Here is a 973,203-nt window from a genome sequence, read left to right as displayed (position 1 = left end):
AATGCTACAAAGAATGAGGTATACTGTTTGGAACTTCATTTCCAAGAATTGCAAAACTGGTCAGGGGAATCACTGGATAATTAAAGTAACTTTTAAAATAGCTCTGTGTTTTTTTTATATACGGTATCTTTGGATGTTTTGAACAATTATTCAAATAAAATATGATTCACATTATGAATCCTGCTCAAAAGAAACGAATGTTGTGTTTACCATATTGGAAAGTTCAAAACTACATACTAATAATTATTATATTGAATTATTCCAGATTCTTTTCGATTTTTATTTATTTTATGTAGTCGAATAGTATTGTTATCCATATACAGGGTATGTTCTATATACAATTTTACAACATGTCTAATAGGATATTAATTATGTACTTTAAAAAGGAACTAGGTACAACGTTAAAGAAGTTTTATTGTTTCATGTGGTCAATGGACGGCCAAATATGAGAAAACCACAGAGTGCTGTCATTTAAAGGGGTGCGCTTTGAGAAAGGGGTGAATTTATCCTCATAGACTAGAGTGCATTTGGGTGAATTCTATGCACTTTTTGTACATATATGTACATCTACAGAAAAGTTGTTCAAAATTCAATTTCCTGTCGAAATTTCACTTTTTAAAAATAATTTCTTTTGACAAAAATATATTCAAAGACGGAAACAAAAAAAAACATTAACACACGCGATTTTTCTTTTATGCTTATAACTTTTTTCAATAAGTGTATAGGCACTGCTTTACAGAAAAAAACTTTTATTCTTTCTCTTCAAAATAACATTTGGTAGAAGTCTTGAGGATTTACAGTTTACGGTATCCAAGATACAATTTTTCAAAATTTGCTACTCTCACCATTTTTGAGCCATGTTCCCTAGTGTTTCGCAAACATTGGTCTGTAACTCTTTTCTACGCAGGTTTATGTATATGCAATGGTATATTAAATTGAAAGAAAAAATAATTATCTTTAAAATAATCTACTACAGAAGGCTCTAGGACTAATTTTAAGCAAGATACGGTTCTTTAAAGTTTTCTATTTTTAACGATGTTTGCTATTTCCGGCAAAATGCAAAAATTGCGTACGAAAGCTTCAGTCTTCATCTTTAAAAGCTATATTAATTTTCGGCGATAGGACACTCTGATCAAAATTTATCGACTACTTTGCTACCTTTTAACAACCGTTGATCTATTTCTCTCTCTTTGCCCCCTCTATTTGTAACTGTTACTCTAAGGTACTCAAATTCTGTTACCTTCACAAATTTTTACTCCGTCTCATTCGTTCTTAGAGTGAACCATTTATTTTCTTCTACATTTTCCCCTCTCATTTCGATATGCTTGGTTTTTTCTTGATTTATAGTCAGGCCATATGTTCTAGCTTCTTCTTCAAATTTTGTAAACATTTTTCGAAGTTCTGTTCTTGAACGTGTCAGAAATAGGAAGTTATCTGCGAAATCTATGCATTTTGGTCTTTTGTTAAGAATTGTGCCGCTTGTCTGCATCTTGGCTCTAATTATTTTTTCTAGTACTAGGTTGAATAGGTCTGTTGATAGGAGATCTCCCTGTTTTAATCCTCTATTGACGTTACACCGATTTGAAAGACTTCCTTCTATCATGGCTTTATTGACTGTATTAGTCAAATTTGTTTTTGAATTTTTAGAAAAGTTATTAATAATTTTCAAAAAATGAACTTTTGAAGCTATTTTTGTCACAAATTGACAAAGATAACTTTACAAACCCTCATGTCAGGATATGCTTTTTCAGCAAAATTGTGTCACTTTTCTATAAAGTTTACCGATCTTCACCTTTATTCATTGTTTATAAGTAAAAAATGAAGTTTAATATTTTGCATATTTTGTTTCATACATATTGCTATCGCCAAATTTATCAAAAGCAGATGTTAGATACCTGTATCAACAACTGTCACAGGAATTAGTTCTCTGGTCTACTGTAATTTTCACTGACAGTTTTATCACCTTTCTTGTGAATTGGGCAGATGAGTGCTGTGTTCCATTCTCTGGCATTTGTTCGTTTTCCCAAATTTTTACAACAAGTCGAGCTATCTTTTGCTGCAGTATATCTCCCCCTACTTTTAATATTTCTGCTTTCACTCCGCTTTCTCCTATAACTTGCTTTAATAAAATATTGATATTAATATCAACATTTTATATGGTGGATAACCTGATTGGCAACACCAATCAGGTTAGCTTATCAAAACATACAAAATTTTGCTGCTGGATTTTTCTAAAAACAAGTTTTGAAGGGATATTAAAAATAATATTGTGGTCGGTTATTGCTTTTTATATTTCATAAATAATAGACCGCAAAAAGCCGACGATTACTGAAATATTTTAAGATAAAATTTTGAGGTTATAATGACTGAGAATGATAATAATTGTAGCGCTTGTTCCCAAGATCTTTTTACTGATGAAAAGCAAATAATAGCATGCGATAGTTGCCGTTCAAGGATACACATTGCAGAAAAATGCTCTGGCTTGTCCACATCCGAGATACGGGCAATTATTTTGTCGCATTGTCACAATGGTCTTTCTTTGTGGGTTGGATGTTTTCTCGTTCTATGATTTCTTGTCCTGTTTTAGGGTTTTCACCTCTTCAGGACGTGGTTTGTTTTTTCTTTGGTTGTTGGCTTTTTTTTGTTGTGTACTGCACTGGTGGTTGGCTTCGCGGGTCTGTCGGTGGAGGAGGATCCTGGACATCCAGAGGTGAAAGGGTTGTTGAGCTAAAACGGTCCTTTTCAGAATTTTATTAGTAAAACATATGTTTATGAATTGACTGAATTTATATTGTTATATTTTTATTAATCTAATTTATTGTTTTTATTTATTATCAAAGGTTCTACACTTATAACACTTACAAGTTTATTTAATGTCTTTATTTGTACAATATAACTAATTTATTAATCGACTGAACTTCCTTCAAAATACGGATGCCAACCCTGGTGCGTCTTTGATACTGGCCGGGATGGTAAGGGCCAGCGAGTAGTCATCGGGAAGCACGAGTAGATCTTGCTTTTCTTCAGTGGTAACACCATGTCTTGCTTTACCGGTACCTCCATAGGCACCCATGAATTCCTTAAACGTGAGGTCAGACACATCTTGCACTTGGTTTACTTCCACTTCTTCATCTACGTCGTGGTCACCTTCGAAAGACGCCAGCCGGTTATGGTGTACTATCATCGGCTTTCCCCTCGGAATCTTGCTTATTCGGTAGATGACATCGTTGATCTTCTCCATAATGAGGTATGGACCTTCCCAAAACTGCTGCAATTTGGGAGAACAACCTTTTCGCTTCTTGGGATTATAGTCAGACTTTTTCGTTCTTCTTAAAGCAACCCTTTTCGGCTTGTGTATCGTACCGTTTCTTCGATCACATAATCTTCACCTGCTACATCTTCTCCAGGTCGACACCCAAACTCTAGATCACAAGTTGTCGCATTTAGCGTCCGAATAGGACTCTGGCTCGTGTCTGGCCTGTTGATTCGTTAACAGCAGATCTATAGGCCATTGTGAAGAACGGAAGATATTGGTCCCAGTCTCGCTGATGATCGGACACCATCTTTGTCAAATACTTGCCGACTGTCCTATTCATCCGTTCTACCATACCATCCGATTGCGAATGATACGCGGTAGTTCTTGTTATCTTCATGCCTAGTCTATCACATATTCCTTGGAATATATCGTTTCGAAGTTCCTGCCTTGGTCACTATGGATCTCCAAAGGCACTCCAAATCGGCTGTTATATTCTTGGATCAACTTATCTGCAATGGTGGCGGCTTTCTGGTCTGGAAGTGCGTAAATCTCAACCCACTTAGTGAAGTAATCTATTACTACCAACATGTACTTACCTCCATTTTCAATTTCTGGAAATGGCCCAGCGATGTCCAAAGCTATTCTTTCAAACGGGCTTCCAACATTATATTGTGTCATAGGAGCTCTTCTCTTTCGGTAAGGCCCGTTACTCGTAGCACAAATAGTACATTTCTTACACCAGTCTTTTACGTCGTCGGAACTGTTCATCCAATAAAACCGTTCCCGAATTCGCTGAAGGGTCTTCTTTACACCAAAATGCCCTCCTGATGGACTGTCGTGTAACTGACGAAGTACTTCGGCTATTCTGCTCTTTGGGATCACCAACTCGTTTGAGCAAGCTATCTTCCATGATAAATGAGACCCACTGGGCCCAATACGTCATAACTACTGAGCATAGGTTTGATATTTCTTGCCAAGTTGGTCGACGGTTTTCCTCTTTCCATTTTCGAATTTTCTGTACAACTGGATCACTCTCTTGTTCTTCCCTTATCTTGGTAGGCGTCCAGTCGTCGTTGACCATCGCTGTTCTTAGCACTGCTGCTTCCTTGGATTCCGTTTTGTTGCAGTGGGAATGGGAACACTCTGCTGGGCATGGCCTTCTGGAAAGAGAATCAGCGTTTCTGTGGCTAACTCCGGCCCGGTGCTCAATCTTGAAATCGTATTCTTGGAGTCGTTCGATCCACCTGGCTATCTGACCCTCTGGATTCTTAAACTGCATCAACCACTTAAGGGCGGCATGGTCGGTTCGGATTAAAAACTTTCTTTCATAGAGGTATTGATAGAAGTGCTGTACTGATTTCACTACTGCTAGAAGTTCTCTTCTCGTGACGCAATAATTCCGCTCAAGTTTTGAAAGAACTTTACTAAAATATCCGAGGACTCATTCCTGTCCTCCTTGAATCTGAGACAGCACTCGTCCAATTCCCACATTACTTGCATCTGTATCTAAGATGAACTCTCCTACTGGCAGTGGATACCCTAAAATTGGTACTGTTATTAAATGCTTTTTCAAGGTCTCAAAGGCATTTTGGCAGTCTGTATCCCAGCGGTAATCTCTTGCTTTCTCTGTAAGTCGCGTTAATGGCTTAGTGATATCTGCAAACTTCTTAATAAACCTCCGGTAGTAAGTACATAGTCCAAGAAATCCTCTTACTTGATGTTTGTCAGTTGCTTCTGGCCATTCCTTAATGGAATCGATTTTCCCCTTATCCACGGCCACTCCTTCTTTACTGACTATATGACCCAGATAATTTGTTTTTAATGATGTTTACCTTGAAATAGCTGGCACTTCTTGGGGTTTAACATCAATAGGGCAGCTTTAAGTCGATTAAAAACGTTTTCTAAATTCTTCAGATGGTCTTCAAATGTCCCCCCAAGACGATTATGTCATCCAGGTAAACCAGGCATGTTTTCCAAGATAACCCTCTCAACACAGTTTCCATAAGCCTCTCAAATGTCGCAGGAGCATTACAGAGTCCAAATGGCATAACATTGAATTGCTACAATCCAGATCCTGTGGTGAAGGCTGTCTTCTCTTTATCTACTGGGTCCATTTCTACCTGCCAGTATCCAGACTTCAAATCCAAAGTAGAAAACAATTTACTTCCAGCCAATTTGTCCAATGTATCGTCGATCCGAGGCAGAGGTTAACTATCTTTCTTGGTAACGTTGTTCAGCAAACGATAATCCACACAGAACCTCGTCGGTCCGTCTTTCTTCTTAACCAGGACCACCGGAGAGACCCATGGGCTCGTAGAAGGTTGTGTCACCCCGTCTTTCTTCATTTCCTGAACAATCGTTTCAGCTTCCTCTCTTTTCGTCTATGGTAATCGTCGAGCTGTTTGACCAATTGGCTTAGCATTACCAGTATCAATTTTATGCTTAAAAACGGTTGTTCTTCCCGTCTTTCCTCCTTTCGGTACGAAAATATCACGATACTGCCGAAGAAATTCCCTTAATTTCCTTTTCTCCATCTGATTTAGAGACTGTCCCGCAACTGCAACCATTTGGTCGAATTTGTCGTTGAAATTATCAGATGTCGTCGCCTGACGGATGTCACAGGTACACAAGTTCCTACTTTTGTCTCTTTCTTGATGGTCACTGGGTAGTCATGACGATAAGTCTCACAGGAATTTCTTTAGCCGAAGTCACCAATTCCTTTCCAATTATGATTCCACGGCTAACCTCGTCGTCATGGTTCCAAGGTTCCATCATAACAGGTCTCCCTTCGTCCACAATTCCCTGTAGCCGCGCTACTATGATCGTTTCGCTTCTCGCAGGGTCTCGTTTCGGGTCGAAGCTGATCCCCTAAGGCCGACCCGTTCTAGTTTTCCTGATGGTGAGTTTCTTGATTTGCGTCGTACCTAGGGTGCTTACAGGAGCTTCGTACGTGTCCTATTTGGCCACAATTCCAGCATCTGATGGTCTTCGTTTTCTTGTATGTCATGCTTTTCATCATATTAACGAGCTGGTCAAGTTTATCTTCATCTCCTTCCTCTTTTACAGTCCTAACTTTACTGTACCCGCCAGAGGCGTGCGTAGCTGACTCGTATTCGAGGGCGGCGCATAAGACATCAACCAGCGTCTTGTGACGAGCTAATCGCAGTGTTCTCTGCATTTCATGATCACGAAGACCATCAATAAACGTTTGAACGGCCAATTTTTCCATTATGTCTTCGGGAGCTGTTGGATAAGCATATCGTACTAATCTGGCAATATCTACCTCATATTCTTGAAGAGCCTCATCTTTCTTCTGTCTACGATTTTTAAGCTGCGACTGATATATAGGCAGCTGATATACACTGATATACATGTTCCAAATGTTCATGGCCATATCGCATATTTAACCTCTTCTTCAGTTGTTCGAAATCATCCGTCTCCTCTACGGCTATGGTCTGAAGCACATCTAAGGCATCTCCTCGAAAAGCGATAGTTAGGTTTACAGCCTTTTCTTTTTCAGACCATCCATTCGCTCTTGCAGCTGATTCTAACTGTTTCATGTAGTTGTTCCATGACGATTTTCCGTCGAAAGTTGGGACTTTCACATGAACAGAACCTCCACTTCCTTCAAATTTCGGCCGTATTTCCAACTTACATTTCGTCTCGTCTTCTTCTGTCTCTACTGTAATTGGATTGTTTCCTCTCTCTGCTGTCCCTGTTTCATCCATCTTCCTCTCCATCTCTTTCCATATCTTTTCTTCGAAGGCCAACATATCGGCAGCTTTGCTTTAACTTGATCTTTTAACGAAGACATTCTATCGTCGAGGGCAGACATCTCAGAAGTGACTTTAGAGATGTTAGCCAGAAACTTTACTCTCCAGAGAAAAAATCTCGTTAGAAACTTTGTTTTCTAATGAAGCGATGTCGCCGGAAACTTTCGAAATATCACCAGAAACTTTGCGAAAAGACTGGAAGGTCACGCCATACTGTTTTTTTTTTTAGCCGAGGGAGACCCGTTGATCTTCTTACTAGAAAATACTCGAATGAATAAGGATATGAGTAATATATATGTTTACAGTTTTGAGTCATATGATGCGTCATTATCTATCGTAATAATATGTATACAATTTAATTTAATTAGTGAATGTAGTAACTCGCGTGAGGGCAGCTGTGGCTGTATCCTCTGCAATAGAGAGGTATTATTGTGCAATGGGATCGGGAAACCACAGTGAGCATTTATCGATTGATACGATGGTAAAAAAGAGGAGTTGCCTCCGGGATGTCAATGTGTTCATCAGGTTGTCTTTTGAATACATTGCCGATGGATGAGCAGGCAGTTTTCAAGATATTTTGGGCTCTGAAGTTTTGAGAGAGAGCCTCTCATTGATGGGCTGGTATTCGACAGTTGATGAATAAGGGCGGAGGGGTAGTCGCGTCGTTTTTTGTTTACTCTACGCAGGATTCCCCGTTCCAATCCCAGCAGTCTTTGTGTGAGGTAACGGTGGATCGAAATACCGATCATCGGCCTGATGAATGTTTTGTAAGTATAGTATTTTTCATATAAAATTGCGTGCCCGTCACAATTTATATAAAGTGACGTCACTTATATTTAAAATTTCCAGAACGTCAACCTTAGAGTTCAAATTTTCCTAACACAGCTAATAATACGAAACCCATACGGAACTGATCGATCTTTCATAGGCGTGAACATGGTATAATAATCAGAAAAATACAATCATCATTATATTGCGAATTTTAGAATTATATTGATTAAATAACCAAAAACATTTGTTATTATTACTAATATAAATTTTATGAAATAACTCTTTAAATCAAATATTCTACAAAATAATAATTTTAATTAAATATATTAGACAGATGTACGCAACTGATATGGGAATACTTCAAATTTTTTGACAGTTCAGCGTGTGGTAAAATTATTTAAAGTGTTGCCGTTTTTTTAGAGTAACAATTTTGTTTATGTTTTGATTTCTTAAGTAGACTTTACACTACATGATTTTATCATATGACAATATCATATGAGATTTGTTATGATTCCTCGTTTCTATGATGTTTTAAAAAATCGTGTTTACACTGCATGATAAGTTATGACTTATGATATGAGTGACAATGAGTGAGGTTTTCTTGATTTTTCTTTCTGTTTATGGTCATAGAGATATTGGACACAGTATAGGTATCAACTATTAGATTTTGAAACCATTATAATGGAAAATAAATCGTTGATTGCATTGACTTCCCGACTTTTAATAATAACACGCCGGCAACAACTGCGTACAGATTACAGCAGTAAGAAGAAAAAGATCAGACACCTTTGGGCTTGCAGGTGGCTCTTACGAAGAAATCGTGGACAGGGTATATCAAATTTATTGTTGATATTATACCAAATTAAAAATAATTAATAAAAAAACTAAACTAAAAGTATGACTAAGAAGACTATAAAACACTAAACTAAGAATAAAATAAACTAAATAAATAATAAAAGAAAAATACGATACAATAGCACACATTAGATAATAGGTTTAATATCAATGCAATAAACAAAAAATAAATAAATAAATAAAGAATGTTGTCTCTTGGTAAGGGAATGTCGCTGAATTGACATAAGAATAAGGCGCGATATTCAAATATGATTTTATCATGCGGAATAGGCACCGTCCTATTCTCCTGTGACAAGCTATGACGAGCCGCATGACAGTGCTTATGACAAAATCATATGACAAATCACGCAGTCTAAACATGTAAATTTCACTTTATGACCAAATCATATGACAAATCACATGATAAATCATGTAGTATAAAGTGTGTATTACACAAGTTGATCATAATATATTAATATATTGTATTTATAAATACATATTAAATTTAGATTAATAGCTTTAAAAACTAATTATTGTTGTGTATTGTGATTATGCTATGCCAAAACAACTAAATAGTCTGTAGAAAGCTAATAAGCTTTCATATAACATAGATTATTTTAAACAAGAAATAATGGCAGGACGTTTTTATTATTATAATGCTCTAAAGTGGTAAGTTTCAAATTTAGAATATATAATTTTGTATTAAAATGTTTTCTTATGTATTTTAGTGTGTTGCAATAATTTTAAAACTAAGTGTATTTACTGTTAATATAATAGTTCGACAAATAGTTAACATTTTAAAAATTCCTCACTTACTAACTATTCTGATGTTTTGGCAACGTTGTGGGGTTCTGACGTCGTAAATCTTGAATGACGTGACGCATTTTTATATGAAAAATACTATGTGTATGAGTGTACGTGGATGTGTCCTTCCGAACTTACCACAAAGAGCATTGAGTAGAGCGACTCTGCTCCTAGCCTTGTTACAGGCTATGTCCAGAGCGGTCATCCAGTTTAGTGTTTGTGTAAACACACCGAGGTACTCAATCCGGTCGCGGAGTTATAGTCGGTCGCTCCAGAGTCTCAGGTTGTTTCTTCCGGCTATGTTGAGTGTGGTGAATCTGCTGCGACTGGAGTATCTGAAGAGAATCATTTGAGTTTTATTTGGGTTAGGTGTTACTCTCCATCTCTTGCACCACCTGTCGAGTGATTTTGAGTATTTTCCTCTTCCCTAGGTTCAATGGACCGGCCAGTCCCTAGACTTTAAAACGTGGAAAACTATGAATCGGATAAGAACGGGGGTCGCTCCAGTAAAATCAAACATGGCAAAATGGGGAAAATCGACCAAGATTATGTGAACTGTGACTGTGGAGAAACACAGAATATGGAACATCTTACATACAGAAACTGTCCTCATCGATGTACCCTCGAAGATTTGTGTCTCGCGAACAAAGATGGAACCGACGTAGCCCGATACTGGGCCGCAATTTTATGAATGACATATCCGGACATGATAAAGTAAAGTAAGTACTAAAGTAAATAGTTTCTAATACATATTAAATGAAATGACAATACGCTTATACTTTTTTACATACATCAGTAGAATAAATAATAAAGTGTTTGACATCAAACAATTTACGTTTTATATCAAATTATCAAAATAAAATAAATTTTACTTAGAAACCAAATTACAAAATAGTTAAACTGAACTAGCTAAACTTTTTGTCAAAGTAAGTGTTGGTCAGGTACACCATTTTCTTTAATGGCATTTATTAATATGTTCCATAAAAGATCCTCTCATATTAAATTGGTGCGAAAAAACTGCTGCAGTATTTATTTCTTCCCAAAGTTAGTTTCCAGTGTTTATGGGATTTTTGTAGATATGTTGTTTCATTGCGTTCTATACACCAAAATCAAGCTGATTAAATTCTAGGCTACGTGGTGGTCAAGGAAAATGACTACCACGACCAATCCAGCGTTCAGGAAAGTTGGTATTTAAGTATGTTCTGACTGTCCTTAAATGTCAGTATAAGTTTTAATGACAATTCTTCCAACAAATCAATAAAATTATTTTGTAAAAAATGTAAATAGTTCTCACCATTCAAATTATAAGGTAACTCACATGTCCCTAAAAAATGATTACCTTAATTCCACACAATACAGTCCAATATGATCCAATCAGTTTATTTGAAATTCATATTGGAAATGCCTTTCTCTCTTAACATGAGGATTTTCAGTGCCCCAGAAATGATTGTTTCTTAAATTAAAAACACCACGACATGTAAATGTAGCTTCGTCCGTAAATCAAGAGTAATCAAGATTTTGGCTGCTTCGGATATTATAGGAAAATACTCGCGGTGTAGAATTTTTAAAACTAAAGTTTTGCTGATTCCTAACGCTAAATATAAACGTCGTCTACTTGGGAATCATCGTCTTGATCAGGCGTAATGATTTTCGGTCGGACTTAGTTACGTTTAGGATGAAATGAACCATTTTCACTTAAATTCTGAAATATATGTTAAAGTTTTGGTGATTATATTGCAGACAATAAAAATAGAAATTATACCTCTCATTAGAAAAATTATTATGCCTCGACATTTGCTGTTCTTTAATAAACCAAAATAAACTAGATATTACAAGTCACTGATTAATCGAAATAAGACTTATTTTTACTTGTCACAAACATTCGTTACATCAACCTACTATGTTAAGATTTCCCACATTGCATTAAATAAGAGGTTGTCTAATCACGACATCAAAACTGGCTTCTCATAAAACATTTAGCAGCAATAAGAAAGCATTTTGTGATATTACACCGGTGTTTTTATAAGAATAAACTATTCATATAAAATACGCACAAATATCAAAACTAAGAATTATTATGCAGCTGATTTGTAAAATGCTATTATCTCAAAAACTGTTGAGTTTTGAAGTTATTTAAGCTTATTAGTTTTATTATAAGTCTGTTATCCTTAGTGGCACACCTTTTATACTCATAGGTTACACTCAACTATATAAAAAGCAATTTCAGTAAAAATTTCAGAACGATCTGTTGAATGTTGAAAAAGTTATGTAGAGAAATGTAACTTATTCTTTAAAATATACACGTAAATCCAGCGTTGTTTCTTGCAATTAACAATTCATCGCCTTACAAACTATTAATTATTTAAAAAAAAATAGCCCGAGGACATTCTAATATACTGAAAAATAGTAGGTATATTTATTGAAAACAACTTCAAAAGATTATTTAGAAGTCATCTGAAGGATAATAAGTCGAAGCGTCTACGAAGTCAAAAATAATGGGGATTTGCCCATATACTTATAGAGAAATCAACACGTAACTTTTTAAACATCTTTTTAAATAAAAGACAAGAGAATACAATATTTTTTTATTAAAAAAACATTTTTCACTTACATATATATACACTTAAAAAATTAAAACTAAAATAACTATTACCATCTCTTGCCCCCACCGCCTCTTCCAAATCCGCCACCACCTCCAGAGTTTCTGTTAAAACCTCCTCCGCCTCCACTATTCCTATTGAATCCGCCACCTCCAAAGCCACCGCGACCACCTCCTCGTCGATCGCCACCAAATCCACCTCTACCACCGCCTCCTCTTCCACCACCTCCGAAACCTCCTCCACCACCGAAACCGCCACCTCCTCGACCTCCTCTAAAACCGCCACCGCGTCCTCCACGACCACCACCGCCTCCACGTTTTTTCACAGAACCAGGAGGTTGTGGAAGAAACCTTTGAAGGGGAAGAAGTTTGGCTGGATCGATGAATAGCTAAAAAAAACAATAGATACAATAATTACTAAGTAGTAGGGCCGCAGATAAGATACATAAAAATATAAGGAAACTAATTACATTTATAGAAACTATATCTTAAAGCAAGTTTTGATTACAAGAAGGGAGAACCCGTGGATACTTTATTATCCACATTAGATATTAGGAACGAAAATAAAAAAGGGTATATATATATATATATATATATATATATATATATATATATATATATATATATATATATAATTAAACCTAGAGCTAAGATTAATACTATCACAGGAATTAATATTAAACTGAAAAGTCTTTCGGGTTGAACCGCGTCGATTATCATTGCGCCGAGCTTTCGACATCCTCTTCGATGTCTTCTTCAGCGCTTCCGAGGTCGCAGTCTCCAGAGCTCCCATACACTACTACACTGATTGTTACGGTTCTGTAACGATAACATTTTTAAATAAAATATAATATGTATTAATAAAAAAAAAAAATAAATAAATAAAGCACGCCGCTGTTCAAATGTTAATAAACGAATTATTTCTGTGGTCATATCAACGGGTTCTTTTCCTAAAGTGTAAGAATAGCTATCTATTGCGTATGATACGAATTAAAGCGAGATGGACATGTCTCGCCCAAATATCAGAACTAGTTTTGCAGCCTATACAAAAATATGGATGGGTTCGTCCAAGGTTACTTAATAGCAAGAAATGAAAAACAAAAAGGGATTCGAGAGAAGACTGGGGAAGTGAAATGTTGTCATGTTGATGAAATGGATTATGCCGCAATTCCGGCAGTTAAAATTTACTTCTAATAATCGTTAATATTAGTTCTAGTGTAACGAACTTAGTATGTACGTTCTGTGTAAAAAGTTAAAGTGCTGAAGGTGAAATGGTAGATGGTTTTTCAACAACTTTTGGAAAAGCAAGGTAGAACATCCATAAGTAGACTATTGTGCTTTCTTTTTCTTTAAAAACCTAGGTTTCGGTAACGCGCTAAGGCCTTTAAGAAAATAAAAAATATACAATAGGACTGAACAAATTTCTCATTAATCCGCAGTTTTTAGTAGTTTTATTCAATCATTTTTGCAATAAATCGTTTATACAGATTGGATTTTACTAAGTTCTACTATTGCATTTAAAAATAGTATTCAGTAAATAAATTAGTATTAACATTAAAATTTAACTATAACTAACCTAACCAAAACCTTTAGGGTTTAAGGATAGGATAGAATTGTCCAGTCCTATCGTATAAATAGGTTGGTACCAATCCTTAGGGTATATAAATGTTTATTTCTTTATGTAGGTATTTAATGATTGAAATACATTATGTCATTTTACCTAATCTACACAAGAATTTGTTATATTATTTTATATTAAACCGACTTTCATAACTTATTGGATTTTATTTCTAGACATAGTTTGTTGTTGGATTTACAGGTTGTCCTATTAGAATATAAAAATTTATATTCAATAATACAGGGTTTCTCAGGGTACCTAGTGATCCGTTAACATTATCAGTTGGTCGTAATTACTGAAACTCTGGGTGGTCCACTAAATCGAAGGGTCTTCAAGCGAAGAAGTAAAAATCGCAAGGAACTGTGGGACAGTGAAGTTTTCTCTGGGTTTAGAATTATACTAATCACCGGGGTTGGCTTGGTATCACTATTCTCCCACACTGATCACTAAACAATGCATTACTGGTGCTGGGAATAGAGGACAGGTCATTACCGTCGATAGTGACGTGGCTTGAGTGGTGGTTGGCGCGAACATTTCTGACAGTGGGATTTTGATTGACGGGTAGAGCGGACGGTATTTTCTTTACGAGAGGTCTCCAAGTCGAAGGTAACTGTATGCCGTTATCTCTTTTATTGAGACAATTTGGCCTTCTTCTTAATTACTACGGCTTCTAGAATAATTCTTGGTTTATAGAAGCGGATGATGGGGGCTGTGATTCCGGAGTTTTCAAAATCAATTTTGTGACCTGTATGAAGATGGTATTGACCTAGACCTGAAATTGAGTCGAAATTGCGAACAGAAATGGAATGTTCATAAATCCTATTTTGGATTCTACGATTTGTTTGGCCTATGTAGGATCAGGGGCAGGTTGCACAAGGAATTTCATAAATTCCGTGTTCATTTGGAATGTTGCCTTTAATTGAGCGGACAAGAGATGAAAGTTTTTGTTGGGTTGTAAATATTGTCTTTATTCCTCTTGATTTTAGAATTTTTTCGATTTTCATAACCTCAACTTTGTCAGTGACACTTTTGATGTAAGGAAGAAAAGCTGTCGTATGATGAGAGTCTTGGGTTGAGATTCATGTCTGTGGATGCTCCTATTGATGTGATTTTCGCGGTAATCGTTTTGGATGAGGGCTTGTTTTAAACTAGAGAGTTCGGCGGGTCTACTTGCATCATCGTAAAGGAATATTGATCTGGAGACAAAAGTATTAATGACTGAATTAATTTGTGAAGGAGGAGGAGGATGAGAGATGGCATGCAGGTAATGATTGGTATGGGTGGGTTTTCGATAAACAAACTGATGAAAACCTTGGGATTGGTTTTTCTTTATGATAACGTCGAGAAATGGCAGGGATGAATCGGTTTCCACATCCATCGTGAACTGGATACTAGGATATACCATTCAGATGGGGATAAACTGGAGATGGCTTCTTCAGTTTGACAGATGGTTGTCTCAATTGGAATGTGACTTGGTGTAACAGAGTAATTGAATTGTAATTCTATACTGTTTCAAAAATAATTTTTAAAAGATAGGTAAAGTCGCGAAGATTCGATAATAAATAATGTGTTACATAATAATTTTTTATTTGTTTAAAATACTATTTGACTTATTTTTTTATTTATACTTTAATATATTTATTGTTCCACATAATATATTGTTGTTTATAATTTCAAATTTAATCGTGTGTATATGATATGTGTATACGTCATTGTATATGATCTACCGAAATCTACTACTCTCCTGATTTTGGAACAGCTCCACAGAACATCACTGAGTACCAGTAATGCATTGGTTAGTCATCAGTGTAGTAATGTCTGGGGGCTCGGGAGACTGAGACCTCGGAAGCCCTGAAGACTGAGACCTCGGAAGCCCTGAAGAAAACATCATAGAGGATGTCGAAAGCTCGGCGCAATGATAATCGACGCGGTTCAATCCGGAAAGACTGTTGAGTTTAATATATATATATATATATATATATATATATATATATATATATATATATATATATATATATTATTACGATTACACACATACGTATATATGTGTGTGTGTCACGATGTTCGTTTACGCTTTGAAAATTATTGTAGCTAACAAATTGAAAATTTTCATTACAAAAAAAAATAAACACGAACAATTAAAATCAAAGTATCTAGAAAAATTTCTTTAACTTCTAACTATATTTTTTTATTACAACAAAATTATGTAAGAAGAAAAGGTTGGCAAAGATTGACATTTGCCTAGAAAGTTGTATATATTAAATTTAAATAAATTTTATAATTATTCTGAAATTCATAATATAATGTTCATTTATGAGATAACGATAATGGCTTTTTAACTTATCAAATTAAAAGATAATCTATATACAGAGTGTCCCATAATTAATTGGACATTAGCTAATGGGTGATAGCTGTGATGGGTGATAGTAAATTTGTTATCTTGCTATTATTTAGTGTGCTTAATATGTAAATGATATTATTTTTACCATTGACACTAGGTGGCGCCACCTACTATAACATTGGTTCATTAATGTGGCCATAATTTTTTTGTCCGCCCTGTATAAACATTCCAGGAAAAAAACCATGAAATAACATTCAATTCTACACAAAAAAGGTATTCTTGTTTCAAATAAAAAAAGTACACTAGGTATGCTGTGAACTTAATGGCAAAGTCAAGGAGTAAGTACGAATTTGTTTACTATTTGTTGTCAAAGTGCAGTGCGAGTCTATTATTAAAAAAGAATATGTGTGTACTTTGTACACAGGTAAGAAGTTATACTTCTATTATATGACTTCAACGAAATTAATATATTTTAAACAGTTTATTTGTGTTTTATTTAAATATTAAACTAATTTTAATACTTACAAGTTTCCTAAAAAAAATCTTAAATAATACCGAAAATAAAAAAAAAGTAAGCAAGGCAATAACATGACATGTTCCTAAGCAGTCACCCATCCAAAGCTCGACCCCGGTCGACACTCCTTGACCCCTGTTTTCGAGCGACAACTGGTGTAAACCAGTGTGTTATGGCTACAGAATAAATAACAATCAGAATGCTCACTCTCAGATGCCGCCTTTCAAGTTTGTCAGCACGCGATCGCCATATTGTAAACCAAAACATAGACTCGAATTGAGAAATTTGTGACAAGCTACGACAGAACTGTAATTTAAATTTTCAGAGATAATTAATTTTGTAAATTTGAAATAATTGAATCTATTCTTCAACTAAAAGTACGAATAGAATAGTGCATATTATGTCTATGGTTGCCGCAAATAAATTAAACCGGGTTAATTTTTCTATGCACAACAGATAAAATTTCACTGAACAGCACTAGTTCCGTTTAAAACATGGCTGATTCCGTCTGCGCGAACGAGATGCGCGTATTTATCTTGACAAGCAGAGTGAGTATTCTTATTGTTATTTATTCTGTCCCTATACGTTTATTATTCTGTGCTATGGCCGTAAAATTCATACTAAAATGAATTATTTTGACAGATTATATCTACAAATAATATTAAGATAATCGTCTTTTCATCATATTTTAATATCTATTATCCTATTTCCAACGAAGACAAATTCAAAGACACAAAAATTATAAAATAAATTTTTTCACACTTTATTTGCACTGATACATACGTTATTTCTAAGATTTAACAACGAACTTTATACTACCGGTGAGCGCGTAGGTACTTCATACTGTCATTTTTATAAAAATTCACTCTCAATATTTTTCCTAATTGAACCTAAAGAAGTATCACTTCAAAAACAAGAACTAACATTCAATTCTACACAAAACAGGTACATAGTCTTCCTTTCACATCAAAAAAGTACACCGTGTTCGAAATAAACGTATTTTGTTCATGATGCATGTCTCTATTTAATTTTTTGCAAAACAAGTAGGCTTTGAACTTAATGGCAACGTCAAGACGTAACTACGAATTTATTTATTATTAGTTGTCAAAGTGCAGTGCGAGTCATTATTTGTCAAAGTGCTATTAAGTTTTTTATAAACCACTTAAGATAAAGGGAAAATGCCACATCATAGTGAATTTTCTAATGTAGAAATGCGCGATATGATCTGTTTGTATGCCCAGAAAAATTTTTGTTCTCGTAAAGCATCTCAACGCTATTTCGAACTTTCTCCCAATAGAAGGCAACCATACATAAAACTATTAGATCATTGTTCGACATATTAGGCGAAACGGGGATATTTCATCCCAAAAACAGGAATGCTGGAAGACCGAGAGTAATTGATGCGGATATGGAGGATGAAATTGTTGTGCGTGTTGCGGAAGATCCAGAAACCAGTACAAGGCTTGTTTACCTTGCGGCCACTGGTATAAGCAAATCTACGGTGTCAAGAATAATACGGACAGAAAATCTGTATCCGTATCATTTTACTCCAGTACAGAATCTTTTACCACAGGATTTTCTAGGAAGGCTCCGATTTAGTCAGTTTATGATAGGGCGGCATTTAGACGATCCAATGTTTTATAATAAAATTTTATTTACGTTCATTTACTAGAAGAGGAGTGTTTAACTGGCTCAATAGCCAATAACAGAAAATCCTCATGCATTCCAAGAACATCATTTTCAACATGAGTTTTCCATAAATATCTGGTGTGGCATATTTGGGGATTGTATTGTAGGACCATTCGAATTACCAACTAGGCTTGACGTAGTAACGTATCTAAATTTTTTGAGAAACATTTACCAACTCTTTTAGAAGACATACCTCTAAATTTGAGACGTAACTCTTGGTACAGGCATGATGGTGCACCTCCACATTATAGACTAGAAGTTAGAAATTATCTAGATGAAATTTATCCTCAAAGGTGGATTGGTAGAGGTAGTGTATACCCATGGCCAGCACGCAGTCCCGAACTAAATCCCCTAGACTTGTGGGGCTACCTAAAGTCACTTGTTTATAAAAAAAAATAAATAACTGTCAAGAGTTATGGCAAAATATTGTAGAGGGAGTTAACGTAATTAGGGCCCAAAGAAACTCATTATTTAAAATAAGACAAAACTTACACAAAAGATTTAGATTATATAGTTTATCTAATGGTGAACATTTTGAACACTTATTGTAATTTTTTTTAGTTTCGTTTTGAATTATTCACTTAGTCAATTGTTTTATATTCACTTCATTGTTTAATTTAATTTCTGATTTTTTTTTAATTTGTTATTATGTAAAAGGTTTAATAAAAATAATTGTTTCAATCATATGCATGTTTGCAAAAGTTATCTACTACTAATACATTTAATGTACTGGTATTTAAGATCTTTTGAATAATGTTTGAATTTACATAAGTTTTTGTAAAATTTTTTCATTTTATGCACGTCTCTAAAAAATACGTTTATTTTGAAAACGGTGTACTTTTTTTATTTGAAACAAGAATACCTTTTTAGTGTAGAATTAAATGTTATTTCATGTTTTTTTTACTAGAATGTTTATAGAAGGCGGACAAAAAAATTATGGCCACATTAATGAACCAATGTTATAGTAGGTGGCGCCACCTAGTGTCAATGGTAAAACTAATATTATTTTTATATTAATCATACTAAATAATAGCAAGATACCAAATTTCACTTAAATCGGTTGAATAGTTTTCAATATATCCCTAAAAATAATATAAAAAAAATACTAATGAATCACCGTATAGAATGAAAACTAGCAACATTTTGCCTAAGCAATTTGAGCTCAAACGCTTTATTTTGATGACAGCTATCACCCAGTAGCTAATGTCCAATTAGTTATGGGACACCCTGTATAGATAGATATCTAGTTAAAATTAATTTTATCTAGAAACAAATTAAATATTAAATGCTTGGGTTTACTTTTTTATGGGATTATAGAAAACCTTATTGTCTTAAATAATTTGTATTTACAAGGAAATTTAATCCTAGTGGAAACGTGATTAATGTAGACTTTGAATTGTAATACTTTCTAGTATGTAATCAAAAGTAAAGATTATGTTTACAAAAGTGCTAGATTGTCTTAATATAAATGGAATTTGCAACTCCTCAGTATTTTGTTGTATTTATTATTTTATAATTATGTATAATCATGAAATGACTAAATGAAATCTGACAATAAAAACCCTATCATCAAATCAGAAAGTCTATGAAAAGATCAACAGAGACTGTAAAATCTTGAAGAAAAAACTAGAGAATAAGTTAGATCTACTTAATCTTGTATGACTAACCTTTTGATTTGCTTGAAAACTACCAGCTTTCATGTCATCCCCCAGTCTAATGCTCACCCAGTAATTTCTAATATTACCAAAGATTTCATCAATTTTTCCAATTTGCTGTTTATTTTCTAAATAAATAGGAGCATTAAAGTAAGGCACATCCTCAATTTCAACTTTGCATACTAGATCATCCTGTACAGACTTCTCATAATATCCTAATGGAATTACTTGATCAGGTGGTCCTTGGTCAAAATTTCTTCCTCCACCACCAAAACCACCACGGCCACCTCTACCTCCTCCTCCTCGACCACCTCCACCGCGACCTCTGCCTCCTCCACCACCGCCGCCAAATCTGTTGCCACCCCGAAATGACATCCTAAAAATAAAATATTTGCACTTTGTCCAAATATTGTAATATGATGAAAAAAATATATACAATATTCATTATAATGAATATAGTGTTAAATTTCTACAACTAGGCGCAGTAAAATAAACTTAATGCCAAAAAAATTAAAAATATTATTTTCGTATCATCGACAAAATTGATTACCTTGTTAGGGGTCGCTATTAGCATTTATTGGTGCATTATTTTACGAAAAATCGTCACCTGTATGGTACGTGTCGGTTCAATTTAATATTTATTTATCTATCAACGGGCAATCGCCCAATTAAAATAAAATGTAAACATTATTGATAAATTACAGAAGATTCTTAACGTAACCTACTTAAATTAAATTTAAAAATTGCATCATACAAAAAATAAAAGTAGGAACAGTAAATAACAAACGTTAACAAAGAATGTACAAAACACAAGGACATCAAGCTATCACACACAGTTCTTAAGCTGAGCTTTAAATTCTTTTGGAATACTATAACAATCCAACCTTTGGGAATATTGATTAAAACCTTGGTGTTCTAGACGTGAACGAATTGTGTCCGTAGTTTGTGCGGTGGGGTCTAACATAAAAGGGTTGATTTAGCCTTGTTTGTCTACTGGGAACATGGAGATTAATTTTTTCCAATAGTTGAGGACCAAAAATAATAGAGTGCAGTATACTATAAAACATAGTGAGATCTTTGTGCATGCATCGGATTAGGAGAGAAGTTATGTTGAGGGACCTTTCCATATTTGAATAGTTAATTCCTCAATCCTCTGGTTTTGTTTAATGCAACAAATCTTAAGAATTTGTGTTGAACTCTCTCAATAGCTTGAATATGGGTGTTATAGTGAAGAGACCAAACACATGAACAGTAATCTAGGTGGGGTCTCACAAGTGAACAATACAAAATCTTTATGGATGGGATATTTAGAAAGTCTTTATCACAACGTTTGATAAACCCTAAAATTTGAGTCTAAAGGGCAACTATTAATAGTATAGATATGACTTGTAGGAGTTTTATTTCCATCAAAAACCATTAAATGACACTTTTTAACATTAAGTTCCATTCCGTTGCTGTCACACCAATAGCTCAACCGATCCAAATCTGACTGTAATTTTTGATAGTCACCATCATTCTCAATTTTCAAATATAATTTTAAATCGTCAGCAAACATTAGGAAAGAAGAAAAGAGGAAACAGGACGCAATGTCAGTAACATAGTTATTGAATAGAAGAGGTCCTAGGTGTGATCCTTGTGGTACTCCTAAAAGTACCTCAATCTCAAATGATTGAAATCCCTGAACACATACTATTTGTATTCTTTCAGTTATGTAGTTAAAATCTTGTGATTTACCCGGTCAAACGCCTCTGTAAAGTCTGTGTATACAGCATGAACCTGGAAGCCATCTTCAAGAGATTCTATAAGAAAATCAGTAAATGTCAATAAATTAAGTTCAGTGGAGCGGCTGGAGAGAAATCCAAATTGCTGGTCGATAAAACAGACTTTTTAAACTTTTTGAATACAACTTAGAATACTAATAGGACGATAATTGTTCACTTGAGAATTATCTCCAGATTTTAGTATTGGAGTAATAAAGCTAGTTTTCCAGTAGACAGGTAACATCCATGTCTTTAATAACAGGTTAAAAATGTAAAAAAGAGGTCTAGAAAGTAAAAAAGCTAAAGTGTTTAAGAGAAGAAGGTGGAAGACCATCTGGACCGTGCCCCTTGTTGCTATCCAAAATGGAAAGTTTTTCATATATAGACGAAATAGAAATGCTAAATTGTGATAGGTTGATGTCTCCTGTTAAAATGGTTTCGCCCTACAAATCAAAATCTTTATCACTATAAGTTTTGGAAAAGTATTCAGCAAATAAATTGACAATCTCCATGCCAGAAGAGCCTAAAATATTATTATAGTGCAGAACAGAAGGAATATTGTTACTGTTTTTTTACTGTTAATTAATTTCCAGAAATTTTTAACATTATCTTTCAGAGAGGATTCAGTTAAAGCAACATAATCATTGGTTACAGTTAGCTCGTAATAAAGAAAACTCATTATAGTCAGCAAGTAATTGAGATTTTAGATATTTTTTATGCATTTTCTTTTTTTTTGATTATTGTTTTTTAAGCTCTGGAGAAAACCAGACAGGAAACTTTTTTGCTGTTCAGGAAACAAAAATATTAATTGCAAGGTAAATAACATCATAAAACATGTTGATCATATCATCAAGACTTTTATCTTTAAACAAATCATCCCAGTTAAATTGAGGGGTATAGTTTCAAAGTTTACAATCTCCATATTTCAGAAAAAATGAGTTAGATGTCGCATTACGTTGAGTTTCTAGTCCTGAATCGAACAAATAAAAAAACTCTTTTCAAAATAGTCATTGTCCAATAAATTTTGAGGGCAGAAAATTAGACTTTAATTCAAAACGTACAATCTCCAATGACATTTAATTTTCAAACCGTACAATCTTCTATCCAATATTTAAAATCAAAGAGTACAATATCCAATGGGTTTTTCTTGTTTATAGTGGCGAATATTTCAAAGCGTGCAGTATCCTGTTCGGACTTGTCAACAAATCTCGCGCTAAAAACGTTGTGTTTTTACATTATAATATGTTAGTGTTAGTTGCATGTGATTTGTGAAGGAGCACAGTTTGTTTATTAAAGTAGTATCATATTTTTTCGAATTCTTAAAATAATAAATCATGTAATGGAGGTAAATGTTACTCCTGTAGCTAGTAATAAAGCACGAAAAAGACAACGTATTACCACATCATGGAAAAGAATTCAGCAAAAAAAATTGAGGTAAGTTGCATCAAAGGATTTTGTATATCTTTGTATAAACATGGATTTTATTTTAGGTATAGTCCACATTCGCTCCCAATTTATCCGAAATGTGGACACAAAAGTGGTGCTTTTCAATGTACGTTACTACAAATGAACGAAATAATACGTTTCCACTCTAAATTTTACAGGACGAAGGAGAAAACATTTCAAGATAATTTTCTGTTGAAATATTGCAAAACAGTTCCAATACAGCGTAAACGCCCAAAAAATTCGCAACATGTAGCAAAAACATTTCAAACACGATTTTATATTCTGACTAACGAAAACAGAATGTTGGCTGTGTGTAAGAAAGCTTTCATGGAAGTTTTGGGTATAACAAGGAGACGAATTGATACAGTTACAAAAAATTTCTATAGAACTTCCCTTGCTGCAATGGAAAATCGAGGTGGCGGTAGAAAGCTGGAAAAGTACATGTTGAAAAAAAGTGCTGTTATGGATTTTATTAACAAATTCCGCGTAATTGAATCTCATTATTGCCGGGGACAAAGCCAACGGTTATATCTGGATTCTTCTTTGAATATAAAGTCGATGTGGAAAATGTACTTAAAAGAAAATGAAAACCTTCCAGTAAAAGAAAGCTATTTCAGGAAATTTTTAATACACAATATAACCTTGGTTTTGGTTCTCCTAGAACCGATGCATGTTCGACATGCTTACAATTGACTGAGAAAATAAAAGCGTGCCATGATAACGACATGAAAGCCAACTTAATCATCCAAAAAAGGGTTTATACGTTGAGGTCCAAAGCATTTTATACCCTTTTAAAAGAACGGGATGAAGGTGTAGAAACGTTTTCTTTTGACTGTTAGAAAAATCAAGTTTTGCCTAAGATTGCGGATCAACAGGCGTATTATTTACGTCAATTTTATATGTACAATTTTACCGTTGTCAGAGGAACTTCCAAAAGTAATTTAAATCCATCTAATGTCACTTCTTTCTGTTGGACCGAAAACGAGTACAAGAAGAGTTGGAATGAGGTTGCCTCCTGCATTTATTACATTCTTGAATCAGCCAATTTTGGAGACGATATTCATACTATCAGGCTCATGTGTGATGGATGCGGAGGCCAAAACAAAAACACGACACTCATATCCATGTGTTGTTATTGGTTTTCTAGACAAGATAAAATTAGAAAAATTGAAGTAATTTTTCCAGTGAGAGAACATTCTTTCATGCCTCCAGACCGGGTTTTTGGGAATATCGAAAGGGGTATAAAAAAAAGGAGATAATTTTAAAACCACATGAATATCTGGAGATGTTTTCAAAGTATAGTACTGTTCATTGGGTTGGAGAATTAGTCGAAATATATGACGTGAAAAATGAAACAAGCAAGCACATTAAGGATCCAGGACAATGGCATTTTGCTTTCTCAAAAATGAAGAGGATTATTTTAACTAAAAGCTCTCAAGGCACAGTGTAAGTCCGCGGTGAGTTAGCTTATAAGACAGATGTTGGTGTGGGAAAATCAATAACAAAAAAAACTAAAAACATTGAAAGAATGAAACCTGCCAAAATTCCGAAACATAATGTCGTGGTCAATAACAACAAAAAGGTTGATGTTAATAATTTATTATGTTGTCATTTTGGAGAGGACTGGAAAAGTGATTCCCGTTTAAGTTTTTACAAATTCATCATCATCGAAGACAATCGAGAAGACAATGCAGCACCAGAAAATGGAACTGTCGATGATGAAACGTTGTGTGAGAACGTCGAAGAAGATGATGGATTTTCCATTTAATTAACTATTTTTGAATAATTAAATGTGTATTATCTCAATAAAATAAATAAGTTTAATAAATGATGTTCGTAAGTTATTTTCAATGTGGACAAACTCCATTAGTTATTTTCATAATGTACAATGTCCAAATATTTTTCTAGAATTACTTAGTTATTTTTGAATAGTTTAAAGAAAAAATTTGTATATTAACTCGTAGTTGTCATATAAATGTAATAGAAAAGAAAAATTAGTTTAATTGTTCATATGAAATAGGTTATCCGTTTTTTTCGATTACTGAAAATTTAGGAAACATGGAGATTGTACACTTTGAAACTATACCCCTCAATTGTGAAAGAAAGTTTGTTACTTCCCATACACTCATTGAGCGAAAGTCTCTATAAAAGCCATCTCCAATCAATCCTGGCTCATTGAAATATTGAGATTCACATTTAAACCTAAATGAGAGTGGAGGATGATGCCTATCCTCTGGGAGTAGGGCACCCTCAGCTCTAGATACCTAAACCTCTTCATCTTGAACCATGACTAGATCTAATAAGGAGTTGTTTTCATTTTTAACAGTGTTTACTTGATACAGATTATGAAAGGAACATAAAAATGAGAGGAATTGAATGGAATCAACTTCAATTGGTGAGGTTCCTGGTAATGGAGTAGTCACAGAAGACAATTAATCAATGGACCACTGACAATTGAAAAGATTAAAATCTCCCAGGATACATAACATATTCTGGATACTTTTCAGATAGATTATCTACATTTTCTGCAAATTCGACATACTTCTCAATGATACTACATGGTGGAAAGTAGGCAGTTGCAAAGGAAAACTTGTCGATGTGGATAATCTCAATCTTGTTTCTGAGGATCTATGTCTTATATATGTATATATGTATGTATATATATATATATATATATATAAAATGTTCGGAAAGATTTCCGCGGTTAGTACAATTAAACTTAGAGCTAAGATTAATATTATTATAAAAATTAATATTAAACTCACCAGTCTTCCGGGTTGAACCGCGTCGATATCCATTTTGCCGAGCTTTCGACATCCTCTCTGATGTCTTCTTCAGGGCTTCCGAGGTCTCAGTCTCCCGAGCCCCCAGACACTACTACACTCACAAGTCACTTCTAGTTCACTCACTAGTTCACTACTGGTAGTGAACTGACTACAGTAGTGAACTAGTGAGTGAACTAGAAGTGACTTGTGAGTGTAGTAGTGTCTGGGGGCTCGGGAGACTGAGACCTCGGAAGCCCTGAAGAAGACATCAGAGAGGATGTCGAAAGCTCGGCAAAATGGATATCGACGCGGTTCAACCCGGAAGACTGGTGAGTTTAATATTAATTTTTATAATAATATTAATCTTAGCTCTAAGTTTAATATATATATATATATATATATATATATATATATATATATATATATTATATATACATTCATGGACAAAAATATCGAATAATTCTTTTTTGTAGTTGCAGTTGTGTAGTGTATACACAAAATTGCTCATTGTCATCGATGTACCTCAGAAATGAACTACTAAATCTTAGACAAGTTAATGTAAGTTCAGAAACAGTTAGACGAAGATTAAAAGAAGCAAACTAAAAGCCTAGACGCCCTGCCAAAGTTCCACATCTTCTCCAAAATCATAAAGTTTGTTGTTTAGAATTTGCAAGAACACATATTTAGTGGAATATCGATAACTGAAAAAATGTTCTTTTTACTGATGAGACCAGAATGCAATTTCCTAAAGATATATCCAAAACTTATTTGCAAGCATGCCGAGAAGGATGCAAGCAGTAATAAGAGCTAGAGGAGGAAATACTCATTACTGATCATGCACTTGTTTCAGTTAAAAAGACTTGTTCAAGCAATTTAAATTAGCATTTAGGTTTAGAGTAAAATAATCTTTTAATCTTATTTACCTAACATAAAGCATTATTTTTTTTTGCAATTTTCTCTGCATAAAAACTTAAAATTGTTTATTAAATCATCATTCATCAGAATTTAATTCCAAAAAACAAAAATTTAGAAATTCTAAAATATTCGATAATTTTGTCCATGAGTGTCAACTACAACATATATATATATATATATATATATATATATATATATATATATATATATATATATATATATATATATATATATATATAGATACATCTTTAGCACAAAGTCAGGCCAAGAATAGTAAACTGAATGCACAAATCCAGGCCAGTGCCGCAATCCCAGACCATATAAGCGGCCTGGAATTGTTTCGGTTTATAACTCGCTTGTTAGTAACGTTCAGGCCACCAAATTTGGTCAGATTAAATCTGCCGCGCCACAGAATCTGACGAATCCACAGCAAGGTTGATCTAACCTGTCTCAGTATAGTTATTTCAAATTTTACTGTGGTCTGTATATGTATCAATAGTCATTTTGTAATGTTTAAAATGACCGCTTGGGGCGCTGATTTTAACGAATTTGTATATGTATTTCAATTGACAAATCCGGGCCAGTAAAATTGGCAACACTGCTATTCTGTTATTCCCGATCGAGTTTTCAATGTTTTACCAGGCAACTGAAACTGAACGCATTACGTCAGTGTAAGTGCGGTGCAAATCCTAGCCATGTCGCAGAGAGCAAATAATGTATTGAGGTTATCCCTTATGAAACAAAATAACGGTAAGTATAAAATTAGTTATATTTCATCTGACGTAGTATAATTATAATTTTTTAGCCCATGCTTTAGAAATATCTCGAGAATGGAATATTACTTATTTTTACAAAATTTGCTAATGGACCTTATTTGTTAAAATTCTTTTTAAAATTATTATTCTTCTGGAAATACCTGAAGTAGATTCCATTTTCAATATATCAAATAAAATGCTACCCTTTTTACTTATTTTTTAAATTTTTCCTTTATTAAGGTATTTTGTTCAAGGTTCCCCATATCTAAATTCAATATTTTGCCAGATATTTTTTTAAAGGTTGAAAAGTGGTATTACATAAATAATATTAATTGCTCCGTAAACAGGTGCATTTAGAATTTGAAATTTTTAAACAGAGTGAGGGACGAAGCACAGCCTTGTAGAAGTCATTTTGTAGTCTTAAATGGATTAGACACTTTATTTCCACATTTAATAGCTACTTTGTTTTCTTTGTATAGTGCTTTAACTGCTTCTATTAGTATTTGAGAGATTCCGAGATCATTCATTGCTTCCCATAATTTGATTCTAGGTATTGAGTCACACGCTTTCTTTAGATCGACAAAAATCAGATGGACTGGTCTACGTTTTGCCATTTTTTTCTTTATTAGTTGTTCCAATGTGTAAGTATGCTCTAGGCATGATTTTACTGTGAACCATGCTTGGTCTTCTCCAATTTTTCCTCTTATTTTAGTTTCTAACTTTTCCTTAATAATTTTTCCGTAAAGTCTACGGTTATGTGTACTACTATACTACTGTTATATGTATATGAAAAAGAAACGATTATTTATTTGGCTATTTTTTATTTTTTGCACTATGTCAAATAAAAAATTAAGAGTGGATCCATTGTAGTTGAAAACCCTGTACATATTAATCTTGCAAACTATTTCTTTATTTATATAATTATACTATATTATATAATTTATTTTATTATAAAGAGTTCAATACCGAACCGAAAATATATTTCTATTAATTTTTATCTGTTTAATCTAGGCCATTTTTGGGCGAAAAAGGAAACATGATGATGATGATAACTTTGGAAAGGATTTTATTTCTTCTTTTCTTTCTTCTTAGCCTTCTGTCGTCCATGTTTGGACATAGGCCTCTCCCAACTCCTTCCATCGGTCTCTATCCTGAGCAACATATTTCCAATTTGTTCCGGCTATTCTTTTAATATCATCAATCCATCTCATCTGTGGTCTTCCTCTTGGCCGTTTACTTTCGTAAGGTCTCCAATGTTGTATTGTAGTATTCCAACGTTGGTCTTTTTGTCTAGCAGTGTGGCCCGCGAAGCTCCATTTAAGTTTGCTCCATTATAGTTATACGTCTGGGGTCATCTGTGTTTGTCATTATTTTTTCATATTCATTTTTAGCCCGACGTATTGGGAGCTGGCTGCTAGTTCCCCATCATAATTTGCAGTTCCTCGAATGTTCTCGCTATAATCACTATGTCGTCAGCGAATCTGAGGTGGTTTAACTTGTTGCCATTAACGTTAATGCCATAGGTTGACCAATTTGTAGTTTTGAAGACGTCTTCTAGGGCTAGGTTGAAAAGCTTTGGCGATATTACGTCTCTTTGTTTCACTCCTCTCTTAATGGGGATGGGATTTGTATTTTCGTCTAGTTGTACTATCATAGTTGCATTTTCATATATATTATGTATTAATTGCCTATATCTCGAATCTATTCTACAATTATTAATAGCTTGTTCTATGGCCCACCTCTCGATACTATCAAACGCCTTTTCATAGTCGACGAAGGCAAGAAATACGGGTAGTTGGTATTCATTTGCCTTCTCTATCAATGTTCTCGTTGTCAGCAGATGGTCTGATGTACTATATCCTTTGCGGAAGCCATCCTGTTCAACCGATTGGTAATTGTCCATTTTGTAGGTTAACCGGTTGTTAATAATTATAAATAGTTTGTACACTTTACTGAGCAACGATATAGGTCTATAATTCTGTAGATCACATTTGTCCCCTTTTTTGTGTAAGAGTATTACTAGACTCTCGTTCCAGTCTTTAGAGATCTTTCTATTATGGAGACATCTATTAAATAGCTCTGTTAGTACAGGGATTGTTAATGTCTTGCTTGTTTTTGGAAAGGATTTAGATAATACAATATGTAGCCCTTCAATATGTTCAGAGGTATTCTTAATTTATCAATATATTTTTTACAGTCTGTTTTAAATATTTTCCTTTTAGGACACCAAGTTGGATACAGAATTTTCTAAAACAAATTATTCAGCGTCATCTGCGATTATACAAATTCAACCAAATATATTTACATTAAAAAATATGGTAATTTGAAATTATTTTAAAATTATTTAGCAGATTTGCCTAAGTTTTTATGTTTTATAACGAAGAATCAGGCAAAAATGAACATTTAATTAAATTCCAATTAAATAATAATATAATTTCCAATCCATTAGTTTCAAACAAAAAGGTGAGGCACCTCTCTTTTCACAATCAAGGAAACATTTCAACCTAACCATATCTTTTGGTATTCAATAATCGTGATTTTTTGTTTATTATAGGGAAGTATTACGAAAGTAGATGCAGGAAATAATACTATCTATGACAAAGTAAGTTTCAAACTAAATTTGTTTAATTTGTAATTTTAAAATAAAAAGACAGTGTCAACATAACTTTTTTTTAGGAAAATGAAGAGGCTGATGGAGTCGAAAAAGTTACGGATGCAAGTTATTATGACAATTTCACATTTTGTTTCTATTGCGAAAAAGACGTGGACCATTTTTCTAGACCTATTTTCACTGGCATTTTAATGAAATTGATGTTAAAAAAATTATGGAGGCTTCGCTTAAGTCAAAAAGAAGTCAAAAAAAGAGAGCTAATTACGTAATTACGTAAAAAAGGAGACTTCTTAAGAAATAGAATAACTAATGTTGTAAGACCCGTAAAACGATTGGTACAAAGTGACATGTGTCTAAGAGACAGCTTCCTGCCCTGCACCTATTGCTTCGGTTTTTATAAACGAAAATCTCTCTTTAAACACACAAAGAAATGTCCAGAAAATAGGGAAATAAGTACTAAACAAAAGAGACAAACATCACAAAGTGATGGCCAAAGTGCACTACTGGTGAGTACGTTGTTTAAGCATGACAAGTTATTAGTTAAAGAACTATTTCCTCGAATGCGTGCAGACAAAACGAACTTAACCGCACAGCGTGACTTTTTAATTTGTCAATATGCATATTCTAATATGAAAGGCAGAAAAACTAAGGGAAATTTAGACTTACTCTGTCAAAACATGCGTCGCTTGTCAACCATATTGATCGATACAATGCTGATCTTGACAAACATGAATCTCCCACAGTTGCAATGACTTTAGGTACCCTGTTTAAGAAAATTTGCGATTTAGCCTACAACCATCATATTCAAATAAAAAATACCAACGATCAGAGAAAAGATTTAAAAATACTAAAAAAAATAATTGAATCGCAATGGTCTGACGAAATTTCCGCTCAAGCAGGATTAAATCTGAATGAGAACAAGTGGAATAAAAATGGTTTAATACCATTAACAAACGATATAAAAAATATTAACCAATTTTTGAAAGAATGGACTGATCGGGCTTTTCTTGATTTACAGAATGAAAATACAAATATAAGATCATATAATTTACTTAAAGAAATAGTATATGCGCAAATTATACTATTGAACAGGCGCCGACATGCAGAGGTAGCTCAAATGAATGTTGACAAGTACCTTGCAATTAATCTTAGGATAATCTTTCAACACCGAGTTTGAAAATTGCCTAACAGAGTCTGAAAGAATTTTGTTGAATTCTTATTATCGCATTGTTATACGAGGAAAGCGAGGTAGGGGTGTACCAATATTGTTGTCCCCAGAGATGAAAAAGCATTTCGACTACTTTACTTCTCTACGAGACCAATTTGCAAACCAGAATAAATATATTTTTTATTCGGCTGGGCAAGGATTTTTAGATGGCACCAAAATTTTATACAAATATGCTGAAAAATGTGGCACAGATAACCCGAAATCAATTAGTGCAACTAAATTAAGAAAATACCTAGCAACTATAACCCAACTACTACATTTTGATGAGAAAGAACTGGAACAGCTGTCTCAGTTTATGGGGCATACATTAAAAACACAATTACATTAGAAACGATGACAGTGATGATATTACTAGCACGACAATACAGGTACCCAGTACAAGTAGTAAAATGAATTGTAGAAAAATCCCAATTGTCAGACATAAATGGAGCATTGAACAAAAAAGACTGATTGCACAACATTTTAAAAATAATATTAAGGAAAAAAGACCCCCTAAAAATTTTGAAGTTGAAGCATTTCAAGAGCAGCAATCCGAAGAATTTCGAAAAATGGAATGGACCACCATTAAGGCCTTTGTTTTCAACATGTATAAGGGTCATTTAAATCAACCCACATAAATATTATATATTTTATGTGGACAGTATGCATTATATAATATGACTTAAATATCTTTAAATATTCTAAAAGTTAACATTTATTTGAAAATTATAATTTTAATTTAGTTATGTTTCTGACTTTTGAAATAAATACATAATTTTGGTTTTAATTCCTACTGACCTTTTAAATGTACCCACTTTAAATAATATTTTAGTATTAGAATAGGAAACTGAAAGCAATTTTTGGAAATTTAGGAAATTGAAGTTAAAAAAAACCTAAAATATATTAAAATCAGAAATTGAGGCGGCAATAAAAAAGCTAAAATTTAAAAAAAGCAGAAGGGGAAGATGGAATAAAAGCTGAAACACTCACAGAAATGGGAGAATTAGGGACGGAAGTAATGCTTAGAATTTGCAGTGAGATCTGGAATACCGGAAAGTGGTCAAATGACTGGAGTAAACTCACGTTTATTCCCATATATAAAAAGGTTCTCCGACAGACTACAGTAATTACCGTACAGTAGCATTTATGTCTCATGCGAACAAAGTACTTCTAACCGTCATCAATAAATGACTAAAATCAATTCTTTTACCACATATTCCCCAAGAACAATGCGGATTCGTCCAAGGTAGAGGAACAAGAGAACACACTCTTAATATTCGTTAAATTATCGGAAAATCTCGAGAGTTTAACATAGAAACATATTTGTGCTTTATTGACTACTCCAAGGCCTTCGATAACGTAAAATGAGATAAAATGTGGCATGTACTTAGAGAAATGCATGTACGTAAAGAAACTTAATATATTTATTACACAAACTTAATTTAAATAACACCGCTGATGTAAGAGTCAATAATATGGTTTATTATATTATATTTATTATAATTCAAGTGGAGGATGCGAAGACGAGATCCGTAGACGCATCACAATGGCCAGATCGGCAAGAACCAAACTCACAAAGATACGGAAGAACACTGACATTATAAAAAACACAAAATTACGCCTTTCTCGAGCATTAATATTTCCTATCGCCACCTACGCTTCAGATACTTGGACCATCAAAAAAGCAGATTCAAAGCATATAATGACGTTTGCAATGTGGGTCTACCGTAGAATGTTGCGCATACTATGTACCGCGCATCGCACAAATAATTAAATACTAGCAGAACTTAATATAAAAACTAGACTACCACTATCAACCAAAATATACTGAGATATTTTGGATTTATATGTAACTAGAAAAAGAGAAGGCATGGAACGAATGATAGTTGAATAAGGCAAAATATCCAGAGGAAGATCTCCAGTACGATGGTCGGACCAAATAAAGGACATGACTGATTACTCACCCTCCGAAGCAGAACAACACCCAGAGAAGAGAGATAATTGGACAGAAATAGACAAACAAATTACATGACGCCACTACATCCTTACGAAGGAGAAAAGATAGAGAAGGAGGACATACCAAAACTCTATAAATTCTCTTATGAACATTTACACTCATCATATTCTTATTTATATTAACACAGTAATCAATACACAGGTTTTTTGTTATACGAAGTCGATAAAATAAGTTTGGCAACACAGCCGTGGCCTGGGTTTATACTATTGGATACAAAATTTTGTATACCCTGGTCTGACTTTGTAAGGAAAGTCAATTGGACTGGGATGGTCTCTATTTTTAGGTCGATATACAAAACTTTTATGGATGAAAAAATTAATTGTATATTGTGATTTCCATGTGCAACATACCTCATTTGAATATTTATACACCGCAATTTTTTGTCTATCTATATTAGAAAGTGGTGGCCCGGGATGATACGTAGGACCGATTGGCCTGGTTTTGTACTAGAGATGTATATATATATATATATATATATATATATATATATATATATATATATATATATATATATATATATATATATATATATATATATATATATATATATATATATATATATATATATATATATATATATATATATATATATATATATATATATATATATATATATATATATATATATATATATATATATATATATATATATATATATATATATATATATATATATATATATATATATATATATATATATATATATATATATATATATATATATATATATATATATATATATATATATATATATATATATATATATATATATATATATATATATATATATATATATATATATATATATATATATATATATATATATATATAGATACATCTTTAGCACAAAGTCAGGCCAAGAATAGTAAACTGAATGCACAAATCCAGGCCAGTGCCGCAATCCCAGACCATATAAGCGGCCTGGAATTGTTTCGGTTTATAACTCGCTTGTTAGTAACGTTCAGGTCACCAAATTTGGTCAGATTAAATCTGCCGCGCCACAGAATCTGGCGAATCCACAGCAAGGTTGATCTAACCTGTCTCAGTATAGTTATTTCAAATTTTACTGTGGTCTGTATATGTATCAATAGTCATTTTGTAATGTTCAAAATGACCGCTTGGAACGCTGATTTTAACGAATTTGTATAGGTATTTCAATTGACAAATCCGGGCCAGTAAAATTGGCAACACTGCTATTCTGTTATTCCCGATCGAGTTTTCAATGTTTTACCAGGCAACTGAAACTGAACGCATTACGTCAGTGTAAGTGCGGTGCAAATCCTAGCCATGTCGCAGAGAGCAAATAATGTATTGAGGTTATCCCTTATGAAACAAAATAACGGTAAGTATAAAATTAGTTATATTTCATCTGACGTAGTATAATTATAATTTTTTAGCCCGTGCTTTAGAAATATCTCGAGAATGGAATATTACTTATTTTTACAAAATTTGCTAATGGACCTTATTTGTTAAAATTATTTTTAAAATTATTATTCTTCTGGAAATACCTGAAGTAGATTCCATTTTCACTATATCAAATAAAATGCTACCCTTTTTACTTATTTTTTAAATTTTTCCTTTATTAAGGTATTTTGTTCAAGGTTCCCCATATCTAAATTCAATATTTTGCCAGATATTTTTTTAAAGGTTGAAAAGTGGTATTACATAAATAATAATAATTGCTCCGTAAACAGGTGCATTTAGAACTTGAAATTTTTAAACAGAGTGAGGGACGAAGCACAGCCTTGTAGAAGTCATTTTGTAGTCTTAAATGGATTAGACACTTTAATTCCACATTTAATAGCTACTTTGTTTTCTTTGTATAGTGCTTTAACTGCTTCTATTAGTATTTGAGAGATTCCGAGATCATTCATTGCTTCCCCTAATTTGATTCTAGGTATTGAGTCACACGCTTTCTTTAGATCGACCAAAACCAAATGGACTGGTCTACCTTTCGCCATTTTTTTCTTTATTAGTTGTTCCAATGTGTAAGTATGCTCTAGGCATGATTTTACTGTGAACCATGCTTGGTCTTCTCCAATTTTTCCTCTTATTTCAGTTTCTAACTTTTCCTTAATAATTTTTCCGTAAAGTCTACGGTTATGTGTACTACTATACTACTATTATATGTATATGAAAAAGAAACGATTATTTATTTGGCTATTTGGCTATTTTTTATTTTTTGCACTATGTCAAATAAAAAATTAAGAGGGGATCCATTATAGTTGAAAACCCTGTACATATTAATCTTGCAAACTATTTCTTTATTTGTATAATTATACTATATTATATAATTTATTTTTTTATAAAGAGTTCAATAACGAACCGAAAATATATTTCTATTAATTTTTATCTGTTTAATCTAGGCCATTTTTGGGCGAAAAAGGAAACATGATGATGATGATAACTTTGGAAAGGATTTCTTTCTTCTTTTCTTTCTTCTTAGCCTTCTGTCGTCCATGTTTGGACATAGGCCTCTCCCAACTACTTCCACCGGTCTCTATCCTGAGCAACATATTTCCAATTTGTTCCGGCTATTCTTTTAATATCATCAATCCATCTCATCTGTGGTCTTCCTCTTGGTCGTTTACTTTCGTAAGGTCTCCAATGTTGTATTGTAGTATTCCAACGTCGGTCTTTTTGTCTAGCAGTGTGGCCCGCGAAGCTCCATTTAAGTTTGGCAATTTTTGTTGCTATGTCCTCGACTTTTGTTTTAGATCTTACCCAGTCGTTCCTCTTTTTATCTGACAGTCGTATACCTAACATTGCTCTTTCCATTGTTCTTTTTGTTGTGGCTAGTTTATTCATGTTTGCCTTGGTTAGGGTCCAGGTTTGACATCCATATGTCATGATAGGAAGGATGCATTGGTTGAACACTTTGCTCCTCAAGTATTGGGGTATTTTGCGGTTCTTAAGTATCCAACTAAGTTTTCCAAATCCTGCCCATGCTAGTCGTGCTCTTCTAGTAATTTCCGTACTTTGGTTCTCTTTGTCAAGCCTCAGGATTTGGCCTAGGTAGATATATTCCTGGATTTGTTCTATCTCACTGCCATTTATAGTTATACGTCTGGGGTCATCTGTGTTTGACATTATTTTTGTTTTTTCATATTCATTTTTAGGCCGACGTATTGGGAGCTGGCTGCTAGTTCCCCCATCATAATTTGCAGTTCCTCGAATGTTCTCGCTATAATCACTATGTCGTCAGCGAATCTGAGGTGGTTTAACTTGTTGCCATTAACGTTAATGCCATAGGTTGACCAATTTGTAGTTTTGAAGACGTCTTCTAGGGCTAGGTTGAAAAGCTTTGGCGATATTACGTCTCCTTGTCTCACTCCTCTCTTAATGGGGATCGGATTTGTATTTTCGTCTAGTTGTACTATCATAGTTGCATTTCCATATATATTATGTATTAGTTGCCTATATCTTGAATCTATTCTACAATTATTAATAGCTTGTTCTATGGCCCACATCTCGATACTATCAAACGCCTTTTCATAGTCGACGAAGGCAAGAAATACGGGTAGTTGGTATTCATTTGCCTTCTCTATCAATGTTCTCGTTGTCAGCAGATGGTCTGATGTACTATATCCTTTGCGGAAGCCAGCCTATTCAACCGATTGGTAATTGTCCATTTTGTAGGTTAACCGGTTGTTAATAATTTTCATAAATAGTTTGTACACTTTACTGAGCAACGATATAGGTCTATAATTCTGTAGATCACATTTGTCCCCTTTTTTGTGTAAGAGTATTACTAGACTCTCGTTCCAGTCTTTAGGGATCTTTCTATTATGGAGACATCTATTAAATAGCTCTGTTAGTACCGGGATTTGTACTGTCTTGCTTGTTTTTGGAAAGGATTTAGATAATACAATATGTAGCCCTTCAATATGTTCAGAGGTATTCTTAATTTATCAATAAATTTTTTACAGTCTGCTTTAAATATTTTCCTTTTAGGACACCCAGTTGGATACAGAATTTTCTAAAACAAATTATTCAGCGTCATCTGTGATTATACAAATTCAACCAAATATATTTACATTAAAAAATATGGTAATTTGAAATTATTTTAAAATTATTTAGCAGATTTGCCTAAGTTTTTATGTTTTATAACGAAGAATCAGGCAAAAATGAACATTTGCATCAAGATCCCATTGAGACTGTTCCATGTCAATCTAATATAATTTCCAATTCATTAGTTTCAAACAAAAAGGTGAGGCATCTCTCTTTTCAGAATCAAGGAAACATTTCAACCTAACCATATTTTTTGGTATTCAATAATCGTGATTTTTTGTTTATTACAAGGAGTTATTACGAAAGTAAATGCAGGAAATAATCAAAGTGACAAAGCAGAGACAAACATCACAAAGTGATGGCCAAAGTGCACTACTGGTGAGTACGTTGTTTAAGCATGACAAGTTATTAGTTAAAGAACTATTTCCTCGAATGCGTGCAGACAAAACGAACTTAACCGCACAGCGTGACTTTTTAATTTGTCAATATGCATATTCTAATATGAAAGGCAGAAAAACTTAGGGAAATTTAGACTTAGTCTGTCAAAACATGCGTCGCTTGTCAACCATATTGCTCGATACAATGCTGATCTTGACAAACATGAATCTCCCACAGTTGCAATGACTTTTGGTACCCTGCTTAAGAAAATTTGTGATTTAGCCTACATCCATCATATTCAAATAGAAAATACCAACGATCAGAGAAAAGATTTAAAAATACTAAAAAAAATAATTGAATCGCAATGGTCTGACGAAATTTCCGCTCAAGCAGGATTAAATCTGAATGAGAACAAGTGGAATAAAAATGGTTTAATACCATTAACGAACGATATAAAAAATATTAACCAATTTTTGAAAGAATGGACTGATCGGGCTTTTCTTGATTTACAGAATGACAATACAAATATAATCATCTTAATTGATCATATAATTTACTTAAAGAAATAGTATATGCGCAAATTATACTATTGAACAGGCGCCGACATGCAGAGGTAGCTCAAATGAATGTTGACAAGTACCTTGCAATTAATCTTAGGATAATCTTTCAACACTTTTTGTTGAATTTTGTTGAATTCTTATTATCGCATTGTTATACGAGGAAAGCGAGGTAGGGGTGTACCAATATTGTTGTCCCCAGAGATGAAAAAGCATTTCGACTACTTTACTTCCCTACGAGACCAATTTGCAAACCAGAATAAATATATTTTTTATTCGGCTGGGCAAGGATTTTTAGATGGCACCAAAATTTTATACAAATATGCTGAAAAATGTGGCACAGATAACCCGAAATCAATTAGTGCAACTAAATTAAGAAAATACCTAGTAACTATAACCCAACTACTACATTTTGATGAGAAAGAACTGGAACAGCTGTCTCAGTTTATGGGGCATACATTAAAAACACACTTACATTAGAAACGATGACAGTGATGATATTACTAGCACGACAATACAGGTACCCAGTACAAGTAGTAAAATGAATTGTAGAAAAATCCCAATTGTCAGACATAAATGGAGCATTGAACAAAAAAGACTGATTGCACAACATTTTAAAAATAATATTAAGGAAAAAGACCCCCTAAAAAATTTGAAGTTGAAGCATTTCAAGAGCAGCAATCCGAAGAATTTCGAAAAATGGAATGGACCACCATTAAGGCCGTTGTTTTCAACATGTATAAGGGTAATTTAAATCAACCCACATAAATATTATATATTTTATGTGGACAGTATGCATTATACAATATGACTTAAATATCTTTAAATATTCTAAAAGTTAACATTTATTTGAGAATTATAATTTTAATTTAGTTATGTTTCTGACTTTTGAAATAAATACATAATTTTGGTTTTAATTCCTACTGACCTTTTAAATGTACCCACTTTAAATAATATTTTAGTATTAGAATAGGAAACTGAAAGCAATTTTTGGAAATTTAGGAAATTGAAGTTAAAAAAAACCTAAAATATATTAAAATCAGAAATTGAGGCGGCAATAAATAAGCTAAAATTTAAAAAAAGCAGAAGGGGAAGATGGAATAAAAGCTGAAACACTCACAGAAATGGGAGAATTAGGGACGGAAGTAATGCTTAGAATTTGCAGTGAGATCTGGAATACCGGAAAGTGGTCAAATGACTGGAGTAAACTCACGTTTATTCCCATATATAAAAAGGTTCTCCGACAGACTACAGTAATTACCGTACAGTAGCATTGATGTCTCATGCGAACAAAGTACTTCTAACCGTCATCAATAAATGACTAAAATCAATTCTTTTACCACATATTCCCCAAGAACAATGCGGATTCGTCCAAGGTAGAGGAACAAGAGAACACACTCTTAATATTCGTTAAATTATCGGAAAATCTCGAGAGTTTAACATAGAAACATATTTGTGCTTTATTGACTACTCCAAGGCCTTCGATAACGTAAAATGAGATAAAATGTGGCATGTACTTAGAGAAATGCATGTACGTAAAGAAACTTAATATATTTATTACACAAACTTAATCTAAATAACACCGCTGATGTAAGAGTCAATAATATGGTTTATTATATTATATTTATTATAATTCAAGTGGAGGATGCGAAGACGAGATCCGTAGACGCATCACAATGGCCAGATCGGCAAGAACCAAACTCACAAAGATACGGAAGAACACTGACATTATAAAAAACACAAAATTACGCCTTTCTCGAGCATTAATATTTCCTATCGCCACCTACGCTTCAGATACTTGGACCATCAAAAAAGCAGATTCAAAGCATATAATGACGTTTGCAATGTGGGTCTACCGTAGAATGTTGCGCATACTATGTACCGCGCATCGCACAAATAATTAAATACTAGCAGAACTTAATATAAAAACTAGACTACCACTATCAACCAAAATATACTGAGATATTTTGGATTTATATGTAACTAGAAAAAGAGAAGGCATGGAACGAATGATAGTTGAATAAGGCAAAATATCCAGAGGAAGATCTCCAGTACGATGGTCGGACCAAATAAAGGACATGACTGATTACTCACCCTCCGAAGCAGAACAACACGCAGAGAAGAGAGATAATTGGACAGAAATAGACAAACAAATTACATTACGCCACTACATCCTTACGAAGGAGAAAAGATAGAGAAGGAGGGCATACCAAAACTCTATAAATTCTCTTATGAACATTTACACTCATCATATTCTTTTTTATATTAACACAGTAATCAATACACAGGTTTTTTGTTATACGAAGTCGATAAAATAAGTTTGGCAACACAGCCGTGGCCTGGGTTTATACTATTGGATACAAAATTTTGTATACCCTGGTCTGACTTTGTAAGGAAAGTCAATTGGACTGGGATGGTCTCTATTTTTAGGTCGATATACAAAACTTTTATGGATGAAAAAATTAATTGTATATTGTGATTTCCATGTGCAACATACCTCATTTGAATATTTATACACCGCAATTTTTTGTCTATCTATATTAGAAAGTGGTGGCCGGGATGATACGTAGGACCGATTGGCCTGGTTTTGTACTAGAGATGTATATATATATATATATATATATATATATATATATATATATATATATATATATATATATATATATATATATATATATATATATATATATATATATATATATATATATATATATATATATATATATGTTGTAGTCAAAGATTTGCAGTTTGGCGCTCTTTATGTCATCTGTTAAGCATGTTTCATTAAAAACTAAAATTTTCAAACAGTAGCTGAAGTTTTGTATGTAACCCTCTGACATTCTGAAAATACACCAGCGCTTTTGAAGTCGACTGAGGGGGCTTTGAATCTGGTAGATATGTTTAGTTTTTTCGTATTAACTTTGGCACACCATTAACATATTTCAAAATGGGATCAGATTCACCCTTAGGCTGTCTTTCTTTTAACTCATTTTTCAGTGCATTGACCTCAGCTCGTTGTTCAGTAGTTAAATCAGCTTCCAGGAATACTTTTAAACCTCTATCCAACTCCCTCTTGTTATTCAATATCAACCGAACCATTTCAGATGACTCTAGAGTTAGTCGCAGTGAATGATACCCATTTTTATTTCGTTTACCAATTCTAGTTGAACTGACTATTTTTATATCAGAACTAACTAAGTCCGACAGCATTTCCTTAGATTTAGATGTGTCATCTTCCTCACCATCTTAAAGATCATAAGATTGCAAGATCTCTTTTGTCTCTCAGACACTTCATACAAAATACTGCCGTGCACCAATGTGGAACTGTAATTATTGTTGTTTTTTGTATTTGATGTAGAGGTGGTATTTTCTATGAAGATGAGATCCTTCTTAATGTCTTCAAATGAGATAGTAGAACTGGTTTTCAAACTCTTGACTTCTTTCCATTTTTTGACAGTTTGCAATCTTGATTTCACTTAGTGTATCTTCTAATGCTTTTACACAGTTGTTTAGTGTAACTGCCTTTTTGATTCCTGGCACGCAGTCACCACACAAATGTGGCATAATTCGGGTGACCAGAAGTAGACATCTCTGTCGAGCTAATTCCAGTGCAGTTTTTGCATAAAACATTTTTGCAAATATCACAAGGGTAACCAAAAACTTCCCCTGTACCTTTATGAGGTTTTTTAAATTCTTTATACTTTAAGTTCTTTATATACTATACAATTTATTCATCATTTACATTTTCATTACCATCTTTATGTTTATTTACTTCATTTTGATTGTCATTATATTTCATTAAATAATTTAAAAAAAAACAAATAACAGTATGTGGCACTCCACGAGTGACTGAGAAGGGGAAACATAGCTTTCTTATCTTCTACACACAGAGGGTGGTTTTTAATTTAATTTATTTATTCTATTGTATTGTATTTAATTTTATTTATTTTATGTCATTTTATTTTAATATATTCAATTCGATTTAGTTCAATTTGATCATATTTTACAAAAATATTTCATAATCAAAATTGGCCAAATCCATCCAGTTCTCAAATTGTTATAAAAACATTAAATTACATTTTTGTTATTTTATTGTTATTTTGTTACATCTCAATATTTCGCATCGCGCTAAATATTATTTCAGGTCCATGCAAAAACAACATACTGAGTGATAAACAGTCGCAAAAATAGTGTATCTAATTATCGTCCGATCTCCCTATTAGCAATTTTATCAAAGATCATTGAAAATATGTCTCATATAATATACATGATTCCTAGTGGCAGGATACAAGCAATAGTACAGGGCAATCCTTACAGTAGCGATCCTGGCCTGTATCGAAAAATGTGAGCTGGTGTGGATTAATATGGCATTCAAAATTTTTTCAACTCATAATAATGAAAAGAACTTCTCAAACATAACAAATAAGGATGGCATCTTTCTTCAAATGTTCTGGAAGCAAATAGAGCCTCCATTATTACCACGTGAGGACTATTTCTGGGGGAACACCATTACAGGTTAGAAAAATCAGGATATGGTCTTAGAATTTTGGTAGTTTTGCAGGTGAAAGTATAGGCACAGAATAAATAACAATCAGAATGCCCACTCTGCTTGCCAAGATAAGTACGTGCATCTCATTCGCACAGACGGAATCAGCCATGTTTTATATGGAACCAGTGCTGTTCAGTGAAATTTTATCTGGTGTGCATAGAAAAATTAACCCGGTTTAATTGATTTATGGCAACCATAGACATAATGTGCAATATTTTATGTCATACTTTTAGTTGAAGCATAGATTAAATTATTTCAAATTTACTAAATTATTAATCTCTAAAAATTTTAATTATGGTTCCATTTAAACTATGGCGATTGCGTGCTGACACACCTCAAAAGTGGCATCTGAAAGTGGGCATTCTGATTGTTATTTATGCTGTGGTATAGGGTTAATATAAACACTTAGAAGAAGGGGAGTATACTAGGTGAAAGATACAAATTATGGTATGTAGGTAAAAGTAACACAAGGAATAAATATAGTATAATTGCTGATAATTGAGAAATGGATGGAGAATGAAGTGAATTGTTGTTTACTTTTCTTGATGAGTTAATCACAAAAGAGGATGCAGAATATGCAACCAAAGTTTACAGAAAACCAACCCACAAAACAGGTATTTAAAGTACCACTAAAACCACAATGTAAAAATCAAAAAAGAAATTATTAAATCTTTAATGATTGAGCCCAAAATAACTGTTCTAGTGGAAAAGCATTTCAGTAAGAAAAAACCTGCTAACAAAGGTTTTGACAGAAAATGATTACCCATTGTCATTTATAAACAATGAATTTCACAAGATTGAAGAAAGGAAACAACAAAACACAACACAAAATCCAGAAACACTCACAAGATTACAAGAAGGAATTCCAAGATAATAACAATACCATATGAAGGGTAAAATCAAAAAAACGATCATAGCCACAACTTCCTAAATTTTCAGAATTTGAAATATTGTGTTCAAGGTCTAATACAACTATACAACAATAAGTTGGAGAAGTAATAGCTTATGGAGGTAAGAACTTATTAATAAAATTATGGAGGTTTTAATCATAAAAATAACATGATTATAATCATTGTAGTATATGAAATACTGGACTGTGATCATCCAAAGGTGGGTCATCATACTTAACATCATTTTCATCACCTGTTTGGGTGCTGCTTACTAAGCCTACTAATTAGGACACTCAAATATTGATTCTGTGCATTGTAGTCCCCCAGTAAGTTATAATTTCTAATTATGCATTTTCTTTCCTCTAAAGAAACAATGACAAAACACATAACTGGTACATTTACAGTCTTTTCCAGTACAGCGTGACGAGGCATGTAGTATTTTTTCACATCAGTCATTTTAGCTGTTTTTTTTATTTCCAGTTTTTAAGTTTTTGTTTTATTTCCATAAACAATATGTGAAATACACTACATTTTGAAACTAGTTATAACAAAATTCCTATTATATAATTGTTATTGGTATAGGTTTATATAAAATTTGGAGAAGTTTTAACAACTTCACTACTCAATGAATCATATGTGACCTAAGTGTATATCTAATACTTAGTACATGAAATCAAATGTTTGTTAAAATTCGATTTAAGTATGTATGGGAACAGCATAATTGTAGATAAATAATACTACATTAGTATTAGTACATTTTAATTAAAAGAATCAGTAAAACGACAATAACTGTGTAGAGAAATTTTATTAGTGTTTAGTTTATAAATTTTGACCCTAAACACGTGCTTATTTAAAACATAACCTTATTTTTTAACTTAATATTAATATGAACTTAAAGTATGACTTACCTCAATATATGCTCTTATTACGTACAAGATTACTTATACTAATTTTCTTGAAATTGGTCCCAGCTATTTTATATATTTGTTTTTCTATTTTCTAAATTTGCTCCAATAAATTCAAATTTTGTTCTCAGAAAGCTTGTCAACGTCAAAGTTTATTTTCTTCTTTTTTTAAGATACTTCAGAAGCTGTACCACGCTACCATGGAACAAGGTGAATGAATGACGTGCAGTCGTATAAAGAAAAAACAGAGCAAGCGATGCAAGCGAAAAGAAAAAGAAGATTTCTTTGTCAGAAATTATTGCCACCCTATAAAAAGGGATTACAAAGGGAATTTGTAAAATATACTCGATGAATGGCCTTAGGTCAACTTTACATTCTGCAATTTTTATGCTATGTAAGACAGATTATGCAACTGCCACGGGATATTTCCAAGCATAAATTAGAAAGTGTTCTGATTTTCATGCTATTTTGATGCAATATATCATCAAAATTCTTGTTGCCAATATAACAAATTTTATAATTTAGAATAAAACTTGAGCTGGATTTATAGTTTGACGGACTGTAGACGTAGACGCATTGGAAACGTAACAAACGGACTGTAAATATTTAAATTTATAAATCGACGGAGTGGAATTTTTGCGCATGAGTAGAAACAGTGGCTAGAGTTGGTGACCATGATACTATAATATCATTTTATTATTTATTATTATTATTTTATAAGGGCCTGCGTAGCGCAAGCGGTAGGATGCTTGCCTCGCATGCCGGCGGTCCGGAGTTCGAATCCTACCGCCGGCAAGAATAACTAGACACTTTTAAAATGTCTATAGGCCCCAGGTCGACTCAGCCTGAATAAAATGAGTACCTTGGGTAAAACCAGGGGTAATAATAGGCGGTTGAAGCGTAGCACTGGCCATGTTACCTTCTTTGTATACCGTAGGCCCTAGATATAGCAGACTACCCTGCTACGCTCCCAAAGCCACGAAGCGGTATAAAACGGGAGACTATTATTATTATTATTTTATAAATCCTTAACGTCCATCGTAACAAATAATCAACAAAATCAAAATTCGAATATGTTGATAAGCAACTTTACAAAATGGTGGGCGGGCCAGACAGTTCACTTTGGTTGACAGCATAAAATTCTTCCTTTTGATTGCCCAGACGCAAGTAACGCACTGTAAAAGCTGGATTTATAGTTTGACGGACTGTTAACGTAGACGCACTGAAAAAATATCAAAATAGAATTTTGTGTACTCTTATTTATAAATGAACGTAAACGCATGACGGAACGTAAGTGAAACGCACTGCAACGGAAGAGTTGGCCAACTTTCATCTTTTACTGTGCGTTACTTGCATCTGGCCAATCAAAAGGAAGAATTTTGTTCTGTCAACCAAAGTGAACTGTCTGGCCCGCCCACGATTTTGTAAAGTTGTTTATCAACATATTAGAATTCTGATTTTGTTGATTATTTTTTACAATGGACGTTAAGAATTTATAAAATAATAAAAATAAATAATAAAAGGATATTATAGTATCATGGTCACCAACTCTAGCCACTGTTTTTATTCATGCACAAAAATTTCACTCCGTCGATTTATAAATTGAAATAATATTTACAGTCCGTTTGTTACGTCTCCAGTGCGTCTACGTCTACAGTCCGTCAAACTATAAATCCAGCTTTAAAGTCCACACAAATTGTTTTTTTAATCTTTTTTTTATGTCACACATGAGTACCATGAGAATGCAGCCAAAAATGTATTATCAAAGAATATTAAGCGTCTATATTCTTTGGTATTATGCAGTGCGCACTGTCACTCATGTGTAACTTTAACGTGATATTTTTATTAGGGATTTTATTAGATAAAGTTTACACATGTTATCTAAGCAAGAGATGAAAGATTCTTACAAAACAGTACCCAGATGTTTTCAAGAAAACGAGACTGTATTTGCAAGGTCATTTGCTCCAGGTGGTCAAAAGTGGCTTCCTTCCAAAATAATTGAAACCACTGGACCGTTAAGCTACAAAGTTCAAACCCCTGATGGTAAAATTTTACGTCGTCATTCTGCCCAAATCAAAACCCGTGTGTGTGACCAAGAAACAACAGACGAAGTTATACCGTCAACCTCGATGGAAACAAAATTACTCATAACTCCGCAACCGCTGTTTCTACATCCAAACGAATTTGTGGACACAAAACCAGAAATTGTAGAGCAGGCTGCTGAATTTATAAAGCCACCTGCTCGAATACGAAAACCTCCAAGGTATTTGGAGGACTATGATGAGTAGATTCATCCAGGAGGAAGGAGTGTGATGTATTAGCAACCATGGAGTGCGGTTACGTCACAATTAGTTGAGGAGAAACTCAGGAAGACAGACGCGACGAGGGTTTAATTAATGTATATTGTTATTTTGCATTACGTTTGGAGTGGTAATTAAAGTCGGTAATATTTCCTATACTGTTGTTATTATTTACAACCCGGTCCGATACTTATTAAAATCGTAAAGGTGCAAAATCTAAATCCTATATCAAAATCACCCTCAAGAACCATGACCCCCCCCCCCCCCCGACAAAAATTTCGGGGTAGAAATTTAATTCTGCACATCAAACGAACTAAGGATAACCAACACATTTTTTGATCATAAAATTCAACACAAATACACGTTTGAAAATACAAGAGGATATAGATCAATGATAGATTATGTGGTCACAAACAGAAATATTCACCATAAACAGATAGTGGATGTGAGAAGTTTGACCTCACACAATGTGGGAAGCGATCACTATTTGGTTTTGGTACTTGGTAAAATTAGATTCAGTGAAAGATGGAAAGAGAAGCTTAAACAAACCAATGCAGAGATAATATTAAAAATAGAAAATTTAAGAGATGACTCCATAAAATCATTATATCAAGATAGCCTAGAACAGAAAATACAAATGGAGAATATCGAAAATGAAAGCAATGTAGAGACTAGCTGGAGAAAACTTAAGAAAAATATTCTGGATGCTGCCCGAGAAACTCTTGAAACGAAAATAATAAACAAAAAGTGGTCAACGAAAACACCATGGTTTACACTAGAGGTTAAACAAAAATGTCACCAAAAAAAGAAAGCTTTCCTAAAATATAAGTCAGAAAAAACGAATGAATCATATGAAGAGTATAAAAGAATAAGAACCGGAACTCATCAATTGGTAAGAAAAACAAAAACAGATTACTGGGAAAGATTCACAAAAGGACTAGAGATGGATTTCTATGGACAACAGAAACAAGTATGACGCTTCATAAGACAACAAAGAAGCGAAATGAAAGAACTAGCTGAAATAGAACACATACAAGAGGATACATGGGTGGCCTACCTGACAGAAATGTTTAAAAACAAAACGAAGAACCTTTACCAGAAACGCCAAATATAATAACTGAGTAAAATACCGAAATATCCCAAAACGATGAGAAAGAAGGAATAAACAAATTAAAAAACAAAAAGTCACCAGAAGATCAAATACCAAATGAACTCTTAAAATATGGAGGTGATCACCTTGTACAACAACTGCAACTTCTTGTTAATAAAATAATCACCAAGAACAGAATACCAGATGAATGGAGGAGAGCGATCATGGTGATGTTCTTCAAAAAAGGAGATAAGAAAGACCCCAATAATTATCTAGCAATAAATCTATTAAATACAACACTCAAATTGACAACAAGAATAATAGCAACAAAAATAAACGAACGAATATCTCTGCAAGAGGAACAGCAAGGATTTCGGACAGGAAGATCATACACGGATGCAGTTTTTGTAATAAGATAAATAAAAGAAAAGTCGCTGGAATACAACAAGCCAGCATATATGTGTCTGATAGATTTGAAGAAAGCGTTTGATAGAGTGAGAATTCGGGACGCGATACATTTATTATATGAACAGGGAATATCACTGGATTTAGTAAAAACCATTGAGAATATATATAAAGATAACATAGCTATGGTAAGATGTAAAGGAAAACTATCGCAACCTATCAAATATGAAACTGGCTTTAGACAAGGAGATTCGCTGAGCCCATTAATATTTAATCTGATAATGGATGAAATCATAAAAAAAGTTAAAAAAGAAGAGGATATAGAATGGGAGAAAAGGAAATAAGGATAATATGCTACGCTGACGACGCCATAATAACAGCCGAAAACGAAGATGACCTACAAAGATTAATTAAAGAATTCGAAGATACGGCGCTCATATACAACATGAAGATCTCAACAGAGAAAACTAAAACGATAGTGATGTCAGCGGAACCGAGACGATGTAAACTAGTCGTAAATAACAAAATAATAGAACAAGTGATGGAAACTGAATAAATCAACAATAAGACCGATAATGACGTACACAGCGGAAACAATAGCAGATACGGCGAAAACACAAAGACTACTGGAAACAACACAAAAGAAAGTTTTACGAAAAATAACAAACCAAACTCTAAGAGACAGAGTAAGAAGTGAGGAAATACGAGCGAGATGTGGTATAGAGGAAATAAACACGTGGACCAGAAGAAGAAAAGTCGAATGGAATCAACACATTGAAAGAATGACAGAAAATAGAATAGTACGAATAGCAAGAGACAAATCACCAAATGGAAGAAGATCATTGGGACGACCGAGGAAAAGATGGTCAGACAACGTCAATTGAGGCTAAAAACCGAAGTAAAACAGGCATTAAGCCTATTTATAAAGTAGGAAGAAGAAATTTAAACTCTAGAGGAAACGGCGAAGGGCCATTAGAATCTTAAATTGGAAATAAGAGGAGAAAGAAATAAAGTAAAAGGCCTAACTAAAGAGATAGCAAAACGGGACTGGAAGTAAATTCTAGACTTGCGGATAAAACTTAGATCATTTATGACGATCATTATAGAGACAACTATGAATGACGAAAAGGTAATTGGAGCGTTGAAAGAACACTTGCAAGAAAAGCAAACATTCCAAGAAGCATGGAAAACGGCAAACCTCTTACTTATTCCCAAACCCGGGAAGGATCTTAAGGAACCGGGAATTTTTAGACTGATCTGTCTATTAAACACAATGGGCAAGATCTTCGAAATAGTTATAAAGACGAGACTAGAGAAAGAAGTCATAGAGTAAGGGAGCTTGTCTAAAAGCCAATATGGGTTTAGGAAAGGGAAATCTGCAATAAACGCAGTGAGTAGAATCATGGAATTACCTGCCATATGTAGAAGCGAGTGGTTGGTGGCCTTCTTTCTAGACATAAAAAATGCCTTCAACTGCGCGAGCTGGGGAGTAATAACTGGAATACTAAGGAAATTAAAAGTATACCCATACCTACAAAACATAGTGAAGGAATACTTTTCAAGTAGACAGATTAACATAGTGAGATGTTATCGAGATATCGGCAGGAGGACCACAGGGCTTGGTCCTAATACCGTTGGTCTGGAACATCTTCTAAAATGATATTTTGGAGATTTAGAAGAAGGGACACAGGCTATAGCTTACGCGGAGAACAGGCTTATAATGAACACAGCCAATACGGCAGTGGAAAGGATGAAAATGTGGTTGGAAGTCCGAGAGTTGACAGTCACTACCCAAGATAACGGAAGCTCCGATACTAAAAGGACCTAGAGATCACATCTCTTTTACCTACAAGAGAGAAAGAATAATGCTGGCCAAAAAGTTAAATATTTTGAAGTGATGCTGGGCAGTAAGTAAAGACAAAGTAAACGTCTCAAAGATAATAATAATGTATTCTTAATTAAAATTGTAGGTTATTCCTATATACAGTATATATTCCTATATACAGTATATATTTTATTGTTTATTTGGGTTTCTAAATAGATAGTATCATAGAGATATTGAAAGATAATAGATAAACATCTGATATAATGAACTCATAGATCTATTGGATATTGATGTACAATGTTGAAGGTGCTCGGAATATAAGTTTTATAGTTAATTTCTTTACGTTTTTAATTCTTTAACGGGTGCAGACTGATAACCATATATGTATTAGAAATTGAAAAAATCTTTCCTTCTTGTTTGGCTTTTCCCATTATGAGTTCGCTGTGTTCGTCCTCAGACGAACACGTCCGAATTTAATTTATTGTCTTTATTATTTAATTAATATATCGACTATATAGAGGAGAAGAGACTATCCTGGTACGGCCACGTCAGAAGAGCGGACAGAGGACGCTGGATAAACAAAATCACAGAATTGAGCCCGATTGGAAGAAGAAAGAGAGGAAGACCCCGAAGGTCATTCAGAGATGAAATCGACGAGGCTATGGAGAAAAGAACCCTGCGTGATGGAGACTGGAATGACATAGAAAATTGGAGAAAACGGTTGAGTGAAGGAAGACAGTGAAAACTGTGGAAATCCTTAGTAGTAGTATTATTTAATTAATGTACACTTATTTACTAACACTTATCACTAAACTGAAAAACAACTTCTTTAATTTATATTATTTATTTACAACTTGCTTGGTACAATAATTTATTTGGGACTTATAATAAAGAATTTATAACACCGATTACATGAATTATTTCTGTATTTATATTAAGTTCCGTTAACCTAGAGTTCCCCCAATTTTGCTAGAAGAATGTGGACCGGTTATTTACCTTAAACAGTCGTTTCTCGATTCATCCGAACCAGTTTTGAAGCCTTTACGGTGAAAGGTTTGGAAATATTCCTGTCGACGCTCGAATCTTCGGGAAGGTCACAGGTCGGTGACCGGCGGCTAACATAACACTATCATAGCATTTCTTATGTATGTTTTCGATCTTGTAGCAGGTCTTCTTCCCGGCGGGTTTCATTCCAATATTCTTTTCGACCACCTGTGCTCTTGCATATGCCCGTACCACTGCAGGGCTCTGTTTTCCAACTTTTTTTGTAATTGAGCATTCTACTTCTATTCTGTTCCACATTTCCTCTGTTCTTATTCTATCTGCCCTGGTAATTTGTAGACATCTTCTCATAAAGTCCAGTTCAACTGTTCTTATTTTATTTCGTATTGATGTTGTCATTGGCCTTACTTCCGCTCCATATAGGATAATAGTCATCGCTATGTCTGAAAGATCCTTTTTCCTTTTTTTTTTTGTTTTCTTTGGTTTAAGTGTTCTTTCATGGCTTGTTTTCTGCGTGCTATTTTCATTTCTATATCTTTCATACAAGTACCATCTCGGTGTATCACTGACCCTAAATACTTAAAGTCTTACAACTTTTAGTAGTCTCTTCTTCGAAACTTAAGTTGTTTAAATCTGCTACCTCGGATCCAATACATAAGTATTCGGTCTTACACATATTTATCTCAAGGCCCTCTAGCTCATATTCTTTCTTTAATGTCCTTATCATATATTCCATATATCCTTCCTGTGTTGACAAAGCGTAATTGCAAAAGTTTAAAAATGCTCAAACTAATTAAGTCATGATGTCGGGTTAGAAGTGGTCTAATTGGACCTTTTGATGGCAGGATTACCTAGTATTGAAATAAATAAACTGGCAAGTTGATTTTGAGAAAATTACAATGACTACAGTTTTTTTTTAGGAAAATAAAAGGGTCAACCGCATACCCTATAGACTTTTGTATATAGTAAATATTGCTTATGGGTTATTTACTAACTCCAATTTTGATTCAGGAATTAATTCTCCAGTGTAAACAATTTCTAAATCTCAGTCTCAAAAAACAATATATTAATACTCATGTATTTAACTATAAAAATGTATTTAAATATCATCTCTTATATTTCAAATTGATAACCCCTAATTATTAAATCAACGTTAAAACTATATGCAGAATCAGTAATTTTAAATTTCTTTTGCAGATTTATTACAATAACAAGAAAAAAATATGCACTTCAGAAACAACACTAGACTAGAAATGTTAAAAACATTTATTATTCAGTAAAATCTAGATTCACATAAGTTACATATATTAGATACTCATAATCACTAACATATAAAAAAAAATAAACAAAATCACTTAAGCTTTTTCGGTTACAAGAGAGTCTACATGTTCTACATAACTTCTTGCAATTTTGATCAGTGCAATACCAGATCCAATACCGCAGACTGTCCCCAAAGCTACATTTTGGGGGACCACACTTCTGAAGATTGCCCACACCAAAACGGATCCTAAAGAGAAGGTAACAGCGCCAAATGAGCTAAAAAAATAATTATTTTTTTTAGAATTGAACTTATAATATACCGATTCGGCAAGATTTCAACTACCGTATACGTTATTCAGTATGTGGAACAAAGATAACACTTAATTGTTTGAATACGAGTGAGACACAATCCACGCATGTTGGAGTAGCGAGTCTAATTTTTAAACAGTGTTGTGAAATTTCTGTAACATAACTCCTTCTAAAACATTAGTCGGATACATGAGTGTAACATAATGTTTAAATCCACTACAGTTCATTGTAGAATGAAAATTAATATTGCCCCAACAAACCTTACATGAAGTAATCATGTAAGTGTTATTTTTTAAACGATTATATCATTACTTGATTAATTAACAAAGAACACTGAATTGAGAAATTGAGATGCGACAACAGCGTGAGCTAAATAAATAACGCACTTCAGTAGACAGACAAATAGTATAAACCATTTGCCTCTCTACGACTTCCCCTCAAAAGAATAGGCGGTGCTTATCGGTACAACAGGTTTAAAGTCAATAAGGTAAGGTCTATTTCTTTGATTTTTAGCTGTCGTGGTAAAAGGTTGAAAACAAATAATTAAGATGCCAAGCGTATACAGTAGAACCTCGGTAAGTTAAATTCCAAGGGAAAAACCAAATATTTTAAGTTATAGAGGTTTTAAGTTATCAAGGGTCTATGTTGTGATGGATTAATATAGGTCAGAAGCTCATTAAAATATAGGCATTTATTATACACTACATTACTACAGACACTACATTCATTTATTATACACGTTACAAAAAGTTAAAGCAATAATTAAAGGTATAGTCTACTAAAAAAAGTCTGTGATTTTTTTTTGTTTTAAACAATTCATATTGTTCTGAAGCTATTTTCCTGTGGCATTTTAAATTAATTACTATTTAAATGGGAATAAGCCACAATTAAAGGTTAAAATACGTTTATTTATTGACGTTTCAATTTCCACTTCGGAAATCGTTCTCTATTTTTAACTATTTTAATCTTTAATTGTGGCTTATTCCCATTTAAATAGTAATTAAACAATTCATAGATTCTAAATCGATTTGATTTTCAATAACATAGAGAAGAGAATACGTTATCTTTTATGTTGCTACACTGCTCTATAAATGATCGTACAGTCGTTATAGCACTCTTGCTTCGTTAATTGATATGCTCTTAGATGAAGTTTGTGGGTCATCATTAAATTCATCGTCTTTATCACTTTCAATACAGTTGTTAACTGATTCGAATATTTCTTCATCTGTTAACGTCCCTGCTGTGACTACTTTATCATCACAAGTAACGAAGTCGTCAAAAGTAATCTTTAACGCAGACATGTGGTTATTCCATTCTTCAGGATCATTATTATCTTCCTCTTCAAAATGATTTCTTGAGGTTCTGAAGAAAAACCACAGGTTCTAAAGCAGTTTTTCACTGTGAGGAGTGTTACGGTTTGCCATGTTTTGTCCACCATCCTCATTGCTTGAAGAACATTGATAGAAGAAATCGTATTTTGCTCCATATCAGCTATCATTCTTCTAACAACTTCTTTTCTGTATAATGTTTTAAAATTTTTAATTATACCCTGATCCAAAGGTTGAAGTTGTGATGTTGTGTTTGGTGGAAGAAATTGTATTTTGATTGCCTTTAATGGTGGTATGTCCCCGTGTGCTGTTCAGTTGTCGATGAACAGGATAATTTTTCTATTTCAAGTTGCCCTTTGCTAATCTATATTAACCAGCCATTTTTAAAAAGTTCTGCTGTCATCCATGCTTTTTTATTGGTTTCATAATCCATGGGCAGTGATTTTAAACCTGCAAAACACCGAGGTTTTTTTGACTTAGGTACCTATATAATTAAAGGTTTGAGTTTTTCTGTGCCCGTAGAATTTGCACAAAGCAGAATCGTAAGTCGTTCCTTGCTGTGTTTTTCTCCATGACATTTTTCATTTTTGAATGTTAATGTTTTTTCGGGAAGACATTTGAAAAACAGACCAGTTTCATCAGCATTAAGAACATCATTGGGATCATAATTATTCACTAAATTATGCAAGTCAGATTTCCATTCTTGGCAGACTGATTTGCTTACGCTCGCACTTTCGCCGCACATTTTTTTAAGGCTAAATCATTCGTTTATTGAAATTCTCTAACCAGCCATTGCTGGCTTTAAAATTATCGGTTTTTAGTGAATTAGCGAACTCTACAGCCTTTTCTTTCAGTATGGGTCCACTGAGACGGATGTTTTTGTTTCGATACTGTTTTAACCACGTAAACAAACACTGTTCCAAATTAGGGAATTCGGCAATTTTTGTCTCCTGATTCTTGTTTTTTCAATAGTTCGGTTTCTTTTTTCATGATGATTGATAATGTACTCTCGTGTATTCCAAACTGAGCCGCAACTTCTTTTCTTTTGAATCAATTTTTCACTGCTTCTATAGCTTTTAATTTATCAGCATATGTTAGCGTTGTTAATTTTCTTTTTGAACTCATTTTAAGCAAGGTATCACACAGTACCTAAATCGATGTTTCTAGAACAGTGATCAAAACTTATGATACAGTAAGCTGTTCAGCTGTCATTGGTAAACAATTTTATGTTATAGAGATTGTGGAAACATTTCTTTAAGTTACTGAGGGCCAATATTGATATTATTTATTTAAGTTATCGAGATTGTGTATTTTAAGTTGTAGAGGTTTTGGGCTCCGATAGGAAGGGAACATATAATTTTTTGAAGTTATAGAGGTTTTTAAGTTATTGACGTTTGACCTATCGAGGTTCTACTGTATTTTCCAGAAGAAAAGATTCAAATGGTGAAATGGTATTATGGGAACCATTCTATTGTAGAAATAATACAGTTATTTATTGCTGCTTTTTAAAAACAATAACTTTTTAAAAAATGTTTTGTTTTCCGATGAATCTTCATTCACAATCCATAAACGTCATAATCCATCTGTCGTCCGCTATTGGTCTAGGGAAAATAAACATTTGAGTATTGCAGTGAAAACACAATTCCCAAAGAAATTAAATGTTTGGACTGTCATTTATAACGATAATATAATTGGTCCATTTTTTAATAAGGGAAATATGAATGGACGAAACTATCTAGATTTATTACGCAATCAGATTATTCCAGCAGTTCGAAACCTTGCGGTCAACTTCGATGATGTTTGGTTTCAACAGGATGGTTGCCCAGCACATAATGCAATCGAAGTTACAAATTATTTGGAACAAACATTTCCTGGACGAATAATTTCTACACGAGGAACAATAAAATGGCCCCCTAGATCACCAGATTTAGCACCTTTGGATTTTTATTTCTGGGGAATGCTAAAATCAAATTTATATCGGCATGAATTCAAACGAGCCACCAATTTAGCAGAATTGCAAGTAAAAATCGTTCAACTTTGTAGTCGAGTACAACCAAATCAGCTAAATGCAATGAGACTTACTTTAATTGATAGATTCGAATTTTGTTTAGCTTAAAATGGTGGTTTGTTTGAACATTTAATTGGTTAGAGATTTTTTAAAAATGCCTTTAATTTTAATTATTTAGAATAATTTTTTTAGTTGTTTTTTTTTCTTATAAAAATAATATTTATATTTAGTTAATGTTTGTTAAGTTAATTATTGTTTTCTTTCCTAGCTACCACAGCTAAAAATCTACAAAAATTACATTTAAAACTCGAATACCTATGGCGACAAAATAATTTTATGCAAAGAACTGCACTCCCCATCAGTGTCCGATAATTACTGTCGGTCATCGGATCGGTGTATTTTTATGCCGCTTCGCACTGTGAAAGAAGGCGTTGCTTAAAATTTTAGAACTCTTTAGGGGAATAATGCTTTGTTGCCACACATAAATTATTTAAATCAATGTTCTTTGTTAACTAATTAAGTAATTGATAAAATCGATTAGAAAATAACAATTACGTGGCTACTTTAGTTGAATTTTTTTGGGACAATATTAATTTTCATTCTACAATGAACTGTAGTGGATTTAAATATTATTTTAGACTAATGTATCGGACTAAAATTTTAGAAGGAAAGATGTAACAGAAATAATAGCAACACTGTTTAAAAGTCATACCTACTCCATCGAGATGGTGACTGCCTCTCACTTCTATTCAAACAATTAAGTGTTATCTTTGTTCCACATACTGAATAACGTATACGGTAGTTGAAAATTTGCCGAATCGGTATATATATATATATATATATATATATATATATATAAACTTATTCATTGACAGGTTGATAACCTGGCACATATAGCAATATGACACTAATATACTCTGCCAGTATGCAGAGTTCTTTTCCTTATTTTATAGTAATCATAATAGATCTTCCCATCATTATTTGAATGCTAGCCAAAAGTCCTTTTCTTCTTCATATCTTTTGATCAGTTATACTTATAATAGTAAAATTTAGAGGAAGGATATAAATGAATGTAGGTTTCTCAACTAGTCATAACAGGTGACGTAATAGTCATAGATGATGTTACAGAGCCACTGTGACCGATAATTTTAAATGGGACCTTATGGGAAGTGATCTTGTTTGAAAGGTATTGAAAATACCTATTCAATCACACTAATTGTTTGTGTTTAAGGTGATTTTGATGAATAAATTAAATAAATATTAAAATTCTAGTTTCACATTTAATTAATAAAGATTTAGTGCTTCTTTTACTTCCTAATAGTAATGCATCCTCTTGCTAAACTCTTGTAGTTCTCGTTCAAATGTGTCTGGAGGAATTATCCTAAATTCTTAAACAATTCGTTGTTTCAAAATGTCAACACTGTCGGGTGCTGTAGCGTAAACCTGAATATGCCACCATAATAGCGTGCAGGAGTACCATCTTGTTGAAATGTTATTTCCAAGTTGCTTGATTATCTTGCACTTAACGGCTCAATTGCTATTTGTAATATCTCCAGATACACTTCACCAGTTAAATTAGCATTGAGAAAAACAGAACCAGTTGTGTGTGAATAACAATTGTATTTAATGAGAATTAAGAATTGTCCAAATATAACATAATGACGGTATTGAATTCATTTTCGCCAGGTAGGAAATCATATGATTTCTCTTGTTGTTAATTGTCCAAATGTTTATTTAGGTGCTGGTATTATTTTTATATAAAAATAGGTTAAATGTAAAATTTATCAATTAATTTCAATATTGTGTGTGTATGCAAATCAAATTACAGTACCTATGATGTTGAATTAACACTTCTGCTTTTTCCACAGTACATTGGGTTGGTCGGGCGTCTTCTTAAAGTTAGGTGGATGATTTTACACAAAACTGGAGTGTTTATTGCGGTGATTTATACAAGACTGTGTGTAGTCCGAAATAGATTCGCCTTGCTTAAGTATCATAAGGGCGATGCGTACAGGACCGAATTAGTTCACGTATATACACAGAAGACATACACACACGTTAATTAAATATAAAAAAAAATAATAAAAAAATACTTAATAAAAAATATAAGAATGTGTGGAGACGTAACAATGTAATTTCACAAAATACCTGCCTAAACATTTACATACTTTTTCTGGAAATTGACTATGTGTTTGATTAAAGATGTTAGGATTTGTGTCAATCAAATACCTCACATTGTGTGTGTTAATATCTCCTTTGAGGGAAAAAGTACTTTTATCACGAAAACTTTTATGTAATCTGGTTGTTGATTAATTTGATTATACATATTTTCACAGAATTCTAGTCTTCAGTCGGGGCCATTATCTGAAAGTTGGTGCACAATTTTAGATTCAACAGAATGATGCAACTTAGGCTATAGAAGAAGTAGGGTTCACTACCATTTCTGCAATTATGTCAATTTTTTTGTCATCACTAAGTGTTGGTCAACCAGATCGTTAGGCATCTTGAAAGCTACCTGTTTCATCAAATTTCTGAAGAAAGTGTTTGAAAGAAATTGTTTCAGCATTCACCAATTATTAAGACAGTTACTAAAATGTTGGCTTAATTATGTACCATTCTGTCTATGTTAACATTTAAATATCTTGTTAACTAATAATTAAACTAAATATTCAAGATATAAACACTTTTTCAAAAATTTAGCAAAGTAAAAACAACTAGAGAATTAAAAACTTCTACTTTTTTGACAAATTACAAGAATCAGACATTAGAATCTTTATTAATTAAATGTGAAACTATAATTGTAGTCGTCAGTTAATGCTACAGCCATTAGTGAGCACTGGCATGCCTCAAAAAGTTCTTCAATCCTTCTCTATTGAGTGTGTATCTTCTCCATTCCCTTACTTTAATCTCCGTTATCCGAGTTTAGGTCGCCCCCACCTTCTTCTTCTGACTGGCTTATTTAGCATGGCTATTTCAGAAACACCACTTTCATCCATCCACACAACGTGGCCCACCCATCTTAGGTGGTTTTACGTTAACGTCATCTATCTCTATTGTCACCTGATATGACTAATTGAGAAGCTTACCTCTGTTTATTTCCTCCCTACAAAGTTCACTATTATAAGTATAACAGTTCAAAAGATAAGAGAAGGAGGGGGCTTTTGGCTAGCACTGTATATATACAGGGTGGCCCATCGTAAATGGGCCAGTCTCTGTAGGGAAAATGACTGAATGCTGAATGAGATCTCTGGCTCCCATTTAGAGGATTGGTTTTCAAACATTTTTTCAGATAAATCAAGTAAATGATACATCCTGTATATTTATCTATTATAAGTACCTATTTATAGTATTTAAGATAGTGTTCTTCCAACCATAAGAAAAAATGTAATAGCTGACTTTAACTTGCCAAATCTTTATTATATGTATATGAATGGTAATCTGTTGGTGCTCAGCAAAACAATGAATAAAGTATACTGAAATAACCTTTAAGAATATATCAAACAATTTCATATCAGCTTTTGTTTACAATAAATAAACCAAACAATTAATTAGATTATGTAAGACTAACCTGTATAGTATTTTCTCTTTTGTGGGTAAAGCTTTTAAATGTGGTCGGTTATATAAATATAGACCAGAACCTAAAAGTGTTTGTCCCAATAGTATATTAGTAACATCTCTTTTTGAAAATATTCTGAAACACAAATTTTACTATTTTCAGATTTTAACACAAAACCAATTCTTACCTGAAAACCAAGGATGGGTTCATTACATTTATTGAAAGTGCGGTGTAACTTATTACCCCCTGGGCGGGTAAATAATAATATAAAATATTTCGGCAATTTAATGGTCTAATACCAAACCTTTCGCATAAGGAAACGGTACTTCTAGAAGGTGAAGAAGACATTTTTAAAAATGATTGACGATTTTTGGTATAGTTTCACGGGAATTTTGGATAATATCCAAATATATCATACAAACTATGAATGATACTGTGATGTGAAGATTGCCGGAGATATTTTTGCCTTTCCAAGAAATATTTGACATTAGTTTCTATCATACGTTTCTTCTTTTTCTCTTTTTGGAATAGTTGAAGTTGAAGTACGTTCATCCGCGGTAAATAAACCATTATTAACACTGATTAAAAAGATTATCAAAGACATTATTTCAATTCTATTTAGAAGAAGAAAAAGGTTATGATTTATGATTTTCAAAAACTATACTGTTATCATAGATAAATTACACCTAGATTGGTAACAGGGATAGCCAAGGTCAAATCATGTTCGGATTAGGCGCCCATTCGCTTGGTGGCGCTGCTAGTCTCGTTCCTGCACGGAGTGAGTGTGCTGTGATCAAGTCAAAGTTGAGTTTAGACAAATACGGCGCCATATTTGTATTTGTTTTATTTTTTATAATTTAAAATTTTTTGTATAAATAGTGCAAAATCGTACAATTTTCGACGATTTTTTATTATGGAATCGAACACATTACATGGAATAACAATGTAGAGACGAAGAACTGAACAAAAAAGATGTGTTCCAGATTGCATGGATACTACCAAAGAATATAGACGCTTAAGCGTCTATATTCTTTGATACTACTTTTTTAAGTCCAGCACATTATACGGATATGTTTGATAAATGGGTGAATGCTGTTAAGAGCCCTAATTAGAGAATGCTGCAAAAGAAACTATAACAATTTTCGTGTATGCGCTAGTCATTTTAAAGAGGAAGATATAGTCAATGTTGGAAATAGCGGTATTACGAGAACAGCCGTTCCGAGTTTGTTTTTACCAGGACCAGGTAAGAACTATTATACCACTGACCTATATTCTTATTCACATTATATCTGACCTTTTACTATAAAATTAGTTTATAAATTTAACCTAAAATTATATATTATAAAACCAGTCTTACTTAGCTTAGTATTTGAATTATTTGTAGGTGGTGGTTCAACAACTATCTTAAAAAGCATCACCTTAGAGAGGGGTCGGCATAAATTTCTACAGGTGTGCGCCTTTCAAACTTGGATTAGATTAGCAGACCATGACTACACTATCATGGAGAGGTCTATGAGCTTGCCTGCTTTAAGTATGAGGAGGGATCTGTCCCTCTCTTGTGAGTGAGATTGGTCTTAGAGTACCATATTATAATACCATGGTTTGCCTCATCTATGTACTTTTAATGTTCCATTTTGTAAAACAACCTATGGTGCTAATAGCCCACTGAATAGATACTTATCTTTGTTAAACAACCTAAATGTAAATGTATTTATTATGTCCCTCAATAAATATATAAATATTAGTAGAAGAGTTACTGGTACCATAGAGTTTGGAAACTTAACTGTGTAAAATACTTCATGTTTTTATTGTAACTAGGTAATACTTTACATATTTTTTTATTTTTGTTATGTTATTTTTCCATCTTTATTGTTTGTGCTGGATTTTAGAATCATAGAACTAACTGTTGGGTTTATAGGTTTTAAAATGTCATTACATCTTTAATTATATATATATATATATATATATATATATATATATATATATATATATATATATATATATATATATATATATATATATATATATATATATATATATATATATGTATGTGTACATGCATGTGTCTGTGTACATAATATATTTTTATTTCACATTATTTAATTTTATTATCTTAAAATACTGTGTACTTAACCACTAAGTTGTAACACTTAATCGGCTTGTCCCGTATATTAGCCTGCATCCACATAGACAGCGGTAAGGCGTTCAGAGTTATGAATAAATAAATTTGAATGTGTTGACAGGGATCTTTCCTATTCTGTTGATGACAGGGATGGGATGTCTGATCTTAAGATGACATACTGGTGAAAAAATCTGTTGATTGTAATTGTGTTTGTCATTTCAGGCATAAAAACATTATTATCCTCTGTTGTTTGGAGTTTATACTGAGCAAATAAAGTTACTATATCAGGTTTTAGCAAAGCTTACATTCTGGGTGAAAACTTTAAGCATACCTTAGAAATAAATTATTTACCTTATCCATTGTTCTTTTTTTTTTTTGTTCGTTTTTTCTATTTGCTATCATTCGGTTATTCCTCATTCTTGGGTTTTCTTTTTGCAAGAAGCAATATTTTGCTAATCTAATCAAAATCATAATTTTGTTGATAACCAGAATATTTTTCTGGAACTCATATTATGATTCTGATTATAAGAATAAAAGTATTATCATATAAATATATAACATATAGTATGAGTATAAATGTATATAAACTTCTTTCTAGAACTAAATCATTTAATTGTTCTGTTTCCAACTTAGCAGGGTCCTTGAGTTCTCTCTTTCTGTGAGTAGAACGCCAGACTGTAAGAGATTTCACTGACCACTGATAGTGTGTGTTATTGCATTAGGATGAAAGTACTACAAAAAACTCAGAATGTCTGATGGCTGTCTGTTGCTTATTAGGCTTTAATTTGACATTAGAATTACAAAAAAAATATTTAAATACTGACAAGTTCCTGTCACAACATTTAGAACACTAAATTATACTACATTCACCCGTCCCTATTTTTGAACAAAATATTGCAACTATTTTGGTTTATTTTTAGCTCCAGTTGATTTACAGCTAGAATGAAAATCTGAATTTTCCAATCTTGGTTCATCATTATCATCAGGTTTTTGAACAGGTAAATTTTCTGTCTCATCTGGTATTTATTTAGTAGTGGAATTCTCTAGTGTGTTATTTGGACCTTCATCATTATCTTGATTCAATAATATAACAATTCAACAGTAAACTTCTTATATAGTGCCGAGCACATGGTAAAGCAGTTTTCCATTAAGTGAATTCTAAATTTTTGGTTTTCTATGCTAGATTCACCAATTTCCATATAACTCATTGTATTTTTCGACTTAACCATTTTCTTCATGATTATATGGTGTTGTTCTACTTGAATATATTCCTTTAGAGTGTAGATAATTAATAAATTCTTGTGAAGTAAAGCTAGTTCTCCTTGTTAGATTTGATATATACCGTCATTCTATATAAACCAAATAGTGATTTAATCTGTAATTGGTTAGAATTGCTTTTCTACCAGATAATGTCTGCATTTTTTTAAATACTTCAACTCATTTGCTTTTTTTTCAATTGCATAATGTTTTTATTCAGAATCTGTGAGGGTATGTGTGAAAAAAGCAATTGGTTTTCCAGATTGATTGCTTCGCTTATGTAATCGTAGATTAATTTTTTAAAAGCATGTACTTATCTTTATCTTCTAGGGATTTATCTTTAGATTCATTGCTTTCTAAAAAATTCTTGAATGTTATATACTTACTAATGTTTGAATTCTTTGGTGGAAGTTTGACAGTTTGGACCAGCCTCTAGTTTATCTGGTCTAAAGTACTTCCCCATTGTAAATTTATGCGAATAAAATTGTAGTAAAATGTCTTTTGCAGAATTAGGCTTTTATTCACATAAAACTTGATAAGAATGACAAAACAATTATTTAAATACTGACCCGTTCTTGTCACAACATTAAGAAAACTAAATTATACTACACATGGCTTGTATTATTAATATTTCTTGTAACACATATAACATTTCTTGTAACATTTTTATAAATAAAGATTTTATTCTATATTTTATTCTGTAATTTTTTTAACCACTTTGGCATTTTAATGTAATGGAAAATAAATATAGTCCCAACATAACAAGAAAACCCAAAAAGTATACGAAAAATATTTATTATCGTATAGGATAAGGATTTTTCTTGTTATTTTAGGATTATATCGATTTTCCTTTACTTTAAAATGAGTTCACAATCCTAGGTAATATTACTAAACTTTTGAATTTAGCGCCATGTATATATAGTTATGCGCCCGATCACTAGGTGATGCGCCAATCATTGTTTTATTCCTTAACACGGAAGTTTCAATGCTAGGTGGTAGTGTGCTATGACTGTTATCTTGTTGTGATCTTGTATTGTGTTATGTATATTATTACATAAAAATGAGTATTATAAAAATTTCAACTATATTTAACTTGATGTTTAAAACAAAATATCAGTCAACATTACTTACTAGATCGTGTTCAACAAATGTTAAATCAGAAACGCCAGTTACAAGTACATCGGGGGGTTATGCCCAAGCTTTCCAGAAATTTGAAACTATTAAAAATCCTGAAGATAAAACACCACAAGCATTTGCTTCTTTATTAAGAAATTCAAGACTTATTGATGTAAGTTTAAAATAAATAAATTGTTACGCCTTTTATACTTTAAGGTATATTTTGGTTTTTTTTATTGTATAATGGCTTTGGCATAGCCAATTAGCCAGACTATTTGTGGTAATTACAATTTTTGATTTTATTACCTAAGCCTATTTATAATATAAATTTACAGGAAGTAATATGTTGGTATACACGTTCAATTTTTGACATATTTACAATTTTTGATTTGAATACCTAAAACTACTTATAATTTAAATTTACAGGATGTTATGTATTCGTAGATACATTTTAATATCTGCTTATTATTTGAAAAAATAATTGTATTTAAATTGACAGGCAATGAACAATTTAGCTCAATTATATTTTGGTTATCAGCATTATATTTTTTATTAATTCGACTAGTTCTTTATGAAATCGTGTCATTGTCGGTCTGTGATGTGATAACTCTTGAAGGAAACATTCTAGAATCAAAACTTTGTAATTAGGCTCCTCTTGATGGAAGCAAAAACACTGTTGAATTTGTGGTCTCATATTCTGTTGTCTCTCATATATTATTATGCCTTTTCATTGAGGAAAAAGTACTAGTCTTGAAACTTAATAGAGATTTCTCTTGAACTAAGAAAGAAGTTAAAATTTTGTGTCAGTAGGTCTCCTATTTCTTCTATTATTCTTTTTCTTTTTCTTTAAATAAAAATCTAAGTGCCTTGAAGCTTGGTTAAGTTTATTTACAATTATATTTACTAACTTGTGCAAAATTTAAGAGTACTTGCTAATAATGTCAATGCCATGAAGGAATTTACCAACTCCAGGTAGCTAGAACAAGGGTTGGCTTAAGAAATTTATTTAAGTTGTCTGCTGACTTGATCTATGAGACAGAAAAAAATTCTGTATCTGCCAATGAGATCTATTTAACCAAGACACTAACAGATGGGATGCAATAAATCATTACATAGACTGAGATAACACCACAGCCACATTAAAATTCTTGGTTAAATATTATCATTAGCATGTAGAGCAACTTTTTTGTCAGTCATCTAGACAGAGATGGCAGACACTATTAAGGAATTAATTATTTATTTAAGGAATTTTACATAATTCCTTTTGTGTTTACATGGCATGGTATTTATTTTAAATGAATTGATAATTACCAGAAAAATAAATAAAGTAACTCATAGAGTATTAGAATTCATTAATTATTATAATTTTCTGCCTAAATTATTTAATGAAAGATAAAATTAGATATTAAAATAAAATTGTGTTGTCAAGGTAATCAAAACATGAATTACTGAGGTTTATTTAGGGAAATAGGGAAAAATTTATTTACAACAAAATGTTGCATAAGAGCTACCATTTTCCAGTTATTATTCTGCCCTGTACAACGATCTGACCATATGAGTAAGTTACAGGTCATGTTATCTTCTAAGGGGGCAAAATGATGGGTGACATATGCAAGCATGCATGAGGCAATTTCTGCAGAGCCTCATTTTCCTTTAGTTTCGTCCCAAAGAAACATCATTGCTTTGTTGTTGCCCTGGTCATGGACACATAGGTTGTAGCACGATAGCTGTCTTTGGTAAAAGACATCTCCATGATTTCGAGTTGGGCAATACAGCACCTGTTGTAAGTCAACACAAAGTACAATGGTGTCTTTGTTAAGTTCACCTGTCTTTTTGTCATTTGCTAGAGTCTTGTATGCACCGTCAGCTCTAGTATGATGCAATTGACTCTCTATCTCTATTTGATTAAACAAAGCATTGTTAGCTGTTGTTGACTTCATTTTTATGAAAAAAGAGTCGCATTGTTTACAAATATCTGTGCGGGACACCAAATCTTAAATTAAATTTTGTTTTAAATATGTTCCAATAGTAGTGTAAATTAACTCTTGTACCTGGATATTTTTCCTTAAAAAGGTTCCACATTTTATATACACTTAAATCAGGTGACAAACACTGTTTGCTACTTTGATGTCTAGAATAATGATTCTCTTGTAAAGGAAATGAAGCTACATGGCTCATAACAAGATCCCTATTTTCATCGGAAATGCTGTTTAGTCGATTACCATGGGTCCCACGACCATCATTCAGTGGTTTCCTGAACTTAACTTTTTCTACCAACATCTGAACTCTACAAGGAGTAATTTGAAAAATGTGACAGAGTTTTTCTACAAATTCTAACTGAAGACCCATTAGTTTTTAATGTAATACTCTACTACACTGTCTCTTAGTAACATCTTCACTCACCTGTCGCAGCTTCACTTCACCATTCTTAATGCAAACCTCATTTAGATACGATGATTGGCCGTTGTAGTCGAGTGTGTAAAATTTCTGGAACAAAACTACTTTGTCTTCATCCTGAATTTCCCCACAATGGTTTTGGCAGCTGTAGTACCCTAAAACCCAAACAAATTATGACACATTGGTCCCAAAAAAGGTTATTTATTGGTTAAAATTGAAAATGCCTATAATTGTTTCAGTGTTTTGACTTGAGTTGTAAAGCTTAAGTTAAATAACACTGTTTTAAAAGTGAAAACTGAAAACTTAAAAAATGCACAATATTATGAAACATTGCGCTTATAACGTTAGTACACTCACCTCATGTGGAGGAAGTTTTCCTGGCTTAGGCTTCCATTTCTCAGTTAAATAAGGTTCCCCTGCAGTTCTAAAAACCTTACGCACATTTCTAGACCAGTGAGCTATGTTAAGTTTCCTGCTTTTACTTCGGTTTAACCGATATATATATATATATATATATATATATATATATATATATATATATATATATATATATATATATATATATATATATATATATATATATATATATATATATATATATATATATCGGTTAAACCATCAGATGGTGTTAAACTGGCACACGGCGATGTAGACATCTTCAGGCGCTTGGAACGTTACTGTGCGACAAGGTCCGAAAAGTGGCGGGCAACGCTAGTCACAGTGCTGACAACCTCTATGATAACAACATGAAAACACCTTTGCCATGTCTGGGATATCGTATAGAACGTTTCTGAACAGAAAACCCGATTTTAAACATTATGTCGCTTAGAACGTTACTGGCGGGAGCCATTCAACTGTACTTGTACTGTTTAAAAAAAAAAGTATTTTTTGAACTATGCCACAATTTGTGAAAATCTATAATCATTTATCCAAGAATATATCGATAACATCAGGGATTCCTCGGGAAATCATTAACACTGTAAAGAACAGAAAATTGGCTTACTTCAGCCACATTATACAGTTGATTCTACAAGGCAAGATTGAGGGCAAGAGAGGCCCTGGATGCAGACATATATCCTCTCTGGTCAATCTTAAGAAATGGACTGGTCTAATGTCAACTGATCTAATTCGAGCTTCAAGCTGCTGTGAATAGAATAAGATGGGTCAATGTGGTTGTCAACATCACAAGAAGATATTATAAGATTTCCCAGGGATTTCATTTGGGGCCTCTCCTTTTTATCTGCTTTATTATTAACCTATCTGATAATTTTAAATTCTGCAGTCAGATTGGTCACAAGCTAATATTATGTCTTTAAATATTATTAAGTAAATGCAAATGTATAACTTTCACAAGAAAAAAATTGATAATGTTAGTCTGTTTAGAGTTCCTGAGGTGACTAAGGTATTATTGTTTTTTATACTAAAATGTCTTTTGTTTCTGACCTAACCACACTGGTAGATAGAGCAATATGTAGATTGGTTTTATTTTACATAATTCTATGGATTTCTGTTCTGTTTCCACTATTGGACTGCTATTTATCACTTTTACACCAGGGAAGTAAACAAAAAAGGCTCTGTTCGAGACTGATAAATCCAAGAATCTGATTTTTTTTAGTAATTATAGGCCCATATAAAGAAAACCTTTACGTTTTCTGCAGAAATTTCGGCATCTTTTTTTAATTATTAACAATTTAGTGTAAAAAATGCTTTTTTTTTTATTTTGTTGCATACCATAAAAAGATTAATATTTGAGGTAAAATTACAAAACTTTATCTGTTGAAACATAAAAAAGCTTTAAAATGGCGGTTGTCAAAATTTGTAACATTAGTTTGTTGCTTCGAAAACTGCAAAATAAGGCAAAATCGTTAATTGTTTATAACTATTGTAAAAATGAATCTAGATATATTGTACGCAAAGTTGAGTATTGCGGTCATTAACAAATCTTCAAAATTTCAGATCAATCCATTAATAAGTTAAAAGTTATTATATTTGTTTATCCCAGAGACCCTTTTGTTCCAATAACATTAGTCAGAACATGAAACTTATAAGTATACCAATTGAAAGTTTAACAGTTCTATCAATATTTATCAAAGAAGATTAAAAACATCATTTTTATAACCAAAAATCGTTTTGCAAAATTACTGTTATTTTTAATGTATAAACAATTAGAATAACTTTTAAGCTATTACTTGTAGACGAAATATTTGTCCATATTTAAAAAGCTGACTGTTTTATACGAATTTAAACAAAAAACAAAGTTATTCTAGAATGGTTAGGTGAAAAGTAGGGATACGATTAAACTTAGACAGCATTGTATGTGAGTGTTAAAAATGAGGCTCAAATGAAGATGAGTTGGTCCATGTTAAGGGAGAACTGATAATTCAAAGTTTCAAAAGTGTTAATAAACTTTAAAATACTGTAAGTTTGATTATTTCCTTCTAGTTGATAGATAGTTGATTCTTATGTACTTTTTGTGTACATTACAAATCTGCAATGTTTTAATAATATTATTAATAAACAAACGATGCAATTTGTTTAAACAGTTAAAAAAATATATTTTCCCAACAAATTCAAATTTTTTATTCTATTCTAATTAATTGTCTACTGTGTAATAAAACTGTAAGTCTTTACCTTTAAAATGAAACGAATTACTTTTTTTTTAATTATTATAAACAAATTAGCTGGGAATTAAAAAAATAATTCATACTTTTTATCTAATCATCCCAGAATAACTTTCTCTTTATTTCAAATTTGTGTAGAAATTATCAGCTTTTTGAATATGAGAAAGATGTTATTTACCAGCAATAGTTTATAAGATATTCTATTTGTTTATAAATCAAAAGTAACCATAATTTTTGCAGGATTTTGCGTTGTAAAAATTTTTTTTCAACAACTTTTTTTATGTTGATAGTTTAACTCTTTGAATTTCATTTGGTGCATGCAAAGAATTACCGTGTCTTTATTATTTTCTGACTATTGTTATTGCAAAAAAAGAATTATACATAAAGAATTGACTGAACAATGTCGTTAATTGGGAATTATTGAAACGTTAAGAAAAGAAAGAAAATTGCGACTAGATTATTTACTTAAAATTAAAAGATACCGAGTCGAAAACAGAACAATCGTCTTCAACGATTAAACTTATTTGTATCCTAGTTATGCTAAACAATATAATTGGAGTGATGCAAGTGAAGAAGGACCTTGAAAGCTCGTTTGTAGGGGATAAAGGCTTATAATAATTATTTATGTTGGTAATGAGCAATGATAATTGTTTTGTGAAAGGTTTCGACTTAAGGAAATCACAAACAAAAAAGGAGGCTATCACGACGAAATAAATTCTGAAAACTATACTAAGTGATTGATGGAAAAATTCCTTGTAAATTTACAACCCAATAATGTTATTTTGTTGTTGGCAATACCATACCATATCACAATAAACAGGTGGACAAAACTCCTAATTTAAGTAGTAAAAAAGAAGACATGAAGACATCGTTAAGAGATAGTAATATTTCATTTGATGATAACATGCTGCAACCTGACCTTTACGATTTGATCAAACTCAATAAGCCCGGGTTTGTAAAACACGTGATTGATCCTATCACAAGAGAATATGGCCATAATGTAATAAGCATTAACATCACTGTCATCTTATCATCCTAATCTCAGTCCAATGGAATTGGTTTGGGCTGCATTAAAAAATTATGTGGGATCAAGAAGCGTACCCTTTAAATTAAACGATTTGATGGGAATGCAATGAATTTTTAGTAAAGAGTTAATTCAGTTAAAGAGTACCAGTCAAAACAAGTTAAACAGTAGCAAAGAAGCAGTAAGTTAAAGAGACAATAATTGGAATAAGATACAATTTTTATTGTCTCTGAGTATATCCTTTTCTTCAATGTATTTTGTTAATTTAAAGTTAAAAGTCCATAACAAACAATGTTGAGTAATCAGAACTTGCATTCAAATTATACATAAAATAGTTATAACAAATTGTTGGACAAGACAATGTTCCAAATACGTGAATCTCCTACTTGTCCTTCATTTTCTATCATCTGCACACATTGCATCTCTTCGTTATCTTGGGCTAGTGTACATTATTAGTACTAAGACAAGTACTTATTGGTACTTGAGTAGACTGCAATATTTATGGAAATAAAAATTTATAATGGTATGAAAATTACAAATTTTTATATTTTTAGTTGGGAGATCCAGAAGGCAAAGTAGTAACAGGAAAAATTTTTCACATTGTAGACGATGATTTATATATAGATTTTGGATGGAAATTTCACTGTGTGTGCCCTAGGCCTAAAAAGAATGGCAGGTAAATGTTTTTTTATTAAAATTAATGATTCTTAAGCCACACGAATTACTTGGTAATTGTATGTACTACTAAATTATTGGTAGTCTTTTATAGCCATGTCTATAAGTTTTTTTTATATTTAAAATATTTTTACCTAGTCTAAAATTTAAGAGAATGCGATGTAATTTTGTAATACTCATTAGGTTTTTTATATTTTGAATAATTAATGTATGGAATACATTCATAGTCAATCTTTCTGCTTTAAAGCTACATTAATATGTTTTTCTTTGTACTTGTTAATTTGTGTCTTGTTATCTTTGTCATTACTTTATAAATCAGACAACTTCGTACCGTCTTAGAATTAAATAATATGTCAAAGTTCAATAAGCTCCTCTTTCGAGTCTGTTAAGTAACAGCACTCTCTGAGTAATGAAATAAATCCGGTCGAGGTGTCAATAGCGACTTTACCATTTCCAATATGTAACAACAGAACTGCTTCGATAACACAATTGCACTTTGATCTTATTGCAAAAACACTTCCATATCAGTTTTCAATTGGAGCATATTTACGTTCCACCACAAATTGGATAATGTTAGACATGCGTTTAGGTCGTCCGTAGTAGTTAATTGGGGAATAATTATTAAATAAGGAACAGTTTGACAATACAATCATGGCTCTACCAAAATGTTTTTGAATGCCACGAATATCTTTTAAATTTCTGTCCAGTTCCTGTAATGACCTCTTGTGGGTCAATTTACATTCGTCCTAATCGATTAAGTTGCATATAGCGCCTCGTATTTTGGCGGGACTGTGCAAAAATTCACCCAGTTGGAAGTTATCATCGAATTGTTGATCAGTCCACATGGACCAAGAGCCAATGAAAACATCGGATATCGCTATTATGACAAATCACAATGCGTTGTCTTGTATCGGCAAACTTATGCATTCTTCAGGTAAGATATAACAATATTTGCCTGAGCGACCGAAACCACAAAGTAGTTTATCCGAAAAAAATTCGTTTCGACGGTGTGTTCTGCGGTGTGATAATAATTCTGCAGCTGAAGAGCCAGTGTAACTCTCTAATCAATTGGAAGATTTACAAAGTTGTGTAATGACATGTTCAATACCTTTTTGATGATGCCAAACGTATGTTGAAACATGTGTATGAATGACTTTGTTCTGAACTGTCTAAATCAGAGGCAATTGAAGAAACATGTTTTTTAACCAGAGTGATCAAAGCAACCTGCTACAAGAATATAGGAGAAACATCTTCTGGACAGAGGAGAAAGGATGGTAGCAAATTCAGACAAATAGAACCGCACATAGCTACAAAAATATAGACAAGCAACAGACACTAATGGAAAGTACTAGAATAATTTCTTTAAGAAACAATTATATCAGATAGATAACGTAGTATCGAAAAATGAAACGAAATATTGTTTATTTGGATTAGACCTGGTATGATACTCATGACACCATGAAAAAAAGTTGGACGAATAATAACAAAAAGTGTTCTAATTTAGTACCGCCCAATAAAAGACAGAGAATTATAATTTTACATTGCGGTGCAGAAAATGAATGCATCGACGATGTATTATTAAATATCTGCAAAAAAAAATTAAGTGAATCATGGTTTGAAAAATCTCTTCTTCCAGAATTTTATATATATATATATATATATATATATATATATATATATATATATATATATATATATATATATATATATGTATGACCGTCAATTGAAATACAAAATGTAGTTCACAAGGATATCTGCTTATGGGAGGGATATCGATCACAAAATTGGAGAAGAAAACAAAGAGATCTTGTTACTCATTCCTTTCAATCAATACATCGGCATTATGACAAATCATAACGCGTTATCTTTTATCGGCAGACTTATGCATCCTTCGGGTAAGATATAACAATATACCATAACTACATATACATAACATATATATACTACAAGTATAACCCATAACTACTACAGCGTTCAGTTAAATTTAAGTAGTGAACTGCAATTGGCAGAGTTGTGAAACTGAGCGGTGAAAAAGTGGTAAAACTTGAATTTTACGAAGATACTTTTTAAATGTGGCACGCGTGGTGTGATAATAATTCTGCAGCTGAAGAGCAAGTGGAACCCTCTAATCAATTGGAATATTTACAAAGCTGTGTAGTAAAACGTAAGCAACATTTTCAATACCTCTCTGATGATTCCAAACATATGCTGAAACATGTTTATGAAGGATTGTGTTCTGAATTGTCTAAATCAGAGGCAATTGCAGGAACATGTTTTTTATCAGAACAATATACAGGAGGACATTCTCTCATGTTCAGCAACAACACTTTCATGATTTCTTAGAACCCATAATTTTAAGTAAAAACTATAGACAAGCGCCAAACACTAATGGAAAGTACTAGAATAATTATTTCTTTAAGAAACAATTATATCAGACAGATAACTGAGTATCAAAAAATGAAACGAAATGTTGTTTATTTAGATGAGACCTGGTGTGATACTCATGACAGGACAGAGAATTATAATTTTATACTGCGGTGGAGAAAATAGATGGATCGACGATGTATTAATAATATCTGCAAAAAAAAAAATTAAAGACGCGTCTCTGGATTCTAATACAACGTATTTTGGTGAACGTATTTTTCGGTATTACTTGAAACAAATTACAAATTCAAGAATTTTTATTTGAGAAAGATTTGTGCTTTGAGGCATCATATAGTAAAAAGCAATTGTTGGAGGTTGTTTATAGTAGACAGTACCAGAAGGAATATGTTGTTGATAACTGTACTCGCAGTAATGGGCATACCGTGCTTAGACTTCCTACTTATTACTGTACATTGAACCCAATAAAGTTAATATGGATTCAACTTGAAGGAAATATAAGTAGAAGAAACGTGGCTTCTAAATTTTCGTCTACTGTTCTCCAGTTAATTAGAAGAGAACTCACAAAGATCACAGCAACCAACTGGAAAAATGTAATCGAAACATGTAATCGCAGTGGAAAATGACTTTGTTAAATATTTACCAGCATTAACCAAATTAACTATAAATTTAGAAGATACGAGTGTTACTAGTGATATCAATGATTCTGAGTAGATTAGTAAGTACTTACTTCGGACTAGGTGTTACTTGAAACCTTTATTTTTATTGTAATTGTAGATATTCTCGTTTTGCTTATATATCTTTGAAAATAGGGTACAAACACACTTCATAATAGAACAAAAACGTACAATTTGATTTAAAATAGTCAAAGTACAGGTTAGGTTATTATAAAATACCTGCTAGATATATAAAAAAGATATTCATAAAAGTTTTAGAGCTCTTACCCATTTTAAAATTATTGAGGTACTAAGTCTTCTCTCACACGGTGTCAAACCAAAGTTGTGGTTCTTTAATAGAACACCCTGTATATAATTTAAAAAATGAATTCTCTATTTTTTCCTGAATACAATAACTAAGTTATCAGGGATAAAATGTGCTCATAAGTTTTAAAACTTAAGAGCAATTGTGTTAATAAAACGTTTGTATACTTAAATACTTGTACATAAAAAAATGGTTTAATTGTGTGATAATTACTTTTATTAACAATTTTGTGTAGGTATTATTATTTTACAACAAGTTCTGTTCAGTCGAGTCGATTAGTGTTATCACTCCCTAGATATATCACAAAAGTTAACAACACTGATATTTTTTATTTAAACTTTATAGAAAATGAAACTTTTTGGTAAATAAAATTAAATAAAAATAAAAACTTTTATTTAATTTAAAATTAGATATCTTCGCTACTGTTCAGTAGAGAACTGGTCACTCTAACATTGTTGCCAATTTGCTAGTATCTTACTCCCTCTTGTTCCTATAAATTTTCCAACGAAATTACGTGCCGACTATACCTGTATTTTATTTTATTTTATTTCATTCTATTTTATTGATTTTATTCTATTTGATTCGATTTTCTCCTTATTTTATTCTACTTTATTCCATTTTATTCTACTTCATTCTATTTTATTTTAATAAATACTCTCTGACTTATCGCTAAACTTAAAATATACCTAACAATATATATATATATATATATATATATATATATATATATATATATATATATATATATATATATATATATATATATATATTGTGACAATTAGGGTTTATAGAAAATAATTTATAAGTTATATACTACATAATATTAGATATAAAAAAGTATTTGATTATTTTAAATAAGTTATATACTAGAGAAATTTACAAAAATATATTTATGTGAGGGCATTTTAAGAAATTAGCATATAATAATTGTAAAAAGTTGTATTTTAGTAATTTTAATGTTGTAAATAGATGTAAGTGAGCCATGTGCATAGGCAACCAAAAATACTCTCGGAGTGATTGACAGATAGAAATTAATCATAATTGGGAATATAAAGTGGGGTTATAATAATATATTGTTTGAATTGTGTATTTTATTAAATTAGAGTGTTAGTTACTAATTTGAATGTTTATTCTGATCTGAAAAGCCTAAATGTCAACAAAATTATCAATGGAACATTAACGAATTCTCCAGAGTGGAGAGTGTGACCATTGTTTAGAGTCGAACATTCTCGAAATAATGATTATGGCGGTGGATCGAACAGATATTTTTTTCGAGAACATCTATATGAAAGTAATGGAACAAATTAGAACATGATCTCTTACCAGATGGTTCTGGAATATCCAAAAGGATATAAATACCCGTGATTTGGATTCAAGATGGCAGTTTTTAGTCAGAAGTCAGGCCAGTTTATTATAAAAGTTAGTAGAAGCATAGTATAAAAAAGAAATTTGTGGTTAAACTGTGGTAGAAGATAGACACAATTAGTTAGTTCTAGTAAGTCAGTCAAGCAGTTTAGTAAGAAATATGAAAGTTAGTTGGAGATAGTCCAATTGTTTAATATAGTGAGTTAAATGAAGATTAAAAATTATGCATATATTTAATGCACATTTATAATTATACACAAATAATTATTGAAGATTATAAAAGTATATTAGAAGAATATTGGATGGACATTGGAAGGAATTAAAATTATATTATGATTGGAGATTAGTATAAATCAACTTATAATAATTGGATATTGGTATATTGAAAAGAAGAATAAATATAAATGCTGTTTGCTGGTGGTGTATAAATGCTGGTGAAGAAAACTATATCTTAAATTGGTAGAAGCTGATAATTGGAAAAAGTAATTTCACAAAAACAAGGATAACCGAAGTACGAAGACATTCAGTGGTGATTAGAATCTATATAGTGGAAAACTGTTCATTTAGGCATTCAGTGAAAGAAAGGTACAAAATTTTGTTAATATAATTTAGTTAGTGTCATAACAATTTCAATTTTGAAGATAGTTTTGTTTAAATTTTAGATTGTCTATAGAATTTAATTAGTTTTATAAGAATATCAATTTAAAGATAGTTTATTTTAAATTTACATTGGCTAGGTTAGATATATATATGTGTGTTTCATAATAGTTATAATAAAGATAATTTAAAAAAAGTACTTACAAGCTAATTCTTTGAGAACCGCGATAAAAACCCTATATTATATTATTAAAAATACTCATTGCTCATCATTCAAACAAAAAACACATCATAACAATATATATATATATATATATATATATATATATATATATATATATATATATATATATATATATATATATATATATATATATATATAAACTCCTGGACAAAATTAACGCACCACTTTTATTAATCTAAATATTTACAATATGAACACAAAATAGAACTAAGTTACATTGAAATAATAATAAACACCTATAAATAAGTTCAAAATGACTTGAATAAGTCCATCATGACCTTAATTTGCCTTATTGTTTCTTTAAAAATTTGTTTTTGCCGGAAATGCGTAAATAACTCCAAATTACAAAAAGAAAAAAAAAATTGTAAAGTAACACTATAAAATGCATCTGGATCTACACTAATACCGTGTAGGCCCTCCTCTACTTCTTATGACTGCATTTATGCGTCGAGGCATGCTTGATATCAAATGTTCAACAAAAGCTTGCGGAATATTATCCCATTCTTCAATAACGGCCTCAATGAGTTGGTTGCGATTGGCAATAGGGGGTCTACGACTTCGAATCTTTTTTTTGAGATAGTCCCATAGATGCTCTACAGGATTCATGTCCGGACTGTTAGGTGGCCACTCTAATAATGGAATATCAACATCATTTAGGTTGCCAATAACCTGTCGAGCCACATGAGGACGAGCGTTGTCTTGCATGAATAAAAAATTAGGTCCAAGAAACGGAGCAAAAGGCAATACATGTTCGATAATAATGTTGTCTAAGTAATAATGGGCATTCATAGACCTCGTACGTATGGAGACCAACTCCGTATGAGCTTTAAAGCAAATTCCCCCCCAAAACATTTTAGGGCCACAACCAAAAGGTACTTTAGGAGATATATTGCAGCTGGCAAACCTTTCTCCTCGCCTTCGCCAGACACGCTCACGGCCATCTGGAGCTTTTAGGCTTACTCTAGTCTCATCAGAGAAAAGAACTCGTTTCCAATCATCGATGGTCCAATTTTGATGCAATCTTGCAAAATTCATTCTCTGAACCCTGTGTTCTCTGGTAAGCAAGGGTTTTTTGGCCGGTTTCCTGTTGCTCAATTCTGCTTCATGTAAACGTCTTCTAACTGTTCGAGATGATATCGCGACATTTCGAACATCTGCTAGTTCATTTTTTAGCAAATTGCTGGTGACTCTCCTATCTCTGAGAGCACTTTGTCTCAAAAAACGATCATCAATTTGATTAGTGCAACGTTTTCGCCCTTGCCCTGGTCTTCGATGGTACGACCCTCTTTTATTATATCGCCTTACCTTGCGACTGGTGCTGGAATGATGTCTTCCTAACAAACCTGCAACGTATCGCATTGAATATCCTTCATCTAGGAGAGTCGATGCTCGCACTGCCTCCTCCATTGACAAATTTCTTTGGCAGTTCACTTTTTAATTTGATTTTTATGCAAATGAACTTCAAAACATGCGTATGATGAAAAATATCACAATAAAAAGCTTGTTTGTCACAAGAACTTTGCTTTAATCGGCACTTTTAATGAAAAATTTAACTCACTTTTAGTCTAAAACGAAGTTTAATACAAATTATTGTTAAAACAAGACTATTATTAGCTTACATAACAACTGTCACTGTCAAACAAGGTCCATAGGCAACTTGTCGTACAATAAATTATCAATAAATAAAAATTATTGAGAAAAATATGAGTGGTGCGTTAATTTTGTCCAGGAGTTTATATATATATATATATATATATATATATATATATATATATATATATATATATATATATATATATTCCTTTACGAAAAGGTAACTTTTCAACGTTGTAGTTGGTAGTCGTTCAGCTCTTTGCGTTGCGTTTTATCTCGTGAAATAAATTCGCTGTACATTCACCAAGGAACAGCCAAATTAACTACAGTGGGATGACGTTTGACCATCTGAATTAACCAAGATCTGAAAATAATTAGAGATCTCTACTGGAATCAGACAGCAAATCTCAGAGTTGAAGGTGAACACACTGACTATGTGAAAATCATGCGTGGAGTGAGGCAAGGCTGTGTTTTGTCTCCTCTAATCTTCAATCTGTACTCTGAAAGAATATTTATCGAAGCTTTGCACGAAACTGAAAAAGGTATTCTACTAAATGGTTGCCGGCTAAACAACATCAGATATGCAGATGACACCATAGTATTTGCGGACAACTTAGAAGACCTACAAGTTCTTATGAACAAAATCACGTATTACAGTTAACAATATGGACTCAATATAAACGTTAAGAAGGCAAAGCTTATGATAATTAGCAAGAAAAGAATAACAGAAGGTCAACTCTACGTCAACCAATCCCCTGTAGAAAGAGTGACGCACTACAACTACCTCGGCACCATAATAAATGAAGAATGGACCAACAACCAGGAGATTAGAGCACGCATCGGAAAAGCTAGATCCACCTTCAATCGGATGGGGGCCCTCTTCAAGAGTCACAACCTCTCTCTTGATACAAAAGTAAGAATGCTGCGATGCTACGTCTTCTCTGTCCTTTTTTATGGTGTTGAATCGTGGACCTTAAACGAAGATATGTGCAGAAAACTGGAAGCATTTGAGATGTGGCTATATCGGAGAATGCTTAAGATCCCGTGGACTGACCGAGTCACAAATGAGGAGGTCCCCAAAAGAATTAATAAGAATCGAGAAGTACTGACCACCATCAAATCTCGAAAGTTACAGTTCTTCGGACATATTATGCGAAATGAATCCAGATATACTCTCCTTCAAGCCATCCTGCAAGGAAAAATATTTGGAAAACGAGGTCCAGGAAGAAGAAGAACATCTTGGTTAAAGAACCTCAGAATCTGGTTCAATACAACATCTGTGCAGCTTTTCCGCCCTGCTGCAGATAAGATAAAGATTGCCATGATGATCGCCAACATTCGTAACGGATAGGCACATCAAGAAGAAGAAGAGATGACGTTTGCGTATGGAAAATGAAGAGATTCTCAAAATCGCCTCATTGACATATCTTTCCATCTGATATGTTGAAACTTCATCGTTATTATTTGGAGCCGCAATACCAAATACAGCTATGTCGTTATGTCAATCTACCAATACTGACATTTATTTTGTCAATCTTAGCTTCCTTTGTTAATCATAATATGGCGCCATCTCTTAGTTATATTGCGATTTAAAATGACGAAAAACAAAAAAAAATGTTTTTACGTTTTTCCGTACAATTTTTTGAAAATTATCTTTTACACAAACTTTGTAATGATAATGACAAACACAACAAAAAAGAATTATCTAATTTGGCGAAGTCGTTCTGAAGTTATGCGCGTACAAACATTTGTATGATTCATTTTTATTTATATAGATATCTGTGAATGGTAAACAATAATTATTATTAATATAATTGAAATTTGTGATATTAGTAATTTAGTGAGGGTTTGGAGTTAAAATAATGTTAGTTAAACCATGTTTGATTCCCTTAATCTCTAAACCCGCAGAAATACGTAGGTAACCTTCTTCGAAAACATACAATGTAGTTATAGTAACTATTCTAATTCATAGTAATTATTAATTTACCCGTTATATGAGCAACGTTTTATATTGTTTTTATTGTGGATCAGTTTCTTAGCACAATTGTTTACAATATTTCATCCATTTCGTTCTTTCATTTTGTTAGTTTTTCTGATCCTGAACTGTTTCTTTCATTACAACCAGTGGCTGATGGAGCATTGTTAAGCCTCACACCAGTTTGCTAATAAGGTGAGTCAAGTATTTAGGTACACCCATTGTCATCAATATGTTCCATAGTTTATCCCATCTATCATTATCAAATACCCTTGTATAATAAAATAAAACATAATATCGGGATCTGATATTCTCTGTCTTTTTCTATGATATTTCTTAAATTAAGGATTTGTTCTCTAGTACCTCTGCACTTCACAAATCCAGTGCTAGGGCAGGCTCCAGTGCTATTTGCCAACTTAAGAAATGTTCTAGACGACGTTGCAGGATGTAGAGGATCACCTTCTGGCGTGTGATATTAGAGCTAGTAGTCTATAGTTGTTACAATATATTTGATGGACCTTTTTTATGTAGAGATATTATTATGGTCTTTCTCCAATTCTCAGACCTATGTGCAAAATTTCATTACACAATCGATGTAATATTCTCACTCCACATACCGGAAGAGGCTTCAAGACATCAGCAGTAATGAGATCATGGCCTGCTACTTTGTTTAATTTAAGTCTTTTCAGAGCAAAGTCCAGTTTGGAAAAAGTATGTCAGGTTCAGATTCAAAGCTAGTGTGGTGTGTCTCTGTTGAAGGAGAGTGAAAAGTGGAGGCCTGACATTCAGGTACATACGGGGTGTCCGCGGGCATCTGGTCCATATCGGCGTATAAAGACTTACAATATGCCCTCCAAACATCTATAACCTTGTTGAAATCCGTCTGTACATTGCCTTCATTATCTTTGATAGATCAAGGTTTCTGGTTGAATTTACGTGTGAGTAGTTTGACTTTGGTGTTATTAGTGGCATATGTTGTTGAATCTCATTATTTTCTCTATATGCGTGTTCTTGTCCCGTCTACAAGCAGCCTGAATAGCTTTATATACAGTAGAACCCCGATTATCCGTGCTCCACGGGACCGGACGTGGCACAGATAATTGAAAAGCACGGATAATCGAAATATTATGTATATTTCAAAATAATCTAGTAGAACATTGGCAACTTCCTCAACCACCTGGTTAGTTCTTTTAATTGATAACGTCCTATCATTTTCTTCGTCGGGACCTGATTTTTGGATGAATCAGTTTTTGACGCACCGGGCTAATTTAAAATTAGATCGACAATATCGTCCTTGCTGAGGAGATAATAACGTGTTATGCCCTAAAGAGAACCTTATGCCCTGAGAGGCATAAGGTTATCTTTTTCGAGATGGGAAATTGTACGTTTCTTTAAAAAGTGCAATCCTTTATCATCGACCCAGTGACTTAATAGTTATAATGTTAGTTATTCGTCGATCGGATTAGCCAAGCGGGCTGGGCGGCTGGCTTCTCCTTCGCTTCAATGCGAGAGATGTCAGTTCAATCCCCGGGCTCGGTGTACAGAAAACAAAAAGGCTAACGCAGCAGTTTAAAATTCTAAAATGAATCTGCGGCTTAGTCTAGAATATGCTGGTATCTGATCGGCCTATGGTGGAGCAGTACGGCAAGAGATAAGGGCTTGCGGCTAGGTGATACTCCTCCATAGATCCCTACCGGAAGGGCGTCGAACGCCTAAATACCGGGTATATATATATATATATATATATATATATATATATATATATATATATATATATATATATATATATATATATATATATGTTAGTTATTCAAATTATGTAATTTAAGGGTCATCTGACCTCATTATGTGGCTAGTTCCAACAACTATATAGACGTTTTTCACTGATGATGATCTGATAGGATCGAAAACGATCATTTATAAATCCATTTTAAATAATTTTAAAAAGTTTAATAATAAAATTGTATACCATTTTACAAAAACAAGTTTTTACTTCATTGTAAGTTTGATCTAATAACTTCAGACTTTCCCATACACTTAACCTTTACCAAATGCTTTTTCCGTATCTAAGAAAGCTAGTTATATCTTCTGTCGTCTCGATTGGCTTTTGTTGATAATAGTTAGAAAAATAATTTTAATATATTGTGCAATAAATGCTATTCTTATTGTTTTTTTTTTATTTTTAGTAATTACATTAGAGGATCTAAAGTACGGCTGCTGATTAAAGATTTGGAGTTATCTTCAAAGTTCTTAGGATTTGAAAAGGATTTAACGTTATTAGAGGCTGATTGTCATATACTAGGACTAATACAAGAAAGAAGCTTAAATCTACAAGATAACAAAAACTAACAGTAGATATTCGTTTTAATAATTTATTTAATAAAATAATGTTTTTTTATTGATGTTTCATTACCATTTTATTATATTCTAAAGCAGTTTCTATACGAAGATGTATTGATATAATAGTTAGTCTGTATAAAGAAAATATTGCATTACCAAATTGCATGTTGCTATTCAAAAAATTTGGAATTTAAGATTTGAATTACTTGAACACCTCCCTTATTCACCAGATCAGGCTCCGCCCGACTATCACGTCTTTCTTCAACTGAAAAACAAGTCTAAAAGATTAAGGTTTCTTCCAAAGAAGAGATGACAGAAGCTGTGGAAGCTTGGTTTACACAGCAAGATAATTTTTTAGAGCTGTAAAGGCGTTGCAGGTTAGTTGTAATAAATGTATCCAATTAAGAGGAGAGTATTTGGAATGCTAAAATAGTATTACTTTAAAATTTTGTTTGCTTCTATAACAGGCTAATAATGTTTCAATACATCCTCGTATATATTTTTTTCTTAATTAAAATTAAGGTGTCTCGGGAACAAAAGCTATTGCTACGGTTAGAAAATTACAAAAATTTCACCATAAAATAAACAGAAATCAGTGGTTTATTTTTCTACAAGTACCATCTCCGTTATGGTGGTTTGCAAGCATCATGATGACTATAACTTTCGAAACGATTCCTCTAAAAAGTTTCTATTGTCTCTTTCTCTTAACTCAAGTCTCTCTTCTTTCAAGTCTCAACTGTCTAATATAGTCAGTAATTATTTTTTGCTACGTTAAATAATATTCAAATACAGTAAGGTTCGAATGCAGTTTATATATACACTCCTGTTTTTCATGATTATTCTTCTTTTTTCAATGAAAGTTGTCTGCAGCAGTAAGTTTATTTGAGATGTTAATACTGAGAGGTAGGAATTTTTGTACTTTATGTTTCCGACAATGAATCTGTTAATTTATTCCATAGCCGAGCTAAGAGACAATAGCTATCCGCTAGATTTTTTATAATTTTTGTGTTTTGTGGTGCCTACATTCAGCACATGCAAATTAAGATGATTATTTCATTATTGCGATTAAGTTCCAACCTTATCTTTTCTCTACAGGTCCACTCTGTCTACAGGTTCTCTACTATTCATGAGGGAGCAAACAAAGAAGTTAAATACCACTAGTTAAAGAACCACGCCAACTATTTTTTCTTTTCTTTTTGTTATACTTATTGTAATTCTTGGTAGGTATCGGATCTTCTAGTTCTTGAATCTTGTTGTTGTAAGCGATCTTTTACTTGTCTTCATAATCGCCGTTTTAAATCTAAATGTACTTTGCCACCTTGTTTCAGTTGCCCTGCAACTGAATCTATTCTATACTCAGCTTTTCATTATTTATTTGTATCTTTTTAATTAAAGTTTAAATCTAGTTATAAGGAGGTTCTGATCAGCAACTGGGGACACTCTTATTGCTTTTCGGTATCGTTACATGTTTTATTAAGACGTAATCAATCTGATTTCTGGCGATATTGCTATTCGCTGATACTTCCATGTATAAAGGCGTCTTTTAGGTAGTTTATAAAAGTTATTAGTTACTACAAGGTTATGTTCTCGCAGAATTCTATGAGACGATCTCTTTTATCGTTTCGAACACCGAGTTCCTATGCTTTATTAGAGACCCACATTTACCTTACCAAAACCTAGTACCAAGATTATCGTTATGTCTCTAGATTTTGTGAGGTAATATAGGTAATTCTTTCGGATATTGGAATGAAACCTGTTATTGATTTTGTTATCTTTTCGTATATATCTATGTTACGTGCCTCTGTTTTCGGGAATAGTAGATTCTTTCTTTCCTTTTAATTGTATTTTCCGCAGTTCATTCCTCTTCTGTCGCCTATTCCAAGTATATAGAACCAGTGGCACATAATAGATCTGATCTTACACACTAGTTAATAAATTAACAAGACAAACAACACTGATACCTAGCAACATTCCAGCATACCAGATTACCAAAGGCACAATAAATGCAAAATGTTCTCCTAGATCTTAATCCTTTTGATACCGGTGGTCTGGTATGAGCGAAGGAGTTACTCCTTCCTCTTAGAAGGAGTAAGAATCTTATGGGTTAAATCTGGATAATAATAGGGAGAGGGATAATAATAATGTAGAGGGTTTTTTAGTTCTTATATGTATCTACTGTCTTCTATGTATCAGAAAGGGTCCCTGATGGAAAATATTGTGCGCTGCTAGGAATGTGACAAACCCCGGTAAAAATATGATCGACTATCAGCAATATCTGCATGTCAAAAGCGGCGCCACACACGTACAACACGAGGCAAATAACAACATGGCTCAACAGTGCCTGGAAACAGCTAAAACAAAAAGGCTCCGTTTATTCGAGACGCCTGAGGTAAAAAGTTAATAGTAGCCGAAAATTCGATAATAAACTACTTGAACTCAAAAATGCTTTTTCCTCTTTAGTCATCTAACCAGATCTGCGTTGTTAAGGTACAGATCTGCGTGTTGAAGAAGTCGTTCTTGACTTTTGACAAAGTTTTCGATGACTTATTAACAATAGCAGCTTCCAAATGTAAAACGATGGTACACATATAAATTATTGTTACTAGAACAACCCACAACTGAATTCCATACAGGTTTTATAGTCTGTTTATACAAGAGTATTTTATTGTAAATTTACTTGTGGGTGGAATGTCTTCCGAATAGCCAATACACTTTTTTATACTTGATGTTGAGTCGTTTTATTTTATTTTTGACATGGGCCTCGTGTCAGATGGTATCGAGTATTATTTAAACGAACAAGAATGTATCATCAAGTAATATATTGGTTTACTACAAATTTATCAAAGTTTTATTAAAATAAACGTTGAATGACAGTAAAATGCATCGAGTTATTCTAACTCGATGGTAAAATGATATCCATGTTACGAAAATTATCGTGTGGTAGTTTTATTATTTTAAGTCTTATTGCAAAACTATACTATGATAGTTTGTGATTTTTGTTTAACGAATTTGATTATATCTTTCCAAAATTAAAATAAATTAATTTGAGAAGCTAAATAAGTAACTGCGTTTGACTAATACTTATTTTATAGGGAGTAAATATGACACAAAGAAACATGATAGGCAAGAGCAAGTAAATAGGATTGGAACTAGCATAGAATGCAAAAATAGAAGTAAAGAAGGAGAAGGAAACAGAAGACTGGTTAAACCTCCAAAAAATTTCAGAATATTAGCATCCCAATGAAAGATGAACTTGCCTGCCTTGGTTTTGGAGTGAACTGAGCAGCTCTACGCCCGATGTATCTGGTCCTAAGTCCGGATAAAAAAGGAGGGATAGAGGAGTAACATCTCTCCAAAAACTAGGGTTGGCTGATAGCCCCCTAAAAGAACCCCTTGTCTAGGGTTACAGATAAAGACCACATCGGCGATGAAGATGAATGAGAAGAGGATTTTTTTTCTTTCTCTTTAGAAGCAATTCTGCTTGTTCATTGGCGGATTAATACCTCTATAGCAGATTGTCATTCCATCTTTTGCGCGGTCGATACTTCTTCTGCCGATTAGTGATTTATCTCTTGCTATTTTGACGATACGGGTCTCCCCTCATTCTGCTTATGTGGTTATTCCATTCTTATTTTTTTCATTTAGTGTCCATTGGTTTATACACTTTACGTTACATTTTCTTCTAATGTATTCACGTCTCTTTTGATCTCTCAGCGTATTTCCTGTTATTCTTCTCAGTACTCTCATCTCTGCCGTTTTCAGTAGCCTTTGTGTTTTGGCTGTATCGGGTCTTGTTTCTGAGGCATATGTCATTAGTGGTCTTACACTGGCTTTATAAATTCTTGACTTGATCTCAGTGTTAATGTGTTTGTTTGGTTTTATTTGTTTTCAAGGTATTTTATTTTCATTACTTGTTCAATACTGATGACATCAATTTCTATTTTACATCTGATTGGTTCTTTGCTATTTACCGTTGTTTTAGTTTTCTGAGATGAGATTGTCATATTAAATTCTTTTGCTATTATGTTAAATCTGTGGACCACTCTTTACAGACTATCGTCATCTTAAGCTATCAATATTGCGTCGTCTGCGTAACAGAGTATTTTTACTTCTGTTTTCTATTCTGTATCCTCTTCCTTTGTTAACGCTTTAATACCTTCCAATTGAGGTGGCTAACCCTGAGCGGTAGTCTCTATGTGGGCCCTAGGTAGCAACTGAGTTGTTTTTGAATGTGCTGGCCCAGAGATGCATGGACACGAATCAGGACATGTACTTATGTTTTGTAGAATTTGAAAAGGCATTTGATATGGTTCAACGTAAAAAGCTTGTAGATACTCATATATTAAAAAGCAGAACACCCGAGATATCAAAATACAGAAACGAGTCCGCCAGGGTTGCGTGCTGTCCCCGCTACAGTGAAGCGGTAGTTAAAGAAGCGCTCTCAAATTCAATAGAGGATCAATCAACGGAGAAATTTTTAATAACTTAAGTTTTGCAGACGATACAGTAATAATGGCGGAATGATTTACAGAACGTAATACAATGCCTTAACGAATGCTGTCATGAATACGGGCTGAATATGAATGTGAAGAAAACTAAATGCATGATCATGACTAAATCAGCAGATGCAAACATCTATTTGATTAGGTATTGAAGATACTGTGAGAGTGTGGACACTTACAAATACTTGGGAACATGGATAACATCAACAAATAAAGAAATTAAGATACATGTTGAAATAGCACTTAGGTGTTACGTGCTCTCTACTCCTCTTTATGGCTTGAAAGTATGGACACTAAAACAAGTGTATATAAATAAGTTGGTCGCATTTTGAATTTTGGTATTACATAAGAATCCTACGAATATCATGCATTTAATGAGTATCAAACGTGGAAATAATTAGAAGGATAGGAAATGAAGCGGAAATAATATTAAAACGTTATTAAGATTACTAAAACTTAAGGTAAGATTCAAAGAAAGCTTACTTACTTTATCGTGTCCGGACATGACATTCATACAATTTCGGCCCAGTATCGGGCTACGTCGGTTCCGTCTTTGTTAGCGAGCCACAAATCTTCGAGGGTACATCGATAAAGACAGCTTCTGCATGTAAGAAGATGTTCCATATTCTGTGTTTCTACACAGTCATAGTTCACATCATCTTGGTCGATTTTTCCCCAATTTGCCATGTTTGATTTTACTGGAGCGACCCCCGTTCTTATCCTATTCATAGTTTTCCATGTTTTAAAGTCTAGGGACTGGCAGGTCCATTGAACCTGGTGAAGAGGAAAATACTCAGGCGGTTCATCCTGCACTGTTCCAAGGAAGCTTTTCCTAAATTTTAGTTGCTTTCGTGGTGTTCGAGCTTTGTATAGGGCATGCCGCTCTTCCGCGATCTGTTTAAGTTTTTCTATATGCTCTGCAACGCCTCTGCGTGTTGAGGGTTCTGCAAAACCCGCTGCTTTATGTAGATTTGAGAGTGGCGTTGGTTTTATGCACCCCGTTACTATCCTGCATGTCTCATTTAGCGCAGTATCAACTTGTTTGGTGTGGGCAGATCTGCCCACGGGCAACGGGCCACGCATATTCAGCACTTGAGAAACACAGTGCCTGTGCCGTTGTTCTTAAAATGCCAGGACGTGCGCGCCATTTACTTCCCGTTAGTTTTTAAGTATGCTGTTCCTAGTTGTTACTTTCCCTCTCGTTTTTATGCAATGTTGTCTGTAGGTGAGCGACCGGTCCAGAGTTACTCCAAGATATATAGGTTGGTTTGTGTGTTCTAATATATTACCATTCCACGCAATTTGGAGTTTTCGTTTGGCTTCCTCTGCGCGAAAGTGGAAAGCGCACACTTGGGTTTTAGAGGGATTGAGTCTCAGGGAATTCTGCAGGTAGTACGCTGTCATTGTTTTTAAGGCAGTTTCGAGTTTCTCCTCCACTTCTTCAAAACTATTTCCTTGAGCACATATTGCAAAATCGTCAGCATAGAGGAAGTGCTTGGTTTCGGTTGGCGTAGGTTGGTCGTTTGTGTATATATTGAAGAGCATTGGTGCTAAAACACGTCCCTGTGGGAGGCCATTTTTTTGAACTCTCCACCTACTTACTTTACCCTCCAGCATAACGAAAAAACGTCTGTTTTGCAGTAAGGAATATACGACCTTACCCAGATGGTGGTCATTGATAGTGTCGTATAATTTGCGGAGCAATGTTTTGTACCTTACTGTGTCATAGGCTGCTGTCAAATCTACGACAGCAGCCCCTGTTATAAGCTTTTCTTCAAAACCCTCTTCAACGTGTTCTGTTAGTGCGAGGACTTGACCGGTGCAAGATTTGCCGGGTCTGAATCCTCCTTGTTGTGGGATGATGTGCTTGTCGGTATTTTTTTCTATTCTGGCGAGTATGAGTCTCTCGTATAGTTTGAAAAGTGACACAACATCGAGATAGTTCTGTAGCTACTGGGATTTTCTGGGTCCTTTCCTGGTTTTAACAAGGCTATTACTTTAGATTTCCTCCATGATTTCGCAGGTTTTGCAACACGTGTTATAAAATTGCAAGATCCAGTTTTTTGCTCACTGGCATAGATGCTTTATTTGTTCACTGCATATATCATCCACACCTGCAGCTTTCCCGTTTTTTAACGTGTTCATACCGCCGTGGAGTTCTTTTAGTGTAAAAGGAGTTCATAGGTGGTTTGTCCCCGAATCCAATCTTCTTCTAGTGTTTGGGTCCTTATTATTATTGGGCGTAGTTCTTCCATTCATAAGGAGTTGAGCAGCGACTTGGTTTGCTGTAATCTTGCGAGGTGGTTTATGTTCTTTTGGATCACCGCTAAGTTTTTTTTACAAGGTTCCATGCTATTTTGCTACTATTTGTCATGTCCATTTTTTCCAGGGTCTCAATCCACTTTTCCTGTCTGGCTTGACTTAGCTGTTGGAGTAGTACTGCTCCGCAGTCAACCGTTGATGATGAACCGTGAACTCTTGGCTAAAAGGGTCAGTGGAAAAGAGGGTTTCGTATGTTCTCATTAATTCTTCGGACTCGCTTGACATCCCGGGAACATATTGTTGTCTACATCCTCTGGGGATAGCTTTTCTAGGCACATTTTTGAGTACCTCTACAAATTTTTCATAGTTCTCTACTTTTGGTTCAAGACGTAGCAGCTCAGAATCTAGCATGTCTGCATATTTTTGCCAGTTTGCCTTTTTGAAGTTAAATCTCCTTCTGAATGGAATAGCTTGTGGTCTGACAATTGGAAAGATATTTATACCAATTGGTATATGCTGAGTTTTTGGTATGGGGCCATATACTACTTTGGTACATCGGTCTTCGAGGTTGTTACTTGAAAAACATATCCGGGTTATATCCTCTTTTCCAAACTTTACTCTGAAAAGATGGTGGAAGTTTAGGATCATGGATTAACGTGAGGCCACTCGTTACGGCCCATGCTTCTACTGCGTCTCCATTTGCGTCCGAATCTGCATAACCCCAGAGTAAACTGTGACTGTTAAAGTCTCCCAGTACAAGCTGATTGGGTTGTGATTGGAAGATAGTTGGGGGTGAAAATATAAAAGGCTGGTTTGGGGGCTTGTATACCGAGGTTATTGTGCATTTTCCGATCTCAGTGGTTATTATCTCTATACGGCGTACATTTCTTGTTCCCACAGATGAGACTATGGTTGGAGTTCTCACAAATACCGCGCTCCCATGCTTATTGTGTGATATCTCCACAATCAGTTTCATACCGGAGACTTTCGGTCTCGCTGCAGTTAGGTCTCTGTGGGTTTCCTGGATGCACAATACCTCACATTTCGTGTTATTGCAAAATTCTGATATGATGTCTTGTTTGGCTGTAGTAACCCTCGATATTTATGCTCGCTTCTATCAGTGTTGGCTCTGAGAAGAACCGTTGCGGCTTGATGTTTGCCATCTGATTTGGTTTGGTCCGGTGTTGGAAGGATTATCCGTCTACTAGTAGACGTTTTCAGGGGACGCCATCAATAGTGTTTACTTTCTAGTTGATGTGACACTATTGATCTCGTGAAGGCTCCTTCCTTGTCCCCCTCAAAGAAAACGAAATGTGGGAACACGAAGAATATGTTGGCTTAAGAACTCGAGGAATGGTGTGAATGCAGTAGTGCAGAACTATTTAGAGTGGCGGTCAACAGAGTCCGCATAGCCATGATGATTTCCAGCCTTCTATAGAAGATGGAATTTGAAGCAGAAGAAGAATGAAAGATGAACAAAAGGATAATCACCTAACCTTTTCGATCCTACTGGTCGAAATTACCAACCCGTATTTTACTACAAAAAATGCTTTGGAGAACTATGATATTAAATCCTATTGTGAATATGGTCATCGCGATGATGTATCTACTGGCTATTCTCTCTTTTGTGAAGAGAGCTGAAAAGAACAGAAACAGCTGCAACTAAAATCACTAAAAACAGAAAAAGGTTAATAAGAAATGAAGAGCAACAACTGTCCTACAAGCACGAATATAATTGTAAATAATATGATGCTTCGAAAATTAAGAGTTCGTTAGATTATTTTCTGGATTTAGAATTATGTGGCTATTGAATCAAATGATTTTTCTATGTTAACAATGATATTTCATAAATAGTTATCTCTACTCATTAATGTTTCAACCAACGCTGTAGGTATCGTTGGATTTAACCATAGACATATTATAATACAAGATAGACTGATTGTTGCAATACCGAAGCCCGTTCACCCAGTTCGACAGAGAAAACTGACGCAAAGCAGTCCGTGCATCTCTTGTTAATTTGCCAGGTTTATCGACCACGTGACCTAAATGACCAATGAGAAGGACACGTGGTCGATAAACCCGGCCCATTAGACAGAAATGAAGGGGTCTGTGGTTTTAACTTATAAATTCGAAAAAGCCCCTATACATGTACCTAAGTATTTTGTGTTGCCTACATTCGGCACATTCGACCAGCTATAATTAGATTTGATAATAAAAAAATGGGAGTTGTCGATAAAACGATTCTTTGATTCATCATCATCATCCTCGACCCTACAAAATGTGGTGGGTTTTAACCTCTTTCACAATTCGACTCCAGTCTCATGTCTTCTTCGACGCATCTCTTCGCCTTCTGGCTTGCAGCACTCTCACATCTTCTTCTACGTCCTTTAGCTATTACTACATTGTTCTATCTCTCCTTCTAATCTCTTCTGCTCTTTAGTACAAAATTTTCCTCTGGGGTATCTCCGGGAACATTTTTTCTACGAGTCAAAACCTTGGATCTAACTATGTCCTTCCCCCCTATCAACTGTTAAAGTTTAGAATTAAGTACTTCTAATTATCCACGAGATACCTTTCACCACCGTAAATCCCTCGAAGTATTATCCTTCGTTATTTATTCTTGCTGCATTCGTGACTGAAATATAAAAGAGATAGAGAAAACAACAAATTACTGGTTAAGGAGTAGCTCGACCTCTTACATTTTACTCCGCATTATAGCGTTTCTTCATTTCAAGAAACTATTTCAAAATATTTTACACAAAATTAAAATAAACGCATTTTTCAGCATAAATCAGGCGTTATTGGGAACCACTGGCACGTATTATTTTTTAATTACAAAATTTGTGTGGTTTTATAACATTAAAAGACTTGTGAAAACTAGAATATAACAAATATTATTAAATAAATTTAAAGTCCCTTTCTGGAAGGGCTAATGCAAAGAAAAGAAACTTTAAATTCGGTCGGCTTGACTTTATTTAAGAATTTAGGCATTTATGAATACAGGATGATTAAAATATCACGCAGAGATTGAGTGTATGAGAGAATCATAGTTTTTTATTGTCACCGAATCACAAATAATTTTTATTTTAAATCTTATGTTTGATCTGAGAAACCTTGAGCGTTTCATAAGTAAACATTGTTTTTTGTTGTCGATTGTCATTGCATTGTTGAGTTAGGTCGCGGTACTTAGAGATTTTCTGATAATCGAATATAATGGTAATGATGCTAGTACGAGTCAAAAATATGTTTTATCATTGATTCGTGCTTGTTTACTTTATGATAACGCTAATCACCCGTAGACTTTTGTTTGCTTTACGTTTTACCTCGCAGATATTTAGAAAGAACCGCATTGGCTGTTGTTAATTGTTCATTTAATTGTTATCACTTTATTTCACAATATTCAGAACAGTAATTTAATAATTGAATCAGTTATTTCGAAAATCCCACGACTCACAAAAAGTAAACCTTATAGGAGTAGCAAAAAACACACTAGATTTTATTAAGAGTAGTAATGTCACGGAATCCATTTTTAATGCTTACAAATGAGACATTAAATGGTGATTATTTTAACACTGTTTTCAATATTTTGGGTTAGACAGTGAATTAATTTTTTTCATGTTGAATTAGTGAGTTCTTTTGTACTAAACTACGTTCGATATTCGATATTTAACGCTTTTTTTTTCAAGAACAACGATAAGCACAATTACTTTACTTGAAAATCGTGTACTTTCGCAAAAGGAAAGATTAAACGTCATTTACTACAAAAAAGGAAAATATATTCCGAATAGTCTTAACAATATAAAAGAAAATATTTAAAAATCATCGAACTTGGTCCATTCTCCATCTAATTCTATCTGCATCTCATTTTGTTCGTCATCTGTAGATCACCGGAATATCTCCTCATAGCTGAGTTTATATTCTTCTGAAACATTTGCCGAAACCTGTTTTATATTCTCAATTTTTTTAAGGTCATTAAAGGGCATCAAGGATTCGTGACCTTTCAAATTGTATATAGAACAATTACTTCATGCTACAGCAGTGATAGTTAGATATTAGCAAGTAGTTCAGTCGTCAGAGATTTGATCTCTAAAAAAAACGGAACAAGCTTAATTTTGCCGATAATGGACCCCAAAAAAGATGCAAAAGAGTTTGCACTCCCACTCCCAGGCTTCCTCTAAAACCCCCCTCGTAGGAGGAGGGGGAAACGGAAAATATCGAATTCCAAGAACCTGTACGTCGTAGAAAAAAATGTTTTAATCAAGAAATGTAGCTGAGATAATTTTGAACAAAAATGTTTATTAGCACTTTTTGTGTAGAATGAACCATTCTCTCAGAAACAACGCTTGAAGCGACCGGTGATTTTAAATGTCAGTTACACACGCGCGAAATCAATTTTTTAAATAAAGTTTGTGTCAACTTGACGGTAAAAATTCGATATCTAGAGTCCTATCGACAAAAATCAATTTTTTCATCTTGTCGTAAGTGAAGTAAATTTTTATAAAGGTGTTAAAGAAATAAACGGTGCGCAATTTTTGTCATTTTTTACGATTTTCATGAAATAAATAAAATTTATCACTTCCATTGACCGGTCCTAGTCGAGTTTCCATGCAATTTCGGTTTTGAGCTTTGGCAACAAATATGAGACATTTGAAATATGCCTATAGAACGCTGAATTTAAACTTCCAAATTAGGTACAAACAAAATCGTACGTTACGGGAAATGCTTCCATGAAGACGGTATGTATTGGGTGGAATGGACAGCCGGAGTGTGACGTCACGGCGGCCATAATGTTATTATTACTTTCCAAACAAAAGTTGAAATGCCCAATCTCAAGACTTTTTAATTTCTATAAAGTTGATTTATTTCTATAAAATATAGTTTAAGAGTTTAAATTAAAGAAATTCTAACCTTACTTTATTGATACATGCATTTTATTGCTATTTTTATAAAACAACATGCTTTATTATTTACACAACCTTGTAAAATTGTTGTAGTAACTATTAGAATACTTAGATATTGCAAAAAGCGGAAAGATTCTGTAAAAAAATGAAAAAATAACGAAAAATACAAATTATCCACACTAAACAAGGTTTGTTTGGAGCTTGGAAAGTGAAACTGACAGATGTCAATAAAATCTACGTCATCACTCCGGTAGTTCTTCTTTTTATATAGACATGACTGTTTTTCAATGTGCCTCCAGTAAGTTGTCGTTCCATCGTGTTCGTGGTCTTCCTACTGATCATCTTCCTATTGGGGAACCGTCTCTTACCGTCTTTACTACTCTATTTGTTGTCATTTCGTTCATATGATCTTTCCATCCTAATCTTCTATTGCTTACCCAGTTCTTGATGTTCTCCACCTTGCATCTACGTCTTATACGTGTATTTGTATTTGTAATGTGAAAGTTTAAATTCAGCGTTTTTAGGTAGATATATTTCAATTTCAAAAAATTGTATCATATTTTTTTCTTTATTACAACAAAGTTTTCTACTAATTGGGAATTGGAACAAACGAATGTTGATACGAGCAAGTAAAAATTTGATTAAGATATAATGTAACGATGTCATTGCCAGCGATCCTCATCCGCTTACCTCCGCTCTGTGCGTACGCACTCCCACCGCTAAGTTCCACTTCCATCGATGAGCGCTGGAAATGGAAGACAGGCAACGGTATAAAACAATAGCCTCCGCAATAGAGCATGGAGTTCTTTCTATCAGAGTATCGATCTAGGAACAAGTCCACTGTCTCTAAGGTGTTGACTGAAGGCCAACAGACTCTGCTAGAGTGTTGACCCAGTCTTAGAATTTGTGATTTGAGACGGAACCGTTTCGTGACTAAGCGTTGATTAGTCACTTTCCGCTCCTTGTCGGATCGAGTGTTGATCCACGCGTTTATCTCTAACCCAGATTATTCTTTCTTTAGCGCGCGTGTCTGTGTATGTGTGTGTTTGTGTTAACACATCGTATTTTCTTTTCGTTTTTTATGACATTGACTGCATCTACTTTTCGCAGGTATAAACAGCGGTTCATAGCAACGTTGATGCCGTCGCCAGGAGTGATATTTAATTTTTTATTGTACATATTATCTAGGATCTAATTTTATTTTGTTATTTATTTATTTCATACAATATTTATCATTTATCATCATATCATAGAACATTTTTTTATTTAAATTAAACGAGTATGCTGTTTTACATAGGTATCCGTTACAAATTGGCACCTGAGCAGAAGTACAGCACTACAATATAGCGTCCGAGCAAGAATAAAAATTCCGCTTCATCTAGTAATGACAGCCACAGACTCAGTAACAGGGGTCACGACAGGTACGTCGTGGATATACCGCCTATCCAAAGAGAAATTACAGTGCGATGTTGCAAAAGTTGGCTTAGATTCCAAATGAACCGCCGAAAATCTGAGATTAAGGCTAAAGACTTTTTTAAAGATCGCGGAGAACCGTCATGCAGGGATGCAAAAGTCAAGCCTTCCAAAGAATCTGACCCCGACCTACTAACCCAAAAACAAATATCAATTATCAGAAGGCAATTACGGGACCTAACAATATCGAGGTAATTGTCGCAAGCCGAGTTATTAAAATAAGTACGGAAGAGGAACACACACTTCGATAAAAAAACATTCAGACGCAGTAAACTTTATAGAAAAGATAGACGAGTTAAGCCTGTCCTACGAGATCGATAAATAATATCTTCTAAGAGCATTACCAGAATTACTAGGAGACCATGCGTTACTACAGTACTGAAAAACAGCAAAAATTGGAAATCATGGACAGACTTCAGCGAAGAGTTTAAGTAATCTTTCTATCCCAGAGGATATTTGCTGCAACTGGAAGAGCAAATCACAAATAGAAAGCAAAAGCAAAACTAGTCAGCGGATGAATATACCACGATTAGATGACAAGAATCTTTTACCAAAGATCAATAACTGGAACTAATATATAGGAATATGCTACTGGAATATAAGCTTTATGTTCGCCGTCGAGATTTTAAAGATTTAACAGAATTACATGACTTAGTCCAAATGAATTATAATAAAACGAAAATTATGACCAACCAACCAGAAGAATTAATAATTACAATTGCACAAACAACTATAGAACAAGTAAAAGAATATGTATTTTTGGGACTAGTTAAATTAAATAAAGAAAATCAGACCGGAGAAATGAAGACAAGGATAAAGTTGGCTTGGGTATCCTTCGGAAAACTTTGCTATATACTAAAAAATAGAAAATACCCCCAATATTTAAAAACAAGAGTCTTTAACCAATGTATACTTCCTGTTCCTACGGTTCTCAAACTTGGAAGTTTACAAAGGAAAACATGGAAAAAATAGCAAAGACCCAAAGAGCCATGGAAAGGCAAATGCTGAACATCAGGCTATCAGACAAGAAAAGAAATACTTCGATCCGCAACAAAACAAAAGTGAGCGATGTATTAACGTAGATAGCAAAACTTAAGTGGAAGTTCGCTGAACATACCATAAGACAGAAAGACGACAGATGGAATAAGATGATTATACACTGGAGACCATATAGTTACAAACGAAAAAGAGGAAGGCCACAAATGAGATGGTCAGATGACTTGAAGAAACACGCAGACCCGAAGTGGATACACACTGCCTAAAATAGAGAGACGTGGAAGAAGGAAGAGGAGGCCTATGTCCAAAATTGGACAGCAAGGGCTGTATAGATAGATAGATAGAGTCCAGGAATACGAATCCATTCTTCTTCTTCTTAAGGTGCCATGCATTTCTGCGTAGGCGTCCACCGTACATCGTCTTGTCAGGTGAGATGTTAAATATTCTGGATTAAATAATTCTGTTTTTAGCAGCATTGCGAAGCATTTCATAGCTGTGGATTCCTGTCCATTGTCGAATATTGCGCAGCCATGACATTTTTTTACGTCCGAGACCTACGAATCCATAGAAGACGAAAAGACACGATCAAATCAAAATCTTAAAAGACACCGGGAATGTACCGGGAACGTATGTACACATACGTATGCACGTGTTTTAGATGCAAGATGCCAGGTCACATCCGTAAAAATTGCAAAAACCCATGGAAAAAATTCTGTTCACGTTGCGGCAAAGATGGAGTTTACAGTCACTGCTGTATAAATAATATTAATAATAAATTGCCATTATTACATGAGGCGAAGTCTAGCTAGAGTTTACAAAGTTAGTTTGAAATAAGTAGAAAATGAAAAAAGTGATTTATAATTTAACATAAATATTAATATAAGATTGAAATGATAGAAATAGACATGTGGCTATTAGAAAAATAATATAAAGGAAATAATTTGTGATGTTATGTGATAAATGATATGAATGATAAATAAAAACAAAAATATCTAATGTTAACAATAACTACAAAAATATACTATATAATAATAATAACGTTACTGCGATTGTAGTAAAAATTTCTTATAATGCTGCTTCATGCAATCAAGAGATTTACCTCTTAAATTTATTGTTAAACTATTAAACACTAAAACAGCATTGTAAGTAAACGATCGTTGGAAAATAGCTAGTCTATATCTTGGCAGCATAAGACTATGAGGATATCTCAGATCCAGAGCATCTTCACGAAATACATACTAATTTGTTCCTTAAATAAATAGGATTTGACGATAAAATAATTCGATATATCAATGAGGCGAGGTGATATTTGTATAAATTATCTATGGTTAACCATTGAAGTTCTTTTATTTTGCATGATACACGGTCATATTTTCTCATGCCAAAGACAAATCTGGAACAATTATTTTGAATTTTTTGCAACCTTAATTTCGTAACTTGATCTAAGTAAGGATAAAATACCAAGAGCCCATAATTAAGAATTGACATTACCATAGTTTCACAAAGTAACTTAAAGTTACAGTTTTAAAGTTTAAAATGCCTTTACTTCTATATAGCTTCTATAAGCCGCTAGGGAAAGGAATAACAGACTGGAGAAATAAGGAGTCGCCCCAGTCTGTGGAGCAAGATTCGACTCAATTCCTTCTCCCCTTTACTCAACCAGTAATCAGCAATGGAAGACATCCTAGACATTTCCGATGAAATTAGGCCACTGGGAACACCAGACAGACCTGGGCTGCCTGCAACATGAGTGAAGGAAGCGGGCGCATCCTCAACAGATTTCCCCAGCTGTTCGGTATTCCACCATCGCCACCAAGGAAGCTCCACGTGTCAGACACATCGACAGGGACTGAAGCCGCAGTATTGACGACCCCGCGGGAACCAAAGCCTGGAAACGATTCCGACTTGGCGAAAATCGTCCGACAGAATTGGTGGAAAAGGGAATAAAAAAATTCTGATGACCTGCAACAAGGGCAGAAGACTTAAAATCAAATTATCAATAAGGGTGAATGGGATCACGCCGTTGTATACTCCACGCCACAAAAAGTTACGCTATATATTTTTTTTTCTCAAAGAGAAAGGGGTTTCTGTTATTATTTTTCCAGGAGAGTTGTCCAGGGCAGTTTTTGGAAAGCAATAAAAGTTCTTTTGTTTCATTTGGCAAAAAGTTTACAAAGTAATGAAGTAATATCGACCAAACCTCGTTGGCTTCTTTGTTTACTAGATATTTATGATAAATGTAGAGTATTAAAAGAATAGTTGAGTTTATGTAATGTCAAAGCAGTTCCTTCAAAATTGCTGTAAATAGAACATATATTGTACAGGTAGGCAATGTAATAACAAATTTTGCATGGTCAAAAGAACGTGTTGTTACTTTGTTTTGATCCTGATGAATTTTTTTCACCATTGAGAATTTGTCCCTTTCTTTGCCCTTGATACAAGTATCAACTTGCGAATTATCCAAAACGTAAAGATTTTTTTAAATTCTCTTAAAAAACTTACTTAAAATAAACTTTTGGAAATTTTAATTTAAATAGCTTCTAGATTGTCTTGATATCTAGTCGTGCATGTACGAAGATACTTCAGCTATTTACCAAAATAATGGTTCTATTTTTCTGAAAATGATAGTTATGTATATGATCCAAGATTAATTATTGTACTACGGGTGGTGTATTCCCTTTCGGATGTTGATCATGCTTATCTTGTGAAGTTGTGCATTTAAGTAACTCTCGAGGTCTCTTATCACGGTCATCTGTCAAACCGTATTTGAAATACATACGTTTTTACCTACTTTTTCTTTTTTTGTTGAAGTTTCAACATAATAGCTATGGAGAAAATCTTTTAAAGTAACTTCTTGCTTCGAAGATCGATGTCTTTGCAATGTACTTTGTCTATAAGTTGTACTTACATAAAAAATATGCTGTTCATTTTTGCAGTTGAATTGTCTCTTAACTATTATTACTCGCTCATCCGTTTGGATTAACAGAGATGCGGACCCATCAATTCTAGTCTCAGAAGTGAAAAAGGCCATCGAACAAGCGACCTGAAGGAAGGCTCCTGTCCTGACGAGATACCTACAGAATTATTACAACTATTAGATAATAAGAGTGTTGTGATTATCACCTTCTTTAACAAGATATACAGTAGCGGCAAATTACCAGACAACTGGTTGAAATCAATTTTAGTAACAATTCCCAAAAAAGTAACGCTAAAGAATGTATAAAATTATTCTCATTGTCCTTCGGGACAGAACAAGTGAGTCTAGAATAATTACCGATAAGATGGAGAGATATTTTCACGACAATTACAAAAGTCAGCAATCCTAATAAATTAGGGACTACCAATTTTTTCTACTACACTTTCGTGGCGGTACGTACTACATTAAATATAAAAGCATTCACAATAATTTTAATGTTTATATGGTTCAAATAAGTGGTGGTTGATTTAATAGTGGCCACTGAAATTCTTTTCACGCTTCAGTTATTTTAGTAGTTGCTTGGAATTACACTTTATAATATCGAACTAAGAACAGTAAATAATTAATGAATGACTTTAAATAAATTAACGTATGTACTGATTTGCTTTTCTCTAATCGACACTAATTGTATCAGTTAATTATTTTAGATACATACCTATAGGTTATTTATGACACACATTTATAAAAACATTTTTAGATTGATGTGCTGAAATTCCAGATAATTAACAAGTCTTGACAAATTTATACATAAGATTTCTTAAAGGTATAATATCTAATGATGATCTATGTTAAGAGCTGGAAGAAGAGAACAACACGAAAGCTTCAAAAAATATATAACATTTTTTTTATCATAGCTTACAGCCATGGTCATGGCTGTAAGTTATCACGATAAATTCAAGTAGACTTAGGTAAGCGAAATATTTAAATAAGTATAATGTTTCCTATTCATACCGAAAAGGACGCACTACCAGTCCAACAAAATAATGCGATGTTCACAGATAATACACAACGTTCACAAAATGAGCTTCTTCCTCTTCTTCTAATGGCGCTACAACCCTTTGTGAGTACAATTACGATTGCCTGCTTAACAATGTTCTTCCATTCTGCCCTGTCGGATACTTTCCTTCGCCACTGCCTGACGTGGCGAAGGAAATGAGCAGTCGCTTTATAATGCATGGTGTCAGTCAGAAGAAAATGTTAAGAGACTTGATATAATCAACGGTTGAGTCAAATAATCACCAATATGGAAAAGAGATTAGCACAGCTGGAAAAAGCCGAACATCATACAGGGTTAGCCGCAAGTGCTGATGAATCACAAAAGAAATTAAAAGCAGATAAACTTGAATACTGCACAGATGGAGAAGATTTAGCGTATGAAACGGGCTGGATAAGAAAACTAACAAAAACCATAAAATGGATACCTCATTATCTCCTCCCTCTCCGAAAAAATCAGGTGAAGAAACACAAATTGAAAAACCAATCAAAAAACCAAAACCATCATCTCCGATTGTAGTAGAAGGTGTTCAAAGTGCTATTGACCTGAGCAAGCTCCTGACTGAGGCTGGTATTACCTTCACTATGAAAATCATTAACAGTGAAGTTATAAAAATTAATACAGCCAATAGCGATCATTACAGAGCTTTAATAGAGAAATTAAATACGAGTAACCTTTCGTACCATACTTATGAAAATAAGCAAGATAGGCCAATTAGAGTTGTTAAGAAATTACATCACACATGGCTACCAGAGGAAATAGTAAAAGACCTACAAAAATGACAATATAAAGCCATTAAAGCTGGCAAGAAATTCAAATGGAAAACTAAAAAAACAACTAGATATGTTCATCCTAACATTTAGACAGAATGAAGATATAAATATAATTTACGGCATAACAGACATACTTAGTATGAGAGTTGAAATGGAGCCATTAAGGAGTTCCAGATTAGTCCCACAATATAAAAGATGCCAGGATTACGGATACATGTGGAAATACCGTAAAAAGGAGTAAAGATGTGTAAATTTTATTGGTAAACTCCTTACTAAAGATTGCCAAAAATTACCGGAAGATAAACCTCTTTCTCTTTCTGCTCGTGAAATGTGACTGAAATCAAGCTTGCAAAGACGACTGTTTTAACATGTCGTCCTTCATTTTGTTTTTAACTTTTAACGTATTTATTAATTTTTAAAGTGTGTTTTTAACAGTAAAATTTTTAAGTTTAGTTGCAATTTCAGTATTATCATGTTATTTAACGTTGTTGTTTATGCCACGAATCTTACATTCGAGTAAGTTTTTTATAGTTTTTTATAGCCTTTTTTTTGCATCATTCAAATTGTTACAACATAGTAATTTTCTTTGTAGACCTTGATAAAGATGGCAAAAAGCCACCGAAAGCTTGGATTCAGAATAAATAGTACGCCGTAGCAAAGCTCTATTTTTTATTGACTACCACACCCAAAAAGAAAAAAGTATTTACATATATTTTTTCCAAACTAGTCAAAAAACTTTGGACTACTATATATATATATATATATATATATATATATATATATATATATATATATATATATATATATATGTTCACTGTACATATAGTAAGTACGGCAAGCCGCGGCATCCTAAAAAACAAGTGGAGTAGCATTATTAAAAAACAACGGTTTAGAAGTCTCGATTAGTCTTCAGAATCTTGAAATTGAATGTTTAAACTTTAATTCAGATACTTGGCAACCTCAAAAATAATAACTCATTATAAATTTTCAAGTCTCGAAGAGTATTTTCGCTTTTTTCAAATTTTATATCAGCTATAACTCAAAAACTGTCAACTTTAGATAAAAATGACAGAAGACCTGTTTTGTTTAAAGTGACCAAGAACCTAAAAAAATATTTTCCGGAGCAAAAAAGGTGATTTTTGAAATTAAAAAAAAATGTTTTAACAATATCTGCCCAAAAATTTCGGTCGGCACCCTTCAGATTTGTTTAAAGGGGACATTTTTGGACAGGAATCCACAAGGAAATCGAACCACATTTTCCTACGGGAGCGGCCTCACAACCTAGCATTTTACTGTATCAGTTCCTAGCATTTTACGATATCGCATAATCTGACAGTAAAATTAAAAGACAATTAAAACGTTCCTTATTATCTTTTCTCTTCTCAATAAAACCATCACAAACAATTCTTTCCGTTGAAAGGAAGGGAACAATAAATTAGGTCCTCGTTTTTAGTGAGAGCCACAGTGTAGGGTAACTAGGGATTACTACTTTTTTTAGACACATTAAATAACACAGGAAAGACTATGGTTTGTTTTTTAACCAGAAGAAGTAATTCAAATTTATCGCACCGTAATGCTTGTTGGTCCAACCGCAAGCAAGTTTACTCCACTAAATTATGACATTTTGACACTAATGACATTTATGAAAATTTAAAATTCAAAATTTATATCGACAATTTTTTGTATTTTCTGCGTTATTCCTTAAATTTTTAGATTTTTCCTTTGCATTTATATAAAAAACAGTTCTTTTCAGAAATATTTAGGGACATATTAGTGTTATTAAGATAACAATATGGATTCAATGCCAAGTACTAGTGGTAATTATCCTTCTCCACCTAAAAAACGCCGAGTAGATTTGGGTCATTTATCATCAAATGAATAACAATGCATTATAAACATGTGCAAACAAATAAAAATTGATAATCCTGCAATGAAAATAAGAGTCATGGTACCAAAATAAAACAGGCAACAGGTTAGTTTTGCAGAATAGTTATTGTTAAAATTAAGATTTACTAAAGTACTGTGCTAATTTTAGGTGTTGCGAATTCAACTATTTACAGAACAATAATACGGAATATAAGCAGACTGGAACAGTAAGATGTCCTAAAAATATTGGCGGTCGACCTTCTATCCTTGCAACATACGATGAAAGAGTTAAAACAAAAAATATATATTGGAAGTGAATTGGGAAAAATTATTATTCAAACATAAACAAAGTTAGGTTAGAATCGACATGTGAGGTTGTCCGATGCTGATTATTGGATTACCGCAAGGCCGAGATAATCAACTAAAAAAAAAGATTTATTTGGTGACTTTTCTAGTAACTTTCTTGGGTGTGAATCTGTCTTTTTAGTTTACTCCTCCTGGTTAAAAAACAAACCATAGTAGCTTATTAACAAAAAAAGGATAAAAGTCAGATATTTAAGTGAATCAAGTTGAGATCATTCAAGGGAGCCATTTGTTATATGCACAAATAAATAATTATAAAAAAACGAAGAAAGATTAAACTGTTAAAATAAAAATACAAAAAGTTCACTTAAAATGGAGTAAATTACACAGAAGCAATATATTGAATAAAGGAAAAACACGAACAAACGACTAGAAGAGCTATAAAGTAAACTAGCCATTGAGATATATATTGAAAGGTAAAAGGATAAAAAAATGAGGAGATATTTGTGAAATAATCATTATCCTTGGATCTGCAGCCTATTGTCGATTTTGGCCTGTTCCAGGATCAGTTTTTATTCCTTCCTATTATTTACCTTTGTTTTCTAGTTTCACAGTCCTAATGTTCTTTTCTAAATCTTGCTCTGGGCCTACTCCCTATTTTAGCCGTTTTTGGTTATTATGTGTTTTATGGTTTCCATCTCATCAATCGTCTCTACATGAGGTAGTTATCTTAGTTTGTTTATTTTGCTGAATCGGATAATAAGGTTCACTGTAGAGGTAGTAGCACTTTTTGTTTCAATATTCTGGTAGTGTAACATGCTTCAAAATTAGTTCGACTAGCTTAAATATAGGTTACATCAGTTTTTCTGCATCATAATTTAGAATTATAGGAGGAATGTCATTTGCCCCAAACGATTTGTAGCCTTTCATGGTTTTATTCGTCTTGTCCACTCCTTCCTCCGTTATGTATGTCTATTTAGGTTCCGTTTCATCTGGTACCATTTCCAACTCTAGGTGATTTGTAATTATTTCTCCAGATTTGATTCAGGTAATCTTCTGCCTTACTTTCTGGTATCTTATTCGCCTTCTTCTACATCCATGTATGTAATGAAGGGAGGTCAAGCATGACCTCTGGAGGCTGTGAAGGTTGTAGACATCGGTCCTGTTATGATTAACCATGCTTGTCGTTGAAGCTTACTTAGCTTCCCTTTGGTGTTTTTTGTTGACATTTAGATCACCTTATTAGTGAACCATACTTAATCATAGGTCTGACTGTAGGGGATGTAAGTTAAATCTTATTGGAATTTCACGTAATACAAAAAAAAACAAATCACTAAAACTAAACTGTATTGAAGTTATAAAAAAAAAGGCACATGTAAAATATTTTGTAACTATAAATTAAAAACTACTAGCGTCCTTATTGTAAGGATGTTGTGAAGAGAGTGTTATCTGTCTGCAACCACCTGCAGCCCCTCTCTCGGGGTGTAAGCCAGATGTCGGGTAAAATTTCAACTAAAAGTATATTTTACAGGGTTGCTCGAAAGTTTTAACATTTAAGCCGCCTCCCTTGAACGCCTGCAGGGGTTCAACAAGTAATCGAGTTGAGTTAAAAGTTTGTTTCACTGAAGCTTAAGTCACTGATCTGTGGGTAGGACGCACACCCTTGTCACTGGTCGCTTGAAACAACCTCTATTATTTTTAATTGTCACTGCACGAACTATTCCGTCACTACCCGCATGTAAATGAGTCACTCTACCCAGGCACCATCTTAAGGGTTCAGTCCCATCTTCCTTCACCGTCACTAGACTTCCAATTCTAAGAAGACTGTTGAAATGTTTTTTCCACTTAACTCGCTGCTGGAGGGATGAAATGTATTCCTTGGACCACCTAGTCCAATAACCTTGGATCATTTTTTGAAGCCTTTGGAATCTGCTAAGGCTGTTTTCCTTGACATCTAAGAAATTCCGTTCAGGTATTGCGGTCAATGTGGATCCAATTAAAAAGTGCGCAGGAGTAAGAGGAAGTAAGTCGGAAGGGTCGTTAGACATTGGTGAGAGTGGTCGTGAGTTTAGGCAAGCTTCAATTTGACATAAAACAGTGGAAAATTCTTCATATGAAAGAATTGTATTGCCAATGACACGCTTTAGGTGAAATTTGACAGATTTTACTCCCGCCTCCCAAACTCCTCCAAAGTGAGGTGATCGTGGCGGAATAAACTGCCAATTGATACCTTCGGTAGTTAAACTGTCCCTAATAGTTGAACTAGAGGTGTCAAAAAATTTGACAAGCTCATTTTTTGCGCCAACGAAGGTACTACGAAAGGATGGAAGCGCATTTTCCGCGTCGAGAAATAAAGCGTTTTAGCGTTGCTAGAAAACTTTCCGTGGTCAAGCTGCTCACGACTTCTAAATGTATGGCCTTAGTTGCTAAACAGATAAATAGAGCTATGTAACCCTTGATAGTTTTATAATTTCGGGTGTGTCGATCCTTTAGCAAAAAAGGTCCTGCATAGTCAAGTCCACAGTTGTAGAATGGCCTAGAGGGAACAAGACGTGACGAGGGTAAATTACCCATAAGATAGGTTTCTAATTTAGGAGCCACCCTACAACAGATAATACAATCGCGAACGATTTTGCGAACCACTTGACGTCCATTAATGGGCCAAAATTTTTCACGAATGGAAGCTAATAGTAATTGAGGACCGCAATGATTTAAGGTAAGATGCTCATTTCGTACAAGAATAGTAGTAAAGTGGTGTTTAGAATCAAGCACAATGGGATGTTTTTTATCGTAACAAAAATCAGAAATATGCAGTCTTCCACCAACGCGGAGTATGTTATCCTTATCGATAAACGGATTGAGGGTAAGTAGTTTACTTTTAGAGTCAACGTTACCATGTCTCTTAAGGTGTGTCAAGTCGTCATAAAATGTTTCATTTTGTACTAGTCGAATTATATATTTTAAAGCATTATCTATTTCATCACAAGAAAGGTTGTCGAAGTTCCTTCGTTTAGGAGAAAATTTACAATTATTTATAAAGCGTAATACATAAGCGATAATGCGCTGTAGTTTTACAAATGAGGATATTTTAGTGATGATGTCCAATTTCATGTGAACTCTTGCGATAAGGGCTGATGCTGGTCGAAGCTCAGGGAGTTGACAAGGTTCGAATGTTCTATTAGGCCAATGAGTTTCTGGTTTAGCTAGCCATGATGGGCCATGAAACCACATGTCGGAAGTGATGAGTGATGTAGGAGAAATTCCCCTTGATAGAAGATCTGCGGGATTCTCAAGTGTATTCACGTAACGCCATGTTTGAGATTCGGTCAAAGTTTGAATTTGAGAAACTCTATTTGCCACAAACGTCTTTAATAAACTCGGAGAAGTCTTTATCCATCCTAGAACAATAGTGGAGTCGCACCAGTAAGTGATTTCTTCGAAATCTAATTGCATGTGTTGTTTTACCTTGTCTATCAACTCAGCTAGCAAGTAAGCTGCACAAAGTTCTAGGCGCGGTACCGTGAGGATGTGTTTTAAAGGAGCTACTCTGGTTTTGGAGCAAAGAAGATGACAACGAAAATTTTCGAAGTTTTCAGATGAACGAATATAAATGCAAGCACCATATGCAGCGGTGGATGCATCTGAAAAACCGTGTAGTTGAATTGACCTGTAGTTTCTACAAATTACATGCCTAGGAATTTGTAACTGATTAAGTTTAACCAGTTGAGTCTGATATGTAACCCATTTCGTAAAGATATCCATGGGAACGACTTCGTCCCAGGAAATTTTTAATTTCCCTAAATCTTGGAGAATAATTTTAGCTGTTATAGTTACAGCCGAAAGCAAACCTAGTGGATCAAATATTTTTGATATAGTGGAAAGAATAAGTCTCTTTGTAACTTTACACTTGTGCTCTATAGGTTGAACATTGAAATGAAAAGTGTCAGATTTTGGACTCCACAATAAGCCCAAAGTTTTGATAGTATCGTCAGCTCCAATTTCCAAGGAAACATTATTTTGATTGTCAAAGTTTAAAATAGGAGCGTTTGACTTCCATTTTCTTAATTGGAAACCATGACGAGACAATAATTCGGAAGTAAGTGATTGAATGCGTTTGATATCTTCTATTGTAGAACCACCTGTGTGAAGATCGTCGACATAAAAGTCCCGTAAAATTATAGAAGATATGTCAGGAAAATCGGTTGCATACATATGTGCCACTTCTTGAAGACATCTCGTGGCAAGAAAACTAGCAGAAGCAGTACCGTAAGTTACTGTGTTTAAAGTATAAGTTTCGAGAGAGTTTGTATGATCAGATCGCCATAAGATCTTTTGCAAGGAGCGTTCTTCCTCCTTTATCAGTATTTGTCGATACATCTTTTCTATATCGGCTGTTAGTACAAAACTATGTTTACGAAAACGTGAGATGATAGTGAAAAGATCATCTTGCAAATTAGGTCCAACCATAAGAATGTCGTTCAGGGAAACACCTGAATCTGTATTGGCAGAGCCGTCAAAAACAACACGAATTTTATTGCCTTTATAGACACAATGATGAGGAAGAAAGAACTCAGATCCTATGGTTTCAAAGGGTGAAACGGACATATGGTTTAAGGATAAATATTCATCGATAAATCGAATGTAATCATCTTTTAATTCAAAGTTCGCATTAAGCTTCTTTTCGAGAGAATAAAATCTTTTTGTTGCTGTAGTCTTAGAGTCGCCTAGATTGTCGACGGAAGATTTTAAGGGAAGTGATACTACAAACCTACCAGAAGAATCAAGAGAGGTCGTTTTTAAGAAGTGATCTTCACAAGAAAGTTCTTCGTTAGACAAAAATTTTGTTTTTGGGCATTCTTCAATTTCCCAAAATTTTTGAAGTTGGTCTTCAATGCTTAAATTGTTTATGGTCGACAAATGGCATGTAGTTCTGGCTGCAAGGGTATTGGTTGGAAATAATGGACCTGAGATAATCCATCCGAGTTTAGTTTTTTGAAGAATCGGTTGTCCAGGTGATAATTTAATTTGACCAATACAAATTAAACTCCAGAAGATGTCTGCACCGATAAGAATATCAATAGGAGATGAAATATTGAAGTCTGGATCGGCCAGAGTAATATTAGAAGGAATATTAAGTGTTTTCTTATCAAATGTGACAGAAGGTAAATTTCCTGCAATTTCCGGAAGTACTAAGCAAGAAATTACTTGAGAAAAGTTTAAAGTTTTGGATTTAAATTTTACTGATGTTCTATAGCTTACAATAGAATTTGTTTGGTTTATACCAGAAATAGAAAAATGTGTTTTGTTTGTAGGCAACCTTAGAAGATTTAATAGGCGCTGGGAAATGAAATTACTTTCCGAGCCGTTATCTAGAAGCGCACGAGCCTCGTATTCGTTACCTGAGATGTCAAAGACTCTTATTTTTACAGTTGACAGCAAAGTAGTAGAGTTGTGCTCAAACGAAACGTTACGTGCTGTCAGTGCATTAGAGCCTTCTGATGTACCTGAACTTGAGCAAGGTAAACTGCTGCTGGTTTGATTACTGGTTTCAATAAGCTTTTGTGAGTTACCTTGAAAGTGTAAAAGTGTGTGGTGTATTTTCCCACATTTACGACACCCGGAAGATTTGCATTCCTTAGTGAAATGACCACTACGCAGACAATTTATGCAAAGTCGTAAGCGTTTCGCTTCATTATGTCTTAATGACGTTTCTAATTTGAGAAATTCAGGACAAGTGTAAATTAGATGTTTTTGTTTGCATAAAGAACAGTTAGAAGAATTATTAGTAGACAAGAAATTTTTGGACTTGGGATTGCCTGTAGATGGGAATTTGGGACGAGATTTTTCTTCTTGATGATTAATAGATTCTAAGACTCTACATTTGCCTTTTAGAAATTCAGTTAAGTTACTCAAAGTGGGTAATGTGATCTTATCGTCTTTAATTGACAGTTCCCATTCTTTGTGTGTAGCATTGTCTAGTTTTGTGGTGATTAGGTATATGATAAGGGCATCCCAAGATGTTGTGTCTAAGTCTAAGGACTCAAGAGAGCGTAAATGTCTTTGGAAACCATCAAGTAAAGTGCGTAAATCATGATGTGAATTTTTTGAAACATGTGGTAAATTAAATAATTTTTTAATATGATTATTAACAAGAAGAGATTTGTTTTCGAATCTGTCTTTTAGTAATTCCCATGCAGTTTCATATGTTGCTTCAGAAATGTCCAGATTACGTATTGTTTCTGCGGCAATACCTTGTAAGGATAATCTTAGATAATGGAATTTCTGAATGTTGGAAAGTTCCGTGTTGGTATGTATGATAGAATTAAATGTATCTCTAAAGAACAACCAATTATCATAATCACCCTCAAAGGAGGGCAAGTTGATAGTGGGTAACCTAATGTTAATAGACCTTTGTGAACTGTTTTCGGACGAAAGTGTCGAATTTGAAGCTTGAGCAGCTTGATCACGGGGTTTTGAAAGATTGGTGTCAATAAAGTCTCGCACAGCGCTAGTAATATGAAAAAACGGCGTTTCGAAAGACGACCTTTCTATACCATGGATAGTATCTGCGTTGGCAGTATAGTCCTCATCAGAGGCCTCAATAAGTGATTGAGCGTTGTCAAAATCATCAAAAAGTTTCTCAATTCTATCAAGTCTAAGTTGTAAATCTCTAAAGTTAATTTGTTCTAAAGGTTTGTTTTTGATAGAATTAAAATGTGTACTAAAACGAGTTACAGAACCTTTGATTGAGGAGCGTTTAATTTTTGCTGTAGCGATGTCAGCCATATTGACAATATAATTTTATATGATAAATTCACAAAAATAAAAATATATGTATGTATACGCAAAAAAATTGAAAGCAAATTATGTAATGTTATGTGTATAAAAGTTTTGCAAGTGAATAAAAAACGTTAAAGATAATATTTCAACTTTGTAATAATTTATAAATGAAAATGAATAAATTGAAATAAATGTAAGGACGCTAAGTACTATATTCGTGTATTAATGTATAAATGAAAATATTGAAATCTCTAAATGTGTTATAAATAACAGTAAAATACGTGATTTCAAAGATAAATATTTTCCACTAAATTAAATCAAATACAAAATGTACCCTTTTACGACCATAGGATTAAAATGGGTAATAGGAAACTATTTATGCACTAACCTTGACTTTGGCGATACCTGCCTTCTTCCGATGCTGTGTGGATGGGACGATGAAAATTCGTCGAAAAAATACAGCTTCGAATGGAATGTATTTTGATAACTGGTTAATCCGGCTCGAAGGACCATTAATGTAGGGGATGTAAGTTAAATCTTATTGGAATTTCACGTAATACAAAAAAAAACAAATCACTAAAACTAAACTGTATTGAAGTTATAAAAAAAAGGCACATGTAAAATATTTTGTAACTATAAATTAAAAACTACTAGCGTCCTTATTGTAAGGATGTTGTGAAGAGAGTGTTATCTGTCTGCAACCACCTGCAGCCCCTCTCTCGGGGTGTAAGCCAGATGTCGGGTAAAATTTCAACTAAAAGTATATTTTACAGGGTTGCTCGAAAGTTTTAACACTGACTATAGTTATATATTACCAGTACATATGTGATTTCAAACCCCATGTTTTCCGATATATCCTTCAACATGTCCAAAGGGAAAGCTTTGCTTTGTTGCTTATTCTTACCAAATGGGCGTTCCATGTAAGCCGCTTATCTAAAATGACTTCTAGATATTTGACCTTATTCGCGTCTTTGACAGTTTCTCCATACAGGGGCATCTAGATGTTATCTACGTTCCGTCTCCTTGCGAAAATATCAATCCTACTAAATCAGTAGTAGTCATACTACTGATTTAGTAGGATTGATATTTTTTTCTCTTACCATATTCAATAAATCATCCGCATAGGCCTGCACTTCTACGCCCTGTGCGTCAAAGAGCGAGTAATCAAGTCATGCACCAGGAGTGACCACAAGTTCCTGTGGCTACAGGCACCGCTAAGCTGTTTTGGCTAAAATCTCCTCTTCTTTTAGATCGGTTGGAATCAACCCAGTTGAATACGGTAGCGGATATCTCTTTTGATGATGCTGCATCGTAAAAGGAATTTGGTAGTACATTATTAAATACTCCTTCTATATCTACAAAGGCGGTTAATGCAATCCATTATTAATGGAGTGACTAATTTTGAATTAGGCTGAATTCGATTTAAGGGAGTAGTACTTCAGCAGAAACTTTCTCAAATGTTAGCTTAAAGGTAAAGATAACAGAAGGTCAACTCTACGTCAACCAATCCTCTGTAGAAAGAGTGACTCACTACAACTACCTCGGCACCATAATAAATGAAGAATGGAAAAACGACCAGAAGATTAGAGCACGCATCAGAAAAGCTAGATTTACCTTCAATCGGATGGGGGTCTTCTTCAAGAGTCACAACCTCTCTCTTGATACAAAAGTAAGAATGCTGCGATGCTACGTCTTCTCTGTCCTTTTTTATGGCGTTGAATCGTCGATCTTGAACGAAGATATGTGCAGAAAACTGGAAGCATTTGAGATGTGGCTATATCGGAGAATACTTAAGATCCCGTGGACCTCAGAAGAATGAATAAGAATCGAGAAGTTCTGACCACTATCAAATCTCGAAAGTTACAATTCTTTGGACATATTATGCGAAATGAATCCAGATATGCTCTCCTTTAAGCCATCCTACAAGAAAAAATATTTGGAAAACTAGGTCCAAGAAGAAGAAGAACATCTTGGTTAAAGAACCTCAGAATCTGGTTCAATACAACATCTGTGCAGCTTTTCCGCGCTGTTGCAGATAAGATAAAGATTCCCATGATGATCGCCAACATTCGTAACGGATAGGCACATCAAGAAGAAGAAGAAGGCATAGTTGAGCAAAGGTTGCTCAATTATGGACAGGGTGTCGGTTCATCGGCATATTAGAAATGATATGGGTGTTTGTTGGCATATACGTATATATTAAAGAAGATACGAGCGATGACGCTACCCAAAGCCAGGTAATATTTTCTTTTCTTAAAAATGGGTAGAATAGGTTTTCTTGGTGAATTTGGAAGTTTTTAGGAATTGTAAGTCTTATGATATATTTGAGAGGGAAGAATTAGTATGTAAGAAATAAAATAGAGATTATTTAGGAATTCGTGTCGAGAAATATTAGAAATAATGGGTTTGGCGGTATTTTAAAGTCCATCTTCAAATGAGTATTCTAAATATTATTTTTTAATTCTACTAAGTTCTAACTCACTTTCTTTAAGAGGTTACCTCCACATGGGCAGTATTTTTTCTAATTCTTGTTTAGTATTGCCTATTAAGATTTAAATGTCTCAATTATCTAATCCGACACCAATGAAAATAAATGTAGAGTAAGTATGGATATATTATTTTTACATAAAATTTATCAATTTCCTTTACACCTTACTCTATCATATATATTTCCAATATCAATCTTTATATCATCATTATCACTGCCTCGATAACTCTTTTTGGGTCTTGGTCTCTTCCAGAATTCTTTTCCATTCTGATCTATTTCCTGCTTTTTTCTCCAGTTTTTTATTTAAAAAGGTTGTTTCCTATTTTTAGGAATTAGTTTAAGGTATTTATGTGTCTCAGCGTCGGTCTTCCTCTTGTTCTTTTATCTACTGACAGTTATTTAAATATTTTGTTTGGTATTTGGCATTCTTACATTCTTTCCACATGTCCCATCCAATGCAGCCGTCCCATTTTAAATCAATGAATCTTTATATACTTCTTTCTTATTTAGAGGGAATCTGTGGTGGGCACTAAGTAAGGAAAAAGTATTTGTAGAAAAGAATTCGAATATAAAATAATAACCTATAAAGATAAGGATAACTCTACCAATAGTGACAAAGAGTAGATAATAAAAAGATGGGCAAATCATTTTAAAGACGTGCTAAGTAGCCATTATGAGGAAGAATCGGTAGAGGTTACCCTTTCGACTTTCGACTCATGAAGAAATAATAGTTCTGCTAGTTAGTCTGTCTACCGAACTCATTCAAAACAATGGCGGCACAATCTTAAAACACATAAAATAATAATTGAAATTTGTCCTAATGGTGTGTGACAACTATACTGTGCTCAACGTACAATATAAAATATTGCCCAATGTATTGTTCAGTAAAATACTTCTATAGGCCGAACATAATATAGTGGACCCCATTGTCCTAAGTGGCATAATAGTGGGCCCTAAGTAGTATCAAAATCAATCCCAAATAGTATCACAATTGTCCAAAAACATTAAACTGACCGTCTACAGAACAATAATAAGGTCAAAGTTAAATATGAAGCAGAAACGTGGCCATTTGGCATTTGGAACGTAGTTATAGCAGACATTTGTTCCACTTTCATATTTCTGTTCTTCTTCTTATTCGCAAACCTGATATAGGTATCATGATATCATGAGTTATCATAAGTTGGTCCTGCGGATATTATTCTATTTTTTTTTGTTTTTCGCCAATCTTGTACATTCTGCTAGTAAAACTTAAAGCTTCTTAAATCCATTTACTCGAAAAACGTGTCCAAAGACTATTATTATTTGGTATGTTATATATGTCCTTAACCTTTTCTTGATGGTTTTTGTTCTGAGGACTGTACAAAGGATCCTTAGCATGTCTCCAGCAGAACATCTGGAATACATCTATGCTCTTTTTGTCGATTTCCTTAAGGTTAAAATAAGATTTTTTTCCTACACAGATTTCATGACTTCCACAGATTTTAGTCTTCTTTTATCTTATTTCTTTAGTGCATCGTCCGGTGTTAGTTATTATGGACCCCAAGTACACTATATATATATATATATATATATATATATATATATATATATATATATATATATATATACAAGAAATACTGGATATTATTGACTGTCGATATAAACAAACAACACAGTTTATTAGGGCTGCAGTCAGTAGGTTTGGCCGGGATGTTATAGAAACACTCTTTTGACTTTTGGTCGAGCTTTCGGAATTCTTTTATTCCTTCTTCAAGACACTGTAATTAGAAGAAAGTGTAAATATTTACAACATATCTTAAATTGTCAATGTGATTTTTTTATATTTTTTTATGTGACAGTTTAGTCGGTTTCTTATGATTGTGCTCAGAATCTTATACGTTGTGCTTAGTAACTTAATAGCTCTATAGTTGTTGCAATTAGTTGGATCCCCCTTTTTAAAAATTGGTGTGATGTGTCCGGTTTTCCATTCTGCAGGCATGTTTTCGTCCTTCCAAATTTTGACCATTAGTTTTAGCAGCTCCTCTCCTCCGTGTATGATTAGTTCGTTGTTAATTTCATCTGACCCCGGAGTTTTGTTTAGTCTAAGTTGCTTTACGATATATATGAATTCCAGATAGGATGTAGGTGCGTCGTCCTCTGCATCTATATTATCTTTTGTATCTATTATCACTTCTATCTCTATTATCTACATTCTATTTTATTTTCTATGCCAAGAGACATATGCAGAAGACATATCTTCTGCATATGTCTCTTGGCTGGTTTTGTATAGATCCTTAAGATGGTTTTCCCAATTTTTTTATATATTCGAACAGTCTCTTGTTGTCCTTATTATTTATTTCTAACTTTTGCATTTGTTCAGAGATTCATGTTTCTTTTATAGAGTTTCGTGGCTTCTTGTTTTTCTGTTCGGTATTGTTCTAGTTGTTCCTGTCTTCCATTCTCTAGCTATTCATTTCTCGCGAGGTTTTTAATTTCACTTTTTTTTTGACATTCTTCATCAAACCATGCTTTCGATTTTTTGTTTTGTTGTGGTCCTATTATTTGTTCTGCAGTTTTTATTATGCTGTTTTTTATGTTTTTCTCTACCTTTTCTATATATTTATTGTTGTATCTTCTTAGTTTATGTTCTATTTCTTCTCTATACTTTTGTTTTGTTTCTTGTGTTTTTAATTTATCTATGTTCCATTTTTTTCTTTTTCTTTCCTTGTTAATATTTATTTTGATTATTTTCATCTTTAATTTTGCTATTAGTAATATGTGATCAGTGGCCGTGTTTGCTCCTCTATAAGATCTCACATCTTGTACTCTCACATTTGTGTTCACTTTTTGGAAATCAATACATGGTCTATTTGATTGCCATCTGTTTTTCCCGGTGTCATCCACGTTTATTTTGTGTTCTCTTTTGTGTATATGTTTTGTACTGCCTATATATGCGTTTGTTGCAGATGCTAGGTTGCACATCTTTGCCCCGTTATCGTTTGTAACTTCATGTATCGTTTCTTTGCCCGCGACATTTCGGTTATAATCTTCCCTTTCCACCTTTGCATTAAAGTCGCCCATTTACATTAAGATGTCATTTCTGATGATATTTTCACAGCTTTCTTCTAGGATGTCATAAAATGCTACTTTATCTTTTTGGGTAGCTTCTTCTGTAGGGGCGTAGCAGTTAAGTATTGATTTGTTTGCTTGTTTGTTCTCTATTCTGATATAGGATATCTTTCCATTAACTGCTTTGAATTGTATTACTTTTTCTTTCATCCTTTTATTCACCATAAATGCTGTCCGATTTTCTTCCTGTTTGTGTTCTCCCGAATAGTATATAGTAAAATCTTTTTCCTGATTTTTCCTTGACTTTTCTATCGTATTTCCTGCAGAGCTAAAATTTCTAGTTTATTATTTTTTCATTTTTCAGATTATTTCTTGCATCTTACCTATTGCTGGCATGGTTTTGATATCCCAGGATCCGATTTTAATGGGCTATACTCTAATTTGTCTTGTTTTGTTATTTTCTTTAGCCTTTTCTATTGCCAGGTCTGTTATCTTGGTCGTCATAGTTTTAGGTATAGTCTCTGCATTCTGTATTAGTTTTTTGAGCATCGTCCTTCAGTTGTTTGTGGTCTTTCGGTCAGTTTACCATTATCTTTGTCCTACTTCAATTCGTTTCCGTTAATATTAAGCTTCATGTTTTTTGTTGTATTTCCTTTATTTTTTTCTTCTTTTGCTATTTTATTATTTTCTTATTTCTTTATTGCATTGTCTGGTGTTAATTATTATGGATCCCAAGTACACTATTTAGTTTAAAATCTTGGTGTTATTTATTTGTGTTAGTTTTGAAACCACTATTTCATCCATCAGTGGCCTTCCAGATAAACGATTCCCCATATACGTTAAATAGGATTGGACTTAGGTTTGGAGTATGCAGGCTTATCCTACATCCCTAGTGACGTGGAAGATTCCTGATCATTGAAATTAGATAATGCGGTACTCTTATTTCGGTGAGAATCTGCCACAATTTTTTTCGACTCATTAAAATCGAAGACCTTGTTATAATCAATGAAATACATGTGATGTTTGATTTCCTTGATTTTCAATGATCTTTTCTAGATAGCACTCCGATGTCATCTACGGCCCATACGATTTATTGGTATTGGCAGTATTTATAGGTATATTATCTATCCCAGCAGCCTTTCTATTCTATTAAACAAACTAAAATCTCTATCATAAAAAATCTATTATCCAATTTTCGCATAATTCTTCTATTGCCTTCCACACTTCATAGGGTTATAATCTAGTTCAACTGAATTACTTTTCTTTGTTTTTTGTAGTGTTTGAGCAACTTTGTTTATCATTTTGGTCCCTATTGATGTACTGTCTTCATTGGTTCTACTAACTGCCTGTAAAATTTGTCGCTTAATAAGCTACCATGCCATCCTATTTCACTAGTATTTTATTATTTTCATAATATCGAAGACATCTAATCTGATTAACAGCTTTTGCGATCTCTGCTCTGTTTGGCACTTTGTTATTTATTTCGTCGTTTCGTCCTTTTTGTTGTCAAGTTCGTCGTTTAAATTTTATGCACAAAACACTAGTTTTGCTTCTGATTTAGCAAACTTCTAATTTCTAAGATCACTGTGAGACTTGCCACTCTTGGCTTAAAGAAAAAAAGCTTTAAAACAACACTTTGAAGACATATATTTGATCCCAAATTTGTAGATAAAATTTATCAAATCTCTAAATCTGATTAAAAACTGTCATTAACCTATAAAGAGTTTCCCCTCTATAAAAATTTCATGCAACGCCTGTCAGTGAGAGTAGTACGAACATCTTAAATGGAAAATGGAGAGAACTCTCTTCAAGATTAACGTAAGAGTCAAGTGGCGATTCACACGATGTATTAACCCTCAGAGCATGGTGTGAAAAGCTATTAGTAGCCTCTTTTCCTTTTCTGCACGTACACCTACTACATCATGATCCGAAGGGTTGATTTTAGTAGGGCCGATTGTAGAGAAAATTAAAAATTTAATCTAATAATTTCTTATGGAAATAGATTCACAAAAATTAAAAAGTATAAAATATTAAAATACTTATAAGGAAAGCTCATTGAAACAAATTAAACTATCTTTTAGAGTCGCCTTTCTTCGACTTATTTAAATATATTGTCCCTATTCATAGAAAACATATAACATAGGAAACATATATATATATATATATATATATATATATATATATATATATATAATATATATATATATATATATATATATATATATATATAAATAAGATTATAAGACAAAGATAACATTCAAGTGAACGACACAGAGTTTATGAAATTTCTTGTGCAGACTGCTCCCGAATCTTTATAGGCCAAACACATCGTAGAATCCAAAATAGGATTTATGAACATTCCATTTCCGTTTGTGTTTAGAGTTATCCGAGAAGACATACAAAATGAAGAAAGTCCAAATTGTCTCAATTAAAAAAATGACGGCATAAGGTTACCTTCGACATGGAGACCTCTCATAAAGAAAATATTGTCCTCTCCACCCGCCAATCAAAATCCTACTGTCAGAAATGTTCGCGCCAACCCTTGCCCTACTCTAACACAATCGCCAACCTCCACCCAAACTACGTCACCATCGACTGTATAAATGAACCGTCCGCTGTTCCCAGTAGCAGTAATGCAAGTGTAGTAGTATCTGGGCTATCGGGAGACTCTCAGAAGCACTGAAGAAGACACCAAAGAGGATATCGAAAGCTCGGCGCAATGATAATCAACGCGGTTCAACCCGGAAGACTGTTGAGTGTTGAGTTTGAGTTTAACATTAATTCTTGTAATAGTATTAATCTTAGCTCCAGGTTTAATATATATATATATATATATATATATATATATATATATATATATATATATATATGTCGAACAGGTGGTTCATTGAGTTAACAGCTGAATATCAAAAGCCAAAGTGCCCTCTTATCAAGGATATCATTATATTTTGTTAGATTTCTCTAACATCTTCCCACGAAATCTACAATAGTGTTACAAAATGGTGAAATTGTATAATTTGCAAAATAAAATAAAGCTAAAATTTGTCTAAAATTGATCCTAACATAAATTTCATATTTTAATATGAAGAGGAAGTTAAACTACTGGTTAAACTACGAAGAGGAAGTGTTGGTAATAAGTTTATATTTATGGACGATAATGCTAGTCTCGTCGTACAAGAGTTGTGGATGCATATCTGCAAAGTCACTAAATCAACCATTTAGAATGGCCTATCTTGTCCTCTGATATAAACGCTATAGAGCATATTTGAAATAGGATTTCCAGAATAATTTTTGCTCAAAGATATCGTTTTCAGAGCTTGCCATTGCTTCTAGAGAAGAATTGCAGAATAATCCACAAAAACTGAGAAACCTTGTGAGTAGCATGCCGAGAAATCTTTAGCCTTGTGTCGAAGCCTGAGGTGAAAATACACACTATGACATTTTGTTTGGCATTTAGACGGAGATAAACCCCAACCAGCTTTTTATATTTGATTTCTCAACCTGCAACAGCTGATCATATTTTCGTTTATAGATAAGACACGTTTAGTTTTACGTTATTTGGAATAAACTCAGAAAGACTTGTCATTTTTACAGTCCCAAATGAGTTATGTTATATTTGACGTTTCTATTTTCACTTTGGAAAAAGTATTTTGTAAAATTAGACTGTTTTATAAAATGTTCTCGGGTGTTCTGCTTATCAATTATGTTGAGAAAAGCAAATTGCCATAATAACTTTGTTCGTCTTAAGATTTGTTTTCCAAAACTTATTTTGAATAATGAATAATAGTTTCCTATCTGACGGTTTTAATCTCCTATTATCATCTATTCATCTAGCAAATGAGAATACTAGTCAGTTTATTACACTATCTTCAGATGATTGTACAGAATTTGTAGGTAATTTCGCTGACTTTCTGAATATTTTTTTAAGAAAAATTATATTATGGTCCTTTTAGATATAAATAGCTAGTCTATTATTTATTCTTGAAGTTATAGTGAATAATATTCGTAAAAATTTAATGTAATAGACTGTACGGCTATTAACACGTACGCCTAAAAAATGACCTCTAGACACTGATTTATTACTCTCTGAATACCCAATAAAGTCTATATGGTTTTCTTATTATTTTTAGTTAAAAACTGTTATACTTTATTTGTTTGCAACTGGCAGCTCATTATAAATGCAAATATTCACTAATCAGCAAGTAAAGTGGCCAAACTAAAATTACTCTAAATAATATCCTCTCCTGTTGGTTATTTCTCTAAGAGTCTACCCTGTTCACATAGAAATAACAATACAAACAGGTATGAAAATCATGGATCAGTGTTGGAGAATAAAAAAAAAACAGATTTATATTGTAGCGTGTTTAATCATAAAACGAGTGGTTCTATTTTATGTAAATATATTTATTTATAAGTTTGCAGTACGATAATATCTTAACAATTAAGCTAACTAATAAGCGCTGCTTAAATATACAAGTTGTTATTTACTAGAATAATCTGGAATAGTTCACATCTATGACCAACTACAAGTAGAATGTGAAAACGCACAGAAGAGAGATAAAGTTATAGTCCTGGGTGATATGAACGAGAAGCTGGGAAAGAGCCAATATATGCAGAATCCTTTGGTAAGCATAGTTTACATGATATTACCAGCAACAACGGTATAAGAGTGGCACAGTTGGCAAAGACAAACAAACTAAGAGTTGTTAGTACGTGTTTCCCTTATAAAAATATTCATAAAGGAACCTGAATGATACCTCGTACTAATAAATTTAATCAAATTGATCACAAATTAATATTTAAGTGGTGGGCAACCTCCGTAACGGATGTTAGAACTCATAGAGGTGCAAATTGCGATTCGGACTATTTCTTGGTTATATCGAAGATAAAACAAAGAATATCAATGGTAAGAAAGGAGAAAGGCATCAAACAAAGAAAATGGAACACATATATGTTTAAAAATCCTAAAAAAAAGGAATGAGTACTAGCAGAAAATAAAAGTAATATTATATGAAAGAGGAGAACAAAACGACATTGAAGAAGAATGGAATGTCATCCAAACGACAATTACAAATATGGCAAAGGAAACATTAGGTAAAACCTCAAGCAAAGGAAACGAGGAATGGTTTGACCAAAATTGCCAACAAGTAATAAATAGCAAAAATATAGCTAGACAGAAATGTCTACAAATGAATTCTCGATTGATTAGAAGGACATATGAAGAACTCAGAAAAGATGCAAAGAAAATATATAGAAGGGAAAAGAGAGAAATGTTGAATAGAAAAATACAACAAATTACAGATTATAATAACAAAAGAGAGACTAAAAATTTTTACAAGAAAACCAAGCAATACACCCAAGGATGCATGACAAGATCAACGGTTTACAAGGACAAAAATGGGGCAATTATCAGCGAAAAAGAGGAAATAATGAAAAGGTGGAAGGAGCATTTTCAAGAGCTGTAAACCCAGAAAAATAACAAAATGAAGTTGAAGAAATAATTCACCACACAGCAGAACAACTAGTTGAGCAACCAACATTGGAAGAAACGATAAACGTCATAAAACATCTAAAAAATAACAAAGCACCTGGCACATATGGAATAACTGCAGAACTGATAAAGAATGGTGGAGATGCGCTATGGAGGCGTATCCATAAACTAATCGACCGCATATGGACACTAGAAGTCATCCCAGAAGATTGGAAAGTAGGAATCATACTTCTGTACAAAGGGGGAGACAAACGACTCTGCAAAAATTATAGGGGCATAACAGTTTTAAATGTCGTCTACAAGATATTATCAGGAATTATATACAGCCGCCTGGAATCGTTTTCGGAGGAGATGATTGGTGAATACCAATGTGGCTTCAGACCAAAGAGGTCTACTATAGACCAAATACATATGTTAAGAGGTATACATGAAAAATGTATTGAATGTAACATACCTATTTACAACTTGTATATAGATTTCAAACAGGTGTTTGATGGAATAGATCGACAAAAGATGTTAAAGCAACTATCTATGTTAGGGATACTCAATAAGTTGCTTAAACTTATAAGACTGGAGGGTTCCAAAGCTATGGTGAGAATAGATGAAGATATGACGCAGGCCTTTGATATTGAAAATGGAGTTAGACAAGGTGATGTCTTATCAATAACACTTTTTAATCTATATTTAGAAGCTGTTGTTAGAAAACTGGATATAAATGGCTGTATTAATACAAGAGCAATGCAAATATGCACATATGCGGATTATGTTGCCATAATAAGCCGCAACAAAAGGGTATTAAGCGAAAAAAAAGTTATAGAACTGAAACGAGAAGCTGCTACGTTTGGTCTATATATAAATGAAAGTAAAACAAAATATATGGAGTGCACAAAATCGAATCAACATGAGAATCTGAAGGTAGACCATACCTACAAATATGCCTCCACTTTTCCCTACCTAGCCTCAATAAATGACAACAAGAACATCAGTCAAGAAATACAAGCACGGATTCTTAACGGTAATAAGTGCTTTTATGCATACAAAGACAAATGAAAAGTAAGTTACTGAATCGTGAATCTAAGCTTAGAACCTACAAAACAGTAATTAGACCAGTGGTCACATATGGATGTGAAACGTGGACCCTCTCAACCACTGATGAAAATTGGACCAATCCAATGCAGCAATGGTTCGTGGAGAATTAAAATGAACCACGAACTCGATGAACTAATGCAGAGCGCAGATTTTGTTAGATTTGTAAAGTCACAAAGACTAAACCGGCCTGGTCACCTAGAAAGAATGCTAGATAATCGAGCTGTAAAAGTAGTCCAGAGATGGAAGCCCCAAGGAAACAGAACAAGAGGATGACCCCGTAAAAGATGGATAGACGACGTAGAGAGGGATCTTAAAACCATGAACATCAGGCAGTAGTGAAGGAAAGTATCCGACAGAGCAGAATGGAAGAACATTGTTAAGCAGGCCAAGACTCACATAGGGTTGTAGAAGAAGAAGAAGTTAACATCTATTTCGCTTGCATAAGCGCCTCGGATCGGTCCGCCGATCATGAACATTCTACAACACAGATCATCATCTCGAGATGCAACCGTTACATGGGGTACGTCGAAATAAGCTAGTTTGTTACACTGCTTCCCTCTTAGTATCTGAGCGTCCCGATCAGCAACTCTATATGTACGCCCAGGGTGGTGGAATCTACAGCACTCTCCAGCTCTGTATGAACCACTTACGAAGAAATAACAGTCTACTGACTTTGAAGGACACGATCTCTTCGGGTTAATGCAACACATATTAATTCGTACGCCGGTTTCTCGGAAGATCACTTCAAGCATGCTTCTGACAATCTTCCAATCCAGATTTTTTAGTGCATGACCTATCTTGGGCAAGGACAGATTCTTGATGTCATAATTGCACACGATTTTTTTGAAATTAGTTAGAGCACGCAGTTAGTTATACCTTGTCTGTATATGACTTCCTGGTCACCATATATAGCAAGCATCGAGGACCATCTTCTAATCTGAGTACTCTTCCAACTTTAGGCTGCTGATTTTTTAACTCTTCCAAACGATCGAACTTCTTATAGAATACGGACGAGATTCCTTTAGTCATTTGGTCTTTGGACACACAGTGGGCTAGAGCGACGTTATGCGGAACACTAAAAAGATCCTGCTGAACTTCTGTGGTTACGCACTCTTTCGCTCTGCGTAATTTGACATAAATTCATTAAAGCTTGGTCGCCGGTCATCTTTGATCTTATGTTAAAGAGTTCGTGCTTCTCCTGTTTCATTTGAGCCAGCATAAGGTGCAAGACGATTTATGTGAACTACTTTTGGTTTACCTTTCGGCAACTTATTAATTCGGTATATTACGCCATTTATTCTCTTTTTAATTTCATACGGACCTTCCCATTGTCTTTGCAGTTTAGAAGACAAGCCTCGACGACGTTGTGGATTATAAAGCCAAACAAGATCACCTACGTCATAGCTTTCATTCTTGCATCGAGAATCATATTGATCTTTCATTCTGTCTCTGGCTAACTGGATGTGTTGTCGGGCAAGTTCATGAATGTTGTTCATTTTTAACTTCAGGCGATCGACATATTCTTCGCTTGCAACATGTTCTTCGGAAGGTCTCTAGCCAAACTCTAAGTCGTAGGCAAACGAACTTCACGACCTAACATCAGGCAGGTTGGAGTCTGACCTGTAGTTTCATTCACGGCCGAGCGAGCAGTAGGCAATAGGAATAAATGAATGTGCTGGTCCCAATTTCTTTGATGCTCTGATAAAATTTTGGAAGGTGTTTACCCATTGTTCGTTTCATCCTCTCGACCATTTTATCTGATTGAGGATGCAGGATGCAGGGGTGTCGTTTTGGCCTTATTGACTAAAATCGGCTAAATAATTGTTTAAAAAGTACCTCAGTCCATTTCATAAAATAATCCATGTTTACCAGGATATATTTATTTCCATCATTCGTTTCTAGAAATGGACCTGCAATGTCGTTTGCTACTCTTTCCATAGGACTACCAACATTGTACTGTTTCATGGGTGCCCTCTTTTTACCAACTAATGAACCATTACTGGTTGCACACAGTTCACATTTCCGTCAATATCTTCTTACATCATCTTTACAGTTCACCCCATAGAACCGTTCTGGAACCCTTTACAGAGTCTTCGTAATACCAAAGTGTCCACTTGATGCACCGTCATGCAATTGACGTAATACTTCTGACACTTTACTTTTAGCTACAATCAACTGAAGCTTAGATTCTGTACCATCATCATTCTCAAAGTTTCTATGCAGAAGATCTTCTTTGAGTACTAGGCCGTTCCATTGGCTCCAGTATGACTTGACTTCTGGACTACACGCACTAATGTCTTACCAAGTAGGTCTCTCACTTCGATACATCCAATCCAACACTCTATTTATACATGGATCATCTGCTTGGGCGTCTTGTAGCTGTTAAGGCTGCCATTGATAATTAATGACGGTGATTCATCTCACGGGACAAAATCGTTCTTCTAATTTAAGGCAGTGATTACAATTTGCACTGCACGGTCGTCTCGAAAGAGCATCAACATTTAAGTGAACTCTTCCAGCTCTATATTTGATCTGTTCTAGCTTGCTAACTGTTGTATTATTTTCTTGCAATTTACAGCGAATGTGACCTACGTCTCCACCATTCCAATATCTGGTTTCGCGTCTCTTAGGCATCGTATTACGAACTACTTTCCGTACGATTTTCTCCACACGTTTCTCGTTTTGTTCGTCGCTCTCTTCAGAGGTTCGTACTCGATAGCTCCGTGAAGCTTGACTAGCTGTTTCGTGTTCCAAAGCAATGGAGAGCGCTTCATCTAAAACTTTCGGTCAGCTAGTCGTAAAGCTTTTTGTAGTTTATCGTCTCTCAACCCATTGATGCAGGTATCTACAGCAATTTCTTCCAATATGTTGTCTGGTGCCTCCGGATAAGCCAACAGCGCTAGACGAGAAACATCTGCTTCAAATTCTTGCAAATTCTCACTTGCTCGTTGAATTCTACTTCTTATTTGTACTGTGTAGACTTGTTGTAGATGGGCATCTCCGTAACGTTTGTCTAGTCGAGTGAACAAGGTCTAGTAATATTTTTCTTGACACTTAGGAATCGATCTTAGGTTATCCGCAGCATCACCTCAGAAAGCAGCAGTTAAGGCAACAGCCTTTTCTTGTTCCGTCCAATGATTGGCTGTCGCAATAGCTTCAAATTGTCTAAGGAAGAAGACTTCCCATTAAATGGTGGCAATTTGAATCTCATATGATGTGTCGTTTCGTCTCTCGGTGAATATTCTTTTACTACAGGATCTAAAACTACTGCATTAACTGGTGGTAGCACTTTCGTATTAGTTATCATGCTCTCTAGCTATTTGATCTTCTGTTCTACCTTATCGAATGTTCTAGAAACTTCTTCAAATTTCTCATTGTTCTGACTACATACTTTGTCGAATCTTGTAGAAACATTTTCTAATTTCTTGTCGTTTTGTCTAGTTGCTTCTTTATTAATTTGAGGCATTTCAGAATCTGTCATCATTTTTCTAGAAGTTTCTTCAATCATTTTAGATACATTTTCGAATTTTTCGTCGTTTTTTCTAGAACTTTCTTCGATCTTCGTTAAAACTGCTTCTTCTGCTGATTGAAAATGAAACCCGGATGTTCCCGATAAACAATACTTTTCAAAAGTCACTGCTGAATTTATTTTTAAATAAATCAATTACCCCATACCTGACACCAACTGTAGCGTGTTTAATAATAAAACGAGCGGTTCTAATGTATGTAAATATATTTATTTATTAGTTTGCAGTACGATAATATCTTAACAACTTAACTAACTAATAGCAGCGCTGCTTATATATACTAGTTATTATGTACTAGAATAATCTGGAATAGTCCACCTCTATTTCGCTTGCATTAGCGCTTCGGATCTGTCCGCCGGTTGATAAATCATTAATATTCTGGAACACCGATCATTATCTCGAGATGCAACCGTTACATGGGGTACGTCGAAATAAGCTCGTTCGTTGCAATATGTTAAATAAAATTAATGTTAACCCAGATACATCCTATTGATATCTAACTGATTAACTTACAAATTACGGATTTTCATCTCTTCCTCTTTTTCTATGTCAGATTCGTTGCCGATTAGAATGATTATAGATTGACAAAGTTCTTCAATATTATTATCAACAGTCACAATCTTTCCTCTTTTTTACATAGTTCACGGCATGGCATTGGTAAAGTTATCTTTCGTTACGTTTTTTATGGAATTTAATAACAGTTATTTGACATCTTTCAATTTAAAAGTTATAATTTGTCTGGCTATTCATCTTTTACTTGAGCCCATATTAACTCTATTGGATTTAGTTGTCAATGATAAGGTGACAAACTTAATACCGTTATTTCTTTTGTTTTTGCCATTTCGTCAATGACATATTTTTTATAGTATGATTTATGTTGCCTTGTAATATCATCGAATGCCATAGTCTGTGGACTAGTGCGCATTTCGATGCGCATCGCCCCGCCTCGAATTTTCCCATTGGCTCTTGACCTGGAAATCCCTATTTATCGCTCGAATAGCGCATATAAATATTGGCGATTTTCAGGTCAGCCAAGTCAGTCCTTCACGGGCTCTCCGAGAGCTTAGTGCTCTCGGGGCTCTGCTTCCTGCATTTATTTTCTATACTCTGTGGCTGAGAATTGTTTCAACTTATCTTGGTGTTTTTATTTCGACGAAGAAATTGTCATGTAAGAAATATCTTGCCTTTTTCAAGGCAAGACACCGAAGATAAATATTTTCCAAGTCCATAACCCGAAAATGGACTTAATTAGAGGAGCTCTCGACAGTATATTCGAAGCCCTCTACAGAGCACCCGGGGATATCAGAAGGTGGTTAGACCCTTAATTGTTCCCCCGAGGTGACATGGCGCCCGACAACGTGGTTAAAATCCGAACCCACGACCCAGCTCGAATTCACAGAAGGCAACACACCATTGACTTCAACATAGGTTGAAGTCAAGAGAAGAATGGGGAGAACCACGTAGTGTTAGAAAGCAATAGTCTAACACTCCGACATCGAGGCCTTCTGCAGACCTGACGCCTTCGACGTGCAGACACCTTTGACGAGCCAGGCTTATTCGAAGTTAGAAGCCCCAGATGCCGATGGAAGTCCCGGAGTAGACCCAGTCATCGCCCCCCTGCCGAAAGTGGTTGGACGACCACGTAGGCTTCGGCACACTGGTACTCTACGAAACCCCGTTGGATATGGCAGATGGGATCCGGAGAAGAAGACGAGCCCGTTGGAGGAGTTGGCACACCGACCGAGGATGGACCTGTAGGAGCTTGAGATGCCGTCACCACCAGCGATCTCCCCCTGTAAGTAGTGCAGTGTTGTGTGAATTTCTTTTTGAACATTTCATGAACATTTTACTTGTTTTTTTATGTATATTTTCTTGTGTAATTTTCACATTTGTATTTTTTAATCAATAAATATTTTTTCCCAGCCACAGAGTCTCCAGAGGAGGGGGGATGTCATTGAATGCCATAGTCTGTGGACTAATGCGCATTTCGATGCGCATCGCCCCGCCGCGAATTTTCCCCTTGGCTCTTGACCTGGAAATCCCTATTTATCGCTCGAATAGCGTATATAAATATTGGCGATTTTCAGGTCAGCCAAGTCAGTCTCTCACGGGCTCTCCGAGAGCTTAGTGCTCTCGGGGCTCTGCTTCCTGCATTTATTTTCCATACTCTGTGGCTGAGAATTGTTTCAACTTAACTTGGTGTTTTTATTTCGACGAAGAAATTGTCATATAAGAAATATCTTGCCTTTTTCAAGGCAAGACACCGAAGATAAATATTTTCCAAGTCCATAACCCGAAAATGGACTTAAGTGGAGGAGCTCCCGACAGTATATTTGAAGCCCTCTACAGAGCACCCGGGGATATCAGAAGGTGGTTAGACCCTTAATTGTTCCCCCGAGGTGACAGTAACTCGTAGTAATTCCCTTTTAAGCATAGGCTGATCATATAGTGTTGTTTGCGTTGGAGCCAGTCAATTATATCTTTTTTTTCATGACACCGATGGTATCTTTTCCATTAATTTTGGGTGATAGCTGGAGTTATCGAAAATAACGACAGCATTATGTAGTAATACTCAAAAATATCTTAATTCACGTCTCATGTTCACTAGAAATGTGCGACTCTTTCCTTCGGGAGCATTTAAACGAGTAGAATATCTTTCTAGAAAGTTCCTCTTCCCATATCAGTTGGCCCACCTTTGGAATTTGCAGTTTAAGTCAATTATCATAAACAAATTATACTCTGCATGTTTTTCTGCAAATAATAAGTTATTTGATTGATTACATAGCGTGTAGGAGTCTCTTCTACTGGAGAGTTTCTTTCTTTTATTTAACAACTGTAAATGTTACTAATTTATTGTGTATAGTTTAATTAAAAAGTATGTAAGTTAAAAGCAATAAAATAATAAAACACAATCACAACTATATATCACATAATTAACGCAGAATTTAAAATACAGTTGGTTTTGCTTAAACATTAAATCTGTTTGGTAGATCATTTGGTTTAAAACGTTTCATCCTACGCACTTCATTATTGTCATCGAATAACGGCTTCGCGAGTACATTGGGATGCACTTTTCTCCGTTCATCATATTTGACACTGTATCTTGTTACAACTTCTTTTACCGACGGTACTTCCAGATCTTTTTCTATAGAGGAGGATGTAACATACCATGGTGCATTTACTATAGACCTTAACACTTTATGCTGGAAGCATTGGAGGATTGCAAGATTAGAATTGCTAGCGGTGCCCCATAGCTGAATACCATACGTCCATATGGCCGTGAGGATCGCCATGTATATAAGCAGTTTGTTATCCAATGTTAATTTAGAGTTTCGACCAATCGCCCAGTACATATGTCTAAATTTAATGCCCAGTTGTTTTCTTTTGGTAAAGATGTACTTCTGCTAGGTAAGTCGTTTGTCAAGATGGATACCTAAGTATTTTGGGTCGTTTGCCTTAATTGCTTTCTATTGAGTGTGACTGGATTCATCTCGTTTCATTGTGAAGGTTACATGTGTTGACTTGATCTCATTTACTCTAATTCGCCATTTTTCAGTCAAGTTTTTCTTTTGTTTAGGTTTTTTTGTAAATTTTCTGATGCTTTTGTCCATGGCCAGTATTGCGGTGTCGTCTGCAAAAGTATCAACTTATGTGTTACTGCTGGATGGGAGGTCTGCAGTGAACATCAGGAATAAAATAGGTTCTAGTACGCTTTCTTGTGGAACACCTGCTTTGATAGGATGGAGCTGAGTGTATTCATCGTGCTGCTTTTTCAGAAAGTATTTATCTGATAAGTAGGATTTTTGGAGTGGAAAGAAAGGATATAACGATTATTTATTTATCTTATAAAGTAGGTCTTTATGCCAAAGGATTGACTGACGTCTCGGAAGGCTGCTGAGAGGTAGGATTTACTTTTCAGCAAGTAGGAGATTTTGTTTTACTATTCTGTGGACCTGTTCGATTGTCACATGCTTTAACCTGAAACCGAATTGGTGGTCCGGAATAAGTTTAGTTTTTTCTAAGATTGGAATCAATCTTATCAATAGAAGCTTTTCGAATATCTTTGATAGAATCAGCAGCAAACTTATAGGTCTATAGGATTTTAGGTCTTCTGTTTTTTTTCCATGTTTTGGTGTCAGGATAACCTGTGAAATTTGTCATTAATACGAAAAGTAGCCTGTTCTAATGATGGCGTTGACAATGCGTTGCAGATATTTGTATCCTTTTATTGTACATTCTTGCAATAACTTGACTGTTATCAGATCCAACGCTGGAGCTTTTTTGGTTTTATATTTATCATAATTGTATTTCTCATTTCGTTAAGCGCGAAGTTTTTAATTGGTAAGTCCAGTTGAAGCGGGGCTTCTAAGAAGTATCGATCTCGCTATAATTGTCGTTGGGATCTGGTTCGTTTGGTTCAAAAACTTCTACTAGGTGTTCAGCAAAGGGTGCAGGTTTTACTTTGTTATCTCTGGTCCATCTATCCTGCCTGTCTCTTATTGGACGACAACAATGTTGTGGTTGTTTTTGCTTTTTTGTTGCCTTCCAACCTACTCTTATCTTTTCCTGTATTATTAATATTAGCATTTCATATCGCTCTCTCCTATTGTAACTTTTCCAATACTGTAACTTCTTTATTTTTATTTTGTTTATTATTTCGTATTCTTTGCCCATTGGCAAACGGAACATGACGGACGAATACGAAAGCAATACTTGGTGTTCGTTTTGTTCTGTGTCCATGCTACATATAACACCAATTACCACAATCACTTAATCACTAGGAAAACGAAAGGTTCAATTATGAAGAGAAGTAGAAATATCACAGAATATTGATAGTTAATAAAAAATGAATACTTATACTTTGCTATGAATACGGTACTAATATAATAATAATTGTGTGTTCTGAGGCTATTTCCTCGTGGCACGTTGTGTATTGATATTTTTTTAGATATAATTGATCTATATTTAATATTTAATTGTGTATTGATAATTACATTTTCTTTTTGAAAACTTTTGTTTAGCAATGGGTTCTTCATTATCTTCATTATTAGCAGATATATTCATGAAAGAATTTGAAACAAATTTTGTGTACAAGCAGGATCAAAAATCCCACAGAATGATGACGATATGTTAGCTAATGTATTTTTCATATGATCTCATCGACTAAATGTATTAGATAAATTTCTTGAACGGAAAACGACAACGCACTACAATTTCTGGATATGTTAATCACAAAGAAAGAAGTAGGATATGTACCTAAGGTCTACAGAAAACGAACAGATATTTAAATTATCATTTAAATCACATGACTATTAGAAAGGGGTTCATCAAATCAATATACGACAGAACACAAAATAGCTGCTTTTGACTTGTTAACATGGATGCTAATAAAGATTGTTAGATATAAATAAGGAATTACATAAGATGGAAGATTGAATGAACATCGGGAATAACGAGGGATGAAGATGTTAAGGCGTTAAAAAGGACAAAGAACGGTAATGCAGCAGGACCTGACGGAATACCTGTGGATGTCCAATACATGGAGAGAGAGTGTGATAGTATCTTTGTATAAAGATAAACGGGACATTCAGGACTGTAAGAACTATAGAGGGATAAAGTTAATGTCGCACACAATGAAAATTTGGTAAAGAACTGTAGAGCAAAGGTTAAGGAGAGAGACATCGATAGAAGAACAGTTTGGGTTTATACCAGGAAGGAGGACAACGGATGCCTTGTTTGCGTTGAGACAGTTGATAGAGAAATACAGCGGAAAGAAAAGAGAACTACATTTGATATTTACAGATTTTGAGAAGGTGTACGACACACTTCCTAGACAAAAGCTATGGAGATGTATGAGAGAGAAATGGGTTCTACAGAAGCTCGTGAAGGATATGTATGAGGGAGCGTACAACAAAGTAAGAACTGCTGTCGGATTGACAGAAAGTTTTCCAATGTCATTTGGTTTGCATTAAGACTCTTTACTGAGTTCTCACATGTTTAATCATGTTATGGATGTACTGACAGGGAAAGTCCTTGGTCAATGGTCTTTGCTGATGATATCGTGTTAGTAGAGGAGAACAAAGAAATGTTGGAAGAGAAGTTAAGGTGTTGAAGAAGAGCTATTGAAGAGGGAGGATTTAAGGTTAGCAGGTTGAAAACGAAGTATATGTGGTTGGGAGGAAGAGAAATGGTTTGAGACAAAAAGCTAGGACAAGTAGGAGAATTTAAATACCTTGGATCCCACATAACGGAAAATGGGACACGAGATCGAGAAATTTCCCACAGTATACGGGCTGGTTGGTTTAACTCTAAGCAAATGAGCGTGGTACTTTGTGATCGAAAATCGGGACAGGGTTGAAAGAAACGATATACAAGAGTGTGGTGAGACCTGCGTTGGTGTACGGCGGTGAACTGTGGCCTGTAAAGAAGATTCAGGAAAAGAAGATGATGGTAGCTGAAATGAAAATGTTACGGTGGCTGTTGGATAAGACAGAAGGGACAGGATTAGAAACTACTTGATTTCGGGGTGACTACATTCTCAAAAAATATTAAAGAACAAAGTCTGTAATGGCTTGGTCATATCAGACGTAGAGATGAAAACTATGTGGGACAAAGAATAAGAGCTGTTAGAGGTTGATGGAAGAAGAAGAAGAGGAAAACTGAGGAGAAGGTGACAGGACTGTGTGGCAAAGAACTTGAGAGAGAAAGGTTTAGGTAAAGAAGACCCGATGGACAGAAATAAGTGGCAACGAAGAGTAAGAAACAGCGACCCCTGAAAAGGGAAAAGCTGAGGAAGACGAAAAAGAAGAAAAATATTGAATGAGCATGATTTTTACATTAACAAAAGGGACATTGACAGATCTCAGATATTCAAACATGCTTGGGACAATAAACAAAGGAAAAGATGTATGAATAGTTATGGACTGAAACTTTATGAATACTAAAAGAAGAAGTTGCCAGTAAGAATATACCAACACTAATGAGTTAACAATAGGTTAGAGACAGATAATCTATAGTCAACTGTAATATAATACACAATCACAGTAAGATCAGAATTCACAGAGGGTATAGTAACACCTTGCAAAACTGTCAGCTGTAAAAGTGTAAACATAGCTGGTGTCTCTAAGGCCGAGGCAAAGTAAGTCAACTGTAAAATTTATATTCTTTCCTGTCGCCAATTATAAATAATATTTATAGGTTACAGATAATTTCCACAAGTTTTATTAAAGAATATTTTGAAAACGATTTCCGGATTTGAAATTAAAACGCCAAAAAGAAAATAACAAAATATAATTATCATCACAATTAATTATGGTCCAATTCAATCTAAAAAATATATCAAATATTTGTGTGGTATTACATACTTTGCAAAACTAAGATAAACTAGATTTAGAAGTCTGGTTTAAAATTTCAACTGTTCAACTGTAGTTGTTAATTTTATTTGGTTTATATGTGTCAATTCAGAAAGGTAGATAGGTATAAACGAAAATAATCAAATTATAACTCTTTTCTAATTGGTTAAGTAATCACTCACTTAACAATTTCATTAGCGAAAGCTCTGTATCCATAAAACGTGATGAAGCACTTTTGCCATAATTTAGCTCACTCTAACGGCCATCGAGTGCGTTACAATTCGGGAACGCTGATTTATTGTATCCGGTATTGAATTTACGGCCCAATTTGTGTCGAGAGAATTTAGCGACGAGCCAATAGTTCGGATGTTTCCGCGTTAAAACACCATTTCGAGCCTTTTTGATGCTCTATGTGCAGACTTTTTTTGTTGGAAACGCAAACGTCCATCAAAGTTCGGGCCGTTTGAGGTTCAATTGCTAGAAACATAGAATTTGAGGAAATTAAGCTTAGATTAGCGAATGTCAGTTGAAGCTGTTAACTTTGGATGTGATTTTATTGTCATTATAAAAAATGAGCCAGAAGTACAAGAATGATTATACATTCATAACACTCAAATTTTATGGACGAAAAAAAGAAAGGCTATATTTTGTCAAACACTAATAATATAAGAGGCTTTGTATACAATAAGAGAATAGAGTTCGCATCCAAGTTTCAATTAATTTACTACTGGATAGCAACCAATCTTAATCATAAGCTTGAAAGACGACCGCGACTAGAAAATGTCAAACCAGTCATTCAACTAATGATAACAACCCTTCCCAAACTGAACTTTATAACTGGATGTTATATATTCTTCTTCTTCCTCTTTATAAGCAATTCTGCTTGTTCATTGGCGGATTAATACCTCTATGAAAGGTTGTCACTGCATCTTTTGCGCGGTCGTCCCATACTTCTTCTGCCGATTGGTGACTTATCACTTGGTATTTTGACGACACGGGTCTCCTCTATTCTGCTTGTGGGGTATTAACAAACAAATGTACTATTACAAATTAATAGTACTTAATTAACAGAACTATTCCTTCGATAACTCTGGCGAGAAAAATGGACTTTTCCTCATTGGTGCAAATAATTATTAAAATTTAAATGGTTGCAATAAACAATCAAAAACAATTTATAGGTTTAGGTAAAACTAGGTAAAAACTTACCGCTGGGTCTAATTACCAGGGTTTGCACTACAAAACAACGAACGAAATCAATTCAATATGCGTGCATGGGTTCACGTGCCGGGTTGCGTCTTTTCTTTTCAACGACTGGTGCTCTTCTCTTTCAAAGGGACGCATTCCACGAGCCCGATGGCGGTACTTATAGGGATCGTAGGAATACAGGGAGGACAAATGTATTGATTAATTTATACAACCATATTTGAATTTAAACATTCTCCCCCCTTTAAAGGCCATAAGGCCTTTAAAAAACAAAACGAATTCTAAATACTATCATTACTTAAACGACTAAAACGATAATTAATACAAACAATTCCTATACAAATCTTAAACAAATATTCAAAACTTAAACTACAATAAAAAAAAATTAAATTAAAATGGTGGTTTCGTCGCGGTTATATTGACAAAAGTCGAACAAAACAAAATTAATAAAAACTTTGTAAAGCGGCCAAAAAAGCTTCCGCGGTCAAATCACTAGCTAATTCAAGATTTAAAGCCTTAGTACCGCAACATACAAATAGACACAAATAGGCCTTTTGAGTTCTAACTCCCCTGTAACGAGACATGGTTATCGAAAAAGGTCCACCATAATCTAACCCACAAATCGAAAAGGGTTTAATGGCACCGAGACGAAATCTAGGCAAATTACCCATAGGGGGTTGTAAGTTTGTAGGAGATTGTTTCCAACATCTAATACATTTGGACAATACCAAATTAACGGCTTGTTTAGAAGACATTATCCAAAACCTTTGACTAACCAAAAACTGAGTACTCTTAAATCCAGCATGTAAATACTTCTCATGATAATGACGAACTAGAAGAGTAGTAAGGCGAGATTTTTTTGGTAACAAAAACGGGTGTTTTGCTTCATACGATAACGAAGACTGAGATAGACGACCACCTACTCTTAAACACTGAGTACTATCATCTAAAAATACTCCCAACTTACGAAATGGTTTTGGAAAAGAATTTGATTGAAGATGTTCTTCAAAATACTTTTCTTGTGTAAATCTGACAAGAATAATCAACGAGTCTTCTAATTCTACGAAAGTCAAGGGTCCTGACCGTTTCGACCTTTTATAACGAGAGTTGTGCGCGAATCGCAACATAAAAGCCAAAATTCTTTGGATCGAGGTAAAAGACGATTTATTTTTCAGCAAACAAGACAGAAAATGTTCCTCACGAGTGGAAACAAACACTAAAGCTTTCTTTATCTCTTCCAAAGAGGATTTTTCCTGCAATGAGGGAGGAACCTCTGGAAAAATTAATGGAATATTATACAAAAACGAAGGACCTGTTAACCAGTCTAATTTTGATAGAAAAGCGGCCGGTAGCATGCCTCGCGAAGGCGCATCGGCTGCATTATTTCGAGATTCGATATAATGCCAAGAATAATTTTGACTATGGGACTGGATATACGAAATGCGATTTGCGACGAAAGTTTTGAATCTCGAGTGGGAGCTTTTAATCCAGTGCAATACGATTTGAGAATCTAACCAAGCATACACATTTTGAAATATTATATGCTTCCACGACTCTAACACAAACGACATAAGTTTTACCAAATGAACAGCAGCTAACAATTCTAATCGAGGTATAGTAATCTGTTTTATAGGAGCTACTTTCGATTTGGCACACAGTAAATTAACTTGAACTAGGTTACGAGTATCAATACTACGAATATAAACGACACAAGCATATCCCTTTTCACTAACATCGGCAAATCCATGAAGCTCTAAGATGGGACATGAGGAAATATTCAAAAAACGAGGAATTTTGAACTGTGAAATAAGAGATAGTTCGCTCTTATATTGTTCCCATACCCGAATTATTTCCGAAGGAGGGCGATCATCCCATTTAAGACCGGTTGCCCAAAGTTGTTGGATTAAATGTTTAATGAAAAAGGTAATAGGTGTTAAGTAATCACAAGGATCATAAATTCGAGCTAATTCGGACAAAAACGATCTTTTGGTACAAGGGACGTCTTGCAATTTGACTGAAAATTGAAAGACGTCGGACTGTGCAATCCACTTCAAACCAAGGATTTTTAATGAAGGACCATTTGCTTCTGGATCAAAATTAATGGAGTGAGGATTAATATGGGATTCAGGAAACTGCGACAACAATTTGGGTTCATTCGAACACCATTTCCGTAACTCAAAGCCTCCTAACTTTAACAAAGCGACTAATTCGTCAACTAAAGTTTGTGCTTCTTCGAGAGTCGAAGCACCAAAAACAAAATCATCAATATACGAAGCATGACGAATAAGCGAGACGGCTTTAGGAAAACGAGAGCCTTCGTTTAATGCTAATTGTTGGAGAGTTCTTAAAGCGAGATACGGCGAAGATACTATTCCAAAAGTAACGGTTAATAAACGATATTCCTGAATTTCCTCAGCGCTAGAAAATCTCCATAACACGCGTTGATAATCCGTGTGTTCAGGAGCGACTAAAATATTACGATACATCTGACGAATGTCCGCACACAGCGCAAAACGATTAAGTCTAAAATTCAACAACAGCGAGACTATGTTCTGTTGCAGCTTAGGACCGACCAGTAAATAGTCGTTTAAAGATTTACCGCGACTGGGACTTTTCTGAGACGCATTATATACAACTCGAATTTTACTTGAAACACTATCTGGTTTCACAACGCAATGATGTGGAATATAATACTTTCCCCTTTTATTTTCGGCATTAGAGACTAACTGCATATGACCTAAATCAAGATACTCCTGCATATGAAAAGAATATTCTTTTTTCAAACTTGGTTGACGAGATAAGCGTCGTTCTAATGATAGCAATCTATTTAAAGCAATATCATAGCTATCTTGCAAACCAGGCGGCGATTCACGAAAAGGCAAAGATACAACATATTTACCCGAGACGTCCCGATTATGCGTTTCCAGATAAATGTTCTCACACAGAACGTCTTCTGGTTCTGAAACTGGCTTTTCCGGTACGTTTTCCAGTTCCCAAAATTTCGTTAACGAAGAATTTAGTGGGTCTTCAATATTTGAAAGACAAACAAGCGAAGTCGACGAAAGGTTAGGTGTGCTAGTAGGTCCTAACAAAATATAACCAAAAACGGTATTTAGGGCATCTGGTTGTCCCGCTTTACCTTCAATTTTACCTTCTAACAACACCTTCGAAAATATGCTACAACCAATTAACAAATCTATAGATTGACTACAGTTAAATTCGGGATCGGCTAACTTCAAATTTTTAATACAATTCCACGTCGATATGTCAATTTTGGTGCTCGGCAAATCCGAGCAAACCCGATCTGTAATAATAGCCTCCAAACGAAACACCGGTGACTCCTGATGACGAGGTTGGATAGAAAAACTTATTTGACCTTGATTCAGTTTCGTTTGCATCGAATTGAGTCCGTTAACTTCAAATGAACAAGGAGTTTTGGGCCAACCTAATCTACTGGCAGCTTTACGACTAATGAACGAACTCATTGAACCTGAATCTAGCAGACATCTCAAGGGCTGTTTACACCCCTTACTATCAATCGCGTGAACTAAAACGGTACCGAGCAAAATTTCCTTTTTTGTCTCGTTTTTCTTCCCTATAAAACTAGCAGCACAATGTGATATTTCAGGCGAATTTTGTTCGACTCCCGATGCCCCTGGATTATTAGTATTTTCTATGGACGACTGACTATTGGAACGATTTCTATCAAAGTGCAACAAACTATTATGAAGGTGACTATTACATTTACTACATTTAAAGGCCTTTGGACACGACTTGACAGAATGATTAGCCTGATTAAGATACCTAAAACACGAGGAAGATTCTTTACAAAATTGGTATCTTTCTTTTGGAGATTTTTTCAAAAACAACGAGCAATGGTTAAGAAAATGACTTTGTTTACATAAAGCACAACATATTGACGACGAATTTGTAACAAAGGATGAACTACTATTATGCCTTGACTCATTGGAATGTTTATAATTACACTTTGGCTCCGTATAAGTTGGAGCCCTCGACAATTTCTTAGATTCACTTAAGCTACTATTCAAATTATCGTAAGCAATGTACTGAGTTTCAATAAACTCTACCAATTTTTGAAATGACGGGATTTTATTCGATTTATTTTCTAACTCAAATAACTTTACTGAATCCGCGTCTAATTTCGACAAAAGTAAATTAAACATAATAAAATCCCAATGTTCTGTCGGAAGACCTAATGTTTTCAATGCGGCTAAATTTTCTAAAAACGTATCTACTAATTTAGCCAGATTTTTCGAATTAACTACCGATATTTTCTGTACGCCCAAGATCGCATCCCAATGCGCGGTCGCACAACGACGAACATTTGTGTAGCGTTTAACAATTAGATCGTAAGCAATTTGATAATTATCGCTATTTATTGACAAATTACGAATCAAACTAAGTGGAGTCCCTTCTAAACATCCTTTCAAATACTTAAACTTTTCTACGTCTGCTAGGCCTGCGTTATTATGTACAACCGAATTATATAAATCTAAAAATGAACTAAACTCCTTAAAATCACCCTTAAATTTCGGCAGCTCTATTTTAGGCAAGCGAATATTTGATTGTGGAACTACTACCGATCTAAATGGTTCTGGAGTTTCAAATTGTGGCTCAAATAATTCCGCACTAAATAGTTTTATTTTATAAAATTGTTCCAAAAATAATTCCCGAACATTTTCTTCAACCCTCGTATCCGCGTCTGGTACAGAAAGAATATTACTAATAATATTAGTGTGATGTTTTAAGAACTCTTCGCGAATCGAATCTAATTCTTCCAGTCTAATTTTAAATAAAGGGCGAATAGAAACGTCTGAAAGGGCCTTAAAACCTAAATCGAAAATTAACTGAATATCATTTAACGCAGTTTTTCTTAAAAATTTGAGTTTCCTATTCTTTTCTTCAAGTTTTTCCATTTTAAATTTTTAACAAGTTTCAATAATATTATACAAACGAAAATGTATAAAAATGTGGTCTAAAACCCCGAAATTACCGATTTGTAATTCGATACTTTATTAAAACGACGATAATTCCCTTCTAAAAAGTCCCATATGGTCGACTTTACAAAAAGGTCATAAATTATTCTCGAGCCACGACAAGAGACGCAAACTTAAGATAAGAACCCTCAAAACGATAAAAAATACGACGAGACGAAACCAACCATTCAAATTTAAATATAACAATAAATATTTTTTCAATAAATGAGTTCAAATCCGGCTAGATAGGCCAATTGTGGGGTATTAACAAACAAACGTACTATTACAAATTAATAGTACTTAATTAACAGAACTATTCCTTCGATAACTCTGGCGAGAATAATGGACTTTTCCTCATTGGTGCAAATAATTATTAAAATTTAAATGGTTGCAATAAACAATCAAAAACAATTTATAGGTTTAGGTAAAACTAGGTAAAAACTTACCGCTGGGTCTAATTACCAGGGTTTGCACTACAAAACAACGAACGAAATCAATTCAATATGCGTGCATGGGTTCACGTGCCGGGTTGCGTCTTTTCTTTTCAACGACTGGTGCTCTTCTCTTTCAAAGGGACGCATTCCACGAGCCCGATGGCGGTACTTATAGGGATCGTAGGAATACAGGGAGGACAAATGTATTGATTAATTTATACAACCATATTTGAATTTAAACACTGCTTATGTGGTTATTCCATTCTTTTTTCTATTTTGTGTCTATTACACTGTACGTTACATTTTTTTCTAATGTCTTAACTTCCCTTTCGATCTCTCAGCGTACTTCCTGTAATTCTTCTCAGTACTCTCATCTCTGCCGTTTCCAGTAGCCTTTGCGTTGAAGCTGTGTCGGGTCTTGTTTCTGAGGCATATGTCATTATTGGTCCTACACTGGCTAAATTCTTGATTTCATCTCATTGTTTCGCCATATATGGGCCATATATACACTATAGTGTTATTAGGGCATCCTGCCAGTCTATTTGCTTTTTGTACTGGATCTCTCACTTCTTTGTCTAGGTCTCCATAGCTAGACAGTGTAATTCCCAAGTATTTTATTCCCATTACTTGTTCGATACTGATGCAATCAATTTCTGTTTTACATCTGGTTGGTTTTTTGCTGACTACTATTGTTTTAGTTTTCTGAGATAAGATTGTCATATTAAATTCTTTTGTTCTTATGTAAAATCTGTGGACCAGTCTTTGCAGACTATCTTCATCTTGTTCTATCAATATTGTGTCGTCTGAGTAACAGAGTATTTTGATTTCTTTGTTTCCCATTCTGTATCATCTTCATTTGTTAACGGTTTTGATGCTTTCATCCATGATCAAATTGAAGAGCATGGGGCTCAATGAATCCCCTTGTCTTATTCCGCTGCCTATTTCTATAAGTTCTGTAAGTTGTCCATCTATTTTGACTTCCATTTTGTTGTTTTGGTAGATGTTTTCGGTAGTTTTTATAATATTTAGGGGAACTTGTCTATTATATTATATTATATTCGATTGTGTCACACATAGTATTTTGCCTAGAAAACTTCCTTATTATAATTTTCATAGTGATGCTATTCAACTAATTGATTCATATCTATCAAATCATGATCAATATGTTCACTTCAACCAGTGTGATTCTCAACAACAATCTCTGTTGTTTGGTGTCCCTCAAGGCTCGGTTTTGGGTCCAGTATTATTTCTTATCTATATTAATGATCTAGTGTACTCTCAAAATGAAACAGTTGACACTGTTTTATTTGCTGATGACACTACTTTCTATACAAGCTATCACTTATTCAATTGGTTTTTAACTAACCGTCTTTCTTCGAACAACTCTAAATCACAAAGTGTTAATTTTACTCTAAGAAATAACACTTGCGTTGAAAACGCTGCTCTACCACAATGTGTAACCGGAGCGAAGTTTCTGGGAATATATATGTGGATGCAGGATTAACCTGGGAACAACATATAGTTATTCTATCGAAAAAGCTTTCCCGACAACTTTTCCTCTTTAGGAACCTTGTACAGGTGACTTCCAGGGAAACTATTTTAACAGCCTATCATAGTAATTTTCATTCTCATTTGACATAATATGCTATTCTCTCCTGGGGTCACTCTTGTCACATTGATAAAGTGTTTGCATAACAAAGAAAGTGTGTTCGTATTATCTTGGGGCTCTGTTATAGAGCAGATTGTAGAAACTCCTTTAGAGCTTTACAAATTTAGACTTTACCTTGTGTATATATTATGCAGTGTCTGTTGCACATTAAACAAAATCTTAGTCAATACAATGCTCATGTAGATTTTCACAAGTATCCCACCAGATTTAATAATAATCTTATACCAGAATTTAGCCGTCTTGAGAGATCCAGAAATGGTTCAAGGTATTTAGCCATAAAATTCTATAACTTAGTGCCAGCTAGAATAAAAGCTCTTAATTTTCATCAGTTTAAGGCGAAAATTAAGAGTTACCTTATACTGAATGCCTTTTTTACGTATGAGGAGTATTTCACCTCCAATTTTAATTTGTTGCAATTGTTGTAAGTATATTTTAAAACACTGTATTTATGTTTTGTGTTTATATTTATGTGTTTATTAACTATATTGACATATTTTATCTTTGACTTGTAAAAAATACTTTTGTATTGATGTATTACCAATAAACCATCTATCTATCTATCTATCTATCTATCTATACAGAAGATGGATTACATCTTTGAGTTTTACTCTGTCAAACATTTTCTTTAGGTCAATCAGACATAGAAATGATGGTCTATTATACTCTAGTGATTTCTCAGTAATTTGCTTTATAACGAATATTGCATCTGTACACCATCTGCTAAACTTATCCTCTGATTTATTAGCACTTTTTACATTTTTTATTAGCTCAAAATTTTAGTTGGAAGTTTTAGCGTAGTATTTAACAAGTTTATACCTCTGTAGTTTTGTGGCTGTTTTTTATCTCCTTTTTTGAATAGTAGAATTAGTATTTTATTTTATTTTTTTATAAATGTAATAATTAATGTTGTTAATTGTTTTGTCATTGCTGCTCCACAAAATTTCAGTCACTCGTTTGGTATCTTGTCTTCACCTGCTGCTTTTCTGTTCTTCAGGTTTTCAAGTATTTTCCGAACTTCCGAACTGAATTTTATTGTGTTTTATAATTTTATTAATTAATGTTGTTAATTGTTCTGTCATTGCTGTTCTACAATATTTCAGTCACTCGTTTGGTATCCCGTCTTTACCTGCTGCTTTTCTGTTCTTCAGGTTTTCAAGTATTCCGGTTCTAACGTCGTTTGTTCTTCCTCTGCATATAGCTTTCTTAGGTAGTCAATCCACGTATCCTTTTCTATGTGTTTTGGTTCTATTAGCTCCTTTACTTCCGTTCTTTGACCTCTTATGAAGCTCCATATTTTCTTTTGCAGACCGTACAAATCATGTTCTATTTCTTTCGAAAAGCATTCTCAGTGATCATTTTTTATTTTTCTTACAAGTGCATGTGTTTCGTTTCTAATTGTCTTGTAATGATGTTATGGCTCTTTTGTTTTGGTTGACATGTATTTCAGGTAAGCTTTTTTATTTTCTTTACATTTTTTCTTCACTTCTAAACCATGGAGTTCTACGCCTTGGGAACGATTTATTTTTATTTATATTTCTTTCACCAACTTCCTTGGGCGAGGCTAAGATATTAGACTTAATTTTTGCCCAGCTTTCTTTGACTCCATCACTTTCTGTGATATATGTATTTCTGCTTTTTTTCGGTTATTCTTTTTTGGAATAGGTATCGTGTGGAGTCATCCTGTAAGCTTTCGACTTTTATCTTTGTGGTATATTCTGGTGTTTTGTTATCACATATTTATATGTGTTTTCATTCGGATTTTGCACAATACCAATTTATGATCGCTTCCTATTTCTGCTTATGTTAGTGCTCTTACATCCAAGATTTGAGAGGGCTGTAATTCTCTATTCGACAGAATATAGTCTATCATAGATCTTTGTCCTCTACTGTTTTCAAAAGTCTATTTGTATTATTCTTTGTGAGGGAAAATGTATTATTAATACGTATCTCGTTTATGCTGCAGAGGTCCGTTAGAAGATCTCCGTTTTCATTTCTGATATTTTGGTTATATCGCTGTTTTATTCCTGGAACTATGGATGTTAAATATGACGTAGGTATTTGCATTTGATTGTATTTTGGTATTTGATTTACGTTTCTAGAACAATGAAAATATTTCGACCTTCATGAAATTTTTATTTTTTTTTAATTCCTAGCATTTTGATATGAATAAGTATGTTTTGACGTTGGTTTTAGTCTTCGTGGGCATTTTTTAAATCATAAAAAAGAGACAGAACATTAGAAAGCCTGTGATTTAAATCTCAAAGTTACCTGCTCTAGCGGTAACTTGTAACATACTTATTCTGAGCTCATACTAAGCTCATTCTTCTCAGTTTGATGTTGTTATCTTGGTGGATAGTTCCCTCGAGTTTAGCCAATAGAGTACGTGTTCAAGGGTAACTTTCACTTGCTCTGGCTAGATGTGCTGCTCACTGAAGATATCTTATTTTTATTGCATTAACTATATCTCCGTATTTGGTTCTTTTCTTATATTTATTGTATAACACAAAAGTAAATCGATGATATTAAGTTTCATTATAATTGATTGGGAGTAACATTTTTTTAATAAACAAACTATTCAAAAATTCAATAGCATGGGTAAAAACCTACCCTGGTGCAGATAATAATTTGGACCATAATCCACGATAGATCCACAATATGATACAAACACATTGAGATTTATTTTGTCTAAAACCAAACCTAACAATGAACAAGAAAGAACAACGAATTGTATTTATAAAATACCTTGTGAATGCGATCAGTTTTATTTAGGCGAAACATCAAGACCATTAAATGTTAGAATAAGTGATCATCAATCTTATATTAAAAATAGAGAATTTGATAGATCTTAAATATGTAAACACGCATGTAATAATGAACATAGGATTCAATGGAATGATTCAAATATAGTCCTAAAAGAAACGGATGGTAAAATGAGAAAAATCAAAGAAGCGGCTATAATTATGCGAAATAAGACCAATTGTGTCGCAAATTCCTCGGCAGAATGTAGTAGGATATGGTTACCCATATTGAAAGAGGAAGTTATTAAAAGGAATATACCATTATTAGTAAGTCAGTAACATATAGAGCATACATCATTTATGTTTTTTAAATAACAAACATAAAATTAGAATTTGGTGTTTATTGAAGGTAAACTAAATGCACGACCAAATACTTACCATGTCGGGATAGTATTATGAGGTTTTTTTCCTGGTTTTTTCCTCATATTTTACTATGGAATCACTAACAGGATAATTTTATTGTCATCATGGCATGTATTTGTCTTTTTAAAGACGAATTACATGCTATGATCTTTTCTGATGGATATTCTCAAGTTAAAGTTGATTTCATGTAATCGAATGAACTATCTTATAAGTAAAGTCGTCCCAGGGGCGCAACTCAAAAATATTGGCAATATCATTTTAAAGTCGTCTACTTTAAAATGTGTAATGTATGGGTGAATTGTCAATATAAATGAGTCAGATAAAATTAAATTATTAGAAGAATTTTTCACTAAGTAACAGAAAAACAAAAATTTGTTTAATTTACTAATGTTTTTATTTTAATAACGATTTCCGAAGTGGAAATTGAAACGTCAATTAATGTACTTTAACCTTTAATTGTGGCTTATTTTCATTTAAATAGTAATTACTTTTTCTGATTCTTTATATCAAATATATAATATGCGGGTAGATTTATTAAATATTTTACCTTGGTTGTTCAGTTCCGCATCCCTTATAACTTTCTCTAGCGTAATGTTAAAAAGGGAGATAGGCCAGCTAACCCCCTATCTAGTCCGCGGTGTTAAATTCTTCATAATAATTATTTTGGATTTCTAGTTTATACAGGACATTTGACATTATCATCGGTATTAACTGTATCAGTTTAACAGGAATTCTGAAGAACAGGCATTGTTTCATATATGTACCTTGTTATCGTATTACGCTAGAATAAGCTGTTTTGAAATCTAGGAACGGATGGAAGGTATGGATATCAAATTCACTGGTTTTTTCAAGGATCTGCCTTAATACGAATTACACGAGGAATTAAGAAGATGAAATTACCATTATGTCTTATAAACACGCACTGGCCAGCATCTTAGCTATATGACTGAAATATCCTAAGTGTAGAAGGGAAAGACAGAAGGCAAAACGGTCCTCAATATCCAGCAGTTTAGAGATCTCTGCTAAAAATGGCTTCTTAAAACGTATGAAATTTATTATTCAAACACAAACTAATCGAAAGATGATATGCAAAAAAAAATAAAAAAACATTTAAATATAATCCCCACATCAAGCTCTTGTGACGAAAAACCCGAATTTTTGTATGACAATATAATTAAAGCCCTGTATGAAAATCCAACTCATAATTCTAGTTGGCGATTTCAACGCAAAAATAGGTTAACAAGATGAGTATGAAACTTCAGTTGGTAGACATGGGTATAGAGAACGAAATGAAAGGGGAGATATGTTATTGAACTATTTACAGCAACATGTTATCTGCGCAATAAATAGGTTTTTCAATAAAAGTCACATAGAAAATGGACCTGTTAAAACTGAGATATATTTCATTATCTTTTTATTCTTCTTCTTCCTCTTTATAAGCAATTCTGCTAGTTTATTGGCGGATTGATACCACTATGGAAGGTTGTCACTCCATCTTTTGCGTGGTCGTCCGATACTTCTTCTTCCGATTGGTGATTTATTTCTTGTTATTTTGACCACACGGGTCTCCCCCATTCTGCTTATATCGTTGTTCCATTCTTTTTTCTGTTTAGTGCTCATTCGTTTATACACTGTAAGTTACATTTTCTTTTTATGTCTTCACTCCTCTTTCGATCTCTCAGCGTATTTCCTATAATTCTTCTCAGTACTCTTATCTCTGCCATTTCCAATAGTCTTTGTGTTGTGGCTGTGTCGAGTCTTGTTTCTGATGCATATTTTATTATTGGTCTTCCACTGGCTTATTAAATTCTTAACTTCATCTCAGTGTTAATGTGTCTGTTTCGACATATAGTATTATTAAGCCATCCTGCCAGTCTATTGGCTTTTTGTATTTGATCTTTCACTTCTTTGTCCAGGTCTCGCAATGATAATTGACGCGGTTCAACCCATATGACAGTTGAGTTTAATATTAATTATTGTAATAGTATTAATCTTAGGTCTAAATGCCAAACGCCAAACGAGCAATCAGAATTGCAAAGCAGGAGAAGACATTCAAGCTTCGAAAGCCAGCAAAAAAGATGATCTTACTAGAAGAAGAATTGCCATCATCATCTGAAGGCAAGTGGGACGAAAAATCCTCCGATGATGAAATTGTAGATGAGGAAGATTTCCTCCAATGTGTAGAAAGTGTTAACGTCGACTACTACGTATTGGTTGAGTTTCCAGGAAAGAGCAAGCCATTATATTATGTGGGCGTAGTCATTAGCATCAATAATGATGGCGTGGAAGTTAACTTTATGAAGAAAGGAAAGGTTCAGTTCGTCTTTCCATTAGCTGAAGACATCGGCATTGTTAAAATGGAACAAATTAAGAAAATACTGCCAAAACCTAATGTTCGTCGCGGACACTTCAATTATGTTGTTAAATTTCCTAACACCATGTCAGTTGTGTAGACAGTTTTATTTCACCTCATTTCATTAAAATTTGCAAAGTTAATCACTCGGAGTTTTTATTTTTGGTAAATTTGTAATGTAATTTCCCATAAGTCATATCCCCAACACCTAGTGCGCCATATCACCCCCGCCCCTGTCGGGAATATGACGCAAAAGTTGACTTTTTTGTTTTTTAAATTATAGTAATTCTTATTGTAGGATTTAGCTGAAATTTATGCTGTGAGTAACTGATAGTACTTCTTCTTCTTCTTAGCCTTCTGTCGTCCATGTTTGGACATAGGCCTCTCCCAACTCCTTCCATCGGTCTCTATCCTGAGCAACATATTTCCAATTTGTTCCGGCTATTCTTTTAATATCAACCCATCTCATCTGTGGTCTTCCTCTTGGTCGTTTACTTTCGTAAAGTCTCCAATGTTGTATTGTAGTATTCCAACGTTAGTCTTTTTGTCTAGCAGTGTGGCCCGCGAAGCTCCATTTAAGTTTGGCAATTTTTGTTGCTATGTCCTCGACTTTTGTTTTGGATCTTACCCAGTCGTTCCTCTTTTTATCTGACAGTCGATACCTAACATTGCTCTTTCCATTGTTCTTTCTGTTGTGGCTAGTTTATTCATGTTTGCCTTGGTTAGGATCCAGGTTTGACATCCATATGTCATGATAGGAAGGATGCATTGGTTGAACACTTTGCTCCTCAAGTATTGGGGTATTTTGCGGTTCTTAAGTATCCAACTAAGGTTTCCAAATCCTGCCCATGCTAGTCTTGCTCTTCTAGTAATTTCCGCACTTTGGTTCTCTTTGTCAAGTCTCAGGATTTGGCCTATACAGCGTTCCACGTTAAGAAAATAACATTAGGCTTATGGAGATCAGTGTTGCCAAAACTCTCAGGCATGCGGTTTACTAGATTGTCGATATATTTTTCGAATTTCCATTTTCAATTAACATTTAACTGTAAAGTCAGAATAACAACTGAAGAACCACAAAGCCTTATTATCATTATGTAGTCTCAGAGAATGACATAAAATTGCTGACATACGTACTAAGTTGCAATTAGTAATTAGATATATGCATTCCAAGCGGTCCGTTTATTTGCTTTTAAATCTTTAATAGCTGGCAAAGTGCATGGATTTAAATAAGCAATATTTTCTACTGATTTCTATGATTCATGGTATATGCTATTCTTACCGAAAAACAAATAAACTATCGTTACTATAATTAAAATAAGATAAAATAAAATTATCTTTTGTAAATACTATTTATTTAATTAAAATCATTTTCCCTACTTTTCATCTCTTGTTTCGAATGGGCACTTTTGGTCAATTACGTTAAAAAACATTAATTTAATTCATGTCTGTGAAAACGAAAATACAAATTATGCAAGCATGAATCGCGCTTGTGTTCATCGTGGCATCGCTGCGCTTCTATCGTCCATAAGAAATACATGGCCCTATCTCCGCAATGTTATTCTCTTAACTTGGAACGCTCTATAGGTAGATATTGTTACGTAAAAATATGAGTCATAGTTTTAACCTTTAAAACATGTTTTTAATCTAATATGTTGTAGAATTTACGAGAGGCCTCGATTTACCTGAGCGACCTTCCAGAAGCGATGCGAGGGAAATCCAGTTTGCTTTTACCGTTTCGCCATCGAAGGTTTTAGACTATTCGAGATAACGGCACTGGTATATAATAACGGAACTTTATTTGGAAGGGACAGTTAATTCGGACGACGCGCTCGCGATAAAATGTTACGTTCGCTTTTTAATAAATTATGTATGTTTAGTGAAAATAAATAAATATCAGTCATTGTGCTTTTTAATGAATTAAGATAAGAACAAGACATTATAAATTAAAGACTTAACAATTAATAAATTCACAACAAATGGTGTCAGAGTGAGATCGAACATAAATTAGACTTATAATAATAATACAAGTGAATATAAAATAAATTGTGAAAATGACGACGATTTATGAGCTGACAGTGACTAATTTAAGAAGACATCTCGAAGACAGAGAATTAGCTTCTACCGGAAAAAAGGCTGAGTTAGTCCAACGACTAAAGAACGCTTTGCTAGAAGAAGGACTAGATCCAGAGACTTATATATTTGAAGATGCTGTTATCTCGTCGATTTCGAAATTAGAGAACAAAGTTTCTGGCGATATTTCGAAAGTTTCCGGCGACATCGCCTCATTAGAAAACAAAGTTTCTAACGAGATTTCTTCCCTGGAAAGCAAAGTTTCTGCTAACATCTCTTCAGAAATCTCTAAAGTCACTTCTGAGATGTCTGCCCTGGACGATAGAATATCTTCGTTAAAAAACCAAGTTGCTGCCGATAAGTTGGCCTTCGAAGAAAAGATTAAAGAGATGGAAAGGAAGATGGAAGAAACAGGGACAGCAGAGAGAGGTAACAATCCGATTACAGTGGAGATAAAAGAAGACGAGACGAAATTTAAGTTGGAGACACGGCCGAAATTTGAAGGAAGTGGAGGTTCTATTCATGTTAAAGTCCCAACTTTCGACGGAAAATCATCATGGAACAACTACATGAAACAGTTCGAATCAGCCGCAAGAGCAAATGGATGGTCTGAAAAAGAAAAGGCTGTAAACCTGACTATCGCTCTTCGAGGAGATGCCTTAGATGTGCTTCAGACCATAGCCGTAGAGGAGACCGATGATTTCGAACAACTGAAGAAGAGGTTAAATATGCGATATGGCCACGAACATTTGGAGCATGTATATCAGTCACAGCTTAAAAATCGTAGACAGAAGAAAGATGAGGCTCTTCAAGAATATGAGGTAGATATTGCCAGATTAGTACGATATGCTTATCCAACAGCTCCCGAAGACATGATGGAAAAATTGGCCGTTCAAACGTTTATTGATGGTCTTCGTGATCATGAAATGCAGAGAACACTGCGATTAGCTCGTCACAAGACGCTGGTTGATGTCCTATCCGCCGCCCTCGAATACGAGTCAGCTACGCAGGCCTCTGGCGGGTACAGTAAAGTTAGGACTGTAAAAGAGGAAGGAGATGAAGATAAACTTGACCAGCTCGTTAATATGATGAAAAGCATGACATATAAGAAAACGAAGACCATCAGATGCTGGAATTGTGGCGAAATAGGACACGTACGAAGCTCCTGTAAACACCCTAGGTACGACGCAAATCAAGAAACTCACCATCAGGAAAACTAGAACGGGTCAGCCTTAGGGGGGCAGCTTCGACCCAAAACTTTTCCAAAGACCCTCTCATACTAATAGCTTCTTTGAAATGTCGTGAAGATAGTGTATATGTAGATGGAGACATAAATGGTAAAAAGCATACGTTGTTGGTGGATACCGGAGCGACCAGAACCATTATACGCCCGACAGTTATAAACAGCCGAAAGAAACTGTTACCAACGAGGTTACGACTTCGGACCGCTACAGGTGAAAATGCCAACATTCATGGAGAAATCCAGGTACAATTGGGAATTGGGGCAGAAAAGTTTGTCCATACTGTTATAGTTGCTGACATCGAAGAGGATGTTATATTAGGAATGGACGTAATGAATATGCATGGATTCCAATTGGATTTTAAGAATAAGGTAATCAAAGTTGGCAACGAGGAGGTATTTCTCCATCCACATAATGACAACACTGTGCAAGCAGCCATTACAGAAGATACAGTCGTGCCTGCGAGAAGCGAAACGATCATAGTAGCGCGACTACAGGGAATGGTGGACGAAGGGAGACCTGTTATGATGGAGCCTTGGAACCACGACGATGAGGTTGGCCGTGGAATCATAATTGGAAAAGAATTGGTGACTTCGGCTAAGGAAATTCCTGTGAGACTTATCAATGTCAACGACTACCCAGTGACCATCAAGAAAGAGACAAAGGTAGGAACTTGTGTACCTGTGACATCCATAATCCGTCAGGCGACAACATCTGATAATTCCAACGACAAATTCGACCAAATGGTTGCAGTTGCAGGACAGTCTCTAAATCAGATGGAGAAAAGGAAATTAAGGGAATTTCTTCGGCAGTATCGTGATATTTTCGTACCGAAAGGAGGAAAGACGGGAAGAACTACCGTTGTCAAGCATAAAATTGATACTGGTAATGCTAAGCCAATTCGTCAAACAGCTCGACGATTACCACAGGCGAAGAGAGAGGAAGCTGAAACGATTGTTCAGGAAATGAAGAAAGACGGGGTGATAGAACCTTCTACGAGCCCATGGGTCTCTCCGGTGGTCCTGGTTAAGAAGAAAGACGGAACGACGAGGTTCTGTGTGGATTACCGTTTGCTGAACAACGTTACCAAGAAAGATAGTTATCCTCTGCCTCGGATCGATGACACATTGGACACATTGGCTGGAAGTAAATTGTTTTCTACTTTAGATTTGAAGTCTGGATACTGGCAGGTAGAAATGGACCCAGTAGATAAAGAAAAGACAGCCTTCACCACAGGATCTGGATTGTGGCAATTCAACGTTATGCCATTTGGACTTTGTAATGCTCCTGCGACATTTGAGAGGCTTATGGAAAATGTGTTGAGAGGGTTATCTTGGAAAACATGCCTGGTTTATTTAGATGACATAATCGTCTTGGGGGAGACATTCGAAGATCATTTGAGGAATTTAGAAAACGTTTTTAATCGACTTAAAGCTGCCCAATTGATGCTAAACCCCAAGAAGTGCCAGCTATTTCAAGGTAAAGTCAATTATCTGGGTCATATAGTCAGTAAAGAAGGAGTGGCCGTGGATAAGGGAAAAATCGATTCCATTAAGACATGGCCAAAACCAACTGACAAACATCAAGTGAGAAGTTTTCTTGGACTATGTACTTACTACCGGAGGTTTATTAAGAAGTTTGCAGATATCGCTAAGCCATTAACGCGACTTACGGAGGAAGCAAGAGATTACCGCTGGGATACAGACTGCCAAAATGCCTTTGAGACCTTGAAAAAGCATTTAATAACAGCACCAATTTTAGGGTATCCACTGCCAGAAGGAGAGTTCATCTTAGATACAGATGCAAGTAATGTGGGAATTGGAGGAGTGCTGTCTCAGATTCAAGGAGGACAGGAACGAGTCCTCGGATATTTTAGTAAAGTTCTTTCAAAACCTGAGCGGAATTATTGCGTCACGAGAAGAGAACTTCTGGCAGTAGTGAAATCAGTAGAGCACTTCTATCAATACCTCTATGGAAGGAAGTTTTTAATCCGAACCGACCATGCCGCCCTTAAGTGGTTGATGCAGTTTAAGAATCCAGAGGGTCAGATAGCCAGGTGGATCGAACGACTCCAAGAATACGATTTTAAGATTGAGCACCGAGCCGGAGTTAGCCACAGAAACGCTGATTCTCTTTCCAGACGGCCATGCCCAGCAGAGTGTCCCCACTGCAACAAAACGGAATCCAAGGAAGCAGCAGTGCTAAGAACGACGATTGTCAACGACGACTGGACGCCTACTAAGATAAGGGAAGAACAAGAGAGAGATCCAGTTATACAGAAAATCCGGAAATGGAAAGAGGAAAACCGTCGACCACCTTGGCAGGAAATATCAAACCTATGCTCAGTAGTTAAGACGTATTGGGCCCAGTGGGACTCATTTATCATCGAAGATGGCTTGCTTAAACGAGTCCTGGAAAATGATGACGGTTCAGAGAAGAGAAGACAGTTGGTGATCCCAAAGAGCAGAATAGCCGAAGTACTTCGTCAGTTACACGACAGTCCATCGGGAGGGCATTTTGGTGTAAGGAAAACCCTTCAGCGAATTCGGGAACGGTTTTATTGGATGAACAGTTCCGACGACGTAAAAGACTGGTGTAAGAAATGTACTATTTGTGCTACGAGTAACGGGCCTCACCGGAAAAGGAGAGCTCCTATGAGACAATATAATGTTGGAAGCCCGTTTGAAAGAATAGCTTTGGACATTGCAGGGCCATTTCCAGAAAGTGAAAATGGGGGCAAGTACATGTTGGTAGTAATGGATTACTTCACTAAGTGGGTCGAGATTTACGCACTTCCAGACCAGAAGGCCGCCACCGTTGCAGATAAGTTGATCCAAGAATATATCAGCCGATTTGGAGTGCCTTTGGAGATCCATAGTGACCAAGGCAGGAACTTCGAAAGTGATCTATTCCAAGGAATATGTGATAGACTAGGCATGAAGAAAACAAGAACTACCGCGTATCATCCGCAATCGGATGGTATGGTAGAACGAATGAATAGGACAGTTGGCAAGTATTTGACAAAGATGGTGTCCGATCATCAGCGAGATTGGGACCAATACCTTCCGTTCTTCACAATGGCCTACAGATCTGCTGTTAACGAATCAACGGGCCAGACACCAGCCAGAGTCCTATTCGGACGCGAAATGCGACTACCTTGTGATCTAGAATTTGGGTGTCGACCTGGAGAAGATGTAGCAGGTGAAGATTATGTGATCGAATTACGAAGAAGAATGGACGATGTACATGAGTTGGTCCGTTCCCACCTTCAGATCGCTAGCGACCGAATGAAGAAACGGTACGATACACAAGCCGAAAAGGGTTGCTTTAAGAAGAACGACAAAGTATGGCTGTATAATCCCAAGAAGCGAAAAGGTTGTTCTCCCAAATTGCAGCAGTTTTGGGAAGGTCCATACCTCATCATGGAGAAGATCAACGATGTCATCTACCGAATAAGCAAGATTCCGAGGGGAAAGCCGATGATAGTACACCATAACCGGTTGGCATCTTTCGAAGGTGACCACGACGTAGATGAAGAAGTGGAAGTAAACCAAGTCCAAGATGTGTTTGACCTCACGTTTGAGGAATTCATGGGTGCCTATGGAGGTACCGGTAAAGCGAGACATGGTGTTACCACTGAAGAAAAGCAAGATCTACTCGCGCTCCCCGATGACTACTCGCTGGCCCTTACCATCCCGGCCAGTATCAAAGACGCACCAGGGTTGGCATCTGTCTTTCGAAGGAAGTTTGGTCGAGTTGCAGAACTTCAATGCCAAGTGCCAGCTCCCGGTAAAACCTTGAAACTCCAAGATGCATCACGTTACCTTTTCTACCTGGTAACAAAAGACACTGCCCGTGACCAACCTACCTACCGAGATGTATGGGAAGCCTTACTTCAATTGAGAGGGCACGTACTAGAGTCCGACGTGCAAAAGTTAGCCATGCCAAAGTTGGAGTGCCGCCAATTAGATTGGAGGGTTATCCGAAATATGGTGGAGGAGATCTTTAAAGACACCGAAGTCCAGGTGTTAGTCTGTTGCAATCCGCATAGTTACTGGTGCGGAGAGAAAACCGTCCCTTGTCATTTTTATACAACTGGAAGTTGTAAAAGAGGGTCCAGTTGCCGATACCAGCATACCGTTCCAGTTCTAGTCCCAACAAGGTTCCAGGAGGAACCATCTTTTGAGAGGGGGGCAATGTTACGTAAAAATATGAGTCATAGTTTTAACCTTTAAAACATGTTTTTAATCTAATATGTTGTAGAATTTACGAGAGGCCTCGATTTACCTGAGCGACCTTCCAGAAGCGATGCGAGGGAAATCCAGTTTGCTTTTACCGTTTCGCCATCGAAGGTTTTAGACTATTCGAGATAACGGCACTGGTATATAATAACGGAACTTTATTTGGAAGGGACAGTTAATTCGGACGACGCGCTCGCGATAAAATGTTACGTTCGCTTTTTAATAAATTATGTATGTTTAGTGAAAATAAATAAATATCAGTCATTGTGCTTTTTAATGAATTAAGATAAGAACAAGACATTATAAATTAAAGACTTAACAATTAATAAATTCACAACAATATATTCCTGGATTTGTCCTATCTCACTGCCATTTATAGTTATACATCTGGGATCATCTGTGTTTGTCATTATTTTTGTTTTTTTCATATTCATTTTTAGACCGACGTATTGGGAGCTGGCTGCTAGTTCCCCATCATAATTTGCAGTTCCTCGAATGTGCTCGCTATAATCACTGCGTCGTCAGCGAATCTGAGGTGGTTTAACTTGTTGCCATTAACGTTAATGCCATCTTCTTCTTCAAGTGCCGTCTCCATCAATGGAGGTTAGCGGTTATGGTGGCAAACGTTTGTCTATCTTCAGCTGTTCTTAAGAGTTCCTCAAATCCAAGTCCTGTCCAGTTTCTGATATTACGTAACCAGGACAATTTTTTTCTTCCAATTCCTCGCTTTCCTTCTATTTTGCCTTTTATTATCAACTGAGGGATGTAGTATTTCTCGTTGCGCAACAAATGCCCTAGGTTGATAATGCCATAGGTTGACCAATTTGTAGTTTTGAAGACGTCTTCTAGGGCTAGGTTGAAAAGCTTTGGCGATATTACGTCTGTACGATCATAGTTGCATTTTCATATATATTATGTATTAGTTGCCTATATCTCGAATCTATTCTACAATTATTAATAGTATATTGTTATTATATGGCCCACATCTCGATACTATCAAACGCCTTTTCATAGTCGACGAAGGCAAGAAATTCGGGTAGTTGGTATTCATTTGCCTTGTCTATCAATGTTCTTATTGTCAGCAGATAGTCTGATGTACTATATCCTTTGCGGAAGCCAGCCTGTTCAACCGGTTGGTAATTGTCCATTTTGTAGGTTAACCGGTTGTTAATAATTCTCATAAATAGTTTGTATACTTGACTGACAACGATATAGGTCTATAGTTCTGTAGATCACATTTGTCCCCTTTTTTGTGTAAGAGTATTACTAGACTCTCGTTCCAGTCTTTAGGGATCTTGCTATTATGGAGACATCTATTAAATAGCTCTGTAATACAGGGATTGTATCAGTACCTGATAGTACTAGGTGTCATAAATACTAATCAACATGTTATTATTGGTATTACCGTTTGAGATCTGCCAAAAACCCGAATTGTGCGTCATATCCCCGACGTTTACAAACTCGTCTATTGTCTCAAGTGCAGTTTTGTTTATTATTACCTCTTGGTCATCCACTAGTACATGGTCTTTGTTTTTGTCAAATTCAGTTTTAGACCAACTTCAATGCTAGCTGCATTTAGTTTGCTTATACGTTCTTGTAGTTCTGTAGGATTACTAGCTCAAAATCAGAACTATGTCGTCTGCAAATCTTAGTTGGCTATATATCAGAAAGGGTTGTAGCAAAGATAAAAATAAAGAAGGAAACCTGAACATCATCGGAGTATACGGCGTAGAAAATAACAAGCCCCAAACAACAAGGAAAAGGTTTTTTGACGAACTACAACAAGTAGTAGATTAAGTCAGAGGGATGATGATAATAATGGGTAATTTTAACGCTCATATAGGCAATCAAGTAATACCCGGAATTAATCAAGAACGTAATTAGATTGATTAAAACGAAAGTAGAGAACTGATGATAAACTTCTGTACGAATAACGAACTTAAAATAAACAACATATTTTTTTACCACAAAGACCAACACAAATATACATTAAATAACACCCATGGATAAAGATCTATGATAGATTATGTTGTAACCCATAACGATATATATCCATCAAAAATAATCGACGTAAGATGCCTTAACTCAGCAGATGTAGATAGCGACCATAGCCTAATATTATTTAAAATAAGAGTCATCATGGAATACTACACACCCAAGAGATAAACGCCAACAAAAATAAAAATCAGGGTCGAGAGGCTAAATACGGAATACACGAAATATTTATACAGAAAAAGAATATCAGAGAAGATAGCTGGGAATAAAATATTACAAACTATTGAGAAAAGCTGGGAAAAACTCAAAAATAACATTATTAACGCAGCAACAGAATCACTGGGAGAGGAAAGTAACGAACACTAACATATCAAAAAAGGAAACCTCATGGTTAAGAGAGGAGGTGAAAAAAAAATGAGAATAAGAGAAGAAAGACTTTTTATAATATAGAATATAACAGAATGATTAGATGACAAGGAAAAGAGATGAAAGTACTAATAGAAACGAAACACATTCAGAAGGAAACATGGGCAGACTATTTTCGATCCCTATTTGCTAAAGGTGAAAATATATACCAAAACAACACAATAAAAGTAAAAGTAGAAGAAGAACTAACTGACCCAATTGAAGCTGGCAATAGAATAAAATAGGGAGATAATAAAAGGACAGAAATAATAAAAAACGTAAGAACTAAAAAAGATACCAAATGGGGGAAAACAACTTAAAATAATCTTCTATGCAGACCACGCAATAATAATCTCTCAAAGTGAAGATTATTTCCAACGTACGCTGCACCAATTTAATAAGACCGCCAGAAGATTGAACATGAAGACAAAATGCATGGTTATAACAGCAAATTTACTAAGATGTAAATTGGAGCTGGAAGGTCAGAAAATAGAACAAATGATGGAGTTTAAATATCTAGGCATCACACTATCTTGCTACGGAGAGCTCGAAGCAGAAGTGGAAGATCAAGTGAATAAAGAAAAGCAGGTTGTCCAAATGAAATAGTATGGAGAAAGAAATGAAAGGCAGAATTTACAAAATAGTCATCAAACCAATAATGATACAAGCGGTAAAAACACGACCTGACACAGACAGGACAAAAATAATGTTAGGAACAGCAGAGATGAAAACTTTTAGAATCAATGGCAAGACAATATGGGACAGAGCTAGAAGTACAGCTATACGTAGATACAAGGTGGAGAACATCAAGAACTGGGTAAAAAACAGAAGAGTAGAATGGAACGATCATTTAAGCCGAATTACAACAAATAGAGTAGTACAGACGGCGGGAGACGGTTCCCCAATAGGAAGACGAACAGTAGGAAGACTAAGAAAACGATGGAACGACAACTTACTGGAGGTACATTGAAAAACAGATCTACGTAGGGCATACAGCAATAACGTTATAACTTTATAACAGTCTATTGATACCAATTCATACACAGAACAACAAATTGTAGTGGAATCTCAGGTACGCGGTCCGCTATTTGGAAATAAAACTATGTCTTAATTGGTTAATATTTCGCTAATTTTTTGTTAGTACCCTTACGAGAAAACAGGACTGTTATCAATTCAAAAAATGTTAAAAGTTTATATGACACAGATTTAGAGTACAACGTCTTCAAACATTTGCATGTTGGTATGACTACTTTTTTGTTGTATCCTATAACTTGCCAATCGTCGGTATTGATTATAATATAGTGATATTCTTAAGATGGGATTAAACTACAAGTAATTGCAATTACAATTATATTTTTTATTTAGTTTTGACGTTTAATTTCTAATCCGAAAATCGTTTTCTAAAAATTCTGAAATAAAATTTATGGAAATCTTTAACCTATGGTTACTTTTCATACAATATTATTAATTATATGAAAATCAAAATCAGGTTTTTCCTAAAATAAATATTACCTGGTAATATTCACACAATAATTATTTACTCACATTCCATTTCCTTATTCATAATTATTTAAATAAATTTCGAAGAATAAATTCGAATAAAAAGAAAATTTTCGGCGAACCCTGTATACAGATCATGAATTACCAGTCACATGTTGAAGCGATAACTCAACTGTCCCGTTTACATTGTAACCGAAACGGTTCAAAGTCCAAAATGAGGATTAAATAAAATATCGTGGATTTAGAATAAAGTGAGCGAATAGATTCGCGATAACTGCTAAAAAAAGACAGGCTGGTCCATATGAGAGGGCCCTTTTTGCTAATTAGATATTCAGGTGGGATCACGTGTATCGCTCACTGTGCGTGTGCCACAATTATACAATCAAGTGTGCGTGCGTGGCGCCAGCTAATACGCACGCGCAAGTGGGCATGTCCTCCAACGCGATCGCAACTAAAAATCTACTGTTCAGACGCAGTCGAATCGCTTGATGGGGTGTAGTACTAGCTCGAGCAATTCTCTCGGCCAAATATCGCGTAACTGCGTCGCAGGTAACATCGCACTAAACCAGTAGTTCTTAATTCGAATCAGTTTAAGCGCGAAACTAGTGAGTGAAAGATAATGTTTTATGACTAGTGGCTTTTTATTCATAGAGTTAGTGAATAACTTGTGTGCCTGTTGTTACGATTATATTTTCAACTAGTGCGATTTGAGCTCTCAGTTTCTATGAACGGGCAGTACGGAAATTGGGTCCAGAAAATGGACATGAGCATGATGGAACCCTTGCCGGAGCTTGACGGTTTTGAGCCTCAAACCCGCGCGCGTTCAAACACGTGGCCCTTGCCCCGGCCCGATAACTATGTGGATCCCGCCGATGAGGCGACAGGCAACAAGTGTGTGGTAGCAGGACAGCAAGGACAAGGGCCCGTTCCGTCTTCGGTGACGTCTGCGGTGCCTACGAAAAAGAATTCCAGCAGGAGAAACGCTTGGGGAAATCTTAGTTATGCTGATTTAATTACGCAAGCCATCAAAACCTCTCCAGATCAACGGCTCACTCTCAGCCAAATCTACGAGTGGATGGTGCAGAACGTGCCCTATTTCAAAGACAAGGGGGATAGTAACAGCTCTGCAGGATGGAAGGTAAGTTCTTCAATTCTACATTTATATCAGTTACATTTCTATACCTTTCTTTCATAGCCTGGAAACAGTGTTTCTACCTCAGTTGAAACACTGGGGCCTAATTTTGTTGGAAATAAACACACGACATTACAGTTGTTTATTGTTTCTTTCAAATGTAAACATACACATGCGGCGTGTAAAGTGGTCTTGTTGTCTCGCCAAAGCGATGACGAACACGTGACTTAGTATTTTCACGTAGGTCTTAGTTGATTATTACTTTTCCTTAATTCTAGCCTATTTCGTAATTGTTGGTTATGTTAAAAAATGTACATTTGAAATGTTAACAGTAATTAATTGATCAGTTTTTTAAACGTCTGCAGTTTAACACTATAAAAACAATAATTTATGTACAAATATGTATAAATAACTCGTAACATTTTTCAATGAATTTGTTATTCTTATTTTACTCATTTCTATTTCAACCCTTTATTTTAATTTCACTATAATGTAAATACTTTTTACTTTTTATTTTACTGTTCTTTGCTCTTGTAAAAAGCCCGTTATTGTTTGTTTATATAAATACCATTACTCGTACATGGAATATAGTGTCACTAGATTAATGTGTAATAGTAATTATATATAAAATATAGAGTATTTAATTTTTTTTTCTCCATCAGTATGAGAAATGAAAAGTATTGTACTATTCGAAACTGTCGTATTGTCAAGAGGGTATAAAGTAAACAGAAAAAATCTAATTTTGTATCATTGAATTAAAATCGAAAGAAATTAAATTCGCACCACAAGTTATGAAACCCACGGTTTGATGTTTTTATACTGCGTTGAGCTTTTGGGATTCCACAACAAACTCTTGAATGCCGTACTTAATTAGATCTTTATTTATAGTCAAAGGTGTCCACTGTCACAGTGGTATTTCATTTCTATTCTAGATCCCACATATATTTTCAAGTTTATCGTAGTAGGTATTATTATTGTTTTAATATTCTTGCCATATTACGTATCGAATCATCTGCGTCTGTTTGTTCTTGTTTATTACGTTCTTGTCTCAATTTCAGTCGCAGTTTGTCAATTCATCATCGGTCGTTCACTTCATTATTTTTGTCCTATTGAAGTTATAAATTAGTAGCCTTCTAGGTTTTTATTTGTCCTCATGCTTATAGTCCAGTTTGAATTTGCATGGTATATTGTTGCCCAAATACCCCATTTTATTGTATGTTACCCCAAATATATTCCTTCATACTTTCCTTTGCCATATTTTCACCAAATACGTTTTTTAGGGTTATGTAACTATCGGCCGTATCAGAGTTTCACATATAGGTACCATTGCCTAAAGGATCTATTTGCAGCTATTTTGTATTATATTTTGCAACTATATATTTTTATTTTCTTCACTACAAGTTTTTTCTGCTTTCTCCTCGGTGGTTTTAGTTGTTAAACCACCTATATTATATAAATAGGAGTAAATATTATTGTTTAAATATATGTGATATGTTTTTATTTCCTTATTCTTGATTTCTTCTTCTTTTTCCAAATCTCACCAATAATGTTTATACCTATTATATGCTTCCAATACAACAAAACAGGATAATTTGCTTAAAACAAAATGGTTCCCGGTCTAGAAGTCGAAATTTCAGATAAAGATTTTATTTTATAATTTGGGAGATAAAAATATATAATATATATATATATATATATATATATATATATATATATATATATATATATATATATATATATATATATATGTATATTAGATCGGGGTCTTACAACTTCTCTGCCGCATTCTCGATTGATTGTTCAAAGATATTTAAAAAAACCTCAGTCTCTATTTTTTGTGTAACGTTTGCCGTCGTAAAATTTCTATATTTCTACATTTATCTTCTGAAGAAAGATACGACTTTTGATATTGTTTTGTTTATTTTGTTTTGATTTTAAATACTCAAAAATGCAGCCTTTATCTTTGGTAAACAATATCGACTGATAAAAATATATTTATATTTGGTGTTTGCATCACGTTTTGACCAAAGAATATAGAGTTTATTTTAATTTTCTTACATCTAAGACTTTTAACTTCTTATAAAATTGGTTTAATATTATTAGAATTGAAGGAAGTGTAGCAATACACTATCATATCTCTTTGTATTATAATAGTACGCATCAGCTACAAAGAAAAACGCAGATTTTAATTTAATAAATGTTTCAACCTAGATATGGACATCGGTCACGACACGACATTATAATTCTCTTTGTCTTTATATCTATGCCGGATCAGCTTCTCTAACTGCATTTCTCTATAAGTTTTATGTTGGGTCATACCCTCAAGTCCCCTTTGGGTGTCCTGCCTAAGTGTCCCCAGGTCTTTTTTGCCCTTTCTCTCCTACTCCTCCCAAGAAATTGCAAATCTCCACGTTGAACATGCTCGAGCCATCTTAATCTAAGCTCTCTCATTCATCTATCTAAGCTGATCTATCTAAGCATTCTCATTTGCGCCACATGTATTCCTTATTCGTCTTTCTTTTTAACTGCCTTTTATCTGTGTTTGTCCCTTGACCACCACCAAGTCTTTTTATTCTTAAAACTTCTTTCCTGAAATTTTCCAAGCATTTCAATAGCAGTATCTCTAATATAGGGTTTCACGGGGGACAGGCTTTTGTCCCGTCCCATGACTCGCGCTTTTCTATTTGTCTCGACCCGTCCAGTCCCGCATCTATTTTCGCTGTCCCGCGCGTGTCCCAATTGACGCATCGCTATAATTTGCATGTCGCGATCACTCCATAGTTGGCAATTTAAAAAAAAATGTTGAATTTACTTTTTCTCGATGATTTTGTAGAGGGACAGAAGAGCATGATGGAACACTTAAGTAATTGTACATGACCCTCAACTTCAGGTATAAAATTAGGGTCCGCTACGCTGCCGTCACTGCTTAAATCCTATTGATCTTAAGTTTTTCAATCTGTAACAATAGTCATAAAAATATGACTTTTGTTTATGGTGAGGATCTCGTTACTTTACTTGTCACTCAGTTTAAACGATTGTATTTATTATTCTTAATAAATATGGGTAATTCTTCGCTAAATGGAAAATTCCTGTCCTAAGCTATTTTTATGAAATAAATCTTAATATTTTAAGTTTTTTGTACTAATAACGATATATGATTAAGTATTCTGGAAAAGGGACATACCAGTCCTCTGGAACGTCCCTTTTCCAGAATTACAAACCCTGTTATAAGTATTTCTTTTTTTGTTGTTAATAATTGAACAAAAAATATCTAAATACGTAATAAAAAATCACCATCACAATTATACTCTTAAAATAAAATTTTACTCAAAATATCTATGTGCAAATACTGTCCTCAAATTATTCAAACAGTCCCCTGTTAAAATTTGAAAACCACTCTGAGTAAAATTTTGTTTTGGTGCGGGACATTTATAACGTGAAACGAAACTAAGCAGGCAACCGATTTTTTGTTTAGTGCTACTGCTGCTTCTGCTCTTGAACCTGCGTCTCAACCGTTAGTGAAAACAGTCCCCTGGTAAGCCTTTTTTATAAAGAAGCAACTGTGGCTACATACTAGATTACTATTTTAAACAATAATTGTTTAAACAATTATTTTAAACAAATTTTCGTTATTAAAACTTTGAAAATAGTAAAAAAAGCGGGGTTCACTAGCAGACGCAGTAGTAGCAGTAAACAAAATAGCGGTTGCCCACTTGGCGCCACAACAGATTCCTGATGTCAGTTTTGACCAAATATTGCAAAAGTTAATAGATCCAGATACATGCCTAAAAGGAAGAAGATTATTTTATTATTTTCCTATATCTGTACCGGTTTTGAAGAAATAAGTTAATTTATAGCTTTTTACTGAAGTACAATGACAACACTGATTTTTTTATATCGTATAATTAATATTAATTACTTCAGTTACTTCAAAAGTACCAATTTTTCAAAGTATTGTGTCAACCTAAAATATCGGTTGTGATAATTAATTAGCGGAAGTAATGTTTTTTGTTTTTATATTTAATTAAGTGTCATAAAAATAATGTAAAATAATCTTAACAAACATTCGCTGGATGGCTGGAAGAGGCCCCTGTCACATTTTTGTATAGAATTGTCCAACCAACTCTAAAACCAAGAGGAAAATGTGTGGGTTTTTAAAGATATATATTTAATTTACTATTGCCCTTCATTTTATTAACAAACATTCGCAATATTTAATAAAATTTGCATAGGGACAGTTTTGTATAGAAAATTTTCAAATAGCAGAGAAACCCATATATATTGCTACCAGTTTGTTGGTCCATGGTATGTTTAAGTTAATTATTTCTTTAATAATTTTATTTAAGTACGTAGTTATCATTTCTCTTGGGTGATAAGAATTTCACTGTTTTTTTGGTGATGTCAGCTGAACAGTACGTATATTTCTCTCCCCGCTACAGAAAGGTTACAAGAGGTTACTGACGATAGCAGATAAGTCCAAACTTACTTGGTTTTCAGTATAAACAGTCGAAAAATATATGTTTATATTAATCATTAACCTTGTGATATTTATTTTCTATATATAGAGACGAATTAGGAAATAACATAGTATATCGGGTTTAAATGTTCGATATCTTCCAATCTTAGTCTTTGTATGTCTGTTTTTCCAGAGATACTTTTCCATATCCCTTTGTCCAACGATTTTGTCTACAGATTCGTTCCGGTTTATATCTAGGCCTTTCTTTTGTCTTATAATTTGATTTATTTTTGGACTAGAAGCTTTATGCTATTTGATATCATCTGTTTGCCACTCAATTTTGATTTTAAAATTGATTGTTTAAAAGATTTTTGTTTCATCATAATTTTCCTTCGCCTCTTTCATTTCTATTGTGTATCTATGTAGATGCAATTTTCTGTTTTTAGCTTGATGAATGTTCTTGTATTGTCTCGTGTCTCATGGCCGTTGGTTGCTCTGCTGTCATGTGTTGTGTTGTCATTACATTTTCAGTCTACCTAACTTGTCTTTTATTAAATTAAAATTTATTATTGTATGTCTTAAATTATGTTTACTACTCTTTCGAAATTTGATATTGAATTTTTACGCTTTTCATTGACTATTTTCGATTATTACAAAAACTATTCATCTGAAAATTTAATACCTATTTTTTTCTTGACGGCCTTATTATTTTTTAAAACCGACTTCAATTTCTCATTTATATAAATAAATTCTGTTCCGTTAACACTTATACTATGATACATTTTTGCACATGCCGTTTACATATTTGTATTAAATTAAGTATTAAAAAGTTACTAAAGCTGCAAAAATGTTGAAATAAGCTACAACATATTTCTTTTCTATTTTCTAAAATATTTTTTAAAAGAATGTATTTTTAAAAACACATTCGGTTCATCAGTCTTCGAAATCGTCAGACACTGATCTAGGATGTCGACATTTTGACCAATTAAAATTTCAAATACTTTCCTGCTTCCCAGCAATTTCACAATTCGGTTTTTCGTCGCACCATGAATATTTATCGAGGTCATATCTTTACATATTTCGTCAGGTCGACTGCCGACTACTGAGTCGAATGGATCTTTATTATAGAAAAAAAATTATACTTGCAAGTTTAAAAGATACAGCGGGTATGAATTTGTTTGACATACAATTGAACGATTGATGACTTCTTAACGTTTTTATCTACAAAATTTTTGTTCATTTTCTATGTGGTCTTGTAGTAAATCCGTTTTAATTTTGTTAGATGTTCGACATTTTTGTGCAATAGATATTAATGCATAATGACGGTATTATTTCGATGCAGGGCAGCGGCAAGCCGCGTATACGTATTTCAACCTCTTTAGGTCTCATCAGAGCGGCATATGCTGCTGCTCTGCATCGAAATAAAAATCTAATACCGTCATTATGTTTTATTTCTTTACTCTGTTTGGACTACCAGAAACTGAATTCACTACGAATTTTGACCATGATGAACGCCACGTGGAATGCATATTTTATATTCCCTTTCCGATTAATTCATCATTCTGTCTGCTTTGCAATTTGTAGAAAGCACAGTGGTAAAGATTTGAATTCAGTTTCGCCAAGTAGGAAATCTTATGATTTCTCATGTTGTAGATATTAATACATTGAGATAGGAAGGAAGAACATAAAAATTTTACAGTTAAGATATTTTTGCAATTGCAACATATTAAATAATCGCGGGGAGCACGCAGAAGGCCGGTGATAGATTCTCAGTGCTGGTGGACATTATTGGATATTTTTAAATATCTACAGGCCCAAGGTTACCTCAGCCTGAATAAAATGAGTACCTTGGGTAAAACCAGGGTACATACAAGATTTTCGTTTTCACTTCACATAATATAAAAACTAAAATTGAGACGTTTTTACTTTTTGTTAAACTGCACATACAAAAAATATATTCATATTTGATATGTATTTAGTATTACTGGATAGTTACGCTCATCGAGCAACAATCATACTTCGGCCCAGAAGCCCTTTGGCTGGATTAATTTGCTCTTCGGGCGTAATCATCTAAATAACACCCTTGGTGCATAAATAACTATTAATTCATTGCTTTTTAATAGACAATGTAGCGCGTATGGCAGGCCGGGCGCTCATTTGTACAATGAAAATTTAAACCAGCAAAAATGTGTGCCCTATATCTTGTTTCTCTCTCTTATATATGCCACAGTCTGAGCGCCCGTCCTGTCATAAGAGCTTTATTAACAATTAAAACGTTTTAAAATGAATTAGGCCCAAAATACTAATCGGGAAATGATAGAATGAGGTTTGAACTTGAACTAAGATCTTTGGTGAATTCAAAAATAATGTTTTTTACTATGTTTTTAGCCTTGAAAATCGTAATTTTGCATTTTTCTGTTTTAAATTACTTATAACTCGAAAACGATCAAGTTTACAGAAAAACTACAAGATATTTTGCATATTTTGTTCAGAATTATCAAAAAAATTCAAAAAAAAATTGTCCGATCAAAAAACTTGATTGATTATGAAAATGATTATGCAAAAAAATCTCAAGGGAATATTTTTCTGATCGAACTCGAGCTTTTCGCCTTGTTAATTGTAAAGTACTGCTTCTTCTTCCGAAATCAGGTAAGGCACTTTTTGTCTCTGGCACTTAAATGTGGGACTTTTCTACCAAACCCTCTCCTTTCATTATAATTCACTAAAAATGTATCTGCATATTTATTTGCTGTTGTCCTTATGACTTTGTCATTATTTTTTTTCCAGTCACTTTTGAATTTCCTTTCTAATGTAATTTGTTATTAGAGCTTTGCATTTATCAATGACTGTGCTAGTTTGTTCACTTGTACTTCTTCATTTATGATCCACAACCCACGACCACAATATTTTCTTCCTGGAGAAGTAATTTGAGGTTTCTGTGTCATAACGACCTTCATATTCTCGAGCTTACTTTTTTGAGGTCTGGAAAAGCATTGTTGAGGTATTGTTTCGGTGTTTTGAAAGTACTCGAATCGTCCTCTAATGTTTGGTTCTGTTACTAGGTTGTAGGAACTCTTCCTTAGTCTAATAGACACCATTTTGGACGTAGTCTTGTTAGTTTTTGGATCCTTCTTATAGTCATCTGCTTTTTTATTACTTTGAATGTTGCTATTCCCTTTTTGTTCTGGTAGCAGTATGTCCGACTCAAGCCCAATCACTACGTCAAGTTGGAAAAACATCGTGGGTAACAGGGTTATATATCTATTATCTCTATCTTCTTAGTTTCGCTTAGTATCTCTAAATAGTTATATTATATTCTAAAAACTGTTTTATTTAATTATATAATGTCGATCTTCTTCATTAATGAATTTAATGTGTATACTTAGTATCTCTAAATATTTTCGTTCTGTTATATTTACTCTATTCAATATTCTCCCTATATATTGTTTATATCTTACACTGCACCGTGTTTCTTTTGATTCCTTTTTTGTTTTGCGAGAGGATATGTTTAAATATATTTTAGATACTTATATACACTTATAACTCTCTATTATTGTTAACTGCAGAGTTTAATGTATTTTATTGCAAAAAGGCGGATTTTAGAAAATTCTTCACATACTATTAAGGAAAAAGATATATAAGGAGAGGATTTCATGATTTCCAATGTCCAATCGTTTCTTCGAATGAATTGCATAAATTCTAGTGTAGAACGAGAATACGCGGCTGTCTCAGTAATTACTTTTTAGGTTAATAACGGTGTCTCCAATCATACAAATAAATTACTGAAAATAATAGCCAGCCGACTTTAACCATCGTTCGCTTATAATTATTATGAGATGATACGAAAGCACATATTCGTGGTATATAAACGAATATATCTAGATTTAACCGAGTTTATAAGATAAGATAAGGAGGCTTTTAGATTTTGATATAATGTAAATAAACCTACAATTGCATACGGAGAAAACATCAATATATCTTTGAAAACTATCTAAATCTCGACTCAGCCTGAATAAGACTAGTACCTAGCTCTAGCCGTGTTACCTTCTTTAAACACCTTACGACTAAGAACAAGCATGTTATCTATTATACTCCTAACCTGTTCTGGTTTTGTTAAATGAATTTGTCTTCTTCTGGTACCTTCTGTAAAAGAAGACGTACAAAAGACGGTTTTAGTCATTCTAGATTCTGTTCTTATTGGGAATCGAAGCCACACCATTCGACACTATAGGGGCATACACTCTTATGAGCTAAAAGGAGTAGAAGGGGAGCTAATGTATATGTGTATATAGTGAGTTGATCCTAGGAAGTTTCTGCTCTCATTGCTGACGCAGATTAGCAGAATATTGAAGAATTCTACCATTAAATAGAAGAAGTGATAAAAATAACAAAGAAACACTAAACAACAATACTTATGAGAGACTTTAACGCTAAAGTTGGGCAGAAGATAACTCAAAATATTACCGGAAACTTTGGCTTGGGAGAGAGAAATCAAAGAGGTCCAAAGTCTAATCGAATTTTGCCAAGAAAATGACTTCGTCATTACAAATACCTGGTTTTAATTTCCAGAAAGATAGACAACAAGGTAGAATAATACGGAATCAAATATATTACAGCTTAATAAACCACCGATTTCGAAACAATAATAAAGATGTAAAAACATAGCCTGGCATTGATATAAACTCAAATCCTAATCTACTCTGCACGAAAATACAAATTAAATTAAAGAAATTAAAAAAGCCAACTATTACATTAACGAAATTAACAAAGCCAACTAAGCCTAGTAAGATATATCTCGAATCCCTTAGAAACCTCCAAACATGTGCACACATATCACAACAGATAAATAGAAAAATACACAAAATAACCAATATAAAAAACGAAAACAGAACCATCAACGGATGTTGGTACGACATACAAAACTCGATTTTAGAGGAAGTAAGAGAGTCTTTGAAACCACCCAAAATATTGGTAAAAATGAGTGGATGATACAGGAAATCTTATACCTGATGAAAGTTCGACGGAAACATAAAAATAGAAATATTATCAAATACCCTGAAATCAATAAACTCATAAAAAGAAAAATTAAGTAAGCCAAAAAAGTCTTGGCTCGAGAATTTATGTATAGAAATAGAAGTCCTAAAAAAAACAGTTTCAACCTCCACAAGAAACTTAAATATACCTCCGGAATTGGGAAACTGAAAAATGCTCACGTACTTAAAAACGCAGACGGAAAAATTTGTGATCACCAATAAGAGTGCAAAGGATGGGAGAGATACATCAGTGATCTTTTTGAGGATGCTTCTCAAGAAAATGATACACGTACACACGTACTACCTGTGACAACCAGTTAACCAGTATACTGAAATTAGAAGTCAGAAAAGCGATATAGCAAGCCAATAATAATAAAGCACCTGGACCAGATCAGGTCCCTGCTGAGCTACTTAAACTTTTGGTCGAGCAACACATTACCTACTTAACTATGTACCTTATTTAACAACATTTACAACGAGGGAATAATACCAGATGATTGGTTGGAGTAACTGTTTATAACATTACCAAAGAAAACCAGGCCCACCAAATGCAGTGATTTTAGACTAATCAGTTTGATGAGCCTCACACTTAAGATACTTTTACGAATTAAACAAAACCGAGTATTCCTCCTGTACGAAAGTAGAATGGGTAATAAACAGTTAAGACTTAGAAATGGTCTAGGAACTAGAGAGTCACTATTTTGTATGAGCGTTCTCTTTGAACTGTGAGTTCCGAAAAAACGGCTATGTTTGTTTCATCGACTTCGAGAAGGCATTCGACCGACTACAACACGATACTTGTTTTCAAGCGTTGTCTATGTCGTATTAACAAGCTGATGAAATGTTTCTCGGTCGGCAGCTACATGAAACAATTCCTCGACCGTTCAACCTATCCATTGTCTCGATTTTGCCCCGAATGATCAACCGGAGTAAGCGATATTTAGGTCCTCTCATTATATGGCCGAAGTATTGGACCTTTCTCATTTTGATGATATTGATCAATTCTCGGTCTTTGTGCATGACCTCTAGCACACGTTCGTTAGATATGTGTGATATCCACGGGATTCTGAGCATGCGACGGTAACACCACAACTCGAAAGCTTCTAATTTCCAAGATTTTGTTTTCTTTGTGTTGATTTTTAAGCCCCTATCAGTGCATTCGTTGTTTACAGCGTACAACAGGGTTTGAAGGTCTTCTAGGTTCTCTGCCATTATGGCGATGTCATCTGCGTATTTGATGTTATTAATGATTTCACCACCGATTTGAACACTTTGTGACGATTATTTAACGCTTTCTGAAAAACTGGTTCACTGTAGGCATTCAACAATATCGGTGACATAACACATCCCTGACACCACGTTTAATAGAAACTTTAGTTGAATCCTCTTGATCCACCTGAATACAAGCTGTCTGATTGTAGTAAAGATTTTTGAGCAATCTTATGTCATACGTGTCCAGACCAACTGAGTCCAAGCATTGAAATAGTGTATGTGGTACTCCATCAAAGGCTTTTTCGAAATCTATAAAACATATGTAAATATTTTTCCTAAACTCAATGCTCTTTTGGAAGAGTATTCGCTTGCAAAAAAGAGCCTCTTGTTTACCCATACCGTTTCGGATACCAAACTGCTCGTTACCAGTTATCCGCTCACAAAGTTTATATATCCGACAATGCAATACAGATAAGTCGATAGTCGCTACACTGTCTGGCATTATTTCTTGGGAATAGTTCTAAAAATTGATACTAACCAGTTGTATGGTAATTTACCGCCGCTGTATATCTTGTTAAAAAAGGAGGTGATAATCTACTACGATATTAAGACTGCAAATATTTGGATAGTAGCCTCTATCCAAATTGGAGATAGTCGTACTAAAAAGTAACCCATCAGACGTGGAGTACAACAGGGTTGTGTTTTGTCACCCAGTTTTTTAATCTGTACACTGAAGAATGCTTTAGGGAGGCTTTGGATGGTAGACAAGAGGGAGTAAGAGTAGGCGGAGAAGTAATCAACAACATCAGATACGCTGACGATCGTTCTTGTACAAAATTTACAAGATCTCAAAACATTAGGAAATCTAGTCAGTAAAGCAAGTTATCGGAGAGGCCTTAAAATTAACATTTCAAAGACAAAGTGGACGGTGGTTGGAAAGATTAATATAGATCAAGATTTGCTTTCGCTTAATGGGGAGGAGATAGAATGAGTAAACCATTTTAAATAACTCGCAGCTAGTTAAATGTAAATTGTGACTGAAGAGATAATAACCAGGATCGAAATATCACATTCGCAAGGTCCTGAAATGTTATGTGTGGTCTATCCTATTATATGGATGTGAGACATGGACAATAAAAACCACAATGCTTAACAAATTGGAAGCATTCGAATTGTGGTGCTATCGACGGATCCTAAAAATATCATAGGTTTCTCACACTCTAGTGAAGATATTCTTAAAATAATGAATTCAGAACGCTTAGAGAACGCAAATACATTTACTTCGCCTTATAATAAAAGTGGAAGGAAAAAAATGGATTGGTCCAAAGAAACTTTCATGACTGCGTAATATTAGACAATGGTGTGGTACCAGAATAGAAGGATTATTTCACGCAGCAGCCGATAGAGAACAGTTTCAGGAATTTGTAAACATGATGACGGCCAACGTCTGAATACGTACACGTTACCTAAAGAAGAAGAAGTCTTGACAAAGTAAGAAATTAAAAAAAAAATGAGCGGCAATCTAGATAATACAAAAACGCGCTGTCATTAAAAAGACGTAAATATTACTTAATAAAGTTCTTTAAATAGACAAAATGCGCATAAACAAGTTATTTTACAATATTCCCCTAATATAAAAGTAATGAATTCCATATCAATTTAATTACTTTGAGTTCAATTTGATTCTCATTTAGAATTGTACCACCAGAGGCAATTCAATTAGTAACCAAAAATCAAGATTTAGAATTATACAAACGTTACTACCAGTTAAAACATTTTTAAGCGAAATATTCGTTTATCAACAAGTTTATCTTTTCCAATCGAAGTCTAAAATTTTTAATATAACGATAAGGAAATAAATATGAATCAGATACAAACAAACGTGCTGTATGTTTGAACATAAAAATTTAAAATAAATACATTGTTGTATATACAAGGTTGATCATTCAAAAGAGTCCATCCTAATGTTTTGGCAATATGCATTGGATTTTGTGAAATGTTTCACATAAATTTCATAACATAATGAAATGTTTAGTAATACAGTTATATTTGATTAAAGTGAATTTAGGGGACAAATAGACACCATTAGAACTTTTTTAAATTTCGTGGGGTATATAGGTCACCACAGTACCAAAAGAATTAATAGCACAGCAGTAATCTCCAAATAGGGTAGTTTGCCGTGTAGCGTTACAAGATCAAGTATTAATTTCTCAAAATTTCAATTTTGTATACGATATTGTGGTTCTTGCAACTATAATTAATAATCGAGTACACCCAAATCACTATATTCATAAAGATATGAACGACAAATTCTAACGAGACTAACCCATTTACTGTCAGAATTTCTACTGATATAGGTTGAGTCCTCGATATTGAAAAAGATCAACTTATAATTGAATCGCTTAGAACCAGAATGGGATAATCCATACTAAACTTATTATGAGAGATTTGATATTCGCGTTATATTCTTCCAAAAATTTGCTTATTGTTGAAGTTATACTTCTATACGCGCGCTGGACGTTGGAAATTTGTACGGGAGTGAATCGGTGAAATCATTACATATGTAAGATATGAGTAAGAGAGAGACAGAAAATATATTTTCTCTCTTTCTCTCTCGAGAATAAAAATGTTCCTTTTATATATATATATATATATATATATATATATATATATATATATTTAATATTATATATTATATATATATTATATATATTAATATTATTATTTATGTGATATGTTTTGTATTATTTATTAAATGTTCATAATTATTTTATTATTAGATTTCAAAATAATAATTACAATAAATCACTGTATGATCGAGAACTGTCAATTTTGAAATACGTTAGTGTCATGTCTAATTGGCAAATTTTTTACGTGTTTGGTTCATACGCTGGTACATGTGAGTTCGAATCCCACTATGAATTTCCTTTTTTATTTTTGAAATATTTAAAAACCTCACGTTAATCTTATTAAATATATGCAATATACGCAAAAATGCTAGATTTTAAAATAAAATGAAAATTTACAACATAATCCGAGTTGTTGATTTTTTACAAATCTTGTTGATCTTTTACACCTTCCACAAACATTTTTTGAAGTTATACTTCTATATGCGCGTTCGACGTTGGAAATTTGTACGGGAGGGAATCGGCAAAATCATTATATATGTAAGATATAGGTAAGAGAGAGACAGAAGATATATTTTCTCTCTCGAGAATAAAAATATTCCTTTTGTAAATATATTTAATATTTATTATTATTTTTTTTTATTATTATTATCACGGTGAATTAAACATATGCATAAGTAAGTTATATATATTATCATTTGTAAATACTTATAAATATTGCATTTTAATTTGTATTGTATTATTATATTGAATTATGTTGCAGTGTATTGTATTTTTATATTAATAAGAAAATAAACAATGAATTTTACTGCAGAGTATGTGTAAAAAAATGTTTTTGCATTCAACTCCTCTTATACATATATGAAAATAAAAATATATATTTTTATTAAAATATTGATTTAATCCTTCATTTACCATACTCCTATTACAGGTCAAATGTTTATATACAGCAAACGATGCACCATATACCTATATACCTAATTCTTTTTCTCTTTCTGCTCTCTCTTACCTATAGCATTACATGTGTAATGATTGTGCAGATTTACTCCCATATAAATTTGTATCGGCGAACGCGTGTATAGAAGTATAACTTCTACCGGCAGTCACACCCGTTTTTTTTTCAAAATTTTGACGTTTTTGAGAAGTAAACTCACCGAACTTTCATGACTAATAAAAATAATTAAATTTTTTTTTGCCCAAAGAGTTGTATTAAGTCGAATTTTAAAATGCGAGATCTATCTTCCACTTGACATATTCAACACATAAGTACAAAAGTGGTAGACTTACTTTCAACAAGATTTTAAACAATCAAGACCACTTGGTTGACTGATTTTTTTTATTCTTGTCAACCCAACTGACATCGCTTATTCGTCTTCTGTCAGCTAGGTAATAAGCTCTTCGCTAAGCACTCAACTGAGGACTGTAGACTGATTAGGTGGTATCTATGTAAGAAGTTCCATCATATCTTTCTTTTTTAATTACAATATCTTCTTCTTCTTCCTCTTTATAAGCAATTCTGCTTGTTCATTGGCGGATTAATACCTCTATGAAAGGTTGTCACTGCATCTTTTGCGCGGTCGTCCCATACTTCTTCTGCCGATTGGTGACTTACCACTTGGTATTTTGACGACACGGATCTCCTCCATTCTGTTTATGTGGTTATTCCATTCGTTTTTCTATTTTGTGATCTCTCAGCGTATTTCCTGTAATTCTTCTCAGTACTCTCAGGTCTGCCGTTTGCAATAGCCTTTGCATTGTGGCTGTGTCGGGTCTTGTTTCTGAGGCATATGTCATTATTAATCTTACATTGGCTTTATAAATTCTTGACTTCATCTTAGTGTTAATGTGTCTGTTTCGCCATATATTGCTATTAAGGCATCCTGCCAGTCTATTTGCTTTTTGTATCTGATTAATTACAATATCGTAACAGTAATTATTTAAAAGTGGTTAAACTTTAATGTAAACTCATATTAGCCGAACTAGATTCAATAAATTCAATAAAATCAAAAAGGTTATCAAAAAAACTTTGAAATTTCTACAATCGGCACGCTCACTTGATGCGCAACAAAACAGCAAAATTACAGAAATTGATCTTAGTAAGAGAAATGAAAATGAAATCGACTTATTATTTACTACGTTTAAAAATCACCTCGTCGAGTCCAGGCGTTCAACCGTCTCTCTCTCCGAATACTTCTTCTGTCTGCTCTCTGTACCGACAAACAAAATTTTAAAATTCATTTCTAGTCTTAACGAGTAATACAAGAAGTATTCATTTAAGTATTTTATTTCATAAATATATGACATAATTTATATTCATGTATATCAAATAATATCAAGCAATCAATAGAAATGAAGTATCATTATAAATAAAGAATGACACCTAAAATTATTAGAAATAGAAGAAAACAAATTTTATGATAAAATATAGAAACTGAGAGATTATGTATTTATTATATTATGACATTTGTTATAATCAAAAAAGGGTTTAATTAATAACAGTGGCGGGGATGACTTGTATCGAAGCACATTGCAATTCACGCCTAATTATGTTTAGAAAAACTACCAACACAGTTGCATAACCTTGATTTCATGATCCGCCCCATATTATTTTACACAATGGCTGATCTGCACACACTTACACAGACCACACAAACACACCGAAGAGCTAATTCCCTTACATTTACATAATCCACACAAATTCATAATCTTATTCGATAACGACCGAACGGTGAGAGAGAATACAAATTTGGCCTTGACTATTTACTCTTGAGTTCTCAGAGCGCGGCAACCTTGACGTCCACGTGTAATCTTTCCATTTTTTTTTCACGGTTGTATCTGCATAAAACCACAGAGCGAACAAATTGCATTTCTCTCCCACAATAATATTAATAAACGACAGAATGACTGGCTTTCTGGGCATGCCGATGATGATTACGCTTTTCACGGCTGGCTGTATGTAACAATTCGATGCCTGGAAAGAGGATGATCGATGGCATGTGTCAGTATATTAATATGAGTATGCTCGTGGCTGATTTGTGTATTGTTTTATAGCAAATCTATGGAACCGTGTAGGTAAATTTTTTTATTGCTTTTGAAATTTTGCATGCCGCTCCCAAGGATCACGAACGACGTAATTCATTTATGCAACTGACATAAGAGATAATAAAAATCGTATATATCTGATTTCCTTGAGGTTCATTACAAAATTAAATTAAGAAATGAAATATTTTGTAGGTATTAATTGAATTTGACTACTTCTTTTATAAAAAAAAAAATTATATGCAATGAGGTGAAGAAGTATGAAAGTTTCATTCGGGGTAAAATATTAAAAAGTTATTAAAATAAAACAAAAATTAAAAAACGAAACGAAGAAGAAGATATACAGATATACTTGTAACAAAAACCATAAAACACCTAAACAACAATGATATAAAATAAAAATAAATAAGAACTTGATAAATAGCCAAATAATCAGATAATAATAGTGCAATATATAAATCAAACTTTTGATACATCTACCTGTTATGTTTTTGTTTAAGTCTGTTCTCCTAAGCCGTTTTTATTTCCTACCAATTTTCTGGGACTGTGTCTTATCTTAATCTTTTTACTTATCTTAATAGTATGTATTTCCCAATTTGTTGGTTACCATTTTGGTACATATCTTAACACGTTGAACGCTGTAAATTATATAATATTAAAGTTTCACTGGGCCGAAGATTTTTTTTATTCAAAACATATTTATTTATCATGAATATTCCGTACACAAATATGTTACAATCCAAGATTTTTTCCAAATCGTACTTCGAACCGCGAAGCAAGTATGCCCCAGAACCAAATCCCTATTCAAGGCCGCGGCGCGATCTATCCATGATTCACGCCAACAGGAATCAACCTGTCTATCTTGTCAATAGTCAATTAGCGCTCTATATTGCAAGCGCTTAGTCTATTTCGCGTCGTTGTCTAAGTAACTGCATTAAATTGTGCATCTAAAATGCCTGAACAAAACAACCAACTTAAAAAAAATTAACGAAATTTTGTCAGATGAAGAAATATTCGGATATTTATCGAAAATGCATGTAACCTCTTCTTTTAACTGTTGCTCGCCTGTAAGAAAAAAAAGTACGTCGTACAAAGGAAGACATTTGTTTGACCTTGAAAATAGGTGACCAACAGCGGTTGGCAAGTGCAAATAGCAAGCAAGACAACGAGTTAAGTCTAAGTACAAGCCATTCCTCTCACATTGATAAAACCTTTGGGCACGTTATAAAAAACTTAGTTTTATTACTTGCAGAGCTGCGCTAATCAGTAATACGTGTTGAGGGGACAACTAACTTCAAACTCTCATATTATACTTGTCATTGCAGTGTGAACCAATACTGAGCGGCGGTCCGCAGAGTTCAACGTGTTAAAATTAAATTAAGATTATATTGTTATACTTTTTGGAAGAACATGCGTGGGTAGGTACTACAATTTGCTGCACTTCGTATATAATTTTTAAGTAATATATTCAAGTAATTTTTAAATATGTCCTTTCGATAAATCCACTTCTTTTTAAATTTGAAATGCGATTTGATATATTTACCGTAAATGGAACAAAAATGCAGTAAGTTATTTTGGCTGCGATATGAACATTCTGGTCTCGTAAAACGAAGTTCATGAGTCAATCCCACACTTAGCCAATTTTTTCATTTTTTTAATATTTTATAGAAAAAACGCAGTACAAAATTCGGGTAGTGAGCATATTATGCACTTTTTTAATTACATCATTATTACATAGTAGGTTCTCTTTGTCCACTCAAGTAAGGTACTAGTACTTCTCACTATTCGTCTTCGACTTCTTCTATTCGACTTCCATGTCGATATACTTTTAAATCAAGAAATTGTATATTTTTAATAGTCTGATCAGTTGATTAATTACAACTCATGCTGACCAAAGCGTTTGTGTAGGTTGATAATTATTTAAGAAATGCATTACAGTTTCTGCTAGGTGAGATAATTAAATGGACATCAATTCATTACATTAAAACGTCGTTAGAAAGGAAAAGTGTACCCGACATTAATAGATTGGTTATTTTAACTAATAAACATATACAGTCGTAAATTGGATAAATTTCTACAGGTAACAGTAACGATTTTTAGCACTTAGTACAGTTATATGTACAGTGCGAACCATTCTGATTGCAAATATCCTTATAAAAATTTGAAGTTATTAACCAATTTCAATAATTTATTGTTAAATTAAAGTAATAAAAAATGTATTTCGGGAGAAAATTTAACATGTTTATTAAAATTTTTAGGGCACGACTTTTTGTTAGTCAAAAATAGCGATCTTATTAACTATTTTTTTATTAAAAAATTGAATCAGTGAGTTGAAAAAGGTACACATTCCAAAATAGCTATTTTTCAGAACCAAAAAAAACTGTTTATCTGCAAAACTAAGTATTATGTTAAAGAAAATGTTTTAATTATGAACTTTCACAACTAAATGAAAGACATTCAACTGTTATGGTTATTTTGGTTTTTTTAATACTTTGTGTAAGTTATTAAGAATTTTAGATAATGGAATGTGTCCATATTTACACACAATAACTTGCAAATGAGATTTTGAGGCAACATAAAACAAAATAGTTTGAAATATAGCATTGTAATATGGAAATACCTACATGATTCTTAAAAAAAGTATACATCACAATAATGTAATTTTAGTTTTCATCAGGAGTTTCAGCTTCTCTCGTTGGCCAAGTGCGACGTTCCTCATAAAAGGGCAAGTATTCCTCTGGAATGTATTTGATGAGTTTCATGGCATCATTGATCTTGCTTGCCAATAGTTACGTTTCCATCCTCGTATGCCTTGCTTGAAGGAACTACATCATTGGATTTTATGAGTTTAAAGGTGTGTGAGAGAAAACCACCAATGAATGATGACGCTACCACGTATCATTTCCGGTCACTTCTGTGAATCAGATAACTGTATTTGCGTATGGCAAAATATATTGTTTTATCTTCAAGGCTTTTTGGTAGTTTAACAAAATAAAGAGACCACTACTTCTTACAGGCTAGTACATCCTCATTTTTTACTTCTTTTACTTTGTAAGTTGGTTAACCCTTTTACGCGTTTTTTATGATGGCCTTGTACAGGTCTGGAGAATAAATGCGATCATATTTTCGTACTGCTCTCTTAATAACTGCAAAGATTTTATCGCATGGCAAAAAGATATGTCCTCGTACCGGGTAATGTTGATGTATTGATGCAAATCGACCGTTTATAGTGAAGGCTGAAAGTACCCTCACCATTGTGTGGTTGCGATTTTGACTACCACATGCATCACTGAAAATGTGGAGTTCTGTAATCTCTACAGGTATTTTATTTTGAATAAAATCTAATACAAAAGAAGTGACCTCATCTTTGTTTGCAACTCCTTCGGGGTATGTGTAGAATACTTCCCTGTCATTTTTAAAATCATACATTAAAACATTAAATACATAGTACCATAACTTTCTCAGGAAAAACATTTCTTGTACGGCAAACTGGGTAGCGGTAAGTTTTGCATATAGTCGAAAACTATCCCCATCACATTAGGTCTAGTTTTACTCAACTCTTTCACCTCATTGAGATTTGCAATTGAGTATAAAATTTCTTTGCACGTCTTTTATGCACTATTGACTCTGCATCAGCAAAACGCTTAGCATTATCATTCAATGTAGCTCATTTTAGCTTAGTTTGAAGGTTTTTGCAAGTTGAACATACGTCAAGTTGTGGCTTCCCAAATCTATATCCGAAATTATCATGTAAGTATTTTATAAAAAACTCGTCCTTTACTTTTTTTCGTACGTCAGGATGTTTTTGAACAAACATCATACATTTTCAATACATCTAGCTCTACATGTTCATGTATTTTGGTAGTTATAGTGGTTGGAATAGTATTAACACGATTTAAATGCTTGCCTCTCATGTCAACAGGAGACATTCTCTTAGCAAAGAGATTTGTAAGTCTGATAATTATCTTCTGTTTTCCATCTCTTTAACATGTAATTCTTTATTTAACTTCCCCTTCTTCCGGCGTAGCTCTGCATCTTCACTCTCTGAACTCGACATCACAAAAGAACAGTCACAAATAACACACTATAACTATTCACTGTTAACTGTTTACGTTATAATACAGCTCCATGCTAACTAAATAACAACACATACATGACTGGCAGTTGATGTATAGAAGCCGGATATGCGCAGGCAGATAGCTGTGCGGACTCTCACTACACTAGCGCTGGCCGACATGTCTCGAGTTAAAGAAGGTTCAATTCTACCATTTCTTTCCGTTGGTTTCTTATGAATCTCCATATTTATTTTTGTGTACCGTAGAAGTCGCTTTCCATCCTTTTTGTAGACTCTTCCCAGCGTTCATTTTTTGTTCTTCTTACCAAATGCTTTGTTTCGTTTATTATTCTTCTAAAGTGTCTCGGGATTCTGGAGTATTTAATGTTTTGTACTTCGTGTAGGCCTCCCGTTTCTCTTTACATTTCTCTTTTATTTCTTTTCTGAACCATGGTGTATTGTTGTTGTTTCTTTTGTTCAGTATGACTTTGCGTTTTCCTAAAGCTTCTTTTGCTGCTCCTTCAATGTTGTTTTTAATTTTCTCCCAGCTCACGTTTATATCTTCGATGTCGTCTATTTGTTTCAGCTGTTCTGTGCTAGCCTCCTTTGGTACATTTCGTCAGTTGCGCGATTATAATTGTTTCCAAGGCTAACCTGATCAAAGATATGTTTCATTGAACAAGCGTATACATGCAGATAGTCCTTCTATTCCATTTATGTTTATACCAAATGGTTGATCTCCTGCCCTTGTTTGAATACTTGATCTAAGTATAAATTTAATATTGTTGTACATAAGATAATCTTGTCAGACTGTCCGTTCGTCGAATATTTCTGCTTTTCTTAGCAACTCTATTTAAGTTTGAATTCATCACATTGTTTCAAGATTTTATTCGCATTTTTATTTAGTCTGCTACGAACTACTCTTAGTAAAATCTTAAAGGTGTGGTTCATTAGGCCAATTGTTCGATATTCTAAGCATATTCCTCTTTTTGTTATTTTAGTGATTGCGATAAATATAGATTTGAAGCAAACTAATACAATCTTTACAAGTACACATTAGTAAAAATTCTTAGCAAATCGATGTTTTCGGTTTTTTCTGCCCCACGAGGGAGGTTTTAGGGGTAAGCCAGGTGGTAGGAGTTTCGTCTTTTTTTGGGGTAAGATTGACATTTTCAGCAAAATTCAGCATGTTCGTAGATTTTTAGGGGATTAGTGGCATTTTCGTCTCCGACGACTGGAGTATATACATATAGTACGGAGGAAGCTAATACCTTACTTATTTGACTTTTTTATGCATGTTATATCAATTATATTTAGCTATTGTATTTTCCACTTTTTATTCATCCATTTTTTATTTTTATTAAAAACTATGATTGAGATAAATATGGAGGTAATTCACGTTTTAAACACGTGTTCAATAAAATTCATGCTATTATTTTGATATTGTTGGCCACAGTGTAGAATTTTATATTCAGCGGACTTTATTAAGAAAATGAGACAAAGTTAATAACTTCATCTAATGTCTTGCATTTCTGATATACATATCATTAAAAAGAAATACATTTTGAAGAACGAATATGAAGACGAGGATTGGAATAATTGAAATCACCGTTTATTTCCGCAACTGCGTTTAGTGCATGGTTCGATCCAATGTTTTATTTTCTATATAACAAAAGGTTAAAGTCAAATAATATATTAATTAATATTATTAAATAAAATAGTAACTCATTATAACGACGACCTTAAACTAATATGGACATGACTTTAGATAACGAAAATAAGACTAATAGCTCATTTAGCGAAAAGTTTATTAGACTTTCCATCAAGCCGACCAGAGGGAAATTTTCTGGCCAAAGGAAATTATGGTACTTTTCCTCACTTATTAGTGAGAAGCGATAAAAGTTATTAACTATTAGTTTCACGTTTTACAATTGCTTGTGGCACTATAATTGGAATTTTTGGAGGTTACTTAAAAGGCAATTAACATTTTTTATACGTTTCATAAAACGTGTTAGCGAGAATGATCGTTATGATTAAACGATTTCTCAAATTATGGCAAATGGAACTTTTGACTAGGTCTATGTCTGTAATGTTGATTTTAGACTGACATGACAGTATGGACCTAATGAATTTTGCGAAATTTTTTGTATAACACATGATATATTTGTTTACCACGGTTTGTTTTCATAAAAAAATATGGGTCATATTGTGAATAAGTTCAATATGGTTACTAGTTACTAGTTATTATTTTGTTGTTTCTTAAACTTTAGAATATCTTTGAATTAGTTATTGCGTATATTCAAGACATAGTTAGCATATTCCTATAAATCTACAGTCCATCTTATTTACTTACCGTTGCACGTCATTATCATTTACCGAGATCAAAGTTGACATAGTTGCCAAAGTATAAAAAAATCCTGAATCCATTTTAAATCAAATAAGTCACATAATTATTGCAAACGTGGATTATACAACAAAACAAATTAATATTTAATGTAAATAAATAGAAACAAAACAAGAGTTAAAAAATAATCTTGTTAAAAACAATTTGAGCCGCTTGTATGCGTCGTATAAAGATGTAAAATAAAATACAAAAACATCACTTTTTTCATTACTGAACATTAGTCAACACCGCAACTGTCAAATAAGTGTTACCAATTTATGAAAAAATATCACCTATGTTCGATTAGAACATAGGCCGTCAATTCTAGAAAGCGAGGTAAAGGCTGCTTTACAACAGTCTAAGAATGGTAAGGCTACAGGTCCGGACGAAATACCCGTTGAACTTATTAAGGTGATGAGTGAAGTGAGCACGAAGGAGTTAACTGAACTGTTCAACGCCATATACGATTCAGGTAATATCCCAGAGGAATGGCTATTGTCAACATTTGTAACGCTACCAAAAAAACGATCTGCGAAAACGTGCGAAGATTTCCGAACTATCAGTCTTATGAGTCATGCACTTAAAATTTTTCTTAAAATCATACATGCCAGAATTTACAAGAAATGCGAAGAAAATGTCGGTGAAATGCAATTCGGATTCCGCAATTCTATGGGTACACGTGAAGCACTTTTCACCTTACAAGTCCTACTTCAGAGATGCCGCGATGTCAGTTGTGATGTCTATATTTGTTTTATTGACTACGCCAAGGCATTTGACCGTTGTCAGCACCAGAAGATGGTCACCGCACTACAAAGAGTTGGATTGGATGAGAAGGACATTCGGATCATCATGAATTTATACTGGAACCAACGTGCTCAAGTCAAGGTCGAAGACCAGCTGACCGACCAAGTGAAGATCATGCGAGGAGTAAGACAAGGATGTGTGAACGGTGAATACATCAATAATATCCGCTACGCCGATGACACTGTGTTACTAGCAACCAGCCTAAACGATCTGCAGGCCTTACTAGACCGAGTGCGAACTGTGAGCGTAACATACGGACTGAACCTTAATATTAAGAAAACTAAATTCATGGTTGTCAGCCGTACAAATTTAGATCCCGGGACACTAATGGCAGGTAGCGAAGAGATCCAGAGAGTCGACAGATTCACTTACCTCGGAACTACCCTCAACGTACAATGGGACTACGCTCAAGAGATTCGATCCAGAATTGAAACGGCACGGTCTACATTTATTAAGTTGAGATCCTTGCTGTGCTGCAGTGATCTCAGTTTGGGAACCAAGATGCGAATAGTGAGGTGCTACGTTCTTCCAGTGTTACTGTATGGAGTTGAAGCCTGGACACTGACGCAAGCCACTGAAAAACGAATCGAAGCCTTCGAGATGTGGATATACAGAAGGATACTAAAAATATCTTATGTGGACCATGTCACCAACGTTGAGGTCCTACAGCGCATGACAAAAGAAAAAGAAGTGCTTAATTTAATTAAACAACGCAAGCTTGAGTACCTCGGCCACGTGATGCGGAACGAAGAAAAATATCGAATTCTTCAACTTGTTATGCAGGGTAAAGTATTTGGCAGAAGAGGACCGGGACGCCGTCGTATCTCGTGGTTGAAAAATCTCCGACAATGGTTTGGGATGACCTCAGCGGAGCTGTTTCGCAGAGCAGTCAACAAAACCATGATAGCCTTGATGATCGCCAACATCCGGACCGGATAAGGCACTGAAGAAGAAGAAATGTTCGATTACAGTTACAGTATGTTCCGAACAAACGTTCTTCATAAAAACGCTTTATAATGCATTAATACAAATTAAATGAAACATATTATTGTGTATTTCTTTAAGTTAACATTAATAGAAATCTTAAAATATGTCTAGTGGCTGTAATGCCATTGTACTCGGCAAAGTGAATCTAAAAAAGAACCCACCTACCGCCTAAATATTTCGTGTTTGTATCATGTGACCTCACGGCCCATGACGCGGATGACGTGCAACGGTATGTAAATTAGATGAAGTATAAGCATTAATGCTTCTGTACTTATACAACATTAAAGAGATTGTGACTATTACATATAGCGAATATAATGACTAATAAAGTAATACTTAAATAAAGTCTAAGCATAAGAAAAAAATGCTGGAAAATATACAGGATGAACAATTTGACAGAAAAGATACACACCCGCAATAAGCAAGATACGTAAAATCGAAGTTCAAATAAATGGAAAAAAACAAACAAAAAAAAACAAAAAGTTGCTGGCAACTGCAAACTTTAATATGTTTTGTAAAAGGAAATAAAAATAAATAACTTATAGTTAAAATAGACATAATCGTTACCCAAGGTCAAGGTATGTGTTAAATGAAAGCCCTCAATTAGTGGACTAACGTAGGCGTATTATCTAATTTTGCTAGTGAGCATTACTCTAGATAATCGAAAAACCACTTCGGTGAATCTAAATAAATATAATGCATACATATTTGCAATCATTTCCTGTTTACTTGCCAATTCCATAATAGGGGAATTATTTTAGCAACAGTCTTAGTCAACTTTTTATTAAATAAAAATAGAAAATGTTGCTTTTTATATAATCACCTTGTATTTAATGGGTGTTTCGATAACTTAACATTTAGTTTCATTTTAAAAGCGAGATGATTATTTCAAACGATTCTTATAACTAGACTTGGAGAAATATGCAAAAAAGTGAAAAATATGCGCGTAAATATGCACTAATTTACCAAAAATATGCAATAAATATGCACTGTTTTAGAAAATATGCATACTGTCAATGGAAATGTATTTAATAATAGTATATTAATTAATGTTTATTTTAATAATTAGAAAACAATATAAATCAATTTAAAAACTAAGTATGTAATTGTAATGAAAGTAGTAAAAAAGTAAAATACTGTTCCTCAGAATTATGGAAACACTAAATGACCAAATGATTTTCAAAATTTTCCAGGAAAAAATTATGGCTTCTATCTGTGTACATATATTTGTAAATGAAGAAACTTCTTTCCACATCAACGGATGTAGTGGGAGCATATTTTAAATTCTCAAAAATATTTGGTTCGAAATCTATTCTTCCCAAAATTACCAACAAGAATGTCAGCTACCTCAGTAAGATTCTGAAAACCATTGTTTTTTTGAATTATTGTTTAAAATTTTTGAAAAATATCTTTTTTAATCTCACCTTTAACATTTTGACAAGCTGATCTAATTTCTTTTATTCAGGCTATGCATTCTACCAAGGACATCTTTGATGATTCTGATAGAGTGATAGTTTTTTAAATCAAACTAAAATTTGATTTAATGAATGAAAGTTGCTGCTGAAGAACGTTGTTTTTATAACTTTGTTTAGCATCTAGCAGAGATTGGGAGCTTTCATCCGTTAAAGCGTCAATTATGTTTTTTAAATCTACGAAATAGTCTGAATAGAAAAAAAGAGTTTCCAACCATGTTCCTCATCGTGTTAGAAGTTGAATTCTTATAGGAGATTTGAGGAATACATTTTTATGCTTGATATTAGGGAGTTTACAAAAGGAAACTTTGTTCTAATTGCTTCTGCAACTCTGGCAATTCCATGTGCTAAACAAGTATCGTGTATTAAGTTACTATATTATTATAAAATACTTCTAAATTTTGTCCTGTCATGACCATATATGGTGCAGCATCGGATACAAAAGCAGTAATTTGTGGCTAGGAACAGCTGCAGGAAGAAAACATTTTGATATTTCTTCTTGTGCACAACGGGATATTTTTGCAGAGTTGGTTTTTTTAAATTGCTTGCATGAAATTCTTGCATGTTTTGTAGTTCTTCTATTTCTCCTAATGTTCTTATATTCCACGTTCCAATTAAAATTTTTCCACTTTTCTTATTTTTCTTTCCACCAGTGTGGTCCCTTTCTGTTTCAGCGGTATTTGTTGTTCTTTGCTTTCTAGCGTTAATTTGACTAAAGCTTGGAAAATTCTCCGATGTGCTTTCAGCGGTCAACCGATGATGACGGTCATGTTCAATATTCTTAATTCTGTTATTGCCCTGATTTTTCCTGACATTACAATTATGAGGAATTATGCATTGATTTATTATTGCAGTTTGATCGTTTTTCTGGCCTACCTTTATAATTCTATTATCTTTACCCTTATTCTTAAGATCAATGCGGACGCCGTCGCCGTAATTCTTAATCACGTTAACATTATTTTTATATTCGTTACTGTTACTATTAAGTATCCATTTTCTTATTTCTCCGTCCAACTTACTTTCATTACTTGTTTTCTGAGTGCGTTTTTTTCGTTATTTTCGTTGTTCTTTCTGTAGTAATGTTCATTGATAACTCTTCCTCCACGACTAACTAACACGACTACCACTAAGCTATTCCGGGCTGCAACAAACAAAGCAGCTATAATAGCCATGGTGATCGCCAACATTCAGAACAGATATTCATTATAAACAGAAGAAGAATAAGAGGTTATTCACAGGTATTCTAAAATTGAGTTAATAATAATTTTAATCAGTTATATTTTTATAATTTCATTCACTATTAAATGTTTTTGAAACTCCTACGGAGAAATGGAATCAGAGGCACGTGAGTTTATACAAGTTAATATATATTAATAGTGGATCTGAAATAGTTCCAACAATTTTCAGCTGAGTTAGTTAGATATAAATAAAATGTTGCTGCATTCAGGTCACACAAACATATGGTATTTATTTATTTATAATTTTCAATATATTTTTACAAGAATTGGAGACAGGTTTTGGATTAAATCGAAATAATAATTTTGAATGGACATTAATATGGATTTTTAATAGAAACACAATCATAATCACAAATTATTTATTACATAAAATCTCAAGAAGTTTGATGCACTCAATCTTTCAAGTGGTGTGGTTTGTAATGAATGGCATTTTATACGAGGAAGATTTTTCTTCTAGTAACTGGTTTAGCGTAAAAATCAATAGAGATACAATTAGAAAAGGCTCTTTAATAAGCCTTATGCGGGTCGGCTTCCCTAATTACAATTTATTCATGTTTCCATTTTGGGTCATACCAATATTAATCCCCTTTATCGACATGCCCTGTCCGGGTGTTCTTTGGTGCTCGTCTCCTACTCCTCAGGAACTTGCAAATGAGCAATTTTGTGTATTGAGTGATTACCATCTTGTCGTTGAACAAGTCCGAACCTTCTTAACCTATGCTCGCTCATTTTGGCATCAATGAGTGCCACCACTAGTATACTCATTCTTAATGTTAAACTCCTTTTACCCTATGAAGGCCGATATGTAATTAAGATATGATCAGTGGGCCTCAAACAGTGGGACGTTAATATTTAATTCCGATCACTTGAAAAGTAAAAATATGTAATTTCCTGTATTTTATGTTCAGTAATAATATTGGATTTTACAATATGTATAATATTGTAATATTATATACACAATATGTATATACAGGGCGGTTAAAAGAAGTGGGACGGAATATTTCGAATAATCGAAATTATTTGTCGACATCAAATAATGTTCATCAAGGTCTCTATAAATAAGTCCCTATTTTACGTAGAGCGAAAATTATACGAATGGTTTTACATGCAGTTAAATTGGAAAAAACTTGCCAAGTTGCTGGTATGTCCAAATTTGAATAAAATACATCCAAGACTTTCCTTTCTGCAGACACTGTATTGAATATAACCTTGAAACAAATTGGCACTAAATCACTTCCGAATTTCAGCAAAACAAAAGGTTTAAACATGTTTAGTCCAGTAATTAATACAAAAGCTATTGAGAGTGTGTAGTCCAGTAATTAGACCGAAGGTACTTTATCGTTTAACTTAAACACACCACAAAGTCCGAATTGAATTCCCGAAACACTTTTTTGTTTCTTCTTTTTAGCAAACGATTTGTCTGATATTTCACTAGCAGAGTCGTCACTATCTAAATTGTCTATCCGAATAATTAGAGGCCGGACATCATCTATAACTCGTTCGGTTTGAAAAGACTGAACGATTATGTCTTCCGTATGTCTAATACAATTTTGCCATTGTTCTGTCTTTATTTGTTCTAGCGATTCTTTCCATAAACCAAGAACGCTAGCGTCATCTTTTGTTTTAGATGCATGTTTATCTCTCTTCTACTCTTGAGTGGTAGGATGCATTATCCACACTATTATGGATGGTCGCTCTAATTTTTTTAACAAATTTTCTTCAAACCATTCTTCAAAAATACTTGCATCCATATTTCCATGGTAATCACCTGTATTCTTTGTGGACGAAAAAATTAAACCAGCGTCAGGAATAAAACCCTCATCATAAGTATAATGTAGCGCTTACCATTACCGGAACGACTAGAAGAATAACATTTCGTGGTGCCATCTTGCCAAGATGATTTTGACATATTTCCTTTAGCGAAAATCCAAGTTTCATCTAAAAATACAACTTGCCTCGGACTATCAGACATTTTATTGTTCATGAATTTTCTTAAAAAATGCCTCCGTTTTGAAACACCATTAAAGAGTTAGTTTACACAATACTTGTCTATTATTTGTCTTTTTATATCGAAAACCTAAATGTTTCAACACTCTCCACAAACTTGTTAAACTAATATCACACAGTTCCTTGTCTTTTATTTTTTGCAACACAGCACTAACTGTTACATGTTCTTTGACTTTATACATATTATATATAATATTTTTAATTGCAAGTTTAATTGACTGGTGCAAATCTAAAGTTTTTGCATGTTGACGATTTCTCTTGCTTACTTTATTTATTTCATCCTCACTCATGTTATTAATTCTTCGGAATGTCCTCTCTGAGATACCGCAAGCATCGCATGTGCGTTTCTGAACTGCCATAACAAATATCAATGGACCCATATTACGTATTTTTTTCCAAATTGAAATAACTTTCGACTTTTAGAACTAAACGTCGTTCTTCTGGAGATAACGCTCTACGTTTCGACTGTATTTTATTTTCTTCCAAGTTACTCATTTTGCTTTAAAGTACCGCTTCACTACACTACTATAACAAATAAGTACTTATATAGAACTACTACACCCTAAAAAGGACGAGGGTTGTACAACAGACGAAACATTCGAACACGAATTATTTAACAGCCAATGCTAAACAAGCATAAACACTGTATTGATTGTGAGTATTGATTGTGATTTATGATTGCAAAACCGTTCGCATGTTTTAAATAAGGTTTTTGCTGATTATGTATTTTGGTAAATTATTAAAACACAAAAATACAACCCACGACCATCAATTAATTTTTAACGATAAACAGAAGAGAAATATGATGACGTTTGAATTTGATCTACTTTTTCGATGACAGTGTCGTTAACAGAAAGATATTTTAAACAGTATGAATCATTTTTTAATGCTTGTCTGGATTTAAGAAATACATTACTAAACAAATTTTTTAAATGTGTATAAAATCTTAACTGTCTTTTTTCCTGAGATTACAATTCTTATGGTATGGTATTTACTCCTTATTTTTTAAATATTATGTTCTTGTAAATGCATAATTTTAATTATTGGATAAACCTACATTATACGATACGTCAGAAAAAATTTAAAAAAATTAACATTGCAATAAAATTATAAACCAATAAACGATAACTTGTTGAGCAGTGCTGATTGAAACAACAGAGCAGTAAAATGTTATTCATAGAGGTAGTGTAAAATATATCACCGCTTATCTGGTCCGCTAGTAATAAAGTTACCAGCATTTAATGGCAAAGCGGTCTTCTTAGGTGAAAAATCCTTTTCCTTTTTTATCACTCCACTCATAAATCTAAGCATTATCATTTCCACTGCATGCATTCGTTGTTCCTCTATTTTTAACTGACTAATATTGAGTTCAGTACATTATAGCTGGTCTTATAGAGTTTTCCTTTATTTCATCCATGTCACCCTAATTCTACTTCATGCATCTTTTTTCATCGAAGATTTAATGAGAGAGCATTTGTAGTATTACCCCAGTCAAGAAGAAAAAAAGCTGAAAAAATTGAATACAGATATTTGAAGGTTCAAAAAGGTATATGAGGGGTAGCTGATAAAAAATTCGTGAAGACGTACAGCTGATTTTGCTTTGTTTTTTTTTTTAAACAATCTTAAAAAGTGAAAAAAAATTTTTGCCTATCAAACGTTTCTTATACATTCTAAAAAAAAGATTCAAAAAAATGTTGTAGATCATAAAAAGTTTTTTATTTTGAGAATTTCCAAGTTATAATAGCAAAACAATTGACCGAGATAATTGCAAAAAAATTCTTTGTTTTTTTGATAACGACATCTATTAACGACATAATTATGAGTTATTTAAGTGTGCCAAATTTCAAACAGATCGACCAAATAGTTATTCAATGTATTTATACCGAAGTGCGATTATTTAAACAACTGTACTTGCCCAAACAGTCACTCTAGAGGTATTTTGTAAATCGCAATCGATTCTTTCAGGCTCGTTTGTAAGATACATTAAAAAAACTTTTATCACATTTTATTAAATTTCTTATTAAAAAACAGTTTGAAAAAGGGCTGACTTTTAGCTTCTAAACATTTATAATAACTTTAATGCCTATGCTTTGATTTTTTATATAACACGGTTGAAAGTAGTCAGAATGAAAATTTGGTGAAAAAACACACTTTCCGAGAAAAAACGGCCTTCTATGGTGAATAACAAGAAATAAGCCGAAATATTGGGCAGACAGTTCTCCCCTCCACATTTCCTTGGCGGTATTTTACGACGTACGATCACTTTAATGGGTTATAATTTTCTACTTTTGCACTGTGTATGCCATCTATAAGTTGGATCATACAATTTAGATCTTATTTTACAATTTTTTCAAATTTCAGTTCTTAATCTTAATAAACAATGGAAACACGCTTTTAAGAAAAAAAAATATATGGTTTTCTATTGGTAATAGAGAGTTGTGTTTTTTTTTTTGAAAATTGTGTTTTGTCACCAGCTTCTCATTGAGTATACCTACAAGAGTACGCCATAGAAAATGTCAGTTGTTATAAATGTTTATAAGCTAAAAAGTCAGCCCCTTTTCAAACTGTTTTTTAATAAAAAATTTAACAAAATGTTGAAGTTTTTCAATTTACTCTAAAACTGAAGCTTCAAAAGCTTTTGTCACCAGCTTCTCATTGAGTATACCTACAAGAGTACGCCATAGAAAATGTCAAAGTTGTTATAAATGTTTATAAGCTAAAAAGTCAGCCCCTTTTCAAACTGTTTTTTAATAAAAAATTTAACAAAATGTTGAAGTTTTTCAATTTACTCTAAAACTGAAGCTTCAAAAATAATCGATTGCAATATACAAATTTAGAAAAATTTAGATTTTCATTTAAAATCCGTTCAATTTTCAGCTCAAACAATGGAAATATGATTTTAAGACAAAAATGCTATTTTGTTTCATATTGATCATAGGTTTTATTTTTTTAGAAAGTGTGTTTTTTTCACCAGTGTTTCATTGAGCCTACTAACAAGCCTGTGACACAAAAAATTTCAAAGTTATTATAAATTTTTATAAAGTAAAAAGTTCAAACTGTTTTTTAATAACAAATTTAACAATTTTTTTTAAAATACCTTAAAAATTAACCCTTATAGAATCGATTTTGATTTACAAAATACTTCTAGAACAACTTCAAGTATAGTTGTTTAAATAATCGTTCTCCGGGAAAAACAAAATGAATAACTTAATAAGCTATTTGTTCGATCTGTTCGAAATTTGGAACACTTTAATAACTGATTAACTGCCACAATTTTGAGTAGTTATACTACATGTCATTAGCAAAAAACAAAGTTATTAACATTTATAAATTACTGCAAAATTAAGGGTTTTTTTGCAACTATCTTGGTGAATTGTTTATGTATTTTAATTTAGAAACTCGCAAAATGAAGAACTTGTTACGATATTCAATTTTTATTTGAACTATTTTTTCTAAACTGTTCAAGAAACTTATATAGACAAAAAATGATTTTTTCCCTTTCCTTTCCCAAAAATTTTTCATCAGCTAACCCTCATATAGGTAACTTTTAGAACCTTCAAATATTTGTATAAGATTTTTACGTGAAATCAATGATTTTTCCCAGAGATTGGTGTATATAGATACATACAAATAAACATACATACTTGACACTTTTTCCAGTGTACAAAACACCTGCATTAATAAGTCGGTACTTCACCATAATGATAAGATTTTAAAATCAGTTCTTTACATTTTCTAAATATGAACCTGCGTACAAAGACATCGACAGAAAACCTTGTAAAGTAGCATACTGTGTAATAATAACGATAATATGAATGTATGTGTGTAGGAAATAGTTTTTTTACGTTTGTTACGCAACTGTGCGGAGCTATTAAAACGCTATTCAATGTCATTTTCGTCGTCATAGTCGACACCATTCGGTTCGGGAATAAGACCTTGAGGTACGCATGCTTGGGTTTTGGCGATCGCCACCAGTTTTGTAATACTTCAACTTAGATTATTTTTTAAATTTCCTCCGAAACAGAAACATAGATAGCAAAATAATTTAAGTTTAATAAAAAAAACTATAGGAAGCGATCATTACTTACATGATTAAAATAAATAATATAGCCAACACAAATAAAAACAAAAACATTTAGTAGAATAGAATATCAAACAGTAAGGTCTAAAAAATAAAAAATCAGAGAAATGTAAAACGACAATAAAGCGAAAGGAAAAAAATACTGCACATATGGTGCAAAATAAAACTTATTACAGTTATGAAGAGTTATGAAGAAGAAAGAGAAGTTATGAGAACAGTTATGAAATGAAAACTACAGCTATAAATTAAAAAAAAACAAGTTAGCTAGACAGAAAAGAAAAATTAATGACTTAGTAGTCCAGGATATGAGGGTTTTCTTCTCAGAATTCTTTTTATCTACATGGATTTGCTTGAATTTTTGACAGTAGGTAGGTTTTTTCATTGGATTCGGGAGAGTGTCAGGAAAGTTTTTGAACAAAATTCATAGTGGTAAAATGAAAATTTTATTTTGTACACGAGAAAAATTCATTTTCAAAGTGCATAGAAAATAAACAATTTGCAACTAAGAAAATATCGACAGGAATGAGTTTAATCTCGTTCTTCGCGAGTTTTCGAGGACGCTGAGCACGAATATAATTACGACGGCGATGATTTCCAAAGTATCTGGTGTCCAGCGTGGACCTCGTCCCCTGAAGTTTTTTTATAATTTTTTTATTTAAGATTTTTATGAAAGTGTGGTATTAAAAAAAGTTAAAATATGATTTCTTGATTATAAATAGAAATTTTTTTTACTAAGTAAAAAAGATGATGTACAAATAATAGTATCATTCAAATTATGTCCTCCTCATCTTTTTCTGTATCAGATAATTGATTTTCTTCATGGTTCTCCATATTCGTGGAATTTTTACCCAGCACAATTTTTACGTGTCAAATTGTAAACCAAAACATTCTCTCTACATCCACATTTTTATATAAAAAACAGTGATTTTTAGAATAATTTGAAATAGAACGAGGAGAAAAAAACGCACTTCAACTATGTAACTTAGAGCATATCTGTGTATTAGTATGTATGAGAGACTAAGTATAAGAGCACATGTAAAAGTAAAAGGCGGGAGCTACTAGAGGGGAGATTATAATATGAATTACCTGGCACTTCATCAGTGCTAAAAACTGCTTAAAAGCGCGAAATTAAAAAAAAAATGTTTGGAATACTTTTTTGAAGTTGTATATAAAAATTACATAAAATTTCAGGAGACTAGGTACACACTTAGCACCAGGTAGCTCGAAAACCATCGTCAATATCATATTCGTGTTCAGCGACCTTGAAAACCCCCGAGGAACAAAATTGAACTCATTCCTGTCGAAATTTTCTGAGTTTCAAATTTTTCATTTTCTGTACAGTTGGTTCCTAAAAAGACTGATACGATATTTGAGTGATCTGACATTATATTATATTTATTATGACAGACAAATAATAAAATAAACAAACAAACAAACAACAAACAATTGATTACATATGTTAATTCATAAATTTTAATAATTATTAAGGTCTAAATTTTGATATTATTTTGAATTCCTGCATATTATAAAAAATATATAAATGATAGATAGTTTTTACATAAAATAGGGTTATTATTTTTATTATTATTAAGGAATAAAACAAACTCAACAATATATTAAAGCAAGAATTGTAACCAAGATAACTGGGCACTATCAGAGGCAGCAAAACATTTTAACATAAGCAGAACCACAGCTTTTCTATTTATAAAAATGGAGCAAACAAGAAACTCTCGAAAGAAAGCGAGGGTCTGGAAGACCTAAACTATACTAAATTTAGGTATGCAAAAATAAAATTAATATTTTGTAATATCTCCATCTACATTGATAACAGCTTGTAGTCTTTAGTCCATCTGCGTGAAAGGAACTATGAAATTGTCTTCTTCAGATAGCTCTTCCCAAACCTGTTGTATTCCGTGCCACAGCTTTTTAGCATTTTGAGGTATAAATTTGTATCGGCGTAATTTTTTTACCGTCACCCTTTTATAATAACCCCCCTCATATTCTCGTTGAGTTTAAATCTGAACTGTAGCTGGGCCATGGTAAGGTTTCGATGTTGTTATTGTGGAGCCACTGGTTTATTATATTTACAGTGTGAACAGGACAATTGTCTTGTTAGAGGATAAAATTATTTTCTGGATACAACTTTTTTACACTGGGAAACATGATGTTTTCTGGAATATTCAGTTAAATCTGCCCAACAAACCTGCCATCAATAAGCCATACCATTCCCATTCCTCTAGATGAAATCCATCCCCATACATTGGCGCTAAAATGACCATCTGCTCGATATCTATCAAGATATAGAGGATTAAATCTATTATTATCTGGTCTATATACCCCAATTTTGCCCTTTTTTGAAGATTGAAATATTTTCTCATCTGTAAATATTACCCTGTGTAAAAATTCTTGATTTTGTAGCTAATGGTTTAAAGCAAATATAAGTCTTGATTACTTCTGTTAGAGCTTGGTTTTTTGCTGCAGCTTGCATCTAAGACGCGATGCCTTAATTCTGCGCCAAGTTGTTGTCTTTCTTCCTGGAAACTGTGACCCTGCGTCACTTTTTTCTTTCGAGAGTTTCTTGTTCTCTCCATCTGTTATTGATATTAAAAACTATTGTTCTGCTTACGTTAAAATGGTTCGTTACGGCAGATAGTAACCAACCATCTTCTAATTTTGTTACAATTCTTGCTTGTAGTTCTTTGCTAGCATGTGGAGCCATTTTTTAAGGTTGAACAGAATAAGTTATCTGACAAATTTTAAGATTTGGCAGTGACAGTAACAGTAGGTATGTAAATAATACACTGCTCAATTTTCTACAACATACGCTATAAGAGTCGTATCAGTTTTTTAGGAACGAGCTGTACTTTGGAAATGCATTTTCTTTATGCACAAAATGCAATTTTTATTTTACCACCATGATTTTTGTTTACAAACTTTCCTGACACTTTCCGGAATTGAAGTCAAAAAGTTGCACAGCGATTAATCTTGCTGCGGAAAATTGGTAGCTTTAGTGCTTTTTAGTACTTCATTTCATCATCGCCTACTGAAAATCTAGATATAGATATTCTGTTATAACCGTTTCTTTGGATGTAAGTATTTATAATCTGGCACATACAAGTCAATTAGGTGCAACCATTTTGTTTTTAAAATTCTATTTATCTTTACATTTATTAATTAATAAATAAAAGTATAGTATCCCAAATCTAGTTTTTGTGTAATTAATTATCCATGATGATTATTATAATTTAGATTTTATCTTTAAAACAATTGTAAATATACTTATGCCTTTTATTCAGGCCGAATTTAGGTTCACATTAAAATATATTCTTTTTCCTAGAAACTACAAAAAAAGTAAGTAAAAAGCTAAAAATACCAGTCATCGTATTCGCTCGTTCCAATGCCATTTTTGCTACTATCGATATTATCAATTGGTTTAAATAAAGCAATTAATTATCCACAAGTTGAACTAAATGTCTACACAAACAACTTAAATGGTTATTAACACATTTTTTGCAAGTTTCTAGCCTGATAATTATGATCATTTTAAAAATAATTACTGTTTATATGTAAAAAATAACGAAACTATGCCTCTCTAATGTGTGATTTTTAAATTAATTTTAGTAACTGTAATATTCTTTTTGACAAGCTTTTGATTTAATACCAGATTCTAAATTCTATTCCCACACAGGTTCAAGTTGCGAAATTCGGGAGTGTATATAAAACAGCGTGGCGTGAAATCCATTCTATTATTTTTATTATTGACATTGGAGGTACAACAAGAGTTTTTTATCTTAAGTGATTCTATAGGGTGTTCTAATAGGGAATATATTTTTGTGTAATAGGCCATATTGTTCAAGCTACATCTGTCAAATTGACTGTCGTTTATAGTCTATCACTGTGGATAGATATAGCGTATATTATAGACACGTGCAAATAACAAAAGTATATTATCAAGCAAGATCACTACGTTCATAACGTAGTTAATCAAACTCCACAGAAAAAGTCAAACGGATGATAATTATAACGAACAAGTGTTAAGTGCGCTGAGTAGCAAACCAAAAAGCATGAAATTAAGCGACACAACAAAAATAGGGATATACGAAACCCTTATTTTACCAGTTCTTATATACAGATCCGAAACTATTCGTCTCCAAACAGGAGAACATCTCTTGCAGGAGTACTCGCTTTAAAACTAAGAAAATTGTGCAGTTACAGTTTTCTATCGTAATCCTTATAAATCGATAAGCAAAGATATTACATTTGCGAGCAAACTTAACTTGACTAAACTTGAAAATGAATTCCTGTAGCTGGCTTTATACCATGACTCACAAAAAATTTTATTTAAAAAAATCCTTGATAAAAGTTATATTAGTACAAAAACGTTTTCAGAACGACTATTACATCATCAGTGCTTTCCTAACGTAAGTATCGCCACTTTAATTAAAGCAAACGTGAAAGTTAAAATTTAACAAAAATGTGGTTTAATACTTACTAGGTTTACACGTTTGAAACCACTAAATACATGGGTAAAAGCACCTTGAATATAGTTAAATTAAAACATAATGACGGGATTGATATTGACGGTAATGATGAACGGCAGGTGGACTGCAATTTTTAGATTCCCTTGCCGAGTAATTTATCAAGCTGTTTGCTTTGCAAGTTTTAGAAGGCACAGTGGTAAAAATTTGAATTCGGTTTCGCCAGGTAGAAATCGTTTGATTTCTCTTTTTGTTTTATAGTTAAATTAATTTTAAATTAAATTTTTGATGCTAAAATATTAGGATGTTTAATTTATAAACATAATTAACTTCATGGCAACGTAGGGCTCCACTGGAGTTGCTAGCTCTTAGAGGTATCTCTCTTGCGTACAACACGCGGATAATGTCCTTTAATTGGACCCTGTCAAATGCCTTCTTACGTCCACAAAACATAATTATGCCGGTTTGTTGTAGTCTAGTGATTTTTCTTGCACTTGCCTCATTATAAATATAGCGTCGGTTCATGATCTCCCCGGCCTAAAACGTTCTTGTTTTAAAGGCGCCTGTGGCTGCTCCTATGGCTCTGTTAATTATGTTATTTTTGAGTTTTTTCCAACTTTCCTCGATGTTATCGTTTTCTAATATTTCATTTTCGGCAATTTTATGTGATATTCTTTTTCTGTATAAGTATTCTGTGCATTCGACTCTGATTTCTGTTTGTGTTGGTGCCGCTCTCTTAGGTGTGATATATTTCATGAAGATTCTTATTTTACATAATACTAGGCTCGCTACCTAGATCTGCTGAATTGAGACGGGTTACCTCGATTATTTTTGATGAATGTATATCTCTGTTAGTTATAATATAATCTTGTGTTAGTCTTTGTGGTCAAAAAATGTGTTTTTTATTCTAAGTTTGTTATTCGTGCAGAAGTTTATTATGAGTCCTCCATATTCGTTTTTTAGCATTCTCGTTACGCTTGTGCTAATAATTTGTATATTGATTTAATAAACAAATTAAAGCATATAAAAAAAAAGAATACAACAAACCGAAGGAGCAGATTACGACTAGACTAGAAGTGGATAAAAGAGACACAAATCCATAATCCAACGCTGAATCACAATGATTTATGATATAAACAAAAAGAAGAAGACGACAATATAAAAACAAATCCATACTTTAATATGCTTTGTTTATTTTATTTTTAAGATGTAATTTAGAGACATTGTTTTTAAACATACTCTATAAAATTTGATAAATTCTAACGTGTTTCACTGATATAATAAAAACATTAGAAAATTGATTATATCTACCAATTGAGATCGAAGTAATGCCTTTTGATAAGAGATATGCAAAATATGTAGAATTATTTCAGTATTCTTGTTACTGTGCACTGTTGTAACTGATAAGGCAGTTATCTATATCCGTTTTATCAGAAAAATGTCAAACGTTACACTTTCATATACGATATATAAGCTTACTGGGTGATCAATAAGTTAATGAACTTTTAGATATTTGGTGGTAATATAAATATGTCGACAGCTATCTTTATACGAGAGAGAGAGAATATAATGTAGTAATAGCTATAATGCTATTTTGTTCTAAAGCTATCTTTATACGAGGGAGAGAATATAATTTCTGAACATAACATTCTAATTACATTTTTTTCCTCCAGACGATTTTCTCAGCTAGGTATTTATTCTCAAATTCAATGTTATCCTTCATCTGTCATATTTTGACAACTTTAATGTTCTCCTTAAATCCTGCTTTCGGTAAAGATATTATCCAAGACTCTGGAAAATGACAGAAATTATTATTTCTAGGATTGATCTCCAATACTAGAAAAGCTCTTAATAAGATGTCATTCTATACACTTTAAACATACTATAATATACTATACATTTTAAACACAAATCATCATTTTGTGTTTAAAATAAGTATTCTACAGTCGATCATGAGACAGGTTAGGCTCCACATGTACCACATGGTGGGGCCATCCAAAAGTCTTACAGCGCAACTTCTCCTAGACCGCAGAAGATGCTCTGTGGTGGTCAGTATGCTTTAGCCGGTAAGCAGACTGTAAACCCAGTCGGTACCTTCATCTGCCTGAATTGACGGATGGCCAACGGTGCCGTCTTTGTGATGAGGACGTGCTCGGCACTGCCTATCAGAGGTGGCAGATCCCGGGTTCGGCCTTTATGCAACCGAGCTAAATAAGGGAGTTATCCTTAAAGAGACTTATGGCTTTCTGTGACGCCACAACGTTTCTAAAAGATTAGACGTTCGGAACGGTAGGAAGAGCTCAAATTTGGAGCCCCCGCTGCCTATAGCAGATATGGGAGCCCGGAGCAGCCTGGGCCCGGGAAACTCAGAAGACCAGTTTCTATGGGCCTAGTCCGTATGATTGGGGTGATACAATGGACCTGCCTTTGGCGGTCTAAGTTTGTGAAGGGCTTACAAATTGGCCCTGCCCCGATCTACCATAACCATAACAGTCGACCATGTTAAGAATAATCAGTGTATTTAAACAATAAGTAAGGAAGAAAGGAATAGTCTTCTGAGATACAGGTTAAGTTTTGAGCAGAGCTTGAACGTTAAATAAAAAGAACTGATGGGATGATTGGTAAAACTCATTGGTCATTTATAATAAATTACTAGCCTATTAATAAATGCTAATGTGGGTATATGGTAGTCAGCACTGAGACCACTAAGACTGCCCCAAGGTAGTAATATTTTCAGGACAAAGTGCTAAGAAATATCGAGTTTGCCTTGATATGTACGTAATAGTATTCGTTGATGCTAAAATAATCAAGAAAAAAGCTGCAAGTCATTCCGTACTCATGTGGATGTTAAGACAACCGAGCTCTTTGAAACAATTACAATAAAAGAAATCAGAGTACAAAATCCTATAAGTTGGTATGTTGGGTGTAAAATTATGTGTTTATAACAATATGGTGTATAGGATCGGCATTTAATTTTAGGAAATCGAAAGTGTTTTTATTAAAAAAAATTCTCTCATTTCTGTTTATATTTTCAGATAGGTACGTACAATGGCTTTCTCGTATTCCGTTTTCGCAATTGAAGATTTCGCAGATTTCTTTTTGCTTTAAATTTATTATCGAACATGCTACTTAATAAATATTCGACTTATTTTTGGTAATTATTATTCTTTTAAATAGATAGGTATATTGATTGGTCTTTTACACTGGAGATTGTTTATACCCACAACAATAAAAATGTTGAAAAAGCAGATTAAGATTTAAATGATAAATACTATTGATATCATTATAAAGAATATATTTTTTGCTAAATATGTGTATTGTTCTTGACTATTACGTACGTACTATTGAATAATTGATTGAGAACCTTTGTTTTATATTTCTAGAGACGGTTTAAGACAAGTATTTTTTCAATTGAGATCTATAAAAAAATTTAAAAGTAAATCAAAGTGATCAGATGTTTTTCAAGTTTACGTTTGTATTCTAAAAGTAAATTTGACGTTCTGGCAGGTCTTGAAAGAAATAAATTTCATCTATTTTTATAACCAACATATTCGCATATAAAATTGTTGGTTTATTTACGTTATCCGAAATTTGTCATTGACCGTGACATTGGCGAAAAAATTGTTTATACTATAATCTACTGTATTTACGATAGGACAGATACGCGTTTCTGTAAAGCAGGTATCAAGTTTTTGCATTTTTTAATGTTTTTTCACCGTTATATTCTCCAATATAAACAAAATATTTAATCCATGTTCTAAAATGGCGCTTATAAAATTCATAACTATTTTCTAAAGCCAGAATTCTGTGCGATTCACATTTGCTAAACAATATTGATGTTTGTGTACGTCTTGGTGAATAAAATCTATTAAAACATAAAAAAGAAAATTCAAAAATGTAACACGTTCAAGATTTTACATAAATTAATATTATCAACCATATAATTTTTGTTTGGCAATTCTTACAAATTCGTACTTCGTCCCTATTCCTGTTCTTCTATCTTAAATTTCCAATGTTTATTTTGTAAATCACTTAATAGTGGGGACGAAATTGCACTAGAAAATATACAACGAGAAGATATCAGATAGAGGGTAAGACACTAGCAAATTTGGCAACAATGTTAGAAAGAGAAGATATCAGATAGATAATGTCCATTGTCATAAGAATATGATATTATTCAAGAATTATTTTCACTATATCACATATCGGCGGATCGACTGTACTTCTGAAGGGTGGCGTAAACTGGAAAGAGAAGTTGAATTTTCTGATGATTTTCGCCATCTGAACGATGGCGTAGGTATTATACCTAATTTATAAAATTATTGAAATATGCTTTATTGTCACTGAAAATTGTACAATTTTATGGACAAACCTTATATAAGTTAAAAAAAAGTAATAATAACAATAACAATTAAAATTTACTAAAATTACATAAATCGTCAATATCACAGAATAAAACATAATAAAGTATACAATCTATTGCAAAATTTCACTGTATTGCAAATTGCATAATAAAACCTTACGAACTAGTTTACGAATAGATTTAAGCTGCTGCATGTGATATCCAAATATATATAAAAATACTTTGTTCCTTGTACCTAAACGAACTGTACTTTCTGAATTATTCGTTGAGAAACTCTTCCACTGAATAATAGGGTCTTTCAGATAGATAGGCTTTTGTCAATTTACGGAACTTAAGGAAAGAAGTTGTAGATTTAAGTTGCAAAGGGAGATGGTTTTATAATATTTTTGCCGAATATAATATAGATTTCTTTACTAACTCAGATGATTGGATCGGTAAATACACATCAAAGCTTGAATTTCTAGTATAGTAGTCATGACTAGGTCTTGCTGGAAAAACATGATGGTGTTTACGAATTAAGCAAACAGTTTCTAGAATATATAGAGAGGGAGGAGTTAAAATCCCGTGATTTTTGAAGTACCTTTTGCAATGTGTTATTGTACTGAGACCAAAAAGATACCGTATTGCACTTTTTTGCAATTTAAAAATAACATCAGACTGGGCAGCTGTACTAGAACCCCAAAAAGGAAGGCCATATCGAAAATGAGACTCGAACAAAGAAAAGTATCTTATTGCATAGCAGGCTGAGGCTAGTTTCTTACTTAACAAATCGATATGAAGGGACTATTTAAGGTTGCTGTCTGTAAAGATACCAAGAAATTTTACAGAATCAATTATACTGATCTGGCTGTCATTAAGAAGCAAGGGTTGAAGAGCTCCTTTATACGATAATGTTTATGTCTTATCCACGTTAAAAGAGAGTAAATTAGAGTGGGACAAGGTTTTTATTTTAAGTAGATCAGAAGTTATAATTGCATGATCTGGCTGTCATTAAGAAGCAAGGGTTGAAGAGCTCCTTTATACGATAATGTTTATGTCTTATCCACGTTAAAAGAGAGTAAATTAGAGTCGGACAAGGTTTTTATTTTAAGTAAATCAGAAGTTATAATTGCATGAAGCGTTGCAATATTAGAATTCTTCCAGGTAATACTGGTATCATCAGCAAAAAGAAAAATTTTTCCATCGATTTTCAAGTTAATGATATCATTTATAAAGATAAGGAAAAGTAGAGGACCCAGTACTGAACGTTGTCGTACTCCACATACAATGCTTTTGTGACTAGAGTCAGTATCATTTGCTCGATCTAGTTGTTTCCTATTCCTCAAGTAAGATTGGAACCAATTCAAAGAAATACCCCGAATTCCGTAGAAATTTAGTTTTTTTATCAAAATGTCATGATTTACACAATCAAAAGCTTTGGCATAGTCACAAAAAACACTGGCAGTATAAAGATGTTTAGTGCTTGATAGACCTCATGTAGTACAGAAAACATGACTTTGTGATAAAATGTTGTTTTCAAGTCGGGCTTTTATAAGTCTCTCAATAATTTTGGATAGGACAGGTAGTAAGGCAATAGGTCTATAGTTGCAGACATTAGATTTATCACCACCCTTATGAAGAGGAACAATAATGGCTGTCTTTAGGCACTCTGGAAATATACCTTTTTCAAAGGAATCGTTAATTAGTGAGACCAGGACTTCCAAAACATTATTTGTGAGATTTAAGAAATTTTTTAAGAATAGTCCATCAGTACTACAGGAAGATTTGCTTTTGATACTACTGATTGTTCGGATCAGTTCAGATTTATCAACTGGTCTTATAAAGAATGAATTCGAGACCTTTTTTGAATTGGGAATATATGAAATAGGATCTTGTTGTTGCAAAATAGCTCATGTTATATTTTTACTCACATTAACGAAATATTCATTTAGATTTTTAGGGTTTGGAGGAGAAAATGTTTGATCTGTGTTAGTTTTATTTCGAAGATCGTTTATTATGGACTAAGTTTCCCTTGCAACATTTTTAGAGCTTCCCAGACGATTCTCATAGTACATTTTTTTAGCTGTTTTGATAAGTTTTAGATAGTTTCCTCTGTACTTGGAGATATATTCAGTGACAAAGACATTGGTAGTAAATTTCTTGATGTACAGTTAGTAGTGAACGCAGATTCTTGGCTGATATGCGGTTACCCTTGGTAGTCCAGGGTTTGTGATGTTTTGACTTAATTTTAATTAAAGGAAATGCCTTATTGAAAATACAGACAAGCTTATCTAAAAAATTACTGAAATTATAGTCCACGTCCACAGAGGGAAAGTGCCATCCAGAAGTCAAGCACAAATTTTGGAATTTACGAAAGTTCTGGACTGAAAAAATCCTACCTAAACGTTGGGTTTTCGAGGATTATTTGTTAAGAATGTTAAACTTGGTATATACTGCTTCATGGTCAGAGAGTCCTGCATTAATAATCGTAGAACGTACATCAAGGGTCGAGAAATCTGAGACAATATAGTCAATTATGGTAGATGTTGTTTTAGTAATTCTTGTAGGAGAATTAACGTGCATTGTGAAACCATACGATTCGAATATATTGACCAAGGATAATTGGGTAGCACAAGGAACAGCGTAATTAATATTCAAGTCACCGCATAGAATCTTTCTGCTATGTATAGATTAAGATTCTTGTTATAAACCAATGAAAACTCAAAAAAGGATTCATTCAACATAAAGTCATATTTTGTTTTTTGTTTCCAAAGCTAACCTGGCCAAAGATTGAGTTTTAATTGAACGAGGTATAGTTTTGTTATTATTTTCAATTTAAGTTTTTTGCAACTGTCTTGCCAGACGTTAATAAAAACTTAATAAAACAGTAACAATGCAGTTACCTCTAAATTTCTGATTACCTTGATTATATGTATGTATTTTTTAAATATGAGCTTTAGCCAAGTGATATCTATCCATACACTAGAGATCGGTTTGTTTTTCTATTAGCAATATAGATGCAATATGTAGGAAGTCTTTTTATCAAAATTGAAAATTTATCCTGGTGGTGAATTTTTTGTTTTCATATGAACGTACCCTTCCAATAAAGCCCTCCTTCATCTCATCACTTTAGATTCATTTGGGCCCTCTAGAAATTTGTTATTTTTGTCGTGAATGCCAAAGTTGTGTCACCCTTCCTATACGGATTACACCAATATGTCATCTTGGATATGTAGACATTCCCTTTTCTTGCATTTCGAATATTGGATCTTCGGTGGCTTATATTATTACTGCAGGTTAGGTTATGAGATGACTTATTTTTCTTACCTCCGGAAAGAATTTCCTATAGCGCGATTTAATGAAAATTTCTATACGAAGAAGTAGGTTGATTTGTTTTATATAAGGAGGTGTAATATGCCAAGGAAGCACAATTTTGTAAATATTTATAAAATTATGGTCCTCTTAAACCACTTGTATTGGCTTCCAGCGATATCAAGATTCCAAGAAAAAATACTTGTTATACGATTTTTAAAAGAGAAATTTTTTGACTTTTAATTAGATATTTTGGAAGTTTTTGTTAAAACATATTTCTCTGCTATATTTTTTTATTTGTGTGTAGAATTATATTACATATCGGTTAATATCATTCACAGATAAATCTAACATTATCACAACAAACTACTATCTTGAAAGACTATCAAAATGTTGATAATAATTAACTGCATTTGATATTTGATTTATTGGATACATTTAACTATCGATTTCTGATAATTATTGCTCTTCTTAATTTCTTATTATTGATTACGGTTTCATGGTAATTATGATTAGACTACTATTAGACTATATTACAATAGTAATTTCTTCATTGTTTTTGGTATTACATACTTCACCTTTACAGATCTCTATGTAGACGTATCGCCCGATACATTTTCCTGTTTTTCCAAGTTTCTCTCTCACTCTTTCTTTTTCTATATCCTCTAGGTTTTTGATATTATGATTTGTTTAGATATTCTTCTCTTTATCATTTTTTGGACAGGTCAGACCTCTTGTTTTTCTACTTTAGTAATTATTACAGGGTAAATTCTACTTTATCATCTTTTAATAATTTTTGAGAATATTCATTTCGTTGTTATATTTATAGGTATTATTTATAACTTTCTCGCTTTCTTGACTTAATGTTTTGAGCCTCCTTTATCTTTCCGAGTTTTTTTAATCACCCATATTATAGATTCGTCACATTTTGTTCTCATGATTAATTCTTTTTTGTTTTGTTTATTTTATGCCGTACTTTGGCCGATGAATAATCTTTGGATTATCTATTTAAATATCTGATATTTTTTCATTCCTCATATTCTTTATATCTTTTTCTATTTCCATGTCCCGCAAATAGGGGTTTATATCTTTTATTATTATCGTACCCGTCAATAGCTTCAAAGGCTGCATATTTCATTAATGCATTTCTTAATTTGTACATGGATTTATTTAGCGATTATTTTAGTATATTCTTTTTCTAATCCTTTTCGGATAAATGAAAAAGATAAACATTTAGTCAACTAGTGTTTTAGCTCACTAGGTCTATTAAGTATTCAGTCTTTTTGCCCTTTAGTCCGCCAATATTTTTATTCCTTTAGTTGCTTAGTCGCTCTTTATCAATTAGTTTTAGTTCATTAATCTATTATAGTCTATTTGTTTGCAATTGCCAGCTCATTACAAATGCAAATCTTCAAAGAGCTCGTTATAAGTGTAAATCTTCAAACATAGCTCTATGCAAACACTTGTTCTGTCCTCGCTGGTTAATGCAAAGTTGAGATTCACATTAATGATAAAGTTGTTTTTTTTAATCCTTATTCACTTTATAGATGTCAACTTACACTAACTTTTGCAACACAACTAACTTTCCAACTGGCGGCTCATTACAAATGAAAATCTTCAAATAGAGGCTAAAGGTTACCGTCAAGGCCATAAACCATTGCCGTACAGACGTAGTTGAAACCAATAAGGTTTTTTTTTAATTACGAGTTATGCATTAATTTTTTTAGTTACATATACTAAAAAAAAAGACCCCATGAAGTTAAAAACTTTTAACATAAATAGAAATCACGAATTTTGTAAAACTTGTATCTTAGGCAGATAATTGCCTTTATTTCCTTTCCGTTCTTCATTTTTTCACGAAGCAACTTCTCTCTAGCAGTATTGTTTTTGGATTTATAAAGCATATCTATAAAATGACATATATATATATATATATATATATATATATATATATATATATATATATAATATTCGTATGAACTTTACACATTGCAGTTTTACATTAAAAAGATAATGATAATAACACTAATAAGTAAGAAAACACAAATATAGAACATATAAAATAAAAATTATTAAAGTCAAAGGTTACAGCCTCGAAACCAATCTCTTGCTTTGGGAGTGAGTTGGTGGATTTCTTGAAGACTGCCAACGAACTTGGTGGCTGGGCACTCAAAGACGATGTGGTTAATTGTTTGTTCAACAGCGCTGCATTTGTCACATCCCGGACTGGCATTTATACCCCACTGGTTACAAACTCCATGACCAACTCGTATTCTATTAAGGTTGCACCATTCACGACGAGGAAGAGAAAAGCCGTCTGGTTTAATTGTAGGGTTTTTTATGAGATTAGCATTTCTGATTCCATTCTGACTTCCATTCCATTCCATCCAGTGCTCCTTAGTAGTGAAATCAGCCAATCTTGTAGCAGTTCTAGTAGATAAATGTCTGGATTTCAGTCTTAACTCTCTGTGGTCTAGCTCAGCGATGTCTGTATTTATCGGTAGTGTTGGGTTTTGTTCGCATTTTTGAACTAGGGTGTTGAGTGCGGCTAGTCGTCTTGTTGCTGGTGGAACGATGTTGCTTAAAACTGGAAGCCATTGGGTTGGTGTGGGCTTTATAGTTCCCGTTATGTGCCTCATTGTTTGGTTTAACTGGGTATCTATGACGTTTGTGTGATGATTGTTTAGCCAGACAGGAGCGCAATATTCTGCAGTAGGATATACTAAGGACAGCGCGCTCGTTCTGATGACCTCTGCATTAGACCCCCTTGATGTATTTGCTAATTTCTGAATAATGTTATTGCAGTCTTTATTTTTGCTGAAGTGTTTTCCAAATGCTGTTTAAATGTTAGGGTACGATCTAGAGTTACACCGGGGTATTTTGGGTTCAAACTGTGCTTTAGAATGGTTCCATCGCATTATATGTTTAGTTTGTAATTTGCCTTGTGGTATCTATACTATTACATTCATAAGATACTTTGTTTCATTAGGGGATAATCCTTCATTAATGACTTTGACGAATTTGACACATCATCTTTGATGACCTGCCGACCCAGTAAAGGAAAGTTGTGACGAATTTGATACCGTCCTTGGTATCAGTTTAGTCAGTTGCTGCTTAAAACGGCACGTATTCTCTGAGAGAAAAACCCATGTCATTGTGTTAAATGTTCATGACTCCCTTGTTCATCAACAACCTTTAACAACCGTTAATAATGTAGTGTTCCGGTATGACAGGTGTTAGGGAAAGAACCATCTACAGATTTTTAAGTGAAAGAAAACAAGTGAACATTATTGAGCCAAAAAAGACATTAAGGAAACAACCAGTGGAAATTAATGACTTTCATAGAAACGTCTTTCGGAGAAAAATTTCTATTTAAACAAGGAGATTCCTACATGGCATGCGATATTAAAGGCAATAAGAAATAATAATTTTCCTCACTTAGGCCGAGATAAGTTATGGAAATTAGTTAAAGAAATCGGTTCTTGCTATAAAAATCAAAGAAAAACACCTATATTGAATGATACAGAAGAGATTGTTTGTTGGAGAAAGCAATATATGAGAACGATAAAAGGATTTAGATTAGAAGGAAGATGCATTTTCCATTTAGATTTAGATGAAACTTGGCTAAACAAAAATCATACTGTTTCAAAAGTATAGATAGATTAAAATATTACAAGTTCTTGACAATCCTTTCAAGAAGGATATTCTACTGGTTTCAATGCTCCCGCGGGAAAGGATCGGATATTAATGATCACGCACATTGGTAGCGAAACTCGTTTTGTGGAGAATGGTGTATTTGAGTTCGTTTCACAATCCATTAAACATTTCTACGAAGAAATGAACTTCGATGTTTTTGAGGATTACTTTTTTCAGGTATTGCATTTTCTACCAAATAATGCTGTCGTTCCAACACGCGATGGAAAGAGCAATGCTAGGTATATCACTTAAGGACAAGAAAACAAACACATGGATAAGACAGAAAATCAAAGTCACTGATGTGGTGCAAAAATCATTAAAGTTGAAATGGGAATACGCTGGACGTGTAGCTAGGAGCGATCTAAACAAATGGCACAGATCAATTTTAACCTGGAGACCATACCAACACAAAAGACCCAGAAGCAGACCTCCTATGAGATGGACAGATGATCTGAAAAGGACTGCCAGGAAAAATTGGCTACAAGTAGCGTACAATAAAAAACAATGGAAAGGAAGACTTGAAGAGGCTTATGTTCAGATGTGGACGTGAATGGCTAGACGAAGAAGAAGAAGAATGCTGTCGTTGTTTTCGATAACGCCAGCTATCACTCAAAATTAGTAAAAATGTTACCGACGGTCTCATGGAAAAAAGTAGGTAGATATAATTGACTGGCTTCAACGCAAAACAATACCGTATGATCAGACTATGCTTAAAACGAAATTATTACGAATTGCAAGGCTACATAAATCATACTATAAAAAGTATGTCATTGACGAAATGGCAAAACAAAAGGAATAACGGTATTACGTTTTCCATCTTATCATTATCAACTAAAACCAATAGAGTTAATATGAGTTCAAGTAAGTAAGGTGAAGTGTCCAGACAAAATACAGCTGGGATGTCAAAACAACTTTTATTAAATTGTACCACCAATTCTAATCCATGTAAAAAATGAGGAAGAAAGATTGTGGACTGTTGATAATAACATTCAAGAACTTTGTCAATCTCTAATCATTCCAATCGGGCCAGACAACGAATCTAACACAGAAGAGGAAGAGATGGAAATCCATAATTTATAAGTGAATCAGTAAGTTTTTAATTTAAGCGCATTGCTTAAATTTCGGATATTAATAAGATGTATCCGCTTTAACATTAATTTTATTTAACATATAAATCTGTCCCTTTTTGATTCTCCAACACTGACCTATGATTTCATATGTTAGGTATAGAATCCATGGGTTTGTATTGTTGTTTCTATGTGAACTGGGTGTGCTCTTTGAAAAATAATATTTAAGGCTACATTTCACTAGTAGAAGATATTATTTTGAGTAATTTTAGTTTGACCACGTTACCTGCTATTTGCAGATTAGTGAAGATTTGATGGAAAAACTGCTAGTCGAGGGTAGAGTTGAAGGAAAGAGACCTAGGGGAAGATCTCCAAGCCGTTGGGTAGATCAAATAAAAATACTGATTAAACAAGGGTTACATGAAGCCAAACAACTAGGGCAGAGAAGGATGAAGAGAAATTGTGCAAAAACTGTAAAGGCCTGATGGTGTCATCACATCCCAAAAGGGATTAGGACTAAGGAGGAGGAAGATTTGCATTTGTAATGAGCTGCCAGTTGCAAACAAATAAACTATATTCATTTAGTCTTTAATTTGCCTGGCATGTTTTTTTTTATATAAAATACAAACTATCTATAATTTTATCAAAATCCATGAAGATAAAAGAAGAATAAAAATAGTTGTATAACTACATCATTAAATACTAAGTTGGCATGCAGACAGGTCTTTAATTTGGAGTTCTTAGTATGCTTTATTACTGGGAATACCCATAGCTGTATGTCGTAATAATTTGCAATGCAGAAAAGCAATGTTCCCTGAATAATAAATAAACATTAAACCAGAAACGCCAGAAGAGATATAAAAATTGTTAATAATTTCATATTTTTTCTTATGAACCAGCGTCAAATATCAGATTTTTTCATTTTACAATATTTATATTAGTATTAGGTTGAATCCTTGACTATTAATCGGTAAGTATATCTGCTAATTTTTTTTCTTTACTTTTAACAATTTCTTTCATCTTATATAGGACATCGTCCTATACACTTTTTTAATTGCCGACTTTTTTAATTGTCTTTTGTATTTTAAACAATGTCGAATACAGTAAATATTGTAAAGTTTGGGAATTATCTTCAAGACCATCATGACAAAATATGTAATTTTAAATAACTGTAGGTGTGATGGTCGTTCATTTTTAGATATTAGAATCATCAATTAGACAACTAAAAAACAATAAATCTTCGGGTCGCGACTTAATTTTATGAAGAAATACTCGTAATTAAACTTGAGATGAAAAACATACTAAATTATTGCTCTTCCTCGTCAATGAAATCCACAACATAGACATCTTACCAGCAAACTTGTCCAGATTTAGGCTATACTCTCTCCAAATATTCTCCAAATCTCTCTACGAATCTTCTCCAAAAATTTTTTTGGACGACGCCACATCTGGATGTCGAGGGTAGTACTACTTTCTTCATGACCTTCACTTAGACTCATCCTTTTTATATTTTCCAGGAGGTTCTTCGAAATGACTCCTGTAGTAAAGAAAGTAGAGAGAATAATAAGTATCGCTTGCGTACTTTCCAGATATCTGTACTTGGCGATCTTTTCTTTTTTGCGAATTTAACTCGCAGATTATTGTTGTTAGGTATCACTACATCAATTAGTGTTGTTTGTCTAGTTACTTTAATAACTAGTATGGGATCTGGACGAAGTGATAATAAGGGAAATAGTTGGATTGGAGGATAGTTCTTAGTTTTCAGCTATCTCTTGACGAAGCTACCTACTGAGTCATGCCGTTTCTTATATTCAGTAGCAGCAAGTGCCTGGCAGCCCTCGGTAAGGTGGTGGACAGTTTCTTGGGTTTGACATCCAGATCAACATTTTTGTTTTGAACCATGAGTGTTAGAAGATATATTTCAGGTTAATTTTGGTTGATATAATGGGTCCGATCCTCAATGGCGAGTAAGGAACATCTTTCGGGCAACATTTTTCCTGATGTCAATCAATAGTTCGAGGCTATATTGTTATGATAGTCTTGGCTGGCTTAATTGGAATGGTTCCCATGTGGAGGTTTAACCATCCAAGTGCGCATTTTTTCTTCCTTAGAAAGAAAGATGATTTGTGCGTATTTCCGGTTCCCATCCCAAGATTTGTTATATCCATTTTAGTCCACTTAACAAATGAACGCGGAACGTAGATACTATGTAGGTGTTAAGTGCCTGAAACAAACTTTTATTTTATATGTGAACGAAGCAACTATTTTACCCTTCGCTTCGTATGAACTCTGAAGTTAACTCTATTTTCATTTGTCTATACTTGCTTTATTTTCACACATACTATATTTAAACTTTTTTATTTTCACACAACACTTGTATAGTTCGAAATACATATTTATATTATTAGAGAAAGTTTCTACAGTTTTAAGCGTTTGATCTAGATGGTTTCGTGTGGAAGCTACTAATTTCAAATAATCCATATACAACAGATGATTAAGCTTCGCCACTACAGTATTGTTATTTTTGATATTAAAACCTGAGTCAGTTGCTTGGATAGGAGGTTCATCGCTAGAGAAAACCACAGTGGACTCAACGAGTCCCCTTTGAATAGGAACCGCTTGATTGCGATACTCGATACGTTTCGATATTGTTTTCACTGGGTATTTGGAGGTGAATTTTAATCTTCCAATAGTCACTATATGCTTTAAAAAGGTCACTATTTTATCATCGACTTTATATATTGTTAATGTATATATAAGCCATTCATGCATATTTGAGTCAAAGGTTTTATTGTAGTCAATAAAAGCTGTAAAGTGGTTCTTTGAAGTTGCTACCAGCAGACTTGTTGTAAATAACTTTTCTTCCAATAAAAAATGTAGAAATTCTAAATCAGGTGATGAATACAGACTAATAAGCCCTATGAGCTACATCTTTGAAAATACTCATCAAAAAAAATTGTTTAATTTACTACTGTTTGTATTTTGAGAAAGATTTTCGAAGTGGAAATTGAAACGTCAATAAACGTACTGTAACCTTTAATTGTGGCTTATTCCCATTTAAATAGTAATTACTTTAAAATACCATAAGAAAATAGCTTCAGAACAATACTTATCACAACTATACAGAATCTATAAAAAATGCGACGAAATTTTAGAAGATCAGCCATTTGGATTCAGTTAAGATATTATGGTACCTAGCAAAGATATTTCATGGCTTTAAATATTAACACAAACATAGTAGGACCAACAAAAAGACATTTTTGTTTGTTTTGTGGATTTTGAAAGAGCTTTCGATTGAGTGAGATTCTAAGGAAAATATTGAATAACTTAAATAAAGATGAACGAGATTTATAGAAAATTTCTACTGGAAATTAAAAGCTAATATATGAATAGAAGGTGTTTGGTTTGAGGATACGACAATACAAAAATGAGCGCGACAAGGTTGCATCCTTTCTCCTATCTTATTTAACGTATTTTCTGAAATTATATTCTCGTCGGCGTTAAAGAAAATACGAGAAAGACAACATGTGAACAACAACAGAAGTGAACATAAATAATACTCATTATGCTTATGATATAGTTCTTGTCGCAGACTCAGATATAGGGCTTCAAAATCTCATTGAAAAGTTGCATAATCGCTATGAAAAGCCCATTAAGAAAAAGTATAACTCCTAGTACTGGGGTGAAAAGGAGAGGCAGACCCAGAGCACGATTTAAGGATCAGGTGGAGAAAGACTTGTGAATGTTGGGAGTACGAGACTGGAAAGCCAAGGCGAAGAATAGGAGAGAATTGAGACTTATCCTTGAGCAGGCCAAGACCCACCATGGGTTGTGGGGCCAATGATGATGATGATGACAACGGAATCAATCAAGACTGGGAAGTTATGTTTAGAACGATTTCCGTATCGGATATGGAAATTGTTGTCATTTCCCTTTAAAAATATCAAATAATAGCGTTTATGAAGTAGTCATTATTAAAATCATAAACCAGGGAAAATGTAAGTTACTAAAAGAAAACTTTCTACTTTCTCATATATCTTGAGTGTTAAATTCTAAATAATTATCTAAATATTTTAATTATTTTATCAGTGGTATCTTTAACGTCTAATCCTTTAGGATTTCTGATAAGGCTTAATGATATTTAAGAAACATCTCTTAATGAATATGTAGTGCAGCAAAATATTACGTTTGGTTTTTCACTAATTTAATTAATGTTTAATGTACTAATTTAATTTGAAAACAGTCCAAATATATTTATTTAGGTGCAGTTTGTTGGTTAGGTCATATCAAGGTCAGACTTTTTTGTCTTTCCTTGATAAAACTTTAACGTTCCCCGATATTGTATCTTGAAAAAAAATCGATAAGAGCTGTATTTAAAATAAATGCGGCTAAAAATAATTATTCGTAGCTGGTTCAATACTGTTTAATAGTGTATTTATATCATAAATGTCACTTTTTCTTTTTCTTTCTATTTTCTTTTATTATGTATCATATGGGTGCTGTACGAAGAAAGCGAATCCAATTTTTATAGAAGAATTCAAAATCTCCGGATCAATGCTATGAAAATGAGAAAAAATATAAAACAAACAAGGCGGACAGAAAAGCAAGAATGTAATCAGTTAATTTCATTATTGGTCTCATGATCCAAATAAAATATCAGATCTTTTTGACTTCTGCTTAACCAATGGCATGCCCCGTAGGAAGGGATACTACTCATAATCAAACAATAATTGTTCTCCATATGCAAAGACTTTCAAAGAAGAGGAAAGAAAACAAAGAAGGAAATGACAAAACATATAGGCACCTATTGACAAAACAAACTTATATTTGTTAAATAATAACAATTACTAATGAACTAAAAAAATTGATAAACGATGAAAATAGTCTCTATGTTCCAATTAAAATAAAATAAAAAGTTCCAGAAGAATCTTTGCCTGCCATAAAATATTCTGAAGAAAAATGGTTTGGATTCTTTAATTTATATATAGATATGGCTAACGTACCAACACGAGAATTTAACACTTAACGTAATATCTACAGACGATATTGCGTTCTCAAAATCGAGTAAGATAAATGTCTTAAAGCAAGAAGAATTAATGTAATATCTTGAAAATTGACCGTTTTATACAAAAAGAGATTTGTGATCACAAACGTAAATGATAAACACAAAAAGGGAGTGGCAATACTGCTAGTCCAAAAGGAAAGATAGGCTCTAATAGAGTGCAATCGAAGAGTAGAAATCAATTAATCGAATTTTGCGAACAAAATAAACTTACAATAGGTGAAAGCTTCTTTAAACATAAGAAGATACATAAGGAAACATTGAAATGAAGAAGCTGGTTGCGAGATGTCAGGAGCTGATGTGGAGTCAGACCACATGCTAGTCAGAGCGAAACTAAGAATGAAATTAGCCAAAGTTAAAAAACAAAAAACCAACAGAAGGAACAAATACCAACCTTGATGCCCTAAAACAAGAAAGTATAAGAAATAAATTCAGTGAGAAACTGGCAATTAAGAGAACTGTATAACAACAAATTTGACACTTAATCGAAAAAACATGAAAGCGAAAAAGAGAAAATAAAAAATGAATAACTAAAAATAATCTAACACTGATATAAGAAAGGAGGTAAATCAAAGAAGAAATTTTACTTTAGGAAGGATGGATCGGAAGACGACAGGGCACTTGAAAGGAAATATAAGGCAAAAAACGCAAAAGTAAAAAAACAAGCCAGAAAAGATAAAAGGAACTGTAAAAGAAATGCTGAATGTATAAGAGAAAGAAGAACAAGAAAACCACCTACAAATGCATATAAAATCATACGAAACGTAACAGGAAAAGCACAAATAAATATACGAGAAGAAAAGGATAAATAAAGAAACAGAATAAAAAATAAAAAAGAAATAATACTAATATGAAAGGAATAATTCGAAGAAATATATGCTAAACATAAATTAAGATGAAGTAGAACCACCATAGCAGAACTGAATATTGGAGAAATTACAAAGGAAAAAATTGAAAACACGCTAAAACTTCTGAAAATGGTAAAGCCGCAGGAATCCACAATATACCCATTGACGTAATAAAAGCGGATACTGAGCAATCATTAGAAATGTTACACAAACTTTTGAATAAGATATGGACAGACCAAGAATTACCAAGGAAGTGAAAGGGGGATTGATAATAAAGATAGCCAAAGAAGATACCTGAGTAGATGCAATAATTTGCATGTAATAAAACTACTACTAAGCGCCACATCCAAAGTATTGACCGAAATCATATTAGAAAAATTGAAGCCCTAACTAGATAAGAAACCGAGAAGTAACCAAGCAAGTTTCCGTGCCAAACGCTCGAACAAACAAATTAATGAAATAAAGATATATATCTGAGTTTTATCGACTTTGAAAAGGCCTTCGACCGTATAAATAGGGTACAGATGGGAACAATTTTAAGGCTATATGGAATGCCGCTAAAAATCACTAACTATACTAAACTTTTCTATGAAGGATGCAAAGCTAAATCGGAACACTTAGGTGAAGTAACAGAAGAAATAGCCCTAGAAAGTGTAGTCAAACAGGGTTATGTACTATTCCCTACTTTATTCCTTATTATGATAGACTGGATATCAGATGCAACTTATTCAAAAAATTAGAAGATCTTGAATTTGCGGATGAAATCTGCCTGTTAACTGAACACCGGAATCATATGCAAACAAAAATTAATAAGTTCTCAGAGTACTCCGACACGATCGGGCTCCAAATAAACGCAGTGAAGACCAAACTCTTAAAAAATATTGGCGGTATAAATAATAACCCAAATAATAAAATAATGGTAAACGGTAAAGAAGTCGACAAGTTCACATATTTGGAATCAATTGCATCTTTAGCCCCGTTTCAGGTAACCGTTTATCCCCCGAAGCATGGTCACGGCTCGTTATCATTTTTAGAAATTAAATGCCGTTGTTGGTGCCAAGAATCGAACTCGAGCGCTCCAGTATCTTAGCAGCTGAGCTACGACCGCCACTGGATCTTTAATAAAACTAATACATACTAAAAAGAAGTATACTACATTTAAAAGGGGGTTTATAAAAGAACAGCTGAAATATTTTTCAGACACTACTTCTAATGGCTATTAATGTTAGACGCCACTGGTTCTGAACAAATTAACCACTTTTTCAGAGTTCGCGTTCCTGCCAATCCACCCATCCATTTTACACGTTACCATCTATCATTTTTTTCAAGATCGATGTGTGATAAGGGAAGCCAATTCGGAATATTTCGAAGTAATTATACATTAGTTGTTCAGAGTACAACTCCGATCATTTTTTATTGTCAGTTGTAGTCAATTAGGTAGTCTCTACAGGGCAGTCAAAAGTTTTTGATGGTCACAAATACGGATTTATTAACGAATGTAACCGTTAAAAGGTCTAGCTAAAAAGAAAAACACCAAAACATAAATGACTTGTAAGGAATCTTTTATTAAAATTGGGTAAAAAAAATTGAAGAATTACTAATTTTTATATTATGTTTGAGAAAAAAGCTTAGCATGTATTATTAATATTTTAATAAACTCAAATAAAGAGAAATAAATTAGTTTTAACGCATATGGGAAGTGTATATATTATTTGTGCTACTGTTAAAATTAAATTGATAGCGTTTTGCTTTTTACATCTTTCTACTTATCCATTTGTTGTTTGCTTTATATTTATATTTTGCTTTTTTGTGGAGTGTTTTGCATGGAATCCTGCTTGGTTACTTCTCAGTTTCTTAACTAGTTTCGGCTTCAATCTTTCCAATATGATTTTGGCCGACACTTTAAATATGGTGCTTAGTAGTATTATTGCACGCCAATTATTGTATCTACTTATGTCTTCTTTTTGGGGTATTTTTATTATCAATCCCTCCTTCCACTCCTTTGGTAAATCTTCGTCAGTCCATATCTTGTTCAAAAGCTTATGTAATATTTCTATTGATTACTCAGTATCTACTTTTATTAGGTAAATGGGTATATTGTCTATTTCCGCGGCTAATGTATTTAAGGAATTTAATAAAATCAAAACAAAATTGACAATTATTGTCATATTATGTAACTCATTTCTATTTGCGTTGATTTAACTGTCCCTACACATAGCTAATATGTAGAAGTAAATTGTTTGTGATGCTTGTATTACCTTCGAATGTTATTAAAAGTACCTCATATTATATCTTTTAGTTCTTAGTCTAATATTTTGTGCGTTTTATTGTAAAAGCTGTAGTTTCTAAGATAACGCTCGTCTTGGTTGCTCGTTCTACCGCTAAGTTGAAGAGTAGTTTACTCGTCTTTTACTTGTTTCACTCCCATTTTCATACTTCCATTGTGTTTTTGAGGCCATCTGTTGCTATGATTTTTGTTTGAAATTTGCTTCATTGTTTTTTTTGTTGATTGAATTAGCTTTGCTCGAATGTCTTGATTTTTCAGCCCCTCTAACAATTTATTTCACCCGATGCGGTCAGTCAAAGGCCTACTTGAAATATACGAAATACTGAAATAGTTTCGTATTGTGCTCTACGTTCTGTGTAATTATATGTGTCGCATCTGTTGAGTTGATTTCCTTAAATCCTTATTGATAATCTTCCGTTTTCTTCGTTGTATAAGATATTAAGAGAGTAGTCTGATAAGCGATGTTAGGATATGTGGTATTCAGTAATGGTATTTCTCTATAGTTGTTGCAGTTTGCTGGTTGCTCCTTCTTTAATATTGGCAACTTACTGCCCTCTTTCTGGTATTTTGTTGTTTGCTGTATTTTAAGATATAAAAAGCATTGTCATTGCTCTTATATATATATATATATATATATATATATATATATATATATATATATATATATATATATAATATCTTTTTATTATTTTTAAATTTTTTTTGTAGAAAACTTAGATTAAAACCTTTTATTGTTGTTAACTGAATCTTCAAACAACTAAACTCCTAATCAAATATTTGTCACGTCACCCTGTAGGATTTTATTAAATAAAAAATACATTGGCGACAAAACACCTGCTCAAAAAGGATAAGCATCTGAAAACAAATTTAAATACTGTTTACGATTTAAGTATTTTATCAGCAAAATGCAATAGAGACAGAACATATTTTTAAAATGATGGTATACTTTGACTGACGGCAGAAAATGACTCTACAACCATACAAAAAGAGTTTAACTATTAATTTTATATATTTACATCCTATTGTTAGGCTATGGAAGCAACTGATTTATTAAATCAGATTAGGATAATATTTGTACGAAAATAAACGTGTATAAAAACAATGTATTATAGACAATTAGTGTTAATTTGTTATTTATGGACGACTACTAGGTGATTTTAAACAAAAAATGATATGTGGAAAAAGGCGTTCTTTTATATATAAATCAGTAAATAACAGAATCTTATGTTCGAAGATATGAAATGTAAAAGTATATAATTGAAAAATATTTAAAAAACATGAAATTTCTGGGTTTTCAAAATTTTTCAAAAATAGTTCCAAGTATTAATTTTTATAGAATTATTTTTGAAACTAGTCGTTTTTTATTTTGTAGAATAGAAACGGAATGATGGACTAATTAAAATATTTAAAAAATATTGCAAAATAATAAAATCAAAATGATTGTACTCCAGTAAAAATGACCGTTTTGACGTGTAATTTTCCTCGTCACGACGGATTTGCTTGAAAATTTGGATTAAGGTTCCTCTTACCCTCTACTTCACTTTTGAACTTGAGCCCAGGGTTGTTTTTACTTGGGAGTAAAAGCCACCTCTTCTCCGGGTGAAAAAACATACGATATGAATAAATTGACTATTTCTAAGCAACTTTTATTCTACAGAATTTTTTAACCAACTCAATACTTTTTGAGTTATTTGCGAGTAAAAATGTTAATTTTTCAAAATAAAAACCACGTTTTCAGACGGTTTTTTACAAATATATCAAAAAGTAAGTATTTATCGAAAAAAATATTCTTGGCAAAAATGTAGCTTATAAAAAACAAAAAATGGTTTACTTATGAAGTCTGTAGACCCAGTAGAAGCCGAGTTGTAGCTCATGAAAAGTAGGTTCTTATTTGTCAAATTCCAAATCGAATATTTTAACTCAAATAATCAAATAATTAAGGACTGTTTAAGGAACACTAATCAAAACTTTTTGAAAGTGTTTAAAGTAAGCTTTATATTTGTTTTTTTTTTAAGTCTTTAGCATAAAAACTAAGCGAGTTACTCTCAAAATAAAGTTGGTCCCTTTTTTTCGTAAAAACATCGTGAAAATCACCCCCTAATTACAAGTAAAAAAATATAGATTTGCTTTTCTGAACATTTTGATTACTTTTGTTTTTCTGGAAGACAAAAATTGGTTAAGATTTGGCTGTTCAAAGTTTGCATACACTCGTGATTGGTGACTCGTTCAAGCCCTTTCAACTACAACCCTTTGAAAAATAAGGTTTATAAAGGCTATTAAGACCTTGATATACTTTCACCCATCCTTACAATCTAATAAAGGTTTCAATAAAAAAATACTACAAATATTCGAATTTCTTTGCAAAGTGTGGTTTTTATAAGGGTCGAAAGTATGTGGTAAAAAAGTAAAACAGTAAAAAAAATCTAAATTTAATGTTAGTGTATAATTAAATAATTCCAAATTGCTTGAATTTACAATTTTATGTTTTTTTCTAATTGATGTGGTTTTCACTTTTAAAAAGTAAAAAGCAACCAACGGCACAAGTTCAGTGGAGGGTAAGTATAACCTAAATCGAAATTTCCATGCAAATCAGTGGAGACAAGGTATTCAATGACATTGTTTTAATTATAACTAATCTAGGAGGTGAGATTTAGGGATTAAACTGTGATAAAATCTTGTTTAATGTTAATTTACATTCATTCACTTCATTAAAAGACGATTTGAATCAATTAACAGCTCTAATTTACAATTATACGATTTTTTTTAATAGAGGTAGTTTAAAAGCAACCAACTGCATAAGGCCAAAAGTGAAGTGGAGGGCAAGTAGAACCTAAATCCAAATTTTCATGCATTTCGGTGGTGACACGGAAAATTACCGGATATTTCACGATCATTTGCCGGTCTATTGAAACATTAGAGAAGACACAAGAAGAAAATGGAAAATGTAATTGATATTTAAACTATCCAAGATATAAACATTTGCTATCTTCTATTCTACTAAGAAAAGATCAAAATACAGAAGGGTTTTTTTCTTTCGATCATAACTTATGCACATTTAAGTAGTTAGAATCTGTTTATTATAGTATTGTTTATATTACAGTAACGTTAACGATATGCGTTTTATAGGCATATAACTGTTTCTAGTGTCAAATTTTTTTACATCTCACAGCTGAACTATTATTAGTATTGTTGGCAATTTCGTCATGAATCGAAGGACTCCCAAACAACGCTTCCAAATTGGGTAAATTTGCAGTAGGCCATTTTATGTACAACAAAATTGTTTCATTAGAGCAATTAATTCGATTAACGATTATTGTACCGTTTTCACTATAGCATGATACTCATGCTCCAAGGTTGGTTCACGTTGGAGACGTTTTATTGGCGTTAGTACAGAGACGTTGGAGTACCGATGAACCGATTGTTTTAAAACGTAGCATTGAGGAAGAGCCGACTGAGTCCATCCGCCATGGTGCACAGAAATTGGACGTGTGCCCATCCACAAAATCCAACTCTTGACATAATTGCAATCTCACGATTAGCGAGCACGGTCAACATTCGGTGAATGTACCAAAATGGGGTTGTTGTTGATCCGGATGTTTTGGTTGAATAACTAGACCACTAAGAAAAATTGTCAAATTTAGAGCGAACATAATCCTCAATCAATTCTTAAGACGCTGTAACACCCGAAAAAGCTAACTGGGGCTGGTGGACTAATTGATCCTTACTTTTTTAAAAACGATTTCGACTATGACGTTACAGTCAATGCGATGACCATTGCCTTTTTTATTCCTGAATTAGACAATTAGACTAACAAGATGGTGCAACACGTACTTGATTTATTGAACGAAACTTTATTGGTGATCAGATCGTTTCGCCTTTTGGATCTATGAATTGATCTACAAGCCGCATTGATCTCTAAAACACCGCTGCACTATTTTCTGTGGGTTTATGTGAAATCGTTAGTCTACGCCGTTAAACCAGAGATGATTTACGACTTTAAAGATAACATTCGTCGGGTAATTATAATATACGGTCCGAAATGCTGGAAAAAATTATTAAAAATTCGAACTCCCGATTGAATTACATCTGAGCTAACCGGGTGGATATATGACAGAAATCATATTCAAACAAAAGGTAAATCAACATAGCAAAAAATTATCTTCCAATTAAAGCCAATTCCATGCCAATCGACCTTCTCGCACAGCGGTGCCCAAACAGTCGATCGCGATCGACCGGTCGATCGCGACAGTTTCTGGAGAAGATCGCAAAAGAATTCAAAATTATTCAGGTCTTCATCGAAATATTCCAGGCTTCTAAGGCAATGTGACCACGCCACATTTGGCGAATGTTACCGATTGTTCCATTGTTCTCGAATGTCTGTTTCATATAATATAACAGGCTGCGGTGACGGAGCATTATGTCAGTCTTTATTAAATTACGACAAGTAGAAATTGAATAAGTAAAATAGCAATATTTAAATCATGATATGAGTACTAACGAATATCTCACATCAGGCTTGCGGTTGGCACTCAGTAATTACGCAACGTCTTACAAAGAATTTGAGGATGATACGCAGTGCTATGCAAAATTTTTGCTTTACGACTATTAGTATTAGATGTTTGATTTAATTAATGCCTTAATTATATTTTGTATTTATAAGCATTTACAATACCAGCATTTTCAGAAATATACGTATTTTGGTATCTGGGCACCAGTCTAGTTGTAGTAGCCGGTAGTCGATCGTTTGTCTTTTAAATATTTTGTGATAGATCTACAAGTCTGAGCATCCCTGTTTTATCACAAATCTACCTTCAAAAAACACGCTTCATTGCCTAGTTTCTTAAAAATAAGAAATAAACATTGATGATCTCTTTAGTTCGTACTATTTATTCTATTTATAGTATTTAACTAATAACTTGTATTTGTACTACTCTATTTGTCTGGAAGTACACACAAAGCCCGATGTCAAATATTGCGAGTTTTCTCGTTTTGCTGATGAAAAGTCTGGTAGCGGTTGGTCCCGGGTGACCCTCGAAATCCACACGGAACGAAAATAATCGGCTGCATAATTGAAGAGGGTCCATGGAATGCACAATGGACACCGTACTCCCAACTAACTCAACTGACGGACTCGATTTTATTTAGCTGAAGTTTAAAATTAGGCGGGTCCGCCGACGATGAATCGGGGGCACCTACTTCGGCGTGTTGTTCTCTTTTCAATTTTACGAATATGTACGACGCACTGCAGAGCAGAGATTATTTAATCAAGTAGTATTAGACTGCTAAAATGTTACAAATTACTAAGTAATTATATACAACGTCAACGAGCCATTCAAAAAACTTATTAGGGAAGTAAAATTACTTATAAAAATATACTTAAGTAAGACGTGTTAAAAAAGTAAAAAAATGGTATTCAACACAGCAAAATAAAAACATCGAAATAAATATATAAAAGTAAATGGCAATTGGCAGTATTCATTTCCAAAAGGCATAGTTTTCCAGTATAGTGTGAATTAGTCGTTGACTAAATTAAATATACATAAAAAGTGACAATTGTATATAAATATACAAATTCTGTGCAGTTTTTAAAGAAATACTGGAGAATAGACAACAGAGTGTCATGACATTATGTTGGCTTCCCCTGGTTTCATCAGACAGTCGGGCTGAATACAAAATTATCAAACACATAAGGCCAACGAATATCTTCTAATTCTTTCCCACTCAAGTGTTTAGCGTACAAAGATACCATCTACTTTAATGGTCAAGAACGAATACAATTTAATAATATCGTTTTCTATCCATTGTGCTATACGAAATATGCAAAATTTTACATCTTTTAGCAAAAGCTTGTTATCGCTTTGATGTATAGGACAATTCGTCAATCTCTCGTGTTTGAATTGATAATCAACAGAGTGTTATGACGTCATTTCGGCTTCCTATGGTCTCATCGAACACTCGGGCTGAATACAAAATCACTGGCTTTTAATACATCATGTTTATTGATGAAAATATTGTTTATTGCCATCATGTAAGCAAAGTATGTCAGTGGTCTTTCCAAAATATTTTTCTTTCTTATTTCTTTGAAAATATTAAGCTTAAACCTGAGCTTAAGTTTCTGAAAAGTCGCTGAGTTGTATCTATGGCTGCGTTACACGTGAAGTCAATGCTTGATTTGTGTGATAATTTTTTTGATATTTGTATATTATGAGCCAGAAACCGATCAGTAACTCGCGAACTTGTCACTGTAATTTATTTTGAGAAGCGTGTGTTACTAGTGGTCTGTAGTAATTTTTAGTTATCTTATATTAAATACTATCAGATAAACAAAACAGTGTTGAGGTAGCCATTTTTTCGTATAATAACCTGTTTACGGTGCGCATAATTAGAACAATGCTTTCACAGAATAAACTAAGCGATAACTTGTTTTCTGGGTAATACCTTCTGTTATCGTCTGACAACGACGAACTTGAAATCAAAATTATGATTCTATGAATATATGAATATGCAACTTAGATGTATATTAGAATGTAATAGTACAAGTATCAGCAAAACAAAAATGAATTTTAAAGTTTTCGTGATTTTTTCAACCTAGACACTTCTTATCTTGTATATGTTTGCATTACATTGCGGACATGTATTCTTGTCTTCGAAGTCACAGAAAACTGTAAAGTATGTTCAATATCAGAATGTATCAATTTAAGTACTTACATTAACTGCATAAATTGTGCATTATTATAGTTGTATTCTAGATTACTTATAAAATTCAATCAAGGCAATCTAAATTGTGTCCATATTTTACTGAACAGTTTTTTTTATTTAAGAGTTTAAGCTTTAAAACGTTTTTCCGTTATATATTTTGTTTGCCGTTTTCACCCGAACTTGAAATCTTTATGTATATTTTATTCTTATGTTACTAATTTTTTTATTACCATATATAGCATACCGCCGGTATAGCCAGAGGGTTTTGGGAGTTAACACCCCCGCCCCCCACTTAAAATTCATAAAATTAAAATAACGATAGGCATGGGGCATATCTCTATCATTATAATCATCATCACGGTGCTACAGCACTTAACACATCTCGACCTTTTCAATCTTTCTGCGCCATTCTCTTCTGTGATGTTAACTCATCTATCCACCTCAGTTTTGGTCTGCCTGTTTTCCACCAAAATTATGCTGGAAGATATTCTGCAGGTGGTTTTTATGCGCATCAGGAAATTATCGAGGATGAATATCTAAAGCCCCAAATTTTAAAACAGCATTGTACTCCACATCAAGATTATAGTTTCCCATTTCTATAACACGAAATATGTGCTTTCAAAAGAAGTTAATGCAAAAGATTTCCAGGTTGTCATATTGTGAATATAAAAGTAGAGCATACTGTAGAATTTGCGCCGTATTGAGGCATTTGCTTAATGAAGGTAAAAGTAAAGTAAGTAGCCCTTTTTGCAAGTTGAAAATGCATTAGAAATATTTGAATTTCATTCAAAATCGGGATATCACAAAAGAAAATTCGGAACTCGCAGTAACTTCCTACAAGTACTGTCTTCTCAGGCTTGTTCACCCGATGGGCAATTGCTTTCGGAAAGCAAGAGACAGCAACACGAAAACCGAAAGAAACTAATCCCTACAGTAAAACGAATCATTTTTTGCAGCAGACAAGGGTACCTCTTTAAAAGGTCAAACTGATTAGGTCACAAAAATTGCATATATTAAGTCTCGATTGCTTGCAATATGTTGATTTAAAAGATGTTAAACAATATAGAATGACGAAGATATTCTTAGAATATATTCCAACTGTTGACGTGACAGGATCCAGTCTTGCAAATCTCATAGTTATAGCTCTGAAAAAGCATGGACTTAAAATGTTCTTATGTGGTTGGTCAAGGTTACGACGGAGTTGCAGCTATAAGTGGGTATTTGCAAGGTGTCCAAGTTTATATTCGTCTAGAATGTCCTTTTGATCTTTATGGACGCAAACGTGAGAAATTGCGTTGGAATCGTGCAGTCTGTTGGTTCCTATTTTATACATTCGGTTGAACATACTGCTGTTCTAAAAAAATCGGGATGTGTTAGATCGTCAAAAAGTCTGCTGGCGATGTTCGAAACACAGTGGGTTCACAAGCATGAAGCCATTATGAGATTCAAGGAAATTTATTCAGCGATTGTGCATCCTCTCGAAGAACTCCAATCTAGCCACAACAAAAAAATCGCAATAAGCCGTCTAATTGCTGAACATACTTCGGTCTTCGAATTTTTTATGTATCTAGTGGTTCTCTAAAAAGTCATGAGCTTTACATTGTTGCTATCAAAGCAGCTGCATGCAATTAACACACCATTTACCCATTCAGCCATTTTTGAGATATAAAGTTGACGAAGAGTACCTCCATCTCTATGAAGAACCAAACGTGTTGCTTGGTCAATGCCTCATATCGTCGGAAGGCACTATTTGGTGTGTTACCGTTAAATTTTGCAGACGGTTGTGAACTTGAAGAGACGTTTTGTAAGTATTCGACAGAGCTGCACGAAAAAGTACATTTGACGTCAAAGTAGAACTTAGATAAGTGCGACCAAAAACTTTATCCAAATTGTCGCAAATATTGGCTACCTTACCTGTTTCCACTAATAAGTGCTTTTATGCATACAAAGACTTAATAAAAAGTAAGTTACTGAATCGTGAGTCTAAGCTGAGAATCTACAAAACAGTAATTAGACCAGTGGTCACATACCCTCTCAACCACTGATGAAAATCAACTGAGAATATTTGAGCGCAAAATACTAAGGAAGATATTTGGACCAACCCAATGCAGCGATGGTTCGTGGAGAATTAAAATGAATCACGAGCTGGATGAACTAATGCAGAGCGCAGATATTGTCAGATTTGTAAAGTCACAAAGACTAAACTGGCTTGGTCACCTAGAAAGAATGCCAGATAATCGAGCTGTAAAAGTAGTCCAGAGATGGAAGCCCCAAGGAAACAGAACAAGAGGAAGGCCCCGTAAAAGATGGATAGACGACGTAGAGAGGGATCGTAAAACCATGAACATCAGGCAGTGGCGAAGGAAAGTATCCGACAGGACAGAATGGAAGAACATTGTTAAGCAGGCCAAGACTCACAAAGGGTTGTAGCGCCATTAGAAGAAGAAGAAGAAGAAGACCTGTTTCCACTGCTACTTCAGAAAGGACTTTTATAAGCCTAAGAAAATTTAAATCCTACTTGTGCAACACAACGAATGAAAACAGACTGAACGGCTTGGCTCTCATGTACATTCACTATGGGATAGAAATGCAAATGAAGTCGAGGATATATTTAAAAAGACAAACAGAAGATTAGTTCTGTAATGCCTACCTATATTAACAGAACGTTATTGTTTTTTTAGATAAAAAAAGACCTCCTTCAATTCCTCCTAGGGACTTTTTTCTGTATATATTTTTACATCCTTAATATTTTCTTATGACTATAAGGATTATTTTATGTACTTTTAGTCATTTTATTTTCTTAAACACGCAGCCCCTGGTTACGCCCGTGTAGCGTACCCTATATAGCATTACGTGGGTATTTTCTTCATTTGTTTCTTGTTTTTAATGTTATTTGTCGGTTTAGTTCTTTTCGTTCATCCGTAGTTCTTACAGGTCTTTCGTTTTTATTTTTTAATGTTAATTTCGCATGTATCAGTGTATATAAACATTGGGTTCAGATTTCTTTTTAATATGTCTCTCCGTTTCAACCAAACATACCCATAGTCGCATAAATAATTCACACACACTTACACTTATTTAGTTGTGAGTTTGAATAGAAAATGTGACCCAGAAGCCATTGTCGTTTATTCACGGGCCAAGTTCATTCTTATTGTGTCATTAATTCAATGATGAATTCATGATGTTCCATGTATTATTTATAACTTGAAGTAATTAGTGACAAGTGCTGATGCACGGCACGCAATTGCTGAACTCTACAGTATAATATGATGAGAGTGAAGACCGTATTTGATTTATTAATGTTGAAATCATATTTAGTATATTGGCACCAAACAAACAATAAACCAGATTTTTTACTTCTTACTCAGGAACAAACTGAGGTAGTCTGATATATGAGAATCCGACTCAAATACTATTTTTAAAAACATAGTTCACGGCAGTAGAAATTGGGTGAAACTAATCCATGTTTTTAAATAACCCAAAGAAACTAGCCATTTTTATTTTTTCGTAAGAACGTTAATTCTTCTTTAAAAAGATTCGAACGAATCTTTATGTGAGGAAATCGTTATGGAATAAATTTGTTTGTCTTCTTATTGTACAAAATTTAAAAACCGTTGAGACCTATCCACTTCTAAAAATATACATGTGCGCTTTTTAAACATAAATCTAAATGTACAGCGTGCTTCAAGCAAGTCTAGCATAGTCTTTAATCTTTATTTTTAATGAAACACCCTGTATATTTTTAACAGCTCCTCAACCACTCGATCTCAAAGAACTATATTTTGTAGGGTCTATTATGAACAGTACAGTGTGAAATTATGAAGCAATACAGTGTGGAAACCACTTATGAAATAAAATTGTTTGTGTCCTTATTTTAAAAAATTATAAAAAAACACTGGGATCTAGTTAATAAAAATAAATATTTATATTTCGTAGGTACGATATGAATCTTCTGAACAATTGAAATAAAAATAAAGATGAGGAATTAATTTAGTCAGTGTCATTTCATGAGATTTATTTAAGTGAAAAAGAAACGTCTTGGCAATAATGAAGATTAGCGTGGAGATTTCATACAATACGACGCTGTGCGTTAATACAAGCTTGTTATTTATAGATCACGTCGATCTGTGTAAATCGGAGCATTCATACAACTAGTCTGCCAAGAATCCAGCAACTAACCAACGAGTAACTACGCGCTGTACTATTCAGAATACTAATAGTAGACTCAACGCAAAGTTCACTCCAACCGATGTCGATGTTTACAAACAAAACAGCCGATACGAAATAGCTTTTGCTTTTAATGTTTTGTAAGTACGTATATAAAAGAAGAAACAAACGAATGACCTCCACAATAGGAAATTCAAGGTCGCGCTAGAAAAACCGTACGGTATTTTGTTCAGCAAGTCGGAAGGCCTGAAGAAGGTCGTTAGTTTTTTATGACCCAATTGAGATACAGGTAATTGACGGGTCGCTGTAGTTTGATGGTAGACTGTCATGTTATATATTATATAACATAGTTATTGGAATATTTCGACAAATATTATTGGAGATACGAAGAGCGAATATATAAGTCATAAGTGTGAAATGTGATCAACAAGTACAAAGTTCTTGATTCTAAACAAACGAATACATCATTTTAACATGTTTTAATTTAATATAAGGATTATAATGTAACTTTGGAGTTTTCAACCCATGTTTTAAGTGATTTGATAGGACCGAAAGCGTTTTAAATCCATTTTGGATAATTTTACTTAAACATACTTTTACAAAAGAAGTTTTTGACGTGACAACGTCTTAAATTAGGTTGTGGCTCGGAGTCATTCATGAAAAAGTGTAACGCCCGCTCACGTCTGTTACAGTGAGTCACCGAACGAGAGAGAGGCCCGCCGGACCGGCGAATGCCTTGCGTCTCTCTCCCACTCAAACATGATCGGTCCGCTGCGCGCGCAGCACTAGAGAATTAGGCGCGTTGAATCGGTGCGTGCTTCCGTGCTTGTGTCTCTGTCTTTCTCGAGCGTTCTTGGCGTTCAAGACACATTACAGCAGAAACACTTCCTTTCATTTCATATTTCTCCTATCATCGTCCTATCCTCAACAAAATCACTCAAATAGAAATTAGTTAAGTTTAAGTTTACATGTACAATGTTTTAGTAAACAAAATATATTTCTATAGTTAAAATTTGTGCAATTCTTATTTTCATTCAATTCCTTGTTCCTATTGTGCAATTTAATAATATTCATATCAATAAATATTCTACCGAGAAAAAGACGTTGTCACGTAAAATCTTCGCCCGTAAAACCGACTTTACAGGCAACCGATTTTTTTACTACTTTTTTATTTAATACATGACATAATAATGATGTTCGCTTTGGGAACTTTGGGTACCGCTTCATTATTCCGAGTCTGACACGATTTCCCACTGCGACCTTTTTGGTTCTTGAGCGTTTTCGTCTAATTTTCCAGAAAATTTTCACCGGTCAGGCAGGAAAACCGGAAAACAAGTTCCGTCAGACAATATGAAAAGTTATTTTTGCTGCTGTTAATGAAAGTAACCTTGAAAAATTTGCTGATTATCTATAAATATCGTCACAGTAGTTTTTCCGACATGTTTCGAGTTGTCATACGCGTTGAATGGGCTATATTTATCATCAGACAATTTTATTTTTGTGTTTTCTTATAATTTTTAAGCTATTTAATTAAAAAATTTATTGTCTGACAGAACCTGTTTTCCTATTTTCATATCTGGCGGGTGAAAATTTTCGGAGATCGAGATCGGGGGCGGGAGAATCAAAGGAAAAACGCATAAAAACCAAAAAAGTCGCAGAAGGAAATCTTGTCAAACTCGCCTAATGAAGCGATACCAAAAGTTTGGAGAGAGTATCTACCATAAACTTTTTTTGTCTATAGACGGGCACTCTAAAACAAGGCATCATAAAAGAATATGGTCATAAAATTTAAACAGCCGGTGTTAAAAAAGAAACAACTTTCCACAATAAATAGGCATTAAAATAAAAACAACGTTATACGTTTAACTTTATAAATATAGTATTTCTGTTATCTCATTAAAAAACTGACTCAGTGTAGGTTGAATCATAAATCTGAATAACTTTTTGCTGTCGTTTGATATTTCTCTAGGTGAATACACCCAATGCAAACGCTCAAAACAATCGTAAAACGATACTGATTACTGACCTAATAAAAATACACACGTAGACTGAGTTGCGATGGTCGGACGTTTCCTTACCTAATAGATTAAATTCCTTTTCTGGAATGTAAGGTGATTGATAACAGCCATGCTAACCTTTGAAACTTGTTACTTATATACAGTGGCATTACAAAGTTATGAACTCACATACCAATGAATCTTCTACAATTCTTTCCAATCTTCGCGCTGTAAGCTCTTTGGCATTAGTTAACTTTTAATTGATTAATTCCACACTTTTAAATATCTTTATTATAATAGATAATTTCAGTTTTATTTTCAAATTTAAGTTATTCTCTTACTTAAGATATATTAATCTCTTGCGACTTTAATTATTTTCATTTAAATAAAGATTATTGTTTAAATCTAGGCTCAGAAGGACATCCCAGATATCACAACAGAGGAAATAAAAAGAGCTCTCTCGGAGATGAAAAACAATAAATCACCTGGAGAAGGTGAGATAGTCATAGAATAAATCAAAAAAGGAGGAAAAACGTTTATAAATTTGTTAAATAAGATGTTCAATGTTTGTTTGACAAAAGGCGCAATGGCATAATGCAATGATAATCATAATGCATACTGTTCAATTTTTTCACATGCGAAAAATCATGTCATTTTTCGCTGTATTACTAGCTACCATTCTACCACAATTTTATAATTATTTCCCGTTCTCCAACCCTTCCTACTCACATTTTAACCCCACTCCATTAGAAATACAGACAGTTGTAAGATAGCAAAGAAAGTCTCGCTCTCTTGCCTGTTGTCTCTCGATGATAACGGACATTCTCTCTTGACTGCTGACTGTTGCTAGAGACAGTCGTCCTCTCTTTCGTCTGCTGAGTCCTACTAGGCAGACGTATTATCTCTCTATCGCTACCTATCGCTTGGTACAGACTTACCACGCTTTTTCTCTACTCTAATTATCTCTCTCGCTTATAGTTACGCGAAAAATACCGCAAGTACTATTTTAAATCGTGTACAGACGCAAATGTGCTATATCTCGTGTGATCTAAGTGTTAGTACCGCGAAACACGTCTTCAGAAACCGGTAACCGGACAGTTTCCCCGTATGAAGAACAACCGCGACTGAAAGCCTCTAAATACCGCGAGTGTGTGTATGTGCAGCAGAAGAATTGGTAAGACTTTATATAAACTTAATTTGCTATAATCTGTATAACCTTTTACCACATATCCTAATTTATTTGAACCAGCCCTATGTAATACAGTCCTCATTTACTGAAATTATATTTATAATTTCACATATGTACACCCTTTTTGTACACATACAAGAAGTGACATTTCAGACCTAAAGAACTACAGACCTATTAGTTTACTCTCTCATACATACAAACTATTCATAAAGATAATCAAAACGGGTTGTGAACAAACTGGATAGTTACCAACCTTGCGAACAGACTAGGTTGCGCTCCAGATACGTAATAAATGATCATCTACAAGTTATTACAACGCCTAGCTTTCTTATATTCGTAGACTATGAAAAGGCGTTTGATACTACAGATCATTAAAAAATACTTTGAGAATTGGCTAACTGCCGCATCGTCTACCGATATATTGCCTTGATTAAGAGTATCTACGAAACTGGTACAGCTTGTGTCTGTTCCAATAACAAAAAGTTCCAAATAGAACGTGAAATTAGACTACTATCTCTCCGAAATTTTTTACAGCTGTACTTCAATATATGTTCAAGCAAATGGCACGAGAGGATAATATGGAAATTAATATAAATGAAAAGGATCTGTAAGATTTGCCAATGACATTGTTATAATATCTGATATCTGAGAATTATTAAAGCTACAAAAATGCTGGAAACGCTCTATGAAGCATAAGAAACAATTGGTCTTATAATTAACACTTCAAAGACAAAATTTATGACCAACTTTGTAGTCAGCGATAAAATTCAGATTGAAAGCCATAGCATCGACCAAGTAATGCCAGATATGCCGAGGATACTATACTAATTGCAGAAAATATACAAGATCTACAGACACTTTTAGATAATGTAGTAAATGCTAGTGAGGAAAGCGGACTAACGCTTAGTGCTAATAAAACAAAATTTATGACAATTTTCAAAACACAACAACAAGACTTTTTAAACATATGAGGGGTTCCAATAGAAAAAGTAAAAAAATACAGATATCTTGGTACAATTATTATTAATAAAAATGAAAAGTATTATAAAAGATGAGAAAAGTATTATGCAGTAGAGACCGTAGTTTACAACTCAAAATAAGAATATTACGTTCATATGTGTTTTCGGTGCTGCTGTATGGGGTGGAGGCTTGGACGTTAAAGAAAGAGGTGAGCGATCGACTTGAAGCATTCGAGATGTGGACCTACCTAAGAATATTAAAAATAAGTTGGGTAGACCGAATAACAAATATTGAAGTCCTCAGAAAGATGACAAAGGAAATGGAAATCATGAATACGATTAAGATAAGAAAGTTACAATATCTCGGCCACGTTATGAGAGGGGATAAATATGTGTTGCTACAAACCATAATGCAAGAAAAAATACAGGGAAAACGAAGTATTGGGAGAAGACGCATCTATTGGCTCAACAATCTGAGAAAGTGGTATAATTGCAGTTCCGTAGACTTGTTCAGAGCTGCAATCTCTAAAGTGAAAATAGCTGTGATGATTACCAACCTCCTTAGAGGAGACGGTACCTAAAGAAGAAGATGACAAAGAACGATAGGTATCTAAGGAGATAAAATAAAACAGAAATATGTATGTGTGCTTTAAATTTATATCAGATATTAAGATTCCAGAGACTAGCTTCATCCTGATGTTAACTGTATGAGTCATTTTTAATAAAATAAAATAATGTGATCTAAATGAATGAAAATACTTACATACCAGTACAATTCTAATCTATACATCCAATGTAACGTGATCATGTAATAGTTGTTATAGATTCTACTTAGTTGTTTTAGCATAACCTCTGCCTTTCTGGTACTCTCGGGACAAAAACAAAAAACATATACAAACATACAACACAAATATGAAAATTAATATAAGTTTCACAATAAAATACACGCCGTTACCCCTTATATGGTCTGACAGTGTTAAAATTAAAAGATGTAAAGTGAGATTTTTTTAACCCCCATTACCATACATAATTACCATTAGAGATAAAGTACCAAACCTAGAAATAAGAACGACAGGAGTCACGGATATAGAAAAAATAGCTATGGCTAAATGGGTTTGGCCCGGACATGTTGCTAGATTGATGGACGATAAATGGACCAGAAAGATTCTCTAATGGTGACCAAGACAAGAGGCGTATCGAAATAGAGAATGACCATCGAATATATGGATGAATGATACTAAACGAATCACCACAAATTGGATGCAAGAAGCTCAAGATAGAAATAGGCGGAAAATTTTACGGGAGGCTTACGTTCAGCAGTGGACAAATATAGACTAGTTGATATTGTTTAAATGATAAAACTTAAATTAATAAATTGTTGAATAATTGAACTAAGACGATTGTTCATTGTTTTTTTTTTTTCAACGACGTAATCATTATAAATGGAGAACAGACGCTATTTTGTTAGATAATTATAAATGAGATCGTATGTCAAGTAATGCATAATTTAATAGCTTTTGTCTCAATCAGATCCTAGACTTTTTTGCGAGTTGTTTTGCTGTTTCAAAATGTCGACGTCCATGTTCAATCGCAACGAAATATTTTAAATATCAATTAATATGTCTACAGAATTTTGGTATTTGATAGTTTCGCTTATCCCCATAGTTCAATACAGTAGATTCATAATGATTTTAAAATAATATTGTATATTAGATATTGTTTTGTGTAAAACTAGAAGTCGCTTGTTAACTGAAATTAGAATAATAACGAAGAAAAAATGTAATATTTTGCCGTATTTTTTTTGCAATAAATTAGCGAAAATAGCAAATATTAATTGTGAATAAATTACGAAAATTACTGGCTTTTGTAGAAAGTGTTGAAAATTGTAGCCAGTGGAGTAGCGTTGTATCTGCCGTCGCGACCGACGTCCGGCGCCGAGGCATAAAAAAGGACGATACCGATTAGCTGGATGCGTTTCGTTCGCTGTCTCAATAGAAAGGGTCTTGAGATGGTCAGAAAAACCCTTTGACTGTTCTTATTCTTAGGTGGTATATGGACAAGTGCTCAGCATGATAAATCAGCGCTATTGTATGGCGCTTTTGAATGGCGATAATCTAACTTAATGATCACTGAAATATGATACTTTACAGCGGTTTGTGTGCTGGCGACATAATTTCCAAAAATAACAAAAGAAAATCAAATTCTTTGAACTTAAAAACAGACAAGTGTTTAATATCTTTTAAAGTAACTAACTAGTTAGTTAGACCATTAAATAAGACCATATTATAATACGGTAAAAAGAAAAATTATAATGTAAAATATGAAACTAACGACTAAATGCTTTCCCAAACAAATATTGATAATTTAATTATGTATAATATTTAGATTTATTTGAGTTAACTATTGAATTTTTATCGAGTGTATTATCTTAAAAGGTAGCAATAGTTATTTCTATTCTGAAAATTTTCTTGTCTGAAATCAGTACACTAGTGATGTCGATTAAGTACAAGAATAGTCCAAAGACACTGCTTTGCCTTTATTGTGTATAAGATGATAAAATCTTCATACATTGTTACATAAACATCTTCAAGAACATACCAAATGTATAGGGTCGACAAGATCAAGAGAAGCATGGAAAATGGTAAAAAACCTGCGTGCAAACAGAAAATAATGAGTAGAATAGATTAAATAAAAGAAAGATCTTAGATTGAACATTACACGCAACTTGTGACTGAAACACGACCGCAGTGTACGAACATCATCACAATAACATATGAAGTGGAATACGATGAAGACGACGAAATAACAGTACATGACGTATGCAATAAGAACTCGAAAAGCATGCGGAACACAAAGTATTCCGAACGAATTACTAAAACACAGCCCAAGTATTACGGAAAGTACTGGCGTATAATAATATTTTCACCTTATTCTATAAAGTACATGACTTACTACCGCAGTGGACAAAAGCACATATTAACAACATTTACAAAAAAGGAGATAGATATTTAGATCATATACATTTCAAACAGAAAACCTCAAGAAAACGTAAAATACATTCATTAGGACATAAAATAGAACAACATACCTCCAACCACATAGAAACAAAACTTCGAAGACCCAAGAAATGGGGATCAGAAGATTTACGGGATATAAAGGAAAACCGGCGCTTGCCGGCAACACCTAGGATGAGATAATAATACTATTTTATAAAGTAAGATTGTATTTTGTGTTGCTAGACAACAGAAAATAAACAAAAAGGAGGGATTCTATGTATTTTTATACTGTTAATATTCTGTAGTGTGTACAATAATCACCTACCCTTCTTCTATATAATATGACGCATAAAATCTCTTTTTTAAAGAAAGATGGTTCAATAATCAACACGTAGATAGCAATTTCAAAATAAACTAAATGTTTATAAGTGACATCCGAACTGATAATATCCAAAAAAAAGTAAACATAACAACACGTTCAACAAGCGTCATATCGTGTCCCACATTTTCCATTTAAAAAGCAATAGAAATTGCAGAAACTAGCCTTTGATTTATAATAAAAACTATTCAAGAAAGATTAAACGTAGTTTAACTTATTACACACAGAGCTAATGATCAACACGGTCAACTTGACAACAGGGGGCATGCGATCCACTGATAACCCTCCCGTTCTAACCTTTCAGATAAGATAAAAGTGTTCAGACTGGCCTGCATATCTTTATGTTACCATGTGGACCAAAATCTTTATATTATTAAAATGTGTGAGGAAGGCGAATATGTGATTTTATCAAAAAATTGAGTAGTAATAATAAGATGTAGTTTTCTGAATCTATTGAAAAGTGCCTAGTATTAAATTATTTATTATAATAAAGATCCACAGACACCAAATAAACTGATATGAATGGTAAATATGGTGATTCCAGTTCCTACTGGAAATATTCGATTATCTACCAATCTGGCCCTACCAATCCGATTTCATCATCAGTTTTTCTGTATCTTTTGTTTCTTCAATTTTGGTTGCACTAATCCCAGTTGGGACGGGCAGCAAAAACTAAATGATCGATTTTTTTTTAAAATATTTAAGTATTTTGATATAAAGTTGAACTGGATCTTTTGCCAAATCTTAATTTAAAATGAGTTATAACTAAGTGAGGCTTTTACAATATTTTTATTCATTGTAATCTTAAAAATGATAATACGAAGTCATTAGAAATATAAAAAAAATCAAGAATTATCTACTAACGAATAATGACGAGCATAAGGTTATATACAAATACGTATAAAGGGGAATAAATGGTAACATACTATTCAAGCTAAAGAAACAAACAGTTGAGTAGGCAAAAAAATTCAAAATCTTGGTAAGGCCTATCTATTAAACCCATCTATTTAGGTAAATGAAATAAATAGTATACTTACTCACAATCAATTTATTGTACCTTAGACGACCGGTTTAGCATACCACAATTTGCTATGCATCGTCAGGTATCAGGAAAGGTAACTTAAATGCTAAAATATAAATGACCACTATTAGGGTACTGTCAGGTAAAAAATAATAAATTATCCCAATATTTATAAATGTTATTCACATGCCGATACAATGAATGTATTTATATCTACGTGAAAGCATACTTTAAACTCTGTTATGGTTGGATGTTGTCTGACGTTCATCGGCTTTACTGCAACTGGACAAGTATGGGAATGTTCTTGAGCTGAACGTTAGGATAACAACCAGAAAGAAAGTGAATACTATTGATATGTTTGTCAAAATTTTTAGTGATGTTATATTATACAAAGTTATTCTTATTTATTGTAGAGATATATTTTCATTCAAATATTATGTGTTATTTATTTAATTTCTTAAAAGTATTGAAAAATTACGCCATTGTAATGAGACTAGATAAGAAAGAAATTTATTTACCGGATGTGCAAGATATCCAAGGTGGATACTACAATAGAAAACAAACAAAAATTGGAGCTCAAAAATTAGGTTTTGTTGGAAAATTGGAATTGTGAGGTACAAATATATATATATATATATATATATATATATATATATATATATATATATATATATATATATATATACAAACAACACAGTTTATTAGGGCTGCAGTCAGTTATATTGACAGTTACATACTAATATCCAGTATTTCTTGTATTATTTGTATTATATATATATATATATATATATATATATATATATATATATATATATATATATATTGTACTGAGCCTCTCTAGTACCAACAGCATTTGTGACTTTCACAACAGAAATTTGAGTTTCGCACAGCTTGTAGATTCGCTTATGAATTATCTTTAGGAACAATTTTAGGAGATGACTCATGAGGCTTCTCTTCGCATTTTTTGGCTTCTGGTTTCTTTGGTAGTGCAATAAACTCAGATTTCAGCCATTCTGTTGGTATTTCTCCAGAGTTGTATATGTATAATAGAACAGGTAACTTCCATAAAATATTTTAGAGCAAATATGAACAGCCAATGTAACCCAAAAAAAAAGAAATCCTGCCAAGAATCGAACAAGCGCAGAAAACACTCATGAACATTAAAACATTTTTTACAAGATCAGTCTAGAGCTCAGAATTCGAATGATCAGATGTTACATTTTCTCTGTTTTGCTGTATGGCTGTGAAAGCTGGACAATGGATTCTGAAACAGAAAAAAGACTAGATGCCTTTCAAATGTATATGTACAGACGGATGCTGAGAATTCCATGGATACAAAAAGTTACCAATGGTAAGGTACTTCGGCGCATAAGTAAACAAAAAGAATTACTTAGCATAATTAAAGAGAGAAAAATACAATACTTGGGTCATGTGTTGAGAGGTGAAAGATATGATTACGCCAGAACTCGTGGCTGAAAGACCTGAGGATAAGATTTGACCGCTCATCCACAGAAATCTTTCGTGCAGCAGTTTTCAAAGCTACAATTGCCATTTGGATCGCCAACCTTCGAAAGGAGACGGCGCAATAAGAATAAGAAGATTGATTTTTACTATTTTTGTTTTCTCTGTGTTTAACTCCATTGGAGGATCGCGTTATTACATTACTGGTTAACAAGGCTTCTAAAATAGTACTAAAACTTATACTAGGAGAATTTAACTCATAAATTCTTAAAAATAGTTAAGCACTAAAAATACTTGATCCAGAGACGCAGTAAACAATCAATTCCAAAAATTCAAATCATAATAAATACACTAACAATCTATCTAAAACACATAAACATTAAATAAGATACATAATATACATACATTAAAATAAAGATATATAGATAATACCACATGTATGAAATATTGACGTTACAGAAAATCTATATTACTGTTTCGAATGTACTTTCTAGGAATTTATCAAGTTTCTTCTATATCTATAGAAATATTAAACTTTAATGGTATTCAATTTAAATGGGTTAATTTATTTGAACTTGTTCCATAAAATAAAATTCTCCTGATCTTTTCTACATAGTATATGCATATTACACGAACAAAATTACTAGCCATGGAAAATTACTAACAAGAAATTTTACGTACAATTCATTTATATTGTGAAGGTAAAAAAGATCATTTTTACCAACGATTGAAATATTTTCTCGGTTTGCCTTATACTGTAAATTTTGATAAATTATTATTTTTATAGTGTAATGTATACACAATTCAATTTTTATAGTAAAATTGGATTGTGATTCATAAGTTATTCCAATGCAAAGTACACATTTAAATTACAAATAAACCAGTTTAAAATAGGTTCTTCATTTTAACACACCCGCGAGTACTTAAATATCCAGTTAGTATTATTGTATATGCACTTATTATAACTTGGTTTTTTAAGGACCGACAGGTCCTTCTTGAAATTGTGGCGTTGTCTGTCGGTCTATGCCATACCTCCATAGCTTTAAATCTCTGGTTCTTTGAGTCCAAAAAACTATTGAATTTGAGGTCAATAGGTTAAAGATTATCGAAGTTACCTGTAACTCCGGGAAGAGATGACGTGGAAAGTTGAAACTTGGTATACAGTTGGTACAGTATTAATCCAAATGCACGTCATTATCTACGTCAGAGATCTAAGTTGACATTGTTGCCAAATTACAAAAAAATCCTGAATTCATTTTAAATCAAATATATCGCATAATTATTCTATCTATTATTATATCACATCTCTCGAGAATCGTAAAAAATTGCAAAAATCGAGCCACGTTAATTTATTTAACACCTTTATAAAAACTGAGTTTAATCTCGCCAAAATACCAACACTTTATACGAAAGCTGCACTCTTTACCTTTAAAACGCATCTTGATTTTTGTCGATAGGACATTGGGATCAAAAGATATCGAATTTTTACCGTAGAGCTGATACAAACTTTATTGAACATTGATTTCGCGCGCAGAACTGACATACAAAATCGACGGTCGCTTCATGCGTTGTTTCTAAGAGAACGGGTCATTCTACACAAAAAATGCTTATAAACATATTTGTTTAAAATTATCTCAGCTACATGTTTTATTTAAAATATTCTTTTCTATGGTATACAAATTCTGGGTAAATCGATTTTTTTGCGTGTTTGCCCCCCTACAAGGGAGGTTTTAGGGGGAAGCCCGGGGTTAAAAGTGGTAAACTTTTTTGCATATTTTTTGGGGTCCCAAAATTAATATTCTCTACAAAATTCAGTTTCTTCGTATGATTTTTAGGGGTCAACTATCTGACGACTGGACTATTACTGCGAAACGAATCTGCAAAATCTCGTTTTCAACATTGTCTCATCAAAAGGCAGTTTATTGTTAGTTAACCAATCTTTTATTTCAGTCTTGGTTGAAGACATGTTTGGTGCTTTCTCTAACAACATGCTATGTTATGGAGCGTTATCCATTAGAATTAGGGATAGTTCAGACAAACATTTTAATAGTTGATTTTCAAACTACGATAAAAAATTTGCTTGATTCATTTCCTCATGGTAGTCCCATAGTAGTTTTCCATCAATTTTAATAGATTTCACACTTCTTTTATTCTCGTCTTGCCATGAGCGACATAGAACCATTCTGAAAAAGTTTTATCTATAAAAACAAACTTTTATATATAGTTCTTCATGTTTATATTTTTAATATTATCTCAAAAATTCTGCTCTCTTCACAGCGATATGAGACTGTTCCATCAGTTCTCACCTTTGACCATCTTTTAGACATTTTTTTTTATTGTATAATGGCTTTGGCATAGCCAATTAGCCATTTTAGACATTTAAAACCAATGTATTTCATTATATTTCAGAGTGACATACGACAACCACCAAATAGTTCTTTTTCCTTCAATTAAATCTATAAAGAAGTCAAAGTTACATGTGGTTCTGAAAAGAATTAAATTTGATTTAATGTTAAACAAGTCTGTTTAACTTATACACTTTGTGATATCTAACGAAAAGTATACTTACTTCGTTCATACACACTGTAAATTATATTACGAATTTCGTTTGTATTTATTATTTCAGTATTGGTAACTTTCTTGGGCTGAGTACGTTTTTTTGGTGGTGATGTTAGAGGTGTATTAGTTTTTACGGCCTGAGAGATAGAACTCACAGTTGAAGTATGTAAATTTAACTTCACACTAAAACAAGAGTGTTTATTTTAAGCATCTATATAAATATATAAAAAATACAATACATGCTTTCTTAACAGCAGTCAACGGTAGAATGGAGCCGTTATTAGCACGTTCATGTTCAAAATAATGAATCAAATCATCTCTTTACAATGACTATTTATCTTCTTATGTGACATTTTGGAATTAAATCACACTAATTTTGTTCTACAGCGAACAGAGTTTAATTAATAGTTCCTAAATAATCAACAAATCTGAAGTGTCAACACTGCCACTATCAAATAAATGTTACCAATTTATGCCAAAATGTCACTTTCGTTCTATCGCAGTTAAAAAGAGATCCAGACAATTGTACTTCATAAAAATGCTTTATAATCCACTTATGCAAATTAAGTGAAACAAGTTATGATGTATTTCTTTAAGTGTATATTAATAGAAATCTTCAAATAACATTTTTATGCGTATACAATAAAATATGTTTAATAACTGTAATTCCAGTGTACTTTCCTAAAAGATTCTAAGAAAGAACAGACCTACGACTTAAATATTGTGTATTGCTATCATGTGACGTCACTATGACGCGGATGACGTACATGGGGATTTATACTGTACAACCTCTAGTTCATTTAGGACAAAAATACATGGTGTGTCAAATTTGGAGTCAAAAGGTAAAATGTGTATTTGCAAAATACACGTCCGATACGTAGACTCAGATGAGATTTACAGGCATGTAAATTGCTAGTGTTTTGGTTCGGGCTTCATTCTGTCCGGTCCTTTGATACTCCTCTGACTGAGTTTATTGTCAATATGAATCAAAACTCCTCATACATGATCCAAGAAATTTAAAAAATTTAATAGTATGTAACCAGTTTGATTGTGTAAATAAAAAAAAAACATAAAAACAAAACGCATCGCTATTATGTCAATTACCAACAAATTTGTCTTTAATGTTACTCTATTATCATAAATTAGTTTGTTTTCATCGGGTTTTTCACAATGAAAGCAAAATTAGTTCTATATTTTGCTCTGAATATTGAGTGAGCGTCAAAATTTCGTTTATTTCTGGAAAATACATATACTAAGCCGGGATTTATTTCTGTTCCGCGAATATATGATATGCATGCACAAATATGGGCTTATGATCTAGTGACCCATTTATTCGATCTAGTCTCCTCGATTTTCATTTGTTTATTTAAATGAAACAAATGATCATCTGTATTCTCACGGGCGTCAGCGAACCGTTGAATTCAGGGTTGGAATAAGCTAGAACAGTCAAACACAAACGCGCGCGCTCCCCCCTCTCTCACCCACTCACTCACATAAACTATATAGGAATTATCCCGTTAAGAAACTGCTTGCAATTTATTTTTCTTAATAAAATTTCACTTAATTATTCTTAAAGGAGTGAAAAAAATAATTTTGTCATTTCAGTCAACTTTAAATTTTAATAGTAAAAATTTTATCATTGCTAAATATACAATGATTGACTACTTACTTTCGATTATTGGACAATTAAATATTACTATTTGGTTTAGGAATAGGTATTACACAATTAGTTTGGTGTTGAATATGAGTAATTTAGTGGATAAAAATGATTTTTTTAAATTATATTATGTTTATTGTCTTTTGTATTTATCCAAATTATGATTAAAGGTTATAACACATGTATTATTATTATGCCAATAAAAAAAGAACAATTCCAAGAGTATTTTAATACTCTAGGGAACAAGTTTATTGCCGGTGGAGATTATAATTCAAAACACCCGATATGGGATCTAGACTAACAACATCAAAAGAATATAAGATGAAAGAAAATAACCTACAACAAAATCTCTACTGATAAACCAACCTACTGATCGTCTGATAAAATTAAAATACCTGATGTCATAGACTTCTGCATCACGAAAGGCATCGTTACCAAAAAATGTAAAGCCGAATCATTCTTTGACTTATCATCAGACCACCTACCGATATTAGTAACAATTTTCGTAAAAATCTTAGACAAAGAGCAACAACCCACTTTGCATAACAGTAAGAATAATTTCTCTCAATTTAGAGAAAAACTAGACAGCCGGATCTCGGTTAAGCTGCCCTAAAAAAATGACCTTCAAATAGAACCAGCGGTTGTGAATCTAACAAAAAACAGAAATTGCAGCTTGGCATGCCACTCCTGACTATGTGTCACTTCCAAAAGTAAACAATGAAGAACGGAAGAAAATATGAAAAAATTTAATAAACCAACAAAGAAGAATAATTCTATAGAGAAGAAAACCTTGGAATTCAAGAATACGAAGAAAATATATCTCCAACCGAAGCTACAGATTATTCACTATAAAAGCCACAAGAAAACACAATCAAACGGCCCCAACAGCATAACTCACCCATGAAAGATGATGAGAATAACTTAGCTAGGAACGATGAGGACAATGCTGATGCCAAATCCTTCTATGCTCTCCATAGAGGAAGAAACGGAATTAAACAAATTTCTAACAGCACCGTTTCAAATGAAGCTGCCTTACACGAATTTTACAACAAACCAAGTAAAACAAACAATAATGAAGAAACTCAACATCATAAAGGCCCCCGGTTTAACCTAATCTCTGACCATATTGCCGATGGAAGTAGATTCCTGTACTCAATACAGAATTAAAAAAATGTTTTATATGTTGTACTGCACGTGTAGCATCTGATTGTATTTGTAATATTTTTGGTACAAATAAACCAGAGGTTCCCGATAAATATAAAATTTATAAGAAAGTCAATTTGTTGGGGTTTCTCACCGCTTTTAAAACTGCCAAAAACCAATAAACCAGAGGTTCCCGATAAATATAAAATTTATAAGAAAGTCAATTTGTTGGGGTTTCTCACCGCTTTTAAAACTGCCAAAAACCAATAAACCAGAGGTTCCCGATAAATATAAAATTTATAAGAAAGTCAATTTGTTGGGGTTTCTCACCGCTTTTAAAACTGCCAAAACCTCTTTCTGTATGATGTTGGTTTATTTTTTGTATTTATTAATCCACTTCCAGTTCCATTATGGTTGTTTCTGGTTTTCTTTATATTAACTGTTTTAAGTTGAATCTCACTTTGGTTTCTTTTTTCCTTGTCATCTTCGTGCTTTCTGGTGTTGTTGTCTGTTTTCTCTATTTTTTATAAAGTATTACACGCTTTTTTCGGCCTCTCGAGAAGCAATAACTTTTTTGGACCGCATTAAACATTCTATTCTTGTGGGGTATTGCAGTATGTAATCTAAATTTTAAGTTATTGAATATAGCTGTACTATTTACGAAAAAATATTCTTGTACTATTAAAACAAAACTGAACGCGCTGATTTATCTACTTCTGGTATTAGATGAGTTAAAACTGCATGAAATTTAAGGAAAGGACATAGTTGATACCAATCATCTCCAGAAAAATTGTTCTTAAATGAATTTGCTCACTTAAATATCTCACTTTCTTTTGGCGTGATACACACATCCCCGAACGTAGAATTATTATCAATATTACGTAATTTTACAATAACTGGCGAATAACTATATTTTAGCGTTTGTCACAAACTTCTATACAATATATATATATATATATATATATATATATATATATATATATATATATATATATATATATATATATATATATATATATATATTACAGGATCCAACTTGTAAATACAATACATTTTGGAGATGGCTGTCGCCGCATTCACGTTCTCCTCTGCCAATCCTCCCGGTCTAAGTAATGCTCCGTCTCCAAACCTCTCGATTCCATCGCTCTTCTAATTCCTTCATTCCATAAGCGTCGAGGTCTACCTCTTTTTCTTCTACCAGGGGGCTTGCATCTGTGAAGTTTTTGGGGCCATCGTTCGTCAGGCATTCTCAATAGGTGTCCAAACCATTTTAAATATCTTCTTTCTCTTCTGTCAATGACCGTTTCTGTAGCATTGCTGTTATTTCTTATAGATTCGTTGGTCTTCCTTTACAGCCTTGAAATTCTAGCACTTAAATAATCCATTTCAACTGCCAACAATCTTCTCTTCAGGTCTGCATTAATTGTCCATACTTCAGAGCCATAACAAAGAACTGATTCAACTATGGTTTGCCCTATTCTTTTTTTGTTCTTTTTGAAAATGTTGCGATCCCACCATAAGGAGTTCAGACATCCTACATTTTTACGTCCCTGATTAATTCGGTTGTTGTAAAAACAACCTGTATAATATTGTAGTCGTATAGTTGTTTTATCAAATTGTGCGCTCGGGTCGTCAGCTATCGTGTTAACGTGTGTGCGACTGATTCCCTACATCATAAACCCTCTCTTCCCCGCTTTATATAACTTAGGACTAGGACAGACTGTGTCAATTTGCCTCTCGGCAAGTGAAGGCCGGGTGTGTGTGATCCCGAAAAGTACGTAAGCCGCGTATGCGCTATCGTGAGCCGGTGTTTTCAGTGTTTTGTGTTAAAACGCATATAGTTGGTCTCTCTTAATTTTATCATTTCATGTATATCTGTTACTGCCTCCCCGCACTCACTGTAAAGCTAATATTTGTATAACTCTTTATGTAACTATCAGAATTGCGATAATTGTCAATGTTTGAACCCTGTATACTTCTGTGATTATTCCTAAAAGGTATGGACTAATGCTGAGTTGTTGTAGAGCTTGTCACAATTTAAGTCTTGGAACTGTATCAGACGCATTTTCTAGGTTGATGAAGGCTAGATGTACTTCGGTACCAACCGCTATTCCTTTTTCTATTAATTGTTGGAGTATAAACAAGTTATCAGTGCAAGATCTAGCAGGCATAAATCCACTTTGGTCTTCGCTAATTAGATGTCCTACATCACCTTGTATTTTTTCATTTATTATCTTTCCAAATAATCTCCCGAAAGTAGGTAGGGCACTTAATCCTCTGTAGCAGTTAGGATCTTTTCGATTACCCTTTTTAAAGATGGACACTTGGTGAGCGATTTTCAATTCAGATGGTACTTTAATTTGTTGGCAGCATTGATTCATTAGAAAAGTTATTCGTTCTATTAGGAGTGGACCTCCTGCTTTAAATAACTCTACAGCTATATTGCCAGGTCCTGGCAATAATAAAATACGATAATAAAAAAAATTGCTTATGAAATATTAGGAACAGAGAACAACGACAAAAAACACCACGAACCACCATGGATGACAGAAAACGTAAAAGAAATGATACAAGAAAAAATCAAAATATATAAGAAATCTCTAACAAATAAAACATCTAGCAATAGAGTAACATATCAAAGGAAAAACGGAGAAGTACGCAATCAAATAAAAGAAGCAAAAAACAATTGGTGTGAACAAAAATGTTGAAAATTTAATTGGTTGTTCTCAGACTACGGAGGCATGGAGAACTATCACTAATCTAAAGAAAAACACCCATAACTCTTTAAGCAACTTAATTTCTATAGAAACGTGGGAAAATCACTATAAAAATTTACTCCAAGAGTCCAGATTGGAATATATGGGAGAGGAATACAGTATGGAGAGACAAACAATATTAAATTAAAATGAAAAACGGGCGATCTCCAGGACCTTAAGGATATCATCAGGACCTAAATATCACCAATAATTCCACCTATCATTGGTCTTCCTGGTAGAGAAAGTTTCAATAATATTGCTAACATTATAATAACCAACGTCTGAACATGACAGATTCAGTAATACGAGATGAAGATTCCACCTACCAGTTGAACTATGAATTATAAATCTATCGGAAAAGTTACTACTAGTAACGAGTTTACCCACGCTTCACTGTAATTCGTAATAAAATATACAGTGTTACTTAAATTAAAAACATATTATGTAAAATATAGATTTATGCGCTTGCCTAGATTTGCTCATAGAGCAACGACATGTTATCGTCATAGTCAGACTAAGGAGACCTATTAAAAAAAATGAGTTTATTTTATCTGTATAGATGTAATATAGATGTACTCGAGAGTTCCTGACATACAAACTAACTTCACTTAGGACTTAAAGAAAATTTTCAATTGTATCTATAATTTAAAATTAATCTCTCACTAACACAGAATTACTAGTCCAATTTTACATAAAATCATAAAATTATTTAAAAATATTAACATCAAGGATACAAGATCGATGTCTTCGTCTCCACAATTATTCAGATTTATCTTCGTGAGAAAGCTCCCTGGCTTTGATTGAAATTTATTCCTTTTGTCATAACTTAAATGGATAGTTTAATTAGATAAGTGTAGTTCCGAAGGTTCAATTGCATCAAATGATCTAGTAGCGACCGGCGAAATCCGTGCTACGCGACCACTGTTGCCATTTATTTCAATATATGAGAAAACTGGAATTTTTAGTCAGTCAAAAAAGCGTTAACATTAGAATAAGTTTATTTTGAATTACTGTTTGTCAGACAAATGTAGTTAAAGGCAAGTTTAGCGAAGACTGACAAAAATTCAAAACTTTTTACAAAATAAAAAGCTGATAGTTACAAGATTGAAATTGTTTGATAAGAGCAAATGTGGAATGCTTGAAATGATTATGTAATAACCATGATAAACGGAATATAGGAAAAAACAAATATTTGTTCTGCATGATTTAGTTAGAGAATAGTTCAATTACTATCAAATTTGGTGATAGTAAGCTAAAAGTTTAAATTATAATAAGTAACTTTTTAAAAAATGTAATATAACTTAAACACATTTTTAAATTTTAGTTATTGTTATTGTTAAATAACTTAAATGCTGGTTACAATGTTATTCTTTGCGGGGGATAAATATTACAAAAATTACATGATTTTTGCAGAAGAAAATATTAGTATATTTGCCATTCAAATAACGAAATATTAACATAAAGCTAAAGGAACACTACTTGCGAACTTTTTGATACATAAAATGCAGCTTAAATAGAAAAATAATGTAATGTGTGTGTGTGACCTATGTAGGTACCAAGAATATTAAAACCTGCTACATGTAAAAATTGTTACATTATCTTCCTTTTTTAGGGATAAAAACAACATAAAAAATATAAAAGCGATCCCCACACCTCTAACACTCTTGACATATTTTTTAACTCGATTATAAAACTTTTTATTAGCCTCAAATTCTTATATAATTGAAGTTCTTTATACAAAGCAATACCACCGGTGGCTGTTATTGGATATCGAATTTATTCGTATTTCCCTTTTTATATTTTTTCCACACAGAGATTTCTTTTATCGATAGGCACCTTTTATCGGCACTGGCGAAGCTTTACACAACAGGTTGCTACGACAACTTGATTCTGTTTCAAAATTATTGAGAGTTTTACGCCGAAGAACGATCATATATACAACTTGGAAAATTAGATGAAGCGACAAAAAATATATAATTCGTGCCCACACACATTTTTTATATAATTATTATGCGCAAAAAACGGAATGTTGATAAAATGTTTTTATTTATATTTTGTAATAGATGAGACCAAGTATGAAATTGATACTTTTACAATAAACAAATAATTCGACACATAAAAAGGCATAAGGATATGAGAAAAAGAACAAGAAGAAGAATAAATATGTTTTCGTATTTAATGTGTACTCAGTAGTAATCTAATCTAGTTTTATTTATCTATTATCCTAAATTTATTTTCTTTTAATTTAAAGACAAGCAATTTGAATTCTTCTGCAGAATGCAGTATGATCTGGTTAGTCATATTAAAAAAGGAAACCAATAGAAAGAAAATACCACTAATAGTAAGTCAATAGCATATCGAGGATACATCAATTATATTTTAAAATAGAATACATATAAAATCAGAGTTTGATGCTAATATTGAGAGTAAAAATAAATGTAAGACCAAATACTTACCATGTCGGGTTGGTATCAGGAGGTTTTTCCTGATTTTTTTCTCATGAGTTACTATGGGATCACTAACAGTAGATTTTTACTGCCATCATTGCATGTGCTTGTCTTTTTAAAGACAAATCACATGCTGTGGTTTTTCTGATGGATATTCTTAAGTTAAAGTTGAATTTTGGCAATATCGTTTTAAAGTAATCTACTTTAAAATGTGTAATATTTGTCTGAATTCTCAATATGAATGAGTCAGATAAAATTAAATTATTAGAAGAATTTTTACCAAATAACAAAATCAAAATTTGTTTAATTTATTAATGTTTTTGATTTTGAGGAAGTGGAAATCGAATCAAATACACTTAATTTTAAAACAAAATTGTGGCTATTCCCAACAAAAATGGTAATTTAGTATAGTTCAAAAAATTATATTCGTTTGGTTTATACGACTTATTTTTGTTTTTATTATAAACAGACTTATCGGTTTTCAACTCTGGGCGGTAATTTTATATTTTAAAATTTAGTTTAGGTAGTTTAAATGTTTTAGTTCAAAATGTATATATATATATATATATATATATATATATACATTTTAAACGATTCTTTGTTGTAGTGTGTATTTTCGGGAACTGTAAGCATTTGCAATAATGTGAAGCTTCGAGCGATTCATCCACTGAATGTCGAGGAATGATTGTAATCCAGAATTTTTAACATGGCCTAGTTGTTTTTGTAAACCTCTGGTAGCTCTCATTTTTGAACTTTCGGCAGTTCAAATTTAAAATTAATATAAAAATTTAATAAAAAAAACGACAAAATTACAGCTACTTGATTCTTTAATATTAACTAATAAAGTGTTTCAAACTTTATGTGTTTTAATGATAGATTGTTTTTAGGGTTTATAGGCCATGTTCTAGAATTATTTTTTCAGAATCTTCCTCATGTTTTCTGTGCAACTGTGGCAGACCATACCAAAGTCAGTTCAATAACGGTCGTAAACTTATGTCTCTCACTAATCATATTACTCGATTATCTGCGCTATTTACAGCCTTTGTGTGTAATTTGAGCTCCGAATCGGTATTGGAATTTTCGGAGCGTCTGATGATAGGCCTTGCATTTCGTAGCTCTAAGATCAACATCCTCTTTGTATGCAGACTTTTTCTTTACGATTATTAATTGAGTGGTTTTGGGTTTGCATTTGGGATATACCGGATAGCCTCTTTTAATATCTAGTAAGCCCCTGTGTTTCGTCGAATAAAATGTGGTTGAACTGTGGTGTGGTTTGCAACAGTTAATCTTTTCAAGAGACCAAACTGTCCGTTCCTATCGTGTTAAGTCCAACGGGTATTTATACAACTACAGGGAATTCGGTAAATTCCTGGAGTAAACAACGATTCTTCTCGATCTTAGATAAGACGATTTAGCACTACTGCTATAAATGGCATAGCTATTCTCAAGGAAGATTATCAGTGGATAAAAAGGTAACGGGCATTGCTGTTCCTCTTTTTAAATTATCTGCTGCAGTTGCAGATAAAAAAAATTCCATACTTCGCCTTATAAATCACCGACTGTGAAAAGATAATTATAATTGTCAATAAAAACTTTTATTCTTATTAAGTTTTATTTACCAGCTACTACTTTTTCTCGCAATTATTTTCATGTTTTCCTCTTTAATACAGACAAGAAAAAAAACTATTTATTCACTGTTTACTTCCTTGAATGAAAATAGAAATATTTAAAATAGTACAAACGTAATGAAATTTTTCTGTTGTAAATTTTATTATTTTACTTTCAAAATATTGAAATTAACAGCTAGAACCGTTTGCTACTCAGGATATTCTACAGGTTTATTGCCATTCTACTGCAAATAAAACTACGGTTAGTCCGGGCAATTTTACCTTTTTTCTATAAAATCGTTACCTTTAAGTACAATCATTTCTCGCTAATCAATTATTATAGAAGCCAAGCTTAGTTAGAAGCATTTGAAAGTTGGTGCTATCGACGTCTATTAAAGGTCTCATATTACACTACACAACAAACATAACTGTTCTCCAGAGGCTAAGAAGAGACGAAGAAATTATTAATATCGTAAAGAACATAAATTTGGTTTACTTCGGCCACATTATGCATAATAAAAAATACCGACATCTACCGTTTATTCTACAAGGCAAGATTGACGGCAAGAGAGTCCATGGACACAGACGGATATACTGTCTAGCAAATCTTAGGAAATGGACTGGTACGATAGGCACCATTAGAGGAAGAAGTTTGTGCATTTCAATATGTGAACTGTACCAATATCCTAATGTTTTTAAATGTGTTTACAATTAGTTACAGTTTCAAATTGAATGAATGGTTTTGAATGTATAGCAAAGAGTTTACTCTTTCTTTTACCGTTTTTGTGTACAATAATTCGTCTATGTAAATACTGATCCGTCTGTCCAATATATGTCGAATTACAATCTTTCTATTATGCAGTTTATAAAGTAAATTGTAAATACCAATTCGACACGTATTCGACAAAATACAATAAAACTTAAAATAACAGAGCCATGAACTAAATTAATGATTTATGATAGATAACACATTCTGGTTCAAAACAAGACGGTAAATTGGCAAAATATAAAGGAAAAAGGCTAAAAAAGGAAATAAAAGGGAATAGCGATATCAGAAGAATGAAAAACCAAGCAAAATAAAAAGCAAAAGGTTTACTTACTTACTTACTTAGTCCTAAGCCTTTCTACCGTTAGGTGTAAGGCTGGTGGGGTTAAGTTTTGCACTGTTGTCTCCATGCTATCCGGTCTTGTGTTAGATTTCGTGCACTTTCCCATGTCAATCCTTTCTTCTCAACTTCTTTTCTGATTTCGTCTACCCACCTAACTCTTGGTCTTCCTCGTTTGTTTTTCCCTTGCATTCTCGTTTCAAACACTCGTTTTGTTAATCTTTAATTCGACATTCTACACACGTGCCCGAACCATCTTAGTTGCCCCTCTACTATTTTTTCGTTTATTGGTTCTAGTTTTAGGTTTTGTCTGATTGTTTCGTTTCGTATTTTGTCTGTCCTCTTTCTGTTTGCTATTTTCCTCAGGAACCTCATTTCCATAGCATTGACTCGAGATTTTTGTCTCCCAGTCAATGTTCATGACTCGCTTTTATACATGATTGTAGGTCTAACTACTGATTTAACGACTGCTGTTTTTACCTTCTCCGGTATTTCTTTTTTCCCCAAAAATGTTGTTTTCATAGTGTTAAATAAGCTTCCTGTTCGTCCCATTCTCTCATTTATTTCCATGTCTTGTTTACCGTTTGATTCAATTATTGCTCCTAGGTATTTAAAATGTTCCACTTGTTCTAGTTGTTTTCCGTTTAATTGTATTGCGTGTGTCTTTCTCTTATTTGAAATTATCATTGTTTTTGTTTTCTCTGTATTTATTTTCATATTTATGTTTGACAGTTCTTCTTCTAGGATTTCAATGTTGTTCTGTAGGTCTTTTCTGTTTTCTGCTATCAAAACCATGTCGTCTGCAAATAGAAGCTCTGATAGTTGAGTCTGTTTCATTTGCCAGTATCCTAATGTTAGTTTTCTCATTCTTCTCTTGGCTTTCTTTATTGCTTCATCCAGTACCACTGAGAACAGCAGTGGGCTCAACACGCATCCCTGTTTGACGCCTTGACTTGTAGTAATTTCTTCGGATTCCTCGTTGTTGGTTCTCACCGTATTTGTATTATTATTGTACATATCCTTTATTAAATCAATTGTTATCCTGTCAACTCCTCTTTCCTGCAAAAGGTTTAATGTTAAAAAAAAATACCCACAGATTAGTTAGAAATCTAATGAAAACTTTATTTGTATATTAGTAATATTGCTGCTGATTGTCGGAATATCGCATTTTTTCAGCTTTTTTTGTTTCCGTGTTTCGTAACGCAACAAACATAAAGCTGTGTTCAGTAGGGCCAGTATATTTTTTGCTATGTGATTCGATTTCGTACAGGAAAATACGAAAATTCACCGAGTAGATATTCTAAGCAATTTCGTTCTGTTCCAATGTTTCGATTCATTTTCCAGCGATACACAGTGGTGTCCGGACTCTAATTAGTAAATATGCTATATAAACTTTTCGTTCCCTTCCGTTCCGCGATTAATGTATTTTGCTTTGTTGTCCGCATTTATTGTACAATAATTTCAAAGACTTAATACTGTCCATTAGAAAGAATATAGACTTTAAAAATATGAGTATTTCTCAAGAAGTAAAGATGAACCTCCAAAGTAGATTAAAATGTTTTGTTGAATCTTTCTTTTATGCAATTGTATAAACTTGTACCGGACTATGCATTAAGAATTCGTATTTTCTTCCCTCCCTCTTTTTCTGTCGTAAATAAACACAGTTTAATAGCTAATTATTTACCAACAATAAAACGCTGGCTGTTTTGTTTGTTACCATCTCTCTCGCACACAACAAGTAGCTAAACGTAGTTGTAGTAGTATTTTGATCATTCATATATTTTATAAAGGATATTTATTTACAACTGCTCGGTCGAGGGGTCCAGGATAGGATCCAGTGACTTTATTATTCACACATAATTTTTTTATTTCAAAATTTATTCATTTATAATTTCATTTTTGTCCGTTTCATTATTCTTGCTAAATTACTTTTTTAGTTGTTTCTCTCAGTATTTCTGTTGGATAAATCCAATATTCCAAAACCTCGATAATTTTGAACAAAGTTGGAATTATTTTATGAAAACCATTTCTGGGTCCATTTATTTCAACAGTACCATTAATTACAATATCTAATTTTAAATGTTCTTCTGCCCCTGAACTCCTGTTAACTGAGCAATATTTATATAAGGAAGGATTAATAAAGCTGAGTTTATCAAATTGTGTTATCTGGTTATTTTTGTGCGATTGCGATCGGGTCGTGTTTCAATATAAAATGGAAAACAATTAAGTATCCCATCAATGGAGAAACCGGAACAATACTTTTTGACAATACATACTCTTTATTCAATAGATATTACTATTTTTAATCCAGGGCGTATTCTGTTGTTCTGAACTGAACGACAAAATTCGAACGGTTTGGGCTCAACTGGTAAACTCGGTGGGACTTTGTCACCGTCTCTCCTAAGGAGGTAACGTAGGATAAAATCTCTCTTTGTATCCCATTTGAAAGCAAAACATACAACACCATGATAAATCTTATATCTTAGTTCTTAGAGTTCCTACGATTTATACATTATAATTTTAACGATTATCGAAGGAGTCTAATTGTAGATTACGATATTTATATCTTCTTCTTGACTGGCTTTACAACTCGGGGTGTAATAGTCATCCATCTTCTACGATCTTGCGCTTTCATTTCTCATTGTTGTACCCCAATCCTAGATAAATCAACTTCAACATCATTCTTCTATCTTTTTCTGGGATTGCCTACTGATCTACCGTCTGGTCTCTCAAAAAACACTGTCCTTAGCACTCTGTCTTTCTGTATAGTTCATTTTTGCAAAAACTGTTCTATTTTCCGTTAATCACACTTAGTGGTATTCTTTTTTGTATAAACGAGGTATAAAGTTTTTGATTTTTAGGCAATCATGATTATCATCACATGGCGTTACAGCTTTTTATGAGCCTTGACCTGCCTCAAAACATCCCTTCATCCTTCCCTATCGAGTGCTTGTCTTTTCTTAAATCTGCTTCTGGGACCCTTACTCCAATCCCTCTTAAATATTACTCTACATCGTCGAGATATCTGAGCTTAGGTCATCCCCTCCGGCTCCTTCTGAATGACTTGTTTACTACAGTTGTTTTAGCAGGTTATTTCCATCGATTTGCATCACATGGCCCACCCATCTCATGCGATTTACTTTAATGGTTTTAACCATGTCTGTATACCATTTAATGTCTGCATCACCAAAATGTATAGAGTTCAACAGTATACCGCCTTCTCCATCTTGTTCGGTAATTCCGCTATATATGATTCTCAGTTCTTTTCTTTCAAAAATTCGCAGCAACCCCTTCTCAGAAAACCCAGGAGGAAATAGAACTAGAGGTTTTAGACTAAGATATCTGGACAACGAGGAAGAGAATCTCAAAAGAGTTGGTATTAAAGGATGGAGAAAAAAGGCATTTGATAGGGACGAATGGCAGGACGTCCTGAAACAGACCGAAGCCCACGACAGGCTGTAGATGCATGATGATGGTGTCATTCCATGTTTCTGGTCCGGAAGTGAGCACTAGGCGCATTATCGTTTTATAAAGTTTACATTTTGTTGCTCTTGTTGACATATTTCTCGCTTTTAGCTGAGGGCCTCGGCCAAAGTAGCAGCGATTAGCCACGCATATTCGCTTTCCTAGTTCCTTTAACGTATTGTTTTAGCAGTCCACCCTTGACCCCAAGTAATCGAATTCTTCGACTGTTTTAAAGTTTTCATGTTGTACCTCATGAGTTGTTTGTTTTCTATCTATTCACCAGAAGTCCGGTGTTTTCTGCGGTATTTTGATTCGTGTGAAAGCTAACTGTTTCATCTCGGGTTCTTTCAAATATCATAATATCATCAGCATTTGTAGACTTTATAGACTTCGGGTGTATATCGTACAATTTAAGTTTATTTCCAAGTCTCTTATAACTTTCTCCAACGTCAGGTTGTAAAGCGTACATGACAGAACATCTTCCTCGCGCAGTTTTCTGTTAGTTTTAAATGGTCCAGAGAGATATTCTTGGTCCCGCACTTTACATTCGTTTTTAATCATTGACAAATATTTTGGAATTTTACTGGGAATACACCAAAATTTTAGTTTAAATATGTCTATTGTAACGTTTCGATTTCCGAAGTGGAAATCAAAATAAACTTATTTTAAACTAAACTTTTGGTTTATCTGCAATTATAATAGTATCTTTTACATCGATACCTATCAACATTCTTACGAATTCAGCGAAACATATTGCTACTCCGAACCTGACAAATCATAGACTATAGATTTGTTCTCAGAGATATTACTCTTATTTAATTATTAGGTCGACTTGACGTAAGGAGTCACGTTTTTAGAAGGCGAAAATAAAATATGGATAATCAACAAGTTTGTTTATTGTTTTCATGTTATAAAGAATTTTACAATAATGGAATTTCTTTCCGTTTCATTTATTGCTGTTAGAGTAAGTGTAAAAATTCTTACTTTACTGATTTTATTTACTTAAATTTCATACTTTCAAAATAAAAGTTAAAAAAAGACGAAAAAATTAAAATAAGAACGATCTAGGAAATAAAGGATACTTTTTGACGCGCATGTGCAATTTATATAAAACATATATAATATAGAAGGCAGCAACAGCAACCAATTTATACTTGCATATTTGAGAAGCAATTAAAGCGTAGATAATGTAAATGCAGAAATAAGCTCCCACAACCATCATTTCGCTTCTATAATACTATACTGGCTAACTATCAAAACACTGGATGAGGATGAGGAGAACAGGGTTGAGATAAAGTATGGAACCAAGTACCTAAATATCTTTGAAATGCAAAAGACGATATTCATGAAACTTTGCTTGCAGGTACAATAATACATAATGCATCTTATGCCTTATTTTTTGTTACTACTGCATTTCCGGCTTCACTGGTAATACCCTCAGTTTATTTAATATAAATGCGCCACCTTGTATATTTTTACAGATAAAAAAATGTTATTTCGAATTCAGATCGGAATCCTTAAAGTCGAATCGATTACAAATGAAATTAAGAAAGTCGCCAGGAGACATGAAGAGAGGCTACATAAGTATCCCAACCATGAAGTACTTCAGCTTCTTGTCAACCCCAGATGCGAAGGCTCAAGAGGACTAAACTGTTCGAGCATGTGTAATGTGTGAAGTTGTGCAAGGCTTAGTTAGTGTTGCGCATTGTAGCCACAACACGGACGTGAGCAGTTAGTGAAAAGCAGAGTCAGTGCTGTGCTGTGTAACCACAACAAAGAAGTGGGTATTCATGTCAAAAAAAAGCTATGATGGACCAGGTGACATCTAGCTTAGGAAATATTTTAGGAAAATTAGGTTAAGAAAAAATGCTGATTAATCTTGAAGATTAGGTGTATGCTGATTAATCTTGAAGATTAGGTGTATTCTTCTTCTTCTCATGGCGCCGTCTCCTTTCGAGGTTGGCGATCCAAGTGGCAATTGTAGTTTTGGAAAGATTTCCGCGGATGAGCGGTTGAACCATCTCCTCAGGTCTTTCAGCCACGAGTTTTGGCGTCTTCCTACTGATCTTTTGCCCTGTACTTTTCCTTCCTTATTGTTTAAAATAAAAAAAATCCTAATTCAAAATTTCTAAACGAGAAACAAATCACTTTACAATTAAAAAATAGGAACATTGGTCATGGGAATTTCCCATGACCAATGAGAATAGTAATTTAATCAAAAAAAAAATGTCAACCCGCAGAAAAATTTGAAAATACCTCTATCTTCCAGAAAAAAATGTCTGTATTTTATTTTATATAGAGACTTTTAAAGACAAACGACAGATATCCATGCTTTCTAGTGCATAATATGCCGCCCTCTATAAAATTAATTACAGAAATTTGTTTGTGGGGGCTAGGAGTGTTTTTAAATATTTCAATGGCTCTAAATTAGATGGTGCTATGTAGCGATGTCAAGTGCGAAATTTTGCTTAAGTATCTGCCTTTATCACAGTCTATCTTCGGTTTTTCTCAATAAAGACGAAACGTGATGTCGTAATATGAAGAAGGAAAGACAGGTATTTATGCTTTCTAGTGCATAATCTGCCACTCCCTATAAACAGAAAGGATACTTGCTACTTCATCTTTTTATTCAAGACGTTTCGTATATGAGTCCATACACATCATCAGTTCATCTAAAATTAGTGAAATGAACATACATCCATAAAGAAAAAGCTATATATATATATATATATATATATATATATATATATATATATATATATATATATATATATATAAGGAATTATATAGGAAAATATCACAGCGAAGGACTACAATTGCAGAAGACCAACAAGACCATGAATATTATATTTATTTAGAGTTTTAACGTAAAGAAAATAATTTAAAAACTAAGCATTCTACTCCAACATCTTAAATATAGTAAAACATAATAAAGTATATCAGATAAATACTGTTTAGTTATAATTGTTATACACGTATATCGATATAAAAACCCACCGTAAAATTCTAGAAAATCATTCTGGACGTGATCCAAGCTTCCAAATTTATTTCAATTCAATTGCATTTGAAATACAAACTAAATTCGCGTAATGTCCTACACAGCAAATAATTAGTGCCTTCATTGTATTCGAATGTTCGTTTTCGACCAAATCAGTTCGTTTATACAAATTTCATCCTGTTTCCCTTCTACAAAACTATAAAATGTTTTATTTTTATTTATTGGTTACGCAAACGTTTGGGAATTTTAAGCCCTTGTATTCCTGATTTAACATGATATAAATATACGAAGCAATAAAAAAGTTAAAAGAGCTCAATAAGATGGTAAAAATGTTAAGTTCCTTTAACCTTCTAGCTCAGGTCTAATATTAGAATTTTTACGTCACGCACACTTTACGCAACATGACCTAACGATTACTTACGTAGCATGCACACACATGCGATACTCAGATATACAGGCTCTTCCCAAACCGATGGTAGGAAGCCCAAGTTATTATGATTCCAAAGCCAAGAAAAAACCACACGTTTCCGCAAAACTACAGGCCAATAATCTTACTTCCAGCAGTCAGCAAGATTTTAGAAAGAGTCATACTAAGCAGACTTTAATCAGAAACAAACAGGTTAGGAAGCTCAGTTTGATTCAGCTCAGATTCCGAGCAGAACACTCCACCGAACTACAAGTACTCAGACTAACAGAGTACATAACAGCTGTATTTAACGACAACCAGCATACAGAAGCAGCCATTCTGGACTTAAGCAAAGCCTTCGACAGAGTCTGGCATGAAGGACTGACATACAAAATGAGAAGCTATGGATACAGCGGAGGCATGACAAGACTTATCCAATCGTACTTTTGCGACCGGATGTTTAGAGTACGGAGGTCCGTAGCACGTAGCTCCGAAGGCCGGAGAGACACAGGGAGTGGTCCTGTCACCTCTACTGTATACCATATACAGCGCCGATATTCCAAGAATACCAGGAACACTTCTCAGTCTTTACGCAGATGACACAGCAATTGCAGCTTAACACAGAAACATTGATGAATCTGTAAACAATTTACAGACATCATTGGATAACATAGAAAAATTGAGTATCCAATGGAAAATAGCCATGAACTCAAGCAGTCATGTTTAAAAAGAAAAATGAAACCCCAGACGAACAGCTTACAGTACAAAACAATTCCTTCGAATGGAAAAGAGAAGCAAAGTACCTAGGAGTCACAATGGATCAAGGACTAACCTTCGGGCAACATGAAGACCAAACCATCCAAAAAAACCACCACAGCCAGAGCAGCAATAAGAGGACTCATAGGTAGAAAAAGCAAATTAAGACTAAAAACGAAAATAAGACTGATTAACAACATCACACTTCAAATAATAATATATGCATCTCTCGCATGACACATAAGTAAATCAAACAAAAAGAAGAGAAGAAGAAAAGAAGCAGCACATAATAACAGCCCCAGAGAAGCGGTAAATATACACCGATACATTTCTGAACGTTTCCTGTTCAGAGAACTGAAACAATTAATAGTGACAGACACGATGGAAGAAAAAGTCAGAACAAAGTTTGCTGAGCTAGAGAACCACCCAAGCCCGATACTTCGAAAGATAGTAAGATATGATGCGTTCCATCGATGGAAGCACAAAATACCAAAACAGATAATCCTCGCCAACATATAAAGTCTAGAAAATCGTAGCTCTATCAACAGAAGACAACCCAGCACATAGCACTGGCAATTTTTATAATGCCTAATGATATTACTTTACAGACATCTCTCAACAAAAAAATACAACAAACTTATAAAAAACGGCTTCGGCCACCACAAAAAATTACGAAACTACTAACAAAAAGGCGGAAACCACCAAAAAAATTAACAAAAAACCCTAAACCCTGGCAGGAGAGGCCCACATCCTCCAGCGCCAAGTCGCCAAACTGGGCGTAGCCCGGAGCGGAGACTTGGGGCCCGAGCAATCAATTTCAGATTTGGTGATAAGTCACCAGAGATAGCAGGTAAAGGTCGCCTTACACTAGCTTGCTTTGATGGGGATAGGATATCGTGTTGGAGTTCTTGCTCCCAGGACTTCCACACGACAAGCACTTTGCTGATAGTTGTGCCCCTATCGCGCATCAGAGTGCTATAGGAGGGAAAGGGATGGTCTGGAGCATTGGGGCGCGGTGGAGTGACTCCTAAGTACAAAAGTTAGTCCTCCTCGCCCCAATGAATTGTAACACCCGAGTATCATTCTTAAGGGGTATACAAGTCTGACAGGCTGGATTAAATTAAATTGCTTGCTTGCTTGCTGAAGGCTTTTCGTGCTTTTCGGAGCACGGTGGCGGTTTAGTTAAATTAGAAATTGAAAAATTTCTGGTTCAGTGCCGAGGATTGATCCCGGGTCCTCCAGTTTGGTTAGTCCGTGTCATAGTTCCAGAGTTTTTACCTTGTTTAAGCCTAATGCTTCTTCAAGGAAGGGGTACTCCTTTTTTTGTGGAGTAGTGGTGGTGAGAAACGTGATGAATGATGTTTGTGTGGAGAAGTAGTGGACTACTAAGGAGGTGGGGTTTAGAAGATGGCGTGTTTGCGATGTGTTAGGAGCGCGCAGGAGGAATAGGGATGAATGTGCCAAGCATGCCAAAGGAGGTACTTTCAGGGGTTACCAGCCACACAATGGAACGGCTCTTGATCAGCGTTTTTGGTGTGCAGTAGTTAACTGCGATATTTGATGGGGGTTGATTCTAAAATTTCAAAATAATCATCAGGGAGTTCATGTCCAGTGTTGTGAAGAAGTTTAGCTGGAGGGAACGGAACTTTTCTTTGAGGGAGCCTGGTGAGTATTTGTGCTCGGCGATTGCATGGACAGAATCCTATCCGTCAGCAGGAGGTATGTCCTTAGAACCATTGCTGGCTCAAACAACAGAGCCACTGAGCTATGACCGTCAATAAGATGGTTATTCTGACCATTAATATCTACTGAGCACTAAATATGCACAATAAGATAATTATCCTACGCATTGATATTTGTTACGGCACTATCTTCTCAGAAGATCTTTGATCTTTGATGGATCTAAAATGAAAATAAATTAAAATACTGCATTTACTAGTCTTTGCAAGCAATTATAAAAAAGGCTGACAATCTGACACTACTACTTAGCGTAATACTTGTCGCCTTTTAACTTGGACTATTTTTCTCACCGCGGACTAAAGTACAAGGAGCATGTCGAGTTTCATGTCATTTTTATATACACTACTTAATACTTGTTGAGTACAAAACATCAAGTAGTGTGTATGAAGATGACTTGACGTGCTGCTTGACTTGCCGACAGCAATTGGTAAACTACTTTAAGTCAAAAGCGACAAGTATTACGCCACGTACTAGTGTCACATTTACTCGACCAATGGCCGCGTAGTCGAATATACATACTTGAACTTGTTCATGTGCTTTGACCAAGTACCAGTACTTGGATGCTGGTACTAATACTTTGTTAAGTGTCGCGTAAGAGTAGTTTTCTTAACAATACAATATCTGACAATATCCGTTGTAAATATTTACGCCTCGCTCTAGTTCTAACTAAAAATTTCAAAAATGTTTTTCCGCAATATTTGTATAAACATCTATTCTAATTGATTCTTCTTTTTTGTTACAGGTACGTATTTGTTACACTGGGAAATATTTCTGTGAAAATTTTGGTGAGTCGCACAATATTTTTGTTACGAATAACACAAATGCCTGGGATTCGTGAGAATTACGTGAATCACGGATGTCTAGTTTTTCGCTATTTTTAGTCGATAGGAAATAATGTTTTGTATCTAAATATAAAACTATATTGTTAAATATAGTGCGTTTAATATAATTACATTACAAATAATATTTAATTGATAGTCACTTTCGTTAGCATTTAGAAAAAAAAAACACATTTGGTACACTACAATCTTATTTCGAAGTTTTTTCAGGTGCATAACGATATATATTTCTATTCAGTAGTGGTCAGAATGAAATTATTGATCACTAAATGAGTTAACTGCTTAACTTAGAGAAAAATAGTTTTTTCCTATGGATCTTAGGCTCATGAAACCTAGATTGAATTTTACGTGTTTCCATTTATGGCTGCTCTTTGCCTTGCTTGGGAATTAGATAACGTTTTTTTTTTTTTTAATTTTTGGGTAAATTGGCTTGTGATCAAGTTGTGGTTACTTGTATTAGTTGACCTACAGCAATTTCCAGACGCTTCGGTTCTGAAATCTTTTTACTATTTAAATGGGAATAAGCCACAATTAAAGGTTAAAGTACGTTTATTGACATTTCAATTTCCACTTCGGAAATCGTTCACAAAATACAAACATTAGTAATTAATTATTAATTAATATTTGTATTTTGAGAACGATTTCCGAAGTGGAAATTGAAACGTCAATAAACGTCCTTTAACCTTTAATTGGGGCTTATTCCCATTTAAATAGTAATTACTTTAAAATGCCACAAGAAAATAGCTTCAGAACAATATGAAATCTTTTTCTATAAACTAGAATAATAAAATCGCAAAACGATGCACGTCTCAAATCGTTTGGAAAAATCCGAACATCTCAACATTGGTCTAGAGCTGTTCTAGTAAAACGTTATCCTCGTAATTATATCTCAGTAAATTGCATATTTTTATTTGAAACGCTGTTTTCACTGCAGGTATATTTAACTAACAATGTATTTTTCAATTGTTAACACTGCGGTTGATTCAGTGATGAATGATTTAGATCTGTAGATATTTTTAAGAAAAATAAACTAAAAATGATGTAGAGAGAAATATAGAATAGAATGAATAAACGAGTATCTACGCCTCTGCCAGAACGTATTTGCAAATGTCTGGAATCTGGCAGAAAGGTGGCCGAGTTTATTTTCATATCTATTAATAAAACTTTGTATAAGCTAAGCACATGGCACCACCTTCTATCATCTGTAACGTTGCCAACAAACTTTAGCCAGTTAAAATACCTCGCTAATGACGAAATCCGACGGTTTTCTCTTGAAAATTTACATCTTGTGCATATTTCTTGCTAGATTTTAATAACGGCGAATCATACGTTCATTAAATTCGACGATTGATGGTTTCGAAACATAAATTCAGTCTCTCTCACGGACGATCATCAAGGATGTAGATCGGAAAGGAACTGCTAGTGTCCTATCTTTGTAATAAGAATTTTATTATAAACAAACTAAATGAGAATAATACGCAGAATAACTACTTGGTATTCTACGGAAAAGTTGAATAATTGACTGCACCGGCAGTCAATTTGAAAAATATAATTTGCAATGAGAACGGAAGCCAAATGCACTAACAATAAAAAATAGGCAAAGTTTAAGAATTTTTTGCATAAATCTCAACGTATTGCTATTTCGCCGAATCAAATTAGAACTTTATTATTCCCTTTGCTTGTCAGACATGTCTTGTCTTACATTCTCCTACTGTGTGATGCTCCTACTTCTTCCTTAACTTGACTATTAGCAATTCCTCGTTCATTATAGTTGGTCTTACGATGGTCTTATAAAATGTATCTATAATTTCATTGGTTTTATTTGTTACACAACACACTACTCGCATATTTTTCTATGTAATACCGATCATAGATACCGTCACCATAAGATTAAAAATTATTTTATCATAATAAACATTCTAAATTTTCTTCTGTTTTTGTTCCACTAAGTTCTAAATTATGTCAATGAACTAAGATTGGAACAGTGAAGAGTCTGTCTTCACTGTCTATCTTCAACATTCTTCGAAAAACCCACATCTCAAATGCTTCTATCCGCATCATACTTGCAATTCCAAGAGTCCGTGTTTCCATTCCGTAGAATAGTGTGGAATAAATGCATGTCTACAAACCTTTATCGGATATCCAACGATTTATCAAGTAAATAAATTTATATAAAAAATGTTTATAACGAAACTGATGTATTATATAAAAAACATTTATAATTTAAATTATTTTCGATTGTACAGGATCAATTGGAACCACAGTTGTGTTTTTTTTAAATGGAACAGCCTATATATTACAATATTTTTGAATATATTTTTTAAAAATATGAAGAGTTTGTATAAGGTTTTATAGGTCTAAAGTAAAGAAATATTTTTTACACTTTTATTGAGAAGAAGGGTAACATTTAAAGCACTGCGAATTAGTTTTCGAAAGTAATAAATAGTGTAATTTTTAAATAATTTAATATCTTTAACATGTACAATACACATAGTGTGATCACATTCAAGTAAAAAATTTTCTTTTTTCATTTTTCATTGTCAGTTTTTTTTTAAACGGAACACCCTGTATGTAGCTATTGTATTTTGTAGAAAATATTTCATTTGATATAAGGTTGTGTATTCGCTTCGTGCGTGACTGACGCGACATCTACCGCCTTCATCTGACAGTTTTGGACCTACCAATTTTCAGGTTAAACATATGACATATTTGACATTGTTAAATACATGCGAAATTGACAATTATTAATAATTAACTTTTTAATTACCTATATTTTTTCAGTTTATGTACAACATAAATGTAGTATTAAAAACTGGGTTTCTCAAAATTCATCATAATATATCTTTTTAACAACAAACGGAAAAGAAAGGAAAAAATCTAGTACTGGCAAATCAAGTTTTTCACGTGAAAGAGCACATATTTAAAAACAGTAGGTAATAGTAAAAGTTATGATATAAAAACTAAAGTCATCAGGCACTCTGCAGTTAGCTTGAAGCCTTATAAAACATCATTTAAGGTAAATTATTTAAATTTTTCCTATTTCAATTGCATAAAAATGAAGTTATGTGATATTAACTTTTTCATATTAATAGCACGGATCCATCTTTTTCTTTTCTCTAATTTATATGTAATCTTTGGGAACCTATAAAAACTACACTTACTATTTTTGCTATTATTAGCACAATTAAATACGCAATATGTATTTGCACACATTTTTGATCAAATTTATGCGTAAAAAGGTAGGTCCAATTGTGTCATATTTCGCCGATACGCACACTGGCATCGTTTCAAAGTACCCCTACCATGGTCACGCACGGAGCGAATACCTAGCGTGCGTATTTGTAGATATTTAGAGGAACTATAGATTTTACGTTTTTACAGATTTTTTATTAATAAATTTATATCCACCAACTAATAGGTACAACAAATTAATATACCAACATACCAACTAATATATAACAAACAAAAATTATAAAAATTATAACCTAATTTTATAAACCTAACCTATCATAAATCAAAATATTAAAGATTAAATAAAACGTGTGCTAGTGAAAATTAGTTACAAAATAATATTTATCTAACTGATAACCTATATTTATAAATGCATTATTAACTATGCTAAGAAATGTTCAAAATGTTGTCCATTATATTCAAGACATGGTCGTATATGGTTAATAAAGGTATATATGGTTAAATTTTCATATTATCCTGTGTTCTGGGTTTGACGCTGCATACTAAAAAAATAGTCCATTGTAGTTAGTCCTGGAGATCTTGGGGGGCCATTCCACAGTACCACCGTATCCAATCTAACTGTCGCTTTGGTTATTATTTAGCACACGTCTGATATTTTTTGTACGATGCGGTGTTGCTCCATCATGTTGAAATCACATGTTTTGTCTAACTCTCAAGGGAATATCCTTTAACAAGCCAGGTAACTCGTTTGTTAAAAAACTTGTCTTTTTTTTTACCTTGAAAACCTAATCTACATCCCTTTAAATATTAGCAAAATAAAAAATAAATATTACGAAAATTATTGTTAACTTTAGACTGATAAAACCTTATACAAACTCTTCATATTTTTGTATGTACGGACAGAACTTTCTGCAGCAACAACAAATGCATGCGAATCATTCATGTTCATATTAGAAGTAATTTTTATTGCAAACATTTATAAAATTAGGTTTTTATTAAACCTAATTTTTAGTAAACCACCATGCCTATATATTCAAACATTTAAAATGTTAATAATGATTGAAAAAATCTACGTGCATATATAAGGCGACATAAAGAATTTTAATTGACTTTGATTCGAAGATATACAAGTACGAGATTAAAATTGAAATGATGAGAAGTACGAGATTGTACTTCCCATAATTTCAATCGAATTAATTTTTGTTACATCGATATCCTGTTTTATTTTCCCAAAATAATAAAATTTATGTTTGTTAAATGTTGCTATTGCCTTGAAAATAATTCAAAGATACTAGTGGATTTTAATCATTTGCTCTGTACGAATAAAAATCTAGGCATTAAAAAATATAAGAAGTTAATAATAGTGACCACCAAGAGAAACTCGGCTACGTCCATAATTTTCTATTTTCTTCCACGATTTGCCGTTTATATCAATATAAGTTCTTTGTAGTGCAGAACTTAATCAGTACATTTTGTATTTCTACTCCATTTCTTTTTTCAATTTAATTGTAATATTTGCAAAAATATGTTCGATTTACAGAACAATACTACGTAGCAAACATTTCCATAAACTCCAACATTCATTGAGAAAGGCTAACACGTGGAACGGTTAAATACCACTTAAAAAGACATGTTCATTATTTAATAGAAATAATTGCTTTACGTCGATAAGTCAATGTCATGTTACATAAGTAACTACATATTTGTATTTTTTTAAAATGTGTAATAATTGCCATTCTGTTTCATGCAAGATGAGTCACGATCCAAAAATAATACAACAAGTGTATTGAAATCAGATTGGAGTACTATGTAATGTATGCAAGTCACTCAGACATTGATCTGTACTTCTTTTAATTTACCGACATGAACTCTGCCTAATTGAGTGATTTAGATATGTACAAAAACACATGGAAAAATGTGTGGAGAGAGACACAAACTAACATTTTGTCCTGAATTATCCTGTTAATAGTGTCATAATACTGTTAGATTGCTTAAAATTTTCGAGACAAGCTCCAATAGAATGTTCTAGAAAAATATCATCATAACAAATAAGCATACAACGCAATGTAACGGTATCTTATTTACGTCAAAACAATAATTATTGTAGTGTCATACTACCAATTAAGTTTGTATTCATTCTCTCAACAAAAACATAATGTTAGATAGTATTAGTTTCTGATACAAAATCATGTATAACAATTTTATAACCGAAAATAGATGGATGCGTATGATTAAGACATTAAGTGCCACGTTTCTAATAAGTTAAATGTTTCTTTTTTCTAACTAATCAGCCAAGAACATCCATCTTTGGACATAGTTCTTCCCCTTTATTCTCTATCATGGGCTGTCTGCATACATCTCGGTTAACGTGTTGTTTTATATCTGTGACTTTTTCAGTTCTGGTTTTCTTCTTTGTTGTTTCTACTCCAGTCTGTCTAGTGTAGTTCCACGGTCTCCAATGTATAATTATTTTATTCCTTTTGTTGTCCTTGTGTCTGAGCAAGTCTATGCCAGCAAATTTCTATTTAAGAGTTGCTACTTGAGTTAAAACATCGTTTCGCTTGGTTTTACTATAAATCTATTTTTTTTTCTCTCTGTTAGTTTATTATTTAGCATTTACCTTTCCATAAATGGTTGTGTTTTCACTATATTTTTTATGCTGTCCTTGATATACGTCCATGCTGAAGGAGTTGTACGTGAGAATAGATAAAGCATAGACTAAAGTCTCTTATTTTTAGATATTAGAGGTTTCATCGATGACTTTATACCAAGAATTTAAATCTTCTTCACTTGCCTCCAACCCTTTATCTGATAAATTTCTAAACCACTTGGATGAATATTCCTATCACTTGATCTAAGTTCTTGTTTATTTGGGTAGCGTGGAGCATTGTCAAGTACGAGTAAAGATTTTATGAGTAAGTTGGATCTTTTCATAAACTTGTTCATTACTGGGAAAAAGTCTTTATGGAACCATTCACTAAATACATCTCTCGTGATTTAACGTTTAAATTGGTTATTATAGTAGTATATAAAGTTGTCATATAATCGAATGAACTATCTTACAATAAAGTCGTCCCAGGAACGCAACAATATTTGCAATATAATTTTAAAGTCATTTACTTGAAAATGTATATATCTGAATTGCCAATACGAATGAGTCAGATAAAATTAAATTAGAATAAATTTTCGCCAAGTAACAAAAACCGAAATTTGTCTAATTTAATAATGTTTTGTATTTTGAGAACGATTTCCGAAGTGGAAATTGAAACGTCAAAAATAAACTTATGTTAAACTTAAATTGTGGCTTATTCCCAACAAAAATACTAACTATGCTCCTTTAAAATGTCGATATTATCTTTGTTTTTATTTTTAGGAAGGAGCTGGAGTTATTTTAAAGTCTTCTTCTTGGGTTGTCATAACCTTAGGTGCATCACATGTTATTTTCAAATAATTTTTTGTAATATTTTCTTCTTAATGTATACAAATATAATGTCTTCAGCATCTCAGTTTGTTCTATGTGTCTTGCAGATATTGTTGTCGTTTCGTATATATTCGATATTAAGTATATATATATATATATATATATATATATATATATATATATATATATATATATATATATATATATATATATATGTCGATACTAGCTTAGTGTTCTCAAATGTCACATGCTTTTTCAGAGTCCAGGAATACAATATGCAAGGTTGTGTGATATTTATTTACTTTTTAGATTGATAGTTTCATCGTTAACAGCTTATTAGTATTAATAGTTAGTAGTTAACATAACATTCAGTGGATTTTTTAATAAAACTAATACACATTGAAAAAAAAATATAATGCTATATAATAAACAGTCTGACACTGTCTTTTTTTGGCCTTTCTCTGTTATAAAAATTGAAATAAAAATGAAGAAAAATTATATTCATAAATTGCAGAAATGCATCTAAAAAATACCAGAGTCGTACCATAATTATTACAAGACAATTAGAAACGAAACACATGCATTTGTAAGAAAAATAAAAAATGATCACTGGGAACGCTTTTCGAAAGAAATGGAACATAATTTTTACGGTCTCCAAAAGAAAATATGCCGCTTTAAAAAGATGTCAAAGAACGAAGGTAAAGGAACTAATAGAACCAAAACATATAGAACAGGATACGTTGATTCACTATCTAAAAAAGCTCTATGCAGAGGAAGAACAAACGACGCTAGAACCGGAAACACCAGAAATTACCTCAAATGAAGAACTTAATATAAATGTACAGGAATTAATAAAATTATAAAACACAATAAAATACCGGAAGAATGGAGAACTAGCGAACTAATTCTATAATTCAAAAAATGAGATAAAAAACAGCCAGACAACTACAGAGGTATAAACTTGTTAAATACTACGCTAAATCTAATAAATAGTGCTAATAAATCAGAGGATAAGTTTAGTAGATGAACAACAGGAGACTTACAGAACCTATAGAAATAGACAGCGGAATAAGACAAGGGGATTCATTGAGCCCCATGCTCTTCAATTTGATCATGGATGAAATCATCAAAAGCGTTAACAAAGGAAGAGGGTACAGAATGGGAAACAAAGAAATAAAAATACTTTGTTACGCAGACGACGCAATACTGATAGCCCAAGATGAAGATAGTCTACAAAGACTGATCCACAGATTTAACACAAGAGCAAAAGAATTTAATATGACAATCTCATCTCAGAAAACTAAAACAATAGTAGTCAGCAAAGAACCAACCAGATGTAAAATAGAAACTGGCATCAGTATTGAACAAGTAATGGAAATAAAATACCTGGGATTTACACTGTCTAGCTATGGAGTGTTGGACAAAGAAGTGAGAGATCAAGTACAAAAAGCAAATAGACTGACAGGATGCCTTAATAACACTATATGGCAAAATAGACGCATTAACACTGAGATAAAGTCAAGAATTTATAAAGCCAGTATAAGACCAATAATGACATATGTCTCAGAAACAAGACCCGACACAGCCACAACGCAAAGGCTACTGGAAACTGCAGAGATCAGAGTACTGAGAAAAGATAAGTGAAGACATTAGAAGAAAATATAACGTACAGTGTATAAATGAATGGACACAAAATAGAAAAAAAAGAATGGAATAACCACACAAGCAGAATGGAGGAGACCCGTGTCGTCAACATAGCAAGAGATAAGTCACCAATCGACAGAAGAAGTATCCGACGACCGCGCAAAATATTGTGTGACATAGAGGTATTAACTCGCCAATAAACAAGCAGAATTGCTTATAAAGAGGAAGAAGAAGAAGACAAGTCTAATAGAAAAGTTGGAGCTGAGCACAAAATCAATGAAGTCTGCTGAAAAAAATATTAAGTAGAAATATTAACAAATAATTTATTTTCTCATTTATTATTACTGTTAAATGATGAAAGCATTAAGTATCTTATTTTCCACAAAATTACTGAATAATCTACTTATACCCGATAACGCGATAACATCGATGATTGTTTCAATTATACCATTCGAAAACAGTATATATTACGTACAGTCTTCTTAAATAAAGTGTGAATTCTGCACAATGCAAAGACATTTGCAATCGGTATTAGGCAACGAAACATAAAAACCAGTCGGCGTGTCTAATAATTAATGCAAATATATTTCGGCAAATTGCCAAGGTCGACTTTGATATTAGTTTGTACATCCATTAGCACATTTGTCGGGTATACAGTGATACGAAGACAACCGTATATATATCCTAAAATAACTTATTTCAAAAATGGAAACAAAATCAAATCAAATAGGTGCACGGCATGTTGAATGTTGTTTACATGTATTGTATTTGGCGAAACGGAATTAATTAAATCATTTCGTAAATTATAAATAGTCATATACCCTTCTCTTACTGTACATAATTCTCGAAATATGTTTCTTTAATGATCCTAAAATGTCATTAATGTATATTTGTGCTCTCAGTGCTTAATTTCCAACAAAAAATAGTAATACTAGCCCCGTAATATTTTACTAGTGTCATTTTTCATTTATATTCTGGCCATACCATTCTAAAAATAGGGATGTGCTAAAAGTGCACTTTTTGAGCATCAATCCAATTAAGATGTTGACGAGCAAGGTCCAGTCTTACCATTAGAGACGTCAACGTTGGACCACTAGCTCTTCTGCAAATATTATTAAGCAAGCTTCGCTTAACCGGCGTTTTCATTGATTGAACTTATGTTAAGTGTCGATTTCGTAAAGCAGTCAAAACGATAAACTAATATGTTATCAGCATCAAAAGTCCTACATTTTCGCCTATTTCCTGACATTCGTTAATTGTCAGTTTCTGTAAATCGCTGCTTCATACGATAGAACAACCAACATTTAATTCTCTCGCGACATATTGATAGTTTCGTCTCCCTTCTAATAGAGCTATTGTTTCAACTTTTTTATATATTCTTAAAAAATTGATCAAAATGTTTTATTTGTGTCTTTTTAAATACAATACATATATTTTCCGTCGTAAAAACTATTTTGTGCAGTACGCCGCTTAAAGATTTAGGAGAAGGTGTGTAATTTCGAGCACACAAGGACAAAAACCCTTTTCAGCGTCCTAAATCACGTAAAGGACCCTCCTAACCTGTTCCTATCGCACGAATTGGAAGTGGCCACGGGCAGGAACGCGGAGAGCCAAAGGAACGACTGCCGCCTCCAGGGCAACAGGTGGGTGGCTCCACCTCCCCCGGCGGTCCACCAACACCAACGTCGCACCGCATGTCAGGACCTTCGCCAGTAACAGGATTGTAGAATGTTTCAGATTTCTTGTCATATTCAAGTTGTAAGCGAACCAATTCGAGTTATTAAAAAAACACACACATAATGAAGGTGTTTATAGTGCATTTATATTGCACTATGAAGGAAGAATATATTGAAAATTGGAATGCTAGTTTTCTAATACATTGATTCTAATATAAACAATGTCTTATTTTGTTTTGTAACCCAAATTCTTTGTCAATAGATTTTACTAATAATAATTACAGTTCAATTATTTTCCTGAGAAGCATACTTTTTTCAATCTACGAGATTCCTTAAATTAGATATTATTATAATCATCAATTTTAGTTCGAAAACGTTCTGTTGTGATGTGGCCTGAGAGGGTCTTTTTAATTATATACCTTTTATAAATGATGTTTAAATAAAAGTTTTGTGATTTATGGTATACACTTTACTACAGGATTTTTATCTTCCTTGTGGAGATATTATCATATATTATCTGCTTTAAGCTCCATCTTCTATCGAAGGTTGGATATGCAGACCCTGTTGACCGCCGCTGTAAATAGTTCTGCACTACTACATTCATACCATTCCCTTAAGTTATTTAAATATATTTTATGTGGGATTAAACCTCAATTGACTGTAATGAGAAATATATTGTACATATGCTTTGATCTTTCGATTTCCAATGTGGAAATCGTTTTCAAAAAATTCTGAAATAAAAATTATGATTGATCTTTACCTGCAAATGTTTATAATAGGCAGGGGGTGATAACACCAATTTGAGAGTTGACTTACTTGGCATCATTCTTATACTCATTAGCCATGTTGTGCGCAAAAATCTGAGAGGTGTTGTTCTACCGTCGGATTGATATCAAATTCTAATCTTTCTATGCTTCTTGTTTTTAATGTACCATGCCCTTTTAGAACCATCATAGCTATCTTAATTTTATTCACTGCCACCCTAAATAGCGTGCTTTTGGCAATACCATACCAATCTCGCAAGTTCTTCAACCACGAAGTCTTTCTTCGTCCTAGACTGCGTTCGCTGCCATTTTTCCTTGCATAATATTTTGTAGCAATTGTTTGGAGCCTCTCGTTACATGTCTGAAGTACTCCAGTACGTTTATAATCTCAGTAGTCTTGCTGAGACGTTCTAGCATTGTGGAATTTCGAATTTTCTCCACCTAAGAAAATTCTTCTAAGAACCACATTTCGAAAGCCTCAAGGCGATCCTCTTCCTCATTCTTGTCCTTGTCTGGATTTGGTGAGACTCTTAATATTATTAGCTTGCTGTCTCCATTGGCTGCGATTGTGTGCCATATAGATGGTTTCATGTAGAGATTTTCCCACCAGAGTCTTCATTTGGCCTGCCTTTCAAGTTGGAGATCTTCCTCTTGGTCTTCGGCCTTCTACCTTTCCTTCTACTACCAATAGTTCCATAGTCCCCGTTCTTCTAGCTCAAGGCGATAGATCACTTTTATTCAGAGTCCAAGACTCGACACCATAAAGTAAGAAAGAGAACACATAGCAGCGAAGTAGGCGGATCCGCAATGCCAATTTTAGGTCGTTTACATAATGACTTGGACATCCTTGTAAAAGCGGCTCTGGCCTGCTCAATTCTAGATCTAATTTCACCGTGACTCTCTGCGATACAATTTTACTGATATCCAAGGTCAACAATATAAGTAACTTGCTCGAATTTGGTACTATTTATATACATAGACGGTTTTGTTGCGTTCTGCACATACGATGACCTCAATATAACAATTGGGGTCATCCTGAAGGGGGAGAGAAGATATTTTGTTCAATCTAGAACACGCTGGTTGCCCCCTTTCGGATTGGGTATGTATATTAAAATAAAAGAAATGAAAACAAGTGGACTGTATAAAACTCTATTTTAACACGAAGTAAAAGCAATCATAAATATACATAACCCAATATACCTACAATTATAAATAAAGAAGAATATAAACTTAAAAGAAGAAGAATATATGTAGTACAAACTTACACACAAAAAGAGAACCATAAACAAACCATAGCTGTCGATTGTATATATACCACGTTATAGAAAGAAATAATATACAAAAAATAAAAAAAATATGAATATATATGTCATATAAAAACAAATTATTAAACTCAATTCAAAAGTATACTCATAATACACATTATGAGTTAATATTAGGTAATAAAATACACAACCCTGTGATATACATACAAAAAGAAAAGAATGAAATTATTACAATATGAAAAATATACAAATCTACGTAAAAGTAATAACGTTAAATGTTCTGAATAAAGTTCAAAAGCGATCGCGGCACAACTGATAAAAAGTTCGAAGCAAATATGACATCTATATATCAAGTAAACGTACTTGATATATGCAGCAACAAAATTATGGTGTATTGTAGCTTACCCCATAAATCATAGCATCAATCGCTATTACCAACGACGTCTTCATCGACGTACACCAGGAACCACAAAATTCATAATTGCAACTTTTTTTACATCAAACCGACTTCCTCGGTTAAAGGACCGATGGCAAGTGTCGTAAGGTACTCTTAACCCAAACGCACACACATGTGTGTGGTTTGAGAGATAAAACTCGACTCTGATTGTGTAGATGCATCGCTTATCTCAAATACACATCTGTTTCATTTTGCAGATTGCCTGTCTCGTAGCATGTAGTTTTTAACCCAGATGCACCCTTATACATGAAATCTTGATATACGGGGAGAATCAAAACTACCATAAAGTCTTAATATTTAATAAATGTTTATTAACAGTTGCGAAACTGCAACATTTTCCCCGCGTTGGCATACGTGCCAATAAAACATAACTGTACTTTGTACTCCCGACGCACTGTACAAATTAGGAAACCGTAAACACTTCTTCGGTTACGAAACGAACGCCACACTTACAATCCTACAAAGCTATACATTTACAAAAGAGCACAAAGAACAATAACTTATACATACAACAATAAACTTATACAACAAACGATAATAGGTTACAAATACATAACTACATACTAAATATACATCACTACAATTATACAATTATCAGTACTATACATAAAACAGATTTCCTCTCTTATAGGAAGTGCATTCCTCTATTATCCTAGGATACAATACACGAACTTGAAGCCATCGAGATGTACCTATACAAGCGAATCCTCAGGATATCATGGATGGACCAGTTAACCAACGGGACCGTATGAAAAAGAAAGAGGAAAGAAAGAAAAGTGATGTATATCGTTAGAAGGCAACAATCAGGATGTCTCGGACACATGATGAGAGACGTCACTCAATACAAATCCTACAAATAACCTTCTTATAGTTCTCGAAAAGCAAGGAAATGGGAGAAGACAAATATCCTGGTTAACAAACCTAAGGAAATGGTTCTCCGCAACAACAACTAAGTTAAGGACAAACAAACAGAATAGTTATAGCCCGAATGGCCATTACAATATTCGAAACGAATAAGCAGCAAAGGCAAAAGAAAATAACGTATGAATTATAACACTGTCCCTAGATATTAGCAATCTACCTGGACAGACATAATCACGACAAAAATGTAAAATGAAGAAACTATATTCTTCCATAAGCTTTATTCATAAAAGAAAATTATGATAATTTAAACAACAATAAGCAAATTATCCCAGGTTGAGACTCAGCTCCATCTCATAAAAAGGCAGTGAATAAGCTAGTAGTAGACTTAGTCAATTAGAATAAATCAAAATTACGATAAATAAGAAATAAAGAGAATAGATAAAATACGAACATTTATGCTATTCAATAAACAAGGCTTTTATACATAGTAATGCAATTTTGAAATGAACAAAAACAAAAATGGCGCGACTCCTAAGAATTCTTTGTACCTTAAAGAATTCGTACAATGTCACTATAAAATGTCATAACTATCCAAACGTTAAAACCGTTAGTTTAATATAACGTGGCGCAAATATATAATCAGATAAAGCTATGTAAGCTTTAAGCAAAAAATATATTCCATAATCTATGGCAATAAAAAGAAATCTCGAACAGGTAACACAATGATAGATGGGACTCTCAACATTATAAAATGTGCAACAACTAAGTCCGAAATGATGTCTACAATTGGACGTACCTTGGGGCCTTACTTGTCCCAACCATACGTGTGTTTCGAACATCTTTAAAACAACTAGATTGTTCGAAGAAAGAAGAAAATGATGCTTTTGAGCATAAGGAATGGTAGTATTCCTCAACATACCGCTAACTTTCGCACGCTGAATAATTTCCTCTGGAAATAAATTCGGAATATCCAACTGATTATCCGGATGGGCAATACCGGATGGCAACGATTCCAATATACGAGGAAACGAGAGACTTTTTAAGTCTTGAACAATAAGCAATTCAGCTTGCTTTTTACGAACGTTTCTGATGAAACAAAACACAAATGCCTTTACTCGGCGTAAACTAGAAAGATAGGAGTACGTTTTAAACATATGTACTCCGAATGCTAAATCTAGAGATGGGTGTAATGCCACTCTAGGAACTTTTGACCCAATTATGGTCGCAATATCTAAGTTATTAGATTCTTTAAAATTGTCTCTGTCACGAGACGACAAGAATTTTGGCTCACAATGCCAAGATTTCGATCGAGCAAGTGTATCGGGGTTAGCTCCCCGCGAAGCTGTATCGGCAGCGTCATCACCAGATACCCCATCATGGAAATCATGCAAAGAAAAATCCTTGGGCAAGGATTGAATATTAGAATGGGCCTGAGGCCCAGAGAGATGTAAATCATTAAAGGATAGCCCCGTAGAAGAACTCGCGTTTGTATGAGCGTCACGAGTCTTATAGGACTCACTATCATTTACCACTGCAACAGGTGAAAGGGAATATGCAATACTGCTTGGGCCCGTAGGTAACGCCTTAGGGACAGTATCTACATGAGCTAAAGTCGAGGATAGCTGACCTGACGAACTAGGCGCCATCACACGAGGTATTTGAGACGTGGATGTCTCGAAAGAAGGTTGAGGTTGTGAAAAAGATGAGTCTTTTGACATATGATTTTGAGAAGATTTAACTACATTGAGTAGATGGCATAAATCTGAAATAAGTGTGGGAGGTCTTTCCCCCACATGTAACCTAGAAGAACAATGGGATGCACTACCTACTTTATAATCCGTAAAGGATGAGAGGACGGGCTCCCATATTATAAGTCCCATTGCCTTACAAAACAAATCATCTACAACATTTCGATCCTCGCTATCTTCAGCGGAACTTACCAATAAGTTCTCGATGGCATCCTGTGCGCATTCATATTTATCATACTCAACCTGTAAATACTCACGACGAACTTTCAAAAGATAATCAATATCGACCAATGAAACATTTTCTGCAATCCAATTACAGTGACGAATAATTGCATTCTTTGCAGACCGTCTCTTGAATTTGAGGGTGTCCATTGTTTAGCCAAAAATGGAGCAGCTAATATTTAAAACTGACAAGACAAAAAGAAAAAGATTGTGAATGAGTAAGAGTAATTGTAAATCCCTGGATTTTTTACAGAAACAAACCAAAGAGATACTTGTAATAGTCGAAAGCAGGTCTCTATAATAAGACAACTACAAACAAAATAAAAAAGAACAGTCTCCACAGACCAGGTATCTTATCATGGAAAAGAAATATCCCAACATAAAACTATTACAATCTGTTACTGATGTCCAAACAATCAGGAAAAAATTAAACAAAGAAATGGTTGCAATAACCGAAAATACTTTTTCCACCCTCACAAACACTAACGAATACAAAAGAAGAAATGTCTCTCTAGACTGGGTATCTTTTTTTCATAAAATAAATACCCCAATGTAAATGGTTATACTAACCGTAATAAGGTCTCTAGCATAAGAAAACCCTAAACAAGTAAAAGTAAGAATGTCTTTTGGCAGACTGAGTATATGCTTAGACAAAAGAAATACTCCACTGTAATAAGTACGAAAAAATCAGCAAAAAATGTGTATAAAAACACCGGAAAAGGTCTCTGTCAGAAGAGCACCTTGAATAAAGGATATGAAAAAGAAATAGTCTTTCGGCAGACTAGTTGTCTTTTAGTATAAGAGAAGTCTCAATGTAAAATGGTTATAAAAACCGTAAAAAGGTCTCTGTAAAAAGAGCACCTTCAAAATTAATGTAAAGAAGAAAATCGTCTTTCTGCAGACAACTGGATATCTTTTAGTATGAAAGATATACCGTAATGTAAAAATGGGTATAACAACCGCAAAAAGAAGGTCTCTGTCAGAAGAGCACCTGGAACAAAGAATGTATAGAAGAAATAGTCTTTCGGCAGACTAGGTATCGTCTTTCGGCAGACGAGTAGGTATCTTTTTACATAAAACAAATACCTGACTATATAGTTATGATAACCGCAAAAAGGTATACAGTAAATAAACCTTGTACAACGTAAAAAAGTAAAATGTCTTTCGGCAGACTGGGCAACTTTTCAGATAAAAGAAAACCCGACTATACTATGGTTGTGATAACCGCAATAAGGTCTCTAGCATAAGAGAACCTCGACAACGAAATAGTCTTTCGGCAGACTAGGTATCGTCTTTCGGCAGACGACTGGGTATCTTTTCCAGCTAAAAGAAATACCCGACTATACTATGGTTGTGATAACCGCAATAAGGTCTCTAGCATAAGAGAACCTCGACAACGAAATAGTCTTTCGGCAGACTAGGTATCGTCTTTCGGCAGACGACTGGGTATCTTTTTCAGCTAAAAGAAATACCCGACTATACTATGGTTGTGATAACCGCAATAAGGTCTCTAGCATAAGAGAACCTCGACAAAGAAATAGTCTTTCAGCAGACTAGGTATCGTCTTTCGGCAGACGACTGGGTAACTTTTTAGATAAAAGAAATACCCCAACAAATAGTTATCACAACCAACTAGGCTCCTACCATAAGGAACCCGTGAGCAAGTCAAATAAAATGGTTATCATAATTGATAAGGTCCCTACCATAAGGAAACCATAAACACTGACATATTAACTGGTTATCATAACCGACAAGGCTCCTACCACAAGGAAACCGCAACTACACATGGAAAAGAACATGGAAAAAAGGTACCTACTATCATAGAACCCTAAACAAACAAAAAAAAAACAGAAAAAAAAAGAAGAAGAAGATCCGGCTCGAAGGACCATTATGTTGCGTTCTGCACATACGATGACCTCAATATAACAATTGGGGTCATCCTGAAGGGGGAGAGAAGATATTTTGTTCAATCTAGAACACGCTGGTTGCCCCCTTTCGGATTGGGTATGTATATTAAAATAAAAGAAATGAAAACAAGTGGACTGTATAAAACTCTATTTTAACACGAAGTAAAAGCAATCATAAATATACATAACCCAATATACCTACAATTATAAATAAAGAAGAATATAAACTTAAAAGAAGAAGAATATATGTAGTACAAACTTACACACAAAAAGAGAACCATAAACAAACCATAGCTGTCGATTGTATATATACCACGTTATAGAAAGAAATAATATACAAAAAATAAAAAAAATATGAATATATATGTCATATAAAAACAAATTATTAAACTCACTTCAAAAGTATACTCATAATACACATTATGAGTTAATATTAGGTAATAAAATACACAACCCTGTGATATACATACAAAAAGAAAAGAATGAAATTATTACAATATGAAAAATATACAAATCTACGTAAAAGTAATAACGTTAAATGTTCTGAATAAAGTTCAAAAGCGATCGCGGCACAACTGATAAAAAGTTCGAAGCAAATATGACATCTATATATCAAGTAAACGTACTTGATATATGCAGCAACAAAATTATGGTGTATTGTAGCTTACCCCATAAATCATAGCATCAATCGCTATTACCAACGACGTCTTCATCGACGTACACCAGGAACCACAAAATTCATAATTGCAACTTTTTTACATCAAACCGACTTCCTCGGTTAAAGGACCGATGGCAAGTGTCGTAAGGTACTCTTAACCCAAACGCACACACATGTGTGTGGTTTGAGAGATAAAACTCGACTCTGATTGTGTAGATGCATCGCTTATCTCAAATACACATCTGTTTCATTTTGCAGATTGCCTGTCTCGTAGCATGTAGTTTTTAACCCAGATGCACCCTTATACATGAAATCTTGATATACGGGGAGAATCAAAACTACCATAAAGTCTTAATATTTAATAAATGTTTATTAACAGTTGCGAAACTGCAACAGGTTTTATATTCTGTTTTGACTTATTACGAGTATTTTGGTTTTCCGTATGTTCAGATCCAAACGTGCTTCCTTACAGCTTTCAACGACACTGTCAAGTATTTGCGTAAAAATCTGAGGTGTCTGAAAACTGATGTTGTTTGATTCAATACAAATTTGCAACAATGCTAACGTCTCTGCCATCCAAGCCAATGTCTCTAAGAACGACGATCAATGTAGAGTCCTTAACACGATTAAATACCTTTTGACGGTCAATAAAGCAACAGTACATATCTACAGATAGATCACAACATCTTTGAGCAAGTACGTTCATCCTGAACAATGCCTTTCGTTCCAAACCCGTGACAAAAACCAAACTGCGTCACTTAGGTATTCCTCGCATTTATTATAGATACGGCCATGATATTACCTTTAGAAAAATTTTTAATAAATTGATGCTTAACATGACATGGCTTAACAAACTGATGGCTCTATAATCAGCACAGGTTTTTGTTGTTGTCTTCTTAGGTAGAGCTATGAACAATGAATTGGACCAACCATTAGGTAGGTGTCTGCTGGTATAAATGCTATTGCAAAACAAAGTATAGCCTCTAAAACATTGCTATCATTTATAACCTTACTACTATATGTCACTACGAATTTCATCATTACCTGTCGCTTTGCCATTTTTTTACGATTGTATCGTTTGTATTACCTCAGAGCGTGTTATTAGGGGTCCGTCGCAATTAGTAATATCCGAAGGTGAAATAATCCTATCGTTTTCGAATAGGTCCGTAATGTAATTTTCCCATTCTCTAAGTTTATCCTCTACTTCAAATATTACTTTACAATGTTCATCATGAAGCAGTGCAGTTTGTCTCTTATTGAAGATATCATCTGCTTCTTTCACTTTTTTATACATGTTAAATGTTGTGCTTGTTGTTTGTAATTAATTATAGATTATGTGATCTGCTATTAACTAGTTAGTGTTGGTAAGTATATTTTTATTACTAACTTCTTTTAGTATTGGCAACCAAAGCCTCCTAAATTCTGCTGATGGGTTTGCTACATATTTTTCTTCATTATGTAGGACTTCTTTGATTTTATTTCTTTCAAGATTACAAGCGCATTGGTCTGGTGCTTCGTTTCCATCAATACCAATATAAGACGGGATCCATATAAAAGTAATGCGTCTGGAAATTTTTGGATTCTGTTTTAGTTCAGATTTTACCATTTTCTCTAGGCGGCTTTTAGGATACACATGATTTAAGGTTTGTAAAACAACAAGGGAATCGCTTAGGATCAAGTATTTTGGTATTTTTTTACATGTTCAATAGCTTTGATTATTGGCAAATATTGCTCTTGTCTTTTAGTTGTCTTAAGTATCTGATCTACTTAATGTGATTAGATATGCAGACGATACAGTAATTCTTTCAGATAATATTGAAGGTCTCCAAATTCTGCTTGATCGTAACCACGAGGTAGGAGAGGAAATGGACATAAAAATAAACTCAAACAAAACCAAATTTTTAGTGTTTAGTCGTGGCCCACATCCCGATGCAAAGCTTCAATTAAACGGAGTCCAAGTTGAGAAAGTCCACAAAATGACATATTTGGGAACTGTGATAAAGGACCAACTAGATCCAGACATAGAAATAAAACGTAGAATAGCAATGACTAAAACTACTTTTTAAACCTCTTCTTTCTATTCTGTCAATGACCGTTTCTGTAGCATTCATGTTATTTCTTATAGACTCGTTGGTCTTCCTTTCCAGCCCTGATGTTCTAGCACTCCTTCTCAAATAATCCATTTCAACTGCCAGCAATATTTTCTTCAGGTTTGCATTAATTGTCCATACTTCAGAGCCATAACAAAGAACTGATTCAACCATGGTTTGCTTTTTTTGTTCCTTTTGGAAATAATGCGATCCCACCATAAGGAGTTCAGACATCCTACAATTTCACGTCCCTGATACACTTCAAACCTTGCATCTGAATTGATGAATTGATAACTAAATATTCTGTTTTTTTTTCATGCTGATTTGTAACCCCCACTTTACATATTCTCTGTATAGACGCTTTATCATAATTTCTAGATCATAAGAATCTCGAGCTAGGACAACTTGGTCATCCGCAAAGTTCAGGGAAAACAGTCCGTCATTTCCTATGGGGATTCCCATTCACTGGTAGTAGTTTTTCCAATTTTGGAGGGCTGCCTCAATATATTAATTAAACAGTAAGGGTGACATACTTTATTTTTGTCTTAGTCCTTTAGTTACTTTTATTGGCTCTGATAGTCTATTTCCGATTTTTAGGTAAGTAGTGTTATCCTTGTATACTTCTGTGATTATTCCTAAATGGTATGGACTAATGCCGAGTTGTTGTACATCTTGCCACAATTTAAGTCTTGGAACCGTATCATACGCCTTTTCTAGGTCGATGAAGGCTAGATGTACTTCGGTACCAACCGCTATTCTTTTTTCTATTAATTGTTTGAGTATAAACAAGTTATCAGTGTAAGATCAAAGATCAAATATTCAAACGTCAAAAAACTTATTTTAACCTTCAATTGCAGCTTATTTCCATTAAAATAGTAATTAGATCTTGTCCCCGTCGTTGGTCCGGCTGGTGTTTCTCTTCATCTTCTTTCTTTTTAATTAATGCTCGGATGTAATTGTGAACACTATTCCATCCATCCTTTCTTCCCGTTATCTTCACGATCATTTCTCTTAGAGTCACGGGTTCTTACCTATTTCTTTATACATTCTGTTTTTCTCCACTGTATATCTATTACACTCCAGCATTGGGTGAGTACCAATGTCGGAATAAATAGTCGCAGTATAGGCATTTATCTGTATCTGTCTTTCTGAACCTATGAAGATACGCCCTAAAACAGACAATCTACCAATTCCTTAGGCTCGGGATCAGCATCTTGGTCCACTGGGCAACATATTTCTTGTTGTTCTACTCTTCTTGCCATCTTTCCATTGATTTTTTCCTTTCTTCTTTTTTTTATAGCTGTTCTCAGATGCTTTTTATCTCATAGATATGTCTTTGACTTTGTTTTCAAAACTTCCACAAAATTTATTATTTTGCATAGATTCTAATAAAGATAACTTAAGGCCTTTATTTTTCAAACATTTACCTTTATTATTTCAGTGTTTTATTGTTATATAAAATGAATTTCCATCAAGTAACGGTCGAATTCATCACGTATATACTTTAATTTGTCGCATGTGCTTGTCCCTTTTTTATACTTATTACTTCAGTACTGTTTGCTTTCATTGATTGCAAATATAAAATTACCTGTGAATCCATAACAACACTTTTCTTTACGCCTTTGTTTAGAAAATTTGCTTTACTTTAAATAATTAACTAAGCATATTAAAAAGAACCTGAAATAGGCATTGATATCATCCAAAATTAACAAAAAGAAGCACAATTGGGTTGGGCAAATCAATAAAATGGGTGAAGGAACGACACCAAAGCAGGTGATGGAGTCTAAAAGATAGGGTAAAAGAAGAAGGGAAGATGGAAAAAAAGGATAAAATAGATTACAGGTATGGGGGTCGAACAAGGAAAAATATTAACAGATGAAATAATTGTCGAAAGATTGGAAGAACTGAAAAAAACGGGTAGAAGACAAATAAGTATAAGAACTCTGACTCCAACTCATTGGAAAAATTCGTAAGAGTAGTTTCGGAAAAGAAGAAGATTATTTGTAAATTCAGATTCAGGAGAAATAAAGATTATAATTTAACTCCATAAAGGACCGTGTTTAAACATAAACTATCATATAGAGATTTTTTACAATAAATCCAAAACTGTATACACATTCCTGCCATAATAATATAAAAACACTCAATATTATCTACGTGGACAGCCTGTTTATGTTTATACGTCAATGTATGAGCGATTATCAACTTTCACCACAAAAAGCGGAAACGCAGGAAAATTCTTTTCCAAACGTAAATATTATTAAAGCCTTGTTCAAGTTGTAAAACAAGCCCTAACAGCGCATATAGAATCTATTAAATAATTAATGAAACTTATTTCAGTAAATAAACACGGGGGGTGTTCGTTGGCAGTGCTGGATTTTAATGGTCATTTGAGAAAATAACGGCTTTTAGATAAACTGGTTCAAAATCAGTTTATTAAAAAGTGTATTAAAAATGTTTCTACAGGTCATTTAAGACCCATTGTGGAAATTACCACAAATCTGAAATATATTTAATCATCCGGAAAATCTGAATTTAAAAAACATCTTTTAAAGTCAGATTTTTATGTCGGTTTCATATTATGCGGCGTTGATAAAGACGAAAGATCTAGAGCAGGAGTGGGAATACTCGTCCATTAAACAATAAATACTACATAGGGGAATGTCACTATATCTCTGAAAGAATACTGCACATGAAACTAATTACAAAAGAAAGTCCATATAGTGTTTATATACAGCCCTGAAAACTGTAAACCAAAAGCAGAAAGAGGGGATTTCTATGACGAACTGCTACATACCGTAGACCATTTTTTGGTCTATATTTTATTCTTTGTTAACGTGTATGTATCTCTTTGCGTACGGTATATCTTATGGTCCTGTAGATATCTTCCCTCATTAAGGGAGGCGAAGAAGATTAGGCGTGCGCACACATAGTTCAGTATAACCGCTGTGCGATAAACACTCCAGTTTGTGTAAACATCCAACCCTAGTGTAAACAGACGCTGTTCAACCAGTCCACAGATCCTACATAGTCCAGTGCACTGGAAAGAAGAAGATTAATTCATCCTCACAGGTATTTTTTATAAAATATTAATTCTCAGAATTATTTAATACAATTATACATAGGTAAAACTATCAGAATAGCAGGATGTCTTAAATATACAATCTGGCACACAGACATCTACAAACAGACACAAAGTCCAAGATTTATTAGCGGCAGTCTTATGCATGACCTTTAGTACAAAAGCAAGACATGGCACCAAGAAACAAGAATATTGGTTTTAATTCCGCTTGAAATGAAGATAGAGATATTACAGGAAATACTACATGTGGCAGACAACCCCATAGATATCTCAGGCAAAGGTCTAACATAGAAAATATAAACGACTTGATATTAGAGAGAAAAAAGGAATGGAACAGCTACATAAGCAGACTAGGAGAACACCTACTGGTAAAAAGATCACGAGATAAATCACCAAATGGACGAAGAACAATATGAAGGTCATGAAAAAGATGGAGTGTTATTGTGGACACCCAATAAGATAGATATCCGAATGTAGAGAAATAGGAAGAAAAAGAAGACTAATGTTTTTTCTAAAAATTCATATCTCGAAACAAGTTTTCTTTAAGATTGAATAATAAGTTGAACATTTCTCATTGACTGAGGTTTTCTTGGCATTCATTGATACATAAGGTAAAAATCTTCATCTCTTCTTCATCTCTTCTTCATTCATCTGTCTTGCCTTCATGGAGTCTTCATCTGTATTATCAAGAAACCTGGTTCTGGGTCTTCCTTTTCTTCTCTGACCAATGGGTCTATGAAGACCCATGTGTGACACCCTAGTTATAATGGTTATTCATCTACTCTCTCCTCTTTTATGGATAAAACAATGTGCTAGCTTTAATAAGATTTAAAGATAATTTTTCAATTTTTATTATGATCCAGAGGTTTGGATTACAAAACGTGTGTCATAGGGAACTTAAATGGTTTATTATTAATGAGACATACTTAATAATGATGAATCGCGGGCAACTCTGGTCAAAGCTCCGAAAATAATACAAGCTTTTTGGTTTTAGTTATTTCCAAGTTCAGTTCGGTAATTTGTTAATTACATATTTGATTAATTATAGCATCTACATATTATAGATAATTTCAAATTTATCATCTAATTTAACAAATAGTAAATCAAATATATGTACAAGTAAACACTGTGTAGAAATGGGTATTGGCATGGACTTTATAGTTTTTTTCTTGGAGTTTTTTAGCGGTTATGTGCGATATGATTGATGGCAGACAAGTAAAATAAAGTTTTATGTAATACTAGAAAAACTGATTACAAAAGCCGTATCGGCGATTGACTACGGGGGACCGAATACAAACATTGAGTGGTCGAAGCAAGAGATTAGAGTAGAGTGGATTTGATCGTAGAGTAGTTGATGAATATTTTATAAATTGTAATTAGCATGTTTGATTCTATAAGCAGTATTAATGTGGTTAGGATGGCGTTATATAGAAGTATCTTCTAAAATTAAAATGTGCAAAAGTTATATTTAGGTATTTAAAATATACATAACATGTTCGTAATTCGGTTATACAAAAATCAATTCTTTAGTTTGGTGTTGTCCGTCTGTTTATCCGAATATTATCATGAAACAGGAAACAGAAATACTAGATACAAAAACTGGATGAAGTTTTAGATTGTAGATTTCAAAGTGGTCACCTGTCCTTTTAGACCTTTCCGTACTGCAACCTGAAAAATCTTGTTTCTATTCTACAGGTACGATCGGTTCAAAAGATGCTTCAAAATGTCTAGGTTTTTTTATGGCTTTGGCTTGAAACCTTTAGCCACGTAATTACAATATAGATATTAGTATTCATTCATATACAGGATTGTACAAGGAGGACACTTTTCACGCTCAGGGATTCATCAGAGCGGCTTTATTGTAACAAACAAGACATAAACCACGGTTAGGTAGGTGGGTAACATATATGGTAAACATACAAAGGAAATGTTCACGCCTACGATCAATGTTACACTCATACTTTTAATTTAATTTTTACAAGAAATATTAATTATTTTAAAGATTTTTATATTGTCTTCACTTAATAGAAGATTTACGTTTAATGGTGTACTTAAACCCTCTTTTATCAATTTTTTTAGCAGCCACGTACTTGTATTGCGATGTAGATTTAAATCAGCTATACTAGTTCCACACTCACATCGGTCTGTTGGGAGAACTCCTATTTTGTGTAGATGTTTCGGAAAACATCCATGATTTACTTTTAACCTTAAGACAGTTGACACTGTGTTTCTGCTTAGTGTGACATCTTTGTAAAATTGTTTTACATCTACTGTTGGTTGTAATTTGTATAAATTAGTGCCCCTGCTTTCACCAAACTGAATCCATTGTCTGTCCCATTTAAATTTAATATGTTGTTTGATATAGGCAAGTAGGTCACATGTGTTAAATTCTTCTATCACCATATGTGGGTGCTGTAATGGATTTTTAGCTATAGAATTAGCAATCGTGCTTCCAAAGAATAAAGAAAAATTTCTAATGACACGTATCATCCGTTTTGGAGATACGTTTGTTACCTGAAAAGTTCTAAAAAGGCCTGTTCCAGGAGTTTATGGTGTTGGCCAGCAATTGCCTTGCAGTTTCAGACCTGTTTGGCCGTTTGCCTTGCATTTTTGTAGAATCTTCATGTTGATCTGTCAACTTCGCTAATTTTAAAGAGATGCCTGAGTGAGCAGTATTCAGTGAGGACACCTGCGATTATTCAGAAGAAACAATAGTTTCTAACGACACCTATCATCCGGTTCGGATGTTTGGTACCTGAAAAACTTCTAAAAGTTCCAAGAGTTTATGAACTGTACGAACACACTACTGGAACAGTTAAAGTGCTTGACACATTCTCGAAACGAATTCCATGCAGAACAAGGTGTCAGACAAGGATGTATATTGTCTCCACAATTATTTAATGTATATGAGGAGCATATTATGAGAAGAGTGCTTGAATGATGGGAAAAGGGTACCTTAATAAATGACCGAACAATAAACAACCTACGTTTTGCAGACTACACGGTTCTTCTTGCAAATAGTCAAGAAGAGTTAATTGATCTCATACGACTGGTTTAAAATAGAAGTCAAATATTTGGTCTGCAGTTAAATATATCAAAGACAAAGATCATGATAGTTTATAGACTACATAACAATCATTCACATATAACCACCGATTGACCGATTTGAGGTTGTGAGCTCATATTTATATGTGGGATCATTGATCACAAACACAGGGTCACTACAGGAAGAAATAAAACGTAGATGTGATCTAGCAAAAGTCGCCGTAGGAAAAGAAGAATCTTACGCATTCCGTGGACTGACCACAGGACAAATATTTCAATTTTAAATGAGCTAAAAGTCAGTAAACAGCTATCCAGCAAAGTCCATCTTCAACAATTAAAATGCTTTGGACATGTTATGAGAGCAGACACAGAAAACATGGAAAGACTTATTATCTAAGGAAAGGTAGAAGGCCGAAGATCACGAGAAAGATCTTCAACAACATGGATAGATCAAATTACAGGCATATGCAAGAGACCTATGCATGAGTTAAAAGAAATGACCAGATACACGACATCACGATAACTAATACACTCCCCCCGGGGGACACGATTGAATAGAGAGTATAGCTGGCGAGATTCTGAGATCAATTATTAAGCATGCCATCGAGTTCTCCGTTGTGGATGGTGTAGTTGTCCTTGGATGACCTTAATCGGTGAAGAAGTACAAGATTTGGTGTTCAATGCTCAGAAGATTGTGAGAAGTAGTCGCTTATCGCTAGATCTCTTCTCTCCCGAAGAAGTGAACGACATAGACCAGAGAGTAGATAAAGAAGTGGTTGTTAATAACCAAAGAATTGTAAGAATTATCCGCTTATCGCTAAATCTCTTCTTCTTTTCGGTTAATTATACGGGAAAACTGTGTGTATATTAATTATGGGTTAATAACTAAATACTAAATTTTATGTTTTTAAGTGAAGAAACTTTGTATGTGCAAAAAGTTTTGAGCTTTGTTTATGCCATTTCTCCTAGCTTCATTTTTAGTGTTGAAACTTTTTTGTTCTAACACATGGTTAAGGTGAAACATAAATAAAAATCGGATTGTATGAACTACTGCATTGATGTTTACATATTTGATGGAAATATGCAGATAGGGATATTCCCTTAGTGTACTTTTTATATTTGAATACAAAACCACTTTCATCTTTTAACTGTTTTGTATTTTGGAGATCACGATAAAAGCAGACTTCTAATAATACCTAAATACCTGTGTAAGCCGGTCCTGTGAAAGGCGTGTTGAATTGTCACTCGTTAATCTTGGAATTATTGACAGATTAACATAAATTTCAAATTAAATTATGACTAGGAATCATACAGAAAGGAAAAGTAATTATCGATAGGCTATCAATAAACCGAATAAATACAGGCCATTAGATAGATAGAACCAGTCCGTCCAGAACATAATTTTAAAAATGTCTTCGAGCAACAATAACTCATAGAGAGGACCAGGATGTTTAATTAAAAAAAAAATATTGCGACTTTTTATTTTTCAGAAGGCTAGTTATAAATCAGTTATGACCAAAATAGCACTTCTAGTGACTGTTTTTATATCAAAATTTCACTTATTCAATAACATAATTAATAAATTCTTCATCGGCTTGATGCTTCAGTGATCTGTCAGACACACATTTCGAAGTGTGTAGATTACAAAGTTCGTCGTTCCAGCCTGACTCTTGTCAGAAAGATTATTTCAAACGCAGTAGTTTAAACTCCAAAAGGCTTTGAATGGTGAGTCACAAGTGTAATCAAGTGTGCCGATGGATGAGTTGTACGGTGAAAAAATAGTGACTCAGGGATCGGTGAATATAAAAAATAAAAATATAATAAAAATAACATAATAAATCCTTAACGGTATTAATTACAACAATTTATTCTAAAAAATAACAATTTTATAGTTTTAATTAAAACTATTTTAAATTAAATTTTCAAAAAGTCCACTACGTTCAGCCAAGCAGTAGCCTAATCGATTGTATAATTAATTGCCTTTGGTTGCTCCACAACATTTCGGGTATTATGCTTTCAAAGGCCTGAATGATTTTTTGAATTAATTCGTCTAAAGTTACGGCACGTTTATGTTTATGTCGGTAAATTTATTACTTCAAATAACCCCATACGAAAAAATCCAAGGGTGTAAGATCAGGAGAGCGAGGTGGCATTTTTGTGATACCTTTTGTACTAATAACCCTATCTGGAAATGTTATGTTTAAAAAATCTAACACCTCCCGTGCATTGTGATCTGGACAGCCGTCTTGATGCAACCAAACTTCATCCATATTAATAAGTAATGCTCGAATTGCTGGAATTATGTGATTTCTCAGGAGATCTAGGTATTTACGTCGATAGAAAGTGCCCACATTGAAAAAAGGAACAATTATGTTGTCAACTAAAAGATCAGCCCAGACGTTGACTTTTTGACGGTATTGTGTTTTGTAAGGAACACTTATGTGAATATTTTCTGTAGAGTACTCTATCGTAACAGATGGATTCTGATAGCTAGTGAAAGAAAAAGAAGACTCATCTGTAAACAAGATTTTTTTCATGAAATTTTCGTTACGATTAGTGCGTTCCATCATGTCCTCACAAAACACCATCCATCGTTCATAATCAGCAGGGAAAATTTCCTGAGTTTTTTGCAATTTGTAGCAGTGGTACTTGTTTCTTTTTAAAATATTTTGTACTGTTCTAGAACTAATACCAGTTTCTCTTGAAATTAGAGTGCTGTTACAAAGAAAATTGATTTCAGCTAGACTACATAGGGCAGTTTCCGCTGTTCCCGTTCTTCATTAATTGCACGAGCTGCTTGATTTTTATTTTCATCACTATCCGTGCATTTTCTAGAATTATTAGCACAATCAGTTTTTTAAAATTTAAAAATAATGTTGTGATTTGTAGATTTTGAAGATACAGACCCTTCGAATGAAAACGAAAACCTACCGAATATATCGTCGGCACTATTTACAAAATAATGCCATTTAATAATTTGAATTTTATGTTCAGTTGTAAAGGTTACTATTTTCCTAACTTGAAATATCAATTTCTTTATTGATTACTAATTAATTATAAACTAATATTGATTATTGATAATTATCAACACCCATACGTCGAGGAAACGCAAGGTCTTCCGAAATTACTTCCACTGTCCGTGAGAGTGTGCAGCAGAATTAGAGGCAGTCGATTTCAGGCTCAAGATTCGGCCTTTTACAATTTACAACTTAGTAAATTTTGGGCCATGCCTTGGGCGCTCAACCGTGAAAAATTTAACTGATCCGTGAGTTGAAGCTTAACGACCATAGACAATTACGTGTATTCGCTGAATGAGCTCTGGAATGATATCAATCCAGATGTGATTCAGGAACATTCAATACATCCTGAAATAGTCACTGTTTGGTGTAGATTTTGGGATGGTGTCATCATCACTCTATATTTCTTTGAGAACGACTTTGGCCAGGTTATCACCCTCAACCTCAGGCGCCAAAAGTCGAAGATTTTCAACTTCTTTCGGTCTAAATTGGATAATACGCACACCAACGACGTGTGGTTTCAACAGAACGGTGCTGTTGCCACATCGCAAAGATTCTACACAGCCCATGCCACATTTGACGTTCTGTACGAGCGATTTGAGGGAATGGTAATCTGACGTGAAGATGATGGCAACCGAGATCGTGCGACTTGATCCCGTTAGACTCGTTTCTTATGGGGTTTTCTTGAGTTAAACGCAAACCACAGCGCGGCCTTCAAAGCTAACCTAACCCATGCCATCGGTCAACTTTACGCTGATTTCAGCACGTCATGGTTCAGATGCACGCCACCAGCGTACTGCACGCCATCAGCGAAGCTGCAAGGAACATTTGAACTATATTTTACCCCAAATAGTGTGGCATCGAGAGTACTTTCAAGCTAATAAATAAAAATCAAAACGTGACGTGACAGCGTCACTCGACACTGATGAGTAGGCAAATTGAGACCTCAGTACCGTTTAACAGTTCTCGTATTTCTGGAGAACAAGATAATGGTATGTCAGAAGTGAGGGAGGGAGGCAGGTTGACACACCGAACTCGAATGGAACCATATCCCTCTTAATAATGGCTTCAAAATGGATGCCGAAACGTCGAGATTTAAATTCTCAACGCGGTTCTTTTCTTCCCGAGAAACTTTCGTTCTCTTTCCGAAGCTATATATATACATATATATATATATATATATATATATATATATATATATATATATATATATATATATATATATATATATATATATATATTAACAGAATATATCAAGAATTAGTCAATGTCCTCTTAACAATTTATATTTCTTTTCCGCCTTTCTTTGCCGTCATTAAATTTTTCAGTTTTTGCAGATTTTAGTATTTTTTTCACCTTTAGATTTAGAAGTGGCCTATTTCTTTTATAGGTCTATTCAAATTTTAATTGTTATTTGGAAAGAAAGTGTATATACGGATCTGCCTCTCGCATAACCAGGCAGGCGCCCGCATATCCTTTCTTTTATGTGCTTAACTCCAATCGAGTTACTTTTAATTTTGATGAAGAGTCAATCGCCTTAATGCTTCTTAGGTAAGTATTTTATTAAGCCGCTCGGTCTCGTGCTTAATTCGATCCTAAATTAAGATTAAGAGAGAAGGACAATGCGAAACTGATTTAAGGGAAATCCCGAGGCTAACTTGACTTGAAAGTGATTAAGTACAGGAGAATTTACCCCCTGCAGGGCGATCAGTGTTAATTGAAAGAACGAGGACAGGGTGTTTTGTATAAATATATTAAATTTCTCTTTCATTCCAAAAAATAGTCTAGTTTTCTTTTATATAACAGGACAAATTCTTATTTAGTTTACAATTGAAAAAGATGATCAATTGTTTGAAGGTCTTTTTTGATGCCTTTACTATTTTTTATCGTGTATATTGTATATGTTATAGGTAAAATATGAGAAATATGAAAATACATACACTTATTGTATTGTCATATATTATAATGTGTTTATAAACGAAAACGTATGAATGAAGTCAAATTATTTTTCTCGTTAAAATATGCACATAATTGTGTTAAACTTAAATGGAACAGATTTTCTTGTACTTAAACAAAAATATTAAATTTGAAACCATATTGGGATATCAAGATAAAGCATCTTCATTATCATGAAATTATAGAATTAAAAAAGCAAACAACTTTCACATACCTTGCAAAATATTTGATAGTAGTAAATGAAGCTACTAAGACTACTAAAACTAATCCATCTAAGAAGAAAAATCCTCATAATAACGTTTACGACAATATTATGTGTTATTTAAATAAGAGTTTCTATAGCATTCCATTTTAAAAAATTCAACGTTATCCATAAAAATTATTTGGAAGTCACAAATTTTCGTCACTGGAGAAAATCATGACAATGAATGAGAATTTTAAAAATAACTTCCCTAGTTTAGGAGTAAATATTTTCTTGTAGTTTTCTCGTAACCAGAAGTAAAACCTTTATAACACTTGAGAACCTTGTAAGTTTTCTCACATATTTTTTAATGCTGAATCCGAATCCGTCATCAGTTTTTCCGTATCTGCATTATTAATTCGCGAACGAATACATGGACAGACGGACCTCAAAAAATTAAAGAATTGTTTGTTCCATCTCTCCACACATATTTTTCTTATTATTTCTTGTTAAGAATTTTGTCTTTACGTCTTTACGTACGTACTCTAATATGTCGTGTAGACGCCGCCTTTAAAAAATCAATTCGGTACTGTACTGTACTTCTTAAGTGACAGGAAGAGTGTTGTTAAGATGAAAGAATCAAGCTCAGAACCATACACGACAAATAAAGGAGTACCACAGGGATCCGTGCTGGGACCATTATTATTCCTAATTTTTATTAATGACCTACCAGATCACATAAGGGCACTTATAATATCAATGTTTGCTGATGATACCTCGTTAATAGTCTCTGCACGTACACTAGAGGAATTAAAAATGACAATGACGACTGTTGTTGACTGCTTTATACGCTGGTGTAATACCAACAGACTAATATTAAACATTGACAAGACGCAAATTATTTATTTTCATTCATACAACTCATCTAAATATGACTATATCTTAACCATCCACGATAGAAACAATATGTTATCTTCCACTCACTCTACAAAGTTTTTGGGTGTATTCATTGATTGTAATCTCAAATGGTCAGAGCAAGTGAATTCAGTGAACATGAAATTGAATAAAGCTTTTTATGCTATATCTAGAATTAAAAACACACTACCCATCTCGGCATTAATGAACGTTTATTATAGCCTTGCTTACAGCCACATGTGCTACAATGTAATTTTGTGGGGAAACTCAGTAGATAGTAACAAAGTGTTCATTAACCAAAAAAAAAATTATCCGTAAAATTTTTAATTTGGATTATCAACAGTCTTGTAAACCAGTTTTTATTAAACATCAAATTTTAACTTTCTACTGCCTATATATCTATAAATGTTTACTTTATGTCAAAGAGGAAATCAATTCATTTCCAGTAAATTCAGACAATCACTACTACAATACAAGAAGTGCTGAATCTTTACGAGTTCCTAAACACAGAACATCCAAATTTCAAAATTGCTTCAGATATATGGGACTGACCTTATACAATCATTTGCCAAAAACTGTGAAAGAAATACCACTTATCTCTAAATTTAAAAAAAATGTTAAAGATTTACTCTTAAGAAAAGCATATTATTCTATAAATGAATATCTGGAGGACAAACTGCAATAGCTTCATATTTTACTTGTAAAAATGTTATTTTATATATTTTATGTTTTGTCAATCTTTTTTACACTGTGAATATTGTATTATACACATTAATGTTTTTTATACCAAATTCTGTAGTGACGTATCCTATACATTTATTTTGAATGTCTTAAAGGATCAATAAAGATGACTATGACTATGACTATGACTATGACTATGGAGAAAGGGCTCTCAGTATTCGTAAATTTACTGTGCGGGAAACACGTCAGTTTTATGTAACCATTCACCGCCAGTGTCATTCGACGCATTCCAGTCCGAAATTCTACAGCCCAGCTCGTTGGACACAGAAAAGAACATTCATGAAAGGTATCGTGATAAATTTGCATTTAAGTTATTTCTTCGTAAAAAATAACACCAACACCCTTTAAATAAACATTACGATAGATTTAACTCTTACGGTTAATTAAAACACCTATTTACTGTTTTTTTTTTATTTCAAATTAGACCGTTCTGGGGCAGGTTAGTTTTATCCTACTAATGACTCGTTTTTGAGATACTAATGCTTCTCATAACGAAAGAAACCACAGGTTCAAACATTTAGTTGACACATTTACTAAAATTTTAAATTAGTACATTTTAGAGCCGGAACGCCTCTAAGGCCGTTTCTAGTTAAATGTGGCAAAGATATTTTTCTTGAAGTTCCGAGAGTCGACAGGGTCATAACAATGTGACTTAGCTAGGTAAGCCTAGTTCGTTACGGTTGTCGCACGAGTCCTTTTAAGGTAAGCGTACAAAGGTCCGCATCTGATTTTAGTTTGCCTTGTATAAAAACTTATGTAACTGCGTCCACTGATCCGCAACGTACGGATCGCATCATCGGCAATGCCGAAGCGAAGCGTTGCTTCCAGAGACAACTTTTGTAATGCGTGCCGATGACGTCATACGGAATTCCGATCAGTGCCGATCAGTGGACGCACTCCGCACACTCTGTTTGCAATTTCGCATGGTCGCAAGGTCGAGTGGGAGCTAATCTACGACTATTGTCGTCTTGTCAACCTGTTTTTGCATCACGCATCATCGTATGTAGTATTCTGTCTCAGTAAATATGGTTTCAGGATATCAACAAGAACAGTGAATTTAGCTTGAGACATACGAAAATATTGGAAGAACTTGATGTCATCCTTTAACAAATCAGGAAATAGTGTGTGATATCTCCATGTACCGATCTCTTCTTGAATATGTTGTGTATCCAAAAATTATGATTCCTTTTTCTAGATTTTCTTTCTTCTTCTTCCTCTTCTGCTAACAAACAAACAATAATGACTTGTTCTTTATCGCTTTCCTCCATTCTCAGACACACTTTCCGCAGGTACCTACAATCACTACAAAAATCCATCACTACAGTATGAAAAATTAATCCGATGGGTACGATGCGGAACTATGGACGCTTTAGTCGGACGAACATGGTTATTATAATCTTTTCGATGTTCGAACTCCGAATTGTCTGTAGACTACTTACACTTTCCACGCTGCAATCTATGAGACTGAGTCCTCCGCTTGGAGTTTCATCTTGTCCATTTGACGAAACCTTTGAAAAAATAATTATGTTTGTTTCGTTTCGAATATTCTGTTGAATATTGAAAATAAACGAAAATTGAAAATAAACAAATAAAAACGAGATTTTTAAACGAATAATGTTTTAGATACATTATGCAACATAATATAGAATCGGCTTCCGTTATTATACAAAATAACTCTTATTAAACAAAATAAAACACCGAATAACCCAAGGGAAAAAATGCATCCGAATACTGAATTCATTACTGTGGTCTAATAAAATAAAGATGCATACCAAACTTCGCGTATACAGAGCAATTGTAGAACCAATTACCACATATGGTGCCGAATGTTGGACGATGACAAATAATGAACGAGATAAAGTAGACGTTGTGGAAATGGATTATCTTAGAAGGTCATGTCGAGTATCGAGAATGGAAAGAATCAGGAATGAGGAAATACGAAACCGTACAGGAATTAGAGATACTCTTTCAGATAGAATACAAGGAAGGCAATTACAATGGTATGGTCACGTGATGAGAATGGAGGAGGAGCGGTGGCCAAAGAAAGCCTTAATGTATGTTCCGCCAGAAAGAAGGAAAAGGGGAAGACCACCAAATTCCTGGAGAAGAGAAATTACAAAAACAATGCAATCTAGAGGCTTAGAAGAGGGAGATTGGAGAGATAGGAAAAGATGGAGGCTGAAATGCGGGAAGCGGCAATCGCCGTAGGACCCCCGTTATATGATGATGATAAAACAGCAAAGCAATTTGATTTGTCCTTTGCATATTTTTTTATTTTAAATTTTTTTAACTGTACTGACATGCCCGTGTCGGCTACTGTGTTTAAAGATTCATATTAAGTGAGAAAATTAGTCATTTGCAATGTGTGATTGGCAATAACAGAAGCTTATCTTTGGGGTCGTGTACAAACTCATCACTTTATAGCCCCCACAAAACTATTAGACCCTCCGAGATATAGCAAACTGATCACCGGCATCCTTTGGAGATTCGTAAACTTATCACCGCAGATAGGTGAACTTATCACCAGCATTTTTGCCACAAGACGATGGTTCCTAATGCGGAAGAGTGCCTGTTACCTGTTACACTTCTTGTTTACGTGGTAATCTATTAAATTCAGAATTATTTTAGGCAAATTGCTTGAAAATTAAGCTGATATCTTTATATCGAATGTCTCACAGTGAGTGGCCTATTAGACGTAGAGACGTAATCAATGAACAATTCACTATCCATGTTGAATTAACAAAGACAGATAAAAAGAAATTTTTCTTTTCGCTTAGTTTTAGGTTAGGTTAGCTAGCAAATTTAGTGGAATTCCCAAATACTAGCCATTGCATGCATTTCCATTTAATGCATTCGGACTTGGATTATAAATATTATAAAATCTTAGCAGTTTGCAAGCATTTTATGGTCTTTACCTGCCACAGGGTGCCGGTGGGCCATTGTTCCGTTTGCAAATCTCGCTGGGTCCATTTTAAAATCCCTGTTTTAATTTCGGAGATGATTTTGTACTATCTACGAGTGCATTTATGCTAATTGGTGATGAGTTTACGTGTACTGAGATATTTTGGAAAATATTAGAGTTTCAATTAATATAAAAATGAATTTATTGCTAAGTAAATGTATAAATTTGGTAGAATCCTTCTGTATTATTGCTAAAATTTCATTTAAATATATACATTTACTAGCATAAGGATATATTAACTATGGTTTAAGCTCTAACCATAATATATGTGATTACTTGATAACAAAAAGGCCAATTTTTGAAAACCCAATCAGAGAGTAGTCGAACAAAGCATTAATTTAAAATCCAGTTCATAAATTTTAACAATTGCAATCCTCAACAAAGTTGTGGGCAGTTGTATTATCATGAAAAAAAAAATATATTCGTATCAGTTTTATACCTCAGTTCTATTACACTTATACGAAGTTACGTTTTTTATGTCATGTTTTCGGCAAGTTGGCTATAACTGGAGCAAATTCTGACATGGAAAATTTGTGGAAAAATCACGAAAAACGTTAAAATATTATTAATAATATGAAATAAAAAATCGATGTCCTATTTTTAAAAATAAAATTAAAAAAAAAATAGTTAAATAATGAGGTTCTTTAACGTCGATTTTTTATTCTTAATTCTTTTCTAGTTTTTCTACTAACTGTTTAGATGAAACATATCGAAATTCTACTTAACAACTTTCTGGAGATATTTCCTCAAAAATATTTACAGCACATTACAGAAAACCATAAGCGGATCCTTTCTGGGCTAATATTTCAATTTTTTTCCAACGCATACACGTGATTTTTTAAAAGATAACTACATACGGAATTACATGCATCGGTATCGATTTCCTCGCGAAATAAAAATTCAAGACCTGAAAAATATACATCGAGAGACAAGCGAATATAAAAGAGAAGAAGCAGCAACATAAAGTAAAAGCAGGAACATTTAATAGGCTCTTACATTTTATCCAAAATAAATTATGTATACCTCTTAGAAGTGGTAAAATCAAAAGAAATGCTTTTATATAGCATCTTTCTTCTTTGTAGGTTCATCGAAACATACCCAGTAAATGAAAAAGTTGGGTTTATACACTCCACTTGGAATGGCATTAAATTGCTTTTTGAATAATTTATTTTATAGTTTTTAACTAAAGTTGCTGAATTTTAATTTTAAAATGTAAGAGATTATATAATATTATATATATATATATATATATATATATATATATATATATATATATATATATATATATATATATACACAGTGGTGTAAAAAATCCTGCATCACCTTACCAAATACATAAAAATAAAAGTTTAAGGCATTTACCTTAAATATTTTTTTAACCATTTACTATCTACATCAAACAAGCACTTAAACACAATATTATAAAATGGAAACACAGCAAAAATTTTGATTAATAAAAAAATGTAGTTCGGAAATTTTTTATTACATTTAAAAAAATTAGGCTATTTACATCAAGACGATATTGTACATCACATTGAAGTAATTTAAACTAATTTTAGTATTTTGGCCAGCTCTTGTTTTTAATAACTAGTTCACATCTTTTGATTTGTGGGTTTGCTTTTGGAAATGATGTTTGATACCCTTTGCTACAAATTCTCGATGGGATTGAGGTCCGGGCATTGCGCTGGCCAGTCCATCCTATCAATTTCATTACTCTCCATCCAAGCTTTAACCAATTGTGCTCTATGGCAAGGAGCATTATCATCATGAAAAATAAATTTTTCTTCGCCAAACAGGTCTTTTCCACTACGCAGTATCTTAATCTGTAGTACCTCAATGTATTTGGTGGCATTCATCATCCCAGCGGCAACGTGTAGGCGACCAACTCCTCGAGCGAACATGCAACCCCATATCATAACGGAGGTTGGATGTTTAATTGTGGGAAGAACACATTTTGGAGGAAATTATTCACCAGGAAATCTTCTAACGTAGGCATTTCCAGCATGATTATTAATATTGAAAGTGGATTCATCACTAAACAGTACACTCTGCCACTGCTCTGCTGTCCAGATTCGATGTTCCTTGGCCCATTTCAAACGGTGCAATCTTTGCTTTTCTGAAAGCAGTGGTTTCTTCCGTGCCTTACATCCTCTAAGTCTAAAACTAAGCAGTCGTTTTCTCATAGTGGAAGTGCACACGCTTACACCTGTAGATTCAGATCACAGCTTCGTCAACCACAATGATTTTGCCGATTCACTCCTTTACAAATTTCCAACGTCGAACGCGCGTATAGAAGTATAACTTCAATAATTATATATTAATGACAGTAAATCATGAGATATCAGATATCAACATTTATTTGTCAATTCATTAATGTCAGTGTCCCGTTTTACGTTTTGATAAGTTATATATATTTTACAATAACTGTTTGTTCTTAATATTGTACATTTTAGAATCTTGACAAAGGAAAGGGTTTCCTGCCGAAACGTTAATTTCTATGTAAAATAAAATCTAGCTCCACATGTAATATAATTTATTGAACTAAACCCAAGAAATACTAATTTTATATTATATATAATATATATATATATATATATATATATATATATATATATATATATATATATATATATATATATATATATATATATATATATATATATAAACTTGCGTGCATAGAAATCGGCCCACTGTAAACTTTTGACTTTAACTATATTTTTTTCAAGAAATATTCATCAGATCACAAAAACAAATATACTGTTTGAAAGACAATTTAATATGCTTTAATGTGAGTATAAATTTATGAAAACTTATTTCGGCTTCCTATGTTTAACATAGTGAAATGAATTCATTAAGCAAATTAAGCTTTTTTATTATTAACATAAATAGGGTTATTGACAATTTAAAACTTAACACTTATTTTTTTAATAATGGGTATGACCTCCTCTTGCCCTAATAACATCTCTCATTCGATTAGGCATAGATCTAATCAAGTTTGCTATTGTTGCTTGTGGGATGTTAAGCCACTCTTCTTCTGCTGCAAGAATAAGCTCTGGGATCGAGTCTGGGGTATGAAGTCTAGCTCGAATTCTTCGTTTTAGCTCATCCCATAAATGTTCGATCGGATTTAGGTCAGGACTGTTTACTGGCCAGTCTATAACCTGAAAACCGACTTCTGCAATGTAATCTTGCACGATTCTTGCGGTGTGTGCCCTTGCATTGTCATGCATAAAGATAAATTCGTCTCCATTGTAGTCGACGTAAGATACCACATGCATTGCTAAAATCTCCTCGATATATCTGGCAGCCGTTAAACCTCTTCTTCCGTGAACACGGTCGTCCCTACGAATGAACTCAAGATCGGTTCGTGCTCCTATAGAAATTGCACCCCAGATCATGCAGGAACCACCCCCATAAGCACTCCGCTCTTCAAAGCAGCATTCTGCAAATCTCTCCCTTCCGGTACACTTTCTTTCTTCGATCGCTACCATAGAGGCATATTTTGGTCTCATCTGAAAACAGAGCAGATCCCCATTGTTCCAACGTCCAATTCCGATAATCCTGTGCAAAACGCAAGCGTGCTTGCCGATGAGCTGGAGTAAGTTTTGGACCAATCGCAGGTGTTTTAGGCGTCAGGTTATTTTCCCGCAGTCTTCGTCTTACTGTCCACTGACTAACAGCCACTCTTCGCACCTCACGGAGCTGTCGTTGCACCTGAATGGCATTAAGGTGATGATTTCTTAATGTTGTTGACACAATAAAGCGGTCATCACGAGCGGTTGTAAATCGCCGTCTGCCTGTTCCAGGTCGCCTATGAAAGGATCCAGTCTCCTCATAACGTTGGTACACTCTTCGAACCGCTGCGCGTGTCATATCCAATTGTCTAGCAACAGCTCGCTGACTAAGTCCATTTTAGATTAGAGCAATAACTTGGGCGGCTTTTTGTGGTGTAGTATGCATTAAACTAACACACTTGAACACTGCTGAGATTATGAAAAACGAATAATATGCAAATTTCACTTGCAAAGGCAATACTTTTACAATTAGACAAATTTGTTATTTTCGTGACAATCACCACATAAACACGTTTCATTTGTTTACCGGTTACTACGCATGTAAACGATAAGCCTTCTTGATAAATTTATACTCACATTAAAGCATATTAAATTGTCTTTCAAACAGTAAATTTGTTTTTGTGATCTGATGAATATTTCTTGAAAAAAATATAGTTAAAGTCAAAAGTTTACAGTGGGCCGATTTCTATGCACGCAAGTGTATATACATATACCTAAACCCAAGAAATACTAATTTTATATTATATATATGTATATATATATATATATATATATATATATATATATATATATATATATATATACAAACACCCAAGTTATTTACCATTTTTTTGGAAGATCCCTTTCGAAAAATATTACCATCAGTCTCCCTCATAGGAACAGTTTTTAGTAGAATATTTTTATCCAACAAAAAATATGATGTACGTACAATATGTGAGCATAATTAACTTACGACATGATTAATCAATTCATAAATGAAAGTTCCAAGCACAATTTTTCATGTCACTCTTAGTGATTAATATTACATTATTATTTTTATACCAATCTCATAAAAAGTTATACGGCAGCAAGTGATGAATTTGCATAGACAAAGTTGGGGAAACATCAACTGGAACAATGAGCGATTATGCGAAACACATGTTTCGATACAAAATTGGAGTTGGGTGGTCCATTTACCACATTTACGCGGTTTCGTCTTTTTTATTCGTCTCTCAATACATCGTAATATTTAAAAAGATTCTGAAACTTTTTCCTTGTGCCATGCCTTATTTAAATATTAAGTATGTTTTTATGGAATTAGCCACGATTGATTGTATTACATTTATGACATTGATTTAAAACAAACATTTGGATTTGGAAACAATTTCCTCTCCGGAAATTCCTTCCTGTCCAAAAAAAATATTTTGAAAATAAGACGCAGAAAAAGACGCGCCAATGGTCATGGCTATAGAACATTCTGGAACTGCTATCACAACATAAGCATATGCACTAAAATCAAAGTTACTAGTTATGGAGATTGAAGGTAGCGACAATGCCAGTGTGTTGTTTGGAAAAATATGATAGTGGTTTGTGGAGAAAGCAGAAATAAAACTGTGGTATTGGTAGCATGGTGGACTGTCAAACGCCAATGTTACAATGGCGAGAAATGACAAAAAATTCTACAGATGTAAACAAACAGGTCATTTTAAAACTGAATGTCTAGAAAATAATAAACACTCAGGTAACTTGAATTATATCTTCTTCTTTAGGTACCGTCTCCTCTAAGGAGGTCGGTAATCATCACAGCTATTTTTACTTTTGAGATTGCAGCTCTGAACAAGTCTACGGAACTGCAATTATACCACTTTCTCAGATTGTTGAGCCAGGAGATGCGTCTTCTTCCAATACATCGTTTTTCCTGTATTTTTCCCTGCATTATGGTTTGTAGCAACACATATTTATCCCCTTTCATAACGTGGCCGAGATATTGTAACTTTCTTATCTTAATCGTATTCATGATTTCCATTTCCTTTGTCATCTTTCTGAGGACCTCAACATTTGTTATTGGGTCTACCAAACTTATTTTTAATATTCTTCGGTAGGTCCACATCTCGAATGCTTCAAGTCGATCGCTCACCTCTTTCTTTAACGTCCAGGCCTCCACCCCATACAGCAGCACCGAAAACACATATGAACGTAATATTCTTATTTTGAGTTGTAAACTACGGTCTCTATTGCATAATACTTTTCTGACTCGACTGCTTCAAGTCGATCGCTCACCTCTTTCTTTAAGGTCCAGGCCTCCACCCCATACAGCAGCACCGAAAACACATATGAACGTAATATCCTTATTTTGAGTTGCAAACTACTGCAACTACTGGTCGCTACTGCATAATACTTTTCTCATCTTATTAAATGTTGCTCTAGCTTGTCCAATTCTCATTTTTATTTCTTCTGTATACTCGTTATTTTCATTAATAATTGTACCAAGATATCTGTATTTTTTTACTTTTTCTATTGTAACCCCTCTTATGTTTAAAATGTCTTGTTGTTGTGTTTTGGAAATTGTCATAAATTTTGTTTTATTAGCATTAAGCGTTAGTTCGCTTTCCTCGCTAGCATTTACTGCATTATCTAAAAGTGTCTGTAGATCTTGTATATTCTCTGCAATTAGTATAGTATCATCGGCATATCTGATATTGTTGATGGGTCTGCCGTTGACTTTTATTCCAATTGTTACATTTTCGAGTGATTTTTTAATTATTTCTTTCTTGAGGAAGTTAAATCCAAATAATGCCTCTCGTGTACCCATTGCATTCCTAAATCCAAATTGGGTTTCAGTGATTCCACTTTTCTGAAAATTCTTAAATGGATAATTTTTAAGAATATTTTTAGTGTGTGACTCATTATACTAATTATACGGTGGTCATTACGTTCCCTTGCATTAGGTTTTTTTTGGTAATGTAATAAATGTTGATTTGAGCCAATCTCTCGGAATAATACCCGTATTATATATAGTATTATATAAGTCTACTAATACATTGATCTGATCTTCTGATATTAATTTAATTATTTCAGGTGGAATTGTGTCAGGCCCCGCAGTTTTATTAGATTTTGCCAGATTTATTGCATGTATTATTTCATTCGTATCAACCAGGGTGTTACCAGGGAATTATATAACGCAATGTCAATCAGAGTGCACAGAAGCTGTCTGTTAATAGTGCATATCATAAGCGATCAAAGCATATAGATGTACGTCATTGTTTTATGGGAGAAATAGTAGCTAAGAATTTAATAAAAATTGAATATTTACAGACAGCTGATATGCTTGCTGATGATTTAACGGAATGTTTAAATACCACTAAATATACATTTTTAGATAAGTTGGGTGTTGTAATATTTTGTGATAGTAGGTGTGTTGAAATATCCCAAAATAGTTTATAGTAACATGTAACTATTGTTACCAATTATAAACATTATGTTCTGTGTCTTACAACCATACAACCTTGAAATAAAGTTCAATCTGTGCTGAGAACTCAACGAAGCGTGTTTCATTCAACTGTCATCTCATTACAATTACTGTGTTAAAACATTCTATTTTCTTTATAGCTTCTTTACTTCATGGCCCCATTAGTATTTTTTTTGTATTATGTTTGAGTCTTGATATGAACTTATGGCCACATCGAGGAAGAATCCGAAAATGTGATAAGGAACTTAGTAACATATACATTACATGGCTTTACATCCAGAAGAACATTATTTATTAAAAGAAATAACATCATCTGAACTGGAATATGCTATCAAGATATCCAAAAACACAGCTCCAGGTCCAGATCAGATTTCTTACATTATGTTACAAAAAATGGGTGTACTGGCTAAAAGACTACTACTACATATTTATAACTGTATTTTGCAAACTGGAATACCCCCTTACAAATTTAATGATTGCTTTGTTATATTAATTCTAAAACCGGGAAAAGACAAAGATAATCCGGAATCATATAGACCAATAACATTATTGTCATGCATTTTTAAAACATTTGAAAGAATTCTAAAATTGAGAATGGAAATTTGGTTAAGGCGGCATAATATTCTACCAGCAACACAATATGGTTATAAACAAGGCTATGGAACCACGGATGCAGTAGTTCGTCTGACTACAGATGTACAAATTGGTTTTTCTAATTCCATGACAACAGGTGCATTGTTTATTGACATAAAAAGTGCATATGACAATATTGATTTAAATATACTCTGTGATAAACTTGTGTTTCTTGGCATTCCAAAATCGATAGCACATTTACTATCAAATCTATACAAAGACAGAAGTGTATCGATAAGAGTAGGTCACAATATTATTGGACCCAAGATCACATCAAAAGGTATTCCACAGGGAGCTGTTTTAAGTCCACTTCTTTTTAATTTGTACACATACGATTTGCACAATTTATGGTCTCCCAATATTGTTTGCTTACAATATGCTGATGATATTGTCATCTACTCACATAAGAAAACATACAGTGAAAGCACCACTGAACTCAAACACAATGGACAGACAATGGATTCAGTTTGGTGAAAGCATGGGCACTAATTTATACAAATTACAACCAACAGTAGATGTAAAACAATTTTACAAAGATGTCACACTAAGCAGAAACACAGTGTCAACTGTCTTAAGATTAAAAGTAAATCATGGATGTTTTCCGAAACATCTACACAAAATAGGAGTTCTCCCAACAGACCGATGTGAGTGTGGAACTAGTATAGCTGATTTAAATCACATATTTTTCAACTGCCCACTACATCGTAATTCAAGTACGTGGCTGCTAAAAGAATTGATTAAAGAGGGTTTAAGTACACCATTAAACGTAAATCTTCTATTAAGTGAAGACAATATAAAAATCTTTAAAATAATTATGATATTTCTTGTAAAAATTAAATTAAAGGTATGAGTGTAAAATTGATCGTATGCGTGAATATTTCCTTTGTATGTTTACCATATGTTGCCCACCTACCTAACCGTGGTTTATGTCTTGTTTGTTACAATAAAGCCGCTCTGATGAATCCCTGAGCGTGAAAAGCTCCTTGTACAATCCTGTATGAATGAATACTAATATCTATATGTAATTACGTGGCTAAAGGTTTCAAGCCAAAGCCATTAAAAAAAAAAAAAACTTAGTGCACCCTACTGGAAAATGGATATTTCATTTCAAACGCAACCAAAAATGATTTTTAATATTAGTAAGCAGATTCTAATATATACTACTGAAAAATTTTACACAGTTTTAATTTAGTCAAATCAGACAAGCTTCTTTAATTTTTCATTATCGTTATTATCATTAATTATTAACATTAATGTTTATATTTTGAGAACGATTTCCGAAGTGGAAATTGAAACGTCAATAAACTTATTTTAAACTTCAATTGTGGCTTGTTCCCATTAAAATAGTAACTACTTTAAGATACCACAAGAAAATAGCTTCAAAACAATACAAAATATTGGTCTAAGTGCCTTATAAGGGCGTTGGGTTATAACCATAGACGCCGGCCTGTCGACATTTTTAGATAAAAATTGGCTCAAACAAAAATAATTATTCACAGATGAGTGTGGATTCTTAAGTTGCTAGCCGAATGTGCAGTACGCTCTCTCCCCGTCTCTAAAATGCACTGAAAAGTGCATCAGTTTTCGCTAAATTTGCACTCCATTTAAACACCGGTATAAATAATGAACAATGTTGTAAAGCAAACTCTTTTATTTGTAATAGTTGTTGTGTAAATATTCTGTTGATATTAAATGTGTAGTATCGATCGATTACTCTTTATTTTTCTCTAAGCACAACCTGGTAAAACCATACACCTAAGGAATCATCGCCGTGAAGTCTGCTTACTTAGATCGCAGGAATATCTTTAACAGTTCCATGGTCCTAAAATATTTGGTACTGTGACCTCTGGGGACAGTAATTCAATAGGCTTTCCCCCCAACAACTGGTGGAGATTACGGAAAAGTTCCACCAGGTGTTATCACCCGTATCTCACATCCATAACTCCATAACACACTATTGATCTAACGATCTAAACTGTGTTAGTGTTCTTTTTTTATTTTTAATTCTGGTCCAATCTCATTGGCCTTCATTGTAAATATGGTTTTGTCACATTCTCTTTACTCTACAGAACATGATGTTAATGTTATCAGCGTAGGCGATAAGTTGTACTAATTTGTTTTTTAGGAGATTATCTCTTCCAACATTCAGCTGTCTTATAATATATTTAAGAGCCAGATTGAATATCTATTTGTAGATCTTGAACTGTTTCTAAGCTTTCAGTAAGTTCATCCTTTGTGCAAACCCATCATTACTTTTCCAGTCGGATATATTTCTAGTGATTGTTGCATCTATCATCCCAAGATGTTATATAACTGGCTTATTAAGTCATATGTATCTTTGAACTCAACTAGTATAGTATGAACGTTCTATATAATATATTATAAATATATTATATATAGGAGGAGCTTAATTAAAGACCCTATATGATATGAATTATGTATCAGATCCATCAACTAATGTGTCTTTCTTATTTCCACTATCACTCTTTTGAAGTCGATGTATCTTTCCCATCTTGTAAACATTCTGCGATTTCAAGTGAAACATTTGAATACACCCATCCACTGAGAAGTTGCATGTTGAAGATAGCGTCGTATGAAGTACGCTAAATGGTTTTGTTAAATGTGAAATGATCGATTTTTTTAGAGTAAAATTAAAATATCTTGGTTCTAAGAATCCACACTCATCTGTGATTAATTCTTTTTGTAAATGTGAAATGATCGATTTTTTTTAGATTAAAATTAAAATATCTTGGTTTGCTCTCTCAATAGATACCTGGCTTTATAAAAACGGCATGGTTTACTATGAATAAGTTTTATTGAAACATATCTAAAACCCTAATTTTTTATTTAAAAAGCCTAGAACCACTAGCACTTAAGTACTTTACAGAAACAATATTAGATTAGGCTATTGTGTTCAGACTTCGATGGGCAATGACTAATTACGATATGTTCAAAAGTATACTAAAATCAGTCGAAATTCGGCATCTGGCATTTCTAGTACGGGCATGATCGCGATATTTCCGATTATATATATATATATATATATATATATATATATATATATATATATATATATATATATATATATATATATATATTCAGATCAGTCACGTAGGGTTTTTGATTCAATAATCTGATACACGGTCGGTGTTCGGTATCAGACGGTCGTCTGAGATTCCATTATATTCTCCTGTTTTCTTCATAGTACTGGCAGTCAATCGGAATATGCTTCACCGTCAACGGAAGAGAACACAGTTTGTGGCGAGTATTCTTTTTTTATTAAGAAGATATGGGTTGGTGCAGTATGTCCAATTCTTGGGCGGTTAATTATTGCTTGGTCTCTTTTATTTAATGGCTTGTTTAAGATGGTGTTCACATAAGGGGAGATATAATTTAATTCGGTTTCTGTATCTTGAAATAAACATTGTTGGTTATATTATGGTAAAATTTCCTAATCCTTTCAGTTGAGTACAAAGGTGGTATTTCATGTTGTTTAATTTATTGAATTCGGGGTGTTATTGCGTTCATTTTTTTTAATTTGCAGAAATCAATTATCTTATGATGTTCTTCATGTTCAATTATCTGTTCACGTCTTTTTATTACGTCACATGTTTTTTGTTTATTTTAAATATATGATGCACATATTTGAAATTGTCGGATTTGGATTTTTATTCGTATAAAATATAAAATGGGAAACTTCCAATATGTATTCAGATCTATCTTTTAAAGTGATAATCTAATTTTTATCATTATTAATATTTGCTTAGTGATAAGAAGTATATAACTGTGATGACTTTGATCTGTATTTTCCATTCTTCAAAATATAAATTAAGTAGTAAGTGAACGTTAATTGATTCAAACGTTATTAATAGATGCATAGTTTTGTTTCTGTTTTTATAATTATTTTACACTACTATCAGCAAAATGATATAATTAGAAAATCATGTAAAATATGTATGAATTGAAGTAGCAAATAAGAATAAATATTAAAATATTATATATATATATATATGTATATAATATATATATATATATATATATATATATATATATATATATATATATATATACATTTATATATATCTTTATATAAATAGAAACTTTTTTATTTCCTGGGTTTGTCGGTCTGATGTAAATAAAACTATTTAAATTTTGCTTAAACGTTTCGGTAAATTTGCCATTTTCAATAAGCACTTTATTAAACTTTAAACATTACATTTTACATTTAAATTTCATGTTTACACTTTTTTAAAAAGTTTAACATTTATTAAAAATTGGTATCTAACATTGACAGATGACATCTGGCAGATATCTTAATGAGTGGTTCAGGGTCGTATCTTAAAAATCTGCCATAGTGCATTTAAAATCAACTCAATTTATTAAATTATGATACATATTGGAAGGATCTTTAATGTCAGTCTTATTATTGATGGAATTTGGATCTTTTTTTATGTGAATCATCTCCAATATGCATCTTTTGTTGTAATTTTGTTCTTTTTCCAAAAACTGTACATTTTCAAAATCAAAAGAATGGCTATTTTCTAGAGAATGTTTGGTTAGGGCTGTTGTGTTTAATGCCTTGGTTTGTATACTATGTTTGTGTGCAACCATTCTTCTATATATGTATTGGTGTGTTTGTCCAATATATGTTGAATTGCAGTCTTTACAATTTATTTTATAAATAAAGTTTGATTGATGGTCTTTATTAACTTTAGGTTTAAATTTTGAAAAATATTTTCCAGATGTTTTTGATGATTTATGTCCAACATAAATAAAATTGTGAAAATCAGCCTGTAAATCAGTATCTCCGTCCCACTTTGCATTAAAGTCACTAATTAAATTCTTGAATTGACTTTTATTAAAAAAAAATGTATTTGCAATAAATAAGTTTTGGTAGTTATGCTATTTTTTATAGTTATCTTTTGTATTTATTCCGCTTAGGGATAAGAGAATGATGATGTTTTGGTAGTGTGTAAAATACTGTTCCTTGCCGTTTCTCTTTCCCACTTTGGCATTAAAGTCACCAATTAAATACTCGAAGTGACTTTTATTGTTATTTAATGCTTCAGTTGCGTTACTGTAGAGTTCCTCTATTTCTTCGCCAGTGTGAGTAATCGTTGGGGCGTATATTTGTATAATTTGTATATTGTATTTCTTTGATAGTTGTAAGGTTAAGCTAGGTACTCTATCCAAGAGACTAGTTATTTCGACCACTCTTCGTTTCCATTTCTTGTTAATTAGGAATCCAATACCGCCTATTCTGTCCCGTTGATACTCATCGGTAGTAGAATGTGTTTCCTGGCACTAATTCTAATAGCCCTTCATCTTTCCGTCTTACTTCGCTGAGTCCTGGGACGTCCCATTCTATATTTTCAGTTTCTTTTTTCAGTTCTACAAGTATGGATTGATTTGATAGCGAGCGGCAGTTATATGTCGCTATATAAAACGTTGTTTTATTTGGGTAGCGGTTTATACTCCGCAGATTCTTGGCACCCTCTTCCCTCCTGGGTTGATCCCGAAGGCTACCCAGTTCAGAGCCATTTGGGCCTACGGAGAATGAGGGCCATGATTTAAATGTGTCTTTGACGTTAGTGGTTGTGAGGCGTACCCTACCACGCTGTCTCAGTGCAGGTTGCTAACGGCTCGCTGGTGTTTTCCGATTATAAGGCGGATTCAAGATAAAAAAATACTTTTTTATTCATTTTCTTTGCTTCATAATGAGTTGAAATAAAACAAAAGTAAGAGTCTACTACAGACCTATTAGTTTGCTCTCCCATACATACAAACTAGATAATTACCAACCTTGCGAATATGGTGGGTTCCTCTCCAGGTAAATTGCACAGAATACAACAAGCCTATCGTTCTTATATTCGTAGACTATGAAAAGGCGTTTGATACTATTGATCATCATAAAATTCGTCGAGCATTGGCTGACTGCCGCATCGACTGCAGATAAAAATAGCCAATAGTCAATTAGCCCATTAAGCACATTATGTTAAGCTATATCAGATAACTTTTTGAAAATCTATAAGAAATCAATAATTTTATTTATTTTATTCCATTTTCTAAACGTATGTCACAGAAAAATTATTTTATTTTCCGATAATAAGATTGACTCGATAACATTTAATTAAAGACCGATTTTGCATGTCAGTTTGCCTAAATGCGACGTTAACAATTATCAGAACGTTAAAAATGATTAAACTGTTTAAAACAATAACCCAGTTATACGTATGTGTAGAATTTAATATATCCAAAATTCTGTTTTTCAAAATTTTATTTAAAAATCTTTATAAAAACACTTGTCAATAACGGACGTTTTACTTCTGTGGTTAGAAAGGTGATATGATAAGATGGTCGCGGTGGAACGATGGCCTTCTTACAAATCCCACACATTACCACAACCACAACGATATTGGAAGTATGCAAAACGATAAATAACTTATTTACCAACCACGAGAAACCGAGATATCTACTATTTGGTCGCAAATATGGTGAATTATTAGAATTGTTTGAACTAATAATTTAAATTTATCTGATTTGATATCTTGGTGTTCATAGAAAGAACTAAACTACCTTTATGAAGTAACACAAAAAAATGTACAAATTAAGTAGAAACATCGAGGCGAACTAGTATGTCAATTTATTTAAAATAGAAATAAAATATTATATTAAAGAGCTTTAAAATAATAATAAAAAAACAAATTGAGTTTGTGATTGATTACAAATAATCTGAATCAAGCGCCAAATAGCAGTTCATATAAGAAAAGTAAAATAAGGTCATGCAATCGGAAAAAGAAAGAGGATAAATAGATTTAAGTTCTTAAACCGCAAGAAAAATACAATATTGTTCTTACTGTTTTTTTAGTGTCATCAATTCTTCTTCTTAGGGTACCTGTCCGTTCCGAACGTTGGCGATCATTCTGGCTATGATGACTTTGTTGGTTGCTATACGAAATAGCTGTGTTGAGGTCTTTCTATACCATGCTCTCAGGTTAGCAAGCCAGGATATTCTTCTTCGTCCTGGGGCCCTTTTTCCTTCAATTTTACCTTGCAAAATGCATTGAAGTAGCTGGTATCTTCCTTGATTTCTCATTATATGTCCCAAGTACTGCAGCTTACGGCTCTTCACGATGTTGACCAAATACGCAGTTGTGTTCATCCTCCGCAGTACTTCTTCATTGATAACTTTGTCTGTCCATGGTATCTTCAGGATCCTTCTGTATGACCATAGCTCAAAAGCCTGAAGTTTTGATAGAGTTTCCGCCTTCAATGTCCACGTTTCTACATTACAGAAGCACTGAGTACACATAACATTTAAGGTGCCTTATTTTTGTTTCTAGGTTGAGGTCATGGCATCAATTGCGTGTGTATAACGTAATACCTCTCTGTTGGCATATTGCAGCAAATGTGGCTCTAATATGAACAAAATTAGATGATATAAGTACATCATTACTAAAGTTTAATATCCAAAGAAGATATTAATGAAAAATCCTAAGATTAAAGATAGAAAAAAAGGTAATGGACCCTAGAGTGAACTTGTAAAAAATATAAATAAGCTCAATAGATTTCGCTAAACTTTGTTCTGATCTGCTGTCAATACTATATTTTATATCCGTTTTGGTGCAATATATGCTCCGCAACTATTTTAAAAGCTATTGCAGTAGACTGCATCAACGATTTTTAATCATACTGCAGACTTCAGGGACGAAAATGCTACTGAATCTCTAAAAATCGTACAAACAAGGTAAATTTTGCTAATAATATCAATTCTGTGATCCTAAAAATATGCAAAAATGTTTTCCACTCCTATCCTTCGGCTTCTTTCTAAAACCACCCTTTTTCCTAAGAGAAAAAACGGAAAAAATCGATTTGCCGGGAATCTTTTATTCAAAAATTGATTTACCGTGAATATTTTAAATAAAGAATGTAGCTAAGATAATTTTGAACAAAAATGTTTGTAAGCAATTTTTATGTAGAATGAACTGTTCTCTTAGAAACAACGCTTAAAGCGACCGGTGATTTTGAATGTCAGGTACACCCGCAAAATTAATTTTAAATAAAATTTGTATCAACGCGACGGTAAAAACTTGATATCTTTTGATCAGAGTGCTCTATTATATATTATCTATATATAATGCTCTATTATATATATCTAACTAAAATCAAAATCTATTTTTTATGATTCTCATGAGAAAAATAAAATTAATCACTTTTTTATTAAGCGGTCACTATAAAATTTTCATTCTTGGAATCTATGCTTCAAAACAAATGTAAGGCATTTGAAATATGCCTAAAAACGTTGATTTTAAATTTTCACATTACAAACAATCTAAAACGGTTAAAACTGCTTCTTTTTTATTACACAAGTACGGTTTTCGAAATTAAACCACGTCAGCTACAAATTCCATCCAATTGAAGATATTTCCCATGCCATGCGATTGTTTGTAATGAAAAAGTTTAAATTCTGCGTTTTTAGGCTTCTTTTAAATTCCTCATATTTGTTGCCAAAACTTAAAATCGACATTTCATGTTATAGGTTTTGAAGACTAGGGTCTAGAAATGGATATTTCACTACCACCAGTCAATGAAAGTGATTAATTTTATTTGATCTCTGAGAATGGTAAAAAACGGCAAAAATCGCGCATCGTTTATTTAATAGAGCTAAGAATAATAATATTACAAGAATTAATGTTAAACTCAACAGTCTTCTGGGTTGAACTGCGTCGATTATCATTGCGCTGAGCTTTCGACATCCTGTGATGTCGTCTTCAGAGCTTCCGAGGTCTCAGTCTCCCGAGCCCCCAGACACCACCACACTGATCATTAACCTGATGTCATAATATTATGACATTTAGACATAGACAGAAGAGTAAGACCAAAAGAAACTTAAGATTAATCAGTTCTTAAAATAGGAATGACTATATAGGAATGAATATATATATATATATATATATATATATATATATATATATATATATATATATATATATATATATATATATATATATATTAATATGCGACATGAAAATATTTGTACATTTACATGTTTTGTAAGTGTAGGAACAAGTATATCCATTATTTTTATGCGTGTTACAAACCAGAAAGACTTTTGGCATCCGATTGAAAGTTAAAAATAACCAGAGAGACCCAATTCCGTTGTACATTTTTTATTTTGTGGCGTACATCAATGAAAATCTAGGCATTTGTGAGTTTCGGGTGCTCGCAATGAAATTCCTATTGGATTTAGCGATGCAAAAGGGAACGTAAAGTGTAGGTGTCATTTCGAACAAATGGGGTATTGTAGGGGTGGGTGCGGCACTGACGTGTTGATATGCTGAATGTAATTAAACATGCTGCCTGTCTAATTGACAGTTTGATTACATCACACCTAACCGCACCGATCTCGGTCTCTAATCACCATAAGCTCTTGATTGGCTTACGCTCTGGCTATTTTTATTTTGTTTCGCCAAATCTGACGGGCCTAGCAGCATTTACCATTTTTTCAAAAGTTTTTTACGTTTTCCAAAGATTATTAGTTTTTCCATAATATAACTTTACTTGACAAATAATTTGATTACATTTTTAGAGACGCAACAGACTAAAATCAATATCCTGTTTAGAGTTCTCAAACTTAACTACATGCCTATTGGCCATAAATATAATTTCAAGAGTTTACTAAATGTATAATATCTAAATTTATCTTAACACTGAAACACTATAAAAAGTAAGGCTCCTACTAGAAAAATTACAAATACTTCAATATAGCTTTAATAGTAAAATATATATAAATTTATGACTTTAGCTTCGGCAGCTGCAAATATGCAGGACACACTAACTGGCGACTCTCTAGAAAGGAGATGAGCATAAATCAAATCTAATACTAGAAAGAAATATTTGCAAACGACGGCCTATAAACCGCGAAAACAATATACCAATCAAAAGAATATTATTATTAACTATTCTGTAATTAATTAGTGATCTAGACATATTCGAAATGTACAAAGAAAAATATATACTCGTACCGCAGAAATATGGCTTGCGATATGCGAATTAAACTAACTAAATATAAATTAATTTACTGTTGAAGTCAGAGGTTGAAACCGCAGTATATCTTAATATATAATTTATAATTGTGGTAAACCCAGGAGTAAATCATGCTTGATTCATTCAATGTTCCACAACATACATACTCTTCTATAAATATATAATTAAATCCAAAAACTGAGTAGTTTATTGGGCCTGCAACGGTGTTTTAAGACATGTTCTACAAATTTATGAGGTGCGCGTTTTACCTTGTTTTTTTTTGTTCCTTTATCTAACCTAGAACACCAGTATTTACTATTCAAAACTCTACAAATTCGGAGTATACAAATTATCGCGTTTGTTACATACTTAACAGATTCCACTGCATATAAGGTAATTTGTAAAAAATATTTACGTTTCCACATAAATATGTCGTTCAAAAGACACAGACGATATTATGAGCATTATTTCCATGCTTTATTTCCAATAAAGCATGGAATGCAACACTATTAACAAATATACGGGGTCTGCTCCGAAGATAAACACAAGTCCGACTTCATAACTCCACAATGCTTCTTACTACATTATCCAGTTAGTGCCCTTTTTATATATGGCACAGTTTTTATAGTAGCCCTTTATGGTAGTATGTTTTTTATACATTTTAGAGATGATGTACATTTGATTTATGTCTTATGAGATAATTGCAAAAAACTCTTATTTTTGGAGTAATTTGTAAATGTTAATAACTTTGTTTTTTGCATAATTTCATGTAATATAACTAGTCAGAATTGTAGCAGCTACAGGGCTATTAAAACGTGCCAAATTTCAAACAGATCGACTAATAGATAGTTTATAAGTTATTCAATTTGTTTATCCCGGAGAGCGATTATTTAAACAACTACTTGCTCAAACCTCACTAGAGGTATTTTTTAAATCGCAGTCGCGGAAGGTGTATTAAAAAACCTTTTATTTTAAAAGGGGCTGACTTTTTAGCTCATAAACATTTATAATAACTTTGACATTTTTTCTGTCACATACTTGTAGGTAGACTCAATGAAAAGCTGGTGAAAAACGCACTTTACAAAAAGACAGAACCTTCTGTGACGAATAGGAACCAAGATAGCATTTTATTCTTAAAATCATATTTCTGTTAATTATAAATTAAAAACATACATTTAATTCTTTTATTTATTTTTTTAGTTTTTTTTTTTTTTCAACAAAATAATTTATTTTCTTATAATTGCATTTAACGAAAATAAGTAGCTAATAAGTATTAATTATGTTTTTGTAGTTCACTCCTTCACTTTTCAGTGGCGAAATTTTACGAGCACCATCACTTTAACGGGTTGTAACTTTTTACTCCTTCTAAATATATACCATCTATAAAATCGATCGTAAAATTTAGATCTTCTTAATGGAAATATGATTTTTAAAAAATGCTATCTTCTTTCCCATTGATCATAGAATATTTATCAAATTTATACTTATTTTAAACTTCAAGTGTGGTTTATTCTAATTAAAATAGTGATAGAATAATAGAATAGAAATATGCTTTGTTGGCAGTGAAAATTGTACAATTTTATGGACAAAGCTTAAAGTAATTAAGTAATAAAGTAAAAAAAAAATAACAATAACAATTAAAATTTACTAAAATTACATAACTCGTCAATATCACAGAATCACAAAACAAAAGATAATAAAATATACAATCCATTGCAAAATTGAACTAAATTGCAAATTGTATAATAAAACCTTACGAAAAATATATATAAAAATACTTTAATTGCTTGTACCTAAACGTATTGTAATTTCTTAGTTATTCGTTAAGAAACTCTTCCACCGAATAACATGGTCTTTCAGATAGATAGGATAGGAAGAGTTAAAATCCCGTGATTTTTGAAGTAGCTTCTGAAATTTTTATTTCTACTGAGGCCAAAAAGATATCGTATTTATTGCTCTTTTTTGTAATTTAAAAATAACATCAGATTGGGCAGCTCTACTAGAACCAAAGCTGGCCAAAAAGGAAGGCCATATCGAAGATAAGACTCGAACAAAGAAAAATTTGTTATTTTGGAAGATGCTAAATTGATTTCCTTCGAAACAGATCTTATTGCATAGCGGGCTAAGGCTAGTTTCTTACTTAACAAATCGATATGAAGGGACCATTTAAGGTTGCTATCTATAAAAATACCAAGAAATTTTACAGAATCAACGATACTGATCTGGTTGTCATTAAGAGTTAAGGGTTGAAGAGCTCCTTTAGGATAATGTTACTATCTTATACACGTTAAAAGAGAGTAAATTAGAGTCGGACCAGGTTTTTATTTTAAGTAGATCAGAAGTTATAATTGCATGAAGAGTTGCAATATTAGTGGAGTTCCTTTAGGTAATACTGGTAAGTATCGATTTTTAAGTTAGTGATGTCATTTATAAAGAGAGGGAAAAGTAGAGAACCCAGTACTGAACCCTGAGACACTCCACATACAATGCTTTTGTGACTAGAGTCAGTATATCATTTGCTCTAATTAGTTGTTTCCTATTCATCAAGTAAGATTAGAACCAATTCAAAGAAATACCTCGAACTCCGTAGAAATTTAGTTTTTGTTATCAAAATGTCATGATTTTCACAATCAAAAGCTTTGGCATAGTCACAAAAAAACAGTGGCAGTATAAAGATTATTGTTTAGTGCTTGATAGACCTCATGTAGTACAGAAACATAAAATAGCAGGGCTGGTACATTTATTAGATAAAAAGCCGAACTGACTTTGTGATAAAATGTTGTTGTCAACGAGAAAGGAGGTCGGGCTTTTATAAGTCTCTCAATAATTTTGGATAGGACCGGTAGTAAGGCAATAGGTCTATGGTTGTAGACATTAGATTTTTCACCACCCTTATGAAGAGGAATAATAATGCACTTTAGGCACTCTGGAAATATCGTTAATTAGTGAGACCAGGACTTCCAACACATTTTTTGTGAGATTTAAGAAATTTTTTTTTGATAGTTCATCAGTACTACAGGAAGATTTGCTTTTGATACTACTGATTGTTTGGATCAGTTCAGATTTATCAACTGGTCTCATAAATAATCAATTCGAGACCTTTTTTGAATTGGGTAGATAGGAAATAGGATCTTGTTATGGCCAAATAGTGGATGTTATATTTTTACTCACATTAACGAAGTATTCATTTAGACTTTCAGGGTTTGGAAGAGAAAATGTTTGAGCTGTGTTAGTTTTATTTCGAAGATCGTTTATTATGGACCAAGTTTGTCTTGCAACATTTTCAGAGCTTCCCAGAAGATTCTCATAGTACATTTTTTTAGCTGTTTTGATAAGTTTTAGATAGGTTCCTCTGTACTTGGAGATATATTCAGTGACAAAGACGTTGGTAGTAAATTTCTTGATTTCTTGGTGAACGCATATTCTTGGCTGATATGCGTATACCTTTGGTAGTCCAGGGTTTGTGATGTTTTGACTTAATTGTAATTAAAGGAAATGTCTTGTTGAAAATATAGACAAGCCTATCTAAAAAATCACTGAAATTATAGTCCACGTTCACAGAGGGAAAGTGCCACTCAGAAGTCAAGCACAAATTTTGGAATTTACGAAAGTTCTGAGCGGAAAAAATCCTACCTAAACATTGGGTTTCCGAGGATTGTTTGTTAAGAGTGTAAACTTGGTATATACTGCTTCATGATCAAATAGTCCTGCATTAATAATTGTACAACGTACATCAAGGGGTGAGAGATCATAGAAGTTTCTGTTTTTCTTTTGGGAAGTATGTTTTGTACCAGCTTTTCATTGAGCCTATTTATAAGCGTATCACATAAAACATGTCCAAGTCATTATCAATATTTATAAGCTAAAAAGTCAGCTATTTTTAAAACTGTTTCTTAATAAATTTAATAAAATGTTGCAGTTTTTTTAATATACCTTAAATTCCTTCAAGAATCTATTACGATTTACAGAATATTTCTAGAGTGGGCTAGTTTGGTCAAGTACAGGTGTTTAAATGTTAAAATAATCGCTCTCCAGGATAAAGATAGTGAATAATTTATAAACTATTTAGTCAATTTGTTGGAAATTTAGCACACTTTAATAACTCATTAACTGCCACAATGTTAAGCAGTTAGTATCAGTCTTATATCGCATTCGTGTGCATCGTATATTATGTCGCAACTTTTGCAAATACGAAGAAGTAGCAGAATACTATGTCGTGACTGCTTGGAGTTGTGTGACTTTATGTTCCAACAAAAACTGTTGCACACGGTTGGATGAGTGTTCTGACACGAGTCGTAACTTTTTAAGAATATTCCAATTATTTCCATACAAGGACTTGTAAGCCAATTTTTTTCTAATCTGTCGTGAAACATTTCGGAATTAATTTCACACGTTCGCTTTTTCTGTTGTTGTTCTGCTGAAAGATCGACCAGAACGTAGGTCACCGCGTGTCTAATTTTGAGGTTAAAGCAAAACTTTTTGCAAATTTGCTGGTCGCATCTCGCGACATAGTCCAACATCTTCAACGATAATGATATTGTAAACATAAACATACTTAGAGTTAAACACTTTCCATTGGAAACTGTAGTATACAGCAAGGTAAGTAAAGATACAATCAATAGAGTGTGCTGAATTTTTGGCGGGAAGTTATAATCGAAAATCGGATACTTTTAGGATGTATATCGTTTACACTAATAACTAATTCCGCCTTATTAAAACAAATATCGTTCAAAGTTATATCCCCACAACTAACAAAGTGAAGTCAAATCACAAATTCAACGCAATTCTGATAACATAAACAGAATCTGACTAAAACACTCACTAATCTGTGATTAAGAAAACGATAAAACAGTAAAGAACATTGAGTGAAAAAGTATACCAAAAGAGGAGTTGAGACAGATAAAATTAGCTTAATTGACGAAATAAACATAGAGAAAAAAAAAAAACAAGAAAAAAGGAAGCTAATTTATCATTCGCAAATTTATGTAACATTTTTAAAAGTCAGCAACTGTTTTATACCAGACAAGAATTTTTTATTAGATGTTACATATTGACTATTCTGTGCAGTTTAATCCTTGTGAACATTCTACTGAGAGACATATACCGATAAGTAAATGAGTGTATGAATTCAAAACTGGACTATACTATCATGCTAATTTTTTTATTGTAAACAATATTCACAAACTTTGATACTTGCAACGTGCTCGAACATTTGCCTGGGCACAATTTGTAAAAAGATATTTCACTCAACTACACGACAAAGTTATATATACTCGGTTCGCTATTTCCAGTCCGAACTCTCTAGTGAATTTAGTAATTATTTTTTTGCGAAGTTAGTTACTAATTACTATTTAAATGGGAATCAGCCACAATTAAAGGTTAAAATACGTTTATTGACTTTTCAATTTCCACTTCGGAAATCGTTCTCAAAATACAAACATTAGTAAATTAAACAAATTTTGTTTTTTGTTACTTAGTGAAAAATTCTTCTAATAATTTAATTTTATCTGACTCATCTATATTGACAACTAAGACATACCTTATACATTTTAAAGTAGACGACTTTAAAATGATATTTCCAATATTGTTGAGTTGCGTTCCTGGGACCACTTTACTTATAAGATAGTTCATTCGATTACATGAAATCAACTTTAACTTGAGAATATTCGTCAGAAAAGATCATAACATGTAATTCGTCTTTAAAAAGACAAATACATGCCATGATGATAGTAAAATTCTCCTGTTAGTGATTCCATAGTAAATTATGAGGGAAAAACCAGGAAAAAAACCTCATAATACTATCCCGACATGGTAAGTATTTGATCGTGCATTTAGTTTACCTTCAATAAACACCAAATTCCGATTTTATATGTTTGTTATTTAAAAAATATAAATGATGTATGCTCTATATGTTACTGACTTACCAATACTAGTATTTTCCTTTTAATAACTTCCTCTTTCAATATGGGTAACCAGATCCTACTACATTCTGCCGAGGAATTCGCGACACAATTGGTCTCATTTAGCATAATTAGAGCCGCTTCTTTGATTTTTCTCTTTTTACCATCCGTTTCTTTTAGGACTATATTTATAAGCTAAAAAGTCAGCTATTTTTAAAACTGTTTCTTAATAAATTTAATAAAATGTTGCAGTTTTTTTAATATACCTTAAATTCCTTCAAGAATCTATTACGATTTACAGAATATTTAGAGTGGGCTAGTTTGGCCAAGTACAGGTGTTTAGGTGTTTAAATAATCGCTCTCCAGGATCAACATAGTGAATAATTTATAAACTATTTAGTCAATTTGTTGGAAATTTAGCACACTTTAATATTTTCTGACGGATATTCTCAAGTTAAAGTTGATTTCATGTAATCGAATGAACTATCTTATAAGTAAAGTCGTCCCAGGAACGCAACTCAACAATATTGGCAATATCATTTTAAAGTCGTCTACTTTAAAATGTATAAGGTATGTCTGAATTGTCAATATAGATGAGTCAGATAAAATTAAATTATTAGAAGAATTTTTCACTAAGTAACAAAAAACAAAATTTGTTTAATTTACTAATGTTTGTATTTTGAGAACGATTTCCGAAGTGGAAATTGAAACGTCAATAAACGTATTTTAACCTTTAATTGTGGCTTATTCCCATTTACATAGTAATTAATTTAAAATGCCACAAGACAATAGCTTCAGAGCAATATTAAGTTAGTTACTTTTTGACAGACTAAAAGTGGCTGGAAATTACTCTACAACCAAGCACACGTACTCATAGCCAATATTATTCATAGACAATCAATATTTATTTATCTGCACCATATAATAAATAGTTATATCAAATTATAACAACTAAAATATATTTTTTAAATATATACTACCCAAAATTTGATGGGTTTAGTATACACTTCCACTATTTAGAGTAATTCTTCTTTTTTTAAAGAAAGAAATCTGCAATAGTAGGATACTTGAGCTATTAATACTAAGAAGTAGGAATTGTTGTGTTGTAGGTTTCCGACAATGAATCTGTCAAAATATGCCAGAGCTAAGCGAATGGAGTATACCACAATACATTTATTGTAAAGTGTCTAAAATCGTTTCGTAAAATACAATAATTGAAAATTTCTATTGACGATATTGCTCTTAATAATTATAAATCTCTTATGAACTTATTGGTATTTTAATCATATTCTCATTGTCAAGGTTTCCAGGAACGGGTGGCAAAACCTGATAGCTAAACACAACTTTCCGCCCACTTTACTACGTAATAATCTCCATAATAACATGTTAAAGTCCTATTTATACAGCACTATCACAAAAACTCCTACGTGGACCATTTTAGTTTACACGAAACGCAAAATTTAGCGGAACCAAAGGTTAACAAACGACAAACTTTTTTGAGATTAGAATTAGTTAGCACGTGTTTTTTATCAGATCTCTTAATTTAAAACATCCAATGTTTTGTTTAGTTTCTAAACTAAATGTTTATAATCAAATTAAAGTAGTATACTTGTTTTCACTATTGAGTAACATTCTATTACGTAATGTTTGTTTTAAAAATTGAATTTGTTCAAACTGTTTAAATTTTTGTCTAACATTTTAGATTAAAATGTGTCTGCGTAGAGAGAGAGATGGCATTAGGCAAATAATCTTTTTGTCACAGAACTTTCTTATAAAGGTGTTTAAATTTTTATCTTGAATCCTTTATAAACTTAATTAAAATATTATAAATAGAGATTTGTCAGAATAAGATACCAGATTGCTGATGTTAACTGGTAGGTTACTGTTGAGATTGATTTAAGCTAAATATAGGTTCCGAGTCTGTTCCCTATTATTAAGACAATCAAAAAATACATGGTTAAAATTATCGATAGATTCATTATTACATGGACAGAAGGAAGTTTCCCATCCAACCCTAGATAATCGTTTTGTCTCCACTAATAATAAATACCTAGATTCCCATTTCTTTGCAAAAATTTTTCTTGAACATTGTGTTTTTTTCTGACTAGATTTTATTTCATTTTCTCGAGCTTTTCTGTATTATGGTTTCATTTCCACTATACATTGTTTATACATATTTTCTGATATCTAACCTTCGTTTCATTACCTTTTTCCTTTTGAACTCTCGCCATGTCCCTTAGAAAGACGACCCGACACAGCCACGACACAAAGGCTACTGGAAACGGCAGAGATGAGACTACTGAGAATAATTACAGTACAGTGTATAAATGAATGGACACTAAATAGAAAAAAGAATTAAATAACCACATAAACAGAATAGGGGAGACTTGTTTGCGCGTATCTCAGAGTGTCACCAATGGGCAGAAGAAGTATCGGACGACTGCGCATAAGATGTAGTGACAACCTTCCATAGAGGTATTAATCCGCCAATGAACACGCAGAATTGGTTATAAAGAGGAAGAAGAAGAAGCCATGTCTCTTAGTTACTTCCGTAATATTGCTTCAGTGTGTGTTCAATCATTTTCAATAAAATACTGCATTCTTTATAGTGTATTATTTGTAATAAACTACTTCGATTGGAATGTACTGTATATTATGCTGGTTCAGAACTTTTCTTGTAGTGTAGAATAACGAGATTTCCATTTAGTCTAAAGATTACTCTACACTGCAAGAAAAGATCTTAATCAACATAATATACAGTCCATTCCAATCGAAGTAGTTTGTTACAAGTTTTCTGATCCTTCGAGCCGGATTTGAACCATTCTTATTCGTCATAATAAGCTCTTCTGAAGGTTCCCCATGCGCAATTTTTATTATCTCCAAATCCTTTATTTTCACACACAATAAAGTTGGTAGCATCTTTAATTTCTTCATTATTCTTCAAATCGTGTCCTGTGATTACAATATTTTGTTTTCTCTCTAATTAAACTAAATTATCACTAATTGTTTGTTACTACAAAATTCACAAAAACTTGTACTGTTTCGTACTATTCGTACTTATATCATGAATGTGTTGCTTGTGTGAGTCCATTTCAAAAGGTAAAAGAAATAATAAGTTAGACTTACTCACAATCAATTTAATTTAACTAATCGGACGACCGGTTTCGCTTTCTATAATATGCAAAGCATCTTCAGGTCACGATACAAAGTTAAAATGCTGAAAATAATAATCCCATATTAGGGTGTTGTCTAATAAAGATAAAACCAAGATAAAAACATAGTAGGTGATATAAATTATATAAATTACAGTAATTATGCCAATATTACATGTCTGTGGTTTTATAAATGAATAAAAAGTTTAAGCAGACAAGGTACGACCCACAAATTGGTAACATAGTCTATTAAACTGTAATGAATTAATAAATAAACCAATAAATAAACATTACTTACATGCCGGTACTCTATTAGTTGATGGTTGAAAGAACATGGTTCAAACTATCTTGGATTGTAGATTGGAGAGCTCAGGTCAACTATTGTAATTATTTAACAATAAACGGGGAAGTTCTTGAGGAGACAGATTGTATGATCTTCAATGGATGTACCGATTGTGTGGGTGTGCAATAGTATAATCTTGTAGTTATCAAAATTTCTTTGATAAAGTATCGCCTCTTTGCTTCAATAACGTGACAAGTGCAAAAACTCAATTTTTTTTTTATTTGATAATTAAAACCCGCGTGTCAAACTTTATTTTCTCCGAAAACGCGGTATCTATTCAGTGAGTAATGGCAAATATATAAGGAAAAGAGACAGCGGAAAGGTGCTACTTTGCGATGTCACGCTATCTCTTTCTTCAGAGTGCTTTGTTTCAACAACGAGACAAGACAGTTGTCACTCCGCGCGCGAAGAAGAAGGTGCACTAGTTTTTCGACAAGAACGTGATATCACCACAATATTACATTGTGATTGCAAAGGTATGTATTCATTCAATATTATTTTTTTATTCTATAGTGTGATATGTCTATTTTAAAACAGTGTTGTTGAAAAATGTCCTTGGAGTGTGAATTGGTATATATCTTCGTGTCACACTATTGCTGAAAATATATAAACTTTGCTTTGTGTTATCTACGGATACCACGTTGTATATGATAAAAGTTTTCCCAGTACAAAAAACAAGATCAAGATACATACTGATGTTTCGTTCTTCCAGAAAAAAACAATATTTTATGAGGATTATTTTTAAATATTACATTGTTCATACTAAAATAAATAACTAGTATGTACTTATTTTTTCAGATGGAATCGCGATCTAAGAGGATCCTTGAACTTGCAATGACAACCGAGAAATCGAACAATTCCGTTCTAATGAGTAGTACAGGTATGTAAGTTTTAGTTATCTACGAATTATTTAGGCACCCATTAGACGATAGGTTTTGCTGTCATTTATCGCCGATTCTGGCTACGATTGACCGAAAACTTGTGTAAAATTTAAATATCTGTGTCAGGTACGGTATGCCTAACAGGTTCGCGTATATGACTTTTATTACTATTATCTTCTGATTTATTCTTATCTTCTATTATATAATATTATTAAATTTGACGTACCGTTTTTTAGATAATGACCAACATTAAACATACAGAATGGAACTTCAAACATAGAGGACTCAATGTTAACAGAAGAAAAAGTTGATTTAACAGTTCCGAATCGTACTCGTTGTAATTCGACTAGCAGTAGCTCGTCTAGTGACTCGTCAACCAGCTCATCAAGTAGTAGTTCTTTCAGTGAAGGTAATTTTATGTATTCAATTAATGTTCATTTTAATGTAATCAAAAGCATTTAATTTTTTTACCTAATTCTAGTAATATTCTATTTAATGTAATCAAAAGCATGTTATGTTTTTATCTAATTCTGATAATATTCTAATCATAATTTTCTTTAGAGATACCGACGACTCCGTAAAAGACCCAGACTATGAAGATGTAGAACTAAGACATCGTAATCGAAGAAATGCTTCATGTTCTGATGAACAAAATTTACCTTTCAGCACAGTAAATCAAGACGATATTTTATGTGAAAGTGTGAATCTGCTACCTAGGGAAGACTATGAAATGATACCTAATAACCTTACACCAATACAAAGTGACCCATCTGATAAAGAAAATATAAGTGCCTCTCAACAGAAGTTAACAAATACAAATTGTAGTCCAAATAAAGTAGGAAAAAAAAGAGGAGACAAGAGATAATTGGCAAAAAAATGTAGTAAAGAAACTGAGAAATAGTGGAAAATCTTATCAAACACTAAAGGCAAAGAAAAACATTCCAGAACGAACATTGAAACCATCTTGCAGAGAAAAATGTGCTTTTAAATGTCGGTTAAATATCACAGAGGAGCGACGTTTGCAATTATTTAAAGAATACTGGGATTTAGGAAACATCGAAAAACAGTGGTCATTTATCGCAAACAGTGTTGAAGCAGTCATCCCAAAATATAGACACGTTAAAATAGATGCCGATGGGAATATTGCACCTTCTCGTGGCAATAACAACGCTTTCTTTTTAACTGTTGCTGGTGTAAAGACTAGAGTGTGTAAACTATTTTTTAAAAATACTCTAGCAATTAATAACCGTCCTATTGAAACGGCCTTAAAGAAGAAAAATAGAGAGAGCAACATTTCAGCAATGAAAGATAATCGAGGACGTCATGAAAATAGATATAAGGTAGATGAAAGCGTTAAAAATGGCGTTAAAACATTTATAGAATCAATACCAAAAATTGAATCTCATTACATAAGAGCTAACTCAAAAAGATATTACATTGATGGCAGCAAAGCGATTACCGACCTACACAGAGACTATGTTACAAAGTGTAAATCACTAAATGTACCTTTTGCCACATATTTGATGTTCTACCGTATATTTACTCAAGACTTCAACATATCATTTTTTGTTCCTAAAAAAGACTTGTGTGATGTGTGTGAAGGTTATAAAAATAGCACCGAGGAAGAGAAACAACAAATAAAAGAGAAATACGAAACACATCAAAGTGAAAAAGTTCTCTCACGTATAGAGAAAGAAAATGATAAAAAAGACAATAAAATTCTGGTCGCAGTGTATGACTTGCAAGCAGTATTCCAGTGCCCCAAAGGGGAAATCTCGGTCTTCTACTATAAATCGAAATTGAATATTTTTAATTTAACCATATACAACATTCAGAATAACTGTGTTGAAAGCTATGTTTGGGATGAGTCAAACGCCCATAGAGGTGTGAATGAAATCGGTACATGTGTTTACAAGTACCTTAAGAAAGTTTCAGAAACATCCAACAATTTGGACGTTGTGTTTTACTCGGATAATTGTGCAGGCCAGCAAAAAAATAAATTTATGATCTGTATGTATCTATACGCAGTAAAAACAATTGAAAATCTTAACTCAGTAACGCATAAATATTTGATAAAAGGGCACACCCAAAACGAGGGAGATTCTGCTCATTCTCAAATTGAGAGAGAAATTAAACGCCAATTAAGATCCGGCCCTATGTATACACCTGACGCATTCATTGGTGCCGTAAAGGCTGCAAGGAAGAAAAGCGAGCCCTTTCATGTTAATGAAATGTGTTTCGCCGATTTTTTTGACTTGAAGAGTTTATGCAATCAAATGAACTTTTCTTTGCTGAAAGATGAAAATAATGAGACAGTAAAACTAGCCGGTTTAAAGGTGATTCAACTTAAAAAAAGCGAACCCGATGCTATATTTTTTAAAAATTCATACGCTGACAAACAATTTCAGAAAGCTGTAGTTATTAATAAAAAGAAAAAGAGCAACAATTTGGAATTGAGAGATGCATACAGCGCAAAACCAGGTATGCCTGAAAAGAAAAAAGCGGATCTCATGGATTTGGTTAATAAAAACCTAATTCCAAGATATCACAGGCCATTTTATGAATCATTGTAATTTTAAAAGTCACGTGTTATTGCTTATTTTGACAAAGACAATATTTTCAGTGTTACATTTTCGTAATTTAATAAAATTATTTCGTTTAGAATTTAAGCTTTTACACATTATTAAGTACCTTTAAGAAATAATTTTAATTTAAGAATTATTGCACTTTAATTTTGCCTTGTAGTTCTGTTATTGGTTGTTATAGTTACACTTTTTCAATAAAGAACATATTCTCAAATCTAAAATATTTTATTTCGACAACGTTTGTTTATTGTATAACCCAGTAACATAACAAAAATAATATCATCAACAACGTGATAAGTCAGTTTGTAACATTCGTCTTATTACATTTTTGCAGGAAAAGTGTGACATATTATCACCTTTTTCGTAAATATGCAAATTTTTAGCTAAATTTATTACATCATCAGGCCTATCTAATATTTTCAGAGACGTAATTAGTTAACACTTATAGTTAATATTACACTCGCGATCATAAAATCCGGGGTCACCTTGAAAATCACCGATATTTCATTTTTAACGAGCTTTATCGTAAATAATAATAATACAAATACAAACCAATGCATGTTTCTGAGAATTGTTGCGGTTTCCTTTGTAACAAAGAATTCCAATAGTGCCAATTTCGCGGTAAAGTGCACACTTCCCAAAATGGACATTACCTGTAACTCCGCTTGTTTTAAATGTCTCGTTTGTGCTTCGACTTTCTGTTCAAATGCAACGGACAAACGTTTATTATTGCCACCATTAGTGTTTATTAGTGCCATTATTAGTGTTTATTCTTTGACAAAAATGCCTTTGACTGTTGAAATGGCACAAATTGTTGCACTTGTGGAAGACGGTCACACTCAACGGCAAGTCGCAAGAACTGTTGGCGTAAGCCTTTCTATGGTTCAACGAGTGCTTCAACGCTTTCAGGAGGCAAGTTTGCTAACCAAGCGACCTGGCTCTGGACGAAGAACAACGACCACGGCACTAGATGACCGTTTCCTTGTGTTTCAGTCTTTACGAAACCGGACCTCAACAGCGGTTATGCATCAAAATCGTCTAGAGGAAGTACGAAATCGCAATTTTAGTGTTGCAACAGTCAGAAGAAGACTCCGTTCTTCTTGACTATCTTCTCGGGTAATGGCTAGAAGATCGCCACTTCGCCGGGTGCCTCGAGTTGCATGACTAGCTTTTGCTCGACAATACGCGCGTTGGGGAATTAACGATTGTAGCAAAGTGTTATTCTCAGATGAATCCCGTTTTTACCTAACTGGATCCGACAGACGTGTAAGAGTTTGGAGGAGAATCGGTGAACGATTTTCACAAGCTTGCATTGCTCCTAGAATGCCATTTGGTGGAGGCTCGGTCATGGCTTGGGGAGGTATATCTTCCGACTTCCACACAGAATTACCCTTCATCGAAAATGGGTCAATAAGGTACATTACGGAGATTCCGGAAGAACATGTTATGCCCAACATGGCAAAGCTTGGAGAAAACGCCGTTTTTATGCAGGACAAACGTGCGATCGCACGTTGCCAGGATCAGTATGTAATGCTTGGACGAAGTAGGAATTACGAGGGTAGCCTGGCCAGCAAGGTCTCCGGACCTGAATCCCATCGAACATCTCTGGGACCATTTGAAAAAAACCTATTCAAACCCATACACCTCCTCCTAACAACGCACAGGAGCTTAAGGATCTGTTAGTGAGTGAGTGGAATAACATACCACAACATGTAATCCGGAGAAAAATTGAGAGTATGCCCCGTCGTCTGCAAGAGGTTATTAGAGCAAGGGGAGGCAATACACGATATTGGTCATTGAAATTTCACTGATTTTTTACCACGTTCTGTATTTTCCATATTTTTTCGTATGTCTGTTTTATTAATAATTTGATTTGTTTTCTGTTTTTTTGAATAAAAACCATAAAAAACCTTTTTTTTTTCTTTCAAAACAAACATTGATGACAAATAAAAAATACATTAGCCAAAAAAAGGTTATTACTGCACCAGAGGCAAAAATATTGAAGAAACTTGAAATTTTCAAGATGACCCGGATTTTATGATCGCGAGTGTAGATGGACTATAAAAATGCATTCCTTTCGAGACAATAATTTTTTTAAGTTAAAAATGACGCTCCTGTAAAATTGTACTTTTTAACTTAATACATTATTGAAGCAAAGAGGCGGTATATGGATTTTGGTGTGGAAAGCAGAAATGGAGTGAGATCAGGTAAAATTGTTTATATTAAGTTTTATGCTTTCCACACCAAAATCCATATACTTATATAATTGATTACCCAATATCTTCTTTTATATGAGGTTTTCCATACAGTATCCATTATCTTCATGCAAATTTTCTGGAATTAACTTCAACATCATGGTCAAACTTTTTATTCCAGTATCCCATATACATTCAAATACATTTGATATACTCCTCAGATTATTTGAATTTCTACATAAAGTTTAAGGTATGGTCCCCATGGATTAAGTTTTGTTCACTGGATTCATTAACATGTTACTATAAACTACATTTTCCTAAAACTATATAAAACATCAGTATTGAACTGGTATGGTGCCTCAACTTATTTAACCCAAAATTATTATTACACCCCATCCGGTTGCGACATACACTCATTTTACAAAATATTTAATTTCAAATTAACACGTGGTTTGATTGTTCCCAACACAACATGGTAAAGTCGTTCAGACTAGCAGTATTAATTAAATATAATTTTGTTAATCCTAATAAGTAGCTAATCTACATTTTCAAATAGAAATATTATATTTTAACTATAAACTGTTTTAAATTTAAAATTGTTTAAAGTGTCACAGAAATTATTGTACAAACTCACCATTGTTCGGGTCGGTGTGATGATACTTCTTCATGGTATTAGAAAATTGAAATAAGAATAATTTTACTTTACACCGGTTTAAATAGAGAACCTTTTACTGTTGGTATAACCAATTTCCGGTCCCAACTGTCAGATATTAAAATTACCAACTAATTTTTGAATACTTAATTATTCAGTCAATTTCTTTAATTTTCTTTAATTTATCAATAATTTTATCAACAATGGTTTATTTACTTATTATTTAAGTTCCATATTAATATATCAGAATTGGAATAAATATTTAAAAATACTTATACACACCATGACAGATGACTCACACCAACAATTATTTCAAAGAAAGTTTGTAATTTTGTTATACATTATACATTTTCATTACAAATGTACATATTTAATTTAATTAACAAATAATCACTTAAGTTTGTTCTTTAACTTTGACTAAGCTGAGTTTGTTATCATAGAATAAGTATTACAATTATTTATATTGTTACATTGAAATCAATTATTTAAAGTTTGTTAAAGTATGCCAATATTAACACATCAAATAACTTTAATATCTAAAATTAAAAAAATTTTAGATTTTTATTAATATCAGCTTATTTCATAAACTGGATAACTTAATTTACAGCATTTAAAATAGAAGAAGAACTGTCACACTTTAACCTACATTTGTCAAGTTTACCTCTAAAATCTGATATACAGCACATAAAAAACTCATTGTCTCCTATTAAGAAATGTAGTTCTTTTGGAAATCCACTCCTTTTAAATTAAATGTCTGTTTCTTCCCCCGTTTTTTAAGTGTCTTCTGTGTGTTTCTGTGTGTGTAATTGTGTCTTAATTTAATTTTAACATAAAAATTTTTTGGACTTTACAATAATTTGCCAGATATTGCAACAACTTTATCAAAGAAATTTTGATAACTACAAGATTATACTATTGCACACCCACACAATCGGTACATCCATTGAAGATCATACAATCTGTCTCCTCAAGAACTTCCCCGTTTATTGTTAAATAATTACAATAGTTGACCTGAGCTCTCCAATCTACAATCCAAGATAGTTTGAACCATGTTCTTTCAACCATCAACTAATAGAGTACCGGCATGTAAGTAATGTTTATTTATTGGTTTATTTATTAATTCATTACAGTTTAATAGACTATGTTACCAATTTGTGGGTCGTACCTTGTCTGCTTAAACTTTTTATTCATTTATAAAACCACAGACATGTAATATTGGCATAATTACTGTAATTTATATAATTTATATCACCTACCTATGTTTTTATCTTGGTTTTATCTTTATTAGACAACACCCTAATATGGGATTATTATTTTCAGCATTTTAACTTTGTATCGTGACTGAAGATGCTTTGCATATTATAGAAAGCGAAACCGGTCGTCCGATTAGTTAAATTAAATTGATTGTGAGTAAGTCTAACTTATTATTTCTTTTACCATTCGTACTTATATTCACAATTTATCATAAATGATAAATTCGCACTCTCACTAATCACCCAAAAACTTGTGGAAAAATCAACTCGATACTGTCCGAAATTTCCGTTGAAATATCGAAGCCGGTTTCCACACGTCTATCACGTTAGCGTACCAGTGATATCAATTTCGTTAAGGAATACTAGATAAGGTAAGCTTTGGTTTAGATTTAAGTGTTAAAAACTGTTAGAACTATTCAAAAATTGTTAGTCAATTATTTGTTTATCAAACATAAAGTTTTATAAGTTACAACAGAAGAAATGACTGCGACATGTGTATTTGGGATCATATATATAATGTTAACAATAATGCCATCTTTGAATATCTCCCGTTTGCAACATTGTACGCTTATGTTCTATAGCAGAGAGAATTGTGTGTCCTTTTCCGTAGCAGTGCAAATGCTGTTCCAATGTCGTAACATTGTGACAAATAGCTGTGATTTTGAGTAGCAGTTTAGTTTATTGCTTGATTGTATCTTTGAATGTATTTAATGAACGATAGCCTAGGGTGTAGTAGTATTTGTACCACTTGTTTATTTAACAAATAGCTAATTTATTATTAGAAAACTGTCGAGCATCACACAATCCCGAAATGTTGCCTCGATAAGTATGGTGGAGACAAAAAATTTTTAGTTTTAACACAAAGTTTAAGCGGGACGTATCGAAAATTATGAAAAAGATTTCGTCGATACGAACATTTTCTTTCAATAGGAAAACTTTATGGTAAATGCACTAGTATGCACGCCAAAAGTGAAGACATAAGAAGGAAAACTTTTTCCGAATGGATGAAAACCAGGAAATATATGAAAACATATAACAGAAAACAATTGAAAGCAAAATAATTATTAAATAAATATACGTAGACGGTCTACCCGTCATCAGAAAGAAACTCTCAAACCAAATCAAAACTCACCGACTGGTATCGCAAAAGATTATTATTTAAGCGAAATCAATGCATCAATCAACAATGAACGCATTTAAATATAATTTGGCAGTAGCTACAACAAAACATTAAAACGTAAAATATAGTGTTGCCCAAAATCGGTCTTGGTCTTGCAATCTTGGTCTTGTTCTTGCGGTTTTGCAAGATCAAGATCAAGACTGGCCGTGCAAGATTTAAGCAAGAACAAGACTAAGCCTGCGAGACCCTTGCGTCTTGCAGTTAGGACTGAGTGTGGTTTTAGCGAGTATAGTAGTTCAGGTATATGCTTAATGACTCTATGAGACGCAAAAAAATTGTAATAAAAATTTGAAAAACTGGACTTATGATCATTACAAACAATACCATAAACATACATACCGAATCAAAATATTCATTAAAAAACACATTTGACACACGCTCAGAGGTCATAATTCAATGTAAAAATAAAATATTTTGTACATTCTTTTCCAACAGACGACTTCTTCACTCTGAAATTAATTGTCCATATTTTGAGAATAGCCGCCCTCTAATTATAAAAATAATCTTCTTGCATTGCGACGCCGACAGTAATATCGTATCGGTATTTTTTAAAATATGTCACACTAGCTTAATAAAGAATATAATTATTACGGACATTAGTCAGGAGGAATCTAAATAAACAAATCTTATCGGCCTAAGACTATAAATTGTTTCTGCTGAGAGTGCGATGAGATCATTCGGTTAAACAAAATTTGCTGACAGAATGCGGCTAATATTCAAAAGTAACGAGACAAATTAATAACAGATAATGTCGCCTACCGTGTAAAAAAAATGCCAAGTATTTAAATTAGACTAGCGAAGTAACGATATATAATTCTCGGTTTGTTATTAGATACTTAGGGTATTTGATAGTAACTTATAGTAAGTAACTAGTAGTATAGTCGTTACTTTTTCGACATCACTTAACTTCATTCCCAATTAATTGAGCTTTCCTTTGAGTCTAATCTAATGTAATAATTGTTTTTCATCTAATCCTTGTTGTTCCCGGAGTGACAAGTTTACAATTTAACATGAGGAACAAAGATTAAAATTTATAGTCGGGAGTAGTGAGCGTTGGAGTTATAGATCTAAAAGACCTAAAAGAAAATTTGATGAGATTTTCGAAATAATTCATGCATCCCAAATTGCTTCGTGTAAATTGTGACTATATAGAAAGGTTGAAATGAAAATGAATAGCAGAAACACGTCAGGTTTAAGGAAGCATGTAATATCTTTTCACAAAAAGCAATTACAAATATTTCTTCTTGAAAAACCAACATTCGGTGGAGATATCACAAGCTTTTTAATCATCATCATCATCATCACTGGCTCGACAACCCTTTTTGGGTCTTGGCCTGTTCTAGGATTCTTCTCCATTCCGATCTGTTTCGTGCTTTTTTTCTCCAGTTTTTTTTATTTTTAAGGTTGTTATATCATTTTCTATTTGTTCTAAGTATCTCAGTTTCGTCTTCCTCTTGTTCTTTTTCCTACTGGCATCTGTTTGAATATTTTGTTTGTATTTCGCCTTCTTCCATTCTTTCTACATGTCCTATCCAACGCAGCCGTCCTATTTTGATGAATGTTATACTATCCGGATCCTGGTATATTTTGTATAGTTCAGAGTTGTATCGTCTTCGCCATATTCCGTTTTCTTTTGTGCCCTTATTTTTAAGCTTTTTAATAACCGCTGGAAAAGTGGACATGTAAAAAAATATACTTATTACCTTATTACCAATTACATACCTATATTATGTACCTACTACTTTATTTTGGTAAATTAATGTATTTATTAAGTAGGTATCTCCTTAATTTAAAATAACTTCTTTTGATTATCATTGCTGTTTTACCTATTCCTTATTTTTTTAAATTAGTTTTTATATAAAAGTAGAGATAAAATTGGTAAAAAGATTTATTTTGCTTAATAAGTGGATTATAGTTTGTTATCTTATCACCTAAAAAATCTGTGCCCTTGATACATGTATGTGGATTTTTTGCCCATCATGTCCATCAATCCTTTCTAGCCAGATAATGTTCTTTAAAATACAGGCATGCTTATGTCATTGATTTGTTTTTTTTTTGTGTTTTAACCATGTTTTAGCACATGTATGCTTAGTAAATGCAAACGTTTATTAAGAAACAGATTGACTTCCGTGGGGCATGGTAGATAGCTGAGTTAGTTAGAGCACAGGCAAGGATCGCTTAGATCGTGGCTTCAACCCCACTCGGTGTCAGTTGTTTAGACATTTATTAATTTGGTTGGTCTTTATTATAGCTATGTTAATTCAAGCTTAAAATGTACTAACTCTGTTACGTTGAGATCTAAAGTAACGTTTAATAAATAGCAATAGGCTAATGGTAACTGCAAGACTCTTGCTGCAAGATCAAGACAAGACCGGGAGTGCAATACTAAGACCAAGACCAGGTGTATTGGGGCAAGACCAAGACCAAGACTGTCTAAGTCTCGTCTTGTTCTTGCATTTGGACAACACTAGTAAAATATGACTCTTGAATTTTTTGTGGTTTTCTTTTCTTCAAACATCCCTCTTAAGAATGGAATGTATAAAGGATTGAAAAGAATTTGTGATATTTTAATATAATATAATAATATTTAGTATAATGTGTGACACTGTTGACAATACATAAATATTCATAGTTTCTGTGTTATTTTAAGAATTTTATTTTCAAAAAGGTGCTGTAAATAATTTTCTAAAGTTTTTGTTTTATTTTTACGTTTTAGTTATTATATTTGTTGAGAACAAAATGCAAATAATATATTTACACAAGTTTATTTCATATTTCCACTTTTCGGTTCTGAAATGTGGTGGTATCTCAACTAGTTTTAGTGTTTTAACGTTGTTTCTCATTCGGCATAGGTTTGTGGATATTTCCGTTATTACAGTGATTTTCAATTCCAATTTATTGTCAATTACATCCTTCGGATATACTGTTAGTTTTTTCTAGTGTTATGGTTTGCAGTTTTTCAACTGCATATTGGTTATTTTATTAGCTAGGAAGCAAAAAAGGCATTTTAGTATTTAATACCTTTTACAAAAATACGTTTTCATGTGATAGTCAGCTTGAATTCTTGGTAAACACGTTAATTTTTTAGTTTGATCGACTAGAAGCGCATTGGAATATCTGTCATATTGGCGATAATTTGGTCTATTGATTCCGTTGCCAGATGGCTACAGTGCGTTCTACAGCCTTAACGATTGACTGATTAACATGTGTTAATAAATAATAGCCACTAATATAGGGAATTAATTCGGGAGCGCGTATAAATGGTTATTAAATCTACTCTCCAGATCCATTAATGTTGGTTAATTAACCGAGAGTTACATTACGAATATCATCGTTTAGGGCGTCGATGGACTTTGTACCGCATATCGCTTTATCACCCTACCTATCTATTTCACCAATATTCGCTTATTATTATTAATTCAGATAGTAGTGATACGATGTATTTACGTGTTTCCTGATAATACCATGTTTAAAAGTTAATTTGTCAAAAAATATTTTTAAATAATGGGTAAAAACAGCTTAAAGTAGTTTTAATACATATTTGAGTTTTTCTACCTAAGGCATCTCCTGGATTGCTGAAAAAGGTTCGGTTTGCTCTATAGCCATGCTGTCTTCTTCTAGTTCCATGACCGTTATCGATCGTTGGATATCATGTTGGCTACCATATTCGCTATCGTGACTTTATTGACAGCAGCTCTAAATAACGATGTAGTTGATTTTCTATACCATTGCCTTAGATTTTTCAGCCATGATGTTCTTCTTCTACCAGGACCACGATTACCTTGGATCTTTCCCTGAATGATCAGATGTAAAAGATCATATTTTTCAGTGTGTCTCATAATGTGACCGAAGTATGCTGTCATAGCCAATCTATATCCATATTCTATGTTCTGTATCAAGAAAAACGTATTGGCGGGTAAAATTTTTATGATTGGAAAAACTGAAACTGGGACGTTTTTCTTTGAACCACTTATGCTTAACAGCGTTAATGATAAAAGCAGTGTAGTTTTCTCCGGGATGCATCATAAAAATATTAAAATGTTATACTATGCTTGACGAACAAAATATACAGGAGACATGCTCCAGAGAGAATCATCCACAAATGGAACAAGCAGTGGATAAGGCTCCTATCTAATTAACTTCTGCAGTTCCACAACACATGTGACGATGTGGGTAAACTGCGATAAGGAATATACGGAAAAATAAATTGCTAAGGTGGTGAGGACTATGAAGGGTCCATGAGACGAGGCAGACTTAAATCTCGATCTCAACAATATAGCCAAGCCCTCCATGGTCCTCACCCACGTCCTCTAGAAAGAGATCGATGAAGCAGCTATCAGGACCTGTCTAAGGAAACAAAATGTAAGACCATAAGATGGAATATGGTTGTTGAAAAATTAGAGAAGAACGCACAAATCCTAGTCTACACGATCCACGAGGTCTCCTACAAAGCATTGAGGGGCTCCTCATTTTAAGGCGTATTACAGACTTGTAAAGGTATACGTCAAAACTATCAAAGGCCTCGGTAGCTCCAGTCAATGTCCTGAAAGCGAACCTCCAGCATAGTAAAGCAGCTTCGGCAGAAATTACTGTTGCTATGGGAAGGTTCAATGTAGCTTTAATACAAAAGCCCTGGGGTTACCAGCCAAAATAAGAGGTCTATCGGACATTGGAGAAAAGCTAGTATATAGCCGATGTCTTGAAGTTTCGAAGCTTTGTTCTAGGGATTTAACGACGCTAAATATGAAGACCATAGAGTGAGAAATTAGGAAGGCGATAATTCTCGGATCATATAATGATCTCGAATAACCACCACCCTGAGAGTTGGAACAGCCATAGTCTAATCAATTGAACAGAGTAATTTATTGTCAAAACTCAAATTTTAGACCGTCAACCTTTTCAATAATGCTTTTCCATGAATTTACTTCTTAAATCCTCACATATCATTGAACAATGACTCAAAACTGTAATGTCATGTTACGTCTTTACCATCTCATAGACACAATAATCAGCTAATCTGTACTATAAATTCTTTCTTGTCTTCATATTAATTTTTTTTTGATTGTTGATTTTGTTGATTGGCAGTATATATTCTATCTGCTTTTGGCAAGTACGGGAAAGTACATAATATTCCACGGTGCAGACCCGTCAGACTGAAGGGAAAACAAATTATTTGGCAGGTATATGATGGGCTAAAAAAAATATCTTCAACGGAAACTGTTAATTACTATTCTTTTTAAGATTCTTCCAGTTGCTACAGCTGAACATATTGTGCGAAAAAAAAAAATGAAAAATGTTTTAAAACCTCCAAATTATTACAAATCAACGAGCACGAAAACCTATTAAGTTAAATGAGCTCCAAAAAAAAACCTCCGTAGAACTGTACATTCGTTTTTCTTTAAAAATGGGTTAGAACTCTCAAATCTGGTTTAAGTAAAATAGGCCAAGTCGATAATTTTCATCAAATGAGCCGTGGATCCTTGTGAAAGACATGTGATCTTAACTTTCGATATATAAAACGATGCCTGAATTCCATTTTAACGAATAAGAAGAAAATAATTATCGTGGCGATTTAATTATCTTTGCTTCACTTCACTATCAAAGTTTGATGATGATTTCTGATACAACTTCTACAGAATCTAGAAAGAACTAGGAAAATGATCAAATGATAACGAAAAGCGATAAGAGAAATAATAAAAATAAAACACATTCAGAAGAAGACATAAATGGATTATTTTTAACTCTGATTTGCTAAAAACGAATAGGAACATGAACCAACCATAACAAAAATAGTAACATACGAAGAACTACATTACTATGCAACTTTTGAAACTTATTCAGAAAATCATAGACCGAAGTTCTTACTCTGATCAAGTATCAAGTATTTTAATAGTAGATCAAGTATTTTAATTCCCTTTTTTAAAAAGGAGAAAGAGGAGATTTAAGGATGAATAGGTTCATTAAATTACTAAATACAAAACTAAAGCTAACAACAGAGGTGGTTACCAAATAAACTGAGTTAACGTGCAATATTTTCGGAATGAAAACGAGGCCAATAAAAATCAACCGAGGAGTAAGACAGGGAGACACCATATCTCCAAAACTATTTACTGCCGCACTTGAAGACATCTTTAAATCACTAAATTGGGAAACGAAGGGACTGTCGATAAACGGAAAGTATTTAAACCATCTAAGATATGCAGATGACGTAGTACTAATAGCCGACAGCTGGAAAGAACTGAAGACGATGATCGATGAGCTTCCTACGGAATCCATAAAAAAAGGACTGAAAATGAATCTGAGTAAAACTAAGCTAATGTCGAATAAAGATGATCAACCGACGATAACCATCCAAGGAACAAAAGTGGAACATGTAGAAGAATACATATATCTGGGTCAGAATATCAAGGTAAACAAAGAAAACCAAAGTACCGAAATAAGCAGACGAGTAAGAATGGGATGAGCCGCATTTGGAAAACTCTCATACATACTGAAAGACAAAAAGATACCCCAAAACCTTCGAACCAAAGTGTTCGATTCTTGTATCCTTCCCGTTCTCACTTACGGAGCTCAAACCTGGACATTCACAAAAAAGAACATGGACAAGATTCGAAAAACTCAGCGAGCCATGGAACGACAGATGCTTGGTATCTCACTAATAGATCGGCAAACGAACGAAGCAATCAGGAACAAAACAAAAATAAAGGACGCCGCGAAACAAGCAGCTAAATTAAAATGGAAATGGGCTGGACACAACGAACGTCTCGAAGATGGTAGATGGAACAAAGAAGTCGGAAACTGGCGACCGTACGATGCGAAGAGACTAAGAGGAAGACCTCAAATGCGCTGGAGCGACGATATCAAAAGAGTCGCAGGACCAATGTGGAAACGCCTAGCACACAACAGGGATGAATGGCGAGAAATGGGAGAGGCATTTATTCGACAATTTGGATAGAAAAAGGGCTAAAAAAAAACGTGCAATATTACCAGAAGACCCAAAAGGCTTTACATTTGAAATATCACGTGCCGACAACGTCTTCTCAGCCAGGCAATTGAAAGAAAAAGAACCTGAAGTACAATACTCCATCATACATTTTTATCATGTTTTTTTCTTACACGTTTAATTTTATTCTTGCGTTATTTCTGCTTCTTGTCTTCATTACCTTTGTACCGAATGACAAATTATAAATTTTAAATATGACGAAAATGAAATGGTTAACTACTTTCGTTTGTATTTTATAAGGAAATTACTTCTAAACTTACTTCCTCTATACCTGAAACTTTAAATTAATATACTGGTTTTAATATATGCAATTAAAACATACTCATACAAGGAAGAATTACAATTTTTTAAACGTCTAATTTATCTTTCCTCTCGCTGTATTTAACGTTATGTCTGAACGTTTAATTAATAGTTTCTCAAGCCGTTAATTGATATCCAACTTCGGAATTGTGGAATTAAAATGTGCACTCTTTCGTCATACGAGTGTTCATCGGAATGTGCAGTCCTTTTCAGACACTCGTACAACCGATATACGTGTTGATTGCAGGTTAAATAATTGCTTTTCTTTCTTGATACTCCGTTTTCTAAATAAAGAATACCTGTTAAGAACCAGGATGTCAATGATTTGACACATTAAGTTAATAAACACTTATTTTAAGGCTTCTTCTGCCATCTATATTTCCCGTATAAACTTGACTAAAATTTTCTGAAAATGCTCTAAAAACATGTACCTATATCATTCTTCCTACAGTGCTGTTGTCATCCACCTTGTTCCAGGTCTTATTCTTCTCTGATATATCCATGATAGCCAGTATTGTCTGTTCATACCATCTCTTATGATTTTGTCTAATGGTATAACCTGTAAGTTGTCATTTATGACGACTATTTCCTCGGTTTCACCGTTTAATGTGCTGTTTTAGATCAACAATAAAACACGTCTAGAATGTAAAGACGCAAAGGAATCGGTATTCGATATGGTGACCAAGTGGAACACCGTGTATTATCCTTTGTTTCTCTTTCATGGCATACGCACGTGCATGTCACGTTCGGCCTCTATATGTTTGATAAACAAAATATGTAATTAGAACTCACTAGCAGATTTGTGCAAATTAATATTGAATCTCTATTTACTTAGTCAACTCACCATAAGGGGTGTCAAAAACTAAAAAAAATTCTGAAAGAAATAAGATAAACTTAATTAATTTGAAAGCATAACAATAGCTGATATCAAAAAAGTAAACACAAACCAGACGCTTTTTTTATTTTACACTAAGCCCGTTTTAAAAAGTATTACGAATAATGTTGTCGGTATGCAGAAGTACTTACGGAGGGCTATTGTCTAGCTGATATTGGAAATACCAATATACTTTAGTGAGTATTCTTAAATACACATATAATATAGTGAGATAAGTAACAGAGTAAAAATTGTATCTCATATTCGTATAACGCCATAGTACTTTTCGCTCGAACCTGGTAATAGCATTGCATGAGCACGCCTACTAAATTAACTTGTTGAATCGGTAATTTGTACGGTTGGCTTTTTAGTTCATTTTTCTAATGCAAATTCCTCAAATAAATTAGATGAAATTATATGGAACAGAAGTGCAAAGGCGGTAAATTGATCCGGAATGCAGCCGGAACACCGCTTTTTTCAGATAGATACGGCAATGGCAGTGAGATTTATGTTATCGTTGAATGGTTTTCAATTCGTAATTCGCAACTGCAACTACTAAGCCGCACTCTGCTGTCAACAGGACCGGTATATGTTCGAATATCTTCATGCTTTCATTAAAATGCTAATCCGTTTGCTAAGAAACTACATATTAATTAGAACTACATACTACTCATTTTAAATTCGGTGTTTTAAGAAATATCTCAGAAGATACAAAGATGGAGAAGCTGTCTATAGTACACCCCTGTTTAAATGTTAGCACGATTTCTACGAAAGAAGATACTAATGAAGTAATTAAAATCAATTAAATTGTTCAGGTATATCTGGCATTCTAAGGAAACCATGAAAAATATACCATTGGAAATATACTTTAAACTAGTAAATAAATGTAATAACTGAGGAATTAAAAAAATAAACATATAAGATTTTTTTCAACATCTTAGATTTTTTACAATCTGTTTCACAATAAAAACAATAAGTGTAATTGTTTATCTTTACAATGTCAGAGAGATCTAAGGTTCAGTGACCAAATCGTCATAACCCAAATCTTGTCTTGTTTGCCGATGGGATGCCCACATACGCGAACACGAGTACTAAAAGCGGCACAGATCACATGGCTGGGCGCTGTTATAGGCGTAGCTTCCAGTACTGTAGGCACTGTTAGGAACGGTTTGGTAGGTCCAATCTATCATATCGCTTTAATCCCTTCGCTTGTTGGTCGTGGAGAAGATTGTATGCCAGGGATGGACGCTTAACCTGTTTTGGAAATTCTTTTGCACTCTTTAGCGACTGTTAGTACCTGCAGATGTCTATGTAAGGCATCATTCGATATACCAGGGGGCATTAGCGATTGTTCTTAAAGTTTTAGATTGAAATCTTTGTATTTTCATAACATTAGATTTGCTAGCTGATCCCCAGAGCTGCGAACCATAATAGCAAACGAGGTTTATTATAACTTTGTATATCAGCAGCTTGTTGTCGATCGATAGGTATGAGTTTTTTCCCAGCATCCAGTAAAGTTTTCTGTATAAAATTCCTAGTTGTAGTCTTTTTATCCATATATGTTTGATCCACGTTAATCGTTTGTCCAGATGAATGCCTAAATATTTTACGTTATCCTTTTGCAGTAAAGTATGTCCATCGAGGTTAACTTGTGGACATATACCTCTTCTTAGAGTAAATGTAATATGTGTGGATTTTGAGAGATTTACTTTAATTCTCCAGAGCTTAAACCGTTCATTAGTTTTGCTTAGATGTAGTTGCAGTATCTCTGATGCTAATACTGGATTACTATCAGATGTTAGGAAAGCAGTATCATCTGCAAATGTTGCACGCGTAAGGGTATTGTTTGTTGGTAAGTCAGCCGTATATATCAGGAACAAGATCGGTCCAAGCTCACTACCCTGAAGTACACCAGATATGATGGGTTAGAGTTTTGTATAGGCTTCACTATACCTTACTAGATATCTTCTTTCTGTAAGGTATGATTTAAGCAGTTTGAAGTAAGGTAGATTTTTCTTTAACTTGTACATAAGTCCTGTGAGCCACATCTTGTCAAAAACTTGAGAGGCATCTAAAAAGGCTGCAGTAGAATATTGCTTGTTTTCAAGACTAGCTCTTATTGTTGTGTATAATCTGTGAACTTGTTCTATTGTAGCGTGTTGGTTACGAAATCCATACATTTTGTAATAAAATTAAAAATTATTATTAAGCCGTATCTCATAGACTATTTCACTCATCTTAAAATTTTCACATAATCTGACCAATCACAAACCAAAGACAGCTTGTGTTACCGCGAAAACACCAACTGTCTTTCAATTCTGATTGGTCTATCAGCTTCGTGTTTTCAACGACGTAACCATGGATACCGATCGCAAATCAAAGTTTGACGTTTGCCAAAAAAATTATTGTAGCTGTATACGTCAAAATGAGTCATTTCGGTGGTACTTCAAACGAAGTTATAAACCAAAACATTGAAGAAAATATACCGAGTAACACAAGACCATCTAAATCTTATATATGGAGACAATTTATGATGTTCTGTGTGGATCGCAACTACAAATTAGATGCAGAAAATAACAACGAAAGACTAACTGAATTCCTTCCTCTCATTCTACTGAATTTTTGACCTATCACTTTGTTCATGAAATAGTCTAATAAAATACCACTCGTGATTTAATTTAGCTTATAAGTCTGTCTTTTATTTCTAAACTCAACTTAAGTTTCTTAAAGAGTTTCTTAAAGAAAACACCACTCGTCCTACGGACTCGTGGTGTTTTCAAGCAACTCAGTTTCGTTTAGAAGTAAATCGACAGACTTATCGCGAAAATTGAATCACTAGTGGTATTACTATTGAAAATTTAATTGTCATTAAATTGTCATTGTCATTTAATTTTATTTCATTACGACTTTTCTCCAAAATGAATTATTTTAAAGTTAATAGCAAGGAAAGTAGAAAAAAAATCGATGTTTTTAGTAATTTTTAAATATTTTAATTTTTTTTATTAATGTACCCGACCTACTTAGGAGGAAAGAAGTCAATTATTATTACTGAAGTTATCACCTAAATATTTCTGCAAAAGTCTGAATGCTATCCGCCCTGGTCTATACAACGTATGCTTTATCTAACGGTCCCATGACCTATCTAGTTCATCAATAATTATTACAAACGTATAGGAAAAAATATTAGATGTATGGACCCTTGAACCACTCCTGCTAAGTAACTAATAAATGTTGGAAAGTGGGTGTGAAAAAGTTATATTCGATGCATTCATTCCACTATTATAATACACCCTGACTTATTTATATTGCAGATCTTGATTGTGTGAAATATTAGACAAGCGGTAGCATAAATCGTTAGCATTATTATTCGCAGAAAATGTGCTCGCCTTACAAATCGTGTCTAAGAATAGAAGTAGCAGTAAGATCACATAATATGAAAAAGGCAAATAAAGAATACAAGTTGTCCCAATTTCTCCTAGAGTATTGGGGAAGTTTACAGATTTGATTTGGCTTATTATGAAGCATAAATCGCGAAATTCCATTGCATACATATGCATAACCAATATACCATATCCATATCATCCATCAATGATCAACAAATTTCGACAGGGGAGGAGAGAATTACACGCAGCATTCACAGATATACCTAATCGAGTGGACCATTATGTATAAAACTTTGTACGAGACAAGGAAATTCGTCAAACACTAAGATTGTTAATACATATTTTAAAAATTTTACATCGAGTCTTGAAAATTTAGAATTGCCTGCTGCTGCAGTGATATGTATTCTCTATGTTGCTATTATTGCAAGTATTGTCTGCAAGTGTTGGCAGGTAGGTATATGAAAGAGATTTTTACGATAATAAAGCGAAAATTAAAGTCTAAAACAGAAAATAGAACAGAAAAAGAAGACAAAATATATGGAACTCGATAACATTGCAGAAAGTGTTTAAAGAATATCAAATTAGTTATATTCACGAGAAGAAATAGAAAAGAACAAAAGGCGAAAAAATACGTACAAGGAAATTTAAGGACTAAAAACTAATAGTAACGGACAAAAACATAAGTTGCTTTTATTGGACATTAGAGTGAGATGCAAAACAACACCAAAATATGGAAGAGAAACTCATCAACTTCAAAATTCAAATAATACTTATATTAAACTGTCGACTTCCTATATTTATATACATTTTCTGACGTTCCAGACATTACTAGACATTTCGGAATTTTTCGATGACATCTCAAATATTCTAGATTTTTTAATACTTCTTTTTGTCAAGGGACTTTTTCTATTTTGAATAAATCTTATGAAACTGTCGAAACAGTACAAAGATACACAAAATACCTAAACATAGAGCAAAAATGTAAATGTAAACGATCACATTATCACATTAGCTATATCCGAGATGAAAACAATAAAATGTAATGTGTTTGAGTACGTTTGTTGTAATGAGTTTGATATATAACTAGTATAACCAAAAGAGGCAGTAACTACAATGCTATCCAAGTGGCAAGTTGCTCAAGCACTAAGCAACAGAAAAGTAAAGCGGTTGGACTAGATGAACGTCAAGAACAAACAAGTGGAACAGAAACTACATTAAAACTAATTCTGCAACAGCAAATGGAAACTCTATTTATTACGGTTTCCTTACTGGGAATTGTATTTATAGGATAATATTTAAGAAGCATACTGATTAACATTCTTCACCCTGTAGAAGTCATGAGCAGAAGCTGACACGAAACCATCCATTGCAACTGCGAACACTAATTATAATCCGCTGGCATCGCCGTTGAGTGAAAATACAGCTTCTGAATTACGGTAATTTCAAGGAGGAAAATTGGGTTAGTGTAAAATTCAGCATATTATTTATATAAAAAACCGTGAACAGAGCAGAGAGCAGTAGCCAAACGGTATAATTACTCTTTAATTTGATATTTGTGTTCACGTGATGAAAGCTCATTCATTTGTGAAGAGTGGACCTGGGTGTATCGTGTCTGTCTATTTAGTGGTCACTCGGCAATATGTTCCATTTACACCTTTTACATGTATTCACTCTTATCTTCAATTAACATTTTTAATTATCATTACAAACTGTCTGTTTATTGTTCTAGTCTCAAATGCATGTGAACACGTCGCGCAAAGGTTGTAAACTTTACTTATAGGTATAGGCTATATATATGTATATATATATATATATATATATATATATATATATATATATATATATATATACGGACCCTAACCATCCGATATGTGTTAGATAAACAATGGCTTTAATTGGGAGATACTTTATTTACAGCCCTGTTTATTATATCGTCCAGTCCAGGTGCTGTTTTTTTGGTGAGCGTTTTGTTGGTGATTAACTCGCTTATTTCCCTCGGTGATGTTGGGTGATTATGCCCTTTTGGTCTTCGGGTATTTCTGCTTGTGGTTCTTTAACCTCTATAAAGTCAGTATCTTCATATTAGTTATAACTTAATGTACACCCTCTCGAGAGTCCTCCTCAAATAAACTTTGCTTTTTCTTCTACGCAGTCACGATTTCGTTTTCTCCGTGAAGCGGTGGAATTGGTTTTCTATCACTCCTTAAACTCTTTGTAGCCTCCATATTCCTTTTATGTTCTGTCCACATTTTTGACTTCTGTGTTCTATTAGTGCCTGTTTGACTTGTAATTTTAGTCGATTTGCCCTGTTTCTGTCTTCCTGTATTCTTATCGTACTGACTCTTTTTCTGGCTTTGTTCTTTTCTCTTAGTTCAGAATTTATTTCTCTAAATCTACCCATATGTATCATATGTTCCTGTTCTCTGGTTTGTTTCTTAAAGTTTCTTTTATACTATTTTTAAACTCTTGGACTTTTTCTTCTAATTTTCGTGGTTTTCTAATATTGGCATATTTCCAATTCCTTCACTCACTAGTCTCTTGTAGTTTGCTCAATTAGTTTTTTTCTTTTTCCTTATTCTTGGGTGTTTCACTTCCCAAATTCCTATTTTTAGGAGTATGGGATTGTTGTTTCCTGTTCCTGCCTATAAGGAGTATATTTCTGTTTGTAGTGCTAGATTTTAGGCAACCCTACCCAGATAACTGGGTAGGGTATTTCCTGGTAGTGTGTTGTTCCGATTTGCCCAATGACCACGATATCTTCTCTATACTCAATATAGATGTTTAGTATTCTTCCCTTTATGTTTGTAGCTCTGTCATTCCAATTTGAGAATCTGTCGTTTAGATCTTCTATGATTATAGATTATTATTCTGTGTTATGGAACGCATCCAGGTCGTCGTTATTTAGTGTGTCTCTTGACCTCACATATATGCTAGAGGGATCCTTATCTCTCCTTGTTTCATTTGGACTTTTATTGTCATTACTTCCGTAGTATTTAGTACTGGTGTTTGTTGGATGCTATGGTTTATTCCCTTTTTAACTAGGATGACTATTCCTCCTGAGTTTGCTCTGTTACCGTTCGTGTAGATATCATATGCTGGAAATTTTATGTTCGTATTTTGTGTGACTTTTGTTTCTTGATCGCTTTGATGTCCATTTCTAGTTTGTTGATGATCTCGTCCAATCAATTTGCATTTCTTTGTAGTCCTCCCCGATTCCAGAATCCTATCCTTAGGTATTCCCTTATTTCTCTATTTAGTTTAGTGAAAACTCTTCATCGTTGAATCTAAGTAGTTTATCTAGAATCGCCTAGTCTTTTAAAAGTATTAAGACTTTTATGTAAATAATATCTAGACGTGTACCTTATATATATTTTCCTGATTTGCATTATAGAGTGTTTTCTAAGCCACCCCTTGATATATCGTATCCTTTAGTTCACGGCACCTTAAAAGTAGTTGTTGTAATGAAGACACAAAAGATTTTATTAAATTGAAATGCGAACTTGCACAAAAGTGACTTTATTGATATTTCTTGTTACTATTAATAAATACAAACAAAAATATGTCTATTAATTTTTTTTTTCTTTTTCCAGGTAAGAGTTCGTTCAATTGTGAGACATTTATTAATAGGTAAGTAGGTAATAGGTAAAATATGTATTAATATTGATTATTAATTAACGCTTACGCAACAACTTTTCAATATAATGATTTATACAGAATTCGTTAATGAAAGTCTCCAGGAGACCATAGATCATAGCTGTGGAAGTTATTCATTATCTATTTTCTTTAGTCCCTTGAGGACCTATCAGTTCCGAAGTATTTTTTCTTACACAAACTTTTAATCAATTGATGTTCACTTAGGGCTAATAACACTTTTTGTAAGATTTTCCTGTAAGGGGAAACTCTTGTATCACTTATTTAACAATTGATGAACTTTCCTTATTTTCCTGTTCTTTTACTTATATTTGTATTGCTGATGTAAATTTACTTCTAAATTGGTATGTTGTATATCCAACAAAACTAAAAAACATTTAACCTAAAATGGTCCATGCACAACTTAACTGTTTTAAAGGCTTTTATGGTTTTTTGCGTTGAAAATACTGCATTGTAATTATATATATTTCTCATATTTGTATATTTTAAATTTTTAATTTGGTTAAAACAATAATCCTTTTACAGATGTTTTGTGTTTAGACTTTTTCTTTTATATTCACGAGGAGTCAAGATTTCAATTCCGTGTATTATATACATCTATTTTTATTGCACTATGTTATTTTCGTTCCTAAACTTCAAAACTCAGCAACTCTTCATATTGAGTAATTCTTGTTTTGGTTACCCTCTCTATAGGTGTTGTACTGCTATTGTCCCCCTACCTCACGAGCACGATTTTGCCAACAAACTAATAATGCAAACAAATTACTTAATAATATTAATTTTAACGTCAAATTTGTTTGCGTGTTTCAAAATACTTACATAATATACCTATGTTCAATACTGAAAATACAAAATTATGAGCATAACTGATTAGTTGAATTACCTAGATAGATACATTGAACAAGAACAAGAAAATTGGGTGATCAGATTCTTCACACAAGTTTGTTGCAAGAAAATCAAGTATCCTGAATGCCTGCTAGTATTATCTTAATTTCCGTGAACACCTCCCATGCGACGTTGTCAATTTCTAAATGAAAAAAAAAATTAAATTCTCTTGAAATGTTTTTATCGCTCTTTATATGATCTTTTTTATTTTTACATCTGTTTTTAATGCAAGATAATTCTTAGTTAAACACAAAAATAAAATCTTTTTTATCCAATTACCTTCGTATCAAAATTATGTATATATATATATATATATATATATATATATATATATATATATATATATATATATATATATATACGACCTAAGAGGACAAATTCGTTAAACCTCCCGTGCTCGAATCAGTATCAATAGAGTGTTATGACTCATTTCAGCATCCCTGCTACATAAGACACTCGGGATGATAAAAATTCAAACTCGGAAAGTCCAATAAATAAAATAAAAACGTTTATTGCCATTCTAAGATATTTACATTTCAAAACTTAAGATATTTTAGCCTTCTTTCTTCCTCGACGTCCCGCTCGTGCACCGCCAGCTCTTGAAGATTTCTCCTTTCGGTTCCTGGATTTTCCTGGGTGGTGTCCTCGTCTGCTTCTGTAGGTACTAAAATCGGCAAACGTACCTACTTCCCTGCACACGCCTGGTTAGACCCTGATCAGGTGGTCGATCAGTCTATGGGTGGATCTGTGTATCCTCTGGATCCTGTTCTTCTCGAGGATATCCCTGGTCTTTCGCAGTCTTCGAGTGGCCTGGTTGAAGAACCACCTGGTTCTGTTCTCGGCCACTTCCCTTAGTGGCGTGTATCCTAACCTGTTCTTGATTGTAGCATTCGTAACTCTATCCTCCCATGCTGTTCCGTCGATGATTCGGTAGCATGAGTTTTCAGTTGCTTCCAACTTTTTCCAGTGTGATTCCGCAATGGAGCTCCACACTGGAATAGCATACAGAATCACCGACCTAACATATGCTTGGTAGAGCTGAATTTTCTTCGCCTTCGAGAGTGGACTGGACCTAAAAATGAAAGGAAGTATTAGTTTTTTAGCTGCATTAGCTTTTACCTTAGTTTTTTGTGTATGCACCCGGAAGTTGAGTTTTCTGTCGAGGTGGACTCCTAGGTATTTGACCGTCTCTGTTTCCTGAATTCTGTTGTCTCCTACTGTGATCTGGTTCCGTAGTTGTCGTCTATCCTGGCCGAAAATGATGAACTGCGTTTTTTCGGCGTTGATCTTGATTTTCCATTTTTCGGTGTAGTCCGTGATTCTTTCCAGGTGGCTCTCCATGTTATCTATGATTCTTCTTTCGTCTTTTCCGGATGCATACACTGCTGTGTCGTCTGCATACAGGGCTGTAGAAGTCCTTGGATCTGTAGGGAGGTCTGAAACAAAAATGTTATATAAAATGGGTGATAAAATGCTGCCCTGTGGCATTCCTTCCTGGATTTCTTGAATCGTCGACATCTTTTGGTCAGCTGAAACTTGGAATGTTCTATTAGATAGATACATGTCGCAGATGTTGATGAGGTAGTGTGGAAGTCTAGCCTTGTCCATCTTGTAGATTAGTGCCTTCTTCCAAACCGTATCGTAGGCTTTCTCTATGTCCAGTATGGCTAATCCTGTCTTCTGTTTCCTGTTGAATTTTATCTTCGTGTCGCTGATGATCCTTGCTAATTGGAGTTCGCAGTTTCTTCCTTTTCTGAAACCAAACTGGTCTTCTTGGATGACTCCTCTTCTTTCTGTATGCTTCACCAGTCTCTTGTAGATGATTTTTTCTAAGATCTTTCCCATCGTTTCCAGGAGTGATATGGGCCTGTAGCTTTCCGGTCTTCTTCCATCTTTCCTTGGTTTCAGAAGAGGTATAATCTTGGCGTGTTTCCAGTTGTTTGGAAAATGTCCTTTTTCCAGGCAGTATTTGAAGATATAGTACAGTTGTACTATGATCTTCTTCGGAAGTTCCTTGAGGGTGATGTTGTGGATTCCTTCTTGTCCTGGTGCTCTGCTTCCTTTCAGTTTCCTGATGATTTTTGCAACTTCACTTGGGCTGATGTGGTCTTCTTCGTCTATTTGGAACTCGTTCCTTCTTCTGATCCTGTTGTATTCTTGCTCGACTTTCCTCTTTGTTCTTGCATCTGACATATCCTGGTTTTGTCTGTGTGTGGCTGCCATCTTCCTTGATATTGCATCAACTTTTCCTTGGGTGTCGTAGTGTGTTCCCTCGTTGTCCATGATTTGTGGCATCTTTTGTTTTCCTCTTCTTCTTGCCTTCAGCATTTTCCAAACGTTTCCATGGTTTTCTTCAGCTCTTCTGATGTTGTTGTGCCACTGGTTTTCAGTAAGACTTCTCAGTCTTACTCTTATTTCTTCGGATAGGATGTCTCCGTAGTCCTTGAATTCCTGTCTTCTGGTTCTTTGGAATGCTCGTCTGGCCTTGTTTCTATCCTTGATGATGTCCTGTAGTTCTGTTGGGATGATCAGTCCTCTGTTGTTCGTCATGGATTTTGGGATGTTGGCTTCCATTGCTCGTTGGATTCTTCTTGTGATTTCTTCGATCTTTTCTTCCACTTCTTCTGTTGATTGGAATTCTCTCTTCATTTCCATTTGGTTTAGCTGTCTTCTGTAGTTAGGCCAGTTAGCATCTTTCCATCTCCATCTTTCTACTGGTTCTATCCTTGGCAAGTCGACTCTCGATGTCATCCTTCCTATTACTGGTTTGTGGTCCGAACTGCATTCGAAGTATGTTCTGACGTCTTCCATTATTACATCCTTGGTGATGAACAGGTCCAGTGTTGAGTTGTTGTGTTCTCTTATTGGATTGATCCTTGTTGGTTCGTCTGGAGCGAATAACATCCTATCTCTGTCCTCGCAGTATCTTAGTAGAGTTGTTCCTGGTGCTGTGTCCGTCATACATCCCCATGCTGTGTGTTTGGCGTTGAAATCTCCTGCTACGACTACGGTTGGTGCAGAGTTAAGTAAGGCATCCAGTTCTTCTATGGCTAGATCTTCCGAGTGTTTCCTGTAAATTGAGAAAATATTAGCTATACCTACTTTGATTCCAACACTTTCGAAGTGGTGTGTGTCTATCAAAACTTGATTCCATTCTATGTTGTTCTTAACATAGATGGCTACTCCTCTGTCGTTTGGTTCGTCTCTTCTTCCGAATCCATCGTAGTTTGTTATTCTTGGAAGTTGGGATTCCGTCATGTATCTTGTTTCAGACAGGCATATGACATCTGGGTTATGTCTTACCACTGTCTCTCGAAGTTCGCTGATCCTTAGCCTCAGTGATGCTATGTTGAACTGGAGAATCTTCAGGTGTTTATGGTTCATTGTAGATCTCTTCATACTTCATGAAAACCATTGCTTTTTCGGCAAATGATTTTGCTTGTAATAGTTCTCTCTTCATATCCTGAAGAATTGCCATCATTTTTTGGACATTAACTACTTCGTTAATTTCCGCCCAGGTGCTTTTGATTCCGTCATTCCTTGGTGTCTGTTGTTCTCCTTTGCTTGCTTGTGCATATGATATGCCACTAGAGATCTTCCTGAATGTTGAAGGATGGGGCGCTGGTGGAGCTGTCTTCTGAGGCTGGTTCCTCGCTCTTCTTGCTGCCTGTCTATCGAGATATTCAATGTGCTTGCTGCACATGGGATAATTGGAAGTGTGTGCCTCCTGGCAGTTGCAACACTTTACTTTATTTATCTGTCCTTTCGGTAGAGGGCAGTGTCTTGTTTGATGTCCATTAGCACACTTCATGCATCTGGGCTGCTTGAAGCAATTTCTGGCTGAGTGTCCGAACTCCTGGCAGTTGTAACACTGCGTTGCCCTGGAAGGTTTGGAGTAGGCGTCCCATTTCACTCTGATGTTTTGCACTCCATTAATTTTCTTAATCTCCTTTAAATCTTGCTGTTTGTCGACTTGCAGTAAGTAGGAGCTGCTTTGTGCTCCTGGCTTCCTGGTTTTAAGTTCGGTAACCTTTCCGATTATGCCTTGCTCTCGTAGATCGGCTTCGACCTCGTCGAGGTCCATTCCTGGAGCCGCCTTCATGACAATTTTCTTCGTAACCTCAGACTTCTTTGTGAAGGTATGGAAGGCCGTAGATGTTGAGATGAAGTCCTGTTTTAATTTTTCGTAGTCTTCGTTGGTCCTAAGGTACACCCTTGTACCTGCTTTTCCGGACGGTGATATCTGAAAGTTATTGTGCCCCAATAACTTCGTGATTTCTTTGATGAAAGTTGAGTAACTCCCTATTTGTCCTGCTATGACAAGGGGAGGTACCCTTTCTTTCCTGTTGTTGGCTGTTGGAGTGGCTTCTTCCGTGTCGACTGTAGTTAAAACTTGATAACGGTTTTTAGTTGTAACCGTTCCGCTGGTAGTTGGTCGTTGTCTTGCACCTGCGATGTTTTCGTGGGAATTTCTTCTTTGGCATTTAACTGCTTGGAAGGGTTCCTCCTCCATGATTTCAATATTGTTGGAAGCCATTGTTGCTGTGGTTTCTTCTACTGAATTTTCGACTTGTCCTATTTCGGTATCTTGTAACTGTTCCTTATCCTGGGCGGGTCCACCTCTCCTTGAGGTGGGCCTGAAGCTTCTGTTCTTGAATAGTTTCCTGTGAAGTGGGAATTCTCGTCTTATTGGACTGGAAGCTGAAATTAGATCTGCAATTTTATTAGTAATAACAGTTTTATCGTCTTTTTTAGTCTTGAAAAAGACTAAATCAGAGATATCCTGATTTTTCTTACATGAAAACAATTCAGTCAACGTAAACCGTTCAGTTTACCGCCGACTGGATTGGGTTGGGGTAGCTGTTTGACGTCAGTCGCTCGGACCTAAGCCAAGAAGCAGGAAAATAGACTGTGATACTATGGTCAACCTTCCAGTTGCGAGTCTCACCGTCTACTGAAAGTCCAACGAATGTCTCCTAAATCTTTACCGCTGCGTACAGTGGTACAGTGGTTAGCGTACAGACGTGCCATCTACTTTGGTGGCCATGAACGAAAGCGATTTAATAATATCGTTTTCTGTCCTCTGGGCTATACGAAATGTGTAAAAGATTAAATCTTTGAATTTAATGGCCAAATATATGGCGTAGGAGGAAAAATTCGTTAAACTTCTTGTGCTCGATATCAATAGAGTGTTACGAATCATTTTATATATATATATATATATATATATATATATATATATATATATTAATGTGATATCTAGAATTTTAATTTTAAAACTTTGCAAAAAATATATATAAAGTATTATTAAAATTTTTGATTGATGATTTATATCACACCTTTCAATTTTGTTATCTCAGGTTTTACTCATGCTTCAATATCTTTACTTTACAGCTGATGGGTTAGATCCAGAGAATAACGGAATAAAACAACATAATATGATATGAAAATAATGTAATAAAATAAACTGATTAAAATACCTCCAAAAATTATTAGCATACGATGTTTATCAAACAAAATTCGTTTTACGTACGTGAACCTTCAAAATGCATGGATAATATAATACAACTACAATCTAAGATACAGCTTATTATTCTACATTTACACATCAAATTATATTCAGTGTCCTTCCTAATGCAATTTTGATATAACGATTGTACCAAGAAAAATTTGTATGAATTATCCAATTCTCTCCATAGCTCCGTGTCCCCTCTCAGAACAAATTTGATCTCCTTCGACTATCTTATTCACACGTTACTAATATGATATAATATTTTTTAACCCAAAATTCTCAAATTTAATATATTATGAATGTTTCTCCCGTTGAAACGCTTCCTCTGCCTTAAGTGTCCAATTCCTTGTTCTATGCAAAATGAACTATCAGTTCTCAGCAGCCTCCTATGTAATTGGCAATATTAAACAAGATATTGCAATTTAGTGTCTTCAATGCTCTCCTTCGAATGCACGTAACTTTTGAATGATGCCAGCCTCTTTTCCTCTCGCCAAACTTAATCTCTCGTTCCGAAATAAACAGCAATACGTAGAATACAAGTAGGAAAAGTTTACTTACAAATTTGTACCAGATCAGCTACCGTCGGACACAATTACTTCACCAACTCACAACTTATTCTTTATCACTTACTACCCTTGGATACCACCTCGAAAACCAACCATTCACTTTAAGAAACTGGAACTAACTGACTCTCTCATCTCCTCTATCCATTCATCCAACCTCTCATTATACACACTCATCACCACTTTCCAAATTCTCGGCCAATCAGAAATTTGCATACCACTCCCATATAAAATCAGAAATACCTACAAACTTTCCTAATTCATATTATTTTTACAAGGACACTTAATTTCTACTGGGTTTTTACATATTCCGAACAATCATTTATTTATTAACTATTTTTATTGTCCTTTTCATGGCGCAAATCCGGCTTACGGAACACTTTATGGCTTATGGGGAAAAACCATCGTTAACTTCTATTCATTGTTATATTTATACAAAAGATTATTTATGACTAAGATTACCTTTGGTTAATTCCAGGCAACTCACAGGCAACTCCAGGCATACAGGAGTATTTTTTTAATTTTCTATAATCTCTGAAATATTGATATGATCTGAAATATATATATATATATATATATATATATATATATATATATATATATATATAAATATATATATATATAAATATATATATGTGAAAGCTATTGAACGAAAATATCTACACCTACAGTTCAATGTTGAAAACACTATCTTCTGCACTCTTTACGTAGAGAAAATATGTTTAAACGAAATAGACAATTGCATTTTCTTTCAATTCGAACGTCACTATTGTTTTACACATGTTTCGAGGTATCTAACTCTCATCAGGAACACTTGTAGCTGTTCTGACTGAAATAAACTGCAATCTAGTTTGGTTGTTATAGTAGAATAACATGCCTGCGTACGCTAGCAGTGATCTTTATACGAAGTAACAATAAGTCAGGAGACTTCTCTTCGATAGCCAAAAAGGTGAACCGCAAATCCAAAACTTACTCAAAGCTATTGGGCGACGCTAGGAATACAATATAAGAAAGCGGTGTTACTCTTAATATTCAGATGCATAAGAAAATTTTGGGAGATACTCAGACGTACCAAGTCACCTAGGACTCGATAACACGGAAAGAGTTCCACTAGAGCTTTTAATACCGTAGATATCTGAGATAAGTGAATTTTCCCTTATAGCGAATGTGAGCCTGTATGGCTAAAATATGGATAATAATAATAATAATAAGCTCAGATAAGATAATAAAAATTAAATCACATTAATCTTCAATTCGGCTTTTAATTATCTTAAATTTTATCTTTAAATTTAATTAAATTGGTTACACTAAGCATTCGGTAATTCTAACAATCCTTTCTGTTGCCTTTATCTTGTATATATTGCTGATATGTGCGGTTTCCCTTCTGGAGGTAACTCTTCGCCGCTCAAGAATCAATTAATTAGGTATCTAAACCAATATCTGAATATTTTTTGTAGTCAATGCCTTGAAATTATGCTCGATCTTCTTTCAGCATATTTCCATAATATTTTACTCATATTTCCGAGGAAATTAAATTAAGCCTAGAGCGTTCAGTGATCTTGTTCTACGAAAACTGTTGTTGATATGTAAATTTTCTATCACTCTTTTTTAATGTGTTAAGATTACTTCGCTACTATAGAAATGGAAATAATTATAATCTAAGAAGAAACTTTCAATAATAAGAAATAGTATCGTTTCGGCATCAATACATAAAATGTAGCAATTTCAAACTTTACGGAAATCTTCCACAATGTGGCAACTTCGTTAGCGAAGACAAGCTTCCAGTTGAGGTCGAATTTCTCGGTCTGGTAAGCGATGAAGGTCGCCTCGAAGATGGACATCGAAAATAAAAGAAGTTGCCCCACTGAACAGTTATCTTATTACCGGCGGCATTGAGTTACGGTATATCGCGGACTCGCTGGAGTGCTTGTTCGCGACATCGAACAGCCTCTTCTTCTCGTTCTTCTTTGCCTTTTCGTACACATCGTGCCAATTCGATTTTAGAAACGCACTTTCTGTACCGGTTCCAATGGTCATACAGGGCGAAAGAATACATTATTAATTTTAGGTAAGCAGTAAGATCAAGTATTTTTCAAGGGGCGCTGAAGCTAAGAACGAAGATGTACGAATAGGAGGAGAGGTCATAAACATAAGATACGCAAATATAAGATACGCTGATGACAGGGGCGTTATTGCGGAAAATATCGAGGATTACAGTTTCTACTGGAAAGAAAACACGTAGCCACTCGAACGTATGGCATAGATATAAACATCAAAAAGACAAAATGGCTGGCTGTAGGTAAAATTTATCTTGCAATAACAATGATAACGATTAGCAGACATACTTCGAATTGATATCGCGCTTTACATATTTGGGAAGTTGGCTAAACAATAAAATAACAACGCGACGAAGAAGTAAAGGCTGGAATCATAATGACACGCAAAGTATTCAGAAACCTAACTACTAACTAAACATAACTAACTAATATTATGTGTGGTCTATGTTCCTTTAAGGTTGCTAAACATGGATGCTAAAGTGGTCACAATGAATCAAATAGAGGCGTTTGAGACATGGTGCTCTTCTCAGATGATACTAAAAATTTCCATCAAAACAATAAAGAATTCCTCAAATTGTTAAATAAATATTGAAAGTTTCTAAAGTTATAAATATCGTCAAATTGAGAAAAGTTAGATACTTTGGACATGTAATGAGGGTGAGTAAATGTTACTCGCTTGGGAATATCAAAGGTTGAACCAAGTTAGGTGTAGAGCAACTTTTCCGTGTAGCAAACAATCAAGAAATGTTTAATGACATAGTCATGGAGACACCAAACGCTTGAACACAGGCACTGCATCGAAAGAAGAAGTAGAATCCAAAACTCTGTTTTTCATTTATAAGAAAAAAAAGTGTTTAAACGAATAAAAAGAAGTTACTCATACATTTATATAAGTGTGTTGACGAAGAATAGAATAACTATTATAATTATGTGTCCTGTTCTAGTTCCACAAGTAACTACAAAGGGATCATGTGGGAAATAAGTATATGAACTAAAATATATTTTTAAATGATCATTATAATGGAGGAAAAGATGCTAAGAAAATCTGCAAGGTGGGTGTACAATAACTAGAAATAAAACATTAACAACTGTAACCTTATGGTTTCCAGTAAAAAATGACTCGTCTTAAAAAATAAATTTGGTATAACGGTAACGTCTTACCAGAAATATAACGAAAAAGGAAAAAATAATAAATATTTACTGAAGAAAATATGGCGGTTAATAAGACAACATAATTGTCACAACAAAAAGCAGAATAATGCAACATACTGGTAAACACTTCTCCACTGCTGAACATACGCCTTCTCCCCTTGTTTCCAATCCCATCTATTCTGCGCCACTCGCAACCAGTTTTTATTCGTTTTCTTCAAGTCCTCATTCCATCGTGCTGGTAGTAGCCCGATGTTTCTTTTTTGTCCTCACGTGATCTTCATTTTAATAGCTTCTTTGTTCCAACTATTCTTTCTTCTTCTTGCAGTACCGTCTCCTATCGGAGGTTGGCTACCATCACAGCAATCTTTACTTTGTTGGCTGCAGCTCTGAACAACTGTATTGAACAGCACCCATACCACTCCCTTAAATTTCGCAACCAAGAAATCCTCCTACGTCCCACATTTCTCTTTCCCGAGATTTTTCCTTGGATTATGAGTCTAAGCAGAGAGTACTTTTCTCCTCTCATTATGTGGCCCAGATATTCCAGTTTTTTCGTTTGTATGGTTTTTGGTAACTATTCTTTCAATGATGTCAATAATCTTAGTTATTTTTTTATATCCTCGTTTTTAATTCTGTCTCTTAGAGTAATTCCCAGCATGGATCGTTCCGTTTTCCTTCTGTGCTACTGTCAGTTTAGTGGTTGCAGCTTTTGTTAGGGTAAGTTAGATTGTGTCATATGCTGCAAATCCAAGACATATTCGTCATTTTAATTTATGTGTTTGGTTATATTTGGTGTTATGGTTAGGCAAATCCTAATTTCATATCCCAAATATTTATATGTATTCACCCTTTTAATTTCTTTTCCATTGATGATAATGTGTTGGTTGGGTACCAAAATTGTGATTATTTTATTTAGATATGTTTATATCTGAACCTACCCTTTTAGTTATCTCAGTATGTTCATGTACCATCTCTTATATTGTTCCAAAATAAGTTATTTAGATATTAACTCCCTATTTTTTTCAAAGTATGTAAATTATTAAAAGAAGATTATTAATCAATATTAAAAATTTAGGTGACATTGGATCCCCTTTAACTGTGATGGTTGCTAGCTTACATCGTCGTCTTATATCCAAAGAATCTTGTCGCGTTAGGCCACTGCTTGCCACTGATTTATCGACATATCTTTTCCAGGAGTGTTTCTGCTTCCCTCTTTTTCTTTTTTAGGTGACGTCCATTCTCAAACTTTTTTTGGCCATATCTCTCCGGTCATTCATTATTGCTTTCCCCAGCAGATGTACATTTTACTCCTAGATATTTAAAAGTTTCTGTTCCTTTTATTACGTTTACCTTCACGTAAAGATCATTTGCATTATTTCCAACTACCAGATATTCAATTTTTAAAGTGTTTATAATGAAGCCTCATTTTTAATATTCTTCATTTAGTTTTTGAAGACCAACCACCACCCAAAGTGGTGGAAAACAACTTAAGAGGTGGCTTAAAAGACTAATCAGACGATCATTTTCTAAATTTTTTCTCCCTTTTTATGAAGTAAAATCATTAGAAAGGACTGATGGAGGCCCTCAAAATTAGGTGGATCTGTATAATTATAAACCTAAAGGCAAGAAATACTAACAATTAGAACTTTTAATCTTACGTAAGCGATTTATATCATGTAATAAATACATAATAATTCCAGAATGCCAATGTAATCATTTTGTATCACTGAGTCACTGAGAGGTGTCGTGACAAAAGAAATGGTGTCAGAGATTTAATGTTTTTAGCCGTCTGGAAATAATCGCAAATTCGAGCTGTCTACGACGCAATATAATAATTGTTTTGCAGAATATACTCACATATTCATAGGATTGTATATGCATGAAAATTACCACCGTCCTGCTGATATCTAGTTGTTGCGACCGACTGGGGTCTGGCCGATGAATCCTCACGCGATTTGGTTCATCATTTTTACCGATATTGCCAATTGGATTTCCAGGACCGGGAGTCACACATAATTTCTTGTATTGATATCAATTTATCTGACAAAACTGCCTATATTGGAGAATGTATGTTTAGTGATAAAACAAATGTGAAGGTAACCAAATTCAATAAAAATGTTGACATCTTTGAAGAGCATTCCGATATTTAAAAAATCTAATGTGTTTCAAAATTTAGTTAAGTGTACATACTTAAAAGCGGAAAACAGATTTGCAAGTCTCTTGATTTTACATTGACTTATTATTATCATCTTGTTACCATTCTATCCATCAAAGATGGAAATGATCCTAGACCAGATGAGGTATGCTCAGATATTATCAAAATCTTTGATGAAGATTGCAAGAAAAAAATATTTACTTTATTCAGGGAGCTACAACAATGGACAAATTATTATATATTAGCTGAGATGACTTGATGAAAATATTTTTAAAAATCACACGTTGGAAACACTACAATATCTGCGAAGAACAATTATCAAGACAATTTATTTTTATGAATGGATTTAGAAATATTCAGTATTTTATATTTTTAACGTTAACGTAACGTTCAACGTTATTTTTCAACGTTGTCTTAATATGAATTTTAATGTACATAGCTGCTTTATAATAAAATCAAAGGCATTTGCCAAAAAAATGATTATCATACAAGATGGCCAATACTTGCGTTTGATAATAAAATTCGTACACTTAAAAGCTAAAAAAATTGAGACGTAATGTCCAGAAACTGAAAATAAAACTCCTTCGATGCTGTATATAATTATATTCCTTATTCTGTTATATGAAGTACATAGAGCCTTAGATCTTAGAACAACAAAGACTGAAAGCATTCAGATGTGGTCTAAAAGAATAATTGTTAAAAATACTATCAAACAGCAAAGTCAAATGATAGCGTAAAAATGTCAAAATATAAATTACTCAACTACGTTCTGTACGCAAAAGTGCATATAAGAGAAGCGTTAGGAGCAGACGAATATCCTGGCTAACTGGCTCTTGAGGAAATGGTTTGTAACACCCATCCCAAGATTCTTTAAAGTACCAAAAAAAATTATACTCAAACGTGATAAAGTAATCACCTAGATTAGGTAAGAAATACACCTTCCTTCTTTCGTGGCGCTACTCACTCTATTTCAATTTTTGTCCCTATTTATTCTTCTTAAAATGTCACACCATTGGATATAAAGCCGTATTAAAAAGTTACAATAATTTGCATAGTTTAGAATGTAACAATAACTGGCACTATTAATAGTTCCATCGGCCTTACAGAGAGATGTACCACCAAATAAGATATTGTTTCTCAAACCTGTAGTTTAGTGGGAAACCAAATCCGCCGTTGTGTTCATCGTTCGTAGTACTTCTTCATTGGAGACTTTGTCCACGGTATCTTCTGGATCTTTCTGTATAACCATAGCTCAAAAGCCTGAAGTTTTGATAGAGTTTCCGCCTTCAATGTCCATGTTTCTACTCCGCACAGAAAGACTGAGTACACGTAACATTTAAGAGGCCTTATTTTTGTTTCTATGGTGAGTGAATAAAGTTTTTATTTCTGAGCCTTCAGAAGTATTGTGGACTGTATTCCTTGTATAAAAAATATTTATTCTGACTTTAACACCTTTATTATAATAATTTTATAAAAACTTAAAATTAACAAAACCAAAAAAAAAACGAATGTCTTATTTCTGCTTGACAGCTACGCGTGGCGTCGTTGTCGCTAGTGTTCGATGCATGCGCCCTGTGGTCCGTGCAGGGACGGCTCTTGCACTGTTGACTGCTGAACATTCCGCCCCCCTTGAAAGGCTTAAGTGATGCCTTTCAAACAACGCTTCTTGTAAACCATAACCATTATTGTTCATCCATTGACAGGACGGCTAACTTTACACAAGGCCTTTTGAATTCACCTTTAGAAGTACGCACAGTCACAACCCGCACAACATTATCTGTACCCGCATGTAGTTGCAATATTCTACCCAATTCCCATTTAGTAGGAGGAAGACCATCCCCTTGAATAATAACCAATGATCCAATTTTCACGTTGTCAGCTGCTGTTCTCCATTTGGTTCGCTGCTGAAGTGAAGAGAGGTACTCACGTGACCAGCGTACCCAAAAACTCTGAATTATCTGAGTCAGGTGATGATACCGTTTCAACTTATTCGGATTTATTTCAGTTAGCTTCTTGTGGCAGTGCTACAAGTGGTGCTCCAATTAGAAAATGTCCAGGGGTGAGTACACCAAGGTCTTCTGGACTTTCCGACAGAGGTAATAAAGGACGGGAATTTAGGAGAGACTCAATTTGCGTCAACAAAGTATACATTTCGTCATATGTAAATTTATTATTACACATTACCCTTCGTATATGAAACTTTACCGATTTTACAGTTGATTCCCAGATGCCACCAAAATGTGGTGAGTGAGCTGGAATAAAATGCCAATGAATCTTATGTTCCGAAAAATAATCTAAAAAATTTGATTTTACCGTTGCATCATTCATAAATGAATATAACTCCTGCAAATGATTATTTGCCCCAACGAAGTTAGTTCCATTATCAGAATACATATTTTTACATAGACCTCTTCTAGCAATGAAACGTTTAAATGAATTTAAGAATGAATTAGTACTTAAATCATATACAAGTTCAATATGTGTCGCCCTTGTTGTAAAACATGTAAAAATACATATATAGCATTTAACTACTTTACAATTCCGTAAATAGCTTGTTTTCAATTCAAAGGGACCCCCATAATCTACACCACAATTATAAAATGGCCCTGTAGGCAGAAGTCTAGATTTAGGTAAATCTCCCATAAGAGGTACAAGCAATGTAGGTTTGACACGAAAGCAAGTAACACATTTATGCAGAATGTCCCTAACCGTGCTACGTCCAGATAATAACCAAAATTTTAAACGAATTATTGATAGCAATGCTTGTGGACCTGCATGCAAGTATTTATGATGATACGATATCACTATAAGTTTAGTTAATACATGGCCGTTCGGGAGTATGATTGGATGCTTCTGGTCAAAAGACAATTCTGACTTTTAAAGACGTCCACCCTTTTTCATCTACAGTAAAAGGACCCGTTGTCTTATTATTAGATGATTTACAATTGGTAACAAACCGAAGTATATATGCAAAAACACGCTGCAATTTAGCTAAGCTGGAAAATCGGTTCCAAATTTCAGCAAATTGCACAGCTGATGTAAATGTTTGAATTACCTTCTGGTCAGGTATAATAGAAATGTGTGAATTTGACAAAGCCTTAGTAGGCCAAGACAATTTATGAGAAGCTAACCATGGTGGCCCATTCCACCACAATTTTGAAGTGTTTAATAACTTTGGTTCATATCCGCGCGTAATTATGTCGGCTGGGTTATCATGCGAGTCAACATGATGCCAGCTATATCCATTAGAAAGCCTTTGTATTTCCGACACCCTATTTCCAACGAAGGTTTTCCGTTGTGACGGTTCACCCAAAATCCAATAAAGAGTTATCATTGAATCAGACCAAAAATGTACCTCATCAAAGCTAACACCTATTGTTGCGATAACCTCCGATGCCAATTTGGCAGCTAGTAAAGCACCACACAATTCCAATTTAGGCAAAGATATTGTTTTTAAGGGTGCTACCCTTGATTTCGCACATAATAAATGAACTAAGCAAGAACCACCTTGATCCAGTGACCGAATGTAGAGTGCTGCGCCATAAGCAGACTCTGAAGCGTCACTGAAACAATGTAATTGTCTATTAATTGCATTAGAACACAAAACTTGCCTGCTAATGTGAGTTTTCTCCAAATCTGCAATTGATTCCCTAAACTGGTTCCAAGCTGTGTGTAAATCTAAAGGTAAAGACTCATCCCAATTTAATTTTAATTGCCATAGTGATTGCATTATTAATTTAGCTTTAATTATAACTGGCCCTACTAGTCCAAGAGGATCAAATATCTGTGAAACTAAAGACAGAACTGTTCTTTTGCTAACCTTTGTGTCATTAGAAAAATTGATTTTATATTGAAGCGAATCTATCTTTGAGTTCCAATAAAGCCCTAATGTTTTTGTTGTAACATCATCTGCAAGATAATGTTCAATGTCTCCCTTTATTTGAATATCCTCATCAAAAATTTCAGTTTTGTTTGATACCCATTTTCTAAGTGAAAATCCTGCTGTGCACAAAATATTATTTAATTCATCCTTTAATGATTTTACTTCTTCAATTGAACTCCCTCCTGTAAGCAAATCATCAACATAAAAATCCTTTAAAATCACCTGGGAAGCTAGAGGCAGGTTCAATTGATTCTCATGAGCTAATTGTTGTAAGCTTCTTATAGCCAAAAATGCTGCTGGAGCGGTCCCATATGTTAGCGTTTTCAGCTTTTATGTCTCAATTGGTTGCTCATCCGAAAACCTCCATAATATTTGTTGTAGATGTACCTTCCATTGAATTATTATGGAATGCACCTTGTCCCTGAATATGTACTTCCTTTCTCTGATTAGATATGCCATTTCCCTGTGTTTGTGTTTCTTTCTGGGTAGATATACCACAAATTTGTGATTCAACCTTTGATCCGTTGAGTTGAGTTGCATTTGTTTGTAAATGAGAATTGTTTATAAATTTACCATCCATATGTAAAAGAGTATTGTGTCATTTTCCACAAAGTTTACGACCTCCCCATGTACAATGTTGTACTAAGTGTCCATCCTTTAGACAGTTCCAACATGCTTTTGATTTTGTTACCTCTTGTCTTCTAGCTGACACTGATAAATTATGAAATTTTTTACATTAATAAAAATAGTGCGGTAAATTACAAAGTGCACATTGTTTGGACGTTGCAATGAATGACTTTGATAATGTCATTTTTTGCACCCTTTTTTTTTTGTTTCCTTTGATATTTGCTCTATATCTTGTTTATCCCTTTCTGAATTTTGTAAGTGTTGTACTTTATGATCTATAAATGCTAAGAATTCCTGTATCGTAGAAAATTCGTTAACTGGACCCTTTTCTTGCCATTCCTTATTTGTGTAATAATCAAGCTTTTTCTCTATGATACAAAGTAAAAGAACATCCCAATGTTCAATGTGGAATGTCTTATTTCTGCTTGACAGCTACGCGTGGCGTCGTTGTCGCTAGTGTTCGATGCATGCGCCCTGTGGTCCGTGCAGGGACGGCTCTTGCACTGTTGACTGCTAAACAGTGAGGTTATGGCTCTTGAACACAGAGCTCATAGACAAGAATGCACTTTTTGCCTTTCCGATGCGACATTTAATCCCTTGTGTGGGTATTGACCCACGACTCATTGATTATAGTTCCCAAGTAGTTGTACTGTGAGACACGTTCAATTCTCATTTGATTCATATACAGATTTGCTCCAGATATGTTTTCCTTGCTGATGATCATTAGCTTGCTTATTTTGTTCATTAAGTTTTGCAGCACTTCTATGGTATTGAAAAACACTATTGTATCATCTGCATACCACAGGTTATTGAGCTTGACTCCATTTATTAAAATGCCTTCATCAATATCTTTTAGAGCCTCTTCTTTATTACTGGAGGCACATTGAAAAATAGAAAGAGTCATGTCTACACGTAAAGAAGAATATATATATATATATATATACATATGTATATATTATATTTGTGTAAAAAATACGTTCAAACTACGGCTCTGGTAAAATAGAGCAATTAGTAGCATTTACTAAATTCCTGGAAAACAGTCGCCAACAGAGCTTTTGATAGGTGCAGTTAAAAAATCCTAAAACATGTCAAACACTGTAATTGCAATTTATAAGTGATTAATTCGCTATCGATTCCGAGAAATCTTCGTGACTAACAATGAATTCTGCTTAGAATTCCAGGAACTTGTTCTGAAATGATAGGCGAAATATTCGATATGCATGTCGATGACCAATATTTGTCACAGCGTTAATCTTAGTGGTCAAAGAGCACAATTCGCTATATTATTTAATGATACAGTCTATTTTTTGCGGTATATGAAATAAATTATGTTATACCATCGACAAAATCATTTTAGGGATTAAATGATTTATTAATATCTGATTCTAAATCAAAAAATTAAATGATAAACATAACTATCAGAAAAAAATCTATATACATAGAGAACACTTTTAATAAACTTTCGTTTTTGGGTTTTCATTTTATGGATTATTTGGCTCGAAAGTTTTCTCGTAATTTATTCTATATTATAGATTTCAAAGGGGTCGTTTGAGCACACCTGGTCACAACGGTAAACCTTGGGCCCTAGAAGATCTTTTGTATATACAATACAACAGTGTTTATACCTTTCGGGTAGGCTTTGGCGTCTGCAGTTCTATAATTTCCCGATGACTGAGACTGTTGTTTCCCTTCCGTATTTGCTGTGTTTCTTTTGTTCCTGGTTTGTTCTTGTCCCCACGGCAAAACCACTCATTTCAGAAGAAGGCTAATGAACCGGCTTCCTTCTGATATCCACGTAATAATCTCCACGCTATCAGTTCCAGTATTAGTCATAGATAGTTTCGTTTGCCAACATCAAGGTAAGAGACCTAGGTCAACGTCCAAGCTACACCATCTGTTTCAGTCACGCACACACCATCTGTTTTTCTTGGTTACGGAAATTTCGTTTTATATTTTTATCTTTGGTTCGGTTTCCCCTTAGAAAATAAAAAGAAAAAAGCGAAAGGTTTTATAATTTTAACTTGATGTAGCAGTATTAGTACATATTAATTTTGACAAATTTCTGATATCCATGTTCAATTCATATATTAGGCCAAAGAAGTATAATTCACACGAAGAACTAATTAATTAACTCTTCTAGTTCAACACAAGTTTTATTGTCTCAACGAGAGATTAAAAGGTCCCACATCAGTGCATTTTATTCACCCTTCCATCTAAGTCGCAATTTAGAAAGAGATAATCGCCCGAAGGATACCCCAGGCGAAGTAAAAGCGTTAATTAACCCAGTCGGGGCGATTGCAAGGGATTAGCCATGTCTCGTTTTAACTTGTTAATTGGAAAGATCTCTGCACCGTGCAGTTTGTACAAATTTATTGTGTAGGAGTCGCGGCCGTTCCAGTGGCAGAAAATAAGGGGGTTATCTCAATTAAGGGAAAAACAATTTTACTTGTGCTATAAAATATACTTGTTTATTCACAATTATATATATTTGTCCTGCAAACAATTTTCATTGTACATCAGTACATCAAAAGTAACCTATTAAATTATTCACCCAACTTTTAAGATGTAACTGTATCCATAGATTCTATTCATAAATATATTTCCGGAAAGGGTTTATTAGAAAAATTTTAATATTTATTAGAAAAATTTTAATGAAAGTGTAGGCCATCAAAGAATCCAAACAACTATTGTTTAGAATATCAGCTCATCATCAGTTGGCGCTACAGCCCTTCGTGAGCCTTGGCCTGCTTCAAAACATTCTTCCATCCTTCCCTATCGAGTGTCTGTCTTCTCCAGCCCCTCACTCCAATCTCCCTCAGATCTTCCTGTACATCGTCCAGATATCTGAGTTTAGGTCGCCCCCTTCTTCTTCTTCCGACCGGCCTGTTTACCATAGTTATTTTAGTGGGATACCTCTCATCCATCCGCATAACGTGGCCCACCCACCTTAGGCTGTTTATTTTGATGGTCTTCGCAATATCTGCATCACCCAAAAAGTCTATAGAGTTCAAAGTTATATCGCCTTCTCCACAGACCCTATTCGTTTACTCCGCCATATATGGTCCTCAATACTTTTCTTTCAAAGACTCGCAGTAACTCTTCATCTCGGGTCGTCATTGTCCATGTTTCCGATCCGTATGTGAGCACTGGCCGTATTATTGTTTTATAAAGTTTGCACTTTGTTGCTATTGACATTACTTCTCGCTCTTAGTTGAGGGCCCAGGCCAAAATAACAGCGGTTAGCCACGCATATCCTTTTTTTTATCTCGTTGGATGTGTTATTTTTGTAGTATACCAGTGATCCTAAGTAGCAGAATTCTTCTACCATTTCTATCGTTTCGTGTTGCACCTCTAAGTTATTTTGTTGAATTCTTGATATGGCCGGCATATATTTAGTTTTATGGATGTTAATCAGAAGTCCGATGTTTTCTGCGGCATTTTTGATACGTGTGAAAGCCTCCACTGCCTCATTTTGGGTTCTTCCAATTATGACGATATCATCAGCATAGGATAATAACAGCTCACTATTTTAAAATAACCTTTTTTGAGAACGATTTCCGCAGTGGAAATCGAAACGTCAAATGACAATAATTATTAAATGTAATTTTTATTTCAATTAATTGTGGCTTAGTATCATATAAACATAATATTTAACTTATATATGCCACAAGAAAACAGTTTCAGAACCTTTTTACAATTATTTTCTTTTCATTGATTTGTGCTGATTCCACTGAAAGAGGTAACTTTCTCCATTGTCTGGCATTTGAATAATTTATTCAGCTGAACATTTTGTCGTTAAATAATCGAATTCACATGCTTGCTATGCTTGTAGATATATACTGTCACATCGTATGTTTTTCTTAACATTAATGTGTGTATGTGTGTGTATGTTTAATGATAATTTATACTTTTATCATTATTGCCACTGTATATATCTATATTTTTAAAGTAACTACTATATTAATATTAGATGTGTTAAGTTGATTTATTATCCCCTCATACCTAATATTTCACCGATATTTCTATTATCTTGAATCCTTTTTCCTCACTTTATCTTTTGCCTCCGGCATCAGGTGTGTCAAGTACTTAACGTTGAGTTGTTTGTTCCTTTTTATTATGTCGTGTCATAAAAATTTCTTATTTACGATGTCTTGTGCATCTTGTATTCAATGAGTGACCAGATATGACCAATTATTTAATATACTCCGCACTTGGACCCCTCCATTACAAAGCAATAACCGTAATACGTAAAATAATATGCTGTAATATATGCTCAAAAATAGTAAAATTAATCAAATAAAATGGCAGTTGTTGACTCACTTAGGCACGTTAGTACAGGACACGCAGGCAATCTTTATAAAACAATATACAACAATATATCTATATATATATATATATATATATATATATATATATATATATATATATATATATATATATATATATATATATATATATATTGTTATGATATGTGAATTCGATGCAAGAAAACTACAAGTTGCTCTTATTTACCGGCTAGCTTTATGAAGATAAAAATAATTTTTTTTTAAGTTGATTAATTTGTAATATTGTTAAATTTAGAAATGCTTTTAATAAAAATTATTGAACGCCTGAAAATAAAAAAAAATTTGACAAACATTTATTCTACTCACCTTGTATTCTCTAAATCTGTATTTTGAATTTAATTTTTTTTTACTTATTTGTCTTAGAACATGCAGACTCTTAACTCAAGCGAGTTCTGTGACCTGTACTGCTTGATAAAGCTATATAAAATTATATAAAGCAAAAATCACCACACAAGAAGTTTTATTTTTAATGTACTGTGCAATTATTCACAAGTGATCAATTAAATATTACACAACGATATCTTGTATAATATATAAAAAAAATTATTTAAGATTCTTCCAATAAATAAGCCAATACTTAACCGTTTAATACTAATATGAATGGATTTAGATTTATGACGTAATACAATATTGAAGTAAGTATATGAAATTAGTGTTTTGTGAAGTTGCAACAAGAAATACTTGATCTAAGATCTAATACGTGTTTGTTTGTCAAAGTATTTATAACCTCACTTACTATCTTTTTAGAGCGAAAACAAAGGTTTATAATCCTTCAATTTTTTTAGTTTAACTGTTTTGTTTAATGATTTTAGTAAGCAAAAGAAACGGTGAATTATATTTGGTTAATATTACAAAAGCGATAATAAAATTTTTGTGAACTTGACTTCAAATTATTTTGTTTTTTAACACAAAGATGATTTAGAATGATATAGGCTGTTTAAAAAAAAAGGTAAGATTATTTCTAAAGAAATTTCAAAACTTGCGTTTAACTTTATTAAAGTTCACTTTCGTCTTTCAGATAATCCCTTCTCTAAAAATTTTATGGAAATCTTCAATAACAAAGATTGCATCTTTCAGTGACGTCTTCTAATGGATTAGGGCCGCAAAACTATCAGAATTATCTCTCCAATGGTTGAGAAATATTTATAAGTACCCAAAATGAATTTTAAATGATCTTCAGTCAAAAATAAACACCAAACGGTCTCTTTATTCAGCGAGAATTCAAATGAGTGGAAAAACTCACCTTTCTGGTAGCTGTGGACCTCTTTATGATGACTGCTAACAATTCCCTTATCGGAAAATATACTGTTAATCTGCAGGCTTTGCTAAAATTTAATCAGAAACGATGGTTTCTTATCGGCAAGGTAATTTGAATATACTTTGTTATAATTCAGGACTTTTTTAAGGTTTTTTAAAATACTTTTGAAAAATTGTGACTGCTGAAAAAATAATCAAAAATTTTCTTCCTTCTTCGTAACTATTGATTTTCTATCTTTTATTTTTCATTGCTTACCAGATCTCCAAGCATTTTGACAATGTTTTTTAAGATCTGACAGGATTTTTGTATATTTTTGACATTTATGATTAAAATAAAAAATATTTTAAATTTTCATAAATTGTTAAATCTTGAGAACTATATTGACTTTTGAAATGAATTGAAACAAATACTAGAGAATTTAAGCATTCTTTTGACATATAATTTCTACAACAAATTATAATTTAAATATTAAAATTTTTACTAACAAATTTGACATACACCAATTTTAACATGAATTAGTTGCTTTTATTTTGCTTTTATTTAATTTTAAAGCTATCTGAAAGCATTTTTGATATTGAATCACTGAGAATTGTCTTCAGATTACCTGTCCATTAAAGATTATATCATTCTGAACTCTTATTTATGAGATATATCCTATTTCACCTCCTAACACGTTTTATTTTCCGAGCTCTATCCATGTTAACTGTATGTTTACTAACAAATTGAAACTTCTTACTTTGTGAATAAATGACTTAAATATTTTATCTGTTTTAGGACTGTTGAAGATTCTATTGACTTGTATATATTAGAATTTGGATTATAATAAAAATTGTAATTAATTAATAAATACAAATTTATGGTTTTTATTTCCACTCGATCCGAAGTGGTTTGATATTTGCTTTTTGTATCTTTATGTTGTGGCTATATTGGCTTATTCTGTAAGTATCTCTTACATAAATAATATAATATATATATAACGAACAATAACTTAAGTTTAAATCATAATCAATTTCATGATCAACAATTGTTTTTGGTTTAATTTTTTTTTTTTATATATTTTTTTTTAATTGAAAAGTGTTTATCAACCAACTATAACTCAGTGGCTATAATAACTCACATATTAAAAGAATCTTATTTCTATTATGCTGAATTTGTTTATAATAAACCAACTGGTTTTAATTATAATAATAATAAAATTATTTTGAAAACATTAATTAAATCTGGTGATACAATATAGTCCTTATTGGTTTGTTACATGTCTGTGAATTCTGCTTATTTTTGCTTTTAGTTTCTTTCTTATTGTTGAATCTAGTTTCAACTATTAAATTAACAACAATAATACAATTGTTTGAGTTAAATATATATGTGGTATATTCAATATTGTCATTTTGTTTTATGTTCATACTATTCATAAAAAAAACTGTTTAGGAGCTTTAATTTCATAACAATATATATATATATATATATATATATATATATATATATATATATATATATATATATATATATATATATATATATATATATATATATATATATATATATATATATATATATATATATATATATATATATATATATATATATATATAGTGATGGCCAAAAAAAGCAATACCTAGAACAAATATTTTTTCATATATTTACGAGTATGTATGGAAGTATACATTATATTCTTATTATTTGATAATGTAAACACATTTGCAGCGTCATTTTCGTCAAAAAATTAATAATGAGTGGCTCCTCCTTAATTTTCTATACACTCAGTTATGGGGCATTGATTGAATTAAGTGGTCTATATCATATTGCAGAATACTCATTCAGATTCTTCTTATGCCACAGGTCTTCTAAGCTTGCTAGAGGACGTGGCAATCTATTTAGGTTTCGACCTACCGTATCCCAAACATGTTCTATGGGTGAGAAATTAGCTGATCTTCACGGCCACTCCAAAGTCTCTATACCAGATTCTTGTATAAACTCCATGGTTTCACGGGGAATATGAGGTCTTGCGGTATCCTATTGAAAGATCACATTTTCAATGGTTTGTAGGTAGTAATGTAAAACCGGTTGCAGTACTTCAACAAATATATCGTCGAGCTGTCGACTGCCTGTCAGAGAACTAGAGGTAATTTGCTTCCTAAACATTTACCATAATGCTAGGCTGTCTTGAAGCAGACAAAATTTCATTGACCATTCTAGTTTTGCCGATCTCTACACCATTCTAGGCGCCGAGCCTTATGGTTTGGTGTCAAAGGTAACACCAAACGCAGACGGTAAGCTCTCAGTCCCATTACAAGTAATCTTTTATTAACTTTTCTTCTTCAGACTACCTGCAACTTAATCATCTCTAACGGCCGCGAACTCTTGGTATTTTAAATTTTTTGATTAAATCAAAAACAATCCAAAATGATTAAAAATTATAAATAAACTAAAGATAAATACACAGAAATAAACTTTCTTTTTAAACATACATATCGCCAACAAAAGGAGTTTAAATCACAACTAAATAAAGACGGACATCATGTATAAATCATATGTTATTAGTAACTAAACAAAAGAAAATAGAATCTAGCTCACATCAATAGAAATCTGTTTGAAATACGTCATTTATCAACAAAACATTAATACTGAACTTAAATTATAAGTATCTACAATCTCGTACCAATTTAATTTAATTGTGTTTAGGTTTTTATTAATTGCAAAATGCATGGTAATATCTACGCCTATGGAGTTCTGGGTGTATGTTAAAGTTGAGTTGAAATTTAAATTAACTACATCAATTTCAGGCGCACTTTCAGGTGGTGTCTAGTTTTCACGGTAATTGAACGACAATAATAATTGTGCTTCAGTGCTTGTTCATTACATAGCCTAGCTTTATTTACGAAGAAAAATCCTAGTAGAATCGACTAAGATGGATATTTCTCTCGATTTATTATATTTAAATTGCTAGTTCTACTACTAGTAGAATAATTTTATGACTTTTTTGTTTATCTCAGGATTAAATGAATACGAAAGAAATAAAAATAAAAAATATGAAAAAGAACATTTAGCGTCTCGAAATAAAGTAATATTCAAAATGTACCTTTTATATTTTTATTTAAATAGTTAACAGTTAACAGACCTGGAAGATAGAAAAATATTTTTTTAGTTTTAGTAGGTACTTTTATATGTTGTTTTAGTGTTTTATTATGAATTTCTTATAGACCATTTCCAGAAAATATATATTTAATACATGTCGTCCATTTTCAAAAAAGGTGACAAAAGGTCACCAAATAACTACAGAGGGATCAGTGTAATGCCTCAATAGCAAGAATCTTTTCATCAGTTATAAAAGAAAAACTAGAACAACACATGGACCATTATAGAGAAGAACAAGCCGGATTCCGAAAAGCCAGATCATGTTTAGATAATATATTCATTATGAGACAGGTGATTGAAAAGAACAAAGAAAAAAACATTGAAACACATATTATGACCTTTATCGACTTAGAGAAAGCATACGATGGCGTGCCCAGGAAACAACTATGGGAAGCAATGAGAAGAATGCGCGTTAGAGAGAAATGGGTGAATATAACACAAAGACTGTATAAAGAAACACAAGTGCAAATAAAGTTAGGTAATGAAATAACAAAAACAATCACCGCAACAAAAGGCCTCAAACAGGGATGTGGTCTCTCACCTCCACTTTTTAACATATATATAGATCAGGCTTTGAAAAGATCAAGTCATTTTTGCACAAGACAGGGAGGATATGGAATATATGATAAGGAAATTAAAGGAAGAATATGAACTTTGGGGACTCAAGATAAATATGTGCAAGACCGAATACTTATGTATTGGACCCGAGGTTGCAGATTTGAACTTAAGTTTAGAAGAAGAGACTATTAAGAGTTGTAAGGCTTTTAAGTATTCAGGGTCAATGATTAGCCGAGATGGTACTTGTATGAAAGATATAGAAATGAAAATAGCACGGGGAAAACAAGCCACAAGAGCACTTCATGGAGTGATATGGAACAACACTCTAACCAAAGAAAACAAAAAGAGGATCTTTCAAAGCATAGTGATGAATATTACCCTATATGGAGCGGAAGTATGACCAATGACAACAACAATACGAAATAAAATAAGAACAGTTGAACTGGACTTTATGAGAAGATGTCTACAAATCACAAGAGCGGCTAGAATAAGAACGGAGGAAATATGGAACAGAATGGAAGTAAAATGCTCAATTACAAAAAAGTTGGAAAAGAGAGCCCTGCAGTAGTACGAGCATGTACAAAGAATGCCAGAGCATAGGTGGCCGAAAGAATATTAAACTGGAACCCGCCGGGAAGAAGACGGAGAGGAAGACCTGCTACAAGATGGAAAACATACTTCGGAAATGCTATGATAGATAGAGACCTCATAATGGGAAAAGCCGAAGAAGAAGTAGATATATTTAATACTCTTATGTGCTAATGAGTGGACAAGCGCTATGGACGTCAAAAAAGACCTGTGGATATAATATATCTAGACTTTGCAGAAGCATTTGATCCAATACTAAAAAGAAATTTGATTTCAAAGAACTACATTGACGATTTTTTAATAGAGGAATCTTGTATCACCTTTAGCAAGGCTCTTTCACCGAGAAGACTAGTGTTAAGTGGTGTACAGCTTAGAGACCAATAATTTGTATTGTTGCACGTTAGTCATATTTGATAGGCAGTCATTTAATATATATTGTGCCCTCATTTAATGACTTTAGTGGGACAATTAGAGCACGTTTTAAACATTGTTAAAAAGTCAAATATTAGAATGTACGTTCTTAATGAGAATCTATTCCTTTATATAACCTACCTAACTGGAGTACTGTTGGACTGTTTGTTGTCGAGAATTAGTGCGTGATAGAACTATTATCAAAAATGTTCATCGGAAAGCCTCCACACCATTTTCCATACCAAGAAAGGCCGAATGCTAATAGCGAGTCTCGTTGGCAGGATTACCAACATTAGTAAGTTGCCATCGTTTTCGTGGTCTTCCCATTGATCGTCTTCCTATCGGGGTAGCGTCTCTCGCCATCTTTACTACTCTATTTGTTGTCATTTGGCTTATATAATGGTTACATTCTACTCTTTTATTTCTTACCCAGTCTGTGATGTTCTCCATCTTGTATCTACTTCGTATACCTGTACTTCTAGCTCTGCCCCATAGTGTCTTACCATCAATTTTTCTAAGAGTTTTCATCTCTGCTGTTTCTAGCATTATTTTTGTCCTGTCTGTGTCAAGTCATGTTTCTGCTGCGTATGTCATTATTATATCCCTGCATAAGACAGGGGATCTCCGTGGTGACCATGTTAATTATTATGGATATAATAACTGTACACCCCGATGTGGGATTAAGTGGAAAAAGCTCTCTAGATCCGATTTCTTGAGACGATCAGATTTTTGGGTATTGACTAAAGATCTTCCTTTGTCCTACCCATTCGAACACCGCTAACAATTATTTTCCGTTCACGGGCATCAACGTCTAGGAACGAAGCCATTTTACGTAAGAGGATTTGTCTTTTTATTTACGGATTGTGCGGAAGTAAGTTTTTTTTGTTTGTAATTATTCTTTAAGAACTAAAAAAGGATACCAATTGGAAGAAAAACCACTTAAAATAATCTGATATGCGGACGACGCAATACTAGTCTCTCAAAATGAAGATGATTTACAACGTATGTTACACCAATTTAATATAACTGCCAGAAAATTTAATATGTTAATTTCCCCAAAAAAGACAAAATGCATGGTTATACTAGTAAATCTACTAAGATGTAAATTAGAGCTGGAGAGTTAGATAGAACAAGGAAGAGCTGTAGGTTGCCTCAATAAAAAGAAATGGAGAAATAAAAATATGTATAATAAAAAATTAAATTAAATTCAGAATTATTTAAAAACAGTCATCATTCCAATAATGTCATATGCAGCAGAAACACGGCCTGGCACATAAGGGACAAAAATAATGCTAGAAACAGCAGAGGATGAAAACAATTAGAAAAATCGATGGTAAGACACTATAGGACAGAGCTAAAGTACAGATATACGACAGATATGCAAGGTGGAGAACATCAAGAATTGGGTAAGAAATAGAAAAGTAGAATGGAATGATCATATCAGCCGAATGACAACAAATAGAGTAGTAAAGACGGCGAGAGACGGTTCCCCAATACGAAGATGATAGGAGAACCACGACAACGATGGAACAACAACTGGAGGCACATTGAAAAAAAGACATGCCTAAACGAAAGAAGAAGAAAAAAAAGTTATTTATTTAAATATCTATATTGAAATTAAAATTGTGTTTTACTGGGTCTGGTGTCTGATAGAGTTAACCGTGACAAAATTGACATTTTGACATGGTAGCACCAAAATTTAAACACCAAATAATAGCTTTTTCATTTGCTTCAATTTCTAAATCCAAATTCTCTATTACTTATCTCTTTCTCTTTTTTTATAAATTTTGCCATGAATTTCTGAGAGAACTCTCATTGCTTAGCTCATTAGACTTCATTATTATATTTTCCTTTTTTTTGTTTTTGACTATTGGATATTGCCCTTTTTCCTGCCCTGCCTAATCACCATAATGAATATGACTATAAATTCTGCCATTTATTTTTCTTGGTGCAATTTTACTCTACCTTTTTTTCTCGTTTTTGACATTTTTAGTGTACTCGTATTTTAGATATTGGTGAAATATTTAAATAGGTAATGTTTATAATCCTTGTTTCTTGTCCTCTGCAGTTGAATTGTTATATACAGAGGATTCTTGTTAACTGTTTGTCATTAACATTTATAATTTTTACGTGATAGACTTTTAAGCCAAACCCCTAATCTTGCAGTTTTTAACTTAATTGCTATAATTAATATTCGTTGTTAAACCGATCTATTGGTAATATATCAAAAGATAAAGTTAAAAATGTGGGAGCATTAAAATAAAGAATCTAACTTCAGGTATATATTGCCTCTTTGTGAAGACTCTACTTTACGTCCAAGTGACATATTTTGCATCTACTCCACAAACATTTTCTATGTATATCAAAGTTTTTTGCCCTTTTTTCACAGTTCTTCATTCTGTCTTCGCGTACCGGTGTTGTTCTACTTCCGAACTTAATGGAAGTAATTGTTTGAAAGCGCCGAAAATAGGAAAGACGAAGCGGTTAAAGTGCCGCCCAACAGTCATACATCAAGTCAAGCGAAATATAACGTTAGAGGCATTAGCCATTTACAACACGAAACAGATTCGAAATCGGTGAACGAGAGACAATTTTCAAATCCGATTAAGAGTTGTTGCTATCCCCAAACAATCCATTACAGGAGTTTCTGAGCTCAGAGATCTGCTGGCGCCGACGTCCGGACAGGAAATGTGATAAGCGAGCGATGATGCTACTACTTTTAGACCAGGCAATCATATTTCTAAATGTTTTTGTCTGTAACTAAGGCTGATTGATGTAGATTTTAATTTTACATTTATTTTTGAAAAATTGTTTTTATTATAATTTATAACAATTTTTATAATAGTTTTGTTGTCGTTTGCAATCTTCTTCGTCTGCTCCTTTTTTATATATTTTAGTAATTGCATTGATCACTTCCGCCTCAGTCTATGTTTTTCTATCGTATTTTTTTTTATTCATTTCACTATAATGCCTTCATTGTAGTCTTCATTTTTTAACTACCTTACTACTATGACTTTTAGTAGCTTTTGAATGTTAACATATTTAATTTTATAAATTTTTCCTCCGTCTAGCAGGTTCCGTAAAAAATGATGTTTCTATAATTAATTCTGAATTAATATTATTTCTTTGTTTAACGTTTCAGTTTATGTGAACTAACGTTTATGTGACAAATATTTGTACATATAGGTAATACAATAATATACTATAGTAAATAGTATCTTTCGAATAAACCTTTTTTCAGATCTTTAATTTTCAGCATGCTATATAGAATCTATGCCTATTTCTTATTCTTTACTATTTTTAAATGTGTTTAATTAATAGTTGTTGCCAACTTCTGTGGTGGATTCGGCGTCTATGAAACGGCCATAAAGTGATTTTAGGCGAAAATAAACCGGTCGTAACACAAAAAGAGTAAAGTCGGCCACTCACGATACTGCGGTGTCGTTCGGCAAAATCGTCAGTGATATCAATTCTGCAGTACTGCATCATAGAAACCAGTTTCTCTGTGGTAAAATTGTAACGATTTTGTTGGATGCACGGTCACAGACGATCAAAATGTTTGTCAAATAGTCGAATTCGATAAAATTGAACGACGTCGCAGTGTCGACGAGTGGCCGGCTTAAAGGCACTATTTGCTCTATATCGGAAGCATCTAGGGTGGGTATGAATATGAATGAAAAAAGCAAGAAATGCTGAATGCTACGAAACTGCATTAAAAGGGGCCAATATAGAACGATAAGTGGCGCCAATAAATCTTAACCGGAATAGGACTCAAATTACATAATTACATAAACCAAACTATTAAGATTAACATGTTTACCTATATAATGCAGAAAAAAATAGTCAATAGAATAAAATCAGAAAAGAATAATAAACTAAAAAAAACTGTATTTATTAATTACTGTTAAAAGTGGGTATATAAAGTCAACAATAACCTAATATTTAAAGAAATTGTTATGGTAATTAAAAAATGAGAAATGAGGGTTATGTACCTAGATTTTTCGATCGAAAGCGCTTTTTGGTTCATAAATTATATACGTACTAATACTCAATAAATACATGAATTATATGATAAACTATAAATTATTTGTAGTGGACTAAATGTAACTTCATAATTTACGAAATAAATGAAAATTTATTCATAAAATGTCGTTTCGCACTTAACTCGAAATTGCCAGGCCATTGTTCTCAAACTCGTTCACCGTCAGAGACCATGCGTCTTGAATCAAGTCTCTCACAAAAAAGGTAGTTACGATGCCTTAAACGCAAGTCGAAAACTAATCTGATCTGATCGACCCACATAAAATAATGAAATAGGAGAGGTACGAATAGCACGATATAAGTCACCAAATGGACGAAGAAGTATTGGCAGACCAAGAAAAAGTTGGTGCGACAATTTAAACAATTTAGGAGGCTAATATTGAAGAAGAAATAGGCTTTAAAGCCTACATACAAGAAGGAAGAAGAAAAAGAAGAGAGGTGATGACTTGGTAATAAGGGCAGCTTCTGATTGCAGTCCTACAAGATCCCTTTCATGGTCAAACAAAGAAAGGCAAAATTAAAAGAACTTACCGCTAATATGAGGATATCAACACAAAACTGTACTTAACAGACTGTTTACTTAACATCTGCCACCATTGTACACCAAAAATATGCCTAAATGCCTCAAAATATTGGCATCTGCTTAGATACGTTAGAGCCTACTTTGAACTCAATGTTAATTTAAACACTTTTTGATAGGTATTCGAGAAAGAAAATGCGTCGGTGTTTATAATACAAAATTGGTTGCACGGCAGAAGTAATACATACTTTTTAGCTAGACTAAACGCAGGCGAAATTAATTATGTGGGAACTCAAAAATACAGCGTAGTTAAAATAAAAACAGTCTACGAGATAGTATATGCATATCGTGGAACAGTACAATCAAAATTTAAAGGCAGCTATGAATAGAAAAATGAAAACGCTACATCTAAAAAAGAGGTTTAATTAATATTTTGGTATAAGGACAAAAAATTGATTCAGTAAATCAGAAAGTGCCAATAAAAAGTGAATCTTCACTTCTATACAAAATTCATATTTTGATACTTTACATTTAATAAAAATCTAGATTCAATAAATTTTTGGGTATTGTAAAGCTTAAAATATATTATTATCTTTGTTCACATTTTCTTTACTTTTTATGATGCTTAGTTTTCAGATAATTACTGGTCTATAAAGTAACAACACTGCCACTACCTGCTTACCTTTCGTTTGTCTTTTTGTATTTCAAGTCTTTGTTTTTTTTCCTTCTGCCCTTGTGCACTGCTTAGGCGATACGGGAATTGGGGAATCCATTAACGACGTTTTGGTATTAGTTATCTGGGTAAATTGAAACTCTGAGGTCACAGATTTATATATTTTAGTAACACAGTTGAACAGAAAATTGATTGATCGGTGATCGGTCATAACAAGTTTCTCGATAAATATGGATATGTACAGGATTCTTCAGGCTTCGAAATAATAAAGTATATGAACTACAAATAATCCTATAACCAAGTGTGAAATAAACAAATAAAATATACAAGATTCTGACTATTGAATTTAATTATAAGCGGTTTGTATACTGAGTGACCAAACACTAATTATAAATTATATTATTTTAATAAACTTTGGTATTTATACTTATCTTACTTATCTTGGCAAAAACAATAGATGATTTTCGTTTTTTATTCATTTTTTGTCTAAATTTGCTAACAACTAAAATTTTAATTAAATAAATAAAAATAAACTTATTTTAAATTAAAACTGTGGTTTATTCTCAGTAAAATACTAAACTAAAAATTTTAACTATTAAGTTTAGTATCGATCAAAATTTAGCGGTGTGCTCTTCTTAGTCTCGTTTTAAAACGTTTACAATGCCTAGAGTACGAAGACTCACAAATTTCATTTAACTGAGCCAGTCAGAATAGATTGACAACTTACAAAACCTATAGAAATAGGCAGCGGAATAAGACAAGGGGATTCATTGAGCCTCATGCTCTTCAATTTGATCATGGATGAAATCATCAAAAGCGTTAACAAAGGAAGAGGATACACAATGGGAAACAAAGAAATCAAAATACTCTGTTACGCAGACGACGCAAGATTGATAGCCCAAGATGAAGATAGTCTGCACAGGCTGATCCAAAGATTTAGCAATATAGCATATAAGAGCAAAAGAATTGAATATGACAATCTCATCTCAGAGAAATCTATAACAATAGTAGTCAGCAAAGAATCAACCAGATATAAAATAGAAATTAATGTCATCAGTATTGAATAAGTAATGGAAATAAAATACGTGGGAATTACACAGTCTAGCTATGGAGACCTGAACAAAGAAGTGAGAAATCAAGTGCAAAAAGCAAATAGACTGGCAGGATGCCTTAATAACACTATATTGCGAAACAGACACATTAACACTGACATGAAATCAAGAATTTATAAAGCCAGTGTAAGACCAATAATGACATATGCCTGAGAAACAAGACCCGACACAGCCACAACGCAAAGGCTACTGGAAACGGCAGAGATAAGAGTACTGAGAAGAATTACAGGAAATAAGCTGAGTGATCGAAAGATAAGTGAAGACATTAGAAGAAAATGAACCATACAGTGTATAAATGAATGGATACAAAATAGAAATATAGAATGGAATAACCACATAAGCAGAATGGAGGAGACCCGTGTCGTCAAAATAGCAAGAGATAAGTCACCGATCGGCAGAAGAAGTATCGGACGACCGAGCAAAAGATGGAGTGACAACCTTCCATACAGGTATTAATCTGCCAATGAACAAGCAGCATTGCTTATAAAGAAGAAGAAGATGAAGAAGAGCGAGTTGGATAGGGGGTCGATAGTTGACCTAAGAGAAGCTAGACTTTCTTTTAGAGAAATTACGAATATGATACGCAGAAGTTTAGATACTGTATTAAGATGTTATCGAATATAGTGTCAAAAAGGTCGAACGCGATGATAGAACAATGGAAAAACAAGATCGTCGCCTAAGCTTGATGGATCTAGAGATAGCTTCTCCACTACCAGGTATACTGCAATCAGTGGTTTGCAGAAGATAGAAGACCAATTGAGATGCGAGCAAATTATCGTCGAATTCCATACTCGACAGAATCAAAGGACGAAATCCATAGTTTTTTGACGAAACGGTACGTGCACCATACTCTTGGGGATATGGTGTGGGGTTCCATTGCTTATAGTTTAAGCTCAGGTCTAATCTTCGTCAGAGGAAACGTAACAGCTCAGCGATACGTAGATAAACGACCTCATCTCATACCCTACCTTCAGACGCTCCAACATCTTATTCTTTAGCAGGATAATGCATAGTCACACAATATGGGAGTCACCGTGGACTTCTTTGAACAGGCTTTAGTCAATATTTTCCCTGCTCCCCCGAGATCCCCAGATTTATTTCCAATTCAAAACATGTGGGACGTGATGAGTCAGATACTTCTTAATATAGAGCATCCTCCTTAAACTTTGGGTGCTCTTCGGGAAGAGTTAATTAGGATATGGAGCGAGAAACCCCAGGAGGATATTGACCACCTAATCAGAAGCGAACCCAGGCGCATTCAAGTGCATGTTTTCCCAAGCTCGCGCCAAGTTACTAAAAAGTGTGATCTGTTGCTTGTTACCATTTATTGGACCACGTCCATTTTTCTAGTGGGGATCTGTATGTTCCTTAAAAATGAAATCCTTTTACATCAACCTAGTGTCATAATAATTATAAAATTTATTTCTTTAATTATGTAATTTAAGGGTCATCTGACCTCGTTATGTGGCTAGTTTCAACTACTACAGGACTACAAATGATTTGAAAATTTATAAATCCATTTCGGATATTTATAAAATTTTTAATAAATTTATAAAATTTATTTTTCATTTTAAATTAAAAAAGGGATTTTTCATTTTAAATTAAAAAAGCTATCTTAAATGGAACTGAGTTATATCTATGAATTAACTATAAGAATTATTTGGAACTATAATGAGACAAAATGATAACGAAAACACAAATCATACATAAATCAACATAAAACATAACGAAAAACAAATCTAGAACAAGCTCAGCATGGAGTAAAACAAAAAAAAAACACAGAAACTAATACGAATTAAATGGGTACCTATATAAAGATTGTCAGTTATTAGGAAAATATATTGTGTGAATTGTGCTCTCCACACCTTTCAAGTAAATCGACTTTTAAAAATATGACACTGTGATAAATTTTCTTTTCTGTCAACCACAACTTTATTTCTTCTTTTGTCCAGCTACTTGAAGGAAATCTCTCTTCTACTCTTGAGTGGTAGGATGCATTATCCAACACTATTATGGATGGTCGCTCCAATTTTTTAAAAAAATTTTCTTCAAACCATTTTTCAAAATATTTGCATCCATATTTCCGTGGTAATCACCTGTATTCTTTGTGGACGAAAAAATTAAACTAGCGTCAGGGATAAAACCCTCATCATTTAAAGCATGAAGTATAATGTTGCGTTTACCTGTACCGGAACGACTAGAAGAATAACATTTCGTGGTGCCATCTTGCCAAGATGATTTTGACTTATTTCCTTTAGCGAAAATCCAAGTTTCAGCACTCTCCACAAACTTGTTAAACTAATATCACACAGTTCCTTGTCTTTTATTTTTTTTGTAACAGCACTAACTGTTACATGTTGTTTGGTTTTGTTCATATTATATATAATATTTTTAATTGCAAGCTTAATTGACTGGTGCAAATCTAAGTTTTTGGATATCGACGATTTCTCTTGCTTACTTTATTTATTTCATCCTCACTCGTGTTATTAATTCTTCGGAATGTCCTCTCTGAGATACCGCAAGCATCGCATGTGCGTTTCTGAACTGCCATAACAGATGCCAATGGACCCATATTATTTTTTTCCAAATTGAAATAACTTTCGACTTTTAGAACGACGTTCTTCTGGAGATAACAGTCTACGTTTCGACTGTATTTTATTTTCTTCCAAATTACTCATTTTGCTTTACAGTACCGCTTCACTACACTGCTATAAAAAATAGGTACTTATATACAACTACTACACCCTCAAAAGGACGAGGGTTATACAACAGACGAAACAATTGAACACAAATTATTTAACAGCCAATGCTAAACAAACATAAACACTGCATTGATTGTGATTGCAAAAACCGTTCGCATGTTTTAAATAAGATTTTTGCTGATTATGTATTTTGTTAAATTATTAAATAACACCAATACAACCCATGACCATCAATTAATTTTTAACGATAAACAGAAGAGAAATAGGATGACGTTTGAATTTGATCTACTTTGTCGATGACAGTGCCGTTAAGAGAAAGATATTTTTATACAGCATGAATCATTTTTAAATGATTGTGTGGATTTAAGAAATATTTTACTAAACAAATTTTTAAAGTGTGTATAAAGGAGATTACAATTATTATAACACATGGTATTTACTCCTTATTTTTCAAATAATATGTTCTTGTAAAGGCATAACTTTGATTATTGGGTAAACCTACATTATACGATACGTCAGAAGAAATTAAAAAAAAATTAACATGTAATAAATTCACTGTTTAAATAAATATTCCGTACTCGTACTATTGCAATAAAATATTAAAACCAATAAACGATAACTTGTTGAGCAGTGCTGATTGAAACAACAGAGCAGTAAAATGTTATTCATAAACGTAGTGTAAAATATATCGCCGCTTATCTGGTCCGCTAGTAAAAAAGTTACCAGCATTTAATTGCAAAGCGGTCTTCTTAGGTGAAAAATATATATACAGACCTTGGTCTGTTTAAAAAAAGGTCTATCTTGGACACTTGGACATTATAACAGGTATAAACAAATCACTTAGAAATGTCAAAGTTGCCTATCTTGAAAAACTAAACTGCGTAGCCTAAATTAAATTAGCTTCAACAAATATCAGGTAGTACTTTATACAAAATTAAAATACGGGAAATTAACTACTGCAACTTCTCACCAACCGATATACATTCTTCTCGACTTTCAAAATCAATCAAACATCCAACTTTCTCCTTCCACACTCATTTCTTCAGTCAATTTTCTTTCAGTACTTCAACTTTTCCAGTTTTGTGTTTGATAAACAAAATAATAATGGATTCAATAATTAGCTTTCTAAAATTTCTCAAATACAAGGCATAGTAGAAAAATACAAAACCGTTAATCGCTTATATTCTGTTTATCCAAACCGTTGAGAAACAACTAGGCGGTTTCCCAATGTACAATGTATAAAATCTCTCATAAGTCCATATAAATGTTAACACACATGAAAAAGAGTAATATAATTATAATTAATTTCTCTATTTTTATCTACATCTAGAAATAACAATTTTTTTATACATTTTACATTTGGGTTATTCTTCCTTTTCTCTGTCTTTTTAACTTTTCTACATTTTCAGATTATCAAAAATTAGTTTATCAAAATTTTAAAATATTACAAAATATATCTCTTAACTTGCGAGTGTCTGTCTTATTATTAATTGACTTTTTTTTCTTCTTATGTGGTACATTTTAAGAAACGGTCTTTTTTTAGTTGTTTTCTATATCCAAGATCTTAATATCTAATAAATTAAATGTGCTTACTGTGTTGGAATGGTGTGCTACTGCACAAGAATTTTTCTCTGTTTTGCAATCACATTTGTACTCAGTTATTTTTTTTAACCGCTGCGATGTTTGCTCTATATAGTGCTCATCATATTCGAGACAATAAAGTTGGTAACTGAGATGACTCAGATTTAGAAGCGGTATCTGGTCTTTAAGCTTCAAAAACAGTATGTAATTGGATACACTGTTTTATTTAGGTATTTTGATGTTGGGAATTCCACTCAGCATAATATTATATTGTTAGTTAAGCCAATAACGTAGGGTAACTTTTTGTAAATATCGGGTTGTGTTAATATGTTATCACATAGCCCGTCCTATAAGACTGAGTTGATACGGGGGGTTGTATCGGAGGATTTAAGGGATTGACAAGCCCTCAAACTTACGTACTTATCTCTCTATCAGTAAAATTTTAGAACAAAATTGGCACTTACTAGAACTAAATACCACACTAAGGAAAAATAACTTGTTTCTGCGATCCCCAAGGACAGTATTCAAACTACACTGGATATCCTTAATGGATATCACAAACACCTACAATTTATCGTTGAGATCGAGCAAGAGCCAAGTGTTCTTTTTTTAGACATTAAGGTGGTAAGAACAGATAATAAGATCATTTTGGATTGACCAACCACCTGACTCTTGAAGATTTATAAATTATTTTTGTCAGCACTGAAAACGCCAAGAACATAACACTGTTGATGCGATGAAAAACAGAATTTTACAAATTAGCAATGATATTTTCTTACAAAAAGATTTAACAATATCATACAACGTAATTTTAAATAACTGCAATCCGAGTAAAATTCTCAAGAAACTAATCGACAACTCAAAATGTACCAAATAAACAAAAACAAAAAGTCAATTAATAAGAAGACAGACACTTGCAAGTTAAGCGACATGTATTGTAATGTTTTAAAATTCTGATAAACCAAAAATATCTTCAAAAATATCGGCAATATCACAATATTTAGGGTGGTTTATATTGACTACGTTTATTATAATATGTATCTTCTACTACAGGTGACGAAAGCTTTTATCGCTTATATTAAAATTAGTTATATAATCAAAAATTTAATACAGTTACGGTTGCATATTGTATTAAAATCTGAATAAAGGTTATCGTCAAGGTAGCCTGTGGGTAACACATGATCCAAAACATAATATATATGCAAAATAATGCATACTTTATTAATTCTTATAACAATTAAAAATGATTACGTCATATTCGGCGAGGCATGTGATTAAATAAATCCGTCGAAATATTTTTTTTTTGTTTTTTTTTGTATAATATTGTTTTTATCGCTGTATAACTCGACAAACAATGCAAATATAAGTTGTAGATCTTTATAGTGATTTAGGTTTTACCCTTTTAGTTTAAGTATGTACTTAAGTAGAAAAGAAATGCGGGACTAAACTAAATAAACGAATAATTTGAAGTAGAACACAAACTGTAGCCATATACAATCCAAAAAACTTAATTCACTATCGATAAGAATATTGAAAATTTGACAATCTTCCTTTTTTATATTCTTCTCTATTATATTTATTTTTGTTCATATTCGCTCTCTTCTTTACGTGCCATCTCCGCGACGGAGGTTGGCAATCATCATGGCTATTCTAATCTTAGATGCTGCCACTATAAAAAGTTTGATTGATGTGCATTGTGCATCTCTACCATTCCCTCAAGTGACGCAACCTTGAGATTCTTCTCCTTCCTACACTTCTCTTGATTTGGATTTTCCTTTTCTATAATTAATTGAAGTATGTTGTATCTTTCATTACACATAACATGTCCCAGGCATTGTAGCTTTCGTGTCTTGATGGTTTCCAATATTTCCATTCTTTTGTTAAGTCTTTTTATGACTTCGTTGTTTATTACATGCTCGATCCATGATATCTTTATAGTTTATTTTTATGAACGAGAGAGTAATTAGCACAATTTTAACTGGTAGCTCCGACCACTCCATGGGCGTGCTCAAGATTAATTGAAAAATTACTTTGAATAATTGTAAAAAATAAATGAATTATTTCAGTGTTATAAAGTGTATGTAAACAAAAGTGTCCTCTTTTATCACACACTATATTAGAACTGACTGGCCTACATTAAAAAGGGTTTTAAAAAATTCACATTTTTTTTAATTTTTAAAAATTACAAAAGAGAAAAAGAATTTTTAAAACCGTCTAAGGTATGTTAAATAGATGAATAAAAATATTAATATAAAACTTACAGCTACTTGTTACAAATCCAAATCAGATTCAGAAGATGAACTTTCAGAACCAAGATTTATAATAACTGGCTCGATCATTTTATCAGTAATATTGTCCAGCTTCCACATTTTTTCCTCTTCTTTAATAGTGTGATTTACTGCCTTTTCCCAGTTTTCAGGTTTTACATTATTTACGGCCTCGGTTACATTAGTTACGGTTTAACATCATGAATTTTAAAAGTGGTATTTTTTCTTGAAACTTCACTCTTTATCTGTGCCCATACCAGTTCAATCGGGTTTAATTCACAATGATATGGTGGGGATCTAAGTACTGTCATTCCACGATTTTTGGCAATTTCATCAATTTCGTATTTTTTAAATTTTTCTTTATGAAGGGCACACAACGAATAAAGTTCCTTTCTTATAGATCCGGGATGGTACGTAATATTTTTTGAACTCAGCCAATTCTGCAAGTCTTTTTTTAACCACTTGGTTGTGGGCAGTCCTTCTATAAGTCTGGAGTGATAACTTGCATTATCCATTACTATTACACAGTTCTTAGGAAGAAGATCTATCATTTGTTCGAACCATTCTTGAAAGACATCAACGTTCATGTCTTCATGGTAGTCACCGGTACGAGTTGATTCAAAAGTTAATAAACCACCTTCAACAAAACCGTCTGAACTGCCAATGTGTACTATTATCAGCCTGCGTCCCTTTCCTGATGGTGGGTTTAAACCAGTAGATAAGTTATTTACAAAAGCGTGCCTTTAACTTGTAACAGTTTCATCCTGCCAAAATTTATTTGGTGTATGACCCTCGTTGATCCATGTTTCATCAAGATAAAATATTTTTCTTTTTTGGTTTCTCATTTCCTTTATGGTTCTTAGAAAATGTCTTCTCCATATGACAATATCGCTTCTTTCTAATAAAATAGACTTTCTGGGATTCTTTTTCTAGCGGAAGCCTATTTCTTTTAAAAGTTTCCATAACGTACTTCGACTCATTTCTGGGTAATCCTTATCATCTCGAACTGAGACAAGAACTTTATCCAATGTTGGAAATTCTTGTCTAAAGAAGAATTCATGCACTTTCCGTCGAAGTCTTCTTTAAAATGATATTCTATTTGAAATTTTGGTTTCCGTAGAGCATTACGTGGCATTTGAAAACTACCACATTTCTCTTCTTTAATAACTCTGTAAATCGTAGATTTCCCAACACCAAGTGTAATGCTAACTAACTCAACGGTCTCATCAACACTTTCACATAAACGTTTGTCTGTAAATGATTTAAAACAATTAAATATTAATGTTTTTTCATTAACTGTTAGAGGACCAATTTTTCGGCGTTTACACGGCACTTCCAAATTTTCCATAACACTAGTATACACAATAAACTGCACCTTGCAACTGAAGTACCTACTTTTAGTGAACTGTTAAGAATTTTGAATACGCCACTTGGACCTTCCTATATACAAAATGGAAAAACCCACTATCACATTTTCTGTGGAATAAGTTTAGAAGGTAATTATCTAGTCAATTACTGTCGTAGATTCCTGGAATTAAAGAATTAAATGTTTGATTGTTGAAACCCTTACTTCGTGGAATGCACTCATTTCAGATAAAATAAAACGTTTTATTTTATCTAAAGAATTAAACTTTATTTTGCAAATAGGCAAAGAATTAAACTTCATTTTGCAAATAGATAAAATAAAACGTTTTATTTTATCTAAAGAATTAAACTTTATTTTGCAAATAGGTAGGTACTTATTAAACTTTTATTGGTTATATATAACCAATAAAATAAACATCTTACATTTCTTGCAAATTCATTAGTACCTGTTAACCTCCATCACTCCGACACTGGCAACCTTATTTAGGGATTAGTAATCCTCACAACTATTGTATTCTATTCTTCTCCAACCTTTATACCTGGTGGTCATACTCAATTTAAAATTGTTTTCCTATATACTTCTGTAAACTTGTTGACAAATATCTGTTTTTCATTGAGTCACCCGTATCAACAGTTTAGGGATTTGCATACATAATTTATTGTTTTATTACTCTCTCATACATAAAAATACACTATAGGATTCTTGGGTGCTACTCAGGTGCTATCTCTATAACACAATTCTAGACCCATATTCGCTCTAGTACAGCCTATTTTGTAATCTGCAATTTCATGATAGTTTGAAAAAAGCCTTATCCGTTTAAAAATACTCACAAATATATTTCAGCTTGTATGCTTTTGGTGAAGTACTTTTTTTAGGATACGTTGATCTGTGGTATAATACAAATTTGTTTGTTGGGTTACTACTGTTAAATGTTCTTGAATTTTCATAAATAATTTTGATTGTTGAACGGCTTCAATATTTTCGCTACAGAACTCACAAGTAACTGTCAGAATAACTATGCTTCTCTTTGGTGATCCTTTCTGTTTGCTTATGTAAAATGTCTAAATAAGGATTACAGTGTAAAAAAATTCTAGCATTTATCAAAATAATCACCATTTTTTAGTGACCTATATTTCTTCCCTCCTTTTACATACAGAGAAACCATTTTCTTAAAGTATCATTTCCTTCTATTAACTTGTTAGGGTTTCCTCAGTATCGACCTTTTTTCCTTTTTATTCCACCCACGATTCTTCTACTAACCTAAATATAAACTAATATAACCGCGGGTGAGGGATGCGAATCCCTACAACTTCCCTCTTTGATAATTTACTAGACATTGCAACGCTTTCACGCTCCCCAGATTCCCCCTCATATACCGAAACCGACAACTCTGTCAACGGACATAATTTCTTTTATATTCGATAAAAATTTTTCGAATAAAACATTCATTAGAGACATCGATTTATTGAGGGTTTTTTCTTCTGGTAAAGTATTTATATGATAGCGAATGATGATTGATAGTTTTGAAGATATAACTAGTGTAATAATTCTTCACGATCGCGTTTTTCTAATATTGCTATCTCATTTTTATATGTATTAGATCTAATAAGCACTGACATCTACTTTATTCTAAAAACACATTGTAAAACTATAATTTGTATGTTGAATATAAAGGCTCTCAACCAAAAAAAAACACATATACATGTATATAAGAAAAAAAATTAAAAATACATTATTTATAATATCTATTTACTGAATAATAACAAAATAGCGTAACCGAATATAAAGAAGTGAATGACAGTATTTAAAAAAATTGAAATATTGTCAATCGAAAATGAGTAAACGTGCAATAAGAAAGATATAAAAAGAATTGGAAACCCAATCCAAAAAATGGTATTAATGATCAACTATAACTTATTACTGTTGTTACTGTTGTTGTTATTGTTCTATTACTTAGAACAAACTGTAAAACCTAAACAAAGCTAAAGAATAAGAGTTTTAAGAATTTTGAGGAATAAGATTTAATTTCGAAAATTTCAGAATACCTTATTGAAACCGAGTTCTTAGAATTAAAATGTGTGAGCAATGGGTTGTGCACGTTGTTCAAAGACGTTGCCCAACAAAAAATGGGGACATCTCTTCTAGTTATATTACAAATAAGTCCAAGAATAAATAGAAAACACGATATAAAAAACGAATACTGGTAAGCAGTAAAAAATGAAATCCGAGAACCAAAAAGGTATATTAATAGGTATATGCCAAAGAGTATAGTATAACCACTGTTATTAATCTTTTTTAATACCTATTAATATTTCATAAATTATGGACCAAAATTTTATAACTTGTTTATATGAAGTCAAAAGTTTGTTTAAATTTTTGTCTATGTGAATCTTATATGAATTGCAAACTATATTTGCGGAGATCGCGTCTTTTCCCGCATATCCAGGTAAGTAAGTCGAAGCAAGAAGGTTTCCTTTCCTCTCGGAACACTGTGAGCGTCGACAGCTTAACGACGATGCTTCGGTTGCGTCGCTAGGAGACGGCGTCGTCGTTGGTGCCGTGACATCGGCGTCGGACGTCTCCACGGCGACGCGGCGCCGTCAGTCGAACCAATTTGCTGCTCCTGCTTTCGGGACACTTTCGGGATTCTCCTGGAACGCGCTCCCGCACACATATCTACCTAAGCTAAGCTGCCGGGACGAGAGACGAGTGTATAAGAGATGTATTTCTGCTTTTTCTTTACATCTTCTATTCACGTATGCTAATTTTGAGGATGTGAAACTTGTTTTATGACTTACTGTTAAAAATAACAGTTTTTAATTGAAAATGAAAAAGAATTCGTAGTTCTATAAATACATAAATAATGTATTTTTTGAAATTAAAATTTACGAGGTATATGATTTAATAAATCTATACTTATACATATAATAGTTACTTTAGTAGGTATTTATGCCTGAGGGAGACTATTTTACAAACACGAGTTGTTACGAAGCCTCTGGCCAGAGCGTTTGTAAGTTGCCTGAGGGTATACACATCTATTAATGCCCATAGTGTATACAAACTTTTATGGCATACTAGTTTGTTATCGTAATCACAATATAAATATTTTTTAAATTTTTTTAAATTTATTATAATAGTGTAGACAATACCATGGTTATGGTAATGATGTCACACATAAATAAATAATATCTGCTTCTGTAAAATCTAAAAAGTGAAAATACAGGAAAGTTTTGAAATTCCTGACGAAATCCCAAAAAAAACGGAAACAAAACTTGCATTCAAACAATTCGAGAGACGCATACGACAGAGAGTACGACAAATTATTAAACTGGTTGTCAGAAAATGTGTAGAGCATATTAATGAAACTATGCTGCTTGGATACTTCGGCGATCTCACTGAAACGTTTTCTCCGAGTTCCTTATGGTCCAAATATTTAATGGTAAAGAAGACTTTAATGGCAAATAAGAATATCAACATCACTTATTACCATAACTTAAGCAAATATTTAAAGCAAGAGTCAAAAGGATACCAACCAAAAATGTTTAAAGTTCTGTCTAGAGAAGATGTTTTAAAATGTATCCGTGAAGCACCGAATGAGACGCTTTTAATGAACACAGTTGCATTAGTATTTGAAGTATTTGGTGGCTGTCTACAGTAAGAACTGGTGAATATGCTAAAAAGGTAATACTGGTGACAAAAGGCGCGTTTTTACCATTATTGACGAAGACAAAGTGAATAGTTTGAAGCTAATAAGACATAACCTCTCTTTACCGCCACGTGATTGTTCAGAAAAAAGGTTTATTCTGAACTATAGACAAGGTCCTGTATTGTACAACCAGTTGCAAAAATACATTTGGAAAAACTTCTTCATCATTGCAAAATATCGGGGATTGAGCGATCCTGGCAAGTATACAGGTCGAAGATCGGTAACTCTTCTAACAGACGCTGGAGCCAGTGTGACAACGTTGAAGCGGCATGGTGGATGGAAGAGTACGTCAGTTACAAAAGGATGTATAGAGGTTAGTATATGTTCAAAAACTGAGGTTTCAGTGATGCTGACAGGCATACTTTCTGGATCTAGCAGTTCCCTATATAAACTTGATACGCAGACAATGAAACAGGAATCAACATCTGCTACTGGCAATCTATCTAGCACCGGATCTTTGCAGATTTGCCAGTTTTATGTATATTCCACTAAATAATGTTATGTAGTTATAATAATTTAATTAAATATTTTGTAACTAAAGTTATCGAAATGATTTTTTGGCTTTATGTGTGTGCATTAAGTATACTATTATGTAGTTGGTAATTAAGCAATAAAAACACAATAATGAACTAGTATGGCATAAAATATATAGACAGCTTGTACAAAAATGTATTCGAAGAAAAACTATTTTGACAAAGAAGTGTAGGTTTTTTTGTTTTCGGAGTTTGCAGGCCGTAGTCTGCAACTATTTTTTATTGACGTTTCATCTGCAACTGCTGTAGATATTATAAACGTTCTACAAAACTGCTGTTTTGTTAAACGACAAATTAAGAACAATATTCGAAAGACAGAAGCTAAACCACCGGTACTGTGCAGTCTTCCCAAACTTCACTAGGCAAATGTTCTATTAAGACTCTCCTATATGCCATATCTCAAAATAATAATGAGTTTTCCAATACATGACCATCTATTGGTTAATCTGCAATTTACGTCAGGGAATCTTCATATTTTATTGAGAAAATAAAAGGATATCACACAAAGACGGAATGATACAGTAGATGTAGTTTAACGGACAGACTGACGGGATAGAAATGGATAGTATGTTGAGTCCATATATTGCAAAACTTTTTATTTAAAAATTCGAATAATACGGCCTGCAATAAGCTGATGTTACTTCCATTATGTGAATGAACTTTTTGTGATCTGAAGCCACAGGGGATGTTTTAATTTTTTTCTATTTTGATAAATTTTCTAAACTCTTATGAAAACAACAATCGTATTTCTTGTTTAGATGTTGTAGTACAATGAAAACTCAACGGGAAACTTGGGCACAGAGTATAACGAAAAACAATACGAACCGTACGTGAAGAACAACTCCAGTCACCACGCTAAACAAAAAAAATGTCATACAAACCTAAACTGGGAATACCTGAATGTGTCAACATTTGGACGCCAAATTACATCATATACAAAAACTTTTGGACCAAACCCATATGCTCCAAGGTACATCAAGTGATCAAAAGGTCTGAAAGCAGATCGACCAACAACGGGAAATAAGAGGTAAAGTTCCTTGCAGTCTATAAGTCCATCCTCACACTAACGGAGGGAATAAAAGAAAAATCTAAAATCGGCAAATATTACATCAAAAGCGTTGTTTCACTATAATCTTTTGAAAACCTGATGCATGGATATTCAGAGATTTAAATTTGTTAAGCGATCAATTTTTAAACGTTCAAAGTATTCAAAACGATCAAGCATCTTGCACCTCTTTGTTTTCAAGATAGCATCTTGCATCTCTTTGTTTTCAAGATCTATTATTTGTCAATACAAATATCATCGGAACATGTTATGTTTTAATAAACCATTATAAATAATTCCCTTTGGGATTCAGCCAGTGCTTCTGTGAATGTTTTGTCTATATACAGAGTAGTAAATTACAAAAAAATGCATTTGTAAACAACGCAGATTATCCTGTTCCATAATCTGCGAGTTGAAAGCTTGATTATATTTTCTACTTTATAGGTAACTAAAATCTGAATAACTATTTTAACTGCACGAAACTGCAGACACAACATAGCAAATTGTTTGTAAACAGACTTTAACCCAATTTCTCAACAAACCCCATATTTTCACGCCCCACTTCTACACTCAAACCCAATTATAATTTTAGAGCCAGAAACACGATCAAAACAAAACACAATGAATAATTTGGGGCTAACATTTAAAACATTCAAAAGGAACATCTTAGCTTGAACTAGGCAACAAGTAAATGGGAAATTAGTATATTTATATTATATATATATATATATATATATATATATATATATATATATATATATATATATATATATATATATATATATATATATATATATATATATATATATATATATATATATATATATATATATATATATATAGTAAACTCTTAAATATTGGGGAAATCTGCAAGAAAGACTCTAATGTGTATCAATTGTTTCGCCGAACGTTTTCGCCAAAGAGAATTAATTTGGCTTCTTCAGGGCTGAAAGAGAAAAAGAGAATAAATTATAATTAGCTACCATATATTATCTATTAAAACATTATTGATCTTACCGTAACTTAGAATTGTAGAGTTAGAATATTAAAAAACTTTGCTAGTAACATAGTGGTGTTTTTTGTTACTATGTGCAAAAAAAGTTTTTTATAAGGTTCGAAATGTATGGTAGCTTTGAACTTGACACGTAAAGGATTACCTAAGGTTAATCGAAAAACCCAATGTAACTACATTTAAAAGGAGGTAATTCTTTGAATTGTCGGCAATAACTAAATTTTTGATTTTCAGACAGTTAAAAGTGAGGTTCTGTTTGAGCCAGAACGCAAGCGCTGACAACTTCATTAGTTCGTATGAATCTTTATGTCGTTAAGGTTCATTGGTAAGAAACGAATGAATTTAAATCCCAGTAAAGGGAAATATTATTTTGATTTTCTTTATTTAATTATATTATATTGTTCATGTACTATTGAATCTTATTGAGATGTATCTAAGAAAAGCAAGGGAATGTTATATATTTTTTGTTAATGAAAATTAATTATAAAGGTATGTTAGTTGTTAATGGATATATCAGTCAAGTTAGTTATCTGTGATATAGTATTGTTCTTGGTATCTGATTTAAGTAACAGGTGGTATATATCGCTTAGATTCTTGATGTCACTCTTAACATTAATGGAGAAATCGTTAAGGAAAATATAAGACATTTCAATGAACTCTCTTTTAGATTTATTGTTCTCACGGTGGAGAATTGTGGTGTTGGTATAGTCCATGAGATGACCAGTGGAATGGACATGTTTGGCTAATGCACAGCGGTCAGGGTGAAGTCGAGAATCACTTTTGTGTAGTGTAATACGTGATTTCAATAATTGAGATGTTTGACCGATGTAGGAATTGTTGCAAGAGAGACATGGAATGTTGTAGACAATATTACTAAGCCTATCTATGGGAGTCTTATCTTTTATCTTAGAATAAAGATTATTAATTGTTAGGGCTGATCTACAAGCCACATTAAGTTTAATGTTGTTATTATTATTGCCAAAGCTATTTTCAACACTTTTCAGAATCCTTGTTAACCCCGGAGTGATATCTCTGAAATATGGTAATGAAAAATATTTGTTTATAGGAGTATCCGAGACTGGGTTCCCACTTAAGACATCAGGATCAGCATTGTTAGTCGCGAAGGAAGGTGAAATATCTTCGTCATGGATAGTATTAAACAAAATCTTATTAACTAATGGTGTTGGATAAGCGTTTGAAATAAAAAGTTTCTGTAGGATTTGTAGGTTTTTTGTATGAAATGAAGGATCTGATAGTTTTGTTACTCTATTTTTCATCTGTTTGATTAAGTTGACTTTGGTAGAATTATTATGGTATGAGTGGACGAGGTCGGTTTTTGATACCAATCTATTTTGATGTTGTTGGTGTTGTTGTTGGTCTATATATATATATATATATATATATATATATATATATATATATATATATATATATATATATATATATATATATATATATATATATATATATATATATATATATATATATATATATTATATATATATATATATATATATATATATATATATATATATATATATATATATATATATATATAGATATATATATATATATATATATATATATATATAGATATATATATATATATATATATATATATATATATATATATATATATATATATATATATATATATATATATATATATATATATATATATATATATATATATATATATATATATATATATATATATATATATATATATATATATATATATATATATATATATATATATATATATATATATATATATATATATATATATATATATATATATATATATATATATATATATATATATATATATATATATATATATATATATATATATATATATATATATATATATATATATATATATATATATATATATATATATATATATATATATATATATATATATATATATATATATATATATATATATATATATATATATATATATATATATATATATATATATATATATATATATATATATATATATATATATATATATATATATATATATATATATATATATATATATATATATATATATATATATATATATATATATATATATATATATATATATATATATATATATATATATATATATATATATATATATATATATATATATATATATATATATATATATATATATATATATATATAGAAAAGGAAAAAAAGAAGTCTTCGCTGACTACGTTAGAAAACGGAGCTTTGAGGATTATTGGGATACGCAGCGGTGAAATAAGTGTACTCTTTTAACTGAGTTTCAAGCTTTCGAAAATGTTTATTTTTATCGTCAGGAAAAAACTGAAATAAAGTGCTAATGTTAGTAAAACATCCTCGAAAAAATTTTTTTATTAAAAGATGTAAAAGTTGTTTTTTAAATTACGTTATTGAGATTAGTATTTCTTGGATGTTACACTAACATGTGACATAACAGGAGTTCTTGTTCTGTACAGATCATCATCTTTTGAAATATTTAGCAATTATTTATGTATTTGCTGGATAAAAATTAAAAAAAAACTTACTGCGAATTCTTTGCTTTACTTAACTTGCTTCCAATGTAGGTAGGTGGAAGAATACCAGCACTACCATTTGAAAACTTATATGACGTACAAATAAACTATTATCTCTTCCTTGAGAGTTAATTGATAAAAAAAAACTATTCTAATTTATAAGCAGACGACGCCTTAAGTGTGGAACAAAAGTATGTAAATAGATTACGGGAATTAAACTCTAGATTTTTGAACCGTTACAAACGTTATCGCCACTCATTCGTAATAAAAGAATCCTTAAGTGTACTTCCATATCATTTTTTATCTAGGCTATTCATAACGTTTGATGATCATGCCACATCTTGCATCAGGCTGGCATTATTGAACAACTGATATTGCCAGCCTCTTTAACATATAAGATTTTAAACAGGACAATAGCCAAAGGTAAAATAAGAAACGCCTTGACAACATTTTTATAGACCAAATTAAACTATTTGGAATAAAAACTAAAAAATGGCTGCTATCCATCTCTCCATAAACTTCTGCAGAAAAGTCAATGATATTGCTATTTTAAAACCGATAAAACCACCAAAGGATCCAAAAGGCTTTTGTTCTCCTCGAATCTCCTCTCCCACATCTTAAAATCTATTTAGACTGATTCAACATCGCCTATCAGCTGTAAGCATCTCTGGCTTAACTCGGCCCATTCCAAACCAATATAAGTAGCAATTAATGAAACGTGTAGGCTCATTACAGATTGCCTAAAATCAATCTCTGTTGACAGAATCTACCACTTAGCCGGAATCGCTCCATCGAAAGTTGGTTATCCTATGATATATTGGTCATGATGAATTATCGGAATTCTGGAAATCCCTTAACAGACTGGGACTACCAAACGTAAAAACAACCTCCAGATATGAGGATACCTCGTGTTATCTTATCTGAATGATTACTCAGGAGAGGTCCAATCGACAGTACATATGTATTAATGTCCAGAGTTTTCATCCAATTTAGCCTTGAAGATCTAATGGATGCAACCCGTAATGGAATTGACGTTGCTCGCTATTGGTTCAACCACACATAACAAAGCCTGTATAGAGATATATATTTAATGTACATAATGTGTATATAATGTTTATGTACTATTTTATGGTTAATTGAATATAATTTGATGCTTTGACACGAATAAAAAATGAATTTTATTATTCCACCAAGAGCCACCCAATCAAATACTATTTCTTAGGTAAGAATCTTTTAATCGCACAAACTATGTATGCTTTTAAAGGTTTTTCTTCAAATGCTTTTTTGATGGCAAAAACCTATAACTTGTCAAAAAACTAACAAAGTACTAGAAAACGAGGAAACGGGAACACTATTAAATGATGAGCAAATAAACAATTTTAGATATGCCGATGACGCCGACATTTTTGCTTAAAATACACAAGGAGTACAGATTTTAATAAAAAAGTAGTTGAAATTAGTGAGACATATTGCTTACAATTTAACAAAAAAAAACAAACAAAAATCATGATAAATTAGCAAAGATAGAATTGGCGGGGTACAGTTTACCATCAATGAAAAAATGATAGAACATATCTTAACATGAACCAGTCCCTGGAATAAAAATCAAGGAAATAAAACCATCATCTTGTTATACGGAGGTCTTGGACCTTGACTGGAGCTACAGCAAAGCGACTAGAAGCATTCGAGATGTGGACTTTTAAATTTTTCATATTATGAGAACTGAAACCAAACATAAATGAGTGAAAAGCATTCTTCGTGCACAAAGTTCAGAAAAGAAGAAAGTTGACAGAACTCCACCACAAGACTATTGAGAACAGCAGAGAAGAAAATTATCACAGCAAGAATGGTTGCCATTGTCCGGTGCGGGATAGGTACTGAAAGAATAATAGGAATTGGTTTTCCCTCGAGTCACGAAACTAGCTAATCTTCTATCAAACAATTTAGACTTTTATCTTATCCTAAAAAAATCTAGACTTTTGTTTATAATTATGTTTTTATTTTTAATGTAATTTTTTTTCTGTGTATTTTGATAGATTGTAATTTGAAAAATGAGTTGAAATGGTCTAAATAAACAAAATATATGTTTTATCTTCAAAACGTGGTTTTTTTTGGCGTCCTTGTAGATCCTTTTTCTAATGTTTGTTCTCTTCTTCTTCTTCTTTAAGTGCCATCTCCGCGACGAAGGTTGGCAATCATCATGGCTATTCTGACCTTCAAGGCAGCTGCTCTGAACAATTGCCTTGAGCTGCAACCAAACCACTCTCTCAGGTTTTTCAACCAGGAAACGCGTCTTCTTCCTACGCTTCTCCTATCCTCTACTTTTCTTTGAATTATGAGTCTCAAGATGTTGTATCTTTCGAATCTCCTCACATGTCCCAGATATTGCAATTTCCTTTCTTTTATTGTATTGTCAATTTCCCTCTCTCTGCCTATTCTCCTTAATACCTCTGTATTCGTGACTCTATCCACCCATGGAGTCCTTAACAATCTTCTAAATGTCCACATTTTAAACGCGTTAAGTCGATTTATTGTATTCCGGTTTAATATCCATGATTCAGTTCCATAGTAGTAGTAGATTCAGCTCCTACTGTGTACATAGCATTTAATTAGCCTTATTCTGAGGGCCGATGTCAGATCTTTGCTGCATAAAATCTTTTTCATTTTCACGAAGTTGGCACGTGCTATTTCAATTCTGACTCTTATTTCTGCAGTATAATCGATATTTTTTGTGATTATCGTTTCCAAGTAAGTATATCTTTTTATTCTCTCAATCTACTGGCCGCCTACCGTTAATATTTCGTTTGTATTGTTGTTCTTGCTAATTTGTTCTCTTATTCTTCATTTTATCAATTATTTGGCATAATATTTTCCTGGTCTTTATTTTTTATAACAGAGTATCTTTGTTTATTCAATATTTACAATTTTTTTCATATTGACATGGCATATGTTCTCTAGTCTAGTCTAGTATTTTTTCCATATATCTTTTAATCTACTATTATAATATAACACTACTTTATTAATATGCTTTTTTCCTGGAAAGTTCAATACGTTTTTCATATAATACCAGCATTATTGCTAAAAACAACAAGCGCAATGCTTTCACTAACATCCACATCACATTCCTTGGTCTATTATAAGGAAATATTCAGGAGCAATAATCCTTAAAAGTTGTTCAAAGCTTCTCGTTCGGCTTTTGTGCAGCTATGCATTTCTCGTTGTGGAAGGGGCACCCTAAGGATTCGTGCAATTTCAACCCCGCAGAGGTTTGAAAACACTTGTTGCTTGATACATGGGCGGGTATCGAAACATGTACTGAAAGTTATATAGAATGTTTAAAAACAAAACTGAAAATTTGATAGGGACAACACTGAAAAGTAATAAACAAATCAAAGATAAACGAGAAAATATAATGAAAACATAACATGAAAAAATAATACAAAGATGGAAAGGACACTTCTGGGAGATATACTCCAAACACGAGGCAATACTAGATGTAGACGAAGAAAATAAAATACAGAAGTTAAATTAATGTTGGCACACATGAAATTACTAAAGAAGAAATACAAAACACACTGAAATAACCTACCGATATAGTTAATAAAGGTCGACGCAAACGAATTAGAAGAAATGTTACACACAATCTTTAACAACATATGGGCTGACGAGGAGCTACCAAAGGAATGGAATTAGGGATGGAATGGAACCGAGGATATTATAATTAAAATACCAAAAAAAGGGCGATCTAAGTAGATGTGAGAATTTGTGAGCCTTAACACTGCTGAACGCCACATCCAAAATAATGCCCAAGATCGTATTACAGAGTAAAGTCAGAGCTAGACAAGAAACTAATAAGCAACCAAGCAGGCTTTCGAGCTAAACGCTCCATAATCAACCATGTTTTGTACTCTAAGAATTATCTTGAAACAAGCTAGCGTATGACAAAGAAATATAAATGTAATACAAAGTAAAAGGGGATAGTTTCATTTATAATCGCACTGATATATGATAAGAAAAGGTGTACTGATCATGGTCCTCTGAGATCAAAATCCGGCAGGAGAAGACAAGCACACGGGGCTTCCCAGGCCGTTATCCAGCTAAATCCCTGTGGCGATAGGAAAGAAATAAGAATACAATCAGGTATGACAATAGGCACATGGAACGTGAGAAGTCTCTACGAGGCCCGGAACACACAAAATACCATACGTGAAATGATAAGGCTCAATATACTAGTTCTTGATGCGACATGCGCTGGCCGGGAACTGGTAAATGTAGCATAAGCGACCATGACGTATTCTACTGTAGAGAAGAAGGCAATATCCACCGGACTGATATGGCATTCACTGTACATAAAGAAGTGTCTAGTTGTATTAAATCTGTAAGTTACATTTCGGACAGAACCATCATGATGCAATTAAACTCAAAGCCAGTGGAAATGGCTCCGAAATTTCCAATTGGAGATCATCGCCGTTGTAATCTTCGTCTTCGATCTCATAAACCCTCCGAGTAATGACTTTTGACTGATTTCAATTTAAAATAACATAAAACTCCAGGAGACGAGGTCCACCCTCCACCAGGTAGCTCGAGAACCATCGCCGTCATAATATTCGTATTCATCGACCTCAAAAACCTCCCGAGTAGTGGCATTCGACTGATTTCAAATAAAAATATCATAAAACTCCAGGAGATGACGCCCACACTGGGCACCAGGTAGCTCGAGGACCATCGTTGTTATCATATTCGCATGAAGTGAACTCGAAAACCCCCCGAATAATGACTATCGACTGATTTCGAATGAAATTAACATACTTCAGAAGACGAGGACCATCTTCGTTATGATATTCGTATTCGGTGACCTCCAAAACCCCCCACGTAAAAAAATTAACCCGTTCCTGTCGATATATTCTAAGTTGCAAATTTTTCGTTTTCTTTGTACTTGCAATTTGAAAATGCAATTTCCTTATGCAGAAAATACAGTTTTCATTTTACCACCATGAATTTTGTTCACAAACTTTCCTGACGCTTTCTCGAATCGAGTGCAAAATGTTGCATATCGATTTATCTTGCTGCGGAAAATTGGTAGGTTTAGTGCTTTTTAGTGCTTCATTTCCTCACCCAAAAGGTAATTTACATCTTCTCTGCTCGAAAGAAGAACGACTTTGTTCACCAGTTAGTGCCAACCAACTGACTTGGCTGGCTATTATTTTATCGGTAAATAATTACGACTAAAATTTAGAAACAATAAAATTTGTAAGTTTCTTCTATTTTGGCACTAATAGTTGTATATTTCTCTAAATGAATGTAAAATTAATTATCAAATAAAACCCTATTTTTACTTGTTTTCGACAGTGCTTCTAATATTGGGCGAATTTGATATTAAATTTTTAAGCACAGCGGACCGTTTAAGTCAAAGCTTTTATCCCTAATCCAAAACAGCCGTGAAATATACGTAACTTTCCTGGGTGCCCTAAAGCACAATGTATACCAGTTTACTTCTTATTACGAATCAAATGCCTATGAAAATCTATGATGTAACAACATGTGCAGGTCTACATCGTATTTCAAGGACGTTTATATTACTTGACTTATACAATATCCAAACTGGTACTCTTGTAATATGTTTTAATATACACATATACACATATATAATATACACATATACGTGTACCGTTCTTTGTGCTAGACTATCATCATCATTATCATCAGCAATCTGTATGCTTATGCGTCCACTGCTGGACATAGGTCTTCCTCAGCTCTTTCCATTCAGTCTGGCATCCAGTTATTGGTCGTCAGTCCATCTAGTTGGTGGGCATCCTCTGCTTCATATTGCTTCTTGCCTTGCTCTCCACTGTAAAATACGTTTTGTCCATCGGTTGTCTGTTAATCTAGCGACGTGTCCTGCCCAATTCCATTTTAACGACGCGATTTTTTCGATAGCGTCTGTTTGGGATTAGGTCTAGACTATAGATGACTTTATATGCAAGATTGAGTAGTGTAACTCTCTGTACACGTTAGTTTATCGCCTAATGTATTGAAAAAATAAGATTTACTCCCAGTAATCAATTCTGACATTGCACAGAAACTTATGAAATGCCATAACTAAATCTTGACCATCTAATTTATAAAGCTTGACTACCAGTTGATCCCTTTCAGGAGCTTTACCGTTTCTCAGCCGTATGATTGCTTTCTGTGTCTCCTCCGAGCTGCGCTGTTCGATCTGTCATTCTACTATTTCTCTGTAATTGTTATCTGCTCTGCAGCTTATCCCACAACGTTCATTAGGCCTTCGAAATACTTTACCCATCTGGGTACGCTAAAAGTCAAAAAGTGCAATAAATTAAAAACGTAGAAACATAATAATATTTTTTTATATTATGTATATATATATGTTTATATATATTATATATATATATATATATATATATATATATATATATATTTTATATAAAAATATTATATATATTTTTTCTAGCCTTATTCCTCAATTTGATCCTATATAAAACAAATTCTCGAGTTTACCTAACTCATTCGCCTTTGGCACAGTTGTATCCAATATCGTTGAGAATTCTAGGAAAACCAGTATGAATTCCATTTTGATGAGGCATGTACTTAATTATATGTTTAAGGAAGGGTTTCATGACTTCCACGTACTAATTATCTTCTATTGACTCTATTGTTAGGTTAATTCGGTTTTAGCTAAATTCGGAGCTTATTTCAAAAATTAGTGCAATTCAAGATAAAATAATATGATATATTGGTATATATTAACAGATCAAGAGAAGATCGCGGATAAGCCGTAACTGGAAGTCAAATATATAAATCCAAAAAATAAAAATGTGGTTTCACTTAAAGCTTTAATTTACAATTTTCAATATGCACTTACATTTTTTCACTTGTTTCTGCTTCCTTAAGCGGAAAATGTGTTTATTTATTCTACATTTTACGTCCTGGTCCTCTAGGTATTTAAGAATTCATTCACGTGACAAGGCATACGAATTTTAGGGTCGGTAGCGTCGCAGTCTAACCACTCTTGACGGTTTGCTGCGTTCACATTCTCTTCCAAAGCAACTTAGTTCATTAAATTTGTAAGGACAGGCAGTTCATTTTTATCTCCTCCAACTGCTAGTTCGACACAATTTCCGATATTTGGTAACAGTTTTCTCCATGACTTCACAGTTGTTTTTACATACAACTTTACAGACTGCCACGCAGATGCGACTTCGCTAATAGAGACGTGAACAGTGAATGACTTTCAATACTCATTGAGTCATATCCTTCTTCAAGTTTTGAGCGAAGTAACTTTGCTCTGTAGTTTCTTTTCATAGACGCAATGACGTCTTGGTCCATAGGTTGAACTAACGCAGTCGTGTTTGGGGGCCAAAATTTGAAAAATATTTTTATATATAAAAATATTTAGGTTTTTTTGCCTTGCCAATTACCGCCAACTTCAGTTTGTGACTTCCTGTACCGTTGCTTTTAGACATAATTATGATGCGTTCTTTGCTGGATTTATGGCCCCCTACTTTACCTTCACTTGCAAAAGTTTGCGTCCGTGCTGGAAGGCATTTCTACAAGAGGCCCGATTCGTCTGCGTTATAAATTTGTTACGCATTTGCTCAGATCATTTGAAGAAAGGAACATTTGAAACTCACTTTTAAATTTCTCAGCTTCCTGTTGGTCACCGCCGAGCTACTCTCCATAAAGTCCTACCTCCTGTATCCCATGGCGCTGCTTAAAGCGAGTTAACCAACCAGATGTTGTTTAAAAACCCCTTCTTAGCCCAAAACGTTAAAAAACTGTTAGGCTTTTACATCCATTATTGGACCTGATATGGGTGTACCCATGTTACGAACTTGGGTTACCCATTTTACCAAGCCTTCGCATTTGTGATCGCCAACGTCGGCTAATTCTGATTTGGCACGTGAAGAAGAAGAAGATTAAGATAGTTAGGGCACTTTCTACACCATCATGTAATACGAAGAATGGTTGAGTGTACAGCACCTTATAGGAAACCTTGTAGAAATAAGGCCAAACAAGATTGTTCGATAAAGCCGTGATATATCTGTGAAAACCATGGACGTATAAATACGTCCATGGTGATAACGATTAATATCTGTATGCCATAAGATAAAAACATATGGAAAGATGTAATTACTCTGTGTGTAACAACTCTGTCAATATAGTTTTATCTGAACAGAGTATGTATGTATAAAATGTATGGAATACTGACGTTAAAGCAATGATATACGTTTTCAGCAAAGACAAATGATCAGTTAGTAAAAAAAGTGGAGTCGATACGATGAATGTTCGACGAAAGCCAAAAAAAGACAAATGTAAGACAATAAAGCTGATATGCCGAAGAAACAGCTGATAATGTATACAAGCCGCCATTGCACAAGAAAAAAGACATAATGATGATTAGATTGTTTTATCTTAATTATAAGCAAATAAATGCAAATTTAAAAAATGAATAATGTCGACCAAATTCCCCCGATATAAAGTAATTCATTTTATCAAAATTTTCCATACATTACACCTCATTATTAATCGTGATAATTCATAAATGTTTACAACTCAGCTGTTACGGATTAATTTATTTATTGTTGACGTTTAATTCACAGAACGTATGATAGTGATAATATAGGGGACAACAATAATTATTACTGATTTTATTCGCTTTAGATCCTATGTTTGTTTATTCCAAATATAAAAAAACTATTTATTAGATTTTATTCTCAAAATTTTCTCTTATAAAGTTTATTTACTAAGTTTTCAACTAAAGTTGTTGTTAAAGGTGCAAACTGTTTCTGTTTTTTTTTTAATTTCGTTCATATATTTCGATCTGATTTACTTAAATATCTCCTATAGTCGCCAGATTATTCAGTTCATTAGCTTAATAGAACTTATAGCTGCAGAGCAATACTTCCTAAAGATTTCTTTCATCTGCCTTGCAAAAGCGCCTAACAAACAAATTTGACCTTTCTACGTCCCAATTGATAGCAATAGACAAACGACGGAGGCACACTAATTGGTATGATGAAGACTGTAGCAAAACAAGAGAAGAACGAAATAGAGGCAGAAATATTAAAATTATAATAAATATTATTAATAGCAAAATGTTATATTATGACCATAAAAGAATAGGGGCAAACGACACATCCGAAACGGTGGGTACCTATGGGTAACAATATAACTCACAACTTTCTTTGGAAGCCAATTGCTAGGCCTCGTATAAATAGGCTAGGCTAAATAAAAAAAAATATATAAAATTTAAATTTTAATATTAAATTAAAATCAAAGCTAATCTTGCCTACAGCTTTACAATAAAGATTTTTAAATGATACCTCATGTGGTTGACTTCCTGATGGCTTCTGATGTTGGCTTCACAGGATAACTTGCTGATGAGTATCTTTCAGGTTGGTGGAGATGCCGGTATTGAGCTGTTGTGCAAGCAAGGGGGGACAGCAAAAATTTATTCAGGCTAAAAAAACTAAAATAATAAATCTTGAGTTAGCGACTGCATATGTTTTAAAATATTTCCTTGCTATATGAAGATTGAAAATATTTATAATATTAAATAGAAAATAGGAAATTGTTAAAGATAAAATGAATATAATAATTATTAACTGAATTAGTTAAATTTTATTAAATATATTAAATGCATATGGTTTGAAAAGAAGCAAGCACATGGATTGGAGGTCATATGTATAAAAAGTCAAATAGGAAATTGTAAAAGACATATGTAAAAAAAATGATCAACTAGAAATATACTCACCTCAGAAAATATTGTTTATTTTTCTATTACAATTACTATTTGCATTTATTCATATAAAATACATTTAAAATTTCTTATAGTCTTTCCATACATGTCTTGACCACTTCCTTCCATTAATTTCTGTCCAATGCTTTTTCTTGGCAATTTATAGAGAGAAAAACTCACAAAAGTAAATAATAAAAAGCTTCTCCTTCAACAATACTTAACGAAGACCACGTTGCTCAAGTCAGCAGCTTGGTTGGGTGAAGATGTAGATAATAGAAAAGTGCAGATCAAAGACAGATAGGTAAGCGATAGATAATAATTAGATAAAAAATGTAAGTTTGACAAAGAAAAACAAGAAACACTAAATACAGCTAAACTGTAAACAAAATGGGCGCCAATGACTTTTAACCTGAAACTCATGAAGAAACTCAAGATTAAAGAAATTAAACAAAAATTTCTTTCAAATACATCAGAAAAACATACATCAGAAAACATAACAAAAAATTATCTAATAAAATCATAAAAATAGACATATTTAACTATATGCTGTTAAAAGCTTATATTTTCAATAAGATACTTCAAAAGATTTATATCGTCTCTACCAAAATAAAATAATAAACCTCGAAAAATTGTTCTTGTTAATACTCAACAAATATTGTCCCGACATAAAATATATATCTTAAAAGAGAACAACTTTGATATTGTTGATCACTTTAACTATAACTCTAAATTTGATTTGATTACAAACTTTCGATGGTTTCTTGCTTATTAATTTTCGTAAAGAACTTCAAAAATATTTTGAAAATCTTTATATTGTAGAATTTTTAAAAAATTTATATAACGATGAGTTTTATACGATCTACTTCTACGTCATTTCCAAGCTTAAACCTATTACACAAAGGAACATACGATAACCGATAATATATTTCAGACGTCTACATCGACATGATCGAACGATGAAGCTGTTCCGATACCTGTAGAGTATATTAGTAGGCAGATATACCGGGATAGCTCAATTCAATCTTATTATAGTTAAATTCTACATGTAAAAATTAGATTTTATTGAACACTAAAAATGGTGAAATGCAATGGATCGTGTGGCTTTATAGGATGAAAAGGACAAAGTTTCATTATCAAATACATCTTTAATTATATTTTCTTTTGTAAATACTTTGACACATACTTTATTTCTTTTATATGTTCCAAGAATCTTTGTTTGTAGTGTTTATCAGCATACATTTCTTTGGATCTTAATATAGTTTTGGTTCTGTTCGTGGTTCCTCTAGTTTCGAAAATATATGAAAGAATTTAAAGGAATAAATCGCGAAAGTTGGCTGTATACCATATATTTTATGAAGTATAATTAAAATTAAATTTAAGAATTCAAATGGATTAAAAGTCCAGAACGTATTCGGACTGGTAAGTCCATCTTCAGTGAACCTAAAAGCAAGTAATCCCGCTAAATTAATAAAAACGTAAGGTAAAATTTGGACTATTTTATACAGATATGGTTTAGAATACCTACTTTTGTAGTATTTGCGTAAATAACCGCAAAACCATACAGTAGTTGGTTTTACATTAATGAAACCATACTTGAAAGTATTAAATTATACGGCAGTATGCTGATGGAATTGGATTATTAACCGGGAACCGTATTTCTACATCCAAACTGTCGGAATGGAAAATGCCAACTAACCTGAGATGCCGGAATTAATATTTCCTTCTATTTTCATCATTACTCCTTTTCCACATTAACTACAATTAATTTACCCAGCTCATATTAATTTTAACCTGTTACTACACCGACCCTCTTCTTCTCCTTCTTCTTAATTTCTTGAATATCAAATAAATAGTTATTCATATCCGTATTTATTCCTTCCTTATAATTATTCCTTCCTACATTAACGAAAACTAACTACGCACCTCATATTAATTATAACCAAATTTACTCATCCAGTCTTTTCCGTCCTTTATAAATGATCTCTATTTCTTGAACAGTTTAACTTAATTTTCAACATTCATTAGCCATTACAATTCTCATAAATTCTTCTCATTACATAATCATAACATTTCACAAAACAATAGATAATTTCTTTTCCGTTCAGTCAGAGTCTCTTAGACAAGTAATGATTTATATCCAATAATGTAATATGTTTTTACATTCATAAATTAAACTGACACATCTTCACTTCAGGAATCATTCCCCCTTTTTCTTTAATAATTGTTCATCTAATTTTACAATTTACATTATCAACTTATGACATTGATTATAATTCATTCTATTGCTATCACTACCACATGTTATCTTAAGACCCTTACAATTATTAACTTTCTCTTAGCATCAATAATCTCAGAACATCCCCATCACATTTTCAATTTTTGTCTTTTTCTAATGTCATCTTCCACTTGGACTGATCAATTTAATTTTATAGTCAGATCATAAAATATAAAAAAATAAATAAAAATAAAAATAATAATATTTACTATCTTAATTTTAATAAATTATTTTAATAAAAAAAATTATGTAGAGTTCAACATTTGGGTCCTTGTCCTGGTTTACTTTTTAAACACGAATTATCATTCTTGTTCCGAATGACATTGTCATTGTAAACAGTCATTTATTACTTCCGGCATCTTAGATTAGTTGGCAGTTTTCATTCTGACAGTTTGGATGTAGAAGTAATTTTTTCGAGTAGGACTTATGTTCGAGGTTAGTAATCCAGTTTCGTCGGCTTACTGCCGTATAATATAATTTCAAGTATGGTTTCATCAATGTACACCCAACCACTGTTTGGTTTTGCCAACAGTCAAAATTTTGCGTTACGTTTTTATCAATTACATGGGATTACTTGCTTTTAAGTTCACTGAAGGTCGACTGAAAAGTCCGAAAACGTTCTAAACTTTTAATCCGTTTCCTACTTTTCCGTTAACAATAAAAAATATTTCTTAACATGATTAATCAAATCGACCGAAAGTTTTTTTATGTCCTCAAGAAGAAATTCAAAATTTAAGCTTATGTGTGCTAGATTCTGAGGTAAATTAGATAATTTAACAATGTGTTTGCATCTCTTCAAAGTTGCCGGAATCTGTTAGTTCTGTAATAAATATTTTTATACCTTGAAAATACATCGCATTAAAAATGCTGCTTGTAAGCAGGTGCTACATCTTGAGATAACAGGTAAAGAGGGAATGGAATATTACAGAATCGTTCTTTGTAAAATTGATATCCTAATGGCGATTTTATAAAACTTTTTTGAGATTATTTATCAAACCATTAACTTGTGGAAAACTTCGTCTTATTTCTTTCGCGACAAGGTTAAGCTCATGAGCTAGACATGTTACATAAAGTAAATTGCAATAGAATATCTTTAGGTTCTGTGATGCCTTTACCACATGGCTTATATTGTCGCTTAACATTAATAAAACTTTACCGCATGGTATATTTACCGGTAGAAAAAAAAAACGGGACGACTATCTTGAACAAAACGTGTTATGGTCAAATTGTTGGTTTTCTTCAATTATTTTGATGCAATAAAGTAAAATTAATTTTTTATATCTTCGTGTAAAATTCCTATCAGTAAATGCACCATATAGGTCCCCGATCAGAAACAAGGTACTTTCATTGGGAATGTTAAATTTACTTTTGAAATTTAAATTCTCGAAGATAACAACTCATCGCAAAGGTCCTGGTTAAAACGTTGCTGCTGGGTTTTTTGAGTCCATAAGCACTGTGCCATTGTCAATTGCCCTTTTAAATTGGATCCTTAAAGAGTTTTTTCACACTATTTAAGGTAAGAAGGTGTCTTTGCATGCTTATAGATTAAAAATTTTGTATCAGAAGAACTTGTTTTTACTTGTTTTTTTTACCGCAACATGCGTAGACAATGGCTTGCACTTGTTTTAAAATGAACATAGTTACTTACAATTTTATAGCAAGCTAGACAACATACTTTTCCATCCAGCTTTAATTTAGCATATTGTTAAATCCAAGCACATAGTTTGGAAATCGCGATATATAAAAAAATTAACGAAGTCACGGGTTACGTAATAAAATTCTACATACACTTTTAAAGTTTACCTCAATGATACACTTTTATACTTTTTGACAAGAAAACCCTAAATGAGATTCATAGAGCATATTCCTAAAAGCTTGATATTTTCGCCATTTTGGATTTTGGAAAACCCGTCCCACTAAAGGTGTTTCGTTTTGCTTATATATTAGGGTTGTTAATTGTTTTCCAGTTCATCTAAAACCTTTTATTACAATAGCAGGTACGTTCTAAATGATTAAAAGAAACAAAGGTTTAATTACTCTGGGAATTTGAATGACCAATTTCGAGAAAAAGTCAACATATTCAGAAAATATTGGCTTTATACAGTTTTTTATAAAACTATGCAGATATATGCAATTTCTTGTAAAAATATGAAACTTATGCAAAATATGCCAGATATGCAAAAATGCCTTTTGCGTATATTCCTGTCTAGTAATAATGTTAGAGTACAATTTGTGTGTTTTTTACAAACTTGCTACAAACTATTTAGTGCCATATGAAGATGTTCCTTTATTTTAATAAGTTCTTTGTTACATTCTATGTAATAAGATATTTCATACTATTATGAAGTCACCTGGTACGAATAAACGGCTACGACGCTTTTAATTTAGCACATCTCAGATGCAGTCTCAGTGACGTCACTCCGTTTTTGTTCCTGACAGTTTTCCAAAACGAGCGAAACTAATTCTACGTGGATAATGGATATATAGATATAGAATGGATGGACGCTTATATATTTTCTATTTTTATCTCGGCTACGCTGGATGTGTACGTTGTACGTCTAGCCAGAATGATAGACTGAGAAAAATGTCGCTCTAAACAACATTTACAAGTAGATATTAATATATTGTGATAAACAGATGCAAACATAAAATTACACGGAACGTCCAAGAATGCAGGAAACTGCCTTTCCCCACCTTTTGCTTTCCACTATATCTTCTTGCCTTCCTATCATCGAGTTTGTGACAATTACCGCGAAACTAGCAATAGTATAGACTGAATGCAAATCCTTAGACATAAATGACTGGACATTATATCGTTTAGCTGTATTATAACTCTCTTAGTTATAGTCATCAAATATCTAATTAGAATAGTATGTGCAATAAAAATGACTTTGTTTGATATTTTGGCTACTTCCACAGATATAAGATAGATAGATGTTATCTAAAATTAATTCTAGAACCTATAAAAAAATACGATTTTTCTCGACGACCCTGTACAAATTTTACTGGTTTATACCTAGATCTCAGAAAAGAAGGTATTTCTATCTATCATTCAAGGATGATGTTATACTATATCCAGAAATTTAGTGTCTCATTATAAAAGTTATTTTAATAACAGCTGTAAAACTGAATAATCCCTTGTAAATACTCTATTGTTGTATAATTATCACAGCTACCAAAGCTGCCAGGAGCGGCATAATAGCCAAGCATAGCACGACTGTATATAGGTATATATAATCAGATCAAATATTATCAATAAAGCATAATGTCAAAAAACTCTTTTTATAAACATACAAATTTCCCATAATTATTGTTATTAATCATTATTTTAAGTCTCAACGAAGAAAATGTTTTGTGTGTGTTTTGTGTTTTATTGGCACTAGTTTTCACACTGGCCAGTCAATTTCATAATGATTTTTTTAGACTATAACTTCTCACTAACTCAGGGGAGTACTGAGTAGTGTCTGTGTTAAGTAAATGTTGTTACTTAAGTAAAGTCGACTTCATTGTCTTTACAAAGAGACGCTAATTGTATCTGAACGTCTGAGGTCCCTTCGGTGAGTACCGATTTACTCGTTTTAAAAGGTTCATATTTATTCATGTTGACTTGTTATGTTTAAGTTTTCCGTTTCATGTCTGAAAAAGTTGGCAAAAAATGGGAAATATTCTTTATTAATAATTTTACGAAAAAAAATTATTCTTCATTAAAGGCATCACATAGAAATCATTAACAGATAATCTTATAAAATATTAAGTGGTAGATAGGAAAAATCAAAATTATTAATTAATACTGAAGAGGAAAGTGATTTTAAATTTAGATATGCAAGAACATGTAATTTTAAAATGTTTGTAGCTATTAAAAATTATGTCCAAGTTTAGATTCATGGCCTTCTAATAATTAAATAATACATTTAAAGTAAAAAGTAAATAAAAAAATACTTTTACATTTGTTGATTTTGTATATTGAATAAGGTAAATTAGAAATAAAATTAAAAATTAATGCACCTACTGATACATCATTAAAAGGCCATGAATCTAAATTTAAAAATAATTTTTAAATCCTACAAGCAAATTAAAATAACATTTTATGCTGCACCTAAATTTAAAAGCACTTCACTTTTAAGCATAAATCAATATTTTTGATTTTCGGTGTATACCACTTAAACTTTTATAAATTTGATTATTGATTATTGATTTCTATGAAATGCAGAAATGTTCATGAAGAATAGTTGTTTTTCATGAAATTAATAATAAAGAAATTTCCCATTTGTTGCCAAGTTTTTCAGACATACTTTATACCTTACTAACAATTAAAACACTTCTTTCCTTACATGGAGTATAAAATATAATCATATTTAGCTATATGTATATATCTACATTAATTCATTTTAATTTTCACTTCACCATTTTTTTATTATTTCACTTGCAATTTTTTTAACAAAACAAAAATTGTTTATGGCTTTCAAAATTTGGATATATTTAATAAAGAATCGAGACAGAAAATATAATAATTAATTAATTCTAATACTCCATCAGTTTATGTATTTTTTCCCTTAATTATCTAGATATTTATTTAAATTAAATATGTAATGTAAATGACAAATAAAATATAAAATTCGTTAAGCCGGCCCTTTTTACTATTTACCTGAAGAGGCAAATAGCTTTATGGCTTCGACTTTATCAGCGGGATACTTTTAAATTATGCATAAGTCAGTTCTTATAATTGTGAATGAAGTTTACCTACTATTTGTGACCATTCTGTAGTTGAAAACCTGTATAGGTTCACTGCAATTCTGTCTTTCAGTATATATATATATATATATTTCATTTTTGCGTTAAAATCAGTTCTCTACACAAACGATATCTTGTAGATCTCGTATAAATGAAATTAGATACAGCAATTAAGTAATAATCACTTTATCTCGCCAATTAAGAATGACGTAAGAGTTAATAAAAATTACAATCGGTTTTTTACACTGCCTGTTCAAATTAACTTACATAAGTAGATAACAAATTCATTTGGGCCGGTGTTAATCAGAGTTATTAACAAGGAGAAAATGTACTAATTGAAATTGAAAGTTGGAATTTTTGTTTTTTTTCCTAGCGATTACTAGCTAGGTAGATGGGATTAATTACTGGTCAGATTATAGCCGCTGCTAATGATATATGTTTGGTTTCTTACATTAATAACTACTCTATCACTACTTTAAGTACGATAACTATATAGTATATCATAAATGGCTTATATCATATTGTTATTAACATCTTTTTTTTTGTTTCAGGTAAGAATATAATTTACATCAGTTTGTATCGTCTATACACTGTGGTAAGTTATTTTCATTAATTTGATTAAAAAGCAAAAGGGATGCGCTAAACATACGTATTTTGTTATATCGAATATCATTTTTATAATATCTACTCCAGTAAATTGAATTTAGGTTCCTCTTACCCCCTATTTTACTTTTGCGCCTAAGCCCAGGGTTGCTTTTACTTAAAGGGTTAAAGGCACCCCTTCTCGGGGGTGAAAAATATGGATAAATTGACTAATTCTAAGCAACTTTCGTTCTATAGCGTTTTTTCAAAGTCAATACTTTTTGAATTTTTTGCGAGTGATAACTAATCAATAACTCAAAAAGTAAGTATTTTATCAAAAAATATTCTTACAAAAGATGTAGTTTATAAAAATAAAAAAAAATGGTGTACTGAAGTGTATGAAGTCTGTGGACCCAGTAGAAGCAGAGTTGTAGCTCATGAAAAGTAGGTTCTTATGTGTCAAATTCCAAATTCAATATTTCAGGTTAACACTCATCAAAACTTTTTGAAAGTGTTTAAAAAAAGCATTATTTTTTTTTGTTAAGTTTCTAGCATCAAAACTAAGCGAGTTACGCTCAAAATAAAATTTTTTCCATTTTTTGGTACAAACATCGTGAACACCCCCCAATTAGCACCCTAAACGAAATTAATTATTACCGCTTCACAATTTACTTTACAACAAGAGAAAAGAACCATTCAAAACGTGTTTTCTTGGAAATGTGTTCCATAAAATCTAGTACATCTTGCATCAATAAAAAGTCAGACATCGATAAACTGAGCAACATTTATTGTTACTTACTGGAAAAACATCCAAAATAAAATTAATATCTACCTGTACCCACACAAATTACACTTATATGCATAACATGTTGCATACCATTAAGACAGGTTTAAAAATTAAAATTACCTAAGATGGGCCTCTAGTATTTCTTAAAAAGAAATATAATATTAAGTACACCTAATTACTTTTTAATCATAGGATTTTTTCTTTTTGTTCTCTATGTGTAAGAGTTAAAACACACCAGTAAAAGATGACAAACTAAATTTTTACTATCTGTACCTAAATTTAAAAGAATTTTAAAATGTATTTTGTCCACTATTTTATATTTTATATGTGTGTTAATAATGTTGAGTGTCTATGCTTTTATAAATAATCTCAACGACTAGTAAGTTGCACTGAAGATTTGTGATATTTTATAAATATTACATTTTTTTCTTATTACAGTGTCTTGAAAAAGGGATAAAACCATTCCGAAAGCTAGACAAAAAGTCATAAGAGTGTTTCATTAACATCCCGGCCAATTTTCTGACTGCAACCCTAATAAACTGTGTTGTCTGTATATATATATATATATATATATATATATATATATATATATATATATATATATAGCTGTGAAAAAATAATGTACATATATACTTAGAATGTATTAGACTACATTTTTAACTTATTGTATAACTTCAAAATGTCAGTCTGCATTAATGTTTTTCCTTTATTTCAATTATTTAGTTTCCTATATATTTTTATTTTATTTTATATTTCACAATACCTATCAATTTTCGCCGGGTTGAAAATATTTCGTAACAAATTATTCTTTATTTTTAAAAAACTGATGTAAACAGTAGACATTCCAAAAATATTGTGTCTATTAATAAATTTTAATTTAATGCATTACGAATATTAAATTACTTTGGACGATACGGCCTTTCTCGGATCTGCAGCATCTAAATCTATAGAAAATCCTTTGCCGTCATCGTCCATGCCCGTATTCAAAAGGAATAATCAGATATACATACCAAAAGGCAATGGACCAAAGAAACTTTTGCATACAAAAGGCCGCCATCCGTTTTTCATGTAAAATTCAACATCTGCACCATATGCAAGCTTTCTCTTCTTGTATTAACCCTTGCGCAAAATTTCGAAAGAAAATAACTTTAGCACGGGGGTGGAACAATAACGAATGTCAAATGGGACACGAGCTTAGTACTGATTGTAACTATTCATCTCTAAAGGGTTACGGACGTGTTGTATAAATTATACAATGGAATATTTAGTAACACTACAATTTTTGAGAAAAATTAGGTAATTTATTTTGCTCTAACTACTAAACGAAATAAAGAATCACAATATACGAGCGATAGAATTAGTAAAACAGCGAATAATATTAAATATAAGTCTCCTTCGTCTTCAAGATAGGTATTCCATGCATGCAAAAAGGTGGTAAATAGATATAATAACCATTTGTAAAATGATTTATGACTAAAGACAATTATTTGGATTTAAATCTTATGAGTCGTCAATATAAATTTATAGACAAGACTAACGGATCACTTATAATGAATGACAAAATTTCTAAAAAAAAACCTTGCCTGGATAGGAGCAGTTCTCGATTATCTACTTGAACGCATGGAATTGCCTGTTTGTTTAAATGGTGCTGATTATTTACATTTCCTGCAAAATGTTTTACCTTATTTGTTAAATGATGTGAAATATTCGGCAAAACTTATGGTTTCTGTCCGGCCAACTTTAGCAGGAATGTACGAGATTTTTGATAATAACTATTAAGACCATTGGATTGGAAGAGATGGTCCAGTTGCTTCGCGAGCAAAGTCGCCGGATTGACTTGTGATTATTGTCTTTGAGGATATATAAAAGCATTATTTGTTTATTCCATTTCGATACAAAATTGAAAATTGTGAACAACTCTCGCTAAGGATACAAGATGCTTGCAGCATATTTAGAAATAACTTTGGAATTTTGGCAAGAATTCGGCGTTCTCTAAACAAAATGAAAAATTTATGGATAGGGACTAATGGTCATCACATTGAGCATCTTTTGTTACTATTTACCTTTGACACTTGTTCTTTTGGTGTTACTCGTAGTTTCGTTCCATCGTTTTTGTTTCAAATTGATTTTTTCAAGTTTCAAATTTTGTTTTAAATTGATTTTTGCTTTTTTTCCCAACCTCTTTACGAATTGTGTACTGCTTTTATTAAAACAAAAAGTAATTTATAAAAGTAATTATAAGGTACCTAATAATTTATCTTTTCTGACGAAAAAACGAAAAATTTTTAAATCGATTTTTCTAGAAAATGGTGTATCCTACAGACTTAAAGTAACAATACCTTTTAGTACTAGAATACCTGAAAATTTAATATTCTAGTATAACGAACGCTTAAAACTTAAAGACAAAAAGTTATGCGTTAAAATAACCGTTGATCTACTCAAACCTGACGCCTATGAACGGTACTAGAAATTCGCAATTAATTAAATGGATTCGACTCTAAAAGATAAATAATCGTACCAGTTTTCGATTTTCTAAGAAATAGCGCTCTGGAGCTATTAAAAAAACTACTTGCCAGACGCCATCTTCAAAGAGCTCTAGGTCTCTTAGGAAGCACTTTCGGACTAGGTGAATTATCTGAGGAATCTCCAGTTTTCGTTTGCCAGGAGAGTTTCTGGACGCTCTAATACGATTGAATAATAAAAAAGTAAAATGTAATGGCATGTCTCGCAAAACAGGAAAAAAAAGGTAAAAGGTAAAAGGCAACCGTATATACGTATTTCTGACTATTGGTCTTCTTCAGAGTGCCATTAGCATTGAGCAGTGTGGAACAATCGAAAGCAGACAGGATCGGCAGCGCCGCATTGGTGAATACCTGCTTCTAGAAGGTCTGGTTCATTGAACGCAAACCTGCGATTTGATCATAGGCAAAGGGCCTATGTATGTACACCTGCAACTTGTTTCATTTATTAGACGAATCATCCTAGTGATTGCTTCATAAGAGATATTAACGAATGCTTCCTTTGTATTGAGAAATACACCCAGCATCACTTATTCGTTTTTCAGAACATAATTCACCCTCTGTACGAGATGGTGCAGTGTCGTTTCCGTAGGAAATTCTGCTCTATAGGCATACTGTCCCCGATGTGTCGAACTTACAATTAATACACCATTCCTAATGTGCCTATCGAGAAGTTTTTCTAGAGTCTTAAGTAAAAATGACAGAGTTATCGGCCTGAAAAATTTATTCTTTTTAGATTTTGCCAGGTTTGGATAAAATCTACCTTTATGAGCCTTCTTGTTATTGTATGTACTCCAGTCCTAAGCTAATCTCTTATATGATACATAATTTTTATACATTAGGTCATTTCGTTTCTGTAGAAATATTGAACCATGGCTGTTGTTTACGCTGCTTCAGGCTTCGTTCAATGTAACTGACGATGCTTATGTTTAACTCTATCTAGACTAAACAGTGATGTTACGAAATGATAGTATCAAATTTTAGTTTAAAATATTTTTACAGATGAATAATAATAATAATAACAAAATAAACTAAAAATGATCTAAAACTAACTGCAAAAGATAAATTTGATATGATTTTTTTTGTTAATTATGAACAGTTTAGCTGTTTTTATACATAGCACATTGAAGCCAATGAGCAATATAATCTATTATTCTGTCAATAAAGTGATCTACGATTGTTTTTTAGATTAAATTAACATAGAATGGCATTTATTATAAAATATTCCCACCGCATACCATTTACTCGAAGTTACTAAGGTCAGTTACTAAATCGGTAAAAGGAAATGTTAAAAAGAATCATGGATACATATACACACATACATACACACATATATAAATATATATATATATATATATATATATATATATATATATATATATATATATATAAAGTAGTTAGGTATTATTGACTGACATGTTATGTAAAATAAAGTTTTATTTTGAGGTTGCAGTCATTAATAGGGCAGGAAAGTAAAACTCTTTGTTCTTTAATCAAGCTTTCGCAAAATTTATTTGCTTCTTCAGGATATGCTAAAATATGGTATCAGTAAATACAACGAAATTAGAACTAAATAGCATTGTATAAAACTAGTAAAAAAAAACTTACAACATGAGGTTAATCCATTAAATTTTCAAATTTGCAAAACATTAAAACTTAACTTATTTTAAAAATTATACAGTTATGTAAGTACAACATTCCAATTTAATTTAATTTTGTAAAAATTCATTTTGACATTATATATATATATATATATATATATATATATATATATATATATTCACAATTTACATAAAGTATGAGTAATTTATAATTGGATTTTTATTTGTTTCGAAATATTTTAATTTATGAGCACTCTTACTCAATGTAAATAAATTTTATTAAACCGACCTTTAATAGTGAGAAAGAATTAACTATAATACCTAATAAGTAGAAAGGGAAAGACACACGACTGGTAGCAATAACGATCAACATCCAATAATACTTCTCTTATTTACCAACAAATCAAATTGAACTCGAAAACCATAAAGAAGAAAAAACGGTTACAACAATCCAATGCCATATAACAGAAATAGCCACACACATACTATAAGCTAAGATTTATGATAGGCCTTTTTATCTATAAATAAGTAATAAAGAATATAATTATCATAATTATGAATTGCAGAGAAGCAATTACGCGTTTTTCTCAACGCAGGGACATTCAGTCCGTTAGCATTTCATTAGAAAGTTAAAATATGTTCTTGAAACGTTGGTATTCTTTAATTTCCTATTGTTACCTATCCCCGGGGCTATTTATCTGTAAAAATTATAATATGACTTTGTTTCGTAATTATTACTGGAGCAAGTGTGGTATGCAATATTTATCGAATTAAAACAAAATTTTCCTTTACGTGGATAGTTTTCTCGAATAGTTCTCAAAAGTACACTGAGTAGTGTAAAAGTGACATCAAGTGACACATAATTTGTATCCTTCATAGTCTTTAGCGGAACTTGGCTGTCACAAGCAGTAAATATTTAGGCTGAAGCGTTTTTCCAAGTAATTGTGACAAAATTCTATTGCTAACTGTTGATAGTCGACTGTTACTATACCTTAATGTGTTTATCATTCATCAGTGTAATAAGTTTCGGCATCTCTTGTGATTTGAGTATTTTGTGTTTCTACACAACCATTTGCGATAATATTTAGTGAGATTTCATAATCTCAATGACAATCTCATCTCAGAAAACTAAAACAATCGTTGTCAGCAAAGAACCAACCCCATGTAAAATAGAAATTGATGGCATCAGTATTGAATAAGTAATGGAAATAAAATACCTGGGAATTACACTGTCTATAATAGCTATGAAGACCTGGACAAAGAAGTGAGAGATCAAGTACAAAAAGCAAATCGACTGGCAGGATGCCTTAATAACACTATATGGCGAAACAGACACATTAACAGTGAGATGAAATCAAGAATTTATAAAGCTAGTGTAAGACCAACAATGACATATGCCTCAGAAACAAGACCCGACACAGCCACAACGCAAAGGCTACTGGAAACGGCAGAGAGGAGAGTACTGAGAAGAATTACAGGAAATACGCTGAGTGATCGAAAGATAAGTGAAGACATTAGAAGAAAATGTAACGTACAGTGTATAAATGAATGGAAACGAAATAGAAAAAATAATGGAATAACCACATAAGCAGAATGGAGGACACAAGTGTCGTCAAAATAGCAAGAGATAGGTTACCAATCGGCAGAAGAAGTATCAAACGACCGCGCAAAAGATGGAGTGACAACCTTCCATAGAGGTATTAATCCGCCAATGAACAAACAGAATTGCTTATAAAGAGGAAGAAGAAGATTTCGAAATATTGTCGTATTGCAGGAATATTTGTGGGAATCTTTGCGGATATGTTTTTTCAATCTCTTCTGTATTATAGAAATAAAAAAACCTCATCAGGTATTTAGTCAGATCGGCATGTTTTAGATACTGAGCAAATATTAACGTAAAGGTTCCCAGTTTGGTGCAGCCGTGATTACAAGAGGCAACTCTTTGCAAACTTTTGCAACCTTACGCATCAGTACTGCATAAGTAACTATTGGTCTGAAAACCGTTATGCATGAACAATAAATCATTTTAGATTTCAGATCTTATGTTTTGCAAAAAAGCATACGGCAGTCCCAAAGTTCCGTAAGGGGTAATATTTACGAGGTGCACATTCCACATAAGCTTCATATCAAGGATAATCTGATATACTGAACGTCTTTTGAGAGAGATAGTGGTCGGGGGCAGAATTGTTAATTTCCTCCTAGTAATAAATAAAACAATTGTATTTTTAGAAAGTTTTACTGAAACTCCTTTTCCCGAACACTAAGGTTTAAGGCGATAATACTGTCATAATTATCTCTAACCTCCGTAACTAGATTATCAGGATAGCCTAATAGGCGATGAAATCAAGCACTAAAAAGCACTAAACCTACCAATTTTCCGCAGCAAGATGATTCGATGTGCAACTTTTTGAATTCGATTCGGGAAAATGTCAGGAAAGTTTGTGTACAAAATTCATGGTGATAAAATGAAAATTCCATTTTGTGCATAAGGAACATGAATTTCCAAAGTACATACAAAGTGAAAAATTTGCAACTCAGAAAATATCGGCAGGAATGAGCTTAATTTTGTTACTGTGGAGTTTTTAAGGTCGCTGAGTAGGAACATGATAACAACGATGGTCCCCGAGCTACCTGGTGCCCATGATGGACCTCGTCTCCTGGAGTATGTTAATTTTATTTGAAATCAGTCGACAGTCATTTATCGGGGATTTTTGAGGTCACTGATCACGAATATGATAACGACGATGTTTCACGAGCTATCTGATGCCCAGTGTGGACCACGTTCCTGGAGGTTTAGGTTATTGTCATTCGAAATCAATCTAAAGACATTACTCGGGGGGTTTTCGAGGTCGCTGAATACGTATATTATGACGGCGATTATTTTCGAGCTACCTGGTGGAGGGTGGATATCATCTCCTGGAGTTTTATGTTATTTTCATTCGAAATCAGTAAAAAGTCATTACTTAGGGGTTTTTGGGGTTGTTGAACATGAATATTACAACGGATATGGTGTCCAAGGTATCTGGTACCCAAGGTGACGTCGTCTTTTGGTGTTTCATGATAATTTTATTCTAAATCAGTCGACACTCACTAATCGGGTTTTTTTATGTCGCTGTTAACATGACTATTTCGTTGATAAATGACCTCAGAATAACTCATGCAACTTTAATTAATTCTTCAAAACATAATGTTTAAACTTTTTTAAATTGAAAACTGATAAAGTTAGAGGTGATACATATTTTAATCAACCCTGTAGCAGCTCCCGTCTTTTACTTTCACATGTGCTCTTATATTATTCTCTCACAAGTACTAGTACCCCGATATCCCCCAAGTTATATAGTTAAAGTGCGTTTTTTTCTCCTGGGTCTATTTCAAATTATTGTGAAATTTACTGTTTTTTCTATAAAAATTTTGATGTAGAAAGAATCCCTTGGTTTGCATTTTGACATGTAAACATTATGCTGGCTGAAAATTGCACGACTATGGAAACTATGAAGAAAAACAATTATCTGATACAGAAATATATAAGGAAGAAATAAATTTGAATGATACGATTATTTGTTAATCATCTTTTTTACTTAGTAATAAAATTTTGTGTGTATTTATATTCAAGAAATCATATTTTAATTCTTATTTAAAACCACACTTTCATATAACAAATTCAAAACACTTCAGGAGACGATGTTCACACTGGGCTCCAGGTAGGTCGATCAGCATCGTTGTCATAACATTCGTGTTCAGCGACCCTGAAACTCCCGAGTAACCGAATTAAACTCATTCCTGTCGATATTTTTTTAGTTGCAAAATTTTCATTTTCTATGCACTTCAGAAATGCACCGGAAAACACACCCGAAAATGCAATTTTCCCCAATCGAATGCAAGTTTTACAGCGATTCATCTTGCTGCGAAAAATTAGAGTAGGTTTAGTTACTTACTTCGTTTCCTCTCCTAAAAACAGGAAATATTTTTCTTATGAGCTTTACCAGACACTGTCAGACGTATGCTGTCATTGAATTGGTTGTTGTGGTGCAAAATGTACCACTAATTTATGTACATATTAACCAATAGTATTGTCCATTATAAGTATCCATTATTTTTTCAATTATTTTTGTTCTCTATTGCTTTATTTATTACCCATACTTAATGTATAATCGGACAAGTGACACCGCTGCAAATGTATCATAAGTAATCGATTTCCACGTCGTTTTTCATATGTACTTCAAAATAAACGTATTCCTATTAAAACTAGTTAATTTCCATGCAATATACTAGATAACATAAAAATGCCACAAGAAAATAATTTCAGAACCATATCAAGATAAATTACTTTTAAATAGTTAAGATTTAATATTTAAACATTTTGTAATCGATAAATTAGGTCACAATCACTTCACAATGAATAAAGTATAGAATAAACTATGGATAAAATGTAGTCATCAAACTTGTAGTTTTTTTTTCGCGCTCATTATGAAGGCTGATTGAGTAATTTTCTATTTGCATAAAAACTACAGTATGCGTGTGCACGTGGAGTAGTTGGGTATAGTATATTTGAAGAATAAGCTGGAGTAAACTCTCAGAAAAAAAAACTAAATTGTTAAGCATATTTTAGTACGTGTGCTTTTCGTACAACGTCAATATTTTAGCTTATTTTACGTTAGGATTGACTATTTAAATAGAAATTTTTCCATGTCACATGGACTATCATAAAATTTAAATACCTGCTATTGTTAGAACCGTGTAGGCTAGAGATGATTCAGCTGTGGGGGCGTACTTTAAGGGTATTACATTATTCGTTTCGGTTTGTTAGATATTTAAACCATTTTGAAAGCATATTATATTTATATAAATCTGTTTATTTTAGTTACGTTATTTAGGGTTATTTTTGTCGGTATGATAATGACCCATTAAATAACAAGAAATAAAGAAACTCTTAAAATACATAAGTATTTAGTTAATGGTCTTCTGATAGTTTAGATAGAAAAAGTCGATTAGCGAAAGATAGTTTCTGATAAATGTGAACGGTATCTTAAATAATATAAATTTCGATTTTGTTTGGGAAACCAATGATTAATAAAATGGTTAAATTGTGGTCATTAATATCAGAAAATTTTTGTTCAGTCGATTATAAGCGAGTGAAGAGATCTAACACAGTTGTTTTTTGCAAGAGTTTTTGCACCGTTGTTTTTTATAGAATATGGAATTAACGTGTGATTATACACCAGTTAAAAAAAAAGTTGAATCATTTATCACTTAACGAAGAGAGTGTTATCCTTAATGTTAACAATTATTTTAAGCAACACAATCCTTCCAATACTGTTGATAGTATAGTTGAAATTTCGTCTAAAGTAATGGGATATTCAAAATCAACTGTATATAACATTTTAAAAGAGGAAAAATCAACTGGTATAACGCCACCCAAACCGAGACCAGGAAGACCAAAATTGTTGAAAGTGAATGTGGATGACTTTTTCAAAAATGTTATTCGTAGAATGGTCCACTCATTTTTGTTAACAAACAAATACTTGATACTTGACCAACCTTAGATAAAGTGTTACAAGCCATTAGCGACGATCTCGATTTACCCACAATGGGTAGAGACAAACTTTGGAAAGTTTTGCATTTGTAGGAAAAGGGTTTTAAAGACAAAACTATAAAAACATGTCGACAAGCATTTCTGGAAGGATATTCAACTGGTTTCAAGGAACCAACAGGTAAAGGTCGACGGTTAATTGTTACCCATATAGGTAGTATGAATGGATTTCTTAAGGAGGGTTTACTTTTGTTTGAATCAAAAAAGACCTGTTATTATCACGAAGAGATGACGGGGACGTGTTTGAAGAATATTTCGAACAGATGATTAAATTCATACCTAAAAATTCAGTTATTGTGATGGACAATGCAAGTTACCACTCTAGATTAGTTGAACGTTTACCAACTACTCAATGGAGGAAAGATGAAATTGCAATGTGGTTAACTTCTAAGAATTTAATCTTTGACGATACAATGACAAAAGCAAAATTATTAGAGCTTGCTAAAATTAATAAACAAAATTATAAAAAATATGTCATTGAGGAGATAGCCAAAAAACCAGGAATTGAAATACTTCGCCTACCACAGTATCATTGCGAGCTAAATCCAATTGAATTAGTATGGGCCGAAGTTAAAGGTAATGTTGCTCGAAATAATACAACTTTTAAATTGTCAGATGTTACTATTCTTTTTTATAAATCAATATCCGAAGTAACGACTGAACATTGGCAAAAATGTATTAATCACGTTATAAATATTGAGAAAAATATGTGGGAGCTTGATCATATAATAGATAGCAGTATAGAACCTATAATAATTCATCCGGGATCGGATAACACTTCGTCTGAAACGGAATATGAGGAAGCTTAACTTTAAACTGTAGCTCAGAAGTTTATTTTACATTTGAACTAATTACCGTCAACTTCATTGTTTATTATTTATTTATTTTTTATTGCTAATATAATTTTCATTCTTATTTCCAATATTATTAGTATTAAGAATATTATTATTTATTAATAGGAATATAAAAAAAACTTACATTTTTTGTGTATGTATTTTACGTTCCAGTATAATTTATTGTATTTTATTCTTTTATATTATCTGTATGTTTCACAAATTATATAATTTTTATTTTTTTTTATGTGTATCTTTTTATTTTAAACCAGTATTGGATTGGATTAATTACTTTGTTCTAAATATCCAAATAAATTTAACGCAAACTTTTCTTTTAAGATTACGTTTTAGTTAGAAGATGTGCACGCCTATGTATTTCGAGGTTCGAAGATGAGTATTCTGAGAATTTACTCCAGCTTATTCTTCAAATATACTATAGTTTATTTGCGTAGTAATATAAAGTACATATAAATGGACCGGATAAAAAGTTGCCTTGAATGAATTCTACGAAAACAAAATCGTCGAAACGTTAAGCAAAATCGTCAGAATTTTCCCCAATATTTTTCAACAGTTTATCAAGTTAACATTAACATTTAAGTATCAAACAAAATAGTAAATACAAAATAAACATAATCAAATCAGGAGAGAACATTATTTATTTATTTATTTATCGTATGGCAATTACAACACATTTAGAACAAATACACAAACACTAGTAATATAGGTATTTGACAAACTTTAAATAGTTACAAACAAACATCAAGTGTATTGATATAATCAATTGACTATGAAGTTGCAAACGGGAAGTCTTCAGGGCTACCATTGTAGGATCTTGAGGGACACTCTTCAATAATGTGGTCGATGGTTTGATTCTCCCCACAGTCACATTGAGGAGACGGGTTCTTTCCCCATTTATGTAGCATGTATGCACATCTGCCATGTCTGGTTCGGATCCTATTTAGAGTGGAACATGTTTTGCGTGGAAGATCAAAACCTGGTGGCTTGTGGGTAATGCGGCGCATGTTATTTTTCCATTCGTTCCATTCTTGGGACCATGCATTCGTGATGTTGAACTCCTCATGTATCATTCTTGCCGTTTTCATTGGTGGTTTTCTAGAACGGAGACGGGTATTTCGTGCATCCTCGGTATCTTGGTGGATCGGCAGGTTTATATTGTTCATGATCTTTTTGTATTCACGTGTAAGTGCGTCGACTCGTCGTAAATGTGGAGGTGGGATGTGGAATAATAATACTGGAAGCCATTGGGTTGGAGTTGATTTAATTGTACCAGCTATCATCCTCATAGTGCTGTGCAGCTGATTGTCGACCTTTTTTACGTGTGGACTATGTAGCCAGACTGGAGCACAATATTCGGCGGTCGAGAAAATAAGGGCTAAGGCAGTAGAGCGGAGAGTGGAAGCCGATGCTCCCCAGGTGGTACCGCAGAGCTTCTGTATAATGTTATTTCTTGTACTCAACTTTTGGGCAGTTTTTTGTTAAATGCTCTTTAAATGATATCGTTTTGTCTAGTGTTACGCCCAGGTACTTCGGTGTTTTGTTGTGGATAAGTGTGGTATTTTCAAACCGTATGTTGAGTTCCTTTCAACCAAGTTTATTGTTCAGGTGAAAGCAACTAACTTCTGTTTTGGATGCATTTGCACAAGCGACATAAATTTGTCCAACAGGGCCGTCAAGCTGAGTTGATAAGTACGTCGAGTACAATAAACACTTTTTGTACGAGATGCATACAATATTTTTTTCTACGTTCATGCAAAAACTAAAATATGTTTAGATAGCACTAAGTGTAGGGAAATAAAAGGCATAATAACTGAACCACCACCATACCGTATAGTCCCTACATACTGTGCGTAGCGTTCTCCAGGTCTTCTTTATTCTTAATTTCGTGTGCCATTGGTGAATAATATTCTTCTCCAATCTTCATTATTTCAAGGAACATGTTTACGAGCGAAATTCAATCTTTGCCTTCTATGCTCTCCGATTAATACTGGACCAGTGGGTCCCCTTCCCGGGAGCAAGTTATTTTCGGTAAGTGTTTTACTTCTTGTATTTTGGTTAATTCTAAAATTGTAACGGTCCAAAAATTTGTTTTATTCCACAAATTCACATTTACAAACATTAAAAGAAGAATAAACTTTAACATTCATTTGTATAAGAGAAAGTTACTGTCGACAACTTTATACAAATGAACGTCGCCGGTTATTCCGAGATCAATACAGGGAATTTTAATCCCTCGTATTGTTTCTAATAAGTCTTATATAATCGTTCTTCATTTCTGCCCACGATTGTCTAATATTCGCTTCTCTGTACCCGCTTGTTTCTTTATGTCATAGTCCCATCTTAAGTTTGAACGTCGTCTTGGGTCTCTTCAGACCTCTTGGATACCACAATTGTAGTGGACTATCTATTGGCAGTTTTTCTCGCTCAATGTCCCGCCCACTGCCATTTTAAAGATTCGATTCTGTGGATTACATCAGTGACCTGGGATTTCTGTCGCAGCCGTATATCTTGATTGACACTGATCGAATGCTTTTTTCTTCATGTGGAGTGGCATTCTGGATTTGAATATTACAGCATTTTTGCCAAAAAATACAAAAGATAATTCTCCTATTGATTTCTGGGCGTAAAGTGCCAGATTTATGTAATAATTGTCTCAGGTATAATATATACTCGAAGTCGATGAGGATGCCAGGAACTGCCTGGGAACGCGTTCATGGAAAAGAACAGCGGTAAATAGAGATGGTTGGAGAAGCCTGTTGAAGGAGGCCAAGGCCCGATTTGGGCTGTAGCGCCATTGGATGGATGGATAATATATACTCGCTTAATGTCTCAATTGCAGTGTTGTTTATTATTACATCTTGGACATCCACTAGCTTATTGTACATGGTTTTGGTTTTTGCCAAGTTAATTTTTAGGCCAACGTCATTGCTAGCTGCATTTAAGTCTCTTATAATTTCTTGTAGGATTATTAGCGATCACAACGATGTATCTTTGATAACTGAGGTAGTTTCCTTGAATGGATATATATATATATATATATATATATATATATATATATATATATATATATATATATATATATTGTTATGTTTCTTCTTTCCCAACCAAAGGAAAATAAATAAAAAGATCCATCGAAATAAAATTTCAAGATATCGATATAGACAAATTGTATATAGTAATTTAAGATAAGATTTAGTGTAGATAAGAATAGAAATTTAGAGAAATAGAAAAAAACGACCGTTTTTTTTCGTTGCAAACAAAATTATAAAAAAACCTTTGTTTAGAATTAGAAGACATTTTACCTGAAGTTAATCTTTTCATTGTTTGTATAGTCGAGTATTAAATGACCATATTCTAATCTTTTGAAATAGGTATAAATGATGTATTGAAAAAACCAATTTTAAAGTAAGCTATTTAGTTTTCTCTGAAACCGAAATTAGGCTTTTCCAAAATCATAGTAAACACAATTTAAGCTTTTTGATTGGACGGTCGTTTTTAAATGGGAATTTGGGAGTCGATGATGAGACAGGAGAAGTCAGTCATATTTTGGTCATCGAAAGGAAACAGTCGTGTGTCTCAAGATAGGGTGTAGTTCGTGAGTTTGGATACCGGCGTAACGAAAAGAAGTGAATAGTTTGAAGAAGGAGATAATAAGTAAATTAAAAGAGGTCCTTGTATCTACCGTGGGCATTTTATAAAGGATATGTGAAAATATTCTTACGGCATCAAGTTGACAAAAGGAGGTCCTAGTGTCATAAATAAGTAGCGGAGTTTGGAGAAGTGAATCAGGTGTTTTTTGTGTAGTCTGAAGGAGGTTTGCAGAGACGTAAAGAAGGAGCCGAGGTGACAAAGAGGGGAGATCACATCTTTGAGGAGACTGGACTTTTCTGGGTATGTTCTAACATACAACTCAAGAAGAAAATAAACTGTAAGTGTTTGTACCATTGAATTTTATATCTGTGAAGGATCGTTTCGACATCATGGTCATTAGCATTAAAATTTAAGAACTGAGGTTTTGTTAGGCTAATCAAAAGTTTAAAGTTTTGTGGTTTCTTTTTTTCAAGTAAAGAAAATTTTAAGTAAAATTGGTTTTTCACGTAATATAAATGTATGTAGCTTTTTAATCTTATTATCATAATAATTTGATTTATTTTCTTGTATGCTGATTGATAAGATAACGACAGAATTTAATAATTGTTTTATTCGTTCATATAAAATAAAGAAACGTAAATCTTTGTAATATAATATATTTGTATTATTATCCTTTTTTTCTCCTCCCGATAAAAGACAACTAGAAAATCTTTTGAATCCATCGAACACAGGTAATATAAGGATTATTTTACCTTTGATAACAAATAAGTTATAATTCTTTTTTATTGGCTCAATAAACTAAGTTTGAACTCAAAATAAACAATCATAACAATATATATATATATATATATATATATATATATATATATATATATATATATATATATATATATATATATATATATATAGTGTGTTCCCAGATGTTTTTAACAGCGACCTACAACGCTATTAATTGATGTGTGAGATCTGTGACGTCATTACAATGAAAAAAATTAAATAGATCAGGGGGTAAAGGTTAGGTGAACGAGTGTTTTATCCCAAATTTAACGGTGTACCACAATAATGGTATTAATTTAAATAACTAAAGCTAACTTTTCAATTTAATGTTTATTTTCAACAATAATCAATAACATTCAGAATGTAAAATATTTTTATAGATGTTCAAAGTGACCTCCTTCTGCTCCAACGCGCTTGTCTAATTTTAGTTTTTAAATCGTCTACATCTGTAGGTTTATAAACTATTCCTTTTAAATAGTCCCATACCAGAAAATCTAAGCGTGATAGCACTAAGGGCGATCTCGAAGGCCATGGGACGGTTCCGTTAGTTTCAATCCATCTATGTGACAGGTAATTGATTACATTACCGCTGTTATGTGGGGGGTGCGCCATATTGTTGCCATACTATGCCTCTTTCGCGTAACGGAATATTCTCCTTCAACAAAGGTTTCTCATTCAAATGAGCATTTTTCAGAAAATTCAGATATTCCTGACCATTTAAATATTCTTAAAAAAATATCGACTTACGCTCGACCAACGCCCCTTAAATAACCCACACCCAACAGTAATTCCCCATCTAATTTCAAAGCGAGTTTAAGTTCGAATTTTCCACTGCCCAATAATGAGAGTTATGGTGATTTACAATCCCATTATTATTGAAACGAGCTTCATCGCTCCACTAAATTCTGGTTAAAAAGTCGTGAGTGTCTTGCATCATCATTTGCATTATAGCGATGAAGGTTAGTCTTCGATACAAATCGGTGGGTCGCGATTCATAGACAAAACACAGCTTAAATGCCTGCTAACAATGGTTTTTTAAAATTCTGTGAACTGTAGTTGAAGATACTCCAGTTTATAAGGTAATGAAGCTTATGGACACGTGTGGATTAATCGTTACATAAGTATGCTAAAATTCACTAAGTTTTGTTCGGTCTGTATTGATTTGACATGATTTCTATATTTACCGTTCGGAAATTAACCTTGCCGCATCTTCTTCTCAACCATAGCAAAAGTTACATAAGATAGTGTTCTTCTTACGGAAAAGCATTCCTTGTATAAGGCTTGAACATTTCGAGCATTTTCTTCGATTCGCCATAAATCAACAACATATCTGAGTATTCATTAGGTGTGAATAGGACAGGCATTTTTATATATGAACTCACGATATTTCAACATTCTGTTTTATATATACGGAGCTACCGATATTTTTGCAGACAGAATTCAGTGTCACCCGTATAATACAGGATTTTAAAGAACTCGGTTTCAACAGTAAAAGAGAGAATGAGACAGAACAGTGAACAAGAAGTTCAATAGTGTCTATATCACGAGTTGGCACGTAATTTTAAGAAGAAGATGACCAGCATACAAATTTGTGTTAGTACATCGTGATCGTGATAGTAAAAGTTAAGAAGTCTTCATAGTACACCAGACAAGGAAGATAAGAAGAAAGAACGAAGGAAATTTTTATAAACTTTATTTTCATTTTCACTCTTTTTTTGGCGTTTCACTTTTAAAATTAGATGTTTTCTAAATTACCGACTATTGTTGGATTTAACATTTTTCAATCAATGTTGACAATATGATATTTAAGTTCATACTTTTAATAAATTGTGTAATTTATTTTCCACCGTCTTATCCACATGAGACATACGGTGGATAACAGGACCATATCCATATCCATAACCATATCCAGTGAGTACAGGACAATGGGGATACCGCTCACCAATACTATGGTATATACGCTTAACTTTGCAGACGATCAAGTAATAATGGCTCAAGATTATGACGATTTAAACTATATGGCACGAAAATTAATTGAAGAGTATGATATATGGGGTCTAGAAGTAAATAAAAAGAAAACCGAATACCTGTGCATTGGAGCAGAACAAATAGATCTCATATTAGACGATAACACTACGATAAAGCACTGCTGTGACTACAAATACCTAGGTATCACTATTTCACACGATGGAACATTAGACAAAGCCATAAGAGAGAGAAATACGTCAGGGAGAAAAGCCATCACAATGTTAAACACCATTTTATGGGACCAATCCATCAGCAAAGAAAATAAAAAGAGGATATATGAGACTATAGTAAAAAGTATCACTTTATACAGCTGTGAGGTATGGCCACTGAAAGAAAGAACACTGTCAACGCTGAAAGCGACGGAAATGGATTTTTGGAGAAGAGCCGCAGGAAGATCTAGAAGAGAAAGGATTACCAACGAACGCATTAGAGAAATAATGGGAATCAAACGAACAATCACAGATGACCTAACAACAAAACAACTTATCTGGTTCGGACACTTACAAAGAATGGACGAACAACGAATGCCAAAAGAAATACTAAAGTGGCAACCAGAAGGAAAGAGAAAACGAGGTAGACCGAGAAAAAGTTGGAGCGAAGGAATAAATAAAGAACTGAGAGAGAGGGCCATAGAAGAAGATCTATGGAACAACCGGTCTAAGTGGCGATTGGAAGTCGGAAAACGGCGGAGAACGTTATAAACCGACAAGTAGTAGTAGTAGTAGTAGACATACAGTCTGTATGTGTATGATACAGCCACATATTTGTACGTTTAATTGTTTACGCAATGTAGTAAGTAAATTCGTACCCTAGCTAACTTTGGGTCCTTTAGCTTGTTTTGTTTACTTTGTTTTTCTCTTTCTGTTTTATTCAATATTTCTTCTTTTTATTGTTTTATTTAATAGTTAATGTTCTCAAATGAAATATGTATCATTTGTTATATTACAAAATGATTAACAGCAATGTAAACCATTATGTGAATATCAACAATGATAACGGTAGAACTTTTTTCTGGTAGAACCGAAATTTTTTCTAGGAATTTCAAAAACTGCTTAGTAACATTTATCTGGCCAATCTGACCAGTTGTAAGGGATTATATAAAAAGAAACATCCGACCACGTTTGTACACTATTGTGACCGTATTTATCGAAAAGAGAGGTTTTCGTACAATAATAATTGTGAAGGACCGCGTGGGAGTGGAAAGGGTTGCTGACTCGTCGCTCCCTGAAGACTCTTTGTGTCTAACCCTTCGGCAGATGGCTGACCGAAGGTCTTTTGTGTTGCGTGGGACAGTCGGTTTTTACAGAAATGTGAATATTTCGCGGTTAATCGATTTCTGCATATTGAGTTTTTCAAATATGGAGCATGGAATTCATAGATGTACAAAGTGATTTCTTTGAGGAGGGTGGAAATAATTTTTGGATTTTAAATAATTTTAGACTAAATTGGTATCTTCGATTCTTTGTGTAATTTTATTGCATTGGTTTTGGTTATATTTCTCTATTTAAAAACGCAAACAGCAGTATAAGATTATCGATAGATAGATCTTAGAAGTAGAGTTGGTATGATCCACTATAATTAATAACAGGCACGCCTTGAATTTTTGTCGAAATTGTCGAAACGCACTTTATTTTTTATTGTAAATTTTACCGACAATTGGCATGCTCTGATAGAGGGTTTTAAGATATGTTAGACAGAAAATTCGCACAAAAAACTTATTTAAAGATTATACAAATTTACAATTTAATAAAAAGAAAAATAAAATAAATTATTGGTACCTATTTTGAAGATAATTTAATTATCTTCAAAAACAATAAAAATTACCAGGAAACATATAGAAATTACTTTCCGATTTAACTAATACCTCGTATTACCCCAACGAGCCTGTATTCATTTTTCTGGGCATACTGTTAATTAAGTTTAAAATTTTATTCTGTAAAATTGCTTCCCATTCCTGTAAAAGAGCCACCCACTTTGAGCTGACCTAAGGTAAGAAGAGCAGGTACTCGGTTTAAAATATTTCTACCAAGCCTATCCCAAACATGCTCGATGGGATTTAAATCGGGACTGCGCGCTGGCCATGCCATACGGGTAATATCAACTTTTAAATATTCTCTGACAATGCGGGCGGCATGAAGTCGTGTATTTTTATGCATCATTGTGAAGTTTTCTCCAATAAATGATGCATACGGGACAACATAATTTTACAGTATCTGATTTATGTGCCTATCAGTGGTCAGAGATCCCCAAGGGACAACGTACACTTCGGTACACGCCTCTGAAGATATAGAAGCCCACGTTGTGGGCTTCTGTTCTGGCTACACGATGTTCCCTGGACAGTTCGGGTTCTGCAGTGGGTCTTCGAGCATTCAGATTAGCCTTATTTAACCGTCTTCTAACAGTTCGTTCACTAACATCTACGTTTCTGACATGTTGAAAACTGTTTCTAACCTCTATAGCAGTAATGATTTCTTCGTACCTAAAACACTATAAAAAGGTCTTCCCGATGAATAATTCTTCCCTGGGGTCTTCTTCCAGGACGCCGAGTCTAACCTTCTGTTTCTATAAATCGAACAGAGACACATTACACTGTATTGCGTGACACTCAGTATCTGTTATATACGCAACAATAGATGTAACAATTTCTGCACACAAGACATTGTTACTTGAAATTGCTAAGAATTTACACAAGCACGATAAAAATAAATATTTTTGACATCAGTAAACAGAAATGTCATAGTAAAAACAATTGAAATTGCGTAGCTCTTTGTAAGACTGAAGTAAGGGTAAGATGATAACTTGAGATTTTCTACCAATATGGAATATTTCAATTTAAAGTACATTTCTGGTTAAAAGTATCTTTAGGGATTTCTGCTCAACCGTGTTCATTGTTTATCAAATTTGTAAAAAGAACCAAAAAAAAATCAAAACATCAGGGCAATTTCGTCAGAAATTATAAAAGTGCCCGTTTTTTGTGCCGGTGACTGTAGGTTATATCAATTTTAAGATAAACACAAGAAAAATCTATTTGTGTACTTCTATTTTGCTTTTATACTGTTAAATAAAAAATAAAGTCGTGAATATTGCCACACTAGAGCCAGTAGATGTGTAGTCCCCACCCATATCAGCTTCTTATAATTCACTCAGATTGACTGGTGTCGGTACTTTTTCCTCATTTTTATCGACGAAAAAGGTCAGAACTAATAGTCGAAAGGTAGGTAGGTTCGAGATTGATTCAAATGGTTGCAGAACTCATGAATCTCGTAGGTGTTAGTCGTGATCTTGATGTCTGACAAAGCGATATTATGATATAAGCCGTTCCTCTGGGTCTTATTTATAGATAATAGAACTACTTGCTGTCCACGTGGACGCGAGAGAGATAGAGTTCTTTAGATTTATCGACAAGCTTATGATTTGTATTAGCATTTATAATTGTTCATTGTAATTGGAAATATGTTAAAATAATTCTATATACTAAGTTCACTTTCTTCATAAAGACTATATTACTTATGCATTGTGGTAGTAGGAACATTGTCTTATAGTCCTTGTTCATTATTTCATCAAGCTTATGCTTGTGTATTTATAATTACTTTACTTTATAGTTATTGTATTTTAATCTTATTGTGTTCAAGGGTTCATATTATCAGTCCACAATTTGCTCTAATACCAATGCGCATCTGCGGATAAAAAACCTGACTAAACCAAAGTGCTCGGCATATTCTTAATGTATATCAGAACAATAATACAAAGCAAGAAAGAAAGGAACTGCTAAAGAGAGAAGACTCGAGCGAGCTTTGTTATTGTTTAAATCAGTTATTTCGTTCAGCTGCCGCAAATTTTTGAAATTCACCAATTTCGCAGTGTAGATTTATTTATTTAGCGTAAGAGGCCTTCAAGTCATTAGGTTTAAAAGTTTCAATCCTAAAGCCTATTCTATAAACTCCGTATATTACATATAAAAACAAAATACAAATTACAAAATTACAAATTATTGGACTATATTTTTACATATTTTTCTGTTCAAAGCTACTACTTACATTTCTGTGTTACTTATTTTCATTTTCTTCTACTCTTGGGACTTTATAAATTATTTTTGTCTTTTTTGAGACGTACTTAGACTTCATTAACATTCTTAGTGTCATAAGCGCTTTTACCGTAGCACCCACACGCGATGTAGAAGGGGTATTAACAGGAGGTATTACTCTTCTAAAAATATAAAAAAAAAATTAATAAAATTAGTTTTCACGAATGGCTATGGCGCAAGTCCCACCCAAAATTTTGGGAGTCCAAAAACAGTGAATAGTAAAAAAATTTATTTAAAAATCCTTTATAAAAGGTATATAATTAAAACACCCAATCGGGCTACATTACAGAACGTTTTCGAAATCTATATTCCATCATCAGTGTGTCTAAGTGTACATGTTTTGAGCCACTAAATATTTGGGTAAAAACCCGTTAAATGTTATTAATTTGAATTTAAGTTACATTATTGGATTTTATATACTCCAACTATACCATACTTTTATATCCAATAATGTAACTTAAATTCAAATTAATAACATATAACCAATTTCTCAATACATTACACTTAGACACACTGATGATGGAATATAGATTTCGAAAACATTCTGTGATGTAACCCGATTGGGTTTTAATTATATACCTATTATAAAGGATTTTTAAATAATTTTTTTGTGATACATATACATAATAATTTTTTTGTATACAGCCAGCTACAGGAACTTAGTTTCCTTGTGGAAGTGAATAGTAAATCCACATACTCTATGGCTGCAAATTTGGTGAGTCCAAAATCAGCTTGAAGCTATAATAGAATCTAGGTCAAATTGGTAACATGTGTATGTTCTCAAAAAAACTTAATTATGTGTAAATTTTTTTATTAAAACCGAGTATCTCATGGAAGAGTGATTGTCGACACAAAACACACTAAAAACATTAGAAGGCCAACGCATTTTTTATAAGGGTCGTTGGTAACAGAGCCTTAAGTTAGGTCCTTATAACAGAGGCATTGGTCTTCTAATGTTTTTTAATGTGTTTTGTGTCGACAATCACTCTTCCATGAGGTATTTGTAACCTATAAGACGAAGCTTTGAAGATGGCATGTTACATGCCGAAAGTACTAAGCTGATTTTAATAAAAAAAATTTACACACTATCAAGTTTTTTTTGAGAACATACACCTGTTGGCAGTTTGATCCATATTTTAGAAGTGTGTAAAAGTCATACAGCCAATTTCCAATTTATATCGGAATCGATTGAAAAATGTATTGAAAGTGCATCTGATCCAAAAGCAAGAGTAAAAGGAAAAGCAATTTTATTCCAAAAAGAGTCTTTTGATTTTATTATAGCTTTAGAGATCATGCATCTTATTCTACGGCTCATCCTAGTGGTGAGGAAAACGCCTCGGTGCCAGAAAATCGACTTGTGGATGAAGTTCAAAGTTTAGCCCTTACTTTGAAAGAGTTAAGAATAGAGAAAACTGTCGATAATCCATACTACAGAGCAAACATCGCTTTAGATCGTCTTGGTATAGAAATTCCAGAACCAAGAAAACTTCCTCGAAGGCTGGACGATAATCCTGATACTGCCTTTATGGTTAAAGATGAAAAAGTAGAGAGAATTTTTTATGTGATAGACAAGATTATTCAAACTTTAAACGATAGGTTTAGCCAAGAAACAGAGAACATTATTTATGCTGTATGAGTGTAGGTAAATTAATGACTTTAAGATTTATAAATTTTCGTTAATTTAAAATGATTCTACATGTATCTAAGATTAAGCTCATCAGAACTGGATGTTCGACTTTTAAAAACGAAAAAACCTCCTTCAACAGCTCCTTAATGGTTAAATTGTTAATTTTATAATAATTTTAAACAATTGATGATAAAATTCATCACGATTCCAGCTAGTAGAAGCTGCACTAGATCTTGATTTAGTTATAGATGAATTCAAAAAAATGGTGCCTTTTAACAGAAGAATGTCGTAGTTTTATTATTCCGCATTATGATTTTGTTTTATTGTCATGTTTGAAGATACTTTAATTCCTATGAATAAAATAAAATTTTAACACTTTTATGAATTTATTTTACACGAATTTTTCATTTTGACTAATACTCCTTCACTTGTTCCTACAATAAAATTTTAAAATATTAGTCAGACATAGAAAATTATGAATGATAGCGTTGTTTTATGAAAATAATAAAAAAAACGAATTACCAAGTTAATGACTGAATAATAAAAACAATCATTAACAGAAAAAGGTCTAGAGGACTAAACTAGGGGAGGCTCACTTACGTTCATCGCATCCACACGAAAAAATTCTAAACATGTGTCTGCTTAGCGTTCCATGTTTCCTATTTTTTTGTTCAATGTCTTACCTTTATTTATAGTCCAGTTCTCTTCTTTGTTCACTCCCAAATGGGTAAATACCTTCACATTTTTAATATGTAGTTAGTACATTCATTCAGAGTTACTTTTACATAATATTTTACCGTTTGTTGTGTGTATAGCACAACATAATAGGTATATCTTGTGTATGATAAATCTGATAAACGTCAAGATGCGGCATCCGGGTGGTTAAAGAGGAGAACTTAAAATAAATTGAGGTCTGCAGGTACGTATTATATTAGCATCCTATTCAGACCGTATTTTCTTTTATTTTTATATAAAATTAAACCTAAAAGATAATCTATGATATCTAGAGCAATTCTATTATTAGATTATTTTTTTTAAATAGGTTAAAGATGATACAATTAAAAGAGGAACTACAATGATTTAGAAATCCTGATAAAATATTTAAAAAGACGCAAGGATTGTATTAACCTTTCAATCCACCAGGTAGAAGGTTTCTGGTTTTTGTTTAACATAGTTCTCAATTGAAATATAAGCATTTTTCTCAGTGGTGTAAGCTCATTTGAATATTATCAATGACAATGGAGCCATTATGTCTATAAATTGTGTTTAATACAGATCACAACATTCGATATTATATCTCATTACTACATTTTTCGTCGTAATAAGACTAATAAAATGTAAAAGATTTATTTTATAATAACTAACGCATGTGGTTACCTTCGTCAGTTTATTAATATTATAAACGTAGTATGTATATGTAACTATATACCAAGGCTATATTGTATACTGGATGAATGCTATGAAACAATGGTCTACCTAGACATTTAAATTATTTCGGGGAAAGATTAGAATTAAACTGAATATGTTACTACTACATTCTCCAAACCTCCAAAGTAAAACATTCCAATAGCGACCATCTTCGTGGGATCAAACGCTGGTATCTAAGGAGGAGTGGTCGTTTAAGGGAGAACATTTGAAATTTAAAGTAACTGATTTTACGTTGTTCATTTACATTAGAAATATAATTTTAATTAATTGTAATTTTGATTTATCAGAAACAAATGAACACAATAACATCAATTTAACAATAGGTTGCATACTTTTTTTGACACACTGTATAGCAATTTTTTTATTTTTTAAAATAATCGGAAATTAATGATTGTTTCATACTATTTAATTTATTTTTAAAAAATTCCGGTTCACATTTTATTAAAAGCCTAATTTTATCTTATTTTATTTTATATTATTTTATTTTGTTTTAATTTATTTTATTTTGTTTTATTTTATTTTATTAAGAAACACGCATAGAACTGCGTTTACTACTTCACGCAATATTTAGTCGCGCGATCTTTTGTTTCATTGCGTTTCAGTTAGTCGTTTTTATTTTATCATATCTCTGCGCGATCTACTGCGCCGATAAATGTTTTTTTTACGTAGCCCGCGATAAGAAAGCTAAGTTTCCACAAAAGTCCTGTCTTTTATTCTTAAATGAAGCGTCTTGGACGGTTGAATTTGCGGTCAATATGTTTTCTTCTTATTCTTCTGGCACTTATGTTTGAAAGGCTTGTTTCAATCTCTGTTTTTATCAGAAGCTTTATGGTCTAACCTTTAGATGTTTAGCTTTTCCTGATCGTTTTTAGGTATATTATCCAATTTTTATCCGTTTTTAGATATCTCCACTTTCATTGAAAAGTTCTATTGGAATTTGTTTGTAATTGGTTTCCTATTTTAATGTATATGTTACGGGTAAACCCCGAAATTGGGTAAAACTAGTTTTACCCGGATACTTTGCGTATTATCCAAATTGGCTGGATAAAAGGCAAGGAGATTTGGTATAAAATAACACTACTTACGCTTAAAGTTTATTTGCTTTCTTTTCTTAATTAAGAATCTGCTGCAGAAATTGTTGTCCGAAAGATATAACTAAGCATTGAGAACTTGATATTATTAACAGCAATAAAAACTATATTCATTTTTTATTTTTATATTCATCCAAATTAGAAACGGTTATTTATTTGAAAAGGATAATATAGATATAACCGGATAAATCCAGAATACAACGAAATATTCACAAATATGTAGCTTTATCCACTATGCTTGGATAATTTTAACTCTATAAATAACCCTTTGTCTCCTCTCAATATAACGTTAGAAAAGATTGTCTGAGATTCGAGTTACACGATAGGGAAATAATTTTTATTAAGTCAACGCAGAATATGGCTAACGATTTGGATTTGATCGCATGCTTAACGAGATAGTTTCGGCATTTGCAACCGCCGCACAAAATATGAGCCTCGAAATAAACGAGGAAAAAACCAAAGTGATGGCATCGATCCCGCACAATAGAGCTAAAAACGTCGAACAAAACTTCTGCATGGATCATGATACTTTTAAGATAGTAAACAAGTTTACCTACCGGGGTTCCTCATAACAACCAATGACGACACACCAGAAGTAAAATGAAGGATGCTGCTAATGGGAAAATGGAAAAGCTAAACTAATCAAACTAATAAGATATAAGACACTGATTCTACGAGTGCTGACATATGAGTCATAAACCTGGACAATTTCCAAAACAGCTGCAAACCATCTACTCTTCGTCGAAAGAAAGATACTAAGAATAACAGGTGCGCAATCTTTGACAATTGTACTCGGAAAAAGCGATACAACGTCGAGCTGTACGAGAAGTATAAAGAAATAGTAAACTGTAGGGATATAATAACTTTTATAAAAATAGGTAGGTTTAGGTGAGCTGGACCTATGTCAAAAGCAAATGAGAACTTTCTACCCAGATGAACCTTATTAGCGCTACCAATAGAAAAAAAGAGTAGAAGTTAGTAGAAGAAGACTGAGAGGGAGAAATAGTGTGGTAAAATCCGCCAGGAGGGTCAGCGCAGCAAACTGACAACGGTTGGTGAACTGAAACGACTAGCGAAATATACTGGAGAATGTCGAGGCTCAACTAGGGCTGTAGTACCAGTGATGATGATGATTTTAGTTTATAACGCTTTCCCATTACTAGCAAATTTTCCCCGAATTGATTTTCGAGATACTGAAGTAAGGCCCTCAGTCTCCGATAGTTCCGAGGCCCTCCAGATATTTTGGTAGTAATCGGATATGACTATGAAAGGAGGATGCTAAAAATCTCCAAAGTGGATCATGTTCAAAGCAGATGACCACAGCAGGACTATATCGTCAGAACTATATAGGTGCTGACGATAATACAGTAGTCGGAATTGGCTTCCTTATACATAGAAAATTTACTAAAAGCATTGTGGATATAAAAAACAACAGAGTAGCTAGTGATATTATAAAACTTAACAAGAGTAATAACCTTCAAATAATTCAATTCTTTGCTCCAACATGTTCACATAGCAATGAAGAAGTGTACATGTTTGTATACTCCTGGGCAGTAAACAAAATTCGTTCCAATCCAGTTCAGCACATCGTCCTTCCGAGTGTTTCAACAAAAATTTTAATCGTCTAGTAATGATTTCGTGACGATCATTTCAGTAATGAGGCAAATGCAAGTACTCGTTTTGTTGACCTGCGTACTAGGTTCTGTTTTCGAATAACCGTCATCGGACGATGCAAATGATTAACATATGCGTAAACAAACGGAACAAGCATTTTCCTGACGATTTCTGAGACGTACAAAAATTGCATGTTGGAACAAACCTGTTGCAAGTGAAATAATTGGTGATTTAAACGTGAAAATAGAAGTAAAAGAAGAGTAACAAGAATTACCAATGAGTTGCTACGGAATAGCTCCAAGGGACAAAAGACCACTCGACTGCTGCAGTTGACAATGGAACATAACCTTTACATAATGAATACCTACAAAAAAAGCTCTCTGTAGAAAATGGACATAGGCAAGTCCAGATGGTGTCACTAAAAATAAAAGTGGATTACATCTAATCGAAAAGAAATATTCCAAGACGTGAACTGTGTTTGAGTAGAATGAGTTTTCAGTTGGTAGAGAATGCGGGCTGTGAGAGGAAAAATATTAATAAATTAAAGAGGTAATTAACAAAACTTGTAACAAGGAAGAAGCTAACGAAGTGAGTATTCCCAGAAAACACTTTTATATACGCAGAATATGTGAAGGACAGTGTAGTAAATGCTCTGATAGACGCTGGAAAAATATCATTTCGTAAAACAACAGAAATCAGATCAGATAAATCAGCACATAAAAAAACTTATTGAAAAATGAAAACGAATCGAACAGAAAGGCACAGCAGATGACATATACAAATAACAGGCCACCAGTAGATACGTGGTAATTTATTTATTAAGAAAAAATTCAAATTAAAAATGTGCCATAAAATTTATTTAACAATCATGAATATCTTGAAGAATATTTGTTTCATGTCCGTTCTGTAAAACAGTTAAAAGCAAAAATAAAAAATATTAATTATCACATCATTATTATGAAATAAGGCCCAAAGGTTATTCTTTTGTACAGAAATAAATAGATAGTGGTCTAAACGATGATAAATAACACGGTTAGTCTTAACGTTGTCAAAGCCCAATACAGATCGCAAAGTTTACGATCTTACATGAAAGTATGCGTGTCCGCGACAGATAATAAACTCTAACTCCGACCAGTGCGGTGGTACTGAAAGTAGGTCGAAAATAGTTATTGTTTTATTGGCGCTATAAATATAAGGGGATTTAATCACTTAAATGCTTAAGTTGGACTGTTAATTAAATTAAGAGTAAAAGGCGCCGGTAATGGTACATAATTACTTTGTGGGCAATAATTCCCATTCCACACGGGAGCAATAAACAAACAAATCAGTCATGTGGAAATTCTTGAAATTCTTTTATGACATAAAAAATAGCAGTATTTATAAAAAGTATATGTAGTTTTTTCTGTTTCATTTTGTAAAATGGCCACATTTTCCCTCGTGTCTCTAAGTATTTTACACAATCGTCAGCTCTTCTTCTTTTTTTTTTCACTGATTGAACCAGTACCATTTCTGCTATTGGTTCTCTTTTAAAACGGATGTCTAAGTTTGCACCACTGCTTAGGTAGTTGGTCTCTAGTCCTACTATATTTTATATGGTCTTTGTTCACTTTGCAATTGGATCTGGATTCACTATTCCTAAGTCTTCTATCCATGCAACGTTCACCTTCATGATATTGCCGACCATCTACAAGTCCCTCTCTTTCAGCTTCTTCAGCTCATTATTTTATTCTCCTTAGCAATTTGACTTTAGCGTTATTCATCTGTTATTTGTTTCTAGATGTTACACTTAAGTTTTTTTTTAATGTTTTATGGCTCTATTATCCGTTAAAATTTAATTATTGTCCCATAAATATATTCTTGATTTGTTCATTACTTTTCTTCAGATTTCTTCAGCGAGCCTTATGCTTCGGGATTATTTTTTTTATTTGACTTAACGTTTCTCGAAGATGAGGTCATTGACACGATGACTGTGTAGTACAATATAAGGACATTACAAATACAATTTTACATTTCATAATACATAACAGAATATTTAATTTTTCCCCCTATCTCAACCTCTTACTATTATAGAACTAAATAACTCCTTACAAGATATGAAAAACTCAAGTCCAGGACCCGACAATATTCCTGTTGTATTCCTAAAGCATTTATCAATCTTAGCAAAACAACATCTACTTCAAATTTTCAATCAAATTTGGCAACAACGACAATATCCTTCTATATGGGCAAAAGCCACAATTTTGCCTTTTTTAAAATCCAGAAAGCCTCGACTTGATCCAGAATCATACAGACCAATCTCTCTAACATGTGCCATGGCTAAATTAATGGAGAAAATAGTCAATGCCCGGCTTATGTGGACACTGGAAAAATCTCATTTCTTCTTACCAGAGCAAAACGGCTTCAGACGTAATCGGTCAGCAATGGACAATATCGTAGACTTACAAAGTGATGTCCAAGAAGCGTTAGCAATGAACCAATTGTGCATAGCTATTTTCTTCGATATAAAAAAAAAGCCTTCAATACGTGTTGGAGATTCAACATCATTAAAAAATTGCACGCATCCAAGTAAGAGTTAATAACGTTTATACTGATTTTTATACTGCAGAAAACGGTACCCCACAAGGCTCAGTACTTAGTCCTACCCTATTCCTAGTTGCCATAAACAACATATTAAACAAATTACAGAAACCTCTTAAAGCTCGCCTCTATGCCGACGATTTAGTGGTGTACATTAAAGGAACACAAAAAGAATCTATGTGCAGAATAGTACAGACATTTTTAACCCAACTAGATGAATGGACAGCTAGTACAGGCTTCGAATTCTCCGTTACAAAGACAACTGATATGGTGTTTACGAAAAAATCATGCATTACACCAGTCCTTTATCTTCACAACAGCATCATTCCCTTCCAAAATTCCGTAAAATTCCTTGGTATGTGGCTGGATCAAAAACTTTCCTGGAAAAAGCACATACAACACTTGGCGCTAACATGCAACAAAAGACTCAACTTGCTTAAAACCGTATCAAATCGTTGCTGGGGTTCCGACTTCTTTACACTACTCCTTCTGTATAAAACACTAATTAGTACCCACAAGAGTACCCTAAAACCATTAGATACAATCCACAATGCTGCACTTCGGATCGTTCTAGGAGCTTTTCACACTTCACCAATAGAAAGCTTACATTCCGAAACTGGAGAACCATCATTGCAGTATAGGCGGGCACTTTTAACACTTTCACACGCTTCTTTTGTTTCACACTGCTAATAAGAATCATCCACTCTTCGAAAATACTTTTTCTAAAAATAATCTTGACTTTCTCTTTAATAAAGCTCGTACTGGAAAACCTTATTACACACGAGTAAGATCAATTCTGCATAATTTTGACACAACAATCCCAGATGTATTTCACTGTAACATCCAACATCCGACTCCATGGTTGATAAGCATCCCAAATTGCAACACATCTTTAATAGAGTTCTCCAAAAAATGCAATAACAACATACTAATCAAAAACAAACTAAATGAGATTCTTGAACGAGACTACCTTAACTGCACAAACATCTTTACCGATGCATCTAAATCTACTGATGGCATTGGTTGTGCATTTGTTACTCCAACGTCTACTTTCAAATTTAAACTACCGCCTAGCTCAAGTGTTTTCACCGCTGAACTGTTTGCTTTGTACCGTGCCCTAAAACATGCAAACCTCTTAAGAATTTCAAAACCTCTGTTTCTCACCGACTCGCCCAGCTCTCTTCTTGCAATACAGCATCTGTATCCTAAACAGCCATTGGAGCAACTAATAAAAACTGAACTACAAGTTTTTTAAACAAAAAGTGATGGGTCAGTGGCAGCGCGAATGGTTTCTATCGCAATCTAAATTAAGATCGCTAAAACCAGATACACGACAGTGGAAAACTAGTGCTAGTACACGGTTTATTCAAACGGTTCTAACGCGCCTACGTATAGGACACACTAAGATAACACACTCGTATTTACTTTCGGCCAGTGAACGCCGGCTGTGCGACTTATGTGTTACGCTTCTTACCGTCGTCCATTTGTTAATTGAGTGTCCAAAATACCATAGAGAACTTTCAATAAACAATATACCAAATACTCTACCAGATTTGTTAGGAGAAAACTGTCAAGTAAAAAACTTATTAAATTACCTAAGGGCAATTAATATTTTGTATCAGTTTTAAAGTTTTGTTTACTGAGTAATGCCGCTAATAACCATTTGGTGGATGCGGCAATGTTTCTTCATAATAAAAAAAAAATATTTAATTTTTACAAATTTGACCGCTATACAATATTTAGAGTTTATAAAGCACTTGAATGTCTATTAAATATTTAAATGGATTTCTCAGTTTCATTGAACATTTCTTGTATATTATGTTCCAACTGATTGTTTTCTTTTAGTAGAAAGATATTGACATTATTTAAGGAAATGCTTCACGGAAATAGTCCGTTGTTTGTCAAAGGTGGAGTATTTTTTGTTGTTTTTCTAATAAATTTCATAATTTTAGTTTTTTTAGTTGAAAAGGAAAGCCCGATATGTCTCGACTACCTTTCTATATTATCAATGGCTGTTTAAATTAGTCAACAGATTGTTTCGATAGTCTTTTCTCTACAAAAGAGTATAAGGTCATCAGCATATAAAAGGTATTTTACAGGAAGATGAATGCTTTGGTTCAGGATTATTATGGCTAGTGGAACCAACTGCTTTTATTATCTTACCTTAGTTACATCAAACAGCCTCTTTTTATATTACTATAAAATTAACTTACCGCGTACAGTATATTACTAAGTTAGCCTCCTATTCTTATAAATCTTAATAGTCTTCCTGAAAATCACGTTCTGTTATCATAGAAATAGAACTAAAATGTTAATTTGTCGTTCGATATGCTTTTCAATATGTATAAATAACGTAATCTTTCCTATAGACGCTTTAGGCAACTTGGACAATTGGAAATTTAGAAAAATTTGACAAAAAGTATCTTTTTAAATATTAAATTTGTTTTCGAATACCACAGCTCAAAAACCTCAAATATTAACCATTAAAGTCATTGGCAGCTATTTATTCAAGGAAGCCAAACTATTTTCTTACTTTTATTTGAAATATTTCAAAAAAAATAGCAGACAGTTGTCCAATTTTTGACCCAAATTCATTTATAATAGTAAAAACGTCAAATTAAATTAACAATGTAAATTTAGCAATGCTCAATTTGCACTTAACTTGGTAATTTCGTGTTACAATAATAGCGTCTCAAGTTTTCAGTTTCTATTTCGCTATTTATGCAGATCCAAATCGAATTAAATAATATTTATATGTAACATTTGTAATTTTTAAACAAGTGTTACTTAAAACTACATTCGTCAACGAACATATGAGATACCCGTTCCAACTGGTTCTTTTATTTCTCCTTACTCTTCAGTTCAGTTTAAATTTTTAAACAAATCCGATGACTTTCTCACTGCAAAACAAAAAATGTTGTAATTGAATCATATCATCAATAGCAAATTTGCAAATTCCTGAAATTGACACCACTTTACAACCGATTCGAATTCTGTAAAATTAAATTTTGCAATTCCGTGTTTAAAACAGAATTAGTCGATTAGAGGGAGTCATAATTGATCACTCATTAGATAATCTAATACAGCTTCTATTTACATACAGATAAAATCATTATTCTATTGTTAGATACAAATAATTGGAACACAAATTAAGCATTTTTTGAATATTGATTAAATTTTGACATATGCCATAGGTGTAGTATATATAACTTAAAAAAAATAAAGGGTAATATTTACAAGATCTTCATAATAACCATTATATGGGCGGTACAACTTCTCCAAGTGAACCGGAAATTGTAATTAACAAATAACAAATAAACAATGAACCGAATCGCTACGAGTAAAATTTTTTTAGACGTATTTCATCGAATACTTTTTCTCTATTTTTAATTTTTTGAAAAATGCTTTCTTTTCGAGTTATTTGAAATTTTTTGTTGAAGTATTTCCTTAATTAGTGACTTTTGAGATTTTTTTCTAAAAAACTGTTAAATGAATTATAATTCTACAAAAAGCTTTATACCTATTCTTCAACACTATACGTATAAGTAAGAATATTTTCACAAAGATAAGTGGTTTTTTATCTTGCTAACAAGACAGTCTCAAATTTAAACAAAGATTTCTAAGTGCGCCTTTATCGTAGCAACATTATTATCGTATACAGCAATAGATTGCTCCAAATGCATATTCGAAATATTTGGTTCCATGTTTTGAGCAATTATTAATTTAAACTGAATTTTCTAAATAATACATCTGCTCACCTCATTTTTAGTATTCGTTTATACCCCAGTTGGTGAAACCAACAAGAAATTAAGGAACCCAGGCACTTTTATTCGTATTCTGGAAATCCTTTGATAGGAGGCTTAAGAAATCGACTAGTAATTTGAAAGCTTTAAAGATGTACAATTATGTAAATGTTTTATAATAATAGGTTTTGAAATAAATGATATCTTTTGTTTTCAAAAGCTAACATCCGCTAAGAGAATACTAAAAGAAAATCATTTAAATAGTTTCAAAGTAAATTCCATCCCGAACAAGTGAAATATTAGATACTATAATAAACAGACAAGAAATTTCCTATTGATATTATATTTATCTTGGGTGGACTCGGTAAAAAATTTTAAAACGAAGATTTTACAATAATCAATATCATCAATAAAGAAGAATCAATCAAATTCACCACGCAAAAAGAAAACAATAATTTACTTCCTTTTCTGGATGTGTTAATCAGAAAAGACAATACAGAACCCACACCAACAGATATTTAAATTACCATTCAAAACACAACATAAAAATCAAAAACGGAATCATCAAATTTTTATGTGATAGAGTCCAAAACTGCTCTAGTGCTATGAAAATGCATTTCAGGAAGAAATATACCTGCTAACAAAGGTTTTAAACCAAGATGGCTACCCATTGTTATTGATAAACATTGCACAAGATAAATCAGAAACAATCCAGAAACACTCACAAGAAGGGATTTAAAGATGACAACAATACCATATGTAAAGGGCTTATCAGAAAAACTGAAAAGGATAGAAAATAAGTGCAACGTCACAGAATATTCAAAACAACCAATACACTCAGATCTATCCTGTCCAAAACCGATCCTAGCAACACACAAGAGAGGTCTAAGAACTGCATCTGTAAAATACCATGTGAATGCAACAATTTGTATGTGGGAGAAACCGTAAGACCACTTAGGGTCAGCATAAATGAACATAAAACATACATCAAAAACAGGGACCTCGACAAGTCACAAATATGCAATCTTGCCTGAGACAATAAGCACAGAATACAATACAAAAAGGGAAAAATTAAAGAAACAGTTTTCATACTAATTAATCAACAAAATGTAGCAAACCCATCAGCAGAATTTAGCAGGCTTTGGTTGCCAATACTAAAAGGAGAAGTCAACAGCAAGAATATACCAATAGTAGTGAATTAAGTAAGTCGGAGACATATCGTCTACAAATATCATCGAGTTTTCAGTAGGTGTGGCTAACGATCATACCAATATGGCGGTGGGATTAGGGCCGGACTCAATAATATTAAAACTACTATACAAATATGACTAGTTATTCAGAAGATTTAATCATAATTTAAAAAAGTGTAAACATTTTTAATAAACTATGATTTAATTAAGTATCCCGCGGTAAACACTAAAAACACGACATATTATACATAAAGATAAATTAATACAGTCAAATAACAAGTTGTATCTGAAAGAGATAATAATATAAATAATATTTTAAAGGGTAAACTGAATATACGGCATGAAATAAAAGAAATACGTTCGTTTTACAACTTATATATTTGATAACTACAAATTAACTGAAAATTTAGTTCAATTAACAAAGTTAGAAAAGTTATTATTAAAAAAACAAAATTGAATATCTGCCGAATATCAGAATGGAAATACTGTGTAGAAATAAAAATAATTATGTTGCAGTACCTAGTTAATAAGAAATTTTAAGATATTTAGGATGAAGATATTTGAGTATTCTCAAGAATAGCACGATCTACCTTATTTATAAGATTTTTTATAAATACTATTAATTTATTCTCTGAAGTACGGGCCATTACTTTGTTTACATATTTGTATACTAACCTGTGGAACGTTATTCCTGAAGATTTTTTATTAACATTGCTTCTGCTACTGCAACCACGTTGAGAACAAGAAACCATTATTATGGACTATCACAATATAATATTATAGTTTTTATAAAAGTATTATAAAACTAAAAATATTCGAAAAACAACAAACGTAAACAATCATAAAGATCTGTGAAAATGATCATAACAATATGGCCGAAGTAGGTCGTTTTTAGTCACGTGATGCCCTCTCTATAGATTCTAACTCGATGACAAATATACACGATACATATATGCAACACACAACACACAAACGCATAATGCACATACAGATTTTTTCAGTTAAAAGCATGGCTGTTGTCTACAAGACCGTGGTTAAGTAAATCAACCGTCAATTTAAAAAGACAACCACCTCAACAACGGTGGCGGTTATACTCTTTTCACACAAATAATCTTTTTTGACAACGATTTCCGAAAAGTCAAATATTAGATAAAAATGTAATTTTGATTGAAATCAGTTGTGGCTGATAAAGAATAATAAATGTGAAAAGATAAAATAGATAGCGATACCTGCATTGTCGTTAAGTGTGTTTGTTTGTCGCCGTTTTAGAACGTGCTGATTACACGTGGGTTCACATTTTCTTTCCTGCACATGATCAGGACGTCCTAGAACGTCCCAGAATACAAAGTTCGGCGATAAATGAACATAACTAATTTTTTTTCTAAGATATATACAAAGCAATCACCAAGACCCAAATTATTAAGCTCTGACCAAAAACGATTTAATTACCATTCATATAAATTGAAGTTATCACAATGAGAAATTAGTTTAATCCGTAGTTACAGAATGTGAAACACAACTCTATTAGAGAACTACACTGTAGCAAGCTTGTAGCTATTTGCAAACACATGTGCGTGGTATATTAATAAAATTATTCAGGTAAATTATATAGAACTGCTCAAAAGTAACAAATATATCCACATTGCAACTTTCTAATCAGATTGACCCCATTTTAGTGGCACAAAATATGAAATTTAAGCTGAAATACGACGCATTTCTCAAGAAATCTTGTGCAAACAGAGGTAGTTACCTCGTGTCGAATATTAAATATATTTATTTATGACTAACGTCGTTACTTTTAAATAATGACACACTTGGTATGAAACTTCAATTGATATTTTCAAATCTATCGAGGTTAGCTTTAAGTTCTCGCTCAATATTATCAATGACCTTATGTCATTTACAGTTTGAATGTTCAAATTAGTATTTAATGAATGGTTCATACTAGTGTAATGGCAAAACTTTCTCATTTTATGGCAATGATTTGGTTTTACGATTTCATATACTTCCAGATGAGCTTATTAACAATAGTTACTTCCAGAAAATGTTAGTCAAACGTTTTTTAGACTTTATTTACTCTTTATTTTTAAATTTTGAATGTTCTTCATCTGTCAGTGTTAGACAAATCAACAGAAAAACGACTTTGTAAATATTGTGTAGGCAACATATTTTTTCTTCCTAGTTTGCCCCTCTCTAACAATCCATATTTTATAACATAACAAACATTATCTGGATACAGCTTATATAATAAAAGACCCTCTTCGAAACAAAAAAAGTCTATAATTTCTACTCCGACAGTCGAAAGACGAAATACGATCCCGTAATGTGAGTCCTTGTGTTAAAATCCCTCCAATTGACATGTCCCTAAGCTCCTATTGATGTGAAGGAGAGTCAAAGTTCCAGATACATAAAATCAAGGAAGATCAACAGGTCTGCTGCGAGATAACCGCGACTATACGGGCTCTGAACATCATCACCAGCACGAAACAGGAGTATACACCTGTTTTACGACCTCGCCACCACGCGAATTGGTATCTACGTTGTTGTCGGATTGCCCAGAGAATAGACAGTATACAATTTTCGTTATGTATTCCACCATATTGTTAATTATATCAGAATAAGTGGTATTATTCTAAAATACACAGGCATATTTATTATGGTTTTACTTCTTTATATCTTGTTTGAACCAAGATTTGAACCTTGCTTTAATACATTTCATATTTCATAACATATCACTCGTTCAAAAGTCTATTAGATCGTTAGTTAGATGGTTAGATTTAGGAATAAGATAATTTGATATATTTTAACCATCGCTACCAAACAATAATATAAACAAAACCATGTTATTATAAAAGAAAAAGGTTGAATTCGAACATTGAAACTCGACTTTGAAAATGTGAAACTAATCTTCTCTTTGCAGCTATTTTTAAGAATACATACAAAATCGAATAATGAATCGAAATAATTATGAATTGTCAATAGTTCTTTGTTTATTAGCCAAAAACCGATATCTGGTAAAAATTAGACAATGATTTTTGAGAACTACTGACCTCATCATTTGCGTTGAGTATTTTTATACCCTAGCCTCTAGAGAATGTCCAAGATGAACACTGGTTTTCGGAGTCAGACAGTGGGAGCCGATCGTCGAAGAGTTGGTGTGCGAATAATCCTTCCTATTTAGGGTAGCCTGGCCAAAATGCACCTGCGAACTGATAACCTGTGCGCTGATAGTCTGACTCAGACGTTTACCAGAATGAACCTTCCATTCTGGTTTCAGGTACCTTACGTCGATAAGTGTTGATTTTTATTCGTTTAAAGTGTTATTCATGATGAATATCACGAGGAATTAATAACAAGGTCCAGGTTAATCCTCCTATATGGAATAAGAGAGTAAAAGATCATTCCTGGGTTCAATTTTTGACAAAATAAAATAAAAGGTGAGCAGGATCATTCTGAAAAATGTGAAAAATCGGTTATCGTCGGAAACGTCGTAATTGCCGAAAACGGTGTTTGTACTCCCCTTAAATATGTCTTAACTTGAAATTGAATGTGTTTCCCTTCTGATTAGTTTTAACTTTGTTAAAACGTTGTCGCAAAGCAGCAATAGTGCTTCAGCCTGTTCTCTTGAAAGTATCATGCTATACTGATCAGTCCTCTACACTGTCGGCGCGGAAAACCAGCAATCGTAATAGCCATATCTTACCTGCCGCTCGGAGGCAGACAGTCGTCCCGAGAATATGGATCAGACTACCAGCTTCTACCAGTCTTCATGTTGGACGTACCTTTAAATTGTAGAATTCAAAGTGGTAATTTGGCCTCCTAGGTCTCTCCAAACTCTAACCTGACAGGCTTGAGGTTATATCTGGTTGCCGACAATATTGTGGGTTCTTTCCACTGCATTTTCTCAGAATTTGTCTGTTAACTTTATCCAATTACAGGAATGATATCTCAGTGAACACAGTCCAGTGGAAGCATCTGTGGTTACTCTGCTCATATAACAAAGTTACTTTACCTTCACTGTTTACAAGTTGCGAATTGTTCGAACTCATGAGTTGTAGTTGTAGACTTCGAAGTCTTCAATGGAGCTTTTTTTTGCTTGGTTGAGGCAATGCATATTTTCGCCGAATTAAGAAATTTTTTCAACTCCTGAACTCTCTATCCTTTATCTATGAACACTCGTAATGAAACTTCTTTTGACGAGATCGCTTTTTTAAGATCTTTAACAAGACAATACTTTAACAATAGACTTATGATGGATTTGCCTGGTTGATAGGCAAATTGTTAATAAATATTCACTCTCATGTACGTGATTAGTACTTTTCCATTCTTTTTAGAAGAAATAAGGTTAGTGTAATAGGCCTATTACTCGACTTTTGTTTTTCTAAAGTACTCTGCCACTAATAAAGTAGAACCTAGCCTATTGCCATTCTTTTTAATGCAACCTGAATAAATATTATCCTAGCATCTTGAATACATTTTTGATAAGTGAGACAATAGGATATAAATGCAGCCTTTGCTTACTCAGTCAATATTACACCAGGAAAGTAAGCATTTCAAAGGCTTCTTATGTTTTCCTCTTAGATTTCTGCAAACTTACTGTTGGTATTTTTAACTATTTTAATGCCGTTGTGGTGTAGCTAAATTTGTTATTCCTTCGCAGAACTACCCCATGTTCTCCTTCTAGACGTTCTTAACTCATTTTTATATTTTGTTACCGCATTTAAAATAGCAAACTAAATAGCAAAATAAATTAACTTAAAGATAAGACGATCAGATTCTTAGAAAATTGAGTTAGTGATTCAAAACAAAGAAATGCCGCTTTGAGTTAATAAATTTCACAAAAACATACGATTGAAGAGATCTGATACAGTTAAGATGTTGATGTAAATAACAGGTAAGTTATATGACGACATTTTTGTATTTAATGAGACCTTGAATTAGAACGCAGACTTGGACAGTAGAGACAGACTCGCGGCGAAAATGATTTCAAACGTGTTGGAGCTACTAATTCAAACTGAGTGTCAATTTTGGATAGTGAAATTTTTATAAAAATTAATAGTTTCTGGTATCTGGAATTAGCATTAATGAATAAAATGGAAGGAAGTGATCCTATTAGAACGTCCGAAGTCCAGCTGCGATTGAGATATACATAGTCTAGTTGTAGAAGCCGTCAATGCCAGAATAAGACAACCTAGGTTCAGGATGTTAGATCACTGTGATTAGATGAGAATAATTTGAGAAAATAAGTACCTAAGTCTTACGTAGAGTCAAGTTTTTTAATGAGGAGTATGAAGAACATGAACAATGTGGCGAGAGATTTTAGACGGATATTAGTAGTTAATATTGGTATGACCCAATATAGAAACATATATAGTGAACATTAATAAACAATAAACCTATTTTAACCTTCAATTGTGGCTTATTCCCAATAAAATCGTATATGTAGTGAAATATAATGGGGCTAATGAAATCCATACAAGTAAGGAAACTAAATTTATTACTTATATACTTATTATCATACAATTATATTGCCGTCCAGTGATAAATAATAATTAAAATATTCGAGAAATCCTAAACGGCACAAGCAATCGTTACATTTGGCAACAGCGCTGTTAAAGGGCTGTAAAACATTTTAGTGTGTTAAGGCAAAGGCTCCGGTTGATTGTTACGTAATAAGTTGTAGGCGCGTGCCGTGTGGCGATGATGGCATTGTTGGCTGCCTCCGGAATTGGGGTAGTAGCGTATCTACCGATGTTGTTTTGTTTACGTTGTTTGTTTACATGCCGTTACGGCCACATGGAAAGATAGAGCGCTATGGCGTTCTGGTGAAAAAAATTATGCGGTTTTGCGATGTTTCGTTTCATGGGGTAATTAGATTGTAGTAGGAGGATGATTTGATCAGCGCGTGGACGGTGACAATAAATACTGTTATGACATTTTTTTGTGTGATGTGTGGGTTTGACGTATCAGATGAATAACACCCACGAAAAGAAAGAAGAACAGTAAATGTTTTCAATCAATACCTTTCCAGTATCTTTAATACAGGCATACATTATTTTTCAAGGGATACTTGCTATAATTATTTTGATTATTCTACAGGAATAATGATATCCTGAGTTTGATTATTTAATTTGCTGACTAAAAATTTACTCGTCACCTATATACATATCATAACATATACTCGTATATTATACATAAGTACATTCATAAAATAATTTTAGGAACGTTGGTAATGCGTCTCATGCCTAGTAGTTAATTTAGCAACAGTTAAATTTAATTTTCTAAATACATGTCATTTTTTGTGATTGCGAGAAAGACTTTTCGTTCCTGATTTCTACTCACCACCCTTTGCTACAGATCAGGAGGGGACTAATGTCTATAGAGATATATAAACTTTTCATATACAATCTTGACATAATAAAATTATAAAAATTATCATGAAGCGTTGTATCATTGGTTGCATAGTGTTGATGGGGTAAAAACACCCGCAAGGTGTAAATCCACGCATTAGCTTTTTGAATTTACTGGGCAATATCGTGGATGCTTATCGTAATCGAGGACGTCCTCCAACGAAGTAGTCAGACGATATCAAGCGCACCCAGCACACCTAGATTTAGGGTGCTTAAGATCGGTTGCAATTTAATTATTTACTTATTATATTATAATTATTATAATTATAATTATTATAATTATTTAATTATTTATTTATATTTATTAGTTTGTTATAAAATCTCGTGATGACAGGAAGTTGGTTATCTGAGAAATGAAGTTAGTAAATTTTTCGTAATTTTCATCTAATAGTTGTGTTTATTAAGGTAAATATTGTTAATAATAATGTTACGAGTTAATAAATGAGCGGATTGTTAGTCGTTATTGTGACTATTTAGATTTGTTTCCAATGATTTTATTGTGTTTGATACGCTTTATAGTTATTGTAGAAGCAATTTATTTAAACACTTTTTTGTGGGGCAAAGACCCCCAGTTAGATAGAGGCAAAGACACGCATCGGGAGATTTGCCCCGTATTGCAATTTAAAGTCTGTTGCATTTAACTAACCGTTTTAGTGCTTCTGTTTAAGAAAGTATAAAAAAAATCCCAGTAAGAAACCGGTTCACCAAAGATTCTTGCTTAGATGAATAAATATGTTGTGGAATGCAATTTTAGATTCCTCATATCATCCCTTTCCATCGTTTTGCCTTATAATTTATAGAACGCATAGATTTAAGCAAATATCTGAAGTTTGGTTTCGTCAAACAAGAAATCTTTGGATTTCTACTTTCTGGTTTTGTGTTACTACTAATTTTATGAAAAAAATAGGCTGTTTCTGCGTTTCCCTGAAAAACAAGTATTGCTAGAACAATGGGGTTTAACAAGGATCAACTATCTCAATATTTTGCTAATTAAGATGCTGTTTAAAGGAATTTAGCTTTGGTTTAAGTTAAATCGGGAGACGAGAGTTCATGCGATTCCGAATGTCATTCTAAAATACGTAGCTCCAAAGGGAAAAAGGAGACGGCTGTAAGACAGTAGCAGCGGAGCAAAATAAAACAGTAACGTTGTGTGTGGAGTCAATTCTTTGGTAAATTTTGTGCCTCATTTTTTCATCTACTCACGAAAAAGAGAGAACATTTTAGTTAAGGTCGGCCCACTAGGATGCGACATGGCTGTAACCGATAAAAAGTTTACGAATTATTAATACTACATTTTTTAGGTGGCTAACCCATTTTCAAAAATATACAAATACAAGCAAAGAGAACCCAATTTTGCTGATTTTAGATATCATGTATCCCACACTAATCTGAAGGTGGTAAATTTTGCAATATTTTGAGATGCTTACCTTGTATCTCTAATTCAGAAGAAATATTAAGCATTTATAATGTTACTGAAACGTTTAAAATAATATGTGAACAAACGAGCACTCTTGAAAATGCAGCTTAGGATAGATCAACCGCCGGATGACGAGCCGCGGGATGATGATCGACAGTTAATATTTAATAATAACGAAACTCACTTAGATTTGCTTTCTGTTTTAGAACACACGCTTTATGGTGAACCATCCACTTATGGTTTAATTGCCGCTGGATCATATCACGAAATATCACAGAAGTCCCAACCTAAATTACACCCTCTTCGAGGGGAGATGATCATCCTCAAACTCAAATAGCAACTCCCAAAAATATAGTTTCTCTAAACATTTACTAATCTTAAAATAAAACTTAAAAGTAACCGTATTAGAAAAGGATTGAAAATACAATTGCCGACTTCAACACCCACTAAAGAGCGTTTGGAAAAGGAAGAAGCTGAAAAGGAAAAAAATGAGCTAAAAAGTTAACACGAGCCTTGGAAAGACAAAAGCGCCTGAAACAAAAAGTAACAAAACACCTTTTTCGTACTATTATTAAAGAATGACTCCAACGAGCAATCCTCTTTCTAGTAGTTCTAAATATATTAAATGTCTCGGACAGGAGAATGCTGATTCTAGTGGATGGTAGGACACTCGAAATAGCTAGGTCTCTATCCCAAGTCTACCGTAACCATAACCATAACCTAGAGTTTTGAAATTTTGTGTATGAGTTCCTGTTGGTGTAAAAAAGAATCGTGTTGAATTCTTCTCATATGTTTTTGTTTGGGAGAGTATTTAGTATTTATTTTCATATTTTACATTCAATATTTTTATTACTGTGTTGTAATATGATCTTGTTTGATTATGTATTCTAGCTACTTATTTACTTTAAAAGATTACATTATATTAGTTTCTTCTATTTCGGTAAAATCTCATTGTCAAACTGGCTAACACATTGAATCTGTTTTTCAGTTCAAAGAAACTGACTTCTCTTTCTTATTTGGCCACTTTCTTGCAAACTATGGAAAACGTTACAAAACATCAAATTTCTGTAACCATTTAGTTAAAATTATAGCCATTCAAAAGCGCAATAAAATAGAGTTGATTTATGTTTATGCACTTGCACATACCACCTAGAAAGGTGGCCAGGGAGTTTCTGACTATTTTATACCAAGGAAAGACACTTTCAGTGACAGCGTACGAAAAGCATCTCCAGTTGATCGGTTACGTCCCTTTTTTGAGTCACGCGCCGGCGTCGCGACGCGCAGGTACAACTCTACTGGTCTACTGCTTGCTACAATTAATACACCACATTTCAAGGGTAAGTGTTTTTTCTTTGTACAGATAACAGCAATGAGTTAAGCCAGCTATTTTTCGTAATAATTAAATTAATTGCTAATTTATTCACAATCAAAATATTGCATTGTTTCTTCATTATTATTCCAAAACATTTAACCAGCGACCTCTAAATTTTACACAAAACAGTATTTTTTTCCCGAAAGAAAAGTCCTAGGGTTTTAAAACTGGCACATAGGAAGGACCCTATTTAATTTGGGGTTAATAGATCGTCTTCTTCTCATATTCTTTTACTGCCTTCAAGAATTCTGCTTTGTTCTTTGATACCCTGTTCTATCATTTTATTTTTATAGATTTTTTTTGTGCTTCATGAAACTATTTTTGTTCTCCATAAACTGGTCTTTTTTAATATTGTTCACGTTTTTGCTTTTTGCTGTTTTAGAATTTTTTAAACTTACTTCAGTCTTCGAAGTAATTTTTATACTCCTTTATTTATGAACTCTATATGTAGTATACTTTCAATGAAATAAAGATAATTACGAGTATTTGGTCCTAATTACTGTTAAAATAGAAATAGTAATAGTTTGGCTTAAAAAGTATTGACGTAGTTATTATTTTTCCACATAATTAAATGTATTTTTGCGGAAAACAATTAATTTTATCTATTCCTGTATTACCTACTTATTTTTTATTTATTAAATTTTAACAAGACAATAAATTTGGTGCAAGGTATTTACTATTTTGAAGGGTTCATACAATACAAAAAAGGAATATTTTCTTTCTGTGTAATAATTAATATTAGTGACAGCGTAAATTTTACAAAGTAGAGTTAGAAAGTTTTACAATATTTATCTTGAAAAGACACAGAAACTTCATAAACTCTAGTTAGATAAGAGATCTATTAAAAATTTGATATTACGAGCAAAGATAATGTCTCAACTTCATCATTTTGAAAAATGAAATTGCCTATCTAGATGAAGTTGTTACCATTGTGACTAACAAAAAAATTCTTGGCTTAGACTAGACCAACTACCCTCTCTATCTTCTGAGAAATTTGTGGACTATATTACAACTACGAAATAAAGCATTGTAATACAGAAGCAATTTACTACTGTTATTAAATATTGCATAGAGTGTCATTTTTACATTATGTTATGTTATGGCTAATCAGTGTTGGCAACCATACTATAAAAATTATAGCGGACATACTATACTTACAAACATTTTTACTATGTACTATCATGCCTTTACAATAATCCTTAAATCTATTTTAATTTTCATAAACCATATTTTTTACAAGGGAATTAATTTATAATAAAATAATTCAACCCCAAAAAAATGAAATAACAACGTCGCCGAAATTGGGAAATTCAACAGTTCACGGTGTCAGATTTCGTTTGTAAGAATGATTTATCCTCTTTAAGATATTTTTGGACTATACTCCCGATAACAGTAAGGTAGTCCCTATATAAACCTTGATTGTAATGATTGTGATGTTAACTATATATATATATACTTGATAGTCTGTGTTTATATTACTTGTGTATAGTGGAAGTAAGAAATATAGTAAAACGCACGTTTTGATAGTTCTGCTTCGAGATATAGTGCGGCGGCTGATTGATCTGGAAATTATATATTAACTTTAATCAAATAAAAAGCAGATATCCAGCACAGTTTTTTATTAAATCTTGCCCAAGTACTTTCGCTCTCAGAGCATCTTCAGGGCCCATAATCCAAAAAACGTTTTTTCAAGCGAAGGAAAAATAATTAACTAAAACTCGAAGTTGATGGTTGATAAAAAACTTTTTATATCACATTTTAGACTTACTTCGTCAAAATTATAGGTTATCCAGCGCTTTTATGAATGTCATACACATACAATAATACATACCCAACACTAGACAAAGGACAGTTTAAAAAAAATTTAAATTTGAAGAAGCTACATAGTGGGTGACAGCAGGAGAGAGAATGACTCCTGGTCTTAACGGAAATGTTAAAGTGACATCTGACATGACAACTTGGATGAGCAGTCTTAATCGTGGTGATGTGATCTGCACATTTCAAAATTCTATGGTAAACTGAACATTGACCAAAAGTCCAACTGACTCTAATATAGGAAGTCAACTGATGAAACATGAAATTATATAGATTACTTTATGTAGATTGCATAATCCAGATCTCACACTCAAACCTATCAGTAATAATTAGGGTGTTAGTTTGGGGGCAACTGAACTGGACATAGAGTGTGAATGTAAGAACTAGACTAAACAATCTATTAGATAATGGGCGATTGACTACAATAAAAAGGTCTGTTAAGCACTACCAATACTGTAGAAAAGAAGAAATCGATTTATGAAATTGAAATACAATAATTGAAATTAAAAATCAAGGTTGAAAACAAAGTGTATAAATGGGGTATAATATTTTAGTTCAATTAAACCTTAAACCCACAGTCAATGGGGGAACCATAAAATTAAAATGTCAAAGCGTTACTCAAGACCAACTGACCAACAGTGGGAGATGTTAAAATATACAACTGTGGAGTTGGTATATCTAAATTACGTAAATATATGGAGAGTGGAATAAACGCGAAGTATAGATCAATTGATCATGAACAAGCTTGTTTGGCAAGTTATTGATGAATGAAATATTAATCAAAATTAATTAAAATATGAAATTCATAAACTCTTAATGGGTATACAACCATCTAGTCAAGTACGGAAATCCTAGAACAAAGTGAAGCCTTTGAGCTTCCTTAGAGCAAACTAAAAAACTAAACTCTGATCGTTATTTTCATCGAATCAATATTGTTACAAATTAACTAAAACATAATCATAACGAATTAACAACTTATGTAGAATAATTATTGTTCTATTATGCCAAAATAATTAATATACACCTATGCTACAAAAATTCGATTGAGACAAACTCCGAACTCCTGTAACGTTTCTACAGAACATCTTTTGGAAATTACTGACCTATATGATCCATTATCTATCTTTTTAATAGACATGTGTCATAATTTAATAGTTAAGCTTGTAATAAAACTATTTTAAACCTAAGAAATAAATAAGAAGTCAATGACAAACACGTAACTTGTTTTATCGATACCGGCTGATAAAATCTTATAGTTGTTTATTTAATTCTTTATCATTAGCCATGCCCTTACAGATTACATATCATCCTACCTCAATAAAATTTCAGATTAAACCGATTTATTAATATAAATAATCAAATCACTAGAAAATTTATACTGCAAATGAAATGAATCATCACTAAGTTAGAACGTCAAGGTGTAACGGATTTGCATATAGTTATACTAAATAAAAGAGTAATAACAACAAAATATTAGAAGATTTATCAGTGTCGAGCAAAGTAATAAAATCTCGTTGGTATTAGTTGTATATCAGATTATGATCAACATTGGGGTGAAGTAGCGTAGGTAATGAAAGAAGCTTACCATTGATTCTTTTTAAACACTTTTTTTAACCAGTTTCGTATCCATAACTTAAACATTGGATTTACACATTTACATTGGATCTACACGAATCTAAGCAGTCTTTATCTATAGATGTTAGGAGGTATGGCAAGTTAAGAGGACATTCTAGGACTTCCTGATTATGCGTAGTAAATAATAAGTGTTCACATTTTTTTCATTATTGATACGTCACAATATTGATATTAAACGTCGCTAGAGAAAGCAGGAAAAGAACAGAATAAAGAGAAAGCTGCATTAATCGGATTAGGATATCGTGTTGGAGTTCTTGTACCCAGGACTTCCACACGAAAAGCATTTGGCTGATAGTTGTGCCTCTATCGTGCATCCGAGTGCTATAGTGGGAAAGGGATGGCCTGGAGCATTGGAGCGCGGTGGAGTGACTCCTGTCTTTAACTCGATTTAATACACCGTACTCCAATGAATTGTTACACCCGAACTTAATTCTTAGGGGTGAACATGTCTCACAGGCTGGGTTTACTTAAATTGCTTGCTGGTATGAGAATCCCTCTAAACGACACCACATTGTACACACTATGCTTTGCCGATGACCAATAGTCTTGGCTCAGGACTATGAGGATCTATAATATATGACACCCAAACATATTCAGGAATATCAGAAACGATATAAGATTTAAATGATAGAAGTATATATTAAAAAAACCTAATACATGTGTATAGGAGGAGAATAACAAAATCTAATTTTGGAAGAGCAACACTAACAAATAAATCACTGAAAAATGTATAAATATCTAGGCATACACATAACAAATGACGGTAATTTGGATGAAAAGATTAAACACAGAAATATCCAGGGAAGACAAGTTATTCAGCAATTGAACAGCATACTGTGGGATAAAACAATTTCGAGAGAAAATAAACACAGAATTTATAATAGCATTGTCAAAAGCATTGTTACATACGGAAGCGAAATATGGCCACTGAAGATGAAGCCACAGCCATAAAGACTTTGGAAGCAACAGAAATGGATTATTGGAGGGGAGCTGCCGGTAAATCAAAATTAGACAGTGTTAGAAACGAGTGAATTCAGTCAGAATCAACCAAATAATTACCGAGACCAATGGAAACTGAAAATCAGAAAATACCGAAGAACGTTATAAAAAGCAAGATTAACATAACTATTAATCTATAGCTAAGACTATTGTTTACACTTATATATTTCTCAAACCACAACAAACGCGATTTTCTTATAATACTAAGTTTTTATTTTACCTTTTCCCCCCTAGTTGTCCGTTATTAGTCTTGATAAAATATGGATTTATTTGAACGAATAGGGGCTCGAGTTTTATTAGATAGATAGCTATCTGATGGCCTTCACCTATTTAATTGTACAAATATTTATAAAGTACATGTATGTGCATTCCGCGAATACTGACATTAAGAAGATTATATCTATGTGAGTGGATTGAATGCCTTAAGTTTCATTTCAATCGACCAGCACAGAACACACACAATTTCAACAAATACTTTTAAGTAATAATGAATAAAGTAGCACCAGGGAACGAGAAGGAAATATAATTTATAAATATAATAAATAACAAAAGAAATAATACATAGAGGAGCAAAAGTTTCAAATAAAGCAATAGAAAAATATTCAGCTGATAAGGTATGATCGTATAAATACTAGATGCCAAACAAAAGAAATATATTCTAAAATTCTTCAAAAAATATTAACGAGTAAGTCTTCTTACAGTCCATCTAATTTACAAACCGTTGCACGTCATTATCTACGTCAGAGATGGAAGTTGACATAGTTGCCAAAGTATAAAAAAATCCTGAATCCATTTTAAATCAAATAGGTCACATAATTATTATTATACTCTTTACAAAGACTATTTAAATTCTTACGTGACATTTTTGAAATAAAACACACTAATTTTATTCTAAAAAGAACAGATTTTATTAAATAGGTAAAAATATAAAACAAGAGGTATTCACTTTAAAATTTAAAATAATAAAGTACAAAAAGTGTCAACACCGCAACTGTCAAATACTGTCATTTGTTCGATTACAGTTACAGTGTGTTCGGCAAAGTGATTCTAAAAAAGAACACACCTACCGCCTAAATATTTCGTGTTGGTTTCATGTGACGTCACGGGCTATGACGCCGATTATGTGCAACGGTTTGTAAATTAGATGGACTTGTAAATATGTGTGATTTTGTCGCTGAGAGAGACCCAGCTATCATTTTGAGAGGGAAATTGCGTTGTATGTATCAGCAATTTACTTGGGTTTTGGTAACGACACTTGATTATTTTTTTGCCTTTGTAGAGGCATTCTCGAAAATTTTGAATTCGATCATTGTATTTACTTTATCGTTTTACTTTACATTGTAACAATAGTATATTATATTTCTGTTTATAATAATAAAAATAATACTAAATCTAGTTTAGAAAATATATTTTCATGAATCATATTGTTACAAATACAGCCCTCCCCGCAATTGATTCCACGTATTCGGTAGTAAATAATAAAAAAAGGTAATTATCAAGATTCGAAGTTTATTTATTTAATTATCTTGAAGATTCTCTAGCAAATTTCGTTCGCTGCCACTTCATCCTCCTTCCACTTTCTCGGCCTTCCTTTGTTCGTTCGCCCTTAATGAATTCTGACATCGGTGCTTATTTGAACAGTTAGTAGCTAGGGTTTTATCTAAATGGTTGTACCTAGATGTCCATACTCCGTTTCCGTTAATAGGTCCGAATTATCCAAATATATCCAAATATGTTATACATCCATAACATACTATTGGTCTGATAATAAGTTTGTAGACCCTGATTTTCGATTTTCAGTATGTGTTTTTGGAGCGGAACACATGGTCGAGTGACAAATAAGCTTTATTTTCCTTTACTATGCTTTTTTTAATTTCTGGTTCTTCTCTTCCATCCGTGCCGAATGCAACTCCCAGATATGTGAAACTTTCCACTGTTTCAATACCGTCCTCTCCTTCAACTATACGTCTGTTTCCTCTAGCTCTGGCCTGTGTAAACTTTTTTGCCTTTTGAGTAATTATTTTTAGTTCGGTCCCTTTTGACCCTGATTTTAATTGTAAATATATTTCTGCCGCCTCTTCCGTTTTGCGAGATATAATGCTGATGCCGCATCAGCATTATATCTCGCAGAATGAAATCTGTAGATTTCCCGCAGATCTCACAATCTGTATTGATTTATTTGTTAGATTAACTCTTTCTATATTCAACTGTGTTATATATTTGAGGAACAGGTTAAATTGTGTCAGTGCCAGCCCGCCTCTTTACTTTAATCCTTTTTCTAAAGTCCTTTTACCCTATGACGGCCGATATGCAATTAAGATATGATCAGTGGGCCTCAAACAGTGGGGCGTTAATATTTAATTCCGATCGCTTGAAAAGTAAAAATATTTAATTTTCTGTATTTTATGTTCAGTAATAATATTGGATTTTACTGTATCAAAGGCAAATAAAGTGAATATAATATGTATATACAGGGCGTGTTAAAAGAAGTGGGACGGAAGATTTCGAATACTCGAAATTATTTTTCGACATAAAATGTTCATCAAGGTCTCTATAAGTCTCTATTTTGCGTAGAGTGAAAATTATACGAATGGTTTTGCATGCAGTTTCCAAGTTACTAGTATGTCCAAATTTGAATAAAATACATCCAAGACTATACTTTCTGCAGACACTGTATTAAATACAACCTTGAAACAAATTAACACTAAATCACTTCCGAGTTTTCAGAACAACAAAAGGTTTAAACACGTGTAGTCCAGTAATTAATACCAAAGCTATTGAAAGTATGCAGTACAGTAATTAGACCAAAGGTACTTTATCGTTTAACTAAAACACACCACAAAGTCCGAATTGAATTCCCGAAATACTTTTTTGTTACTTCTGTTTAGCAAACGATTTGTCCTATTCACTGTCTGATATTTCACTATCAGAGTCGTCACTATCTGAATTGTTTATCCGAATAATTAGAGACCGGACCTCATCTATAACTCGCTCGGTTTGAAAACACCGAACGATTATGTCGTATGTCTAATACAATTTTGCCATTGTTCTGCCTTTATTTGTTCTAGCGATTCTTTCCATAAACTAAGAACGCTAGCGTCATCTGTTGTTTTGGATGCATGTTTATCATAAAAATTTTTGGCTATACCCCAAACTAACTCAATTGCATTATAGTGGCAATGATAGGGCGGAAGTCGAAGAACTTCATGGCCATATTTAAGAGCCATTTGGTCAGTAACAAATTTCTTTTGAATTTTGTGCTCTCCACACCCTTGAAGTAAATCGACTTTTAAAGATATGTCACTGTGATAAATTTTCTTTTTTGTCAACCACAACTTTATTTCTTCTTTTGTCCAGCTGCTTGAAGGAAATCTCTCTTCTACTCTTAAATGGTAAGATGCATTATCCAACACTATTATGGATGGTCGCTCCAATTTTTTTAAAAAATTTTCTTGTAACCATTCTTCATAAATATTTGCATCCATATTTCCATGGTAATCACCTGTATTCCTTGTGAACAAACAAATTGAACTAGCGTCAGGAATAAAACCCTCATCATTTCCAGCATGAAGTATAATGTAGCGTTTACTATTACCGGAACGACTAAAAGAATATCATTTCGTGGTACCATCTTGCCAGGATGATTTTGACATATTTCCTTTAGCGAAAATCCAAGTTTCATCTAAAAATACAACTTGCCTCGGACTATCAGACGTTTTATTGTTGATGTATTTTCTAAAAAAATGCCACCGTTTTGAAACAACATTAGAGAGTTCACACAATACTTGTCTATTATTTGTCTTTTTATATCGAAAACCTAAATGTTTTAGCACTCTCCACAAACTTGTTAAACTAATATCACACAGTTCCTTGTCTTTTATTTTTTGTAACACAGCACTAATTGTTACATGTTCTTTGGCTTTATACATATTATATATAATATTTTTAATTGCAAGTTTAATTGACTGGTGCAAATCTAAATTTTTTGGATGTCGACGAGTTCTCTTGCTTACTTTATTTATTTCGTCCTCACTCATGTTATTAATTCTTCGGAATGTCCTCTCTGAGATATCGCATGTCCGTTTCTGAACTGTCATAACTGCCACTCTACGTTTCGACTTTATTTTATTTTCTTCCAAATTATTCATTTTACTTTAAAGTCCCGCTTCACTACACTACTATAAAAATAATAGGTACTTGTATACATCTACTACATTCTAAAAAGGACGAGGGTTGTACAACAGACGAAACAATCGAAAACCAATTATATTTAACGGCTAATGCTAAACAAGCATAAACACTGCATTGATTGTGATTTCAAAAACCGTTCGCATGTTTTAAATAATAATTTTGCTGATTATGTATTTTGCTAAATTATTAAATAACACCAATACAACACACGACCATCAATTAATTTTTAACGATAAACAGAAGTGCCATATGATGACAGGTTTGAATTTGATCTACTTTGTCCATAACAGTGTCGTTAACAGAAAGATATTTTTAAATAGCATGAATCATTTTTCAATGATTGTGTGGATTTAAGAAATACATTACTAAACAAATATATTCTTGTAAAGGCATAACTAATCGGGTAAACTTACATTATACGATAAGTCAGAAGAAATTAAAAAAAAAATTAAATATACCGAATTCACTCTTTAAATCAATATTTTGTACTCGTACTATTGCAATAAAATATTAAAACTAATAAACGATAACTTGTTGAGCAGTGCTGATTGAAACAACAGAGCAGTAAAATGTTATTCATAAAGGTAGTGTAAAATATATCGCCGCTTATCTGGTCCGCTAGTAATAAAGTTACCAGCATTTAATTGCAAAGCGGTCTTCTTAGGCGTAAAATACTTTATTATCCACAGCCTAGACTATACATATTACTCAGTAAACACAGGTCATAGACTTAACGTATAAAACATAAGAAGAAGAAATTTCATGATGCATTTGTTAAAAGTTAAAATTGCACTAATCATGTTCAAAAATTATGTTCATAAAGTGAATGTCTATAGTGTTGTAATGCTGATAGTGCATTAAAAACTATTATTTTGTTAAAATTATTATTATAAAAACTATTAAAAACCAAATTTTAAATGAGACAATAATAGATATTTTTAATTCATAATGATGTGAACAACCTTCGTAATTTACGGCCATAATAACTCTTTATTACATTCTTAATTGTTTCTATATAGTATTTTAGTTATAGATAGAAACAGTAACATATGAAACTTGGGAAAGGATGGGTTAAATCATATAAAACTACTTTTGGGTATGTCGACTAAAGCCATACCTGCCATAAACTCTTATTCGCTAAGTAAAATTGTCTCTATACTGGTTGCATACAGATCATCCTATGTTAGATTAATGTACAATACATAGACATAAACATCTCGTTAAGTTATCTTGGTCGATTTATCTAAATCATATCTCGTATCACATACTTGCCTTATTGCTATGAGTTATAAATAATAGGGACACTGGAGTACTTGCTAGTTGCTAATTATACCTTTTTCTTTCGTATGACTATAAATTATCACTTAATTAATCGGAAGTTGATTATGTTCGCATTTAGAGCCATCTTGGCTCGTAATCGATTTACGATATAGCGTTTCTTTTCTTACAAAACGTGAGGAGCTATTTGATAAGTTATTTGTAAACTATCCTTATTAGTCTCTGAAATAAAAGAACAAGCAGCCGTTTAAAAAAATGAAAAATGAATAAAAAAATTTGCTAAAATAAAATTCTAAAATGTTCAAGATCAGGACATGTATGAAAAATGATTTTTAGCATATTCTGCTCCATAATCTATTTAAAAGAAATCAAGTGAAAAAAACGATCCAGTAGGATGGAAATACATATCCATTCTTCTTCTTATTGCGCCGTCCCCTTTCGAAGGTTGGCGATCCAAATGGCAATTGCAGCTTTGGAAACTGCTGCAGGAAAGATTTCTGCAGATGAGCAGTCAAACCATCTCGTTAGGTCTTTTAGCCACGAGTTCTGACGTCTTCCTACTGATATTTTGCCCTGTACTTTACCTTCTAATATGATTCTGAGTAAATCATATCTTTCACCTTTCAACACATGTACTCTATTTTCTTCCTCTTTGGAAGTGACATCCAGTTTTCTTTAGCTTCTCTGCACTTTTTTCTAATTATTTTATTGCTTCGTTTGTATTCTGTTGAGTGTGTTTTATGTTTTCGTCTTACGTCCATGAGTTCATACTCTTTTGCGTTAGCAATTCTTGTTTTTTGTTTTTCGTGAATCCGAGTAGTCCACGTTACTTCACCGTCTATATGTACCAGGTTCTTTATCGTTTCTATTTCTTTCTCAATCTTGATAGATACTCATTTCGATACTTATTTCTTTTTTGCTTTCAGGGTACTTCAGTTATGAAATGTCAATTTTTTTTCAGTTTTTCTTTCTACTTTCAGAAATCTTTTTAGTCTAAATTCCATTATAACAGGGTTGTGATCACTATGAATGTCAGCTCCAGGGTATGTTTTAATAGATTTTATGTACTTCCATATATATATATATATATATATATATATATATATATATATCCATATATCCATATATATCCATTACCATTATAACGCGGACATGTTAGTCTCTAAGCCTAACCAGACAGACGTAAGAGGGAGTGATGTCATGCCACAAAACCTAGAAAATAAGTCACGCTGATGAGCTTCGTCTAATTGTGAAGAAAAAAACACAATCTTTGTTAAATGCATGTTAAAAAACTACAAAGTGATAAACTAGGATTAAAAGTTAGTAATAAGAATATAGTGATAAAAACAGATGTTACTCCTGTTTGTTTGGAAACATTGCCAGGATCTAAAAATCTGATCTCAGAACCTTATGTGCTGTCTCGCGTACGGTACAAAAGGTGATTTCTGGCAAAGGAAAATAAGAGTTATAAGAGAATTATAAGTTGAAATTAATGAATTGGAACATAAAAGATAAGAGATTGAACAAAGAAATAATTTATTATAGCTATTTGTCTACATACTAAGAAAATGTAGGCTAGTTATACCGTCAAACTATCCTTTTAAGAGTCGGGTAAGTTTGTCTGGTTGTTCTTTACCTTTTGTATCTATTACATTATTGTTGCACAATTTAAACAAGTATTTATCTTCTAAATTTTCTGTATTTATAGACTATAGAGTTAATAAAATAATCAATACATTTTATGCGCTAGCACCTTATAAATATGTAATATATCTTAAAATAGTAATGCTCCAGTAAAATACAACAATTTTCAGACTCTAATATGTACTTATCGATAATTCAACAGACAAAAATAGAAAAATGCGGAAACAAATCTATAACCGATATGAATAATACATCAACAGTGTCATATTCAAGTATGGGATGCAAATTATTAATTGACTACTTCATTATTTGCGACAAAATTAGCATACTGGCCTATTCCATTATAACTGCTTAATATAAGCTTCAGACTTTTAGTGCCTTCGTGTTCTTCATGTTTACAGAGATGTATTTAATGTAATTGCGAGTATCAAAGGGATATAATATATTTAATATGTTCATGACACTATAATTCTAACGAATCAATTACTTAAATCAATAAAAAAAACTTCTTTTTGCACGTGATCTGCTCTCAGGCATGTTTCCAGCTCAAATTGTTGTCTGGTCTTATACATGACTATAATAGTAACATTGCCCATCGCATGCGACGGGGGATCCAATCAATTGTCATCTACAATCAGTCATTAAAATTTTAAAGGTCAATAAAGCAAATTTACCTTATAGTTAGTTACCTTATGCTTTATATATAAAGCAAATATGTATATTTTTCTTCATAGTACCCTATGATATCTCGTATGTCGCTATACCTTCAATAATAATGAAGATACTGTGAAGTGCCCTTTTAGTAGTTGCCCTGTTTGTTTTTTGTATCTAAATATATTCGCTATATCTGCCCCTTCCATTTGATATGTCACATGTTAGGATTCGATCAGTTATTTATTTTGTATACAGCCAGAGGCCTTGTTTAAGTCATTAAATCAAAATTTGTCTATAGTACCCTACGATATCTCATAAACAGCTATACGTTCATTATTAATGAAGATACTGTGTAGTACCCTTTTGGTAGTCGCCTTGTTTGTTTTTTCTTACTTAATATATTCGTTATTTCGTCCCCTTTCATTTGCTATGTCGTATGTTAGGATTCGTTCAGTTAATTATTTTGTACTCAGCCAGAGGCCTTCTTTAAGTCTATAAATCTCAATATATATTTTAGTTAAACTGTTTTAATCCATAGTGCCCTATGATATCTCGTATGTAGCTATACATTTATTAATAAGAAGACAATGCGTAGGGCTTTTTGGGAGTGGCCTTGTTTGAGATATGATGTAGTGCAATCTTAGCAATGCCGCAATGTGCATTTTTCCTATTTCAACATATTCGCTACCCCCTCTCTTTTCCAATGATGTATCAAAAATGTTTTTTTAATGTTTTTAAAATGTTTTTAAAGATCATTCACAAACGCATTTACCAAATACTTGATATGGATATTGCAAAAAACCAATTTGGATTCCGTAGAGGTGTAGATACCCGTGAAGTTCTCTTTGCATTTAACAGAGATGCTTGGATGTGAACCAAGATATATACGTCTGTTTCATTGATTACAACAAGGCTTTCGATAAAGTCCGCCACAAAGAGCTAATGGACGTCCTCAAAGCAAAACAATTAGAATACAATGACCTTCGAATTATAACAAATCTATATTATATCTATATAATCTATACAACAGCAGGCACACATACGCATTAATGAACACACATCAGAAGAGTTCGAAATTAAAAGAGGAGTGCGACAGGGGTGTGTATTGTCACCACTACTATTCAATGCATACTCTGAAGAAATTATGAAAAGAGCTCTTGAGGGAGAAATAGTAGGAATAAAGGTCAATGGAACACCAATTAATAACATTAGATATACTAACGATACTATCATAATAGCAGATAACCTCCAAGACCTCCAAAGGCTAATGAACACGATAGTTGAGTATGGGGAAGAATATGGAATATCAATAAACATAAAAAAAACTCAATTTATGAGGATATCAAAAACCCAAAATAATGATGAAAGCCTTACAATTAACGGTAAAACTTTAGAACAAGTTAAAAACTACAATTATCTTTGCACAATAATTAATCACACAAACGATTACTCCAAAGAAATCAAAGTTCGAATAGAGAAATCACGAACAAACTTCGATGAGAAAGATACTTTGTGCAAGAGAACTGAAATTAGACTTGAGAGTTAGGCTGGCAAGATGTTATATTTTCTCGACTATGCTTTACGAGATAGAAGCATGGACACTTAACTCGTCGACTAACAAACTCGATGTAACAAACAACAAAGTCATGAGAAGAGTCAACAAAAGAATGGAAATATTGGAAACCATCAAGACACGAAAGCTGCAATACCTGGGGCATGTTATGCGTAATGAAAGATACAACATACTTCAATTAATTATACAAGGGAAAATCCAGACCAAGAGAAGTGTACTAAGGAGAAGAATCTCATGGCTGCGTAACTTGAGGAAATGGTACGGATGCACATCAATCGAACTTGTCAGAACGCCAGCATCTAAGATCAGAATAGCCATGTTGATTGCCAGCCTCCATCGCGGAGATGGTACGTAAAGAAGAAGAAGATCATATATCACGATCCAACGAACTATTCTACCACCACCACAAAACGCTAAAAAAATGAGCACAATGAACCTTAACATTTTCTTATGGGATTTTACTTGAAAAATGAATCAGAAACGATATAGCAGCGTTTTTACAGGTATAGATTTTACTTAATTTTATTTAATTGTGCTGGCGACGGTAAAAGTGGAATATCCTTATTATGAAACCAATATCTTACTGTTACTGCAGTATGTTGCCTTGCATTATTCTGCATCTAACGCAAATCAGGACTTGCAGCAGTTTTAAAAGGAAGAACGACAGGTTCCAAGATACGATCAATCTATTAATATGGATTTAAAATGCCTTGCACAAAAACGGGAACAGTTTAATGATGAAAAATTATTCCAGCCCACATCATAACTAATTATATGGACGACCACCTTGTACATGCCTCTCTTGTCGAGCAGGTCATTTTCAAACTCTAACTCTTTTTGAATCAGGGTAGATAAAAAACCTAGTTGCTTCTTTGAATGACACAGAACTCCATTCTTGTAAGCCCAAAAGCAAAATGTTGTTGTACCCAACTTAATCTGAGTCCACGATTTTAATGACGTAGCATGAGAACCCTTAAAGGACGCCTGGCGTGCAGGCCAGCTTCATGTAATCTATTCCTCAAAGTTTGGTGACATACAGTAATGTTGTGGGTATTTTGTAACACTCCACAGAATTCATATGCAGTTATGTGCACATTTGCACAAACTAATCCTACCACATACCGATCCTGTCGAGGAGTATTTGAACGTTGCCGACCTCTGTGCCTTCCAGCGACAGTCGCAGCACTTAGTTGGTCATGTGTTAAATACCGATGCTCCATGACTATCGTTGCGTTCAATGATCTTGTTTAAGTAAAATTTTAAAGTAAATACAGACTATCTTTAAAATTTGAAGCACTTTGTCTATACAATCTGAAGCATTTAATTGTATGAATTTGATTCGCTGTCACTTTTGACTTAATAAAACAGTGCAATTGCAAGATGGATTTTCATGGCATAACTTGATTTGATGAGAACTAGATTTCAAATCGAATGGTATTGTTCGGGAAAGTATGTAGTATCCATTTTCATCTTTTTATCTAATTTAATGGTATATTCTAACGACTTTGCTTTAAAATATATTGTTTCCTGTTATTCAATAAAATCTCGTTGTTAAATTAGGTTAAACACATTAGTCTGTTCAGAGAATTTAACTTTCTCTTTTCTGATTTTAGTGTCGGAAACACAGAAAATGATGTAAAGTATCATATTACCGTGACAATTAACAAATCGCAATACAATAGAGTGATTTGTTGGTATACCCTCGCCCTACGGACCACCTCGAAGCGTGGCCAGAGGGTTTCTGACCATCTCAAGACACACACTTCATAACGAGACAGCGTACTGAAAGCATCCAGTTTATCGGTTAAGTTCTCTTTTGAGCCTCTGCGCCAGGCGTCGCGACGTGGTACCCACGCTAATCCACTGGCTACGAATACATCAATATTTTAAAAGGTAAGCCGATACAGAAGGATCCTGAAGATACCATGGACAGACAAAGTCACCAATGAAGAAGTAATGCGGAAGATGAACACAGCCGCGGATTTGGTCAACATCGTGAAGGACAGTAAGCTGCAGTACTTGGGACTTATAATGAGAAATCTAGGCAGATACGAGCTACTCCAATGCATTTTGCAAGGTAAAATTGAAGGAAAAGGGGCCCCAGGACGAAGAAGAATATCCTGGCTTGCTAAAAGAGCATGGTATAGAAAGACCTAAACACAGCTATTTCGTATAGCAACCAACAAAGTCATCATAGCCAAAATGATCGCCAACGTTCGGAACAGACAGGCAAGAAGAAGAAGAAGTCGATTCTTTGTACAGATAACAGTAATGAGTAAAGCCAGTTAATTCTCGTAATTTATTCACAATAGATAGTTGCTATTTTTCGCTAATGTATTTATAGTCAAAATATTGCATTTTTTCCCATTATTATTTCTAAATTCATTTAACAAGCGACCTCTTAAGTTTTATACAAAACAGGTATGTATCAGAAAAAAGTGTTTAAGTTTTTATTGAAGTGTGTCTAAGGTGCTCCTTAGACATGTTTAATGTATAGCTTCATGTTTTAAGTTTACTTTTAATTAACACAGAGCGTTTAATGTTATGGTCACTTTCACGCGATAATCTTTGACAAATTCAACGTTCGGTGTAAAATCGCTGTAGTTTAATAATAATCTATCGTTAATTATCGATTATTTTTATTTAGTGTACCAGATTGCAAACGATTCTCTATCATTTTTTTTATTCTTGTTTAATTGTTTATGTATTTGTTATCTGTTTAAAAAAAAATACTTTTAAAATACGAGTAGGTTCAATTTCATTATTTATTCCATAGATCCAAATTGACTATTTCTAGTTATTTCATATTTTACGAATTAAAATTAAAAATTTGGTAAATACATTTTTTTTTAATACAAAAATAACTTCAGTTGTTTTAGTAATTTTAATTATACTTAATTTAATGAAACCGATATTTATTTTAATAAACTCAATAATTTAAAATTACTCCTTTAAATTAGTACAAATGTATAGTAAGTTGGACCTAAGATTGTTGTCTCCGGTGTCTTCAGTAACTTGTTTATAGCTAAAATTTTAGTATTTTCCAGCTAAAAAGTTTCGAAAAATTTTTGAATCAGAAATCTACGAGACTGAACGTATTTTCAACCCCTTTTCTTGAATATCTTGGAAACTATAACATCTACCACAAAATAGATAGAATTTAATTTGTTTTCAATTAAACTTCATATCAAAACTAGACTGTGTAATTAGTAAAAAAAAATCAGCTCGGAGAAATAAAAAATTTGTGAGAAAAAGTTATAGAAATAACGTTTTGGAATTTTCCTCATAGAAAAGCTCTTTAAAATCTGAAAATTTTGAAAATTTAAGATATCTTCGAAACAATCGTATAAAGAAAAATTGGATAACTGTGTTCTGATTTTGCGTAGTATTATGTAGTCCAACACTATTAAAAAAATACAAAAGTTTTCAAAACTGTTGCGTAGTAAATTGTTTGTTATATAAATCCTTGTGTTTTTTGCGAGAAGAGCAAACAGGCTTTTAAACCAATTTTGAAAAACTAAAATCAGTTAATTAAGTTAGCTTGGGTAAGTTTTTCTACAAAAATTGGGTTATAAAATTTGTAAATTTATTTTTAAGATCAAGATATTTAAAATTGAATATCATCATTGTGTAAACCAATATATAAATTTTGCAAATTACTAAAAATTTTTGTATTCTAGATTTAAAAAAAATATTAGTCCACTGTAAAAACAGTGATTTAAAAAATAAGGTTTTTGGAAATTTTCATAAATATAATAGCCGAAAAAATCTATGGCATTTCTCTTTAAGCTTTGTTTGAAAGCTAACTTCAAATACCAAATTTTCAAAAATAACGAAAAATACTATAAAAACTTTCTTATAGACAAGTTGCCACAACGTTTTTACAAAATTTCCACGGGCATTTTCATTTCTAGGCACGCTAATTTTTTTTACGAATTGCGCAAGCCACCTTACTAGAGTTTTCTATTCATGCTATTATATGAACTTTCATTACCTCTATACATTGTGGTAGTTCAACAAACTGATCGTGTAGTTGACCAAGTATCAAGACCACTAGTCGTCCAATTATCAGTGGATGATGTACTGATCTAGGAGCCCCAACATGCAAATATAATATTCGCTGTCTTATTAGTAAAGAAATATCTTCTTGTAAAATTAGTAAACGTTTCTCGAAAAAATGTGAATAAATTATTAACTTTTTCTTAATAAAATGTTATTCAATCACGTAATATCACATACTATATAAATATAGCAACCATATCGTTTGAGATATGAGCCATGGTAGCAAAAGAAATTATGTAGGTTTAAATACTCATTTTCATGAAATGCTACCTAGTCTCCTATAAACGTCTTTATTTATTAATTTCTCTTTGTGTCCAATCTTCTTCTTTTTATTGTACCGTCTTCTAACAAAAGTTGGCGATCACTTCTTTAGACGCTTCCCTGTCTTTTGCAACGTGAAATATCTGTTCAACACTGAGGTTAGTTCAATCTCCGATATTCCTCAGCCAAAATTTCTTCCTTCTTTCCAAGCCTTTTCTTCCCTCTACTCTTCCTTGTATGGTAACGTGCAGAAGAGAGTATTTATCGTTTTGAAATATGTGGCCCAGATACGATCTTTTTATATAATAATCAATTCTACAAAATTTTATTAAAATTATAGTTTTCATTCCTTAAATACGAAATAACTTAAAAACCAAGATTTACGCATTTGATAAAATAGTGCTTTAATTCAGATTAAAAATCTGGGCTGTGAGTTTTGTGCAACCCTATATACCAAATAAAATTATTCAATCCATTTTATTTAAAAATCTTTACCAGTAATAAATACATTTTTAGTGCCAGTTTTTAAGTGAACGGAGCGTTGGTGATATAACTTTGAAAGAGTTTTACTCAGATACAAGGACATTATCTTTCTCATCTTCCCCTAAATTAGTTAGATGGATCCACTTAATTTTTATCAGATATGCTTTCGATTTTACTACAGTACTTCAGTTAATGTTACTTCAATAGTTTCTTCTTTATTGTCTTGATAAAACATTGGCTAAAATACTGACGCAAATAATAAATTATACTTAACATAATTCTTGATTAGCTTATAGTATATTTTTATAGAATCGATTACATACGGTTCTGTCTCATATTACAACGACTAGAAGAGATAATTGCTACTATATCGCTGATAACATACATGAAATTGGTTAGTGAATAATCCGCGTTACTCAGACTTCGATCAATTTGCATATTATCTGCTAATTAAACAGGTGCTATGATTTGTTACATGTTTGGTATTCAGAAAAACGTTTTACGATAATATTTGCTAAATACTTGTTATATATTTATTAATATATTATATCTTTTTTTTATTTTGTTACTTCCTATTTCAGGGTTTCTTAATCTTTTTAATAAATGAAACCCCTTTTTAGTAGTCACGTTTATTGTGGAACCCTTGGCTTGTCTCAATCTCTATCTTCAATCCAATCCTGACCCCCCGGAGGGAGTGTAGTGGTTGACGTGATGTTGTGTATGGTCCGTCTCCAAAGATCTCTGCCTCTGGTCATTTCTTTTAACTCATGCATACTGTGTTTTGCATATTTATGCAATTTGACCGATCCATCTTGTTGGGGATCTTCCCCGCTATTTGGGCCTTCCACCTTTCCTTATATATGAGTCTTTCCATGTTTTCCGTGTAAAAAGTACTTTAATTGTTGGAGATGTACTTTACTGGAAAGTCGTTGGCTAACTTTTAGCTCTCTTAAAATTAAATATTTGTTCTACGATCGGTCCAATCTAAGGAATTCGTAATATTCGTCTCCCACGGAACATTTCAGTTTTCCTCTATCTTTCTTCTTTACGATTGTCTAAGGGTCCATATATATAGTATCAGGCTCGGCATCAAGTCTGTTCGGGTACAAAAACTAATTTTGTCGACAAATAAGCTGAGAAGCCCGTTTCGCACATATGTGGTTACAAATGGTAAAAGCACCAACACTGCCTTTTGCGACAATTAAGGATATTCATCTTTTATACTGCACCAGAATTCTGTTAATGGCATTAATTTAAATTTATTTTGCAATGATAAATTATAATATGTCATTTCAATAAAACTTTTGTATTCTCCCGTTGACATGGTGGAAGGTCGTGCATTATAAATAAATGGGTTTTTTATCCACAATTTAGTTTGATATTTAACTTGCTGATGTTTTGGAAAATACTTATCAAAAGCTTCACTCATTCCTCTCAGATATTCAATTATTTCTTCAATAAATGCTTCTGACATTTCAATCTCTACTTCTTCTAAAAAGCCTTTATTGTTGGGAAACAATCGAACTTGTTGGAGCGCATACATATTGTCCAAAAGTCAATTGTTTTCTTGAAAGCAAGACTTTTTTCGTGGACAATAAATAAATTTACTTGTTTGCCCTGGAGGGTTAAATCAAATTCATTATTTTTGCAAAAATGTCGCGTAAATATGCAATTTTAAGTAACCAATTAGTATACTTCCTTGAATGTTATTAAAAAAGCACGGAGCTTTCGCGGAACCCCTGAGTTATCCCCACGGAACCCTGGGTTCCGCGAAACACAGTTTAAGAAACGCTGTCCATTTTATAAAGAAATCACCAAAATAGAAAAGTTTCCAATATATTAGTGCTCTATGGATTTTTGGTCATCCTACCAATGCATATCTCATTGGATTAGTTATTTTTCAATGTTTTTATTGGTTTGAAAAAAACTGGAAAAATTTGTTTCAAATGAAATTCGAGATGGTCAGGCAAGTTTTACGACAAGAAGATCCTGCATAGACCAGATATATATGTAGTCTTCAACAATTAATTAAGAAAAAAATGCAAAAAATAGACCAGTACATATGGTATTTATAGAGAAAGAAAAAGAGGTTAATGGAAGCCGTAAAAAACCTATTCGACAACAATCGGTTAAGAGTTAAAACCAACAATAAATATTCGAAGGAATTTAAGATCATAAAAGACTTACTACAAGAATGTTCCAACGCAAACAACCAGAATGGAAATAAACAAAAATAATTCAACGATGTTTGCAAAAAACTAAAGAAACTGTTACTTGGCATACAAAATCAATCTGTAAATAAATACTCAAGTCAACTGACAGCTGCAGAAAACACTGATTATTCCGTGTGGACAGACACAAAAAAATCAAAAGACCTCAACCGCACATTGGGCAAGAAAGAACACCGAAAAAACCGAAATATTTGCAGATAATCTCACTGAACTATTTAAACCACACGAATCGAACACACCTATGGAACATCCACAAACAATGTCTGGTTATATTTAAGCGCCTTCAAGCACTTAAATTACTCAAGGACTTAGCACTTGAGAGTATTAAGATTACAAATTTTTTTTCTCTAATAAAAGAAATAAACCTCTTCTTTAAAGAAACAAATCCCTGATTGTGATCTAATAACCGATACAACCATACAAGAACTACCTGTTATAGCCCAAAAACACTCCAGCAAATAATCAACGCAGCACTAAGGTTAAACTACTTTCCCTATCCCTGGAAAATTTGTCAAATAATAACAATACTGAAATATGGAAAAAACCAGAAGAACTAAACTCCTATAGGCCAATAAGTCTACTACTAGCGAAAGTTATACTTAAGCAACTGATGGAGAAAATCAATGACTGAAAACTTATACCTGACCATCAATTTGGTTTCCGAAACAAACATGGCACCGTGGAACATATTCATCGTGTGGTTGAAAAAATCAGCAATGACGTAGAAGGCAAAGGATACTGTTGTGCAGTCTTTCTAGACATAAGTAATGCATTCGATATGGCATGAAGCCTTACTTTTACAAAGTAAACAAAACTTACCATACCACTTCTATGAAATGATCAAATCTTATCTGGGTATGAGAAAGTTCCAGGTTAACCCTCTCCGAAATTTTTTCGATCTCTGCAGTAGTACCAAAAGTAAGCACATCGGGGCCAAACCTGTACTTGCTATTTACTGCCGATCTACTTGCAACCAAATCAACGCTAGTTGCAACCTATGCTGATGACACTGTTATTATGGCTTCCCATGCCAGCTCTGAAGCTTCCTCTAGAGGCTTACAAATCTAAAGAGGCAGAATAAAAAACTGGTTACACATTTGGCGTATGAAAACAATTGCCAGTAAATTTGTTCATGTAGCGTTTACTATGAAACTAGATAAGATCCAGTAGTCACACTTAATGGACTTCAGCAACTTCGACTAAAATACATAGGGATGCATCTGGACTGCAGATTAACATGACAGAAGCACATCTTCGCTAAAAGGAAACAATTAGGTCTGAAACTGAAACAGTATTATTGGCTCATAAGAAGAAAATCACAACTCACCCTTGAAAATAAATATTTCCTAAAACTATAGTAACACCAATGTGGAATAAGATAACAGAGCAAGATACTACAAATACTAGTGAACGCGCCATGGTATGTACCCAACAGCATACTTCATAGGGATGAATTGTTGCTATCCTTTTTCCAATTCTTGCATTTAGGTCTCCCATCAATATAATTTCTTTCCGAGTATTTACGTTTTCTACTGTTTCTTGTAGAATTTCTTCGAACTGATCTTTTTTTCTCCTCTACTGTCATCGGTGGGGACATAGGTATACTCCTATTATGACTATATCCGTTCCTTTTATTTTCACGTCAACACTGATTATTCTTTCATGTATGGTTGTCCAATCTTTTACATATTTATTATATTTTTTTTCTTATTGCTGCAGACACCAATTGCTACAATTTTTGATAAAGTATGTCCTACTGTCATATAGTATAATCTACCGTCATTTATGTTCTACCCATCATTTATCTTCCCAATATGTATCCAATTAATCTTTACATTATAATCTGCGATTAGTCGAAATTAAACTTTTCTTTTTATCTTTTTTTGTGTTACAGCTTCTGTAATATTTTGCTGAACAATGGTTAGGTTAGGTTAGGTTAGTTTTTATCATAGGGTATTATATAATAGAGCATTACAGTGGACGTCCCTGGATTTAATATTTTCCCCCATCGAGGAAAAATTCATTTATAACATTTCTCGTAGCTACTGAAATACTTTTGAATATTTTTACAAATGCTTCCTTTAGACATTGTGTATTTGTTTTGCTCTTTTACTTTAAAGGTACTACGATACGTGGAGTTTTTCACAAATATCGTTCATTTAAATTTCACCTCGTCGTTTTAGAAGTCGATGCTGCTATCAAACCTACCACATATACTCCCTCTTTTTGGTTTCTTTTTTGAAAAATATGTTCCCTGCACAAAATTGAATTCCCAGCACAGTAAAATTAAACTTTAATAATTATTAGAAATTAATTAATATTATTTCTCCGAGCTGCAGGTAAACCTTTATATGTAATCTTGCTCAAGACATAACTGAATATACTGATATAATTAACCTAACTCTGAGAAAAATAGCGCCGTTAATCAGTGATTCTAATGTCACACCGCCATATTGGATTTAATTTATGTATAATACATGCATATGCGGGCACATATACGTATCCCAATGAAATATACGCATTACTTAACCGACTCCTATGTGTTTTGATTTGGATTGATTAATTTTGGTTAGAATAGATGGCATTTTACCGTGTTACTGGTTATACGATATAAAGATTTATTTCGAGCAGGAATAGGAATAGGAATATCTGCTACAATTCATACTATACCAGAGGCGTTGCACCGATATCTTAACAAGTTCGGTTTGTAGTAATGATCTTGTTCTTTCCAATGTCAGAGTTTCAATTATCCTTCCTTGTTCCGGAACCTAACTTCATTCCATTTGGTGATTGAGCACACTATAACAAACTATTTTTTAGTTAAGATAAGTATATTTTTTTGGAAGGATGTATTTGTTTTTGACATTGATTTTGTTCCATTTTATTTTTATTTTCGCTAATGAGATAGATATTTAAGTTTTGTCTTACATGTTTATCTATTTATCTACCTAAAATTGTAACGGATCTTTCAATATGGACTTCCAAACTTTCACAATTGATAGCGGCCATATTGTTGAATATACCTATTTCAAATTGGCTGTCAGTTATTCTGTCTCTTTCACTAAATCACCATGGACGGATGCAAGGTATAATAAAATCTAAATGATGAAATTGTTTTATCAAAATGAATGTTTTGTTCGGGTAACGTTCCGCGTGCTTTACCCATTTTAAGGTGGTCATAATTGTCCTACCTAGAGGACTATTCGCAGTGTGGTAGATTAGATCAGGGCGGATCTATTTTGAGGTGGATGTAAGAGGTGGTTTTACCGAAAACGTTGTGTAATAACTTCAGTAATAATAATTGACTATTCAAAATCCACAAGGAAAATAATTCCTGTAGCTGGCTGTATACCACGTATAACAAAAGAGGTTAGTCTTTGTATGTGGGTATATTTTATTTTATAAAAACCCTTAAAAGGGCAACATTAAAAGCACGAACGTTTTCGGAACAACTGTTCCATCATCAGGTTAAAATACAGGTTAGCATGCCTGAGCCACCAAAATATTTGGGTAAAAACCCTTTAAAATGAAATGTGTTACCAAAGATTGTACATGATGTTGATAATATTGTTGTGAATTTATTAAAAGGTTCAATATTTATAACACTTACGGATTTAATTTATTTCTTTATTTATATTAACTTATCTAACAATAATTTATTAATATCCGTACGTGACAAATTCGCGAGCGCGGGTGTTCAGAATTAACTGATCCTTCCAAATAAAATGTCCTTTATATATGCCATTGCCTTTACGCTAGAATCATCGAACAGCCTTCTCGATTAGCGGCGAAATTATAACGGTAAGGCAAACGGGTATTTTTACATTGGCTCGACCGTTTCTGGAAGGTCCCTTCAGGTAAATTTCTGCCGGCTAATAGAATACTCTCGTAAAATCTAAAAACAGAACAGCATTAGTCATAATATTTACGGTTATTTTAGGCCAGGATAATTATCGTAACATTGCCCCCCTCTTAAAAGATGGTTCCTCCTGGAACCTTGTCGGGACTGAAACCGGAACTGTATGCTGGTATCGGCAACTGGACCCTCTTTTACAACTTCCAGTTGTATAAAAATGACAAGGGACGGTTTTCTCTCCGCACCAGTAACTATGCGGATTGCAACAGACTAACACCTGGACTTCGGTGTCTTTAAAGATCTCCTCCACCATATTTCGGATAACCCTCCAATCTAATTGGCGGCACTCCAACTTTGGCATGGCTAACTTTTGCACGTCGGACTCTAGTACGTGCTCTCTCAATTGAAGTAAGGCTTCCCACACATCTCGGTAGGTAGGTTGGTCACGGGCAGTGTCTTTTGTTACCAGGTAGAAAAGGTAACGTGATGCATCTTGGAGTTTCAAGGTTTTACCGGGAGCTGGCACCTGGCATTGAAGTTCTGCAACTCGACCAAACTTCCTTCGAAAGACGGATGCCAACCCTGGTGCATCTTTGATACTGGCCGGGATGGTAAGGGCCAGCGAGTAGTCATCGGGGAGCGCGAGTAGATCTTGCTTTTCTTCAGTGGTAACACCATGTCTTGCTTTACCGGTACCTCCATAGGCACCCATGAATTCCTCAAACGTGAGGTCAGACACGTCTTGGACTTGGTTTACTTCCACTTCTTCATCTACGTCGTGGTCACCTTCGAAAGACGCCAGCCGGTTATGGTGTACTATCATCGGCTTTCCCCTCGGAATCTTGCTTATTCGGTAGATGACATCGTTGATCTTCTCCATGATGAGGTATGGACCTTCCCAAAACTGCTGCAATTTGGGAGAACAACCTTTTCGCTTCTTGGGATTATACAGCCATACTTTGTCGTTCTTCTTAAAGCAACCCTTTTCGGCTTGTGTATCGTACCGTTTCTTCATTCGGTCGCTAGCGATCTGAAGGTGGGAACGGACCAACTCATGTACGTCGTCCATTCTTCTTCGTAATTCGATCACATAATCTTCACCTGCTACATCTTCTCCAGGTCGACACCCAAATTCTAGATCACAAGGTAGTCGCATTTCGCGTCCGAATAGGACTCTGGCTGGTGTCTGGCCCGTTGATTCGTTAACAGCAGATCTGTAGGCCATTGTGAAGAACGGAAGGTATTGGTCCCAGTCTCGCTGATGATCGGACACCATCTTTGTCAAATACTTGCCAACTGTCCTATTCATTCGTTCTACCATACCATCCGATTGCGGATGATACGCGGTAGTTCTTGTTTTCTTCATGCCTAGTCTATCACATATTCCTTGGAATAGATCACGTTCAAAGTTCCTGCCTTGGTCACTATGGATCTCCAAAGGCACTCCAAATCGGCTGATATATTCTTGGATCAACTTATCTGCAACGGTGGCGGCCTTCTGGTCTGGAAGTGCATAAATCTCGACCCACTTAGTGAAGTAATCCATTACTACCAACATGTACTTGCCCCCATTTTCACTTTCTGGAAATGGCCCTGCAATGTCCAAAGCTATTCTTTCAAACGGGCTTCCAACATTATATTGTCTCATAGGAGCTCTCCTTTTCCGGTGAGGCCCGTTACTCGTAGCACAAATAGTACATTTCTTACACCAGTCTTTTACGTCGTCGGAACTGTTCATCCAATAAAACCGTTCCCGAATTCGCTGAAGGGTTTTCCTTACACCAAAATGCCCTCCCGATGGACTGTCGTGTAACTGACGAAGTACTTCGGCTATTCTGCTCTTTGGGATCACCAACTGTCTTCTTTTCTCTGAACCGTCATCATTTTCCAGGACTCGTTTGAGCAAGCCATCTTCGATGATAAATGAGTCCCACTGGGCCCAATACGTCTTAACTACTGAGCATAGGTTTGATATTTCCTGCCAAGGTGGTCGACGGTTTTCCTCTTTCCATTTTCGGATTTTCTGTATAACTGGATCTCTCTCTTGTTCTTCCCTTATCTTAGTAGGCGTCCAGTCGTCGTTGACAATCGTCGTTCTTAGCACTGCTGCTTCCTTGGATTCCGTTTTGTTGCAGTGGGAACACTCTGCGGGGCATGGCCTTCTGGAAAGAGAATCAGCATTTCTGTGGCTAACTCCGGCTCGGTGCTCAATCTTAAAATCGTATTCTTGGAGTCGTTCGATCCACCTGGCTATCTGACCCTCTGGATTCTTAAACTGCATCAACCACTTAAGGGCGGCATGGTCGGTTCGGATTAAAAACTTCCTTCCATAGAGGTATTGATAGAAGTGCTCTACTGATTTAACTACTGCTAGAAGTTCTCTTCTCGTGACGCAATAATTCCGCTCAGGTTTTGAAAGAACTTTACTAAAATATCCGAGGACTCGTTCCTGTCCTCCTTGAATCTGAGACAGCACTCCTCCAATTCCCACATTACTTGCATCCGTATCTAAGATGAACTCTCCTTCTGGCAGTGGATACCCCAAAATTGGTGCTGTTATTAAATGCTTTTTCAACGTTTCAAAGGCATTTTGGCAGTCTATATCCCAGCGGTATTCTCTTGCTTCCTCTGTAAGTCGCGTTAATGGCTTAGCGATATCTGCAAACTTCTTAATAAACCTCCGGTAGTAAGTACATAGTCCAAGAAAACTTCTCACTTGATGTTTGTCAGTTGGTTTTGGCCATTCCTTAATGGAATCGATTTTTCCCTTATCCACGGCCACTCCTTCTTTACTGACTATATGACCCAGATAATTGACTTTACCTTGAAATAGCTGGCACTTCTTGGGGTTTAGCATCAATTGGGCAGCTTTAAGTCGATTAAAAACGTTTTCTAAATTCCTCAAATGATCTTCGAATGTCTCCCCCAAGACGATTATGTCATCTAAATAAACCAGGCATGTTTTCCAAGATAACCCTCTCAACACATTTTCCATAAGCCTCTCAAATGTCGCAGGAGCATTACAAAGTCCAAATGGCATAACGTTGAATTGCCACAATCCAGATCCTGTGGTGAAGGCTGTCTTTTCTTTATCGACTGGGTCCATTTCTACCTGCCAGTATCCAGACTTCAAATCTAAAGTAGAAAACAATTTACTTCCAGCCAATGTGTCCAATGTGTCATCGATCCGAGGCAGAGGATAACTATCTTTCTTGGTAACGTTGTTCAGCAAACGGTAATCCACACAGAACCTCGTCGTTCCGTCTTTCTTCTTAACCAGGACCACCGGAGAGACCCATGGACTCGTAGAAGGTTCTATCACCCCGTCTTTCTTCATTTCCTGAACAATCGTTTCAGCTTCCTCTCTCTTCGCCTGTGGTAATCGTCGAGCTGTTTGACGAATTGGCTTAGCATTACCAGTATCAATTTTATGCTTAACAACGGTAGTTCTTCCCGTCTTTCCTCCTTTCGGTACGAAAATATCACGATACTGCCGAAGAAATTCCCTTAATTTCCTTTTCTCCATCTAATTTAGAGACTGTCCTGCAACTGCAACCATTTGGTCGAATTTGTCGTTGGAATTATCAGATGTTGTCGCCTGACGGATTATGGATGTCACAGGTACACAAGTTCCTACTTTTGTCTCTTTCTTTATGGTCACTGGGTAGTCGTTGACATTGATAAGTCTCACAGGAATTTCTTTAGCCGAAGTCACCAATTCCTTTCCAATTATGATTCCACGGCCAACCTCATCGTCGTGGTTCCAAGGCTCCATCATAACAGGTCTCCCTTCGTCTACAATTCCCTGTAGTCGCGCTACTATGATCGTTTCGCTTCTCGCAGGCACGACTGTATCTTCTGTAATGGCTGCTTGCACAGTGTTGTCATTATGTGGATGGAGAAATACCTCCTCGTTGCCAACTTTGATTACCTTATTCTTAAAATCCAATTGGAATCCATGCATATTCATTACGTCCATTCCTAATATAACATCCTCTTCGATGTCAGCAACTATAACAGTATGGACGAACTTTTCTGCTCCAATTCCCAATTGTACCTGGATTTCTCCATGAATGTTGGCATTTTCACCTGTAGCGGTCCGAAGTCGCAACCTCGTTGGTAACAGTTTCTTACGGCTGTTTATAACTGTTGGACGTATAATGGTTCTGGTCGCTCCGGTATCCACCAACAACGTATGTCTTTTACCATTTATTTCTCCATCTACATATACACTATCTTCACGACATTTCAAAGAAGCTATTAGTATGAGAGGGTCTTTGGAAAAGTTTTGGGTCGAAGCTGCCCCCCTAAGGCTGACCCGTTCTAGTTTTCCTGATGGTGAGTTTCTTGATTTGCGTCGTACCTAGGGTGTTTACAGGAGCTTCGTACGTGTCCTATTTCGCCACAATTCCAGCATCTGATGGTCTTCGTTTTCTTATATGTCATGCTTTTCATCATATTAACGAGCTGGTCAAGTTTATCTTCATCTCCTTCCTCTTTTACAGTCCTAACTTTACTGTACCCGCCAGAGGCCTGCGTAGCTGACTCGTATTCGAGGGCGGCGGATAAGACATCAACCAGCGTCTTGTGACGAGCTAATCGTAGTGTTCTCTGCATTTCATGATCACGAAGACCATCAATAAACGTTTGAACGGCCAATTTTTCCATCATGTCTTCGGGAGCTGTTGGATAAGCATATCGTACTAATCTGGCAATATCTACCTCATATTCTTGAAGAGCCTCATCTTTCTTCTGTCTACGATTTTTAAGCTGCGACTGATATACATGCTCCAAATGTTCATGGCCATATCGCATATTTAACCTCTTCTTCAGTTGTTCGAAATCATCGGTCTCCTCTACTGCTATGGTCTGAAGCACATCTAAGGCATCTCCTCGAAGAGCGATAGTCAGGTTTACCGCCTTTTCTTTTTCAGACCATCCATTTGCTCTTGCGGCTGATTCGAACTGTTTCATGTAGTTGTTCCATGATGATTTTCCGTCGAAAGTTGGGACTTTCACATGGACAGAACCTCCACTTCCTTCAAATTTCGGTCGTGTTTCCAACTTACATTTCGTCTCGTCTTCTTTTGTCTCCACTGTAATTGGATTGTTTCCTCTCTCTGCTGTCCCTGTTTCCTCCAGCTTCTTTTCCATCTCTTTCCATATCTTTTCTTCGAAGGCCAACATATCGGCACTGTCAGCTCATAAATCGTAGCCATTTTCACAATTTATTTTATATTCACTTGTATTATTATTATAAGTCTAATTTATGTTCGATCTCACTCTGACACCATTTGTTGTGAATTTATTAAAAGGTTCAATATTTATAACACTTACGGATTTAATTTATTTCTTTATTTATATTAACTTATCTGACAATAATTTATTAATATCCGTACGTGACAAATTCGCGAGCGCGGGTGTTCAGAATTAACTGTTCCTTCCAAATAAAATGTCCTTTATATATGCCATTGCCTTTACGCTAGAATCATCGAACAGCCTTCTCGATTAGCGGCGAAATTATAACGGTAAGGCAAACGGGTATTTTTACATTGGCTCGACCGTTTCTGGAAGGTCCCTTCAGGTAAATTTCTGCCGGCTAATAGAATACTCTCGTAAAATCTAAAAACAGAACAGCATTAGTCATAATATTTACGGTTATTTTAGGCCAGGATAATTATCGTAACAATATTATATGATGTTTAATATTTTAATTAGATTTTACTTCATTTACTTCACTTGAAGTAAAATCTAATTAAAATATTAAACATCATATAATATTATCAACATCATGTACAATCTTTGGTAACACATTTCATTTTAAAGGGTTTTTACCCAAATATTTTGGTGGCTCAGGCATGGTAACCTGTATTTTAACCTGATGATGGAACAGTTGTTCCGAAAACGTTCGTGCTTTTAATGTTGCCCTTTTAAGGGTTTTTATAAAATAAAATATACCCACATACAAAGACTAACCTCTTTTAATTGACTATTCCTCCCTCCCAAATAGGTCGGAAATATTAATAAAAATACTAATATGTAATAACTTAAAATATTGAAAAATTACTAAAAACAACTTTTTTTCTACTTTCCTTGCTTATAACTAAACGATTTATTTTGGAGCAAAGTCGTACTGAAATAAAATAGCGATAATTGAATTTTCTGTATAATATGACTGGTTAAAAATGTTTTAATTTATTACCCTTGCTGCTTTAAAATAAATATAAAAAGGGAGCAAAACAAGCGCTTTCTTGTTCAATATTATATATGAAAAGTTTTTTTTTTATTTTCGGATAATTATTCATCTAGGCGTGCTATTTTGGGCTGTGGACTGGAAGTGTCATCTATTACTTCATGGAAATCTTTATCTTGAAGTTGAAAATTACTCCCCAAATTTTCATCATATAATTTTAAATCAATTTTATTAAAGTTAGTAGCAATTTTAGTATTTTAGTTTTCGAGATTAATAATATTGCTTTGCGAATTATCCGTACATTGAAAAATAAAAGAAGATAGTTTCTGGATGAAATAAATCATTTTTTATTCACTTCTATTAACTAAATCCAATAACATAAAATTATATTGTTGTGAAAAGTTCATTTTTATTTATCATAATTTATTATAAAAAAAATTGTTAAAAAAATAATTTAATTTGTTTAAAAAAAGGATACTTTTTACTACAAATGGGTATAGAGGACACTATAGTTGAGGATATTGAGAGAAAACAGCTCATATGGTATGGGCATGTGAGCCGAATGGGGGACGAAAGATTGCCTAAAAAAACGATGATGTGGCAACCCCCAGAGAAGAGGAAACGAGGAAGACCACCACAGAGCTGGAACCTGGGAGTTAGGAAAGCGATTAGCGCTCGAAATCTGGACGAAAACCTAACTCAAGACAGAATACAGTGGTGTTTGGGAGTCGGACAACGTCGTAAGACGTTATAAAAAACCGAATATATATATATATACCTTTTACTAAAAAAGGAAAAAATTTATTTCCGACTTATATTTTAAATGGTGTTGGAGATTTACAGTAATCTTTGACGTAACCCTCACTTGGTTCAGAAATTTTCTTAGCAATATTTTAAAAGATGTAGTTTTGGACTGCGTTTGTTTGTTTGCGTTTGTTAGTGTATCATTAATATACCAGGTAGGGAAGACTGGAATGAAGGTGTACCCTTTCCAGCTGCTGCTACCTGGTACACGGATGGCTCGAAAACATCGGAGGGTGTGGCATCACTGCGTGGAAGAAATAGAAAGGCAGGAAAGAACGTTCCGTTGAGTTGCCATCTGTACAGATAGTCAGGCAGCGCTTAAGGCACTCAATTCTGTAGAGGTCAATTCTAAGCTAGTATGGGATTGTCTCTGTATCCTTAATAAACTAGGAGACCGTAGCAAGGTTACGGTAGCCTTGGACCAGATTCTGTCCTTGGACCTTGAAGAAGAAACAGCAGAGCGCATTCTATGTCAGTGTGACAGTCTGGCAAATGTGCGGTTCTTTGCATTAGGAGAAGACAATCCACCGGCAAATAGCTACATGGAAGGTACAGTCTCGAAGCTATTAGACTTTTTAAAAAGGGTCAGGCTAGATAATATAATATAATAGGTTGTCTAGGACTAGAGGACCCACAATAGATCTGAATAGGTCAAAGTGGAATAGGCCAAAAAGCCACATCCCTAAATCTATCTATCTATCTAGTGTATCATTATCATGAATATGCGTATAGTGAAGTACTTTTCAAGTTGATTGATGGGATCGTTATCGTATAATTTTTGTAGATACATAGAAACTACTTTGGTTGCTCTACACCAAGGTTCTTATGAATAAGTCTTTTAAGACAAAATACGTTATTAGTAAGTACACTACCTACTAGTTTTAAAACCGCATTGTTTTTCTTCATATATTTTTATTCTTCTATGTTACCTCTAATTATCATTACATGTATCCCTATTGAAGTTTTTATTGATATATTTCGGTAATTACGGTGTATTAGTATCTACTTCCTTGTACTTTTTTATACGGAATATGTTGATTTCGTTATTCCTGAATGCTTTTACCGTATATGCATTTGGTAAAAATGTATGCGATTGATTAAAATACCTTTTCTTTTTTATTTTTTAAGATTTAAACTGTGGTTTCTCCCGGTCATGGTAACTTACCATTCTTATATGGCGTTTTCAAGTATTATTGCATCTATTTGTATGTATTCCCTTAAATCTTTATCTGTATTTGAGTGTTTTGTGGGTATTGCGTATATTTAGTTAAAAGTGTTTAAGGCAATTCTGTTTCAATCAAGTTTCCGTCTAAAAGTAGAAACTATAGAAAAAAGATAGTTTGAAGTAATACTCAAATCTGTTAGTTTTTCCCCTATCTCCGCCACTGTGATAAGTACGTAGGAATCAGTCATTAATTTATGGATTGGATGTTGTTGATTTTCAATGAGAATTATACACAGCCGTCGTAATAGATGTGCATAAGATAAATGTCCCTCTACTCACTCACGTTTATTCAATGATTACTTCGAAGTATTTGTATATTATACAGAATATGCTTACCAGTTGTTACGTCCCATATTTTCTACTGACCCCAAAATGACAGACATGATAAAGCAAATTCCAACAAATTTTGTTATTGTTTTGTTTAATGCTCTATGCCATTCAACAAGATCTGCAAAATTGCCTTCAACTGTCTAGAAGGACGCGCAAGTAATTCAATGGCTTTAGAACGAAGAAATACTGTTTGTAGACGATATTGCAAACTTGTAAAAAATTGTAAACAACTGAAAATGTACATAAATATCGTTTAGTATAATAGATGTTTGACAAAATGGCAAGAAAACAACGGAATATTCTAATACCTTGATTTCCTACTTACCAACTAAACCGTATTGAAGTTAGGCAATCCAGTAAAAGGTTTTGTGGCAAGGAAGAATGTCGAATATTAAATGGGAGATGTACCAAAAACACTTTGAAGAAGCACTTACATACGTCAATAAAGAAAAGTGGTAAAACTGTATAAAACATGTTAAGGAGGAGCAGAAAATTAGATAGTTTTATAGACAAAACCATTGAATCAGTTATTAGTAACTTTATCGGCAATTAATACAGGAAGCGAAACCGTTTATCAAATTTTTCCATTTCATATGACTACGAAATAATACACTTGTGGTGTACAGTAGTATAGGTACGTAATACACATACATACGCACTTATAAAAATAAAGTGACATTTAACAAACGTCATTTAATTTTTTAAAACTTTTTTATAGTACTATCCGCTCCGTGCGTGACTGACGCGACACCTACCGCCTTCATCTAACTGTTTTGGACCTACCAATTTTCAGGTTAAACATATGACATATGTTTGACATTGTTATATACAGGCGAAATTGACAATTATTAATAATTAACTTTTTAATTATATTTTTTCAGTTTATGTACAAAATAAATGTAGTATTAAAAACTGGGTTTCTCAAAATTCATCATAATATATCTTTTTAACCCCAAACGGAAAAGAAAGGGAAAAATCTAGTACTGGCAAATCAAGTTTTTCACGTGAAAGAGCATATAATTAAAAACAGTAATAGTAAAAGGTATGATATAAAAGCTAAAGTCATCAGGCATTCTGCAGTTAGCTTGAAGCCTTATAAAATATCATTTAAGGTAAATTATTTAAATATTTCTTATTTCAATTGCATAAAAATGAGGTTATGTGATATTTACTTTTTCATATTAATAGCACGGATCCATCTTTTTCTTTTCTCTAATTTATATGTAATCTTTGGGAACCTATAAAAACTACACTTACTATTTTTGCTATTATTAGCACAACTAAATAAGCAACATGTATTTGCACACATTTTTGATAAAATTTATGCGTAAAAGATTCCATGATTCCAATTTTGTCATATTTCGCCGCTACGCACGCTGGCATCGTTTCAAGGTACCCCTACCATGGTCACGCACGGAGCGAATAGTACTAGAGAATAGTAACAACAATAATTTTATTTTCACATACAATCATTAATATTATATAGTCCTTTGATTGGCGTCACTAAAACCGTGGCTATCTTCACGCTATTTACTTTTTTTTTGCTTTTTACGCGAATAACTGCCGTTCGATTCCTCTCTTAATAGAATTTTTTTGTTTTTAAACCATTATAATGAAATATAAGGATAATCAAAATGAAGTAATTAAATATAAATACAAAATAATAATAAAAATGTAAATGATTAACAAGCTCTGTAGTATATTTAATAAATATTGAAAATTACTTAAATCGTTAAACAAAATTTAAAAACAAAAAGATTTTTAAAATTTTAAAGAACACCTGTGGTATTATTATTAAAAATATTAATAATTCAGTATAAATATATTAATTCACATATAGTAATATAGTTATAAGACGTATTCACTTCTGTCGGCACTAGCCAAGTGCCACGCGCTTTTTTTCATGCATTCTTTAGAACCTGCCAATAAGAATAAACGTAGCAACTCACTTTTACTTTCTTCAGACCTTGTAGGTCGAATTGCAATGTAAATTTATAGCTAAAATTTTGCCCACTTTTTAAATAATTGGAGTGTATAATTTCTCCCTCGGTATCACATAAAATGCATATGGACAGATTCACACTCAGGAAGAAAACTAGCCACGTACTGAGAATATTTATTTTTGTGAATTTAAAAAAAATTGTCGAAACAAAAGTAAAACACCTTTGTTCTGACAGTTTGAGATATTGATCTTTATTTTTTAACTTTTTACCGCGATCATCGGTACGTATTTACGTTGGCAGTTATAGAAATAATACCTCGATCACTTCGTATCCCTTCATAAATTACATCTACGATGGTGGCATTTTAACAATTGATTAATGTGCATATTTACCAGTTGGTGTGTTTAACAAATAATATAAAGTGGGAGGACAGACTGGGATTGACATATAACCATAGTTGTTTCATACAATTAAATATGTTTTTCTTGTTACAGGTAAGGCCCTTTTTAATGCAATAACGTTGTTTGCTGTTTACGGACAGGTAAGTAGAACATGATAAATTGTGAATATTTCAAAAGCAAGGACTTTGGTGGTAGCTGTTAAATAACATCGCCTACGTATTCTTGCTATTTCGTCTACAGCAAAATTAAAAATAGCACCTAGTGTTAAATTCAGATCCCTATAGATATGGAAACAAAGGAAGCATCATAGTTCGCATTTTTTAGAAATATACAGCAACTGCAATGTTAGTGCAACTTTTTATTTATTTAATTACTTTAATTAATTATTTAATTACAATTGCAAACTTGCAAACTATTTAATTTTAAATATTTTCAGTCGTACTAATTGTATTTTTTGTAACTTTGCTTAGTTATGTCAAGGAAAATGATTATTTTTTATTGATTTCAACATAACTAGTTTTAAATAGAACACAAAATACCCGTTATAATTCGAATAAGGTGAATATATTTCCTTATAGAAACAGATATTTGTTTCCTTGGTGTAACAGAAACATTGTCCAAACGATTTTTTCAGAGATTTTCTGATATCTAAGAGAAAATAATTAAATTCCGTCTTCCACGCTGAAGAACTGGAACTTTCTTGTAACTTGTTATCTGAAAAAATCTAGAGGCTTTAAGTCTGGAGAACGAGGTGACCTGTTATACGGACCTAACAAACAATTCCTTTTCCTAAAAATAAATACTGTTTTTAGGAAATGACATATCATGGATTGGCAACCCATTGTGCTGATACCAGCTATCGCATCATTCCTGTAACTATAGTCTAAGCTATCTAAGATAGTCATGAATATTCAGTACAGCGGGGTTCTACCTATTGTATGAAATGATCCATTCTTTATTGTTTCGCACCTCTAACAATAGCACCACGCTGAACTTTATATCAATGAGTTTCTTAGACTATATAGCTTGTTAGATTATAAAAGTAATTTTTCTAATGCGTCTGTTTTTCCTTATTAAGGATGTCAACATACCTTCCTCCATTTAAAAAAATTAGGAAAATGATCACTTTAAGATATGACCATTTTTTTAACCTTTTCATAAATAAGACTATGCTTTTTGAGAATTCTTCAATTGTCTACATCATCTCTGCATAGGAAAGATATGATTTAAATTTTGGTTTTTAAAAAAATTGTTTTTAAATAAGTTAGACACTTCTTCTCCAAGTATTTATTGCTAAGAAAATCTCGGAGAAAACACTTGGATAATATAGACGTTTTTGTTGCACTCAATAAAATAAATAATAAATTAAATTCCTCTTATTAAAATAATAACATTTTTGTGCAGCTTACTAAAAATTACTTATCTTAAAATAAATAAAAAATGACTTAAACAATGTATCCTGATAAAATTAAGTAAACACTAATACAAATAACACGACTAATAACAATAAAAGTGTCTGGGCAACCTTTGTTTTTGAGTTTGAGAATAAATGAGACTTGCCATTAACACCAAACTACAATTTACTCCGAAACTATCAACTTAGAGTATAGCGTATAGAAAACCCTAATATTATGTACTATTAAAACAAAATATACTATATTTTTTTTTGATAATAAAGTACAGTGTTTTCGTTTAAAATTGGTGAATTGCTGTGGCTGTACTCTTACAAAAGTACAGTGTTAAAAAACTCTTACAAAATGATATATCCATTGTGAGCACTATGTTTTTATAAATTAGAGTACGATATAAAACTATAGAAAAATAAAGTTATTGCTGTTCAGTCTCCACCAGTGAAAATTTTTGAAAAAACAAATTACTTCAAAAATTATAAATTTTTGATGTAACTCAAAATTTTAATATAAAATACAGCAATACACATACAATCTGTTTAGCATTTATAGACTACGAGAAAGCTTTTGACAGCATAGAATTATGGGCTATTGAGGAAGCACTGGTCAACAGCAGAATAGATTCTAGATATAGGATATTAATACATAATATATACCAACACGCTGAAATGGTAGTCACGATGGATAACGGAATGAAAACGAGACCAATAAAAATCAACCGAGGAGTAAGACAGGGAGACACCATATCTCCAAAACTATTTACTGCCGCACTTGAAGATATCTTTAAATCACTAAATTGGGAAACGAAGGGACTGTCGATAAACGGAAAGTATTTAAACCATCTAAGATATGCAGATGACGTAGTACTAATAGCCGACAACTGGAAAGAACTGAAGACGATGATCGATGAGCTTCATACGGAATCCATAAAAAAAAGGACTGAAAATGAATCTGAGTAAAACTAAGCTAATGTCGAATAAAGATGATCAACCGACGATAACCATCCAAGGAACAAAAGTGGAACATGTAGAAGAATACATATATCTGGGTCAGAATATCAAGGCAAACAAAGAAAACCAAACTACCGAAATAAGCAGACGAGTAAGAATGGGATGGGCCGCATTTGGAAAACTCTCATACATACTGAAAGACAAAAAGATACCCCAAAACCTTCGAACCAAAGTATTTGATTCTTGTATCCTTCCCGTTCTTACTTACGGAGCTCAAACCTGGACATTCACAAAAAAGAACATGGACAAGATTCGAAAAACTCAGCGAGCCATGGAACGACAGATGCTTGGTATCTCACTAATAGATCGGCAAACGAACGAAGCAATCCGGAACAAAACAAAAATAAAGGACGCCGCGAAACAAGCAGCTAAATTAAAATGGAAATGGGCTGGACACAACGAACGTCTCGAAGATGGTAGATGGAACAAAGAAGTCGGAAACTGGCGACCGTACGATGCGAAGAGACCAAGAGGAAGACCTCAAATGCGCTGGAGCGACGATATCAAAAGAGTCGCAGGACCAATGTGGAAACGCCTAGCACACAACAGGGATGAATGGCGAGAAATGGGAGAGGCCTTTATTCGACAATTCGGATAGAAAAAAGGGCTAAAAAAAAAAAAAATACACATACACATATATGGCATTTCATTTAATTAAAAATCATAAAGTTAATGATGACTTTAATAATAAGGCTTTATAACCGATATTACCCGAAGTGATAGGACGCTGTCAATTTTTAAATAAATATACATACGTGAAACATCCTGTATAAGTTCTGAAACAATCTATTTGAAATCTATACTACTTTTTATAGTATTAAAGGTGTGTGTAGGCCATGGTCTGAAATTGTTCCTTCCTAACATTTCGTTCACAACTGAGGAAGCATTATCAAATGAGATGTGGCAACAGACGTAACTAGCAATCGTTTGAAGATCTTACTTGAATATCTGCGCTTTAAATGTCCAAAATAACGGCGACTCAAATTTTATGTCACGGGCTTGTAGGATTTTTTTTAAAGCTTAAAATCAGACTTTTGATGTCGAATATTTCAGTACAAGAGAATAGAGCACATATCTAACCATTAATTGTTGAATATCAGGGTAATAACATCATTAAAATGAACCCAGCTTTTCATTTTCTGCATTTGATTTCCCAATCCGTGTTCAAATCTTTTTATAAAATTTTTCGACATATTTATAGTATGTGAATAGGTAATCGATTAATTGAGATCAATTCTATATAATATTTTTTGGTCACCCGACGACCACATATTCAATCTTGCGGTAACACTTCCTTACGTAATACGAAATCACGATTCTCGTACGCATACGAACATTTTTAGTAGAAAACTACGATTCTTGTTAGAGGACAACAACTACCAGTAAGACGAATGAATATACGTCGTTGAGAATTCAACTTGACGGTCAATTAGCAGCTAGAACAGTGAGTTAGTAGTTCCAATGAGAGCTGTAAGGCGACGCAGGGGGTCCAATAAAAACGTGTATCGGAATATGTTTATGATCCTTTACTGGTCGGGGTTTTCGTAATACTAATGCTAATTGATGTGTACGGAATAAATCCAAGTTTTATCAGATTTCAATAAACATTTAATAAGAGACGATAAATTATTGGTTGAAGGAAACAACCCAGCACGATATCGGCAAATGTTGCTAATGGTTCTTTGCGGAAAAATCTTAATACTTTATTAAAATGGAAGTCCCGACATTTATCTATAGTACTATATTATATTGTAAAGTAAGAAACGCAGTTTATGGGCCGTTTTAGCAATTACTAGATATATATATTTGACACTAAAATGTTTAAATTAATATATATTAATATATGTATTAAATTTGAATAGTAAAAATAGCATAGTAAACATATAAAACACTATTACAACAGAAAGAAGCTAAAAATAAATCATATACATTATTATTCTACTAACTAGTGGCCTACATTTTTAAAATTCTAAATTATTTTTCTGTACTAATTCTCGCGGACTGCCAGAAAAGTATAAGTATGTATAAAACCAAATGAATAAATTAACTGAAGATATTAACACCATCAAGGAGAGCAAATGAAAATTTTTCATTCACTTGTATGTTACCAAGAAATAAAAAATAAATGAAGTGTTGGCTTTCGCGGCCGCTGTTTTGTAATGGTGCCTTGCATTCGGAGTTTATTGGCAGTTGTGTAAAATTATTTTTTCGTAACGTCTCGTTTGAAACTACAGCAGACATCATCAAAGGTGAAAAAAAAAAACCCAACTTGTAGGTGGTTTGCCTCGTTTTTTCATCTCCGGCGGGGTCAATTCCAATATCTTTTGGGAGTCGTTTCTCTTCCATTCGCCTTACGTGATTATTCAATATAAATTGATGCTTTTCTGTACGTTATTATCATTTCTTGTACTTCCATTTGCATTTTGATTTCTTGGTTTCTAATATGCTCCAGTCTAGATCTCCTTGCTGATCTTATTCAAAAGTCCATTTTGGCTGGCCTACTGGCTTTTGCCAGTAGGCTGTGTGTTGCTATTTTGTTGACTGCCAAATTTCTGAGCTATAACTAATATCCGGTTTTAATATGGTATTGTCGTTTCTCTTTCAGGTCTAATATTTTTCTACCATAATATAGAATTCAATGATCTTATGATTCGTTTCCCTTTGGTGATTCGCTCTCTGATTATCTCTTCACATTCTTGTCAGTTTTATGCCAAGGTATACACATTTATTGTAATTTTAATTTTATCTCTCTTTAAGTCTAGATCTTCAGACGATTCTGTAATTCCAATGCATATGTAGTGTGTTTTCTCCATATTAACTTCTAGACACCAATCTCGATATTCATCTATCAGTTTTATTGACATGTATTCTAGGTCATCTTTTTCTTGTACGATCACTGCCCGATAATCTGCATATTGCAGTCCAAGTCCTCAAAGTTTCTTCGTCTTCCTGACTGGTTTTTAAACTCGGGGTGAGTTTTCGCCGCATCCACTATTATAGCCCTCCATTTTCTACGATCTTGCGCTTCTAGTTTCCATTGTTGTACCCCAATCCTAGATAAATCAGCTTCAACATCATTCTTTCATCTTTTTCTAGGACTGCCTACTGATCTTCTACCGTCTGGTCTCTCAAAAAACACTGTCTTTAGCACTTTGTCTTCTTCTGATCTTACCACATGACCTACATGACCTGCTTCTTCGATTAGCTTTTATACGTCTGACGATGTTTTCAGTACCATAGAGATTCACCAATTCAGCATTGCATTGCCTTCTCCACTCTCCTGTCAATTTATCTCTTTGGGATCCAAATATCATTCTTAGAACCTTCCTTTCAAATACCAGCAGCTTATTTATTTTCCGCTGATGTAGAGGCCATGTTTTACTTCCTATTATAATAACTGGGCGAATAATTGACTTGTACAGTTTTAATTTAGATTTTCTTTTTAGTAGCTTAGATCTTAATAATGATAATAGGGAGTAAAATGTTTTATTTCCCGCAGCTATCCTTGCTAAAACCTCTTCTATGTGGTTGTCATCTGTGAATATGCATTCCCAGATATTTAAACCCTGTGGTCATTAATATTTATATTCTGCCTAACTCCTAGTCTTGGATTTTTTGGTTACTAGCATGTATTTCGTCCTCTATTTATTCGAAGACCCAGACTACGTGTTTCCCCCTCGAGTTATGAGAACACCTCTCTCTCATCTCTTGTACAATGGGCGACTGCATCTAGAGCATTAGCAAAGGCCAACAATAATTTTGATCCTCGATTCATTCGCAAATCCCGTCAGTTGAGACGATATTTTACTTATTGCATGTTCTAAGGCTAAATTGAATAGTAAAAGAGATACGGGGTCTCCTTGTCTAAGTCCTGACGTTATACTAAATGGCATCGATGTTCTGTTTCCTATCTTTACCGGTGCATATGAGTCTATCACGCACATGTGAATTAGCTCCACGAATTTTCTTGGTTTTCACATTTCTAGCATTGCTAAACATTTAGCAATGAATTTAAACAAAACAAAAGTCATGCACTCCGAAGACACCGTGACAATAATAAACGATAAAGTTATAGAAAAAGTTGAAGAATATATATACTTAGGACAAAAAATAATACTAAATAGGGAAATTCAAACTGAAGAAATAAAAAGAAGAAGAAAGTTAGCTTGGGCAGCATTCGGTAAACTGAACTATATACTCAGAAATCAACAAATTCAATTACATCTTAGATCTAAAGTTTTTGATGCATGCATTATTACGATATTAACTTATGCGGCACAAACATGGACAATCACAAAAAAGAATATGAATATACTTAGAGTCACTCAACACGCGATGGAAAGAGCAATGCTAGGTGTATCACTTAAGGACAAGAAAACAAACACATGGATAAGACAGAAAACCAAAGTCACCGATGTGGTGCAAAAATCATTAAAGTTGAAATGGGAATACGCTGGACATGTAGCTAGGAGCGATCTAAACAAATGGCACAGATCAATTTTAACCTGGAGACCATACCAAACTGCACGAAAAGGACTGCCGGGAAAAATTGGCTACAAGTAGCGTACAATAAAAAACAATGGAAAGGAAGACTTGAAGAGGCTTATGTTCAGATGTGGACGTGAATAGCTAGACGAAGAAGAAGAAGAAGAAGAAGCATTGCTAGCCATAGTCTACTTCATTTTATCGAATCATATGTTTGCTGGAAATCTACGAAAATTTGGTGTACATCTCGGTTGCATTCCCCGTTTTTTTTCTATTATTTGTCGGATCGTAAATATTTGATCTATTGTTAACCTTCTAGCACGAAAGCCGCATTGGTAGTCGCCTAGAATATCTTCCGAATACGAAGTGAGCCTCTTTAGCAAGATAATTGATATAACTGTATACGTTGTGTTTGTGTTAATAAGCGATATGCCTCAGAGCGTCGTCAGTATATATATATATATATATATATATATATATATATATATATATATATATATATATATATATATATATATATATTAAATAAAATTGGAGAAAGGCCCCAATTCTATTGCTTGTTTTTATTGTGGCGGGTTGTCCCTCTATATAATTCTGTAATAGCGTTTATTACGGTCACGTTTATGATACTTTTTTCCAAGACTTCCCACAGTTTTAATATTGGGGCAGTGTCATTATGCCTTCCTCAGATCTACTAGTAACAAATGCACTACTTTTTTCTTTATTTGAGATAGGCAGAACATGCTATTAATAGTTGATCTGTCTACTCTAAAGTTGATTTTTCTTTTGATTCATACGGGTGGTATTTCCCGTATATCATATTTATTATTTTATCATATAATTTACTGAGTGTACTTGTTCATGGTGCCTATCCACTCTTTTTTCCAAATTTGCTGTACTGGTTCTCCGTTAAGGTGTCTATTGAATATATTTGTTAGGATCGAAGCTAGTTTTTCTGTTCCGTTTTTAATTAACCCTGCAGGAATGCAGGGCGTGCTTCTAGCCGGAAGCAGGTCCATTTTTTAAAAGACTTATTACTTTTTTTGTTTGTTCTGGACAAATCTTCACTGGTTCTCACTTATCTTGATGTCGTTTATTATATTCAGCTTTGTTTCACATACCTGCTCATACACATACATAGTACATGTTACCACATTCTCTAATGATTTTATTCTAATATGTTTTGCAGTCTGTCGAAATTACTTCAATCACATTAATTCTGGTGTTTCTGTTACGATTTATCTATAACCTAAATATTCTTTATATTTATCATAACAATTGTAACAATTCAGGTTTTAGGAAACCAGCAACAAAATTTGTATTGATTTCTTAAGCAATCTACTATTTAAGCTTTTAACCAATTGTTAGCAGGCTTTTTTTCTAATTTTACTATGATCAGATGGATTATCCATGACAATTACACTTTACACTAATCCAAAATTATTGGAAAATTGTTTATACTTCTAAATAATGTTTATAGATGCATTTGGTTTTTTAAATAGGTATGTTCAAAACATTCAATCGTTCCAATATTAATGTACTATTGCTAAATATATTTTAATTTAAGTCCCATTCGAATTATAATCATTAGCTTAGCATATTTTGTAATTTGTAAGCCATCATAAACACAAAGCCATTCAAACCTATACCAAATGCATCTACTTTTTCATGTTTGTATTTTTTGTTTGTATTTTCCTTCTTAAGTCAAACGCTCCTGTTAGATCAATGAAATATATTTCGTTTAAATATCACGTTACTGTGAAAATAGCTTAAAAAGTAAACTATGTATAAAATAAAAAAAAAACCTAATCTACAACCTTGCAATTAAAGTATGTACGCGATATTATTGGCAAATTATAGATAATGACTTTGGTACTATATACTAGTGTAAGCTAAATTCATTACCAGATCAATTAGAATATTTATATCGACATTAATCGTACCGGAAACTCATCGAGAACACACCAACACGAGGACGTTTTAAAAAACTGCCGATATTTTTTAACAATTGACGGTTTAGAGGTTAATTAAATAAATTAAATAATATTTACTAGACCATAGAAATTCTCGATGTTATTAGGTAATAGACTTTGCATCATAACTCGAACACGCAAGTGTCTTGGCGGTACTCACAGCTTATCAGAGATATATTTATATTAGACTAAAACCAGAACCTTCTTATCATCATCATCATCATATAACGGGGGTCCTACGGCAATTGCCGCTTCCCGCATTTCAGCCTCCATCTTTTCCTATCTCTCCAATCTCCCTCTTCTAAGCCTCTAGATTGCATTGTTTTTGTAATTTCTCTTCTCCAGGAATTTGGTGGTCTTCCACTTTTCCTTCTTTCTGGCAGAACATACATTAAGGCTTTCTTTGGCCACCGCTCCTCCTCCATTCTCATCACTTGACCATACCATTGTAATTGCCTTCCTTGTATTCTATCTGAAAGAGTATCTCTAATTCCTGTACGGTTTCGTATTTCCTCATTTCTGATTCTTTCCATTCTCAATACTCGACATGACCTTCTAAGATAATCCATTTCCACAACGTCTACTTTATCTCGTTCATTCTTTGTCATCGTCCAACATTCGGCACCATATGTGGTAGTTGGTTCTACAATTGCTCTGTATACGCGAAGTTTGGTATGCATCTTTATTTTATTAGACCACAGTAATGAATTCAGTATTCGGATGCATTTTTTTCCTTGGGTTATTCTGTTTTGTACATCTATCTTAACTCTGCCATCTGCTGATATGATGCTTCCTAGATATTTATACTGGTTGCAGCCTTTTATGACTGCGTTTTCAAGCCTCGATAGTGTTTCGTTAAAGAAAATGTTTGAGGTCCTCGAAAGGTCCAGATTGGATTCGAACGTATATCCGAGCGATATATAAATTGTACGAAAATGCAGTTAGTTGTGTAAAAATTGGAACCAGAACCTCAAATAAATTTAAAGTCACTAAAGGCCTAAAGCAAGGATGCTGTTTGTCACCGACACTCTTTAAAATATACGTCCAAGAAGCATTGAGGAATTGGAGAAATAAATGTAGATTTATGGGCATCGAAGTGGGACAAGAAACTCTGTATACATTGTTGTTTGCAGATGATCAGGTGGTGGTTGCAACCGATGAGGAAGATATAAATTATATGAATCGAAAATTATTTGAGGAATATGCCAAATGTTGGTTTACTGTGAACATAAGCAAAACAGAATATTTAAAAATTGGAGGAAATACCACAGATGTGAGGCCTGAAAACTCAGAACCTTCTTATAACTTTAGAAAATAAAGGAGTACCGTACGCAAATAAAGTGATATGTTGGATTCAATTTTGTATATATTTTATACGATAATCCGAATCTAACAAACAATATCATCGTGTGTGTCGTTAATATTGAAGTTGAGATCAATGCTCTGCCAAAAAAAGCTCTGCAGAAATCGGAAAAAATAAAAATCAGAAAAATAATTCGGACAAAATATGTGAATCCGATTTTTTAAAGTTAGTGCGCGGATTGTCCGCTAGGTAAAACTAAAAAGGGGGCAAAAAAATGTAAACTATGTTTATGAATATTCCCTTATTTCCCATGATATTTACATGGAAGTTTTTGGTGGTAAGAGGGTTTTTTTTAACATTTAAAATAAGATAATCTTGCCGAAAACTAATCATTCTTTACTTATACGCGTGTATTTTTAAATCATAAATAAATAAGACATTATTTTGGTAATATATACATATATATATATATATATATATATATATATATATATATATATATATATATATATATATATATATATATATATATATTGGTGCTTTGGATTTGTGCTTTAGAATAATTGTATAAAAATGGTTCGATCATGCTTTGTATTGGGTTGTACTATATGAAATTCCAAGTATTTCGGTGAGTATCAACTAAACTCTACCTACCATCTTCAATATTGTGAATTAAAATGACATTCTATCACCCTCTAAAAGTGGAGGCTATAGCGCAGTGGCTATGCACGGTACTGGCTGAACAAGCTAGAGGATAAAGAAAGAAAAGAAGTCTTCGACGATAGTAAAGTAAAAATTGACATAGATTTGCTTCCAGAAGAGTTGCATTTGTGTTGGTAGGAGATAACAACTTTAAATTAAAGGATTGTATCCGTTTTTATATGCGTGAATTTATTATTAGCAAAATTGTTCGCAAACTGAAGTGTTCAGAGTGTATTCACGTTTTATTTAAACCACAATCCGATCATTCCCATGCCTCTGTTGTGAAATTTAGCAGGTTAGTAAATATTAAGGTATTAATATACCATTAAGAATTATTTATCATTTCCGTTACAATAAATAATTTAAAACACGCTTTGATATCATGTTTGTCACCACTATTCCTCGTCTCAAAATAGAAACTAGTCGAAAGGTTTCGGTTTTTACAAAGCTCGCCTGCAAAAAATAGTTTAATGCTGAGAGAAATATCCCACTGTATGAAAATAAGTTAAAGTTCATTACAGCCATTAAAAATGTTGAATTTAGCGGCTTTGCTTTTTTCTATGCAATATTAGAATGGAGCGGCATTTGAGCATTCTGTTCTCGTGTCATGTGTGGGACAGTCATCCCGGAATTTCAGCATTCTATAATCGCATTTCAACTCGAGCACTCTCTCGCCAAAAATCAGCTAAATGACCAATGGGAAGGTCACGTGGTCGATAAACCCGACCCATTAGAAAGAGATGCAGGGACTATTTTGTCAGTTTTTTCTGTCGCCTTCCCTAAGTGCGAAAAGAAAAGAAAAGAAAACTGATGCAAAACAGTCCCTGTATCTCTTTCTAATGGGCCCGATTTATCGACTACGTTTCCTTTTCATTGGTCATATGGGCCACGTGGTCGATAAAGCTGGCAAATTAGAAAGATATGCTGGGACAACGATCAGTCTATCTTATATTATATGTCTATGCTGTGAGCTGATCTAAAATAACCTAATTCGTGTTGAACGCGGATTTTAATAAATAAAATGAATTTAAAAAATGCAATGAAACAAGATTGTCCCAATTTATACAAGAATCTACTACCCTTTATTTTTTCCAGAAAAACAATCTGTTAGGATGCCGTGGTTTTTGTTTTGGCCCCTACAGTTATCGAAGCAGAATATTAAGGATGTTTTAGTTGCATTTTATTGACTGCTTATATAATTAAAAATCCATGTACTTATGTCATTGTCATGTATTGACTCTTGGACGACAAAATAAGACATTAAAATGCTTTTGAAAATGGTCTATTCTCATATTTTAGAAAAAGATTTCGGGTATTCATTTTTTCAGAAAAAAATTTTTAGTGCTTATTTTGACACTCTGGTTTGTATAGATTACATAAAACTAATAATTATGGATTACCAATAATCATTTATCAGGATGTGCTCCTTCATGTCTATCTTTCGCTGCCATGACCTAAGAAACAGCAGATTTTTGACAAAATGATTTTGAAAACATTTTTTTGTGGCATATTCAAATTAAATATTATATTTATTATTGATACAATTATATTATATTATATATTATTGATTAAGCCACAAATAAGACAACTGTTAAATTGGTATAAAAAAGCGCGAATTAATAAAATTCCACATTTTAAGTAACCTCCTTATTTTAAGATATTATTTTTTGAAAACGATTTCCTGAATCGAAATCGAAACATCAAAAACAAACATAAAATATAATTTTTATTACAATCAATTGTGGGGTAATCCTATATCAATAGACTATTTAAAATCATTACTTTATTGTTATCTTCCTCTTGTACTATGCCTTAGGTCCGTTCTTGTTCAATTTTAAGAGTGTAGTTGTATTTGTGATGTTTGCTATCTCGCCATCTTTTAGAGGGTCTTTCTGCTGGTTTCATGCCTGTTGGTCTTGATATTCAGGCTTAATATCCATTCGTGTAACATGTTGTACTCTTAGAGTTATACAAGAAGAAGAGACAAACGACAAACTCAGTAACGGGGGAGAACATGTCAGTGACATTTGTGCAAAAGTACAATGTAACAAAATATAAGCCGCAAAGGCAAGTTTAGGAATTAGAAAAATTAACGTTTACATAATAAAGAAATAACGCCAGAATCAGCGATTTGGCATACGAAATGTGTAAAGCATTTCTACAATATTGCAGCAATATAACAATACAAAAAACAATTGCAAACTATTTATAACAGAAACGGAACACGACCTATAAGGAGAGCAAAGAAATATTTGAAAAATCCTAAAAAGATAGAAAAAAAAAATTCTAGTTTACAATGAAGACGGTATTAGTCGTACAAGAGTTGAAGGAAGCTTTAAGTTTTACTTTTGAATTTTCCCGTACAAGCAAGTAGTACCTATATGTGTGCCGTCATCTACTGAATTCTGGTATTGTATAGTAGGCATGACTTCTATTGTTTATATCAGCGCTATCTAGTAAACGGACCAAAAGCTAACGTTTGTCCAGATAAATTATTCTGTTGTGTCCGTATGTCCGTATGTACAGTAGAACCTCGATAAATCAAACCTCAATAACTTAAAAACCTCTATAACTTCAAAAAATTATATGTTTCCTTCCCATGGGAGCCCAAAACCTCTATAACTTAAAATTGCTTTCGGTCATAATTATTGCTTGTCCTATTGTTTTCTTCTTGGAATCTCTTAAAAGCTCTATTTGCGGCGATTAGGATTAAAACAACAACTTACTGTATCATAAGTTTTTGATCACTATCCTAGATACATCGCTTTACGTACTGTGTGATAACTTGCTTAAAATGAGTTCAAAAAGAAAATTAACAACGCTAACATGTGCTGATAAATTAAAAGCTATGAAAGCAATGAAAAATGGATTCAAAGGAAAAGAAGTGGCTGCTCAGTTGAAAATACACGAGAGTACATAATCAATCATCATTAAAAAAAGAAGCTCAACTATTGAAAAAACAAGAATTCGGAGACAATATTCAATGTAAAAAATGAAAAATTGCCAAATTCCCTAATTTGGAACAGTGTTTGTTTACGTGGTTAAAATAGTGTTGAGACAAAAACATCAGTGTCAGCGGACCCATACTAAAAGAAAATGCTGTAGAATTCGCTAATTCACTAAAAATCGATAATTTTAAAGCCAGCAATGGCTGGTTAGAGAATTTCAAGAAACGACATGATTTAGCCTTCAAAAAAAATGTACGGCGAAAGTGCGAGCGTAAGCAAATCAGTCTGCCAAGAATGGAAATCTGAATTGCATAATTTAGTGAATAATTATGATCCCAATGATGTTTTTAATGCTGGCGAAACGGTTCTATTTTTCAAATGTCTTTCCGACAAAACATTAACATTTAAAAATGTCATGGAGGAAAACATAGCCAGGAACGACTTACGATTCTGCTTTGTACAAATTCTACGGGCACAGAAAACCTGAAACCTTTAATTATAAGTAAGTCAAAAAACGCTTAAAATCACTGCTCATGGATTATGAAGCCAATAAAAAAGCATGTATGACAGCAGAACTTTTTAAAAAATGGCTGATTAATATAGATAAGCAAATGGTAACTTCAAATAGAAAAATTATTCTGTTCATCGACAACTGCACAGCACACGGGGACGTACCACCAATAAAGGCAATCAGTACAATTTCTTCCAGCAAACACAACATCACAACTTCAACCTTTGGATCAGGTTATAATTAAAAATTTTAAAACATTATACAGAAAAGAAGTTGTTAGAAGAATGTTAGCTGATATGGAGCAAAATACGATTTCTTCTATCAATGTTCTTCCAGCAATAAGGATGGTGGACAAAGCATGGCGAAACGCAACACTCCTCATAGTGAAAAACTGCTTTAGAACCTGTGGTTTTTCTTCAGAACATCAAGAAATCATTGAAGAGAAAGATAATAATGTACCTGAAGAATGGAATAACCACATGTCTGGGTTAAAGTTTACTTTTGACGACTTAGTTACTTGCGATGATAAAGTAGTCACAGCAGGGACGTTAACAGAGGAAGAAATATTGGAATCCGTTAACAACTGTATTGAAAGTGATGAAGACGATGAATGTAACGAGACCCACAAACTTCATCTACGAGCGTATCAATCAAAGAAGTAAACAGTGCTATAACGACCGTACAATCATTTATAGAGCAGTGTAGCAACATAAAAGACAAATCAATGTAGAAGCTATGAATTGTTTAAAACAAAAGAAAATCACAGACTTTTTTAATAGACTATACCTTTAATTGTTGCTTTAACTTTATGTCACGTGTATAATAAATGAATGTAGTGTAAATATGTAGTAATGTAGTGTATAATAGATGCCTATATTTTATTGAACTTTTGACCTATATTAATCCATCCCAACATAGACCCTTGATAACTTAAAATATTTGGTTTTTCCCTTGGACTTCCTTTCCCATGTCAGAGAATGCGTTATTTGTAGTACATGATAAATATTCCAAATTAACTGTCGAGAGCATTAATATAATTTTTTTATAATTTATACAGGTGACATGCTGTATATAATTGCGAAAATTGAATTAAAATGGTTTAAAAAAATGGCACTTAGACCTTTATACATATTTCAGTTTTCTATTATGCAAATACAATTACCAGATTGATCTATTCATGTATAATTTAAAGTTGTGCTAGTACAAACAACATTCAAATAATGCAACGCTTCTAAAATAAAGTATCTAGGGATATTATTGATGCACCCTAATATTAGTACAATAGACAACCGTCGGCGTCGGGTACTCATACAATAATAAAAACCAAAAAATTATCAAATTTGAAACAAAGATAGAAACTTGGACTTCTTACATTTATTATAGAAGAATAATAGTTCGATCGAAAAGATAATGACTGAGTTTAGCTTAAAAAAAAAACGTAATTTTACAGTAAAAAAATGCATCATCCTGTAAGTCAATTCTAATTCGCCACCACCTCTGCATTGACCAAAGCGACAAGAGTCAATCAGTTTTAACAGTAAAAGCGGTCAAGTGAGGTAGGCAGACAAACATGTTCGATAAAACTGAAAATTTATCTTATGATCATTTAAATGTGGAAACCACTTCATTATCAATAAATTTTCAGTAAATGGATCCAGTCAATCGGACGATAATATGTATATGAATATGTAAGACCGAGAATCTTGGTTTTGCGATGGTGGATATCTTAACGAGAATTGTAAACGTACGGTACGACTGTCATTTAGGAAGTTCAGTATGAAGAAATTGACCAATAAAAACTCGCAGAATATAATAAATATTAATGATAATTATTTTTTGCTTCTTTTTTTGATCGATATTGTCTGCTTGCGTTATACGCCATTAAATTTTCATGACATCCGAATCTCTCTGATATCTTTCATTTTTTATACTTTTTTGATTTGCAGTTTCTGGCACACTTTCAAAATTAGATTTTTTTAACCACAAATCCCCAGTACCATGAATCATGAACGTGTTCCAATTTTAAACTATTACCCTTTTCGTCATTTTTGCATGAAAATAATTTCTTTATTACTACACTCTCATCTTTAACTCGATCCTGATAGATTTCTGCTTTCACATGATATATTTTTATATATAATTTGATTTTTAATTATTTAGCATATGGCTATATCACAGTTCAGTTTTGTTTATATCATACATTACAAAGAGTAAATAATAATAATTAATTTTTGCCAACATTTGGTTGATAAATATATTGAATTGACTGTTTGGTCGCAACTAAGAAATCGGACGGATTGCCATTGTAGGATCTGATCGGGCATTCCTCGACTAGATGTTTAACGATTTGTCTTTCAGCACCACAATCGTAGTTGGGAGAGGGTATTTTGCCCCACCTAAAAAGTGAGTCGGAGCACCTGCCACAGTTTGTTCTGATTCTGTTCATTGTGGACCCGATTCGCCTTGGTTGGTCAAAAACCTATGTCTTGCTTGTGATAGATGGCATAGTCCGGGTGTCAGGTGGGGCATTCTTCTCCCAATCTTCTCGCCAACGTCAGTTATCTTAAAGTTCCTTTCAATTATACTTCTTGCATAATCTAGAAGGTTGTTTCTTGAACGAAGTCTATTTGTGTCTCTGCAGGTGAAACAACGTGGAAGCGGAGGCCAAGATCAGCGGTAATTTTTCTATACTCGCTGACAAGGGCATGTTCTCGGCGGGCGAGTGAGGGGGCTATGTGGCTTAGTGCTGGTAGCCAGTATGTTGGTGTGGCCTTTACTGTCAAATTAATCAATCAGTTTATAACGTTCTACGCCGTCTTCTGATTTAAAGTCTCCATTTATCTCAGGTTTTCTTCAACTTCTCTCTACCTTAAGTCTTTATCGATTCCTTCTCTCCAACTTAATCTCAGTCTACCTTGCTTTCTTCTCTCATGCGGCTTTCAGTTTCAAGTTCAATACTTTCTTTGGTATTCTGTGTTCATCCATTCTTTGGACGTCTCCGTACCATCTTAGTTGATTTATTCTGATGTCCTCTGTTATATTGTGCCTAACACCCATAATTTCTCGTATTCTTTCGTTGCTAACTCTGTCTAATCTTGATTTTCCAGCCGCTCTTCTCCAGAAGTCAATTTATGTTGCTTCTAATGCTCTTAAGTTTTTTACTGTTATAGATTTTGTGTTTGTTTTCTTGAAGATAATGGCTTGTCTTCCCTGGTTATTTCTATGTTTAATTTCTTCGTCTAATTTGCCATCGTTGGTTATTTTCATGCCTAAATATTTGTATTTTTGACAGTGATTTATTTCTCGATGTATTTTTTTCAAGATTAGATTTTGTTGAATTCCCCCAATACACATGTATTTCGTTTTCTTGATATTTACTTCTAGCCCCCATAGTTCGTATTCTTCGATAAGTTTACGGATCATATATTCGAGGTCTTTATAGCCCTGGGCCATCACTATCTGGTCGTCTGCAAAACTCAATGTGTACAATATTGCGTTGTTTAGAGGAATCTGCATCAGGACACGCGGCATCCTTGTTTCAGTCCTTTGCTGATAGGAAACCCTTGGATACTTCCTGACCTTTCTTTATTTTTTTTATGTGTTTTTCTTGTAGAGGTCTTGATCAGACTTGATTAAGGTAACACTAATATTTGTTTTCTCGAGAGCTTCCCTGAACTTTTGTTGTAGCACACAATCATAAGCTTTTTTAAGGTCCACGTAGAGAAGATGTAGGTCCACGTAGCTGGGTAATAGTAAACAGATGACCAATAGTTGATCTACCTGCTGCTCTAAATAAAGCCGGCCTGTTCTTTGGCCTCCATATCACAGAGCTCATCTTCCAGTCTCTTTTTGATGAGTTTCCCGTAAACTCTCGAGATAGTGCTAAGGATTGCGATTCCTCGATAATTGTCACATACATCTTTCTTGTGCCCGATATAAAATACGTAAAGTACTGAAAGGTAGTATTTTATAAATTGTTCCTAAATTTTAAAGGAAAACAAAGAAGGCTGTAGTTCTTAGTTAAAAGTTATATATAGTTATAGTAGTTGTTGTCTTAATTGTTTTATTTATATACTTAACAGTAACAATACTTAACAGTACTATTTTCTAAATTGTCCGTAAATTTTAAAGAAAAACAAAGAAAGCTGTAGTTCTTAGTATTAATTGTTTTATTTAAAATATTTTCTTTTTTTTTAATATTAAGACATAACCTTAATTGTAACGAGTTCGTTAAAATGTTGATAACAACGAATTATGTATTGGGAAAGGATAGAATTAATTATAATTTAGTTATCAAATAGAAAAATTATTCAAAGTATATATAGTAAGTACTTGAAAAATGAGGAAAACGTTCAAGGCTAACGACTTTTTGTAAGGCCATCGTCGCACATAATGAACTGTTTGAATTTTAAATTAATTTTTATTAAAAAATAATTTCTCTAAGTTTTTACTTAAAAATGAAAAAATATTGATTATATTAGTTCAAAATGCAATATTAATGTAATTATTTATGTTTTTAATCTCGCATAATTAAGCGAAAATTAACTACAACTGATAAAAACTTATAAAAAACCGAAAAATTGCAATAGAGTTAGTAGCTTTACTATAATAATTAAAGTCGATTTATTATCCGTTTTTGTTTTATGCTAACACGACCGTATAATCATACGATGATTAACTAAGATATAAAAGAAAAAATTATAAATAAAAAGGTTTCTTTCCTTTTTTTTTCAATACTCTGCAGCGAGATATGAGTTAAAAATTCATTACTGCCTGGTTTCGAATAAAATGAATTCTCAATATTCAGGAAAAACATTTAAAACAATTTAAAAATTATAGACATGAAGAAGTATCAGCTTTCACGGTCGATTTTTTGTAATAAAACATTGTTTTATGGGCTTATGGACAGTGGTTTATGTATTTATGTTATTTCATTTGCGACGGCAGTAGACGTCTAAGCAAAGGAAATGAGGCAACGACTCGTGGCAAGTGATAACCTCAGTTAGTGATCATCTATTGATTGTGAATGTCCTCTTTAAGTCTTCCGCAGTTACATACTCATTCCAATTCCAAATGCCGTTGCTTAAAAAATAAAATACAAAAACTTGTTTAGAACTTGTTATGAAGTAGGTTATTCAATAAAAATTCAAAAACGAAAGAAAAGAGGAAACACTACTAAAATAATAAAAATAATGGAAAACATGTAAACAGATATTGATTCCTAAGTCAAAAACGACAACTAGAACTATTTTTGACAGTGCTTTTATCTTGGCTGTACACTTGGTCATTTAGCCAGTCGCTAGGATGAATCGCAGCATACAAAACTTATAGAGAAATGAAAAAAAAAAATGCTTTACTTACTTCTTATCAGGTGACCGTCAGGAAATTTCTTAAAATAAACAAACTAGAATCAGAGCACGGAAAAAAGTGTAACGTTTAATTTAATTTATTTACAGTCTTCTAACACTGACACTAAAATGACAATTAATTTATAACATTTACTTACTGAATGGTACAAATTTATATTATCGACTATCTCTCTACAATTTAATTTCTCTTATTTATACTGTACGCTTTTGGCCTGAAATTCTATCGAAGTGGACCAAAGAATCCCCGTGACGTCAGATCTTTGGAACCGTCTCGGACCGTCGATGACCACCTGCTTTGTCGAGTATCTTCTAGACTAATCTAGACAGTCGTAGAGTAGATCATTACCCGCAGTCTTGATGTTCGATCATCGGCAAGGGTCTGGCATAACAAAAGGATATTAAAACCCAGTACCTCCCCAAAATATATTAATGAGTAGGTTAAACCAAAGGAATAAGTGAATACTAAAATCTTATGATCACAACGTTATTTGTTGCTTACAAAGACATAAGGTTGAAAGGTGATAACGCATTTACTTTAATGAAGTTCCAATACAACTCAGTACTTACTATAATACTTTCAACAGCAGGTACAACAAATAATTTCATATAAATACAATTATTATTTTTAAACATATATGTCTTCAACGTATTCTGCAATTTTTCGGTTACGTTGTTCGCAGAGGTGACGATAGTTTGGAGAGATTAATTTTGTTTCTGAAAACGTTCCGGTAAGGCCACAAGTCCGGACGAAATACCCGTTAAACTTATTAAGGTGATTGAAGTGAGCACGAAGGAGTTAACTGAACTGTTTAACGCCATATACGATTCAGGTAATATCCCGGAGGAATGGCTACTGTCAAAATTTGTAACACTACCAAAAAAACGATCTGCGAAAATGTGCGAAGATTTCCGAACTATCAGCCTTATCAGTCATGCACTTAAGATGTTTCTTAAAATCATACATGCCAGAATTTACAAGAAATGCGAAGATAATGTCGGTGAAATGCAATTTGGATTCCGCAATTCCATGGGTACACGTGAAGCACTTTTCACCTTACAAGTCCTACTTCAGAGATGCCGCGATATCAGTTGTGATGTCTATATTTGTTTTATTGACTACGCCAAGGCATTTGACCGTTGACATCACCAGAAGATGGTCGTCGCCCTACAATGAGTAGGATTGGATGAGAAGGACGTTCGGATCATCATGAAATTATACTGGAACCAGCGTGCTCAAGTCAAGGTCGAAGACCAGCTGACCGACCAAGTGAAGATCATGCGAGGAGTAAGGCAAGGCTGTGTGCTCTTGCCGACTATTTTCAATATATACTCTGAGGAAATTTTTACTGAATCCCTCACAAACCTAGAGATGGGTATCCGAGTTAATGGTGAATACATTCATAATATCCGGTACGCTGATGACACTATGTTACTAACAACCAGTCTAAATGATCTACAAGACTTACTAGACCGAGTGAGAACTGTGAGCATAACTTACGGACTAGACCTTAATATTAAGAAAACTCAATTCATGGTTGTCAGCCGTGCAAATTTAGATCTCGAGGCACTAATGACAGGTAGCGAAGAGATCCAGAGAGTCGACAGATTCACTTACCTCGGAACTACCCTCAACTCACAATGGGACTACGCTCAAGAGATTAGATCCAAAATTTAAATGACACGGTCTACATTTATCAAGTTGAGATCCTTGCTGTGCTGCAGTGATCTCAGTTTGGGAACCAAGATGCGGATAGTGAGGTGCTACATTCTTGCAGTGTTACTATACGGAGTTGAAGTCTGGACACTGATGCAAGCCACAGAAAAGCGGATTGAAGCCTTCGAGATGTGGATCTACAGGAGGATACTAAAAATATCGTGTGTGGACCATATTACCAACATTGAGATCAAATTCATTAATTATGCCATATCTAGTTGAGTCTGCGGTTTTCAGAGATGCAGTAGATAGAATAGATTTCACTTATTTATTTACTATTATATTATAAAGATTTTTCTTACTCTCGGGTTTTGACTTTACTTACTACATTTTTACATTAATGTAATTCTTCAAATACTACGATTAATTTTTCTTGCACCATTGCAGATATTAAGTATTAAATATTCATTTTTCTAAAACTGTTTTTCTAAAACTTTTTAGTGTTATCTTTTTATGTCCGTTAATACTTGTTGATATTTAGATATTTTGAAATAACTCTTAAATTAGTCAGTATTATAGATCTTACATTATTCATGTACTTGGCAACAACACTACAATATGCAATAAAGATAATAGGTCAATTTAGCTTAGTGCCATTAAAAAAACGAAGTTGAACGAATTAGAAATTCAACCCTTGGTACATTTTAATCGGAATTCATGACAGATCACATTAAAATTTAAATAATTACTGTTCAATTTGAAAATGCTACTAATTAAGCCATATTGATAACATTATTTCTCTACAAATGACACGGTTATAAAATCAAAAGACTATTTGTAATGATACCATTACAATTCTGTAATGATATGATCGAGAACCAGCTGTGCAATATTTATTTTCTATATTATACAAGGTGCCACAATCGTACTTTGATTCAGAAGTAAAAAACTAGGTAGCACACAGTTGTAATTTAAAAAATTGTTGTATATATTCAGTTGCTGACTGTTTACTAATAATGGGTGATTGATTCATTTCAATTTTATTTGAAAATCTTTATTATCGCACAAAAATACCATTCTTTACAAAGGAAAAGACAGTTAAGAATTGATTTCCCGTACAGGGGTCCTGTGCATCCGTTTATACATATTTCGGCCTAATAGGCGTCTTCAGAACGGCTTTCACAGTCGCTCTGAACGTGAAAATAAATCTTTTCTGTCTTAGGACAGAAAAAATTGGCTTCGTATAGACGCAAATAGCGACATCTGATATTAAAATCCGTAAACTAATTTTCGAAACCAAATTCAGAACTTTGCTTTAATCTGTGCCTTCTAAGAATTGCAAGGCAAAACAGACGTTGATAAAGATGTTATTAGAGACATGGGGAATCTAAAAATTGCATTCTATAACATATCTCCTTAACTAAGCAAAATTCTTAGCGAATTGGTTTCTAGTACTCGTACAGAGTATATCGGAATAAAAAGGAATTTAGTTTTTCTTCTTCTTATGTGCCTCATCCTTTAAGATGAGGCTTTTTTCAGTTGCGTCCACAATTGTATAGGCTTCAACTCCACATAAAAAGATAGAGAATATGTAGCATCTCAAAACTCTAGTTCTAATTTCTATTCCAATTTTTCCATTGCATAATACTGCTTCCATTTAATTAAAATCGCTTCTGGCTATGTCAATGTGTCGTTTTATTTCAAGGCGGCGGTCACATTGTTCATTTATCTCACATCCCAAGTAATTTTATCTGAGTACTTTCTCTAAAGTTTTTCCGTTGTCCGCAAGGAGTATTGTATCGTCTGCATGTTTGAGAATATCCATCAGTATTCGGGTTATTAATATGCTTTCATTGATGTCTTCTAATACCCCTTTAGATATCTCTTCTGAGCACATACTCTATACACATAACTAAACGAGATGGTACACATCCTGATTGTACTCCTCTTCTTATAGGTATTTCTTTAGATTTTTTGTTGGTCTACTCGTATTATGGCTTTCTGATATCGGTATAAATTTAAAATTTCTCAAAGTCAACTAGACATATGAATACGTCACAGTTGACATCTCGACACCGTTCTATGAGTGTTTTTATAGTAAATAATATCTCTCTGGTGCCAATTCTTTTTCTAAATCGCAGTTGGTTTACTGTTATTCTATCGTCTAGTTTTTTGTAGACATGTCCATGTTTCACTCGCAAGAAGACTTTTAAGACATGATTCATCAAGCTGATCGTTCTATATTCTTCGCATTTCATTGCGTTTGGTTTTTTGGCCATTGGGATGTACTTAGATATTAGCCATTTTTTCATTTACATATTACATTACTTTTATAGAGATTTACTATACTGGGAAATTTCCCCGGTATAGTAAATTTCGTTGAATAATTCCACTAGCATAGCAATGTGGTTCTCTGATTTCTGTAGGCATTTTATGCAGTCTCATTCGTTTATTATTTTTTAAACGTTTTAGAGCTTTTTCAATTCATCATCATCAACCAGTATGCGTCCACTGCTGTACATAGGTCTCCCTCAGCTCTTTCTATCTGTCTCTGTCTTGTGGGGCTTGCATCCAGTAATTGCTAACACGCTTCAGGTCGTCAGTCCATCTAATTGGTGGGCGTCCTCTGCCCCGTATTGCTTCTTGCCTTGGTCTCCAATCTAAAATACGTTTTGTCCATCGGTTGTCTGATAATCTGGCGATGTTTCCTGTCCAATTCCATTTTAACGACGCGATTTTTTCGATAGCGTCTGTGGTTTTTATTCTACGACGTATTTCTTCGTTTGGGATTCGGTCTCTCAGAGAGACAGCCAACATCTGGCACTCCATAGCCACCTGAGCCACGCGAATCTTATTAACTACCTTTTTTGTGAGTGTTAATGTTTCCGCTCCATAAGTGAGTACAGGTAACACACATTGGTCAAAGATTTTTTTTTGAGGCATATGGGTAGATCTGATTTAAATACACTCAGGTGCAAAAAAATCGATCCATGGGTATTATTTGTTGAAAAAAGTAAACGTTTGAAGATATTAGTTTTAAATCAGGTATATATGTAAAAGTATATGTTAGATTAAAATAATTTTTACAGATTATCCAAAAAAAACATTTATTTATAGAGACATACGCCAAAACTCAAAAATACAAGAATATTCAAAACTTTCTGAAATTAAGAAAAACATTGATAATAAATCAATATCTAGTGTTTCCCCCTCGGGCCCTTATAACAGCCTATACACGTCTAGGCATTAACGATTGTTAATTGGTTGACGATTCTAGCACGGTGAGGACGCGCGTTGTCGTCCATAAAAATAAAATTAGGTCCAACGAATGGAGCAAAAGGTACCACATGCTGATCTAAAATACTTGTTATGTATCTTGTAGCAGTCATAGAACCTCTATCTACAATAACTAAATCAGTATGGGCTTCTGAACTGATACCAGCCCAAACCATAACGGAGCCCCCCCGATAACTTATTCTTTCCGCAATATTACATTGAAAATATCGCTCTCCGTGTCTTCTCCAAACCCTTTCTCGGCTGACTGGTGACCTTAGACAAAATCTGGACTCATCTGAGAACAATACATTGCTCCAATCTGCATCACTCCAGTTTTCATGTTCTCTTGCAAAAGCAAGGCGAGCTCTGCGATGTTCTATAGATAGTATTGGAGATAGGGCTGACTTTCTGGATAATAAATTACCTTCTACAAGTCGTCGACGAACTGTCCATCTGCTTACATCCACATTTCTCACTACGCTTAGACGATTTGCTAGTTCAACTGAAGTTAGATGCCGATTTCTCAAACATGATGAGAACAGAAATCGATCATCTCTTTCGGATGTTACCCTTCTACGACCTGATCATGGTCTTCTTGTGAATTTACCGGTGTCGCTAAAACGCCGAACTGCTCTTTGAACAGAAGATCGACTAACACCCAACATTTCAGCTGCATAATATTGGCTAGGAACATCTTGAACTAAAGTCACCGCCCTTGCAGCATCTGTCCGAGTTAGAAACATTTAGGAAAGATAATAAAATAAAAATATAACACGTTTTGAAAATAAAATCACTACACTAATATGGTTGTTGAATTAAAAACAACATTCAATAAATATCTACTTGCTTCAGACCCTTTTTGACTAAAACCTGAAATACCAATTTGTTTTAAGAAATATAAAAAGCAATATTAAAAATATTATTTTATTTCTCGTATACGCCTACCTAAATTTACATACGTAATTTAATGTCTCTACAATTATACAACTTCAAATAAATAAGAAATAAGTAATGGATCGATTTTTTTGCACCTGAGTGTACATAGTTTAATTTGTCAAACGCTACCAGGCTAATCCTTTGCGACGTGGGAGCTTTTTCAATTATTCCTTTGGTAATTGTAGGCTCATTTTTACCTCTTGATTCTGTTATCTCCATTCTTTCGTCGTCTTCAAATAGCTCTTTTATATATTCTTTCCATCTATTTATTTTCTCTGCACTTTCAATTATTATTTTGTTGTTTTTATCCACTATGTTTCCAAAACCTCTTTTTTGTATATGCCAGCTGTTTTTTTAATGTTCCTGTATATGTTAAAGATGTCATGTTGTTTTTCCAATTCTCTATTTCTGTACATTTTTCTGATAGCCAGAATTCCTTCGCTTCTTTGATTCTTTGACTGTTTTATTTACGTTTTTGTAATTTTTATTCGTTTTTATTCTTGTATTTCCTCCTTTCCGATATCGATGAGTTTATTTCTTGTGTTAGTCGTTTATAGTTAGTGTAGTTTATTGTTTGCTTTTAGGGGATGTACAGCCTTGTTGTATGATGTTCCTCATTATCTTCTCTAACTCTCTGCGTTTTTCTGTAGCGTTAAGTTGTCCTTGTGTATTTGTTCTTTGATCTCTTATATATTATCTGCCTCTGGGTAAGCTTTAGTCGATACTATGGCGTTACGGAATCTTTGGTTTATGATGTTGTAGTAAACCTGGTTTCTTACTATATTTTCGCCGTCATATCTAGGGGTTTTCCCGGTGTATATTTTTTGGACTGGTAGTTTGTACCATGTGTTTTTGATAACGAGTTCGTTGTCCTTGTAAATCTGAACTGGCCTCTCTCCTCTCTCATTACGTGTTCCCAGTTGATATTTGCCTACTACTTCTTCTTCTCTTCCTTTCCCTACCTTAGTATTGAAGTTCGCCCGAAATAATATTAACTTCCTCTTTTATGGTTTCTTTCATAGTTTTCTCTTGTAAATAATTTAATATTTGAAACTAAACTCATTGAGTTGAAAGAAGAAATCTTCAAAAAAAATTAATAACTAGTATAATATTAAAGAACTGCAGCGGTAACCTTAACATTTATAAGTTTTATAAGTCTTCTCCACACTGCTATATGGCTTGGAAACGAACAATGTAACAATATAAAATGAAGAAACAACAAATCGTAGGGGTGTAGAGATTGTAGAACTTTATGTTCGTTCCTAAGGTAAGTGGGTGAAATATATGTATTAATTAGCTTGTTTATGCAAAGGAAGAGACAAAACATGAGAAATCTAAAAATCTGGAAGATGTGGAATATCCTGAATGAGAAATCTGAAAGTATAGTTTGATTGCATCTTAAAAATTTCTTTAAAGGGAAGGCTAATGAAGAAAATAAAGATGATGATTTTAAATGTCGTACAGGACAAATAACTTAAAACAGAATGTAACAGTATAAAATAAATCTAAAACGTAAATAAATTGGTATTTTATTATTAAGTAGATACATATTAAAAAAAAAGGGAAGGATACGGTTGGCTTGGGTATTTTTCGGAAAACTTTCCTATATACTAAAAAATAGAAAATACCCCAAATATTTAAAAACAAGAGTCTTCACCAATGTATACTTCCTGTTCTCACCTAAGGTTCTCAAACTTGGATATTTACAAAGGAAAACATGGAAAAAATAGCAAAGACCCAAAGAGCCATGGAAAGGCAAATGCTGAACATCAGGCTATCAGACAAGAAAAGAAATACTTGGATCCGCAAAAAAACAAAAGTGACCGATGGATTAACGCAGATAGCAAAACTTAAGTGGAAGTTCGCTGGACATACCATAAGACAGAAAGACGACAGATGGAATAAGATGATTATACACTGGAGACCATATAGTTACAAACGAAAAAGAGCAAGGCCACAAATGAGATGGTCAGATTACTTGAAGAAACACGCAGGCCCGAAGTGGATACAAACTGCCTACAATAGAGAGACGTGAAAGAAGGAAGAGGAGGCCTATGTCCAAAATTGGACAGCAAGGACTGTATAGATAGACATATTAAAAAAAACAATGATAAGATCCATTCTCCGAATAGGGATAGAAAACAAAAATATTTAGAGAGCAATGTTTTAAACTGTCATCTGTTCAGTACACTCAGTATTGTAAATTCGGGCATACATATCTCAATTTTCTATGGTCATCAAAAAATCTAATACGTGGATATCAAATACCTACGCACATTTTTGCAATATTTAAAATAATTTTTTCAAGAAAAATTTGTTATTGATATTAAGCACTGATACTCAAAAACAATTTTACCTATAAAACAGTGAGGTTTAAGTATAAGAAAAACAATTTTTTTTATGAGATTTACCGATTTTTCTGATCTTTTATTCACTGAAATCGAAAAAAATAATTTAAATCTCTGTGCCTTAATGAGTCGAACATTATTATTCATACAGATATGAAACTAGTTTATCACATCGTTAACTCACACTCTGACTTTTTTATTAATAAGAAACGGCAATGAAACGTTGGACAGGAGGTGCATTCTTGACAGAATATAATCGAAAACGTGTACTGTGATTATAATATATATATACGAAGCAAATATAATTTATTCTCTTGTTCTTTAATACAGTACATACATCATACACATGTTAACGACAATTTATTATCCTTCATTATCTATATAAGGACTCGAAATTTGTCTTTATAATATTATCACTATGATAGATTCTTAAGAATGTCACTTTCTTGTTGTATATCTTGCTAGCGGTTCTCAACATATAATCCTAGGTAAACTTACATGTTCTTGTGCTAAGAAGGTGTTAGTCTCTATGAATGTGAGAAGTAACACGGACCAACAAAACAACAATTTTGAAAAACTTTGTTTATTTAAATAGCTGATTTTTATAGGTCTATACTTAATCCAAATCTCGTCTTAGCCTTTTTCATCACCCATAGTTTGTGAACAATCTGCTTTTTATTTAACCAGGTGGCCTCCGGTATTGTAAAAACAAAACATTATCAGGAACTGCGACAATTGCGACATTTTTGAAAAATCCATTGACATGTCGATTTTTGATTAAAGGATAACACTTTTTCCGGTATTTTTTTATTATTTTACTTTGACCCTAATGTTTTATTCACCCCATTTTTTATTGCACTGGGGTCAAATAAAATATCGTCTTAAAGCCCTTAAAATTCCCTACACATTAGTATTTAAATTTTTAAATGGGTCCAATTTGATTTATTTAAAAAAAAAACGTTGTAAATTTACATTTTTAGCTGGTTATTTATTTCTTAGCTGGTCAAATGTTAAAACTTATGATCTCCAGCTTTCAGCTTTCCAGCTCTTTCATTCCAGCATTTATAGAGTGATTCGTCGGGATTCGCTGATAATCCGTTGATGTAAATCTTCTACAGTCACGGTTGGTGTTCGATAGATTCTACGTTTTAGGTGTCACCACAAAAACAAATCCAGGGAAGACAAATCTGGTGACCGAGGAGGCCATTCGATGCTGCCTTATCTCCCAATCAAATGCCGTGGAAAATGCCGTTAGTCAAAATATCAGTCAAGGCAGGATTAATCACGTCTTTCAGTAATTAAAATTAAAATTACTACAGGAACTTCATTTTCTCATTTGTCATTTTTTATTACCCATATTCCCAGTTTTCCGGAATGGAATAAAAAATAGTAATACATTTTTAATCTTTACTGATATTCACAAGGAAATCCTCTAATTTTACGTTTTTGACATCTTTCCGACATTACCGAGATTTCTAACTAAGTGTTTGATTAAACAATTCAGACTTTACGTTCTCTGTAATACATTGAAATTTTTTATTATCTTGTTCATCTAACTCCGATTGTAGATCAGCAAATAGTTCAGCAAACCGCCAAATCTACAACGTGTCCCACTGTTCAAACGGCGGAGAAAAGGTTAAGGTAACTGATTTCCTTCCTCTTTTTTGAGTTATGACCAGTAATATCATCATTGTAAAAGTATCAATTATTAGAATGATTTATTGGCTCCCTCTATATCATAGGAACAGCAAATTTAAAAGATTATTTTTGCTTCTCTGACCATTTTCTTAAATATTTAACACATACATAACAAATCTTATGCGGCGCCCAAGAATTATCGTGATCGCCAATTTTAGTTCCAAGGTATGATTAATAAACCTTTTTTACAAAGTCCGTACTGTTTCTTTGGTGTTTTTTAATCACAAACTCACCATATATAACAAAAACTGTCAACAGCGTTTTTACAACCGCGATTAGATATTGTACCGAACACATGTACCGGAAACGTAAAAGAGATGTTAGGTTGACAGTAAACAAAACATCAGTTGTTATCACAAATATGTTTAAGCAGTGCTACAAACGTCATCCTACATACACTACACCTGATTTTTTAATTATATTTTAACTATATACAAGCTGTTCAGTTTAGGAAATTATAGATGATACATTTGAAAACGTATCATATTTGGATTCAGCGCCCTAAAAGACATAAGAGTAGGTATTTTTAGTCTCGGTATCCCGTCTAATTTAGGAAGTCGTCGAAAATTATTTTATTTAAAATAATAAATTTTATCATGGCTTAAAGCTCTGATCAATAATCATTATTTTTGATATAAGGTGCAAAGAACAAAACATGTTTAACACAGCTACTAATTATCCAGCATAGATGGATGACATCACTCCAAAAACCCTTACCAAAAAATAAAATTAGACAAAAGAGCTAATAATTAGGGAAGAAAAGGGTTAGGGAAGAAAAGCTAAAGAAGAAACGTTTTGTTTAGGTTCGAACGAGATTAAGGAGTACACTCTTTCTTGAAATCCTCAAGAAAAATAATAAAAACCAAAAAAACTAATTTCTAATTGGAAATAAAAAAAAATAAATTTAGTCTGTTTCTTGAATAACTTGCCGATGCATTACAATCGAATCAAATTATTGTCACAATAATTTTCGATGAAACCAATACATTCTAGTTGGTGATCCAGGGTCCAGGACATCATCCAGGTTTCAATACATATCTGGTTTACAAACCAGAAAAGCTACAAATGAATTAACATTTAGGCCAAATCTCCTCTTCTGTGAATTTCCTTATGGTAACGTTATTAATGCTTAATGTTGCTTAACATTTTTTAAAAGCTTCGTAAGAATAGTAGTATTTTTTGATATCACTAGATATCCGACAAGCTTAAAGAGCTTGAAAACAAACAAAATAGGTACACAAAGGAGGTGGATTATGAATCCTTCATGGTATATAAAAACGCCAATCTGCATCAACATCTTGGGATTCCCGCCTACAAGAAAAAAACACCTGCCAAAGTTTTATTAAATACTATATGTTCAAATTTGTATGGTAGTAAGTAGTCTAACATACATGGATCTGTCATTCCAAATTTATGATTGTAATTTTATTAGCATGCAAATTTTAAATATTATCGAAATACCCCAACCATTATTGATTCTGATCCTCACATCAAATTAGTGTCGATATTTTAATTTTTCGTTTTTTATTTTGTCTACATTAGTTTTCTATCGCTTGTATTATACGCTTTATTGCTGTAATAAAAACATTAACAATTCCAAATTGATATGACATAAATTAAATAACTTTATCGTATACAACAAGGAATTTTTAATAGATACAATTTTATGAGATCGTCTCATATTTATGATATTACGAAAGTCCATCAGTAGACGCCAAGGTGTTTCTAATTTAGTTCGCAAGGAGATCCAGTCATCAATTATGTGTTACGTCACAAATATGTGAGTTCCACTCCGGTGGAAACCAATACGGTTGTTAAAATCGGCGTTGTCGGATCTACGAAATCAGAGGTGTTGTTACCTATAACAAGAAAAATAAGTATGTTTATGTTCATATTAAAGCACTATGGATGTTTACCTATGTATGTACATATAAAAAACATAATCAGCAAGACTGAGACCATAAAAACTATTAAATTGGAAAATTTCAATATTTCGGTCATATATGCATTACTTATATTGACTAGACAAAGGATGAAGTGAAAGGCAACAACTAGTAGTGGGTTTGTGACAGAAAGATTACAATAAACCTGAAGCAAATATTCTATAAAACTGCTATAAGACCAGCTTTGATGTACAGAACTGACTGTTGGGCAGATAAAAAAAGGGTATTAAAGGCGGGTACACATATGCGAGCAGAACTGTTCGCGAACCGTTTGTGAACGCTATATTCGTTAATTTGTACGACGGGACGAACCGCTTGCGAGCTGTTCATTCGTTGCTCGTCAGGAACCACCAAACCACAGCCTGTCGGTTTTTGGGACGAACACAAAGAATGTTCGCAGTTAAATTTGGACGGAGTTCGAGACTATAAATTGTTTCTGCTAAGTGTGCGATGAGATCATTCCGTTAATCAAAATTGCTGAACGAGCGCGGCTTATTCAAAAGTAACGAGAGAAATTAATAACAGATAATGTAAACAAAATACCGAAATGTTTAGAATAACGAAGTAAATTAATTCTCGGTTTGTTATTAGATACTTAGAGTATTTGATAGCCTGAACATAAACATATTTTCAACGAACTCTTCGCGAACAGCTCACAAGCAGTTCGCAAACAGTTCGGCTCTCATATGTCTACCCACCTTAAGAGAAATATAGGAGTGGCACCAATTGATGCCAAAATGAGAGAATATAAGTTAGGATGGTTGGGGTATATAGAAAGTCGAGACGTTCATCACCCAGTAGGAGTACGAGAGGACCTAGGGAGAAGCCTATGCAGGATATGTTAGTAAAAGGGATTGGTATTGGTGTTACTCAAGATAGAAGCTTATGGAGAAATTTAATTACCCAAGCTGACACCGCATAGGGTTAAAACCGCATAATATTGATTAAGCAAAGAAAAATACAAAAAATGAGAAACCAGGGCAGATGCAGAACATCCTGGCTAAGAAATTTAAGGAATTATTTTGAATGCAACTCATTCGTACTTTTTAGAAATGCAGCTAATAAGGATTATATAGCTATGATGATTTCTACCTTTCGATAGAAGAAATACACTCATGTTTTTCATTCTCAGTTAAATCAAGATTGAACTTATTTTGTACCTTGCATATTTTTACTTTTACTTGTTATACATAAGAATAACTTTTCTGTTCAAGTTTACCTGATAATCCTTTATAATCCTCCTATGGTGTCTTGTGTAAGTTGTGTTCCATTATATCTATTCTTGAAAATTCCTTATTTATAAACGACAAAGTCTTTACTCATTGTTAAGAAAACACATTTTTCTCCTCTAAGAATGAATTTTCACTAGAACAAATAATTTTGGCTCTATTACATAAGGATTTAATAATTTCCTTTTTAACATTGATCTGATTGGATTTCTAATTTAGATATCGAGTGATGTATGTTGGTTTGCTATATACCTAAGTCTCATATCCAGTGTCCATCTTTGAGATTAACAATTTAAATTCAACAGTTCAAGTTTATGTCGTACGCTTCAACAATAAAAAAACTATTCTTATATTTAGTTATAGGAATGTCCTGCCTATTTTCCTATTTTAACTCAACGGATTTTGTTAAAAAAATTATCATTAGAAAAGTTATAAAATAAATATAAATATATAAAATTTTGGTCATTACTGTACACCCTTTTTTGCGAAAATGGAGGATATTTACCTGTTTCTTTCTTATTTTGCAGATATTGTCAAAAAAACTACCTAAGCTTTGACAGCTCTCTTTTTTACAAATTTGAATTTGATAAAGAAGTCATTTGACCTCGTAAACTTTTCCACTCTGTGACCTGAAAGATCTTTTATGTATACCCTACACGAATGTACATGATTTTAGCATCTGGCCATGAACGATTCCTTCTCCAGACAAGGTTTCAAAGCTCTCGAATCTCATACATGGTGGTCAGGGTATTCAGTAACGCTACTAGAAGTAATACAAATAAAAATCTGAAACTTGCCAGCCTTTTTGTATTATCTTTTTTTAAGATTTTTAAAATAGAACTTGGCTATAGTCCTTTTAGTTTTTAATCTGTTGAATGTCCTTCTACAAGGACAAAATTACTTTAGGGGTCACAGTAAAACTGCAAGAAAATAGATAAAAACTGAAATATATTGAAAAATCGGTAAGATAGTTTCGAAACAAATTCAGATTTCTACTTTAATCTGGAGCCTTCTAAAAATTGCAAGGCATAGCCAGACGTTGATAAAGATGTTAATAGAGACATGGGGAATCTAAAATTTGCATTCCACGACATGTCTCCTCAACTAAGCAGCAATCTTTAACGAATTTGTTTCTTGTACTCATACAGAGTAGATCCGAATAAAATGAAAAAGACAGAAAAGATTTGATTTCACGTTCAAAGCGTCTATGTATCTGTAGATACGTATTTCGACTAAATAAGTGTCATCGGAACAGTTATTCATAGCCGTTCTTAACGTGAAAAATAATCTTCTCTGTCTTATTAGGAAGCAACAATAAAATGGCTTCGTTATGGACGCAATAGCGACATCTGATAGAAAAATCGGTAAGATAGTTTCGAAACAAATTCAGATTTCTGCTTTAATCTGGAGCCTTCTAAAAATTGGAAGGCATAGCCAGACGTCGATAAAGATGTTAATCGAGACATGGGGAATCTAAAATTTGCATTCCACTACATGTCTCCTCAACTAAGCAGAAATCTTTAACGAATTTGTTTCTTGTACTCATACAGAGTAGATCCGAATAAAATGAAAAAGACAGAAAAGATTTGATTTCACGTTCAAAGCGTCTATGTATCTGTAGGTACGTATTTCGACTAAATAAGTCTCATCAGAACAGTTATTCATAGCCGTTCTTAACGTGAAAAATAATCTTCTCTGTCTTATTAGGAAGCAACAATAAAATGGCTTCGTTATGGACGCAATAGCGACATCTGATAGAAAAATCGGTAAGATAGTTTCGAAACAAATTCAGATTTCTGCTTTAATCTGGAGCCTTCTAAAAATTGCAAGGCATAGCCAGACGTTGATAAAGATGTTAATAGAGACATGGGGAATCTAAAATTTGCATTCCACGACATGTCTCCTCAACTAAGCAGAAATCTTTAACGAATTTGTTTCTTGTACTCATACAGAGTAGATCCGAATAAAATGAAAAAGACAGAAAAGATTTGATTTCACGTTCAAAGCGTCTATGTATCTGTAGATACGTATTTCGACTTAATAAGTCTCATCAGAACAGTTATTCATAGCCGTTCTTAACGTGAAAAATAATCTTCTGTCTTATTAGGAAGCAACAATAAAATGGCTTCGTTATGGACGCAATAGCGACATCTGATAGAAAAATCGGTAAGATAGTTTCGAAACAAATTCAGATTTCTGCTTTAATCTGGGGCCTTCTAAAAATTGCAAGGCATAGCCAGACGTTGATAAAGATGTTAATAGAGACATGGGGAATCTAAAATTTGCATTCCACGACATGTCTCCTCAACTAAGCAGAAATCTTTAACGAATTTGTTTCTTGTACTCATACAGAGTAGATCCGAATAAAATGAAAAAGACAGAAAAGATTTGATTTCACGTTCAAAGCGTCTATGTATCTGTAGATACGTATTTCGACTTAATAAGTCTCATCAGAACAGTTATTCATAGCCGTTCTTAACGTGAAAAATAATCTTCTGTCTTATTAGGAAGCAACAATAAAATGGCTTCGTTATGGACGCAATAGCGACATCTGATAGAAAAATCGGTAAGATAGTTTCGAAACAAATTCAGATTTCTGCTTTAATCTGGAGCCTTCTAAAAATTGCAAGGCATAGCCAGACGTTGATAAAGATGTTAATTTGATGTGAATTTGTTTCGAAACTATCTTACCGATTTTTCTATCAGATGTCGCTATTGCGTCCATAACGAAGCCATTTTATTGTTGCTTCCTAATAAGACAGAGAAGATTATTTTTTACGTTAAGAACGGCTATGAATAACTGTTCTGATGAGACTTATTAAGTCGAAATACGTATCAACAGATACATAGACGCTTTGAACGTGAAATCAAATCTTTTCTGTCTTTTTCATGAAATATATTGAATTACCACAAAAGGAAATACACAATTACATTATTTTTCATGATACATATGAAAGCAGTTGTTTCGCAGAACGTACAATCCTTTATACACTAAACAAAAAATCAAGCTTATCAACTAATCCCATTATTGCATCATAGTTATACAATCTAACAGCTTCAGGTTGGAATACATCAATATATATTGTTTATTATTTTTGTCCCCTCTTTGGCAAATACCCAGTTGTCCTATACCAACAAAGTTTATGCAAAAATCACTGGTTTATTATCAAATCATTTCGTGATGACCATTCTTCTTACTTTTTGACACCTCTAACAACTCTTTAAATTTTTAAAAATAGTCTAGTACAAAATATACCCAGATGCTAATGAAAAAGTAAATTAGGCATAAATCAAAACTATAGAGTAAACTAAAATCAAAAAATTTTACTCTCACAATCTGTGTCATGAAGTACTTTTGTCCTTCCTGAAGAACGTCGAAGTATACAAAAATATACAAAGTTGACAAGAACTCTAAGAGTATATTTAAATAAAAAAGTATAAATTATTAAGCTTTTAGTTACACTCAAACCAATTATATATATTTTTCAGCTTTTAATTCTACGTGTAAATCAATCCCAAATGTACATGTGTATCGATGTTGGACAGTTCGCGAAACTAATCAACTTTATGACATTGGTACTGCCTTCGCTCCTAGGCATCACCATCATTCATAAATGAGTAAATGTACTGTCCTCCTACAAGGCTCATGTTATTTCGTTAGTTTTAATGCCACTATTCGGCAATATGATACTTATTAAGTTTGTGACTGAAAGGGCTAAATATTAAAAGTTTTTCGGTTGAGTTTTTAATCAGTTCTACATAACAGTATATAATTACAAACATGCATAACCCAACTTATTGTTTACAATTTTTTTGTTGCGAAATGCGAAAATGCTAAAATAGGTAGAAAAATATCTATCTAAAATAGAAGAAATACAAGTCTTTGTGGATATCATTATGACATCTGCAGGAGGGTAATTTGTCAGGAGTATAATACAAACCGGAAACAAATTAATTGAAAGTTAAACTTCATTTATTCTTTGTTTATTTGGTATTCTGTAAAAAGTTCTGAAGCCTGGAGTTCATTGAGCCTGTATTAATTCATTATTGAAAGATTCTAGTTCCTAAAAAGGGGTATTTATAAGAATAATTTGATTAAAATTGCAATATAATGAGTAGGTTAGTACTGAAATTATTGTTAATAACTTAACTATACATAGATTTTTATATTTCATAAAATTTCACATACTGTCCAAAATTTTAAAACAGTACCTAACTATTCACGCACAATTAATGAAAACAGGCAACTAAAAAGAAAAGCATTGGAAAAAGCATTTATTTTTATTTACATTTTTACAGAAGTAATATTCTATAGTTATTGCTTTTTGCTGTGTTGGATACCATTTTTAAATTTAACTTTCTTAAAACAATTTTTGGAAATATAAGTTTGCAAACAATCTTTACACTGGCAATGCCAGATCTGTCATCCGAATATCAAGGAATGTGTATTATATACATAAAAACTTAAATTCGTCAAAAATTGACAACTAAAAAAAATTTTGATAAGATTTAATTTGCGCAGTCATGCTACAGTTAGGTAAACTTCTAATCGAAGTGTGGCAACGTAGCTTGAACTTGCCATCTTAGAAATGAAACTGAAGGTTGAGCGCCAACCCATCCGGTAATCATAGTAATTGTCTAAATTTGACGTTGACTTTAATTATAATAAATTATAGGCTCGAGCTGTAATTAAGCGATCATATGCTGGATCAAGATATATCCGTGTCGGACCTTTCCACTTGTAACTAAATGCCAACCATATACGGAATACAAAAACCAAAAAGAACTTTTCCATAAAATACTTATAGAAATACGTTTTGAGGAAAATAATGTTTAAGCATTATCATTATTATATTTAGTCATCAGAATAATTTTATAGAAACTTAGTAATTACGCTTGATAAATTGATGCACATCATATATTATGCTTTTGTTGTGTTATTTGTGTTACCACGGTCAGTATTGTTACAGATTTATAGTTTCTTCTTGTTTTTATTTCATTTTTGATGATTTGATTTGATTCAAGCAGGAAAGTCTTCTTTGTTTCGTATCCACAGTATCTTGTAATACTCCAGTAAATTACCGTTTTGGAATGTAATTTTCCTCGTCACGACGAATTTGCTTGAAAATTTGGATTTAGTCTTACCATCTACTTTACTTTTTGACCCAAGCCCAGGGTGGATATTATTCACGGAGGTGAAAAAATATACGTTTAAAATAAGTCCGGAAATGGATAAATTGACTAGTTTTTTCACTACGTCATAATTATTTGTGAGTGAAAATTTTCATTTTTCAAAATAAAAACCACCTTTTCGACGGTTTTTCACAAATAACTCAAAAAGTAAGTATTTAGCCAAAAAATATTCCTAGCAATAATATAGCTTATAAAAAAATGGTGTACTTAAGAAGTCTATAGATGCAGTAAAAGCAGAGTTGTAGCTCATATAAAGTAGGTTCTTATTTATCAAATTCCAAATCGAAGATTTCAACGTGAAATAACCAAAAAATTAAGCACTTTTCGGGGAAATCTCGTCAAAATTTTTGGTGTTAAAGTGTTAAAAAAAGCTTTATTTTTGTTTTTTCCAAAAAGTTTCTAGCATCAAAACTAAGTGAGTTACGCTCAAAATAAAGTATGTTTCCTTTTTTTGGTAAAAACATCATGAAAACCACTCCCTAATTAGAAACACAATTTAATTGTTAATGCTTTACTATTTTATTTTATGTGTTGTTTATATAATCTGTAAGTTTAACCGGTTCAAAGTGCTTATTTTCGAAAAAAATTTGATTTTAAAGAAAAAGAAAAAAGTTTAAAATTTTGAAAATTTCTTTTTTTTTCAAAATAACTTTAAATGTAGGTTTTGCTTTAGTGAACATTTTGGTTTTTTTGTTTTCCTATAACACACAAATTGGTAAAGATATGGCTGTTCAATGTTTGTATACACTCATGATAAGTGACTCGTCAGATCCAACCACAACCCTTTCAATAATTAGGGTTTAAAAAAATTAATTTAAATGATCTTATTGCCTCTTAAAAAACTACCAAATGGTTTTTTAATTACTTCATAGCTTAAAAGCTAACTGAATTATGAGTAAAAATCCAATCTCATATTTTAGGAGATCAGAACGCGTATACTAGATACACATAATGTGCTGTTAAATTAAGGCAGAGCCATTGAAATAAAATAAATTGGTAGTGGTAAAAAATTAAAACAGTAAAGAAATTTTAATTTAATATCAATGTATAATTAAATAATTACAAATTGCTTGAATTTACAATCATATGATTCTTTTGCAATAGGGATCGTTTTCACCCCTAAAAAATAAATATCAATCAACGGAACAAGTACAATTTTGAAGTGGAGGGTAAATATAACCTAAATCTAAATTTCCATGCAAATTAGTGGCGATGGGGTATTCAATGACATAGTTTCAATTATACCTAATCTAAACAATAAAATCTTAAATTATGTTGTTTAATGTTAATGAACATTCATTCACTTTATTAAAAGATAATTTAAATCAATTACTCCCTTTAATTTACAATTATAGGATATTTTTATAATAGAGGTAGTTTTTATCTCTAAAAAATAAAAAGCAAACAACGGCACAAGTCCAAAATTGAAGTGAAGGGTAAGTAGACCCTAAATCCAAATTGTCATGCAATTCGGTGGTGACACGGAAAATTTCAGGGTCTCGGTATTTCAAGTTAATTTACTGACCTATAAGTCCTTGTGCGATTGTTGATACTGTAATTAACATATTTTAATTTTTAACAGAACATTTCATATCAGCTAAGGTACAATTTTATTAATCTAGATATGTCATTCAGACTGCACATAATATTTCGGGCCTTAATATAATAGTCCAATCCTCAGAGATTTGACCTCTAAAAATCATACGAATAAGCTGAATTTTGCCGAGAATATCAATTTTGAGACTCCAAAAAAGTTGCAAAAAAGTTTACCACTTTTACCCCGGGGCTTCCCCCTGAAACCCTTCTCGTAGAGGGGTAAAAACTCAAAAAAATCGGTTTACCAACCTGTACGCCATAGAAAATAAATCTTTCAAATAAAAAATGTAGCTGAGATGATTTTGAACACAAATGTTAATTAGCACTTTTTTTGTAGAATGAACGGTTCTCTCAGAAATAACGCTTGAAACGACCGGCGGTTTTGAATGTCAGTTGTGTATCAAGTCGACGGTAAAAAATCGATATCTTTTGATCAGAGTGTCCTCTCGACAAAAATCAAAATGCGTTTTAAAGGTGAAGAGAGCATCTTACTTGTGCAATTTTTGTATTTTGTCGCAAATTAAGTCAGTTTCTATAAATCTAATCAGTAAATAAACGTTGCTCGAGTTTTCCCTTTTTTACAATTCTCGTGAGATCAATAAAAATTATCACTTTAATTGACCGGTCATAGAGACCATTCATCAAATAACATAAAATGTGAATTTTGAGTTGTGACAACAAATATGAGCTAGAAAGCTAGAAAGATATTTGAAATAATATGACGAAAAAACGCAGAATTTAAACTTTCACATTACAAACACGGTAAATACCTCCAAGAAGATGGTTTCGAGTGTAATTCATAACAGAAGATGGGTAGTTTTAAAAAACGTATGAGCATAATAGAAAAATAACAGTTTTAAATGTTTTAGATCGTTTGTAATGTGACAGTTTAAATTCAGTGATTTTTATGCATATTTCAAATGCCTCACATTTGTTGTCAAAACTCAAAATTAAAATTTCATGTTATAAATTTTAAAGATTAGGCTCTAGTTATCGAAACTCCACAGTGGTTGGTTAATAAAAGGGATAAATTGTATTGATCTCACGAGAATCATAAAAATTGGCAAAAATCGCGCCACGTATATTTAACGCCTTTATAAAATCTCAGTTTATTTTTGGCAAACTACAAAAATTGCGTACAAATGCTGCACCCTTTACCTTTATGTAAATCGTTTTGTAAATCTTTTTTTTTTTTTTTCGTTTTCCCCCCTCTACGAGGGAGAGTTTAGGAGAAAGCCAGAGGGTAAAAGTGGTAAAGTTTTTTGTTTCTTTTTTGGCGTCCTAAAATTGACATTCTCAGTAAAATTCAGCTTGTTCATATGTTTTTAGAGGTTCAGTGGCATTTTCGTCTCTGACGACTGGAGTATAAGAGACGTTTGCGAGATTCGTCATAAAAAACATTAAGCACCATAGTTCAGATAAAGCGGCATTGGCCATCAAATTTTAAATAATGTTATTTGAAATATTATATTACTGTCATACGATATGGATATATTATGTATAGAAATTAGATGTAACTTATCTTCAATACTATTTAATTAAAATTTTAAAGAAACATTTAAATAATATTCAATGACTCAAGAACAAGAGTAGAAGTTCAGAGAATATTAAAAGGAACATACGATATGCATTTAAAAATGTAGTTGCAACTATAATCTAGTCTAGAGAGATAGACAAATAATAACGTTTTAGTAACTGAATACTACTATAAATAGTTTAGAACTACATATACATACCAAAATTACGAAGAAAATTTTAATTGCATGACATTTAATGCCAACTTGAAAATCCGGTTACTCACTTTTCGCTTCTACATAATACAGCTCGGATAAGAGTTGATGCTTAGATTTGAATAAGCACAACTTGCAAAGAAAGGAACCCTACGGATATACATATTTGAGATACTGGTCAATATTTCAAATAAAAGTTAAAAAGTTAAATCAGAGCTGGTGAACAAAAAAACGGAATGAAATTCGAAAATTTTAAAACAAAAATTCAAAGCTGAAATGGAATGCTCAATAAAAAAAAGGTTATTAAGATTAAAGTCGACTTAACACAGATAATATCAATAGGGGCGGAGAAATGGTTCACACTAGAATTATTATAACTTTTGATTTGTGTTCTTCTTTTTTGAGTTGCATATTTATTTAGACAATTATTATTTACGGGGTGGAAAAAATTTTTTTTTCAAATTCATTTGACCGATGAATGCAAGAAACGTGCCCATGAACATTTAAACTGAACAATAATATGAAAATGTCAACTAACTGTTATCTGTTAATATTATAATGCCACTAAATTAATAAAGTTTTAACTTTACCAATCAAGTAATTAAAATTTATTTTGACTAATGTAAAATGAACACAATTATCGGATAGAAAACAAAACATTGGCGAATATATCTATCTCCTTATTTATTAAACCGTATGTATGCGAAAAACAAATAACTATGTGCCTACCTCAAAGACCAACTTTGGCTGCTTAAGGAAGTTTTTGTGAGGAAGTAATATGTTTGTAGTGGAGATCTCATAAGTAAAATTAGTTATTTATTATTATAGAACAAGAGGTGGCATTTGAATGGGAAAAAGGATAAGCGAGAAAAAAGTTAGAGCGAGTGAAAACTTTTAAAATAAGTAGTTTATTTGCTGAATAAAAAATTTAAAATGCCAGTAAAATACCCAAGCTAATAAAAGCACAGAAGTCCACACTAATACCCTCTTATTATCCTATTGAATGCATAAACTGTATTTACAATAAAAATATGTCATTATTCTGTATAACCAACAATTAATTTGTAAACCTTCCGGGCATCGTAAAAAACAATTGATAAATTGAAATGGTAAATAGTCCATTTAGTATAATTACAGCCACTAAATGATCAATATTTTCCTATAAGTAAAAATTACTAACCACTAGCATTTATTTACTCTAAGTTTAAATAACACAGAGAGCTAGCCTTAAAGACGTACGTACCTAGTTAAAATTTTGAATAATTATTGATGGATATTTTATAACATTTGTACTGTTATGCATTACAGTTAACCTTGTTATTATTTGTTTAATAATATATGATATTATCAGTTCTAATACTTCTTCCGTATGTTTGGAAGAGCGACCACAAGTCGTGGATTCGTCGTTTTTTTTTTCGATAAAATTAGCCAAACAGTATATTGGAACCAAAGTGCCATAGTTCAAATTGATAGGCAACAGTCAGAAGAAATGAAAATCTGTAGAGGAGTTAGACAGCGATGCGTTTTATGCCACTTTTGTTTAACTTCGTCTCAAGAAAAAAACTTTCATTTAACTTCTTAAGAAAAAGACGCTCAATAATATCAAAGCGGGAGTTACCGGAAAATTAATTAACAACTTACGATATGCCGATGCCACTGTGATTTGCAATATGTAATCGAAAGGTTAAGTATAAATAGTGCTGAGATGGGAATTACTATAAACCCTGAAAAAACGAAATACTCGTATATGCTAATTACAAAAGACCACAAAATATACAACAGATATTGACAATTAATGGTAACATGATAGAACAAGTAGAAAAATATCAGTTTGGGAACTTTGACCATTAAAACCAATGATCATACTCCAGAATTTAACAGGCGAATAGAGATTGCCAGATCAGCATTTATATGAATGAAACCTTTATACTCCTAACGTGCACAAATCTTAAGTTGGAAATCAGACTACGTACCAAATAAAGAAATTCTGGAGAGGGTTGGTAAAGAAACTAATTACCACTATACCAACCAGAAAACTGGAATACCTACGCCACGGGATGAGCGACCAAAATATGAAGTTTTGAGAATCACAATACAGGAAAAGATTCAAGAAAACAGATCAGAGAAAGCAGAACTCTTGGTTAAAAAATCTACGTGATTGGTATCAATGCAGATCGATTGATTTGTTTCAGAGCAGCAAGTTCAAAAATAAAGATAGCCATTATGACTGCTAACCTCCGTAGGAAGACGGCACTCTAAGAAGAAGCCATGAAAAAAAATGAAATAATGGTATTAAGAGAAAGAAACAAGAACATGTGACTAGTTATACACTCCTGAAAGTACTACCAAAAAAGACCGAGAGGTGACTTTGTACCACTAAATTATATCATATAGGAATGAACAAATATTCTTTTTTATCAGTCGAGACGCTACTTATTTCTGGCACGTGGTCGTCAGACATTTTTACCAAACCCAGTCTTTTATTTAAACTCTAATAAAAAGTCATGCTCTTAATAAAGTGAGCAATTTTGTTATGATTTCGTCCTCCATTTCGCATTTTCTGCATATTGGATCACTTACCTATACCTATATTTTAGATAGTATTTGTTCAGTTGACAGGGTCCGCACTATCTTTGTGACTATATTCAGCTCTCGTTTGTAAATATTTACTAGATTAGGTAAAAGCCTCCTGAAGTATCCTCGATTTGTTGTTATGGCTTTTGTTTTTCTCCACCACAGTTTTGATTATTATCTTACTGTTACTCTTATCACTGCTATGCACAACCAACAGGTCGCTTTTGATTACAACCCCCAGGTTTTACCTACAGTTTTTTTGCAGTTCCAGAATAGTTGTGTATTTCTTTTGGTAATGTTCTTAATATGTGGTCTCCAAGTAAGCTTATAATCCGAGGTCACTCATTGTTTAGACTCACTGGTTCTAACTAGTACTCCAAAGAATAAACATATGGTGACAATTTGGAAAAAGAAGAATCAACTGATAACAGAATGGATGGAGATTTTGATGAAAGTTTTTCGATTACTAGATAAAGTAGATCACATAATAATAAAGGCGTCTACCTGATCGATGAAAATAGTGATCATCAACTAAAAAAATAGGCAGTATTCGTGTTTTAACTTGAATTGTTTACATAAATTGTGGATGTATTCAAACACATCCACATTTTGGCATGTGCACTTAAGAAATAGACAAAACAAAAATGGAAAATCCATCAAAATATCAAAGACATTAAAATAATATTGGTCAGATGTGTACTTTGTCCAGTTTGATCTTCGTGATTCCGAAAGCAGAAAACTAAGGAAATCTCACAAACAATCCAAAAACAGCCTTTGAACTGAAAATTACTGACGCACGTAGCAGAACTAGATTCAGGTCATTTTTATTATCTTCTTTGTGTCATCCTTTATCGCGATCACTGCGGCCCATTTTACTCTCTCTGCAGCAGTGCTGAAGAGTTCTATGGTTGTTTTTCCACTCCACTGCTTTTCATTTTTCAAACAGGACGTACATCGTCTCCCCGGCCCTCTTTTTCCTTCCACTTTTCCTTGTATAACCAATCGCATCAACTCATAATTTTCATTTCTTATAATGTGATCGCGAAAAATGTGCGGAAATCACTAAAAGAGCACGACTGGCATGGGCATAATTAGGAAACTCAGTTGGATACTGAAGTACCGCAAAATACCTCAATACTTGTGTTCAACCAATGCATCTTTGCTATTATGACATATGGATGTCAAACCTGGACCCTAACCAAGGCAAATATGAATAATCTAGTTACAAAAGAAAGGACAATGGAAAGAGCAATGTTAGGTATACGAATGTCAGATAAAAAGGGAAACGACTGGGTAAGATCAGAAACAAAAGTTAAGGTTATTACAACAAAAATTACCAAATTCAAATGGAGCTTCGCAGGTTATACTGCTAGACAAAAAAAAAAGACTAACGTTGGAATGCCACAATACAACATTGGAAACATTACAACGGTAGACGACCACAGATGATATGGTTGAACATCAAAAGAATACCCGGAACAAACTGGAAGTATGTTGCTCAGGATAGACATCGATCGAAGGAGTTGGGAGAGGCCTATGTCCAAAAATTGACGAGAAAAAGCTAAGAAGAAGATAATGTGACCAAAGTAGATCATTTTTCTTCCTTCATAGTGTTGAGTATTTCTTTTCTTTTTTTATATTTCTTAATGTTTCCGTGTTTGTGACGTGTTGTGTCCATGATATTTTCCACAGGCTCACCACACTCAACACACCACATCTAAAAGCTGGTAATTGTGTATGTGTTGCGTATGTAGTTGTCCAGACTTCAACTTCATACAAAAGGCCAGAGAATACGTAGCATTTTCAATACTCTAGTTCTAATTTCTATTCCCAGTTTTCCATTGCGTAATATTGCTTTCATCTTATTGAAAGCGCTTCTAGCTATCTTCGCTGCTGTCCGCAAGGAGTGTTGTATCGTCTGCATATCTGAGATTAGTCACTTGTGTTCGGATTATAGACATGCCTTCATTTATGTCTTCTAGTGCCTCTTTAAAGATCTCTTCTGAGCACATATTAAAAAGTAGAAGGGGATAGTACACATCCTTGTCGTACTTCTCTTTTTATAGGTATCTCTTTAGATTATTGTTAGTCTACTCTTATTATGGCCTTCTGATATCGATATAAATTTGTGATGAGATGATTTGTGAGATTCTCAAATCCTGAGCTATTTCTGTGTTCCGTAATATATTTGCAAGCCTTCTGTGTTTTATTTTGTCGAAGGCTTTTCCAAAGTCAACTAGACATATGAATACGTCACAGTTGACATTTCAACACCGTTCTATGAGTTTTTGTATAGTAAATTATGCCTCTTTGGTGTCAAAGCCTTTTCTAAATCCCAGCTGGTTTTCTGTTACTCTATCGTCTAGTTGTTTCTAGATACATTTATGTATCACTCGTAAGAAGAAACATGGTTCGATCATTCTGTATTCTTCACATTTTAATGCATGAACTCAGAAATTAGCCATTCTTTGGGATTTTTTCCGGTGTGGTAAATTTCATTGAATAATTCTACTAGTATATCAATGTGGTTCCATGTTAGTAGTCTTAATGTTTCTGTGGGTATTTTATCCAGTCCCATGGTTTTAGTGCGTTTTCAATTTCCCCTTTCGTAATAATTGTAAGTCCATTTTTACCTCTTGGTTCTATTACCTCTATTCTTTCGTCGCCTTCAAATAGTTTTTTTATATATTCTTCCCATCTATTTGTTTGCTCTGCATTTTTAATTATTATTTTGTTGTTATTGTCCATTATGTTTCCAATCCCTGTTTTTTGTATATACCGGCTGTTCCTTTAGTTTTCCTATATATATTTAAGTTGTCATGTTGTTTTTCTAATCTTTTAATTTCTGTACATTTTTCTGATAGCCACAATTCCTTCGCTTCGTTGATTTTTTGTTTGATTATTTTATTTACGTTTTTTTATTATTGTTCGTATTTATTCTTGTAATTTTCATTTTAATAAATAGTTTTAAAAAGTTAAAAAAAAGACAAGGTAAACTTTCTATTTAATTCACTGATCATGTCAATGCTTCCCTTTTGTAAAGTGCATGAATTACAATTATGAAGAAGAATAAAATGCTTGTACATACAACATTCATATACTTTTCCTGTTGTAGCTCCTCGCACATTTTACCGAACACCATTAACTATGATTTGTCACATGAAGTATGGCGTTTAAATATTTAATAGTAATGCTTTTGAAGCGTGTATTCTCGACAGTTCTTAACCATAAGTATATATAAACGATTAATGGCCAATATGAGATTTTCGTATTATGTTTGTTATTGGGTAATAGGTGAGCGAATAAAAAAGAGCTAATGGCTTTTAGAGCTGTTACTTAGTAATGGTCCTCATCAATATATTATAAGTGGAACTTAACTATGATTAATTTGATATAAAAAGTACTATTTAGAGGTTTATGAGTGTTTGCTGGTAGTTTATACTGAATTAAAATAAAAATTATGTTCTTGATGTTATTCCATATTGATGTGTTTTTTTTACCTGGTTGATATTAGTTTTCTATTTAAACACAATTAGGTGAGTTAGCTTAAAGGTAATACAGATCAATCAAAGAGATTATCAACAGAATTTTACTAGAACTTGTTTATGAGAGTAATATTTGTGTTTGACCTTTATTAATTTTTAGTAAACCTTTAATTGAATAGTAAAATGTGTGTTGAACATAATTCGACAATATTTTGGATCCTATAATCTTGTTGAAGACATCAAATTTAATTGATAACGACTTTTATCTATCGGTTGTATGTAATTTCCTATAGACAACTTACCCAGATGTTTATACCATTCTGATTGTCAAAAGATCTATTGAAATGGACGTGTGATATAAGACAAATAAAATCAAGTTAAATGCTGTAAACCTCTTTTTATCATTTTGCAGAAATAAAATCAGTCAAAATTTCTGAGAAACATGTTATTAAAGCTTGGATTTGATTTGTAAAGCATTTCTAGGCCTATCATTATTACTTTATATGTTACAGGTTAGCATTGAAACATGTTTGGATCTTGTGCTTGCAGATTAATTGTCTCTTATCTCTAACATGAAGTGATCAATTGGTTCTTAGAGTTCTCTGTTCAACTCAAAAAAAAAACTAACTATCTATCTATTTATCGACTTGATTTGTCAACATAATATAACTTTAGGCTTTAAGGACTTTCTTTAGACACATGCGAAATTAATTTCTTTAATCGCCTGCCAACCGTAGGAAGTCAGTATTCTTATTAAACGAAATATATAAGTCATGATTTAATTACGGGTGAGCTGTTGAAAAATCTTCCCCGAAGAGCTATCGTAAAATTAACTAACCTTATTAATGCAGCATTCAGATTAAAATATGTACCAATTATATGGAAGATGGCGGAAGTCATTATGATTCCTAAACCAAGAAAACCAGCACATGAGGTTTCGTTATACAAACCGTTATCTCTGCTCCCTGTAATGTCGAAGCTGTTTGCTGCTCCTTAAGAGAACAAAACCAATTATTGAAGCAAAAATTTTGATTCCGACACGTCAATTCGGATTTAGAGATAAGCACTCAACAATCGACCAGGTGCATAGAATCACGAATAGTATCGAAAGATATTTACAAGAAAAGAAAGTATGTTCAACTGTCTTCCTTGATGCTGCACAGACTCATGATAAAGTTTGGCATGAAGGTTTAATACATAAACTAAAATGTTTTTACCCAAATAGTACTCAAAACTTTTACAATCGTACATAAAAGAACGACATTTTATAATCAAACAAGAAGACTGTTTTTTAAACTCAAAAGAAATTAGAGCAGGTGTTGCACAAGGCAGTGTGTTGGATCCGGTCCTATACCTAGTACGCACGTGTGGTATACCTGTACTGGAAGACAATACAGTTGCCAACTTTGCTGATGATACAGCTATCCAAGCAGTAGGAACGACTAGTGAAGAAGCGACCAACAAGGTCCAAATAACAGTTAACCAAATCCATAAATGGACACAAAAATGGAAAATCAGGCTGAATGAAGCTATCTGTTCATGTTAATTTCACCAACAAAAAAATACAATATATACCAGTTATAATCAATAATATCCAAGTACCATATGCAGATACTGCTAAGTAGTTGGGTATAACATTAGATGCAAAGCTACGCTGGAAGGCTCACGTAAAGAAAAAAAGGTAAGAACTAAATATAAGGTACAAAAAAATTTATTGGCTAGTTCTAAGAAACTCCACATTGTCGATGCATAATAAGTTATTACTTTACAAAAAAATATTGAGACCTGTATGGACTTATGGATGCCCACTATGGGGATGTACTAGACCAACTAATATAACAATAATATAAAGGTTCCAGAATAAAAGACTGAGAAATATTGTAGATGCTCCTTGGTATGTGACAAACAGTGACCTCCATAAGGACCTGGGAATGGAAACTGTGAATTGAAGAGGACAAAGTCAAACTAGTTTGAGTGATAGTAAAAAGCAAAGCATAGTGCTTGTGCGTGTGTGCATGTTAGAGTAGTGCACTATCTCGTTATTTAATGTAAGAGACGCTCTGGGCTAAGTTCCTAATTTTATGGAACAGTAGTAATTTAGGTTAAATTAAAATTGCTCATTGGTCACTTATGACCAGATTGTAATTGTAATAATCATCGTAGTGATGATTATGGAATAATAATAAAAAAAAATATCATGATAGTATAAAGTTTTACTTTATACCCTACTACACATTTTAAACAAGCATATGATAGAACAGAGACGTACAAAGGGCTGAGATATATAGCTGGATATAATCATATAGCTTTTGTGGACAAACACTTAGTGAGACAAAATATTTTGGTTACACTTAAAGGAAAGAATACTAAAGGTATAAAAAAGGAAGACATCTAAACAGGACGATCACATAGTTTTATAAACAAACATAAATAAAAACAGTTTTTAGAAATAAACTACAGAATATTCTTGCGTATGTATACGCAAGAATATTCTGTACACAAGTAGCAAAATTTGTTTTTTTTGAACGTCTATTCTTTGTTTATAAAACTATGTGATCATCCTGTGTTTAAATGTCTTCCTTTTTTAATATACCTCATCTCAAAAGACCGATATCAAAAGGGAACTTATAATATGAGAGTCAGTAATAATATTAAATATACGTAGGTTGGTGTAAAATAGACGGGACAAATAAAGAACACTGTAATTATGAATATTGAAATATCAAAAATTTAGTAGGAGTTCAGTTAAGTCATCATTAAAAATGGCTAATGGCTAAAGTTATGTAAGATATTTTAAATGGTTTGAAAAATAATTTAATTTTGAATTTTTTTGTGGCATGTGTCATACTGTACATTTTATATTTTTGGAAATACATCCCAATGATTGTAATTAATTACATTTTATGCTTTTGGCAGTTAGATTTTCAGGCCGACAAAGTATATAGTTTTAACACTCTCTTCATAAAACCAAAGAGATTTTCACCAATTTCTATTTCTGATATCAACTCTTCATTTCTCCCGTATTTTCATGCCTATATATTCCAAGGTATTTCTAAGTAACTTCTTCAGGTTGATGCCATCATGCTTCACTTGCCTCTATTTTTTGTAACACTGACATTTCAGAAGAATATGTTTAACGGTGAGTGTTGTGCAGTAGCTGGAACATCTGGGTAGCTGCTATGTCTTCGAAAGGTGACTGTGGGTAAGAAGGGTGTGATCATTCGATTAATCTGTCGATTAATTATGACTTGCCCATGTCTTGCATCTTAAAGTATAACTTGGATCGCAATAGATTATTGAATGTCGCTCAGTTTATTTTCCGTTTTTCCCATTGTATTGGCCATAATTTAAGTATATATTTTTAATGGAAAAAACATACAATTATACAGCCTATGAAATACATATTATGTTCTAAACATAACAAATTTATGATATGTACAGATAGCAAAAGTGCAGAAGAGACAAACTTAAAAATACAAAAATGAGTAGATCAATAAACCATATTGAAGCACAAATTTTGAAATTACACAATATTCAAAACAAAAAATTCGTCATTTATTTATGGGTAAAGGGAACTTACATTTTAAAAAACCTGCTTCTGACCATAAAACAAAAAATCCAAATTAAAGAAACGTGACAAAACTTATAAATTAAATCAATAAATCGAATAGCTAACCATGCACTAACACTGTACTATAAGCACAAAATGACAATTATAGATAATCCATACTGAAATTGTGGTAGAATGGGAACATTTGTACATATTCTACTTGAGTTTCCAATACACAACATAAAAATTAATAAACCACATAATGATTTAAGGGAATATCAAGTCTTCCTATAGATATAAATTGTAATATTTTTTCAGAAAATATTAACATATTTTATATACTTTATCAACAAATTATGGACTGTAAACTTAAATTGTAAAATTACTATCTAGAAACTAAAAAGTATGTATAATACAGATGTGGCGAGGCACTTGGACAGTCCATAGCAAAGTAGCTTTCGAATTAAGTAGAGAGCTGCACAATAGTTTGTAATAGAACTTTGAGGACCTCATTGTCTGGTTTATATTATAATAAATACCTTTTTTGACTGAATAAACATGGTTCAATAACAAACGGTGCAAGCAAAACTAACTCACTAACGTATATTAATAAATTTATTATGCTCATGTTGTAACATAATGATGATACCTACTTACTTCACAAACAAACAAAATCTGGCTAGTTGGTCGTAACCCAAGTCATTAATACCAGGAACAAAAGTTTTCTCAAAAGTACATTTTTGAAGTGTTTCGTACTTGGAATAACCAACGTGTGTTCTAACTTGTCTTCTAAACAATTTTGGATAAAAGCATTTTGCATAAAATAATTTTATTTAAGAACAAATGTTAAAAATATGTTTTTAATAGAAAATTGTAATATATGTTACAAAAATAAAGTTCAAAATTCCAAATTCTAAATTAGTGAGTTCAAAGTATGTAAACATTAAATTTTTAGTATATTTGGTTCCTACAATTTATATGAAGTAAAAAAATTGCGATATATTACTCGAAAGATAAAAACGAAACGTAAAAAATGCATCTGAAGGTTATAAGGTGAATTTTAAAAATAATTCGACGCTGTATCTTGAGCCAACACAAATATTTGAATTTTGAAGGTCGTTATCAGTGTATGTACCATGGTAGAAAAAAACACTGCCAGAAATTTATTATTTGCTGATTGGCGCGCCACCGTTACTTTTATCCAGATCCGAACTCGTGTTTAAATCACAGAAATCCGTCAATCTGTTTACAATACTTTAGTTTGGGATTATGTCTATCTTGCGCATTAAAGACGATAAATCTCAAGTATAAATCTTAATAACATTGAAAACGAGATTCAAAATTGTATAATAGAAAAATATCACATTATTCACGATAGCTGGATAATGTAAGTTTATAGTGAACAAGAAAATAATATAACAGCTGAAGAGATGAAGCTGAAGTTGCTTTTCTAAATACTCAGATTTGGAAAACAAAGGAACGAAATTCCTGCAGTAACAAACATATTACAACACATTTTCATCCGAGATCACTAATACCTTTTACTAAGAGGGGTCGCTTTATACTAGGTCGTGGTAACTAATTTTAGATGACCAGACTAGACTAGACTAATTTTAGATCGAGATGGGCACGATCCAGGCATGCGGATCTCTGTCAAGAATGACAATTAATTCCCTAGCTTCTCGTGGATCAAGGATTAACCATGAATAAACAAACAAAGCAGCCAGTGTCATGAATCCAGTTACAGGCATATTTCCGAAGATAAAGAGGAACTACTGAAAAGTAGTCAACAAAACCTCGCTTAGCAGGGACCGAAAAAGGACAGCGAGCGAGCGGGAGCGGCGAAGCGAGAAAAAGTATCTGTTCAGGTAGCTACTCAGGTTTTAGTGTTAATGATTGTATTTAGGTAACCGGAACCAACGGCTTGGTGCTATGTGCCCTTCCACACACGGTGGAGGCTCAGTTAAATTAGAAATTAAAAATTTCTGGTGACTGCCAGGATCGAACCCGAGTCGTGCGATTTGGTAAGTCAGTGTCTAACCACTGAGCTATGGCCTTTGGCCTTCACTTAAGTATCTGTTAAACCAAGGTTTCAATACAAAAGAGACTTAAGCAGGCGCAATCCTATCCGAAAGCCACGAATCATATTTTTGGAATATTCTGGTATACACAAAATATATTTCTAGCCGGTAGCTGCAGTGACGAAAGATATATACAAAAATGAATTTGATAAATACGTATTTCTAACTAGTTGGTTATCATCAGTATGGTCCAACCGAGTTATAATAGGAAAAAGTAAACTTAAAGGATCACTACAGGATCTATGCGACCAATTTATGGCAATGATTTCAGAAGACGTTGGCATCTCACAGCAACAACTACCTGAGAAAAGAAACACCACGACGTGAGTGAGTTTAGAACGTTTAAAACAAAAAAAGGAAATGTTAATGCGAGTTCTCCTCCTCCTAAGTGCCTTGTTTGTTGAGGTTGGCGATCAATATGGCAAATTTCTCTCTATTCTGGGCTTGATGAATTAATTCATTTCCTTTTGTTTGGGTCCAATATCTGATGTTAATCTGATGATACTTAATGCGAGTAAATAGTAACAAATTAAGGTAAAGAGTACGAGTATCGGCATATCTTACAACAAGGAATTTATCTATAATAAGATAAACTATAATAAGGTATAGGAACCTATAATAAGATCTATTATGGAATATATAGGATAAATAATAAACCCATGGAGAAAACTGGAAAAACAGAAATAAGTAAATATAAAATATTCTTAAGAAAACTAACTCTGTGATAAATCAAGCGTTAGTAGATAGATAAATCAAAATTTTCTCTTTTTTAAATAATAATTTAACTTATATTGTTATTGTCTAATATTTCTTTTAGTTTAACCATTTCAAAGAGAATTACCAAAGTTAAAACATTTTAATTGCAATTATGAAAATTGACAACTTCTATTTAATTTTTTCCCAATCTTTTAGAACGCTTAATATATTTAAAAAAAAAGTTGTAAGTGGTCAAAACGTTTAAGTTCCAAACGTTTTAGGACTTATCAGCCCATCTTCAGTGAACTTTTGTTCAATTCTGTTAAATGCCAAATTGGCACTTAACATTCCTACAGTTCGGATGTAGAAAACTCTTTCGAGTAGGGACTTATATTCCCGGTTGGCAATCAAATTTAATCGGCACACTGCCATATCAGTATGCCGATTTAATATTTTAATTATAGTTTAATTCATGTAAACCTAACCACTGTTTGGTGTTATTTTGCAAGTACTACAAAAGTTCACTGAAATGGACTGATTAGTCCGGAAACCTTTTGCACTTAATCTTTTGGATTTTTAAATTTAATTTTAATTAAATATACCATTTTCAACAAAAATATTATGTATACAGTTAAATCCCGGGAATTGTCCCTTTTTAAGGTAATATATTTTAATTATTGAACTTTCTAAAATGTTGTTTTTATTTGATTGAACTTTTTTAGAAAATGTCCCGTATACTATCGGCCTTAATAAGACTACTAAGGTTCTTTGTAGTTTCTTGTTATAATTCTTTTACTCTTTAGCATCCTGATAGGATGCTGTTTTGAGTTTTTTTACAGCTTTAGCTCTTTTAGGCTTGCCGTCCTGATAAATGTTTTTGGCTGTTACATATTGGTTGCGTTTGGAATGTCTTTGTGATATACCATTAGAACTAATGTTATATTTTTGCATATTGTTTTGGAATTACCATTACTGTTGTAATTGATAATAGATTTTATTAAAAGATAATTATAACGTAACAGACAGAAATATAATTCACTGCAAGCTAGACTAGAAAATATATATATACAAATTTATATACAGTAATGAATGTCTAAATAAGAACCAGAAAATCTAGTTACGCTATTAATAATATCTAAATAAATGGTGTTAGACAACCAATGCATCTATAAAGAATATAGAAATGTTTTGAATAAACGTCAAAACATTCTGCCCAGTGATTTCAACTCAGTTTAAAAGTTGCAGAAAACGTGCCGTTTAGTTTATTAAACACAGACGAACTCGTTGGAATAATTACAAACTCTGTATGCCATGAATTTTAAAATAACGCTGAACCGTCGGTTTTGAGTTGCAAATTCCATAAAAAATGAACAATAGTTGGCGTGACCCTGAAACACAGTGCTCCAGTCGCAGACAAGAACATGACGTCACTCAAATGTATCGTGTTTGTTACTTACCTAAGCTACTAAAACTAGTGTTGACCTTGTAAACATTGCCAAAAAAATAATACGCTAATCTTTTAAGCTGATAGTCTGCTGTATGCGGACCAATCCACACCGAAAACAAAGGAGACAGATTCCACGTTGATGATGGTGATTTGTTAAATTTAATTTTTATTTTCTTGAAATAAATGAGACTAATTTTAGGACGAAAGTTATAAAACTCAAATTATTATTTACCTGCCACAATTAAACTTCTTCAACTTTCTAAAGAACTTGTTTGAATATTCCAAATAATCTTAAATTGTTTTGACTAAAAATAATTGATTGTGATGAACAAATTTAGTTGTTTTTAAATTTTTATAGTTAGACTTTCAGACAGAAGTTTTTTATTGTTTAGTCATCATTATATCGCCTGGTTTTTTCAATGGTTTTCTCTGAAGTACCCCAAAACAAAATATTTATACTAAAATGCAGTGTTATGAAAAGCAGTTTTTGAGATAAGCTTACGTCCTTTAAAATCAATCAAGTTCTTCTTCTTCACGTTACAGCTTATGCACTTTTAATTTAAATATATTTTTTCTTTCCCTTGTATGTCCACTTATGACTTTATTTTCGTTAACACGTTGGGAGCGTTAGCGAAGTTAGCCCTTTTAATTCCTATGCATTACATGCACTTTGTTATTTGTATCCCATCTACTTTTGTGTGCGATACAAGTACCTAGAAGGATGTATGCATCAATGTTGATTTGGTACTTTGTTGTTTGTACATTCCTTATTGTACCACAGTACAGAAATTTCAATTCATACAAATTTTCAGCCTCAGAAATACTGGAATAAAAGTTGTCAGCGAATAAGATTCTGCCCATGGGTTTCTCTAGAGGTTCTACCAATTTCACAATCATTGTTTCATTGTTAACAATATCAACCTATTTGTTCTCAGCCTTTCCTGTATAAATTGTTATATTATAAGTGTAACCACTTTCTGAGGATAATTTGTATAATTTGACTCCATACTTGTACGTTTTATTTTTTATATACTGTCTAAAATGTACGATTCCTCGAGATGGTACCATGGATTCGTCTATTACAATGGTTCTTGCTGGAGTAAAAACAGTTATAAAATTTCTTAGTAATATTTTTAATACTGATACAATTTTTTATGGCTTAATGACTCCAAGGACGAAATAGTTAACACTAAGTGAATTAGAAAAATAATAACAGTTTACTGATGCTAATGATTTCATGACAGAAGACAAAACCTTTATAAAACAATTGTTAAGATGACAAATTTAATAATTGTTCCCTTCAAGTTAAGATATGTTCTAAGACTCTTGAAAGTAGCAAAAATTATTAGAACAATCAAAACCAGGAAATATTCCCAATTAAGATTAATAGTGTATTGCTATCCGGGAGATGTCAAAATTGTTTGAACAACTTGTTTTGAAAAGCCTTACTGATAATAAAAATGAAAAATCTGGTGCATCATCATTCCGAAGTGGAAATTGAAACGTCAATAAACGTACTTTAACCTTTAATTGTGGCTTATTACCATTTAAATAGTAATTACTCTAACTACAAGAAAATAGCTTCAGAACAACATCATTAATTTGGAAAATTAGAAATTAACAGTTTGCAATGGACTAATAACAAAATAACCGATATAAGAGAGAATTCGTTAAAAAGTAAAAAAGTAATTTACTATTTTCTGATATGTAACCCAAGTGTTGCGTCCCGCCATATATTCAAACTTTCTTTTTGAACCTTGAACGACGCTGTGTTGATCCTATGCGCGTGTGCTGCTGGTGCCATGACCGAGGAGGCGTGCGCCGACCCATTTTTTATGACAAGTGACATCAAGACACTCGACAAGAAATAACCTTACTTTATAATTGTATTTTTAATAGTCGTAAAATAAAGATTTTAAAAACAAGAATTTTCCTTCTGATTATCGCAGAAGAACGTATATTTGTTATAATCAAAATTACGGAAAACCCTCTTTTCACCAAGCGTTTGATAAAGTTTGGAACAGAGGGTTTAACTACAGATTATGAACATTCCCGTTCAAATAAAACTCAGTTATTCAGAGTTAAACAAAATACTACTTCTACCTTCGCAGATGATGCAGCTATTCTACTGGTAGGATATGCTATTAAAGAAGCGACTGACAAGTTGCTAAATAAATTAATTAATGGACAGAAAAATGGCAAATTATTATTAACCAGTTATACTAGTGATAGGTTTTTACTCTAATGCAGCCATTTAAAAAAGGATGGAAATATAATAAAACAATTCATAACCTTTTCATAGACTTCAGACAAGCATACGACAGTATTAAAAGAGATCAGATGCAATGGCAGAACGTCAGATTCCAAGAAAACTGATCAAACTCTTAAAGATATGTGCAAAAGGCTGTTAATCCAGAGTACGGATAGGTAAAAAACTCTCAGATTAGTTTGAAATAAACAGTGGCGTAAAACAAGGAGACGCAGTGTTACCTCCCCTATTTCAATATAATCCTAAAAAAGTAGTAAAAGCACAAATTAGAATTAGAACTATTGACATAAATAGGCCAAACTTACTACTAGTATACGTGGACAATATTGACATTGACAACAGACAAGAGAGACGAGATAGTATAAGGCAAAATGTAACAATTGAGCTTTATAACTTTGAAAGAGTGGAACGTTTCAAATATCGCACAGCGACAATTACCGCAGATAACGATATTACAGAGGAGATAAAAGGTAGAATTCGGGCAGCAAAAGTTGTATGTATAGCCCCCTCCTTCTTCTTTAAGTACAATATTCCGCGTTGACCTCGTTCCATGTTGACCGCCTAAATAGTTCTCGCTACTGCATTCAACCATTGCCTTAAGTTCTTAAGCCAGAATATTCTTCGTCTATCCTCGAATTTTGCCTTGCATAATAAGTTGTAATAATGAGTATTTTTGCCCTCTCATCATATGTCCTAAGTACTTAAGTTTTGTCTTGTCTTTGCCTATCCTTCTAATTCCTTCCACGTGTGATATTCTGTAGGATTGAATTCCTGATATTCGTAACTTATTTATATGCTCTTGTTCCAAACTTCCAAGCCATAAAGAAAAGTAGAGATAACGTAACACCTGAGTATCCTTAGGCGATTAGCTGATTGAAATAGCTTCAACCTTATATCGAGACAACAAAGAACCTTTTTAAGTTTAATGATTTCATTACATGTCTTAATTTCTTTGGTTTGGTGTACATTTGATGTTATCCATGTTCCAAAGTACTTGTAGGTATCCACTCTGTCTGTCAATTACAGTATCTTGAATAATCAATTGGATGTTTGCATCTGCTGATTTAGTCATGATTATGCATTTAGTTTTCTTCAAAATTTCGCCATTGAGAACCCTTTATTGCATCTGAGAGCTCTTCTTTAAATACTGCTTTACTGTAGACATGGAACAGTAATGGAAACAACACACAACCCTGGCGGACTCTTCTCTGTATTTTGATATCTCGGGAGTTCTAGTTCTTAACCCTTACCTTAGCAGTTTGATTCCAATATAGATTAGATATAATTTTCATATCACGACTGTCAATATTTTGCTTTTTATATACAAGATTTTTACGTTGAACCTTATCAAATGCCTTTTCAAAGTCTACAAAGCATAAGCCCATGTCCTGATTCATGTCTGTATAGCCTCCACAATACTATTAAATTCAAGAACTCAACACGAACCTCAAAAACCAGCATATACCTATAAAATTATGATTAGACCGGTGCTTATCCATATCACGACTGTCGGGTGTTCTAGTTGTCAACCCTTACCTTAGCAGTTTGATTCCAATATAGATTAGATATAATTTTCATATCACGACTGTCAATATTTTGCTTTTTAATATATCTACAAGCGTTTTATGTTGAACCTTATCAAATGCCTTTTCAAAGTCTACAAAGCATAAGCCCATGTCATGATTCATCTTCGCATAGTCTCCATAATTTATATATATATTATGTATTTAAATCCAAGAGCTCAACACGAACCTCAAAAACCAGGATATACTCATAAAACCATGATTAGACCGGTGCTCTTATATGGGGGTGCACGAGGACGCTGACAAAAGTAGTGGAAATAAAACTCAGATGCTTTGAGAGCAAAATCCTCAGAAGGATCTTCGGACCCTATCACGACTCAAATACTAACCAATATGGAATAAGAACAAATGCCGAGATCAAACAGATATATAGAAATAACAGATATATAACTAAATAATTGATTGATTCGACCGTTACTTGATGGAAATTCATTTTATGTAACAATAAAACACTGAAAACTTTGTTTTCAAAACTTCCACAAAATTGATTTTAAACTCTTATCACTAAAGCTGTTTCGGCTGATTGCCGTAGTGATAAGAGTTTAAAATAAATTTTGTGGAAGTTTTGAAAACAAAGTTTTCAGTGTTTTATTGTTACAAATAACTAAATCCCAACGCCTAAGATAGGCCATGTCCATAGGCTTCCCAATAAGCATAAGTTAATCAGGGAGGAATCTCCTACAGAGATTCGGATTCGGGAGCGTCCTAAAGGAAGGCCTTTAGGACGCTCCCGAATGCGATGCGGAGTTAAAGCCATGCCCATAGGCTCCGTAATAACCACCTTGCTAAGTTAATCAGGAAGGAGGCCTCTATAAAGAGAAGACCTTAAGGGCGCGCACGAATGCGCTGCGGCGTTGGGGCTACCCTCTGACCCAACTATCATGGACGACCGTGTAAGATGGAAGCAAGTTTTTTAGCAGCCAAGATCCACCCCGGGTTTCTGTGCTACGAGAAGAAATTATATACGAACAAAGGCAACTCCCACAAGCATCATCAATTCAGTATTTGATACAAAAAATGTATTGGAGGGTTGGGAGAAATTGTCAATTGCCCATTGATAATAAACTATTACTTTATCAATAAATACTTAAAGCAGTATGGGTATTTGGTTGTCAAGTCTGGGGCTGTGCCAAAGGTGGTAATATAGATGTCATGCAGATATATTTCAGAATAAAGTATAAGGAATATTGTAGAATTCAATAGAACTCTTCAGAGCAACAGTAAATAGAGTGAAGATAGTGATGATGATACCCAACTTCCGATTGGGAGACGACACTTAAAGAAGATCATACATGATAATGATCACTACCAGAACCTGGTCATAGACACTATGGATAAAATAATTTAGAACACACAAGCAAGTCACAAGTAGAAACTGTAATTGTTGGAGTTATCTAGCTGACACCCTGGAATAAAAAGAAGATCAAAAGGACAACATAGTTCATTGGTTTAAGTGTTTACTATGAAACCAGATCATAGGGAGATATAATGTTGCGTGTTAAGCAGTTATTCTTCTTCTTCTTTGTCAACCATTTTCCATCCACTCCTGAATGTAGGTCTCTCCCAATTGCTTCCATCTTTCTCTATCTTGCGCCAATCTTGCGCCAAGCAGTTATTAAGCAATATTTATTAGAGGTAACAAGAGAACGCAATAAAATGGGCTTTCAATTTTAGAAAATCGTTTGTAAATAAGATTATACATTAATTACTCATTGGTCAGTTGACCAAAATGTAATAGTTTAAAATGCCGAAGGTGTTTTTACGAGAAAAAAAATGCCAATGATATTTTATTAATTTAATTAAATATTGAAGTGCTTACAATTTTTATCAAATTGTTGTTTAGTAGATTTTCTTTTCTACCTTAACCATCTAACTAGCTCTGAAGACTATGCTTTTTTTGTCTCTGTTGATTTATCTAACAATAACTAATTCTTTCCGATATCGATTCAGAGACCAATTTATTTACCACGATATTTTTTTTCGTATTTCCCAATTCAGTCAATCCTATTAGCTGCTTAATGAAACAGTTTTCGAAAACAACAACAACGAAAAAAATTGAATACCCGCGCTATAAGAATTTAAAATTTTTGTTGTCCATACTTTTCGGCCTAATGGCGACCGTTGCATAATTAAGTCGAAAAACACGTAGGTTGAAAAAAATTCAGCGATACTCGTAGGGAATTTGGAATTTTCAACATTGAATTGCTATCTAGTAATTAATAGATGCTAACTTATTTGCATTGATGGTTTTCTTTTTCGTTTCAGGTGAGTCGACTACAAATTACAGCTGGAAAAAGGGACGGGAAAAAAAGGTGTTGGCGTGAGTAAATAATTATAAAATGATGAACATATTGCTAAATCATAAAAGGGCAGGCTTTAATGATTTTAGACTTTTGTTAACCGGTTTATGAAGTAGACTGTTAAATAAAAAGTCTATAATACATAATTGAACAAGAATTTAATGTATTGTTATGACCTTATCAGATTTGTAACACACTTATCAATACCAGTTAGTTACTTCTACAGAAAAAAACCTGGAAAAGCTTTTAAAAATCTGGAAGATCTATAAAAAAGTTAATGTTAATGTTAATTATGATCTACATCTTAAAAATATAACTAAAATGTTTGCTCCTTCACCTTCTTTATTGTAAATGGAGGTATACTTTCGTAAAATGTAATAATCGTGTTGTCAATGTCACATCGTATTTTGTGAAAACTTTCTTCCAAATATTAAAACTTTTTCCACAGTTTTCCACCAAATATCCTTCTTATACTCTATTTCCAATCCTACGTTTCTTCGTTCATCTGTTGGATATCAAATTTTCACAGGTTTGTATAAACCTGCAACTTTCTAATTAGTACAAGAGATAGAAGAAAAAACAAAGGCAAATACCTATAGCAGATCACCAGTTCAAAGAAGAAGATAACTTTAAATAACTACAAATATGATTGTTTACAAAGCAGCGATTAGACCAGTAGTAAGATATGGAGCTGAAGTCATGTATCTTACGAAGAGAGATGAAGAAATGTGTAGGGTATTCGAATGAAAAATTATCCAAAGAATTTTCAGACTGACAAAGACGAATAATGGCGAAATCAGAAGACGTATTAACTTCGAAATTGGAAACAAAATGAAAGGATTAGGTGTAGTTAAAATGGATAAAGCGTGCAAACTACAAAAGAATGTGAAATAATAAATAAGACAAGTAATAAACCTTTAAATCGACATAATGGAATGCCTAAAATGAAAAAAATGTATAGCCTTATTTATCTTTCAATCTATCCTAATTTATTTTCTTAAATACTATAATCGTAAACCAGGATTCTATTTATCTATTTGACATGCATTGGTGCTTAGGCAACCATTATTTCAATTATATGCTCTTACTAGAATTACTGTTTCTAAGACCTTACTGACATTTTCCCTTTGAGTTCTTTTTATACTTTACCGACGACTATTTTTTCAATATGGAACATTTTCTAAGGACCTTTTGAGATTTTCTTGTTGTTAACATCCAAACCATATACAAATACCTAACGCATAAATATTTTCATGCAATTAGGCGTTATAGTTGTTATTTAAGAATATAAATAAAACATATTTGCAATTAACGGTTTTACAAAAAAACATGTTTGTTCAGTAAAGTACTATCCAAATTCGTTGTTTATTTATATTTCGTATTATATCACGGAAATTTTCACTTTTATCAACAAAATGCATATATTTTGTGTTGAGAAATTATTATATTTAGACGGATTGTAAACAACATTAGATAGCTACTGAATATTTTTCAAAATAAGTTTTTAGTGTTAAACAGATCATTGAGAATTTCAATGATGGTTTTTAGTAAAATATTTCAATGAATCCTATGCATGAAAGTCCCTTTGATTGGCCCACCACAAACATCTATCTTTGGACATAGAATTTTTTTTATTTCATTTATCGTTATCTAGCAATGTAATCCAAAGGATATTAATTTATTCAAAAATTTATACTACAATCAAGCAGCAGTCTTACGGATGGAAGATAGTGAAACAAACCGAGTACAAATTCAAAGAGGAGTCAGACAGGGATGTGTGGTGTCGCCATAATTATTTAATGTGTACTCCCAACTAATCCCAATTAATAACATAATATTTGCGGACGATACCGCAATCATGGCAGAAAATATAGACAATTTACAGATTCTCGTAGCAATCATTAACAAAAAAGCAAAAAGATGTGAGTAAATAAATGGTGATCATGAAAACCCATGTTGACAACATACATCTAGCATTGGAGTGTAAACCGTTAGTGAGGGTCGAAATGTATAAATACCTCGGAGCAATTATAAACTCACAGTTATATCAAGATGAGAAGATAAAGGTCAGAATTGAAGTAGTTCTTAAAGGATTTATAAAATACAAGTCAATATTTACAAATAACAAATCGAGTGTGGCTATCAGATTGGTTCGTTGAATATTTGTTATGTATGGTCGTAAATGGTATATGGAGTAGAAGCTGGGACTCTGAAAGCCCAATCCACTTTTTTGTAAAAAAATGGTTGGCTATGGCATGCCCAAAGTCGATGTTACATATAAAAATATCCTGTCGCTCATCGTGTAGCACTTTTGAATCAAGAGTTTGAACGATAAAAGAGTTAAACCGAATTGCGTGTGACATCTCCTTTCTTTATATCGGCTAATTATCCTGGCGTGAATTATGTGAGGAAATGTTTTCAGGACGTGGCTTATTAAGCTAATGAATCTACATTACATTTTTCCACATCTTATTTAACTATTTTACTTCTATATCGTTTGTTAAGTTTTTGAAGCGAAGCTTCTATACTGGCGTTGTATTACCTTTTTTTTCTAAAGTAAAATGCTGAAGGGAGCGTCACGGTACTAGTGCCACGAGAAGGCGTCGTCACGGATAGCTTCATAGAATTGTGGTTCTTGACATCGATTCACTACTCTCGATCAATTCGTTTCTAGTCATCATATATTTTCTCTAAGCAGGTTTAAGTTAAAAACTGCATGAAAATTAATTAACAAAATATGGACATTAAATGAGAAGTAAAAAATTAAAAGATAATCTGTCACTAAAAGATTCGATTCGTAACGATTTTCAAAATTTAATAAACGTAATAAATGTCATCCGATTAATAACAACATTGAATCATCTGTTTAAATTTTTATAATAATTTTCGTTTTAAAATAATTTTATATAAATACAATTATTATTTTTAAACATATTTAGTTAATATAATAATTAAATTTACTATCAATTATATTTATATTTCATTATTAATATTTGGTCTGAATTTGACAGTTTTTTTTTGACTAGTGCAGTACTGTATTGTATTAGTTTGTTATTAATATTCCATGTGTGTTAGTCTAATAATAAATTGTCAAAGCAGACATTGCTTTGAAATTCCTTGCATTAATGTTGTTGGGGTCTTCCTATTTTTCTATTTACATATTTCCATTCTAAAAGTTGTTTTGGTAATGTAATATTTCTTGTAGCATACGTCTTAGTTGTCCATACCATACTAGTCGGTGATTTTCGATATTTTTTATAATTGAATCGTTTACTTTTATTTATTTTCATTTTTTACGTTTTAGACTTCCCGCTGATCTCCTCTAAAAATCCATTTCCACTGCCGATAGGTTATTCTTAAGTTTTTGTATTAACTGCCTGTCTTCTGAATCATACATAATTACTGGTATCAATATGGTATTATATACCATTTTCTTCTAATAATGCAGGATTTTAAGGGACCTAATCATAAAAGAAGAAGACGAAGACATGCCTTAAACTTCAGTAATGAAGAAGAAACCGAAAGAAGGACCATTAAAATTTCTTAATAGTTTTACATTTGGCTGTTTTTCTATCACCAACATCTAAAATTTGTAAGTTTCCCTTGTATTCATAGTTAATTGTATGGGAATGGTCTTTAGCATTGGACTTATTTGAGTGCAATTATACAGGAATATTATGTAAATAGCCAACTTTGATTTGTAAATATATCTACTCGTATATTGTCTGCGAACCGCTATAAACGGATTGTATACAGTAATTACATATACGACAAGTCTCAATATTTGAAAAACTGTCTTTTACTAATCTGCTAAATAATCATGTTTCTTAATTATCGCTTTAAAACACCGACAATATTACGCCGAAATTTGCAATGACCGTGACCTTGTTCTAATCCTCTAGACTTTGAATGTCAGTGTTGGCGGTGCCTATCAACCGCACAATTATCAAGCACCCGCTCTAACCGAACTCTCTTTATACTACTGAACTAGTCAATAAAGGTAGACCAGTTATGTATTTCGTACAATGTACGCGTTTCTAAAGAATGTTACGCTGGTCGATTGCCTTTGACGTATCTAATACAACGAGCGTATCGCATGGGTGCGCGAATTTTGACGGATGATTACCATTTTGCGATTCGCGAATTTCGTTGTCGTAGGTCATGGGCGGCCGCGGCCACAACATTACAGCCGCACGTTGTATGTGTATGGTCTGGCCGGCTGATATGCTTGGTTTATTTGGCAATGCAGTGGCAGGACCGCCGAAAAGGTTCAAGCTCTGTTTATATGTCTATTTCCAAATTTGACGTTTTCAATGCAAAGCATACTTGTTGTGTTGCTGCCTAAAGATTAACTTTGTATTATCTTTTATTTTCGACCTCAAGTGTCTCTGGTTACAAAGCTGTTTTATATACGAATAATTTACCATCAAACTTTAGCAAGGCAACAAGGGTGCCCACCCTCTACTTTTAATCCCACGTAAAAGAAATTACTGTTATATTTACAATGCATATGAATCACATATTAATTAACGGACACGGAATATATACACTGTGTTCATTTGAAAAGGACCCACAATTAATATTTAAAAAATGCGACATATTAGAAAGAAATGCCGATACAGGTCGATTTATAAGTTTAATTTTGCTTTTATTTTGAATAAAAGCAACTCTGATGATGTCACCATGACGTCGTGATGAATAAATTAAATGGAATAAAAATTAAATAGGCAATGAAATTCTATGAACGGCAATATGTATTCCTATTGCCCTAAAGATAGTAGTTTATGATAGGCACATTTTTAAAAATCAAATAATTAGTTGGACAATTTCAAGAAACTATGTTTAATTTTTAACAAGAGAAAGAAAGGTATCATCATCATCATCATCATCCAGCCCCATTTTCACATCCATTGTTGGATATAGGCCTCCTCCAAACGTCTCCAGTTCTCTCTATCTCTAGCTGCTGCAATCCAGTTTGTTTCTATTCTCCTTAGGTCGTCGGTCCATCGGGTGGGTGGTCTGCCTCGACTTCGCTTGTTGGCTCTTGGTCTCCACTCCAATAATCTCTTCGTCCATCTTCCGTCTTCCATTCTAGCAACATGTCCAGCCCACCTCCACTTTTGTTTATTGATTCGCAGTATAATATCGTCTTCGCCAGTTTGTCGGCGTAAGAAAGGTATAGGTTATTTAAATAAAAAATAGTTTAAATAAGATGCTCAAATTGAGATCCCCTCACGTCTTGACAATAAGCCAACCTTTGTTTGAATTCTAGAATAAAGCTCTAGAAGTTTGTACATATGGATTCTCTTGTGCATCTATTGGCATGTTTAATTGTAAGGTTGGCTTATTGCCAAGAAGTGACGGGATCTCAAATTCAGCATGTTATTTAAACTTTTTTATTTAAATAACCAATACTTTTGTTTCTGCTGTTAAAAACGAAACATAGTTTCTTGAAACTATTTAATTGACCAATTTTGTGACTTCTAACACCTTGTATATCAAAAACTACCAACTTCAGGGCAATAGTGATACATATTAAATGTTTAGTTATAATTGATAGGTTCATCGAATTTCATTATTTAATTGCGACAGAAAAAATATAGGTTTCCATTTAAAAAACAACTGGGTGATCTCATCACGGTGTCAGGTGTCGTCCTCAAAGTTACTATTATCTAAACTAAAGGTAAACTAAACGTAAACATCGATCTGTCTTAGTATTTCTTTCTAATATGTCGCATTTCTGAAATATCTTAAGGGTGGATCGTTTTCAAATGAACGCAGTATATATTCGTTGAGGGAGAAGAACCACTTCACGAAAAAGTTAATACCATACCGTCCGTATTATTTCTCGACTGTGGATGCCCATGAAAGAAATGGTCATTAACAATGAATATTATCGAAATATCTTATTATTTTGTGATTCATGGTATACAGCCAACTATATGAATTTCATTTTCGATGACTTATTTAACATACTTCATTTACCAAAAAAATTAAAAAATGGAATAATACTTAGATGTTTTAGATGGTTTAAATGTTCAAACAAGCAGTTTCTTTTGCAACTTCCGGCACCTTTCAACAGAAGACCTCTGACTAAATAACTGTAACGAGTAATCGAATACAATTGAAACTTGGTCTTGACCCATGACTTAAATAATATTGATGAAACGAAAAGGAAGGCATGTACTCGTAGAGGAAGACCTGCAGAGCACAAATGGTTCGACCTGACGACTTAATAATATAAAAAAACCAAAAATTATATACATATCTCTCTCTTCAGTCCTGACCCCCGAAGAGTGTATAGTGGTCATCGTGATGTTGTGTATTGTCCATCTCCAAGATCTCTATCTCTAGTCATTTTTTTAGCTCATGCAGAGGTCTTTTGCATATCCCAGTAATTTGGTTGATTCATATAGTTGGGGATATTCCTCGTGATCTTGGTCTTCTACCTTTCCTTGAATAATAAGTCTTTCCATGTTTTCTGTGTCTTATCTCATAACATGTCTAAAGCATTTTAATTGTTGGAGAGCCGTTTACTAACTTTTAGCTTGTTTAAAACTGAACTATTTGTATTGTGGTGAGTCCATAGATGAGGTATTAGAGTCGATAAAGCGAACAAAGAACAACAAGGCAACAGGTCCTGACAAAATACCTGTAGACATAATACGGTTAATAGAAGAACAACAAATTGGAATATTGGTCGACTTATTCAATACAATATACAGTACACGAATCATTCCCAGTGATTGGCTGATGTCAACATTCCTAACACTACCAAAAAAACAAAATGCAAAAGAATTCCGGATAAGTTTAATGAGTCATACGCTCAAAATATTTTAAAAAATTATACACCGGAGAATACACAACTAACTTGAGCAGGACATAAGTGACACACAATTTGGATTTAGAAATGCACTGGGAACGAGGGAAGCCCTGTTCGCTGTGAATGTACTTGTGCACAGGTGCATGGATGTTAATCAGCCAGTATATATATATATATATATATATATATATATATATATATATATATATGTTTCTTGGATTACAACAAATCCTTCGATGAGGTCAGACATAGCCGTCTTATCGAATTACTTGAAAAGGAAAACTTAGATATGAGAGACATCAGAATCATTAGCGGTATCTTGGTATCTATTATAATCAGATCGCTGTGGTAAAAGAGAACAACGTCTTTTCAAATGAAATACATATTGAGAGGGGCGTCAGGCAGGGCTGTGTCATGTCTCCTACTTTGTTCAATTTGTATTCAGAGGAAATAATCCAGGAAGCACTAGAAGAACTAAATATGGGAATCAAAAGTAAAAGGCCGACTAATCAATAATATACGGTTTGCCGACGACACTATTTTATTGCGGAATGTTTTGAGGATTTACAACAAATGGTTGACAGAGTGGTAGAAGTCAGTGAAAAAAACGGACTGTCCCTAAACACAAAAAAGACACAATTTATGGTAATTACAAAAGCCCAACAGCGCCAAGAAAACATAACAATACATGGAGAACAAATTAAAAAAAGTTGAAAATTATAAATATCTAGGTACAATAATTAACGAAAACAATGAGTACACAGAAGAGATTAAGACAAGAATAGGACAGGCAAGACAAACTTTCTTTTTGAAAGTTTGTCTTGCCTGTCCTATTTGTTTTTGTTTGTTGAAAGAAAGACATTCTTTCAACAAACTGAAAAAAGTACCCTGCAGCAGGGACATTTCAATTTCTTTAAAGATACGACTTCTGAGATGTTACGTGTTCTCCGTATTATTTTATGGGTTGGAGGCTTGGACATTAAAGAAAGATGTTTGGGACAGATTAGAAGCCTTCGAGTTATGGGCCTACAGAAGGATATTAAGAATAAGTTGGGTGGATAGAGTCACGAATGTCGAGGTGTTGAGAAGAATGGGAAAAGATAAAGAGGTTTTATAATTACAATTAAAATCATAAAATCAGTCAATGATCCCAGATATATGTAAAAGTATGAACTTACAACCTCAAATCGGTCGATCGTGGTTATGTCTGAATGCTATTTATGTAAGTAGTTTAAAGCCAGTACTATTTGCAAGAAATTTGCAATGTGTTATTTTCAAAACGTAAATATCTGACACCTTATTCTGCATGGAATTCGTTTGAGAGTGTGTCTTTAACTGTTCCAGTAGCGGGTTCATATAGTTCACTTATAAGCGTAATTAAGTGTTGTGGTACGCCTAATTCGTTTAGTATCTGCCGTAAGTGTTGCCATTTGACCCTGTCGAACGCTTTGCAATAATATATAAAATAAATGTATAGGGGGATATTGAATTACCTATATTTTTCTATTATTTGTCTTATGTTCAGAAGAGGTTCTTGAGTACCTCTAACTTTGGTAAATCTAGTTTGCTCTTGGGGTATTTCTTTTTGTAGGAAAGTTTTCAGTCTGCCATTGATTATGTATATGTATAGCATTATTTTGCTTGCATGTGAGATAAGAGATATGGTTCTATAGTTGTCGCAGTTATGGAAGCTGCCTTTTATTATGGATTGTCGTTATCGTAGTTTTGAGCTTTACTTTAGCTACGAGGAGAGTATGATCTGATCCGCAAAAATTATATATGCATACAAAAATGGATGCATTAGTAACACACATATTCTATATTAAGCTTTTTCATTAGGAACTATTATAAAATACAGAAACTTGTTTCTATTTATAAGCCTATTTAAATTCTACTTTGGAAACAATATATTATAAAAAATATTCAGGATTTTGGTCTTGGAATTAATAGGTAATTAATCTCTTTGTTCAGGTGTGTCAGTTAATGAACATAATAAGCAAAGCGTTAGTTACTATTTTTCTATTTCTACATGCTAGGAACTTTTATTTTGTTGACTTAATATTCTGCAAAAATCAGTTTAATATAGTTTTTGATCAATATAAAAATTATTGTCATAGGTCATGATTCCAACGGGACCCCGCTCTTTTTTTTTTATTAGCTGTCACTGGAAACAGGGTATAAATAAACCAAACATTATCGACCTTGGATGAAAGTGACCGGCTAGTTTAGCAACTCTTGGGGGCCCTGATTAGGAGAAGACGCGAATGAAATTTTAGGTTTTAGCGGTGTTACAAATAACGTCTATTTTGGGGAACTACTTTTTACTTCGTATTTAATGTTTTAAATTTATGAGAACTTCAAATTCTTGTTGGAAAGGAAGTGTTAATATTAGAAAATATTTATAAATACTTTTTTTGTACAGTTTTTACCAAAACAATTTATTTTATCAAGGGGCTGATTTATATGTTATTTTGTATCTTTTCATTTTACTAAGATTCGGGCATCCGGTACTTGTAATCCTTTCCTTAAACTGCACCTTTTCGTAACCATTCCTCGTGTTGGACTAATATAACATTCCATAATTAACCCTCCAGCGGACGGGTGAGATCTGACACTCCACTCCCATATGAAAGTAGGTACAACAAAGTTTGTAATTTTTTATTGATAAAATTAAAACCCTATATAACTTCTCTACTCATAAAAATAAAATTTATTTGAAAATTAAAAAAAAAAAGAATATACCCGACCGAACGTGTAATTTTTTTAAATAAATTTATGCGCTATCTGTGTAGAAAATGACATTCGTAGTTCTCCTAAATTTAGTACAGTATCAGTACAACCAGGTGCAAAATATGCTGGAATTCTGTTTTAGGAGGACCCAACACCTGCTCTTAACAAAAGAGTTTATTGCAGATATTGCAGAAAAACAGATATTTTTGGTTTTATCTTTGAAACCATAAAAATGTCGACATGAGATAGCATCAAATAACTACCTGTATTATTTTAGAGGAAAGGTTTCCACAAAAAAACAAAAACTAATTTGCTGTTCTAGTTTTGATTCTCTTTTGGTTCTCTTAGAAAGAGTAAAAACATACACCTACCTTGGTACGACGTCAATGAAAATTGGAACCATTCCCTAGAAATAAAATGTAGGATAGAGAAAGCAAAATCTGCATTTAAAAAAATGGCTATGTTATTCAAATGCCACGATTTATCAGAACCCATAAAAATCCGGTTACTACGATGTTATATCTTTCCTATTATTGTTGTACGGAGTTGATTCGTGTACTCTCACGACGTGTACTCGACGCTACCTGTAAGAAAATTGAGGCTTTCGAAATGTGGCTTTATCGTAGAATCCTGAGGATATCCTATACCGACCACTATGAGGTCGATTCAAACACATCAGTTACGTCTCGTCACAGTCCCGGCGCCGAACCGAACAATCCGTCATACAAAATATTCTTTATTAGAAATATGCCGCCGGCATTCACATTATCACATTCATCAGTTGACGTGTTGACGAACAGTTTCTCAGCAGTCAGGTTTCGACACGTCTATCGCCCGGCCGATTTTATAATCTCAGCGACGAATTTTTTGGTTTTGCCGGGAACATGACGGGCGGTACAAGTGAACAAAATAAAATTATTGACGAACAATTAATAGAATGTTTGAGAAAATATAATGTTTTATATGATTTTTCGCATGCAAAATACATGGACATTAATTTTAAAAGTAATATTTGGCAGGAAATAATAATAATAATTGCTAATTCTTCATCCGAGAAACTTTCCATCTTTTCAACAGATTGGTCGCCGAAGACTGATGCATTTCGGGTGTGTGCGAATAGACGAACGAATAGTTCTGTGACCAGACGGGACCGGTTCGGGGCCAGGACTGTGACGGGACTGATGTGTTTGAATCGACCTTTACTAACTAGGACGTTTTATTAAGATTTTAAAAAGTAAAAGAGTTGTTAACCACAATAAGACAGCCAAAATGGAACACCTCGGTCACATCATGAGGAACAGCGAAAGATATGGGTTGCTGCAATTAATTCTTCAAGGAAAAGTAGAAGGAAAACGAGGATCAGGAAGGCGAAGAATTTCCTGGCTGAAAAATCTACGTACGTGGTTCAACACAACAACCACAAATCTTTTCAGAGCCGCAGTTTGCAAAATACAGATTGCCATGATGGTCGCCAACATCCGAAACGGTTAGGCACTACAAGAAGAAGAAGTTTTGATTCCCGATAACACAAATACCTGAGTTATGGTAGAAGGAAGTTTTTCAACATGATCAAAAAAGGGCTAAATAAAATTAATGAAAGTTAATGGAAGATATGAAGATGAAGAACACATAAATGGAGATGCAGAAATTAATACGAACACTTAAAAATAATGGAAGAGAACCCAAATTTAAAAGTGTAGCGAAGTTCGAGTATTTCGTATAAAAGGCAAATAAAGTATGCAATAACCACAAAAGATTCGGCTTTGGGACATAAAAATTCTGCGGAAAATCTTCAGAAGTATAACAGTAACGGATGGAGAATGGAGATTAATGGAGATGCATGGACGTGAAATGATTGTGAGACGTGTTCCGGATACCAAAGAAAAGCATAGAACAATAATTTTATCCCGGGAGAAACGGAGAAAAATAAAATCTTGTCCAATAAAAAGATAAACGACTCAGTCCAGAGGGATATCGTAGAAAAGGGAATAGTAGACTAAATAGAAGAAAAGAATCACTAAAAAAATATGAAAATTCTAACCGAGAACAGAAATCATGGCCTCCATTGCGCATATAAGATACATTCCTCTTAGAACCGTATGATAAGTATACATTATTGAAAATTAACTATTGAAAATACTACATTTTGACGTTTCAGCCTCAAGATCGGTAATTGTTTTCATAATGCTTTCATTTTGAAAAATATCCTTCATGAACAACATTTGATTGAATGCTTTAATTCTTAACAGTAAAATTTAAAATACAAGCTTTAAACAAAATTAATTATTATAATAATGTATCATTCTATTCTATGATAAGTCTAGTACAATTTCTGATATTAAATTGGATGTATTTACTAACTTAGGGGCCTCTCAAACCAATTCTAAGCCCTCTATGCTATTTAAATCTATTTAGTAATCAAACCAAAGAAATGTTCGTCAGTTCGTCTCGAGGTCGCCGTGATGTTTAATTTTTGTTTAGCCCGACGATTTTATGATCCAAATATCATTTTTATTATTTAGTGATTCAGTGAATGTTCATTGATAGTTAACTATATGTTTACATTTAAATTTGCATAAGTTTACATTCAAATTTTTCTTTTATTATTCATTTCGTTGTAATTTTTTTATATCGCCAGTCAAAAACCTATTCCTTTCAAAAGTAAACTTCTGTAAATCTTTGCAAATGTCATTTTATCACTGAATAAGGACCTTCAAGCAGACTAGAAAATACTATGTATATTAGTACAGTTAAAAATATTTTAGCAAAAAAATATGCATATTGTATTCACAATACATTTGAAAATTATTTAAAAATTTTTATTGATTTTACTTTTTCAAAATCAATATTCGTTTGACATCGATTTTTCCGTCGACGGACGATATAAAACGGAAGTAAACTATTATTTACAATTAAAAAAATTGCTACACTAGGGAAGAATAACTAACCCCTGTTGCCTCTGTTACTATTTTATAGTGTGGCCCATCGAGTATGTACCGGAAGATTGTTTATGAAGAATATATATTTTTATATACAAAACGGGGTTTCTTAAGGTGGGTACACATATGCGAGCAGAACTGTTCGCGAACCGTTTGTGAACGCTATATTCGTCTCTTTGTACGACGGGACGAACCGCTTGGGAGCTGTTCGTTCGTTACTCGTCAGGAGCCACGGCCTGTCGGTTTTTGGGACGAACACAAAGAATGTTCGCAGTTAAATTTGGACGGTGTTCGGGACTATAAATTGTTTCTGCTAAGTGTGCGATGAGATCATTCGGTTAAACAAAATTGCTGAACGAGCGCGGCTTATTCAAAAGTAACGAGAGAAATTAATAACAGATAATGTAAACAAAATACCGAAATATTTAGAATAAGGAAGTAAATTAATTCTCGGTTTGTTATTAGATACTTAGGGTATTGGATAGTTGAACATAAATATATTTTCAACGAACTGTTTGCGAACAGCTCACGAGCAGTTCGCGAACAGTTCGGCTCGCATATGTGTACCCACCTTTAGTTACTTGATATCTGTGTTATGACTTGTGTTTCTGCACTTCAAAACTATCAATTTAAATCCATAAATAATTTTAAAGTAATTTATTCCAAAAAGAATACAAATTAATCAGATGTATTTTAAAAATTACTATTGTAATGTGGGCACAAAACGGTTTGAGTTCCATGAAAATTCAGTCAGCAGTCCAGTCGGACTCGGACTCGTACTTGGACCTATATGTTTTCTAGTGGATCGGTTGTTCCACGGTTCCAACTGTAAAGATCAGTTCCGCGTAATCAGTTTCAGGATTAGACAGCCATCACTAATGAAAATATTTCTAGTAAAATATAGTGAATTAGTGATGACATTTTGGGTTTGGGTATTTGGTTCTGGTAAAATTAAAACGAAGCGGGTTAAAAATTTGGTATTAAATAAACTGGAGAAAGTAGCTGCATCAGAGCAAGTTGCAATAGTTTGCACCGTGAGTACAACGCAATTAGATGGTACAACTAACGTTAATCCGTTCAAACATCTATCAACCACTAAAAGGGACAAGTTTCATCGTTCTAAAATTCATTTATTACAGAAATTGATCTAGCTTTATTTCCTGTAGTTCATACATTTTTTATGCTGGACTCTATCAAAAGACTTATGGTAGTCGATGAAACAGAGATATATATTTTTCTGGTGATAGAAGCATTTTTGAATATATTTTGAGTCGCAAACAGCGCCTTTCCTGTTCCCAAGGCCTTTCTAAATCCGATCGGAGAGTCACTTATGTCACTTATTTTACATTTTTTTTTATAAATTCGATTCTGTATGATCTTTAAAAATATTTTTGGTAAGTGACTCATGAAGATAATGAGCCTAAAGTCGTCGCATTTGCAGAAACTAAATTTCTCTACGCCTAGGATGTTTGTTTACCACTACATCTCCCACCTCGACGTCTGTTGCAATTCAGGTTTGTTATTCTTTAGATCTGTAATATATCTTCAGATATCAAGTTGACAACTTTAGAAAGGCACTCTGCCGAAACAGCTGTAGTGATGAGAATTTATAATAAATTTTGTGGAAGTTTTGAAAATAAAAGTTTTCAGTGTTTTGTTGTTATTAAATTTTTGTCTGTGTTTTAAGTTTTTTTTTGGCGCATATTTTCCCAACAGTAAGACCTTAAGTAGTCTAAAAAGATGGGCCAAACTGTATGTATAGAAAATAAAAGTTAATGCTTAAGATAAAGACTATAGCTTGGTTAGAGTCCCAGAGAATCATTAAAGTAGAAAAAAGTTGATATCATTGTTAACGACTACTTTTATTATCAAAATGTAATTCTTTATATCTATTATCTAAATCATAATATTGGTTATTATGCATGTTAAAATAGTTCTTGCGAGGAAGGTGATGACCGAAACCGCTGCCATAAAAATGACAAAATAGGTTTAGACAACCGTAGTTTTCGATGTTCTTTTTATTAAATAAATTTTCATTATCAAGTAGGACTAGAAGTAATTCTACTCCATCAACTAATAATTATCTTAAAATTAAAAAAATGTCATTATGTATTTGATTCTCATTAAATAAATTAATTGAAATGCAGTGAGCACGTACAAAAACTCGATTTGTTATTGGACCACAATAGAAACGAGCAATTATCTACAAATTTTTATAAAATACTCATCCTATAATTTGTCAGAATCCATTATCTACTTTTTTTAGAATTGACATTGTCTGCTGCTGGCGTCACAACCGTCTAGTACCAAACTTCAAAAACTTTCCATGCCATCGTCCCCAAATTGAGTCTCGCAATTGTTGAAATAATTAGCGACAATGTACAAAACTGGGGTCACACCTACGTACGTCCGTACGAGTACATCTCGAATTTCGTTTCAACATAAAATATTTTAGAATTAGCATAAAATGCTCGTTAAATAAAGCTGAATTCGAAACAGGCTTTTTAATAAAATAATTAACCATTTATAGTCTACTTGCAACTGCGTTTAAGGCCAGAGTACACTGGAAGAAATACCGCCCGTTATAAGCTGAAAACAATAAATAGTATTTCCCTGGATACCAAAATTAAAACTCCATTTTTAAAACTACTGTCTCATTAAAACTTCTGTTCATTTGCACACATGTATTAATAAAAAAAAAAAAGACTTAATTTCTGTATACAGCCGTCTACAGAAAATTAATTTTCTTGTGGATTTTACAATGTATTGATTAGTACAATTGCTTATGTACCTGTAATGTAAACACTCAACTTGACGTACCGCCACTTAACATACTATATTTCCTAGTTGTGCCTTAAATCTAGTAACTACATAGTGCTTGAAAGAAGGACTTTTCTTTTATCAGAGATATCTTTAATGTAGAAACTTCCATGAAATGCACATCTCGAAAATATGCACATCATTTATAGGTCATATATAACGTTTGCCAAATCCATAATTATTGTGCTGCGCTGGCATAGGAATCACGGGTATAATTAGACCATCTACTCGTAATGCTAGACATATTCATGTAAAGAGGGTTTAAACTGGAAGAAGTCAACTAGAACCTATCTTTAGAGTAACACAGGCTGAGTATCTAGAACCCAGTGACACGTCTAGATATCTGCAGATTTTAAGGATTTTAATAACGAAATCAACAAAGATGCACACAGACTCTGGCCGCCAAACAGGTTTTGGAATTCACACTAAATATCATAAACGATTGTGAGAAACATATGTATAAATAGTAATATGGGTTAATGATTATAACACCAAGAGAAAGTCCCTTTTACTCGAAACGGTTCTCTATCCTGACCCATAATTAGGGTTAATCTAGCATGATGATCGAAAATCCTATATAAGCCCTAACAAGACGTTCTCAAAGTTAACTTCACTTGTGTACCAGTTCCCGAATGAGTCAGTTCAACTTGGCTGGTAAGTCATTTACTCAATATCATTTATCTTGTAGATGACATTGAGTAAAATATAACTTTTTATTTGACTGTATTAATTTATCTGTATATGTGTACTGTATATATCAATGTTGTATTTTTAGTGTTTACCGTGGGGTATAATTACTGCTTCCTACTCTTTTGTTACCGTGTAGTAATTACCTGATATCTTTCCCGTCATCGCTCTCGTATTATTTCCTTTCCGTTCTTGTATTTACTAGGTTTCCCCATTCCTTCAAAAATAGGGTGGTGCCCAAAATGTTCTTCTCTTTCGTGTTCTCTTGTTGATCTTACTCGCAAATCTCTTGTAGTCTACCTCTGTCGATCCCCGACCAAGACACCTCTACCAGACTGAACCCTGGACCTTAGTATCGTTATTTGTCTAACCGTGTTGCCAAAGCAAGGGTCAGAGCGTTTACCATTTTTTATTAGGCACACTTCTCCACAGCCCATTCATTGTAGCTATTTCCATGTTACACAATTAAGTGGTGTTACACTCGTAATTTACTATTAGTCGAGACGTAATATTGCATGAGGTGGGATGAAATATTTTCTTTCCCAATTTTCAGTAATTTCAGAAAATGATACATACAGTGTGTAAAAGCCAAATGGAATAAATTCATTATTTAGGTTACTGTACATATTTATAAAAAATCTCGAAACACGTCAAATTTAAATTATAACTTGACATTCTTTAACGTGAAAATGCAACCCTTACCTTCAACCCCCTTAGAATGACAGGTACAACCCCCAATTTTTAAAATAGGAAGTATAGGCTTGTAATATATCATTTGAAAGGTCTTTTCATTCTTCATTCAAAAACGTTGTCGCTTTCAAGTTTATTAAGATTAATTAAGATAAAATAAATTAAAATTATGTGGTTACCGAAATTCGCTAAAATATACTCAAAACTTACTTCCCGTTTAGGTCTTGATAATGAGAAAGTGAACAAAAACCATAGCAATGTGGTTTTTAGATGGTAACCATTAAAAACCTTTAAAGAATTTCCGTGGCAACGTTATTTTAACACGCATTAGTAAATTATTTTATTTAAGTTGTCAGTATTTTAATTTAAGTAAAAAATTCGTTCTACTCAATTCTGAAAAATGGTTAGATTAACGGAAATGCATAAAATAACAGTTTTACAAATGATTGGTTACGGAGATAACACCCGAACACAACAGGAAGTAACTCGCCTATTTTATGAGAAATTTCCTAATTTACCGCCTATATCCCAAGGAACAATAAGTAAAATAGAGAAGCAGTTTCGCGAGTTTGGTCATGTAAGGCAGATAAAAAAAGCAGTTGTCAATGCACTGAGTGATGAACTCAAATTAGATGTGTTGCTTGAGTTTCAGGAAAATCCACATACATCGAGTAGACAGGCATCCACTATTCAATGCTAGCCATACATCGATAGTAAACATATTAAAAGAAAATAAATTGCATCCCTATAAGATGATACCTACTCAGGAGCTCATGGAAGACGATTTTGATAGGAGAACTTTTTTTTGTGAGCAAATGATGGACTTGTTGGATAACAATATTATCCAATTAGAAGACGTTATGTTTTCTGATGAGTGTACTTTTTCACTTAACGGTCATGCTAATCGGAAAAATTGCCGCTACTGGGCCACGGAAAATCCTCACTGGATGAGAGAAGAACACACTCAATACCCTCAAAAGGTTAATGTTTGGGCAGGGATTGTAGGAAACAATATCATTGGTCCCTTTTTCATTGAGGGCAACTTGAATGGCAACAATTATTTGGCACTACCTCAAAATAATGTCATTCCAACGTTGGCAAATTTTTATCCTGATCCAGGAAACCCTCAAGTTCCAGCGAATACGATATGGTTTCAGCAGGATGGAGCACCACCGCATTACCAACTTAATGTCCGGCAGTACCTCGATACAATATTTCCCAATCGGTGGATAGGGAGGCGAGGATCGATTGAATGGCCAGCGCGATCACCTGATCTTACATTATTAGATTTCTTTTTATGGGGATATGTGAAGAGCCATGTGTGCAAAACTAAACCTTCTGATTTAAATGACTTAAAAGAACGAATAACGCTTGCGATTAGGTCGATCACGCCTGTTATGTTAAATAATGTTAGAAGACAGTTTTATTTGAGATTAGGATGTTGAAGACGTTCGTGGTGAACATTTTGAACATCTACTTCATTAACATTCATAGTTCTTTTTCGTGTTCTACATTTTATTACGTTTTGCATTACATTTTAGTTTTTGATTGTACCGTAGCGAATTTCGGTAACCACATGATTTTAATTTATTTTATCTTAATTAATCTTAATAAACTTGAAAGCGACAACATTTTTGAATGGAGAATGAAAAGACCTTTCAAACGATATATCACAAGCCTATACTTCCTATTTTAAAAATTGGGGGTTGTACCTGTCATTCTAAGGGGGTTGAAGGTAGGGGTTGCATTTTCACGTTAAAGAATGTCAAGTTATAATTTAAATTTGACGTGTTTCGGGATTTTTTATAAATATGTACAGTAACCTAAATAATGAATTTATTCCATTTGGCTTTTACACACTGTATTTTCCATATTTTAATTCGATATATTTGTCTATGGATTTTTATATTCGTGAAAATGGGTTGAATACTTTCAAACAATCTTTTTTCTACAAATTCTGCGAATTGAAGATCTACTACAAAAGATTAATCTGGTATTACTTTATAAGTTTTTTGAAAAATTCCTTCTGCTGTCTTGTTCTGAAAACGGAATTTTATCTACGACTTCTAATCTCTAGAATTTTCCACTATTTACTCTAAGAGACATTTACCTTTTTTTGCGAACATCGATACACTGTTAATCTCGTCCAAATATTCGACTTGGCAGGAAAGTGTTTATTTTCTTTTACAGAAGATAAATAATAATTACTGCAATTAATATGTTCATTACTTTTAGCTCTCAATCAGTCATGTAAAGCGATTTTAGTTCCCTAAATTCCGCATATTTAGTGTAATCCAACCTTTAAAAAATAATTAACTACTTCAAGTTCCAATTACTCGAAGATGCTCGAGGTGCGCCGTTGGCGATACGACTTTCCCGCATACAAATTTTCAAAATCGCCCACCTGATTTTGTGGAATATAAACAGCGATACTATGGTTTAAATATAAATCATTATACTGATTTAAACGAAATGAGTTTATAGATTTGGCACTAAAAATATTACTACATATTTTTAATATATCTGAACTGCTTAGTATTTTTTAACATTTACGATCATGTTAAATCATTTTGTCAGTGAGAATTGAATTCTCAATGACACTTTGAATTGCAATATTTTAAATATTCTCTTTTTTTTATATTTTAGAGGGTATATTGAAAAATTGTACTTGTAATTGCTCTTATATTATATATTTATATTTAGAATAAACCAAATTATATTACGAATGAAATTTGACTTATATTGGCAAGGCACTAAGAAAATAAAAATACAACATTATTGATTATAAATCATTAATTACGCGTTTTCCCTCTTATTGCGTTACTGACAGTTTGAAGTTGACGAGATCCTTTTAATTAAAGATAGGATCACATTTTGTACAATGTTATCCTACGTCAATGGGATTGAGGTCTGGACTGAATACTGACCCAACTAAACAATGCAATCGCTTAATACAAATTTAATCCATATATTCTGATAATTCCCGCTACTTGAAGCCTGAGTTACAAAACTTTTCTTTTTCTTTCTAATTATTCCCGTGTCAAACCGCATAGTCCGATTTAAAAAACCATATAACAACGGAAATAATGGGAAATGATATATTTACCTTTGGAATGGGATGAATATTGAAGAAAAGGGCACCAATGGGAATTCCCCTTATTCTGTGAGGAATGGGAATACGCCATATTATCTCTCATCGTAATACTCGTCCATCGTGATTCACCCGCAACTCAAAGCCGCAGATCCTTTGAAAGTTCAGATTGCAACGTTTGAAACATTTTTGAATTGCATAGGACCGAAACCGACTATCAATATATCGCTTACAATGAAGATTTACTACTTTACTTGTAATAAGTGGAAAAATATACTTGTCAGAATTATAGCTCATTTCTAGAGCTATAATTGTGTATCTATTTACAAAACTGTAAAATAAATTTAAATAGAAATTTAAAACTGGAACACTGTTTTAACTTTTTAAAATATTTAAGAAGTCTAATTGATTTATAGTAATTGGGTGAAAGAGTCCCTCACTTCCATTACAGTTTAAAGTTTATTTCATGATATGAATATGAAATGGTTCTTCTGTCTTTCTGCACTAACAGAGAATCCTATAAATGAAATATACTTTCGTAAATGTATAGCGACGTTTATTCAGAAACCTTTTACTTATCTATGAAAATCATATCTATACTCACGCAAATAGGAAAAAAAACGAAATTTTCTCGGACTAATAATGCCGCCTCCAAGAGTAATATCTTGTAATGTCATCAGGTAGCGATCGGAAGCGGTACATCGGACGTTTGCTATCTACATCCGCGTTAGAAGCGATTAAAAGACCAAAATGTGTTTCATGCTGTGGCGGCGGCAGTGGGGGCGAGAAGATGTTGTCAGTTCGTTTTCAATTCCTAAGTAATTTGTACAAAAGCTTAAAATATACGTCGATAATTAATCAAGGTTGGAGATGGTCTTATTATGAAAATTAAAGGTACCTGTCCCACAAATTAAAAATCTTGAATAAAAAAAAGTTATGAAAAATGCTAGGCACAAAAATAGTTAATGGTCAACTATCAAACAAATTTTAATTTTTAATTTTCTTTAATGTCTTTTTAACTATCAGGTTGGAGTTTGTTTCTCTGTGTCCATCATTGTTTTATCCTCTCTGTAAATAGTTTTATAATTTCATTCAATTCATACGTCGATAATTAATCAAGGTTGGAGATGGTCTTATTATGAAAATTAAAGGTACCTGTCCCACAAATTAAAAATCTTGAATAAAAAAAGTTATGAAAAATGCTAGGCACAAAAATAGTTAATGGTCAACTATCAAACATATTTTAATTTTTAATTTTCTTTAATGTCTTTTTAACTATCAGGTTGGAGTTTGTTTCTCTGTGTCCATCATTGTTTTATCCTCTCTGTAGATAGTTTTATAATTTCATTCAATGTTTTTCCTTCCGTTTATTTGTTTTAAATTTTTTCCTTATCTTTATTTTTATTTCCATTTCGCAATAATCTATAATCACATACCAAGTTAATTTGTTGCTCTCTAATAGTATACATGTATTACAAAACGTGTTTTTTTTACAAACGTTTAAACATCTTTTTATTTTGTTTCTAATTTCTTCTGTGATAAAAATTAGATAATGTCTAGTATCTTATTCCTTGTTTTGACATATATTTTCATATTTCAATGCTTTTATTAATAAAAACTGTTATATAATCTATAAAAATTAATACAATTAACCATGACTAATAAGATATTCATGACTATAATGAGGATTTACTAAATCTCCTTTTAAGGAAGCGAAATATAAATGCATTATTTCCGCGCTATTGGCAACATTGCCTTACGTTTTCTTCATCGTCGCACGGCAGGCACTCCAAGATCCTGGAACGGCAGCAGAACCAGGAGGCAGCTCTCGCATACACACAAACACACACGCTCGCAAGAAGAATGATCCATTAATCAGAAACTCAAAGTCTGAGCGGCGCCGGTTGAACAAAAGGCGCCTCGAGCGGCGGCGACCTGGCAATAATGCCGCCCCCGCGGTTCATCGTCGAACACATAGGTGTGCTCAGAATCAGGATTCAGGTTAAGGACGACCGCGGGAGGGCTGTTTCTTTTTCTATTCTCTTTTTCTGATCCGGTGCTCTTTTGGAAAGCTTTTTTGTATAGAAATACTTGAGGAGCAGTGTTGGGCCATAAAAATAATGTATGCTGTTCTGCTGACCGTTGTTCTGCTTGAATGTGTTTTTGAAAATAATTATCTCCTTTATTTAAATTGATAAATTTATTTTGTGGTTTAGTATCGGTCCTTAGTGACTATCAGTGGATAATTTTAGTCCTTTATGCAATCAGAAGTTAAAAACGCTTTAAATCAGTAACGAAAATTATTATTTTATGTAGTTATAAATGACATGCTGTTAAATTGTAGGTTTTTTATTATCATCTGGTAATAATTTCCAACACAAATATTTTAAACCACTTAAAATGGTGTTTTGTTGCGGCTTTTCTCGCTACTCTTTGCATTCAATCAAAAGTAAAATATACAAATATAATATAATAAGGCTGTATACCCGGAATCTAACGTATTTTTATTACGGGTAATATACGGGATAAAAATATGGAATTTGAACATTTTGCAGAATGTTGAAAATAAGGAGACACTTCTAAGAATAGTTATTGATAGAGGAATTAGAAATATGCTGTATTACAACTGACATTGAAAGGAAGAATAGAAGTCCAACATGATGAATGGCGTAAAACATGACCTGGCAATATTAGACAATGTACATACAAACAATTTGTAAAAATACAGTTGATACAAATCGATTTTTCAGCTTAATCGCCGAACTTCGTTAGAAAGTTAGAAGAAGGATATGCAAATAAACGACTTCATCACATACAATCCAGTGAGTGACGTTTGCGTGAAAACGTACATATTATATTCTATTCTCTTATCTGAGATAGAGGCACAGACAATGAATCTAACTGCTATGAGAAGATTGGAGGCCTACCCGATGTGTGTTTTAGAAGATTTTTGAAAATACCATGGGCAGATCATGTGACCAACGACGGACGCAGTATTGCTTAAAATGAGCCATGGTAATGAACTTTTTAACATTATCAAGAACCATAATACCAGTGATATAGGGCATGTGTACCAGGGAAGACATTATGAGCTCTTGGGGTTCTTGATGGAGGGGAAAATTGAAGAAAGTAGAGGTTCAGGTAGGAAAAGATGTTTATGTTTGAAAAACATCAGAGAGTGGACGGCTCCAGATACTTAATTTTTATTAAGAGCTGTACAGGATAGAAGAATATTTGTTAGAATTGTTGCCGATCTTCGGAAATGAAGAGGACACTCTAAAAATAAGAAGACGAAGCCGAATATTCGTCAATAATCATAAGAAGTGACTACTATTTAAATGGGAGTAAGCCACAATTAAAGGTTAAAATACGTTTATTGACGTTTCAATTTCCACTTCGAAAATCGTTCTCAAAATACAAACATTGGTAAATTAAACAAATTTTGTTTTTCTGTTACTTAGTGAAAAATTCTTCTAATAATTTAATTTTATCTGACTCATCTATATTGACAATTCAGACATACATTATACATTTTAAAGTAGACGACTTTAAAATGATATTGCCAATATTGTTGAGTTGCGTTCCTGGAACGACTTTACTTATAAGATAGTTCATTCGATTACATGAAATCAACTTTAACTTGAGAATATCCGTCAGAAAAGATCATAACATGTAATTCGTCTTTAAAAAGACAAATACATACCATGATGACAGTAAAATTCTCCCGTTAGTGATTCCATAGTAAATTAATTAAAATTAATTAAAAAACAAAATTTGTTTAATTTACCAATGTTTGTATTTTGAGAACGATTTCCGAAGTGGAAATTAAAACGTCAATAAACGTATTTTAACCTTTAATTGTGGCTTATTCCCATTTAAATAGTAATTAATTTAAAATGCCACAAGAAAATAGCTTCAGAACAATAATAAGAAGTAACGTTTACAATGTACGTAATTAACTGTCAATTGCAGTAAATAATTGTGAAATTCTCATACTTTTTAGCAATGTTCTCTTCAACAGAGAATATATCTTGTAAAGTGCTATGGCATTGGTGATGTTTTGTACAATTACACATTTTATATATTTAATGAAAAATTTTCAGATTTGTCCTCGGAATGGATGAAAAAATTATAAAAGAGACAGAATCTGTGGAAGACAAGAACAATTAGAAATGCTGTACAATGAGGACGATGATGTAGCTACTGCCCTAGCTATTCATTCAGTAAGGGAAAGTATAAAGTTGAGTTTATGAAAAGACCAGCGGAAGTTTGTTTTAGAAAGACCCACTACAGAAAAAAGTGGATGTTTTTTCTCAATCAATTATGTCTTTAAAATTTCATCGCATAATAAAATTTGAGTAGATCGTGGATATATGGAACAAACAACAAAGAGATCCTGTGTCCTAAGCGAAAAACGAACACATTTTTTAAAAAAATATTCGGAAACCCAAAACATAAGCTTCTTTAACATATATGGAAGGTAAACCTGCAATATAAAAAAACAATGAAATGTCTTAAGAAACACGTATTACAGACATCGACTTATTTTCCTATTAGCTCCCTAACGTCTGGTAATGGATGGGCATACTCAGAAGAAAATTAAAACATAGAAAGACAACATAGATATAGGAATAAATTTATAGAAAAATATTTCATAATTAAAATCTTCAGGTGTTGGTACTTGGTACTAAAAGTGAACGGTTCTATAGAGAACTACAATTCTTGTTCTAGTTCTATAGAGAACTACAACTCTGCTCGCAGATTATACACGTGGAAATTGCTACAAGACAAAACAAAAAATTCAAGCTTCAAGCCTAGCCCGGTAGAGATTTTCCCACCGTTTTTGCTTGTAGCCAAATTTAAAAATAAACAAAAAAGAATCAAAACAAAAAGGAAAAATTCCAGACATGAGCTTACTGAAGAAAGAAGAAACTAAGCAAAAGATAACACGTCACATTAATCAAGAATGTCAAGAATAGAAATATGGAAAGTGGAGAGAGAGAGAGAGAGAAGAACCAAATGATTCTGACATGTTCTGAATTAAAAATCACAATTAAAAATGTGACGATAAACTTGAATGTGGCGACTGCCCAAAAACTTACAACAAACTAGTAGAACTTTTAGCAAACGTATAGCAGATCATAAAAAGGCTATCAATAATATAAATGACGAATTTCAAATTTTTCACATTCAAAATAAAGGCCTTAAGCTATCTTTATTAGAATCTATGGAAATCTTGAGATAAACAGTTCTCCCTCCTCAATTTATTCAGTTAACGACTATAAAGTGTAAACTCATACCAAAAATAGATCACTTGAGAAAGGCACTCTGAAGAAACAGCTGTAGTGATACAAAATTATAATACATTTTGTGGAAGTTTTAAAAACAAAAGTTTTAAATAAAATGAATTTCCATCAAGTCACGGTCGAATCCATCACATAGTTAAAAAAACTGAAGATAATCTCAAAAGCACAAACCAACAAGCAAAAAAATCATGGATGACTGATGAAATATTAGAAATGATGAATCTGAGAGAACAACACAAGAATAAAGATAACAGGAAATATAAAGAAATTTACAAACAAATAAGAAGAAAGATAGTGGAGGCAAAAGAGAGATGGCTTACAGAAACATGTAAAGGGATCGAAGACTTAAAGAAAAAACACGATGGCAAACTTTTCCACAAGGAAATAAGTCGAAATAAAATTAATAGATAGTATGGTATACTAACAAGCGTGGATGATAGGGTCTTGACAACATTGAAAGAAATAAACGACGAATGGAAAACATGTATACAGAATCTATTCTCAGACATCAGAAGCATGGCAAACATGAAAACTGGAAAAACTCCTGGTCCCGATAACATTCACAGTGAAATTGTAAAGCTCTTAGAAGAAGACAACTTAGATCTCGTTGCAAAATCTTTAATAATATATGTAATTTTTGGGATGCCATGTTTGTTCCTTATCAGAGGTCCAGTCATTGGACTGACCTATCTAAAGTCAAGTTATATTCTAACCCCAAAATCGCTTATTATTAGAATGTTAATAATAGATTGTTGAATGTACATTAAAAACATTTACATTTGTACCCCTTCCAAAATTCAACAACGCCACAAAATGTAACCTCTTTCGACTAATAAGTCTCATACGTCTCACTTCAAAAAGTGTGAAAAGGATATGGATACAAAACAATTTGGTTTCACATTTTTTTTGATTTTATTTTTGGTTTTGGTTTCACAAGATGATTTTATTTTTGGGCCGTAATAAATTAGAAAAGTAAGACTCAAGGTTGTTCTGTTTTCTGCATAAAAGCCGCATTAGCTGCATAGGACATTATTAAAATATCTATTTCCCACTTTGTGTCCTACATTGTACTCTATTACAATTCTTTCTTAAATTTATCTTATTTATTTCTCATCAATACATTTTTTAGTTTGTCAGTCTTCGTTACTTTTTTATTTTGGGTTTCTTATTGTTAAGTTTTCTAACTTGTTGTATAATCTTTTAGGATGCTAATTACTTGACTTTTCTTTTTATTCATTTATAACTATACCCAAACAATAGATTTTCCCGGGAAAGGAATTCTTTTCGAGCTTAAAATAAAAAGGAATATTCATTGTGGCAAACGTTGACCGAAGTGATGTGTATGGAGGCGCAAGTCGCCGTAAAGTGTAAGGATTATGGATCAAGAAAAAAATCATCAATCACGACGGGCTGTATGATCATCGATTAGGGTGTTCTTGAGGAGGTTATTAATTATTTTCCTCCTATCAATGGAAGAAGCCGTTCTTTCAACTCTCCTTCTCTTTATACATTCAAAAAAGTAGGTGCAAATTGCACGAAGCATTAATTTTGTCAGATCCGGTTTTTGTGCACGTCAATCTGTCTTAGGGAATCTTCGTGCCGGGAATTTTTATTATGGACGAGCCGGGATGATTTTTTTAATTAAACGATATTATTAATCTATCTCCCCATTAAATTACCATAAATTTGAACGCCAGTCATAGAAATACCGCTTAACACAGCGACAGAGATTTTTAAAATAATAATTGGACAGAGGGATGCAAAGCTGACAAATGGATTTGTGAAAAGAAGCCTGAAATTGCTGCAATTTGTAGAAACCTTTCAAATGGTTTCAATTTGTAGTAATTAGCAGGCAAAAAAGTAGTAGATTTTTATATTGAATCTATACCTCAATATTTTAATTATGATTCTTATTACTGCGAAAGTGTTGTTAACGGCTTTTTCGTTTTTAGTCAGAGGTTATGGATAAATTTATTGGATGTTTAATGTAGTGTATGAATTGAAAAGAAAAGTATTTTAAAAGTGTGTAAACATTTAATTCCTAGATGAGCGCTTTCGGCTTACAAAAACATGACAGCTATGGTCAAATTTTTAAAAGTACCACTACAAAAAAGCATCACATTTTTCAAAAAGAGGAACAAATTTTTTTTATTAAAAACTTTAAAAAGTTTTTAAAAAAGTCATCAACAAAAATCCTCAGTTATAATCAGTCTGCCTGTAGCCCAGTCTGGTTAAAAGAAAAGTCGAACAATTTTTCGCAGATATCTGAAGCTTTTAAGACATAGGGTGGGGGTTACTAGATTACGAATAGATGAAAAAGTACTCGTATTTTTACCGTGCGTTTTTTTTTAAACAATAATTTATCTTCACAATTTAATTTTTTATCTATAAGTTTTTTCCCTTATATTTTACATAAACAATATTTATATCATTTTTTTATATCAAGAATATCTTTATTTTAACGTTTTTTAAATTAAAATTGATGAATAATTTACGGAGATATTTGCAAAAAAGCAGTTTTTTTGCACTAATTTATAAATTTTATTAATTTCTTTATTAACAAAATAAAATGTTATTAATACATTTGAATATCGAGGAATTACCGTCTTTTAAATTTGTGCGAAATTTTCTCCCGATCGGTCAAATTGTTTAAAAGTTATTTAATTTATTTATCCCTGAGGCTAAATATTTAAACTATTGAACTTGCTCTACTAATGATGCTAGACACGCTCAGCAAATTTCATAGGATTCTTTAAGACTTAAACTATCTCCGAAGTTAAATGCATATTGCGTTTTCATCGAAATTGTTTACAAAATAAACTTTTGAAAAGGGGGTATATTTTTTACTTAGAAACAATTGGAATAACTTATATATTTTTTAAACTACAGACTTGTACGTACAACCATTGGATAGCTGTAAAAAACTCACATTTAAAATAAAACCTTCTATGACCAATAGGAACGAAGTTAGGGACTATTTTGACGAAATTTTGGAGCGTGGCAGCTGCTACTCATACCGCCTTTTTTACGCATACTAAGATATATTACCGGTTTTTTATTATATAGATGACTTTCTTCTATTGACATGAATACATATAAAATGTAGGGACACGAGGACGGTATACTCTGTGATCTTTAATAAATAAATGTGTTTACCGTCCTCGTACAGTACATATAGGTACATATACACATATATAAACATATAGATAGTCAAAGTAGTAAATAAATATAATTAATATAAGGAATATAATAATATAATGTATAAATAATTACCTGAAATTTAATTTATAAAATATGTAAGTATTATTACATTATTGATATAAAATGACAAAAAATATATGTCGATTTTCCGGGATTTGCCGAGATTTCCGGGAAGGGTGAAAATTATGTCATCATTATTAATACTGCGACAGACTAGTCCAGCCAAATTAAAAAAAAAATAAGTTTTTACGGTGAATTTCAAATGTACTCAATTTTTCCGAGGTTTCCCATATTTCCCGGCTAGTGAAAGCTATGTTGCAACTCATTAGAATTATTCAGAAGCGCAGCCAATAAAATTAAAATAGCGATGCTGATTTCCAACCTCCGATAGGAGAAGGAACCTGAAGAAGAAGAAGAAAGCTATGTAGTTATTCATATTTCAATGAGCTACCCCAGATTAAAAAAACAGGCTTCTAGCTGCAATGGAAGCCGAGATAATGTAAATTTTTCCTACGTGTTTCAATTTGAAGTTCCGATCTCGAAAAAAAAAAAAAACGGAGCTGAAACAGTTATCCTCTCCACTTTCCTATGTCAATCTTTCGAAAGTACTTTCGTTTCGAAGGCTGTAAGTTTCGAAAAATTGGATGAATTTTATAGCTTTAAAATTTTAATATAAAGTTTAGATTTTCTTTCAAAATTTGTGCAAATTTTATTTCTTAATGGTTATAAACAATGGAGATATGATTTTTTAAAAAATAGTCCTTAACTTCGTTCCTAATGGTCATAAAAATTTTTTTTAAAGTGAGTTTTTTTACCAGCTATCCAATGGTTGTACGTACAAGTCTGTCTGTAGCTTAAAAAATATGGAAGTTATTACAATTGTTTATAAGTAAAAAAACATACCCCTTTTTCAAACGTTTATTTTGTAAATAATTTCGATTAAAACGCAATATGCATTTAACTTCTGAGATAGTTTAAGTCTTAAAGAATCCTATGAAATTTGCTAAATGTGTCTAGCATCATTAATAGAGCAAGTTCAATAGTTTAAATATTTAGCCTCAGGGATAAATAAATTAAATAACTGTTAAACTATTTGACCGATCGAGGGGAAATTTAGCACAAATTTAAAAGACGGTAATTTCTCGATGTTCAAATGTATTAATAACATTTTATTTTGTTAATAAAATTTAAAAATTAGTGGAAAAAAACTACTTTTTTGCAAATATCTCTGTAAATTATTTATCAATTTTAATATAAAAAACGGGAAAAAAAGATATTCTTGATATAAAAAAATGATATAAATATTGTTTATGTAAAATATAAGGGAAAAAACTTAGACAAAAAATTTAATTGTGACCATAAATTATTATTGTTAAAAAAAAAAACGAAAGGTAAAAATACGAGTACTTTTTCATATATTCGTCATCTAGTAACCCCCACCTATGTCTTAAAGCTTCAGATATCTGCGAAAAATTTTGCCGTGAAATCGATGATTTTTGATAACCAGACTGGACTAGTGTCGCCTCAACTCTCTGCCGGTCGATGGATGCTTGAAACTTATTATCATACTTTTATTGTATTTTTTGTTCTTCCAGTTGGTTCCTGCCTGGAGTAGTTTTTAAATATTAATAAAAAAATTTGTTGCTCTTTTTGAACAACGGGACTCCTTTTTTTGTAGTGGGTACTTTTTAAAATTTGACCGTAGCTCTGATTATGTCTTTATAAACCAAAAGCGCTGAGCTAAGAATTATAAATACGTTTTAGGTATATAAAGAGAGAAAGCATATTCGCTCAATTTTATAAATGTTTTGAAAATACTTTTACGTTTTTTCATTAGGATCTAAAATAATTATATACTTAGTTAAATTAAATATTCAAAACTTTTCTCAGCGTCAAACTTGAATCACAGCTTCCACCTTTATCCAAACATCGTGATCGTTTGACATCACAGAAATTTCCTTTCACAAAAGCGTTTCCGAATAAACTCCATCTCTCTACTCTCATTAAAAGTTTTGTTCATAAAAGTCAAACCGGCCGATTGACCGGTTAACTATCCAATATATAGATCTCTTTCGCAATATAACTCGATCTGTACGCTGGCCATTCGAACTACTTCTCCGGACAACTTTGTATGTAACCAAAATTACTTGTAGATAACTTGCCAAATAGAAAGATGGTATCGGCGAGATTGGGGTTTGATATAAATCGCTCGGTTTTAGTATTTTGGTGTTTTTGTGGGACTTTCACGGGTTATTAGAATGTTTTTGGTTACTCATTTCGATAAGAAACTATTTGGAATCGAACAAGTATGATTAATGTGAATACCAACGATATAATAATGAACTTGCACACTTGTACACTTGTACTCCATTTTAATTTAAAACTAAAACCTTTTGTTAAAAACAACGGCTTTTTATCAATTATCATTTGCTATAACATATTAAAAAATCAAATCAGTGCTAAATTTGAAAATAAAAAATGTTTTTGATTTTCTTATTTTAATGATTTTTCTATTAATATATTTTGCAGTGCTAATAGTCTTATATTTTCCAATTTGATATTAAACATTATTGAGAATTTTTCTTTTCGTTCTAAAGTTCTCTCTGTGTTGAGAAAATGTATCACTCAGTTGACAAAAATCGAGAAAGAATACATAAATCTAGATAGCTGTAATTCAGCAAATTAGCGGACGAGCGACCATCATCGTAGTAGCAGCACCAGCGAGGCGGCTCCGGCGATGACGATGGCATTGCCTCTGCATGGGAGCAGTCAGTTAATTAAGCGTCAGTTAGCTGGCCCAATGCTCAAGAGTAAAGGATTAATTAGAGATAATGGACGATGCATCTCGAAATAGTATGTAAAACAAGCGATGAACTGTTCACTTCACGGCAATGACGAGACTATCGATTATATACGGGGAGATACATCATTCCATGGATCAAGGTTCTCTTTAACGTATTTTTTTTTGATATTCTAGAAGTCTGATTACATTCATTGATAGGTACCTAGACATCGTTTTTTTTCTCCCTCATTCTTGCAATCTTCTTTTCTTTTGAGCTTTATCTCTTTTGGTTTAGCTATTTTTTTAGCTAATTTCTAGCTTAAAGAAACATATGAGAGGAAATTTTGTGCTTAGAATACATTATTAGAAAACGGGGACAAGTATAAGAAATCTAATACGTAAATTATCCTAGTACATTTTCAAAATAAACGAATTACACTTAATTTAATACTAGTTTACGTAAGATGTGGAACTTTACCGTAATCTCCACCAATTGTGGGAAAACGCTTATTGAATTACCTTCTTCAGCGGGTACAGTACCAAATATTTTAGGACCATGGAACTGTTAAAGATATTCCTTCGATATAAGTAAGCAGACTTCATGGCGATGATTCCGTATTGTGTATGGTTTTATCATATATAGGAATCAGATATACTACATTATGATCAATGAAACATACCGTAATGCTGTTAAATCCGTGAAAGCATATCCTGGATCAGACGTGGCCTCATATCAAAATCCACTTATCGCCAAGATTACACTCACCCTTAAAAATATTAAAAGACATCATAGAATCCCTACAATAGACACAAGAAAACTTAAAGAACCTAAAGTAAAAGAATGCCTCCAACATGAACTACATGTGAACTGCAGCAAATGGAACACAAACACCAATAATATTGACGAGTACTGGGATCGACTAAAACATTGTCTACTGGAACCCTGTAAAGAAATACTAAAGACTTCCGCAAGGAGAAAAGAAGAATGGATTAATGACGAGATAATCAATATGATGGAACAACGGAGACAATTTAAAAACAAAGGCAACAATAAATACAGAGAGATAAACCACGAGATCAGGAAGATAATAAAGCAGGCCAAAGAAAAATACTTTGAAGAAAATGCAAAGAGATCGAAGACCTTCAAAATAAATTTGATCTGTTTAACCTACACAAGAAAGTTAAAGAACTGGCAGAACTAAGAAAACAAAATCCCACTTGTGCAATTCTGGATAGACACGGGCCTACTATAACACATACGCACTAGAAAGTACAAAGATGGGCAGAAGATATTGACGAATTGTTCGATGATGAAAGAGGAGATCTGGAACACATAGAACTTACGTCAGAAGAAATAGGTCTATATATTACAAAAGAAGAAATATTACACGCATTAAAAACAATGAAGAGTGGGAAAAGCCCTGGATCTGACGTGCTTCCCATAGAAATCCTAAAAATTCTAGTTGAGAAGCACATTGATGTTTTAGTGACACTCTTGAACCAAATTTATAGTTCAAGCGTATTACTCAACGAGTGGTTAACGTCGATTTTTATTTGTTTCCAAAAAAAAAAGAACGCAAGAGAATGCAGCGACTACCGCACCATAAGCTTGGTGTCTCATGTGTTAAAGTTACTACTAAAAGTCATCCATAACCGAATATCTCACAAACTGGACATAGAGGTTAATGATACGAAATTTGGTTTTCGCAAAGGTCTAGGAATGCGTGAAACTCTTTTTTCACTTAATATATTGATACAAAGATGCCTGGACGTCAATCAAGATATATACGCATGTTTTATTGACTATAATAAAGCATTCGATAAATTACGACATAAACAATTAATGAATGTCCTGAAATCAAAGAAGATTGACTACAACGACCTCAGGATCATATCAAATTTATACTATAAACAGCGAGCAAAAGTTGCGTGTTAACGAACAGCTGTCAGAAGAAGTTGAAATTAGACGTGGAGTGAGACAGGGATGCGTTTGTCGCCAATTCTTTTTAATGCCTACTCCGAAGAGATCCTGAAAAACTCTCTTGAGGGTGAAACTGGAAGCTGGAATAAAGGTAAATTGAGTTCCCATTAACAACATTAGATATGCGGACGACACTGTGATCTTAGCCGAAAATATTGAAGATCTTTAGAGACGTGACCAGAATAGCGGAGTATGGAAAAGAGTATGGTCTAACAGTGAACGTCAAGAAGACGAAAGAAATAACTAGAATCTTTTAATAAACGGAACCAACGTCGAACAAATGGACAAATATGCATATCTGGGAACAATGATTAACTCCACAAATGATTACATTCAGGAAATCAAAATTAGAATAGAAAAGGCTAGAGCAATTTTCAACAAAATGAAAAGAGTGCTATGTACAAGGGATTTAAAATTGGAAGAGTTAGGTTGGCGAGGTGCTATATTTTTTCGACTTTGTTTTATGGAATGGAATCTTGGACCTTGAATGCGACATCAATGAAAAAACTGAAATCTTTCAAGCCGTGGGTGTAAAGAAGAATTCTAAAAATATCGTGAACAGAATAAGTCACAAACAAAGAGGTTCTGAGAAAGATGAATAAAGAAATATAAACTTTAAATACAATTAAAACAAGAAAATTGGAATATCTCGGACATATTACACGTGGGTTCCAACTGATTATGCAGGGAAAGATCCAAGGAAAGAGAAGCATAGGGAGGCGTAGAATGTCATTGCTGCGCAATCTGAGAGAGTATGTACATCAAATGAACTTTTCAGAGCAGCCGTCGCAAAAGTCAAAAGTCAGACTAGCTATGATAATTGCCGACCTCCGTCGCGGAGATGGCACTTGAAGAAGACAGAGAAAAATAAAGAATAATCGATCGATACTACACATTTAACAACAAGAGAATATTTACACTACAACTATTACGAATAAAAGAGTTTGCTTTACAACATTCTTGATTATTTATACTGGTGTTTAAATGGCTCGCGAAAATAGCGAAAACTGCTGCACTTTTCACTGCATTTTGGAGAGGAAGAGAGAGCGTACCGCACATTCGGCTAGTAACTTGAGACCACACACTCATCTGCAATTCTTTTTGCATGAACCAATTTTTATCTAAAAGGGCAGACAGGCCGGCGTCAGTGGTTATAACCTAACGCCCTTATAAGGCACTTATGAGACAAATATTTTGTAGGCAAGAAGTACACTCTGTCACATAAGATTCCATCCAATATTTCTGAAAACGAAAAATCAACTTATATTAATAACTTGTTTTACAACAGTAAGGCTTTGCCCTATTGGAAACCTATCAGATTTTGGTAAATGTGTGGGAAATATGGGTGACAATGCCTACCTACCCGTCTTAGAGATTTTTTCTATAAATCTTTCTTATGACTCAGTAGGACGAAGCATGTTATAGTGTGACCGAATAACATACCTTTAAATTGAATAGACAGGGTATCCGTGTCTTCTAATACGCCACCCTCTAGTAAGTGAATTAGAGAAATTTGTTTCTGGAGAATAAGAGGTATTTCAAAAGTTGCTATTCCCTTTTATGGTCGAATTTCATAGATTTATGCAACCAGAATCAACTCACAATCTAAAATCGTTACTTCCCACAATAGCTAAACATAGATTCAAGAAACAAGGATCATAAAATCAATAATCGATTACATTATAACGAAACAGAAAACCCGATTGAGAATACAAGATGTAAGAGGTCAGAGAAGCGCGAGACGCGGTAGTGATCACTATTTATTATGTTCAAAAATACACTTCAGACCCGTTTACACGGGTAGAGTAATGATGCAAGTACTTGGTAGAGTAGAGTAACTCTACCCGTAAAAACGCTCAGCGCAGTAGAGTGCATAGTACGTGGTAGAGTAGAGTGACTAGCAACATGTGGCAAAGTAACTCTACTACCACCACCACCGCCAAAATATCCACTCGCCTGCGCACTCTACCCATGGAACGCGGTCAATTCTGGAAGAGTAGGTAGGAGAGTGCATAGGGACGCTGTCATTCCGTCTGGAGTTGTGTTTTGTGTAAATAGTGAAAATGAAGTTCACCGAAGATGAACTTCATTTCACTTTCACTTTAAAACTTGTAGAGATGTATGGCGAATACCAGTGTTTATGAAATTTAGGTAGTGTACACTACAGAAATAAAAGTATGAGGCAAGCTGCGAAGGATGAAATCGTCGAAAGAATGGCAAAAGGGGGCTTTGGAGTAAACGAGCTCAAGCAAAAAATTAAGAACATAAGGTGCACTTATAATCAAGAGTGTTTAAAAATACAAAAATCAAAAAAATGGGGTTCAGGTTCAGTCGATGTATACGTTCCGAACGTGAAATGGTTCACTCCTATGGAAGCAATCATGAAAGGTGCAAAAAGAAACAAGAAAACTGAAGGCTCACGGGCAAGTTACAGGTTTTTATTACTTGTTAATAAAAAATACAATAAGAAATAAAAAATGTATTCTTATCAAGATAAAAGAGCTGAGGCCCCGTGTATTCCTTCTTTTAAGCCAATCTCTCATCCACTCTTTTCTTTGTTACAAAGCGACCTCAGTTACAAATGCATTTGCAACAGTAGCTAAACAATTTTGAATCAATTTTCTTTTTCTTGAATTCATTTTGTACTAAACAAACACCTACTCCACGGTATACTAGCATAAGTACTATACTTGTAACTCTCCTCGTGTGAACAGTGTCAAGCCATTTTTGGTAGAGTAGCGAGTAGAGTCGACTCTACTCGCTACTCTACTCTCCTCACAACTCTACTCGTGTAAACAAGTCTTTCTCAATCCGAAGACAACAGAGAGAAACATATAATATAACCACAAACAAGAAAGGACAATTAAACGAACGAAGATACAACATCAAAAGAATAGATGAAGAAAGTTCCCAAGAATTATTTAAAAATAGATTTGATGAGAAGCTAAAAATTCTCGCCTCTAAAAATATTAATTAATTGTACGAACATGTCTATAAATTTAAACATTTTCTAGTACATTTGTGTCTTTTATACCGGCTCGTCTACATAACTATATCCCTATAGGAATATTTTGTAAACATGAGAGAAAATATTTCAGAATTCCGATACAAGTTTTATTTAGCATTACTTTTTTTTGGTATCAATTTCATTTCTAAAACAGTGTACTGTAAGTGCTTTAGCAATAACAAAAAGTATTGCTTAATAAATGTATACATATTTTTATCGACTACATTATACATCCTTATCTAGTGTTATTGGCCCGGAATGGGAAGAACTCTCCAAGAACACGATCTTGTAATGAAAATTAATTATAAATCACGAATAGTGTTTGGATCCAGGAAGTAAACAACAAAAGTGATGCAGTGTTTACAACCTCACCCTGCCTGCTAATAATTCATATTTGACTTGTTAACATCACATCCAAAATCTTTGATCCGCACACGTGGTAATCTCGAGAGATTTTACTATAAATTTAATAGGAACTAAGACTTTTCCACCAAATATTATACAATAACCAGTAACTCAAACATAATAGTTTTTAGCCCATAAAATTTACTTCAAATACTTTGCCCTCTCAGTTGTACACGATTACTAAATTACTATTTTCTTATAGATAAATACTTTGTCATGTATAATTTTGGAGTTAAAGTGCTACAAACGTCTCGTTGCTTACTGTATCAATTACTTTATCTGAATTTCTTTTTCTCAGTAAGTTTAATTTTATTTTTCATCCATTATCTTAAATTTTACATGTAAAGAATTTTAATACGACGTTCTTTTTTCCGAGACAGATTTCTGGTCCGGTGAGCGTTTTCTCACCTCTTTCTCTTTTTTTTTCTTGAATAGAGTGCTAACCAGTTACAAGCTTCTTCCTCATTTATCTGGGTTAAGGATCGGTAACGTGATCTTTGAGCTACTCAATCCACCCAATGATCATGCACAATGAGTTCGTGTATTCGTAATTATAAAGCAATAAATGAAATCCAAATGTTACAATATAGAACTAATAGGTTTTTAAAAACCTATTAACTTATTAAGAAAGTTCAGCGACGTATCATGCGAAAGTAGAATAAAAAAGTGGCACAGTAGCGGTACAGTTTTAAAATTTAAATAATATATTTAAAATTAAATAAAGTAATTTTATTATTTATTTATTTTTTATATTTTAAACAAATTCAATAACTTATGATGTTTGCTCCTAGCGCCATCTGTTAACCTATTAACAAAGCATACGTTATTTACTTGTGACAAACCTGTCAAATTAAGACCAAATATTAATAACAAAATATAAATAAATTTTAGTTGATATTAAATTTAATTAGTATATAAACTAAATAATGTGTTTAAAAATAATAATTGTATTTATATAAAATTATTTTAAAAAGAGAATTATTATAAAAATTTAAACAGATGTTTCAATGTTGTTATTAATCGGATGACATTTATGACTTTTGTTAAATTTTGACAGTCAATACGAATCGAACCTTTTAGTGAAAGATATTTTATTAATTTTTACTTCTTATTTAATCTCTTCATTTTGTTAGTTATTTCCTTTCAGTTTTTAGTTTAAAGCTGTTTGGAGTAAATATATGATGACTAGAAACGAATTGGTCGAGAGTAGTGAATCGATGCCAAGAACCGCTATTCTATGACGCTACCCGTGACGGCGCCATCTTGTGGCACTCGTTTCGTGACGCTTACAGCATTCTACTGTAAACAAAAAAAAAACTAAACGATACAATGTGGTGAAACAAAAATATAAGTAATAAGATCAAATCAAGCACGTTCTATACCAAATCAAGGTATAAGACTTATCAAGATATTTCATGCAGAAGCTAGGTCAAAAACATCAAAAACCAAAATAATATTGGAAACACCAGACATAAAGACATATTTCGTGAAATACCTGGAAAGACAGTCCCATACACGGAAAGAAGCGAAAGCCTAAGACCTGCATGCAAGGCAGAAGAGGCCAGATCATTAACTGGTATTAAAAAAAAAACAGAAGTGAGGAGAACATATTAACAAAACATAAGAAGGAAGAATCGCATGATATAAATGACGAGTAAGGCATATTGGGGCTTTTAGTTCTAGAGCAAAAAATTTTCATTTGATACTACTTATTATTCTGCTAATTATATTTATCTAACAAGGTTTAAATGCGGCAATTATTTAATATTTTACTGAAGCTAGTCTATGTGGAATTTTGTAGATTATTGATTCTATTATCGGGATTTAACGAAAATTTAAACATTTAAATTATTTCAAATTTTTAAGTCGTGCATATTCTATAAAATCCATTTAACAATATTTTTGGTGGAATACAAGTATTAGTCCTAAGAAATTGTTCAAACGAAAAGCGACATTTTCTCAAAGCATTTAAACACCAACCAAACATGAACTAACACCATCCATTAATAATTAGTCTGTACCACCTCTTGTGATAAATTATGTATGCGAGCGACACCTTGACTTGACACGGCGGTTAATAAAGCCCGCCGTCGTTCAGCAGTGAGTCCCCGAAAGTGCCCCGGGCCCCCTTTATCGCACACAGCCCACACTTTTCAAGGATAACCCCCCGATCCTTCACATTCGCTCGCAGGAGACGCCACAACACTTTTTCTTAACGTTTATATCCTTATTAACATATCCATACTCCCATCTTCGTCACGATTAGTCTAACTAATACATTCGGTGTCGGTGCTTTCAGAATGGATTCACTTAACTTTATACAATCTCACACGTTTATAGTCATAGTAGATGTATGACGTGTGTGACTTTATTTTAGAAGGAAAACTTAGGTTAAGATTAAGTACATCTTTAATTCTATGTGGATTGAAAACATATGGTTTGATTAAGTATATTGGTTGCCAAATATCACAAAAAATTCAATTTTACTTTTTAAAATGAACGCTAACAATCTAGAAAAATACAAAAGCTGTTGTACTAATCTTATTTTTCGTTTTGTTCAAACATAATAGTTTAATAACAATAATTGAAGTTGTAATATTACGTTATATTGAATTGTTCTGACAGTTTTCATCCTACCTAGTTTGGATCGGATGGGAATTCTTTTGCTCTTCCTATTTATAACTTTACATACTATATACAATTAGGAACCTTAGTATGTATAATATGTAAGTATACGTAATTTTATATATGGAATATAATATTTATTTATATATGGAAGTTGATACGTATTCCAAAGAACATAACGGTTATTGCCGATATTAGGACAATAATACTGTCAATATTTAGGCATTATATGCCAGAAAATCTTCGTAGTATATAATACAGTATATATATATATATATATATATATATATATATATATATATATATATATATATATATATATATATGATTTAGGAGAAAGTGCTTAAAAGCCACAGTACTGAACAATGAAAATGATAAAGAAGCCCATAAAGCACTGAACGGTCAACTAAAACGACTCTGCAAAAGGGATAAGAACACACACTTGAACAAAATCTGCATGGAAATATTAAGACCAGAGACATAAAAAAATAAAGCAGATAACACGTTCCTTTACACCAAACTACTTTGCTATCAAAGATGATAACGGAGCTCTACTGACTTCTAAAAAGATATGTTACATTGGTCGAAAGAATATTGTGGACAATTGATGATGGAGGAGAGCATAGACGCTAAATCATAACGAGAAGATGTCAGTTTTGCGACGGAACCTGACGTATTCAAAAGTGAAGTTGAAGCAGCAATTATTAGGCAAAAAAGTCATAAATTTGCTGGTCCAGATAACATACCTATTGAAATGATTTGGGTGCTAGATGACGTTCGAGTGAATATAATACATCAAATTTGTCAAAGAGTGTGTGAATATCAATGTTGTAGATAAATTTGTATCTCTGGGCTCTTTAATAACTAATAAGGGAAGCTGTACAGAAGAAAAAAAGCGCCGGTCAGCAATCGCAAGAAGCGCTATGGCAAAATTAACAAAAATTTGGAAAATTCATGAAATAACTATCGAACAAAAGTGAGACTAGTAAGAAGTCTAGTTCTTCCAGTTTTCACTTATGCATCGAAATGCTGGACCCTTATGAAGAAAGATAAAAAGATTATAGATGTATTTGAGGTACACTGCTAGCGACGAATGCTGAGAATGCCATGGGTGACCCGAAGAACAAATGAATCTATTTTTAACCAGCTAAACATAAAGAAAAGACTAAGAACACAAATATCAGAACAAATAATAAGCTATTTTGGACACTTGCTTCGAAGAAATGGTCTGGAAAAACTGACCATTCAGGGAAAGGTAGAAGGTAAAAAAAAGTCGAGGTAAATCTCCTGCACGATACACGGAACATATTTTTACTACTATTGGCGCTCCATTGTCAGAATATGCCAGAATGGCATAAGATAGAAAGACGTAGAATAACGATAACGACTAAGAAGGAAAAGAAGATATATATATATATATATATATATATATATATATATATATATATATATATATATATATTCTGTAATAAGGTAGGCTTCGTAGTGTATATACAGAATATATAATACTAATATGTCTATCAAATTGGCCAAGAATATATCTGTTTTGACATAGACCTCGCCTCTTCACCATAGTTCTTTATCTTGGGCTATGTGAATTCACGTTGGTTCATCATGTTATTTTATGACATCTAATCATCTGTGATCAACAAAAGTTTCCTCTTTGCATTTGTAATTCCATGATACCGAATCTGTAATTATTTTGTTCCTTTTGTTGTCTTTATATATTAGGATACGCCCTGAGAATATCCACTGGATCTTTTTCGTGCATTGGACTACGGATTAATAGAAACCATACGTTGAAAGTTTATTAAATGAAGAATTTGGTGGATAACCATCATAACCGTAGGAAACAGTAAAATTAATAGTTACTAAAATTAAAAAAAAAACGGAAAAGCTCAAGCACTACAAAAATAAGGAAAAAAAAAACAGGTGGACTAGATTATATCATAAAGGAGAGTGGATAGCGTTAGAATAGATGACAAATGGATAGAACGAGTTGATATGACTTTTTCTTCTTCTTTTTATGTAGTTAGTATGTTTTACGTTGTCGTTCCATCGTTTTCGTGGTCTGCCTACTGATCGTCTTCCTATCGGGGATAAGTCTCTTGCCGTCTTTATTACTTTATTTGTTGTCATTCGGCTATATGGTCGTTCCATTCTACTCTTGTGTTTCTTACCCAGTCCTTGATGCTCTCTACCTTGCATCTACCTCGTATATCTGTACTTTTAGCTCTGTCCCACAGTGTTTTACCATCAATTTTTTCAAACATCCTTTTTGTCCTATCATATTTCTGCTGTGTATGTAATTATTGGTCTGATGACTGTTTTTTAAATTCTGCCTTTCATTTCTTTTCCGATATTTTTATTTCTCCAAATTGTTTCATTCAGGAAACCTGTACAAATATCAATTAATGTAACAAAATATATAATTATACTATACAGTAAACACGCTAAAATGAATGTTTATATAAACGTAAAATGTTCTTGTAAAAGTTCAAATCACGACACAATATGAAATAGGTAGTTCAGCACAATATAAATTCGTATCAAAATGTAGATACCAGTAAACGGTACTCGATATAGCAGCAATGTAATTTTGGCAACAGATATTTAGTTTGTACTTTATCATAATGGAATTGTGAAAAAGATGTCTTCTTTGACACAATAACTACAAACAACTATGGCGAGGTAGCGAGCGCTACTCCATAATTTCAACACACGTCTGTGTAGTTTGGAACTAGTCTCACTGACAAAGGCGGTTGGTTAACGAATTGTTTTTTACAAGTTGAAGTTACTTGTGGGCATTAATTAGCCAAGCGATCTACAATTTTAAGGAAAGACACTCATTTATCTGTGGTTCGTTGTTTACAACATTGTATAAATCAATATTCTATTGTTTGCAACATTGTAATAAAAATCGTTTAATTGTTCGATAGTGTCTGGATTTTTGTAAGCGAAATCTTGGCTGACTATACGGAGGGAGCCAAAACTAGCAAAAAATCTGTTAAAATTTTAACAATGTTTATATACACTTGCGAAACTGCAACACAAACCTTTGGTAAATCAAACTATATACATTTCATTCTAGTCATTTTTACTGCTTGGATACTGTTTTCTGAATTCTGAATTCGGTTATGGAATTTACAATTTAATTTTATTTTTTTTGCAGAGTGAGACCTTTCTGTATAGTCCCTTGCTTTATTACTTTATTACAGTGTTATCTGAAATTCACACATTTTTTCATATATTTAAAGCCAAAAATAATTTCGCACTGACACAAAACGTGCCCGTGATGATTTTCATAAATAGCTAGCCATAAAAATCGTCTTTATAACAATCACAAGTCATCAGCATTTTGATATATTCTTCTGAAGGAGGATTCATTTGCAATAAATACGGGCTAATTGATTTTCAAAAGCCGTCCTTCGTGGCAAATATGTACAATCAAATGACAAAACCGTATTATATGCATATATATCGTTGACGTTGTCGATTGGGATTCAATATGCACTGTGAATATTCAACGATTACTTGCTTTGCATAGTTCATATTTTAAGTTCAAAACGAATCGTTGACATAAGAGGTGGACATATGTATTGTTTTTACAAAAAAGGCGTTACATAAGGGCATACTCACCTATCATGATCGGTATGTGTTAAATAAAACATATTTCTTTAAAAGGATAAAACTTCATTTTATCGTTACAGAAAGTATGTATTACATATAAGTATATTAGCAAATGCTTGAAATTGCTTGTTGACACAAGTCTTATCGCGACTTCCAAGTTATCTCTAACGTCACAAGTACAGTATTTTTTTTTTCTCAAAAAACTGTTCCGCTCGATTAGAAATGTATTACTATATTTGTATCTATTTCATAGTTGTGAGTCCTTAGATCAGAAATTTTGGCAATTGGTATATATTTCTTTGCCTAATTTAATAATCTTCAGAACGCTTATATATTTGCTCGATTATTTCATTTTGTTAGTAGTTTTCCAAATGCTGAACAGAAGTGTAAATTATGAACGGACATTTATCTAAAATAACTCATTACTTTCAATGAAATGTAAAAACGTTTTATAGGAAATGTCAAAACATCAGTGGCATAAATAATGCAGAATAGGTGTTCCATATTCGATTTTTGTCTTTATTTTTTAAAGATTCGTGTTTTTAATTCTTAAGGCAGTATTTCATAGTTTGACAAGCGGGATCTGACGCCCGGACAAGATTAAGAAGTCGATTACGAATGTAATTGGCACCCTTGAGGTACTTTTTACCTAAAAGCCCCAGTGCAGGTTTGACCAACTAGTTGTGCTGCTCTCTTCCAGTTATCCACCCTCAATATCTCTTTAGCATCGGTTTTCACGTCTATCCGCTTCTTTCTTGGTTTTTGTACTGGCCGACGTCCCACCATAGTTCTACTAGATAGATAAGTTACAACAAGGTTTACAGCAAGTCAAAAGTAAAATTTTAAATATTAAACATTACAAAAAATGGAAACAGTACATTAAAAATATTTAAAAAATTAAAATACAGTGGTGTATTCTGTGATTTGACTTATTTTTTTTATTTTGATAGTGTAATGTGTCAGTGAATATTCTCATATCCTTGTTGTGTTTATTAGTAAAACAGCAACAGATAAAACTATAAATAAAGTTGATGCAAAAACAACTAGATCTAATGAATCGCCGCAGTCATTCAACGATCGGTTTTTATCAGATAGAAAGTTGATTTGATTGATTTTTTAATAGTTCATCCATTTCCTATATTTCAAAAGACAATATGGAATGTCAATAACTACCTTGGCATCTTATTGATAGAGCCGTAAAAAGGTAGTTTGTGATGTAATTAATGTCTGTAGTCAGTTTATCACTGAAACAATAATAATATAAATCAGCGTTTTGCTCGAAGGCAATCCATTACGAGACCCGTTGACCATAGTTATTTATTTAATGCTATATTGTTGTAATTATCTTGAGCTGCTGTAAAATATTGGAGCATTTTAGTTATTTCCCTTCTTCTTGACATTGTCGTAAATATATTCATAGCGAGAAATGTTTAATTGAAATAGACCAGAGGTGTTTCCTACAGTTAAAGTTATAGTTAAAGGATATTTAACAAAATTTGTTTTGTGCTTCGGTGAGACTATGATAGGTTTTATTATACATTATATTATATAGTGATATCACGTAGTGGTTGATCGAAGAAAAACTCAAATAAAGAAAGTAATGCATCTTAACTAAACTTTTTCGTCATTTACCTTTTCATTGTTTATTCTACTTGAATACTATTTTTCTGCAGATAGATAGATAAATTTTTAATCAAGTGCTAATATAACATACGGTAGATACACATTTATTATTTTCACAATAAAAAACTGAAATTTCTAACGGATTAATAATGATCGCTACATAATCAGCTGTAACTAGTAATAGTCTGCATCGTTTAGAATTATCTCAGTTTATGCTTCTTGATCATTGTCTCATTGCTCTAGAGCTCATTAGAGCTCATTTGTCGTCTGTTTCGATCACTCTTCTTTATATCATTTATCTGAATGTTACTGACATAGTCTTTTTTAAATTGTGGTTTCACTAATTCATTAATTTAAACACCTATTAATTTTTGTGCTTTTTCAGTTTTTCAGCTTGCACGGCACTCGGCTTGAAGAGCTGTCGTCTACGTGCGGAAAAATACTGAAGTGGTAGTGACTCAATGACCTGAGAATTCACCAACCTAGGCACACGTCAGTGCTCGCCTGTCTTTGGCACACATTGTAGAGTACACAGATAAGGTAGAAATTATTCAAAGACTTTAGGGGAAAGTGCTGCATCTCTTGTTATATGGCGTGGGGACTTCAACAATTAGTGATATTAAGGCAAAAAAGACGACAGTTTAGAGAAGTTCGCGTCAAAACTCGACTCAGAGGAAGGGTCGCAGGCATGGCATTAGAGAATTGGATTTTGAAGAAGAAATAGTGCTGCTGCGCTCACCTTTAAGGAAAAATTTATTAAATAGCTATTGAAGACACGATACTCATAATGCTAATTAAACTAGTCTAAAATACCGTTCTTTCTCCCTCAAGTCACAAGCTTCTCGTAGAGGCTGCATCTTGCTTCAAGGTTGCTAAAGAAAGAGTTAAAGTGCTGGTCTGTACAAATGCAGTGTAATTAAATAAACTAAAAACCGGCGACTTTTAAAAAATATTAAAGAGCTGTCTGTAATTTACGAGAGTCAAAAAAGCTCGTGATTGAATACAAACATTTTTACCAAATGGTATAAGGACAATGTTCATTGCAAATGTTAAAAAAAAACACATACAAAACACCAAAAGGAAGGCAAGGTTCTTTTTATTATTGATAATTATCATTCAACTCAGCTGACCCTTGAAGTTTTTAACAACGTTTATGATGAGATTTAAGTACTGTTCCTCCCATCAAATCTGAATTCTATACTGCAACCGATGGAACAGGCTGTTATAACAGAAAAAGTGAAAAAAATATACAGAAACCACAGACCTTGCTGGCTGAGAGGGATGAAGAAAGTGTAGTGCAATTTGCGAAAAATCTCAATCTGATGGAGTCAATTTTTATGACAGCTGATGAATGGGAGACTTCTACTGAAAACAACTTCAATATCCCGCGCAAAAAATTGTGGCCGATCCCTGCAACTGCAAACGAAGGACAAGAAGAGAGCAGCACTGAAAGTACGGAGGAAGATAAAACTGTTACCGAAGATGAAGCTGTGGCTGTATTTCAAAAGTTGTCTGGATTTGAACAATGCGATAAACTTAATGCAAATTTTCATGGTTTGAAAATGATTTTCTTTAAAGTACTTGAGGACATTATAACCAAAGCCAATGACTCGGGAGACAGTGATGACAAAGAAATTATTGATCAATGAGCTGCTTGTAATTCATATGCTGCCTAGGATGCTTTGGTAACTGCAATGAACTGGTTAGAGTACCAACCCGAAGGTCCACCGTCGCAACTCATATTTCTGAAATGACTTAAAAGACATGGCTGCAAACAAACGTACTCGGACTTTTGTTCAAAAAACAATAAAGGACTTTTTCGCTCAATAAGTTATACCGGTATGTTTCTTTTCTTTCCGTGCTATGTATTATTACATTGTAAGTTCTTGCACTAAATTCTTTTTATTTTATAAGCCGTCTGACGTCTCTTTTTGGTTTCGTCCAAACTTACACAATACTCTAAGTATTAATTTTGCTAATGAAATGTAAATAATACTCAGTAGTTTTAAGATCGTTTGAAAATTCTGAGGAACCAGTAGCCTGGATGGGTCTCGGTTCTAACTGATCCAGATTTTCGACAGTCTACAATCTACAGTATATTTAAATCTACTGTTCTATTCTGTTTTATGATGACTTAGAATGTCTTTCATGAAATCCGCTTAATGCCAAAAATGGTAATTTATATTGTAAATACGTACGTCTATGGATAATTTACCTCCAATTTAAAAATAATTATAATAGGCACCCATTCTTTGTACTTAAACACCTCAATCACTCTTAGTAAACGTGGTGTACATTAAACGATATCTCGTAAAGTTATAAAATACAAGCATTTTCTGTTTCAATGAATTCTGATCATGTTACTGTAGTGATTTATGCCTTCATCAAGCACTCCGTGAGTCCTTGTACGACCTCCCCGGGCACACCTTCTTTGCATTCTTGTAATTTCTTTAGTTCTGTTTACCAAAATAACTAAATATTAAGAGCAAAGCTATAAGACGTTATATTTTTGTGTTTAAAACACTGTCAAAAACTATATTATCGGCATTTTTTAATATATTATCACATATATTGATGGATTCTCCTGTGGTGCGAATAATGTGGGTTCAACTTCCACAACAATTAGGCAACCAAAAAGTAATTGTGGAGTTTGTCTTTTAGAAGGCAATGGCAAACCGCCGCTGTAAACGCTGTAGTGTGACGCCGTAGTAAATAGCAGTTAAGTTGCTTCTCTAACTTGAGTGTTACTCATCCGTTACTTAATTTCTGTTTCCCTTATTTTATATTGTTGTACATTCCTTTCGTTTAGGTACACAAGTTCTAAGGTTATGCTTTTCCATCCAACTGGCATTTATTTTACTGAAAAATAAGTCAACTTGTTCCTGTCTCTCCTAACACTGACAACACTTTTCAGCTTTTTTGGTTAAATTTTTCTATTACTATTTTGATATACTGTTCTGCATATTTTATTATTTTTATCTCGGAAACATTTAATATGATTAAAAGCTTTTGCTTTCTTTGCTGTAGTTGCTTCTGTAGATTTTATTATAAATATGATATTATGTATATTATAAATGTTGCTTTGATTTTGTTAACCTTGTAGTTTTGAAGATCTGTCAGACCTATTCCCTTGCCACTCTGTATAAATTTCCTGTTGCGTTTATTTTTCTTGGACTTCGTTTAATCTCCTGATTCTCTGATGCAACTTATTATTTTGGCTTACAGTCTAATTAATGATTAGCTTGCACTCTTAAGGTCACATATTATAAATGTGAATACTTAATGATACACAGCACAAATATATGCAGGCGAGCAGCTTAAGACCTTATATTGAGTACTACACTACAAGAAGAACATTTTGTTCTACTGTACCAAACATTGTCAAAACAATGAAGTAGTGGTCCTAGTGCTTCTTTGAGCGGCTTGTTCAAATATAAAATATTAAAAAATACCCAAATATCTAAAAAGAAAGATCTTTAATCAGTGTGTACTACCTTCAATCTAACATACACGTTTACTGAGGACAGCATAGAAAAGACAGCGAAAATATAACTACTATGAAAAAACACTAGCTGAATTAAGTTAAGTTTGTGTTTGTTTGTCATAGTTAAGTTTTTTGATACACGTTGGTAAAATGTCGCAATCACGGTATTTTCTTTCTCTGCAGTTGTTGTTGCGCATACTTGTATTATATTTATATCCACTGGGACTATTTAGTGAATTTTTATAAGGATTTCGTTCGTTGGCAACCGGGGAAGCCCTATGAACTTTCTCTGTCGGATTTTAGGGTGCGGATCCATGATCAGTAATTGCTATTTCATCGCTACTGCTTGATATGACGACTGTTCTTGGAATGTATTTAGGGATCTTTAATAATATAGTGGTTTTCGTTGCCTCCTATATCTCGCCGTTTATCGGCTTATTCGCCTTTTAGGACTATTTCTTCTACTAGATACATGGGGGTGCCATTATTCTTTCTCAGTTCGTCCACTCGAAACTATTGACTAACAAGAGTTAGTCTACTATTTTATTCTGTTAGACTACTTATCCCGGCAGTCAGTCGGTAAAGTAAGAGAGAGTTAGGCTATGCTTTTAATGGCGGACATACTCGGCATATCACAATACTTTCCTTGGGCTATTGTAGCGTTTTATAAGCTATGCTTTCTTAGGGCCTATTACCCATAACACCCTCTAGTATCGCCGCTACTTAGTCGGGGATTGCTTATTCAGTATATTCACAACTAACCTTCATTTCTAAAGGCCATGCACTATCCGCCCACTGTGACCCCGCTGGTAGCCTACAGCTCAACCTCAGCTAGAAGGATAAAAGAAGGAATAAAACAATGATCCATTGCCGACCATGGAATTAGCGACCAAACCGATAAATAAGAAGATAAACGATAAAGAGAAAGACCACAACTTAAATAGTCAGTTGACAAAAAAACATACTGGACAGAGTTGAAAGCAAAAACGTAGGAAAGGGAACCATATATGAAAAAGGTGTAGGCCTTTACTCAAAAATATGGATGTTATTGGATATTTTGGTAATTATAGTTCGGTACCTTTATTACGTTTGCTCTAATTTAATCCTTAACTTTGTTGGCCTGATCTGCTAGAAATCACATAACCGGGAGTTTCAACATCATCATTTAATATGTTCTAGACTAAATCACAAGAAAACATTTTTCGTTATCTCAAGATACTTTATTAATTTTAAAATTTATAGAATGCTATATTTATTGATACAGTTTTGTGTAAAGATTTGTTTGTGTAATAAATTATTTATCAGTAAGCGTTCACTTAAATAATAAAGATCTGACCTTTGTCATGAAATAACTAATTCTAAATATAAATCTTGCTATAGTGGAGAATTTTCATTTTTATTTATTATTATATCAAATGTGCTTATTTAGTTAGAGAAGGTCACTATGTTTGTGTTACAGGAAAAATGATTAAATAGATCGTATGCAGAAACTATAATCTAACGCTTAGTTCAATATTCTATTATGAAAATATTTCAAGAAAAAAAAATATCAACTTTAGGACCAATGGAAGTCCAAAAAAGATGTAAGATGAAGTAAGGGACCTTAAAAGTACGTAATTAATAATTCGACCTCCGTCAAGAATTGAGTAACATTATCATTTTCGGAAGAGGTTCAGTATTTAAAGTTGTCCTGAAGTGGAAACTCACGTGGAATGCGCACCTTGCAAATAGAATATCTAGCTACAATGGCTCTCTAAACGTGCAATAGATTTTTTGGCAAAAGATGGGGTCTAAAATAGGTTTGGTGAGACAAAATAAGAAGTCAGTAATAGAGTCGTAAAAAATTACAAATAATTGCTTGTCTAGGAATCACGTGTGTAATGAGACCGTACTCCACTGCAGTATTAGACGTAAAATTATACCTTCTTCCACTACATATACATGTGAAGAGGATACCTTTAGAAAGTGTGTTTTAACTAACACAGGCCCAGTATCTAAAAGCTGGCCACATGACTAGATATCTGACAATTCTTACGAGTTGGACTAACGCGATATATGAAAAGACTCACAGGCGTCATGGTTATAAAATAAGATTTCACACTCTCACTACATCTCATGAATAACCGCTGTTATTTAACAGAAAATAAAATCGTTTAAATCGCAACAAGTGATTTGGACAATTACTTCACTTATACTTATAGGTTAGAAACATATGAAAAAATAGAAACACGGATAAATTTTGTCCTAAAACTTTTGACTAATACTAGCCCTCGGAAATATTATTTCAATATTTCAAGCAGAAGTATTATCATTAGATTTTTGTCCTTATGAATAAGAATTCTTGAAAAACCCCACAATTTGAACAGTATATTTATTGCCTCGGTTAATCTACAATAGCAACTGAAGGACAACTTTTGAGCCCAGAATGTATTGTAGCATTTTTTCTTTCACTCTGTATAAAATTTTAATTTCCGTCTTACAAATCTTTCACAGAAAAATACGAATTGCGTCTCAAAATCTTCGAACGAGAATAAACAGAACCTATTGTTTGTTTACATTGACATATGTCAATAAAAGGGAGTTCTGTGCAACCGGGAGAGACAAAGAGAGAGAGAGAGAGAGAGAGAGAGAGAGAGAGAGAGAGAGAGGGAGAGAGAGAGAGAGAGAGAGTCAAAGGTTACGATAGTTTGGATCGTCAAGAGAAAAAATGGAGAAAAGATTCCCATTTACATCGTGAGGGGATCCTTAAGCTTTCCTGTCACATACAAAAAAAATAAGGTGGAGCCCTTCTTCTTTTTTATTTAGTTCAATTTTTAGCTACTTTCCTTTCAGTTAGTATGACTCACTTTTTAACTTTCTTTCCGACTTCAGTATTCTAGAGATCTATTGATCCACTTCTCAATACTCGCCGTTGTTTTCTTCAAAACACCCGAGAGACGGTTTGCACAGAATAAACCTGGAAATCTTCGTCTAACTTAAATTCTAAGACAAAACTTTGTCTTAGGTTAATTTTGTTACCCAAAATAGTACCCAAATTCTGAGCCTCCTTTCTTCCCATCAAGGTTTAATTTATGTTACAATATTGCTGGTTGTCTTGCTCAATTTGATTCTGAGTTATCCCAAGAAGCCGCTTTGTGCAAGATGTCCAAAGGTGGGAAAAGGAACTTAGCGAATCCTAATGGAAAAATATTTCAGGCCAAAGACAAGTATAAAGGTTAGTAAAACCTCCTGTTCTCATTGGACACTGCTCAATAAGCTTTCTTACCATTGTAGATCTGGGCTAAAACGTAAATGTATGGTATACTCAAAACATCTTTCAGGTCGTAGTGTGGAAATGTTTACGAGACCAAAGGACTGCTTTTGAAATCAATCAATCTGCAATAAGTGGGAGTCTTTTCTGGTATATCTTAATTCATTAAATACAGGAAACATTTTTTGATAAGTAGCAAATATAATACTTTAAAATGTACTCTAGATATACGTTAAAAAATTGTTTCACTTTTAGTCCTATACCTATAGATATAAAAAAATATAAACGAAAAAAATATCAAGTGAAACATCGAAATGTTAATGTTTGTTAAATGTGAAAAACCTATGCCTAAAATTTGATAAAAGATAAGTTGAAATTGGTTTTGTTTGATTTTGTTCTATCCCTTTTTTTCTAAAAGTCTCTTTACTTATTTAAACTGAGTGTCAAAGTCCCTGTTAAAATATTTGTATACTATTCTTCTCTACTTAATTTGAAATAAAAACGTCTAAGCAAATTATTAAAGATCTCTTAATTTTTTAACAGCTCAACGGCCATCGATTATCTTTTTAAAGGAAACGATCCTTATCGGACAAAAGATACCCCGCATTACATGTTCACTTCAGATTCACCCTTAAAATTACGAGCAACAAATTAAAGGCGCAGGAAAAAACTCGCTGTTACTCCCCCCTAATAATTCATTGATGATTCCTTTTCGTGACCGTCCTTTTAAGTATAATTGATTGCAGGTAATAGGGCTCTTAATTAAGGACGTACTTTTTGGCAAAAAAGGTAGCGTCTAACATTGTTATTATTAAATGTTTTTTTATTTTGTAATTTCTTTTGTCTAATTGTAATCATTTTAGTTGTCAAATTTGTTTTAAAACTTTCGTCAAAGTTGTTTCATCGAAATTGATATACATAGTTACAGAACTACCGCTCAGTTGTTCGAGCAGAATAGGTAAAATACCTACTATATACAGAAAGCCTGTATATCAAATTTCACAGGAGAGAACATTTGCAAAGAACCGATGAATTTCTTCGAATTGGAGTTTCTATTTTCTTGTAAGTATGCTTTGTCAGTACAGCGTGAAATTGGTACTAGAGTTTATCTTTGTCATCAGCGTATATCCTGATTTCGTTGTCTGTTACCACTCCTTCTTGTTTCTGAATTTCTCTTTTCATTTTTTATTTTCATGACTTATGTCGTTTTCCATGTCATCCCACCATCTTGATCTCGGTTTCCTTTAGCTTTTTCGTTGATTTTGGGTCCAACCCGTAACTTTTTTGATCATCTCGTTTGCTGGTCTTCTGATGATGTGTCATATCCATTCCAAAAGTTGTTATTTAATACCTCTCACTATATTTTCGTTTCCTAACTCTTTTTCCATATCTTTTTTCTAATCTTCTAATCATGTCCTAAAATTGTTGTCATTATTTTCGTTTCAAGTCTTCTTAAGTTTTATTCTTCTTTTTTATTGATTACTGTTGTTTCCATCGCCTATTTGATAATTGGACGCATTAGTGTTTTGTTTATCTTTATCTCTGTGATTTGTTTTATATTATTAAGCATATTCCTGTTTCTTCCGAAGGTTTCGTTTCCTTTTCTTGATTTTTTTCTCTATATTTTATTTTCTTTTCTTTTTTCCCCTAGTTTTTGTTTTTCCTATGACTTAAATCATCTGCGTATGCAAATATATGTATAATATTTACGAATATATCCTTATTCAAATTTGTTTTCCAATATTTGCTCAAGTACCAGGTTAAATAGTGTTCGGGAAATATGGGTCCCCTTGCTTTACTCCTTGGTCTATGTTAAACATCGCCGTTTTTCCTTGAAAGTTTTAACTCTTTGCATTTGTTTCTTTTAGTGTCGTTTGTGGCAGTTTTCTTAGACTCGTTGTTATCTGTAGTTTTCTAATCTTGGCCTCTGTTGAATTTTTTCATTGAAAGTTTTTTTTTCTCTGTTGAATTTTCAAGATTTTTGTAGAATCAGTATCAGAGTATGTATAGCATTTGTGGTCGATATTTCTAATGTAAATCCATTTCGATAATCTTCTAGTAGATTTTCTGCATAGTTTTTGCTTTTCTTGTTTCATATATTTGCCAATATTTTATGTATCCAGTTTACAGCGTAATTGGTCTATAGTTTTTACATAATTCTTTTCCTCTCCTTTCTTGTAGATCGGTGTAATAATTCGAATTGCATTTATTTTTTCTCCCCCATGTTTTATCAGTTCATTTACAGTGTTAAACAGGAAACAGGTGTTGTGTCATTTTTTTATCCTTTGTATTTTTTTTGTCATTTCTCTGTTGGTTGAAACACGCAATTCTTCTTCCTCTTCCATTTCACCCTCTTCTTCCCCTTCTTTACTTTCGCTACTCCTTTCCTAATTCTTCTAGTTTTTGTTTATTTAGGATTGAGTAGTATTCCTTCCATACATACCACTTATGTGTTATACCGCTCTACCTCTTATGTATTATATCCGGTTCTTATATTTTTTTCTAGAATTATTTTAAATTATTACCAATTCTTGACTTTTCTATTTTTCCTGCTTTCTTCTATATCCATCTATTGCACTTTCTTTTGTATATAATTTCTACTCTGATTCTTTGCTATTTTGTTATTTATTTTTCTTGTTTGTTGGATTTCGTGTATTTTATCTTTTCTCAATTTTTTTGCTTTCTAGCTTCCTCATATTCTTGATCGTAGTCGTTGTCCCAATCTTGAAACTTTCGAATATGTTATTATTATTCCGCTCTTTATTTATATTAGCGCAACCTTCTCTGAAAATCTTGTCGTCTACCTAACAGATGAACCCTAATTGATTGCAGGTAATGCCCGCTCTTGCTCCAAGGGGAGACGCTAGGGAGTAGTTACTTATTACTGTGAATGGGGGGGTGTGGCGGATCCCATCGTAACTGTCAACTGTCGTCGTTATGTTGTGACCTCATCAGTCATCGAGGCCGCCAACGGCTAACACATAAGTTCGGCGGCGGCGAGGGGATTTCATTTTTTCGGTTATCGTTGTAAATGTTGGGGAAATAAAGGTTTAGGAATTAAAAATTAATGATCAGATTATATACAAATATTAAACAGTCTTATTGTTTTTCGGTACATAAAAGCTGTATGTTATTATCAGAGAGGTTTTTTCACATTATTCTAAATAATTTCTTTGATGTTTTTTGAAATATTTTTTCTCTGTTGTTTGTTGTCTTTATTCTCAGCAATAGGTTATTCAATTTAAGTTTATCTCCTAATCTATTCTCTGTCAGAGAGGTATATTTCCACAAAGACAGCAAAACTGAAACTGTGAATCCATACTTACTTTGGTTATCATTTAAAGAATAAAAAAGTTAATTTTACAAGTGTAGAATAATAGACAAATGAGCAATAAAATAGTAACAATAGGGATGGTACAGTAGGCGGTACAGTACTAGCGCGAAACTTCATACTATGTTTTCGGTATTTTTAAAATTTAAATATTTTAAAAATTGAATAAAGTAATTTTATTATGTATTGATTAGTTATATTATAAACAAATTTTATTATATTAAAATAATTCAATAAATTATTATGTTTGCTACTAACGCCACCTGCTATTTATATGATATTATTTTAAAACGGGAAGTGCCTTCATGAATTCAGTGTACGACACACGGTACAACTTCTATACTCACTAATGTCTATGTCCAGTTTTCGCATTCATATGTTACTGTTGACGTGTATTACATTGTGTACTTTCTTTTCGAATTTTTTTTATTTTAGCCTTGGTTTAGACCTTTAGTCACTTAATTACATACAACTATTAGTATTCATTCATTCAGGATTGTATAGGGAGGACACTTTTCATGCTCAGATGTTCTTCAGGGCAACCACGATTAGATAGGTGGGCAACAAATAGGTACACATTCAATGAAAATATCCATTCAAACGATTAATTTTTCATTCACACCTTTAATTTAATTTTTTTGCAAAAATACCATAATCAGTTTAACAATCTTTGTATTATCTTCACTTAATTGTACATTTAAGTTTATTGGCGTCTTTAAACCTGCTTTTAGCAATTCTTGAAGCAGCCACGTACTTGTTGAGATGTCAGGGATGGTTAAAGAATATGTTATTTAGATCAGCTATGCTAGTTTCACACTCACATCTGTCTATTTGGGAGAACTCCGATTTTAGGTAGATGCTTCGGAAACCATCCATGATCTACTTTTAATCTTAGGATAGTTGACACTCTATTTCTACTTAGTGCAACAACTTTGTAAAATTGGTTCGCAGCCACTGTTGGTTGTAATTTAAACAAATTAGTGCCTGTAGTTTCACCGAACTGAATCCAACGTCTATCTCATTCAAATTTAATATGCTCTTTCACATATGCAATGAGATCACATGTGTTAAATTCTTCAATCAATATATGTGAGTGCTTTAGTGGGTGAGTGGATTTTTGGCTATTAAATCCGCAATACTATTATCCAATTTATCTGAATGTCTCTTAACCCATACGAATTTAACATCATAATATGATGAGGCTGATAATTTTAATATTTGTTGAAACATTTTTAATATGAATATATTGCTATTAATTGTGACTTCAAAGTTTTGTAATGCATTAAATACTGATATATAAACAGTGCACAAAACAATTTTGTACCACTGATTTTCACAACACCATTCAAGAGCTTTACATATAGCACATGCTTCTGCGGAAACGATGCTGGATTGAATATTTAGAGTAAATGCTTTTTTAATATTCATTTTTGATACAAGGTAAGCACTGGTTGTACATGTTACTAATTTTGACCCATCTGTATGGATTGCAATTACTATTAATTTGTTTGTCGCAGCATATTATCATGCACGTATAGTTTCGGGCAGGTAGCGTTTCCAGTCCAGCAATCGGACTGCGCGTTCACATTTTCATACATAGAACGTTTCAGTTTGGTGCGGTGAAGATTGTGTTCTCGCTTTTCCAACTATTTTCTTTTTTTATTATCATAATAGCATTTATCATTGTATTTATATAAAATTTCTTCACAGCGTACGAGTTCAATTAATTTTTCGAAATCCATTTTAAATTGTACTATTAAACTGTAAATATCAAATAACTACCTAAATACAAGGAAGGGAAAACGACGCACTCCTAATTCATATTATCCGTACCAACAGGTTTCGACCTGTTCCGTATCGGTTGGCATCCGTAAAATATTGTTTTCGAATATACTGAAGGGATACGTAAGGTGCCTGATACGATACGTTCCTGACATTGTGAATTGTTCATATTTAAAATTATATTTTTCGGTAAATAAACGCTACAGGTTGGAAACGCATGATAATATGCCACGACCTTTTGTCCTACGGTCCTACCTCGATAAAGTAGAAATATCTAAGTTATTCTCTGATTTAGATTAGATAGATTGTTTTTAATATATAGATTCTATATTTTACTCTTTTTCTGTGTTATTAACACATACTTGTTATAATAAAACTTAAGCATTTTTTCACTGCAACAAAATTCTCCGCCTATGATGATTGAATCGATACAAAACTGAAGTTTCTCGTATTACGATTTAATGATTCTTGTCAGAACATCTTCAGGGCTTTTTTCCTACTAACAAGAAAGCGTCCTGTGTACGGCATATCCAAACTGTAGATAAATATAACAACGGTTTCAAAATGTTTATCTACAGACCCGCCTACGGCTATTACAATCGAATGACACAAGTTATTGAATAAATTTGTCAAATACGACATCGGCAGGTATTGTTAGATTTAATCACTGGATTTGGTAAAGATTTTCGTACTATTTTAACAGTTTTATAAAGGTTGGAAATATCCCACGAGAATATTAGGATGAGAATATAGTCAGATTAATAAAAAATATATTTGTTTTTATTTATTTATTTATGTATTTATTTATTAACGGGAGTTTATACAACTAAATTTAAAATATAAATATAAAGAATCCCAAACTATGTTGAACATTTATCAAAACAATAAACAGTAACAACAAACAAAATAAGTATATCACAAAAATGAATACATTGAAAATAAAAATATGGAATCTACAAATCATTTAAAGCTAGTTGATTGCTATGCTTGAAAACGGCCAAAGATTTTCCAGTAATGACTGAATCCATTTTCAAGTCAGAAGAAACATGCCACTGGACTATAAACCCCATAGTTAGTGCTGTGATATGGAACATCAAACAATCAAGTATTTCTGGTAAACCTATTAGAATTTTTAAAGAACAGAAAAAGCAGAGCGACAAATGTGGCCAGATAACAGCTTAAAAAGAAGCATTGCATCTGCCATTATCCTGCGATTTTCCAGAGTATGAAGCTGAAGTTGCATTAGGATATCTACCTAAGAGTAAATCTGCAAAGGCCTGTTTAATCGTAGAAATTTATGCTGAACTTTTTCAATAGCATTAACATGGATTTTGTAGAATGGAGACCATACATTAGATGCTACAGTTAAGCTAACCAATGCATTAATGAATAGTTCTCTTGAATTACGCAAAATAAAACCAAGCATTTGAAGAGCTTTACTAGTAATTGAATGATACTGGTGATTAAAAGATACCTGTGAATGAAAGAAAATTCCCAACTCCTTCATCACATTTACTCTCTTTAGTGGTGTATTGCAAAGCTGATAATCATAGACTATTAGAACTCTAGATCTAGAAAATGTAATACAGTAACATTAACCTATATTTAAATTCATTCCATTAGCTATTAAGTAATTCTAAAGACCGGTTATATCCTTATTCAAATTAATACAGTCATTAAGACTGCTCTTGCATATAACTTAAGATTATCTGCAAATAATAAGAATTTGGAAAACTGAAAATTCAAACAAATAGCGTTTATAAACCCATTGAAAATCAAGGGTCCAAGGTAAGATCCCTGAAGAACACCAGAATGAGCTGAAATATGATGGGATAAGTGGTTCTTAATTTTAACTATCTCATTTCTGGTACTAAGGTAACTTGATAATCATAAGGTAACCCATATTGGAAAGTTCATTCTATGAATAGTTTTGAGTTCATTCTAATTTCCTGATAAGAGCAGCATAATTTATCCTATCAAAGGTTTTATTGAAATCAGTATAAATAGCATACATTTGAGTGCCACTCTCTATTGAATTAATTATATCATTTTGAAATAGCAAGATATTAGTTACTGTGGACCTATTAGTGACAAAACCATGCTGATCATCATTGATAATTCTTGCTGATAGGACGGTAGTTTTTAACATTCTTCTTGTCATCGTGTTTGGAAACATTTCAATTACAAGTGATTGATTCAATAACGCGCGAATGGGTTTACTCAAAATATAAACACACCTTATGGGGATATTTTACAGCGAATAAAAATTGGTCATACCAAAGGTGAGAAAAATGTGGAGAAGAATAAATAGGTTGGAACTCGAAAGCTAGATCCGTGGTCAGACACGAAAGTGGTCGAATGGAGTCCAAGAAATAGAGAAGAAATAAATATTTAAAGAGTCCTAAGAAAATAGACCTGACTTCTATCTTCAGAATTAAAAGGTTCACAAAAAGGAAGCGAAATCGGCTGTAGCAAACATTAAACCAGGAGTGTATAAAAGTTTATACCTACGTTTAACACTACGCTTGACACTAATCGATGAAATTGGCAATGACAATGGAAGATATATAAAAAATCGAAACGTGAGGAAGAAAATAAGGAATTTGAAAGACAATCAGTAGAATTAGCGGAAAGGGCGGAAATGTATGAGCAATACAATAAACAATTTGTCATCATTGAATTTAGTTCAAAAATATTATAGTATTGCAAACCTTAGGACTTTAAAAAAACTGATAAATTGGGATTCCAAGCTACCACACCAGAAGAATTTCGAACAAACCAAGAAGGGGACCAAGGGAACTTACTTTATATCGCTAATCATGTTTAACTTGGTTTTAGAACTCATTCTGAGAAAATCAACGCGTCTATCAATGATTTTATGGTAAAGAATATTCGTTCAGTCGTGTTTGCAGATGATCTAGCAATCTTAAAGTATATCTTAATAAGGGAAAATATAATAAAAGGAATAAAAACAATTGGATAAATAAGTAAAAAAGATGAACCTAGAAATAAGTCATCCGACAGTAGATCAAGAAAGAGAAAACGAGATAATTCTCTAAAAGTACACAATTACTACTTTAAAAAAGAACTTTGAATGGAGAAAATATAGTAAAACACATAGAAAATACAAAACGATTAGAAGACATAATCAAAAGATCACCAACAGAAATTGGTAATGTAATCAAAACGAGTACAAACTACATGGGACAATGGGACAAAGAGGTAGATGAAGGCTGAGAAAGAGATGGAGAGACAACATATGGGAAGATTCGATTGGAGAACAAAATGCAGAGATAAAGAAGGGTTGAATAAAGTTACTACCACCTAGTCGGCAGCTACGGCACATCTGAAACTATAGAAAATGGGGTAAAAAGGGGTAAACCCCCTAATAAATTAATGAAAAAAATGCTACACATCCTTTGCCATAACCCCATGGATTGAAAGGCATTGACGACGATGATGATAAGGATAGTGTCTTAAAAATAAAATATCTAATGTAGGAATGCATTCAAAGTTTAAAATAAGTAAAATTCCTTGTCAACAAATAAACTATTTTTTTCATTTAATTACCCATTTTATATTATAAGTTTAAAATAATTATAAAACAGTTTTGTTTGTTCTAAGTATATGTTTTAAACTTACTAATATAGATAAAAGTTTATTTCAAATTGTTTACAATATATCATATTTACAAAAATTGTACATATTTTTCTGAAAAACGATATCGAACCATTTAGTATTCACTTAAGAAATCACGATGTTTTAGGAATAAAAATATATAAAAGTGACATCATCCTCTCTCACAATTATATCAAGAACAACCTATACTTATCATATTTTTCGTTTTTTTTCCCACTTGATAACCTTGATTCTTCTTTGTGTTAGGAGAATGAATGTGATTTATTTTTTCGTTTTCTTTTTCTCCAGACATTAATCATAAAAGACGTCTATACAGCATTAGAACATCTTTTGTTGAAAATCTCAAGGTACTTTTACGGAAAAAATATTGAGGTGCCTTTTACAATTCGGTTTTTGATCTTGGAACAAACATTTTTATATTTTATATAAGTACAGTATGTGTAACAGCGAAAGCAGAAAATTAAGAAGGAAAAATTTAAATAATTTTAAATGTAAAATATTAAATATTTTAAATTTTATTACATTGTTTCGTTAAAAAAAACTCCTTAGTCGTAATCGTTAGAATATTAATCAAAGTTTACTCAAACTCAACACTCGGGCTAATACAAATTTACTTTATAGAGAACCCTTAATCTACAAAGGGGGGTTTTCTCCTATGGAAAGTGCTTCTTCCTTTCAAAGGTTCAAAAAGTAATCTACCAACCAATAAATATTCTTTAAGGGCATCAGGTATTCATTTATCACCCTGTTAATACCACCAGGTATTTAAATAAGTAGTCAATATTAAGACACAAAAACAGAATATTTATGGTTCATGACCACCCTTGAACAAAATACATCCTGAGGTAAACTGAATGATATGTCAATAAAATAAAACAATACCCTTTAAAACATGAACAGTTTATTGTAAAAAATCTAATTTTATATTTCAGAACAAATGACCTAGATGATAGATTGTTGGCCGCAAACAAATGACTCAGATGATAGACGGACATACGCAAGATCAAACAGAGAAGTAAAAAATCTAGTAACCTAAGCAAAAAATGTTTCTTGGGAAAGTAAATGCAAAGAGCTTAACAAATTAGAATCAACAAGATCAAGAGAAGCTTGAAAAATGATAAAAAACCTGAGAACAAACAGAAAAGAAGTGAGTAGAGTGGATTTAATAGAAGAAAGATCCTGGATCGAACATTACTCTAAACTTCTGACAGAAATAAGACCGCAATTCACGAACTCCATTACAACAACATATGAAGTGGAAAACGATAAAGAGATGAAATAATAGTACAGGAAATCGAAGATGTGAAAAGAAATCTAAAAAATCGAAAAGCATGCGGACCACAAGGTATGCCGAACGAATTACTAAAACCCAGCTTACAAGTATTACGGGACTTACTGGCGTATATTTTCACCTTATTCTATAAAAAGACATAATTTACCACCGGAGTGGACAAAAGCACATATTAACAACATCTACAAAAAAAGGAGATAGAAAGAATTGTTCAAACTGCATGGGTCTAAGTGTCATATCCATTCTCAAGACTCATCATCATTCTGGCTTTACAACCCTGCGTGGGTCCTCGCCTATTTAAGAATTTCTCTCCAGTTGTCCCTATCCATCGCCTTTCTCGCGTATCCCCAAGTACGTATTCCCATATTTCTCATGTCTTCATCGATGTTATCAAGGAACCTTTTTCTGGGTCTTCCTCTTCTCTGGCCAATGGGTCTATCAGGGAGCGTTTTTGTAGCTGGGTCATTTTGTTCCATCCGCATTACATGTCCTATCCACCTCAGACGTCCTATCTTAATATTTTTTACGATATCAGGTTCCTGGTATATTCTATAAAGTTCGAAGTCTTCTCCACACTCCATTGTCATTCACTGCTCAATAGATTCGCCTTAATACTTTTCTTTCGAAACATCTTAACATGTTTTCATTATTTTTTGTTAGAATCCAGGTCTCTGACCCATATGTTAGGACTGGCCGTATTATTGTTTTGTAGAGTTTTATTTTTGCATTTCTCGATATAATTGTGGGTTTAAGGAGGAGATTGAGCCCAAAATAGCATCTGTTGGCCGTGCAAATTCTGCGGTTTATCTCTGCGGTAGTATTATTTTCAGTGTAAAGTAGCGCTCCCAGGTATACAAATTCGTTCACTGCTTTGATGACGTCGTTTTCTACAACGAGTCGTCGTAGGGTTTGTGGTTGCGTGCTTATTTTCACATGCTTCGTTTTGTTTGTGTTTATTATTAAACCCGTTTTTGTAGCTGATTCTTTTAATGCTACATACTCCACTCTTACAGCGTTTTCCATTCTCCCAACAATATTGATATCATCAATATTGTTGATGTTCAAGTGAGGAGTTGCACTGGTTTATTATATATTGAACCAGTGAACCATTCTCAAGACTATATGGAAAAAAAAACAAAACTAAAATTGAAAAAGAGATAACATATGTAGAAGAATAAAATGGATTTCGTGCTAGCTGATTCTGTATAGACAGCATTTTTTCTCTAAAGCAGGTGATTGAGAGAAGATTAGCCCAAAAACTTTTAACTCATGTAGTCTTAATAGATCTGACAAAGGCATACGATAGTGTACCACTTTCAATGCTCTGGGTAGCAATCGAAAAACAAGGAATAAACAAAAAAAATATCTCAGCTTTACAAAACTATGACAGTAAACATTAAAACTGGAAACAGATTAACTAGAGAAATTCCTATCAGTAAGGGTCTAAAGCAAGGCTACTGCTTGGCACCTACACATATATCTGAATGAGACACTCTCAGTGTGGAGAAGAAAATACTGGAATATGAACAACCCAATCGAAGACGAGATATTGTACACGATACACTTCGCTAACAACTAAGCCATTCTTGCTGAAGACGAGAGTGACAAAGACTATATGCTTAGAAAACTGGAAGAGAAGTATACCAAGTGAGGCCGTACAATTAATATACAAAAAAACCGAGTACATCGTTGTAGAAGAAAACCCACAAAGCCTACAAATTGAAATGGGAACTATAAAATCAACTGAAACCTTCAAATACTTGGAAGTCCAAATAACATCAAAAGCAGGTAGTAACGAAGAAATACATTCTAGAATTGGCCAAGCCAAACAAGATCAGCCACTAGATAGCTACATGGACTATTGTGGAATGTTAATAATAAAATAACAAAAGAAAATAAAACAAGAATTTATAAAACAATAATGAGCGGCAATGACGGATCAGTGTCAATACAAGAACTGGAAAAATAATTGGGCTCAATGAAATTAAAATTCTCTGTGACTAGTTAACAGATTTAACATAAGAGCAAAAGAATTTAACATGACGATTTCAACTCAGAAAACTAGAACAATAGTAATCAGTATAGAACGAATAAGGTTTAAAGCAATAAACAAGTAATGGAACTAAATTGCCTAGGGATTACAATATCCAGCTATGGAGACGTTGACAAAGAAGTAAGAGATCAAGTAAAAAGTACACAAGGAAAATGAAATTCCTGTAGTTGGCTGTATACCACGAATCACAGATCGTTTTCGGACTAATATCGTCAGTACAGTTGCCAGGTATGAATGAAGCTAGTAAATGTGTCAGTGAAAACCATTGGTATGATGTTAAATGTAATGATTATTACATATTTGTTGATAAATTTAAATGATGTTGAACTGAACTTGAAATGATTCACTGCATGGTAACGCAGGACTCTTAAGGATTGCTAACCCTGAGACAACGTCTCTCTATGGGTCTTAGGTAGCTACTTTTTAGAATATATGTACTATTTATAAAGGACTGTTTTAAATGAAAATTCAAGTAAAAAGAGCAAATGCCTTAATCACACTATTAACACTATCGGCGTATCTGACACATTAACGTTGAGATGAAACCAAGAATCGATAAGGCCAGTATAAGACCAAAAATTACGTACGCATTAGAAACAAGACACGACACAGCCAAAATAAAGAGGATGCTGGAAATAGCAGAAATGTGACTACTAAAAAGAATTACAGAAACACGCTTGGAGACTTAATAAGAAGGGACAAGATTATAACAAAATGTAATGTACAGGATATAAACGAGTGGACATTAAACAGAAAAAAGAATGGAACAATCACATCAGTAGAATGGTGGACACAAGCGTTGTTAAAAGGACACATCACCAAGTAGTAGAAGGATTATCGGCCGACCGCGCAAGAAATGGAGCGACAATATTCCATAGCATAAGTAGCAATCCTCCATGGAACAAGCAAAATTGCTTATATAAAGAAAGAAGAAAGAGGTTTCATTAGCCTAGGGGCATGTTACTTCTGATTACTCCGCAGCCCTACGAATGTTGAAGCTGGATAAATGACACTTGTGCGGAAACACTAAAAAGTAGAGAACATTGCACTCGTTTAAAGAAAATACAGAGTTAGCTAACTAACCAAGCAATTTAACCAAATAGGACTCCGAGCGATCTCCTAATTTACGACGAGAACTCACAAGTTACCAAAATACGAGCTCTACTCATACGAACAACAGGCTGATAAGAAACGTTATTAAACTATCAATAATAATTAGGATATATTGTACATTGCACGTAATACAACAAATCAAAGAAAATTAAAATTTAGATATTCACCCTAGGGCCTAAGATGTAATCTATTTATTCTATGCAAAAACGCAGTTGCATTGGCACGTGTACACTAGTTGCGTAAACACTAATATCGGTAATCTATAACCTAACTCAAGAAAGTTAGCTTCATGACAATATACGAAAAAGAGAAAATAATTGCAAATCCTCAGAACATATACACATAAAGCATTTAGTATGTCCCCCACTAATTTTTCCGATGTGAAATATGGAGGCCTGCATACAAATATAATGTAAAATACTTTAATTTCGGTTCCGAATCATACGAGAGGAGTGGGGATTATGATGACTTTGGCCGCCGAGTCACCCGAGTGTCGAGTTCTCTGAAGTACGTCTGTGAATCTTTTTAGGGAGACATACACAAAGTTAAATGACGAAAACCAAGGAGAACATATTGACACAGCTAAAGAAATGATAATGTTAACAACATGGTGGAATGAAAACCAAAGGGGAAGTTTTCGAAAGGTGGTAAAAATCATTAAAAAATACTAACCAGTTTAAATAATCTTTAACATGTTCCTATAATTTTTCGACCCGATCAAATGTTAGTATTTTTAATCGAGTGATCTAAACAGACAGAACTGTAAAACAATATTGTAGTAGAGGTCTCTCTCATTGCCAAGATCGATGCACACACACACTGGAATTAATGAGATTACACACGCAATAAAAGTGAAAGAGGGACGCATAAGAGAGCACGACAAGGACGCGAATAAAGAGCAATGTACGGGATGACGTCCTACCAGCATCACCGGGCCTGGCCCGACATGTCAATTACACATTTCACTAAGCACTATTACATCTACTTAACCTCTTTAATTGATCTCAATTAATGATATCTCGTTTGATGGACTCTCGCAACTACTACCAATAATTTATTTCTTATATGGTGGGCCGGGATTTCGTTCATTTCTACCAGTTTGTACGTACACATATCAACATTTCACTGCGATGCTGATGATGCCACTGACATGCATCGCGCATACAGGGTCATTCTATGTACTCTTTTAATCCACAAATTTTAAAGTTTACTCAATAATAATATCAATTTAAAACTGTAACGTTTATCCGTAGACGCAAAATCTAGGGCCAATGCTTGTTAAATGCATTAATTTTTTTCGAATCCTAAAAAAACTAAGTATTTTTAAAAAATTTAAACGCTTAAATGAAAAATTACATTATTACCGAGGGCTGAAAGTTACTAAAACCTTCTATAATGTTTATTTTAGTAAGTTACAGGGGTGAAAAAGAATAGAAAATTTAGTGTAATTTTTAATTTCAAATATCTCATTCGAAAAAAACTTTTTGTTTATTCTAACGGATTTTCGGTCCCCGCCAATAATGTAATCTTTCACTCTACGTAAAAATTTTTTCAAAAATATTTATTAGTTTTCTCAGGATGCATTTAAAAAGCATTAGCCCGAAATTTTGCCCCTACGCTCTTAAGTTTCCCTAAATTAACAATAAACAGTTACAGTATGGATCATAAGTCCTTTTACCCTATGTCGGCCGATATGCAATTAAGATATGATCAGTGGGTCTCAAACAGTGGGGCGTTAATATTTAATTCCGATCGCTTGAAAAGTAAAAATATTTAATTTCCTGTATTTTATGTTCAGTAATAATATTGGATTTTACTGTATCAAAGGCAAATAAAATGAATATAATATGTATATACAGGGAACGGGATACGCAAGAAGTGGAAGGGAATATTTCCAATACTCGAAATTATTTGTCGATATCAAATGTTCATTAAGATCTCTATAAGTCTCTTTTTTGCGTAGAGTGAAAATTATGCGAATGGTTTTGCATGCAGTAAAATTGGAAAATACTTGCCAAGCTAAATCATTTCCGAGTTTTCAGCAAAACAAAAGGTTTAAACGCGTGTAGTCCAGTAATTAATACCAAAGCTATTGAGAGTATGCAGTCCAGTAAATAGACCGAAGGTACTTTATCGTTTAAGTAAAACACACCACACAGTTCGAATGGAATTCCCGAAACACTTTTTTGTTACTTCTTTTTAGCAAACGATTTGTCCTAATTACTATCTGATATTTCACTATCTGAATTGCCTATCCGAATAATTAGATGCCGGATCTCATCTATAACTCGCTCGGTTTAAAAAGACTATACCATTATGTCTTCCGTATGTCTAATATAATTTTACCATTGTTATGCCTTTATTTGTCTAGCGATTCTTTCCATAAACTAAGAACGTTAGCGTAATCTGTTGTTTTGGATGCATGTTTATCATAAAAATTTTTGGCTATACCCCAAACTAACTCAATTGCATTATAGTGACAATGGTAGGGCGGAAGTCGAAGAACTTCATGGCCATATTTAAGAGCCATTTGGTCAGTAACAAATTTCTTTTGAATTTTGTGCTCTCCACACCTTTGAAGTAAATTGACTTTTAAAAATATGTCACTGTGATAAAGTTTCTTTTCTGTCAACCACAACTCTATTTCTTCTTTTGTCCAGCTACTTGAAGGAAATCTCTCTTCTACTCTTGAGTAATAGGATGCATTATCCAACACTATTATGGATGGTCGCTCCAATTTTTTTCTTTAAACCATTCTTCAAAAATATTTTCATCCATATTTCCATGGTAATCACTTGTATTCTTTGTGGACGAAAAAATTAAACTATCGTCAGGAATAAAACCCTCATCATTTCCAGCATGAAGTATAATGTAGCGTTTACCATTACCGGAACGACTAGAAGAATAACATTTCGTGGTGCCATCTTGCCAGGATGATTTTCACATCTTTCCTTTAGCGAAAATCCAAGTTTCATCTAAAAATACAACTTGCCTTGGACTATCAGAAGTATTATTTTCCATGTATTTTCTTAAAAAATGCCACCGTTTTGAAACAACATTAGGGAGTTCACACAATACTTTTCTATTATTTGTCTTTATATATCAAAAACCTAAATGTTTCAGCAATCTCCACAAACTTGTTAAACTAATATCACACAGTTCCTTGTCTTATATTTTTTGTAACACAGCACTAATTGTTACATGTTCTTTGGCTTTATACATAATTATTATTATACATAATATTTTTAATTGCAAATTTTAATTGACTGGTGCAAATCTAAAGTTTTTAGATGTCGACGATTTCTTTTGCTTACTTTATTTATTTCATCCTCACTCATGTTATTAATTCTTCGGAATGTCCTCTCTGAGATACCGCAAGCCTCGCATGTGCGTTTCTGAACTGGCATAATAGATGCCAATGAACCAATATTATTTTTTTCCAAATTGAAATAACTTTCGACTTTCAGAACTAAACGCCGTTCTTCTGTAGATAATACTCTTTTGTAGATACCACTGTAAAAATAGGTACTTTTCGCATGTTTTAAATAAGATTTTTACTGATTATGTATTTTGTTAAATTATTAAATAACATCAATACAACCCACGACCATCAATTAATTTTTAACGATACACAGAAGTGTAATGATGACAAGCTTGAATTTGATCTACTTTGTCGATAACAGTGTCGTTAACAGAAAGATATTTTTAAATAGCATAAATTGTTTTTCAATGATTGTGTAGATTTAAGAAATACATTACCAAACAAATTTTTAAAGTGTGCATAAAGGAGATTACAATTATTATAACACATGGTATTTACTCCTTATTTTTCAAATAATTTGTTCTTGTAAATGAATAATTTTAATTATTGGATAAACCTACATTATACGATACGTCAGAAGAAATTAAAAACAAATTAACATGTAATAAATTCACTGTTTAAATAAATATTCCGTACTCGTACTATTGCAATAAAATATTAAAACCAATAAACGATAACGTGTTGAGCAGTGCTGATTGAAACAACAGAGCAGTAACATGTTACTAAAAAAGCGGTCTTCTTACGTGAAAAATTAAATATATAAAAATCTTGTGAGTAAAAATCAGTTATAATCCAGGCGAGATCTGTCGAAAAGCAGACCATAATGGACATTTTCCATAGGAGTCTGTTTTTTTGCTGGAATCACTTAAGGAATTACCTCTTATTAATAATCACAATATACGCCAGTTACAAACGTTGTGCTTACAAAACATTTTGTATGTGGCTCATACAAAAAAAAATATGGAATTAAAAGTTTTGTTTTTAATGACACATAATATTTGACTAGCGATAAATTAAAAGCATAATAAGTATATAAGATTGCATAATCATTTTGCAATGCACGGTCCGCAAAAAAAATCCAATTTTGTACAATTATGCTGAGCCCAAAATGAGCACTTTAAATAGTCGAAAATTACAGTCTTTTTTACATATAAAGAAAGTCTCAGCTTTTCAGTCGGTTAACCATAGGATGCCTAGGAAATTTTTTAAAGTTATAAATAATTTTTTCAAATTGTCTCTCATTTTCAAATTTTAAAGTAAAAGCTCAGAAACATAAACTGCATCGAACGAAAATGCGAGTATTGAATGATATAAAATTGTTTATTGCAAATTTTCCGTTTTGTAACATTAGTTTTTAAACATAAAGGAAGCCAAAAGACTGCAATTTTTGTAGCACGTTTCGATTTTGAACTCGCCGATTCATTTTTTGCTCGGCGCGCTAGAACCTCTTTTTTTTTACCCCTCCTCTACCTCCCATGCACTCCTAAGCGATTTTTTACGTTTTTTTGTCTTTTTTGTGGATGTTATCACGAGGCGCATCACGAAATTTTTTTTATATAAAAAGTACTTATACATGCCAAATTTATGCTTCTATATCTTGGCAATCAATAAACTAAGGCATTCAAAGTTCTATAATTCTGCCAATTTTGAAATTGATATTTGTAAAACTCGCGAATTTACTTCATTTATTTATAGACCAAAAAATTGTTTATAATTTTAAAAAATTCCATAGGCTTGCTAGTTGACATATTTTAATTTTTTAAATTGCGTTTGAAAGCTAGCCTCTCTTTATATGTCAAAAAAATTTGACCATTTTGGGCCCAGCATTGTTTTGCAAGTTTTCATTTTTTCTGTGGACCCTGAATTACAAAATCATTATGCAAAAACTGTTACATCTATCCTAATGAAATTTAGCACACGTTTCTGGCGTATTATATAGTTTTGCTAGTCGGAATATGAAGGCTGTATGTTATATATATAAGGGGTCAAAATAATTTAAAGAAAAAACTCGATTTTGTTTAACTTTTTTTTCTAATTATTGCTATTTTGAAACAATAAACATTAAATTTTCAATTTACAACTTGTCCTGTATTATGTACAATTGAAAAACGAAACTTTTACCTTGTATAATGCTTCTTGTGTGAAGAGTCTCGAATTATAGGCGAGAAAATATGGACATAAATCTGAATCTGAAATGAATCTAACAATTTTTATATAATATTGCAAGCACAAATAAATTGGACATTTACTAAGGGCAAAATGTTTGAATTAAATTTTTATATCTATAAAAATGCGTGTAAAGTAAGTTGTATAACTTTGATAGATACAGTGTCATCTTTAATCATATTTGCTTTATTATTGGCTATTGATAATAAATTAAGTAAATACTTTTGATTAATTTTTTGTCGTTTACTGTAAGTTACTAAGAGGGTGAAGTGAATAAAATTGAGGGATTACCCTATATATCAGCACATGGACATTTATAGAAGAGCTGAATAAATCTACAGTAAATTTACGATGGGATAATTGGTCTCAGCCAAAGGGGTTATTCCATAATTATTCATTTGTTTGTCTCGTGTTTCGCAAATTGAACGATGTGCATTTGTTTGCCCAAGGCGATTGGGTTTAGGTTATAAACGTACGTCGAGTTCCGTGTTTGTTACCTGTGTAGACAGTTGACGATGTCAATTACCATTAACTATTGAGCTCAACTAATGCATTAGATGAGACCTAAATTCGCAATTAGCGGTGAGAAAATTACTATTTACTTATTTGGGGATGCTAAAATATTAGGTCTTTGATCAAACTAACTTTCGGCGAGATCAAAATGACGTTAGTGGTGATACTAATGTACCTTATTTATAATTTATGAATTAAATTAATAAAATACAAATTGAAACTATCTCTTAAGTATAATATTTTCTATTTCTTTTTTTTTATTGCAGCCGAGACTATCAGATGTGTGGTTAGGGTTCTACTTTCTTTATCCATTTTATCTGTTTTTGTCTATCTTACCAAGTATCGATTAAACAAGAGTTATAGAAATAATGAATAAAAAGTATCGAATTAACTTCTCGTTCAGGGAAAAAATTAGAAATTAGTACTTTGCATTTCTGAATAATTAGGTGCACTTGATTAAAAAACGATTATTCTGGAAATAAAATTATAGTAAAATGAGATTAAAATATCATAATCACACAAATCGGGATTCACACCTCTTTAATCTCTACAGAATTCCTCTCATATTGCTACTTGAATTTTATTGTTAATAACTAATCTGTATATTATATGTTAATAACGTATCTGATATATATATATATATATATATATATATATATATATATATATATATATATATGTATTGGAAATGTTATATATTAAAAAGCAAATCTGAGTCAATAATAGACCAATATCAAAGACCTCTTCAATATATATATATATATATATATATATATATATATATATATATATATATATATATATATATTATAATTTAACTAATTAATAATATAAACATTTCCTAGAACACTGGTAGAGCTTACATCTTACACAGACATAAACCATATAGGTCTGGCCACTCAAAAGAGTCCACCCTAATGTTTAGCAGTATTCATTGGATTATGTGAAAATGTTGAAACAGGTCGATTTTTATTCCAAAGGAGCCATCTTTTAACGATATAGACATCTGTCATTTGTTAACCCCTCCCTTCCGGTGTCATAAACCCTTAATTTTAAATAGGGAATATATGCTGGTCCAGATATCTCGCTGGAGAATTCAGGCATCTATGATTTTTCCTATTAATAGTATTAATTTACTAAAAGTGTTACGCCTTTTAAAAACTAAACGTAAAGCCCATGTCTCGCTAGTGTTAATAACAAATTTTATTAGAAAGTGTTAAGTAAAAAATGCTGCATTAGATAATGAGGAAGACATGAACATTTATGTATTTTTTTTAATAATTGATGCAACCCTTTTATTCTAGAAGGGTAACTGTAATATAATTACAATATTAATTCCAGAAATGTGCAAAAGTAAATAAACAATAGGTCTGTTGTTTGACTTTGATTGCAGATAAATCCTTGTCACAGTAACATGGCGTACTCAGGTGAACAATATTGGTATAAAAGTTATATATAAGCAAGATAGTTTTTATTAAATAAAATTAAACAAAAAAGAAACGATTGTCATACCTTACACATATACTTCAGCAGCCTTACGGACTTCTCAGGAACATATTTCCCTCTCATCCATCTCCACAGCTTTTATTTAGGAACTGTGTCGTACGCCTTCTCAAGATCTATAATTACCAAATGTAGCTCTCTTCTTCTCAAGATCTATAATTACCAAATGTAGCTCTCTTTTCTTCTCGCTACATGCTGACGATGTAGCCTCGTCAGAAGGCATAGGTTTATGTCCTCCTGACATAAACCTATGCCTCTCCTATCGTGGTCTGCCTCCTTAACCTTCGCTCTATCGTTCTCTCCCAAATTTTCATTGTGTGCGATATTTACTTTATCCCTCTACAGTTCTTATAGTCCTTAATGTTCTCTTTATCTTTATACAGTGATACCATCACGCTCTCCCTCCATGTATTGGGATTCCTTCTTCATATACCCTTCTTATCAATTACCATAACACATCAACATCTTTCTCTCATGTAGCCTTCCAAACCTCCACAGTTATTTCATAAGGTCCTACTGCCTCACCATTCTTCATTATATTTAACGTCTCGACAACCTCATCTCTGGCCATTTCGGGTATTAATTCTCATTTTGGGTTCCGCATCCTCTGTCTATTCTCTGGTGTTCTTCATTTAGCAACTTTCCAAAGTACTTATACCATCTTTCCTTTTTTTTCAACATCGGATTTTAACACTCTTCCATCCACACTCTTAATATCTTGTCCCTTCCTTTAGCAATGTTGTTCAACCTTTTCATATTCTCGGATGTTTCCAACTCTTCATACAGCTTTGCAAACGATTTTTCCTTAGAAGTAGCGACAACGTTCGTTGTTTCCCTCTTTGCTACTTTTTTCTTTCTAACGTTCTGTTGCACTTCCCTGTTCCACCACCAAGTTTTTTTGTTCCTAGGAGGCCCTTTGCCAGATGTTTTTCCTAGCACTTTCTCTCGCACTCGTACCACAAGTTTGCTGTTCTGTTGGCTTCCCACCAATCATTGACTGTATTTTTTACTCAAACTTTTCCAGCACTTTACTCTTAAAGACTTTTGCCCTTAACTTACCCCTTAACTTTCACCACTTTATTTTCTGATGTACTACTTGCTTTACTGTCCGCCTCATCTTTATCTCAGTATTCACTATCACCGGTCGGTGTTGACTACAAAATATCTTTTTGAGAACTATTTCCGAAGTGGAAATTGAAACGTCAATAGACTTATTTTAAACTTCAATTGTAGCTTATTTCCATTAAAATATTAATTACTTCAGTTTATAAATATTTAAAATGGCTTATCAATGTTATTAATAGTTTAACAATTGAAGCGTCATTTAGCAATTAATCAAATATCACGAGAACAGTTTTTTTCCAGTTAAATTTCGCCCTATATTGAAAAGTGTGACTGAATACGTCTCTGCATTACGACCATACAATCAGATAATCTCATTATCATAGTAACAATGCAAAAAATGCCATCAGATCCGACATTTAACCTCTGAGGCTCAATTCCGCACCATACCACGCGAGGCCTCGACTTTTCGACATTTTGCCTCTAGAGAACTACCCGCTATCGGTTCTGTTCTCCTAGGCAGCCAGCTCGTTGAATCTCCGCCCACACTTTAAGCAATTAACGTAATACACCGCGAGAAGAAAAGAGGCAAGATCTGAGAGGAGTAAGTAGCTGAAATTGTAAGAATTCCCATAGTTAAATGAATAATTCATCAAGCCTTTTGACGTACGAGTTGCAAGAACAAAAAGTGAAACGGGAGAGCGGAGAGGAAAGGATTAGTTCAGACGCTGGGACTAACTTTACATCTTGATCGAATACGCTAGCATGTTTATACAACGTTTATACAAATAGATAAATGTATAATAAATTAATGAAAACTATTTTTTTCCAGCTTGTAACAAATTTATTTATCCTAACAATCCTGTTATGTTGGTGATCAAATTTTGAAAATTATTTAAAAAAATACTTGTTACAAGTTACAAATTAATTATTTTTATTCTTCTGTTTTTGGTAAACGTGAAATGAAGGTGAAACATCTCTCTCTTTCGGTGAAAAAATAATATAAAATATTCTTTTAATTCTGTTTCATTTCTGTTTTTATACTAAATATTATGAGTTAGTATTCACTATTATCTGTATTTTAATATGTAGTTTATTTTCTGAACCCTCATTTGTTAACTACGAGGGTACAAACTCATGGCTAGCTCATCACTCAAATGGTTTTCGTAATCTAGGAAAAAGCAATAGTTTTCAAATGACTTTGAAATCAAAAAGTATACTGGTATTCTTTATTTGGCCTTTCGGCTTTCAGGTAGAAATATATAGTTTTAGTTATAGTTTTAGAACAAATGCTAATGTTTTAGACACTGAGGCAGTTTTCTGGCAATCAAAAGCTCTAAAGGGATGTAGCCTGAATACAATATATGAAATTTTTCGATAATCATATTAGTTAATTGGGCGATAAGTAATCAAAAAAAAAAAAGAAAAAATTGCAGACCATAAAGAACAAATATTTCGTCTAGAAACAACTAAGAAACTAATAAAAATAAATAAAAGAAAACATTAACCCAAAAAGCCTTAGAATTCGACCTCATAACTGTAAAAATATTAAAACAATTCACAACAAAAGCCTTAGACGCAGTATAATAACTGCAGCTTTTAAACTAGAATACATTTCCAATCCATGTAATGTTGCTGAAGAGATCATGATCTCAAAGAAGAGGAAAACCATCACATAAAATTTAGTCGTGCTGATCCGTATCACTCTTGCCTGTTATGTCAAAAACTGCTTAAAAAAAACCTATCCACCAAGGGAGTGAAACCTATAGTCTAAACAAGAGATGTAATAACATCCCATTAATTTGATTTTTACATATAGAATCACCAATATAATAGAATTAATAAAAAAGGGATCTGCTTTACAATATTTTTGCACATAGTTTACTCGTTTAATAAATTCTGGCATAAAAGCCTCTGCTATAAATTTATACCATATTTATCAAAACAAGACTTTCAAATACTGGAATCCTTAATATCAAAAAGATATATAAGAATGAAACAAGATGATTCCTATATACACCGAAACAAATTTGTACAGTGAACTCTCACAATTTCGTTACTGATTTTTTTTTGTACACAGGTGATGTTTCTATACTGATAAGATGTATGGAATATAATGAGGAAAGAAAAGGCCAATATAGTAGGAGAGACTAAGGAACGAAAAGTACCAGCAATAAAAGCAAGAGAAGGAACTAAAGTAAAATGGAGGGAGAAGATAGAATATTAAAAAAAAAATGGAGACAAGAAGCGTATGAAAGAAGATAACAGATAGAAAAGAATCGAGAAAAATAGTGACAAAATCGAAAATACACCATAGATTGTAAAAGAATTAAAAAAAAAGAAAATAAAAATTAATTATGGAGCGATATTAATGTGCTAGTGAATTTATACTAGACGTAGGACAAACCAGTGGAAGAGCTGTGCAAAAATTGCAAATAGCTGTTAATTGGATCGATGATTGACCAAGGAGATAGCGCATTAGATTAAACGAAGCAAAATTAATACATGTAATTTTTACAAATATAACTATTCGAAACATTTAAGTTAGCAACAACCAAATGCTATACTCAAATACCGTAAAATATTTGGGAATTGCATTGGACACCAAGCTTCGTTTAGGCTGAACAAAAAAAGAAAAGCTGGAGTTAGATTGCTAAAAAATGCATTGAACAGTGGACGAGATTCCATTCACTTGCTACAATATAAGCTGCTACTGTATAAACAAATATTAAAACCAGTCTATATATCCGACATCATACAACTATGGTCCTAGCTTTATAGACTTTCTCAAAGCATTCGATACGACAGCAATTATCAGCGTAATGAGATCGTTGAAGGAAAGTCACATAGATTATCGGTACTACAAACTTATCGCGAATATATAAAATAATGCAATAATAACCTTAAGACTACACAGATACAAACTGTATCAAAATCAAAAAAGGAAGCAGGCAAGGAGACCCAGTTCTGGAACATGCTTTCAAAAAATTGGAGTGGGAAACCAAAGGAATCAATATCGACTACGAAATTCTCTCCCAACAAGCTGACAGAAGAAGCAGAAGTATACCCCTTCCCGATGGACACACGACGTCAAAAAAATCACTGGGAGAGACCTATGTATAACTTTGTACGCAGAAGGCTGAATGATGATGATGATGATATAACTATGAGGTTGTACCAAACGGAGTAATAAAGATATAATACAGCGATTTTAAAACAAAGTATTGAACGAAACATGGAAGAAAACAGAGGAACATGGTGAAAGTCTTTTGGTACGTAAGAAAGTATGACATCCACAGAGATCTTGGGATACAAACTATCTGCAATGCAATAAAGGGGTTTACAAGGGTCATGAAGTTTGACCCTAACAACATAATGAGGGCATCCAGGTCCTAGATAACTTATAATCAATTATTGAGACTCGAAACATGTAAAATAGTACAACAGTGAAAAGATTCATATGAGCATATTAACAAATAGTCTAATCAACCACTGAAGAAACTGAAGGAAAATCATGGTAAACTTTAAGCTAAGTCGTAGACAATAGAATTCTAGCATTAAATTAAATTGTATATTGGTCTAATTAACTAGTTTATAATTGCTTATATTTAGAGAGTTTTATCGTCTCCTGCAAAATGGCTTGCTGCCGATAGATCTGAATATAGTAGAGAATATGAAAAACTATAGATATTCTAAAATTCTTCGTTAAACATTTCGTTTCGGTCCAGCATCTGGACTATATAAGGGGGTGATTAATTTTCGGCGCGTATGTCTGGATTAAAAGATCAAGTGAGAGCAGTGAGAGGCAGGCGCCTCGACTTTCAGGCGTCTCCTAGGCGTCTGTTAGCCCTCTCCTTCTCCCGCTGTCCTTACTCATTTCGCACCTCCCACCCCTAGATCTCTCTCGCACCTTGAAACATCGGGCGCCGACGACTGTCAACTGTCCCAAACGGCAAACGCCGCTCGTTCCATCAAGTGAGCGCCGATACCAGAAAAGAAAAACGACGACGTCGATGTGGAGAAGCCACATTTGAATTTGGGGAAAGAAGTTACGGAAGTGTTGCTAATTTCTTTAATTGAATTTATGTCTTCTAATAAATCGTCTCAGTGAGCATAGCTGAATCCTTAAAGTATTATTAACCATACAGGATAGGTATTTTATTTGAAACAACTTTTATAAAAATGTTAGCCTAGTTGATTGGTGCTAACTAAGCTACTCTGTTAAGTTTCACAGCAATCGTTTCTTCTTCTCATATGTTTTTCTAGGATTTTTCTTTAAGAAAAATATGCATAATATGCTACTTATTTGTTCATCTAACATATAAATAACCTAATAAGGTTTTTGTGTTGAATAAAGTGTAAAGGTATATCCATTCTATGTTCATTTTAAGTCACTCTATTTTTTGCTGGAAATTAACGTTTGTTTATTTATTACATTTTCATAATTTCTGCCACTTTTTGGAGTTTTCCTACTTTTTTATTCTGTAAATACTTTCCTTATAAAATTTTATAATAATTAGTAAATTAAATAAATTTTTTAAATAAAGGAATAATATATTCTATTACGGTTTCTTTATATTTTTTAATAATTTCTGCGTCTGTCATTTCCATTCAATAATCAAAATGACTAATACTACCTTATTTTAATTTGTTTGTTTCCTTTATATATTAAATTTCATCCTTATAGGCGTCTTTTTATTTAAATTTGATTTAAATAATGTGAAACAATTACATACTTTAACTTTTTAAAATTTGCAATTTTCTCGTAAATTTTTTCAACCCCGCAGTAAGTAACAAAAAGATGCGAACCGACAAGTTTTCTCATAAGAATTTCCCTTGTTCGCCGTGTCACCCCTCGGGCTCCCATGTCAAGTAATAGGGCTCTCCCTTTCACAATACATTGGTTTCATGTGGAGCTGCTTACATGCCCCAGTTCGGAAAGCAGAAACGTAGAATCAAGGGGGCTTCTAAAAGTATAATTGATGTTACTTATTTCTTTTGCACAAAACTGTTTTTTTTTGCTAAATAAAATTAAAAGCAACTAAAAAATTTACTTTCTAACCAATTTACACCAAGAATATTATATGTATATATTTACAGTTGAGCCTAATTCTAATCGTCAACTGTTTTAAACCGACTACATAATATACTCGGTCCGTTGGTTCTTTGAACATGCGACATCATTTAATTTGTACGAACTAAATAAAAACGTATATCGTCCTTTCATTAGAAAATGAATTTTAGAATTTTTTAATATAATATATTGGTATAACAAAAATAAATTGAATCTTCTCAGTGTTTAACAGCAGAGAATTAACGACTTTGATTTTATAACAGTTAACTAGATTTATATGCTGTGATCCAAAAAACGGAATATTAATTAAATTTGAATGATCCTAGTTTAGACTTGGTGATCAGACGACCGAACAGACTTGAGCCACATCCTGAGTACGTGAGTATATGACGAGAGACCCAATCTATAAAACTATGTGGTTAAAAGTTCAAATAAAGAATTAATAAGGTTCTTAAACTACTTTCTTATGGCATGTCTAAGTTAAATAGGTATTATGTTTTTATGTGTTTAAGCCACAATTATTGGTTGCGATTGTGATGATAATCACATTTTTAAATGACTAATGTTTGATGTTTCGATTTCCACTCCGTAAATCGAAAATTCCACTCCCAAAATTTTTATTTCAAAATTGACTTGCTTGACCCTACAAGATCTAGGTCAACACAAATGAAAAATGATACAAGGTGGCTGAAGATGTGGTGGATGAGTTGAAGAAGAAAGACCTGATGGCAGATATCGACAGTAAGAGGAAATTGGCAATCATGCAAAGGAAACTCATGAAAGAGCATGTTTCAAGTAGCTAATAAAGGAAAGCACGAGCTAAAAATGTAGATAATGGGAAAAGAGCATAAAAAATTGTAACAAATATTTACAAATACATAAAAAGAACATTTCGAGTGTTATTTTTTACAAACTTGTTTTACAAATCAGTCATATTACTTTTATTTCATACCAAATACCAAGAAAATTAATCATAAAACACAAACCTATTTTTTTGCTAAACCATCGATGAGTTACTAAAAATTGCGATGATCTATAGTAAAATAACTAGCGGACCAACTCGACATCGAGTTTTGATGTAAGATTTGCTGATATTTAAGAGGGGCAGAGTCTAAAGATCCATCGTTTCCGTCGCCTGGTGTAAATGTTCCAAAAATCCTAAAAATAAACTGTATCGACGCCAATTTTTTTAAATTGAAAATCGATACAGTAGTTTTTTAGGATTTTCAGGAAGATTTACATTAGGAAACGGAAACAATATGAATGTTAGACTCCGCCCCTCTTAAATAAAAAACGGAAGTAAAACCGGAAGTAACTTTTTTTTGCATATTTTAGATTGTAAAATGCCACGTTTAAGAAAAAGAAGTCGGTTTGAGAACTCTAACTAACTAACTAACTAAATTTATATTTAAATATTATTTAAATTTAAAAAATACAGAAAACAGTATGATCCTCCGCGCTAGTCTACACTACTGCCTACTGTTCCACTTTTTTGAGAATAAGCCACAATTTTACTTTAGAATAAGTTTATTTTTTATTTATTTATTTAAAATAAACCTAATTTAAAGTAAAATTGTGGCTTATTCCCAACAAAATTAATAATATATTTCTAACTAATAAATTAAAAACAAAGTAATGCCTACCTCATTATTTAATTCTTCAAGTATTAAACTCAAAACGTAGTCTAAATCTCTAAATATCAATCACAACACCTCACACACGCTGCACTTGTTGGAAACAGAATACTTTCTAACTAAACATAAAAATAAAAAAATACCAACTCATCAGATAGTGTAAAACAGACCCCATAAATTAAAATCGGAGACAGGAGGATCCCGAATTTTGAGTGGTCATTATCGTTATTCCTTAAGTGGAAACACTTGTTGGTGCATTCCAGCATTCGAGAATTGACGCGTTGTTGCATTGTGTATAATATTGAATTCCTATACTTTACTATAGGAAAAATTCATTTTATGGCCGCCATTTTTAAACCGGTTCGAATTTTTTAAATTTTAAACCTTAGGGAGAATCTACTCAACAATCTGTTTAATTATTCGAAAAAATTATTCTCCTATCTATCACCGTTTAAAAGGAGTATTGCGCATAAGAAAAGGGCTTAGCCTTTTAGTATATAAGATTAAGAAGGTTAATTTCTTTAAAAAATTATTTATGAAGAAAAGAATGTTAAAGTTGGCCACAAAAGTATGTTACTAAAATAAACATTTTCATTTAAAGCTAAATTTAAGAAAAAAAAGCAAAAAAGTAACAAATCTGTTAAAAAAATATTTATTTACAAATAAAATAGAAAGTATTGGGTGGTACTGAAATGGACTATTGGAGATGATGTTGCCGGGATACTAGGCTTGGAAAACGCTGGAAATTAGGATGCGAGAAACGGCGCCAGCTGTAGAAGACCCGCCTATTATATATACCAATGTTAGAAATAATATAAAATGCAAATGCTAGTTTTATGAACAATATACATACCTATCATACATTATCATACCTAGTTTTAATATTTATATTCCTATGATTATAAACATCTGCGAGCACATTATTACAAAATTAGAAGCAGTCTGATCATATGCATTTAATACAGGAGGCTCTAAGACATTGCTGTCTATCGCTAAATTATCCAATACTTTGTAGCGACTATCATCCATTGAATCTCGTTAATCCTTAAATTATTTCCATTACTCAACATTAGAAACCCATTTTCCGCACCCATATGAGAGTTCCACAAAGTTTCGAGCACGTATTATGGACTTACATACATTTTCTGCACGGTTTCTTATCTGTGTCAATGGTGTAAGCAAATAATTTTTTTACTACATACCCTGCATCTCCGATAAGTGTTAAAGTTCCGAATTCTCCATTTTCTAATTGCTGATTTATTCATCATCATCATCAAACCGTATGCGTCCACTGCTGGACATAAGTCTACCTCAACTCTTTCGATCTGTCTCTGTCTGTGCGGCTTGCATCCACTTATTTCTAATGCGCCTTGGGTCGTCAGTCCATCTAGTTGGTGGGCGTCCTCTGTTCCGTATTGATTCTTGCCTTGGTCTCCACTTTAAAATACGTTTTGTTCTAAAATCTGTCTGATAATCTGTCCTACCCAATTTCATTTTAACGACGTGGTTTTTTCAACAGCGTCTGTTGTTTTTGTTGTACGCCGTATTTCTTCGTTTGGGATTCGGTCTCTCAGAGAGACACCCAACATCTGGCGCTTCATAGTCATCTGAGTCACGCGAATCTTATTAACTACCTTTTTTGTGAGTGTTAATTTTTCGTTCCATAAGTGAGTACAGGTAACACACATTGGTCAAAGATTTTTCCTTTTGAGGCATATGGATAGATCTGATTTAAATACATAGTTTAATATACCAAACGCCCCAGGCTAATCCTATGCGACGTGGGAGCTCACAGGTCCGGTTATTCCTGCCCAACCGAATTTCATGTCCTAGGTACTTATACGATGTAGTCTGCACAATATCAATTCTATCAAGAGCAATATTTCGATTTAGCATCAGATTAGTCATTATTTATTATGTCTTGTTCATAGTAATCTTTAGTCCGACCTCCAACGAATCGTGATATAATTTTTCAAACATTATTATTGCATCATCCATACTATCGGCTATAAGGACGATGTCATCTGCAAATCTCAAATGTCTGAGCTTCTCTCCATTTATGTTGATACCATGCTCGTTCAGATATGCCTTCTTACAAGTATGTTCTAAAAGCGTCGTGAATAGCTTCGGAGAGGCTGTGTCTCCTTGCCGTACTCCTCGTTGTCTACAGAATTTATTTGTTTCTTGTTCAGATAGTCTTACGCTAGCTGTGGCATTTTGGTAGATATATAGGGATTATATGGATTGAATCATGGATAGATCCTGGCCACCTTGCCACAATATCTCGAATTTTGAAATTTGCGTGGCAAATAGGTACATTAACAGAAAATAAATTTTTTCTATTTCGAAAAATTTCTGCTCGGTCTTCATCTTCAAATACACATGCTACTTATTTTAACGCGCGTACAGTCTAAAGCACCAATAGCCACAGGAAATTATGCAATGTTGAAGAATCCCACTTGTACATTGGTTTGGTTTCATCTTCAATACGTGGAAACTGCAAGTACTGATTGCTTAAATTAGCAATAGCTCTCGTGATCTGTAACGTATATAGTAATAAAACTGTTAAACATATTTTAAAACTATTACCTACCTCAAATATACTTTGCTTGTTGTACTTTTGAACCAAATATTTTAACCTCTCACTGAAAAACTGGGCATTAAATTCCATAAAAACATAATATTTAACAAATTGATTAAAATGAATTAAATTAAAATAGGTTAAAAATAAGAACACCGTTTTAGGAATTACTGTAATATTCTGAGAAGGAACATTAATTGAATATTAAAATTGTTTTTAAGTTCTGATAGGGAGAGGAATTATCTGATGAATGTATTATTCTTAGAAAGAATATAAATTTTTTGTGAATAATAAATAACTTAAACAGCTGTTTTGATTCTTTTAGGTATGGTAACTAAACTAGTTTTTCGAATATTAAACTTTTTAAAAATGACTATATTGCAGTAATATCCACAACTCTTTCCCATTAAATAAATACGAGTTTCTTAAAAAAAAAAAAAAGTTATCTTGTTTGCACGCTCCTTTCCATATATTTTTGGAGATTTGGTCCTTAACACCGCAGTTAGAACTAGTCTGTTCAATTAAATAAAACTTTTTGATTGCCATCATTTTATACAAGATGTTTGTAAATATTTTGCCAGTAATTCACATTGATAACATGCTTATTCTCTTAAAAAAAAACATTATAAATTCACTAAGAATAAAAACAAAACATTAACACCCAGCATACGGAACAAATTACACTATGCTGCCTAAAACAATGTAAACAAAACAAACACTACATTTCGCAATGTAATTATGTTTCATGTTCTTTATTAATTGTAATAAATTGATTAAAATTGAAAACTCACAATAAAATTGACCTAACACCGGTTTATTCAGCACAAATTTATTTAAATAACGCAGTCTTTTTTCACAACATAACAGATATAAAATATTGATTAAGAAGCTATCTATTGGTTTACCACAAACATTGGAGAAATAACAATATCTGCCATATACTGCCCGCCTAAACATGACAATAAGAAAGAATAATTACAAGAATATTTTAACACCCTAGGAAACAAATTCATTGCCAATGGAGATTATAATTCAAAATACCCGATGTAGGGCTCTAGACTAACAACATCAAAAGGCAGGGAATTCGTCTCAGTTTGTCAATTTAACAAATTCCATACAAATTGCAGCCTGGTTTGGACTCCTGACTATATATCACCCCCGAAAGGAAACAATGTCTTACATGGAAACAAAAGAATTAATCCATAAAGAGGAAGCTTTAGAATTCAAAAATACCTACTAAATCTATCTTCAGTCGAAGCTACAGATTATTATACTCGTATATAATACGCAAGAAAACTCAAACTATTTGGCAAGCACCTTCAAATTTTTCTTCTCCTGCCTTAAACATTTCTGCTGATATTTCTGTTTCTAAGGCTTTTAGTATTTTTATTATTTGATTAGTGTCTCTATTACTGTACAACCGTCTTCCATTTTAAGTGCTTCTTCTGTTTTTTATTTTCTCTATTATTTAAAAACTAATAATTAGTAAATAATTATGGTAAATTTCTATTATTTGATGAAAAAGACAGCAAAGATTTGATTTCACATTCAAAGCGTCTATGTATCTGTTGATACGTATTTCGACTTAATAAGTCTCATCAGAACAGTTATTCATAGCCGTTCTTGAACGTGAAATCAAATCTTTGCTGTCTTTTTCATTTTATTCGGATCTACTCTGTATGAGTACAAGAAACAAATTCGTTATGGATTTCTGCTTAGTTGATAGACATGTCGTGGAATGCAAATTTTAGATTCCCCATGTCTCTATTAACATCTTTATCAACGTCTGTTATACCTTGCATTTATAGAAGGTTCAGATTAAAGCAGAAATCTGAATTTGTTTCGAAACTATCTTACCGATTTTTCTATTATTTGCTTTTTTTTTAAATATAGTATTATATATTATTAAATTGACTTCATAATACTGATAAATTAAAATCAGAAGAAAATTAATTGTGATAAAACAAACAAATCGTGTAGCAAGAAATGAATAAACAAGGTTTAGTAAGATCTGGAATCAATAGACGTGAAAAATTATTTTTTGAAGTAATGAGAAAAAATTCAGAAAAATTAAAGAAACAATAAATTGGCAGATATGATGTCTCTTCTAAAGCATTTTTTATTTTCTACTGGGTACTGGACGACGCCTATGTCGCAAACTTTTTTCCCTCTATCCCAAAGACTGATTCTTTTAGTTCCTTATATTCAAAGAGAAGGGGATGCTTTCTGCAAATCATTATCGGGTAATATATTTTCTTATTTTTATTCGATATATTCGAAGTGATTTACATAATGTAAGTGTATTATATTAAATGCAAGGGATCCATAGGAGAGGGGTGAAATGGATTCGGCAAGGAATTGAACAAAAAGATTTAGATGAGCATCCAAATGGTTTGGATAATCTAATTTTATACACACAAACTTTAATATATTAGCAAAAATAATATTATATGGTGAAGGCAATATCTATTAAAAAAATGCTAAGTTTACAAAACTTTCTTTTTTACATTATTTCAACAAGCATTCTATTCTATCCTTGGATCATGTCGATATTTTATAATTTAGACGAATAAAATGTCACTTTTGTCCAACTGGTGATAAAGTTAAGTATGTTGTTGCTCAAAAATGAATGAAATATCAAAATACTGTGTAATTTAGAATCTAAACATATGTGTCAAGTAGCAACGAATGCAATCAAGCCTGTAGTGATGGGTTTTATTGAAACTTTTCTAATATGTCAAGTCAAAGATCCTGAACCAAGATATGATATTTTTTACCAGAAATGTTTAGTTTCTAAAAATCGACGAATAAAAACACAATCAATTTTTGCTTAAAATGTGTATTTTACGTTTAAGTTGATGACGGTGATTAACAGGTTGACTGCCAAGTCGTCGTATACGACTGACAGTTCAATAAGTACTTTCCACGGCGTTCAGTATAGGACCGATTTGATGCGGTCTGTGATTGTTATTGCTGTTATCTATGAAGTTATTGCAGTATTCGACCGCGCTGCAGTATACAGTCATCGCATATACATATCAGTTTTCTTTTTGGGTAAATCGGGGAGACTGAAATGATATCGAAATTTTGACACGTATGACATTGCCATGTAACATACAAAAGTTAAATAAAAACCGGAAAAATTAAAAATTTTCTGTTATTTGGTTTGTTGAAACAATCTAAACAAAAGTGTGGTTGACTTTTACAAGTTTCACAGAAAGTAACTTCTTTTTTGACCCGATTTTTTCTCCATATTAAAAGGTCCTTCCTTTTTCGCCAAAGTATGAATTTGCATCGATCTCCTTGTTGTTCGTATTTGTTGTTGTACTCCTTCGGAATCATTCTATGGCTCAATTTTCATTATTATATGCTCTGTGGCTTTATTACATGCCCTCCAAATTCAGTTATTTTCATTGCTTTTTCGGCTAGTTGGTTGAAAATAATGTGAGAATTTACGAATGATGTACCGAGAAGAAATTTCACAGCGAGCTTCCTGTATCATTTCAGTGATTTTCTTAGGGGATAATTGTAACTTGCCATCTAGTCTGACTTATCAGTTAGGGACTTTGCCTCATTGTATTCTATTACAGCCCAAGGTTTATGAACAACACCAGTTCGTCGTTTAATTACACGAGTCTCGGAAGTGTGTTAAGTAGATAGTAATAAGACGTATATTTTATCTTTCCACCTCAGAACGCAGATACCTCTCTGGTTTTCGAACTAGAACGTTTCTCCTTTTTCAATTTTTTATTTACTACTTTATTTGGGTTTCTACGACGATTTGCTCTTATCGTCCGAATATAGTGCGTTTCCTTAGTAAAATGTTACCTTATTCGAGGCTTGTATAGTAGTTATCAGCTACTATCGTTCGTCCTGAATACAAAAGGCGTTCTGATAGGTTAATCACTACAGAAGCGTTACTTTCATTTTTCTCCTTACTTGCACATATCTTTATATTCTATGTGTTGCCATTGTCACTACAAAGCTTAATCCCATACTAATGCGTTTCTGTGGTATGTACTGCTTCATTACTAGCACTCCTTGGAAGGAATAACAGACTCATCAATACAGAATATTCGCCCTGATGTATAAACTGTTTAAAGGTTATTAACTAGCACTGGTTTTACTTTGTGCATGCGGTCACGATTTGGACACGTGATATTATCGGAGAAGTTCCACATTCTTAGAAGTTGAAATCGGTTTCTAGCCATAAATTTCGAAACAATACAATTTTTGTAGAAATTGTCAGTGCTTCAGTATTTGTCTATAGAAGGCAGCCTTACAAGTCCCATATAACCTACAAGGTCAACAAACTCTACAAATTTTCTCTGTTGGTTGAAACACATCGATGTAGTCTAGATTCGTTACTGATATCATTACTATCGCACAAAATCTGGCTGACATACAAGTTAGTTTGATTAACCATTCCATCTATAACTTCATCATCCACGACAATTAGAAAACAATTATAGAAGGTCAAATTTTTTATACGAGCTGCAACGTAATTTGTCTGTAATCCACCTTTAGCAGGCCCATATGTTTTTTCCATGAGCAACATTTTCCTGGCTTCGGTGATCTTCATTTTGTTCAGACGATAATATGTTTTGTTTTAATTTTGACGATAATTTCTCTTTTTGCAACCAAAGTATTTAGCTTTTTCCGTTTAGTTTTCAATTTTTTTGTTTTCACTTCTGAGCCATCGGAGCTATAAGGAATTTGTTCATTGCTGGACGGCAAGAATAGAGTATTTATGTCAAAATCAAAACAACTGAAATCATTAGGTTCGTCATCTGAAAAAAAATTGTAACCATGAAACTCCCAAAAATTTTCGTACTAATAAATAAAAGTGTATTTTTTAGTATTGTCTTGCTTATTGTGTACGCATTTCAGTCAGTACTCCTATGCAATTTATGTATTTACAAATATGAAAATAATAGTTATATATTACCTGAACGTTTATTGCTTTTGAAAACCATACCAACCATCACTTTACTAAGACTTATATGTATACGTCTTAACACCTACGACCAGGCGGTAGACCGCTAAAATATTTTTTCGAAAATTGGGATTAATAAATAAAATTGACGATACATTAGAATTGGAAGTATTTCAGTTGATTGCCAGATGCACTATTTTCAACTTGGCACCATGGACTTTTTTAAACATTTTTTTTGTGACCGTAACTTATTTTAAGAATCTGCCAGAATTTTTTTGTAATATAGCTTCTACTAAAACGAAAGATATTGTCAATCAAAAAACAGTTGTTAAGTTTAAAGGTAATCAGGCCTCCATACACTCCAGTTTAGGGTAGAAAATAAAAATCGAGGCCCAGGTAGGTTAAAACGAATTAAGTTAAGTGGATTTATTTTTTATTAAATAAGTTAACCCAACCTACTCTGCCCTAATCGAACTTAATTTTACTCGGCCTAACCTAACGAAGCCTAACCGTAACAAACCCTACCAAACCTTACCTTTAAATCTTGTTAGTTTTGCTTGCTCACATCTTATTCTACCAGGCTCATCTTTTATGACCGTTTAAATTTGAATGTCGTTATTCGAACGAATATTTTTCAAAAAATTACCAATTTTGAAATTTTAATCGTAGATTTCTCAGGAACAACCGCGAAAAAGAATGTAATATTTGGACTCAGTATTTTTTACTTCAATTATGAACAAATTTTAAAGAAAATTATGAAAAACCTTTATTTCTCATCTTCATTTAAGCCTGTAATTTTAATTAAAATCAATTAACTACTAAGTTATACTTAATATTTTCCACTAAAGATATTTATTCATGGTAGCAATAAAATCCATCAAATATTAAAACTAGAAACAAAAAATATTACATAAAAACAGAATTGTAGTCTACAATACCGCCTACTATACCACTTTTTGGTTTTTACGAACCTGATTGTATCGAAAATTTTTTGCTGCTAAATCACGACATGGATTTTCAATCTTTCAATGTCGTTTACCATAACAAATCTCAAAATGTATGAAAATCATATTTACAAAGTCGAGTAACCTCCGTTAGACGGCTCTTTACAAAAGTTTTAGTGTATTATACGACTCGTATATTTATGCCTCACCGATAAATGTAATGACTTGATTAAAGCACAAAGTGAAAAACCGAGGTAAAAGATCAACATTGCTACAAACAAGACAACTTGTATGTTAAAGAAGTAATCTGTATGTATTATATTAAAAGATATTTAATGAATTGCTCGTATCTCAAAATGACACAAAAACTGTTATTTCTCGTGGAAATCGCCTTTCTAATTTAACTCTAAAATAGTACTAATGGTTTTCAATAAAGTAAAATATTAGCGATTAACGTTGAACTGCATATTTGAAATACACTTGGAATTAACTTACAGAACCTGTATTTCAAGGACATAATAATTTTTTATTAATATTATGTGTGTGTGTGTATATCTGAAGTCATTAAATTATGCGATGGTTTGATTATGCGGAAGTAAATTGGTCGATAAGATTGATATAGGTATTCTTTTTAGCTTTAACTACCCGTATAAGTTTAAAAGACAGAGATTCATTCTACACAGGATTTTAATCACTGATATGAGAATTTTCTTTTGTAAAGAGAATCTTCTTTTGGAAAAAAAAATTCTTCCCTATGTCATTTTAGGAATTGATAGAAGAGTGTTGATTCTAATTTAAAAAATTTTGGCATACGGGCAACTGGTACCTTAAGGGTGTTAATTAGTACCTAAACATGTAATGGTAATAGGTCAATATCCATAATTTTCTCCTTCATGCCACTTAAATGTTTGTTAGTTTTCACTACAAGGAACCTACAAAAATGCAAATCGTGAAAACGAAAAATTCGATTTTCAGAAAAACGTTCCTTAGTTCAACTCTAATTTTCCTTTCTTTTTGCTTATCTCATATAAGTTCTTTATGTTGTTTACCAAGAAGTACTAATGTCAACTTTAGATCCTTACTTTTCGTATCTAGAAGGTACGCCAGTGTATCCTTAGATATTGGGAGGTTTCAGCCTTAACAGCTTTCTTTAAGAAATATCTTTGTGATATTAAAGGTCTCTTCTTAAGCAGTACATACCAGTGCAAATTATCCGTCCATGAGTCGATATATTTCACATAGAGGAGCACTAATTTCAGTCTCGGGGACTACGTTATCTGGATAGATAGGTAAAATGAGGTGGCTTTTGATCTATTCCACTGCGACCTTTTCAGATCTATTGTGGTCCTCTAATCCTAGGTTACTTTCTCTCTAATCTGACCCTTTCAAAAAGGTTTAATAGCTTCGAAACTAAACCATCAATAAAACTTTTTGCCGGTGGCTTTTCCTCGAAAATAAAGAAACACACATTTGCCAGCATAGACAGAATCTGCATAGATCATCATCTGCCAATCTCATCAGCTTCAACTGCCTATTCAGCTTAAAGTACCCTGTTAACAGACCAGGTCTGCTGTAAATTTTGGCGAATGTTCTATGATGAACTTTTTTGTCTGTGTTGGTCCTGGTGAATTCCTCCACCATTTCAGAAATTAGTGCGCTACCCACTTCCTTGTAGCCGTTCTTGTTACTCCAACGCCGCAAAAGGGTTCCGGCGTAACTAATGGCATTAATGAGCCTTGTTTGGCCATTTCATCTGCTTTTTCGTTGCCCTTATGACACTCGTGCCCAGGCTGCCGTAACCTTGCTACGGTCTACTAGTTTATTTAGGACACCTACAGAATCCCATACTAGCTTAGAATTGACCTCTACAAAATTGAGTGCCTTAAGCGCTGTCTGGATATCTGTGAAGACTCCAGACTTAGATAGACTTACCGGAAAATTTATCCTTTACTTCATCCGTACTATGCCGGCTCATACATCCTCCGATGTTGTTGAGCTATCAGTGTACTAGGTAGCTTCCGCCAGTATGGGTACACCTTCCTTCAAGTCCTCCCTGCTGGTATATTAATTTTGAATTTATTGTCAAAGTTATATCTTATAGCTGATAGATTAATGGGTTGCTCCATTACAATATCTGCTTTTAGCTCCTCGATTAGCTTCCTATTGTCAGCACTACACGTCTGACTTATGTGTTGCTGAATATGTATTAATCTGTGTATCACAGATCTGGCTTCGCCTTGAATAAATATATGAAGTGGTGGAAGATTTAGCAGGACTTCTAACACCGCTGTAGGAGTTGTTTTTATGGCCCCCGTAATACACAGACATGGTAGCCTTTGTGTATTACTTAGCAGCCTTATTGCTTTTACTTCCTACGTCTTTGTCCACCACGTTCACGTCACAGATCCATAGATCATCATTCTTACCACACAACCTTCTACATCTGCCCAAGGACAAAGTAGCTTTCTAGTTCTAGTTATCCGGGTAGGTCTTGGAGAAAACTGCTATGTTGATATATATTAGACTTGTTGAAATTTTTTCGTAGATTTCTGAGCTAAGCTAAACAAATACCGCTAAGCCCGCTTAGCGGTATTTGTCACATCAGTTCTCTCTCGAAAAGTTTTTCGATGTTTCCGTCATATGACGACCTTGTCAGTGTCAACATCCTGCGTACTGTACTCATATTTCCCAGCCTCTTCTATATACCTAAAATTTCTCGTTGTTTTTTGTAACAATACTCGAATACTTTTAGTTTCTTTCTCGGCGTTGCTGGGAGTGATAGCTTGTCGTTGGTCTGTTGGGTATCCTTTTTTAAGTAGTTCTGTTTGAATGTTACAATGTTTTTAATTTTTAGGTGACGCACTAAGAATAAGAACACTTTACATTATATTTAACGTAGATAACATAAATATGGATTACATGTTCCAAAAATTTGAAAGATTCATCTACTTCGTTTAAGGCGGAAATAATATATTCTTTCTTCCTCTTTATCTTTTTAAGTATTTTTAATTGCTTGTTTTATTTTTCAAATTATCGCATTTGTGCTATGTACTTTTCTCAAGAAACCCTGAGACTTCTAATTCTAATCTTTTAAAAATGCAAATTATTTGGTATGTGTACAATACCTATATCCCATAAATGTTTTTCCCATAGCTACACCTGCGGTTGCCTTATCCTTAATGTAAAAAACAGGTTAACGACCGTGTGGTAGGTCACTTCAACCTCATCTAGAGGAAGTAAAACCTGAAGACACAGGTGTATTGATAAGTTTAATAAACCGAGATTAGTTTTGTAGTGGTTGCTTTGATTCATAATGTTATTGTATGAGCGTTCTATATACATTTTTGTATATAAAAAGCATAATACAGCTTTTAATAAACGTCGCACAAATTATGATAACGGTCTTAATTTATATTTATTCATCTGTCGATAAACTTATCTTGTTACATAATGTATAAACTTATTTTGTTACATAGTCAGTTTCACACGATCTTTTATTAGTAAATTTTCTTTTGATTTAATGTGTTCCGTTTTCATAAACTGGTCAACATGTAAAAGAAAAAACCGTCTACTACAGCTATTTATATTAAGCTAATCGCCATATTGCAGTGTTCTTTTTTCCATTGCCAGGTCTAATTTATCTTTAAATTATCCTTGGGGTCTTCCTCTCGTTGGTATTTCTATCGAACTACATTCTGTTTTATGAGATATGAGACTACAGAGTTTACTTATACAGTCTCGTATTTGTCTTAGTTTATTTTTTATATGAACTTTGAAAAATTAAAGGCAAATATCGAGCACAATTTTAATAATCAAATCTTACCCAAGCACTTTCGCTTTCTACAGCATCATCAGGGGCATTTCGTCAAATTTGGGCTATCCTGCAAGCGCAGAATGTAATAAAAATAATAAATAAAGTTTGTTTTCTTTAGGTTTATTTCCTTTCATTCTGGTGTACTCCTGTTCTAATTTTCTAATCATAAAACTGAGGTCGTTTCTGTCTTTTGCGATAACTACTTGATCGTCAACGAAACTTAAGGTATAAGATTGTATATAGGTATTCATCTCGTACTGGTTTGCCCATTCCTTCGTACATTTTTTTCAATATTCTCAGACTTTTCTCTAGAACTATTTTGAAGAAAGTGGGGAATCAGAGCAGCCTTGGAATAATCATTTTGTCATATTAACTGGGTTGTATATTTTGTTTCTGACTAATGGCTACTTTATTCTCATTGTAGAATGCTTTCATTACTTTAGGTGCCATTTGTGAAATGGTACCTAAACCTTTGGTATCGTTTATTGCTTGACATAGTTTATATACATATGCTAATAATGTAATGGTTTATAAATGCGAAACGTACTGGTCTATTTTTCTATTCATTTTTATGAGTTGTTCTAATATATATACTCGGTTCGCTATTCCCAGTCCGAACTGTCTAGTGAATTTAGTAATTATTTTTTTGCGAAGTTAGTTACTTTTTGACAGACTTATAAGTGGCTGGAAATTACTATACAACCGAGTACACGTAGGTACTCATAGCCAATATTAATAGTAAACAAACTAAATAGTAAATAAAATAGAACTTTGCGAATTACCGACAATCAATATTTATTTATCTGCACCATATAATAAATAGTTATGTTAAATTATAACAACTAAAATATATTTGTTAAATATATACTACCCAAAATTTGATGGGTTTAGTATACACTTCCACTATTTAGAATAATTCTTCTTTTTTTAAAGAAAGAAGTCTGCAAAAGTAGGATACTTGAGCTATTAATACTGAGAAGTAGGAATTGTTGTGTTCTAGGTTTCCGACAATGAATCTGTCAAAATATGCCCGAGCTAAGCGAATGGAGTATACATGTAATCTATGTATGAATTTCCTGCTGTAAATCCGGCTTGGTCTTCTCCAATATTCACTTATATCTGTAAGTTTTCTTGGAGATTCTTTGTTTTGGTTTGTTAATAGATAAAAGTACACTGATTCCTCAATAGTTCTGGCATTTTCTTTTATTTCCCTTCATATATTCTAGATGTAATATATGCTTGTGTCCTTTTGGTGGCAAGTGTTCTCCATTTAGCCTTCTCTCAAATATTTTACATATCGTGCGAAATAATTTCTGCGATCCATTTTTAATCAGAACCTCCTGTACCTTCTGAGTTTTTCTTCTTTAATGTTCTGATTGCTTTTGTCTTCTGACTTTTGTCAGAGTAAGTTGAGAACTGTTTTAGGTTACAAGTTTGTAGTATTCTGACCATTTTTATTGTTTGATTTACTTAATTTGTATTCTAACCGTCGTATTTTTTTTGGAATCTCTTCAGGATACGTTCTACGTTCTACGTTTTACGTTCTATATTTCTGTTCTTGGAGAGCTCTAAGTCTTCATTATTTTTGGTGTTAAAATGTTTTATATGAAGTTTTTTCTTCTCTTTTATACTTTTTTTTTTCAATGTGTCTTCACATAGTTTAGTTGTCCAAAAGTTAGGAATACGTACAAATGAAATATCTGCGCCTATGTTGTTTCAAAATTGTTGTTGATATTCAATCTAGAGCTTTTTTAATTTACAATGATAAAAGATTTGAATCGATTTTGTATCATTTTGGTGACATTAATATTTCATTTTGACAGATCTAGAGTAATTGCTTTGTTACAACAGGGCTTTAGTCAAACTGATATCGCGAATATTGTTCTTGTTATGTGTTCCAAAACTAACCTACTAACACAAAATGGTAAGGTTGCAATGGGCTAGAGAAATAGTGCATCATGGTCCTAACTGGAATAACGTGATGTTCTCTGGTGAATAAAAAATTGGCTTTGTTTTTAATTCGCGAAAAACACTAGTGCGGAGGGCCCCATTACGACAAACTAGACTAGAAATAGCTGCTAACTGCGTGTCTCATTTAAAGGTGGCAGTATTATGATTGGGGGCGCTATTATGAATGGTACACAGACGCCACTACTAGTTCTGGAGAGAAGAGTTACTGGTGCTGTGTACATCATGGAAGTTTTAAATCCTGTCGTGCGTCTATTTCGAGGGACAGTAGGTGATGGATATGTATTTATGCATGACAACGCACCTCGTCATCCAACAGCAGCAGTATTTTCCGGAAGAAGAAGGAATATCCACTTTACAGTGGCTCTCGAATTCCCCCGACATAAACGTCATTGTGGGAAATTTTTAAAATACGCATCAAAAAGCGAAACAATCCCCCTATTACACTTCGAGAAGTAACTTCTCACTTCGAGAGAGTTCCGCAAGCCCAGTTCGACCAGTTAATCGGCAGCATGCCAAATCGCTTACAGGCATGCATACAGGCCAATGCAATGGAAGAAATACTGATTATTAGTTTTATTAAAAATTATTTTGATCTATACTAATTTATCTTTAAATGTAAGTTTTCATTATCCTGCACGCCAACCTTCAATACAGAAAGGATTTTAAGTATGAAGATTTCTGTTGTTACGAGAGATTCGGTGTCGCCTTGAGATGTAAATGCCCTGAGTTTACCAGGGCCTAATGGAGGATCTATCGGTTGTTGGCAGATAGTTTGTATATGACCAAAGTCCTGAGTAGTTGTATATGGAAGATGTACAATAAGCGAATTGATGACCATACGAAATGTTTAGAATAGATGGAGTACAAAGAAAAAAGACACTCTAAGTTGAAAAGGTATCTCAAAGGCTTTACTACCGGATAGTAATAGTGGCGACCTTCATAAATTTAAAGTTATAACTTCATATTTTAAGTAGAAATTTGATATTTCTTCATTTTATGCTATGCATGAATTTATTTAACGCCTTTCAGTTTTGATTAAATATTGTTGTGTGTCATACACCGTTGATTGCGGCAATGTGCTTTAGCGAAGTCAAGAAATCTCTCTTCACCGCCGAAATAATCCACGAACCGATTTTATTGACGCGGAGGTGGCCTTTGAAAAATTTGAATTTTCCCGTGGATTCGACCGTCATCTTAGCCAGCTCTTTTCGAAAACAGTTCGTTCTCATTATATAAGCCAGCTGAGCGGGCTTTGATTATTAGTATTTGTCATTTTACGTATCGGTGCAAATAGTTTTATAAGCGATAGTTGTTATTAATGTAATTAGTTATATTTGCAATTGAGTTTTTAAGTTAAATAAAATTAGTTTAACCACTTTGTGCTTAATCTCTGAACTGATAGGACAACGTAACAATATTTTATGTTAATGATAAAATTCTTTTATTAGGTTTGTCGTCATTATTCACTAGAAGTTGAATAATTTTAGTGCTTTGTTTTGAGCTCATTCAGCTCTATAAATATACTTAATACATGTTGCCAAAATTTGGATTGCCACATTTAGCAATACCGCTCATAATTTTATGTATTTTTTTTATATATTTAGTTAATATCACAGCATCAGTTTACTCTTTTTGAATTTGTTCTTCTTTCCATATTCTCTCCATATTTCTGTTACTGTTACTTTATTCAAATATAAAATAAATATAGTCGAAGCTATAAAATATCTAACCTAATTTGCTTGATTGTTTGACCGGTCAGTTATCTAGTCAAGGTACAAACTAACTTACAGCAGCAATCATCATTTGGGTTTCGAAAACTTTTTAGACCGAGTCGAATATCCAAGTCGAGCCATTCCAAATAAAAGTAAAACGATACCTTTAACCCAGACTCTCGTTCTATCAGTGTAAGTATTCAATATTGGATATTGGATTAATCCCGGTTTGTCAGATATAAAGTTACTCTCTTCTTGTTCTGACGGGAATAGACAAGTCATATACGTCAGCAAGAAAATTAGTTGTGGTAACTGGAGACATTTTCTCTCGGCAAATTCGTTTTATTGATTCCGGAAATGATAGAATTTATGCACTGGAAGATTATACTGCCATGCAGTTATCAACAAAGAGAATAAAAATCTATCTGTCAGGTACTAAAAGTAAATGAAAGGAAAGTGCATCATGAGCAGAAAATAAAAATATATAGTATGTTTTCTTTTACTTTATTTTTATCAAAAATATACTTCGTCAGAATAAGTTATAAAAGAATATTTGATAGAAGCAATATAAGTACATTAAATATGTTTTTTTTTCTGATAAGTAATATTTCTGATAACTAATTCTGAGATTTTTCGTTCTGTCAAATATTGTTGGTCTCCCTAGTAGTAAAATTTTGTATCTTTCCTTGATCAATTCTATCTATCGACTGCCACTTAGTGATAAAGGAGTTTTTTCCACTATTGATTTTGTTAGGACCAATAATTCTCATTTGTGTTTGTTCTATTAGTTCTGTTCTATTTGATAACATAGTTAGTTAATTCCAACTAATAACTACTAATAAAATAGCAAAGATGAAAAAAAAATACATCTGAACAGGACCACAGGATCGTATAAGTCTTTTTAATAATGTTGATGAATGAATTGATGCTTTCTGCAATCAGTTATTGTTTTTGATTTGAATTGTAACTTGTGCTATTTTAAAATTGTGCTATTTTATTTGAATTGATCTTCACTGTATGATATCTACATTCTTCATCATCATGATCATCCAGCCTCATTAATTCCGTCCAAAGTTGAACATAGGCCTCCCCTAATTTTTTCCAGTAATATCGGTCTTAAGCTTCCTGCAGCCAATTCCCAACGAATCTTTTGATGTCGTCTGTCCATCGCGTAGGTGTTCTACCACTGCTTCTTCTGTCAACTCGTGGTTTCCAATTCATCGCTGTTGGTGATGATATTTCCATCTTTATCCGTTAATTTCATTATTTCTTTTTTGCCATTTTTCAATTTTCTCCTATTTATTCAGAACTAGTGATAAAAAGAATTAAATTTTGCATGAGCCCCTCACACTCAACTAATACAATACAATTTATGCATATTTGTGCATAAAATATAAAGCGACTTGCTACCAAAGTCTAATATGATTTATAACAGTGTAGTATCTAGTTATACTAGATATCCAGATCTAGTCAGTGGTGAAAAACAGAACAAATTAACACAATAGACAGTGCATAGCACCGGAAAGAGGCAAGAAAATTCATTCAGCAATTATTGAATGCAATATAATCGCATTCACTTCACTGTAGATGATGTAGTGATCGATGGTTCAGGGGTCGTATTTTCGAATTCAATCGAATTTTTTCGTATACGGATAAACTCGACTGAAAAATTTCGTGTACGAATCTGAATGTGTATTTTTGAACGTCCTTCGAAATGTTATACGTATACGAGAAGAATTTTCACCGGCAACACTGCACATTCGAACAAGTAAAACTCAAATAAAAAAAAAGAAGAATAATTGGCAGTTTTACTCAACATATTTTACGGTTTTGTCATCTAAAACAATTCGTTTCTTGTAAATTAGCTCAAAGGAGTAAAAAAAGGGCATGAAATATGGTAGTTCAGTGTCGGCCGAACAAAAAAAGAGCCATTTAATCCTATCAACTTCATTGTGAGGGGATTTGTTAATCTGTACAATTTTTGAAATTGTAAATTAGAATAGTTCTCTAGAAGGTTAAGAAAGGGATGGTAAACTCTACCTCTCTGTTCCGCTAATATTTCCGCCTCTACAAGGGCATTAACTATATCTCTTTCTTTGAAAAATTATTTAAACCAGCTATTGAAAACAAAGTTCAATGTAAAAATATTGTATACAACAACGATTAAAAACGATCAGCAGAAATCTTATCTGACTTTCACGGGCCCAATGACAACTGAAATAACAATTACTTTAATCTTATACGAGCATCGATATTCGAATGGTTCAGACCCATTCGAGTCGCCGTATACGAAAAAATTCGTACACGCAGTGTTCGAAAATACACAAAATTGGATTTCGAGTGAATTTCTTCTAATTTCGTATGCGAAATATGCTCGAATGAATTCGAAAATACGACCACAGACCCTGGCCGTAAAATAAAAGGCTAACGTAGTCGAATACAATCTAAATAGATCTGCTATTTTGACTAAAATACGCTGGTGTTTTGGATCGACCTAGGAATGAGCACTACGGCAAGCTATAGAGGTTTGCATTTAGGTGTAATTCACTCCACCGGAAGAAGGAAAGATCTCTGCCCGAATTGCGTGTACGCTTAAAAACCGGTTTATAGAAGAAAAACAAAAGAAACTTGAGTGTTTTTAACATTTTTAAATATCTTATATTTACTCTAAGAATATGTAGAACAAAGTATAAAGTTAATAGTCTACGTAAAAATTCCATTATTTTTGCAATACTAAAATAATGATTTTTTTTTTTGACAGATTAAGGATATGGAAAGACCTATTGCTGTAATAATTTATTTCTGAAATTCAATCAAACAAAAAAATTCGGGAACTTCATCACACTCACACCTTTTTCATACCTTTTTCAAGACATCAATCAAGTTGAAATCTCGCAAGTTCATTGCCCCAGGCACCCTTAACAACTCGCCCCCCATAGCGACGCAGCTTCCGTATAATAAACCACTATTTCACCCACCGAACCCCTTCGCTGCCGTCCCAACCCCAAGACTACTTCTTTCTATTATATAAGGCAGGGCCATAGAAATTAGATATGATACTCTCTCCGCTAGCTCTGATGGCGACTAAGAAATATTCCGAAAAGCTTTCAGCGAAAAATGGATTATCATGTTTTCTGACCGCACCTCAGCAGATTGGCGACCGTCTCAGCGGAGTTGCCAGATGAAACAAATATCCAAATATAAAAGAAATACTTTCTTCGACGAAAACAGCTGATTACCGCTACTAGGACTAACTAACTAACTAACTAAATAAGTAAATACGTATTTAAAATCTTTAAATACGTATTTACTATACCATATATGCTTCTGTACTTTACTGAACCCTAATTCTGGAAATATGTTACAATCAATATATTTATATTGAGCGTAAAATACCCCCTCCCCAACTGTTTTTATAACCAGAAAAAATAAGTATGATGCATAAAAGGATGCATTTTATTTGAGGGTTGACTTACGCCATTTTGAAAAAGTATTTTAATTGTGATTAGGTATATGGGATGTAATACTTTATTTCGTAGCTCTTATATGACTTAATCTTTCTAGTTATTTTGTTTCACCGTTTTAAATGACCTAATAATATGTAAGTCTTCAAAATTTATGAAAAACGCACAAAGAAATCAATTAATTTGATAGATTCTTATTCATTTCTTTATTTCTTGACATCTGTCGTAAATATGACATCTTAATTTTTTTTTAACGGCAATACATGGCGATCGTTTGATATTCAATAGCTAGATATATAAATTATGAGCTACCTCTATAAATTTACTAGTATTCAGCTTCTACATCTGTCAAAAATATGACGTTATCACGTTTATTAATAGACTATTATCATGAAAGTTTCACTAAATCTATCATAGTATGATGATGAAATCTAAGTTATTTTGTAGTTTTCTTTGTTTCCATTGCTTCAGTTGGAGTTTCTCGATAAATCTATCAACAGACAATAGACAATCGATCAACAGCATGGTTGCTGACCATTTCTCATTGTAGATTCTTCCGATGTGCAATATATCCTAGTGAAACATTTCACTATGCTCAACCTATAAGGCACCCAGATTTTCAATAAACAAATTTGACTGCGAATCTAAAAAATGAATATTGAGTGACAAAGCGCACCCTAGAGCTTTATAAGCAGAAAGAGGTTCTGGAATAATTTCTCGGTAGTTGTCAGCTTTCGTGTTGCTAAGGACACGAAACATAGCTCATAGCTCACATCTCATAGCTAAGGCTATGAAACACTTCTATAAGACCTGCACAAGCTCTTTTTTGCTCTATTTAACATCAATTTAAAAGTTTCATATGTATGTCATAACCTCTCGTATTTGCGAAAAAACAAAAAAAAATTCTTTCAACTTCGCGTCACTGATTCGGAGATATATAAGGCACTGAAAAACTATCATTTTTGTTTATAGCTTTTACGAAATTCGTATGAATTCCAGCGTTATGTGCAGTAGTGACAGAAAAACTTCTAGTCTAATGGCACTAGAGGCTTTTGAGATACATTTTTAACTCTAGGTGTTAAACTTTTTCTTTCTGTCAATTTTTCACTACATAAAGTTTATGCCAACTGCCACTTTCACAAAAAAACAGCGAAAGTTTGTATATTCTCCCCATAAGGGAGATATTTTTGCCATCCATCTTCTCGTGATTTTTGGGAGGTATTGGAAGTAAAGTGCCATTCTCAAGAGGAACTATGTTCGGATATATAATTATATCTTTATTTTAGTATTAATGTCATACAAAAGTAGCAATCATTTTCATGATTTTGAGGTTCACTCCAAATCATTGATATTACAAACGGCATAGATTTGTGACTTCCTTAAAGTCAACCCCTTAACGTTCTTGAGCAACTGGTACATAATTTTGGCAGACAAATTTTTATCCTTTTCATCGATAGGAAGTCGAACATAAAGCTAATGATAAGCTCCTTTGACCAGATCTGTTGTTACATTTCGTTGTGTTTTCAGGGTAATTTCATTACAATTGTAATAAAAACAGTCTGCAGAATTTTTAGAAGTTCGTGACTTTTTATAACCTAAAATAAAACAAAATTTATTTTAGAATAATTTTGATATTTCTGTTATACATTTATTGGCTCAGCTGTTAGGTAAATATATAGAGTACACATTCAATACTTTAATTACATACCAAAAATATGGACTGTCAAAAAAACTATAATATTGTCAGTTAATGTCAAATTTATTTTGTAGTATTGTAAAGCTTTTTGCCGTTTGTGGATTGTACAATGGGTCAAGGTTAAGTTATCGATGAGAAAATTTGTTCAATCATTATTAGATTTTTTAATTCTGGAAAATCCAATTCTGAAATCGCGAATATGTTGCAATTGTCACACTATAGTGTAAGAAATATAGCCAGAAGACACAAAACTACAGGTTCGGGGTCGTCTTACAACCTAGAAATCTACGAAAAAGTAAAATAACCGAAGCAGATTGAAGGGCATTAAGACGTATTATAGTGAAAAATCGACGAGCAAATTATATGGAGTTAAGAGTATTATGGAGTGACGTTATTGAAAGACACGTTTCTAGATTAACATGTCACCGAGAGGCCCACAAATTAGGATTTGGTACTTACAAAGTAAGTTTTATAGTTGACAAAATTAGTACGAATTGTTTTTAATAAATTTCATTTTATTTAAGGCTAAGAAAAGTCACTTTTAACATTACAACAAATGAAAAATAGACTAAGATGGTCAAAAGAGCATAAAGCTTGGACTCCGTCGCAATGGGATTGAATGTAATGGAGTGATGAGTCCAGATTTGACGTGTGTGTTGGAGACAGTAGGAGTCGTGTCATTCGCAGGAAAAATAAAGCTTTCCATTCCGACTGTCTGAAGAGAAAAGTCAAATTTCATTCATCTTTCATGATCTGGGGCAGCATGTCTTTTGAAGGTGTGGGAAAGTTACATTTTATCGACGGGATTGTAAACATGGACAAATATTTGAATATTTTAGAAGAATCTCTTTTACCGATTATGGAACACCGTTTAACATCAGTGGAAGATTTTGTCTTCCAACAGGATGGCGCAGGTTGTCATACCTCAAAAAAGAGTTTAAAATGGATTGAAGACCATGGCATACCACTTCTGGAATGGGTTTCTAACAGTCCGGACTTGTCCTAATTTTTTCAATTTTTAAGTCTTATGTCGTCTTTTTTTTCTAATATAATTGTGGATAGTAGACTGGGATACAAATTAGACGTTAAGGAGTCGATGAAAGGTGTACCTTTCTATTTTAAAGACAGAAGAATAACGTATGTATATCTAACACTATCTTCAAAACGACGAAATAGGCCTTAAAATAACTTGATATATTCTCGTATGGTCACTGAACAAAAAATTACATTGGAAATAGAATTTCCAAAAAGTATTTATATAAAAAGGCAGCCAGCTATAAATAACTTTTTAGAAAATATGTTTCGCAAAAATATTTCTGCCGTATTAAAAAAAAAAGGAAAAGGTTAGTATTTACGGCGCTTTATTATCAATAAATCACTTGTTGGCAAAGACAAATGCCCAATGAATCATATCTCTGTTCCGGTGGAAAGAAAATGAAGTCATTTAGAATTTTTTCGCTGACTCGCACACCACACCGCCTCAGTCGGACGCCACCGCCGCTTACTCTTCGGCGTTTCTTCCAATACAAGAGGAGACGGTCCTCGCTCTCTATTCTCCTGATTCTCTCCTCCTGACGGACTTCCGGTTGCTTCCGGCAGCTGATAGAACGCCGAGCGTGGTCAGCGGTCGAATGTCGAGCCGCCCCATTAGGCGGCACGAGGGCTCATATATCACTATACAGGTACCGAACCGATAGTTGTACACCAACTTTTAATAAAAACGGCAGTCAATCTTCATTTGAGATTTTAATATTAATAAAACTTATGGCTGTTTTTAATGTTTATTTTGAGAGCTTACAGAAAAAAATATGACTACAAAATATTAATTAGCCTCCTCGAGAGTTAAAAAATTTTTAAATGTAAAGAACACTCATTAACACAAACCAAAGGAGCATAAAGTACATAAATGGTAAGTTTTGATTAACGAGACAAACACCAGAGGAGAAATGCAGTATTATATTATAGAACCACTTCAAAGTTTTTTTCCTTTTACACATTATAAGAAATCATGTACAAAGGAGGGGTTGGTGTACAAATGCCAAAGTTACTAGTATTTTAAAAATATGCAACAACCTCCTGTTGTTGATTCATATTCAATTCAAATGGTTTTTTTCAAGTTTTGACTATTTAAAAAAAAAGTCGTATAACAAATTTGAAGGCTGCGATCAATTTTTACAAAATAGCCTGATTTAAAAAAAAATCAGGCTATTTTGTATTCGAAAGATACATCTTCATGAATTTCTTTCAGATTTTTTTAAGAAAAATTGCGTCCAGAAAAAAATAAATTATTTTTTAGATTTAAGAGGTTTGATGGCCTCTGAGCAGCTAAAAATTTGTATCAAGTCATGTTTTTATATGCTTTATTGAAAGCACAAGTCGCGGTGCTGGTCGGTGCGGAGGCACTTTTGACCATCTTATCCCGCTATAGCCTTTGCCAAAATAAAATACAATACTTTTAATGAATTTCAAAAATATTAAAAAATAATATTCGGCTTAATTTCTTTATATATCTCGCCAAATGCAGGCAACTCATAGTTCCGTGTTGCGGTGTTGCCTGAGTTCAATGTTTCCTTAAACTAACATAAAAGTTCAAATTTAGCGAAATAATATGTGGTTAAATTATATATATATATATATATATATATATATATATATAAATATATATATATATATATAAATATATATATATATATATATATATATATATATATATATAAATATATATATATATATATATATATATAAATATATATATATATATATATATATATATATATATATATATTATAAAATTCAAATTAGGCGAAATTAAATACATAATTAAAACAAATGCATTCATACTCGTACACGGTTTGAAATGGCATCATCAACAAAGTCCCTATTACTTACCGCATCTGTTCCACATTAAAGCATTTGTTGTATAATATTAAAGTAATATTGGTATTAAAAAAACAAATATAAGTACCGCCCCCTTATTTCGTACAAAATTCTTCATCATAGTTTGAAATATACCATTCAACAATGTAAACTAAAAAGTTCGCAAAATATACTAAATTGTTAACTATACATAAATATATTATTCATATGTTGTTTTTAAACCAAATTTAACAACATTCCGTATCAATAATTTTAAATTTATTTATTTTCATTAAAACGAGAATGTAGTGATACAACCTCGTATATCCGTGATCCAAACCGTCGGTTTCAGTCCTGTGCTTAGTGGTGACGCGTCCCCGACAGACTGATGGACGGTCGACGACGCTTCATTTTTATCGAGGTGGCATTCCAATATTTTCTTGGACAGTTTTTGGTCCAATTTTCAATGCAGTACATTCCGAAGGGGATGTTTTTGAAAACAAAATAATTTTAACTGTTTTTTATGTCTTTTTAATGTTTTTTCGTGTTATTTGTCCATACATCTTCTTTCCGTAGATTTGACTCTATCGTCCAATAATTTCTTAATCTCACATATGATCGCTTATGCCATTTTTTCTTATCAACATTCCCGCAGAACCTGAATTATATTGTATGCTTAATGAAAAATAATTTTTCGAACATTTATTGTATTTCTTTCAGATCACAACTATTCAGGGGCACACTATTATAGGTTAAAAAATCAGGATAGGGTCTTGGCATCTTGGAAGTCTTACAGTCACGACTTACGGTGCCGAAATACTTTCCTTAACCCAAGCTAGAGCAACCAAACTCAGAGTAGCCCAAATATGAATGGAACGCTCGCTACTTGGACTGACTCTCAGGGACAGAGTTATAAACGAATAAATAAGAGAAAGGAGAGGCGTCACAGATGTGATAGAGCGCATGACATGGCTGAAGTGGAATTGGATGGGCCATATTGTCAGAATAAGCCTCGGGCGGTGGACCCAAAACATTACAGTGTGGAGACTACGAGCTGACAGAAGAAGCAGGGCCAGGCCACCTACATGAAGGACAGAAGACGTCAAAAGAATCGCTGGGAATTGCTGCAGGAAGCTCAAGACCGTCAGAACTGAAAGAAATTTCGGGTGGCATATGTTCAACTTTGGACACAGAAGGCTGGATGATGATGAAAAAACATAGTTGTTGGAAAACCAACTAATTCGTCACTACTCCAATTTAATTTAACGCCGCCACTGTAGTTTGCATATCAAATATTATCTGTTATTAGTAACCCCTTCGTCCCTTTGTCCTCTCTAGCCCGCACTCAGTCAGTCGCATTCAGTCATTTAAGTTGTTAAGTCGATCAAGACGTTTTTCTCTCTCTCCCCCCGTTCTACACAAAAACACAAGATACAAGAGCAAAGTCAAAGTAGTTCAACATTGTAAAGTGCATACGTAAAACATATTGTGGAAGTATAAGGTATTGTGGAAACGTATTGTGTAAGTATAATAAATCACTAATAAAAGTGTTGTGTATAATTTTCTTATAGACAAAAAAACAAACAAATGGATTAGAAGCAAAACGAAAGTAAAAGACGCAGGAGAACATGCTGCCAAATTAAAATGGAGCTTCGCAGGACACAATGCCCGATTGAAGGATAAGAGATGGAACCACGAAATACAACAGTGGATGCCATGTTAAGGAAAGAGAAGCAGAGGAAGACCAAAAATGAGATGGACTGATGATATTAAGAAGATCGGAGGACACAACTGGAAGCAAGTGGCGCAAAATAGAAGACACTGGATTGATTTGGGGGAGACCTATGTCCAAAGTTGGATTACTGAAGGCTGAAGAAGAAGAAGAAGAAGTATAATTTTCATCCTCATAAGAGGCAAACAAACGAATCAGCTACCAAACAAATCCTGTAACACAAACTCGACAGGTCACCACGAAGGTTTGGTGCTCTACGGGAAATTTTTAGAAATAACCCATTCATTTCCCTCTAATAGTCAATTACTAAAATCGTATATTAGTAAAAGATTATTTAGAATAAAATATATGAAGGCTGTTACTCTAACTTAGAACTGAGAACAGTAAGTGCTGGAGTACCCCAAGGCAGTTTTTTCAAGCCCAAGTCAAGTTAAAATACTTTAACTGCTGTACACCTACTGTATACCAGTATTAAACACAACCACAACTGCTACATTTGCTTGATGATACAAATACATTAGCAGTTGATGATGATAAAATTGAAACAAAAGTAGAACTTCAAAAGGCACCCAATGAGGTTACTGCATGAAACATAAAATGACGTATCATAAAACTGAATGAGACTAAATCAATGCACATAGATGTCACCAACAAAAAAATAAATAAGAAAACACCAACAGTATTAAATGGCACTACTATCTCCTTCTTCAGGTGCCGTGTTCCTATTTAGACATTTGCCGTTATCACGTTTACAATTTCCTAAAACCTTTCGCTATGGGCTGCTGTACGCGTCAATTGTGGTACCACACCATTGTCTAATATTACGCAAACATAAAAGTTTCTTTCGACCAATCCATCTCTTTCCCTCCACTGTTCCCTCTATTGTAAGGCGAAGTAGATGGTTTTTGGGTCCTTTAGTTATATGGCCGAAGTATTCTGTTTTTCTCCTCTTTATGGTATTTATGAAGAGGAGAACAGCAGAATACGTAGTATAGTCATCATGACTTCGATTAGTGGCACTACTATACCATATTCCAATACAGCAAAAGAACACCATAGAAATGGTCAATGGTTAATCAAATATAGAACTACTATAGAACTGCTGGTTACTTGGAAGAAAATCGGAGCTGTCAATACATAATAAGCGCATGATATATAAACAAGTAGTGAAGCAGTTGTAATTAAAGTATTTTCAAAGAAGAATGATGAAAACATACTTCATAACCATGCAAACGTAAATGCAATTTAACTCCTGGATCAGCATGGAATAATGAGAAGATTCAAGAGAAATAAACCTTTCGAGCTAGTGTAGAGTTAGTGTTAGTGTAGTTTATATCTACAAATCCTGTGCGTGTTAAATGCTATGTTTAAGCCGGTTAAAAACAGTTTAGGAGTGCCGTTGGGGAAACCTTAATAAACATTAGTTTGTTAGTTTAATCTTTTGTGATTAGTTGTAAATAACCGAGGCTCCGCATAGTTGTTTTTTAAATAAAAATAAAAAAAAATATTTGCAGGCTTTTCACAAAATTCAGATATTTTTTATTTCGGCAGTTGTATCATAAAAGAGTCAATTTACTAATTGGTTTTGCAGTTATGTTGCATATAAGTCGTAAAAAAATACTACATAAAGTGTACACCCAAGAAATAGTCATTAGGCAGTGATTTATTACTCTGTCAATACGAAATAAAGTGTTCTGACAAATTGAATTTTTAAATCTTAATGATTATTTTAATAGAATTCTTTGCACTCCAACTATATGCAGACCCTTCTTCTTTTTTCCCATTTTATGGTATCTAGTATGCACATCCTTCTTCTTTACCCTTTGTTGCCCCTCTGCTTATCTGCTAGTGAAATCAAAATGTTCAACATAGTTGCGACCAGTCTCCGCTCAAAATGAAGTCGTAAAAACTTTTGGAAAAGAGCAAAGTGGACATGGACGCAGATATGACACGACACAAAGAACAAAAGTCATCACCGGAATCTTTTCAAATACCAAAACGGACTTTTTTTATTGCCTTCGCGATTAAACTAGATATATAAAAGTTGAAAAAGTGAAAAGGGAGGAGAGTCTATTACAAGTTATATTTAAGATGTTATTTGTAATTTGCAGACACATAAAGAATGATAAGCAGTATGTATATTGATAAGATTATAAATATACCATGGCGATTTAATTTACGTTCTTGATAAAAAATATGAGATTGAGTTTGTTATTTCTTTGTACATATTTAACATTTAACATGATTATAAGGTTCCAGAGAATGTTTACTCTAGAACTTATTTGATTAGTTAGATTTATTTACAATAGTTTGATGGATATCTAACATAATCGTTCAATTTCATTATTAAAAAATAAATTTTTTTCCTTACATTCTGGGTTTCACATCATTGGAACCCGTTTTCCAAATTAAATATACACTTACAACTAAATAAACGAGAAAAGCAAAGTTTAGAAACCAATACAAAGTAAGAGGACATTACACTCAGAGATTTAATGGAATCTTTATGATATAGTGAGGAACAGAACAAAATATCACGGAGTGCAGCCCTAGTCAGGATGTCAATTCCCACCATTGCCGCGTCACCTTTAATAATGTATGCCGTAGTGGCATACTGCATACTGGCAAATGTCAGAACTGGACTACTCGAAAACTCGGTAATAAATTACTTTTTTGTCATTTTACAGAATTACAAGTATTTTTACAAGAAACAAATAGGACCGAAAATAATAAGGTGCCAATTAGAACAGGCAATTAAAAATGCAAAGACCGCAAAATCAGTAGGCTCAGATCAGATACCCACTGAGCTAATTAAATGCATTGACGAAGAAACAATGCATATACTTTTATATCTGTTCAACCAAGTATATACAATAGGAGTAATAACACTACTAAAGAGAGTACATGCGACATAATGCTCCCAGCACAAAACAATTTCCTTAATAAGCCACACTTTTAAGATATTTCTCAAAATAATAAATGGAAGACTATACAAAAAAATAGAAGAAGATATAGATGACACCCAGTTTGGATTCAGATGAGGGCCAGGAACGAGAGAGAAAAGAGAAAGACGACTAGATATGAACCATGATCTCTATGTCTGCTTTATAGCGACATCAGAAAGTCATAAAACTGTTAAAAGAAAAGAATGTGGAGATGGTGGAGATATACGGGTTATTGTCAATCTGTACTGGAATCAGAAAGCAAAGGTTAGAATCGAAAATGTCCATACAGAAGCTATAGAAATCAAAAGAGGTGTTAGACAGGGTTGCGTGCTGTCCCCATTGTTATTTAATCTGTACAGCGAAGCTATTTTTAAGGAAACAATATCAGAGGAACAACAGGGTATATCAATAAACGGAAAAATCTTTAATTTTAATTTAAAAAAAAAGTCAGTATAAAATATGGACTACAAATGAACGTTAAGAAAACCAAGTGCATGATTATTTCTAAGCAACATACCTTAAGAAGGCTAGATATCAAACAAGTAGAAACAGTGAATAACTACAAATATCTGGAAACCTAGGTAAATGAAAACAATGACCAACGTAGGGGAATAAGGACACGCTTTGAAATTGCAAGAGAAGCATTTATAAAAACGAAAACAATATTTGTTAATCGAGACCTTCCTCTGGAGCTGAGGATAAGAGCCTTAAGATGCTACGTGTTCTCGACTTTGTTGTATGGAATGGAAAGCTGGACAATAAAAGTGGATAATATAAAAAAGTTAAAATTATTTGAGATGTGGTGCTATAGGAGGATTTTGAAAATACCATGGACCCAACGAGTTACAAATCCAGAAGTATTAAGAAGGCTACAAAAGGATTGCGAGGTCATAACCTAAGAGAGTGGTATATCTTTTCAGAGCAGCCGCCAATAAGTTACGGATAGCTGTGATGATAGCCAACCTCCGATAGGAGAAGGAACTACAACAAGAAGAAGACAAGTATTTTTCTATTTCCACTGTTCTGGTGTATTTACTCCAAAATATGTTACTCGAGCTTTTTTATATCCTATTTTATAATTGTTCGCTTTCTTAATCCCGCTTTCTTAGATCACAATTCACCTACCTTAAAATACTTAACGTTTCAATTACATAAAACCCCAAATTAACATTAACACATTTTACGACGATTCGTGCCCTCGTTTCAATAAATGAAATTGCGTCATAAAACAACCCCTTACCCGAGATTATATTAAATTATTAAGGAGAGACTTTGCTACCTAAGTAAGCCACTTTCACCTCGTAACGTTTTTCATCAATTTACTGTTTAAAGTGGGGGCGTTACTTAGATTTAATAGGACGTGAACAGTCATAAATTAACTTTGTATTTGTGATTTTTGTGTGTATGTAATTTGAAATTGCAATTTTTCTATTTAAATTTATTTGCTCAGAGTATGTTTTCAGTAGTAATATCCCTAGGACATTGATAACAGATGAGATAATTTCATGACAATCGAAAGCTCGTTCCTTGGTAACAGCACGAAGCCGAAGGCCGAGTGCTGTTACCAAGCAACGAGCTTGAGAAATTTGTCATGAAATTATGAGGCATTCATCAATGTCCGAGGGATATTCGGCGGATAATTTTTCGAAAAAAAAAATCATAACTCAACATAACGAAACATTTATTTATTAAAAGTACAGTTAGTGAAAGTACAATTATTAAAATTTAAGTTAACATTAGATTCGTTGCTGTTTTCTACTATAGAAGATCTATTACCACGTATAATATTTATAATCTTGTTGTGGTGTTCTTGATCGAGATTCAAGTATGGTTTTATAGAATTCTGATTGCCATGACCAGTAATTTTTAGCAATTGTTCTTCTACACCACTTTTTGCTAATTCGCTAACAGCAGTTGATCTATTCGAGTGATTTGTTATCTTTTTCTCCTTTACATTCAAGCCAATTGCTTCAGCAGAAGATTTAGTCCATCCATTCATTGTATTTCTTCCAACAGGTACATTATCGTACCATTTGTCAGTTTCATTTTTCCAGTGTCGATTTGGTTTTAAGAACAGTCGTGGTGAGGTAATATTGTCGCCTCGTTTTGATATCAGTTTATGAAAAAGACGTACAGGGCATCTTTGTCTCTCACTATTGATAACCAACCATTTACTACTTGCACAGCTTTTAGAACCACCTTGGCACGTTTTACTGAATACCGGACTGTATTCAATGCGATTTGTTGGAGTGTCATCGTTATTTTTCTCGATTGGAAAAAAATCCACCAAACAAGCAACTGCCTCTCCTCCTCGCCACGCTAATTCTACAGCAGCAATATGGTAAAATTTACGCATAAGACCTTCAGGGGTATCTTCATCCCAAAGCAATATTATTTTGTTAATTTCAGACCCATTTAACGAAACTGAACTGGCCTTACGTTTACATGGATCTGCTTGTAGTTTCTTCCTGATTGCATCGCGGGATCTCGGGCTGGTTTAAACACAATATCGTTAAACGGGTCAATCATAATATTATAGTCATTATAGTACTTTTCTTGCAATAGTTTGCACGAAACGTTCCGCATTGTCTTCACCGTTGCCTCTTTGAATTCGTCCCCGTTTTTCTTTCTCATATTGACGGCCCAATCTTTTAGTATCAACGCCAATTTTTCTAAGCTTCTATGTTTATTCAACTCATATTCTCGTCCGCAGCAAAATTCCATGAATATTCCCCAAATATATTTGTGACTGTAGGTTGTATTTCTGCATTTATACTTTGAACAATCTCATTGCCGAAACGTGACATTTTGAAATTTATTTGGATGAAGTTGTCAAACTCGATCGTGTTGTCATAGGGATTGAAAATTGCACTGAATGCAATTATCAGTCTAATGTTGACATGATTGGGTGAAATTGTTCCACGTGACACAAAATGACGAAATTTGAATGGTTGTTACAACAGTCGAAAAATTATCTAATCAATTAAATCCAAAAGGCTCTAAAAATGCTTTTGTGTGGCATCTCTATTTTTAATTCTTTTTGAGGATAAACCACAATTTGGATAAACCAGAGAGAAAGAGAGAGCTGTTACCAGAAGTCCTGTACAGTATTGTTTAATATTAAATCTTAGCTCTATATATAAGTCTTTATTTTCTTTATTATAGCATATAGAAGAAGTGAGAATGAGATGTACAATAGGGTGGCGTTGAAAATTACAAATGCACCCAAAATTACAACACCAATTTGTATTAACTCAGAGCCCGGAGGCATATGCGCATAACACTACTATTCGAGAAATATTTATCAATGAGCGAATGAGGCAGATTATTGCTGCAATACCTTTGGTAAGGAATAATTCCAGACCAAGACCTATAAACCAAGAAAACAATGTAATATTACGAGATATCTGCTGCGATTGCCATCTTTCTGGTATTTTCTTAAACATTTTTTGGTATTTTAAAGAATGTTTACACTTTGTGACATAAAAATAAAGTGATAAGGGTAATTAATTACCTACATCATATTTTTTATACAAATAATTAAAAAAAAAAGAAAAGAGTCGACCAAAACACCATATTTATATAGAAATCCAAAATAAATATTATTATTTTCTTAACATATAGAGAAGAAGCCATAATGATTCAAGAATATCGGTATCGTATCTTGCTCTTATTGCCATGGTAAGTTACACTAGGTGTTGCTTTAGATATACATTTTTTCTGATACATTCCTTTTTTACTTTGGACCGTTTTATGATTCCACTAGTCTTCTTCTGATTGCATCGTCTCATTTCGAAGGTTGGCGATCCAATGGCAATTATAGCTTTGGAAACTTCTCCACGAAAGATTTCTGCAGATGAGCGGTCAAACCATGTCTACAGGTGTTTCAATCACGAGTTCTGGCGTCTTCCTACTGGTCTTTTGCCCTGGACTTTACCTTCAAATATCCGAGTAAATCATGTTTCGAGTTTTCCGTTGCTAGATAAAGTGATGCCTATATATTTAAACTTCATCACTTTTTTTATTATCTGACCCTCTAGCTCCAGTTTACATAAGTAAATTTTCTGTTATGACCGTGCATTTTGTTTTTTTTTTGGGAAAGTAACATGTTAAATTTTCTGGCGGGTATATTAAATTGGTGCAGCATACGTTGTAAATCATTTTCACTTTGGGAGAGTAGTATTACTTTATATATATGTTTTTCTCTCGTTTGATATCCTTTTTTAGTTCTTACTTTTTTTTCTCTTCGTCTTATCTCATTGCCAGCTTCAATAGGATCAGTTAGTTCTGTTTCGTTTTTATTAGTTTATTCATTTTTTTTTTCATTGTCCTTTGATCATTCTCCATATCTCTTTTTCTGTTCCGTAAAAGTCGTGTTCCATCTGTTTTGAGAAGCTTTGCCAGTGTTCCCTTTTTATTTATCTAACTAAAGTATTCGTTTCATTTTAGATTCCTTTACAGTGGTTGTATAGCTGTTTGTGTTTGTTGGGTTATGTATTATAAAAAAACTTGTTATTAACGCTCGTGTAACAGGGTCCTTAGAGAGGATGTTTGCGAAACGCGCGTTCCACGTAAGTTTCGTATCAAAGATAACGTAGAGATACTTAGCATCTTTCGAGAATAATAGTGTTATTACATTTATGGTCGTGGGTTGAATTGTTAAATTTTTCTATTAGTGTATAAAACAAGTGTATTTTTATTAGTACTTACTCAGAAAGTCCTTCTTTTAAATACCAGTAAGTTACTAAGTCTAAAGCATCTTGCATGCTACCTGCAATAATACTACCATATTAAATACTAGGGAGTTTTTGTAACTACCTAACGTAACGTATCTCCCTATACGTAAAGAACTAACGTATCGAAGAAGATGAACGTTAAATTGAGAGTTTTTGTTCTGCACGTAACGTAACGATGGTATTGCCCTCACCGAATTAGTGATTAACTAATAAATTGTCAGTGCCAGTCTTGTCCTTGTCATTTAACCCTATTTTTGATATTCAAAATAAATAACAAATATTGTTTTGAACAATTTTTAATTTTTGATATGGACGCGATATTAAATGTAGGTGCCTTTATTGATGCTGAAAAAGACGAAGACATAGAAGATGCCCTTCTTCTCCACATCTTGCACGACTATACGGCCGCTTTAATTTTGATACCATTAAAAATATTTCGCTTTTGAATTAAGTGAAGTCGTTTTCTACTGCTTTCCATTATTTATAAAAATCAAAACAAATATACGTAACCACAAATGTAAAAATACACATACCACGTGTGCTTATGAAATGTGGATGTTGAAATTTTGGTAATCGGGTAAGATTCCCTTGCGCATTCGGTTACCTTCGGCTCGATAGGGATGCGTATGAACGTAACGTACCAGCCCGTTACGTTAGGTAATACGTATCTAGATACGTTAGTTCAACCATTAATGCGCATGCTTATATGTCAAAAAGATACGTTACGTATACGTATTTACTTGCACAAAAACTCTCTATTGTCAGGATATCTGCATTGTTCGAATTCTAGTTGTTACTGTGTTTAAATAATACCTAAATAAAAGTAAATAATTAATGATTTAAGTATAACAAATATTCGATACAAAAATGCTAATTATAAAGTAAAATAAAGCTTTCATTAAGTTAGATAGCAATATATAGCTTTTTGGTATAAAATTATCGTGGGACTATCTATATTGTGTATCTAAAACTTCCAGAATCCAAGAAATTTAATAAATAGATAACAAAAGGTTATCAATATGAATATAAAGTAAAAGTTTATTTTGTAGACATTTCTCTAGGAAGTGATACCGTATTTTGCCAATTTCACAAAAAATTCACCCATAAACCTTTAGCCATTAAATTTTTTGCTAGCGAAACAGCCGCCAATAAATCCGACCGATTCGGAATCAAGAGACGTTATCATCTCTTGTATCAGATACAACAGTAATACTAAAATTCCAACCGAGCGAAAATATGATGTTCACAAATCACGGCTTCCCCTTAGGCCGTTATCTTCGCCCGAATCTCCCCCAACAAAGGAAGCATTCTCCGTAATGGATTAATTTCTCCACATCTCTCATGTTATCCGTCTAAGACACTGGAAGCACTCACTCTTAACGACTTCCTAAATTTTTTCAACTGCGCGCCTAATTGACTCTGGATTTATTCCCGTGGAAGAGCAACCCTTTCGCCAGCCTACACGTCAAAGGGGGGAAGGGATTCGTTGGTAAGATTATTTGGAATCGGGCCAATGCACTACTATTTGTTAAAATGTGGAGTACTTTATACGAGGTAAGTTCAAAAAATACCACATCTGAAAGATACGTGATACGGATATGATCATGATTTTATATAAAAAAAATGTACTGCTTATCTCGATTTTATAGATAGTATTATGGAAATTGAATCAGCAATCAACATCTGATAACTCCGCCAATTGAATTCATCACAGGCTATAGTCAGATAATTTTGTAACTTTAGAAAAAAATATATTTGAAGCAAGTGGGGATTTGGACATAATAATATTTATGACTAAAAAACAAAAGAGAGAAAGACAGATCATTTTAGTGAAACTTTATATTTGCCATGAGCATAGAGACTGAGAGTCACGCAGAGAAGAATGGAGCGGTCCATGTTAGGAATAACTCTGCGAGACAGAATAATCAACGAAGACTAAAATGGAGATGGGCAGGACACATAGCCAGAATGACAGATGGGCGATGGACAAAGAGGTTATTGGAATGGAGGCCAAGGGAAGACAAGAGAAGCGTCGGTCGACCACCTACAAGATGGACTGACGATTTAAGAAGACTCAATAAAAACTGGATGAGAGCGGCGCAAGATAGACGGGGTTGGAAACATAAGGAAGAGGCCTATGTTCAGCAGTGGACTCTTGAGGCTGGATGATGATAGAGCTGTTCCCTTTATAAAATAAAATCATTTATTCGACTTCCGAGAAGAGCTTAGACTTAGGTTATTGCAATGGTGAGTCAAGTTGTAAAGAAACTTTAATAAAGGTGTGCGGACTCACAGACATTGTTTATATAATTGCCATACAATTCATATTTACCAAACATTTTGACATAAAGAAACTAAAAGTTTTCCTCAAAATATTTATTTATGAACATTACAGTGTGTTGTTACATAAGTTGTCATAAAGTTGAGTTTCACACATGAACACAAATTCATAAATAGTGTTAGTTATATAATTTTAACTTAAGACCGAGTGTAACGATTTTAATATTATTTGGTTTTATGGAGTCGTCTCAGCCCTGATTATAACAATAACCAATAAAACTTCGTAAAAGTTTACAAGTACACTAATCTTGATCTTAGGGGTATTTTTTTAGGAGTAGTTAACACTGCAATAACTGTCAAGTCGGTCAAATTACTACCCAAATGATTTGTTTTGTTCTTACCAATTTATTGACTAAGCTTTTTAACAATAAAAAATACTAATAGATTGACAATTAAACTCTAGTAAATTTGAGCTAAGGCCAGCTTGAGTTGACACGTCATTACAGTGTCTTTTTTTCATGTTTGTGATTTGTTGGGAAAAAACATTTAGGTTACCCGTCAGTTGGTTTGTTTTACATTATTTGCCGAGACGAAGAATCTCCAATCATTTCCAACAAATCCGCAATGCAATTAAATTAGGTTTCGGCGCATTGCGAGTTAATCCACCAAAGAAGAATGACTGTAACAAAGTCGAAAATCGTACGAAAAAGTACGGCTGCACGCGACGATACTCAAAGGAAAATTTATGGATAAAAAAGTTCTCATTCTGAGAATTACGATGATACCAACGGATGAATGTAATATTACGATGGATTTAATATCCCATTCCTATTGTATTCGCTATGACAATAAACAAATCACAAGGCCAATCTTTGAATGTTTGTGGGTTAAATGGAGGCAAACCATCCTCTTTGTTCATACTCGCGCCTGGCAACAGAACGAAACTTATAACATATAGCAAACAAGGTCCTTCAGTGAAAATAATCGTGTGCAATTCTCTCAGCAAATGGCTTTGCTGCCATGTAAATTAGCTCCTTTTTAAACTTTCATTGAACTTAATTAATTTGCTCTTAATTTAAAAAAGTTAATATAACTCAGCTAATAATTTAAAAGAACATTTATTCATTCTAATGCGATACTTAGGCGGATTAGTAATTCTGACCCGGCGGAAGTTTGGCGATGTAAATTACAATAATTTCTTTCGTAAATGAATTAAATGTAATTTTGTTATCGTTGCGTTACAAGCACAGGCGGCTATAAATAATCAAATCACAGCAATGTTCAATGACTATCAGATTCATTTTATAAATTTTGAAGTCTCCTGGTATTTGTGTGGTTTGAAAATGAACAGAAGAAAGATTATATCTGAAAAAATTTATTCAATTAGTTAATTAGCTTGGAAATTAAAGATTTATTACAATTATCACGATGCAGTGGAAGAAAAATAGTTAAAATATATAAAACTAGAGTTTCCGTCGCTATAAAGCCTCGCAATCTGAAAAAAATGAAAATTACTGTCCCTATTCGATGAGCATTAAGAAGAATTATTGAAAAACAGACGTACCATCAATTTAAAACCAAATCATATTAAATTACCTTTATATATATATAACATAATATAATATATATATATATATATATATATATATATATATATATATATATATATAAATAAAAGAATATAAAGTTAAGACATGCACACGCTGATTCCTCCTTCGTTTCAACGTTTGGGAATTATTTACGTGGTCTTTTGATGTCCGAAGTCAAGCAACAAGGGATGATTACAGAATAAGTGGTCGTTATCGGTTATCCGCAATCTGCATACTTAACAGGCTCAACTGTTTAATATTTAATACTGTGTTCGAATAATTCAATAATAGTTCAACTAATTTGAATGGTTATTCGGATATATTCATATAATTAAGGAGTGGATAAATTAGATAAAAGGGTTTTTTTGCTTTAAAAGATTTATATTAATGGGAATCTAAAAATTAACAACGCATACGTGCAGTTGGTAAAACAAGATATGAATTAGGCATGGTATACGTTTTTTTTATTGAAATATCAATAAAAAAATCAATTTTTGATTGATTACTGCGGCTAAAACTGGAACGTATACAGAAAAACTAATGGCGGATTCGGATTTAGCTCCGTGTTTCGCGGGGAATCACTTTGCATTTTCTTTGTTTTCTTGTTGTTTGCCGTCCTCTTTTACAGGTTGTGTGATTTCTCTCGATTGGTGATTAAGCTCCATTCGTTTTCAATCTCTATTTAACACAACTCCTCTCTTATTACACCAGATAGAATCACAAATAAGGTGTCGAATGAGAGCTTATAACCCAAAGAAGGTATTACAAGTGAGAAATTTGACCTCGGACTTCCGGTTCCAGAGTTTCAACCAGAAGTATTGTTTCAAAGTTGCCCAAACAGTACATGTGCTATCATTCGACACGTATTGAAAAGTCAAGTTAGAAAATTTAATTCCGGTTTTGATGTCATTTCCGGTTAAAAAGTTATGACCCTAAGTTTGGGTTGCCCCAAGCCAATTGCTTGTTTTCTGTACTAATTTATCTACTTGGTGCATGACCGAGCCTTCAACCTTTGAACCTTTATATTTCTGAATATGTTTTCTTTATTTATTTACTTGGATTTTTTTTGGTCCGAGAAATGTTCTGAGGATCTTCCTTTAGTTGTCCCCGCTGCATAGGTTATGGCAGGTCTGATTGCTGTTTTATATATTTTCATTTAGATGATTTTACTGACGTGTATTTTAGTTGGTTTTGATATTTCCAATTATGCTCTATCGGCCTATTGCCCGCTTTTAATCTTTCAGTTATCTCTGCGCTCCTGGCATTTGAGCTGTCTAATGTTACACTTAGCTACCTACCTAAATTTCTCTATTTTTTAGAATATACATTGTTCAGTTATAGTTTATTCTTCATTTATTTTTAGTCCTCTAATTTTCGCTTCTTCTATCAGAATAGCTTCTCCTACAGAGTTGTCCATTGTCATTTTCGTTAATCAGTTTTGTTGGTATATGTATAAGTAGGTATATATGTTAAAAAAGGTGAAAAACAGTGCGGTAGTGTCGACATAGAGGAGAGATAAAAGGAATGTACAAAAGAAGAATAATATACATAATGAAGACCAAAATAAATAAATAAAATAAAGGAAATACTAAAAACCAGACCAAGAGAAAGATGATGTAAAAAAATAAAATCAAAAAAAGGCGCGAGGTAAATTTGCTATATTGATTAAATATCTTTTATAGTTACGTAAGTTAAGAGGTTGTAACGGATTACATGCGACACTACTACACGAGGATGTTGAAATTATATTAACAATAATAAGTTTTGTCAAAATGTTTAATTATGTATAATTGAAAGATTTTGATTATGGCAAAAGAAAAATTCATAAGTAATATTGTTTTGTGTAAAAAACCAAATCACATCCCGAATACGTTGTTTGAATACATATCTGCCGTTCAATGTCCTCGTAGCCAACTATGACGTAAGCTATTCATCTGGCAACCTCGCCCGCCTTCATCGAAGCAGCAGTCTCACGGGCGCCACCGATGTCTTCCTTCAGGTGAGCCTCCACATATGATTATGCAAATTCGCTACACTCCAAAACCAGTGTCGGTGCTTTATATTCAGATAGGACCAGTAAAATAGGGTTTTCTTCGGGAAAACTTTTCCGGTGATACCAATCAAAGGCGAAGTTTTGAGTTTTATTCCCGCCATAACTCAATACAGTCGAGGTATAACATTTAAATGTCTGAATATGAATCTATCTACCGAAAATTTCCAACTATAAAAGAATGTCACTTATAGACCAGGATTATCTCAAACTATCGATTCCTCCTCCTTAAAACAAAAACATTCTGTTGATATTTCGTATTAGAAAAGAAAAGCAAATGAAAGGTAGATAAGTTAGACAATAAATTAAAATAACATTTACCAATAGGACTACAAATCATAGAAACTATTACGTAATCTAAAATAAAACAGCACGAAGTTCACTTAGCAGAATATAGGAAGGACTCGGTTAGGTTCCAATTTAACAACTACTCCACAACAAACATTTTTAATGATTTTCTGAGACTTAAATTCATATGCGAACGTATTAAGTAAGGACTAAAATTTCTAACCAAAAATTTGTCCTTCAGAATAGAGTGAACTGGTCTATTGTAAATGACGTGAAATGATCGAAATAAGAATCGCTCAAGCAGTTATTTGGAAAGTTTTATAAGGCACTCTGGGGTAATGTTCCCAGTTGTATAATTTTATGTCGAATTAAAAATTTTCGTGGACCATTAGGGTTGCGGATATTGGCGCAGGAGATAAGAGTAGTTACTTTTTAACTATCCCCTTTTGTCGTGGACAATTTTATTTCATGGCTTAATTGCGATTAGATATAGTTTGTAGAAAGATAATGGAATTGTAGTTCTACCAGAAATACAGATCAGTTTGTCGAGTTTTTTGTGTTTTTTTATAAAACTAAATAATTATCCGAGGTAAAACTCTTTTGAACTGTTATGAGCGTATAAATGTACGTATTTGCATATTAAAAAAACTTCATTAGTTTGAAATTTCAGATGCAACATAACTTTTTTCGATTTCCAAGTATTTGTGAATTCACGCAAGATTTAGATTTGTCGCCAATTGGACACTAAAGTGTTGGCAACAAAAAAAAAAGTTTGACAGCTGACAGTTTGGGTTTAGTAAAAATGAAACGTTAAACGAGAGAACAGTGCGTTTTTATTGTTGAACAGTATTTTAAAAATAATGAAAATTTGGCGGCCAGGGTTCAAAAATTTCGTACAAAATATGGTCGGAATATTCGTATAACTTCGTCAACTCTGAAGAGAGTAATTAAAAAATTTAAGGAGACTGGATTAATTAGTGATGCACACATGGTCTTCCAAAAACAAGTCGCTCAAATTTTATTATCGAAGCAGTGCGTGAGAGTGTTAGTGAAACCAGGAATATTAATTATGTGTCGTAGACAAGAATTGCAAATTACAAGAAGCTCTTTACAACGTATACTTACTGAAAATCTACATCTCCATGCTTACAAAGTTTACACATGAGGCTGGTCAAGCAGTGACTGTTAGTGATGCTCGATATCGCAACATAGTTGTTTCTACCTAAATTGGATTGTATGAGTGTGGATGACATGTGGTGTCAACGAGACGGTACTACATGCCATTCATCTCGTGAAACAAATCAATTATTGCGTGAGACATTTTCTGTACCCCATATACCCTCTCGTTTCGATGATCAGAATTGGCACCTAGAACATGTGATTTAACACCGTTGGATTTATTTTTCCACTATAAAAACATACACGGCGGAGACAAGATCTGACACATCTAAAACGAGACGACTACTAGAAACAACAGAGATGAAAATACTCCGACGAATATCAGGGAAAAGTCCATTGAATAGAGAGAGGCGAAGACATAAAAAGAGCATGCAATATAGAAGACATAAATGGATGGGTGGCACAGGAACAGGAGAAACAGGAGTGGCACATTAGTAGAATGGCAGAGCATAGGATAGTACGAATAGCACGAGAAAAGTCACCAAATGGATGAAGAAGTACTGGCAGACCAAGAAAAAGATGGTGCGATAATTTAAAAAATTTAGGATGCTAATATTGAAGAAGAAACAGGCTTTAAAAACAAGAAGGAAGAAAAAGAAGACGAAGGATTTATTTTTAGGAGGTTACTTTAAGTCAAACGTCTACGTCAACAAGCTACAACAACTCGTGTGCGTTAAAGGAGGAAATTCCACGCTCAATCAACGAAATTCATCCACATTTATGCCAAATGGTCATTGCTCTCAGCAACGTAACCGTTTTCTGCTACTAATGTAATTAGACTGCGCAAACATTTTAGATAATATGTATCATCACGTTGCAAACTTACCATTAGCTTTTGTAATACCCACAAAAAGAAAACATATAGGTATATTAGCGTTAAACATTTGGAAAATGTAAACAGAAAACATTTTTGCTATAAAATCCTGACTCTGGATCTTTATCATTATATTACGAAGATATAATTATTTGACATGAGAACGATTGTTTTTCACTGTACAACTTAAAAACTAATGATGATAATAGGCAAATAACTGTAAGTATGTCTTAAATATGAAAATTTCTAATTTTTCTATAAATAAATATTTTTTAAAGACTGGACTTGCTTTTTGTTTTAAATTAGGTTTTAACTGATTTATGTCTAACCGATATACGTTTAACTTACATTGGAATAATACAGAGGGGTCAAGTTTAACTTTATTTCTATACTTTTCTCCGTATACTAGTAAATTGTTTTTTAAATTAATTTGAATGATTTTATTAACTGATGATTTTTAGAAAAGGTCCCTTTCCCATCATATATTATTCACGAAGTCGCCAGCTAAAAAGTGTCACATAACTCTTCTCTTCTACACATCAAGTGATCGAATCGGTTCATTACTAAACATCGAGTCCCATTTTCTCGTCTAAGGATATAATGTTTGAATTATGAATATAAAAAGAGCGTTTATGGCCCACCTGCGGCCTTTCAGACCACACTTTTATCCACCATTGTGATTTATGTGGCCCGACTGTTGCTAACGAGGCAGTTCACCTAACCTATAACTGTAGAAGGTAAAATACTGGAAGCTAGGGAGTGGAAATGTCAGAGATTTCTGTCGAAATTATCGGAGAGAGATTCAAATCTGCAGCCGTAAAAATACGAGAGTTGTATTGCACCCTATAAAAGGAATTATTTTGAATTATTAAGGAGGGTGAATGGATTATGAATTTTTATGGGTTGTAATAAGTTTTGTGGAAGTAATATTAAATTAATTATTTAATTTGGTGAGAAATATTACTGCTATCTTAGAAAATACTAAAACGAAAACTACAACTTAAAACTGATACAACCGACAAAAATAAAAACAGTAAATTCATATGTATAGTTTCACAGTTTCGTTTCCCGTATCATATTTTGGAAAATCTGTTATATGATATATATTTGTTTGATGCTCTTAAAAGTTTATTAATCACTGGTTTATATTTTTTTGATTTTATAGTCTAGTAATTAGTTTTATTAAGAACAATCTTAATGAATCCCTTCTTTATATTAACAATATTATTTGTTTCAGAACTCAATCAGGCACAACTTGTCGCTTCACAACAGATTCATGCGGGTCCAAAATGAAGGTACGGGAAAATCTTCTTGGTGGATGATTAACCCCGACGCCAAGCCCGGAAAATCCGTAAGACGAAGAGCAGCATCTATGGAAACTAGTAAATTTGAGAAAAAACGGGGTAGAGCAAAGAAAAAAGTCGAAATGATAAAAAACGGCTACCTGCCCGACACAACACCTAGTCCTAGTTCATCTGTATCTGAGAGTTTAGACTTGTTTCCAGATTCGCCGATTCACAGGTAACGCTTAGTTTTTACCCTTTTAGCCTATATCGTTAATGCAAAGACAATTGACCGATAAATTATTTTCAAATAAAACAATATTAGCCAGATAACTACTCAACAGTAGTATCTACAAAGATATGTAGAAATTTACAAAAGTAATAACAGGAAGAAAGTAAACAAAGCGTCCACTCATTGTGGAGAAATATTGGGAAATATATCGTCACGTTATTGTATCTCTCTATATGGTGTAGTCTGGTGCTGTTAGATATTTTGTTTTAATAATCCGTGCCTTTTGTGTTTTAAAATTTAGACAGCTGTCCATAAGCATAATTATCATCATTGGCTTCACAGACCAGATCAGGTCTTGGCATGTTCAGTCAATCCTCTCCATTCATTCCTACTTCTAGTTTCGTTCTCTAGTTTCTAGTTTCGAGTTCTCCCAAGTCCTTCTGTACTTGCTCCATGTATCTGATTTTTGGCCGTCCCTTGAATCGCTTTCCCACCATTTGTTGTTGAGTTATGATTCTGGCTGGTTCAGAGGGTCCTATGCGCTCCACCTGACCTATCCATCTTAGTCTGCCGAGCTTTACAATCTTTACCACATTAGGGTCTCCGTAGGCTTGATACAATTCGCAATTATATCATCTGGTCCATGCGTTTTTTGCATACACCGCAATATATGTGTCGAAGACTCTTGTTTCAAATATTGCCGGTTGCAATTTGTCCGATTTTGTCAGTACCCAGGTTTTCGATCCTTAGGTGAGCACTGGGCTGATCAGAGTTTTATAGACCCAACATTTGGATTCCTTTGTAAATATATCTGATTTCAGATGTTTCAAAAGTCCTTTGTAACCTCGATTTGCTAGATAACTACTGCGCTGATTTTCTGTCTTTGTCTTGTTGTCAGGTAAGATGCTTTGTGTATTTTTCTCCCCATTGTTTGTCTATAAACAGGAAAGTCTAAACTAAGGTCTTGATTTGTTGTTGCACCCCCAATAGCGGTTGCGTTTTAGTCAGCTTATTTTTGTACAGTTCAATCACCTACTTTCGTACTTTCTTCTTCTTCCTGTGCTCTAATCGATTATCATGCATCTACTGACTAATGTAGTCTAATGACTTATCAACTGGCATCATTAGGAACAGCGAAACTACGCTATTTTTGTAATTATTTGTACATATATTCATAAATGTTCCTTTACAATTTGCTTTTCTAAAACTGTACATTAAATATTTAGACATATTAGTATGCTTTGATACAGTTCAAGAATAGTTGATTATCAATTTTCTTTGCATTTCTTGTAAAATATCTGCAATGCATTATCAGTTTTAGCTTTTTCATAAAAAATTATATATTTTATGTATGTAAATATGGTTTAAAAAGGATCTAAAGGTTTTTAATATCCTCTTGTACTGAATCTTGTGTCACAATCACTGGAGAACAAAAAATTAATATATTAAAATTATTTCTGTCATGTGTATTAAATATTTAACTTGTTTGACATGCCACATATACTTATATTATATATATGTATATATATGTATATATATAATATATATATATACATATATATATATATATATATATATATATATATATATATATATATATAATAGTTGTAAAGTAGTAACACATAATGTAAAGACTAACAATCCAGGTTAAAAAAAAAAGAAAATAACACCAACCAATAACAGTATAACTTGCAATGGACAAAAAGCGATCATGCTACTGTCCTTGATAAATAAAATTTGCTAAATTAATTAATAACCATAGTAAAGGCATATTTAAGAATTACGGTGATTGTTCAATTCATAATAAAAAAAATAGTCAAAATTCACATATTTTGAATGGACGCCGGTTTTTAATAAGAAAAGTGTAAAATACAGTTAGCGAGTATGTCTATTACTGCCCTCCGTGAGATCTTGTCGGACTGATGTGGCTCTTCCTGCTCCGTTGTGATCGCTAATTCTGTGAAGTAAGCACGAACGAGCGAAAGTTAAAGTCGGTTGCACATCGAGTATCAGTTCCATACCCATACCCAGGCCTCATTAGCCTTTTCGCGGCATTCCGACTCTCCCGGAAGTGACTATTAATTCCTTACCTTCTCATTAGATCAAAACAGACCAGGAAGGAAAGAGCAAAGAGCATTTGTATCCCGCTACAGACCATACTAGCGAGAATAAAGAGGAAATACGGAAAACTACTTAGGCTAACTGCAAGCTAGGCATGATTGGTGCAGTTAAGAAAATGCTAAGTACCTGTGAAAACAACTCGGTCAAAAAAAAAGGAGCGTCAGCTGGATATTATAAGGGGAAAGCAGAAAATAAACTACTTTTCTAAACAAAAATATTACACTAATTAGCACAATAAAAGGATACTATGGTTAGTATAGGATGGAAAGAACAATCTATTATCTATTCGCACTTATTACATGCTTATCCAGATGCACATTCGATAGGCTCAAAATGCAACAAATCATTTTCGGATATTATTACGGGTGGATGGATTTTCAATGAGGGTGTACTACTTCAAACCAATTATAACTAAAATGAAAACTTAGAGCAGGGGGTACTCAGGTACACATAAAAAGCAGGAAGGGTGTCTTGGAATCGACAGAAATATTCCCAGTGTAGACTAAGAGTATACACCCAAAAGATACCTAACAGACCGGGTTCCATGATCGTTGCGCCTAGTCTTTCTTGGAGCCTCTTGTCTGCAATAGAGAGTAGTTGTTTAGTTTGTATTTGCTACACGAGTGAGACTAGTATTATGTAACGTGGGGATCCTTAAATTGTATAACATAAATTGTATAAAAGAGAATATTTCTAATCCTTAATATTTTCTTCAAACACTAAGCAAAGGTATCTTCATGGATTGGGTGATTAAAATGAATGATTGAAGAGGAAGGATATAAGGTCTTCTTTTTCTTATTTTTATGTTTACATGCCTGTTTTTTAATGTGCCTTCAGTAAGTCGTCGCTCCATCGTTTTCGTGGTCCTCCACTTATCTTCTTCGTATTGGGAAAAAGTCTTTCGCCGTCTTTACGACGCATATGAGTGCGCATAAAGACTCTGATACTCACAAAATTGATATGGAAACTATCGAATACGGTGTTATCCGCTGAATATAGTTAAGGATTGTTTTCAACGAATTCTCTGTTAAGTGACTGGTTGTACAAAACTACGTCATGCAAAGTACATTATTCTAATATGTACATCCCTAACATTTACTAAAAACACCTATTATTCACTAAAAAATAGGTAAAATACTTGTTACGAATCATTTAATCATAATCAGAGTCTCTCGATTCTTGATCTGAAGCATCATATGAATAAAAGGGCTCTGAATCTATAATGTGAAGTAATAGAACCATCCAAGTTCTTTAACGTGTATATCAAGGGGAAAGTTTTTTAATGAAAGTGCCTTGTACGTATTCGGGAGCTAAATCCGTCATACATCGTTCATATTTTTTCTCCAGACAACATCACCTACATTACATTGGATGTCTCTTTTTGTACGGTTATATCCCTTGGCTCAATGTTCGAACACTTCAGCTAACCTTTAGCTCTAGCTAGGTTGTGTTTAACCTCTAAAAATCTTATCTATAAAGTGGTCTCAAACTTAATACAAAAAACACCATTTTACCAAGAAAATCGTATCACCATATCACTTAAGATCACTTTTTTTTTATCTTACTACCAATTTTTTATTGATAATCGTATAAACAGCCAACAATTTACATGATCTACGCTCCCCTATGCTTTCATTTCAAAGGTACATTTTTGTAGATCCAGTTTTGATATTATGAATACAAAGGTTCCAAATATTCCCTTCTATAGTACTAAATAACAGTAATCAGTTTTGGGGTTAAGAGAGGCTGCTGAAAATCACTAGTTATAACCAGAAAGGAGGCATCGGTGTTATTTTTAAGAATATTTGAGAAGCTATTGAACCACTTTTGCATAATTTCATCTGTTTTAATTTCTCAATTTTATTTATGTTTTTAGAATTTTGCAGCGAATTATTTTTACCTTAATCTATATTGTGTCGCAGTAATGTGTCGTTTGTTGGAAATTTGGAAAAGTGTATCACGACAAAACTGCTTACTCACTGGAATATGACCAAGCTAATTTTCTTCAAGCCAGTCTCTATAGAGAATATATGAAGAAGCTTGTTAATATTAAAGCCAACAGGTAAATACTTTCGATGGGGGCTTTTGGCACGACTGTAATGAGTGGTTGCAAAGGGTTAAGAAGAACAATTAATGGATTTTTGGCATTTGCCAATGTTAGTCCAACGAATATTGACGCTCATAAAGGTCTATATTATTTGGTTAGTGGTTCCTCAGGACCTCAGGTCAAATTAAGGTTTACAAACATTTGTGAAAAGGAAAAATATATTTATTTTTATGATGGGAATGCTTCGTTTCTAAATAAAAGTAAATATTAGTTACCAGGTCTTAGTCATCAGGTCACATTTTCTCACAACTTTTATACTTTTTTTATACGAACTGATTAAGTGAGCTAGAAAGTTAAACTTCTTTCAACTTTTACCAATTAAATGCCATTCCCACCATATTTTCATGACTGTGTACATATTTACGCCAACTGTTTCAACCAATTTTTCATTATGTATGCTAAATGATTGATAATTTGTTTTAGAAATAGCATAAACCACAACATTTACGACTTATTAAGAATTTTTATGGCACCCACCTCGTAACATAACAGGTTCTGATTATTGTTTGTTATCGATTTGAAAATATTTGCTTTGGGGACTTTTTAGATGTTGAATACGTACCACATGCGAACACCATCGATAATCATAACAAAACAATGTGAATCATGTATATAGTTAATCAAAAATATTGCTCGCAATTTCCATATTTTTATGAATGTTATTCGTTCGCATGTTGATGATATATCCAAAGTATGATGACGTTTGTTGTTTACAAAAAAAAATAAAGAATATTTTATTTAAAGATATATCTGAGTTGCTTTATTAATATAGTTCTGCTAAGCGAGTGTTTCTATATTCTTTAAAATCAGAATAACTAAATAAGATATATTAGTTAGATAAGTGTAGAAGACGAATTTAAAAATTACTAAAACTGAGAGCTGGTAGTATTAAAATAAGCGGAAAAGAAATTAGTAATGTGATAAAAGAGAATGCAAAATCAGTTTCTAAACATATATAACACCAAAATATTTTCTACAAAAAATTAACGAAGAAAAATTCAATGTAGAATCACTGTGGAACGACTCTATAAGAGAAATGTGCCAAAGGAGGCTAGCACAGATGAGATAATTTAAAAAATTTAGGAGGCTAATATTGAAGAAGAATCAGGCTTTAAAGCCTAGATACAACACGAAAGAAGAAGAAGAAGTTTCTGAACATATGACTATTGTATAAAGTAGAATTTTTTGTTATAAATGTATGGAGAAACTAAAAAACAATAGTGTATCATCATTGCCACTACTGGTCTTACCGGATAATTCAGTGAGCTTTCAATGTTTTAGACGTGTTAGTTTTGAACAGATATTTTACGTTGCAAAAGATAGGGAAGCCTTTAAAGAAGTGATCACCAATCTTCGTCAGAAGACGGCACAATAAGAAGAAGAGTTGTAGACAGCCCTCAGCTATGCGGAGGAGCAAATTGTCAGTCTTCAAATCCGAATAGTTTCAGAGATAATTATGATATTATAATATATATTATATATATATATATATATATATATTATAATATATATTATATATAATATATATATATATATATATATATATATATATATATATATATATATATATATATATATATGAAAATTGGCGAAATATAATGAATTGTTGAACAGAGTACACTTGGCTTTCAATCAGCTGTATACCCAATTAACCTCAACTCCCCTTTTATATATATATATATATATATATAAGAAATACTGGACTGTCGATATAAACAAACCACACAGTTTATTAGGGCTGCAGTCAGTAGGTTTGGCCGGGATGTTATAGAAACACTCTTTTGACTTTTGGTCGAGCTTTCGGAATTCTTTTATTCCTTCTTTAAGACACTGTAATTAGAAGAAAGTGTAAATATTTACAACGTATCTCAAATTGTCATTACAACTTACTAGTCGTTACTTAATGTTGAGTGTCGTAGCTTTACACAAATAATCTCAACGACTAGTAAGTTGTAATGGCAATTTGAGATATGTTGTAAATATTTACACTTTCTTCTAATTATAGTGTCTTGAAGAAGGAATAAAAGAATTCCGAAAGCTCGACCAAAAGTCAAAAGAGTTTTTCTATAACATCCCGGCCAAACCTACTGACTGCAGCCTTAATAAACTGTGTGGTTTGTTTATATATATATATATATATATATATATATATATATATATATATATATATATATATATATATATGTATATATATATATATATATATATATATATATATATATATATGTATATATATATATATATATATATATATATATACGAGTATATATAAATACGTACATAGGTACATACTTCGTCAGTTCTACATTACTACATATGTGGTCTAGTTATTAAAAAGAAGAAAATGTCAACCTTAAATATAACAATATTAAATAATTGTAAGAATAATCCATGTTGCCAAAAAAGTTTAAACTATAAAGTTAAAAAGCTTTAAAAAAAAAGGAAAGTACTGGGCTTGCATCAAAAATTAATGTTTGCAAATTTCAATGAAAGTTGTGTACACGATTTTTTTCTGTAATCTCAATTTTAACTTACTGTCCCCAAATAGAAGAGGTGTAGGATGTTAAACAATAAACAACAAGTAATTGTAAATAGGATATATTATATATACATATATATATATATATATATATATATATATATATATATATATATATATATATATATATATATATATTAGAAATGATTATTTCGACCAAAAAATAATTTATAAATAAGTTCGAATTATCGGGTAAAGTGGTCTGTAATGAAAATCTTTCGTTTTTCTAAATTACTCAATATTTCGCCATTTATTTAACAGCTTCTTCAGGAGTAAACTAAAACAATTTGAACATTACAAAAAATGGCGTACAAATACATTTTAAAACACTTACAGAAATTACTTAAATTTGCGAAATCTTTTAAATTCTGTAAGTGTTTTAAAATGTATTTGTACGCCATTTTTTGTAATGTTCAAATTGTTTTAGTTTACTCCTGAAGAAGCTGTTAAATAAATGGCGAAATATTGAGTAATTTAGAAAAACGAAAGATTTTCATTACAGACCACTTTACCCGATAATTCGAACTTATTTATATATATATATATATATATATATATATATATATATATATATATATATATATATATAAATATATATATATATATATATATATATATATATATATATATATATATATATATATATGTATATATATATATATATATATATATATATATATATATGCAGGTATTATAAATAAGTTTATTAATTTATTTTTATTAATATTTAGTATATTGTTTTCCCAAAAAAACAAGAGAAAAAGCTAAAACTGACTGCTTGCATGGACACATCGATTTTCATCGTTTGTTTTCATTTCATTTTAAGAAATAACATGCCTTGCGTTGAAATGCTAACATGAGAAGGGTAGTTTTTAATTTAAACGGATTTTTAAACTACATGACGATTCGATATAAAAAAAATTTAAAAAAATTTAATTAAATATTACTCAAAAAATAATTCTTTAGACTAAAAAAATTTTTCGCAAATTTAGTAATTTTAATTCCGGCTAGATATTCATACTGGATATAAAGTATATATTCAGTTTCCTTTCAGTTAAAGTGTAAATTAATTAATGTAATTTAGTTTCCTAAAATTTTTATAACATCTTTATTTTTTTGCTTGCTGCAATTTTATAGATGACAAGAAAGATGCTTGTTAATGATATTCATAAATATAGTAACAAATCTTGTAAATAAACATTTAGTAAAAAATCTTGTTTCAAAGTGCAAAGGAGAATATGAGATTACTACAAGAAGAGAGATTTGGACCTAAATTAAGTTTACGTGAATTTGTTAGGAGGGAAGTCACACCAGCAACGATAAAATAGTTGTGACAAAAAAAACTGTGTTAATTTTAATAACATAAAATAATTTAATGAGAACTAGACCTAATGATAATAACCAAAAGATAAAGTTGCAATGGAACATTTCAACATGCCAGATCAAATATTGAAAAAATGATTTGCGTAAAAAAAACCATCTTTTCCAATATTCTTTTATCTTATTATCTATCGGTCCAACACCTAGGTTCTCGTAATAAGTTCATGCTATTCTGTCCTCTTCTTCCACTCTACAGCTAATCGTTATTATTTCTGCAACATGCATTAGTGTTCATCCGTTTGAATACTCAACATTCTCAGCCTTACATCGTAGCTGGTTTTATAGCGGTCTTATATTTTTTTCCTTTCACTTTAATTAAAAAATTCTTTCACACAGTATACAAATCGCGTCCTTCCGTTTCAATAATCCTACTCTAATTACTAATATACTAATCACAGATTTCTAAAAGTCTTTTTACAATGATTTCACCGTAAAAAGTTATTATTTAAGTTGTATTCGTAACTTCATTTTCGATTGGGCATTCTAAACATTACGTACATATTTTAATGAATTATAAACTTGGGTCTTAAGAGGAAAGAATTAAAGTCATTGTTCTAATATTTCCACTGTTTCCTTACAGCGTGCAATAGATACCAAAGAATATCACCTTGGTATTTAACTGTTTTTCACCCAACACTAATGCTAATAAATAAGGTTGCTAGCTCACACAATTTTTATCTTTACCTGTAAACTTGTCCTAGTACCAGTTGTTACCTTATAATTCATCATTATCATTCTGGCTTTGCAACCCTGCGTGGGTCCTATCCTTCTCAAGAATTTCTCTTCAGTCGTCCCTATCCATCGCCTTCTTCCGCCAAGCACGTATTCCCATATTTCTCATGTCTTCATCGATGTTATCAAGAAACCTTGTTCTGATTCTTCCTCTTCTTCTATAACCAATGGTGTTTATCAAGGAGCGTCATCAATCGTCAATTAAGACGTTAATCAAGCTGGGTCATTTTGTTCCATCTGCATTACATGCCCTATCGACCTCAGACGTCCGATCTTAATAATATTATGTTTTACGATCTCTGGTTCGTGGTAAATTCTATAAAGTTCAAAGTCATATCGTCTTCTCTATACTCCATTGTCATTCACCGCTCCGTAGATTCGTCTTACTACTCTTCTTTCAAAACGTCCTAATATGTTTTTATTACTTTTTTTTAGTCCACGTTTCTGAACCAAATTTAGGACGGGGCGTATTATGGTTTTTTTTTAAATTTTACTTTGGTATTTCTCGATATAATTGAGGATTTAAAAAGGAGATTGAGTCCAAAATAGCATCTGTTGGCCGTGCAAATTCTGCAGTAGTATTATTTTCAGTGTTAAGTGGCGCTTCAGGTATACAAATTCGTTCACTGCTTCGATGACGTCGTTTTATAAAACAAGTGGTTGTAAGATTTGTATTTGATTACTTATTTTCATATACTTCGTTTTGTTGGTGTTTAATATTAAACCCATTTATGTAGCTGATTCTTATTTATAGTGTTACATACGTCTCTTATACAGCGTTTTTCGTTCTTCCATGAATATTAATATCATCAGCATATGCAAGGATTTGCATAGATTTATTATATATTGAACCGGTGGCATACGTATTTTTGTGGTATACGTATTACTTTTTCCAGAGACAGATTTAACAGTATACAGGAGAGAGGACTTTCTGGCGCAACCCGTTATTCCTTTTTAAAATAGTTCCTACTGGATTTGTACTCTACATTCAACTTTTTCAAAAATTAGTTTTGTTAAATTTACCAATGATTTGGTATTCCTAGCTCTTTTATTGCTTTGAACATTTCTCTTCTATTTACAGAGTCGTAGGCTGTTTTGTAGTCTATAAATATGTGATGAGTATCTATGCCATATTACAGTGCTTTTTCTACAATTTGTCTCAGGGTTGCAATCTGATGAATTTTTTTACCATCTCTGAAACCAGCCTGGTATTTTCCTACGATTTGTTCTGCATATGGTGCCACACGGTGGCATAGTATTGTGAAAAATATTTTATACGCTGCATTTAGAAGCGTAATTCCTCTGTGGCTAGAGCATTCAAAGATATCTCCTTTTTTGTGTATGGTGAAAAGTATTTCAATATTCCAATCACTGGGGAGGGGTTTCTGTATCCATATTTCTTTTATGAGCTGCTCTAGTGCCATTATGGTATCGTGACTACCTTCTTTCTATAGTTCACCCTGGAGATTGTCTATGTCGGGTGATTTATTTCTGGCTAGTTTTAACTGCATCTTTAACTTCAAGAATGGTGGTTCCTATTCGCTCTCGTTTGTTCTGCTTACCTCATCTCTTTCGTCTTCCAGGTTTTCTTTTTCTTCCTCTATATTAAGTGCCTGATTAAAGTATTCCACCCATCTGTTCAATGCATCTTTGCTTCTTGTTAATAGGTAACCATTCTGACTCCTGGTTTGTTATTTTCGTTAGCAATACTGTTACTCTCTAGTTCTACTTGTTTTCTGCCACACTCTATCTGCTTTTAATATCCTTTTTGTGCATTAGTATTTTATAATGGTTCTCTCGAATATATATAATCTGATTATAATTTTGTGCTTTCTTTGTTGTGTTTGACTTGGTTATATGTCTTCTTTTCACTCGTTTTGGTACTAAGTTCATATAGATATTTGTACGATTTTGTATTAGCTTTTTGTTCAACTATATAATTAAGTTTTGCTTTTCACATCCTTGTAATTTTGAAGACCTGTGTAAGATCTATTTTCATGTCATGCCTTATACAGTTTTCCCTTTTCTTTTATTTTTTTGTACTTCATTTGACGATCAGTTGTGGGGCTCTCCTATATTTTAGCTTTGTTTGCTTCTTACTTTAACTTCCAGCACAAACAAATTATGTTACTGCCTTACAGAGATTTTGTTATCATTATCGGATTTCATAATTAATAAAGACCAATCACATGTTATTATTATCCACAAGGAAACTAAATTCCTGTAGCTGGCTGTATACCATGTATCACATGTAATTATTAGTTGTCTTACAGGATCTGTTAAATCAAAGGTGGCTTCATGAAGTCAGATGTGTTATCCTTGAATAAAATCTTCCAGAAATGGATCCCAAAAATACTAATTGATAATAAACCTTCTACAACAACTTAAGTGATAAAGACCATTTGTTACATGATCTATGTCGACGTAAAATGGTTCAAAATTGTACCACTTTGTAAGTATCAATAGATGCAATTTAGAAAAAAATCACGTGGTTTATTTGTATTTATATGAATTATTAAATAAAACAAATATAGTATCTATATTTTTCTAAACGAAACTTATTTTAGCATTATTCAAGGTACTTGAGATATATAATGCAATATACTGTAATAAAAGTGCTTTTTTTCTTTTGCTCAGTCCACTTTTTAATGTACAGTAATAAATAAATGTGTAAATAGTTGTATAATACATAAAAATACTGATGACTTCTTCTTCAGGTGCCATCTCTGCTACGGAGGTTGGCAATCATCAAAGCTATTTTAATTTTTGAGGCATTTGCTCTAAATTGTTGTTTTGACCTGCATCCAAACCATTCTCTTAGGTTCTTAGAATAGAATAGAAGTGTGAAAATTAAGAGTTGTATTGTTTAATGCCACATCATAAAATACAACATTTTGTCTATAAAATAAAAAAAAATGGAATGGACCACTCTTATTACTTATGACCTGAAAAATAGGTTACCACCTATTCTCGATCTTACGGAATATACGTATAAAATTTCATAAAAATCGGTCCAGCTGTTTTGGAGGAGTATGGCAACTGACACTGTAACACGAGAATTTTTATATATAGATTATTTAGAAGAATTTCCGAAGTGAAAATCAAAACGTCAAAACTAAACGTATTTTCAATTTTTTAAATTGTGGTTAATTCTCGTTAAAGATCATAAATAGCTTAGTGGGAAGTAATTTTATAGGGCATATAGAAAAGACACGAAGAAAAACAAAAGTGAAACCGAAATAGCTGGAAATAAACATATTATTGGATGTCATAATGTACATAATGTACGGATTTCAACATTTTCCTAATAAACAATAAACCTCAATAAATCTTACAAATTACGTATTAGTGTTCGACACTTCTAATGATATAGAGTGTAACAAAGGTCAGGTCATTAATTAAACTACATATTCTGGGGTTAAAAAATAGCTCTATTCAACTTACCTTACAATAAATGAGCACACGAAAAAAAGGTACAGCTCTTTGAAGTTACTAAATAATAGTAGATTTTTTTCCAATATTCCGGAAACTATTTGATATTTATTACGAAAAATTACTAAGAGCATTTAAAAAATAACGAAATCTGTTCACTTTATAAAAATCGTGTTTTAGTTTAGATTAACACAATGTTTTTAAAACTTTTTGCCTCTTAGTTCTTTTTTGAAAACCAGTTTTTAACCAGTCTAAAGGATTTTATTCCTAGTTGTGGTTTATTCAGAAATTCTATTCATGTCATAACACCGCATAAGGCAATATGATTCAGATCTGGATCTCTTAGTGAACAAAAAATAGGCCCTTCCAATCCAAAATGCTAGGTTCTGTTTGAAAAGACATTCCGTAAGTTTTACTGGACCACCATTCTGTAAAAAACACATGTTTTTCCTGATATTTACCCCTTCCAAGTACTTTGATAACATTTTTGTAATAATTGGAAATAATTTTTGCCAAGAAATACTGGCCCTATTAAATAACTTAACATAATAACACATAACACAATTACTGCCCATACGTTGACTTTAAAAGATCTTTTGCGACGAAAAATTTTTTGCGTGGGGATTTTCTTCTCCCAGATGTGAGAATATAGAATAATTATCCATCCTTAGATTTCCTTTTATTTTGGAAAGCTGGAATTTTTACTTTTAATTGCAAATAACTCGAACGTTTTTGTACGCACATTGGTACTAAGGTAAGCTGGGTTCAATCGATCTATTTTGGGCTTTAGATATGTGGCTTAATTTATAATCTACCTTTTTGTTAAACTGTTTTGTGATTTTCATATTTTATGAATTTCTATAGACTAATTTATATTTTATAATAAACTAAAATTAGTATGTAAATTTTACGATCCTAATTTGCAGTGTGCACGTTGTTTGAGACTTAGATAACTGTGTTTTTAGTTTTGTTTGATAGTAGCAGTTAAGTAGCTGATTTTAATATTTTTTGACATTCTTTCTCAGTAACGGACTCATATAAAGTTTTGGCTCGTAACTGTTTTTTAGTTTCTTTTTAAAACATTTGCGAAATACTTATTCCGTAAATATTGAGTTAGAAACCTATAAAGACAAATAGTTAAATGGGTCTTGCTAGGATTTTATTATGATTTTAAAAAAATATAATAGGAGTAACAATAATAGTAGTAGTAGTAATAGTATTGGTAGCGGTAGTTGTAGTAGAATTAGTAGTCTAGTGTGTTCATAAAAACTACCAGTATATAGGAATTTTCATATGTGGTATGATTTAGTTACAAAATTTCGCCAGTCAGTTACACCCTTTGCTGCATACTTTCTTTAGCAACTTGTGTCTAATAAAATTAAAGCTGTACTGAAAATATAATATATCCATATCGCCATATCTTTCTATCCAAGCATTCATCTACTTCTAAATTTCGGGAATTTATTGCTGTATCAATGTTTTGTTTCCATGTCATCCTTGGTGTTCCTTTTTGCCTTTTATTTCTTTGCATATATTTTAGGGCTTTCCTAGGCCATCGTTGTGCCCCATCCGCATAAAATGTCCATACCAAATTAACTCGCTGTATGACTGTTTTTTCTATTTTTGTTATTTACCTTATTGAGTCGTTTTGCACATGTAGTCTTGATATTCTCCATAAGCGTCTCAGGTAATTTATTTCAACCGCTTGTACTTTTTCTTCATTTTTATTGTTTAGTTGCCGGTACTCTGGCCCGTATGTCACTATAGGTTCAACAATAGTTTAATATATCCATGATTTTGTTGTTAATGTAATTCTTAGTTACCATAGAATGGAGTTTTTATACATCTCCTTCCCTGTGTCGCTCAAGTCTGATCATCCATTTTGAATGTGCTGATATATTTATTTATATATTTTTATTTGCATTCATCGTCATTGTGGTCTTCGTTTGTATCCTAGACAAGGGACCGTTATAAAGTGCTACCAGTCGTGTCAGCTGAACCTTTTTTTTATAGAGGTGTTACTTCTCTATTGATCCTCTTTTTCCGGGCTTGGGACCGACTGCATAGAGCTACTCAGTGCATCCCACAACCAATGCAGGCACAGAGTTTATTTTTCCGAGTAACTAATACTGGATTACAGAAATCTAGGCCTGATTTATTGTATTTATAGTCATTTATACTAGACAATTTTTCGAATTGTGACTCTTTATCTGTATTTAGTTACTTCTGAAACTAGCGATGGGCAATATGGGCATTCTTTTTCTTATCATGAGAGATCTCGCAAAATCTTTTTTTACTACGTCTTTATTCTATCAGACTATCAATAGAGACGCCTCTACTCGCTCAAAAAGCCACTTACAACTAGTTAAAAAAAAGTTTAGTATACTGGCTATGTGACAATTATACCGTGTAAAATAATTAGTCGAAGATTAAAGATTTTTAACTAAAAGAGAACATCCTGAATTCCTACTCGAAAATGGCGACGCACAACTGCGTCATATTAAAGATACCAGCCTACTCTTTGGTACGAGTCTGTTGTGTAGTACGGGTTCACAAGGGTTCTTCGTAAGGTGTAAGGGTTCGGGGTCACTGCTTTCATTTAAAAATCTTTAATCATCGACATTATGTCATTAATTTTTCAATTTAAATAATTTTAACTTGCAAATCAAAGGTTTTTAAAACTATTTTTAAGTGGCTTTTTGCACATGTACAAGTATTACAAAAAAAGTACTATTATTTTTTTAGTACTGATGATGCATGATGAAATTTGATAAGACCAATTAAGGTTCTGATAATAACTAATCATTTTGGATATTTTTTATTATAAGTATAAATATACCAATTATTTACAAGGAAAGTATATAGACCGCTGAAATTTTTTTCTTTTAATACATTTTTTATCAGAATATTACTAAATGTACCTATAGAAAGTAACTTTTAATACATACAGTATATTTTGTACCAGTTGGTTAGGATATAAGATCCGAGTAATACAGGAAAATGTTTCAACTAAAAAAATTGTGATCGGTAATTTTTTTTAATGTGCTAAGCATTATATTTCAGATATTTCAGTCGATATAAGATTTCCAATGAAAACGACAATAACCACTGCATCTCGAGAAAATCTTCTAAGACGACCAACAGTTAAAAATGACTGGATGACACAAGACATCTTAGATCTAATGGACGTTCGGAGGTAGTAAAAATCCATAAACAGAGAAAAATACAATGAAATACATAAAGAAATCCGTAAAAGAATTAAAGTAGCAAAAGACCGATGGCTACAAGAATCCTGTTTAGAAATTGAGAAACTGGAGCAACAACACGACAGCTTCCATTTGCATAAAAAACTAAAAGAATTAACAGGCAAAAGCAAAACTTATGGGCAAAATATATTACAAGACTCTGGTGGTAGAATTCTAAGTGATAAAAAAGAGCGCTGTACCGAATGGGAAAATTACATAATAGAATTATTTAACGATGACCAAAGAATCTACCAAGAAATAACATCTAACCGAGATACAGACCCACCGATTCTAATCTCAGAAGTTCAGAAGGCTATCGACCAAGCGAAACGAAGGAAGGCTTCTGGTTCTGACGAAATACCTGCAGAATTGTTAAAACTATTAGATAATGAGAGTGTTGTGATTATCATATCCTTCTTTAATAAGATATACAGCATCGGCAAATTACCAGACAACTGGTTAGAATCGATATTTATAACTATTCCCAAGAAAAAGAATGCCAGACAGTGTAGCGACTATCGACTTATAAGTTTAATGAGTCACACGCTCAAAGTTTTTATGAAAATATTGCATTGTCGCATATATAAACTTTGTGAGGGAATAACTGGTGATGAGCAGTTTGGTTTCCGAAACGGTATGGGTACTCGAGAAGCTCTTTTTTGCATGCGAATACTCTTACAAAAGAGCATTGAGGTTAGGAAAAATATTTACGTATGTTTTATAGATTTCGAAAAATCCTTTGATAGAGTACCACATACATTATTATTTCAATGCTTAGACTCAGTTGGTCTGGACACGTATGACATTAGATTGCTTAAAAATCTTTACTACAATCAGACCGCTTGTGTTAAGGTGGACCAAGAGGTTTCAGCTAAAGTTTCTATTAAGCGTGGTGTCAGACAGGGATGTGTTATGTCACCGATGTTGTTTAATGCCTACACTGAACCAGTTTTTGAAATAGCGTTAAATAATCGCCGCGAAGGTGTTAAGATCGGTGGTGAAATTATTAACAACATCAGATACGCCGATGATACCGCAATAATGGCAGAGAGTCTAGAAGATCTTCAAACCCTGTTGAATGCTGTAAATAACGAATGCACTGAAAAGGGCTTAACAATCAACGCAAAAAAAAACAAAATGGATGGTGGTCGGAAAAATTAATATCGAAGACTCAGTACTAAGATCAGATAACAAAATCCTGGAAAGGGTGGAACACTTTAGATATCTGGGTAGCTGGATTGACTGCAGGGTTGAAAGTGACGAGGAAATTTCGACCAGAATAGAACTCCCACGGAAAAACTTTATTAACTGGCGTTCTGTATTATGCAGTAGAAGTCTGCCGTTGACCACACGTCTAAGAGTATTGAAATGCTACGTCTGGTCCACTTTGTTCTATGGATGTGAACAAAAAAAAAATAAAAAATCTTAACAAATTAGAAGCGTTTGAGTTATGGTGTTACCGTCGCATGCTCAGAATCCCGTGGACAGCACACATATCTAACGAACGCGTGCTAGAGACCGTGCACAAAGAGCGAGAAAATCGAAGGAAAACGTTGGGTCGGAAGAAAACAACTGTCCTGGCTGCGTAACATTAGACAATGGACAGGTCGAACGGTCGAGGAACTGTTTCATCTAGCTGCCGACCGAGAATCATTTCATCAGCTTGTCAATATGACGATAGCCAACGCTTGAATACAAGCACGGCACACAAAGAAGAAGAAGATTTCCAAGAGGTAGTTGCCCTACCACTGAAAATAGTTCAAATTAATATTTGTCATTATTCTTAGATTTTGTGAAAATGCTGAAATGGAAATTTTTATTTAAAGAGGATAGATACATGTTACCGATTCCAGTTCAACAGCTTCTTATTTTTCATTAGGGAATATATCATGTGTCATTCAGACCAGATTTTTTCTTTCATATTAACTTCAAGAAAGTATTAATATATTGAAAGCGTTATATATTTTAAACATTTAATGCAACAATTCTGTTTGGCTAGTGTGTCAAATGATCACATCATATTAAAAACCACATTAAAACCATACTAAATAAAGTGAACTAAATTAATAGAAACTATAATTATATTATAATTAAACTAATAATTAGAAGCAGTTTACTCATTATTCCTTATTAATTGGATGTTCAAAATGTTGCCCATTGACCATAAAATTGTAAAGCCACTTTATAAAAAAATCTGGAAATAATATAAATTTTGGCATTAAAAAAATACCGATTAACTTAACACGATTATTAAAAGCTACCGACGACATAAATTACTGCTATTAAAACTATTTTCAAAATTCGTTTGAATATGGTTTTCAATAACATGGTAAAAACTTGATCGAAACTTAGTCATTGCATTTAATTTTTGAGGGGTGCATTACTTTCAATAACTTCATAGCTTTTCACAAAAGTAAAGTTAAATATATCCTAAATATCTGAATATTTCATACCTCTTTAATGCTATGCCCCACATTTAGCAGGAGGGTTTAGCAAATAACAGATTCCTGTGTTAAAATCAACGTGTCTCGGTACTTTCATAAAATATAAAAATTGCGAAATATAAGGTTTGACTGTAGGTGGCTAATATATGTATAGTTTGATTATCAAATCTAAAAACAAAACAAGTTTTGACCATTTGACGGATGATCATTCAAATATAACTTGTACAGATTCAAATTTCTTACACTTTTGTTTGTATTTGGTACCCAAACGTTATATTACAAATTGATAACTATCTCACTTTAAAAAAAGAAAACAATCCATTGTATTTTTACCTAAAAAGTTTTTTAACGGTAATGAATTTGGGCATACCATTTCATTTTGCACTATTATTGGTGATAGAGGCACACTTCATGTTTATTAAACAACTACTAAATAATTATTTCTTAATTAATATCTAAAATAAAATATTTGGTGAACGCACTACTAAAATAATGGTGACGGTTCTAAATATCTCACACCACTTTTATTATAATAATTTGAAATATTTGTAAAATAAATTAAAATTAAATTGTGAAATTTTATGTTTGTAGAAAGTAATTTTGGTAGTTTATTACGTATTTGATTTTAGAGAAAGTAGTATTTGGACTTGTTGTAGATTTTTGCATTTACCTTAGTGCAGTAAATCGTCAGCAAGGCTTAGTAGATAGGCAAGCATGTTATTTCGACTAGTATTCTTTTTTTCATCCCCATAGTTTTCACCCACATATCATGGTTTGTCACTCTTCTGACATACCGATCCTTTCATATCGATTTATTTATTTAATAGGGTCACCTAAGATTAAGTATATCAAATTATTAATGATCACTATTAATATGAGTGCATTGTATGTGGTTTTAGTAGTGTAAAGTAAGTATCTTATGGCTGGTGTACTGAAATAATGAGTTATCGTTTAGCGTTTTATTGCAAAAACCAAAACAAAAAAGTCGCATTATTGAGACCTGCACCTCTTGCATACATGCTGGGGGAAGTAGATAAAGTGGATTACAAAAAAAATTATTAAGATGTAGAATGATACTTCAAAAAGTTATCTTTTTTAGAAGTAGGAAAGTTTTTATTAGACAAGATTCATTCATCAAAATAAATAAATAGAATTGTGAACATAAGGAGGCTAAAAAATAGAATAATAAACATAAGGAGGCAGTTGTCATCGATTATGATAATAAATATTCAAGTAGAAATTTGATTGACATGACATGAAAACATTTTTTACAAGATCAGACCTTGGTCCGGCTTAGAATCCGAATGATCAGATGTTACGTTTTTTCTATCTTACTGTATGGCTGTGAAAGTTGGACAATGGACTCTGAAATAGAAAAAAGAATAGATGCCTTTGAGATGTATATATACAGACGAATGTTGAGAATTCCATGGCTACAAAGAATTACAAATATTCAGGTACTTTGTCGGATGTGTAAACAAAAAGAATTACTAAGAACTCAAAGAGAGGAAAATACTTGTAATACTGCAAATACTGCAATACTTTGGTTATGTGTTGAGAGGCGAAAGATACGAACTACTTCAAGTTATACTGGAAGGAAAAGTACAGGGGCAAAATCAGTAGGAAGACGCCAGAACTCGTGGCTGAAAGACCTGAGGAGATGGTTCGACCGCTCATCCGCAGAAATCTTACGCGCAGCAGTTTCCAAAACTACAATTGCCATTTGGATCGCCAACCTTCGAAAGGAGACGGCGCCATGAGAAGAAGAAATTTGAAGCTTTAAAAACTAGTATGAAGCAAATGAAGAATTTTATCAAGTATGAATTACGGTATTGTGTCGCCGAACTTCAGAATAAATCACATTGATCTTAAACATTAGATTCTATTAGATCATTATTTTATTAGATCATGCTCTTACTCGACTTACACAATGTTACAGCGCCATAACGTTGACTCGATATATACCAGTCATGGCTAAAATCTACATTTGTAACATTGCCTAGGTAACCAAATTCCAGATCATGTGATGACTTTCGCGCAGTTAGACTAATAAGTCATTTATTAAAATTTTCACAATTAATTCATCAATGAATATATGGACTCCGCAGGAAACATTCAAATCGCCTACAGCTCTTATTTCGTAATTGAGTGGTTACAAAAAAACATTCTAGAGGTGCTATTTCAAAGCTGTTTAGACATGAATGGTAAGGATGGTAAGGATATAAGACTGATCTGAAACTTATATCTCCAACAAAAAGCAATAATGCGATTAGAAAATGAACTGTTCGAGATCTTCACAGTCGAAAAAGGAGTTAGACAGGGTTGCATATTGTCACCGGCATTATTTAACATATATTCTGAAAACATATTTAGACGGGCCTTGGACGAATCAGAAGAGGGGATTGCTGTAAATGACCAACTTATAAACAATATAATAATCAACGAATATTAAGATCATGCTATGAAAATTAAATGCAGAATATGGAAATAAAGAAATCAAAGTTAACAAAAAATTTAAAAGTGGATAAACTATTTAGATGCCTCTATCCAGCTATAAATACAATATTAGACTGTTGAAGTTCTACGTTCAAACCGTACTTTTGCAAAGAATCAAAATCCTGGACTCTTACCAATGCAATTTTACGCAATAATCTGGTGAAAAAGTTTGTATAAGCATAATATGAACTGTTGTATTTTAATATATATTAGAATCACTTTAATTTTAACAGTTTAAGAGAACTGTTGTTTATTATAAATATAAATACGTAAAGCATAACCAATTATTTCTGACATAAGTAAACCAAAATATCATTTTTTGCAACATAAATATATAAAGATTGAAACTACCATACAATGCATTCATTTTTAACATTTGTTCACTGTCTTCAAATAAAAAAAAACGATAGTATTGCATATTAGTTTTGCACATCAAACACTGTATTTCATCTTTAAGACAAGAGTGAATTGATACATATAGAATTGGGATAATAATAGACATATTTAAAAAAAATATAGTAGCAAAATCGATTTTTGACCCAATATCTTAATTCTAGAGGTACGGAGTTATCATCTTCTTCTTAGTAATGCACAAGAGATGATTAAAAATGGATACTACAATTTACTGCTTCCGTATTCGCAAAACTTGTGAGCAGTCTTTAAGATATTAAGAGGAAAATAACTTTTAATTTTCTTAGATCATGAAACCGTGAGAAGTGTCAAAAATAAACATATGTAGGTATGAAGATGATGAGAAGTTACTCGTAGTCAACACAAACCGTATAAAATTTGTTTTGACATACATTTATAAAAATAAACCAATTTGTGCATTTTTAAAAGCCTAGCCTCTTTTAAAAGAGGTTATACATAAATGACTACTACAAATAAGAATTGGGTTAATAATAAAAATTAAATTCATTTACATATATGTCAAATCACTGTTAGTCTTATGGATAAAATAAAGAATCATCTCAAAATTTAAAATCATTAGTCACACCCGATCACCATCCGCGAGGGTAAACTGAAAAAATTCAATTTGTTTTCTCCAGCGGCGGTTTCCAATTGAGCCCAGATTTTAGACCAAGAGCCTCTTCGAACACTTCTTCGTGCGGGCGCCTGTCCCCCATCCCTTCTGTAGGAGCCGAATCCGAATGGGCCACGCACAATCAATTTAACAGCCAAAACTATAGTCCAGATATTGTACCCAGCGGTAATTATTCGCCAGATCAATTGGCGGGAAACCTCCAGCAGGGGATGAAGCTCGAACCAGACACATATTTGGGGTGAGATTTTGTGGATACTGTGGGATACATGTGTCTGAGTTAAAATTTTTAAATTTTTAAAATATCTCAAAATATTTTGGTATTATTAGTAGTTTTTCTAATACAAACAATTTTATTACACCCCCTTTCTAGATACGCGAGGAAATCTTTAAAGTTTCACGGTTTTGTTACCAAAAACAGAGATCCCATTAGAAAAAAACAGATCTCTTCAGAATGGAATTTTCTAATAGAATTCACCAAGAATTTAGTGTAACAGTCATTGATGTATAAACCATTTGTTAAACCCAAATATGATGAAAAAGCTTAGGATTAATACTGCTAGACAACTAACAGTTTCTTTAAAAATATGGAGATAACGGTGGCTACGAGGACTACAATCTTTACGATAATAAAAAAATATTTGGTGTACATACTTTGTTTAGTTTAGAATGGTTCTGAAAACGGTAGAACAAAGTTCTTTATTAGATCAAAGTAACGAGAAGCAACGAATTCAAGTCTAATATTATTTAACTATTTTGTAGCAATTGTGTGTGTAGATAAACTGTCCAAACTCGCACAGTCTTGGCAGGATAGAGACGAGCTAAAGGACTTTTCATCTTTTTGTCATATATTGGCAAAAACAGCATATTTGTTATATATTGTAGCTGCATTTGGCTGAGACTTAACAAGACACTAATATTGTTTTTTTTTCTAAACTATTTACTAAACAGTAACATCTTAAACATCAAGCAGAAATTATTTGCTTTGTAAAAAGCACGCTCCGGTTTTGGATGAAACATTTGTTGATAAGTTTGTTTGGAATAAAATAAAGAGATATTTTAAAAATATTTAAATTAGAATCTCAATATATTGGAAATTATGCTTGTGCTGTCCTTTTGCTTTGTGCTTTGTTATTAAGTTTCAATTGGTGTTATTGATTGATCTGTGCTCCTCAAATTAAGCAGATAGTGTCATTATTTTCATTCAGGTATTGTATGTACACTTGGAGCCTAACAGGTCAACTTTTGATAAACTTATAAGTCTGAGTATGAACTAATTTGGTCATGCTAAAAGATGTGTATCAGTAAAAATACTAGTGGTAATAGGACGATGAGTGTATATGTAAGTATCAATAAATTGTCTAGAAAAGAGAAACACAGTTCATCGTTCGGGAGAACTTTGCTATTTATTTGCACTTTAAACCTTTTGCAAATAGGTAAAGCGATTAAGTATTTTTATTTATAGTATGTTTTTGTGTACAGTACTGTCATGCTTTTTTTATATTTGTATGGGGTTTATGCCAACCAAACCAGATATTTCTAAAATGTGTTTACAAATTCTCCTTGCAAAAAGAAACTGCAAATTTTGAAATTTTTTTTGTATTGATGAATCTTTCAACAATAATTAGATTTTAATTGGTGAAGGATGTTTATAAAAAAATCAGAAATTTGGTATTAACCAATTATTTTATTATCTCTTATTACATTATTGTCACATACTTGTACAAAGAAAAATTAATGCTAGTTAAATTAATGCATTTTTTTTAAAGCTCTTCTGTTGGTATTAACAGCACCGTCTTTAAACTTAATTTTATATCTACATTGCCCTAACTACAGTAATCCATAGGTCACCTGAATAAAAAACTCTATATGCCATGAATCAGATTTCTCAATAATTTTAATTCTCAAGAGTCTTGTGGGAATACTAGTGAGCATATCACAATAAAACCGCAAACACTGGTCATAGCTCACCGTGGTTTATTCAAATCCTCTTTGCTTCGTATTTGAAAGCTCGTCTTAGAGTAATTTTATACTTTATTTGTATAAGTATTAGTTGTCTGTTTATTTCAATTTGCATATAAACGTTTCAATGTTTATACAGTACAAAATATAAGAAGCTTTGTTTTTCCCTACAATGTGGGCTTCTGTATTATGTCCACGGTATTGCGCTTGCCTAATTTTTTCCCAAAGTCGAGTTAGACTAAGGCCGCATTTATGCTCACATTTTTCGTCGTCTGTCGCCTGGCGATCAAAAAAAAGGCAATTTTTGTCAATGAAACGAAATGAAAATTTTGTTCAGCGTTTTTTGTCGCGTGTCGCTTTCAGGTAAAATTTGCTAAATAGATCAGTGACCATCATATATATATATATATATATATATATATATATATATATATATATATATATATATATATATATATATATATATATACCCGGTATTTAGGCGTTCCACGCCCTTCCGGTAGGGATCTATGGAGGAGTATCACCTAGCCGCAAGCCCTTATCTCTTGCCGTACTGCTCCACCATAGGCCGATCAGATACCAGCATATTCTAGACTAAGCCGCAGATTCATTTTAGAATTTTAAACTACTGCGTTAGCCTTTTTGTTTGCTATTCACCGAGCCGGGGATTTGAACTGACATCTCTCGCATTGAAGCGAAGGAGAAGCCAGCCGCCCAGCCCGCTTGGCTATCCGATCGACTCAGTGACCATCATACCGTGCAATAACGAAGTGTGTATTGAAAAAAAATGGATCAGTGTGTTATATACTTGGAATACAAATATATAATTGTTCACCCAATACATCACGCACGAATACGCAGGCGCATGTACACTACATGAATAATTAATACAGTGGTTTTTGTAATTATTTGATGTTAAATTCCACAAGGATGGTTGTTTTTCTTTTTCGTCGAGAAATAGTTCACCATCGAGGTGTTCCATGGCAACAACTCAGATCTTCACACATCGATACACGTCTGCAGGATAACAAAATAAGTTCCTATCGAAGCATCAGCGACCATAAACGCGTATAAAAGGCCTGTTGCGATGCGTTCTCTAATTCCAGACTACAGAATTTGAGAACGCTGCGACACAGGCATCGAGCAATTCCTTTAGAGTCACTGCGACAGGCGAGTAAAACGCGGGCATACAAGCGGCCTAACATTCTTGACTTAAACAAACGTAACAAAGGCATCGATGCACTACGCAGTATAGCTCGCTTATAAAATAAGAATAGGCTCACATTTGGAAGCTTTTATTTTGTGTTTTGTTTTTGTTTTTAATAACATAAGATTATGCTGACGACACCGTCCTTCTGGCAGGAACACTAGAAGAACTGCAACACTTTGCTGAAAACTAAATATATATTGCAACGATTATGGACTAAAAATAAATTTGAAGAAAACCAAGTCCAAAACCACAAAACATCAAAGTTATGCTAGTACAAGATAATACAGGAATTGAACAAATATCTTCGTACAAATACCTTGGAGCATGGATCACAGAAGATACTGATCAGACAAAAGAAATAAGATGCCGCATTGAAATTGCGTGGTCAACTTTTAATAGAATGAGAAAACCTTTTTGTAATCGCGATATCAATGTATCGCTCCGAATAAGAATGCTTCGATGTTATATTTTCTCTACCCTTTTGCATGGGGTTGAAGCTTGGACACTTAAAAAATCCAACATTAAAAACCTAGAAGCATTCGAAATGTGGTGTTACCGACGTATTTTGAAAATATCATGGATGGATCGCAAAACAAACGAACAAGTTCTCGAACAACTAGGAAAACAATGCGAAGTTTTAGATTCCATAAAAATCAGGAAATTGGAATACTTGGGGCACATCATGAGAGGTGAAAAATACAAACTACTAAGGAATATAATGCAGGGTAAAATCAAAGGCAGAAGAACAGTAGGAAGACGTAAAATCTCGTGGCTACGCAATCTGCGTGAATGGTTTTGATGCAGTTCAATTGAACTATTCAGGCGCGTAACCAACAAAATTATAATTGTCAGAATGATTTCCAATCTCCGATAGAGCGGAACTTCAAGAAGAAGAATTTTGTGTTTCAACCAGCAAAGACAACACTGCTTGTATATAGTTGGTTTATTGTACCAACTGTGAATTGAAAACTTACGTATTCTACTTCTTCTTTCAATATGTCTGGCCCAGTTGCATTGATTATCTGAGTTAAGTTGTTTCTATCATCTTCAAATAATTCATTCAGGTATTTTGTCCATCTTTTTATTTTATTCTCTAGATCTACAATAAGATTTCCATCTTTGTCTTTAAGTTTACCTATTTGGCATTTCTTTATGCTTCCTGTTATCTCTTTTACTTTTTTGTGCATATTGAACGCATCGTACTTTTTCTCATAGGTTTCCATTTCTTCACATTGTTCTTTAATCCACTCCTCTTTGGCTTCTTTTATTCTCTTTTTTATGTGTTTATTTATTTTTTTGTATTTGTCTGGGTAATTCTTCATCTTTCTTCTTTGTTCCATCAAGTCTAGTATATCTTGTGTCATCCACCCCTTATTCTTTGTTGTTGTTTTTGTAAGATGTTTCTTTCCTGCTGTTTGTATAGCTGTATGTTTCAACCAGCAAAGACAACACTGCTTGTATATATTTGGTTTATTGTACCAACTGTGAATTGAAAACGCCTTCTTTATGTTGCAATGTCAATAATAAAAATTGGTTTGATAACTTTTGGTTTATTTTAATATTTAATTTGTTTAATTAATAATTATTAAAATAAAGAATAAATTCAAAATGTGACTAAAAAATGTAATGGGATTTAAATTAATTAGTAAATGCATTAATAAATTAAAATATCAATTTAATTTGTTTTTAAATGGTTTTACCAAGTAACCATAAAACCATAGTAATACAAAAACACTAAATTAAAAATATTCAAACTTTTGGCTTTCTTGCCAATAAAAAACATAAAGGTTATAAGCAAATTAAAAGGAAGTAATTTGAAAGATATTTTAAGTTAATTTACGTTAAAATGACGAAAATGCTGCCAATAAATGCAGTTTTCTTTTACTAGGAGGGTTTATGAACATGATTATATTCCCTTTATACGGAAATGGTTCATCAGTTTAGCCTTTGTTTCTGTTTGCAGCGCACTTATCCAAAACTAATCAGTCAATAATTAATATCACATTTCTAACCTTTTTTTTCATATTGCCTACTTAAATTTTTTTTTACTTAAAAAAGTAGTTTTATAAATGTTGATTTAGTATTTAATACATTTACCATTTTTTGTTATCAATCATATATCAAAAAATCGTTACTACGAAAAGTTCTGGGTAACAAATAGTGCTACAATCCTGACATAAAATAATTCTCAATACCTTGAAACCTTAATTCTACATCTGCTTTATGTTTATAACACCCCCTTTAACCTCTTAACATCTTATTGTGTGTTTATGACAAATACTGTTATGTAACATTTATTATTTGTACGAGTATTAGGGTAGGTTATTTTGGTGTAGCATGGTATCAAACGTAAGTATTACTTAGACTTATACTGCTTGTTATTTTGTTTTTGAACGAATTTTTGTTAAAATAAAAATGATACACTCCAATATTAAATAAGATTATCAACAGGATTTGCTCTACTGAAACAGTACTATATAAAACAGTATTAAAAAAATACATCATCAGTTTTATCATATTTTTCGAAATAAAAGTATTATATTCTGACTATACTACAATAAAATATTAACAAAAACAATAAACAGTATTAATCTTATGCTATCACTAGCAATCAAACTGTTATTGTTAAAAAGAAGTTAAAAAATAATCGTTTCCCTATATTTATTGTAGGTATATGAATGGGCAACCAGCACAGCCCCCTCCACCGCCATATACAGCTCCTTACGAACAATTTCCTGGATGTAGGGACCTAGGAGGCGCCATACACGCCACCTCTCCTTACGGATTAACGCAATGCCCAATCCACCGTATCCAATCGTGTTCTTGTATGCAACCAATTAAAGTAGAGGTAAGCCAACATTTAAAGGAAAATATATTTTTAATGTTTAAATAAATTAAACAGGAAATATAAATCAAGATAAAAGAAGAACTAGAAAACATAAATAAATACAGGATAGCAATACGAAGACAAGTCAAGTTATAGAAAATCGACTTAGTCATTATCGTTGTTCGACTAAATGAAATATTTCTTATTACAGAGTATGTCACCTGCAGGCATGTCCCCCTCGTACCCCCACTCAGAACCCTCGCCGGACCCCCTTAGCTCTCAATATCTAATTAACAGAATGCAACGACCTCCTTCGAGTAGTCCTCCTCTAACTCCGCAACCAACACAGCAACAGAACATCCCCTCGACGATGATGGGTCAGATGATGGCAGCGCTCAACAACAGCGCCATCTTGGATGACCTAAATATCAACGTTGAGTCGTTGCAGGGTGGCTTTGACTGCAACGTCGAGGAATTAATCAACCACGAACTGAACATGGAGGGTAGTTTGGACTTTAATTTCCCTAACCAACAGCATGCGGTACCAGCTACCGTGTCCGCACAGAACGAACCACATACGGGAATAACGAATAGTCAGCCTAGTGCGCCACCTACATACTCGACTACGGTAACGACACCGTCCTGGGTGCATTAACAAAGAAATTTCAGGTAAGTTGTATTTTTTAATAAAATCTAGTGTTCTGAAAAATTAATTTTATAGCAATAAATCGACGGGGTAGGTTTGAAAATCTACACAGCCTTAAAATTCCGTTTAATAATTAAACTTAAATACATAAACATGCTATTCCAAATATTCAAATTATAAAAACATATTACTACAAACATAATATTATTACAAAATAGTACATAAAAAATAAAAGAAATTTCAACATAAAACATTATGGTAACATTCTATTCAGGGCAGTACAAGAAACTATTACTACTGTCATTAAAAATTGACTTACATACACTTTTTGCTGCCAATTCCGTTATATATATATATATATATATATATATATATATATATATATATATATATATATATATACATATATATATATATATATATATATATATATATATATATATATATATATATTAAACTTAGAGCTAAGATTAATATTATTATAAAAATTAATATTAAACTCACCAGTCTTCCGGGTTGAAAAGCGTCGATATCCATTTTGCCGAGCTTTCGACATCCTCTCTGATGTCTTCTTCAGGGCTTCCGAGGTCTCAGTCTCCCGAGCCCCCAGACACTACTACACTCACTAGTCACTTCTAGTTCACTCACTAGTTCACTACCGTAGTGAACTAGTGGGTGAACTAGAAGTGACTAGTGAGTGTAGTAGTGTCTGGGGGCTCGGGAGACTGAGACCTCGGAAGCCCTGAAGAAGACATCAGAGAGGATGTCGAAAGCTCGGCAAAATGGATATCGACGCGGTTCAACCCGGAAGACTGGTGAGTTTAATATTAATTTTTATAATAATATTAATCTTAGCTCTAAGTTTAATTGTACTAACCGCGGAAATCTTCCCGAACATATATATATATATATATATATATATATATATATATATATATATATATATATATTATATATATATATAATATATATATATATTATATATATATATATATATATAATATATATAATATATATGTCAATAATACCTAACTACTTTATATATATATATATATATATATATATATATATATATATATATATATATATATATATATATATCTCCTTGCATTCAGTCAACTGTTCCAGTTTAATGTATTTTAAATAATTATAACCTTATTTTTTAAAATTCATTTGACATTTAATTTAATTGAACTGAATAATATATTTTTACATATACCATAAAACCGCATCGTATAGTTTCTTATTGTAATTCGAAAAAGTCACCCCATTTCTATAAATAGATACCAGCGGTATATTAGTCACGATTTGTCGACACACTATAGCGCCGTTCCACTAGATACAACCGCCCGATTGAATGTCGCGGAACCCTCTCTCTAAAATTTAACATAAATCTCGGCGAAACCGAAATTTGCATGCATGATGGATCCTCGCATCGCTTTCTAGCAGTTATTATTCCATCTCGTGTAAGTTATTGCGATGGCCTTTGGAAATTTTTCGAATCCTACCGACCGCGCCACGTACTCTTGACGACCCGCCGCATTAATCTCGCTTAGATGTGCATTAAACAAATCACGATGTCAGTGACTTCGAGACGATGGTATTAATCACTAGTACTTGTCATACAAATTAGACCATCAGGAGTGGGATGACTAACGACCATGTTAAGTCTCGGAGCGTAATAATCCTTTACTATAAATCCAGGTAATTGTCAAGTTCTTAACGAAATTGGTACAGTATCCAAGAATAATTATGGATGATGCATCTTAGATTTAAATTTAACAATAAATCGTCTTCCGTCTGTGGACTTTGTTCTCTTTGAGTGACCCATCAGAAACGTTACTCTCTAACTCATACGTATCACTTCTGAAGCTTTTTTTACTAATGGCGTTAAATAAATTTATTTACATTTTCTGAATGCATTTTTTTTGTTTTTATTAACTATTTTGCAATATGCAAAATAGTTAACAATTCTCTCCATTGCACACTTAATTGCATAACTTGATTGCAATAACTATTCCTTCTAGTTTCAAACTATTTTGAATGATTTATTGTGTCTGCACTACCTCCAGCAATTTATTCCTTATATAAATTTTTGTTTAGTTGTGTTGTCTAATCTCCGCAAGTCCCTTTCATGTGGCTCGGTCGTTGGAGGTTTTAATTACTGACGAAGCCTCGCGAATGAAAGAAGGGCGCTAGCAACATCGTAGCATAAAAGTAGCTGCCGACACAATGTTAATTTTCGGTTTCACACTTGGGTACGTCGTTAAGTTAACGGATCAATCATATCATGCCGAAACGTATATAAATAATGCATGAGGCGACTCGCTTTTTCACGCGAATAATTCCTAACAAGTAAGCTGTTGCTCGAAATAGACTGACTGCTGCCAGTTTAGTTTTTCTCCCGAACATTTTCTTTCCATTTAAAACATAAAAACTATATTTTAAATAATTTTATCTTTTTACCAGGAATATGCTGTAATTCGATTTATAATGGTCCATTAAATTCTAGTTGTATTAAACGTTATTAATTTTATTATGTAAACGGATTATTATGAACGTAAAATGCTTACTGCTATGACCGACAAAACAAATATTGACCCATGAGAAATCCTTCAACTATCCATAAGAATATTGCTGACGTTTATCAAAAGAAAATGACTTCTTGTTGGAGCACAATGAAAGGACAGGGTTGTGTAAAAAATCGTAAGACTTAGTTACAGAGAGAAGTACTGATGATGTACGCAATTGGCGTGATATAAGAAGATCACTATTGAAAACCTAGTACCCTAGTAGAGTGCACTAGTTAATGTATTTATCGTTTTGATATTTAAGACATGTATTCATGTTAAAATTTGTCTAGGAAACTTTTTAGGTGTTTAGTAATTATTTTTTGTTTAACTTTATCTCCGAAATTCACGTAGCTATATGTTTTCTTCTCCACTATTCTATATCTACTGTTTGATCTAGTATGTTGATTTTTATCTAAGACATGCATTTTCTTTTTCTGTTTACAGCCTTTGATAAAGAGCACAAGGTCACCATGCATCTACTCATATATGTTTACAAATACCTTTTTTTAAGCTGTTGTTCCCAGAATATCTCGGCTTGACATAGTGATGTTATTGCACAAATACGCAGAAATGCGTGCTATACGAAAAATTTTTGCTAACGCAGTAAAAGAAACAATAAAGAACATTGAATTACGGGTATTAGCAAAACTTCTTCTCTTCAGTGCCTGATCCGGTCCGGAGGTTGGCGATCATCCCGCCCTTTTCGGATACATACTTTGCTCTTCATGAAGATTTAGATATTTTTCTACGTCGCGCATTACGTGGCTAAATTACTCAACCTTATGTTGTTTCACTAAGTTAAGTACTTCTTTTATATTTTTCTTTTTCGTTTTCGAAGCAAAACGAGACGGCATAATAAGTTAGGTTGTCAATACGATGGATTTAGCTTCTATTATTCATTGTATCTGTCTACTCTGTGTGTATACTGAGGCCCTTGTACGTGGACCTTGTGGCACGGCACACAAGATCCTCAGCATAGATATGGAGTAGGTATTCTTTTAAAGAACTTCTAAATAAAAGACGTTAAGAAGGTAGGTGCTATATTCAAGAGATTAATAATAATAATGTTTGAGTGCAAATCAATAAATGTCAATATAATTCATGTATACTCGCCTACAACGGAGCAAAAGCTGAACAGTTTAATCAACAACTGTGGAATGTCACAAAGTCAATAAAATATAACGAAATTTAGATGGCTATCGGAGAATTTAATGTCAATAAGAAAAGGAAATGTGAAAAAAATGTATACTGATGGTCTTTTTTATAGACAACAGATGGAGATAAGTAAAGACATGAGTGCTCCATCACTTGCATGAACAGTTAAAAGGAAACAACCGACTAATCGACAGAGTTGATAGATATAAATATCTTAGGGCTATCTTAAAACAGTAAATGAAATTGCCATGAACAAGTGAATATACCTGATCAGCAGTGTCTTCTTGTGTCTTTTTGACTGTAAACTTAAACTATTAGCCGAATTAAAGAGTAGCCGTGGTTAAAATGCTTTTACTAAATTAGACAACTACCTTTTTCAACGCTAAATTTGTTTAAATCTTCATATCCGTGTGCGGAAATGCTTTTCTTTAAATGCTATTTCCCTTACGTTACGTTACATTGAAAATTAATATAGCGATTCTAACTTTCGAAACAATTACTCTGAAGAGTTGTTTTGAGCGCTAATCAGATCATTCTCTTACAATCTTTAGCCAAGATATTCGTCTTCTTCTGACAACTCTTTAGCCCTATATTTTGCCTTGGATTATGAGCCGCAAGATTCCATATTTTTCTCCACGCATTATATGTTTCGAGATATTGCAGTTTTCTTTCCTTTATTATCCTTTCAATTTCTTCTTCTTTCTTCGTTCTTGTTAATATTTTAACATTCGTAACATGTTCCAACAATGAGATCTTTAGAATACTTGTATAGGTCCCTATCTTAAAGGAATTAAGTCTTTTTATCTCTTCTCGATTAAGCGTCGACTGTTTGACTTCGTAATACAGTACACTATATGTAATATTTAGTCAGTCGTATTTTTAGGGCTAATATTAAATGTCTACTATAAAGACCCTTTTTTATTTTTATAAATTAAGCGTGTTCTTTTTCAATTCTTTTATTTCAGCAAGATGTGTACTTTTGTGCTCTTTTGATATGCTGGCCTCTTACCAATAGAATAAGAGGCCAGCATATACTATTTTATCGTTTACTATTTTTATTCTTACTAATTTTCATGAAATTGACTGCGCCTTAATATTTTATTCATTATTCTTTCTAGATTCTCTAAATTATCAGCTATTATAACGATATTATCAGAATATATCATATTATTAATTAAAAACCATTTTAGTTTTATCCGTGCTGTTTCTGATTGAATTGCTTCCCGTATCATTTCTTCAGAGTAAGCTTTAAATAGAAGAGGTGCCAATATGTTATTCTTGCTGTTTATGATTGAATAACTTTCTGTACGATTTCCTCAACGTTAAATAATAAAGATGACAATATTTTCTCCTGATGTTTCCTCAATAGTTCCCCTTGCGATTTTCTCAGAGTAAGCTTTATGTAGTAGAGCTGACAATAACGTCCTTGTCTGGCTTTCCTTATAATTTCGACTTGTTCGGATATTTCTCGCACAATTTTACTACCGCTTGCTGATTGTAGTAGAGAGTTGATATTAATGGAGATCCATGGAGGTGCCATGTGGGCCATATGGCTAGAACTGATCACTTAAGAAAATATCGCTTAACTGTATAGAAAAATGCGAAATGTAGCGTCTTAGAAGATTATTTAAAAATAAATGCATTAAACATATTAAAATAAAGAGGTTCTAAGAGCAGATAATATTAAAAGAGAACTGCTGAACATAATATAACAGCAAACAGTCTGATACTTAATCCATATTTTATTGGAGGGCGCAAGCCATGTTCATGTTTCGGAGGTATAAGAAACTATCTTCACTCAGAAAAGTTTTATTGAACTACATTTAAATCAGTCTAATTTTTTAACCATGACAGGTTATTACATGTCCCACATATTGCAACTTAATTTTATTGGGTTTAAAATTTCATATTCTTTGCCCATCTCTTGCAATATTTCCGTATTTGTTTTCTTCTGCGTACATATTATTCTAATTATCCTTCTGCAACACCAGATTCCAAAATTATTGTAACTTTTTTATGTATCCTTGTTTAAGTATCCAGCTTTCAGGTCCATATCGAAAAACATAACATCTCACAGCACTTACTGTCAGTTCTAATCTAATGTTTTTACAGAGAATTGTTTTCATTTTTACAAACGCATTTCTTGCTATTTTTAACCTAGCTCCTGTTTCTGTTGTTTAGTCCTTGCGCATCTTAAACGAACGGCACAGACGCTTACACGCAGCATAGCATACTGCACAAGAAGAAAAAGTGTAATTAATTTAAATTAATATCCAATTTTTAAGGGATGTAAAAATAAATTTTTAAATTCATTAACCATGGTATATTAGCTCGATTTAGATTTTTTTTCTGGCTGTAAGATCGTCTCATGCGTTTTCGGTAGACCACATTAATAGTTATCAAGATACTTAAAAGTTATTGGCTATTAAAGGTTTTATGTAGTTTGCAGTTGCAGGAATTCCGAGTTTAAAAGTATAAAAATATTTACTTCCCGTTTCCGGCTCTTCTAATCGAATTCATTTCCTATAATTTCTTGTCGGTATATTGCATTTAATAAACGGATGTTCGGTGGAAGGGTTTTGTTAAGAACGTCAACAAGGAACATCAGCTTTCTACATCTAGGTTAGTGAAAGAGATTGATTCACAATGTACAAAGGCTTAACCTTTATTTACGTAGTTTAAGAAATTTAAATTAAATACCAGGGATGTTGCAAATGTACACCAATATTTTTTTATCAAAATAACCTACCCTAACAAGGTGTCTTTCCATAGTAATATCCATCTGTTAATAGATAGATATCGAGTGAGCCACCGAAAGCAATCCACCCTAATATTCGACCATATTCATTAGACTTGTTGAAAATTTTAAATCATGTCGATTTGTATTCCAAAGACAGACATTATGTAAAGCCCTCCTTTCTGTTGCACAACTGCATAATTTTAAATAGGAAATATATCGTGTTTGTAGGGTATATACCGTGTATAGCAAGTTACTAGAGATACACTTCGATAGACTATTGGCGTCCATGATTTTTCTTTCCATATTATCACCATTTATGTAAAAAAGTTTTAATTTATTAAAAAGGTTCAACCTTATATTAGGCGATATTCATTAGATTTTCCCCTTGCGATTTTCTCAGAGTAAGCTTTATGTAGTAGAGCTGACAATAACGTCCTTGTCTGGCTTTCCTTATAATTTCGACTTGTTCGGATATTTCTCGCACAATTTTACTACCGCTTGCTGATTGTAGTAGAGAGTTGATATTAATGGAGATCCATGGAGGTGCCATGTGGGCCATATGGCTAGAACTGATCACTTAAGAAAATATCGCTTAACTGTATAGAAAAATGCGAAATGTAGCGTCTTAGAAGATTATTTAAAAATAAATGCATTAAACATATTAAAATAAAGAGGTTCTAAGAGCAGATAATATTAAAAGAGAACTGCTGAACATAATATAACAGCAAACAGTCTGATACTTAATCCATATTTTATTGGAGGGCGCAAGCCATGTTCATGTTTCGGAGGTATAAGAAACTATCTTCACTCAGAAAAGTTTTATTGAACTACATTTAAATCAGTCTAATTTTTTAACCATGACAGGTTATTACATGTCCCACATATTGCAACTTAATTTTATTGGGTTTAAAATTTCATATTCTTTGCCCATCTCTTGCAATATTTCCGTATTTGTTTTCTTCTGCGTACATATTATTCTAATTATCCTTCTGCAACACCAGATTCCAAAATTATTGTAACTTTTTTATGTATCCTTGTTTAAGTATCCAGCTTTCAGGTCCATATCGAAAAACATAACATCTCACAGCACTTACTGTCAGTTCTAATCTAATGTTTTTACAGAGAATTGTTTTCATTTTTACAAACGCATTTCTTGCTATTTTTAACCTAGCTCCTGTTTCTGTTGTTTAGTCCTTGCGCATCTTAAACGAACGGCACAGACGCTTACACGCAGCATAGCATACTGCACAAGAAGAAAAAGTGTAATTAATTTAAATTAATATCCAATTTTTAAGGGATGTAAAAATAAATTTTTAAATTCATTAACCATGGTATATTAGCTCGATTTAGATTTTTTTTCTGGCTGTAAGATCGTCTCATGCGTTTTCGGTAGACCACATTAATAGTTATCAAGATACTTAAAAGTTATTGGCTATTAAAGGTTTTATGTAGTTTGCAGTTGCAGGAATTCCGAGTTTAAAAGTATAAAAATATTTACTTCCCGTTTCCGGCTCTTCTAATCGAATTCATTTCCTATAATTTCTTGTCGGTATATTGCATTTAATAAACGGATGTTCGGTGGAAGGGTTTTGTTAAGAACGTCAACAAGGAACATCAGCTTTCTACATCTAGGTTAGTGAAAGAGATTGATTCACAATGTACAAAGGCTTAACCTTTATTTACGTAGTTTAAGAAATTTAAATTAAATACCAGGGATGTTGCAAATGTACACCAATATTTTTTTATCAAAATAACCTACCCTAACAAGGTGTCTTTCCATAGTAATATCCATCTGTTAATAGATAGATATCGAGTGAGCCACCGAAAGCAATCCACCCTAATATTCGACCATATTCATTAGACTTGTTGAAAATTTTAAATCATGTCGATTTGTATTCCAAAGACAGACATTATGTAAAGCCCTCCTTTCTGTTGCACAACTGCATAATTTTAAATAGGAAATATATCGTGTTTGTAGGGTATATACCGTGTATAGCAAGTTACTAGAGATACACTTCGATAGACTATTGGCGTCCATGATTTTTCTTTCCATATTATCACCATTTATGTAAAAAAGTTTTAATTTATTAAAAAGGTTCAACCTTATATTAGGCGATATTCATTAGATTTTGTAAAAATACTGAAACATGACAATTTGTCGTACCACACAGACCATATAGCTATCGGTCTTTCAAGTCTCACCACACCGAAATTTTAAATAGGGAGTATACTATGCATCTCACATCATTAGAGGTACATTTGGAGTATTCAGACATCATAATTTTTCTTTCAATAGAACACCATTTTTTTGAAAAAGTAATAATTTCTTGACAGTTTTAAACCAACATGTAGTCTTTTTATATGCATGTATATATTAATTTACGAGTATAATATTACGAGTTTATCGTATTAACAATTTGAGCACTTATAAATTACTTATATACAATCTACCTTATTGGCTTAACCGACTCTGACATATACCTATAAAAATAACTCGTCAATTACGAGTGTAAAGAAGAAATCGCATCTCTCAATATTCACACAAGATATCGAAATACGCAACCGTATCTGATTCGGTGTAAAATATCTATATACATCTACTGTACTAGTATATATAGGAAAGAGGAGGAAAAAGGATCCGTGCCACGCTAACAAGCGCTGTGCCTTTTCTATAAATGTTCCAATCAAAGAAGACCTTCAAATGCAATGAGAGCGCAACAGTATAATGCAATCTATTACAACAAGGAAGATGTCGTTTGGTTGCATAAAAATTGCATATATATATATATATATATATATATATATATATATATATATATATATCAGATAATGCATTTTTATTGTCAACATAATTATCAAATATATTTCATTAAAATTTTAATTTAACGTGTCATATAGGCGTACACTCTTATTGTGCAGGGTGCCGGATTTTTGGAATGTTCGGATTACTAAATTGTATAGAAAAATAAATAAAATTAAGCATTTCATGAAATAGGTACAACGATGTATTGTTTTTGTATGTATGCTTTTTTTATGACGGTAACATATGTAGCCTTTAACTAATTAAATAGTTAATATCAGATTTTAAAATAATCCCTAATTGCCGTTTTTTTTACAACTTGTAGTTCTTGTTAAAAAACATTTTTTGTCTGCTGCGAAGAATTATGTCTTTAGCAGATATGCCATTTTCTTCAGCCCATGGTTTTCAGGTATTTTTTTTTTATTTAGCTTTACGTGTCTCGACAGCGTAGGTCACTGACACAGGTACAATTTTATTACATTACATTACAAGAATATACAGTAACATTACAATTAATAAAGAAATACATTAAATATTGGTACAATTATTAATTATCAAATTCTAAACTACGTTTCTTCTTCTAAATATCCTGGTAAAGCTTGGTTTCATAGAGGAAATTAGTAAGGTTTTGGAATTGATCTGGCGAACTGAGAATATTTTGTAGGTTTTGACTCAAAAGATTATTTTTATTTTCGTTGTTTAAGTGGGGACAGTCTACGAGAATATGTTTAACAGATAGAATATTACCACAGTGTGTGCATGTAGGTGGATCTTGGGAAGTCATTAAATGTTTATGAGTTAGTCTTGTATGGCCGATTCTAAGTCGGCGAATTAAGATTTTGTTTTTTCGTGTCATGGAAGGAAACTCAAGCTTTTTAACGCTGGGATGGATGTCACGAAGCTTGGAAAGGATTTTATTCCAGTGATCTTGCCAAGACATTTGGATAATATTTTTAAAATGCGACTGTAAATCTGTATGAAGTTGTATGTTTTCAGTCTCCATATTAGAAGACGTGGCTTGTTTTGCAAAGAGGTCAGCTAGTTCGTTAACTGGGATTCCTACATGAGAAGGAATCCAGATCATGGTTATGGATACTCCCATTGAGATTAAACTATCGAAAGAGTTTTGAATAGCTTGAACCAAAGGATGTACCGTGTACATACTTTTGAGAGAATAGATAGACGCTAAAGAGTCTGTACATATTGCTACTTTTTTATATTTTGGAGATAATAAGTTTGTAGCTTGGAGAATAGAGAATAATTCAGCAGTATGTATGCAGCAGACGAGCGGAAGATTACAAGATGTGATTAAATCGGTGTTTAAAGTTACAGCACATCCAACAGCTGTAGAACTCTTAGAAGCATCTGTGTATAAAATTTGGTCAAATCTGTTGTTAGCAATTAATTCTTTAAAGGTTTGCCTTAGAAATTGTGGATTTTTCTGATGCTTATCATAATTAGTTAACGAGAGATTAAAATCGGCTATCGATTTATTCCAGGGAGGTTTAGGTGATATTAATATTAGAGTTGTGACTGAAAGATCGATATTATTCAGATGTGGTGAGAGATACTGTAGCATAGACTGAAGTTTAATAGGAGAAGGAGAGTTTAAAAGTTCATTACTTAATAATTTGTAAGCTGGGTTTTCGGTATTAGCTGAGATTCGAGATGAATATTTTAAAAGGAGTTGGGTTTTCAGGTATTAAAACCATTAAATTCTTAATATTTGGTTTTAGTTTTACCTTGTAGTACTTGGTAACTCAAATATTTCTACTTGCTTTCCTATTGTTGTTGTACTGCTTTAGCTTTACATATTTCTTTATCTGTCTTAATTTATTCTGTTTTTTCGGTTACATTTTCTTGTTTCTTGTGATACAGAGCCTCTGCGTTGTGCCATCAACCTGAAAAATAATATATTTATATAATTATAAACAATTAATTTTTATAGAAGGACTTTACTTTTTGGATAACATTTTTCTTCATCTGCTGCAATAAATGGTTTGGATATTCCCATTACTGGATCTAATAAATTTTTGTTTATTTGGGTGGTCTGGAGCGTTGGCAAGTACGAGTTTAGTTTTTCTAATCACTAACAAATGAACATTTACGAACTCATAATGATTACGATTTCCTGTTCCAGTTTCCATCGTCTTCATGGTGTCCACTATCTCTTGGTTCCTTTTAATACCGTGTATATTAGCAACTCCATATGCTTTTGCACTTATTTTCTCCATTATTTAACTTTTTTAAAATGTCCATTTTCTCTTATGAAGCTAGCGACGTGTGTGTTGTGATGTAGAAAGGAGCTTGTAAGTCGCGGAAGGAGGGTGCTGGATTATTGGAGGTGTAGGGTTATCGAAGTGCCGGATTAGTAAGATTCTACTCCATTAATTATTATTTTATACTTCTATTTTCTCTTTTATTGTGACCATGACTTTTCTTTTACTTTAATTTTTTTTAGTCCCTTCTTTTGGGGGGCCAATAATCTGCCTTTTTTTGCAGTAACCAAAAATATTACAGAAAAATAACACTGTAACGTTAAAACGTTTAAAGAAAAGACGAACTCTATTTATCTAACTCTATCTAGTTATTAAGCTAAATTAGTCGTTGTAATTGGATCGAAATAAACATACAATAAAATTTCGATCGTATAGATTATGTTGGTCTGTTCTTCCGTCCGTCCGCCTGTCTGTCCAGTTTTAGATTGAAAAAAACTGCAATATATAGAGAAAAATTGACGACGGATTCAGATTCAGCATTTAAAGTTATTACGACACAAATTGTCAAAACGGAAATATTCACTTTCTGGTTTCAGAAAGTTAATAAAAACGGTATAACTCGCAAACTAGAATCGATACATTTATTTAAAAATACGTCTAAAGACATGTCTTAGTAATCTTCCGGTCACACAATTTTTTCACTACTGGTGAAAATTTCAGATGAAACCAGCATAATAGAAAGATGGTTTTGCTGAGAAAAATGATTTTTTTTTGCACCGATAATTATTTTTGCTTCTTTAGTTTACAAAATTGGTATAATAAAAGTAAAATTAAAAGTAAAAGAAAAAGGAGACTTTTAAAAAGGTGACAAAAAATAGGCTTGACACAAAACTTCAAAATTAGAAGGTTGCCAAAAATGACGAAATTAGGTCTAAAAATAAAGCAAACAGAAGCAGGAACCTGAAAAATATATAAATCCCCTTGATACCAACAAGGGTGAACTAAAAAGAAGAATAGAGCAAATAAAGTAAAAAAATAATCGGATGTGTCCGAGCTTATAATAATTAAATTACTCATTTACGAAAATGATGTCAAGAGCGTTGGAAGAAATAATTCGATAGTTTATTAAACGAAGAATACGCAAAAAAGACATAAAACTACTCAAGATTAAAAAAAGGCAAACAAGGTAAACTACATGAATTAGATGATATCACTGGTGAAAAGTAGATAGTAGGGACCTGAACAAGTTAGCTAACTGGTTTATTTAATAGAATTATGTAAATGGAACAAATGCCAGATGAAAGCAGAAGCATTATCCTAGCATCGGTGTACAAAAATAAAGGAAATGTTTATTAATGTACAATCTGAAAGGTCATAAAACTAGTTAGACAGACCATAAATACATTCTATTTCTTCTTTAGCCTTAAGTAATCCAACTTTGGACATAGACCTCCCCTAAATCAATCCAGTGATTTCTTTTGCGCCACTTGCTTCCCGTTGTGTCCTCCGATCTTCTTAATGTCATCAGTCCATCTCATTTGTGGTCTTCCTCTACTTCTCTTTCCTAACCATGGTTTCCATTGTTGTATTTAATGGCTCCATCTTTTATCCTTCAGTCGGACATTGTGTCCTGTGAAGCTCCATTTTAATTTGGCAGCATGTTCTCCTGCGTCTTTTACTTTGGTTTTGCTTCTAATCCATTTGTTTGTTTTTTGTCTATAAGTCTCACCCCGAGCGTTGATCTTTCCATCGTTCTTGGTTCCTTTACTATTTTATTCATATTAGACTTGGTGAGTGTCCACGTCTGTGAACCATACGTGAGTAAAGGGAGGATACACTGATCGTAAATTCTGGTTTTCAAATATTGTTCTATTTTAGTGCTTTTCAAGATCCAACTCAGTTCTCCAAATCCTGCCCATGCTAACCTTGTTTGATTTTCTTTGTTAACTTTCATTATTTGTCCCAGGTCGATGTATTGGCTTACTGTTTCTAAATTTATGTCGTTCAACGTTATTTCTCTAGTGTTCGGTGTATTAGTCATTATTTTTGTTTTTTCAAAGTTCATCTAAGACCTACTTTTTTAGAATCTTGAAATAGTTGCGTCATCATGGTCTGTAGTTCTTCGAAACTTGTAGCGAATATTACAATGTCAGCAGCGTATCTCAAATAACTCAGTTTTCTTCCATTAACATTTATTCCTTTATCTGCCCAGTTAATGTCTTTGAACACGTCTTCCAGTCCAAGTGTGAATAGCTTTGGTGAGATAACATCTCCCTGGCGAACTCCTCTGTTGATTGGTATTGCTTTGGTTTTCGCATCTATTTGTATTTTCATTATAGCTTTCTTGTAAATATTATGTATGAGCATTCTGTATCGGGGGTCTATCATGCAGTTGCTCATAGCTCTCTTTATTGTTCTATGGAGGCGAATGCCTTTTCATAATCAACGAAGCCATTATATAAGTTCAATATTAAGTGATATTCATTGGCTTTCTCTATTAGCGTTCTGACTGTAAGAATATGATATGCTGTACTGTAACCCTTTTGGAATCCTGCCTGCTCTACCGGTTGATAGCTATCGAGCTATATGAATACATATCAGAGAGTAATCGACATACCAATCCTTCTCCTCATTCCTTGAGCCCTTGTCAGTTCGTGGTGACACTCTAAATATTATTAACTAGTCTCCTTTTGGTCCGATCCTGTGCCATGTGAACGGCTTTATTTAGGGATTTTCCCGTCAGAGTTTTCATTTGGTTTGCCCATCATGTTGGAGATCTTCCTGCTGGTCTTCGGACTTCTACATTTCCTTCTACTACCAATAGTTCCAATGGTCCATGTTCATCTAGCTAGATGGCCAAAGCAAATTAGGTATGCTTGGTTTACTTTTTTTAATAGCTTGTCTTTTATATGAAGCTCTTCCAGAATTGACAGGTTGGTTATGTTCTGCCCAGGACAGGCGTAAAATTCTTCTATAGACCCATATCTCGAAGGCTTCGATCTTACTCCAAACGATTTTTTTTGAGAGTCTTTTTAAAGATGTTTCAGCTGCATGTACAGCAGTAGGAAAAATAAGGGCATTGACCAACCTGAGTGTAGTTAGGTTATTGGATTGTTGTTGTTGGGTTTTTCTATATTTTAATCAATTTAGCTTTTGCGGTTCGGGCCATTGCTAGTCTACGCTTGATTTCTGAGGAGCAATCGCCATTGTTGGTTTTCAGTGAGCCCAAGTATACAAATCTGTCTACCACTTCTAAATTCGCCACTTGGTGTATGTGCGTTAGATTATTATATGCTCTGTCTACGGTCATTATTTTTGTTTTTTCCGATGTTGATTTGAAGTCGATTTCTCCTATAGAAAATTATACATTCGTCTAGTACTTTTCTCAGTCTAAGTTTACCTTAAACAGATATAATAGGTATAAATAACCAGTGTTAGGACGTTTGCAGAAAAGACATGAGAACATGAGAAAGCATAAGTTAAGATGGTCTTTCAATGCCGAATGTATAATCATCTAGTACGAAGAATCTGTACTGAGTTTCTGAAAGAAATAGGAGAGAAAAATATAGATAATGAATTTGATTGTCTGTAGTATTGGCAAAAACCTAGAGAACCCTTTAGGTAGAAAAAATTAATCAAAACACCACCTGGAATATAAAGAGGTTTAAATTTATAAATCCGTTTAAACTTTTACAAGTTAGATCTCTTAAAAGTATAATAGTAGAATAGTAGAAAGTTCAGATAAACAAAAATGTTATTTATTATTCCTTTTTAATAAATTTACCATTATTATAAAATATTTCATATATTTTACAAGAAATGGAACAGCACTCATATACCAACTAACTTTTTGCTTTTTGTCCGAATTGGATATATATTCCCGAAAGATATCGTTAGAATCTGAAACCGTTCATCATTTATTGTCATTATTTCCAATTGGTCGATTGTTTCCATTAGTTTAAATTTGACGGAGGACGTTGCTGATTATTTTATTGGATTGATTTTTTGAGGTTTTAAAGTATCTTTAAACAAGCAGCGTATATTGCAGAAGATTTATTTTTCGTTGCTAGTGTAAGTAGTCATAAATAACTTACGTCACAAAAAATAGTTCTTATTAATTTATCGATTACAGTCAACTAATTTCAACTACCGGTAAAAATATCCGCAAAATTGTGTTAAGGAAAGTTATACTTGGTACAACAGGAGCAAACCAAGTAAGGATCAATAAATATTTGATTAGGAAAACTAAGCGCTGCCTATAAGCAGCTGCTGTAGATCAGCATGCACAACAGTTGAAGCTTTTGGCTAAAAATTGTAATTTTTAAACAGTTTCTTTAGAAGAAAATAAAACTGACTATATTCGTGATGCTTTTATTAATGTTCTCATTCAATCTAATATACGTCAAAGATTAATTGAGTTTAGTTCTTGGTCTTTGGATGACGCATTATCTAAATCTAGATTTTTAGAAGATTTTCAAAAACAATCTGATACGTATAACGCAGCATTATCATATAGCATCTTGTAGTCATCAAAATTTAGAACAAACTACTTTAGCTTCTGTTCAAACAAAATCTGGTCAGACTTATTGCGACTTGCCAAAACATTAGACATTAGACTAAAATGTGCATGCAATCGAAGAAAATTCAAACGAAATCAACTGCTGCTTCTGCAATTGTTATCGCTTCTTCAATGGAAACACCTCAATCGCTTTCAAAATGTATAGCCAAAGTAACAGTTAACCAAATTATTGCCAAAGCCTTAATAGACACTGGAAGTTCATATAATTTTTTAGATCATGAATTTGCAAATGAAAATAAGCTTAATTTTTTTTAACTCATTCTATGGGGAAGTTTCTAAGGGATCAATGTCATACTCAACCAATATAAGAAAACCTCTTAAGAAATGTTGTCTTAATGAACCTAAATTTGAGCCACGTTTGTTGTTTGCTAATTTAACAGAAAATTGTCACCACATTGCTACTAAATCTCGCAGACATTCACAGGAAGATGAAGAATTTATTACAAGAAATAAAACATCTCCTAAAAGAAGATTTACATTACTTGATGGTTATCCTTTGCCGAATATCGATTCACTAGTGCCTAAGATATTAAAATGTAAATTGATTTAAAATTCGCGTATCATCAAATACCAATTCAGGAATCTGATAAACCATTTAAAGCTTTTGAGGCAAATGGATACCTTTACCAATTCCGTCGGTTTTGTTTTGGGTTTACCAATGGAGTATGAGGTTTTTAGGGAGCCATTGATTCTATCTATAAAAAATCTAATCATCTAAATAAGTATAATGTATTTAAATAACTTTAGACACTGCAATTAAAAAGTTAGAAATATTTTGGGATATACAATAGAAAACTCTACAATGAAACCTGATTCAGATAGATTGAAGCATTTTCTAAATTTACCAGTTTCTAATGATTTTAAAAGTCATCAGAGGGCACTTGGAATGTTGAATTACTCAAAATGGGTTAATCATTTTTTAGCAAAAGGAATTTTCATTAAGTTCATACTTGGTATTTGCTTCTGAGGAGTTTAAAACTGATATAGCTAATGCACTTCTATGGATAATTGACGGAAAAGAAATTCTCATTGTTAAAAGAAATGCATCTGAATTTACTATTGCTGGCACGCTGAATCAATCTGGAAGACTCATTGCTTTTTCCTCACGCACTCTCAAAGATTCTGAACGAAAACATCCTGCAATTGAAAAGAAGCATATTATACTTGCGTTAAATCAATAAAATAATGAAGAATTATCTGATAGGAAGGCAATTAAAACTAATCACATATTATAAATCATTTTTATTCATGGTTAATACAAACCATACAAGTAAAATCAAAAATGAACAAAATATGCGTTGTCGTTTGGAGCTTTCTTATTTTAAATGGGATATTATTTATTGTCCAGGAAAGGCCAATGATGCAGCTGATACTGATATATATATATATATATATATATATATATATATATATATATATATATATATACACTAAATAATACAGACAAGTTATATAAGTTACATTCAGATTTATCGCATGCTGGGATTACTCGTATGTACCATTTTATAAAAATTCGAAATTGACCTTATTCTATAGATGAACTTAAACAAGTAATTACCTCTTGTACAATCCGTGCAGAAAATAATCCCAGATTTTATAAGAAAGAAGATGATAAACATTTAATCAAATCAACAGCCCGTTCGAAAGATTAAACATTGACTTTAAAGGTCTAATACCCAATTTTTCGAGAAATTCCTATATGCTTACAATTACTGACGAATTTTCAAGATATCCATGGGCTTTTTCATGCTCAGATACATCTAGATAGTAATTGAATGTTTGAATCAACTATTTCGTTTATATTGAATGCAGGCATAATATATACATTCTGAAAGGGGAACTAACTTTATTTCACAAGAATTTATTAATTATTTACGCTCTAAAGTAATATCTTTAAGTAGAACAACACCTTATAACCCTGGAGGAAATGGTTAAGTCAAAAGATACAATGGAGTTATATGGAAAGCGGTGAATCTAGCATTGAAAACCAAAAATTTAGGCATCACTAAATGAGAAACTGTTCTACCAGATGCTCTACACTTTACACGAAGTTTACTGTGTACAGCAACCAATTGTACACCCCATAAACGTTTGTTTATTTATATTTTATTCAAAAATAGGGCCGGGTGAATGTAGTATAATTTAGTGTTCTTAATGTTGTGACAGTGTTCTTAATTTTTAATCATGTGACAGTTGTCAGTATTGAAACAATTGTTTTGTCATTCTAATGTCACGTTTTATGTGAACAAAAGGCTAATTCTGTAAAAGGGTATTTTACTACAAAAGTTTATACCTGGCAAGTCTGTCATACAGATCTATCTACAGTCTTAAACTACAGTTTACAAAATATTACCCTTCTTTTTACAAATTAATTGATGATAAGATATTTAACTCAACACCTTTCACAGCCATCACATTGTACAGACTAACGTAAATAATAAATAACCATAATAACAATATACAGACTGACCTGAAAACGATACAAGCAAAGTTTTAGCAAACGAAAGGTTCCGTAGATTTGTGTTTTAAGGGGGACACTTTTCCCAATAGTTTCGAATCCGACATTTTGAATTTCAATCGAGGCTAAAAATCACCTCAAAAATGAAATGGCATTTATATATATATATATATATATATATATATATATATATATATATATATATATATATATATATAGTAAGCTCCATGTGTAATTTCAAGTTGTTCAGCATGTTCAAGGTCCATGTGCAATTCTTTTTAAAAAATTTTAAATCTAAAAATTTCTCCTTATACTTTTCAAAAAAATACATTTTAATATGTAAGTGATGTAGATCTGCTTTCGTATTACTTAGTTGAATATGTTCTAGTACAAGATTCCATTGCAGGATCATAACGTTCATAACGTCGTTAATCAACTCACATTTTACACACTTTTAAAATTAGGAGAATACATTGATAATACGTTGCCAGTCAAAAAGTGGTCGCAAATATTTTTAATTCAATTAATAGTAATTAATTTTTGAACAAAAAATTTATCTCGTTCATTTATTTTTTAAATCAAATACGCTGCTCATAATGTATTTTATACATGTTTTTTTTTATATCAAATTAAAGCTAATTTCTTTCTTAATATGATAATATAAGGGTGTCTGAGAAAAAATGCTCGCAAATTAGGGATGCCAGATGTTAAAAACGGTATCAAAGGTGCAGTAAAATAGAGCTAGCGCGCAACGACATAGGTTTAGCAAGTGATAATATGTATATCTGTACCTCAGAATAAAAGTGTATTAAGTCCAATTTTAAGCAAAACGGGATTATCAATGAAATTTGATAAGTCCTCTTTAGCTAATAGCTAATTTTAAACGATATTAAGTCCTTGTGTCTTCTGGGAGAAAAGAATATCAAATTTGATAGTATAGTCTTTAGTTTGGAATTTTTAGTAATGACAATATTAAGTCCAAGTTTATTTTTAAGTTGAAATTAAGTCCATACTTTCCCCTCACATTTATGCGCAATACTGTGTTAAGTCCCTAGGTTCCAATAAGCGGACAAGGGAAAAACGGTTAGAACGGCGAATAGTCGACCAACGCGTGTAGCGCTGATAGCACTGATGACTGTATTACTGTTTTCTCACTGTCCAACTGTTTGAGTTTAATTGTTTGTAGGAACAGACTTTAGTTCAAATAGTAAAGTTTTCAGAGTAGTTTTTAACGTGATTTCAGTATATTTTCATTTTAAAAATGAGTAGCAGATCACAGAGAATTATTTTATTAGTGAATAAAAATGAATATAAAAACATCCTCGAAGAAAATAACATAAATCATACAGGTAAGAAAATTTTAACCTAAAACATTCTTTATACATAATACCTATACTATGACGCTTAGATTAGCTTCGAAACACAAATTGACCTATATAAGAGGTACTTAGCAGTATCGTACCTCACATGTTAGATTTAAATTAGTTTACCTAAAATACATCGTAATATTTTTCTTAACGAGGATATTATGTATACAATATTAAGCATCCAAGCGTCCAAGTTTGGACTTAATACAGTATTTATTAAAAGAGTACTGGACTTCAGGATTCTGGAGTCATTAATTTATTGATAGAAATCTCGTTATTGCCCTGCAAATTTGGAAATATTGGAATGTTCATTTTAAAATTGCAGCTGTTAACAATAAAAAAATAAGGCTTTTATGTTTTACTTTTTTAGAATCTCCACCGACAGAAAATAATGTTTATCTTCTAGACAAACAAATAAATAGCAATATGGAAAAAGCTGAAATTGTAACGGAACTACTATTCGCTACACCAACAGTATAAAATTTGGCATACCACCTTAAGGATGTGAGGAAGAGGATTTTAACGAACATAATGCAGAAAAGGAGAATATACCTGCAATCAATTTCGAAGGTAAAAATGAGAGTTAAAAAATTTATAATAGGTATAACTCAGTTAATTCTGAAATATTTGTAGGTCATTCAAGATTTACTCTTCAGAGCTTCACACAAAATGAAGAACAATTAATGGAAGGAAAGGGTAACACTTATAAGGGGGAAACAGAATTTGAAGAAGACACTGACGATAGTACAGCGGATCCCAATTATGACAGCGAGAGCGATTGTTCTGCATACTCTGATAGAATTGATGAGACGATAAATGCAAAACAAATAGGTAGGAAAAGACAAAGACAAATAGAGAATTGGAAAATAGGTAAACAACACAAAAAAGTTATTGCCGGACTAGAACACACATCCAAGACGAAACTTATACCTGAAAAATTAGTAAAACCACCGTGTAGTTTGGTGTGCCGATTAAAATGCAATGAAAAAATTTCTGAGCAAGAAAGAAAAAACACAAACGCTGCTTTTTGGGATGCATCCAAAGACATAAACCATAAGCGTCAGTTTATATCATCGCATATCCAATTGGTACAAACGTTTAGAAAAAGATGTAGAACTGGTGCAAGAAAGGATTCTAGAGCTCACACACGACAGTGTTATTTTCACAAAAATAATTCCATGGTACGTGTGTGCAAAATATTTTTTGTTAACACTCTGCATATTTCACAAACTTTTGTGACCACATCTTTGGAGAAAAAACAAGCAGGGGGTATAATTGCTGTGGATAAAAGGGGGAAACATGAAAACCATGTTAAGGTACCTGAAGTTGTGAAAAAAGAAGTTCGTGATCATATTATGAAATTTCCTGTTGAACAATCACATTATTCGTGAGAGAGATCGAGCAGAAATACCTGGGAAGTCACCTTACTATTGCAAAAATGTATAGACTTTATAAAGCACAGTGTGAAGAAAAAAATATACATGAAAATCTGATTGCCAAAGAATGGTTGTATAGTTACATTTTTAACACAGAGTTCAATTACTCCTTCAAGTCTCCAGATAATGAGACTTGCGATCAATGTGACTCATTTTTAGTGAAGCTACGTGAAGAACAGAATGATGTTGAAGAGGAATCTCTACAAGCCAAATATAATGAACATTTGGAAGAAGCAACAAGAAGATACTCTTTAAAGAAAGAAGATAAAATATGCACAAAATAACAAAATTGTACAACAATTATGATATGCGTCGATTTACAAAAATGCCTCCCAACATCAGTGTTAACCAACGCGCAAAGCTTTTACTCTTTAAAACTTTGGACTTATAATTACACAATTTATGATGCCACTAATAATGCTGCTACTTGTTTGATGTGGGATGAGTCCAAATCAGGACGCGGTGCAAATGAAATGGCATCAGGATTGCTAAAGTGGGCATTATCACATGTTAAATCTCACCAAAAAGAAATTATTATATGGTCTGATAACTGTCCATCTCAAAATCGAAACATTGTTATGGTTATGGCTTATTTTTATGTATTAAAAAAATTTCCAACGTTGAAAACCATTACACATAAATTCTTATTGCGTGGTTATACTCACTTAGAAGTGAGTTGATACTTGCCACTCATTAATACGAGTAAAACGCGAAAAAAAGAAGAGTGCTGGTTTTCAAATAATATCTACCTGAGACTGGCAACAATTAGCTAGAATATGTAGCATAACTAGCATTCGAGGTGATTAATATGGAGACAAGCGATTTCAAAGATTCTAAGCAATTATATAGCATCATCACGTCTTCATTTTTGTCTAGAAAAAAAAATGTGGATGGTATGGATGTCTCAATATCAAAAATGGTATATTTACAAATAAGGGCAGAAAAGTATGGAACACTGTACTATAAAACTAATTTTCAAGAAAAGGAATTTCAGGCAGTCAATTTAATTCGAACTGGAAGGAGTCGTATTTCCTGAGGAAATACAAACTGGAAGGGATGATGATAATCCAATATTCGAAAAAAAATACAAGCATCTTCAGACATTATTGAAATGGGTTCCAAAGTAGTTCCATGATTTTTATGGCAACCTAAAGCATAGAAGCATACATGAAGATGATGATAACCACACCCAATCATTTGTATTCACTTTGTAACTTACATTGAATAACTACAATATTAGTTTCATATTTTCTATTAAAGCTTTTTTATCAATAAAAATTGTTATTTTATTTTGTGCTGTGTTCAAATAATAACCATAACTTGTTTGGACTTAACTTTGGAATTGTAACATAACATTTATGCTTATAATGTTAAGTCCTTAAAATTGACTTGGTATTAATACAAAATTGTATTATGTCCAAAACCAAAAAAATTATGAATTTTTGACAAATCACTATTTGAATTTCCTGCTTTAATTACTTGAAATTCAGTACCTAGTTGATAGATCATATATTGAAAAAAAAAATTGGTGTCACACAGGAAGAAAAATACTAGGCCTTAACTTAAAACTTTCACATTGATAAATTTCAAACCGCTCTCCTGAAAAATCGATATTTTGGACTTAGTACACTTTTATTCTGGGGTACAGATATTATTATGTATCTATCGAGGCATGCTTTAAAAACTCACACAACTGACACTACAAACCAGTAGCGTTGTGCGCTAGCTGTCTTTTACTCTATCTTTGATACTTCTCGATTTTAACAGCTGGCAACTCTAATTTGCGACAATTTTTCTCAGGCAACCTTATATCCCCATATTAAGAAAAAAAATTGTTTTCATTCTATTTAAAAAAACATGCATATACGTCATGAGTATCATATTTGATGTAAAAAAAAATGAACGAAACAAAAGTTTTGTTCAAAAATTAAATATTAATTGAATTAAAAACATTTGCGACCACTTTTTAACTGGCAACCTCTTATCAATGTGTTCTCCCAATTTTAAATGTATGTAAAAATATGAGTTTGATTAACTATGTTATGAACGTAATGATCGTGCAGTGGAATCTTCGGCTATTCCAACTGATGAAGAAAATGCATTTATTTTGGTCGATGGTTATGTTGGTAGTTTCGCAGTTTCACGTATGCCAATAGTTTTTGTACATTTTGACTTCTTGTTTGCAAAGTTTTTCTGATTATTTACCACATTGGTAAAAGACACAAATAAGTACTGAACATAGAATTCCTTGAACGTTTATCCTGCTGTGTGGTTTAAAGTGGCAAAGTTGAGAATAGCAGGAAACATTGTCCCCCCGTTAATAGAAATCAACGGGTCTCTACGGTATTTTAAAAGTTAAGGCAGTTCCTGATTCCGGCTTTTTTTGTTTTTGTTTGGTCACCCTATAAAATAAATCATAGAACTATTAATAAAAGAAGAGTTTGTTACTAACATGTTAGTAATTAAATACCATGTAAATATGATTTATAAATGCGTCATCCGCCTCGAAGAAAATGTATGTCTGATCTTCAAACGTAAAAGCATATTTTTTGTTTTAAGTCTTAAGTTAAATCTTTTAATGCGTTCCTTAAATAAGTAAACCATTAATGAAAACGTGAAGTCTTCGTCGTCGTACCTCCAACACCGGTAAATCGCATTATATTTTTCTTGTCCCATTAACAATTCAAAACTTAATGAAATGCACTTCAAAAAGTCGCAAAAGACAATCGAATCAGAGTTAAGCAGCCACCATTAGGGATGCTAATAGCATTAGGAAAATTTATTGAGCACACCGAATCAAGCGACTGCTTGCCTCTATGGGGAAGTTAAGTTTAGCCAATTTGGAAATTAGGCATATTCGAGCATGACATTTTAATGGAAAGATGGGATTTTTCCCTTGTCAGCGCCACTTATTCCAACTCATTACCAAGTTTTACTCTCATTTCTAACTTTTTTCGCTCAAGATTCGAAAGGGCCTTGGTTTTGTCGCCTAAATTGTGTTATTCGATTTATTTGACTTTTTAGTGTAAAATGGTGTAAGTGTACTGAAGTATAACTATTTAAATATAATCTAATCAAACGGTCTAATAGAGAAATAATAATAAAGAAATTTGAAGGAAAATTTTACGAAATCGTTTTTGAGATCTAATCCTACTTATGTTCGAAGTCTACAGAATACAAAAACATTTAGATATTTACGATTATAGATATTACGACCAACATACTGGTAAAATGTTGGTGATGCAGTGAAGTTGTTTAAGTCTGTTTAGTTTCATAAATATAGCAATCTGGCGCCTCAGATGCTAGGTTGATTTGTTTAGGATAGATAAAAACACTTGATTAATACGACTCTGATATTTCTTTTTGAATACCAATGGGAGTACCCGTAAACTAAAACATCTTAATCAGGAGACAGACTATTTGGGAACACTTTTCGCTATGAAAGAACTTCAAGATATCATGAACATGTTAAAAAAATGGGAAAGTTGCAGATATAGATGATATATGCACTGAACAAATCAAACGCTGTACCCAGCTGCAAAATGAGAAACAATATATTTTTTTTATGGCGAACGACTTAGTAAATCTTTTAAAGACCGTACCAGGCCGTGCCCTGTTAAGGATGACCTGGTGTGTGTTGGATTCAGAGTGAAAGGGTCCATCCGCACGCAGTCCCCCAAAAGAGGTCGTGCTCACAGATACACCTATTGCTCCCTGCCTATAAACTAAATTATACCACTTCATCCGGACTGCTCATGCGGTAAGTCCTCTCCAGACGAGTACATCACTGAATAGCTCTTTTTTATATATATATCCTTCTCTTTCAATTTCTCTTTCTTTCTCTCTGTCTCTTATCTTTGCTGTAGATTCCTCTGTAATATTTCCTTCTTTCTTACAATTCGAGTTACTGTCTCTATTATTATCTTGTATTCAGTCTTTCCCCTCATTGCTACTGGCATTATAGTATTTGCACTTATCTTATGTACCTTCCTATCAAACATTCTGCACTCAAATACACAATGCTCGGCCGTGTCAACCAGTCCACAGGCTGCGCAGTTTCCATCCGGAACCTTCACAATCCTTGCTAGGTAGGCTCTAAAGGAGATGTGCTCTGTTAAGAGCTGTGTGAAAAAGTAATTAGTATCTCTGTCACCGAACTTCATCTAGTCTGCGATATCTGGAATTAATACCCTCCTCCACGTCTGAACGCAGGGCGGCCTGGCTCCCAATCCTAGCAAAGCTCATTTGCCCATTCTTTCTGCCACTCCGTTATCTTGTTATTCCTAGCTAGGTGGATGAGGGTGGATCGCTTCAACCACAGTCCTTTGTATGGTCACCGTTGATGTTCTATATGCAAGTGCTACCCTTATTACTGCGTTTCTTTGTGATTTCTTTAGCATTCTCCTATTTTTCTTGATAGTAAGCACTTGTTGCCATACCGGTGCCGCGTAGAGTATAGTAGAGTGGACTACTTCCATTAAAATTTTCCTTTTGGCAGGCCCTGGTCCTCTCTCATTGAGCATACTCTTTGTTAGCTCCTATGCCCTCTCCTCTACCTTGCGAACGACGTATTTCACGTCACCTGCTTACCAAAAGTTTGCCACGTATCTAGGACTACCTCCAAGTACTTCACTTTCTTGGCATGTAAGATCCTTTCCCTCTCCAGGACAAAAAGTATATAGTCTCTGGCCGTCAGACCTTTGACGATGATAGCTTCAGTTTTCTTGGCCGCCAGCAGAGGTTCCTGCTTTGCATCTACGTTTTCGCTTTGTTAAGGGCTTGGTTGCCTCTACGCATGATGACCAGTTTTCGTTGTGCTCCACCAGCACCAAAAGATCATTCATCCGCATATTCTATTGCCTTTACACCTCCAAAATTCCGTGGTACAAAACATTCCACAGCAGTGTCCCCAGTAATGCGGTGTTCTTGTCGTGGTCCTCATAGATTTACACCTAGCAATGTTGATGCATATATCTGTAAAGCAATTTCTCATTAAATTCTGCAAATAAAAACTCGCCCAGGAGTCTGATGATACTTTTTCAGCTAGCGTCATTAAAAGCATTTTTATGTCGAGGAAGAAAGCCACCGTTCATCTGCTCATACATATGAAGATCTCCCTCTTGATCTTGCTTATGGCGTCTACCGCAGATTTTCCTTTTTTGCGTTCTGATATGAACCCATACTTGCGTTCTGATATGCCACCCTTCTCTATTATCTTTCTTTCCAGCCTTGCCTTTACAAAAATCTCAAAGACTTCGCCTAATGAATTTAACAGGCATATACGGCCTGTACGCCCCAGGCGTAATTTCCTCTAATCACCAGGTCCTCCAATTTCCTTTCGGGTTTAGAGATAAGTATGAGATTTGCCGTCTTCAGATCTCCTGGGAACTATTGCCTTCTTAGCAGGTTGTTCATAATATCCTGTATCGTTTGTACTTTCTCATCAATGATGATTTTTGTTATCTAGGATGCTATCCTATGAGCTTCAAGCGCTTTTCCTGCTTTGGGCGTTTTGCCAGGAAGGTGCAAGGGTGGCCAGGGGTGTCTGCACCTGAAGTGTAAAGCTTACTTTTTTCCTCTGAAAAAAAAGAGCATTGGCTGGTTCTTTCCCCCGACTCTGCTTGGTTTTAAAGAAGCCTCCTGTTCCTTAAAAATTCGTGACACCTATTCGGTAGGCGACTGGCGTCTCCTCAGATATCCTTTCCAAGATTTTCGCAAAGTTCTTTCCAGCATCTCTTGTTTTCGCCATTTATGTCTCGCACCAGCTATTTTTTTATGGCTTAGAAACAATATACTTAGGAAGTAAAATAAAGACTAGAAATATTATACAAAGGAAGCTAACGTGTAGTAAATGGGATACATGCCTTGCTCTGGGAACACAAAGAAATGACTAAAATCTAGGAAGAGTTTTCATGAAACAGTGCAGGTTAAGATAATCGATAATTGATTTTACCACATGTTCGATGAACCAGCCAAACCCTAAACTTGAAAATCCGAAAAACCATGTGTAGAATCCGAAGGGCTGACGTAATAATACAAATAAGTGGGGTAAAATCGACCTATACGGTTATAGGTGATATGCGACTGTAAAATAATTGAAAATATGGAACTTCTAGTAATATTTTATATTCAGAGTTAGCTTCTTTTGTTTTTAATTATGGTTCTGAATCTATTTTCTATGGCTTTTTATGGTATTTACTATCTTTAATGGGAATTAGCCCCAATTTCAGTTTAAAATACATTTACTTTGACGCTTTGATTTCCACTTCGGTACTCGTTCTCATACTACTTTGTTTTCTTCTTGATTTTATTTAATATTTAATTTTTTAGGTAGAATACATTTATCTACAGCCTTTAAGAAATGTGATAATGTGATTTACAGGTATAAAATAGTAAGCTTAAAAGCTATTTATTTCCATAAAACTGACAGAACAATCCTAATCGTTTAGATTACAATTTAAACTTTGAGGCCATCTACTAAAAAAGGCGATATTATTTCTCGTATCAGCAGAAACAAATAGATCGTGACGAAAACCTTGACCAACCCAACATGTGTGATATATGTCACCAATAACTTAATAAATTTTCAATTGTTGCTACCAGCAAAACGCATAATAAACTTTATCCGAGACCATTTTATTGCGGGCCATAAAATTTCCTTGGTTCACGCTAAACACGTGCTTTTGTTGTGTTATATTTGCGATTAGAGACTTCAAAAATTAGAGGTGCGTTTGCTTTCACAGGTTACTTTGTTGTTACAATCTAAAAGAATAACAGATTCCATTTTGAAAATAAAACGGTTGACATACCACAAATTATCTTTATAAAGAAGGGTTTCTTCCTGATTTATCAAAAATTTCAAACTTGAAATAAACTCAAATCTAAAAATTTTAAGTAACTACATAGTATCGCTATTACAAAATACAATAAAATTGTTATTTCTATTTAGCATTTCAGTTAAGAAAGATAGCATTAACAAGCAGGACTTGTTGATAGCAACTCAGTTGCTATCAACAAGTACTCGTAGGAACTTTGTCTCAGGATCGGCAACCTCATGTAGAGTCTTACGTTCCCATGTTATTAATTCCAATTGTAACTTTAACATAATAACATATAAGATCCATTAATGTAACTTACATTCAAATTAATAACATTTAACGGGTTTTTACCCAAATATTTAGAGGCTCAAAACATGTACACTTAGACACACTGATGGTAGAATATAGATTCCGAAAACGTTTTATGATGTAGCCCGATTGGGTCTTTTAATTATATACCTTTTATAAAGGATTTTTAAATAATTTTTTTTATTGAATTGTAAGTCTTCTTCTAGTGCTGTTTATTCTGTCACCTTTTCCCTTGCCTTGATGGTCTTCAGCTATCATGTGGTCTCTATCGTAATATTACTCTAATGTTGTTTAGTGTAGTTGAATCAAATCGAAACGCTTAATCTAAAAAGCGAAAACTTTACAAGTATAATAAAGTTGAAAGCATCGCATACATGGTAGAATAGTTTTAAAACTTAAGGACCCATATTCCTCTCCAAGCAAAAGTTATTTCTTTCCTGGTAAAAATCGTTAAGAGGATAAAAGTGTCTTTTTCTAAAAACATACATCTTGCAACCTAACGTTATCATAAAATAAGCAGAAGATAGTGGTAATACAAATCTAGAGATACATGATTCTTAAAGCAATTAACAAGGAATTAGTAAAACGTGAAATGAAACGCAGATTGTAACCATCAAGGTCTAGGTTTTAGGCGTTGGGCTCCAATGCGTAATCATCGAACGACCCATTAGTAAAGGTGGGTGCCAATGGGTAACATTATAACTAATTCCGAAAGTTGGGAGCCAATGTAGAACAATAAAACTCACATCTTTCATTGGGAGCCAATTATTAGGCCTCGTCTAGCTCAGTCTCTCAGGTGTGAGAACGTCTTAAATTAGAAGTAGAGGTGAAAAATGAGTTTGGCTAGGACAAATAAACCAAGATATTAACTAATCATATTTATTATAGATAAAAAAATATATAAATATATAAAATTGAAATTTTAGTGTTAAATTAAAATCAACAGCCTACAGATTTGCAAAAAAAAATGATACTTATGGCATCTGATGTTATCTTTAAGTAATTAGACAGGATTGCAGAATGTAATTGCTAGTTCCAGTTGTTCATATTAGTATTAAACTCAAGGAATATGTTGAGTTCCCATAGCAGCGGCCACCTACTGCAGCATTTTACGTCCAATAGTCGACAATGTGGTTCGGGAAATCTTCTAATATATGTTGGTGACAATACATCCTCTTAAGGAAACCTCTTAATTGTCCTCAGTTTATGTCATCTTGATACGATTCTGTCGATATTAATCTGCATTTAAGCATCTGAATAATCGACTTACATGTTGTGTTGTTGATTTTCTTCCTCATCAGTGCACTATGTATTGACTCGATGGAGGTATTATCAAATATGCACCTTATATGTCTAAAAATGCAATAAGAGCGACTTTCTTCTAGTGTAAAGCTTTTTTAGTATCCAATCATAGTTCTTTCATATTTAGTTAAGTGTGTATTATTGTTAGATAAAAATAATTCATATTATACTAGTCTGTCCCGAGGGCCAAAAAAATATTTAGGTGGAAGTACCCTACTCTGAAAAATACTACGGTTTGATACAGTGACAAAAACGGAACAACAGTTTGGCACTGCTACAAAAAAATCATAGAATACCCCTCTCTATTCAAAACGATGCCTTCAACTTATTATTAGATTCGAGATTGTATTATTAGCGTAGTCTCGCACGAAGACTGCGACATATGCGCCGGAAAAATCGTTTATATTATGTGCAATGCCACTATTTAAATGAAACATTTATATTTATCATAAAAACATAAAATTATTTTACAAGGTTGCTACGTAATAAATGTTCAACGCTCTTATAAATAATCTTGGAATAGCATTTTGCATCTTTCATTTAAGTCTCCTATTCATCTCTTAAGATAAGCAATCATTATTGCTATGTTTACTTTAAAACTTTTTAATGGAATAGGTGTCCTGAAGTACACCCTAGTAAAGTCATTGATAATTTCATACTTGTCTACTTGTGACAATTGTATTACCAACTAATTTGACTTAATTTATAAGCCATAGAATAGTGTACGTCTTATGCCAGCACCTTCTTTGTCAATCCTATTATATCATCATACAGCCTTTGTTTACGACAACTGTCGGACATAAGTCTCCTCAAGTGTTTTCCAATTATTTTTGTCCTGTGCTGTTAGAACCTAATTCATCGAGATTCTCTTGATGTCATCTGAACATCGGGTGGATGATCTGCCACTGCTGCGTTCATCACTTCTTGTTACCTATTCTAGAATCAAACGATCTGTCGGACTTAAATTTTTAATTATGTTCGTTCTGAATATTCTCAAAGATTGCCTAATTGTATTCGTCTCTGCCGTTTCGAGTTTTTTTCTGTTGTTTTCCGTGATTCTCATATATTTAAATATTTATTTTCCAATATGGAAGCTGCAGCATAATTCGTTTCAGCAGAAACAATATATATAAGGATAACATAGGGATCATTTCATTACATGTCCAAACCAAAAATATTCTTATGAGCCTTAATACAAAACAATAAGGTGTGAGATCAACGACTTCCAAAAACCAAAAAGATAGAGGATTAACAATAAAAGTTAGACAGTCTAATTCACAAAAACACACACCAACGATATTGCACTAGACAAAAACTGTAGAAGAGGCCTACCAGAACATGGTAAACAGTATAGAGCAACCGACAAAAATTTAATTTGAGTGTTATATACAGATCACGACATTGTTTTATTGACCATACAACACAATGGCAATCGCTGTGACAGGTTACACGTTTCCACCTCTATATTCATTTCACAGTAGGTACGAATTGTCGTAATTGTCACATTGACATTAAAAATTTCAAAAAAGTTCTGAAAGAATAAACAAATAATTAATAAAATTCCTATTACGTTGTATACCGTCCAAGAAAAAGTGCAACTTGTAACATGGTAATTTCAGGGTCAATTGATACGCGAAGTAGTTGATTTATTTATTGTTGCCTTCGAAAATAGACCCTCACCAAGTGTTACAACAGTTAAAAATACCATTAAACATTTTCATACTTCGGGATGTGTAAACAGTTGTAAAAAGTGTCATGAAGGTAATGAACCACGTGTTAGATCTGTCGATGAGGAGCGTCAAAACAGGGATATTGATATTTGTGCTTTTGTGGAAGCTAGAGAACCCTGCAATAGTGTACAAATTGCTAGGGAAGTTAACGTGAATGCTCGAACTGTCCAGCGAGTTTTCAAAAGGAATGAGTATCACTGTTTTAAGATACAACCAACACAAGAACTGTTTCCGGAAGATAACTTTAGGCTGAAGGAGTTTTGTGAAATTATGTTAGGTAAACAGAATGAAAATCTACACATTTTAAAAAATATTTTATTTTCGGACGAATCTTCATTTTCATTACATAAAAAACACAAGCCATCCGTTGCAAGGTATTATTATCGGAAAAATAAGCACCTCAGTGTTGCAGTGCGAACGCAGCATCCGCAAAAGTGTTTGGACTGGGATGTTAGGCGACCATATTGTCGGTCCATTTTTTATCGGAAATGGAAACCTAAACGGGCCCAAATATTTACAACTTTTACAGAATGAGATCAAACCGACAGTTCTACGCCTTCCCGTTAATTTTCAGGAGTTTTATTTCCAACAGGATGGGTGTTTGGCTCAAAACTCCAGAGCAACTACTGACTTCCTCAATCAAACGTTTCCTGATCGACTGATAAGTACACGTGCTACAATTAAATGGCCCGTTAGATCCTGTGACTTAGCGCTTAACGATTTCTTTTTTTGGGGTTTTCTCAAAGCGAACATTTATAGGCATCAGTTTGAAAGGGCAACAAACCTAGTCGAATTAAGGGCAAAAATACTTCATTTCTTTGTAAGCGTTACACCAGCCCTACTCCAAAATATGAAGAGAAATCTGTATGCAGATTTGGTTACTGTTTAGCACAAGGAGGTGGAATATTTTGGCCCTTATTTCATTAATCTGCTCTCCTAGTTTTTATTTTATGTTAGGTACATTTTACGAAGTTTGTAGGTTCTTAATTAGGTAGTATTTTTTATGTTTAAGTTTGGAAAAATTTTATTTTTTTTTATTTAAAAGTACAAACGATTCTTATTCTGATTTTTTTCCTTTTTTTGTCTTATCGTTATAAGCTATGTTCATAAAATTTGTACAATTTTCAGTGACAATAAAGCATATTACTTATATACTTACTTATTTATTTGTATTGCTATTAATGCCAAAAAATAACCAAACAATTAGTTTTAGAGCATTATAATAAATATACTCTAGAGATGGGTTTGCAATAAATGTTAGGTCAACAAAACAATGTCTGTTATCTGTACAAAATGACGTTGTTTTGGATTTTAGCAAATAATGACATACTTAACGTAGCTCGGATTATCTCGGCTTATTATAGAATCTGCCACTGAAGAAGCAATTCATATCAAAACTAGAGCTCTTAGTAAAACATCTTGACGGTATAGAAGAGCTGATCACTCAAAAGAAACATCTACACCTAAAATAGTAACACAAAAACAAAAGATTACAGATAGCCCATACTTTTCGGAAACACGAATATGTAATGGAATGGGAATCGGCCTTGTGAGAGAACTGCATATATACGTTAAAGCTTGCAGATGACCAAGTTATATTAGCGAATGGCACGGGTGACAAATAAATGGCAAGACTAAACATGGCGACTGGAAGCTACTACCGCTTCCAACCTTTCTCACATGTACCTTAAGACATGATATTCCTGATCTATGCTGCTTGGTTTTCTCCTGGTAGCATTAACTGCCGTCTTTATTATGTTTATGATCTGGGTCAGTATTTATTTGCGCACAATACAATTTAACGTGATTTATCTTTAATATTTACATTTATATGCCGCTCTTCAACTTTCTTTAGTATTCTTATTAATTGATTTTTAATTAAAAAATAATTCGGTACTTTTTCTACTGTTAATTATTATTACGGTAGTGAGCTTAAACTGGGGTAAGGCGGGTTCCTCTTTTATTTCCTTCTCATTTCGATTTTTCTGTTTACTTCTTGTATATTTACCCCTACGTCTGCACGTAAATTTTATATTTTTAATTGATTATTTGGTTCCTGTCAATCGTCTAGTATCTAGTATATGTTTTTTTACATATTAAGATTATTTTACTACAGAAACATTAAAATTGCGTTACCTGTTAAAAACTGCAAACTGTGGACAGCAGAAGGTTGAATTTGTGGCAGGCAGTCAGGCACCACCGTAGCGGGCGTCTGCTGTCATATTTTAATAATGCCTCCAGAGTGGCACGCGTGTAACTTTAATAACGCTTCACCGCCACACATTTTACCGCTCAATTATGCCGCTCCTTCCTTGTCAACTTATCAGCGCCACCGCCGACGATGCCGCTGCCGTTGCCTCCGACGCCACGGCCCAAATTGTCAGCTCCTTAAATTTTATATTCAATTTCCTCAGATAGAAATTTGATTAGGTGCGGGATGGGGCCGGCCGTCTAGGACAAGTCAACTCGTCATCGCCTGGTCCTCGTTTACAGAGGCGTCCAACTCATTCCTCAAATTTTCGTAGATCATGTACTCAACAATTTTTATTTACCTATTTGCATTCGCAGATACGTATACATAGGAAATAAATGAATCACGGATAAAGTAAGAACAAAATACTTTCTTTAACGTACATTAATAAGACTTTGATGGTACTATAACACAACTGCTTGATATGTTATTTTTAAAGTCTGAGACTACTTTGTTCCATTACTACTACCGTTGGTTTAAGACCAAATCCTCTAAGTAAGTCAATTCTACAGATTAGTTTTGGGACGGAACTCAACATTATCTGACAGTTGGCAGACTGAATAAAGGTTTCTTTTTTTACCTCTTTGGCTTCAGAGGGAAATATAATAATAAAATAACACACTATCATAGAGACTTAAAGAACCAACACAACAGCCGAATTGTCCAATGCGCCTCACATAATATTAGAATTGCCAAAAGAAAAATGTCTTCTTCGGACATCGCTCCTGTGGGAAAAAAGACAAATATTATATGCTATTTAATTTCATAAGAAGAAAAACTAAACTAGAAGCGGTTTCCCGGTCACAAACAATTATTTATTTCTAAAATATTCAGGATTCAATACAATTAATTGATGTTGATATTTAAAACAATTCAAATTACATTTGATAAAATTCATGGGAAGACTACTTATAGGAATTTCTACTTTTATCAATTTCTTATAATTTCTGATCAGATACTTTCTTTACTGCTTTGTAGTTTGTACTGCAGTCTCGATAATACTTGAAGTACACCTGAATATTCTGATAATTGGTAGTTGTATCTTATAATTGCTAGCTAATTGCTATCGAACGCAACTCGTTAACTAGCTACAATTCTAACATCAGAGGCTCAACTAAATACAATTATACCTTGCATCACAGAGAAACATATGTTACATATATGGATAAGCTGCCATCCCCTGTCATGTAAACCCCAACACATAACAAGAATGCCACCAGCGGGCATTCGAGTCCCTAAGATTTTCTGTTTGCAACGTCAGACTCAATTAACTATATAAACAATCTCGAAGTTTGCCTATAAATTAGATATGATTAAGTTTTTTTAAATAGAATCCCAAAATCAACAAGAAGTATCTGACTGTATTGATCCAATTAAAAATTCATATTCTAAGAATTATATAAATTAAATGATAATTTCGCATGTTACGTACTCAGCTTCTACTAAAATCGCCTTGAAATTTCCGAAATATATTATAATCCCTTTGAGAAATGTTTTAACGGCGGCCCGCCACCTCTTAATCCTGTCGCCCCTCCGTCCTTTCCGTTGCGCATATCGAGCCTGCTCCTGTTCTTTTCGACAAGTTGAAAAAGTTTCTTTGACGACTAGGAGACGAGTGTATGCGAAAATTAATTTTTTGTTACTTATCGAGTTAGAAGTTACTTTCGAGTTTCGAATGGCAAATGAGGGGTGTATGACGGCCGAGGTGAATATTCGTCTTGAAAACGGATTAGACTAAAACAGGAGTTGCTTGGTCGAAGGGGTCGTATTTTTAATTATCGAAAGTGTTTAGTTATAGACATTTATTTAGTTTTTTTTATTCGGTATTTAAAAATATATAATGAAACAAATCTAAAACCGCAGCAAAAGTTATAAAATTAAAAGGACAAGGTTAAACTCGTAAGTTTAGAACTAAGCATTAGTTAGGTCCTAATAGTTTTAGGCAAAAGTCTAAAAGAAATTTTTAATAAACATCCGGAAATTATTATCAACAGTTGATCATTATAATTAAACCTCAGCTTCTTATTTACTACTAATATTATTTTAATTCAGAGGAGCTTCTTGGCGAATATCAAAGTGGTTTTAGGCCTGGTCGATCAACAACAGACCAGATCTTTGTGCTAAGGCAAATACTGGAAAAAACCAATGAATTCAATATCGACACATACCATCTTTTCGTAGATTTTAAATCGGCCTATGATAGTGTCCTAAGAAATAAATTGTATGAAGCCATGGATGAATTCCACATCCCCGATAAACTGATAAGATTGGTTAAGGCTACAATGCGTAAAGTTGTTTGCAATGTCGAAATACAGGGCGAACAATCACAGGCATTTGAAACGCATGTTGGGCTACGACAGGGAGATGCGCTGGCGTGTCTTCTTTTCAACATAGCTTTGGAAAAGGCGGTCAAGGATGCCCAAATAGACAGCAGATGAAACATTTTTAATAAATCAACCCAAATTTTGGCATATGCAGATGGTGTTGATCTAGTTGCCCGCACCACACGCAAGCTAGAAGAAATGTATACCACCTTGTCAAACGCCTCAAAAAATATGGGCCTGCAAGTAAATGAAAATAAAACTAAGATAATGGCATTAACACCCAACAATAGAGCCAGAAACATCGGCCACCAATTCACAGTTGATAATTCTACCTTTGAAGTGGTGGATAAATTCACATACTTAGGCTCCCTGATCACCAAGGAGAACGTCATGACGAAAGAAATCAAGCGAAGAATAATCCTAGCAAACAAATGCTATTTTGGACTGAGTAAACATATGAGAAGCAGAAACTTAAGCCAAAAAACAAAAATATCCATATACAAAACCCCTATACAACCAGTGTTGACATATGGGTCGGAGACATGGACCATTTCCAAGGCAGATGAAAATCTCCTGCTTATATTTAAAAGAAGGATCCTGAGAAAAATATTTGGTGGCGTCTGTGAAAATGGTGTTTGGAGAAGGAGGTACAACTACGAGATATATCACAGATATAAACATATATTTGGTGGTAAAGACGTAGTATCCTTTATAAAAATAGGAAGACTAAGATGGGCAGGACATCTGGCAAGATCGCAGCAGAACAACCCTCCTAGAAGAATCCTTATGTCACAAGCTGTGGGAAGTAGAAGTAGGGGTAGACCAAAACTCAGATGGAGGGATGGTGTAGATGAGGATGGTAGACAAATAGGCGCAGCAAACTGGCAACAGTTGGCAATGGATAGAACTGCCTGGCGTAATAGACTTGGGAAGGTCGAGGCTCTTTTATAGGGCTGTAGCACCAATGATGATGATGATTATTTTAATGTGAAATTCATCCTGCAGTTTTTGATCACTCCTGTTTTGTCTTTGAAATGCGAATATAACGAATATTATTTATACCATGAACCGATTGAGTATAAAAAACAAATGTTACTGAAACCAGTTCAAGAAAATTTGACACAACACAGATAAAGAAAATACTACTGCAAATGGAAGACAAAGTAAAATATAAAGAAAAGGATCTACAAAAGTATAAAGAGATACAAAGAATAATTAGGGAAACAATCAAAACAGCTAAGCAAATGTATTTGATAAAAGAATGTGAAGAGATAGAAGAACTAGAAACAAAATATGATATGAGAAATATGCACAAAAAAATAAGAGAAGTGACCGGAATATGTCAAAAAAGTCAATAAGAATACATAAAAACAAGAAATACTGCTAATAGATTAAGCCAAGAAATTAAGAAGATGGGAGGAGTACGTAAGAGAACTTTTCCAAGATGAAAGCGATGAAATGCAGGAGATACAATAATTAAATCTTTTAGAGAGACAAACTATTAGAATAGATGCAATCAAATCTTCTATCAAAAACTGTAAAGATAATAAGGCAGCTGGATTAGACAAAATACCTGTAGATCTGTTAAAAACTAATGAAAAAGAATATCTTGGAAGTATTTGTTTAACACGTAGGATACGGGAATATTACCGCAAGAGTGGCTGAAGTGAGCGTTTATAACCATCCCTAAAAAACAAGCAGCAAAAGAGTGCTCTGACCATCGAACATTAAGCCTTATGAGTCATACTTTAAAAGTACTACTTAAAGTAATACATGAGAATTTATGATAAGTTAGAGGAGATTAGTGAGACGCAGTTCGGGTTCCAAAATGAAATGGGTATTTCATAATACCCAAGCTACAAAAGGACTATTTGCCATCAACATACTGATTCAGTGATATCGTGCTGACCAATGAGAAGATCACGTGGTCGATAAATCTGGCCCATTAGAAAGAGATGCAGAGACTATTTGTATTATATGTATATGACAAAAACTGTCATATACAAAATATAACTTATTTACTTACCATTTTTTAATAAAAATTTCAATACAATTTGTCTACTGTATGTACAACGATAATGACATATATGTGACGCACTGACATTTATGATATGCAAAATAGCTGAAAATGACAATCATAGGTATTTAAGTCTTAACTCCACAATCCATTTAATTACAAATTTAAAAAAATTACAAAAACTACAGACTATTTATGCAATACGAAAAATGCATATTTTTAGTTTGTAGCAAAATTCTAATACCAGGCCAATGCAATAGAAAAATTGCAGCTAGACTATGTTATGGAACTTACGTTTGAATGACGCTGGTGATAATTCAGCCGCTCCTCAAATCATAAATATTTGTAGGTGACATTTTTTAATTGTCAATATCAATAATAAGCGTATTTCGTAGTTATATTATTATTCTTCCTCCAATGGCACTGCAGCCTAAAGCTTAAGCCTCCTGTAATTTTTGCTTCCAATATTAGGGGTCTTGTGCCGCTAACCTCCGAGCTCTGACGTTCTGCAAATTGTACGCATTCACTGCCACTTCATTCGACATTTTTTTCGGTTGTTCTATATTTTATATTTATCGTAAAATGCAAATACTGGCGGAAAACAGATCTTTCTTTGCAATGCAACATCTAATGAGGTCATGAGGTGCAAGAATCCAGATATACAAAACCATAATACGACCAGCCGTCGTGGATGGAAGAGAAACATGGACCACCATGGATACTAAAGAAAGAAGTAAATAAATTGCGGGTGTGACAAACATCTGGACTGGTGTGACTGGATAGCGTGACAAACGAATGGAGACGCATAAACAATGGCGAGCTAGATCTCTCTTCTGAAAAGAAAATCTAGTGAGATATGTAAAGGCCAATTTACTAAGATGGGCAGGACATGTGATAAGCAGTGATGACAATCCCCTTATTATCAAAGTGTTTTGGGAAACACCAGATGAGAAATCTGTAGGATGTCCTAGAAAAAGGTGAAGAGATATAGTCAGAGAGGATCTGGAGAAAATGTGAGTGAGAAAATGGGAAATAGTGGCATAGGATCGACAAGAATTAAAGGCAATAGTAAACGCGAAAAAGGTTCCGAAGAACTATAACGCAATTAATGATGATTCTATATAAGAATTAAGAATTAGATATACTTATATATAATTACAAGCAAATTACAAGTAAATCCAAAAGACCTATGCATGAGTTAAAAGAAATGAACAGAGACATAGATCTTTGGAGGCGGACAATGCACGATATCACGATGACCACTACACTCCCTCCAGGTCGTCAGGATTAAAGAGATATATATATATATATATATATATATATATATATATATATATATATATATATAGAATTAGATATTGCTCACTTATACAGGATGTGCTTAGCCATCTAATCGTGCGGAATTCTTAGTTAATTCTATGTAGGCAACTAGAAAAAGAAATAAAGATTTAAAAATGTCATATTTTTACAAGAAAAATTACCAATTTTTTTTCCACTGCTGTTTTTAGTAACATGTACATATCTGATTACATCTCGTGCTGCCTTATGTTAAATTTTAAATATTAGAGACTCTGAATAATATTCTTTAAGCCAACTTTGTTTAACTGATAAAGCACAATTAAATGTTCCCTTTGTTTTTAACCTACACCTATTTGAAATTATTCACCCTAACTCCGAAATTCCAATACCCACTATCCTACACGTAGCATAAACAAGCAACAAGTGCTCTGCCGGTTGTTTGAAGCCCTCGCCCGATTCGTTTTTCTTGTATTCCAACGCGTTGTTGTTGTTGTGTCCGCACTGTTTACGTTGGCGAAAAGAGCATCTGTTTAAAGAGAATCTTTTGCTCCAGCCAACAACTTGTTACTTTTTTCTCGATTTTGTAAATCTCCGCAAACAACCACTTGCAACTTCCAAACGAATTTATTTATGTTCTTTTAATGTGAATACTTCGCTAACAGGGAATGAATTTTGCGATGACCCAATAGTCCAGTTTTGGTGAGTTAGTTTTGTTATGGCAGTGTTTTCTATATAAAGAATTCTAAACATAGTATTACAAGGTAAGATAGTTGGAAACCAGAAGAAAATAGAAAATTAAATTAGAAAAGTAGAAGATAACTGACGAGACTAATTTTTATTAAACTCTGTGTATCGTTTTAATAGTATAACAAAGAAATACTTAACTTATATTTCTTATCAAAACATTAATCAAAGTAAGAATTTAAAGGAGCAATATCTGTTATTATGTGTGAATGTCTTGTTTTATATATTGTAAAAAAAATTTTTAATAACAAAAATTGGAAAAGGTTCAACGTATATTTAGTCCAAAATTTCCTTGACGGTTCTAGAATATGTATACATTTCGTTCTTGATTGAATCTTTAATGCAGTAAGTAAGTACAACTCTGTTCACTCTAGTATTGTTTTCACTTTTATGTAACTCAAGATAAAATCATAGTAAACACAAAATGGATGAAAATTCTATCAAGGATATCCGAATGGATATTTACGTCCAATAGTTGATAACTCAACATTGAATACCTCATTTTCCCAAAAGTTTCAATGCCCAATCACCCATAATATTAACGCAAATGAAACTATTGTCGGCGAACTTATTGGTATTGGTTTTCCGATATATAATGCCAAAATGTTATGTAAAATGATCGAATCTCTTTCAAATATTATGGTATGTTTATTGTTAAAGAACCTTGGAGAAGTTGCTATTTTTAGTTTTCTAGATCGCTATTTGCATTCTTTAATGTAATGGTTTTCAGTGAAACCACATTTAACGAACTTTAAGTAGTTTCTTGTACAATATTCGGTACCTTTGGGAAAGCTTTTTTTTTATTTTAACATAATAGAGAAACTAACTGAAGCTATTTTCTTGTGGCATTTTAGTATTATTATATACGATAATATATGATTATTTAATATATTATTTACTGAGAATATACCACAATTTCAGTTTAAAATATATTTGTTTTGATGTAAGGAAATTTGACGTATGGGAAAATAGCTTCATGATACAGGGTGCAGCAGATAAACGGCCTATGAGAAATATCTGGAGAACTGAAAGTATAAATGACTAAATCATTAAAATTGGAATAAAGTGGTTTTTAAGATATATGATAAAATATGAATATGATAAATATGACAAAATATGATAAAATAATGAAACTATTTTCATCTATTTACTACTTCCGTTTATACCGATAGTTGCTTATAACTTCGTTTTTTTAATGGGACACCCTATATATTTTTTAATTTTAGCAATATCCACGTTATTCTGAACATTTTTGATACTTTCCTTTACCTATTGTGACCTGTTTTTTAGTTATAATGGTTTTAATTTGAATAAAATTTTAAATTCCTTAGGAACTTATCGACCACATACACCTTTATCGTATACAGTGTAAAGTTGCTTTCTTATTTATACAGGGTGCTGCCAAAATTGGCATAAAACCGGCATCCTAAATTTTCGGCTAATTCCTTTTTTTCGAACGGGACATCCTGTATGTGATTTATTATTTTAGAAGAATACGTTTTGTTTTAACTATCTCTTGCAATTTTCAAATAAAATAACTGTATTCATTTTTGTCACAAAATATTTACCTATCAAGTAACCTATGGGATATTCTGACAAATCTCAGTTATTGTTAATGTTTAATAATAACCTTGTTTTATGCCTCTGGCAGTTATAATAATAATTTGCTTAATTTTCTTCACAAAATAATAATGGTTCATTTATGATATACAAATAATGATTTTTTTAATTTAATTATAATTTACGGTGAGTGTAACAGAATCGTATTCAGAACTTGCCGTCTTTTTGCTGAGAGATATCCTAAGAAGCCTCGACCAAATCATAAAACTAAACATTTGTTGAACAAGTGTTCCTGTTTGGATAAGTTTATAAGTAGACTTCGGCAAATATGCATATTGCATATTTTGCATATTGTGCATATTTTATGCAAATATTTCATATTTTGGCATATTTGTATAAAAGTTTGCATAAAGTGCATAAAAGTTCAGATTTTTATACTGTATTTGAAAATTTTTAAACATACCAATTTATTTCAATTCTTGTATAAAATTTTGTAGTCATTTTAATCAAGAAATGATCTAAGTACGTAATCTCTACAGGTACAAAACATTTACAATTTCAAAGAAGATCAATTTAAGTAGCCCTCAACATTCTTAGAAAGTCTCGGTCACTGAGGCATTCAGTTATTGGATAATCGCTAAGGGTTCGCTCATTTGCATTTTATGATCTAATCCCCAAATCTATCTACAATTTATTGTATCTTAACAGCAGGTAAACGGCTAATAGTTTTGTTCCTAATTTAGGGATTTTCCAAAATCTCCCAGTTTATTGAATTAGGTACCTAAACATTTCTAATTTGATGCTCAGATTTGTAAATCATTTTTGTTTTGATATTCAAAGCGTAAACACTCGTTGTGCGTAACAAAAAGGAAGATTGTGATTTTATAATGCCTAAAACAACCAGTGCTTCAACTTGGATTAAACCTTATAAAGAGCTGTCTATGGATATGGGAAAAATCTACTGTTCAGTCTGTGGCAAAATTGTAAGTATCTAAGATTTTATATTAAATATCTAATATTTCATACATACAGGGTGTTTCCAAATGACACTTACAACGTTTGACTGTAGATACTTCTCGAAAAATTGAACAAAACGATATAGTTAATGAGGGGTCAAACTTATTTACTTTTCGAGATACAGGGTGTTAAAATTAAAAAAATTAAATTCTTTTAGTTAATAACAACAATAACTTTAAAACCAATAAACGTATTTACTTGAAATTTAGTACTCGTAGGTTGTTTTTAAATGAAAAATAGCTTCCTTTAGTGAGAAAAAATTGTCCATGGTACAATACAATGGTGTGTATTTAGAAAAATTTTTCACCTTTACTTTTTTTTATGAAGTCAGCTATTCTAAAACACAATTATTTTTATTGTAATTGAATTAACAAAAAAAAACTTTTGTTGAATTTTAAAATAAGTTATATGATGTACTAATGGTTAGTAACAAAAACTAATTTGTGGATTAATACTGCATTTAAAACACTTAACGAGTGTTTTTTTTCCAAACCAGTTATTTGATTAACCAAAAACACCTTGTATATTTTTATATTTTAAAGGTTGGGTTAAAATAAAGGTTTTTATTTTTATTTATAGATAGCATGTGAGAAGAAATTTCAGATAGACCAACATGTGAGAACTGCTTCACACATTGCAAAAAAAAGGAAAAATAGGAGGAAAACATCAAACTTCAATGGCTAAATGTTTCCAATCTACTTCAAAAAAATTAGATGAGCAAGAAACTTTTAATGAAGACTTGTGTCGCGCATTAGTGTCTGCAAACATACCGCTTTCAAAATTAGCAAATGTAAATTTTAGTTCGTTTCTAAAAAAATATTGCAAACTTAATGTTCCAAGTGATCGGTCTCTAAGAAGAAATAATGTGAACGGGCTATACTCGTCGGTGTTAATTAATATTAAGGAAGAAATTGCAGATAATTATTTTTACATATCTGTAGACGAAAACACTGATTCCTCAGGAAAGTACTTTTTTTCTTCCGACAACTATTCCTTCTAATAAATTACTGCTTATTTTATCGGATGCTGCTCCTTATATGGTGAAAGCAGGACAAAATTTAAAAATATTTTTCCCAGATTTAATACATGTTACTTGTGTAGCGCATGGATTAAACAGAGTTGCAGAGGAAATACGAAAAAAGTTTTCTCTTGTAAATACCATGATATCCAGTGTCAAAAAAGTATTTCTTAAATCTCCTATAAGAATTCAACTTTATAAAGAAATGCTACCTAACATTCCTCTTCCACCACAACCTATTTTAACGCGATGGGGAACATGGTTAGAAGCAGCTAATTTTTATGCAGATCATTTTGTTAAAATAAAGAACATAATTGATACGTTAACAGATGAAAGATACTCCCAATCTCTTTTGGATTCTAAACAAACTTTTCAGAGTAACTTGCTTCAACAAGAACTTTCATTTATAAAATCAAATTTTAGTTTTGTTCAAAAAACAATTACTCAGTTAGAATCACCAAAACTGTCATTGTTCGAAAGTACAGCATTAATAAAAGAATTTGCGTCATGTTGTCGGAACGTTAGAGGTAATATTGGAAAAGAGATTTTAAAAAAATTTGAAGCTACTATGGAAAAAAATAAAGGTTACCATATTCTTTCTGAAGTAGTCAGTGTTCTAGCTGGAAATATTTCGGAAACAATTAATTTAAAACCAGATGTTTTGGTTAGTTTGAAAAATGCTCCCGTTACATCAGTTGATGTTGAACGAAGTTTTTCCATATATAAATATATGTACTCAGACAGAAGCCACAAGTTTTTGTTAGAAAATTTTGAACACCACTTGGTCATTTATTGTTACCATAATTCTAAATAAGTTTATTCATACTTAAAAATGATGTAGTTACTTAAAATAAATGTAAATCTTAATGAATAGTAGGAAATATTTAGTTATGTACACTTTTTTTTTTTTAAATAAAATTGTTACTATTTTACGATTTTTTTATTTATTTGTATGCATATTTTGTAAAATATTTGCATATTTTCGGGTAAACACGTGCATATTTATGCGCATATTTTCTACATTTTTATTTGCATATTTGCCGAAGTCTATTTATAAGTAAAAGGAACAAGCCCAAGGCCCACGTCGATAATACAAATAGATATCCTAGGATATTTTGAAGCTAATCCAAATTCATCCTTACGGGAATGTGAGCAATGATTACAGATATCAAGTGATATATGATTGAATGCTCGAATAAATGAACTTTATCACATAAAACGCAGATATCGAGCACAGTTTTTTATTAAATCTTGCCCAAGTTCTTTCGCTCTCAGAGCATCTTCAGGTTCATTACGTCAAAATTATAGGCTATCTAAAAATTTTAAGAATGTCATAAACATTTAGTAATACATTTACACAACACTAGACAAAGGACAAACAGTTTAAATTTTTTTTTAATTTGAAGAAGCTACATAGTGGGTGACAGTAGGAGAGAGAATGGCTCCTGGTCTTAACGAAAATGTTGTGCCAACGGAAGTGTTAAAGTACTTTAACATTTCCGTTAAGACCAGGAGCCATTCTCTCTCCTGCTGTCACCCACTATGGAGCTTCTTCAAATTAAAATTTTTTTTTGAAACTGTTTGTCCTTTGTCTAGTGTTGTGTAAATGTATTATTTAATGTTTATGACAGTTCTAAAATTGTTGAATAGCCTATAATTTTAACTAAATGTCCCTAAAGATGCTCTTAGAGCGAAAGTACCTGGGCAAGATTTAATAGCAAACCTGTGCTCGATATCTGCTTTTTATTTGATTAAAATTACAGATATCGACTAAAACAATTCACAGAATAAAAAAAAACATCATTGGACCCCTTATTCTTATACACTGGCTCAACATTTACGTGTTGGAGATTATGTAAGACGTGTAAAATTTTTTGATTGGGTTTTAATGAAATGTCAAGAAGATCAAGATTTTACAAAAACATATTTGGTGTAATGAATCGAAGTTTATAAAAATGGTATGTTTAACCGCCATAACAGTCACTTTTAGAGTGATTAAAATCATTAGTTCACGTGAGATAGTAAAGTTCAAGCGCCCTTTTCGTTTAATGTTTTTTTTTTTGCTGTGAAAAATAATAAGGTATTTGCTCTCATGATTTATAACGAAAATTTAATCGGAGGCTAACGGAGCTTTAATTAATAATAATGAGGCTAACGGGGCTTGTTTTCTACAAGATGGAGCACCGGCTCACAATATTCGAGGAGTCGGCACAATGCTTGATGAAATATTTAGCGATAGATGGATAGCTCATAAAGGTCCGTTTCTCTGGCCAGCAATATCCCCACAATTGTCACCGTTAGCTTTTGGGGATATGTTAAAAATAAGGTGAGCAATAAATAAAGTCATTTAAGTTTTTAACGAAATAGATGAAGAATCAATGTCAAGCTACCGATAAAAAGCTGATTAAAAAGAGTTTAAAAAATGTTTGAATGTTGATGGGTAACATTTTGAACATTTATTACATTAACAAGCTAGTGCCTATTTTCTTTAATAGCATCTTTTTAATCGTTTAATATTTAACTTTCAATATGAAAGTTGTAAATTAATACAACATAGTCTATAAAAAAATAATTTTTTGTGACAAAAATGTATAAAGTTAATTTTTTGAAAACTGCAAGAGATAGGTATAGGAAATAATAATACAGGTGGATAGTGAGGAACGTATTCTTCTAAAATAATGAATCACATACGAGTGCAGATGACGTATTCTTCTAAAATATAATTTCCAATAAAGTCATAGAAACGGCTTAAAACGTTTCCGACGTCTTCCGATTTCCAGTTTCGATACCTCTCTGTCTTTTCACAAGTTTAGATCTATTTATTTTTCTCTCTATCTATGCCTTCTCTCCAACTTAGTCTAGTTCTTTCTCTTTTCCTTTTATTTGGTGTGCATTTTAGTTGGTTTATTTTACTGTTTTCGGTTACTGTATGCCAGACATTCATAATTTCTCGAATTCGATTATTTCTTACCCTATTTCGCCTTGATATACCAGCAGCGCTTCTCCATTTGGGTTGCCTTCAAGGATTTAGGAGTTCCTTCTTTCAGCGGCCCCACTTCCATAAGTTGTTATACTTACTTTTTATGTTGCTGTTAAATATTCTGTGTTTAATTTCGTTTGATATATTTCTATCCGACAATATTTTATTCAGCTGCCTTATTGCTCTTCTTTCTTACATTTAATTTTCCAAATTTCTAAAGCTTTTTGTAGACAGATTTTAAAAAGTGTTGGTGACAAACAACTTCCTTAATTTAGTCATTTGTTGATCTTGAAACCTTTTGAAAGAGATCTTCTGATTTTTTAAAGATATAAATTTGCCTACCACGTTGGGTATCACGTATAGGGGGTTGAAAATGGGGACTGAGCAATTACTGGGCTGGAGATAGGGTAAGTAAGCAAACAGAAACGTTTGCGAACGGCCACTCTTGGTTTGGTTGGAGAGTTGGGTCGTAAGTAAGTAAATAAATGAGGGACTGGATGGGGTAACTACAAAGAAAGAAATAAAAAAATACTTACATACATTTCCTGCAACACACACAAGAAGGTTCCTAAACCATTTAAAAAAGACGCCGTTTAAAAGAATCCACTTGCTGGATAGAAAGAAAGGCTTTTCTTTCCTAAAAATATTAAAGGGTGAGAATCTTTGTAAAGGAAAAAATTCTACAACTGCTGGTTTGGGGAGAAACATTGCGTATTTTTTATTACTTCACATCAACAGTTATTACAAATAATATTAACAAAATTTATCAACAAAACTTACAATGGCGCTATTTGTAACGATTTACAACAAGCTTTAGACGTTGGGGACACTTAATTAGTATTATTATTATTGCTAATGAAAATTATCTAAATTTTTCAACGGAGCTTACATTGAGGTTGACCTTTAAACAAAACAATTAAAATTTGTGGTTATGTACCAATTGTAAAAAAAGGATAATGCTGACTCTCATATGTCGAAATGAATGAAATAAAATCAAACCTTTTGAAATATTAATTAAATTTTAAAATTAATTGCATTTAACCAATATGGCAATTAGCTAATCCATAAAACTTATAATTTCATTTATTTACAATTTTTTAGTTTGTCATAAAAGCAAAATTTTTTATTAATGAAAAATGTCTATTTATACTTTTTTTAACTAAATTTTAACAATAATTTTAACAAAAAGTCCTTATATCACTCTGGCTGATCTTTTCCTTTAAGAAAGTTTTCGGAATTGAACCAAAACATTGCAAACAAACACAACTGTGTCCCACACAAATCATGAAATATAAAAATGGACAATTGGACCGTGGAAATAGCCAATTCTTGAGAAGTTTGAACTGTTTCGGGCTTCGGATTATCCTGAATGACAACAAACTGCAATCTTCAAAACTCGGCCACTCAAGCGCTCCTGCTTAAAACCACGTGGACCTTGTCAAATTATTGTAACACTGCTTTACAAAACTTCCCTATAGGACACAGCACAACAAATCGGTCATTTACTAAACAAATTCACCTCTCCACAAAAAAAAATTGCCGGCTTTGAGGAACTATGTACACGCCGCAAACTATTTCTTCCGAATCAATCTCTTCCTTAATTACACTTCACTAACCAATTTCCGATAACAAAAAAAAACGAATAACGAAAACCCATTACGAATTAAAAAAAAAAAAACGGGTGTGACAGTCCAGTGGGACTGCCGGTAGAAGTTCCAATTCTATACACGCATTCGCCGTTACAAATTTATTTGTGAGTTAATCTACACAATCATTACATATGTAATGCTATAGGTAAGACATAGCAGAAAGAGAAACAGAATTAATAACAACTTACTAACAATTAATAAACAACATTTGACCTGTAATAAGAGTATAGTAAATGAAGGATTGAATCAATATTTTGATGAAAATGTATATTTTTATTTTCATTTATGTATGAAAGGAGTTGAATACAAAAATTTTTTTACACATACTCTGCAGTAAAATTCAATGTTTTTTTTTGTTATTAATATAAAAATACAATACACTGCAACATAATTCAATATAATAAAACAATACAAATTAAAATGCAATATTCATAAGTATTTAAAAATGACAATAATATACATAAAAAAATACACTACAATACAGTGCAACATAATTCAATATAATAAAAATATAATAATACAATACAAATTAAAATGCAATATTCATAAGTATTTAAAAATGACAATAATATACATAACTTTTCTATTTACGCATATGTTTAATTTACCGTGTAATAATATTAATAAAAAAGTCCTCCCCGAATCGAACCCCCGTCTCTCGCGTGACAGGCGGGGATACTGACTACTATACTACCGAGGACATGACACAAACGTATTTCAAAATTGACAGTTCTGGGTCATACAGTGATTTATTGAGATTATTATTTTGAAATACAAAAGACTAATATAATTATGCACATTTAATAAATAATACAAAATATATCACATAAATAATAATATTAATAAATATTTTATTATATATATATAATATTATATGTATATATATATATATATATATATATATATATATATATATATATATATATATATATATATATAATATTAAATATATATACAAAAGGAACATTTTTATATTCGAGAGAGGAAGAGAGAGAAAATATATCTTCTGTCTCTCTCTTACTCATTATCTTACATATGTAATGATTTCATAGATTCACTCCCATACAAATTTCCAACGTGGAGCGCGCGTATAAAAGTATAACTTCAAAAAGAAAAATTCGGACTAAACAATGACCTGACTCGTATCGTGGTCTATTGCAGAGTGACATCATAATCTTCCCTCATGAATTTCCCCACCAACCTAAGTGGATATTTATTTGACGCGCAATATTCGGCGGCATCACGACGAAAGGAATACTATCTGTGTTACCATTAGTTAATATAAAATCATCAGTTATCAATTAGTCCGTTATCAATCATCAGTAATCATCAGTTAATATAAACCAACTTAAAATGTTTATTTTATCAATCTCAGCGACTCAAAAAAATTGAAAATATTTTTCGGCGTTTTAATACATACAAAAGGAAAATATAGATGCTACAATTTTATTCTGGGGATGCTGATTTGGTACAGTTTCCGGACAGCTACTATAAGGGTGGTATTATATTTCTTTCGTGGAGTGATTTTCAAAGCTTTTGTTAAGGAATGCTGTCATAAGTTTATCTGAGATCCCCGGTGGAGAATGAAAGATGAAACAATTTTTTTATAAATCTAAGAAAAAAATTAAAACAGTAAGGGATGGAAACAAAAATAAAAAAAACAAAACAAAATAATTAGTTTAATTTGTATTTTCATAACGATTTCCGAAGTGGAAATCTAAACCTCAAAATAAACGTCAATTCCTAGCAATAGAAAAACTACAAAATACAAAAATTTTAAGAAACAATCTATATGTTGCTTATTTATCTTTAAATTTTTATCGAAGCTTGTCTAAGACTACTTGTTTTTTTGCTCATTAAGCCCTTAACTTCTTAAAATTATCATAAAAAAAAGCGTACATATACAAAGTAAATAAACATGTTTTGCACGTGGAATATAAATATTTTGGATACGCAGTTTATATTTTATCAAATCGCCAATTCCAACTTTGTGTTGTTACACATTAAAACGTATTTGCATATAATTAATTTAATTAAAATTATTTAATTATGAGTTTTGACGTTGCTAAAAATTCATGGTATTCGCTCTAAACAAACGAGAATCTCTTTCCATTTAATAATTTTAAACGTAAACACCAAACGTACTAGTGTGTTTTAAATTTGTAGTGATGCTTTTATAAATCATGTCACGACCTTAAAAAAATGTTTGTCGTCATACTCGTCATAATATACTGTATTCAAATTGTAAATGGTTTAAATATACGTATACATAAAAGTATATTTTAGTTCCTTTTACTCTCGTGTACTCTCTCATCAGGCAACATACTTCACCATTTTTTGACATGTTTTGCAAGACGAAAGTGAGATTTAAAGACAGACAAAGTCTTCTAAATAAATATTAAATACAACAGTGATGACCTCTGTCCAAGGGTCTTAGTTAGGTTTACTCCACGTTATTATTAGTAGTCGTGTTCCTTGTTTAACAAATAATACGATATTATACAATTATTTAATTACATCTACTTCTTTTTTCTTTCTGTTTTCACTTTATTCTTCACTTTTTTCACTTTGATTTTTTACAGCATTTCAAAGATCTTTGATGTTAGTCGTATTATTGATGGAATTTCGATGTTTTTTGATGTGAATCATCTCCAATATGCATCTTTTGTTCTTTTTCGAAAATCTGTACTTTTTCAAAATAAAAAAAGTGGCTATTTTCCAGAACGCTTGGCTAACGCTGTTGTGTTTGATTTATTGGTTTGTATACTATGTTTATGTGCAACGACCCTTCTATGCAGATATTTGTGTGTTTGCCCAACATATTGAATTGCAGCCTTTACAATTTATTTTATACCTAACATCCGACTGATGATTTTTATGACCATTGGGTTCAAATTTTACAGTACATCGCCTACGTATCTTTACCAATATAAAAACTGTTTGAATATGTTTTGAAATATTTGTCTCTAGATGATCCATAAAAATATTTCATAGCGATGGGCTTAGAGGATTACCCATTATAAGTCCTGTACTGTTATTTGTATATATTTGTTTATTAAATTCAAAGTAGTCCGAAGAAAAAGTCATAAAGAAACTAGATGTCTTTTCAGCAAAATCAGACACCAAAAAGAAAAAATGGTTTGAAAAAGGAAGAGTATGTTCTAAAAACTCATCTGTCAAAAAAATTAAAAAAAAAATGTCTAGAATATAAACTAATTATAACTGAATATATAACTGCGCAAATTTTTATGTACAGCAAAAAATATAATATTTTATGCGGTATAATTATAATATTAACCGTAGTAATTCAACTCTTGAAAATTGAACGAACGAATGAAATATCGATTAAAAACTGGTAATTTAGTTAAAATTATTTGATTACAATTTCACAGATCCAGTGAGGCGATGAGAGGAGTACTTTGATATCCATAATATTAGTCAAATCAACTTTATTACCTAATATGATTGTTGTGTTCAATTTGCAATATTACAGAAATACATAATACTGGCCGCAACCCCCATGTATACAAACATGAACGTTTATTGACATGATATATTTCGGCCTGTTGTCATTTTGGCTTTAAATGTGTTAGTGATTTCCTTTCAAGGCTATTACCTTATATTAACTGGTAAATAAAGTACATATATTTACAGATAAAGTGGATTTTTATCCATAAGTTGCTGGAAGAAAAAGTTTTCATTTCAAGACTAGAATATAAATTCTCTTTTTTTCGTATATACTTTCAATGTACAGGACAAGAATGTCAAGAGATAATTTATTTTTGCGACAGGCACATAATCACTATCACCTCTATCTATCTAATGAGCTAAGAACATCCATCTTTACACTCTTGGACATATGACTCCCCTCATTTCATCTCGGTCCAGCATGTTGTTTTATGTTATCTGATTCAAGGTATCATTATTTTGATTCATTGGTCATTTTTCTGTCTTAGGGTATGTCCTGAAAATTAAAGTTTTGGTACTTGAGTGGAGACGTTTTTTCTTTGGTTTCACGACGAATTCACCTGTTTCTTTTTCTATCTATCACCCAAGGTTAAGCATATGTCTTTCTATAATATATCTGAATTTTCACTATCTTTTCTATTATATTCTTTGTAAATATCTAAATTTGACAGTTGTATGTAAGTATAGGTAGTACAGACTGATCGAAAATCCTCCATTTTAGGTAATGGGAATATTTTTTGTACTTCAATATCTCAGAGAGTTTACCACATGCTGCCCAAGCCATCTGCTCTTTCTTTTAATTTCTTCCTTCTGATTGTTTAGTTTTGGAATATACTTTTAAGTGAGCCTCTGATACTAATACTGTCCTACAGTTTACAGCAGCTCTTCACTCGGTGCAAGTTATTGTGTTGTATAGACATTTGACAATGGCTATCAGAGGATGTATAAACTCGCTAGATTGCTTCTGTTTTGATCAAGATAAGCCTTGGGCCCCACACAAAGTTTGTTTAGTGTGTATTGAAGTATTGAGGTAATGGTTTCAAGGTCCTTACGTTTTGTAATACCAATGGTTTGGAGGGAGCTGAAAAATCATAGTGATGACTACTAGTTTTGTTCTTGCAACGTACGAGGTTTCAATTTGAGAAACAAAGAGGATATTTCTTACGCTATAATCAGTCATTCGCCTCATCCCTCATAGACCTGAAGTGCCAGTGCCCTCTCCTACAGATTCTTTGGATGATATAAATGATGATTACTAGCCATTGGATCAGCAAGGTAATAGTGAAGAAGACAGTGATAGTTACGATCCTGGCACGAACGATTTTATACCATTCTCACAATTTGAACTGAATGATTTAGTAAGAGACCTACGCCGTTCTAAAGAATCGGCAGAAGTTTTAGGATCTAGATTGAAAAATCTATGTTGGCTCCGCATACATCTTTGTCTTAGTATCGATGTAGAGAAAAGGAATTTGTATCTTTCTTCTCCCAAGAAGATAACCTGGTGTTTTGTAGTGATGTTCCTGGAGCTATGGCACATAACTGTTAAAAAACTCAATATTGATTTCATCACCGACGATACCAGAAGGCTAAAGACAAAAATTACTGAAAACTAAATTCCGGAGGAAAACGATGTCAAGACCATGTGAATGAAATGCAATAATATAAAAACAGTTGCAGAAGAGGCACCATGAATACAAAAAATGGCCCACGAAAAGTGGCCCAACATGAAACCGTTGTTTAACGAAGATATTAAACACAGCAGAGAAAAGAAAAGCTTCCCTTCAGCTAAGAAGTCAAACAATAACTTATGAGAAGTGGAGTAAATACAGAAATTGAATCTATAAAGAGATAGTTCTGAAAGAAGTAGTCTACAAATATGGAGCATAACTTGTACGGGCGTCAAAAGATGATGAAATAGCTGTATGCTACGAAACTGTAAAAAATCAATTAGCCTGTATATACATACAAAAAAAAAATAACAACAGAAACTTGAAAGAATTATTTCCATATTCTGTATAGTGAACTACACACAATCCAGCTGTAAAATTGGGGAGCCAAAATAAGTGCACTGAAGACGAAGAGCCTTAAAACCAGACGATCATCATCATCATCATCATCACTGGCTCGACAACCCTTTTTGGGTCTTGGCCTGTTCTAGGATTCTTCTCCATTCCGATCTGTTTCGTGCTTTTTTTCTCCAGTTTTTTATTTTTAAGGTTGTTATATCATTTTCTATTTGTTCTAAGCATCTCAGTTTCGGTCTTCCTCGTGTTCTTTTTCCTACTGGCATCAATCTGTTTGAATATTTTGCTTGGTATTTCGCCTTCTTCCATTCTTTCTACATGTCCTATCCAACGCAGCCGTCCTATTTTGATGAATGTTATAATATCCGGATCCTGGTATATTTTGTATAGTTCAGAGTTGTATCGTCTTCGCCATATTCCGTTTTCTTTTGTGCCCTTATATATGTGTCGCAAGATTTTTCTTTCGAAGGTGGCTAACAACGTTTCCTCTCTTTTAGTAAGTGTCCAGGTTTCTGAGCCATATGTGAGTACCGGTCTTATTAGGGTTTTATATATTTGGCATTTTGTCTTTCTTGCGACGTTATCTGATCTTAGGTGTCTAATTAAGCCATGGTAACATTTATTTGCAATAAATATTCGCCTCTTCACTTCCTCCGTAACGTTATTATCAGACGTGACTAGGGATCCCAAGTATATAAAGTTTTTTACCTCCTCTATGTTGTATTCTCCTATTGTTATATTTTGTGGCTGCCTTATTTCTGCGTTTTTTCTTACCTGCATATATTTTGTTTTGGTCTGATTGATTTTAAGACCACTATTTTGTGCAGCTCGTTCTATTTGAACCGTTCTAAAACCAGACGATACCAAGATAGAAATAGAAATATCCAGGACTGTATAATATTCGTAATGCGCTGCTCAAATGAGGTGGTGATACATTAATGAATGAAATACAAACTATAATTAACAAGACATATAAAACGACAGAGGTGACAGAACAGGAAATAAAGTATAACTATCCCAGTTAAAAAGGGGAAAAACAAGATTACAAAAAATATAGGCATCAGCCTATTAAGCACAGACTCAAAAGCTATCTACAAAAATTTTGACAGAAGAAGTGTCACAGAGTAGCATGAATCAATAAAAGCAAGGATTCCGGAATAATAGATCTACCTTAGATGCAATATTCATTATCAGACAAATAGTTGAAAAAGCTACTAAATATAATAAAGTTGCATTTATATTCATCACCTTACGCGGGACTTTGATAGATTAAGGCTCGTCGATGTTCTGAAAGTGTTAAAGGAACTAAATTTACTATTTTAATGGGAATAAGCCACAGTTGAAGTTTAAAATAAGTTTATTGACGTTTGAATTTCCACTTAGGAAATCGTTCTCAAATACAAACATTAATAAATTAAACAAATTTTATTGAGAACTATTGCCGAAGAGGAAATTGACAAGTCAATAGACTTATTTTAAACTTTAAATGTGGCTTATTCTCATTAAAATAGTAATTGCTTTAAGACGAAACAAGAAAATAGCTTCAAGGAAATAAATTTAAACCAAAAAATAATTGAAATTATTCGAGATTGGAAACAGCACTTGCATAAGAGCTAACAATAAGCTGTACAGCAGGATACCAGTCTGTATAGTAATTAGGCAGGGGGATAGTCTCAGCTCTATTATATATATATATGTATATATATATATATATATATATATATATATATATATATATATATATATATAATATAAAGATCGTAAAGTTTTACGATCAAATTAACTTTTTAATTAAAATATAAACTGAGCAAAAATTATAATATTTAATTACTACAATCCTAAAAATAAACCAGACTGCTAAATTTAAGATCCAACTAATCTAACTATTTTAAAAGTTTTTTAAAATGTTCAGTTTATAGTAATATTATAAAAAGTAATTAATTAAAATGTAGTATTGACAGAGATAGGTTACTCACTGCAAAAAGATGTATATCGAAAATAAAACTTTCTAATCTTACCCTAAAAACCTATTCAACTTAAACTAATTTTATCTGAACGCATTTTGCTTAATCTACCTAACATATAAACCTATGTTACTTCTTACATAGAAACCCAACCTCTTCTAACCTGGCGATCTTAATATACTGAAAGCATAGACTGAATGAGGTATTTCTATGACTGAAAATAATATAAAATATTACAAAGTTCAAAAGTCAAAAACGGCTGCTTGAAAATAACTTTGGTATAAAATAAACTAAAACAAACAAAGTTACAATAAATACCACATTTTATACGAATGTTACAAATACATATAATTGAGTTTATTTTGTTTTTGCAATTTCTCTCTTAAATGAAGCAGCATTGTACAACCAGAAACCCTACATACAAATTAGACACTTTCACTTTCTTCTATCGAGTCTCAAATAAATACAAAGCTTTTATACGGTTACAATAGTCTGACACGTCATAAAAATTCCTAGCTTCGATTATGCAATGCCCCAAAGTGAATTTCCATAATGTCTCAATATCGCAGACAGTAAGATCGCATTTGGTCCATAGGCGGCTCTATGACATTACTATTTTTAATTTTAGATAAAATTTAAATTGCCTCAAAAAAACACATAATTACATACTGTAATAGATATAATACTAGCGGACCAACTCGACATCGAGTTTTTTAAATGAAATTTTTATTTTGCGAGAAAAATTAAGAGATCAATACAAACCATATAAGCAAGAATATACATAACATTCATCAATAATAATGCAAGTAAAAAGTGTATTAAATATCACGAAATATTTCGTCGAAAACAATGTTTTTTGTTACAATGTTATCATTTAGCAGTTAATTTTGCATGCTGATCACGAATCCGGTGTCAGATTTGCTTGACGTTTTATGCGCGTTTCGGGTCACTTCCGGTGTCGGATCTCAACCGGAAGTACATATTTAGATTCGTCTCGACGGGACCTTTCGATCCATATATACATACAGCGTTTGACGAGATATAAAGATAAATTAGATTTTATAAGTTACTCCAAGTTAGGTAATCGGTCAATGGTGTTTACCATAAGAAATGTCAAAATTTACGAAAATCTTAGGTATATACTAAAACACTAAGCCCTTTTCTTGTCCACCACTTTACTCAAAAACCATATTAGATAATTAAAATATTTTTTCGGAATATTATTAGTATTACGTGTGAGATTGTCAAGATATACTTTTGGTACAAAAATTCACTTCCGGTTTTGAGGTGACCGGAAGTTTTAGACCCAGAACCCCGTAGAACTATATGATATTGTCTTTTTTCTGATTATATTTAAATACTCCACAGCTAATTTAAGCGTTAATGAATTTGTGTAGCCAAAAGAAAACAAAGAAAAGAAGAGAAATGCGAGACTTTGTATACGGTTATTTATTTGGATCAAAAGTATTTTTTGTCTTATCTAAATATATATATATATACATATATATATATGTATATATATATATATATATATATATATATATATAAGTTGTTACCTCACTATCTTTTCTTCAATTGAAGTTTTTCTTTTTTTTTCGCCAGAAAGAAAGGAAAGAAAGTTTATTTCTGTTTAGTTAACTTTTACTTATTTGTCATTTTGGATTGTTTTTGATTTACCCAAAAAATTTAAAAGAGTTCGTGGTTGTCGGCAATTTCGTTATTTCAGCGGCTTCGAGAAACGACGCATTCTAGGCATGAAAGAGGCCGATTTTTGTTTACGGAAAATTTCGCGAAGAATGAAAGCTAATCTGTCAACGGTGCTGCTAAGAGTTTGGGGGAGGTGGTCCAACGATGAGACATATCGTGGAGTGTCTGGACATGCTAGAATATTGCAAGGCCGTGATTTGTGCCACCTTAGGTTTTGTTTAGGAGGCTCTGATAGATGAATAATCGTAAGACGTTTTTAAGGTAAAAGACGAAATATCGACTTGGCTGTTGAGCGTTATACAGCAAGATTAAAATGCAATATGGTATGTGGTGGTATATGTTTGCGAAGCAGATAATCTCTAGTTCTTATTAACGGCACTCTGATAGCTCGACGATATATTGGTGAAATATTACAACCGGTTTTACATCCCTACTTACAAACCATTCCAAATGCAATCTTTCAACAGGATAACGCAAACCTCATACAGCCCGTGAAACCATGAAGTTCATACAAGAATCTGGTATTGAGACTTGGAATCGCCATCAAGATTAGCTGATTTGTCACCCATCGAACATGTGTGGGATATGGTAGATTAAAACCTAAATCGATTGTCACGTCCTCCAGCAAACTTAGAAGACCTGTGGCATACCATCAGAAGAATCTGGATGAGTATTTCGCAACATAATAAAAACCACTTAATGCCTCATAGAGTATCTGAGTATATAGAAAATCAAGGAGGAGCCACTAATTAATTTTTTGATGAAAATGATGTTGCAAATTTGTTTATAATATTATCAAATAATAAGAATACTATTATACTTCCATAAATCAACTGAAATTTATTTTTATCTTAGAAGTGCATATATCCAATGCCATTTATGCAAACAGTCCGCACATTGGTGAAGCACTCTATGGCTCTCACGTATGTCATCCATAAGTAAATTATTGGAGTTTGGGGATTACTCTGGCAAAACTCTGACAATTGAGATCTTATAAGCATAACCGGGACCATTGTTTGATATTTGTCATCGACGATAGTCTTTTTCTTCCAATGCCTCTTCTTCGTTATTGTTACCCTTTACTATTAATTGGATGATGTAGTATTTTTCTTCTCACAACAAATGCAGATCCAATGCTTACCAAGATTGGTTCCTGACCAACCTGAAGTCTTTTGATGTGGCTTCCGACATCAAAGCAGTGGAAAAGTATAATGGCTCAGTTGAATAAAACTGTCCATGAATTATCCTAGCTTTTATTTCTTGTTTAAAATCAACATTGTTGTTAATCTGACAGTCCAAACACTTGTAATGACTAACTTATTTCAGCATTTTTTATTTATTGTTAGAGGCAACGGAATATTTTGTCTATTCTAGATTATCATCATTTTGGTGTTTTTTTCGTTTATCTTTATTCCGAACTAGTGACATTCCTTTTGTAACTGGTTTAAGATGATTTGTAATCCAACGTTTGAGTCTGTTATGCGTACTGTGTCATCTGTATATTTGATTATTGATATACGATGAATTTTTATTCTCGCAGTGACCATTTTTAGTATTCTTCTGAATAGTAATTGGAAATACAGGTTTTTTCATATTTTTAACCTATCATCTGCTGATGCTTTACTACAAATCTATGAAGTACAGACTTTTTGACCTCTAGATACAAAAATCCGTAGCGTTGATTCTTGGATTAAGTGGTCAGTATGCACCAAGATTCAAGGGTCTAGCGAGAGCGCAAACCCGTGCTATAGTAAATAGCACGGGCATGGCACAGACGTAGCAGCTAGCTCACACTAAAGTAGCATGACATAAAAAAGGCTAGTTAAATTCAAAATGTCATCCTCTGAGGATAAAGTTATGCTTACGCTTTTAAACGTCAACAATATTTACAAAACTCGTCCGCAACATCAGTTTTGGGTACACCCTTATCGGAGAGAGATGTAAGGGCATAGTGGATTTATTGTATTTAAAGAATTAAATATGTATCCTGCGAAATTTCAATCCTACTGCAAAATTCCGGACTTGCGTTGTAATAAATACCTGGATATTTCTCAATTAATGAGACAAAAAATTAATGAGACAAAACGAATATTAAATTCTGGACTGTCTTTCATATTTAAAATTTTCAAAAAACACATATACAAAATACAAGGAGCACGTGGCAAAAAGTAGAACAAGCTCTATTTTTAACGACGTGGCGTAGCAAGCTGCATGACGTTACTGTCACTGTCATTTTGGTGTGCGCTGAATCATTCGTTTGCATTGGTTACATCTTAAGTAACATGCTAGACGCGCTCTACTTGCTACTTGCCACTTGTCTTGTCATGCCAGTTTGGTGGGCGCTCTCACTTTTCTTTTCTTTTAAAAATTATTGCACAGAATGGCAGACAACGACACGGTTTGAAGAAAGACCTGTCTGATCCTTAATAAATAACGTTTCATAACGAAAGTACGTAATGCAACATAAAGTATTTAAGTAAATTAAATTACAAATTTTTGTTCGGTTGTTACCTATTTTTGTTTAGCGTTTGTTTTCTAGTGACAATATAATCCCCAAATACAAATATATTCGCTAAATAAGATATAGGATGTAAAGCTATTTACTGAAACAGTATATACGCCATATCCCTCTTGGGCCCCTACAGAAACGGTGATGGTGTGCGAAACTTTCCCAAAAGAGCGACAGCATAGCACGGCGGCGAAGGAGCGAGGAGGAAGAGAGAATAAAAGTAGTGGCAGGGGTGCGGAGGGAAAGACTTGAGCACTCACAGAGATTAATGTGCAAGCATAAAACCCTTACAGAACAGAAAGACAGACAAATTGATATATAGAGACGCGCACGTAGATTGAGATATATGACACCGTAGACATCGACATGCCTCGTTTCGATTGGTCATCATTCATAATATTTGGCATGTCCGATGGAAACTTTCAAGATAGGACATTTCAATAATCAATTGCTCTTTACTTCATCCGGGAAAGACTTATAGTATGCATATATGACAACAAGGACGCTAAATTTCAAAACTACAAGCGAGTTTATCTTACATCTTTACCTTGAATGATAAGAAATGTAGGTTAAACGAAAATTAGGGACTACTTTAGAGCCGAAATGTCTTGCACCGTACCTATAATATAGAAGAGTTACTGACCATTGCATTTTTTCGTATCTGTTTTCGTTCAGACGTTGAAATTTAACAATAGATATCTTATTTATAAACAGGAAAATATACGTACTGGAGTAACCTTACTATAATATTATAATTGTACCTTAGTTGAATCCGTTAAATCCTAGCAGGTAAACGGCCAAAGGATATCGTGGAGAAGTATGAGAAAATCTGCGGAATATCTTTATGCGAAACTAAATGAGACTCGGGCGCAAGTCTTGGTTTTGTAAAAATCCTATATTAGATCATTATTGGATTACGTTTATCTTTTCTAGAAACAAGCATTTAAAACACAATCAAAAACCATAGTGTCGGTATTTAAAGAAAATAACGAGCTCTTAAGAAATGCTCCAATATTAATAGTAGATCGAAGAAGTAGTAGAAACTTTATTAAATAGTTATAATGTACTTATAGGTAAAATAAACACATTTTTCACTCGAGATTAAATTATGCGTCAAAAGCCCCCGATTAGTATTTCAATATAGGCGTATTCTACAATTTTGCTAGGTAGGAAGAGGTTGCCGACAGAATCGAAAAAACATGACTTAGGTCTCTAACCAAAAAATAATATGTTTTAACACAATTTTATGTATTTACTATTCACTTGCCAAATACATAATAAGGTAATGTTTTTAGAAACAATCTTGTGTACCTTTCTTAGTTTTTTTTAGAAACAGTTAAAATGTCGCTGACTATAATAACCTGAAATAAAATATTTAGATAACTTCAAAAGCTTCTATAGGTATTTTAAAAAAGTTAAGATTATATCTAAAATAATTCCCTGAAATAGTAAATGAATGCAAATGTGTACTCACTATATTATTATTTGAAGTTGAGTGACCTAAATGTTTTTTTTTCGATTCGCTCTGGAATCCCTCACCAGCAAAATTGAAGACCACGGCTAATTTTATCTACTAAGTAAAGGCTTTTAGTCTTTATCACCATATTTGGTCATAATTTTGGGTTAGTTTTTAGTTGTCTTAATTTTGTGCCACCGATTGAGGACTTACGAGTGTAATTACAAGAAACTGTTTTTAATTTTTTGTACTATTTTCGAGAATTGGTGCTTGTCTTGTATTTCACATTGTTTATTATTTGTCTTTTGTATATTCTGTCAGTTATCGTCTAATCTGGGTTTGTTGCTACGTCCTGACCTCTGTCTTCCTCTTCTCCTTTTACCTGTTCTATGCATTCAGTAGTATTATTCTGGGAATTTTAGATGAAACCATTATCTGAACATTGGCAACTTATCTAAGTCTTTGCGCCTTAATTACTGCTAATATGTTAGGTTCTTAACGGAACTCGTCATTTGTTCATTTTATTTATTGTTCATTTAAGTTTTTCCCACCAAAAATTTTGCGCAGTATTTTTCACACACAAACCAATATGTTTCAGAAGCATACGTCACGATCGATCTTATTCTGGTCTTGTAGGTCCTTAGTTTTGTTCTTCGAGATATATTTTTGCTTGTTAACATCATGGAGAGCATTTATATGCTCTGAATAAGGTGTTTTTCTGTTGGTTTGTGTTTTATTTCCTAGATCCATTTCTTGGAAGCTCATCAAAAAACTGCATCAAGTATTCTAATGTTTCAGGTTCTTTCATAATCATTTCTCCATTCTTATCTTTATAATGTACAGTTTTTAGCTAGTGTCTTCATTTTTCATTTTTTATTCCTTGATACAGGTTGCTAATTTGATTATTTTTATAGCTTTCCTCTACATTTTTCGGCTTAGCTTTATAATGCTTCCCTTTTTTTTTTCGTAGTATTTTGTTGGGTATATTCCTTTGCTTGATGTAATTTTTCTGCGCTTCCCTTGATTTTTAATCGTTACTTGGCCCGCTTTTTCAATTCTTGTTCACATTGTTCATTAAACCATTCTTTTTTATTCGTTATGTTGTCGTTGGTGCTGGAAGTACATATCTTCTTATTTTCCACATACGTTCTAGATTCCTTTCTTCTACTATGCTTTTTAATTTGCATATAACGTTTGCTCAGTTTCTGTCTGTAATCTAATTGGCTTGATTCTTTCCTATTTAAATTTCTTTTTGTTTTAAAAAGTTTGTGCACAACCTATTCGATATTGCTTTAAAGTCTGAAAAAGATTCTTTAAATTTTTACTTATTATGAAACCCGCACCCAGTTATCTGTTAGTGCCTCCGCTATTGAAAAATGTATAGTCGTCTATTTCCAGGCTACCTTGTCCTAATTGTTTTGTCACTTGTAGAGCTACGAGATCAAATTTATATTTCCTAATTTTACTTATTAGATGTTTCAATTTTCCTTCCTGGTAGGATCCTCTTATATTCCAAGTCGCTGTTTGTCCTAGTTGCATCCCTTACACACAGACATTAAACCCTTTTATAAGGTACATAAGTATAAATATGTTCATTGTTCGTTACTTTAACCATTTCTGATTATAGGTTGCCTTGTTGCAAAAGGAGTTTATTGACCATCACTTTTCTCGATTCTCAAATGGATTAAAAAATTGTTGGGAATTAGATGTCTCTAATTGTGATAAGACAGTATAACACTTAAGGGTTATATCACCCCTATTCGGTGACTAGATTTATGTTAGTCATCTAAGAGCATTGGCTCTTGTGTTTCACTCGTTTAGGCCAGATTAACATGTGGGTCACTTCGTGTTATGATTACAACTCCGACTTCTTTTACCTGTATACATATTAGATACATGTACTGGGTCGTATTTGTATATTACTATAAAGTCGAAAACCTGTAAAAACTTCTTTATACTGTACAATCTGTCGAGGCCAAATTGTCCCCTCAAACTCTTGGCAATATTTCAGTAATTACACTACTACTCAATGCTTTCGATATAGTTTCTACATTTCATCTTAATTCTCCCCTCTTTCTCTCACACTATTTAAAAAAAATTAAAATTCATAGATTATGTACATATATGTATAATATAAATGTAACCATAACCTTACTTATGGTATTTAATCGATTTATGTACTAGATATCTATCAATAATGTGTTGACTTTTTAAAATAACGACGGTTAGATCCTGGTCTTCCTGATCTTCCAACTCAGTTGGCCATTTTCGAGTAAGGGCTCAGTTTAAGGGCTCTTTTAGTTTAAAAATCCATACTCATCGACATTATGTCAGTTAATTTTAAATTCATTTAATATTTTATATGTAAACTAAATCTTTTATATTGCTTTGTAAGTGGCATTTGAAAATGTTTTAGGTAAGTTTACGTTTTTTATACCACACGTTTTTTATCAACAGTAAAAATTTTACACTTTACATTAAATTTAAGTGGAATTACTTAATGTCAGGTATCTATTTAATTGTATTTTTTTTATATTATGAATGTGTGAATTATTTACTGAATCAGCAGCCTTTTTTACACATTATTATTAAAGTACATATATTTTATTAGTTTACTTTTTTTGGAATTTAGGAAAAAACTTACATTGAAAACGTTAATAATTGCTTTGAGACTTGAGTTTTATAACCATAGTGCTTAATTGTACATTAAAAATGCTATATAAAGTTATTTAAAACAACTCTTATTTAACAAAATTTATATGAGTTACCTTTTCATCATACAAACGTATTACCTAAAACTTGTATTTAACTAGCAACTGTCCGTCCCAAATTTAGTCGTAGTTAATAGAATTTTGAATTTTGCTAAACAAAAAGGTGAGTAACAAATTGGAGTAGAGCGGATTATGAATTTCAGAAACAAAGTGGATTTTCCACTACATGGTTCTTTTGCTTCTAATTAGCGATGCGTCGTATAAATTAATTCTGTTTTAGGAAAATAATTTAAGTTTTTTATAAGGTTCCATAAGCAGAAGAATATAATATTTGAAATAAGTTGTTCATTACGAATCAAAGAATTATTTTTCATAGTTAAAGTAATTGTATTTACACCTCGTCTATTGCCTTTTAGCCTATTATATTTAATAGTGAATATTGTTCAGTTGGTCCAATCATTGTCGCTTCTCTGTTAATAGCTGCCTACTTTGAATTTTTTCATTTTATACCTGTGCATACCTGCGCAGATAACACTGTCTGCATTTTTGTTGTTGTCATTTCAGCAGTAGTTGAGAATCGAACATTTTTTAGTATAATATTTCAGATTTGTAATGGTACAATATTGTCCATGGTCTAGAATTATTTCTTTCAGACCTTTCGCCTGTAACTGCGGTAGGACCTATCAAAGGTGTAATGATCGTAACTGTCTTTCTTGTAAAAATTGAGGTTGTTATGTAAACGAAAAATGATAATGATCGTTTTATCAAGTAATTAAAAGAAAAGAAAAAGCTAGATGTTTTGTATTTCAATATATAATCAATTTCGATTTTATTCCCAAAATGTCAATAATCAGTTGCGGACGGTCTACAACTCCAGCTACTGATCAATTTTTAGTTTTAATCGGTATAAGACAAGCAATAATTATAGTGCATGCATTAGCAAACGCCGAAATAGTCAAGTCAAATCTTGATAGTCGTATATCTCTCATATGCACACTTATTTCAAGAGTCATCGCGCTGCGACATTAGAGTGGGGTAAAGAATTTCTAAACTGGAATAAACATAATTGGGCTACACACAGACATATCGTGGGGTAAAGGTATGGAGGTGATCTAAAAATGTGGAGCGGATGAGATATTATGTCCAGGCAGCCTACATATACAAAGGTGTCCCAATAATATGCTAAAATATTAAGGGAGAAATAGTAACGAGCGGGATAAGCGATTTTTTTTTCAAATCGCTTCAAATAGCTCAGCGGTTCCTTGATACCATTATTCAAACTATTTTTCATCCATTTGCCGAAGTTTTTTTATAAAATTTTCACGTCATGCATGGTAATACTTATCCACATATCGCACTCAGGTATTTTAGGAAATTGATGTATTGTCATGTTCAGCACCTCTGGATCTGATTCCAATCGAACATATGTGTTACATGTTCCAAGAAAGAATTACTCTACATGTGGACAACATTTAACATGTGGAACTGTAGAAGACCTTTTTTCCAGTGTTATATAATTTACAGTGTTATAAATTATACACAAAAATAAATAAATATATATATATTTATATATATATATATATATATATATATATATATGTATATATGTATATATATATATATATATATATATATATATATATATATATAGAAAAGAAAAGATTAATCTTTGCAGATAAGTCAAATAGTAAACTCTTAAATATTGGGGAAATCTGCAAGAAAGACTCTAATGAGTATCAATTGTTTCGCCGAACGTTTTCGCCAAAGAGAATTAATTTGGCTTCTTCAGGGCTGAAAGAGAATAAATTATAATTAGCTACCATATATTATTATTATCTATTAAAAACATTATTGATCTTACCGTAACTTAGAATTGTAGAGTTAGAATATTAAAAAACTTTGCTAGTAACATACTGGTGTTTTTTTATTACTATGTGCAAAAAAGTTTTTTTAACGTTTAAAATGTATGGTAGCTTTGAACTTAAAACGCAAAGGTTTACCCAAGGTTAATCGAAAATGGGTAAACCCTTTGGTAAACCTTGCGTAAAACTTTGCGTTTTAAGTTCAAAGCTACCATACATTTCAAACGTTAAAAAAACTTTTTTTGCACATAGTAACAAAAAACACCATTATGTTACTAGCAAAGTTTTTTAATATTCTAACTCTACAATTCTAAGTTACGGTAATTATAATTTATTCTCTTTCAGCCCTGAAGAAGCCAAATTAATTCTCTTTGGCGAAACAATTGATACTCATTAGAGTCTTTCTTACAGATTTCCCCAATATTTAAGAGTTTACTATATATATATATATATATATATATATATATATATATATATATATATATATATATATGTGTGTGTCCGTGCGTGTGTATTCGTCCGTGGTGTTTATATCGCTATTAGAAGTAAGTTTAATATCTACAAAGTCTCCTACGTAGAATATAAAATCGTATTTAAGCCACTGTACGGAAGCTAAAAACTTATACTAAAGATTGTTAATTCAAAAAAAAGCTAAACATTTTTCCGTGGACGTTAACAATAATTGTTAAATTTTATCTATTCCCATTCTAGTTCGAAAACGGGGCAATATATCACGAAAACTATCCGGGTCGAATGACCATTTCTAGCGACCCTTCCGCCAAACTACAAAACACCTCTCGCAAAGTCCCCAAAACTCGAAAAAAATCCATCCTTAAGCCGAAGAAAGAATATTAAAACTTTCTTATCTCTCATACAAAGAAAAGATTTTATCGCAGCCATCTAGATGATTCGGACTGGAGTTGCCATAAATTGATAGAAAGCAATTGTTATTAACGGCGGCCTTACTCTCTAAACGACATTTTTATTGGGACTCCTTAAGATAACCGTAGGCAATAATGGGTAGTTTTTCTTGTTCCTTTGAGCTGTAAAAAGTGAGGACACTGGCGCCAGTTCGTGAGCGGCGGCGGTAGAGGGGACGGTAGGGACGCCAGGCGCCTCGCTAGAGACGCTACGGGGACGCCAACCTAGTAAAAGTGAAAGGATGATCGGCCCCGTGTTACGGGCAACCAGCCAGAATTGAGGTTGTTGGATTTTTGGATGCTGCAAACGAAACTTAGGATGTTTCTCTCTCCCTCGAGACTACTTCGGATAACGCACAGGTTTCTAAATAGTTATACATACACTGCCAAAAATTCACAAAATCTATAATGATAAATCGAAAAGTAAAAAGTCAGTATATTACTGGAACAACAATACATTTTATTATTTAGTTACCTCTCAGAATAATTAATATTATTTATTTAATTAATGTCTATGTGATATCTATGATCATAAGCTACAGTTTACAGTTTACGTATATATAAGTTACAAATAATATTAACATTTAATATAAAACATTTGACATTTTTTAACAATTGATTTTTCTCTAAGAATTTCATCACCTTGATTTGGTCTGTGCTGTTTAGAACCTCTTTGAAGATAGGACTAATAATGAGTTGTTTCCGTATTTTGACATAAAAAGGACATTCGATAGTAGTAAATATATGTAAAAGTATACGTCTGGGTCGGAGAGTTGTATTACAAACAGTGCTGATATTTCGGTTCGGTTCTGGAGATAATGTCATCAGATAGCCATGTGCTAAACGGGTATGTCCTATACGCAATCTCCGTATGATTGTCACATTTTCCGAAAAAAACTAGGGAGGTAAATAGATTCTCTGAGGTGTTAGTTTCATTCAGCGCTGAGGTAACTTTATTTCAGTGAATATGCCAGGTGGATAGAATATGTTTCTTCTGTCTAGCTCTGGGATCTGCAGATTTGTATAATAATAATGGTGTTCCTGGATGATGAGTCCTTTTTAGCAAGTCAATCTGCTTTTTCATTACCACTGATCCCGACATGGAAGGTTATCCATATCAGAGGGTCTTTTGTATTCTGATTTAAAAGAAGCTGGTATATGTCATGAATATCTTCGACAAGAGGATGGTGGGTGGATATAGTGTTAATGGCGTGTATAGAGGAAAGTGAATCATTTGAAAACACGTGAGATAACTAGTAGTTCACCAATGTGGATACTACACCCAGGAGAAATTTTATAGAGTTCGATTGGTTGTTGTACAGTGGTTACAGAGTATCCAACTCCACTTTCAGTCTTCGACGCGTCAGTGGAAAGAACTGTGGTATATTTATTTTTGTTTATCAGTTTTAAAAAGGGAATTCTTAATGTATTATACTGGTATCTTTCTTGTGTGTCTTAAATTTGGTGAGGAAAATATAATGTGGAAGTATTTTGGTGCAATAGCCATATTGGAGAATGGTAGAGTTCTGGTTTCGGACAAATTTTTTAGCAGAGGAGAAGGTATTCTCGCCTAAGCCATAGGAAAAGGTTCATTAGCTTCTCAGCAAAGACTTTCGGCTGGACTAGAACGGAATGATCCATGACATCGGCGGATAGGCGATAGGATCGAATATCCATAGTAGAGCTTGGAGCAGATTAGTGGTTAGTTAAATTTCATTAACATAGTTTCTTCTGCGCCCTAACGGCAATGTGAGAGTGTTTATTATTAAATATTATTAAATTTTATTTTAATGCAGTATTTTATACAAATATCGAATAATTGCCTACTTGTTTTGTAACGTGAATGTTTTTTAGAGACCTTATATTTTGATCTTTTACGAGTAAATCATAATATATATATATATATATATATATATATATATATATATATATATATATATATATATATATATTAAAATCTAGTTTATATCGAAGATTTTAGGTTTCGAGTAGATCATATGGCTTCGTTGATCTCCTCTTACTCCCAGTTATAAGATATTTTATGTAAACCCTATATTTATGTTTGTTGCTGTCAGATAGACTTTAACGCCTACTGTTAAGTTTCTTTTGAGTTAAAAGTTTACCTTAACAGGTATTAAAACATTTTGCTCGCTGTGCTGCTCATGCTCGCTGGATCTTTTTGGAACAAACTACTCTTTATCATCGGAAGTGTGGAATGTAACGCGATCCAGTTCCATACTTTCTGGAAGCCTGAGATTGTGTTGTTTCTTTTCCTTTTTTATTTTGTTTATTGATTTACCACCAGAAGCTAGGGGATAGATGGTTACTCCCAGCAGAACCCCGTGTGTCACGCGAAGGCTATAAAGTCAGGTGTCGTCTGGTACCTTTCCCGCATCGTAGTGTCGTATTTACCCATACACAATACTAACTCTCGACTCTACCACTCTAAATCACACCAAGCTGAACTATTTAAAGACTTACGTCCCTCTCGAAGTCACTCGCTTTGTTTCGGTTACGCACTAGCGGAAAGTTGGTCTTAGTAGATGAAATCTAGTTCATATTATTAATTAATAATTTTAGTGATTCTCCTTAACCACATCTGCTTAATCAGTTTTACCGATATTTTTAAAAATATGCCTTTTAACATTAGCTGATTTATTGACATCTTTTAGTTTCCAAGATTATTTTTCCAAACGCTTGGCGTATTCTGGCATACCTCAGGTATACATATATACATATACGTATATATGCATAAGCGTATTTTTTTTTCAAAAATATGCTTTTAATCTAATTTGCTTTACCCAGAATACTCTTTTAAGACAATACGAAATACAACAAAAAATACATTTTAATTTATAAAAATATTTTCTTTTAAATTTTTTATGAGTTAGACAAAAGATTAATATGACCTCCACCCTCCTATTCAAGATGATTCGTCAAGACGCACATAAGTTGCTTTCCCATCAAAATGAGAAGGGTGTTGACTAAGCATATTATTCTAATCGATTTTTCTACTAGTAATGGATATTTTGAATGGATCGGAATTAACCGCTTACATTTTGTGGATGTTTTTAAAAGTTAACTAATTATTAAAGAATTTATTTATAAGTTTAAACAATTTTAAATTTATTGGAGAATAAAGTCACTATAATGCACTAGTTCTAATAATTCAAAATCGGATAAATTTAAATTTATAGTTTATATTATATAAACTTTTAAATATTACAACAATACAATTCATTAATACAATATTTTTCCACATTTTTGGAAATTTAATAGTAAAAATTTTACCTATTTTTGTGTCGTTTTAAAGGAAATATATTTTCAGGTTTCACTGATGATGGTCCGACTCGACCGAAAATTTTTTTTTTTTTAAATTGTAATCCTTTTGGATAAATTGACATATACCCTTATACACTAAGTAAGTTTTTTAAAAATTATATTACTTGTCCAAGGTTATGCCTTTGTGTCGATTTTGATAACTATTTGTAAATATAAAGTGAAATTTATTATCAAAAAACGAAAAAAATAGCTTTAATAAAATATATCTTTTTACACAGCATTGCATTAAGGAATATTTAGTCTAATGGGTATGTTTTGCTCTAAAGAACCTGATTCTAGTCTGCGTCCCAATAGTTATAACATAACTCACCCATTGTATAATAAACCATTTGAAATAAAAAATGATTACTGTTGGTCACTAATTACTGATTTTTTGTTTCAGGAAATGAATTTCTGCAACCATAGAATCAAGTTTATGTAGATTGGTTCTGCGCCGCTATTCTATCTGTTGTGCAACCGTTGACAGTGTAATCTTGTTAAAATGATCTCGTGTTATGCTCATTATTAATTGTTTGTACAGAAATGAATATGCTTTTATGTCTTTTCTATTACAAGAAATAATGTTAGTTCTATGATCTAGAAGCAGACCCAAAAAGATCCTGACACAAATTAAATGAATCAAATATTTATTTATTGATGTATTTGACCAAATGGTTTACTAAATGATCAAATCTTTGTGGATTTTTTCAAACTATGCCAACATTGAACAAATTATCAGTTGTTGTTTTAAACATTAATGGGTTTATACATCCAGTTTGTTCCCAGCAAATACGTAAACATTTTTGTTGTAGTATCTTGCGAATATTTAATTTATTCAGTAAACTTTGCTACTTAAAGTTTTCTAGTCACCGTTTTCGTATTCATAGTGTAGGACCGTGAGACTAAAAACAATCAAATATACTTGAAATGTGTTAAACTTAACCATCTTTTTTGATTTGTACAATTTCGGAATCTACACGAAATTTACTTGTATCACGTGTGTTCTCAAACAAGATTGTCTACAGATTAAATCTTACCAAAACTGACTTGGTCTTAATAAGTTGGACTGTAAAATTCATGGAGGTCATATATGTACTATCTAATTGTCTGTCATGTAATAATTGTTTACTTTTAAATCGTATTTCATCAAATATTGAAGATATTATTACTTTTTTTACTAGAAACATATCAAGTACTTTTCGTATATACACTTCCCCTTAAATACTTAAATCTATTTCCTCAAAATTATACTTTTGTTTATACTGTTAAGTCCGTCTTCAATTTAATATTAATATCCTCCAACAGTTTTTGGTGTTTTCCCCTTTACTTTCCAGTGTCTCCAGATCATCTATCCATGGAAAATATCAATATCAGTAGCCATTATTAAATTATACATCCCTCTTCTGTAATCTTTTTTATTTCGTAACATTTTTTTCCCTAGGATCTTTAATTTTTGATTATCTTTAGTTACATCTCGATAAATGACTATGCTAATTTTTCTACTATTAGTGTGATTATTATTAAAACCCAGTCCACTTTTTGATTCAAAGATACTAAACCATGTTATGTTTTAATTCATTATTTATTTCATTGATTGGGTTTTTTGCTACTTTTTTGGTCTCCCTAATGCCTCGTTTTGAATAATTTCAATATACATTTACCGTTTTGTCACATGCTGTAAAAACTAATATTTATATCGACTTTTACATACATGTGTTTCATCCAATGTTTTGTTACTATTACTCCCCGATTTATTGATTCTTCTTTGTGTTCAGATTTTATTTTATATAACTAAAATATCTCGCTATAATATATATGTTGCTAACTTTTCCATTTTTTAATACCCCGTTACTTTCTTTTTTGCTTTCTTTTGCATGAATCTTTTTTATCTACCTTTTTTGCAAATAAAGTCTTATATTTTTACCTCTGTGAGGTCTCACGTCAGTAAATCATTTTACATTCTTCGATTTAGGTTTAACACCAAAGACAGTTCAACACAATAAAGTGATCTGTTGTATAACAGACGGGAGTTGGAGTATAACAATCCCTACATCTGTTAAATCACGAATACTATCAAAAACATCGATATAGCAGCCAAATGACCCAGTGCAACTCATGCTAAATAAAAAAGTACCCTCGAGAAAACCCGATGTACGGATAGACAGTTAAAGTGTTTGACCGTTTGTTCAACTTAAGGCCTAACACTCTTAAGCCATCCTAATTAAAATTAATTAATGATAATTTAAAGGTAGACTACGACTAAAAAATCTTACGAGCAAATTTTAATGACGTTCTATTTTCCATAAGAAAATCTGTTAGAACAATGATATTTAAAAACTAAGTTTCCATGTCAGATGAACAAACTAGGTGGAACAATAATGTAAGTTATCTAATATGAATGGAACTTTTTGGGTCCTCTTCCGATCTCTGCCTTCATTAATTTCTCATTTCTGGTGCCATTTGTTCTACAGTTTTAAGTTCATAGATGCCAATTTTTATAAGGTAAGCGGTATGGGTTGGCAGCTCAATATTCCCTGAAAAAAGAAAAAACAAAAAAATGAAAATGTTGTTCGATTACTAGTAATTTTTTTTAAATTTGTAATTTATAAGGCCAGATTGATTATACATAGTGTAAAATAAGAGTTAATATAACAATTTGAAGCAGCATCTCGTAAGAAAATGTCAAAATACCGTCGACTTTTCAAGAAACAGAGTTCAAATATTTATTTTTGGTGTTTTATGCAAAGCTAGTCTTATAATTTGTGAATATAAATGTTCTTTTTGACGATGTATATAGAAAGATAATTTTAAAATACATATAAAGTTTTTATTTACTTAACTTTTAATGTTGAAAACTTCAAGTCAGCTCTAAAATTTTATAAGTGCCGTTAAATCATAAAATCAACATTAGGTAAAATAATAATTATAAATATGTTACAGCATATATCACAGTCATTAAATCCTACAATTATTATGAATGCCAGATACAAGAGTTTGTTACATAATTTGGCATAATTTGTTAAAAAACCTTAAACTTTTAAATACGTAACCCACCTAATTGTTTTGTGATTGTCAAATTATTAAAAGCTTTGTGTACTTTTACTATTATATATATTATACTGTTATTATTTGGAAGTTTCTTTCTTAGCACTTTTATTAGACTGCTTGAGGTTTTTAATGAAAGAAGGATCTCTTTCTGATTTTTACGTACCAATTTTTAGAAGAATTTTACCTTTATGTTGTCCAAAATAACCATATTTGGCGCAGTCTGTAGGATAAGACCCACAATTTTAAAAATTAGTACGAAGCTAAAACTTAGAAATGGATCTAATTTTTTTTTTATTAAATGACTATTTGGACTCTGTGTTACATATATTTTTTTGTATATAGCATAGTGTTAGTTGTTAGGTGCTTCGTGTACCTCTTTTGTTGATTTATTTTTGATTTTTATAAATATTATATAATACACATTATATATTCATTTCATTCTCGTCATGCGGTACTGGTCATATGATTCGTGTTATATTTTGTTCGCCCAGTGTTTTTTGGGCACCTTTTATCATTATAAATTAGAATATTTTTTTACTGTAATATTTGTAAAGTGTTTGATGTATTGTTAGATGTATCCAACGGCGAAACAAACAAAAATATAAGCGAAATTCCGTTAAATTAGAAAATGGGTATTTTTATGAATCTGGTATCTTCATTTTTTTATATATACAACTTTCATTCTGATGATATTTGCACATATTTAAACATTTTTATCCCTTAAGGCCGAAGTTTACCATTTTATTAATGAATTTCATGTCTTATGGAATCTTCAGATTTAAAAATTTGTTGGTCTTATCGAATTATGATTATTTCCTAGACTTTTTGATACTTTTAACGGAATAAACGCTCCTGTTTTTTTTGTTTCTGTCGAATTAATAGACGGCTACTGGTATCTGACTGCTTTTAGTTTAATTAAATTAATTTTACAATAGATGGCAGTAGGCGTCATTTTTTATTTTTCAAGATATAAACTTGTAGTAAAACAAGCATACTTAATAAGGCTTAATTTCATTCGTTTAAATAGATTTTTTATTAACATTACTGCAGTTTAAATTGTCGTCGAATATAGAAGGATCTGTCAAGGCAGAGCAGATTACTGATTTTGATGAGAGAGATTAATTAAAATTGACTCCTTTCGTTACATGGTGGGACTAAAACTCCAATGAAAATCTTTTCTGCAGCTTTCTGAGTTTTTAAAAGATACATATTTCTATAGATGGATAATCATTTTAAAATAGCATCATCTTTTGGCATCCAAAACATCTTTTTGTCTATTTACTCAAATCAAAGAGTTAATTTGTAGCGTTTCATACTAAGAACAAGAGTTAATATTTTTTCATAATGTCCTTTTGTTACAAGTTTATATCATTGGACGTGGTTTTTAATTTAGTTACGCCTAATGAATACGTACCTATTGATGTGTATAAAAAAGAAGAGGCAGTGTAGACAATGTTTTTAATTTCGTTGTTAGAAGGTGGCCGGTTTTTATTAAGCTTTTTCCTAAATCATAACTTTTCCTTCTTTACACTTTTATACAATCAGATGATATACTTAATTCTAAATTTGATTGACGTTAACAAAAGTAATTATTGAATTCATTTTTTAGTTTAGATGGTAATGTACTTTTTTATTTAAATATCATAAATAATATACAAAAAACATACAATGAAGTGTGAAACTTACAAAATATATGCAAAAAGATTACAAAATTGTTTAATACGATTTCGGTCATGTGGGACCATAATCAGTGATATTTAGAACATTTGCAAAAAGCCACTTACAGAATGGTATAAAAACTTTTAATTTACGTATAACATGTTAACTGAACTTAAAATTAAACGACGTTATGTCGATGTTTACGGATTTTCAAATAAAATGATACTAACATACTGCACTGTTACTCGAAAATGACGACTACATCTGGGTCAAGCCAAAGTCCAGCTAACTCTCAGTTTAAAAACTTTTACTTGAAAATCCATAATCATCGATATGTCGTTTAATTTTAAAAGTGTTTTTTTGCAAATGTTTCAGGTATCACTGATGATGGTCCGATGGGACTGAAAACGTTTTGAACAATTTTGTAATCCTTTTGTATATTTTCATAATTTTATATATCAATTACACTAGAAGTTTACACTTGATTGTAAGTTTTTTTTAACTATGGTATACAGCCAACTACTAGAAATTAATATTCAAAAAGTTAATGTAGAAAGAAAGGTTATGATTTTGGAAATTTCTATGGGCGATTTCTGGACAAAATTCCTATGTTTGGATTGTAAATTTTTATTTATAGTAGAATTTAAATTTTAGACAATACTACGCATTGATATAGTCAATTATCATTTAAAAAAAGTCAATTTTGTATGTACCAGCGTCACGAATTGCAGTATTTTCGAATAAATAAAAAAAATGTCTAGTGAGATAATGCAGTAAAAAAGTAATATCAAAAACAATGTTCTTCGGTGGCCAAGTGTTTTCAACATCATCTGCCTATATTAAAGTCTGTATAACCTAGCCATAACACGCCAAAATTCATGAGGCTTGATTTCAATGTTTAAATATATTTTCCAGTTGTACTTTATATCATCATTACATTTTATCATGATTGACATTCAGTGGGTCGTTAAGTTTTCGATTGTGTTGTGTCAGTGTATTGGTAAGGATCCTCTGCTTCAACTGTATATATTCCTTTAGTTTAATTTATTTATATAGTAGAAATATTCCGAAGACCCCAGTGATATTTATACAGAAAGTTCTTGTGAGGTAACTTTATTAATCCAAAAAATAAATTCTGATAAATAGCAATTGGAAAAACTAGCGGAAAAGGAAATGTAGAGGCAAGTACTCACAATCCAAATAAATTGTTTATTATTGCTAAAAAATAAGCTAACATATAGTTAAAGTCAATGGTCAAGCATATTCTGATGTAAACTGGGTTATAATAATTTCGAATATAATAAAATATTTTTATTCTTTTAAAGTTATTCTAATACAGTTTAAATCAGAATATACTAAATCATTGCTTTTAAGTATATAATATCTTATTCTTTAATTAACAACTTTCACAATCAATGATATAGTTAAAATTTTGAGCTAAAAAATTTCTTCTACTGGGCCTGATGATGGGGTGGATATATAGTTTAAACCTCGTAACCGGTCGCCTGTTTTTAGCAAACATAAAAAATGTATTTAAGTTAAGAGCACATGTTTCTACTTTTCCCAACATAGTGACTACTCATTTTAATTTCTTTAAATTGGTATGATTATGTAGAAGTTTTAAATTTTTTGCTCTGTCATTTTAAAGAATAATTGAAATTTCTTTATACCAATTTGTTTTGTTTAAACTATTTGCAGTAAAGGATAATTTGTCTTTATAATTTCTTTTCTTCTTAATGTATGTACCTATTAACTTTCGATCAAATCATCATCACCAGCCCATAGTCGTCCATTGTTGGCCCTCCTCGAAAAACTTCCATTCAGATCTATCTTGCGCGATTGCAATCCAGTTGGTACACATCCTCTTTATATCGCCAGTCCATCTTGTGGGTGGACTTCCCGGGTTTCATCTATCCGCTCTCGGTCGTCACTCCAAGTTTTTTGCGGTCCTTCTATTATATTTCACTTTAGCAATGTGTTCTGTCCACTTCCATATAATTTTTGGGGGTGGATATATATTCGATCAAATACAAGAGCCGTAATTCCAGCGTATTGCAAGATTGTACTAACATCTTTTTAATATTCTTTATCCTCCTTATCTGTATAGTATTTATATTGCTATAGTTTGCACTTAGCATTATATTCTTATTGTCGGGTCTCTTCTCTCTCTAATTTAATATTTAACGAATCAGTCGTATAAATTAGTATTCTGATTAGAAATGACTGGTTTGTATCTATTTTTACTGTTACCGCTTTTTATCCATTACTAGTGTTGTAGTAGGGATAAAGTTGTTGATTAATTTTAAAATAGCTCCCGTTAAAAGTATCTTCTTGTCTTTCTGAGGACATTTCATGCAGCCAACTTATAGACTTTCCTATCACAATTTTCGCTTGAATAGAGTTTAGACTTGCTGTTGCAGATGTTTTCATGTTCTTACACGTGCATTGTAGTGGTTTTTGTACTTCAGTCTTTATGCATCTTTGCTGATCCACTGAAAGCATTATTTTCGATATTTTTTGATAATTCATTATACAACAATTTAGGATTAAAAATTAGTTAGAAAATGTCAATTATGGAATTATTTTGAAGTTACCGCTCTTTTTGTGATGGCTGGTTAACTTGAGTGAACTAAGTAAGTACAGAAATATTAAAAAGAAAACAATATGCAGATAAAAATGGTCGTGTTGTGCATATCTATTGTTTAATTTTTACACAAGAATAAAACACGGTACTTACTAATTGCATACGCACCACAAAAGCAACGAGTGTACTTTTTACAGTGATACCCTCTAATCAGGTGCCTCAATTTTCTTTAAATTCGTTAAAATAATATAAATACTAAGTTAAGAAAATATTATATGAATGTAATATAAATTCACATATTGCTGTTTCACAAAAATATATTAAAAAATAATAATGTTGTTGTTTTATTTTTTCTTTTCCACTTTAACTCCATCTAATCGAAGAAAGTATTGAAGTTAGTTTGACAGGAAGTCACACTTCATAAACGTCCAAATTCTAAACCTATCTAACGTCTAAATAGGGTTGTTAACTAATTTTTAAATATTGTTAAATTCAATAGGTTATAACATATATAAAAACATAGCAAACATAAAATTGTTTAAAAATATATATTTCTTAAGATAAATCAATTCTTAATTTCAATTCTGATGGAGGCTAGAAAAACGGCTCCTCGCAGCGAGGCTACGGTGTGTGACATCAGCAGTCGTATCGACAACTTGTTGTGTATACGTATTTACGTAGTGTAACCAGTTCTTTTTAAGTATTTATACAGTGATAATGAAGCCAAATAAGTGGTGTTTTGTTCCTGGGTGTCTAAATACATCTAACAACAATTCTGAGAAGATTTTTATTACAGTTCCAAACAATTTAACACCTTATTCACTTAAAATTGTCAAACCACAGGTTTTTATATCTGTACCTCGGAGGGATACAACACTATGTCCATTTTTTCAATTTTGACACTTTTACAGACTAATAATTAACTTTTATAACTTTATTTAAAGGAATAGAGCACTAGGTCCTAAACCATTTGCTGATAAAGAAAGTGACCTTTAAAAGAACACCATTTTTACTTAGAGGGATAAAACACCATGTGTTTTGTCCCTCTACGCATGTGAATTACCGCCGCGCATATCTCTATGATGAGAGGTAGACTGTTAGTGATCTAATAATAATACTTTTGCCATTTATGGTGTGTTTACAGTGGTTTGTTACTAATAATAAGAACAATGAACCATAATTCTCGTAGGAGAAAGATTCTTGAAGTACCTACTAAAAAGTTCTGCGAATTCTTCTACTGCATTTACAGGTAAGCTATCTTTTTGCTCATTATTTTTAAATTATTAAAAAACATAACCTCAAAAGGGTAATGTAGTCATTTGATACCAACCTTAGACTAGCAATATTATTAAATCTTTTACAACCAATATTATACGCCTTGTTTAATTTCAGAATCAAATAATACACCAAGCAATGATGTTTTAAATGAAGAGCATATTATTAGAGATTCCTTGAGTTTTGATAACGAAGATCAGTCTGATATAGACAAAAGTTCTGATAAACTATTCGTAGTGGAAATGAAATAAGATTGCATTACCAAAATGGGCAGATACCGTCATTCCTGACAGTAACATAGAAGTAACCATACTATGTATGGTCTTAAAAATGTTACGGCCAGAATAAAAATGCTAGCATTAATACTTCGTTAAAAAAGTAAAAATTATCATCCAGAAGTTTCTACTAAAGAGTAATACCCACATGGAGGCGAACACTGTCCATGCGCTGATAGAGCGAAAGAGAAAATCTTAACATTTCTATTTACACGCCCTGGGACTGGCAGCAGTTAGTCAGACAAACCTCAATGAAATATACCGTACAGAATATGGAACTAGAAGATTTTAAAAATTTAAGGTCTTTTTATGATGTCAAAACGTCTTAAAATCCGCCTTTGATTAATAGAAAAGAGACATTAACAAACAACAAGTTCTTCTGTCAAACTGTAAGTTAAATAAAACAGCATTGGAACTCTGTTTTTAAAAAGTAATTTTCATGACGAAAACCAGGAGATTGACCTTGTTAGAATTCGAAGGCGACACCTTAAATTGCCAAAAGATTTGCAACTGGTATCACAAAGTCCAATACTTATATCACAACAAAAGTATAACGATCTATTGGCATTACTGTCATATGTTCCTACATTTTGCCATGATTTTTATCAAAACTTAAAGCATACCTACTAGTAATACTAATAGTGACTATCCAGAAGGAGACTTACTTGAGGATGACTGAGTGGTTTGTACCTAAAATGCCATTTTGGTTAAATACATAGATGTATTATTTGTATTTGTAAAGGTAAATTGTATGGTTAAATAAATTTTGTCAGTAAAAGTCAAATAGGATTGTAGTTGTTATTGAATACCCCATACTAATTCTTACAGTACAATAACTTTATTAGATGGATACAACACCATGTCCGTTAAAAGGGTTAAAAAACACAGGAACAAGTTTGTTTTTAATTATAACAAATGTATTATGTAAATAACAATAAACAAAATGTTCTATTAAAATATTGTTTCGATATCTCAATGAATAGCTGCAGCAATAATACTTTTTGGCGAAAAAAAGTTTAAAACTGCTCTCCTGTAAAGTTTTAAAAATGAACATATTGTTGATTCCTTCCGAGGTACAGATATCTGCATTTATTTTTTTTTCTAACTTGCATAATAACTGCCTTTTCTAGTTTTTCCCTCTCTTTGTAGCAAACACCACATATTTGGCTTCATTATCACTCTATAAATACTTAAAAAGAACTGGTTACACTTCGTAAATACGTATACACAACAAGTTGTCGATACGACTGCTGACGTCAAACACCGTAGCCTCGCTGCGAGGAGCCGTTTTTCTAGCCTCCACCAAAATTAAAATTAAGAATTGATTTATCTTAAAACATATATATTTTTAAACAATTTCATGTTTACTACATTTTTATATGTTGTATAATCTATTGAAATTAATTGAATTTAACTATATTTAAAAATTAGTGAACATCCCTGAAAGTTTTTTCCCATTTGTAAATTATCAGCTCTGTTGAATATGATTTAAAATTTCATTATACATCACCTCATTTTAAAAAATTACATACATTTTAAGCATAAATAGGCTATATGAACGGGATAAAACAAGATTATGACTAAGACATACGTACAACAAAGGTGTGAACTGTCGATTAGAATAGCTTTAGAATGACAGAATGTGGTTAATTAAAAGACCAATAAACCAAAAATAATTTTGAGAGGCAGATAACGAAATCATAGACATATAATACAAATAGACTGACTTTTGCAATACGGGCCTATTCTACCAGTGCGAGAGAGAAAACTGACGCAAAGCAGTCTCTGCATCTCTTTCTACTTTGCCAGGTTTATCTACCACGTGATCTAAAAAGCCGGTCCATTAGAAAGATATGCAGGGACTGCTTTGCGTCAGTTTTCTCTGTCACACTGGGGGCACACGACTGTATGGCAGCAGTCAGTCTATTTTTATTATATGTTTATGAACGAAATAATGAGATAGGTTAGGTTAGGTTAGGTTGGGTCATAGACATAAAATACAAATAGACTGCTGTCATACAGTCGCATTCTCCAAGTGCGACAGACAAAACTGACGTAAAGTACTCTCTGTATCTCTTTCAAATGGGTCGGGGTTAGCGACCACGTGACTTTCTCATTGGTCAGTGACCCATAAACCTGAAACATTGAAAAGAGATTTTGGGGGGGTACTTTGCATCAGTTTTCTCTGTCGGACTGGGGAAACGCGAATGCATTGCAGCGCTCAATCTATTTGTATTATATGTCTATGTATAATACAATCAGACTGAGCGTTGGAATACATCGTCGTTCCCCCAGTGTGAAAGAGAAAACTGACGCAAAGCAGTCCCTGCATCTCTTTCTGATGAGTCGGATTTTTCGAAAACGTGACCTAAATGGCCAATGGGAAGGAAAAAGATGCAGGGACCTGCTTTGCGTCAGTTTTCTCTGTCGCACTGGAGGACCGGTAATTTATTTCAGCGATCAGTCTATTTGTATTATAAGTCTATGAGTTAGGTGAACTATCGATTAGAATAACTTTAGAATGACATCATATGGCAAAAGACCAATAAACTAAAAAGGCAAACTAATATTAAGAGGTAGATAACAAAATAATGAAATAGAACCCGGAGAACAAGCGTAGATGACATTATAGAACGTGTTAAAAAGCTCAAGTAAAAATGCCAGAAGGAACAAAACCTGCAAACAAAGGTTTTAATTAAAAATAACTGTCCATTGCCATTTATAATCAAGGAATTCCACAAGATTGAAGAAAGAAAACAACAAAAGGCCACAAGAGGTACAGAAACACTCACAAGATGGGACTCAAATATGATAACAATACCATATGTAAAGAGCTTATCAGATGTTAACACTGAAGAGTGTAGGAAATAAGTATAACATCACAACAACATTTAAAACAACCAACACACTGAGATCTATCCTGTCCAAAGTCACACACAAGACAGATAAAAAACTGCATCTATAAAATACCCTCTGAATACAACAATTTCTACGTAGGAGAAACCGTAAGACCACAAAGTAAAAACAAGCATGAAATACAAATAAGCATCAATAATAGAGACTCCGAGAAATCCCAGATATGCAAACATGCCTGGAACAACAAACACAGGCAACAGTGGAAAGATGCATCAATAATTATGAAAGAAACAGACAGGAAAAAGAGAAAAGTCAAAAGAAGCAGCTCTCATCCTAAATCCTACGAAGAGAAATATGTAGTAAACACATCAGTGAATGTAGCAGGCTTTGGTTGCATATACTAAAAGAACAAGTCAACAACAAGAATATACCAACAATAGCGGAATAACAGGAGGTCGAAAAACATTACCTAAAATCTTATACACCATACATATATGCAACACAAAATACACAAAACACAAATCTACTTTGCACAATTTACGTACATAATCACATTTACAATACAGTTTACACAAACATATTATACAAATAAAAATACACAAAACAGTCAGAATTTGATATTTCTAGGGTAAAAACACCACCCTCAGATTTTTTCAGCCATTTACAAGTTTGATGCCAAGTATATCAAGTTTGAAATGAGATAACCTAATGACAAATAACTTTGGTAATACATTGGTTGATCATTCACACTGATTCTTCCAAATTGCTGTTTCTTCTTAAATATCATCATACATTTCGTTTTCTTAATGTTTAGCGAAAGTTCATACCTCTGACTAAATTCTGTGATTCTATTCATTAACTCCTGGAGGGCTTCGTAAGTGTCAGCGAATACCACCGTGTTGTCCGCGTATCTGATGTTATTGATATATTCTCCATTAATTCGAATTGCGGCTTAAACATCCTCTACTGCTTCTTAAAAGATTTTCTCAGAATATATGTTGAACAGCATGGGTGATAGTATACATTCCTGTCGGACCCCACGTTTAATTTTGATATCATCCGAGTCTCCTTCTCTGTACGTATAGACGATGTTTGATTCCAGTAAAGATTGGTAATATTTTTTAGATCACAGGTGTTTATTCCAATATTTGTTAATACCTCTAACAGCTTGTCGTGCTTTACCGTATCGAACGCTTTATGGTAATCAATGAACCATTCATAAATATCGCAGAGTACATCTCTATATCGCTGAAATAGCACTTGTAGGCTAAAGAGAGCTCCCCCCCTTGTACTTACTGCTTCCCGAAAACCAAACTGTGTATAACCTGGAGCAACTATAGTATTGCAACTCTTAATGCAAATATAACTTGTGATCTACTTACAATAAAAACCTGGTCCGAGTCTAATTTACTATCTTTTAATGTGGATAAGACAGTAGCATTATCCTATACATAAGCTCTTCAACCCTTGCTTCTTAATAATAGCCAGATCAGTATCGTTGATCCTGTAAAATTTCTTGTTATTTTTGTAGACAGCAACCTTAAATGGTCTCTTCATATCGATTTGTTAAGTAAGAAACTAGCCTTAGTTTGCTATGCAGTAATATCTGTTTCAAAGGAAATCAATTAAGCATCTTCCAAAATAACATTTTTTTTGTTCTCATCTTCGATATGGTCTTCCTTTTTGGGGCTCTAGTACAGCTGCCCAATCTGATGTTATTTTTAAATTACAAAAAAACAGCAATACGGTATATGTTTAGCCTCAGAAGAACAACACATTGCAGAAGCTTTTTCCAAAATCACGGGATTTTAACACTTTCCTCTTTATATATTACTTACTCCGTGGCGTTACAACTCTTCGTGGGTGTTAGCCGACTTGACAACATGCCTCCATTCTGGAGGCATCTTCCCATACCAGTCTTACTATTTTTTCGTCAGACTGTATTATTAGGTGTCCTGCCCATTGGAGTTTTCTGGACTTTTTTCTTTTATTATGTTGGCGTCTGCATATAGTTCTTCAAGCTCTTTGTCAGCTCTCCTATATTGTCTTGCTGCTTCATCAATCACCTGCCCACTTTAGTTTTCTGGAGTTTACTTCTTTTATTATGTTAACGCCTGGATATAATTCTTCGAGCTCTTTGTTAGTTCTTATCCTTTATTGTTCTGCTGCTCCATCAAGCACAGGTCAAAAGATTTCACTTAGGATTTTTCTTTTCCAAACACGCAGTCGCTTTTCGTTTGCCTTTGTTATCTTTGTTACCTCATTTCTCTACTAGGTATACATCACTACGGGTCGTATGCCAACCTTGGATGTTTAGTTACCGATTCCGTCCACTGAGTTAGTAAAGAAATCTATATTATATTGTGCAAAAAAACTATACTACCATCTCCCTTTACAACGTAAATCTGCAACATCTTTCCCCAAGTTCCGTAAAATGACAAAAGCCTATATATCTGAAAGACCATATTATTCAGTAGAAGAATTTCTTAATGAATAACTAAGAAATTACATTAGATACCTATATGTACAAGTAACTAAAGTATTTTTATCTATAGGTCATAGGTATTATATGCAACAGTAATATTATTACAACAATTAATTGATTATTTTATTATCGTTTATTTTTGATATCGACGATTTATGTAATGTCAGTAAATTGTTAACTTTTGTTGTTATTTTCTGACTTTTTGTAAGCTTTTTCCGCAAAATTGTATAATTTTCAGTGACAATAAAGCATATTTCTAATTCTAATTCTAATATACAATTTCGCCTACCTTATATTAGGCTATAATAAGTTAATAATATTGTTAATCTATCGAAAGGATCGATTTCAAATAACTCTAGCATTAGCTGCATATTAAACTAACTACAATTCTAAACAACGTCAGCCTCTGTCTAATAATATTTACTGTTTACATTTCCCCAAGGAGCACTGTTAACATTTTAAATGCATTAAGACAGAAAACAGATACAGACAAATACAGGTAAACAAACATTAAATAATTTGAGAACTTAATGGTGTCAGCGTATAGTTATGTAAAGAGCTATATTTTCTATTCATTAGTTAGTTCTACCTATCTACAAATAAGTTAGTAAGAATTGTCACTGTCACCCTTTCTACATACATACAAGCAAACCATCTACACTATTGCCGGTTGAATTATTTGCACTGAATGCCTGTAACGGTAAAATGATTAGTGGGGCTACAAATAAATATCTTTATTTTACGAAACTAAACGAAAACTCCACGAAACTCTTTAATTACTTACAGTGAGATTATGAAGAGTTTATAATATCGATTCCAGGGCATGAGAAAAGTTGAAAGGTAATCTTTTTAGGCCCAGACAGATCCATTCTTCAGCATCAAGAAGATTCCGTAAGAAATGAAATTAAAAAGTAGCTGAAACAAAGTTATATTAACAAATAGAGATCTGTACAGGACAAATACATGCGAAGACAATAATTGCCAACGTTGGTAGAAGGCTTTCGTAGGTATATGTTAATGGATTAGAGATAATGAATATAGGAGAATCGAAAACTGTCACAGCAATTTTGTTGTCGCTGACAACTATTAAAACACCTCCACAAAATAGATAGGGTAAATGAATTGTGGTACAAAAAATGGAAAATGGACATGAAGAAACTTCCATACATATCCTTTGTTAAAGTAAAATGTAAAGTGCCATATATACATCCGTAAAATATGCTAAAAGAAATCCTTCAACTCCCTGTAAGACGGTTGCTGGCTTTTATTAAGAACACGGAACTTTTTGGTCAGATTTAATGAAAGGACAGGATTTTTTCTTCTCTGAAAGAGATCTGTTTTATATCAGTGGCACTGCACTCAATTGTCTTTATAAAAGTGGCATCTTCCATTAACTATTATACAAGTATTATACGTCAGATGTGTTATCTAAAAACTCTCAGTCAACGCCCAATATACTTTTTGTTTGGTCCTATTATACTTAAGACAGTTTTATCAAGGGTAAGTCAAAACTTCACATAGCAATAGCTGTGCTCATTAAGTCCTATTTGGAACACGCAGTTAAAGAGTGAACATCGTTCGATGTGAATCGAAAACCAGTCCCTGGCCCGATAATGAGTTATCAGTAAATGTAAACACATTAGCAAGATATACTAATTAAATTTTAATTACCATGCTAAAAATAATTAGATGTTCTGTATGTCCACTAGTGGATTTCAATCCTCCAACATGTACATGCCGCAATGCAGTGAACTAAATTGGGTCGACCAGAACACCCAATACGTAAAAGCAGGATAAATATTTCGTTTATTACACCGTAAACAATATAACCAATACCACTACCAATTATATAATACCCTCAAGTATACACTGGGAACAACCAGAGGGAAATCAACAATACTGTACACCAAATTACCAAACATTACCGAGCACTTCTGTCGTTCTACGTCAACGTCAAACCGGTTTAATTCTTTAAATGAAGAATCCAATGATGGCGATGAAGAGACACAAGAAAATGTTAAAGTTCCAAAACCTTCTCCAATATTTATTGCAGGTGTCAAAGATATAACACCACTAACCTCCTACAAAACAGCAGAAAGAAAATCACACAATCAGGGTTCTAAACGATGACCAAGTAAAACTTCAAGCCCAAACAATTGAAATGTCATTATTAAAGCATTAGATAAAAAAAGTAAACCCCACACATACCAAAAAAAGGAGATAGACCATTCAGGGTCGTTCTGAGACATCTACATCTGCCACCAACCTAGAAGAGGTAAAAGCAGAACTGGAGAGTCAATGGCATATTGTAAACCAGATCACTAATACACGACATAGAATATTCCATTATTTTTTGTAAATCTAAACCAAGCTATAACAACAAAAATATATATGACATAGGCTCGCTAGAAAATGCAAAAGTAAAATGTGAACCACTAAGTCCAGTAAAGGATCTAGTACAATGCCAAATATGTAAAAGATATGGTCATACGAAGAACTTCTGTGTCAGGCAACCCAGATGTGTAAAATGTGCGATGTGTAAATCTGCCAACTATATAGGGTGCAATGTATACAGTCAATTGCAGAAAGAAAGATACCCACCGCTTAGGAAGGAGTCCAAACAAAGTACAAGAAGAGCATCCCAACATTACATAGTGTCAGGTGTTGCATATAGTCAAGCAGAAAATTATAATCAATAACTTCACCAAATTACTAAACAACCAACCGACATACAAGAGAGTTAAAACAAATTATAAAGGGTCTCATGGAGCAGGTAAGCACCATGCTTAAAATTTGTGATCTGGAATGCGAATGGCTTCTTCTTCTTTGTGTGCTGTGCTTGTTTTCAAGCGTTGGCTATCGTCGTCTTAACAAGCTGATGAAATGTTTCTCGATCGGCAGCTAGATGAAACAATTCCTTGATCGTTTTACCTGTCCATTATCTAATGTTACGTAGCCAGGATAGTTGATTTCTTCCGACCCAGCGTTTTCCTTCGATTTTGCCATGAATGATCAACCGAAGTAAGCGATATTTAGGTCCTTTCATTAAATGGCCGAAATATTGGATCTTTCTTATTTTGATGATGTTGATCAATTCCCGCTCTTTATACATGGTTCTAGCACAGCTTCTAATTTATTAAGAGTTTTTATTTTTGTTGTCCAGGTTTGTAGCACTTTAATACTCTTAGACGTGTGGTCAATGATAGACTTCTACTGCGTAATACAGAACGCCAGTTAATAAAGATTTTTCGTGCGATTTCTATTCTGGTCGAAATTTCCTCGTCACTTTCAACCTTGCAGTCTATCCAACTACCCAGATATCTAAACTGTTCCACCCTTTCCAGGATTTTGTTATCTAATTTTAATATTGAGTCGTCGATATTAATTGTTCCGACCACCATCCATTTTGTTTTGTTTGCGTTGATTGTTAAACCGTTTCAGTCCATTCGTTGTTTACAGCATTTAACAGAGTTTAAAGGTTTTCTAGGCTCTCTGCCAATATGGTTATGTCATCTATGTATCTGCTGTTATTAATAATTTCACCACCAATTGTAACACCTTCGCGACAATTATTTAACGCTATCTCAAAAAGTGGTTCAGTGTAGACATTAAACAATGTTGGTGAAATACCATATTCCTGTCTGAAACCACGCTTAACAAAAACTTTAGCTGAAATCTCTTGATCAACCTTAATACAAGCGATCTAATTGTAGTAAAGATTTTTGAGCAATCTGATGTCATACGTGTCCAGACCAACTGAGTCCAAGCATTGAAATAGCAGTGTATGTGGTACTCTTGCAAAGGCTTTTTCAAAATCTATAAAACATATGTAAATATTTTTCCTAAAATCAATGTTCTTTTGTAAGAGCATTCGCATGAAAAAAAGAGCCTCCCGAGTACCCATACCGTTTCGGAAACCAAACTACTCATCACTAGTTATACCCTTACAAAGTTTATATGCGATACTTTCATAAAAATTTTGAGCGTGTGTGAAAATTTTAAAACAAGAAGGTGATACTCGCAACGCTCTCATCATCTAATAGTTGTAACAATTCTGCAGGTATTTCATCAGGACCAGAAGCTTTCCTTCCTTTCGCTTGGTCGATGGTCTTCTGAACATCTGAGATTTAAATGGGTGGGCCAGTATCTGGGTTAGATGTTACTTCTTGGTAAATTATTTGGTCATCTTTAAATAATTCTATTATGTAATTTTTACATTTGGTGAAGCGCTCTATAATATCACTTGAAATTCTACCGTAATCTATTTTGCCCGGAAATTCTGCTTTTGCCTGTTAATTATTTTAGTTTTTTATGCAAATATAAGCTGTTGTGTTCAGTTTTTTATACAAATATAAGCTGTCGTGTCGTGTCGTTTCTTTAATTCTTTTTCGGATTTCTTTATATATTTCATGGTATTTTTATCTGTTTATGGATTTTTACTGCCTCCGAACGTTCATTAGATATTAGATGTCTTGTGTCATCCAGTCATTGTTACTTGTTTGTGGCCTTAAAAGATTTTCTCGAGATACAGTGATTATTGTTGTTTTCTTTTGTTCCAGCAATCATCTAAGTTGTTGTGGAACTTGTTACTTGCTTGAGAAACCTTATTTAGAGTGTCTGGGTCTTGAAGTGCATCTAGTGATATTTTGAAGATTTTCTGATTTTTACAAACTCTCTTTAGCCTAACTGTGTAGCACAGTAGTGTATGGTCTAATCGAATATCGGCACCTGGATAAGTCTTGACCAATTTTAGCGCATGGCTTATCCCAACACAAACATGAACTTAGTATATACTTATTAAGTCATAAAATTGATCTAATAGTAATATCAGAAACGCACAACTGCGTTATTAAAAACACAATCAAACATCATCTCGCAACTTGTCTTGCAAAAGAATATATACAAGTTACAAATATAGTTGTAGAAGACTGGACAGGCTCCATTACTTTTTCTGCGGTTTATTGCTATTCAAAGCATACGATAATAAATGAAGACTTTAAAGAGTTCTTCGAAGAACTAGGCAACCGATTGATTTGTGGCGATAACTATAATGCCAGGCATCAGAGTTGGGGTTCTAGACCAGATAAAGGAAAACCTGTGTTAGGAAAATTTGAAGTCTAAGGTTGACGTTCTGGAAATTTTAAATATAAGTGACGTCACTTTATATAAATTGTGACGTGCAAGCATTTTTATATGAAAAATGCTATATAAGTGGTCTATGCATGATCTTCCTGCCGTGAAGCCTGCCTGATCCGCCCCGATTTTGCCTTTTATCGCTTGCTCTTTCTTTTCTCGTAGTATCTTCCGATATAATCTGCCTATTGATGATATTACGCTTATTTCTCTGTAGTTTTCTCTTCGTTTTCTATCTCCTTTCTTAAATATAGATGTCATATATGTCCCCGTCCATTAGTTTGGGAGCTGTTCTTCATTTATGGCTTTCTGAAATATCCATTGTATCATCCGGTGCAATTTTTTTGATCCATATTTTATAAGCTCAGGTGAGATGCCTCCAGGTCCTGGTACTTTCTTATTTTTGATTGCATTTTTGGTCGTTCTCATTTCCCTATCTGTTATTTCTATTTTTTGTTGTGGAAATCTGCTTCGTCTTCGCCTGTTTTCTTTTCCAATGAATTGTGGTCTTTGTTCTGTTAATAGTTCCTTGTAATAGTCCTTTTATTCTTTGTCCTATATATTTCCCAATTTAATTTTTTTTTAGTTTTGTTTCAATCCTCTCAGTACTTTCCATGACTTCGAAGTTCTTGTACCTCCTATGTATGTTTCAATATTTAAGCGGGTTCTTTACCATTCTTCATTCTTTTGTTATGTTATTTGTTTTTTCACCTCTCTATCTTTTTCTTTATATTCTTTATAAACTTCATCGTTGTTTGTAGTCAGCCATTTTCTGTATAGTTGCTTTTTTCTTCAATTATTCTTTTTGTTGGTTCATTTATTTCATAATAGTGCTGTTTATTTGTTATATGTTCTTTTTCTCCAAGGGCTTCGAATGCTGCTTGCTTTATACTCGCCTGTATATGCTCGTATATTTCTTCGATGTTGCCGTATCTAAATTCTATTAGTTTTTGGTCTAGACGTTGTTGGTATAGTTGATACCTTGAACTCTTGATTGTTCTTGAAGTAGTTCTATATTGTATTGTTTTTCTCTTATAGAGTTCAACGGTTCTTCTGTAGAGGGGGTCTTGTTATGTTTCCAATTAATGCCTATTTTTTGCTGTCAGTAGTCTATGGTCCGTTCCACATTCTGCTCCTCTTCTGGCTCGCACATCTTTCATCTTTATTGTGGTATCTTGTTTGATTATTATGTAGTCTATTTATCGATTTCAGCTTTCGTGTTTCTTGCGTTCATGTATATTTATGAATATTTTTATGTCTGAAGAATCCGTTGGCGATTTTTAAGTTGTTTAGTTAGCATAATTCAATCAGACGTTCTCCGTTATCGTTTTCTTCATCTTTTCCAAATCTCCCCACTACTTCAACGTTTCCTTTCCTTCCGTTTCTGCCGTTAAGGTCTACTGTTATAATTATCTCCACGTTTTTCTTAATAAGCTCTATTTGATGTTGACGTTGTTCCGTGAAATGGTTTTTTTCTACTCTCGGGGAATCATCTGTTGGTGTATATACTCCGAGTATCACTATCTCTTTACCGTATATGTTTATATGCATTTTAATTATTCTCTCGTTGATTGGTTACCATGTTCTAACCCTGTTCTTCCACTTATTTTTGATTAGTATTCCCACTCCTACCTTTGCTCTACATTCTTTATTGACTCCGCTCAAGCAGTGGATATGGTCTTCTATTGTTTCTGTTCCATTTCCTTTCTTCTTGGTTTCTGTTGTTGCTGTATGTCGATGTTGCTTTTTTTAAACTTTTTGATCACTTTCGTCGCCTTTTTGTTCCATCCTTGTATATTCCATGTTGCACATATGAATGTTCTATCTTTTCTTCGTTTTGATTTTTGTTTAAGCTTTGATAAGACTGGGTATCCGATGTGGCTCCGTATCAGAGGTGTGGATTTCCACCCGATGATGTGTTTCCGTATTTGGCTTTTTCATCTTGCGATCTTCGTTCTTCTTACCCTTATGTTTTTCTGTGTTTTAGGTTGCTAATTCCTAACGCGACAACCCCCGTTTGGAGGACCTTTTCTTCAGCCGCCCATTCTGGATCTCTCGACCATTTAGACTTTTCCAGTTATCCTTTGCTCTCGAGACTGTTGACCGGTTTTGACTAACCTAATTAACAAGAACTATATGCATACCGAGTCATATTATGTACTATCTTCCGATCATTCGCCAGTTATTATAACACTAAATAAAAAAATCCTCCACAGGGAAAAACCATGTATATTACATAACCGAAAAACAAATTGGAACATCTTTAAATATAGATAAAGAATATCTGCAATCGTATGTCAAAGATCGCCCGGAGACTACAATGGTGGGTAAATCTACTATATCTAGTGCGCCTGGTGATCAAATTTCCAATTCTTTAACTTTAATCCCAGCTAAACATGTACCTAAACCACTTATTTCCGTTTCTATTCCTGTTCTGTCCACTTCTTCTCAAGCTGATGATCCAACTTTAGAGTCTTTAGCTGCACTACAAAGTGAATATACGTCACCTGTAACCGATCTGCCTATCAATATATCAGTAGAGTCTTTAGCTCTGTTTCCAAAACTGCCAGCTAAAAATAATTTACAAGGCAGAGGAATGCGTAAGAAGGGAAAAACTAGAATTTTAACTAGTACACCAGCAACTTGCTATTATGCCGAAACTGCTAAACAGAAAGAAAAAATCAACGCCAGGAGAAAAAGAACCTAATAAAAAAGTAAAAAAAGAAGCTGATTAAACTTCCTTCTAGTTCTTCATCTGATAGTAAAGATGACGATCAAATATCCTTGATATTTGACACGTCTAAAGAAATGAATTTTGATAATATGGTTGAAGAGCATGATTTTTCTGAGTGTCGATCAGAAATAGATCTTCACATAGTAGTAGGAGTCTTTAATTTGATTAAACTCTGCTCTAGAAAGGTATTTATACATTATGTGGCTAAAGTCCTGGAAACGCTTGATAATAATACTAGTGTGTTGTAAAATTTTATAAGAAAACTCAACAAAACTTTCACTTTATATAAAAAAAAAAACAAACCATATGCAGTCGATTTTCAAGATATAGTGCTTAAATTACCATTGCCTCAAAGCGTGGGAGAGTCAAAAAGGTTTATCTCTCATATTAAATTCAACATATCTTTTGACAATTACAATGTTTTAATATACTTATTAAACAATATTTTATTATTATTGTTATTAATATTGGTAATAAACAATATTTTAGTTGACTTAATCCATTTTGATGATTGTTAAAAAATATATAACACATATTTGTATGTAATTAATTTTTTATACGTCCAAATATACAACCTCTGTCCAAAAGTACCTACAAACCAGTACAAAGGTAGACGTAGGTGCTGTCCCTTTGGACAATATGACACTAATTTAACAAATGCATGTTGTTTTTAAAGTGGTGCAACTTTTAAAATACTGCAAAAATTAAAAAGTAATATTTTGTGAAATGTCCAGAGGTATACATACTTAACCTACTACATATTTTATACAGAAATCTTTATAAAATATTTTTATGTGCGTAAATATAGGTTTGTATATTATTAAAAAATATACAAACGTTAAGCTTACTGTGGCTTTTTATGATTTAAGCCCTAATTCATTTCACGATTTAATTCTGATGCGTCTTTCTTGCATTAAGTTATAATTATTTGGTCGAGTAAGACGATAGTAAGAAATATCTCTTTATACAAACAGTATTTCCTATACTATATAAGTAACAAAAAATCGCCATTTACTAGAGGATCAACCATTATTGCACCAATCATCGTCATAGCTGTCCCGTCGACGGAACGCTATCGAATCTCCATCCATCTGCTTACTGTGCGGGCCCAATTCTTTTGAGCCGTCTTTAGGAATCATCAGTCAGCGTCACTTCCGGTACAATGGCGATGAAGGCGCTTTGTTCGACGTGGCAGGACGGTCGCGGATACCCTTTAAAGAATTATTCCTCCTCAGACGAAACCGCGGTTCTAATTAATTGGCTAATTGTACACTTGCCAGTTTTCTAGGTCTTGTTCCAGTGCAGTGGAATTACTGAAATGAAGATTGGTTTACCATATTTTATTCTTTTAGATATCTATATAATATCGTCTTTAAAATCTTCAAAAACAATCATTATGCATATACATTTTATTTATATAAAAGAGCTTCTTAACAGATATTTAGGATCGAAACCTAAACGGGGAAAAAAGGAAATGACAGAAGTTTGTAACATAACGCGTTCCTCATTTGTTGAGTAACGTGTGATGAAAGGTCATGTTGGTGTTTAAAGATTAGGTCGTTATGTTCATGGCGTATATACTGCTTTACACACATCTAAGCTATAGAACGGTTCCCTGAAAGATTTATTTTGCATATTCTGAATATCACAAGGAAAAGAAAACAATAATTATCATAAAATTGATTTCGTTTATGGTTACCCGAGTAGATGGTACCTTTGGTACGCGGGCACTTAAGTGGAATAATATGCAGATACGTCTTGTTGGTCCCTGGAAAATTTATTTATTACATTATTTTTATTTATGGCTGTCGAAGACACCTTTGGTACACAGATAGATCTGGTCGGTCGCTGGATTTAAGTTTATATTGACTTGCGCATTTCTGATAATAGTAAAAAAAATTAAAATCGCGATAACATGCTATTATTTACAAATATTAATATAGATACAAACACGACGTTCTGCTCCGGGGGCATAGACTGTTTTGCAAAAATTTACGCTACAAAAAAGTAATAGGTAATTTTTGTTCTGAAACTATTTTGTTGCGCCATTTCTATGTTATCTACTGTTTTTAATGAAAATAAACCATTAGTTTAATTGAAAATATATTATATTTTACGTTTCAATTTAAAATTCGGAAATCATTGACAAAATATTTCTTCTTCTTGCTTATTTAATGGCGGCTTGTTGCCTCTGTGGAAGATTATCTCTCCATCCAATCGGCCGATCCTTCTTACACCACTTGGTGATTTGTCCCTTGCTATTTTAACGACTTATGTGTCCTTCATTCTACTGATACGGTTGTTTAATTCTTTTTTTATTTAGTTTTCACTCTTTTATATCCTGTACTTTACATTTTGTTGTAATCTTCTCAATCCTTATTGGGTCTCTTTACACGAAACGCGTGTTTCGTGTAATTCTTCTAAGTATTCTCATTTCTGCTGTTTCCATCACTCTCTGCATTTTGGCTGTATCGGGTCTTGTTTCATTTGCGTATGTCATTCATTGCGTACGTCATTATTGGTCTGACCTTATAGATTCTTGATTTTATCTCAATGTTAATGTGTAGGTCACGCCATATGGTGTTATTAAGGCATCCTGCTAATCTATCTGCTCTTTGTAATGTTCTTACTTTTTTTAATGTATTCATAGCTGGACAGTGTAATCCCTAAGTAATTTATTTCCATTACTTTGTCAATGCGAACACCATCCACTTCCAGTTTACTTCCACCATCTTATTGGTTCTTTACTGATTAGTATTGTTGTAATTTGCTGAGTTAAAATCGCCATGTTAAATTTTTTTGGTCTTCTGATCTATTGGGCCAAATGAAGAATACGCCATCCTAATATCTTCAGCATACTGTGAGTTTGCTGATGATGTTTGTGATTGATCAGCATATATCAGCCATATTCTAAACTAAGCACTTTACCTACCTAGACTGCTTATTTTTAAACTCATTCAGTCGACCAATCGTTTGTTGGATGACACAATGAGCTACGAAGACATCTTTTGGATTCATAAAAGATCTTATTGTAGGTTACAATTTTTGGTTACACTGTATCTGGTCTTCTTGTATCTGCATAATTTTACATAGAATCATTAACATTCCTTCGACAAGTTTTCATGTTTTATTATTATTAAGGCAAAATGATTTATGTTGACAACTTTTGGTTTTTTTGTTGCCAGTTTCTTAATTCGGTATATCACACTATTTATTCTGTTTTTAATTTTATACAGACCTCCCGCAGTCTTTGAAATTTAAGGTACAAGCCCAATTGTGGATTGTATAACCAGACAAAAAAATCCACTTCGAAGTTTCCATTCGCAGATCAAGAATTATATTGATCTTTTATTTTATCACTGGCTATCTGGATATATGTATTGTCGGGCGCGGTGGTGAATTTCTTCATCGTTAACTTCATCTGCTGGACGTATGTCTCGCCTGTCAAGTTTTCTTCCAAAGGTTTTCAATCGACCTTAAGGTCACACAGCAGACGACATCATGGCACAACATAAAAGAAGCGAGCGTCTGACGAGAACTGAGGATGCAGGAATGTTGATCTGAGTGTATTTGTAAAGTATCACCAAAACGCCTGAAAACCTCTTTAACCAGTATGTTTGCAACTATAGAAACCTCCTAATTTGTGATTGCATATGCTTTACTCTATTTTGTAAAATAATCCATTGCCATCAGGATATATTTATTTTTAAGACTGGTTTTTAGAAACAGTCCTGAAATATATATGGCTACTCTCTCCATAAGACTGCCAACATTATATCGGTTTATAGGCGCCTTCTTTTTACCAACTGAGCCATTGCCCGCTGTACACAATCCGCCTTTTGGGCATCACATTTTTACATCTTCGTTACAGTTTGCCCATTAGAACGTTTTCGAACCTTGTGTAATGTTTTTGTAATGCCAAAATATCCAACTAGTTTTGATAATGTATATAATTATCTCTTGCTTAAATTTTGTACTATCGCTATTTTCAAAGGTTCCATACAGAAAGTCATGGTTCAGTAACATCGCACATGGCAAAGTCGTTCTTCAAATGTTAGACAGAGCCTACAATTCGCGGTGCAAGGCTTTCCTGAAAGGGTATTGAATTTAATGAATTATTTCTGACCTGCGCTCGATGACATAATTACATTCTTATAATCGCTATCGCCATATTGTCATTTGATCTTCTTCTTCTTCTTCTTCTTCAGTGCCTTATCCGGTCCGGATGTTGGCGATCATCAAGGCTATCATGGTTTTGTTGACTGCTCTGCGAAACAGCTCCGCTGAGGTCATCCCAAACCATTGTCGGAGATTTTTCAACCACGAGATACGACGGCGTCCCGGTCCTCTTCTGCCAAATACTTTACCCTGCATAACGAGTTGAAGAATTCGATATTTTTCTTCGTTCCGCATCACGTGGCCGAGGTACTCAAGCTTACGTTGTTTAATTAAATTAAGCACTTCTTTTTCTTTTGTCATGCGCTGTAGGACCTCAACGTTGGTGACATGGTCCACATAAGATATTTTTAGTATCCTTCTGTATATCCACATATCGAAGGCTTCGATTCGTTTTTCAGTGGCTTGCGTCAGTGTCCAGGCTTCAACTCCATATAGTAACACTGGAAGAACGTAGCACCTCACTATCCGCATCTTGGTTCCCAAACTGAGATCACTGCAGCACAGCAAGGATCTCAACTTAATAAATGTAGACCGTGCCATTTCAATTCTGGATCTAATCTCTTAAGCGTAGTCCCATTGTACGTTGAGGGTAGTTCCGAGGTAAGTGAATCTGTCGACTCTCTGGATCTCTTCGCTACCTGCCATTAGTGCCCCGGGATCTAAATTTGTACGGGTGACAACCATGAATTTAGTTTTCTTAATATTGAGGTTCAGTCCGTATGTTACGCTCACAGTTCACACTCGGTCTAGTAAGGCCTGCAGATCGTTTAGGCTGGTTGCTAGTAACACAGTGTCATCGGCGTAGCGGATATTATTGATGTATTCACCGTTCACTCGGATTCCCATGTCTATATTTGTGAGGGCTTCATTAAAAATCTCCTCAGAGTATATATTGAAAAGAGTCGGCGATAGCACACATCCTTGCCTTACTCCTCGCATGATCTTCACTTGGTTGGTCAGCTGGTCTTCGACCTTGACTTGAGCACGCTGGTTCCAGTAAAAATTCATCATGATCCGAATGTCCTTCTCATCCAATCCTACTCTTTGTAGTGCGGTGACCATCTTCTGGTGCTGACAACGGTCAAATGCCTTGGCGTAGTCAATAAAACAAATATAGACATCACAACTGATATCGCGGCATCTCTGAAGTAGGACTTGTAAGGTAAAAAGTGCTTCACGTGTACCCATGGAATTGCGGAATCCGAATTGCATTTCACCGACATTTGATCTTCTGGATTACGAAATTGTAGAAGCAGTTTCAGGCCTGCATAATCTGGATGAATGGATGAACGCAGGTATTTGCAAAAATACAGCTGCAAACACAGTGCTGTGTTCCTAGACCAATAGAACAAGAGTATGTAGTGCATTTTCTTAATTTCCGTTCACAGCCGACAACATATCTTCTGCGGTTGCCTTTGGGACGTTGATTCTAGAGGATTCTTTTGGGGAATATGGGTTGCCGTCCCTGGGGCTAGATATATTTGGTGTTTGGGAGTAATTCTCTTATTACTTGTTTTCGAAAATCGTTAAATGATATCATTGAACATTTAAACTTTTTATATAAATTGCCTTAATAAGTTGATTACGATTACTTGATAAAGGTTTACGTAAACAAGGATAATATGACAGCATTGGTCTTGCTTATCAACTACTCCTATGTACATATTGTTCAGGTTAAAATATACATGAACATAAAACATACTTATGTTTTAGTGATTCATATTCAATATTCTACCTTAAAAGAGAGAAGTTTGTGTTTTATTCATTATGAAACACTTTGTATTTTATAATCAATATTCCATCTTTAAAGTGAGAATTTTTACTTTTTATTATTAAAAATTATTTCGGAATTTTTAGATCTCCTAAAGGTCATGAAAAAAAGATCATACCTACACTACTTAATATAAAGATATAACTGTAGAAATTAAATAAAAAACTTGACATTTACGTTACATAATGTATATAAAACTATTTGAAAACCATGTGATAGAATAGAAGTATGTCAAAACCGCCGGCACTGGCTCTAAATTCAAATTGATTAAAAAAAGGATGTTTGAGGGCAGTGATCCGATGACAAATTGATGATTAATATCAGGAATTAAGATTTTTCAAATTAGTTCGTGGTGTAATACTGAGGGAAACTTTTAAGAAAAAAAACATGTTTGCAGTTTGCAAGAATTAATTTTTCCTTAAATAATTATTTTATATATTGGATAATTAGTCAACGTCAATGCCAATTAATAGCCATTTATCACTAAGATTTTTTTAATGGGTGCCAAATTACGAATAAAACTAGGACCGTAGTAAAAAACGGCTGTATAATTATTGTTGTAGTCATGTTAATGTCAACATTGTACATGCAATTTATACATTACCTATTATTGAATTAAAATATATTTAGATTGAATAAATCATTGGTGGCAGTTAACGTGTTAAAAAAGAATATATATACACAATAGGATGTTATGTTTTTAATGTTTTTTGTTAGTTTTATCCACTCTTTTGGGTCCTTCATTTGTTTTCTTTAATGTACTATCACTATTTTTTTAAGCTTTCTTTAAATTAGGTCTTTTTATGTCTTTCTCGTTGCCCTATTCTTCTCTTCTCTGTTTCTCACTCCTGTAAAGTTCTGAAAGTATTTATTCTATTTAGCATTCTATGTTGCAACCATCGCACTTTTCTCTGTTAATTTGGGTAGCAGATATATCTCCTATCTGGTAAGTTTGTCTCCTTCATTTGCTATATTTGTATCTAAAACTTTTACCTTTTTTTTCTTCTGATGTATAGTCGACGTTTTACATCTACAATACTTTTGTCCAAATCATTGTTTCATATGTTCATATTTTGGCTGACTTAGACACATTATTTGACTTAAATATGGAGCTACTTTTCTGCTGCCTTCGCATTTCTTTATCGTCATCACCTCTATGTGTCACCGTGACCTTAGGTACTCAAAATCCGCTACATTTTCAAGTTTCCTAATATTTTTCAGTAGTATGCAAATTTTTTGATGTTATTCTTTTACTAATTTCAATAAATTTCGTTTTGACTTGGTTTACCATAGTGTACCATATTCAAGCTTTCCTTTATAATTTAGCGAAAACTTTACTTAGTTCTTTTTTTGATCGTGTTAGAAATCTTAGACCATCTGCAAAATGCTTGGATGGTGTATTGCTTAAAATCGTGACTTTAAATACTGCATTAAAAAAAAAAGATCTTTTCTATGTTGGGCCGTGACATAATATAACCTGAATATACATAATCTGAAATCTCTTGCATGAGCTTTTCCTGCCGCGAATGTGTCCAGTACATGAAAAGTATAGCAAAAGATTCATTAAGAAAAATACAACGGAAATAGCTATTAAAGCATATTTGAAGTGAGTAAATGACACCCTGATAAGAGATGCAGGTTGTAAGCATTAAAATTGACAACAATGCAGTTTCAGATCAAAAAAGCAAGCAGAAACGAGGGATGGAATAATAAGAAAGCTGAAAAGAATAGATAAAAAATTAGATAAATCAGAAAATGGAGGAGCAAAGCTAGTAAAAAGTCTAGAAATGATAAAAATGGTGAAATATGATCAACAAATAAATAATAAAGTCTGGGCACAGAAAGAAAAACTTAATAAGATAGAACGCAAATTAATAAAGAACCATGTCTTTATCTGTAGGTTAAGAGAGGAAAACCAGGAAACAGGAGACATCAGATTATCAAATAAGATATTGGTTACTTTTATAATTTTAATTACTATGTATTATTTTAATTACTATGTATTTAACATCTATGTGTGACCTGAGACCTCGCGCCGCCACCATAATTTAAAATAGTGCAAGTGATCAATGATCACAGGACTTCACATTTACGTCTTATGATATGAAGTGCACAGATCAATATCTCTTTAAGATCTTTTATTATTTTTTGTTTTCTTATGGTTAGTGATTTTACGTTCCGAAATGCATATTTCATCTATATATTTTGAAAAAGCCTTCGACCAGGTCGAACACAAACTATTTGTAAGGATGTATCACCAAAAAGGATAGCTGATCGGAACAATCAAAAGTATGTACACCGTATATATCACTAACGATTTTTAATATAAATATGCATGTATAGAAGCTGATCCAGAAGGTGTTTTGAGAGTCTCTTTTCAAAAAACGCCTCAATGTCACAAAAGTACAGTCCATCTAATTTAGATAACGATTTACGTCATTATATACGTCAGAGATTGAAGTTGACATAGTTGCCAAAGTATAAAAAAATCCTGAATCCATTTTAAATCAAATAGGTCACATAATTATTAATATACTCTTTACAACGACTATTTAAATTCTTACATGACATTTTTGAAATAAAACACACTAATTTTGTTCTAAAAAGAACAGATTTTATTAAATATGTAAAAATATAAAACAAGAGGTATTCACTTTAAAATTTAAAATAATAAAGTACAAAAAGTGTCAACACCGCAACTGTCAAATAAGTGTTACCAATTTATGCCAAAATTTTACCTTCGTTCAATTACAGTTACAGTGTGTTCCGAACAAATGTTCTTGATAAAAACGCTTTATAATGCATTTATACAAATTAAATGAAACATATTATTGTGTATTTCTTTAAGTTAACATTAATAGAAATTTTTAAATATTAGTTCTACGCGTATATAATAAAATATGTCTAGTGGCTGTAATGCCAGTGTACTCGGTAAAGTGATTCTAAAAAAGAACACACCTACACCCTAAATATTTCATGTTGGTATCATGTGACGTCACAGGCTATGACGCCGATGACGTACATCGTTAACTAAATTAGATGAAGTTTATTTAGGACGGCGGTGGTACACAGATAGCATCCTGATGGTCAATTAGATTAAGCTTCAAGCACATCAGTGGATATGGCTCCTATCGGAAGTCAGAATTACTATCACAAGTAAGAATAACTTCTGCAGTTCCATACTGCAGGGATACTGTGGGTAAACTGTATTAACGAGTCTACAAAAAAAAGTGAACTAGTGGTGTAGTGAGGACTATGGAGGACCTGTGTGACTTAAACGTAGTCAATCCCAGCTATCAGGACCCACTTAAGGAAATCAAATCTAGACTTTGAGACCAAAGATTAGTTGTTAGAAAAATAGAAGATATATTTTTCGAAAATATCTAGTTCTACTCTGCATGATCGATGAGGTCTCCTAGAAAACACTAAGGGTACTCATTTCAAGGTGCATTACTTGAAAAAGTACTTTTGAAACATCAGAGTGTAGCATGATCTTTTTCCTTTATATATCGAATATTTAAATATATAAAAATGGAAAAGAATTTATTTGATACGCCCCTGGCTGGTACGTAACAGTGATCCAAAGTTTGTTTACCTAAAAACCCCTGGCTAATACGTCACAGAGACCTGAAGTTTGTTCACCTGCGTATTTGAGAAGGAAAATATTAACTGCTTAGCTATAGAGTTGGACCTGGTTTTAAACGCGTGTTAATTTAAATAAGTTCCCAACAAAGGGAGAAATACGGATTGACTGCGAGTAAAGAAACTAGTATGGGAGATACAGACAAGTTTGACAACGAAAGGTTGGTGGACAGTCGAGGTCGAGAGTTGAGGTGAGGAGAGAAAAAATTGGGGTCTGAACGAGGAAATATCTATCTCGTAGAGTTTCGGAAACTGGCAGTTTGGCTTAATTTGATAAGTTTTTATTAGAAAAAGGTAATTTTCTACTCAAATTGCTATGTGGCAATCTTTGTAATATGAGCTAATCATCGTTTGTTGTAATTGTGTCCTGTTTGTCAAGCGATTTGATAATAGCGCCCATTAGGGCTAAGTAAACCGACATGGTCTCAAGGAAAATAGGCAGCTGAGTTTAAAAAATCCATATTGTTATCTTCCAGGATCTTATCTTCCAGAAATAATTATCGGGTGAAGAGATTAGTTCTGTTAATTTTTTTTAAATAAACATTTATCTTTAATATACTAAGATTTGCTCTCATTTCAGTTTAATGGCTTATAAACAAATAAATGTTTTATGGATCAGCTAATTGTCATATTTTAGTTCCTTTTAAATAAAATTAACTTTTGATAATTAATCAATAATTCAGAGAAGTTGAGTAGTTTCATTTCGACATATAACAATTAGTACACCTGTTCTGTCATTTGGTACATACCCATATTCTTAAAGTATGTTTTGTTAGAAGGTTCAATGTAACATTTGTTGATAAACATAGTTTTAATTCTGTTTTGTTAGAAGGTCCAATTCAATGTAAGTTTTGTTGATAAATTTAGATATTTTTATTTGTAATAACTGTTTATGTAAAATAAAAATAAATATGTAATGTTTCTCTGTAAACTAGAAGTTTAAAATTATTTCTTTCAAAAAGATATTTACTCTTAGAATTAAATAAAAAAAACGTTCTTTCTAAGTACCAAAAGGATTCTTTTAAACGACATCCTATTTTAAATGGTTTAGGAATCTTATTCTCTAGTGTTGCCCACGATATTTCTGGAAGTTTTTTTTTGAATTTATTTTTGTAGTTAAGTAGTCCTCCTTAAAGAAAGGAATCCTTATCCACGATTTAGTTCTCGTCAAAATCCTATCCCCAAGCCCAGTAATTGTTCAGTCCCTCCATTTCAACCCCTATAAGCAAATTATAATTATTGTTACAAGAGTCTTCAATGCTTCCAGTAAGAGTCCTGCCAGCGAACCTCTAGGCAACCTCGACAGAACTTACTGTTGCTATCAGAAGATTCGATATAGCTTTGATACAAGAGCCCTGGATTTACAAGGGCCACACAAGAGATCTAGCTGGCATTGGTATAGAGCTTATATATAGCCGATCTACCGAAGTCAAGAGGACCTGTATAATAGTAAAACGACATATAAAACCACTGCCGTTGATGATTTCTGTTCCAAGATTAGATGACTATAAAGACAAAGATCATAGAGGAAGGAAGTATAAAGGAGATAAAGGTCTGATCAGTATTCATCCCATAAGATGATCCTGAACAACCACCAACAACTACGTTCGTACAACCAGTGAGAGATGGCATAAAAAATTTACTGCAGTTAATCATCGGATGTAATGTAATTACGCAGTATCTGACCTGGGCAGTACAAAAACCAACGAAATAGGCGAGTCATTACTACAGTTTGTTGTGGAACGCGAATTAACCGTACTAAAGGTAAGAAACAAACTAATTTTTGTAACTTAAAATGTACGAATATCCGATTTTTAGCCTATATTAGAACTAAGGTTTGATAAAAGCTTTTATATCTCTATTTATTTTGTGCCCCAATGTTCCTTTTAAACTGACTATTATTTTTTATTTCCTCCATGTCTCCATGTTTTCTTACAGCATATTAAATCCTGTTATTTTATAATGATTTAATAAATTATAATTGGGCATTACCTCAGTTCTTTTATGTATTACAATTTAGAATCAGTAGCATTATTGAATTAAAAAATTGGGTTATCTTTTTTTGCAACATATTCTATATAAATGATCGAAGTCCAATAATCCTGGAAACAGAACTATTAGCACGACTCAGTTCGCCCTCACTCAGAGTAAACGTAGCATTAAAGGACACGTGAGGATATCAGTGAAACCGCAAATTTCAGTTTGGAAAAATCCGATCGTCGCAATTTTTCACACGATATACATAAACCAGAGGATTTATTATTTAAAAAAAGGAGTACAAAACTGTAGCAGTTAACGTGCAGGTGAAAATAATATATTCAAATGCTTTATTGTTTTTATTGATTTTACCAATTAACAAGATTAATGTTAACTTTTGTATTCTTCTAATATAATCATTGATGTTCTCAATTTGTATATGGTTAACATATTTCATTTTCGAGCCTTATTTTATTTGTGCGTATTGTTGTGTTGTGCAGAAACGAGAGTTTGCTTTTTAAAATGCTAACCAGAATGGACACGTCTACAAGTTTTGTACTGTTTTTACGAAAACGTGAATTAAACAAAGAATATCAAGATTTTTTTTAAAATTGTTTAATGAAGAAGTTTATTTTATTGTTAAATTATACGAACACGAAAAGAACCAAATGACTATTTTGGCAAAATAAAATGAAGTAATAAATTAGAAAATTTATATCTTCCACGATACACAAATACCAATATGCTACTCAAGGAATTGAAATGTGTACTCCGACGCGCATGACGTCACCTGCGAAGCAACAATGCAGGGTACTACGGTGTTCGAGATGTAGGATTCTCTGTCCCGGTCTCGGTAGATGTATTTGGTGCATCGTGCGGTAGATGAATTGTTTTTACAAAGCCTCTCATTTCGATTTTTTTTAGTGTTTGGTCTGTTTAGTTCTGTTTTTGTGTATTATAGACAAACATGTCGGGTTGTGCCGTAGCTAATTGTAAAAATTATAATAGGCTGACAAAAATATCAGAGATAAAATTTCCTCAATTGCCAAGCGATATTTCGGCGTCAGAAGATATTTGCTTGACACAAAAAATTCTGTCTAATTTGGTAGAAAAAACTGTAGGTTCGAAAGAATCTCAGTCTGAATAGGACAAAATACTTCAAAATACATTTATAGAAGCTCACTACTTGGAGGAGGATCATATACTTAATGATGACATTTTGAAATGCACAGACAATTATGAGAAGAAAGAAAAAAATCATCGGGACTCTTTGAAGTATGTTGTATGGTTTTGGTGCATACAAATTCAAACATATGTATAGTTTAGGAAACCCTACAATAACTTATCAGACATATATGGAACCAGGTTGGCTACATACAGTCTTTAAAGGTTCTTGTTTGTACCCAAACGAAGAATTGTGGGAAGCTACACTAAAAATGGAATCATTGTTTAATACAATCCATGAAAGCTCTTTATCAAAAAATCCAAAATCTTTCAACAGCTTGCACAGAAAACTTTAGCTTAGCTTGATAATACCACGATACCATTTGAGGTACTCTCAGTAGGAAACGTACATATATAAGATTAAGAGAAATGAACAGACAGAGTAGTTTCAGTAACTATCAAAGAAAACTCGACAAAAAGTGTCAAAGTTTGTTAACTTTAAGAAATAAATTTTAAATGTAGTATAAAATATTCAATAAATCTTTACTATGAATTGTTTTCCGGATTCATTGCTGGAACATTGCAAATTCAGTTAATATTGGAAAATGCAAGTCAAAGTTCGAAGATATTTTTAACACATTCATTTAAAACAATTTTCGCTAATTTTAAATGTTCTAGTAACACATTTATTTAAAAAATTTTCTTTAATTTTAAATGTTAATTAAGTGATTCAGAAATTGTTTTTAATATTTAACCATTCTACATACTTTGTTCAAAATACACGATTTTGGAAATATCCAGTAATGAATCTGACCATCGAAATATGTATAAAATATAATTAATTTTTATTCTTATTAATTGAAAAGACATTATTATATTCCTACATTAATATGAAATACACACTTTATGTAGCGAAACGTCGAAAAAAGTTTTTATTTTTTTAATAATCAGAAGACTAAAGCTATTTTCTTGTGGCATTTTAAATTAATTTATATTTAAATGGGAATAAGCCACAATTAAAGGTTAAAATACGTTTATTGACGTTTTAATTTCCACTTCGGAAATCGTTCTCAAAATACAAACATTAGTAAATTTACTAGACGGTACTTATCGTGTCTCAATATGTGGCCTAGATATTCAAGCTTTCTTTGTTTAATTGTATTAATGATTTCTTTCTCCTTTCCGATTCTTTGGATTACCTCTATGTTGGTGACATGTTCGGTCCAGGATATACGAAGAATGCGTCGGTACACCCACATGCAGGACAAATCCCTGCTTATGAGGAGCTTTTTCATATTGCTAAAGGCTGCTCTAGCTCGTTCTATTTTTGCCTTAATTTCTGTGGCCTGTTCCCATTTTGCATTTACGTTGGTGCCAAGGTACACATAAGATTCTACATGGTCAATTAGTATGTTACTTATCCGTAACTGTCGAGCAGGCTGTTGCTTCCTGCTTATCAGCATCCACTTTGTCTTCTTGAAGTTGAGGCTCAGGCCGTATCCCTCACTAATTGAATAAACTCTTTCCATTACCTGCCGTAATTCGTCTATGGTACTGGCAAGGATCACCGTGTCGTCGGCATGTCTTATATTGTTTGTTAACTCGCCGTTTATTTTTATGCCCTCATTTGCATTTTCCATACATTTGTTAAATATTTCTTCGGAATAAATATTGAATAGGAGTGGGGATAATATACACCCCTGACGGACATCTCTTTTGATCTGCACACTTTCAGTGAGTTCGTTGCCAATTTTTGCTCTTGCTGTTTGACCCCAGTATAGGTTTCCCACAATTCGAATGTCCTTGTCGTCAATACCTGTTTTTCGCAGAATATCTATCAATTGTTCATGATTGACATTGTCAAATGCTTTTCTAAAATCCACAAAGCACAAATACACGTCCTTATCAACGTCTCTACAGCGCTGTATAAGCACCTGGAGAGCGAAAATTGCTTCTCTAGTTCCAAGTGCTTTCCGAAAGCCAAACTGCGATCTATCAATATTTGACTCACATTTATCATATATTCTTCTATGAATGATCTTAGTGAACGCTTTAGTGACATGATTGATCAAGCTTATAAGCCGGTAGTTATCACAGATCTGGGCATTTGGTTTCTTCGGGATTGTAATAAATGTTGACTGCAGCCAGTTCTCCGGGATTTTACCGCTATTATGTATGTTGTTAAAAAGTTCAACTAGATTATCAAGGAACTGTTTGTCTGATTTACATAGGATCTTTAATATTTCGCAGGGTACATTGTCCGGACCTGCTGACTTATTGTTTTTTCGTGCTGCAATGGCATCTTCTATCTCCGATTTAAGGATTGAAGGTCCTGTTTCTCCTTCTCCATATAGGTGATCATCAGTCCTGTCAGATGCAAATAATTTTTCTATGTATGATTTCCATGTTTCTAAGATCGTTGATGACTCCGAGATAAGATTTCCATCGCCATATTTTATGCTGTTGGGTGACTTATTGAATTTCCTCTTGTTTGTCATTGATTTTATTTTTTTGTGCATATTGTAACTGTCGTATTTTCGTTCGTATTGTTCTATTTCCCTGCATTCGTTGGAAAACCATTTTTCTTCTCGAATTTTCGTTCTTATGATTTTGTGGATCTGCTGGTATTTTTCTGCATTTTTATTCTTGAATTTACGTCTTTCATCCATCATGTCCATTATCTCATCAGACATCCATTCTTTCTTCTTCCGGCTGTCACGCTTTAATAGAGTCGCGCATGTTGTTTGGATTGCTTCCCTCGATTTATCCCATCTCTCTATTATGTCCGACGTGTTCTCGTTAATGTCGTTTATTTTCTTTCCTAGTTGTTCTCGTACTTTTATTTCGGTTTCTGAGTTAGTGAGTTTCGTGATGTTTATCAAATGAAATGAGCAACTCATTTGACCCCTACAAATGATGGCGAAAACTATCCAAAATTATTTTTAAAAAACGTTCTTTAACAAACACATATTTAAAATACTTTAAAACACATATACATAAACACTTAAATAAAATTATGTTAAAATAATTACAGAAAATGTACTTAGTCACAAAATAAAATTTAGGTTATAAATATTCTTATCAGAAACAAATGAATTGGTTGTGAATTCGTCACTGCCAACTTAAAACGATAGAACGTTAGATCTTAAATGATAACAATGTAAAGGTAATAGTATACCTGATAGACGATGAACTTCTTGAAAAAGAAAAGGTAAAAAGACTTATTTTAGAAGTAGGAGAGATATTGTATATCTCATATATAATGAAACTTATATTGTTGACGATGAATTTTCTGTATTAGTAGATTCTTGTTTTTCCAAAGTTAACAATAATGAATATAAGTTGCTTAAATTATTGGTATCTGTCTTTTTGTTAATGGTTTCTTTTTCTTGAAAAATGAAAGCCATCTCGAGAAACAATCTTTTTGAATAATTGCTTTCCGTGGATAGGATTTTTACATTTGGAAAATCGAAAGAGTGCCCTGTTGTGTTAGCATGTGTGGCTAGAGAACTTCTATCAGGGTGTAATCTAATGTCACTCTTGCGTGAGTGACATTAGGCTAACTATGTTTTCCCAAACATTTAATAATAATCCTTGTATCGGCATGTAAGTAATATTTATTTATTTCATTTCAATTTTACTAGATTGTTTTTTTACTTAAGTTTTATTTTGTTTTATTCTATCAATTTTAAAGTCTTATTTAATAATCATAATATTGGCATAATTGCTGTATATTTTGTACCAAATAGCACCCTAATACGGGTTATTATATTTTCAGCGTCTATTTTACCATGTACTCATTACAGCAAATTATAGTATGCGAAACTGGTCGTTGGTGGTAGAATAAATTTATTGTAAGTCTTATTCTTATTTCTTTTTACCTTAAAATTCAGACCGAAAGTCTCAGCATTCTTATGTTAAATGTGTAAAAGCTGTATCATTGGCATATACACCTATTTATTGTCAAGAATGTATTAATGCACGGGCAAAGCGATTAGTTTTCTATTCTTTTCAAAAATTAAAATGAGTTATTTTATGTTAGTAAATGTTTTGAAGTACTCGCTTCGGCGATACATATACTAAAATTGAAACGATACAGAGAAGATTATCATGGTCCTTGCGCAAGGATAGCATAACAAACCATACAAAATAAGAGCGATGTTGTCGCTGTAGCCTTAGATATACAGAGCGCTTTTGATACTATATCTAAATCTTCCATGATTAGAAAACTTAAAGATTTAATCTTTCCGGAAATATTTTATCATTTATATGTAATTTTTAACTAACAGATCCTTTAACGTTGCTACAAATGATAAAACATCTGCCTCACTTACTCTTCAAAACGATGTACCACAGGGCTCTGTTCTGGGGACTACCTTGTTTCTTCTCAATATAAATAACATGGGTTTCTTCGTTCATCTTCCAGTAAAATATGTGATATATGCGGACGACGTTATCATATTTTATCAAGAAAAAGTCACTAAAACTACATGTTTTTTCAGAACGTATTAGATAGGATTTATAATTGGTCTACAGACATTGGTTTCAAATTATCACCCTCAAAATCTATAGTTATCCAATTTAGTAAAACATATAGTTCCCATTCTCCTGTTATTTACCTAAATGGAGTCCCACTCAAACTTGTTGACCAACACAAATTTTTAGGAGTTACTTTCGACACTCGACTTATATAAAGATATCACATTGAAAACACTAAAGCAACTGTTTAAACAGAATAACCATTTTAGAAACTCTAGCTCACCACCAATGGGGCGCTGAAGAAAAAATCTTATTGAGAATCTATAGAACTCTTATTCGCTCCAGATTAGATTATGGCAGCATGCTCTCCATGATCGCCTGCAATACTTACCTCAAATCTTTAAATTCAATACGACCTCTTTATATATACGTCTAGGTACATTTAGATCTAATCCTGCTAAAAGCATGTACATTGAATCTTGCGAACCTCCCCTTTTTATACGACATCAGCTTCTACTCTTTTCTTATTTCAGTAGAGTTTCCACCAATCCAAAAAATCCATTAACCAAACTAATCAATATTATCCATCAAGTTCCTAAAAAAAATAGAGACAGATCTGTGTACCCTTTTTCACAACTAGTAAAACCTTTGATAGAGCAGATATAGACCTGAAAATAAATACCCCCATCAGTACCTCCAATATTTCTCCATGGACCAAAAATCTACCTACTTTCAACTCTAGTCTAACTCGCCGTAAGAAAGAACACTAGTCTAACCCGACGTAAGAAAGAAGAAACTCTTAGCAGTCTTCTGAGACAATTATTTCGAAAAGCAATAAATACCAAACAATACAACCAAATTCTTTACACCAACACCTCAAAAAATGGAGAAAATGCTGGGTGTGCTGTCTGTACCGAAAATACAACCTTAGCTCTACACCGACTCCCAGCCACTTGTAGTATTCATACTGCAGAATTTTATGGAATCCTTAAAGCTCTTAAAAGGACTTTACCTAATAGCGAATCTTTAGCTATATGCACTGATTCTCTTTCTTCAATTCAGTCCATTACTAACATATACTCATTAAATCCGATAGTTCAAAAAATTCAACAAATTTGTCATCAACATCACACAAGAGGAACATCCATAACTATTATTTGGACCTCATGTGGGGATCAGTGAAAATCAATCCGCAGATATCGCAGCAAGAAAGGCAAGTTTTTCTGACTTACGCCTACAAAAATATCAACTCCATCACGACCTAACAGCAACTATAAAACAAAAAACTCTGAAAACATGGCAAACTTACTGGAATGGACAAAACACAAAACTGCGTATGATTCAACTTACTGTTTAGTCACCTAAGATACCTACAATGACGAGGAGGGACAAAATCATCATTCGAAGACTTCGCATAGGTCACACCCGCCTCATTCACGGATACCTCATGATTTCCGAAAATCCACCTGCTTGCGAACATTGTGTTTCTCATCGCCTTACGGTATAACACTTACTTATAGAGTGTAGTTATTATAGATTTTATAGAGTAGCACATAATATAAACGATAATCTCAAGCAGATAGTTCGCCAAATGTGTATAGTGATATAATTGACTTTTTAAAAGATTGCAGATTTATTATCATATATAACAAATATTGTAATAATGTTCGTTAAAAACAAATATTGTAATAGATTATAGTGATTTGTCATGTAAGACTCATGTTAACTCAAATGTAATACAACAGACGTTTTTGTTCCGGTGTCAATGGCCGTAGCTCTCGAGACACGTTAATTTCAATAAAAAAAATGTTTTGCACATATTAGTGTATTTTTGTATTTAACAAAATACAAAATTGTCAAAAATAATTAATATTATAGTACAGAAAATACACATCTGACTATTGAGTCACATAGACCTCACCAGACCATAAATTTGTTTTACCAGACCAGAGGAAGGTTAAATCTAAAAACATATTTTCTTCCCATTATATTTGGCATTGTGGCACAAAGACTTGTAGACGATGCTTTACTCATATAAAAATCGCTTTGGCTATATGTATGTTAGAAATTTAGCTAACGTAGAATAAAATTGACATTAGTGATATAAGTTTTATTATAAATGATACAAAATTTTATACAATTCGAATATACCTTTTATTCCAGTGATGCCTCTACTAGTATTATGTTCCTAAAATAAAAAATCTAGACATTTAATAAAAAATCCGGTAACTGTGAAAAATTCGTAATAAACTTGTTAAAGCTTCACGCCTGGTCTCAATTTCCAAGTTTTCAACTACGAAATTAATTTCTCGATGTCCTTATAATGTGAATTCGGCTCCAGAAAGTTTTTAATGAAATTTGTTACCTCATAATTCTCAATTTTTTGTGTAGAGGTCTTCCTGTCCTTGCTTCGGACTTTTCTGCCGTCTCCTTAAGTAACTTCCTGCAACTGAGGCCGGTTTATAAAGAGAACGAAACGAGTTCCAGTTAAAGTTCGTGCCTGACGTATTAGTCATTGTGTTTTATGTATATCAGCTGGAAACTTGGGAATTGTTACGAAGAATATTAAAAGAATGGAAAGAAATCGGTTGTCAAGGAGTTTTGACGGATTTTTTAAAGAAAACCAATGATCTCTAAACCGTTCCTTATTTTAAAATATTTATCTGCTTGAGAACAAAAACGTTGATTTCACTTTTAGTAATTAACGGGCGACCTAACACTAATAACATTTATATAAAAGAAAGAATTTTATACATACTTACTCTACTCGTAAATAGATGAAAATAGAAACGTGATCGTAAAAATATAGAAAAACAAACTATCTGACTAGACAAAATATTGTGACGTTGGAAGTCGGCGTACGATATTGGCACTCCTATGCTCGTATAGACAAATTAAGCACATTGTTGGCACAGAACGTTTATGTAAAAGTCATCTACATATACTTATTTGTTACAATATGTTAACGTAGGTTAGTCTACATTGTCAACAGTGTTATCTAATAGATAAAAATACGATGGCGCCGACAATAATAATAATGTCCGGTAAATGTATAATATTCAAAAAAAAAAAAAATAAATATAAGACAGAAGGTCGTGGCATATTATCGTGCACGTTGCGTTTCCAGCACATATGTTTCCGAAAAATATAATTTAAATGGTTTTAAATATGAACAACGCACACTGTCCGGAACATTGCGTTTCAGACACTTGTTCAGTATATTCGAACACAATATTTTACTGATGCCGACGGCTGCGTAACGAGTCGTAACCGGTTTGTAAGGATAATGTTAATTAGATACCCGTCGTTTTCCCCTTGTTGTTTATTTAGGTCTTTGTTTGATTTTGATACAGAGTATTTAAAAAAAATAATTTTCGAGGCTGTTTTTAATAGGAATTTAATAATAATTAATAGGTTTAACAATTATTTTAGAATGAATAGGATTCAGTTTAAATATGTTTTAAATTTAATTTCACCTTCAGTTAAAAAACAAAATACTACATTTAACGAAGCCATACATATCAAACCAAAAAGTATTTTTAAAAAGAAGAGGTATCACTTCCGTACAAAAGTCCTACTTGTCACTTCCGTGATTAATTGTCACAAAGTTGGACATAGTTCCAAGTTATGATCTATCTTCAGATCATTCACCAATTATTGCAACAATTAGCACCTGCGTTATTAACAAACAACCTACTCCAAAACTGCATGGACCTAGAACAGATTGGAACCTTTACCGAAAAATACTGGATGAAAACATTAAACTAAATGTAAGACTAAGAAGCCCTTCAGAAATAGAAGCAGCTACAAACAACCTTATAACTTAATTGCAAAACGCTGCAAATGAAACGACACCGAACGATGCAGATAAAAATAAAATCGAGAATAGAATAAATATTCCACTAGAAATTAAAAAGCTCATTGCTAAAAAAAGAAGAGCAAGAGCCAAATGGCAACAAAGTCGGAACCCAGTGGATAAAATAAAAACACATACATTAATTACACAATAAATTAAAAATACAACTAAAAATTGCAAGAGAAGAATCAGTCAAAAATATGTAACACAACTTAATAGATACGACCATTCAATATGAAAATCAATCAAATCATCCTTAAAACCTCAAGCAATATCGCCACCAGTAAGAAAAACCACAGACACACCGAACCAGTGGGCAAGAAGCGATAAAGAAAAATCAGAATTATTTGCTGAACATTTAGCAACAGTATTCCAACCACACAACAATGAAGAAGATTAAGAATTTATTAATTATTTAAACTCAGAACAACCATCAGTAAATCCAATAAAATTAACAACACCCAAAGAACTTAAAGAAGAAATCTTAAGACTAAATATCAAAAAGTCACCAGGAATTGAACTAATAACACCAAAAATGCTAAAAGAATTACCAAAAAAGGGTATAGTAATCCTTACATATATATTTAACGCAATATTAACATGTAATTATTGGCCTAACGATCTAAAAATTGCAGAAATACTTTTATTCCCAAAACCAGGAAAGGATCCAAGTGAAGTCTCATCCTATCAACCTATCAGTCTGTTATCAACAATCTCCAAATTACTAGAAAAACTTAAAAAAAAAGAATAGATCCAGACTTTACAGGCGCAGATTGGATACTACATTATCAGGTTGGATTTAGACGAGAACACTCAACTATCCAGCAATGCGACCGAATAACCCATAAAATCAATTCCGCATTAGAAGAAAAGGAATATTGTCCAATGGTATCACTAGATGTACGTCAAGCTTTTGATAAGGTTTGGCATTAAGGACTTCTTTATAAAATTAAACAAATATTACCGCCATTCTTTCGAATACTTACATCATACTTGGAAAACCGACAGTTTAGAACAAAAGTAAATGGAGAAATATCCAAAACGCATCCCATTAAGGCGGGAATTCCGCAGGGCAGCGTCCTGGGACCTTTATTATATATATTATATACGTCTGATCTGCCAACTTCACATAACGTAACAATTGGCACATTTGCAGATGACACAGTAGCACTTACAAGTCACAAACACATTAACATAGCTGCACAACAACTCCAAGACTATTTGTATGAGCTTGAAAACTAGCTAAAACAATGAAAAATAAAAATAAATGAAAACAAGCCAGACGAGAAACACCACCACCAATATATATCAACAATGAGGAAATACCCAGGACTAAAACAACCAAATACCTAGGGCTACACCTGGACCAAACCCTATGTTAGAAAGAACACATCCACATCACCAAAAAAAGAAAACAAATACAACTAAGACAAAAAGAAATCAATTGGTTAATTGGAAAAAACCCCAAACTGTCAATAAATAATAAAATTCTAATTTATAAAACAGTTATCAAACCAATATGGACATATGGCATAGAGCTATGGGGCTGTAGTAGTAAATCTAATATTGCTATTATGGAAAGATGCCAATCAAAAATCTTAAGAGTAATTGTTGATGCACCCTGGTACGTAACCAACCAAAGAATCTATGAGGATCTCAATATCTCAACAGTTAAAGAGATATACCAGCAAAAGAAATTACAATACATTCAAAAAGTGAACACACACTCCAATCCATTAATTTCCGCAATACCTCAACATCGAGTTATCAGAAGAATAAAGCGACGTTGTCCAACAGACCAATAACATGGACCCGTGATTCTCTTACTGGAGGGGACCACATCACGCCAGAACCAAGGGACAGGACCTAAACTCATCACATTAACTTATAGAATACATTGTTTTATTCTGATTGTTAATTTATTAGTTATAATAAAAAAATGCTAAAATTACAAATTGTAACTATCAGGTATATTAAATGATGCCAATTTTATTTATGCTTTCTTCTTCTTCTTCTTCCTTCTTGTATGTATGCTATTCGTACTATCCTATTATCTGCCATTCTAGCATTTTACTAATGTGTTCGTTCCACTCTTGTTTTTGTTTTGTCACCCATCCATTTATGTCTTCTATATTGCATGCTCTTCTTATGTTTTCGCTTCTCTCCCTAACAGACTTTTCCCTGATATTCGTCGGAGTATTTTCATCTCTGTTGTTTCTAGTAGTCGTCTCGTTTAATATGTGTAAGGTCTTGTCTCCGCCGTGTATGTTAATATAGACTTAATTGCTGCTTTATAGATTCTTGTTTTTGTGTCTTGTCTTAAGCCGGCTCCACACATGGGGGCCAACGTTGGCCCCAACAACGTTCGTCCAATGTGTGTACTGACAAAACTGTGTTGGGGCCAATGTTGGCGTCAACGTTTTTATGACTAGTTCCAACGTTGGGAGTTTTCCGTGGACTGTCGGTTTTTGCGTACACATCAAAGGGATTGGTGCCACAGACTAATATCGCCGCAATACTCAACCCAATGTGTGGATGCCTCACCGAACAGTTGACCCAACGTTGGCTCCAAAGTTGGTGCCAACGTTGGATCCCATGTGTGGAGCCGGCCTTAGGTGTTTGTTCTTCCTGATTATGTCATTAAAAGATCCCGCTGCTTTACTTGCTTTTAAGCTTTGTTGTCGTACTTCTTGCTTCCTGCTTTATTATTTTCCCATCAATTTCGATTTTACATCGTAGTGGGTATTTAGATGTTGTCATACATTTGATTTTTTCTGCTGATATTATCATATTGAAGATGTGTGTTAATCTTTGGAGCTCGCCTTCTGTCTCGGCGATTAATGCGGCGCCGTCTGCATAACATAATATTTGGATTTCTTTGTTCCCCATTCTATAGCCATGACCTTTACGTACTGCCTGTATTATTTCGTCCATTATTATATAAAAGAGAAGTGGGCTTAACGAGTCACCCTGTCTGACTCCGCTTTGTACTGTTATACACTGTGCTAGTTTTTTATTTATCTTTGCCTGTATTCGATTATGGAAGTAGATATTTTCAATGGTTTTTATAATATTGATTGGTATGTTTCTTTTATATAGTAGTTGTAAGACGTCTTCGACTTGGATACGATCGAAAGCCTTTGTTAGGTCTATAAAACATAGATATGCTGGTTTATTGTACTCGATGGACTTTTTGTGATTTGCCTTAGTACAAATACGGCATCTATGCAGGATCTTCCGGATCTGAATCCTTGTTGTTCATCTGATAAAGTTGTTAGTTTATTAATTTTGTTGGTTAGGACCTTTGTGGTAAGCTTAAGTACGGTGTTCAGTAAATTTATGCTTCTATAATTGTTGGGGTCTTCTTTATCTCCTTTCTTGAGCATTGGTATCATTATGCTGTTTCTCCATGCGCCTGGTGTCTTGCAGTGCAATATTAGTTTGTGTATAAGTTTTGTCATCTCTAGAATTATACTTTCTCCTCCGTATTTTAGAAGCTCGTTGGTTATTTCGTCTGGTCCTAGTAACTTTCTATTTTTGAGTGAATTTATGGCTATTTTTACTTTCTGAAAACTAATTTCTATTTCGTGTGATTATTATTGATTGATTATTGATTGTTTTTCTTTCCTTTAAACAGTTTCTTCAGGTACCTTTCCCATTCATTGCTGGTATGTTATTGTATTCCTTCAATTCTGCCATTTCTTTCCTTTGGTTTCTTATCAATCGCCATATTTGTTTTTGTCTACCGTAGAATCGCTTTCCATTCTTTCTGTAAACTGTTCCCAGTGTTCATTTTGTGTTCTTTTTACCAACTGCTTTGTTTCATTTCGTATTATTCTATGGGTGTCTCGGAATTCTGGAGTATTTGATGTTTTGTACTTTGTGTAGGCCTCTCGTTTCTCGTAACATTTCTCTTTTATTTCTTTTCTGAACCATTGTGTATTGTTGTTTTTTCTTTTGTTCAGTATGACTTTGCGTTTTCCTAGAGCTTCTGTTGCTGCTTCTTAAATGTTGATTTTAATTTTCTCCCAGCTTGCGTTTATATTTTCGATGCCGTCTATTTGTTTCAACCGTATCTTCTGTGCTAGCCTCCTTTGCTACATGTCTCTTGTAGAGTCGTTCCACAGTGATTCTACATTGAATTTTTCCTCGATGATTTCCTGTAGAAAATGTTTTGGTTATTTTCATTCTTATCTTTGCTAGTACTAGTTTGTGTTCACTCCCTGCGTCTGCTGAGTTTAAAGTTCGGATATCTAGAATCTGCTTTGGGTGGATTTTTCTATTAGTGACTATAAAAGTAATCATAGATTTGTGCCTCCTGGAGTTTTCAAATATATATTTTTACTGGACCTTATTGTCGAAAAATGTATTATTGATTCACAATTCGTTAAAAGCAGAGAGATTAGTCATGAGTTCTCCATTTGCGTTGACATGGTTATCATTAAATCTTTGTTTTACTCCTGGAACTATTTTATTTTCGATTCCTGCATTAAAGTCACTCATAAGAATTAAAGGTTCTTCATCAGGTATTTCATCTAGGATGGTTTGCAATTGTTCATAGAATGCCTCTCGTTCCTCCTTAGGTTTGCAGTCCTAGAGCTATAGATAGATATGACATTAAATTTTTGTAGTCCATTCTGATGTTCATATGTAATATTCTTTCTGAGATATAACGACAGTTATTTATGTTGTCCTTAAGTTTTTTATGGACAAGTATACCTACGCCTGCTCGTTCTCGTTCCTCTTTCTGCACTCCACTGTATGCTATATAATATTGTATGCTTATTAGGTTAACTAGGTGGTTAGGTATTTCCATATTTTTCATTATACTCCAGAGGGATCCCATTTTACTGAATCGAAAGCCTTTGGTAATATACGATCTACGAAACATAGTAGCATTGGCATATTGAGCTCTCTCGCTTTTGTTATTATCTGTCTGGTATTTAGTATCTGCTCCCGGGATCCTTTTCCTGGTACTAATCCGCATTGTTCTTCGTCTATATCTGAAAGTAGAAAGTTCTTTAGCCATTAATTGATTACATGTAGCTGGACTTTACTTGCATGAGAAATAAGATCAATAGTTCTCTAATTGTTGTATACGGTTAGTGATCTTTTTTTATGGATAGGATAAAAGGTTAATTGGCACCACTCATCAGGCCATTCACCTGTTATCCATCTCATGTTGTACATATCCAGTATTACATCTCCGCAAATTTTGCCGATTACTTTTAGAGTCTCCGCTAGTAAGCCATCGTTCCCTGGGGATTTTTTGTTTCTTATTAGAATATTAGAGATTATTGGATCTGCCTCTCTAATGGTACAGCTGCTCTGCTCTTCGTACAGTTCTGAGCAGTTTTGTGCTTTTTCATATAATGATTTGATAACTTCTTTTTTTATTATGTTGTGGTTTAAGTGATAATTTAAACATCTGTTGGTGTGCGGTGTGGGTGGGTTGGTATTCTGTGGACTTTGGTTGCATATGCTGTATCCTTCTTAGCGATTAACACCTGTTTTCTTTTTCTATGGTGAATTTGGTGGATTCATCTTTATTGTTAATGTCCATCAAAAATTTATTCAGTGCTTCTGGTTCCTGCGGCCAAATTGAAAAAACGTCATCCACTTTTCTTCACCATATCGTGGGTTTTTAGTTATGTTTGTACAAAATGTTTTGCTTAAATTCCTTCATGAAAATATCTGCTAATAATAAAGAGCTCATGGTTAATCCAAAATTTTGTTTATAAAAAACATTGTCTAGTTAAAAATAGGTGTTATCTCTGCATAATTTTAATAGCTCAGTTATTGCTGATACATAAGTTTTGTTTTTGTTGTCAATGTATCATTCCTCTGGAGTTTATTATTTTTAAATTTTTTTTAAAGGCACATTTATGAAGAGTCTGCTTCCGCCCAAAATTCGGAACAAACGATCACCTACAAACAGTAAAAACCTTAATAAAAAAATCGATGGAATATAACAGATCACTTTTACAAAGCCTTCGATACCGTGGAATTAGACAACATTATAACTGCTCTGAACAATAGTAGAATAGACTACCGGCTTGTAAAGTTAATACAAACATTGTACCAAATCGCCACAATGCTCGTAAAATTACATGAGACCACCAGAGAAATTCATATAAAGCGAGGTGTGAGACAGGGCGCCCTCACCTAAATTATTTATAACGGTCCTCGAATACAGTAAGACCAAATTTATGACAAATTTGGTTCCCAGCGTACACCTAACCATTCAAAATCAAGTGGTAAGATTGACAGAAACGTACCTATATCCCGGTCATGAAATCTGAGTAAGCAAGGACCTTGTGAATTTCAACGACGAATAACACTTGCTTGGGCGGCGCGACGTATGGTTCACTAAGAGACATATTTAAGAGCTACATTCCGATAGCTATGAAACGGAAGACATTTGACCAATGCGTCCATCTTTTTATGACATACGGAGAAGAAACTCTCACTCTCAGAAAAACAACAGCACTAAAAATGCGAGTGGCACAAAGGCGCATGGAAAGATATATTCTTGGCGTGACAAAAAAAAAACAAAACAAAAAAACAAAATAATTAGCCAATACGCTTTTGAAATGTGGGTATACCGCCGCATGTTAAGAATATCCTGGATTGATCATCGCACTAACGTATCGATATTAGAACAACTGAAAGTAAAGGATAGATTGCTTAAACAAATATAGAGATCTATCTCCAAGCCGTTGCGTAGATCAAACAAAACTATTGATTAACCAAGGATTACATGAAGCCGAACAACTAGCCCAGGACAGAGAAGGATGGAGGGAAATCGTGAAAAAACTGTAAAGGCCTGATGGTGTCACCACATCCCAAAAGGGATTAGGACTGAGGAGAAGAAAGGAACCAAACCTAAGGAAAAAGAACAGGTATCACTGACGTCGTCGAACGTATAGCCAAGCTGAAATTGAATTAGGCAGGTCTCATAGTGAGACTAAAAGACTCAAGATAGACCAGAAAACTAAGTGACTGGCGCCCAAGAGAAGACAAACGCAGCAGAGGACGACCACCAATACGCTAGATGGACGACATTAAACGAATATCCAAAAAATGGTAACAAGACGCACAGAACCATGAAGAGTGGCGAAAATAGGAGAGACCTATGTCCAGCAGTGGACAGAAGAGGTTGCATGATGATGATGACCATAAAAAATTTGTACCTCCTAAAACTCCAAGGACGGGAAAATGCTCATTCAAAAACCTGAACAGCATAATGAGGCGATCAAATTTCTGTGATCATAGGGTGAATAGTATTTTTTTTATAATTTAAAGAAAGCCGATCCATTCAGATTGTCATCAATGGAAAGTTAGTCAAAATATGGTTTACCAAAATTCCGGCCCATACCTTTTAGGGTGTTGAGTATGAGTTTCCCTAAACAACTATGGACTGGTATCACTCCAATAACGAAAGTTTTGAGTGTTTACTTCGTTATTTAACATAAAGGTGCACTCGTTTGAAAAACGTCAAATTGAGGTAATCATCAGCTGTTGGGTTAATAGTTCGCAAAACTACAGGCGTCTATCAGGATCATTTTTGTTTAACTCTTTAATTTGTGCCATTTTGTGTACAGATGAAACTTTTGATATTCTGAATGACTAATTTCCTTTGGAATGGAAATTATGCTAAAATGTATTTAAGAACAATCCATCGCTCATTCGTTTATAAAAAGGTAATTAATACTATAAGGTTTTGCCGGCAAAACGACAAGACAAAAAATTATAAAAGTATTTAAAACAAAACAATGAATTTTATATTGAGTTTCCAGAAAATAATTTAAAACAAAAAAGATTTGGCAGCGGTGGGATTCGAACCCACGCCTCCGAAGAGACTGGTGCCTTAAACCAGCGCCTTAGACCGCTCGGCCACGCTACCTTGTAAAATTGAATAGAACAAGTTATATAAAAACATATAAGAGAACAGTAATAGTCCTAATAAAATTAGGAGCAAAAATTTAAGTTTTTTAAACTACGTTTTATTTGGGAGACGAAATGTTGGGTTAGTGGATTACTTTTAAACATAAATTTGACCAAAAAGAAAGGGTAGGTGTAATTTAAATATTATTTCTAATTCTAAAAAGTTTTTATAAAATGTGTTTTATAAAAATTGTTTTATATTTATAATTTTTCTCTCGTTATTTTGTTAACTGTGTATATTTTTAACCGACTCCAGTACATGGAGACATTTTAAAACCACTTAATTTAATTGCAGTCGGTGTTTTGTAATGGTAAATTGTTTTCGGGGCTCATATGTTGCGGTCTAAAATTGTTCGTTATTGATGTTTCATCGGAAATTATAAGCAATGAGGTAGATATTAGCCAAATAGACGTGAGCACCAATAAGGACATTTTCATTTTTAAAAATAATACGAGCTGTTCACCGTGCTTAGGGGGCTACGTAAAGCCGTCGATCCTCCCGGGCTAGTGTGCATCGAAACTAGCTACTTGAAATACAGTTAAAGATGAGTTAAAAATGCAATTGGCGCCGGAACCTATCTGAAAGAATCTCCCCGGCAAAATGCCATACGATATTAGAGAAGAGTCGCCTACTATTGGATACATTTTTAGCAACCGCTACTTTGTACAAAAAAATAATTCTAATTTTGTTTTGTTCTTGGTAATTTGTTGGTATAACTATGTATTATATTCTGGTACGATTGAAATATTTTCGAAGATACCTAATATTGGGGTATTGGTAAACGTTATTTATTATCCTGAAAGATACAAAAATAATAAATACAAGGTAAATAGTGACTATCCATCCATACAAAATTTGCAAATGAAATTACTTTGGCCTTCAGCTTCATGACCCCATTCATTGTTGCCCAGCTTTGTCAAAAAAAAAAATTAAAGCATTAAATACATTCCACATCCTCTTGTTCTTGATCCACGTCATCTTCAGAATTAACGAATGGTATTTCTTGCTCAGACTCTGATTAATTCGAAGAAACGTTTTCTCTTTTCCTTTTATTTTTGTATTTAATTTGTTGCTTGAATTCTTTGCGTAAATAATGCCAGCGTTTATGTTTTCTTTCGTTTCCTTTAATTCTCTACATGCATTATAGTAAAAGTTTACGACTTTCTTAACATCACTTGCAGTTTTAGGCGATTGTGCTTCTTCAACAGCTTTTTTGTAAGGCGTTCATTAGCATATATATATATATATATATATATATATATATATGTATATATATATATGTATATGTATATATATATAGAAATGTGAAAGAAGCTCCCGGACTATCTAGAGTCAGCAAATTCCGAAGATCAGAGGTTATAAAGAAGGAAGGAAGAAGCCCACGATTATTATTATTAGTTCTTATTTAGTTGTAGTAATTATCTCTGTAAATTGTAACTTAATTTTGAAAATAAAATATTTTTTTTGAGAAGTTCAAGTGCTTGTGACATATTTGGCGCTGCGAACAGGATCAGCATCGTACAGAAACATACATCAGTTTCCTGGTCAACTTTAGTTGTTTAACGAGACCGATCGAACCTTGGAGAAGAAAGAAATTATGCATTGGAAATCAACTGTGATCATCCTTATGTAAGTTTTTCCTTTCTTTCCTTAATTTTTATGAGCACTTTTAACAATATTTCTCAAAACAGTATTGAAAATTTAAATTTATTATTTGACAATTTGAATTTAAATATTATTAATAACTCGTCAACTTCTAATCTAAGAAATTCCATTTCTTGTAATAAAAAATCCTTATCTTCTAAGAAAACTTCCAAAATGCCTGTCACTAATAGCGATATTGCTAGTCTGTGTTCCACATTACCAGAATTTTCGTCTAAAGAAGATCTTTCTACTTTTATCAAATCTGTAGATAACTTGTTAACATTCTTAGGTACCCAAGAACTTACAGAACCTCAGTTATTTATTCTTAATACTCACATTGTATCTCGTATAAAAGGAGATCCGAGAAATTTTTTGAATTATTCTAACAAATTAAGCTGGACAGATATTCGTCCTGCTTTACTAACTAAATATGGAGATAGAAGGTCAGAAGACATTTTGGTCACTCAGTTATCGACAACAGTTCAAAAACATAACGAATCCTATGATCAGTATCATCAAAGAATTTCCACCAATTTAAATGATCTGCTTCAACATATTACTTTAAATGATAATCCTGCTACTGTAAATTTTAAAACGCCATATTTTAAGAATATTGCCTTAAAAACTTTTTGCTCGGGTATAAATGAACCGTACTGCGAATATTTGTCGCATTTTGAAATAGAATCACTTGAAGCAGCACTTCAAAAGTGCATTGCTTATGATAATCATAAGAACCAACAACAATATATGAACTTTTTAAAAAGCCAACAAACTAGAAAACCTTTGCTCAAACAGAGGCCACATAATCCAAACCAGTTTCCACGTAATAATCATAATAATAATAATAGGCCCACAAACTTCTCGCCCATGCAGTCAAATTACTTCAGACCACCATTTCAGAATAATCAAACAAATTTTAATAATACTTCACAGCCAAATTTTAATTTTGCTTCTCAATCGTATAATAATAGTTCATCTAGAAATAATCAACCCCCAAATTTTCGACAAAATGTACAACATAGAATAAATAAATATAGGAACCCACAAACTCAACAAAACACACATTCTCCTATGAGTGGCGTTCTAACATCCTCCACAAGAAATCACCAACCCATGACCGTTACCACTAATGGCCATCATTTCAATATTGCTGCAAATCAAATTCATAATTCCGAAGTTAACATTGAAAATTCCGATTCCGAACAAGTCACGGAAGAATATTTCGACCAAAACTATCAGGATTTTCCCCTAGTATCTCCCGAAGAACAACCACCTCCTCTATAAATCTGAATAATTTACAAAAATCTCCCCGGCTACCTTATTTTGTTACGCCCATGACTCGTCTTAAAGTTCTTATAGATTCTGGAGGATCAGATACTGTAATCTCTCCGAAAGCTGTAAAATATTTTAATCAATCCCACATATACAAAAAACCTTTCACATTAACCTCTATGAATCGTACAACAAAATTTTTCCAAAATATTAAAACCCCTTTATTATCTGAATATGGCATTAATGATCTTATTGACGCACGAATCGCAAATTGGAGCAAAGATTTTGATATCCTACTTGAAAATTATGATTTAGAACGTTTTAACTCCATACTAAATTATCAAACTAAAACATTGACCTTAACAAATTACAGAATTACTATTCATTTTGAGACATTATATTATAAAATTCCAGTTAACGTCCTAGACGGTGAAATTCTAGTACCCCGTGTAGACTTACAAAATTTTACATTACCGGAATCCATACACACAGCAAAAAACGGTTACATTAATAACCTGACACTCCCTTATCCGATAAAATTATTAGAACCTATCCAAGTTCAAAAACTTGATGAGTATGAAATTTCAACCGGACCAACACACTTTGTAGAATCTAATATTCGTACACAACATTTAAATAATGAAGAAAAAAATAAAATACTTAACCTTTGCAGAAAATACAGAGATGTATTTTACGATGAGAAAAAGAGTTTATCTTTCACGTCAGCAGTGAAGCATGAAATTAAAACAAAAGATGAAAATCCTATTTATGTTAAGGGATATAGGCATCCTAAGGCGATGCAGGAAGAAATTAGTCGACAAGTACAAAAATTATTAGATGATAAAATTATTAGGCCATCAATATCTCCCTATTCGGCCCCAGTGTGGGTTGTACCGAAAAAAGCGGATGCTTCAGGCAAGAAAAAATTCAGAATGGTTATTGATTATAGAAAGCTAAACGAAAATACTATAGATGACAGATATCCTTTACCAAAAATAGAGGAAATTTTAGACAATTTAGGTAAGGCTACATATTTTACAACACTAGACTTGGCTCAAGGCTATCACCAAATCGAAATTCATCCTAACTCTGTCCAAAAAACTGCATTTTCAGTGCCACATGGTCATTTTGAATTCTTACGTATGCCGTTTGGGTTAAAGAACAGCCCAGCAACCTTTGAAAGACTAATGGACAACATTCTCCGTCCTTTCGTTCACAAATTTGTATTCGTCTATATGGACGATGTAATCATTTTTTCTAAATCTCTTCACGAACATCTCGTTCACATCACTACCATATTCGATACCTTTAGAAAACATAATTTAAAAGTTCAATTAGATAAGTCTGAGTTCCTTACGAAAGAAGTGGCTTTCCTAGGACATGTAGTAACCACTCAAGGTATAAAACCTAATCCCTGCAAAATTGAAGCCATTCAAAAATACCCATTACCAAAGACTGTCAAAGAAATAAAGTCCTTTCTAGGATTAATCGGATTCTATAGGCGATTTATTCCAAATTTCGCGAAGATTACGTCTCCATTTTCCAGATGCACTCGTAAAGGTGCTGTTATAGATCCTAAAAATCCAAATTATTTGGAATGTTTCGAAAAATGTAAACAACTCTTAACTAATGCTCCTGTCCTTCAATACCCAGATTTCGAGAAACCTTTCGTACTTACTACGGATGCTTCCAATATAGCGATAGGATCAGTCCTATCTCAGAATAACCATCCCATTGCCTTTTATTCGAGGACCCTAAATTCTGCCGAACAAAATTACTCTACAATAGAAAAAGAATTATTGGCAATCTTAGATTCATGTAAACATTTTCGTATGTACTTGTACAGTCAGAAATTCATAGTAGAAACTGATCACAACCCTCTAGTTTGGATCTACAAAGTCAAAGACCCTACTTCTCGATTAACTCGCTGGCGACTTAAGTTAGAGGATTACAATTTTGAAGTTAGATATAAAAAAGGAAAAGAGAACCAAGTAGCCGATGCCCTCAGCAGAATTCAAATAAATGCTCTAAGCTCCAGCTCAGAATGCGCTGAACCTCCAGACGCAATTGATGCTTTTGACGCAGAAAATTTTCTCGAGGAATTTGAAAATTTGCAAAATAATACAAACACACAACACACCGCTGTCGAACACCCTATCACAGGAATTGAAATATCACCCGAGCCAATTAATCTATCGTCAAATCAAATTATATTCCAAACTAAATGTGCTAAATTTGAGTTACAATACAAAAAGATTTTTAATAAACATCGATACACTGTAACGCTCACCGACAACTGGCAAGCAGAAATAGCAGATGCATTTCAAAGTATCCTAAGACCGAATCAAAAATTTGCCATTATAATACCTCACGAATTTAGACCCTTCATTTGCAATTATTTTAAAGAGAAAATAAAATCAACAGTAAAGACAATATTCTGCAATAAATTGCTAAAAGATATTGAAGAAGAGGAACGACAAGTTGAATGCGTAGAAAAATATCACAGAGAAAATCATAATGGAATAGTGGAAACATATAAACATCTAAAGCAAACTTTCTATTGGCCTTCTATGCAAACCACGATCTCGAATTTTATAAATAAATGTGAAATATGCTTAAAAAACAAATATGAAAGGCACCCGTACAAACTCCCACAATTAGGGCCATTACTTGGACAAAAACCATTTGACATCTTACACATTGACATTTTTCATTGCAACAAAACATTATATTTAACAATAATAGATTCATTTTCTAAATATGGACAGTGTTATAAATTAAACGATAAAACATCCATTTCAATACTGAATAAACTTAGGCATTACTTTACGCACCATAACTATCCAAAGAAAGTTGTATGTGATAGTGGCACAGAATTTAACTCAGCAGTCATAAAAGAATTTTTAAAACTCCACAAAATCGAAATTCATTTCACAACAGTTAATAACTCATCTTCAAACTCCCCCGTAGAGCGATTCCATTCTACACTTACCGAAAAACTCAGGACCTTACGTGCCCAAAACCCCAATGATTCATTAGACGACATTTTGACACATGCCATTCTTATCTATAATCAATCGATTCATAGTTCTACAAATTTCTCTCCATTTTCAATCCTATATGGACCTTATGCCGAGGAAATCCATTTTGATTTTGACCTTCCCATATACGAAACGTACAATCAAAGACATAAGGAGGAATTACAACCTTTTATCGAATATTTATACAATAAACAAAAAGAAAACAGGCAGCAAATATTAGATAGACAGAACGAAAACGCTGAAGAAATTCCCGAGATAGATCTCTCAAAAACTTTGTATGTTTCAAAAAGAAACATAAACCAAAACTACAAGCACCTTATTCTATAATACATCCAGATAAACAAGAAAAAACAAAGATTTTAGGTAAGACAGACAAACAAAACCCAACAAGTACACATCTTAAGTTTGTTAAAAGAACAAGAAAATGTACAGACAAAAATACTCAAGCTCAAACTTGTTCACAGGAAAATCCTTGCCCTGGGCCGTCAACTCAGGATTCAGGAGATTCAGAATAATGGCTACTATGCTGAGGAGATAGGAAAATCAAAAGAAATCTCCCATTACCATAGACACTTCCTTCATATTTCCCTAGACAATTTATCGAATATAATAGAAACTAGCCCAATCAACCAATTCCAAGCTCATTTTAAGAAAACACCCCTCTCACTTCTTTATTCTCAATATAATCATATACGCGAACAAGTAAAAGATGATTTGCATAAGATTACTCGCAAACAGAAAAGAGGACTCTTTAACTTTCTCGGAACTGCCATCAAATATATAACAGGTAACCCAGATGACTCTGACCTTGATCTATTAAAAACACATATTATTGCAATAGAAAATAAACAAAATGAAATAATCAAAAAATTTAACAATCAAATATCATATGGACAATCAATTAATACAAGATTCGATAAACTTTTAGAAAAGATAAATACTGATAATGCTGCTCTTGTAGCTGCAGTTAGTAAGTTTTCTGCAGATTTTGATAGTTATTTAATTTTGCATAATGAAATAGTAAACATTCAAAATATTAACGAATTTTTAACGAAACTAATTAGAACCATTACTTTATCTCAATTAAATATTCCAAATATCGAATTATTCACGTTAAAAGAATTAGACAATTTAAAAGAAAATCTTCTTAAACTGTATCCTAGAAATTCGCTTCTTGTCAGTGATGAACATCCGTATGAATTAATCGAAGCATCCAAAATGTTAGTCTGCGTAACCGCCAATACAATGCTCATAATAGTTAAAATACCTATTCTCCACGAAACTTCCTATACCACCTTTAAGATTTATCCGATCCCAAATAAAGATCACATCATGATTTTACCACCTACACCCTACTATGTCAACAACAAATGGTTCGAAAGCTGCATTGGAGAAAGTGACCACATCATTTGTACCAAAAACGTACAATCCCATTGTACGATACCAAATGTCCATAATTGCACAAAGACCATAGTGACAGAGAACTTTTTTCAAGAAACAAGCAAAGTGATATTGCTGGGAATAATCCATACAATAATAATTCAACAACAGGAAGTAAAATCAACCAGTTTACTAACGACAGAAGAACCAATCATCATTGAAGGAGTCTACTTCAACAAGAAAACATCCGAAGACATTTCACTACCAAAAATAGTTCCAATAAAACTATTGCCGGATCACCAGATCAAAATTGAGAAGTTAACAATTCCAAATACTCATGGTCAAATTCAACCCCTCGAAACAATAGATGTTTTACCACCACTTTCAATGGGACTGAGCACCACTTCAATTGTTATACTTTTATTTGTTTTAGCATTTTTAGCAATATTCCTAATTAAAAAACGAAAAAGAATTTCCCAAATTCTATTTGGTACGAAACTCCATCCTGCCCAAATTCAAATTCTGAATGAATTAATTGCAGAAGTTACTAGGACTTCGAGGACGAAGTCCGAACCAAAGGAGGGAGGAGAAATGTGAAAGAAGCTCCCGGACTATCTAGAGTCAGCAAATTCCGAAGATCAGAGGTTATAAAGAAGGAAGGAAGAAGCCCACGATTATTATTATTAGTTCTTATTTAGTTGTAGTAATTATCTCTGTAAATTGTAACTTAATTTTGAAAATAAAATATTTTTTTGAGAAGTTCAAGTGCTTGTGACATATTTATATATATATATATATATATACATATACATATATATATATATATATATATGTATATGTATATATATATATATATATATATATATATATATATATATATATATATGTATATGTATATATATATGTATATGTATATATATATATATATATATATATATATATATATACATATACATATATATATATATATATATATATATATATATATATATATATATATATATACATATACATATATATATATATATATATATATATATATATATATATATATATATATATATATATATATATTATTGTGATATTTAAAGTCTTGGTGCGCCAAGCAATAATTAGCTAATTAATTTTTTTTGATTAATTAAAATTATCTAGATGATATGATTATGACTCTATCACAATTTTTAATTCTTTTATCTCAGGGTTAAATTCGTGCTTCAATATCTATGCTATTACATGTGAAAGGTAAGGTCCAGAGAATACCGGAATAATAAAAAACACATATGATCTAACACTATATATTGAAATAAAATAATGAAATAATTCACACTCAAAAGTTTTCAATAAACAAATCTCATATAAGGATTCTCAAAATTTTGTTCTCCGTACGTGAACAATCAAAATTTATGGTACAAACAATATTAATTGAAATCTCAAAATTCCGAACTATTCTAACTCTCCTAATCAAAATATTTATATCCTTTCTAAATTAAGTGTAAAAATTGTGTTATCAATAAAAGAAAAAAACTGCAGAAAACAAAATATCTCTCTCTGATGATGAGTGGTCCAAATCCTTGTTCCTTGTAGACTATATTATCTCCTCTCAACCGCTCCCTATGTAATCAGCAATCTTACACAGATTGTTGCAAGTATATCGTCCTTAATGATCTCCTTCAAAAGCACAAATCATTCAAATTATGATAGCCTTTCTCCTCTCGATAAACTGAATCTCTCGTTGGCCCGAGTGAAAAATGACTCTTGGAATATCTTCTCTTTACGATAAACTGAATCTCTCGTTGGCCTGAACAGTGACTCTTGGAATATAAGTAGAGAAATATGACTTACAATATTTTGCTTCTTCAGCTTCTGTCAGATACACTAACTCCACAAAAACTCACTAACATTCAACACTACTGCTTGCTACATTTCTGGAACCGCCAGAGAACAATCACTGTTCCTCTTACAGATTTGGAAAACCAACTGACTATATCTTTTCTCTCTCCTCAATCTCGCTAAACTTTTTCCTACATACTTATCCCGCCTTTTTCAATCTCCGCCAATCACAACTCGTCACAATTCCCCCATTTTTTCATTTCGATAACAAACAAATTTTTACCTATACTTATAAATTTCCTAAAACTTATTTACAAATAATATTTTTCTATAATTCTTAAAAACTAACAAAAACCACTTTCTATAATCCCTTCTATTGTCTTTAATCACTGCATTAATGTATTTTGAAAAACCCCGTTCAATTGTCTGTGGCTTTCACTTAAACTTATGCGGGTCACTCAAGTATAACAAAGAAAAAAATGCAAAGCTTACACTTTGTTTAGTACAGGAAATCCAAGGATTTAATAACTTTCCTTCTCCGAAATGTTTGTTGGATATTATCCTACTTATCTGAATTATTTTAATGTTTTTGAACTTTGAAATATTTTTAAACAAACCAATATTTTTCTCGATTTTACATATCATAACAAATCCCCGCCATTTGATCTGCCGAAAACTCTTTGTTAAATTTTAAAAATGACAAAAGTTTTCTAGGATCAAATTATTTCACTATGTTATTAAAATCTACTTATGATACTGACAAATGTCGTGAATGTTAAAATACCCCGTATATTGCCTGTCTTTATACGGGATTGGATATATTTTCGTTTTAAATTTTTCCAAGTATTTTCCCTTAGAAGAAAGTTCATAATTTTTAACCACTTGATTTACTTTATTAACAAAATCTCCATGGTTTCCTAAAATCTTCTCTATTTCCTTCTCCATGTTTTTTCCACAATTTATTTTTCTTTCATCCACCTTTTGTTCACATGTGTTCACTGTCCATAATACTTCTTCACAAAATTCTGGATTCTCGTCCATCAGTGCCATTTTTTCTTCTGTTTTCTTTTTATCCTCTAATTCCCTTTGGTATTCCGAGCACCATGTTTCTATTCCTTTCATTTCTCTGATGATACCTTCTTTTTCTTCCTGCTTCCATTCTGTTTTATCGTCGGTTGCCAACAATTCTTCTGTACCTTCTATTTCCTGTTTTTCTCTGGTCTCCATCTTATTTTCCTGCTTTCTTTTCGAACTCTTCTTCTTTTTCTTCCTTCTCTTTTTCTTTTCTGTTAGATCTTGTTCTTGTATTTTCGGTTTATCCTCTACAGTCATATCGATTTCTTTGCGTTTTTCCTGTGCATTGATCCTTCCAGAATTTGTTTTCCTATCTGTTTGCTTTTCTTCTCCTGTGTTGTCTGGTTCTGCTCTGATTTCCAGTTTATTTTCCGAAAAATTTATGGTGATATCTTTTTTCCTCAATTCATCAATTCCCGCTATCATATCATGATTTAAATCTTCAATCACCACACATTTCATAATATGGAATTTGTTTCCCACTCTTATCTGTACTCCCAAGCCTTCGTTTACTGTCGTCAAATTTTTATTGTTTGCACCCACTAAATCAACCCTAGGAATCTTATACACAAATCTGTCCAAATTTAATTCTTTTACTAGTTTTTTATTGATTAGCGATATCTCCGATCCAGAATCAATCACAATTTTAATCGCTTTATGTTTTATAAATGCATCTAAAAATATTAGATTAGAATTAGAAATTTGTCTGTCGTTTCCTATTGCTACATGATTCATCTCCCTTCTATTTTGTTGTTGGAAGCTCTGGTTATTTCTATCGTCCCTTTGTTCGTTAGTATTCCTATTCGGACGATTTTGTGCATCTCTATTCCTGTTGTGATTTTCATATGTTCTCTGTTGTGTGTCATTCCTGTTATCGTAATTTTGTTGTCTATTGTAATTATTGTAATTTCTCGACCTATATTCGTTTGTTGATCTGGGATGTCGGTTTCTCTGGTCATAATTTGATGAATACCTTCTTTCCGCTCCATTATATTGGTCATGTTGTCTTCTATTTCTCATTTCTTTTCTTTTCGCTTCTTTTAATTGAAGGAATTGGCACAAACTATCAATATCTTGATAGTTTCTCAAAATCACGTGATCTTCCAAAGTTTCCTCAAAATGTCTGCTGATCATTTCTACCAGCTGTTCGGTAGAATATTTGTATTCTAGATATTTTGAATTGTTATATATCTGCAAAGCATATCTTTCTTCAGATATTCCCATTTTTTCGTGATATTTTCCATTCTGTAGCTCTTGGTTGATTTCTCTCTGTTTATTTTTCCCCCAGAAATAGTTGAGAAATTTATTTTCAAAATCTGTCCAATTTTCAAACTCATCTTTCTTGCTTTCATACCATAACGCTGCTCCTTCTTTCAAATGGTTTCTAATTGTTTCTTTGCAATCGTCAAAATATCTAATATGTTGTAATTTGGTTTTCAAATTTTTAACAAACGGTACTGGGTGTGTTTTCCGAATATCCCCGCCAAACTGTATTTTTATGTCACCCGGACTTTGGATGAGTACTTCTCTCCTGTCTCCCATATCTCGTTGTTTTCTGATATCCTCAATTTGTTTTTCTATTTCTTTCTTGTCTTCTTGTAAAGCCATTTCAAATTTTGTTTCTAACTGTTCTAATTCCTTTTTCTGTACAGTCTTAATATCTTTCATTTTAGTTTCTATTTCTTCTCTCTGCATCTCTAGTTTCCTCTCTGTTTCTTCTCTGACTTTTTCTAAACAGACTTTTACCTCATTTTCATATTTGTCCAAACGCTTTTCCATTTTTCTATCATTTTCTTCTAATTTTTGTTCATAGTTTTCCAAACGCTGCTCTATATTTCTGTTATTTAGTTCTATTGTTTGTTTTGTTTCTTGTTGATTTCTATCCATTTTTAGTGACTGGAGTTGCATTAGTTGTAATATTTTATCTATTCCTGATAGTTCTTTTCTCTCCTCAACCATTGTCACATTTCCTTCATTATCCGATACTTCTTCCAAAATTGTTTCATCTTCTCTGTTATCCTCCTTCCTTTCCTGCATTTTACTTTGTCTCCTTGTGACAGACATGTTGTTACTTTTTGTTATTGTTTTTGTCCCCGCCAAATGTGAAATTTTACAACACTCTATATGTTTCAGAACACGACAATATTTCTCCCCAAATGTATTAAATTTTCACGACAAATATCAAATATGCAATCAGTAAAATTCAAATAATTCAAAATAAGTATCAAATGTACGATTGGTAAAGAAAATAAAATCAAATAATTCAATAGCAGTAAATATCCACTAACTACGATCAAACAATAAATCAAATTTATATTCCCTGGAAAAATTGTCAAAATACTTTCAAATTCAAATTCCCTCAATGTTATATGTTTTTATCTCTGGATCACCTGTACTTATTCCAGATCTCTTTCCCTTTCTTCAAATGTAAAGCTGCGATATTTTCAAGCCCCACGTTTTGGAAGCCAGTTATTGTGATATTTAAAGTCTTGGTGCGCCAAGCAATAATTAGCTAATTAATTTTTTTTGATTAATTAAAATTATCTAGATGATATGATTATGACTCTATCACAATTTTTAATTCTTTTATCTCAGGGTTAAATTCGTGCTTCAATATCTATGCTATTACATGTGAAAGGTAAGGTCCAGAGAATACCGGAATAATAAAAAACACATATGATCTAACACTATATATTGAAATAAAATAATGAAATAATTCACACTCAAAAGTTTTCAATAAACAAATCTCATATAAGGATTCTCAAAATTTTGTTCTCCGTACGTGAACAATCAAAATTTATGGTACAAACAATATTAATTGAAATCTCAAAATTCCGAACTATTCTAACTCTCCTAATCAAAATATTTATATCCTTTCTAAATTAAGTGTAAAAATTGTGTTATCAATAAAAGAAAAAAACTGCAGAAAACAAAATATCTCTCTCTGATGATGAGTGGTCCAAATCCTTGTTCCTTGTAGACTATATTATCTCCTCTCAACCGCTCCCTATGTAATCAGCAATCTTACACAGATTGTTGCAAGTATATCGTCCTTAATGATCTCCTTCAAAAGCACAAATCATTCAAATTATGATAGCCTTTCTCCTCTCGATAAACTGAATCTCTCGTTGGCCCGAGTGAAAAATGACTCTTGGAATATCTTCTCTTTACGATAAACTGAATCTCTCGTTGGCCTGAACAGTGACTCTTGGAATATAAGTAGAGAAATATGACTTACAATATTTTGCTGCTTCAGCTTCTGTCAGATACACTAACTCCACAAAAACTCACTAACATTCAACACTACTGCTTGCTACATTTCTGGAACCGCCAGAGAACAATCACTGTTCCTCTTACAGATTTGGAAAACCAACTGACTATATCTTTTCTCTCTCCTCAATCTCGCTAAACTTTTTCCTACATACTTATCCCGCCTTTTTCAATCTCCGCCAATCACAACTCGTCACAATTCCCCCATTTTTTCATTTCGATAACAAACAAATTTTTACCTATACTTATAAATTTCCTAAAACTTATTTACAAATAATATTTTTCTATAATTCTTAAAAACTAACAAAAACCACTTTCTATAATCCCTTCTATTGTCTTTAATCACTGCATTAATGTATTTTGAAAAACCCCGTTCAATTGTCTGTGGCTTTCACTTAAACTTATGCGGGTCACTCAAGTATAACAAAGAAAAAAATGCAAAGCTTACACTTTGTTTAGTACAGGAAATCCAAGGATTTAATAACTTTCCTTCTCCGAAATGTTTGTTGGATATTATCCTACTTATCTGAATTATTTTAATGTTTTTGAACTTTGAAATATTTTTAAACAAACCAATATTTTTCTCGATTTTACATATCATAACAATATATATATATATATATATATATATATATATATATATATATATATATATATATATAAGAATAAGAAAAAAGAAGTACTTGTGACTCGTTTGGAACAAATATATAACTGTTTTGGATGGGTTGGAGTCAATAAAAGGGCTATTGGTTAACTATTTTTTTATTCTCGAGCTTTCAATTGTGTTTACAATTATTATCAAGAGCCAAAAAAGACATGTAGCATATCTGGAGGATAAGAGTTTTCAATTAGAATATTTTTTAATAATTGAAGATCTTCTTGTAGATAATCTGATAATATTGGTAAGATAAATAATTTAACACCATTTTTTGCTCAAGCTCAAAACATTGTATCTAACAATCAGAACATCTATTATCATTCACTACCTTTTATACCATCATTAACACCTAAATTAATACAAACACTAAAGGTTATTGACAATATAAAAATAGCAACAAAGAACATCAAAACTATTTCATCTTTATATTCTAAAACTAAATATCCTATAGACAAATTTGAAAAAACGAATTTAGTATACAGCATTAGTTGTACTCAGTGTGAGGCTGAATATGTTGGTGAGACCGGAAGAAATCTTTCAAATCGCATTATTTCTCACAAAAGTGATTGCAGAATTAAAAAACCATCTTGTGCTTTGGCAGAGCATGTAATCGATAAAGACCATATTATGGATTTTGATAACATTAAAATTTTATGTAGTGAAAGTAATAAATTTAAAAGGACTTTTTTGGAAATGGTTTGTATTAGCAAAAGTGATAATAATTTAAACAAAAGATCAGAAATTCAAAATTTAAGCAAAATTTATAATTATATTCTTTCTTTATGATTTATATATAAAACTTGTAAAATGTCATATTTAATTCTCCATATATCTGTTACATTCTTTCAGACATCTGTCAACGGTGAATAAATCTTCTTCTTTTTGTTACTAAACAAAAAAGAATGTTTAAACGAAATTTTACTTTTGGCAATATAATTGTCAAAAATAAAAATTTTAGGTTGGCATTTATGACATTGAGGCTATTTGTAATTGGTTGTTATTTGAACTTGTTTATAAATTCAATTATTTTTGTATTAAAAAAAAAATGTTTTCAAAATTATAAAAATTTTCGGAGAAACATTTATTGGATTAAAACATTTTTATATTAAATATTTTGAAGATGTATTAGCAGTAATTTTTACTTACTAAACTAATTTTTATTTGGTAAGTTAACAAAAATTGTTTTTTCTTTTTAGTTCAACCTTGTAAGTATTTTGTCTTTTTTACCTCTTGATAATAATTGTAAACACAATTGAAAGCTCGAGAATAAAAAAATAATTAACCAATAGCCCTTTTATTGACTCCAACTCATCCAAAACAGTTATATATTTATATATATATATATATATATATATATATATATATATATATATATATATATATATATATAATTATATATACATATATATATATATAATTATATGCCAATGCATTAGAGGTGTGTGAAAGAAAAATATAACGTAGGATACTGGGCCCAATAAGTGAAAACAACTGGCGAATTAGGTATAATAGAGAAATATACGAGCAATATAGCGAACCAACTCTAGCACAATACACTAAACTGCAGAGATTACGGTGGGCAGGGCACGTGGTCCGCATGTATGAGAATAGAATCCCCAGAAAATTACTAAATGCAAGAACGCAGGGAAAAAGGCCTGTTGGAAGACCTAAAAAGAGATGGAAAGACGAAGTCGATGAGGATGCCAGGAACTGCCTGGGAACGCGGTCATGGAAAAGAACAGCGGTAAATCGAAATGATTGGAGAAGCTTGTTAAAGGAGGCCAAGGCCCGATTTGGGCTGTAGTGCCATTGGATGGATGGTATATGTTGTGACAATTATAAGGTTAATTCTTATCTTATCTTACCTTTTTATTTACTGTTATTTAGAATAATCAAACCTGTATTTAATCAACTCGTTATTTATTATTCTAATGTTACCTAAAAGCATTAGGTAAACGTTTTACCACCTCTATACATACGGGGTACGATTCTAAACGAAAGTGTTGATAAATAATTACAATTTCCAGCGGTAATTTAAACCTTTCTTTATTTAACTGAAATAGGCATTAATATTTATCAGGCATAGCCCTTAATTTATCCAACATGACTTAGAACATTTTCGATAAACACGTAACTTCCAGATAAATTAAAATTGCTGAAAAATTCAGCCAAATGTGATAAATCTTTTTAAAAAAAGAAGTAACCTTTCCTTTTATAAACGATCCTAGTTTTGAGGATGGAACAAAACCAATAAACTACTTTATTCGATAAAACACACTTTAACTACCAATATTTCAGATTTAAGTTCTGCTGATATGAAACTTTTCTGCCGGCGATCTTTATTTTGCTATACGTAGCAGACGATAACTATTGCGATTTTGATATAAAGTTAAATTTAACACGATATCCTCGATATTTTCTCAAAGCTTCGCTATGAATCATTTTTAAGCGTATATAGGAGTTGTTAAACTGTCAAAATTTTAAAAACTTACAAAAGTTAAATAACTGTTGGATATGGATTCAGATTATTTTAAATCGGGACAGTCAGTGCATATATAAAAAGTATACTCGTAGTAACGGAGTAAATATTACAATAGTCAAACCGAATTATTGTAGTTGAAGGTTACAATGGGGCAGCTTGATTGTACCATAACCTAATGAGATCTTTTTGCGTAAACATTTTTGTGTATTAAGTAAAGTGTGTGTGGGTATGTATGTGTGTGTGCGGGTATGTATATGTGTGTGTTGCTTAAATACCTTATTACTATGCTTCAATAAAACTGACTCATCCCTACCGGTTGTCGAAGTTATCATAACCAAAAACCAATCCCAAGGTTTTTAGCACTCTGTTTACGGAAAACCCACCCATATAAATCGTTACTTGCTGCCAACTCTCATCATGAAGCTTCAAAAAATAATTCATTTATTAATATTCTTGTCTCCAAATCAATACGCCTTTGTGCTGATGCAAGCAGACCCGCTCAGCTCTTTACTTTAAAACAAGCCCTTATCCAAAATGGTTATCTATATAGGCATCTACAATATGGTTATCTACAGGCATCAATTTCCCAGTCAATCTCAACCCAAAGACTCAGCTTCTGATCATACAAAAGCTTCTTTTCCTTACATCAAAGGTGTCACTGACAAAATCGACAAAATCCTTAAATCAAGAGGAACAAAGACAATATTTATCCTCCAACAAAAACTTTCATATCTTGTCTGATCCGCCAAAGACAACATTTCAAATAAACAACACGAAATTTATGAAATTCCTTGCACAGACTACCATCTATCTCATGTAGCTCAAGCAAACCATAGAATACAGAAAAAGAATTTATGAACATTCCATTTCTGTTCAAAATTTCGATTTAATTTCAGCTTTAGGTCAGCACCATATTTATACAGACCACAACATTGATTTTGAAAACACCAGAACCATAGCTGCTATCCGGTTCTATAAACCAAGATTCTCTGAGAGGCCATAGAAATTGAAAAAAGGCCAAATTGTCTCAATAAAAGAGATGACGGCATTCGGTTAAATTCGACATGGAGAGTTATATTAAAGAAAATATCGTTCTTTGTACCTTTTAAGCAAAATCCCGTTGTCAGAAATTTTCGCGCTAACCCTCACTCAAATCACGTGACTATCGACGGTATAAATAATCCATCCGCTGTCCCAGTAGCAGCGGTGTAGTGAGTAGTGAACAGGGTAGTAGTGTCTAGGAGCTCAGGACACTAAGACTAATATTTATTCAGAAATAAAGCTAACCATAAAAAAAATCAAAAGACAAAGGCCTTCTTAAGGGAAAACCCTAATGTAGTTGTATTAAAACCTGATAAAACCAACAAAACCGTTATTATGGAATCTAATGATTACGATAATAAAATGATCTTTTAAAAGACGAAACCATAAATCGTAAACTTAAAATATTATCCCACCAATATTTTCCAAAAAAGAAATAATGATCTTATTGACAAATGGAACAAAAATGGTTATATTATATCACCAAATACAGCAAAATCACTTTGGCTACAGTAAACTATTCCACCAAAAATGTATGGCTTACCTAAAACACACAAGAAGAATATATCTCTACGTCCTATTGTACCCTCTTTATTGACAGATTAGAGGTTACACAAAGAACGGTACTAGGCTCGGGCTTTAGTCTGGTAGAGGTATCTTGGTCGGGGCTCTTATTACAGCTCAAATATAAAGAATCAGTTAAAGAAGTACTGGAGATACAGAGACGAAAAGTAAGAAGATAAGAGAAGAGAAGTTAGAAGATAAGAGAAGGGAATTTTTTGGGCATCACCCTATTTTTAGAGGAACGGGAAAACCTTAAGATATAGAATAAGATAACAAGAAAGGTTATAGTTAAGATAATAGAGAGTTTTTGTGCAAGCAAATACGTATACGTAACGTATCTTTTTGACATATAAGCATGCGCATTAATGGTAGAACTAACGTATCTAGATACGTATTACCTAACGTAACGGGCTGATACGTTACGTTCATACGCATCCCTATCGAGCCGAAGGTAACCGAATGCGCAAGGAAATCTTACCCGATTACCAAAATTTCAACATCCACATTTCATAAGCACACGTGGTACGTGTATTTTTACATTTGTGGTTACGTATATTTGTTTTTGATTTTTATAAATAATGGAAAGCAGTAGAAAACGACTTCACTTCAGCAATGAAGATGATTTGTTCTTGTTGAAGGAAGTCGTAGGCAAGAACCCTTACGACCACCCAGAAAGGTGGAATTTAATTTAAAAGCGTAAAATATTTTTAATGGTATCGAAATTAAAGCGGCCATATAGTCGTGCAAGATGTGGAGAAGAAGGGCATCTTCTATGTCTTCGTCTTTTTCATCATCAATAAAGGCACCTACATTTAATATCACGTCCATATCAAAAATTAAAAATTGTTCAAAACAATATTTGTTATTTATTTTGAATATCAAAAATAGGGTTAAATGACAAGGGCAAGACTGGCACTGACAATTTATTAGTTAATCACTAATTCGGTGAGGGCAACACCATCGTTACGTTACGTGCAAAACAAAAACTCTCAATTTAACGTTCATCTTCTTTGATACGTTAGTTCTTTACGTATAGGGAGATACGTTACGTTAGGTAGTTACAAAAACTCCCTAATCACGCGAGAATAAAGTAAACCGTGAGAGAAAAGGTATTATGATTGTGCGGTACACACTTAAGATTTCGACACATATACACTAGTTATATGATAAAACAGATAATAATATAAATCAATAAAAATGCCTGAAAGAGATACACCTTGCACAAAAATATAAATTCATATCATAGCAAAAAATAAAAAGCAAATATATCGTCAACAAAGTTATATTGAGGTATATTAGAAAAAAATGCACTATAACAATTTTTATGGCACAGTTAAATGGCACGAGATAAGTGATTACACAATCTATTATCGAATACAACAACAAAATATCTTTTTTGAAAAATAATACTGAATAATGTAGTATTCTCAAGAATAAAAAAAAAAACAAGAAATATTATAATTGTCAATATTCGTCAAAATAAAATATTATTATGCCTTGAGAATACCTAAACATTTACTAAATTTTTTCGAACGTGATCACCTCAAATCTATTCCTAAAATTTATCATAAATATAACCTACTTTAATATCAAACAAATGGTTCGTAATTTATACGTATATATGATATCGTAAGTTTATACCCGTGATAGTTCATTCGGTTATACTTAACCATAAAGCAAAGTCACTGAAATAAATGTTGTAAATCAATTTGTTACTATTTAGGTATTGAAGTTGAGCTTTAGTCAATAAAATTTATGGTTACTCACAATACTGTAGACAACAGGTGGACACAGGTAATGGAGTTACGTCCTCAACAGGCACTTGACACTGGGTCCTGGCAACAGGTATTGGACTGCAGGTACAGCAAATTATGGTCTCCGATCCGTAATCCCTCGAATTGACTTAGGTAGTCGAAAAGAGAAACAACCAGACAGGAACAGCACAGGTAGTAGTCAGTAGTATAGATAAATGAAGAGACAAATGAACGTAAAGTTGAATGAAGGCGTCGAACAGCAGAGACGAATGAAGGTAGAGATGAACGATAGGCAAAGAGAAGTGACTTCGTTCCTTCGAATTGGAACACGTCTGTTTGACAAAAGAGAAAATAGTTAATATAGGGCTCACTGTGTAAAGATATTTTATATAAATAAGGGTGAATTGAAAACACACTTACCGCCGTGTGATGGAGAACAAACCGCTTGCCACAGGAAACAACTCGAAAATAAATTAGAATTCTGATCTTAGGCAACTACAGATAAAAAAGGAGTGAGAGTAGTGGCTGAAGAGTGCCACACGAAATTGATATTTAAATGACAAGGCTAGTGTGGTCATTTTTGTAACTTAACCACCATCTCCTTACAGGAATCATACGTTCACCGAAAACCAACTTTTCTGCTTTTCTGAGAAGGTAGACCGGGGATTTCACAATAGGCACTGACTCCTTTGTTACTAGGAAAGATTGCCATTAAGCAAAGGATAGATAAAAAGATCAGGGAACATTTGTTTCATTGTTTAAAAAAAGCGTAGCGAATCGCTCGTTGCTGTTGGATTATTTTTAAGGCTTTTAACAAAATATATGGACATAGGCGGCGTGAAATTAATTTTCTAAGAGGAATAATTTAAAGAAATTTTAAACATGCCTCACTATCATTTCCTGACTTCAATCGCCCTTCGAGAATCTTTCAAATTTCTTAGAAAACATTATTTTTAATATCACAAATACAAATCCTTATTACATTAAATATTTAAATGGCCTTATTTCTAAAATTAAAAATATTCACGACCAAATAACTATAAATTAATATCTTTAGATATTTATATACCATTTCATCATACACTAACATCCCAATAAAGCTTGCCACTAACATCATTAAAAAGAAGTGGAATGACATAAAGAATTACATTGACATCATATTGCAAGAATTCCAATCATCTGCACTCGAGAATTTACAACAAAATACTAACAACTAAGCGAATCACAGTTTGATTTCAGAAACAACCTTGAAAAAAGAGAAGCATTATTCAGTTTGCAGGTCCTGGTTCAAATATGTAGGGATATGAAACAACCAGTATATATGTGTTTTATCGACTTCGAAAAGGCCTTTGACCAGATCACCAAGGACAAATTGATAGGTGTCTTGAAACAGGTGGGAATTAATAAAATATCCGTATTATCAAACATTTGTAGTGGCATTAATGTGTAAACATACAAACTGGTCAGAATACGACGGAAGCAGTGGAAATACGACGTGAAGTGAGGCAGGAGTGTATTCTATCGCCTCTATTTAATATCTACTCCGAATTGATTTTCAAAGAAGCCTAAGATGAAGACGCAGGCTTCCAATAAAAAAGAAATGCACCTACTTATAAACAGGGTGACCTAAACATGTGTTGAATATGTGCTAAAGCTTAACACTTCTAAGACAAAAACTTATGGTTGTCAGCAAAACAGAGTTACAACGTTAACGACCACTGAGATATAAGCAAAGAAATAAGGATTCGCATCGAAAACGCCAGACCTGCCTTCTATAAACTAAAGAAGAGTCTGATTAAGAGCTATATTACACTAAACCTTAAAATCAGATTAATACGCTGCTACATATTCTCCACAATGCTTTATGGCATGGAGAGCTGGACTCTTAGAGCAATACTAACGAAAAAAACTTCAGACCTTTGAGATATCGATTTACCGAAGAATATTGCAGATAAGTTGGGTTGATCGAATAACAAATGAAATTGTTTTACACCGAATGAAAAAGAGCACAGAAAAGACATAAACAATATAAATTCAAAAGTTACAATATTTTGGCCATATAATGAGATATCCAGAGAGGTATTACCTTTTACACCTCATAATACAGGATACATAATACAACAAGATCGCCGGAAGAAGAAGCCCAGGCCGAAGAAGAACATGGTGGCCCCGAAATCTCCGAGAATGGTATCAAGAGACATCCGCTAATCTGTTTCGAGTGGCCCTAAACAAAGTTATTATTGCCAATATAATCGCCAAAGTTCGATAATTGGACAGGGTATGTGTCATGAATCAAATAAGCCTCATTGAGGCTTATTTGTAATTGGTCGCTATTCTAACTTATTTATAAATTCAATTGTTTTGTGTTAAAAAAGTTTTTCAAAATTATGTTACAAGATTTAAGAAAAACATTTATTAGATAGGCTAATTTTTAAAACAGTATTTTGAAATATGTTTAGCAGCATAAATTTATTAACCACTTAACTAATTTTATTTGGTGAGTTAATATTTTTTTTTCTAGTTCCACTTTGTAAGATAATTTGGTTTTTTTTTAGCAGCTCTTGAAAATGATTGTAAACACAATTGAAAGCTCGAGATAAAAAATAGTAACCTAATAGTCCCTTTTATTGACTCCAACCCATCCAAAACATATTTATATATTTTTTCCAAACGAGTCACAAGTACTTCAAGTACTTCTTTTTTCTTACTCTTTATATATATATATATATATATATATATATATATATATATATATATATATATATATATATATATATATATATATATATATATATATTGTTATGATGTGTTTTTTGTTTGAATGATGAGCAATGAGTATTTTTAATAATATAATATATAGGGTTTTTATCGCGGTTCTCAAAGAATTAGCTTGTAAGTACTTTTTTAAATTATCTTTATTATAACTATTATGAAACACACATATATATATATATATATATATATATATATATATATATATATATATATATATATATATATATATATATATATATATCTAACCTAGCCAATGTAAATTTAAAATAAACTATCTTTAAATTGATGTTCTTATAAAACTGATTAAATTCTATAGACAATGTTAAATTTAAACAAACTATCTTCAAAATTGAAATTGTTATAACACTAACTAAATTATATTAACAAAATTTTGTACCTTTCTTTCACTGAATGCCTAAATGAACTGTTTTGAACTATATATATTCTAATCACCACTGAATGTCTTCGTACTTCGGTTATCCTTGTTTTTGTGAAATTACTTTTTTCAATTATCAGCTTCTACCAATTTAAGATATAGTTTTCTTCACCAGCATTTATACACCACCAAGCAAACCAGCAAACACCATTTATATTTATTCTTCTTTTCAATATACCAATATCCAATTATTATAAGTTGATTTGTACTAATCTCCAATCATAATATAATTTTAATTCCTTCCAATGTCCATCCAATATTCTTCTAATATACTTTTATAATTATATTAAACAATTGGACTATCTCCAACTAACTTTCATATTTCTTATTAAACTGCTTGACTGACTTACTAAAACTGTGAACAATTGACTTCACTAATCTACTAACTTTCATAATAAACTGCTTGACTTCTGACTAAAAAACTGCTCTCTTGAATCCAAATCACGGGTATTTATATCTTTTTGGATATTCCAGAATCATCTGGTAAGAAACCATGTTCGATCTCGTTCTATTTCTTCGATATGGATGTTCTCGAAAAAATATCTGTTCCATCCACCGACATAATCATTATTCCAGAATGTTCGACCGTAAACAATGGTCACACTCTGCACTCTGGAGAATTCGTTAATGTTCCATTGATAATTTTGTTGACATTTAGGCTTTTCAGATCAGAATAAACACTTAAATCATTAAATATATATAAATTAAACATTTTAAACTAACATTATTATTATAACCCCACTTTATATTCCTTATAATTCTTAATTTCTATCCGTCACTTCGAGAGTATTTTTGGTTGCCTATGCACATGGCTCACTTAAATATATTTACAACATTAAAATACAACTTTTTACAATTATTATATGATAATTTCTTAAAAATACCCTCACATAAATAATTTTTATTAAATTCTCTAGTATATAACTTATTTAAAACAACCAAATATCTAATATTATGTAGTATATAACTTATAAATTATTTTCTATAAACCCTAATCGTATCAATACCCCAAAATAATATTTAAAATAAAAAATTTACTTATTATTTCTTTTAAATATTAATTTTCTCATACCTTATTAAATTTAATAAATTAATAATTCAATTTTTTTTTTATTATTTAAAATGTGTTAAATACATCCCTGTTCGCTGTCTATGTCAAAGCAGAGAACAACGGAGCACAGTTCGGCTATTCTATGGTCAAACTGTCATGTCAAATGGGGCAATGGATGCGATATCAGAGAATAAAATATAACCTTAATTAAAAATATAATCGATATGGTGTTCTGTTTGTTTATAGACAAAATCTAGGAATTATTTCCATTCAAAATAACTTTCATCAATATAAATTGGTAAGTTTTTTTTCACTTTATTATATTAGAAAGACATTTTTATAGCAATTATAGTATCAATTTTTGTGTCTAACCCCAAATTATGATTTTTAGGGTACAAATTAATTTCCATATATACAAAATTCAACAAGTATGATGTCAAATTGATTCAAAATAATGAAATCTACCATCTACCATTTAACAAATCAAGTCTATTGAATAAAATGGATATATCAGTAAGTTATTAGTGTTATTATATTTGTGTTAAAGGTATAGAAATCATTATTCAATCTCTTCATGATATTGAAAAATGTCGTTGATATGAAATATGCCTCTTAGTCTGTTCTCTGCATCTATTAACACATAACTATTTAGTCCATTCTGATTTTCAATTGTATATGGACCTTCAAACATTGGTTGTAATTTCTTACAACGGTTTTCTTTAACATTACTTTTTCTAAGTGAACGAATTAACACTAGGTCTCCTTTTTGAAATGTGATTGGTTTTTTTATATTTCGATTTTGTCTTCTGATATATTTTTCAGCTTTCCTCCTAATTCGGTTATTCACTTTCTGCATTACTTGTTGTAACATATGCTGATTATATTCACTAATCCACTTTCTGTTTCCTATATGGCCAAACATTAAATATTCTGGTACTTCCTCTGTATTCAAATTATGTGTATTATTTAAAAAATACTCTACTTGTGGTATATGTTGCTGCCAAGTTTCGTGTTGATTTTGGCACAGTATCCTTAAATATTTTATAACTTCTTTAATATATCTTTCTGCAGGATTGGCCTGAGGATGTCTGATACTTGTAAAATGAATGTTGATTCCCTTTTTCTCACAAAATGTCCGAAATTTTTGGTTGTTAAAATATGTAGCATTATCTATTATGCAATTTCTAAATGGTCCTATTTCTTCGAAAAATTGATTAATATATAATTTTAATGTTTTAACATTTGTTCTAGAGCAGGGATATAGTTTAATAAATTTTGTATATAAATCAACTATCACTAGTATATGCTTTTTTCCTGTTGGACTGAGAACTAAATTTGAAATAAAATCCATGGAAACTGTATTTAGTTTTTCATATACAACATTAGATTTATATGTGTTCTGGTTTTTGAAATTCTTTTCTTTGTTTAGTTGACATATTGGGCATTGGGTAGTAATTTCTTTTGCTATACTTATGTCATTCTTTGCAAAATAATTGTCCCTAAATAGCATCCATAGCTTTCTTGAACCAATATGCATATAATTGTTATGTAAATTTTTCAATATTTTCTTTGCTAAAGTTCTAGTTATTACATATACTTCTATGCCATTTATTATTTTATAATATACTCCATCTTTCCTAAGGACTTTTTGTTTTTCACTCAAATTGATCTGATCTCTTATAATTTCTTCTTTAGAATATAATCCAGTACTTTCTACTAATTGATTTAATCCAATTTTTATTGTTCGCTGCCCTTTTTGTGATGTATTTTCTAACCTTGATAAAGCATCTGCCACTATATTGGATTTTCCAGAAATGTATTTGATTTCAAAGCAGTATTCACTAAGTATTAGACTCCACCGATGTATTCTACTGTTTCCATATTTGTTATTTAATATAGACGTTAAAGCTTGGTGATCTGTTTCTATTGTAAATTCATTACCCAACAAATAAAATCTTAATTTTGTGACACAGTGTATTATACTTGCTAGTTCTAATTCTGAAACTGAGTAACCCTTTTCATGTGGCTTTGTAATTCTTGAAATGAATTGTATTGGGTATTCGACCCCATCATGTATTTGTAATAATACCCCTGATAATCTCTCTATTGATGCATCTGTTCTTAATATGAATGGCTGTGTGTAGTCAGGATAGTATATTTTCAAATTTGACAGAAAAATGTTTTTAATTTCTTGGAATGCTAGTTCTCTTCTCTGATCCCATCTCCATTTTACACCTTTTCTCAGTAGTTCAAGTAATGGAATTTCTTTTATACTTAGATCTGGTATCATCCTTTTATAATAATTAATTATTCCAATAAATCCTCTTAAAGTTCTTAAATTGTGTGGTGTTTTATATTCCTGAATGACTTGTGTCCGTTCTGGATCCATTTCGATTCCCTTAGTGTTAAGTTTATAACCTAGATATATGACTTCTTTTTGAAAAAATGTACATATTTCTTGATTTATGTTTAGTCCCACTTTGTCTAATCTATTTATTATAATTTTTAGGTGTTTCTCATGATCTTCAGCCGTTTTAGAAAAAATTAATATATCATCAATGTAGTGAATTACAAAATGTTCATATTGATCCAAAATATCATGAAGACATCTACATAGAGCACTGCAAGATGATTGAAGTCCAAATGGTACTACTTTGAATTGATATACTACTCCATCTATCTGAAATCCTGTATACTGTCTACTTTTTCTTTCTAGAGGTATTAACCAGAAACTATGCTGTAAATCGATTTTAGTGAAAAATGACATTCCTGTAATTCTTCCTAATATTCCATCTATACTCATTGGTGCTTCAAATTGCTTTTCAGTAATGTTGTTAATATTCCTTGCATCCAAACATAACCTGATTTCACCTGATCTTTTTCGTACTACTACTATGGGATTAATAAAACGTGTGTCTGCCTTCTCAATGATCCCATCTTCTAACATATTATTAATTGTTTTGTTTACTTCTTCTCTGTATTTATATGGTATTGGGTATGATTTTGTTTTAAAATCTTTTTCTTCTTTAACTTTTATACTATGGATATAATTTTGTGCAATTCTATTTTCTTTATTGACAAGTCCCTTGTGTTGCTGCAATATGGAAATGACTATTGATTTGTATTCTTCAGGGCAATTTAAAACTTTTATCATATCTTCTTCTTTACAAATAAAATTATTCTTCATTATGTACTCATTATTCCTTGCTTCCAATTTTACGCACTCCGCCTCGTAGGCATCCATCTGCTTAAAATTTCCATTCCTTAAATATTCACTACAATAATTATTCTTTACATTCTTTTGGGACATTTCCCTATCATCAAAATACATTTCTTCTTCATAAACATCATTATTTTCTTTTAATAATATCCTATCAACTCTTATTCCTTCTTCTACCTCATCTTTCTGCATAAATTTAATTATTTGTCCTTCCAAAGTTACCATTTTTTCTTCAAAATCTATCTTTACTTTCTTCTTTTCCAATTCATCATTTCCCATTAATATATCAACACATAAATCCTTGACAATAAATCCTTGCATATTAATTTCTTTATTAAGAATATTAATTTTAAAATTGGCTAGTTTATCAATTTCACCCAATTTCTTATTATTTGCACCAACAATTTTAATTTTTGGAATCTTTATTATATCTGATAGTTTTAATGTATTAAAAATAAAATTTTCCGAGACTAAAGTACTTTCTGAACCAGTATCTATCATAATTTTAATCATTTTATTTTTGGCCAAAGCATTTATATAAATTAAATTAATAGATTCAATAATTTTATCTTCATCTAGAGAAATAAATTCAGAAGGTTTTTCATAATAGCAATGGCCTAACTTGTAATTCAGAAAGTTTACTGCACAAAATTTTGATTATTAGAATTGTCAGATTGTATCTGACCACTTGGATCTGATGTCCTATGTCCTTCCCTACTATGACTTCTATTCACATTTTCCTGCCTTGTACTACTTCGTTCCCTGTCTTCGCAGCTTGTATTCCTTCGAACACAATTTACCTGTCTGTTATAGTTAGGTCGTTCTGTATTTCTTCTATTGTTAAAATCTTGTCTATTATTATTAGTACTGTTATTAAAATGTTGTCTATTATAACTAGTATTGTTATTAAAGTTCTGTCTATTTGGATTTCTGTTATTATTATTAAAATTTTGTAAACTATCACCATACCTAGTATTATTGTTATATGATTGTCTATATTGTTGATTATCATTTTTATTATATTGAAAGTTATTGTTGTTTTTTCTGTTGTTATTATTACTTGTCATATTGCCTCTTTGTATTCTTTGAATAAAATTAATAAAACTATCTATTGTTTAAATATTTTGTACAGTTACGGTTTGCACAACATCAGCATCAAAATGTCTAGATACATTTAAGACTGTTTCATCCTCTCTAAGTGGTGGTTCTAAATATTTTGCAACTGTTATCAATTTCAATGCATAATCTACCATATTTGATTTTAAATTTTGATTATACTTTCCAAAATATAGAATTTCTCTAAACTTGGCTTGCTCTAATTCACCCCAATAATAATTTAAAAATTTATTTTCAAATGTTTGAAAATTATCCTAATCATTCTCAATACTAGCAAACCAAGTTGCTGCATTGTCATTTAATGTCATTCTAATATAATCTTTAATATCATTAATATTATTCACAAATCTTAATTTATGTTTTAAACTATTTATGTGTACTCTAGGATGCAAATTTTTTATATTACCAGAGAATTTAATCCCAGTCTCATTTGTTAAATTTAAGTAAGGTCTCCCTATGTCTCTCATTTGTGAAATATCATCTATTCTCTGTTCCACATTTCTTATTTGATTACAATTTATTTGGATATTTTGTTGTATATCGTCTAATTTTTCTTCTGTGTTTCTCCTGTCTTCGTTAATTTTTACTTCTAAGTTACATTTCTGTAACTCTATTTTCTGTTCTATATCTATCTTATTATCTTGAATAATCCTCTTTACTTCTGTCCTCTCATTGTCTATCCTTTTCTTGTAGTAATTCCGTATACTTTTTATTTCATTTGCTACTTTTTTCTCTGCAGCTTCAAGTTTTTTATCCATTTGTTTTACAATTTTATTATTATTATCTTCTATTTTCTTTTCTAATTTTCTATAATTCTCTTCCAATTTCTGTTCCATTTTTTTCATGTCTTCTTTGACTTCTTTTGAATTCTCTTCCAATTTTTTTATGTCTTCTTTGATTTCTTTTGAATTCTCTTCCATTTTTTTCGTATTCTCTTCCATTTTCTGTTCCATTTTTTTCATGTCTTCTTTGATTTCTTTTGAATTCTCTTCCATTGTCTTGTTCATCTGCATCATTAATGACATCAAAGCTGCCATATTGACATTTTCCTCTCTTTCTGGATTCATTTCTGCAGTATCTTGTGGAACTTGAACTAAACTCTCCTCTTGTATAGGTTGTGTTTCTACTTCCACATCTTCTTCATTCTTTTTGCTTCTTGTACCTTTCTTTCCTCGAGACATTTTGAGACTTTAATTGTTCAAATATAATTAAAATTAAAATCTATACTTTTTTCTTTCTACTGATAATTAATTTAATTGTATGAGAGCACTTATCTTCCCAAACTAATTCTTTTAAATAGAGAGCCACCGCGTTGGGTGCCAATTTGTTATGATGTGTTTTTTGTTTGAATGATGAGCAATGAGTATTTTTAATAATATAATATATAGGGTTTTTATCGCGGTTCTCAAAGAATTAGCTTGTAAGTACTTTTTTAAATTATCTTTATTATAACTATTATGAAACACATATATATATATATATATATATATATATATATATATATATATATATATATATATATATATATATATATCTAACCTAGCCAATGTAAATTTAAAATAAACTATCTTTAAATTGATGTTCTTATAAAACTGATTAAATTCTATAGACAATGTTAAATTTAAACAAACTATCTTCAAAATTGAAATTGTTATAACACTAACTAAATTATATTAACAAAATTTTGTACCTTTCTTTCACTGAATGCCTAAATGAACTGTTTTCCACTATATATATTCTAATCACCACTGAATGTCTTCGTACTTCGGTTATCCTTGTTTTTGTGAAATTACTTTTTTCAATTATCAGCTTCTACCAATTTAAGATATAGTTTTCTTCACCAGCATTTATACACCACCAAGCAAACCAGCAAACACCATTTATATTTATTCTTCTTTTCAATATACCAATATCCAATTATTATAAGTTGATTTATACTAATCTCCAATCATAATATAATTTTAATTCCTTCCAATGTCCATCCAATATTCTTCTAATATACTTTTATAATTATATTAAACAATTGGACTATCTCCAACTAACTTTCATATTTCTTATTAAACTGCTTGACTGACTTACTAAAACTGTGAACAATTGACTTCACTAATCTACTAACTTTCATAATAAACTGCTTGACTTCTGACTAAAAAACTGCTCTCTTGAATCCAAATCACGGGTATTTATATCTTTTTGGATATTCCAGAATCATCTGGTAAGAAACCATGTTCGATCTCGTTCTATTTCTTCGATATGGATGTTCTCGAAAAAATATCTGTTCCATCCACCGACATAATCATTATTCCAGAATGTTCGACCGTAAACAATGGTCACACTCTGCACTCTGGAGAATTCGTTAATGTTCCATTGATAATTTTGTTGACATTTAGGCTTTTCAGATCAGAATAAACACTTAAATCATTAAATATATATAAATTAAACATTTTAAACTAACATTATTATTATAACCCCACTTTATATTCCTTATAATTCTTAATTTCTATCTGTCACTTCGAGAGTATTTTTGGTTGCCTATGCACATGGCTCACTTAAATATATTTACAACATTAAAATACAACTTTTTACAATTATTATATGATAATTTCTTAAAAATACCCTCACATAAATAATTTTTATTAAATTCTCTAGTATATAACTTATTTAAAACAACCAAATATCTAATATTATGTAGTATATAACTTATAAATTATTTTCTATAAACCCTAATCGTATCAATATATATATATATATATATATATATATATATATATATATATATATATATATATATATATATATATATATATATATATATATATATATATATATATATACATATATATATATATATATATATATATATATATATATATATATATATATATATATATATATATATAATATATACATTATATATTTAAAACAATCATAGTTTAAAAAGAGATAATTTAATTTAAAATAAAGTTAGTAAAATTGTCGTTTTCTATTTGTGGCGCCATCTTCTAACGGTAATGAAAACAAACGTACAGCTAGAACTAGTGTTCTGGGAAAGCAAAGGAAATCGATATTCCAAATCTAAAGAAATACGTCGTGGTGTTGGTTGGATATATTTCCCATAGATGTAGTAATAATAAACTAGATATAGAACTGGAGGACAAGTGAAGCCGATTTTTAAAGTTTAGTGAGCGTGTTATTCACTAGGTGGACATAAATAAAAGGGCAAAAAAAAATTGAGGCATTTGCGTCTATAAAGTCATAAAAGTCATAAAGTCAGTTATAATTAGTTTGTTTTAAAATTAACAGTAATCATAAAAAAATTATTATGTTCAAGTAGGTAATATATACCTATTATAAACATTAATATTAATAACATCTGTATAAGCCAATTACGGAATATCGGTTTACACTGGCTAGTTAATTTTTACAGAAACATCTGTTAAGTAGCTACTTTGCAATCTAGTGTACCTATATTTTGGCTTATTTTAATGTCATCCCTTTATTTTTACTTTGAATCATTTTTCCCATCTATCGTCACCATCCTGAGTTTGTCCAAATCATCGCAATTCACATACATTTATCACATAATGCATTTATCATAATTACATTATTAATACGCATATTAATATTATTACATTATTAATACGCATATTATCAATATTAATTTATCAAAACGCATTATTCTGTGTCATGTAGCATAGGTATCTTCTTCTTTATGTGCCGTCTTCTACCGAAGGTTGGCGACCATCAAACGATAGGTTTCTCTGTTTTGTGCCGCATGTATTATGTTCGCGGCTTCTGGTATTTGAAACCATTCTCTCAAATTTCTCAGCCAGGATTTCTTCTTTCTACCTAAACCTCTTCTACCTTCAATCTTGCCTTCCACGATAAGCTGTAGCAGACTGTACTTATCATTACGGAACACATGGCCCAGGTATGAGGCTTTCCTCCTTTTAACAGTTGTTAACAATTCCATCTCTTTACCCATTCGTCTTAATACCTCTGTGTTGGTCACTCTGTCTGTCCAAGGTATTCTCAGTATGCGTCGATACAGCCACATTTCTAGAGCCGCTAACTTCTTTATAGTTGCTGCTGTTAACGTCCACCCTTCAACTCCGTAAAGTAGCGTAGAGAGTACGTAGCATTTCGTGGCGCGCCATCGGAGGTTAACGCTTAGGTAGCGGTTGCTTAAGAGCTTTCTCATTTTGATGAATTTGGATCTTGCTATTTCAATTCGGATCTTAATCTCTACATCTGGGTCCCACTTATCATTTACTGTATATCCCAAATATTTAAATCGGTGCACTCTTTCAATACGTTCGGCTTCAATATTCAGGTCGATATGTTGAATGTTCTTTTTACTGATCACCATAAATTTAGTTTTCTTTCTATTGATCTTCAGTCCAAATTGGTTGCCAATTGTATTTACTCTATTTAGCATCATCTGTAAATCTTCGATATTATCGGCCAGTATAACAGTATCATCTGCATATCGAAAATTACTTATTGGTACGCCATTAATCTTGATGCCCTCGTTGTACTCTTCCAGTGCCTCTAGAAATATTTGTTCCGTGTACAGGTTGAAAAGCAGTGGCGAAAGAATACAGCCCTGTCTAACCCCTCTCGAAATGGTTACGTTTTGACTCACCATATGTCCATTCTTCATGTGGGCTGTTTGATTCCAATATAGATTTTTTATAATCTGGATGTCTTTAGTGTCAAGTCCTGTAAGATGTAATATTTCTATGAGTTTGTCATGTTTGATAGTATCGAATGCTTTCTCATAGTCGATAAAACAGGCGTACACATCTTTCTGTTGAAATGTTGTATGATCCAGACATTTTTGAATCAAGACTTGTATTGCAAAGAGCGGCTCTCGAGTTCCAAAACCGCATCTAAAACCGAACTGTGTTTTACTTATGCTGTGTTCTAATTTTGCTCGTATTCTGGAATGGATAATACGCAAGAATACTTAAGGGTGTGACTCATTAAACTTATAAGGCGATATTCACTACACGTCTTAGAATTCGATTTCTTGGGAAGGGGCACAAATGTAGATTTCAACCAGTCCGATGGAATTTGACCAGTATCGTATATCTTATTAAACAGTTCTAATACTACATTCAGGTTGTTCTCGTTAAAAACTTTTAAGAACTTTAAAAAGCATAGGTATAGTTGCGGTAATATGCGATTGTAATGGAGGTGAATCGTCAAAAGGGTCATAAGGAAAATTCTAAACTGTTGAATTTCTGCTTCCCTAATTATTTTACATCAAAAGTAACAAAAACTATTTGTAGAGAACTGAAATCTGTATTCAAAACAAATGTTAAAATTATTCTACGAATTGAACATTCTAAAATTTTTTCAAAAATAAAATATACTTGTCAAAGTATAGTTGTAGAAGTTATGCCACACATTGTGCAAATTCTGTATAGCGGGTTGCATTTGGTCACAATAAAGTTAGATATTAACAATATCTGAATTTTACATATTTCTTCATGATTTATTGTTTAAAAAACAATAACGTTGATAAAATGTACTCAGTTAAAGAGAAAGTAGCAATACTAAAGATGTTTTATTTATGCAATAGTGCGCGCACTGTCAGTTTTTTTATTTAGCATAAGATATTCCAATAGACCAATACTAAGTCATTCAATAGTTTCAAGGATTTTAAAAAGTTTGAAAATACTGGAATCATGATTCCTAATTGTACCTGTACAAAGAATATTCCTGAGGTACCAAGAAACTTGGAAAATCAGAACGAAATCAATGTATTAACAGCAGTAGATGAAAATTCTACAATAAGTTCTCAAACCATTGCAGACCAGTTTGATATTCATAATTCCACAGTCTTAAAAAATTTGAAAATTCCGTTCGTATAAATTTCAATACCATCAAGAACTAAGAGAAGGGGATGATGAGACGGGAGCGGAATTTTGTTATAAAATTTTAGAGAGGGCTATTTCAGACAGACACCTTTTAAAAAATATTTTGTTTAGCGATAGTTTAGCCGTATTCGGATTTCCGAAGTGGAAATTGAAACATCAATAAACGTACTTTAACCTTTAATTGTGGCTTATTCCCATTTAAATAGTAATTACTTTAAAATGCCACAAGAAAATATCTTCAGAACAATATAAGGAATTCAACAGCTTAGAATTTTCCATTGCATTCCACACAAGGCACTCCCACACTTGTAACATTTGGTAGTTGTCATTCGTTTCTTTGCTGTAGAGCATAAACTACAGTAAGTCCGTTTTTTTTCCCTTGGAGACCTCGACGTTTCTTCAGCAATATGCGTTAAATTCAAAAGCATGGAAAGACTCTCTTTGAGACTTCTTGATAAAGTTGGTACTGTTTGGAGTCTTATTTGTTGCCATGGTTTCGTTAATTAATCATGAAGTTTCAGCATAAAATTTAATCTTGATAATGCCTCCTGTTTGTATTTAGTTGCATTGTGATGGTAGATTACAAAAGCGTTCACTCCTGCAATATTTATCATATTGTAAAATATGCATAGCGGCCACCTTCTAGTCTTCCTATTACAGCAAATGTTCTAAGACATTTGTTCAAATGTATCTACAGTCCCGTTAGGACTGTATTTATATGTATGGATTATTTCGGGTTTTGTTGTTTCATAATTAATGTTTTCAGAAAAATGCATTGTTGAAAGTAGAAGAACTGTCTTATTTTGTTTAGGTTTATAAGATAATAAAGTCATGTTTTCATTGTACACAAACATACTTGAACCGCACTTCCAAGTTTTGTTATCTAGCAATTCAGGAGGTATTTCCCCTTTATTTTTCCGGAGTGTTCCGACCATTGTCAAATTGTAAGAGAAAGATAATAATTTATTCGCAAGAGGGATGCTGGAAAACCAGTTGTCCATTGTCACATTACGTCTACTTCCATGTAAAGGTTTCGTCAGGCTTGTGACAAAATGTTCTGCTAAAGGAATGCAGTTGGTTACAGTAGATTTACCCAGATACGGTGTTGCATTTATTACATATTTCGTAGCCACATCGCAAACCATAAGTATTTTTATGTCGTATTTACTAGGTTTGTTTGGCATATACATGCGAAATGGACACCTGCCACAAAATCCCAGGAGTTGTTCGTCGATTGTCACATATGAACTAGCTTTATAATTTTTGACACAGTTTTCAATAAACAAGTTCCAAATTTTAGATACTGAAGCAAAACTACTTTCTTTTTTACGTTCTTCTCTTGTCAAGAAGTTATCAAATCGTAAAGAATTAATCAAAAAGTTAAACCTTTCTTTACTCATCATTGCTTTATACATATGGCCACAATAAGTGCTATCAAACAAATCGTCAGCTGATAGGTGAATAATTTTTAAAGCCGCAGATAAAAATAACAAACCTAACAGTGCTTTCAGTTCAGGCAATGTCGTTTCTAAAACAGTAGCTTTTTTTGTCTGGCACTTCTCTCGTAACTCTGCAATTTTGTCGTTTGTACGTAGCAAAACTTCGTCCAGAATCTGATCTGTAAAAAATAAATTAAAAACATCTATAGGTTCTATAGCATCTTTAGCTAAGTTGGTTGGACCTGGACGGATATAAACAATATTTCTGGATGCGACTTTACGTCCTCCATCATTTATTGGTACTTATTACTCCACTTATAACTGTTTTTACCTACTAAAGACTATTTATTCCATATTATAACAGACAATTTTTGTTCAATACGGTTATCAGGATATGTTGATTCTGATGACGGCTGCTGCGTAATTTTAATTCTTTTACGAGAGCATATATTTCTTGTTTCTTTGTGAGTTTCTGCTAGTGTATTTACCCAGGTGTTAGCTAGGATGGTGTATTTACCCAGGTGTTAGCTGTGTAGGATCATAGTCTATATCTTCAATACTGTCGTCGCTATCAAATGGATTTTTTAACTCCTTTAGATAAATCTAACTCCTCTACATAATTTCCTTCAATTCTTTTACAGTAACAGGACGCTTTAGATGAATGTTTCATTTTGCAGTCATCTTATTTATACGTTAATAATAACAACACGTCACAATTACGTACAAAACTTTTTACGCCGATACTAACCACATGTATCTTTTACGTACAGAGTGTTATAACTATTACGATCAAAGCCTAACCCAAACTAAAATCAAAGCGAGTATTCATTTGTTTTATTGACCATGAAGTGAGGATAGCATAGCCTACACGGCTAAGCATTGCCACGTTTATTTTTCTTGTCAGATTATCGGTACGTAAAATTTACGTACGTTAGTACTCTAGGGTTAAAACAAGAATTTTCCGAGAAGCTATAGAAATTGAAAAAAAGGCCAAATTTTCTCAATAAAAGAGATGACGGCATACGGTTACCTTCGACTTGTAGACCTCTTATAAAGAAAACACAGTGACAGTATAAATAACCGTGCTCTATTCCCGGCACAAGAAATGCATTGCTTAGTGATCAGTGTAGTAGTGTGTAGGGGCTCGGGAGACTGAGACCTCGAAAGCCCTAAAGAAGGCATCAAAGAGGATGTAGCAAGCTCAGCGCAATGATAACCGACGCGGTTCAATCCGGAAGAGATCGTAATTTAATTTTATTTTAATATTCATTCCTGTAATAGTATTAATCTTAGCTCTAGGTTTAATATATTGTGCCTACAGTACCGAATATTTTAAGAACATTTAAATAAAATCAATGGGATTCCGCTGGAGAAAGACGAAAACGAACAGAAACATATTAATGGAAAGACATGATATTCGTCACTTAAGAATAGCTTTTTATGTGCCATGTAATCGCACAGACAGTCAAATAAAACGATTTTATAACATGGATGAAACTGATATGTATGCTTATTAGTACATCGTTGCTATTTGTTGGAACGACAATTCCAATGAAGGACTAACTAGGCCCATTTCAAAAGGACAACGATTAATTATTGTTCATGCTGGCAGCGAGAAGAGCTTCATTCACAACGCTCAATTGATTTTTAAATTAAATTCAAATACCGAATACTACAATCACGAAATCAATTTTACGAATTACAAAAAATTGTTGAAAGAAAAATTAATCCTATCTCCAAAGTCGGTCGTGGTTATTGAAAATGCGCCACACAATGTTCAATAAGATAAAGCACCGAATTCTAACTATAGAAAACAAATTCTGATAGAATGGTTAAGGTCTAAGAATATTTATTTTGACACGAATATGGTAAAATGATAAATGTAATTTTAACTCTACATGGCCATAGTATTTTATGATTAGCTCCCTACCATCCAGATTTGAATCACACCGAATTAGCTTGGGCATAACTAAAGCAATACGTGGGACAAAGAAATTTTTCTTTTCATATTGGAAATGTTCAACAATTATGCAAAACTATTTTTGACGAATTTAGTGCTGCAGATTGGAAAAAACGTTGTGATAATGCAAAAAAGTGGGACGAGAATGACGAGATATTCCATTCACTTTAAAGTATTATTTGTTTTTTCTTAAGTTCAAACACAATAATTATTTAGTGTATAAAATTATTATTATTAGTTTATTGGTCATATTATTAAAAATTATTTTAATATTAATTTATTATTCGAAATTAAATTTTATTTACCATAACAGACGAAGTTTTGAAATCAGAAAAAGAGCCAGTAAAGAAAAAGGATTGGATGACCGATAACATACTAGACCTCATGCACCAAAGAAGAAATTTTTAAAAATAAAGATAAGACTCTGAGATAAGGAGAAATATATCGACAAATAAGATACGAGGTTAAGCGAGCAAAAGAGGTCTGGATGGAACAGAGATGTCGTGAGATGGAAGAACTACAAAGAAAACATGACGCGTTTAATATACACAAAAAACTTACCTATACTCAGAGAAAAAAACTCCTCACTTTATGAGAAACTCCAAAGGTAAAATTATTCTCGACTTAAACGAAAAAAAGGACGAATGGACCAACTACATAAAAGACCTCTTCCTGAATACGAGGCCACCACAACACCACAAAGTATACGAATACTGGTCCTAGTATTTTAAAAGCAGAAGTAGAGAAAGCCATCAAACAAAGCAAAAATGGGAAATCTCCAGGCCCTGATCAAATACCATCAGACTGGCTCAAACTTCTAGATGACGACAATGTCTCAGAACTAACAAACATTTATAACCACATATACGAAACTGGAACACTGCCACGAATATGGTTGAAGTCTACATTTACCCCACTTACAAAAAAACCTAATACATCATCATGTAAAAACTTTAGACTAATAAGTCTCATGAGTCACTCTCTCAAGCTATTTCTTAGAATAATTCTTAATAGAATGAAGCAGAAATGTGAAGACACAATGGGAAATAAACAATTCGGTTTCAGAGAAGGATTGGGGAAAAGGGAAGCTTTGTTCTCAATGCTAACACTACTTCAACGATCATGGGAAGTACAGAAACCAATTTACGTTTGTTTTATAGATTTTTTTGAGAGAAGGCGTTTGATAGGGTTTAACATGGTAGGCTGTTCGAATATCTAGAAATGATTGGAATAGATGATAAAGATCTGAGACTTTTACAACATCTATATTGGAATCAAGAAGCTTCTATTCTGGTAGACGTCAAAGAAACAGACAAAATTTGTATTCAAAGAGGTGTTAGACAGGGTTGTGTGTTGTCCCCAACTTTGTTTAACGTTTACTCAGAAATAATTTTAAACGAAGCCTTGGAAGGGCAATGTGGAGTTCGAATCGGGGGAGAAACTATTAACAACATCAGATATGCAGATGACACAGCGATCATGGCTGAAAGTATCAAAGATCTTCAATTCCTTATAGATCGAGTTACTAGAGAATGCTCTAATAACGGATTAAGCATAAATACAACAAAGACAAAGTTACTTGTGGTTAGTAAACAAGACCTCAGCGCTAGAATTGCAAGAGGAGCATTTATGAAACTTAGATCTATTCTGAGCAATTCTTAGCTGAGAATTAAGTTCCTAAAATGTTATGTGTATCCTGTATTACTGTATGGATGTGAAACCTGGATTATGAAGGTTAACATGATGAACAAATTAGAAGCCTTCGAGATGTGGTTATATCGTAGAATGCTTAGAATATCATGGGTTCAACACATTTCAAACAGAGAAGTCTTGAACAGAGTAGGTCAAGATGAAGGCGACTTAATAAATATGATAAAAAAGAGAAAACTAGAATATCTGAGGCATATAATGAGAGGAAGCAGATACTCAACGGAAAGATCGAGTGAAAAAGAGGAATTGGTAGGTCATGGTTTCGAAACCTTCGTCAATGGACTGGCTTATCTGCAGATGAATTATTACATGCCGCGCAAGATCAATAACGATATCAGCAAATCGTTATGGAAGCTACCCACGCCTAAAACTTGGGCACGGCACTCAAAGAAGATATATATATATATATATATATATATATATATATATATATATATATATATATATATATATATGTATACTTCTTTGGTAGGTAACTTTCGGAAAAGCGTCAGGTAAAGGATTGGCTAAAGATGGTATAATGGTATAAGCCAGTTTGGTGAAGAACTTTATTCTAAATGTGAAATTTTCGGTGATAGGCTGTCACCTTCATCAGCACCTAAATGGAAAACTTATTTAGTACAAGTGGTGGAAGTTAGCATCTAAAACTTACATTGAAACTGTTCAGTTATTCCTTGTGGTGAACATTGTTATAAAATATGTTAAAAAAACATTTAAAATTTTAAATAAAAACATTACAACATAAAAGGGTATTTCTACAAATACAACACAAAAACATCTAAAAAACGACAAACACCATAACTTCATGTCAAAAGCACCTCAAAGGGAAGAAAAAGAAGAACAAAAGAATTCTTCTTCTCTTTTGTTGAAAATCTTGCTATCTTCTGTCAATATCTCGACGAGATAAGTACCAAGGTTACATTTATATTTACACCTCATGTAATAACAGGGAACCACCAGTTGGAACAAAACTTTTAAAAAAATACAATCAGCTGGGAAATCTGTGCTCAATTCATTTGTGTTTGTTATGATAAATTGCCTCCATATTCCAGTCTGTTACGTCTTGTCAAGTCTTGTTGAAGCAAAAATGAGTAAATACAACTCAAGTTTTCCACATCTTTCTTACAGTTCATAGAAGAGCTACAGTTATGGATGTAGCACATTTCTATGAAATTTCTCCTGAATTGGTCGTCAAACTTTTTTAGTACTTCCATATTGTCATAGTTGGCAATGTGTCCAGTATTTTTAATATGTTGGCTAAAAGCTGTACTTGTAGGCTCCCTCACAATATCACTGTTGTGCAAAGCTATTCTTTTTGGTAGTTTTTGGCCGGTTTGACCGACATACACTTCCGAACAGGAACCACATGGAATAGAATACACTACATTGAAGGTACAATTGCAGTACAAAAGATTAGGGACATACTTTACTCACCTGACAAAAAGAGTTAAAAATCTGGAAAACTTCAATGTAGTGTATTCTATTTCATGTGGTTCCTGATCGGAAGTGTATGTCGGTCAAACCAGTCAGAAACTTCTTCTTCTTCTTTTTCTTCTTCTTCTTCTTTTTCTTCTTCTTCTTCTTTTTCTTCTTCTTCTTCTTTTTCTTCTTCTTTTTCTTCTTCTTTTTCTTCATCTTCTTTTTCTTCTTTTTATATAGACATGACTCGGTCTGTTTTTCAATGTGCCTTCAGTAAGTTGTCGTTCCATCATTTTCGTGGTCTTCCTACTGATCGTCTTTCTATTGGGGAACCGTCTCTTGCCGTCTTGACTATTCTATTTGTTGACATTCGGCTTATATAATCGTTTCATTATACTCTTCTATTTCTTACCCAGTTCTTGATGTTCTCCACCTTGCATCTACGGCGTATGTCTGTACTTCTAGCTCTGTCCCATAGTGTCTTACCATCAATTTTTCTAAGTGCTTTCATCTCTGCTGTTTCTAACATCCTTTTTGTCCTCTCTGTCTCAGGTCTTATTTCTGCCGCGTATGTCATTATTGGTCTGATGACTGTTTTGTAAATTTTGCTTTTCGTTTCTTTTCCGACATTTTTATTTCTCCATATTGTTATTTAGGCAGCCTGCGGCTCTGTTTGCTTTATTTACTTGATCTTCCACTTCAGTTTCGAGTTTTCCGTAGCTAGATAATGTGATGCCTAGATATTTAAACTCCATCACTTGTTCTATTATCTGACCTTCCTGCTCCAATTTACATCTTAGTAATTTTGCTGTTGTAACCATGCATTTTTTCTTTTTTGGGGAAATTAACATGTTAAATTTTCTGACGGTTATAATTAGTGCAGCATACGTTGTAAATCATAATCACTTTGAGAGAGTAGTATTGCGTCGTCTGCATAGCAGAATCCCATTGCCAGCTTCAATAGGGTCGGTTAGTTCTTCTTCTACTTTTACTTTTATGGTGTTGTTTTGGTAGATATTTTCGATCGTGTTATTTATTCCTAGAGGTATCTTTCTTGCATACAATAAATGGATAACGTCTTTTAATTTGACCCAGTCGAATGCCTTCTCAAAGTCTACGAAACATAGATATGACGGTTTTTTGTATTCTAATGATTTCTTTTGCACTTGCCTCATTATAAATATAGCGTCGGTATATGATCTTCCCAAACTAAAACCTTGTTATTCTTCTGCTAGTGTTATAATTTCATTCAGTTTATCAGAAACTTTAAAAAAGAATAGCTTTGCACAAGAGTGACGTTGTGAGGAAGTCTAAAGGTACAGCTTTTATGAAGTATCATATTTTTTAAATGATGTAAGACTGATATCGCATTTTGGGAGAGATATTGTCCATGGTGGAGGATTATTAGAATTTGTAAGTGTGTATATAGGAGTTACAGTGATGTCTAGGTTATTTAGAATTGGGCGGATACGATGATATAATGGTGTATCTAATCTTCTACTTGACTGAAACGTCGAGAAAAATCTGTTAGCAAAAGTGTTTCTGATAACAGGAATGGTTGGATTTGCCGCCAGCCTTGTAGCATAGAAAGACTTAAATATTCCCTTCTAAGCTGAAGTAAAGGCTCCCCAGATTCACAGTACATGCTCTTTCTTGTAATGTGCCCCAATGCTACTCTAATTGCGGAATTATGAACTGGATCGAGAATTTTTGGTATTGAAGTTTTTGTCGAGTTGTACGCAACTGACCCATAATCAAGTTTTGAGCGGATTAGGGATCTGAATAAAGTCATTGTTTGAAAGTTCGCACCCCATTGCTTGTGAGCTATACTTCTTAACAGATTTAGTCCATTTTGTGTAGATTGTCGAAGAAAGTTCACATGTTCTTTTCAAGTTAAACGATTATCTAATTTCATGCCAAGAAAATAAATAGATTTTACATATTCAATAGAATTGTTATTTAACACTAGGTTTGGAGGGATTAAACTAGCTCTAAAGCGTTTGCTAAAAAGCATAGCTTTTGTTTTATTGAAAGAGAACCACAGACTTTTTCTCTCTTGAGTATGTGACCAGATCGTCCACAAATAGATAGACTTTGACTAGAGGTGAAAGTGAGTTGGCAATGTTATTGATTGCAATAAGAAATAAAGGAACACTAAGAGAATAAGAGCTGTCTAATGGAACTTATAAATGTCGCTTTAGGAGAAAGTTTCAGATAAAATGCAAGATGTTTGCTTGAATTGATCAGCTTAACAAGGTATTTAAAATATCTTGTCTCCAAATTGTGTCATAGGCGTGAGTTATATCAAAGAAAATAGCTAAACAGTCCTGCCCACAGCCAAATGATTTATGTACTACAGACTCTACGTCTACTATGTTATCATTAGTAAACCTAGATTTTCTAAAGCCGCTTTCAATTGTGCTTAGAAGTTTATTTTCCTCTACATGTCACAGTAATCTATTACTGACCATTTTCTTGAGTATTTTACATACTCAAGATTACTTTAACATACATACTTTGAGTAATAACCACAGGCCCTCATCATTGATAAATGGTCATTGAAGAATTTCAATTGGTCTCATTCTCTTCCTTAATTTCAGAATCTATATTGAACTTGATATCTCTTTTTGATAAAGAGGCAAAAATTGACTTTAAAATATCGAGTTTTGTACAATGCACAAATTCTGCTGCACATATATCTATTGGCTTTGTAGTTCTGCCAAAAAATCATAATCCAGTCCCGTGGTGGAATGCTGCATATGAAAAAGCTACAAAAGATTCCAAAAGAGCCTTCTACAAGCTTAAGAGATACCCAACCTTAAACGATAAATTGGAATTTAATAGACTACGGGCTTACCGCAAATATGTCCTAAAGCAGAGTAAAAAAGAAGCCAACAGAATGTATGGAAATAAATCTTTCAATGCTATTCACTACCTAGAACAAGATACTAAAACATACTCATCAAAAGAGGAGATAGCTGCAGTTCTAGCAAATACATACCAAAAACAGTCGAGTGACGAAAACTTACCAATAAATTTGTTAAATCATAAAAAGAACTTTGATGGGTGCAATATTGATTATGACGATCACACCAGTTTACCTTTAAATGTGGAATTTATAATGGACGAGCTCCATGAATCCCTTAACCAATCAAATACTTCCCTGATCTGACAACATCCAAGCAGTATCTACTAGACCTCTACAATTTTATTTGGACAAAAAATGTCATTCCTGTTGATTCGTATAAATCTATTATAATTCCCGTACTTAAAAATACCGGTAAAATAATCGGTAAAAGTAAATTGAGTCCAGAATCTTACAGACCCATCTGTTTATTGTTGTAGTGGACTGTATTCATTGAAATTAATTAATAGTCTAAAATACTGCATTTATTTATGAATTTGCACAAAAATATGAAAACAATAACAAATAGTTCTGTGCTTCTCAACGGCTGGTGATGGAATGTCATTCTGTCATCTGTCGTCTGTACCGACTAGCTGGCTGGCTGGGCTGCAGTGGCGGACCGTTCAAATACAAAATGGGTTGTCGTCGACATACTCCCGGCCTTGAAAGATCCTGAATCTTTCAATTTAATGGAAGGAGAGGACATATTTTGGAGAATGACCTCGTGATGATACCTTCTTGAGTCTTTATTTTTGCAACTCTAGCGGTATTCTGCGATCCGTCATGTATGTGAGTTATTCTGCCTAGTTTCCACTTTGCTGGTGGCAGACAGTCATCTTTGATAAGGACTAAAGTTCCTTCTACTAATTCTCCCTTGGATATTTGCCACTTAGAACGTCTCTGTAGCTCGACGACGTATTCGGAAGACCATCTCTTCCAGAAACTTTGGAAAATTTGTTGGATGCGTTGAAATCTATTGAGTCGTTGTGGAATCTCTTGGAGTAGATCTGGTTCTGGAGCTAGCGTTGGCATTCTACCGATGAGGAAATGAGCGGGACAGAGTGGTGTTAAATCATTAGGATCAGGACTAATAGGACACAAAGGTCTGGAGTTGAGTACTGCTTCTATTTGTGATAGTATTGTTGCAAACTCCTCAAATGTAAGATTTGTATTTTTAAGTGAACGTTTTAAGTGAAATTTACAAGATTTTACTCCGGATTCCCAGAGTCCCCCGAAATGTGGAGAATATGGCGGAATTAAATGCCATTCAATACCCTCATGTGTACATGAATCTTGTATGTATGCATTGTTAATTTTTAAAAATCTTTTAAGTTCAGACATGGCACCTACGAAGTTTCTACCATTATCTGAGTACAATTTGGCTGGCTTTCCTCTACGAGCGATAAAGCGGCGCAAGGCAAGCATGAATGTTTGAGTGCTCAAATCGGTTACGAGCTCAAAATGAATCGCCTTTGTAGCAAAACATATGAATAATGAAATATAGCATTTATTTAATTTGGCACCTCTGCCCTTATTTTTATACAAAAACGGACCGGCGTAGTCAATACCAGTGATGGCAAAGGGAAATGTGTACAGTAATCGGTCACGTGGTAAATCACCCATGATTGGTTGTATAGGTTTAGGATTAAATCGTAAACAAGTAGTACATTGTTTAACAGTCAACCTAGATAGGTTTCTGCCTGATATAGGCCAATATGTCTCCCGAATAGTAGATAGAAGCAGCTGAGGGCCTGCATGATATAGACGCAGGTGTTCATGACGGAAAAATAATATCGTGAAATGATGTTTTGAATCCAAGACAATGGGATGTTTTTTGTCATATAGAAAATCCGAGTTAGCCAAGCGACCACCAACACGTATTAAACCATCCTGGTCAATAAATGGGTTTAAAGAGAAGAGCTTGCTGTTGGAACTAACGCTTTTTTGTTTTGACAGCTGATCATACTCTTCGCGAAAAGAGTGTAGTTGTATGATCTTCAATAAATAACGACGAGCGTCATTAATATTGGTTAATGTTAGAGAGCCACACTCTCTAAGAATTTTGGGTGTTAATAAATTATTTTTAAATCTAAGGATGTATGCAAATGCGCGCAGTAAACGCGAATATTGTGAAAAGGCCTTGAATGGAAATCATTGTTCTTGCTGAGAATAGGAAACAAAATTGAGAATAGTTTGAGATTTTATTTCGGGTAGAATGTCTACCTTTGGATTTAAAAGGGGCCAAAATTCTTCCCTTAAAGACAACCATGACGGACCGTCCCACCATAGTGAAGAATTTAGTATTTGAGAAGGAGATAATCCCCTTGATAGATGGTCTGCAGGATTATCTTGTGTGGGTACATACTTCCATGTATAGGACTTTGTTAAGACCTGAATTTCGGAGACTCTGTTAGCTACGAAGGTTTGAAGATTGTTAGGAGAAGTATTGATCCAAGCAAGGGTTATTGTGGAATCTGACCATAAATAACATTTATTGAGGTCTATATTAATGGATTCAATTACCTTAGTTAAAAGACGTGAAAGTAATACAGCTGCGCAAAGCTCTAGGCGTGGAATGCTTAGAGTTTTGATAGGGGCAACCTTTGATTTAGCACATAGAATTTTAACCGAGATATTTCCCTTGTCATCAGTACTTCTTAAATAGATACAAGCACCGTAGGCTTGTTGTGATGCGTCCGAAAAACCGTGTATTTCTATATCTTTAGCATTATTGCACACTGCATGACGTGGTATACTTAATTGTTTCAGATTGGCAAGATCATTTTTCAATCTATTCCAAGTATTTAGTGATGAACCGCTTAATTTTTCATCCCAATTCAGTTTTTCAGTCCATAGCCTTTGCATTAGAATCTTCGCAAGTATGATACAAGGACCTACTAAGCCTAGTGGATCGTATATTCTTGCAATTAAAGAAAGAACATCTCTTTTGGTACAAGTTTCCTTGTAATTGTTATATTGTACATTGTATAATAGTGAATCACGTTGGGATGACCAAATAAGTCCTAAAGTTTTTGTGACTCCATCTTTAGAGAGGTTTAGAATTCCAAAGGAATCATCTTGATTATTTACCCTTTCTAAAACTCTTGGGTCATTTGAAATCCATTTTCTGAGTGGAAAGCAACCTGTAAGTAAAATACGTGAGACTTCACGGCAAATGTTCGAAGCTTCAGTAATAGTATCCGCACCGGTTAACAAGTCATCTACGTGGAAATCCTGACGTAATATCTTCGCGATTTCTGGTTGCGACAATTGGCATTCGTTAGCTAACTCGAAAAGGCATCGGATAGCAAGAAAACTAGCTGATGCTTGGCCATAAGTAACCGTATTTAAAGCAAAATGTTGTAATGGATCTGAAGGACTTTCCCTCCAGACTATTTTTTGAAGACTGCGTTGGCTGGGATGAATTAACACCTGCCTGTACATTTTGGTTACGTCTGAGCTTATGATGAATTTGTGTTTTCTGAATCGGATGAGAATTGAGAATAGATCTTGTTGTATACTGGGTCCGACGCATTGAATATTGTTTAATGATAACCCGTTGCTTGTTGGTGAAGATGCGTCAAACACGACACGAAGTTTTGTTGTAAGACTGTCCTCCTTTAGGACACCATGATGTGGCATGTAGTAGTCGACAGTAGAGTTTTCAGAGATATCTGCTAACGACATGTGGTTTAGCTCCTGATATTCGCGCATGAATTGTATATATTGTTCGCGAAGAGGATTGTTTTGTGCTAATCTTTTTTCTAGATGATGAAATCTTCTTTCAGCTTGTATCCTTGAATCACCCAACACATGCGGATATTGTTTTAATGGCATCATAACTATGAATCTACCATTTGGATCACGTGTAGTAGTTTTTTGAAAATTGTCCTCGCACAATTGCTCTTCTTCAGATAGATGAGGAATATTTGGCAATTCCTCTACTTCCCAAAATTGCTGAAGAAGTTTAGTTAGTTCCAGATTTGTGCTAAGATTGCAAGATATTGTATTGTGGGGAACCGATCCCAGCGGGCCAGAAATTATCCACCCAAATATTGTTTCTGTTAAAATAGGACCTTGATCTAAAGATATGCGACCTTAACAAATCAAATGCCAAAAAATATCTGCGCCGATAAGAATGTCAATAGATCCAGCATTGCCAAAATTAGGATCTGCTAACCGAATTGTATTAGGAATGTTTATAGCGCTTACATCAATGTTTGTATGAGGAAGAATATTTGTTATTTTTGGCAATACAAAACAGTTGATTATTTTTACAAATTTATTATTAGATGTGCAAATCTCTAACTGACATTGACCTGTAATAGTTGATAGTTTGTTGCCTATGCCCAAAAGATTTAAGCTGACATCTTGTGGTTAGATTCCTAGTTTGTTACACATGTTTGTTGTGATAAATGAAGATTGAGACCCGCAATCCAATAGTGCACGAGCCCTTTGCATTTTACCATTCATATCTTTAACACTTAAGATTGCTGTTGAGAGAAAAACATAGCCTGTATCAGAACAAGAAAGCATGCTGTTACCACAAAATGTATTGTTACTTGTTACTGGATTTATTGGCTCACTTGTACTTTGTGATGGATTTGTATTAATACTGCTATTGGATATATTCGAATTTCTATTGAACGTGCCCGAATTATTTTGGCTTATAATGATGCTCCTATCATTTGTATTATTGTGTAAAAGTGAGTTGTGACGTGCTTTGCACTTGCGACATGGCCCGAGTTTGCACTGTTTATTGGAGTGACCCGATCGCAAGCAGTTTGTACACAATGATTTTGATCTAATAAAATTTCACCTTTCGTTTATTGGATAATTTAAAAATGTTTCGCAAGTGTAAATGCTATGGTCGCCTTGACAAGAGACGCATGTATAGTTTGTTTTTGTTGCTAAGAATCCCCTAGTCGTCCTGTTCTCCTTACTTTTATTTTTTGTTTCAATATTCATTTCAATTGCCTCTAGAAAATCTGCTCTTGATTTTAAAAATCCTTTTAGATCGGATAAAGTTGGTAGTTCCGCTTGAGTAGCAATATGCTTTTCCCATTCCCTAATAGTAGTCTCGTCTAGTTTTGATGTTATAATGAATATAAGTAAGGCATCCCATTGTTCACACGGCTGATTTAATTGTTGAAGTGACTTTAAATGTTTTGAAAAATCATCTACTAATTTACGAAATTTTACAAAAGATTCTTTGTGAATAGATTCCAATGAAAATAAAGCTTTAATATGATTGTGTATTAAGAGTTTTTTATTATTGTATCGATCACATACAGAGTCCCATGCCAAATTGTACCCGTTTGCGGAAAATTCGATAGGTTTTATGACTGCGGCGGCATTTCCTTGTAATGATGCCCGAAGATAATGATACTTCTGAATATTTGTAATACTATCATTTGTATGAATGAGTGACTCAAAAGTGTCTCGAAATTCTAGCCAAAATTCGTATGTGCCGTCGAACTTTGGAATTTGTATTGTTGGCAGTTTTACACCTTGTAAACGATAAGCCCCGTCAGAAATAGAAGTGTTATTGTTTGTATGCTCGCTTGTCACCGACTTTTTATCATCAATATCTGAAATGAATTTATTTAACAATGCTTTGGCATTAGCCGATAGTGAATAAAAATTGTTTTCAAGTTCTTCCCTTATCACAAAGTGTGGTTCGGGATCGTCTGCCAATTCTTCTATTTCTGATTGGATAATTTTAATTTCTAAAAATGTATTTTCTAGTTTATTTATTCTGTCGCTTAGTTCGATTTTTTCAACATCATGTAATTCTAATTTGCATTTAATAGACTCTAGAAATTTGGAGAAAATTGTAAATGAAGCTTTATGACCAGCACGTTTTCTAATTAATCTTTTTAAGTGTTCGTCCGACATTGTTTATTAATCAAATAGATTTGAATTGAATTTAAATAGATATATAGATTGTAAATAGTTTTATGCAACTTACACAAACAAAAACAGTATAAATAGGTATAGGAATCAGATGGGAACTCACCGGTATTTTTGGCTGTATATTGTTCGGCAATCCCACGTGTTCTTTCACTTGACCGTTAACTGTGAATCACTTTTAGCACTGATTTTATCACAAATATCGGGTCGAATGGACCAATGTTTATTGTTGTAGTGGACTGTATTCATTGAAATTAATTAATAGTCTAAAATACTGCATTTATTTATGAATTTGCACAAAAATATGAAAACAATAACAAATAGTTCTGTGCTTCTCAACGGCTGGTGATGGAATGTCATTCTGTCATCTGTCGTCTGTACCGACTAGCTGGCTGGCTGGTTGGCTGCAGTGGCGGACCGTTCAAATACAAAATGGGTTGTCGTCGACACCATCTCTTGAACAATATATTTTGAACAAACAATATTTTAAAAAGAAAATAATGAACAAATGGCAGAAAACATGAGATGTCTTAAATTCTAACCTTAGATCCATAAAATAAACTGTCCTACCATGGAGGCTACCTATGAAAAGAAGTTAGCATCTCCAGACTACGATTAGGACATGATAAACAAGAGGATATCATAGGATAAGATCACACATGATTTCCTACTACAAAAGCATTCCAAACCTTTGTGTTACGCGTGTGATACTGATCTAACAGTATATCACTTATTAGTGGAGTGTCCGTTGTACGCATTTGAAAGACAACATGAACAGTTACCTACAACAATAAAAGACATTCTAAGTGAACATAGTGACAACAATCGTATCATACTTTTTTTGGTTTCCTCAGGACTAATCAACAAAATCTAATTGTATTCTTTGGTATACTAGGTACTAGGTGCATTGGTAGCATAGGCAATACAATATTGTTAAATTTAACTTAAAACAAAAAAAAATATATTTTACATCAACATATATCATTTAATAGAAACTATTATTAATTTCAAAATATCTTTTATACAAGTAATACATCATTATATTTTACGGGAGAACATATCTTTCTGATATCAAGCTAACTAAAAGTTCAATTTCATAATAAATTCTTGTCGAAATAAGAAAATTGACTTTTATTAATTGCCTGTAAGCCAACTGTAAAATAATAGATATTGCGCTTATCCATTTATCTCTGCCTATATCAGTTTTATCATTGATCAATAAAAATAAAAATAAAGCAGAGACCAGTTGACTCTGTCTCGAATTGAATTCTACTAACTAGCACGACTACTTCTAGATGGCGCTCTCTGTTTAGAGGAAAACCACTTGGACTGCGCAACAGTGTGGAGAGAATATTTCCCTATTTCAAGGGTAGTCCTGTCGCGGAATTTAAACAGGCCGGTCAGGATTCACCGTTAGGGCACAAGCAGTTGAACTTAGCTAAAAGACCAACTCCGAGAAGTTCTTGTTCTTTTCGTAGCTACTTAAAAATTTCATGAGACTTCGGGTGAGTTCTTTGTTGTGAGAAATGTGATGCTTATTTTTTTTGGTTGTTATTTGTAGAGTTTAATGCGAAGATGCGTTTCGAGGAATTGGATTTCTGGGATTAGTTTCTCTTACTAGGCTTTTTTTATTTGATAAGTAAGATGTTGCTTTTGTATATTTAAACAAAGAAATATTGTAGATAAGTAGTATAAAAATTAGTCTTACTATATATGCTTAAAAAGTATTAACATAGTGAGTAAATACTTGAGTTTGAGGGGATTCTTTGTTCTAGCTGTTAAATGGTAATTATATTGCTGACTGACTTCGAGCAAATATTTGTTGTATACACTGTGAACACTGTGAAAGATAGGCAGAAGTTTATTTGAAAAAGAAACAAATTAGCAAAAACAGGAATAAGAATTTTAAGAAAGCAAATATTTGCCCAATTTTTAGCAAATGATAATTTTATTTAATTTTGCTATTACGTCTTTTATATAGTACAAAGTTATTAAATATATTAAACACTATAATTAATTTACAATATTTTATTGTCTTTCATTGTTTCTTTGATCATCTTTAGGATACTAGTACAATAAATTAAAGTCCTATTTCATGTTTTAACTTTTAGTTCACAAGTGGTTGTTTAAATAAATAAACTTGTTCTACAAATTTATCTATTCTGTGTTATAATTACGAAAACATTATGTTTAAGTAGTTACCTCTTAGTTATAACTAATTAAATATGCTCTGAATATACTCAAAACTGGCACAACTTTGATAATACATAGTTTCTAAATATGAGAAACTAAAATGATGTCTTTACTATTTGAGTATAAGGATTTGAGAACAAAATAAATTTTTTATTGTGCGTTGTGGCCTGTGTGAATTGTTTTTGTTTTTCTTTTTTTTTTGAATGTTGTCTTCATGTAGTGCGTATTCGTTTCGGATATTGGCGACCACCATGGCAATCTGTATTTTGCATCCTACTGCTCGGAAAAGATTTGTGGTTGTTGTGTTGAACCATGTACCTACGTAGATTTTCATCCTTAGACATCCTTGTTTTCCTTCTACTTTTCCCTGTAAAATTAATTGCAGCAACCCATATATTTTATTGCTCCTCATGATGTGATTGATGTATTCGATTTTGACTGTTTTTATTGTGGATAACATCTCCTTTTCTTTTTGTATTATTAATAAAACCTTAATATTTTGATATTAAAGTTTTATTAATCAGGCTTAGTTTCAACACAAGTCCTGATTTGTGTTGAAATATTGTCTCATTTCTCGTTTTTTTTTATTTAAGAAGCAATTACATTAAAATTAAAGGTATATGTAAAGGGGGTCCCAAATTGGTATGTTTTACACGGTATACCAAAAACTAGAGGAGATAGAAAAAAGTAGTTAAAATGTCATAACTTCTTTTTTCTTTTTTAAAGTAACGATTACCTAATCAAATCATTTATCGCTGCCCACATTAGCGAGATACAGGGCGATTATTGAAAAATGTCTAAAACAGGAGGGTTAAATATCTTCTTTATTAAAAAATAATTTTAAAAAACTTTTATTAGATATATTATGGAAGCGTTTAGTGGCGTACGAGAATTTTTTTTAGGAGGTCTCACTAAGGAAATATAATACCAACATGTTTTTTTTTTATATGGGGCATCCTATATATTTTGACATTTTTTGTTTGCAATTTTAATCCTCTTTCACCTGATATGACATATTATATATCTATTTTCAGTCGTTGGAGCTACTCTGCAAATAAATTCTTTATTTGACATCACGTTATAGACACTTAGAAACAAAACACTCAGTAACATATTCTAACATTTTAAAATGGGGATAATAATCCTTTACAAATTAGTTCACCAGAAATAAGATCTATTAAATTAAAAATGGAAATAACACATCTATCAGCAACAAAAATTAATCAATAATCAGAATTAATTTTACGAAAATATTAACATTATAATAATCATGGAACAAAAGACCAACTAGAATTCATTTTACAAAAATGCTCCCGTTTTGTTGTAATATTAATTGACACATTTTTTTAAAATATCTTACTCAATTAAGTCTATGCAATGGCTTTATTTTTCTAAATGCTTGATGAATGCTTTGGAATTATTCTTCCTTAGTATTAAAGCCAGTTTTATAAATACTGTTTTTTTTAATCGCCAAATAAAAAAATTAGAAGGATTTAGTTCTGATGAACAAGAACCATCAGTTCCAATCCACCGATTATGAAATTTTTCTTTTAAATAATTTCCAACGAATTCGGCATTATGGGCAGGTGCTCCATCTTGTTAAAACAAAAATGTAATCCTCTTGGCCAAATATGTATTTCTTATTAAAAACGTTATTTAAATTCGTTTTTAAGATACCTATATATCCGGCAGCAGTTAGTTTATCATCAAATACAAGATAAACCAATTTATTATTCTTAACAAAACATTAAAGTTAAAGCCGAATCTCTCTTACCTCCTGATCCCCTAACATAAGTGAGGATTTGAGCCATTCCAACATATAGTTTATTGTGTCAGTTAAATATTCCTGCACTGGATATGCGAGCTTCGTCGCTAAATATTACCTTCACTATATCCTATTACCTTTTAATATAACCTACTCTACGAAATGAATATTTATACAAGATGTAACAATATGTTATTTTAGATAAAAAAAATAATGCAATTTACGGAAATCTGAATGTCAAAATAAACTTATTTTAAAGTAAAATTGTGGCTTATTCCCAATAAAACTAGTAAATTGTATTAAGATGTTACAAGAAAATAGCTTCAAAATAATAATTAAAAAAAAAAAAATAGAAGACAATAATATTATATCGGATAAAAAATTATAAACAGAAACGAAGAATGTAATAAAATAGAGTGTGTTCTTTTTCGTGACAATTTTATTTATAAAATATGGAAACAATAGTCTAAAAATAAAAATCCACTTTGAACCAGCAATTAATATTAGCAGTAAGTATTTACTTTACTTTGAAGTTAGGTAGGTACTGATTTTATTTTTGCTAAATAAAACTTTCAAGGGATTAATATCCTCATAATAAAATGTTAAAATTCGTTATTATTGTTGCGAGTGTTATATTTTTAAGTGCCTATATACATGTTATATATATATATATATATATATATATATATATATATATATATATATATATATATATATAATATATATATATATATATATATACACACAACGCAAAAGTCTAGGGATATTTTTATAAATAGACGTATTTTGTTTATCTGTAATCAACTTAAAAAAAGTAATACAAAATTTGTAGTTTAAATTGTTGTTTAATATGTCAAAAACCATAAATTGCAAAAAAAACAGAAAATTGGAGCAAAAAAATATATTAAAAATCACCCATGTTTCACATACCACCATAAAATGTCAAAAATACGAAAAAATATAAACTTAAATTAAAGTATGGCCACCACGTTGGTTTATCACAGCTATACATCTACTGTTCATGTTCCGAATCACATTGTTAATGTCTGCTTGAGGTAGTTGTGTCCATTGTTCTCTCAGAAGCTCTTTTAATGGAAACTCATTGTAGATATTGCCATATGTGGAGTAATTCTTCGTTGAAGCATGTCCCATACATGCTCAATGTTATTCAAGTCCGGTGATTGTGCTGGCCACGGCAATACATCAATACCCTCGTTATCCAACCAGTTTGTTACAATATGCGCAACATGTGGTCGAGCATTATCATGCATAAAGTAAAAATTTTCTCCAACAGCTGCAGCAAACGGGCGCACAATAGGTTCAAGAATAGTGTCCAAATATTGCTGACTTGTGAGAAAGCCACGTGGGAAAACGAGGTCAGTTCTTCCGTCAATCATGATTCCGCCCCATACCATTAATGTACCACCTCTATGTGCATACACTTCTTGAAGATGTCGTAATCGTTCTCCATCTCCGGGTCGTCTCCAAACTCTTGTCCGACGAGAATCTGGATGAAATCCATATCTAGACTCGTCACTAAACAAAACTGTGGCCCAGTCATTGTCAGTCCAATTCTGAAACTCTTGACACCAGGTTAATCTTGCAGCGCGATTGCCTCTATATAGAGGTGGACATCCCAGTGGTCGCCGACTTCGAAGATTAGCTTCATGGAGACGATTCCTCACAGTACTGCTGCTAATTGTTACATTATGTGCAAGTTGTAATTCATTAACCAGCTCGGGTGCTGTGATTGTTGGCTGCCTTCTGGCATTTAAAATTAAATATTGGTCTTGAGCGAGGGTTGTAGAGCGACCACGTCCTGGATGTTGCTCGGCTTGACTCCCAGTGTCTCTAAACCGACGCCACAAACGACTTACGACGCTTTGGGAGACAGCCAGCTGATCAGCAAATTGAGTTTGTCGCATACCAGCTTGAAGGAGGCCCACGGCTCTATTCATCTCGTCCAACGTTAAATGTTGTCGTTGCATGGTAAAAAGACAATATCTTTAACTCACCTATTAAGCAAGAATGGTATAAAGTGACTAAAATTAAAAATAAACAAAACATAAAAATGTCGATTTTTTTGTCCCTTATAAAAAACATTCTAAAACACGTATTGCTATCAGTTTTACAATTTTTTTTTTATAAAATGTGAGTGTCTATTAACAATTATAGTACAAGCAAATTTATATGGTCATGAAATTTCTGTCATTGGTATTGTCAAATTATTAAAATATCCTTAGACTTTTGCGTTGTATATATATATATATATATATATATATATATATATATATATATATATATATATATATATATATATAGAAAACCTTTGATCCTTTCCCAAGTTAACATGCTCCATTTTCTAACTTAGCTGCACCGTACTGAAGACGACCAATAGTCAGAAATACGTATAAACGGTTGCCTTCCATCGATATACCTTTTTTGGTTTTCTGTTTTGTGAGACATGCCATTACATTTTACATATATATATATATATATATATATATATATATATATATATATATATATATATATATATATATATGTCATGTTAGGTAAAAGAGAATTAAAAATGTAAAAGAAAAATATCAAAATATATAGGGTGTCCCATATGAAAAAAGATGGTATTATATTTCATTAGTGAGACCTCCTAAAAAAAAATTCTTACGCTACTGAACACTTGAATAATATTTCTATCAAAAGTTCCAATGAAATTTTTAAAAATTTTATTTATTTATGAAGATATTTAACCCTGTCATTTTCGACATTTTCTATTAATCGCTGTATCTCGCTACTGTGTGGAGCTATTCATGATTTAATTAGGCAATCATTACTTCAACGAAAAAAGAAGTCATGACATCTCAACTATTTTTTTCTATCTCCTCTAGTTTTCGGTATACCCTGCAAATCATACCAATTTGGGACACCCTGTACAGTACTCATATCATATACACATCAGTACACTACCATTATTTCTATCTATCTGGTAAAAATCAATTAGTGCTCACTCTAAACGTTGTACTTACAATGCATTACAATGCAAGTATACTTACAATGCATTTATATTATATTAAATTTGGTTCATTATAAGCTAAGTATTGGCGTACAATTGGTATAATTTAACAACCTATAACCAATGTATCATTCTTTCTTTATTTTTTATTGAATAAGTAACTTGTTATTGTGAAAATCATACTGGGCTGAATTTGTAGAAGCCGAAATATTCTTAAAAATAATAATTTCACTATGCGTACACTTCAAAAGTTGGGTCAAAGGTGGCTAAAACAATTTGTGAATAAAATTTAAAAAATAATTTTTTTCTCTTTTCGTTGCTATATTTCAATAACTATGCATTTAAAAAAATTGTAAAAATAAAAAAGTTTTGCAACTAAATTCTCTACCAGATAAAATTGATTGCAAGTTAAAAAAATAAAAAAAATAATAATGTGATGGCAAAATTAGCAAAAACCATTAAAAGGGTAAAAAATTAAATTATTGTTTTTTCAATAATCTTGTTCAGGTATTTAGAAACCAAATAGAACCTTCAAAATTTACTGACAAAATCTATTTAATAGAAAAAAACACTACACCACATTTCGTCATAATTGATTAAGTAGTAATCATCATCATTCTGGCTTTACAACCTTGCGTGAGTCTTAGCCTGCTCAAGAATTTCTCTCCAGTCGTCTGTATCCACCGCCTTCCTCCGCCAAGCACGTATTCCTATATTTCTCATGTCTTCATCGATGTTATCAAGAAACCTTGTACTGGGTCTTTCTCTTCTTCTCTGGCCAATGGGTCTATTAAGGAGCGCTTTTCTAGCTGAGTTATTTTGTTCCATCCACATAACATGTCCTATCCACCTCAGACGTCCTATAATATGTTTTACGATATCCGTTTGCTGGTATATTCTATAAAGTTCGAAGTTGTATCGTCTTCTCCACCTTCCATTGTCATTCACTGCTCCATAGATTCGTCTGTTTTCATTACTTTTTGTTAGAGTCTAGGTCTCTGAACCATATTATGTTAGGACTGGGCTTAAGGAGGTTATTAAGATCAAAATAGCATCTGTTGGCCGTGCGAATTCTGCGGGTTATCTCTGCGGTGGTATTATTTTTAGTCTTAAGGAGCGCTCCTAGATATACAAATTCGTTCACTGCTTAGATGACGTCGTTTTCTATAACAAATGGTCGTAGGATTTGTGATTGCGTACTTATTTTCATATACTTCGTTTTGTTGGTGTTTATTATTAAACCCATTTTTGTGGCTGATTCTTGTAATGCTAAATACGCCTCTCGTACAGCGTTTTCCGTTCTCCCAACAATATTGATATCATCAGCATAGGCATAGGTGACTTACGTATTACTTTTTCCAGAGCCAGATTAAACAGTATACAGCAGACAGGGTCTCCCTGGCGTAGCCCGTTATTTGTTTTAAAAGGTTCAGAGAGTTTCCCTTAAATTCGTACTCCACATTCAACTTTTTCAAGAGTTAGTTTTGTTAAATTTACCAACTGATTTGGTATTCCTAGCTCTTTTATTGCTTTGAACATTTCTCTTCTATCACAGAGTCGGAGGCTGTTTTGTAGTCTATAAATATGTGATGAGTGTCAATGCCATATTCCAGTATTTTTTCTAAAATTTTTTTAGGGTTGCAATCTGACGAATTGTCGATTTACCACCTCTAAAACAAGCCTGGTATTTTCCTACTATCCGTTTTAAATATTGTGCCATACGATGACATAATACTGTGGAAAATATTTTATTCGCTGCATTTAGAAGCTTAATTCCTCTGTGATTAGAGCATTCAAAGATATCTCCTTTTTTGTGTATGGTGTAAAGTATTCCAATATTCCAATCATTGGGAAGGGATTCCTGTGTTCATATTTCATTTATAAGCTGCTATATGTTCTATGCTGATCAAGTAGTTTTTGAAAAATAAAATTTTACAATGTATAATTAAAAAAAATAGTGATTAATTTTCAAATTTATGCAGAGCCAACAAAAAAGTTTTAAAAGCTTAAAACTAATTTTTTTTTATAAAAGAACATTTAAGCTTTCAAACGAAATTCCAATGATTAAAATCCACTAAATAGGACAGCCTAGGGATATTTTTTAACAACTGTACAGTTTTTAAGCTAATTAACAAATATAACAACTTTTTCAATTTTCAATTAACATTTTTTTCTAAACTTATAAGAAGTTCATCAAAATACGCGTTTTGTATTTAAATAGTTTAAATAATGAATAATTTCATTAAGTTTATTTATAAAATTTATATTATTAAATTGTACAACTAAGTGTATTTAGATTAATTGGCAAAAAATACCAAGTTAACATTAATTTAAAACGAGCGAAAAAAAAATGAAAAAAAAAGACATAATTTTGCAGATGAATATTTATTTATACGTAAAAACATGGAAAATAAATAATTATAGCCTTTTAAAAGTATTGTATTTAAATGTTTTTAATCATGAGACCTCGGTTTGAAAAAATGAATAAATTATTCCACTAGAAGCTAAGATAATTGAAATTTTTCAGTGCGTCACCATTTTGAACGCATTGCCACTTTACGCGTGAACTTTTCAGACGGTTGAAATTGCTATTCCAACCACTGCTTTAATGTTTTTGTATTTTTAAAGTTTTAAATCAATATTTTAACTAAGATGCGAAAAAGAAAAAAAGGTGAAAATGTATATCTTCCAAGTACCTACTTGGCACAACAAAGCTTTCTTTAAATATCAAATCTCAAACCTTCGTACTATTGTTGTAAATGCCGGTCAACTTTGATCGATCATAACTTTGAAACGAATTGTCAAATCTGAATGTTTTTTTTTAATACGCGACTTTCACTGAACTTTCGATATAAGTTTTGAAAAAAAAATAATAATTGAAAATTGGAAATCTTATTCTATTTGTTTATTATCTTAAAAATTGTATAGCTGTTTAAAAAATTCCTTGGACTATCTGCATACTTTGAAAATTGTCAACTTTTTTTCAAAAATTTAGATTGCAAAATTATTTTGCGAAAACTGCTTGAATGATTGTGATGACATTTTGTGTATTCTTTTTTAATATTAAAAATATTTTTTGGGTTCATTTTGAAGGTTCTATATGGCTTTTAAATACCTGAAAAAGATTATTAACAAACATTGATTTTGACCCTTTTTTAATGGTTTAAAGTTTGTCAACAACTTTCTGCGATTCACTGTCCTAGGCGCAGCTTGGATCGAACAGTGCAAGCCCTATTATATTCATGCCCGTGGATATGTAACATTTTAATATTTAACATTTCAACACCGGGAATATGTAACATTTTAACAATCTGATTTTCAATGGCAGAGAAAAGCCCCTTTTAGTTCATATTTGCTTGATATAAGTTGAACTCGCCTTCTTAATCCTGGACTTGATATCTGTTCTTATGTCCTATTCATTGTGGACGCTAATAAATATTGGGTAAGGTAAGGTATACAAATATATGCAGGATATTTCTGATAAGAGTAATTAAAAGAAGTAGAAGTAGGACTAAAGGACTCTTTAAAAAAACCTACACAAATAAGTTTTTTCAGAATATAATTTACCACGGGCTAAATCCTGTGCTAGACGAATTCAAACGCGTCTGCGCAGGGAACAACGGAACGCCAATTCGAATTCTAATATTCGCAGGATTCGATTGGTTAGGGAGTCAGGGCTAAGAATATATTTGGATGAGACAATATGTTGATTTTCTTTGCGAAATAATCACCGACATACAATTTTTTGTCGCTATATAGTACATGCATTAGAAAGAAAGGGGCACTGGAAAAAGTGGAAGGATTTGAGACGAACCATAGCTAGTTTTTTATGTTTCTCAGCCTTTTCAACCGGTCCTAACACGCGACCATAGGCCATGTTAAAAGAAATCTAATAAATTTTTGGTTTTCCTCGTATTTCTTTTCAGAAAATCATTAACAGCGCACTTTCGTTAATGCTTTCTCAACCACATGCCACTTGTGTTTAGTGAAGTTGTTTCAGTCTGAGTGCGTGTGATAGTCTGAAAGCAGCCAGCGTTAAATTTAATCTACCAGGTTATTTAATACGTTCGGCACATTGTTAGAAAAAATCTATACACAATAATCAGCGCATTTATATTGTGTCAACATAAAATATTGTAGTTATTTCTTGTTTTATCGAACATGGATCCAAAGATTAAAAAGCAATTATTACAATAGTATGAAAAGATTGATAACATTAACCAGAAATTTAACATATACCAGACTCAGAGGGCAGTGTTCAAAGGAAAACTAAGGAAATGAGTAAAGTTGACGCCCAAAGTGAAACTGAAGAAATGCGTGTAGTTAAATTCAAATTTGTCCGCCATCTGATATACGTACAAGCTTAAACAACTAGACCAATTTACAGACAGTTCTAGGAAAAGACCAACAAACTGTGTGGTTACAAGACATGTCAAAATATCATTACAAAGTTGACAGGTGTCAGAAACATTGCCAAAAACTAAAAACTATGTTAGAGTGCAGGAATTTTTTTTTCGGAGGAAACTATTTTCAATGCTGCCGACTACACAAACCAAAAGCTTGAAAAAATGCGACGATTTGATCAAAAATACCATAACTGTTCACCTACAGATTTTACAAAAATTAGTACCTTCATAGGATTACTGGATCTCTGCGGTGTGAAAAAGGCTCAGCATTTGAATACTAAAGAACTATGGTATACTGATGGAACTGCACCTGTTTTTTTCTGCTTTTGTTTTGCAAGTAATTAGATTTTATAATAGTGAGACAAGACAAGAAAGGTTATAAGAGGATAATTTAACTCCTATTCGAGAGACATTCGAAGGATTTGTGCAAAAATGTAAAGAATACTTCACAATTGGAGAATACGCAACTAAGTGGTAGGTGTAAATTTAGGCAATTCATAGCCAATAATCCTTAACAATACGGGATCAAAATACACGCGTTGGTAGATGCTAGAATGTTTTATGTTTCTATGTCTAGGAAGCAACCAAATGGACCATTTCAATTTCCAAAAGACGCTAAAAGTGTAGTAAATATGCAATAATATCAATAGGTAAGTCAGGAATAACTATTACCACGGATAATAATTATTACAAGTCAGTTCATCTTGTCATAATTTATATCTTAATCATAAACTAACTGTAGTAAGTACTCTCCGTAAAAATCAGAAGGAAATCCCTCTAGAATTCTTGGACAATAAGTCCTGAAAAATAAATAGCTCAATGTTCTTGTTTGAAGATAAAAAAATCAAAACAACCACTACCTGTTAGTATCCTATGTACCTAACAAAAATAAGAACGTTATGATATTATCAACCTTTCATGATGTTGATTCTATAGATCCACGTTCTAGAGAACAGCATACACCTGATATCATAACATTCTATAATGTCACAAAAGAAGGGGTTAACGCTGTAGATCGTCTAAGAACAGAATTTTCAGTAGTCAGAATAAGCAACCGATGGCCGTTCAGAGTATTTTGCAGTTTTCTGAATATTGCTACTATCAATAGTCAGATTATTTTCAAAAGTAATACCGAAAATGTGACAAGTCAAAGAGACTATATTACAGATCTAGAAAAAAATCTTACATTACACCATTTCACTCGACGAGCGTCCATACCACCGTTAAACCAATGAACGAATGAAACCAAGATGTACATACTGCCCACTAAGAAAAAATAGTTTTACAACATTATTGCGGAGATTTTAGCAAACCGATTTGCAGGGAACATACAGAAAGTATGATATTTATTTGCTGTTTGATTGTTACCTTTTCTTATAGATTTTTTATACTTGATTTAGTTTTTTTTACTTAAAATTTTATAATTCGTAAGCTCAATTTAGTTAGTTTGGAGTTTAATAATTAGTTTTGTTTATTAAACATATATATTTCTTAGTTTTTGGGGTTAAATCACAATGAACAATAATTAAATCGAACAGGTCAGTGATCGCGGATTAAGGAAAATATACAGTGTGTAAAAGCCAAATGGAATTAATTCATTATTTAGGTTACTGTACATATTTATAAAAAATCCCAAAACACGTCAAATTTAAATTATAACTTGACATTCTTTAACGTGAAAATGCAATCTCTACCTGCAACCCCCTTAGAATGACAGCTACAACCCCCAATTTTTAAAATAGGAAGTATAGGCTTATGATATATCGTTTGAAAGGTTTTTTCATTCTCCATTCAAAAATGTTGTCGCTTTCAAGTTTATTAAGATTAATTAAGATAAAATAAATTAAAATCATGTGGTTACCGAAATTCGCTACAATACAATCAAAAACTAAAATGTAATGCAAAACGTAATAAAATGTAGAACACGAAAAAGAACTATGAATGTTAATGAAGTAGATGTTCAAAATGTTCACCGCGAACGTCTTGGGAACATCCTAATCTCAAATAAAACTGTCTTCTAACATTATTTAACATACCAGGCGTGATCGACCTAATCGCAAGCGTTATTCGTTCTTTAAAGTCATTTAAATCAGAAAGTTTAGTTTTGTACACATGGTTCTTCACATATCCCCATAAAGAGAAATCTAATAATGTAAGATCAGGTGATCGCGCTGGCTATTCAATCGATACTCGCCTCCCTATCCACCGATTGGGAAATATTGTATCGAGGTACTGCCGGACATTAAGTTGGTAATGTGGTAGTGCTCCATCCTGCTGGAACCATATCGTATTCGCTGGCATTTGAGGGTTTCCTGGATCAGGATATAAATTTGCCAACGTTGGAATAACATCATTTTGAAGTAGCGCCAAATAATTGTTGCCATTCAAGTTGCCCTCAATAAAAAAGGGACCAATGATATTGTTTCCTACAATCCCTGCCCAAACATTAACCTTTTGAGGGTATTGAGTGTGTTCTTCTCTCATCCAGTGAGGATTTTCCGTGGCCCAGTAGCGTCTAATAATCCATAACGTCTTCTAATTGGATAATATTGTTATCCAACATGTCCATCATTTGCTCACAAAAAAAAGTTCTCCTATCAAAATAGTGGATGTGGATAGTGGATCAAGTAGTGGATGCCTGTCTACTCGATGTATGTAGATTTTCCTGAAACTCGGTACTGAAACTGTTATGTTCGGGTGTTATCTCCGTAACCAATCATTTGTAAAACTGTTATTTTATGCATTTCCGTTAATCTAACCATTTTTCAGAATTGAATTGAACGAACTTTTTACTTAAATTAAAATACAGACAACTTAAATAAAACAATTTACTAATGCGTGTTAAAATAACGTTGCCACCGAAATTCTTTAAAGTTTTTTAATGGTTACCATCTAAAAACCACATTGCTATGGTTTTTGTTCACTTTCTCATTATCAAGACCTAAACGGGAAATAAGTTTTGAGTATATTTTAGCGAATTTCGGTAACCACATGATTTTAATTTATTTTATCTTAATTAATCTTAATAAACTTGAAAGCGACAACATTTTTGAATGGAGAATGAAAAGACCTTTCAAACGATATATCACAAGCCTATACTTCCTATTTTAAAAATTGGGGGTTGTACCTGTCATTCTAAGGGGGTTGAAGGTGGGGTTGCGTTTTCACGTTAAAGAATGTCAAGTTATAATTTAAATTTGACGTGTTTCGGGATTTTTTATAAATATGTACAGTAACCTAAATAATGAATTTATTCCATTTGGCTTTTACACACTGTATAGCATAATTTTAAAACTAAATATAGCTTTTTGGTGAGTGTCTTTGGAATTCCCGTGAATAATACTGAAGTTTTGATTGTACTGCATCGTTATAAAACCTACAATCTTTATTTAAAACAAATCCAACTTGTTAAATGGCAATTGTAATTATTGTCCCTAGTTACGTGATATTATACCTACATACTATAATAAAACTGCAATTTGAATTGTTTTCAGTCATAATAAAATATAATTATTATTTTTCCTATAAAATAATAACTTTCAACTAACAGCCCTTCTATTCATTTATGTAGGATACTCGTAGCACGGTGCTGTAAATACCATCATACTATAGAGCAAAAAATGAGAATTTTTTACCGACAACTGATAGGCGTAAATACAAAACAAACGCCGTTCGAAATTTGTCAGACGCAGTGTGATAAACTGTCGGTAACTGCATTTCGAAATCGTAAATTCGGGTGAAACAAACGCTGTTTTCTATCGGATGTCTTTTAAAAATATAGAAAAATGTTAACAATATGTTGTTCATGGTAGTTTTGTGTGAACTGGCTAGACAACATTATGTAGGTAAGTTTTTTTATGTAACAGGGATTAATGTTAATAAAATATAATATAAGTAATATATTGTGGAAAAATAAAAAAACTATTGTTTTATATTTACTTATATATATATAATTTATATTTTTCATAAGACTTTATGCTGCCTACAACAATATTTTTGTTTTCGCCATATCCTCCCTTGTTTACGCTGTGTACGTCATTATTGACCTTATTTTTGATTTATATACTCTAGTTTTCGTGTCCATTCTAAGGTATTTGTTTTGCTATATTGTGTTGTTTAGATATCCTGATGCTTTGTGCGTCATGTTTACTTGATTTTGTACTGTTTCTTTCACTTTCCCGAAAAGTATTCTGTTTACATTACTTGTTTTATTATTTTGTTGTTTACAACCAGTTTACATCTTCTTGGTTTGGCTAATATCACTACTTTGTCTTCTTAGCCTTTTATCGCCCATTTTTGGACATAGACATCTCTTAACTCCTTCTACCGATCTCTATCCTGAGCAACAAACTTTGAATTTGTTTCGGCTATTCTTTTTATGTCATCTACCCATCTTATTTGTGGTCTTACTCTTGGTTGCCTACCTTTGTAGTATCCAATGTTGTATTGTGGCGTTCCAACGTTGGTCTTTTTGTCTAACAGTGTGACCTGCTAAGCTCCATTTAAGTTTGGCAATGTTGTGTGTTGGCATTGTTGTGATATAATGACTTTCGAATTTGATCTTACCCAGTCATTCCTTTTTTCTATGACAGTCATAAAGCTTATATTGCTCTATTCATTGGCGGTTCTATTGCGGCTAGTTTATTCATATTTGTCTTGGTTATGGCCCGTGTCTGACATCATGTATCATGATAGGAACTAGGAAGGATGTACTGGTTGAACACTTTGCTCCTCAAGTATTGCGGTATTTTGCAGTTATTAAGTAACCATCTGAGTTTTCCAAATCCTGCTTATGCCGGTCTTGCTCTTCTAATGATTTTCGCACTTCGTTTCTTTTTGTCAAATTTCAGAATTTTTCCTAGGTAGATATATTCCCGAACTTGTTCCATCTCACTGTCCTTTATAGTTATACGTCTGTGGTCGTCTGCGTTTGTCATTATTTTTGTTTTTGTGGTACTTATTCATTTTTAGGCCGACGTATTGGGAGCTGTCTGAAAGTTCCTTTATCATAATTTGTAGTTCCTGGAACGTGCTTGCTATAATCACAATGTTGTCAGCGATTCTTAGGTGGTTTAACTTGTTGTCAGTTACGTTGATGCCATATGTTGACCAATTTATAGCTTTGAAGATGTTTTCTAGGGCTAGATTAAAAAACTTTGGAGAAATTATGTCTCCTTTATTGACTCCAAGGATATTATACAAGGTGATTCTTTGGAAGTTGTAATTAGACATTTTAGAGAAACTTATGTTCAATTATTATAAAACATTTAGAGCCTTGTCCCACTTCCGGTTATAGTTTACTAAAACTTTCTAATTCTAATATAACGCCGTATATTACGGATTTTGATAGAACAGTTCTTAAACATTGTCTCAATATAAGAGTATGCTACCTCATACCGAGTGTTTTACGACATAATGGCTAAATATATTTTGAAACAGTATCCGATTTGTCACACTGTATCTTTGTAAATAATAAAGTTATTACCAACATTTTGTTTGCTAAATTTTTTTTAATATTGTCTATTTTAATAAGATTTTAACATTTTGTGAATATAATAGTATTATCTATATATATATATATATATATATATATATATATATATATATATATATATATATATATGTATATGTATATATCATCATCATCATCATCATTGGCTCCACAACCCATGGTGGGTCTTAGCCTGCTCAAGGATAAGTCTCCATTCTCTCCTATTCTTCGCCTTGGCTTTCCAGTTTCGGACTTCCAACATTCTCAAGTCTTCCTCCACCTGATCCTTAAATCGTTCTCTGGGTCTGCCTCTCCTTCTCACTCCATCTATTCTTTGGTTATAAATATGTTTTGGCTGCTCCATCTCATTCATTCTCTCTATGTGACCTAACCACCGCAGCCGGTTTATTTTGATGGACCTAATAATATCAGGTTTGTCATACAGGCGGTAAAGTTTGAAATTATAGCATCTACGCCATAATCCGCCCTCCTGTACTCCTCCATAGATATGCCGGAGGATTTTACGTTCAAAGCATCTTAAACGTTCTTCATCGCTCTTTGTCATCGTCCATGTTTCCGACGCGTAGGTGAGGATGGGCTTGATAACAGGTCTGTATATCACTAGTTTCGTTCTTTTTGTAACTAGGCTTGTCGTTAAATTTTTTTTAATCCACAATAGGCTCTATTTGCCAGATATATTCTCTCAGAAACTCTCTTACTCCTTTGAAAGTATATGTTCCGATCGTTAGATCTTCTATATATATATATATATATATATATATATATATATATATATATATATATATATATATATATATATATATATATATATATATATATATATATATATATATATCAGTTTATACCTTCTTCGCCGGTTTCTGATTTCCGGTTTCCATTGGTCTCGGTCATCCAAAAGGTACTGTTCTACACCTCTCGCTTTTGTAATCCTACTTACAATTGTAACGTAGTCTCAAATTGTTTAATCCAGATATACGAACTTGGCCTATGTTCCTCTGCCCAGTATCTTTCCCTTTATAATGATCTGCAGCAACGCATATCTCTTACCTGTGTTGGCATAACTCAGATACGGCAATTTCAATATTTTAATAGTATTGAGTATCTCATTTCCTTGTTCATTATTTTTAAAACGTATCTGCCAAGCACTGTGTGTACAATATGATGTTGTTTAGAGGGATTCCCATACCACTACATTTCCTTTTCTACGTCTTCAGTGCTTGCTCCAAGTAGATCTTAAACAAAGTCGGGGACCGACAGTATCATTATTTGAGTTTTTTATTTTCCAAAAATCTTTGGTTAACTCTTGGCCTATCTTTATTTTGCTCGAGTTGTTTTTATAGAATTCTGGCACCCCTTGATTAGAGTTACGTTGATGTTTTTTTTTAAACTCCCCATAGTTTTTATATGGTACACTGTCGTGTACTTTTCGAAGATATACGTATAGGAGGTGTATTGTTTGGTTTTGTGTCGTTTTTCTGTTAGGTAATCATAAAAGGATGGTCAATATTTTCCTTGGCCTTCACATCACTCTATTCTTCCTCTATTATCTTTTTTATTAATTTTCCGTAAAGTCTTCAGATAGTGCCTACCAATGCTATTCCTCGGTAATTGTCACATATTATGTCTTTAGTCATTTATCAGTCATGTCACATTATTATCCCTTTTTATATACGGTTGATATAACCGACGTTCTCCACGATTCCGGTATATTCTCGCCATTTATGCATTTTTGATATATGCTGGCTAGCTGTCGGTATAGTTTATCGGTTGTGTATTTTAGTAATTCGGGTGGGATATTACCTGGATCTGATGATTTTCAGTTTTTCAGCATTTGACATAGTTTTACTTCTTTGCTCTTAGTCCTAAATGAAGATGCTGCTATTGTATTTACTTTGTACAACTGCAGTCACTGAATGGTTTATACCATAATTTTTACATTGTAATACTGTAAAATCGAAGTGTCGTACGGATTTGCTAAATGTCAAAGTGCTTGTCAAAAATTTGGCGCGTATTGAAAAATAAAATAACAGGCTATTAGACGCGTTCAAAATGCCAAGAACGCATTTGAATCAAGCGCAACAAACAAGAGCAATTGCAAAACTCGAAGAACAGCCTTTTTTCTATAATTCCTGTTTTGTTACATTTTGTAAAACAGATTTATTTTATTTTGGTTTTTTAAATTTAATCAACCTATTCTCTCTGGGTCCGCAACTGGTAACGTCACTTTGACCTAAAAAGTGCGTTTAAATGAGGTAAAAATTAAAAAAATAGACTACTAGATAATGTAAGGGTGTAAACTATTCAATAACCGCAGTTGTACATGAGTGTTTTTGTGGTCATTGAATACTTAAATCTATCAGTTATTAATATATTTAGCTTTAAATGTTAGTATTCGTTTGTACTATTGTAAACAGAGACATATTACTGTGCCATCGAAATTTCAGTTGAGAGTTCTTAATTAGCGTAAATTGAACACAGATAAACAGATTTAAATTTTTGAGAACTAAGAACTGTCAACTAAAATTTAGGTTAAGAAAGTAGTTAACAAAAATTAAAGATCTATTAAAATTCTTTCTAGTAACTTAATAATATATAGGGTAATGCATTTAAAAAAGTTGAGAAATTTTTAAGTTCGCGTTTTGAATCACTTTTTATATTAAATAATATTTTATCCACGAAATGTTAAAGTTTTAATAAAATAGACAATTATAAAAAAATTGTACTAACCAAAATGTTTTCAATTTCATTACCTACATATCTATATTTGCATTCTATCTCCTTTTCTTTTTTAACTTTCTTTATGATTTTATCCATTATGAGTTTAAAATATTAATGGGTTTAGCGAATCTCCTTGTTTAATGACTGCTTCATACTTTATAAGTTGCGAGAGTTTTATTTGGCCCTATTATCGCTATGTTGTTTTTATAATATACGGGTTGTTAGTAAATATGTGCGACCAACTTCAGGGGGTAATTTTGTATGAAAAAATAATGACAGTTATCCGCATGTGCTTCATTTCCAAAAAACGGGGTGTTGAAATTTTTTCACAAACTGGCTATTTATTTATTGCTCAGATTCCGGTTGATATATGCAAATAAAATTTGGTGAGTTTGAAAAGGTAGTTATTGCGCATTTTTTGACATACAATTAGGAATTTCATATTCATCATAGGCGCGCAAACGATGAGATATTTCCAACTAAAACTCTTTTTAAATTTCTCGTTTATTTGTAAAAATTTTTTATTCTGTCTATTTTTCACATGAGGCGCCTTTTTTATCCAAAAAAGAAAACATCTTAATGCGTATTTATTATCATTTATTTTATTCAGCTACCATTAACATTTATCTAATGTTAAATACGAAATATTAAATTAGCGTTTCTTCATTATTAAACTTTTAGTTTACTATAACATCCTTTTTGGTAATTAATTTTTTTTATTGAGAATGGATAATTTTACAAATTTGAAATTGTGATTAGGATACCCAGTCACAAAATATTAGCTCTTTTATACCAACGTTTGCGCCAAAATGGTTCATTTAAGAAACAAACGACCGACTGCGGACGACATCGATAAATACGAACTGTGTAATTAGAAGAAGCAGTTCTCAAGTTAATTTTAGAGTCACCTGAAACAAGTACTAGAAAAATTGCCAACACATTGCATGTAAGCAATTCTTCTTCCTCAGCTTATCCTTTTTCAGGGGTAACTGTTCCTTACTTTTCGTCGCCATTCATTTCTGTCCATCGGGTCTTCTTTACCTAAACCTTTTTCTTTTGAGTCCTCTGCCACACAGTCCTTTCATCTTTTTCTCGGTTTTCCTCTACTTCCCCTTCCTAACTATCTTCTAAAAGCTCTATCCTTCGTCTAACATAGTTTTCATCTCTACCTCTGACATAACTAAATCATTGTAGTTTGGTTCAATAACTTAGGTCTCATTATACCCTTGTATATCCTTTCTTTCAGCCCTTCCTTACTGTTTTCTGCTCATTCGCTTCCAGTTAAACCAATAAGCCTGTATTCTGTGAGCAGTTTGTCGATGTAGTGTCCCATTTTCCATTTTTTAGGAGAAGGTATTTAAATTCTCCTACTCGTCCTAGTTTTCCTCCAAGCAATTTTATCTCCCCAATCATTACTCTTCCTCCCAACCACATATACTCCATTTTGGACCTGCTAACTTTAAGTCCTCCCTGTTCAATAACCCTTGTCCAACACTCCATTCTATGTTCGCAATGATTACTCCTCCTCGTAATTACATATACTCCATTTTGGACCTGCTAACCTTAAGTCTTCCCTCTTCAATAACCCTTCTTTAACACTCCAACTTTTCCTCCAAAATTTCTTTGCTTTCCTCTACTAACACAATATCATTAGCAAAGAGAATTGACCAAGGAGCCTCCTCCCTTACTTTCTCTCTTAGTACATCCATAACAAGATTAAACAGCTAATGTTCCTTTACGAGACTTACGTACTTTTTAGAAACATAATCCCATTTATCTTCTCAAAATCTATAAATATTAAATGTAGGCCTCTTTTCTTCTCGCTGTATTTCTCTATCAACTGTCTCAAGGCAAAGAATGCCCCCATTGTCCTCCTTCCTAACATTAACCCAAACTGTTCTCCTATCGATGTAGCTCTCCTTAACCTTCGCTCTACAGTTCTCTTCAAAATTTTAATTGTGTGCAACATTAACTTAATCCCCCTACAGTTCTTACAGTTCCACCACCAAGTTTCTTTGTCTCTACGAGACCCTTTACCAGATGGTTTTCCTTGCACGTTACCGATTCTAGGTAACGTCTTACTGCACTAAAATAGTGTGCGGAGCATCATCTTGTTGAAACGGGTTTTGTTTAAGTTGCCGAATTCATTTGGATTATCTTCCAGACTTTCAAGAATTAATGGCTTAATTGTGTTTTGTAACATCTCCAGATACAATGTCCACTTCACAAGTAAACATTGAGAAAAACAGGCCAAACTAAGTGGTTTTCCGAAATAGTTGCCCAAACCTTTACTTTTTCTGGAAATTGAGTATGTTTTTCACGAACGACGTTTGCCACTCCAATACCTCACTTTGTATATGTTAACATTTTCGTTAAGGGAAAAAGTACTTGTGTCACTAAAACAAATTGTTTTTATGTAATCTGGCTGTTGGTTAATTTGATTGAACATATTTTTATAGAATTCTAGTTGACCCCTTTCGATAGGATCATGATCTGAAAAAGTTGATGCACAGTTTTTAATTTGAATGGATGAAATTTGTTTTTACCCAACACTTAATGTACTGTCCTTTGACTGATTCCACAGATAAACGCAACTTGGGCTGTAAAAGAAGTCGTGTTCACTACCATTTCTGTAATTATGTCAATTTTTTTTCATCACTAATTGTTGGTCGACCAGATCGTTTGGCATCTTGAACATTACCTGTTTCTTTAAATTTCTGAAGAAACTTCCTTAAAAAGTCCTAGATATAGAGCGATCGGGGTACGTCCCATTAAAAAGAAGTTCAGCGGCATGGAAACTGGTTTTACCATTGTTTAAATAGGACTAGTTAGCCAACGCAATGTATAAATTTGTTTGATTCTAATTGAGACAGTCACTAGATGTCACCACTCTTTCTGTCTCAATAGATTTTAATATACCATTGTTTGTTTGATATACATTATACTAGATGGTGCTATGTGAAAAAGTTAAGGACTAAACTAAACGTCCATTTTTGATCCACTGAATTAAATTCACCAGCGTTGCAATATTTCACTGACATAGTAGCAACAGGTTTACTTACAAATGTTACAAAAAACAGACCTTGAATCACTTAAGATATTCATTTAAAATAGAGTTATTACTATCAACTAGTAAATATCGTGTCAACTAAAATTGTACATAAACGTACTGTGGCTTCTAAATCTTCCTATATCTAAATAAGTTTAAAGAATTTAAATATTTTATTTTATTTGGAAGTGTATTACAAAAATTTGGTCCGAGGTAAGTAAAACATTTTAATTATATGTGTTTAAAACATAAAAAAACATTGTATGAGAAAACAAATTAGGTATTTAGAAATAAATTTTACCGGATACTACCTACATTCGATAATATTTAAAAAAAGTGATTTTAAATTAAAATAATGTTACTTCCATAATAAATAAATGGTTTTTTACAGATGGCTGGAAATATTTGTTGTTATTACAAATGTGGTTTATCACCATACAATATTCATGGATTGAGAATGTTCAGATTTCCGACAAAAATCCTTCGGCTTGTCAAAGATGGATATTACACTGTGGTAAGTAAATAGAAACTTTTTTTATATTCTTTTATTTTACACCGTTTCCGTTACGTAATTAACTTGAAAAAATGTTTAATTTTTTTTTTCATTCATCATTTTTTATTATCGCCAGGGTGCACGCGTCATATTCGAGATGCATTAATTTGAATTTTACGTTTTCGTTGGTATTATAATTATGATATAATAAACTTCGGAAAAACAAATTAGTGAATAAATATCAAGTTAATAAACATAAACAAAGTATTAGATATTTAAATATGTATTTCTTTAGCTATTTTTAGTTATTGTATTGAAAAGTAGAAATAAGTTCATCTTTATCGGAGAACTAATTTATCCAAAGGTCCATCTGGGAAAAAATTATTGGTTTCACGTAAAAATTTTATACAGATATTTGAAGGTTCTAAAAGATATATGAGGGTTAGTTAATAATAAATCTGTGAAGACATACAGGTGATTTTGGCTATAAATGTTTTTTATCCAGTTAGAGAAAAATAGTTAAAATAAAAATTGTAGATTCAACAAGTTCTTCCATTTGTGAGTTTCTAAATTAAAATATATAAAGAATTCACCAAAATAGTTGCAAAAAACCCTTGATTTTGCAGAAATTTATAAATTTTAATAACTTTGTTTTTGCATAATGGTATGTAATGTAACTAATAAAAATAGTGAGGACTTGTTTATCGTAGAAAGCGATTATGTAAACAACTTTTTGTTGACCTATCCCAGTTTAAAAAAAAATTATGTTTTACGTGCCACAGAAGCCAAGATATTGCAAATTCTGCAATCGCGCTTCATTTTGAAAAAGTTCAAATCTAAAAAAAAACCGAGCTCAAATGGTTCTCCATTCTACTTTTCCGAAGCGGAATTTTACGAATACCATCATTTTAACGGGTTATAAATTTTTACTTCTTTACCGCATATGCCATTATGTAAGTTGGAACGCACAATTCAGATCTTCATTTAGGGTCCCTTCAATTTTCAGCTCTTACTGTTAATAGACAATGGAAGTATGATTTTAAGAATAAAATTCTTTGGTTTTAAATATAAAATGCTCTCTTGCCTAGTAATGGTCATAGAAGATTCTGTTTTTTTTAGAAAGTGTGTTTTTCACCAGTTTTTCATAAGCCTCTAAATAAGTTTGTGGCATAAACGATATCAACGTTATTATAAATGTTTATAAACAGATTAAATAACCTATAAACTATTTGCACTGATTGATATTTAGCGCACTTTAATAACTTATCAATTTCCATAATTTCAAGGAGCTATGTTACATGTCCTTGCCCAAAAAAGAGTTATTATAATTTATAAATAACTGCAAAAATAAGGTTTTTTTTGCAACTATTTCGGTTGATAGTTTCATGTATTTTAATTTGGATACTCTCAAAAATTACATAACTTTTTATGATCTACAACTCTAAAAAAGCTGAAAAAATCTTAAACAGGTATTTAAAGTCTCTAAAAGGTATATGAGGGGTAGCTGATGACAATTATGTGAAGACTTCAGCTAATTTTGCTTTGCTTTTTTATTAAACAATCGTAAAAAGTGAAAAAACTTTATGCGCATAAAACGTTTCTTATTCATGTTAGAGATATATGGTTAAAATAAAAGTTATAGATCATAAAATGTTCTCTAATATTGATATTTTTATAATTAAAATATATAAAGAATTGATCGAGATAATTTAAAAACCCTTATTTTTAAAGTAAAATTTATAAATGTTAATATAAATATAAATAATATAAATATAAATAACTTTCTTTTCCGCATAACGATATGTAATAACTATTTAAAATTATGGTAGTTAATGAGTTTTTAAAGTGTGCTAAATACACCATACAGTTTATGAGTTATTCAATTTGTTTATCCAGGAGACCGATTATTTAAACAACTGTACTTGTCCAAACAGTCACTCTAGGGTTATTTTGTAAATAGATATCGATTTTTATGGCTTCGTTTTAAATTATTAAAAAAAAACATCAAGATTATATTAAATTTGTTTTTAAAAATCAGTTTGAAGAATAACACATTTTTAGCATATAAAAATTTCTAATAAAAAAAAACATTTAAAAAAAAACCAAAACCTTCTATGGCCCAGAGGAAATCAAATAGCATTTTTTTTCTTATTTAAGAAATTGCCAATATTTTCATTGTTTATTAACATTAAGAGCTGAAAATTGAACACATTGTAAAATAATATCTAAATTTTATAATTCGATTTATAAATGGCATACACAGTGAAGAAGTAAATTAGTTTTGAAACATTAAAATAATGGTACTCGTAAAATATCGGCACAGAAAAATGCAAGGGAGATCTGTCCGCTGCAATTTCTCAGCTTGTTTCTTGTTATTTGTTATGGAAATTTCTGTTTTTTTTAATTGTGCTTTTACACCAGCTTTTCATTGAGCCTACGTACAGCCGTATGACATGAAAAATATCAAAAGTAGTATAAATGTTTAGAAGCTAAAAAGCACTTTTTCAAAATGTTTTTTTATTAAAATGTTGAAGTTTATAAATAAAGCTTCAAATAATCGATTCAAAAAACGTCAAATAACTGTCAAAGGTTAAACACCCTTTTTAAAGTTCCTCACGGATTTTAAAGATTTAAACAGTGTTAAACAGATAAAGTAATTCATCGACGAGTTAACAATACGAAGCGAAGTTCTTTAATCACAATGTGATAAGAAAACGAGTATTAAATTTGGTTTTATATTTCAATAGTCGAATTTAATTGCGGCTATATTGGTGTAATTAAAGAAAACCAGTGAAAATCCCAAGAAATAGGTGAGATCCTTTTTTTCTTTCTTTCCAGTTTGGAATAGGGTCCATTAGGTACTCACATTTAGGTATTGTGTTACGGTCTGGGTAACCACGACTACACATCATGAACAGCAATTAAATATTTCCATTTACACAAAACAACTTCAATTCCAACCCAAAATCATATGTCGTTGACGCAGTCTCTAGACCTCCTTCCCGTTCGTTTTCTAAAAGGGAACAAGTTATTGTCATGCACTCCATTTTGAATACTGTTTTATTTAAATATATTAAAGAAATTGGTGAAATAGTTTATCTAAAAAATATTACTTTTACATCTCGCATTTCAAATAATCGAATCTACATTTTCCTCACTTCTACCGACATCGTTGATCAACTAATACACCGAACGTCATAATTAATTCCACCGTCATCTTTATCTGCAGGCTTCTTTCTGCGACCAAAAGAATCCTTATTTCAAATGTATCTCCTTCCATCCCGCATTCCTAATCGAGCAGTCCCTAAAAAATACGGAACATCAGATGATCAATAGGCATATATCATGAGTTTTCCTAGGGTAACATTTGAAATAGCTGACAAGGTGAACTTCGAAGTGCAATCTTCTCTGTTAATTAACCATGAAAATACATCCTTTAAAATATTTTTATTCTCTGACAGACTATAGTGTTTTCTTTGTAAGCTTACGGGTCGTACCGTGGAGTCTGATTGCAAAGTCTCCAGTTGACCAGATCACACACTCATTGCAGCTAATGCTCCTCCCTCTTCTTCATTTTCAGCTGACTCTAAGGAGTCCTTAATCCTGAATCCTTAACTTCATCAAAAGAATTTCTATCTTCGGAAATTGAGTCCATCTCCGTTAACTGCATACCCATCCTGGCTGCCATTATGGATTTATCCATCTCTCGTCATACTAATTCAAAGCCCATGTTGGCAGTAGGACAAAAAAGGGGACACTTCAATGACAGTCCTCATGATACTCCTACCATCTATCTTCATCCGGTATTCTTGCTCTATTAAGTTCTTTTCCTCCTTCGACATTTTCAATGCCATCGAAACCAGCCAAAAAATGTCCAAATCTAATCTTTGATTGGATTACTCGATGAAACCTTATTATATTTCCGCTATAGAAATGATTTACAAAGATAATCCGACTAATTTTACACTCAATTCCACGCAACTTATTACATTTCTTGAGAACTCTTTTGTATGTATCACCCCACTACAAGAAGCTTAAAAATTCTCCAACATAGATGGTATTCAAAAGGACTTATTGCAGCTCTACATAGGTACAAGGAAAAGATCACTAAAAAACCGTATCACTAGAATCTTAAAAAAGTTAAAAGAACAGCCTATCTCCGACTTACAAGAGTATATATAAGTGCATCCTCTGATAAACCTTCTGATGTCAAATCTAATCACAGCATACATGATGAATAGAATTTCTCTCTTTCTCTCGCATTTATTCATTTTTTCTGCTCTCTGTATATTTTTACTTCATCTTTTGCCAAATTTGGACACGATATTTAATTAAGTAAGAAAACTTTATGTACATCAAATACTAGCCCAAGTCCAGTTTGGAAAAAAAATTGTTAACAAAAAATAACCTTAAAATATCCAATCTCTTTTTTAATCGAAAGGTTATCCTTGACAATTAAGAGACAGCCAAGATTCTGGCAGAAAATTTAAAATAAAAGTTTTGCAACAAATCTGGACCTCACCATATATACTCTTTTCTTCCTTCGCCCTTTCATTATTCATCTTCAGTTTCACAACAAGATACCAATCATCCGAACTCTCTTATAAACTATTTCGAACTAAAAGCTGCACTCAAATCCTATAAAAACACAAAAATTAGGGTTTTCTAGAATTATCTTGAAAAATTTCTCGAAAATTCCTTAGGCACCAACGAACCTCTAAATGAAGCCAGTAAATTTACCACTGACATACCGCTGACAATCGTTAATGAAAGATCTTGCCCTAATCTATACTAAGATAAAAGAAAGATCATTACAAAAAAAAAATTTGTTAAAATCCTTTATAAAAGGTACATAAATTAAAAAACCCAAACGGGCTATGTCATGAAGACAAATTGTTTTCGGAATCCATATTCCATCATCAGTGTCTAGGTGTACATTTTTTGAGCCACTAAATATCTGGGTAAAAACCCGATAAAAGTTATATGTTACAATTTAGTTTACATTATTTAGTCTTATATATTAGGATGTTAAAGTTACCAGTGGATATGATAACTCCACTCTCATTTATAAAAAAAACTGTTTCACAAATCCAAGGCAATAAAACTAACCTTCATCCGATGAATTTAGTCATCCTTCATTCCTATATCCTAACTATTTCTAATATCATCTTCTTCAACAACACAGTTATCTCTGACAGTCAATTCATTTCTGACACACTCGCTAATGGGGTTGAAGACAGATTCAATAAAAGTAATATAGCTTTTACTCCCAGTTCTTTACGCGCTCAATCTTTCTCCACCATCTCGTCAACTCCACACGATGTCAAGTTTATGAACGGCTTGTTTACCCTAAATAAACTAAAATTTACCTTGTTTTCATTTACAAAATCTGCTGATGATCCCGATGATATCCCTTATATATTTTTAAAAAATCTCTCTAATACATCTCTCTCCAAACTTCTCGAAATTTATAACCTTATCTAGAACACACAAAAATTCCCAGATGTTTGGCGCAATTCTATAATCATTCCAATTAAAAAACCTGACCAGCCCTCTATAACTCCGATATCTTTCGTCTGATTTCTCTTACTTGTATTACCTGCAAACTTCTTGAAACAATGATCAATGAAATACTTACGTGGTTCGTTAAACAGTATAATATTATTCCCGACGCTCAATCCGGCTTCCGACGTAATCGGTCTACTATTTATAACTTTTTTATTTTTCAAACACACATTTCTTAAGCAATCTATAATCAACAAGATGTCGTAGCAACTATATTTAACGTTGAAGGGGCATTTTATTCAATCTAAAGAAAAGGAATCATTGACAAAAACTCCCACTATAATTTAAATGGTAATATTTTCTCATTTGTAAAAAAATATCTAATTGAAAGAATTTTTAAAGTCCTTGCCAAGGGTAAACTTTTTCGATCTCTTCCTCAAAATTAAGGTGTCCCTTTAGAATCTGCATTAAGTTTAACTTTATTCATTCTTGCCATCAACGAAATTTGCCTCCCATCAAATATGTTCAATACGCTGATGACCTAATCATTTACTGCCATCTTAAATATGTCCCATCCTCATATAAACTTACACAAAGTGTAGTAAATCTACTTCAAGATAGATTTAACAAACTAGGATTATCACTCTCTGAGAGCAAAACCAAATTAATAAAATTTTCCATAGGGATTTCCACTCCCTTACCCCAAATTTTATTTAACAATTCTCTACTTTCTGGTGTTAATTATTGTAAAATTCTCGGTTTTATGTTTGACTCCAGATTAAATTGAAAAAATCAAATCTCTGAACTTAAAATCAATTGTTTTAAAAGGTTGAACATTTTTAAAACCCTCAGTCATCTTCAATGGGGTGCCAATAAAACTACTTCTAGGTCTGAGCGCTTTTCGCTTTAGTCCTATTGAGAGTGTGTACCGTGAATCTAATGAACTTTCTCCTACCCATAGACGATAATCACTTCTATTTTCGTATGCTGCATCAACATCTGCAAATCCATGTAATCTTGTTCATTCCCTAATTGCCACAATGCCGTCTTCTTCCACTAACAATAACCAACACCTTATCATAAAACCTATACCTCAATTAATTTGTCCACTACTTAAAAATATTGACCTTTTTCTGACTAGTTTATTTCCTCTACCTTTACTTCCCCTCTGGGCTAAAGATATCCCTTCAATATATACCTTACTCACTATTTTTAACAAACTTGAATCTTCTAACCTTCTTATAAAGAAAGCATTTTTAGAATTTAATTCTCTATACAGATGCTTCTAAAACTACCACTGGTATTGGTTGTGCAGTAACCACTAAACATGAACTTGTAAGATCATCTCGGTTACCCTTAATATGCAACGTTTGCACAGGTGAACTATATAGTATTGTGTTGGCTTTTAAATGCATCTTACATCAAAACAGACATATTGCCATTTGTTCAGATTATCTTTCATATATCCATTTAGTCAATACAATTTTCACTGAGCACCTATTAGTTCAAAACATTCATGACATATACCAAAATCTCTCTGCTTACGATGTAACAGTCTCTCATATGGCTGCCTTCTCACACCGGAATTACTGGTAATAAAACAGCAGATCATTTTGTCAAAGAAGCTACCAACCATGGGGTGACTGAAGTCACTCCAATTCAACTAGCTAACGAATCTCGAAATTCGTTTTTAAAAAGTCGGTAGAGGATACTTGACAAAACTTAGCGCAAAAGAGCAAAACAACTTTTCATAAACTTCAATATCTTTTATTGGTCATCTCTCCCTAGACTTCATACCTAGAAGAGAAGCATCGACTATTACAACTACGAATCAATCATACCAAACTTAGCAACTGCAAACAATTCACCAACCTGTATAAAGCACTGGATTTGAAACCTACTCTAAGGAACTAGAGAATTGTCTACCTCTTCCTCAACTGTAAATTGTATATGTTGATTATGATACTTGAAAATGTTGACTATTTCAATTATTTTGTGTTTAGGAAGTGCTAAAACTAAATCATCTACATATCTTTAAAAAAAGGAATGAAAAAAAGTGCAATTGTTGATACAATCACTGATAACATCATCCTTGATATAGCTACTTAGAATGGGTGAAAGACTAGATCCCATACCCATACCCATACTACCAAAAAAAATTAAAAATATGTTGGCATAACTGCCAAGTTATTTATATTTTGAATACAGAACTTAAATTGTTTTTTTACTTTATTGTGCAGAAAATTGCCTTTTTTTTCAGTTGTTTTAATAATAATATTGTTGTAGGTAATGCTGCATTGGAAAGTCTGGAGCTACCCGATTTAAAAAAAAAATTCTATGCAGTAAGCATTTTGACCAAAACTATCTAAATGCAAACCAAAAAAATATAGTGAGGTAGAAGAGGAAGGTTTGTTAACGACACCACGCGTTTTTCATACGTTTTCGATAGCAAAACAACCATCCACGGTGCCAATAGTGTTTCGCACTACATACATTGCTTATTTTAGTTTATGAAAACAATGTTACAATCAATTTTTATCACTAATTGTATCTCTATCACTTTGTAATTTAAAATTATTTCATTAATAAACAGCTCATTCATTTAAACTTCTCATTTATGTTAACAGAAATACAAAACTGGTGTTTATATTATAAAATACATAAATAAATAAAATAAAGGATACCATTTATTAAAGTGTTGTTAATTATTATTCCTTTTATCCCAACACATAGATTAATTTGTCCCTAAATATGTGTTGCCTCTTGTTGTGGCATATCGATGTGTTTATTTGTTTCAAAACCATTATCAAAAAACCATACCCATAAATTTACTATATTTTCAAACGTCATTTTAAATATTAAAAGATTGAAAATTTAATTTTCTCAAAACATACATAAAACCATTGTTTAAAAAGATTTTCTTTTTTAAACAATGATAAAACTTAAATCTTGACTATGTACTGTATCTTGACTTTATGTAATCAAAAAGCACTACGTCTGGGATAGCGTTCATAACAATTGCTTGAGTTCTACTGGGACATGATGTTGCTGTTATAGATTTTTTCTGTGTGATTTTGGTAACTGCAGCGAAGCTAGGTTGAGCTGTTTGTGATGATGATGCCATAATTTTATTTTAATATTTTGGATGCCAAAATATTAAGTATGGCCAGAAAAGACTGGCCTTATTTTATTTGTCGAAAGTATTTAAGTGATATCGACTTACCAATATTTACTTGATAAACAATCACATTAAACTAACAAGTTTTTATTAAAAATACTATTGGTAGAAGCCTGATGTTCACTAGTTGGCTTCTGAAATAGGAATGACGGAACTTTTAAAATGTAAACTATTTGTCAAACTACGACTATTTTAATAGTAAATACACTTAGTTTTAAGATTACTGCAACTCATTAAAATACATAAGAAAACATTTTAATATAAAATTATATATTCTAAATTTTAAACTTACCTCTTTTAGGGCAATAATAGTAAAAACGTCCCGCCATTATTTCTTGCTCAAAATAATCTATCTTATATGAAAGCTTATAAGCTTTCTACAGACTATTTAGTTGTTTTGGCATAGCACAATCACAATACACAACAATAATTGGTTTTTAAAGCTATTAATCTACATTTAATATGTATTTATAAATACAATTTATTATTATATAATATATTATGATCAAATTGTGTAAGAGATCAAAACATAAACAAAATTCTTACTCTAAAAATGCGGCAACACTTTAAGTAATTTTGCCACACGCTGAACTGTCAAAAAATTTGAAGTATTCCCTTATCGGTTGCGTACAATTGTCTAATATATTTAATTAAAATTATTAGTTTGTGGAATATTATACTTAAAGTTATTTTATAAAATTTATATTATTAATAATAACAAATGTTTTTGGTTATTTAATCAATATAATTCTAAAATTCCCAATGTAATGATGATTACATTTTTCTGATTATTATGCCATGTTGACGCCTATGAAAGATCGAGCAGTTCCGTATGGGTTTTGTATTATTAGCTGTGTTAGGATGATTTGAACTCTAAGGTTGACGTTCTGGAAATCATTAATATAAGTGACGTCACTTTATATAAATTGTGACGTGCACGCATTTTTATATGAAAAATACTAAATACATGTTTATAGAACTGAGTTTTGTTCAATACTACTAAAAATACATTACAAATGCCTAACAGAAATCCCTAGTAGAAAAGGGGCGTTACTAAGAATTATATAAATGTACCTTGGGGTAAAAATGTAACTTCAAAATCGACGGATTTGCCGGGTACATACTTTCTAAAGGGAGGGATTATAATAGACAAATTTTCCCCAGAAATATGTAAAACTAATAAATACTTTAATCTTTTAATAGATTTCTGAAAACTAAAATTTACCCAAAACTTTAAAAATTACAACTATGAATCTAAATAAAATAAAATGGAAAAATAATATGAACTAAATTATAATGAGACGGAACAGTCCTGCAGTACTATATATTTTTAAACAAAGTCCTCTTTGAACTAATTAAAATCCGTGTCCTTTATGTTGACAATATAAAGATACCTTTTTCTTTTAAAATCTGAAAATCGGCTCGTAAGGTTTTCTGTGATTGGGTGAATTAAGGAAAATAATATTAGCTACAAAAGCTGGAATGTTCGGTATGTTTACAATGATATTTAGAATTAATTTTATATGAAATTTCTTGCTTTGAAAAAGAGAAGGTCGAACAAAAACGAAAAAATAAAACTCAGCATTCCCGGCTTTGTTTTGTAATAAATTTGGGTATCTTTTTGTACGATACTACGACTAAAGGCATTCTTCAGATTGTTTAAATATTCCATTTACATCCAACATGTTGCCTTCTATTAGGAAATTAATGAATAGTAAGAAAATTAAAAACAAAATTAAAATTTTGTACAATGGATTTTAGGTGAAACATGTGAAAATGGACTACCGTGACACGGGAATTAAATTTATTTGAACTTCTTGTTTTTTTTTAAGTACCTACTCGACAGTCAAAATTAATTACGTCTGTTTTTTTGTACACATTATTAGGGAGGTACACAATTACATCTATAATACTTTAAAAATATCGTATGTTCAATAAGTTTTTTCCCGGCATCATAATAGCCAGGTATTTGACAAGTTTTTCCGATAATATACAGGGTGTTTCACGATGAGCTTACACTATCTATATATCGGAAAATACCTACACGACATTTATAAAAATTGATTTATGGGGATTATAGGTTATAACGAACTGAAAGAAAATATTTTGACAGGCATGCCACTTCTGGTTATACCAGAAGTGAACACAAACTTTGTTATTTTAAATAGAATAACATTTATTTATAAGATTCTAGACAAAATTTGTAAAAGGTACCATATGCCAAAACTGTATTTTCTGAGAAATTTTTTTTTTCAAAAATTTTGACAGATCGAGACAAACTTTTCAAAAATAATATCTCATCCATTTACAAACATACTCTCTTGAAAATTTTTGCACATAAAGAGTAGGTAACGTTCTTTCAGTAATTTATTTTGAAATCAAATTTATAAGTACAGTGTGTTCACAAATGATACACCATTTCTTTCAACTTTAAATCACAATAATTCAATAATTTGAAATACAACACCCTATATTTTATAATTGTAATAAAAAAGTCAATTGTCTTTCAAATGGTATTACAGTTTTCTATATCTAAAATTAATATTTTTGGAGATAATTGTAGTTTAATGTTGAAGGTAAGATATTTATTGTTTTATTATAGCAGGCCGTGTGAGTCGTAACTGTCATTATTTCTGCTTACTGGCACAATGAAAATTACGAAAATTTACTTTTAATACTTGGGAAATGTGACAATTATTACTATACTTTATTTTACGTTAAGAACGGAACGTTCGGTTTACGCAGATCGGTGTTGCCAAAACTCTAAGGCATGTGTTGCTATTAGATTGCCGATATACGAGTCGCAGACCTGAAGTTTTATTAACCCACATTTCCTTTGTTATTGGTTTGAAAATGAAGGTTATCACGAATATATTAAGATAAAAGAAACAAACAAGGCGACTACCAAAAGGGCACTACACAGTGTCTTCATTATTAATGAAAATATAGTTACATACGAGATGTCATAGGCACTATGAATAAAAATAATTTAACTTAAAGGCAAATTTTGATTTATTGACTTTGTCTGAATACAAAGTAAACAACTGAACGAATCCTAATATGCGATATAGCTTATGAAAGGGGAGGAAATAACGAATATATTAAGTAAGAAACAACAAATAAGGCGACTAAAAGGTACTACTAATACAAATGGATTTAGTACCAACATTTTGGTAAAATTACCAAAAATGGATTTAAGCCAAATTTCTTTAATAAAATGTTCATGTTCATGTTTAAATGTTCATCAAAATTTTATTTTTTACTATAACTTTTGTCTTTGTAAACATTTATGTATAAAAATTTACAACTGGGCACTTTTAAAAATAAGAAATTATAATTTGATGCATACTTTGATATAGCTACTAGAAGGCGCCATATATGCCACATATGTAGCATAAATTGGCACTTAACTTTATTGCTCTTCAAGTTACCTGTGTTTGTGACAAAAAATATTAAAGATACATTATTTTGACAAAAAAAAGTATACCTGTTAATAACTTCAAAACTCAACAGTTTTTGAGATAATCGCATTTTACAAATCAGCTGCATAATTCTGATTTAACGCAATTACTCCAGGCAACGAATGAAAAATAGACAAATACATCGATACTTCTGAATTTTGGTATAACATACCTTTAACTGAAGTTAATAGTTAAAGAAAAATATTAAATAAAATAAATATATTAGCAGAAAAATTAATAATAGGATTTGACAAAATAATAGAATAATAGGATTTTACATCAAACATTTTACGTTTTATATTAAATTAAAGTCATAATCAAAACATTTTATTTACAAACCTAATTAAGAAATAGTTAAACTAAGTAACATAACTTTTTGTCAAAGTAAGTGTTCGATATGTCCACAATTTTCTTTAATTCGTTTGTCAATATATTCCATAAAAGATTCTCTCATATTAAATAGCATCATTAGTCCGAAAGAACCTGCTGAAGTAATTATTTTTTCCCATAGTTGGTTGAGAATGTTTATGGGATTCTTATAGACACGTTGCTTTAATGCGCTCCATACACCAAAATCAAGTGGATGAAACTCTGGGCTATGTGGTGGCTATAATGTATAATGGATGAATATATTCTTTTGGACACATATCCAAATCTTATGGTATATTATGGAACTATATCTTATTTGTCGCAGAGTTTGGTTAATGTATTAAACTGTGATGTATCTCGTTTATTGGTTACTTATATAAACACAGAATAACGTATCGATGACATTACTTATTTATATGAGTACGTTACAGCTTTCGAGTAACTACATCTTGAGTAACTACATTTCAAGTAATTACATCTCGAACAAATGGACTATTATGATTAACTAACGAACTAATATGCTGAATTAAATTGCCTGTGTGTTTACTATAATTATAACAATATCGGTTATTAGGCCAACGATGATTGGTTATTGTAAAAATGCTGAGTCTTTAAGGTTAGATTTGTAGCAAAAGTATTATAAAACAATACACATATGTGTTATTCAATACCTGTGCTCTAGTTTCTAATTGTCCTTATAAAAATGGGTAAACAATTTACTTAATGAATAATAAGTATTCTTTTGGAATTTTTTATGGATTAAATAATTACATCAATATCTCACCACATTGCAAAGGAATATGACTACCACGATCAATTCAACGTTCAGAAAAGGGGTATTTAAGTATGTTCTCACTGCCCTCTCCCTAGAATGTAGTGGTGTACCATCTTGCATAAACTACATATTTTGAGTTCTCAGCATTTCCCAATAGAGAATAAGTAATACAACGCTAGTATAGAAACTTAAGAAGCGATAGAAAAGGGAAATTGTAAACATCATAAAGGCCAACGTCTGAATACTGACACTGCACCTAAAGATTGCACTAAAGACACTGCAGTAAGATAAAATGCGAATATCTCGTCGAAAACGGTTGAATTTTGAATTTTGAAACAAGTATACCTTTTCTTTGTAAAAATAATGTATCTTTCAGATTTTTTAACACAAATAGAGCCAACGTTAAGGGTAAAAAGTTAAGCGCAAATTTATGCCACACGTGTAGCATATGTGGCGCCCTATATCAGTTAGATTAAAGTATTTATAAAATTATAATTTATTCTACTCAAAAGCATCCAATTGTAAATTTTTGTCTAAAATTATTTACAAACGCAAAAGTTATAATGAAAAATAAAATTTTAAATTTTCACTTTAACACCCTGTATCTTTCTTAATATCAACATTTTATGAAAGCAAGTTGGCTTAAATCGTAATATTTTGAAGTGCAGAATCTACAGTTTCTATTTGTACAATTACTTAAGGACCACCCTGTGTATAAAGCATAAGGTAAATATAAGGTAAATTTGCTTTATTGATCTAAAAAAGCCATTTGACTAGTTACAAAATAGTAGTAATTAAATAATAAAATTTGCAGAATATGTAACGATAAAATATCAAGAAGATAATAAATTGTTGAAGAATATTATATGGTGCGACAAATCAAAATTTACAAAAAATGAAGTAACTCAACATTTAATCAGAGTAAGTGGTTTTCGGGAGCGATGGGAGCTTAATGCCTTTTGTACGATCAAAGACAACCAGGTTTTAGCTCTTCACTTTTATGGTGATAACTTTAAGTTTACCGGTTAAATAATTTTATAATTTTTTATTTTCTAATAACTACTTTTACTTTTATTTAAATCATTTACCGCCACCAGAATTTAAAAAACTGTTTCTTCTCCACTATCGAGTTCCTCCTCGTTGTTCCAAAATGGTAATACAATTTTTAGATGCGGTATTTAAGAATAGGTGGATAGCCAACAATGTTCCTTTCCGGCGGCACCTATAACACCTCTAGATTTTCTGTATATGAGACTATATAAAAATTGAAGTATATTCCCATTCAGTGACAACAAAAGAAGATAAACTAACAATGTATTCAATACTCCCCCTGTAGCAATGATTAGACGCACAAAAAACGAAAGCTCGATAAAAAGGCTCTCCAAACGTTTGAAAGTTAAAGGATAAAATTTTGGACACTTGTTATAATTTGTTATAATGTATGTAGGTGGCATTAAGCAGAAAAATTGAATGTCAATTTGTTAACTTATTTTTAAAAACCACCAAAATGTATTAAATTTTTAGGTATCCTCGTTACGATGTTATGAAAAGGTCGTGGTCGATTTGGATATCTTATAAAAAATAAAGCACATGTTCTGTAAAAGTTACAGTAAACAGAAATAATAACAATTATGACAAGTATGACATTTTCATACACAGTCTGCTAAAATAAAACAATAAATATTTTACCTTTAATATTAAACCACAATTATCTCCTAAAGTATTAACTTTAGGTATAGAGACCCCAATAATACTATTTGAATAACGATTTATTTATTTTTTTAATACAATTATAAAATACAGGGTGTTTTATTTGAAAATATTGACTTACTGTAGTTTAAAGTTTACAGAAATGATGTATCATTTGCAAACACCTTGTATTTAAAAATTTGATTTCGATGAATATTTGGAACGTTACCTACTCTTTGTGCGCAAAAGTTTTTAAGATATTATGTTTGTAAATGGATAAGCTGTTACCTTCAAAAAGTTTGTGCCTTGAAAATGTAAAAAGGTGAATAACTCAAAAAATATTAAAGTTTTGACCTATAGTAACACAAATTTTATCTAGAATCTTACACAAAATCGAAAAATGCAATAATATGCAAGATATTTCATTTAAAATAACAAAGTTGCTGTTCACTTCTGGTATAACAAGAACTGATGCATGCCAAAATATTTTCCTTAAGTTCATCATAATCTATTATCCCCATAAACCTTCTTCTTCTTCTTCAAGTTCCGCTCCTATCGGAGATTGGAAATCATTCTGGCAATTATAATTTTGTTGGTTACGCGCCTGAATAGTTCAATTGAACTGCATCCAAACCATTCACGGAGATTGCGTAGCCACGAGATTTTACGTCTTCCTACGCTTCTTCTGCCTTTGATTTTACCCTGCATTATATTCCTTAAGAGTTCATATTTTTCACCTCTCATGATGTGCCCCAAGTATTCCAATTTCCTTATTTTTATGGAGTTTAAAACTGCGCATTGTTTTCCTAGTTGTTCGAGAACTTGTTCGTTTGTTTTGCGATCCATCCATGATATTTTCAAAATACGTTGGTAACACCACATTTCGAATGCTTCTAGGTTTTTAATGTTGGATTTTTTAAGTGTCCAAGCTTCAACCCCATACAAAAGGGTAGAGAAAATATGACATCGAAGCATTCTTATTCGGAGCGATATATTGATATCGCGATTACAAAAAAGTTTTCTCATTCTATTAAAAGTTGACCGTGCAATTTCAATGCGGCATCTTATTTCCTTTGTCTGATCAGCATTTTCTGTGATCCATGCTCGAAGGTATTTGTACGAAGATATTTGTTCAATTTCTGTATTACCTAGTACTAGCTTAACTTTGATGTTTTGTGCTTTTGTAAATATCATGAACTTGGTTTTCTTCAAATTTATTTTTAGTCCATAATCGTTGCAATATATATTAAGTTGTTCAGCAAGGTGTTGCAGTTCTTCTAGTGTTCCTGCCAGAAGGACGGTGTCGTCAGCATATCTTATGTTATTAAGTGGCTCACTGTTTATTATAAGGCCCTCACTGACTTCGGCAAGCGCTAATTCTGAGATGGCTTCACTGTATAAATTGAATAACAAGGATGATAAAATACACCCTTGGCGGACCCCACGGTGAATCTGGATATCCTCGGTTAGTTCATTTTCAACTTTCACTTTTGCTGTTTGGTTCCAATAGAGGTTACATATGATTCTAATGTCTCTACTGTCTATGTTTTTATTTAATAATATTTCTTTAAGCCGATTATGCTGCACTCTGTCAAATGCCTTCTCAAAATCAATGAAACAGGCATATACTTCCTGATTTATATCTAAGTATCTCTGCGAAAGAACACTTACTGCAAACAGTGCATCTCGTGTTTCCAGTTCTTTCCTAAATCCCATTTGTGTATTACTTATGCCTTCATCTAATTTCTTATGTATTGTATTGTGAATTACTTTTAAAAACAATTTCAAAACATGACTCATTAATGCTATGGTGCGATGTTCATTGCACTTCTTTGCATTGGCTTTTTTGGGTAGCAGTATGAATGTTGATTGAGCCATTCTTTAGGTATTAAACCTGTTCTATATATGGTATTAAATAGATCCAAAAGAAGATCAATAGATTCAGTATTCACAATTTTGAGTAATTCGATAGGAACTTCATCAGGCCCGGGAGATTTACTACCTTTAGCTTGTTTCATTGCATATTCAATTTCTTCTAGTATAATGGCGGGCCCAGTATCATCCTTAAATTCTTTTGGGGCTTCTGTTCTCTCTTTATCTTCAAAAATTTGTGCTATATATTGTGTCCATCTCTGCATTTTTTTGTTTATATCTGTTATAAGTGCACCACTTTCATCTCTTAGTTGTCTAGTTTAAAGTGTGGTTCTCATTCCTGTTAATTCTCTAATTCTTTTATGCATGTTAAAAAAGTCATATTTTTTCTCAATTTCTTCTAGTTCTTGGCACTGCCCATGTAACATTCTCTCCTTAGCTTCTTTTATAAATAAACCCATAAACCAATTGTCATTAATACCGTGTAAGTAGTTTCTGATATATAGATAGTGTAAGCTCGTCTTAAAACACCCTGTATACGGATACCTATAGTAAGCGAAAAGCATGATTTTTTCGAATTTTTGTTTTCAATTAAACATGTATCTATTTATACTTAAATATGAACATTTTATCTGTTAAGAGATAAAACAAAAACATCAAAATAAGGCAACATCATTAATTATTTATACCTTTTGTAAAAATCAACGTACACTTTTGTGATGCCCTTAAGGCGTGGAAACTTACTGCCTAACAAACTCTCAAAATTTCAGCTCGATCCATCAATTAATTAGAAAGTTTTTTAAATTGTTTTTCTCAGATGTCCTTTTTTTATAATAATATAAACATAAAATAATGAAAATTTGGTAATTCTACTGGTACCGTATGCACGGTGAAGACTTGTACGTTTAATATGTACCAAAAAAAGTAAAAGAGCAAACCTAACATATTTTTCATGTTGCACTTCAGAAAAATTGATGGTATTTTTGAGTTCTGTATTGATAACTTTTAGCATTTTTTTCATGCTGTATATCATAAACGTTTCCTAAGAGTTTTTTTAATAAATATTGGGAATATACTTGGGAAATCTTTTCGGCAAAAGCGGAACCTGCGTGTCATTGGGAATTAAGAAATTTTTTATTCTTGGTCTAGCGGATAGCCGCGCCGGTGAGGACGTTCAGGACTTCGGTTCTAAAGAGAAGCTTCTATAGAAAAAACACCGCTTTGTCAATGTGGGTGTTAGAAGTGTTTTTTTGGAGAAATCTATTATGGTTGCCTTAATTTTCGAATTATATCTTCGTCGGAAGATGATAAAACATGTCCAGCTGCCTGCTATATGGGAGTAGAGTTAAAGTAGTGTACGTAATTCATGAACTGGTTTGCTGGGAAGCAGCCAAAGTCTATACCGAAACAACCCAAAATTCACTGTATGTTTTATATATATTATTATGATCTGCTCTTTCTTACTTTTAAATTAACCTTTTGATTTATTTAATTACTTTAATTAATTATTTAATTAATTATCTAAGTGTCGCAAATGATATAAAAAAACCATCTCAGGGTGACATTTTATAAAAATAATAAATCAGCTTAGGTTATACTTATATTTTCTCGTGGCTTCAAATATCTCTTAATTGTTCCTTCTCGGGATAAAATAAAGAAAGGAAATAAATAGAAATAACATAAATATACAAATACAAATATCTTTTATAATCAAAAGAAATAATATGAAAATTTTTAAATATTGCAATTTTTGTTCATATGTTTTTTTAGAAACAAATTTGAATATTATAAAAAGAAACCTTTTAAATTGATTACGCAATATTTATAATTATCCTTTGAAGTGCAAAAAAAAACTTTTATAAACTTGATGGTATCTTAAATAGCGATCATTTTTGTTCTTCTGATAGTATGGAGTCTTTTATTTGAAACATACAAAAAAATTATGTCATAAAAATTGTTGACTGGCATTTTAACTCACACACGCCGATGTCTTCTTTCGACCAGAACAGCTCCCCCTTGTTGATTATGTTAGGCCACCAATCAAAGCCTTCTCCGTTCTAAGTGTCCACCTGTCATCATACCAGCAAACTCTTTCTCCAAAACACAAGCAGACCTCTTTTACCAGTACTCGTTCAACAAACTCCAAAATTCTCTCCTCTCTTTCATATACTAACAATCTTTCTCTTGGTATAGAATGCAGGAAATATTCGACTTCTCAGCTTAAATATATCTCTCGTTCCACCTTTCAGCCAATCACTTCTAATTATTTAACTACTTGTTTCTAAATTGACTACACAAAACTTCGACTGCTTCTTTCCGATCACCATCACATAATAATCTTTTTTTTTTTCAAACTTTCAAAACATCAAAACATTCACTCTCTTTTCCCATTCTAAACTCGCTAACCAATCAGAAAATTTCTATGTCCCGCCTCTTAATTGATATCAGAAAAACCCAAGCATCGCTTGTAAACAAACTCTTTGAAAATGATAACGGTTTTGTGTAACTTACTTTCTAAATATAATAACTAGGTACCTGGCGGCTTTTGGACTTTCCAGCGAAACAAAAAACAAAGGCTTTTAAAATATTATATCTACAAATACCAAGAAACAATTGTCTATTCACTTTAAAGTATTTACTAATGTTTTTCAGTCCTTCAGGGTAAAACTCATTATGGATAAAGCCACTGCTTAAAACTACTCATAACAAATATTTACAAATCGATGTACAGAGCGTTGGAAATTTATGTGTCCGCGTTCTATAACAAAATCAAATATTTATTACATCTTTGATTGATAAAATAAATCATAACAATATATATATATATATATATATATATATATATATATATATATATATATATATATATATATATATATATATATATATACGTACATTACTGTATTCGTGTAACAGGGGTACTTCTTTGTTTTTGTCTTGTATGTAGAGAAATTTAAAAATAAATGCAATGATTAAATGTAATGATAATATTGAATATGATTAAAGCAAATTCTTATTTTTTTTATTTCTTTTTCATTTTTTGATTTTAAATAATATTTATTATTGAGTATTTTGAAATCCAATATTTTACCAGGTTATAAAGAAATATAAAATTTTAATTTTTACAAAGATATATGTTTTAAAGGTATCACTTTTTAATGGACGTTTCTGTTTTTGTAAAATATATTGTAAAAAATTAAATAATAGTAATTACTTAAAAATGGCACAAGAAAATAGCCTTAGAACAATATTAATTTAATACGTTCAGTTAGTTACCGTACTGAGTAATTGATCCAGTAGTAAACACAGCTAGCAGGTAACCACTTAAAAGACGTAAGTAAGCAATTTTAAATTGTTTTTCAAACCTTTACAAGTGTCTTACAAATTTCTCTTCTGAAGGTGTTGTTTTAGCTAAACATGTCTAATTGGCGACATTCTGTGGAAAAAGTCTGTAGTGCCTACTAATATAAAGCATCATTATTCACTTATCTATTTGCAGTAACATTTACACCACCAATCTCAGGTAATTTGTATGCTTTTGATTAAATAAAGGAAGGGAAAACTCAAGAATTTAATATACAATATAAATAATGAAGAAGTGTAAAAACGTGCTTGAAATGTTACGAATTATCTAATAATCTGTGCTGTGTAATAAGGAATTATGAGAAAAGTTGGATCATTAAATTTATTAACCCTCAGTTAAAGTTGTTAAGTCGGATGTTGTGATACACTGAGAAAACTGATGAAGTTAATTTTTATCATTAAGAATTTTTATTTACTACCTTAAATGGGGATGTAGAAATTTTCAATGGAATTATTCTTTTAACAATCAATTAAATACTGAACAACTTTTGTTTTTAACACTTTCACAAAATTGATTATAATTTGTTATCACTACCGATGTTTCAGAAGTGTGCCTTTCTCAGGCGATCTATTTTTGGTATGAGTTTACACTTTATAGCCTCCAACTAAATATTAAGTTGAGCAGGGGAGAACTGTTTGTCTCAAGTTGGTCATTTTCTCAATTTGTTAATTTCCTTAGACTCTAATAAAGATAGTTTAAGGCCTTTATTTTGAATGTGAAGAATTTTTAATTAGCCATTAAAAGAATGATTATGATCTAGAAGTGCGTACGCAGAATCTGTTTTTCTATTATTGAAAACCCTTTTGTGTGCTGCTGTACGTTTGTCAAAAGTTCTACCAGTTTTACCGATGTAAGTTTTTGGGTAGTTCTCATATTTGTATATAACTTATAAAATATAAGTTTGTATACACCATTGTGTAAAGGCTTGTTTTTTTTTGACTTCTGTTTTTCATGAAATATTTGCTTAAGTTATTGTTTGTTTTAAAAGCTGGTGTTATTTCTTTCTGTTTTATGAGTTTGGATATTTTTATTGATATCTTGCCTGTATATTTAATCGATCGAAAGGTACTTGGTTGTCCTCAGGTGGTGGAAATTTGGAAATTCTAATTTAAGGACTTTTTCATCTAGTTTTTGCTTTAAAATTTTTTTTTTCGTGGTAGAAATATATATATATATATATATATATATATATATATATATATATATATAATATATATGATATATATGATATATATATATATATATATATATATATATATATATATATATATATATATATATTTTGGCAAAGGAAAAGAACCATTCAAAACATGTTTTCTTCGAAATGTGTTCCATAAAATCGAGTACATCTTGCATCAATAAAAAGTCAGACATAGATAAACTGAGCAACATTTATTGTTAATTACTGGAAAAAAATCCAAAATAAAATTAATATCTACCTGCACCCGTACCTACACAAATTACAGTTATATGCATAACATGTTGCATACCATTAAGACAGGTTTAAAAATTAAAATCACCTAAAATGGGCCTCTAGTATTTCTTAAAAAGAAATATGATATTAAGTACACCTAATTACTTTTTAATCATAGGATTTTTTCTTTTTGTTCTCTATGTGCCAGAGTTAAAACACACCAGTAAAAGATGACAAAAAAATTTTTACTATTTTTACCTAAATTTTAAAGAATTTTAAAATGTATTTTGTCCACTATTTTATATTTTATGTGTGTGTTATTAATGTTGAGTATCTATGCTTTTATAAATAATCTCAACGACTAGTAAGTTGCACTGAAGATTTGTGATATTTTATAAATATTTACACTTTTTCTTATTACAGTGTCTTGAAAAAGGAATAAAACCATTCCGAAAGCTAGACAAAAAGTCATAAGAGTGTTTCATTAACATCCCGGCCAATTTTCTGACTGCAACCCTAATAAACTGTGTTGTTTGTATATATATATATATATATATATATATATATATATATATATATATATATATATTCACAACCATTCCTTAAATGTCACTTCAGAGTATGTATATCTGGTTGCCTAGTCACATGGCTCACTTAAATATATTTACAACATTATAATTATAAAAAAATACTTTTTATATGCTAATTTCTTAAAAATGCCCTCACATAAATAATTTTTATAATATTTTCTAGTATATAACTTATTTAAATAGCCAAATACTCTTTATATCTAATATTATCTAGTAGTGTAACTTATAAATTATTTTCTATAAACACCAATCATATCAATATATATATATATATATATATATATATATATATATATATATATATATATATATATATGAAAATTACTGAGTTCTCGGGAAGAACCGCGTTGAGAATTTAAAACTCGACGTTTCGGCACCCATTTTGGAGCCATTATCAAGAGTATCACTCAACGCGGTTCTTCCCGAGAACTCAGTAATTTTCATATATATATATATATATATATATATATATATATATATATATATATATATATATATATATATATATATATATATTGATATGATTGGTGTTTATAGAAAATAATTTATAAGTTACACTACTAGATAATATTAGATATAAAGAGTATTTGGCTATTTAAATAAGTTATATACTAGAAAATATTATAAAAATTATTTATGTGAGGGCATTTTTAAGAAATTAGCATATAAAAAGTATTTTTTTATAATTATAATGTTGTAAATATATTTAAGTGAGCCATGTGACTAGGCAACCAGATATACATACTCTGAAGTGACATTTAAGGAATGGTTGTGAATATAAAGTGGGGTTATAATAATAAAATGTGTAGTTTATTAAATTAGAATGTTAAGTTAATGATTTAAGTGTATATTCTGATCTGAAAAGCCTAAATGTCAACAAAATTATCAATAGAAAATTAAAGAATTCTCCAGATTGCAGAATTTGACCTTTGTTGACGGTCGAACATTCGGGAATAATGTCTGTGGATCGAACATATACTGTTTCCAGAAAATTCAGACATGTGTTTAATGGAATAAATCGAACATGATTTCTTACCAGATGGTTCTGGAAGATTGAAAAGATATAAATACCCGTGATTTGGATTCAAGATGGCAGTTTTAGTCAGAAAGTTTAGTAAGAAAGTCCATTCAGTTAGTCAATCAGTTATGAGTTTTTTAGTATGAAAATTAGTTAGAGGCAGTCAATCAGTTACAATTGTTCAATATAGTGAGTTAAATCAATATTAAGAAACAGTATAAAGAAAATAATATTGAAGATTAAAAATTATGTTATGTATAAATGATAATTGGATAATGGAAGAAGTATTAATTGAATATTAAAATTAAATAATATATTTGGTGATTGGATATTGGTATATAGAAAAGAAGAATAAATATAAATGCTGTTTGCTGGTTTGATTGGTGGTTTATAAATGCTGTGAAGAAAAATATCTTAAATTGGTGAAAGCTGATAATTGGAAAAAGTAATTTCATAAAAACAAGGATAACCGAAGCTGAGAAGAAGACATTTGAGTGGTGATTATAATCTATATAGTGGAAAACAGTTCATTAAGGCATTCAGTGACAGAAAGGTACAAAAATTTTGTTAATATAATTTAGTTAGTGTCATAACAATTTTGAAGATAGTTTGTTTAAATTTTACATTCTCTATAGAATTTAATTAGTTTCATAAGAATTTCAATAGTTTAGATAGTTTATTTTAAATTTACATTAGCTAGTTTAGATATATATGTGTGTTTCATAGTAGATCTAATAAAGATAATTTAAAAAAGTACTTACAAACTAATTCTTTGAGAACCGCGATAAAAACCCTATATATTATATTATTAAAAATACTCATTGCTCATCATTCAAACAAACAATACATCATATCAATTTGGCGCCCAACGTGGGGCTCTCTATTTAAAAGAATTAGTTTGGGAAGATAAGTGCTCTCATATAATTAAATTAATTTTCATTAGAAAGAAAAAATTATAGATTTTATTTTTAATTATATTTGAACAAGTAAAGTCTCAAAATGTCTCAAGGAAAGAAAGGTACAAGAAGCAAAAAGAATGAAGAAGATGTGGAAGTAGAAACACAACCTATACAAGAGGAGAGTTTAGTTCAAGTTCCACAAGATACTGCAGAAATGAATTCAGAAAGAGAGGAAAATGTCAATATGGCAGCTTTGATGTCATTAATAATGCAGATGAACAAGACAATGGAAGAGAATACGAAAAAAATGGAAGAGAATTCAAAAGAAGTCAAAGAGGACATAAAAAAAATGGAACAGAAATTGGAAGAGAATTATAGAAAATTAGAAAAGAAAATAGAAGATAATAATAATAAAATTGTAAAGCAAATAGAAAAACAAATGGATAAAAAACTTGAAACTGCAGAGAAAAAAGTAGCAAATGAAATAAAAAATATACGGAATGACTACAAGAAAAGGATAGAAAATGAGAGGACAGAAGTAAAGAGGATTATTCAAGATAATAAGATAGATATAGAACAGAAAATAAAGTTGCAGAAATGTAAATTAGAAGTAAAAATTAACAAAGACAGGAGAAACACAGAAGAAAAATTAGACGATATACAACAAAATATCCAAATAAATAGTAATCAAATAAGAAATGTGGAACAGAGAATAGATGATATTTCACAAATGAGAGACATAGGGAGACCTTACTTAAATTTAACAAATGAGACTGGGATTAAATTCACTGGTAATATAAAAAATTTGCATCCTAGGGTATACATAAATAGTTTAAAACATAAATTAAGATTTGTGAATAATATTAATGATATTAAAGATTATATTAGAATGACATTAAATGACAATGCAGCAACTTGGTTTGCTAGTATTGAAAATGATTTAGATAATTTTCAAACATTTGAAAATAAATTTTTAAATTATTATTGGGGTGAATTAGAGCAAGCCAAGTTTAGAGAAATTCTATATTTTGGAAAGTATAATCACAATTTAAAATCAAATATGGTAGATTATGCATTGAAACTGATAACAGTTGCAAAATATTTAGAACCACCACTTAGAGAGGAAGAAACAGTCTTAAATGTATCTAGACATTTTGATGCTGATGTTGTGCAAACAGTAACTGTACAAAATATTCAAACAATAGATAGTTTTATTAATTTTATTCAAAGAATACAAAGAGGCAATATGACAAGTAATAATAACAACAGACAAAACAATAATAACTTTCAATATAATAAAAATGATAATCAACAATAAAGACAATCATATAATAATTATAGATATGGTAATAATTTACAAAATTTTAATAATAATAACAGTAATTATAATAGACAACATTTTAATAACAGTACTAATAATAATAGACAAGATTTTAACAATAGAAGAAATACAGAGCGACCTAACTATAACAGACAGGTAAATTGTGTACGAAGGAATAGAAGCTGCGAAGACAGGGAACGAAATAGTACAAGGCAAGAAACTTTGAGTAGAAGTCACAGTAGGGAAAGACATAGGACATCAGATCCAAGTGGTCAGATACAATCTGACAATTCTAATAATCAAAATTTTGTTCAGTAAACTTTCTGAATTACAAGTTAGGCCATTGCTATTATGAAAAACCTTCTGAATTTATTTCTCTAGATGAAGATAAAATTATTGAATCTATTAATTTAATTTATATAAATCCTTTGGCCAAAAATAAAATGATTAAAATTATGATAGATACTGGTTCAGAAAGTACTTTAGTCTCGGAGAATTTTATTTTTAATACATTAAAACTATCAGATATAATAAAGATTCCAAAAATTAAAATTGTTGGTGCAAATAATAAGAAGTTGGGTGAAATTGATAAACTAGCCAATTTTAAAATTAATATTCTTAATAAAGAAATTAATATGCAAGGATTTATTGTCAAGGATTTATGTGTTGATATATTAATGGGTAGCGGGTAAGTACTCCTCCACAATCCCAGTGGAGGATAGACTTACTTTAGGAATGCGACCCTGCCCTACGCGAGCCTTGATTGTCTCTCAACTCCTATGGAGAGAAATCATGTCCTAAACCCATTCCTACCCAATACCTACTATCCTACCAATTTCCCAAACCAACTCACCAACCCGCCTGGCAAGCGTGGTGTTTAAATGCCAAAACCCCTTAGCATAAATAGACATTCAAGAAAAGGGCCCTCAGTCCCCGGCAGCTCGCTAGTTCCCAACCAAGGTAGCGGTAGGATTCACGGACAGCGGGCAGAGGGTGCAAAGAATCTCTGGGATGTAAAAGGCTACCAAGAACGACGAACGCTGCACATAATTACGTATAATGTAAGAACCTTATCCAAAGATGAAAAAATGACGGAACTGGAGGAAGAACTCAGACATGTGAAATGGGATATTATAGGAATTAGCGAAGTCAAAAGAAGAGGTGAAGATCAGGTCAAACTAAAATCAGGCAACATATTCCACTATAATGGGGAAACAGAATCGACAACTGGAGGAGTAGGTTTATTAGTACACAAAAAATTACAGAAAATGATACAGAGCATTGGCTGCATTTCCCCAAGAGTTATGTATATAAATCTAAAAATAAATAAGAGATACAATCTGAAAATAATCCAGGTATACGCCCCCACCAGCGATTACGAAGATAAGATTGTTGAAGCCTTCTATGAGGAAATCGAAAGAGCAAAAAAGCAGGAACCGGCCCATTACAATCTGATAATGGGAGATTTTAACGGGAAACTCGGAAGGAAAAAGGACGAACAAGAAGTAGCAATCGGAGATTTTGGAATCGGAGTAAGAAACGAAAGAGGCGAAATACTTACCAACTTTCTACTGCAACACAACTGTATGCAATGAACACTTTTTTTAAGAAGAAACAGAGTAGAAAATGGACGTGGGTTAGTCCAGATGGAAGAACTAAGAGCGAATATGATTATATAATAACAGACAAAAAGCAAATTATTCAAGATGTCACTGTACTTAATAAACTATCAATAGGAAGCGACCACAGACCAGTAAGAGCTAGAATAACGATAAACCTACAAAAAGAAAGAGCAAAGATGATAAACAGTGGCAAACGCATAGTTTGGAATTCACCAAATCAGCCAGAAGCGTACATAAAAAATATAGCAGAAACTTTACAGAGTAATAATCCCAAACCTCTAAGTATCGACGATCATAATAAATTAATTACAGACTCGGTTAGAAACGCACAACTCAAATTCTGCAAGAAAAATTACACCAAAAGTGAAACGATTAGCAAAGACACAAAAGCTCTCATGGAAATACGACGAAACCTAAGCGAGAAAGAAAAGAGAAACAAAGAAGAATATAGAAAACTAAATAAAAGAATTTCAGCGGATATTAAAAGAGATATAATACTAATGTAATTACTCAAACAGTAGAAAAGAACAAAGGTTTAAAGATAATGAAAAGAGAACTCACACAAAGTAAAAAATAAATATACAAGCTAGAAGATAAAGACGGAAAGGCAACAACAGATAAACAAAACATTCTGAAAATAACTAGAGAGTTTTATAAAGACCTCTATACCAGCCAAAGATCACAAGAAAATTTACCGACACGAGTAAAGACTCTCATAAATCAGGGATCGGAAATACTTTTACCCATTACTGTGTCAGAAGTAAGATCAGCTTTAAAGGAAATGAAGAACCATCGATCGCCTGGTGACGATGGACTCGTTATTGAGGCAATAAAAGCAGGAGGAGAAATTCTATTAAAATCAGTAAGCGAACTGTTTAATAAATGCTTACATGCGGGTACGATTCCTAAAGACTGGAACAATGCAGTGATAGTCTTGTTACACAAAAAAGGTGATATTACTAAATTAGAAAATTATAGACCCATCAGCCTCTTGACACATATGTATAAACTCTTTATGAAAATCTTAACAAAGAGACTAACACCTAAACTAGATTTCTATCAGCCCAAAGAACAGGCAGGCTTTAGGAGAGGATATGGCACAAATGACCATTTGCACACCATAAAGATCTTAATTGAAAAATGCATCGAGTACAACATACCACTGGTTCTTGCATTTGTCGATTACGAGAAGGGTTTTGATACTGTAGAGTTTGAAACCGTACTGGAAGCCCTAAATCAAAGCCGAATAGATTACAGGTACACGTCACTAATCAAAAACACCTACGAGAACGCTACATCAAGTATACGACTACACGAAGACACAGAAAAATTCAGCTTAGGTCGAGGAGTAAGACAAGGAGACAATATTTCACCAAAATTGTTCACGGCAGCTCTAGAGTCAATATTTAAGAACACCCAATGGCAAGATATGGGCATCAATATAGATGGAGAAAGATTAAATCATCTGAGGTTTGCAGATGATGTCGTATTAATCGCAGATAACTTACAGGATACGGTTTCTATGCTACATTCGCTTAAAAGTCTGTCTGAAAGAGCAGGATTAAAGATAACCTTGGGGAAAACTAAACTTATGACAAATCTCGTAATGAGTGGAAATATAACTATCGACAATAATACCATACAACAAACAGACACTTACAAATATCTGGGACACGAGATCAAAATAAACAGAGACAATCAAACAAATGAAATACAGAGGCGAATAGGCCTGACATGGGCAGCATTTGGCAAACTAAGCCATATTCTAAAAAGTTCAATTCCCATGTGTCTCAAGCGAAAAGTTTATAACCAATGTGTTTTGCCTGTACAAACTTATGGAGCAGAGACTTTAACACTCACGCAGAAATCTGCGAATAAACTAAGAGTTACACAACGAGCCATGGAACGTGCAATGCTGAATGTGAGCCTCCGAGACCACATAACAAACCGACAAATCAGGCAAAGATCAGGAGTTCAAGACGTCATCGAAAGAACCACGAGACTTAAGTGGAACTGGGCAGGACACTTAGCCAGAACACAAGATGGACGATGGACAAGACGAACTATGGAATGGAGGCCCAGAAATTATAAAAGAAGCTGAGGACGACCACCGACTAGATGGACCAACGACATAAAAAGAGTAGCGGGAAACTGGCTACAAGCGGCCCAGTGTAGAGAACACTGGAAAGAACTGAGGGAGGCCTATGTCCAGCAGTGGACGGGATTGGCTGATTGATGATGATGATGATATTAATGGGAAATGATGAATTGGAAAAGAAGAAAGTAAAGATAGATTTTGAAGAAAAAATGGTAACTTTGGAAGGGCAAATAATTAAATTTATGCAGAAAGATGAGGTGGAAGAAGGAATAAGAGTTGATAGGATATTATTAAAAGAAAATAATGATGTTTATGAAGAAGAAATGTATTTTGATGATAGGGAAATGTCCCAAAAGAATGTAAAGAATAATTATTGTAGTGAATATTTAAGGAATGGAAATGTTAAGCAGATGGATGCCTACGAGGTGGAGTGCGTAAAATTGGAAGCAAGGAATAATGAGTACATAATGAAGAATAATTTTATTTGTAAAGAAGAAGATATGATAAAAGTTTTAAATTGCCCTGAAGAATATAAATCAATAGTCATTTCCATATTGCAGCAACACAAGGGACTTGTCAATAAAGAAAATAGAATTGCACAAAATTATATCCATAATATAAAAGTTAAAGAAGAAAAAGATTTTAAAACAAAATCATACCCAATACCATATAAATACAGAGAAGAAGTAAACAAAACAATTAATAATATGTTAGAAGATGGAATACTAGGAAGAATTACAGAAATGTCATTTTTCACTAAAATCGATTTACAGCATAGTTTTTGGTTAATACCTCTAGAAAGAAAAAGTAGACAGTATACAGGATTTCAGATAGATGGAGTAGTATATCAATTCAAAGTAGTACCATTTGGACTTCAATCATCTTGCAGTGCTCTATGTAGATGTCTTCATGATATTTTGGATCAATATGAACATTTTGTAATTCACTACATTGATGATATATTAATTTTTTCTAAAACGGCAGAAGATCATGAGAAACACCTAAAAATTAATAAACAGATTAGACAAAGTTGGACTAAAAATAAATCAAGAAAAATGTACATTTTTTCAAAAAGAAGTGATATATCTAGGTTATAAACTTAACACTAATAATAATAACAGTTTACTGATAGATCCATTTCATAGATAGATGGTTGGTTTCATTATTGTGAATCAATTTGACATCATACTTGTTGTCTTATAAATATGGAAATTATTTTGTACCCTAAAAATCATAATTTGGGGTTAGATACAAAATTGATTTTATAAATGTCTTTCTAATATAATAAAGTGTAAAACTTACCAATTCATATGGATGAAAGCCTGTTGAATGGAAATAATTCCTAGGTTTTGTCTATAAATAAACATAACACAATAATAGATGATTAGATTATATATGTTTATTTTCTCATATTATAGCCTCCATTGTTATATTTGACATGACAGTTTGACATAGACAGCGAACAGAGGTGTACTTAATAGAACAAATTTTTAAATAAGAAATTAAATTAGTGGACAAGAAAATTAATATTTAAAAAAATAATAAGTAAATTATTTATTTTAAATATTATTTTGGGGTATTGATATGATTGGTGTTTATAGAAAATAATTTATAAGTTACACTTCTAGATAATATTAGATATAAAGAGTATTTGGCTATTTAAATAAGTTATATACTAGAAAATATTATAAAAATTATTTATGTGAGGGCATTTTTAAGAAATTAGCATATAAAAAGTATTTTTTTATAATTATAATGCTGTAAATATATTTAAGTGAGCCATGTGACTAGGCAACCAGATATACATACTCTGAAGTGACATTTAAGAAATGGTTGTGAATATAAAGTGGGGTTATAATAATAAAATGTGTAGTTTATTAAATTAGAATGTTAAGTTAATGATTTAAGTGTATATTCTGATCTGAAAAGCCTAAATGTCAACAAAATTCAATGTCAATGTCAAGATGGCAGTTTTAGTCAGAAAGTTTAGTAAGAAAGTCCATTCAGTTAGTCAATCAGTTATGAGTTTTTTAGTATGAAAATTAGTTAGAGGCAGTCAATCAGTTACAATTGTTCAATATAGTGAGTTAAATCAATATTAAGAAACAGTATAAAGAAAATAATATTGAAGATTAAAAATTATGTTATGTATAAATGATAATTGGATAATGGAAGAAGTATTAATTGAATATTAAAATTAAATAATATATTTGGTGATTGGATATTGGTATATAGAAAAGAAGAATAAATTAAAATGCTGTTTGCTGGTTTGCTTGGTGGTTTATAAATGCTGTGAAGGAAAATATCTTAAATTGGTGGAAGCTGATAATTGGAAAAAGTAATTTCATAAAAACAAGGATAACCGAAGCTGAGAAGAAGACATTTGAGTGGTGATTATAATCTATATAGTGGAAAACAGTTCATTTAGGCATTCAGTGACAGAAAGGTACAAAAATTTTGTTAATATAATTTAGTTAGTGTCATAACAATTTTGAAGATAGTTTGTTTAAATTTTACATTGTCTATAGAATTTAATTAGTTTCATAAGAATTTCAATTTAAAGATAGTTTATTTTAAATTTACATTAGCTAGTTTAGATATATATGTGTGTTTCATAGTAGATCTAATAAAGATAATTTAAAAAAGTACTTACAAACTAATTCTTTGAGAACCGCGATAAAAACCCTATATATTATATTATTAAAAATACTCATTGCTCATCATTCAAACAAACAATACATCATATCATTACATATATATATATATATATATATATATATATATATATATATATATATATATATATATGTAATGGAGAAAGAAATGAAAGGGGAGAGAGACTGGTTCAATACGCACATTACCAGAACCTCTCAATCGCCAATACCTATTTTAAGAAGAACCTCAATAGGAAATGGACATGGTTAGCTCCCAATGCAACTACCAAGAACGAAATAGATTTCATCCTAACTAATAAGCTGAAAACCATAAAGGATGTAAGTGTGCTCAACAAATTCCGAACAGGTAGCGATCACCGACTAATTAGATCTCGAGTCGTTCTAAACACTAAACTAGAAAGAATGAAATTACTCCAGAAACCAACTGCAGGGGTAAATATCACTAACCTAAGCAACAACTCGGAACGCTATCAAAATTTAATTCAAGAAAAATTACAAGACCCAACGAATAGCACACACTTAATGGAAACAATCTTAAATTGGGCCAAAGAAGTTGGAGGATCACAAGCACACAACAGCAATAGAAAACTTTCAGATGAAACAACAGCTCTCCTGAAACAACGAAGAGAAATGAAAATTAACTCCAATATTAATAGAATTGAATATACCGAACTGTGCAAAGTAATACGGAAAAAAATCGCAGAAGATATAAAAACCTACAATGAACGACTTGTACAAAATACAATCGAAAACCATAAAAACTATAGGAAAACCAAGAGGAAGTTGGCAATCGGTAGAAAGCAAATAATAGCATTGGGAAACAACAACGAAAGGATCACAAATAGGGATGAAATAATAAAACATGTAACCGAATTCTATGAGGGTCTATATAAAGCTCCGGAAGCACAAGAAATAGGCGAAGAAGAAATTGCGGTTCAAGAAGATGTACCAGATGTTCTCGTGGATGAGGTAGAGGCAGCTCTTAAGAGCATGAAGAACGGCAAGGCAGCCGGTAATGACGGTGTTACAGCCGAACTTCTAAAGATTGCTGGTAAAACAACTTGGAAAATCCTAGCAAAAATATACACAGACTGCCTAAAATCGAGACATATTCCAAAAAAGTGGAATTCAGCCAACATAATCCTTATTCACAAGAAAGGTAGCAAGGAAGACATTAGAAATTATAGACCGATCAGCTTGCTACCTGTGATATACAAGGTATTCACCAAAATCATTAACAACAGAATACAGAACACACTTGACGCTGCACAACCCCGAGAGCAAGCAGGCTTTAGAAGTGGCTTCAGCACAATGGATCATATTCAAACATTAAGGGAAGTAATGAGCAGAACAAAAGAATATGATCTACCACTGGCGCTAGCATTCATAGACTTTGAGAAAGCATTTGACTCCGTATACCCAAGAGCAGTCATAGAAGCTCTTGTCGACCAAGGAGTAGATAAACCATATGTCGAAACGCTAGCAAATATATACAAAGAGGCCACAGCTAGAGTAAGCATATATGAAAATACCCCAGAATTTCCCACTCAGAAAGGAGTCCGACAAGGAGACACCATATCCCCTAAGCTCTTCACTGCAACCTTAGAAAATATCTTCCGGAAATTAGACTGGAACAACCAAGGTCTATGTATAGATGGAGAATACCTAAACCATCTTAGATTCGCTGATGACATCATTCTAATTGCTAGAAGTCCTGAAGAATTACAACTGCAAATTAATGACCTTAATACAGCCAGCAATGAGGTAGGCCTAAAAATGAACCTAGCAAAGACTAAAATAATGTGCAATGATCTGATCGCCAACGTGGAAATAAAAATTAATGAAACCTCGCTAGAAGTAGTAGATGAATACATATACCTGGGACAGCTCATACATAAATCGGGATCACTACTTCCGGAAATCAACAGACGAATAAAACAAGCGTGGTCAGCATTCGGACGAAATTCCATAGTCTTCAAGTCCAAAATGCCACTATACCTCAAGAAGAGAGTATTTGATCAATGCATATTACCCGTCTTGACATATGGATGTGAAACTTGGATATTAAAGAGAGAAATAACGTCGAAACTCCAAGTAACTCAAAGAGCAATGGAAAGATGTATGCTAGGGATAACAAAGAGGGATCGTAAAAGAATTGAATGGATACGGAGGCAAACCCAGGTGACTGATGTAATCCAAAGAAAAAAATCCCTGAAATGGCAATGGGCAGGACATATGGCAAGAAGAACAGATAACAGATGGACCACTAGAACAACTATGTGGTACCCCAGGAACGCTAAGAGACCAAAGGGGCGCCCAAATCTCAGATGGGATTATGATATTAGAAAATTAACAGGAACAACGTGGTCTCGAATAGCACAAGATAGAAAAATATGGGCGCAAATGAGCGCAAATTATTAGAACAAAGTATAACTAAGACATCGTCGAATAATAATAAGAACATAAAATAACATTGAAATAAGGGAGGCTGCACCGTAATTGGAAACGGTTGATAAAGCTGCACATGATGATGATGATGATGATATATATATATATATATATATATATATATATATATATATATATATATATATATATATATATATATATATTTATTTATTTCAAATTATTTTTCGACCGTACTGTTTTAAATATTGAGTATATATAGTATCAGCAATCGGTCTGTAGGAAATAAAATTCTATTTGTTCTTTCTCAATATTTCGTCACGATTTTGTGACTTCTTCAGGAGAAAACTGTAAATTTATTAGAATAGTTAATTATTATATTATGTAAACAATGTGAATATTTCAATACTTACAACTATAAGAGTAAAAACTTAAATTTTTTTAACATATCTAAATAAATAAAATTTTTGTTTGATTTTTATTTAGGAGTTATGGTAATCGCAATATTTTATAGAGTGAATTCCCATTGTACAATTTTTAGTGAATAAGTTAAAATAAACAATTAATATGACAGTATTATCCATATTATAAAGTGGAAGGATGGAATTAATTGTAGAGAATTAAGAAAGAATCAGAAACATGAATTACATTTTATAGATCAATTTACCATGTTTCTGATTCTTTCTCAATTCTCTACTATTAATTCCATCTTTCCACTTTATAATATGGATAACACTGTCATAATAATTGTTTATTTTAACTTATTCACTAAAAATTGTACAATGGGAATTCACTCTATAAAATATTGTGGTTACCATGATACTATGACTAACAAGATAGGATCTTCCCGTAGCACAAAATCAGTCGTGTTCGCGCATGCCGTCATTGGAGAGTAGAATTTGAATTCTTGTTAAAGTTAAATGGGATTTTTAAGCATTCTGTGATGAAATTATTCAATTAGCAAAATAATAATATTAAATAAAGGTTTAATAATTACAATAATCGTACACAAAAGGATATCTCCAAACTATTTATTAAAGATTATTTATTGACACATACAAAAAACTGACATTACGAACGTGCAACTCTCCCAATACGTCACGACTTATGCGCAATATCTTATCTTCTTAATCATAGTATCATGGTGGTTACCATAAAAGATGTTAAAAGTTAATATGATAACATAAATCGAGGGTAACTAATCCAAGCAATGACACAAGGAAAAAATCTTAAACCAAACATATAAATGAGTAAAAGAAAATTGTATACCAGGATCTGGATATTATAACATTCATACAAATAGGACAACTTCAGTAGAAGGACATGTGAAAAGGATGGAAGATGAAATACCTTCAAAAATAAATGTCAGCTGGACATAAAACAAGAGAAAGAGTATATATAAGAAACAAATAAAACATTACATGGCACTTTTAAAAATAAACAATTGGACGAACATACTATAAAATACAGAACCGAATCGGGGAGTATTCTTAAACAGACCAAGAACCAAAAAAGGTTGTATCAATGATGGCGATAAAAAGAAAGTAACTTAAAACTCTATAGTTAGTTAAGGGGTGAAAGTTGTTGATTTTGACAAGTGTGAGATTTATTACATAAGGGAGGCAAAGGTAACAAAGCAGCAAATTTTACCCATAAACTATCACCATTCCCATAATAAAATTGGCTATGTAAAAGGCCAGTAACTACAAACTTAGCAGTTATATTATGTTTATTGCTTGCATAAAAAGGATTGTTACATGAGCCACATAAGATTAATTATAATTGTGGTAGGTATTAAAAATTTTTTTGGTGTTTTCCTCCTTTCTTGAACAAGAAAGCATAATTCTTGTTGTTAGCATTCCATTCCTGAACCTTTAAGGCTGTGCCTACCGTATCATTTTGATCCGGTTTTTGTGTATATTATACTTCCTGGACAAATTTGTGATATCTTGACTTTTTTTCCTAGTTCTGGTGTTTCCAATTTTCTTGAATCTTCTAAAATTCTGCTGGGTGACACCCCAGATATTAACTTCTCTACACTCGTTTTTTCTTGCGCTTTTGAGAGATGCATGGTTTTTAATTCTTCTTTATGTCAAGCATGTGTTTTCCAATAACTGACAGAAACTTGTCCTTGATCTCTCAGTGTACAGATCAGCCTGAAAGGGCACACTCCAATAATTTTAATTGATCCACCAGATTTCTTTATCCTAATTTTATGGTTGGGCTTATATCCTAAAGATAGACAAGTATAAGTTTTAATTATTACAAGTAACAAAGTATTGGACCTACCTTTGATGTTGCTTCTGTTACACTCATAGTATAATGTTCTGTTCATTTCTCTTAACCATTCTATTCATTATATAACTTGTCTCAATTTTCTGCATATCTTTCCATATCTCATATTCTTGTTTACTAGAAAATTCAAAAGTTATAAGTTCACTACTCACCTGGTGGTGGTCCTTGAGATGTTTTCGTAACTTCTCATGACTTTCACAATTACTTTCTTGCACACATAACTAACAAACTATATGATTTATTTTCTTCTTGGACACATCTATTTTATGCATTCTTTTGATTTAATGATTTCGTAATGTTACATCTTTAAATGTTTTGCTGCAAAGGTGGCAGGCTCCTGAGAGAATTTCAGAGCTTGTTGAAGTAGATGGAGTACAGGGATCTATAATTGCTTGCTAAAACAAAGACTTGGATAATTAAATATGGTGTTCTAACGAACAGATTCTTAAAACAATTGAAATGAAAAAATTTAAATTGAAATTATGTATGTAAGCTTGGAGTTGAAATAAAACCGGCGCCAAACAGAGAAAATTTTTTTTATGTATGCTTGGTGTTAAATAAAACCGCCAATATAAGACACATAACCTCACAAATCATATGTCGATAACGACCAATCACAGCAAATGTATGTTGTGAATTTTCTGTAGTCTGTTCACTTTCCTGCTCGATTAATGACTGCAACCTCAAGATAAAACTTTATTTTACATAACGTGTCAGTCAATAATACCTAACTACTTTATATATATATATATATATATATATATATATATATATATATATATATATATATATATATATAAGAGTAAAAATTTAAATTTTTTTAACATATCTAGATGAATGACATTCTTGTTTGATTTTAATTTATTTAGGAGTTATGGTAACCGCAATATTTTATAGAGTGAATGCCCATTGTAACTTTGTAATTTTAATTATCATTGTAATTATAATTTTAACTTATTCACTAAAAATTGTACAATGGGAATTCACTCCATAAAATATTGCGGTTGCCATAACTCCTAAATAAATTAAAATCAAACAAAAATGTTATTCATCTAGATATGTTAAAAAAATTTAAATTTTTACTCTTATAGTTGTAAGTATTGAAATATTCACTTTGTTTACATATAATAATTATTCTAATAAATTTACGGTTTTCTCCTAAAAAAGTCACAAAACCGTGACGGAATATTGAGAGATAGAACAAATAGAGTTTTATTTATATATATTAAATATTAAAAAATATAATATGTCAATAGTAGCGACTCTAACGCAGTAGAAGTGAAAATGTACGATAAGAAAATAAAAAGAGGACATGCGTTGCATATAATTAAAGTACTAAAGTTAAAAAATATTAAGTAAAATCATATAATTATAACTGATCAGTTTTTTTGATTAGCAGCCTCCCAATGGCATACCTTTTTAGTTGATTTCTTCAAGGAATTTAATCTTTTTTGTCAGATTTTCTCTTAGTGTATTTCAATAGCAAGTCCCATGAATTGAAAGGGAACTTTAAAAATGTGGCCCATCTCATCACGGCGCAAATTGATTTCCCAATAAAACGCCTGTTCCTGTCTCCCAATTACGATGATGTAATTTCCGGCGGTCGCCATATCACCAGAAATTGAAAAAAATGAAAAGCCGAAATATGATACTTTCCAATGCGACGATTCGTCAACCGGTGATATGTTTCTCTTTACCTTGATTCGATTATACGTCTACGGTTTTTTGCGGCTGTACTGAGTTTGGTTTAAGACATGAAGTAGATCCAATTTAGATATGAAAACACATAGAAATACAGTTTTTCCTTTGAAATATATATATATATATATATATATATATATATATATATATATATAGCTATATATATATATATATATATATATATATATATATATATATATATATATATATATATATATATATAGCTTTGAGGTTTATTGGGATTTGCAGCGGTGAAATAAGTGTACTCTTTTAACTAAGTTTCAAGCTTTCGAAAATGTTTATTTTCATCATCAGGAAAAACTGAAATAAAGTGCTACTGTTAGTAAAGCATCCTCGAAATCTATTAAGAGTGTAAAGGTTGTAAAAAAACTTACGTTATTGAGATTTGTCTTTCGTGGATGTTCTACTCACAGTTGACAAATTCAGGCACCACTCATTGATTGAGTCAATTATTAAAAAATATAAAAATTGCATGGTGTAAAAGACCAAACTTGACAAATTATTTTACTTTAACACATAAGAAAAAGACAATTACAATAATTTTAAAAGGCCACATGTGCCGGCCGAATGTGGAGTGTTAGGTTAAGAGTAGCTGTCATTCCTGGACATGGCAAATGACAGTACTTCTTCTTATTTTCTTTGTCTTATGTAGTACTAATAATATTATACATCAAAATTGACCAAAGATTGTATTTAAGTTGAAAAACAAATTTGTATAATGAGAACTATAATAAATGACGAAACCTGGAAACTTTACAATGACTCAGTTGTTGAAACATCATTGGATTGTGAATGTGTATACAAATATAATAGGTAGGAGTAAATAGTGCTTAACTGATTAATGTCGCTCCTTTTGTTCATTGCGTTTGAATTTTGAGCAATGAATGCCATTTCTAAGAAGAGTCTTTTCTTGTAATTAGATTTAGTAGCTAAAACTTTGACTGATTCATAATTCATTATATGATGTTCTTTATTAACATGTTCTGCAAGGGCAGATCTTTCCGGATATAGTCGCTACGATGACTGACTAAGCGACTACCTAGGCTACGTGTGGTTTGTCCCATATATGCCAAATTACAATTATTGCAAGGAGTCTGGTAGACTACGTTGGAGCAATCTTTGATGTCACTTTTATCTTTAACCTTAGAATATATAGATCTTGCAGTTAATGAAGTTTTAAAGGCTATTTTTAAATTGGTGAAATCTTCAAAAAGTCTTGTCAGTCTGGGTGTTATGCCTTTTATGTATTTTAATGAAGTATATGAGCAATTGGTATTTTGTTCTCCGCTTGCGACAATAATTTGCACCTCATCATTTTGGCGTACTATGTTCGGGGTCAAACTAAATAAAATCTTGGTGACTAGGTGTTTTAGGTATGAATTGTCGATGAAAAGGTTAGACAGGATTTACAGTTCTTCTGATGGAAAGAAGGATCACTGATCGCTATAATTCTAGCTTTCATTTGCTTGAGCAAGTTGATTTTTATTGAATGTCTATGATATGACCAATAGTTGAGGAAACGTCCAGAACTATGAGGTTTTCTATGCCAGTCGATAATCAGGGAGTTGTTCTTTGTTCTGATGAACCGGGTATCAATAAAGGGGACTGAGCATAGATCATCCTCATGTTCGATTGTGAACTGTAATAGAGGGTCATAACTATTGAATACATTTAAGATTTCTGTGGAACCATTGCTAGGAATAGCTAGGATTAAGTCATCCACATAAAAAAGGAATATGAAAGGACAATTCTGGGATCACCATATCCAGTAAATGATCCATCACATAACAGGCTAAAATGGGAGAGATAGTACCTCCCATAGGAGTTCCTTGTGTTTGTCTAAACACAGTATTATTGAATGTGAAATAGGTGTTATTAAACAGAAAAGAGATGAGTTTTTTGAAGTACACCAAGCTGATATTGCAGTGAGAACTAATTATATTCCAATTGTTTTCAATAGCTATTAAAGTTGCATCTAGATGTACAATGGTGAATAATGAAATATCAATTTAACGTAAACAGGTAAGATTACTAGTGAAAGAGTTTTCAGTATGTGAAATAAATAAAACTGATCTTGAAGGATTTGTGAAGCTCTGTAAATTAAAAGAGAAGGTCAAAAAGTGACCTCTCATGTTGAGTGAAAAGAGAATGTAAAGTGTGACGTACATGAAAAGTAATATAATATCGATGGTAATTACAGCTACCAGTATTACAACAAAGAATTGATTTTAAAATAAAAAACTCACATAGTGTAATCGTATTGGTAGGATTAGAATAACTTACTTAATCCATGTATAACAGATTTAAACTAGAATAGTTAAAATATAAAAATAGCCTTACATGCTAAATGAAACATGCAAATAAGCCGCCTGGTAATTATTTGAAGATTAAAACACAAGTAATGACACCGAACACTAAGCACATGTCTATTTTAAAGTTAAATTGAAAACCAATGTAGTTTAAAACACAAAACATTTCATAGTAAAATTATCAAATGATTATTAAAAAAGAAATTAATAATTACTTGTTACAAAGTACTTAAAAGTGCATACCGGCAAAATTGATGATTTAATGCATGTCTTCGATATTAATTGTCAGTCGCCATTATGGCATTTCACCAAGTTTGACGTAGAGAAACCGGCGCAGAAGGGAAACCAACAACTCAACAGGCAAGGAGGGATGACAAATAGACAAATAAGACCGCGAAAATTTAACTGGTAGTGTATACTGTCCTAAACATTGGATGTATACGATTGTAATATTTTAATAACTTGCGTGATATGAATTAACAAATTATTAATATTTAAACAGTGGAAAAAAGAGATGTGTTATTATTTGAATAATAATAATAGGGAGAGAGAATGATGCTTCTTCGAATTTTATAATAATTTTTAAATTGTTTGTCCTTTGTGTCGTGTTGTGTGAATGTATCAGTTATTGTTTATGACATTCAGTATATATTGTTGTATAGCCTAATTTTGACGAAATGCCCCGGAAGATGCTCTAGGAGCGAAAGTACTTGGGCAAGATTTAATAAAAACTGTGCTCGATATCTGCCTTTCATTTGATTAAAATTTATTTATTCGAGCATTTAACCTTATATCACTTTGAAAATAATATTATTACACAACAAGCAAGACGTCAGCGTAATCCCGAGAGAAATGTAAAGGAATTGGCAACACTCACTCCTTCCATCATCCAAATAAAAAAGGGTAATAATAAAAAAATTATATGGTGTTTTATATAAACATATGTAATCAAACTAGTGATTATGTAACATCGCTGGAATGTTTACAAGTTGTAGACTGTGACCCACCTACATAACGTGTGAAACAATTCATCAATTTAGGTACTGTACTCATCCAAACAACAAAAAGGTTTTGCATGCTGTCTGGCATGAGAAAATAAAAATATTTTCAGTTTTAAAAGCATTATAATAAGAAGAGAATGGTAATAGGACTTTAAACAAAATTTTAGGTAATATAAGGTGACTATCCCAAAACAATTGACAGTTAAGATAAAGAAAACCAACCTGGATGCTAAAAATAGGATGATCTTAATTGTTATTTACTCTAACAATGTCACTGGGGCATCACATGTAATAATGTCCTATATTATTCACAAGTTTCTAAGCAGGCGATAATTGGTAAAGCCCGAGTAATGTCATTTTAATAAACAAATTATTAAAACATCTATCTTTACTTGTTAATGCAAGATTATATATACTGACGATTTGGTCTTATATTCAAAAGGAAAAAATATATTTTAAGTGAATAATATTAAAATCCACAAGGAATCTACGTTCCTGTATTTGGCTGTATACCATATATTAAAAATTTATTAAATTCCTTTGTAAAAGGTATATAATTAAAAACTCAAACGGGCTGTGTTAGACAGAACGTCAACCATTAGTTGCTTCCATAAAGTCCTCGTAGACAAACCGCCTCAGGACTTGCAACTTCAACGTGGAGTCATATGTCGCCATGTTACCTAATCCAACGGTAACTTTAACATCATAAGTATTTATAAGATATAATGTCGAACAAATGTAACTAATTATTTGTTAACGGGTTTTTACCCATATATTTAGTGGCTACATTCATGTACTCCTAGACACCGATGATGGAATGATGTATTCCGAAAACGTTCTGTCTAACACAGCCCGTTTGGGTTTTTAATTATATACCTTTTACAAAGGATTTTAATAAATTTTGAATAATATTAGGTAATAATATGGGCATTCTCCAGATCTAGATCTGCAGATATAGAAATAGTTTAGATTATGTAGATCATATAAGATTTTTAGAAATGTTTTTTCATAAAGACTATCTTAAAAAATGCAGATTATGCATATTAAGAAATATTATCAAATTGACCTTAATTTAAGTGCGAACTTTGTATGCAGTATTAAGAATAGTTACAGAAGATTTTCGTACCAGCCCGATTGTACAATATTTAACCGATGAACCACTTTTAAAATTTATAAGAATGTCTCTATAACGTTTCAAGGATTCAAACTATAGAACCGCATTTATCTCTACACAATTAAACAGCGCTTCAAAGAAACTTACAATAAAAACAATTGTACAGATTCTCCATTCTACAATATAATTAGAAGGTACTAATTATCTCACATTATCCAATTTCCAAAATTTTTCTATACGTCAACTAAAGCTCTATCTCCGATCGTTACTACATTTATACAGATACATCCAAATTTACTAATGCTATAGAATCAGCAGTTATTATTCCCAATACTGTATTACATTTTAAATTACTATCAATCAGTATCATGCTATCTGGAGAACTGTATGCAATTATACAAGCGTTAATTTGTATTAGTGACCATAACACCTCCAAAGCTGTGATAATTACTGATTCTATCAGTTCATAACATACAATAAAATAGCTGTATATACATAATGCCATAGTTTATCTTATTCAACATCAATTAGTTTTTCTAAATGAAGCAAAACAGTAAGTTAGTTTTATTTGGATTCCATCTCATACTGGTCTTGCAACGCAACGAAAAAGCTGATCATCATGCACGTGAAACAATACAAAGTGCGTCATCGGTGTTAGTGAATACAATATTGGTAACCAATTTTAAGTGTTTCTACACGCTATTAAAACTACAATAAATTCATGCTGCGAAAAAATTATTATAACCGTCAGTTAGGCCCAGCGCCCACGGCGCAACTCTTTGAAAACTACGATCTAAAACCGGTTGAGCTTCCAACTGTTTTGTGATCTCGGCAATGTAAAAGCAGGGAGATTCGCCCACAAGGCAATCCGACTGTAACTGATTTTAAAGATTTATTTAACTACGTTTACAAATTTTACATTTGTTTGTAGCAAGTCAATTATATGTATAAGTAAAAAGGATAATATTATATAACATACACAAAGTACAATAGGAGATGAAAATACAGTAATGCGCATAACATAAAATAAAACATAAAATATACAACAAAATAAGACATATACCAACATAGTGAGTACATCCATGTTCATGTTACTGCCTTGAAGTGATCAAAATATTTACTAACAGAGTAAAAATCAAATCTCAAAAGGTATCTTTTCAGACTAACTTTCAATTCATCGAAAGTTGTTTTAAATCCTCAGGTAGGACATTGTGTATATTATAGTCAATTGATTTTTTTTGTGATTTACTCAAACGATACTTAACTGTTCTAATGTATTTCAACATTAACGCTGTATATCCATAATGTTGGCAAGGGCATTATCTTATATTTAATAAACAACGGTTTTTTCAAGATTCCAAGTAGCTAACTTTTGCAATTATTCTTATTTCTTTTTTTTGCAATTTAAATATTGTTAGGGCATTGCAAGAGTTTCCCCACAGAATAACACCATAGCTTAAAAATGAATGGAAAAGCGAAAAGAACGTTATTTTCAAGGTATCAACACTTCTAACAAGTTTTAATTGTCTGTGTCAAAATAAAGTACTAGAAAGTTTACCTTTGAGATGGTCAATATGGTCATACCAAGTCAATGTGTTGTCAACTGTTATGCCCAACAATTTGACATTATTTTTTTTCAACACTCACATCGAAGGTAGACGAAAAAATTTAATTTTGAGTTTTGTTTTCATTTAGTTTAAGTTTATTTGCTAAGAACTATGATTGAGCATTGGAATTTACATACTCAGACGTGGTTTCTAAAACTGAACGATTTTTATCAGAAAAAACAAAATTAGTGTCATAAATAAAACTGTTTTAAATGGAGCAATAAAATTGAGCAAGTCATTAACATCTATTATAAATAATAGAGGGTCGAGAACTGATCCTTGTTGAACTCCATGCTTTATCTGCTTAAATTCAGAGAGACAATTTCCGTACTTGACTGCTTAGTATCTATCCTTTGGATACGATGAAATTAGTTCCAAAGGAGTATAGTATTTATAATGTCAGTTGAAACACCCAAAAAACTGGTTGCGGAAAAACATTAAAAGAATAATATCATATTACCAGACATGGGCGCATCATTTATTTTTATATTTAAATATAGATTAATGAAGAACAGAATAAGGACAATTTTAATTTACTTAAAACTGTCGTAAAGTACATAAGTGTATAAAAAAGTTTTTAACATGTCATATTTAGCAACAAAAGTAATTTATATATAAGCAATAGGCCATATTGACAGTATAATGATTTAAAACAGTTACTTCGTAAAATAATAAACATTTTAGCTGTACAGCACTGGCATGAATCAACAGCGTTTCTTATCTGTACACCATCGCCGTCGGCTGAAAGCGAACCTCCAAGTAGTTTGCTAAATATTGGTGATTTTGAATAACATATCAATGTCCAATATTTATTTGATGGGATGTATCTTTCATTCTTTCTGTCTTCTATCTCTTTCCTATGAAGTACGGGGATTGTTCAAATACGTTTGAAACATTGACGCGTTATTTATACTTTAACTTGATTACTGGTAAATGTAATATTGAACTGCCCTTATAAATCTTGTCGGAGTGAAATGTTTCAACTGACTTTATAAATACTATACCTCTTATACCGTAAAAATGCAGTTTTTTTAGCAATATATCATGAGAAACACAGTCGATGGTCTTTGAAAGATCACACAGCGTTATGACAGAGTGATTACGCTTCTCAAGGCCATCAACTATGGCACTCGTCACATCTAAAAGTGCATGTGTTGTGGTACGATCCTTTCTAAACCCATATTGTGAACTAGTAAAAAAGTTATTTGTTTCGAAGTACGATATAAGATGCTTCTTCAGAATTTTTTCGATTATTTTACTGAATATCGAAACATGGAAATTGGTCTATAATTGTCTACAAGGTCACGATCGCTCTTTTTAAAAATAGGAACAATCTTGGAGTATTTAAATGAAGTTGGGGATATCCCGATTGAAAAAATACTATTATTGAGATGTGTTAAATGTTTAGTAATTATTTCACTAGTGCTTTTGATAAAAGATGCGTTTCGCTCATTTGTATCCAAACAATTTGAATTTTTTAATGTTTTTATAACTGTGGATACTTCTTGTTGATTGGTTGGAGACAGAAAAAATTAATTCGATGGAGCTGTAAATTTTTGATAGTTCAAAATTTTGTCGTCTGGTATATTTGGAAGAGATTTCAACAAAAAAGTTATTGAAACAGTCACAAGATATGTTGGTTTTTGAATTATGTAAAGCATTTGTTTTATTTCGCTCATAGTTAATCACCTTCCAACACGTCTTGGATCTACTCTTTGAAGTTAATATCAATTGATCATATGCCAGCGTTTTCGTTCTTTTCAACTCAGCATTGTAATTATTTTTATATCTTTTATATTCGCTGTAATGTACTGGGTTTTTAGTAGAACCAGAACGTATTTTATATGTTTGCAAATGATTTTTCCTATTTTTTAAGTTGTCATTGAACCAGTTTACCGGACATCTTTTGTCTTTGAAAACCAGTTGTTTTAGTGGAAAATATTGCGATACTGCAAGATCATAATTATTTATTAGAAACGTTCCTAGGTATTTTACATTAAGATTATCGTTAAAAATGTTTCAGTCTAAAACGGATAAAAAGTTCCGTATGTTTAAGATACCCTTCTGCGTAAAGGCTCTAGTGCAAACACTTGACTTTTGCTGAATTGATGTTAAGCTTATACTGATATACTGGTCGCGATGATCAGAGAAACAAGGTTCAAGAACATTTGCCTGAAACTGATCTTCTTTAATATTTGTCATAATATTGTCTATACAAGTGGCAGATGTATTAGTAATTCTAGTATAGTCATGGATTGTTTGTTTTATTCCAAATGATGATATATAAGTCAGCTCACCAGTATTTGACGTTTTCGCAATAAAATTAATATTAAAATCTCCCAAAACTATTACTTTTTAATTTGGCCTCATAATGGAAACTAATAAATTTTCGAAATTTCTAAAAAAAGACTTAAAATCGTTACATTTACTAGCTATATACACTGCCAATCCAACCGTGTTAATATCTTGTAGAACTATTCCACAAAATTTAGATGTTTGTTCTTTATTATAGCTTCGAATTTTAAAGTATTTTTAACATATATTACAGTATCACCGTTCATTTTATTTTTCCTACAGAAACTGCTAGCAAGTAAATACCCATCGATGTTTATATATCGGAGATTTGCTTTACTTTGTCAGTGCTCTGAGAAGCAAACAACATCGAAGGTAAATTCCAACAAAAATAAATCTATCATTTGTACTTTATTTGCTAAACATTGAACATCAACATGGAACATACTCACCAGGCTTTCACTATTTAAAATATGGATTAGTTTTTCAGGAACTTCTAAACATATTTCCATTTTAAGATTTTATTTTAATTTTGTGTACACATTTCAATATTGTCAGGTAAAGGTAATTAATAGAAATAAAGAGGCTATTACAAAAAATATTAATTTATTGATTTTTCAGAATAACGAATTACTTTTTCACTTTGGAAATTTATCGAAAAATCTGAACGTGATGTCATTTGTTCAAATGTCCATGGTAGTCGAGAAATATATTTGTGAACAGAAGCGTTGTTTCTTTTTTGTTTTAGAAAAACTGAATAACTATTTCAAAAGCTAATTTTTTAAATGGGTCAAGTCTTATACCCATCATTTTGCCCCATTTAACATTGCACTATAAGCCGATAACATTGTATTATAAGACAACTGGTCGCTTTGAGAGCGGACACAGGTTTTATGTAGGTTGTAAACTGGTTATAAACTGCTTACAGATGAAACTAGTTTTCAAATGTTGTTTTAAAACAGTTGCTTCGTGGGCGCTGTACCTTGGACGTTAAAGTGACCCCTTTGCGTATATGTCACACAAAATAACGCATTGTTTTATTACCTCGAAGTCAAATCAAATCGCTCTTTATGTGAGTATTGTAGCTGCGGTATGTCTGTAGCACGTATTATGGTTGATTGCCCTAAATACTCTAACGAAAGACACAAACAGTCAATACCTGAAAATACACCACAAGTTTTAGGACGTTTAGGAGTTTCAGTGTCCTCCTCTATGGAGTAGAAAGCTGGAGCCTTACAGAAGATGCCATAAAACGATTGGAGACATTTGAAATGTAGTGCTACCGACGTATTTTGAGGGTCTCATATATACACCACACAAGTAACATAACTATTCTCTAGAGGCTAAGAAAAGACAAAGAAATTATCAAAAAAAATTTTTTTATTAAAAATCCTTTATAAAAGGTATATAATTTAAAAAAACCCAATCCGGCTATACCACAAAACCTTTTCGGAATCCATATTCCATCATCAGTGCACTAGGTGGGTATATATATATGTATTGAGCCACTAAATATGTGGGTAAAAACCCGTTAAAAATTGTTTTTTAAATTTGGTTTACATTATATGGTAAATTCTATGATGTTAAAGTTACCAGTGGATTTGGTAACATGGCGACATATGACTCCACATGAAGTTGCTGGTCCTGAGACGATGTGTCTACGAGGACCTGATGAAAGCAACTCAGGTATACAGTCAACTACAGGAACTTAGATTCCTTGTCGAAAGAAATTATTAACACCATAAAAAAGAGAAAATTGGCTTACCTCGGCCACATTATGCGTAATGATAAATACCGACTTCTGCAGTTGATTCTACATGGCAAGAGAGGCCCTGGACGTAGACGTATATCCTGGCTGGCCAATCTTAGGAAACGGACTGGTCTAACTTCAACTGATCTATTTCGAGCTGCTGTGAATAGAATAAGATGAGTCAATGTGGTTGCCAACATCTTTAGAAGATAGGCACATTTAGAAGAAGGAGTTTGAGAACAAAATGTTGCCATCCGTGATTTAGAGATTTGCCAATAACAACTTCAACTTTTAATCTGACAATTGCAAGGTGCATATGAGTTGAACTGTTCGAGAATAATTGGAAGAAACTCTTGTTAATGTTCTTTCAAGGCCTCACCCGAGTTTAAATCTTACTCAATCGAGAATGTGTGTACAGAATTGACAAAAAAATTAAATGAAAGAAACTTTAGGCTACTGAATAAAATGAACTATGAAGAGCAACTGAACAGACATGTGAGGAGCTTGTTGAATATTTCATGACGACATTGGTGCTATCTATGAACAGAAGATTGCAAAGTTGTATTGAAAGTAATGGACCACCAAATATATAAGTTACTAATATATAAGTTACTGTTTATCATTATTTAATATAAAATAGAATTAAAATAAAATGGATATTTCTAACCCATATTCTTCCTTATTTTCGTTATTAAGAATATAATCCATTTTATTCAAAAAAATTTCTTTCGATAATTTATTTTTATTTTTAAATTTTAATCAACCTACTCTGGGTCCGTTACTGGTAATTAACGTCACTTTGACGTAAAATGAGCATTTAAACGAGGCAAAAATTCAAAAAATCGGCTGTTAGATATGAAAAGGTGTGTTACGGACATGCATTCGGCGTGGCCCGTGTAACGGTTGCATCTCGAAAGCGACTAGAAGTTTCCGACAATGTATCCAGCGCGAGAGAAAAAACCCGTCAAATAGACGAATTAGAGGTGGGCTACTCCAGAATGTTCTAGTACATAGTGACTTTTATATATAAGCATACCTTTTAGGAGTGAAGGGGAGTTGATAAGATATTTTCGTGTAAAAAAATTATAACTAAATATAGTTCTATAAATTCGAACCGCTCGTTTTATTTAATCTTGTTACAGGTGTAAACTATTCAAAGGCCGCAGCTGTACATAATCAATGTCCTATAATCTGTACAGTTTTAACTATATTATCTTCAGTAATTAAAAGGAAAATTAAATTAAAGGAAAACTAGAAACTGAAATAATAGGAAAAATTGGAGAAGACCAAGCAGGGTTCACAGTAGGAAAATCATGCCTAGATCATACGTACACAAGAAAATGGCAAAAGGTAGACCGGTCCATCTGGCCTTTGTTGATCTAAAGAAAGCATATGACTCAATACCTAGAGTCAAATTATGGAAAGCAATGAATGATCTCGAAATCCGACAAACACTAATAAAAGCAGTTAAAGCACTATACAAAGAAAACAAAGTAGCTATTAAATGTGGAAATAAAGCCTACAATCCATTTAAGATGACAAAACGACTTCTACAAGGCTGTGCTACGTCCCCTACTCTGTTTAAAATATTCTTGGAAAAGACACTCAAACCATGGAGGAGAAAGTGCGAAGGAATGGGCATACCAGTAAGAGACGAATACCTATACACCTTAAGTTTTGCCGACGATCAAGTAGTCATCGCACAAGATGAAGAAGATCTCAGCTTTATGCTCAGAAAACTAGAAGAAGAATATAAAAACAACGAAATGGAAATAAACTTAGAGAAAACCGAATACCTAACAACAGAAAACAAGGATATAAGAAACCTAGAGATAGACGAGGGAAGACAAATAAATGGAACAGATAAATTCAAGTATTTAGGAAGCATAATATCGAACCAGGGAACAACAGAAGAAGATATAAACAACAGACTGAGACAAATAAGAAACTGTATAAGACAACTAAACTCAGTGTTGTGGGATAAGAACATTACGATAAAGACAAAAAAGAGAATATATAACACCCTGACAAGAAGTATCCTGACATATGGGTCCGAAAACTGGACAATAAACAAGACAAATAGAGGTAGAATAAGAGCAGTAGAAATGGAGTTCCTGAGGAGAAGCTGTAGACTTACAAAAAGAGAGAATTGAAAACGCAGAGATTAAGCGGAGAATGGGAGTGCAATCAGACATAATCGACTATATAGAGGAGAAGAGACTATCCTGGTACGGCCACGTCAGAAGAGCGGACAGAGGACGCTGGATAAACAAAATCACAGAATGGAGCCCGATTGGAAAAAGAAAGAGAGGAAGACCCCGAAGGTCATTCAGAGATGAAATCGACGAGGCTATGGAGAAAAGAACCCTGCGAGATGGAGACTGGAATGACAGGGAAAATTGGAGAAAACGGTTGAGTGAAGGAAGACAGTGAAAACTGTGGAAATCCTTAGTAGTAGTAGTATCTTCAGTAATTACTATTTAAATGGGAATAAGCCACACTTAAAGGTTAAAGTACGTTTACCGACGTTTCAATTTCTACTCGGAAATCGTTCTCAAAATACTAATATTAGTAAATTAAACAAATTTCATTTTTTTGTTGTCAATAAACGTACTTTAACCTTTAATTGTGGCTTATTCCCATTTATATAGTAATTACTTTAACACACCACAAGAAAATAGCTTCAGCACAATATATTATTATCAATTTAATCATTTTTCCTATTATTATCTGTACTTGTTATTTTATTCGATGCTTTTCTAAAATGTTTAAATGCTGATAAATATCGAGACAATGACAATAATAAAGCGTATAAAAAATTTCTTAAACAAACCTCGATAAAACGTTTTATTCCTAATAAATACAATCCTGTTTTCAGAATTTCCCAAGAGGTAATTATCGAAGTTGTAAAGCTTATTTTTAAGGTGCTCGTCTACTTCATAAAATATAAGGTGGGGACCATTTGGGACTAATATCGCATGTCACAGGTCCCACTATCCTCGAGCGGTAGATGGAAATTCACGACGCACTTGTGGCTTTGAAGGGAATTCCGCCTCGTGTCAACCCTTACTGCGAGGTCGTTTAGGGCTTTTTACGAAAAAAAAAACACTTGGATATCACGTACGTGGAGAAGAATTCGGGTTGGTCGACATTGTGATAGATGTACGCCACTCGGATTTGCCTTACCCTGGATTCTCTTTGAGACCCATATTGTGTAACCGAATATATCAAATAATCCACTTTCTCTGGCAAACAAAAATTATACATCAAAAATAAATTTTTAGAAAACAAGTCAAAGGTCAGATTTAATGAATGTTTAAATATGCGTTGTTCTAAAAAATAGAATTATTATTTTATTGTAGAATATTGCTATTAACGAATAATTTTTATTTATCCTGATATATATCTATATAAAAGACTAGGACGACAAGTCACACTGTTTGTCCGGTAGGGTCACTACGCCACCTAGGAAATAAATCTGAACAACCAACTGACATTTTAATCTACTGAATCAGTCATATTTTGTTGTTGAAATGATTTTAATTAATAATACTAATAATATTGCCAAACATATTGGTTGCTGTAATTTTAGGATAATATTTAATAAACAAAATAATTTAAAGATTTATGTTAGTTTAGAATTAAACACCTAGCACCACTTAGAAAAGAAATCTAAACTACCAACTGACATAAATAAACTTATCTGACAGATCAAATATAAAATATTTATTTGACAAATAAATGGCCGACTAAGAAGAAGTTATCTGGAAGATTTATTGTTGTCTGTCATTATGTTGTAGGTTATCGCGAAATTATAAATATAACCTATATATTGTTGTTTATTGTGGGTGAGAGACATGGATCCGGTATAAGAAGATTTAATAAAAATGAAAGTGTGATTTTCAATGTATATAAACTTATTGCGAGAATATAATATTTGAGACAGAATCGACGATTTTAATTTTTGTAATGATAGAGACTTTTTTAAGAGGTGCAGATGAAGTAAACCGATGTGAATGTGTTCCATATTCTGAGAATATATTGAAAATAATTGTTAATAATATATATTGAAAATAATTGTTAATAAAAGTAGGTATTCTATCTCTTTTTTGAAGTTATACTTCTATACGCGCGGTCGGCGTTGGAAATTGGAGTGAATCGGTGAAATCATTACATATGTAAGATATGAGTAAGAGAGAGACAGAAGATATATTTTCTCTCTCTTTCTCTATCGGGAATAAAAATGTTTCTTTTGTATATATATATTAAATATTATATATATTATATATATATATATATATATATATTTATATATATATAACATTATATATATATATATATATATATATATATATATATATATATATATATATATATATATATATATAATATAATATATATTCTTCTTCTTCTTTTGGCATCAAAACCCTGGATGGGTCTTTGCCTGTCTGGCTATGTCCTTCCATTCAGATCTCTCTTGTGCCCTTCTTCTCCATTGTCTTATGTTCATTGTTTTCAGGTCGTCTTCCACGTCATCCAACTATCTCGTTCTGGGCCTTCCTTTTTTTCGCCTTCCTATGGTCTTTCATTGTAACATTTTCTTTGTTGTTTTTGCATCGTTTTGTCTCTGCACATGTCCCAGCCATGACAGTCTTTGACTTTTCACAAATCTTACAATGTCATAACCTTCATTTAACTCATTAACCTCGTCGTTTCTCCTGATTCTCCATATGCCATCTTCCTCTTGTACCGGGCCATATACTTTCCTCAGTATTTTTCTCTCGAATGGCTTGAGTTGGGCTTCATCTTTTTTCGTCATTACCCAAGTTTTACATCCATAGGTTACTATGGGTCTAATCAGTGTTCTGTACATAGTCATTTTGGTTCTTTTGTCTAATAATTTCGATGTCATCAATCTTTTATTAGCATAGTATGTACGATTCCCGTTGGAAATACGTGCATTAATTTCGCTACTTACAGAGTTCTTCTGATTGATTTCTGTGCCGAGATATGTAAAGGCATCCATTCGTTCGATAGTATAGTTGTCTATTGTGATATTATTTTCATTGTCAGTTATTCTTTTGACTGTCATATACTTCGTTTTTGCTTCGTTTATTTTGAGACCTCTTTTTCTTGCTTCAGGATCAATTTGTTTGAACACTTCCATTAGTCGTGGCTTATTCCTACTAATGATGGCTACATCGTCTGCATATGCAGTAATTTGTACTGATTTAGTGTTTATATGGCCGGTTATATTGGTTTTTCTGATGACTGCCTCAAGAACTAGGTTGAATAGCATGGTTGATAGAGCATATATATTAATATTATTATTTATGTGATATGTTTTGTATTATTTATTAAATGTTTTTAATTATTTTAGGCTTTTGTATTTAAAAATAATAATTACAACAAATCACTGTATGACCGAGAACTGTCAATTTTGAAATACGTTAGTGTCATGTCTAATTGGCAAATTTCTTACGTGTTTAGTTTATACGCTGGTATATGTGGTCGAATCCCAATATGAATTTCCTTTTTTATTTTTGAAATATTTAAAAACCCCACGTTAGTCTTATTAAATATATGTAATATACGCAAAAATGCTAAATTTTAAAATAAAATGAAAATTTACAACATAATCCGAGTTGTTGGTTTTTTATTTTTATCTTCCACGAACATTTTTTGAAGTTATACTTCTATACGCGCGTTCGACGTTGAAAATTTGTGTGTATTCGTATATATTGAGTAAATCGGCAAAAATCATTACATATGTAAGATATAGGTAAGAGAGAGACAGAAGATATATTTTTTCTCTTTCTCCCTCGAGAATAAAAATGTTCCTTTTGTAAACATATTTAATATTTATTAATAATATTATTTTTTTATTTATTATCATGGTAAATTAAACATATGCGTAAGTTATGTATATTGTCATTTTTAAATACTTATGAATATTGCATTTTAATTTGTATTGTATTATAATATTGAATTATGTGGCAGTGTATTGTATTGTATTTTTATATTAATAACAAAATTAACAATGAATTTTACTGCAGAGTATGTGTAAAAAAAATTTTTGCATTCAACTCCTTTTATACATATATGAAAATAAAAAATATATTTTCATTAAAATATTGATTCAATCCTTCATTTACTTACTATACTCCTATTACAGGTCAAATGTTTATATACAGCAAACGATGCACCATATACCTGTATACCTAATTCTTTTTCTGTTTCTGCTCTCTCTTACCTATAGCATTACATATGTAATGATTGTGCAGATTGACTCCCATATAAATTTGTAACGACGAACGCGTGTATAGAAGTATAACTTCTACCGGCAGTCCCACTGGACTGGCGTTGGACTGCCACACCCGTTTTTTTTTTTCACTTAGTTTAGTCCTTCAATGTTTTTATAATCTTGATATTTAAAAAAATGTTTAAATGGAGATAATAGAAATGGGTTGTTACTTGGAGATTATAATTATACAGTATATCCATTTTTAAGGAGTCAACTAAACAATCCATGAAGAAAATTTCTATATTGCTTTCCATATTAAAACCAGATATGCAACAAAACTTTTGAAGATCCATGAAGAAAATTTCTATATTGCTTTCCATATTAAAACCAGATATGTAACAAAACTTTTTATGTATGAAAGAGAAGGTTTAGGTACTATTTTATCCGACTAAAGTGGCTGTAAAGTTGAAAAAATTTAACCGTTCTAATCTACAGCAACATTCTATAACCTAGCGAGAGATCAAAATGAAGACAATTTTGACGATGAATAAATGCTAAAATGTTTGAGCTTACTTTATATAATATTTTAGTGTTATGGAGAAACCTCAGAAGAATCACTAATATACATATATAATTTTTTTATTCGTTACTAAATTTTTCTTTACATAAGATAGTTTATTCCTGCCACCACAAACTGTAAAATCAAAAGAAATAAAACATTAGTGTGATCTCTTTGACAAATAATTAAATATTGGTGTATTCCGGAATAAATTTCACGTTTATGTTACAGATTCATGTTTATGTTACAGATTATGTTACAGTTCGAAATGTGGGCTTACCGACGTATATTACGTATATCCTGGACTGAGCACGTGACCAACGAAGAGGTACTACGCCGGATAGGTAAAGAGAGAGAGAGAGGTAGGAATAAGTATAAAGAAAAGAAAGTTGGAATACTTGGGTCGCGTTATGAGACACAATAAATATAGAGTACTACAACTGATCGTCCAAGGGAAAATAGACAGCAGAAGGGGTCCAGGGAGGAGAAGACACTCGTGGCTCCAAAACTTGCGGCAATGGTTCGGATTGTCATCTGCTGAACTATTCAGATCTGCCGCAAACAAAGTCAGAATAGCCATGTTGATTGCCAACGTTCGGAACGGACAAGGCACATGAAGAAGAAGAAGAATGTTACAGATAAGTAACCGCAACATAATTTGACGTGAAAAGACGTCAGATAAGACAATATTTATTTGGAGGTGACAAGACCGGCCCTTTCACGCAAAAAGTTTATTATTTTAAAAATATAATTTTTAACTCTTTTGAAAGTTTGTTGAAACTAAAATATTCGCTGCGAATTTGGTGATCGGTAAAAAATTTAATACAAAACTCGAGCTTTCTCGACAAATGGATTGCCAAACTGGAAAAGAGCTGGTTTTTGCACGTAGATCAATTTCATAAGACGACTTTTCGCAAAAGTATAGCGATTCTCCAAAAGTGACTTATTTGTTATGAAAGTTGTACAGCAGACTGCGGTCAAGAGAAGGTGGAAGGCAAAAGAGGATCGGAGAGAAGACGCATGTCCCGGGCTTCACCCTAAAACCCCCTTGCAGGGGGGTAAAACGCAAAAAAATCGATTTATAAAAAATTTGTACACTTTAGAAAATAATGTTTCAAATAAAATATGTAGCTGAGAAAATTTTAAACAAAAATATCTATAAGCATTTTATATGTAGAATGAACTATTCTCTTAGAAACAACGCTTGAAGCGACCGTCGATTTTGTATGTCAGATACGCGAGCGAAATCAATGTTCAATAAAATTTGTATCAGCAGGACATTAAAAATTTGTATTTTTTTTTATTTAAGTTAACTATCGAAAAAAATCAAGATGCGTTTTAAGGGTAAAGAGTTCAGCTTTCGTAGGCAGTTTTTGAAATTTGCCGCAAATAAACTTAGATTTTATATAGGTGTTAAATAACTAAACGATGCGCGATTTTTGCTATTTTTTGTGATTCTAACGAGATCAATACAATCTATTCCTTTCATTGACTGGCCACTATGAAGGTTCGATTACTAGAGCATAACCTTTAAAACCTATGGCATACAATTTTAGTTTTAAGTTTTGGCAACAAATGTGAGGCATTTGAAATATGCTTAAAAAACGATGGATTTAAACTTTTACCCAACAAACGATCTAAAATATTTAAAAAACTTTTTTTTAATTACACTAGTACGTTTTTCAAAAGAACAAAACTTCTGCAATAATCTACCCCCAAAACAGTCTTCTTAAATGCATTTACCGTGACGTGTGATCGTTTGTAATGTAAAACAATAAATTTTGCGTTTTTTATTTATATTTCAAATGCCTCATATTTGTTACCACAACTCAAAATTGAAATTTCATGTCATAGGTTTTTAAGGTTGCTCTCTAATAATGGAAATTTTAATACAACTGGTCAATGAAACTGATCAATTTTATTGATCTCACGAGAATCGTAAGAAATGGCAAAAATCGCGTCACCCTAATTTATTTAACACTTTTATAAGAACTGAGTTTCTTCTCGGCAAAATACAAAAACTGCATACGAAAGCTGCACTCTTTGCCTTTAATACACATCTTGAATTTTGTTGATAGTTCATTTGGATCAAAAGATATCGAATTTTTACCGTCCAGCTGATACAAATTTTATTGAACATTGATTTCGCTCGCTTATATGACATGCAAAATCCACGGTCGCTTACGCGTTGTTTCTAAGTGTACGTTCACACAGACCGCTAGGGCGCGATCAGCGATGCGACGCTTTGCTATGCTTTGCGTTACATAGCGAGGCTATTATCTGCGGGTGTTTCAATACAATGATATGCTTTTGAGCTAATCGCCACCGTAGTCTTTTCTATGTCGGACGTGACGATGGAAAGAAAACTGAAATATAATATATTAGCGAAAAATTCATTGTTAAAGTACAATATTTTCAAAAAGTGTTTAAATAGACAACGTAAATGGGTTCACAAAATTAATATAGAAAGTACGACATTTGGATACTTTTATTATTTACTTGCTAAACTAATTACGCATCCTGATAAATTTCGAAAATATTTTCGGATGTCGTTAGAAACATTCGAATATTTTTAGAGAGATATACCTCCTTACGTAGAGAAAATGAACACAAACTAGAGGAAACCAATAGGCGTTAAAGAACAGCTTGCAATAACTTTAAGGTACGTTTGAATATTAAAATAGTGCTTTTCATATTTTCATAAATCTACCAAAAAAATACAGAGAGCTCCGTTCGCGCACGATCATACTTCAGAGTTAGAAACTTACTTAGAACTAATTAGATTTCATGGGGAAATATAAAAAGTGGGGTGTCTATCCAATATAGTCTCTCAATGGTGCAACTGTTATAATGCGCATAAAATATACACAAGAATAATAGAGAACCGTTTTATTAATATACGTACACATTTTTATAGTTTTACATCAGATAGGGTGAAATGACGTACGTGAACCAAACGGAATTTTTGCAACTGTACTCGTATGGGATTGTTCGTGTTGTTGTTGTTAGTTGTGAACAATATAATTATAAATAATAATAATTTATAAATTTTTGCATCTTCTAATGGAACCACATTTTAGTGTCCTCACTCATTCTTTTTAAAGGTGGGTAAAAACTCATTAAAAAATGATACTCTTCATCTTCATTATTTTTGAGTTAGTTTCAGAGTCTAGTAACTCTAATTTTTTTTCTTCCAAATATATGAATCGCTCGATATCCAAATCATCTTGTTTACGTTTACGCCCTCGATTAGTATTTTTGGAGCGCTTACTAGAGGATAGCGTACTAGGCTGGAGTTCTTCGTTATATAATGAAGTATTGTAGTTGGAAGTTCCCGTATTAACTTCAGCCTGTGATATGTTATTATCTGCAGTATATTCTTCACTTAGAATTTCATTATTTTGTTATAACTGTGGTCATGCTTATCATTAAGTAAATCGCTGTAAATATTCTCATACATCATTTCACTCAGACATTACTCTCTTCAGTTGATGGGAGATTGCCAGTCATGTTGCGACATGATATTAAATCTTTTAAGAAAATTATACTTTTAAAATGTGTGTATACATTATATTGTATACGTAGGTGTTTTTGGGGAATTATTTATTAATAGCATTAGCAGCATTTAACATTGTCTTGATTATTTGGGTATTTTGATACTGGAAAAATAACTATTATTTATTAACAACATTCGTTAACATTTTCATATATTATTCAGAGTTCTGTTTAAATAAGGTTTTGATAATCCAAACTAAACTAATCTTTTTGGCAAAGTCTTTATTTTCGAACAGAATGGTTTTCCAATAATTAGAAACACCTCAAATAAGCAAGAGCACATGTTGTAACGTAATTATTAATAAACAGTAATTAATATTTATTTGTTACTTGTAACTCCTCTGCAACCTCAACCCATAATGTATTCACCTTGTCCCTATTGTGATAGTTTTTTGATTCTTGATCCCATAGGTCCGGATGAATTCTAACATTGTTTATTAATTTTTCCACATCCATATCGCTCGCTATACATGCGACTGATGGCGATGGAATCAAACATTCTTGAAAACCAAACCGAAGCGCATATTAGCCGCTACTAGCATCGCATCGCACTAAATCGCGCGTTATTTGAACAAGGCACTTAAGATACAAGTATTTGTTATAATCGCATAGCAAAGCATCGCATCGCTGATCGTCCCATAGCAGTCTGTGTGAACGTACATTAAGAGAACGGTTCATTCTACACAAAAAATGCTTATAAACATTTTTATTTAAAATTATCTTAGTTACATTTTTTATTTGCAACATTTTTTTCTACAATGTACATATTCTTGGTAAATCGATTTTTTTGTGTTTTTACCCCCTGCGAGGGGGATTTTAGGGGGAAGCCCGGGGGTAAAAGTGATAAACTTGTATGCAACTTTTTTGGGATCCCAAAATTTATATTGTCTGAAAAATTTAGCTTGTTCGTATGATTTTTAAAGGTCAACTCTCTGACGACTGGACTATATCTACAAAAATAGTGTAAATACGGAATTACGTATTGCAAAGTTCACTAAATCCATCAAAGTTAGATAGGGTTCAGAAACTGAATATTAAATATATGGTAATGTTTATTTTAATTTATTTAAAGTATTCTAACACTAACACTAAAATACGATTAATTTATAATATTTATTTATTTAACCGTACAAATTTATATTTCGGACAACGGCGGCCGAATTAGCTTTTAACTAGCTAATTTCATGGTTAAAATAATGTATATCAATAAAATCAACTAATTTCGGAACGCAGTACTCAAATAAATGCCCATAGCTAATATGGCACACCAGACGAAAATCTGTGCTTTAAATTTATGTTTTGGTTTATATTTCACTGCTTCATATGCTGAAAATTCTTATTTTAAAGAAAGTAAAAGTATTTACAGTTATCATCTACAACATTTTCATTAATTCTTAAAGATCATATACCGAATATCGTGTACCAAGTACCGAATACATGAAAGATCTTGGTTTTGTTTTCGGTGTCACTTTCTTACCAGAGTATGAAATATACTACTGACACTTAACTCTTGATTGCCTAATAACATTCCTTTGATAAGTTTTTGCATTTGCCAAACCCCGTCTTCTTTTAGGCGCAGGATCTTCATCCGAACTACCAGTCATAGTTTTATTGACTTATAAAAGCACGCAATGTAAGAGTAAATAAAATAAACCTAAACACCACTTCTTACAATGGTCATAGCACCAGTAACAGGAAAGCAACACTGAAACTATGTTATTATAGGTAGCAAGCTAGACATACAATAAAACAAGCATCGTGACATGACCCATTTCATCTCTAAACGCTATCGTGTTTCTAATGCCTTAGTAACTGGCTATGTTGGCACTTGTCTCTTTCCACACTAAACGCTGTGTTTACGTCCCTACTAATATCAACTCATTTTGTCTAGTTTTATCGCTTGATCCCTTTGTGAAATAAACGATTCAATTATTGTATGGACGTTAGTGAATATCATTTTGAGTATTTACTGAAATCATAATAGCTCATGAGTAAACTATTTTCAATTATGAATTTATTAATTTTAAATTGAATGAATTTTATTTACGTTACAATTTTTTATTAATCTTGCAAATTTCGTTTGAATGTAGTGTGTAATATGACGAAAATAAATTGAACTAGCAAAACATAAGCGCCACGTTTGGATTTTAAAAGGTTTAACACTTTCAACAAACTGATACTTTTTTAAAACAATAGAGTTAATTTATTTATTTAAATAGTAATTACTTTAAAATGCCACAAGAAAACAGCTTCAGAACAATATTAAAAATATAAATGCCTGAATTCTCCAACGAAATATCTGTCTAATCATGTGCCACGTATAGCATATTCCCTATTTAAAATTATAGGTTAGTGTTATTAAAAGGGAAAGGATTCACAAATGACATACACACATAATCAATATTAGCTGCAAATACTAAAATAAATTTATGTTTTTAATCTTTTTTGTTGTTTTGTCGATTATTGTATTAACTTGGACGATAATGCTAATAAGAATAGCTATAAAAAAATTAACAAAACTTCAATATGCGTTTTTTGTCTATAAGGTAAAAAGTGATATTTCTTTATTGGTACTTGATTCTCGATGTCTATGTTGATTTTTATTTAGTGTTGCAATTGCCAATAATGTAGACAGTGGTGTACCATCGGGATGCTTCAAGCTGCCAGAAGTCAAAGAGACGTTGATGAAGTCGTCAGCACGAACAGAAATGTCATTAATAGTTTGTGGTTAAGGCGTCAAAAAACTGATAATGTTGCTGAACGTCATAAAGACCGTACAAGGATCAGTGGCGTTTTGAAATTTTTTTATGCTACCTCCATTTTTAAGGTCCCTTAAATTTGGGTTTTAGTTTAGTTTAAAATACTAAAGATAGCAGTGCCAAAGATTCAGGTATCTATTATCCTGCCTACCAACTAAAACCACCCTCTCTTACTTGTGCGCAGTTGACTGTCGCACGTACCGTACTCCGAAAGTGGGGTGGCCGCTGTAAGGATGACGACATTTTTGGAACACTCCCTTTTCTTATCTAGATCTTATCTATTGTTCTGACGCTATTTTTTGTGGTATTTTAAAGTAATTACTATTTTAATGGGAATAAGCCACAATTAAAGGTTGAAATAAGTTTATTGACGTTTGACATTAATCTAACTTGTAAATACAATACATTTTGTAGACGGCTATCGTCGTATTCCCGTTCTCCTCCGCCCATCCTCCCGGTCCAAGGCATGCTCCTCCTCCAAACCTCTCGATTCCATCGCTCTTCTAATTCCTTCATTCCATGAGCGTCGATGTCTACCTCTTTTTCTTCTTCCAGAGGGCTTCCATTTGTGAAGTTTTTGGAGCCAGCGTTCGTCAGGCACTCTTAATAGGTGTCCAAACCATTTTGAACCTCTTCTTTCTAGTCTGTCAATGACCGTTTCTGTAGCATTCATTTTATTTCTTATAGATTCGTTGGTCTTACTTTCCTGCCGTGATGCTCTAGCACTTTTTCTCAAATAATCCATTTTAACTGCCAACAATATTCTCTCCAGGTCTACATTAATTGTCCATACTTCAGAGCTATAACAAAGAACTAATTCAACCATGGTTTGCCCTATTCTTTTTTTGTTCCTTTTGGAAATGTTACGATCCCACCATAAGGAGTTCAGACATCCTACAATTTCACGTCCCTGATTAATTCGGTGTTTAATTTCGGTTTCTCCCAAGCCGTTCTTAGCAATGAGTGCACCTAAATATTTAAATTTTTCCACTTGTTTATAATTTCCACGTCCTCGTCTATCAACCATTCAAACCTTGCATTTGAATTGATAACTAAATATTCTGTTTTCTTGATGTTGACTTGTAACCCCCATTTTACATATTCTCTGTATAGACGCTTTATCATAAATTCTAGATCATAAGAATCTTGAGCTAGGACGACTTGGTCATCCGCAAAGTTCAAAGAGAACAGTACGTCATTGGGAATGTCATTGAGTCAATGGGAATACCCTTATGGGAATTCGCATTCCAGTGGATGGCAGTGGTTTTTCCAATTTTGGAGGGCTGCCTCAATATATAAATTAAACAGTAAAGGTGACATACTGAATACTTGTTTTAGTCTTTTAGTTACTTTTATTGTCTCTGATAGTCTATTTTCGATTTTTGGGTAAGTAGTGTTATCCCTGTATACTTCTGTGATTATTTCTAAAAGGTATGGACTAATGTCGAGTTGTTGTAAAGCTTGCCACAATTTAAGTCTTGGAACTGTATTCTACGCCTTTTCTAGGTCGATGAAGTCTAGATGTACTTCGGTACCAACCGCTATTCTTTTTTATATTAATTGTTGGAGTATAAACAATCAATGCAAGATCAAAGATTTAAACGTCAATAAACTTATTGTAACCTTCAATTGCGGCTTATTCCGGTTAAAATAGTAATTAGATCTTATCTCTGTTATTGGCCCGGTTGGTGTTTCTCTTTTTGTTCTTTCTTTGTAATAACTGCTCGGAAGTAATTGTAAACAATTTTCCATCCTTCCTTACTTCCTGTCATCTTCACGATCTCCTGTTTCTCTCCACTGTACATCTATTACACTCCAGCATTGTGTAACAACAGTATAGGCATTTATCTGTATCTGTCTTTCTGAATCTATGAAGATACGCCCTCAAACAGACAATCTACCTAGTCGCTTAGGCTAGGGATCAACATATTCGTCGTCTGAGCAACATTCTCCTGGTTGTTCCACTCTTCTTGCCATCTTTTCATTGATCGTTCCCTTTCTTCTTTTTTATGGCTGTTGTCAAATGCTCTCTTTTCTCACAGAGATGTCTTTTTTCTACTGCTAACACATGCAGAGTAACACAACCCGTGATAGTCCACAAAGGATACAGTCCTGTAGGCGCATGCTACTCGCAACAGACTCGTTCTGTCTTCTTTTGTCATAAGCCTAATATTAGGTATCTATATCTAAATATAATGAAAAATATTATTAATTATTGTGTACTTATACAATAATTATTGTGTTCTAGATATTTAAAGTTTCTAATTTAATTATTCTATTAGCGTTTTGGATTTTTTGTATTGTGTGTGAAAGACAAGTTTGATTTTCCTACTATTCTTTATTTATTTTTTATTTTATATGCCCTGAAATAGGGTTAAATGCTCGAATGCTAACCTATGAGAGTGCCTGTGTTATCGAGAGGAAATCGCGCTTATCGACTTCAGTGGGCAGAAGAACACGCAAATTGGGTTAGAAGTGAGTGGGTCTCTACTTTATTTACAGATCAGTTACGATTTCGATTTGCACCAGATAGAAAATGGACGAGAATTTGGATATGATATGGCAATGCTGAACGATTGGCCACCGTACAGGAGGTTCATAGATAGCAAGGCAGCAGTATAATGGTATAGGGTGGCATCACTTGGTGAAAGAACCAATCTCGTTTGTCTGGAACGCTTTTGAAATGAAACAGACTACCGCAATATTATTCTATCTATCGTTGTACCCTTTGCATAACAAGCTAGTCCCCAATTTTAATTAATGCACGACAATTCGCGTCCGGATACTGCCAAGGTCGTGCAAATATTCCCTAAAGATAAGGAAATTAAGGTTTTACCACGGCCTGTACAATGTATAAGGCATATTGGACAGATGCATTTTACAACAAAATATTTCGTTCAATACAAGACAGCAACTGTTTGAGGGCCTCTCAATGGAGTGGAACATAATATCGCAGCAGGACATTAACCATCTGATCATAAAATTGTCTTATAGATGTAGGACAGTAATTAACAACCGTGAAGATCATATACTATACTAACTTAACCTAAAGACTAATTTGTTGGGAGTTGAGTGACATCAAATTAGTTTTTGATTTTCTTTTTATTATTTTTTGACTTTGACTCTGGAGTTTTTTTTAATTTTCTTTAAACCTATTGCAATAATTCTAAGAAAAAAATGTCTATTTTATATTCGGGACACATGTTTATAACTTTTTAATAAATAAATTTTTAAAAAATATTTGAAATAAAGTATTTGAAATCCTTCTGTAATCTCGCATTTTGTTTTTGTCCCCTCGATTATTTTGGTGTGTGTTTATCTATGTCGTTAGAAGATATCCCCTTTGAAATAAAAATAGATCTGTTTTAGCATTTACACAAAATCTAATGAATATTGCCAAATATCAGTGTAAACTCTTAAAACCAGAACAAGCCAGAACGAATGGAAGATGCACTATTAATACTAGAAACATAATATAAGATAGACTGATCGTTGCAATACCAGCCAGTCCCTGCATCTCTTTCTAATTTGTCAGGTTTATCCACCACGTGACCTAAATGACCAATAAGAAGGTTACGTGGTCGATTAATCCAGCCCATAAAATGGAGACGCAGGGATTGCTTTGTGTTAGTTCTCTCTGTCGTACTGGGGGAACGCCACTGCATTACATCACACAGTCTATCTTATGATATAACCTATGGTATTAAATAATTGACTGCAGTACGATACATTATAATAACAAACGCTTTTTCGACAAAAAAATCTTCAACCTTTAATCTTCAAAAAAATTTCTAGATGACCTGAAATTAATTTTATGTCATGTAGAGTTTTTAAAAACCTTATAACAACTAATATTATTGCAAAAGTTGTTAGACCCCTTTTTCTAACGGTGCAAAAATAATTAAAAACCATATACTACGTCTTATGGATCGTATATTTTACCTTTATATTTGTTCCCTCCAGAACTCAGAAGTTTATTGTTTATTGTTTCGAGAAAATATGATTCTTTCTTGTTAAAAATACATCCGCACGTTCATACAATCTTACAAACTGTACAAAAATACTTTTTTAATCTAACAAGAAATTGTGGCCTTTTGGGAGTTATAAACACAAAAGGTATAAAAAATTTACAACATGCAAAGTCGGTGATTTAATCACAAGTTTATGTTTTCTAAGATAAAGTTAAAGTGCATTTTGCACTATCCTTGAAAAATACATTTTAAATGTATTTAACTAATAAGTATACATATTTATATAACACATTTCATTTTTGTTTGATTTCTTTCTACACAAATTGTTTCACGCAGACAGAACATTCGAACATATCTCGCAAAATAAATAGCCGCTTTTACCACCTGGTCATTAGCGACATTAGTTATTACATTATATTAAATTATATAGAGATGTATCTATTTTTTTTATTTATTTTTACTATATGAGGGGTAGCTGACTAAAAAGTCGTGAAAAAAAAAGACGTTCAACTGATTTTGCTTTGTTTGGTTTTTTTAACAGTCTTGTAAAGTAAAAAAATATTTTTTGTCTATAGAATGTTTTTTATACATTCTAGAGAAAAATGGTTTAAATAAAAGTTGTAGATCATAAAAATTTTGTTTATTTTGATCGAAATTAAAATACGAGTTTCGAAATTAAAATACATAAATAATTGATCGGGATAATTGTAAAAACCCTTATTGTTGTAGTAAATTTTATTGTTAATAACTTTGTTTTTTTTGCATAACGACATGTAATATAATTACTTAAAATTATTGTAGCTAATGAGTTATTAATGTGCGCCAAATTTCGAACAGATCGACCGACCAGTTTATAAGTTATTCAATTTTTTTATCGCGGAGAGCGATTATTTAAACAACTGTACTTGTCCAAACAGTCATTCTAGAGGTATTTTGTAAATCAAAATCGATTCTTTGAGGCTTCATTTGTAAGATATATTATAAAAACTTTAACATTTTATGAAATTTTTTATTAGAAAACAATTTGAAAGCAATTAGAAAGAAACTAGAAAACAATTTTAGCTTCTAAACTTTTATAATAACTTTGATATTTTTTGTCACTCAGTTGTAAGTAGGCTCAATGAAAAGCTGGTGAAGATTGCAATTTACAAAACATTTCGAGGGTTTGACAAGTACAGCGATTACTGTCCGGGGTAAACAAATTGAATAACTTATAAACTATTTGGTTGATCCCTTTGGAATTTAGCACACTTTAATAATTTAATAACTGTCAAAATTTTGAGTGGGAGTTATTAACATTTATAAATTACTGGAAAATTAAGGATTTTTTTGCAACTATCTTGGTGGATTGTTTATGTATTTTAATTTAGAAACTTGCAAATTGAAGAACTTTTTAACCCTTGAGTAATCGGGTACATGCAAATTACATGAACATTCGGGTGGGATCTGTGAGGCGCAGTTTTTCTTTTACATAATACATAAGACAAGATTAAAATGTAAAACTATTTGATATATGTACAATCTTTTTTTATTTAATTTTTAATACATCTTATTCATTTTAAACACAATGATAAAATAAACAACATCTTTAAGAAAATGCAAAAAAAAGTTAACAAAAATGTACTTTTCATACATTTAATAAACTAAATTTTAATCCTAATTTCAATTTTCATTGCAGTCTTCACATGCGCTAAGCATAGTTATTTTTGGCATTTGACACAAAAATATCGTGTTTTACGATTTGGAACATAGGCGCAACGACCTCGTGTATTTAAACGCGGAGGTGCTGGATCTGCATGTACTCCGCTTAATTTTATGGCGATATTTCTGATAGTATTTTGTAAATGAGGGTCTCTTGATCTGGTTAGCATGTTCTCTCTTGTCAAGGCTAAGCCAATTGATTTCAGAAATAATCTCCGTTCCGAAATTAGGTTGTTTTGATTTGCATTACATTTATTATGACGTGCGAGTTTATGCCTGTAATGTTAAGTAAATTATAAAAAAATGACCATTGGCCATTTTCGGATGTTTCTGTCTACATTATAAGCCGCACATATTTGATCGACTGATTCAAGGACCGATTTTGTAATGTTATAAAAAGTAATAATATTGGGCTTGCAGGCATCTCCAGAATCTTCATCAATCAAGTCTTCATAGTGAAAAGATGATAACAGCACCTTGAATTTTTTTTCTTTGGGATATATGACACCAAAGTAATGAATTTGAAAAATGCAAAACATAGACGAGTACTGTGGTCTGCTGGGATCAAGAAGTTCCTTTGGAGTCTTCCTTTTATTTTTTTTAATTATTCCAAAAATTGTAATTTTGTGCTGCTCCAGCATGCGTTTTACAATTTCGTAACTTGTAAACCACTTATCCATGGTTATATTTCTAGACGATCCAAACACAGTCTCATATATTCTTCCCACTAACGGTTTTAGTACTAACGCAATATGGCCTTGGAAGCTGAGCTCTAACGTATACTTCCATATTTACCATGTAAATACTTTTGGCGTCCACTAAGGAAAATACTTTCATGCCATATTCGGCTGGCTTATTTGGGATCTACATGTGGAATCCGCAACGTAAATGGAATTCAAAAAGCATCTTGTCTAGTGTTAAGTAAGGTCCAGGAACCTAATTAAGTTTGCATTTCTGATTAAATTGGTCAAAAACGTTTCTTATTAATGCAAGTTTGTCTATGGTTCTTCTTTCTTCCCTAGTATTTACGTCATCAAAATGCAAGCAATGTAGCAAGAATACAAATCGCCTATGAGCCATAGTAGCTCTAAACACCTTCTCGCCTGTTCCATCAGTAGACTACACGTCGAAGGAAGATGGTTCTCTCAAGCAGTAGCTTGTAGTAATCTATTTTCACGTTTTCTTCCTGGATAAATTAATTTTCAATTAAAATAATTTTCAGTTACATTGGAACGGTTTGATGTAGCAACGCCCACGTCTACATAGCTTTTAAAACTAATATATTAGCGTTAATTACCTGGGCTGGTTTTGTTTTTAGGTTTTTGTGTTGAGAGTAAATAAAATTTCCTTCGCCTTTCTAAATTTATAGAGGTTATGCACTTACCTCTCTTCCAATGTCTTTGCTATAATTACCATTAACACATATATTCTTCTATTGGACACTGCACGCAAAATTAGCAAAATTATCGACTCACAATAACCAAAAATTGAAATTATTATGGAGCAGAATTTACACACGTCTATTCCTTACACTAGAGATGTGGTTATCGCCACCATAGATAGATCTGGATATTTCTGGATAATAAATATCACCCTTCTATTGTCTCTTCCTCATTACTTAGGCCCATATAAGGGCGTGGTAACACTGTAAATATTATTAGCTTACTGTCTTCATTAGCTGCTACTCTGTGCCATATGGACGGCTTCATGTAGGGATTTTTTCATCAGAGTCTTCATTTGGTCTGCACATCGTATTGGAGATCTTCCTCTTGGTCTTCGACCTTCGGCCCGTTCTTGCTATGTGACCGACATAGGTATGATCGGTTTCCATTTTTTAATAGCCTATCTTTTACATGTGGCTTTTTCAGAATTAAAAGTTTGGTTCTATGTTCTGTTCGGGATACTCGTAGAATTTTTCTTTAGATCCACATTTTTAAGTCTTCGACCTTACTCGTATAGATTTTTTTAAGAGTTCATGTTGCAGCTGCGTCTGTAGCAATGGAAAAAATAAGCGCATTGACAAACCTGAGCTTAGTATTTCTTGTTATTCTTCTATGTACCTACATCTTTATTGTGAAACACATATGTTTAACACTTAGCACATATTAATCGTTAAAAAATTAAACAGTATTTAGTTGACGTTGTAACGCAATGTAAAATATTACTAATATTATTTATGAATTTTAATATCTTACGAATAATATCACACTATCAGTTCAAATATAAACTACATTCTGGACCACTTTAGACTTTTACTATTAAGTCCAGATAAATTTTTGTGTTGTTCAAATAAATTTTTTGGTAATTATTACTAATCTGAATTAAAGTAAGAACAGCAAAAGAGAGAAAAAATGAAGAATTTGTTAACTCATAATTCTTAAAAACTTCTTTTTTTATTTAAAATTTTCCTAAATAGTATTAAAAATATTACAGAGTTATTTTATCATTAGATTGTCTATCCATATCCTTCTGTAATTCCCTGTTGCAGGTTCATTTTCCACACGAGCTGACCCAATCCACTTGTGACATTTCCAAATGACCTAACGGTTTGGGGAATCTTACCTCAAATATTTGTAAGTTTCCAATCCTAGTTTCCATTTGAAAATTAATTAAATCTAGTTGTCCCTGGTTGTAGCTCCCATCTAAACATTCTCATCAAATGCCGCCACCCTAGTTAGGCTCGCCAGGGTTGGAGTTAGATCTCAGATTGCGAGAATACCGCAAGGAAAGGTTTGAAGCAAATAATTAAACAACTAAGTTTAAAAAGTTTTTATACACTAGTTCTAAGATATTTGTATGATTTATTTCAAGTTTTACGTGAATCGATGAACAAAACGGGTATTTAAGTTCGT

General features: G+C 32.8%; 7 protein-coding genes and 2 non-coding genes across 12 annotated transcripts in view; 5 read left to right on the top strand and 4 right to left on the bottom strand.

Moving 5' to 3' along the window:
- Nucleotides 1–12,009: 12,009 nt before the first annotated feature.
- Gar1 (Gar1 ribonucleoprotein) lies at nucleotides 12,010–44,792 on the bottom strand. Its single transcript, XM_072529648.1, has 3 exons — nucleotides 44,624–44,792; nucleotides 19,867–20,230; nucleotides 12,010–12,426 (listed from the first exon to the last, which is right to left on the bottom strand). The coding sequence occupies exons 2-3, from the start codon at nucleotides 20,227–20,229 to the stop codon at nucleotides 12,088–12,090; spliced, it is 702 nt and encodes a 233-aa protein (XP_072385749.1). The 5' UTR covers nucleotide 20,230; nucleotides 44,624–44,792; the 3' UTR covers nucleotides 12,010–12,087.
- A 1,702-nt stretch (nucleotides 44,793–46,494) lies between these two features.
- Nucleotides 46,495–46,908, top strand: LOC140438699 (uncharacterized). Its single transcript, XM_072528343.1, has one exon. The coding sequence runs from the start codon at nucleotides 46,495–46,497 to the stop codon at nucleotides 46,906–46,908; it is 414 nt and encodes a 137-aa protein (XP_072384444.1).
- Nucleotides 46,909–52,490: 5,582 nt separating this feature from the next.
- Nucleotides 52,491–60,175, bottom strand: LOC140439620 (uncharacterized). The gene is made up of 3 exons (XM_072529647.1): nucleotides 59,891–60,175; nucleotides 59,716–59,838; nucleotides 52,491–52,778 (listed from the first exon to the last, which is right to left on the bottom strand). Exons 1-3 carry the CDS (start codon nucleotides 60,049–60,051, stop codon nucleotides 52,598–52,600), a joined length of 465 nt encoding a protein of 154 aa, XP_072385748.1. The 5' UTR covers nucleotides 60,052–60,175; the 3' UTR covers nucleotides 52,491–52,597.
- A 3,898-nt stretch (nucleotides 60,176–64,073) lies between these two features.
- On the top strand, nucleotides 64,074–82,450 carry mRpS28 (mitochondrial ribosomal protein S28). The gene is made up of 3 exons (XM_072529646.1): nucleotides 64,074–64,370; nucleotides 70,795–70,916; nucleotides 82,239–82,450. The coding sequence occupies exons 1-3, from the start codon at nucleotides 64,143–64,145 to the stop codon at nucleotides 82,399–82,401; spliced, it is 513 nt and encodes a 170-aa protein (XP_072385747.1). The 5' UTR covers nucleotides 64,074–64,142; the 3' UTR covers nucleotides 82,402–82,450.
- A 23,302-nt stretch (nucleotides 82,451–105,752) lies between these two features.
- Nucleotides 105,753–110,225, bottom strand: LOC140438697 (uncharacterized). The gene has a single exon (XM_072528342.1). It carries the CDS (start codon nucleotides 110,223–110,225, stop codon nucleotides 105,753–105,755), a length of 4,473 nt encoding a protein of 1,490 aa, XP_072384443.1.
- Nucleotides 110,226–158,854: 48,629 nt separating this feature from the next.
- On the top strand, nucleotides 158,855–786,785 carry LOC140439618 (forkhead box protein O-like). Of its 2 annotated transcripts, XM_072529644.1 has the most exons (6): nucleotides 158,876–159,621; nucleotides 680,416–680,699; nucleotides 702,239–702,472; nucleotides 708,074–708,251; nucleotides 708,442–708,899; nucleotides 779,570–786,785. In XM_072529644.1, exons 1-5 carry the CDS (start codon nucleotides 159,208–159,210, stop codon nucleotides 708,883–708,885), a joined length of 1,554 nt encoding a protein of 517 aa, XP_072385745.1. In that variant the 5' UTR covers nucleotides 158,876–159,207; the 3' UTR covers nucleotides 708,886–708,899; nucleotides 779,570–786,785. The 2 variants fall into 2 exon arrangements, with proteins under 2 accessions (XP_072385746.1, XP_072385745.1); XM_072529645.1 differs by lacking the exon at nucleotides 702,239–702,472 and having other exon boundaries at nucleotides 158,855–159,621.
- A 31,218-nt stretch (nucleotides 786,786–818,003) lies between these two features.
- LOC140440418 (U6 spliceosomal RNA) lies at nucleotides 818,004–818,111 on the top strand. Its single transcript, XR_011950833.1, has one exon. It is a non-coding gene; the product is annotated as a U6 spliceosomal RNA (small nuclear RNA).
- Nucleotides 818,112–830,107: 11,996 nt separating this feature from the next.
- On the bottom strand, nucleotides 830,108–830,189 carry TRNAL-AAG (transfer RNA leucine (anticodon AAG)). The gene has a single exon. It is a non-coding gene; the product is annotated as a tRNA-Leu (tRNA).
- A 64,927-nt stretch (nucleotides 830,190–895,116) lies between these two features.
- The window catches only part of LOC140439614 (uncharacterized), a 1,046,430-nt gene continuing 968,343 nt past the window's right edge, over nucleotides 895,117–973,203 (top strand). The window contains exon 1 of one of the 3 annotated variants that reach the window (XM_072529640.1): nucleotides 895,117–895,285. The gene's annotated coding sequence lies outside the window, so the exon portion shown is untranslated. Of the gene's footprint in view, nucleotides 895,290–923,533; nucleotides 923,589–973,203 lie in introns of those variants that run through there. The other 2 variants (XM_072529641.1, XM_072529642.1) reach the window with 2 other exon arrangements.

This window comes from Diabrotica undecimpunctata, chromosome 4, assembly GCF_040954645.1.
Source record: "Diabrotica undecimpunctata isolate CICGRU chromosome 4, icDiaUnde3, whole genome shotgun sequence".
Classification (NCBI taxonomy): domain Eukaryota; kingdom Metazoa; phylum Arthropoda; class Insecta; order Coleoptera; family Chrysomelidae; genus Diabrotica; species Diabrotica undecimpunctata.
This window is presented reverse-complemented; position numbering and strand designations above follow the sequence as displayed.

Excerpts from the sequence above, each read along its gene's own strand:
- Gar1 (XM_072529648.1), bottom strand. The coding sequence starts at position 20,229 with ATGTCATTTCGGGGTGGCAACAGATTTGGCGGCGGTGGTGGAGGAGGC. Across the intron at positions 12,427-19,866 it reads GTTTTCAAGCAAATCAAAAG|CTATTCATCGATCCAGCCAA; the intron begins GTTAGTCATACA and ends TGTTTTTTTTAG.
- LOC140438699 (XM_072528343.1), top strand. The coding sequence starts at position 46,495 with ATGTTATCTAAGCAAGAGATGAAAGATTCTTACAAAACAGTACCCAGA.
- LOC140439620 (XM_072529647.1), bottom strand. The coding sequence starts at position 60,051 with ATGTCTTCTTCACCTTCTAGAAGTACCGTTTCCTTATGCGAAAGGTTT. Across the intron at positions 59,839-59,890 it reads AACCCATCCTTGGTTTTCAG|AATATTTTCAAAAAGAGATG; the intron begins GTAAGAATTGGT and ends TTTGTGTTTCAG. Across the intron at positions 52,779-59,715 it reads AAAGAGAAAATACTATACAG|CTCATTTGGCGCTGTTACCT; the intron begins GTTAGTCTTACA and ends TTATTTTTTTAG.
- mRpS28 (XM_072529646.1), top strand. The coding sequence starts at position 64,143 with ATGAGTATTATAAAAATTTCAACTATATTTAACTTGATGTTTAAAACA. Across the intron at positions 64,371-70,794 it reads GAAATTCAAGACTTATTGAT|TTGGGAGATCCAGAAGGCAA; the intron begins GTAAGTTTAAAA and ends TTATATTTTTAG. Across the intron at positions 70,917-82,238 it reads AGGCCTAAAAAGAATGGCAG|TAATTACATTAGAGGATCTA; the intron begins GTAAATGTTTTT and ends TTTTATTTTTAG.
- LOC140438697 (XM_072528342.1), bottom strand. The coding sequence starts at position 110,225 with ATGGCTGACATCGCTACAGCAAAAATTAAACGCTCCTCAATCAAAGGT.
- LOC140439618 (XM_072529644.1), top strand. The coding sequence starts at position 159,208 with ATGAACGGGCAGTACGGAAATTGGGTCCAGAAAATGGACATGAGCATG. Across the intron at positions 159,622-680,415 it reads ACAGCTCTGCAGGATGGAAG|AACTCAATCAGGCACAACTT; the intron begins GTAAGTTCTTCA and ends TATTTGTTTCAG. Across the intron at positions 708,252-708,441 it reads TGCAACCAATTAAAGTAGAG|AGTATGTCACCTGCAGGCAT; the intron begins GTAAGCCAACAT and ends TTCTTATTACAG.